At 40.9% G+C, this 1,113,683-nt stretch overlaps 11 protein-coding genes, 1 long non-coding RNA gene and 3 pseudogenes across 34 annotated transcripts; 11 read left to right on the top strand and 4 right to left on the bottom strand.

Moving 5' to 3' along the window:
• Window positions 1-39,320: 39,320 nt before the first annotated feature.
• Window positions 39,321-40,841, top strand: LOC123955752 (annotated as a pseudogene).
• A 4,968-nt stretch (window positions 40,842-45,809) lies between these two features.
• Window positions 45,810-53,838, top strand: IFIT2 (interferon induced protein with tetratricopeptide repeats 2). The gene is made up of 2 exons (XM_046027166.1): window positions 45,810-46,022; window positions 50,736-53,838. The coding sequence occupies exons 1-2, from the start codon at window positions 46,018-46,020 to the stop codon at window positions 52,138-52,140; spliced, it is 1,410 nt and encodes a 469-aa protein (XP_045883122.1). The 5' UTR covers window positions 45,810-46,017; the 3' UTR covers window positions 52,141-53,838.
• Window positions 53,839-67,519: 13,681 nt separating this feature from the next.
• On the top strand, window positions 67,520-79,698 carry IFIT3 (interferon induced protein with tetratricopeptide repeats 3). Its single transcript, XM_046027164.1, has 2 exons — window positions 67,520-67,587; window positions 77,803-79,698. Exons 1-2 carry the CDS (start codon window positions 67,559-67,561, stop codon window positions 79,244-79,246), a joined length of 1,473 nt encoding a protein of 490 aa, XP_045883120.1. The 5' UTR covers window positions 67,520-67,558; the 3' UTR covers window positions 79,247-79,698.
• LOC123955289 (interferon-induced protein with tetratricopeptide repeats 1B-like) lies at window positions 67,546-87,393 on the top strand. The gene is made up of 2 exons (XM_046027165.1): window positions 67,546-67,587; window positions 84,780-87,393. The coding sequence occupies exons 1-2, from the start codon at window positions 67,559-67,561 to the stop codon at window positions 86,197-86,199; spliced, it is 1,449 nt and encodes a 482-aa protein (XP_045883121.1). The 5' UTR covers window positions 67,546-67,558; the 3' UTR covers window positions 86,200-87,393.
• An 11,610-nt stretch (window positions 87,394-99,003) lies between these two features.
• On the top strand, window positions 99,004-113,231 carry LOC123955617 (interferon-induced protein with tetratricopeptide repeats 1-like). The gene is made up of 2 exons (XM_046027845.1): window positions 99,004-99,174; window positions 111,142-113,231. The coding sequence occupies exons 1-2, from the start codon at window positions 99,170-99,172 to the stop codon at window positions 112,583-112,585; spliced, it is 1,449 nt and encodes a 482-aa protein (XP_045883801.1). The 5' UTR covers window positions 99,004-99,169; the 3' UTR covers window positions 112,586-113,231.
• A 4,618-nt stretch (window positions 113,232-117,849) lies between these two features.
• On the top strand, window positions 117,850-133,902 carry LOC123955618 (interferon-induced protein with tetratricopeptide repeats 5-like). Its single transcript, XM_046027847.1, has 2 exons — window positions 117,850-118,398; window positions 130,575-133,902. Exons 1-2 carry the CDS (start codon window positions 118,394-118,396, stop codon window positions 132,013-132,015), a joined length of 1,446 nt encoding a protein of 481 aa, XP_045883803.1. The 5' UTR covers window positions 117,850-118,393; the 3' UTR covers window positions 132,016-133,902.
• A 5,394-nt stretch (window positions 133,903-139,296) lies between these two features.
• Window positions 139,297-162,882, bottom strand: ZNF248 (zinc finger protein 248). Of its 8 annotated transcripts, XM_046027208.1 has the most exons (7): window positions 162,781-162,882; window positions 161,978-162,049; window positions 161,160-161,261; window positions 161,018-161,059; window positions 151,527-151,653; window positions 151,119-151,214; window positions 139,297-146,375 (listed from the first exon to the last, which is right to left on the bottom strand). In XM_046027208.1, exons 4-7 carry the CDS (start codon window positions 161,030-161,032, stop codon window positions 144,862-144,864), a joined length of 1,752 nt encoding a protein of 583 aa, XP_045883164.1. In that variant the 5' UTR covers window positions 161,033-161,059; window positions 161,160-161,261; window positions 161,978-162,049; window positions 162,781-162,882; the 3' UTR covers window positions 139,297-144,861. The 8 variants fall into 8 exon arrangements, with proteins under 8 accessions (XP_045883164.1, XP_045883169.1, XP_045883165.1 ...); XM_046027213.1 differs by lacking the exon at window positions 151,527-151,653; XM_046027209.1 differs by lacking the exon at window positions 162,781-162,882 and having other exon boundaries at window positions 161,978-162,773.
• A 29,066-nt stretch (window positions 162,883-191,948) lies between these two features.
• LOC123955568 lies at window positions 191,949-194,404 on the top strand (annotated as a pseudogene).
• A 12,721-nt stretch (window positions 194,405-207,125) lies between these two features.
• Window positions 207,126-223,270, bottom strand: ZNF25 (zinc finger protein 25). Its single transcript, XM_046026721.1, has 6 exons — window positions 223,023-223,270; window positions 220,646-220,761; window positions 211,399-211,525; window positions 211,033-211,128; window positions 208,914-208,977; window positions 207,126-208,458 (listed from the first exon to the last, which is right to left on the bottom strand). Exons 2-6 carry the CDS (start codon window positions 220,658-220,660, stop codon window positions 207,408-207,410), a joined length of 1,353 nt encoding a protein of 450 aa, XP_045882677.1. The 5' UTR covers window positions 220,661-220,761; window positions 223,023-223,270; the 3' UTR covers window positions 207,126-207,407.
• On the top strand, window positions 213,747-219,314 carry LOC123955114. Its single transcript, XR_006821214.1, has 3 exons — window positions 213,747-214,590; window positions 217,097-217,212; window positions 218,429-219,314. It is a non-coding gene; the product is annotated as an uncharacterized LOC123955114 (long non-coding RNA).
• A 3,201-nt stretch (window positions 223,271-226,471) lies between the features above and the next one.
• LOC123955440 (zinc finger protein 260-like) lies at window positions 226,472-261,379 on the top strand. 4 transcript variants are annotated; one of them, XM_046027488.1, is made up of 7 exons: window positions 226,472-226,594; window positions 231,155-231,284; window positions 235,555-235,613; window positions 240,629-240,669; window positions 250,680-250,806; window positions 251,106-251,201; window positions 254,997-261,379. In XM_046027488.1, exons 5-7 carry the CDS (start codon window positions 250,773-250,775, stop codon window positions 257,228-257,230), a joined length of 2,364 nt encoding a protein of 787 aa, XP_045883444.1. In that variant the 5' UTR covers window positions 226,472-226,594; window positions 231,155-231,284; window positions 235,555-235,613; window positions 240,629-240,669; window positions 250,680-250,772; the 3' UTR covers window positions 257,231-261,379. The 4 variants fall into 4 exon arrangements, with proteins under 4 accessions (XP_045883444.1, XP_045883442.1, XP_045883445.1 ...); XM_046027486.1 differs by lacking the exon at window positions 240,629-240,669 and having other exon boundaries at window positions 254,997-261,378; XM_046027489.1 differs by lacking the exon at window positions 231,155-231,284 and having other exon boundaries at window positions 226,481-226,594.
• A 9,490-nt stretch (window positions 261,380-270,869) lies between these two features.
• Window positions 270,870-304,411, top strand: LOC123955282 (zinc finger protein 33B-like). Its single transcript, XM_046027145.1, is given in 6 exon segments — window positions 270,870-271,006; window positions 272,124-272,255; window positions 286,109-286,253; window positions 286,357-286,452; window positions 297,022-299,087; window positions 299,089-304,411. Coding segments are annotated over 5 exon segments (2,544 nt in total). The 5' UTR covers window positions 270,870-271,006; window positions 272,124-272,240; the 3' UTR covers window positions 299,311-304,411.
• LOC123955283 lies at window positions 277,285-277,989 on the bottom strand (annotated as a pseudogene).
• A 12,032-nt stretch (window positions 304,412-316,443) lies between the features above and the next one.
• On the top strand, window positions 316,444-350,657 carry LOC123955434 (zinc finger protein 37A-like). Of its 3 annotated transcripts, XM_046027476.1 has the most exons (6): window positions 316,514-316,721; window positions 317,993-318,071; window positions 318,689-318,746; window positions 326,167-326,293; window positions 326,559-326,654; window positions 345,109-350,657. In XM_046027476.1, the coding sequence occupies exons 2-6, from the start codon at window positions 318,037-318,039 to the stop codon at window positions 346,560-346,562; spliced, it is 1,770 nt and encodes a 589-aa protein (XP_045883432.1). In that variant the 5' UTR covers window positions 316,514-316,721; window positions 317,993-318,036; the 3' UTR covers window positions 346,563-350,657. The 3 variants fall into 3 exon arrangements, with proteins under 3 accessions (XP_045883434.1, XP_045883432.1, XP_045883433.1); XM_046027478.1 differs by lacking the exons at window positions 316,514-316,721; window positions 317,993-318,071 and adding an exon at window positions 316,444-316,507; XM_046027477.1 differs by lacking the exon at window positions 317,993-318,071.
• A 36,960-nt stretch (window positions 350,658-387,617) lies between these two features.
• CHRM3 (cholinergic receptor muscarinic 3) lies at window positions 387,618-898,642 on the bottom strand. 11 transcript variants are annotated; one of them, XR_006821235.1, is made up of 8 exons: window positions 898,521-898,642; window positions 753,275-753,387; window positions 713,516-713,608; window positions 673,399-673,461; window positions 627,527-627,629; window positions 512,499-512,615; window positions 391,089-395,244; window positions 387,618-388,426 (listed from the first exon to the last, which is right to left on the bottom strand). XR_006821235.1 is itself a non-coding variant. In XM_046027236.1 (6 exons), exons 5-6 carry the CDS (start codon window positions 512,567-512,569, stop codon window positions 393,453-393,455), a joined length of 1,863 nt encoding a protein of 620 aa, XP_045883192.1. In that variant the 5' UTR covers window positions 512,570-512,615; window positions 627,527-627,629; window positions 673,399-673,461; window positions 753,279-753,387; window positions 898,521-898,642; the 3' UTR covers window positions 387,618-393,452. The 11 variants fall into 11 exon arrangements, 1 of the variants encoding a protein (XP_045883192.1); XR_006821234.1 differs by having other exon boundaries at window positions 753,279-753,387; XR_006821236.1 differs by lacking the exon at window positions 713,516-713,608.
• Window positions 898,643-1,113,683: the final 215,041 nt, after the last annotated feature.

The following is a 1,113,683-nucleotide window of genomic DNA, read 5'->3' as shown; positions in this document are numbered from 1 at the left end:
CATAGGTTTAAAAAAAAAAAAATCCAGCAGTTTCGGGACACCTAAGTGGCTCAGTCAGTTGGGCATCTGCCTTCGGCTCAGGTCATGAGCCCAGGGTCCTGGGATCCAACCCCACATCAGGCTCCCAGCTTGGCTGGGAGTTGGCTTCTTCCTCTGTCCCTTCCCTCTGCTCAGGCATTCTCTTTCTCTCTTTCTCAAATGAATAAATAAAATCTTTTTTTAAAAAAATCTAGCAATTTCTCTGCATGAATTCAGATGGGAATTCATGAAGGCTAAGGCAATCGAGTTTGCAGGGCAGAGGAGTGAGGTGGAAAGAGATACAGAGAGAGAAAGAGCTCTCGGGGTCTGCAGAGGCTTCCCCTCAAGTCTGCCACTGAGAAGTAACTTGAGTTTGCATATGACGAAACTATACTAGACCAGGAGAAAAAACACCTGGAAGGAACAAATGGGAAAATCTCCCAAGTTTACACAGGACTGGCAGTAGTTCAGGTGGCATGGGCTAGAATGGAAAAACCTTGTTAGAGAAAAGGCACGAGGTAGAAGACTCACAAGGATATTATTGCCTTAGCATGAAGCAAAATCATCCCTAAGGAAGACTACTTCAAAGTAATCTTTGAAAATAAACCTCCAGTTGATTTTCACAAGACAATGCCTTGGGGAAAGAATCTTTTAACAGACGGAGCTGGGGCGATTGGCTGGCTATATGAAAAATGGTAAACTTCGACCTTATGCAAAAATTAACTCAAAATGGACCATAGATAGACATGCATCTGAAAGCTAAAACTATAGGACTTTCTTGGGAGTAGGGGGAGTGGAAATAAGAGAAAATACTGGATTTGCCAAAAGGATTTCTTAAATAGAACGTAAAAAGTGCAGCCCATGAAAGAAAAAACAATTAGCAAACTGGACTTCTTCAAAATAAAAAAAAAATTTTGTCCTTCAAAAAGCACTTTATAACCATACTGAGATTCCATTTCATATCCCCAAGGGTGATGGTAATAAAAAAGGCGGGTATTAGCACACATGGATGAGAATGTTGGGACATGAAGGGAACCCAGGGGCCAGGGGATGTGAGACGGTACAGCTGCTTTAGGTGACAGTCTGCGGTTCTTCAAAAGGTGAAACATACAGTTGCCATATGGCCCAGCACCTCTCCCCCAGTGTATACACCCGAGAGAAATGAAAATTCACGTTCACATGAAACAACTCGTACACAAATGTTCACAGGGTTATTATTCGTAAGACCTGAAAAGCAGAGACAGCTCGATGTGAGTTGACAAGTGAATAAATAAAATGTAGTATGTCTGTATCGTGAATGTTATTGCATAATTAAAGACAAATGAAGGACTGATGCGTGCTACAACATGAACAAGCCTTGAACACATGCTAAGTGATAAAAAGCCAGTCACAAAAAAATAAAGGGAAATACTTCCACGGACATGAAACGTCCAGAATATGCAAATCTATACAGACGGAAAGTAGATTAGTGGTTTCCTGTGAATGGGAGCGAGGTGGGGTTGGGACAATGTGAGTTGACCACTAAAGGTTGTGGGTTACTTTTTGCCCTGATGGAAGGATTACAAATTAATTGTGGTATACATTGCACAACTCTGTGGATAAAATGAAAGACATTTAATTGCACGCTGCAAATGAGTGAATTGTTTGGTATGTGAATTATATACCTCAATGGGCTGTTTGTTTAGACCTCATGAAAGCGCTAAGTATACACCTTACAATTTAATAACAAGACCGAAAACCCAGTCAAAAAAGGGCAAAAGGTAGTAGATGGCAAATGAAAATAAGTTCACTATCATTAGTCATTGGGGAAATGCTAACTAAACCCACAATGAGAAACCACTATTCTACCCACCAGTGGCTAAAATTAAAAAGTGTTGACGATGGTGAGAAGTAGTAAAATCTCTCGCGTTGCTGGTGGGAATGTAAAATGGTAGAACGACTTTAGAAAGCAGTTTGACACCTTCTTAGAAGGCTCTACACAGGTTTACCGTCTGACCCAGTATTGTACTCCTGAGTGCTTACCCAAGAGAAATGAAAAGTATTTGTACACAAGTGACCATAGCAGCTTATTTGTAATAAGAAGAAACTGGTATGGCACATATGTCCACCAATAGGTAAAAGGAGAAACAAATTTGTATCTCTATGGTGGAATATTACTCAGCAGAAAAAAAGAACTACTTTTGCACACAGCAACACATATGGTTCTTAAAATAACTATGTTGAGACAAGACAAAAACAGTATACACACTATATGATTTCCTTTGTAGAAAATTCTACAAAATGTAAATTAATCCACACTGACAAAAAGAATATTACTGTTTGCTTGGGAAGGGAATTGTTTTTGGAGAAGAGAGGAGGCTGGATTCCCAAGGGGGCATGAGCAAATTTTTGAGGGAGTGGATATCTTTATTTTGATTGTGGCAATGGTTTTACAGCTATAGACATATATCAAAACTCATCCAAATATACACTTAAATGTGTGAAGATGTTTATCAGTTATACCTCAATAAACTTCTTATTTATTTATTTAAGATTTCATTTACTTATGTGTCAGAGAGAGCAAACACAACCAGGGAGAGTGGCCGGCAGAGGGAGAGGGAGAAGCAGCCTCCCTGCTGAGCAGGGAGCCCCATTCAGGACTCGAAACCAAGGCCCTGGGATCATGACCTGACCTGAAGACAGACACTTAAATGACTGAGCCACCCGGCTTCCCTCTTGATAAATCCTTTGAAAGTGCTAATACCTGCCATTCACTGCCAAATCCTACCTAGTTTCCATACACCACCTTACTGAATCATGAACCACTCAGCAAGGTTATTTTTCCTCTCCTGCAGATGAGGATATAAAGGCAAAAGTCGTGAAAATAGCAATCAGACTCAAATAACCCAATACCAAAAGCCCAGTTGTTATTCACAATGTGACAGCTGTATTTCATTTCTCTCCTGGGCGCAAGGCACTCTCCTGGGAGTCTTGGATCTAGAAAAAATCAACATGGGCTGCTGCCCTCAAAGACTGTCAGGCAGGAGAAGGAATTGGGAACAGGAACCTTAAATCAGGAAGGCCCAGCTCTCCTGGCCTGTGGACAGGAGGCTCATTAGGTGTAGAAAAATAGAGGCTGCATCTTCAGCCATGAAAACAGAATGTTGTCTCGCCCTTTATGGCCAAGCAGAAGTTCCCCAAGAAAACTGGTTCTACACTTTTGGGTCTCCTGCAAGGAGGTCCTGTCCCATCTGGGGCTTAGGGCCTCAGCGTCTCTACGTATACTTCTGAGCTCAAGGTTCTAGAAATTCCGTCTCTATGTGCCGTAAATTCTACTGACCATCCTATCCCCCCAAAGGAGGCAATTTAAATGTGTCTTGTTTTGTTCTGTTTCCATGTGAAGCTCTGATAAAATGCTTATTGGCCTGAAGTTGATACTACCAGGTGAAATAGGTTTGGGGATGAGGGGAAGGAATTGTCTCAGAGGATCAATGGAGTTTGGAATCCAGGACACTTCCAGGCTTTGACCTGAGAAGGGGAGGAAGCGCTGCCTCTTCCTTTTCTAATTTGGGCTTTCCAGTTATTTCCATCACAGAAAGCAGATGGTGGCCTGCCCCAGAAGAACTTCTAGAGATCATTATATAAGGGCCCATTACTTTCCAGCACACAATTGCCTTTGACTCATTAACGACATGTATAGACTCCTACAAAAGACCAAGCCCTGGTTGGGGACACTGAAATGAATAAGTCAGAGGCTTCAGTGCCCTCCCACGTGACTGAGCAACCGGGCACAATGCCTAATCCAGAGGTCAGAGCCAAACGCCCGCAGGTATGTTTCGTCTGCCATCATAGCTGAGCCCTCAGAATGTTTTATTTGAATTAGTGGTTGCCAATTAAAAATCAAAGGAGCTCACCCACCTTCTCCTGCCTTCAGTGGAGAAGAAACTCGGCCAAATAAGCCTAAACAGGATCCATCCATGTGGACCAGAGCTGGCCTGAAGTCATCATTTGTTGTCTGGTTTCCAATTTTACAGCGTGTTAGGGTCAAGGGATGATGGCAAAACTTGCCCCTCCGAGGACTCCAACCAGACTCTGTTTCGGAGGAGGCCAAGATCTGGGAGGGAAACAGTTTAGCCCAGGATCTGTCTCCCTGTCAGCCCATCAGCCCTTCCCGTTGGAGACAGTCTTCAGGAGTTAGGGCACTATGCTGGTCTATGAGATGTCTTTGCCCATCCCATACCCTCTCCCCCCAACCTGCCAGCTTGGGGAGCATCTAGTCATCTTCTAAGATTTGGTTCAAGCAATACCTTCTCAATGAAACCTCCTTCTCCATTTCCCATGCCCCTCATCTCACCCCAGGTACACGGATTCCAAATAAGCTGGTCAACCACAAATTGTTAAAACACTGGTCGAAATCAATACTAGGGGGGACGCCTGGGTGGCTCTGTGGGTTAAAGCCTCTGCCATCGGCTCAGGTCATGACCCCAGGGTCATGATCGAGCCCCGCATCAGGCTCTCCGCTCAGCTAACAAACAAAAATCTACAATAGTCTCACTAAAAGGAAAACTTGGGTAACATTTACTGTATATCTCTATAGACTGATTTCCTGCATCCTTAATTATTTTTTCCATGATGAAATATTCAATGTGTAACATTTTATACCCTGATTTTTTTTTAGGACTGTTTTAAGTGTGTATGAGTGTGTGTGTATTTGTGTGTTAGTTCTGATTTATTGTGACTAATTAGGTCATCTGATTTTTTGGACATATATCTGAGATTTTAAAAGGATTTATTTCTGGGGCACCGGCGTGGCTCGGTTGGTGAAGCATCTGCCATGATCGAATCCTGCATTGGGCACCCCACTCCGCAGGGAGACTGCCTCTCCCCTTCCTTCTGCCTACTGTTCCCCCTGCTTATGCTCCCTCTCATTGTGTCAAATAAATAAATGAATTCTTTTTTTAAAAAAAGGATTTATTTCTTTAGTGTATTATCTGAAAGTAAACTTAGTGAACATACAAGTTTACCATATAGCCTCTGGCCGGAGTCACACAGCCCTTAGTAACTGTGAAAGAAACCCGTAAAATTGCGTCAGGAAATAACAAAGTTGCTTCCCGAAAAGTCTGTGGGATGCTCTTTGGCCTCAGGGGAACATAATGTGCAGTGTTTGCAAGAAAATGATAATAAAGAACTGATAGACAAAAATTCAATGTCTCCATACCAGAGACGGGTATTTGGTGAAAAAGGAAGGCAAGGCAGCGCGGACACCTGCTCCAGTGTGGACAAGCCTTGAAAACACGCGCGGTGGAAGGAGCCATAGAATAATCGTACACGTCGTCCAATTCCATCTGTAGAAAGAGAAAGTAGGTTCACAGCCAGCTGGCACCAAGGCAAGAGGGGAAATGGGCAGTGAGTGCTAATGGGTACAGGGAGTCTTTGGGGGATGATGAAAATGCTCTGGAACTCAACAAATCAGATCATGAGCTTGTTGAACCCCAACCCATTTAGTGACTATATCAAAACCACCTACCCTTTAACAGGGCAAATTTTAGGTATGCGAGTTGCATCCCAATAAGGCTGTTAAGAAAGGTGTGTGAGTCAAAGCAAGCTGGTGTGGAAACAATGTGAGCTGCTGGGCGCCTGGGTGACACAATCGCTTGAGCCTCTGACTCTTGATGTTGGATCGGATCGTGATCTCAGGGTCGTGGGATCGAGCCCCGCATCGGTCTCCCCGCTGAATGGGGAGTCTGCTGCAGATTCTCTCTCTTTCTCTCTCCCTCTGCCCCTCGCCCCACTCTCTCTTTCTCTCTCTCTCTCCTGAGATAAATAAATAGCTAAAAAACAAAAACAAAACAAAACAAAAACCTTGAGCTACGACGCATGTCAGGGTTTAGTCTGGCAATTAGCACTTTTATGAGTCTGGGTAATCTAAAGCTTGAGGCTTCTGTTTCCATTTCCCACTCCTTTTTATTGGTTCAGCTGCCTGCAGGTCTCCCCCTCCCCCTGCCCTTATCCCCCGAGAAGAGGACAATAGAGTGGAGCTCTAAAGGAAATGGGGGAATAGCCATGTAGATCTTGGGGGCAGGGTGGGGGCAGCCCAGGTGGAGACCCAGCAGGAGCGGAGAGGCCTGCCTGCCCCTGGCATGTGCCTCCGAGGGGGCTGATGCGGTGCAGGAGGAGGGTGAGGACACAGGGCCATCGTGCGTGGCCTCGTGAACCCTTGTGAGGACTTAGACTTCTACTGACTTGCAAATGTTTTCATCATTTTATTCAAATATTGGTTATTATTGAGGAGCTGGTGGTCATTCTATTACACACTTACAGAGTAGCTTAAAGCAATGAAATTGTGCTTATGTCTTTGACCCATTTATCTAAGGGGGCTTCTATACCCCCTCACATTATAATCCACAAATTTCTCTTGGAACTCTACAATATATTATCACTTGAAAGTGATTCGTGGTTAAAACACACACACACACACACACACACACACACACACACACATACCTCAGAGGAGATATTAGAGAAAGAATGAGCATTATACATTTAGCCTGTCCCATTCATTTCAATACAGAGAAGGCATCTTCTAGAGAACGGAAGGAAGGACTAGGCCAAATCCTAGGGACCTTCAGGAGGCAAGTGAAAGGGGCAGACTGGGACCAGGAAAGCCCACCGTGGGCCAGAGGCCACCCGTGCTGGGTTCTCCCACAGGATCCTTGTTACACGGCAAACCCTTGGAGCATGGAAGGCAGTACCAGTTCTAGGTTCCAGCCAGTTCTAGACTCCAGGGCCAATCTCACAACTACACAACAAGACTGGTCTTTGCAAATCTTGCAGAATTTACGTACAGATTTCGGAGAGCACAGATCGACAGGTGGTCGGGAAGCAGCTCTAGCTACACCTAGCAGACGCAACAGTAGCTTTAAAAGGAGTCCTGTGCCTTTCTATTTGCTGGCTTCCTCCTTATTTGTGTAGGCAATGTTCTAGAATTTCTCCTTAACCCTCCACCCATTCCCTCAACCCATCCCCTTCCTGTGAGAGTCAGAGCTGAACACTTTCAGAAAGTCAGAGCCCTCCAGTCTTGTCGGCTTCTGTGAGAGCAGGGAGAAAGGAGGCTCTCCAATACAAGAGCAAAGATCAGTTGGTGTGGCAGGAGAACCTGGGGCTGAGTTCAAGTTCAGCCACACTGCAGTGCGGAGGAGAAAAGGTCTACACTCTTCCTGCCTTTCAACCTTCTCCAATCTGTTCTTATTCTTCCTTGTTCAAACCTGTGTATTGATGGTTGATGTTTGACGGGCTGAGCTCGTTAGGGCACATGGAGGAAGAATATTACCATTTTATTACTGTACTATTACTTGGAGCTGTCTTTGAAATCACCTCCCTGTCCCTCAAAAGTCCCTTGGGCTGATGATCTCTGCCATGACCAGTCCATTTCCAACCTCAGTTTCCCCCTCCTTCACCTCAGACCTTGAGATGGAGCTCAGCCTCAGGAAGGGGGTGTGCTCTGTTCTTTCCCTCTCCCTGGCTTTTCCCATCACCTACCTTCAATGCCTGCTGTTGGCTTCTCCAAGCTAGAATCAAATGAGATAGTGGAAAAGGGAGATTTTTTTTTTCATGCAACTGGGCTAAGGACTTGTAAGCCCTCGGTACCTTCTGTGGGCAGGAATGCAGTTGTTAGCTCTCATTAGCACACACCATTGGACTGAGCTTTCCAAAACAAAAATCTAGGCACCCCACCATGCAGGCAGTGAGGCATTAATTAAATGGGACTGGGTCTCTCAGGGGCACCTGGGTGGCTCAGTCAGTTGAGCATCTGACTCTTGATTTCCGCCCAGGTCATGATCTCAGGGTCGTGGCACTGAGCCCCGTGTCTGGCTCCTGGCTAGGCATGGAGCCTGCTTAGTAGTCTCTCTCTCCCTCTCCCTCTGCCCCCATCTCCACCACTCTTGCGCTCCCATTCTCTCTCTCTCACTTTTTTTTTTAAAAAAGGCAGGGGTGACTGGATCTCTGGTGACCCATTCCTCAGTGGCCTCAGTCCAGGTCTGGACTCTGTTCCCAAGCTGTTCTCCTGGTCCCTTCATTCTGTTTTCAGCTTTTCTTGCAGTGTCTCTCCTGGTCTCTGTCTCTCCAGAGCCTAAGGTCCCCATCTGGTGCCACGAGGGGAGGAGGGTGGTGGAAATTTCACCATGTTTTGTCCTGAGTCCCAGCTTTCCCAAGCATACCTTGATTTTTTCGTATCTCCTATGCTGGCTTTATCAGCCTATCCCAGCCTTGTGTTTTCTTCCGAGCAGTGTTCACCTCAGTGGCAATGGTGTGCAGCGGGGATCCTTTTAAACTGATCAACACACAGGTTGTCAGAGTTGGGGCAATTTCTGCTGCACTCCACAGTGGGCGCGGAGGATGTCCGTGCGCCCGGCGAGGCCCTCTCCACCTGGGAAGCCTCTGTCCCTTCCTGAAGGAGTGCACAGTCCCTGCTGAAGCGAGCTTGCTTTAGGGGGTCTGCTGGTATGCACAGAGGAACACCCAGGAATGGGACCTGGAATGGTAAGTGTGAGTGTGAGTGCCAGAATTTGGGCCCCCGTCTGTGTCCACACCCGCATGTGTGCGATGACTTTCCGGGGACCCCCAGCCCACCCTTGCAGGATGGAACCGTGCACTTTGCCCTCCCAGCCCTTCACGTTCTGCAATGGCCGTTTGCAGTTCGGCCACAGAGTCTGAGGTCGTATTACCCTCGGTGGGCAGCTGGAGAATGCAGTTTTCGTTGTACAGAATATCTGCGGGCGTTTGCGCGCCGCGTGCAGCCCCGCCAGACGCTGCTGCCGGGGCTCCCGAGCCCAGCGCGAGCCGGTGTCAGGGCTCTGGGGCTCGCGCCCAGCACAGCCGTTGAGGCTACTGAATTGTTTCCAAACGGCCACCAAGACAGCCAGTTACCATCTGGACTTCCATCAGAAACCGTGCGATGATTGCGGAAGGACCGGAACTTATTTTGGGTAACTACCTCGCGATCCATTTAAGATTTGGGAGGGGGTGAATTGTTTGGGTTTACTTTTTGTCAAAAAGCGAGACTAACTCTTCCCAGTCGTGAATCTGCTGCAGGTCTAGACTTCCAGGTGACAAGGTGAGGTGACTACCGAGCCCCCGAGGTCTCATGCTGCTGGAAGGTGGCGTAACTATGGAACCAGATGGACGGGTTTGAATTCTGATAATTTATTGCTTAATCTTAACCCTGACTTCTTCTTTTTAAAGAATTGCTCAATTGTGTCTATACAAAGGGCAGGTGGATGTGGGAGACACTGGCTTATTTTCAGCTTAATCAGACGGTTGCTGTCGCGGACATCTTTTTGTTTTTAGAGCAAATCAGCACGTTTTCTGGCACGTGTAGCCTGTCAGTGCCGTATTCTCTGTGTTAGTGACAACGGACGAAAGCCGTCTGCTTCCAGCGGGCAGGACCAGAAATCCCCTTCCCCTTCCCAAGCTCAGGGATCTGTAATTCTCCAGTCCTCTGTCACTACTGCTCCTGCAGAGAACGGGTCATCTCTCCGCTTGACAAGACAGCATGCTGGCCCAGCGGGACGGTGGCAGCACTAGGCCAATTTGGATGTGGCAGACGGGAGTTGCAACCAATCTGGATACCTGGCTAAGACCCGTGTGTATTGTGTACCCCTTGAAATGTCAGAGGTCTGCCACCTCAATGACATTTCTAGGAGTCCAGTGTCCAAGGCATGTGGACATGTGGTTTCCAATGCGAAGGACAAGCTATCGCACCTGTTCCCTCTGACCACTGAGAACAATGCACCGAGCCTAATGGATCTCCATGGACCCATGTGTGTGCTTGCTGCTTGGACCCATTCTCTGAATGACCCTAGAGGCGGCCAGTTTTGAGTGGGCCAGAACAAGAGAAGGATCTGGAACAGGTCTGGGCTGCAGACCAGCCTCTCTGCACTTGGGCCCTTTGACTCATCAGATTGGATGGTGTCCAAAGTGCCTGGGGCACATCACAGTCTTTCCTTTTCACCAGGAAGTTTTCCAGCTGCCCTGCCTTCCTGGAATCTCCCCCCAAAGTAAGGGGGGATGGTGGCCCACTCCCTTCCTCGAGCTCTAAGCCATCAGCCTCCCTCGGTCCTCACTGGAATTGCATTTGTTTATCTCACAGAGCCTTCTGCCCTCCCCACAAGGCAGGCGAAAGGACAGAGAAGGGCAGGCGGGGGCCAGCGCTCCAGGGAAACGCCCCGGACCTGGCTACAGTTTGGCCCAGGGGGGCAGTGTGGCCTGCACCTGGACGCAGCCTCTCCTCTTGCTTTCAGCAGTGGCGGTTTGGCAGACAGAGCTCTGAGGGCCAAGGAGATACGGGATCTGTGTTTGCATTGCCCCGGGGTTGGGAGACTGCCCTGGAGGGCAGCCCGGGTCCTGAGGTCGTCTCGCAGCTGTCTGCCTGGGTCACCAGCCTGTCTCCCACATCAGCATGCTGGGCCCCAGAGTGCCTGTGACCTTTGCCCTCTACCTAACGTGTCGTCAGTGTGTCTTGGCCGCGGGAAACTCTTTGTGTCACACTCAACGTGTGTTTCTCAAAGTGTTTTTACTCTTTCTTTGCTTTTTCAGGTTCACTGGAGTTTGTTTTTTTTTCTGGGAAACCTTGGACGAAGATTTCTTCCGTAGACTTGAACTTGAACTTCCTGAAGAAGCTCCCAGTAGTCCCCTGCCAGCAGTGGACCTTGCCGTGGAAAGAGGCAAGGGTCTCGCCTTAGGGCAAAAATCTCTGGGTCTAGCCCCTATCTGGGCTGCCAGGATTCCCTGTGGACGCCCGCTGGCCTCCAGCACCCCTGCTGACACTGCGTAGACAGGAGGCCACAGGGACACACTGGGGTCTTCCTGGGTGTTGGCTCCTCACAGATACCCTCCATGGGGTGCGGCCCAGAGGCACTGGGGTCTGTGGGGCAGGAGTGCTGGCAGACTGTGGCCAAAGCAGAAGCCATGGGGCCACGGACCAGGCGTGGTTAAGCTGTCTTTGCCGTTCTGCACGGAGGCCTGGCCAAGGCCGGCTCTCTCCCGTAGTGGGGAATTCCTGCTCTGATTTGAGCTGCTGGAGAGGTCCCAGTTGGCGGCAGGGGACAGGAGGTGGGGGTGGGGGTGGAGGTGTCTTCTTTCCCCGCAGGCAGCAGGCTGGGTAGGGCCTGGCAGCCTGCTTGTGGTGTCCCCTGAGACGCCTCCGGCTGTGTGGCTCCTCTGAGTATGTTCCTAGTGGCCGTCACCGTAAGGACAGGTCTGAGAGTGGCAGAGACCCTTGCTGTATTGGGGGAGGGGGGGTGAAGGCTCAGGCTTGAAGGTGGTGGGGTCACCCTCCAGCTCGGATCTCTGACAAGCCAGGAGCATATCTATGCAGTCATTGCCTCTTTGCGTTTCTGGCCTGTCAGGGAGTCTTGGGTCCCTCCTCCTGTGTGTAAGCCACGGGCACCCCGAAATTCAGTCTGCTGAGGGTCCTTGTAGTCAGCAACTCCACACAGAGCACTAGTTCCTCATGTTCGGGACCCACAAGAATCCGCAGAGCCCTCACAGTTTACCCCAGAGGTCCTGTCTTGCTGGGCTTGAGGATAAGGAATTTCTTAAGCAGATGTTCACACACCGCTGACCAGGAGGCAACGCGATGGCTTCTACTCAGTCCCCGCTCTCCGAGCTCCCCGAGCTTCCATCCTTCAGAAGGCGGGAATCCATCAGCCACCTGCAGGATGATGTCGAGACTCCGCATGCCCACCAGGTTGTACTTTTGACCATGGACGAGCTCTGGGGGCAGCAGGAGACGGACTGCCGCAGACGGTATGCGGCGTGTTGTAAAAGGTCACTTTGCCACTGAAGCCCCAGGATGGTGTCTTGATTCTCACGCCAACATCCAAGAGCGGGTTTTCTGCCTTTACGTCTCTATGGACAGTACCGCGCTGGCGACAGCTGGCATGACAGACACTACCTGATGGCATCAGCCTTTGGCCTCTTCTCTTCCCCGCCCGCAGCCACTAGGGAGCTCAAACACCTCCTTTCCACCAGCGCCCTTTTCAGCAAGACCGAGAATTTTCTCAGCCTCTGCCACTTCAAATATTTCACTCTGTTGTGTTGATCCATGCCTCCATGATTCCTCCAGAAGCTAGAGGTGTTGAGTCTCATCGGTGATCTTCATGGCTGACACCTTGCGGGTCAGGATGTGCTGGACCAACTTCACCATGGCCGAGCCACCCTTGCCCGTGGTCTTGAGGAGACCTTTGTGGATCTGAGTCTCTCCTCAGCAGAGACAGCCAGAGGCCCCACACCATGTTGAATATGCTGCTGTGCTTGGAGCTCAAGGTGTCCTGAGGTCAGCTTACATTTGGGAAAAGCTGGTGAGAAGTTTGGTCCCAATCCGTTCAAAGTTCACCTCATGAAATTTATGACAGAATCAAAACACAGTGCAGACAAGAATAAATACTAACAAACTAGAGAGACATGAATAAGAGGAAGGAAAAAAGAAAGAGAATTTTAGAATGAAAAAAAGAAAAAGGAAATTAATAACCAACAGACAAAAACCAGGGGGGAAACAGTTAATTTTGGCACAGTCCCTCAGGTCATTGAAAAGCCGCTTTCTGAGCTGTAAGGGTCAATGGCCTAGGGCCAGCCTGGAAATTTCTTTGGTTCTTGGAATTCCAGAACAATAGCTCAGTGTGAGATCCTAGGAAGAAAGGGATCTATCAAGGCTGAGGGATAATCCACAGTGATTTTCTGATCTTTTTTTTTTTTTTTTTGGTCTCAAAAATCCCTTAGTCTTTTACAAACATAAAGGACCCCAAAGAGCTTTTTGTTTATGTGGGTTATAGCAAATAATGTTTGCCTTATTAGAGGTTAAAACCTATAGGATGCTTCAGTGGCCTTTTCTAGTTTGAAAATCGGCCATAATTTTTGACTTTTGAAGAGTCAATGTCTACACTTAAAATTTCAACTTTTTCTTGAAAGAAGGATTGGTCTCAGAATGATGCCACAACTTATTTGGCTTGTGCGACTATGTGATATTATTCTGTTGCATAGCACACAATAAAGTATACTACTAATATCTATAAAGCTGATGGGAAGCTGGTTGTCCTATTTTCATTTCTTATAGTTTTGCCCGATTTCTTTGGGATAAAACACTCCCACCTCATAGCTCTCCACAAGCTCCTATTTCTGGAACATTCAGAGAACATTCATAGAGCTCCTTCCACATCCCATTCAAGCCTTGGCTAAAACACCACATTGTTAGGCCCTCCGTCTACCTATTGGATCTTGCAACATCCTTTGCATGTCTTATCTGACACTCCTATCCAAAACTTTGTATTACGGGAATTTTCAAATACACACAAAAGTAAAAGTAGAAAGGCCCTTCCACAGGAATTTTATCCAACATCAAAAATCAACACTTCAGCAATTTCTATAAGTATTTCAGTCTGCATCTTGAAGTAATTACCTTTTAGGAACAGAGACAACCATGCCATGATCGGCTGTAATACACAGTATCGTGGGCCCAGCACGCTTCTGCTGCGCTACTCTGCTAGATCTATCAAACGCCAGTCTGCACCCAAATTCCCCTGTTGTCTCAAAGATGTTACAGTCAACACGTGTGACTAAAAGTCCAAATAAGATACACACGTTGCTTTGTAACTTTTCCATAGTAATATTAGTATTCAAAACATTTTACATATTTGCTTAAGGTCTGTCTCTCCCATTAGCATATCAGCTTCATACAGAGATTTTGTTTTTTGTACCCTCAGCACCTAGAGTGGTTCCTCACATGCATTCAATAAATGTTTAGGGAAGAAAGGAAGAAAAGAAGGAAGGAGCAAGGGAAAAGCTTTCCCTTCCTTCTTTCCTTCCAAGACTTGTTAAAATTTAGTGAATTTTAATCAAAAATAATTTACATAAAATGTGGCTAATGCACTTGAATTACAAAACATATCTCCAGGATTAGACCCCATAAAAAGTCTCTAGTGATGGCTAAGTATTAACCAATTGTGAATGGTTACAACAGAATTCTATACATGGCAAATTTATGAATCAGTTAAGCACAAAACATGTTTACCAACAGATTTAAATATTCTTAGTTTCTTTGCAGTAGGAACTCAAAGACACAAACCTAGTTCCAGTAATCAATGTTTTAACATTTTATCTCATTTAGTTAAGACCTAGATGTCCATAATTTAATTCCATTTGTCATCCAACCAAACTTTAAAGTTTTAGGTTACCAAAGACTTTGAAAGCTACTTCAACAATTACCCACTAAAACTTTTTTCTTGGATTTCTAGCATAACCCTGGGGTCCCTCAGCCCTCCTTTCCCCCTTTGTTCTCTCTCATCCATCATCCAACTCAGATCTAGGAGTTGGGAGGTTTTTTGTATCTGGGAACATTTTAGCATCTTAAGCCGCTACTGACCTAAGAACGGCTCCCTTCCTGGGGAAGCGAGGAATCTTGGTGATCAGGAATCTCACCGGGTTGACTTTAATTGTGGGGGAATGTTCCAGCCTTTCAATCAAGGACTGCAGTTTCTCAGCTACCACGTGCCAGGCAGAGTGGGGGAAATCACAGGGCTCCAACACCCTGCCTCCACTGGTAGGAGCGTTTGCAGAGAGCGAGCATACACGGATATCCGAAAAGGAAGAGAAGGACAGTGTCACAGAATGGCTAAGAGCTTGTGCTCCCAAGTCAAAGGTAATGCGCAAGTTTCAGCTCTCCTAGAGGATATTGGTGAGGATTTCTTGGCTTCCTTAAGCCTCAATTTTCTCATCTATAAAATGGTGATACAACCATACTTGCCTTTGAGGCAGGGCCATCCCTGGGCTGCGTGGGCCCTAGGCAAACATTTGTGTGGGTCCCCTGTCCATACCAACAAACTGGGTCTTTGCGAACAAGTAGGCTGGGACCAGTCTGGCACCCCATTCCACACTGTCCCTCCACAGAAATGCTGCTCTGGATAGCCCTTTGAGAAGGGCTTGCTCACTAGGCCCCGCTTCTGGAACCCTGGGACAACCCCACAGATGCAAGTTACAGAGGTCCTTGCTCGGTGGACCCTACCCCTTGTGTAAAGGAACTGCCTGCGGACCAGTCCCACATGCTGGCAAGGGACCTAGAAAAGTGTGAGTAAGCTGCTTCAGAAAAGCCCGGGTTCCCTGAGATGGGGGGCAGGATGTGGGCCCTTCACCGGCCTGTACCTGCTCCTATCTGCTCCCGGTGCAGCTCGCACCCCCAGGATACCGCAGCCTCCCCCTCTCCTGTGCGCAGGGGCTGGCAAGAGGAGCTGAGTGGTCCCTTGCTGGCTTTTGAAGGAGGAGATCAGGTGACCTCTTCCTGGGCAATTTACTTTCTTTCCAGCTTTCCTGAGACATAATTGGCACAGAACATTGTGTAACTTTGGGTGCAGCCAGATGACTTGATACAGGTGCATATTTGGGAAACGGTTGCTACAATAAGTTTAATTAGCAGATCCTTCCCCTTCTGTAATCACCATTTTATTGTCGTTCTGGTGAGATCATTAAAACTCTACTCTCATAGTGACCTTCAGGGATACAACCCAGGATTAACTATAGTAATATGCCCTGGCGCTTATTTAATCCTACAACTCAACGTCTGTGCTCTTGGACCACATCTCCCCATTCCCCACACCCCTTAGCCCCCAGCTCTCTGGCTCTATGTTGGATGCTTATAGATTTCACATAAAAGAGACGTTGGACAGTATTTATCTTCCTCTGACTTCTTTCACTTAGCCCAAAGCCCTCAAAGTCAATCCATTTGTCAAGAGTCGCAGAATTTCCTTCTCCCTTGTGACTAAGGAACATCACTTTTGTTTATCCACTCATCCAGCAAGTGGAAACTTAGGTTTTTTCCGTGCCTTGGCTATCGTGAATAATGCTGCAATGAACATGGGGATGCGGGTACCTCTTTGAAACAATAGATTTATCTCCTTCAGATTTATACTCGGAAGTGGGACTGCTGGGTCACATTGTTACAGAAAATCCGAGGTGACCGGGGAAACCCAAACGGCACACGGAGAGATAGGAGAACACTGCTTTATTAACGCCGGTGGGCTCAGTGGGATCCTTCCCAAAGACTGAGCACTCCACAGGGTTAGGAGTGAGTTTTTATGGTTACAGGCAATGAGGGATGGTAGCGGGGTGTTTTCTCCGTCTCTCAAGGCCCAGGCACTTTCCTAGTCTCTCAAGGCCAAATGGCCCTTTCATGTGGCAGTATAATCTATGTCTCAGCAGAGTGCTAAATCACCTTGGGGGGCTGTTTCTTTTTTCTTATTCAGACAGGACCAGGCCTCTGGTCTTTTTCTTCAGTCTCAGCAGGAGCAATGACTTGTTATCTTATCTTAGTCAAAGGGGATGGCTATTGGTCCTTTCCTTGGCCTTAGCAGGAGCAAAGGGAAGCCTGGGATGGAAAGGGGCTGGAGCCGGGAGTCTCAATCCGCCTCATGTCCCCCCTCTTGATGATCGGCAGGGATACACTTGAGATCATCACTATCTAGATTTAAGGAACTGTATCCGCAGAGGATGAGGATACAGGCAGTCCTGTGTTGAGAGACAGTATTTCTAATGAAAGGGACGAGGCTGTTGAGAGAAGAAGCGAGGGTCACTAGGAAGAGTCAGGACAATAAAGGGCCTGCAAGGGGTAATAGCCAAGATGCCCATGATTGTGGGTTGAGACCCCAAGATGTGAGCTCTTCTTAACAGCGCTGGATGCGTTGCTGGAGCTCATGAACCTTGGAAGTGACGACCCCAGACCACAGCACTCTTCTTATAGGAAGAGATAGGTTCCCTCCCTTTCCAGCAGTGAGGAGATCTAGGGCTCTCAGATTCTGGAGGGCCATTGCTGCCAGACTGGAGTGTTGTGTCTGAAGGGATGTTCAGGAATCTGTGATACGTTGCATGTCATTGCTGAGTTCCTGTGAAAACTTGAAGTAAACATTAAGGGAAGTCCCAAAGCCCCATGCACCAGTAGCTATGCTGGCAAAGACTCCATCATCCATCAGTGGCCTTTAGTTTTTAAGACGCTCTGGACCTGTTGTGAAGTCATTACAGTCAGGGGCCATCGCATAACAAGCTTTGAGACTTCTTTTACCAGGAGTACAGTTGTATGCCTAGAAAGCCTTTTGTTTACAATTGTACCTCAATAGATGTGGCTTCTAGGAAAAATATAACTGAAAACTACCATTAAGCTCTTTGTTTGAGGTATTAGCGTTCTAATTACAAAGCATCACTGGCAAGTGGGAGAAAACTTATCTCAGGAGATAAGGCTATCCCAAGTGCATTACTCAACCGTTCATAAAGAAAGTGGGGTCATCTATTATCTCCACAAGTCCATAGTTAATCCTATGGAGTGGGGTATGCTTTTGGCTTTTAGGCAATTTCATTATCCCAGCCACACAGAATTGGTCAAGGTGATAGTTAAGTTATAGAATTGTTGGGGAATTAATCCCATTTTTAAATTGTTTAATCATGTGCCATGGGATCCTGTTATTTTTTTTAAGATTTTATTTATTTATTTGAGAGACAGAGATCACAAGTAGGCAGAGAAGCCCGCAGAGAGAGGGGGAAGCAGGTTTCCCGCTGAGCAGAGAGCCCGATGTGGGGCTCGATCCCAAGACCCTAAGATCACGACCTGAGCCAAAGGCAGAGGCTTTAACCCACTGAGCCACCCAGGCACCCCTGGGATCCTGTTATTATCCCACAGAATAAAAAGCAACAAAATTGTCTAAATGAGTTATTGTGTTACTTCTCTGAACTTTACCCCAAGTTGTCTAACTTAGGTCAACAACAAACATTTAAAGACAAATCTAGAGCCCACAAAGGTGTGTTATTAAAACATAATCCTTTTTTTTTTTTTTTTTCTAAAATAACCCTCACTTCCAGAGATAGCCAAATTAGGACTAATTTATTTGAAGAACAAGTCCAGTTTTAACAGATTTGGCCTAATTATTTACATACTCTCAGCAAGAACAGTGAGAAATCATATAGATCTTTTAGAATCTGCTTTGCTGGAACTTTTTATAAGGAATCTCTACATTGAACTTGTAATAGCCTCTCCAGGCCACATACTTGCCATCAGACATGCCTGCAATACCAGTCAATTTGGGCGAATTCCTCTTCCTAAGGTCCCCAAAGTATCCTGAAGTTCCTGCACCTGCCAGGAAGTGACATTCTTTACTCACCTGGTGAGGCTGCTGGGAACTTTATAAGCAAGGTATCACACCAACAGTTCCAGGGCTTTATGGCTCCAGGTTTCATAAAGTCAACCTTGTTCCTTTAAGCTGTCTGGTCATATCTGAGTCTTTTCAAATATGACATTCCAGTCAAAGCCTTGGTAAAATAACCAGTGTTTCCAATGGTGTCCTGTTACAAGGAGAAAAGATTCTTATTGAGCTTATGCAAATGACCAATTGCCATGGAAGAAAGAATACTTGCTGAGACCTTTTGAGTTTCAGAGGGTTCAGATAGAGAGAAAAGTTTAATGCCTAGATTTGTTTATAAATGAATATTTTTACATCTCTGTAAGTCACAGATAACTTAAGTAAAATTTTCCTTAGTGTGGAAGAGCAAACATTAGAGAACAAGCAATGTTTAAAATAAGAGACAATACTGCAATCTTTTAGTTCATTTAGTCCCATGTTACTAATTCTGGTTTAGTTTGAATGCAGCTTTTACTTAGTTTTGGAAATTCTTACCCATTTCAGTTTCAGGATTTTTAACATATCAAAGACCTGTACTTGTCCTGAAAGTCCTTTTTTTTTTTTTTTTTTGGTGCTGAAAGTCCTTTTATGAGTCTCCTTTAAGGCAAAACTCATTTTATAAGAGAATTAAAACAATTATAAATAACAAAAACTCAGAATGGATATGGTTAAAGAGCTGATGAGATGAGAGTTTATAATTTAACTGGCAAGAAAATCAGGTTACTTCTGTGACATATAACATTTCAATAATTAAATATCAAGTGATGACTCTATCAAAACATTAAAACTTTAGGAAATGTACAGAACCTCTAGAGTAGTTACAGCATTTACCCAAATGTAACCCAAGGTTTATCATTGGTTTAGCAGGACTTCCTGAGTAACTTAGCATACCAAGGAAAAGCCTTATGAGTCAAAGAGATCTCATTTACAATTTAAATCTTGTCGACAATTGCTAAAATCTTAGAAAGCTTTAAAGCACATACCTAAATATAATTAAGGATGTTAAACACCTGATAGAGGTGAAATGTGGAAGATGGTTTTTCTGGACAGGCAAAGAGGAAACAACTGTTTACATTTTCTTCTTAACAGCAGATCAAATAACCTAAGAAAACTTCGTCCTTTTAAACAGAGAGAAAAACCAGCTTTTCTATACCAGTGTCTCTCTCTCTCTCTCTCTCTCTTTTTTTCTTTTTTTCATTATAATCTCAGTCCATCCTGACCATACCTAAAATTCCATTCCAAAGATTTCTCTTTACAAACCTTTTATAACTTTCCTTTGCATTCAGGTTTTGCCCTAAGCTATTTCCTCCCAAACAACCATCTCCTTTAGGACAAAATTACCTTCTCTTACCTTCAACAAAATGTATTCCCATTCCTTATTTTTCTTACATCGCTCCTACTTTTTCACATACAGGGTTGTTTCCCTTACTTCCATCAGTCTTAGTTACAGTTAGTAGAATTTTGTACTCTTAGAAACCCTTCAGTCTCTAGTGATGGCTAAGTATTAACCAATTGTGAATGGTTACAACAGAATTCTATACATGGCAAATTTATGAATCAGTTAAGCACAAAACATGTTTACCAACAGATTTAATATTCTCAGGTTTTTTGCAGTAGGAAGTCAAAGGCACAAACCTAGTTCCAGTAATCAATGCTTTAGCATTTTATCCCATTTGGTTAAGACCTAGATGTCCATAATTTAATTCCATTTGTCATCCAAGCAAAACTTTAAAATTTCAGGTTACCAAAGACTTTGAAAGCTATTTCAACAATTACCCATTAAAACTTTAAGACAGACAATGAACCATCAGTTTTAGTCATCTCTTTGCTAACAGATGTTAACAAATAACACGAGCTTATTTGACCTTCAGTAAACTTTGAATGAAGTTTCACATTTACTATTGTTAATTTAAAGGCATGTTTATCTTTTTTTAAAGATTTTATTTATTTATTTGACAGAGATCACAAGTAAGCAGAGAGGCAGGCGGGGGTGGAGGGGGGGAGAAGCAGGCTCCCTGCTGAGCAGAGAGCCCGATGCGGGACTCGATCCCAGGATGCTGGGATCATGACCTGAGCTGAAGGCAGAGGCTTTAACCCACTGAGCCACCCAGGTTCCCCAGGCATGTTTATCTTAATTAAACCAACAAACTTAACTTAGTTCAAATACTGATTTACGTTCCACCTGGGCCCATTCCACTTCGAATGTTTACCTGAGACATGGGTGGGGAGATCTGGAGTGGGGTGTTAGGTCCTGGGGTGCTCTTCTTGCTCCCTGACAGTGAAGGAAGCCATGCTGTCTGAGGCACTGAGGATGCCAGTAGCACAGGCCGTACGTACCCAAGGTGGTGCAGAGACAGGGAAAGGGGGGATAGGTTGGTGGAAGAGACAAAGTGCTGCCAGAGGGCAGAGAAAGGGTTCCCAGTTTAGGAGATGATCAGCTCCAGAGGAGCAGATGTTAGGTTTTCTGCCAACAAAAGGGGGGGATAGACAATCCATATTAGGCCAGAGAAGTCAGGGAATTTCTCCGAAACAAAGGAGGGCTTTTTTTTGGCAGCTGCTTGGGAATAATCCTTAAAGTCCCCATCCTGAAGGACACCTGGGATCATGACCTAAGTCGAAGGCAGACACTTAACAACTGAGCAGCCCAGGCAACCCCTACTTTCTTAAAGATGAATATGAGAGCTCCTTTTATTTTTACATCGTTTATCTGGATCAAGCTTCCTATGGGCTGTCAGAGCTGCTAAATCAGGTATCTCTCCACACATGCCACTTACAAGGAGCAGGATCACTGTCTTCCTGCCGCTCAGCTTTAGGCCCTGGGTCTGAGTGATGAGGGAACAGAAGGCTGGTTGAGGACAAAGCAAAAGCTGACACCCAACACCCTTCTCCCACCCCCACTCCTGGGTGGGACATACGCGACATTCTTTAGGAATCTCCTAACTATCTTAATGTTAATACCTTGCTAGAGGAAAAACGACCTTGGCAATGGCAAGGCCTCTGGTATCCCCGTATCTTTGCAGGGCCTCTTTAGCATATGAAAGTTCTGTTGAAACCTCCCTTTTCCTTACTTCCCCCACCCCATGGTACATAACTTGCCACCCCCCACAACCCCTGGGCAGCAGCTCTTCCTGCCCACGGGTCCGGTTCCCGTACTTTAATAAACCACCATTTTGCGCAAAGATGTTTCAAGAATTCTTTCTTGGTCATCAGCTCCAGACCTCACCTCATCGAACCTCACCTTTATTCTAGAACTTCATCAAGAGGACTGTGGTCCCCACACTTTCTGATGGGTTTATCCTTGTCCAGATCTCATCCGTGTTGCTGCCCCTGATGCCTCTCCCCAGACCAGGGCCTCCCAAGCTCCCAAATCCACATGGCCCTACGGGCGGCACCTGTACACATCCCTGGTCCTCATCCTCCTATCCATCCCGGCCAGTGAATATGCCAGGTCAAACCGCACATTCACTCACGCATTCACACCAAAGTTACTAGAGTTCCTCCTCCCAGGAGACCCTGACCTGTGGAATTCCTTTTGGAAAATTCCTTCTGTTCTTATTAATGCAAATCTGTACCATGGGGAAATGGTTCTAGCTATTTCTAACTAGGAGTCAGTATATGGAAACTGATCTGGGTGTCCTGGGTCTTCCGTGACCACGCGATAAGCACGTCAGATGATGGGCAAATCTAAGATTCCTTCTGAAAGCCATCCAACATCAAAACTAGGCCATTCTAGCTTGCAGAGGGTCCTGAATTTTCCCTGGGGTCATGTGAACCCTGTGGTCACCGCTGAAGCCTTCTTCTACTTTTTTTTAAGTTATTTTAAAGCATGCAGTCTTAAGATAGTGAGTTTTCAGGGTTTCCCTCCCACCATAACTGATGCCGCAGACAAAGGGAGGGGGATCTTTCAGACGCTGTCCTGCTCGCGTCCCTCGTGGGAACTTAGGAGCATCTTAGCTAAGATCTGTCCATATAAGCCCCAGACCAGGCTACTCCGTGGAGTAGGTGACCGTTATGCCATATGACGCCCTGCAAGACTCAGGGTGCAGCCCACTCAGACCCCGTAGCCGAAGCGGTGGAGCCGTACAGACACATTCACACAGTCAGGCACTCTTCAGATTCAGACAGGTTGGACACCCCCCTCTGCGTATCCCTGGTTAATGGGAGGGATCAGTCTCCCCTTCCATTCTTAACAAATGGGTCTGGCTCAGACCGTGGCCCTGGGGCTTACCTGGTTCAACGGGTGGATCCAGTCAGTTGTCCCTGGTCTCCTATTGTCGGTTCGGCAGGGTGGAGGTGAGCAGCAGGTGTCCAGGAGGGAGCAGCCTTGGGTCCACTGAAATCAGCAGGGCGCACCTAAACCCTAGGGCAGGTGCTCCCTTTGCCCTCCGAGGCCTGTCTCCTGTCCCATACCGGTGGCACAATGGGCCAGCACAGTTGGGCTTCCCGGTCAGGCAACCAAATGTTGCGGAAAATCCGAGGTGACCAAGGAAACCCAAACGGCACACAGAGAGATGGGAGAACACAGCTTTATTAACACTAGCAGGCTCAGTGGGATCCTTCCCAAAGACTGAGCACCCGACAGGGTTAGGAGTGAGTTTTTATGGTTACAGGCAATGGGGGTAGTGGGGTGTTTTCTCGGTCTCTCAAGGCCAGGGCACTTTCCTAGTCTCTCAAGGCCAAATGGCCCTTTCATGTGGCAGTATAATCTATGTCTCAGCAGAGTGCTAAATCACCTTGGGGGGCTGTTTCTCTTTCTTTTCCTACTGAAACAGGACCAGGCCTCTGGTCTTTTCCTTCTGTCTCAGCAGGAGCAATGACTTGTTATCTTATCTTAGTCAAAGGGGATGGCTATTGGTCCTTTCCTTGGCCTTAGCAGGAGCAAAGGGAAACCTGGGATGGAAAGGGGCTGGAGCCGGGAGTCTCTATCTGCCTCAACATGGCAGTTCTTTTATTCATTCATTCATTCACTCATTCATTTTTGAGTAATCTCTACTGCCAACGTGGAGCTCGAACTCAGGACCCTGAGATCAAGAGTCACATGCTCTACTGACTGAGCCAGCCAGGTGCCCCAAGCAGTTCTCCGTAATGTTTTGAGGCACCCCCATACTATTTTCCATAATGGTTGTAGAGCTTATATTCTCACCAACAGCGCGCCAGCGTTCCCATTTTCCTCCACATCCCCACCATCATCTGTTCTCACTTTTCTACAATAGCAATTTTAGCAGGTGCAAGGTGACCTCTCGTTGTGGTTTTGATTCGCATTTCCCTGATGATGAGTGATGCTGAACACCTTTCCATGTCCTTGCTGACTGCCTGTACATCTTCTTTGGAAAAATGTCTATTCATGTCCCCTGCTCATTTTTTTTTTTTTTTAGCAGTTTAAAAAATTTTTTTGCTATGAAGTTGTATGAGTTCTTTATATATTTTGGATATACGGTTTGCAAATATTTTCACCCTTTCCATAGGCTGCCTCTTATTTTTCCCTTTGCCATACAGGAGTGTCTTAGTTTCACGTACTCCTACGTGCTGATTTTTGCTCTTTGCCTGTGCTTTGGATCTCAAACCCAAAAAGTCATTGCCAAAACCCACGTCAAGAGCTTTTTCTAGAAAGGCAATTTTAACAGACCCTGGAGGACTGGAGGGAGCCAACAGGATTCCCCACTAGGGGTCTTGCTAGGCTTAGTGACCAACTCTCAGAAGCCAGTCCTCGGTGATGGGTCTACCTGCATCCTCTCCAGAGGCCTTTCTACATCCTCTTCAGAAGTGAGTGCTTTGGGAAAACAAAAACAAAAACAAAACCCACCATTTTTCTTTTGTTTCTTATTTGAAAAAAAAAATATACTGAAAATTGAGAAAATACTGAAAGCCATAAATTAAAAAAACAAAAATACAAGCATTGCATATTATGTAAATAAACTTGTGCCCCTCCTTGGGTGGAGATTTTAGTGTTATAAGGAGGTAGAGACAACCAGGTCACTCCACCGTCCATCTGCGCAGGCGTGAGTCCAGGTTTAAGCTCACACCGGTTAGGGTGCCCTGGGTGACCGGAGCTCTTCCTCTGGGCAATTTTTACTGCTTGAGGGGTGGTTTCGGTATCATCTTGGGACGGACGTTATGGCCCTTAGCAAAGTGTCAACATCGTCGAGGCAGCTGAGTTCCTAGAGGAAGGTCGTTCTGTTTCAAGGACTTGTCAGTGGGCAGTAGGCATTAAGGAAGTTTGATTTTTTCCTTTTGCCTTTGCTTCATATGTATAAATAAATAAGTGATATTATATTATATATTACATCATGTATATACTTGCCTGGAAGTTAGTACCCTGGCTGGAATGGTAATAAGACCCAGAAACTTGATGCCCTCTCTTACTCCTGTCCTTACACAAAGTCATCTGTTGGGCACAGGACAGCCACCTAAGTCACCAGCACAGCTGCCAATCTTAAGACTCCTGTGTGAGCTTTCCTCCTCGTTGGTCTCATGTGAGCCCCTCCACATCTCTGGTCTAGGAGCTTCTGGCCAGGAGCCAGGAGACCTCGATTGGGAGCCAGCAGAAAACAGTACTGAGCTGGGGCTCCTGGGTGGCTCAGTGGGTTAAGCCTCTGCCTTCAGCTCAGGTCATGATCTCAGGGTCCTGGGATCGAGCCCCGTATCGGGCTCTCTGCTTGGCAGGGAGCCTGCTTCCTCCCCTCTCTGGCTGCTGCTCTGCCTACTTGTAATCTCTCTCTCTCTCTCTCTCTCTCTCTGTAAAAAAGAAAAAAAGAAAAAAAATTAAAAAAAAACAAACAGTACTGAGCTGACTCACCCAGTGAGTCAGAGTCCCCTTAGGGATGGCCTGTGTTTCCTTTGACAGCCTGGATCCTATTAGGAGGAGACCCCTAGGTCTGGTTCCTGGTTTAGAGCCCTGAAGGCCTGGACCTCAGGTACCTTTGTCTATTTGCCCTGTTTCCTGCAGAGGAGATCTAACTGATAGATTCTACTGAGGCCACACAGTGTTACAGGAGCTCAGTCCTTTCCTAAACTTTGTATTCTGAATTGTCTCCCGTGGATTAAAAGGCATTCCAAGGACACGTCCGCGCACTGAAAGAGAGAGAAAGTCCATGTGCACTTCTGACTTAGTGCAAAGAAACTAAGGTATTTTGGTCTGTGGGAAAACACACTTTGTGCTTTAGATGATTCATAAATTTGCAATCTAAAGAATTCCCATGTGACAACCCAGAATTGGTTACTACTTAGTTTTCACTGGAGACTAGGGTTTCTAAGAGCTAACATTCTGCTAAATGTACTTAAGACTGATGAGAATAAGGGAAGCAACTCTGGACTTGTACGACAGGTATAAGGAATGGGAATACATTTTTGTTGAAGGTAAAAGAAAGTCATTTTGTCCTAAATGAGACAGCCTGTCTGGAAAGTAATAGCTGGGGACAAAATCTGAATGCAAAAGAAAGTCGTAGAAGGTCTGAAGGGAAATCTTTGGGAAGGAATTTTATGTGTGGTCAGGATGGACTAAGGTTGAAATGAATGGACTTTTTTTTTTTTTAGACTTTATTTTTATTTATTTGAGAGAGAGAGAGAGAGCACAAGCAGTGGGGAGGAACAGGCAGAGGGAGAGAAGGAAGCAGACTCCCCACTGAGCAGAGAGCCCGATGCAGGACTCGATCCCAGGACCCTGAGATCATGATGTGAGCTGAAGGCAGATGCTTAACTCACTGAGGCACCCAGGTGCCCCGAAATGAATGGATTTTTAAAAGTACACTGGTATTCTCCTTTCTCTCTGTTAAAAAGACAAAATGCAACGAGAGGGTATTATGCTAAGCAAAATAAGTCAGTCAGAGGAGGACAAATATCCTATCGTGTGTTTCCCCAGGTGAACACAGGGGAAGGGAAGGAAAAATAAAATAAGATGAAAACAGAGATGGAGACAAACCATAAGAGACTGTTCACTCTAGGAAACAAACTGAGGGTTGCTGCAGGGGAGGTGGGTGGGGATGGCGTAACAGGGTGACGGGCGTTAAGGAGGGCATGTGATGGAATGAGCACTGGGTGTTGCATGCAAATGATGAATCACTAACTAATAATACACTATATGTTAATTAAACTGAATTTAAATTTAAAAAAAAAAAGAACCTCTAGCTGCAACGTGTAAAGTTTCTGTTACGATTTTCATTATCTCCAAGCATGTGTGGCACTGCCAGCTCAGGTCAGAATGTGACCTTGCCGTCCCAGATTATAACCGTGTAGAGAACGTTAATCTGTAAAGGGCAGTTTTTGAGAATGGAGATTCTGGATGGGGCTCAGACAAGGTAGGGTGTGAGGAGTGGGGCTCGTAGGGCACATCATTTAAGGAGACACTCACACGTGAGGTCATGCAAGTGCAGGGGCAGCGTGCAGAGATCAAGTGCCTCCTTAAATTTTATTCCATAGGTCCTCACTCACCTCCTCTCCCACTGTTCTGGTTCTGGAGCCAGACCAAAGGGCTGAAGCTAAGCTCTGGCTGCTAGCCTGCTTGGGAGTAAGAGGTTTTATGCAAAGTATTTAATCTCTTTTAGCCTGTTTCCTGATCTCTACAAAGGGGATAATCACAATATATATGATAAAGCTGTTTCAGAGAGAAAACACAATGGTATATGCAGAACAACTAAAATAACTCCTAGCCCATGGCTAAGGATCAATAAATGTTAGCTATCTTTGCTTTTATTTGTATTACATTCAAATATTAGAGGTATTTACACATGGTTGAAACTCCATAAATACTGACTGAGTTAATGAATGGAGAGAAATGGATGGATGGAGGGATGGATGGACAGATGGACAGAAAAAATATGTATTCCAAGCATAACAAAAGACATGGAGGACACTGGGAGATGGAGAGGAGAAGGAAGGTGAGGGAAATTGGAAGGGGAGGCGAACCATAAGAGACTATGGACTCTAAAAAACAACCTGAGGGTTTTGAAGGGGCGGGGGTGGGAGGTTGGGGGAACCAGGTGGTGGGTAATAGGGAGGGCACGTATTGCATGGAGCACTGGGTGTTGTGCAAAAACAATGAATACTGTTACGCTGATAAAATAATAAATAAATTTAAAATAAAATATATATATATGTATTCCAAGTTCAGTTTTCCTGAATTTCCCCTCAGCTTTTGAGAAAAGTACAGACCCAACAGAGAGAACAATTGTTGATCAATTACTGGTGATCATTTGTAAATGGCAGAAATCCTTTAGAATGCGCTCGGCTGACTGCGATCAGGTTTGGCGCTGGGACTGGGCTGGCAGCAGCGGTGCCGTCTTCATCCCCGTCAAGTTTGAACCTCCCCCTGGTGTATTCTACTCTACTGTCATTCTTGCACACATTAACAGTCACTTCCCACTCTCCTCATGGGAGCAGGGCTCCCCCTTGTGGTTTTGTTTTGTTTTGTTTTGTTTTGTTTTGTTTTGTTTTGTTTTGCTTTGTTTTTTTTTAAGAGTTCCAGTCTCCTCTGAATTACAAAGGTCACTCCAACACTCAGAGCGCTGCATCCATGTGGGGACAGGACATAGCACACTGACGGTTTGAGGATCTGTCATCCAATCCTGCCTCTTTCCTTCAGTTCCCCTCTCCTCGGTCAGAATAAGTCTTTGTGTGAATCTCCTGGTTCATGGCCAAGGGTCTCAGGGAGACCAGCAAGATGATGACAGTAGGACAAAGAGTGATTCTTTCCAAAGTAATCTACAGAGTTTCTTTCTCAGGCAGTATGACGAGGGTGGTTGTATTTTCTCACTTCCAACAATGTCCTATCCAGGCGGGAAGAGAAAGAAGAGGGACAAGACTCGTGCCCTCCTTATATAAAACTCCTGACAAGCAAGAGAGGCCACGCTGGGCTGACTCCAACACAAAAGTGCAAAACAAGAATAGCTGGAATTGATCACTGTGTCCAGGAGGTCTACAAACAATACTGAAGGGATCAATTTCTCTCTGCTCAGGTGTGTCAGGGAGATGTGGAGGGGGGCCTAGTGAATGGCCATGCAATAATAAAATGCAATTCCCATTTATCAGCGACTTACAATTTGCCAGGCACCATCCTTGGGGCTTTTTTGGGTTTATTTCATTTAATCCTTATACAAACGAATATGTTAAGAATCAGAGGAAAGAAAGGTTGAGTAACTTTCCCAAAGACACACAGCTAGAGTGTTGCCCTATTTAACTTCAGGGCTAGAGGACTAGACAAATGCATTATGTTAGTTTGGAATATTAGCTCCAAAAATAAAATTATAGACAGGCTCCAAATAAGCCTTCATGCTCTGAAAAAGTAAGAAATCTCACAAAATATAACTGAGTTGTGAAAAATATAAAGTCTTAAGATAGGTTTTAAAAAATACTAGAACCACATAGAATATATATTACTGTTACAGACACAAATTATATAGATGTAGATATGATATAATATGTGATAGAATATATCAATTTTACATACTATGTAGAAAATATATTATGATAATATAAATACTATATAATATATTGATATAGTTTTATTGTGTTATATTTATGTTATATTTAAATATTGTTATAATAGCAGTGATTTACACATATGTATTTATATTCTGTAATATAAAATATTAATTTTAAATTTCATATATAATATCATTTAAAAGAATATACAAATATGCCCTAAATAGAAGTATAATAAATAAAATATATTCTTAAAGAATATATAATGGAAACAGAATGGAAAAGATTTTTATTGACAATTGCTTTACTGCGGCTCATATGCAAGAGAGAACATGGCTTGTGTGAAGGATCAGCTGGTATGAAGATGATATGTCCCAGAAAAATAGCCGCCATTTTTGGCTGCATTACCAGAAGTAGAGCAGTTTAAAAAAAGGAGGGGAGATGAGAATTGTTCAAACCTCGCAGGTCATGAGAGTCTGTTTGGTGTGATGTGTTCATCTGAGACTCCAGATTTTAGGGATGAACAGAAACCTGGCTGTCCCACCTTCTCCCTTCTATGACATATCCCACCTTCCTCCCTTCTGCTTAGTTTGGTGAGAGTCTGCTCATTGGTGAATAGTCAAAAGAGACTATTCCATAGAAGAGGATGGATGTAGGGTAGGGGAGGCCCTAGGCAGCCATGAGGTTGGGGGACAATTCTGGAAAACATCTGGGGATTAACTTTCTCTCTGAGTGGCAGGTGGTGGAACCCAGGGAAAAATGACAGTGAAGGAGGCTCCCATCTTCAAGAAAATCTGCAGATTTTCAGATGCCATTTCCAGGTGGCAAAAACCAAGGTCCTGCCATGACCCTGGGTTGGAGACCAGAAATTCTAGCCAAACCACAAACAACGATAGAGGCGACCAACAGAGAAATCCCTCCATTTCCTGAGAAAGGTCTTGGAGTTGAATCTTAACCAATGATACCTTAAATTATTTTGGCCTTGAAACTTCCGAAGAAGCATGAAGAAAGAGTAGAAGGTCATTAAAAGAGGCCTTGATGCAAACTCCATACTTTCTAGTGCGGGCAAAGCTTGACACAGAACAGAAAATCTGGAAAAAGCTCTGAATTACTTATAAAAGGTTTATGAATTTTTACCAAAAACAGCCTACCTGATTTTCCAGACCTGAAACTACTCTAGGGAAAAAGCCAAACAAGTTCAAAATGCAGAAGTCTATGGGAATGAATTAACTGTACAGGCTCTAAGGTGTGCTATCAATTTTTTTTCAATAAGGTACTTTACTGTTATTTTTTTCCTTCCTTTTTTGTTGAGATATAATTGACAACTCTGTTTGAGGTATATAGCCCACTGACTTGACACTCCTACATATTGTGAAATCGTTATCACAACACTAACATTCATCACCTCACAAAAACTTTTGTTGCAAAAAAATTTTTTTCCTTGTGATGAGAACTTTTAGCACCTACTCTCTTGGCAACTTTCACGTGTACCACACTGCGTTGTCATCTGTGGTCATGTGGTATATTACATCCCCAGTACTCATTTATCTTATAACCGGAAGCTTGCATATATGACCACCCAACTCCCCAAGACTCCTGTCTCTCTGGCAACCACAAATTTGATCTCTTATTCTATGAGTTTGGGTTTTTTTAAAAATATTTCACATATAAGTGAGGTCATACAGTATGTGTCTTTCTCTTAGTTCACTTAGCATAATGGCGATGTTTCCGTTTTCATGACTGAATAATATTCCATTATACATACACCACATTTTTTTTCTTATTCATCCATCGATGGACACTTAGGTTACTTCCATGTCTTGGCTGTTGTAAGGCTCTTCAACATAGTGGCTTCCTTTCCTTCAGATATATACCAGGAAGTGGAATTGCCGGATCACGTGGTAGTTTCAATTTCTTAAGGAAACTCCATGTTGTTTTCGGTAGTGGTTCAAATTCTTTAAAGGCAGCTGCTGAGTCCAGTGAGAATATCTTCTGCCTACCGACATCTGGCTCATAGGTACGTGGAGACAGTGAAGTGTGGAGAAACAAGAGGCTACTTCCAGAGAGAATTAAGAAATGTGTGAACTCCTACAAGAAAACAGTTGATACATCTGCAACTCAGCAGCTTCCAGCCACAAGAAGTAAACTCTGAAGACAGGCCATGTCCTATGCACCAGGCCAGCCAGCTGCCCTGGGGCTCACTGAAGAGGATGGAGAAGACGGAAGAAGGCATCCCACGGAGAAAAGCGTGTTCTGATGGTAGCAACTTTCCCCTAAGCAAATCTAGAAATGGCAGGCAGTAAATATAAAACATTCCCCTGGATCTTTACTCATCCATGAGGCAGCATAATTGAGTAAATTATGGGGCCTTTCCTGAATACAGGGACTCAAAGAAGAGGAGTTTGGGGAGAAAGATAAATTCCATTTTAGACTTACTGAATTCACTTATGATAGGGGTTAGCAACTTTTTTCTGCAGAGGGCTAGATAGTAGATAATTCTAATTCTAGCCCTTGCGGGCCACAAATGGTCTCTGTCATGTTTTTCTCTGTGTGTGTATGTATGTGTGTGCTTACAACCCTAAAATTGTAAAAAAAAAAAAAAAATTTTTTTAAGCATTCTTAACTTGAGGAAAAACTTGCTTCAAAAATAAGCAGAGGAATGGATTTGGCTCACAGGCTGTAGTTTCCTAGCTCTTAACTCAGGATTACCCCAGATAAAGATGGCCAGTAACCTACTGAAAGAATTTCTCAAGTCTGAGCAAAAGATTCTCCGACAGACTGTCAGAGAGAGAGAGAGAGAGAGAGAGGGATGATAGGTGGGTAGATAAATAATCAGAGAGATAACGGACCTACCCAGGTGCCCCTAATTTTCAATTTTTTGAGGAAGCTTCGTACTGTTTTCCATAATGGCTGAACCAACTATGCTCCTGCCAGCAGTGTATAAATGAACCATGTAGTCGAGATCTTTAGATCAAAAACCATGTAGTTGAGATCTTTAGATCAATAGACTCCTTGCTCATAGGCCCCACAATTAAACAAGAGAGGTCCTTGAGTCAGAGTCTGGACTAGCCTCCCTGGGCATGACCCATAAGCAGGCTGAGTGTTCTCTTATTTATCTGCTAAATGGCCATCTCTCATGTGGGGGTCAAACGGAGTAAATCAGATGAGTCCTATAAAGTGCTGAGCAGAGCTTCGCCATCAGTATTAGTCAGTGGTCTGACCGTGGCCATGGCTTCCTGAAGACACACGGGTGCAGCGGTCACTGCGATTTCTAGTCCTCTGACTGCTACAGGTCGGGTCCTCCCTCCAGAAAATTTTCCTCCACCTTGAACATCCTCACATATGCTTTCTCCAAAACATTTTGTCCCAGTTGAGTTCCCAGTCGGAAAGATCAAAGCTCTCCTTGGTCACGTCTCCTTTTCCCCCAACAGGAAACCAGCATGGTTTCTGAAAGCCAGTTGCACTTGCCAGGATACATTTCACTCAGATGTGCAAGCACAGAGAGGTACCCCTCGTTAGCAACGCTGTGCTTCTCGTCCTCAGGAGTCGGCAGTCGGTACACTTGGCTGCCCCTTCCTTGCTCCAAAAGCCAGTACTTAAGGCGGGAGTTTTTAACGGAAAGGAATATGAGCTTTACTCTCTTCACTAGCCACCTGGGGAGAAGGCGGTAGGTGGACTCTTGTCCAAAGGCCAACTCCAAGGTTTCTGCCTGGCCCAGAGATTTTTAAAGGGGTTAGGGCAGTGAATTCATTAAGGAAGTGCTCTGGTCTGTAACAGCTACAGATGTTATCAGGGCGCTCAGAAGTCCTGCAAGAGATCTGGTTCCTTGGTGCCCAGCAGGTGGTGCAGGAGAGTTCAGTGAGGTGCAGAAAATACTCTGCTCCTTCTCTCAAGAACGCCTGATCTCTGGAAATGGCAAGAAAGGTTTAGTTAATCAATCACATGGGCTTAAAGACTACTAGGTGGGCCAGGGGCCCAAGGCAGCTTCCAGCTCAGGCAGATTTCGGAGCCGCAAATTAGCCCTTCCAGAACACTGCAGGACAGCTGGGCAGCCCAAAGCCTCCCACCATGAGGTAAAAGGTTTTATCTTGCATTGATCTCTTGAAATTGTGTCTAGTGTCTTTGAAAAATGTCAAGACAAATTTTTCTTAAGTGCTAGATTTCGGCACCGGCTTAAATATTTAATATACCTTACATCTAGATAATAATCATTGCAGGCATTTTAAATTTTGCAGCACTTTTCAGACACACACAGGCTGTCTCCCCAGTAGAAGCTTTTAAAAGAAATCCTAGCCAGGACGTGGCCAGAGGCTGGAGGAGGGAAGAAAAGGCACTGGAGGTATTGGGAGAATGGGGAGGGGCAAGTTTACTTCATTCCGTTGCAGGCAACTTTTCATCAGCTCAGGATGCCAACCGGGCAGAAATATTCTTACAAGCTTTTGTCTTTCTGTTTTCCATTTGAAAGGAAAAGTCAGGAGCTTGGGGTTATTTAATCAGAATTTTTAAGGGAAGCGTACTCTTTATAAGCTTAGCATTGGATGCCCTGACTAAAGGATGGGCTGGATTGAACTATTCTTTTCCAAAGAACTGCAGTCGGGCACTAAACCAGAATTCACATCCCTGAGGTTCCCCAGAGCCTCCAGAGAAATTGGGCTCCATCGGTCCTAGTACCCACACTTTCCTCTTGTTTTGTTTTTAATCTTCAGTGACCTTTAAAACACAAACAAACACCATCTAGGATCATGAAGAACTTTTTTCAAGATAAAGATACTATGAGCACGCTAAAGAGCTTTGGAAAAATCCCAGCTAGTCTAAGGGGGAAAATGCAGTCGTCTCTTACATAACGAACCGGAAATAAACTATTTCAACATTGGATATAATATATATATGTATATGTATACACATATATATGTGTATACATATACATACACACTTTAGTAAATAGATTTGGGGGGAAATCCTTTCAAAGTTGAAAGTATAGATTCCATATATAGATTCCATACAGTTTCATCTTATATTTTCACTTAACATCATATTGTGAGTGTCATCAGTAAAATTTTTCAATGATTTTCGAGAGCTTCAATAATGCTGCAAAATATGGATGTATCATGATTTCTTCCTTCCTTCTTTCCCTTTGTTCTTTCTTCCCTCTCTCCTTCCCCCCTTCAATTCCTCCCTCCTTCCCTCCTTCCTTCTGGATTCCTTACTTTATAATCGAATTTATGCATTCACAACACTTAAACAGTCAACATGATCTACAAGGTTGGCGAAACAGCAGCCATCACCCCCAACCATATTTCCCATTCCCCAGAGGCAACCAGTAATTCTTTCAGTGACTATTGTGCTATTTATAATCATATACTCAAATAATATGCTTGTATTGGAAGTTCTTAATTTTTAAATTTTAGCCATTCTCTGTTTTCCATCACAGTACCCCTTCCCCAATACACACACACACACACACACACTTACACACCTCCTCCCCTACATCCTCCCCTCCCAATATCACTTTGTGATTTTGGTTGGATCAATATTCAGAGTTTGGATTATTACAGTCCCATAAACCCTATTCACAGCTGAGCCTTGTCTTATTCTATCTACCATGAGCTTCCTTTTCCTGTATTTTGTTTCATTTTTTTCTGAAGCTAAAGGAAACAAACAAAAGTGGGGTTTTTTTGTTATTGTTGTTGTTGTTGTTTTTAAAGATTGTATTTATTCATTTAACAGACAGAGTTCACAAGTAGGCAGAGAGGCAGGCAGAGAGAGAGGAGGAAGCAGGCTCCCTGCTGAGCAGACAGCCCGATGTGGGGCTTGATCCCAGGACCCTGGGATCATGACCTGATCAAGGCAGAGACTTCAACCCACTGAGCCACCCAGGTGCCCCACAAAAGTGGTTTTGGTTTTTTTTGTTTCTTTTTCTTCTGTTTCTAAGCACTTATCACCATCTCGGCCCCAAGCTCTAGTCTAGTTGAACAAAGCTTCGTTCCATAGTTTCAAACCTGAGGCAGGTTGCCATTGTCCTATTTCGGTGATGATCACTCACAGGACCTTTGAGCTACTCCTGTCTACACTGGCTGCTCTCCAGGTTGGTGGGGGAAGTATGGAGTATTTCCTTCTCCCCTGCATCTTATGTAAGAGCCTCTCTTGCAGTTCATCCTGTTTCTTAAATCTCACTTCTTTATTTACTACCTGGGTTTGCTCTTAATTTTGAGGGGGCATCTCCTCTCAGCTTCCTGAGCAAGTGTCTGTAACATAAATTTTTTACTTAACTGTATGAAAGGGTCTTCACACTTTCCTTGCATTTTAAATGATTATGTGGTTATGTTAAGAATTCTTTAAATTTAAAATTCTCTTTCCACAGTTTTTGGAAGGCATTTCTCCATTGTCTTCTAGCTTTTCTCATCGTTGTTCAGTTGTTCAACAGCATTTGGATTCTTGTTGTGTTATATAAATCTTTTCCCCCTGGAACTATAGAGTTTTCTGTCAGTAGTGTTCTAAAAGCTTGCCATCACATACTTGGTAAGAGGCTTTTTTTGGTTGTTGTTGTTTTGGTTTTTTTTTTACTTAATAAAGTTTTATTCTGCAAAATGTACATTTGGTAGGACATGTTCAAGCATCTTCACCAGCACCTGGGACACCTCCACTCTCGGTGTTTCTGGTGTAAACGACTTGAGCTCTGACTTTGAGACCAGTTTAATCTCAGTCTTTGACCAAGGAGCTCCCGAAGGGCTGTCCTGTTGGAGGAATCCTGAGTCTCTGAGAGACAGCTACTGGGGGTCTAAGCTTATAATGAGAACTTCCGCACAGACTTGTCATATGTCATTTTGTCAAATGACACTGGGTTATTGAACTTGTTCCAAGCTTTGCCTTTGGACCACTTTTTTCTGGCCTCACCCCCAGATCTGTGCCCTGGATCTTTGTCTTTCTTGGCCAGCTTCCCAGCATCTTTCTTCTTCTCATCCTCGGGTGGCATCGCAAAGCTCGGGCAGCCACTGCTCCCCCTGCAGCCTCACTAAGATGTCTGACAAAAGGGGCTAAAGTTTCTTTTTACGACGCAGAAACTTACAGCCTTCCATTCAGGGGAAACTCGGCCGCATTCTTCTAGAATGTTCTTTCTTCCTTTCCCTTGTCCCCTCTAGAATTCATATCATTCAGATGTCGGTCCTGTCCTTTCAATCATAAGCTTTTGAGTTTTTCCATCTAATTTGTTTTAATTTCCAAGACTTCTTGCATGTTCTTTAAATGTCTGGGGGTTTTTCAAAGCATTTTCTTTTATCCCATGGATGCAGCGTCTTCTCCCGTATCTCAACTTATCAATGACCCTTTATTTGTTCTGTTCTTGTTTTAAGTCTTCTGCTCCCTTCGGGACACTTTTACCACATGCCTGTTTGGGCCACTGTCCTGCAGGTGCGAGGCTTTCCTAAAATACCTGGGGATCCCCTGACGCCCGTTCGTGACAGAGAGAGAAACCCTAAAGAGCCCGCCGGGAGCCTGGAGCTCCAGCGAGGGGCGTCCTTACATGGGGACCCCACCACGCCACGGGACGAGGAACTCCTGATGCCGGTGACCCGGACGCCCTCCCCTTCCTCCGTAACAGGCGACTCGTCCCTTACCTGGAAGAAGTAAGCCTGGCGGCGCCATTTTCACAACGAACTCGGGAAGATGTGGTCTCAACATGCCACACGCAAACTTTATTTAATTCTCTCGTTGGCGGTGCCTGTAACCGCGGTCCAGGACTGTCTGTGTCACCCTCTGTACCGGGCACACCTACAGCCTTCTGTGCACGGACGGAGCCAGAGTCTATAGGAACAGCTTCTTTTTTTTTTTTTCTTCTTTAAATTTTAAAGATTTTATTTATTTACTTGACAGACAGAGATCACAAGCAGGCAGAGAGGCAGGCAGAGAGAGGGGAAGCAGGCTCCCTGCTGAGCAGAGAGCCCGATGCGGGGCTCGATCCCAGGACCCTGAGATCAGGACCTGAGCCGAAGGCAGAGGCTTAACCCACTGAGCCACCCAGGCGCCCTGGGACAGCTTCTTCTTCTTAAGCTGACTTTCATCAGTCTTCCTGAGACAGAGCCGGGACTGGACTGGGGGTCCCCTCGATCCTGACTGGAACCCAGGGCTCCCTGATAGCTGAAACCGTGCCGCGGAGTCACACACCTTGCGGGACGCGGCGGCAGGCAGTTTACCAAACGGGCCTACACCACGAAGACTGGCGAAGTCAGAACCAAACCAGTCTGCTCTGGGGTGGACCCCAGCGCTGACCCTTTGACAAGCTGTGTCCCACGTTGTAACATAAAAATCACCCCCCACGGTGGAGATTTAACATGCTGAAGGGATCCACGAGGTAGGGTCTATCTACTGCGCCTGCGCACGCAACTTCCGGTCTCTCCTCCATTCCTACCCCTCAACTCCCCACCCCAGCCCCCAAGTCCTTAGCGGTCACTTCTTTCCTCAGTCTCTTTAAAATCTTTCCCTGGCGTTTGTTCCGGGAGCCAGCATGAAGGACCCTTTCCTTTGTGGTGTTCGCCTTGTGCTCGAGCATAAGCCCTCCAGTTAGGACTTGCCTGGAGCTTCCAGTTTGACTTCTGGTCGTTTTCTATTGCGCGAGAGCCCAGGGACCCCAGTTCTCTCTCTCTCTGTCTCTCTCTCCCACACACATATGCACACACACGCGCACACACACACTCACACACACTTCTGCAGCACCTCGGTGCTGCTAACTCCTGAGCCTTTGGGAATTCTGCATTATCAATGGGTTGCTGCTCGGGTGGGTGCCCCCTGCTGGCAGAGTTAGCTCTCCCATGTTCCCGCGTTTGGTAAAAGCAATCCCCACTCGCCTGGCTGTGCCAGGGTTTCCAAGATCCTGCTGTCCTTGTGTTCCCTTTCCTTCAGGGTTAGAAGCCTTCATAAACCACGTCATCTTAGTAGGATTTGAGGAGGGAGCTAAAACAGTCTCATGTGTTCCATGGGTAGTCTCATGATACCTTCAAATATGTTTTTCCACCATCACCTACGGTTTTAAGCAGTTGTAACTCATCCTGTGACGAACATCCGTCATTCACAGACTTGTGCGGAAGTCAGGGTGCAGCAGAGAAGCGGACAGCAGGAGATAGGCAGGAAGAGACATGATGTAAGGAATTGGCCTCGGTGATGATGAGGGCTGCCTTCACTGGCAGAATTTCTGCATCAGGAAACCTCAGCACTATCTTCGGAGCCTTTTGACTGGTTAAGCCAGCCCACCCAGGTTATGTAAAATCATCTTTCTTACTTAAAATTAAATGCTTGTGGACTTTATCATGTCTCCAAGATACCTTCACAGCAACATTTAGGTTCATGTTTGAGCAGATAACCATGCACGATAACCTAGCCAAGTGGACACATCCATAGGCCATAACCACCTCTGACTGAGTGTCTGGTTTTCTGTACATTCTTAACATTCAAATTTTTATGTCGAGAGCTCCTTGTATGTTTTGCCACAGTTCCCTGCAAATTCTAGGTCAAAATGTGTTCCAAACCCTCGTGTACAGGTAAAAGTGCCCAGCTGTAATTTTTTCCAAAATCTTTTTCTGTAACCGAAGTTTTAATGGCACTGAAATGCTATTGATTTAATTTGCATTTCTTTGATTAGTGACTTTTTTTTTTAATATGTGTGTTGGTGAATTTTGAACTACCTGCTCGTCTAAGTATCTTCTGAAATACAAATACTAAAAGAGCCTTTTAGGTGTTAAACAGGATACCTCTTGCCATGCTTATAATCTTTTAATTTCTGTTTTCTAGTTTGCCCATTGATTTTTGTGAATAGCATTTGCATGTGGACTCTTTGTGTCCTGTGTCTCTTATGCTCCACATGTCCCTTTGTCTCTGTACGGAACCAGACTACCGTCTTAGTGACCACTGAGCAAATCGAAAAGGTGGTGGACCGCAGCATCAGGGGGCACCCACCCAGGTAGAGGGTGGAGGGCATTTGAGCTGTTCTAGTTCGTGAATCTGCCCAAAGAGCCAGCTCAGCAAAGGAAGAGACGGTAACACAGATGGGGCGACACTTGTTGGCCCCACGTCAGAAGGGCCAAAAGCCTCTCCCGGCTCAACCTGAATAAATTAACACTCTGTGCACACTCCATCCCTGGGAAAGGACCCCCGAGGGATCGCTGTTCGCATCCAGCCCCAAATGATTCCCCTCTCATCTCTTGGTGTCTTAAGCCCAGCATTTCCTCTTAGTTTCCCTGAATATTGTGGTGGATCAGAAGCCCAGGCTCACACCCCGGTATCCATGCTCGAGAAAAGAACACAAGAAACCAACCTCACTAAATATTATTACTCACCTACCGCACCATTCTCCAACAATTTCTACAGAGAAATTTCCTTCCGTTGCAGCTGGAGCTCCAGAATGCCTGTGCCCATCCTTCTCTAAGACAGGTGGACTTGTGGTGTGCCTGGGTAATAAATTTCCTCCACTCCCCCTTTCTTTCTGGGCCATCCCATCATCTCCATCCCTTTGGGGGTCTATCACAAGATACCACAGACTGGGTAGCTTATAAACAAAAGAAAATCGTTTCTCACAATTCTGGATCAGAGTGACAGCATTGTTTGGGCCTTCTTCTCAGAAGTGGTCAAGTAGCCATGCCCTAAACCTGTTGCTTTGTCCATCGGCTCATTCACACCTCCAAATGTCTGCTCTTCTTCCCCAGTGAAATCACCAAACATTCCCTGGAGAATAGCTTACTACAACTGAAATGCCATTTTACCTGGAATTTATATGATGAAGAAAGCTCCTTAGATGACTTGGAGAACAGAGTGTGTGACCAGGTACAGTTTCTAAACAAAGAATTCAAAGCAATCATGTACAATCTGTTTTCCTATGTTAAACACCTCCGAGGCCAGAACAAGGCGGCTCTAGAATATTTACAGCAAGCAGAAGAGTTTATCCTGCACACACAGGCCCGCCAAGGCAAAATCCGACGTCTGGTCACCTGGGGAAACTATGCCTGGGTCTATTATCACATGGGCAGGCTTCCAGAAGCACAGGCTTACATTGACAAGGTAGGACATCTTTGCAAGAAGTTTGCGAGCTCCTACAGAATTGAATGTCTGGAGACTGACTGTGAAAAAGGATGGGCCCTTTTAAAATGGGGAGAAAAGTATTATGAACGGGCAAAGGTGTGTTTTGAGAAGGCTTTGCAGAAGAAACCCACCAATCCAGAATTCTCCCTGGGACTGGCCATCACACTCTACCATCTGGGTGACAAAGCACCAACTGAGAACACCGTTAGCCTTCTGGAGGCGGCCATCCAGCTGAATCCTGACAACCAGTATGTTCACATTCTCCTGGCTCTGACTCTCCAGAAGACCCAGAAACAAGCTGAAGGAGATAAGCTAGTCGAAGAGGCCTTGAAGAAAACGCCATGCCCCACGGACATACTCTGCAGTGCGGCCAAGTATTACTGAAATAAAGGTACTCTAGACACGGCTATCGAATTACTTAAAAAGGCTTTAGAATTGGTGACGAACAACGTCTTTCAACATCTACAGATCGGATGCTGCTACAGAGCCAAAATCAGGCAGATCCAGAGGCCACAGAGGTACACCACAGAGGAGAAGGAAGCAGAGCTGTGGGAGATGACGAGACACGCACTGGATCACTTTAAGAGAGTTGTCGAGTTGAATGTTAACCTTCCCCGTGCCTGCTCTGACCTTGCCTGCCTCTATGCCATCACTGGCCAGTATGATAAGGTGGAGTATTACTTCCAGAAAGAATTCAGTAAGGATCTGCCTCCCACGGAGAGACAAGTGCTCCACCTACGCTACAGAAACTTCCAGCAGTACCAGCGGCTGCAGGACGACACCACCATCCACCACTACCTGCAGGGCTTGAACATCAACGGGACAGTGACTGAGAAGGAAAAGCTGATTGTCAACCTAAGAAAAATTGCCCACAAACGACTCTCTAAAAACGCCTCCGATGCCATGGGTTGGCAACTCTCCAGATTCATTCGTGAGCTGAATAGAAAGGGGCACGCGTGGGACAGTGTGCCAGCAGAGGCCAGCGGAGTTGTCCCCCCTGCCCTGCAGGCTGAGAAGGGCAGTGAGGAAAAGACCGCGGAAGCAGGTGGGACCCACCACCCAGAGAAGTAGAAGGCCCTAAAGAGAGCCTGTAACCAGTCCCGGGGGCTTCAGATAGAGAAGAGCCAGAGCGAGAGCAAGAGAGAGGTGTAGGAGGCCTGGCGAGGTGGTTACGAAGGGGAGGGAAACAGGGACGCAGAGAGACTGAGAAGCTACAACTGGCAGGAGTTGGGCCAGATGGCTGGGCTTTTCATGTTGTTGTCTCTTTTTCCGGGTTCCCAAAATTCTCTCAGCCAGACCTGGAAATGCAGAATCACTTTTCCTCTGTCCTATAGCTATTTTGAGCAAAATCTCCTTTGAGGGCAAGGACTTGCTTTGGGGCTGTGGGACTCTGTACCACCCAGCTCCCGCCCCACACCTTGCCCTTGGCCCGAGACACAGTGGGTACTCAACCCTGCTGACGGGAACAAGGGAAGACAGCAGCACTGGGGCCTGGTCCTCCTTCCTTGCTCCTTATGCTCCCAAATGAATTCCATACAAACCAAAGATTTAAATGTTTCAGAAACAGAAATCACAAAATTTCTAGAGGAATTCTTGAGAGGATTTTTCAGATCACACAGTCTGGAAGCTGTAAGTATGAAACAATACACAAAAGGGCAAAAGTATTAAGAAATTCAACCACATTAAAACACGTTTCATAGAAGAGGGACTTCTGGAAAGTCAAAAGATCAATGACAGACTTAAAAATACTGTTTCAGTATGTTACCGGATAACGGATTAACTTCCTTAATGCTGAAACAGTTCCTCTGGACAAATGGGCAAAGGTCAGGAAATCAAAATGACTTAAAAAGGGGAAATGATTCTCAATGTCCCTCTTATTAAGAGAAAGCAAACCAACACTTAAGAGAGGTCATCTCAGGTCAACCAAAGAAACACCTTTGGAAAAAGGTACTAAGCAAGGATGTGGGTGAATAGGCTCCATCACACATCGCCATTAAGATTATAAATCCTGTAGATGGAGGGCATTTGTTGATGGCAGGTAAACATTCGTGAATCTTTGTCCCAGCAATTCCACTCATTAATCTATCCTGTATTTGCATATGCATGCACAGACATGTATAAAGATACTCATGAAGTTTTGCTTATAATAACAAAGGATGGACAACAACTCAAATGTCCATCACTAGGGGACTCATTAACTCAATTTTCATATTTCATGCTGAGAACAGCATGCAGCTAATGTAAAAAAATAAAAGGCTGTTCTAAATGTAAAAATATAGAACACTATCTGAGATATATTAAAAAATGTTTTTAAAGTGCAGAAGAGGGTATTACGACATGCTAACATTGTTCAAAGGAAGGAAGGAAGGGTAGGAGGAGGAAAAAAAGCCTATCATTATTTGCAGAATATTTGGGAAAGGACGTAGCTCCCCTAGGGTAGTCTCCAGAGAAGAAATGAGTTGTCTGGGAGTCTATATGGAAGGAAGACTTATATATTTCAACTGTATAGAATTTTTAATTTTGAATTTGATACCCAGAGCATATATCATACTGTCAAATAAAGTATGCAACAAAACAAATTCAAAACAAAAGATGGTGACGCAGGAGTGCCATGCCCACCCCACTGGTGTCCATTCTGCAACTGGTTCCTGCTGGGTCCAACCCACACTAATAAACATTTGAAGATCTCTGCACCTAATCAACAAGTCTCTAGATTCCAGGTCTTTCTTCATGCCTTCACCTTTACTCCCACTACTCACCCACTCACCCCACCCCTAACATATACAGTGTGACCTACTCTCTTCGCCAATCCATAATGGTGTCCACCGCAACTGATCCTTGAAAGTGTAACCATGTCCTAGACCTTTGCTCTGACCTCTCTCCTCCACCTGTCCCACCATCCGTGTTCAGGAATTTACTTTTTGTGCAACAAACTTCTCTTGAGCTCCCAAAGGCATCAAGGAATTTGATTAATGAGAATGCACCGAGACGAAGGGCACAACTCTTTAAGTTCATGCTCCAATATTGTGCTTCTGCCGACGGCACACACCCTGTAGTTGTCTCATTTCCCGATGAAGAGGGAAGAGCTTCATCACCCTGTGTGCTTCCAGGTTGCAGGGCTCCCCCTCTCTGTCATTAGATGGATGAAAGTTTAACCTTGCCCTCAGATCATAAACTCCAGAAAGTTCACGGTGACACTTCCCTGCCCTGACATTGAGGGGCGATCTTAGCTGGTATTTCTTGGCCTTGCATGTTATGGGGCTCCCTGCCTGTAGCCCTTTACCGAGTGCAAGAGGAGCCCCAATGAACGGGCGAAGTCTGGTCAGAAACTGAAGTAGCCATGGCTTTCTTCCAGAGAGCTGGCCGAATAGTCAGAGAGAGAGGTGGAAAAGCTCCTGTTGCTAAGTTCAAAGAGAACCAGAAGTCTGTACACGTGCAGAGAGGCACTTCCACACATTTCCTCTGCTGTCCCTGGTATCTTTATGTGGCCTTTTTCATCTCTCTTTTACTTACCAATGCTTCATCAACTTTTAAAACTCTTTATTCTCAGAATCAGACACTGACAAATATTTGAGGCATTCTTCGAAGGCATCATTTCATTGAACGAATGCTCTCCATCGAAGGGTATTATCAACAAAGGTTCTGTGTGAGCACAGGAGTCTCTGGGGCCCAGAAGGTGAACACAAACCACAGCCGGTGGCAGAGATGTGGGAATGCAAGAGTTAATGTCACAAAGAGCTTCCCAGGGGCTGAGGCCAGGGATATGGAGAATGATGGCAAGGTTCTCATCAGAGAGCAGAATCTTGGTCTCCCAAATGCCTATCCAGCAGAGGCTGGTCATTTCTACTGACTTGTGACCTTTAAACTTCCTCCATGTTTCCTTTCTTCAATTGGGATGTTTCCTTTGGTTCTCGTGCCGCATCCGGGCGTGTAGGAGTTATCTAATCTTATCTAGTCTTTTAGGTTTTTTTCTCACCAGACCACAGGAAGTCACACCCTGTCCATTGAGGGGAACCGGGGATCTCTGAGAGTTCCCTGAGCATCGCTGGGAAAGATGGTTGCCTGATTGTGGGCAGACTCTGTTGGGAAAGGCCTGAGTATGTTCTGTGTTTAGCAAGAAGGGCACATTGTGGATACTTAGGGTATGAAGAGTCCTCTAGCCGCTGTGAATAGCAGTGAACTAGCCACCAACCCTTCTAGGCAGACATTCTCTACAGAGACAGAGAACAAAAGAGAGGGCCATTTTCTCCCCGTAAATCTCAAGAAAAACCTATAGGGTTTTGTTTTATGGAATTAAAATTTTTACTTACAGTCAAAATAGTATGTGGTTTTCAGACTTTATAGCATGTATTAGGATTATGAGAAGTTTCCTAACACAGGGATTCCTTGGCCCCACTCCTAGAATTTCTGATGCATTTGATGGAGGATGGAGCCTGACAATTTGTGTTTGTGGCAGGTCCCCAGGTGGACCTGAAATTTCTTGGGGTTGATGGCAGCATGGGCCTAGTGCATTATACCACTTTGTAGTTGATGTAACCACTCAGTAGACACATACATAGTTGTAACAGCCTGAGTAATCAGAACACTCGCTGCGTCAGTTTCACTTTTCTCGTCATTGACATGTTACCGGAAGAGAGCTGGTTTTCCTTTCCAGTTTCTATTTTGCATCCCACTGCATCTTCTAACACTAACCACCTGTAGAGCAGCTGGGGCATTCCTCTCGTGAACGCAATCCACACAGGCACTGGCCATACGCATTTCTGAAGAGTACCACAGTCCCTCCAGGCATTTCAAAACACAGCTAGCACGTGCTTTCCCTGTGCTTCTCCCCACCTAGTACCTTTATAATGAGATTTAAACATTTCTATCCGGTTGTTTTCTTGAATGCAAATTGAAAACATACGACACCAAAAAAATCCCACCATGTTCCTAGTTTCCTTCTGCAGCATTTCCTGTACAACTAACATACATTTTTAAAAAGACTTTATTTATTTTTTTATTTGAGAGAGAGAGACAGCAAGCGAGCATGAGCAAGAGAAGAGATAGAGGGACAAGCAGATTCCCCCACTGAATGGGGAGCCCAATACAGGGCTCCATCCCAGGACCCTGCGGTCACGACCCAAGCTGAATGCAGATGCTTAACTGATTGAGCCACCTAGGCGCCCCTAACATCCATTTCTATAAATATATACTAGAACTTGTAACTCCTGAATGACACCCAAAAGTAAGCGTTTCCAATAGGGATAGGCTCGACTCTGTGTCCCAGTCAAAGGGTAGAGAACTGTGAAGAAGCATAGCTCCTCCTTCCACCCCGCCACTCGCAGACAAAAACAGACATCCAGAAGGCTCTCTCCAAGACTGAACTAACGTGCCTCAGCTGTACTCAGTGGTCCTGGAGAACAGGGGTCACTCGTGCTCTGTGTAATTTCCAGACACCAAAGATTCCTAGTGCTGTTACCTCTTTTCCTCTTGGGTCCACACACACTGTCATCCCTCTGCGATCAGGGGTATGAATAAGGAAAAAGCAAAGAAAGTACATTTCCTCCATCACAGCAAACCACCATGGTTGCAAATTGTGATGTGGGAGTGCGGAACAGCAGGGTGAGCCAAGGGACTTTAAATGTTATGGCGCTCGGGGAAGCCCAGAATGTGTACAGGTGTTGGGGGCTGTTTGGCTGGAGTGCCTTGGTGGCTCAGTTCGTCTTGGGTCATGGTCCCAGGGTCCGGGGATTGAGTCCCACATGAGGCTCCCAGCTCAGCGGGAAGCCCACTTCTCCCTCTCCCACTCCCCCTGCTTATGTTCCCTCTTTCTCTCTCACTGTCTCTCTCTCTCTCTCTCTCTGTCAAATAAATAAATAAAATCTTTAAAAAAAAAAAAAAGAGCATCCCTCATTGGGGTCTGCAGACCATGCTGGTGATAAGGGCAGGCAGAACGAGGATGGGTTAACATCGTGGTGAAGAGGCAGGGTACTTGGTGCTTGGTACCCGTATCCCTCTCCAAGCTGGGCTCCCTTCATGTCAGCTGATCTAGGCTGTCACTGTGGTCATAAAGAGGAAGTTCTGACTCACCACAGGGTGGGGGTTGAGGGTGCTACAGGCACGGCTCTTACTCAAGATTCATTTCTTCTTAGAGCCCTGCTGGTTGTACTTTCCAGTTTCAGTTTCTCTTTCCTAAAGCAAACTGCAGCACAACACAGCAAAGGAACCAAGAAATGCCCCCATATATAGGTCTCCCTAGCATCTCTGGGAGGCAGAGAAGGAAGATCTCTGAGGAGCCCAGCAGCCTGAGCTACAGCCTTCCAGAACCGCTGAGAAGTGCTCGGCAAACATGAGGTAAATATTCTCCTGCCCTGATCGTGTTGAAAATGTCCAATCCGTCTTGCTGTGGAGTGCAAATCCCACCCTGCCGTGCTCTGAAAACACAAGTTCCTGACTTGTTTTGCTTTAGTGTTTGTAGCCTTGCTGTGATTGCTCTGTAGGTCGTGGCTTTGTCTTCCCATTGCCGGCTTGTTGATTTCTGTGATGTTCTGCCCCACACTGTCCAGCTTCCTCAGGGCACCTCTCGTGTCCAGAGGAGGGAGGGAGGAAGAATGGCAGAGGGAGAGATGTTTAGCGGCAGGTGCTTCATTTAAAAATGGATCTGGGGCAGGGGGTGGCTCCTGTAGACTGTCCCTTTTGTTTCTTATTTGAAAGGATGAAGCAAGGGGCTTTTAATAAGAAAAACAGATAGGGTTAAAATGTACTCCAGGTAACAACCCCAGCTCATGCTAAGGTGGATTTTACTTTTAATATGTTCATTCATCTCATATTTGCATCAGGGCTGGTAAAATGTATCCCTTCTTTCAACAGAAATATATTTTACCCCAAAATGCTACTGATTGGCTAGAGTCCTCCTCTCTGAAGTATGAATTGGAGGTGGGGTGCTTGCAAACAACAGCCCCAAACTCTAAAATGGTCTTATACCCCAGAAACATAAGATTGCCCCGGGGGGAGGCTGGGTAGGAAGGGAGATTTCTGTTTTCTCCAGTGTGAGGGTGTGGCCAAGCTAGACGCCTCAGCCTCAGTCCTGGGAGCTCCAACAAGTGCGGACACCAGCCCCAGCTCTCATTCGCTAGAGGACACATTGCCCTCCTTCTATAAGCTTCCTGATGTCTCTTATTGAAGTGATATATTTTCTGCTACTCTCCATGTCTGCCTGATAAGAAAAAGTACTGATATATTTCCAGATGTCTATTTCTAGGGTGACTCAGAATATTTAGAAACCTTGCTCCTAACGCTTGGAACTTTAGCATGGTCGTCTCTTAGAATCTCTCCCTTAATAACACAGACCCACCCAACTCTTTTCTAATTTTCTTTGATCCCTTAGCTATGGGCACTGTCACCAGGCATTGGCCCTGTGCTCTAAGACAGTCATTCTCAAATCTGAGCATGCATAAGATCTACCTGGAGGGCTTGCTAAAGACAATACCCCTCCCCCATTTCAGATTCTGATTTGGTAATCCTTAACTGAGGTCCAAGGATGTGCATTTCTAACAGGCTCCTCAGTGATGCCAGTAATGCCCTAAGACACTGGCGACAGCATTAGCTCTGAGCCTGGGGAACAGTGTCACTGTGGCTTTTGTGCGGACAAGAAGCAGGGCAACACACTGCTGTGTGTAAACCGTTGGAACTTCTAAAGGCATCAGGAGCATAGGTCTCAGAAGTCTGAGTCCAGGGGCGCCTGGGTAGCTCAGTGGGTTAAAGCCTCTGCCTTCGGCTCAGGTCGTGATCTCGGGGTCCTGGGATCAAGCCCGCTTGGAGCTCTCTGCTCAGCAGGGAGCCTGCTTCCCTTCCTCTCTCTCTCTGCCTGCCTCTCTGCCTACTTGTGATCTCTGTCAAATGAATAAAATCTTTAAAAAAAAAAAAAAGAAGAAGAAGTCTGAGTCCAGGAAGCAAGTGTCTGGAACCAGCTTCTGAATTACTGGTAGAAATAAAAACCTATAATCACACAGTAAAATTGGATGCTTTCGAATTGCTGCTCAGAGGGATTCTACCTAAGTGTGTTTAGTAAATGCCTCTATCCTACAAATACACAACTGTCTATGTGCTTTATATGCTGGAGATAATTTCAACTGGATTCATTCTCTTCACTTCTTTTATAAAATGAGGATGTTGCAGGGAGCCTGGGCAGCTCAGTCAGTTAAGTGCCCAACTCTTAATTTTGGCTCAGGTCATGATCTCAGGGTTAGGAGATCGAGACCCATGTTGGGCTCCACACTCTACATGGAGTCTGCTTGAGATTCACTCTCTCCCTCACCCTCTACCCCTCCCCTCGCGTGCACACTCTCTCAAATAAATCAATAAATCTTTATAAAGCATTAAATGAGAAAGTTGCTAAAAAGCTTATTGCTAAGCTTATGCAACCTTACTAAGAAGGAAAATAGATCCATTTGGACACGAACTTTTCAAGGGGAAGCTGCTGTCATTACAATGCCAGATACCATGCCAGGCACTCTCCTAGGTGCATGCGCGTGCGCACACACACACACACACACACACACACACACACACACACAGCCACCACCCATCCCATCCCCCATATTGCATCAAGAGGCTCAGACAACCAGGCTCCTCACTGAGACCTCTCTGGGACTTTGAACAGACAGAGGGTCCTTCCCCCAGCAAAAACTTCTACTCATTTTCGTTCCTCTCTTCTGTTTATTCTACTTGGGGTTAAGTCTCCATCCAATTCAAGTAACAGAAATGAAACAGGAAATGATTTAAGGTTCCCGGAATGGCTCACGGGACCCACACATAGGACTAGAGCACCAGGCAGGCCAGAACAGGACAACAGAGAACGTTAGGGACCCAGACTCTGCGTCTGCTCCGTGTGCATATGGGTCACACTCTCTGCTGGCCACACTGCAGAGCACGGCCCCTGGGAGCCCTCCAGCACGCACGGTGCTCCTCCTAAGTCCAGACACCTGGCTCCCCACCTCCTTCCCCCGTACCCAGCTTCCACTTGAGTTTAGGTGCCCAGCTCTGATCTAATCATCAAATTGGTGGGGGGGGGGGGGGGATGTCCTAAAAAGTGAAAGCTAAGGGGCAGGAAGAAAGTGGGGGAATATAATCTTCCATTTGGACAAGCATATCAAACATGGTCTTTGCCACATTACATAACTTTCCACATATCTACTGCTTGTCTGTGTCAGAATCCATAATAGTTAGAATATCAGCTCCTGATAAAAGGGCTAATTAATATACACCATGAAAAAATGTTTTGAAGTGAGAAAAACAACACTTCAGGGACTCCAATATGTCCCTGCAGAGAAATCATTTGGGGCAGTTAATGATTTTTTAACCTTCTCATCTCTAAAGTTATTCAAAATAAGGTTTCTGTGTGGTGAGTTTTCCTTATTTGTTATTTGACTTGATTTCATTTTTAAGAACCAACATGGAAGGGAATGGGACATCTTCCCAGAAGAGTACCTTAAGAGAACTCTTCTTTTCTTTTCTTTTCTTATGGGAAAAGAAGCTAGCGTGAGCCTCCTCCTATAGCTTCAATTCCAACACCCCGCGTGAAAGCAAACCACAGGAGAGGAAAAATAAAATTTCAAAAGATAATTATAGCAACAAAATGCAGAAGTTTTAAAAGACCAGCACAATGGGACGCCTGGGTGGCTCAGTTGGTTAAGCGGCTGCCTTCCGCTCAGGTCATGATCTCAGCGTCCTGGGATCGAGTCCCACATCGGGCTCCAAGCTCAGCGGGGAGCCTGCTTCTCTCTCTGTCTCTGCCTGCCACTCTGTCTGCCTGTGCTCACTCTCTCTCTCTCTCTGACAAATAAATAAATAAAATCTTAAAAAAAAAAAAAATAGACCAGCACAATGAGAAATGTTAAGAACAGAAATTACCAGTCTAAGAAATAGTGGTGGGGTGGAGATGAGAAAAAAAAAAAAAAAGATTATATTTTATTCCAAAATAAAAGTTTAAAACATTGCTAACATATATGATGATGATAAACTTAAGCGGTAGAATAATACAAAAGCAGAGGATATAAGTAAGCATTTAGAATTGTTGAAATATGTTTTAAGTGATCAAAATGGAAAAGTTCAGATAAAAGGAGAACAGAATGCCAAATTAATAAAAAGACAAGACAAAACCAATTGGATTTAAAAAAAAAAGTTTGGATAACCACAGAAAGTCAGTTAAGGATATATGAAAAGCTCAAATAATAAGAAAAGAAATGTAAAGTAATAAGGACAAAAGGACAGATTAAGGAGAACTAAGAAACTGAAAATACAGGAGACAAATGTGGTTGAATTTCAGAGGGATAATGAGATTAAAATCAAGCTGGCAAGACAGGAACAGAATAGACAATTCTAAAGCTAAAATTTTCAAACCAGGAAAGCAAATGCTGGGTAAGATGAAGAACCGGAACATAAAGCAATCAAATAGGCTTTCTTCTTAAAAACTGTGTCAAGTCAGGGGCGCCTGGGTGGCTCAGTCGGTTCAGCGTCTGACTGTGGCTCAGGTCATGATCTCCAGGTCCTGGGGTGGAGCCCCAGCCCCAAAGTCCTTGGGCTCCACACTCAGCAGGAAGTCTGCTTCTCCCTCTCACTCCCTCTGCCCCTCCCCTGCCCATGCTGTCTCTGTGTCTCTTTCTCACAGAATCTTTAAAACAGAAAACCAAAGTGACACAAAGTCAATCCTTTGCTGAAATCTGTCCCCCCAGATGTGCTGCGCCTGCACAGGCCCTCACGGCAGAGAGCAGAGGGCCAGCCCGACCCTCACAAACCGCCCTTTTCGAGGAAACCTAGCCCCTGGGCCTCTGAATCCCACCCCAACCCTCTCTCTAATCCTTCTGCCCCCCACCATCACCTAACCCCTGCGTCCCTGTGCACTTAACGCAGATGCCAAAATATAGAAAGAAATGAAAAGAAAATACATATTCTGGTTGGGGTGAACACTGTCGAGGAGGAGAAGGAGTAGGAAGAGAATTGCACTTGCTCTGCTCCCCAGGAGAACCCATGCCCTGTCTGACAGCATCTTCCTGTTTTGCCCTCCAGCGAGAGCACCATGACCGCCCTGGAGAGCTGCCTACGGCAGCTGAAATGCCATTTCAACTGGAACTTGGTGGAGGGAGGACAGTCGCTGGACGAGTTCGAAGACGAGGTGTGTAACGCCACGGAGTTTCAGAACCACGAGTTCAGAGCCACAGTGTTCAACATCCAGGCCTACATCGAGCACCGCAGAGGCCGTGGCGAGGCGGCGCTGGAGTGCCTGCGGCGGGCGGAGGAGCTGATCCGGCGGGAGCACCCGGAGCAAGCGGACACCCGAAGTCTGGTCACCTGGGGCAACTTCGCCTGGGTCTCCTACCACCTGGGCAGACACGCAGACGCTCAGATGTATGTGGACAAGGTGCGACGAGTCTGCGCGGAGGCTCGCAGCCCCTACAGAATGGAGAGCCCCGAGCTGGACTTCGAGGAGGGGTGGGCCCGGCTACAGTGTGGAGGGAGGCACAACGAGAGGGCCAAGGTGTGCTTTAAGAAGGCTCTGGAAAAGGAGCCCAAGAACCCAGATTTTGCCTCGGGACTGGCCATCGCCAGCTACCGTCTGGACACATGGCCGCAGCCTCAGAATCCCGTGGACCCTCTGCGGCGGGCCATCCGGCTGAATCCTGACAACCAGTACGCGAAAGTCCTCTTGGCGCTGAAGCTTCAGAAGATGAAGGAGGAAGAGGAAGCAGACAGGCTCGTGGAGGAGGCGCTGAAGGGAGCCCCAGGGGCGACAGATGTGCTCTGCCAAGCAGCAAAGCTGTATCGGAGGAAAGGGGCCCTGGACCAAGCTGAAGAGCTGCTGAGAAAGGCGCTGGAAGGTTCTCCGGACAGCACCATCCTGCACTGGCGAATCGGCTGCCTCTACAGGACCAAAGTCCTTGAGATGCTCCAGGACCCAGGAAGGAATGAGATGAACGGCCAAAGGGCGAAGTTACAGGAAACCATAGAACAAGCTGTGTATCATTTAAAGAGAGTGGATGAGGCCAGTGCAGAGGTCCCCTGTGTCTGCTCCTACCTGGCCTGCCTCCACGCGCAGGCAGGTCAGTATGATACTGCAGAGCGTTACTTCCAGAAAGAATTCAGCAAAGAGCTTTCTCCAGCAGCCAGACAAGTGCTCCACCTGCGCTATGGCAACTTCCAGCTGTACCAGCTGAAGTGCGAAGACAAGGCCATCCACCATTTCATTCAGGGCGTGAAAATCAACCAGGAGTCAAAGGAGAAAGAAAAGATGAAAAATAAACTGCAGAAAATTGCCTGTACCAGGCTTTCTAAAAACGGAACCGATTCCGTGGCTTTGCACCTCTTGGCATTTCTTCAGGAGCTGAATGGAGACATGCGGCCAGCAGAGGAAAACTCCAAGAGATGTTTGGACTCTGGAAGCTTCCTCCATTCAGTATCTTTCACTGAGGAATAAGGAATCAATATATGGTGCTGGTGGGACGATGGAGGGGAGGGAGCAGAAACCCCTCCACCAAGTGGGTATTCACGATATGGGACAACTTTACGGCAGCATAGGCGTGGACCGAGCTGCTGGCCATGGGTCTGCACCGGGTTTGGGGAGGACACTTGCTGGGTATCACACATGAATTGCTCAGGGAGTTCTGGGACAGGGACTAGATGGGAGGGAGGAGGGGGGAGGGTCCCAGGGCTTGGTTAGGGGGCTACTTCTCAACTGACCTCTTGGGAGTAGTTTGCATTGTGATATTCCCTTAGTCGTCCTCCCTGTGGTGATGTCTTGGGTTTGTCTCTAGGTTTATATAAAGCAGCCAGACCCCTCACATCTGTAACAGTGTGGTCCGTTTTTGCAATGTTTTTCCACCCTTAGAATCATTTTAGATCTTATGCAGTTTGGCCCTGCAGAGACACTAATGTGTCCATTCAAAGGCCAGGGAACCAAAGCCTCCATAGGGCTGGGTATCTTCTCTCCCTCACTTCTGCTTCCTCCCCAGACAGTCCTCAAACTAGACTGTCTATACAACCTGAGTTCAATTGCCCCATTGACTGAGGTGGGAACATAGTTTGAAAACAAGAGAGCAGAGAACAGGTTGAATTTAGAAAGAACACAACCAAGACAATCAGTGGGGCCGGGCCATCGGGGTACAAGAGTTTCAGGAGGCACATGGGAAGATTTCACGTCCCTTCTGGCCTCCCCGGATTACAGCATGTCAAAAATAAAAAGAATAAATAAAAACTTTAAAACGTGTGAAAAAAAAATGTCATGCCAGTGGGGACAGGGATTAAGCAGACAAAAGAGAGAGAGAAGAATCCTGGTTTGTCCTTGTAGAATATAAATATATGGAGAAAAAAAATCTCATTTTCTTGGCTACTTTTAGGAAAATTTCCTTGTATGATGAAGATTTGCCTTGTTCAAAAAGGCTTGGACGAGCATGGTCCAGGGTAATAGAAAAACAGCAGAACAGAAGGCTCATTTGGACACCAAGGACCTAGCAAAAGGTCTTGTGAAATGACATCACTAACAGAGAGTATTTTCCCCAATTAGACTGTTGTAAATTAGGTGATATAAAACTTCTTTTCACCCTGAAAATCTTCAAGGAAACCACAAAACTCATGGTTTGCTTGGAGAGATTGGGGTTTTCTAGGTAAATACTGAATAGTCCATGACATCAGGATTAGTGCGAACCAAACCAGAGTCAGGTGACCCAGCATGAAACAAACCCTCAGTCATCCTCTGGGTTGCAAACTATTTGCCTGTTCAGATTAATTTAAAATTAAATAGTGGTTACCAGGAGCTGGGAGTTGGGGAAGTGGGAGAGATGTGGTTTAAAGGTACAAACTCACAACTAGTAGATAAGTCCTGGAGATCTAAGGTATAGTATCATGAATATAGACAACCATATTGTATTCCAGTCATCACACCTGCTGAGAGGCTAGATCTTGATTATTCACACCACAGGAAAGAAATGATAATTATATACATGAGAGAGGTGGTAACTATTGCTGCAGTAACTGTTGCTACAAGCATAATATATAAATGTATCAAATCAACATTAAATTTGCACAGTATTGTATGTGAAATGCATTTCAATAAATTTATGCATAGTGTGGATTCCTGGAAAAAGCCACAGATTTAATGAATAAATAACTTGGAGGTGATGGAACATAAAGGAGTGTTCTTGGTTTTGTTTTTGTTTTTGAAATTCTGCTGCACTGTGAGTCTTGGACCCAGCTACTAATTAATGAAACATTATACTGGTTGCAAACTGCCTCCATATAACCCAGACCGGTCTAGCATTATAACCACCGAATGGAACGGACTTTTTTTTCCCCCTAGGCCTTAGGAATCCAGGACTCTAGCTTACACCCTGACACCCAGCACCGTACACCCTCACGTGCACGAACCCCCGCCCCCACGCTGAGAGTGGGTGGGCTGCTTCTCTTCTCTCTGTTAGGCCTTGTTAACACCATGTGTTTCCATCTGCATCCTGACCTCCATTATGAGAATGAGGCAGTGTCGCCCATTCTGTTATCTGCCCAATTCTGGAGGCAATCCAAGGGCATGTTGGAGAGTTTTTTCCTATTAGTCAGAAAATAGAAAGAAACAAATAGCCCTGAAGTCTCTCTCACTTTCTGAGAGTTGTCTATGGACAATACGATTCACACCACCTGCAAAGGTAAACTCGTCCCATTGGACCGAATGGGACAAGCGTATGTCTTATGGAAAGATTTAGCTTCCTTATTCTGGGCTCTGGTGCCTGGGGAGGAAAACCAGGGGATTCTGAGTGGAAGGTAAGAGGGGCAGGTACGCTGACCTTGAGAGAGGACCACCTGGCCCCTGTAGAGAGCTGAGGAAGTCCGACAGCTGTACACAATCTTGCCCATGCAGCAAAACCCTTGCTAGAAGACGTTCCTGAAGGAAAAAGGTGGAAAGAATAGGGAGGAGACAGATGACATAGTACACTCAGTTTTAATTTGAGGACTTAAAGCCCACGAAAATGATTAGAAAACAATAAACAAAATTGTGTTTATAGCCCAAGTCTCCTGAAATCTTACTATCCAGGAACAATGAATAGATCCACGTTAACTGGGATGACCCGACATTCCTGGGCTCTTAGCCTCTTAGCCATTTCTCAGTGCATGACATTTGACTCTCCTCAGATATCCACCCAGGAAAAAACAAGCCCCTGGTAGGCGTGTCCCCGGTGTTGATGAACAAGTCGGTCAGAATGACCCGATCGCATCTGTTACGTGAAGCCTCGGCACCCATACGCACTAATGTCCTCCGCCCACAAAACTGCTTCAAAATGCCTCATCATTCTCTACGTCTGATTGCCACCTTGAGAGTCCTGATGCCCCGGCAAAGATGATCTCAAATACGTTAGTGCCCGTGAGAGAGTGAGGAGAATTTCTCACATCTGGCTGGGTGTCAAGTGGCACTGGGCCCTGGTTTGCCAGCCTCAGAGTCCTCTGTGAGACATTCCTCAGCACCTGCCTGTAGACCCTTTTACCACAGAGCTCAGAGACAGTCCCCAGGGGCAGCAGACCTCGAGTCATGGTCGCTGTTTATCTTTCTTCCTACTTCCTGTCAAGTGACTTTCACAATCTGTGCCCAGCATAACACTTACACAATCAACCTCGGAGGCCAACCTGGGCAATGTGGGTTCCACCCACAGACCACGTGTTCCTGGATCCCCCCCCCCACACACACACAACTTCCTCCACCATTTCCCCCATCACCTAGTTTTGGGAAGGGAGTCATGTGGTTTGACTAATAAGTAAGCTATTTTCCTGTGGTTTACGGTGCAACTGCTTCTTGCTGGAATCTGTACCTTCCTGGGAGGCTGCAAGAGGGAAACTAAAATCCTTCATGTAACACAGTTCAGCGACTCTGACAACAGTTCGGCAGCTTATTGCATGTTAAACGTGGTGCTACCATACAGCCCGGTGATTCCACTCCTAGGAATATACCCAAGAGAAAGGAAAACACGTTCCCATCAACTTGTACGTGAATGCTCAAGCAGCATTATTCCTAATAGCCAAAAAGCAAATTCATCGACTGATGAGTTGACCTATTAAGGAAGGGATAGTCCCCCAGTGGAATATTACTCAGCAGTACAAATAAGTATAGCACTTATTACATTTATTCCAAAGAAATGTGGCACTGATACGCGTTACAATATAGAAGAACCTCGAAAACATTATGCTGAATGAAAGAGCCAACCACAAAAGGTCTATGGATATGAAAAGCTCAGAGAAGGCAAATCTACAGAGAGAGACAGTAGACAGGTTGCCTGGGGCTGGCGTGAGTGGCAGGATCACAGGTGTCAAGAAAGGGTGTGGAATTGTGTTTTGGGAGTGATGGGAATCTTCTAAAACTTACTGTGCTAATGGTTGCTCTGTGAAACGCTGAAAGCTACTGAATTGGGCCCTTTAAGTGGGTGAACTGCACAGTATATAGATTATATTTCAATGGAACTATTAAAAAATCATAATAGCCAAAAAGCAGATTTGACTGATAAATGGACTCTTGTTCCAAATGAACATAAAGAAAGCCAGCTCTTCTGTTGCCTTCTATTTTTAACCTCTAGGTTTGTTTTCATTGTATCATAGCCTTCTTATTACTAGCATTTAAAATGCTGTTACGGGGGCGCCTGGGTGGTTCAGTGGGTTAAAGCCTCTGCCTTCGGCTCAGGTCATGATCTCGGGGTCCTGGGATCGAGCCCCACATCGGACTCTGCTCGGCAGGGAGCCTGCTTCCCCCTCTCTCTCTGCCTGCCTCTCTGCCTACTTGTGATCTCTCTGTCAAATAAATAAATAAATCTTAAAATGCTGTTACTGCCTATATATTCAAAAGATAGGTTGGAGAACTCCCGTACTCTATTGTCTGGGTATGAAAATCTAGTCCTATATCATTTTATCTCTAAACACTGGTACCAAACAACCATTCATGGGCAAGTTGGCTCCAAAGAAGAGTCCAAATGCAGAAGGAAGTTTGGCTTAGTGTAGAAATCTAAATCTACGTGCTTACAGGTTTAAGAGGACTGTGCATTTCTTAATTTGCAGAATGTTATTTGACCACCATATGCAACTGTTGCGAATACTGTATGGATTCATGAGGACTTCTTGAGCCAGGAATTAGAATAAGAAGAGAAGCCAGGAGAGAGGCAGCCAGTACTAATGTACTGGAAAATAACTCTTCATTTGGGCTAAGAGGAAAGCTTTAAGCAGATGGAAAAATTTGCCTTTTCTCTAAATCTAACCACTTCTGTTGCGCAGCTCCTCCCTGCACTCCAGACCCGGTGTGTGTCTCTCAAATCAGCACCCTCCCAACACAGAAACTTGCACAATACAACTTCTTTCCTCTCTGAGCGAAGAAGGTGAGACACAGAGATGCATTTCCCCTGGGCTGGATGTTGAGGTTGTACAAATCCTGCTCTGCCAGGATTAAGCACCAGATTCTGAGCAGCAGAGATGCCATGTCTGCTTTTAAAAAATTTACATTTTTTGTGGGTACTTATGAAGTGTGGGACCTTGTAAAGCATAAGGACAAAGTCAGGGGCCCCTCCTCCCTCAGTCTAAGGGTAGTATTGATATAGTACCCCAAGAATTTATACCATTTATAAATGTATGTCCCTTTATGACAACAGGATAACAAATTGTGAAGTAAGAGAACCAATCAGAATTGCAGACTTATCCAAGTTGCAGGTTTCTCTCACTAGATATCATCTCTGGACTCACAACACCTCATGATACTCCTGTTGTTGGGAAAATCATCCATCAGTTTTGTTTCCCAAGAGTGTCTGCTTTCTATAGTTTCAAGAATGGAGGGAGACTTTCTCCTATCTATCTACTTGACCATTCTTTCATCAAACCAACCATGAAAACTATACTCCCTAGGTTTTTTATGATTATATACATCATGGGTAGAAGTTTTATAAAAATTTTTTTAAAAAGCCTCTCAGGATAATATCACTCCTTCAGAGCCTGAAGCATAAACACATGAATTTCCGAGACAGCCATTAAACAATATTACATGGATTACTATTCCCATTTTACAGCTGGGAAAACTAAAGGATTGCCTTAGACCTCAAAAATCTAAACTGCACTCCAGGGCTTGGCGTTCCATATTTGGTGTGGGGCAAAGAAAGGAAACTCAGACTCAGTGATTTGACTCATGGATCATCCCACAAGTAGTAAACTGAACAGGCAGAATTAATCCAGGTCTCGCATTGCAAATTGTCTCCCACAAGAAAATTTATTGCAAGAGACTACTCTTTACCAAATATTTCTGGATAGTTTTTCATATCATGTGGTCCCAGAAACCCCTGTATCAGAATCTCCTGAAGACTCTATTAAAAAAATGCAGTTTCTAGGAGTTCTTGGGAGTCAGGCCCAAGATGCAAGAATGCAGGAAGACCCCGAACTCACTTTCCCCACCAGAATATACATTAAATTACACCTACTCATAGAACAAGTTCCCCTGAAGTACTGAGGGCTGACTGAAGAGCTACTGAGCAACCAAAGGCAGAGAGAATGACAAGAGAAGAGCAAGAGACATTGGAAGGAAAGAAACCCCTGACCCCAACCCCCATGCTGTCAGTGGCCGCGGGGAAAGAGGGACTGAGGGACAGAGAACACATCCCTCTGTCCCGGGGCACAGAAAAAGGCTGTGATTTAAAAGAGCAACTAACAAATGGAAGAGACAAGGCGAGACGACCCAGGAGCAGAGGAGCTGCGAGAACATTCTGTGGTAGAGGGACGACAGTCATACGGTTTACGGTTTATGCTCTCACTCCTTCTTAAGGCAGAGTCTGGACACCATCACAGGCAGGTCCAGCTGTCACAGGGAGTTCTTAACCTCAACAAGCCCAGGGTCCACAAGCCCACACCAGCTCTGGTCTCACTGAGACACAGAAAAAATGCCAGAGTTCATAAAAACCAAAGAACTGTGGGGTTGCTCTCTCCTCCTCCATCTTAAAAGCCCAGAGCGGAACAGGGTCTCAATGCTGTAAGTGGTAGGTCCAGTCTCCACAGAGAGCTTGTAACCTTACTAACCTCTGTGTTGCTGGGAGACAGAAAATAAGACATGGTGTATTTTTTCTTTTTTTGTTTTGTTTTGGTTTTAATTAAAATTTTTTTCTTAATTTGTATTTTATCTTACTTTTTCATTTTTAAAAAAATTTGTCTTGTCTTATTTTAATTTGTGTTATTTTTGGCTTGGTTTTGTTCTCATTTGTTGTGCTTTTTTTTTTTTCCTTTTCTGCTTTTTTCTTATTTCCATTCTTCTTTTCTTCTTCTATTCTTATTCTTGTCATTATCATTATCTTCTTCCTGTAGAAAACCACTACTTTTTTTCTTCCAAGATTTTATTTAAATTCAGTGTGAAATTCATTAACATACAGGGTAGTATTGGTTTCAGGAGTGGAATTTAGTGATTCATCACTTACATAACAACACCCAGTACTCATCCCAACACATGCTCTCCTTAATACCCATCACCCTTTTAGTGCACCCCCCCATCCTCCTCCCCTCTGGCAACCCTCAGTTTGTTCTCCATAGTTAAGAGTCTCTTGTGGTTTGCCTTTATCTCTGTTTTTATCTTGTTTTATTTTTATTTTTCTTCCCCTATGTTCATCTTAAATTCCACACATGAGTGAAATCATATCGTATTTGCCTTTCTCTGACTGACATTTCTAAAAAGCCACTGTTTAAGACAATGACTAGCATATACAGCCACAGCTCCAGCCAGCCAGCAAAAGCCACCAAGCACACAATCTACAAAGGGGACATTATTGACAAGACTACACCTTCAAGTTTAGGAGAAGTAGCCATTCCTCCTAATCCACAAACATACTCACAGAAGGTCAAGCAAAATGGGGAGACTGAGGAATATGATCCAAAAAAGAAAAAAGAACAAGAACAAGGAAAAAAAAACACCTCAGGATAAGAACTAGGTAAAACAGGGGTAAGGCAGAAACATGCTTGATAAAGAATTTTTTAAAAAGATTTTATTTATTTATTTGACAGACAGAGACCACAGGTAGGCAGAGAGGCAGCCAGAGAGAGAGGAAGGGAAGCAGGCTCCCTGCTAAGTAGAGAGCCCAATGCGGGGCTCGATCCCAGGACCCTGGGATCATGACCTGAGCCGAAGGCAGAGGCTTTAACCCACTGAGCCACCCAGGCACCCCGATAAAGAATTTCTTAAAAAAATTTTTAAGTAGCTATAACATGGAGCTTGAATTCATGACCCTGAAATTGAGTTCACATGCTCTACTGACTGAGCCACGTAGGTATCCCACCTGATAAAGAATTTAGAGTAATTATTGTGAAGATGCTCACTGGGTTGGAGAAAAGAATGGAAGAGCTCAGTGAGACCTTCAATAGGAAGATAGAAAATATTAAAAAGAACTAGTCAGAGCTGAAGAATACAAGAACTGAAATATAAAACATACCACAGAGAATCAGCCATAGATGGGAGTATGCAGGACAAGGTATCTGCCATCTAGAACACAGGGTAATGGAGAGCACATGGGCTGCATGGCAAAACAAAAAAATAATTTAAAAAAATGAGGATAAATGAAAACATCTCTCAGACAATATCAAGTAAACAAATATTCACAATACGGTGATCCCAGAAGAAATGAGAGAGGTGTGAAGACCTACCTGGAAGAAATAATAGCAGAAAACTTTCCTAACCTAGAGAAGGAAATAGCCAAGTCCAAGAAGCACAGAGATTTCCAAACAAGATGAACCCAAGAAGGTCCATAATACCTAAAATGTCAAAGATAAGAAGAGATTTTCTACAGGAAAAGAAGATAAGAAGAGAATCTTAAAAGCAGCTGGAGAGAAACAAAAAGTCATCTACAAGGGATAACCTATAAGGCGATCAGCTGATATTTCAGCAGCAGTTTTGCAGGCCAGAAGGGAGTGGCATGCTATCTTCAAAGTGCTGAAGGGAAACACCTACCACCAAGAATACTCTACCCGGCAAGGTTATCATTCATATTTGAAAGTGAGATAAAGACTTTCCCTGGACAAAAAGATAAAGGAGTTTATCAGCTGGAAACCAGCCTAACAGGAAATGTTAAAGAGACTTCTTTAAGTGGAAAGGAAATGACTGTGATTAGACATAAGAAAATTATGATTAAAAGATGTAAAATATGGGGCACCTGTGTGGCTCAGTGGGTTAAAGCCTCGTCTTCAGCTCGGGCCATGATCCCAGGGTCCTGGGATCAAGCCCCGCATCGGGCTCTCTGCACAGCGGGGAGCCTGCTTCCCCCCTCTCTCTCTCTCTCTCTGCCTGCCTCTCTGCCTACTTGTGATCTCTGTCAAATAAATAAATAAAATCTTTAAAAAAAAAAGATGTAAAATATGACAACGTATACATAAAATGTAGAAAAGGGAAGAAAAAGTGAGAATGAAAAAGAAAAAAGGGCTTTTTTCTATTTTTTTCCAGAATGTGTTTGAACTTAAATGACCATCAAATTAATATAGACAGCTATTTACTTAGGATGTTGTATATGAACTTTATTGTAGCCACAAACACAAAACTTATGATAGATACACAAACAAAAAAGAGAAAGACAGCCAAACATTGCACTATAGAAACCCATCATCCACAAAGAAAGAGCAAGAGAAGAAGGAACAAAGAAAATCTATAAAAATACCCAGAAGACAAATTTTAAAATGGCAATAAGTACAGACCTGTCAATAATTACTTAAATGTAAATGGCCTAGGGGAACCTGGCTGACTAAGTCAGTATAGAGGGTGACTCTTAACCTTAGGGTCATGAGGTTAAGCCCTATGTTAGGTGTAGAAACTACTTAAATATAAATGGCCTAAATGCTGTCAAAAGACCTAGGAGGGTAGAGTGGATAAGAAGATAAGACTCACCTATGTCACCTATAAGAGACTCACCTCAGACCTAAAAACACATACAGACTGAAAGGGAAGGGATGGAAAAACATTCACCATACAAATGGAAGAAGAGGAGGGGGGGGAAAGGCAAAGTAGCAATACTTACATCAGATAAAACAAACTTTAAAATAAAGACTGCAGGGGCGCCTGGGTGGCTCAGTGCGTTAAAGCCTCTGCCTTTGGCTCAGGTCATGATCCCAGGGTCCTGGGATCCAGCCCCACATCAGGATCTCTGCTCAGCAGGGAGCTTGCTTCCTCCTCTCTCTCTGCCTGCCTCTCTGCCTACTTGTGATCGCTATCTGTCAAATAAATAAATAAAATCTTTAAAAAAATAAAATAAAATAAAGACTGCAAAAACAAACAAAAAAAGACTCTAACATGAAAAAGGAGGGCATTACCTAATGATTAAAGGATCAATTCAACAAAAGGATATAATAATTGTAAATATCTACACACCCACTGGAGCACCTAAATACATAAAGTAAATATGAATGGACATAAAGAGAGAATTGATGGTGATACAATAATATCAGGGGACTTTAACACTCCACTCACATCAAAGGATAAATCGTCCAGACAGAAAATCAATAAGGAAACAATGTCTTTGAATGATGGACATATTATGTCACATGGACATAACAGGTATATACATACAGAATATTCCATCTGAAAATAAAACACACATTCTTTTCAAGTGTACATGGAACATTCTCCAGAATAAATCACATGTAAGGCATTAAACAAGTCTTGATCAATTTAAGAGGACTGAAATCATACCATACATCTTTTCCAAGCACAATGGTATGAGACTAGAAATCAGTCACAAGAAAAAAGCTGGTAAACCCACAAACACATGGAGATTAAACAATATGACACCAAACAGCAAATGAGTCAACAAAGAAATCAAAGAAGAAATAAAAGAAATACATGGAGACAAATGATAATGAAAACACAGTTGTCCAAAATGTTTGGGGGATAGTAAAAGCAGTTCTAAGAGGGAAGTATGTAAAGATACAGGCCTACCTCAAGAAACAAACAAACAAACAAAAAAACCTCAAATAAAGAATGTAACCTTACACCTAAAGGAACTAGAAAAATAAGAACAAAACCCAAAGTAAGTAGAAGAAAGGAAATAATAAAAATCAGAGCAGAAATAAACGACACAAAGACTGAAACGACCATAGAGAAAATCAATAAAATGAAGAGCTGGTTCTTCAAGAATACAAACAAAATTGACAAACCCTCAGCCAGATCTATCAAAAAAAGAGAAAGTACCCAAATAAATAAGAAAAAAAATGAGAGGGACATCATGACACACCACAGAAATACAAAGGATTATAAGAGAACACTGTGAAAAATTATATGCTAAAAACCTGGACAACCTGTTAGAAACGGATAAATTCCTAGAAACATACAATCTTCCAAAACTGAACCAAGAATAGAAAATCTAAACAGATCAATTATAAGTAACAAAATCGAATTGGTAATCAGAAAACTACCAAAAAGTAAAAGTCCAGGACAGGATGGATTCAGAGGGAAATTTACCAGATATTTTATGAAGAATTAATACTTACTCTCCTCAAACTATTCCCAAAAAACAGAAGAGGAAGTAACGCTTCCAAATATATTATATGAGGCCGTCATTATCCTGACACCAAAGCCAGAGAAAGACACCACAAAGAAAAAAAACTGTAGGCTAATATGCCTTATGAACATAGCAGCGAGAATCCTCAACAAAATATTAGCAAACTGCCTACAACAATACCTTTAAAAGATCACTCACCATGAGCCGGTGGCAGTTATTCCAGGGAGGCGGGGATGGCTCATACTCAGAAATCAATTAACACCACACACCATATCAGCAAAATGAAGAATAGAAATCATCTGACCATCTCAACAGATGCAGAAAAAGCATTTGCAAGATTCAGCATCCATTCATGATAAAAACTCTCAACAGAGTGGGTTTTGAATATACCTTAACATAGTAAAGGCCATATATGAAAAACCCATAGCTTGCTTACATCATACTTAATGGTAAAAAACTGAGAGCTTTCCCTCCAAGGTCAGGAACAAGACAAAGAAGTCTACTCTCACCTCTTTTACTTAACATAATACTGGAAGTCCTAGCCACAGCAATCAGACAAGTGAAAGAAATAAGAGGAATCCACGTTGTTAAGAAGAAGTTAAACTGTCACTATCTGCAGATGACACGATATGATACATAAAAAATTCTAAAGACTCTGCAGAAAAACTACTAGAAGATAATCAATAAATTCAGTAAAGTGGCAGGATATGAAATTAATACAGAAATGGATGGAGCTTCTACAACCAAACAACAAAGTAGCAGAAAGGGAAATTTAAAAGAAAAATCTAAAATTGCATCAAAAAAAAATACCTAGGAATAAACTTATCCAAAGATGTGAAAGACCCATACTCTGAAAACTGTAAAGCACTGATGAAAGAAATTGAAGATGACACCAACAAATGGAAAGACATTCCATGCTCCTGGATTGGAAGAATTAACATGGTTAAAATGTCCACATTACCCAAAGCAATCTACAAATTCGATGCAAGCCCTATCAAAATATCAACAGCATTTTTCTTTCTGTTTTTTTTAAATTTTATTTGTTGGGGTGCCTGGGTGACTCAGTGGGTTAAAGCCTCTGCCTTCTGCTCAGGTCATGATCTCAGGGTCCTGGGATGGAGCCCCACATTGGGCTCTCTTCTCAGCAGGGGGCCTGCTCCCTCCTCTCTCTCTGCCTGCCTCTCTGCCTACTTGTGATCCCTATCTGTCAAATAAATAAATAAAATCTTTTAAAAATATATTTTATTTATTTATTTGAGAGGGAAGGAGGGAGGGAGGGAGAGAGAACATGAGCAGGGGGAGGGGCAGAGGGAGAAACACACTCCTCACTATACAAGGAGCCTGACACTGGGCTCTATCCCAGGCCTCTGTGATGATGACCTGAGCCAAAGGCAGACATTTAACCAACTGAGCCACATAGGTGCACCTCCCCGCCAACAGCAGCTTTCACAAAACTAAAACAAATATTACTAAAATTTGTGTGGAACCACAAAAGACTCCAAAGACCCAAAACAATCCTGAGAAAGAACAAATTTGGAGGTACCACAATACCAGATTTCAAGATCTACTATAAATCTATAGTAATCCAAAGAGTGTGGTATTGTCACAAAAGCAGACACATAGACCAATGGAACAGAATAGAGACCTCAGAAATAAATCCACAATTATATGGTCAATTAATCCATAACAAAGGAGGCAAGAATATTATACAATGGGGAAAAGACAGTTTCTTCAACAAATGGTGCTGGGAAAACCGGACGGCTACTTACAAAAAAGTGAAGCTGGACCATCCACTATATATAAAAATGAACTGCAAATGGATTAAAGACCTAAATGTGAAACCTGAAACCATAAAAATCCTAGAAGAGAGCAAAGGCAGCAGTTTCTCTGACATCAGCCGCAGCAACATTTTCTTGATATGTCTCCTAATGCAAGGGAGACAAAAGCAAAAATAAACTCTTGGGACTACATCAAAATTAAGAGCTTTTACATAGCAAAGGAAATCATCAACAAAATAGAAAGATGACCTACTGAATGAGAGAAGACATTTGCAAATGCTATATCTAATAATGGGTTCATATCCAAAATGTATAAAGAACTTATACAACTCAATACCGAAACACCACACAATTCAATTAAAAAATGGGCAGAAGGGGCACCTGGGTGGCTCAGTGGGTTAAGCCTCTGCCTTCAGCTCGGGTCATGATCTCAGGGTCCTGGGATTGAGCCCCGCATCCGGCTTTCTGCTAGGTAGGGAGCCTGCCTCCCCCACTCTCTCTCTGCCTATCTCTCTGCCTACTTGTGATCTCTGTCTGTCAAATAAATAAATAAAATCTTTTTAAAAAAATGGGCAGAAGACCTGAATGGGCATTTTACCAAAGAAGACATACAGATGGCTAACAGATACATGAACAGATGCTCAACACTAGTCAGGGAAATGCAAATCAAAACCACAATGGGATATCACCTAATACCAGTTAGAATGGCTAAAATCAAAATGACAAGAAATAACAAGTGTTGGTAAGGATGTGGAAACAAAGGAACCCTTGTGCACCGCCCATGGGCATGTAAATTGGCCCAATCACTGTGGAAAACAGTATAGTGTTTCCTCAAAAAATTAAAAGTAAGATAGTATGTGATCTAATAATTCCACCACTGGATATTTACCCAAAGAAAATGAAAACACTCAGGGCTCCTGGGTGGCTCAGTGGGTTAAGCCTCTGCCTTCGGCTCAGGTCATGATCTCAGGGTCTTGGGATCGAGTCCCGCATCAGGCTCTCTGCGCAGCAGGGAGCCTGCTTCCTCCTCTCTCTCTCTGCCTGCCTCTCTGCCTAGTTGTGATCTCTGTCTGTCAAATAAATAAATAAAATCTTTTAAAAAAATGAAAACACTAAATCAAAAAGATAAATGCATCCCTGTTCACTGCAGCATTATTTACAATAGCCAAGATATGGAAGCAACCTGAGTGTCCATCATTAGATGAATGGATAAGGAAGATGTGTACACACGTACACACACAACACACACGCACGCATACACAGAGAAGAATATCACATAGCCACAAAAAAGGATGAGATCGTGCTACCCGAGACAATGTGGATGGACCTAGAAGGTATTATGTGAAGTGAAATCATCAGACTTAGACAAATACCATATGATTTCACTTATAAGTGGAAACTTAAAAAAAATGAACAAATGAGAAGTAGAATCAGGACTATAAACACAGAGGATGATTGTCAGAGAGGAAGGAGGTGGGAGGTTGGGCCAAACAGGTGATGGGGAGAGGGAGACACAGCCTCCAGGTACGGAATGCGTAAGTCACGTAATAAAAAGCAGAGCATAAGGAATACAGTGACGCAGTCATGCCAGTTAATGGGACACATGGCGGCCACACTTGTGAGCACAGCGGCATGTGTGCGTTGGTCAAATCAGAGTTGTACATCTGAAACTAATGAATATTTGGTGTCAACTACACTAAAAAAAAGTTTTGGGGGTCCCTGGGTGGCTCAGTTGGCTGAGTGGTCGACTCCTGACTTTGGCTCAGGTCATGATCTCGGGGTCATGAGATGGAGCCCCACGTGGGGCTCTGCACTGGGCGTGGAGCCTTCTTGGGATTCTCTCTCTCCCTCCCTCTCTGCCGCTCTCAGCCAGTGCTCAATCTCTCTCTCTAGGAAAAAAAAAAAAAAGTTTTTGATTTTTGAGAGAAATGTCAATTGAATATGTCATGTTTACTAAATGCCATGAAAGTAATACCTTGATTGGCATTTGATTCAATACTAGGGATTCAAGACTATAGATAGTCAAGGTTACACACAAACACCGTAACATTTATATTTTGTGTTTCCTCATTCTAGGTTTTTCACTAAATTTTTCTTTTCATTTTCAATAGAAAAATGAGTTATTTAAAAAACATTTTTCTTGTGTCTTGTACCTGTATGATTTTATTGTATTTAATGTTTTGTTTGTTTGTTTTCAAACAAGGTAAATAAAACAAAATGTTCACCTGCAAGAAAAAAGCCGTTTCCTGGGACTTGCCCTAGATTTACGCTCAGATTCCTGGGAGTGTTTCACATTCTCTCCAACTGTAAGTTTCAGAGTCATGTTTTGGAAACATGCTTTGACTGAATCAGTCCAGATCCACATTAAGTTTTCTTTTCCTCCTCTTGAACTCAGTCAGTTTCACTTTCCACTTCCCCTCCCTGTCACTGAGGTAATCAGTTGCTCAGAAGCTAGGAGAAAACATCAGCTGACATCCCGCCCCTACCACCCCTCACCACACCCACAGCCCTTATATAGCTCCCTCAGCATTGACTTCAGGCAGAAGCTAAAATTTTCAGAAGAACGAATCAGGTGGGAGCTCTGCTTTTCAGAATGGAAGAGGAGCAGGTTGCAGACAGGAGGTCAGTGACAGAACGCGTCAGCACCCTTGATCTCGCATCCAGCTTGTAAATGAAGCTTCTCGGTGCAGGCAGGGTCCTGTGTGGTCCGGCTGCTCACAGATGAAACATGCACTTTCTCTTTCTGTGTTTTTTTCTGGTGGACATACTCAGGCTCTCAGAACTTCTCGAAATGCTCCCCTAGCTAGCTGGGATCCCAGAGCAGCAGAAAGGTTTGGCAGGACTGTTAGACCCACTGGAGCACCGTTTGCAGAGTCAAAGTGCGATCTCCGGGGAATTACTCATTATGGGCTTTTGATGGTTGTTTTCTTTGAAAGGACTAAGAGGTTAAAACCTTCTTGCCCTTTAAAAGGAAGCATTTCTTTTTTTTTTTTAAGATTTTTATTTATTTATTTGACAGACAAAGATCACAAGTAGACAGAGAGGCAGGCAAAGAGAGAGAGAGAGAGGAAGCAGGCTCCCTGCTTGAGCAGAGAGCCTGATGCGGGGCTCCATCCCAGGACCCTGAGATCATGACCTGAGCTGAAGGCAGAGGCTTTAACCCACTGAGCCACCCAGGCGCCCCGGGAAGCATTTCTTTTTAGCAGATATTAGTATAGATGGAATTGGTAGTGCAAACTCAACTCCTTTTGTCCTGAAACGTGTGATCAGTCTAAGGCGGGAAGTTGAAGAAACAATGCTTACAGATAGGCATTTTTCCAGAAATCTTATATGAGAACAAAACAAGAAGCTTAGGGTTTGTTTTCATTTCTGTGGTGAGAGCTGGGGAGCAGCAAGCAATCTCCCTTCAAAATATAATGACCTAATCTCTTTTTTAATACTGATGTCATCCCTAGTGATGGAAAGCAGGTCAGTGGTTACCCGGGGTGGTGGAGGCCGGTGGCCCTGGTCAGGAGGGCACACTGGGGGATCTTTGGGGATGGAATCGAGTCTCTAAGGAGAAAGTGGTGGTGACTGCTTGGGTGTATACATTGGTCCAAATTCATCAAACTATACACTTCAAATTTTATTGTATGTAAAGTATAATCCAGCAAACTTTTTTTTTTTTTAATGCATGTAGACATGCTTAAATTCTGTCATCAGATAGAGCTGAGAGAAGAAGAAGCTGTTCTCATCAAAGACCCACGGGGAGGGAGGATCCCAGTGACCACTCAGGGAGTGAGGAAAGAAAGCACAACACCCCCCCGCCAAAGGCTCTGCACGCTGGTATTTGGGGATGCACCGTGTAAAGGAAAGTCACTGACAAGTTCCTTGGGTTATGCTTTTCTGACTGCCTCCATGAGTGGGGCTGATCAGAAAACATGACCCTGCCCAATGCCTTGTTAGCCAGTTTGCCCAAGAGGCTTTACAGAGGCCTGTGCTTGGGTGTGTCCGGAGCCCCTGACCTGGGGAAGTCTGGGGGGCCGGGGGCTCTGTGGACTCTGCTGGACTGATGCCCACATCAAGCTACCCTGTTCCCAGAGGCTGTATGGACAGGGCCGGTTGTGGCTGCTCCTCGCCAGCAGGGCTTAAAATTGCCAAAGAGGAGAAGCAGCAGGGAGGGAGAACCCCTAGTTTCTGGGGGCTGGCTGATGGGCGCCCTCCTCTGCCCCACGAAAAATTCACTTAGAACTAGGACACTCATATGCCGGCGATCATGGCGGTCAGCAGTCGGTAGCGCCTCTCTGTTAAGTCCTTTTCACGTTCATATCATGTTTCCAGTAGCCCAAGGAAGGAAGAACTGTGTTTTTTTTTTTTATTAGCCCCATTTTCGAGATGAGCAAAATGAGGCTCAGAGGGTGAATTACTTGCCCAAGAGAGTAGTGTCAGAGCTGGGTCATTAGTGCTGAGCGTCTTGAAATGTGTATAAAGGCCAGAAGGGTGGAATGTCTTCAGGCTATTAATTATGCTCCTGTTGGAGAGAAGGGGCAGGGACCAGAAGGACTCGGCTCTCAAAGTGCACACTGCGAGAATGAGGACGGCTGTCTCTGAGGGCAACTCGCACCTTAGAGCACATGGAGCCACACCTTAGGAGAAGGAAAGGTGGACCTCCCCAGGGCATGGTTTTCTATAATTTGGATGGAAGGAAAAAGGAAATTCATTCAGGGATAATTTGAATGTAAGGAAATGAGGCTTAGTGACATGATTTTAAGAAATATTCCAGAGCAGGTCAAAGAGAGAGCAGAAGTCTGGGTGTCTTGCGGTCGTTTTCCTCTGTTCTCGATTGCCTGACTCGTGGGTTGATACACTGTCTCTGACAAGTACATGGGAAACTGCTTTCCAAAATCCCTCCGGAGCAGTGCTCCTCAAAATGGGGTACAGGGAGGGGCTCCTGCAGGTACAGAATTTCCAGGAGGCTTGTACAGATGCAGATCCCTGAGCCCAAGCCCACCCCCAGATTGCAACAGGTGCTCTGGGGCTAGGGCTTGCTTCTATGATGCCCTTTTCCAACCCTCCAAACAGTTTGTGTGGAACCCTGCTCCCAGCAGAGGGTGACCTCAGCTCTGACACATTCAATTTCAGCTTCTCCTTGAAGGGGACCTCCACGATAGTGTGACAGCAGGCTCATTGTCCTTTCCCATTTGACAAAAGCACAGACCTCAAGGCTAGCTACCCCAGGGTGGGGGGGAGGGTGGGCAGGGGGAGGTATAGCCTCTTCAGCATTTGCTTCCGATCCACCATCCACGGGCAGAAAATTAAATCAGCCCAGACCCCAGCTTTTCAGAACTGAGAGAAATAGCCATCATGAGGTAAATCTGCCCAACTTTTCTGAGAGGAAGTTGAGAAATTTCTCACAAATCTTGTTCCTGCGAGCAGCTTCCTGCATGATGCCGATTCGGTGCTTGCTTATGGATTAAATTCACATTGATCCCATTCCGTCATAAATCTATCTTAACAGTTCGAGCATTCTTATGCCTGTGGCCGGTTCTGATTTAAAGACACGGAGGGAAGTGCTCCCAGGGGAGCTGGACCTGGCAGGTGGGAAGGGGCAGGAGTTGTTGCGAGAGCCCTGAGGGCGATCCTTCCGACAAAATCCTGTCAAAAGGGCTGGGGCCTCCCAGCATCGTTCCAGGAGGTCCTCGCCCCTGTTTCGTTTTTCTTGTGTGAAAAGACTGAGTCCGTGAGTTTTGTTGTGGCGGTTGTGGTTATTTCAAAAGTGTGCTTCCTTCTGTGCAAAGGTGCTCAGGGCCAAGTCAGCATGACACAGCTCCGGCTCATAACGAGGTTGCCTGTCCCTGGAAATCTACTGAGTAAATATGTTGAAGGGGAGGAAGAAATGCCGGCCCAAAATGGGCCCCTTTGGACTGGAGGTTACTTCGAGCCAAAGGCAATCGAGACCCAGCAGGCTCCAGAAAAACTCTGGCCTCTCCCTTAACCGCCTGACAGATAGGCGGGCCTGCCCCCCAAAGGAGCTGTGACCAGAGATAACTTTTTATCTGAAAGACTTGCCTGCACAGCAGGGCAAAGGCTGGTCACCAACCCTGTGTGCTTATCTTCCTGGGAATTCCTGCCCACTGGGATTCCTGGGAATCCCAGGCCCCCGTCCACTCCTCAGCTGAAGGCCTGCCTTTGGGTCTTACACTTTTATGGGGCTCCTGCACATATAAAATTGAATTTTTCCCCCCTGCTCATCTATCTTATGTCAGTTTAATTACTAGACTAGCCAAAGAGCCTAGAACAATAGGAAAACAGTTCTGAGTCTACCCGAGGCACCCTCTTCCTGACCTACCGTCATCCCCAGGCTTCCCCTGCGGACGAGGAGCAGGGAGAAAGTGCGCAGGATCTCCAACTGTAGCAGAAGGCGGGTATCCCAGCCGAGCGGAGGGCTCTGTCAGAATGCACACTAGCAGGCCCTGCATGCTGAAATCCAGACTGAGGAAATCAGAAACAAGGCCCGGAAAAAAAAAAAAAAGTATTTAAGGAGGACCACGGGATTTCATCTACACAAGAAATGCTCCTTGCACCATACGTATGTGCAAGTGCAAGACACCCAGAGTGGGTGGGGAGTGGGTGGCCCAGGAAGGACGTTGATACAAAGCATGGCTTGCCCACTGAAGGGGTATTTGAGGATAAGAATCTGGTGGTTGGAAATCTCTGCCAAAAAGGGAAATCTTCCTGGAGCCTCACTACTCCTGATCGCAGTGTGGTCTGAGTCCGACATCCCTGGAGGTTGTTAGAAAGGCAGCATCCCACCCCTGCCGAATTCAGATCTGCATTTGCACAAGGTCCTCGGGTGATTTGGCCCCTGTGCACATCAGAGGGGGAGCATAACGGTTCTGGAGAGTTCCTTGGCTCATGTTCTAAAGTGATGGGCTCCCCAAGTGGTGCCTGTTCTGACCACCTAATTGGGCATGAGGTCTGCCTCTCCCTGCCCGCGGTCATCAGGACCACAACCAGAGCATCCCAAGCGACAAGCTGCCTCAGAATTTCCCTGGAAATTCCTGCTCTGATCATTATGAGGCTCTTTCTGAACATTTCAAGGTTCTACTCTAGCGATGGCTTTGACCAGGCCTTGGAAAGAGAAGTGGCATCTACACTGGGGTCCGTGGGTCCCGCCAAAGACGGCCACCGTGCAGGAAGGTGGGGAAGAGAAGCAAGAAGGGGTGTCGGTGGGTTAAATCTGGGTATTTCCTAAGGACTAGTACTGCTGGTTTCACCTGCTTTCCTCCGCAAAACCTCACGGCTGCTGCTGGGGGCTGTGAGGAGTCTCTTCCTGGGCCACAGGGACAGCCCTCTCCCCACGGTTTCTAGTAGAGGGAGGGAGGGAGGGAGGAAGGGCATTCAACTCCCCTTGTTTCACCTGAACTTAGACATTCTCTTTATCAAGTTTCTTCAGCAGTCATCCTACCCAATTGCTTTGTTTCCCCCTTTAAATATCCGGATTTAATTATTGCACAGTAATTTCACAAATTGCACACATAAACATATAAGGAACATTTAGAGCAACTTTCAAAAACGCATATGAGCTAAATTGCTAAGTAAGGAAGGTTGACAAATGGGTATTGGTTTTTGGGTTTTTTTTTAAGATTTTATTTATTTATTTGCAGAGAGAGATCACAAGTAGGCAGAGAGGCAGGCAGGGAGAGAGGGGGAAGCAGGGTCCCTGCGGAGCAGAGAGCCGGATGCAGGGCTCGATCCCAGGACCCTGAGATCATGACCTGAGCCGAAAGCAGAGGCTTAACCCACTGAGTTACCCAGGCACACCTGCGTATTGGTTTTTAAAAAAGCAATTAAGTAGGGGCGCCTGGGGGCTCAGTCGATTGAGCATCTGACTCTTGGTTTTGGCTCAGGTCATGATCTCAGAGTCGTGGGATCGAGCCCTGCACTGGGCTCCGTGCTCAGTGGGAAGTCTGCTCGAGATTCTCTCTCTCCCTCCCCCTCTTCCTGTCCCCATACATGCTGTCTCTTCCTCTAAAATAAATAATTAAATCTAAAAAAAGAAAAAGATAAGATGCCTGATATGAATTCACTTAAGTTTTAAGATTTGCTTTGTGGTCTAACATATGATCTATCCTAGAGAATGTCCCATGTGCACTTCAGAGGACGGTGTATTTGGCAGCTATTGGCCAAAATGTTCTGTAAACATCTGAGTTCGTCTGATCTAAAGTGTTTAAGTCCGATGTCTCCTCCTTCATTTTCTTTCTGGATGATCTGCCCACTGTTGAAAAGGGGCACAGAAGTCCCTTCCTGCTGCCATATTGCTGTCTATCCCCTTCAGGCCTACCAGTATTTGCTTCACATAGTTCGGGGCTCGTGTGTTGAGTGCATAAACATTTATAAATATCCCATCCCGTTCTCGGATTGACTGCTTTGTCATTACATCATGACTTTCTTTCCCTCTTTGACTCGAAGTCTATTTAGTCTGGTACGAGTAGAGCCACGCCTGCTACCGTCGGCTTGCCTGGAGCACCTCTGCATCTGCCCACTTCCAGTCCACATGTGTCCTTGCGGCTGGAGGCAGCACGTGTTCTTTACATCCATTCAGCCCTTCCATGTCTTTCTATTGGAGAATTTAGTTCATTTATATGTGAAGCAATTTTGGACGGCTATAGACTTACTGTGGCCACTTTGTTCACGGTCTTCTGCCTGTTTTATAATCCCATTGCTCCCTTCTTAGTCCCTTGCTCTCTCCCTCTGTGATTTCATGCTTCTCTGTAGTGGTAATAGGCTTATATCCTTTTCTCTTTACCTTGTGGTGTATTTACTACAGGTTTTTTCTTTGATGTAACCATGAGGCTTAAATAAAACATCTTATATTTTTAACAGATTATTTTAAGGATGTAACTTAAGTTTGAAAGAATCCTTTCTACTCTGCCCTCCCCCCACATTTTATGTTTCCGATGTCACCATTTATATCTTTTTACCTTGTCTTTACATTAACAAATTATGGTCGTTATAGTTATTCTTAAAAACCTTTGTATTTTAATCATTATACTACATTTAGAAGCAATTTACCTACCAAGGCATTAGTGTTTTATGGCAGATCCCCTGGATGCCAGCTCTAAGTTTTATGTTTCTTCTTATCAAGATATCAGGACTCCCAGTCCCATATACTTTGCTCCAAATCTTACTTCAGGGGATATCAAGTATCAAATATCTAATCAAAATGGAAAGCTATGGAGGAAGGTTTATGAAAAACCAACAGACCTTAGTTCCAGTTTTCAATAGACCTTATAATTATGAAGCCACTTATGTAGTTGGCTATCTTCCTGAATAAACTGCTCCTTGTTACCATAAATGTCCTAGCATGACCAGCTCAAGTACTGTGAAGGAGTGGTATGATGGGATATCCCAACATGTTCCATCCTCGCAGTCCTCTGCTGGGGTCAGGAATGTAGAGTGAGCTTTTCTGCCTGTCCTACACTTCATGAGCTATTGACATCTCCCAGAGCTTATATATGACAGGGTTGGAATATATTTCATCTTGGAGAGAGAATCTTTATCAATAAGTGCTTTAAAATGTAGTCTGTTGGGGCGCCTGGGGGGCTCAGATGGTTAAGCATCTGCCTTCAGCTCAGGTCATGATATCAGGGTCCTGGGATCGAGTCCCACATTGGGCTCCTTGCTCAGTGGGGAGTCTGTTTCTCCCACTGCCTCTGCCACTCCCCCATTTGTGCTCACTCTATCTCTCTCTCTCAAATGAATAAATAAAATCTTTTTTAAAAATGTGGTCTGGTAAGATCTCTCTGGTTTACTAATATGTCAGCCTGCATCATCGCCACAGAGGGGAAAAGAAAAGAAAGAAAGAAAGAGTGTTAAACAACTAAAAAGTGGCTCCTGGTTTTGTTGCGGCAAAGACCTCCAAAGTCTCCTGCCCTTCTCTAGGCTCACTGAGAAGCTGGATGAACACTCTCTACCAATCTTTAGAAAGTTCATCCTATTATTTCCAGGCACCTATATCTATGGATACATTGTACTGATTTGAAATTGCTGCCTGCCTTCCTCTCTCTAAATGCCCTAACTGGGCGATCAGCACAGGTAACCAATGTCCACACACAGAAATACTTTTATCACTTTATCAATGCCTTGATTGTGTAACAGTTATAAATATATGTGTTCAGTGAGCATCTTTGTAACTTTCCCTTAATATTTATTTTCTAATAATTGCTACCCTGAGTTTTGATCTCTACTCCTTCATACAGGGCAGCTAGAATCACCAGATGAAGCCAAACTGGAACACCCTAGAATGGAGACAAAAGACGTTGGCATTGTGGGGCTCTAGCCAGGGACCCAAGGGATGGAAAAGACTGCCAAGAACAGAGGCCTACACCTGAAAGGCTATGTAGAGAGACAGCAGCCTCCCCCTTTTCCCTGGGCTTGGCTCGATTCCCTCGCCTCTGCGTCTCTCACTATAAAGCATTTTGGTTGCAACCACACCAGGTCAGCAATGGCTCAGCTAGGCCTTACTGGAGAGACAGAAACAGCTAGAACAGAGCTCTCACAGCCGTGCGTGTGGACTGGTGCTGGTCCACACAGGAAACTGCAAATCAAGTCAGTGGCTCCTCACTGAGTAATATTATTTTTTGACTAAAGGACTTCCCTTGATTCTGATTTTCTTTCTTCCTTCTTCAGTAATGATAAAAATGCTTCTTTTTTTCCTCTTTGTTTTAATACAGTATTGGTAAGCACAGGTGGTTTGTGTCTTTGGGGTTACCTTCCCCCCCCCCCCCCCCATGAGTTGGCAACTCTATTTGGCTCATAACTTTTTTCTGATACTGTGCTAGTCCGTGGAATCCGAGACTATGGACAATAACTGGGTTTCATGATTTCTGGAAGTTCTTTCCCAGCTCATGGAATCTACTGGTAGGCAAGAAGGAACACAAACTCAGTAAAACACCCACCTAAGCCCCAGGCAAATATCGACATGAGAACACACTTTGAGAACTCCGTAACTTACTGAACTGAATAAGGCAAATGATCTCCCTTGGTATCTTCCAAACAAACAGTTTTGTTTGTTTCTCAAAATACGTTGGTTCTATCTGGGGATCTGGCCTGTGTCAGGGACTATGTCTCAGTGAGACTGACACCGAGCCTCCGGGGATCTGTGTGTATGATGCGGGGAGAAAGTGGAGAAGCTGAAGGGAAAGATTGGGTCGCACAGCATGGTAGCAAACACCTCTGGGCTTTTGATTCTTTACATGGCTCCTTCTAACCAGTCTGGGAGCTCGTAGGCCAAAGAGGGCCAGGATATCTAACCTTGATTGTTCTTAGCATCCTTCAAAACTAAGCAAGTGATGCAAAGGCATCATGGGATGGCTGAATCAGCCTTGCCCAGAATGTGAGGACTCAGCCCGACTTCTGGCGGAGCAGGACGAAAGATCCCAGCTCCTGTCCTCCCATCCATGTCTGCCCACACATTGGAGGCACCTGCTCCGTGGATTCTTGCACAGACCACAGCTAGAGGAGATGAAGCCAGGAAGCAAGAGGGAGGGTACCTCCTCTTCTGTCTAGAAAAATGTAGGGTGTGGAATGCACAGCACTCTCCAGAGAAACAGAACTGGTAGAAGATACATATACGTACATAGAAGCTGCTGGGTGATGCCCAGGCCCCACCCACCAAGGCTGCGGACAGGTAGCAGGCATTTGCTAAAGGGAGTTGTTCCAGGTTCTTCCCTGTGTTTGCTGGCGAAGAAGTAGACAACTCTGAGCACCATAATAGAGGAAATTCAGTCAGCCCACTCCAGAGCTCAGGCTTCACTAAGGGCGTTTAGTTCAGGTTCTACTTGAAGGTTAAGACAGGATGGACTCTGGGGTGGAGAACTCTTGGCTGGCCTGCCATCAGCTCGGCCTTGCCCTGGAGCCATCAGCTTTGCTCAGATTGAAAGTAGGCAGGTACAAAGAGTGGACTCACAGCATTTGACCTCAACTGGTATTTCTGTGACCTTGTATATTTGTCAACAGCAAAACCAAACTGGACCCTCACAGCTTTATTCCCATTCTTGCAAGGGAGGAGACTTTATACAATTGGACATAGTTTTTGTTTCCCTTACTGAGAATTTTAACCCTCTTTCTTATGCATTCTACAATAACTTCTAAGCACACTTATTTTTACCTATTTTTTTTCCTACTCTCCAGTAAAATCAAGGTTAAAATAAAGATCCTCACCTACTGCTGCTTTAAAAAATATGTGTGTGTATAGTATATATACTTTGTATACTATATATAAACTGTATATATAGTATATAATATATATTATATATACACACACAAAAAATGAAAAAGAGACAGATTTATTATCAGAAATTGACTCACACGATATGGAAACTGAGCATAATAACCACGGTCCACGGGCCACAAGCTACAGACCCAGGAGAGAGCAGTAGTCAGAGTCCAAATGCCCGAGACCTGGAGGGATAATGCCAAAGGCTCCCGTCCGAGTCTGAATGCCTGAGAATCAGGAAGGCCGACGATATAAGCTCCAGTCCAAAGAGAGGAGAAGGCCAGTGTCCAGCTCACACAGACAGACAGAATTCACACTTCCTCTCCCTCTCGGTTCGACTGGGGCCCTCAGCAGACGCGGGAGGCCCGTCCACACCGGGGGAGGGCAGTCTGCTTTCCCTGCCCACCGAGTCAGCGGCTCATCTCTCCTGGGGACACCGTCACACACACCCCAGACCTAACGTTTAACGAGAGCTCGGGCACCTCACAGCCTGGCGAGCTGACACAACCTGTCACCGCGTCCCAGATGCAGTGCCTCGCAGGTGCGTGTCCCAGTGACCGTGTTTGTTTTCTTCACAGCGAGGTCAACAAGGATTCTCTGGAGGAAACCCTTGCACAGCTGAAATGCCATTTCACGTGGAACTTACCTAAGGAAGATGGTGTCTTAGGCGATCTAGAAGACAGAGTGTGTCACCAGATTGACTCGGTAAACACTGAGTGCAAAGCTACGATGTACAACTTCTCGGCCTACATAAAACACCTGCGTGGTCAGCACGAGGCGGCGCTGGAGTGCCTGCGGCGGGCGGAGGAGCTGATCCGGCGGGAGCACCCGGAGCAAGCGGACACCCGAAGTCTGGTCACCTGGGGCAACTTCGCCTGGGTCTCCTACCACCTGGGCAGACACGCAGACGCTCAGATGTATGTGGACAAGGTGCGACGAGTGTGCGAGAAGTTTTCAAACCCATATAGTGTGGAGTGTCCCGAGCTTGACTGTGAAGAAGGGTGGACATGGCTGAAGTGTGGAGCACAGCACAGTGAGAGGGCCAAGGTGTGTTTTGAGAAAGCTCTGGAGGAGAAGCCCAACAACCCGGAATTCTCTTCAGGGCTGGCCATCGCGACGTACTGTCTGGACAATAAACCACAGAAGCCGTGCTCTGTGGACGCTCTGAAGCAGGCCCTGGAGCTGAATCCCAACAATCAGTACATCAAGGTGCTCTTGGCTTTGAAGTTGCAGAAGATGAATGAAGAAGCTGACGGCGAGCGGTTGGTCCTGGAGGCCCTGGAGGACACGCCTTGCCAAGCAGATGTCCTTCGCAGTGCAGCCACGTTTTATCAAAGAAAAGGTGATCTAGACAAAGCTATCGAACTGTTTCTGAAGGCATCGAAATCCATTCCAAACGATGGTTACCTCTGTCACCAGATTGCGTGCTGCTATAGGGCAAAGGTCAAACAACTTCAGAATACAGGAGAATCCGAAGCTAGTAGGAATGGAGAGAAGATTGGAGAACTAAAGAAGTGTGCTATTGACTATGTGATTAAAGCTACTCAGAAGGGAGTAGATCCGCTGCACGCATATTCTGATGAGCTCCTGGAAACAGAAGACTACCATCAGCTAGCTTGCAGTAAGGAGCTCCCGGGCACCCGGAGGCAACAATCCCCCCAGCACTATCGCAGCTTTCAGGGGAGTCATGCGAAGTCTGAAGACACTGCTACCCAACGTGATTTTGAGGGTTTGCCCACAAGTGCAAAATCAACGGAGGAAGGAAAGACAAAATACCCACCACGGAACTTGGCTGGAAATCAGCCTCGGCAAAACACACCGAATTCTTGGTATCTCCAAGGATTAATCCACAAGCTGAATGGAGAGCTGCTGCAGGCAGCCGAATGTTACGAGAAGGGGCTGGGCTACCTCTTAAGGAGCAGCCCCACAGGCATAAGCAGCTTTTTCCTGCCGCTGGCTGAGCTTGAAGAAGGCAGTGAGGCCACGGGCACAACCCCACTCCCAGAGCTCCCGGAACCCTAAGCTGAAATGCAGCGGAGGGCCAGGAACACAGTCAGGGAACCCGGGATGCCCCGGGATTGCTTTAGGGTATATTTGTAGGGTTGCTTCCTCGTATCTGCCTCCCATTTCCATCTCAGCCACATACACTCCTCTAGCCTGTGGGCCTTACAGTGAAATCACCCATGGACACAGGGCTTCCGCCTTGCGTGGTGCTGACTGTTTCTCAGTTTGCGCTCTGTTCATCAGCTCTCCCCGCTCCGCCCTCCTCACCGAGGCTCACCGCTGGCTGCTGCCTGCCAGCGGCTCTCCCGGCCTCTGCCCCACTGCCATCTCGCCTTCTGGAGCCCCTGAAAGACCCCCTTTGGACTAACCCTAGAATATTCCTTGTCTTTCTCTTGGCTTCAGCCCTGTGTTTATATATATTCTCGATCGCAATACTCCAGTAAATATGTGTTCTTGATAGTGATGTTGTAATAAATTTTTTTAAAATTTCGACTCAGGATTGAAGTAAGTGTGTGGTTTGCGTGTGTGACTAAGGGTGATACTCCTTCCCCAAGCTTCTCTTCAGGACGGTATCTAGGGACAGTGGGTAAATGATACAGTCGTACCGTACTATTCTCACCATGCCCGGGGTAGCTCTGAGGAGGAGTTGGCCTGCCCTTGACCCTGTTCCAGGCCAGGTGCTGAGCCCAGGGCCCAGTCAGCAGCAGCTGCTACTGAACGGGGTGGTTCTTCACCCAGAAATACGAGGGCAGTGGCCTCCCTGACTGTGTGTAAGGGGCACTAGTACGAGGCTGGATGGGGACAAAGATCTTCACCCTCCTGAGTGAATGAAAATATTCAAATAGTCACCTCCCAGCTGGGGAAGCCCGTAGTGTCGTCCTCCATGCAGCAACCATCCGGCTCTTCTGACCGACTCCAAGGCCCGCATTTGTACCCTTTCCTAATGGTGTCATCCGATTACCTGTGTGCAGAGGAAGACTGTTGCCTATGCCAGTACCCAGACAAGACAGAGGGCCTGGCATGCCCATCTCCTTTGTGAGTGGAGGGTCAGAAATGTGACTCTTTCCTCATGCAGAAGGGGAATTCTGGGAAGGTGTTTCATAAGCTACATTGGCTATAAAAGCAGCAGACTGCAGCGAGGTGCCCCCCCAACCCTGAATTGTGTGCTGGTTGCCGCAAGGCTGGGGGTACAGCTGAGTGCCCAGCACTGAACTGTTGACTCCTGGCCAGCCTGGGCCTGGAGCAGCACTGTCTCTTGTGTCCAGTTCCAGAAGAGTGGCTGGGCCCAAATAAAGACTATTGCCATGGAAACCAACATGGAGAGCATGGGAGAGCATGGGTTAGGGGCAAGGTGGGGACTGGCTACCGCTACCGCAGGGGGGCAGTGTGGTGTGGAGCAGCCTGCCATATGCAAACACACATGCTCAAGGACCCAGATTTTAGATAGCGGTGGCCATCAGGGAGATTGGAGGTTTCCCCAGCAGGGGTACCACCCAGGCTGTCCTATGCTCCGAGTCCCATCCACCTTCTAGACAGTGTTGAGGCTCCGGAATTTCTATTGACTGGTCCTGACCTACCCAGGTAAGCTGTGATGTATTTTGCTGTTGGACAATTTTATTGAAAAGATGCTTCTCCATGTACCATCTACCGTTGTCTGAGGGAACACCCCCAGTCCACTCTTTCTGGTGTGTGAGCCTGACCTCGCACAACTCTGCCCCCGGAGACCCAGAGGGAGTAACATAAACTGTTGGTTTCCACTGACATCCTCTCTTCCTTACTACCTGGGGCCATACGCAACCTCACCCAGCTAGGAACCCGGTGGGGACTTTGAGCTCCGAGACCCATGCCATTTTGCCACCGAGGCTGTGGGGCAGGCTCAACTGGCGACCACACAGCATGTCCCAGCAGATTCCTGGGCTGTCTACAAAAGAGACAATTGGAGGAGCGCAGGGGCCAGGGCGGTGTCAGTCTCCCCAGGGGAAACCATGGGTCCTCCCCTCAAGTTACCAGCTCCAGGGAGGCAGAGACTCTAAGTCCTCTGCTCACAACTGTATGCCCGTCCCCAGCCCCATAGTGCCTAGAATGATTGACAAGACTCTCAAAAAATTTTGAAGAATATAGGAACACATTGTCTCCGCTGAGAACTTTGACACTGTCATTATCGCCAGCTCAGGGATCACATCTTCCACGACGACGACTTCCCTGAATCCTAGAGGAGGGTGCTGGGAAGAGAAAACAGTAAGTGTCCTAAGCTACAAAACAGTAACAATGAAACAAGAGCGGGTTGACATGCTGGCCTCTGAACTACTTTCCAGGATCTGTGCTCAGCCCGTTGCTAGCATCTAAAATCCGGTGTGGAAGGTAGGAGGCTCAGAAAGGTTGGCTAACTTGCCGGAGGGCGCACAGCTAGGGAGAGGTCTGACTGGCACTCGAGCCTGTAACTGTATGAAACCAAAGCACTCTGCTCCCGCGTATTTCTGTGCATTCTGAGATGCTATGCCCTAATTCTGCTGGCACAAGCCAAGAGGTTTCAGGCTCTGCTACAAGGGCAGCTCAGAGCCCTAATTTGTGGATTTCTACTAGACTCTTTGCCTGTCATTTTCTCTACTTAATCCAAACTCCCCGCCTCACATTGACTCCTGTGTGTGATTCCTGAGTGTTCTGGCTTTCCATCTTCCTCCTCCTTCTCACTGTGTTTTGCAATCTAGTCTTGGGTTTTTAAATTCATCCTGATCCGGCCAATTCACAGGACCCTGACAGTCGTAATGCTCCACAAGGTAACGCAGAGAAATTTAGAATTATGTCCGTGCCGGGTGGGAGCAGCCCCTCCGGAACCACCACCAGCTGACATGGGGAGCTCCATTTTGTCAAAGTCAGGCCGCCTGGATGCCAAAGATCTCTTCAGCTCTCAGGAAATACTAGCCTTGGCCTCTAGGATTTTCCTCTGTGGTTCATTTTTGGTTCATTCTCATAGGAAATTGGGAAAGGTGGAGACAGACTTACACTCAGCAATTCTTGGCCTGTCTTCCCTGTCCTTTGCTCCGTGGATGGAATTACCATTCCCTAATAGGCTGCTACATTGTGTTTTCCAATGAGAATACTAGGAAGTTGGCATCAGGAGTCCCCAAGACACACCTCTGGGCCTGGTGATTCACTAGAAGGACTCACAGGACTCAACATACAATCCTGCTCGTGCATTAGGCTTATTACAACAAAAGCAAACTCAGCACAGGGAAAGAGAGCATTGCGGTGAAGGCAAGAGAAACTCAGGCGCAAATTCCCCAGAGTTCTGTCCCAGTAGAATCCTACAGGATGTGCTTAATTCCTCCAGCATTGAATGTGACCACACCTCTGAAGCTAGTTGGAGCCTCAGTGCCCAAGGGTTTTACTGGGGACCCGTCACACGGGCACTCTCTGCTTATTAGCACCTGTCAAAATTCCAGTTCCCAGGTGGGAAGCAGGTGTCAGTGTTAACCACATTGTCTGCGTGAACATTTTGGGCATGGTAAGCCAAACTAACCAGTTAGGGGGTGGTGGGAATGTTCCAAAAATCCAAGCTGCCAGATGCCAGCCAAGGGCAAACTTCGCAGGCGGGCCTTTCTAAGGATGGTAGTCTCAGCCTGATGCGTCAGCAATTCCCTGCAGCCCCCGCCCTGGAGTCTGCCGCCAATGACTGCACACCTACCAGTACCACGGGTACCTACCCCTTCTTCCTTCCTTTTCCCAAACCGTGGTCTCACCATGTTCTGGTGAGTGAGGGTCCTTCAAGCATGGAGTGAGGGGACCCACGACCCCCCTCAGATTTGCCAATATGCTAAGAAGACTCACCTGCTCAGCACGGTGTCAGAATCGCCAGTAAGTTTTACGTCCGTGTAAGGAAGGAGAAGAAATCTTTTTCCCGTACACTCCTGGCCTGTCATCCTACCAATTAGGCTGACAAGAGAAAGACCGGCAAGAGAAAAACAGCTGTTTGTTAACTGGGACATCCACCCGTACACATGGGGGAGCTCAGGGATGCATCACTCAAAGGGTTGGCTGGAAGTGAGCTTATATAGTGCAGGCGAGCCAAAATCTTTCTCCTTCGAACCCACTTTCAGTGGCGGGGCCCATGAATCCAACTGATCAGAGCCAGGTGAACAAGAGAAAAAATAGTTTGAATTATATACGTCAATGGATTTTTCCTCTCTTTTCATTTTTTTTTTAAGGGTTTGTTTATTTGAGATAGAATTGAGTGCACAAGCCTGGCGTGGGGGGCAGAGGGACAAGCAGACTCCCCACTGAGCACGGAGCCGGACATGACACGGGGTCCTGAGATCATGACCTGAGCAAACTCAGATATCCCCCTCCACATAAAGCAATGTTTGGCTGAAAGCCACTCTTCCCTTTAAGTGAACGTCTGCTTCCACAGTGGGCCCTCTTGGCCCTGGTTCCCTTTCTTCTGCCCCTGGGTACTCCCACTCTCCATTTCCATGCTCCCATTTTGCTAAAAGAGTTTTACTGCTACTTCTATCATCAGAGCATACCTAGGGAGTGGACTGGGATTCTCTATATATGGGCAGTCTTGAGACGTGCTGAGTTTGGGAGGAATACATAGATCTAAACCATTTCCTGTGCTTATAAGATGTTAAGAGGGCCTACATTGTTCCAGGAACTAGGGACGGGCAGATGTGGTCTACCGCAAATTGCCCAAGTCCTTCCCTGGATGAGAGATAGAAAGATGTCTTAAATTCATCCAGAGAGAGATCTTATACGACGTTCCTTCTGAAGCATATACTTTTCCTAAAACAAAACAAAACAAAAACTTTATACTGGAATGCATAAAATAGACACATTTCCTGTTTGCTATTCTTTTTCTCGGTAATCCTTCTTGTCTTTATAACCTTCGACTTAAGAAATGTCAGGACACCCCTCTGTGTGCTGAAGCCACAATGTAGAAGTTCCCTGAAGAGAAAGAAGAGCGAGCCCCCACACCTGGGAGCCAGCCCCACACCATCAGCTAGGCCCTGGTGTTGCTGGACAGCGACCCAGAGCAAGAACCGGTGTCCTCCCACAGCACCTTCGCATGACATCAACACTAGACGGGGAACCCTGACACCAGGACAGATCACGACAACCAGGCCACTCCACAAACATGTCTGAACGCAGACAAAAATATGAAAGCCGTCCAGCAGCGTCCAAAAATGGCCCAACACAAGGGGACGCTGTCTCCACTTTTCTCCAGATGGCCTTAGGGATGTCTCGCAATGTTGAGAGGGGCAGAGGGACAGAAGGGTTTTGTAGTGTTGAGGGTGGGGCTAAAATGATGTTGACATTAGCAGAGTTAACCTCTTTCAAGTTGCTTCTAGAGAACACATACCCTACCTGTTGGCACCATGAAGGAATTAGTATTTCCTCAGGTTTTCATGTCAATGACCACAGAAGCCAGAGAGGCAACAGATATTGGGAAGGAAAGAACGGTGGGGGGTAGTATGTGACCAGTCAAAGTGATGGCTTCGTTTCCGTTAGACTGAGCGCTCCTGAAATTGCAAATAATTGTCGTCTATGTTTCCAGTGACAAATCCGAAGGGAATCTCCTTGAAGAGAGCCTGGTTCAGCTGAGATGTCACTTCACGTGGGAGTTGCTAGTGGAAGACACCGAGCTGCCCGATTTAGAAAACAGGATCTTGGATGAGATTGATTTCCTGGACACCAGATACAACGCGGGGATCCACAACCTGCAGGCCTACGTCAAACACCTCAAGGGCCAGAACCAGGAAGCCCTGCAGAGCCTGCGGGAAGCCGAAGCCTTGATCCAGCAGGAACAGGCCGCCCAGTCCGAGGCGAGAAGTCTGGTCACGTGGGGCAACTACGCCTGGCTGCATCACCGCATGCGCAGGCCGCAGGAAGCCCGGGCTTACCTGGACAAGGTGGAGGACGCCTGCAAGAAGCTCGGGGCTTCCTCCCGCTACAGCGTGCAGTGTCCCCAGATGGACTGCGAGGAGGGGTGGGCCTTGCTGAAATGCGGAGGAAAGAACTATGAACGGGCCAAGGCCTGCTTTGAGAAGGCTCTGGCAATGGACCCGGAAAACCCTGAATTCAGCACTGGGTATGCGATCTCCACCTACCGCCTGGACGGCTTCCACAAAGCAACACAGGTTAGCGAGGCGTTTTGTCTGCAGCCCCTGAGAGAGGCCATCAGACTAAACCCGGAAGATGCGTATGTTAAGGCTCTCCTTGCCCTGAAGCTCCAGGACGTAGGCCAAGAAGCTGAAGGAGAAAAGTACATCGAAGAAGCACTAGGCAACACGTCCTCGCAGACCTATGTCTTCCGGTACGCGGCCAAGTTTTACCGAAGGAAAGGCTATCTGGATAAAGCTCTTCGGCTCCTAAAAATGGCCCTGCGGGCCACCCCGTCCTCTGCCTTCCTGCATCACCAGGTAGGGCTTTGTTACAGAGCACAAATGATCGCAGTCAAGAGAGCTGCCAACTGGCAGCCCAGAGGACAGGACAGAGAAAATGTCCGCAGGTTGGTTCACTTGGCTATAGGTGAAATTCAAAAGGCTTTGGCGATAAAGCCCACATTTGACTTAGCTTACGTTGACCTGGCTGACCTGTACGCAGAAATAGGCCAATACGCAGAGGCGGAGGAGGCTTTTCAGAAAGTGCTGTGCAGGGAGAACACCTATGATCATGTACAGCAATTGATTCATTACCACTACGGCCATTTCCAAGAGCTTCACAAGAGATCTGAAGATAAAGCAATCACCCATTATTTAAAAGGTCTCAAAATCAAAACAACCTCCCACACCAACGAAAAGATTCTCACTGCCTTAGAGAAGCTGGCAAAGAGACGTGTTCATCAGGATGTCCATGTGGTGGAAAGTTTGAGCATCCTTGGATTCATCCACAAATTGAAAGGGGAAGTGAGCAAAGCCTTGCAGTTTTATGAGAGGGCTCTCAGACTGGCCGCCAACCTCAACACTGTGAGTTGAACTGGAGGTCGCCGTTACCTGTTTAATGTGTTCATAGCCAAAGAGAACAAACATTTTTGCTGATCGTCGCTTTCAGAAACTTGGAACATGCTGAAATACAGAACAGTTGATAGAACGCAGACTCAGCTGCCTGCTGACTCCCCTCTTTCTTCCCTCCCTGACCCCTCTCTCCCTTCTTTCCCCTTCTGTCCATTTGCCTTTGAAAGGAGCATCCGTTCTTCTGTAACACACCCCTGTACTCCATTGGCCAAGGCTGATGAATGCTGCTTGGGGCACCTATGACCTGCTAGACCAACAAGAGCCCTTTTCCTTCTGGCTTTGCATTTGGAATGAGCAGTTTCCATCCTCAATCTGCCAGGTCTCCTGCACAGAGGAGTCTTAAACAGGGAAGATTTCAGTCCCTCCTCGGCCTGCATACCAGTCCCACGCCAGTGTAGCTGCGTGGGCACTCCCATGTATCTGCAGGCACGCACGCACAGGACGCCCATGCATCCGTCCAAAGACCCTCCCGTGGCTTCGTTCACACACTCAAGGCGTGAATTCCTGGAGACTGTGATCCAGAACCAAGGGCAGAGGCTTCTCCTGTGCACATGCCTCACGCATCTCTCTCCAGAGACGCTGACTCCGGAGCTCACACAGGCACGCTCCTGCATATTTGTGCATGTATGCATTCTGTATCTGGAAGATATCCGACCATCCACTCAGAAGTTAAAAAGCATAGAAAACAGAAAACAAAAACAGAAAGGATTTCTTTTTCATCGTGGCCAGGAGCGCTGACCTACCAGATCTGAAGGCAAAGCGAAAGAGCAAAGATGAGAAAGAAAAGAGAAGGGACTGCAGGAGGTCACTGCCATGTTCCAGACCCAGGGCCCTTTTCCCAGGGCCCTCCTGCAGCCAAGACCCCCTGCCCAGGAAGCCAAGTCTCTAACCTCAGAAGAAACTCAAACCCTGTTGTATAAAGTTGTCCAGCCACCGGCAGTCACAGAGGATCTCTGTGCTCCAGACGCATGGCTGGACATGACCTCACATCTAAGAAAAACTAAAGTGTACTGCAGGAAAGACAAATAAGGGAAAAGCCTATTTCCGAGTCACCAGCTAAACGTGACAAATACATGAAAGTTTTAACTGCTGTGTGGGGCAGGATATAATCTCCCGTTTCTAACCAGAACATTCTCTCCCAAAACATTCAGTAAAATAAACCTGTTGATAAGTTAACAAAGTCTTTGAGTGCTTTTTATGGATGAGATTTTTTTAAAGGACATATATCCTATGTTTGGGTGGAAGTTGAAAAACACAGAAGCAACCTCTAGAGCAGTAGAAGGTCAGACGTGGGAGAAGCCTTGGGAATACAAACACTACCAAGAATCTTTTTAAAATATTCTGCAGGCCACGGAACTGTAAGGCTGGTTTTTCCCTGAGAACTGGAACTGACTGGTGTGGGAGGTGGTCACTTAGGGGACATCCACGGAACAGACAACATGTCATTATCACCCTTTTCAACTTTGTTGCTCTAAACAAAGAATGGGTTTATTATATTTAACCCGCCAAAAACTACTAGAGCAGAATTGCCTTCTTTTTCTTGTAAATAAGATAGGACTAAAGTCATCACAGTATGCACACTGACATGTTTTATCAGCCAATGGTACTGACTGCTTTCCCACACAACAAAAACGAAGATAAACTAATAGAGACCTGATGGGTGAAAATATATGAAATCGAGCAAATACAGTCAAATGTTACCAAAGAATCTAGGTGCTGAGTGTACTGGTGTTTGCTGTAAAGTTCTCTCAGCTTTTCTCTGTCTGCTGATGCTCAAAACAAAACCATTAGGATAGAAAGGTTTAAAAAGGCCCTATCTAAAAGGGACACCGAAATGAGGCAAGGGAACCGAAACATACACACAGGCTAAAGGATAAAAGTGCATGAAGAGGAAAGAGTGATTTGTTTGAAGCGTTGGGTGTTTCTCTTCCCACGCGTGGAACTTCGCATACACACACCACAAACCACACACAGGCGTCGGTACCCTGGGACAGACCCACACCCCTGGCTCTCAGCCCTCGGCCTTATGGCGCGAGACGGGAGAAGAGGATGGCCTCTCTCTCCTGCTCTCATTGAGGATCGAGGGGACCCGCAAGCAAACTCCACCACCCCTCTCCCCTCTCAACCAAAGAGAAGCCGCCTTGGTCCCCTGCATCATGCTAACCATGACGACAAGCACAGAAAGGAGAGGCCTGTCCCAACTATTACAGGGCAAGGGGTAAAGATAAAGAAGGGGTATGTTTGGATTAGGCCACGAGAGGAGGCAGATGAACCATCCAGAAGCATGTGCAGTTTTGGGGGGCAGTGGGGTGCACAGTAAGAGGGTCTCTGAGCTATGCTGTCCCTGGCTGACAGGAAGAGTGGGGAAGCAGCTGGGGTGCAGTTTGTCATGGATGCTGTCCCCCCCGTTTGGGCTTGAGGAAGCTGCCCACAGCCAGCTGGCTTGCCAGCTCCTTGCAGCTGCTCCCGTCCCGGGACCTCCACAGATAAACGCGACACTCTGGGCCATGGCATCGGCCACGTGAGACTCAAGCCAGCCCTGGAGCGTTCTGTGTACTTCCTGTGGCAGTCTGGCCAGTACCCGTGCCCACATGGGCTCATAGGCCTGGACAACCTTGCTCCAGTTCTTGGCATTACCTCTGGTGGCCTTGGTTTGCTCAAAAGTGTCCTACTCAGTGACGCCAGCTTCCCGCTCATGTAGCTTCTCCCCAGTGCAGGCGATTATGTCCCTTGGCAAGGGTGTGGGCCCCTTTCTGCCCTTTCTGCTCATCTGACTTCCCAGAGACAGGCCTTTCTTCCAAGCACCCCAGGACGGCCAGGGATGATCACCCAGGGAAGGCCCCGTTTGTCACTGGGCACCAGTTCTCCCAGCCACCGCAGTGCTGAGATCTTGCTTCTGCCAGGCCAAGTCCATGTTACGGTGGGGGACACACAAACTTCCTAGGTGTCTGCCCAGCTTGGCGGCTTTCAGCGTGGTGATGCGTATCCCCAGACTCTTCTTACAGTTCTCCCCACCACGAAGAACTTTCTGAGGGCACCAGAGCGCTGGAACCAACACACTAAAGGTCAGTATCCCATCCCCCCACCCCCAGTGAGTTTTCAGGATGTGGCAATTGGATGCTATTTTTAGAAGGATCTATCTTATGGACAAAAAGAAAAGCAAAAAAATAAAAAATCTTAAACTCTACTCAGCCGTGGTGTTGAAGGTTGTTTTGTTGATTTCCTTACTCTGAGGCTGTTGTAGTGCATTGTGGAATAGATCGTATGAACATCAGGATCACTTAGACATTCTGGATCAGGAGAAAAAATTCATAATTAGATTAAGTAAAAATCTTAAAAACTTGAATTTGTAAAATGAACTCATGACCTATTTTATCTTTAAAATATACACACAGTGTTGGGGGCACCTGGGTGGCTCAGTGGGTTAAGCCTCTGCCTTTGGTTCAGGTCATGATCTCAGGATCCTGGAATCGAGCCCCACATCAGGCTCTCTGCTCAGCAGGGAGCCTGCTTCCCCCTCTGTCTCTGCCTTCCTCTCTGCCTACTTGTGATCTCTCTCTGTGTCAAATAAATAAATAAAATCGTTAAAATACACACACACACACACACACACACACACACACACACATATACACACAGTGCCAATGTAACTTCCCTGGTTTTCACCCTGTACTATAGGCATTTGGAATTAGCCATTGTGGGGGGGGGGGGTGGGGGGAGTGGAGGAAAAGGCATAGAAGTCTCTTCCTACAACTTCCTGTAACAATTTCAAAATAAGCCTGAAATGTCGAAAAGGCAATGATAAAAATTCAGTTAGTACTTGAAAATGTTGGAATAGGCCAAACTGGGGGTCACGGTGGCCTGAGAGGACACGTGAAGAGCCGAAGATGTGAAATCCATCAAACCGTTCACAGCAACGTATTTCTGTGTCCTTGAGTTCTTCTCCACAGATGTGCTTGCAAGTATGTGGGAATAATCCCAAAAGCCAAGAACATGCTTTTCATGTAGTGGTCCAGACACTCAAAATTCCATTCTTCTTCCGTGCTGTCCTGTGGATCGGGAAGACTGTGGAGTTAATTGTCCACTGTGCAGGTGGGGAAATAAGGCACAGAGTAATGAAGACACTGAATCTGGGCCACACAGAACAGGAGGCAGGTCCGGGATGGAGTCCCAGGTCGCTCAGAGAATCTCAGCTATACAGTAGATTGCAGGGATCATCTAGGCCCTGCTTCCTGCCCAGATATACATCAAAATCATCCCCTGGATTTCTATTTAACACAGACACGGGGGTGGGGGCCCATTCCCAGACATGTACTCAACTGGCCTGGAACAGGGCCTAGTTAGCATTATTCCTCCCCCCGCCCAAAGATTTTTAAATTTATTTTTGCAAGAGTGAGCGAGAGAGAGAGAGCACAAGGAGGGGGAGGGGCAGAGGGAGAAAGAGTCTCCCCATTGATCAGAGAGCCCAAAGCAGGACTCGATCCTAGGACCCTGGGATCATGACCTGAGCTGAATACAGACACTTAACCCACTGAACCACCCAGGCACCCTAGTTAGCATTCTTTCTTTTTTTTTTTTTTTAAGATTTTATTTATTTATTGGACAGACAGAGATCACAAGTAGGCAGAGAGGCAGGCAGAGAGAGAGAGAAGGAGGAAGATCCCCACGGAGCAGAGAGCCTGACACAGGGCTCTATTCCAGGATAGATAGATAACGTGGGGTTATGACCTGAGCCGAAGGCAGAGGCTTTAACCCACTGAGCCACCCAGGCGCCACCTCCCCTGATTAGCATTCTTCCTAAAACTCCGTAGATGCTTCTAGTGTGCAGGGAGGGCTGAGATCCAATCATGTATTTCAAATCCCTGTTTACCAGCAGAGGAGCCTGAGGCTCATGGAGGTGAAGGGACTCATCCCAACTGGTCAGTCACTCAGGGAGCTGGTCCGAGACTCCTGGTAATGGACTCACCACCTAGTGATGAAATTTCATTTTCTTGAAAGTTTCGTTTTCTCCAGCTCTTGTTTTCTTTCTCAACTGTAAACACACACACACACACACACACACACACACACACACACACACTCAGGGGCGTGTATGCGTGTGTCCTTTGTTGGCTGTTTCCTCTCCGCTCTCTCTAATGTCACTCCTGGGCAAGAGTCTGAAAATCTGTTCGCTCTGATCCAAAGCCTCTTAGAACTGGGACCGCTGCCAAACTCACAATAATGACAAACATTCTGTGTGCTTCTCTGCATGCTATCCGGTGCATATGGAAAATTACAAACCCAGTTGCTTTTCTTTGCAAGAATTCCAAAGACACTTGTTTCCCAGAACAGGAGAGCTTTTCTAATTCATGTGTTTTGGCATTTGCTTATGGCCTGAGCTTTTGTCAGAACACATAGATAAACCCATCTCAGGTATTGAAAAGTATTGATTTGCGCAGAACTTTCTGGCTAGTTCAGGATGCCTCTGAGGAAGCTTCGATGGGCGGTGAGCTGGGCACTCTTACGTCAAATCACAACACTTTGATCTTAACTCCTGCCCAAGTGCTCAAGGATTAAAGGGCTTTCTTGACATTTGGCTCATTTCCTTCATTCCTGAACCCGGTGGCTTGTTTATTTCTGTCGGACTGAAACCAAAAGTAAGGACCAGAATCCTGACCATTCCAGTAAAAGTGGGGTTTTATATATTACAGTTGATTCCTTCTATAGTTAGGAGGCTAAGTGACAATGGGGCTGCCTCCTTTAATCCTTCCTTCCCTACGCAGCCATCTAGAATCCAGTCACCAGCCTCCATGACAGGCAGCAGTGAGCTGGAGCGCTCCTGTAGGGTGGGAGGCAGATCTGGCAGTCACTGAGTTTTCACACCACTCGGAACATCCCTCAATACAATGCCCAGTCCACAACCATTGGTAATCTGGTTTCATTCAACTCTGTACTCACATGGAGACCCCATAGATACTACACAGAGTCCCTATCCCTTGACTCTGAATGGTGAAGCTGTGGACGAAAGGCATCAGAACCTTCCATCTCTTACCTCAGTTCTCTATTCTATTATCTCAGCCACCTCCTGTTCTTCTCTCTCAATAAGCTGCTTCTGTTTTTATTATTTTCAGGCCACATGAAAAAACATGGCTGAAACTGCTACCCAAATGCCTATGTTATAGGTCCGACATTCCCAGATTTAGCTTTGCAGGGAAACAAGTCTAACTGTGTCCTCTTAACAAAAAAATTTCTTAAGGTTTTATTTATTTATGAGAGAGAGGGAGAGTGAATGAGCCTGAGTCAGGGGGAAGGGCAGAGGGATAAGCAAACTCCCAGCTAAGCAGGGAGCTTGATGCAGGGCTCAATCTGAGGACCCCAGGATCATGACCTGAGCCAAAAGCAAACGCTTAATAGACTGAGCCACCCAGGTGCCCTTCCTCTTAACAAATTCCAAGCTGATGGGAGAAGAGAGGTATTATCCATCCTAGGAAGGCTCATTTCTGGTATGGCATGGCCCGCAGAGGAGAAAAAGAGGTGTATGCAGGAGTTGTTGTCCTAAGGACAGTGGCCACATTTGAGCAACAGGGAGACTCAGGGAAGTGGATCTTGGGCTTTGTCCTTAGCCAGATGTATCAGCCGGTCAGCTGAGGAAAGATGTTCAGGAGGAAGACTTGGCCAATCATTTCCGGTCTCTGAGCTAACATCAGAATATTTTGGAAAGAAACAGCAAAAAAAGAATAAAATGCATGACACAAATAGTTTGAAGATGCTAAATAAGGCACAAATTAAGACTATGATTAACAGCACAAAAATTTGTAATCCTCAGTCCAATAGGAAGTCAGCTTAAAATAAATTAAAATCACACATTTTGATGTAAAATGTGGATGTCTCTTTAGGGATTTAACTCATCTGAGGAATTTAGGGGTTCTGCTTCTACCTGTGAAGAAGTGTTTATCCTCGTACAACATGAAGTGTTAGCAATGGCACAGACCTTTACCTGAGCTACAGACAAACAGTCCAATGTTATTCTATTATCAAGGATCACTTGGGCTAGGGAATCTAAAGATTTTTGCTGGGTCTTAATGATTCAGGCAGTGGAGTGAGCTCTTCTGTTAACAGCTCTTGTGATGTTTTTCATCAGAACTTCTAGATCAAGCCATGAACTTATGATTCTGAGGTATGGATTAAACTGATCCCCAGAATATCTGGAAGGAAGGTCAAAGCCTTGGCTATGACCACAGCTGTTGTCTTCAAATTCAAAAAAGTTCCTCATCAGGGTAACCATCTATTATTGATAGAGCCCGTTTCCTTCTTGAGTGAGATTCAGGATTAGTGGTTGTAGCCATTTCGAGAAAGTTAAAGAGGATGTTAAATGCCAAACACACACACACACACACACACACACACACACACAAAACAAACAAACAAACAATAAAAAAAAAAAAACAAGAAAAACACATGCCACCAAGGCCTTCTAATTATCAAGACATTCATAAACCCAAGACTGGCGATCATATCCACAAACAAAAATATACCCCTTGGGTGCATACATCAAACCAGTCTAGAGTCATTAACAGGCAATGAATGAAGGGAGCTGAGCTCAAACCAGGGGTCAGTTTGGGGGAGTGGCCCACAAGTTTCACTGGGCTGGCAAGCTTAGGGATGGGCAGCCATAGGAGGAAGGTTGGATATACGTAAAGATAGGGGAGGAAAAACTATAGGCATACAGATACCTTTAAGACTTAGTTACCACCAGTGATGAAGTCCTACTGAGTGTAAAACAGCAAAAATCATAAGAATTCCTATACAAAGAAACAATAGTCTAAAGATCTAAGTGAGATTAGGAACTTCCATTAAAGTGTGACTGTTATCAAAGAGTTATTGTACTGGTTTGGTCCTGACTCGGGAGAATATATTCAGATGTCATCTGGTTCTTTTTCTGTGATGTAGTCAGCTTGAGGTTTTCTTTTTTTCTTTTTTTTTAAATTTTGTTTATTTATTTGACAGACAGGGATCACAAGTAGGCAGAGAAGAAGGCAGAGAGAGAGAGGAGGAAGCAGGCTCCCTGCTGAGCAGAGAGCCGGATGCAGGCCTCCATCCCAGGACCCTGAGATCATGACCTAAGCCAAAGGCGGAGTCTCTAACCCACTGAGCCACCCAGGTGCCCTAGCTTGAGGTTTTCAATTGATTTGATCATCCAGTTGGATGTTGGAGCCTTTTTAGAATGAGAAACATGAATCCATGAGTCAGTGCCTTCTAATTTTGTGCCGCTGGATAAAGTCTTTGCGGAGATGTCTTCTCCAATAAACCACATCTCCAAATTGGAGGCTATGATGTTCAATGTCTTCATCTCCAGGGGGGAACAATGTGGAAAGGCTATTCTACCAAAGCAGGATTATCCTCTATGGCTTTGATTAAGCTTTTGTAAAATTGAAGCATTTCCCTTTTTATCAGCTGTGGATCAAAGGAAGCAAGACAAGCTACATTGAGTGTCCTGCTACAAGAACAGTCTCTTATTTAGCTGCTGTCAGAATGTTAGGAATTGGGGCACCTGGGTGGCTCAGTGGGTTAAAGCTTCTGCCTTCTGCTCAGGTCATGATCTCAGGGTCCTGGGATTGAGCCCTGCATCGGGCTCTCTGCTCAGCGGGGAGCCTGCTTCCCCACCCCCCCACCCCCCGTCTGCCTCTCTGCCTACTTGTGATCTCTGGCTGTCAAATAAATAAATAAAATCTTTTTTTTAAAAAAAATGTTAGGAATTTCATATAATTTTTTTTGGAACATCCCATTAACATACTCCATGCAAATATAACATAAAGAAGGCTTAGCATTGCTATTTTCTTTTTTCAAAGTGGGCTCCACGCATGGAGCCCAATGCAGGGCTTGAACTCCTGACCCTAAGATCAAGACCTGAGCTGAGATCAAGAATCAGATGCTTAACCGATGGAGCCACCCAGGTGCCAAGGAGTACTTTTTGACAATGCTTCCCATGTAATTTAACATATCAGATAAGACTAATTAATTTAATAGATCATTGTCATGCTCCAAGGACCCTCTTTGAAAAAATAATCCCAAGGGGAGCCTGGGTGGCTCAGTTGGCTAAGCTGCTACCTTTGGCAGCCGTCATGAACCCAGAGTCCTGGAATCGAGCCCTGCATTGGGCTCCCTGCTGAGCAGAGAGCCTGCTTCTCCCTCTCCCTCTGCCAGCTGTTCTGCCTACTTGTGCTCTCTCTCTGTCAAATAAATAAATAAAATCTTAAAAAAAAAAAAAAATCCCAGAGGCACCTGGGTGGCTCAGTGGGTTAAAGCCTCTGTCTTCAGCTCAGGTCATGATCCCAGGGTCCTGGGATTGAGGCCCTCATTGGGCTCTCTGCACAGCGGGAAGCCTGCTTCCTCCTCGCTCTCTCTCTGCCTGCTTTTATGCCTATTTGTGACCTGTCTGTCAAATAAATAAAATCTTTAAAAAAAAATCCCAAAGTCTCTTCCAGGTCAAAAAGACTTCATTTAGAATTTGATTTGGGGAGGTTTATAAAGAATATCAGAAGGTTTGGACACATGGCTAAATAGGATCACAGAAAATTATGAGACGATACTTATCAATTCAACCAAAGTGACAAAAGGATTTCATGGACAATCTTGAAGAAGAAGAAGGAGCAGGGGAGGAGGAGGGGGAGTGGGGAGAAGAAAAGGAGGAAGGAGAAGAAGGAGGAGGAGGAGGAGGAGGAGGAGGAGGAGAAAAAGAAGATTATATAGTTACAAAAGCCTTACCTCTTTTTGAGGAGAGAAGACTTAAATTTTTCTAAGTAATCAACGAGGTAATAAAGGTGAAACCTAGAATCATTGCTTCCCGGGCAGATTACATTAGGGATAAAGAAACCTTGCTTACAGTTTCTTACTAAGAACAGACCTACAGGGGTGCTTGGGTGGCTCAGTTGGTTAAGTGTCCAACTTTTTATTTCAGCTCAGGTCATGATCTCAGGGTCGTGAGATCAAGCCCCACACTGGTTGCTTGTGCTCAGCATGGAATCTACTAGAGTGTCTCCTTCTCCCTCTCGCCCTATCCCCACTCACATGTGTATGCATCCCCTCTCTCTCTCTCAAATAAAGTCTTTAAAAAAAAAAAAAAGAACAGACCTATAATCTAAGAAAATGTTGTTCTTGGTAGTTTTATTTTTACATATATTAATTAGAAATTTTAACTCTTAGAATTCTTATTTCCTAGTGAAAACTAAGAAAGCAACAATCCTGGCCTGGAAAATTTATAAACACATTTCATAACTTCTAGAAGTATAGTCCTCCTCATAGTAATTTTAATTATTTTGTCATAAAACCTATTTATTGGGGTGCCTGGGTGGCTCAGTGGATTAAAGCCTCTGCCTTCGGCTCAGGTCATGATCCCAGGGTCCTGGGATTGAGGCCCTCATTGGGCTCTCTGCTCAGTGGGGAGCCTGCTTCCTTCTCTCTCTCTCTGTCTGCTTCTCTGCCTACTTGTGATCTCTGTCTGTCAAATAAAAACAAAAAAAACCCTATTTATTAATAGACCTAAATATATATAAAGTCTACATATATATATACATACACACACAATCTCTCTATAAAAATTAAAAAACCAAAAGAAAATAAACTTACATAGAGACTATATATAGCAAAAATTAAAAAGCCAAAAGCAAATAAATTTATGCTCAATGTCTCAATGTATTATCCTATTAAGAAATGACTTAATGGGGACGCCTGGGTGGCTCAGTGGGTTAAGCGGCTGCCTTCGGCTCAGGTCATGATCCCAGCGTCCTGGGATCGAGTCCCACATCGGGCTCCGTGCTCGGCAGGGAGCCTGCTTCTCTCTGTCTCTGCCACTCTGTCTGCCTGTGCTCGCTCTTGCTCTCTCTCTCTGACAAATAAATAAATAAAAATCTTTAAAAAAAAAGAAAAAGAAATGACTTAATGGGCGCTCTGCTCAGCAGGGAACCTGCTCCTCCCCCCCCCACCTGCCTCTCTGCCTACTTGTGATCTCTGTCTGTCAAATAAATAAATAAAATCTTTTAAAAAAAATGAAATGACTTAAATATTTAATGATTACATCATCTAATTTAACTCAGCAAAACTCTAAGGTTTTAAGTTACCAAAAAAGACTTGGGGACAGTATTTCCAAAGACATTACTATTGTTGGGAGATTAATTTATAAATTTTATCTTATATCTATTTAATTCACGTGTTCTAAATAATTATATTTAGATGAGTCATGAACATTTCACAAGACATTAAACAGCTAGCTGTTATCTTTAACATATCTTTCTTGCTGACAAATTCTGTAACAGAGGTAATATGACCTTGGATGATTAGTAAACCCAGGTAAAAGAAGTTGTTTATCTGTATTACAACTAATGCTGGTAACTCTGAAAACAGGCCTCTTTTAATTAAATTCAGTTAGTTTTCATTCATTAAAGATTTACCGTAGGGGGACCTGGGTGGCTCAGTCATTTAAGTGTCTGACTTTGGCCTGGTTCCCTCATTTTGTGCTCTCTCTCTCTCAAATAAATAAAATCTTTAAAAAAAAAAAAAGATGAACCTTAGGGCACATGAACTTGAAAATTATTTGGATTAATTGCTATTATATTTTTGAGAGTTGTTACAAATACTAAGTCTATATAAGCACTTAATATTCTTTTTTTAAAGATTTTATTTTTATTTATTTGACAGATAGGGATCACAAGTAGGCAGAGAGGCAGGCAGGGAGTTGGTGGGGGAAGCAGGTTCCCCACTGAGCAGAGAACCCGATGCGGGGCTCGACCCCAGGACACTGAGATCACGACCTGAACCGAAGACAGAGGCTTAACCCACTGAGCCACCCAGGCGCCCCTTAATATTCTTTTTTTAAAAATATTTATTCATTTGTTTGTTTTAGAGAGAGAGAGAGAGAGCACGAGCAGGAGGGGCAGAGGAAGGAAAGAGAATCTCAAGCAGACTTGAGATTCGATGTGCAGGGAGCCTGACGTGGGGCTCAATCTCACCACTCTGAGATCACAACCTGAGCCCAAACCAAGAGCTGTACGTTTACCCAACTGCACCCCCAGGTGCCCTAGCATCTATTATTCTATAAGCCAATTAATCAGAGCCACAGGTGCCTAGAGAACTGGACAGAACTGGACAGGGCTCCTGCCAGCTCTGAGAGTCAGGTCTGAGAAAAAGAACACTTTAGACCACCAACCTGGAGAGCATTAAGGTCTAGTGTGTTCTGTTTGAAGTCTCAAGATGCTAGCACAGACATTCTCCCTCTTCCAATGAACAAGGAAGAGGTTAGACACAGGCCCCTACTGTCACCGACCATTCTCAGGAAGGGTATGCAAGACAAACGCAGAGTAGAATTAGTGAAACACAACCTCTTGGATAAGTGCAGCAAGTCTGGGTTGAGACACCAGTTTGGAGATATATATGCAGTATTTTATACTATGAAAGGGACACTTTCTTTCCAGAAGAGTCACCAGAGGCACAGATCTGGGGCGTGAGCTTGGCAAGTTTGCACAAGCCAATGTTCACGGCATCCCTGGCTCTGGGCTCCGTGGACTCTACACACCCGGCATCATCCCCCTGCCTACTCCACACAAGGCCATGTGGAGCCCGAAAGAGGAATTGGGGTTATCAGTGAAACTGTTTTCACCAGCCTCTTCTCAATCCAGTTTTTAAAACAGAACAAAGAAAGCAATCCTTGTTTCATTTTCCCCAAGCAGGAACTCTGCTAACTAGTTTCAGTTTCCACTTTCGGTTTTTATCTTGGTTTCCAGTTTAATTTGGTAACAACACGCCCACAGTTTACACCACTAACTGTTTATCTGATCGAACCCTGTGTTGGGACTGAGCTGGGACTGAGTGCAGAACATCCTCACGCCTCGCGGGAATCTCAGAGGAGCCCATCAGCTCAGCAGAACACTGCAGAACCGTCATCTGATTCATCGCAGCCATGAGGTAAGGATTTCTCTGCTTCCCCGCCTTTCAGTCTAAAGTTTTAAGAAAAATGTTAATCAAAACCATCTCAAGAGACTTCGTTTCAGTAATGTTAAGTTTCCTCAGTCTTCTATCTGAGCATCTGCTTGTGGACTGAGTGTTCGCTAATTCGGGCATTTTCCTCAAGCTTACCTCATAGTAAAGCCCAAAGAAGCAGAGGGATGCAGGAAGAGTTTCTTGGGAAGGGAGAAAATGACCCCCAATCTCTGAAATTCTTTTCCCTAAACTCAGTACTGTCTGACCTAGGGAAGGAAGGGACATTTGGTCTGGAAAGAGACAGTGCTTTCTGCTGGCTCTTCACTGTGGGGGAAGAGTGGGACCCACACAGCTCTATGAGCCACAGTCCTGGGTTCTCTCAGATTCTTGAGGAAAATGCTGTGGGCATGGGGTCGCAGAAGCTCACAGCCTAGAGAACAAGATCTTTCTCACTGTACTGCTGGGTTCCCACGGCAGGTCTTCTCAATCTGCCTGGATTTAGACGAACAGATGACCTCTCTCCTAGGGAAGCCAGTGCTACGCAGAGCCCTGATATCCTCCGGGCCACGGGGTTTGACCAGAGTTGTGTGCTTGGGAACATCCACATCTCCCTTAGCTAAAGGCCCTCATGTGGGAATTCTATGTTGTCCAAACTGAATCTTGATTTAAATCACCTTTAATATCAACAGACTAAAAATTTTAATTAATATCGACTTGCAAATTTCCTCTCGGTGCTCCAGTGGACAAAATTTGAAGTGATGGAAGTTCCACAAAGCCTATGATCAACCCTCCTCCCTGGTCCATAGACAGATGGAGGGGGTTATCACAGATAAAGGAAATAATAATAATAATGATAATGATAATATAGAAGTAGCTATCACTTCCTTAATGCTTATTAAGTACCAGCCTGGCTTCTAAAAGTATTATGCAAATTATTATATTTAATACTCAACAGACAGCCATGAGGCAGGTACTCAGATCATACTGATTTTGCAATAATGAATCTCAGACTTAGAAACATTAAGGATCACACAGATAACAAATGACAGAGCTGAGACATGAACCAGAGTTCCTATTCAGTGATACCTTATTTAACCTTTAAACCAATGTTTCTTTTTTTTTAGATTTGTTTATTTATTTTAGAGAGGTGGGGGAGGGGCAGAGGCAAAGAGAGAATCTCAAGCAGACTCCGTGCTGAGTGCAGAGTCCAGCGCGGGGCTCCATCCCAGGACCCTGAGATCATGACCTGAGCTGAAGATACAGATGCTTAACTAACTGAGCCATGCAGGCACCCCTAAACCAGTATTTTTTAAAGTGTACCAGTGGGGGGATTCATGAGATCACTTCTGACTGCATACTTATCAGTTTTTGTGTTTTAATGCTTTTGTGTTTATTTCAACCCATACTAGAGAAAGATATATATATATATATATCACTTGTAGGATTTCTCTTGGGTTAGTAGCATGATTTTTTTTATTGTGATAACATATATGTATGGTAAAATTAGCCACTGTCACTTATTTTCAAGTGTATGATTTTGTGGCATTTAGTACATTCACGACATTGTCCACCCATCACCAGTATCGCCTTCAAGAATATTTTCATGACTCTGAGGAGAAACCCCACACCCCTTAAGGAGTCACTTTCCACTCATCCTTCGCTCCAGGCTCTTGCAACCATTAATCTGCTTTCACTCTTTGGATTTGTCTACTGTGGATATTTCATATCAATGGACACATGCAAGAAGTGGCTTTCTGAGGCTGCCTTATTTCACTCAGCATAATGTCTTCAAGGTTCACCCATGTTGTAGCAGGTGTGAGAATGCCCTTTTCCATGTTCAGGCTGAACAATATTCCACTGTATATAGACTCCATTCATTCCTTGATGGCATTTAGGTTGCTCCTACCTTTTGACTGTTGTGAACAATGCTGCTATGAATATAAGCATGTAAATATCTGTTCAAGTCTCTGTTTTCACTTGTTTTGGGTATACCCCAAAGTGGCACTGCAGACTCATATGACAAATCTAATTTTTTGAAGAATCATCACCATTTTCCACAGCAACTGCCCCATTTTTTAAAAAGATTTTATTTATTTATTTGACAGAGACCGCAAGTAGGCAGAGAGGCAGGCAGAGAGAGAGAGAGGAGGAAGCAGGCTCCCTGCTGTGCAGAGAGCCCGATGCGGGGCTCGATCCCAAGACCCTGAGATCATGACCTGAGCTGAAACAACTGCCCCATTTTATATTCCCAGAAATAATGCATAACAGTTCGAATTTTTCCACAACCTCCTCAACACTCGTTTTCTTCTCTTTTGCTGAGTAGTCATCCTAATGGGTGTGAAGTGGTATCTCATTTTACTTTTCTTTTTTAAAGATTTTATTTATTTATTTGATGAATAGAGATCACAAGTAGGCAGAGAGGCAGAGAGAGAGGAAGAAGCAGGCTCCCCGCTGAGCAGAGAGCCCAATGCAGGACTCCATCCTAGGACTCTGATATCATGACCTGAGCCGAAGGCAGAGGCTTAACCCACTGAGCCACCCAGCCATCTCCTCATTTTACTTTTGATTTGCATTTCTTTCATGTGTTTAAGGCAACCTGTGTATCTTCTTTGGAGAAATGTTCAATCCTTTGCCCATTTTTTAGTCAGTTGTTGTTTTTTCTTTTTTTTTTTTTAAGATTTTATTTATTTATTTTACAGAGAGAGAGATCACAAGCAGGCAGAGAGGCAGGCAGAGAGAGAGGAGGAAGCAGGCTCCCCGCGGAGCAGAGAGCCCGATGTGGGGCTTGATCACAGGACCCTGAGATCATGACTTGAGCTGAAGGCAGCGGCTTAATCCACTGAGCCTCCCAGGTGCCCCAGTTGTTGTTTTTTCTTGTTAAAGATTTATTTATTTGGAAGAGAGAGAAAAAGCATGAGGAGGGGGAGGGGTAGAAGGAGAGGAAGAGAGAGAATCTGAATCAGACTCCCCAAAGAGCGGGGAGTCCAATGGGGGATTCAATCCAAGTACCCTGAGATCATGACCTGAGCCAAAATCAGGAGTCAGATGTTTAACCAACTAGGCAACTCAGGCACCCCTGTTGTTTGTTTGTTTTTTTGTTGTTAAGTTACAAGAGTTGTTTATGTAGTCTGGATATTAATCTCTTATCAGATATGTGATTTGCAAATAATCTCTCCCATTTTGGGGGTTGTCTTTTCATTCTGTCAGTAGTTCCCTTTGAGGTGCAAACATTTCTAATTTTGACAAAATCCAATTTATCTCTGTTTCCTTGTGTTGCCTCTGCTTTTGGTGTCCTAACCAAGACATCCAAATCCAACGTCATGAGGGGTTTTTTTCCTATTTTCTTCTAAGATTTTTGTAGTTTGGTCCATTTTGAACTCATTGTTTTGTTTTGTTTTAGTATGTAGTATATACTTCATTCTTTTGAATGTGGCTATCCAGCTTTCCTGGCACTATTTTTTGGGGGGGGTGTTTTTTTTTTTTTAAGATTTTATTTATTTGAGAGAGCAAACAAGCACAAGTCAGAGGAGGGGCAGAGGAAGGAGGGGAAGAAGCAGACTTCCTGCTGAGCAGGGAGCCGGATGGACCTAGGACCCTGAGATCATGACCTCAGCCGAAGGTAGATGCTTAACTGACTGACCTGCCCAGGTGCCCCCTGGCACCATTCGTTAAAACATCTTTCTCCATTAAATGGTCCTGGCACATGTATTAAAAACCATTTGGCCGTTGTTATGGAATGAATTGTGTCCCTCTGGTCATACGTTGAAGGGTGTTCGTCATATGGGCGACCGTCATATGGGTGGTCTAACGCCCACTTTAACTGTATTTAGAGATGGGGCCTGTGAGGAAGTACTAAGGGCTAACTGAGGTCATAATGGCCCACCCTTATGGAAGAAGAGGAAGTGCACTCACTGTCTCTCAATCCATGCACCACAGAGGAAAAGTCATGTGGACACCAGTTAAGAGCCCTTATCAGGAAACAAATCAGTATGTACCTTGATTGGGGCCTCCCAGCCTCCAGAACTGTGAGAAAATAAATATCTGTTGTTTAAGCCAGTCAGTCCGTGGTACTTCATTATGGTAGCCCTAGAAGACAAATGCAATCTTATACCCGAGTGTTTATTTCTGGGTTCTCTATCCTGTTCCACTGATCAATGTGTTGGTCTTTACACCCATACCCCCGTTTTGATTACTGCAGCTTTATTGTAAGTTTTGTATGAGACCTCCAACTTTGTTCTTTCTCCAGATCATTTTGGTTCTTTGTGATCCCTTGGGATTCCATCTGAATTTGCAGATGGATTTTTCTATTTCTGCAAAAAACAAAAACAAAAAACAACAACAAAAAAAAAACCAACACAAAACGCCATTAGGATTTTGACATGGATTGCACTGAGTCTGTGGATTGCTTTGGGTGGTATTGACATCTGAACAGTAGTAAAGCTTCCCAGCCATGGACACAGGATGCTTATTTTATTTGTGTCTTCCTAACCTTCCTTCAGCAGTGTTCTGTGGTTTCCAGTGTACGAGCCTTCCACATCCTTGGCTGACTTTATGCCTAAGTATTTAATTCTTTTCGATGCTGTTATAAAAAATTATTTTCTTCATTTGCTTCCTGGCTTGTTTATTGTTAATGCACAGAAACACAACTGATTTTTACATGTTGATCTTGTATGCTGAAATTCTGCTGAAATCATTTCTTAGTTCTAACAGGTTTTGTGTGACATCATTAGGACGTTCTATGTACAAAATCTTGTTATTTGTAAACAGAGATCATTTTACTTCTTCTTTTCCAATTTAGAATGCATTTTATTTCTTCTCTTGATTGACTACTCTGGCTAGGACTTCCAGAACTACGTTGAAGAGAAGTAGCAAAAGTGAGCACCCTTGCATTGTTCCTAATCTTAACAGAGAAGCTTCAGTCTCTCACCTAGCTATGGAATTTCCTTTTTTTTTACCCCTTAAGATTTTATTTATTTATTTGACAGAGAGAGATTACAAGTAGGCAGAGAGGCAGACAGAGAGAGAGGCGGAAGCAGGCTCCCTTCTAAGCAGAGAGCCTGATGCGGAGCTCGATCCCAGGACCCTGAGATCATGACCTGAGCTGAAGGCAGAGGCTTAATCCACTGAGCCACCCAGGCGCCCTGGATGTTGAGGAAGTTTCCTTCTATTCTAATTTGTTGAGTGTTTTTATCATCAAAGGGTGTTGTGATCCTGTCAAATGCTTTTTCTACATCAATTTAGATGATCATATGGATTTTTTTCGTTCTGTTAATGTGGCATATTAAAATGATTGATTTTCCTACACTGAATTATTCTTGAATTCCAGGAATAAATCCTACTTGGTCATGGTGTATAATCCTTTTCATATCCTGTTAAGTTCTGTATGCTAGTATTTTGTTGAGGGTTTGGCATTAATATTCATAATGAAAATTGGTCTGTAGTTTAGTTTTGTGTTTTTGTCTTATTTGACCTTGGTATCTCTGTCACATTGGCCTCATAGAATTTATGAATTTGGAAGTACAGTGTTTTTCCTCTTTCATTTTTTTGGAAGCGTTTTAGGAATTGGTGTTAGTCTTTTTTTATGAGTCTTCCAACTCCTAGTTAAATCTCGGACAAAGTCTTTCCCTGACAGGCCTCGTGAGAGATGGCTGCCTCCCTCACCCCAGACTTTGCACAGCCAGCAAAGTGCGGCCTCTGAAGGGAGCTGCAGTCCAAACGCAGGGCCTCTCTGGCTCATCATCTTTTCATGTGTTTGCAGTTCCTAAGCCAGGACCCCTCATTCCGTGGTCTCTTTCTCTGAGGCCTTGTGTGGAGGTGGTCCTCACATACCTCTGCTGAGACAACGTGACAGGAGGGTGGAGAGGGAAAGCTGGAAGACATGTCTCCCCACTCTGACTCAGTACCCAAAATATGAGATGATGATCTAGGTGACAATAGGTATGTGCCTCCATAAAACGTAAAAACTCTGCCAAAAAAGAAAAGTTCAGGACCAGATGGCTTCACTGGTGAATTCTACCACACTTTTTTCCCCCCAAAGATTTTATTTATTTATTTGACAGAGAGAGATCACAAGTAGGCAGAGGCAGGCAGAGAGAGAGGAGGAAGCAGGATCCCCACTGATCAGGAAGCCTGATGCAGGGCTCAATCCCAGGACCCTGGGATCATGACCTGAGCCAAAGGCAGAGTATTTAACCCACTGAGCCACCCAGGCGCCCCTCTACCACACTTTTGAAGTGTCAGGAGCAAGGTGGAGATACCAGATGTCAAGGGAGCTAACACGGATGGGCCCACGTTTTTACCAAGCAAAAGGTCACTGTTTCGAACTTGGACTTGTTGAGTGAGCGTCTTCTCAATTCTCTTTCCCTGATCCTGAAGGCTTGTTAGGCAAGGCTTGCCTGTGCGAGATGCTCTTAGCTGTCTTGTCCAAACACCGGCAGGATCAGTTCAGTATCCCGAGCCAGATCAATGCATCCCCACATCCCCCAATCCAACTCACCATTTGAAACCTTGGTTGGACTTCTCTATTCTGGAAGTCCGTGCGTGTCCTACAGAGAAAGAGGAAGAGGACTTGTCCTTCCCCTCACCTAACAAAAGAAATTGCCTTACCTACCAACCAGAGAACACAGGGAAAGAACTCATGAACTTGAAGATAGAATGATAGAAATTATCCAATCTCATACTAACTTTAAGTAGCTGTGCAAACACCCAAAGGATGAACCCAAAGAAATCCAGGACACAATGCAGTGAAATTTTTGAAAACTAAAGACAAAGTAGAGGACAGAAATGATGCCTTTGGGCATCATTTGGGGGGGGAACCCATAATTCTCATGCCGGCTAATTTCTCATTAGAAACCATGGAGTCTAGAAAAAAGAGGCAGGTGCAGAGATTACTTAAAAATAAAATCTTTAAAAACAAAAAACATTCTCAGATGAAGGAAAACTAAAAGATGTCACCAGAAGATTTACCCTAAAGGGATACATAAAGGCAATTCTTCTCCAATAAGCAAAAAAGAGGAAGTAAAAGGCATATAGCTCAGAAAGGAAAAATAAAACTGTCACTGTTTACAGATGCCATTATGGTCTACCTAGAAAATCCCATCTATAAAACAACTCCTAGAACTAATGAGTGAGCCCATCAGGGTAGCAGAATGTAAGACTGATGTAAAAAACCCAATTGTATTTAGGTATACCAGCAATGAACATGTGGAAATTGAAGTTAAAATAGAATAGAATTTTAGGTTGCTTCAAATAAATATTAAATTATAAATATAACATAAAATATATAGGATTTGAATGCCTAAAACTACACAATGCTTATGAAAGGAATCAAAGAAGGTCTAAATAAACAGAAATACAGCATGTTCATGGATTAGAAGACTCAACATACCAAAACTGTCAATTCTCCCTTAATTGATATAAAATTCCTATCAAAATTCCAGCAATGGGGTGCTTGGGTAGCTCAGTCGGTTAAGTGTCTGCCTTCAGCTCAGGTCATGATCCTGGGGTCCTGGGATCAAGCTGCAGTCAGGCTCCCTGCTCAGCGGGGAGTCTGCTTGTCCCTCTCCCTCTGCCCCTCCACCCCCGAAGATGTTCTGTTGCATACACACACGATCACTCTCTCTCTCCCCCAAATAAATAAGGCCTTTTAAAAAAGAAATATTAAAAAATCTCCAGCAAGATATTTTATAAATATAGACATTAATAATCTAAAATTTACATGGAAAGGCAAAGGAACTAGAATAATAGTTTTTAAGAAGAATAAAGTGAGAGGAATCACCCTACACAATTTTAAGACTACAGTAAGTGAAATTATATGGTATCGGTATAGAGATAAAAGCATAGCTCAGGGAAACAATAAGGAACTCAGAAATAATCCCACATAATTATTGCCAACTGACTTTTCACAAAGGTACAGAAGCAATTCAATGAAGAAAGAACAGTCTTTTCAACAAATTGTGATTGGAACAACAAGATACCCATAGGCAGAAAATGAGCCAGCAAATTAATCTTCATACATTATGCAAAAGTTAACTCCAAATGGATCATAGATACAATGTAAAAGTGAACCTATAAAATGTGTAGAAGAAATCACAGGCAGGGCGCCTGGGTGGCTCAGTCAGTTACATGTCTATCTTCGGCTCAGGTCATGATCTCAGGGTGTTGGGATGGAACCCCCTGTTGGGCTCCCTGCTCAGTGGGGAATCTGCTGCTCCCTCTGCCTCTGCCACTCCCCCAACTCATGCTTGCTCATTCTCTCTTGCTACCTCTGAAATAAATAAAAATATTTAAACTAAAAAATTAATAAATTAAAGGGACACCTAAGTGGCTCCATTGGTAAGCATCTGCCTTCAGCTCCGGTCATGCTCCCAGGGTCCTAGGATTCAGTTCCATATAGGGCTCCTTGCTCAGCTGGGAGTCTGCTTCTCCCTCTCCTCTGCCATTCCCCCTGCTTGTGCTCTCTCTCTCTCTCTCTCTCTGACGAATAAATAAATAATATATTTTTAGAATTAATTAATTAAAAGAAAAAGAATTCATAGGAGAGAATCTTCAGGACCCAGTGCTTGCTACAGAGTTCCTGGACATGATACCAAGAGCATGATCCATGAGAGACGAAAAAAAAAAATCAATAAACTATAGTTCATCAAAAGTAAAAACTTGGGCGCCCGGATGGCTCAGTCGATAAGTGTCTGTCCTCGGCTCAGGTCATGATCCTGGGGTCCGGGGATCTAGCCCTGCATTGGGCTCCCTGCTCAGTGGGAAGCCTGCTTCTCCCTCTCCCCCACTGCTTGTGTTCCCTGTCTCATTGTATCTCTGTCGAATAAATAAAATCTTAAGAAAAAAGTAAAGGCTTTTGCTCTTCAAAAGACCTTATTAAAGGATCAAAAGACAGGCTATACCCCGAAAGAAAATATTTGAAAACCACACACCTCACAAAGGACTCATATCTAGAATCTATTAAGAATTCTTGAAACTGGGGCGCCTGGGTGGCTCAGTGGGTTAAAGCCTCTGCCTTCGGCTCAGGTCATGATCTCAGGGTCCTGGGATCGAGCCCCGCATCGGGCTCTCTGCTCGGCAGGGAGCCTGCTTCCCCCTCTCTCTCTCTGCCTCTCTCTCTGCCTGCCTCTCTGCCTACTTGTAATTTCTGTCTTGAAGAAAAAAAAAAAAAGAATTCTTGAAACTGGACAATGAAAAAACAAACCATCCAAATAGAAAACAGGCAGAAGATATGAAGAGATACTTTGCCAAGGAGGATATGTAGGTGGTGAAGGAGCTCAGGAAAAGATTTTCAACAGCATTAGCCCTTAGGGAAGGGAAATTAACCCCACAATGAGATATCCTATTAAGAGAGCTAAGAAAAAAACATTTTTAAATGAAAATTCCAAATGCTGATAAGAATGCAGAGAATTGGATCCTTCATACATTCTAGTCAGAATGGAAAATGATAGGGTCACTGTAGGAAATAGTTGGGCAGTTACTTAAAAACATAAGCACACACTAACCATATAACCTATAGTTATAATATATATATATATTATATATATAATATATATAATATAGATATTATAGATATATATAGATATATTATATATTATATATATTATAATATATATAATATATAATAAGATATATATATTAGATATATCATTATATCTATATATATAGATATATATATAGATATATATAGATAGATATAGATATATAATATTATATATTATATATATCTATATATAATAATATATATATTTTATATATATTATATATAATATATATTATATATTATATATATTATATATAATAATAATTATATTATATTTTATATATATAATATAATATATATTAATATATTATATATGATATATATATTATATATAGTTATATATATAATAAATATATTATTATATATATAATTATATTATATATAATATATTATATCATATTATATATTATATTATTATATTATATAATAATATAATATATAATATAATATATTATATATATTATATATATTTATATATAATATATATTATATATTAATATATATTAATATATTATTATTATATATTAATTATTAATGTATATTATATATTATATAATATTTATATATAATGATATAATAATTATATAATATAATAATTATATATTAATTATTAATATATTAACATATTATTATTATATTATTATTAATATATAGATATATTATATATGATATATGATATAATATAATATATAATTATATAATATATTATTGTATTATATATTATATAATATATTATATTATATATTATATTATATTATATATAATATATATATTATATATATTGTATATAATATAATATAATATATAATATAATATATAATATATATATTATTTATTAATATATATTAATATATTATTATATATTAATTATTAATGTATATTGTATATTATATAATATTTATATATAATAATATAATAATTATATATTATATTATATATTATATATTATTAATATTATATATTAATTATTAATATATTGATATATTATTATATTATTATTAATATATATTAATATATTATATATGATATGATATATGATATAATATAATATATAATTATATAATATATTATTGTATTATATATTATATTATATATTATATATTATATATTATATTATATTATATATTATATATTATATATTATATTATATATAATATATATATTATATATAATATATAGTAATATATATATAATAAAAGATATATATAATATATCTATCTATATATAGATATATAGATCTATATATCTATCTATATATATATCTATATATATATCTATATATATCTATCTATAGATATATCGATCTATATATATAGATCGATATATCTATCGATATATATAGATCTATATATCTATAGATCGATATATCTATAGATAGATATATCGATCTATATATATCGATAGATATATAGATCTATATATCTATCTATATATAGATATATAATATATATAATATATAATATATATAGATATTATATATAATATATAATATATAGATATTATATATATAATATATAATATATAGATATATATAGATATATATATATAGATATAGTTATAGATAGAAGCCATTCCTAGGCATCTTTCCCATGGAAATGAAAATGAATGTTCACACAAAAGTCTGTGCACAGCTCTTCCTAGCACCTTGATCTGTAATAGGCCCCAAACCGAAAATTCTCGGAAACATCCTAGAATAGATGCATAGGTAAACCAACTGTGGCATGCCCATGCCGCAGGATATCATTCCCCAATAAAAAGGAATGAACCACATATAAACTGAACAATGGATGGATGCCAGGGCATTATGATGAGTGAAAAAAAAAAAAAAAGGCAATCTCAAAATGTCACCTACTGTATCATTCCATGATATGACATTCTTGAAGTGACCAAATCATAGAGAAGAAAACAAGTGACCAGAGGCTAGGGATGTTTGGTGAGAAGGGAGGGGAACAGGTGTGATTCTGATAGTATGAGCACGGCATTTGTGATGATAAAGTAGTTCTGCATCTCGACTGAGGTCGTGGTTTTACTCTCGCGGTGAAACGACGCAGAACTGACATATTGTCTCAGTGTCAGTCATCTTTGCTCTGGTACGATCATTCAGTGAGGTGCAATCTCCGGAAGAAACTGGGGGAAGGGCACGCCGGACCTCTGTACTCTCTTTGCAAATATTAGCCAATCTATAATTATTTCCAAGTAATAAGTGCAGAAAAAGACTTGGTTGAACAAATATCATCCCTTCTAGGTGGTCTTCGTTTGTTGCAAAATCTACAGACTAAAGTCGTGAAGTGAATAACAGATATTGGGAAGGAAAGAACGGTGGGGGGTAGTACGTGACCAGTCAAAGTGATGGCTTCGTTTCCGTGAGACTGAGCGCTCCTGAAATTGCAAATAATTGTCGTCTATGTTTCCAGTGACAAATCCGAAGGGAATCTCCTTGAAGAGAGCCTGGTTCAGCTGAGATGTCACTTCACGTGGGAGTTGCTAGTGGAAGACACCGAGCTGCCCGATTTAGAAAACAGGATCTTGGATGAGATTGATTTCCTGGACACCAGATACAACGCGGGGATCCACAACCTGCTGGCCTACGTCAAACACCTCAAGGGCCAGAACCAGGAAGCCCTGCAGAGCCTGCGGGAAGCCGAAGCCTTGATCCAGCAGGAACAGGCCGCCCAGTCCGAGGCGAGAAGTCTGGTCACGTGGGGCAACTACGCCTGGCTGCATCACCGCATGCGCAGGCCGCAGGAAGCCCGGGCTTACCTGGACAAGGTGGAGGACGCCTGCAAGAAGCTCGGGGCTTCCTCCCGCTACAGCGTGCAGTGTCCCCAGATGGACTGCGAGGAGGGGTGGGCCTTGCTGAAATGCGGAGGAAAGAACTATGAACGGGCCAAGGCCTGCTTTGAGAAGGCTCTGGCAATGGACCCGGAAAACCCTGAATTCAGCACTGGGTATGCGATCTCCACCTACCGCCTGGACGGCTTCCACAAAGCAACACAGGTTAGCGAGGCGTTTTGTCTGCAGCCCCTGAGAGAGGCCATCAGACTAAACCCGGAAGATGCGTATGTTAAGGCTCTCCTTGCCCTGAAGCTCCAGGACGTAGGCCAAGAAGCTGAAGGAGAAAAGTACATCGAAGAAGCACTAGGCAACACGTCCTCGCAGACCTACGTCTTCCGGTACGCGGCCAAGTTTTACCGAAGGAAAGGCTATCTGGATAAAGCTCTTCGGCTCCTAAAAATGGCCCTGCGGGCCACCCCGTCCTCTGCCTTCCTGAATCACCAGGTAGGGCTTTGCTACAGAGCACAAATGATAGCAATCAAGAGAGCTGCCAACTGGCAGCCCAGGGGACAGGACAGAGAAAATGTTGACAGAATGGTAAGATTAGCCATATCTCATTTTCAGTTTGCTCTGGAACAAAAGCCCACGTTTGAAATTGCTTACATACACCTGGCGGGCATGTACATAGAAGTCGGCGACTATGGGAGAGCGGAAGACATGTACCAAAAAGTGCTCTGCTTGAAATCACTCGAAGAAGAAAAACTGCAAGAGATCCATTTCCACTATGGTCAGTTTCAGGAATTTCAAAAGAAATGTGAGATCAGTGCAATTATCCATTATCTGAAAGCAGTAAAAATAGAGAAGGCATCACTGTTAAGGGATAAAAGTATCAATTCTTTGGAGAAATTGGCTTTAAGGAAACTTCGTAGAAATGCATCAGATGTAGAAAGCTTGAGCATTCTCGGGTTCATCTATAAAGTCAAAGGAGAGATAAATAAGGCCCTGGAGTACTATGAGCGGGCCCTGCGGCTGGCTGCTGACTTTGGGAACTCTGAGACAGGATCCCTAGCCGAGGAAATGTGAACCTCGTTCACATTGTTTGACTTTTAGGTAACTCTAAACCTAAACTCTAAACTCTAGTCATTTTTTCTGCTTGCTACTTTCAGAAACATATTAAGTAATTAAGTAATCTGCTATAGTGATAGAAGTTTTTAACATTTATACTCAAACCTGATAAAATATTGTTTGTAGTCAGTAGTGAAGAGTGAAACAGATATACACACATTTCTGTATGTGAGAATGAAAGGAACCATTTCTCTGTGAATCTAGTAGAAAAGCAATTTTTTGAGTAGATTTGTAGCAAATAAAGCAGTGGATTTATGTAAAATAAAATGTTTCATTCATTTTTATCAACAAATCATTTTCAGTTAGATACTGAATATGGTGATGTGGGGGGGGGGATCTTTTTACTCTACCCATCTTAGGTTCACTGGCCAGGCCCCCACAGTGAGACTAGTAGGACAGATGAATAAGAGAAAAACAGATTTATCAACACATGCATCTCACATACACATGGGAGCGCCCAATAATGAGTAACTCAAAGGGTGGTTAGAACCTGGACTTCCGGGGCACCTGGGTGGCTTAATGGGTTCAGCCTCTGCCTTTGGCTCAGGTCATGATCTCAGGGTTCTAGGATCGAGCCCCGCATCGGGCTCTCTGCTCAGCAGGGAGCCTGCCCCCCTCCCCAGCCTCTCTGCCTACTCGTGACCTCTCTCTCTGTCAAATAAATAAATAAAATCTTAAAAAAAAACAAAAACCTGGATTCCAGAGCATTCTAACAAACGAACATTACATTTAGAGAAGGGATAAGAAGAAGGAAAAGAACCTTGAGTTTCTAGTGTGGCAAACTGTAGGAAGGTAAATATATGGGGGAAATTAATGGAAAATAAGAGCTAGTTAATAAGGTCTGTTGCGTAGATTTCTCCGGTAGTGACTCTGCGCTGATAAGGGCCTAGAGTTGTCTCAGGCAATCAACTTCTGTCTCCGGGTGGAGGGGTAGAGAGGGTAAGGGGACACCTTTACAAAGGTATGTACTACTTTTAGGCCGATAGGGAATTGCAGAAAGTTTTCCTTACATCTGCTTCTTCTCAGTTGCCTTCAGTTGAAAATAATCCACATGCCAAGTGCCTCGGTGGCTTAGTCCCTTATGCATTTGCCTTTGGCTCAGGTCATAGTCTCAGGGTCCTGGGATTGGACCCACATCAGGCTCCCTGCTCAGCGGGGAGCCTGCTTCTCGCTCTGCCTCTGCCTCTCCTCCTGCTCATGTGTGTGCCCATTCCCTCTCTCTCTCAAATAAATTAATAAAATCTTTAAAAAGAGAAACAATAATCCATATGCCGATGGGGCCTATTTTAGGATGGCATATGCTGCTGTCCTTCAGTGAAGAAAGCAGACATTTTCCCAAACCTCCTAAAGTTCACAATCTAGACAGAGAAACAGTAAAACAAGTGCACAGTCAAGGTCAATTTTCTCCATGAGGTTAATTTACTGCCAAATTGTTCCAAGCAGCTTCTCTTGTTCTATGCTTTTTGAAGCACTATTTATTCAGTCATTTTCTGGTCTTGATCAAGAAATAGGAAAAGGATACTAAATGATTTGAGAGACCATCAGTACAATCACCTTTGAGTACGACATTTAATGAAAGGGGTTGCACACCGAGCAGTAATTTTAAGAAGAAAAAAATAAGGAAACGACGTGATTTTTTTCATTTCTGTATTTATTTTGGGGGGAGGATATATTAATTTCCTACTGTGGCTATAACAAGTAAATAAAACTTGGTGGCTTAAAATCACAGAAACGTATTATCTTACAGTCCTGGAGGTCAAAAATCTGAAATGGGTTTCGTTGGACTGAAATCAAAGTGTTGGCACGGCCATGCTGCCTCCTGAGGTTCTCGGGTACAAGCCCTCTTGTACCTTTTCCAACTATGAGAGGCTGCCTACATTTCTTGCTGGGGACCCTGATCCACAAGAATACAAGTCCTCAAGGAATTCACAAACAGACTGCACAGGTCTTTGGATTTCTACCAGAATTCTATAGGAACTGAAAGGACAGAATTTTTATCATTGAAGGGCAGGCATCAGAGTTACAGAGGTGCAATCTTACCCACTTACAAACCAGAGATTTAGAAGAGCAAAAAAATGGCATCTTATAGTGCTTATATGTTTGGGGTAGGAGGCCAGGTGGTGCTAAAAATGAGTTTGACCACTGCCAACTCTCCCAGACTGAGAAATACTCAGTGTGAAGAACTGTTGGATAATTGGCTGTTTCTCGACTAGGCAACCCGTCCCAGGTATTGCTATCCATTGTTTGCTGCCCGAAAACAGAGCTCATTCATGCAAAGTAAGTGTTTGGATTTTGTGATGTGTTTATGTGAAGTGTGTTTGACGGTCTACAGAGACCACAGATATTAGAGTGTCTTATAACCGAATACCATCTCTCTATCCCCTCCCTCCTTACTCTGGAGGAGGTCTCTGCACCCTCAGGGCTCTGTAGCTCTAACACGTGGAATAGCCTTGATGTTTGCGGAGAAAAACAACAAGCAGCAAATCCAGAAAAACAGATGCTTTTTGGTATTGAAAACGCTATGCCAAAATTACACACGACCATCTCCAGGCATTACCAAGAAGTCTCTTCAAATTGACAGCTGACTTCTGGGAGCTGGCTACTCCCATGGAAATGACTGGCAGACCCTTAGCTGGTGTGCTCATTTAGAGTTTCCAAAATTTCTCCAAGTGCCTAGGGAATATCTCTCACGTCCCCTAAATCCCACCAAGCCACAGCTCCTGCCATTCACTACTGCGAAGGTGCCCCAGGCCAGATCTTTGCTACTGCTGTCTACACACCACGGCAAGCTTCAGTTCCTTGGGGACCCTCCCTGGCCACTGATGTCTCCATTCTCCTGACTCTGCTTGTGTGGGAACTGCATTGGGAAATGGGGATCCCCACCCCGTAGCCTGCCCCAGCTTGAATGTCCCACCCTTAGTCTGCATCCACAGCTCTGTGGCTTGTCCCCAGCCATACCCAGTGTGCTAACAGCCACCTCCACTCCGGAGTCCCACGTGGAAGGGAACAGGCCTTCTCTGACATTCCCTTGATGTCCACCCTTTCACCCAGGCCTCCTCTTGAACTCCAGGGCCATCCCCAATGGCTCTTCATCCGCGGTGAGCTCTTCCGCTCCTACCTGAAATCCAGCTCACTCTCTCTCAGGCTATGTTGCGAATGAATGACTTCAAATGAAGTCAAACAAACATATGCCGGTATTATTTATGGGACTGATTCTCAAGGAGGGAGGTGTGAGGGGAGAAGAGAAAGTTGCCTTGGGGGGCGGGGGCGTTGCTTTTGGCAACTTACGATTTTGACTGTTGCGAAGGCAGGGTGCTGCTAGCATCTAGTGGGCACGTGGAAGGATGCTGCTTCCGTAGCTCACGATGCTGGCCAGCTTCCCACAACACAGAATTACCCTGCCCAAATGGCAGTAGCTCCAACGTTGAGAAGCCCTCTCCACCTATTTCTTAGAAGTTATTACTTAAGTTTGGTTTCCCACGGAGATTTTAGATCAACTGCCATGCTTCACTTTCTATTTCCCTTTGTCACTAGCTGTCGTGTTTTACATGTTGATCAGAATAAATTCAAAAGACAGGGCACTACTGATTTTCCCAAGAACACACCCAATCCAATAGTCTGTGAAAAGATATCTATATTCAAATTCCATCTAGTAATTTTGATATGTTCAACACGCATGCAACAGCCAGGCATGTTTCTTCTATATCCTGAAAAATGCACCTTCCTTTGAAATTTTTACAGATGGCTTTTGTGTTTCTGAATTTGAATTCCTAAACAATATAAGTAGAAAAGCAGGATTTTTTTTTCTGTTCGTGTTTACCTCTGATTACTTAGTTGCTATCCATCTAAACCGTAATAAGCAAAGACAATCTCTTGGCCCAGATACGGTTAAAAGAAAAGAAGGGAAAGAAGTAGGAATGAGCCAGAAAACAATCAAAGCACTGAAAATTTTTCAAGCACAGGAGTGCTATTAAATTTTTCTACATCCTTGGTAAACAGGAAACTGTGGGTTTATTTTTCACCCACAACAAGCTGTTCAGTACCTTTTCTAAAATGTGGCTTCCTGGGTCTGGGTGGCTCAGTTGGTTAAGCATCTGCTCAAGTCATGATCCCAGGACCTGGGATCCTGAGATAGAGCCCCATGTCAGGCTGTCTGTTCAGTGTGCAGTCTTCTTCCTGCTCCTGCTCTCTCTTTCTCACTCACTATCTCTCAAATAAATAAATAAAATCTTTACAAAAATTAATTAAAGAAATAAGTAAAACATGGCTTCCTGCTTCAGTGAAACAGGCCCATGCCAGTACCTCTCTGACCTCATTTCTTGTGACTTTTCCCCTGCTCTTGCCACTCCAATCACACCATCCATGGATGGCAAGTATGCTCCCACCTCCCAGGGTTTGAACTTTCTTCCCTGCCCTACCAACCACAGTGCTTTGAACTTTCCCTGCCTGAACTTCCTTCTCTGGCCCCATAACCACAGTGCTCACTCCTGCACCTGCTTCAGCTCTTTACTCAAACGTCACTCAGTGAAACCTCTCCTCCCCCACATATTTACACCGGAAATACCCTGCACTGTAACCCGCTCCATAGTACCGTCTGACACACGCTGCTCTTTTGTGCACTATCTACTCCCTCCAGAAACTAACTCCATGAAGGTAGGTCCCTTGTCTGTTTTCTTTGCTTTATTGACCTTGTCTGGCACAATGTCTGGCTCTTAGAAGTTCAATATAATTTGTTGAATCAATAAACAAATGATTGAAGTCAAAAGGGGCACTTTCTGCTTAGATTCCCAATACCACCCCTATCTTTATTAGAAGTCTACTAAGCAAGCACAGTTTACAAGGGCACAGAAGACAAGCACTGTCACAACTCTGGATAGGGGTGTGGAAATCTCTTGGCAAAGCCATTCGGCAACAGCTATCAAATTTTTTAGATATATATTCATTTTGACTCCAAAGTTTCTCTAACTTTACCCAACGGGAATAATGGCACAGGTGCTCAGCTGCGCACCTGTATTGTCTATTGAGTCAAGACAGGAAGCAGGGACGCCTCTCCCCTTAGGATGCAGAGACACAGAGCATCACGGCCACCCTTACAACAAAAATAACAGGAAACAATCTCCTGTTGTGTGCTTTTTAAAGATTTTATTGATTTGAGAGCGCGCCCGCGCGGAGCGAGGGGGAGGGGCAGAGGGAAAAAACAGACTCCACGCTGAGCAGGGTGCCCAGGGTGGGGCTCCATTCAAGAAGCCTGAGCCAAAGGCAGACGCTCCACCGACTGAGCCACCCAGGCGCCCCTCTCCTGTCATTTTATTAAAAAAAAAAAAAAAAATGTTACAGGAGTGGCACGCAGACTCGGCGAGGCAAGTGAGACCCCAGACCAAGGTCCGGAGGCCCCGCCGCAATTCCCAACACCGAACCACCCCCAGCTCCGCAAACCTCTTCCCCAGGATCTTGCAGAAGCTTGTTTCCTGGATCTGGCCTCCGCCTAACCCAGGAGCAGGGTGACTCCGCAGTTTCGTTTTCCCGCTCGCTCGGGCGCGGCTTTTATAAAGGCCCAGGCGGGGGATACAGACCTCCCGCTACAGACACCGGCGGAAGCGCACTCCCGGCCCCGCCCGCCGCGCCCCACAGCCCTTCGGGGGGGGCCCCCCACCCGCGCCCACGCACGCGCCCCACTAGTACCCGCCTCGCTCAGCAGCCCGGGCTCCCCGTCCTGAGCAGAAAGCCCTAGCGGACGGCCGCCTCCCAGGACAGCGCGCCACCACCATGAGGTGAGGATTTTCTCCGCTTCTGCTCCCAAACTCCGCATAGGCTTCGGATTCCATGGCCCGCGCTGCGCGGTGGCCCTTCCAGGGGCTGAGCCCTGGGCGCCCCGCAGGAGGCGTCGAATTGGGGCGCCCCCGCGAGCCCGGGCTCCGCCTACACTAGCCTCGCCTCTCCCTCCCGGGACTGTCGCTGCGGTCCTGTCACCTGGATGTGCTGCTACTGCCTGTTGCCTTTCTGACTTCGGGGTCTCAGCTCGTCCCCTGCTGGGAGCTACAGATTCTTGCTGACCCGCCTGATCCGCGATTTTGTCTCCTTTACGAGCTTAGAGTGTAGGGCTGCTTTTCTCACCAGGCTTGCTAGCGCCCTTCCCCGCGCCTGATGAGTGAACAGTACGCGTTAAAGAGTTGAGAGATTAGAGGCTAAATTCTTGTTCCAAGTCCTAACTCTGAACACTTACTGGTTGAATAACCCAAAGCAGCATTTCTTAAACTCTGTGAGTCCCTTTCTTACCCGTAAAAACGAATGGCATCCAGATCTTAGGGCTGTGGAGTTAATCGACAGCTTAGCACGTTAATATTTGCAAATGTTGATTACTATCATGTGAAGTAAAAAATGAAATTAATAAGTGCCCCACCTCTAACATCTGTAGGGAGGGAGGGAGGTTTCAGGAAGGTGCCTGAAGGAAGGAGGAGGACAAAGGGGTGCACTGTATGTGTATGCAGGGTGGCCTGGAAGCCAGGGGACCCCACTGTGGACTGTCCCCCAAGAACAATGAATGACTGCACCTTCCTGGTCAAAAATCAAAATTGCCTAAAGATGAATGTTGCCTCTTTCAGACACAAGAGCCTCTCTGTGCCAGCTTCCCAGAGACAAACTTTAAAAATTAAGTGGACAGTTTAAAAGTAAAGCTTATCATGGCATCCAGTTGTGCACAAATTCCAGAGTCCAGGCAAAGCACTTCAGTGGTCAACTAAATGTCCCTTTGAGATCTCACACCCACATTCATATTCCCTGGGACAGCCCTCCTCTACCCCCTTGGGCTGGGCTGGGGTAGACCTTCAGAACAGAAACAGAGGGTCACCCTACTGTGTGGATGGGCAGGGGGCTGGGCAGGCTGTTAAGGGGTTGTCTTGCCATGATTCTGGTGCGCTTGCACCAGAGAAAGAAACCACTAACCACCAAGGGACAATCATACCAGATTTCCCAGTCAGGACCATAGAAGACAGTCCAAAACCTATTTTCAGAATCCAAACATAGGGCCAGATAGAGAGCATGCCAAAGATATAAAGCCAAGTGGGAAAGGGAAGACTGAAGTGGGGAAAAATTTGGAGCCATCAGCAGGAAGGGAAGAACTAGCAGGAATTCCTCATCTTGGATCCAGGTGCTTTTTATGCTAAGCCTAATCTCAGGGCTAGACATGCCAGAAGCTGCCAGTATATATCCACATTTTCATTCATTCAACAAATATTTATTTACTGAGCTTCCATTATCTGCCTAGAATAGTAGATGCTGTGGACACAGAGGTAAAAAAAATAAATAAATAAAATGCCAGTAAGGTCTCCATGCTCATGGGGCTTATATTTAAATGGGAGAAATAAACAAGGTAAGTGAGTAAATAATCAACATAGTTCAGAAAGTGGTAAGGGCTACAAGGAAAATAAAACAGTGTAATGGGCTAAGAGAGTGGCCTAGAATGGAGCAGGCCATTTTAGATAGTTCTGCCCCAGCAGCCTCTTGGGTGGGGTGTGTTTGAGCTGAGTTACAGGAAAGAGCTAGTCAAAATGCAAAAATTTAGAAGCAGAGCATCCCAAGTAGAGTAAAAACAACAGGTATAAAAGTCCTTAAACTTGATGTGTTTTAGAGAGGAAGAAAAGTCAGTATATCTCAAATACCATGAATGAGGAGAGTAGGGGGAAAAAGGTTTGATGAGTAGGAAAGGCCGGGTCCTTTAGGGACTTGCGGGACATGGCAAGGGCTGGACTAGTATCTAAGGGTGTTGGGTAGCCATTGAGAGATTGTAAGCAGGAGACTGACATGGTCTGGCTTATAGTTTCAAAAGTTTACTAGGAGTATATGGGGAATTAAAACAGGAAGCAGGGAGACCAGATTTTTGCCCCAGCCCCAAGGAAAGGTGATTGTGGTTCAGACTAGAAAAACAGCAGTGGAAATGCAGAAAAGTGGACGGATTTGAGATATGGTAGAATTAACAACACTTTGTACTAGATTGGATGAGGGGTTAAGACGAGAGGAGTGGAGGGATCAAAGATGACTCCTAGGCTATTTGCCAAACAAGATGGGGAAGACAGGAGGAAGAGAATCAAGGAGTCCAGGTGTCTGTACTGGATATGTTTATTTCAGATACCGACTGAACTTCTAATTGAAGATGTGAACTAAAAAATTCCTGGAGTCTGGAATTCAGGGGAGAGATAAGTTGAGGAAGTATGTTGGAAGGTCATCAGGGTATATGAGGAAGTCTCTATTGGACTGTAGGAGTAAAGTATTTTAATTCATTTCTTTTAATGATAATTATATCTTTGATAATTAAGATCATTGCCCTTCCTTCAGATCACTTTTTAATAAAGATTTTACTTATTTGACCGAGAGTACAGCAGGGGAGTGGCAGGCAGAGGGAGAGGGAAAAGCAGGCTTCCCCCTGAGTAGGGAGCCCAATGAGGGGTTCAATCCCAGGACCCTGGGACCATGACTTGAGCCTAAAACAGACGCTTAACAGACTGAGCCACCCAGGCGCCCCTAGATCACTTTTAATATATATTTACCTAGCTCTTTAATTGTTTGAGAGAGCCCTAATCATGCTTAGAGAAATAAACACCTCTGCCACTTCTTATCTGAAGCACTCCGTACAGCAAGTCGTGGTGAGAAGCGGCTCCATCTCAAACAAGCACAACAATGTAGAATGTTGGGACTTTGCACTGAGGGCTCATATTTGAAACCATTACTTTCTTAACCTGGACCTTTAAGTACCTGGCTTGTCCTTCCCCCCTGGGCAGCCACACAGGAACTGCAACACCAGAAACAGAATTCTCATCCTTAAGAGAACCCTAGGGATGCTGGATCTCTCTCCAGAGTTCCAGAATGGAGACAGTCCCAGAAAGGCATAGAACCTGGCTTATCCCTCCCCCCTGGGCAGCCACACAGACCTCTTAGCTGTTCTTTCAGCTGCTCTAAAATCCCTTCCCATTGTCTTTTTAGGTCCTCCCCAGGCAAAATGAATTTTCAATACGTTACATATATCCCATATTTTAAAGTAAACTACTCAAAAACCAACTTCCAATATTTATGTTAAAGAGGGAGTATAACATTATGGTTGGAAGGCATTAGCTTAAAAAAAAAAAAGGAAAGAAAGAAAGACATTAGCTTTAAACACCAAGTCGGGCAGAACGAGGTTTGAATCTGTCCTCGGCCACTTTATAGCTGATAAACTCGGACGTGTAATTTAAACTCTGTCCCCCAGTCCTCATCCATACAACTGTGAAAATAATGAAATGGTATAAAAATTAAATGTCATTTGGAAGTACTTGGCACACTGCCTGGCATGCATTTTTTTTTTTTTTTCTGGCATGCATTTAAACTAGCAATGAAAGGCAGCATCTGGTTTTATTGGGGTTTCTTTTGTTTTGTTTTTTGAGTCCTCATCTGCTTGATTTTGGATAGAATATTATAAATGGTGTAGCATTTACATTATTGAGCCGACTCTGCAGTGAGCCCAGGTCATATGTACTAAGTTGTTTTTTTAAAAATCTAATCTCGATTTGCCATTTAATTTAGCTCTTCACCTTGAATAAAATAGCAAACAATTTTAAGTTAAAGGAGAGCTCTAACCTGTCGTGCTGGAGACCTTTTATTCTATGAAGCTGGACAGGCCCAGTGTCTCCACTGTCCTGTTTAATACAGGAGCCACGAGTCATATGTGGTTGTTTAAATTAATTAAAAGTAGATAAAATTTAAAATTCAGTTCCTCAGCTGAACCCAAATTTTTAGCTATCAGTGGTCACTTGTGGCTAGTATCCTTCATATTGGACAGCACAGATAACATTTCCATCATGGCAGGAAGTTTCTGTTGGCAAGTCTGGCCTAGAACCTGCAGTCACTAAAAGGTTGCACTTGTAGATAAGTGCATATGTATGTACACATGGAGAATGAAAATTATAACTTGACATTCATAATTTACAAATTAACTTAAATGTGTACTAAAATTAATACTGTCATTAAGGTTGAAATTTCGTTTTTATAAAAGTTGGAAGGCAATTCGTGGAGTAGTAGATTAGATTATAAGTGTGAAATGGTTTTATTTGTCCAGTTACTACTACTAGTTGTGTCACTAATCCAGTTCTCTAACTCTTGTCACTTTTGGCTATTAAGACAGCCTTTTCCCTGTTCCTAAAGACTCAGTCCCAACCAGTTTAAAACCTCAATCTCACATGTGATTCAAAGCACTCTTCTCCTTCCCAGCTCCCAGCAAAGATTGATATGAGTGCTTATGCAGGACAGGAAAATGAGATACACTAGATTTTAGGACGACTGGCAAGGTGGGGGTACAGCATTAGCTAGAGAGGTCGGGGTGCTCCTCTTTGAAGACTGATATTTGAGCCAAGACCAGAATTATGAGAGTAAGTAATCCCTAGAATTCTCATAGGAAGGATTCAAAGAGTAAGGGTGTGAAAAGCAGGTGCAAATGCCCTGAGGGAGATAGATTTGGCAGAGGAAATAAACTTTTTTTAAAAGGCCAGTATGACTGGAGCACAATGAATGAGAGCAGACTGTACAAAATGAGGCTAGAGAAATAGACATGGACCAGATGGTGGAGGGCATGGCAACCATGGTTCAGAGTTTGAGGCTGGAGTTAAAAGATTTGAATATTTTATATATAATGTATAGCTTCACTTCTGCTTCATGTTCCACCTTCCTTGCTGTTATCCTCACCACTCTCCCATAGACATCATTCTTTCCTTTGATACCGGATCATTCCCACTGGCATATCATTAAGTCATTAAAAATGTCATGATTAAAACTTTTTTTGACAGTTCCCCCAGCCTCCTTCCAGATGGAGCTCTGTCCATTCCCTTAATAGCAAAATTCCTTGAAATACTCCTACACTGTTGATGGGAATGTAAGCTGGTGCAGCCACACTGGAAAACAGCATGGAGGTTCATCAAAAAGTTGAAAACAGAGCTACAATCCAGCAGTCGTATTACTGGGTATTTACCCCAAAAATACAAATGTAGTGATCCAAAGGGGCACATGCACCTTAATGTTTATAGCAGCAATGTCTGCAATAGCCAAACTATGGAAAGAACCTAGATGCCCATCAACAGATGAATGGATAAATAAATAATATAAATAATAAATAAAATAAATAACACACACACAATGTAATACTATGCAGCCATCAAAAGAAAGGAAATCTTGCCATTTGCAATGACGTGGATGGAACTAGAGGGTATTATGCTGAGCAAAATAAGTCAATCAGAGAAAGACAGTTATCATATGATCTCCCTGATATGAGGAATTTGAGAGGCAGGGTGGGAGTTTGGGGGGTAGGGAAGGAAAAAAATGAAACAAGATAGGGTCGGGAGGGAGAGAAACCATAAGAGACTCTTAATCTCACAAAACAAACTGCGGGTTGCTAGGGAGAGGGAGGGTGGAGAGGGTGGTTGCGTTATGGACATTGAGGAGGGTATGTGCTATGGTGAGTGCTGTGAATTGTGTAAGTCTGATGATTCACTGACCTATACCCCTGGGGCAAATAACACATTATATGTTAATAAAAATAATAATAATAAATTGCAAAAAAAAATTCTTTGAAAAGAGTGGCCTGTATTTCCCCATATCCACTTTTTCACCTACCATTGTCCCTCCAACCAGAATGTTTTCATCCCTACCTTTCTAGTAAAACTCTCATCAAGGTCCCCCACAGCTTTGCTACAGCACAAGCGGCGATCTCTTCTCTGTCCTCAATCACTCAACCTCTTAGAGTCCATTGTACATATTGATATCCATCTGTCCTTCCTGAAATAAATATTTCTTCCTTAGGCTTTCATGACATCATGGATTTTTTTTCTTCTTCTTCTTTTTTAATCTACTTCACCCAGGCCCCCAACCACCTCCCCTCTGGTAACCACCAGTTTGTTCTCTGTATTTAAGAGTCTGGGACTATTGTCTTTTTTTCTCTGTTCATTTGTTTTGTTTTTTGAATTCCACCTATGAGTGAAATCATATGGTATTTGTCTTTCTCAAACTTATTTTACTAGCGTTATAGTCTCTAGCTCCATCCATGTTGGTGCAAATGGCAAGACTGCATTCTTTTTTATGGCTGAGTAATACTCCATTGTGTATCTTGACATCTTCTTGATCCATTCATCTATCGATGCATTCCTGGGCTGCTTCCATAATTTGACTATTGTAAATGATGCTGTGATAAACATAGGGGTGCGTATATCCCTTTAAATTAGTGTTCTGGGGCACCTGGGTGGCTTAGACAAGCATCTGCCTTTGGCTCAGGTCATGATCCCAGGGTCCTGGGATCAAGCCCCATATCGGGCTCTCTGCTCAGCAGGGATCCTGCTCTCCTCCCTCTGCCTACCACTCCCCTTGCTTGTGCTCTCTGTCAAATAAATAAATAAAATCTTTAAAAATAAGTAAGTAAGTAAGTGTTCTTATATTTTCTGGGTAAATACCCTGTAGTGGATCATATGTTAATTCTATTTTAAATTTTGTCAGGAAACTCTGCTGTTCTCATTTCCCTGATTAGTGTTATTTTCCTGTGTCTCCTGATCAACTGTATGCCCTCTTTGGAAAAATGTCTTTTTTAGGTGTTCTGCCCATTTTTATTCAGATTATTTGGGGTTTTTTGGTATTGAGTTCTATAAGTTCTTTATATATTTTGGATCTTAACCCCTTATCAGATATATCATTTGCAAATATCTGTTCCCATTCAGTAGACTGCGTTGTCATTTTGTTGATGGTTTCCTTTGCCTGGGCAAAATTTTTTACTTTGGTGTTGTCCCAGTAGCTTAATTTTGCTTTTGTTTTCCTTGTCTGAAAGGACATGTCTAGAAAAATGTTTCTATGGCTGATGAAAATAAGCAAATATAGAAAATATAGGCAGTAATTTCTATATTTTATTCTAGGAGTGTCATGATTTCAGGTCTTACATTTAGGTTTTTAATCTATTTTGAGTTTATTTTTTATTTTTTTTAAAGATTTTATTTATTTTTATTTTATTATATTTATTTATTTATTCATTTTGATACTGGATCATTCCCACTGGCATATAATTAAGTCATTAAAAATTTCATGATTAGGGGCACCTAAATGGCTCAGTGGGTTAAATCCTCAGCCTTCGGCTCGGTTCATGATCCCAGAGTCCTGCATCAGGCTCTTTGCTCAGCGGGGAGCCTGCTTCCCCCACCCCCTGCGTGTCTGCCTACTTGTGATCTCTAGCTGTCAAATAAATAAATAAAAATCTTTAAAAAAAAATTTCATGATTAAAACTTTTTAATTTTTATTTATTTAATTTTATGTATTTATTTATATTATTATTTTATATTTTTTAAATTTATTTTTATTTATTTCTTTAGAGAGAGAGATAGAGAGCTCAAGTGTGTGAGAGAGGAGAGGTGCAGAGGGAGAGAGACAGACTCTCCAGCAGACTCCCTGCTGGGCGCAGAGCCCGACATGGGGCTGGATCCCACGACCCTGAGATCATGACCTGAGCCAAAACCAAGAGTCAGTCATTCAACCGACTGAGCCACCCAGGCACCGCTATTTTGAGTTTTTGTATATAGTATGAGAAAGTGACCCGGTTTCATTCTTTTCCAAGTAGCTGTCCAGCTTCCCCAGCACCATTTGTTGAAGAGACTGCCTTTCTCCATTTGTATATTCTTGCCTCTTTCATTGAAGATTAACTGACCACGTAAGCGTGGGTTTATTTCTGAGCTCTCTATCCTGCTCCACTGATCTCTGGGTCTGTTTTGTGCCAGTGCCAGACTGTTTTATGACCACGGCTTTGTAGTAAACCTTGAGATCTGGTTTTGTGGATAGCCAAGGTTATTACTTTGGCTACTCAGGGTCTTTGTTGGTTCCGTACAAATTTTATTATTATTTGTTCTAGTTCTGTGAGAACTGTTGGTATTTGGGTAGCGAATGAATTAAATCTGAAGATTGCTTTGGGAAGCATGGACATTTTAACAATATTGGCTTTTCTCATGATACCAGTGCTTTCCAGCTCCCACACTCATTGCTCCTGCTTGGCCTCCTTTCCTGCTCCTACTCTACTTGACCTGGAGTGTAGTACAGTTTCGTTTTGACCTTCTTCTCTGCACCTCGGTGCTCACTCCCTGGGTAATTTCATTCTAGAACTCACGGTTTTAAGGTTGATGTGCACGCCGGCGACTCCCCATTTTATATCCCTAGTTCTAACTCCTCTCTCTTCATCCCCATTATTTTCTTCATTAATATCCAAGTTCATACATGACCTTTTCCCTTCGAGGTCTAACTGGCATGTCAGAATTAACATTTCCGAATAGTCCTCTCGAGTTACCCACTTAGTTTCTAAAGTCAAAGTGTTAAGAGTTACCCTGGATTCCCTCTTCTCCTTCTGTTCTACCCTACCACCCAACCCGTCAGAAAGACCTGTCAGCTCTGACTCACACACAACCACCCAGACCTCACTAACCCTTCACTGCAGCCCCAGCACTGGCTGGCTTGCTTTCCCCTCGGATCCCCCTCAAAAGCTGCTTTCATGCTTTTCAGGGAGATTGCTCTGGCCATGCTATTTAAATTTTAATGACCTATCTGATCCCCTGCCACCCTCCATTTCTCCTTTCCTGCTTTATTTTTATCCCTTATTACTTCTTACCCATCTCACATACTCTATATTTTCAATTATTTGGCGGTCTTCTTATGGCACACCCTCCCCACTCCCGACCCCTCATTAGAATGTAAGATATATGAAGTCAGGCCTTTTCCCCCTTTTTTTTCTGTTCTGTTCACCGCTGTATCCCAACACTTAGAATAGTGCCCCAATGGGGCGGCTGAGTGGCTCAGTGGGTTAAGCCTCTGCCTTCGACTCAGGTCATGATTTCAGGGTCCTGGGATCGAGCCCTATGTCAGGCTCTCTGCTCAGCGGAGAGCTGGCTTCCCCCTCTCTCTACCTGCTGCTCTGCCTATTTGTGATCTCTGTCTGTCAAATAAATAAATAAAATCTTAAAAAAAAAAAAAAAAAAAAAAGAACAGTGCCCTGAATAAATGCTCTGGATACGTGTTTGTTGAATCCACACTTCTCTGTCAGATTCCCAACTTCCTTTCTTGAGCTCCCCCTATCGTCCATTCTCTACAGAGCAACCAGAGGGATTCTTTTTTAAGACTGTATCAAACATTCTCATTTCCCTAGTGGTTTCCCATTATAGTGAGAGTAAAACTAATTCCGCTTATCATGGACTGCAAGCCCCGCACCTCTGTCCCCGCTGCCACCGTGCCTCATCTTCCACTCTTCCCCTTCACTGTGCATGCCATGCACTTGCCTTCCTCCGGTCCCCTGAACACGCGGCAGCTGTTCCCACCTCAGGGCCCCTGCACCCACTGGTCCCTCAGCCAAAACCAGGGTTTCTCAACCTCAGTATGACTGGCATTTGGGGCTTGATAACTCGTGGCAGTTGGGGCCTCCCTGTGTATGAATAAATTATTTAGTAGCATCCCTGGCCTTGACCCAGTGGGTGTCAGGAACGTTCCTGCAGTGTGATGACCACAGTTGTCTCCAGACGTCAGCAGATGTCTCCAAGCAGGCCAAAGCACCCTGGCTGAGAAGCAGTGGCTTAGACCATCCTGCCCTCAGATTTTAGGACTGCCTCTGTTCCGCTGTTGAGATCTAACTCTTTCAATTGCCCCTTTCTACATGGGCTGTTCCTTCATAATCTTAACTCTAGTACCTCCCCCGCCCCACCACCAGGTTATACCATTACTCTGATTTTTTTTTCTTTTTAACACTCCTCACTATCTGGAATTACACTGCCCATTTGTTTCCATATTTCTTTTCTTTCAATTCCTTTTGTCCCCTCCTCTCCCAGAATGAAATTACCATCAAGAAAGGGCATTTTTCGAACTTACTTGCTCACTACTTTATCCACTTCAATTAGAATAGTGCCTGGCATGGATGACATGACATGGCCAATAAATGTTTTGATGGAAATAGCACTACAGTTCCCATAAGCATTCACACAAATACGTGTCGGGTGGGGGTCCTGTGTGCAGTGGAAAGGGAAACATGCATGCACATTCTCACACACAGTGTATCCTGTTCATCATATAAGCAGGGCACTTCTCTGTTTGAAAGAGCCCTAAGGAATTTTTTTTCTGTATATTTCTTAATTGTGGCCAGTGGAAGATTCAGAAAGTCTTTCCTGACTGCCTTGCCACCACCATCAACAAAACAAATAAGTAAAATGAGGAGTATTAATCCTAACTTTGTCCATTGCAGATAATAGACACCTAATTCAAACTAGCTTAAACAAAGAAAGAGAGAGTTATTTCTTCAGGTGAAGAGAAGTTCAGGAGTAGACAGGGTGAACCAGGCAAGGCTGCTAAGTCACTATCTTGGGCACCCTGACCTTCCGCCTGTCGAAGCTCCATTTTCTGCTCTGTCAGATTCCTTCTCAGGCAGGCTGTCCTCAAGTTTGGAAAGATGCCCACCAGCAAATCCAAACTGATATTCTACCAGTTTAAAATTTTTAGAAGGAAGAGACATAGTTCTGGCAAAGTCCCATTTCAGCAAAATGATATTTTAATGGAACTATCTCTGAGTAAATCACTGGGACCAGGGAATGGCAGGAATCTTGTATATTCCCAGACTGGAGTGAATGGTGGACGGCCCATCTCAAATCATATGCACCCAGAGTAGAGAGAGAGGATGTTCCAGAAACAAAATCCAAGAGAAGGGATCCTCACCAAACCAAAGCCATTGATGTCCACAGCACTGGACTGTGTAGACTTTCTGGGTCACTCCCATGGACCTTGGCTGGAATGCTGAGTTGTCAGTGACTATGTATGTATAAGCTCCGTACAAGCAGGGCTTTGTCTCATCAGGGTTCCATCCCCAGGGTTATCTAGAAGATCTTGCACATAGAAGGCCATCTGTAATAAATAAATATTTCCTTTCCCTTCCTTCCCCCTTCATCTTCCTAGCTTCAGAGATCCTGTGTCCAGTGGGCTCTGCAGAAATTATACTGGGTCTCGCACAAAGGGAGCTCGGAAAATATATGTGAAGTGAATATTAAGGGCACTGATAAGTTTGTAAGAGGTCTTAGCCTTTACTCCTGACCACAACCCCAGAGGACAGAAGGACACGGCACTTATACCAAAGCCTACTGACCTGGCATGCCTGGGAGGCTCAGATGGCTAAGAATCTGCCTTTGACATCGGTCATCATCTCAGGTTCCTGGGATCATCCACCCCTGGCTCAGCGGGGAGGCTGCTTCTCCCTCTCCCTCTGGCCCTGCTTGAACTATCTCTCTCTCAAATGAATAAATAAAATCTTTAAAAAAAATACCCTACTGAGCTTATTACTCAGCCTTTTCCTTATCTTCTTTGAAATCTGTTACTCTCCTTTTTATCTACCTCCAACTTCTGCTTTCCCCATCTTTTGGTAGACCTGTTCCTATTTCTGTGCCTTTTCTCTCTGTGGGGTTTCCTTCCTCCCTCAGCAAAAATGATATATTGGTACAGCTTCCTTATCTCCGTCAGTGTGTGCTTTTTCTTATTTCTCACTGTTCTTCTTTCTCTTCCTCTTCATAATACAGAAATGGAACTTTTATGTTTGTTATTGACTTTTATGTTTGTTTATAGATCTATGATTCTTAATTTTCAAGGCTAGTAAACCAAACACTTAAATTTCTCTCCGTAAAAATAGGAGGTATTTGGCAGTTAGTGACTGCCAAAAGGAAACTGATACCCTGCCATCTTTCCGGAACTGGTTTTGCAATAAATAATGAGAATTTAATGAAATACTTCTAGGATATAGGTGTAGACAGAGGAAAATAATATAAAGTTATAGGGGTGGTAAATTCCAATTGAAAATCAGTTTGGTTGCTGAGCAGGGAACAATTGTTTAAGGTTTAAAAATGGACTTATTTCTTCAAAACTTTAAAAAGGATTTTATCTTTGACAGTGAAATTCCTAAGGACCCCTTGAAGGCCATTCTGTTGGACTTGGAATGTCACTTTACATGGAATTTACTTAAGGAAGACATTCTGTTTGATGTGGAAGATACAATTGAGCAGCAGCTTGAATTTGTCACCACAGAATCCAGACTTACTCTTTATAACCTACTGGCCTACGTGAAACACCTAAAAGGCCAAAATGAAGATGCCCTAGAATGCTTGGAACAAGCAGAAGACATAATGCAGCGAGAGCACTCGGACAAAGAAGAAGTGCGACGTCTGGTCACTTGGGGAAACTATGCCTGGGTGTATTATCACATGGATCAGCTTAAGGAAGCTCAGAAGCATTTAGACAAGATAGGGACAGTCTGTAGGAAACTGTCCAGTCCTTCTGACTACAAGTTGGAAATGCCTGAGATTGACTGTGAGAAAGGGTGGGCACTCTTGAAATTTGGAGGAAAGTATTACCACAGGGCAAAAGCGGCTTTTGAGAAGGCTCTGGAAGCAGAACCTGACAATCCAGAATTTAACATCGGCTATGCCATCACAGTGTACCGGCTGGACGATACTGACCGACATGGGTGTATAAAGAGCTTCTCTCTGGGCCCACTGAGGAAGGCTGTCACCCTGAATCCAGGCAATGCCTACATTAAGGTTTTACTGGCATTGAAGCTTCAAGACATACAAGCAGAAGATGAAGGGGAAAAGTATATTGAAGAAATTCTGGACCAGATATCTTCCCAACCTCATGTCCTTCGTTACACAGCCAAATTCTACAGGAGAAAAAACTCCTGGGACAAAGCTCTTGAAGTTTTGAAAAAGGCCTTAAAGGTGACACCAATGTCTTCGTTCTTGCATCACCAGATGGGACTTTGCTATAGGGCACAAATGACTGAAATCAAGAAGGCTACAGACAACAGACCTACAGGGGAGGATAAGCGGAGAATGGACAGGCTTCTTACCACGGCTATATCTCATTTTGAAGTAGCTGTGCAACGAGACTCCAAGTTCCCATTTGTCTACACGGACCTGGCCAGCATGTATGTGGAGGCAGGCCAGTGTAGCAAAGCTGAAGAGGTATTCCAGAAAGCCCTTCATCTGGAGAACATAACCGATGATCACAAACATCAGATCCACTACTATTACGGCCGCTTTCAGGAATTTCACGGTAAATCAGAAAGTACTGCCATGTGCCATTATTTAGAGGCCTTAAAGATCAGCGACCAGTCATCCCTCCGTCCCAAACTGATAAGTGTTCTCAAGAAACTGGCTGTAAAGAGACTTGGTCGTGATGCATCAGATGTGCAGAGTTTATGTGCCCTGGGGTTTGTTTACAAGCTGGAGGGAGCCCGGAGGCAAGCTGTTGAGTACTATGAGCGGGCCCTGAGGCTAGATCCAGAAAATGCAGAGTCCCTTGCCGCTCTCTGTGAGCTTCGACTTTCTATTTAAATACATGCTCTAGGAAATTGCTTTTAAGCTTTTCTTCTCATTTGGGGCTCATATATCTAACATAACATTTTTATTGTTAATTATGGAGGCAATTTTTGTTGAATGTTTACTGTAAACCAGGCATCATCCTAAATGGGATGAACCTTTGGATTATTTTTTTTTAATTAAAATGATGTAATCCATTTGGAAACAAAAATATTCCAGATGTTGTGTCTTTCAAAAATGGTATGGCCATTAGGACTATATCCCCTTTATCTCTGCTACTTATAGTAATTTTCTGATTAGGGGCACATGGGTGGTTCAGTCAATTAAGTGTTTGACTCTTGATTTCAGCTCAGGTCATGATCTCAGGGTCACAGGACTGAGTCCATGTCTGGCTCTGAGTTCAGCTCGGCGGGAGTCTGCTTATCCCTCTCCTTGCCCTTCTGCCCACCCCCCCCCCATAAATAAATAAAATCCTTAAATAATAATAATTTTCTGATTAAATTTTGTCAAATTTCTCATATTGCTCACTTATGCAGTGAGCAAAATTCTGCATAAGCCTTTGACACCTAGGTCAAGAACCCACTTTCAGGAATGCAAAATTGTATTAGTTAAGCTCTTAACTATGCAGCTTGCAAAAGATGGATTCTATGGGTTCTGATTATGATGAGGATATTTAACCATTAGCCTGATAGTCACTTAAAGATTCCCTTTCATTGAAAGAAAAAGTTCATAACAGTAAAAAGTCTGCCATCTATGATGACTTCAATAAAAGGAGAAAAAAACTAAAACAGGGAGAAAAGGATTTCCTTAAATATAGGACTTTAGAGACCCATGAGAAATCAGAGATATTATCCCCCCAAAATGTTCATTTCATAACTAGAAACAGTTTTGAAAAAAAAAATGGACAATGGAAAATCATTAGTCTCAAGATTTTCTGGTCTTTTAACTAGAAGAATAAACCTAATCTAATGGAATTCACTTTATTCCAACTAAAATTGCAGAATTTTTAGGTTAAAATTAAGACAGAAAGCAGATTGAGAAATTGCGAAAAATGATTTTTAAAAATGGGTAAAGTAGATGTCCCCATTCTACATCCATAGATTACCAAGATTTCAGTGATTTGGTTTTGGGTCTGGGCTGGGTGGTTCTCATACCCCTAATTTCTGGCCTTTGGTTAACTCCTATAGTATCCCAAACTTACTTCTGTGTAGTTTTTTCTTTTGCCTGAAGGTTTCAGATGAACAAGTTTTCCTGTAGATTTTCCAGGAAGAGTTAAGCCCTGCTTTTGGTTTGAATATCCACCTTGAAGGGGCTACTGCTTAAGAGCGCTTATGCCTGGGGGGCTTTTTAGATTGAGATCCTACTGAAAGTGGCTTCTCTGCTGTTGTTTCTTTGATCATCATCTACAATTACATTTACCACCACAGTATTAGTGGAAAAGTGTGCCATGTGACTTGATTCTCCACACTGCCACTGCCTTGATGCTATTATGCATGTATATTTTTTACTTGTTACTATTTTTTGTTTTTAAATTTCTATGGTTGTATTACAAAAGTGATGAATTCTCATTGTAAAATTTTAAACAAACAGAAGCATATGGATTTAAAAATAAGAGCACTTCTCCTCACCCTAACCCAATTCCACACCCCCATGGCAACCTGTTAACAGTTTAATAGGAATCCTTCCAGGTATGTTTTCTATGTGTATTCAAACATACATCCATACTGCAATGTATTTCATGAATTAAATTTTTTTAATGTTTGATTTACTTAAGTCTCTGCTGTTTTGGTTTATTTTACTAATTTTATTTGTTCATTCAAGAGGGAAGAACAGGAAAGGCAATGGTCTTTACTCAAGTATTTTCAGAATTCAGGACTGAAGTCCTAACCTGTCGGAAGAAGCATCTGTAGGGCACCTGGGGGGGCTCAGTGGGTTAAAGCCTCTGCCTTCGGCTCAGATCATGATCACAGGATCCTGGGATTGAGCCCTGCATTGCGCTCTCTGCTCAGCAAGGAGCCTGCTTCCTCCTCTCTCTCTGCCTGCCTCTCTGCCTGATTGTAATCTCTGTCAGTCAAATAAATAAATAAAATCTTTAAAAAAAAAAAAAAGCAGCATCTGTCACATTTTGCAGCACATATTTTATTTTGCAGCAAGTCATTTTCCCCCATTGGGAATAACATAATTAAGGTTATGTTCCCAAGTAGGGACTCTACACACAATAAAATGCAATTATGATATCAAAACAATAATATAGTTATAAGCCTCTATATTTTTTAAGATATTATTTATTTGTCACAGAGAGAGAGAGAGAGGGAGGGAGGGCACAAGCAGGGGAAGCTTCAAGCAGAGGAAGAAGAAGGCTCCCCACTGAGAAAGGAGCCTGATGTGGGACTCAATTCCAAGACCCCAGGATCATGACCTGAGGCAAAGGCAGATGCTGAATGGACTGAGCCATCCAGGCATCCAAGCCTCTGTATTTAAATATTAGACTTTATAGTCTATTAAACAACTTTAAAATTCACTAGATATTAAAACACTGAAGAACTGCCTCACACGATATGGAAGCTGAGCATCATAACCACGGTCCACGGGCCACAAGCTACAGACCAGGAGAGAGCAGTAGCGTGATTCCAGTCAGAGTCCCGAGACCTGGAGGGATAATGCCAGAGGCTCCGATCCGAGTCTGAACGCCTGAGAATCAGGAAGGCCGACGATATAAGCTCCAGTCCAAAGAGAGGAGAAGGCCAGTGTCCAGCTCACACAGACAGACAGAATTCACACTTCCTCTCCCTCTCGGTTCGACTGGGGCCCTCAGCAGACGCGGGAGGCCCGTCCACACCGGGGGAGGGCAGTCTGCTTTCCCTGCCCACCGAGTCAGCGGCTCATCTCTCCTGGGGACACCGTCACACACACCCCAGACCTAACGTTTAACGAGAGCTCGGGCACCTCACAGCCTGGCGAGCTGACACAACCTGTCACCGCGTCCCAGATGCAGTGCCTCGCAGGTGCGTGTCCCAGTGACCGTGTTTGTTTTCTTCACAGCGAGGTCAACAAGGATTCTCTGGAGGAAACCCTTGCACAGCTGAAATGCCATTTCACGTGGAACTTACCTAAGGAAGATGGTGTCTTAGGCGATCTAGAAGACAGAGTGTGTCACCAGATTGACTCGGTAAACACTGAGTGCAAAGCTACGATGTACAACTTCTCGGCCTACGTAAAACACCTGCGTGGTCAGCACGAGGCGGCGCTGGAGTGCCTGCGGCGGGCGGAGGAGCTGATCCGGCGGGAGCACCCGGAGCAAGCGGACACCCGAAGTCTGGTCACCTGGGGCAACTTCGCCTGGGTCTCCTACCACCTGGGCAGACACGCAGACGCTCAGATGTATGTGGACAAGGTGCGACGAGTCTGTGAGACATTTCGACATCACCACAGTACTGAGCGCCCACTGGTTTCTTCGGTGACCAGAGCTGCCTGGGGCCTCTGCAGGGCGGGTCCCTGGGAACTACGGTCAGAACCAGGCTGTGCTGACACGGGTAGCTCCTGCTCGTCCTTGTTCCTAGCCATCCGTACGTGCTTTAGCTTTGCCAGTGTCTGGGTGGAGCAAAACCGAAGGAGGGCCTTTGCCTGGGGCTCAGAAAGCTGGGTGCTCACCTGGCTCCTCCTTTCCCAGAGAGAACCGTTTCTGGCTGGGAGTTCCCCATCGGCACTGAGCAGCGCCAGCCAGGGCAGGTGGGATCGGGGGCAAAATGAAGTTGTCCTCCTCTTTTTGAAAAGTTATTCTCGGGTTTTTGTTTTGTTTTATTTTTTTTTTCCCCACTGTTGCTGAATTTTGGTAAGTGGCCACCTGAGCTTTGCTGGAGCTATTTTTATTCATGAATAAAGTGTGTAACTGTGGATCTCACCTGGGGTAGGTGGGCTCCCCTACTCCCCTACTCCCATCACTCTCCAACAGAGTTTTGTGTTTCGTTTTCAAGTAAGTCCTGATCAACTGCAAAACTGTCTGATTCACATCTGTTGATTGATAAATGAACTTATGTATTTTATTTTTAAATCTTACAACAACCCCATAAAGTAGTTACTGCTGTCATTCACTTTTTAGTGAGGGAGCAACCGAGGATTTCGGTGGTTAAGTCACCTGTGTAGACCCACAAATGTGCTGAGTGGTAGAGTCTGGACATGTATGCAGACCAGACTGACCGAAGTCCACGCTCCTTGACGGTGTCTCACCATCAAGACCCCGCAGCCCCAGCTCCTATCGGACAGCCTTTAACAGCTCTCCTCAGTCACAGTCACAGGCCTCACTCCCTGGCAGATGCAGCTGAAGAAGAGACCTTCTGGGATGGAGGCAATGCATTTTACTGCATATGGGGAGCTCTCCTCAAAGAAAGTGACAGAGGCAATCACAGCTCATCTCCTGTTGAGTGCCAGTCCTCATCTTCTCCTGTGCACCCTTCCCTCCACCTTGAAACAGCAGACGCATGGCACAGCCTATCCTCAAAGGCCTTTCTCTGAGGGTAAGTCCTGGGCAGGCTCAAAACTACACATACTCATATGCCCAACTGAGAAGCATTTGGAGATTGTGAACATGGCCCACTGCAATCCAATTACAACTCTTTTTCTTTCTGACTACCAAATTCCATAGAACCCACAAGAACACAAACTTTCTTTCTAGTTCTCTGTCCAGAACCAGGTGTCCAAAGGATAAAGGCCAGAGCCTCCCAGCTCAGGAGGCTGGAGACAACATGGAACTGCACATATACAGAGCAAAGAGCTGTGCCTTACCTTCCGAGTGTCCTCAGAGGTCCCATTCTTTGCAGTTCTAGATTCAGTGCCCATTAGCCTCAATGGCCCATCCTTCTGAGCCGCCCAAAACAATCTCTTCTCCCTGGAGGTGTTGTTTTTATAATCCCTAAGGACAAGGTTTAAAAGTGTGCTTTAATCATAGCCTGTGTCTGTACTGACATAAAACTACCACAAACAAATGTATATCACAGATACATCATTTATGAACATAGGTAAAACATTTAAGAAAAGCTGAAAACAGAGGCCAACAATTAAAAAATGTCATATCCATGATCATCAAGATTTCTCTTGGGCTGCAAAATACATTTGCTTGGGAAAACTATATAAACATTAAAAATGGAAAAACTCTAAAAATATAATCCAAAAGAAGACCCCCCCCCCTCCTCTTGGAGTTAACTTTAAGTGCAAATTCTGTCATTTTTATAAAGAGCATGATGCTTTGTGACTATCTCTTTATTGAATAGTACATAATGAAAATCTTTATTGGTAAATATATTTTAACAATCTAAAATTCCTCCCATATGTTCATGATGATAAGATAGTCCAGAGGTTTACGTGTTCAGAGAAAAAAAACCTAGACATAAACAAGAAATGTGAAGTCTGTATGAAGGAAACTTTTGAACTTCAGTGAATAATAATTTAAAAGCTTCAAGTTATAAAGAAGAACAAATAATTTTCCTAAATAAAAAGATGAAATACATTATGACACAATATTCCAAACAAAATCTCCACAAACTTTTGTTTTCACATTTTTTTGTTCTGTTGCTAGAAAAAAAATGTAAATTTTATGTAGAATAGTAAGAGGCAAACATTTTGTGAAAAGGCAGACTGAAGCTGAACGAAAGTGTCTTTAATAGCTATAGTAATCCAAATATTTTAGTTCTGAGTTGTGAAAAAGAAAACATGTAAAGTCCTAATATCATGTAAGAATTTAGTATATGATAATGGTACAGTCTGCAAAAGGTAGAAAGAAATGGGCCTCCGAGGGTAACTGATGGTGTGTCTAGACTGTTAGTAACAGTAGATATTTACTCCCTATACTGCAATGAATACATACCTGTGTGTAAGTATTCCTAACTTACAATATAAAATTTAAACTACCAAAGTTCAAAAATCACGAGTTTCAAAATTTTAACGTTGAGATGGCAGGACACCAACACTAGACAAAGCTTATTTAAAAGTCTGAATTTATGAAATCTTGACTTCAAAAAGAACCCTTCCATAGACAAATTTAGGGTGCTTCAAAATAATGAGAAAGGGAATCATATTAATGTGGAATAATGTGTTATAAAGTAAAATATATATATATGTTTAGTTCTCATTGTTGCTATAAACAGAGAAACTATATAGATTCTTATTACCGAGAGCACATAAATCAAGAAAATATTGTGATATTTCTATGCTCAATATTATAAAATGAGCACCTCAATTAAAACGAGGCCGAGGAATCAAAGGCACTGCGGGTCCTCCTACCACTGCATACACCAGAGCTCTGACAGCTGCAGCCAGCCTTTCCGGAAGTGGTGGGGGCACGGGCACAGCAAAGGGCCAAGTCATTCTTCCTCTCTTGCTCCCTCTGCTGGGCCTGCCCATGTTGCTAAGAGATCTGGATGAGGCCTTTGTGCTCTGCTCTGAGAGCAGAGGAACAGAGGAACCCTGTGCCCTGGTGTCCAAAAGCCCAAGACAATCTGCAGCTTATCTTTTTACAAACCCAGCCTGATGTTAAACAATCAAACTAGACACTTAAAAAGTCAATAAGTTATAAATAAAAATAAAATGAAACTGAGGACAGGAGCTAACACTAAGCAAAAAACTGAAGATGAGCAGTCAACAGTGTAGAACTGCTCAACGTCTCTAGAAAATCAATTCAAGGACCATTAGATAAGGTTGGAAAAGCCTGTAAAAGAATAGGACTCATGGAAATGTGTTTGGAAAACTCACATTTCCAAACTTTGGATGAATCTGAAATTCACATAGCCTTTCTGGAGTCAATTTCATCAGAACCGAAAGTGAACTTACTTTTTAATCCAGAAATTACAGTTTTAGAAAGAAATCCAAAGAAAAAAACTTGGAGGAGTGCATAAAGGTATATGCCCAAAGGCATTCCTCCACAATGTTAATTTATAATAATAAAAATATTGGAAGCCACCTGAGTATCAATAGGTTATAGATAAAATGGTATTGATCCATAAGAGAGAATCCTAGGTAGTCATTAAAAATGAGCACATAAGGGCAGAACAAAGACAAAATGTTAATCACATATTGTGAAGCGAAAAGTGGGAGTTTACAGTATATAGTTATCCTAATACTCTGGGCACGGTTGTGTATTTCCAAAAAGAACACGGAAACAGAAGAAGCCATACCAAATGCCAGAGACAAAACTATAACCCACATATGGAGAACAATAGGGAGCAGTATTATTATTTCATTAATTTTCCCATAGAAGTAAAATTGAAAAACACAATTCAGAGAAATAAGGCTATGATTCCTGTGTAATATTAAAGTCATTTTATTTATATTTTCTAAGCATTATTATTTTCTCATCCTTACCTACCAAATTAACAGCATGCTGTTTCATAGGTAAAAGTTTTTCACAGCCTTCTATAGTATCTACACCTCTAAAGTTACTAAGGTTCAGGTGTGTGTTTTTCATCATAACCACTAACATTAGCAGTTTAAAAACTTTTGGATACATTTTATAGGAATTTTTCAATGTTTCAAACTATAGTAATGTAGAATATCTACACAAATCATAAATCATCTGGAAAGAGAAAACTCCAAAAAGCATAAACAATAATAGTTGTTCATCCAAAGGCTATTAAAAATTACATCGTTTATTTCTCTTCAGTAGCAATTACAAACACAGCTTGCAAAGCACTGGGCACAATGGCTTTAAAGTTGTCTAATTCCAGGCAACAACATATTATTTGGAAATGGCATGGATACTTTTGATTGTAATATAGAATTTTAATATTCTGATAGTATTACTGATTTGCTTAAGTCAAATGCCCTTAAGCGTCTGGTCTATTATAACTTCTCTGTAGGTAAACAAATATGGATTAAAATGCATGGGAAAAGACCTAGGATACATGCTAAACTAAAAACCAACAGTTATTTTAGAAGAGGCAACTGAGAGACGGGACGGAAGACGATTCCTCTGTTACATTCCGAAGAATATTTATGCGCCCTTCTCCCAACCTGCGCAGCTGGTATGGACCAAAAGCACGGGAGCACCCAGTCCTAGAAGGCTAAGGAAGTCCCACTAGCTCCTGGACACTAGTCACAGTTGCCATGCTTCTCCAAGTTCCTTTTCTAATTTAAAGAATGTGGCTGGACACCCCACAGCGCAGGACATGCTTTTACTAGGGCCCGGAGTTCAAGTAGTTCTAAACTCCCCTGCTGTCCTCTCAGGATGTGAATGAACTTCTTTGGCGGGGGCGGGGAGGAGGATGGTGGTGGTTAGACAAGAATTTTTGGTCTGTGTGTCACAGCAAGTAAGCTGAAACGAAGGCCTGCTCTTTCAGATGGGGATAACTATTCCCACTTTGTATATAAGGAAACAGAACCAGGGAGGATCAACCATCCCAAACTATGGACTCCAGATACGGTGGAGCAAGCAAGATAGCAAGCATCACTTTTCCAACTCGCTAAGTATCTGACAGGACCTTGCTCTTGAAAAGTGATGTTTAAGAGCAGATATCAGTTCCTCATTGTCTGAAAGAGAAGCCTGGGGATGTGCAGAGTCTGAAAGGAGGGGCAGGTGGGAAAGAGGAAGGAGATGGAGATTACGTAGTGTCCCGTCGCTCAGTGGCCCATGAAGGTTCCGTGGAAATAACAGGAATCAGAACAGGCTAAGCCATCCACAGAAACACGGAGGTCGAAGGGGTAGGGCAAGGTCAGCTACAACTGCAGTTCCCTACTGGGGGCAACAAGTAGGTTGGTTGAGGGCGTCTAGGATACCCAGGGGTTGAACCCTTCCAGAGGCTACAGCTCTACCTTTCCTTGCCAAGTACAGGCGGATGTGAAGTGACAGGGCACACCAGGCAAGGGGAGACACGTTCCACATAAAAATGGGCCCAATTCCCAAAGCTAGGTTCAAGGGGGTTACCAGGAAACACTATCTAGGCACTGGGAACGTATATCACTTAGTCATTTCAGAAAGCCATACCTATGACCCAGCCATTCCTTTTCTGATTTTGCACTTTGAGCACTGGTTTTTAAGTTCTGGGAGATGACCCATTCATGGGCTGTGAAATCAGTTTAGTAAATGGGAACAAGCATTTCTTGTAACAGAATGTGGTACAATACAAAATAAAACATCAAAGTATTTTACAGGTTATTACGGTGTTGTTTCAGGAAACAAAATCATAGGTACGTAAAACTGTTGGTTATGCATGTACATGTATTACACACACGCGCGCACGCACGCGTGTGCATGCCCACTCTCCAGATAACCAAATGGTTCACTCCCTCCACCGTAGCCTTCCCAGTAAGGTCGTTCCATCTCCATGCTATGTAGAAGCAAACTGCTGACAACTTTTCCTATTTTCGTTTTACTTTACAGCACTTATCCCTATCATCTTCTCCCTTGCAGACATATTTTCTTGATAGGACTTCTCACAGCAATAAGGACACAAACTATCTGGTCATGGTGACTTGTAAAAAAAATTCTAGGGTAAGTTCTCAATTGCCTATTTTGTAACAAATGGCCATTCCTGGATCAATACAAATGAGGGTCCAGGAAGAGATGGTATCATCTGGGATAAAATGTCAACTCTTGTCTTCACAAGGATGGTCTATATCTTACCGGAAGAATGCAGAAAAGTTGCCTCGAGCGGATGAAAAGCTACAGCCACTACACATAATATTTAAGTACATGCTAAAAATGCCCTATCGGATGGACAAGGAAAAGGGTAAATTAATCAAACGATGCAGGGACTACTGGCTATTTATTTGGAAGAATACAGAGCTGCTTATCTCACAACACGTGTAACAGGAAACACCACAGAGGGATATATATGAATAATGTCATTTAACATAATGTCTGTTTCACGCATGTTAACAAAGACATACCTGGCACAGTGCTCAGTTCCAAAAGGAATTTACTTACGACGACACAAAAGCACAATGAAGTAGAAATACTTAACTTTCAACTAGTAGAATGTTTATTTCTAATACTGGGACTTTACATAGGAATTTACAAAAATTTAAAAAAAAAACAACAGTGCTGCTTATTATCCACTGGCTCCACATAGACCTCCTCTCCACCTTCTCTGTGCCTACCTGGGCTAACCTGCAAATTGCATCTGGTTGCGTTCTCCAAAGGGAGGCACCAGCAATTCGGTGCCACGATTCTTTTTTTTTTTTTTAAGATTTATTTATTTATTTGACAGACAGAGATCACGAGTAGGCAGAGGCAGGCGGGGGGGGGGGGGAAGCAGGCTCCCCGCTGAGCAGAGCACCCTATGTGGGGCTCGATCCCAGGACCCTGGGATCATGACCCGAGCCAAAGGCAGAGGCTTTAACCCACTGAGCCACCCAGGTGCCCCACGTGCCACGATTCTTGTAGGGACAGTATCTTCCAGGAGGTGGTCTCTCCTCCATGAGAGCAGCTCTTATTGGGCTCTGGTGACACTAGTTTCCATCCATCTTTGCCCCTTTATGACCTAGAATGCTCACAGTTTCTGGGTGATGCTAGTCTCTAGGTGCTTCAGTATCCCTTGTTTCTGGCCCACACCACTGTAATACATCTACCATCACAATCCTCTTGGTTGGGGTAGAATTCGGTTTTTCATTAGAAGCGGGGCTGATACAAATAGCTATTCTTGTATTAACTTGTCAAAAGAAATCATTCTTCCCCGAAATCACTATATGGAACATGAACATTTAGAAAGAAGTACTTGTCTGTACCAGCTGGAATGCCTTCAGCTGAAATAATAGACAGCCCTAAGGATAAATAAAGCAATCATTATTACCACAGTAATAGAAAGTCCTAGCCGAGAACAGGTCCAGATGGAGTTGTGCAGCTCAACGACGGGAGTCTCCTCTGAGTCAGGCTTTTCCCATTTTGTCTGCTGGTATCTTCAGGATATTGCCCTTCAGGGCCACAAGCTATAATTTGGTATGATATGCAAACATGAAAAAGTCGGCATAAGAGAGACAATCTCTCCTTTTGTCATCTCATGTCACAATAGTTTATCACTGAGATCTCTCCCAGAAGTACCGCAGAATATTTTCCAAACATCTCAACAAAATCATTAGAACAGCATCTCTATGATTAACTCAGATAAATCTGGATTTACTCCTAAATCATATGGGGGAAGAATGGAAAGAGAAACAAAAGAGAGCCCAGCAAATAAGCAGCAGGGTGATGGGTGGGCAGTGTCTCTTGGAACTGCTGATCAGTGTGTTCCAGGGAGATGTGGGAAAACAGTAGGACAAAGGAGGCAGGGACAGTGCATGACACCCTAGTATTTTAAATACAAATACATAGTTCCTGGGTCACATACAACAGATCATGCCTAAATAGATACAATAATGAAATACCAAGAGTAGGAAAGTGGCATTCCAGTACATACCACTACTTTTTATTTGTGGAGTGCAGTGAGTGTTCCTGTTCATAAATGATGTTAACCTTTGCAAAATTCATGTAAATCCCACTGTTACTAACAGTACTTACAACATCATAGACTGACCCAGAGGCAACTGAAAAACCTTTGGCTTCTTTGGGAAGTAGTAGTAGATCAGTTAACAATGGCCATACTAATTCTTATTTGTCGGCAACGTCAGACGGAAGGTTGGTGATGTTGTCGTAAAATAACATATACTGGCCAAACTATAAAGAGACTCAGGTAGTATTTACAATTAAGACTGATGCAGAGGTAGTTTAAAAACCTCACAAAAACAAATTTGGGGTTCTTTACTGAAGAGGCAGTTCACTAATAATGGCCATAGCCATTTATTTATGTCAGGATATGGGAGAGGGGCGTACGTAGCCTGTACTTCAAATTGTTCAGATGTGTTTTCATATATACACAGTGGTGTGCTGGTTAAGTATTTGACAACAGGTTCTCTGAGAAAATAAGAACCCCGGTTTGTACAGTTTGCCAATTTCCAGGGTGTAAATACTCCCACTACAGCAAGCTACCCACAGGACAACACTGAGTGCAGAGGTGGGAAGAGATGTGCAGTAGCACATTAGATGGTATTTTTACCATATGACTCAGTAATAAAAGTGACCTAAAGAACAAAGAACAAATTGTTATAAAATAATTAGGAATTGATGAGTGCTGAGAATTTATTACCTTTGTTTTTAATATAATTTAATTTTTAAATAATGACAAAGTACTGGCTCACAAAATTCCTGAAAATTTAACCATTGGCAGTTGCAAGCCAGTGTGAGCTTACTCTTAACACACCACTACATATGTGTGAGTATGTGTGTATAAATATATTTACATATACATATATATATATACATATATAATTATGGCAATCTATAAAGACACTGGTGGTATTTAGTGTGGAAGATACTAATATAGACCATAATAGTTCTTTAATTAAAAGACATTTTCTCTTCATAAGTATGTTGGACTCTAATATGCAAATCAAGCATACATCTAATTTCTGCTATATTACTATACCCACATCAGGCCTGCAAACATCAGGGACTCTTCATAATTGTTTAATGTTGTGATTCAACTTTTTTTAAACTTCCGGTTCCACTTGAATATGGGTATGAATGAATACCATCCACTATATTTACAATAAAATTTGGTATCACATCTGGAATATGACACAACATAAATTCTAGACAAAGAGTTCTACCACATTCCTTAAGTGAAGAAATTTCCCCTCAATATAAATTTTCTGATGAAAAGTTTGTTTTTCTTTAGAGCTTTCACATATTTGAAATATCAGTATGGTTTTATGCTAGTATTAATTATTTGAAGTAGGGTAAGACATTGCTTTCTAGTAATGTGAGGCATTCTTTGGGCTTCGTCTCATTTTTTTTAAATGGTGTAATAACTTGAAAGAGCAGGTGAAGGCTTCTGGACATCAGGATGCTGAAAGAGCTTTCACCCTTGTGTGAATTCTCTGATGTTTTGTGAGTACTGACCTCTGACTGAAGGTTTTCCCACATCCATCACACTCATAGGGCTTCTCCCCTGTGTGAGTTCTCTGATGTTTAGTGAGAGCTGATTTTTCACAGAAGGTTTTCCCACACTCGTTACATTTATAGGGTTTCTCCCCTGTGTGAGTTCTTTGATGTACAATGAGGTTTGACTTCACACAGAAGGACTTCCCACATTCACTACACATGAAGGGTTTCTCTCCTGTGTGTGTTCTCTGATGGACAGTTAGGGCTGACCTGTGGCAGAAGGATTTCCCACATGTATTACATTCATATGGTTTCTCCCCTGTGTGTGTTCTCTGATGTTCTGTGAGGTTTGACTTCACACAGAACGTTTTTCCACATTGCTTACATTCATACGGTTTTTCTCCTGTATGTGTTCGCTGATGGTTGGTAAGGTGTGGTTTCTGACAAAAGGATTTCCCACACTCGGTACATTCATAGGGCTTCTCTCCTGTGTGTGTTCTTTGATGTTGAGTGAGGTTTGACTTCTCCCAGAATGTCTTCCCACATTCACCACATTCAAAGGTTTTTTCTCCTGAATGACCTCTTCGAAGTTGGGTGATATGTGACTTCTTGTTGAAGTTATTTCCATTTTCATTGTGCTCATAAGGTTTTTTGCCCATGTGTACTATCTGATGTTTAAAGAGGGTTGACTTTTCCCAGGTTTTAGGACCTACTTTATATTCATGAGGAATCTTTCTTGCATAGGCTCCTTGATGGATAATGAAAGTTGAGTTATCACAGAAGGTTTGCCCATATTCACTGTATTCATAAGGAGTCTGTCCTGTAAGAGTTCTCTGATGTCCCAGTCTTAAATCTGTATAGAAGGACTTCCCACAAATATTGCATTCATATGGCTCCATCTCCAAATGAGTTCTCTGAGATAAACTGAGCTCTAAACTGTGGATGAAGGTTCTTCCACATGCATTATATTTACAGAGTGTCTCTCCTATCTGTATTTTCTTGTTTGTGAAAAAGGCCGCTCCCTCAGGGAAGGCTTGTCCATTTTCATTATACTCAGAAGGCTGGTCAAAAATTGGCTGGCTGAGATTGTGGCTATGATTGAGCACATTCCTTTTATGATTATATCCCTTATGATTATATCTATAAGATTTCCCTCCAGGAGGAGTTTTCTCATGCTTAATATCAAGGAGCAATTTCTCATATACATTAAACTCATCAGGCTTCTTTCCAGAATGGTTCTTTCTACTAATAATTAAGCCTGAAATATTTTTCAAACTCATTTCACATGAGTCACATATCTTATATGGAAAATTTCTTGAAGGAACAGAATCTGTACCCAGATTGAAAGCTTTTCTTACTCTATCGTAACTATCTATATTTAATGTTTTGTTGGTGGTGAAATCCAGCTGCCAAAAATGTTCATCTTCATTGTCCTGGCTGCTCTCTATCAGGTCATCAACTTTCCAGTCTTCTAGAAATGAGAAAAATAACCACATCTTATTAATCGTAGTACACTTCTAATGAGACTGAACTCCCACAAACACCCTTTCATATAGTCGATTCCTTTGTTTTAAGCTCAGTTTCCTGGTGTGAACTAAATCCAAGCATACGTTTCTTTATCCTGCTGGTCTCAGTGGAAAGTAAATACAAGCTGCTGTGGAAACAGGGACTGGAAACTGGCAAGGGAACTTAACATTTTAAATATAAAACCTTCAAAACTGGACAGAAAAGGGTGAAAATTCAAAGCACAGTTGCTGGAAGTGGCTGGTTCAGGGAAACTCAGAGAATGGGTGAGCCAGACAGAGACATTGAACACTGAATAAAGTGATGGTAAAGACTAGTGGGATGGCCTTCAGAAGATGAACTATGTTTGGTGGAGAGAGAACAGTTCCATCCTAATCCCCTCATGTACAGATTCCTGGGGTAGGATTCCTGCTGGAGCACATGCTTCTTCTCTGAGCACCAACACCAAACTTCCTTGGGTTCAACCAAGAAGTCCTATAGCCCAGCATCTAGTTTTTCTTTTAACTTATTTTATAAGAAATAATTATTTTTTTAAAAAGCAGGCTGGAGAAAGTGAAATAAAATCGAGACATAGTAAGCAAGGATTGGGTATTTTCTGAGAGGTGTACTCTTAGGAAGCAGGAAACTCACAGAGTTGGAGAGTTCAACAATAAAAATACACTATACCAATAAAAAATACACTACAAATAGACTGTTTGAGAAACAAAGTAGAGGAAGAATTTAGAGACAGCTCATGGCTCCCATCCTTATCCTCTCACATCCTGACTACTGTGGTAGATTCTCACTAATATGCATGTTGCCAGTCCTGTCTTTCCCTTCATTTGATATATCAGCTTTAACATAATTTTCTCACAGCACCTACTTCCTCATTTTTTAAGGAACACTGCCTTACCCCAGACTCTCATTCTCTATCTAGCTGTGATTCACAACAGCACAAATATCCAAAAGGAAATACAAAAATAGATGTGGGGCAGGCTATCTCTGCCAAAGGACCGAGTTCACTTTGTTTTCTCACAGCTGCTTATGAATCTGTCCTCACCATCAAGTCATACGTTGATTCACTTCAATCTGCTGGCTTGCTTACCCCAGAACCATTTCATGTCTCAGACAATGTTGATCTTTAAGGCTGCTTTTATACCCAAGTTTATCTTTTACACCAAGGTTTTCTGTTTTTCTATCTAGCCTCATCTGTATCTTTTACCTACTTGTGAAACCTGTAAGGATCATATTTCTCTATGATTCTAACACCTTTGGTAAACTTTATCATAAAAATTCTTGTCTGTGTTGCCACACAATGCAATAATGTTAATCATTTGTGAAAAAACTTCTATGGCAGTCCGGAGCCCACTGCTCCAAGGGCCAGACAGTAATAATTATTACTCCCCCCAAAACAAATCAAAACAAAACAAACTTTCCACCAACTGGATTCACAGCAGGTGAATCCTACAGCTGGGCCACTCCCTGAGAAACAATTCAAGTTGCACTCCAGCCCTTGCTCTTTCTGGAACCTGGACATCTTTCAGGAAATGCTGCTTTCTTTGACTGACAACAAACCACAAAAATAATAATAAAAGAATGAATGCCAACAAACACTGCAACATCCCTCCCACTTTCAGCCTTCACTATCTTTAAAAGAACTTTACTGCCTGTAAAATTCACCATAATGTAAGACTAAGTTCCTTGCTCAATGCTCTACCCTTTGTCAAGACCACAGTCTAGCTCTTGGCAGGTGTTACCAAAATCCTGCTTCCTCTGACCTCACCAAAGAGACACAACATGAATGATTCATAAACGCAATGTGCATATGAATTATTTCCAACCTGTATGTGATGAGTGGTAATATACAAGGACAAAATGGGAATGCGTATTTTGGAAAAGTACTTCAGAATGCTTTATGAATGGATGAGAAAGAATGATCTCTTCCAAACTTAGCTGCACAATTCATCAAAAAAGTAATTAGTAAATTATCAGAACTGGGAAAAGAAAGGGCCTTCTCTGTGGGAAAATAAAATCTCATTAAAGAAAGAAACCCTAAGCAAGAGCAATATGATTAGTTCTCAGTTTTGAGGATGTAGCCACTAGTGGTTTAGGGTCACAGAATATGGGTTATTTAAGTTACAGGGGGAAAAAAGTGAGCTCTAACTCAAAATAGGTGAAATAAGCCATTACTATGTACAATGCAATGTTTAAACACTTTACACATACAATATTAAGTATCTGAAAAGCAAAGTAAACATGAATGAAAGTTGCAGTAGAAGAGAAAGTATTTATATGTGAAATTTAAGATCTAAGACAGTATGGGGTTTAGTGTAAATTCTAGAGAGCAGCTAGAAAGAGACAGGTAGAATAGGAGGACCACATTTTAACAGTTAATGAAAGGAGACTTTAATTTTAATTTCATTTCTTAATAAGTAGCAACTTTGCCAGGCTAGTGAAAGATAAAGCAGATGCTTCAGGTAAGAAAATAAAAATCATTTAGGGATTAGATCCAGCCAGGAATGAGAGAACACACAGTTCTCGGTGTGTGAGATCGGTGAAAAAATGAGAAAACAAAGAGATGCGGAAGCTGGTTTTGAAAGGCAAACCACCCCAGGAGTATGAGGACACTAGTAATAGGGGATAACGGGTTTAATGCGCTGACCCCAGAGCTGCCATTTAAGGTAGTAATAGGACACTAGCGTGTTCCTTATTGGATTCCTGGGAAACCAGGCTCTCAGGTTTTCACCTGGCTCAGAGGGTTCCTCCTTAAGCTCCTCTCCTGATGAGATTTCATGGATTTTCACACCCTGCAGAAGTGGAATTGTTCTAGGACCACTGCTCTCAGGTGCAAAACCACTCTCTAGAAAAGGAGCCTGCAAACTATAACTATTGAGCAAGGGTCCTTAATCTAGGAATGTTTTTTACATTTTTAGAGGGAAATGAAAGAAGAGGCAGTAGGGAGGAGTGAGGAGGAAGAAGGAAAAGGAGAACCAGGAAGAGGGGGTGGGAGGAGCAGCAACAGCAGCAGCCAGGCAGGCCACATGTGACTCACCAAACCCTAAACATGTCCTATTGTCTTTACATAAAAAGCCCACCAACCTCTGATCTAGAAGCTCTCACCCAGCCTCAGGCCTTTACCACCAACCACCGCTGACGCCTCTCACAGGGCTCTTCCTGCTCTGGCCTCGCCACATGCACCACACTCGCACAGAACCAACATCTTATTCAACACACAGACTGGGTTCTAGCAGTTCTCTCCCAGCGTCTTGTGTCCAAGTTTGGGTATGTCTTAACTCCCCTATAATTAATTTCCTCCCAATAAATGGCACCCTGATTTATCCAATTGCTTGAGACAAATCAGTTGATTCACGCTGGACTCCTGTCTCTCTTCCACACTATCAATCCAACAGCAAATCTTATTGGCTTCATCCTCAAGATATATGTACAAACCTTCCACTCCTCAGCACTTCCAACATCACCTAAGTCATTATCCTCTCTCCTCTGGCATATGTAATAGTCTCAGTGGTATTCCTTCCTCACTTGTGCCTAAGCACCACCTAACCACCAGACTGTATTTACTGCATAAACTGTTAAGTCAGATCTGATGATTTAATCTAACTTACATTTACTCAAAAAAAAAAAAATTAAAAGTCTTTCTCATATCACTCAAAATAAAATTACCATGGGGCGCCTGGGTGGCTCAGTGGGTTAAGCCTCTGCCTTCAGCTCAGGTCATGATCTCAGGGTCATGGGATCGAGCCCCACATCAGGCTCTCTGCTCAGCAGGGAGCCTGCTTCTCCCTCTCTCTCTACCTCTCTGCCTACTTGTGGTCTCTGTCTGTCCAATAAATAAATAAAATCTTTAAAAAAAAAAAACTACCATGGTCCATGCTACTTCTTATTGACATCACCTCCTAACACTCTCCCTAACACATACTCACCTCCAGCCACAATGCCCCCTTGTTATTCTTCAAACATTCTAAGAACACAGCTGAGAAGTTTGGCACCTTCCTGGAACAGCTCCCAGCACTCTAATAGGGTCTCACCCCTCCTGTGGACCTCATGAAACAGGTTTTCTCTGAATTCCTTACCCATTAGTACATGCCGCCATTCTCCACCCCCTCTCCACTGCTTTAACTCTCTCCATGGTTTTACCACCACAAATACTGTCTGAACACATTCACATACATACACTTCACACACACAAACATGTTTCTTGTCCCTTACTATAATACATACTCCATGATAAAAGGGATGTTAATCTTTTAATTACCTAAAAACACAACTGGATCCTAGTGAGTGCCCAACACGTATTTGTTAAATGAATAGTATCTCAAGTACAGCATGAAAACATAGCCAGTAACAAAAGGTGTCCAAAGAGAATAGAGGGAAAGTTAACAATTTTCAAAGATAAACTAACCAAGAAAAATTACCTAAGATGCAGCCAACTGAGTTTGCATTACAGGTATTAGTAAATCACTCTAAAATATGAAAGAACAAAGGAAAGCATTTATGAGGGAAAGTGACATGTGGAGGAATGTGATTAAGGTAATGGAGGGATGTGGGCCATCTGTCCTTTGTCACCTTTTTTAAAGGTCTAAAATTTAAAAAAGAAATTTCTGAAGAATACTGTAAAAGTGATAAACCCTAAACCAATAGCCCAAGATCTCATTCCCTGGTCTTCCATCTGCCTGTGAACTCACTAACTCACCTTGGTGGCAGTGGCTTGGGAATCCTGCCTCTAATATCCAGGGCTCTTCTCCTTGCTCTATCTTGAAGACCACTTCTGGCTTAGTAATGCAATATCCTGTGGAGAAAAAATAATACAAGATGGTAGCTGAATAGCCTGGCTTCAGGGACTCTGAAAAAATGATGGGGAAGAAAGGTACAGCCTCAGGAGCTGCCCAAGCGAGATACACAAATGAAGCAAGCCCTGAGGAGGTTACGAACACAGCATTCTTTACGGAGGCCAGAGAGACTGGTCATCTCAGGGTCCTGAATCTCAAGTGTCAATCAAAATTCCACAGGCAGTTCATATGTTTCAACAACCAGAAATGCATGCTACTGGTAGTCACAAGGAAAAAAAAAAGTCTTACCAAAGGAAAAAAAAAAATCTTACCAACTGAGACAAAATGGCTGTAATTTTCTAGAATCACATCTCTGTATAGTATCTTCTGAGCAGGATCCAGGAGATACCACTCTTCCTGAGTGAAGTCCACACATACATCTTTGAATGACACTTGTTCCTGTAATAGTATATTCCTTTTCTATATGAAGCCATCAGAACTATATGACATGGATGAAATTGAAAAGAGCTATTCTCTTTAAAGTTTGCTAAAAATTGACACATAGGATGCCTTCTTTTGTGCTATTTACTATGTAGGATAAAAGAAGTACCTCATACAAACTGAGTTGCTACTAAAGTCCTAGAACTGTTCCCCCTGCTGCAAATACTACTGATGAAAACACACACTGTTCCTGTTCTCAAAGTGCTTATTATCATTAACATTTATTAAATTATACACTGCAGGAGCTAGTAGTATTCACACAGGAGACTGGGAACAAAAGCAGACCAAGAAAAAGTTAGATCTTTAATATTATCATTTATATGATAGAAAAAAATAGACAATAAAACAGACAAAGCAGACCAAAAGGGGACCCAGATACTGGAAATAATAAACAAGAACTTCAAAATGGATTATGATTAGTATATTCAATAAAACAGAGGAAAATATGAACAAAATAAATGGGAGAAGTTCAATGGATGTATGGTATATGTACTGGGCAGAAAAGAATTACTACAGCAGGCCTGAGACTGCTATCCTTTCAAAGGTCTGTTGCTATGAGGGTGTCCCTTGGCTGGCATCTGGGAACTTAAATTCCCCAATAAGAATGATTCACTGTGCCAACTATTTATGTAAGCAATATGGGTTATGCTGCACACATGCATTCCTTCTACGTCCAGAAGTTTCTGTTTCAAGCAGAGAGTACCAATGTGATCATCTCCTAGCAAAAACTCTGAGCATTGAGTGTCTAGTGAGTTTCGCTGGTAGACAATTCACATTTGTTGTCAGTCTCATCACTAGATTTGGAAGAAGACTCTTAGGTTTGCTCCTGGCTTCCTCTCAACTATGCTCCATGTGCCTTTTCCCCTTGTTGATTCTGCTTTTTTCCTTTTACTTTAATAAGTCATAGCCATAAGTAGAACCACCTGCTGAGTCACCCTAATAAGTCACTGAGCCTGGGGATGGTCTTGGGGACCTCTGATAAATGTGTATATAGACACATACACATACATGGAAGTACATAGATAAAATGGGGATTCTAGAGCTGAGAAATACAACACTGAAATTAAGAACTCATTAAGTCGGGGGGCGCCTGGGTGGCTCAGTGGGTTAAAGCCTCTGCCTTCAGCTCAGGTTGTGATCCCAGGGTACTGGGATTAAGCCCCGCATTGGACTCTCTGCTCAGTGGGGAGCCTGTCCCCCTCTCTCTCTGCCTGCCTCTCTGCCTACTTGTGATCTCGGTCTGTCAAATAAATAAATAAAATCTTTTAAAAAAAATCACTAAGTGGGGATGCTTGGGTGGCTCAGTCGTTAAGAGTCTGCCTTCAGCTTAGGTCATGATCCCAGGGTCCTAGGATGGGGTGCCACATGGGGCTCCCTGTCAGTGGGAAGTCTGCTTCTCCCTCTCCCTCTGCTTGCTGCTCTACCTACCTGTACATTCTCTCTGTCAAATAAATAAATTAAAAAAAAAAAAAGAACTTATTAAATGGGTTCAAAATCCTATTTGAGGAAACATATAAATCTAACAAAAGTATCAAAATATGTATGCATCTAACTAAAGAGTACCAAAATACATACCCCCAAACCAACAGAACTGGAAGGAGAAATACACAAATTTATAATCATAGTTGGGAGACTTCAACACCCCTCTGTCAATACTGAGAGATGAAGGAGGCAGAAAATCAGTAAGTATACAGATGTCCTGAAGCACACTATCCATCAACATGATCTAACTGACAGAGAATACTCCATCCAAAGCAATAAAACACACATTTTATCATTCTATTCTAGCTCAGATGTAACATTCACCATGATAAACCATAGTCTTGGCCACAAAACACACCTTAATACATTTAAAACAACACCTATCATACAAAATACGTTCTCTGAATACAATGGAATTAAATAGAAATCAATAAACAAGAGATAGTTGGAAAATCCCTTGAACACTTGAAAATTAAGCAACACACTTATAAGTAACCTGTAGTTCAAATAGGTCTCAAAAGAAATTTTTAAATACTGTACATGAAATAAAAATAAAAATACGACTTAGCAAAATTTGTGGGATGAATTGAAAGCAGTACATAAAGGGAAATCTATAACAAGTGTATATATAATAGAAAAGAAAACTTTAAATCAGTAACCTATTCCATCTTAGTACCCTACAGAAGAAAAGCAAATTAAGCCAAAAGCAAGCAAATATAAAGGAAACACTAGAATAAATCAATGAAATTGAAAACATGGGGGGAAAAAAAAAACAATGAAACCAACAGCTGCTTCTTTGAAAAGGTCAATAAATTAATAAACTTCCATAAAACCTAACCAAGAAAAAAGAGAAAAGAAACAAATTTTGAATCTCAGAAATGATAGGCCAATGACACTGATCCTAAGGATATTAATAATAAAAGAACAAACAATTCTATTCCTGAAAAATTAACTTAGACGAAATGGACAAATTCCTCAAAAGACACAGCTAATAATTCATACAAGGAGAAATAGATAACCTGAACAGATCTATATCTGTTAAAAAAAAAAACAAAAACTGATTACTAGGGCGCCTGGGTGGCTCAGTGGGTTAAGCCGCTGCCTTCAGCTCAGGTCATGATCTCAGGGTCCTGGGATCGAGTCCCGCATTGGGCTCTCTGCTCAGCAGGGAGCCTGCTTCCCTCTCTCTCTCTCTGCCTGCCTCTCTGCCTACTTGTGATCTCTCTCTCTCTCTCTCTCTCTCGCTGTCAAATAAATAAATAAAATCTTAAAAAAAAAAAAGACATTTAAAAAAAAAAAAAACTGATTACTAATCAAATCACCCCCAAAATAGAAAATACCAAGCTCAAACGGTGTCACTAGTGAATTCTACTAAACATTTAAGGAAAAAAATACCAATTCTCTACAATCTCCTCCAGTAAATAACACTTCCAAACTTGTATTATAAGGCCAACATTATTACCCTGATAACAAAACTAGATAAAGACATGAGAAACTAAAGACCAATATATCTATTAGCATAGACATAAAAATCCTCAAGTATTGGCAAATCAAATCTGACAACATATAAAATGAATTATAAACAATAACCAAGTAGAATTTACTTCAGGAATGGAAGGCTGGGTCAATGTTTAAAAAAAAAAAAAAAAAAAGAATCAATCAATACAATCCAGCACAGCAATTAGCCAAAGAAGAAAAATTACATGATCAAATCAACTGATAAAGAAAAAGCATTTGACAAAATCTACTAGCCATTCATGATAAAAGTTCTCAGCAAACTAGAAATAGGGGGAACTTTCTCAGCTTGATAAAGACCATCTACAAAAAACTTACAGCTAACATCATATTTAATGTTAAGACACTGGACACCTTTCCCCTAAGGGCAGGAGTAGGGCAAGGATTTCTTATCTCATTACTCCTATTCAACTCTGTATGAGATGTCCTAGCTTGTGCAGTATGACCAAAACCAAACCAAACTAAACCAACCCCAAACCAGAAATAAAACATAAGTGACTGGCTTTTTATCCTGTTTCGCTGGTCTCTGTGTCTACTTTTGTGCCAGTACCATACTGTTTTGACTACTATAGCTTTGTAGTATATCTGGAAATCTGGGATTGTGATCAATTTGTGAAACAAATCCAGCTTTATTTTTCTTTCCTAAGATTGCTCTAGCTATTCAAAATAGAACAGAACAAAGAGACCAGAAACAAACCCACAATTTGGTCAGCTAATCTTCAACAAAGGAAGCAAGAATATCCAACGGGAAAAAGACAGTCTCTTCAACAAATGGCCTCTGGAAAACTGGACAGCTACATGCAAAAGAATGAAACTGGACCACCTTCTTATACCACAGGCAAAAAATAAAAACTCAAAATGGATTAAAGACCTAAATCTGAGAACTGAAACCATAAAAATCCTAGAAAAGAACACAGGTAGTAACTACCTTTACATCAGCCATAGCAACTTCTTTCTAGATATGTCTCCAAAGACAAGGGAAACAAAAACAAAATCAAACTATTGGGACTAAACCAAAACAAGAAGCTTCCTTCTACATAACAAAGGTAACCATCAAAAAACAAAAAGACAACCTACTAATGGGAGAAGATATTTGCAAATGATATATAAGTTAAGGATTTGATATCCAAAATATAAAACTTGGGCGCCTGGGTGGCTCAGTCGGTTGGGCGACTGCCTTCGGCTCAGGTCATGATCCCGGAGTCCTGGGATCAAGTCCTGCATCGGGCTCCCGACTCCGCGGGGAGTCTGCTTCTCCCTCTCACCTTCTCCTGGCTCATGCTCTCTCTCGCTGTCTCTCTCTCAAATAAATAAATAAAATCTTAGGGGCGCCTGGGTGGCTCAGTGGGTTAAAGCCTCTGCCTTCGGCTCAGGTCATGATCTCAGGGTCCTGGGATCGAGCCCCACATGGGGCTCTCTGCTCTGCAGGGAGCCTGCTTCCTCCTCTCTCTCTGCCTGCCTCTCTGCCTGCTTGGGATTTCTCTGTCAAATAAATAAATAAAATCTTAAAAAAAAAATGGAGAGATAGTTCGTATTCATCAGTAGGAAGATTCAATATGGCTAAGACATCAATTCTTTCCAACTTAATCTATGAATTCAATGAAATCCAAATAACCCCCACCCCCAGTTATTTTGTAGATATTGACAAGAAGTTTCTGAAGTTTACGTAAAAAGGCAAAAGATCTAGAACAGCCAACACACTGGACACCTGGGTGGCTCAGGTGGTTGAGCATTTGCCTTCAGCTCAGATCATGATCCCAGAGTCTGGGATGAAGTCCTGCATCAGGCTCCTTGCTCAGTGGGGAGTCTGCTTCTCGCTCTGCCCTCTCTGCCTGCCACGTCTCCTGCTTGTGCTCTCTCTCTGACAAATAAGTAAATAAAATCTTTTTTAAAAGTTAAAGAAAATAGAATAGCCAACACAATGTGGAAGAAAAATGAGAATTCACATTGCCTGGTCTTGAGACTTACTCTACAGCTACTAGTAACCAAGACAGTGTGTTAGTGCTGAAAGAGACACACAGATCAAGAGAACAGATTAGAAGGACCAGGAATAGATCTACCAAAATAAAGTCAAATATTTTTTGACAAAGGCACAAAGGGAATAAAAGGAGAAAAGATAGTCTTTCAACAAATGGTGATCGAACAACTGGACACTCGTGCAAAAGAAATGAAACTAGACACAGACCTTACACAAGTGTTAACTAAAAATGAATCAGAGATCTAAATGTAAAAATGCAAGAATAAAGAATACAGGAGAAAAATCTCTATGACCCTGGATCTGGTGATGAGTTTTTAGATCAACAGAAAAAGCATATTCCATAGGGAAAAACATGGGTTGGATATTAGTAAAAATAAAGTCTTCTGCTCTGTGAAAGACATTTTTAAGAAAATGAAAGGATAAGACACAGACAGGGAGAAAATATTTGAATACATATATCTAATAAAGGCTTTGTGTCATAAAAACACAAAAGAGCTCTTAAAGCTTCAATAATAAGAAAACAAATGACCCAAGTGAAAAACATGCAAAAGATCTGAATGAACATTTCACCAAAGATATAAAGATAGCAAATAAATACATGAACAGATAGATGCTCAACATCACCTCAGTGGGAATATGCAGACAACATGACACAGTTATTGGAATGGTGACATCCAAAATAATGATAATACCAATTTCAGGTCCAGAATCAGAACAACAAGATTCTGATTAATAGTTGGTAGGAACACAAACTGATACAGCACCTTTGTAAAAATAGTTTGGCAATTTCTTGCGAAGCTAAACATACATATGTACATACATAACCGACCCAGCAATTTCACACCCTGTTTTGAAAACTTATGTTTTAAAACCTACACGTGAATACTTCTAGCACCTTAATTCAAATGGTCCCAAACTGGGAGAATCACGTATCCATGGGTTAACAACTCTGAAATCATGTATGTGTATTCTGGAATTGAACTTTCAAATAAATGAAATTCAGATGTTAGCTGGATTCTCATTGTTAGCGCAGATTATAGAAAAGCAAGGAGAGAAGGTTAGAATGTTCCATCTGGTAATGATTACAACAGGAGACAACAGTGTGAATACTTAGCTTAATATAGATACAGATGGTTACATACTAAAATATTTATAGACACATATATATACATGAGTGACTATACACATATTTCCTTGTTCAGTTAGCTGAGAGGGTCTTTGAGCAATGACTTAACAGTCACAACAGACACACCTAGTCCCCCAATCTTGGTTTCTCATACTATGTTCCAATGAAAAGAACCAGAACCACTTAGGGGAAAAATGGCTAATTCTAGAGCAGGAAAGACATAAGATGAACCTGGAAAATCTACCACCACAGAGTAAGGAAGAAGTATTCAAACAATAACAGGGTATGTCAAAAGACACAGGAACCAACAGAACGTGATTTTTAAAAAATTTATTTACTTATTTTTGAGAGAGTAGGAGAGGGAGAGCAAGCATAAGCAGCAGGGAGGAGCACAGGGAGAGAGAGCGAATTTCAAGCAGGCCCCACACTCAGCAAAGAGCCCAACGTGGGGCTGGATCTCAGGACCCTGAGATCATGACCTGAGCCGAAATCAAGAGTCGGACACTCAACAAACTCAGCCAACCTGGAACAATTTGAGCAACAAAAGGAACAAGGTATCACTGTACTATAACCAAAATATAAAATAACTAGCCATGAATTCATGCTTATATAAATAAATAAATGGATTAGTAAATAGGAGAGAACAGAAAAATCTCCTATGCAGAATTCCTGATAATTTATGTACATAATTATGTAGATACTCCAAAAGGAAGCAGGTATAGTGTAAGTGGTATAGTGTAATTGCCCACTTCCTTCCAAGGAGTATAGTATGAAGACAGAGAAAACAAAGTAATAAGTCATGTCCAGAGCACTTACCCTTGATATGATAAGACCAAATGACATTTTATCTCTGTGGTCTTCCTCCAAGAAACCCATAACCTCAGTCTAATCATGAAAAAGCGGACAATTCCCAATTGAGGGACATTCTACAAACACCTAACTGTACTCCTCAAAACTGTCAAGGTTATCAAAAACAAGGGAAGTCTGAGAAATTGTCACAGCCAAGGGGAGCCTGAAGAAACGTGGTATTCTGAAACAAAATACCTGCATGGGGGAGAAAACATCAAGGTCAACTATGAAAAGACAAATCACATCCCATAAAATAATAGTTTGCAACCCCTAAAATGGACAAGCACTAGTATCCCTAATATATAAAGAGCTAGACACTGAAAAAGAAGAAGGAAAAAAAAAGCCACAAACCTAAGAGCAAAATGGGCAAAAGATATGAACAGAGGGTTCACAGAAACCTAAATACATCTTTCAGATAAATGAAAAAATACCTAACCTCACTCATAGTTAAGAAAATTGCAGATATAAACTTCATAAAATACCATGTTTATCTACCTACTGCCAAAATTCCAGAAGTTGAACCACATGTTCTATGGGAGAAGCTGTGGACAAACAAGCACTCACGTGGTGTCGATGGGAGTATACAAAATGATACCATAATCCCGAATGATTGAGTTATCAATTATATTCACCCTTTGACCTGGCAGCGCACTTGTAGGAATTTATCGGATAGAAAAAAACCTATATGTACAAGGTCATTCATTAGAACATGGTTTGTAACAGCAAAAGGTTTGAAATGGTTTGTAACTAATAATAACCAGTTAACTATGGAACGTCCATGCTTGAATTACTACACAGTTATAACAAAGAAAGCAACACCCATGTTCTGTTTGGAGAAAGATGTCTGGGATGGGCTTTTAAAAAGTGACAAAAAAGCAAAGAAAGAACAGAAGATCATGTATAGACTCGTTACTCAAAGTGTGGTTCCCTGGGCAAAAGAGTCAGCTTCCCCGGGAGCTTTTTAGAAATGCAAAACCCAGGGCCCCCACCAGATCCATTAAATCAACATCTGCATTTTAATAGGATGCTAGTGATGTACTGCTGCATCTAAGTTCAGAATGCCCTAAAGATGATGGATTCCCTTTTCTAAATAAAAGTAGGGGGCATACCAGAATATCTTTTAACAGGAAAAAGCACCACTGGTAGGACAAACAAGACAGACAATTATCTACGGCAGGATGACCATAACTCCAGTTTGTCTGGGACTGTCCCAGTATAGCCAGTTGTCCCATCATAACTTTATAGAACCTCTTTCATTCTCAGTGGAAGTGTCTCAGTTGAGAGGAAAAATGTCACCCTTCCTAGAGGGAACATCACTTAACCTTTTAACCATGTTATTACTAATTCAAAAGTATTTTATTAGAGAGAGAGAAAGAGAAGACCAGTCAAGAAAAAACACAGACTGAAAAAAGCAGTGAGCCAAGGATGGTTGAGCAATAAACCCAAGGAGAGTTGACGTCTGGGGCAAAAGGGAAAGACAACTTTGTGAGGAACTGTAAGGGGATGTATCAGAGTTAAGAAAGGAGAGCTAGCAGGGAGGTGTCAGAGACAACAGAGACGGAGGATTATGCTGCACGATGGTCAAGCAAGACAAAGTCAAAAACTGGATTTGACTACAATTTGGTAGCCTTTTCCAGAACTGATTCAGGTGAGTGGTGGTGGGCAAAGAAACAAGAATGCATTCATGAAGTTGAAATGTGAATGAGAAATGCAGAAACCAAAGCCAGAACAGTCGGCTACTCAAGCTAGAGATATGAACAAGCTGACACAAACACTTAGGGAGAGTTATCTGGAGGACCGTGGTCCCTCCATTCCACCAGATCTTCAAAGTCATATTCCTGGATCAAGCAGGACCATGAGAGAGCTGTCTACTCAAACCTCATTGTTCAGTCCCCTGAAAAACATCCATACACCTCTAGCATGATGCTGTGTCTATCAGAAATGATTATAGGCAATTTCAGTGTTGTAATTAGAAAAATCAGAGTAAGTTGTACAACTTGCACAACTCTGTAAAATTAGGAGTCCTGCATCTCATTCTACCAACTGTTCTTTGAATTTGCTTGATATACTTCCCTTCAAGTAATTCTTGCCTATTTCTATTTTTTCATTTTTTTAAAGATTTAATTTATTTATTTGACAGAGAGAGATCACAAGTAGGCAGAGAGAGGCAGGCAGAGAGAGAGAGAGGAGGAAGCAGCTCCCTGCTGAGCAGAGAGCCCAATGCGGGGCTTGATCCCAGGACCCTGGGATCATGACCTGAGCTGAAGATAGAGGCTTTAACCCACTGAGCCACCCAGGCTCCCCTCTATTTTTTCGTTTTAAAAATATGAATCCTTTCAAATTTTAAAACAAAGTGGAAATAAAAAGCTCACCTGGGATCTGTTCATTTTCTGCTCTTAGTGAAGGAGGGAGAGCTGAGGAAGAAGGAAGGAAGAAGAAAGTTAGAAGAGACTTGGCCTGCTTTGCAGTTCCTGGATTTACCTGCCTACACAGCTCCACATACAAGATACTTACGTGTCCATGTGTGGCTCCGATATATGTTGAGCTTAGACATGATACTTTTCACTGAGTGAATGTAAACATTTGTTTCTTATTGATTTATTACCAATTTAGGTTCTGTGACACAGAAAAATTAAAAACATGAGAAGATGAGTTTAACATTTAACAGTAACCTAAAGGAGGAAACACTATGGATTTTTCAGAACTGATGTGGGAAAAATTAAAAATTAAAAATCTCAAGCCACATTGTTTATCTGTTTTCCTGTTAACACTATTAATCCCCTGAGATCAGAAAATCCAAGAAACCTCTGGAAAAAAGAGATGGGGGTGTTTAAGGCAAGATTAAAAAAAAATAAATGTTTAATGTTTGTTTCTTACAACTTTCAAAAGGTCTTTTAAGAAGAAACTATCTTTGACTTCATTAACAGTGATAAAATGAACCATGGCCTGGGAATTTGCAGACCTGACTTTTAACCATGGTTCTGCCACTAACAAACTGCATGATCTTGGTCGGTCACCTTCTCAGACTCAAAATCTTTTTTTTTTTCATTTTTCAAATAAGGTCAAAACAGATAACTTCTTGCCTGCACTACCATCCTGTACGTCTATAAGGCCAGGAGAGCAGGAACCTCAGCATCTTTCTAGATGCCATCAACAATGGCAAATGGGGAATGGAAAATGAGGGGAGTAGGGATGTTCAGGAGGGGTGATGACAGAATTCCCTTCGCTATGGCTGGTGAGCCTTTCATTCCCGACCAGGCCCTCACAAACTCTCCAAAGAGGTGACATTTCCTGTGTAGCCTGCGTGCCCACCCCTCTCAGCTCCAGCTCACCTCGCTCTTCTTAAATTTGTCCCAGACCTTCCACCGTCACACAGCCTTCGATGGCTTCAGGATACTGTCATGCTTATACATAACAAATAACAAATGAATACATAATAAGTAATAACTGGGGACCTGGGGAATATTAGAGCCAGGAAAGGGCCTTGGTGGCTAGCTAGTCCAGCCTCTTCCCTCTTCCATTGCACAAATGCGTTAACTGAGCAATGCAGGCCCTAGAGAATTGCCAAAGCTCCAGCCGCACGTTATTACATACACAATAAATACAATAGCAGTTAACAAAATGTGAGTGCTCAGAATAATCACGTCGACTATCCAGCCAGAACAACTCATTCACATCAGACACCCGGCCGGGTACTCCTACAACCGCGCCCCTCCTAGGAAGCCCGGCGCACTTAAGACGCACACATACACGTCACAACGCCAAGCGCGCGCGCACGTCGCGCACGCGCACTCACGCCTACCCGCAGCCCCACCCCCTCCCCGTGGGCTCGGCGCACACGTCACGCATGCGCACTCCCCACCCGCGGCCGCAAGACGGCGCAGCCAGCTTATCGCTGCAGCTGGACACCTGCGGGCCTTGCGAACCCGAGAGCCCACGTTCCCACTCAGGACCCTGGTCTCTCAGGCAGAGACGCCCCCGCTCGCCGTCTCTTCAACTCTGCAGGCGGCGCAGACGCCTGGGGTCCCTCCGGTGCCCGCGGGGCTCCGACCCACAACCGGGCATCCCTGCCCCCGCCGGGCCCCCAGGCCGCGCAGGGCCCCCTCGGCCCTCGCCCCCATCCCCCGGGGCTCACCCGCAGCTCCCTCGCCGCGTGGACCCGGAAGCCAGGGAAGGTTTCCCACGAGGGGCTGGAGGCCGGGGAAGGACGAGCCGGGAGGAGAAGGCGGGGATGCACATGCGCAGAGGGAGGGAGCGGCGCGGCGTGGCGGTGGCGAGGAGCTGGAACTCCGCTCCTGGCAGCTTATGCTGGGAAAGAGCCTCTACCCTTAGGAGGGATGTCTCACCCCTGAGTCTTAAAAAGTAAGCTAGTCGTACCGAGCTAGCAGGGGTTTAGTGAAGATTAGAGGTGTTTAGGATGTATATCTGGCACATAAATTATTCAGTACCTCTCTCAAGATTCCCTTCCCCGGTGTACACCCTGCACATTTCTTGAGAAACCAGCTGGAGAGTTTCTGCCGACTTGGCTGAGTTGAGAGATTACTGAGATACTCACTCCTACTGCCTGGAGCCAGGCTTTTGTCCTTGTCCTTCAACCTATGCATCAAATTTTAGACGCAAGCCGAGAGAAGGAAAGCTGTGTTTGGATTTCATCTGTGTATCTGCTATCTATCTGGGACCAGCATGGTTATTCTCGAATGAGAAAAGCAACAAGCTAGCAATTCGGTATTAATACTAAAAACCGTTCATGTGTAAAAAACTGTTCGTATACCAAACTTGAAAGCACGCTCTCATCTGCAACCTCCCATATACACTCCACACAACTTTCCCCAATGTTAACATTTCACAGAGCCATGGTACCTTTATCAAAACCGAGAAAGCAATTCGGGTGCAATTGTATTAACGAAATTACAGAGTTTATTCAGACTCCGTCAATTTTTCCACGAATGCCCTTTTACTGATCCAGGATTCTGTCCAGATACCACAATACATTTAATTATCATGTCTGTTCCAACCTGTAAGTTTTTTGGTCTTTCCTTGTCTTTCATGGCATCCACATGACTGAATAATAGTGGTCAGGTATTGTGAAGAGTGCCTCTGAATTTACGTTTGTCTAATGATTTCTCCTTATTGGACTGAGATATATATTTTTAGGAAGAATACCTTGGAAGGATGTGCCCTACTTATGTATCAGGTGACACGTGATAGCAACATGATTTGTCATACTAATCTTTAGTACTTGGTTAAGGTGGTATCAGCGGGTTTCTGCACTATATATTTAGGATTTTTCCATATGCAGTCTACACTTAAGAGTGGATTGACTAAGTCCAGTGCACACCCAGGGACAGAGGAAATTTGCTCCATTTCGAATTTATGGTCATATTTTAAAACCACCAGGTGTGTTAGAAAATTTGAGGAGAAACTCTCTGAGGCTACCCAAGTATCCTGTTTATATTTAGAGTTTTGGCCACTAATTTTTGCTTTCATTGTTGGGTCTTGCCTGCAACCACTTTTACTGTGGTGTTTTGTGTTTTTTTTTTAAAGATTTTATTTGTTTATTTGACAGATAGAGATCACAAGTAGGCAGAGAGGCAGGCAGAGAGAGACAGAGAAGCAGGAAGCAGGCTCCTGGCTGAGCAGAGAGCCAGATGCAGGACTCGATTCCAGGACCCCGGGATTATGACCTGAGCCGAAGGCAGAGGCTTTAACCCACTGAGCCACCCAGGCGCCCTACTGTGGTGTTCTAAAAGGAGATTTTTGTTTTATTTATATGTTTATTGGGATTCTTCTGTAAAGGGAAGATTTTCATTTTCCTCATTTATTTATTCCATCATTTATTTATGTCAGTACGGGCTCATGGATAATCTAATTCATTCTCCAGGGTTGTTACTCAACCCTGCCTTTTCCACCCAACCCTTTGATCTGTTTTATGTTTTACAATTTTACCCTTTTCAGAATGTCAACTGCATTATATAATATGTATCTCCTGAGTTTGGCTTTTTTTACTTAGAAAAATTCATTTAAGACTCATTTGTGTTTAAAAAAAAAAAGACTCATTCATGTTGTTGGTCCTTTTCTCAAATCAGCTCCTTTCTCTCCACTCTTTTCATTTCATCCATGATATTATTATGTTGCTCAAATTGTCCCAGCTTGGGCATTGAGAGCTATCAAAGGTTAGCTTTTAGGTCCTTTTAACAAATCCTTATCATAGTTTCTAAAGGACTTCCTTACTTTTGACACACAAGGTGCTCCAGGCTCCTTGTATTTTCTGTGTCCAAGCCCTGGAATCAGACATTTTTCCAAGGAGCCCTACTTCCTTTTATTGGAGAAACCAAGATCTGAGCTCTAGGTGTGCTGATTGGTACTGGGTGAAACTTTCTAGATGTTGTCTGCCTACATATCTAAGAAATAGTTGTATGTATACCAATCCATGCTAGTCATCTGCCTCACAGTATCCATATTTCTATATTGATCTGTATACATCTGTATACAGATGTGTTACATGCACATGACTACCTATTTGAAAATTAATGGGCTAATATTGATATCTTTTAGTCTAACTCAGGATTCATTCTAGCCTTCCCACCCACCCCTTGCTTATTTTTAACTTCATCCATACACTGAGATATCTGGTTACCATTATTGACAACATATGTATTCTTTTTGACCTTGTGTACATGTAAAGTAGTTTCAGAATTGCTAACCCCTGTGAGAATTTACCAGCCGGAGTGTTTATGTACAGTTCTTTTTGTTTTCAGTCTTAATGTATCCAGTCAAAATGTAGTTTTACGGAATCATTTAGGTCAGCTCCTTTCCCCCCATTTTTAAAATTCAGGTTACATGATACATTTGTAAAACAGAGTCACTTGTCACAGTCTGCTTTATATCTGTACACTATTTGATTTTTTTCTTTATTTAAATTGAGTTACATTCTGTCTTGGTGCTGTACAGCTCTGAGTTTCCAGGAATGCATCACCCTGTACCATGCACAACAATCCTATTATTATAAAAATTCCCCTTGGGTGACGTGTTCTTACTCAACCCCTTCTTCCTCCCTTAACCGCATCCACTGATTTGTTCTCTCTCCTATAATTTAACCTTTTCAAAAATGTCAAAATAGATTGATACAAAATGCGGTTTTTAGGTTTGGCTTCTTTCACTTAAGCAAAAGTCACTTAAGATTTTTCCAATGGTAGGGGCGCCTGGGTGGCTCAGTGGGTTAAAGCCTCTGCCTTTGGCTCAGGTCATGATCCCAGGGTCCTGGGATCAAGCCCCACGTCGGGCTTTCTGCTCCGTGGGGAACCTGCTTCCTCCCCTCTCTCTCTGCCTGCCTCTCTGCCTACTTGTGATCTCTGTCTGTCAAATAAATAAATGAAATCTTTAAAAATAAATAAATAAAAATTAAAAAATAAAAGATTTTTCCTATGGTAGTGTGAGGCATTAATTTATTCCTTTTTTAAAATTAATGAATAGTATTCCACTTATAGATGTCCCACATTTTATTCACCTATTGAAGGATATTTGAGTTTTTACATGTTACGGTGATTATTAATAGATACTATAAACATTTGTGTTGGGCGCCTGGATTATCAGTCAGTTAAGTGTTTACCTTCAGCTCAGGTCCTGATGCCAGGGTCCTGGGATCGAGTCCCACATGGAGCCTGCTCCTCCCTCTACCTTTGCCTCTCCCCTGTTTGCGCTCACTCATTCACTCTCTCAAATAAGTAAATCTTTAAAAAGAGAAAAAAACAAACATTTGTGTTAAGGCTTTTGTGTTGACTTAGTTTTCAATTTACTTAGGTAAATACACAGGAGTAGGATCACTAGGTTGTGTGGTAAGTACATGTTTAAATTTATAAGAAATTATAAAACTGTTTTCCAAAATGTTTGTATTATTTTGCATTCATACCAGTAATGAATAAGAGATGTTTATTTTTTAAAGATTTTATTTATTTATTTGAGAGAGCGTGCACATGAGCCTGAATAGTGGGGAGGCAGAGGGAGAAGCAGACTCCCTGCTAACCAGGGAGCCTGACATGGGGTTCAAGCCCAGGACTCTGAGATCCCTACCTGAGCCAAAGGCAGGTGTTTGACCAATTGAGCCACCCAGGTGTCCCCATGAATGAGTTCTTGTTTCTCAAATCCACAGTGGTATTTTGTATTTCTAGCATTTGTTTGTCTTTCTATTCTACTAGGGGTGTAAAGGCCTTATGGGCAGTTTAAATTGCATTTCCTTATGAACTAATGTTGTACATATTTTTCGTATGCTTATGTGCTAGCCATGAATCTTCAGTAACATGTCACATCTTTTGTCTTTTTTAAAGTTGGATTGTTTATTTTATTTCTATTTCTAAGAACTCTTTGTATATTCTGATACAAATGCTTTGTCAGAAATGTGATTGGCACATATATACATTTTTTTTTTTTTACCAGTGTATGGATTGCCTTTTCAGTTTAACAGTATCTTACACAGAGCAAGAGGTTTTGATTTTCATAAAGTTCAGTTTATCGGTTTTTCCTTTTATGGACTGCGATTTGGTACAAAACTTAAAAATACTCTTCGCCTAACCCAAGATCACAGAAATTTTCTCCTATCCATTCATTTTGAAGTTTTAGAATTTTAAGTTTACTGAAGTCTAAAATCCGCTTTAATTTTTGCAGATGTAATGTATAGGTTGGTGTTCTCTTTTATTTGTTTTCATTTTTTGCATTTGAATGTTTAACTGTTCCAGCACCAATTGTTGAAAAGACTTTCCCTTCTCCCTAACTTGGCGTTGTACCTGTGTCAACAACCAAGTGGCCGTATTTGTGTGCCTTTATTTTTGTTTCTCCTGTTCCCTTCCACTGTTCTCTGTGTCCATCCTTTCACCAATACCACACTGTCCTTAATGTTACTGGTTAGATGAAGTCTTGAAATTGGATAGTGTGAGACCATCAACGTTATCTTCAAAATTGTTTTCACTGTTCTAGATTTTTTACATTTTAATGTTAATTTTATAATAAGCTTGTCATATCTATACATAGGTGTGCTGGAATTACACTGAGTCTACAGATTATACTGGGAGGGATTAACACATAATATTGAGTGTTAGAAGCCAGGAACATGTGTATCTCTTTCCATTTATTTGGATCTTCCTTTATTTCTTTCATCAGTGCTTATAGATTTCAGCATACGGACCCTATACATATTTATTAAGTTTTACATCAGTATTTTGGTTTGGGCACTTTTAAAAATTACAGAGGGGGCACCTGTGTGCCTCAGTCAGTTAAGTGTCAGACTCTTAGTTTCAGCTCAGATCATGATCTCAGGGTCATGAAATCAAGCTCCATGTCAGGCTTGGCACTCAACGTGGAGCCTGCTTAAGTTTCTCTCTGCCTCTGTTCCTCCTCCTGCTCACCTGCAAGAAAGAAAAGAAAGAGAAAATATCTTTTAAAAAATGTATTTGGCCACTGTTTAGGTGATGTGTTCTATCAATATCAGGTTTATTTGGATAGTAGTGTTGTTTATGTTTAAATCCTGATTTTCTTTCCACTAGAAAAATTATTTCTCCTTACCTTAGTCTGGATTTATTTTTATTTGCTATTTGAAGGTCCTAGTTGCTTACCTTCTTCACTGCTGGAATACTATTATTTTACCTTTTGTTTACTTTGAACTGTATTATTTTTATTTTATTGCTAGCCTTTCCTAGTATCTAATTCGTTTAGGTTTCTAGTATGTAAGCGACCCTTTCTACTTAGATCTGTAAGGCACGTTGATTTACATTTTTTTTTATATTTTATTTTATTTGACAGAGAGAAATCACAACTAGGCACGGAAGCAGGCAGAGAGAGAGGAGGAAGCAGGCTCCCTGCGGAGCAGAGAGCCGGATGTGGGGCTCCATCCCAGGACCCTGGGATCATGACCTGAGCCGAAGGCAGAGGCTTTAACCCGCTGAGCCACCCAGGCGCCCCGATTTACATTTTTGCCTCCTTTGGTCGCTTGGCGTTCAGAAAGCAAAGTGGTTGTGAGACTATTTCTTTGTGGTACTGAGAAAAATCGGTGCTGCATACAGAAGCAACAACCCCGGGGCGCCTGGGTGGCTCAGTGGGTTAAAGCCTCTGCCTTTGGCTCAGGTCATGATCCCAGGGTCCTGGAATCGAGCCCCACATCGGGCTCTCTTCTCCGCGGGGAGTCTGCTTCCTCCTCTCTCTCTGCCTGCCTCTCTGCCTAGTTGTGATTTCTCTCTGTCAAATAAATAAAAATATTTAAAAAAAAAAAAAAAGAAGCAACAACCCCCATGCTACTGTCTCTGAATTGCTGAAGAGAGAACGTTTCTGAAATTCTCCCGGGCGAGCAGGCTTATGGGAACTGAAGTCCGGAAGTTTGTGACCCCGCCGCATGCGGTTATGGGAGCTAATAGCCTGCGGCTTCTTCTGCGCATGCGCAATACCTCGCAGGTGCTTTCAAATGTTCCGGCCTTCTGTGGCAGACGATCCGGAACCTCCAGGCTTCTGGCGGTCTGCATGCCGTTCTCGGAGCTCGTGCAGCCGGAGCGGGAGGGTGTGCGAGGCCAGAAGGATGGGGAGATCCGAGAGGGTCCCTGCGTGGCGCCAAGACGCGGTTGTGGGCGACGGTGCCCGGCTATAGGGAAGAGGCCCGCGGACCCCGGCGGGACCCTCGGCTGTTCTGGAGAGATTCGGTACGAGGAGGCCTCGATCGGGTGGAGGGATCACAAGACGGGAGACTCTTTACTAGCGGGAAGGTCGGCTTGGAAGGCAGGGAGGCGGGGATTCGGTAACCCCGGGAAGATGCAGACTCCGCGTGGATCTGCCGGCGTGGTTTGTGCGGCAGCGGGGGGCGTGGAGTGGGGTGAGGCGGGGGGGGGGGGGGGCGTGACCGTTGCGCATGCGCGGTGGGTGCGCTCGGTCGTAGAGCGGCCGGAATTGAGCAGATGCTTTCGTTCGTGCGGGGCTGAACTATGAAAGTATCATCTGCGAACGGTAAACCTGTGTGAGACTTCACGGCTGTGAAACTGAGGATATTAATAACACCTGTCTCGTGGGGTTGTTCAGAGGATTAAATAACAGCTCAGTGCCTAGCAGTAAATATTAGCTGCTGCTGTTAATAGAATTATTCTTAGCACTTGTTGCATTATGCTTTCAACTTCTCACTTAGGTCGGTATAGCTCTCTCTGCCATAACAAATTATAAAACCGAGGGGGAGAGGAATGTTATATACCCTATGTCACAACACTAGCAGATAAACTAGAAGGCATGTTATTTTATTTTTTAAAGATTTTATTTGAGAGAGGGGGAGCAAGGGAGCATGATCGGGGCGAGGGACGGAGGAAGGAGAATCAGACTCCCTGCTGAGCAGCCCCCCCCCCCCCAACCGGAGGACTCGATCCCAGGTCCCCAAGATCATGATCTGAGCTGAAGGCAGTTCTTAACTGACTGAGCCAGCCAGGTGCCCCACTAGAAGACATTTTTTAAAAAATTTATTCATTCATTCAAGATTTTATTTGATAGAGTGATACAGCTAGAGAGCTCAAGTGAAGGGACTAGCAGAAGGAGGAGGCGGCTCTGCACCCAGTGGGGAGCCTGATGCAGGGGCTGGATTCCAGGCCCCTGTGATTATGACTGGAGCAGAACGCAGATGCTTAACCATCTGAGCCACCCAGCCACCCAAGAAGACTATTTTAGGTGTTTCTCCAAATGTCATGGTCTTTGCAGCTTCCCTCTTGGTTATAAAAGCCAGCATGGCATCCTGCAGAGCACTTAGCAGAAATAGGCGTGTGAAGAAACGATCTGAACGATTGAATCTTAACCATGTAATAGCTATGTGTATGGGATTTCTAGATGTCTTCAAAGCCTCTGATAGAGACGGTATAATTGTATCCAAGTTAGGTTTGTAACAGTTCTCAGCAGTCTTGATTTGAGTTTATGGAAGGTCTGGAATAACAAATACATTGGAACTGTGGGCCTGGGTGACAATTCCAGCTAAAATGAATTTGCCCCTCAGGTGCCTTTCTCATATACGTTAGAAAAGCACATCTTGTGAAGTAAGAAGGAGGAGTCTCTAAATATATATTAGTTGGAGAGAACCCTCCAACTATTCGAGGCTTTTTCTTTGTTCTTTCTTTCTTTCTTTTTTTTTTTTTTTAAGTAGGCTCAGTGCAGGGCTAAACTCATGACCCTGAGATCAAGACCTGAGCTGAGATTGAGTCGTTCACTTAACTGACCAAACCACCCAGGCCCCTGTTGAGTGAGTTTTGAGCAGAGTGTAGTTCCCAGAGAAGAGCAGATCCTAGGTTTTCACGTGTTCAGAACAAGTGGGATTTGAGAATATTGCCACATTCAGAAGCTCCCAGGCTGCCTAATGGAGAGAAGCCTGGACCAGGGCAGCTGGGCTGGAAGGAGTGAAGGATGGTTAGGTGACTTGGGAAATAGAACTGCACTGGAGGCATTCCAGGGATTTGTGGGAAAGGGCCTTTAAACTAGATGTGAGTCAGGTTTGTCTCACCAATCCCAGTTCAACCCCTGCTCTTTGTTTATTGCTCCCTCTTCCCAGATTCTGAGCTCTGCTCATACGACGAGTCTGGCATTTAAAGATGTGCTGTTGAGTTCTTTACAAGACAGCAGTACAAGGTGAGTTATTTATTTTTCTTCTTGAAAGTTGAGAAGAAATTGGTGCTGAGAATGTAAGTGAATTTCCCTGTCTTTGTGTTGGGGCAGAACCCAGAGGAAACGTTGAGTTTCCCTACCCCAGTCCTGTGCTGACCACATCACCACTGGTTTAAAAAAAAAAAAAAAAAGATAGCTATTTGAGAAACTGCCTATGCTTTAGAAAAACAAAAAGGTACACTCACTTGAAAGTGCCTCTATCCTTTTTTCTTAGCTTTGGTTGCCTTCTCTAACTTGAGTAAATAAGGAAATATATATGTAGCAGCCTTTGTTGTACAACCTTTGCTGGGGGTTTAGTGTTCCTTCATTTAGCGTATTATAATTTGCTTAACCAATGTTTCTCATTTTTTAAATTTCCTTGAAACAGAACCAAAGGGTACAGACATTGTTTAAAAATGTCCTAGACAGTAGTTCCATTCACCCAGTGAAAAATTGCACACCCAGGCTCTGCATGGCCAAATCACAGTCATACGTAGTCGTGTGGGTGGTTTATCATATGTCCTTTCCTGCCCCTTCTGCGAGGTGAAAAGGATATTCTCCCACAGAAGGGCATTCACCCAGGTAATGTTTGCAGCTTTTTTTAAGAAGGCAAGTCCAGGAACTGCAAGGCAGTCCATACCTCTAATAACTTTATTCCTCTTTCTCTATCCCAACTCTGCCTTCAGAGATTTCTACATTTTTCCATGGGAGACCAGCCAAATATGAAGAAGTCCTGTGTGAGTTATTGAAGTCGTTTTCTGCTTTGTTTTATAAAGGAACTTATGAAGATAATGACTCATGTTTAAAATAGAAAAGTAGAAATAGATAAAATGAACCTGAGGGAAACAGCCTGACACAGTGGTTCTCAGACTTCAGTGTGCATCAGATCAAAACTGGGAAGTGTTTTAAACCATAAAATGGGGCCTGAGAATTTTCGTTTTGAACAAGGTTGCAGATGATGTTGAGGTCTGTAGACCAGTAGCATTGGATCAGCAGATCAATAGGGCAAAGTTGGTGTACACACACACACACACACACACACACACCCACCCCACACACACATCATATAAAGTTAGATGGTTATCAAACTTGCAAATGTTTCAGACTTTTAGCCATGACTCCCTCCACACCCCTGAAAAAAAAAAACAAAACACATGCATAGAGCATCCCTATTAATTTTGGAGCCTAAAGACTTTCCGGCATCAAGAGCTGAATAAAAAAACTTCTGTTTCTGTTTATATAAATGATGAACAGCCTTCTTGTGGCAAACCGCAAACTAAATGCCTATAATTATTCTTCAGTGGAAGCAAAAGACAGATTACCAAGCAGAACCCAGTTAATGAGGTTTTTTAGGAGAATGTATTACTAAAGCCCATGTAGAGAGCTTTCCAATGGTCTTGGTTTGTTTTTGTTTTCCCTTTATAAAACCTCGAACTTTTATAGAATAAATTGACTGCATGTCCTTAAAATAACTCCAAAATTCCCCGACCCTGGTAACCACTAACCTACTTTCTGTCAGTATGGTCTTGGCTCTTCTGGATCTTTTGTATGAGTATAATCATACAAAATGTGTATTTTGTGTGTGTCTTCCTTCACCTAGTGTAATGTTTTTAAACTTCATCGTATTGGAGCAAGTTACAGACTTCATTGTTTTTCTTTTCTGGCTTTATTAAGGTATATTTGACAAAACTATAAGATATGTAGTGAACATTGTGATGATTTTGATATTCATATACATTGTGAGAGGATTCCTCCCATATAATCTAATACATCCTTCACCTCACATATTTCTTTCTTTCTTTGTTTTTGTTATTTTTGGTGAGAGTATTTAAGCTCTGCAGTCAACAGATTTTAATTGTGATATCAGCTGTAGTCACCATGTTATACATGAGATCCTCAGACCTTCATTTTATAGCTAATTGTACCTTTTTACCAAGACTTCATTCCTTTTTATCACTGAAGAATATTCCACTGTGTAGATGGACCCGAGTTCTGTTGATCCACTTACTGGTTAACGGATGTCTGGCTTGTTTCTGCTTTACCACTGTTGTGAATAGTGCTGCTCTGAACATTCATGTGCAAGTTTTGGTTGAATACCTGTCTTTGGCTCTTCTGGCTATTTACTGAGAAGTGAAAATGCTGGTTCATGCATTAATTGTAGTTTTTTTTTTTTTTTTTTTTTTAAGATTTTATTTACTTGACAGAGATCACAAGTAGGCAAAGAGGCAGAGAGAGGGAAAGGGAGAAGCAGGCTCCCCACCGAGCAGAGAGCCCAATGCGGGGCTCGATCTCAGGACCCTGAGACCATGACCTGAGCCGAAGGCAGAGGCCCAACCCACTGAGCCACCCAGGTGCCCCCATTAATTGTAGTTTTAAATTACTGCAGAACAGCCTGTTTTTCGCAATGCATGCACAATTTTATATTTCCACCAGCAATACATGAGAGTTCGTTTCCCCTCATTATTGACAGCGCTTGTTGTCTTATTATAGTCATCGTAGTGGGTATGAAGTAGCATCTCATTGTGGTTTTGATTTGCTTTTCCCTAATGTCTAATGAGTACCTTTTCATGTGCTTGTTGGATATTTGCCTATCTGCTTCCCAGACATGTCCATTCAAATCCTTGACATGTTTTTGAATTGGATTTATTGAAGAGTATTTTGGGTAATAGATTTTTATCACATATATGATTTTCAAATATTTCTTCCTATTCTGTGAGTTGTCTCTTCATTCTCTTGAAAGTATATCCTTTGATTCACAAAAGGTTTTAATTTGGTAAAGTCTTGTTTATCTCTTTTCCTTTGTTGTGTTTGCCTTTAATGTCATATCTAAGAATCTGTTGTCATTCTAAGATCATGAAGATTCACTCCTGTATTTTTCCTCAGAGTGTTATTGTTTCTAGCTCTCACATTTAGGTCTTTGATCTATTTTGAGTTAATTTTTGTAAATGATATGAGGAAGGGGTCCATTTTCATTCATTTGCATGTGGAAATTCAGTTCCCATACCATTTGTTGAAGAGACTCTTTTTCTCTCATTGAATGATCTTGGCACCCCTGTTGAGCGTCAGTTGACCATAGGTGTATGGGTTTGTTTCTGGACTCCCGCTTCTGTTCATTTGCTCTGTGTGGACATTACCATGCTGGTTCCTTGTGTTTGATACTGTAGCTTTATAGCAAGTTTGAAGTCAGGAATGTGAGTTCTCTGTTTGTTCTACTAAACAAATTCTTCTTGACAAACTTGTCAGGATTGCTTTGGCTGGTTTTGTTTTTGTTTTTGTTTTTGTTTAAGATTTATTTATTTAGGGGCGCCTGGGTGGCTCAGTGGTTTAAAGCCTCTCTGCCTTCGGCTTAGGTCATGATCCCAGAGTCCTGGGATCAAGATCAAGCACTGCATCGGGCTTTCTGCTCAGCAGGAAGCCTGCTCCCTCCTCTCTCTCTCTGCCTGCCTCTCTGCCTACTTGGGACCTGTCTGTCAAATAAATAAATCTTTAAAAAAAAAAAAGATTTATTTATTTATTTGAGAGAGAGCGAGAGCGAGCACACACAAGCCCACAAGGGAGGGGCAGGGAAAAGAAGAATCTCAAGCAGATTTCTTGCTGAGCCCGACATGGGGCTCGATCTCAACGAACCCGAAATCGTGACTTGAGCTGAAATCGAGTGCTGGATGCTTAAACAGCTGAGCCACGCAGGTGGCCCTGTGTTTAGAATTTAATATTGTGTTTAAGATCTATCCAAATTGGTTACTTCATTCCTTTTAATATTCTGTTATGACAGCATACATTTTAGTTGTCCGTTTCTTATGTCATTTCTGTTTATCATTATTATGAATAATTGTGCAGTGACCATCTTTTACATTTTCTCTCCCTGTATAAGAGCAAGCATTTCAAGTATTCTGTAGTGTACATGCATGATTAATATTGTTGGGTCAGAGAGACTAAGCATTTCCAGTGTCACTTTATGCTGCCAAATTGGTCTAAGTGATCATACAACTCACACCGAGTGTTAGATGACAGGACAGCTTTCTTTGTCTCCTGTTGACAGTTGATACCGTGATTTCAAAATTATGGCCAGTCTGATGAATGATGAAAACCTCACTGTTTTGATTTGTATTTCTCTGATTTTGGATAGGATTGGGCCTTTCACTTTTCTTCTGTGAAATGTTGATTTATATGTTTTGTATATTTTTACATATTTTTCCGTTAATTTTGTTCTGTATTTCTTACTGATTTATAAATATCCTTTATGAGTGTTGTATAGTAATCTTTGTTCTATTCATTATAAATATGTTCTCCAGAGTTTGTCTTATTTTTTCGCTTTGTGGTATCATTGGCAATATGAAAGTTTTACATTTTGATGTGGTCAGATTTGTGAATTTTTTTTCCACGGTTTTGTTTTGGTTTTGTGTGTGTGTGTGTTTTGGTGGTTTTTTTGTTTTGTTTTGTTTGTTTTAGTTCTTTTATCCTTCAGTATATTCCCATTGTGACACATAGTCACTTTCCTGTGTCTTAAACTTAGCAGGTATTTCCTCCCTGAGTTACACCATCAAATTGAGACACAATTCGATTGATTTCTTTCATTTGCTCTTTGTTTTTAGGGTTTTGTTTTCATTTTGATTATTTTTTTTATATAAGTATTTAAAATATTTAAATTTTTCTAAAGATGGACTGTGAATATAAATTTAGCAAAGCATATTCCGAGATCAGTCTGGCTTCTCTCTCTGTCTCCTATCCTACTCCTTCCCTTACCCAATGTGGGTAGCCATTTTTTTAAGTTTTTATTTTTTATTTTATTTATTTTTTTAAAGATTTTTATTTATTTATTTGACAGATAGAGATCACAAGTAGGCAGAGAGGCAGACGGGGTGGGGGGGATGCAGGCCCCTTGTTGAGCAGAGCCCGATGTGGGGCTCGATCCCAGGACCCCGAGATCATGACCCAAGCTGAAGGCAGAGGCTCAACCCACTGAGCAACCCAGGCGCCCCTAAGTTTTTATATTAATTCTAGTGAAATCAACATACAATTTCATATTAATTTTAGATGTGCAATATAGTAATTTTCATTTTGTTATTTTTAATATAAGAAGGCCAATATGTAGATCTTTGTGTGTCATGTTGTACTTGATTTTTTCACTTAAACTTTGTGGTTTTTTGTTTTTTTTTTAAAGAGTCTGTTTATTTGACAGACAGTGAGAGAGGGAACACAAGCAGGGGGAGTGGGAGAGGGAGAAGCAGGTTTCCTGCAGAGTGGGGAGCCTGATGCCGGGTTCCATCCCAGGACCACGACCCAAGCTGAAGGCAGACACTTAATGACTGAGCCACCTAGGCGCCCAGTTCTTTTTTTTTGTTGTTTTTTGGAGTTTTTTGGGGTTTTTTTTGCTGTTGTTGTTTTTTAAGATTTTATTTATTCATTTGAGACAGAGAATACAGAGAGAGAGCCTGAGCAGTGGGGGAGGCAGAGGGAGAGGGAGAAGCAGGTGAGTCAGGAGCCAGATACTGACTCTGGCTGGATCCCAGGACCTGAAGGCAAACACTTAACCATTTGAGCCACTGAGGCGCCCCTAATTTAAACTTTGTTTTGTCACTTAATAATGTATTATGGAGTCCACTCTGTAGTGCCACATAGAGGTATCTCTCAGTTCCTTTTCCAGTTCCTTAGCACTTCATGGTGTGAGTATACTATAATACATTCAGCCAGTTCCTTAGTAATCAATATTTGGGTTTTTTTAGTCTTGCAAATATAAATAGTATATAACCTCTTCTTTCTTTGATCAGTGTGCCCTTGTGGTTGGTCCCCAGAAGTGGGATTTCTGGGTTAAATGGTAAATTCATGTATTATTTAGCTAACTATTGCCATATTTCACTTAATGGTGGTTTATCTTTTTGTATTTTGAACAGGATATGGATGCTTTTATGCATATAACAAATTAAGTATGTGTGATTATTCTTTTGGATTTCTGCCAGTCCAATAGGAGTGAAATAGTTCAGTATACTTTTTATTTATATTTTTCTTTTTAAAGGGTAGGCTTGATCTTCTAAGTTTAGTACCATTTGCATTTCTCTTCCTGAGAGTTTTCTCTTCACAGTTCTTGCCCATATTTAGAGGGTTATTGGTTTTTTCCTTTTTAGAAATTCTTTATATGAGGACCCTAACCCTTTCTTTGTCATGTAAGTTGCAGATACTTAATTCTAGGTTGTCATTTTTCTTTTGATTTTCGTTTTTCTTTAATTTTGTAGAGGACTTGGTTGGTTGGTTGTTTATAATTTTATGTGGTCAGGTCTGTCAGTATTTTATTTTATTGCATCTGGATTTTTAAAAGTCTGATGCTCTAGTGACTGAACTGTATGAGCTCTGCATCTGAATTTTTAGTCATAGTTAGGAAAGTTTTATTCTTTCTTAAGTTATGGGGGAACTCACCCATGTTTTCTTCTAGTCCTTACATAGCTCTTACTTTTTATTATTATTATTATTATTTTTTTAGATTTAAGCTTGACCAGTCCATTTGCAGTTGTCCTGATGTATAGACGAGAATGAGTTAGGAGTAGGTTAACTAGGTTTCTTAGGCATTAATGCTGCAATCAAGGTGTTGCTTGGGACTCCTTATCTAAGGCTTGGTTGAGTTCCCATTTGTACATATGTGGCAGAATTTATTTCTGCACAGCCATAGGATTCACAGTAGCTTGCTTCTTCTTTGAGGTCAGAAGAAGAGTCTCTGATATTTTACGTTCTTTAAAAGACTCACATGAGGGACGCCTGGGTGGCTCAGTTGGTTAAGTGTCTGCCTTCGGCTCAGGTTATAATCCCGGGGTCCTGGGATCAAGTCCCACGTTGGGCTCCTTGCACGGCAGGGAGCCTGCTTCTCCCTCTGCCCCTCACCCTGTTCATGTGCTCATGCTCTCTCTCTCTCTCTTGCTCTCGCTCTCTCTCTCAAATAAATAAAACATTAAAGATAAATAAAAGACTCACATGATTAGGTCAGGCCACCCAAGTAAATCTTCCTTTTAGACCAAAGTCAACTGATTAAAGGATCTTATTTATACTTGCAAAATCTGTTTTGCCGTAGAATGTGTCACAGTCACAGGGACTTAAGTCTCTTCCATTTAAGAGGAGTTTATGTCACATTGTTGGATCCATTGGAGGTCATCTTAGATTCTGCCTACTATAATTAGTGTGAGTTTATCCGTCCCGTTTTCCAAGGTAGCTTTGGTTATTCTTGGCCATTCAAGTTTCTATGTAAGTTTGAGAGTAAACTTACCAATTTCCACAAAAATATCTGCTAAGATTTTAATTCTGATTGTCTTGAGTTTATAGGCCAATTTGTGGAGAAATGAGAGATTTTTGTAATACTGAATTGTCCAAGCCATGAATATAGTGTATTCCTTCATTTATTTAGGTATTCTTTGTTTTTTTTTTTTCTCAATAATACCTTATACATTTTTGGAAAATAGTCTTGTTTTTCCTATTAACCAATTTTTAGTGTATGACATGAACATTGATTAGCTGTTTGTTTTGATAACCTGGGAATGATATGTCTCTGTTTCTTCTTGCTATATTTTCCACAGTGGTCATTTCATAAATGGGTGGTATAAAACCTATGAACTGTATAAGACAGTCATTTCAGTTATGGGAAGAAAATACTTGGGTATCTCCGTAGATTTATTGTAATCCATAAAAAGAAGAGTGAAGAAATCTAGTATACAGTGAAATAGATATACACACTAATGTACTGTAATTATGTAATGTGATAAATACAGCTACATAGGCTTATATACCGTAATGATTGCCAATCAGAGTTACACAATGTTAAATGCCAAATATATTCATTTGAAAAAAATAAAAGTGACTTAGGAAAAATAAGTCACTTTTATTTTTTTCAAATGAATATATTTGGCATTTAACATTGCCAAATATGCCTCACTCAAGTTTTAGGTGCTAAAACACATGATCAAACTGAATTTGTTCCTGACCTCATGGAGCTTACATTCTGATAGGGAAAGAAAAGAAACACACATACACATACTATATACATAATATGTCATAATACACATAATATGTACACACATACACATACTATATACATAATATGTCAATAAAATAGCAAGGAAGTTATAGATAGAAATAATGAAATGTAATACTTGAGAAAGGAAGACATTCAGGAAGGCATTTTGATGATCTCAACTTGAATGAAATGATTATAAAATGCACAGGTTTACATGGGAATAAGCATTTGGCTGTATGAGCAGAGGTAATATAGGAAAGACCCCAGGTTGGAGATACTTAACTTGGAAATTATCAACTTATGGTAGTATTTAAAGTTTTTAAATTTAGTATTTGAAGCTAAGGGATCAGGTAACCACCTCTCCTTAGAAGTAAGAATGAACAAATTTGAGAGGTCTGAAAGCTGTCCCCTGGGACACTAACGTTTAGAAGTCATGAAAATGAGAGGACTCAGCAAAGAAGAGAGAAGGAACAGTCTGGAGATAAGGTGGAAACAGAGAATATGGTGTCCTGTAGCTGAGTTAAGACGGGTTTCAAAGACAAAATGAACTTTTTGTAGAAGAATGTATAAAGTCAGCATTTTCTGCCTCTGTCTGCAAATCATCCAGAAGCTCTAAGGGAAGTAAGCAAGACAAGCTTCATTATATGACACTAGTGGATATCTGAAATCCCAAATCAGTACAAGTGTGCCTGCAGCAGAGCTGATGATGGGATCAAGGAACGTGTGTATGTTAGCAGGTGGGTAGAAAACAAAAGCATTTCTGATGCGCACAGGGTCTGGCAGTGCGCTTTTCATGAACAGAGCACATCCACACCTAAAACTTCCATGAACAACAGTGCCATGAACTAGATAGCTGAACTCCCTCGGAGACAGTTTCGTTCTGCAAAGCAGACGTACTGAAGTGTAGAAGCACAAACTGCACCTTTCAGTAGCCCTCTGTTTCCGTGATGGTGCAAGAGAGACTATACATGAGGCAAAACCACCTCATAGACACTAAATGTACAGAAATAATCTTATATGCCATCTTAGTGGGTACTCCTATGACACCGAATTTGAAGCAAAAACTTATTTGACAACAGTTGGTCAGGATGTGCAGACCTTCTACAAAAGTGAGGGAAGCATGGGGGAGGGTAAGGCTGGTTAGGAAGAGGAGAAGGCTCACGGGGGTGCTTACCTCCTTAACTGTAGCTCTGTAATTAGCACATCTGATTGCTCAGACTAGCGGGATATGTTCCGAGTCTCAGTGTGAACCACTGTGTGCCAGAGCAGCTGGTCAGAAAGGTGGAAGGGAAAAGGATATTATCTTTTGTCTTGTTCCTCTCTCTCAGATGAAACTGTTCTGTAGAGTTTTAACTACCTTTCTTCCCTGGATTGCATCAGACAGTTGGTCTAGGCAGTTGCTGGGGACGTCGGAGCCTCCATGGGCCCAGTTCAGCCTCTTGGGCTTGTGGTTTCCGTGAAGTGAGAGCAGCTCTCGGTTTTCCTCAGTTTGGAACTGCAGCAAAGCCAGTCCCTGTGAGCTGACTTTGTGATGACCCAGAGAGCAAGCCGTTGTGGAGGCTACTCCGACGAGGAAGGCAGGCACATCCTGGTTGATCTGTAAACTGAGACCAGTACATGTGCAGAATGCTTGTTCATAATGAATTACCCCGCTAGCCTAAGGGATGACTCTGTTCCGTCTCCCAAGTAAACCTTTTGCAGTGTGCTGTTCCTTGAAAAGCTCACATCCTTTGAGCCCAAGTAATGGAAAAGGAGCCAGCACAAAATGCATGCAAAACGATTATAATAAAAAAGGGGTGAAAAGTAGCAGGAAGAAAGCTAGTTGGTGATAGAATTGTCATCTGATCAAAGTAGTCATAAAGTAGGTAAATTATGTGACCAAACATTAAATCACGAGTTTCCAAAAGGTGAAATAATTGAATTATCTCTGTGATACAAGTATTTAAGAAAGATATTAATAAGGGAATAGCAAACATATGGTGGGGTGTCAAACTGAGAAAAGAGAACAGAAAATAAAATCACCATAAAGAAAGCAAACTGGAAAAATCCCAAGGATGAATACATACTGTCAAAAATCTGTTCAGGGCCGCCTGGTGGCTCAGTCATTAAGCGTCTACCTTGGGCTAAGTTCATGATACCAAAGTCCTGGGATCAAGCCCCACTTTGGGCTCCCTGCTTGGCGGGAGGCCTGCTTCTCCCTCTCCCCCTCCCCCTGCTTGTGTTCCCTCTCTCGCTATCTCTCTCTCTATCAAATGAATAAATAAAATCTTTTTAAAAAATCTGTTCAGAAAGAAAGGATAGATGTAAGCAAGAAGAAAACGAAATAAATTTTGAAGATTACATTAAAAGAGAGTTCACATACGTACCATACATAGAATTCATTCCCCAAAATGGAAAGGAAAAGAACAAATATATAAAATATTTCAAGAATAATTTTAGTGGGGGAAGAGATTTGTGATTGAATCTACGTAAAAGAGCCAGTCCTTGTGGACATTAGGATATATTCTGATAAAGGCACTAGCAATTACTTTGACAACCAGCCAATATAAGAGAAAGTCCAACTAGCCTCAGACTTTTCCATAGTAAAATCTGTAGCTCAGAGTCAGCAGAGCAATTTCTACAAAATCCTCAAGGTGTCACATTGAGAATATTATGCCCAGTTAAGAAGATACTTTTCAACAAAGACAGCAAGTCTTTTCTGAATAGACAAGAACTCTAGGATCTTTGTTCCTAGAAGCCTCTGTTAGAGAATGAGTATCAGGTAACCAGGGAGTGACATAAAAAAGCATGGTAAAAAGGCTGGTAGTAGACTCTGAATTTAACCGAAGAACTAATTTTATTTTGTTTTTTAGGTTTTTTTAAAAAGTCTTATCTGTTTAAGAAAGAGTGAACATAGTAGGGGGAGAGAGAGAGAAACAAGCAGATTCTGTATTGATCGTGGAGCCAAGGAGGGACTCTGCCCCCACCCCTGAGATCATAACCAGAGCTGAATCCTAGAGTCAGTCAGCTGACTGTGCCACCCTGGCACCCCCAAAGAACTAACATTAAAGCAAATGTGGGAGCTAGGTGACAGAAGAGATTGTACGAGTTGCAAATCTAGGCAACACAGAAAGGGTATGTATCTATATAGATAAGAGGAAGCTAAAAACAAACAGAGGAAAGAAGGTATACAAATACAGTGACTTCTTTTATAACGTGTGATATGTGTATTCCTAAAAAAGAATCACTGCTCGGTATAAAATAGTGTACTGAAAATCACAGAACTAACAGGAAAATGGGGTTGGAGATAAAATTCTTTTTTTTTTTAAACTTTTTTTTTTTTTTAAAGATTTTATTTATTTATTTGACAGAGAGAGAGATCACAAGTAGGCAGAGAGGCAGGCAGAGAGAGAGGAGGAAGCAGTCTCCCTGCAGAGCAGAGAGCCCGATGCGGGGCTCGATCCCAGGATCCTGAGATCATGACCTGCGCCGAAGGCAGCGGCTTAATCCACTGAGCCACCCAGGCGTCCCTGGAGATAAAATTCTTAAGAGCTTTGTCAGTGATACAATGAGAGGCAGTGTTGAACTCTGTAGATATAATTTTGTGTTTATTTCTCCGTTTAGTTCTATTGGTTTTTGCTTTTTCAATTTAAAGAATTATTAAGTGTATAAATATTAGGATCTTTATGTCCTCTTGAGCACTTGACCCCTTTATGATGATGTCTCTATTTCTGGTGGAACTTTTGTGTTCTGAAGCCTACTTTAAAATTACTGCTGCTAGCCCGCAAATCCTAGCTAAGCCACTTACTGACTTAGACAAGTCACTTAATCTCTATGAGCCTCTGTTTCCTCATTGTAAATTTGCTTAATAAGACCTTTGTCACAATATTTGTGAGCAACAGATGAGGCAAGATACACACAGGACCTTGCTAAAATAGGCATTCGGGAAGTTTAAACTTTTAACCAGCATTTTACTAATGTCCTTCTAAAAGCTCAGGATATACATCAATGAATAAGAAAGTCAAGGACTCTCCTTTTGTGGAGCTTGATTCAGGAGGGAGGTATAGAGATAAGGACCACAGAGGAAGAAAGGATGCAAATAAATGAATCCTATAATCTCAGGTCATGCTAAATGCTGTGAAGGGTTTTTAAGACAAGATGAGATGATAGTGATAGAGGGTATTGGGGATAAGTAGACTCTTTAAGCCAAGTGGCCAGGGGTAGTCTCTTCAAGATTGTATCTGGAAAGGACCTATCTTGACAGCCAAGTTCTCTGAGAGGAGCATTGCTGAGACAGGCAGGAACACCCTGGGCAGGAGTACCCTTGACTCATTCAGTCAATAGCAAGATAGTGTGTTTCTAGCATGACAAGTACAGTGAGCAATGGCATGAAATAAAGTTAGAGACATCAACATAAACTTGATCTTGAAGTTCTAGGCCATGCTGCCAAATTTGAATGTCATTAAAAAAAATCGGGGTTCATTGCAGTTTTTAATAGTGAGAGAGACTATTATATAGCAAAAAAAAAAAAAATAGTTTTTTTGCCCTTTGCCCGTGGTTCCTGGCACATAGCTCCTAAAACCCTTGGAATCTCTGGCATAAAAAGAGTGTCTTTTGTATACTGAAGTAACCAGTGGCTGGGGCCACTAGATCACTTCAGTTGGGGGGGGGCGGTGGCCATCACCAGTGGCCAGTGACTTAATCACTCAAGCCTAGGTAATGAAACCTCTCTAAGAGCCTCTAAACAACAGAGTTCAGGAAGCTTCGAGTGGTATGCCCCAGCGAGGGCGTGCAAGTTCCACATACCACACATATCCCCAACCCTTGCCTATATATCTCTTCTCTTTGGCTGCTCCAGAATTGAATCGTTTATAATAAATTGGTAATATGGGGGGCACCTGGGTGGCTCAGTCATTAAGCGTCTGCCTTTGGCCCAGGTCATGGTCCCAGGGTCCTGGGATCGAGCTCTGCATCGGGCTCCCTGCTGAAAGGGAAGCCTGCTTCTCTCTCTCCCAATCCCCCTGCTTGCTTCCCTCTCTCAGTGTGTCTCTCTCTCAGATAAATAAATAAAATCTTTAGAAATAAAATAGAATAAATTAGCAATATATAAGTAAATAGTTTTTTAGGGTTTTTTGAGCTGTTCTAGTGAATTACCAGTCTGAGGAGAGATGGCTAGTCATGGGAACCCACGGTTTATAGTCAGAAGTCCTGGAGGCAAAAAAAGAAAAAAACATAAATAGTCCCTTCAGCTTTCTTGTAATGTCTATGTGGTGTATCTTTTTCTTTTTACTTTTAACCTATTTATATTTAGAGTGGGTTTCCTATAGATAATATATGGTTGGGTCTTTTTTTTTTTTTAAGATTTTATTTATTTCTTTGACAGAGATCACAAGTAGGCAGAAAGGCAGGCAGAGAGAGAGAGTGGAGATCCTGTTGCAGGGCTCGATCCCAGGATCCTGGGATCATGACCTGAGCCTAAGGCAGAGGCTTTAACCCACTGAGCCATCCAGGCGCCCCATGGTTGGGTCTTTTTTAACTAATGTGAAAATCTCTCATTTTTTAATGGGAATATTTAAACGACTTAAGTGGATGCCCTGTGGAATATGATACCTTCAATTTGTCATAGTCTGATTTCAAATGATGTCATACTATTTTATATGAGGCTTGCTGTGTTATTATAATATGCTTCTGTTCCTTGCTCCCTTTCTGTGTGATACTTTACTTCAAACCCCACAAGGCAGCAGCTCTTTTCTGCCTACAGGTCTTCATTATGCAAGATGTTTTCTGTCGGTACGGAAATCTGGATCGACACTTTTCTGTCCATACTTGATTCACTTCACTGCCTTCTAGGTTGCATACTCCCTTCTCTGATTTTTAAATCTCTGTTTTTCTGTATTTAATATTTTCTCTTGTTGCCGTCAAGATTTTCTTTTCTTCTTTGGTTTTCAGCTGTTCAACACTGTTGTTTCCAGATTTACCTTTGATTTGTTTTTTTTGGGGGGGGGGTTTCCTGGTTATTTTTCTTGTTGTATCCTCGGTTTCCTAAATATGTGGTTTGATGTGTTTCATTCTTAATTTTTTCCTGGGACTCCAGTTCCTTATGTGTGGCTGTATTTGATACTGTTCCCTAGTTCTTGGGTCTGTCATGTCAGAATTTCTTCAGTGTCTGTGCTCCGTTTTCAGCTTTTGGCTGCCAATTCAAGCCTGTGTCACAGAGGTTTTTTTTTTTTTTTAATTTTTTATTTATTTTTAATTTATTTTTAATTTTTTTTATAAACATAAAATGTATTTTTATCCCCAGGGGTGAAGGTCTGTGAATCACCAGGTTTACACACTTCACAGCACTCACCATAGCACATACCCTCCCCAATGTCCATAACCCCACTACCCCTTTCCCAATGCCCCCCCCCCCAGCAACCCTCAGTTTGTTTTGTGAGATTAAGAGTCACTTATGGTTTGTCTCCCTCCCAATCCCATCTTGTTTTATTTATTCTTCTCCTACCCCCCTAACCCCCCATGTTGCATCTCTACTTCCTCATATCAGGGAGATCATATGCTAGTTGTCTTTCTCCAATTGACTTATTTCACTAAGCATGATACCCTCTAGTTCCATCCACGTCGTCGCAAATGGCAAGATTTCATTTCTTTTGATAGCTGCATAGTATTCCATTGTGTTTATATACCACCTCTTCTTTATCCACTCATCTGTTGATGGACATCTAGGTTCTTTCCATAGTTTGGCTATTGTAGACATTGCTGCTATAAACATTCGGGTGCACGTGCCCCTTCAGATCACTACGTTTGTGTCTTTAGGGTAAATACCCAGTAATGCAATTGCTGGGTCATAGGGTAGTTCTATTTTCAACATTTTGAGGAACCTCCATGCTGTTTTCCAGAGTGGTTGCACCAGCTTGCATTCCCAACAACAGTGTAGGAGGGTTCCCCTTTCTCTGTATCCTTGCCAGCATCTGTCATTTCCTGACTTGTTAATTTTAGCCATTCTGACTGGTGTGAGGTGATATTGCGGTTTTGATTTGTATTTCCCTGATGCCGAGTGATGTGGAGGACTTTTTCATGTGTCTGTTGGCCATCTGGATGTCTTCTTTGCAGAAATGTCTGTTCATGTCTTCTGTCCATTTCATGATTGGATTATTTGTTCTTTGGCTGTTGAGTTTGCTAAGTTCCTTATAGACTTTGGACACTAGCCCTTTATCTGATATGTGGTTTGCAAATATCTTCTCCCATTCTGTCAGTTGTCTTTTGGTTTTGTTAACTATTTCCTTTGCTGTGCAAAAGCTTTTTTTTTTTTTTTTTAAAGATTTTATTTATTTATTTGACAGACAGAGAGATCACAAGTAGGCAGAGAGGCAGGCAGAGAGAGAGGAGGAAGCAGGCTCCCTGCAGAGCAGAGAGCCCGATGCGGGACTCGATCCCAGAACCCTGAGATCATGACCTGAGCCAAAGGCAGCGGCTTAATCCACTGAGCCACCCAGGCGCCCCACTGTGCAAAAGCTTTTGATTTTGATGAAATCCCAATAGTTCATTTTTGCCCTTGCTTCCCTTGCCTTTGGCGATGTTCCTAGGAAGATGTTGCTGTGGCTGAGGTCGAAGAGGGTTGCTGCCTGTATTCTCCTCAAGGATTTTGATGCATTCCTTTCTCACATTGAGGTCCTTCATCCGTTTTGAGTCTGTTTTCATGTGTGGTGTAAGGAAGTGGTCCAATTTCATTTTTCTGCATATGGCTGTCCAATTTTCCCAGCACCATTTATTGAAGAGGTTGTCTTTTTTTCCATTGGACATTCTTTCCTGCTTTGTCGAAGATTAGTTGACCGTAGAGTTGAGGGTCTATTTCTGGGCTCTCTATTCTGTTCCATTGATCTATGTGTCTGTTTTTGTGCCAGTACCCTGCTGTCTTGATGATGACAGCTTTGTAATAGAGCTTGAAGTCCGGAATTGTGATGCCGCCCACTTTAGCTTTCTTTTTCAATATTCCTTTGACAATTCGAGGTCTTTTCTGGTTCCATATAAATTTTAGGATTATTTGTTCCATTTCTTTGAAAAAAATGGATGGTATTTTGATAGGGATTTCATTAAATGTGTAGATTGCTTTAGGTAGCATAGACATTTTCACAATATTTATTCTTCCAATCCAGGAGCATGGAACATTTTTCCATTTCTTTGTGTCTTCCTCAGTTTCTTTCATGAGTACTTTATAGTTTTCTGCATATAGATTCTTAGCGTCTTTGGTTAGATTTATTCCTAGGTATCTTATAGTTTTGGGTACAATTGTAAATGGGATTGACTCCTTAATTTCTCTTTTTTCTGTCTTGTTGTTGGTGTAGAGTAATGCAGCTGATTTCTGTGCATTGATTTTATATCCTGAGGGTTTATTTCTTTACTCCTGTTTTTCTTCCAGCAGTCAACTGAGCTCATGCTGCTTCAATGAGAAATAAAGTCAGCTACCAGTTAACAGTGATAGATAAAGATTTTATTTAGTAACTGTTGGAATAGGAGGTGAGAAGTTTCAGTAAAACTGAGTTCAACTCCACGTACTGCTAAGACAGCTAGGGACTTACAGCCAAGAGGCAGAGTGGGGGGAATCACTGGATAGATTACTAAGAGAAACACCAACGGTAGGGGGATTCTTGCTGAATGCAGATCAGGCATTAATCCATCAGGGACAGGGTATAAGGAACTTGATCAGATATCAAGGGGGAGGGGATTTTCACTGGACTGACTTAAAAGGATTCTTGCTAAAACTGAGCTCAGCCCCGATAGATCTGTAAGACCTAGTCAAGGCCTACTTGAGAATAGGGCTCAGAGGACACTAACCAAGGTTTGTTTAGTCAACAGGAGAGTTCCTCTCAGAGTGTATCATTAAACTTGCATTGGTAATGAAATAAATTATAGAAGCTGTACCTTTAATTGTGTAATTTCATTGTAAAATTCTAATGGACATACTACAGGAAAAGAAAATGAAACCCAAAAGATGCTTGAGAGGAGTGGTAAGTGATAAAACATGACAAAACACAGAGGTGAATCTGAACAATAGGTGTGTAAAGTAATTAAGATACTAACTTGTAGGGCTAAAAAAACATACACAAAGCAATCACTGCATATAAATGAGATGAGAGGTGATCAAATTGAGTTTGATGCTGCTGTTCTTCAGAAAGGGAGATCTAAGATATTGAATTATTCTAGATTTTAAGTTAAATATTCATGGTATGATCTGATGGATAGCCCCTTAAAGCTGAGAAATGGGTGTGTATAACTTATAAAATTGTAAGGAAGAAAAAATGGAAAAGATAAGAAATTTGTTCAAAAAGAAGGAAGAAAAGTACAATAGAATTGGTAGTAAAATTGTGACAAATATAAAGTACCAATTAAAATGTGAGAGACGACTTGATATATTTCAGGAATCTCCATAAATAGAAACAGACTACGTTTACCTGTTAAAGTACAAATTGTCAGATTGGATCTTTGAAATAAAATAATAAGTTCCTATAGCTAAGATAATAGGTTTTCATTTATTGTGCTAACTACATATTTATATTTTTAGCATCTTTTGCCTACTTGACATTCAGTGTTATACCTGTCTATATACAGAAGATACAGGATATCCTGATCCCTTCAGCGTGGGAAGAAGTAATATCACAGTCAGCATTTACAAATCATAAATTTTCCCCACTTCATTTGTTACCTCCCGTGAATCTTCTCTTGTAACTGAGTCTTTGTGTCATTTTATTTTTCTGTCTTCCTTTCTTACGAATGTTAGATCACTATTGTTATATTTTTGTAAACTTCAAAAAAATTCTTTTTATATTCTCAGTTTGCGCCGATACCACCCAGAACACTTGGGTATACTGTTTTACTCTTTGTTCTGATTTCTAAATGCAATTAGACTTTGCCCACTGAAGCATTTAATTTATCATGTTAATATCTTGAGTTGTGTTTTGCCCAATACGTAATATAGCAAATTTATGTTTTTCTCACTTAATGACCTTTAATCTTTTTTACCCTTCGGAAAAAAAGATTTTATTTATTTAGAGCGAGCACACATGAGGGGGGGGGAGGGGCAACAGAAGAGGGAAAGAAAGTATCACAAGCAGACTGTTCTGAGGGGCGCCTGAGTGACTCAGTCACTGGGCGTCTGCCTTCAGCTCAGGTCATGATCCCAGTGACCTGGGATTGAGCCCTGAGTTGGGCTCCCTGCTCATCTTCCTCTCCCTCTTCCCCTGCTTGTGTCTCCCCCCCCACCCCCCGTCAAATAAATACAGAAAATCTTTAAAAAACAAAACAAAAACAAATAAAAAAAAAATCTTAAAAAAAAACAAAACAAAACTCTGTGCTGAGCGTGGAGCCCTACACAGGGCTCAATCTCACAACCCTGAGATCACAATCTGAGCTGAAATCCAGGAGTCAGACACGTAACCACCCGAGCCACCCAGGTGCCCCAGTCACCCTTAAATATGGCTACGTTTCCTCTGTGTGGCACAGAACTGGTGCTAAGCTCCCATTTAATCCTTCTTTTTAGGATTACCCACAGATACACTTTCCTGCCATGTAAGTCTACATTTCATTCCTAACATACTTGGGGATTCTTGTGAATTAATACATGAAAAGTACATGGAACAGTGCTTGGTTACTTTTCCTTTTGTTAATATCATTATCATTGGTTTTAAGCATATTTTAAAATTTAAGCTTAGCTTTCCACAGCTTTTAAATAAATGTTCCTTCCTTCCTTTGATTTACATTATCTACTGTAGAATCTGATTCCTGGTAGTGTATGGATATTGAATGAAGAAGCTATTTGGATTATAATTTCTTCAAAGAGAGCATATTTTATTTTGTTATATAACGTATAGTGGCTATTGGATCATTATTTAATTCATTATGCCTCTTGATGAGCGAGAGAGCCTTTATATTCAGAAAATACTACAGGGAATTAATTTCTAAATGGACATGTTGGGTTATAAACCTGTAGGTTCTTGTTCAAAATTATAGATTTGTAGAAAACCTGAACTTTATTTTGAAAAAGCACACCACTTGTTAAGGACCATTACTTTCATAATCACTCAGGTGTATTCAGAGGAAATCAGATAAAAGTATTTGCCACACCATAGGTTGTAGTTGGAAAAAGAAAAAAGATTACTGAAATTACTGAAATTTTGGCAGTTAACAGGGTGTTTATGTTTCAGCGGAGTATTAGCCAACATTCTGATAGAATGAGATGTATAGAATGTGATTAATTTTTAAAATTTAAGTATAAGTAGGACTTGAAATGGTGGAGATGTTTGTGAAGACTTATTATGAGACAGTGTCATTTTCCTAAAGAATGAAGTTCTGAGCAAGTCCAAAATGGGAATGTAACGTAAGCCCGCTGAGTTGAAAAGTCTTGGTTGAACTTGAATGATTTTTGACAAATTAATAGTCTGGCATTTCTACAAAGAAGACATTTATTATGGACCAGTGAAGTATGTATGTAGTTGAGGACAAGATCCCCTTCCACCCAAGCATTATAACTGCAATATGTTTCCTTTAATGGTGCTTGAAGACAATGGGCTTTGAAGAGGTTTTTAAACAGGGTCATCATTGTTACATTGTATATACTGAGCAAGAAGGTAATTTGAAGTATAGCTGAGAATTCTTAGGGTGAATAAATATATCATTGAGTGTTTGGGGTCAGGTCGTCCATGGTTATAAATACACATAAAACCAAGAAATGTAGAAATCTGGGTGTAAAAGAAAAATTCTTACTAATAATATGTCAGAGCAAGTTTACAGTGGGGAGAAATTAGCATTTGGTGGTAGGATATCTGACCAAATAAGCTTGAATATACCACAACTAAAAACAACGGGAGGATTTGATTGTCTTTCAGTCTTCTTCCTCATCTTTTTAATTTTACTTTTCCTGGTAGACATTTGTATTTTTTATAAGTAACAGGAATAGAAGGAAAATTAGAAACTACATTACAGCACTCTCTTCATAGGCACAAAGAAATCACTGCTTCCAGAAATTTAACTTGGTTTTAACAGTATACTAAATTAATGTATATATAACAAAACAGAAGTAGTTTTAAAGGGGGGAGAATGAAACTGGAAACATGTAAAGTTTAGGGAGAATTTAGCTGCACTAATGTAAGTATGAAAGGAAAATTATGTAAAGTCTCATCCTTCTAAACAATATCGAATCGTTCCTCTATTTCTTTAGGGCACTCTTATCTACTAAGATTCATGGCCTTTCTAGTTCTCTGCATTTCCCCTTCCTAGATGAGCCATTTTTTTTTTCAAAGTCTTTTCTTCACCATGCTTTATATTTATTTCTAATGTATATGTTAAGTCTTGAAGTATGTATTTGTAAATTGCCAAATGTAGATGTGTGTGTTCTAAGTTTTTAATCCCCCTTTTCCACCCTTTCAGGTTTTTCTAATCCAAACGGATGGGGCAGTATGACTGTTTCGATCACTCTTATTTCACCAAACTAAGTCAGTGATGTAGAAGGGCATTTGTTTTAAGTGTAATTTCATCATAATTAAGATACGATTCATGGCTTATGGTTTGTTTGTCTTTCTCATCTTTAGAAGTCTGCAAAGTTGATAGCCAAGCAGAAGAGACTCAAGAAACCCAGGACAGATGTTTCTGGCAAGCTCCATTTATCAACAACAAAACACTGTGCACAGAGGTAATGTATTAGGAAGCATTTTTAATTTCAGCACAGACACAGTTCCTTCCATAAAAATACCGTGTAGGTGTGACTCATGTGGTATGAATTTGAAATGTATTTCAGAATTAATTATTAGTAAGAAAAACTATTTAAGTAAGAAGGCTGTTGGCCTCAATACATACGGGAAATTGTTCCTTCATATTAACCATGAACAAACTCAAATGGGAAAGAAACCTTGTGAATTCATTCAAAATGGAAAATACCTCAGTCATAATGAAGATTTCATCCCGTATCAGAGAACTAAAGATACAGAGCAATCCTTTATTCAAAGCAATAAGGAATACGAGGAACGTGGGAAAGCTTTCCATGAGACGGCAGTTGTCATCCCATATAACCAAGCTCACATAGGACAGAGTCCTTGTGAACTTAATGAATCTGATAAAACATTCTGTAGTAATTCAACCCTCACGGTAAGATGGCACAAAGAACAGAAAATATGAGTTTCAAGAATATGCTAAAACTTTTGAGAAGTCATCTCTCTTGGAACACAGAGTTCATTTAGAGGTGAAAGGTTATGAGTATATTGAAAGAGTGGATAATTTCAATGGGAGCTCAGACTTTCTTGGCACAGGAGAGAGAATATTTGAATGTAACAACTTGGGAGAACCTTTCTGGAAGAAGTCAGTTCTTAATGTAACTCAGAGAACACACATAGGAGACAAAGTCTATGAATATAATGAATGTGGAAAAACATTCTGCAAAAAAGTCAAAACTCAACCAAACATCAGAAAATACATACAAGAGAGAAACCCTATGAATGTAAGGAATGTGGGAAATGCTTCTCTCGCAAATCTCTCCTCACTTTACGTCAGCGAGTTCACACAGGAGAGAAACTTTATGAATGTAAGGAGTGTGGGAAATGCCTCTCTAGAAGTTCACACCTCATAATTCATCAGAGAACTCACACAGGAGAGAAACCCTATGAATGTAAGGAATGTAGAAAAAGCTTCTACCATAAGTCATATCTCACAGTACACCAGAGAATTCACACAGGGGAGAAGCCCTAGGAATGTAGTCAATGTGGAAAAACCTTCATAAGTAACTCAATCCTCACAATACATCAGAAAACACAGACAGGCGAGAAACCCTATGAGTGTAATCAGTGTGGGAAATTCTTCTCTAGAAACTCCTACCTTAGAGTACATCTGAGAACTCACACAGGGGAGAAGCCCTATGAATGTGAGATATGCGGGAAAGCTTTTTGTCACAAGTCAGATGTCACTAAACATGAGAAAACTCATGTAGGGGGAAAGCCTTATGGATGTAATCAGTGCGGGAAAACCTTTAGTCGCAACTCTGGTCTAAAAGTACATAAGAGAACTCACACGAAGGAGAAGCCGTATGACTGTAGTGAGTGTGGGAAATCATTCTCTGAGAAATCAGTCCTCAGTACATCAGGATACACACAGGGGAAAAACCTTGTAAGTGTAATGAATGTGGAAAAACCTTCTACAACAAATCAGACCTCACTAAACACGACAGAACTCACACAGGTGAGAAACCTATGAATGTAAAGAATGTGGGAAATTCTTCTCTAGGAATTCATACCTGACAGTACACCAGAGAACTCACACAGGAGAGAAACCCTATGTGTGTAAAAAATGTGGGAAGACCTTTTGCCATAAGTCAGACTTTACAATACATAAACACACAGAGGGGAGAAATCATACCACTGTACTCAGTGTGGGGAAACCTCCACTTGCAGCTCAGTCCTCAGATCACATCAGAGAACTCACACAGGTGAGAAGCCCTATGGATGTAATCAGTGTGGGAAGTCATTTTCTGAGAAATCAGTTCTCACGGTACATCAGAGAATACACACAGGGGAGAAACTTTATAAGTGTAATGAATGTGGGAAGTCCTTCTATCATAAGTCAGATCTCACTAAGCATCAGAGAACACATACAGGAGAGAAACCCTATGAATGTAATCATTGTGAGAAAACCTTCAGCTGCAACTCAGGCCTCAAAGTACATCAGAGAAGACACATAAGAAAGAAACCCTATGAATGTATTGAGAGTGAGAAAACCTCCAAGAAATCAGTTATCACAGTACATCCAAGGTTACACGCAGGGGAAGAAAATTTATAAATACAGCAGTGAGAGAAATCTTTCTCTTGTGATTCATACCTCAAAATACCACAGAAAATTCACAAAGGACATGACCCCTATGGATGTAAAGAATGGCAAATTTTTACCCTAAGTCATCTTCCAAAGTAAACAAGAGAATACTCGTAGTGGAAAATACTCTGAATTTGTTGAATGTTTGAAAACCTGTTGAAATAAGACAACTAAAAGTGACTGTAGAAGAAACCCTATTAATGCATGTAGGAAATATGGGGAATTATTTTATTATGAAGTAGAACTTATTAAATAAGGAACTTACATAGGAGATAATCCTGTCAATCAAACAGATGTGTGAAAATATTCTTCCAGAATTTGGCCTTAAATAACAATCATACCACACTTGGGAAAAAAGTGTCAACATCTTGTATATTTTTGTATAAATATCATGTCCAGGATATTGACATTGATAAAATTTTGGGGCCTTAGCAAGATTTCTCCAGTTTTTCTTCTTTTCATTTGTTTGCATACATTTAGTACAGTACTTTGTCACTTGTATAGGTTTTGTGTATCTGCGCGTATAGTCAAAATACTCTCTAGTTCCATTATCATAAGGACCTCTAGTGCTGCCCTTTTATAACCACAGCCTCTTCACTCCTGTGTGCTCTGCCACTGTCAGTTCAAGTGTTACACAGATGTGTATGTATGTCACTTTGGGATTAGTTTCTTTCCCTCGACATAACACCTTGACTATTCATCTAAATTATTGTATCAATGGTTCATTCCTTTTAGCTGCCAAGTAGTGTTCCATTTTATTTATTTATTTATTTATTACAGTTTCTTAAATAATTTATTGATAGATCTGGGGTTTTGCAGTTTTTGGCTATTACAAATAAGTTGCTATGACTGCACTGTTTTGTCTTCCCAATAATAAATATAAATTCCTTCCCTAAAATAAATATAAATAATAATATAAATCATCTAGTTTCTCTGCATCTTCACCATCATTTGTGTTAGGACTATTTTTTGTTTTAACAGTTCTGGTAGGGGTGGCTTAGCTGGTTGAGGGTCTGTCTTCGGCTCAGGTCATGATCCTGGGGTCTTGGGATTGGGCCCCTGCATCGGGCTCCTTGCTCAGTGGGGAGCCTGCTTCTCCCTCTCCCTTTCTACCTGCTTCTTCTGTGCGTGCACATTCTCATTCTTGCTCTCTCTCCCTGTCTGTGTCAAATAAATAAAATCTTTTAAAAAACTCTGATAAGTATGTAGTGATAGCTTGTTGTCATTTTATCCTTTTTTTTTTTTTTAAGATTTTATTTGTCAGAGGGCACAGTAGGGGGAGTGGCAGGCTCCCTGCTGAACAGGGAGCCCAAGGCAGGATTCCATCCCAGGACCCTGGGATCATGACCTGAGCGGAAGGCAGATGCTTAACCCACCGAGCCACCCAGGTGTCCTGCTTGCATTCCCTAATGGTGTTTCACATGTTTTCGTTTGTTTATTTGCTGTCTTGTGTTGCTCTTTGTTGAAATACTTCTTCTTGACTTTTGCCCATTTTCTAACTGGGTTGTGGTTTTGCTGATGAGTTTTGAGGTCCTTTGTACATTGTGGATTATAGTTCTTTGTCGGATACACGCATACCTCAGAGATATTGCAGGTTCAGTTCCAGATCATGACAGTAAAGCAAATGTCACAGTTAAGCGAGTCAAATGCATTTTTTGTTTCCCAGTATTTATCAAAGTTACGTTTGTATCGTACTATAGTCTATTAAAGTGCTCAGTAGCATTATATCTAAAGAAAAAAATAGTACACACCTTGATTTTAAAATATTTCATTCCCAAAATATGCTACTCATTGTCCTTGAGCTCTCAGGGAATCATATTCTTTTTGCTGGTTGTGAATCATATTCTTTTTGCTCAGTGTTGTTGGCTGCGGACTGGTCGGGGTGGTGATTGCTGAAGGCTGGGTGGCCGTGGCCGTCTCTTACGGCAGCAAGGCACATTTTGCTGCATCAGTCGATGCTTCCTTTCACGAACAGTTTTTCTGCAGCGTGTGGTGCTGTTTGATAGCATTTTACCCACAGAACTTCTCTCAAAATTGGAGTCTGTCCTTTCAAACTCACTGCTGCTTACTCAGCCACATTCTCTGATAGTCTAGGTCTGTTCTTGACATTTTAGCCATCTCCACAGCATCTTCAGAAGTAGATTCCGTTTCATCCATAAGAAGCAACTTCTCATCTGTTCAGGTTTTATCATGAGATTATAGCAGCTCAGTCATATCCTTAGGCTCCACTTCGAATTCTGGTTCTTGTGCTGTTCCCACTACAGCTGCAGTTACTCCCTTCCCTGCAGTCTTGAACCCCTCAGAGTCCTCCCTGAGGCTTGGAATCAGTTTCTTCCAAACCCCTGTTAATGTGGATATTTTGACCTTTTCCCAGGAACCACATGGGAATCTGGAGTAGGGAATCCTTTTCAGAAGGCTTTCAATTACTTTGCCCAGGTCTGTCAGGGAAATCACTTATGGCAGTTATAGCCTTTTAAAATGTATTTCTTTTTTTTCTTTTTTGAGAGACAGGTAGGGCAAGCAGGGGAAGGCACAGCGGGAGGGGGAGAAAGCTCCATTCCCAGCTCAGAGCTCACGTGGAGCTTGATCTCATGACCTGAGTCAGAATCAAGAATTGGATGCTTAACGGACTGAGCCACCCAGACACCCCCAAAATGTATTTCTTAAATAGTAAGACTTGAAAATCAACATTATTCCTTGATCCTTGGGCTGCAGAATGGATGTTGTGTTAGCAGACATGAAAACAAGATTAATCTCATTGTCCATTTTCATCAGAGCTCTTGGGTGACTGGATGTACTCCTGGTGAATGAGCAGGAATCTTTTTATCTGGTTGATAAATGTCAGTAATTGACTTAAAATATTCAGTATAATGTGATGTAAACAGATGTGCCGTTATGCAGACTTCATTGTCCCATTGATAGGATACAGGCAGAGTAGATTGAGCATACTTATTAAGGACCCCAAGATTTTTGGAATGATAGATGAACATTGGTTTCAATTTAAAGTCATCAGCTGCATTAGCCCCAGCTGAGAGTCAGCCTGTCTTTAAAAGCTTTGAAGCCAGGCATTGACTTCTCTCCAGCCATGAAAGTCCTAGATGGCATCACCTTCTAGTAGAAGGCTGCTTTGTCTACTTGAAAATCTGTTGGTCGGTATAGCGCCTTCCTGAATGATCTCAGCTCCATCTCCTGGAGAGTTTGCTGCCGCTTCTCCATCAGCACCTGCTGCCTCACCTGGCACTTTGATATTACGGAGATGCCTCCTTTTCTTAAGTGTCATGAACCAACCTCTCTAAGGTTCTAACTTTTCTTTTGCAGCTCACTGACCTTTCTCAACCTTCACAGAATTGAAGAGAGGTAGGACCTTGCTCTGGAGTAGTCTTTGGCTTAAGGGAATGTGGCTGGTTTGATCTATCCAGACCGACACAGACTTTCTCTGGATCAGCAATAGGGCTGTTTTGCTTTCTTAACATCTGCATGTCCACTGAAGTAGTACTTCTAATTTTCTTCCAGAACTTCTCTTTTGCATTCATAACTTGGTTGAGTGTCAGAGGAGGCCTAACTTTTGGCCTGTTTTGGCCTCTGATGTGCCCTTTTCACTCAGCTGAATCATTTCTAGCTTTTGATTTAATTTAAGAGACATGTTGACTTTTTGTTTAACACCTGGAGGACATTGTAGGGTATAAACTGGCCTAATTCCAACATTGTTGTGTCTCAAGGAATGGAGAGGCTCTTGGAGAGAGAGAAGAGAGAGATGGAATGGCTGTTCGGTGGAACAGTCATCGCACACATTTATGATTAAGGTGATCGTCTTGGTTGGGCACAGTTCTGGTACCCCCAAATAATTAAAATGCTAACATCAGAGATGACTGATTACATTGCCATATCAAAAATAACAACAGTGAAAAAGCTTAAAGTGTTGTGAGACTTTACAAAAGGTGGCAGAGACACAAAGTGAACAGATGCTTTGGGAAAAATGGCGCCAGCAGAGTTTCTGGACCCAGGATGACCGCAAAACTTGAATTTGTAATGAATGCAGTATCTGTGAAGTACAGTAAAACAAAGCACAGTAAAAGTATGCCTGCATTTGAAAATCTTTCAAATCTGGCAGAAAACATAAATACACAGATTGAAGAAGAAAAGTAGACCACCAGAGGATAAATTAATACAAGTCCATGCAGAGACACATTTTAACCAGCCTAAAAACTAATAACAGAAAAAAACCTTGAAAGAAGTTCAAGAAACACTGTATTAACTTTTAGGGAGCACCAATACAAATGGCAAGAGATTTATTTCTCACCTGAAACCTTGGAGGCCAGAAGTATATGGCATAAAATTGTCTAAACCATTAAATAATTGTTTACTGTGAATCTGTATTAAAAATAGCTTTTAGAAATAAAAGTAAAATATTTTCTCAGATAAAGGAAAACAGTTTGTTGCATGGTGACCTACCTTCGAACAGTGACTAAAGGAGGTGTTTTTCAAGAAAATGACAACAGAAGGAGTCTTGGAAATTCAGAAAAGAAAGAAGGAAATGGGTAAAAATAAGTAAGTATAAAACTATTTTCATAAGCTTCTTAAATTATTTCATATTGGAAGCAAAAATATAATACCACCTGACATGGTGCTCAGTATATATAGAGAGAAAATTCCAAAGACAATTATATTCTGAAATAGGATCTGTAAAGATCATGCGCAGTAATTTTCCATATTTCATTGAGTGATAAAACATCACTACTAGTGGACTGTGAGCAAACAGTAAGAAAAATGGTACCCCTGCCCCCCAAAATACACTGAATGTTAATTTTGCCCCGGTCATCCCTGAGCAGGATCTGTTCTGACTCGTGTCCTTTAGCGTCATTTAGAGTCCACAGTCGCATTAGCCACTGTCCTCTCCAGTGGCACTTTATTAACTCTCCCTCCTTAACTGTCCAACTCTGTCCCTCCCCTCTCTGTTTCTTGAGGTGACCTCCAAAATAAACTATCTGTGCCTAATTCCGTGTCTGTTTCTGCTTTGGTGCAAACCCAGTGTAGTCCTGGTGGTGCCCGAAGTGGTCCCTTAAGTGAGAACTTGACTTGGAATCTAAAACTCGATCGCTTAGTAGTCACATTTCGCTGAAGGGCACCTTGCTGATAGTATGAGGCTAGCCCTCATCATCCTGCATGGAGGAGAGTGAGGACGGGTAGATTTGTCCTGTGTAGTTGTGGTGGCACATGGAACAGGATGGGGCAATGATAAGTTTATGAGTGGTGGAGTTACTGACTTTCTGTCTTAGAGGCCTCGAAGATACAGGTTCAAGTTAGCTGTCAACTCGGCACACGGTGAAGGATAGTAGACCTCCATAAAAGCATTCAGAAGACTCTTCTGTCGTGAGAAGTGAGGTTGTGTCCTGTTAAGTCCTGCCCGAGGTTTAACTTCAGCATAGCAGGAGACTGCAACGGGGCAGGCGTTACAGACTTCTTGTATGAAATTCAGGCATCTAAAGAACGAGCAGAAAATTGGGATCTTGAATGGGGAAATTTGCAGCTCTTCACCCAAGACTCTTGAGCCCAGAGGTTCTGTTTAACTCTTCAGGCTGCCAGAAGCAGCCGTTTCTGTTTAATGGAGAGCGTACCCTGCCACTTGCTGGAGACCGTGCAGATGCCTACAATGAGGCTAGTGCCTTTCAAGACCATACTTGGCCTTCTTGAAAACTACCATCCCTCTCCTCATTTCCTTCCTTAATATTTAATGTAGCTATTGACGGATTTAGTTCTATACTTCCGTTATTTATGTTTGGTCCCTCTTTTTCTGTTCTCTGATTTCTTGCCCTTTTTCTGTTGAATTTGAATATTTTTAGAATCCCACTTTAATTGCTCTGTTGGCATTTTAGCAATATCTCTTTGCCTTATATGTGTTGCTGTTGCTAGAGCAACTACCTCAGTATCCATCTTCTAGTTGGAGTTAACCAGGTACCATTTCACATAAAATGTCAAAAACCTTATAGCCGTAAAAGTCCCATTTCCCTCCTGCCTGGCATTGTTCCTTTTGTTACAGTTGTTACATGGGCATTATAAATGCAGATGAGGTCGTTTTTGGTTTTCAGTTGTTGTGGACTAAATGTTTGTATCCCGCCAGAATTCATTTGTTGAAATCCACCCTCCCAATAGGATGGTAGTAGGAGTTGGGGCCCTTGGGAATGAATTAGTATTAGATGTGTTCATGGGGTGGGGCCCCCAACTTGCTCTACTTTTGATGGTCAGTGTTGCCACTTGCCTTCTGTGGTGTCAGAATTCCGTCATCTTTGGCCTTTGAGCAGTTCATAGCAGCATCTCCTACCATTAGCCTTGGCCTACAGAGGACAGTCACCATTAAGCTCGTTTGTTGTACCTGTGCTCCCCTAACTGGTATGTTCCCTCCCACTTTAGTGGCCTCTGGGCCCTACAGAGTTGGCGTGGTCACTTTTGAGAGGACCAGCCCTGTGACCCAGCAATCCCATTCCTCTTTGTTAACTCTTGGAGCTTTGGTTTTAAAATTGTAGGATGACATCTGTTAATAGGCTGCTCTTTCAGTGGATTTGTTCATATGTTCATATGCAAGCTAAAATAGAAATAAAATAGTGCATTATAAATAGTGAGGGTTCTTTTCAGAAATTTGTTTAGGATATACTTCAATTGTATTTGTATATACTACCAGTATTTTTTGTCTTTCTGCCTTTAATGCTTTTACTCTAGGTAGTGACATTGCTCATCTGATTATATCCTCAGTGTTTTCTCATGTATAATGTCCTTTGAGGACTTCCTTGACAACCAGCCCTCCCATCAGTTCTCTAGCTTTCTTTCTTAGGTTTTTATCTTAGAACTTAACCACAGTTTGCCATAACAAGTATCTTACTTCGTATTGCCATAACAAGCATCTTACTACCTACCCTGCCTTCCCCAGCTAGAAGTAAACCTCTGTGAACATATGGAGTTTTCTTTTGTTCACTGCTATAAACCCCATGCCAGGAATAGTACCTGGTACATAATAAGTGTTTAAATGTTGTTGAAGGTATGACCACATTTAAGTTCTTGTTGCACCTGGAGAATACTGCATTGCTTAAAGAGAACTGAAGTTTAAAAAAAAAAAAAAGAAAGAAAAAAAACTTACTTAGAGAGACTTACTTAGAGTAAGTTTCTTAGAGAAACTTTGTAACCTTTTATTTATTAACAGGGGGGTAGGTATTATTCTTTTATTATTCTCCCTTCTTTTCTGTTTTATAAAGTATTTTATTTTTAAAATGACCAGGCTTCCAGTACCTTGACAAGGTTATCTGTAGCACAAAACCTTGCACCTCTCCTGGCCCTAGCGCTTCTCTGGGAATCGGACTGGTGACACCGAGGGCACATGTCATGGAGGTGTCCAGAAATGGCAGTTCTTTAGTTTTATGGTGTAAACATTTTGCTCTTAGAAGACGCAGGGGGATGGCCTGAGATGCTAGAATCACCCACCACCTCTGCTCTCAGTCTCTTCAGGGGAAGATTTTGGTCAATCTTAAAGCTCCCTTAAGGGGGATTCTGGGATGAAATAGATTGGCAGGCACCATGTGGAAAGTTGAGGCCAGTCTTGTCACACACATGTGAAATCGGATGGTCACAGTCTTGCAAGGACTCCCCCCAGGGTGTGACAGGAGTTGGAGGGGAAAGACAATTTCAAGCCAAGGGAATGATGAGATAGTGTGATATGTTGCTCATGGTGTTGGAGCCTCTGAATGGATATCTATCATTAGGGAGTCCATATTCCATCAAAACGCTAATTAGGAGATATTCTTTACACAAATTTACTCATACAGTATAGCTGTGCTAAAATACAGGATTCATTTATGAGGATAAATGGGAAATCATAGATACAATGAGAACAGTGAATCTTAACTATTCTGTTTTTGTAGGTAAACTTAGTATTTTGGCAGCTAACAGAAATCAGTCTGGGAAGTCTACCTTTAAGTAGCCTACCCAGGACATCCAAGAATATATTAATTTTTATGGATTCTCTGAAAAAAAAGTGAGAGTTAAACTGTTAAGTATTACTCACAGACTGTCTCTGTATAATGTCAGTGTTCTTCTCTTAGCAGCTCCACATTAGTTAGATCTGTATTATTTTCCTCATTAGAATTTCTCAGTTTCCCTCATTTGGTCAAAACGTTTTTGACCATTGAAGCCTTTAGTCTCTTCAGTGCAGAATCACCATTTATTGTTGGCTGACCTTACCAGTGGTATGGCAACAGTTAAGCATCTGGGGATCAGACATATAGAAAGAGTCCTTCTGTGCAGTAGTCAGCATAAGTGCTATTTCTTGGTATTACTCCAATGAATGGATATATTTTAGCCTATAGGGCCCTTTACGACTTAAGCTGTTTTGTCCATAGGTAGAAGTAAATAGATCAAATATTCTGGTAATTTTTATCTGTGGTTTTATTCTTGTAGCATTTATTATTAAGCGTATAAATACAGGAGATGATCTTTTTCAATATGGTTTTAAGACTGACATTGACTGGTATCTCTTTTAACATACATAATCTCGTTATAGAACATGTGGAGGGATTTCTGGTGACTTCACTTTTGGAAATGCAGTTCTTACCTTTCAGGCATACACTTTACATGACATTAGATATTTGATCATCTCAATTTACGAAGGGAAAATTCAAGGTGTTCCCCAGGTCATTTAGTAACAATTTCATGAGAGTTTATAAGGATTTTAGAAGTATAGATCACATTATCATTACCTTGAGGAATAGTCTCTTACCTGAAAGCATCATGTATTGTCATGTTTGTTCTGTATCTTATGTTGGGCAACTTTAAAAAGCTTGCTGGTCTCTGCCTACTTGTGATCTCTCTCTCTGTCAAATAAATAAATAAAATCTTTAAAAAAAAAAAAAAAAAAGCTTGCTGGATGGGAAGAGTCTGCCTTTCTTAGAGATGGCCAAGGGTTGGTCCAGGAGTACATCTTTCAAATGCAAACCAACTAGTCCCAGCCCCAACCTCCTGCTCTGAACTCTCTCAGGGCAGCCCAGTACTCGCTCTGACCTGTATCAACCAGAAAACCCAAAATACCCCTTTGGCCTAGAGCTATAATGCTCCATGAGGGAGGGTCCCAAGCCATGTCTGAACTTCAGAGATAAAGCAGGATCTGGTCACCTGTTGAATCTCTTAAGTAGAATCCTTACTGTAAAAAACTATCTGGACAATTTCCCCATCATTGGAGTTTAGTCTTTTTAATTTCCAGCATACAGCTGTAGTTGAGCTGGGATTGCTTCTCTGTCATGGGGGTAGATTGTTGTATGTGGCAAATCCTTTTTAGACATCAGATTAAACAGTGGTCATTGTAGTGTTACTAATGTGGCAAAACTTCTCAGGGCTTCATGTGCTGCATAACTTTTTGAGATAGAAGAGATTAATCAGTGTCTACAACAAGCTTGATTTATGGCTCACTTTCTGTTTCAGCTATCTGTTAATTGTGTAACAAAAACACCCAAAACTTCCTGGCTTAAAATGATTATTTCTTGTAGGCAGAGTGAATGGTTTCTCTGCTTCCCCTGGCATTAGCTGAAGTCTTGTTTGGCCTGCTAAATTCAGCCAGTGATGAGCTAGTGCAGGTCTAAGGAAACTTTGCTCACATGTCTGGAATTATATGGGGCTTTCTCCTCATGGACTGAGTTTCCTCCCAGCTTTGTAATTTCAGACTAGTTGAACTTACTGCGTGATTAGCGTCAAGAAGGAAAGTGGAAACTGCCACACTTCCTAAAGGGTTGGTTTGGGACTTCTGCCATATTCTACTGAGTCAAAGCAAGTCACGAGACCAGGGAAGATTGACGAGGATGAGGGAAAAAAAAAATTTTTAGAATGAAATATGATATTGTCTGATATTGTCTTTCTTTGGCCACCATACTAACCAAAGATGGGCTATACTTATAAATCAGTACAGGAACGTAAGAAGTGATAGAAGACTTGGGAGATAGATTCAGCGATTGGTGGGCTTTCAAAAACAGGAATGTTGAAGGACTGACTGGCTGGCTTTCAGTTGTAAAAGTTTGGTCACTGGAGTGAGGTTGTAGCTGACTTTCTGACTTTACAGAACATAGTCATAGTGAATGCTATTGCTGATTGCCCTTCAGAAATGTGGAGCTTTTGGTTTGGCTGGCTCTTGTAAGTATGTGTGCTGATGAAAAACCCATCAGTTGATCTGATGATCAGTTGTCTCTGATTCATTAACTCTTCTTTTTTTTTTTGATTCATTAACTCTTGTGGTTAACTAATTCATGGATTAAAACTGTGGCCAAGAGACAGGCAGTCTCCCTCCACCCTTCTAGACTTTGAAGGCCAGGAATATTTTATTCTCATCAGAGTATCTTTAAAGTCTTTTCATTAGTACAGACTTTATCCTTTTTTAAAAATTATTTTTATTAACATAATGTATTATTTATCCCAGGGGTACAGGTCAGTACAGACTTTATTCTTAATGACAGGTTTGACAGAGTTATTGGATTTTCCTCAAAAAGCAGTAATTCTTTAATTAACATATAATGTATTATTTGTTTCAGGGCAAAAAGCAATACTTCTTAATTTTTGATTGAGAAGCCAGGGGAAATTAGGAAACATATTTGCTTTCACAGCAGGTTGAAATAAAGAACTTCTCCAAAGGCATAGCTGTAATCAAGATGGCATGCTTATGTCAGTATTGGGTAGAGTATTGGTAACAATATTTATTATATTTGAGTATTCAGAAGTTACATAGACAACAAAGCAATTACTGAGTATCACAAATAGGTGTTCATTAGTGGTAAACAGCAGACAAATCAAGCCATGTTTATGAAGTTGAGCTTCAAGACAGTCCTCATTTGGAAGGGGCAGAAAGGTGGCAGGATTCAGATCGGAGTGGCATTTAACAATCATGAAGTTAGGCAATAAAATAATTCTACTAGTACTCTAGTAATACTAGTAATGTAGATTACTAGTAATGGAGCTGGTGGAGTTGGGTATTGTAAGATTTTTGTTACAAGATTATGCTAGTTAAGTATGACAAAGATGGTCATGGGATAGTGAGAAAATTATAAAATGATATAGGGAACACTGGCCATTGACTTGGAAGAAAATAAGGGAATATTTTTTAAGTAAGGACCAATTAACAATTTGATCTAATTTAAACAATGTTTATTTTATACATGTACTGCTATATTCCATCAGAAAATGTTTTGATTTTATAACAGTTCAACAAATAAAACACACTTATTTGAAAAAATTCAAATGCTTAGGCGTTTAACATATAAATACAACGTACAAAATAAATACACTGCACAAAACCACCCATCCACAAATTGCTGTATGCATCATTTCTGAAACATAACATATAGAAAAGTACATCATATACATTGATTGTGGTGTTTTCAGCTCTAAGTAACAGAAAAACTTAATTTTGTAAAGTGCCAGATAGTAGCTGTAGTAGCTGTGTAGGCTCTGTGAGCCATATGGTCTCTGTCAGAACTACTCAACTCTTCTCTTGTAGTGCTGAAGGCAGCCTCAGGCAAAAGAGACAAATGATATTTATTAGTGTTCTGATAGTGTTCTAAACTTTATTTATGGACACTGAAATTTGAATATAATTTTCACATGTCACAAAATATTCTTTATTTTTTTCCACCCACTTAGAAATGCAAAACCATTCTTGGCTTGTAGGCTACAGAAACAGGCTTTGGGTCACATCTGAGTATGTGAATCACTTGTGGGAAAATGCACAACCAAGCCAAACCAAGGCACTACAGCAGTAAAGTGAGTGGTGAATGCTGGTAGCAAACTTTTTTTTTCTCCAGCATAATTGAAGAAATACAAATTATAATGATAATAGTACCTAACATATGCTTTTCTTGTGTCTCAGACACTATTCTAAGTGCTCTAAAAATATTAACTCATTTATACCTCAAAGCAATCCTATCATTATCACTTCCCTTTTATAGAAAAGGAAACAGGCACAGAGAGGTTAAGTGGCATGCCCCATGCTGGAATTTGAGCTGTGGCCGTAGGAGTCCAGAGTCCCCACTCTGAACCACTACAATGTTGCTTCTACTGAAGAAAAAGGCAGTGAAGAACATTCTTAAAACATACAAAATTCTAATGCAGATAGCTCTGCACCCCGCTAAAATACCAACAGTAAGATAGATACTACTTCTTTACATAGCACTAATTGTTTTCAGCTGTTTTTAAAAATAATTTGTCTTTTCTTATGAATAAATGTGTCCCTAATGTAAAATTCACTGACCTTTCTTAAGAATTGGTTCAGTAACGTCTATATTCATTCAAAAATACAAAGAAATAGGAGAAAAAGAAGCATTACAGTTTTAAAAGAATATTACATTTAAAATACAGCAGGAGTCACTGTCCAGGATAATGTGAAGTATGTTCACATTCGTGAAACCTACTGAACCAAAGCTACATATTTCCTTATGTACAAATACGGATGGATCCACGTGCACATAAACATCCACAGCCTGTCTTGCAGCGCGCTGACTCACATTAGTTCTACGTACTAAAGGATTCTTCACGTGTGCAAGGATGTCACCTGGTTTTTTTCAATGTGTTTGTGCTTTTTAAAAAGCTTCAAATATCTAGACATTGGTAGATTTCTTTAAAAAAAAAAAACAAAACCCAAAAAATAAAGAAAACCCCTCAGAATCTGATTGCTGCAACATGACTTCTGGCGTACCTGTTAACCCCACTCAGTACAGATTCTCCTGGAATTTTTGTCAAGAAACTTACACATATTTGGAGTGCTTGCAAAGTTCTAGCCTGGCATCGTGGATCTGCAGTTCACGGAAGCAGCACTTCTCGATACAGGCTTCTGTGTGTGCTGCGCTCTATGCAGTTAGACCTCTGAGTGCTCCAAGTGCACCTGGTGTCAGAGGTTTCTGAATGCTCAGGAAAGGGACTGATAGGAGCTTCTCAGGTGAGCTTTGGCTATCTACTGATGGCTGCTCTGTCAGAAAATTTCCTGATATTCATTTGTTTTTATAGGATTTCTCTCATGTGATTTCTGTGTTGTGCAATCTAGTATGACTTCTAAAAGAATGGTCTCCCTCATATTTTACAATTTGTCGGTTGTCTGGTACTTAGTTAAGTCTGACATGTGGTCAAAATCTCTCCCTTACAGATTTAAAGAATTTCTCTGTATTTTGTTTTCTGTCAAGAAAGACTGTAACCGAAATTTTCTTAGATGATATTCCTAAGTTTTTTGTATTGTGTGAATTATCTATTCTAAAGGATGAATTCCAAAAGAAGTTCCCAATTCATAGTATTTTTCAGCTTTTTCCCTCTGTGTGTGTCTTCTGATGTGCGGTAAGTTTTGATTTCTGAATAAAAGTTTTCCTGCACTCCTGACACTCATAGGGTTTCTCTCCTGTGTGTTTTCTCTCATGTATGATAAAATGTGACTTCTGAGAGAAGGATTTCCCACATTCCTTACATTCATAGGGTTTCTCTCCTGTGTGCGTCCTTTGATGTAATCTGAGGACTGAATTCACGGAGAAAGATTTACCACATTCATGACATTCGTAGGGTTTCTCCCCTGTGTGTTTTCTCTGATGTTTAGTGAGGTCTGATTTATAGTAAAAGTTTTTTCCACATTTATTACATTCAAAGGGTTTCTCCCCTGTGTGAGTTCGCTGATGTACTGTGAGGGCTGACTTCTGGTAGAAGCATTTTCCACATTCCTTACATCCATAGGGTTTCTCTCCTGTGTGAGTTCTCTGATGAGTTTTGAGGTGTGAATTTCTAGAAAAGAATTTCCCACATTCCTTACATTTGTAAGGTTTCTCCCCTGTATGTGTTCTCTGATGTACTGTGAGGTGTGATTTCTGGGAAAAGAACTTCCTACATTCCTTACATTCATACGGTTTCTCCCCTGTGTGTGTTTTCTGATGTACCATGAGGTATGCCTTAACATAAAAGAACTTCCCACATTCATTACACTCAAAGGGTTTCTCTCCTGTGTGTGTTTTCTGATGTTCTACAAGGTGTGGCTTCTGGTAGAAGGATTTCTCACACTGATTACATTCGTAGGGTTTCTCCCCTGCATGAGTCCTCAAATGTCTACTAAGAGATGACAGGTGATAGAAAGTTTTTTTGCACTCTTTACATTCATAGGTTTTCTCTCTGGTGGGAGTTTTCTGTTGTACTGTGCGGTCTCCGTTTCTAGAGCCAGATTCCCCGCATTCCCTGGGTTTGTCCTTTGAATGAATATGCTGATGTATTACGAGGATAGACTTCTGGCAGAAGGACTTTCCACATTCATTGCATTTATGGATTTTCTCTCTGGCTTGAGTTTGCTGGTGTTTTGTGAGTTCTCCATTCCTGGAGAGAAATTTCCAAATTCAGTAATGTCTAAGGCACACTCGCTGAGAACCATTTCTAGAGATTTTTCCTGTCTACAGATACAGAATCTATAGAGTAGATTCACAGTTTCTCCACTATGAATGTTCTCTGACACCACTGTGGTTTACCATTTGGTAGAAGGAACCTTCCCTTGCATTGTATGCACAGAGTCTCTCAAATGCCTGAGATCTATCTACAATGCCTCCCTTACTGTGTACCTCAGAAGAATTAAAAGGCAACTTCAAAGTTTGAATCTCTTGGTCCTAAATAAGATCTCCATTATGGAAGAGAACTTTCCCATTTGGATTACATGCTTCGGAATGCACTCCAGTGTTAGTTTTCTCACATTTAATATGAACTAGTGTTGTCCCACTTCCAGTACTCCCATTCTTATTACAAGGCTTCTAATTTTAAAATCGAAATCTTGGACTTGCCTTGAATTTTCAGCTCGGCTTTCCTGGCATTTCGCTTCTCTGTCATGAATTTTCCAGAGATCTTCTATAAAGAAATCCAAAATTTAATATTATATAAATCTCAGTGTTATTATTATGGTTGTAGAGTTAATTCCTAGGCTTCAGGCCAATCTCCCCAAATAAGGGAACTCTCAAATGCAAATTTCATCTAACCCACTGGTTTAGAAAAAAAACATAAACATTAAAAAGATGGTACCAGACTCAGGAAGAAACGTAGTTATAAACCTAAGTACTTCTAGCACTTTACAAAAAATATGTCCTTAAAAATTGGGGAGGAAAAAGTTAAGGGGGGATGGGGAGAATAGGGAGCAGAGAAGAAAAGATATTCAGAGTGCTGCTGAAGAAGACTTTGGAACTCAGAATGCTTTAAGCCCCTGACAAACAGAGTAAGTCGGGTGAAAAGAAAAATTAGAAGACGGCTGTGTTTACTGGAAATATCAGAGGAAAGATGAAACTGGATGAAAAGCTAACAGGTCTTTGTCAGCTCAAAATTAATTTGCTGTGTTATTTTAGCAGACTGTAAACTTCTGCTTGCTTTCCTCTGTACCCGCACGCAACAATCTATATGCCAACGCTAACGTGATTTTCTGGGCACGCCAGTTTCCCGTGTGTGGAGGAACAGTTTCACACTTTGAGCTCTCACTCTCCATCTAGCAGTCTTAATTTTCACGGGGACAGAAGACCTAAGAACACATATATCCAAAAGGAAAGATGATTAAAAAGAGGAGAATGTAAGCCATCATAAAATACGATGCACTCCCATTTGCAGCAGCAACGATTTTCAAGCCTGATCACCAAATACTGCATCTCCAGAGTAGTGTTAGTCACTATGTTAGCCACTATGTTAGCTATGTGTTAGCCACTATGAATGTAAAGAGTGTAAAAAAACTTAAATGCTTGACAGAAAGTGAAAGATTATGAGCAGAGGCTTGGGGTTGGAATTTCGTAGCATTTGTGTGGAAGACAGAAGATGCTACTTGATGAGGACCTGGACAAGGCTAACTAGGACACTCAGGAAACAAGATCCTGTGTGTCTTTGGTCTTAGGAAAGGGGGAACCCTTGCAGGAGTTCCTGAGAAGGGCACAGAGAAGACAGTGCCTGCCTCTTACTAAAATTCACATTCAGTCTTTCAACAGATACCTAGTGAACAACTACTAGATACGAGACATTGTCCTGGTCCCAGCAACACATAAGTACACAAGTCAGGAGTATAAGAAAAGCATTTACAGAAGCAGAGTGAGATCATCTTAGTCTTTTGGCTTGTTTTTAGCTTTTTAAATCTTCGTGTTACAATACTCCCAAGTAAGGTGTGGTAGATTTTAGAAGGGATAATAATTAATACTTTGTGTGAAAGACAAACCACATGTAAAAGGAGGCATCAGCTCTGAAATAATGTAGTTGATGAAAGGCATAAAGGTTTATAATCTGGTATTTCAGAGTTTAAAGAGAGAAACGGAAGTTAATAAAACCGGTGTTGAAAATAACTGAGGCATCTCATTGTTAGTAAAGGGAGGGAATGACATTTGGAGAAAAATTTATCATCAGATTTGAGATCACAGTGTTCTAGAATTCTAGTAACTGGGAATTCTAGAAGAAAGATAAAAATCTAAGACAGGGTTAGGCCGCGATTAGATTTTGTATATAGGAAAGAGAAGTCTATTTTTAAAAGTCTGGCAAAGGAGGAATTGATGTGGAAAAATGAAAACTGGAGGTGTGATTTAATGGTGCTTGCATATGCAGATCCAAGAATCCTTGGCTTTTTCCAAAGTATAGGGCATTTTATTTTTTTTTTCCCAAAGATTTTATTTATTTATTTGACAGACAGAGATCACAAGTAGGCAGAGAGGCAGGCAGAGAGGGAGAGAGGAGGAAGCAGGCTCGCCTCTGAGCAGAGAGCCCGATGCGGGGCTCAGTCCCAGGACCCTGGGATCATGACCTGAGCTGAAGGCAGATGTTTTAACCCACTTAGCCACCCAGGCACCCCAGTATAGGGCATTTTAAAAGATGCCTAAAAATATTTCAGAATGCAAAAGGCACCAACCACCTCACTAGCAACAGGCGCCACAGGTCCTCACTCACCCGGGTAATTCCGATGTGGAAATTCCACTTCCAATATCCACGGTTCTTTTCCTTGTTTCAGCTTGAAGACTGCATTCGACTTATTCACACGGTAACCTATTAATGGAAAAGTATGTAATATAGATTACTTGGAATTTAGGGATTCTGAAGGATGAGGAAATGCAGCTTTAGCAGAACAATGAAGGTCCCACTTAGGCTTGGCAGATGTAGATTATTTCAATGGGAGGGTGGGGACACATATTTTTCCTGGTACCCAAAATGGTTTGTCAGCTTTGACCCCTGAAACAAAGCTAATACTATGCAGTCCAGCACCTGGGAAAGGAAATGCAAACTACTGGTAGTTACATATGTGGAAGTGTATCTCACCCACTGAGACTAGGAGACCATAGTTCTCTTGCATCACTTCTCTGTATAGGGTCCTCTGAGCATCATTCATTAACTGCCACTCTTCCCGGCTGAATTCCACAGTAACATCCTTGAAAGTGACTGGTCCCTGTAGCAACATATTTCAGTTCAAACTGAAGTTATCAGAGTAGAGCACCACAAAAAGACACTGTAAAGTAGCTGTTAACCTGCCAGCCACATAGTGTACTCTAGAAAGTTAAGATACTTTGCTACTCTGTACATAGGTGAAGTGTTCAATATGTATTTACTGAGATACCACCCATGCCCGGAACTCTGCTGGAGATACAGGGATGAATTGAAAGCAACTATGCCTGTTATCAAGGAGCTTACACTGTGACAAGGAGGCAAAGACGTATACTTGAATGTAATATGCATAACAGGTGTTCTCACAGAAACCTATACCAGATATGATGGTCACAAATGGGGATAGATATTTGCATTATATATTATCAAATCAGATTTTACTAGGTAGTCAAGCTAACAAACTTTGGGAATAAAAAAAACAGTTGGCAAAGGCCTTGATGTATGAAAAATGGCAAGTTTAGAAAAGTTACAAATAACACAGCATGATTTGAGAATAGGAGAGATTACTTAGAAGGTGATACAGTCCAGTCAGGTGACAGAACATGGAATAATTCTGAGTGTGTCTCTGGGCCATTAAAATATATTTTGTATACCCACTTAATGGGTGTCTGCTTATAAACAAATTTATAATAGTCTTTATTAAAAATTGACAAGTTGTTTTTCTATTTATAAGAAACAAAAATATGAATAGATGTTCTACTGTTTCACACCATTTTTTTAAAGTTTTTTTTTTTTAATTTTATTTATTTATTTGACAGACAGAGATCACAGGTAGGCAGAGAGGTAACCAGAGAGAGGAAGGCAAGCAGGCTCCCTGCTGAGCAGAGAGCCCGATGCGGGGATCGATCCCAGGACCCTGAGATCATGACCTGAGCCGAAGGCAGAGGCTTTAACCCACTGAGCCACCCAGGCGCCCCTTCACACCATTTTTATACTTTGTGGGGTGTCCTACCACATCTTAGGGATGGTCACCCACTCAACAGGGAGTTAGGGAGATAACAGGGAGCCAGTGAAGAGACAGATGTGAAGTGCTAGAGTTCCAGGGGGTAGCCTGGTAGTTGAGAAGAAAACACTTAAGTGGAAGAGCCAAAGACCACACCAGAAATACGGAGTGTTAGAAAATTAGAGGCATATGTGAACGGAATGATAAACATTTAAAATAGCCGCAATGGGGGGGGGGAAGAAACATACCTTCATTTGAAATGAATAATCATTGAGAGAAGGGAAGGATAACTCCCACAGTATCTACAGAGTTTGATAATAGCTAGAATCATAAGGCTAATTATTTTCATTCTCCCATTTTTATTGGTAGGACTGTTTAAGGCTATGAAATTTCCTCCAATCATTGCTTTGCTTATATTCCACAGAACCTGACATGTGAAAACGTGAAGAACTTCTCTGCTGAATATAAGTTCTTGCTTCTTGTTTTATATATATGTTGGCAATAAGAATTATGTCAATTTTATTTTCTTTCCTGGGCAAGTGATGTAGACTTTTTTCCCTTGTGATCTAGAGGACTTTTTCTCTACTTTTAAGTAAGTCTAGTAGTTTTAGTAGACTCTCTCTTGGGGTTTACTACCCTGGGCCAGTTCTCTCTGGCACACAGAGCCTTTTCAATAATGTAATTGTTTCTTTTTTTTAATGGAAAGTTTCCTTGGATTAAATATTAGCTCTCTTCCAGTATTTAAGTTTTGTTATTCAGGGATTCTACTTTATTTCCTGTTACTCTCTCTTCCTCTTTCTGGTTGATTCTTACCAGCACTCCCACCCCCTCCCCCTCTCCATGGTCTCTTCCATTTCCTCTGCCACATGCCAGTTACTGGACTTTGGATTTCTCTTCTCCTGAGGTACACTGTCATTTAATCTTCTAACCTGACAGGATTTTCTATCCTACTATTTTTTTCCCAAGTTAATTTACTTATATTTCACATCTACTTATTTTTCAGTTTCTTAGTCTTTAATCTCTGGGTTTTAAAGTTATTTCCTATCTGAAACTCCTTAATATTGGAAAGGTATACTCTTCTGTACTGTGCGTTTGTTTGGGAAGGAATACTGACGTCAGTGGACAAAGTGTTTCACACTTTCTACTTTTTTCTTTATTTTTTTTAAAGATTTTATTTATTTATTTGACAAAGATCACAAGCAGGCAGAGAGAGAGGAGGAAGCAGGCTCCCTGCTGAGCAGAGAACCCAATGCAGGGCTCAATCCCAGGACCCTGAATCATGACCTGAGCTGAAGGCTCAGGCTTAACCCACTGAGCCACCCAGGTGCCCCTACTTTTTTCTTTTAGTATTGTCTGCATGTTGAGTAACATTTTTTATTCATGATCAAATGAAGATAAAACCTCATTTTATGGTGGGAAGGGATGGAAGTGTTAACCCTGGTCCTTAGTTCAAAGACCTCTCTCTGTTGCCAGAGTATATTCACATTCTTGAAGGAAATCTTTAGAATCTGAGATAATGTACTCTTTTCTTTAGGACACCTGGTTTCAGCTGCATGTTTTCTGATTTGCCTTCACTTCCAAGCACACGAGGGATTCTACTTTTCCTCTGTATTGCTGACTTCTTGAAGCTGCCATCTGTTCCTGCACACAGTCTTTTAAGTCCCTTCCTTTTTTACTCCCAGTGCCAGTCCTTGGATTCCGGTCTCAGACCTCTCCTGCATCTCCCCAGTCAGGGTGAGCGCCACTGCCTGTGGCTGTGCCCACTTGACCACTTATCTTATGTTGCTCTACAACTGTGACCTCGCCATTTTTCCTCTTCCATCAGTGCCGTTCTGACTTCCTGCTCTGGGGTGAGCTCCAAGCTGTTTTTGTTCATGACAGTGATCTCCCAACTTGTACAGAAACAGAAGTTTCCTCTCTCCTAGCTAATACAGCAGAGATGGGTTATGGCCTGCTGGAACATTTATACTTTGCCAACTAACATCATTCTGTGGCAACTAGGAAATCCATAAAAGAAAACTGGAAAACAAAAGAATCCGTTTGGCAGACAGAGTTGAATTTTGTTCACACTGTGAAGTGACTGAGGAACACAGAGCTGGAATTGTCCCATTTGGGCAGATATAAATGTAAGTAAATTTCAATAAATAATATTGTCATACATTTAAAAAACGGAGTTCCAGAAGAGTCAGAAAAGAAATCTGAAAGCAACAACATTCAAGATAATGGTAGCAGAAACTAGGACAAGACTGAAGCTGGCAGAACTCTAAATAAATGGGCAGGTCAGGAGGAGAGTGCTTAGGAAGCCAAAGAAAGAGACTCACAACTAATGGGCAGTTCTAGTTCAAAACTGAAATGTAAAAGTCCAAGGTAGAGAAACTTGGTAAGTGCACGCCAAAAGAAGATATATGGGTAGGATATAAGCACATTAAAACATTTTCAATATATTAGTTATTAGGATAAATGCAAATTAAAACCATAATGAGATACCACTACACACCTATCAGCATGATTTGAAAAAAAAACTACTGACAATACCAAATGCTGACAAGAATGCGAAACAGGTAGAACTCTGTACATGGTGGTAGGAACACAAAGTCATACAGCTACTCTGGTAAACGGTTTGGCAGTTTCTTATAAAGTTAATCACAATACTGGATATGAGCCAGGCAAGCACATTCCTAGGTATTTACCCCCAAGATAAATGAAAATCTGTGAACACACAGAAATCTAAATGCAGTTGTTTGTAACAGCTCCTTTTATAATTGCCACAAAGCAGAAAACCCAATAATTTTCAGCTGGTGAATGAGTTAATAAACTGGATACATACGTACAGCTCAGTACTATTCAGTAATAAAAAAGAATGAACTGTGCATACAATCAGTATGATTAAATCTCAAATGTATTATGCTAAATGAAAATTGGTAGTCTCAGAAAACTACATACTATTTGATTTCATTTATATGATATTCAGAAAAAGGCAAAATTCTAGGGATAAAGAATAAATTGGTGATTGCCAGGAATTAGTGGTGGAGGGAACCAAAATAATTTTGAGGCAGTGAACCTGTTCTGTATCTTCACTGTGGTGATGACTGTATGCCTTTATGCATGTGTCAAAACTCACTGAACTGGGAGCAGCTGGGTGGCTCAGTGGGTTAAGCCTCTGCCTTCAGCTCGGGTCATGATCTCAGAGTCCTGGGATTGAGCCCCACGTCCGGCTTGCTGCTCAGCAGGGAGCCTGCTTCCCCCTCTTTCTCTGCCTGCCTTTCTGCCTAGTTGTGATCTCTGTCAAATAAAAATTTTTTTTAATCTTAAAAAAAAAAAAAAAACTCACTGAACTGTATACCCAAAAAGAGAGAATTTTGCTGTAAGTTAAAGAGTCAAGAATAAATAAGCTAAAGAATAAAGAAGATAAAAGACAGTATAAAACAAAAATGACTTCACACCCATTAGGATGACTACTTTCAGCATAGCAATAACAACATAAAAACCTAGGAAAACACCAAGTACTGGCAAGGATATAGAGAAATTGGAACCCTTGTGCATTGCTGATGAGAATGTAAAATGGTACAACTCCTACAGAGAAATATAGTACATTGGTTCCTCAGAAAGTTAAAGAATTACCGTATGATTCAGCAATTTCACTCCTATATATCCAAAACACTCAAAGCAAGGACTCAGACGGGAATTTGTACGCCAGTGTTCATAGCAGCATTATTCACAGTAGGTACGAGGTGCAAAAAAGCCAAGTGTCCATCAACAGATGACTGCATAAAGGAGAGGTTAGGAAGATGATGGAGCAGGAAGACCCTCAGCTCGCAACTGCCCTTGGATACAACTAGATAACACCTCAGCGTAAGTAACCCAAGAAAACAACCCCAAGACTGGCCAAATTCCACAACTAAAAGTAGAAAAGAGGCTGCATCGAAGGAGGGAAGTGTGAATATTAAGTTAACTGGGTGCAAAAGGAAACATGGACCTCATTAAAAAGTATAGAATCCTGATTTTTTTTTTTTTGTTTTCTTTTAAGGACTTTATTTATTTATTTGAAAGACAGAAATTACAAGTAGGCGGAGAGGCAGGCAGAGAGAGAGAGGAGGAAGCAGGCTCCCTGCTGAGCAGAGAGCCCGATGCGGGGCTTGATCCCAGGACCCTGGGATCATGACCTGAGCCAAAGGCAGAGGCTTTAACCCACTGAGCCACCCAGGTGCCCCTAGAATCCTGATTTTTAATAAAACATGTCAAATAGCAGGGGAAAAAAGGAATGCACAAATAAAATACGGTATATAGAAACAATGGAATATCATTTAGCTATTAATGGGAAGGAAATCCAGTCACATGCTACACTGATGAACCTTAAGGACATTATACTGAGTGAAATATGCCAATTAAAAGCAGCAAATACTGTGTGATTCTTATATGAGGGACCTAGAATAGTCAGGTTTATAGACAGAAAGTAGATTGGTGGTACCCAAGGGAAGGCAGAATAGGGAGTTATTGGAGAGCCTGCTTCTCCCGCTCCCTCTGCCTGCTGCTCTGCCAACGTATGCTCTCTCTCTCTCTGTCTCTCTGTCACATAAATAAATAAATAAATAAATAAATAAATAAATAAATGAATTGTTTGTTTTTTTAAAGGAATTTTAGTTGTGCAAGATGAAAAAAGTTCTGGAGATGGATGGTCATGATGATGGTACCATGATGTGAATGTACTTAAATGCCACTGAACGATACAGTTAAAAATGGTTAAAATGGTAAGTTTGGAAAAAAAAAATTTTTTATGTATATTTTGCCATAATTATAAAATAAATAAGAATAAAAACCAAACCCCAGAAAATACACTAAGAATGGCTGTGGGAAAGCATCAGATATTACCATCACACCAAAACTGGAGGGACCAAAATCCTAGGAAAAAAGAAATTGATTGGGATGAGTCCCATACCTTGAATTTGAATTTTGGGGGCATTTTCAAATTTCATAGGCTTAGCAGAAAGTCTTAGAGCTAGCATCTTGACCATAAGGATAAAAAGCTAGTTCTGAATAGAATGTAGAGAGACAAAAGAGAAGTGGATCTCACCCTAACAATAATAACAAGCCCCTAACCTAGTTTTCCAAAACCTGTCAGAGAACTGAGAATCCAATGATGAACAAAGGAAAAAATTCACAACAGATGAACACTGCAGAAGAGAAAACCACAATGACTTTCTCTTTTAGGGACAAGTAGGGGAGAGAGGGAATCAGCCCAGCTCAACAAAAAAAAAAAAAAAAAATTTTTAAAGACTTTATTTATTTGACAGAGATCACATAGGCAGAGAGGGAGGGTAAGTAGGCTCCCCGCTGAGCAGAGAGCCTGATGCGGGGCTTGATCTTAGGACCCTGAGATCAGGACCCCAGCTCAACGAAATTTTAATGTTTGCTTATGGATTTCTGTAATGTATTAGAATCCCTAAGAACTCCAGTCACAGAACCAGTGAACACCAATATGCCCTGTGGAGTTTTCACATTCAAAAGGCCACTAAATAGAAGCCTAGTATCTACAGGACTTTTTTTTACTTCCCATCAAATGTCTCAAAGTGATCATTTTATTATAAGTTGGGGAAGCAGTTTCTGGAACCAGATAGAAAGCTTCATAACCAATATGAATGGTCTGAAATACAAAGAGCCACTAGTTTTCTCCATAAGCCTCTACTGAGTACATGGCAACAACCCTCCACAGGCTGGCAGCAGAGCTCCAGGGTGGGGTGTCTCCCAAAGGAAGTATGATAAATCTCATTAGGATAAAGAAAAATCCACATATATACACAGCAGAGTTAAAGGTATCTTAAAAGTAGCTAGCCCAGAATGCAAATTTACTTTAGAGGTCTGATTTTCAGTAATATCAGTAGAAGACAGTGAATGGTTTTCAATGTTTTAAAATATAAGACTTGTCAACCAAGAGTTCTCTACACAGTGAAAAAGTTTTTATTTCAGATAAACCAAACTCAGAATTTTCCACCAGCAGACCTGCATTAAAACAAGCAAGTGAAAATAAAAATAACATAAAGGATGTTTTCAAACAGAAGAAATGTATGGCAATACAACCTGAAAGATACAAGAAGAGATTTTAAAAAAATCATCTCATTTGGCCAAAATGGCAACAAGCAAACAAAAAATTACAGTATCTGCATAAAATAAACCTTTCCAAGAGTCAGTAGTGAGACTACACTCAAAATTACTTCAGAAAACAAAAAGGCTGACCTGTCATTTGTGCTGTCCAAACTGACCAGTCAGAGATTTACAGAGCATAACATGGGGGAAACGTTGTGGAACCCCTGAATGAATTTTGGATATGGAGAATGTTGTGTAAAAGATGTACAAGACTAAACCAGAACTGTTGAACAGACTGGTTTATTTTAAGCTTCTTCTTCCATTATTTCTCCCTCTTTCCAGAGCCTCTTTCTCCCCATCATCAGGCCCAAAGACTAGGATTTTTAGTTAACATAATTACTACCATAAACCACTTCAAAAGTTGGGCTGTAAGAATTACGTAGACTGACTATGTTAAGTGCTTATCAAAGGACTGGAAAATTAATTGGCAAATACAGTTTTTTTTTTAAAACATTAAATGATAAAAGCAAAGAAATGGTTACCACAGAAGTCAGGCTTCATGTTTCTCTGGGTAATAAATGGTGAGATGAGAAGGAGGGGCACACAGGGGCTTCAAAGATAGTAGTAATTTTCATTTCTTAAGCCAGATAAGGGATATACCTGTGTTTCATTGGTATTCCCTAAATTTTACATATACATTATGTACATTCCTTTGATTGCCTAAGTATGATTTTTAAATAAACTGAAATTCAGCGTTTTCTTCAGCCTACAAGGCCCTACATATTCCAGCCCTTTCTACCTCTTTGATTTTCCCTTTTAGCTCAATCTCCCTTAGGTCCTACACTCTGTAGCTTCAATATTTTGAACCATTTCTGGAACATGCCTTAGGGTGTTTGTATTTGCTGTTCTTCCTATCTAGAATGCTTTTCCCCCCAGAGTTCTGCTTGGTTCAGTTTCTCTTTTAACCAGGACTTTCTTCAGATACTACCTTTTAGAGTGGCATTCCCTAGCCAACTTGTTTTTTCCTCACTTCTCTATGTCATGCTGTCCTAAACTGCCTCTGAGCATATACTCAAGGGGCACCTGGGTGGCTCAGTCGGTTAAGCGTCTGTCTTCAGCTCAAGCCATTATCCTCAGGGTCCTAGGATCAAGCCCCACATGGGCCTCCATACTCAGCGAAGAGCTGGCTTCTCCTTCTGCCACTCCCCCTGCTTGTGCACACATGCTCACTCATTCTCAAATAATTTTTAAGAAAATATTACTCAAAATGCAGACACATACAAAAAATATATCACATTTGTTAGTATCCTTACCATTTCTCCTCAGAAAAGTCTTTAAGTATTAGAGGGTGTCAGCTTCACAGTGGAGGATACAAGTTTTCCAAAATTCTTTTTCACTTGAAAGCTCAGCTTTTTAGCATTGGCAAGATATACTGAGAGTTATTTCCCTTAAAATGACAGGCTCAGTTTTGCCATTTTTGAGAAAAGGTTTGGTAAACACCCATCCAAATAACCAGTTTGTCTGCCAGTTGCTCTTTCCAGTAAAAGTAGTATTCCATGAAAAAGGTGACTAGGTGAGCTCACCAATCAATCACACAAGTGCTTTTCCTCTGAACAACCATCATTCCTCAGTATGTAGCAAAGGTACTGTATGTTAACTTCCCATTTTGTCAGAATGAATATTAAAAAGATGTGTATTCAAGGATCAAGATTTAATAAAAATCAATTTCTACTGTTTCACCAAAGATATACCCTTAAGTAAAGGTGGCAGTTTTTTATTGTAAGTACACTGCAGAGAAATACCGTCATTGGTATCATTGTCTTGATTCATGCCAAACAGGCAGCAACCTGGTCTCCACTCTCTCGCACCGTCAGTGTGCAAGGCAGTTTGCATCCTAGTATTATGTTCTGACCTCACAGGCCTCTTGTAAAGGCCCAGGAGTCTGCAGACTACACTTTGGAACTGCTGTGCTATTCAAACAGCATTTTCCCTTAACATGATTTTTAAGTATTTCCATTTTTCGAGTTTAAAGTTTGGACTTTTATAAAACTCACTGAAAATACACAAACACACACACAAAGGGCTAAAGAAATGACTCACCTGATAGTTGTTCATTTTCTGCTTCTCTTGGGAAAGGACAGAAACTATGAAGCCAGAACACAGAAAGTTGGAAGACAGGAGTCTTAAAAGACCTTATCGTGCAGCTCAGGAATCACCTGTGACAAATTTCCATACAATTTAGTAAAACAAACTCCTGGGAAAATAGCCTTTTGAGCCATGAAGAGAAATAGAAGGACTGTGGTAAAGGAGTACCCACCTGTTCATTGGTGACTCTGATACAATCATGAACCTGGGAAAATTTCTGAGTGAATCTGAGTATTTCTTTCCTACTGACTGTTTTGAAAATTATGTACCCATTTACTAGATGGACCAAAATGTCCATTACTAAAAACACAAAAGAACTGAAAACTTAAACATCCAAAAAACAGCAGGTTAGGCAATGTGTATAATAAAGATCAATGTGTATAATAAAGGTGTATAATATATATCCAAAGTATGGACCCTGATGCTGGCATTACAAATAATGTTGAAAATACAATATTACAATAATTATTACAAATAATGTTGAAAAGATATACTGATATGGGGGCACCTGGGTGGCTCAGTGGGTTAAAGCCTCTGCCTTCGGCTCAGGTCATGATCCCAGGGTGCTGGGATCGAGCCCCGCATCGGGCTCTCTGCTCAGCAGGGAGCCTGCTTCCCTTCCTCTCTCTCTGGCTGCCTCTCTGCCTACCTGCGATCTGTCAATAAAATAAATAAATAAAATCTTTAAAAAATAATAATAATATAAACTCTACAAAGTTAGAAAGTCTTCAAAGCCCTCAAAAATTAACATGTTCTCCTTAAACTGCAGTTTCTCCAAAATCAGTTCTCCATGAAACTTGTTTTGACTTAAACATGGTATACTGGACGACCTGGAGACTTTTATTCTCTGCTATTAACACACTTAGTGACTTTGTTTCAATGCTATTATTTAAGAGGAGGAATTAGATAATTTTGAACCACCTTTCCTGTACCATTTTTATTCTGTACGTCTTCACTCAATGCTACAAATCCAGACAATACCCTGGAATTCACTGTCCCCTCCAACCTGGTGTGGGCCTTAGGGTAAAAGTTAATTAAGGCCTTGTAGAATTTTGACATGGTCATCTGCTGATCGTCCGACAGCCACGCAAATCTAAACCTTAAAATAACAATGTGACACCATAAATCCCGGGACACTTTATGTAGGTAACTAGATGCCATAATGCTGGGACAGGAGAAACCTCTTCAGGCTGGCATGATGCTTACAAAACGCCCTAAGTCCAGATAAACTGGAAACCCCGAAAAGAGGCATTTTATCACTTTAACACGGAGCCCGGAAGAAATTCCAGTTTCTGTCTTTTAACAAAGTCTGTCCCATTTTCCCCTCTCTAGAAACCAGCTTCTTGCTTGGAGAGGATTCCCAGTTCTCCAATAAAACTTAAAATTCAGGGCTCATCTTATGGTTTCAGTTTACATATTAACAGCCCTCTGAGAATAGAAACAGGTTGGAGAATGCAAGAGGGGCCTTAATTAACCTTTTGACACAAGTTCTGAGGAAGCCTCAAGAGTATTTTGCAAATAGAACTCTACGCGGCCGGGTTAGGTCTACCACACTCCGCAGTTTTGCTCACGGACAATTACTGTACTAAATACAACCGAAGACTGGATTTTACCTTGGGAAGCAGCATGAACCAGAGTAAAACAATGAGAATTTACCCACCCTCCTCTGTTAGTGCTGAGTATACCAATTTCTCTCTCAACCTTTAGTAGTCGTATTTATTAGAATGGAGCTGATTAATACCGATTCAAAGGATGGTTATGATGATGATGATCAAATGAGCCAATAATGAAAAGAACAGCATACCTTGTAATCATAAATGCAGCTCACCTTTATTGAGTCCTTATACTTTATATAGACAGCCCTATTTAACACAGCAAACAGCCCCAGTGGTTACTGGAATTATTTTACAGATGAGTGTCCCGGTCGTAACCGAGGTTATCCTGCTCGCTTAGTGGGGGGGGCCGGACGCGCGCAGGTCCCCCCGGGCTTGACAGCGCTGCGGCGCCAGCAGCCACGCCGGCGCGGACGTGGCGGGCCCAAGGTCCACGTCACAAAAGCCATCCCCCCGCGTCCTTCCCCGCTCCTCCCGCGCCCCGGGCCAACTCGGGCCGCCCGGCTCCGCAGGTCGTGAGCCAAGAAGGTGGACAGGGGGTAGTCCCCCGCAAAGCCCCTTGCCCGACCCCCCTCCCCAGTCCTTCTCGGGGGCCAGTCGGGCGCTCAGAAGGGGGCGGCAGCGGCTTTCAGGTTCTCCGATTCGGCGCAGCCGCGGAAACCCCGCTTTCCCCTGCCCCCCACCCCTGCCTCGCACCCGCAGAGAGGCCTCCGACACACCTGCAGGGGCTCGGCCACCGCTCCCGGCCAGCGCAGGTTCCAGGCCCCGCCCTTGTCACACCGCGGAGACCTGGAGGATCCAGAGTCCTCTCCCGCCCTGAGGCGTGAAACGAGATGGCGACTATCAAAAGAAGGTGGAATAGCGCTTGCGCAGAAGGCCCCCACGCCTCACTCTGGAACTACGCTTCCCAGGAGCCTCCGCAGCATCTCCATTTTGGACGACGTATGATATTTGGGCTTTTCCAGCCGCCAGAGTAGTTCTGGGATTTTCTGGCTTCCCCTGTGATTACTCACAGTGATCGCTACTTTGACCTGGCAACCCGCAATCTGGGGGCTTGAAAACAAAACTACCACTAGATAAAGAAAGTACTTGTAAGTGAGTACAATAGTACATTCAAAGAATAGTATCCTGTAACATCTGAATTAAAACTTTCAGAATTATGCAAATGATACATGAAACTTGTAATAAAGAGAAAATACGTGTAGGCTAAAGCAGAAGACTAGTGCCGTAATACTACTCCCCAAAAGAAAAAAAAAAGAGTTTAATGTGAGTGCTGTCAGATTTTTACTCATTTTATGCTAATGGTATAAAATATGTGTATATATGTATATATATATATATATGTGTATATATATATGTATATATATGTATATATATATATGTGTGTATATATATGTATATATATGTGTATATATATATAGTGAACTCCGTTCACTAGGGAATATATACTGAATATGTAGTGATTTCCTGGTCAGTAACGTCATGACATCTTTCCTGTGCCAACAACAGAAATGAGTTTCCATTCAAAGTAATGACAAAAAACTTTTGGGAGTAAGATTAATTTTAAAACAAAATCCATTATATATATATATTATATATATATAATATATATATAATATATATATATTTGAGTATGGGTATATCGTGTATACACACATAGGTAGCTGGCATTCAGAGGTGCAGGAACACCTGGCTGTGGGAGTGCCAAACAGAGCAAGTCCGCCACTCACCCCTGACAAAATCCGAAGGCATAGTGAGGCACCATGGTGAAACAGGAAAGGAATTTATTTCAGTGACGCTAACACAAGGAAGACAGTGAACCAAGCATCTCAAAGACTGACTCCAAAGCTCTGAAAAATATTTCCAAGTTTATATATAAAGTGTTTATATATCGTTTATATATTTATAGTTATATTTTTATAGTTTATATATTTATATATAGTTTATATATATTTATATATAGTTTATATATAAAGTTTATATAAAGATATATAGGGGCCCCTGGGTGGCTCAGTGGGTTGGGCCTCTGCTTTCGGCTCAGGTCATGATCTCAGGGTCCTGGGATCAAGCCCCGCATCTGGCTCTCTGCTTGGTGGGGAGTCTTCTTCCCCCTCTCTCTCTGTCTGCCTCTCTGCCTACTTGTGATCTCTCTCTGTTAAATAAATAAATAAAATCTTTAAAAAAAAGATATATATATAAAGTTTATATATATATAAGGTTTATATAAAGTTATATATATAGTTTATATATATGGTTTATATAGGAAAAATGTGGGGCAAAAGACAATGGGTACTATAAGTGGGCAGTGAAAGTCCAATGGATCATTGTCTGGAGTCAAACATGGGTGGGGTCCTGAGGACCCCCAGTAGTCCTTATTCTTTAAAGGGGTAGTGTCTGTTAGGGGTGGGATTTCTTTGCTCTCTTGGTCTTCCACCTGAGCCAAGAGACAAGCTGGAAAGAAGAAACCAACCAGAAAGTTTGAGGTCAAAATGGAGGCAGCTGAAGTCCTCTTTCATACACACATACCTTTTTTCTGGATGGGTGGTGTTGGAGAAATAATTAAAAATAAAGGGTCATCTCAGAATTCTGCCCAAAGAAATGATTTCAGATTTTGGCTTGGGGAACCATAGATGCAGTTGCTATTTACTGCTGAAGAATAATTCACACATAGATATACAAGTATTTTCACACAGTATCATTTTTATCCACTGTTGTTTGTTTAGTACTTGCCTTATTCTCAAGACAAATCTGTGTTGGTTATTCCCACAGTTGATGGACACACACACACAGAAATAACTTCTTTCATAAAAATGCATACAGAGACTTACTGACACAATAAATACATTTATGTACCCTAACTGGAAATAATGTCAATTTGAGCGCTTATCTTGTGACAGACACTGTCATTTCTCCATGAAGACATACATTTTATAGATAGCGCTGCTTTGCTACTGACAAATTTTTTAATTCAATATATTTTTAATATCCCTTGTATAATTTAATCTATTTCTATCATATTTAGAGGCTGCTGCTTGTTATTGTACTTTGTGGATGAGCATATTTTACCCATAAATTCTTGAATATTTGTATTGACTCAACTAAAACTATGAAGAGCATTATTTATATAAATCTTTGAATTACAGTAGCCTATAACCCAATAAGTGGAATTACTTGAGTGAAGTACTTACTTAAAATCTTTTAAGTATGCATATATTTTCTGGCTTAGTTAAAAAAAAATCATTGCTTCCTTAATTTTGAAAAATTCCTTTTCTTCAATTTCGAGACAAACTCTGCTTGGTAGAGATGTTACTTTCTTATTGTATTACTGGATTCCATTTTGTTAACATTTTAATTAAATTCCCTATTCACAAGAACTGATAACTGACAAATATCTTCCTTTTTATTAGTTTCATGTCTAAAAGATACACCCAGTTCTTTTTGCTTTTTTAAAAGATTTTATTTATTTATTTTACAGAGAGAGAGAGAGAGATCACAACTAGGCAGAGAGAGGGGGAAGCAGGCTCCCTGCTGAGCATAGAGCCCCATGCGGGGCTAGATCCCAGAACCCTGAGATGATGGCCTGAGCTTAAGGCGGAGGCTAAACCCACTGAGCCACCCAGGCGTCCCAACTTCTTCCTTCTTTTGTTGAAGTTTCTACTTTCAATCTTATAATAATAATGAAAAATGAGCACCCATGTACCATTTGCTGTATTTGACAATTTCATATTTTGCCATATTTATCTTGTTTGCGAAAACATTTTAAAATAAATATTTCACTCAATACTTCAGTATGTGTCTCCAAAACTAAGTACATTATTTAATAGCGCATCTATAATCAAACTCCCGTAATGTCCACAAAAGTCTTTCAAAGAGTTTGGGAGTTTGGGGGGCGGGGGGCTCGTTGTTTTTTCGTTTGTTTTTACCAAACCAGGATTCACTAAAGGACCACAAATTACATTAGTAGTTCTTATAAGTAGGGCCTAACCTCCGGGAGTGGAGTAGGGCGCGACCCTGAAAACGCCAGAACGACAGACCTTCCACAGCAAGACAGGTTTATTTACACATTTATTTAAAAAAGGAGACGCGAAGGATTATGGTAGACGTAGTCTTGAGATTGTTTGCTTACCCAGCAGAACTTGCGCCCTGGCTACGGACAGTGCTGCGCAAGCGCAGCTTCGCCATCTTCCTGGTCCCCCTCCTGCGCCAACAGGTTTAGTGAAGCCCGAAATCCCGTTACCAGATTTCCCAGTAACGCTCAAGGTCCTGGTTGCCCACCTTCCTACGAGCAGAGGTTAGAGCGTTGGCCGGGTGGGAAACGGCGGTGGCCCTCGGTGGGGAGGAGGCGCGGGACCCCGCAGCGGGGCCCCTACGCGGGCGGGGGCTTTTGGGTGCGGACCAGCGGTTTGAGTTAGTGGGTCCTCAGCTGTGAGCGAGTGGTCCTGTTCCTACCCCGGGACGGGGCGCGTGCGCGTGCGCATGCGTGAGGGTGCGCTCTGGCTGCGTCGGGTGTCCGGTGACTTAGAGACCGGCTAGGCTTTCAGCACCGTTGCAAGTGGCCTGGACCTGGTCTCCTTTGACTTTGGCGTCAGTGGCTCTAGTTTCTGGGGTAGTAAGTTTCGAGAGATGCAGATTTGGGGTGCTGGGTGAGGGCTCCAATATGAATTTGTCCTCTACTCTTTTTTTAAAAAAGACTTTATTAGAGCCGGAGCCGGGGAAAGGGGCGGCGGGAGAAGCGCACTCCCCGCAGAGTGGGGAGCCTGACCAGGGACTGGATTCTAGGACTCTGACATCATGACCTGAGCTGAAGTCAGACGCTTAACCAACTGAGCCACCCAAGCGCCCCTATCCTCTAATCCTACATCCTGATTTCCAAGGAAACAATGGGCCCCTGTCGGGTTAAGGAACTGCAACTCCAGAAACAGAATTCTCATCCTGAAGAGAACCCTAGAGACGCTGGATCTCTCTCCAGAGTTCCAGAATGGAGACAGTCCTACAAAGGGATAGAACCTAGAACTGCAGGGCATAGCATGGCAGTTCTTTATTTTCCTGTTGAGGTGTCGCTGTAACTGAACTAACCTGAGTTAGCTACTTGGCGAGTCACAGGTAGAAACTATGCAGTTGTTATGCAAAGGAAAGTTTGCAGCAAATAAGGAGATCATGAGGAATAACTTACAAAACCTTAACTCTCTGAGGTGGTGAATGGGTTCCTTTTATTTAGAGAGGGAATGAGGTTCCTTTTATTTAGGGAATGAATATTTAGGGAATGAATATTTAGAAAGGGGATCCTTGTCATTGTATGTAGAGCAGACATAAAGTTGTTTCTTAAGGAAACATGTCAGTACATAAATAAATTAGATTCTATGTTATGTTAGTGGTGCACGTGCTCTTTGAGCAGAGATTTTAGTATTGTGATGAGGTAAAAGTGGTGGTCATTCTAGAGGTCACTCCATGGTCCTACCTGCACAGGTGAGCGTCAGGGGTTAAGCTCAGACTGGTCTGGATGAGCTAGACCAGGTCCTGGCAGTCGCTGTTGCTTGAGGGGTGATTTCAGTTTCCATTTGCCTGAGTTGAGAGAAGCTAGAAAGAAGAAGTTAAGAAACAATGTGGGGCAGAGGTCATTGAGTACAAGCAGGTGGGCAGTAAAAGTCAGGTCTTGGGGTCTAGCAGTAAGAAGTCCATCCTCTGGTTTTATTCTGCTGCTCATTCTTCAAGGGCACAGGGCAAAGGTCCATCTTCTATAGTTGCTTCCTGCTGGGCATGGGAATGGTCATTGAGATTGTTAGCAGAGCAGAATTTTCCCTCGGGTTTTGATGTGTCTGTGGGTCACCAGGTTTAACCCTTTAACTCTAAGCTGCTCCTATCTTTGTGTTACTACCAGCTGTAATTCTTGGCCCCCAGGCATTCCTATAGAATTTTATCAGTCAGGGGGCGCCTGGGTGGCTCAGTGGTTTAAAGCCTCTGCCTTCAGCTCAGGTCATGATCCCGGGGTCCTGGGATTGAGACCCACATCAGGCTCTCTGCTTAGCAGGGAGCCTGCTTCCTCCTCTCTCTCTCTGCCTGCCTCTCTGCCTACTTGTGATCTCTGTCTGTCAAGTAAATTAAAAAAAAATTTATCAGTCAGTTAATGATGCAAAGTCTAAATGGCAGTCTGGGAGCAGTAGGATTATTAGTGGCCTCAGGAAAGGGAGAAACCATGGAGTATTGGGTAACACTGTTTTAATAGCCTGCAGACCTCATCAGGAGAATTTTCCTTTTTGGTTGAAAGTATGTAGCCAGGCTGTCTGCTTGAAGATTTTTTAAATATCTATTTCCACTTCACTTGAAGTATTAATCCAGGTACAAAATGAGCTCCTCTTCCTTCTACCAATAAGTAGTGTAGGGCTAATCATCGTCTAGTGCTATGTTGGCTAAAGAGTTTAGGGACATTACTAAGTTTTCGAGGGCATGTCCTGTATTTTTAGCTAAGGTTTCTTCTTTTTTTTTTTAATTAATTTATTTTTTTCAGCGTAACAGTATTCATTGTTTTTGCACAACACCCAGTGCTCCATGCAATACGTGCCCTCCCTATTACCCACCACCTGGTTCCCCCAACCTCCCACCCCCGCTCCTTCAAAACCCTCAGGTTGTTTTTCAGAGTCCATAGTCTCTTATGGTTCGCTTCCCCTTCCAATTTTTTTTTTTTTATAAACATATAATGTATTTTTATCCCCAGGGGTACAGGTCTGTGAATCGCCAGGTTTACACACTTCACAGCACTCACGATAGCACATACCCTCCCCAATGTCCATGACCCCCTCCCCTTCTCTTAACCCCACCTCCCCCCTTAGCTAAGGTTTCTGTGACATCAGTTAATTTCCTTGCAGTGACTTTATAACCTATAGAACTTCCCCAAGAGACATCTACTCCCAACAGCCAATCCAACACCAGCCGGAATTAATTCTGAGTCTCTTTTTATCCAACGGGAAGACTGAGTATGGGGTTTTGGTGGCGCTAGCCCTGTATTACCATTTTTCTCTTGAGGGAGACTTCACTGTCCTCTTGAAATAATAAACCCAGGGGCACATGGGTGGCTCAGTCACTTAAGAGGTGGGCTTTTGATTGCCGCTCAGGTCATGATCTTAGGGTTGTGGGAGCGAGCCTTCTGTCAGGCTCATGCTTATCGAGAGTCTGCTTGAGATTTTCTCCCTTTCCCTCTGTCCCTCCTCCTCTTCACTTGTGCCTTCTCTTTCCCTCTAAAATTAAGTAGATAAAATCTTGGAAAAAAAATAATAAACCCCAAGTACTGTACTGTTTGCTTAGAAATTAGGCCGTTTCCTTGAGACTTTATATATCCTGTCTGCCAGGAAATTTAACATGGATATAGTATTTTGGTCAGAAACCTCATGGGTGGGAGTAGCTATCAAAATACCATCTACATACCATAATACAGTGCTATTTTTCTAAACTTAATTCTCTTAAATCTCATCCCAGAATTTCCCCAAAGATGATAGGGGAAGTTTTTGAAACTCTGAGGTAAAACTCCAGCAGTACTGTTGTGTTTGGTGGGAGAGAGGATCTTCCAACTCAAGCAGATAGTACTTGGAATTCAGGATCTAGTGGGATGCAGAAAAAGGTATTCTTTTGCTCTTACACAATGTAATATTTACTATTACTTGCTAAGTTGGTCAGTAGAGTAAAGGGATTGGGTATTACAGATTGTATGTTTCAAGCAGCTTCATTAATAGCTCTGAGGCCTTGAACAAATCTGTACTCCTCACTTCCCAGCTTTCTAATAGGTAAAATTGGGGTGTTACATGAGGATCTACATGACCTAATCAACCCCCATTTTAAGAGCCTGTTAATTACTGGGTGGATCCTTTGTATAGCATCTGGGGCTAGCAATCTGTTTCAATTTCACTTTTACAAATGTGTTGTTAATGGCATGCCCCCCACCTGCCCTCATACCCAGACTTTTGGGTTGACTTGCCTTATGATATTTTGGGGGGAATTTTCTCTTTTAAATACTAGGATATGTTGTGATAATGACATGAATTCAGTTCCTTGGTACCTAGGAACTTGAATTTCTAATTTGTCCTATTCCGAACCTAGGTGGCCCCCAATTTGTCTAAAATATCTCATCCTAAAAGAATATGAGACATTCTGGCACATATCAGAAAGAGTGTTTTAAGAGTTTTGATCCTATTTCACAAGTCAAAGGATCCAGAAACTTTCTGTGTCTCCTTTTCCTGAGATTCCTTTCATATTACAATTTTTTTTAAAGTTCTTTTTTAAAGATTTTATTTATTTATTTGACAGACAGAGATCACAAGTAGGCAGAGAGGCAGGCAGAGAGAGAGGAGTAAGCAGGCTCCCCGCTGAGCAGAGAGCCCAATGTGGGGCTCGATCCCAGGACCCTGGGATCATGACCTGAGCCGAAGGCAGAGGCTTTAACCCACTGAGCCACCCAGGCGCCCCTCATATTACAATTTTTGTTAGAAAGGCTACCCTTCTGGGTGTTGAGTGCAGAGAAAGTAACTCCAGTATCAAGTAAAAACTCAAACTACTTCCCTCCCACTGCCCAGGTTACTCAGGGCTTCTTGTGGGAGATGAGAATCTAATGGTCCAAGACCAGTTGGGGAGCCTTGTGGCCCTATCATATCTCATCTTCAGTGAGGGACAGCCAAAATAATTGCGCTTTGCCCTTCTTTCTGTTCCGGGAGTGGTTTGGGCAGTCCTGTTTCCAGTACTCTTCCTGGTTACAATGTGCCCATTGATTGGACCCCAGCTTTGTTGGTGGTCTCTTGGTCGTCTCTTGGTCCCATGAAGGGGGCTTGGGGCACTCACTCATGAGTATCATCTTTTCCTCTCCCAGGTACTTCGTGTAGGCTGGAGAGCTCCCACCGAAAGAACAACTTGTCTTCTCATCTTCTGGTCTTCTTTTATATCCTCCATCACATCCAGTTATGGAACACCTTGAAAGATAGTTCTGGAAGCTGAGCAGGGTTAGTATCTGCACTTATGCCAATTTTGGAGTTTCCTTTGGCTGTCGGGAACAGTTTGAGATATGAAATAGGTTGTTAAGGGCCATTCAACTACCCTGAACCTCAGGGTCCCAGTTTGTATTTCGTCTTAGGCAATTTTGTAGCCTTTCCAAAAAGGCCGATGGATCCCATAATTTGGACCAGGAGATCTACTTACCTCCTTCATACCTTTTAAAAGAAGCCCTCAATAATGGCCAAAGTGTTCTCTCTCATTGTGGGAGTTGGGATCCCCCTCAGGGTCAGTTTTTAGCATTGCCTCCTCATTTGGTCTCTGAGAACTTGATCCTGGCTGAATTTTTTTTATTAGCTTCCTGTCTGGCCTCTACTAACACAGTAAACTTTTCTTCTGCTATTAAGAGAGTGGTGAGCAAAGCTTGCATATCTTTCCAGATGGGTTGTGGGTAGAAAAGATATCCTCTGTTAAATGTATAAATCAATCAGGTCAGCCCATAATAACCCTTTAGTGTGTGCCTTACAGTTATACAGGTCTGAGGTAAAAAATGGGACATGCACATTAACGAGACACCCATCTCCATCAGGTACCCATCTCAATGGCAATATTCCCATCCCTGGCTTAAAATAGGTCCATAATCTGGTAGTGCTATCTGACAAGGGAGGATAAAAGGATGCTGGAGACATGGAGGAAGGCTTTGGGAGTGTTTGCAAAGGATTAGAGCCTGGTGCTCATGAAGCTGGGATAGCTGAGGCCCAAGTAGCAGAGAAATAAGGCGGAGGCTTATTACAATTTAACGGTTTGGAGGAGGAGTTGGAGATGGGGACAAAGATTACCCGACCCACCAGAGTACAGGGCGCATTTTTAGGGTTTTCAGTTCTACCTTCATTTCACAAATCTTAAACTTCCTTTGCAACCCTTCGTTTTGATATAATGCCATAAAGCACTGACCGTATGACCCATTTTTCTTTCCTTTTTTTTTTTTTTTTTTACAAAATAAGCTCAACTGTAGTGTCATAGTAAAATTTAAAGTCCCATTTTCTGGCCACTTCTCTTCATCCTCTAGAGTCTATTATTGTGGCCAGGTTATGTTAAAGAGGAAAGTCATCTGTTCTGGGATTAAAGGAAGGTAGTCAAATACTTTCCATTTCTGGAGGCTACAGCCCAACAGAGGCTTTCCTTCAGGGTGGAATTGTCCCTCCCATAATCTGGAATTCCTTCTTAGGGTCTCCTCTCTCCCTCTCTCAAGGTAACTTTCAGTGTTATTGGTGACACAGGTGCCATACAGCCTTACCCACAATACGTATGAGACTCGTTTGACTTAAATCCAAGCCCACAAGGAGAGTGGGTTAATGCTAAGGTAATCCAAGTGGGTCTGGGTAGTTGTGCCTTGAGGAGCAGTGGCCTGATGCATAGGCTGCCTCTTTGAGCCCCTCAACGTCCACCTAGTCCTGAAGGATTTACTTGGGGAATGGCTCAGGGAGAATCTGGTTTAGATTCAGTAACTCAAGGCACACCTGTCTTTTTAAGAGGAAAAACAAACCAGGAACAGTGTCAGATGTCCCCAACCAATGTTAACAGGTCAAACAGATAAGATGAAGGTATCCTTCACCCTTGCTCATTCTAAACTAGTCTCGTTTGGGCCACTTCCCATCTGCCAGGCCAAAGCATTCAGCCTCTGAATGGCCAGCTTGTGTTATCCTTTGCCACCGGGGATGTCTGGACTCGACTATAAAGAGCGTTTAATCCCCTGCAGTGTTGATCGGAGAGGCCGTGTTCTTCACTGACTGTCGACCTGCCAGGCTTTGTGAGACAACTCAAAGAAAATACTCTTAGAGTAGTGCCATAGGATTGGCACCATTTAGTTCTGTGGAGAGATTCTCAGCTAGAGGCTTGGATTGGCCACAGTCTCTTTAAGGGAGCCGCAACACCAGTTCAGCAGCACAAGCCCCAAGAAAGGAGAGCCCCCCCTCCAAGGATTCCATCCCCCAGTCCTGGCTAATTGAATGGGTTAGCCCAGAAGGACTGCTGGTTCTCACTGCTCTGTCCTTTGAAAACCAGGTAACCAGAGGGCAGAACTTCAGAGGGAGAACAGTCCCATCTGGGTTGCCAAATTTGTGAGCAAATTGCTCCTTGGTGTGTCCTAGAACTACATCAGGTGGGGTTGTTGCACAAAGTAAAATTTATTTGAAGCAAGTAAGGAGGTTGTGGGTAACTTCCAAAGCCCTGACTCTCCAATCAGGGGTGGATGGTTCTTTTGTTTAGGGTTAGGATGAATATTTACGTAGGGAAACCTTGTCATTGTATGTAGAGGTGAGCATAAGGTCAAGCTTATGTCTTAAGGAAACATGCTTATACATACAGTGTATATTAATAAGTGAGACTGGTGTTCCTTTTTGGTCAGAGATTTCAGTATTACAATGAGGTAGAGGTGGCTCCATGGTGCATCTGCACAGGTGAGAGTAGGAGGTTAAGCTCCAGCTGGTCTGGGTGGTCTGGGCTGGGTGGGGGTTTCATCAGGGCAGTGGCCTGAAGGGTGGTTTCAGTTTCAATTTGTGTTAAGAGATAAGCCAGAAAGAAAAGCTAAAGGACAAATGTGACAGAGGTAGGTACAAGTAGGTGGGCTGTGAAGGTCAGGTTTTGGGATCTAGTTGGAGACACCTAACTGCCATGTTTAACCCTTTATATTTAATGTTATTACTGACTTGGTTATATTTATGCCCACCATTTTGCTAGACTTCCCTTGTGTATTTCATGTCTTTTTCTTTTGTTTGTCACTTTACTGCCGCCTTTTGTATTAAGTGGATATTCTTTACATTTTCCTTTGATGAATTTAAGTAAATTGTTTTAGAACAGTTTCTAGATTTATAGGCTTAAGATCAGTATAATGCAGAGATTCTGTTAGAGGCAATTAGCCGGGTTCTAACAGGAGGCCAGGAGGCCATCCACAAAGAAGTCACAGGCAGCTGTGGGGAAAGTCGGGGACCTGAGCTGGCATCACTCCAAAACAAAGCTACAAGAAAGCTGGATTCAATCAAGATAGATCCGTGAAGGCGGGTGCCATGACCGGAGAGACTCCTGACCAAATAAGAAGGGGGAAAAAACCTTGCTTCTAAGAAATCCCCACCCCACATAATGAATATTCTACTCCCTAGTTAACAACTGTCATAAAAGAGAAACCCAGTCTCCCAACACCCACACTTCTTGAGCACGCTCGCTCTCTCTTGTTCTCAAATCTTGAGAGAGTCATTTCACTTTAAAATAATAAACTTCCCCACTCTGTTGTGTCTGGCCTTGAGTTCTTCTCGTGGCTGAGATCAGGAACCTTTGAGGACATCTTTGGGATGGGCGTGGTTGAAGTCCCCTAGCCCAGGGTCTTCTCTAACCCTAACCCTAACCAGTTCACCCAATGACGACTCTGTAGACGCTACATTAATTTCCTCTATTTTTAACATTTAAAATTAGTATGGTATGTTTGTCCCAATTAATGAACCACTATAGTGCATATGTTTTCATATTTCCTCAGTTTCTCTGTAATGTTCTTTTTTCTGTTCTGGGTTCCTTTCTAGGATACTGCATTACATTTAGTAGCTGTTTGCTTAAGCTCCTCATGGCTGTGATCATACTCAAAACTCATGACTTCCTAAGTAATTTCCTTCTTTTCACTGGATTCTGTGTTCTTGAGACTATTTATCTCTCAGTATGGTAAAAATCCTAAAAATGGTATGCTGTTCCACACTTCTTCCTGGCTGTGCTTGGTGACATTATGTTGGTAGTCTGGAATTGGTCATGGCAGGAGTATTTGTGCATCTGAATTGGCAACTAAAAGTTGAGGGTTTTGTGGGTTTTTTTTTTTTTTTAAGATTTTATTTATTTATTTGACACAGAGAGATCACAAGTAGGCAGAGAGGCAGGCAGAGAGAGAGAGGAGGAAGCAGGCTGTCGGCAGAGCAGAGAGCCCGACGTGGGGCTTGATCCCAGAACCCTGGGATCATGACCTGAGCCGAAGGCAGAGGCTTTAACCCACTGAGCCACCCAGGCGCCCCGTGGGGTTTTTTTTTTGGGGGGGGGCTTTTTATTTTGTTTTGGGGGTTTTTTTTGGTTTGTTTTTTTGTGTTTTTTTTGAGAGGCTGCTCATAAATATTTGAGTCAATTGGTATTACCTCTGTGTGGCCATTCCCTCTCTTTTTACCTGCTGGTATGAAGAGTATCTGTAGGAAAGGGGCTGGAGGGGAGGCAGGATCATTTATGACTCATCTCTGTTCTGTTATTTCTCAGTTGTATCTTCACATGTCTTCATGCTTCTTTGAGAAAAGCAGAAAATGAACAAACCCCAGGTGAGTCGTTTTTTGTTTTTTACTTCCTACTTTGTTACATTAGCTCTTATGAATAAGATATAACCTTTAAAATGTAAATGTAGAAATAGATAAATGTCAACTTTGGGAGAAATACAGAGTAGCAGGTTAGTAGCGGGGCTAAGGGGCTGTTGTGGTGATGACCTTCAAGTACTTAATGTTGAAATTGTCAGTGCTGAGCTATACATTTGTCTCTGATAGCAATAGCAAACATTATTATAAGAAGTGCAATGAAAGTGAGAATAACCCATAATGATTTTTTTAATTAATTAATTTATTTATTTGATAGAGATCACAAGTAGGCAGAGAGGCAGGCAGAGAGAGGAAGGGAAGCAGGCTCCCTGCTGAGCAGAGAGCCTGATGCAAGGCTTGATCCCAGGACCCTGGGATCATGACCTGAGCAGAAGGCAGAGGCCTTAACCCACTGAGCCACCCAGGCGCCCCTGATTTTTTTTTTTTTTAAGATTTCATTTATTTATTTAACAGAGAGAGAGATAGAGAGGGAACACAAGCAGGGGAGCGGGAGAGGGAGAAGCAGGCTTCCCGCTGAGTAGGGAGCCCAACATGGGACCCAATCCCAGCACCCTGGGATCATGACCTGAGCTGAAGGCAGACGCTTGACAACTGAGCCTCCCAGGCACCCCAAACGATAATGATTCTTAATGAGACAGAAAGATTTTCCTGAAATTGTGGGGTGGCATGTTTTACAGATGTCACTTAGGTTTTGTTCAAGGATGGTGTTGTTTAGGACTTCTTTATTCTTTCCAGTAATCTTCTTCTGTTGATTACTGAGAGAAATATTGAAGTGTCCAACTGTATTAATTTTTTTAAAAGATTTTATTTATTTATTTGACAGACAGAGATCACAGGTAGGCAAAGTGGGGGCGGGGGGGAGCAGTCTCCCTGCTAAGTAGAGAACCTGATGCTGGGCTTGATCCTAGGACCCTGGGATCATTACCTGAGCTGAAGGCAGAGGCTTAACCCACTGAGTCACCCAGGTGTCCCATTCAACTGTATTAATTTTTGTCTGTTTTTCCTTTCAGTCCTATCAGTTTTTACCTCTTATATTTTGAAGTTGCTTTGTTAGGTACATGTACATTTAATTTTATCTTGGAAAATAGACCATTTGTCATTAATATAATGTGAATGTGCCTATTTATCTTCGATAGTATCTCTTAATATATAGTCTGTTCTGTCTGATACTAATGCAGCTACTCCAGCTTCTTTGGATTATTTATGTAATATTTCTTTATTCTTTTTCTTTTAACTTACATATTTTTATAATTAAAGTGAGTTTCTTGTAGGCAGTATATAATTGGTCCTGTTTTTTAACCCCATCTGATGATCTGTCTAGTTTGATTGGAATACTCTATTTAAAAATTGGTTATTGATATGGTAGAGTAAAATCTTCCATTTTGCTAGCTATTTTTCTATTCTATTCTTTCTTTTTTCTTTAAATTTGTTTTCTGTTATTCCGTTTTATCATTGCTATCGTCTTATTTTATTTGAAGATTTTATTTATTTGACAGAGAGAGTGCACGCACACAGGCATGGGGAGCAGCAGGCAGAGGGAGAAGCAAGTTCCCCGATGAGCAGAGAGCCCGATGTGGGGCTTGATCCCAGGACTCTGGGATCATGACCTAAACCTGAGCTGAAGGCAGACGCTTAACCACCTGAGTCACCTAGGCATTCCTTGACTTATTATTTATACCCTCCTTTTTTACTTTTAAAATAGTTAGCAAAAGACTTATAATAGCCATTTTTAATTAATCAGAGCCTCCCTTCAAATATTATACCACATGATGTTATAGTATAACAACCTTATAGCAGTATATTCCCAGTTCTTCTTTCCTGTCCTTTGTGTTCTTGCACCATACATTTTACGTTAACATGTGCTATATACAGATAATACAGTACTACTATTTATGATTTAGACAGTTATCTTTTAGAATAAGGATTGGCAACCTGAAGCCCATGGGTGAAATTCAGCTCCCTATCTGCTTTTACAAATTGAGTTTCCTGGGAACACAGCCTCATGCTTTCTTCTGTGTATTGTCTGGGGCTACCTTCACAATACAGTTTTTACTATCTAGTTCATTACAGAAAAAAATTTCTAACCTTTGCTTTAGAACACTTAAAAATTGGGATGGGAGGAATTAACTTAAATTTTCCTTTTTTATTCTGTTTCTATTACTCTTCATTTTTATGTGTAGATTCAAGTTTCATTGGCACCATATTCCTTTAATATCTCTTGCAGAGTAGTTCTGCTGATAAAGAATTGCTTAAATTTTTGTTTTTCTGGGAAGGCATTATTTCTTTTTTTTTTTTAAGATTTTATTTATGTATATGACAGAGAGTGAGAGTACAAGCAAGGGGAAGGCCAGAGGTAGAGGGAAAAGCAGGCTCTCTGTCATATACAGAGCCATATACAGAGCAGGGAGCCAGGCATGGAGCTTGATCCCAGGACCCCAAGATCATGACCTGAGCCGAAAGCAGATGCTTAACTGACTGAGCCACCAAGGCGCCCCTGTTTCTTCATTTTTGAAGATGTTTTCAATAAATAATTCTTGGTTGAAGTTATTTTGTGTGGGGGGTGTTTGCTTTTGTTTTGTAGTTTTGAAATATTTTTAACTTTTAATAAAGTATTGTTGACAAATTAGTTTTAGATGTAAAACAGAGTGACCTATTATATAACATGAAATGCTCATCACTGTAAATAAATTACAGTATTTTTGAGTATATTTCTTGGGCTGTACATTTCATTCTCATGACTTATCTATGTTACAGTTGGGAAGTTTGTACTTCTTAATCTGCTTCATTAATCTCTCCCACTTCCCCTCCCCTGTACTCTTCGCAACCACCAGTTAGTTCTGTGTTTATGGGTCTGTTTCTCTCTTTCATTGTTATGAGTCTGTTTCTGTTTTGCTGCTGTTTTCTCATTTGTTTTATTTTTCAGATTCTAAATTATATTTCATTTACATTTAGTTTCTCTCTTGTTGTTTTTCTCTCTTGTTATGAGTCTGTTTCTCTTTTGCTGTTGTTTGCTCATTTGTTTTATTTTTCAGATTCTAAATGTAAGTGAAATATAAATGAAATTATATGAATTTGTTTTTGTCTGATTTCACTTAACATAATACCCTCTAGGTTCATCCATGTCACAAATGGCAAGCTCCAGTTCTTTTTCATGGCTGAATAATATTCCATTCAGCCTTGTCCATTTTTATCCATTAATCTCTATCTTTATCCATTAATCTATCAGTAGACACTATTGCTGCTCCTATATCTGGGCTATTGTAAATAAATACAGGGATGCATATATCTTTGAATTAGTATTTTTGTTTTCTTTGTATGAAAACCCAATAGTGGAATTACTGGGTCATATTAAATATTAATTTAATATAATATATTAATGTTATATTAATATATTACTTTGGTGGGGAGCCTTCATACTGTTTATCGTGGTGGGAGCAACACCTACTTTCCCACCATTCTGCCCACTTTTTAATTGGGTTATTTGGGTTTTTTTTGTTGTTTTTTTTAATGCTTGTGTGAATGCTTTATATATTTTGGATATTAACTCCTTCTCAGACATGTCATTGCAGATATTTTCTCCCATTCATTAGATTTCCTTTTCATCTTGTTGATGGTTTCATTCATTGTGCGGAAGCTTTTCAGTTTGATATATTCCTGTTTATTTTTGCCTTTGTTTCCCTTGTACGAAGAGACTGATTCAGAAAAGTATTACAGAGGTTGGTATCCAAGAGATTACTACCTATATTTTCTTTTCAGAGTTTTATGGTTTCAAATTTTACATTTAGGTCTTAAATCTATTTTGAGATTATTTTTGTAGTGTAAGAAAGTGGCCCAATTTCATGCTTATGCATGTAGCTCTCCAGTTTTCCCAGCACCATTTATTGAAGAGAGTGTCTTTTTTCTCCATTATATATTCTTGCCTCCATTGTCATTGATTAATTGTTTTTCTCTCTCTCTCTCTTTATGTGTGTATGTATTTTTTTTCTGGACTCACAGTTCTGTTCCATTGACCTATGTATGTATTTCTGCAACAGTATCATACTGTTTTCATTATTGTAACTTTGTAGTATTTATGGAAATTTAGGATTGTGATACCTCAAGCTTTGTTGTTCTTTCACAGTATTGCTTTGGCTATTTGAGGTCTTTTATGGTTCCATACAAATTTTAGGATGTTTTTGTTCCAGTTCTGTGAAAAACACTCTTGGTATTTTGATAGGGATTGCAGATCTGTAGACTTCAATCTATAGATTGCTTTGTGTAATATGGACATTTTAATTTTAACAATATTGCTTCTTCCAGTCTATGAGGATAGTATATCTTTCAATTTATTTGTGTTGCCTTCAGTTTCTTTCATTAATACCTTAAATTTTTAGAATACTAGTCTTTTACATTTTAAGTTAAATTTATTTCTAGGTATTTTATTCTCTGATATAGTTGTAAACAGTATTTTAAAAATGTCTTTTTCTGCTCTTTTTTATTAGGGTATAGAAACAGAACAGATTTCTGTATCGATTTTGTATCCTACAACTTTACGGAATTCATTTATTAGGCCTAATATTTTTTTGGTGGAGTCTTTAGGTTTTTCTATATATAGTATGATGTCATTTGAAATACAGTTTTACTTGGACATTATCAACTCAGATGTCTTTTATTTCTTTTTCTTCTCTGATTGCCATGGCTAAGGATGCCAGTATTATGTTGAATAAAAGTGGTTAAGAGTGGATATCCTTGTATGTTCCTGATCTTGGGGAACAGGTTTCAGCTTTTTACCATTGAATATGACATTGATAGATTTGTGTATATTGAACCATCCTTCCATTACTGGAATAAATCCCACTTGATCCTGGTGAATTTTTTTTTTTTTTTATGTATGTATGTATGTTGGATTTGGTTGGCTAATATTTTGTTGAGGATTTTTGCATCTGTCTTCCTGAGGGATATTGATATATAATTTTCTTTTGTAGTGACTTTCGATTTCCTGTGAGAGTAATGCTGGCTTCATAGAGTAAGTTAAGAAGCATTCCTTCCTCTTCTGTGTTCTGAAATAATTTAAAAATGATAGGTATTAACTCTTTAAATCCTTGGTAGAAGTCACCTGCAAAGCCATCTGGTCCTAGACATTTTTTGTTGGGAGTTTTCTTATTACCAGTTCAATTTTATTTCTAGTAATTGTGTTTTTTTTCCCCCAGATTTTTCTATTTCTTCGTGATTCAGTCTCAGAAGAGACTATGTTCTAGGAATTTATCCATTTTTTTCTAGTTTGCCAATGTAATTTTTTTTTTTTAAAGATTTTATTTATTTATTGGACAGAGAGAGAGATCACAAGTAGGCAGAGAGGCAGGCAGAGAGAGAGGAGGAAGCAGGCTCCCGGCGGAGCAGAGAGCCCGATGCGGGGCTCGATCCCAGGACCCTGAGATCATGACCTGAGCCGAAGGCAGCGGCTTAATCCACTGAGCCACCCAGGCGCCCCTGTAATTTTTTTTATCGTAATCTCTTTAACAGTCCTTTGTACTTCCATGGTGTCAATTTTAACTAATTCTCTCTCATTTCTGATTTTATATGTTTGTGTCCTCTCACTTTTTTTCTTGATTAATCTGGCTAAAGTTTTATCAATTTTGTTTATCTTCTTGGAAGGCCAGCTCTAGCCTCATTGATCTTTTCTTTGTTCTTTCTTTTGTCATCTCTCTTTCATTTCTTTCTGATCTTTATTTCCTTCTCTCTCTCTCTCTTTTTTTTCTTTTTAGAGAAAAGAAGGGGGAGGAAGATGCAGAGGGACAGAGAGAGAGAGCATCTGAAGTAGACTTCTTGCTGAATGCAGAGCCCAACACAGGGCTCACTACCTGAGCTTCAGTCAAGACTCAGATGCTTAACTGACTGAACCATGCAGGCACCCCTATTATTTATTTCTTTGTGCTAACTTCGGGTTTTGGTTTTTGTTTTTCTAGTTCCTTTTGGTGTAAGGTTAGATCATGTATTTGAGTTATTTCTTGTTTTTGATGTAGGTCTTGAGCTCTGTAAATTTCCTTTAATACTGCTTTTATTCCGTCTCTAAGACTGTTGTGTTTTCATTTTCTTTTCACTTCTCTCCAGATATTTCTTGATTTTCTCTTTGATTTCTTCATTGACCCATTCATTTTCCCTTTTTTTTTTAAATAAACATACAATGTATTTTTATCCCCAGGGGTACAGGTCTGTGAATCACCAGGTTTACACACTTCACAACACTCACGATAGCACATACCCTCCCCAATGTCCATAACCCCCTCCCAACCCCACCTCCCCCCAGCAACCCCCAGTTTGTTTTGTGAGATTAAGAGTCATTTATGGTTTGTCTTGACCCATTCATTTTTAAGTAACATGTTATTTAGGTTTAGATTTAGATTTCTACATATTTGTATTTCTTCTAGTTTTTTTCTTGTAATCGATTTCTAGTTTTGTCCCATTGTGGTTGTTTTTCATCTCTTACTGTGTTCCCATTTCTAGATTTCCATTTGGTTCTCTCTGCTGAAATTATCCATTTGATTTTGCATGTCTTATACCTTTTGAGTTTTAACATACATTAGAGTCTTTAACATAAAGTTATAATTACTTAAAATCCTGTTGGATAGTTTCAACATCTATGTAATATCTATTTCTGATGGTTACTTTGTATCTTTGTAGTATTTTATTAGTTTCTTTCCTTTTCATATGTTTTGTAATTTTTTTTTCTTTTTATTTATTTTTTCAGTGTAACAGTATTCATTCTTTTTGCACAACACCCAGTGCTCCATGCAAAACGTGCCCTCCCCATTACCCACCACCTGTTCCCCCAACCTCCCACCCCTGACCCTTCAAAACCCTCAGGTTGTTTTTCAGAGTACATAGTCTCTTATGGTTCGCCTCCCCTCCCCAATGTCCATAGCCCGCTCCCCCTCTCCCAATCCCACCTCCCCCCAGCAACCCCCAGTTTGTTTTGTGAGATTAAGAGTCATTTATGGTTTGTCTCCCTCCCAATCCCATCTTGTTTCATTTACTCTTCTCCTATCCCCCTACCCCCCCCATGTTGCTTCTCCGTGTCCTCATATCAGGGAGATCATATGATAGTTGTCTTTCTCCGATTGACTTATTTCACTAAGCATGATACGCTCTAGTTCCATCCACGTCGTCGCAAATGGCATGATTTCATTTCTTTTGATGGCTGCATAGTATTCCATTGTGTATATATACCACATCTTCTTTATCCATTCATCTGTTGATGGACATCTAGGTTCTTTCCATAGTCTGGCTATTGTAGACATTGCTGCTATAAACATTCGGGTACACGTGCCCCTTTGGATCACTATGTTTGTATCTTTAGGGTAAATACCCAGTAGTGCAATTGCTGGGTCATAGGGTAGTTCTATTTTCAACATTTTGAGGAACCTCCATGCTGTTTTCCAGAGTGGTTGCACCAGCTTGCATTCCCACCAACAGTGGAGGAGGGTTCCCCTTTCTCCACATCCTCGCCAGCATCTATCATTTCCTGACTTGTTAATTTTAGCCATTCTGACTGGTGTGAGGTGATATCTCATTGTGGTTTTGATTTGTATTTCCCTGATGCCGAGTGACGTGGAGCACTTTTTCATGTGTCTGTTGGCCATCTGGATGTCTTCTTTGCAGAAATGTCTGTTCATGTCCTCTGCCCATTTCTTGATTGGATTGTTTGTTCTTTGGGTGTTGAGTTTGCTAAGTTCCTTATAGATTTTGGATACTAGCCCTTTATCTGATATGTCGTTTGCAAATATCTTCTCCCATTCTGTCAGTTGTCTTTTGGTTTTGTTAACTGTTTCCTTTGCTGTGCAAAAGCTTTTGATCTTGATGAAATCCCAATAGTTCATTTTTGCCCTTGCTTCCCTTGCCTTTGCCGTTGTTCCTAGGAAGATGTTGCTACGGCTGAGGTCGAAGAGGTTGCTGCCTGCATTCTCCTCAAGGATTTTGATGGATTCCTTTCTCACATTGAGGTCCTTCATCCATTTGGAGTCTATTTTCATGTGTGGTGTAAGGAAGTGGTCCAATTTCATTTTTCTGCATGTGGCTGTCCAATTTTCCCAGCACCATTTATTGAAGAGGCTGTCTTTTTTCCATTGGACATTCTTTCCTGCTTTGTCAAAGATTAGTTGACCATAGAGTTGAGGGTCGATTTCTGGGCTCTCTATTCTGTTCCACTGATCTGTGTGTCTGTTTTTGTGCCAGTACCATGCTGTCTTGATGATGACAGCTTTGTAATAGAGCTTGAAGTCCGGAATTGTGATGCCACCAACTTTGGCTTTGTTCTTCAATATTCCTTTGGCTATTCGAGGTCTTTTCTGGTTCCATATAAATTTTAGGATTATTTGTTCCATTTCTTTGAAAAAAATGGATGGTATTTTGATAGGGAGTTCATTAAATGTGTAGATTGCTTTAGGTAGCATAGACATTTTCACAATATTTATTCTTCCAATCCAGGAGCATGGAACATTTTTCCATTTTTTTGTGTCTTCCTCAATTTCTTTCATGAGTACTTTATAATTTTCTGTGTATAGATTCTTAGTCTCTTTGGTTAGGTTTATTCCTAGGTATCTTATAGTTTTGGGTACAATTGTAAATGGGATTGACTCCTTAATTTCTCTTTCTTCAGTCTTGTTGTTGGTGTACAGAAATGCAACTGATTTCTGTGCATTGATTTTATATCCTGACACTTTACTGAATTCCTGTACAAGTTCTAGCAGTTTTGGAGTGGAGTCTTTTGGGTTTTCCACATATAGTATCATATCATCTGCGAAGAGTGATAGTTTGACTTCTTCTTTACCAATTTGGATGCCTTTAATTTCTTTTTGTTGTCTGATTGCTGAGGCTAGGACTTCTAGTACTATGTTGAATAGCAGTGGTGATAATGGACATCCTTGCCGTGTTCCTGACCTTAACGGAAAAGCTTTCAGTTCTTCTCCATTGAGAATGATATTTGCGGTGGGTTTTTCATAGATGGCTTTGATAATATTGAGGTATGTGCCCTCTATCCCCACACTTTGAAGAGTTTTGATCAGGAAGGGATGCTGTACTTTGTCAAATGCTTTTTCAGCATCTATTGAGAGTATCATATGGTTCTTGTTCTTTCTTTTATTAATGTGTTCTATCACATTGATTGATTTGCGGATGTTGAACCAACCCTGCAGCCCTGGAATAAATCCCACTTGACCGTGGTGAATAATCCTTTTAATGTACTGTTGAATCCTGTGGCTAGTATTTTGGCGAGAATTTTTGCATCTGTGTTCATCAAGGATATTGGTCTGTAGTTCTCTTTTTTGGTGGGATCCTTGTCTGGTTTTGGGATCAAGGTGATGCTGGCCTCATAAAATGAGTTTGGAAGTTTTCCTTCCGTTTCTATTTTTTGGAACAGTTTCAAGAGAATAGGAATGAGTTCTTCTTTAAATGTTTGGTAGAATTCCCCTGGGAAGCCGTCTGGCCCTGGGCTTTTGTTTGTTTGGAGATTTTTGATGACTGTTTCAATCTCCTTACTGGTTATGGGCCTGTTCAGGTTTTCTATTTCTTCCTGGTTCAGTTGTGGTAGTTTATATGTCTCTAGGAATGCATCCATTTCTTCCAGATTGTCCAATTTGTTGGCGTAGAGTTGCTCATAGTATGTTCTTATAATTGTCTGTATTTCTTTGGTGTTAGTTGTGATCTCTCCTCTTTCATTCATGATTTTATTTATTTGGGTCCTTTCTCTTTTCTTTTTGATGAGTCTGGCCAGGGGTTTATCAATCTTATTGATTCTTTCAAAGAACCAGCTCCTAGTTTCATTGATTTTTTCTATTGTTTTTTTGGTTTCTATTTCATTGATTTCTGCTCTGATCTTTATGATTTCTCTTCTCCTGCTGGGTTTAGGGTTTCTTTCTTGTTCTTTCTCCAGCTCCTTTACGTGTAGGGTTAGGTTGTGTACTTGAGACCTTTCTTGTTTCTTGAGAAAGGCTTGTACTGCTATATATTTTCCTCTCAGGACTGCCTTTGCTATGTCCCACAGATTTTGAACTGTTGTGTTTTCATTATCATTTGTTTCCATGAATTTTTTCAATTCTTCTTTAATTTCCTGGTTAACCCATTCATTCTTTAGAAGGATGCTGTTTAGTCTCCATGTATTTGGGTTCTTTCCAGCTTTCCTCTTGTGATTGAGTTCTAGCTTCAGAGCATTGTGGTCTGAAAATATGCAGGGAATAATCCTAATCTTTTGATACCGGTTGAGACCTGATTTGTGACCCAGGATGTGATCTATTCTGGAGAAGGTTCCATGTGCACTAGAGAAGAATGTGTATTCTGTTGCTTTGGGATGAAATGTTCTGAATATATCTGTGATGTCCATCTGGTCCAGTGTGTCATTTAAGGCCTTTATTTCCTTGTTGATCTTTTGCTTGGATGATCTGTCCATTTCAGTGAGGGGAGTGTTCAAGTCCCCTACTATTATTGTATTATTATTGATGTGTTTCTTTGATTTTGTTATTAATTGGTTGATATAGTTGGCTGCTCCCACGTTAGGGGCATAGATATTTAAAATTGTTAGATCTTCTTGTTGGACAGACCCTTTGAGTAGGATATAGTGTCCTTCCTCATCTCTTATTCTAGTCTTTGGCTTAAAATCTAATTGATCTGATATAAGGATTGCCACCCCAGCTTTCTTCTGATGCCCATTAGCATGGTAAATTGTTTTCCACCCCCTCACTTTAAATCTGGAGGTGTCTTCGCATCTAAAATGAGTTTCTTGTAGGCAACATACTGATGGGTTTTGTTTTTTTATCCATTCTGATACCCTGTGTCTTTTGATTGGGGCATTTAGCCCATTAACATTCAGGGTAACTATTGAGAGATATGAATTTAGTGCCATTATTAGCCTGTAAGGTGACTGTTACTGTATATTGTCTCTGTACCTTTCTGATCTACTACTTTTAGGCTCTCTCTTTGCTTAGAGGACCCCTTTCAATATTTCCTGTAGAGCTGGTTTGGTGTTTGCAAATTCTTTCAGTTTTTGTTTGTCCTGGAAGCTTTTGATCTCTCCTTCTATTTTCAATGATAGCCTAGCTGGATAGAGTATTCTTGGCTGCATGTTTTTCTCGTTGAGTGCTCTGAATATATCATGCCAGCTCTTTCTGGCCTGCCAGGTCTCTGTGGATAAGTCTGCCGCCAATCTAATATTTTTACCATTGTATGTTACAGACTTCTTTTCTCGGGCTGCTTTCAGGATTTTCTCTTTGTCACTAAGACTTGTAAATTTTACTATTAGGTGATGGGGTGTGGACCTATTCTTGTTGACTTTGAGGGGGGTTCTCTGCATCTCCTGGATTTTGATGCTTGTTCCCTTTGCCATATTAGGCAAATTCTCTCCAATGATTCTCTCCAATAGACCTTCTGCTCCCCTCTCTGTTTCTTCTTCTTCTGGAATCCCAATTATTCTAATGTTGTTTCGTCTTATGGTGTCACTTATCTCTCGAATTCTTCCCTCATGGTCCAGTAGCTGTTTGTCCCTCTTTTGCTCGGCTTCCTTATTCTCTGTCATTTGGTCTTCTATATCACTAATTCTTTCTTCTGCCTCATTTATCCTAGCCGTGAGAGCCTCCATTTTTGATTGCACCTCATTAATAGCTTTTTTGATTTCAACTTGGTTAGATTTTAGTTCTTTAATTTCTCCAGAAAGGGCTTTAATATCTCCAGAGAGAGTTTCTCTAATATCTTCCATGCCTTTTTCGAGCCCGGCTAGAATGTTCAGAATCGTCATTCTGAACTCTTGATCTGACATATTACCCATGTCTGTGTTGATTAGGTCCCTAGCCTTCGGTACTGTCTCTTGTTCTTTCGTTTGTGGTGATTTTTTCCGCCTTGTCATTTTGTCCAGATAAGAGAATATGAAGGAGCAAATAAACTACTAAAAGGGTGGCAAAGACCCCGGAAAAATGCGCTGTAACCAAATCAGAAGAGACCCCAAATTGTGGGGGGGAGAAAGGGGATAAAAACAGCTTCTGAAAAAAAAAGAAAAAAAAAAGAAAGAAAAAAATTTAAAAAATAAAACAAATAAAAATATAAAAAAGATAGAAAAAATATATATATTTAGATGAACTAGTCAAAAAATGTTAAAAAAGAAAAGGGTAAAAGTTTAAAAAAAATTTAGCAGAAGAAAAAAGAAAAAAGAAAAAAAATTGAAAAAAGAAAAAAAAATTGAAGTAGCCGCAAGACTAAAGAATCATGGGGAGAAAGCCATGAGTTCCGTGCTTTGCTTTCTCCTCCTCTGGAATTGCTCTGCTGTCTTAGGAATTGAATCTGCTTTCTCCTTGATAGATGAACTTCGTCCTGGCTGGATATTTTGTTGATCTTCTGGGGGAGGGGCCTGTTGTAGTGACTCTCAAGTGTCTTTGCCCGAGGCGGGATTGCATCGCCCTTACCGGCGGCCGGACTAAGTAATCGGCTCGGGTTCGCTTTTGGGAGCTTCTGTTCCCTGAACGCTTTCCGTAGAGTTCCGGAGGACGGGAATGAAAATGGCGGCCTCCCAGTCTCCAGCCCGGAGGAGCCGAGAGCCTGGGGCCCCACTCCTCAGTGCGCCCCCAGAGGACAGCACCCAATCTCTCCCGTATCCCCAGCCTCTAGCCGCGCTCCGAGCTCACCCACCCCTCGACCAGTTCAAGGTAACCCCAAGCTGAGAGTTTAGTCCTCGGCTCTGTCTCTCCAGCCGGCTTCTCCGTTCTAATACCTGCGAGCTCTCCGACACTCCGACACCCCCGATCCTTCTGTGACCCTGCGGGGCCTGGGGCCACGCTGGCCCCGCGTGGGCTTCACCCCGGTTTAGCCCCTGGAGCAATGTCCCTCAGTGGAACAGACTTTTAAAAGTCCTGATTTTGTGCTCCGTTCCTCCGCCGCTTGCCGGGAGTCGGCCCCTCCTCCCGCGGTCTATCTTCCCGTCGTTTTAGATTCACTTCTCCGCCAGTCCTACCTTTCAGAAAGTGGTTGATTTTCTGTTTCTAGAGTTGCTGTTCTTCTTCTCTTCGCTCTCCCGTTGGATTTGTAGGTGTTTGCAATGTTTAGATAAGCTATCGAGCTGATCTCCTGCTACCTGATGTAGTCTCAGGCTGCTACTTCTCCGCCATCTTGACTCCTCCCTGTTTTGTAATTTTTTGTTGAAGTGTATATGTCTTGGGTCAGACGCTAAACTGGGATAACTAGATTTTATTGCTAGAAATGGCAATTCCTTGTGAGGCCTTTAGTCCACGGGTTCGAGTTTAACTAGTTAGGAGTTGGGCAGGATGAGAATTAATTTTCTGTTACTACTCTCAGGGCAGAATGGGCTTTGACTTTCTATAGAGTTACCTTGTGTTTTGGGATACAGGTTCATTTACTCGAGCTCTGTCTGTTCATTTGAGTTTTAAGGGTTCTCCTTACTGTGTTATCTCAGAGAGGGTCTCTTTACATGCTTTTATTTATCTCTTGTCTTTCTGTCAGCAGTATTCTATTGGTACTTTTGTTATTCCAAGTTTGTTAGCTTGGTGGTGAGAAGTTATGGGCAGAATATGTTCTCTTACTCCAATATGGCCTCAGTGTTAAGTTGGCCCTGTGTCCTTGGGTCATGGAGATGTGGCCTTCTTGATTCTCTTGGCCCCTACCACCCATCCAGCTGTAGTTGTCGACTCAGTGCGTAACCCTGCTCTTCCCCAGGAATAGAGTAAGTGCCCAGTGGGGTTCACAGAGAAAAAGCCTGTAAATGGGTAACTGGGTAGCATGGTCAGTTGAGCATGCTACTCTTGGTTTTGGCTCAGCTCTTAGTCTCAGGGTCATGACATTGGGCCCTGTAGGGAGCTCTGCTCAGTGTAGAATGTGCTTGAGACTCATTCTCCCCCTTCTCCTCCTCTCCTCTCTAAAATAAATCAGTAAACCTTAAAAAAAAAAAAAAAAAAAGGAAAGAAAGAAAGAAAAGAAAAGAAATGCTTGTAAAAAGGTGCAAGTCTCCTCCATGTCTGTGGTCCAAAGGGGTTTCTCATTGTTGTGTCAGCTAACACTCTGTTTTCATTAATTAACATCCCCATACTCTGGTTGAGTTCTTACCTGTAGTCTAACTCAGGTACGCAAAAATACACATTTTCTCTCTTCCTGTGGGTATTGTGTCTTCCTAGACTTGGGGCACTTGGGTACTTTGTAATCATTCCTCCCCTGTAAGGGAAAAAAATTGTGAATTTGAAATTAGTCTGACTCATTTTCATTGTAGGAGAAAGAGTGATTTTCTTCTTTGCTTTATGCATCCTGGAGCAGAAGCAAAGTCAACCCACGTGTTTTTAATGCCTTCAGTTTATGTTGTGTTGCCTCATAGTCATAAAGAACATTTATCCATCACGTTTCAGGGTCTATAGCTTTAACTCTTTAAGCACAAGTTGTGATACAAAATAGTTACTTTTTTTTCTTTTCTGACTGTAATGTACATTTTACATTTTCTTTCCTTTGCTTTTTTTTTTTTTATAAAAGATTTTATTTATTTATTTGACGGAGATCACAGGTACGCAGAGAGGCGGGCAGAGAGAGAGGAGGAAGCAGTCTCCCTGCTGAGCAGAGAATCCGATGTGGGGCTCGATCCCAGGACCCTGAGATCATGACCTGAGCTGAAGGCAGAGGCTTTAACCCACTGAGCCACCCAGGCGCCCCTCCTTTGCTTTTTTATGTATGCTAATATGTTCTAGTAATACCTTATTTTTAGTTTTGGAGTGTGTTGTGTTTGTGTAGTATTTAACTTTCTAGAGACTAAGAACAGTGTTTTATTCTTGTTAATATTCACATTCCAAGGCATAGAGAGCATTTATAAATTAAAATAAGCATAATTTTTACTTTGCTTTTCTTTTTTACTTCTACAAAACCTAATACAAGGTAATGTATGCAATAAACATATTGTAACATCAGTTCTCAACAGTGAACCTGGGAAGAATTTGTTTCCGTATTTCTTTCCTGTGCCACCCCAATTCTGATGACTTCAGACTGAACAGAAATGTGCTCTTCCAGGGGTCACTGTCATTCGGAGATGTGACTGTGGACTTCTCCCAGGAGGAGTGGCAGCACCTGGACCCTGCTCAGAGGACCCTGTACAGGGATGTGATGCTGGAGAACTACCACAACTTTGTCTCAGTGGGTAAGCAGTTTTCATGTCAAATTTTGTATAACATGCACTTCATTTCTTAGATACCAAAATGTTTGCTCTTTTATAGTTTATGTGGTTGAGACTTTGGCTTCAGGATCTGTGGTTATGAATCTCTTTTGAGCACAAGGAAGAATTTTTGTATGCTCACATCCCATAAATGTTTAAATAAGCCTCATCAAGTTGCAGCTCCAAAAAGTCTGTCTTCTCTCTTCTTTAGAATTGCTATTAAAAAAAAAAAAAAAAATTGCTATAGCCCACGTCCAAATTCTGTGTCATTTTTCCTTTTACAGGTTATCCCATTAAAAAGCCAGCGGTGATCTTCAAGTTGGAAGAAGGAAAGGAGCCATGGATATTAGAGGAAGAATTTCTGTACCAGAACTACCCAGGTGAGTTAGTGAGTACCAGAAAGGTTAGTGAGGAAGCGAGGGGAAATTATAATCTAGGAGGTCAATTTAGGAGTTAGACATTTTTTTAAATGTTTTCTAAGAATCTCTTCCTGGTGGCACCTACTTTAGAAGTAGAGAAATGTAAAATATGTATTATATATGATATACATGCATATATATATATGCGCTAAAATTGGAAGAGAAAAGGGTAATGCTACTGAGGAATGTAAGCTGGTTTTCTGATTACTCAAAACTAGGGATATCATTTATGCAGATAAGCAAGTAATACTGGCTTTGTTGTGTTTAATAAAGCACAAGGGTAAAACTAAGAAAAGTAAGAAAATCTACTAAAATTTGGTTCTTGAGGAGAAGGGAGGAAACACTGTTTTCAGTGTTACATGTTGTATTGTAGTACTTGATACTATTTTTTAAAATTACCTATAAATTAATAGGATTATAAATTCATATTTACCAGATTAATGTAACAAAATTACAGCCTTAATTTTACAGTTGTACTTCTGTTGGTACCTTAAGAAAATGGGGAAAAGACCTATTTTAGTGCTTAAAAAACATTTGCAAACAAGTGGAAGTATATGATGCTAAAAGGAAACCCTCAGTAAATCCTAGGAAGTGGGAAATAAAACATTCCCTAGTTATAGTCTGATAAAACTAGAGGTTGGTTAAAAAAAAAAAAAAATTAAACATACATGACAAACTTGTTCTTTTATTTTTTTTATTTTTGAGTATTTTTTTCTTTGTAAATTTCTGATAGTTTTCATGTTCTTGCTTTATGTCAATATCAGTAAGAACTATATTCCCTCATACTTTTATTTTGTCCCATTCCTAATTGTAGTTGGTGAGAGTTCTTTTGTTGTTTATAGTGGTGTTTTTGTGCTTTTCTTTGCCTAGAACATCTATTTTTTTCAGTAGCGTGACAAAATAAATCTGTGCTCCTCCTGTTTATTTCATGAAATTTAAATTAATGTACCTCTTATTGACGACTGTATTCCGACCTTATTTGGCTGCTCCAGTTTTATTTTTAGGTTGCTTATACTCATGCTAAACATTTGATCCACTCGCATTAAATGTCACTTAGGCATTCTTTGTGCTTTCCCATATCACACCTTTCTTCGTTGTGTTTTCCTTGACTAGATACTAAATGCATTAATAAATAAAAATTACTCAGAACATTGTTTAATATATAAGTAAAACTCCATTTTTACTGTTACTATATTGAATGTCGTTATAGTAAAAGTTAAGTGTACCTGCTTCCAAGAAGGAAGAGACTTTGAATGTTTGAGCCAGTGTAATGTCTTCTTTCTCTCAGTGCTCAGCATGTAGTGAGTCTTTCAGAAGAAACAAAAGTAAATGATCTGATAATACCTTTTTTCTTTTTTTTTTTTTTTTTTTGATTTTATTTATTTATTTGACAGAGAGATCACAAGTAGGCAGAGAGGCAGGCAGAGAGAGAGGAGGAAGCAGGCTCCCTGCGGAGCAGAGAGCCTGATGCGGGGCTCGATCCCAGGACCCTGGGATCATGACCTGAGCCGAAGGCAGCGGCTTAATCCACTGAGCCACCCAGGCGCCCCTGATAATACCTTTTTTCACACCTGGGGTATGATCTAACAAAGAGAACGGCAATCGTGTTATTCTTTCTTACTTTGGTATATAATCTGAAATACACATTTGAAAAACATGATCAAGGAAAGGAAAAATTTCATATTCTGAAAACATTGTGAAGGATCTCTGATTACTTACATGAACCTGTAGTTCCTGATTCATCAGGTATAAAATGGCATAGTGTCTAAAGATTTGTGTTTGAAAAATCTTTCCAGGTAATGCTGATACACATAGCTGGTTGAAGTCTATTGATTTGATTTCAGATTACTCAGATTTTTAAAAAAATCAGACTTAACAACACCTGTTATAACCAGTGATTATAAATTAGGGTCTGCAGACCTACTGCATGTTTTTATAAATAAAATGGTTTTGCAACACAACCATACTCCTTCGTTTACATATGGGCTTTCACCAAATTCATGCTCTAATAGCAGAGTTTGATATTGTGATAGACAGGTATGGCCTGCAAGACCTAGAAGGTGTACTGTTTTGCCTTTTAAGGAAAAGTTTGCCATCCTTTGGACTGAAGAATGAGAATAAAATTGCATGAAACACTTTAAATTCAGCATTTAATTAAGAAAAAATTGTCATTCTCTCAACTCTAAGAAGCCATAGATTGTAACTAGATCACTATGTGATGAACTACTAAGTAAAAAATACCTTGCTCATTATAGTGTGACCTGCTGAGCACAGATCTGTGATCAATTATAAGAGGCATTTTAGAAAGTTAAATATGTGCATATTATATTGGATGATTTTAGATTTTAGAATGTTAAATATGTGTATATTCAAGAAATACAGTATATTACAAAGCAGTGCTATTTATGATTGTGTTAAAAAGAGCTCATCTACTTTGGAACTACTTTTAGATTTAGAACAAATACAAGTTTGAAAGTTTTAAAAGTATGAAGATTTGAAAAGGCATTCTTGAAGGGTTGGAATAATGGTGTTATTATGTCGTTTTCCTGGATAGTATAGTAGATAGCCTATACCCTAGCCGTGGCTCTGAGTGAGAGAACACACTTTTATTTTATAAAAAATAAAAATAAAATAATAACAAAAATAAAAACTTTGACTTTATAGTCAAGAATGAGTAATTTAATAAGACAAAGAACTGACTAAGCTGGCAGAGAGGATGTTGATTGAGGAGCTGTAGGATGGCAGCTTGAAGATCTGATGTGGATTTAGTTGGTGTAAATTTTGTTTGCTAGAATGATGACTTGTAACAGTCGTCATGTGGTACTTGGGTCAGGCCAGTGGTTTTTTAGATTGGGATAGAATTTGTTGCAGTGGGTAGCAAATGCGGACAATATTTTTTAAATGGTAAATCAATATAAATGTTACTCATTTCCTGAGATTTGTTTGGAAACATATGATCCTTAAGTTTTGATAATAAATAGAAACCAGAAATGTACAAATGTGAGATGTGAAAGATAAAGGAAAAATAAGTGAACATAGGTTCACCTGTTGAGTGGCTACAGTAGAGCAATATGAGCGTATCAAAGCCAAAATAGGGAGATACATTGAATCTATGTTGGCACAAGATTACTTATTTTGTCATTATTTTGTATTTCATTTGGGGACATTGGCATTCCTGTTGGGAGGGGAATTTGAGTACAGTCTGATGACTCCTTGAACATAAGGCCTTTGGTGCTTTCAGAAATTTATCTTGCTATTGTGTGGGAGGAAATTTAACTGGAAGCATGAGAACTTGTTTGGATATTACTAAAACAACACAGGTTGGAGCGTATTAGACCTACTCTGTCTCCTTAATGTCATATTTTTCTCCATGAATGTCTTTGCCTACTCATTTTTCTTGTTATTCCAATTTTCATTAGCTCAGTTGGACCCATCTTATTTCCTGTGATTTTTCTCCTACCTGGATCTGTCACTCCTGTAGAATCTTCCATCCTCTCTTCACTGCTTCTTGAATTTAAATCTACATTTTTGTCCATTTTGAATGTCTTACTTATAAAGTGCTGAATAATTATATGTCTGCATGTTAATAGCTTTTCTTCTTTTTCCCACAAGTTTTCTCAAAGTGGGGAAAGAGGCACTTTGATCCTGAGACACTACTGAAACCAAACTTAAATATATAAAAGCACATTTGTATGTTAATCCAGTTCCATTAGAACTGTAAAATTCTTACGGTTTGTTCAATATTTTCATTTCTAGAGGACAGCAGAGCTTATTACGTAGCAGAGAGAATCCAGAAAAACCAAGACAAATACTTGCCACAAGTTTTATTCAACAACAAAAAAGTGACCTCAGAGAAAGTTTATGCTTTAAGGAAATCATCTAATAAAAATACAGATTTTATTCCTTCAAGAAAAATACCCTGTAAACATGACTTACATGGAATGAATTTGAAAAATATTTTAGTATCAATTGGTAGTAATAGATATTCTTCAAGGAAAAAGCTTCACATGTTAAATGTATATGAGCAGTTACTTGATATTAAGCAGGAAAAACCTCATACTCAAGAGAGTTCTCATGAAAATAATCAATATGAGAAAGCCCTTGGTCATAAGAATGGTATTATTCAGCATGTAAATACTCAATCTTCAGAGAAGACTTTAAAATATGATGGTGGAAAATCCTTAAGAAAGAAGACCACAATAATTCCACACAGGCAAATTAACACAGGAGAGAAACTCTGTGAATATAATGGACATGGAGAAACCTGTGAGAAGTCATCTTTCTTGAAATGTCATGGGGTTTCCTTTGAAATGAAACAATGCAAAGGCAATCAAATTGAAAATAATTTCAGCAGGATGTCACATTTTACTCAAGTTCAGAATAGAAAGAGATGTGAGGGTCTATTCAAATGTAGTGAATGTGGGAAAACATTCAACTACAAGTCAAACCTCACAGTGCATCAGAAAACACACATGGGAGAGAAACCCCATGAATTTAATTCATGTGGGAAAACGAGTCATAAGTCACCCCTCACAGACCATCAGTTAGCACATATAGGGGAGAAACTTTATAAATGTAGTGAATGTGGGAAGTCCTTTTGCAAGAAGTCATCTCTCACTCGACATGAGGAAACATACACAGGGAGGAAACCCCATGAATGCAATGATTGTGGAGAAACTTTCTGCAAGAAGTCAGCCTTCATTCAACATCATAGAACTCATACAGGAGAGAAGCACTTCCAACGTACTGAATGCAGTAAGACCTTCCATCGCCAGTCAGACATTAAGGTACATCAGAGAATTCACAAAGGAGAGAAACGCTTCCAATGTAATGAATGTGGCAAGAGTTTCCATTGGCAGTCAGACATTAAGCTACATCAGAGAATTCACACAGGAGAGAAACCCTTTCAATGTAGCAAATGTGGTAAAACTTTCTATCGGCAGGCAGATGTTAATGCACATCAGAGAATTCACACAGGAGAGAAACGCTTTCAGTGTAATGAATGTGGTAAGACTTTTTATTGGCAGTCAGACGTTCATGCACATCAAAGAACTCACACAGGAGAAAAACCCTTTCGGTGTAATGAATGTGGTAAATCTTTCCATCGGCAGTCGGATGTTAACGTTCATCAGAGAACTCACACAGGAGAGAAACGCTTTCAATGTAAGGAATGTGGTAAAACTTTCTATCGTCAGTCAGACGTTAATGCACATCAGAGGATTCACACGGGACAGAAACCCTTTCAGTGTAATGAATGTGGTAAAACTTTCTATCGTCAGTCAGACGTTAATGTGCATCAGAGAACTCACACAGGAGAGAAACGCTTTCGATGTAATGAATGTGGTAAAACTTTCTATCGGCAGTCAGAAGTTAATGTTCATCAGAGAACTCACACAGGAGAGAAGCCCTTTCAATGTAATGAGTGTGGTAAAACTTTTTATCGGCAGTCAGATGTTAACGCACATCAGAGAATTCACACGGGAGAGAAACCTTACAAATGTAATGAATGTGGGAAATCCTTTTATGAGAAATCATCCCTCACTCGACATGAGAGAACTCACACAGGGGAAAAGCCCTATGAATGTAATGAATGTAGGAGAACCTTCTGCCAGAAGTCAGCCCTCACTCAACATCAGAGAACTCACACAGGAGATAGGCCCTTTCGATGTAATGTATGTGGTAAAACTTACCGTCATCTGTCAGCCATTAATGTACATCAGAGAACTCACACAGGAGAGAAGCCCTTTCAGTGTCATGAATGTGAGAAATCTTTTCTTACAAAGTCGACTCTTACTAATCATCAGAGAACTCACACAGGAGAAAAACCCTTTGAATGTAATGAGTGTGGGAAGAGTTTTCGTCACAAATCTACCCTCACTACCCATCTGAGAATTCACTCAGGAGAGAAACCTTATAAATGCTGTGAATGTGGAAAAACTTTCGGCCGGAAATCAGCCCTTACTAATCATCAAGGAATTCACCTAGGGTAGAAACTCTGTAGCAGAAACTTGCTGGGTTTTTCCTCGTACCCATTTTTCTTTGTGGTTACCTACTAGTCAAGATTTTCTGGCTTTCCATTCACATGAGGCCATATGGCCTCTGGCATAAATTCCAAACCTGTAAAGGACCTTGTTTGAAATTTTTCCTACTTCCATTTTTCTTTCTGTATCCAAGGATATGGGATCATCCTCAGGGTACTTGGGAGCTAGTCATTAGAGATTATAGATTCACAGGTTTGAAGAAACCAGGGTCCTAGGCAGAGTTGTGCCTTCTCTAACATCCCTTGTAAGTCTTGTCATGAACCAGAAATAAATTTCAGATTTGTTCAGACATTACACGTTTAGGGCTTTTTGTTGTCATAGTATATCCTAGCCATCCCTTAGTTCATATACTTTGTGAATCCAATGAAGGCATGAGAAACACTGTATGTCAGAGAATTCATTAGGGGGGAAATTGCTCTCAGTATTCTGCATCTTAATAGACTTTGATGAACAAGTCAAGCATTTTGTAAATCAGAAATTTACAGATTGAGACACCCTAAAATGAAATGAATGTAGGAGAATTTTCACAATCTGCTGCTGATTGGCCATCATATAATTGAGAACAGAAGCTAATAACTTGAAAAACACTTCAAAATTTATTTATCAGAGAATGCATAACAAAGGAAAATTGTCGGTTTAGGAAGTGAGGAAAACATCCTTGTCTAGAAATAATCTTATTCTAGAAGCAATGTTTTGGATGCAATACTAAATAATCTTACTAACAATCTACCATGGGATATTTATTTGACCACAATGGTCAACATGTGGCTTTGAGACGGCACAAGTGAGTTGAGATATCAAAGTAACAGCACTAAGTGTGTATGTGAATAAAATAGCAGCACTTTGTAAACATCAGCACCAAGTGTATATATGAGTAAAGTAATAGCACTAAGTATATATGTGAATAATATATGTAAACAAAGTAACAGCACTAAGTGTCTGTGTGAATAAAGTAATAGCACTGTGTGTTTAGGTGAATAATAAGCCTCTGAGCTTAATCAGGCTTAAACATATGAGTGTGCCCTTTACGGCTACATTCTGTATGCTTGATTTTTGTTTTAGGTTCCATAATAGTTATAGTAGGAACAACGCACTCTTACCTAAATAATTTTTGTGACATAGACTATGTTTTCTGACACCAACTTGTATTGTCCCATCACATACTTATACCACAATATGTATTTTTTAAAGAAACGTTGAATGCGGGAAAGACTACCTGTCATGTATGTTTTCTGCTTTCTGGTGGCACATGTAAATCAGTACAGACATTGTTAACAAACCGTTCTTTTAGTAAATAACCCAAATAATGACTGATAAAATCAAGATTTACTTGATGTATACAGTGATTCAGTACACATTTAAAATACACACCTGAATCAATTTTCAACATTGGTCTTGAACGTTAGGTACTTACTATACTGTACAGATTGAAAGCCCTGCCCACTGAAGAAATTTTCCCCACTTTATATTTGTGTTACGTCCAAAGAATACTTATATAAGTTTTAAGGGTGGAGTTCAAATTTTATGTGAGCAAAGAACTATCTGCATTTGTATTTAGTGTAGTAGAATGCCACAGATTTCCTCCTACAGTTATACTTGGTCTTTTCAGACAAGCTGTTCTGTGTGTCACTTACTATTTGAGTGACCTATGTAGTGATTTAATCTCTGCCTCAATTTCCTCATCTGCAAAACGGAGCTAATATTATCTACCTCACAGATACTGAACGGTTAGGGTCAGAGTTTTCTGTTATTAGAGCTAAAGGCATTTATGTTTAGAACTTGAACATTAGAAATAAAATAGTCTGTCATCCTGCAGTATGAAATGTGTTTCTGCTTCTTGAGTTGGTACGAGAAGATTCTTATTAAAACCTTCTGTTTTGTCAGGTTTGTCCTTAAAACATACGAAACAAACAAGTTTAAAGTAAATGGAATAATCTACTGATCTCTTTCTCTTGTCAGTTAAATATGATGTAAACTAAAAACCCCAACTTGTTTTTTTCCAAATGAATAACCAGTTGATCTTTCACCTTCTGATTCATTCACCCCTGTTTCACCGATTTGAAACCACATTTTTATTGTATACAGATTTATCCTTTGGTGTGGCTGTTAAATTTCTAGGCCCTATATTCCTGTCCCCATTATTCTACCGGTGGTACACAATGTGGATGGGCCAACCATAGGACACCACTCTACTACCCCACACTGATGATTGCACTGTTCTACACTCTCTGCTTTTTGCCGCTGTGTATAAACTCACTGTGAATTTGAGTGCTTTTAGTAACATTTCGTCATGTCACGCTTTGTGCCTTATCCTGAGCACTATTCCTTTATTAAAACCAGCAAAATGGTTTTGGGTTACGTCCATGTTTATATATGTAGCTCTGGCTATTTTTTAGCATCTTATATTACGTTCTATTAAAATAACTTAATTCTGTTGAAAGGCCTCTTGTTTCTAATTTTTCATGATTATGAAAAAATACTATTTTGGACATTGAGTATCTCATACAGAGTAGAGCTGAATCCTCAACCCTCAGTGAGAAAAAGGTTTTAGTGACTGTAAATACAAACATTTGTTGATTCAATCAGTATTTATTTGTCACTTACTAAGTAGAGGGCATTGTATAGCAGTGAATAAAACAAAAGTTCTCCTCTCCTGAGATTCAGTTCCAGTGAGACATATCAGGGTTGTCAGAAGACAGAAACCATAGTAGTGATTTGAACAAAAACAATATGATGTAGAGCATTGTTAACTTGATATACAGTTGTTAACTAGGGATCTGAAAGGGTAAAAAGGGAACACTTAGTATCATGAAGATGGCAGGAATCTGAAAGGGAAGAATAAAAGTCAAGTGTATCACTAAAGTAGCAACTGCAGGCAGCAGCTACCAGCTCTAGACTTGTCAAATGGAGGGAAAGGGGAGGATTCCTCAGAGCTGAAGAGCAGGCCTATGAAAGGAGCCTGTTCCACTGGTGTGGGTGTCTGAGCCCAGAGCAGGGGCCTCACGGGGTTAGGGCCCATGCTGGCTGAGGAGAGAGTGCTGGCTGCCTGGCACTGGTTTCTCTGATGGGGCATGATGACGCCAGTATGTACGTGGTACCAAAACCACAAACTGAATTTAGCTGCTGCTCTCAGAAGACCCTGTGCCTGACTGGCATGACACAGTATTGCTAAGGTGCTGACAGCTCAGGATGCTGATGGGAAACCCACAAGAAACAAAGGGGAAGAAGCATGTCCCTTTGCCCTCCTCCATCCATGCAGTCCTCAAGCGAATACTGTTGGCCAGCATGACTGCCGGTAAAGCCCAAGTGAGGTTACAGTAGAAAAAGGCGGCGGGCCCAACCTAGTCAAGCGATTGAAGTTAACATGAATAATATTGAGGTTTGGTGTGACTCAGAATTGAATTTGCGTGCCATTTAATAGGAGACAATGAGAATACAGCCAAAAGTGTCTAACCTGAGTCTAAGCAGGAGGGACCATCAAACAAACTCACAGTGAGGTGCACTCTTTAAAGTAAATGGCTTGTAATCTCCAAACATGTCAAGTTCATGCAAGTCAAGAAAACTGAGAAAGTGTTCCAGGTTGAAGACTGAAGAGAGATGAAACCACATGTGATCCTGGATTAAATCATTCGGCTGTAAAGGAAATGATTCGGAGAATGGGTGAAAAGTTAATGGGGTCCGAGGATTAGGTGGTAGGTGGTAGTGTTAGTTTCCTGATTTTGATGTTTGAAATGTGGTTATATATGCTTGTTACTAAAGTATTTGGAGCATGTCGACAACGTGCCCTCAGTAATTTAGAGAATAAAAGGTTATTTGCACTATTGTTGCAAACTTTTCCTAAGTTTAAGATTATTTTCAAAGAATAATATAGTTTGTGCTTGATAGATAATTCACCTAATCTTTCTTTCTTTAACTTCATTAATAATGTTAAGCTATAAATTAAAATTGGTTAATTTTAGGCTTGGTTAAAAATTAAACTGGTTCTAAGAATCTTCTCTAGAGGAAGCTCACGTATCCCGAGCAGAAGAGCCTGGACTCTGAGCTGATTACTGTGTATTTAGAATTCATATCTCTTCCATGTGTTATTCCTCACACATGGGTCTTTGGGTCACTTTTTTAAAAAAGTAAAGGAGGGGCACCTGGGTGGCTCAGTGGGTTAAAGCCTCTACCTTCGGCTTGGGTCATGATCCCAGGGTCCTGGGATCAAGCCCTGCATTGGGTTCTCTGCCTGCTTCCTCCTCTCTCTCTGCCTGCTTCCTCCTCTCTCTCTGCCTGCTTCTCTGCCTACTTGTGATCTCTGTCAAATAAATAAATAAAATCTTTAAAAAAAAAAAAAGTAAACAAAATGGGAGGGCGTTGGAGCTGTGACCAGTACCCATGTTTACTCCTGAGTTGGTGGTCTCTGGGCTCAGACATACTATTCCTGGGCTAGCACCAGCCATTGTATTGGGAGGAAGAGGCATTGTGAATGTCCTGTGTGGATGTGGGGAATGGCTGGGTTATCTGAGGTAACTGTCCCTCTCTGGGCCCTCTGTATAGTGACTAAACGTATGTTACTGAACACTTACTACATGTCAGGTCTTGAGCTAGAAATAGTCAAATTTAACTCATACTGAGCCAATGAATGAATGGTTGTAGTAATGACGAAGAGAATGTGAATCAGGGAGGAGAAACAACACTGTCAGCAGCCTGTGGAATGTAGGAGCTAAGGGTGGGAACCTCCTAGAATCCTTAAAGTGACCAAAAACTCTAGACCCATGTTGTATAATTGTACGTCTTAGTTCATTCAGGCTGCTATGACGAAGCCCGTAGAGTAGGTAGTTTATAGCAACAGATACTTATTTTTCCCACTTCTGGATGCTGGGAAGTCTAAGATCATGGCACTGGCAGAAATTGTGTCTGCTGAGGGCCTACTTCCTGGTTCATAGAAGTCCCTTTTGTCCCTGTGTCCTCACAAGGCAGACATGGTAAGAGAGCTCTCGGGTTTTTTTCTTTTCTTAAGATTTTATTTATTTGCCTGCGATCACAAGTAGGCAGAGAGGCAGGCAGAGAGAGAAGAGGAAGCAGGCTCCCCGCTGAGCAGAGAGCCCAATGTGGGGCTCAATCCCAGGACCCTGGGATCATGACCTGAGCAGAGGATTTAACCCACTGAGCTACCCAGGTACCCCCTGGGGTTTCTTTTTTTTTTTTTTTTAATATTTTATTTATTTGACAGAGAGAAATCACAACTAGGCAGAAAGGCAGGCAGAGAGAGAGGAGGAAGCAGGCTCCCCATGGAGCAGAGAGCCCAATGTGGGGCTCGATCCCAGGAGCCTGGGATCATGACCTGAGCTGAAGGCAGAGGCTTTAACCCACTGAGCCACCCAGGCGCCCCCCCCGGGGTTTCTTATGTGAGGGCACTAATCCCATTCGTTGAGGGTTCTACTGTCATGACCTAATCATCCCTCAAAGGCCCGACCTCCAAATATCAATACATTGGAATTAGTTTTGCCATATGATTTGTTTTGGAGGGAACAGCTGATATGGGACATAAACATTCAATCTATAATGTTATTTCTTCATTTTTATTATTTCTATTTTACAGATAATACTGGAATAGGTTCTTTCTTAAAATTACATCTATTCCTTTCTTTTCCCTTCCCTTCCCAGCACAGGGACAGCAGTCCCATTGGAGGTCAGTGAGGTCAAGACCTTCTCTCTTGAAAGGTCCACACAGAGGAGCAGAGTAATACAACTGTTCCTATCACAGATACATGGGACACTGGGAGTTGGTGGTTAAGGAGATTACAGATAGAGGAAATTGCTGGCATGGTTGGAAATGGATCACATTGAGGGGAAGATGAATGTATTGACAATAGGAGCCAAGTTTCTTCTCGGTGAAAGTATTTATAAATATAGAAAGGCAGAAGACTGAACAGAACTCCAAGGTGTTGAATCAGAATTGGAGGTATTGGTGGGAACTGATCATTTTTTAAATATACATGCACTGATAGACATAGATAAACTTATGGGGGTGTGTGTACATACGTGTGTAGACACATTCACATGTATATGCAGGTGTACATTGTGTGTGTGTGTGTGTGTGTGTGTGTGTGTGTGTGTGTGTGTGTGTGAATGTCGTCCTTACACAGATTTCCTAGCTCTTTATGCTGAGATTGCTTAGGAGCAACTCCATCCCAGTAGCAATGAGGCCTGGCTTCTAGAGTTTGGTTTCTGGATACTATTTTCCACTTGAAGGAAGCAGAACCCCTCCAGGCCTGGACTTGGGAAAGCAGATGAGCCTAAAACACCTTCCTGTGAGAGAAGGCAAGGAATGGCTCAAGGAATAATGGGGAGCATAGCAAAAGTGCATAAAAGCCATCTTGAAGATGCTTCTATTGGCCAAATATGGAACAACTTGATCATAAAAATGAATAGTAACTTTGGAATATAACCTGCATTATAAAATGGAAAGCCATGAAATCCATATTGATACAGAAATAAGTAGGGAGAAGGGAAATCTCTTCCTTACTAGTAAATGTATGAGAAATAATGGAAATGGAAAACCAGTATTTGGTAACCATCATAGTGATTGATTCAGGTGAGATTATTAATAGATACTTAGATTGGTGAGTGGATGAGGAATGGATTATTGGCATAATCTCAGAATATATATCTCCACAATTACCAACTTGAAAGGGCTTACTGGTGCTATAATGGCAGGGAATCCTGGCAGACACCAAAATGACAAGATGATCCATGCTAATGACACCATGGTCATCAGCACTGTGTGGCCCCTGACATGGTACTGACTGATCCGTCTTTTCTGTGGTGACTATCAAGAAAGCATGACCTAAGTCTGATAATGAAGAAACAACAGGACAGATCCAGACTGCTGGGATCCAGGACTATAAAGAAAAGGCTTTGTTGAGACAGTTGCTGAGATTGGAATGGGGTTTGTGGATTTGACAATGGTGTTCTGTCAAGGTTGATTTTCTGACTTGCTTACTTGGTTGGTGGTTCTGTAAGAAAGTGTCTTTGTTTTAGGAGCATGCCTCGTGGAGCCCTTAGGAAATGTGGTGTATAACGTTTGCAGCTCTACCTAATATACTCAGGACGAGAATAATGCTGATAGGATAGTTGATCAGACAGCTATGAAACAAATGCAGGGAAATGTTAACAGTTGGGGAATGTAGGAATGGGGGATATGGGAATTTTTTGCACTGTTCTTGCAACTTTCCTAAAGTTTGAAATTATTTCAAAATAAACCATTAATCAGTTTCTCTGGACCCCCACTTATACATCGGTAGTCTTCTTTGCCGTAACCATTGCTTTTAGTTCAGTGTATAACCATTAACATCTTCCTTTCCTGTATATTTAAAACCCACATATATGTACGTAAAAAGAATATATAATAAGAATACCATGTCTGAGATTACTTTTGGTATGCAAATTTTAAATAATATCGTAGCAACATTCATGAAGTCTGGTATTTATTATTATGAATGTTGAAATAATAGAATTGCTGAATTATTATTAATTAATTGTTAATAATAATTATTATAAAATGTTAAAACTAACTTCCCAAATGAAACTGTGCCTCTGGTTGCCATGTGGCAATGATATTTTAACTAGTAAGCCTAAATATATTTTATAATTGTTGGTATCCTGTGAGTGAGCCCTACTCTTACATAAGTGCTCAGGAGGTTTTATGGGTGATTTAATGATTTCGGCTTCTTTTAAATTACAAATACAAAATATTTCTTAAAAATCTTTAAAAGTCATCTAAATGAAGGAAATAAGAAAGCCATCATAAGGCAAACCACACATCAATGATTACTGCAGACAGATGCTCATATTGAGATATTAGTCAATTTTACAGTGGGAAACATAGTAACTTTACAGCAGAGGACCCTGGCAGACATAACTATAACAGAGTGGTTAACATGTCTTGTCATATGACATGGCAACATGATGAACTCCCTGATAGGATGCTCTGACAAGCACACATCTCAAGTGGTATACTTGTCCCACACATACATCATCCCAATCACGAAAAAACATCAGGCAAACATAATGGGGGACATTCTACAAAATACCCAGTAACTATTCATCAGAGTGTCAAGGTTGTGAAAGACCAGGAGGATTGAGGAGCTGTCCCTTCAGTCAAGTGACATATCCCACACAGACTGCTGGTGTCCCGTCCTGCAGCTCCAGCTGGTCCTCCCTTCTGAGCCTAGGATCATAGTCTTTGATGGCTTCTGAGAATGGCGACATCCTGCAGGTTTTGCCCACTTCTTGGGAGATAAATAACAAATTCTGATCACATAAATGCAAGGTGAGCTCTTTTGGGGGGTTCTATCTCTGTGATTTAGCTCGAGAGAGAGAGCTCAGGTAAGAGAGTTTTATCTTCCAGGTTGGATTCCTGTTCATTGTGCTGGAACCTGAGTCTGTAGGAAAAATTCATTTGGCATGGAAATTTTATCCAGGGTGCCTTCAAGCTCCACTCATGTTGTTGCAAGTGGACAAGATTTCCTTCTTTCTCATGCTGAGTAATACTCCATGATATGTGTGTGTGTGTGTTTATACACATAGATACACCACACCTGCTTTATCCATTCATCTGTTGATGGACACTTAGGTTGTTTCCATATCTTGGGTATTGTGAATAATAATGCAATAAACACAGGAGTGCATATACCTCTTCAGTGTCCTGTTTTCATTTTCTTTGGGCATATATCCACTAGTGGAATTACTGGATCGTATGAGAATTGTATTTCTAATTTTATGAAGACCCTCCACACTGTTATCTATAGTCAGTGTAATGATATACATTCCTACCACCAGTGTGCAAGAGTTCCCTTCTCTCCACATCCTTGCCAGCACATGGTATTTCTTGTGTTTTTGATAATAGCCATCCTAACAGGTATGAGGTGATTCCTCATTGTGGATTTGATTTGCATATCACTGATGACGAGTGATGCTGAACGTCATTTCATATACTTGGCCATGGTAGATACCTACTTTGGAAAAATGCTTATTCTTCTGCCCATTTTTTAAAAGATTTTATTTATTTGACAGAGAGAGATCACAAGTAGAGCAGCAGTCAGAGAGAGAGGGGAAAGCAGGCTCCCTGCTAATCAGAGAGCCCAATGCTGGGCTCGATCCTAGGACCCTGAACTCATGACCTGAGCCGAAGGCAGCAGCTTTAATCCACTGAGCCACCCAGGTGCCCCTCCACTTTTGTTTTAAGTAATCTTTATGCCCAGTGCAGGGCTCGAACTTGATGACTGGTATCAAGAGTTGCCTGCTCTACTGACCAAGCCAGCCAAGCACCCCTCTCTACTACGTTTTTTTTTTAATGTGATCTTGTCTTAAATATTCTTAAATAAACCAAATTCTTAATTTCAAGGTAGTTTGTAATCAAATCCCTCTGTGAGTTAGTATACCTCTGATTACCAGTTTCTTTTTGTTGAGTGCCGTAGCATCTCAGCGTTCCACTATATGGTCTTAATTTATTTTACTTATACAAACCAAAAGGACATTTTGTTTCTAGAATTTGATTTTATAAATTAAATTTTACAGAATCCTCTTAGATATAGCTATGGCCTCTTGGCACTAAACCTAGAATTCTCTACTGTGCATTGGGATATTGGTGCTTGGACTGTGTAAACCACATTTCACACCTACCCCTGCTGCCTGTTAGGCTTTTCCCTAGGAGATCCTACAGGAAGTTTGGAGGACAGGGTTACTGGAGGACCATCTTCCTTCTTCCTGTCTGCAGAATGCTTCCTTAACAGCACTCCAGCAGTGGCTCTTCACCTTGGTCACTCGTGGTACACTACACCTTCTTTTATTGTTAAAAATTGAGACATAATTCACAAATCTTTAAATTCGCTCCCTTAAGAGCAGAAAATTCAGTGGTTTCAAGTATATTCACAAAGTTGTGCAACCAACACTAGGATCTAATCCCAGCATGTTCTCTCTCCAGTTGCTTTTAGCTCTCTCACATGTAGCCATATTGATCCCTCTCTGACACGCAGCACCAGCTGAGCGGGACACCCCTCAGAGGCATTACCCCCCACCCCATACCCTTCTTTTTTTTAAATTTTTTAAAAAAGATTTTAATTATTTTTTTTGAAAGACTGAGATCACAAGTAGGCAGAGAGGCAGGCAGAGAGAGGAGGAAGCAGGCTCCCCGCCGAGCAGAGAGCCCGATGCGGGGCTCGATCCCACGACCCTGAGATCATGACCTGAGCAGAGGCTTTAACCCACTGAGCCACTCAGGCACGTCTCCCCCCTCCCCATACCCATACCCTTCTGACAGGCCTGCAGGAACTGGACGGCACCCCTCTGAAGGTCTGAATTCCAGTTCTGCTGGGTTCTTCTCTCCCTGTGTATGATAACATGCCCTAGGCACCTCCCCTGCTTCCGGTGTGGAATCCTCTCTTGAGGGCTAAGTTTGGATTCTTCAACTTCTTCCATCATGTTACTCTGGGGTGGTAGCTGCTGTCTGCAATTATCCCTGTTACCTGGTGGTCACTTTTGCCTTTAAAATACCTGCTTTAGGGGGCGCCTGGGTGGCTCAGTGGGTTAAGGCCTCTGCCTTCGGCTCAGGTCATGGTCCCGGGGTCCTGGGATCCGGCGCTCTGTTCGGGTGGGGATCCTGCTTCCCCCCCTCTCTCTGCCTACCTCTCTGCCTACGTGATCTCTGTCAAATAAATAAAATCTTTAAAAAAAAAATTACCTCGGGGCACCTGGGTGGCTCAGTGGGTTGAGGCCTCTGCCTTCGGCTCAGGTCATGATCCCAGGGTCCTGGGATCGAGCCCCACATTGGGCTCTCTGCTCAGCGGGGAGCCTGCTTCCTCCTCTCTCTCTGCCTGCCTCTCTGCCTACTTGTGATCTCTGTCAAATAGATAAATAAATATCTTTAAAAAAAAATACCTCTCGTCATATTTGGTTTCTAGTCGCATCTGGACTCTGATGGATGTAAACATTCTTGTATGTACATCAGTGGAAATTAATTTCATTATTATAAAGTCATGTGTAGTTGTGGAAATGGAATTGCCAGATTAAAATTCCTTCAGAGGGGCGCCTGGGTGGCTCAGTGGGTTAAAGCCTCTGCCTTCAGCTCGGGTTGTGACCTCAGGGTCCTGGGATCGAGCTGGGCATCGGGCTCTCTGCTCAGCGGGGAGCCTGCTTCCTCCTCTCTCTCTGCCTGCCTCTCTGCCTACTTGTGGTCTCTGTTTGTAAAATCAATCAATCAATCCATCCATCCATCAATCTTTAAAATTCCTTCAGAATTTGACAAAAATGAGCCTCCAGCGAGTTTACATGAATTAAACCCTCAATAAAAGTGAGTAGGAATAAGTATTTTCTCAAGCACACACCCTAACTCTATATTACTCTTTTTTAGAAATATGAGTCTTATACTTCAAAATGGTATTTTACTTATTCATAATTTCCCCAAATTGGAAGTTAAGGTCGCTTGGCTGGGGAAGAAATAAGTGAAGTGTGGTGAATTCATACCATGCAGTAGGACCTGGGAAATAAAAGCCGAAAGTGTTTTGGTACATTAAACAACATTGATGAATCTTAAATGTATTGTACTAAGTAAAAGATAACATTCATAAGATTACACACAGTAAGATTCTATGTATGTGACTTTCCAGAAAAGGCATACTGTAGGCATGAAGAAGAGATAGTAGCTGCCAAAGGAGAAGAGTGGTGAGGTTTGATTTCAAAAGGGTAGCATGAAGGAATTTTGGGGGCTCTAATCAAACAGTTCTGTATTTTTTTTTTTTTTTTAAGATTTTATTTATTTATTTGACAGAGAGAGATCACAAGTAGATAGAGAGGCATACAGAGAGAGAGAGAGGGAAGCAGGCTCCCTGCTGAGCAGAGAGCGCGATGTGGGACTCGATCCCAGGACCCCGAGATCATGACCTGAGCCAAAGGCAGCGGCTTAACCCACTGAGCCACCCAGGCGTCCCCAAACAGTTCTGTATTTTGACTGTGGTGGTCATTACACAGACCTATGCATTTGTCAAAATTCATAAAACTACAGGGTGAATTTTTGTGTACAGAAATTTTAAAAAATTAAATCTCAATGATATCTTACATGTTTTTATTTAAGCATTTGCCTTGTTTCCATTCTGATAATGGACTTTTATATACATTTGTCATTCATTTTCACTTTATATATTGTCATTCATTATATTAGTGCTTAGTTCTGTACCCCATTTTAAAATTTTCTTTCTGTTGATTTAAAGATCTCTCTTTAAATTAATGTATCTTTTCTTTCAAATAGTAAAAATATAATTTCCTGGTTTATTTGTTTTAGCTTTTAAAAAAATAGAGCTGAGTTGATATTTTTCTAATGTATCAGATACTAAATTTATGGTTTCTATTTTTGGTGTCACAAGGTGTCACCTCTATTTTTATTAACTTGGTGTTTTATTTTAAATCTTGAATCCATGTGAATTGTACCATGTGTGATCTATGTACATAAATTTACTCCAAATTGTTAGGAAGGGATTGCTGTTTGGAATATTCCAGTTTCCTCAGTACTTTGAAATGCTACATTTATTATACTACATTCAAACATACACCTAATCATGGCTTTGTTTCCATGAAGTAGATGGCAAACTATCTTTAGTCGAGTAAAATTATGCATATTGATACTTATTAGGAATTCTTCTTTTTGAAATGTTTTGTTACTTTAGATTTTTACTTATTCCAGATGAAGTTGAGAATGCTTTTGTTAAGTACACTTGAGGTACACAAAAATCAAAGAGAAAAAGATGTATATAAAAGTTTATGAGATTCAAAAAAAAAGTTTATGAGATTCATAGTGAAATGTTTTCAAAGAATATTGATTCTCTGAAAGGGTAGATCTTCATTTATTCAATAATCTTAATGTCGCAGAGGAAAGAATATGTTTATGTAAATGAATATATATATTTTTGGACTGTTTTATGATTTATCTACAATTTTCGTTTCTTGCTTTCATGATTTTTGATGAACTAGCTTTCTTGACCCCGCCCTCGCCCCCTGGCTTTTCATTTTCTGAGAGAATCGCTGATAGTGTCAGATACAACTTTTTTTAGCATTCTTTTATTTACTTTTTTTTTTTTTTTTAGATTTTATTTAATTATTTGACAGAGATCACAAGTAGTCAGAGAGGCAGGCAGAGAGAGAGGGAGAAGCAGGCTCCCTGCCAAGCGGAGAGCTCGATGCCGGGCTCGATCTCAGGACCCTGAGACTATGACCTGAGCCGAGGCTGAGGCTTTAACCCACTGAACCACCCAGTGGCTCACGCGCCCATAAGCATTCTTTTCTTGTATTGGTTGAACCTACTTCCTAGTATTTGAAAAAGTGAACGTTACATGCAGTTTCCCTTTCCCTGTCAGCTCTAAATTGCACACTTGCACAGAGAACTCAGCTGTAATCCGTAAGCTGTGGGGAGCTATCTCAAGCGCCCCAAACTTTCTCGTGCTCGATGCAAGACTGCTCGCTGAGCCAATCTCGCACCGCGGGTAGCAGGGAAAGGTGGTTCTAACTGGTCGCACAGATTGCCCGGACTGCCAGGTTCTGCGCATGCTTGGCTCCGCCCTCTGCCTCTCTGCACTTCCTTCCACCGCTCCCTCCCCCACTTCTATTCAGGTCTCGCGTGGGAGGCGATTTCCGCGCCGCTGAGTGTCCGCGCTTTTCTGGGGCCAGTCCCTCCCAACGAGGAAGCGACAGGTGAGCCCGGGACAGCTGGACAAAGGCCGAGGTGTGGCGCCGCGCTGCCCGGGGATCGCGGGTCGGGCGTAGGGGGTCGGTGCCCAGTAGTGTGGAGGAAATCCGCGGGCCCGCCCACGGCAGGATGGGGACGTCTGCATCAAAACTAGGGGTCCGAGACCCCACGTGATCGGCCCCTGCGCGGAGCGTGCGGGGCTGTCCGCGGGGCCCCGTTCCGGAGGCCGCAGGAGGAAGACGTGTGCGCATGCACGGTGGATGTGCGGAACCCGTGGGTAGGGGACGACGCTGCGGGTTGGACGTCTACGCGTGCGCGGTGGGTCTTACGGGCGGTGGTCAGGGAAGCGGGGCGTGCCCGCCCGGGCTGTGCGGTTACCGTCGGTTCTCGGGGAGACCCGTACCCTGGCTCTCCTTTTATTCTTACTGGAGGCTGAGCTGCCCACTAGCCGTGCCCATCACTGCATCCCGATGTGCGCTGTTAATCAGTCCTGAGTTGCCCTGGCATTCACGAAGGGTCTTCAAGAATTCTCTGCTTTTGTCTTATTTAATGGCAAAAGAAAAAACAACAACAAAAAAAAACCCTCTTGAAGGTTAGAGACTTTTTCAGTATCACCCTGTTAGTGGCGAAGACAAAGTGTCTCCTGACTCATGAGAGAGAACTGTCTGCTTTTACACGCAACGAAAAGCAAATTACATTAAAAAGATCCTTTTGAAAAATGGCAACAAGCATACAGAAATTGAAACCTAGACCTTTCCTTAAAGCACTGATTTTTATAGCTTTCTGCGGAATCACTAACCAAGGGTTTAGTAACTGTAGGGAAATTGATAAACAGTTTAGTCCGGAATATTTTTTGAACAGTTTTGGTGAAGAGTTAATGTTATTTCACTGGGTGTGTTGTTTGGTCTAAACTAGTTTATTTAAAAATTTGTGTGTGTGTGAGCATCAGGGGAGGTTTAAACTGTTAAATCCTCAGGGAGCAAATATTTATATTTACCCAGTGAAAAACGTTATGCCCAGGAGCTACTACATGATAATATAAGAGTCATGTTACATAGGGGGAGTTTCAGCATCTGAAGGTCGGAGGTACTGACATTCTTCCTGTCTATTGGATGTGTGTAGTTTTTTAGGGCAGGAGGATTCTGGAGCTGCTAGGCACGCCAGATCTTCCATGGCCCCTCCCCTCTTGTAACCCAGCACATCTTCAGAGTTGTCTGCATTTATCCAAGACAGCAGAAAATGAACAAATCTCAGGTAAGTTATTTGTTCATTCCCCACTTTTTTTTTTTTTTTACAGTGTACTTTGTGTGATTTGTAGGAGTCCACATGTTAAGATGGGGAAAATTAGTAATTGATAAAAGTCTAACTTTACAGAAAATATAAAGTAACAGATCAGGAGCAAGGCCAGGTTGGCTTATAGATATATACTGATCATTATATACCTTAGAGTTTCTAAGCTGATCCACAAATATGTCTCTGCTGTTTCTGATAACCATGGAAAAAGGAAGACACTGTATTTTGAATACAGACAGACCTTTTTTTCTTAAACACAAACACTTCTTGAAAGGTCTAATGGTCTTAACATAGGGACACATAGTGGATAACCTTCCAGTGAGAGCCCTGAAAGGAGTGCCTAAAGCTATTCCTTACTGAGAGTAATAGGATCCAAGAGATAGTTAAAGTAGTGAATTTTATAATTGTCTTATTTGGTCCTGCTATAAAAGCTGGTATGTTCAGAGGAATGAATGGCCTGCATGCCTGTTTCAAAAACTCTCCGTGAGGACTTTAGCCAGCTTGTGTATTTAAGTTGCACAGTCAATGGTTCAGAGATAAATTCTGTGGTAAGTGTGTCTGAGCTTCCTAGTCAAATTCTTCCCATTGAATTCTGTCCTGGTCTTTCCCCTCTGCTATAGGGATCTATCCAGGTAAAGGTGGCCAAGATTTAATTGTAATTGCTTTCCTTGGAGAACTGCTGCATTACTCTACTGCAACTCCTGGGGCAAGTCGTCTTTGTCCACTTCTGGTATCAGTCTTCTGATGGCTCTTTCGTGGAGTCTTCCTCATTGAGCCCTATGGTTTAGATCCAATTTTCCATCCTTTGTCTACTAGCTTTATCATCATATCAATACACACACGTTGAAAAGATAGGTAGGGAGTTGAATAGTACTGTTCATTGTTTTGAATACTTCTAGAAATGTATAAATTATCTTCATGTATAGGCAATGGATATTTTCCCCCTCAATTGACCAGTAATTTGAGATCTATTCATACGTAGTTTATCCCTTTTAATGCTCTACTTTTCACACTGTATGGGTACACTATATTCTAAATACTGTATTTTATGGATAGGCACTTAGGTAATTTCCACTTTTCATTAATATAAATGCTGCTGTGAATATCCTTGTTCTCTCTGCATAGATGCAAGTGTATCTCTGCATAGATGCAAGTGTATCTCCAGACTCTGGAGCAGTGCTTCTCAAAGTTAGGTTCCTGGGCCAGAAATGGCAGTATCACCTTGAAAGTCATCAGAAATGCAGATTTTTATGTATGCTGCCAGACCTTCTGGAAGAAAAATTTGGGGGGCGAGGCCCAGCAATCCATATTTTTAACAAGGTGTGCATATGATACTGATACACATCAAGTTTAAGAACTACTGCTCTATAGTCCAATGATTAGTATTTTTGAGTTACAGGATATAAGCATTTCTAATTTTTCTAGGTAAACTTATTCATTAGAAGACTACTTTTCCTCTCTCCTCTCCAGATATAAAAAGTATTTTTATACTAAGGGGTGAAAAACTTTAATTTCCATTTTTCTGGTTGTTGAGTTTTTTTGACTTTCATAAATCTGGCTTTTTAAGTTCTTTCAGACTATTGAGTTTTATAAGAATTCTTATGTATTTTAGATGGTAATCTTTTTTTTTTTTTTTAAGATTTTTAAAATTTATTTGACAGAGATCACAAGTAGGCAGAGAGGCAGGCAGGCAGAGAGGGGAAAGCATGCTCCCTGCAGAGCAGAGAGCCGGATTCAGGGCTCCATCCCAGGACCCTGGGATCATGACCTGAGCCGAAGTCAGAGGCTTTAACCCACTGAGCCACCCAGGCGCCCCTACGTGGTAATCTTTCATGATAATTTTTACCAGTTTTCTTCTCTCCATATGCTTTGTCTTTTAATATAATAGTATTATTTCTGGAAATTTTACATTGTGATACACCCCTTTTTGCCTCTTGTATTTTTTATTCTTGTTTTCCTGACCCGAGGGGCCTGATGACATTTTTCTGTATTCTGTCTTTTTTCTAATAAGACTTTTCTTTAATATTTAGTACCTTAATCTAGAATTTTTTTTAGTATAATGTGATGAGGGGATCTGATTTTATATTTGAGCATCTCTAAAAAATAAGCAGAACAATGAAAGGACTAACACAATGCATGTGAGTGGGAATGCCTGCCGTGTTTCTTCTCCATTATGCATGTTGCTGACTTTGGACTGGGGGTGGTTTATCATGTTCACAAAGTAGCCTGGGAGTCTTATTTTATTGAAAATTAGAATAATTTTTCCAAATGCTTTCTTAACATTTTATGGGAATGATGATATAATTTTTCTTTTTAGATCCATGATATTTCCATATTTCTTAAAAACTAATCTTTATTTTTTAAAAGAAGCCCTACTTGGTCAAAGAGTGCTACTCTTTTGCTGATCACTGTAATTCTGTTTGTCAGTATTTTTTCCCATAAACTTGTCTACAGTATTCTTAATCATTTAAAAAACATTTAATTTGATTTCACTCATATGTGTAATTTAAGAAACAAAAGAGATGAATATATGGGAGGGGGAAAAAGGAGAGGGAAATAAGCCATAAGAGACTCCTAAGGACAGGACAAACAGGGTTGATGGAGGGAGGTGGTAGGGATAGACTATATGGGTGATGGTATTAAAGAAGGCACTTGTGATGAGCACTGGGTGTAGTATGCAAGTGATGAATCACTGAATTCTGCTCCTGAAACCAGTATTGCACTGTATGTTAACTAACTAGAATTTAAATAAAAATTTGGAAAAAATACTTAATTTGTTCCTTATTATTCCTAATGTCTTTTCTGATTTTTTTGGACTAATATTTATCACAGATAGTATTTTATTCTTCAGGGAGCCAGCTTTTGGTTTTACTGATTTTCACTGTTTTTTTCCCTTTAAAAAAAAAAAAAAAAAAAAGATTTGGAACGCCTGGGTGGCTCAGTGGGTTAAAGCCTCTGCCTCCTGCTCAGGTCATGATCTCAGGGTCCTTGGATCAAGCCCCACATCGGGCTCTCTGCTCAGCAGGGAGCCTGCTTCCTCCTCTTTCTCTCTCTGCCTGCCTCTCTGCCTGCTTGTGATCTCTCTCTGTCAAATAAATAAATAAAATCTTTTTAAAAAATAAAATAAATAAGTAAATCTTAAAACAAAACACAAAAAACTCTTCGGATTTAACTTGGTTTTACCAATATCCTAAGGAGTCTTAAGTAAACAGTATTTTAAGTAGGAAACCACAAATTTTTAAATAGTTTGGTATACTATTTCTTTGCTTATAAACATATATCAACTGGTTTCTTTTATAGGAAACCTGATGAGTTTATCACATCAAGCATTACATAATCTAGAACAAGAGCTAATTACCTTCTGACTAAAGTACTCTATGTAACAATTGCAAATATCAAAGGTATTTACTGGCTAATATTGCTACAAAATTTGAAACAAAATATGTTTACTGGATTGTTTTTCAGATTGTAGCTGCTCCTTAAGGATTTCCTGTAAATAAAAGCTCCTAAGCAATTCATGTAGGGCTTAGTTTAGATCAGTAGTTTTTTTCTGGTTATCATCACCCCCCACGCCCCACCCTCCTGCAGTTGCCCCATATTATTAAAAACACTAAGTGCCTGGGATATATGCGTCAGAAAGACAGTGATTGAGTAATTTCAAATAACGTGGAGTTCTTCGTGTAAAAAAGACTTTTTAAAAAATTTTTAATTTTTTTATTAACATATAATGTATTATTAGCCCCAGGGGTACAGGTCTGTGAATCGCCAGGTTTATACACTTCGCAGCACTCACCATAGCACATACCGTCCCCAATGTCCGTAACCCAAACACCCTCTCCCTACCCTCCCCAACCCTCAGTTTGTTTTGTGAGATTAAGAGTCTCTTACGGTTTGTCTCCCTCCCGATCGCATAAAAAAGATGTTTTGTGGTCACAATTACTTCAAAAAGTAATTCTATCCAATTAACCTGGCATGTCATGCTTTAGCAATTAGAGAACCATGGTTTTGACACCTGGCAGTTTATAAGTTAGTCAGATATGAAATGCTAAACGATGTGAACAGCTCTTCTCTCTTTGGAGTGCTGCAAAATTCCAGGTTGACTTTATTTTTCAGGTGACATCTTAAGCCCACTTTATAGCATACTAAGTCATAAAGGACAAATCCAAGGAAGGTAATACCTTTCCTAAGTTACAAAACTGTAGCAAATTAATACAGTACTCTTTAATACAATAAAATCCTTTGGTGTTACTGTTGTTGGAGTTATGTATTACTTTAGTAATAATTTTCACCCCCAAAATGTCATTTAAGTACCAAACAAAACACTGTGGTTTTTAATGGTGGTTTATAACAGAACAAGTTATTTTGTACAAATCAATATCTTTTAAAACTGTAAAATTTTTCTTTTTTTTAAGATTTTACTTAGAGAGTGCAAACGAGTGTTCACACAAGCAGGGGGAAGAGGCAAAGGCAGAGGGAGAAGCAGACTCCCTGCTCAGTGGGGAACCTGATGTGGGGCTTGAACCAAGGACCCTGAGATCATGACCTGAGCTAAAGTCTGATGCCTAACCAACTGAGCCACCCAGGTGCCCCTATAATTTCTCTCTCTTTTTTAAAGCATTCCCTAATGCAAGCTCTTTAGGTTTACTGTAGCAAGATAATTATATGTATTTAAGTGGCTCAGCTTTGTTCTGGGGTTAGTCCAAAGCCGGGAAGAGTACTAGTGCATGAAAAGCTTTACAGTTCTGCATTAAAGGAGATGTAATATGCCAATATGATTTTCCAGGTACTTTTCAGAAATTGCTAAATTTTCACATAAATATTAGAATCCTCAGGTATTAGATGGGCATTTCAGATAATACTGCTTTCGGATGATCCCTTTTATTTAGAAATCTGCCACCTCTTTGTTTTGATCAAAAGTCATACAGCTTTTCTTCAGCTTATTAAAAAAAATCCTACCTAAAATATATTTTTGATTTTTAAATAACAAGTATATTGCCAGCTTGCAGAGATGTGGGAAGTGGGTGTATCGTATAACAGCTTTCATCCTCATTTCTCTTACAAACCCTTCCACTGCCTTTGGTGTCTTCATGCTCCCTCTTGCTGAAGCTGCCAAGTCTCAATCTCAGCATTGAATTGATGTATTACCCATTCCATTGTTTCTTGGCCTTTATTGGCATTTGAAGGTACCATGCTTGCCGTCAGACCTTCAAGATAACTGCTAAGACTGACTCCTTCCACAGTGATCACAGCTTCTTGAGTCAAAATGGTTTTTTCTGGGTCCTGAGGATGTGGTTTGTGTATAAATTGCAGAAACCGTATTTGTAAGTGAAATATTAGTGGATTTAAGTTCCGTCATTTGCTCTGCAGGATCAAGTACAGAGTGTTCTTGCACAAATGTTTTAGTTCTTGCTGTGATATGAGATTTCACAATGGAAGGCAGCACTCTGTGCTGAGAAGTCTTTGGCTGTACAACTTTCCCGAGTATCTATGTGTCTGTCCAGTACATCACCTCCAACCACACTTGGGTCCATGGGGTTTGGGTCTTTCTGCATTGCAGCTGTAATAGTTTCCAATGGGCGGTCAAAGACCTGGTCTAAAGTCCAGATCTTCATGGTGCCGGCCACTTGCACAATGTCCCTGGTGTTCACTTTTATTCTTTCTTTTAAAGATTTATTTTATTTATCTGAGAGACAGAACATGAGTGAGCGGATGGAAGGAGGGAGAGAACTGCAAGCAGACCAACTGAGCACAGAGCCCAACATGGACCTGATCCCACAACCCTGGGATCATGACCTTAGCCTAAACCAGGAGTTGGACGCCTAACCAGCTGTGCCACCCAGGCGCCCCTTATTTCTCATTTCTTACCACATCAAGGATGTCCCCTTCTGTTCCTTCTTATCTAAAGTTTTTCTTGTTTTCATGAGTGCCTATTAAATTTTATTAAATGGTTTTGAACATCTATTGAAATCATCATATGATTTATCTCCTCTATTTTCTTAGTTGGTAAATTATATTAATTTTTAAATGTAAAACAAACTAGATATTCTTGAAAGAAACTGAGCTGGGCCATGGTATTCTTTCTATATATTCCTGGCTTTAGTTTGGTAATACATTGTTTGGGATTTTTATATTTGTGTCCCTCATGAGAAAGAAAGACCAGTAAGTGTTTTGGGAGGGGAGAGGGGGGAAGATATGTTCTTGTTAGGATTTAGTATTTAATATCAGGAATATGTTGAATTTATAACATGAATTCTGAGTATTTCCTCTTGCTTTCTCTACAATATGTTTTATTTTGTTGCTACTTCTTAGGTTTTTCATTCATATGTGAGGCCATCTGTGCCTGGAGTTGCCTTCATGGGAATATTTCTTTCTTCCTGTCTCTCTTTTGTTAAGGAAGCTCTGTTCCCCAACTTGGGGCTTGAACTCATAACCTTGAGATTGAGAGTCACGTGTTCCATCAACTGAGCCAGCCAGGCACCCTAATGGGAAGATTTTAACATTTTAGTTGCAATTTCCTTAATAGACATCTGACATTAGATTTTCCTTTCTTTTCTTTCCTTTTCTTTCTGTCTGTCAGTCTTTCTTTCTTTCTGCCTGTCTTTTGTAGGCTCCATGTCTGCAGTGGAGCCCAGCGCAGGGCTCGAACTCATGACCCTGAGATTGAGACTTGAGCCAGGATCAAGAGTCGGACCCTCAGGGCACTTGGGTGGCTCAGTGGTTAAGCCTCTGCCTTTGGCTCAGGTCATGATCCCAGGGTCCTAGGATCGAGCCCCACATCTGGCTCTCTGCTCAGCAGGGAGTCTGCTCCCCACCCCGCCCCCACCGCCCCCACGGCCTCTGCCTGCCTCTCTGCCTACTTGTGATCTCTGTCGATCAAATAAATAAATAAAATCTTAAAAAAAAAAAGTCGGACACTCAACCAATTGAGCTACCCAGGTGCCCCTAGAATTTCTTTTTTAAAAAGTAAATTTTGAGGGGCGCCTGGGTGGCTCAGTGGTTTAAGCCGCTGCCTTCGGCTCAGGTCATGATCTCAGGGTCCTGGGATCGAGCCCCACATTGGGCTCTCTGCTTGGCAGGGAGCCTGCTTCCCTCTCACTCTCTCTGCCTGCCTCTCTGCCTACTTGTGATCTTTCTCTGTCAAATAAATAAAATCTTTAAAAAAATAAAAAATAAAAAGTAAATTTTGATAGTTTCTTTCTTTGAAAGTGAACTTTTCCCCCAAATTTTCAAATTTATTGGCCCATAATTTCTTCACTATATTTTCATAGACCATAGGAACTGTATAGAGATGTTGTTTTCATGCCAGAAATTAACGAGTGAGCCTTTCTTCTTTATAACTTGATCAGTTTTGGCAAAGAATTATCAAGGTACAGACTTGGTCTGTCTTTCTACCGTATGTAGATTTTTTTAATTTGTTAATATCTGATCTGTAACGTCTTGCTGTAACTTCCTCTTTTACTTTGAAAAAGGTAGAGACTTAACTGATTTTTTAACTTTTCTTATATATACTATTAAGGATTTATTTTTTTCTAAGCATAACTTCTTAGATGTGTGTCACAGGTTTTGGTATATCGTATTTTGATAATTCACTTAAAAATATTCTGTAATCTAGGGGTACATGAGTGTTTCGGTAGGTTCAGTGTCCAACTCTTGGTCTTGGCTCAGTTCATGGATTGCTCTGCATGTAGGGCCCCACGCTCAGTGGGGAGTCTACTTGAGATTCTCCCTCTGCCCCTCCCTACCCACTTGCACGTGAGGGTGTTCTCTCTCTCAAATAATAAATAAATAAAAATCTCTGATCTCTACTTAGAAATATATTTCTTAAGTAAATATAACAAGATATGTATCTTAATCTCTAAACATTGTGAAATTTTCTAGTTAATCTTTTTCTTACTGGTATGTTAAACACTGCAAAAAGAATGTTCTCTATATGATATCAAATCTTCGAAGCTGTGGAAATCTGCTTTGTGTAATTTGGAATTGTGTCTGGTACACAATTTAAGTACAGAAGGTATGTGTGAATCTGAAAAGTGTGTTTGTGTGTGTGTGTGTAAATATATTTTGCAGTTTGGGACTGCATTTTCTCTGGAGGTAATTACCATTTCCTTTCTTTCTGGCTGCTTTTAAGGTTTGTCATTTGTATTCAGTCTTTCTCATAGTTCTTATTTCTCTTTTTGAAACTCTCAATCTGTCCATCTTTTTCCCTTCATCATTTTTTAAAAATTATAGTTGACACACAGTGTTACATTAGTTTCAGGCATATACTATGGCGATTCAACAAGTCTTTTTCTTTATTATTTTAACCATAGTCGTTAAATCTGTCAGATAATTCCAATATCTGGAGCTCCCTGTGTCCTAAGCTTAAATTTTTAGAAGAAATTTATTAGGGACGCCTGGGTGGCTCAGTGGGTTAAAGCCTCTGCCTTCAGCTCAGGTCATGATCCCAGCTGGGCTCCTGGGATCAAGCCCCACATCTGGCTCTCTGCTTGGCAGGGAGCCTGCTTTCTCCTCTCTCTCTACCTGCCTCTCTGCCTATTCTGTGACATCTGTCTGTCAAATAAATAAAATCTTTAAAAAAAAAAATACTAGACCATTCATTTGGCAAATATTTTTTGAAAACCTTTAGTGGATTGTTTTAAGTATTTAACAAAATAACCTGCTTTTCTGAACCTGTTTGGAACCTGAAGTGTTCTGGATGGACATGCTGAATTGCTTTTTTTTTTTCCTGAATTACTCTTAATAGACTGTTATGAATTGAGTTTGCAAGTGTTTTATTTAGAATATATGTATCAAAATTAAATAGAAACTGTTTTTGAACAATTTTTTTTAAAGATTTTATTTATTTATTTGACAGACAGAGGTCACAAGTAGGCAGAGAGGGAGGCAGAGAGAGAGGAAGGGAAGCAGGCTCCCCGCTGAGCAGAAAGCCCGATGTGGGGCTCGATCCCAGGGCTCGATCCCAGGACTCTGGGATCATGACTGGAGCCGAAGGCAGAGGCTTTAACCCACTGAGCCACCCAGGCGCCCCTGAACAATATTTTGTTACTAAATTTATAACGGTTCACAGATATTTTTTATGGTATGGAGTGTTTAAATTACATGGGTTGTTGGAGGGTGCCTGGGTGGCTCCGTTAGTTAGCATCTGCCTTTGGCTCAGTTCTTGATCTCAGGGTCCGGGGACCAAGCCCTTCATTGGGCTCACTGCCCAACAGGGAGTGTGCTTCTCCCTTTGCCCCTTCCCCTGCCTGTGTGTGCTCTCTCTCTCAGATAAATAAATCTTTTAATATAAATAAATAAATAACATGGGTTGTCACTTAATGTTGGCTAGATTTTTAATCCTGAAAATATCTGAAATTGTTTTTTCCATGGTAGATCTTCAAGGCCTTCAATTGATTTTTAAATATTTTAAAATCCTATTTCTGTTTATTGGGCTATACACTGATTTTCTACCTTTTTCTAAATCTATTTTGGTAGTCCTTAATGCTTCGACCCAAAGCATCAGTTTCTTTTGGGATATCATACAGTATTTTCTTTAGGAAAACAAAATATATTTTATGGAGATTTGAGTGTATCTCCTATATTTTCATAGATACATGACTGTGTCTTAAAGTGTCCTCATATTTATAGTTGTATTTTCTTTTCTTTCTTTTTTCTTTTAATTTATTGATTTCACAGAGAGAGAGAGCACAAGCAGGGAGAGCAGCAGAGGGAGAGGGAGAAGCAAGTTCCGCTATTAGCAGGGAGCCCAATGTGGGGCTCGATCCTAGGACCCTGGGATTATGTCCTGAGCTGACGCTTAACCAACTGAGCCACCCAGGCACCCCTATAGTTGTATTTTCTTTAAGTGATTGACTTTTCCGATATTTGGTGCCAAAAAAGAGAAATGATTTCTTTCTTGAAGAATCATCTTTGCTCATTTCATTCTTTTAGCCCTCAATGTTACCTTATCTGCTGTGAATTAAGTTAAACCACTTTAATTTTGCTTATGTATTTTTTAAAGAATTTTTTGTTCATCTGAGAGAGAAAGAGGAGCAGGAAAGGGGCAAAGGGAAAGGAAGAAGCAGACCCCACCAAGCAGGGAACCCGACATGGGGCTGGATCCCAGGACCCTGAGATCATGACCTGAGCCCAAGGCAGATGCTTAAGTGATTGAGCCACCCAGGTGCCCCTATTTTGCATATATACTTTTTGCAGTGTATTTGATATTTGCCCACTGTTTTGTTTTCAAATATTCTTGATGTTGCAAATAACCGGTTTTGTTTTCAAATCACTTATGTCACCCATTGGTAAGAAATTTAGCACATTCATATGCCATCTTATACTTTAGGTTTGTTTTTTGTTTTATGATCTTGTTTACTGAATATCCTAGTATAACATCATTAATATTTTGTGTGTTCTACTTTGTTACAATTTTTGTCGTACACTCAGTTTCTTGTTGTACTGCTGGTCAAATTTACTTTCTTTTTTTCCTAATTTGGTAAATTGTTGCTTTCTAGTTTTGATTATGAAGACAGTACTGTTATAATAGTCTGTATTTCTCTGTTAACATATCTTCGTTGAGTAATGTTTTATCATCAGGATCTTTCATTGTTAATTTCTTCCCTTTCATCCAAACTAGAAAAGAATGTCAGAATGATACTACATTTCCACATCACTTCCAAATTAGTGCCTTGGTTTTGCTGTTGTATTTCAGAATCTTTTGTTTTAGTCTGTTAGTTTTATGAATAGTATATCATCAATATTATGCCAGGAACTTAGTGTGTATTATAAGTTCCAAAAAGTATTTTTTTGTCAGTTAATTAAGATAAGCTGTATATAACAAGTGTCAAGCTTGATGAATTTTTACGTGTGTGTGTATGTGTGCACACGCACGCACACACACCCCCGTGTAATTACCACCTAGTATCCCAGAAGTTTCTCTAGTACTTGATGTTCATTTTACTTCGACATCTGTTACCATTGATTAGTTTTGCTTCCACTCAGTATCGTATGTGTGAGATTCATCCATTTTACTGAGTGTATCAGTTTTTCTTTTATCTTTGTTACGTATGCCACTATATAACCATACTGCAGCTTTATTTCTCCATTCTGTTGATGGGCTCTTTTGGACTGTTTCCAGGTTTTGAGTAATAAACAAAACTGCTGTGAACATTTCCTATGGACCCTTTGGTTGACAAAACACATGTTCCTATTGGATATATAACTAGGGGAGGAATTAATACATATAGCTTTAAATAGAAATTCCCTAATATTTTCCCAAGGTGTATGTACTTGCTTATCCTCCCACTGGCAAGGTATGAATGTTCCAGTTTCATATTTTTGCCAGTATCTCTATTTGGTATTTTCTGAGTTTTTCATTTCATACATCCCAGTGTGTGTGTCAGTTGTGGTTATCATGTGAGAGTTAGGTTCCGGGTAGTTGGTAGATACTAGATAGGGGCATGAAGGAGCTTCTCAGTTTCAGTAATGTTTTATTTCTTGATCTAAATGCTGGTTTTATGCATGTGTTCACTGTGTGAAACTACACGGAGCCATTTGTACTCCAAGGTTCACGTTTGTGTTGTTTCTATATATATTCATACTTCAACAAATTTACAAAAATCACAGAGTTGACAATGACAAATTGTTTATCTAAAGAAGTCTCAAAGATATCATTAAGCTAAAACCAGGAGTCAGAATACTTTTTTCATATACGGAGGTCAGAATTCTTCAGCATGTTTCCTTCCCTTTTTTTTTTTTTAATAAGAGAGAAAGAGAGTGTGCACACATGTAAGCATGTGCATGATTAGGGGAGGGGCAGAGGGAAAGTGAGAAAGAGAATCTCTAGTGGACTCCCCACTCAGCGTGGAGCCTGATGCAGGGCTTGATCTCACGACCCTGAGATCATGACATGAGCCAAAATCAGGAGTCAGATGCTTAACAGACCCAGCCACCCAGGCGCCCCTAAATCGAACACTTTGTATATTTCACCATTAAGTGTAATATTTGCTGTAGGTATATATGAAAGTCCATTATCACACTAGGGAAATTTCTTTTTAGTTTGCCAAGAGTTTTTTTTTTTTTTAATCATGGTTTTGTGTATATACTCAGATGATCTTATTATCATCTCTTAGTTTTTAAAACTATTCATTCTTACTTGAATTTCCACCTTCAGGAAATTCCTTCATGGCCTGTTCTTTCTCTGTTTTCCAGTTAAAAAGTGATTTTTGCTCACCTTGCATTCTTGATTATTTTCTTACTTCTTTTTTTTTTTTTTTTTATTTTATTTATTTGACAGAGAGAAATCACAACTAGGCAGAGAGGCAGGCAGAGAGAGAGGAGGAAGCAGGCTCCCCGCGGAGCAGAGAGCCCGATGTGGGGCTCGATCCCAGGACCCTGAGATCATGATCTGAGCCGAAGGCAGAGGCTTTAACCCACTGAGCCACCCAGGCGCCCCATTTTCTTACTTCTTTATTCTCTTACTTCTCTGAGAGCTTTCTGATTCATTGTTGGTGATGTCAAACGCTACCAAATTATTAATGTTTGTCAAATCTTTATTTTTATTCTAGACCTACTGTATTATGTTTCACATTTAAGATATATCCTGTTAAAATACAGTGTCCAGTTTATTTTTTCCTTGCTTATTTGGTGATACTTGCGTTTATGCAGCTATTTTTGCATATACTCTGAGGAAACTTCTTTCTGCCGATGATTGGCGGCCATGTTCTATCACTCTGTCTGCTTATCAATTCCCTATTTGTTTCACAGCTTTTGTGATAGTAGTTTATCTAAGTAGTGGTTTTTGTCCTTTAGCTTTCCCTTTACATTTTTGGGAGAATTGGTCTATAAAGAGAAACCTAGTCACATAATTTTTATATACACTCAGATCTCTTCTCTGCCTCCCCTTTCTTTGAAACAGTGAGTCGTAAAGTAGAGGCATGCACTCCAGATGACATCCCAAACAATCCAGTTGGTATCTTCTCTGTGTTCTACAGGTATTTCAAGTGTAACAGTTCCAAAATCTTCCCTTCTCATTTTCTACACGTGCTAATTATGGGCTCTAAATTGAAGACTTCGAACCTAGAATGTGTATTGCAGTGAAATAAAATATTAAGCTATCTTTTTACTTTTTAAAGTTGAGGAAAAATAAAGCTTGTCACAAAATATATTGATAGTTTATTTCTATAATTCGTAAATACAAACTTCTGTAGTACTTAGAAATACTCTCTAAGGTTGGTGGTGATCATGTGTTTTGGAGACTTGGTCTGAAATTACTCTCTAATCCATTCCATGGCTTTCTTTCTTCATGGCCCTTTCTGTCCTCACAGCACCAGCTGTTTCTCAACATTTCCTGTGCTGTTTGCTCTCTGCTCATTTCCCAAATGTGCTAGAGGAGCCCTCCCTTCACATGTCGCATGGAGTTGTTTTCGTGAACAGCACAGCATTACTGTTTGTCCCATAGCTGTTCTTCAGTGAAGCTCAAAATAGAACTAATTTTCTTCCTCATTTCTTTCAGTCTGTCTGCTGTGTACTCTCACCTTAGCAATCATAACATACTACCGCATGTTTTCTTACCATATTATTGCTACTTGAATCCAAGAACAATTTTAATAATCTTAGCATTTCTAAGAACTGGAATTGTTCCAGATACAGTTTGCGACTTGGTCATTTTTTACATGAATAGTACCTTAAGGCAATGGCATAGTATTTCCGTTATGGTTTCTCATCTTCCCTCAAAGTATAAAGTCAGATGTTTTGCAAACTATTTTGGTAATCCTGGTAAGGATTGGTTCCCATATTGCTTTTTCCATGTTACCCAATTCTGAACATTTCAGATTGAACAGAAATTCCAGGGATCAGTATCATTTAAGGATGTGACTGTGGGCTTCACCCAGGAAGAGTGGCAGTACCTGGATTCAGCTCAGAGGTCCCTGTATAGAGATGTGATGCTGGAGAACTACAGTAACCTTGTCTCACTGGGTAAGGTCTGGTTTTTGTAATTCTAAATAGCATGTTCTCATTCATGCTGGACCGCAGGATCCAGGCCTTCTGGTCTGAATCCTCAACTGTTTTGCTTTGTCAGGGTATTGTGTTACCAAACCAGAAGTGATCTTCAGGCTAGAGCAAGGAGAAGAGCCATGGATACTGGAGGAAGAATTCCCAAGCCAGAGCTTCCCAGGTGAGTTAATGGACACTGCACAGATGAACATCAAGGCATTTAGTATTTTCCCATGATTAATCCAGAGGTTGACAACTTTGAGGTATTTTTTCAAGAATATCTCTTTAGAAGTCTTGATCCTGGGAACTGACTGGGAATACTGGTTTTTGAACCAAATCTCCAGAAACTGCTCTTATTTTTGATTCACTTTTTGAATATTTACCATTCTTACATCTATCAGAAGACCAGTCTTTGCCTACCTTATTTTTACTGTTGTTTTTTTCATTCCTTTGTTTCTCAAAGCAGTTTGAGTTGCCTGCCTTACCGTCATCAGGCATTCTTTCATATGCTCATTTTTTGACTCAGATAATTTTTGAGTAGTTGCTATTATTTACATGTCAATGGGCTTATACAAATAGCAGTAACAGTCAACAAATACATGAAAAGATGGTCAGCATTACTAAATGTCAGGGAAATGCAAATCAGAACCACACATCACACCATTTAGAATGGCTAGTACCAAGAAGAGAAGAGATAACAAGTTCTGGGAAGAATGCGGAGAAATAGGAATGCTTGTGCACTGTTGACTGTGATGTAAATTGGTTCAACTACAATAGAAAACAGTATAGAGATTCCTCAGAAAGTAAAATATAGAAGTATCCTGTATGATCCAGTAGTTGCACTTGAGAAGGCACCCAGAGGAAATGAAAACAGGCTGTCAAAGAGAGAATGTGCACGCTGGTGTTTATCACAGTATGATTCACAATAGCCAGATACGGAAATGACCTTAGGTTCCTGTCAGTGGATGAATAGCTAAATAAAATAGGTATGTGTGAGTAATAAACACTATTTAGCCATGAGAAAGGACATTCTGCCACTTCCAAAACGGGTGAACCTTGAGTGATTTTATGTCAAGTGAGATAAGTCTGACAGAGAAAGGCAAGTATTGCATGTTGTCACTTGTATCTGGAATCTAGAAAAGCCGAATTTGTTATAAACATGAGTAATGTGGTGGTTACCCGGAGGAGAGGGGTTGCGAGAAAGAAGAGATGTTGTTTAAGTGTATAAAAGTGTAATGAGTAGTAAATAAGCCCTAGAGGGGTGCCTGGGTGGCTCAGTCATTAAGCATCTGCTTTCGGCTGGGGTCATGATCCCAGGGTCCTGGGATCGAGCCCCACAGCGGGCTCTTTGCTCAGTGGGAAGCCTGCTTCTCCCTCTTCTACTTCCCCTGCTTGTGTTCCCTTTATTGCTGTGTCTCTGTCAAATGAATGAATACCATCTTTTAAAAAAAAAGAAATAAATAAGCCCTAGAGATGCTATATATCATATAATGGATATAGACAATATTTTGTTACAATAATCAAACTTACTGAGACACTAGAACTTAATTATTCTAATTACTAATAAGAAGTGGTAATTATGTAACATAACAGGTGTAATTGTTGGTACAGTGGCAATTACACAGCATAAAAATGTATCAAATTAACAGATTGTACACTGTAAATTTGTGCAGTTATATTTCAAATATAAATTTAAAAGGTGGCACTAAAATCAGATACTTTTGTGTATTAAAGCCCTGTAGCGGTAAAAATTACCCTAGAATTAGAGCAAAGTTAAGTCGACTGTGCTACTCTAAGAAGAGTCATAGGGAAAACCTTAAGGAGCTCGCCATCAAAGCAGAATTTTAGGGGCGCCTGGTGGCTCAGTGGGTTAAGCCTCTGCCTTCAGCTCGGGTCATGATCTCAGGGTCCTGGGATTGAGTCCTGCATCGGGCTCTCTGTTCAGCAGGGAGCCTGCTTCCCTCTCTCTCTCTGCCTACTTGTGATCTCTCTCTCTGTCAAATAAATAAATAAAATCTTTTTTAAAAAAAAACAGAATTTGAATGAGATGATTGTGTGAGCTGTGAGGATCCTGCCTCTTCACAGCAGGGGTAATAGCAGCTACTAAGCCAATGAGGAGGAATGTGGTGTTTCTTGGGAAACAAGCAAAAATAGTCACCATGGCCAAGGGGAATGTTTGATGGGAAATGGTGCAGGAAATGATGTCAGGCAGCTGTGGTCCAAAAGATGATTATCCTAAGTCTCACTGGAGTTTTTAATTTTATTCTTACTAGTGTACTTTGGTAAACAAACAATGTCTGATTTATGTTTATAAGATCTTTCTCACCTCTGTAGAGAAAGCATTGGAAAGAACATAAGCACTTAAGAGAGTTCACTAGAGGACCTTTTTAGTTTTCCTGAAGGGTGATTGTGGTCATTTAGTCAAAATTGGAGAGGAGTGGAGGTAATGAGAAGAGGCTGTATTTTCTCTGTATTTGGAATAACTGAAAAACTAACATTTGTATTGGGGCACCTGGGTGGCTCAGTTGGTTAAGTGTCTGCCTTTGGCTCAAGTCATGATCCTAGGGTCCAAGGATCAAGCCTTGCTTTGGGCTCCCTGTTAAGTGGGGAGTCTGCTTCTTACCCTTCTTCTCCCTCTGCCCCTCTCCCCCTGCTTATGTTCTGTCTCTGTCTCAAATAGATAAATAAATCTTTAAAAATAAAAAAAAAAAGAACTAAAAAGGAAAGAGATGATGGCACTTGAAGTATTTAAAGGAATAATGATAAAAACCTTCCAAATTTGGCAAAAAAGATATCCATACCAATGGCATTTCATGATTAAATTTCTGAAACCAAAAGAGAAAAAATTTTGAAAGAGAGAAACAACTCATTTCCTTTGGAAATGATAGTGAATTTGTCATCTGAAACCATGGAGGCTAGAAGACAATAATACATTTTTTTCCAAGTACTGAAAGAAAAGAACTTTCAAGCAAAATAAAACTGCAGCTTGTGAAAATACATTCATGAAAAAAGGATAACTGAAGGTATCCTACAAAGGAAAAAAAAGAGAAAATGTTGTTAGCAAACTTATCTTTTAAAAATGGCTAGAGGAGGGGCGCCTGGGTGGCTCAGTGGGTTAAAGCCTCTGCCTTCAGCTCAGGTCATGATCCCAGGGTCCTGGGATTGAGCCCCACATCGGGCTCTCTGCTCCACGGGAAGCCTGCTTTCTCCTCTTTCTCTGCCTGCTTGTGATCTCTCTCTGTCAAATAAATAAATAAAATCTTTAAAAAAAATGGCTAGAGGAAGTTCTTTAAATAGAAAGGAAATAACACAAGAAAACTTGGAACTTCAAAAAAGAAAGAACATTGGAAGTGGCAAAAAATAAGGGTAAATATAATGGAGTTTTCTTCTAAGGAGTTTCTGAAATAATATTTGATTGTTGAAGCAAAATTTAGAATATCATGATTTGATGCTCTCCGTGTGGAGGATATGATATATTTACAAGATAGAATACAAGAACTTAATTGGAATTAAAGTGTTACATTTCCTTGAAGTGGTAAAATGTTGATCCAGGAAGACTGTAATAAATTTTATTACATTTTTTTTTTTTTTAATTGACAGAGAGAAATCACAACTAGGCAGAGAGGCAGGCAGAGAGAGAGGAGGAAGCAGGCTCCCTGTGGAGCAGAGAGCCCGATGTGGGGCTCGATCCCAGGACCCTGGGATCATGACCTGAGCCGAAGGCAGAGGCTTTAACCCACTGAGCCACCCAGGTGCCCCCTTTATTACATTTTTATTACAAATTTTATATGTACATTTTACCTAGAAATGGACTTGGAATACCTAGAACAACCACTGAAAAAACTATACAAGGTGGTAAACTTAGAAATACTGTAAGTAAATGAAGACGGAATCTTTAAAAAGATGTTCAAGTAACCAGTAAGGAAATAAATGAGGAACTGATGAATGAGAAACTGAGAAAACAATAGAAAATAAAACAGCAGACTTAAACCTTGATATAGCAATGTCTACCATAGTGTAAATGATCTAAACACACCAATTCAGGGCACTTGAGTGGCTCAGTTGGTTAAGCGACTGCCTTTGGCTCAGGTCGTGATCCCGGAGTACTGAGATGGAGTCCCACATCGGGTCCTGGCTCCATGGGGAGTCTGCTTCTCCCTCTGACCTTCTCCTCTCTCATGCTCTCTCTCACTGTCTCTCTCTCAAATAAATAAAATATTTTAAAAAAAATTAAGAAACACCAATTCTGGTATAGACTGGCAGACTCGATAAAACAAAAAACAAAAGGCAGAAATATGTTATCTACAAAGAAACTCACTTCAAATACAACATAGTGAGGTTGATGGGGAATAGAAAAAGATACACTGGGGTACCTGGGTGGCTCAGTCATTAGGCATCTGCCTTCAGCTCAGGTCATAATCCCAGGATCCTGGGATCCAGGCCTGCATCAGGCTCCCTGCTTGGTGAGAAGCCTGCTTCTCCCTCTCTCACTCCCCCTGCTTGTGTTCTCTCTCTCTGTGTCTCTCTCAAATTAATAAATAAAATCTTTTAAAAATATGAGAAAGAAAAAGATACACTATGCAAACAATGAAAACAAAAACAAGGCTGATTCCATTAATATCAGATAAAGTAGTCTTGAGAGCAAAGGAAATTATTGGAGAAAAAGCACTATTCCAACGAAAAAGACTGATCCAAAATGTGACCCCACCAAACAAGAGAAAGAACCTCATAGTACACAAATCAAAACTGGTTGAACTAAAAGGAGAAATAAACAAATTTTCAATTATATCTGGGGAATTCAGCTCCTTACTCTCAGCAATTGGTAGAACTTTCAGACAGCAGATATAAATTATATATTTATAATATATAATAATGTAATATATATTATATATAAATTGTAAATTAATGGCAGATAAAGAAGAGCCATCAACCAATGGGATTGAATGAGCATTTGTAGATAGTACCTAAAAGCAGCAGGATATGCATTCTTCAGTGCCTGTGGAGAATTCAGTAAGATACAACATATCCTAGGCCATAAACAAACCTTAGTAAATTTAACAGAACCAAAATTGTGCTATGTTCTCTTAGCACAAGGAAATCAAACTTCGAATCAGCAATAGAAAGGCAGTAGAGGGCACCTGGGTGGCTCAGTGGGTTAAACCCTCTGCCTTCGGCTCGGGTCATGATCCCAGGGTCCTGGGATCCAGGCCCCTGTCAGGGTCTCTGCTCAGCAGGGAGCCTGCTTCCCTTCCTTTCTCTCTCTGCCTACTTGTGATCTCTGTCAAATAAATAATATCTCTTAAAAAGCAATAGAAAAATACCTAAACACTTCAGAATTAAACAAGACACATGTAAGTAAAGCATGAATGAAAGACAGCCCAGAGGAAAATTTAAAAATACAGAAATGTCAGGTATCAGTCTCACTGGAATTCCCTTGATGTGATGAGTTGTATTTCTCTTGATACTTAAGTTTTCTTTTTGTCTTTCTTTTTTAATATTTTTACTGTGATGCATCTTGGCATGGATCTCTGTTTATCTCACATGGAGTTTATCTTGAATTTGCATATTATTTTTCTCTTAAGTTTGCAGGATTTCGCCATCGTTTTGTCGAATGATTTTTCTCCTCTTACTCTTCCTTCTCTTATTTTGATACTCCCATTATGAATATGTTGGTGCAGATAGCACTGTCTTTCATTTGTTTGAGGCTTTCTTCAGTTTTATTCATTCTTCTTTTGTGTAAATGATACCTATTGACTTATTTTCAGGTTTACTAATTTGTCTTCTATAAGCTTCAGTCAAGCCTGTTAGAGCCTGTCTAATGAATTTACAGTGCAGGTATTTACAGTGCAAGTTGAGAATTTGTTTCATTCTTTTCAGTTTGTTGATATTCTCTATGTGATGAGGGTGCCATCATTACCTTCCTTTACTTCCTTGAACATGGCTGCCTTTTGGACGTCTTTGTAAAAGCTGCTTTGAGAAGTGCTAAGTCCGATATCTGGACTCTATCAAGGGCAGTTGATTGCCTGCTCTTTCCCCCATATATGTAGAATTTTCCTGTTTGTCTCGTGAATCACAAGATAAATCTTTTTTTTTTTTTTGGCAAAAGGATATTTTAGATATTTTGTACCTAGTCTGATAACGATTCCTTCTTTCTCTGAAAGGGCTTGTTGTTATTTTTGCTTGCTTATTTATTTGTTTAGTGACTGGATTAGATTACTTGACTGAGGTCCTTTCCTCCCACAGTGTACATCTCTGATGACTCTTGTCAGAGGGCTCTGCCTTGGGCATGCCCAGTGTTACTAGGATGACGGTCATGTTACAGGGGGTGCTCTTTGAGTGTCTCTGTGATGATTAATTCTGTGTGTCATCCTCAGTGGCCTAAGCGATGCCCAGGTAGCTGGTAAAACATTATTTCTGGGTGTGTCTTAGGGGGTGTTTCTGGAAGCATTTGACTCAGTAGACTGAGTAAAGAGATCCACCTTCACTAGTACAGTTAGGTAGCATTTAATTCTTTGAGGTCCTGAATGGAACGAAAGGCAAAGAAGGGCAAATTCTCTTTCTCTTCTTGTACCAGGATGTCCATGACAAAATCAGTGGTCCTGGTTCTCGACCTTTGGGCTCTGGGACTTACACCACTGGCCCTCTATTTTTCAGGGCTTTAATTTTTACTGGAAGGTAAACTGTCGCCTCCCCTAGTTCTCCGGCTTTTTTTTTTTTTTTAAAGATTTTATTTATTTATTTGACAGAGAGAGATCACAAGTAGATAGAGAAGCAGGCAGAGAGAGAGAGAGAGAGGGAAGCAGGCTCCCTGCTGAGCAGAGAGCCCAATGCGGGACTCGATCCTGGGACCCCGAGATCATGACCTGAGCCAAAGGCAGTGGCTTAACCCACTGAGCCACCCAGGCGCCCCGTTCTCCGGCTTTTTGACTCAGACCGAATTATACCAGTGGCTTTCCTGGTTCTTCAGCTTTCAGACAGTAGACTGGGGGACTTGTTGGCTTCCATGAATACATAAGTCAATTCCTTTGATAAACCTCTTCGTCTCCACCCCCCAACACATACACGCACACACACATGCATGTGTGTGTATATATATATATATATAAAATTGCTGGCTCATTTCTCTGAGAACCCTGATTGACACAATCTCTTTCACTGACTTTTTGTTAACTTCTCTGCCTCTATTGGTGTCACAGCCTGCTTTTAGCCTCTACTAATCATTGGCTCACTGGTCGGTTGTTTCCAACATTGTCCTGGGTCATGTGTCGGTCTATGAATTGGTCCAATTTTGAGCCCTTTCAGGGAGTAGTCTTTGAGATCCGTCTTCAGTATTGCCCTTCATGGGGCGCCTGGGGGGCTGCCTTTGGCTCGGTTCATGATCCTGGGTTCCTGGGATCAAGCCCCGCATCGGGCTTCCCTGCTCGGCAGGAAACCTGCGTTGCCCTCTCCCACTCCCCCTGCTTCTGTTCCCTCTCTCACTGTGTCTCTCTCTGTCAAATAAATAAAATCTTAAAAAAAATTGCCCTTTATGCCACTATTTTTGAAATCATCTCCTAGAATACATAATTTTGAGAAAATTATTTCCATAGAAACTGTTCATCTATTATAAGTGTATTTGTATGAATGTTTCTGGTAGATAGGAATGAATATATGGTATGGGTTGCCTCTCCTTAATTGTCTCTTTCCTGTGTTCCTTCTGGTATAATTTTAGATGGTTTGTGATTTACCTTGTTACTCTAATGCAGGTACCAGCCTCTTCTCTTCTTTGTTGCTTAAACTGAAATTTCCATTGTTTTGAGGTGCATTTTCATGAGAAGACCTTCATAGATCTCTGTTCTGCCTGTGTCTCTGAGTAAAGTACTACACTGTAGCTCTGGGGCTAGGAGCCAGAACAGTGTCCGCTGTTCCCAAAGTGACGCTGTGGGTTACGGTTAATAGATGTGTGTATTTCTGTCTGAGTGTTTCTTAAAACTTGATGTAAGCATAAGACACATGACATTCTGATATAAGAAGTTTAAAACGGTAATGAAAAACTAAAAGAAATTTTCTGTATGTGAATAGATGTATGTCCTTGATTCCTGGAAGGGCCAGCATCACAAAGATGTATTCCTCCCTAAATTCTCATGCAGATTCAGTCAGTTCTAATTAGAATTCCTGTGAGGTTTGATAGTGTAGTTGTTTCTGTTTTCAATAAGTCAGGTAACCCCTTTAATACTTAGAACCCACAAAATGATTGAGATATAGGAGCCTGTGGCAATTAAGCATAAAGGATGACTTACCTCTGTGGGAACTCGAACTTTGGTTAGATCTACCACTGCAAATCACTGGCAAAAGATAGTTTTCTAAGTTGTACTTAATTCATGTAACATGTTACATTTGTCTTTACTGTCTCTCCGTTGGAAGGTAAACCTGGGAAAGCAGAGATTTTTGCCTGTTTTCTTCACTATTGTATTCCCATTTAAAAGGCAGAGATTTCCCAGTGGGATAAATAAAAAGGGTCAGATTCAATCATGTGTCACTTATTAAGAGAAACATGTTAGATTCAAAGATTCAAATAGGTTGAACATAAAAAGGATGGGAAAAGACACACAGTGGTAAAATTATTCTAAATGCTATAGTCCTGTGTCAGTATTAGATGAAATAGATTTTAAAGTCAAGAATATTGCCAGAGAAAAAGGTTTTTTTTATATTGATAGAGATAAATTTTTCATGAAAACTTAATAATCCTATCTATACTTTTATGCTGCAGATAAGTTTTTCAAAGTGTTAGAAAGGAAAACCTGATGGAACTTGAATGAGAAAAAGATGCACAGTTACAGTCTGTTTCAGCATCCTTCTCCTGATAAATAAAAGAACACTGAGTAACCAAATTGACTTAATTGACATTTATAAAATATCCCACATCACAAATAAACTAGTAGAATACACATTCTTTTCAGGAACACATGAACATAAACCAAGGTAGACCGCATTCTAAGACCTAAACAAATCTCAATTTAAAAGGAGTCAAGTCATATAAAATATTGTTTCTTACCAGAGTAGAGTTAAATCTAGCCAAATTAAAAATCAGTAACAGAAAGAGCTGTAAGATTCCTAAATAGTTAGAAACTTAATGGCACACTTTTACATAACTTGATGGTTCAGAGAAGAGTTTGAAGGGTAAATTTAGAAACTATTTTGAGCTGGATGTTCATGAAAACAATTTGTGGGAAATCAACATATAGGAAATTTTTATATTGGAAATGAAGTATGTGTATAATATTTCATTGATTTCATTATTTTCCATATGATCTTTATTCCTTACTTCTCTTACTGCTTTTGGGTTTATTCCTTACTTCTCTTACTGCTTTTGGGTTTAATTTTCTCTTTTCTAGGGTTTATCCTCTATAGAGACTATAATCCTACATATATGCATATAATTTTATTTTAAAATTTTTATTTATCTTGCAGACTACCTTCTTTAGCTGGGGCCTTCTTTGTGATCCATTTCTTCTTTCTTTAGTTTTATTGTCATTTTTTCTCCTCTGTCATCATGCCTTTTTCAGTGCTATTTATTAAAATTCCAGTGAAGTCTCGTTTCTCTTTGGGCTCTCTGTCAGTCTGCCTGGACTACTACAACAAAACACCACAGACTGGGTGACTTAAATAACAGAAATTTGTTTTCTCACACTTCTGGAGTCTGTAAAAGCCAAGGTGAAGGTGCCAGCAGGGTTGGTTTCTGGTGAGCCCCATCTCTTCAGCTTGCAGACAGTACCTTCTTGCTGTAGTCTCACATCGCTTTTTTTCTGTGCACATGGTGGGAACAAGGAAGTTGGTGTCTCTTCTGTTTCCAATAAGGATGCCATTCCTATTAGATTAGCCCTACACCCTGATGACCTAATTCAACCTTAATTGCCTCCTTAAAGGCACTGTCTCCAGATACAGTCACATTGGGAATTAGGGCTGCGGCATATGAATTTGGGAGAGGGACAATTCAGTTCATATCTGGCTCCTTGTAATTTAAGGCTATTCTAAGGTCACATTGCCCTTTTTACAATATTATTCCTCACCTAGATCACTAAGCATTGTGTCCTTAGTTCCCATATACTCTTGGAGTTCCCAGTGGTCTGAATTGTCTTGTATCAGAACTGAGAGGTCATCTCAGTATTGCCCCACTCATAGTGGGACTTCCCCTTTCTGGGAATGAGCCTATTTACATTTAATCATCTCTGAGTTCCCTGTCTCTTCTTTATGTGTGGTTGCTACAGTATGTAGCTGACTCTTTCAATGGATGTGGGCTCATTATCAGTTTCTTCTGTATTTAAATGTTTCTTTCCTTAGTGGTGATTTGAATTTAGTAGTACTTTGTATCTCCTAGTTATGCTAAAGTCGTGGGTTGTTGTAGGTAATTTTATTTGCTCTCCTTATATTGATCCATACATTTTTTTAGAGGGGAGATGGACACATTCAGATTTTAACAGGTGCTGTTATTTTTTAGACATCGGAAAGCAGATGCACATGTTGTAATAGCCAGTTTCTGCTCCCTTTTTGCACTGTGCCAGGCTTTTGTTTCTTGTTTTCATTTCTGTTTTTTCATATCAAACTCAAGAATAGACAAAAAATATGTGCTTAAAATTATTTTCTTCTCTGGAGGCTAAACAAGAAATCCAAATCAGCTATAACTGATTTGTTATAGGGCATTTGTATATATATTGCATTCCATAAAAAATTGTTAATATTTCTATGTAAGGTTAATTTTTCTTATTTTTAGAAATCTGCAAAACTGATCACAAGAAAGAAAGAAGCCACAAAAACCAGCCTAAACATGTGTGGGAAGTTGCATTCATCAATAATAAAGCACTAACTAAAGAACAAGGTAATGTAGTAGAAAAACCACTTAACTTGGACATAAAGTCTTTTCCTTCCAGAAGCACCCTCTGTCAGTGGGACTCATGTGGAGTGAATTTCAGCTATATTTCAGAATTGTTTATCGACAAAAACTATTTAGGAAAAAAGACTGATGAATTTAATGCCTGTGGAAAACTGCTACTCAGTATTAAACATGAGAAAACTCATACTAGAGAGAAAAGTGAATTTTTTAAAAATGGGAAAACGTTGAGTCATGATGAGGACCCTATTCATCCTGAGAAGATTCAAACATTAGAGCAAAATTTTGATTATAACATTTGTCAAGAAACCTTCCTTGAAAAGGCAATATTTAGTACATACAAGAGAGAGATTGCAGAAGGGAATGACTGTGAATGTAATGAATATGGGAGAACCTTCTTTGATAACTCCTTCTTATTCCATCGGATAAATTCCTCAGAGGAAAATCACTGTGGATTTAGTGGTTGTGGAAAATCCTTATGTGTAAAGTCTACCCTTTTGAAACATCATGGCGCACATATGAAACACTATGAATGTAATCAAAGTGGGAATAATTTCAGGAGGAATTTATGCCTTTCACAACTTCAGAAAACTCATAAAGGAGAAAAACACTTTGAATGTAATGAATGTGGGAAAGCTTTTTGGGAGAAATCCCACCTCACTCGACATCAGAGGATACACACAGGAGAGAAACGCTTTCAGTGTAATGAATGTGGAAAAACTTTTTGGGAGAAGTCAAACCTCACTAAACATCAGAGGTCACACACAGGAGAGAAACCCTATGTGTGCAGCGAATGTGGGAAAGCCTTCAGCCATAAGTCAGCCCTCACGTTACACCAGAGAACACATACAGGTGAGAAACCCTATCAGTGTAATGCATGTGGGAAAACTTTTTATCAGAAGTCAGACCTCACTAAACACCAGAGAACACACACAGGGCTGAAACCCTATGAATGCTATGAATGCGGGAAATCCTTCTGTATGAATTCACACCTTACAGTGCATCAGAGAACTCATACAGGTGAAAAACCCTTTGAATGTCCTGACTGTGGGAAATCTTTCTGTCAGAAGTCACATCTTACACAACATCAGAGAACTCACATAGGGGATAAACCCTACGAGTGTAATGCATGTGGGAAAACATTCTACCACAAGTCAGTTCTCACCCGGCATCAGATAATTCATACAGGGTTGAAACCTTATGAATGTTTTGAATGTGGGAAAACCTTCTGCTTGAAGTCCGACCTCACAGTACATCAAAGAACTCACACAGGAGAGAAGCCTTTTGCATGTCCTGAATGTGGGAAATTCTTCAGCCATAAGTCTACCCTCTCTCAACATTATAGGACACATACAGGGGAGAAACCCTTTGAATGTCACGAATGTGGGAAAATCTTCTATAATAAATCATACCTAACTAAACATAATAGAACACACACAGGGGAGAAACCCTATGAATGTAACGAATGTGGGAAAACCTTCTGTCAGAAGTCTCAGCTCACGCAGCACCAGAGAATTCACATAGGTGAGAAACCTTATGAGTGTAATGAATGTGGAAAGGCTTTCTGTCATAAGTCCGCCTTAATTGTCCACCAGAGAACTCATACAGAAGAAAAGCCCTATAAATGTAATGAATGTGGGAAATCTTTCTGTGTGAAGTCAGGACTTATTTTACATCACAGAAAACACACAGGGGAGAAACCCTATGAATGTAATGAATGTGGGAAATCCTTCAGTCACAAATCATCCCTCACAGTACATCACAGGGCTCACACAGGAGAGAAATCTTGTCAGTGTAATGAATGTGGGAAAATTTTTTACCGCAAGTCTGATCTTGCTAAACATCAGAGATCACACACAGGGGAGAAGCCCTATGAATGTAACACATGTGGAAAAACCTTCTCTCAGAAGTCAAACCTCATTGTACATCAGAGAACACATGCAGGAGAAAAATCTTACAATTGAAGTGGATGTTAGGAGTGTCGAGCTGCACTTCAGCAGCCATTACACAAGAATTCACACTGGCAGACGCTCTGTTGACATCCTGTGGATATTCGGGAACCTTCTTCCACACAAACTGGCCTTATTTTACTCCAAAGTAGACTGCGACAAATGCAGGACAGTCTTGTTAAGTAACATTCCATTGAATGTCACCAAGCAAATACTGGTATAAAACGTTACAGATTTTTTTATTTTGTAAAAGTGTCTTTGTTTGCTTTTTTAGCAAAAATACAAACTAGGTTATGTCAGAATTTATATTAAAGAGAAACCTTTCAATTTGAGGTATATAGCTTGAAGATTATTTTTAGAAGTAATACAACATTAGAAGTTGAGTTTTGATGCCATATTTATCTTTGGGAAACATAAGAAATTGTAATTTATAGATGTATATTGTGTCATGTAAAGCTTTAAATTAAACAAAACAAAAAAAAGTAAAATGAAAAAATGGACTTACAAGAAGTTGCAGTCGTACATAGAATTCTCACGTGCCCTCCAGCAAGCTTCCTCTGTTGCTGTCTCCCACAACCACAGTATAGTGTCAAGCACAGGGAGTTGATGATACCACAGTACTACGTCACATACAGTCCTTATTCCCACTTCAGTTTTTACATGCAGTTTGTATGTGTAGTTCTGTGAAATTTTATCACTTAATAGTTCGAGTAACCATCAACACAGCTTACAAAATCGAAAAGGAATCTGGAGTTTCTGTTGCATTAGGATTACAAGGGATTCACGATTTCATCATGAGAAGTTCCCTCGTGTTAATCGTACTGCAGCCCTCATTCTGGCAATCATGTGAATATGAAGCTTTTTTTTTTTTAAAGATTTTATTTATTTATTTGACAGATAACAAGTAGATAGAGAGGCAGGCAGAGAGAGAGAGAGAGGGAAGCAGGCTCCCTGCTGAGCAGAGAGCCAGACGCGGGACTCGATCCCAGGACCCCAAGATCATGACCCAAGCCGAAGGCAGCGGCCCAACCCACTGAGCCACCCAGGCGCCCGAATATGAAGCTTTTTAAAGGCAGAAATAAACTGAGTAATTAGGGCCACAGCCTTAAATCCGTATGTGAAGTGTCCCTCAAGTGTGCAGGATTTGCGTATCCACATCCAGTACCTTATATAAACTATATGTGCTTCATATGCATCATGCAACTTAATCTAGTTGTGAACGCAGAACAGACACTCCTAATTTGCCAGTTGTTACCATATCAGGCACATCGCCCATGTGTGTAAGGGCTGAGCAGTTTGTAAAAGGAGGCCCACAGAGCTCATTTGTAACCATTTAGAATGTATGAATCAAAATAGCAAAGTGGCAAATAGAATGTATTCAGTGCAGAGGGATATGTGGTCCCTAGTCTCATTTTCCCCATTCACCCATGGTTCATATCAAACCAGGACGTGCCTTGAGTGTACATATGTGAGTCTTCTAGTCATCAGCCCAAATTTTATATAAACCATCTGCAAGTAACTGCCGTCTAAGGCAGAGGCCAGTGTAGCCACAGACAGATCTGAGCCCTTGGAGATTTTTGGCTCTGTGAGAAGGTGGGTTGAGACTGGAGTGGGTGGGGCTGGAGTGGGGCATTTATTGACTGACAGGGTACAAAAGTGGTATAATAAATTACACCATCAGTCAGATTACACAAACCAGCTTACAGAAATGAATAATCTTAACTTGCACAGAGTTTAAGCTTACATCTTAGGAAACTATGAAAAGGAGCTGATTAAATCCAGCATAAATGAAACAAAAGAAATAATACTTAGAGCAGAAATCAGTAAAACCAAAAGTTAGTTATTTGAAAAGGTCAATGAAACTGATAAACAGTCTTTGCTAAATTAACTAAGAAAAAGAGAAGATACAAGGTGCTGACAAGAGAATGAGGGAAAGCTATAACAACTGATTCCATGGACATTAAAAGGGTAATAATACTACAGACTGCTCTCTGTCCACAAATTTCACAACCTAGATGAAATGAACCAGTTCCTTGAAAGACACAATCTGCCAAAACTCATAGATCTAACTAGGCATATAGCTGTTAAAAAAATTGAGCTAATACTTAATCTTCCAAATCAGAGTGTGTCAGGCCCAAATGTGTTCATTTGTGAATTCTACCAAACACGTCAGGAAGAAGTGATACCATTTCTCTACAATCTCTTCCAAAAAGTAAGCAGAAGAACCACTTCTTAACTCATTCTGTGAGGCCAGCATTGCTGTAGTAGCAAAACCAGGCAGACATTACAAGAAAAGGAAACTGCAGACAGAACTCTGTCTTGGATGGAACATAGATGCAGAAATCCTCAAAGTCATTAACAAATTGAATTCAACAGTATATATTTTCACACCATGACCAAGTGGGGTGTATCCCAGGTATGCAGTCCTGATTCAACATTTGATAATCAGTTCATGTAACCCATCACATCAACAGGCAAAAGAAGAAATTACTATATGATCATACCAATAGGTGCAGAAAAGCATTTCACAAAATCTTAACCCACATTCACAGTAAGAAATCTCAGCATACTAGGAATACAGGGAATTTCTTTAACTCGGTAGAACACATCTACAACAGCCCTATAGCTAACATCGTACTTAATGGTGAGAATAGATGCTTTCCCAGTAAGATAAGGAGGAAGGGGGCCCCTTTGACCACTCTTTTTCAGCCTCCTTCTGGAAATCTTTGCTAACACAGTATGACAAAGAAAATAAACTTGGATTTGGAAGGAAGAGATAATAAAACTGGCTATATTCACACATGACATGATTCTGTAGGTGGAAAATTCCAAGGAGTCAACAATAGAATACCTTGACACTGGTAAGCAGTTATAACAAGGTTACAAGGTACAGTGACTGAGTGAGTGAGTGGTAAAAAGAAATGAGCTCTTAGGATAGAAGAAATGGAGGAACCTTACTTACATGTTGCTAAATGAAAAAAGCCAATCTGAAAAGGCTTTACGCTTTGGTTTCCATCTGTAGTGCATTCTGATAACAGCAGAAGTATATGGAGACAGTAAAAAGATTGCCAGGAGTTCGGGGCAAGGCAGGGAAGGTTGAATAGGTGGATTGTAGAGGATTTTTAAGTCAATGAAACAATTCTGTAGGATATTATAATAGTAGATACATGTCATTTATTTGTCAATGCCCATAAAGTGTAAAACACAAAGGGTAAACCCTGAGGTAAACTGTGGACTTTAGTTAGTAATTAATGTATCAATATTGGCTCATCAGTTGTAACAAATGTACCACACTAATGCAAAGTACGTAAGCGGACTGTAGCAGTGGGTAGAAGTGAAGGGGGTGTATAGGAACCCTGTACTTTCTTCTCAATTTTCTTGTAACTCTAAAACTACTCTAAAAAATAAAGTGTATTAAACAACCCTGCCTGCATATAGCAGTGTAGATGAATCTGTGAAGCTGCTTCCTTCTATACTTAAAAATTAAGAACTCACATTATTCAGTACCAGTTTTTCCATGGTGGGAGCAGGAATGCATTCTCAGCAATCGTATATTGACAGCCACTAAACCTATTTTCAGTTATAGCTTTTCTGCTGTTGAAAGCCTTATTATCTGTTTTGGAAGTATCGTAAACTTCTTACCTCTCTTCATAACATCTTGTTTCTATATTACGGTTTTTGTTTGTCATACGTTTGTGCACTGAAAATATAATCAACATTAATGAACATTTGAGATGTTTTTATAGTCTTTGGAATATTCTAAATTATAGTAACTGTGGCCTGAAATTAAGGCCTAGTATAATGGACTCTTTTACATCTGAAACCAAGACGGAATCCCACCACCAACTGAGTGAATAGGAGGCAGTTAATACACTTATCATAATGAACAGGATGGTCCATCCAGGACTAAGGTCACCATCTAAGATGTAGTTCATCTAGTTATCATTAAATAATTGTTCTTGACTGACTAACTGGTTCTGTGATATGACAAAGGCCCCTTGGGACAGAGCTGCCAGTTGCTGCCAGGCCTGCCTTTTGACCTGCACTGTACTGTCACCTTTTTGGGGTGTCACTGTGTCAAACCACCCTAAAAAGCTCTTATCCCTAAGAGAGAATTGTTAATTGGCCATACCCCAGGTGACTTCCCTTTGGGTTCAGTGTGGCTGTGAAGCTCCTTCCTGTAAAGGCAGTGACAACACTGTTCCCTAACTGCATTTGCACCCCACATACCAGAGATCTGGCTAGAACTCTCTGGTTACTGCATAGAGTCTTGTGACCATCCCTGACTGCTCAGGGTACCCATGCATAGCATGGTTTGTTACTCTCTACCTCTGGGATGGGCATCCAGCTGTCCTTTGTGAACTTTTGGAAAGGTAAGACAACCAGCTCCAGGAAGATAAGCATGGCATTCCAGTTGATTAGGTAATGAGCTGTTGGTTAGTTAAGGGCAGGAGCCTTCCCTCTTTCCTCTGCTACTCCTTCCCTTGCTGCCATTGTGCACACATCTGATGCCCGATAGTGTTGAGGTGCATATTTATGGTATCCTGTGGCTCAGATGGTGATAAGAAAAGAGATCCCTTCCAAATCACCAGAGAAAGTAGCTCAAATGCTCTTCTGATGCAAAACCTTTAGCCAGTGAACCTGAGGTCCGCTCAACACCGCTGTTTTATCAGTACTCCAAGGGTCTAACCTTGGAATTATGGAGCTTAATGGCTTTGACCCGGGCTATAGACAAATGACCTTACTGTTTGTGAACCCTGACCCCTGGGAGATTGACTGGCATTCCCTGGAGGAAGCGACAACTGCCAGAGAGGCCGACTGCTGGACTCTGGTACTTTCCTTTTTGACCACCCACATCCATGCTACAGGTGACGAAAACAGAAACCTGCAACTTTACATGACTAGAAATCCAAAATATTCTGAGGGAATTTGTACAGAGAGAAAGGAGAGAGAGAAGATGATGGGCATGGTAGAAAAAAAGAGACAACCATACAGAAGATGGTAAGTCAACCACCGAGAAATGGGCCAAGCACACTCCTGCTGCTCCAGTCTTCTCCCTGTGCCTGTGTTGGAAAGGAATTCTCATCCTTTTGTTTAGAGGGGAAAACACCCACTCTGCCGCTGCCAAGGGGATTATTCGAATGCGACTTAAGCCCAGGATCTTTAATCTGTAAGAAGCAACTATTACATGGAGTAGGCCCATGGCCTTGAAGATCCTGACTGGAGGCTCTCTGGGGAAGGAAATGTGTAAATGTGATCAGAGTAAAGAAAAATACCCTGAGGTCTATCTAGTGACAACAAAAAGGAAAGACGCAGCAAGAAGGAATGAGGGGGCGCCTGGTGGCTCAGTGGGTTAAAGCCTCTGCCTTCGGCTCAGGTCATGATCCCAGGGTCCTGGGATGGAGCCCCACGTCAGGCTCTATGCTCAGCAGGGGGCCTGCTCCCCGCCCCCCAGCGCTTCTGCCTGCTTCTCTGCCTACTTGTGATCTCTGTGTATCAAATAAATAAATCTTAAAAAAAAAAAAAGAATGAGGAAGGGGGAGGGACTTGGATACAGGAAGAGGAGACCACAAAATTATGGAAATGAAGATCCACAGATTGACGCATTGGGGGAACATACTTAAATAATTTATACAACAAAGACAAAAGGGCATTGATTGGCTTTTGTACCTCTACTATTTAGTTTCTGAATTGAAATTGGCAAATTTCCATGGCCTTAAAACAGGGCTCAAATTACGACTATATCTGGGCATTCCACTCAAGTTAATCATGTTACTCCTTAAAATCTTGGAGGAGTTACTGAATATAAAATAGAAGTTCCATAGACTAAATATTGGTGTTTCCTTAAAATTCACTTGTTGAAATCTAAACCCCAGTGTGATGGTATTTGGATAAAGTTTAGTTAGGAGGATGGAGCCCTCATGAATGGGAGTAGTGCCCTAATAAGACTCCAGAGAACTCCCTCGGCTTTTTGCCTGCGTTGAGGACAGTAGCCGTCCGTGAACCAGGAAGCAGGCCCTCACCAGACCCTGATACTGCAGGGCGCCTTGATCTTGGACTTGCCAGCCTGCGAAACTGTGAGAAATAAATATCTGTTGTTTATAAGCCACTTGGTCTCTGATGTCTTGTTTTAACAACCTGAGCAATCTGAGACATTCAGGATAAATAGGTTCGTTTTACCTTAACCAAGGTAAACCAACAGAACTGTAGCCAAAGTTCTCCATGGTATAGCACCCTTTGACTTAAAGCACCATCCCACAGTAGGTTCTGATCCAGTGAATATAAACTTTGGCACTTAAACAATCAGTTGACAAAATGGGACCCCTCATGTACCGTACACCTTAGTTGAAACCATTGTAAAGTCCTGGTTAGAGAAGAAGTGATTATCACTACTGCTTCTCCATTTAATAGTCCAGTATAGTCTCTTCTTAAACCTGGAAATGCTGATGGCACTTCACAGTGGATTACCATAACCTCAGTGCTATGGCCCATCTGTTCAGGACCCAACACCACTTTACTGAAATTACTCCTTCTATCCCAATAGCCACCACTACAGATTTTGTTCTCACAGATTTGGTTACTATGTTCTGTTCAGTGCTCTCTTCAACGGCTGAGGCTGTTTTGTTTGCCTTCATCTCCAAAGGGGCACAATGCACCTTTCCAGCCTACCAGTGGGATAGCTTGGCACCTCTGCCTCTGCCCATAGTCTTTGCAGGCAGTATCTTAATTGCATCCACATTTCTTCAGGAGCACAGGTATGACATTATACTGATGACATCCTCTTCTGAGGCGCTATTGGCGACATACACATACAAAAGAATCACAAAAGTGGGTAATTCATTCCTCCATACATATTGCAAAGATCTGGCTCAGTATTGGTAAACCAAGGGCTGCTCCATCCCTGGCACTGTCAAGAAATAGCTATTGATGATTCTTTCTGTTGTGTGTTTTTAGCACACAGAATGTTAATGCAAATACATCTTTTAGTCCTTTTTGGGTTCTGCAAGGAACATGTCCCCCACTTACAAAGTTCACTTAATTTACTAATGCTGTTACTTTCAAATTGACTCAATTTGTGTAGGGCCTTCTCCAAAAGTAGATTCTAGAATCAATCCAGATTGAAATGGACAGGCACTCCTGTCAGTGCCCTTCCTTCCCTCTGGAGACCGCAGCAATCGCCTCTCATGCCTCCTGGAGTTTGTAGACCATCCATTATGTCCATAAGTTGCCCGTGGGCTTCTGGGGGTGAGAAACTACCTTCTTCAGCCCTGCAGTATACACTATCGGAGCATCAGTTGTTGGTCATATACTGGGGGCTCGGTACATAGAGCCTGAGCTTTTTCTTTCTCAGTCAGCTGGTCGTAAACTTCTCATGAGACTATAGCTGTGAAGTGAAGACAGTAAGAGGGTAGAATATAGGAGTTAGTAGAGGTCATGGGCATACTTGAGTTTTCAGAGCCTGCTGGAGACTAATCTTATATATGCTGTTTCATTAAATGATGGAGGGCTGCTTGAGTACTCAGTTGCATGGCTTGGTGGATCATACAACACCTGGTTCTCTTTTTTTTAATTATTTATTTATTTGACAGAGAGAGAGAGATCACAAGCAGGCAGGAAGGAAGGCAGAGAGAGAGGAGGAAGCAGGCTCCCTGCTGAGCAGAGAGCCTGATGCGAGGCTCGATCCCAGGACCCTGAGATCATGACCTGAGCTGAAGGCAGAGGCTTTAACCCACTGAGCCACGCAGGCGCCCCAGAACATAGTTCTTTTTTTTTTTTTTTAAGATTTTATTTATTTGACAGAGATCACAAGTAGGCAGAGAGGCAGGCAGAGAGAGGAGGAAGGCTGTCCGCAGAGCAGAGAGCCCTATGCGGGGCTCGATCCCAGGACCCTGAGATTATGACCTGAGCCGATGGCAGAGGCTTTAACCCACTGAGCCACCCAGGCACCCCCAGAACATAGTTCTTGATGGGCAGTTCAGGATACATGGTAACTTGGTAGCCTGGGGTTAAGTGTTCAGTCTTAACACTATGGCCCGTCAGGCATGCAAAAAGCTGTTTCTCTAAAGGAAAATAGTTGTTTACAGTGGATGCATGGCTTTGCTTAAAGAATCCTAAGGGTATGTGCTGTGATTCACATATAGCTGCCTGCCAAAAACTCTAAGCAGGACCCTCTACTACCAATACTTCAAGCAACATTAGATCTGCTGGTTAATAAAGCCCAAATGGCACAGCAGTGTGCTTGGCATCTCGGATCTGTTGCAGAACAGTCTCCTGTTATGGACCCTACTCAGAATTGGTAGCTTCTCTGTTCACTTAGTAAATGGCTTGGAGTAGCAGGCCCAAATGTAGTGTATACTGTCTTCAAAATCCAAGGTGGCCCGATAATGGTTGTACCTCTTTCCTATTGGTAGAAGGAGCAACTCATTCTTTACCTTAGAAGGAATATCTTGGCATGCCCTACAACACTGGACCCTTAGAAATTTTACCATGGTGGCACTGCCCTGCTTTTTTGTGGGATTAGATCCCACCCTGAAGCAGACAAGTGTCTTACTAATGTGTCTTGAGTATTTGCTACTTCCCTAGCACAGTAGGTTCAACCAGCATTATATCATCAGTATAATGAATCAGCAAGACATGGGGTGGAAGATAAAGACAATCCAGCTGTCTGTAGACTGGACTGTGATATTGGGCTGAAGAGTTGATAAGCCCTTGAGGTAGAACAGTGAAGGTGTATTGCTGGCCTTGCCAGCAGAAAGCAGTTTATGATGGTATTTACTAATAACTATAGAGGGGGAATAAAGCATTTGCTGCTAAATAGCTTTACACCGGGTGACAAGGGAGGTGTTGATTTGTTGTTTTATCTTGTCTCCATAGTTTTTCCTTTTCTGTAAACTGTTCTGTTTCCTACTGTAACTTTTTACAGAGGTATTATTTAGCATGTGAAATGTCTTGTTTATTTTCTTTATATTCCTTCACTAGAATGTAAATGCCATCAAAACTGGGAGTTTTCGCTATTTTAGTTAGTTCTATAAATACGGTGCCTAGGTTACGGCACATTGTAACTATTCAATGGATAAACGTTAAACGAATGTGTTTACACTGGATCATGAATTAATGTGTATTTCTTACTATAAATTGAGGTTAAAATATTTGCAAACTTTAACAGGTTTTTACAAAGCTAAACATAGTCTGGTGTAATGCAAGCACTGCACTCCGAGGTAATTACTCGGCTTATTTGAAAACTTAACATTTACACAAAAGCCTGCATATGAATACTTATACCAACTTTATTCATAATGTCCCAAATTGGAAGCAACCAAGATACCCTTCAGTAGATGAGAGGATAAACAAACTGGCATATCCATACGATGAAATACTATTCAGTGATTTAAAAAATGGTGTGTTAACCCACTAACGTCATGGAGCAATTTTAAATGCATATTAAGGAAGCCAGTCTGAAAGAGCTACTTGATGTATGATTGATTTTTATTTTTATTTTTTTAAAAGATATATTTATTTATTTGACAGAGAGATCACAGGCAGAGAGGCAGGCAGAGAGAGAGAGGGAGAAGCAGGCTCCCTACAGAGCAGAGGGCCCAATGTGGGGCTCGATCCCAGCACCCTGAGACCATGATCTGAGTCAAAGGCAGAGGCTTAACCCACCGAGGCATTTTTATATGACATTGGAAGAACCAGATTTATAGAAACTAACATTTAGAAGGCTTCAAGGGGAGGTTGAGAGGGCTGAACAGATGATTCACAGGAAATTTTTTCAGTGGTGAAGCTATTCTGTAGGATACCATTATGGCGGATGCATGACTTTACACATTTGTTCAGACCTGTAGGACTTTACAGTATAAATAAGGAAACCTAATTTAAGCAGATTTTAAAAGCCATTGAGGGGTTCCAAGGATACCAGGAAGGATTGTAAACTATCTATGGAACATCCTCACTGAAGGAGGTGGAGGGTGACATGTGCTGACTTAAGTAACTATGGAAATGCGTGAAGACTCTAAGCCTCAAGACAAAGAACTGCACATAAGCATTCTACCCTAGTTGATAACGTTGTTTTCCATGGGGTACAGGTTAACAATTCTGGTACTGCTATACATTTACACTGGGATGGAACAATTAAGTAAATGTGTAGCAGATGGGAAGAGCCGGGTTTATCACTGTTGAATTGGGATGTTACAGATGGGCAAGAAAAGGATGCTAGAGTGATCCATGTGGTAGTGGGTGAGAGTTGGAAAAATCAATGTGAACTCATTTAACTGAATATAGATACATATGCTTGCATATATAGTTTATTATGTTTGTATACACATACTAGTGTACACAAAATATATCTTCTTCGGGCCATCTGTACCCCAATGTTTATTGCAGCAATGGCCACGGTCGCCAAACTGTGGAAAGAACCAAGATGCCCTTCAACGGATGAATGGATAAGGAAGATGTGGTCCATATACACAATGGAGTATTATGCCTCCATCAGAAAGGATGAATACCCAACTTTTGTAGCAACATGGACGGGACTGGAAGAGATTATGCTGAGTGAAATAAGTCAAGCAGAGAGAGTCAAGTATCATATGATCTCACGTATTTGTGGAGCATAACAAAGAACATGGAGGACATGGGGAGATGGAGAGGAGAGGGAGTTGAGGGAAACTGGAAGGGGAGATGAACCATGAGAGACTATGGACTCTGAAAAACAACCAGAGGGTTTTGAAGGGGCGGGGGGGTGGGAGGTTGAGGAACAAGGTGGTGGGTAATAGGGAGGGCACGTACTGCATGGAGCACTGGGTGTGATGCTAAAACAATGAACACTGTTATGCTGTAAATATTCATTACTGAGAACTTTGTTTTGGATTGCTCAGTGCTAACATATACAAATTCATTTGATATTAATATATCGATCATGTATCCTACAAACTTACTGTGATCATTTATTCTGATGTTTTTGTCAGGTTCCTAAGAATTTTCTAAATAATAAGATCACATCATCTGCAGACAGAGATAGTTTTACCACTTTATTTCCACCGTGGATCACTTTTATTCTATTTTATTGCCTAACTGCCCTGTCTAGGCCCTTCAGTACAATATTAACCAGAAGAGGTAAGAGTGGTATAAGGACAAATAAAAATTAAAAAGACGAGGTTTAATATTCCTCTAAAAATCAAGAGACATCTCTCTTTGTATTTTCTTATGTAAACTTGTAAATCCTTTTTCTGCCCCTTTGAGAATGAGCATAAATCTTCTTAAATTCCTCTTGGCAGTTTTACAACCTAATATGTCTTTCTCAAGGACCTCAGAACCATCTCTTTGAACGTCTAAGATCACGGTCCGATAGTGTGCAGTCTCCGCTGAGGGCTCTCTTCTTGGCTTGCAGACAGCTGCTATCTTGCTGTGTCCTGTCTGGCTCTCTTGGGTGTTGGCACCTGGAGAAAAAGAGAAAAAGCTCACTCACTCTGGGCTCTCTTCTTATAAGGTCACTAATCTTACTGGCTCAGGACCCCACCTTATGACCTCATTTAACTTTACTTCTTTCTTCAAATACAGCCACACAATGAGTTAGGTCCTCAGTATACACATTTCATGGGACACAAATATTCAGGCCATAATAGCCCTCATGCTTACTATCCAATGTTGTTAAAATTACTGATTCTGTCCAATCAGCAGCTAGTAAGTAGTTGGCTCTTGTAGACTTGGCTAGCATGTCCTATTCAGTGCTTATTTTATTAGCCTTTCAGTTGCAGTTTACCTTCAGTTCCCAAGGGACACAACATACCTTTTCCAGACCACTCACAGCAGACTTCAGTGGTTCTGCCATTCTGCTCAGTCTTGGCAGACAAATCATTAACTGCATCACTCTTTGTCCAGGTGGCTGGCATTGCAGCACAGGTATGACGTGTCATTGGTGACAGCCTCCTACGAGGAGATTCTTTTGACACACTCATTGAAGACATAGAAATCCAGTATCTTCTAGTCTGTTGGGAGTTCTAGTGATAACGTAATCTTCATCTATAAATTTTGCTTACTGTCACTGCTGTTGCTTCTTACAAATTAACTCACTTCAAGCGGGGCTCTCTCCAGCCAAAAACCTCTAAGATCTGTCCATATTAAAATCAACAGGCACTGTTGTGAGTGCTTAGAAACTCCTTCACTAAAGAGACTTTGACAGCCTCATGTCATGCCTCTTAGAGTCTCTGGACCACATATCATGGCCATAAGTTGCCCAAGAGCTTCTGATAGAAGTGACTGAACCTTTTAGCTTCATGCTGTATGTCATTAGAACAACAAATTACTGGCTACATCCTGGGGTATCTCAGAGATAAAGGCTCTCACAGACCCTAAGCTTATGGCCCTCCACACGCAGATGCCCAGCACCTCACAAACTTCACTAGTTACCAATGCCTCTTTAATACAGGATGGAGACAAACCTGGGATCTCTGGCCTAATCCACCTACAGTGGTCGGTGGTGTAGTGGTGGGCCCCTGTCCCCAGTCCATTGCCAAATGCCACGGTGCAAGAGGAGGCCACCTCTCCTCAAGACCCCCGAACTGCCTGGAGAGTCCCTTGGGATTAGCCAAATGAACAACAATAGGAGTTTATTGGTACTACCATTCATCATAAAGATGATATAACTTGGTGGGATGTTGCTGTTTTCATCCATAACTTGGGAGGTCTTTGATTAAAGGATGAGACCCAAACAAAAGTCAACAAAATTGGCCAAACTTCAGGTAGTCATTGTAGCACTGGACACTTCTGCCAAAAATCAGTCCCATCTCCACATTTATTGTGAACTACAGAGACATTGCTTAAGAACTGACCCCTTCAAAGAACTCTGGGAATCTCTTGCTCACGGATGCTCAAAATGTAATATAAATTTAAACATATAAATAAAAATCCTACATCTCAGGGTGTCTGCATGGTGCAGTCTTAAACACCTGACCTTTGGTTTGGACTCATGTCTTGATCTCAGGGTCATAAGATCAAGACCCACATTGGGCTCCTTGCTCAGCATCGTGTCTGCTTAAGACTCTTTCCCTCTCCTTTTGCCCCCCCCCAAATAAATAAATAAATTTTAAAAAGAATCATATGTCTCTATATATACTAACACTATGATACAAGGATTTGCCAGGACATTCCTCTTTCCCTTCAAAGTACAAGACATTACTAGTAGTATCCAAAGCACATATTTTATCCTTCAAAATACACAATTCTGGGAGAGACATAATTGTCTTCTCAAACAATTCCTCTTCAAGTTCTGGTCCAGCAAGTGGACCCCTAAATGGACTTCTAACAAGCTCCTTAAGGAGCAATTGGCATGGAAAACTAGTGGGGTATATAATTGAAGGCAAGCCTGAGGCAATGGTGTTGTGAGTTGGAGTTGGCTGAAATTGAATATATCAGCAAAGTAAGCATGTAAGGTGGGGTACAGGCAATTGGAGACCAAATGACAAGTCTGGCAATTTCTGATTCCCACTGTGTGGGTAGCCTTCATGGGTAAATCAGTTTAACCAGAACCCTTCATCGTCCATAGCTGATCACTCTGGATATCTGATCGGTTTTTCATCCTCCAGGTGATGTTTGATCATCTTGGCCTGTCTTTAACAAGATTCTTGTAGGTTTATTTAGCCTAAGTCCTCCTTAACCCTGATGTTTCCTCTTAGTAATTTTCCATCCACTGACCCCAACCCTGCTCTTTTGAGTATAAATTCCTACTGCCCATGCTGCAATTAGAATTTAACCTGGTTGTGTATTGAGATTTCTTTTTCCCTACTGCAACAGCCCTGAATAAAATATGTTTGCTTATTTGTTTGTTTTTGGCTTCACTGTCCAGCTCTGTTTCTTACTTGACAAAACAATCATTTGGCCATATTTCCATGAGTAAGTGCTGTTCTGTTCTAGATAATCCCACTTCTGATGTCAATTGATTTGGAGATCCCAAGACCATCCTTGGGTTCAGTGATTCGCTAGGAAGTTTTATAGGACTCAGCATATAGTCATACTCATAACTAAAATTTTTCCAGCAAAATTAGCAAGGGGGAATGGCTCATGGCCAATGTCCAGAGGAAACTGGACATAAGCTTCCAAAGGTTCTCTTCCACTGAAGTCACATAGGATGTGCTTAAATAACTCCAGCAATGAACTATGATAGCACATGTGGAATGTTGTCTACCATGTACGGTCATTAGAATCTCTGTGCTCACAGTTTTTATGGGGGCTGGTTATGTATTTCCCTCTGCCTGACACATACTAAAATTTCAAATTTTCAGAAGGAAAGTAGGTGTTCACCATAAACCATATTGTTTGTACAAAGAAATTTAGGTGCACGGTAAGCCACTCTTTTTTTTTTTTTTAAAAGATTTTATTTGTTTATTTGGCAAGGTAGAGAGAGGGAGAGCACAAGGAGGGACAGCAGCAGGCAGAGGGAGATGGAGCAGCAGGCAGAGGGAGATGGAGAAGCAGGCCCCCCACTGATCAGGGATCCTGATGTGGGACTCGATCCCAGGACCCCGAGATCATGACCTGAGCCGAAGGCAGTCACCTAACCAATTGCACCACCCAGGCGCCCACATGTAAGCCACTTTTATCAGGTAGACTTGTAGGAACACTTGAGAAGTCCAAGTTCCCAAGTCTTTTCAAAACCCAAGTTCCCAGGTACTAGCCATGGGCAAACCTTATAAGCAGGCCTTCTAAGGACAGCTGTCTCCATCCACTTAAATGATAATATGACTTCAATACATTTTTAGTTTGCAAGTTTGCAATGCTTTCAATGATTCAGCCTGTTCGTGGTTAGTTATGAGTTCTGACGTAATGCAGTTATGAGATTATTGTTTCAATTTTTGCAGTACTCGGTATTATCTGTTTTTATCTGCATATATTTGAATCCTCAAATGCCAAAGTGCAAGTGTAAATCATGCGATGGATTTTCTAAAAGGTGGACATAGATTAAGCAAGGAAAAATTTCCTTTGAAGGTTTCTGTCCAGGATGCAAAGATAGCAGTCAGGTATAAACCAGCATATACTAATAGTTTAACATAAGAGTTCTATTATTTCCTCAACTAGTACTATAGAAAGTGACAAAATAAGTTTACTATTACGAGGAATTCAGACTGAGATACAGTAATTTCAGCAGAAGTTGTAAGCACCCTGTCTGCTGTACATCATCAAGTCTCTCAGCTCAAGCAGACTGAACGTACTGCCGACAGAGGTGTTTTCTGATTCTGAAGTTGCAATCAGAATTTCAGGTGCCGGGATGAAATCAACAACAAAAATAATAGCTCCACTTATGATTACAGAGATTATCAAGGATCACATGGTGCCACCTTTTTACAGCATAGCCATGGATTCAAGTAATTACAATGCAGAAAATAAATATTTTCCCTTTGCTTCTGTGCTGCTTTTGGTGGAGCTATACTAATACCTATATATACCTATACTAATACAGATTTTGGTGGTAGTTTGCTTAAAGGTGCAGACATGTTTATTCCAAGTTGAAACAAAGCACAAATGATTCTTTGGAAGATATTGGCTGTTGGCTGTCATATGTCTCTGTGCATGATACCTGCTGTTCAAATAGCTTTTGATATTCTCTCTATACACGTTGAAGTAATTGAATTTATGCTGTGTTTGAGTTGAGTGACTAAGGGATTTATGTGATTTTTGTTGGCATTCAGTATTCTTCACTTCTCTTGCACGCAGGAACCCATTGGTTCTCTTTAACAAACACAGTTGAGAGAGTTCTGTTTATTTAAAGCACTGAAATCATATTTCAATTCTCAATAAAACGTCCCAAAATTCTTGTTGACTATTTTTTCTTCTTGTTTTTTTTAAATAATCCATTGAGTGAAGCTAATTTGGTTATCTCTTGTTTATAGTTTTCAGTATCTTCTTAGCAACAGGATTATGGAAACGAAAAGAAAAGCAAAAAGTATTATTAAATATTCCAGTGTTCAGTGGAACCTGAAAGCATCAAAGGAAGAATTGATGAAATCTTCGTGTCAAGCTTGTTCTTAAAAAGAACAGCATTGCTAAAAAAACCAACCAACCAACCAACCAAAAACAACAACAACAACAACAAAAAATCCATTGCTTATAAATAGGAAAATAAATTGACTTGTGGATAATCATCATTGTACTTGCCATGACTATCTTTTTTTTTTAAGATTTTATTTATTTATTTGACAGACAGAAATTACAAGTAGGCAGAGAGGCAGGCAGAGAGAGAGAGGAGGAAGCAGGCTCCCTGCTGAGCAGAGACCCCGATGCGGGGCTCGATGCGGGGCTCGATGCGGGGCTCGATCCCAGGACCCTGGGATCATGACCTGAGCTGAAGGCAGAGGCTTTAACCCACTGAGCCACCCAGGCGCTCCGCCATGACTATTTTTTGAAATGAGCTTCATCTCTTGAAGAATTTGATTTTTTTTTTTTTTTTACATAAATGTTACTAAGTGCTTTTCCAGCATGGGAACAAGTGAATTATCATGTGCAGTTTTAAAGAAGAAGGGAAAAACTGGCAAAGATAAAAAAAAGTTCTTTGTCAGTGGACAACATTTTTAAAAGTCATTAATCAAGAGAGCCAATGTAATTTTGAAGAATGGGAAAGGCAAATTATGCCATGAAAGACGGTATTATGTATTTCTGCAACCCGACTTTGAAGAGCAATTCCCAGTGTTAACTTCAGGCCACACATAATGCTAAATCGGGTGTGTTTTCTCATCAGTGAATGTCCAGAAGGACAAAACGAAACGCGAGAGACATGGCTACTGTTTAAGATACGTTACAACGTAAACGGAACACAGACTGTCTCTGGAAGAAATTCTGCAAGTGCATTTTGCAAAACAAGGAACTGCTAGAAGAGCCCATCTATCAGGGAAATACAATTAATGAAATAGGTATGAACTTAGATACTTAAATAATTTCGGGTACGAATAAAACTAGGGGCGCCTAGGCGGCTCAGTGGGTTGAAGCCTCTGCCTTCCGCGGGAGTCATGGTCCTAAGGTCATGGGATCGAGCCCCGCATCAGGTTCTCTGCTCAGCAGGGAGCGTGCTTCCCCTCCTCTCTCTGTGCCTGGCTCTCTGTCTACTTGTGAGCTGTCAAATAAATAAAATCTTAAAAAAAATAAAAATAAAACTGTGTTACCAGTGTGTCCCCTGCTTATACCTTTTTGCTAAATCAAGCAGTTCCACCCAACGTCCCCCAAGTCTGCAGGCCGTATTCCAGCGAGGCGGCGCAAGTATTTGGGAAACTCGGTGTGCGCCCTGTGGCTGGACGCGGGAGTCGCTCCTGGCCTTCTGCGCATGTGCGCTGCGCCCCTCCCGTCTAGTTCGCGTCGGCGGCCGCGGCCTCGCGAGAAGACCGTCCCGGCTGCTTCCGCGGCTGAGAGCGCGGCCGCAGTTGGGGAGTGCGCGGCCGGTGAGCCCCGGGGGCTTGGGCGTGGGTGACCATTTAAAGGGAGGCCCCCGCGGGAGGGGCGAGTGACGGAGGAAGAGGCTGTGGTGCCTGAGCTCGGGGCGAGTCCTGCTCCGTCTTCATGCATCGAAGGCGAACCAGCACGACCTAGCAGCGCTTGTTACCGAGCGAAGCTTGGTGTTTTTATCTCCGACGTGAGGGCTCGGCTGAGGCCTCGGTAAGACCGGCGGAAACCGGCTTCAGGGCGCTCGTGGCCCGGCGCTTCTCTTTTGGGGGGAACGTTGTTCTCCACTCACGGTTCCTCTTCGTCTTCCCAGCCACCTGTGGTCAGTGTAGGGTCCCCATGGCAACCGCGTGCGGGGCCCGAGAGGTGATTAATTTTTTTTTTAAATTTTTTTTTTTTTTTTTTTTTTTAGATTTTATTTACTTATTTGACAGACAGAGATCACAAGTAGGAAGAGAAGCAGGCAGAGAGAGAGAGGAGGAAGCAGGCTCCCTGTGAGCAGAGAGCCTGATGCGGGGCTCGACCCCAGGACCCTGGGATCTTGACCTGAGCCGAAGGCAGAGGCTTAACCCACTGAGCCACCCAGGCGCCCCCCGAGAGGTGATTAGAGCGAGCCCCAGGTGGCGTAGAAGCAGGTGGAGATGCCCTGCCCCGTCCTCTGCCCCGCATCAAACCTGGGCGTGAGGCAGACCCAACAGCAAACAGCTGCAGGAGCCCTGACCTTGTTTCTGGAGAACCTGTGAGCCTGGCACCTGAGTGGAGGCATCCAGGCCTCGCTCACCCGCTGCACCCTTCCCTGTGCCCTCAGTAGCAGCGCTTGGCGTTTACGGAAGGTCCAGCTTGTGATTGAGGGTGACGGGAAGGTCCAAGAGCTTTAGATTTTGGATGGGGATTCCAGCTGGCTATTCCCGGTTTTCCTGGAACAAGGCAGCTCTTGTGAGGGAGGAAGAAGAGTCCCAGGAGCAGGGACCCCACCTAAGACGCCAGTCAGTTGGCCCCAGACCTCAGTAGAGATCCAGAGTGAAGGGGAAGGGGCAAAGACTTGCTCAGTCAGAAGCAGTTTGGGTCCTCCTGCCAGAACCACGTTCATAGCCAGATTCTGGCAAACTGGGTGATGGTGGACGTATTTGGCCAGCTTTCAGGAGGGATGTCAGCTGTGGCTGGGAGAGGAGGGTAGGGTAACAGGAACAGAAGGTACTGCTTGTTGGAGAGCTGTGGGGCATCATGTGGAAGGAAGGGCTTAGCAGTCACAGAGAAGCAAACTGCTGCCTCCATCCCTTCATCTTTTCCTCCACTCCCAGATTCTCAGCGGCTGGCTCACTACAGCACAGCCAGCCCCATCCCTCTGTCCTGATCTGATAGAATCCGAGATGGAACTGCAGGAAAGGTCTTTAAGGCTTCCCTGTTTGTGCTCTGCTTAAAGATGGGGCTGGGATAGGGTGGGAAGGAAATGGGTCTTCTTTCACTTACCTGCTGCTACTCAGGCATTTTGTTGTGGGAGAAACAAGAGCAGACATTGAATCTCTTGATGGCCCAGGCAACTGTTTTCTGCTTTGACAACAGATAAGTCAGAACCAGTTTGTTGTTTTTAATCAAAAGATATGTTTGAGAACCTGAAACTGAGTTAAAGCAAACTTTTTTTCCCCCTTTGGAAAAAGACCAGCCCTTAAAACCCCATCCCTTTTTTCAGAAACTAGTAGGATTCTCTGGTTTATAATGAACATTATAACTTGAAATATTTTCGTTCAGCATCAGTTTTAATGAAAGCATTACGTTCCATTCCTTGGCTTTTTCTAATTTGTTTATTTAGTGTATTGTGTTGTTTACATTTTTCTGTTTTAGAGCACACATTGTTAGTAAATCGGAGAAAACAAAATTTTTTAAAAGATTTTATTTTGAAGTAATTTCTACACCCAACATGGGGCTCTAACCTACAACCCCAAGATCAAGAGTTGTTTGCCTCACCAGTTGAGCCAGCCAGATAACCTGAAAACAGATGTTTTTACATTTAAAAACTAGTGTGTCCAAGCACTATGGAATTGTGCATGGGCTGTTCCCTCCCTTCCTGTCCTCCTTTCTGCCCTTTCTCAAGGCATCTCCGCTTCAAGGGTGTTTTGCCAGCAGCTGTGTGGAGTTTTTCAGGCTGACGGCATCTCTCATGTTGGTTCTTTCCTTCTCAGCTGTACCCTCATGGTTATCCACACTCTTCAGGGCCAGCAGAAGATGATCACATCCCAGGTGAGCTGTTGATTTGTTCACAGTTTTGCCTATCAGTGATTATTATATGTGAGGTTTATAAAATGTCTGTACCTTCATGTGAAATAGTAGAAATGAAATAGTAGAAATCAGGGAAAATGCAGGGCACAAGTCAACAGATCACAGTACATGGGCCAAATACAGCCTGCTGCTTCTTTTTCTATGGCCCACAAACTATGAACTTGTAGGTGGTTGAGAAACAAATCAAGAGTAGTAGTTTGTGATGGGAAATTGTATGAAATTCAGATTTCAGGGTCTGTATAAAGTTTTATTGGGACCCAGCCATGCTCATTCATTTGTGGCTGTGGCTGGTTTCATATTACAGGGGTAGAGCTGAGTGGTTGTGACAGAGACCGTGTGGCTTGGCAAGCCTGAAATATTTATTACGTGGCCATTTGCCAGAACTGTTTGCAGTTTGCTGACCTCTACTACAGTAGGGCAAAGAGGCCTTGTAGATAAATGATCACATCTTGTGATCTTACTGAGTTTTGAAACCAGAACACAAGAAAGTTTTTTGATAAACTTCATTTGGTGGCATTATGTACCTTCCAGTGACAGTCCTGCAACGATAAAAAGAAGTGGTGGGCATAGAGTAATTCTTGTCCAGTTCAGAGGAAAAGTTGAATTGCACGTGAATTGTGCCAGCATTAGGGCTCATGGCTGTCAAAGAAGGAGCAAGTTTGGGCAGACCACAGTGATCCAGGGTAATCAGAGGATGAGATAGGCTTTGTGACAGTCCTGGGGATTGGGCAGTATCTAAATTTTTGCAGTCTGTTGAGTGACTCTACTCTTTCAATTGTGGTAAAATACATGACACAAAATTCACACTTGAACCTTTTTAAATTGTAGAACTCAGTTGCACTTAACACACTCACAGTGTTGTGCAACCGTAACCACCCTCTCCTTCCAGAAGAGTTTCATCACACCAAAAGGAAACCTTATACCTTTAATGAGCAGTGCCATAATTAATGAACAAATTACTCCCCAGTCTCCCCATCCTCTAGCAACCACTAATCTGCTTTCTGTTTATGGATTTGTCTATTCTGGATATCCCATATAAATGGAATCATACAATATGAAATCTGTAATGTGTGGCTTCTCTCACTTACTTAATGTTTTGATACCCATCCATGCCGTAGCATGTACCACTACTTTTTTTAAATGGCTGAATGATCCTCCACTGATGTATAGTCCACCTTTTGCGTAGCCATCAGTTGGTGGGCATTTGGAGTGATTCCATGTTTGGATATTGAGAACAGTGCTGCTGTGAACATTCATGTACAAGTTTTTGTTTGAAGACCTATTTCACTTCTTTTCTGGAAGTAAAATTGATGGGTCATTCTGCATTTATTGTGAAACCACCAAAATCTTCTACAGCAAGGTCCCTTGCAAGTCCATATGAATTTTAGGTTAACCTTTGTATTCTGCAAAGAAAAGGCTATTGAGATTTTAGTAAGGATTGCATTGAATCTGTGCATCACTTTGGGGAATATTAACATCTTAACAATAGTAGGTTTTACAGTCCGCGAACGTGAGGTGTTTTTCCATTTACTTAGGTCTTCTTCAGTTTCTTTCAGCAGTGTTTTGTAGGTTTTCAGTGTGCAAAGCTTACACATCCTTGCTTAAATTTATTCTTAAGTATTCTTTTAGATGCTATTATAAATGAACCGTTTTCCTAATTCAACTCTAATTTCTCTTTCAACTTAGTTGAAAGCAAGTAAGTGAAAACTGCTTGATTTGAAAAGGAGATGTTATCCATTCTCGCGCACCATCCATTCCTTCCTTTAATGTCTTGGGGTTTTTGGGTCATGGGGGTTTTGTGCCTTAGTAAGATTTTCCATAATCTTCGTGAACATAATTTTTTGGTAAGGAATATGTAACTAGACATTTTTGGCCTAATACGAAATGCTATGTCCTTTATATTGAGAATTTAATCTGTTCTCATTTTGTTGTGGTTACTGATACATGGTTTTAGCTCCTTCGTCTTTCATTGTAATTTAATTCTCCACACTTTGTTCTTATGTCTTTAAAAAAGTTTTCTGAGGTGAAATTCATGTACAAAAGTAACTGTTTTAAAGTGATCAAATCAATTCAGTGGCACTTAGTACATTCAGAGTGTTATGCAACCACTACCTTAATTGAGTTTCAAAATATTCCCATCATTCTAAATAAAGCCCGTTACTCGTTAAGGAGTTTCTTCCCATTCTCTTATTCATCCAATTCCTTGGCTGCGAGCTGTTTGTGTTCTGTTCCTATGGACTGATCTATTCTGAGTATTTCCTACAAGTGGAGTCATTCAGTATATGGGAATTTTGTGTCTAGCTTCCTTCACTTAGCATGTTGTCAAGGTTCATCCATGTTGTAGTACTTATCAGTACATTTTCACTTTTCTTATTTGTTGTGGTAAAATACAAATAACATAAAATTTGCTATCTTAAGCATTTTTAAGTGTACACTTCAGGGGTGTTAAATATATTCACATCCTTGTGCTTCTGTCTTTCAAGTTGTAAAACTGAAATTCTGTACCTATTAAACAGTAACTCCCCCCTGGGAACTCCTATGTAATTCTGTACTACCCTGTACAACTCCTCTGTAATTCTGACTACCCTGAGTACCTCATATAAGTGGAATCCTGTAGTGTTTGTCCTTGTGTGACTGCCTTATTTCACTTAGCATGAATCTTGAAGATTCATCCATGTTGTAGCATACTGCAGACTTTTTTCCATTTTTAAGGCTGAGTGATATCCCATTGTATGTATATATACATTTTGCTTATCCATTCATCTGTCCATGGACACTTGAGTTGTTCCATGTTTTAGCTATTATGAATAACAGTGCTGCTGTGGAAATGAGTGTACAGACATCTTTTTGAGACCTTCTTTTGGATTTGTTCTTTTTCAAGATTGTTGTGGATATTCAGGTTTCTTTAGATTCTGTATGAATTTTAGTATGCAATTTCTTTTAAGATTTTATTTATTTATTTGACAGATCACAAGTAGGCAGAGAGGCAGGCAGAGAGAGAAAGTGGGAAGCAGGCTTCCCACCGAGCAGAGAGCCTGATGCAGGGCTTGATCCCAGGAACCTCGGATCATGACCTGAGCCGAAGGCAGAGGCTTTAACCCACTGAGCCACCCAGGTGCCCTAGGATGAATATTTTTCATTTCTGCAAAAAATATTATTGGAATTTTGCTAGAGATTTCATTGAATCTGTTGATTGCCTTGGGTTATATTGACATTTTAACAATAAGTTTACTAATCCATGCACATGGGATGTGTTTCCATTGATTTATGTCGTCTTTTATGTCTTTCAGCACTGTTTTATAGTTTTCATTGTGCAAATCTTTTACATCTTCGATTACATTAATTCCTAAAATGCCTTTTGATGCTTTTATAAATGGATTTGCTTTTGTAATTTCCTTTTCAGATTATTCATTGTTCCTGTATAGAAATGCAACTGTTTTTGTATGTTGACATATCTTGCTACTTTGTTGAATTCATTTAGTTGATCTAACGGCTTTTCTTGTTGAGTCTTCAGATTTTTCTACATATAAGATTATATCATTTGCACAGATCATTTTACTTTTTCCTTTTCAATTTGAATACTTCATTTCTTTTTCTTGTGTAATGCTGTGACTAGAACTTCCAATACTATGCTGAATCGAAGTGGTGAAAGTAGGCCGCCTTGCCTTGCTCCTGATCTTAGAAGAATAGCTTTCAGCCTTTCACCATTGAGTATAATTTTTCCTGTATTTTTTGCATACATGGCTTTTATTATGTGGGGTTAGTTTTCTGCTATTCCTATTTTATTGAGTGTTGTTATCATGAAAGATTATTCAATTTTGTCAGATGCTTTTTCTGTATCAATTGAGATGGTCATGTGGTTTTTTCCTTCATTGTTTGATGTGGTGTATTGTACTGATTGATTTTGGTATGTTGAACCATCCTTGGATTCCAAGAATAGATCTACTTGGTCATGGCATATAATCCATTTTATTTTGTTTTATTTTATTTTTTAATTGAAGTGTAATTTATAGTTTAAGTTGTGCAACATACTGACTCAACAATTCTATACATTAGTCAGTGCTTACCACAATAAGTGTAGTCACCAACTGTTTCTATACATGATTACAATATTATTGACTTTATTTACTGCTCTAAACTTTTCATCTCCATAATTTATGTATTTTATAACTCTCCTTATATCTATTTTATATCTTTTGTGAATTTGTAACTCTTAATCCTTTTTCTCAGCAGTCTCCCACCCACCTCCCCTCTGGCACCACTATTTGTTCTCCATATTTATGGATCTGTATTTTGTTTACTGGTTCATTTGTTTTGTTTTTCAGATTCCACATGTTAATGAAATCATATGGTATTTGTCTTTTTCTGTCTGATTTATTTCACTTAGCATAATACCTTTTAGGTCCTCCTATCTTGTCACAGATGACAAGATCTCATTCTTTCTTAAGGCTGAGTAATATTCTATTGTGTCTCTATACCATATCTTCTTTATTCATTCATCTATCAGTGGACACTTGGTTGCTTCCGTATCTTGGCTATTATAAATAAAGCTGCAGTAAACATACATATGCTGCATATATCTTTTCAAATTAGTTTTGTTTTTTCTTTTGAATAAATATCCAAAGAAAGTAGGATTATTGGATCATATGATATTTCTGGTTTTTAATATTTTGAGGAAACTCCATACTGTTTTCCACATTGGCTGCACCAGTTGCATTCCCCCCCAAAATACACAGGCATCTCATTTTCTCCACATCCTCACCAACACTTGTTATTTCTTTTTGATAGTAAGCACTCTTACTGTTGTGAGGTGGTTTCGATTTACATTTCCTTGATGATAAGTGATGTTGAGCATCTTCTCATGTGTCTATTGGCACATACTTTCTTCCATTCACTGGGTAAATTTTTTGTTTCATCGATGGGTTCATTTGTGCAAAATCTTTTCATTTTTATAGTTGCAGTTGTTTATTTTTGCTTTGTTTCCCTTGCCTTAGGAGACATACCTAGAAAATCTTTCTATGGCCAATGTCAAAGAAATTACTTGCTATGTTTTCTAATAGGAGTTTTGTAACCTTTAATCCCTTTTGAGTGTATTTTTGTGTATGGTGTGAGAAGGTGGCCCAGTTTCGTTATTTTGTACGTAGCTGTTCAGATTTCCCAGCACCAGTTGTTAAAGAGATCGTCTTTTTCTCAGTCTTTATTCTTGCTTCCTTTGTCGTAGATTAATTGAGCATACAGGTATGGGTTTATTTCTGGGGTCTCTGTTCTGTTGCATTGATCTGTGTGTCTTGTTCTGTGCCAGTACCATATATTTTGATTACTATAGCTTTGTAGTATATTATAATCCTTCTGTTTGATAATATTTTGTTGAGGATTTTTTACATCAGTGTTCCTAACGGATATTGGTCAGTAGTTTTCTCTTTAAAATAATTTATTTAAACAACAAAAAAGAATTCACTCATTTCGCCCACTCTACCCCCCACCTCTGGCAACTACCAGTTCGTTTTCTGTATGAGAGTAGTTTCTTTAAGATTCCACATGTCAGAGAGATCACATGGTATTTGTCTTTTTCTCTTTCTGACTTATTTCACTTAGCATAATGCCACAAAGTCCACCCATGTTGCTATAAATGGCAAGTTTTCACTCTTTTTTATGGTTGAATAATATACCATCATATAGATATACCACAGTTTCTTTATGCATTCATCTATCAATGGACAGTTAGGTTGTTTCCCTATCTTAGATATTTTAAATAATGCTGCAGTAAACATGGGGATGTATATAACCTTTTGAGTTAATGTTTTTATTTTCTTTGGATAAATACCCAGAAGTGGAATTGTTGGATGATATGATCTAGTTTTAGTTTTTGGAAGAGCCTTCATACCATTTTCTATAGCACCAAATTACATTTCCACCAACAGCGCATAAGGGTTCCCTTTTTTTTTTTTTTAACATCCTCACCAGCGCCTGTTGTTATTTCTTGTGTTTTTGATAGCCATTCTAACAAGTGTAAGGTAATATCACTTTGGTCTTGACTTGCATCTCCCTAATAATTAATGATGTTGAGCATCTTTTAAATAAACCTGTTAGTCATATATATGTCTTCTTTGAATTAAGACTATTCAGATCTTCTGCCCGATTTTTCATCAGATTTTTTTTAATTTTAAAAAATGAGTTGATGAGTTCTTTATATATTTTGAATATCAGTCCCTTATTAGATACAGTACTTGGAAATATTTTCTCCTATTCAGTAAGTTGCCTTTCCATTTTGTTGATGATTTTTCTTTGGTGTATAAAAATTTTTAGTTATGATGTAGTCCCATTTATTTATTCTTTCTTTTGTTGCTTTTGCTTTTGGTGTCAAATCTAAAATCATTGCCTAGACCTGTGTCAAGGAGCTTACCACCTGTGTTTTTTCTAGAGTTTTATGGTTCCATATTTTCCTATTTCTTTGTATGCCTTGTGATTTTTTTGATTGAACACTGGGCATTTGACTCTAATAATGCGGTAACTCTGGAAATCAGATTCTTCCCATTCTGCAATGTTTGCCATATTTTCTTACTGATTTTGTTTATTTTCATTTATCTTTTGATTGTTGTAGGCTGTCTCTGTGCCAAGGATCAGCCTGATGTATAAACTTAATGTCTTCTTAGTGTGTTCTGAGCCTGTCCTTGGGTATGCACCCTCACTTTCTGATTCTCCTAGTATATGCAGTTATTTTTTAATGTCTTGGTCTTCAGTGTCTCGTTCCTAAAGGGGGAAAGGCAAAGAATGAAGGAGGAGAAAATGAAAAAGGGAAAACACAAACTGAAGGGGACTTGCAGCAGCTGGGGAAATGCACTAACCATGGCCATGTGCTCTGCACCCATGTGATCAGAGAGGCATTGGTCCTCAGAGCACGGGAACTTGCACAGAACCCTTTTATGAATCGTGTCTTTGTTGCACGTGTTTATGGTGTGGATTCTTTAAGTCCTATGGTAGCTATGTTTTTGTATGTTTCCTTATGAGAATAACTTCTTCAAGACCAGGAAGAGTAATTTATTAAACTTGGAATTCTCAGAGACTAGGGTAGTTACAGGTACATGTGGGCACTCAGATTTTTTGTATTAAATAACAAAATAATTCACCAGTGGTATTTCTATTATAATCTTTTTTTTTTTTTTTTTTTAACTCACAAAGTATAACACAAAAGAAGCTATATAATAGAGGTCCTTAGTAACATTTTCTGGCCAGTTTCAACAGTAAAAAATGGTAAGAATTGGTCTTTGCAGTCAAATGCTCTACCACTGAGCTATACCCCCAAGAATTGGTCTTTGAACTTCTTTTTTTCATATCACTTGATTTTGACCACTTCAGACTGAGCAGAAATGTGCTTTTCCAGGGATCATTGTCATTCAGGGATGTGACTGTGGGCTTCACTCAGGAGGAGTGGCAGCACCTGGACCCTGCTCAGAGGACCCTGTACAGGGATGTGATGCTGGAGAACTATAGCCACCTTGTCTCAGTGGGTAGGTAGTGTTTGTTTCTCACGTAGACCCCCGTATGTGTGTCTTTTTTATTTACAGAAACTTGCAGAGTTTTTGGAATATAATATTTAGTTTTGAAATTTGGAGGTCAAGGTTGACCTTTTGATTATCCAAAGGGATTTTCTTTTCCCTCATAACAGGGATTAATTTTTTTAAATTGTATAGTCTTTGAGTTATAATGTCCTCCACCTTCAGAGGCCCTGAAACTCATCCAGTTTGTCCCAAATCAGACACTTCTTATTCACAGGGTATTCCATTCCTAAACCAGAAGTGATCCTCAAGTTGGAGCAAGGAGAGGAGCCATGGATATTAGAGGAAGAGTTCCTGAGCCAGAACGACCCGGGTGAGTGAGTACATATGAGCCAGATGGAGTTTAGGAGGAAATTAGATCACAAAGCCTTAGTTCAGAGCTTTAAGGCCATTGAAATGGTCTTTCAGAATCACTTTTTAGAGGCTCTGGACCTTTGAAAGTAGCATGTTGACATGACTCAAATATTCAGTGTCACTCAATCATCCAGTATCTCCCAGTGTCACTTTTATACACAATGTTATCTTTGTTTTCCTCCTTAGAAATAAATTATATAGAGCTAAATACACAGATCTTAAGTATACACATGTACTATATATATATGTGTATATACAATATATGTATACACAGTGTGTGTGTGTGTGTATATAGTATCTGCCTGCTTTGATTCAGTATTATGTCTATGAGAAATATTCACATTGTCTTTATGATTGGTTTTTTGCTTTATATTGCTGTGTAGCATTCCACTGTGGCTATCAGAGAGTTTATGTCTTTATTATGTTATTGAAACATTTAGGATACATATTTGAAACATATTTGTTTTGAAACATACTTGTGTTGAGTTGGAGGTTTTTGAAAAACATTTATAAAAATTATTATGTGTGTCCTTCTGAGGAGGACGTAAACTCTTCTGTTAGATGTGTGACCAGAAATGGACTTGCTGGGTAGAGTGATCACATACTTAGCTTTACAACACTTTTTAGTTTAAATAATTTTCCGAAGAGGTTGTACTAAATTGTATTGTCACTAGCAATGTATGAGAGCTTTAATTGCCATTATTGTTGTGAGCACTTGGTATTGTCAGGCTAATTTAGCCATTTTAGTCATTTTGTTGTGTTACCTCATTAGGCTTTAATTCCCATTTCTCTGATGACTGATGTTGAGCATCTTTTCATATGTTTGTTGGCTATTTGGGTCTTCTTTAGCAAAGTTAACCGTTCAGGTCTTTTGCCTATATTTTATCGGACCATTAGTCTTTTTCTGTTGAATTATAGAAGTTTTAAAATAGATTCCAAATATGAATCTTTGGCAAATGTATGTATTGACAGGACCTTTTCTCAATTATATAAGCCTTGTCTTACCATTTTCTTGATGACTTCTGATGACAGTTAAAAAGACTGTCCTTTCTCCTGCTGAATCATGGTTTTATCTTTGTCATTTATCAGGTGAACATATATTTGTGGTTTTGTTTCTGGGCTTTCTGTTTTGTTCCATTGGCTGTCTTTTTTTTTTTTTTTTTTTTAAATTATTTATTTGAGAGAGAGACAGAGTGAGAGAGCATGAGAGGGGAGGTCAGAGGGAGAAGCAGACTCCCCATGGAGCTGGGAGCCTGATGTGGGACTAGATCCAGGAGTCTGGGATCATGACCTGAGCTGAAGGCAGTTGCTTAACCAATGGAGCCACCGAGGTGCCCTTATTGGCTGTCTTTTTTTTTTTTTTTTTTTTTAAAGATTTTATTTATTTATTTGACAGCAAAGATCACAAGTAGGCAGAGAGGCAGGCAGAGAGAGAGGAGGAAGCAGGCTGTCCGCAGAGCAGAGAGCCCGATGCGGGGCTCGATCCCAGAACCCTGGGATCATGACCTGAGCCGAAGGCAGAGGCTTTAACCCACTGAGCCACCCAGGCGCCCCCCTTATTGGCTGTCTTATAAAGGTTCCATTTATCCATATCCTTGACAATACCATTATCTTTTATCTTTATAATTTAATTATAACTCATGACATCTGGCAGTGTTAGCCTTGTAGCTTTGCCGTTTTCTTCAAGGTTGCTTGGCTATAGCATGAATACAGAATGTTGCCAAGAATATCCTTAATCCACAAAATATATTAAAATAATTTCTATGTTTCCAGATATTATGGACAGTGCTATGGTACTATGAACTTTTACATTTTCATATAAATTTTGGAATCAGCTTGTCAGTTTCCACAAATACACCCACCCACCCATACCCCTATACCTCCTTTTTTAGGACTTTTATTGGGGTTACATTGATCATTTTGGAGAGAATTGGCATCTAATTCTAGTGTATAGAAAAATTGTTGGTATTCACACACTGGCTTTGTATCCTGCAATCGTGCTAAGTTTACTTATTCTGATAGTTATTTTATAGTTTTTTAAAAATTTTTAGATCAATAATTGTGTTGTCTATGCATAAAGACAAGTTTATTTCTCCTTCCTAATTTTGTACTGGCTAAGAATGCCAATAGCATGTTGTTTAGAAGTGGTGAAGGTGAACATCTTTGCCTTGTTTTTGACTTCAGGAAGAAACTGTTGAGTATTTTAGAATTAATCTTGATTTTAACTGAAGGATTTCTAAAAATGTGCCTTATCATTTTGAGGAAGTTCTCTTCTATTCCTAGTTTGCTAAGAGGGTTTTGTTTTTATTTTATTTATTTATTTAATTTTATTTTATTTAAAATTTTTTTTATTTATTTTTAATTTTTTTTATAAACATATAATATATTTTTATCCCCAGGGGTGCAGGTCTGTGAATCACCAGGTTTACACACTTCACATCACTCACCATAGCACATAACCTCCCCAATGTCGATAACCCCACTCCCCCTCTTCCAATGCCCCCCCAGCAACCCTCAGTTTGTTTTGTGAGATTAAGAGTCACTTATGGTTTGTCTCCCTCCCAATCCCATCTTGTTTCATTTATTCTTCTCCTACCCCCCTAACCCCCCATGTTGCATCTCCACTTCCTCATATCAGGGAGATCATATGCTAGTTGTCTTTCTCCGATTGACTTATTTCAGTAAGCATGATACCCACTAGTTCCATCCACGTCGTCGCAAATGGCAAGATTTCATTTCTTTGGATGGCTGCATAGTATTCCATTGTGTATATATACCACATCTTCTTTATCCATTCATCTGTTGATGGACATCTAGGTTCTTTCCATAGTTTGGCTATTGTAGACATTGCTGCTATAAACATTCGGGTGCACGTGCCCCTTCGGATCACTACGTTTGTATCTTTAGGGTAAATACCCAGTAGTGCAATTGCTGGGTCATAGGGTAGTTCTATTTTCAACATTTTGAGGAACCTCCATGCTGTTTTCCAGAGTGGTTGCACCAGCTTGCATTCCCACCAAAAGTGTAGGAGGGTTCCCCTTTCTCTGCGTCTGTCATTTCCTGACTTGTTAATTTTATCCATTCTGACTAGTGTGAGGTGATATCTCATTGTGGTTTTGATTTGTATTTCCCTGATGCCGAGTGATGTGGAGCACTTTTTCATGTGTCTGTTGGCCATCTGGATGTCTTCTTTGCAGAAATGTCTGTTCATGTATTCTGTCCATTTCATGATTGGATTATTTGTTCTTTGGCTGTTGAGTTTGCTAAGTTCCTTATAGACTTTGGACACTAGCCCTTTATCTGAAATGTCGTTTGCAAATATCTTCTCCCATTCTGTCAGTTGTCTTTTGGTTTTGTTAACTATTTCCTTTGCTGTGCAAAAGCTTTTGATTTTGATGAAATCCCAATAGTTCATTTTTGCCCTTGCTTCCCTTGCCTTTGGCGATGTTCCTAGGAAGACGTGGCTGTGGCTGAGGTCGAAGAGCTTGCTGCCTGCGTTCTCCTCAAGGGTTTTGATGGATTTCTTTCTCACATTGAGGTCCTTCACCCATTTTGAGTCTATTTTCATGTGTGGTGTAATGAAATGGTCCAATTTCATTTTTCTGCATGTGGCCGTCCAATTTCCTCAGCACCATTTATTGAAGAGGCTGTCTTTTTTCCATTGGACATTCTTTCCTGCTTTGTTGAAGATTAGTTGACCATAGAGTTGAGGGTCTATTTCTGGGCTCTCTATTCTGTCCAATGGATCTATGTGTCTGTTTTTGTGCCAGTACCATGCTGTCTTGATGATGACAGCTTTGTAATAGAGCTTGAAGTCCGGAATTGTGATGCCACCCACTTTGGCTTTCTTTTTCAATATTCCTTTGGCTATTCGAGGTCTTTTCTGGTTCCATATAAATTTTAGGATTATTTGTTCCATTTCTTTGAAAAAAATGGATGGTATTTTGATAGGGATTGCATTAAATGTGTAGATTGCTCTAGGTAGCATAGACATTTTCACAATATTTATTCTTCCAATCCAGGAGCATGGGACATTTTTCCATTTCTTTGTGTCTTCCTCAATTTCTTTCATGAGTACTTTATAGTTTTCTGCATATAGATTCTTAGCCTCTTTGGTTAGGTTTATTCCTAGGTATCTTATAGTTTTGGGTGCAGTTGTAAATGGGATTGACTCCTTCATTTCTCTTTTTTCTGTCTTGTTGTTGTAGAGAAATGCAACTGATTTCTGTGCATTCATTTTATCCTGATACTTTACTGAATTCCTGTATCAGTTCTAGCAGTTTTGGAGTGGAGCCTTTTGGGTTTTCCACATATAGTATCATATCATCTGCAAAAAGTGATAGTTTGACTTCTTCTTTGCCGATTTGGATGCCTTTAATTTCCTTTTGTGGTCTGATTGCTGAGGCTAGGACTTTTAGTACTGTGTTGAATAGCAGTGTTGATAATGGACATTCCTGCCGTGTTCCTGACCTTAGCGGAAAAGCTTTCAGTTTTTCTCCATTGAGAATAATATTTGCAGTGGCTTTTTCATAGATGGCTTTGATAATATTGAGGTATGTGCCCTCTATCCCTACACTTTGAAGAGTTTTGATCAGGAAGGGATGCTGTACTTTGTCAAATGCTTTTTCAGCATCTGTTGAGAGTATCATATGGCTCTTGTTCTTTCTTCTATTAATGTGTTGTATCACACTGATTGATTTGCGGATGTTGAACCAACCTTGCAGCCCTGGAATAAATCCCATTTGGTGGTGGTGAATAATCCTTTTAATGTACTGTTGGATCCTATGGCTAGTATTTTGGTGAGAATTTTCGCATCTGTGTTCATCAAGGATATTGGTCTGTATTTCTCTTTTTTGATGGAATTCTTGTCTGGTTTTGGGATCAAGGTGATGCTGACCTCATAAAATGAGTTTGGAAGTTTTCCTTCCTTTTCTATTTTTTGGAACAGTTTCAGGAGAATAGGAATTAATTCTTCTTTAAATGTTTGGTAGAATTCCCCTGGGAAGCCATCTGGCCCTGGGCTTTTGTTTGTTTGGAGATTTTTTGATGCCTGTTTCAATCTCCTTACTGGTTATGGGCCTGTTCAGGTTTTCTATTTCTTCCTGGTTCAGTTGTGGTAGTTTATATGTCTCTAGGAATGCATCCATTTCTTCCAGATTGTCCAATTTGTTGGCGTAGAGTTGCTCATAGTATGTTCTTATAATTGTCTGTATTTCTTTGGTGTTAGTTGTGATCTCTCCTCTTTCATTCATGATTTTATTTATTTGGGTCCTTTCTCTTTTCTTTTTGATAAGTCTGGCCAGGGGTTTATCAATCTTATTGATTCTTTCAAAGAACCAGCTCCTAGTTTCGTTGATTTGTTCTGTTGTTTTTTTGGTTTCTATTTCATTGATTTCTGCTCTGATCTTTATGATTTCTCTTCTCCTGCTGGGTTTAGGGTTTCTTTCTTGTTCTTTCTCCAGCTCCTTTAGGTGTAAGGTTAGGTTGTGTATTTGAGACCTTTCTTGTTTCTTGGGAAAGGCTTGTACCGCTATATATTTTCCTCTCAGGACAACTTTTGCTGTGTCTCACAGATTTTGAACCGTTGTGTTTTCATTATCATTTGTTTCCATGAATTTTTTCAATTCTTCTTTAATTTCCTGGTTGACCCATTCATTCTTTAGAAGGATGCTGTTTAGTCTCCATGTATTTGGGTTCTTTCCAAATTTCCTCTTGTGATTGAATTCTAGCTTCAGAGCATTGTGGTCTGAAAATATGCAGGGAATGATCCTAGTCTTTTGATACCGGTTGAGACCTGATTTAGGACCCAAGATGTGATCTATTCTGGAGATTGTTCCATGTGCAGTAGAGAAGAATGTGTATTCTGATGCTTTGGGATGAAATGTTCTGAATACATCTGTGATGTCCATCTGGTCCAGTGTGTCATTTAAGGCCTTTATTTCCTTGTTGATCTTTTGCTTGGATGATCTGTCCATTTCAGTGAGGGGAATGTTAAAGTCCCCTCTTTATTGATGTGATTTCGTTATTAATTGGTTTATATAGTTGGCTGCTCCCACGTTAGGGGCATAGATATTTAAAATTGTTAGATCTTGTTGGACAGACCCTTTGAGTATGATATAGTGTCTTTCCTCATTTCTTATTGTAGTCTTTGGCTTAAAATCTAATTTGTCTGATATAAGGATTGCCACCCCAGCTTTCTTCTGATGCCCATTAGCATGGTAAACTGTTTTCCACCCCCTCACTTTAAATCTGGAGGTGTCTTCGCGTCTAAAATGAGTTTCTTGTTGGCAACATATTGATGGGTTTTGTTTTTTTATCCATTCTGATACCCTGTGTCTTTTGATTGGGGCATTTAGCCCATATACGTTCAGGGTAACTATTGAGAGATACGAATTTAGTGCCATTGTACATTGTATTGCCTGTGAGGTGACTGTTACTGTATATTGTCTCTGTTCCTTTCTGATCTACTACTTTTAGGCTCTCTCTTTGCTTAGAGGACCCCTTTTAATATTTCCTGTAGAGCTGGTTTGGTGTTTGCAAATTCTTTCAGTTTTTGTTTGTCCTGGAAGCTTTTTTTTAATCTCTCCTTCTATTTTCAGTGATAGCCTAGCTGGATATAGTATTCTCGGCTGCATGTTTTTCTCATTTAGTGCTCTGAATATATCATGCCAGCTCTTTCTGGCCTGCCAGGTCTCTGTGGATAAGTCTGCTGCCAATCTAATATTTTTACCATTGTATGTTACAGACTTCTTTTCCCGGGCTGCTTTCAGGATTTTCTCTTTGTCACTAAGACTTGTAAATTTTACTATTAGGTGACGGGGTGTGGACCTATTCTTGTTGATTTTGAGGGGGGGGTTCTCTGCACTTCGTGGATTTTGATGCTTGTTCCCTTTGCCATATTAGGGAAATTCCAATAATTCTCTCCAATATACCTTCTGCTCCCTTCTCTCTTTCTTCTTCTTCTGGAATCCCAATTATTCTAATGTTGTTTCGTCTTATGGTGTCGCTTATCTCTCGAATTCTCCCCTCGTGCTCCAGTAGCTGTTTGTCCCTCTTTTGCTTGGCTTCTTTATTCTCTGTCATTTGGTCTTCTATATCACTAATTCTTTCTTCTGCCTCATTTATCCTAGCAGTGAGAGCCTCCATTTTTGATTGCACCTCATTAATAGCTTTTTTGATTTCCACTTGGTTAGATTTTAGTTCTTTATTTCTCCAGAAAGGGCTTTTATATCTCCAGAGAGGGTTTCTCATATCTTCCATGCCTTTTTCGAGCTTGGCTAGAACCTTCAGAATCGTCATTCTGAACTCTAGATCTGACATATTACCAATGTCTGTATTGATTATGTTCCTAGCCTTCGGTACTGCCTCTTGTTCTTTTTTTTGTGGTGAATTTTTCAGCCTTGTCATTTTGTCCAGATAAGAGTATATGAAGGAGCAAGTAAAATACTAAAAAGGTGGCAAAGACCCCAGAAAAATACGCTTTAATCAAATCAGAAGAGACCCCAAATCGTGGGGGGAGGAGAAAGGGGATCAAAAAGGTTGAGGAAAAGAACGAAAAAATTAAAAAAAGAAAACAAATAAAGAAAAAATATAAAACAGAAAGAAAGAAATATATATATTAGATAAACTAGTTAAAAAACATTAAGAAAGAAAAGGTAAAAGTTAAAAAAAATTTAGCAGAAGAAGAAAAAAAATGAAAAAAAAATTAAATTAACCGCAAGACTAAAGAATCATGGGGAGAAAGCCATGAGTTCTGTCCTTTGCTTTCTCCTCCTCTGGAATTTTGCTGCTGTCCTTGGTATTGAACCTGCTCTCCTTGGTAGGTGAACTTGTTCCTGGCTGGATTTCTTGTTGATTTTCTGGGGGAGCGGCCTGTGGTAGTGACTGTCAAGTGTCTTTGCCAGAGGCGGAATTGCACCGCCTTTACCAAGGACCGGGCTAAGTAATCTGCTCGGGTTCGCTTTTGGGAGCTTCTGTTCCCTGAATGCTTTCTGTAGAGTTCTGGAGGACGGGAATGAAAATGGCAACCTCCCAGTCTCTGGCCCGGAGGAGCCGAGAGCCTGGGGCCCCACTCCTCAGTGCGCCCCCAGAGAACAGCGCCCAATCACTCCCGTATCCCCAGCCTCCAGCTGCGCTCTGAGCTCACCCAGCCTGCGACTGGTTCAAGGTAACCCCGAGCTGAGAGCTCACTCCTCGGCTCTGTCTCTGTAGCCAGCTTCCCCGTTCTAATACCTGCGAGCTCTGCAACACTCCGACACCCCCGATCCTTCTGTGACCCTGCGGGACCTGGGGCCATGCTGACCCCATGTGGGCTTCACCCCGGTTTAGCCTTTGGAGCAATGTCCCTCAGTGGAACAGACTTTTAAAAGTCCTGATTTTGTGCTCCGTTGCTCCGCCACTTGTGGGGAGCCGGCCCCTGCCCCTGCAGTGTATCTTCCCGTCGTTTTGGATTCACTTATCCACCAGTCCTACCTTTCAGAAAGTGGTTGATTTTCTCTTTCTAAAATTGCTGTTCTTCTTCTCTTTGATCTCCTGTTGGATTTGTAGGTGTTTGCAATGTTTAGAAAAGGTATCTAGCTTATCTCCTGCTACCTGATGTAGTCTCAGCCTGCTACTTCTCCGCTGTCTTGACTCCTCATCCCTATTTATTTATTTTAAAGATTTTATGTATTTATTTGACAGATGGAGATTAGAAGTAGGCAGAGAGGCAGGCAGAGAGAGAGGGGTGAAGCAGACTCTGTGCTGAGCAGAGAGCCCGATGTGGGGCTCGATCCCAGGACCCTGAGATCATGACCTGAGCCGAAGGCAGAGGCTTAACCCACTGAGCCACCTGGGCGCCCTGGATTTTTGTTTTTAAAGATTTATTTATTCTAGAGAGAGAGAGCGAGAGCGCGAGCACCTGCATGGTGGGGAAAGGGAGTGAGAGTGTCTTAAGCAGACTCCGCGCTGAGCAGGGAGCCCAACACGGAGCTGGATCTCACAACCCTGAGATCACAACCTGAGCCAACACCAAGTCCGATGTTTAAGTGACTGCGACTGTGCCACTGAAGTACTCCCCCTTACTGGTTTTTTTTTGAATCATGAATGAGTATTTTGTCAAAAGTTTTCTCTGCATATATTGAGATGATCATGATTTTTCATATTTATTCTGTTAATATGGTGAGTAATCTTGATTAATTTTCCAGCGTTAAGCCAACCTGATATGTCTGGAATACATTCTCCGTCATAATGTATTTTGCTCTCATAATCTCTGAATTTGGCTTTTTACTAGTTTATGTAGGATTTTTCTGTATGTGTCTGCTCATGAGACCTATTATCCTGTAATTAACCTTTGTTGTAATGTTTTCAGATTTGGGATTGAAGACTGTTCTACTTTTGGGGGCACCTGGTTGGCTCAGTCGTTAAGTGTCTGCCTTCAGCTCAGGTCATGATCCCAGGGTCCTGGGATCGAGCCCCACATGGGGCTCCCTGCTCAGCGGGAAGCCTGCTTTTTCCTCTCCCACCACCTCTGCTTGTGTTCCCTCTCTCACTGTGTCTCTCTCTGTCAAATAAATAAATAAATAGAATCTTAAAAAAGAAAGGTTGTACTACCTCCATAAGATGAGTTGAGCAGCATTTCAGACTTTTCTTTTTTTTTTTTTTTTTTTTTTTTTTTTTTTTTTTTAAAGATTTTATTCATTTATTTGACAGAGAGAGAGATCACAAGTAGGCAGAGAGGCAGGCAGAGAGAGAGGAGGAAGCAGGCTCCCTGCGGAGCAGAGAGCCCAACGCGGGGCTCGATCCCAGGACCCTGAGATCATGACCCGAGCTGAAGGCAGCGGCTTAATCCACTGAGCCACCCAGGCGCCCCCATTTCAGACTTTTCTATTCCGTGGATGATGATATGTGAGATTATGTTATTCTTTAATGTTTCGAAGATTTCACCTGTGAAGTTTCTGGGGTCTGAGGTTATCTTTTGGTGGATATTTTAAATTTCAGACTGTTAAATTTTTAGTATTTATCTTTGTTAATTTTACCATAAGTACAACACATGAGATTTCTGGAAGAGAACAGATGAATTAGTATTTACTTAAAACTAAGTAACAACTTTGTGGTTCCAGTGTACCTCAGTTCCTTACTCTTGGAGCAATGAGACAGAAATCAGGTGCTCTACACATATATACAAAGTTGGTGTTTTGGGTGAAAAATACTGATAAAACAAATCTGGGTGTTTCTATAGAAGAGAGAGTTAGTTGTCCCCCTACCATCTTAAAAGGAGGGAGGAAAACCTTTGCTCCCTTGGAAAGGATCCTGAGTTCACACTTTACCCTTTGGACTATGAGTAAATTTCTTCAGAGGAGAGAGAAGACCAGTGTCTCCAACCTTATGCCCAGGATGTCACCAGGGCTCCTGGTTCTGGTACCCTCACTGAAATGTGAGTCTCTCTGGAGTTTGTCCCTATCTAATTAGTCATAAATTACTTTCCAAGTCTCATTCTTTTACCTTAAGCTCCAAGTTTTATTTAAACTTGCTTAAAAAGTCCTAACTGTGCAGAAACATAAAACTTATTTTCCCTACAGCCCCACACAACCACTCATTTTATTTCCGATTTCTGGCCAGTTTTTCTGTGTACATGCCACTCCTCAGTCATTTTGGTTTAGTCTTTAACCACCAAGATGTGTCTTAGAAAGCTAGATGCTCTTCAGGTATTTCTGTTAGCCTTTTTACCTGGCCCAGGGCGCCAAACCAGGGCCAGCAGTTTGTCTTAGCATTTTGCCCAGACTTTGCCTTGGCTTACAAGGAAGAAGTCTGTGGCACATTCTGTTACCCATACAGCTCTGGCCAGCCAGTTGAAGCTGACTTGAATGTCTTCCAGGCTGAGGCAGGGTCATGAAGCATTTCAGCTCAAGACAGGAACAGATTCTGTACCAATTTCTAATAACCGTAGTATAGGTCAACCTGCTCCCAGAGGGCATGTCCGAGGTCTGTTGCAGTACTGGGTATTTCCTCAAATACTTGAAAGCTTCTGATAATCACCCCTGGTTGCAGATCACACTTAGATTGCAAATTAGTGCCTGATTTTCACACATGCACACACAAAAGCACAATCACAGAGGATACACCTGGAAAGAAAGATCTTTCAGTTGTTAGGAGTACTCCCCACCCTGCCCCAAACCCGGCTCCTAGCATGACTGCTCACCATATGGTGAGCTTTAGAATCCCCACCCCAGCCAGTCCAAATCTTTGATTTTGTCGTCTCTTCAGAGGAACTGCTTTAAGTCAGTCAGTTCCAAACAGTCCCACTTGTCCATGATCCATTCCCGCTGCCCCAGTTCTCTGTGGTGTGCATGACGCCTCGAGGTGTTCCGCAGGGAAAAGGTAGAGACTGTTATCTTCTGTTTTTTGATCAGAGCATCAAGCATGCATGAGAGAAGCAGCTGCCAGTTTGAATGCCTGGGATCCACTGCAGTTTGTAGCTGGGTGAAGCAGTATGGATGGCAGTTAGGGAGAGCAGCAGAGGCATTTCTCCTCTGGGAGAGCTCCAAGGATAGGTTGGAAGGACAAAGATGAACAACGACTCTGTCCCCATGTTGTTATAAAGGTTCACTTCCCCCAGGTGTCAGAGTTTTTGCTTTACTTCCATTGTTAAAAATCTGTGTATCTTTTTTTCTTTTTAAGATTTTATTTATTTGAGGGGCGCCTGGGTGGCTCAGTGGGTTAAAGCCTCTGCCTTCAGCTCAGGTCATGATCCCAGGGTCCCGGGATCAAGCCCCACATCGAGCTCACTGCTCAGCAGGAAGCCTGCTTCCCTCTCTCTCTCTGCCTGCCTCTCTTCCTACTTGTGGTCTCTGTATGTCAAATAAATAAATAAAATCTTAAAAAAAAAAAAAGGTTTTATTTATTTGATAGAGAGACAGCCGGAGAGGGAACACAAGCAGGGTGAGTCGGAGAGGGGGAAGCAGGCTTCCTGCCGAGCAGGGAACCTGACCTGAGCCGAAGGCAGACGCTTAACAACTGAGCCACCCAGGTGCCCCAAAATCTGTGTATCTTATCGGTAACTGTAACTTCATGTTTTTCCAGTCATCTCTATCTCAACCAGAACTTTCATCTCGAGGGTCTGAGTGCAAGGGAGACCAAAGCCCTTTAAAAGAAAAACATTTTTACACAGTTTAAACAGAATTAATTCTAATCCTTGAAACTTTTTTGGCCATCCTCTTGGCCTGGAGTTGCTGACAGGAGAAAGAGATATGTCATGTCCGGGGGAGTGTTCGGGTGAGATCTTGAATTTTCAGAATTTTCAAAATAAACATATACTACCACCACTCCCACACATGCATCCTCCTTTTCCTAATCATACCCAGTGAATAGACTTGAGACCATCCCTTTTTGAGGATAGCTGCATTTAATAGTCTGCTTTGCTGAGGTGTGAGTGCCAGGAAGGAAGTGGCACAAATAGACTCATTCTTGCTCATTCTTGGAAAGTCGACAGTGGTGAGATATCTCTAGAGGAAGTTAAAATTGAGGTTTGATTCACTGCCCCACCACCTTGTACCTTCCACAGGAATCCTGAGGTCAGAATACAGTCTGCTTCCGTGGTCTGGGTTGTGCGCAGGTCCTTGCATCAGAGCTAGCCCTCCCCATGGTAATGACCTGGATGGTTCGGCCAGGATCCATGGTGTTTCCATAGCTCACAGCACCACAGGACTGGCTTCCAACATCATCATAGTCACAGCATTCTGCCACTGAACAAGTTGACCTCATCTGCTTGGCAGAGCTGAAGGTTACAGCAGAGCAGGCAGCTAGGAAAAACCTCTGTGACTCCAGGCTTTGGAGAGCTACCAGCAAAGCCTTTCTTGCAGGGTTTCATTGTAAGAAGTCTTTTTCACCTTGCCCGTGGTAGATTCCAAATTGATCCACCCAAAAAATGGGTTCGGCAGGCTAGGGACCCATCATCAGTCTCCAGTGGATTAAGCATCAGATTTTTTTTTTTTTTTTTTTTTTTTTTTGACAGAGATCACAAGTAGGCGGAGAGGCAGGCAGAGAGAGACGAGGAAGCAGGCTCCCTTGTGAGCAGAGAGCCCGATGCGGAGCTCAATCCCAGGACCCTGAGACCATGACCCAAGCTGAAGGCAGAGGCTTTAACCCACTGAGCCACCCAGGCGCCCCTGAGCATCAGATTTTAACAAGAGCTCATTAGCAAGCTCAAAATGACTTTTCCAAAAGACAGCTTCCAAAGTCTCTTTTTGGACACTGCCTCCCTAGTCATGTTCTCTCCTTTGCACACTCCCTCTCTTAGGCAAAATCTCAGTCATGGAGGCTTGCTCCACCTTCAGTATTGTAAGTTTCTGGACAGAGACACTAAATCCTCACCCATAGGGGCGCCTGGGTGGCTCAGGTCATGATCTCAGGGTCCTGGGATCAAGCCCTGTGTCTGGCTCCCTGCTCAGCGGGGATCCTGCTTCTCCCTCTTCCTCTGCCACCCCCCCCCCCCGCTTGTGCGTGTGTGCTCTCTCTCTCAAACAAATAAAATCTTAAAAAAAAATTCCTCACCTTCTTTCCTCGATGGGGATCATTGTCTTTAGGACTTACGCCATATTCTCTTCTACCACGTATTTGGGTGTAGTAGCCACAAAACAATACAACGCTGTTTTAAAAAATTCCTTTTTTTTTTTTTTTCTCTTAGTGCATATTTTGTAGCAACTCCTAACAGCTAATTTAGCATTGGCAGGTTCACAGTCACAGCTGTGTGGACCCTGGCTGGGGCAGAGCTGAGGCTGCAGGCCTGCCGTGGGCATTTCTTTTAGGTTGCCCCCACCTTCAGAATTTCTTTTGTGACCCGTAGGCTGTTGAGAAGTGAGTTGCTTCTAAAATCATTTTTTCTAGTTATCCTTCAGTTCTTGAGTTCTAACTAAATACAGAGAATTTCAGTTTCTTGAAATAATTTCAGTTGCTTGAAATTTGTCAATACTGTCCGTTTTCATAAATGTTCTGTGCACACTTGAGAAGAAGGTATAGTCTGTAATTGTTTTGTATAATGTTCTGTACTGGTATTTTTTCAGGTCTTCTGTATTCTGATTGTCTTTTGTCTGCTGTCCTATCAGATACTAAGAAAGGTGTTTTAAAATCTCCAACTGTGATATTTCTTGAGGCTGTATTAATTCGGCAGATGGAAATTTAGGGTTGTTACATCTTGTTGTTTTTGGTTTTTTTTTTTAATATCCCGTTTTTTAATGGACTCTTCAATCATTATGCAGTGCCTGTCTCCATATATGCAGTAATGCTTTTGCCTTTAAGACTGATTTTGGTATTAGCGTTGTTACAGCAGCATTCTTTAGAGTTTTCATGGTATGTTCTTTTGTATTCTTTACTGTCAGCCTTACCGTGCTCTTATATTTAAAGTGTGCTGTTATATTTAAAGTGTATCTTTTATAAACTGAAAGCAGTAGTTGTTTACTAAATCTAGTCTGACATTTAAAGTTTATTATTTAGGGGCGCCTGGGTGGCTCAGTAGGTTAAAGCCTCTGCCTTCAGCTCAGGTCATGATCCCAGGGTCCTGGGATTGAGCCCTGCATTGGGCTCTCTGCTCAGCAGGGAGCCTGCTTCCTCCTCTGTCTCTCTGCCTGCCTCTCTGCCTACTTGTGATCTCTGTCTGTCAAATAAATAAATAAAATCTTTAAAGAAAAATAAAGTTTCTTATTTAGATTAGTTAGTCCATTTATGTTTACTGGTATAATTGGACTTAAGCCTGCAGTCTTGCTATTTCTTTTCTTTATCTACCATGTCTTCTTTCTTCTTTTATTCATTTCACAACTCCTTTTGAATTTTTTAAAAAAATCACACTCTTTTGCCTATGTTAGTTTTTAGTTATATATTCTTTCAGAAAATTTTTAGTCTTTCAGAGGTTAAACTATGTGTAACAGTATGTAAGTGTGGACACCAGCAGTGTGAAGATGTTCAAAGTCATGGGAGCTATACGAGATCTTCTTGCTTGTGAGTATAAATAAAGGAGAGACATGGTTTTATGGCTGAATCCTGGGGCCCCACAAGGTTTAGGGGTTTAGAAATGATGAAGATGAGGGGGACTGAGTGGTGAGGACAGTCGGAGGAATCTGTGAGGATGGACTAAAGTTGAGAGAATCTGATATTCTGGAGGCCAAGAAAAGAATGTATTTCAAGGAGAAGTAAATGGACCTCAGGTGTGAAGATGGAAACATAAAGTTGGCATTTTAACCTTGACTTCTTAGGAAAGGAATACAAGAACAACTAACAGATGCAAATCAAACCCCACTTTTGAAAGAAGGAGAAGAAAGTTAAATGACACAACAAGGGGAGGGGTTGCCAATAGCAGTGAAATACCAGCTGGAGGTGTGTGCCGAGCTGCAGATTTCAGAGCTGCTACTTCCGAAGGTGGAACCTCACATTGTCAAACCTGATCTCTTAGAACAGCAGGAAGGACTTGCATGGTGGTGGTGGATCTCTGTACTGGCTTGCTTCCTGAGGAGCAGAGGGATGGGGTAGAAGGAGGACTCGCAGGCACAGGCTGTGTTGGAAATCTGCAGTCAGTCCATCTATGAAGTAGTAGAAAATGAAAAACACTTTATACTTGAAAAAACTAAAAAGACTTCTCTCAGCTGAAGAATAGTAAAGATTGAGGATAGGATGCAGTGCCCTTGTTAAATATTCTTGCCAATTTGGAATACGGTTCTCTGTTCACCCCGTGGGAAAGCCTGGATCAGGAAAACTCACCTCCTTTAGTGCTCAGGAATTAAAATAATAATAATAATAACAACAACAGCCGTCACAAGATATATTTGAAGTTATTACAGGAAACAGGAGAAGACAGGATAAGCAAGTGGTAATTCACCTGAAAAATGTTGTCATGTAATGCCTAAATATTGTCACTAGTTTTTACTATAAATTAACAATGAAATAATGGCTTTGGGTGTGCAAGAGCATAAAATAGGCAAATAAGACATTCTTAAAGAGATAAGACATTCTAAAAGAGATAAGACTGCAAGAAGTTGTATTATGAGCCATGTTATAATCACAGGAAATGACTGGAAAAAAAAGAATAAAATCACTGCAGTAATCAAAACACAATTTGAAAAAAACAGGTAGAAAAGATAATGTTGAAAGTACAGTAGGAAATATGGAGGTTATAAACGAGAAACTGAAACAACAAAGGGTATGGAAACAGTGCATGACAGCAAGTAATGACTTCTTGTTTTCATTACGTATGTTTTATAATTTTTATCCCAAATTTCCTTTACCAAGACAAGCTCATTGAATACTTTAGCTCACTTCTCCTTCGATGTCTGTCCATCAGGAAGTTAATTCCTGGTCATATAGTTAGGTACTAGTATTTTACGAGACTTCTCTAACCCCCAGGATTTTGCTCTTTCAAAGAGACAGATCTTGGTTTCACTCTTTAATAATCCAGAATAACACATTATTAACGATTTTGCTTGACCATGCAGCCACATAGAGCCAGATTTTCATAATAATTCAGAAGGTCATCACCACAAACTCTTTGTAAACATACATGCCAGTTCGTCAAGCATTAGACTCTGAGTTGTGAGGTATACATTGACATAGAGACTGAAAAATCATGTCTTGTTATCATTCTTGTTTCATCTTCCTCATACACAGCAAGTGTTAGGAGGAACAGGACACTTTTGATGGGGTTTATATAGAATTCTTAATAACATTTAAATATTTATTTTCATAAAACTAACATTAATATGAATATTAAATTTATACATGCTTTTAAAAAATCTTTCATTAGCATTTTACCATATTTCCTGGTTTTTACAGAAATATATTTTTTTAAAGTACAGACATTAAACCACTAAATCTTTCAGTATGATGTCATTGCAAATGGCAAGCTTTCATTTTTATGGCTGAGTAATATTGCATTGTGTATGTATGTATACACCACATCTTTATCCATTTGTCAGTTGATGGACACTTGGGCTGCCATCATAATTTGACTATTGTAAATAGTGCTGTTATAAACATAAGAGTACATGCATCTCTTGAACTAGTGTGCTTGTATTCATAGGGTAAATACTCAGTGGTGCAGTTGTTGGGTCATAGGGTAGTTCTGTTTTTAACTTTTTGAGGACCCTCCATATTGTTTTCCACAGTGGCTACACTAGTTCGCATTCTCACCAGTAGTACATGAGGGTTCCTTTTTCTCCACATCCTTGCAACACGTGTTGTTTCCTGTGTTTTTTATACTAGCCAGTCAGACTGTTGTGAGGTGATCTCTCATTGTGGTTTTGATTTGCAGTTCCCTGATGATGAGTGATGAGTATCTTTTCATGTGTCTGTTGACCATTTATGTGTTTTCTTTGGAGAAATGTGTGTCCATGTTATAGGTTGGTCTTTCTTTCTTTCTTTTTTGGCAAAAGAAGCTGAAAGTGTTGGGTGGATTTGGAAAACAACTTTTTAAAAACATTATTGGACTGTAAGCTCTAACAGAATGAAACAACTTGAGTATAAGATTATAAGATTATGGATGAGAATGAAAAAATTATGGGACAAACAGCTGGGCTTATAAGAATAAAAGACATTCATTCTAGATTTGTAAATTGATGGCTTGGTTCTAATCTGAATACAGGTTGTTTGCTTCAGTGTGATACCTTTAAAAAAATATTGTTAGTTCTTAGGTTATTGGACTCAGTAGTATTAGTATTGACATTTGATAGAATTGTATGATACATCATTACAAATATAGTATTATAGGTGACAGAGAAGTAAAGACAGGTATACATAACCAAAAAATATTAATGTACAGGTAAATGAAAGTTTTAGGATCAAGTTTAGAATTGTAGGCTTTCTTATCTATAAGCATATTTATGTAAATTATATATAAAATATTTATATAAAATATTTATATAAAAGCATAACATGTATGTGTGTATGTATATACATACATACACATGCAGGATTGAAGGCTAATGTTAAATCAGATGAGATTTGGTTGTGGGAAAGCCAGAAGACACTGGAAGGGGGTCTGATGGTCAGAAGTCCACTCTTGAACAACTCTGATGGAATAAAGGGAAAAATACCATAATCAAAGGAGCTGTAAATCTGATCCTATGGCAAGGATGGCTTGACCACTCATTGTTTTTGCTGTATTGTTGTGTGTTTTTATTCCTAGTGCATCAGAGCTAGAAACAGAATTAAAGATATTAGAGATTGGGTTATAGTACTGTTCCCTTTTGAATTAGAGTTCTTAGAAGTTTGATTTGTTGCTAGTGTGCAGAATAGAAAAGAGAGATGAGATGGGAAGTGTGTATACTGTTGTCATAATCAAGACATGAGGCAATAATGAACTAAGCTTGTCTACTCCCCAGAACCTAACTAATTCTGTTTCTCCTACATATCCTTGTCAACTAATCTTCCTTGTCACTCTATTTATATTTCAGAATTAATTAATAACAGTAGAAACTATTCAAGAAAGAAGTTCAGTGGGTTTAACAAAGGTATAAATTGGCTCCATAATGATAAGTATGAAAGAATTCATTCTGAAGAGATACCTTATGAATATAATAAAAATGGGAATGGCCTCTACCTTAATGAAGACTTTGTTCACCATCAGAAAATTCAAATTTTGGAGCAGCCTTTTGAATATAGTGAATGTAGGAAAGCTTTCCATGAGAATGCACTCTTTGTTGTACATAAGAAAGCTTACACAGGAAAGAATACTTGTGAGTACACTGAATATGGGAAGATCTTCGGTGATATGTCATCTCTCATTGCTCATCAGAGAACACATCCAAGAGAGAATCACTGTGAATTCAATGAATGCAGAGAAGATTTCTTTGAGGAATCCATTCTCTATGACCATCAGAGTGTTCAGCCTTTCAGCCAGAAGTCAAACCTGATTCCAATTCAGAGAACCCACTCAATTGACAATATACTTGAATATAATGAATGTGGAACGTTTTTCAGTGAAAAGTTAGTTTTTGGTGTACAGCAGAGAACAGACACAGGAGGAAAACCTTATGAATGTCATGAATGTGGAAAAACCTTCAACCAGAAGTCAGCCCACACAAGACATCAGAGAACACACACAGGGGAAAAATCTTGTGAATGTCCTGAATGTGGGAAAATTTTCTACAAGAATTCAGACCTTATTAAACACCAGAGAATTCACACAGGGGAGAAACCTTTTGAATGTCAGGAATGTGGGAAATCCTTCAGTGAAAAGTCTACTCTTACTCAACATCGGAGAACACACACAGGGGAGAAACCATATGAATGTCGTGAATGTGGGAAAGCCTTCTCATTTAAGTCCGTCCTTACTGTACACCAAAAAACACACACAGGGGAGAAGCCCTATGAGTGTTATGAATGTAGGAAGGCCTTTCTCAGAAAATCAGACCTCATTAAACATCAAAGAACTCACACAGGGGAAAAACCTTACGAATGTAATGAATGTGGAAAATCCTTCTCTGAGAAGTCAACTCTTACCAAGCATCTGAGAACTCACACAGGTGAGAAACCCTATGAATGTATTGAATGTGGAAAATTTTTTTGCTACTACTCGGGTTTCACAGAACATCAGAGAAGACACACAGGGGAGAAACCTTTTGGGTGTACTGAATGTGGGAAAAATTTCCGTCAGAAGTCAGCCCTTATTGTTCATCAGAGGACTCACATAAGACAGAAACCTTATGAATGTAATGAATGTGGAAAATCATTCTGTGTAAAGTCAAAACTCATTGCACATCATCGAACACACACGGGGGAAAAACCCTATCAATGTAATGTTTGTAGAAAATCATTTTATGTGAAGTCTAAACTTACTGTACATCAACGAACACATTTGGGGAGAAACTCTATAAATGTAATAAATGAGGGAAGTCACTCTGGGTGAAGTTAAGAGTTTATAGAAAAAGAACACAAGGGGAGAAAAATCCATTGATAAAATCATTTTTGAGAACATCTTTGGTCTAAAGTCAGTTCTCACAATATAGCAGAGAACTTACAGAGGGGAGAGAATGAATGATATGAGGCTATAGAATATAGAAAACTTTTGTGTTGGAATTTGAACTGTACAGTATATGAGAAGACTCAGTGGAGGAGACCTATTGGTGAATGAATATAGGGAACCTTTTGCCCAAAGCCACACCTCACTAAACATCAAAGAAAGCACGTAAGTTAGAAACCTCTATCAGCATTCATAAGGTAGAGAAGATTTTACTCCACAGGCTTTAGAAAATGCACAAATTGTAGGACACTATAGGGAGGCATTTTCTATGAGGTGATATTTTATTAGACTTGTGTGACATTCTTGATGTAGCATCTGCTGGATGTTGGAAGTTACTAGAGAAAACATATTAACCATGTGGAAGCTTTAAGTTAAAATCTACGCTTATCCATCAGATTTTGAATTGAAGGGTTTCTAGCAATTTAGGAAATACAGAGAACATTTTCATTTAGAAATAGCATTTTATTTTTGTTAAGATACACTTTGGCCCATTGCCAGGTCTGTTCCCCTGTTTAAGGTATTAGATGTGACACTGGGTGTGGTGCATACACAATGAATTCTGGTACACTGAAATTAAAAAAAAAAACAAACAAAAGGTATTAGATGTGAAAACACACCACACTGGGACCAGCAGTTGTAAGCACATCAGAGGTTTACTGCTCAGTCATATGCAAGATGAGAGGAGATTTTTAGCAAGAGGATTCATCAAAAGGACTTTCTGATGTCCAGGTAAAAGAGAGAGAGCTTCTGGATCTCATGACACATGTAAGAGGAGCTTGCTAGCAGGATGTTTTAGTAATTCTGGGGCAGACTGATTTTGAGTGGCTCATTCTGGAAGAGTGAATCAAAGGGGAAAGGTGAGTTGCTATGCAGGCAGCTTAGTGACTGTAGAAGTGCGTGTGGCACATAGGTGTTTTCTGCCCTGGCAGGTGTCATCCTGTTGTGAGTGACTTACGGTACGCAACTGTATTTCTTCCTGTACTTAACACCTTTCATATGTGATGTATCGATTTCAACAGAGCGAAACACTTATATATGAAAGTACATTCTTAAATATAGAGCTTTAAAAAAGCACAAGTAGATAATACTCAGGGGTAGGTTATAGGAGCTTGTAGCAGATCAGTGTACTAACTGAGAACAACTAGAAAAACTTCACAAAAAGCATCTATTTGAATGCAGCCTATTGCTGCAGAAGCAAAGAGGACTAGCAGTAAAATTCAGGAGAGGAGTGAATCAGAGAGTACATGGGCAAAATGCAGCTGTTTCACCTGGGAGCACTTGCCAGGTCTGGCCACACGGAGGAACCTGAGTACTGAGCGTGGCTCAGGTGAAGGCTGAAACACTGTAGGAGGACAAAGACCAGAAGCCAACGGTACTTTTGGCAGTCAAGGCTGGAGTGAAAAATTCTTAAACATTAGAGATCAGACACATAACCGGTTTTCCAAGAAATTTTTAGAAGACTGACTCAGCACAGGGCAGGAGACTGAAAAGTGAAGCTGAAAGTAGATTTTTTTTTTTCAGTACTGAGAAAATATGATTAGAATTTGGGAATTGCCTGTAGGATGGGCCCTTACTGAGAATAGCATGCGATCAGTAAAAGCAAGTTTATACCAAAGGTAGATTGTACCTTATTGCAACTGCAAATGATACCTGTATTAAAAAAAAAAAAAGAACAAAAGCAAAACCTGCCCCAAAAGAAAAACTGTTAGAACAGATGGCCTTGCTGCAGTTATTCCAAATATTTAAGAAGGAGAGAATACCAAGCTTTTATGAACTTTTCCAGAGAAAGGAAGATGGAACTTTACTAATTCATTTTGAGAGCTGAGTACAACCTTGATACCAAAATCTGTAATAGACCTTTCAGGAAAGTAAAGTTACCAGTATTTTATGAATTAAACGCATAATCCTAAATTTAAAAAAAAATCCAGTCATATCCATGGACCAAGTAATGTTTATTAGAGGAGTCAAGGATTTAATATTTAAAATGAAATCAGTTTGGCCAGTTCTTCCTCTCACATTCTCTTTTCTCCCTTGTGATTTCTATATTTCTTTGCTGCCTTCCCTTCCTAGAATGGAAGTCAGAACAGGCCTGCTGTGGGGAATGAGAAAGGTATTGTGGTGAGGTACCCACTTGCATCAGAGCATAGAGGGCCGCTGGAAAAGATGATCAGCATGGCTGAAATATTTAACATTGAGCAAATAAGAAAATGTGTTGAGGATGATGGGAAACAGATTGGAGAAGGCTTTCATAAAAATGGAGAAGGGGAAAGTTAGAAAACACCAGAGTGTTGGATTGGAATGTAACTCATAGAATTGTGTATGTGTGTGTGTTTTATGGCTCTGTCTGCTGAGAGGGCCTGCACACTGTGACACCCCAGAAGCAGCACACGAAGTGCCAGGTTACTCACTTCTAAATGCTGTCCTCCACCCAAAAAGGAACCAAGTCTCTGGAGTGATGACTGATTCAAGGTCAGAGATAGGAAGAAATAGATGAACTTGAATCATCTTAGCTACCAGACAGAAAATGTTCGAAGAATCTTGGAGACAAAAGAACCATCTTGGACAGATTCCACTGGCCAAATTTGAGACAGTTGGAACATCAAAATAACGATAGAATCAGAACACAAGAGACTTAATAAAATGGGAATTCATTAATTTATAGTGATGTAAATAAATGAGTAAATTCATGGATGAGAAGGGAAAACTTTTCTTTACATAAGAATGCCAGTTAATAGAAGGAGAATAATGGAAGTAGGAAAATACCATTCGGCAGCCATCAACGTGGTGGTTGATTTAGGAGGTAGTTGCCAACATAGGATAGGGTTTGTGGGTAGAGGTTTGAGAAAGAATAGGGTATTGGCATAATGTTCAAGTATCTCCCCACAAAATACTAATCAGCTGCAAAGGTGAATGTGGTGATTTTATGATTAAACCCGGCAGATACCAACATGATTGGGTGATCAAAGTTCACCTTCCCAGTGGAGTAGGACAGGTCAACATGATGTGTTCCCTCATGGGATGCGCTGAGAAGAGCCTGCATCATCTGTGTGCTGTTTTTGCCAAGAAAGTGTGACCTGTGTTTGTTCAGGAGGAGATATCAGGTGAACCCATTTGAAAGGTTATTTTACTGAATGCAAAGCCTATAGTCTTTCGAAATGTGAGTGGCATGAAAACCGCTCCAGATGGAGAAGACTGATCTATTTATTTATTTTAGAGAAAGTGAGTGAGCAGGTAAATAGGGGGAGGGGCAGACTTCCTGCTGAGCGGAGAGCCCCATGTGGAGTTTGATTTCAGGACGCTGAGATCATGACCTGAGCCAAAACCAAGAGTTAGACTCTGAACCGGCAGAGCCATGCGGGCACTCCAAGACTGAAGGTATTTTAAAATAACAAAAAGGAAGAATAGATATTGTTAGAACAGTTGGCAAAATTCAGTGTATGGCTTGAATGGTGGTGTTTATCAGTGTTTATCTCCTGCCTTGGACGATTGTTGGGTGGTTCTGTAGGTTATTGTTGTGGAAGCTACACACTGGATTGGGTAGTGGTAATGGAGCCTTGTGTCTGCAGTTTATTTTCAGATGCTCTAGAGAAAGACTAATTCGTGTGTGTGAGTGCAGGCTTGTAAGGGACAGAGGGAGGAGGTGCAGTGCAGTTAGGGGAATCTGAGTGAAGGTGACATGAGAGTTTTTTTGGTGTTGTGCTTGTGAGTTTTCTAAGTGTGAAACTATTTCAGAATAAATATATAAAAGTTTAAGTTACATCAGTAGAAAAAGTAAGTGAAGTCACTTATTTCAACAGATGCAGAAAATGTATTTGATAAAACTTTACACCCATTTGTGGCTAAAAACAAAACTAGGAATGGAAGGAAAGCTCATCAAAAACAAGGAAACCGGGGTGCCTGGGTGGCTCAGGTGGTCAGGTCATGATCCCCAGGTCCTGGGATCGAGCCCCATATCTGGCTCCCAGCTCAGCGGGGAGTCTGTTTTTCCCTCTGCCTCCCCCTCTTCCCTCTTGTGTACTCCCTGTCCCTCTCCCTTCAAATGAATAAATAAAATCTTCAAAACAAAACAAGGAAACCGATACACAGCAAACATCATACTAAGAAGGTAAATATTAATCAGACAAGAATGCTTGTTACCACTTCTGTTTAACATAGGACTGAATTCTCTAGCTCATCAGTAAAACAAAAAGGAAAAAGAAATTCAAGGAATAAAACTGGGAAACTTGAAGCATAACTCAGTGGTAAGTGGTATCATTGCATAGAAATGTGCAAAAAAATCTGTGGAGATGTTATCAGAAATGAATCAGCAAACTCACTGTAGAAAAATTGTTTCTATATATAAACTACAAATAGAAAATAAATTGATATCAGGAGAGTTGTATGCACCCAGGATAGGGGAGCATAGACCAGATTTATCTGCCTGCCTAAAAATACAGGGAAAAGGGAAACAGATAAAATCTAGGAAATAATTGTTTTCATGTTGGTAGACATGAGGCAGTAAAGGGGCAGTGATCCCTGCCAGGGATGGGTTCGCTGCATTGTGGTGATGCTTATATGGGTGTATTTATGAAATTAAATCAAGATGTAAACTTTAACTACTGTTACATTGCTGTTAGGTTTACAGTAGTCCTAAAACAGTAAATTCTAGAAATCCAAAAACTGCATCACCGAATTAAGGGATGTTTAAGACCAAAATAAATGGAAGGATATATATTCACTGTGTTGATGAATTTGAGTGCAACCCTAATCACCATCTAGCAGCTAATTAGAAATTAGCAAACCTGAATTTAAAATGTATATGCAGACACACTGACTAACCATAGCTAAGACAACCTGAAAATAGAAAAATAAATCTACAGGACTTAGATTGCTGGATATCAAGACTGTAGTACAGGCACAAGCATAAACTGTGTCCAGAAACAAGCCCCAATATATTGGTATATGGCAAAGGTGACTCTGTAATATTGTGGTAAAAAGATAATATTTTTGATAAATGCTGCTGGGTTAATTGGCTCTCTGTATGTGTAAGAAAAGCATTTTGACTGTAGCCACCCACCCTACACAGAAACTCGTTTTGTATGGATTGTACATCTAAGTGAAAGGTAATACGGTAACACTTTTAGAAGAAACATAGGTAAGCATCATGACTTTGGCTTAGACACCTTAAACAAGAAACGAAAACCATAGATAACTTCAACTACATTAGAATTAAGAACTGCTGTTTGTTCAAAAACAAAACTCAAAAGAATCAGAGGAGTTAAAAGCCAGCCACAGACTGGGAGAAGATAATCGCAATGCATATCTTAAACCAAGGACTCTAATACAGAATATAGAAAGAACTCCAACAAATCAACAAGAAAAAGAAAAGTAGCAGATTGAACATAATTTGCAGAGTGTATTTAAATGACCAGTAAATGTGGAAAATCACCCAGTTTCAGTAGTCATCAAGGAAAAGCAAAATTAACAAAAATGTAAGACCACTGCATATGAGAATGACTGCATTGATGAAACACAACTGATGATTGAAGATCTGAAGCAACTGGTACTAATACAAGTTAGTGTGGTGGGAATGCAGGTTGTACATTCTCGAAAATGGGCTCTTTCTACTAAAGCTGAACATACATGTAAATTTTGCCTGCATGATTATACTCTTAGGCATATATTGAACAGAAATACGTTTCCTGAAAGAACAGTCATGGTGGTAGTATTCTCAATAGCCCAGAAGAGGTAGAAACAGCACGAACGGCCACCAACGCTAAAATGCACGCATAAATTGTGCTCTTCATTCAGTGCCATATTCTATAGCAGTAGGAACGAATGACCCACAATTACATGGCCAGAGTAAGTGCTGTGTTTTTTTCCTTCAAAAAGCAGGCAGATGTAATACGTGATGTTAGAGGTTGGGACAGTGGTTGCCTGGATGGTGGCAGGTTGCAGAGATTGACTTCAGGGGGCTCCTCTGGTGCTAATAGTGTTCTTTTTATCTCAATATTGATTGTCGGTGTATTTAATTTACAAAATTCATTGTGAATTTTTATTTATAAATATTCATGTTTGAGTATAAATGTTCCTTAATAAAAGCAGGAAGTCTGACATTGTTCCCTGTCTGTTTAGAGTCCTTCAGCAGCTTCCCTTCTCACTTAAAAACACAGCACAAGATGAATAATGAGAACAGCAGCAGTGAGCATGTGTGTGAAAAACCCTGTGTAATAAGTGCTTATATATGTGAATTTACTATGTAAAATATTTTGTTCCTTTCACTATGTGACAAATAACAGTGGTGTTCCTTATTAAAAGCTAACCAATTTACGTTACTCAATATATATGTTAAGTGAAATAACATTCCCCAATTTTACTGTATCTCTTACGTGTTCTCTCACTCTCTCCTGGCATATAAAAGTGGATATGGCCAGTGTTTTACATTAATTCTTCAATAAAGAATTCAAACATTGTGTTTTTGAAGTTTTCACCTGTCTCGGGGTCCACCAGTAGGTTAATGAAAATACTAATTACACAGGATAAGCAACATTGGGGTGCCTGGGCGGCTCAGTCGGTTGGACAGCTGGCTCTTGGTTTTGGCTCAGGTTGTGATCTCGGGCCTGGGCTTGAGTCAGGCTCTGTGCTCAGCTGGAAGTCTGTTTATGGATTCTCTCTCTCCCTTTGCCCCTCCCCTTGCACATGCACATTCTCTCTCACTCTCTAAAATAAATCTTTTTAAAAAATAAGCAATATCAAGTTAATTAGTGAAAGCAGATGTGAAGAGTATTACTTGAGTTCAACACACTATTGCTTTCCATTATATGAGAAAATATCCAGCCGAAATGTTCAGTGAGAAATCTACTTAGGTATGAGTTGCATACCCCAGTATAACAGGAACCATCTACATTTGTATTATGATGTTGTATATACATATTTTGTCTTACTCATTTCTCCCCCAGTATGGGAGAGGCTGTAGAATTAGAGACCAGATTGCCTGGGTTCTTATGATGTTGTCTGACTCTCTCGCTAAATAGATTTGAGACCAATTACTGTCTGTACTCAGACTCTCATCTGTAAAATGAGGACATTAATAGTAGCTAGCTCATAGGGGCAATTTAATATGAGCTGTACATGCGTTAAGTGTTATTTCTTAAATTAACTTTCAAGAACTGATAGATTCCTATAGACTCTTTATACCCAGAACTCATTTTTCCCTTGATGGCAGAGCCTTAACTTGTTTTTCACTTTGGAAGGTTCAGAGGTAAAGGTTGATTGGAGTATGCCAGTCACTAAAGACACTCCTCAGAGATTTGTTTGGGATTGGCACGTGTTCTAGTTCTCACCAGAGTTGTCTGCAGAAGTGTTCTGGAAACTTCTGGAGAAGGTTTCTTTCTTGCCCAGCTGAAATGTTTTATGCCTGGCCTTGACACTTAGTTCTGTCTTGCGCCCCTCAGAGGACGACAGTGGACTGAGGACGGTATGCTGAGAGCGAAGGGCTCATGAGAGTGATTGAGCTGTCTGTTCTAACTTTTCTGCAGAGAGAATAGCTGGAGGTTGTACTCAGTGGCAGGCAGAGCAGTGGGCTACCTGCCCAGGCAAGGGCTGCAGAATGGGCCATCAGGCTGGCCAAACTCTTGTTTGGAAAGAGTCCTTCAGCAGCTTCCCTTCTCACTTAAACCTCACCCTGGTCAGGCCCAACTATGCTCCTGGTTCCCTGGCCAGATGGCACCAGCGTCCTCACTCTGCAAATGTGGAGTGCTGTGGGCTATGCTTTCCACTCAAGGCAGCTTCCCAGGTGCTCAGGTCAGGCTTTTTCATCAGGTTGGGCATCTTCATTCAGGAGTGGGTGGGGCGATATATTAGCCTCTCTGACTGGGTGAAGGGGGACCAGCTCCAAGCCCTGCAAGACTCTGTGCGTGTGGTCCTTAGGCTTATTCTGTGGCGGTGCAAAATTCCCCAACAACGCAAGTTTAAAAGTTAAAGTAACAACTTAAAAATAACCATGAATTTCCTTTATTGGGTATATACCATATTAAAATATCTAAATTGTAAGTAGCATCAATACTAAGAATGTGTCAGGAAAAGTAAAAGTGTAGAGCTTAGGAATGCTATTTAAGTTGTTATCAGTTTAAAATACACTTTTATAATTTTAAGACACTCATTTCATGGTAACCACAAGGGAAAAACCTATAGCATTTAAACAAAAGAATATGATGAAGTCAAAGCATACTGACCAAAGACATCAAAACAAATGGATAAGCAAGAACAGTGGATCTACAGAAGATTCAGAAAATGATGAACAAAATGACTTTTAAGTCCCTACCTATCAATACTGCTCTAATGTAAAGATGGCTTCCTCAAAGACCTAGAAGGATTGAATGGATAAAACAATAAAATCCTACAATATGCTGCCTGCAAGAGACTCTAGCATTAAGACACAGACTGAGGGCAATGGGATGAAAAAAATATTCATGCAAATGGTAACCAAAAATAGCAGAGGTAACTACTTACATGAGACAAAATTGACTTTAAAAATAGTAAAAAAAAGAAAAGTTCGTTATATAATGGTAAAAGCATCAACCCTTAAAAAAATAAAATATTTGTTTATATTTATGCACCCAACATTAAAGCAACTAAATATATAAAGTAAAACTAACCATTAAAAGGAAAAATAAACAGCAATACACTAATATTAAGGGACTTAAATACCCCTCTCTCAAAAAGGATAGATCATCCAGAGAGAGAATCAACCAGGAAATAGCAGGTTTGAATATCACTGTAGACCAAATGGCCCTAATGGACATATATACAGAGCATTCTGTCCAGCAACAGCAGAATATACATTCTTCTCAAGCTCACGTGGAACCCTTTCTAGGTGTAGACTCTATGTTAGTCCACAAAACAAGTCTTAGCAAATTCAAGAAGATTGAAATCTTTTCTGATCACAATGGTATGAATTTAAAAAAATGACAGGAAGATAATTGGAATACATGGAAATTAAACCATACTCCCTTAAAAACCAGTGTATGAAAGAATAAATTAAATGGGTAAAATAGTATCTTGAGACAAATGAAAATGGAAAACACAACATACGAAAACATATTGGAATGTAGCAATAGCTAACCTTCTCAAGATATTCCAAAACACAGAAGTGGAAGGAATGCTTCCTAATTCATTCTATGAGGTCAGCATTACCCTGATACCAAAGCCAAAAAGAGGCACTACAACAAAAGAAAACCATAGATCAATATTTCTGGTAAATATAGATGCAAAAATTCTCAATAAAATGCCAACAAACTGAATTTAACGGCACATTGAAAGGATCTTTTACCATGTTCAAGTGGAATTTATCCCCGGGATTCATGGATGATTTAGCATATGCAAATCAAAAAAGGTGGTACAACACATTAAAAGAACAAAAGAAATCATACGATCATCTCATAGATGCAGAAAGAGCATTTGACAAAATTTAACATCTTTTGTTGACAAAAACTCAAATTAGTTATAGAAGGAACACATCTCAACATAGCAAAAGCTGTATATGACAAACCCACAGCTAATGTCATACTCAATGGTGAAAGTCTGAAAGCTTTCCTTCTAAGATCAGAAAGAAGACAGGGGTGTCCCCTGTCACCACTCCGATCCAGCATAATACTGGAAGAATACTTAGGTAAGAAAAAGAAATAAAAGGTGTTAGAATAGGGTTGGAAGAACTAAAACTCTCTATATTTGCAGATGGCATGATTTTATATAGAGAACATCCTATAGGCTCCACCAAAATATTGTTAGAGCTAAGCAATGATTTCAGGAAAGTTGCAGGATACAAAATCAGCAGCATTTCTATACGCTAAAAACAAATTTTCAAAAAATAAAACTGCTATACACAGTATCATGAAAAATAGTAAAATACCTAGGAATAAATTTAACCAAGGAGATGAGAGGTCTTTTTACTGATAACTATAAGACATTGATGAAAGAAATTGAAGAAAACATGAGTGGAAAGGCATTCCATATCATTGATACAAGAATTAATATTTTTGAAATCTCCATATTAACCAAAGCCATCTTTAGATTCAGTGCAATTCCTATCAAGATTCCAAGGGAAGTTTTTACAGAAGTAGAAAAAAAATTATCCAAAAATTTTATATGGAACAACTAAAGGCCCAGGGTAACAAAGGCAATCCTGTGGGAAGTTCACACTTCCTGATTTCAAGCTATCTTAGAAAACTAAGGTGACCAAAACAGTATGGTCCTGGCATAAAACAGACATATAGACTGATAGAAATAAATTGAGAGCCCAGAAATAAACCCATGCCTATACGGTCAACTAATATTTGACAAGGGAACCAAGAATACTAAATAAATAGTGCTGGAAAAATTAGACATTCACATGTAAAAGAATGAAACAAACCCTATATTACACTGCTCAGAAAAAAAATGAATTCAAAATGGATAAAAGACTGAAATGGAAGACAAGAAACCATAGAATTCCTAGAAGAAAACATAGATAAAAATTTCTTTAACATGGGTCTTGGTGATGATTGTTTTTCATAAAACAACCTAAAGCACAAGCAACAAAAAATAAACAAGTGGAACTGTCTTGAACTGAAAAGCTCTGCATAGCAAAAGAAATGATCAACAAAATGAAAAGACAGTCCATGGTATGGGAAAAAATATTTGTAAACCATGTATCTGATGAAGGGTTAATATTGGAAAGATATAAAGAACTCATGCAACTCAACAACAACAAAAAAATTTAAAAATGGGCAAAGAATCCAAACAAACATTTTCCCAAAGAAAATATTCATATGGCGAACTGGTACATAAAAAGGGGGGCTTAATATCACCAATCACTAGAGAAATGCAGATGGAAACCACAACGAGATATCTTTTGTTTGTTAGAATGATTAGAAGAGAAAAAGAATGAAAAAGAAGAGAAAAATGCTAGCCAGGTTGTGGGGAAAAGGGAAACTTTGCATTGCTGGAGGGACTGTAACTTGGTGCAGCCATTGTGGAAAACAGGAAGAATGTTCCACAAAGATTAAAGTGCAACTGCCATATAAGCAGGTGTTCCACTTCTGGGAACACATGTGAAGGAAACAAAATGTCAATGAGAGTTCTGCACCCCCAAGTCAGGTGGAGCATTATCTACACTACTTAGGCATGGAAACAACCCAAGTGTTTATCGACAGATGAATGGGAAGAGAAGGTGTGGTATACACAAAACACACACAGTATAATATTCAGCCATAAAAAGAAGGAAACCCTGCCATTTGAGACAACTTCGATAGACTTTGAGGGCCGTATGCTAAGTGAAGTGAGTCAGAGAAAGACAAACACTGCATGATCTCACTTATATGTGGAATCTAAAAACCAAGCAAACAAGCAAAAAAAAAAACATACAGAAAAAGAATTCAGATTTGTGTTTACCTGGGGGGGTGGGTGGGAAATGTGAGAATTGGATGAAGGTGATAAAAAAAGTATAAACTGTAAGTCATGAAGTAGTACTGCGTATGTGAAGTCCAGTCCAATGACTAGAATTAGCTTTACTGTGTGGTATATGTTAGGGTCTGTGATCAAAGGAACGAGACCGACACAAAGCGAAAGTCAAGCAGAGCTTTATTTCGCGCCAAGCATCGAAAATCAAACCAACCAGTCGGGGCCGTCTCTTACAAAGAGGCAACGACGACCAGGACACCAACCCCGATTACTTCCCTTACCCGACGACTCCCGCTACCCCACGACTCCCGCTACCCGACAACTCCCGATACCCGACGACGGCACTCCTGGTGGCACCGCTCCCTGATGAGGCCACTTCCAGATGATGGCGAGGCTGCTTCCCGATGATGACACTCCGGCAGCGTTGCTCCCTGGCGAGGCCGCTGCCTGGCGACGCTCATGACGCTTGGGCAGCGCTGCTCCCCAGCGAGGCCACTCCTGATGACAAGGTTGCACCGCCGGCTCCTGAGAGTCTGCTCCCGGAGGCGGCACTGCTCTGGGCGGCGAGACCGCTGGCAGTGGTGCTGCTGCTGCTGGTGCGGCTCAAGGGCAAGGCTGATGAGGCTGCTCCCAATGGCTCCCCTACCCTTTACTCTGACTCCTCCTGCTATGTCCCCCTGCAGCCTCACAGACCAGCTTTTATAGAGGTGGTTGAGCCCGGCCCACACACAGGTGGCCAATGGGATTGCAATACACAGAGAAAACTGCACAGTCATGCTAGGTCTGCCACACACAGAAAAAAACCTGCTAGGTAACACAGAGGTGGCCAATTGGATTTCAATTTACCCTAGAAGATATATGTGCTCCCCACTGATTGGATGTCTTCACCTGGCCTGACCAGCCCTTGTATCTAGGCTTTGCAAGTAAGTTCCTCTGGGAGGGGTGGGGTCAATCTAAGTTCACTACATAAACCCAAAATGACTCCCTCTGGCCAACCAGGCCCTTACAGTATATATGAAAATAGCGAAGAGAGTAGCTCCTAAGAGTTCTCATCACAAGGAACATTTTTTTCTTTTGTATGTGTATGAGAGGATGGATGTTAAGTTACTGTGATAGTCATTTCATTATATATATCACATATATATATATATATATATATATATAAAATATGTGTCAGGTTATGCTTACATGAACTTACACTGTGTATCAATTATATCTCAATAAAATTGGGGCAAAAACACTGGAATAAAGGTGTTTATAAAAGTTCTATATTCTACCCCAGAAGAGTGTCATTTAATGGAAAGAATGTGATAGACATTCTGTAATGCATTTAGAGACAGGCCTAAAACTATGTAATTATGATGGTTTTCTGAGGGCATATGTAACCTACCCTGACAAGATTATTACTTACAGACATAGAGATGGTAGCTGTGTCTATGACCCATTAAGAGAATATTTAAAAAGTCATAGAGGTGGTTATAGTGCTAGGTGTAGGTTACTTTAAGAATGTTGTTTCAAGGAAGGGATGTAATAAGCTTTCAGAATGCATTTAGAGAAGTGTTTGAAACGCATGTAATAAAAATGGTTATAAGAGTAATGGGACTTTGAGTACGATGTTGTATTAGGAAACTGGTATTTTAGCCATTCTGTCAATTACCTAGAGAAGTGTTTGGACACGTATTGAAGATCATTGCTGGAGTGATACGTGAATCCATTGTTGGGAGGACTTTTCAGTGTGTGGATTTCAGTGTGTGGATATTCTGTCTGTCCTGTAAGGCGTTTTGAACAGAGTTTAAAACCACATGTAGAAAGAGTGGCTCTAAGAGTTATTTCAGGGAGTGGGTGTGTTATTGTTATCTTTTTTGTATTGAATGGAGAGAAGTGTTTGAAATAATATGTAATAGGGTGCCTGGATGGCTTAGTCATTGAGCGTCTGCCATCGGCTCGGGTCATGATCCCAGGGTCCTGGGATCAAGCCCCACCTGGGGCTCCCTGCTCAGTGGGGAGCTTCTCCCTCTCCAGTTCCCCTGTGCTTGTGTTCTGTTTCTTGCTATTGCTCTCTGTCATAAAGAAATTTTTTAAAAAACTTTAAAATTGTATGTAATAAGAGTGCTTGTAGCATAGGCCCGGACAGTTGGGTTTTCTCTATTTGTGATGCAGGCGCCTGCATCGAATGCTGGGGGTCCAATTCAAAGAGGCATCCATTCCGAGATGGTGCTCTCAAGTCATCCCATTGGTAGCCCCAGGACTAGTTAAGGACTGGCCTGCATCCTGCCTCTGGGCCTCCTGTGCTTTTCTCAGTTGGTTTGGTAACTGACCATGTGGGCCACTCATTTTTTTCTCTTCCCATGCTTTAGATTTCCACTGTTATGTTTAGAATTTACCATAAAAAGTGAACCCACAAAACCCTAGGCGCCCGTCCTGAACTCCAATAAGAGCAGAACTCTAGCCCCTCTTCCCCCACCTGCAACCTTGAAAGGTGGCCATTTCTTTATCTTATTGTAAAAATGTTTATTCAGGTTATTTTTCAATTTTCACTTGTTTTTTTTTTTTGCTCTTCTGTTGTTTTACATATTTTAAATTTTACTTATTTACATATGTATTTTACATATGTGTGCATATTACATATATTTACATATTTAAAATATTAATCCCTTTCTTATCAGATATGTTGTTTGCAAATAATTTCTCCAGTTCTGTAGGTTTCATTTCCATTTTGTTGACCATTTCTTTCACTGTGCAGAAGCTTTTTAGTTTGTTGTAGTCCTACTTGTTTATTTTTCATTTTGTTGCTTGTGATACAGGTTTCATATAAAAGGTGTCATTTCTAAGACCCATGGCAAAAAGCTTTTCCCCTATGTTTTCTTCTCAGAGTTTTATGGTTTCAGGCTTACATTTAAGTCTAATCTATTTTGAGTTAGTTTTTCGAGTGATTTATGGTGGAGAGCTGGTTTCATCCTTTTGCATGTGATGATCTAGTTATCTCAGCACCACTAAATGCAGAGACTGTCTTTTCTCCATTGAGTGTTCTTGGCTCCCTTGTCAAATGTTAGTTGACTGTATGTATGAGGTTTATTTCTGGGTTCTCTTGTTCCACTGGTCTCTATGTGTCTGTTTTTTGGCCAGTTCTGCAGTGCTGTGATTGTTATAGCTGTGTAATATAACTTGAAATCAGGAAGTGTAATGCTTCCACCTTTGGTCTTCTTGGGATTGCCAGGTACCTAATACTTTCTTAAGATCTTATATATGTAATACTCTATTTTATGCTGGTAACAATTAAGACAAGGCAATTTAGCTTTGATAGCATTCCTAAACTTTCCACTTTTACTTCCCACCCTCCTCACATTTTAGGTTATTGATGTTAAAATGTATGTTTTTATATTACACATCCAATAGCAAATTATTACAGTTATGTTGATCATATTTTCAAAAATTTAAAAGTAGACTTATAAGTGAATTATGTCCCATTGCAATATTGAGGAATATGATTTCTATTTATGTACTCTCAACAGGGAATTTTACACATATATCCATACTTTTTATGATGTTTATTTGCATCCTTTTATTCCCACTTAAAGAATGCCTTTCATCGTTTCTTGTGGGGCAGCTGTGATGACAATGAGCTCCCTCAGTTTCTGTTGTTTGGGAACGTCTTTATTTTTCCTTGGTCTTGCCTTTCTGTAGGCCTCAGTTTCTCAACTATCCAATGAGGCATTAGATTCAGAAGCTGTGTAAGTGTGAACTCAGCAGGGCAGTGGCCTTAGCTCCCTCTGCCCAGATGCTGTGTGGACAGGGTTGTTAAATGCTAGTCCAGGCTGCCAAGTGCCCCCCTCCCCCAAGTTCTGCTGACACAGCCTTTTCCAGAGTCCCCCGAGAAAGCACGAGTGCAGCGGGGGCCCCACTTGGAGGGCACAGCTGGGTTCACACGGGGCTCCACCTTCTTACTGGGGTTCTGGGCAAGTCACTGAACTTTTGGGCCTTCCCCTTCTCTCCATAGTGGCTCCCTGTGATCCTCACGTCCCAGTGGACACATCCCTGTGCAGTTCCCTTCTGCGGATGTGGCCTGGGCCTCGAGACCTCCCACACACTGTCACTTCCAAGCGTTGGAAATGACTTTGAGTTAAGTTTCGCTCGCTCTTTCTCCTGTTGTCTCCCCTTTTCCCTCTTTCTCTCTCGTCTCACAACCCTCATTCTGAGGCAGAAGCAGACATTTTTGGGGCTGTGCTAGGAGAGGTTCACAGAGTCCACTACGGAGAAGGCCCTTGGTCCACCCCGAGTCCTGCGGGCACCCGCGAGTGCACGGGCTGCCGGCCTGCCCACGGGGCCTCAGGTGAGAGCCGGGCGCCAGCCTCTGGGCATCTGGGAGACCAGCCTTAGTCCTGACCCAGAGAAGCTGCGAACGAGACCGTCCTTTGTTGCCAGCGCCTGGACTGGGGCTTTTCCACAGGGAACTTAGGTCATGGACGCCAGGCCCCAGCCCCGCCCCGCCGCCCCCCCTCGCCCCTCTTCTCCCCGTGCTGGTCCCGCTGCTGGTGCGGTTGTCGCGGCCGCTCTGGCCGCACTCACTTCTGCCCGAGTGTCTGCGCGGAGCAGCCTCCCCCCGCGCGCCGTCCTCAGGCTTGTGCGGAGCGGCTTCCCCTGGGCCTTCGCGGTCACAGCCTGGACGTCACCTCACGGCGGCCGGTTCAGACCCCCGCACCTCTGGCGCCAGTCCTCCCTCCCAGCGTCCTGCTATACGGCTTTGGCTTTTTTCTTCCACGTCTATTTGATTTTGCGGTGAAATCCATCTTTCGCCAAGAATGTGCGCTCGCAGGGGCAGGGCGGCGGCCGTCCTTCTCAGCGTTCCCGTCAGGGCTCAGTTTGCTGCGGAAACGAACGAACGAGAGGACCCGGGAGCCCGCAGCCCCGCTCAGATCCGCTCGGACCGTGCGTCTGGGTGCCCGTAACCGAAGGTGCCTGTGGGGCTGGGGCTAGAGAACGGCCGGAACGACCGCCCGGTGAGGCTGCGCTGGCTCCGTTACCCGCGGAGTAGGGGTGCGGTGGTGGGGGGGGGGGGGGTCGGTGATGCGGGGACGGTGGACACCGCCTGCCCTCTGGTGGCCAACGCTGGCATTGCCGCCGCACGCGGGAACACCAGAGACCACTACACAACTGCTGGGGGTGCTCGAGGCCGAGCATTTCCGAGGGCAAAAAGGAAAAGGGAAGGATTAAGGGGTGCATGGACGTGTGAGCCTCCCCAAGGTCACCCCGAGTCCTTTCGCTCACATCAGATTGGCCCGGACTTCACGTGGTCAGTCAGCTGCGAAACGTGAGGGACTAGAGCCTTTCGCTCGGCGAATGGTTACCCTGAAGGAAGCCGAATCTCTGAGGTTCGGGAAAGAAGAACGGACGCCACGTGCGCGGGGCCAGGGCTCTTTCCCTGCGCCGAACCCCAGGAAGGAGGGGGCGCAGCGGAGCTCTTTCCAGATGCGCGGGGCGCCCGGACCACATTCCACCGCAGCCTCGCGTCCCTTGGTTTCATTTGTTTCCACAGAGAGAAGTCTTGGTTTCAACCAGGATGTGTGAGTAGGAGCCCCGCTTTCACCCGGTCGGGGCAAGGATGGGAGCACGAGCAGGACCCCCAGGGGTACGTGGGATGGCTGATTCCCAAGGTGTGCCTCGAATCGGAATTGATGGGCCGCCGACCAGGAGCAGATCCAGACGCCGCGGGGGCCCCGTGAGAGGTGGCGGTGGGCTGCCTCGGCCCCGCACGTCACGGCCTGCGGGGAGAGGTGCCCCCACTTCTGGCCCCAGATCCCTTACCTCGCTCTGCGGGTGCCTTCTTCTGTAATCTTATGCCAGTAAATTTTGAAATTTAAACAAAACGGACAAGTTCCTTAGAGGGTAGAAAAAAATCTGACTTTTTTTCTTGGCTTAGTGAATTTTTCATGCTCAAAGACATGTTTGCAAAATGGCAGTCTCCTCCCCCTTTCCCGGCTCAGCAAGACGAAGGGACTGCATTTTCACAACGCCAGCGCTCAGCTCTCCAGCGCCGCTGACACGGTGTCGGCCCTCCGAGGGCCCCGCGGCCGCCCTCACGCCGGCCCGTCTTCCCGCAGAGCGGACGCTGCCGCTTCCCGTGTTGACTCCAGTGACGCCGCTTGGCGAGGAGCTGCCGCGTGTGCACTCCCGTTGCCTCCGAGAGAGACGCCGCTCCCTGCCGAGAAGCGTTGACCTGCCTCTTCACAGGGGCCCTGGCTGTGGCCAGATGGCTGAGGCCGAGCCTAAGCAGTATGACGGGAGCGGAGCGTGTCGCACCTGGGCCGCGACTCCAACGTGCAGCTCTGCCCACACGGCCCTCTTCTGCTGGGTTATTCTGGCCAACTCGAAGTCCCTGTCTCTGCACGGCATTGAGGAGGAAAATTGCCCGTCAGAGGGAGATTCCTGTTGCATGAACGAGCATCACGTTTCCATTATGTCAGGCCACTGAGCTGTGCGGGCGGTGGGTTTTAGCATCCAGCACTGACGTGAGCACTATGGATGTGAGGGTAGACGCCATACAGGATTACTCATGTCAGATCACATCTAAAAATGATTTTGCTAGATGGATCTCTCTCTCTCTCTCTTTTTTTTAAGATTTTATTTATTTATTTGACAGAGATCACAAGTAGGCAGAGAAGCAGGCAGAGAGAGAGGAGGAAGCAGGCTCCCCACTGAGCAGAGAGCGCAATGCGGGGCTCAACCCCAGGACCCCGAGATCATAACCTGAGCCGAAGGCCGAGGCTTTAACCCACTGAGCCACCCTGGCACCCCTGGATGGATCGTTTTAAAAACATTTTACTTATTTAGAGAGCGAGCACATGCCTGAGTATGGGGAGGGGCAGAGGGAGAGAGAATCTCAAGCAGACTGCCCTGAGCGTGAAACCCGCAGCAGGGCTTGATCTCACCACCCTGAGATCATGACCTGAGCCCAGATCAGGAGTCATACACTTAACTGACTGAGCCACCCAGGTGCCCCTAGATAAATCTTCTTAACTAGATGTGGCTAAGACCACCAGCTTCTCCCACTCTTCACTGCTCTCTTCTTCGACAGTAATGAAATGCCTAACTTTAGCTAGATGCCTGGTGGCTAAGAATAAAGATGAAATGACATTTTCCAGTCCCTTGTGTGTCATAAGTGTGACCATGTGACTAAATCTGGCCAAATGGCTAATTCTAGTTAATAAGATGTAACCAGCAGCATCATGGAGCTGGCAGAATCCTTCCTTAAAAGAGAGACACTTGATGCAGTGTAACCTTTTCTTCTTGATTCTTTTTTCCATTCTGCTCTCTGGAATGCAGATATGATGGCTGGAGCCCTGCCTGCAATCCTGAGTAATGAGGATGAGTACATGAAGGATGATAGAGTGTGGGGTAGAAGGGGCCTGGCTACGAGGATCTCATGGATTACCTACATTCAGACTTACATATAAGAGAAAAAAATTTATTTTTGTATATATCACTTATTTTGGGATCTCTATTATATGTAGCAGATGGAAACAGTGACAGAGCAGCTGTCACTCTCAGCTGGGGGGACAGTGTCAGGGCAGGAAGGTAGCCCTTTGATAGTCATGCGAGCTTCAAAAAATTCAAGTGGGTATGAGGCAGCTTTGGTATCATGCATAGCTGTCTTCAAAGCTGAATTAAGGGTAGATGGAGCACCATTTTATTAACAGTTTGTTCAAAGTCTGCCTTTCTTTTGGGGTGTTGGTCTGCTCCGCTGGGTTATGCCAGTTTCCCTTCAATTATCCATGACTTCGGTTAATGATGTCCGGCAGTCCTGGGCGTGGGGCCTCACCTCTGGCTGCATGCAGAGTCCCTGGGTGTGTGTATGTGCACATCACGATAGAGGTCCGAAGTGAGCCCCACACATGCCTGTAGAGCAGCCTCAAGGTGGGTCTGATGCTTGAGTGCTTTGGGGAGTTCTTGTGGCATTTGGAGTTAGCTAACACTTCTGAGAAGGCAAAGGGATGTGAGCAGCTACTTTAAATTTGGCCAAAGTCTAGATAAGACACTGGTGATCTGAATCATGGAATCCTGTAATAATAAAGACTTTCTAAAGAACTGGGAGGTGGGTAGCTAAAAATTACAGCGAAATATCCCTCTTCTGCTTATTTTAGTTCCCTTTTTTCTTGGATTTAACTATAACTTATTGAAACTCACAAGAGGAAAGGCTGTTGTTCTCATAGATGACTCTATTAGGCTTTTGGAGGGAGAAGGAAAGGGGAGAAAAAGGGATGAAAATTAATATTTAATTGGTATCGACCTCTGTGATAGGTGGTTTAAAAGTCACTTATTTGGGTGTCTGGATGGCTCAGTTGGTTGGGTGACTGCCTTCAGCCCAGGTCGTGATACTAGAGCCCTTGGATCTAGTTCCACATCAGGCTCCCAGCTCCATGGGGAGTCTGCTTCTCCCTCTGACCTCCCCTCTCATGCTCTCTCACTCTGTCTCTCTCTTAAATAAATAAAAGAAAATTCACTTATTTATTACAAAACAGTGATTACCCTTTCAATTTTAGGTAAAAGGTGACAAAATTAGAATAGTTAAAAATGTAACTCTGGAAGACCTAGAAAACAAAAATAGTTTTAAAAAGTTAAAAAAAAAAAGTTTTAAATAGAACCGGGTTGGAGGAGCACGTTCCTCGATCCCATAACTACTGGAAACACATGGTAATTGTGACGGTGTGGTGTTGCTGCCTGAAGAACAGACACGGAGACCAAAGGGACAGAACAGAGCCCAGAAGTAGATCCATATATATACACCGAGTGTTTCATAACATGACCACACAGGCAGTTCAGTGGTGGGAGGAGGGGTTATGGTTCATGTACTTCTCTGATTTTTCCTGCATACCATGATGTTTTTAAAGGTTTTTTTTCAATTTTATTGCATTTATCAGTAGTTTCTTCCTTTTACTATGGAGTAGTATTCTATTGTATAACAATACTCCTTTTATATACTCAACATTCTCTTCTTGATGGATATTTGAGTTGTTTCCAGTTTGGAGCTATTATGAGTAAAATAGGAACTTTGTGGCAGGCGTCTGTTTTGGGGCATGTATTTTATTTATCTTGGTAAATACTAAGGTCATTATTGTTGGATTATAGAACAGGTACACACGTCCTTTATAAGAAACCACCGTGGTGACTATACCATCCTGCACTCCCACAAGCCGGGTGGGAATGTTCCGATGTTTCACATCCTCTCTGACATTCGGTGTCTTTAGTCTTTTTAAGTTTTAGCCCTTTAGAGTGTTGTGTGTTGGGCCTTCTTTACTGTGGTTTTTCCCTAATAACTAGTCATGCTGACACAGTGTCCCTATGTATTAACCATTTGCATATTTTCCTTTGTGAAGCTTTGTTCAAATATCAGGTTGTTTTCTTTACTATTGAAGTATAGGCATATATAAAAATGTATATATATATATAATATAAATATATCATATATAAATAATGTATACTTATACAATTTATAAATAATAAATTATATGTATGTGTGTATGTATATATATGTATATATATAAAAGCTATCTATCTTTTGGATTCAAGGCTTTTGATAGGCAAGGCCTTAAATAGAAAAAAAAGGCTTTCTCATATACAGGTCTATTAGATTTTTGGAGAGGGGTGAAGATATTCTCTGAATTTTCTTTCTAAAACTTTATAATTTTAGATTATATAATTGGTTCTATTGTCCATATAAAATTAATTTTGGGGTCATGGTAAGTGGTAGGGGGATTCTTTATTTTTTCCCCATACAAATGGTAAAACTAAATTCTGAAAGTTTTTACAGTCTTTGTAACCACTGCCCAAATGAAGATACAGAACATTTCTCTCACTCTAGAAATTACATATATATGTATATGTGTATGTGTATATTTATTTATATCTATATTTACCTTTATATTTGGTTTGACTGCTATAAAATACCATAGACTGGGTGCTTTACAAACCAGACATTTAATTTCTCACAGTTCTGAAGGCTGAGGAGTCCAAGGTCAAGGAACTGGAATATTTGGTGTGTGGTGACAGCAGCTTTCTCATGCACAGGTGGCTGTTGTCACTGGGTACTCAGCTCACGTTAGTGAGAGGAAGCAAGCTCTCTGTGACTCATTCTTGAGGGTGGAGAGCTTTGACATCATCTAACCCTGATTACCTCCCAACCCCTCCGCCCCCCAATCCATCACACTGGGTTTCAACATAGAGATTTTGAGAGGACACAAACATTCATTGTATAACATAGATAGATGACAGATACATAGACAGAGGGATGGCTAGAGACATAGATGGATCTCAACCTAGACAGCTAGATAGACCCATGCATCTGTCTCTCTCTGCATGTAACAGGAAATGTGGGCAGTGGTTGGGCAAGTCTGAAATGCAGAGGGCTCCCTGTCAGGAGGGGCAGCCTGGCCTCCCCACCAGGAGGTGATGCTCCAGGCCACATGTGGGATTGCTTCTTCCCCAGGAAACCCTCAGTTCTATTTAAGGTCTACCCAGATCATGGAGGATCTACTCATTTCCTAAAAGTCAGCTGACTGTGGATGCTAGTCACTTTACAGCAGCGCTTAGTCTAGTGTTTGGTAGACGAGGACGATAGCCTAGTTAAGTTGATGTATAACACCAGCCATTAACACCCTTGACCCTTCGGCACTTTCTGGTGGGATCTGCCTGTTTTTGGACTTCAGATAAACGGAATCATGGAATGTACTGTCTTTTGTGCCTGTTTGTCCTGGAATGTGCGATTACTTTGGCAAAGTGCAAACTACTGCAGAGAAAGATTTTCACTGAGGTAATGTGACTTGAAATCCTCAAATTTTGACCAATATGCTTGTTAGGAAAAAGAGAATGGAGTGCAATAAAGAGGAATTGTGTCACTTTGTAAACTGTAGAATCACAGGTAAGGAGCACATGGAATCATTTGATTAAAATGTGTAGCCCAAATTACCTAAATTATGTTGGCTTATATTTTGCATTCGTTGCATAACTTCTATGCACATGGGTCACATTATAACCTATAATAATCTTATGCAGTCTTTAAAAAATAACATTTCTAGTTCTGTTATAGTCTACACTAGGCAGAAAAGTCAAACACCAGCCTGTGCAGTTCAAAGTCAGACCCGTGCTGCCAGTCCTGAAGGTCAGGATCTGTGCAGGAAAACCAAACCATAATCTGAACAGGGAAACCTTAATATGATCAATTATTAACTGGTAAGGTGTGTAACTACTATGTAATAAGGATAACAGTAACTCTGAAGATAACAGGAATTGAAGCTAGGGCACAGACTCCACCAGTTAGATCTGAATTTTAATCCAGAAGTAAGGTACTTAAGGACCGAAGCTCTGTATTTTGATGTGGAAAGTGGGTGCCCAAGTTTCCCGCTTCTGGAGTATCCAGGCTGGAAGGCGGGAGTAGCGGCCGAAGGAAAGTCTGGAGGTTTGGCGCCACCTTGTGGCTCTGAGGGAAAGGTCAGGAGAACCGCTCAAATGCTGGACAGGACCTTTGTGGAGCTGCTTTCCCCATGTGTCCTCGTCTGTACCTCTCCACCCTTTGGACCCCTGTTCTTGTTCCAGCACTGCCTCGATCTCCATTTTGACCCCTGCCAATGCCACCTTTTTGGTGTGCTACCCCTTTTAAAAAAGAGTCACTTTTTACTAGTTTTTCAAAGTACCAACTTTTGTTGGTTTTCCCTAGTGCACGCTTGTCTTCTATTAATTTCTGCTCTTACATTTATAATTCAATTGCTTCCACCTTCTCTTGTTGAATTTGCTATTCTTTCTCTGGCTTCTTGCTTAGTTAACTAAGCATCTGAAGCTATGGTTTTCCCTCTAAGCAGCATCCACAAGTGTTAGCATATCGTATTTTTATTACCATCCGGTCCAAGACATTTTATACACTTTACAGCGACATCTTCTCTGGTGGATGGGTCGCGTGGAGGCATGTCGCTTCATTTCTCAGCAGCAGGGGTTTTCTAGGGCTCTTTCTGGTGTTGATTTCCAGTGTAATTCCCCTGTTTTTCAGAGCACATGCTCAGTGTAGCTCCAGTCCTCCGCAATTTGTTGGGACTTGATCTGCTGTTCGGCATGCGGCCTGTTTTGGTGAAATTTCCATTCTTGGTGGAAATGGGTGTTTGTCCTGCCACTGGTTGGTGTGGTGTTTCCCACCGTTCTTGCCCTGCTGTCCTGCCCTGCGGTGCGCCTGCTTATTCCAGCGGTGTGTGAAATCCCCACCTAGGTTTCTGGATGTGTGTTTCTTCCTTTATCTTTTTTTTTTTTTTTTTTTTAAATCATTTGACAGAGGGACACAGCAAGAGAGGGAACACAAGCAGGGGGAGTGGGAGAGGGAGAATCAGGCTTCCGGCTGAGCAGAGAGCCCTATGCAGAGCTCGATCCCAGGACCCTGGGATCTCGACCTGAGCGGAAGGCAGACGCCTAACTACTGAGCCACCCAGGCGCCCCTCTTTCTTCCTTTATGGTGAAGCTAGATTATTACATGCAGACACATTTAGAATGTTTATATTGGCCTGATGAACTGGTCTAATTATGAAATGCTCATCTTTGTCTCTGGTAGTAATTCCTCACCCGAAGCCTGCCTTGTGTTATAGTAATAGAGCAACATTCCGCACCCCCACCCCCACCCCCCACCCCCCACACACCGTGTTGTTTGCAGGGCCGTTATTATTCTGTCCTTTTCTAGGTAGTCTATGTGTGCTACGTGTCAGCAGCATAGACTTGAGTCTGTTTTTTTCTTTCTGGTAATATTTTTGCTTAATTTCCTTTTGATTAGGCCACTTACTTTAACGTTGGTATAGTTGGATTTATGTTCACCATTTTGCTACTTTATTTCCATATTCTGGTTTTTGGTCCATGATTTCTCCTTCCTAGCTCTCTTTTAAAAATTTTTTAATAAACATATAATGTATTTTTATCCCCAGGGGTACAGGTCTGTGAATCGCCAGGTTTACACACTTCACAGCACTCACCATAGCACATACCCTCCCCAATGTCCATAACCCAACCGCCCTCTCACGACCCCCCCCCCACCTTCAGTTTGTTTAATAACATTAAGAGTCTCATGGTTTGTCTCCCTCTCGATCCCATCTTGTTTCATTTTTTCTTTTCCTACCCCTCAAACCCCCGACGTTACATTTCCACTTCCTAAATCAGGGAGATCATATGATAGTTGTCTTTCTCCGATTGACTTATTTCTCCTAGCTCTCTTTTGAATTATTTCAATTAATCACTTTTCTCCTCTGTTAGCTTTTTAATGATATCTATGTCATATCTCCCTATTAATAATTTTAATTAGTATTATTTTTTGGTGGCTACCTATTTTTTTCCTTTTTTAAAATAATTTCACTTTCTACAAGATTTTAGTTAGGTATTTATATATCTATTTCTGTATATGTATATGTAGATATACATACTTTAATTCAGTCTGTAGTTACTCTAGAGAGTCCACATGTACCTGGATTGCCTGGCTTGTATTATTTTTACTACGTGTAAACAATAAAACATTTGAAGACTCTTTACATTCATTTATCATCCTCTGCCCTTGTTAGTATTGCTGTGCTATGTTTTACTTCTAGGTGTTACATATTATTATGATTGTTACTTTTTAAAGTCAATGGTAAACATTTTCTTCTTTTACGTATACATATATGTTTGCTCCTCTTCATATATATGTATTTTACACACACACACACACACACACACGCACACACACTCACTCTTAGCTCCTGCTTATTCCTGATTCAAGTAGAAAATGTTTTCTCCAGCTGGAAGAATTCCCTTTAGTATTTCTTGTGGTGCAACTCTTGTGATGAATTCTTTAGGTTTTGTGGGACATAGTTTTCCATGGACTGCTCTTTCAGAAACCTTGCCTTTAAACACCAAATGTGGGTAAAGGTGGACATTGTAGGCAAGCAAGGAAAATAGTGTATAAATGTTTTAAATTAGGTGGGACTTTGATTCTTAGACCACACTCTTATGGGCAACAAATCTTTTTCTTTAATCAGATGTCACTGCTTATCTTAATGATTTCTGAATTAATAGTTCTGTGGAAGGTCTTATACATTTCACCCGATACAAATATTGACTTATTTTGCTGCCCTTGTTAATTGATCTTAACATAAGAGTGCATGGCTTATGGTGAATACCCAATAAATATTTGCTAGATAGATGAACTTGGAAAGAGGTTTTTATTTTTTAATCAATTAATTAATTTTTTAAAAATTGTGTAATGTTAGTCACCATACAGTACATCATTACTTTTTTTTTTTTTTTACGTTATTTATTTGACACACAGAGAGAGAGATCACAAGTAGGCAGAGAGGCAGGCAGAGAGAGGAGGGAAGCAGGCTCCCCGCTGAGCAGAGAGCCCGATGTGGGGCTCGATCCCAGGACCCTGAGATCATGAGCTGAGCGGAAGGCAGAGGCTTAACCCACTGAGCCACCCAGGCGCCCCACATCATTACTTTTTGATGGAGTGTTCCATGATTCATTGTTTATGCACCACACCCAGTACTCCATGCAGTCCGTGCCCTCCTTAATACCCATCACCAGGCTCACCCACCCTTGCACCCCTCTCTCCTCTGAAACTCTCCATTTGTTTCCCAGAGTCCATAGTCTCTCATGCTTTGTCTCCCCCTTTGATTTCTCCCCCTTCATTTTTCCCTTCCTTCTCCTAATGTCCTCCATGCTATTCCTTATGTTCCACGAGTAAGTGAAACCATATGATAATTGACTTTCTCTGCTTGACGCATTTACCATTCATTTCATAATCTCCTCCAGTCCCATTCATGTTGATGCAAAAGTTGGGTATTCATCCTTTCTGATGACTAATATTCCATTGTGTATATGGACCACATCTTCTTTATCCATTCATCCGTTGAAGGGCATTTTAGCTCCTTCCACAGTTTGGCTATTGTGGCCATTGCTGCTATGAACACTGGGGTGTATATGGCCCTTCTGTTCACTACATCTATATCTTTGGGCTAAATACCCAGTAGTGCAATTGCTGGGTCACAGGGCAGCTCTATTTTTAATTTTTTGAGGAACCTCTGCACTGTTTTCCAGAGTGACTGCACCAACTTGCATTCCCACCAACCGTGTGAGAGGGTTCCCCTTTCTCCACAACTTCTTCCCATCAGGGAAATTCAAATCAAAACCCCGCTGAGATGGATCTTACACCAGTTAGAATGGCAAGAATCGACAAGGCAAGAAAAGAGGTTTTTAAGGATAAAAATCATTACAATGCAGACCCAAAGATAAATAGAAGCACACTCCACCACTTGTCAGCTTCTCAGACTCTATTCTGATCAGGAAGCATGCCTAATAAACATCAGTTACATAAGCCAACCGTTGAGCGACAGTGAAGCATATGGCATTTAACAACAGATTTTCTGGTTACAACTCAGAGATATTTGAGGAAAAACTTCAAACGTGCAGAACTTTTTCTGTTTCATGACAAAAGTCACACTCTTTCTTTGGAATTTGATGCAGCACTGTATTAATATTACAGAATTAGAAACATTATAAATCACAAACTGACTGCCATCCAGATGGAAATGACTGTGTTTATAGGAAATGGTTGTATAACATCATTAATTGAAAGTTAGGTGGAACAGGGGCGCCTGGGGGGCTCAGTGGGTTAAGCCTCTGCCTTCAGCTCAGGTCATGATCTCAGGGTCCTGGGATTAAGCCCCGCATCAGGCTCTCTGCTCAGTGGGGAGCCTGTTTCCCCCCATCTCTCTCTGCCTGCCTCTCTGCCTACTTGTGATCTCTGTCTTTCGAATAAATAAATAAAATCTTTTTTTTTTTTAAAGAAAGCTAGGTGGAACAAATTTTATATGTAGGAAATTGGTAATTATCAAAGATACCCTTCATTTGCACCTGAATTATATTAAAAAGCAAATGAGTCATATTGAGATATGTCTCCTTTCATGAATGTGGGTAAATTCTCAAAATTCAACTCCCATCTGATTTGCCTTATTTATGGGCAACACAAACATGGGACTTGTTAGTGTGGAGACACATGAAACACAAAGACTCACCTACTGATGAAACCACATCACACTTTATTAACTTCAAATAGCCTTTCTTCTGTTAAGATAGTTTGATTTTCTATTTGGTGCAAAAGTAGGCAAGGAGTCAGGTTTTTTCCCCTTCTGGAAACATCAGCATAAATTAAAGTTTAAAAATCACTACCTCTCCAACACACATTGTTTCCTGTCTTGTTGATTTTGGCCATTCTAACTGGTGTAAGGTGGTATCTCAACGTGATTTTGATTTGAATCTCCCTGATGGCTAATGATGATGAACATTTTCTCATGTATCTGTTACCATTTGTATGTCTTCTTTGGAGAAGTGTCTGTTCATGTCTTCTGCCCATTTTTTGACTGGATTATTTGTTGTTTCAGTGTTGAGTTTGAGAAATTCTTTATAGATCGTGGTTATCAGCCCTTTGTCTGTACTGTCATTTGCAAATATCTTCTCCCAGTCCGTGGGTTGCCCCTTTGTTTTGTTGATTGTTTCCTTTGTTGTGCAGAAGCTTTTGATCTTGATGAAGTCCCAATAGTTCATTTTCACTTTTGTTTTCCTTGCTTTTGGAGACATGTCTTGAAAGAAATTGCTGTGACCGATTTTGAAGAGGTTACTGGCTATGTTCTCCTTTAGGATTTTGATGGATTCCTGTCTCACATTGAGGTCTTTCATCCATTTTGAGTTTATCTTTGTGTGTGGTGTAAGAGAATGGTGAAGTTTCATACTTCTACACATAGCTGTCCAATTTCCCCAGCACCATTTATTGAAGAGACTCTCTTTTTTCCACTGGATATTTTTTCCTGATTTGTCGAAGATTAATTCAGGGTCTTTTCTGGTTCTATACAAATTTTAGGATTGTTTGTTCCAGCTATTTGAAAAAATGCCATTGGTGTTTTGATTGGGATGATGTTGAAAGTATAGATTGCTCTGGGCAGCATAGACATTTAAGTGAAATAAGTCAAACAGATAAAGACAATTATCATATGGTTTCACTTATTTGTGGAACATAAGGAATAGCATGGTGGACATTAGGAAAAGGAAGGAAAAAATGAAGGGGGGGATCAGAGGAGGAGATGAATTATGAGAGACTGTGGACTCCGGGAAACAAACTGAGGGTTTAAGAGGGGAGAGGATGGGGGGACAGGTGAACCTGGTGAAGGGTATTAAGGAGGGCAAAGATCACATGGAGCACCAGGTGTTACACGCAAACAATGAATCACGGAACACTACATCAAAAACTGATGAAGTACTCTTTGGTGACTAACATAACATAATAAAAAAAATCACTATCTCTTGTTTTAGGAAATTATTGTCTGTCAACTCTAGTGACAAAATGACACAAAGTGGAAAATTCTGTATTTCACTGAATCTAAGTAACCAATTGTGTACACATTTTAAAAAAAAATTTAAAAAAAATTTTCCGTGTAGGGAATAGTTTTATTTTTTGTTTGTTTGTTTTTTTTTCAATTTTTTAATTTAAATTCTAGTTAGTTAACATGCAGTGAAAAATTGGTTTCAGGAGTAGAATTCGGTGATTCATCACTCGCATACTACACCCGCTGCTCATCATGCGTGCCCTTCTTAATGGCCATCCCCCATCTAGCCTACCCCCCCATCCTTCCATCAACCCTCAGTTTGTTCTCCATCCTTAAGAGTCGAGATTTGTTTCCCTCTCTTTCTACCCTCCCATTTCTTCATCTGTTTTGTTTCTTAAATTCCATGTATGAGTAAAATCGTATGTGAGTACATTGTTTTATATACCAGAAAGTTTCCTTCATTTTACTGTTAACCAGTGCTTTCTTTTTTTAAAGGAAACTTTTTATTTTAGAACAGTTTGAGGTTTACAGAACCCTGAGCTTTTTTATCATTAATATTGTCATTGTACATTTAGTGAAAGAGCTCTTGCAGACTTTAGGTATGGATTTAAGGCATGTATCCTTCTCATGCATCTGTAAAGAAAGGACTGTAAGCAAAATGATTTCATGCATTCCCAAAGCTTCTTGATATTCAGTGTTCCCCTTTCTGAGTCGAAGTCCCCGATGTCCACTTTTTCTTTCCTTACACTGTTGGCTCTCCAGAACCTTGGTGATGCCACAACTTCTGAGAGCATGCCCCCATCTGATTGCTCGGATTTTCTTCCTGCTTTGTGTTCCTTCTGCAAGTTTCACTCATGGTCCCTTCTCTGTCAGGTATCAGAATGCTTTTAGTTGACCAGAACAGGGACTCCCTTCCTTCATGGTCCTTCCATGGTTTTTTTTGATTCGGGTGACAGGTCATGGTCGTTGTCCAGACAGGTACCAAGTCTTAACCACCAAAGTCACATGTTTAAAGGCAGGCGTAAACATGTCACAGTCCCAGCTGGACCACTGTGTTTTTATGATGCAGTCAACTTCAGATGCGTGTGAAACCAGGAAAGGTGTGTGAGTCATAGGACACGTGCAATACATTAATTCTTTTCTCATCTCCGGGAGCCCTCCCCTTACCCCATACCCCAACTAGGCTGGGCCATATAACAAACAATGCAACGTATCTGTAACTGTATCATGCCTGTTTTCATGTCAGAGAGAGAAGTGGTTTAAATTAAAGTTTTGCCTACATTTTTAAATCATAGACTTGTCCTACACTAAAGAAAAAATACATTGTTCCAAACTTTATGTTTTATCATTTTTCTTGTTTGATATGCATTGTTGGCTCAAAGCCAGCACTCTGGGCCACCGGGGCCTACGAGACAAGTGCCTGGGGCCTTGAAAGATAAACAAGTCATGGGGGCTTGAGGATGTGGGGGCAGCCAGCTGGGGAAGCCTGGTGTTAGCTGTCGTGTGGGGCCAGGAACCAATAACAGGGACTATTCACGCACATGTAAAGGGTCAGGGGTCCAGGGAGAAGATGGCCCACTCAGAACCAGAGGCTGGACAAAGACACCAGGCAACAGTCATGGGACATACTGGGGACTCGCTGGCAGCTGTGAAGTCCAAAGTCTGCGGGAGCCTGGGCTCCTAGAAATCATCCTGGGGCACAATCAGCTTTCGTTCCTTGACTCAGCCACACCCACACCTCGTGTCCCTGTGCCCTGAGTCTTCGTGCTCATCGGATTTCATCCGTAGGCCCTGCCACCAATCTCAGAAGTGGACTATCCTGGTTAGGAATCTGACCCGAAGGGCACTGCAGGGGAAAAGTAGAGGAAGTGAGATGAGTGATGACAAAATGGGCTTAGGGAATGTGGAAGGACCCACGCAGGGTCTGTGGCACCCTCGTGGAAAGGGAGCTAAGAAGCCTTTAGAATCGGACAGACCAATATTTGAATTCTAGCTCAGCCAGTCATCAGTGCGTGATCTCGGGCACATGACTTCCCTGAGACTCGGTTTCCTTTTGTGGACTAAGTGTCTCCTAGGAGCAGAGGCAGAATGAATAGGAAGCAGATATGTTAGCGCCTTGCTGGTCGCAGACACCCAACACATGGCGGCCACCCCGTGTCATGAATTCAAGCGTTATCTATGGAGTTTTGAGAAGTCCTGTATGAAAAACGGGCACTTAGTGGTAAAAACAAACTCATAAGGATTTGGGAAGCTCATCATGGCCTTTCCGAGTGCACTGGCTCTCTCCAGACCTAATGTACTTTCAGCGAGCAGGAGAATTTACATACATTTCATGTTACATATCACCACGGAGCAGCCGTAGGAACTAGAACTTGTAATCCTTTCTCTGCACACAATGGCATTGAGAGAGATATTTCTGTACCATTTTTTAACACACTGGGAGGATCCCACCCTCTCCTCAGTTCCTCTTTCACACCCAGATGATGGCGTGCCTTGAGTTCCAGTTTTTAGAAATCCGTGTGGTAGGCTTTCCTTCTGAAGTACGAACGTCTGTCCTTCCTGGGGAGGGTGGAAGGGTGCCCACCACAGAGCCACTTCCATGAGACCGAAGAACAGCCCCCAAAGATGTCCGTGTCCTCATTCCTGCAACCTGGGAATATTTTACTTTACATGGCAGAAGGGATTTTAAAGATGTGATTCAGTTAAGGATCTTAAGATGGGGAGATTAATGGGGATTATCTGGGTGGCCCAGTTTAATCCTAAGAGTCCTTATCAGTGAAAGAGGAAGGCAGAGACTCAGAGAAACAGATGTAGGAGTGGAAACAGAGGTGATGAGATTGTTGGCTTTGGAGGGGGAAGATGCCAGCAGCGGGGAAGGCGGGCAGCATCTAGGGCTGGAGGAGGGCAAAGCCGTGGATTCTCCCTCCGCCCCTCTGGAAGTCAACACGTTGACTTTAATCCAAGGAGGTTCATTTTGGTCTCTGACCTACAGGGCCGTAAGAATAAATTTGTGTTGTCAGAAGTCACTACATTTGTGGAAACTTGAGACAACAGAAATAGTGACTAAGGCGCCACTCACATCTTGTTGTGAAGTGATTGAAGTAGCTGTTTCTTCTCAGTCAGTACATACTTGCAACAAGGAGGAACCGGGGAGAGGGAACCCCAAGGAACCCCCCCAAAAAGACAATGAAAAGATGTGTGAATATGAGTTTATGTATTTTGCATTCCTTTTCCCTTGTCTGGAAATGACCACACAGAAACACCAGAAGCCAAACTGAAGAAACCCACAACAAGCCTGAAAACAGGCAAACAAAACCCAAAGACTCCTTTCACATGTAAGGCTGCTGCTGCCTGCACCGAGCCGGTGGGCTGCGTTCACGTGCACACACGTCCCTTCTCAATCCACGACACCTTCCAGGTGTCCAAAGCATTAGCTTTCCCTTGGATGGCAAAGTACATTTACGTAACCGGACTTCACTTCGTCAGAAAGAAGAGAGAAACAGCTCGTTCCCATGTATTCTCTGTAGTACAAAGGATTTGGGGAAGGGCGAGTCAGTGCCCACGAAATCTAAGAAAAAGCCTCAGCCAGGGTGGGGAGTGTGGGACACCTCACATGATCAACCGGGGAGATTTAATTGGGATGTGTTTCTGGGTTCTGCTGCTGGAGGTCTGGGGGCTCTCGGTGGAAGAGACAGAGTTTGTTTTTTTTCCTTGTTTTATTGTTTGAGTAATAACTTACAAGCATAAGAAGAAAATGTGGGACATGAAGGGTGTTATAGAGATCACTGTCGGTTTTGATGCTGAACCAGTTTCAAGCTAGAATAACTAAGGCAGGAGAAAGATACAAGCATTTGGTGGCTTACTGAATAGTTTGAAGTTTGAAGGATGAAAGGAAAAAGACAATAGTATCAAAATTGAAGAATTCAAATATATACATGTGCGTACATTCATTATATAAAATATTTATATTAATGTCATACAAATATATTCTTATTTTAAAATATATGTACTTATATACACATATATACATAAATCTGTATCTTTCTATATGTGAAAAATCATTTATATGTAAGTATACTATATGAACATTTTATGTAGTTCGGGAGAAATTTTCGAAATATGAGTACACTTCAGTGTAAAATCAGGAAAGAAACGTAAAACAGTATACTAAAGACTGGAAAATGTATCTAGACCATGGGAAGATTCACATCACCATCCAGATATGTGATATTAAGTATTTCCTAAGCTTTTATTCCAATGAGCTCTTGGTTATTTCTAGAGCCTTAGAAGCAAGGACAAAAATAGCAGAAATCACAACAACAAAACAAAGGTAAGGAGCAAAAGAATAAAGATATCCCACAAGAAAGTGAAAAAAAAAATAGCAGAAATCATAGCATGTCCTGCACAGAAAGGCCTCAACTTGGGAGCATGGAGGAGTGTTCATTTCACTGGTTAGCACGAAGGCTGGAGATCTATTAGATTTCTGCTTGAGGAATTATTGATTATACATTAGATAAGAAACCACATATACTGAAAGAATAATTCAAATCAATTGAAATGTGAAAGTAGGAAGACAGGCTGTTAGATTTTAGTCTATTAATTCACCTAACAAATACATTGTAAGTGCCTGTCAAGCATCAAAATGCTTTTCTAGGCTCTGTGTGCACATGGAGTGGAGGGAGGACAGGAAAAATAAAAACCCAGTTTCCGTGGAGCTTACATTCCAGTGAGGGGAGATTGGCAATAAATGCATTTAAGGATGTGTAAAGTAGGGGCACCTGGGTGGCTCAGTCGGTTGAGCATCTGACTCTTGGTTTCAGCTCAGGTCATGATCTCAGGGTTGTGGGATCGAGCCCTGCCTCTGGCTCCCCGCTGAGAGGGGAGTCTGCTAGAGATTCTTTCTCTTGCTCTGTTCCTCCCCACCTTTCCCCTCCAAATACATAGATAAACCTTTTTTTTTTTTTAAGATTTTATTTATTTATTTGACAGAGCACACGTAGGCAGAGAGGCAGGCAGAGCGAGAGGGGGAAGCAGGCTCCCCGCTGAGCAGAGAGCCCGATGCGGGGCTCGATCCCAGGACCCTGAGATCATGACCTGAGCTGAAGGCAGAGGCTTAACTCACTGAGCCACCCAGGTGCCCCCATAGATAAATCTTTAAAAAATGTGTAATGTAATACGTGGTGCGAAGAAGCATAAAGTGGGGTAAGTTGGTTGAGCATGGGGAGGGGAGGTGCTGTTTTGGAGAGGCGGTGTAGGGACGCTGCTCCGAGTAGGTTACAGAAGAGCAGGGTCCTTGCTTTTCCATGAAGCAGCCCCCACCCCCGGTAGCTGGGAGAGGCGTGATCTGGGTGGAGATGGCAGTAAGCTAAAGGCATGTGGCTGAGGCGAGCTTCGCTTGAACCTCAGGAAACTCCTCTAGGCTCTCTCTCCTGTTGGTGGTCCCTAGAGAATTCTGGGCAACTCAGTCCCCAGCTTCAACTGCCACCCAAAACAGATCATCTTAAAGCCAGTTTGCCCTTCCTCCTGTTGCTCCACACAGGCACTCTGGACTCGAGAACATTCCCACCATGCTAGTCCTTAAAGCCCCCGCTGCAAAATACGAAGACAGGACATGTAGAACCAGCCCCTGGAGTATGGCTTCGACTGTGGACAGAAGCATCCTGGATGGCGAGAATCCCAGAGACCTTCCCTTTATTCTGAGCAGCCTGGACCCGCCTCCTGTCCCACCGTGTAACACTGACAGTGTAAGGAATGCAGTGGGAAAGCTCTGCGCTTCCCGGAGACGCACGCCAGCACTCTGCCAGCCGTGCGAACCTGAAGGCGTGGGGCTGTGGGCCCCTGGGCCAGGAGGGAATACTCTTCTGGGGGCCTGTCCTCTCCGCACTGACCGCTGCTCTGCAACGCGGCAAGAGACCTTTATCAGACTGGAGACTTGCAGCTGAGCTGGAAAGCAGCCAGAGTTTTGAGCCAGAAACGAACATGCAAACTACAACAATGGTAGCTCCAAGCCGGAGATGACAATCCTAGATACAGATGGCAGGGAAATGGGGCTCCCATGGGCCCCCGCGAAGGCTCAGCGGTGACGCGGGCTGAGGACCCTGGCTCTGCTAAAGGCAGGAGCGGTGAACAATGGCCTCGCGGAAACTTCCGAGCAAGAGGCGTGGTGGCCCAGAGGCAGATGTCCGTGGGCAGGAGCCCAGGGGAGGTTTTAGACATTCCCAGAACATTTTCTCTTTCTCTCTCTGTGACTTTGGAAAGCGATGGCTTTGAAGACGTCTTTTTCTCCTGGTAAAGCCATGGACTTCAGAAGTTCAGATTTTCGACTCCTTGTCACTTTGCCTCGGCTTTTGCCTTGCTGGGGGGACTGACAGAAACCTCTAGGTTCAGGCGCAGGATTTGGCCTGGAGGGGTGGGGAGTGCGGTGGTGGTGACAGAGAAGCAAGGGACTGAACGAAGCTAAGGACAGAGCAGCCTTTAGCCTCGCAGGAGCGTAGCCTTCCAGTGTGTGAGGTCCCTGTCTCTAAAGTGTCACCGACCCCAGGCACAGCGCCAGTGGTTCCTGACCCGTGTGTCTCGGCGTTGGCGGACACACACCTCCTTCCGGCCTCCCTTCTCCGCGGGCTCCTACTTTTTGGCTCTCTTCTGCTTGTGGATGGTGCCTGAGACAGATCCGGGCCCTGCAACTTGGGCGGCTCGCCGGAGTCAGGGACGTGAGCTGAGGTCGTACACGCTGACCGGGTGGGCCTTGTCTTTGGTTGGGGCTTTTCTGTGGATGGTGAGGTTGGACCCGCCTCTTGCTGAGCATGAGGGCTGCATGGGGGTGTCCGCTGGGCCCCCGGGAAAGGCAGAGCTGGGATTTGCTGGGATCACTCGCTCCTTCCACCTCAGTGGTGCCCTTGACCGTGAGTCATGAGGGATGGCCCAGACTGTCAGCTAGGTTTCAAGTGGAGAGTCGGTGGTGTGGGAGAAAAGAGAGTTTTCTTCGTATATTCAGGGATACGCCATATGGATGAGGGGGCTTCTTATTCTGTCTTCTGTCGCACTGCTTCCCCCTCATTTACATAAAAAATGTAAAAGCCATTTGCCTCTTGCATATTTTTGTCTGTAAATCATTTCAATATAAGTTCAAAGGATGTAATTCCTGCATATGCCATATGATCTCTGTTCATTAAATATATATATATTTTTAAATCTTTTTATTTTATTTTATTTATTTGACAGAGAGAAATCACAACTAGGCAGAGAGGCAGGCAGAGAGAGAGGAGGAAGCAGGTTCCCCGCGGAGCAGAGAGCCCGATGTGGGGCTCGATCCCAGGACCCTGGGATCATGACCTGAGCCGAAGGCAGAGGCTTTAACCCACTGAGCCACCCAGGCGCCCCCATTAAATATATTTTTAATCAGAACTCTGGGGACGCCTGGGTGGCTCAGTCCATTGAGCAGCTGACTCCTGATTTCGGCTCAGGTCATGATTTCAGCGTCGTGAGATCGAGCCCTGCCTCGGGCTCCCTGCTCAGCGGGAAGTCTGCTTGAGATTCTCTCTCTCCCTCTCCCCCTCTCCCTGCTTACACACAGTCACTCTTTCTCTTGCTCAATAAATATTTAAAAACCCCAACTTTGTAATGTAGATTTTTTCATTCACCTTATGGAAAATGTATACATCGTAATCTAATTGGCAAAGGCAGCCTTCATTGCTAATCAACCAGATTCATTTCCTTTGTTAGAAAAAACCCAATTTTCCAATTTAATTTCCAATTTCCAAGTGTGGTCATACTTGATCTTCTGACAACTACCTCACCTTTGAGTTCGATTCATGAATAGATGGATGGATGGATGGACAGACGGACGGACAGACGGATGTGTGGTTGGGTAGGTGGAAGCATGGAGCTTTAGCATAAGTTTGTTCTCTGGATAAAATAAGACACTGCTCTCTTCGATATTCCTTGGAGGCTCTATTTGTGTTTCTGCCACAGGACATTCTCTGAGACCTGTGTGTTTTCACACTGTCCTTTCGTTTGTTGTCCAGATTATTCGTGCACACGAGTGAGATTCAGGCTGGGTGAGAAGCGTGTCAGGTGAAGTAGGAGGGAGGCAGGTGTGAAAGAGAAAGTGATCTTTAGGCACCTCAGCTTCGAGGAGCACCTGTGACAGTTGAGGACCTGGCAAGTGACTTCCTTAAACTGACCACGTTCTAATCCTCTAGTATTCTAGTACTCTAATATCCTAGTATAATACTACTCTCTAGTATGTAGTATAATAGTATTCTAGTACTCTCTGGAAAGTCCTTGTGTGTCCACACTGATATCCGTGTATGCCCGGCTGGAGACCAGTGCCCTAGAGGGGAAGGCTACAGCCAGTGGATAAAGTGTAGCAAAACAATTAAAACTCTCCAAATACAAAGTGGTCTGCTTGGCTTAATGAGTTTCTTGTCATTAGAATTATTATTGGCACAGAATCTGGGGGTCAGCCGTCAAAGATGTGATAGAAGGAGGGACCCTTGCATTGAATATAAATTTGACTGCAGAAAATTTAAAGGGTTTTTTCCTAACTAAAGGATTCATGATATTTCATCCAGGAGTGCTCAAACTTTGTGCCTTAAGATCCTAATCTTAGGGGCGCCTGGGTGGCTCAGTGGTTAAGGCCTCTGCCTTCAGCTCAGGTCATGATCCCAGGGTCCTGGGATCGAGCCCCACATCGGGCTCTCTGCTCAGCAGGGAGTCTGCTTCCTCCTCTCTCTCTGCCTGCCTCTCTGCCTGCTTGTGATCTCTGTCTGTCAAATAAATAAAAATCTTTAAAAAAAAAAAAGATCCTAATCTTACTTTGGAATCCTGAAAGAAAACAGAGGAACTCATGATCTCTTGATAAACCGTGACTATTTATTTTTATTTTATTTATCTCTATATCTGTTTTTACACATTGGTTCTTTCTTCTAAGTCAAATCCATTTCTGTTTGCCTGCGCTGAGCTAACACAATGAGCTACCACTTACTTGATAGTACTCAATCATTTCTGTGACTTCAGAGGCGGGAAGGCTTAAGTCGAATTAGAAAGCAAACATGAAGTTTATATGTTTGGTGTCAACAAGGAGACACTTAACTTCTGGGTAAAGGGGCGCATAAGGCATGAGGAAGGGACCTGGGGTTTGGCGGGTGGGGACAGCAGAGCGGTGAGAAGGGTTGGCGTATTAACCGAGGCTTCCACCTTGGTAAGGAGAGCTCAGGTGTGTAGGATTTGTTTTGGATACAACCACAAAGGGAAGGCAGTTTTGGTAGGTAGCTAGATGGATCTTCCAGAAGTCTCAAGTGAGTCCGATCTTGAAGCTGGTGGGTGTGGGGAGTGGTAGGGGAGGGGGACAGATGTGGGAGAGGGGCCCTCCCACAGCTGGTCATCGCCCCATACCCCCCTACCACGGCTGATCACCGCCCCATCCGTGCTCCCCTACTGCTGTGACCAGCTAGGGCTGTGTCCCCATGCCCATGACCGGGTGGGGCTGACCTTCTACAAGGCTGCTGGAAAAGTACTGAATTTCTGGCTCAGTGGCAAAGGACCGGCCGTTTTCTATCATTCGGAAGTTGATTTCCCAGGAGGCCCTTCTCCGGGATGCCACAGCTAAAGGCACTCCGTGCCGGCGATGGGTAGTGTTGGTTCTCCTTAGTGATCCCTGCTAGTTACGACCTTCCTCTCGATTTCGCAGGAGCCTCCATGGACCCTTTTCGTTTCAAGCTAACCTGCATAGCATGACAGCGCCGCCCACCACTTCTAAATATAGCTGTCCCTGCTGGCGGAACGCTGACGTGGCCAGGTTCCCACAGGCTCTTTGTGTTTCAGAAGCCAGGGTTCGGGGGGCTGTGTCACTTAGAGGTCTGTTTGTCTGTGTGCCAACAATTTACTGAACTAGACTATTACTAAAATTTCATTGGCCTTACCAAACTAAATGTCAAAGAATCATTCCTATGGCGAGTGTATGAATATACCGTCACCGCTGCTTTCTGTCTCTTTTCCTAGCTTGTGAGCGGCTGTCCACAGCAGAAGGACACATTCCACATTTGTCATCTTTATGAATTAATTACTCGGGGAGAATGCTTTGACTCAAAAAGAAAAAAAAAAGGTAAGTTAGTTAAGAGAGGGGGAAGTCTGTCTTAGCCACGAGAAAAATACTGCCTGGGATTAGGTCAAATCCATCCCCAGCCCACCTTGTTACTGCAAATAGTTTCCTCCAAATCCAGTAAGGAGAATCATTTAAAAATAAAAAATCCCTATATTTTTAATGGAAAAGAACAATCAGTAAGATGAATTAAAGGCTAACTGTGATAGGTACGTCATTTACAAACAAGATATTATAAGAGATACATCCTAGTAAATCCAGAGCATTAATACTTTTTTTTTTTTGAAGATTTTCTTTATTTATTTGACAGGCAGAGATCACAAGTAGACAGAGAGGCAATCAGAGAGAGAGAGAGGGCCACTAATACTGACTTTTTTTTTTTTTTTAAGATTTTATCCATTATTTGGCAGAGAGAGAGATCACAAGTAGGCAGAGAGAGGGGAAGGGAAGCAGGCTCCCTGCTGAGCAGAGAGCCCGATGTGGGGCTCGATCCCAGGGTGCTGAGAGTGGGTAGTCCTGTTTAATCACAAGTAATAGCTACTTGACCCAGTGCCTTTAAACTAAAACGTTGGATTAGTTTGGTGAATACCCGGGACGGGCCAGCTACCTCTGATCAGCCGCGTTTGGGAGGAGTGTTTGGGAGGAGTGTGATGATACCGCCGGACCTCGGGGAAACCAGGGATAGATGGCACCTTTCTCTTGTCTCTCTAATCCGATTCATCTCCCTGTTTTCTCCACATCAGTTTCCGATGCGTTCCTATGACGCAGATGATGTAAAACATGGCTGCTGGCTCGGGTTTCCCAGTCCGGGCTGTGTGAGAGGAGACTGGCCCCAGAGCCTCTATCCCCCAAGTTAAAAATTCTATGGGAAATTTTTCGTCAGTCCAACTAGGTACCAACGCTTGGATTCACTGACTGAGGTCAAGACAGCAGAGTTGTGTTTTACCGAATTGCTTCGCCTGTAACCATTCAGATTAAGAAATAGCAAGTCCTCCCAAAAGCCACTTATCATTTCCCTCCAAAGTCCCTCTCAGTTAAAAATCAACTTGTGCCTTGTGGGTCTTTCCAGCTTTAACATGTTCTTATGCCTCATTAATTTTTCCATACTCTCAGCCATTCGTTTTTTTCCCCTGTAGTTACAGTTACATCTACCAAATTGATGCAGCGAGTTAGGGAAGACTTTGGTACAACAGAAAACTTTTCTTCCTCAATCTCAGTATTAATTTCACATAGAACTGCCTGTTATCGTAGGGTGTAAGAGAAGCAGTTTGCTTGGATCTCCTTGGGAATCATCATCAAATGGTATGTCAGATCAGACAGGGGTTGTCCTAGGGTCCAGAGAACATGTGCCCAAATTGTAAACCCAAAATGAGGATTTAATTAATGACAAAGGAGAAAGAGAGATTCAGAAGACATATTCTTGCTTTTATTTGCAAGGTGAAAGTCAGGAAATTTCTGCACTGAAGAGGCAGTGTTTGGTTTCTATGGCTGTGCCTAACAGCCATAAATTAACCAAGCAAGACATTAAAAAAAAAATCATGTCTCTTGCTAAGAGTGACTTCAGTTTGTATCTACACTTGTAATAATTTTAAAGGCAATGTGATGAAATACAATGCTTGCATTTTTGGTAGGAAAACATTTCTGATGGGTCTAAGGAAATAGACAAACAACTCTAAAATAAAGGAGAACAGAAGATAAGCATTTCTTCTGAAAGGAGGAAAATAAAACTCCTTGTTAATGCATTTATCTAGAGAGAAGTAGGTTTCATCACCTATACTCTTGGAATAAGGACTGTGTGTGTAGATGTATTTTATGCATGCTTAATATACATCCCTAAACACGTCATAGTGATTGTTTTGGGAATGACAGCAGCAGTTTTGGTGGCTGAAGAAAATTCTAGAAAATAAAAAAAGAAAGAGTAGTCAGTGCAAATACTGGCCTCTTCCAGATCGAGCCCTTCTGTGCGTTCTCCCTTTCACACAATAAACAGCTGTTGCCAAGTAGATCACAAAGCAAGCAAACCACATTCTTTGTTTATTAATAGTTTTATTTCCTTATTTCACTGTTAAACTCAGGGGATAATATCACCACAAAGTTGCAGGCATCATTTTATAGTACAGACAATGGATGTATTTTCAGGAGAAAGAATGAGCGTGGCATGGGGTGGGGGAGGGGCACCTGAAATGCCTCCCGAGGAAGGGGAGGCCACCAGGTCATAAAAACGGGTAAACTTCAGTGCCTTTGGTCAAGATGTGGACACTATTTTAGATGCAACTATGATACATGCCTTTTGCTTACAAAGCAAATATAGAGCCGTCATCTCTTCGGATAGTGGTTTCTCACTACAGCCTCATGAACGGGAAGGGTGTGATCACCAGACGCATCACAGGTGCTGCCCCCAAGGCTTCCCGCCCCCAGAAGTCAGTGTGCTCACGCCCCAACTTGGGAGGCCCGTTTTCATTTATCCCTCAGACCTGCACCAACTTCGTTCCCGTGTGTTTAAAAAAGGAAAAAAAGAAAAGAGGTGTCACTCGCAATGTTGCCTTCCATGGCTCCAGGCACGAGCCCCAAGGAAGTTTCTGTGGAGGGTGGTAGGTGGGAAGCTGAAGAGCCCGGGGACTGGACGAGGAAGGGATTAAAACCGGACTTTTGTGTCGGCGCAGAAGAGCACGGACTGGCCCCAGCAACCCGCGCCGAGCAGAACCGCACGCACACCAGGTTTGGCGCCGACGGCAGGTCTTCACGTGCACGAGTGGAAAACGTGTCTTCCCGGCCTCTGCCGGCCCTCGCAGCACGTCCACGCGGACGACCAGGAAGGACCACAGACGTTCACCGGTCTGGTGAAAAGTTCCCGAGTTCTAGGGATAAAAGAGAGAGTTGTTTTTTTCCCCCCTTTCTGTATTCTTCATTACATCAACGACTCCAAGTCTGTTTACAATATTTCTCCTTGTTGCTCAGGAACATTCCATGAGCTAAGAATCGTCACATTTTTCCTTTAAGTGACTTTCCCAGCTTGGTGACCCCTGACTACCGCAGCAGCGGGGGGCCGGGCCGCACACAGTTCTGATAAGTACTCGTTCTCTGGTGTGTAAGGGGTTTACATTAGACAGTCAACAACATTCACTGAGTGTCCACTCCCTGACGGACCTCGTGCCAGCCACGGGGAGGCAGACAGAGGCGTGAGACCTGCTTTGTATTGTCAAGGAACTCACAGAACTGAGGATAAAAATAGTTTGGGGCTTGATGTGCAAATTGCAGAATTGTTAAGAAGTATTTTGGACTCTGAGAAGGAACGATAAGAGACTTTTATATTCTAGAGATAATTTTTTTTTTTTAAGGTTAAGATAGAGTTACGGAGTTGGAATTGGGTAGGGACAGTGTTATTAGTACCTCTCTGTCACGGAGCCTACGGCTTTCTTTTCCATTTGCCTTTCACAAGGCTGTCTCATGCAACTCAGAGTGGGGGTGACCCCAGGCCAGGCCAGAGCCGGAGGGTTCTGCTATGACCAGCACAGGCCTATGTTCTTCTGAAACACTGGCTCTCACCAAGCATCTGGGGTCCGCGTCTACACATCCGAGTGCCCTGTCCACCCGTGTGTACGTGAGGCTGTGAATGGAGCTGTGTCCACTCAGGACGGCAGGAACACCTGCCCATGTCGGAGCCACCCAGGAGAGCACTTGGCAGGTGCAAACTTCATGGGGTAGAGTCGCTTTATTAACTCTTTTTTTTGGGGGGGGGGTCCCTCAGCAGCCTCCTTCCTCACTAAAGCCGGAAAAAGAAGATGGAAATACCTGGTTCTGAAGAGGTCTGGGTTACTGTCCCCAGAGCCAGCCTCTGGGTGTGGAGCAGTAATCTTGGTGGAGGCTGAGCATATACCAAATAGTTGTGAGAGCACAGGGAGAGAGAGCCCACGGCTTGTACCCACAGAGGGAAACCGAGAAATCATCCTCAGACCTTAAGTGCGGGCCAGATGGCTCCAGCTGAGCTGGGCTCTGTGCACACTGCGGTGGAGGGAACGTGTTCTTTTAGAGGAGGCGGCTTGAGGAAAGGGTTCGTGTCTGGGTGCCGTGCTCTGCGGTTTCGGTCCCTTTGGGAGAGCTATGAGGGCAGCACCGAGAGCACCCGCTCCCCAGTGGCTCTGTCTGCAAGGCTGTCAGGCCTCAGGCGGGTCCCGGGCTGCACGGGCATTGCGAGCAGTCCATCCCCGGGCTCACCAACAAGCCGTGGGTCCCCCAGACAATCGGTCTTGAACCATAAGGCAGTAAGTCTGCTGGGTCAGTGATGTGTTCACCTATTCGTCAGACACACCATTACGCCTGCCCCCGGCCTCGGCGTTGATCTGTCCGCTGTCAGAGGGCAAGTTTAGATGCCTTTGTGTTGTTGATTAGCACGGGCATCTGGAGACAACCCAGGGAGTATAAGCGACGTGCAGGGGTGCACAGAGGACACCTAAGTCCCTCGTGACCTTTAGTGCTTCTTTGTGCAACTTTTGTTTGTCCTCTGAAGCAGCTAGTGATGGACCGTCCGATGTCTCGGTATTATGTCCCCCTCTGGGAGTCAAGGATGGGACACCAGAGCAACCCCTAGTTCTATATGGTATCAGCCTCCTCCACCAGCCTGAGCCCTGGTACCCCACTTCCCTCATGAGGCCGCCCTCTCCAGCCGACTCCTCCCTCCCGCTCCTCCAGGGTGATGCCCGGGGGCTCTCATCCCTTTCCAGAGCCGCAAACTTGCCTGTCTTCTATAAGGGCGGTGGACAGAGCAAGCGGAGATGCAGAACTATTGTACGTGAAAGGGTAAACAGAAATGGGTGTATTTTGAATCAAGGCTGGATTTAAGGCAAGGATGATTCAGGATAGTAGGGAAACCAGCAGAGAGACCACAGGTAGGGGATGGGCCAAGAGAACAGAGCCACGGGAAATAGGGGACTAGACAGGTTACTTCTCTTCCCTTTCTGGTAAGGCCTGGAGAAGAGAAGATGGGAGGATGGATGTGTGTGTGTGTGTGTGTGTGTGTGCGCGCGCGCACGTGTGTGTGTGTGGGGTGTGTTTTTCATGTGCGGCTTATTTTAGCCTTATTTTGCTTTTTCCATTAAAGTGAATTATCACGAAAGCTCTGCAGACCTCATCCATGTGGAATAACGTAGGTTGATGATGAAGATATTTTGATCTTATGTAAATGCCTATTACCTCTTCTCATGAGAAGCCCTTTGGGAAAGACACGTGTAGCTCTGTCCAGTTATAAACACTCCTACCTCTTTGATCACTCATATCCAAAGTCCCCCATATTCAAAAGGAGTCTTGTTTTTCTTGTTTTCCTTCTCAGAAAACTTCCTAAGAGTTGGCCATACCTTTCTACAAACACAGGAAGTACTTAGCATGCAAAAACAGCTTTTATCCATAAGAGATTTTAAAATGGGAGAGCAAGAGGCTTGGAGTAGTTTCTTTTCTGCCATCATCAGCATTAAGGAAAGGACAGGGGTCAGGAGAGGATCAGGTTCAAGCCAAGCTGCTACTGACCTTCATGGTTGTGCCAAAGCTCGGGGTTTGTCCATTTCTCAAACGTAATGCTCTCTAATTTTGTTGGAAATACAGGAAACAGCCCTTTGGGAGGAAGGCAGGACAGGAGTTTCAAAAAGAAGGGGAATCACGGACGTCCAGGGACACTGGGATCAGCATTCATATGTTTATTAGTGTCAGGCCAACCAGAGTAGGAAAATAGAGATGCTGTTGCTCACCAGACGTTTCACAAGTGGATCACAGAACATTCCGTAGTTTGCTCTATGTATTAGAAAATAGTCTCTGGTTTTTCTTGTTCTTTGGTTGAATGTGGGCCCAAAAATATATATATTCTTTCAATTACGCTGATCTGGTTTATTATTATTATTTTTTTTTACCCTTGTCATGTAATTTCAAACACCAAGGTGGAGGGTTGCTTCGTTCACTTCCCATCGGGTTCAACGAAAGAGTGGTTTTTCCACATTTCCGTCAAAGTCACAGTTGACTTTTTATTCCCCAGGAGCTAGGGACTTGTCGCTGCCAGCAGGATGGCCGTCTTCTCCTCAGCCTCGTGAAAAGCTCGACGGACCGCACTGATTGCTCGGGGGGACCTGAAAGAATCACTTTCGAGGGACACCACGGCTGAAGACCGAAGGGTAATATTTATCAACACTAAATAGACACTTGGTGAAGTATGCATAAATATTTCTTCATATAAACAGAACAGGACATTAAATAGTTCAGAAACACAGACACCACTGAGCCATACCCACTGTTGTCACCTGTAAACGCCAGCTCACAGTGAACACAGAAGCAGCTTCTACCCCGGCCCGGGGTCCACGACCCGAGGCCCTGTACACAGGTGAGAGTTCTTCTCGACCCCCCCACCCCGCCCCCTCCCCTCCCGCTCCCCACACTGCCCCGGTGAAAGGAAAAGAAGGAACCCCAACAACTACAACAGTGACAAAAATGACAAGCCACGGTGGCACCCCCCACCCCCCACTACAACATTGAGCTTTTGGATCAATTCAAAGGAGAGACAGAATCATTTGTTTCAAAACGTTAAGGAAATCAACTTGAAGAAATACTTTTCAAAGTGTTAATACTTTCTTCGGAGGACATGAGAGTTCCCGAACCCCACCGTGACTGGGTGAGGGTCGCGCAAGGAACCCTGGAGAGCGCTGGCCACAGCTAGGTAACGCAGGGGGATGCCCTTTTGCATCTAGAAGGGGCCAGGTAGCAGGACCTCCAACATCACGTTCTCCCCCCCTCCTCCTCAGGGTGTCACCGGGGCGCTTTGCCATAGATATTGCTGCGTGTGACATTCAAGCGCGACACTATGAGTTTCAAGCAGCTGAGATAGCAGAAATTTTGTTGGGCAACATTCAGATTTGGATGATTAGATTCAACCCCGTGGACGTGGTTCGTGGTTGGGGCTCGCTCAGAGGGGCTCCTGTTTGCTGGAGCTCTGTCGAGATCAGCAAAGCACCCGGCTTACACGGCTTACACTCAGAGTCTGGCTGTGCGCTGCTGCATTCCCCGGGATGGTTTGTGTGGAAAAAAGAAAAAAAAAAAGCCCTGGTTTCCAAAACATTACACTGGGTTTATTTCACTTTTATGTTGTGGTAGGATCCTAGAGAACTTCAGTTATCAAAGTACTGAAAGCATATACTGCAAGAATAATTTGCCAGCTCAGTGATTCCCAGTATATTATATACACTGTGTGTGTGTGCAGAAGTCTCTCTCTCTCTCTCACACACACACATATATATATACTTGTATATTTTTATTGGTACGAAACTGGAAATGCACGAAACAGTACTTTGCAAGAATCAAGTCCACAAATAGAGTTGAACAACACACGAAAGAAGACGGGGAAGCTGTACTGGGACAAGAAGTTTCAGCTTTGCAACGTATGAAATAATTTCTAAACCACCGATTCACTAGCCTGACCTGTTCCCTGTGGGACCTGGATCGCCCCGTGTGGGCTCCTCAGAAGGAACGTGGCCGCGGGCTCAGCTAGTGACGGTCAGCTAAGATTCCCGCGCTAATGGGGATTCAGAGAACCCAGCAGACCGATTTGGGTGTGGAATTGCTATGAAACATTTTTTCCCCCCTCTTTGAGGGAAAAAAAAGTCTATTTCAGAATAAATTTCTTTATATTTAGGTTTTTTTTTTTTTTTTTTTGCTGAATGGTGTCTGACTTTCTATATTAAAATGGGTTTATTCACGGGGTCAGTAAACAGGCAGCTTCCTTCATATCTGGGTGATAAAAAGACAAACCCCTTTTGATCACCCCGGCAATCACCCCACCGCCAGCCGGCGCCCCCCGGAGGTCTGCGGGTGGATGCGTGCGCGTGGCCGCCGCGCTGGGCCGAGCCCCCCCTACAAGGCCTGCTCGGGCACGCGCTTGTGGAAGATGACGGACTGTCTCTGCTGGTACTGCTGCTTCCGCCGCCGCCGCCGGTCGCACTGGCAGAGCAGCAGCATCTTGAAAGTGGTTCGGAATGTTTTGTTACACAGCGCATAGCACACGGGGTTCACGGTGCTGTTGATGTAGCACAGCCAGTAGCCCAGATTCCAATAGGTTTTGGGTATGCAGCTGTCACAAAAGGTGTTCACCAGAACCATGATGTTGTACGGGGTCCAGGTGATGATGAAGGCCAGCAAGATGGCACTGAGCGTCTGCGCCGCCTTCTTCTCCTTGATGAGCGACATCCGCTTCCGCTTGGTGATCTGGCTTCGGGTCTTCAGGGCAAACCTCTTGGCCAGAGTGGCCTCCTTGAAGGACAGAGGTAGAGTGGCCGTGGTCTTGCCCACCGAGGAGTTGGCCTCCGACGCCTTGGCTGTATCCACGGCGGATTCTAGCTGGATGGGGAGCTTGGAGAAGCTTTTCTGGAAGCCGGCACCATCGTCCATGCTCTTCTGGGCCTGCAGCTTGCCGGCCTTCCTCTGCAGGTCGGCGGCCCCCAGCTCCTCTTCGGGCACCTGCAGGTTGTCCGAGGAGGGCAGCTTGGTGGAGTTGAGGATGGTGCTGTGTCCGGGCAGCTTGAGCACGATGGAGTAGATGGCGCGGGTCTCGGAGCCGATGTCCTCCTCGTCAGAAGAGGCCGAGTTCTCCAGGGAGGCGGCTGCGTCGTTGTTATTCCAGCTGTCGCTGCTGCTGTGGTCGGGGTCCATCTGCTCGGCGCTGGGCTTCCAGCTCTTGGTGGCGAACCAGAAGTGGCAGCCGCCATACTTCCTCCGGGACGAGCGTTTCAGGCTCTGCTGCTGCAGCTCATAGCTGCTGCAGCTCCGAGAGCTGCCCGTGGGGTGGACAAAGTTCTCGGCCTCTGCGTCTGTCCCCGAGGCCTGCAGCCCAGCGAGCTCTTTGGTACGTTTCTCGGTCTCCTTATAGATCCTCCAGTATAAAATAGTCATGATGGTGACGGGCATGTAGAAGGCAGCGATGGCCGTCCCGAACGTGATGGTGGGCTCGCTGAGGAACTGGATGAAACACTCGCCGGGCGGCACCGTCCTCTTCCCGACAAAGTACTGCCAGAACAGGATGGCCGGGGCCCAGAGGACGAAGGAGATGACCCACGCCAGGCCGATCATCACGCCAGCTCGTTTTGTCGTTCGTTTGGCTCGGTACGTGAGCGGCCGCGTGATGGAGAAGTACCTGTCAAAGCTAATGACCAGGAGGTTCATGACCGAGGCATTGCTGGCCACATAGTCAATGGAGAGCCAGAGGTCACAGGCCAAGTTTCCTAAAGCCCACCGATTCATGATGATGTAGGTGGTAAACAGGTTCATGGAAATAACCCCAATAATCAGATCGGCACAGGCCAAACTTAAGAGGAAGTAGTTATTGACCGTCTTCAGCTGCTTGTTGACCTTGAAGGCCACGATCACCAGGATGTTGCCGATGATGGTCACCAAGGCCAGGACGCCCGTTAAGAAGGCGATGAAGACCACCTGCCAGATGGTGTGGCCTCCCAGCGGGTCACTGGTGGTGTCATTGGCAGAGGAGAAATTCCCGGCTTCCCGAGAGACGTTGTAGCTGCCAAGGTGAGTGGCCGTGCCTGGGGGCAGCCCAGCATCTGAGGGGCTATGCACCCAGGGCGAGCTGATGTTTGGAAACAAAGGCGAGGTTGTACTGTTAGTGTGCCCGCTCATTGTGATTCTCGGACATAGTCTGGGGAGAGAAGAGAGAAGAGGCGCCATTAGGAGAACGTCTGCCTTCTTTGGACTGGTTCTTTGCACCGCACAAACCATGGGAGACCTCTTACAAGAGGCTTACTCTCAGGCCAGAAACATCCAGCTCTTTCTCTTACTTTAAAGGTGAGGGGCCTGGAGCTGGGGGAGACCGATCTGAGCACAGTTAGCAGGTGACACGCACCTGCTTCGGCCTTGTTCTTTCCATCCACACTCCCCCTGTTTCTAAGCTATACCACCTACGTTTCCACGGCCTGCGCTCCCCCAACAAAATCTTCCTTCTCGTATTTTAAAGGGGGGGGTGAGATGTGGCTGTGCTGCTTATGTGATACACTGGTCTTATTCACCTGCATTTAATCCAGCCGGGCCCGGGTCTCTCCCAGGCTGGCGGCGTACGCAGTGTTAGGGAGTCGGCAAGCGTTTAAGCCTCCCCGGGCAGGAGCAGCCGCATCCCGGAGCAAGGGAGGAAACGGATGTGAATCGCTACACACGGTGTCACCTCAAGACGTGGCTAGAGAAGCAGCGTGTCAGTTCTGTGCAATGGCTGATAACCGTAAACGAGGCAGCTGTCACACGCTTGATAATATGCAGGAGATTTGCCAGAATAGTCTGCACTGACCAAACCAAGTTTTGGATATTTCCAGTATTTGAACAGTTTCCCTTTGACGACGAGGAAGTGTTTTAGCACCTACGCGCACACGTTTGTGTACAAAGGCTTGCAGAACTGCAGCCTGTTCTCTCAAACGCTTGTTAACCAAAATACATAAATGAGATGCTCCGGTGAGGACATCACCAGGAAGACCCCCGGGCTGTCTCGGAAAGCTCTTGGGAGGGACCCACCTCCTCCCCTTGGATTGCTCACATCAGCAGCCACGGTGCACTTGACCCAAAATCATTCCTCAACAAGTGTCCTGTGAATCCAGCATCGATAATCCTAGCACAATACTCTTGGGGGCACTTGTGTTGTGTTTAGGCTCTTGATCTAAACACGGTTCAACTATAAACTGTCACATACGAACAGGGACACATATCCCCTGGCAAGAGCCCCACATCAAGTCTCTCCACAGAGAGCCGTCAGATTCACACGCCGCCTTCTGGAGTGGCCTCAGCGTGTGGCAGGAGGGCTTTGCAGTCCTAAAGACGTCGGTTGAAATCTCAGGTCAGCCACTTCCTGGGGGTGACTTACCTGTTTTGGTGAACCACGTGCCTCATAGACAAATAAGAATGAAACATTCTGCTTAGTGGAATAAACTGTTGAGAACTTTAACCTAGAATTCTATGGTAAGTGGTCAAAGAGACTTTGTCACTGAAAGGTTTTAATGTATGTCCAGGACTTAGTGCGGAGCCTGACACAGAGCTATGTGCGGCAGAAGCGTCGGGTCTATTGGTATTTTACTCTTCTTCCTCTTGAACAATGAACTCACTTTGCTCTGGCTTTCAGGATGCCCAGAGCCCAACACAGTGCAATAATAAATGATCCAAAGAGAATACAGATCGGACCCTTCCTACGTGACCGATGTGCAAATCACCGTATGCTTTATCCCACCGAATCCTTGAGTTAATCACATTTGTGAGAAATGGAGGCACAGAGTTAAGTGATGTGTCCAGAGATCAAGCCGATGCATGAGGGAGGAGGGGGCAGAGATTCTCACCCAGACCTACTCTGCGTTGCACTGTGATGTTTCTCTAACTCTCCACCGGTCTACCCAGATGCCACACTAGCCTGTCCCAACTGGCTAAAATGTGTTATCCACCTCCTTCAAGTAGAATTAATGTGCATTTAAAAATTAGATGAGATGCCATTTGTCACCTAAAAGATGAGCAAAATATAAATGATTGGAGGCAGGCAGCATGGATAACAGTGTGAAGGACAGAATCTTGTAGTCGTGGCTACGGTGTAAATTGGTCGACAATGTGGCAGGTGATTTAGCAGCATCTGTCAGAATAATGCACAAATTCCCAGATCGCAGGAGCTGATGCGTGCATGTGTGTATGTATGTATTGTGGGTGTGTGTATACCTACACATAAAACACCTAAGTGGTTGGGCATACACAATACACACATATAATTTTATATACATTTACACACATATATGTACACTTATATATATTTACTTCAGCACTATTTGAAAATAGCAAAAAAAATTGTCTAAATATTCTAACATATTGTTCTGTTACAGAAAAGAACACCTGTATAATCCAGAGAAGAAATTTCCCACAAGGTGCAAATTTCCAATTATGGGTGACGGATGGGGTTTTCTTCCTTACTGCTTTTCACTCCTGAGGGTTTTGTTGGGGCAGTCAACCCACCCTTATCTTTAGCTCACTCCCACCGAGGACTGTCCATATTTGGGAAATGCTACATGCTGTTGGGGTACCGGATTGCATGGAAGGTTTCTTCCCAGATGCAAACGCAGGATATCTATCTGCTCTCTGCACCTGCTTCCCAGGTTCCCACAGTTACTACAGGGTGTCTGCCCGTCTTCCCCGTCACACCTGTAGCCACATGGATAGAGGAGAACAGACCCGTCTGAAATCAGACACCTCAGCTCGAAGTCCTGTCCTTGAATTTAACAGCCACTTCCTCCTGGGGAGGTGAGGAGTCCTCCCCAACATGTGCCCACGAGTATTACTTTCTCCTTCCTATGATCACCCTTGGTCCTGCATTTCTCTCTGATCTGCCCCATAGCCCTGCTGATCTTCTACACACCTTCTGGACAGCTTTCTCTCCCCAATGTCTTCCACTCCAAGCTCCAAAGCTTCCTGGACATAGTGGCTAGGTTTCTTGTCCATTCTTGGTTTGGACTGCAACCCATACTACATTCCTCCCTCCTGCTCCCCGCTCCCCACTCCGGCCCCTAGGGTGTGCTCTGAATCTCACATGACCTCCCACAGTGTGTTTTAAAATTCTTTTTAAAAATTTTTAAAATTTTTTAAAAAAAGATTTTATTTATTTGGCAGAGAGAGAGAGAGAGATCATAAGTACACAGAGAGACAGGCAGAGAGAGGGGGGGAAACAGGCTCCCAGCCAAGCAGAGAGCCCAATGTGGGCCTTGATCCCAGGACCCTGAGATCATGACGTGAGCCAAAGGCAGAGGCTTAACCCACTGAGCCACCCAGGCGCCCTAAAATTCTTAAAACACCTCCTAAGTCTCTGCCATCCTGTCCCGTGATGTGATCATGTTCTGGTGACTAACTTTCACAGCTCCTCCCTTGCCGATTTTCTTATAAATAACTGTAGGGGCGCCTAGGTGGCTCAGTGGGTTAAAGCCTCTGCTTTTCGCTCAGGTCATGATCCCAGGGTCCTGGGATCGAGCCCTGCATCAGGCTCTCTGCTTGGCAGGGAGCCTGCTTCCTCCTCTCTCTCTCTCTGCCTGCCTCTCTCCCTGCTTGTGATCTCTATCTGTCAAATAAATAAATAAAATCTTAAAAATAAATAAATAAATAAATAAATAAATAAATAACTGCAATGGCGAGTAATCCCAGTGCTTTACGTTTGTGTTGATGATAACATCTCTCTCCTCTCCTCTTTGTTTCTTCTTGTCAATGTCAGACAGTGGGTGTGTGCTCTTTGTCTTTCCTTCAGCCATCCTTTTGGAAATGCCAGTCCTCCACAGTATGTATTTCTGGAAGGGCATCCAGCACACGGCCCCTGACTCCTTTGCCTCAGCAGTGGGCCTGAAGAACATGCCAGCAGGGGCAGTAAGTTAAGGAGGGGAGCTGATACGGATTCAGAAAGAGAGAGGGGAACTCTCTGCTCTTTGGGATTTTAGGTGCTGGTGACCCACTTACGTGCTCGTGGAAAACCTGAGAAGCAAGCAAACGGGGAGGAGAGAGATGGCAGGCAACGTGGAGCGTGGAGACAGCATGACCGTGGTCCTCTCAAAAAACCTGACCTAGCAACTCCTGAAATCAAGCCCTCCCCCTTGACCTTGCAGGTTTTGGGAGCCAACCATTGCCTCTGTTGCCTCCGCTGCTGAGCTAGGTTACTGCCATCTGCCGCCCAAACGGTCCCAACTAACATAACCACCACCCTCGACGTCACTGCCTCTCACAGAACCACTAGTAGCTTTAGGTCCTTCGCACCGGTGCCACTGAATTCGCCAAGTCGGGACGGGACTGTCCCCTCCACGGACTTACCCCGTCGATGAGATACGGCATCCGAATAGTTTTTAAAAAGTACCAGGTATTTTAGGCAATGTCAAATTGCTCCCTGCAAATTACACACAAAATGTCAAATCACATTATGTATGTAAGAATTCAAGAGCCAAATAATTTGCTCAGCTGACCAATGTCAGTGGAGATTGTAAGGAGGGATTTTAGAAACATGCCTTAGAGCAATTCTTTTCTTTTGGTGATTTTCATCCTGTGATTCTGTAGAACACCACAAATTATACAATATTCCATCCCAATTATCCCCTGTGAGAACACAGAATATAAAAGAAACCAGGATTGAGTCCTACCCATGGGTGGGACCAGCTCTCTGTATTGGGTTCATTAGATACCCGCTCCGGGGCTCCTGGAACCTAGCGGCTTCTTGGCTAATCACTAGAAACTCTGTGAATCACAAACTGTTAGACAGGTGATCTTTGACCTAAATTCTTTGCCATGTCTACCGGTGGCCATTGTTCTCTTTATAATTCGACACCAATTCAATATCGAATACCCCTTACAGTTTCAGATAGGTGCTTTTTCTTATTTTAAAAATACTCTCGTCTCTGTCCATCATACCACGGATATAAACTGTGAAATGAGCAGGAATTTTCCTGTTGCAAAAGGACCCTTTAAAGAGAGTAACCTGTCATCCCCCCATATGGTATAACATCCAAAGGACAGTAATTAATACGTTAATAGTGATCGTACATTCACTCCAGATAACTATAATTGTCTCCTGATACCTTCATATGCGTGAAAGCAAAAAGGAGGATGAGAATCTGGTAGTGTCATAGAACGTGTCATTGAAGAAAAGAAAGCCTTCTGAATAGGAAGTGGAAATTATGGGCAAAAGCACATTATTAAACCCTGTTATGACTTACAGCTACGAGGGGAGAAATGTCTAGGAGATCACGGGCACTCCTCTGATGCTATAATACAACAAGACGCATGGACATCACTTCTATTAATAAATATGAGGCTATGGGTGCCCGGGTGGCTCAGTCATTAGGCGCCTGCCTTTGGCTTAGGTCATGGTCTCAGGGTCCTGGGATGGAGTCCCGCATCAGGCTCTCTGCTCAGCGGGGAGTCTGCCTCTCCCTCTCTCACTCGTCCTGCTTGTGTTCCCTCTCCCGCTGTCTCTCTGTCAAATAATAAAATCTTTAAAAAAATATGAGGCTGATATTTTCATTAATAACTTTTTATTGGAAAGCAGTGAAAGGTAGTTAAGAACCATGGTCTCAGAGCCTGTTTGTTTTGGGTCTGAGTTTGGGGTTGGCTGAGAAGGAGGGCGAATTTGGCCAAAGGCCTAACTTCTCCGAGCCCACACTTCTTACTCTGCAAAGATGGATTACCTATGTGGAACCACAAAGGACCCCGAGGAACCAAAAACATCTTGAGAAAGAAGAACAAAGCTAGAGAAAACACAATCCCTGATTTAAGGTTTTTTTTTTTTTTTAAAGATTTTATTTATTTGACAGAGATCACAAGTAGGCAGAGAGTCAGGCAGAGAGAGAGAGAGGAGGAAGCAGGCTCCCTGCTGAGCAGAGAGCCCGATGCGGGACTCGATCCCAGGACCCTGAGATCACGACCTGAGCCGAAGGCAGAGGCTTTAACCCACTGAGCCACCCAGGCGCCCCACAATCCCTGATTTTAAAAAAAGATCACAAAGCCATGGTAATTAAGAGTATGAAACCAGCCTAAACACAGATACACAGACCCGTGTAACCAGAAAGAGTGCTCACAAACGTCCGTGTACATACGGTCAACTGATCTTTGCCAGGCGAAGCCAAGAACACAACAAGGAAAGGACAGCCTCTTCCACAAAAGACCCCGGGAAGACCGGACAGCCGCCGGCGAAGGAACGAAACTGGACCCCAGTCTTCTACCGTACACAAAAGTCAACACAAAACCAACACAAATGGACACAAGACTTGCACATAAGACCTGCGACTCTAAAGCTCCCCTGAGAAAACACGGAGGACGAGCTTCGTGACACTGTCCTTGGCAATGCTTCCACAAGAACTGAAATGAGCATCTTTGAGTGCTCTCAGCCCTCCCCTGTCCATTGTAGCGCTCTCGACGGTAGCCGAGACAGAAGCAAGCCTGACATGTACGGACGGACGAACGGTGAAGGAAATGCAGTGCGTGCACACGCGGACCACTTCTCAGCCTTCAAAAAGAAAATGCGACAATACGGGGAACCTGAGGACGCGGCGCTTCGTGAGATAAGCCAGTCCCAGAAAGGCAAATACTGCATGAGTCACCTATCTGGGGCGTCGGAAACAGCAGGACGCAGAGAAGTGGAGAGTGGATGGGCGGTAGCCGGGTGTGGGGGCAGCGAGGGACAGGAAACCCCATACTCAGGGGACACACATGATGCAAGGTGAGTCCGGGCTGCACATGCCTGCGCTGTCTGCAGCTAACAGACTGCAGTGTGTGGTTGAATTCTTTTCAGGAGGTAGGTCTCATGTTAGGAGCTCTTATCGCAAGAAAAACAAACAGGACCCCGGGAAGGCCACCACCCGCTCTCTGTGGGTTATGGAGAGGGCAAGAAATGTGTGGGGAGCTAATTCTTGGAAGTCTTCCCTGACCGGCTGCCTGCCTTCCACCAACGCCAACCTCTCAGGTCCTCAGCGTGGGGTTGTAACTGCAGGAACTCAGGGAGACCGTGCTCAAAGTTTGCTTTTTATTGTATTTATTTGAAAAGGAGAGACAGAGACAGAGGGAGCAGAGGACAAGCAGATGCCCCACTGAGCAGGAAGCCGGGCGTGGGGCTCGATCCCATGACCCTGAGATCATGACATGAGCCGAAACCAAGAGTTGGATGCTCAACTGACTGAGCCACCCAGGCCCCCATCAAATTGGCTTTTTAAAGTTGCCTTGAAACACTCTGGTAGAGACAGAGCTTAAAACACTAGAGTCTTTAAACATCAAGGAACGGTGTACTGGCCGAATCATTAGGCCAGTACAACAGGTGGCTCCTCACCCCGTTAAGGAAAGTGCACCGCTACAACTGCTACAACCGCTACAACTGCTACAACCGCTACAACTGCTACAACCGCTACAACTGCTACAACCGCTACAACTGCTACAACCGCTACAACTGCTGTGAAAAGGTGATTGAGCTGTCAATGCCATGGAGAAGTCTGTGCACCACGAGCCAGCAGTTTGATTTCTAGGTGTCTGACCTCTAGAAAATCTTGCATATAGTCATATACGAGGGGGGGTTACGTAGGATGTTCGCTGAGGCATGTGTTGTCATGACAAAAATCAGGCAAAGAACATCAGTTTGACAGTGGCTAAAAAAAATCTGGTAATAAAGGGAAATACAGCAGAAAAAAGTTAATTTACCGATCAATCATCTATGTATCTCTCAATCATCTATTGACTTAAACATAAGCCAGTATGTTTCTAATGAAGCTATAATTTCCAGAAGAAAACACGGGATAAGCTTCATGACTCTGGTCTTGGCAATGCTTTCATGGCTGGATACATACATATACAGTTACAGATGTTCACATAAATAGGAAAGTTTCAAAAGCTCTAAGAATATGTTGTTGAATAAGAAGAGACAAGTTGTGGGGTGATGCATAAACATGATATGATCTAGGTAGCAACAAAACACATACAAAAATAGAGTGTATCTTATATAGATATTTGTATGCTTAAAAGTCTCATAAAAAGACAAGGATGCCAGTCACACGTTGGCAGTGACGTCTTAGACGGGGAAGACGACAAGGGTCAGGATGACGGACAAAGAGGGCTTCAGCTTGACCTGTAATGTCCCTGAGGAGAAAACTGCACGTTTCCAAAGCCAGAGGGAGGCAGGGAAGTGAGCTGAGGGGAAGATCCTGGAATCTTGCCCTCCGCCCTGAGCCTGGTTCTCCAGGAGGACAGGCGATGGTAGATAGTAGACGGATGTTGTAAACCGCTAAGTGTGTGCTGATTCCTGGTGCGGGATGGGGCCTGAAAATGCAAGTTTAACTTGTTATATAAAAGTAAAATTCCTGGGGGGCGCCTAGGTGGCTCAGTGGGTTAAAAGCCTCTGCCTTCAGCTCAGGTCATGATCTCAGGGTCCTGGGATTGAGCCCCGCATCAGGCTCTCTGCTCAGCAAGGAGCCTGCTTCCTCCTCTCTCTCTCTCTGCCTGCTTGTGATCTCTGTCTGTCAAAGAAATAAAATCTTTAAAAATAAATAAATAAAATAAAATTCCTGGGACACCTGGGTGGCTCAGTTGGCTGAGCACCCGACTCTTGATTTTGGCTCAGGTCATGATTTCAGGGTCCTGGGACCGAGCCCCGCATCCAGCTCCGTGCCGGGCACAGAGCCTGCTTGAGATTCTCTCCTCCTCTCCCTCTGCCCCACCCCTTGGAATTTCTCTCTCTCAAAAAAAATATAATAAAGAAAAATTAAAAATAAAATTCCTTACTCCCCTATCAGTGTATTAATGGACTGAAAAGATGATATACACTTTATGAGTAAATGATTCATGCCCTGTCTGACACAGTAAATCCTAGTCTTTCTGTCAGTCTTGGACCTTCTCTCCCCACCACTGTAGGGAACTTTCTTCCCTTCGTTCTTCAGAGGGGACCTTCTCAATGGCCGTGCCTCTGCACAGCACTCATCTTCTATCCCCAGCCCAGTGGGTACATTTCTGGTGTCCCTGTTCTCTTCACAGTGAGGCTGGGTCTAGTCAGGGGGTGTCCGAATATGGCCAGGGAACACCAGCCCCTCCCCCTCCTCCCAATTTTCACTCAGGTCCCAGTACCTGAGACATTTTCCATAACCTTCTCCCTGCCTCTGTGCCAGATTCCTCCTCTTCTTCTTTTTTCTTTTTTTAAAGATTTTATTTATTTATTTGACAGACAGAGATCACAAGTACGCAAAGAGGCAGGCAGAATGAGAGGGGGAAGCAGGCTCCTATTGAGCAGAGAGCCTGATGTGGGGCTCGATCCTAGGACCCTGGGATCATGTCCTGAGCCAAAGGCAGAGGCTTTAACCCACAGAGCCACCCAGGTGCCCCTCAGATTCCTCTTCTTAAAAACATCTTTGTGCCTTGGAGGCCCAGCAGTGGACGTCTGGCTGGTATGACATCCGAGGAAAGTGATCACAATGTCAAGAAAAGCCTTCCATAAAGATACCTAAAAATACTTACTGGAAGTGAAGGTCACCTAATGTCTTTCCTCACATGCATCTGCCATTTTGTAAACAGCATGTGATTTCCGAAGAACCGGGGGTCCTGGGTGAGATCCAAATGAAATGATCACTGTGGGCTTTCTGTTTACAGTGCTGTCCCTGAGAGGAGGTAAGGATTTCCAGGCACCATCCTCTTCCTTGTCCTGACCCAACAACCTCCCCGCCGTAGAGCTTGTCCGTTTCTAATCAAGGGACTTCATAATCTTTGCTCACTGGATTGACTCACACTGGTGAGGAGACCCAAAGGAAGCCGTGCTTTTCAACTCAACACGATCCTGCCAGTGGGTGTCGACTTGAACGCCTTCATTCCTGGATTCTGGGAGGGAGGCCCTTGCCTTCCGTGTGGATTACTCACATCTGTGTATCTATAGCTCGGCTCTTGAGTTCATCTCTGAGTGTATATTTTTCCAGACCGTTTTCACTACGTTCTCTTTACAAGCATGTACAGAACCGACTCACTGAGTTCTTCAGAAGTGAAGTCAGACCCCCAATCAGTGGGCCAACAGGAGAGTAAAGACGTGTTCATATATGCGGTCATGACGTAAGATGGGATCTGAACTGTGGGCGGTAGTCAGCAGCGTCTGAAAGCCACTGCCATGGGCAGCTTGGCATCTTTTATTAATATTTAAAATGGGAAAGAGAACCAAAATGTGGCTAAGTATTTAAGGATACAAAGTTTAGGGGGAAGTGAAGGATGGCTCTGAGAAACCTACTCCCCATTAGTTGTAGAAAACGTTTTCTGGGATTATAAGTCCGTAAAACAGCTGGATAGCGTTTTAAAATTTAAAACGTGTAAATATCCAGGGTGAAAACCCATGTGCCAGTTCTTAGAGAAACCTGAGAGGCCAGTGTAAGTGTGAGGCATGTTTCTAGTGATGGATTCTTAGAGACAAAAGTCCTCTTACTTTCTATATGCCGTCCTGGTGTTACCTGTTCTGAAAAAAAAAAAAAAAGGACTAGGAGCTGTCAACGTTTATACCTCCTGGAATGATGAAAAATGAGCAAATTAACGTCTTTCAGAGGTCTAAATTAATTCCACCTCTATTATTCTTATCACTATTACTGTAATTGTGAAAAACGGTGAAAAACCGTGCAAAACCCCAAAAATACCTCTGCGGTTCACAACCACGCCCTTTCCCTAATATCAGTTATTTGGTGCTGTCTCCGTATTCCAAACCCAGACGTAACAGTCACCATTCACCACCGTCTGCCGCAGCTAAAGGGACTTTCTGCAAAGCCATGTTGGCCAGGGTGACGCAATACCAGAGCCAGCCACTAGGTGGCAAAGTCGACTCGAAGAACAAGCTCTGTGGGCAGGTGCGGAGAGGCAGCGCGTTTCCCCAGGCTGGTGACGGGGAACCTCCACTTAGCTCAGTCACGCAGTCCATGGAGGATATCAAAGAGGGTCAGCAAACCCCCTGCAATCAAACGTGTCTTTAAAGGGAATCCAACCTTTGCGGACTCGCACAGTCAGAACCAAACTCTGTGAACTGAGCTCTTGTTATTCATTCGAGCTGCCAGGAAGAAAGATGTGCCCTAATATGGAGCATTTGCTCATGTCGCGAACAGAACATTCCGGAATGCCAAAATGGGAATCAAATTCCACTTAAAAAAAAAAAAAAGACAAAGCTTGTTTTTAAAGAGTCGATGTATCATGCTGCCTCCTTTGGTTGCTGCCTTTCAGAGGTTTTTATGCAATTTGACCACAGAAATGAAGGACGCTTGGCACAGTGTTTGCATCTCTGCTGTTTATGCACAACAGTGGCTGTTGAAATCACAGGGTTTTACCTCAAAAACAAAAGTCTACATTGGACCCACGCTCTGCATCAGCACTCTCAAACCCCAAACTTTTTGTTAATAGAATTTCCAGCAAAACAGCAAGAAATAGAAATCAAATGAGAAGTAGTTCTAATTGAAACACACATCAAGCCCCTTTACCCTGAGGGGCCAACTCCTTACCCCCCTACTGTCCTCACTCTTCTCAGGGAGAATGAGGGAAGGAGTGTGGCCAGATCCTGCCCACAGCAGACCTTCAGGATCCAAGATTCACTTAGGATTTCTACGAACAATGGGTAAGGAACAGTACTTGAGAACTGAGATCAAAGCTAATATAATTGCAGAAATAACGCTGATGAAAAAAATCTAGTGAAAGCGGTCATTTGGACTATGTATTTCTAACATGTACACTGCAAGGACAGATGGCAAAGGACATTCTTTCAGCTTCATATTTATGTTTTAGGATTGCTTGAAGGTAAGCTAGTTTTGATTTCTTTTCAAGATCCGTATTTATCAGAGTATTTTTATATCTGGACATATTTCCTATATTTGATCTGCTTTTAACCTTCAGCCTATTTGCATGCCCCCTCTGTCCCCCAGTTCCCGCACGTAATGAACGCTGTTTGCAAAGGGAGCAGCAGTCACTAGGAAGGCATGCAGACAAGGGTGCCCTGAGTCTTTCACATCAGAGTCAGGAGACATGCCCCTTCTGCCCTGTGAGCAGCTGCCTGAGCACTGTGATCCTGCTTCCTCGTCTATAAAATGAGGATTATCCTAGTTGAGGATTAGACAGAATGTGTAGAAAACACTCAGCCTAGCCTGACTGGCCTGTAGTAGTTCCTCAACACCGGTAGGAACGTTAAGTTTCTGTGGTTGTTCGTTTGATTTTATAGAACGGCTTTTTCAAGGCTAAACAAGAGCCAAGCTTTGTTGAGTTCTAAGCCCAGGGCGACTTTGCCCCCACGGGACACTCGGCAGTGTCTGGAGACATTTTTCTTGTCCCCAGTTGGCGACAACGTGCTCCCAGTGCCTAGGGGGTGGGAGAGAGGTCAGGGATGCTGATACACCCAGAAGGCACCAGATTTTCCCTCCACCCCGGGGAGAATTACCTGGCCCAAGAGGCCAGTAGGGATAACAGAGATCCAGAAAACTGGAGCATCCCATTTTCCAGGAAAATCTGGACCCTGTCCTGGCCCTTATCAACCCAGAAAACTCTCTGGCAAAGTCTCTTCAAGCATCAGTTGCCGTTTAATTCCTCTGGAAATCACACTGTCCAACCTCCCCTCCCCCACCCCCCACCCCAGCTGGAATCTACCTTGTCCTACTTTGTTCAGCTGTGATCTGAGACAGCCCATGCGTTTGAGTGCTTACTGCACGCGTCGGGCTGGGGACACGGTTCCTGCTCCCCGGAAACCATTGGTTGGACACACCATCAACTACGATGTCGTTGAGACAGAAGGACTACCGTCCATAATCATCTTTGCTTGAGGCAGCGAGGAGGTGGTCAAGCAGAGAGTATCTGACAAATCTCAAAAAGGAAAACGCCAGGCTGCCAAGCAGGAGAGAAAGAGCATGGCATTCCAAGTGGCGGGAACAGCCTATGCGAAGTGTTGCAGGCATACACCACCCCCCTCCACAATGCTCCCATCAGAGCGCACCGTGTTTCAATTTTTCTCTCTCGATACACCTCCTTGGGGGAAGGTTCCATCTTCTCCCACTCGAGGTTTTACTCAGATCTGCCACCATTTCTTTCCCCCAGCATTCCCAGAAGCGTTGCCTCCATCCCCGCATAACTGGGATGAACACAGTCACACTTAGGAGAGGAGAGCTGGTGACGGGAGGGCTCGAGGAGGGGATCAGGTGCAGGGCAGGCAGGAAGGCAGAAACCGAGGCTGCATTGTGAGCAGCCGCTGGAAGGGAAGGCGAGCAGCGGGCTCGGAGGCGGCGGCGGGGAAGGCTGAGATACACCCGGCACTCTCACGACCACCTCGACCACCTTAGGTCTGTGCCACTCGGCTGGGGTGACCCAACAAGATACACAATCTGTGCAATCCGGTTTTTGGGGACAGGAAGGAGGTGTGGCTGGGAAAGAGGAATCCCCATCATCAAGGGGCTGAGCCTGTTCCGCTGCGAAGAAAGAGGAGTCCTCAGCAACCCCGTCCCTTCAACTGTCCCTCTGTCATGGGCACAAGGCAAATCCAATCTCCTGGGAAAGCAAGCACCACAGATCATTTTGTGACCGTCCTTTGCTGTCCCTGACCATACTCTGGACCTCACACAGGTGACATTCCTCACATCCCCTGAAGGCGCTGGGAGGGAGGTGATTGGGTGTGGGTCCTGCCTTGTCATTTCTGAGTGTGGGACCTCCGAAACCCTCAGGATCCACATCAGGAAAGTAGGAATGATAACACTGCATGGTCGTTAAGCACATTCGAGGGGATAATAAAGCAAGGGACACAACTGCCATCACCCAGCAGGTGTGTAAGGGGGCCTCTCTCTCCGGCTACCTGGTCACACCCAGACCTGAAGTCCCTGGCACGCACCAGTCACTGGTGGCCACTCAAACATCTGACGCATTGTTTCTTGTATCTATGCATCTTCATTTTACTATTAGGTTGTAAATTGTAAATTCTTGGGGGCAATGTGGAAAAACATATTTAATTCTTTTTTTTTTTTGGAGTTTCCAAGTCTTAGAATTCATAACCATGATAGAATTATAAAACAGGGGGCACCTGGGTGGCTCAGTGGGTTAAAGCCTCTGCCTTCGGCTCAGGTCAGGATCTCAGGGTCCTGGGATCGAGCCCCGCATCGGGCTCTCTGCTCAGCAGGGAGCCTGCTTCCTCCTCTCTCTCTGCCTGCCTCTCTGCCTACTTGTGACCTCTGTCAAATAAATAAATACATAAATAAAAAAAATCTTAAAAAAATTATAAAACGGATCCTCTGTAGTTAACACATTCAGTGGGTCAATATTTGATGCATATGGTTGCGTTAATAATATTCACTTTTTCTTTTATCATTTTTTAAAAGGCTTGATTTTATTTTATTAGAGGAAGAGAGAGTGAGCAGGGGGAAGGGCAAAGGGAGAGGGAGAGAAAGACAGACAGAGAAGCGGGCTTCCCACTGAGCACGAGTCCAATGCGGGGCTCGATCTCAGGAACCTGGGATCGTGACCTGAGCTGGAGGCAGACACTTAACCAACTGAGCCACCCAGGTGCCCCTCACCTTTTCTTACAAAAGCAGATGAGGCAAGAAAAAGACATGGCAAAATTGTGATTCCTCTCAGTAACTTGAAAGCAAAAAACCCTTAAGATCAAATGAATTCTACAAAGCAGAGCAAGAAATGAAGAATGGGGAGAGTTAATTTCCAGTTACAGGAAAACAGCGAACATGCTGGCAAGACGGCTCTGGGATGCTCGGTGAAGAGTGCACGCATGGCTGAGACGTTCACAGGCATTGCGGGAGGGAGGGAAACAACGGAAAGGAACATAAGACACCGCAATTTTCACTTAATTTCTATTGTCTCTTCAGGACATGCCTTCTAAATTCTTCTCTCCAGGCTTTAAAGACAAACATCCTAATGATCCAGGGGCTGTGGGTTTCGATCCCCATTTCCCTCCCGCTACTGCCATGGGGAATGTCTGTCTAGGGAGCCAGGCGCTCTGGCAGGTGCGGGTGTACGACCTCGTGTATCCCTCAGAGTCATCCCGTGGGGACAGCGGGCCTTTCACCTGAAGCTCGAGGAAGCACGTGCACTTGCTGGTGCGAAGACTTGCCGGGTCCCCCAGCAAGATGCAGATGTGGCCGCACCCACCTCTTTTCCTAGCCTCAACCCTCCTAGTGGGTCTGTTACGAACAGGCGATTTCCGAACAACACCTAAGTGTATAAAGCATAAATCTGGTCCTCTTGCCCTGTCTCTCTCACTCCCAGTCCCTAGAGGTAACCACTTAGGTCACGGTTTATTTAGTAAATTAGATGGATGGATATGTCCTTCCAAAATGTGTTCTCTTGCGAAACTATAAATATATGTTTTTAAGCATTCACTGTGTGTGAGGTTCTGCTCTCTATGTTTATACATATATGAAGCCATTTAATCCTCATGACAATCCTGTGAGTTAAGAGTCTAATATTCAGGGGTGCCTGGGTGGCTGAGTCGGTTTGGTGGCTGCCTTCAGCTTGGGTCACGATCCCAGGGTCCTGGGATCAAGCCCCGCATTGGGCTCCTTGCTCTGGGGGAGCCTGCTTCTCTCTCTGCCTTTGCCTGCCTGCCTGCCTCTCCCCCTGCTTGTGCTCGCTCTCTCTTACTATCTCTCTCTGTGTCAAATAAATAAATAAAATCTTTAAAAAAAAGACTCTTTTATTTAAAGGCCAGCTGAGAAAATGAGTGGCACAGAGAGGTTAAGTGAGTAGGACAGGGTCGCACAGCCTCTAGGTGACAGAGTTAAGATTTGAACCAAGGCAGTCGAACCTGAGATAATGCTCCCAGCTCCCCAGTGTGTATTATATTGTCTGTCTTGCTATTTTTTCATTTAACAATATATCATGGATAACTTTCTTGTTCAGTGCAAACGTGTCTATGTCACCAGGCTTAAAAGGAGCCCAAGAACATAAAGAGGGACCATCTGGGATTCACTCACACCTATGACCTTGACTCGAATAGAGTTTTCAAAGCAGGAAAGTGCATGAGACACAGTGTCTGCTGAAGATTCTAACTCCTTTTAAGTGAAATGTTGCAGAAAGCAGTGGGAGTGTGGCCAGTGCAAAGCTCTAAGATCCCCTGGGAAAGAACATGGCTGGTTTCCAGACTCATTTTCCCCAGTTGCTCCTTTGGAATCCTAGTAAGAAGGCAAAAGGCCTGTGTCCACGCTCACGGCCGCTGGCCACTGACTGTCCGGCCCACGTCATAAGGCCGTGCAGAGAATCACAAAGATGAACAGACACGGGAGGACCCTGATGAAGTAGATGTAGGGGGCCTTGGAAACACCGACCCCCAAGAGCAGTGGCAGATAATTCTGATGAAAGAAAATGGAAATGAGATTCTTCAAGTATGATAAAGCACAGAAAATGGACTGCTGTGTTGAAAGTACTACATATCTGTTAAAATGAAACAATGGGAACAGAAACTGTGAGAATTAAATAAAATAGCAAAATGTATATTTTGGCAAAGCCCAGACAATTAAATATTAGAAAACAATGATCTCTTGTTTTGGATTTCCTGAAACCAAGTGGAAAGTAGAGCTCATATCACTATTAATTCTGGCTCCATGGGATTAAAAACAAAGGGGCAAAGGAGTAAGGTTGAACCAGTTCAACAAAACAGGGCGAATCCTTATTCTAAAACTTGAGAGGGATACGGTTGGAAAAAATGAAATACCAGAAGTTTGAAGTCGATAACATGAAAAGATGTATTTAGGCAGAAAAGAAGAAATTATCCTAAGAATTCGGAATAAACACAGAACAAAATAAAACTTTGGGGTGAGTGTTGAGGTTTGATGCCCAGAATTATTCTTAGAAATCCCCATCAAACTGCACTTCCTCTGAGCCATCCCACCGCGTGCTGTCGGGGCCTCGCTCAGGGGTCTAGCTGTGGAGGGTCCCCACCCCGATGAGTTCAGGAGCTTCGGGTCTCCTACCGCCCCTGAGCTCCAGGAGTGGGGGGACAAGGAATGGCACCCAAATGCACGTGTAACCCAGCAGGGCGCAATTCAGGCCAGACACACTTGATTGCACAGTGCACAGCCCAGGGGACCTGGGCAGGTGACCTCCCTCTGAGGCTTGTGTTTCTCTTTTCTCAGGTAATACCCGTAAAGCGTACGCTTCCATGCCCACGGTGTGAGGTCTCCATCCGTGGTCCTGGTTAACCACATCTTCCTGTTGATCTACAAAGCGTTGAATGCTTTATAGAATTAATAGACCACTGTGGAGTGGCCATGCTTCTCTGAAGGACGAGATCAAGGTCATAAGGTAGGAATGAATCCTGGGTGGTCCCTCCTTCTGTTCTTGGGCTCCTTTTAAGCCTGGGTGACACAGATATATTTGCACTGAACGGGAAAGAGGTCCATGATATCTTATTAAATGAAAAAGTATCTTGCCAATTCCTGCACCCAAATTTTTTAAAATCTTTACGATATCAATGGGGGGGGGGGGCGCTGGGTGGCTCAGTTGGTTAAGTGACTGCCTTCAGCTCAGGTCATGCTCCTGGAGCCCCAGGATCGAGTCCTGCATCAGGCTCCCCGTTCTTCAGGGGTCCTGCTTCTCCCTCTGAACCTCCCTCACCTCATGCTCTCTCTCATTCTCTTTCTCTCAAATCAAATCTTAAAAAAAAGGTACCGAAATTGGTGACTTCACATGTCCCATCACGTTACTATTGGAGGCTGAATGGCCGTGTCGCTCAGAGCTGTGTGTAGGGCTGAGCTGTTCCATTTTGGCGCGTACAGCGGGACCCGTGACGTAACCACTTCTACAGTAATGCGTCATACCATCACCTGCTGAGGGCCTACTCCCTCTGCGGCACATTTATTATATATATATTCTAAATATACATTTATTCGTTAGGGCAAGTCCTTGTAATGACTCTATAAGGTGGATATTCTTCATATTTTATGTTGGAGAAAACAGGCTCAGAGGTTAAGACGTTGGCCGAGGGCCGGCGGACTAGTTAAGTGCTGGGATTACAGACTGCGTGTCTGATGCCGAAACACAGCCTTCGCGCTTTGTTTAACCTGCACCACCAATGGGGTCTTCCTGCAACTGGCATTAACCTCATGCTTACCCCTGTGTTCACACATGGCTAGCCTGAGAGTCAACATGCTTGATTCCTCCTTCTCTGCAAACGATGAAGCAGGTCATGGTTCACAGGAGAATTACAGAATTCTAGGTTAGGCCCTCCCTGAATTAAAATTTGTATTCTTGGATACAAATCTGTCTTATTCATTCTGACCTCCCTCATCATGCGTGGTGTCCTCTGGCAGGACCGTCACTTAGAATTGGTTAAATCTCTGACATGGGCTCAGCACCTCCCAGTTTGGGACTGAAGGCCAAAATGCCATCTCCATGGGCCACAGAGACAGTGAGCGGACTGGTTCAGAGTGAGCTCCCGCCACGGACACGGCAGATTGCTTCGTCGATCTCCATCGCTGCCGTGGCCTGGGGGGACCAGTGCGCTCCAGCCTTTGGCAGAGCTGTACGAGGAGGTGAGGCGAGTTCTCAGGGCAGGTGTGACATGAGAGAGGAGGTCACACTAAGATCCCTTCCCTGATGCTGGAAAATTGGGAAACCTGACTGTGGAAACTTCTGGTGAAAGCTGATTGTTCAGGGAAGCTGGGGAACACGCTGGGCTTCTCCGTGAAGGCACAGACCAGAGAGCTCCACCCAGGCTATTCTCGTTGCCATTCCTACCGACACATGGGCATTGGTGGCAGGAGGCATCTATCTCCAGAGAACACCACAGTGACCATGAGCACCACTGCCGCAATAGGAAGAAACTTTTTGACTATAAAACCAGGCAATGAAACAAAAGGATTTTTTAACAAAAGACCTTATTTATTTATTTGACGGAGAGAGATCAGAAGTAGGCAGAGAGGAGGCAGAGAGAGAGAGAGAGAGGGAAGCAAGCTCCCCGCTGAGCAGAGAGCCCGATGCGGGGCTCGATCCCAGGACCCTGAGATCATGACCCGAGCCGAAGGCAGTGGCTTAACCCACTGAGCCACCCAGGCGCCCCAACAAAAGGCTTTCTATAAAAGTTAATATTTCAATATATTCCTGTCAGGGGCAGACACAGACTCTGCGGAGACCAGAGCTTCTATAACTTTATGGTCTCCCTTTAACAAAATAAATACAGGGCATCTGGGGGGGCTGGGTCGGTTAAGCGACTGGCTCCTGATTTCTGCTCAGGTCCTGATCTCAGTGTGGGGTCTGCTTGAGATTCTCTCTCCCCGTCTCCTTCTGCCCCTCCCCCTGCTCTCTCTCTCTCTCTCTCAAATAAATAAATAAAACCTTAAAAGAATGAATACAAAATTATGAGTATAAATTGCCATCATTCCGATCTCTCCCTGGGGCTTTGTAAAGGGACAGAACTTGAAGTTCTAGCTTTATTAGCCTCACAGTAAATTTTCTCCTAATTCCAATACAAATTGAGATGATCTGGTTATGATTGAGGAACTGAAAGTTTTTAAAACTCTGCATCTAACCAGCTGAATACATGTATCTGTATATCGAGAGGTGGTGAAATTCTCTTCTCTTGTTGAATAGCTCAAAAAGCAAACATGCCGATACAATGGCTGGAAAGTCTGATGCTGTGAGGAAGGAAATTTAAGTTGCCCAGGTAGGATGTATTCCCACGAATTAGGTTTCTGAAAGTTTAATAGCTTCCAGAATGAAGAACCCATGAGACTCCACTGCATGCCACCAAATGATCAGGTTCAAAAAAGGGAGGGGGATGGATTTCAAAAAAAAAAAAGTAGAAGAAGGAAGAGTGAGCTCCCTCTGCTGGCTATCTGGTATCAGTGCAGAGCCAGAAGTAAAGGGATCCATCTGTCCACACCAGGAATGCGAGCGAATCGTGAGTCACATACGTGGTCCTTCAGTGATGACAAGAGGGTACATCAGGACATGCAAACCTCACATTTGATTTAGTTTTCCTATAATTTTTTTTAAAAAAGATTTTCTTTCTTTATTTAACAGAGAGAGAGATCACAAGTAGGCAGAGAGGCAGGCGGGGGGCAGGCGGGGAGAAGCAGGCTCCCTGCTGAGCAGAGAGCCCAATGTGGGAGCCCAATGTGGGGCTCTATCCCAGGACCCTGAGACCATGACCTGAGCCAAAGGCAGAGGCTTTAACCCGCCCAGCCACCCAGGCGATTTAGTTTTTCTGAGAATGGTAAAGACTTTCATATGCTCATATGTCAGGGAAACATTTAGGGGAAAATGTCCTCTACATATTGGGTACAACGTGGCTCACACCAGGAGACCCAGCAATGCTTATTGGAACCAGGCTGGAATACGATTAGCAAATGCGTGACAAGCGGTACCCTCTCCAGCTGTAAGCAGGTGTCTGCTGTGGTTCCTGAAGGAATGTTAGGCTCAGCCAACTTAACATCCTTAATGAGAGATCCAGAAACGAATGCTAATGACATCTTCCCATGATATGAAACTTGCAACTATTGAAAGAACAAGCAGACATATGGAAAACCATGGAACTGCCTACAATTTTGCAGTTTATTTAAAGAAAACCTCTGACCAGATGTTATGCTATCCATGGCCACTGAAGATAGAAGACCTCCAGAAGGATTAAGTTGAAACTGATTCCAGGAAATATTTAAATAAGATATGATAATGAGACAGAAGAGCTGGCCCTGAGAAAATGTTTCCATGGGAACGTCTATTTTTTTCCTCCCTGGGATATTTTAAATTAGAATACATATCCATCAGGGTTGGAAACCCTCAGGCTCATACCCCAAGTCACTGGTCTGTGGTACATCTCACGTCCCATTCTACCGGGTGTCCATTACTCAGGGGCTGCTGGGTGCTGCCTTCGGTTCCAACCCAAGACTCTACCTTCACCAAGGTTTGGGGACCAGAGAAGATGAAGTCAAGGCTTAGTTTCTGCCTCAACAAACATCAGGAGCCAAACCTGTCTTCCTTGCTTCCTCAGAAATGTTAATGTCACATGACTGGTGTGGAGTAACAAAGCACACCCAATGAGAAATTAGGGGAGCAGCTTATGCGCTACTCAGTATCTTAACAGAATTTTGTTGATCAATGAGAAATAACCACGAGACCACTGAGAAATCGCTGTGAAAGCCTTTTTGATTCGCATTCCCCTCAACTCTCTAGGGAGGCATCCGAGAGAGGTTAGCTTCCATGGGACAGATTAGGGGACAGGGTTGGAGGAACGATTTTAATCCAGGGCACTCGGACTGGTCAGCTGCTGAGCTGAATGGCCTTGCACTTCGTTGAAACAGGCCGAGGACGAGCTCAAGACGTCCTTGGGGGCCTGTGAGGGAAAAGCCCCTGCAAGTGTTGTGGCTTCGTCGCCGGATGTATGTGGGAAGCAGGGAGCAGCTGTGCCCTCTCCTTGATGTGGCTGCTGGAGTCTGCATCACACAGTCATTGTTTGGTACCAGAGTTGTCACCAAATAAACACATCTTCTGCGGAAAGGAGACAGAGCGCTGGAGCACGAACCAGGTAGGGCTGTTTCTCTCGGGATATAACGAGGGATCCCAAGTACGTGCAATAAGCCAGCCAGTTTAATCGGACGAGTGTATACTTCCCCACATGTGTCTCCTAGACCGCTGTCCTCCAAGTGTGGTCCCGGGACCAGCAGCATCGGCATCAACTTGTTAGACGTGTAAATGTTTGGCCCCCACTGCAGACCTCCTATATCAGAAATTCTGGAGCAATCCGTGTTTTAACAAGTCTTCCGGGTATTTCTAAAGCGTGTGAACGTTCGAGAACCATTGTCCTGGATGACTGGCATGTGTCTTCTACCTCATCCGTTAGCAGAATCAAGACACCCACCGGGGAGCGTGGCGGTGTTTCAAGGACAGCCGTTGTGTCCCATTTCTTGGAAGACATCTGCCTGTTACAATTCCTGCAGTGATCGCGAAACATCCTCTTCAGGCATTCATCTTGCTCACCTCCCCAACCCCAATTCCTGCCCGTCAGATTCTACACAGACAGCTGACGGTAAGTTCTCTGGCAGTGGCAGCGAGAAGGAATCAAGACCGGCAGCATGACTCACGTCTCTTATCTGGGAAGACATGTGTTGCTGGTGGCTAAGCATGGTACCCTTGTTTTCTACGAGCCACTCAGCAAGAATTCACTCTGCACCTACGAATATAGCCTCCCAAGGCTCTGAGGGATATTTAACAAACTTCGTGGCATGTTTTTAAACTCAAGGAATTACAGTCCAGCTGAACAGAAGGAAACAATTAAAAGCATTAAAGTTACAGACAGGCTCCCACTTGACTTTCCCTCTGCAACGCCCAGTACAGTGAGGGGCCAGGGCAGACCTTCTGTACAGACCTGCTCCAAGCCAACCCAGGAAGAGAAATATTTAAAACTTAGTAGCGGGGCACCTGGGTGGCTCAGTCGTCAAGCGCCTGCCTTCGGCTCAGGTCATGATCTCAGGGTTCTGGGATCGAGCCCTGTGTCCGGCTCCCTGCTCAGTGGGGAGTCTGCTTCTCCCTGTGCCTCACCCTCTCCCCTGCTTGTGTTCCCTCTCTTGTGGTCTCTCTCTGTCAAATAAATAGTCTTTTAAAAAAATAAAACTTAGTAGCAAGTGCCACACACGGGCTGGATTGACACTACATCCGTCCCTAGGCACATCCAGTAAAGCCAGAGTAAGAGGAAGAAAAGGGGCATGTCAAGATGTGCGAGATAAGCCCACCTCTGCCTGCCTGTGTGCTCTCTCTCTCTCTCCTTCTCTCTGACAAATAAATAAAAAAAAAAAAATTTAAAAAAAAAAAAAAAAAAAGATGTGCGAGATAAGCATTTTTCTTAACTCGCTGTCAGCCGCTTACACGGGAGAGATGAACCAAACTGCTTCATCATGAAACTAAGAAGCGCTTCGTCTTCACCCGGCCGTGCATTAGTTTCCTGTGCCTGCCTTAACTGGTCACAGCTAGGGTGGCTTAAAACAGCAAAAATGTATTTTCTCACCATCCCAGTGGTTCCACGTTTTAAAATCCAGGTGTTTGAGGGCTGCACTCTCTCCAGAGGCTCTAGGAGAGGATCCCTTCCATGCTTTCTCCCATTTTTAGTCGTTCCACGCACTCCTTGGCTCATGGCCGCACCGGTCCCTTTACCCCGACGGTCATGCTGCCTTCTCTCACCTTCTTCCATGTCTTATGAAGGACACTTGTCACTGGACCCACATAGAGCATCCAGGGTGATCTCAGCTCAAGCCCTGAACTGAATGACACCGGCAAAGACCCTTTTTCCAGCTAAGGTAACATTTCACAGAGTCAGGCAGATGAGGATGCGGACCTGTCTTGTGAGGGCTGTCGTCCGCAAACATAAAACAGGCAAGGGTAGCCCTCCCGAGAACAGAACTGTGATCAAGTGCAGAGCTGATGTCTGTGAGGGTTTGTCAATGGGTTTCACTTTTCCTATGATACATATATTTCCTTTGTAACTCTAGCTTGGCCAGTGCGGTTTTTCATTTGTATTAGAAAGATTTTACAAGGAAAGGAGCACTTTCGATAATGCTTCAAGAAAAGAAGAGGAAGAGGTTAGAGGTAGGTAAATATAAAGGTGTTAAGAAGTAAAGCAGCAGGAGAGCAGATACAGTTAAGTAGGAGATATTTCATTCTCTGCAATTTCTCTGCATTTCTTTATAAATTATTTGTATGCCTTACAAGTAAGAATCAAGTGTGTATGTATTTGTTAAAAGGAATGGTTAGACACAAACCCAGAGCTAGACCCTGTTGGGTTCAAACCCACGTACCCGTTTTGTGACTTTTAGGAAAGTTACTTGATCTCTCTGTGCCTTAGTGTCTTCATCTGAAAATCACCCACTACTGAGTCCCTAAATGTGGGATTGTAAAGAGGATTAAATTAATAAAGCACTCAGAATGCTGGGTACCTAGGGAAAAGGTACTGTTTGCTAAATAAAGAAAATAAACGTGCCAGGTTCTGAGCTGACTTTTGGGATGAACAAGACAGACAAACAAAAGGTTACATCCCAGGAGAAAAGAGAATCCTTCCAAAAATAAACTGAACACAACTGAGGTCCTGCAAAGGAAATAAACAGGCTCTGTAGTGGGTTAAACGATACACAGGATGGGGGCCCTATTTTAGAAAACGTGGGGCGGGCACTGCTCTCTGCCGAGGTTGACAATCAAGCTGAGCCACACAGAAAGTGGGGGGAAGCAGCATGACGGGCTGAGATGTTGCTTCTTGATAAGACTAATTGTTTTGTACTTTACAATGATGGGTCCCAAAGGTGGGGCACTCATTCTCCTGAGTAACTGATCATTGTTATAATTTGTATGTTTCAACAGTAGCTTTACAGAGGGTAGAAACAGACAGGAAATTCTCCTGAGCCACCAGGAAAATATCCCATGGGAGGGAAACACTGGGATACCTCTTTCCTCAATTGCTATGGCAGGACGATCCTCCAGTAATCTTGAAGAGGAGAATCCTTTCTATGCACAAAGTAGCCTCAGAGCTGTGGGGTCTCCATGAACAGAAATCACACCCTTGAGTAAATGTCACCTCATTACAGGTTTCTTGGATTCTTGCTAGTGGGTGTAGCCAACATGCCCCACACCAGGGGTGCAAGGACCTGTTTCCTAGCAGCTCACAGCCTAGGACAAAGCACTAGGCTACATGACCTGGTAGTCACAGACACATTTATTATAAAGATGTATTTCAGGTTATAATTCAGCATGGATGAGGCTTTCCTTCAAATTTGCCTTCTTACGGCTCCCACACCAGTTAGCAATTGAGCCACTCTCCATTTCTCCTACATATGGATGTGTAAGACTAAGTGACCAGATCTCTCTGTGCCTCAGTTTCCCAGGCAGCAAAGAGGAGATGACAGATAATAGTACCCATTTCATAGGATTGTGTTGGGATCGAATGAATTAATACAGGTATTCTGAACAGTGTCTAGTTTGTAGCAAAAGCCAGGTAAGTGTTAAATATTATAGTTATTACTAATATCACCAGGAAAACTTAATTTGCAACAAAGTAGAAGCAAAGAAAACCACTAAGGGTCACCCACACAGTGGAGCCGCTCTGCACTAATTAGCATACGATTTGGGCAAGTAGTTTCCCCCCTTGGGCTTTAGTTTCTCCTGGGTAAAATGAGGACAATGGAGGTAATGAGTTGTTCTCTAGCTGTAACTTTGTAGAACTGCTTCTAAATTCCTCACTGCGGTTGCTCCTGGGCTCAGCTAATGGTCCAGCTCTTCTGCCTTGCAGGGGAAGAACCATAAAAAGGTTTTCTTCCATTGGTGCAACTGAAGCTCAAACAACTTACTTTAAATAGTTATTCAAAGGGCATAGGAAGCAGATGGTTGAGTGTGAGTTCCAAGTCAGTGGCTTGGGAAAGAACCTTGGGAATATTAAGGTAAAATCTGGAGATGTGGATTCTTCTGTTTGACTTAGGACGTCGGAAGCTTTGTGGACAATGCCATCGAGGGCAGGGTGAGGGTACTGATGATCGCCGCAGTGATAAGATGGTGTAAAGAGGGATGGAGCCGGAAATAGAGATGCGTCTTTTTATTTCCCCCATTTTTTTTCATCCTCTCCCCCCCTTCCCCCTCTCCTACTTTCCTTGTTAGGCCCGTTGGCAGCGGCTTTAGCAACCGGCACCAGCTCCCTTCTTGTTCCCACTCCTTTCTCTGGTGCTTGCTTGCTGCCATTATTCCTAAGTGTCTTACCCTCTGCTGCCTCCGCTGAAAACTAGGATTGCTGGTTTCCTCCAGTGAATGCTCAGGCATATACAAATTAGGAGCAACAAGCAGATGTTTGAAATTACCCGTTTTGTTTTCATGGCCCCCAGACACAGACTGGGAGGGGAGATCTTTCTAGAAGCAGACAGCAGACAAGAAGCTGTGTGTGAGCCAGGCAGAATGTGCGGCTGACCAGCTCTGTTCGGGACCGGCCAGCAGATCTTGGGGTGGGTGGGTAGGGGGCTGGACAGGCATCTGCACGCTGGCCACCCCAGCCAGTGGCACTGTGCCTGGACCGGCTGGTTCGTCCATGAACCTGATTTTCAATTCCATGACTCATTACTTCCTCGCCAGGGGAATTTTCAGACCAAAAAAACCACAAAAAACAAAAAACAAAACAAAACAAAAAAAAAGGAAACCTGACAGATTTATGGATGTCTTAGTAAACATAAGCAATGCAAAGATGGTTTCTGAGGTCGCACACGGATGGGAACACTGAACTGATAAAACCTGGAAAGCACAGCCCAGTCTGAATGAGCGATGGAGGCTACTGAGCTGTGATCTCAGAGCTCTGCTTCCCAAGGGTGGTCTGGCGGCACCAGCGTTGCCTGAGGACTTGCTAGAAGTGCAGGTCCCTGGGCCCCAACTCCTGAACCAGAAAGTCCGGGGGTGAAACCCACGGGAGATCCTAATGTACACTCGGGACTGAGGCCTTTCAGTTTAAAAGAGTCTGCAATCGGGGAACCTGCATGGCTCAGTCAGTAAAGAGACTGCCTCTGGCTCCGATCATGATCCCAGGGTCCTGGGATCAAGTCCCATGCTCAGCGGGGAGCCGCCTTCTCCCTCTCCCTCTGCCCCTCTCCCCTGTTGCGCTCACTCACTCTTTCTCAAATAAATAAAATCTTTAAAAAAAATTAAATGGGTCTGGAATCACTGTCTCGGCTGTATCCCTGCACTTGGCACTCTCTCAACCTGGAAAGTCTGGCCACACCTTCCCGGGTCACCTGATCAAGCCCAGGAGGATGCTGCTGGAGACTCTCCTCCTCAGGCTGGGACCCGTGTCCCTGTCACACCATCGCACAGCACCCAGGTGTGGGGGAGAAAGGAGACAGATTTTATTTTTAACATCTAGCGACTTAAAAAGTATGGAGAAGATAGTCATCACATACAATTTTCTATTAAAAAAATTCTGCATTTTCCTCTAATACGAAGAAGCATCAGGCCATAAAATGGACACCCAGGGTTTGAATCTTCTCAAAAACGATACAGCTTTAAGGTCAATTTTCATCTTGAGGCCTCAGTGTCTTAATCTCTAAAATGGAAGAGAATGCCTGTCTGCAGTAGTTTGGAAAGCTAAAAATCATATGTAGCACTATCTAGCATATAATACCCACTAAATAAACGGCAACTGGTGTTATTTTTCACAGTGAGACTTTATACACTGCGCAGTGAAAGCAATAGATTTGGTCCTTTTTAAATAATAGGACTGTAGTTCCCCTAATGTCTCCGGCTTCCTAGAGGACTTTGAAGGAAAGAATGCTTTTATGTTTCCAAATAGAAATCCTCCAACTGAATTTTGAAGGAACGATTACAGTAGAATCTGGATCTGAAATCAAAATGACTTGAGTGACTCTGAGAGATCAAAACAGCAAACAAGATGACTAGGTGTGGATGTGAGTGTGTCCCTCTGAGAGAGAGACAGGGAGGGAGGGGGCCAACTTTAACAAACGTGCCCCTTCTGATGGAGCACTTCCCCCTACACAGTGCCCGTGCCCGAGCTCCCTCTGCGACAGGACAAAGGTAAGGGGAGAACAAAGCGACAGTTTTGATTCTTCCCAGGGCTGTTCATAAGCAAGTGACTTCCTGCCAACAGGCCTGGTCCGTGAAACCCCTCAGTGACCTCGAAAGCTAAGCTAAGAAAAGTAAGGGTCACAGAGTCACTGCCAAATAAACACAATGGGAAGCTGATGGTTGGCATAACCGAAATTAAAAAAAGATTCTAGGGGCTCCCCAAATGTAGAGGTACCTCCACAAAAATCCCTCTGGCTTCCTAGTTTCTGCTGTTCAACCTCGCACACATGACCGGCCAGGATGACCCTCCAGAGGTCACATCGTGGCATTCTGTGTATTTGGGACTGAGCGGCAGGCGGCCGTCCGTGGGGCCCAGTGTCATGAAGAGTGGGGTGTGCATCCTGGCTACGGGCATGTCGTCGTCTGCTCACCATTAGTGCCCAGGGAGATGGAGAGAGAGCTCATCTGCAGAGGAGACTCGGCTCAGAAGACACTGTCCTGCTTGGGGTCCTAGAGGCTCTCCAGGTCCCCGTCAGCCCTTTCCCGGGTCTGGACCCCCTGTGACCTCACTGTCACTTCTCCAGCTCCCTTCTGCAGCCATAAGTAGTGTTGTATCAACAGTAAATGCAAATGATTTTAACCTTCAGAAATCAGACCAAAGTTAAGGGTGGGGCTCAGTATCGCTGTATATGACCGATGCTTAAGTTATAGAAGAAAACCCCTTACAAGAAAGTGGTTATTCAATGGCTTCCTACGGAATGGGCTGACACCACGAACACGTATGGGACAGCTGACGCCGTACCAGTGACGTTTTTGCCTCTCCGGTTTGGATCATAAACAAAAGTGGAGTTATTCAACATATTACCCATGGGAAGGATGCCGGTCAGTTTTTTGAAGCTCTCTATTGCCACAATTTAAGGATTAAGACACATGTCCCCTGCCAACACCTGCATAAACATCGTATGAAACCACCTCCCAGCGGGAGTTTGGAGAGAAGGCAGGGTGGCAGGAAGTGCTCTGATTCGGGGATGTAAGTTTCTTTCCTTTAATTCATTTGCTATTGTCTTGGAAGAAACAATAGGAGAAATCATAAGAAGCATCAAATAGAAAGATACTGACTTACAGTTAATTTTGACGAATTGCTAGTCATTTCCCCCAACATGCTAACTCCAACACCAAGACCGATGACGTGTGGCAGAACCAATGGCTACCCAACACCATCCTAAGACACAGCCTCTTACACCATTATTGTCAACAAAAAAACCACAATGCAGTCAGGTTCCCAACTGTCATACTGTCCCACAGACCTGGGGTTGACTGTGGGTCAAGTCGGTCAAGTCACCTGATTTTGTCAAACTGCTGAGCGAAGACTGGTTTTCCCTTTTTTTTTTTTGTTTTTAAAGAAGCTCAGACTAATATCAAACGAGGAACTTTTTGTGATGCAAGGAAAGGATATGGAATTCCATCCTCGGTGTCTATAAATAGAGTTTACTGGAGCACAGCAAGGCCCGTTTGTTGATGTCTCGTCTGTGGTTGCCTTCACGCTACAACAGAGTTGAATAGTGTAATCAAGAGTGTGTGACGGCAAAACCCACACTCTGTGCTCTCCGGCCCCGTGCAGAGAGAGCGTGTGCATGCCGGCCCTAGGGACACGCTGAGCCTGCTCTGCAGCCCGCGTCCATCTCCAGTGTTACGACGGGTCCCCAGGGGCGGAAATCGTGTCTGTTTCCTGACTGCTGTTTACCCAGATTGTGACCCACGCTTTGTGCATAGTTGGCATTCAGATGTATTTGTCTCATGACTGGACTAGAAACATTTTCCCCGGCAGACACGTACAAAGATATATAATATACTGACCCTGCCTTTAGATCTAACGAGGGACACTGAACAGACACGTCATAAGTGTTTGCCTTCGGCTCAGGTCATGATCTCAGGGTCCTGGGATCGAGTCCTGCATCGGGCTCTCTGCTTCTCCCTCTGCCCTTCATCCCACTCTCATGCTCTCTCCCTCTCAAATAAATAAGTAAAAATCTTTATTAAAAAATAAAAAGAATGGACTTCTGCTAAAGGTGATTCTACAGGGAGAGGTAGGCTCAAGGGGGTGTTTGGAAAATTTCCCTTCCATTATCATGTCACCAGGAAGGTCTTCCCACTTCGTACTGTTCGGGCCTGGAAGACCCTGGATGTGTTCACAGGCGTCCATCCCGATGTACTTTGCTGACCCGCCCGTGACTTTAAAACTACCTGTGGACCTCACGACGGGCTGTGCTTCCCTAGCAAGTCCTGTCCTGGCGTCATTTCAAAGGTATGTTCCGGAAACAACAATCTTCTGGCTCTAGACTCTACATGTAGTTTTGGAAGAAAAATATGGACAAACTTTCGAGCCGAACAAGAGGAATTCTGCCTGAAACACAGTTTTGTGCAGGTGGCTGCAGGCTCCAAGGGATTCAGAGCCTGCTGAGTTTTGAGGTCTGCTCCTGACATCTATCACAGCATGTATAGGACTTGCAAAAAACATACCCACGATGCTAAAAATACTCCACAGTCCACCCCGACGGCAGACTGTCAGTATGTTATATTCTGATTTTTATACTTCCTGCTGATATTTGGACATTTTCACAAGTATGGTGTTTACCATGTTTTATGGTATATGTGTGTGTATGTGTTTTTTTTCCTGTATAAAAGGGTGGCTGTGGACTCAGGCTTAGGGAGAGCAGCCTTGGGAAAGGACGCGTGTCATGGGCTGTCATTCCCAGCTGGGCATGTACCCCAGAAGCTCGTCCGTGGAGCTGATCTTGGGTTTGGGCCCCTCTCATATGTAGGGGTGCGTCTGGAGGCTCATAACACCGACACCCCTCCCTGGCCTAGCCGGGTCCCCATGTCTGTTGGCTCTTGTTGGTGGTGCGATGTGTCGTGGGCTGTGAGCTGGAGAGTGGTCACCAGCTGGACAACCTCGACCAACATGCCAACCGTCACCTCATCCTACAGACAGGAAAACCGAGATCTTCCCGCTCCCATCTGTAACTGGAAGGTGGCCACGCGGCCAGGGCTCAGATCTTCGGACTCCCAGAGTCTGTATTCTGACCACACTTGCTGCCACGTTTGTAAACACCCGAGACTCCCGCTGACCTGGTGTTCCGACCTGTAGCTCCAGGTTACACAGGTCCTGGGACACAGGCTTCCCCAGGATTGAACACCAGCGGTTCCAAAGCTACCGGGGGCTGTGGGAGGGGGAGCTGTGCTGGCTACCTTCCCAAGTTTATTGGGACAACCATGGTCTAATTGATTTTTGTTTCTGTTTTCAGAATCCAAGCTGCACGACTGTTCAGATTAATCAACAAGAAGTGGAGAGGCTGCACACAAACACAGGTATATTTACGGCCCGACGACTTTTTTCGTTCTTGGATGAGGCTAAAATTCTCAGTGCTGCCCTCATAGTTGGCAATATCTGGGAACGCTGCTGTTTACTGATGAGAAAAGGAGAAACTAGGGGAAGGCGCTCCATATAAACTCTCACGTAGTGAGCATAAGAGCTCCAGAATCCCTTTCAGGCCTGGGAGCTCACAGACTACAAGTCTCCGCACGAAATGTGACAACAGGGACTTACTCCTGATGAGCAAACTGAAACAAAGCAGGAGGGGAGGCAGAACAAACTGTAACCACGCACACTCTGGTTCGGTTTACCGCGGTACTTGCTTCCATCCACGCTGTGACTAAAACACGGAGAAGAGTGTCACAAGCCATGAACTCCTCTCAGCTCCATCCCAGCCGGCCTTTCCTCTTTCAAACAGAGATGCCCTCTTTGTTTGTAATATTATGTGTGCCCGTCCATGCTATTAGAGTACAAACGTTCTACTTTCTTTTGAAAAGCTTTTATTTATTTATTTATTTATTTGGGAGTGAGAGCGAACAGAAGCAGAAGAGCAGCAGAGGGCGAGGGAGAGGCAGGCTCGCTGCTGAGCAGGGAGCCCGATGCGGGACTTGATCCCAGGACTCTGGAATCATAACCTGAGCCGAAGGCAGACTTAACCTACTGAACCACCCAAGGGCCCCATCCACTTCTCTTGATTGTCTTCTCTCACTAGTACGTGTGTGGACTGATTCCACAAACCTAAATTTGCAAAACCCACTGGGAGCACATCTTGAAGAGGGGGGACCCTGCAGGGACGGTCGGAAAGCGCACTTTAGATCAGAACCGGAGCACGCGACCGGGGGTCTGGATAATGCAGGGAGAAGGGAGACACAAAATCACCTCTGTGGCTGGCTGTTATGTTTCTGCCTTGCACTCTCCAAGTGAAGCTAACATTCAGGAATGCCTCAGGCGAAAACTAATGATCGTCATTTGAGTCAATGAGAGGATAAGCACGCCCAGCACCCACGATCAGGCACGCACTTAACGCACCAGTGAGAATGCATGGAAAGCAGGATCTCCTCAGAGCAGTTCTGCTTTGACCAGATTTCCGTATGAAGGAAAGCGGCTAACGAGGTCCACAGCTATTCTAGAAGGGTCACCATGGAGTGAACACAGAGCGCAGAATACACAGGAGGGACAGTGCTCCTTCCCAGAGCAGCAGGTGGAATTTTGGGGAAAAATCACCGAAGAACAAACAAACAGCGAACCAGCCCATATACCCTGAAAGTGCTCACCTCCCAGCCTCGGCCAGCCCGTCAGCGGGTCCATTTTATGTTTGAATTGCTCGTCTGTCTAGCGCTGCTGGAACGGATGGTGTCGTATGTCTGGTTCATTGCTGACACTCAACAAACAATATTAATCCTTATCATATGACTTAATTGAAGGCCTGCACAGGAAGCTAAAAGACAAGGTTTCATCTGTCCTGCCTGCCCGGAAGGGACAATTCTGCTTATTTGGACAACTGTGCGAACCTGGGAGATGGATGGCCACTCAGCGTTTTGCCCCCGGCCTCTCTGTGTCCGGAGTATAAACACGTGACTCCACAGAGATGTGACTTCTGGCCCTATTTCCTTCTTCAGCACTGCATACAAACACCTGTTCTGTCCCTCTTCAGATAATAAACTCCTTGTGTGCAAAGACTGTACCATTTACACATTTAGAATCTTCCCAGAGCAACTCAAGGGAGGGCCTCGGTCCTATCCAGCTTCTAGTACCAAGGAACAACTCAAGAACAAGAACACCGGCACGGCCCCCTCAACTTAAAATTCACATGGGGTGCCTGTCTAGCTCAGTGGGTAGAGCATGCAACTCTTGAACTCAGGGTGAGTTCAAGCCCCACCTTGGGTGTAAAGATTACTGAAAAAGAAATCTTAAAAAAAAAAAAAAGCAATAATGGCAAAATGACCTGTTCTAAACAGAAGAGATTGTTCTCAAAACCAGAAATCAGTGAGTTGCAAGTGCCCCCCAAGTGTTCCTTCCCTCCATGGACTGTCCCTTCGCACTTGTCTGGAGCCTCTGGCCCCTGACGAGACAAACAGTGACCAACCCATTGATGAGTATTTGCCAAACACTCTTGAAGAATGAGGCACAGAGACATTTCGACATAGTCCCTGCTTACAAGAATTCACAATCTGGGCACACGAAGAGACCATACCTAATAAGAAGCAATAAAACCTGTACCGGGCACGCACCCAGCTCCTGGGGCGAGGCCAGCCTGGGAAGTGCTTGTTCCAGACAGCAGGGACCGGGGCTCTGGGGCGAGGCCACACAGAGGCTCACCTCCATGAAGGAAGGAAGGGAAGGCCTGGAGGTCAAGTGGATCCAGTACCCCACCTAACTGCCTGATTCCCCCGCCCCGGCTTATGAGGCTCTTTCCAGACAGAGAGGTCAGAGCTGGAAGTGGGAGAGAGTGGTTCGGTACTTCCCGGCTGGCCTCTGGTCATTGGTGTTGGACAGACTCACCGCCATCTCCCTCCGAGTCTAAGCCCTGTTTGTATCATCACACCTGGCTGACAGTCTGTAGGTGTGACGTTTTGTGGCTGCTTTTAGTACCTGCTTCTGGGGTCTCGGGTAGATTCCACTTGTACATGGCCCCCACTGACCAGCAGCTGACACTAGCGGGGCTCCCTTCCACCTGGCTGTGCTGGGGCCTGGCCCCACGGTGGGGACAACTCTGCAGACAGGTGGATTCCAGAGCCATCCAGGGATCAGGCTGAAGCAGGCTCCAGCCCAGACCCATCCTTGCTCAGCTCCTGAGGGCATGCTGCCCCATCCCCAGCCCCTGCGGACACATGAACCCTTGCCTCAGGCTCTGCTTCTCAGGAACTGGACCTAAGGCTTAAAACACAATTTTGCAGGTATACTTCAAGTGAGGCAGGCTGTTTATCTACATTCGCTCAGCTGAAGCTGAGGCTTCCACTCACAAAGTCACAGTGACAACAGCGGTCCTCTATGGAGCCAGGCTCACTCGCTCTCAGCATCGAACATCACGAATTCCTCCTCTCTTTCTGCGGGGCTGAAAGCGGACCCCAGGCTCCGGGGCCCCTACCTGATTCCTGGATGAGTCTGTGCGGAAAAGAAATGCTGGTTCTTCTCTCATTCAGCTGGGCAAGGAGGTGGGAGGTAGAGGAGAATGCAGAGTGCCAGCATGGCTTGCGAAGGACAGGAGAACTTTCTAGAGCAGGGGTCATGGATTGAGGGTTTGAAGCCATGAGTGAGGATATAAACAGCTCTTGGACATTCATAGTCAAGTGGGCTTTACTGGAGGTGTTCCTTTTGAGATATCTACTTCATCTGCCACTTAATCTCAGGAGAAGTGACCAACGGACAGAGAGAAAATGTAGGGTGAACAGCGCCTCTAGTGGCCCCTGCCTGGCAGTGCAGCTGCTCCGCTAGAGGCTGCACCCGCAGCATTTATGTAGTCGCACACCCACTGGAAATTTGTCCCCTGAAGCAGCAGAATCCTTTCCGGTCCTGGGATGCGGCTTGTAGGAACTTGCACCAGGAGGTCCCCACGGTGGGGTCCTACCTCCCAGTAAACCCCACCGGAGGTCTGGCTTGCGGGCTCTCTTTACAGTGCGTGGAAGGAGGGAGAGGCTTAGGAGGGCAGCATTTGGAGAAGAGCTGCGGTGGGCATGCAGCTGGTGGGCCTCTGCCCCGCCTCATTTTCCTCCTGGGCTCACACGGATCCCGCTAAATGCAAGACGCGAGGCTGCAGGCCCCTCTGGATGCTCACAACCAGGAGAAGTGTGACCCCGCCCCTCCCCCCGGCACGGGGCTTCACCCCTTCTATGCACAGTCAAAGCTCCTATAGAGGGGGGCCGTGTGGTCTCCGGGCCCATGGGCAGGGCTAGGGACAGGGCTACAAGAGCTCACCGTACCTCTCTGGTGGGCTCTTAGGGATCCTGCCACGGAAGTCACAGGTGGCACGTGACTGTCAGTGTGTCTTGGAAAGTACCCTCTTCCAAGGGGGCATATTTCTGTTCCCTACCATCTGATACCGTTTTCAAAAATGCAGAACACAGTCGGAGACTCACTGGTTCTCAGCACAGTCTGCATTTAAAAACCATCCTCTCCCGGGCTGGTGTCCCGGAAACGGCATTGTATTTATTCATCTTAGAACTCTCTTTGGACTGGAATAGAGCAATGTCCCTCCACACTGGGGGTGCCTGATGGAGGCTTTGGGCTAGAAAAGCTCTCTGTGCAGACACTGCTGCTCGGAGGTTGGCAGGGAGGGGGAGCCCGGGGAGGCAGCCCAGGGCTCCAGAGTCCAAGGATGCAAGCCTGAAGGTCTACCACACACTAGCTGTGTGGCCTGTGGCAAAGCAGTTTCCTACGTATCCATTCTTCCTAGATAAAATGGGAATAGTGATATCTATTTTATTGCATGATTGCTGAGTTCCAGGAGCAGGTCTATACAAAATCCCAAGTCAAGGTTTATTAATCCCAAGTGATTAATAATAAAGGATATTTACTTTTTTTTTTTTTTTTTTTTTTTTTTTGTAGCATCCATGCACAACATGGAGCCCAACACGGAGCTTGAACTCACGACCCTGAGATCAAGACCTGAGCTGAGATCAGGAGTCAGACGCTTAACGGACAGAGCTACCCAGGCACCCCTGGTATTTACAGTTTTTAATATATGTTTTCAAATAGGGCTTGTGTTTACTATTAATCCTGTATCCAGTCCGGTGAATTTCTTTGCACGTAGTAATTAGTAGTGTTTGTTGAATGGATGAAGACATATACTGCATTATGTCTTCTTTGTCCTTAAACTTCTTTCTCATTCATTATCCTATTCAATGGCAACTGTGAAGGTATCAGCCTAACATTTCCCGGCTAAGTGTGCTATTGGATTTCTTCTGAATTTTTGCCTTCCCGTTTACGTCCGCCACCACAATCCTAGTTTACAGAGGCATTTAAACAGAGTTTAGTATTCTTTAAAATCGAAGACTACACAGCCACAGTGCTTGGTGAATCCAGCTCCACCCTGCCTGGCCTAGACTCTGGGGAAGGTTTCAATGAACCCTAGCCTCAATTTTTCCCATCTGCAAAATGGGAACAATAGTAGAACACCCTTGTAAGGCTGTGACCAGGATTAAATGAAGCCCTTCATGGAACACGCTAGAATAGTGTCTGGCACGTGGTTCCTTTAAAGTCATTCTCCCAGCTGGCATCAGGTGAAGCCTTTAATAGCACAGCTTGGATCACGTCTCTCCTCTAATGAAAAGCCTCTGATGGTTCTCCATTGTCTGCCAAATAAAAGGCACCCCGTCAAGCCTGGAGCCCAGTGCTCTGTGCAATGCTGTCCCCAGGCTTTCTGCCTTTGATTCTTGCTCTGCTCATCCCGGTGAAACCTGAATTCCCGTGACCCTCTGAACACCCTCCTCTCCTGCACTTTCCAGCCCAGTCCCTGCTCCAGCAGTCCCAGCAGAAGCCACGTCCACACTGCTCCTCTCTCCCTTCACCCCTCCTCCACAGGGTGCATCCTTCTAGCTGCTGGGACGCCATCAGTCTATGAGGGCAATTCCCGCCCTACCCCCCTGCTCTTCCCCTGCTTTCTCCTTTCTTCCTTCATGTGCGTTTTTTGTTCACTGATTTTTTTGAGAAGGTAATATATTCAGATGGTTCAAAATCCAAAACCTCCATATGAAAATGTTTCTCTGACATTCTCATCCCTCAGACACTGAGTGTTTTGCCCCACACTTGCAATGCCTTCTGTGTCCCATGATTCCTTTTAGAGGATGTTTTATGCATAAATAAGTGTATATATTATTTTCTTTTCATAGAAATGGGAGCATGCTGTACACAGACAGGAGTTTACTAGAGATATTGTTCTCTGTCTTGCTCTTTCTCACTTGCTATACCACCGAGGAGAACGTGTCCACGTCCCTTCCCACGGGAGTCCTCCTTCCTGTATGGCTGCGTTAGACTTTGTGGATGGATCACAGTGGATGGATGGATGGATGCATGATAGCTTAGTCCACTGGCGGCCAGTTTGGCTCTTTCTGTGTTTTTACTCTTAGACACAACGTTGCTGTCTATGTCCTTCCCTTATGTAACATGTGTAACTGGTGTGGGTAAGTATTCCCGGCAGTGCACTTGACCGTGGAGAGATACGTGCACTTGTGATTGTGGCTGAGGCTGCCACAGCCACCGTCGGAGAAGACGTGACATCTCACACTCCCATCAGCAACGTGTGAGGGGGCCAGAGTCGGCTCACTCTTGCTAGTCTTCTCCAATCTGAGAGGTTGACAGAGGAGATCTTGAGGAGTTTAATCTGCATGTGAGTGTTCTTTGAGAACTGCTCAGTTGGGAACCAGTTAATAAAATATCCCTATTTCTAGTTTATTGTTCGATGGCAGCAATTTCAGGACAATTTTAGTGATTGTGGGGGCAGACCATCCTTGTCTTACTCCTGATCGAACTGAAATGTGTCTGGTCTTTTCCCTTTAGGCTCGGTGCTCGTTTGGGACTCAAGATGTAGCATCTATGCAGCAGATCTTATCATTTTTCTCCTTAGTGCGTTGAATTGTATCAATCGTTTTCATTGCGGCAAACCATCCTTCCATTCCTGGAATAAGCAAGGCTTGGTCGTGGCATTTCATCCTAAGCTGAACGGCTCTGTGTCTTGGCTGCTACTGTCCTATTAAGGGTTGGTCCATCCCTTTTCAAACAGAACATTATTGGTGGTTTTTGTCCCTTGGTGAGTTTTATATCATCATGTGCTTTTTTTGTTAGGTTTCTCCGCCCTCCCTGCCAACTCCACACTGTGTCCTGAACAAGTTGAAGAGCACTGGGTCATCCGTTCCTGAAAAGTCTGATACAGTGCCCCTTGGACACTGCCTACATCCAGCGCTCTTCTTGGTCTCTCTCTCTCTTTTAAAGATTTTATTTACTTATCAGAGTAAGATTTTTATTTACTTATCAGATTCCTTCATGGTCCCATTTTAAGGCACTAGCCCCTAGTGGTTCCATCTGCCGCCCCGGCTGTTAGGCTCCCGCGGGGTGACACCCAGCAGCTGGAGTCAGGTGCTCTGGAGCAAGCTTCTGGCCGGTGAGGTCACCCCGATGCACAGTGACTTAGAAACTGATGCATTCCGCTCGTGGGGTTCTGCACCTGGGCTGCCTGCACAGAAGGAAGAAAAAGCAGCCTGGGCAGCTCAGGGCCTTGGAAAATGATGACCGTGTCACTGCAGGCACGGCACCACAGCCCGAATAAAGCCAGTAGGTACCCCCATGCTCTCAGAGGCTGGCCCTGAGAACAACCCGGGCTGAGCTTGTGTGCCAAGTGTCTCTTCCTTGTAATAATATTAAGAACCCAAGCAACAAGAGAAGCCTTTATGGCTTAGCCATAAAGGGTACAGGGTTCGGAGTGGAGCAGGCCTGGGTGTGAGCTCTGGCCCCACCTCCCTCAGCCTCCCACCACTTGCGCCAAGACTCCTAACCGGCCTGGAAGGTTCCTCAAGGCAAAAACGCCTCCTGATATCCCAAGGCTCAAAGATATTTATGAAAACAAATGGATTCTGTCACCTCGTATCCACTTTAATGATCCAAGGGTTAGAGGCATTTTCCTGTCAATCTTGCCTTCGCATGCTTTTCATTTAGAATTATAAAGTTGAAACTAAATTGGAAAACTGCTGTGATTGTCTCTTTAAAGTGCCCCTGAAGTTCAGGGGCACAGGTGCTTTGACCCGTACAGGCACGTGGAAGGAGGGCTCGTGAACGTGAACCACGCTTGGGTGACTCAGCCTCCGAGCTCAGTCTTTTGCTTCCTGCGCCGGGAAGCGGCGTGACAGTCTTAGTCATGTTTACTTTCACAGCCTGTTACTAAGTAATAGGCCACTTACAGAAAGCAAGTTAATAACTCCCAAAACATGAAATTTAATGATTTGCCTACATGTTTCAACATATCCCACCTGAAGATCTCTAAGTGCTATTTTTAAAATGTCAGTCTCATTTTTTTTCACGTTCTACCATCCTCTTGGGACTCAATGAAGACAACAAAGTAAAAATAATAATGTTGTTGGCATTGGCATTCCACGACTTCCCGGGTCTAGTCACCACAGCACGAACGCACCTGTCCTCGCGAGTGTTTCTCTTCGATGTAATCCGTAAATGAAGTCAAAGGGACGAGCCATGATGCTGCAGAGACATTTCAATTTTTCGACACGACTTCTTTTTTAATACCTGGATTGCTCACGGTAGAGGGAAATCCACTAATCTAAAACTTGTGTTTTCTCGAAGTCTGAATAATTATGGAGAAACGTAGCAAACTTCCTCTTGTGTTTACATCGGATTGTAATAGGCACAAAATTGTGAGAGAATTCCATGGATTCTAGAGGGCTCCGCGGTCTCTGACTTTGCGGGCTTCCTGTAGACAAGCCATCTTGCGTGAACGGAGAGGCTGGGTCTGGAGAGAAGCGCGCCGTCCCCTCCCGGAAACCAGGGACGAGGCTCATGGACTGCGAGCTATTCTGGATCTTTCCAAGACCTCTAGCATGGGCCCACAGACAGTCTCAAAGAGAGGCTTGTTTTAGAGAATTTTGTTTCCCCTTGGCAAAATTGCTCCTGTCTCCAAAAGCCATTCTTGTCTTTCTATTAAAACATTTTTTTCTTCTGATTTGATCAGTTCATCAATTACTAAATCACTCAAACTAAGAAGCCCTGGAACAAGAAAACACAGTGAGATACAGGGTTCAGTGGCCTAGCCCTGAGTTTCCCAGGGACTTTTCCAAAGTCATCAGAGATGTGCTTTCGCGGAGAAGGCGGCCTCTGAGAAGGGGATGAGGAGTCCGTGGGATTGTGAACAAGTGATTCAGCATCTGCTGCCCCACCTTGTGCTCCTTGGTCATGGGGACGGTTGTGAGGCCCTGCGTGGCCCCGTCTGCATCCCTAGCCTCGTCTCAGGCCCTTCTCTGCAGTCTCTGTGGCCGTGGCAGCCACAGTTAGCTCTGGCTCTTTCTTCTGTCTGGGTCCATCTTGCTGGGCCATCCACAGCCATCACTCAGACGTCAACTCTACCGTCACTTCCCCGGGAAGTCCTTCCCGATCGGCCTCAGCTTCCCCAGCAGACGCTATGATTCCCAAGTGCAAGGACGTTTCTCCAGTTGTGACTTTGTGTGGTTCCCGGACCACACACTCCTTTCCCTTTTAGAAGCTCTGCGGCCTCATTCCTGCATGGTGCGTCCCCAGGGCTCGGCCCAGTGCCCAACTGAGGGAACACACTCGGTACAGTATACACCTAATACTATTAATAACAGACATTAGTGACAAGAAGAAAAACAACCTCCTAAATCATAGCCAATTTTCTCCCATTACATGCCTTTTGGGACCCTGGGGACTGCATTGCTTCAGTCCTCCATTTTCTCAGCCCGTGGGCAGGGACAATAATCACAGCGTTCAAAGGACATTATAAAAACAAAACCGTAGATATGACTGTAACTGCTTGGGATTAATTTAAAGGGTATTTGAAATGCTTCAGATTTCTTGGATAAACTGTATGACTGGAGTGTTTGATGCCACAAGTTTGAGCTGCCTGGACTAATTTCTCAATTCCTATCACTTGCTATCTACGTATTTAGAAAGAATTAATGGACAAACATATTTGTAATAACTTATAGTTTAAAAGGCTTGGATACTTTTGACTCTGTGCTTGCTGTTAAATGCAGAAACGGAGGTGTTCACACATGTTAATTATAATGTTTCTCTATAGTGCTTTGTCCTTTATAGACATTAGAAGGGTCCCGTTTCACAGCTGAGATAATAACAGGCTCTCTTGATGCGAGGTGACTGGTGAGTTGCTCGGGTTCATGGGTCTAGGACACAGCTGATACTTGAGTGGAGATCTTGTGCCCGAGTGTCAAGCTCAGATCTGACTCCCTGAGAACTCCCGCCACCTACCAGGTCCCTAGGCAGCTTTCTTCTCCTTGTGGCTGCAAACGGTATACAAGGTGGACTTCCCTTCCAGCTGCTGAGTGTCCGATTCTTTGGTCGGCATATTTTAGCCTTAGTAGAGTTTGAGGTTGGGTGTTAGTGTCCCTGAAACTCTTTCTTTTCTTCTCCTTCTTTTCATTCTTCTTCCCTTTCTTCTTCTCCTTCTTTTTAAAGTAGGCTTCATGCCCAGCATGGAGCCCAGCATGGAGCCTGAATTCAGAATCCTGGGATGAAGACCTGAGCTGAGATCAAGAGTCAGTGCTTAAGCAGCTGAGCCACCCAGGTGCTCCCTGAAGCTTCTTTTGTTTTTATTTATTTATTTACGATTTTATTTACTTATTTGACAGAGAGAGAGAGAGAGAGAGAGCGCGCGCACACAAGCAGGGAGAGGGAGGAGGGAGAAAGCAGGGTCCCTGCTGGGCAGGGAGCCTCATGCAGGACTCGATCCCAGGACCTGGGGATCACGACCTGAGCCAAAGGCAGTTGCCTAACCAACTGAGCCACCCAGGCACCTCCTGAAGCTTCTTCTCATGCTCAGGGGTCAGGGTGATTTTGGCCAGGTGCCACCACCAACAGTAACCGTAAACACTGCAGTTCCTACCGTTGCATTGTAGGAGTGCCTAATCTGTTTCAGATGTTGTCCTGGGCCTTTTTTTTTTTTAACCTTTACATGTCATTTTAACAATAATCCTGCAAAACAGTTGTTACTGTAGCCATTTTATAGTAAAGCAATGGACTTGCCCAAGGTCAGATTGCTTGATGCTAACAATAAGAATCAAAATCAAGTCTGTCTGGGTCTAATTTCTTCCTACTCTCCCCCTGCCTCTTTAATTCTTACAAAAGGATCCAAGTACAGAAGAGAAAGAGTGGCTTTAGACTGGTGTGAGTCTAATACACACCATCATGGGCAGACCACTGTTCAAGGCCAGAATCTTTCCTGAGCTTTAGGAACCCAGCCCTGTCTGTTGGTAAAGACCTTCATGTTAACCTCTGATGGTACGTACATCCTTGGCTCCTTCCTGGTTGCCCAGAACTTCACTGGATGTTTCCAAACAATTAGGCTGTGTTTGTTGCAATGGCCCTGCCAAAGGCAAACCTCCTATTTCCAGCTTTTCCACATGGGCCATAATAGATGAAAGAAGTAAATCTCCAAGTCATACGCAAATACTACGGAAAGAGTAAGATAGGTGTGTTTTTGCTCTTTGTCGGGATTATGGGTATGAGAATTAGAGGCTGATTTTTTCCCCACAGTGGATTAAAAGGGTGGCTGCATTTCAGTAGTGACTGCTCTTTTCATCCTGACCCTACCCTTCCTCCCACTTCCAGACAGGCACTCAAAGGGGCGGCGAGGGACAGGAGGGGAATCCGTCTGGAGGAGTGGAGGGACGGGACTTCATCTCACTTCTTCAGCTGACCCTGCGTTGTGCATCCCTAGGTCACATCTCTTCTGCCCCTTTTTTCTTAGATTAACATATAATGTATTATTTGCCCCAGGGGCACAGGTCTTGATTCATCAGTCGTACCCAGTACGCAGCGCTCACCACAACACACACCCTCCCCAATACCCATCACCCGGCCGCTCCGTCCCTCCCACCCTCCTCCAGTTTCTTTCCCTCCACAGTGCTCACTGCCACGTGATGTGGCATAATTATTATTTATTTGTCACTCTTGGTTTTCTGCCTTGAGATGGTAATCTCCAAAAGGAAGATCCTTCCCCGCTCTCCATTTTTTTTCCTTTTTTGTAAATTGCTATTACAAAGCTCCTAGAACAGCATCCGGCATGTGACAAGCACGATGCATATCTGTTGCAAGAATGAAGGAACACATGAACGCACGAATGGAAGAGGGCTCCTTTCGGGTCTATGTGCGAACAAAACCCTAAAAGCACTTCTGGTCTACCTCAAGAACAAAATCCTTGCTGTTGATGAACTACAAGCAATGAAGTGATTGTCCCACCTCTGGCCTGTTCTGGAATGACAGAGAGGGCAGGAGAAACAACTCTGATATCTTTTGGGGGTTCAGTGAAAATGTTAACTAATGATGTAGTAAGAAAAGGGAAGACACTGTATTTTTTTCTATGCTCGCTCTCTCTGGTTTTCCATCCTAACTCCCGTTTATCCTTTGTGAAGTACACTTTTAAATACTTCACATATAATAATAGTTCACCTATTTTGAGATTAAATGATGATATATGTACACGTGTGTATATATGTTAAGTACTTAATACAATGCCTGACATCTGGCACGTACTGTACACATATTATCTACTACTCAATCTCTGTTAAAAAACGATATGAGGCCAACAAGAACATGAAAAGATACTCGACCTCATTTATTATTAGGGCAGTGAAATCAAAACCACGAAGAGATGCCACTTCATGGCCACTGGGCGAAGCATAATAAAAAATAAAAAGGAAAATAAGTATCGACAGGGATATAACAGGGAAATTAGAACCTTCATACCCTTGGTGGGGACTTGGAGTGGTGCAGCCACTTTGGAAACAGTGTGGCACTTCTTCAAATGGTTGAGCACAGACTTCCCATGTGACCCAGGAATTCCACACGCAGGTACACACCCAAGAGAAATGAAAACGTGTGTGCACACCAAAACCTATGCTCAAATGCGCTCAGCAATATGACTTACGACAGTCAAAAGGCGGAAACAACCTAAATACCCATCCGCTGATGTATGGGTCACACAATGGGCTATTTCCATGTAATGGATTAGTATTCAGCCATCAAAAGTGATGACATACACTTGATACAATGTGGATAAACCCCAAAATCATTACGCTCAGTGAGAGAAACAAGAAACAAAAGGTCACAAATCATATAATTCCATTTATATGACATGTCTAGAATAAATAAGTCCATGGAGATGGAGAGCAGAGAGGCTGTGGCTGGGGGCTGGAGGTCGGGGGCGATGGGGGGTGACTGCTTAATGTGAATGGAACTGGCTTCAGGGGTGAAAGCAAGATCTTGCATCTAGACAGAGGGAAGTTACCAATGCTGTGAATATACGAAAATGTCACTGAATTAAAATGGTTAGTGGTTAATATGTCATGTAAATTTTACGTCCATAAAAAGACCGGATAAAGTGACTACGATTACTATCTCTGTTTTTACAAATGAAACTTCCCAGACATAGGCAAGTTAAGTGACTCCCTGTGGGTTTCCTTTCTTTTCTTTCTTTCTTAAAGATTTATTCATTTACTTATTTGAGAGAGAGAGGGACAGGCAGCAGAATGAGAGAGGACACGAGCCGGGTTGGAGGGCAGAGGGAGAAGACTCCCCGCTGAGCAGGGATCCCATGCGATGCGGGCTCCATCCCAGGACCCGGGGATCATGACCCGAGCTGAAGGCAGGTGCTTCGCTGACTGAGCCCGCCGGGCACTGCTCACTGCGGGTTTCAGAGGCAGTTGATGGAGAAACTAAAGTAGAATTTTCGGCAGTCTGATTTCAGAACACACACTAGAGCAACGACACACTAACGCTCCTCTTGTTATTCCTTTCTGCTACTCTTTGATTTGACAAGTGACAATAAAAGCTCAGAGCCAGCTCTAGAGGGGGAAGTATGGCGAAGTAAAAGGATGATCCAATATACACGAAGAGGGAACGCATTCATGTGTGTGATTAAAGAACAACACCACCTGCTTGTGCAATATTGTGAAAGCACAATGCCAGTCTGTGAGAGCTCTTGAAAACCGGTCAAGGATTTTTAACTGTTGGGGCTTCCCGTCTATCTAATAAAATGGCCAGTGCGCCATTCGGTGAATTAAATTGAAGTCATCTTGCTCTTTGGCAACCAAGAAGAGTTATGACGGACGCAGTGTGAACCGCATAATGTCTACCTTTTATTTATAGCCTTATATCCAGAAGATGAGCAATTTTAATTAACATCTGTATCACATAACTGCCTATTTTCCCGAGGGACCACACTGATAATATCCCAAGTTCAGATCATGTTCTACCATATAAGACTTCAGAGAGACCGCAGCGGTGGCGAGGCATGATTAAAGACCATGCGGCACTGAACAAGCCCTTTGTCAGCTGATACATTATTTTACCTTTCATACCCGACAGTGTTTTCTCATCCCTAGGCTTACCCGGCTGCCTTCCAGGTCTGGCCATGGTCAGAGACAGAGTAAATAGAAGCACTTCAAGTGACAGTCCGGATTACTTAAAGCGAGCCTCTGGTAGTGCTAAATAATTAGAATAATTCAAAAGTGATTTAAATAAATAAGATAATGACACATCCTAGTTCAGCTTCCTCACACCCAGGCTGTCACTTTAGAATCTTTTGGAATTATAAGATAAATTTTGGAAAGATGTTCTATTTCTATCTTGATTTTTATTATGTATGCACACACAGTTTTCTTGATTATTAAATATTTTCGACCGTTGGAAGCAATAAACCTCACCTCCTAATTTCTGGGGAAAACACCAATATTATGCCTATGTGTTGGGCTATCATCATGAATCAACTGGGAAAGGCGCTTTGTGTTCATGTACTAAATAGGAAGGATTCTGGTTCCAAATGGAAATGTCAAAAACATTATTTTGGCTCTTTCTGTAGAAGATGTGTGTTGAGACATGATCATCTTCCTTATAAATACTGGGATCACTGACTTAACGTTATGCATCCGTTTTTGGTTTTAGCAACTTCCTGTGTGTCCCACACTTGCCACTCACTCTTCTCTACCCCTGCAGCTTCTATCTGAATCTGAAGTCCTTGAAACAGCCGCCTACGAAATCATCTGTTTTAAAAACACTCTTGAATGCTACTTTGTCTTCTGGAAGCTTTCCCCAGTCAAGTTCCCACCACCAAGAATACAAGTCCTCATTGGCCATCTCCACTTTTAATCAATGTGTTAAGAAGATTATGCATAGCTGAGGGCTTGCTTAAAATTTCCTACTGAGATGAGTCTATTCTCTTCACGAAATCTCATTCAAGTACGTGTCAACCCTTCCAAGGAGCCTTCGTTTAGCATCCCAGCTAATGGCGTCCCTTCCTCCCTTTCCCTCTCTCTCCCTCCCTCTCTTCTTCTCTCCTTCCATTCTTCCATCCATAAATGTTTATCGAGTACCGTCTATGTGTCAGACACTGTGTGAGGCACTCTATCAACTACCCCTGGCTTTCAGGATTCATAATATTCTGTGGCTGCCATCTGTCTTTTCTGGTAGGGACTTCATACCACCTGCACAGCTCTAAGCACCTTGGTTCAAGGTCTCAAACTGATTCATGGCTGCATACACAAGTCCGTGTGCTGTAGGACGATTAGCCTCAAGCTCACGGGAGCAGTGGATAAAGCCAAAAAAGAGAAGGGAGAATATTGGGTCTTTGCAGAAGGCAGACTAACTAGACGAAAATTATGAATAGCTTATGATACTTAAGATACATGAAATGATGCCTTATTGGAAATGGTTATATAAGAATGAGTTACATTGGGGCACCTGGGTGGCTCAGTGGGTTAAAGCTTCTGCCTTCGGTTCAGGTCATGATCCCAGGGTCCTGGGATCGAGCCCGCATCGGGTTCTCTGCTCAACGGGGAGCCAGCTTCCCCCTCTCTCTGCCTGCCTCTCTGCCTACTTGCGATCTCTGTCAAATAAATAAATAAAATCTTAAAAAAAAAAGAATTAGTTACATTGATGGGTCTGCTGAAATATTTAGGGGATCATGTTTGAATAAATATGATGGCTTGTTGGGTGGACAGACGCAGATATGTACTACAGCAAGTAGGGTGGCCGCACTGCTTACTGACTGTAGGAGGTGGGTTTAGAGATGCTCACTGTAAAACTCTTTGTTTTTTAGTATTGAAAAATTTTTCTATTCATTGTTGGAGAAAAGCTAGTTACAATGTAAAAGGTGCTGATCTCTTATTTCACCCACTGGTCAAACCACCCAGATGGTTTATCTGTCAATAAAGCCGACGCGCGCATGCGTGCCTGTTGGATATGTGTTGTGAATCTGTGAAACGGTCCATCTGGTAGTAAACCTATTAATCTTGACTAGGTTCACAGGACGTATTGGTATATTCAGTTAATGTGCATTCATCTCATTCACAGTCTGCCTTGTCTACGTACAGTGAAGGAAATTCTTGCTTAATGGAGGCAGTGTTTTGGAAATAGTAATTCTTCTGAAGCTTACATAAAGATGTTTGATGGAGAATGAGTTATGTGGTTTCTGAATGGATTTCACAATGAAGCAGCCCATCAAAACAGGTCAACTTCAAGCCTAAAAACCCCTCTGTAATTTTTTATTCAAGTGCTAAGAAATGTCTTGGGAATGTATGAGGACTCAGGAGCATTTTGGCCATTTCGGAGCCATTACTGAAAGGCAAGGATTAATCCCAGGGACACTCATTGTTTATGTTGAAGCAGGTGTTATTAAAGGGCTGGTGAGGTAGAATATGCTGGAAAGTGCCTGAAAACTTAATGCATCTGATCAATAAAATATATTTTCAATTTGCAAAGTCAAGAATGAAGGGCATTTCCAGAAAGAACTGCATAATAAGGCTGTTCCATCTTTGTAGACTTTATGAATGAAGTGACATCCGAAACACAGGGGAAGAGGTACCTGACAAAAACCAGGAAATGGCTTTTACTCTTGAATTCGAGCAATGCAATTTATAAAATGGAGCAATTAACTTTAAAATGCCTTCCACTTATCTGGATTCTTTTGAGTCGTGCAGCATTACGCTTTAAAAGAGTGAAGGAAACGTGCTAGAGCTTAAAGTAAATTTTCCACATAAAAATATTTCTGAAGTCTCTAACAGCCTTAGTGATTTAGAAGAACAGACTGGTAAGACCTTTGGAATTATATTTCTTCCTTGGGAGTAATAACGGCAGAGGGCCCACAATTCACGCTGGATAGGGTTCCTCAGGCATGAACGACGAGGTGACAAACAGGTGGCTTGGAGAGTATTTAGTCTTTTTCATTACGAACCCAGGTGGCATATGAGTCATGTTTTCTGTAAATCGCCTCCAGGCTAGATAGAGTCCATAAAAGTTGAGCGTTTTGGCATTTGTCTTTTTGTTTTGTTTTGTTTTTTAACATGCCCAGTAGAAGCTTTCACCCTCGGGCAAAGAAAAAATGTAAGCTTAAATGCCTATGAACTCAACAGATCTTGATAAATTCCCTCATTACAGGGACTCGGCCACTATGGCAGATGGGGTTGTTTAATGCTTTCAAACCATAGAGATGGTTTAATAAGAAACCAGAGGACTTTAACAGACAAGAGTCTTCATAGAAAAGGACGATTTCTTTAGCTTCTTTACATTTGGACTGCTGGGTTCTAACCAAGAATTTTCCAGGTGCTCTCAACAAAGAGATTCAGACATAGAAAAAAATGTGCTCTCCAGGATAGCCAGGAAACGATCTACTTCAGCTTTCCTAAACCACTGACTGTTCCGCTCACACACTGCCTGCATTTCAAATGATCAATCAAGTGATATTAGGGGCCTGTTGTGCGCTCAGTGCTATGGTGAAGCATAAGAGAAGTCAAAAGCACACCGCATGGCCTTTCAAGGGCTTGTACTCTGGCTGGAAACAATTAGCGAGTGAAAAAAGATCCAATATAAAGGCATACTAATGACGGCAGCATAGACTATAGAAATTAATTAGTGGTGAGACACCGAAAGTACACAGAATTGACACAGCATTGGCTTTAAACTCTTCTAACAGTTATCAATGTACTGCTAAACTCTGTCGAGTTAGATCTCTACAGCACTGGGAGGGTCGGAAGCTCATGGAAGAAAGAGATTCAGCTGGCTCAATTAAATTCAATATACTGATTAAATAACTTACGTAGGAAATGTCATAGTTGCCCTTGTCATGCTTGTCTCTTGAGGAGTATCACTAGTTTTACATAAAGGAAGGAAAAAGCAGAAATCATCTTTGCAGGTCTGTCATTGTTTTGGTTCCGTCTTTGATCTCAATTGGAAAGGAACAGCATGGGGATGATTTTAGATTTGCTAATTTACTCTTATGTAACTACGTTTCAAAATATGCACAACACACAGCTGGCTTTCCATGCATTTCTGTCCTACACTCCTCCTAATAATTATTTGCAAATATGATAACCTTGTAGAATAACTTCTCAAGTTGCATAGGATGACCCAAAGTAACTTCCATTATAAAAACTCTTTGAACTATATTTCACAATAGAGTTCACTTTTTTACTGCTCCTTATTTAAAAATGAAATAGAAAAAAACCCACAGAATCCAATGGCAAAATGGCCCGAGGACCTGAATAAGCATTTTCCCAAAGACATACAGATACAGCTCAACGTCACTCATCATCGGGGAAATGGAAATCAAGACCACAATAAAATGTCACCTCACACCTGTTAGAAACTGACAAGAGGTCACAAGGGCTGGTGAGGATGTGGAACAAAGGAATGCTTGTGCACTGTTGGTGGGAATTTAAATTGGTGCAGCCACTATGGAAAATTCTACAGCCTTAACAAAATCAAAAGTAGAAATACCGTATGATCCAGTAATTCTACTCCTGGGTATTTATTTGAAGGGAAGAAAAGCATGAGGTATATACATCCAACATTATGTTCACAGCATTACTTACAAGAGCCAAGACATGGGAGCCACCTAAGTGTCCACTGACCGACGAATGGATAAAGAAAGTGCAGTGTATGATTTCACTTACATGTGGAATCTTAAAAAAAAAAAAAAAGCAACAACAAAGAAGACAAGCTCATAGATACAGAGAACAGACTGGTGATTGCCAGAGGTGGGGGGTGGGAGATAAGCAAAATGGGGGAAGGGAGTCAAAAGGTACAAACGTCCACTTACAAAATGATTAAGTCACGGGGATGTAACAGACAGCATGGTGACTATTGTCGATGACACTGTATTGACATTTGAAAGCTCCTAAGAGCATAGATCTTGAAAGTTTTTGTCGTAAGGGGGTGCCTGTCTGGCTCAGGCAGAGGGGTATGTGACTCTTGATCTCAGGTGGTGAGTTAGAACCCCACGTAGGGTGTAAAGATTACTTAGATAATAAAAAAAACTTAAAGAAAAGTTCTCGTCATAAGAAAGAAATCTGTAACCACATGTGGTGATGGATGTTAACTAGACTTATGTGACAACCATTCTGTGATATATACAGATATTAAATCATTATGTTGTACACCTGAAACTATATACTGTTATATTTCAGTTATACCTCAATTTAAATAAGTAGTAAAAAAACAAAAATGAAAACAAAAACCCCAGTTTAAAAAAAAAATAATTCCACTCCTTTCCCACATTCTTTCCTCATTCCTTCTGTATGTATATTGGTTCATAGAACACAGTGTGAATGGTATAAAACACCTAAAAGCACAAAGCCTAAAAACACATTATAAATGAACTGTAGTTATTTGTGTCTCGACCCAATATTTATTCGTTACAAAAATCACGTTGAAAGTATTCTACTTCAATAAACTATTTGTAACTCAAATATTTTAAATTGCTCTCTATCATAGATGGCATTGATATTTTAAAGATTTTATTTACTTATTTGAGAGAGAGAGAGAGAGAGAGAGAGAGAGAAACAGATTGCCCATTGCCAGGCTTGATCCCAAGACCCTGGGATAATGACCTGAGCTGAAGGGGGACACTTGACCGACGGAGCCACCCAGACACCCTGCATTGATATTTTAAATGACTCTCTCTCTCTCTGGATATGTCTATATATATCTTTAGCTATACGTATATACTAGTCCTTTTATTTTAAACACTTCTCCTGAAACCTCCATTCTCTTCAAAAGTATATGAATAAACATTCTTAGCCTGTCTTCTACACCATATTTTAATAACTCACATTGTATTCTCCAGCATTCCATTAAATGTTTTCTACTTTATGCAATTTAGTGTTTAGAGAACAAGAATAATTCAGATTGGGCTTAAGAACTGATGAAACCTATACTGTGGATGAAAGCCTATGAAAAGAAATAGTTTTCTGCTTCTTCCTATTTCCAACTCTTTGCTTCTCTGCAGTCCTTGCCTCCTACTGATACTCCCTTGTCAGAACTCGGTATTCTGGGTAACATTTATTACTAGTTTACTGTAACTTTGTTAACGATTAGTATTCCTTCTTCCTCTTACCTCTTCTTTTCTCACTTGTACTTTCATTGGTATGAAAGCATGATGCTTTCCTGTCCTTGTCACTTTTTCTGCTCACAAGTTCCCTGGACATTCCATGTGGTTCAGGACGGCATCCCCAGGGCTAAGACCCACAGTTTACAGTTTAAAACACCTGATAAGTAATGGAGCCACCTAGTGCAGTATCATTCCATCCTTACCATGAGCCGTGGAACTCATCCTTGTCCCCGGGAAAAATACTAGCACTGAGTTATTTTTCCTAATCATTTTAAAAAGGATGAATTTTTTAATTATTTGTAACATGCATGGAGCAAAGTGAAAAAGCATGTATTTTGTTCAGTGTAAAGTATATTTTGGGAAATACCATTTACATAACCTTTGGTGGGAATGATGACCATGAAGTTGAGTGGTTCAGCTATTCCCCTTAGTAGTGCTACCGAGTATAATTTTTTTAAATTTCCATTTAATTTCTTGAAAGTATGATTTATTTATTTGTAAGAGAGAGTGAGCACGCAGGACTGGTGGGAAGGGGGGAGGAGCAGAGGGAGAGGGATAAGCTGACTCCATCTCCGTGGTAAGCATGGAGCCCAACATGGGGCTCGATCTAACGACCCTGAGATCATGATCTGAGCTGAAATGGAGAGTTGGATGCTCAACTGACTGAGGCACCCAGCCCCACTTGAAAGTCCTTTTTGACATGTTAAGTTTTTTTTACTCATTTATTCCTTCGCTGTTCATTTATTTTTACATTGTCACTGAAACATAATTACCACATGACACTGTGAAAGTTTAAGCTGTATGGCATAATGATCTGACTTACATAAACTGTGAAAAAAATAATGATCATTGCTATAAATTTAATTAATATCCATCATCTCCTGTAAATACAAAAAAAAAAAAAAACCCGAAGAAGAAAAAATTTCTCTTCTGCCTGATAAGAAGTCAGGATCTATTTTCTTAATGACTTCCAAATATACCACACAGCCCCATTAGGGATTTCTCGAAAATATTTTATGTCATGATTGCAAATATTTATTCAATAATTCTGGAGTATAAGAAGAATTAATAAAAATATGGGTAGCTGGAACATTTGAGATTGGCTGTTCATAATCCAAGATTCTATGAGCCCCTTTTCATTTACACATTTCTGGAGAATTTACTGGCACCGCGGGCCTGAATGCTTAGACCTGGATTCACATCTTGGCCGCTAACTATGACTTTATGGTCTTTGTTTCAAATGAAAAACTGCTTCTTTGGAGGATATGACATTGCTTGTATCTGAAACTCTGCTCCAAAGAACGTAACTGAAGACCTGAGAAACATGCCTGTTGCTACACGTGCACAAGTGCATAGTTATTACACCCTGGAAGGGACTTGAGGACTGTTTCAGGCGGCAGAAACCGGCAGAGCTGTAATGACTAGGCCAAGTTCCCATTACAGGGAAGGGCAATGTCAAATTCATTGCCTTTTCAAATTTGTCGAAGTCCCCCTTTCCTCCACCTCTCTTCTACAAAACAAGCATAGGTGTAAAAGAATAAGCGTTTTCCAAAGTACCGGAGCATGGTTCCTTGAATTGGTGAGGAAAAAAAAACCCTTATAAACCCTCAACAAATTCAGTGTTAATAAGAACAGGGCGAGGTAGCTGGGATTGAACTAGAGCTACGACCTGATGCGTGATAGTAAAGGTCGGAATCGGCACTGGTCAAACCTCAGCGTGCCTGACCAGTCAGCCGGGAACCTGGTTCACTAACAGACTCCGCTCCGGGGGGGCTTGGGTTGGGACTTGAAATCCCTCAGCTCTGACGACGCGCTCCCAAGAGATGCTGATATTGCCGGTCACTTTGAGAAGTGGGCGTCTACCAGATGGCAAGAGAGCCATTTGGGAGAAAGGCTTTCATTTAGTAACTGATTTTATGTAGACTCCTCTCTGGAGCGAAGAAAGCGACACCTTTCCCATGCTAGCTTTACGGGATAGAGCAAAGAGTCAGCAGCAAGCAGATGGCAGCCAGGCTTCCTTTACACCGAGCTCCAGGCGACCGCTGAGAGCAGCACATGCTTCCTCCGTGTCCCCATTACCATGGTCCCGGTTCCTGAGAAGGTGTCAGATTTTGCTATTTATTTCCTATTTGGAAAGGGCCGTGGATGTTTAATACGTTTCAGAAAGGGTTTTTCATCGAACATGGTTAAAATTAAATTTGGATTCCTATGGACGTAAATGTCATTTGTTGGACAATTGCATTATCTGGAAAAGCTTTTTCTCAAAGCCTGCAGTCTACAGTGCTGCTTGCTCCAGCCACACCATATAGGAAAATAAGACCTCGCTTATATTTGCAGTAATTTAGTAAAGAGATGGTTCTTCTTGAATAAAAAGGATGGAAATTATTGTTTTTCTTAAAATTTCCATATTTCAGTGATGTGAATCCTCCCTAAAACAGCTAGTTGTTTTTTAGTGAAGGATTTAAAAGCACTTGATTGTTTCCTTGAATTTTTTAATTTTTCATTTCTGAGATTAATGATCAGATTTGTTAGATAACCATTTCTTTTGAAAATGAAGCGCAATTTTTTATTCATTCAGTTCATTTTACATATTTCACTGGAAAGTATTAACAGTGAGTTTACCTTATCAATATGATTTTTCCTAAGCCAGCCTTGATTTTACTCACTTTTTTCCCAGAACATCACTGTCCTTTGGGATATAGCCTCTGATTCTCAAGGTTCATAACAGATACAAGAACATCACTTGTGGGGGCCCCTGGGTGGCTCAGTCGGTTAAGCATCTGCCTTCGGCTTAGGTCAGGGCCTCAGGGTCCTGTGATTGAGCCCCACGTCAGGCTCTCTGCTCAGCAGGGAGTCTGTTTTTCCCTCTGTGACCTCTCTGGCTCTCACTCTCTCAAGTAAGTAAAAATAAAAATCTTAAAAAAAAAATGGAGCACGTGTCATGGATAACCATAGTCCGGAAAACACAGGTGTGATTTTTTCCGCTTGATAAAAATATGTAGAATGTTAGAGTCACTTCATTTTTCTATCTTGGGTCCTTCCATTTTATCTCTTACTGGTGGGAACATACAGCAAACAATATTGTGAGAGGCTGGCATATCCCATAATTGGAAACCTACACTCCATCGACGGCTGGTTACAACAGATTTCCCACCAATCGATGGGAAAGTTTTGAAAAGATCATACATTCCTTAAGTACTTTTCCAGTAATTCAGCAACTTTATATTAAAAATGTATGGTAAGTACAAAAAAGGGATCAAATACATTTCAGTAGGAAAATTAGGGCTAATGAGCTGTAGAGAACAAGTACATCTATTACTAATATTAACAAGAACTGACACTCATTGGGGATGCACTAGCAGCTTTCCCTATATTCTCTTCTACTTTTTTTTAAGATTTTATTTATTTATTTGACAGACAGAGATCACAAGTAGGCAGAGAGGCAGACAGAGAGAGAGAGAGAGGGAAGCAGGCTCCCGGCTGAGCAGAGAGCCCGATGCGGCGCTTGATCCCAGGACCCTGGGATCATGACCTGAGCCAAAGACAGAGGCTTAATCCACTGAGCCACCCAGGCACCCCTATTCTCTTATTTCTTGGAAAAACTCTGTGAGACAAGTACTACTGTACTATCTTCATTTTATAGATGGGGAATTTGAGAAAACACCAGATGACTCAAGGAAGTCACACAGCTAGCAAAACAACGAGCTTTATCGATCAAGTCAGAATCCACCTACTTCAAACACCTGTGCTTCACTACTTCAGAATAAGGGGGAAATGGCAACGTATTTTCACAGGACCTCTTTGCATTTTATTGCACAATAAATATCGGTATTTTATTTCTTGTAACTTTTATCGTTTCATGTGGCAATTTTTCTAGTATTCAAAGAGATGAAGTCAACAACTCCGTTATGCAGTTGGGATTTTAGCTCTGTTTTAAGACTCCACCCCCAGGCGTTCAATGCACCTATAATAGGAACTGTCTGTAGATGGAAGAGTGTAGCTGTTGGTTTTATCTTCATGCTACAATGATACTTGAATCATCACCAGTAATAAAGACTCCGAGGACAGTGAAGTAAATATGCAAAATCAGAATGGTATTCAGCGTTTTCCTCCATTGATGTGTTGGCTTTGCTAAAAACAGCCCAGATTTTGCCTGAATTGTAAACTAAGCAAATATGACTAGAGGATACACAGGGAACAGATGTTGATTTTTAAAAGACCACTTATCCATCATCACTTTTTTATATAATCAGCTGAAACCAGCATTCAATCCCTTTTCTTAAAATTGTTGAAAGTTTATCTATGAAACTAAGCCTCAAAGATTGTATGGGGAAAATGGAATAATTTCTTTTGAAAACTCTATACTGTAATGATGATTTGGTGAAGTTATTTATAGAGGATCAAATTATTTTCAAATCTTATTGGACCAAGCGTGTTCAGAATTGTATTCTTGGACGTGCTGTGTAAACACATGACACACAAGCACCATGATTAGATTAACGAGTCAAGGGGGCATTCTACCTATTCTTGTAATAAACAAGACGTGTGGGCAACTGGGTGGCTCAGCGGGTTAAGCCTCTGCCTTTGGCTCAGGTCATGATCTCAGGGTCCTGGGATCAAGCCCCGCATCGGGCTCTCTGCTCAGCGGGGAGTCTGCTTCTCCGTCTCTCTCTGCCTGCCTCTCTGCCTACTTGTGATCTCTCTTTCTCTCTCTCGTCAAATAAGTAAAAAAAAATCTTTAAAAAAAAAAGAAGTGTGCATTGTTCTGTTACATGCAAACATGGAATACTGAGATTCCCTTGCAGAAATAATGTCAAATATGTACAAATACTTCCGAACAGATGAATCGTCTCTTCCCAAGTTGGGAGACATACAGCATAGAGATTCAGAAACTAAGATCAAACCCAGCATCTGCTGCTTCCTAGATATGAATGTCAGGTTACTTAACTTCTCCATGTCTTAGTTTCCATTTGAAAAATAGCAATAAAATCTGATGAAGATAAAGGGACAGTGTTATAACAGACCACTTAACACAGTACCTAGAAGTCAGGAATTGTACTGGTTTTCTATAATTTTTGTGGAGGATTATTAACATCATATACAGTTGACCCTTGAACAACATGGATTTGAACTTCATGAGTCCACTTACTCATGGGTTTATTTTTTTCAATAAATAGACATACAGTGCTGTAACTGTATTTTCTCTTTCTTATGATTTTTCTTCATAACATTTTCTTTTCTCTAACTTACTTTTTTGTATGAATATAGTGTATAATATATACAACTTTAAAATATCTGTTAATTGACTGTGTTTCTGGTCAAGAGTAGGGTATTAGGACTTAGGTTTATGGAGAGTCAGAAGTTACATGGAAGTTTTTAACAGTGAAAGGGTCAGTGGCCCTAACCTCCATGTTTTCAAGGATCAACCATAGAATCATCCTCAGCAGCAGGGAAGTATGGATAAGTAAATTATACTGTAATTTGCTATGGGTCAGAACCCAGCAGCAATAGTGACTGAGCAAACCAAGATAATTTTGAGGGCAACCTATTTCCAGACTAATTCTGAACAGCAGAAAAGATTGATCACAAATCTCCCTCCTTTTAAAAGCATTAATGTAGTGATTTATTTCTTAGTTGGGTTAGAACTAATATTTTCTGTATTTGGACATTGTCTCCCCAACCATGGATAGATGGAGATATCTATTATAATTAGGCAAATGTTTGCATACATGTCTTAACAAAAAGGTATTTTTAATATGAGGGTGAAGACAATTTAAAGGGTGTTAAAGATTGGTTTCAAAGAAGGAGATCAGTTTCCTACCATTCATGTAGTTATTTTTCCTTTGCTTATTTTCCCCACGTAGTTCAATCCTACATCTGTTTTTGTTGTTGTTGTTATTGGTTCAAGAAAGTCATACTACTAAAAAAAAAAAAAAGAAAAAGAAAATCAAAGGCATTCTAAGTAATACTTAGATGTATCTAAATCAAACATAAATATTTATGTTATATATTATTTCACTCATCTATTATTTGATTTCCGAGGCTGAGCATAGGTCTGCAAATACTCATTCTCTCTCTCTTTCTCTTTTTTAAAATGATTTTATTTATTGGGGTGCCTGGGTGGCTCAGTGGGTTAAAGCCTCTGCCTTCGGCTCAGAGCCCCACATCAGGCTCTCTGCTCCGCAGGGAGCCTGCTTCCTCCTCTCTCTCTGCCTGCTTCTCTGCCTACTTGTGATCTCTGTCTGTCAAATAAATAAATAAAATCTTAAAAAAAAAGATTTTATTTATTTATTTGACAAAAAGAGACACACAGAGAGAGGAAACATAAGCGGGGGGAATGGGAGAGGGGGAAGCAGGCTCCCCGCTGAGCAGGCAGCCCAAGGCTGAGCTTGATCCCAGGACTCGCGATCAGGAGCCAAAAGGCAGATTCCCAACGACTGAGCCACCCAGGCGCCCCACTCATTCTCTCTTTTTCTCTGAAATAAACAGATACTCTACTTTTAGCCATACACACGACTACCTCACTAAAAGACAACATTTCTTATCCTGGTGTGAGGACTAAATTTCAACTAAGTAAAAGGAAGTGTTGATGGTACAGAAGTCTGTTTAAAGACAAGTGGCATGCCACACCCACTTTCGTCTTATTCTTGAAATAAGATGTGATGGGCGGAGCTACAGCAGCAGTCTTGGATTATAACACTGTGGATCAAATTCTGTGGTGAAGGGGCGCCTGGGTGGCGCAGTCAGTTAAGCGCCTGCCTTTGGCTGAGGTCATAATCCCAGAGTCCTGGAATCGAGCCCCACATTGGGTTCCCTGCTCAGTGGGGAGCATGCATCTCCCTCTCGTTCTGCTCCTCCCAACCGCACGTGCTCACTGTCTACCTCAAATAAATAAATAAAATATTTTAAAAAAATTCTATGGTGAACAGAGCAGAACACTGGAAGGAGTTTGAGTACCCTACAAAAACAGAGCCATGTCAGTTCTGGCCTGCTTCTAAACTTCTTTTTCACTTGTGAGAGAAGTAAGTCACTATTACTGAAGCTTAGGATTCTGTCTCCTGCAGCTGAACTTGACCTTAGTCAATACTCAAGGTATTTTATGTAGAGTCCTCATCCAAAGAGATATTCTATCCAAACTGGATTTCTTTTAGGAAAATCACTGTATGCCGTATATCTTGAATTCATATGAATAAAAACTCAGAGAACCCTATAATAAAAATGTCTGACTTCATTTATACATTTATCTCCAAATTTATCTAATCAGAGATTTTTAAATTTTTGGAATAACACTTACTAATATCTAGGGTTATCAGTATTCCTTCCTCACAGTGCACTCTGGGAAATGCTGATCTATTTCTGTGGCTGTTCCTCTGAATTAGCATATGTCATGGATTGTCCATATTGCTCTGTCTTTGGCTCACTTGCTGTGTGGGGAGACCTGTCCCTCAGTTTTTTCTCAGATCTTGGCAAGCTGGCAGTTTTGGAATATTTTTCATCATTTTGTCCATCGATGCATTAGGCTGAGAGTCCTTTCTTTCTGTGATATGGAGGTGATGAGTTTGACCGAATTTAGATAAAGTCTGTTGGATTTTTCTTGAGTTTTTAACAACCGATTAGTAGATACCTACTAGGAGTAATAATTTTCCTTTATGTCTAGATAAATGCTCAGACCAAAAACTATAGTAGTCCCAAGAATATAATTTTTGTTATAGGCCTTTCAAGAGAAAGCATTTTCTGGAACTTACTTGAAGAATGACATTGCCATTGCCATCTATGTCAGAAAATTTACAAGGAAACAAAGTGCAGATTTATTGTAGCAGCAGGAGCCCTGGCCTAGAAATGTCTATTAAATCATATCTTTTATTTTATTTTTTTTTAAAGTAGGCTCCATGCCCAGCATGGAACCCAACGTGGGACTTGAACGCATGACCCTGAGATCAAGACCTGAGCTGAGATCAAGAGTCAGACTTAACCAACTGAGCCACCTAGGCACCTCAATCATAGCTTAAAACAAAACAAAACAAAAGACTGAACCTGAGATAAGTGTATCATACACATTTTCTTCTTCAACAGTTAAAATTTCATTAGTATGTATTTTAAAAATGTGCACACCTGTCTCTCTATTGATACATTACTTTCTACCAAACCTATATTCTGTAAAAACCAATATAAATTTAAGATCTATTTCTGTAAATGCAATGCTTAAGAGTGATTTTATTTTAGAAAAGCACAAATAAAGTAAGATTAAAAAATAAGCATGAAGGGGCACCTGGATGACTCAGTGGGTTAAAGCCTCTGCCTTCAGTTCAGGTTATGACCCCAGGGTCCTGGGATCGGGCCCTGCATTGGGCTCTCTGCTCAGTGGGGAGCCTGCATCCCCCTGTCTCTGTCTTTGCCTGTCTCTCTGCCTACTTGTGATCTCTCTCTCTGTCAAATAAATAAATACAACCTTTAAAAAAATGTTAAAAAAAAAAAAAAAAGCATGGACCCCGCTGGAAGTATATGGTTACAGTGATATACAATGTCCATACTTGAAGTATGTTTTAGTGTTTATCTGTAAAACAGGCCAGAAGTCAGAATTTGGTATGCAAGACCTAAGCTTTCAACTGTTCTCTGGATGTTCTTTAGATATACTGCAAGTTTGTTTTCTTTAATGCTCCTTTATGCAAAATTTCTTCAGAAATAAAATTATGCCTTGTTCCATGTAGTGAACTCCAGTGACTTAAAAAATACTCTTTGAGCTGGTGTAAAGGGCAGGGGCTATGCCCACATGACTACAAGAACTGGGTAGATGACATACTGAGTGAAGCAGGCAAGCTGTAAGAAGACAGGGCACGGTAAGAACCTTCTAGAAACACTGGATTGACCTGTGCATTCAGATCCAACGGTGCCAGATTTGTCTCTCCAAGAAAAACATGGGAAATATCCTTACTTTAAGATACTGGTAACTAATTATTTTAAAAGCAAAAACAAAAAAACTACACAAAAATGAGCAGGGTAAAAATCAACCAAAAACTAATGAACAACAGCATATCGGTGGGTCTAATTTGGCTCAGGGGCCGCTAGTTTGCTACATTTTATTTGCAGTCAAATGCTCTACCACTGAGCTATACCCCCTCTACATTTTATTTGTACCATCCTATTCCCTCACTCAACACCTCATTGAGGAAGAATTTCCTACAGTTTTCTAGTATCTCTTTCTTAATCGGCTCTTGCACAGGCATTATATAACTTCTTCCTACTGTGACTAAGTGGGGTATAAGGGAAAATTCACTGAACAGACTACAACCTCTCCTCGGCAGGTATCATGCCACTCAGCCCATCTGTGACCTCTGTTCTCTTTAAAGTAAACATATCTTTTAGAGATAGACTAAGTCTCCCCTGAATCTGGGGGTTGGAGAAAATTTTCCAGAATCATCTATAAGTCCCTTCCCTTTGTCAGCATTGCATTCCATCTACAACGCTCTCAGACCAAGTTCTCTGCACCCCTGCACACTTGATTACCAAGATGGGTGTCAGTGTCTTGGTTAAGAGCCTGACCTTTAAACTCAGACGCTTGGGGGTGACTTCCTCTTTTGCCCCTTACTCACGAAGTAACTCAGAACAAATTGTTCAGTCTCTTTCCATCTCAATGTCCTTACTGGTAAAATCGGCTTGATAATAATGTAATCTACTGAGAGGAAGGATTGAGCAGAGTAACAAATCACAGTTTGCTCTATCCTTAATAGTAAATATTAGGGAATTCTCCCTTCATCAAGTTAAAATGGCACACATTAGCCTATTTTGTGTGTGTGTGTGTGTTTGTGTGTGTGTGTGTATACTATTACTCAGCCATAAAAAAAGAATGAAATCTTGGCATTTACAACAATGTGGATGGAACTAAGGTGTATTATGCTAAACAAAATAAGTCAGTCAGAGAAAGACAAGTACCATAGGCTTTTACTCATATGTGGAACTTAAGAAACAAAACAAATGAACAAAGAAAAAAGAGACAAACAAAAAAACAGACTTTTAACTAGAGGACAAACTGATGGTCACCAGAGGGGAGGATGGGGGGGGTGAAATAGGTGAAAGGATTAAGGGTACACTTATCATGATGAGCACTGAGTAAAGTATGGAAATTGAATCACCATATTGCACACCTGAAACTAATATAATGCTGTACATTGATATACTGGAATTAAAAAAAATTAAAAACGTTTTAATCTGTTTCTTCCTTTTGCTGGAAGAAGAATAGAGGCTCAGTACTTCTATATGGACAAGTTACGTTTTCATGCTGGTAACATGTGGACATACTAAATGTACAGGGTTAATCTATATTTTAGGGTGCGATACACTTTCTTTTACTGATAGCTAAATCTTGTGCTGGATTTCTTCCTCTGCCTGCATAAGACCATTGCTGAGTCATTCATGCCTCCAGCTGACCTGCTACATCAAAAAAACTAAGGCCTCAAAGGAATGCTAAGAAACGTGAGTCCAACAGAGTTTATGATCTAATGGAATAGGTAAGAGATGTCTATAAGTAACTATGACATAAGTCATCATGGGTCCCTGGGGCTACGGAAGCACTAAATAACACATTCTACATGTGTGCTCAAGTTCTGAAGGATGGGCGGGATTTGGTAAGTGGGGAAAAGGAGTATAGTAATGAGTGTATGGGGAGAAGGATTAATATGAGCAAAGCCACAAAGTCACCAAAGCATGGTCCTTGTTTTGGGACAGGACACTTATATCACCTGAAAGTAAGGAGTAATAAGCTCAAAAAGCAACAAAAGTAACTCGGGACGAGAAACCCACCTAAGAGGTTTTGTCCTTACTCAGTGAGTGGTGGGATCAGATACACTGAGGTTTATGGAAGACAAGAATGATGTGGCCACAAAATTGTATGCTCTGGTCTAAAGGATGGTCAAAACAATGGAGGTCTACGGGTAGGAAGACCATTTAGGACTCTAGTGATATTGTCTAGGGGAGGGGTGATGAGGGTCTTAGTCCTGGGTGGTGGCCACCACAATGGAAACCCAAGAGTCTGAGAAATGCAGACATCATTTTAACACTTTCCCCCCCAAATCTGCTGCTATCCCTTATTGTGTGTGTGTGTGACCTAGATTATCCATCCAACTGGCATTTTTGAAAACACTTGGATTCCTGATATGTCAAAGTGATCAAAATCTGGGACAAAAAAGTAATGCTCTGTTCTTGTAATGTGTTGATCAATCCTTTCCCTTTCTCTTTGTTTCTCCTTCAGCTCTCCCCACCCATCTTCAATAAAGAAGGAGGTGGAGGGAGAGGAGGGGGAGGAGGAGGAGGAGGAGGGAGGAGGAGGAGGAGGAGGAAAAGAAGAAGGAGATGGAGGAGGAGGAGGAGGAGGAGGAGGAAAAGAAGAAGGAGATGGAGGAGGAGGAGGAGGAAGAGAAGGAGGTGGAGGAGGAGGAGGAGGAAACGGGATTTCAAGATGAAATATTATAATTGCATGATAGGCAACAGCCATAGGACTTAGACCCAAATTCTAGCTTTTTTATCAATTATATAACCTTAAATAAATGTTCCATTGTTTCTGAACCTCATTAGTAAAATGAGGGGTAGCCCATTTCACCATTACCTAGACAAGATTTTTCAAACTACAGAGCCCCAAGATTTTGATATAGTTTTCTCCCCCACCTCTACCAGCTGAGAATCCCTACAGTAAGGGAACTCCATGCTTCCTTGCAGATCTAAATCTTATCATTCTAGAATTCTGTTTTGCACGACTTCTCTTCAGGCCATTTCCTCATTCAACACTGTTTATTTCTAGTTATCAGCACCTAGAGATGGAGACCACTTTCTGGGGCTTCTGAAGTCATCCATCTACCCACTGAGATGAAAATAAGCCAGTTATGCTGATGCCTTAACCCGTGATATTTAAAAGCCACACACTACTCTTGACTCAAAGTGGAAAACAAGACGAGTCTAGTCAGCTCCCGTGGCTTTGGCCACTCCCTCTCTCTTGGAGTTCAGTTTCTACCTTAATTGCCAATGAATTTAGGATTTATGAGATCAAGTCCCATAGCCTTTTGGATTTCTAACCACATGGAATTCCTCTTCATTGTGGAAAAAACTGGGGCCTTACAGGTCTAATAAAAAATAGCAAGGCTACAAATAATGGCATTTTGCTCTTTCCTTTCATTCTTTGAAGATGGCTGGCTGTTTGTGATTCTGCACACAATAAAATTCTACTGTGACTCCATAATAGTCACTGAAAACGAACATAATTCTGCCTTATCAGCATGCAACATCAGATTTGGACATGTACCACCAAAACCCCACATTTCTTCTAAAATTCATCTCCAGAGCATGTTAGCTCAAGGCTCATACAGAAAGTTCTAGCAAATTGTCCCCCAAGTGCCAATATCTAACATGTACTCCATGGGTATTATTCAAGGAGAGGCTGATTCTGTGAGAAAGTTCAGTTAAGTGTACAGAGCTTTATCATAGCTACAGTCATTTCTCAGCCTTCCAGGATCAGTGAAAGGCAACACTCATGTTCTCAATCCTTGCTCATTACTGAAGAAGACACCTCAGGTCAGTTTTGTAGCAGACAGAGAGGTAGGGTGCCTTGAAGTAAGTACAACGTAGGTGGACAGCCTCTGATCCATCTGTTCTGAGAGCTGGGCCTTTGTAAATGGCCTAAAATTGTGTTTCCTCAGTGTCTGCTACTGCCCACACGTGCACCAGGAACAAAGGACAATCACTTCATATGCCAGGGCGACAGCAATGAATATTAATCACAAGGGAATGGAACAAACAGTGACTGTGCTCCGTCTCTGATTAGCATACTACACATTGACATCATTCCGGAAGTTCCAGAGAGGAAACACCGCCATGACTTTCTCTTCTTCGAGCGGATGCTCTTGGAGTTACTGGAGGAACCCACAGATGCAACGGATGACGTTTCTGTTGTTCTGAAGATTTTATTGGGTTTGGCTTTTAAAATCAGGTCATTAAAACCGTTTTCTTTTTATCCCAGAATGACAGTCCGCACCTTGGGCAGGAACAAGCCTAACACGCTTCTATATGCGTCGGTGGTGTCCACTTGTGCTGCCCGAGCCTTTCCTCCAGGCCAGGAGACCCTATTTTGACATTCACTGTAACTTATTTGTTTGCAGAATGGTTTTGTAGATTACTGTCACCTTCTCCCAAATACCGGTTTATTAGGAGTTTTTTGCTGAACTAGACTGTGCTTCTTTGAGCATGACTGAGCATAGGAGACTGATGCCCTGTGAAGGGTCTGAGTGCTGAGACCTGTGATGGGTTCTTAAATGCATTATGGGGCATGGAGATCATGTTAATGGGGCAAATTCTAGAACTTACAAAGTGTCTTCAGGTAACTGACTTCTTAGTATCTTTAATGGACTGTCACTATAATGGGTGGCATTATAATGGGAGGCCTCCTTTAATAGGAGGCCACTATCAAAATAGACCTATATGATTCCAAATGCATGTTGAGCATAAAGGTAAATTACAGACAATTGTCTGGAGGGATATGCCCAAAATCGAGGGAGGAGAAAATTCTTTGGGGAGGGGAGAGCGAAACTGAGTGCTGGTCAAGGAGATGGTAGTTCCACCTCCCCTGTTAGAAGATTTTAGAGCGAGAATGTATTATTCATGCATTACTGTCCAAGTTAAAAACAAACAGAATTTGTAACAATTGCATGAATGGATTTAAAAACCAAGGTGTGAGCTGAATTGCCCTCCACACCAGGGAATGACATTCTTCTTCGTGTGCTGGGAGAAGAGCCCGAGTGTCCCTCTCTCCTTCCCTTTCTCTTTGCTTCTGCTCCAGCCCTGAGAGAACTATGGGAAAGCCCGGCTCACACCCCCCACCAAATTCATTATCAAGCTTCTCAAATTGTTTATGGCCCTAGCTACTCCCCTGTACGCTGGCTCACACTTGCCCCTCTGTTCAAAGAATAAATACAAATAAATGGAACCTTAGGAGGTTCTTATCATCAACTCTGGATATTTTAAAGCATTTAAACACTTAGGGACATAAATGGTAATATTCCTAAGCATCTTATTCTGACTTGGAGAGTGCTTCCCGAAGCCTAAACAAAAACCTATCCCAATAAGACCTAAAAGATGTGGTTGACCGGTGCAGAACCACTAAATTGTGCATCCCGAATCAAATACACAGTCTATAACACCTTATTATTAATTCATCTCAAACGGCCTGTGTACATCTAAAGGCAGTGAAAGCTGAATTAAGAGCTATAAAAATCACCTGAGTTTCAGCCCCAGTATCTACTTGTGCGACCCAGGGCAAGTTAATGAGCCTCAATATTCTCATTTACCAAGGAAGGCATAATAATACTTACCATGCCTATGCTAAGGGGTTATTTGGAGGATCAGCTGTTCTGAGATTGCCCTGAAGGACAAATCAAACGGGAGGGGTATTTATTGTGCATTTTACATTTTCAAAGATGAATGTAAGGCACCCTTCTTTGAACTTGCTCTCTTAGAAAATCTGTCCCCATCCAAGCTTGATTTTTTTTTTTTTAGATGACCTGATGCTTTGTTTGACATCCTCCTTAATCTAATTTGAATTTTCTTGGTCCTGTCCTGAATACATAAAGGAATATCCAGCTGCATTTTCCAGAAGTATCAGTTTCCAGAAAATAATTTCATATTTCTGCAATTGAGAGCTCTCTTCTTTCTCTAGGATAATATTTTCCACATATGAGGACCCATAGTTTACAGGCTGGTGGTGAGCAGTACAATGAGAACTATACACTGGGGACCCTGTCCCATAATAGGGAATTCTCTGGATCTGCATGCGAAAGATTCCAGTGTCTACTTTGTCACTAACCAGCTATGTGACCAGACGACAAATCACCCAACACTCTTTGAGGGTTGTTTTCTACACCTAAAGTGGGAAAAAACTTCATAGCCTTGTGGCAAGGGATAAATGAGATCAGATGCATACCGAACGGACTTGGTGATTTTAAAGAGTTTACAAATGTGAGCAGGAGCCACGAAAGAAGGAATGTGCTCCGTGTGTGTTCTGCTTGGCTCGTTACAGCCAACATGATACCTATCTACTGTAGTGTTATCCCAAACTGCCTGAAAACAGATGGTGTTTGTGGTGTAGCTTGGAATCTTTGCCCACACACATCTGTCTCCGATCAAACACCTTCTATGGGTCCCCACCATCTAGACTCAAGCCGAAGTTCTATTGCCTACGGCTGTCTGACTCCATTCTCCCCTTCTGCCCGGTGTCCCGTAGCTCCATTTATCAACCCCATCCTTCAAAGTAAACTGCTCCCCACCCACCAGAAACTCCCTGAAATTTCCAACCTCACTGTTTATCAGTGAGGCTCTCTCCTGTTTTCATATGTCCTGCCTGGTCTTCAGGACTCAGGCCAAATGTTACTGTCTTCATGATCCTTCTGAATCATGCCTACTGAGGGACACTGTCTCTTCTTTAAAACTCTGTTGAGCTTTGCCATGTTACCATTCCTACCTTTTAGTGGTGTCACTTACGCACACAACGTCACCCTCCCAGTTACACTGCAGACTCTCCGGGCATGAGCCACCCTGTTTTAGCCTCCGCGTACCTGTACAGCCTGGCCCAGTGCATCACACTTAATAGCAACTCGGCAAATGACGAATGGATGGATGAAGGAAGGGGTGAGCAAGAGGGATGGCGTTCAGTTGACACAGGTCACAGAATATCCAAAGGACACCCCTGCTATAACTCTCTCTGGGAGACTGGCGATGGATTCCAGAGCAACATATGAAGTCAGCAATCTATAAAATTCTGAAGGAGAGATGTCTAGCCGTCATTATGTAATTGGGTATTAGGGGCTTAAGGGCAAAGATATTTTGCAGGAGCTAAAATTCACTATGATTGGACAGCTCTCACCGCCGGGCTCCGCCTTAAGTTCTGGGGTGTCTAACCGGAAGCTTACATAACGTGACATAGCCCTTAAGTCCCTGGAATTAATTGGTTGCAAATGTCTGTCAGAGTTTGCAGTTTTTTGAGGAGGATAGGACAAACAGTGGGAGGCAGTGAGGACCGGTACCTGACCCCCTCAGCAGGGTCCCTCCCCTGTCAAAACTAATTGGCAATGTCAGGTTCAGGAAGATCTGGAGACAAGAGGACACCCTCTATGGATTCATTCTAATTTTGCAATTCCAGCCCCCTGGATATTTCCCTGGCTCTCTCGAGCTATCATTAAGGATGTGTCAAATGTGTCGTTTTATTGGCTCTAAACAGACACTTCAAAGGGCAAGCATGGAAATGAAAGAAAAGTAAGATGTGTTCTCTCTGCTCGTACACCGTGAGGCATGACAGATTCTCAGTTCACGGTTTAGCTAGCATTTCAGTGGGTGATGCCTGAAGCACGAGGCAAAAGGACTCAATTTCTTCTCTTTACAGCCCTATTTATTATGCATTTCTGACAGCGGGGAATGATGCTGACTACATGCGCCCAAGATTCCTTGCCCAGTTCTAACCATCTTATACTTTAAGAACTTTCCCTCTTGTTACGGCTTCCTGCTTCGTCGATGGTGGCCCAGCAATCCTAGGAGCGTCTGGTCTCAGGTGAAAAGGAGCTGTGAGGTTTGTGTTCGGGAATGGTGGGAATGAACTTGGATCCCACACTTCTAGCAGAGCAGGATGTTAAGGACAGAATCCTTACTGTGGCTTCGCAGCCAAGAAATATACTGGGATAGGAATCACATAATCACAGGGTTTCTTATATTTTTATCAATTGAAATATATTTATATTCTACTCTCTAAAAAAGAGACGGAATTGATATGGCTTCATTCAGCAAGCGCTGTGCCAGGCTCAGATGCTCGGCTGGGGACAGAAGAGAAAAGCACACTTCCTCCAAAGCCACACCCTTTCTTGGTCTGAGGATAAGACTTTGTTTTTTGAGATAGATTTGAGAGACGGGACCAGAGCAGCTTGCATTTCCTGATGTTGTGTTAAGTGTTCCCATTTCTCACTTATGAATTTGCTAGATGGGGAGCTGGTCACGCGAGCTTCGTAGATTTGAAGCCAATATACTCCTCAGTTGAAACAAGAGGTCACACCAGGTGACTGGCTGGGAGCTCCTTTCTTGGATGAATGTGTGCCTGTGCATGGATGGCAGCGGCCACCTTCTTCTCCACGAATGCCTCTCCATCAGCCCAGAGGAAGCCCTCCTCTAAATTACCCTGCTTAATTGTATTCTTTCTGCACTGAATATGTTAGTGAGTGCACATGCGCCTAGTCGCACCTGTCCTTTTGCGTTGACTTTGCTGGCGGTACCTGGTATTATTTACTGGGCATTTGCACATATGTTTCACAGGGAAAATGAATTGGTTTCCTGAGAAACCCACGTTTCCCGAGATGCAAGTGAGGTTATGAAAATCCGAATGTTGAGCAAAAGAGTCTGATTTATTCCCTCCTTCTACTTTGCTCTTCTTACCTAGTGTCAAACTTCGTTGCCAGCATTGGATATTATTCTTGGACTGGCTTTCCATTAGGTAGATTCTCTACTGCCTGGCAACTCCAGTAGCCCTTCTCTACCCAGGGAGCTTCTGGAACGCTTCCTTTGATAACCCCCAGATAAGCCGGATCATTTTCTCCTCTGCACCTGCTACTTGCTTTTCTTTATTGTGCTTAATGCATTGTTTTGATAGCGATTTAATGCTTTCTTTCTCCTTACTAGATTATAAACCCTTTAAGGGCAAGGACCATGTTTTATACCTCTGTGTTCATGCTGATTAGCACATAGATGGTTAATCCCTATTTCTTACACTTAATTTGAAAATAAAACTCTAAAGATTAATAGCTTCAAAATATTTAAGGTTTTCCTTCAGCTGCTGCAAAAGATATGTCACGGATATGGTTGGTTCCTTTTTTTTAGAAGATCTTATTTATTTATTTGATAGAAGAGCAAGCTAGAGAGAGAGCATGAGAGCACGAATGGGGGTTAAGCGGCAGAGGGAGAAGAAGTAGACCTCCCCACAAGCAGGGTGCCCCTTGCGGGGCTTAGTGGGGGGGGGGGCTCGATCCCAGGACCCTGGGATTACAACTTGAGCTGAAGGCAGACTTTTTTTTTTTTAATTTATTTGACAGACAGAGATCACAAGTAGGCAGGGAGGCAGGCAGAGAGAGAGAGAGAGAGAGAGAGAAGGAAGCAGGCTCCCTGCTGAGCAGAGAGCCCGATGCGGGGCTCGATCCCAGGACCCTGAGATCACGACCTGAGCCGAAGGCAGAGGCTTTAACCCACTGAGCCACCCAGGCGCCCCTGAAGGCAGACTTTTAACCCACTGAGACCCCTAGGTGCCTCGCGGTTGGTTCTTCCTTGAACAAGACTGAATACCTAAGCTTTACTCATACACACTTAGATATCCGAAAAAGCGATGTGTATATAAATGCAGAGTATACAGTATGTACAGAATGTGGCCTCAAAGAAAATACCAAAAGTGGTTATCTCTGGGGAATGAAGTTACAGGCCATTTTTCTACGTCTTGCACTATAATATGGTGAATATGTCTTATTGTTATAATAAAGATAGTAAATATTAATATATGGCAGAAGATATATGTGAGATCTTTTCATTTGTCTCCTCCTACAGGTTATGAATGCTAACAACTAAAACACAGCAGCCAGACTCAGGTCATCTGAGTTCACTACTGTATGAAGGGATGCTTAGGGTACCACTTCCATATAGAGCTCAGTGGTCCCGGGAAGGGAGAGAGGCAAAGTGGGCCGAATGTGATGCAGCTAGGGCAGTCTGGATCCTCTGACATCGGACGCTTGTTCGCTGGACCCTGGATTCTCTCACACTTCTTTTTTCAACTCTAATTTCTCACAACCCGAATCACAATGACTCATGTACATTTTTATTGGTTCCTCTGAACCAGGGGCCTTCTGACTTTTTCGACTGTGTCTTACAGAAGGAAGACATTGTTTACTGTGTTCTGGTGTGCACACCTAGTCACTCTACTGGGACGGCACCTCATGGGATAGTATTTTCACTTCATGAGAGGTGCTTGGATGCTCTCTATTCTGTACTACTCTAAATAAAAATGCACTTCTCTATCTCCTACATTGATTTCCTGTCTTGAAACTTGAAAACCATTTTTTAAGAGGTTTTGTTTATTTATTTGACACAGAGAGAGAGATAGCAGGAGGGGGAACACAAGCACGGAGTGGGAGAGGGAGAAGGAAGCTTCCCATTGAGCAGGGAGCCTGATGCGGGGTTCAATCCCAGAACCCTGGGTTCAGGAACTGAGCCTGAGGCAGATAGTTAGCGACTGAGCCACCCAGGTGCCCCGAAAACCATTGTTTGAAAGTCTAAAGACTCTGAGGTCGACAACCATGCTTTATTCATCTGTCTCTTATAATGGCTTCACACATAGAAGAAAGTCAAATATTGTTACCTATTTTTTTCCAAGTAAAAAGAATAATCTCTCAAAAAGCACTGCCCAAATGATGTTTTGATCCCCTGCCCCGCGTTTCCTATGGTGCCGAGAACAGAGCGGGCACTGGTTCACTCAAAGACCACAGAAATCTATAAAAGATTCGCATGTTTATGTCTTCGTTGAAGGAAGGAATAAAGAAAGGAGAAAAGAGAAAGAAAGGCAGAATCAGCTCTGTTTGTCCTCAAACAAAAGGTACAAGAATGAGCTGGCACGGAGACTCCCAAATGACTGAAGATTTGCTGAGTCTCATGTTGGCCAGCAAGAGCTCCGTGTGCTTCATATTTTATCATGACCAGACGAAACACTGCTAACGGGGAAACACGCTTTAATCAAAATGGCAGTTTAAGGTAAACAAGCCCTTCTCCCTTGATCCCCAACCCCATCACCTAAATCCATAGCAGACTTATCCTCTGACATCTCCAGGTATTGAAAATGAACTAAATAGCCAGGAACCAAAGCTTGCCCATATCTTTATTTGCTTTTCCTCTAGCATTGACCTTAAGCATACAGCCTTGTGTATATATTAAACTTTATCCTAAACAGATTTATTTTAAGAACCCTTCCCTGATGGAACTTATTCAAGCTGTACTCAACAGGTATCATTGAGAACTTGCTCTATCTATATCAGGCATGATGCTAGATCATGGGGGGCAGAAAGTTAAGTGATAGCTGAGCAGTTCTCGGTCTAGTTGACAGAGGGAGCCAAATCCATAGTAGGTTTTGCTACCGTATTTCAAGTGTAACACCATAAGTCTGAGCAAAGAACCATGGATACCCAGAAATGGAGCTCACCCTTCTGCTGAGTGTGAGGGGTAGAGTGGGGGGGGTGGGGAGGGCTCACAGAGGAGGAGACATTTGAAGACTGGGTAGGAGTCGTCAAAAGTAGAAGTTACAGGTAAGGGGCATTCAGGTGAGCGGGGACTATAAGAACTTGACAGCCAGCAGCAGGTTAAGTGCAGGATACTCCGGGGATCCCTGAGTGGCTGGGTGTTTTCGCTGCCTAAATGTTTATGGTGTATGTGGGGCAGGAATGAGTTGACATCAAGCTGAGAAGAAACTGGAGTACCATTGTAGGGAGTTGGGTATTCATTGCGCATTTAAACACGTTCCACTTTGTCTACTCTCTAATTGTCGAGTATGTGCAAAACTGGTCCTCTCCAGTGTTTGTGATGTGGAGATACAGCTGGAAGGGAGCTCAGGTTATTTTATACAAACCACTAATTTTATACATGAAGAAACAGAAGTATAAGTCATTTGGTTAAAAGGGTCTTTTCCCAGGGTTTGGAGAGAATTCAGCTTATTTGCATATAGATAGAAAGCAATCTTCCTGCTGCTGTTGTATAGACTGGCTCTTAGTCAAAAAGAAAAACAACTCACTGTTTATTTAAATTAAGCAGGAAGGAAGTGTGGGAGCAGGCGGGTGTACCGATAATCTCAGTATTCAGGGCACAAAGCAATTTGGTGTAAAGGTAGCTTGGGTTTGGACAACGTCCAAGGGAACAGAGCTACAGAGGGACCGGAAGGACTTGATAATGAGGCAGTTTTTTGTTGAAAGTAATCATAAGCGAGATCCTCTCCTGGATTCCACTAGGACATCTTTTGCCTTCAGTCATGAACAACACTCACAGGACATCTTGGGGGTTTGAAATGAAATTCCCCTTAGTTAGTGTACAAGAATTCCTCTGCTGGTAAAAATGAGTTTCGGGGTGGAGGTGGAATCCCATGTATACACCGGGTCTGAGAGTATCAGCCTCCTCCAACAGGTCCTGTTTCGACCTCCCCTGGGATGTAGTGTGAAGATCGTAGGACAATGTGACCCAGGAAGAGGCTCTGAAAAACCTGGTGGAAATTGAGAAATCCCTCCTCTCATCTGGCTCTTTCCTTCAGGGGCGCTACCTTCTGATTTCCATGGACGTCAAGCTCCGAGTTGTAGGGTGCCATCTTTTTTTTTTTTTTTTTTTTAAAGATTTATTTATTTATTTATTTGAGAGAGAGAAAGAGAGAGAGCAAGCAGAGGGAAAGGGAGACAAGCAGACTCCCCGCTAAGTGGTGAGCCCAGTGAGGGTCTCGATCCCAGGACCCTGAGATCATGACCCAAGCCAAAATCAAGAGTTGGATGCTTAACCAAATGAGCCACCTAGTCGCCTCTCTAGGGTTCCATCTTGAGGCTACACCATACTTATTTCAGTGACGGGACAAGGCTGGTGTTTTTGCATGAGCGATCAAGAAGTCTGTGGAGAAAGATCTCATCCTGAGGGAAGATAGAGTCTAGGTAATAAGTTAGGTCCAAGGAAAAAGCCTTGTTTCCACCAGGAGACACCAAGTCATTAACCCTGATTCAGGAAAGATGAACCCAAAATCAAGTCAATACAAAAGCAGAATGTTACTAACTCTCTGCTTGGGTGGAGCTATGAACCTTTGGGCCCAGCCGCCATGTCCTCATTGTTAAGGAAGGCTGGGGTGCCTTCTTAGCATGTTCAAGTTAGGAATGGATGCAGTGAAAGTACCTATATTTCTAAGAATGAATACAAATGCCATGGATTCTGCAAAGACAAAAAGTGATTCAAAGTTGAACAAGTAGCCACAGACATCTAGATGTCCTCATGGGCAGCACGGATCCCAACAATCACTTTTAGTCTCAGTTTGACAAAATTATAAACGGAGAGCAAGAATAGGACGAAAGATCATCAGCAGGCAACTAACCTGGGGAGAGGCACTGCTTCCTCCAGAAGCCAGGAGGTTGGCTTTGCAATGGAGGGACCATGAAGGTTCACACAAGCCAGTTTCCTCTCAAGTGATTTTACCGTAAAGCTTTAAGTGCCGGGTTCTATCTTAGACTGCAAGTGGGGAGGTCTAATTCTTTTCCTCATGTCCATAAAGGTCATGAGCAAAAACTGCACATGACAGCTGAGGCTTTCCGGAAATATATCAAGTATATATCTTTCCGGAAATAAATCAAGTATAAGCATTAAAGAACACGGGTGCTTCTCAATGGAAAAGAAAAAAAATATTTCTACCTGCTTTCACGGTCTTACTGTTTCATTCCTGATAAGATATAAAAATATTGCCTCCAACCTACAGAACCCCTGATCTCGTCCTGTGGCACTTGGTAACTTCTGTCCCCACGATGTGCTGGTGAAGAGGACTTGCCCATCACCTGTCGGCACTCTGGGTCAGGCCCCTCCAGACCTCAGGTTTGCTGCTGGAATTTGGACTGCGCTTGCAGAGAATGGATATTTGCCAAGCCGACTTTGCAATGATAAACTGTCACCTTCCCTGAGCACTCTCAACAGCTCCGTCCGTGTCTGTAGTCCTTCTATAGCTGGAGAGGACGTTGTGGATAAAGAGTTCCCATTTTTCTGCCCATGTCTGTTGAAAGTGCCAGAACACTTTACCATCATTTGGCCAGGAGTATAAATATATATTTTAAAGTAATATACGAAGAAATATAGTTCTTTCCACTATTCTAATAGTGTATTCGTTCTCTCAAGTCGGTGGAGAGGTACTTGTAAAACTCTTGGTGCCACAGGCTCTGTTGGAAGAGTTGGCCTCTGACACCACCATCGTGCTGTCCCCTTCCTGGTCTCTCTGCCCAGGTGTGGCCACTTCTGAATTTCACTTCTCAGTCTGATCACAGGGGATCAAGGATTGCAGATGAAGGGAAGACCTTAGGTCACACCTCACTGGAGATTTTCCACTTAGAGAGGAGAGACTGGAGAGATGGAGTGGCTCCTTTCAGAGCCTCATCTGTCCCTGCTCCTGGCCATATCCCCCCCTTTGGCAATGCTGCCTTTACCCCTCTGGGGGGACTTGTGGTAGAAAAGCAAAGAATGCAGCATGATCCAGCAAAACCATTTCCTACACATGCCCTTAAAATACAAAGTCCACATTAAAAAGAAAAATGCTAAGCACAAAGACAATTTTGAAATTCTCCTTGTGAAATGAATAAGGGGATTTGCCGTCTTCTCAGCCAACTGGTACTGAATGTTCGGAAACTGGGACAGAGGAAACATAAAACAAACATGCAGCAGTTTCAGGCATGAGAGCTGTGGAGATGACATGTGGGCAGGGTCCCGTGTGGGGCATCGTGTGTCCCCCGCATCCACACCCACAGTGATGCCACCTGTGGCCCCATTCTCTGGTAAGTGACTCTCATCCAAGAGAGATGCGTCCCACCGAGACATTTCATCTCTGAATCTTGGGGTATCTTGTGCAGTTCCACAGATGCTGCCTCAGGTTACACACACACTGCGACCGAGCAGGGAGCCGTAAAGAATGATCAAGATATTTTCTAGCACTTTGCCTCCCTTCTCTCTTTTAATCCTTACAACAACCTTGAGAAGTATGTATTTTAATCTCTAGTTGGCAGATGTAGGAATAGAAACTCAGGATCTCCCCAGATATACAGAGTCAATAAATGAGTGGCATGTTAATGGAGTTTTTTCTGAGTTGAAAATTTAAGGTGTTTCAAAGAGCAGGTTTCACAGACGGTCAGTGTTAAATCCCAGTTTCAGGGCATGGGTATCATTTCACCATGAAAGAGAATTCCTTGGAAGAGACACAGAGATTTTAAATAGTAAGCATTTCCTAAATTCTTCAAAAGTAGAGGTGGGCACAGTATTTGAGAAGGTAGAATGACTAATAATTATAAGAAACTCCTATATAGTTCATCTGTGTATTAGGCAAGGCTCTAACTGCTTATCAGGTATTAATTAGTCCTGTGAGGGAATACTGCTGTTATCTCCATTTCTGCGATGAGCAAACTGAGCACAGAGAGGTCAAATAATTTGCCCGAGATCACACAGCTAGTAAGAGGCAGAGCTGGGTTTGAAATCCCAGGGGTCAGGCTACAGAGACCCTGGTTTAGCCACTCCATGGTGTGGTTCTCCCTACCCTCTTCAACCTGCCAACAGACCATGCAGGTCAAAGGGTGTCTGGTAAAACTGATACGAGAAGGGACACCAAAGACTGATATACTAAAAGTTACCGGAAAAGAAATGCTTTTTAAATACAGAAGGTAAGATTTGGTAATGGATCACAGGTGTTTGAGAACCCCAATACTGGAATAATTCTAGACCTCCATGGAACCAGGCTAATAAACTTTAAAAATTCTAAAAAGAAGAAGAGGAAGAGGAAGAAGAAGGAGAAGGGGAAGAAGAAGGAGGAGGAGGAGGAGGTGGAGGAGAGGTAAGTGGGAAGAGAAGAAAGGAAAGAAAAAAAACATCAGAGTCCCTGTATTCAGTTAAATGAAGGCTTTGCAGTTGGTAGAGCCAACTATAGCCACACCACTGGGAAGCTCTGGTAGAGGAAAGAAGTTTATAGCTTACATACAGCTCCCAGCTGGGGGAAATGAGGTTCAGAGAGGCCAAGATTCCCACTGCTCGAATCAGCCTTGGAACTGTTAGCTCTACACGTATCCACAGTTAAACCGTCCTACTCCCCACACGGATTCATTTATTTCACAAAGAGATAGAGTAAATTAAAGCCAAGCCAAACCAAACCAAACCACAACAACCAAAGCAAGCTGACATAAAGGACATTTCAAGAAGGCTAGTCCCACAGAATGGGCACCGGCATCTACTACCCTTAGCACGTCAAACCCATTAGCAGACCCCTTCAGCTCGACTTAAAATATACCCAGAGTCCTAGTTCCATGCCATAACCATCACACGCAGAGGTCTCTTAAGTGGTCTCCTTCCATGCTGGACCTTGTACAGTTCCCTACACACACAGCAGCCAGAGGGACACTTGTAAAGTAAAAGTCATATCACTCGAGGCATACAGTCTCTCCAGTCTCTTTCCGTTCACTTACAACAAAATACAAATCCACGCTCTAGCCTCCAGTTCCCTTCTCGAAGTTCTCCCATACCATTCTTCCCCTTACCCACTGCTCTCTGGCCATACATGCTTTCTCTATGCTGCTCCTGGAACACTCCAAACATGCTTCTATCCCAGGGCCTTTGCACACAGAGCCTGTCCTCTTTCCTTGAACTGGTCCCTTCCAGAGAGCACCGTCATGTCAATCGGTTCTTTGCTTAAGTGTCAGGTATCAGTGTCTCTCCCTGACTATGTTAGATACCATCCTGTTCATGCAATGTTCTCCCTAGTCATTTTCCTTCATGGCTGTTGTTGCTCCATAATGGGGTGGGTGGGTGGGTGTGTGTGTGTGTATTTCCACATAGGAATATAAGCTCCATCAGAAAAGGGCCTTGTTCAATTCACTACCGCATCCCTGTGTCTAAACAAGGTCTGGAACATAACGGCTGCTTCGTAACATTGTATCTAGCGAGGACCAAATACCTCATAACCACAATAGTGAACCTGAGAGACAAAGGGCAAATTAAATTTTCTCCCACATATTCTGAAAAAAAAAATTATATCGTGTACTTTATAAAGATTTTTTAACTTCAAGCACATTAAAATTATCCTAGCATTTGATGCTTAGGTGCCAAAAAAAACCCTCTGTAGTTCAAATGGGTACATGGCCTAAAATTTACGAATAGTTGAGGTTCACTGTTAGGTGGAAACAATGTTGAGCTTTTTTTCTTTTTTAAGTGGGATAAATTTGTGCTTTTAAAAATTATTGGACTCTTGGTTTTGGCTCAGGTCATGATCTCAGGGTCATGAGACTGAGCTCCATGTTGGGCTCCACACTCAGCAGGAAGTCTGTTTGAAGACTGTCTCCCTCTGCCCTCTCCCCACCCCTGCTAGTGTGTGATGCTCTCTCAATAAATAAATACATCTTTAAAAAGATTTCATATTCTCTATGCATAGTGAAATTTATGATGGTCACCAAATGTATCTTAGCAAAAGTAGTAACAAAAATAATGTGACAAATAGTTAATGCTTCTTGAGATATGCTCTTTCCAGGCACTGGTCTAAACCTTTTATCAGTTCTCTTTCATTTCACCCTTTAAAAACCTCTGCAGCAGTAACGATTATTACTTCTGATTTACCTGTGAGGAAACGGAGATATAGAGTTTAAAGCATCTAATATTCCCACTTCTCCTTATTCATCCATTTTTTTTTTAAAGATTTATTTATTTGACAGATAGAGATCACAAGTAGGCAGAGAGAGAGAGAGAGAGGAGGAAGCAGGCTCCCAGCCGAGCAGAGAGCCCGATACGGGGCTCGATCCCAGGACCCCGGGATCATGACCCAAGCCGAAGGCAGAGGCTCCAACCCGCTGAGCCACCCAGGCGCCCCTATTCATCCATTTTTAATCTAAAAAACACCTTTTAAGAAAGGGGAACCCCCCTATGCTGTTGGTGGGAATGCAAGCTGGTGCAGCCACTCTGGAAAACAGCATGGAGGTTCCTCAGAAAGTTAAAGATAGAGCTACCCTATGACCCAGCAATCGCACTACTGGGTATTTACCACAAAGATACAAATGTAGTGATCCGAAGGGGCACGTGCACCCCAATGTCTATAGCAGCAATGTCCACAACAGCCAAACTATGGAAAGAGCCTACATGTGCATCAACAGACGAATGGATAAAGATGTGGTGTAGATATACAATGGAATACTCTGCAGCCATCAAATAAATGAAATCTTGCCATTTATAATGACATGGATGGAACTAGAGGGCATTATACTAAGCAAAATAAGTCAATCAGAGAAAGATAATTATCATATCATCTCCCTGATATGAGGAATTTGAGAAAGAAGACAGAGGATTATAGGGGAAGGGAAGGAAAAATGAAACAAGACAAAACTAGAGAGGGAGACAAACCATAAGAGACTCTTAATCTCAGGAAACAAACTGAGGGTTGCTGGAGGGAGGGGGGTGGGGTTGGATGGGGTGGGTGGCTGGTTGGTGGACGCTGGGGAGGGTATGTGGGATGGTGAGTGCTGTGAAATGTCTAAGACTGATAATTCACAGACCTGTACCCCTGGGGCAAATAACACATTATATATGTTAATTGAAAACCACCTTTTAGGGATGCCTGAGTGGCTCAGTCGGTTAAGCCGCTGCCTTCGGCTCAGGTCGTGATCGCAAAGTTCTGGGAGCAAGTCCCACATCAGGGTCCTTGCTCAGCGGGGAGCCTGCCTCTCTCTCTGCTTCTGCCTGCCACTCTGCCTGCTTGTGCTCTCTCTCTCTGATGAATAAATAAATAAAATCTTAAAAAAAAACCCCACCTTTACGTAGCTACAATGTGGTGGGCACTGAGTTGAGTGACAAGGATGCAACATTGTCATCATGATGAGAGTCCTCCTCTCCCCTGGAACAGAGGCATGGACAAGATGCCAGCCTGCCCAAGAGGCCAACATGGGAAGAGGTACAGCAGGACTGGCTCACGGGGCAAGGACTCACACCCTTCCCCATCTGTATTCCCATTTTAATGGTGGTGTCATTAAAGCACCACAGTGGGATCCAGGGTCTCCCTCATTCTTCCCTAGAATCTTCTCCTGAACCCGCAAGAGAAAGGGACTATTTCAGCAGTAAGTTGCCTAAGGCTTAATGTTCGTTTCTGTGGGTGGCCTTGACTTTGTGACTCTGCAGCCTGCCACTCTTGTTGCACAATTCCATCCAGGTTTTCTCTGACATCTGAAGAGGGAGTGTCTCCAGAGAGTATATTTTTGTATTTCTCCATATGCTGCTTTTTGTCTCCTCACATGCACTGCCAATAAAACTTGTGAGTTCCACCGCAGGCCAGCTCTGCAACTTGCATTTACTTTGGCCTGGAAAGAGATATATTATTGCTGTTTCCACAGATTTATGTCTTTCCCTCTATTATAGAAGGGGTATTTCTTGCATTTTCCCTCAGTATCCTGCTGCATTTTCTCTCATTTTATCTGCATTTCTTTATATGACTTATAAGTTGCTTTTGTTCATGCTGGCACTTGTTTCCACCTAAAATCTAGTTAATAAAGGCCCTACTTCTAGGTTTATCTCAAAGCTTTTCTTTGATGACTTTATCTGATTCTTTTCTTTTTTCCAACCCCATGGATTAAGGAGATTTTTTTGCTTATTTGGTTCTTTGCCACAGTCTTCTCAAAATATCAGTGACATTGACCTTGGTTTGATCAGACAACACTGCCACATGACACTGAGACCAGAAAGAGGTCAGATAGGCTTTGATGTTGGAGAAATTTCTCTCTCTCCTTCCCTGCCCTTCTCCCTCCCTCCCTCTCCTTCTTTCTCCCTCCGTCCCTCTCCCTCTCTCCCTCCCACAGAGTGTCATTTTGCAGTCATTCAAGTATGGCTCTTGAGCATCTTTATCTTATGTTTTCAGCGTCTACAGAATAAAACATATAATGCCAGCATCGTAAAATACCAAAAGGCTGGGACCCTCAAGCTCTTCACTACCAAACGGGGAGGGGATAATGAGCATAAGTACCTCTTACAAACATATATTTAAATTGTGGTAAAATACATAGAAAATATACCACCTCAGCCATTTTTAGGTGCACAGTTCAGTGGCATTAAGTACATTCACATTGTTTTACTACAACCATCACGAGAATGTTTCCATCTTGCAAAACTAAACTCTATATACCCATTCGACACCAACTCTCCACTCCCACCCCTCACCTTCCCCAGTACCTGACAACCACCATTCTGCCTTCTGTCTCTATGGATATGACTCCTCCAGCTACCTTGCAGAAGTGGAATCCTACAGTGTTTGCCCTGCTGCACCTTGCTCACTGCACTCAGCACAATGTCCTCAAGGCTCCTGCACGTCGCAGCTGATGTCAAAATGCTCTTCCTCCTGAAGGCTGCATAATAACCCCCTGCATATATCCACCACACTCTCTTTATTCACCTCTATGCCCACAGACTCTATCTATGGCTATTGCCAGTAACACTCTGTGAACTCTGTGAACCTGCATGTGCAATGAGGTCTTTGGAGCACATGTGATTTTAGAGGCTTAAAGTCACAGAATAGTGCAGACACATGGTAAGCACTTACGGCTAGCTGCACGTGGTGCTGAGGGTGTCACGGGAAGGACTGAAGCCAGATGGGTGCTGGGCAGAAGAGGGAACTGCTGAGTGGTGCTTTCAATGTGGCAAGAGATAAGATTTGAGAGTGAGGAGGCAGGGGGACACTTGGCGTACTAGAATTATACACGGAATAACCACACAGAAGTTGAGAAAGGAGTGATGGGGTGGAATGGGTTTGGGGCAATCCTTAGACTGGAAGTACGGTGCTGGCTGGAATGAATGAGGAGGAAACTGACATAAACCATTAAAGACTGTGACTGTAATGTATGTCTAAAGAAGTCCAGACAGAGAAGAAACTGAGTTTCTCAGAACTGCAGAGGCATCTACCAGATGGTGTGTGCAGTGAGGGCAGACCCAGCGCCCAGCACAGAACCTGCAACAGGACAGGGGCAGCCAGCCCCTGTCAAATCTGAGAATGATTAGCCAGTGAACAGCAGGGGATGACTGTCAGGCAGGATATAGGTGAAGAGAAAAAGCTGGAGTAGCACGTTTCAGGATTCTCTTGCAGGAATTAGGGCTGATGCACCGCTGTGGGAAATAACAAACGTTCTGCACTGGAAGGTCCAGAATCTACGGGACAAGATCCTGGAACTCTTTGGTTAGGATTTTAGTTCTATTTGTTCTCAATAGCAAAATGGGTTGGTTTGTCCTAAGAAAACTGATTTATAACTGATGGGTATTTTTAACAGGTGTTAATTTCCTTCCTTCTGCCCTAGGTTCTGTGTGCTCCTCATCATTCTTTTCTGTTCACAAGGCTCACTTGTAGTCAGTATTTTCACGCGAAGATACAATCCTAGGGGATGTAAACGCAACCACGACCCTCATTAATGGATATGCTAATTTTGTTTTCTCAGCTTGTCTACCTTTCCCTCTTCCAGGGAAAAAGAAACAATACGTTCATTAATTATCTGCTGTTTATTCACAAACTGCAGAGGTGTTTATTTTTTTCACCGAGCGTTGTGATCACACGCCAGCAATAAACGGAACGCTACTGGCATTGGGCAGGCACTGGAGGCTGGCATCCGATAGTTTTATGTGTCAAGTCTGGAAAGGAAGTCTCATTCACTATGCCACGTTGGAACTGCTTCAGCTGAAGGCCTGGAGTCCACCTTGTGTATTCGTGGACTCTAAATGGAAGATGATACATGTATTTGCTGACTTGGGGGGAGCCTGGGTGGCCCTATCGGGTAAGCATCCAACTTTGGTTCAGGTCATGATCCCAGATCAGACTCCATGCTCAGGAGGAAGTCTGCTTCTCTGAACTCTCCCTCTGCCCCCGCCTTCTGTGCTATCTTTAGAATTGATAAATAAAATCTTAAAAAATATATTCACCGACTGTGATGTCTGACACACATGGCTTGAGAGGCTGGAGTGCAGTGAGGCACTGCTGTGGCCCATGCCCCCCTGCAGGTGTGGACACCAGGGCACAGCTCCCAGGGAATCAGCCACCACCAGGCAGGTGGCCCTCGGCTACTCTTGGCAGTTTTCAGTCTTATCGGTTGGGGTGGCTGCGAGATTTAGGTATTTGCACGGGGTCAGCATTAACACCCTCATGGTCTCCTTCATTTCATTTGCGCTTGACCTTCTACCTGCTTGGTCATTTCTCTTCAGTTCTTTCTAGAAAAATTTTCTTACCCTAGTTTGCTTTTCTACTTAAAAAAAAAAAAATCATGAGAGGGTTTTCTGTATTCTTGATGGGTCTGCTTTTTTTTGCCTTTCCTCTTTGGAACATTTCACACAAACCTCTTATTTATGAGAGAAATAATTTTATCAGCGTGATAAATTTATCACTATTTTCTGCGTTGTTTCTTAAAGATGACCTGACTCATTAGCAGGTTATTTAATGGGGAATATTTTGAACAATCAACCATAATATATTCTTTCGGTGAAACTAACTTGAGGCTGAGAGAGGAGGGAGCTGAACTTGGGCATGTGGGCTGACATGCTGGGAAACGGGACGCACAGCAGGTGGGCAGAACCCCTGCTCTGCCTCGGGCATCACATAGGTGGCCTTCCTGGAGCAAGGCTGGGGGCTTTGTCATCAGTGGTTTTTCCCTTTCCTGGGAGCTTCAGATTCCATCCTGCTTAAAGGCACGAAGCATGACCATATGGTGCCTGGAGGCCTTTTCTAGCTCTCCTATTCCATAAGGCTGTTGGATTTTACATCCCTGGCTGACTGTGATCATGTTCCTGACTCTAAGCCTCATTTTTCCAGAGGGATGTCACCTTATCTGCCTCCCTCCTCGAACTGTCTAGACAATCAGATAAGATGATGTAGGGCATAGTGCTTTGGACTTTATAAACTGCTCAACAACTGTTAGAGATTATGAATAGAAATTAGGTGATATATAACGACAGTGATCACTCTTTGACATAAATCTATGATAAACTTTCTGCCATTGGTTTATAATAGTTCAGCCTCAAGCTCCTGAGCACCCTGATGGATCAGTCCTTTATGGTATTAATTAAATAATAAATCGGGGGGGAGAAGTCACAGTTCTAACCTATTCCTTTGCCACTTGAACTGTGGGGAAATGACAACTCCTGGGTCTGGGTCTATGTGCATGTCCTTTACCTCTTTCTCTTTCACTCCATTTTCTGGGTCATTGCCTCTCTGAGTACTTGTTACGTGGGTCATGATGACAACATTGCAATTTCCTATGTTCCTCAAAGGGATCACTTAATGCAAAACCCCGTTGCACATTTCATTTACGAACAATGGTGTTAGTGTCCATACCCCAAGTTTACCTCCTACTGATCAATCATATTCTCTTGCCTTGCACGTTAGGGTAAAGGTATAGATAAGAAGAACCTCTGTGCTTACCAGGGTGATGATAATTTATTGAAATACAACCAGAAAATTACCTCCCCAGACTGATTGAAAAGGAGGATCTGGGTCTCAGTCTAAACCTTTTCATCAGTGTCAGGAATTTTTCAAGTTGTGTAAGTTATTGGAAGAAGTGCTGACTGGGTTTCTGGAGAATGATGATTCTTTGACGTGCCTACGTTTCTCACTGGATAAATCCCTACCGATCACGGCATGCCCACCTTGGATGTGCCGAAGAGGATTCTGATTAGGCAAATGCACCATGTCTAGAGAGTAGCAAAGCTTCTCTCCTGCAACTCCAACTCAGTTATCTCTGTGTCAGTCTATCCTGGCTTTAGAAACACAGGTACAAGTTACAAGACCCTCTTCAGGAGCGCCAACGTCACGACTAAATTATATGTATCATTTGTTGGTTATAAAAAAGTAATCATTATTTAATTGTTTTGGTTGTGGTACCATAATTTTTGAAGAATGTTATAATTTAATGGGTTAGATTTCCATCTAGAAATACTCAACATGAATGCTTGCTTCCCTTTTCTCTCATCGGCTCTGAATGCTCAAAGTGCAGTTTAGAAAACTGTACTCTGATTCTGGAATTTAAAAATTCTGTTCCAGCTGAATTTAACCCTCAACAAAGTAATCCCAAATTTGACTTTTGTTTTTAATTCCATAAGGAACTAAGCACCGGTGGGGAGGTCAAGGGGTTAGTTTCTCACTTCGGTGTCTGGGAGGCTGGCACAGACAAGGCTGTGTCCTCACCCCTGACTCCCTGTCCCCCCATCACTGTCACTCCCATGGCATGTGTCACAAGGTTCCTATTTCCTGCCCAGCATGCTAGTGCCTGCCCTCTGCTGAGACTGGAAAGCAGGTAGAATCAAAACACGCACCAGAGGATTTCTGGGAATCTCCTGATGACCAATGGGCCTGGAATGTCATTGAAAGACCAATGATGACATCAAAGCAAGGGCGGCAGAGAGGCCCCCTTGCCCTGTTTTCCAGGAGACACCTCAGATCTGCAACAGGCTACAGTAGGTTAAGTGGAGCAGAGGATCCCGAGAGCCACTGTTCTTTTAGATCCGACAGAGACCCATGTTTCTGTGGCTGATCAGAGACCCTGAGCACAGCATCATTGCAAGAGGTGGCCTACATTTGATTGAAAGGTGGAAACCAAGGCACCGCCAGGGGGTTGGGAAGGACGAGCAACAGTCACTCACTTGCACCTGTGCTGTGTACTAGAGGCTGAAATGCCCCTTCACAATTCCTGTGTTGCAATCTTACCCCCGATGTGACCCTTTTTGGAGACAGGGCTTTTAAAAAGGTAATTAGGTGTAAATGAGGTCTTGGGGGTGGGGGCCTGATCTGCAGGATTGGTGTCCCTATAAGAAGAACGAGGGACACCGGAGATCTCTGCCCGGGCGTGCGCAGAGGAGAGGCCATCTGAGGACACGGCGAGAAGACTGCCATCTGTGAGCCAGGAAGACAGGTCTCACCAGGAACCAGCTCTGCTGGCACCTTGATCTTGAACTTCTGTCCTCCAGACCTGTGAGAAAGTAAACGTCTGCTGTCTCAGCCACCCGGCCCATGGTACGTGATGGCCACTGGGGCAGACTGAGATGGTGCACAACTCACCGGGCCAGCTGTTAGCTCCCTGAATTCTCAGAACCTCTGTGTGAGGCAAGCTGAGCGTCTCCATTTTATACACGGAGAAGCAGCCTCAGAGAAACAGTCATTTCTCTCAAGCTGCATGGTTGTTAAGAGGCTGTGGACATCTGAACAGGGGAGGAGGTGCAGGAATACTGGGGCTCATTCACTGAATCACAGCTCCCTGAGTCTGGAGAGGGGGATCTCCTCAAGAGTTAAAGAGCTGTGGGGCGCCTGGGTGGCTCAGTGGGTTAAATCCTCTGCCTTCTGCTCAGGTCATGATCCCAGGGTCCTGTGAACAAGCTCCGCATCGGGCTCTCTGCTCAGCGGGGAGTCTGCTTCCTCCTCTCTCTGCCTGCCTCTCTGCCTACTTGAGATCTCTGTCAAATAAATAAATAAAATCTTAAAAAAAAAAAAGGGTTAAAGAACTGTGCACGTGTGTGGGTTTCCTGGGGACACGATGGGGGGTTTTGCATGCATGCACTGGGGGAGGCAACTGCTGGGAGAGCTGGCGGAAGGTCAAGGCAGGGGAAGCCAAATGCCGTGCCCCCAGCAGCCCGTGGGGGCGTCCGCATGCCTTAGAGCTCTCAGAGGCCCTAGAGACCCATGTAAGTTCTGGGCCATGGTCATCTCAGAGGGGCTGTGTCCTGTCTTGAAGATGTGGGTGGCTCTGGGGGTAGGACAGTTAGGGAATGTGACCTCACATCAAACTGACCCGGAAGCCCCAGTTAGGCAGTGAGCAGTGAGCAGAAATGACTCCAGGAAGGAGACCATGAGGGAGGGCTGTCCGGGATGTGAGTGGGGCTGTGGGGTCAGTCAGGGTGATTCGTAACTTCTCAGTGGGTGTCCCTGGCAGTTGGACAGCCTCAGGCCCCTCAGAGCCCCTCAGAGTCTCATCTCACCACCCCACTGCCTCTCTGCGGAGGGTGACAGGCAGAGGTCCAAGTACTGGGCAAGGGTTTTGGCCTTCATCAGCTCGTTTCTCCTCACCTGCGTTCTATGAGGCAGGTGCAAACAGCCCTAGTTTGGAACTAAAGAGAGGCTCAGAGAGGTTGGATGGTTTATCAGGTCCCTCGACCAGCAAAGAGAACAGGTGCGGAGCCCCAGGCGGCCTCACTCCCCACTCTTGACCACTAGGTGGCAGCCCCGATGACGCCCTGGAGAAACCCACCTTGCCCCGCACTTTCTCCACCAGGAGAAGGGCCAATAGGCCGGGCTGGCAAAGGTCTGAGCCTGGTCTTAGAGGGGCTGACGCTGAATCCTTTTTTAACCCACCTGTGTCTCCGTTTGCCTTGCTTTAAGCAGTGCCATTCCATATAGATTTTACTGACACTCTCTGCAGGGATTAGGGAGGGAATGCTTAGACGTTATTAATAAAGCTCCTGAGGAAAACAGGATTATGGGGATAAAAAAATGTAAGAACACAGCAGCACAGCTGGAATCTAAGGCAAGACTGTATTAGGAAAGACGATCTCTTTGAAGCAAGACAAACACATTCCCTCAGCCTGAATCAGCCTCACGAGAGTGGGCAGCGGTAGTCTCAATCATTCTGAGACACTGCCCTCCCCTGCATTCCTCTGCATTCTAGATGATTCTCCACAGCCCTGCAGCTCAGCCGGCTACAATAGCATTGGAATGGTAGCGACCAGTGGGTGACTCCTCCCAAGAGAGGACAGCAGGGAGAGAATATGAGAGGAGAAAACTGACATGGAATTCTGGCTGTGTTTTTTTTTTTTTTTGTTTTGTTTTGTTTTGTTTTCCTGAATGAGAGTCATAGCCAAAAACAAAACTCAAAACCAAACCGGAGGGAGATACACTGCTCTCTGGCAAATGACAGGGACCCAGCATCCAAGTTGTCATTGAGGTCAACGTGCTGCATTGGTTTTGCTGAACTGCTGTCACTACATGTCATTCAACTGCAGAAGAGTCCATTAAAAGTGCTATTTAAAGATACATAGAACTCAATTGAAGAGGTAGCCTCAGACCCCAGGCAACACATACCCAACCACTAAGTCAGGTTCCCAGATGAAAACATCTGTCCCATCCCAGAGTCAATTTACCTCTGTCCAATGTTAAATAACATCGTCTTGTTTTACATTTGGTTTGACAGCCTGCAGGCTGAGCTGTCTGTATGTACTATGCAGTACTATACTATATAGTAGCCTGTAGTAAATATTCTAGCTTTTTCTTTATATTTGGGTGTGTGAGAGCTCACCTTCTTCTGTTTTTCAAGTTATTTTTTGGCAAGAGGGAAGTTTTCAGAAGGACTGTCCTTCTGTACTTTGGTTTTAATTACTATAACTTCTAAAATGAGTACTAATTAGGTAAAGCTATGGGTTTATGCATAGTTTACAGAATTAGAGGAAAAAAGCAGAAGAGTTCTGAGAATGTTTTAGACAAATCTCTTCATTTTGCAAATACAGAAATGTGATTAAAACCAGAAGAGAAAAAATTCCACAGAACAAAGTGCAGACAGTCTAAATGCCTAGGGCAAAGTCATGCATTGCCTTTACTGAGAGAGTCATGAGAATGGGTACACATGGAATGGCCATGACCATACAGTGGAGAAGTTTTTTATTTTATTCATGAATCCCTTTCGACTCTTTGACTTGCAAAATTTACTTTATCCCTACCTTCTGATAACATGATAAAGAGATAAAATGCATACAAGGGGAGGAAAAAGGAGGAAAAGGAAATGGCCAGTAATGTGAGGAATCAGAAGGGGCTGAAGTCCTGCCCCCATCTCTGAGGCAGGCTGTGAGTCACCCTCAGAAACCACTTGCTGGGGCTGAAGCACAATGCCAGCATTACAAGGTTTTGTGGGTTGCCTTCTGTGGACCACCTCTCCAGTGTGCCTCATGCCTAGGATGACTGAGTCAGCACTGAAGCCAATTTCGTTGGCTTCCATAATGCTGAAGATGCCAGCAGGTACACGTGGCAGTTCCCACGGATGAGAGAAGAACAGGTGCGCTCCCTCCAAGGGAGGTGGAGGGAGGGAAAGGAAGCTTTGGGTACCTCTAAAAAGCACCATATTCATACATTCATCTCCAAGCAGCTTTGATGTGACTCAGGACAATTTCTCCTGTAGGTGACTAAGGAAAAGCAGAGAAGCCTGTGTTTGCTGAGAAATACATCTAATAACCCCTAGTGTGACCTTCTTAAAAATCGAACTTTGTCTCCCATGAGTGAGACCTAGATAACACAAATGAATTTTATGATATTGAGCGAAGGCAGGAGAGAGAGAAGCCACACACTAATCTTCATTTTTACTTTGAAATTAACCATTTGACTTCTAGTCCAAGGATACCAAAAATGCTTTCAATTCACTTAAATTTGGATTTAAGTAGCCCCAAAAAACCAAAAAAACAAAAACAAAAAACAATAAAAAACCCCAAAACAAACAAACCCATAAAACCCAATTGGCCTTTTAAGATGGATTCTTTAGTTTTGTTCGTTTGTTTTATCATGCTAATAACATTCATACGATTGTTGGAGACTTGGGAGTGACGAAAAAGAAAGGCCATCTATACCTCTCAGAGTGACAGCTGCTGGTACTTCCTAATGTCTTTCCCTCCACGTTGAACAAGACTGTGGAGTAGAAGATGAGAAATTTGCTGAAGTAGCCGAGGAAGAAAAATATTAGCCAAATTTAGTTCTTGGGAAAAAGTTGTCTCGTTTGGTTTGTTTGAGCAAACAAGTGTCTGAAACGTTAGGTAGTCCAAATCAGGTCCTTTGCCTCCTTTTTTTAACTGTGGATTTTACGACTTAGAATCATTAATACACTGACAGGTACTGTGACTTTCTAAATAGGAGAATGTAGAGGGCATCCTTTACTAAACTGGTTCTTCTATTTGTTGATTTTTATTTATTTTTAAAGGATTTATTTATTTTAGAGAAAGAGTGAGAGAGAGAGAGAGAGAGAGAGCACACATGGGAGCGGTGGGGAGGGGCAGGGGGAGAGGGAGACAATCTCAAGCAGATTCCATTGCGAGCAGAGCCTGGCACAGGGCTGGATCCCATGAACCTGAGATCATGACCTGAGCTGAAACTGAGAGTCAGGTGCTTAATGGATGGAGCCACCCAAACAACCCACAAAATTGTTTTTAGTTTTGTTTTTGTTTTTTGAAGGAAATTTCACATGGCCAGCTTTCTCAGAAGCCTCTTTAGGAAGTGGGGCAGTAATGGAAAGGAAGCAGGGTTTGGAAGGAGATACACTGCAGGGAAGACCTGGCTTTGCCCTTTCTCATGCATGTGACCTTGGGCACGTAAGTCCTATGAGCATTGTGTCTCCTCTGCAAAATAAAATACCTGTATTTCCAGGTTGCTGGGTTAGAAATTGTGTAATGTGCTTGGCAAAGGGCCAGCAAAGGCAGAGACCCATGATTTTCATTTCCATGACAGACTTAAGTTTGCTCATTATGCTCATCTTGGTTGAAAATAGATGTTTCTTGCAATTGTAGAAAAATGTGATTTGTTGCCAACAAAGTCAGGCTTTTATAAATTTGTACAAATGTGTACAAATCCATGTTAGGTGGAATCTTTGAAATTAAGTCACTTCTACTTTGTACTTAATTATGCAGAAACACTGGACTCCTCCTGCATTTATTTCTCATTTAAAATAGCCTTTTGAGGGGCACCTGGGTGACTCAGTCATTGAGCCTCTGCCTTTGGCTCAGGTCATGATCCCAGGGTCCTGGGATCGAACCCCGCATCAGGCTGCCTCCTTAGCGGGAAGCCTGCTTCTCTATCTCCCACTATCCAGTTTGTATTCCGTCACTCACAGTCGCTCTGTCAAATAAATAAAATTTTTAAAAAATAGCTTTTTGAGTTATCCTATGCAGTAGGTAGGGGCGTCTTTCTTACTACCTAATATTGACATCGCTCAAGTAGTCTTGGGTACACCAGTCAGCACATGCTGAATCCTATATAAATACGATCAAATTAATCTTTTTTTCCTGTGTGAAATGTCTCACAATATACTCTACGGTTTTTGGGAAGCCCTACCACGCACAGTTTATAAGTAAACGTGTACATGCTTGCAGGAATATTCTCCATTGAATAGGGAAGATTCCGGCAATAAACTCGCTAAGGGAATTAATTCCCTCATGTTTCATCCCAGTTCTGGGAGCTCCTCAAGGAGACTCAGGCCTTCGTTGCTCAACAAATACGAATAACTTTGGGCTGCCCATCCCAGTATGTCACAATAACAGGACCGGATCATCTTTCCTCTACGAGAAGGGATGGTTTCCACTAGCTCCTAGATTCTAGCAAGAGACTCCAGGAGACAGAAATCCTTCTCTGGGATGGAGGTGATCAACCAGTTCATGCATGACTGACATGAAATCAAGCTTTGCTCGTGGTGTCGAGCTTGGGATCTGTGCTGCTGGCTTGGCAGCCACGGTTCCAAGTTCGAACGGACAGCCCAGGTGTTCTCTATATAGAGTAGATACGGATATTCTCTCTATATAGTAGATATATATAGTAGATAAGGTCTAAGACATGGACTGAAAACTGCAAAGAGATTAGTATTATTATAAAACTTGCCCAAGTCTTCTCGGTAGAAACCATGAACCTTAAATACTATTTAAAGGTAGTGGGGGCGCCTGAGTGGTTGTGAAGGTTAAGCGTCCAACTCTTGATCTCAGCTCAAGGTCGTGAGATCCAGGCCCCATATTGGGCTCCACGCTGGGCATGGAGCCTACTTAAAAAAGATAAAACAAAAAAAAAGAAAGTAGACATCCTTATGAAAAAAGACTTAAAAGGAGACCCTACTACAGTTTCTGTCCCCCCGTCATACATTCTCTATGCCTTTTGTTCCTGGAACCAGTGACTTGTTTTGTTAGTTTTAGAAGGTAGAGAGCACGTCTTTTTATTTTCTGAATTCCATCTGACACGTATCAGGCTTCTGATAGGTTCTGTCAAATGGATGAATGAATGCATAAGTGGGTCTAATTACAAAATGATCTGGGTTTCGTACATCATCCCATGTTGTTCAGTTGCAAAATCTACTCAGGGGTCACTGGATAGCTTTTCCTTCTATTCATTCTGGTCACCTCCTTATTTGTGACATTTCTTGCACCTACAAATTTTTTTTTTCCCCTCTTGTCTTTAAATGGCTTTAAAACATCCTGAAACTGTTTAAAATAAGACGGAAAGCTGCCTTCTGCCCCCAGAACCTTCCCCTGGAGGGGCTCTGACATTAGGTGGTCCAGCAGCCATCTAAAGCACAGGAAGCACGAATCAACATTCGGGTCTCAATCCCGGGCATCCCTTCCTAACTCCCAGAGGTTAGGGGACCGGTGGAAATAGCACACGTGACACACAAACTTTGGTTTCTCTGTGCTCCTTCTGTTTTGGTAAACTGTCCTAGGTATTGAGAATGGCAGACTGCGGGGTGCCTCAGCGGGTGAAGTGTCTGCCTTCAGTTTAGGTCATGATCTTGGGGTCCTGGGATCAAGTCTCATATCAGGGTCCTTGCTCAGCAGGGAGCCTGCTTCTCCCTCTGCCTCCTGCTCCCCCTGCTCATGCTCTCTGTCTCTCACAAAGAAATAAAAATCTTAAAAGAAAACAACAAAAGCAACATCAGACCGTGTTCAAGATATCTGAGGATAGCCGTGTTTGGCTGAAGTAGAGGAGATGGCGGGAGGTCAGGGGAAGGCAGGTGACGATGTACGGTTAGGTGAGCGCCTGCGCGGGGTGGGGGGCTGCCACAGCCAGAGGGAGGAGGGGCTTTAGGAAACAGCCAGAAGCTTTCAGGGAGGGAGTGACAGGATCAAAGTGGCTGCCAAGGAGGATAATTTTCACAGCGGTCTTAGATGGCCTGAATGGGAGACAATAGGTCTTGTGGTCAGCATGCTGTCTAGTGCCAACTGAGTGGCCACATCGTAAGTGCTAAAATAAACCCCATCACAGACTACCTGCAAACAAAGGCAGAGTCTCCCTGTAGTGCCAATCTGCTCACGGTTTGCAGAGAGCATTCTCAGTGATCCCCTGAAATGCCACCCAGGCTTTGAAGCAGGATGGCTTTTACCGACAAAGTCAAATCATGGCCAAGTGCAAGTCCACACACTGTGTCTTGCTCTAAAAGGAAAGAGCTTTTGATTCCCATGTATGCACTGAGTATGCTTATCTCCTGAATATGCAGAGGACCAGGATTCCTCTATGCCCTTAAAAGTAAAACATGGGGATCCTAGGGTTTCTTTGGAAACCGTGCCTCAGCTGGAATCACATGCAGGCACAGGTGCTCGGCAGTGAACTTGACTCTTACAGATGGGCATTTTCAGAAATGCCAGCAATGCATATGACAAGGTGTGAATGGTCAGAGGAGGACAGTCCTTTCCTTTAGCCTGGGAGCGCCGATAAGCAGGTGGCAGTGTTGAATCACAACTCGGAGCCCACCCCGTTTGTTAGCTCTCAGTAATATGATCAAAGTGCCTTTGGCCTTGGCCAGGGATCTGTGAATGATCACTGCGATTGTGCTAAAACTGAACATTTGTCACTCGGCCCTCAACGATGGCTACTGGGAAATGAAATTTCCAGTAAATTCCAGAGAGATAACATTTAGAATAACTGGCCTGGCTTTAAATTCTGGGAACCTAAGCACCTGATTGGGAAGCCCGCCCCTTTCCCAGTCCTCCAGGCCCATTCCCCTGGAAGATCTTGGAAAGCGTACCTCCTGGCACAGCCTTTTCAAAAAAATTTCACTGCAGGAAGTCAACATCCCCCTGGCTGGCCTTGCATCCCTCCGAAACAGAGTGCCATCCCCCAGAGCCACCGGGAGGCTACGGCTCTGCCTTGGGCCCCACGTGCCCGTGGGTGTTTCAACTGAGCTTCAGTATGAGTTCAAGTTCTCCCTCAATGCTCTACTAGCTTGGGAGTCCAGAACAGCACAGATCCCTCTATGCTGAGGATCACCTCCCAGCTGGCATCTCATCCCAGCTGCCAGGGCTGCAAGAGGATATCTGGAAGCATAGCCACGACACTGTGGAAACTGCAGTGTGCAAATCGCCTTGGGACCCCCAGCGTGGGGCTCGGCCTGGGCCCATAAACACAACGACAATATGGCCATGTTCTGCACGTGGGATCCCTGTGAGAGAACAGTCTCAAGACAAAGGAGGAAGCTTTGCAGGTCTCAGGACCAAACCCCGCAGTGGCCACACACTGGCTCCTCCTAAGCTGAGCGGATGGACCCTCCCTTTTCCTGGGCCTCCCGACCACTTGGAGCACAAAGGTGCGGCTTCCCCATCTATATTCTCATGTAGCCAGGCAACTCCGCTCAAAGTGCACAAGGAGCCTTTGGGGAAGCGAACAGGAAACAGCAGTAAGTCAGTAGGAAATTTCCTCCTGGGAAGGGAAAGGGTTAGGGGGGACAGGAGTGGAGAAGGGGACAACCTCGGAGCTATTGGGGTTTGGTTCCTGACCACGGCAACAAAGCTAATTATCACAACAAAGTGAGTCAAATGAATTTTTTTTTTTTTTTTTTTGCTTCCCAGTACCTATAAAACTTACATTTACACTGTAGTCTGTGCAGTGTACAACTGCATCATGTCTAAAAAAAAAAAAAGTACACACCTGAATTAAGAAATCCTTTATCAGGGTGTCTGGGGGACTCAGTGGGTTAAAGCCTCTGCCTTCAGCTCAGGTCACGATCCCAGAGTCCTGGGATCGAGCCCTGCATCGGGCTCTCTGCTCCGTGGGGAGCCTGCTTCCCTTCTCTCTCTCTGACTGCCTCTCTGCCTACTTGTGATCTTGTCTATCAAAAAAAAAAAAAAAAAAAAAAAAAGGGAATCTTTTATTGCTGAAAAATGCAACCAGCTGAGCTTTGGGTGAGTCAGAATCACTGATCACAGATCAGCATAACAAAGAGAGTAGCAATGAGTAACATTGATCTGAAAAATCGTGAGATTACCTCAGCATGACACAGAGACACAAAGTTGCAAAAACTGTTGGAAAAACATGCAAAAGACTGCTGGGATGCAGGCTGGCCACAGACCTTCACGGGGTTAAACAAAAACAAAACCACCCAAAAAACCAAAAAAACCAGTATCTGCCAAGCCCAAGAAAGCGAAGCACAATAAAATGAGGTGTGCCTGTGCAGATCCTGGTGGGGTGAGGAAAACATCAAATCGCAAACTCCCTTAATTTCCTTTTTGTACCTGGGAACTTGCTAAGATACGAGTAACAGGAAAGGCAATATTACAGACAAGACTTTCAATGGCTGCTCCTGCCCTGTATCAAGGAGTCATTTTTGATGGTTTTCTAGAAGAGGGCTGATGAATTCTCTTTAGAATCAGTGTATTTCTAGGAAGTGAAACTACTTTGGGCAACTGTCTGGAAGGCTTTTACAGAGTCTGTGGAAAGTCTAAGGTTATGAATAAAATCAGTGGTTCACCCTGATTTTTCCCTCCTGATCCATTTCAAGTTGTTGGAAGTGGGAATCATGGTAGGCTTGTCCCATTTGAGTCATCAGCTCTGTAGACATGGCAAGGAAGATCGCCGGGCATTTTTGAGGTGATAAATAAGGGCTATCTGCTTCATTCCTTTAGACTTGATGTCTCACTACACCTAGAAAAGATCACCTGTGTTAAGACTGAAAATGGTTCACACGGCATGTAATTAAGGCAGCGTGAGGTAGTCTCCTCAACCACAGCGGGATTTCATAGGCGAATTCCCTTTGTCTCCCTTTGTTCAAGCACCCTACACAAATCCCCACCTTCTCTGGTGCAGATGAATCCTGCCCAAAGAAGAGCCTGGCACTTGACTGAGTGAGATCAGGCTGTGCAAATGTCCCATGGCCGAAGGGCACATGGTGTGGGGAAAAAAGGAGAGGATCACACATCCTTTCTGCAACTCTAACATCAGCTCGGCATTGTCGTGGGTAGATGCATGCGTGAGTGCTTTCTGTAAGGCTGTCTTTGTGGAGCTCCCAGAAAGATGCTTACGTCAGAGTGGACTGAAACTGGACCCTGACTCTTCCGATCTGGGTCAAAGAAACCAGGGTCCAAATGACAAACGGAGGGTGATGACTGACTGACAAAGAATTTAAATGATTTTGGAATAGGTTTCTTTAAATTTCTTCTGCTTTTTAATAAATATAATGCATAGACATTGTAGAACAGCTTGGAAACAGAGGAAAAAAGCAATCTGTGAGCTAGATCATCGTAGTCACCTACTACTTCTATATTTTAGTATATGTGCTGCCAAAGCGAGCACAGTAGTCCCCTACTACTTCTAACATTCTGGTGTATCTCAGCATTTGGGGGTATGTGCGTGTGCAACACAAAACAAAAACTCGATGGTGTGTTTCCAATACATTATAGCAAACCTGCCTCTCTTACATGTATTAAAACGCATAAATTAGATCTTTTATTTGGTGAGGCTGATGAGTTAAAATACAACAGAGCATGTAAAGATCAAAGACAAAGTGAGGAAAGCCAGACAACATTTCACTTAAATATTTGAATGCAACACATGATTACTAAGCCAAAGAGAAACTATTTATCTGGCCTGAACAATGTTATTTAAATCCCAGGCTCATTCATGCTAAACAGAGGCAACATTTTCCATTCACTTCTCCAAGGCTCCTCTTCTGGAAGTGACCCCCTCCTTCCCCCTCAAGCATTCCTATTTATGGGCCTAATGCCCACAATTGAGAAGGGTACGTTTAGAAGGTGTTCACTGCCAAAATGATGATATTTAAATGGTAGGTCAATTTTAAACAAGGTGATTTTTTTTTAGATTGTGCCAACCTATAAACATTATTCTTGACATAAACCTATAAACTAACACCCACTAATAAAAAGGCCAGAAGAATAATTATTTACAATGATGTATTAACAAGTCTGAGCTACTTTTCCTTTTCTAAAGAAGTAAAAAAGAACTGAATTTCTAAAGATTAAAAAGTCACATGATCTTCTACCTAAAAAAAGCTTTTGTTTCTTCTCTTATATTTTCACTGCTTTCGTGATTAAAACATGCGGAAGAATGTATTTGTCAAATTGGTCTATATTGCAGGACACAACCCAAAGCTAATGTCAAGCAAAAAAGTTTTATCAATAAGAATTTTCATCATCATCACCATCAAAACCCACATGTAGCCACAACCCTTTGGAACATTCCCTGACCAGAGAGTAGCCCCGGGAATGATGGTGGATGCTATTCTCAAAAGAAAACGTAACTTCCTTTTGGTTCTTCTGTGAACTCTGTTATCTTTATGTCTTGAAAGATAATGGAAGTATACCTAATATTGCCAGATTTCTTGTATTTCCAGCTCTTCTTTCCATGTTTCTCTTTCCTTGCCAATACTGCCTATTCTGAATGATGAAAAAAAAGCTAAAATGTATCTGTATTTTAGAAAGGGAAATAGTGTGTAGGTATGTATTTGTTTTCAACAACAATGTGTTTCTTCTAGAAGTGAACACAGTAATGGCCCACCTCTCAGAGGAAGGAAGCCTGCCTGTCTGGCTTGTCCATGCTCCAGGTCATGTGACCTGCAATAGTCACATGACCCACAACACATCATGGGACTCGCAATGTGTCATGTGACCTGCAACACTGTCCGCCATTACTCTGCAGGGCTGATACATCTGGCCTACTAATTCCCTTACTGCTCCAGGGGTAATTCTCGCAGTCAATCCTATTCTTTTGCTAAGCATGTCCATCTGCTCACGATGGACTCAGCAATTATAATCTCTGCCTGTGCACAGATGTGTGTGTGGTGTGTAATTCCATTCAATATTGCCGGCCCCGCTTAACAACTGAGCACAGGTGGGTTTTTTAAGTGAGGGAGGCCAAAGTGATTTGAGACAAGCAGGATACTGGAAGAGCAGAAAACTGACATTTTCAGTTTCCTTCTTCATGAGACGGTTACTGGAAGTCAGGCAGAAGCTGCTGTTGAATCAGAGGCCGGCAGCCGGGAGCTCATGACAGATCTCAGAACCTCTCTTAGGGATCTGCAGACAAGAGCAGGGTGGGGGTTTACAGGGGGCTGTGTTGAAAGTGTCTGAGCAGGCTGGGTTTCCTGATGGCCCTGGGAATCAAAAGCTTTCAAAAAGCAGAATCAAGCTCTAGAAGAGATCTCTCTCTCTCTTTTCCCCCTTAAAATGTGGCACTGAAATACCAATTATTAAGACTCTGGAAAGAAACAGCATGGAAGCAAACCTCTTTGGAATTAACCAATAAGGGAAATCAAGTGCTTTGAAGTCAGTACAGTTAATAATAATAAAAAATGATTAAACTAATTACAGTCTTCCTCAGAGTGTGTTTTATACTTCACGAAGCATTTTAAAGTACTCTAGTTCATTTAGTCCTTACAATAACATGGTAGGATATACGGCACCAGTGTTTTCATTATTCAAAAAATGTAAACCAAGAGATGTACCCCGTGTACGAAGTGACAGAAGGGACGGAGCTGGGACTCAGGCCGAGACGTGTGTTCCACTGATGCTAACCCTTGCTGGTTAACCTCTCCTCCCACCCACTTTTTTTTTTTTCCTTTTTAATGGTTTCATGATGGATTTGGCATTTCTCAGGGTAATATTACAGCCGAGGGAAACGAAGGAAGGTACCCACTTCACACTGTGTGGGTCAGGGCAGGGTGATTTGGAATGACATAAGCGTGTCATACATTTCGATGGAAAAACAACCTTGGGGATTTGTGTACTTTATTAAAACAACTTTGCAGTTTAAAAATATATTTATAGTAGGGGCGCCTGGGTGGCTCAGTGGGTAAGCCTCTGCCTTCAGCTCAGGTCATGATCTCAGGGTCCTGGGATTGAGTCCCACATTGGGCTGCTTGCTCAGTGGGGAGCCTGCTTCTCCCTCTGCCTGCTGCTCCCCCTGCTTGTGCTCTCTGTCTCTCTGACAAATAAATAAATAAAATCTTAAAAAAATAAAAACATATTGCTTTCTTTGCTACCGGCACAAATCTTCTCCAGCTTCATGGGAAGGGGTGAAGAGGACAGGTATGACTTGGACTGTTCCTGGCCCACCCACCTTAAGGCTGTGACTCCTCACCTCACCCCCCGTCAGGACCCAGATTCCTGGGAGCTCAGCCGCAGCAAAGTCCTTCTCCTTTGTTTGCTATCCCAGCTGCTGTTCGCGTCCCCCATTCTTCTCTTCCTCATCCCAGTTCGTCACTATGCCTACCTCTAGGACGTGTATTTATGAGCTGCTTCAGATATCCAATATGTAATTATTGGAAGGTGTGCAGTAAAAGAAACTTATCTGCATCAATGGATATGGGTCAATGAATGGCCCTGAGTGAAGGAGCTGGTGTAAATATTTATCAAGCTTCACTCGAGGCCTGTGAGTTATAGCTCATAATGAAGTGAGCCATGCCCTTTCTCGCACACCAGGAGTCAGAGAAAATGCACCAGACCAACAGCTCTGCCAGCGATTCCTTGTATGAACCTCGTCGAAGCTCATCAATTAATGGGGCATGCTGCCATCTTCTCCTTCCAGGGACTAAATGAGATGCCAAATGTGAAGCGTGTAGCCCAGTGTGTCCTGAAACATAACAGCTTCAATATACAACCACCACTACTCTCATCATTGTGACTTATTTTCAGTCTAGAAGGGGAATAACGTTAACAGTTAAGGCAATGAGCTGAGGATGATCTCAGAATAGTGAAGGAACAGGAGGTGGAAATGAATTAATGATTTTGGGGATGAATGAGAAGAGCTTAAAGGGTAGATACATTAATGCAAGTACATGATAGGGGTGCCTGGGGGGCTCAGTTGTTTAAGCGTCTGCCTTCGACTCAGGTCACAATCTCAGGGTCCTGGGACTGAGTCCGGCATCAGGCTCCCTGCTCAATGGAGAGTCCGCTTCTCCTTCTCTCTCTCTGCCACTCCCCCTGCTTGTGCACTCTCTCTTTGTCAAATACATTAAACAAAACTTTTAAAAAAATACAAGGACATGATAAAAGGGAACATGTTCAAGAGAAGAAAAGAGCTTGCATGAGTCACAGACAAGCAGAGAGAAATGAAGGGGAAAATTTACACAGTGCAAATGACAGAGAGAAAAGGACTGAAGTGAGAGAAGCAGGAAGAAGATTCAGAAGAATGATAATTCTATCGTTTGCTGCCTCCTTAGCCTCAATTAAGAGGAAGGGGCTATATTTATCTCAAGCCAAGTCCTAGGATTTGGGGGGGAACTTGCACACGGTCCTCTCTGGACCATCTGGCTCTTCAGGAAAGATGCCGTGGAGTTCAGGTTCACCATCAACTTGGCTTCCTCAGAAACCCGACTATCAAACAAACTCCCTAAAAAACACAAGGCAGTTTTGATCTAAATGAAGACAGGACTTGCAACAGTTCTAAGTGGGAGGTGGGCTCTCGACCTATGCAAAGTGGGGACAAGGCAGCTCAAATGCTGCCAACTTTGAGGAATTCCCAGGAGACAATGTCACACAGCAGATGCACAGGTCTTTACCACAGGAAGAAAGTTTTCCACAGCGTGGTCCTTTATGAATAAAGAAAAACAGTGGGTGACATGTGAGGCAGCAATGAGATAAATCAAGAGGAAAAAAAAGTCAATTTCCCTTCATGGTAATGACAAGTCGTTTTTCACTCCTGAGTTTTATTCAGCTTTTACTTCATAATGTGGTTCCTCTTTCCTATGCCACTGTCCTTGGAAATATGTCAAAAGACAGTTGATTTTGTGAAAGCACCTTCTGTAGATTTTCTCAGTAAAATCATAAAGCTGTCATCACTGAGGACAGATAAATGTTCCTGGAGAGGGGGAATACTGTCTCATTCCCATTACCAAAATGCCTGTTGCTTCAGAAGACTATAAATCCTCTGATCACCAGAGTTTAAAGGAAATTCGGTTTGGTTGACCAAGTCTGGCAGATCTCAGAGTGGCAAGATACCAGTCTGTCTCCTGTGGGACCCAGGTCTACCTTTGAAAGTTCAATTCAGACAAATGTGAATGTGACATAAAGTAATTACTGGGATCTCCAAAAGGCCATCCTGAAAGGGAAGGGGGGGGGTGCCCTGCTTCTCCTCTTCAATCTATGAGACTCCTGCTCTGCCTAGCAACATGGGGCAGACTCGTAGCCTTCGTCATTCAACTTGTTAGCCATGATCACCTACCTCATCTCTTTCGGGTTGGATTTTGGTGGCGAAGACTATAATATTCACATCAGAAGGGAGCTGATCTTCAAAAACTTATGATTAAATCTGACACTGAAATGATCATAATTTTGACGATTAGTGAAGATGGGTAGAGAGACCAGGTACCTCTTGAAATTCAAAGCTCTTTGTGTCAGCTGCAGCTGATGAAAAGGGAAAACATTTCCCAGGATTCTTGCCTCACATAAACACCCTCTCCAGGAAACATAGGTCTTTTCAAAAGAAGTTGGTAAACAGATTCATGGTTTTGGAGGAAATGTGATGATGGATTTTGTTGCCTTGTGTCTTCAGTACTTCTCCCTTCCGTTCTCCTCACCATAGCCAATGGCGTTAAGTGGCAAACTAACATCTACTTCCATTCGCCTGCAGGAGGGGCTCTAAGGAAAGCGTTCTCTGAATTTGCTGCCACGCGTTAGGCTTTGTGTTGCAATAAGGAACTACCAAGAAGGACCAGCCCCACAGAGACTTGCTCTCACCAAAACGAGCAGGAAGGGACAGGTAGATGTCTCTGGACCTCTTTGTTCATCGGGAAAATGCAGCTTTCCACTCAGTTACCCTAGGAAAGGGGTATCTACGAGTGTCTTCACTCCGCAATGTCAAGAACTCAATGTGTCACTTGTCTCAGGGACATTTGTGTTTTAAAACAATGCGAAGAAGATAGCAGGATTCAGCATGAATTCTGGATTGCATATGGTAGATTGTAGGCTCCACGAGAGGAAATACTTAGCTTTCCTGTGACTATCAATCGAATCTCAAAGTAAGATTGAGAGATGATTCCACACGCTGTCCGTCTGTGTATGTGGAGTCCAAGCCCCTCAGCCTCCTTTCCTCACAAAGGCTCTATGCTGCTTCACTACTACTGCTGGACAACAGAGGGCGCTGCGAAGCCATTAGATGGACCTTTAGCAACTAACTCAACAGAAGTAGTGAGGCTTTGAGCTGCCTTACCGCTTGGAATTCTCTTGTATTTCTTGCTTGATAAACTGTGTTGAATTTGTACATATTCCCAGCTACTGCTATGAAGTAATTTGAAAAATGATGGTACTGTATGGAGCAGAATAATATTTTCTTTAGCATACACATCAGGGTTCTTAGCTTAAGGAGAGACACACAAAACTTCAGGGTTCCGGCTGATCCTGGGATCTACCAATGGTCTCAGCAACATCAGATTGTACCATTTCAAAGCTGTTTGACTTTTTCCAAACCTAAACCTCTACAGAATCTTCCTTAATAGAAATGATCCAGAGTTTCTCGCTTTTGGAAGAGCCAGGGATTTATTATAGGGGGAAAGAGAAAATTAAGTCTATTTTTATAGACTGGAGAGCCATCATGCATGAAAGCAACTGGCCCACCCTGGGGGGACAGCTCCTGCTGCACTTGCTCTTGGCCCCCAGGTCAATCTGCGGGCAGAAGGCATGTTCATCCACATTCCAAAAGGCACGTGGTGAATACTGGGTAGCATGCAAAACTACTACGAAAGATTGACTTGGGTAGCTTCTAGAATGCTGTGTTGAAATGCACAGAAGAGAACTTATTCTTTATAACACTCCAGGTGCTACCCTTGTAAATTCCATTTGTGGAAGGAATGAAACCCATGAACCATGAGTTTATAAAAACTCATTACAGACACTCTTTTCCTTTAACTATGATGGCCGCTCAGCATAAGTGCCCATGAGTGAGAACGTACTGATTGTCTCTGAGCCTATGGATCAGATACCTGAACAGAAAACCCGGTTAATCTGCTGGTTGTTATCATGAAAGAAACAAGGGAGGAGTAACTATCCAGGTTCATATAAGGCACATTTCTATAATTTTCAAAGGCACTTTGCCAAAGGCACTGACCTGCTTTATCTCAGCTTCTCCATGGAGTGATGGATGGAAGGGAGATGCTCTGGTTCCAGCCCTGGCTCTCCCTTCCTTGGGAGGCACTGAAACCCTGTGGTTGACAGCACGGATTTTTGACGAAAGTTAGATGTGTGTTTTGGGGCAAACTGCCCAGCTTCTCTAAAGGATCAGTTTCCTCAGATCCAGATGGAAATGACGATCATACATACTCCTGAAAACTGCCGTGAATATCGTGATAATACACGTATTGTGCGCCATGCCTGGCTCATACATAGTTAAGAACACAATAAGTGTTAGCTGTTGTCCTGAACGTTGTTATAAGGCTAACTAGCTATCCAATCCCCCTGGTCCCCATTTCCTCTTTGGGATTACATTAGTGCTTCTGAACCTTGTCCTCTAAAGCACTCAAGAAGCTTCTGATCCGAATGCATCTTTCAGAGGCCAACTGGCAGTGTTACCTGCAGGGGGTGATCTCAACTACAAAAACAGCCTTTATATTTTCTTGTTGCTCTTGTTGTTTTACAGTTTACATTTTTTTAATAGATTTTATTTATTTATTTGACAGAGATCACAAGTATGCAGAGAGGCAGGCAGAGAGAAGGGGGAAGCAGACTCCCCGCTGAGCAGAGAGCCCGATGCGGGACTCGATCCCAGGACCCTGAGATCATGACCTGAGCCGAAGGCAGCAGCTTAACCCACTGAGCCACCCAGGTGCCCCACAATTTTAAAATCACAGTTGCAATTTTTTATAGTAAAATTTTGCATTTACCTTCATAATAACTTTGTCTAAATACTTTAAAAGATATCGGAGTTCAAGGTCTGTCAGGCACATCTGATACCGCAGGAAGAGAACTTGGATCATCCCGTGGGTCTACCTCGGGGTTAGAGAAGTGCTTTCCTGCTGCGCGAGGTGTGGGACTTGCGTGGTCTGCAAACCAGCACTGGAGGCGCCCCTGGGAGCTTGTGAGAAACACAGAACCAGGTGTCGCCTCAGACCCACAGGGTCAGGGCTGCATTTTATCGGGATCCCTGCATATTAGTATGCGAGTTAGTGCTGAGAAGCATTGCACTTGATTCCCAAGGGGCCACCAGCACTAACCTACTCTGATTAAGTCAGAGGAGGCGGAAATCAGCACACAGTTATTGAACCTGGGAGCCTGACATTGTGCTAATTAATGTGAGGAACACAGAGATGACAATGCTTTGTTCCTTCTTTTAAGGGTTCTCTAGCTGGGAACAAGGGGACAGCAAAGACCTGGCCCCATAGGAACCTGCCACCAGCCCCATTAGAAATCTGCTTAGCTATTCGTTAGAGATTTTCTACCTTTAAAGAGCGGTGATCATAAAGGAGTTTGGTGATCTGAACCTGGAGTTCTTAGAAAAATGACCATAATCTCTCTCCGTCTATTCCCTTCCCCAGCTCCAATCCATCTCCAGCCCTATTAAAATATCCTTCAGTGTTTTAATATATTATTCTTTCATTCCTACACATATCATTGGAGTTGAAAAAATTTAACTACCTGGTGTGAAAAAGAAATAAAAATCCATTCTGACAAGACTGGCAGTAAGCAGTTTTCTGAAGGCAACTCTGGGGATGCATACTGAATTGTCTGTGTGTCGCAGACACCTGTTTACCGTCTAAGCCTCCGACATGCTCTCATTTGACTCTGTCGCTAATAATTCCTGGGTTCACTGAGAGCTGTGAGGGAATGAATACTTTTCTGTATTTTATAGAGCCCTTATGCTCTCCCTGAGACAGGGCTGTGTTGAGCAGTTAAAATTTGATATTGTGCAGAGTGACATTTTCGCCTGAAAACCACAGGATCTGCACTGTTACGAAAGATTCAAGGCAGAAAAAGCAAAAAGTCAATGGGAGCCCAATCTGATGGTTTCTCTTGAAGCTGACACATGGGATGGTGTCACTAAATCTAATAAGTTGCGGCCAAGAGTCTTCTGTGAGCTGGGCACTTTGGAGAAGAGGAAGGTAAAAACAGAGCTGGTGAGCTATGTGAGGGACTGTGTGAGGGGCATCCTGGTTCCTGTGAGCCTAGGCGCAGGGACGGACAGGAGGGTCTCTACAGGGCCCATCAGAAGTGCAGATTCTGGGGCGCCTGGGTGGCTCAGTGGGTTAATGCCTCTGCCTTCAGCTCAGGTCATGATCCCAGGGTTCTGAGATCCAGCCCCACATCGGGCTCTCTGCTCCACGAGGAACTTGCCTACCCCCCACCTGTCTCTCTGCCTACTTGTGATCTCTGTCAAATAAATAATAAAAATCTTTTAAAAAGATGTGCAGATCCCACAAATGTGGCCTCACTCCTTGATGGCCTTCACGAGGTCTTAGTCCTTTCCCGTCTAACTTCATGATGGTATTCTCAGCACCAGCACCCCTCCTCGCACATGCGCATTTAAGTCCATGTCACCAGCTCCCCTCCTCCCCTCCAGTCACACCAAGTCAGCCCGTGACCTCCTAGGTTTCAAGTCCAGTGGCTTTCCAGAAGATCTCCTACTGGATTTTACTCCAATATTTGAAACAGCCTATCTTTTACCCTCCTCTCTTCCTGTGGTATCTCATTAGTCTGCTTCTTCTCAACTCCTCTGGTCTTCTCTTCTGTGTTCCCTTTAATGGCCTGACCCCTCACCCTGTCTGTTAAACAGTCACTTCCTGAGGCCCAGCCCCCATCTTTGTCTAGTAATATTCTTATTTTTTAGATATGTATCCACTCTAACAGCTTCGAACGATGCTTGACTGGAAATACTACCAGAATACACAGATCAGCATCTGAGGTTCTTATCCCCCTCAGGGTTGGAATAATAATTCTCCCACTGTCTCCTGCACATGTGCAAATGATTGACAATCTCTCCATCCATCAGCGTCAACTCTAAACACTACCACTGCCCAGGCTGAGCCGTGGTCTTGTTAGCACCATGAATCCGTCAATGACTTATAAGCCTCGAACAACCTCTCTCTTCCTACTGAATGGTGCCCATTGAGATCTGCACAGTAATTCTTACTCTTTGGTATTTCACCGAGCTCCTTCGCTCCCCAGGACAGTGCAGGATGGAGTGGTCTGATGTTGTGCAGAGTAACATTTCTGCCTTGCATCACTCACTTACTTAACAAATATTTATGGAGTATCTACCGTGTGCCAGGCAGTGTTCACACAGCAAGGAGTAGAGAGGTTAACAAAAAGTAGTTTGCCATCAAGAAGCTTATATTCCAGAATGGGAAGGGGGTCTAGCCAATCATCTACCCACCTACCTACCTATCTCAGGTGGTAATAACCATCATGAAGAAAAATGAATATAAGTAAGAGGGAAGGAAATGATGTGTTTATAGAGGAGGGCTATTTATTTAGGGTTGTAAGAGGGGACTTCCTGATGGACTGATATTGAGCAGAGATCTAAAGAGAGAGAGCAAATCACGCCTGAGACATCTGCAGGAAGGGCATTTGGGGCAGGGCCCAGAGCATGTTTGCTGTGTAGGGGACACAGTGAGGAAAACAGTGTGGGAGGGCAGGCAGTGAGGGAAGGGGATATTGGGGCAGAGGACACTGGAGAAGCAGCAGAGAATGGATTACTGAGGGCCTCAGTTCCCAGCGAAGTTCCCAGAGAAGCCTCCAGATTTTCCTCCGGAGGACAGGAGAAGCCACTATAGAATTTTAAGTAAGAGTGAGTATGACAGGCTGGCTTACATTTTTAAGAACTGGTCTGAATCCCATGCTGAGACAAGCTGGAGCGACTGAGGTATTCAAAGACAGAAGCATGCGATATAGCGAGGAGAATAAAATGCATTAAAAGAGTTCAGATGGGAGCTGATGGTGAGTTGGGCTGGGAGGTAGGTGAGGGGCTGTAGAACTGCCCAGAATACTGGATACAGATTTATTTTTCAGGACAGAGCCAACAGCAGGAGACAGAGAAAGAAACACGAATGACCTCAACTCGTTAGATCTGAGGACCTGGAAAGAAGGTGCTGTCAAAAACCGAGGAGTGGGTTTGGGGCCATGGGAATGTGGGATCTGGTTTTGGGTTTTTTGAGTTGGTGGCATGAGCTGGGTGTAGAGGTAAAGAATCAAAGAGGTCATGTGTTATATATGCCCTAGATGCCTCACTCTGAGAAGACTACTGCGCACTGAAAATACAGCTTCTCAAATGCTGGGTGGCAAAAGGACATCGACCACACAGGGGAAGGCATGAGGCACATCGCACAGCCAGCTATAACCTTTCTGCACGTTACTCGCTGAACACACAGCCATCTACCGCCTGAAGCTGTTCCCATTACATAATTGGGTGATTCCCTCAAATCGCCATTTTCATTTTTAAACCATTATTTTGGAACAATTCATGCCTTTTGTCTTACCCTTATTGCCAAAACTGTCAGTGTAGTGGAAGGTGTAATAGTCATATGGCTGATGAACTCAGCAGTTTACAAACACCACAGGATCAAATCTACTCTAGGATGCCTAGGTGAACGCCGAGAAGGGATAGCGGAAAGACGCCTGTTAACAGCTGCGACAGAGCCTTGAAAGGCGGGTCAGCCGGGTGCCCCAACCACAGATCTTTGCTAGGACAAGCACAAGTCTAGAGCGTGGAGCGAATTGTACCAACACGTGCATGGAGGCCAAACCATTGATTTTTAGTTCCTACTAGCTGTTTATGAGATACTTGAAAAACGACATGAAACGCTGCTATCTGAAAGACCCCCTCACAATGCTCATTTTAAGACCCCCATCCCTTAAAAACAGTGATTTTTCTCTCCCTGGGGACTTTACGCATAAACTCACTGTTCTCCATTTCCCTGTTTCCTGTGACCCTTTCCTTCTCACTTCATCTCACTACAGTTTTTTTTTTCTTCAACTCAGAAGGGAAAGACAGAGTACAGAGGAAGAAGGAAAACATCGAAACTCCAGACTTCTTTACACGTGCAAGCTTGGAGGCTCTGGAGAGATGAGGTCCGATCCCGGTGAGAATTCAACGTATATTTGTTCAAAGCAGTAATATTAACAAAAGTCTTAAAACAAACTATAATAGCAACAAGAATTTCAACATGTTGCATTTCTTTCACCAACTTAAAAATACGCTTAGCTAGAAGACACTTAGAAATGTCTGGTTTGTGTTTCCCATGCCAGCATGTAAATGTCACTGAGCACCGTCAGTGGGAAAATATCAGCATAAAGTCCCCTTACACCTTATCCTGTGGAGACCATAGTTTATTTATACTCAGCTCAGACGAAGATGAATTGGTCAGATCTAATATGCTGCCAACGAAGCAAATAACAATTTCGGTTATTTAAAAATGTGGTTCTTCTAAATCTGAAAAAAACAAACAAACAAACAAAAAAAACCCTTTTCATAAAAATGCAAGGATGAGTAAAAGTTATATGCAACTGATAAATTATCGAACACTATACCTAAAACTAGTGAGGTATGATATGTTGGCTAATCGAATTTAAATAGAAAAATAAATTACAAGATTAAAAATTGTGAAGCTTTTCAACATCTTTCCAGTTTCTGAAGCTGTAGTGAATCCACTCAAGAAGTAATCTATTACAGATTTAAAAAAGCATTTTATAGCATGGAGGAAACAAATGAAAAAATTGAGACGGCCTTCAGCTTTATTCTCCTGCTTGAGTCCAATCAGTTTGAGAACTGTATTTGGACAACTAACAGGACTGAAAGACAGCCACTGGAACAGCGTGGAGGAGACCCGCTTCACACGAGATTAATCAGAAAACATTCCCTGAGACACCGATGTGCTAACTCACAGTGTGACGGGTCAAAATGACCAGCAGTAATACAAGTCATTCACAGTGCAATTATAACTCATTGGTGAACAAAATTTAAAGTCATTTCACTCAAAGGCATAGAGTCTCTTGAAGGATCTTGAGAAAAATTAAAGAATCACCAATAAAAATATCCACCTGCTTTAATAAAAAAAAAATATATTTTTGAGAGTGAGAGAGAGAGAACATTCATGAGCGAGGGTGAGAAAGAGGGAGAAAAAGAGAATTCGCAGGATGCTCCACTCCCAGCACGGAGCCGATGTGGGGCTCGACCTCATGACCCGGAGACCATGACCCAAGTGGAAATCAAGAGTCAGATGCTTCATCAACGGAGCACTCAGGTGACCCCAGTAAAATTACTCTTAAAAACCATCAGAAAAGGGGCGCCTGGGTGGTTCAGTGGGTTAAAGCCTCTGCCTTCGGATCAGGTCATGATCCCAGGGTCCTGCACTGGGCTCTCTTTTCAGCAGGGACCCTGCTTCCTCCTCTCTCTCTCTCTGCCTGCCTCTCTGCCTACTTGTGATCTCTGTCTGTCAAATAAATAAATAAAATCTTAAAAAAAATACCATCAGAAAATATCCATTACCTCCTACCTACTTTTTATACCCTCTCATTTTCAAAATACAGTGTGACAAATCAAAGGATTTTATATAAGTTAATACCAGAGAAGCTAATATTTTCTTAACTCTTGGTTAAAAGAAATGTGGTTGTTGCAGCAAAGATAATCATTTGTTTTTCACACAGAAAGGGCAAAATAATTATTAAAGACAATTCTACCCTCTTCAGAATAACCAATACCACTGCTGGACATAAAAGAATCAAACAGGACCACTTTCTCACACCGCACACAAAAATAAACTAAAAATAGATTGAAGACCTAAATGCAAGACCTGAAACTATACAAATCCTAGAAGAGAGCACAGGTAATAATTTCTCTGATGTTGGTTGTAGCAACATTTTCCCAGCTATGTCTCCTGAGGCAAGGGAAATAAAAGCAAAAATAAACTATTAGTACTACATCCAAATAAAAAGCTCCTGCACAGCGATGGAAACCACCAACAAAATAAAAAGGCAACCTACAGAGTGGGAGAAGATATTTGTAAATGTTATATCTGATAAGGGATTAATATCAAAAATATGTAAAGAACTTATACAACTTGATACCCCAACCACAAATAATCCAATGAAAATGGGCAGAGGATCTGAACAGACATTTCTCCAAAGAAAGACAGAGACACAAGAAAAGATGCTCAACATCACTGATCATCAGGGCAATGCAAATCAAAGCTACAATGAGATATCACCTCACACCTGTCAGAATGGCTAAAATCAAAAACACAAAATAGGACAAGTGAGGATGTGGAGAAAGAGGAACCCTCATGCATTGTTGGTGGGAATGCAAACTGGAGCAACCACCATGGGAAACAGGATGGAGATTCCTCCAAAAATTAAAAATGGAAATACCATATGATCCAGTAATTCCACTGTTCAGTATTTACTCAAAGAAAACAAAAACACTAATTTGAAAAGACATATGCACCTGTATGTTTACTGCAACATTATTTACAATAGCCAAGATACGGAAGCAGCCCAAGTATCCATCAGCAGATGAATGGATAAGAATGATGTGTGTGTTAGCCATAAAAAAGGAAGAGATTGTGTCATTTTCAACAACATGGATGGACCTAAAGGGTATTCTAAGTAAAATAAATCAGAATGAGAGACACAGATACCATATGATTTCACTCATATGGAAAATCTAAACACAAAACAAAACAAAAACCTAAATGAATAAACAGAAAGCAGAATAAAACAAGTAGCAATGAAGAACAAACTGATGGTGGCCAGAGGGAAGGGGGTAGTGGTATCAACAAAATGGGGGAAGGGGAGTGGGAGGTACAGCCTTCCAGTTATGGAATGAATGAGTCATAGGCTAAAAGGCACAGTGTAAAGAACGTAGTCAAAGCTATTGTAGTCGTGCTGTATGGTGACAGATGGTAGCTACACTTGTGATGAGTGCAGCATAATGTAAAAACTTGTGAATCATTATGTCCTACACCTGAAACTAATGTAACATTGTGTGGCAACTATACTCCTATGAAAAAAAATATATACAATGTCAGCAAAAAAGGATCAGTACTATATTGCAAAGATTTTGAATATCAACAGTTTGTTTGCAAATGTGAGTTATCTAATGGACTGATAATCTGTCCTTGGGTATGGATAATATAAGCTACTTGGGAAATTATCCAAAATTGGATATTTACAGAAATGTACAGCATTTTAATACCGTTATCTGGCCAACATAATGGCTATTCTGCTGTTTAAAAGACTTGTTAAATTTATTGATGCAACCCATCCTGGAAATATAAAACTCAACGAAGAAATGATGGAGTGGAGATAGAGCGATGTAATATCAATTACTCGCGTAATATTAGAAGTGGTTTGGAGTGCCTGGGTGGCTCAGTGGGTTAAAGCCGCTGCCTTTGGCTCAGGTCATGACGCCAGGGTCCTGGGATTGAGACCCGCATCGGGCTCTCTGCTCAGCAGGGAGCCTGCTTCCCTTTCTCTCTCTCTCTGCCGGCCTCTCTGCCTGCTTGTGATCTCCGTCTGTCAAATAAATAAATAAAATCTTAAAAAAAGAAGAAGCGGCTTAATCACTCATAAAACTTGCAAATTAATAAACAGAAACACTATTGCTTGTTCAGAGAATGGTAACTAAAAACAAAGAGTTAGAGCTGAAACCTTTGCATCCATACAGACCAACTCCCACATTTTCCTGGTAGGAGAATAAAAACACAGAGAGATGATATATCAACTAGCCCCTGGGTGCTAATTGAAACAAAGCCTGGAATGTATACAGCAGGTCCTTGGCTACCACTCTCTCATTGCTCTACTGTCTGAAATCTTGGCATGCTACTGAAAACACCCATTTGAGTTCTAGAATGGTCACACAATTAATCCAATACAAATTACAGGTCAGCCCAAGGGAAAAAGACCAAAAAGGAATGAGCTTTTAAGTGGGCGAGACAAAACTCAAGTTAATTCTGAGGTGTGTGCTAGGCTTGTGAGACTTTCCCCGACCCACACACCTGCCATCATTACAACAAATTGTATGCCTTTTATTTTACTGCGTATTCTGTATTTTCCTCAGTTGGGTGTCAAGGCTAATAGCAGGTACACAATTTGTTTCACTGTGATCTCTGTATTTTCCATTCATAGATACTTGCTGTACAGAAAATACAAATTTTCTGACCTAAACAATTGGGGGGAAGGGGGAGCCCGGGAAGAAGTACGTGTTGTTATTTCCTGAAAGTCACATATCTGCTCGCTGCCAACACAGAAGGGTGTGATAAAGTGGGAATTCCCCAAAAGTCCTCAGAAAGCTGAGGTGGTATGCCAGATTCTCCCCATTAGAGAGTTCTGCCTAATCCTAAAATGAAATGTTTTTGCACTTAGAAGCTCAAAAGATAAGGCCATCTACAGCAGCATTCACTCTAAGACTGCTAATCTGATATGTCTAATTCTTTTGCCTAAGCAGTTAAGTAACATTCTAGATGTTTCTAGGAATCATTTTGCTTTGTATTTATGGTCTCACTGCTTACCGTCAGTTTTTCTTTTTTCTTTCTTTTTTTCTAATTTAAATTCAGTTTTTAGAAAGTCTCTAATGTGGGCCTGCTCCCTCTCCTTGTTTTCCGGAATTACAATAACTTGGTAGATTACCTGAGAGGTAATTCTCCTCTGGGGGAAGGTCACTGATCTTGCTAGCACCCTCCTGGGAGCTCCATCCCAATGAAAAACGACGGGCCATTGTAATTTTACTTTGCACTCTTTCAGGGACAGACAAAATCCTAATCTCTTGAAACAAAAGATAAAACTGTACTAAAATAAATAATCCTGAATTATCCCTAGAGAACTGAAACACCGATGCCCCAGTATCATTCAGAATGGTTACTGATTTTAAAGAAAGCTCCATAATTCATTCATATTCTAATGTTGGGAAAATATCTAAGTGTGTGACTAATATTGAGAAAGGACTAAAGCACATTTGTAGTGTTTTTTAGAAAAAATAAATGAGAGGCCAGTCAAACTCTCTCTAGCCAGAAAGAGCAGCCAGCAAGCTCAGGGTTTGCCTTCCTATTGATACTTGCATTATGGGAGATCGTTATTTGCTCTCTAATGGCCTCTGCAGCTAGACCATTCACAAATACAGGCTAGGTCTTGCAGTAAAGTTCTAAATCACAGCTCTGTCACTTAAACAGGTCATAATTTACCAAAGACACTAGCAACACTGTAACTTGGTGGGCCAACCTCAAGCCCGAGGTCCAAGGATTAAACTTGTTCTGTGGTTCACCATCAGAATGCTCACAGAAAGAGCCAGTTCCTGTATCTGAGCCTTGAAGTTCACCAGCTCTAAAATCCATTCAACTCCTAACATCTTGTAGTTTTATACAGACCCATTTTGGTCTTAACAGATAGCTATAAACAACAGGGAAACAATGAATTTGAAAGTCATCTCATTTATAGTTTGTTGAAAGGAGGAAAATGTTATAAAACGATCTCATCCAGTTGTGAACATTAAAATGCATGTTGAAACTGAAAGTTTATTAGGATCTGAGTCAGACTTACAGGGGAAAAGGAAGTGACCTCTTGTCTGTCTGTCCCAAGGCTTTGCCCAGAGCCTGGCAGATGGGCTTTCTTAGCTGATGTATGGACATTAATTCTGCATCTCAGCAGCTTTCTGATGAACAGACTGAAAGCACCCAGTGGGCAGAGACTTCTATATTATTCATCATCACTTCCCAGTGTCTGGTACAATCCCTGGCACATAGCAGATACTCAATAATACACAAATAAATAACGAGCAGAGCCTTTTCTCCTCTATGATCCTGGCAGTAAAAATCAGAGAGAGAAAAAAAGGGGGGGGACACAGGAAAAAACTATAATTATTTTTGTCCTATTAGCCTTGCTCCCCAGTGGCCAAGCAGCTTAGGGAGGCAGAGGCTGAAGTACACCCTCCCCGTGGACAGTGACCACGGCCACACTCGCCATAGGGCAGTGAGTTGTCCAAGGGCTTGCTCTGTTCACTGGACTCTTCAACTTCTTCTCTTTTAAAAATCAGTCTTCTGAGTACCATTTACAAGACCAAATACAGATTTTTATAGACACGCATGCTCACTATTATAGGCCTCCTTGCTTCTGTCCACCTACCCTGGATGGTTCTGTGGTTCTGGAATCCCTATGCCCCATCTCTTTCTCACCCCAACAGCTGCATCGGTAAGCTTCTCTCCTGTCTCTTTGACCCTCTTCCCTGAGCCCATGAGAACCTGTTTCCCTCCTCCCGCACCACCTTTGCGAATAATGAAACACAGTGTCTGCACCTAATGAAACACGGTGGGTTTTTTTCTCCTCAAGTTCTCAGAGCTGGCAGAGAAGACCCTGAGCCTTCTGTTTGGTTTGTGATCTCCCAGAGTGAAGCGACCCTTTGGACGGCCAGAGAAGTGTATCATTATCTCAGACAACAAAAAATAAAGTTGATTAGGGGCGCCTGGCTGGCTTACTTGGTTAAGCAACTGCCTTTGGCTCAGGTCATGATCCTGGAGTCCTGAGATCGAGTCCCATGTCAGGCTCCCTGCTCAGTGGGGAGTCTGCTTCTCCCACTGACCTCTCTCCTCTCATGCTCTCTCTCTCCCCCCCATTCTCTCTCTCTCTCAAATAAATAGATAAAATCTTTAAAAAATAGAAGTGATTAGAAATGCTGAGACACCAACCACAGCGTGTCTGTGGAGGCTGAAGAGGCACAGACACCCAGACGTAATCGCTGCTCACAATCCATTTGCTTCAGCATAGCTTCAGTGATGTTCCTGATGCTTTTCTGCCTGCCTGCCCCTTTCCAGAAAATCTGCCCGTCCTGACAAACTGTGGGGCAGGCCATTTTTTTCTCTTTTGAAAATTTTAAAAATTTATTTATTTGAAAGAGAGAGAGAGAGAGCATAGAGGGAGAGGGAGAGGGAAAAGTAGGCTGCCTGCTGAGCAGACCCGATGCGGGACTCGATCCCAGGACCTTGAGATCATGACCTGAGGTGAACGCGAGGCTTAACCCACTGAGCAACCCAGCCGCCCAGGCCATTTTTTTTTCTTCAGGGGAGACTCCCTGTGGATCTCTTCCTGTATTGTGTGTGTGTGTGTGTGTGTGTATGTGTGTGTGTGTGTGTGTGTGTGTGTGTATGAGATTTTACTAGTTAAAAACAATAGCCTGTGGGGGCGCCTGGGTGGCTCAGTGGATTAAGCCGCTGCCTTCGGCTCAGGTCATGATCTCAGGGTCCTGGGATCGAGCCCCGCATCGGGCTCTCTGCTCTGCAGAGAGCCTGCTTCCTCCTCTCTCTCTGCCTTCCTCTCTGCCTCCCTCTCTGCCTACTTGTGATCTCTCTCTCTCTGTCAAATAAATAAATAAAATCTTTAAAACAAAAAAAACAACAAAAAAAAAAACAATAACCTGTGAATCATTTCATTGTACATTTTTAAGAATTCTTCTCATGAAGTCACACCTTTTCTATAACTGCAGAGTAGAAGGGGATCCAAGTGTGACTTTCATGTCAGTAAAGCTGTGTTTGGAGGCACAAGCCCAGTTTTGGCTCTCCTGTGTCTGTGCTGGGCAGATAATGTCAGTAAAGCTGTGTTTGGAGGCACAAGCCCAGTTTTGGCTCTCCTGTGTCTGTGCTGGGCAGATAATGTGATTTAGGAACCGATAGTCTGCAAGAGGGCAGGGAACTCGTCTTCCATTTTTAGTTCTGCTACTAACAGCCTTGTGTTCGCCTCTGTTTAGGTTTACACAATTGCCAGGCTAAAGAAAGGGTATTTATCATAAGTAATCCTCAGAAGACTAAGGAGGAATTCTCTTAGGTAATCCTCAAAAGATTAAAATGGAACGAACTGCATATTTACTCCAGGTAGCTGGGAAGGTGCTTATTCTGGTTAATAACAGTAAAAATATGTGCACTAGGGGCGCCTGGGTGGCTCAGTTGTTTAAGCATCTGCCTTCGGCTTAGATCATGATCCTGGGGTTTTGGGATTGAGCCTCATGTCAGGCTCCTGCTCAGTGGGGAGCCTGCTTCTCCCTCTCCCTCTGCTGCTCCCCCTGCTTGTGTTCTCTCACTCTAACAAATAAATAAATAAAATCTTGAAAAAAAAATATATGCCCTATTTCCTATTGCTTACATACTGTGCCTTGACTGGCTAATCTTCAGAAGAACTTTCTCCTTCTCCTGAGCATACAGATGACATTCTCTAGCCTCCTTCCTGATGTGGTAGGGTCTGGGTGCTACCAGCAGACATGGGCAGAAGTAATGTGTACCACTGCAAGCCTTGCACACGGCGTGCTCCTATGACCAGTTGCCTGTGTTCCCTCTCTCTTCCAAATGGCTGCAGAGGAGGCACTCTATCTGAACACAGTGGAGCCAGAGGAGGGAATGAGCACCAAACTACTGCTCAAAGAAGAGACACTTGGCCAAGCAAACCCAAAGTAGACTCTTGCATAAACCAAATATAAACTAGTACCGGTTCGTTCGTTCATTCGTCCTTCCTTCCTTCCTTCCTTCTTTAGTTTGTTAAAAGGTAATTTTCATTTCCTTGATGGACATGAATTGCATCTTAATTTTCAGGTCTTTAAATTTTTATTTGTTTTTTAATATTTTAATTCCAGTGCAATTAAGATGTAGTGTTATACTAGCTTCAGGTGAACAATAGAGTGACTCAACAATCCCATGTATTACTCAGTGTTCATCACTACAAGTACGCTCTGCCATCCCCTCACCTATTTCACACATGCCCCCACCTAGAATCAGATTGGGGTTTGCCTCTCTCTCTCTCTTTTTTCCCCTTCATTCATTTGTTTTGTTTCTTAAATTCCACAGATGAGTAAAATCATATGGCATTTGTCTTTCTCTGGCTTATTTCGGTTAGCATTATGCACTCTATGGCAAAATTTCATTCTTTTGGGGCTGAATAATATTCCATGCATCCCACATCTTCTTTATCCATTCATCTATTGACGGACACTTGGGGCTGTTTCCACAGTTTGGCTATTATAAATAATGCTGTAATAAACGTGGGGTGAATATCCCTTGAAACTAGTGTTTTTGTATTCTTTGCGTAAATACCCAGGTGTGTGATTCCTGGAGTGTAGGGTAGTTTTGTTTTTAATCTTTTTAGGAATCTCCATACTGTCTGTCCCCGTGGCTGTACCAGTTTGCGTTCCCACCAACAGTGCATGAGTTTCCCCTTTCTCTACATCCTCGCCAGCAGTTTTTGATTCTAACCTTTCTAACAAGTGTGATGTGATATCTCATTGTGGTTTTGATTTGCATTTCCCTGACGATGAATAATGTTGAGCATCCTTTCTTGACTTCAAGTTATATTACAATGCTTTAGTAATCAAAACAATATGATAATTGGCACAAAAATAGACACAAAGATCAGTGGGGCAGAGTAGAAAGACCAGAAAGAAACCCAGTTATATGATCAATTAATCTTTGACAAGGAGGAAGAATATACAATGGGAACAAAATAGTCTCTTTAGCAAATGGTGTTGGGAAAACTGGACAGCTTTCTTTCTTTCTTATACCATAAATTTACGTGGTAAATTTTTTCTTAAAAAAATAAATTCAGGGTGCCTGGGTGGCTCAATGGGTTAAAGCCTCTGCCTTCGGCTCAGGTCATGATCCCAGGGTCCTGGGATCGAGCCCCACATAGGGCTCTCTGTTCAGCAGGGAGCCTGCTTCCCCCTCTCTCTCTGCCTGCCTCTCTGCCTACTTGGATCTCTCTGTCAAATAAATAAATAAAATCTTAAAAAAAATAAATTCAAAATGTATTAGTTCCTAAATATGAGACCAGAAACCATAAAAATCACAGAAAAGAGCACAGGCAATAATTTCTCTGACATCGACCACAACATCTTTCTAGATATGTACCCTGAGGCTAAGGAAAAGAAAGAAAGCAAAAATAAACTTTTGGGACTACATCAAAACAAAAAGCTTCTGCATAGTGTAGGGAACAAACAGCAAAACTAAAAGGCAGCCTACAGAATGGGAGAAGATATTTGCAAATGACATGTCCAATAAACGGTTAGTATCCAAATTATATAAAGAGCTTAGATAACTCAACACCAAAAACCATATCATCCAATTAAAAAAATGGGCAGGAGACATGAATGACATTTCTTCAAAGAAAATGTATAGATGGTCAACAAGCTAATATTGTTTTACTCTACTGAGGTTTTGGAGTTTATCAATTATATTAGCTAGAACTGCCATAATTAATACATATTCAATATCCTTTCAAAGAATTAAAATAGCATAAAATATACTCTAAAATTGAATGAAATTTCATCCTTCTTTGGTGTTTTAACATACTCTGCATAGTCTTTCATTCAGGATCATCCAAATAAAAAACATTAAAAAAGTGTAGTTTCTACAGCTCAGTGGTTGTCTGATTTCCCAATATTAAAATATTGGCCCTACTTGGGATTCAGAGGAAGAAAAATATTTAATTATTCAATCTAAGAATTACAATAAAAATGGCAACTATTCTCATTTACAATGTAGTTTATATATCTAAATATATTTATATGTAAATATATATGTTCTATATTTGTAGCATATAAATACAGAACATATTTTATATGTAAAATATTTTTACACATATTGGCACATTTAATCCCCCAAATATTCTTTGAGACACCCAGTATTAACTTTACACATTAGAAGCCACAGTTGTAAGGTGTCTTGTCACTTACCTAAGGTCGCACAGGCTTGTCAGTGACAGAGCTGGAATTTGAACTCACTTGTGCTGATGCTCATGTTCAGGCTCATGAAAAGATGAGTCAGAGAGAGTTGTTCCCACATCCTCTTGCATGGGCCAGAATGATCACAGAGTCTGGGCTGTGTTTCACTCCACTGACCTATCTCAAGATCACAAAGACCTCTGAGTTGCCCAATCTGATGACCCTCTCTGGATCACTCCTGCCACCAGAAGCTCTGGTCTTGGCTTCTAAGACTTGATTCTCTCCGGGTGAGTTCCACTCCTAACAAGCTTCTCTCAAGCTTCTCCACAGCGTCTGCTATACCTGTCCTGTGAAGTTCTCACTCCACTTGTGGGTGGAATTTCCTCCACTGCTTGCACCCTCCTTGCTGGTACCAGCCGCCCTGAGGCAGAACCTCTTGTCTCTTCACAGCCCTTCAGCTGCCTGGTGACTACACCACAACATGATGACTCTGGCATTTCAGACTCTAGAGATCCAACATCTAAACTCACGGTCTTTCCTTTTCCACTGGTCTTGGTGCGTTCCCTATCTGAATTGGTATCATTGACCTATTTGAAACAGCCAATAGCCTACATGTGAACCTTCTCCTGGCCTTCTCCCAGGGTAATAGCCGTCGCCCACTAATGAGTCCTCCTGCCTCTGTCTGGGTCTTCTGCTCACCACCTCCACAGTCAAGCCAGAGTGCTCTTTCTCAAAGACACACCTTGTCACTGAGTTTGCTTCCATTTTGTCCTTTAATAGCTCTCTAGGACATCAGACTCCCTGGTTTAGCTACGAGATTTTCCACAACCTGGCATCCTGCTCACCAAACTCCTACACTCTGCTCACTCGGTTCTTGCCCAGCCTTCCAAGGCAGCGCTGTGTGGACTCCTCCGGCTGGTGGACACCACAGCGCTGTGTGTTTTGCCTCATCACAGTATCTACCCACAGGAATGTTGTGGGGATTAAATGAGGTAACATACGTCAAGTGTTTAGAACGGTACTTGACACATGGTACTCAAAAGTGTTGGTGAGAGTTATGATTTGCTTTTGCCTCACTAGCCTCAGCCAGTGGACAGAAAATGTGAATTTACTGAGCTACATACAACTGGGGGAGGAAGTGTTCTTACTGTGCATTTAAGAAATACAACTAAACCAGACTGCATCTTGATTAAAGCGACAACCAGTCTTCCAGAAATGAAATTGACATTGGCAGAATTACAGGCTGATGCGATTGCAGGGGAAACAGAAGAGGGGTTCAAAGTGCAGCTGATGAATCCCTTCATGATTACTGTGGTAGACTCTCGAACAACACGGGTTTGAACCACATGGCCCACTTATATAATGAATTTTTTTTCAGTAAATATGGGACAGTACTGTGAATATATTTTCTCTTCCTTATAATTATGACTTATTAATGAATATTAATTAACAACACGTTCTTTTTCTCTAGCTTACAATATTGGAAGAATACAGTATAAAATACACATAACATATGGGTGCCTGGGTGGCTCAGTTGGTTAAACATCTACCTTTGGTTCAGGGTTGGGGGATCGAGCCCTGTGCCCGACTCCCTGCTCAGCCGGGAGTCTGCCTCTCCCTCTGCCCCTCTCTCCTGCTTGTCCTTTCTCTCTCTCTCTCTCTCTCTCAAATAAATAAATAAAATCTTAAAAAAGTACACATAACATACAAAATATGTATTAATTGACTGTCCTTGTTATTAGCAAGGATTACAGCCAATAGTAGGCTATCAGTTGTTAAGTTTTGGGGGAGTCCAAAGTCGTACTGTGCAGAATGTCAACTGTTCTTGGGTTGGTGCCCCAACCCCTGTGACGTTCAAGGGTTGCCTGTGTACTCAAACAAGTCACCTGAGATAATGTATTTAAAATATCAGATTTGTTGATACCGTGAAAGCCCGTGGACCCGCAAGTGCACACACAAGCACACTTGACAGGATTTCTTAAAACATAATTGTACCGAAAGAGACTATTTCCCTGCCTTGCAGAGGAAAGGCTCGCAAGTGCCCAAATAGGAAGGATCTGCAAAGTAAATCTCTCCATGAAGATGAAAATAAAAACCATAACCCACTGGCGATGGTGGCTTCCGTAGTCGAGTCCCCATTTTTTGGTGAAGGAGCTGACCCTTGTCAGTCTCTGGTGATACATGTGGGATCAGGAGAAATCAACATCCAAGGCAGAAACCAGCTGAGAAGAACATGGAATATCAAGATCATAAGAAGTTAGATCGTAAAAGAAAGAGGAAGGAACAAGGGAAGGAAGGAAGAAAGGGCGAGAAAGAAGTATCACACCAAAAGAAGAGAAAAGAAAAAAGGCAAACAAGGACCAGGAGACTCAGGGACACAGAGAAGTCACTAAGGCTGGAAGAGAAGAGAACCAGCCATCTATGTGGTCTCCAGGAAGGTAGGCAGAAAGCCAGGGGCTTAAGTGCTTTATTTTTCTATGTTCATGCCCTCGAATGCTCATCTCAACTAAATTCTAAAATCCTTTTAAAATAATACAGCCTTCATAGCTCAGATTTTAACGTCAAGAAGCCAAATAGCCAGGTTTTATAAGGTTTCCCCATCCCACTAATGTCGCCCGAACTATACTAAGGAGATACCCCTACATGAAGTCACGGGGGGGTTCATCTATAGTAGTGGGTCACTGGGATGACGGCCTCGAGTTGTGTGGCTTTATAAGGGAAATGACTGTGCTGCAGAGACTGAAAGGCTTTCCTCTGCCTCCCTGGGTTCTGTTTATTCTGAGACCCTCAAATCGTGCGGCAGGAGCCATAGCCTTGCCGAGAGGTTGCAAAGCTGGCACGCGGGTGGTGGAGATATCGCCAAGTCAGCAAACTGCCAGATGGCAAATTGGAAGGCAAGCAAGGGAACGGAGGACACAATGGGGATGCTGGACAACTCTAGGACACGACGTCGTTTGGTTTTAATTAACAATTTGGTATGCAAATCTAGTAAGCAACAGAAGGAGAAAAAGACTGAACCCAAATCACTGAAAACCGGAGCTGGGAGAGACATTAAAAATAACGTAGTTCCCCCCCACCCAAATATTTATCAAGGGAGGAGACACATGTCACATGACTTGTGTAAGGCCTTGCTGCTGACAAGTTAATTCGGTCCCTAAACATATAAGCAAATCAAAACAAACAAGCCCATACGTAGAGATTGCTTAGGATTAGTAGGTGATCACGCTGAACATAAAGACAGGAAAAACAGTCCCCTTGACCTTCTGACAAATGACGAGAAGAAAATATTCACCCTCCCTCCTGGAAGGAATAAGAGTGGGAATGGACCCACAGTCAGAGACCTCACCTTTCTGACACTATAAGTGACTCTCCTTTAAGGATAGGGCTTTTTATGGGCATGGCAAGTGTTTATAATCAGGGAAGGAAAAGTTGGACAAAAAAGGCCAAAATGAATAGGATCTGGCATCCCCCATAATTGTGGCTCTAAGGAGAGGAATGACAGGCTCGTGCGTGGGTCATGTCCAAGTCATTTCTGAATCAAATCCAAATCCTGTAGCTGCTATCAGGAAAACACTGTGTGCGAACCGAGCGGCCCACAATCGTCACCTTGCAACAAGGGACGCACGGGCCCATGGCGATCCTTCCAGAATCCTCCTTGTTGGTAAAAGGCCAGATAGAGGCGGTGGAGATTGGGAAGGGCAGGGGGGCCTGAGAAGCTTGTCTAAATTCTCGTCTGCCAAGACGAGTGTGTAAGAGGAGCTGATGCAAGTCTGTAGATCAGAAAGGCGTGGGCAGGCGAGACATGGGACTTCAGAGCCAGATGCTGTTAAAACCTGCCATTGTGGAGAGGCTGTGGAGGTGATGCCTGGGAGACGTCAGAGGTAAACTGAGGATAAATAAACGTACCACTTAACTGTCTATAGTAAACTTCTATCACTCATGACTTCAACAACCAGTAAAAGCTGAAAATACAGAGAATTCCACAGGGTGGTTTACGTCATAGCAGGTCTCATAGATCCGTTTTATGTTTTGAGACTAGATCCCGAACATGCTGGGAAGTAGACTATTCTGAGAGGATAACCCTATACTTTTGAGTTTAAGGATATGGTCTTGCTGAATGTGCCCTAGTGAAGCAGAATACTGGGGTGGGTGGTCAAGGGTCACACCCAGCTCCGTGCTTCTTAGGTTCCCCTGAAGGAAAGAAGTTGGCATATCCTATGGGTGTCCAGAAAGGCAACCTCTCGGTGATCTGAAGGATTCAAGTTCATTGCTACTGTCTTTCCTAAATCCCAGAATACAGCCAGCTCTCTACCACAAGTGGTTTCCTTGGTTTCTTGGGTGCTGAATTGATGTCTGAAGGGCAGAGATCACTGCCAGCCTCCAGCACGTATGCTCAAGGAACAGAAGCCTGTGTATTTTCCACCTTCGTGCACCACCCCTCTCCCCAGTCCTTTACACCAAACTTGTATGCCTTTTCCAAATTTGGAGCTTACTGTTTACCAACTTAACGGTGCTATATTTAATGTTTCACCTGCCTGAAGTCTTCCCTGCAATTCAGTTGATTCCAACTATCCCACTGCAAACAGAACAATCCGGGAACAGAGTTTTACGGAATGATGTTCGCTTCCTTGTTACTTGTAATGTTAATGACTGATATAATTAAACATCTGTCTCATTGCATTATTAAAGCAATCCATATATATTTTTTCCAATCATCGTGCCTTGAAACATTTTGTCAGACGTCGTTCTGAAATCAAGACGCTCTCATTCGAAATCAAGATGGACAAGGTTTCAAGGTTTTCCTTTACCCGTCTCTTCTATTACGTAGATGCTGGTGTTGCTGGGGCTTGACTTTCTTTTGGTGGGCTCTTGTTTATCCCTCTTCTGTTTATCCGTTATTCACAACCATCTGTTTAATAACCTTTTCTAGAATACAAATAGTACAGTGCATAATAGAGACAGCTGAAAAGCTCTGATTGAGATAGAGAATGAGCTCTCCGGCTCCTGGGTGAAGGCTGTAGTATTTCGCATGGCACTGTATGGGCAGTCCCCTGGCAGGGACTCTGTTAGTAGATCCTTTTCTGGGGCAGAGTCCTTCTTTCCAGGCCTTCCCTTTGTTCTTTTTCCTCCCTTGCTTTCTTGAAATTGTGTGAAAGGCTTATTATCTGCCCCGGGGCTGGGAGGAAGGGAGATATACAGCGTGACACCTAGTTCTGAGTAACAATGTTCAGAGAGATAAGAGTATATTGAGCAATCCTTTATATTATTACCTCCTTAATAACGGGCAATAATTTTACTTAAGACACTTTTTTTTTTTTTTTTAAAGAGACAGAGCGCGAGTGAACGGCGGTGGGGGAGAGGTGGGAGGGGCAGAGGGAGAGAGAGGATCTTTTTTTTTTTTTTTTAAGATTTTATTTATTTACCTGACAGGGAAAGAGATCACAAGTAGGCAGAGAAGCTGAGCGGAGAGCCCAATGTGGGGCTTGATCCCAGGACCCTGAGATCATGACCTGAGCTGAAGGCAGAGGCTTAATGCACTGAGCCACCCAGGCACCCCAAGAGAGGGAGAATCTTAAGCAGGCTCCATGCTCAGCGATGACACAGGGCTTGATTTCATGACCCTGAGATCAAGACCTGCGCTGAGATCAAAAGTTGGATACTTAACTGACTGAGCCATCCAGAAAGCCCCAAGAGATTTTTGTTTTAGATACTGTTTGAAGGACTTTAAAATCACTAACTCATGTACTCTTTTGTAACAACTTTATAAGGTAGAAATTATTGTTATCCCCATTTTACAGATGAGAATACTGAGGCATAAACACAGGTTGTCTGGCTCCATGGTCTCTGCTTTCAGCCACTCTACTATGCTGCTATAGAGGGAAGAGGAGAAATATCCAGAGGCCAATCATCACCTGATGCCTTTTACAATAGAGACAATGCAAACAAAATGAATGGGGAAACAAACAAGCACACAAAGTAAACAAGCACACAAGCAAATAAACAAGCACACACAGTTTTGTGCAAAACTGATCAGACTTCTGGAACTATAACATGCATACAACATGTATGCTAGGACATGAAGTCTACAAATACCTCTGCAAGTTAAAAAGCCTCTTAGGGCTGAGAAGCTACAACAGGGGGGGCGCCTGGGTGGCTCAGTGGGTTAAAGCCTCTGCCTTCGGCTCAGGTCATGATCCCAGGATCTTGGGATCGAACCCCGCATGCATCGGGCCTTCTGCTCCATGGGGAGCCTGCTTCCTCCTCTCTCTCTGCCTAGTTGTGATTTCTCTCTGTCAAATAAATAAAATATTAAAAAAAAAAAAGAAGCTACAACAGGGCACCCTCGCTAGGTCAATATTTCCTACAGATTTTCCTTCTTATACACTCACCTGTATTTCATGAGCCCCCCTCCCCCGCCCCCTTTCTGCGCTCACTAACAGCAGCAGCATTAAACCTCAGGCTGCTTCTCAAATTCTGCTCTGGGATAATCTAGTTCTCCTCTCCATTTTTCACGGATAATACTATGAGTGTTGCAATATGCCGCACGTTTATTCGTCCCACAACATGATCTAGTCCACGATTAGTTGTTTACAACAGCTCATTACAACACCCCATGCTTTCTTCCACCTGAAACCAGAAAACAGAAATCTTGAGCAAAGTGCTTCAGGTATTGCCATGGTTACACAGCTGGCGGAGGGTGGGGCGGGGGGGGGGCGTAGGGAGGGTGGTAAGGGGAACGACTGCAATGGGGACTTTGTGCAGACATCTGCGAAGTTCTAGGTACAAGCCAAAATCGAATTGAATTTTCTGTTTAAGGAGATTTGGGACACTTCTTCATTCATACTATGAAAGATAATATGTGTTTTTAAGCCTTTTTGTCGTAGCAGAATTCTTTTGGGTAAGGTTTGAAAGTTGCAAAAATCCCTCCCATCTGGGTAGAAATCTTAAATGTTTTCATAGATAGACCTTCATCTTCTAGAAAGCTGACTGTCTTACACAGAAAAAGAGTACCTGGAGTTTCCCAAATAAGTACTTTTCAGAGACTGATATTTAATTGTGCAAGGCTGAGGTTCAAATATGCTTGGAGAAGTACATAGGAAAAATTTCAAGCTTCAAACTCCTTCTTGAATAATAAATATAAAAGTGTTACTGGATTATTAATGTGGATGTCAAAGATAAAGTTATTGTTTGATATTTTAGCAATTTGCAAAACTGATCTAAATTCTTTTTTTAACTCACCTAGAGAAGTCAAATAAACTTTCAGGCCATGATCCCAAATTGGAACAGACAAAGGAGGCTGTCAGATAAGGAAGAAATATCAAATAGTAGTTACTGCCAAGTTTCAATTCAGTAGAGCTCCAAAAGGACAGAATTCATATGAAGAATACATGTGAGGTTTTTGGCTTTTACTTTCAGATCGCTTTTACTTTCAGATCCCCCCCCTCTTTTTTTTTTTTTTGTGCCATGAAGCTTGATTCTCTCTCCAATGACAGGAAGGATTCCAGAACTATTGCACACTCAGATTTAAGGAATCCATTTCCCTTTCCCCAAATCCCTCCCTCTCTGCACCCCAGAGCAGCTATCAGGAAATGCCTGAGTGGTACACGGCGTCCTTTTTTTCTGTGAAGGGAAAGCCTTCCTGATCCTTTTTATCAGTAGGAATGTCTGATCAGGCAGGGATCAGATAATTCCCATTTCTAAATTGGGGGACTTCACCCACATCCTTCTAGGAGCCAATGCAACCCCAGATTTTGGAGAAAGCTGCTGGCTGGAAAGTATGGGTGGAGATCCGCGGAAGGTCAGCACTATTCTGAAACAGGATGCAATCCTCAGCCTCCTATTTTATGTAATTTATGTCTGTCATTGTTGGTGAACAAAACACTCGATTTTAAACCAAGTATGTCATCCAAGAACTTCAGATTCAAAAGAAATTTTATTTTGTATGGGTCCCTAAATTAAATGTTCTTTTTCTATGTCTTGATTGTACAAATCTTTCTTTTCTCCACATTGAAACAATATTCGGCTTTCATGATTAAACAACACAGGAACTTCTATGTGTTGTAAACACCTCACTCCTCTCTTTAAACAAGACTGTTGCCTGGGAATCCCTACTTTGACTGAACACTTTAAAAAAGCACCTAATTTATATCCAACCAGACACAGCCATGGCCATACAAAGAACAATGACACCAGTGGGCTCAAATGGAGACTGAAAGTCAAAGGCACGGAAGAATCTATGAAGATCCTTCCCTGAACCCAGAGCAACAGCGAAACACCCTGGTATTGTTGGCATGCCAACCATGGTGCTCACAATGCTGGGCTTGAGGACAGCCATCTTGATTCTGTCCTCACAATAATCCCATGAGATATATGGTGTTTTTCTCCTATTTTGTAGCTAGGACAAAAAGTACAGAGAAGTTAAGTAATTATCTCAGGTTCCCATAGCTGTAAATAGTGGAACTAGAACTCTGTCTAACCTTGAATTTCATGATTTTTTTCCCCTCGTATATTGAGGTCCAGTCACCTGCTAGCTGGGTAACAGTAATTGACACTGGCACAGACAATCATCCTTCCTCCTCCTTCCATCCTAAAAAAGTCCTTATGTCTCGAGGTAACAAGTAGAGAATTCTTTTAAAAAAGGGAGGCCATGCTCATTCTCCCAAGTCTAGGGGTTGAATCGTGATTGGTCTAAACTAGTCATCATCATTTCATTTCCCTTGACTAATGACTGATAGCTGAGTGGCCATGGGTAAGGGGCCAATGAAATGTAAGGGAAAGAGTGCTAGTTAAGACTTCTCTTTCAGAATTTGAAGACCAAGAACAGAGTACTTTTGCTCCTATTCTTTAATTTCTGCCTCAAATATGGACATGATTCTCGGTGGTGCCGAGCCAGCCCACAACGATGAAGCAACAAGAATGGGATGGAAGCCAATGTGCTAAGAAATAGTAAATGTAAAGATGAGGGGTGCCTGGGTGGCTCAGTCATTAAGTGTCTGCCTTTGGCTCAGGTCATTATCCCAGCGCCCTGGGAACGAGCCCTCCATCGGGCTCTCTGGTCAGCGGGAAGCCTGCTTCTCCTTCTCCTACTCCCCCTGCTTGTGTTCCCTCTCTTGCTGTGTCTCTGTCAAATAAATAAAATCTTTAAAAAAAAGTTTAAAGATGAAAAAGGGCATTTGCCCCTGATGCCAGCATTGAGGTCATTAAAAATCCACACCTGCCTTCCTATAGACTTCATATTTGAGACAAGTAAGCACTCATTATCTAGTCCATTAATAGGGTATTCTATTACTACAGCTGAATTCATTCACTGTGAATATAGCTATAAATCAACATCTCAGACTGGGCTATTCGACTTACAATGTTTGTGCTGGCTACTTAGATAATGCTGAAAACACCTGAGTCCACAAACAAGAAGGCAGAACCACACGTGCACCCTCCTCCTACAGATCATTAATGAATAAGCCTTTTCTATATGGGGATATTTAAAATATTTTTCCATATGAGTCTCTGTTGTAGACTTCACCGAACATTTTTAAATTTCAGTGTAAAAATCTCCCCATCGTAACCTTAAGATTCTTAAAATATTTCCTTAAATAGAAGTCTCCATGGGCGTAGGTTTAATGAGTCTTTACTTTGTGCTTAGCTCTGTGCTGAGTATGGAAAATCAGAAATGACAAGACAGTAGGCCGCCTGAAGAAACCCAGTCTATCGGGACATGAAAATGGAAACAGTTACAAATTAAAATGTTGGGGGCAACTTTTGCCCCTTTTTTTTCCCGTATTTTTCCCTTTGTTGGGAAAGATACGAGAGAGGAAAAAGAAAGGGACATCTAGCTAGGGCGGTGACGGATAGGAATTAGAGCACTCACCTGTCTTGCACTATAAAACTGCCCTCCCCCGCCCCCCTGAGCAGGAAGGTGGAGCAGGAGAAGCCAATTAGGAGCCGACTAGAGAGAAAGGAAAGCATCATGTGTGCAGAGAGGTAGTCACAAAAAACGGCCCAGTGTGCTGTGGGGAGGAAGGGGGCTTGCAGAGCAGGCAGAGTGATTCGAGATGAGACCAGAGCAGGTGCCGGGGCAGATCATGATAAACTGCTTACAGTTTATCCTATAGACAATGCAAAACAACATAAGGTCTTTTACTGATGGAGAGATAGGCTCAGATTTCAGATGATTCATTATTTCAGTATTTTTCTGTAAGGTAAATATAAATACATAGCCAGGTGGAAGTTTAAACAATACAGAAGTATACAAAAATGGAGGATTTCCTTGCCTTCCTACCTATCCTCTCTCAGAAGAGCTCCTAGTAATATTTGGTGTGTATTCTTCTGGATTTTTCTTTTTTGTGCATACTGTACCATCTATTTTATCTATTTATTCCTTTGCTTGCATCTGTCTCTGTCTCCCTGTATCCGTCTCTATATGTGTATATCTCTCTCTATATATAGATAGATATAGATAGATATGGATATAGGTATATAGGTATATATACACAAAGATAAATATAGACATTTATCTTTCTAACAAAGATAGAAACACAAAGAAAGATAAAATGAAAAATATAGGATATATTAGTAGCATACAATTTTGCCCAAGAGTATATTGTTGATATCCTTCCCTGCCAGCACATGCAGATTTATCTCATTAATTTTTTTTAAAGATTTTATTTATTTATTTGAGAGAGAGAGAGAGAAAGTGTGAGAGAGAGCATGAGAGGGGAGAAGGTCAGAGGGAGAAGCAGACTCCCCGTGGATCTGTGAGCCTGATGTAGGACTCGATCCCGGGACTCCAGGATCATGACATGAGCTGAAGGCAGTTGCTTAACCAACTGGGCCACCCAGGCACCCTTATCTTATTATTCTTTTTTTTTTTTTTTAAAGATTTTATTTATTTATTTGACAGACAGAGATCACAAGTAGACAGAGAGGCAGGCAGAGAGAGAGGAAGGGAAGCAGGCTCCCTGTTGAGCAGAGAGCCCGATGTGGGGCTCGATCCCAGGACCCTGAGATCATGACCTGAGCCGAAGGCAGAGGCTTTAACCCACTGAGCCACCCAGGCGCCCCTCTTATTATTCTTAATATACATCTGTAATCTACACCAGGGGTTGGCAACCTTCAGGCCTAGGGGCCAAATCAGCATGTCTCTGTTTTTGCAAATAAAGTTTTATTGGAACACAGCCATGCTCATTTTTTTATGTATCATCTTTGGCCACTTCTTTTTGTTTTTTCATTAAGATTTTATTATTTATTTGCTTTAGAGAAAGAGAGAGAGCGAGCATGCGTGAGTCCACACAAGGGAGGGGCAGAGTGAGAGAGAAAATCCTAAGCAGATTCCATGCCAATCACAGACCCCGACATGGGGCTAGATCCCACCATCCCAAGATCATGACCTGAGCTGAAACCAATAGTCAGAGGCTTAACCAACTGAGCAACCCAAAGGTGCCCATCATTGTGGTTGCTTTCTTGATGTAAGGGCAGAGTTGAGTAATCATGGCAGAGATCATATAGCATGAAACCCCTAAAATATGACTATTTAGCTCTTTACAGAAAAAGTTTGCTGACTTCTGGTATAGTAGGTAGGCATTAGAAAAAATGTCATTTTTTCCATATTGACAGACACTTAAGTCACTCAATTGTTTTGTCACAAATAAAATGGTAACAAATGTTTTGATACATACATCCATATCCTTGTAAGTGAGAGGAATCTTCTAGAAGTGGATTTGCTATATGAACAGATTATCTTTAAGTTTTTTTTGTTTTGTTTTCTTTTTTGGGAAAAAAAATCCTGGCAACAGTGTGGAGGAGAGTCTGAGTAAGGAATCTTAGGGCAAATGGATCAGTTAGGAGGCTGTTCTTATCATCTAGGCCAGAGATGAGGAAGACCCGAAGTTGAGAATGGGCAGAAGTTTTAGCCATTATCATTTGTTTCCATGAATTTTTTCAATTCTTCTTTAATTTCCTGGTTGACCCATTCATTCTTTAGAAGGATGCTGTTTAGTCTCCATGTATTTGGGTTCTTTCCAGCTTTCCTCTTGTGATTGAGTTCTAGCTTCAGAGCATTGTGGCTAAAATTAACAAGTCAGGAAATGACAGATGCTGGCGAGGATGTGGAGAAAGGGGAACCCTCCTCCACTGTTGGTGGGAATGCAAGCTGGTGCAACCACTCTGGAAAACAGCATGGAGGTTCCTCAAAATGTTGAAAATAGAACTACCCTATGACCCAGCAATTGCACTACTGGGTATTTACCCTAAAGATACAAACATAGTGATCCGAAGGGGCACGTGTACCCAAATGTTTATAGCAGCAATGTCTACAATAGCCAAACTATGGAAAGAACCTAGATGTCCATCAACAGATGAATGGATAAAGAAGATGTGGTATATATACACAATGGAATACTATGCAGCCATCAAAAGAAATGAAATCTTGCCATTTGCGACGACGTGGATGGAACTAGAGCGTATCATGCTTAGTGAAATAAGTCAATCAGAGAAAGACAACTATCATATGATCTCCCTGATATGAGGACATGGAGAAGCAACATGGGGGGTTAGGGGGATAGGAGAAGAATAAATGAAACAAGATGGGATTGGGAGGGAGACAAACCATAAATGACTCTTAATCTCACAAAACAAACTGGGGTTTGCTGGGGGGAGGTGGGACTGGGAGACGGGGAGGGGGCTATGGACATTGGGGAGGGGAGGCGAGCCATAAGAGACTATGGACTCTGAAAAACAACCTGAGGGTTTTGAAGGGTCAGGGGTGGGAGGTTGGGGGAACAGGTGGTGGGTAATAGGGACGGCACGTTTTGCATGGAGCACTGGGTGTTGTGCAAAAACAATGAATACTGTTACGCTGAAAAAAATAAATAAAATGGAATTTAGAGAATGGGCAGAAGTGTTAGAACTGAAGGAAGAAATACCAAGAAAGCCACACTGGATAAAGTCAAGATTGAAGGGGTGTTGTAAGTGCTTCTGGGTTTAAAATGCTCCTGAAATCACAAGGTGGGTAACTCCCCCCTTGAGAAGAAGAATAAACACCAACAGAAATGTAAAGTTAAGGTAATATATTTTCCTGAACACCACTTTCATGACACAGCCATGTGAAACTCACACAGGCACTTTCATTTTGTGATAAGCAAGACTGTGAATTAAGATTTGTGATGCTTTGTTTTACCAAAGTCAGCTATTTAAACCCAACAGTTCCCTGTGTGGCCATCAAAATCCTGTGTCTTTCCACCGGTCCCCTAGGCAGCCATCTTCATTATGATGCTTTCCCTCATCCACGGAAAGGTGGGTAACACACACCTGAGGCTAACATCCCTGAATCCCTCAAATTGAGATTACTGAGATGTTTATTCGCCCTTTTCTGCATCACATTTTCATAGGAAATCACGTATTTCCTGTGTATATCCTCACACAAATGAAACATACTTTCGTATTTTGTTAAAATTATTTCTTTCACTTCATGACCATTTTTCACAAAGAAATTTTCCATGTCACAGGCATTACTGATTACGCTCAGATCACTAGTGGGCTACGAAGTCATATGGATACAGACAGACACTGGTAATGTGTAGGTTCACCCACAGCCTTTGGAACCATTCGGATCTAGGCAGCCACGAACTTTCATTGAATTTGGGAGCAACCACACATGACCAAAATAGAAATTACTAAATCTGAAAATGCCATGGGGGTCAGTTGTACCTTCCAAGCATGTTCAACATGTTTTAATACAGAGCTTTTGTGACTATTAAACTAGAATGCTCTAAAATCTAAAAAGCACTTAAAAAAAATTTTTTTTTTTTAAATCAAAAAGCACTTTAAAAAATGAGTTCATACTGGGGTGCCTGGGTGGCTCAGTCTTTTAGCATCTGCCTTGGGCTCAGGTCATGATCCCAGGATCCTGGGATTGAGTCCCGCATTGGGCCCCCTGCTTGGAGGGAAACCTGCTTCTCCCTCTCCCACTCCCCCTGCTTGTGTTCCTTCTTTCACTGTGTCTCTCTCTCTGTCAAATAAATGAATAAAATCTTTAAAAAAAATGAGGTGATACCACATTTGAGGTTTGTTTGCTGTTTATCATTGCTATTTTTAAGAGAAAAGGAGTTGCCGTAACAGACAGAATCTGACCAAAAGAAAGCTAAATGTCCAAAAGAATAGATAAACCGAAAAAGAATGATTCTAAATCCTGAGGAGAAAAAGTAATGGAATGATGGAGTGATCTAGAAAGAGAAGAGCTACAGCATCAAAGCTGACAGCAAAATGTTATGATTCCTCTTGGAACATGGGGTTTATACAACTGTTCTACATACTGAGTAGGTCAGCAATCATATGACCAGACTTTACATTTGAAAGCAAAGATCCTGTGGCTGTCTCCGTCTGTGAGAACCAGAGTTCTTAGCTCTGGCTGACAAAACAGCAACATAGATGCATTTGCTTGAGACTTCTGAGATCAGATCTGGGCAACTAGGGGCTGGGCTGAACGAAGCCCTTTTTCATGGCCACCCAAGGGTGCTACATGCAGGTGGTTAACGCAGAGTGCCCTTTGCTACTGACTGCCCCAGATCTCCCCACTCTGGAATGATCCCAGTCCTCACCACTTCCCCCCCCGCCCCCCATAAAACAGCTGAATTGAAGAAGAAATTCAGAACACTGATGTGTAAAATCATGCAGGACACACTCTGGGAAAAAAAAATAATTGATGTTCTGGCCTGGCTCCCATGGAGATGTCGGGAAATGCCAGAGTTCTAATGCAGGAAAATGTTCTCTCTGGAAAATGTTCTGACCCTAAACAAGCAATTTCCACAGGGTCTAGGGATTTCAATAATGGAAGCATCAGTTACAGGAAAAAAATGAGAATTCAGAACTACTAACAAAAGCTTAGAACAGTTACCCCCTCTATTTCTTGCTGCATGCTTTTTAATTTTTATTTATTCTTTTTTAAAGATTTTATTTATTTATTTGGCAGACAGAGATCACAAGCAGGCAGAGAGGCAGGCAGAGAGAGAGGGGGAAGCAGACTCTCCACTGAGCAGAGAGCCCGATGCGGGGCTTGATCCCAGGACCCTGAGATCATGACCTGAGCCGAAGGCAGAGGCTTAACCCACTGAGCCACCCAGGCACACCTGTTTTTTCATTTTTAAACCTACATTTAGAATTCATTTCATCCTGCCCTGCAGTGGATTTTTTACATGTATTTTCACCAGGTTGAGCTCTCCTTGAAGGCACAAGTCCAGCCTTATTCATCCTTGTCTCCCTCTCATGCCCCTCCATCCTTTCCCAACTCGAGTAACTACAAGGCATTATAACTTTACCCCTTTATATATATATATATATATATATTTATTTATATATATATATTAAATATATATATATTTATTAGATATATTTATATATAATATATATATTATATATATAAAATATATAATAAATATATATTTATATATATATATTAAATATATATATATTTATATATTATATATATATATATATTATATATTATAATTTTACCCCTTTCTAACTGCTGCCAAGTCTCTGTTTTAGTATTTTCCAGAAAAGGCATTCCCTTGAAACAGCCTGATGGAAAGCAATACTTCGGAAGTGAACGCTAATCCTGAGGTAGGCTTTATAAGAAAAAAGTTTCTGCAGCCAAATAGATTTGAAAGATGGGACATATACTATTCTCCTCTCAGTTCTCAATGTACATGAGCAAGTTAAAGGCTCTGAGAAGACCTGTAAGGAGGTCAGTTCAGTCCTGCTTAGCCCCGTCTTCCCTCTTTTGCTAAGAGTATATTTTTGTTTTAATCAATTCTATAGAAATACTCTGGAAATATTGTTACTTGTGGTAAGTGTGCTAAGTGTGGTCCCAATGGTCACCAGCACTGACATCACCACGGGGCCTGTCAGAAACACCCCCAGTGATTCACACACATTAGTGTTTGTAAACACTACAGAACACGCCTGAGGAAGCTCTGGTGTCCTGGAAAGGGCGTTAGCTTGGGAACCAGGTAGATCAATCTGGTTCCATCAATTACAAATCATATGATCTCCTGCAAAAAAATACACACATCTTGTGTGGTCATGGCAAACATAATACATAAATCACCTAGCACATGATAATCAATAAATAATAGGAATTAATAGTTTTCCTGCTCTATATACACTTCACCCATATGTTACATAATATATAATTATAGTCCTTCATTTCTAATGATCACCAGAGTTAATCTGTTAATAGTTTTGATTTTAGAAGAGTAGTTTAACTAATGTTTACTATAATGAATGGGGACTTTCATCACCCTGCAAAATCCCCTTTTCCTTCTCCTCCAAAGGAATTTTATTTATTTTTAAAAATGTATTTAAATTTAGAAATTTTATTTTATTTTTTAAAAGATTTTTATTTATTTGATACACAGAGAGAGAAATCACAAGTAGGCAGAGAGGCAGGCAGAGATAGAGGAGGAAGCGGGCTCCCTGATGATCAGAGAGCCCAATGCAGGGCTCGATCCTAGTACCCTGGGATCATGACCTGAGCTGAAGGCAGAGGCTTAACCCACTGAGCCACCCAGGTGCCCAAATTTAGAAATTTTAATTCCAGTTAGTTCACATATGGTGTTAGGTTAGTTTCAGGTACACAATATAGTGATTCAACACTTCCATACATAACCCCTGCTCCTCGTCATTAAGTGCCCTCCTTAATCCCCATCACCATTTCCACCCATCCTCCCACCCGCCCCTCTAGTAACCATCGGTTTGTTCTCTGTAGTTAGGCATCTGTTCCTCAGTTTGCTTCTCTCTCTTTTTTCCCTTTGCTTCTTTGTTTCTTAAATTCTACATAAGTGAGATCATATGGTATTTGTCTTTCTCTGACGGATTTATTTAGCTTAGCATTACTCTCGCTAGCTCCATCCATGTTGTTGGAAATGGCAAGACTGCATTCTTTTTATGGCTGAATAGTATTCTTTATCCATTCATCTAGTCAGGGACCCTTGGGCTGCTGGAGTGTTTTATTATAGGGACCTACACTTTTGGAGGAATAGGACATTGTTTTATAGAAGTTCCAGATGGTTCTCTGTGATTGCTTTCCTTTTCCTGTAGAAGAAATGTAGGACACAGAATTGGAGCTTAAGTCTTGAATCTGAAAGGTTTCAGTTCCTATGGGTCACATTTTATGCCATTAAACTAACAATCATATTTATATATATATATAATAAATATATATAAACTTAAAGATTTTATTTATTAACTGAAAGAGAGAGAATGAGTAGGGGGGGGAGGAGAGGGAGAAAGAGAAGCAGACTCCCCACCGAGGAGAGAGCCAGATGCAGAGCCTGATCCCAGGACCCTGAAATCATACCCTGAGCCGAAGGCAGACACTTAACTGACTGAGCCACCCAGGCATCCCTAATCTAATATTTAATTAGCATTTCAACTTCAGTTTATCTTAGGCACGTATAAACAATATGCATTTGAAAAAAATCACACCAGCCTGATTTTCATGTTACATGTAGCAGACATTTACTGAACTATCATTAGAAAAGAAATGTGCAAGTCCCTTGGGAAAGAAGTGCAATTAAATGAAAAAAAAAAAAAAAAGATTTGATTAGCAAGCAAAAATACTTTTTGTGCACATTTCTATGTTTACTACATTATTTAATATAGCTCCTGTGACCTTGGTTTGTATTTTGTACCCACACATCCTTTAAATGGCCAAAATTTTAATTTCTCCTGAGGATTACAATTTCATAGAAATTATGTGCTTCAGTGTCTCTCTCTGCTGTTCTCTCTCTATGCTATATTTTATGTATTATATATCACCTATTTCACACACACAATCCATATATACTTTAAAGACTTATTTATTTAACTGAGAGAGCGAGTGTGAGTGCGTGAGTGGAGGAAGAGGGAGAAGCAGAGGGAGAAGGAGAGAGAGAGAGAGAGAATCTCAAGCAGGCTCCATTCTGAGTGTGGAGCCAGACTCGGGGCTCAGTCTCATGACCCTGAGATCATGACCTGAGCCAAAATCAGGAGTCAGGTGCTTAAACAACAGAGTCACCAAGGGGTCCTGCATAATATATATTTTTAAATGCTTGAAAGGTCCTTTCCCAATTACCTCTCTTTAAATCTTGCAATATTTCCTTAGAGGTAGAAGAGACACACGACATTTTTTTTTCAAGGAACACTTCAGAGGCTTCCAGGGGCTTAAAGGGCTTGCAAAGGAATACACAGGCAAAGCCAGGGTAAGAACTCAGGTTTTCTGTATGGTTTTGTTGTTGCATAGGTTTTCCATTCTTCTATTAAAGCTACTATTGCATCAACCTAAGTCTTCTGGGATATGATATACATTGAAATATCACTCAGCCATTAAAAAGAGAATAAGACCTTGCCCTTTGTGACAAAATGTATGGACCTGGAGGGTATTATGCTTAGAAAAACAAGTCAGAAAGAGATGAATACCATATGATCTCACTCACATGTGGAATCTAAAAAAACCAAAACAGATGAACAAATATACAAGCCAAAGACAGAAACATACCCACAAATACAGAAAACAAACTGTCTGTTGCCAGACAGGAAGGAGGTAACAGGGAGTGGGAGGTACAGGCTTCTGGTAATGGAATGAATCAGTGAATGGGGATGAAAGGCACAGCATGGGGAACAGAGTCAATGCCACTGTAGTAGTGTTGTATGGTGACAGATGGGAACTACACCTATAAGCACAACATACCACACAGAGATGTCAAATCACTATGTTGTATACCTGAAACTAATGTAACTTTGTGTATTTAGTGGGGAGGGGAGAGCAACAAGTCTTTCGGAATTTTGATTCTCCAGTGTCGGGGGTATGTTCTTAGCTGGTGAAAGCTAGACTGTCTTCTTTACGTAGAACTTACGTCCCCATATGCCTGGCAAGAGGATGAGTGGGATCCACGACTGTGAGACCATGGATCTTCTTCCACTTGGAGTCTCTCTATCGGATATCACAAAGGCTCTGGGAGACAGAGGGCAGGGTATTTTATGAACTCTTTGGACTTCCCCATCTATGCTCAACAAATGTCAAGCAAAACCACAAATAACATTAAGAGTTTACTGTAGCCTAAAGTTGAAGAGGGTAATATTTGAAACTCCTCTATTTGCAGTATTGGTAGTCTACATTGACTTATGATGCTTAAAGGACCTTGGTTATTCATCGTGGGTTTCAGTAACCCTTGGTGAGACCATGTGCTGTGACACATGTACTTTTTTCCCTCTTGTTTTCTCTGCATTTTATCTTCTCTGTAGGACAACACAACTATTTGTTGATTAGCTCTCAGAATTCCAGTCATTTACACAAGCCTTTTCTTCTTACTCTCTCTCATTTCTGGCATCGATTTTTGTTAAGAAAATACTCATTTTATTCAGTTTATTGCATCACTAGTTTGATCCCCACCCCTTACAAGTTTGACCATATAAATGCATACTGAATATACTCACTGCTTGAGGGTCATTCTACCACGTTTCATATGGCCTTATACCAAATAAAGTGGGTGAAAGTCAGAAGCTGGGCTCTTCCCCACAAAGCCACTTTTGGTAAGAAACCTTCAATTTTTATGACCACCCTGACACCAGTAACACCAAGAAATTAAACTGCTGGTCATTTATCCTCAAAATGTGTCTTCTGCTTATTTCTGTCAAATGCCACAGACTGTCAAAATAAAGTCTGCATAGGTTTCTACTGTCTGTTGCTATAAACAGTTAGCATCACAAACATCATAACTACAAAATAATAAAGCATTAACCGCACCTGACCCTGAACAGGACCTATTGCCATAGGGATGTGGACTTAAAAACAGCCAGCAAGGCCCAGGGGCCAATGGCAAAGGGACCTTTGTGTTTCCTGGGAGGCGATGGAGAGCAATGGGGAGGACAGAGATGGATTCCCAGGCTTCGTGAATAGAGATCTGTAAAGAGGTTTGCTGGCTTCCACTGTGAAAGACCAACATCTCTCCAGAGAAGCCTGGACAGAACAACAGCGACACCACTAGTACCTTCCAGAACATTCCAAGTGAGGCATCCTGTGAGTGATACAGTTCCCTCACCTCTAAAATGAGGGAATAAAATGATCTCCAGGTCTCTTTCATTTCCAGACTGTTATAAGTTTATGTTTACAGACAGACCTAGGAATTTTCTCTGTCTCCCTCCACAACCCCGGAATTTTCCAAGCTACAGAGCATGGTAAAATGACAGAAAAGTCTTTCTAGAGTAATATAATTTTGCATCAGTGGTGGTCAGTCAACTGAATGACCAAATTCCTTCACATGATTGCACTTGTTATCCAACAAAAGGCAATTTTAGGCTCACGGGACAAGACTCTTTTGAATAGTAACTATGTGGAGTATGTTTTTACCTGTTCGGGATTTGTCAAGCCAGGAGATAAATATGAGGAGAAGTAGCTACAGAATAGCCTCTCTTTGCCAAAAATATTCTATTGAGTTAATGAAGCCTAATTTATCAACCTATTATGCTGTCGTCAGACATTCCCAAGCCAGCAAAATTCTTTTCGGGGAAGAAAAACTGCATGTACACACAGAAAGGACATGAAGGGATTCTGAGAAGTGGAGTTCCCACAGCAGCTGCATAAAACCCTCAGATCCATAATGTATTCCACTCCCCGATCTGTCCCAAACCCCAAGCCTCATGTACAATCCACACATCGGAGCAGCTGATCTGCTCCAGGGACTCCCGGAGAAAACATCCACCTTGGATGGACGCTCACTCACAGTCCATCTACCAAACAGTCTCTGTGCTAATTCTCTCCTCTTTCCCTTCTGTTCTCATGGGACAGTCTTCTGCACACAAAGGATAATTCTTCCAAGTCCGCATCAATTTCATCATCCTTTTTTGGGTCCAAATCTTCAACATGCAATTCAAGGGACCCTGTCATTAACTTAACATTCTTTTTGTTTGTTTTGTTTTATTTTTAGTTTTTAAAGATTTATTGATTTATTACTTGAGAGAGAGAGCATGAGCACATGTGGTGTGGGGAGGAGCAAAGGGCGAGGGAGAGGGAGAGAGTCCAAGCAGACTCTGTGCTGAGTGTGGAGCCGACTGTGGGACATGATCTCATGACCTGAGATCATGACCTGAGCTGAAATCAAGAGTCAGATGCCTTACTGACTGAGCCACCTGCATACTCCAACTTATCGTTTTTAAAGAGGAATATAAAACAACCTGAAAGTAAATAAATGATTGGAGGTGGCACAGTAACTTAAATCACTGACTCATGCACAATGGGGAAGGACTTGGAAGCACTGTAAGCTTATAATATTAATGGTCAACTTACCCCCAAGAAGGAAGCTCATGGAAGACAAACGTTTCAGGTTTCTTAGTACCACAATCTGGAAAATAACTAATACATTTTCTTTTCCCCTGAATACTGAAGGAATTCATGGGAATTCCTAAGAGTACTTTTTCAGGAGGGTCCAATCTCCAGAGCACAGAAAATAATATTTACCATCTTCCATTTCATAGCACATTGGTGCTTTCAAAATATTACACCATATTTATTTGGGATTACTATTCATTTGACACAGTATTGTACAGATTACTATTTCTGTCTAGACTATGCTGCTAATTAGCCACCCGACTTAAAATAGGGTTCATTTCTTCGAAATCACTCAATTTTAGGGGGGCCTGGGTGGCTCAGTCAGTTGAGCATCTGACTCGTGATTTCAGCTCAGGTCATGATCTCTGGTTTGTGAGATCAAGCCCCGCATTGGGCTCCACACTCAGTAAGGAGTCTGTTTGAGATTCTTTCCCTCTGCCCTACCCTCCCAACACTCTCTCTCTCAGATAACTAAATAAATCCTTATGAAAAGTTAAAAAAAAAACTACTCAATTTTGTCATCTGTACAATGGAAATAATATTTCACAAATTCACTATGAGGTTTAGATATTATATTTATGATACACTGAAAAGTTAAAAAAGCTATTTGAATGCTAGACACTCTTTAGCATGCCTGAAAGAGGTTAGTACAACACCCACTTAAATGCTAGTCAGTGTTCATAATAGTGTGTCATGTTTCTCACTTACTGTCTCCCAATGCTAAGGCTAGTGCTTTGGTTTCGGTTAAAGGCAGTGGTTGTTCTTTTTTGTTTGCATGTTTTCTTTGTTATAGGAAGCTAATTTTCTGTACATGCACCTCGTTCTTGCAGAAAAATAAAAGAGCAAAAGGGAAAAAGGGAATAAGTTTTCTTCATGGGTTCCATTTGCAACAATTTAATAGCTTTCATCTTAAAACCCTGTATTTGCTAATGCTCTTAAAAATAGACCTCAAAAAATGCCACAGGATTTTATAAGGGTTGTATAATTATGACTGTAAAAGGATAATTATCTTTGCCACTTTCACAGAGCATCTTATAACAACAGGAAATTTCATTTTTGACACATTTTCAGCTTGTGATTCACTACAGCTTCTACAATCTTATGTGGTTCCAACCATCTCTATCATGGCAAGTGGCTTCATTTCTTTCTAAAATTTAATACCTTGTAGTTTCATTTAATTTTACTTACTTTGTGATTGCTCATCCTACTTGCCAAGGATATAATTAACCCTAATCTTATATTTTGAGATTATGATTCCCTTTGGATTTGGTATCCTCTACAAATTTAATGTATGCGCTTATTATTCCCTCCTTCCTGTCACTGGTGAAATTATGCAGAAAGACTGAGGGGGAGAAAGCTGAGCAAAGGCAGCTATTAGAAAATGTATTTCATTTTTCTGCAATGTGAGACAGAGGCCCAAATTCTCTCATATTAATGAATGAGGACATATTACAAATGACTTTATTCATTCATTCCATTGACCTTTATGATGCACCGTGTGCGCACTACACGTTTTGTGATATGTAGTGGGGACTTTGAAAAGGGTGTGTCATGGATTCTGCTCTCAAGGAGCTTATAGTTTATTGAGAGGTAACTTGTAAGCCTCAAGGAATAATACAAAATAAAACAGAGACACGCCATAATGCTAGATAAAGTGAAAAGCTGAAAAACTGAAGATGAAGTCATAATCACTTCTCATGGGGAGAAAAGAAATTCACACTCTCATTTGGGATGTGATAGCTGAACTAGGATTTAAGGAGCTGCAAAGAGAGGGAGAGTTCTGGAGTTCTGTTGGGTTGACTGCCCACTGTGTGTGTAGAAGGAAACTACCCGAGGTTGGGGGATGTACCCCAAGAAAGGAGTAGCAAAGCAATCTTCAGAATACACAGGCTGGGGAGAATTCGTATTTCACCCATCCAGAGTGGAAAGGTCTCCTGACACGTGGGACATCTGGCAAAGCACTCCGAAGGCACCACCACAGGAGTAAGGCCACAGTAACCTTAGACCAGAGACTTTCTGGGAGTCTCCTAAAAACTTTAAATGTAAGTCTCAAAGAGCTTGAAGTGTTTCCAACTTAAATGCATCCCAGAACAAAGATAAAACACTTTAGAGGGATACAAGTAACAGTACCCCATAGAGTAAAATTCACAATGTCTGGCATCAAATCTAAAAGTTCTGAGACATGCAAACAAACAGAAATGTATGATCTCTAATGAAGAGAGAATCAATAGAAATGAGTCTGGGTGTGTAATTGATGGCATCATTAGTAGATAAGGACATTGAAGGAGCTTACACACACACACACACACACACACACACAGTATTAAGAAAGTAAAGTAGGAGGATGGTAACAGGATCATACAAGACATAAGAAGAACCAAATCAGAGATGTCTGGGTGGTTCATCGACTTGGATCATGATTCCAAAGTCTTGGGATCGAATCCTGCATCAGTCTCCTTGGACAGCAGGTGGCCTGCTTCTCCCTCTGTCTGCTGCTCCCCCTGCTTGTGCACTTTCTCTCTCTCAAATGGATAAATAAAATCTTTAAAAAAAAGAATCAAGGGGGGCCTGGGTGGCTCAGTGGGTTAAGCCTCTACCTTCAGCTCAGGTCATGATTTCGGGGTCCTGGGATCGAGCCCCACATCAGGCTTTCTGCTCAGCAGGGAGCCTGCTTCCTCCTCTCTCTCTGCCTGCCTCTCTGCCTGCTTGTGATCTCTCTTTCTCTCTAATAAAACTAAAGTAAAAAAAAAAAAAAGAATAAAATCAAACTTCTGTAGACAAAATACACAGTGTCTGATATTAAGAAAAAGAAAAAAGAATGGGGCATCAGTGAGGAGTGGGACAGCATCAGATGACCAAGTGAATGGGTAATAAGATTTCCCTAAAAGGGGACAGAATGGGGAGGAAGGGGGTAGACAAAATGTTTGAAGAAATACTGACAGAAAAATTTCCAAATCTGATGAATACTATATACCCACAGATTCAAGAACCTCCAAAAATGCCCAAGAGAAGAAATAGGAAAAAAAATACACCAGAGGACATCATAATCAAATTGCTTCAAACCAGGGATAAAGAGAAAATCCTAAAAGCACCGGAGAAAAACACCAATAATGTGGAGCAGCAAAGGTTTATATATATATATATATATGTATATATATACATACACACACACACATATACACACATACACACACACACGACTGCAGACGCTGGTCAGGGCCAATGCAACCATAAGCAAAAAGAGCAGCCCCTTCTGACTAAGAGAAAAACCAGCCATCCACCTGGAACTCAGAGGAACGCTCAAATACAAGGTTGACAGAAGGAGAAGAGACGGAGTTCACTAATGTAAAAAGGTATGCAGGCGAGAAGAGGGGCTGTGAAATCAGGGAGCACAGCAGAAAGGGGGCATGCAGGGCAGTTCACGGAAGGTCAGGGTGGCGAAGAGGGTGGAAAGACAGGTGACAACAGACTGAAGGGCCCCCTGACTTTCACACCAAAATAAACTATTTTTTTCAAGCCCAGTCAGCACATCTGTGTAAATTTTATATTTTTATTTCTTTCTTTTAAAATATTTTATTTATTTATTTGATAGATCACAAGTAGGCAGAGAGAGAGGAAAGCAGGCTCCCTGCTGAGCAGAGAGCCTGACGTGGGGCTCGATCGCATGACCCTGAGATCATGACCTGAGCCGAAGGCAGAGGCTTAACCCACTGAGCCACCCAGGCGCCCCATGTAAATTTTAAAATGGGATGATAAGCTGCTGCCTTGTATTTTAGAAACCCTGTCCTGATTAAAGACTGGAGAACAATTGGTGTGCCAAATTTTGGTGTGCGTGCGTGCGTGCATGTATGTGCGTGTGTGTAAATACATAAAATTATATATTATATCACAATATATTACAGAAAATGATAATTATTGATAATATGACTATTAAATATAAGTAGATCATGGACAATAAAAGGCACATCTTAGGAGCTGGTTACAAATTATTCCATGAGGACTTTGTAAAAAAAAATGACATCCTTACTCCTTCCTCAACTAAGTACTCAAAATTGGGTTGTAAGGAAAGAGCACGAGGCCGGCACTCATTTCCCCTGTGACTTCCTGCCTGTGCAAAACACAACACATGGCACAGCCACACCCATGTTCCCATTTCAAAATCTCCTAATTTTATAGTTTCTTTCAAAACAGACTGAGAGTAACAATATGATTACTGTTGCTATTTTTATGCACAAACTGCCAACCGAATTTAGGGATCTGAAAAGACATGGTCAGTGTTGTTCCATCTTGGATGATAAAAAGGTTGGAAAATGGGGTAGTTTCTGTAATCTCTCATTTTGTGGTTACATGGCCTTTTTTTATTCAGCATACCGAAGGCCCCTTATTTTATTTAATTATTATTATTTTTTTGCTTATACTTCCTTTCTTTTTTTTTTTTTAAAGATGTTTTTAATTTATTTGACAGACAAAGATCACAGGTAGGCAGAGAGGCAGCCAGAGAGAAAGGAAGGGAAGCAGGGTCCCTGCTGAGCAGAGAGCCCAATGCGGGCCTCGATCCCAGGACCCTGGGATCATGACCTGAGCCGAAGGCAGAGGCTTTAACCCACTGAGCCAGCCAGGCGCCCCTTATACTTCCTTTCTTAAAGTATGGCTGGTACCCATCCACAGCCTTGCTTCCTCTTTGATAAACTGATACAAAACAAAAGTCCAGGTAATATCGAAGAGATGATAAATTAAAAAGCTTGTTACTGAGTTAACATCCAGCCCAAACTCTGTTTGCATGCATTTTGAAGTATGAGTTTCCTTTCTGCTGACGTCCACAAGCCTTCTGGATCCTCTTAAGTGAAACATGGAATTAGGAGGAAAATGTCCACCCCTGTTTTTATGATTTGGGTATGGAGCCATTTATAAATCTGAATGCTCAACCACATACACGGAGGGGAACCTACAAGTTCAAGCACCAAGGACCTGATTAGAAGACAGTTTGTACAGCTCATTCCCCCATCTCTTCAAAAAGATGACTCAAGCTTTGAGTTTCCTGAGAGGAGGCCTTCTACAGACAGCTGTGTGAGAACTGGGGATCACATTCATCAAGTCCAACTTCTACTATGTGAATATTTACATATCTACTATGTGAAATAAAACAAAGTTGTCTGCTTCTGAGATTCACCTGTAATGGCAATAATTTACCAAAACCACAATAGGTTCTATAATATAAGAATTTTCCTGGGCACCTGGGTGACTCAGTCGTTAGGCGGCTGCCTTTGGCTCCAGTCATGATCTCAGGGTCCTGGGATGGAGGCTCACATTGGGCTCCCTGCTTGGCGGGAAGCCTGCTTCTCCCCCTCCCACTCTCCCTGCTTGTGTTCCCTCTATCTCTGTGTCTTTCTGTTAAGTAAATAAATAAAATCTTAAAAAAAAAAAAAAAGAGTTTTCCTAATGGGAGAAGAAAAAACCAATAGTATTATAGAATACAATCTTCCCTTTGAACCAGTTATCTTCCAAATGGCTTTTGATAGACAAGCCAAGTAAAAAAAAATTCAAGCATTTAACAATTTCAGTTATTTGAACCTTGTGAGGCATGAAGATAACTCTTAAAATGTCGGGTAAATATGGAATCATTTACATGTATGTTTTTATGTGTTCATGTTCCAGTAAGCCATTGCCAACCATTTTCCACCTTGGTTGCTGGGGTCAGAAGGTACCCTCCACTGACTTGGCATTCATTCACCAAGAGCTACTATGTGGGGCCGAGAGCTCGATTCTGCAAGGGGAGACAGAGGGGAACAAAATATATGTCCTGTCTACCACTTAAGACACAATGGTTAAAAATGCCAGATACAGAAGGTTCTTTCCTAATGACAATTTTGAGACATTTATTTAAAGTTCCAAAAGCTATAGTCCTTGGAAAGAATCTTCTAAGGTCAAGGCAAGCTTTTCCTTATCCCCAATCTACCCTCAACTGGGGTCTTCAATTTGGATATTTGATTCTCTTTCTGAAAAAAAATCTAGATAGTTATCTAAATTTTTATATTCCTGTTTGGATTTGAGGGGGCGGGTGTCAGAGGCTGAGGTTACATTGGTGACAGGCAAGAGAGAGTATTCCTCTGCAACGTGTTAGCCTTGACTATAATAATGGTCAGTGAGACTGGGCTGTGCCAGGCCTTTGTGCCAAGTTCAGAAGAGTTGTGTAAGATACTCAATGTTACCAACCACTACCAATAATTGCAATTTATGCAACAAACTGCTAAGATCTATTACTGTTTTGTTGGGCAGTGCTGGGAATTATTTAATTCTACAAATTAACTTGGATTTCTTAACCGCACATAAGATGTTTGCAGTTGACTGACTGCTTCTGACCTAAGAGTCACTCAGGAAGAGTGAGTGGCACTTAAACATCTTCATTTCACCAGGATTAAGTGCTTAAGTCCTGCTGCCTTTATTAAGATACCTGCCTCCCTTTGTCTCTTTCATGAGATGGGCAAACAGAATGCATTAGCATTCAACATTCATTGACCAAATGTTTACTGAGCTTTAAGGTAAGAAAAGCGAAGGATTAAAATGGATTGCTTACATTGAACTCCTATTTTAGATAGCCCCTGGCAAGTATATAAAAAATAACTTTCACATATACCATCCAGAAATTCCTTTTTTTTTTTTTTTAAAGATTTTATTTGTTTTAGAGAGAGAGGGCAAGAAAGCATGAGTGAGCAGGGGGAGGCGCAGAGGGGGAGGCGCAGAGAATAAGAAACAGACTCCCTATAAGCGCAGAGCCCATGCAGGGCTCAACCCCATAATGGAGAGATCAAAACCCGAGCCGAAACCAAGCGTCAGATGCTTAACCAATGGAGCCACCCAGGTGCCCTGCAATCCAAACATTTTAATCAGGATGTCTTCCCTATGGTTATTTTAAAATAGAGTGTCAATATTGAATGCTGACATATAGACTCATTCATTAGTAAAGAGAAGTTAGGATGCGTGAACAGCTGATTTTCAGTGCCTCACTCCTTGAGTGAACAATCAAAGAAAGTCTGGGATTGGGGCGCCTGGGTGGCTCAGTGGATTAAGCCGCTGCCTTCGGCCTTGGGCTCAGGTCATGATCTCAGGGTCCTGGGATCAAGCCCCGCATCGGGCTCTCTGCTCCGCAGGGAGCCTGCTTCCTCCTCTTTCTCTGCCTGCCTCTCTGCCGACTTGTGATCTCTCTCTCTGTCAAATGAATAAATAAAATCTTAAAAAAAAAAAAAAAGTCTGGGATAAATATGAATTTGAAACTATTTCATGGATAAGGGAGATCAATTAAAAATTGCAACAATATTCATTTTTGTTCTCAAAAGTCTTCAGCACCTTTGTCTTGAAACTCTCAAAATCCTTCACAAGTAATATTCACAACATTGTCATGTGAAAGAAAATGGTATTTTATTTTCAAGAGAGAAACAGGAAGGTATAGTAAGGCATGTGGTCTATTTGAATAGCCGATTTATATTGACAATACTCTCCAACGATTACAAGTCACTTGTCCAGTGCTTAAAAATGCAGATAAGGGGTGCCTGGGTGGCTCAGTGGGTTAAAGCCTCTGCATTTGGCTCAGGTCACGGTCCCAGGGTCCTGGGATCGAGCCCCACATCTGGCTCTCTGCTCAGCAGGGAGTCTGCTTCATCCTCTCTCTCTGCCTGCCTCTCTGCCTACTTGTGATGTCTGTCAAATAAATACATAAAATCTAAGAAAAAAAATGCAGAAAACCTACACCTCGGTATTTCCTCCTCAGCAAGTGGTAATAGTTTAAAACATTTACCTTGGTGCAGTAAGAGGGCAGAAATATGTAAAAAAAACTTAAGCAAGAATAAGATGAGAAGGGAGTAAGGACAAGAGTTTACTTATGTTGCATACTGTGGGTACCACAATTTAACTGCAGCTGGATGGTTTGAGACCTCAAAACTTCAGGCAGAAAACAGGGCAGCTCGTCCCATCTTTGCTACACTCAGCATCCAGTTCATTCTTTCAGAGCCCACCGCCACCCACAGTTGATCATTATTTCAATAATAGTCTATTTTTCTTCCTTATTAGATATGGGGTACTAGAACAATAGTGATCCAATGTAACAAACATTTTAGGGCTATGCATTTTACTCTGTCAGTACTGATTAGCCCTTCTCTGAAATAAATTGATAGGCAGAACGTACTCCGTAAATGCAATTATACTAATCTAAGAGTTACTAATAAAGAGATAAAAATAATCCAATATGTAAGCTTTAATTATTACATAACTGGTATTTTCCACTTGGGTGGCATTTGATTTCAACCCAATTCCTCAATTCTCTTTACCAAGGCTGGTGCACAATGAATAAAAGACGTTTTCTCCCTCAGTTCTAAGGGGTGTTGGAAACTGTGGGTTCACGTATGAACCAGCCCGATGATTCAGGTTAGCCCGAGATTGCGTCATGATGCAGTCAAATGTGCTCATGAGGAAATCAAGTGAACTACACATGGTATCAAGAAATCTATAGGTCAGAAAGACACATATCTTGTGAGGAGGATGTAAGAAAATACAGAATTTGCTGTGTTTCATTTTGAATCATTCCCACATCCAAAGGTGGTTTTCCAAACTAAATCTCACATATAACTGCCCCATCAATCTGGTTTTATTAGGGAGTAAGCTAGTCTAAATCAGCATTTCTTCTCCCCTGCCAGACAACTGTGGCTTAGTCTTATACCAGCACAATTTTTAGAAATTACAAAGTTGTTTAAAAAAATACACATTGGGTAGTTCTATTTTCAACATTTTGAGGAACCTCCATGCTGTTTTCCAGAGTGGTTGCACCAGCTTGCATTCCCACCAACAGTGGAGGAGGGTTCCCCTTTCTCCACATCCTCTCCAGCATCTGTCATTTCCTGACTTGTTAATTTTAGCCATTCTGACTGGTGTGAGGTGATATCTCATTGTGGTTTTGATTTGTATTTCCCTGATGCCGAGTGACGTGGAGCACTTTTTCATGTGTCTGTTGGCCATCTGGATGTCTTCTTTGCAGAAATGTCTGTTCATGTCCTCTGCCCATTTCTTGATTGGATTGTTTGTTCTTTGGGTGTTGAGTTTGCTAAGTTCCTTATAGATTTTGGATACTAGCCCTTTATCTGATATGTCGTTTGCAAATATCTTCTCCCATTCTGTCAGTTGTCTTTTGGTTTTGTTAACTGTTTCCTTTGCTGTGCAAAAGCTTTTGATCTTGATGAAATCCCAATAGTTCATTTTTGCCCTTGCTTCCCTTGCCTTTGCCGTTGTTCCTAGGAAGATGTTCCTACGGCTGAGGTCGAAGAGGTTGCTGCCTGCATTCTCCTCAAGGATTTTGATGGATTCCTTTCTCACATTGAGGTCCTTCATCCATTTGGAGTCTATTTTCGTGTGTGGTGTAAGGAAGTGGTCCAATTTCATTTTTCTGCATGTGGCTGTCCAATTTTCCCAGCACCATTTATTGAAGAGGCTGTCTTTTTTCCATTGGACATCCTTTCCTGCTTTGTCGAAGATGAGTTGACCATAGAGTTGAGGGTCGATTTCTGGGCTCTCTATTCTGTTCCACTGATCTATGTGTCTGTTTTTGTGCCAGTACCATGCTGTCTTGATGATGACAGCTTTGTAATAGAGCTTGAAGTCCGGAATTGTGATGCCACCAACTTTGGCTTTCTTTTTCAATATTCCTTTGGCTATTCGAAGTCTTTTCTGGTTCCATATAAATTTTAGGATTATTTGTTCCATTTCTTTAAAAAAAATGGATGGTATTTTGATAGGGATTGCATTAAATGTGTAGATTGCTTTAGCTACCCTATGACCCAGCAATTGCACTACTGGGTATTTACCCTAAAGATACAAACATAGTGATCCGAAGGGGCACGTGTACCCGAATGTTTATAGCAGCAATGTCTACAATAGCCAAACTATGGAAAGAACCTAGATGTCCATCAACAGATGAATGGATAAAGAAGAGGTGGTATATATACACAATGGAATACTATGCAGCCATCAAAAGAAATGAAATCATGCCATTTGCGACGACATGGATGGAACTAGAGCGTATCATGCTTAGTGAAATAAGTCAATCGGAAAAAGACAACTATCATATGATCTCCCTGATATGAGGACATGGAGAAGCAACATGGGGGGGTAGGGGGATAGGAGAAGAATAAATGAAACAAGATGGGATTGGGAGGGAGACAAACCATAAATGACTCTTAATCTCACAAAACAAACTGGGGGTTGCTGGGGGGAGGTGGGATTGGGAGAGGGGGAGGGGGCTATGGACATTGGGGAGGGTAAGTGCTATGGTGAGTGCTGTGAAGTGTGTAAACCTGGCGATTCACAGACCTGTACCCCTGGGGATAAAAATACATTATATGTTTATTAAAAAAAAAAATTTGGAAGCGGAGGCGAACCATAAGAGACTATGGACTCTGAAAAACAACCTGAGGGTTTTGAAGGGTCAGGGGTGGGAGGTTGGGGGAACAGGTGGTGGGTAATGGGGAGTGCACGTTTTGCATGGAGCACTGGGTGTTGTGCAAAAAGAATGAATACTGTTACGCTGAAAAAATAAATAAAATGGAAAAAAAAATGTAAAAAAAAAAAGTTAAAAAAAAATACACATTGGAGGGGAACCTCATAAAAGTTGCTACAAACTTCTCTTGCTTCTTTTCATGCGGTTACTGTGATCACGAAGGACCATACCTAGGGAACATGTAGTGTTTCACAGACTGTGTAGCTGGATGGCTCCTCTGGACAAAAAAAAAAAAAAAAAAAAAAAAAAAAAAAAACCCAGTTCCAAACTCCCAAACTCCCATGGTTTTTTAGTTTCTTTACTGTTTTCAAATAAACGTGCAGTACCTTCTTCCTATACGTCTTCCTTGCTAGGCTGTAGGCAGGCAGTCCTGCTTCGGTCTGCAGCCTGAACTCTACAGGTCTCCGTCCCGGCATTGTGAGCCAAGCAAACAGACCACCAAGCTTCTTAGAAACTGTATGTAAACTGAGAATCCACTGACTCCCAGGAGAGCCTGGAAGTTTTTCATTTTTGGCATAAAAATCAGGCACTTTGTTGCTTGGGTCTACTATATCTTAGATATTTGAGGTTCACAGATATGGGACTTCCTGATAAGTGAGGTTTATTGTGTTACTGAAATAAAACACAATGGTTTACAAAATTCAGCCTCGGTGCTTGACATACCCAAGGTAAAGGAAACTTTTCAGAGTGTTGGTTACAACATCCCCCGTGGTTCTGAAAAGATTTCCTTCAAAAAAGAGAGTCCTCCAGAATATTTAACCTGGTTATAGCAGCATTGATAAGGACATGCTTAGGATTCGGTTTTAAGAGAACAAAGAAAAGATAAATCACATTAAAATTAAAGAGAATTCTACCTCAATAAAGTAGGAAAGTTCTTGTAAGCTTTGCTGGAACAGAAAAGTCCCTTAATCCAATCCATAATCCTTTTAAGACTAGGTAGGACAGCCTTGGGTCTGTACATTTTAAATTCATTAATGGTCTTAACCTGAGAATAAGACCAGGCCTTTTTTTCCATCATCAGACAAATTATGAAAGAAAACCTTCCTCCCTTCTTCTGTCTCTTTCAGCCTCTGAAGGACTAGCCCATAACTCAAAGATTTTAAGTTTTTCTTCCTCAGTGTCCTAAGATCGGATTGACCCCAAGATCACTGTTCCCTTCATGAACATAGCACTAATTCTTACTGATTCTTGTGTGATTCTTTTTGCCCTATGTTCCAGGGTTTGAATGGACTGTCCATGCTTAGCCCAAGACAAATATTTAAAGCAGAATCTTTAGAACACAGTAATGGGAAAAAAAAAAAAAGAAAAAAAAAAAAAGGACTTGATCTGTCGTAGTGCTTCTTAGCTTCTCAATGGGAAGCCAGTGACATTTGGGACCGAACGACTCTCCGGGGTACTGAGCTGTCCTCATACCCCAGGGCATCCAAGGAGCGTGTAGTCATTGTGGGAAATGAAAATGCACTTGCGTATTTGCGAATGCCTCTTGGAGGGGTCATACCAGCCCCAAGTGAGGGCCACTTCAGACACTGTGCTGTGCTGAAATGTCTCCAGGACCATTCCTGCCACCATCATCTCAACAACAACCATACGGGTGACAATTAGCACCTGGGAGGACCATAAAATAGTTGCTGAGCCAATAGGTGAAGGTGTTTATGTTCCAAATTATTTGTCCACCTGGTACTCAAATATTTAGTTTCTAATCATGGCTATCAGACACATTTCCTTGGTTCCAGCCACTGCAATTGAAAGACATTTGTTCGGAGGATCTCCTAATTAAAAAATCCTACATATCCTAGATTAACCCTGTATATAAACACATACACAAGTCTGCATATACTAGTAAGCATATTACTGTATATGATTATGTATATAGGTATTATGTATTATTGCATTACTACTGTATACTAATAAGTATATTATCTGCTCATCGAATACCGTCTCGCCCCAGTGTTTGTCAGTATAATCACAGTGCTAATAAACACAGTGTCTGGCATAAATACATACTGAAAAGAAAACAAATAAATGAGTAAGTGAATGGACACAGCAAAGCCTCTAACAACCATCCAAGACGCCTAGAATCAAAAGGGCTCCGTCACACATGACTTAGGATACTCAAAATGTCAACAGATGAAACAGTTTACTTTTACTGTGTTACTTTTCTTACTCTGTCTTTAAAAAAAATCCCTTGGGAAATATCTAATGTTGTCTTTGTAGCAACTACGTTCATTTGCCAAATGACATCTCCACCCACATGTTTCTTATATAACCCAGGAGTAAACGGAGGCTTCCCGGATGCTCCAGCTTCTATAATCAACCATGCATTCGACAAAATATGAGAATTTACCATCTCTGTCTGTAGCTATTAATATTGATATTTATATCTATAGTGTCTCAGACATCCCTCTAAATCCTGGGGTTGTGTCCTGGTGAACAAGACAGAGACAACTCCTGCTCCAGGAAACTATAATGAAATTTCCATATCCTCAGTGCCAAATTCCTTGGAAGAGATTCCTACGCTCACTCTAGATTTCAGAAGGAACAGAAATCGTTCTAATCTAACGCGGAGTAGTTTACGCTTCTGCGGTCTTGCCCTCTACCTTTGGCAGTTTATCAAAGTCCTTCCTCCTGACAAACACTGTGCTGCCCAAAAGAAGAATTTTAAAAAACATCACCTAGCTCCTTATATGTAAATATTAATAAAAAAATAGTGTCTATCTTGAAGTTTCTCATTCTCTTAACCAAGATCTGAAAAATCTAACACTAACCCTGACCTTAATCCCTTTTCTCTTTGATTTCTGATGTGAATCCCACAACAGCTGAAGCCTGGTGAAAAAATATTTAAAAAATACAATGATCCCATCTAACAGACAATCATAGGAATTTCAGGATTTTCCAATTTAGAAAAACAGCTTAGGAAAACTGGCATGTGTTAACCTTTTCTATTTTGTTTTTAAGAATGTTTGGATGGATAAATTTGGCAGTTGTTTGTCCTAACTTCACTTAATGTTATTTCATATTTGAAAATGGAAAACAAAATAAATCCTTACAGCACTTACCCTATATTTTTGTTGGCAATTGTTCAATTAGGAAAATATTTAACCAAAGTGGTATTTTGCTAAAAGTCAGTATTCTCTAATTCTATGGTACCAAGAACTAGAAGTGATTGTGTAAATGGTTTATTCCCACTTCTCATTTAATAAAAAGAAAACCACAAGACTCTATGCTGCAGACAGCCTTGACTCACAAACTTCCCAAGTAGGCAGCTTCCTTGGACCTTTGTGTGTTCTGCCAATCTTCCCACAGAAGACTAACAGCTCAAGGAAAATTCACTCTCCTCGTCTTCCAAAGAAGCAGAAGCGTGGTCACCCAGCCACATTCCTTGCCGTGGTACATAGCTTTGTGACTGCTCTTCCCCAGTGGGGTCTGCTTGGACAGATGCCACTTCCATGCCTGACCCCAAATTTCCTAACTTTGTGCCTCCACATTCTTTGTCCTTTCCACATGCTGGAATGATACTAACTAGGGAGACCTGGAAAATGACCTCACGAAGTAGAACTCACTGACTTGGAACACCCCTCGAAGACCTTTATGCAAACAATACATAAACTGCTTCCTTGAGCTCCTGCACTACAACAGATCTTTTGCTAGAGTGGCACAGCATTCCCTATCTAACACATAGTCCTGATGGACTCTTCCAGCAAATTAATTCTCTCTTGTGTTTTGTCACATTACTTTAAAGTAACAATGGGTTGTTATTATAGCTCCTAGTTTTAAATGCTTAGTCTGTGCTCCACTGAATGTTAAACACTTTCCCTGGGTTATATTATTCAGTCATACAAACTGTCTCAGGTAGACAACATTGTTGACCCCTTTTGTAAATGAGAATGTGGAGGGTCCTTGAATAACTTGGTGAAGTTGAGATGAGATTCCGTGTCTGTCTGAGCCCTTCCTTATGTTCTTTCTTCTGACCTTATCATTGTTTGTTTCTGTGGAGTTACACTAGCTGGTTATATAAATGGGCAGTGGCCCACAATTCCAGCATCTAAAAGAGATGATGTTAGGAGTAAAACATTTTGATAAAAATCTAAGAATCCCAGAAATATGAACTTTATCAAGAGGACTGATATACACTAGTTCTAAGCTCATCAGCACAAGTCTGTTTAAGATGACTGATGTAGGGGTGCCTGGGTGGCTCAGAGGGTTAAGCTTCTGCCTTCAGCTCAGGTCATGGTCTTGGGGTCCTGGGATCGAGCCCCGCATTGGGCTCTCTGCTCATCGGAGAGCCTGCATCCCCCCGCCCCTCTGCCTGCCTCTTTGCCTGCTTGTTATCTCTCTCTGTCAAATAAATAAATAAGATCTTAAAAAAAAAAAAGACGACAGATATAAATTGCAGATTTAGACTGCAGAAATTGAATGGCAGACATGGATAGGTGGGCGGCGCCCTGCTTCCCTTACAGCAACACAGAAGACGCAAACAAGAGGTGGCCATGACTCTTCAATGCATGTCCTCTCAAGGGGTCATTACTGTATACATCTTGATCTGGCTTCCTTTCCTTTGTTAAGGGTAAGATGAAAGAATCCATTGAGAGACATTTGGTGTGAAGAACATGTTCAGGGAGGGCAATGTGGAATCCTTGAAGGGGAAGTCCTCACATAAAAATGGAATTTGGAGAGCTGACCAAATAAATAATGGCAGCAACATAAGTTGTTAAAGGAACTTCTAAATAAATTGCAAAAATGCATTTGACAATAAATACACATCACTGGAGTCTTCCTAGAGAATTCTTTCACTGTGGGTCCTGCCTGTGATTTTTTTTTTTCAATTTTATTTTTATAGCCATTCATGTACTTCCTTCCAGTGTACATGAAGTACTCTTCTAAGCACATTTATATCTACTTGTCTAGTGTTTATCATTTTTCCATTTGCATCTTGTTTATACTGTATCTTGTTACATGTTATATGTTACATGTTATACACACATTGTATATATACATATCACACACACACACACACACACACACACACACACACGTTACATGTTATAATGTATCTTGTTACATTTACTAAATCCTGTTCCAGTCAGTCCATCAACTAGGTTGCAAACTCTGATGCTGAATTACAGGTAGAAAGATGGAGGTACACACCGATCAGAGCAGTTAGGAAAGGCTGTGCTCCGGAAGAGAGTGGGAAGAAGAAGTGTCACAGAATGGGTGACATTTAAGATAAAGCTTGAAGGAACTGCACAAGTATTATCCCCATTAATAAAAATTCCACCTACAAATAATCATTTCTTCAACAGCCATCATGGACTATCCTAACCACTAACTGAGATGCAAAGCCACTGTGGTCTCGGCTTCCTTTGTATCATTCACAAAGGGCCTTATTACTCAAATATCTTCTACCCATTTGGGCAAGTAAAGTTCTTCGATACCTTAAATGGTCATTTTATAATCTGAGGTCAAGGTGTCCTACCTAAGTAAGTTCCTTAATACCTTAAATGGGCATTTTGTAATGTGAGGTCAAGACGTCCTACCTAAGTTTTATTTTTTTTACAATAGAAACTCTTAAATAACAAATACAGTTGTTCTGGCTCATGATTAAACTGCCCTTGTTAGAAGGGTTTCCAGCGCTCCGAAGATCAGATGCTCCCACCCAATGCAAAGCTACCCCTGAAACTTTGTGCCAAGCGCTTCACTGTTCGGAGTGATAATGAGAACACTTCTGCTTTCCTACTTTAGGATTTGTGGGGCATAATTCAGCATGCACAGCAGTCTGATCAAAACCAGTCTCCCAAGAGGAAAAAAAACAAAAACAAAAAGGGAGATTCCATTGAAGCTCACTACTGCAAAGTTGTCAAGGGTCAAAAGGTAAAGTTTCACGACTGGTAATGATTCCTCTTTCTTTGCCAAGCACTGCCGAACCCAAACCCACATTTTATTAAAATATAAAACAAATCTTGGGGGAAAAATCTTGCCTGAGTTCTTGGCAGCCACACTGCTCGTTGCGTGGGCTTTCCTCACCTGGACCAACAAGGAGTCATCTTTCCTATGCATTTCAGTATATGCTGCTCATTTCTTTCTTTCTTTCCTCTTTTTAAAAAAGATTTTATTTATTTATTTGAGAGACAGAGAGAGTGTGTGTGTGTGCGAGCACCTGCTTACCACACCAGGGCAAACATATGAATGGGGGGAGAAGGGAGAGGGAGAGGGAGGGAGGGGTACAGAAAGAGAGGGAGAAGCGAACTCTCCACTGAGCAGGGAACCTGACTTAGGACTCGATCCCAGAACCTTGGGATCATGACCTGAGCCAAAAGCAGATGTTTAACCAACTGAGCCACCCAGGCGCTCCTACTGATGCTCATTTCAACGCCTGTTTTCACAGAGTTGAACCTTTCACAGAGCCACAAGTACAGCCTTGGTATTGCACAGAAATGTCCCCCTCAGAAAAGCCATCCACTCGACACGAAGGTCAAGTATTTCAGCCCTGCATAAATCTAGACAAGGCTAACTCATAAAATAGAAGGCACACCAGGATTTGTATAAACCTCCTCTGGCTTCTCCTAATTGTTTCTTCTTTAATGATGTTGGTGTTTAAAGGCTAATTATATTTGTCAGATGAATTCTATCCATCCATTTTGGACTAATCATATATTTCCTCGCTGTTCCTTCTTTCCTTCCTAACACTGAAGTGACAATGAAATAAGTTATATGCTAATTGATTCCAGTTAATAACTTCATAGTTGGAATTTTTCTGACCTAGAAATTGACTGTTGCACAGAATTTACTACTTAACTGTCCTGACATTTCATTAACTGAAAAACATTGTATATTTAAAAATTCTATGGAATTAAAAAGAGCCAAGGACAGATGGGTATTATGATTTATCCCCTTACTAGAACAAGAGCTGAACAAAAGCCCACCATATGATGGTAGGTTGATCAGGCTGAGAATGAGGAAAAAGTGCCCATAAAAAACTGCCTTCACAAAAAGAGAGAATGGATGTTGGGAAAGACAAAATAAAACAAAAATGAGGAATGTGACTCTCAACGTGAGGATTCATGATAAGTAGTTAACACCCAACACGTTTCAAAGTAGTGCAGATAATGGGGGAGTGTGTGCACACTTTCTTCCTGAGTGGTGGTTTAAGATACCCCAAGAGCAGGGGTGCCTGGGTGGCTCAGTGTGTTAAGCCTCTGCCTTCGGCTCAGGTCATGGTCTCAGGGTCTGAGATCTGGCCCTGCATTGGGCTCTCTGCTCAGCGGGGAGCCCGCTTCCCTCTCTCTCTCTGCCTGCTTCTCTGCCTACTTGTGATCTCTGTCTGTCAAATAAATAAATAAAATCTTTTTTAAAAAGACATAAAATGAGACTGAAACTATAAAATTCTTACAAGAAAGCATGGAAGAAAATTGTGACATGGGTCTCGCTAATGATTACTTGGAAATGACACCAAGCACAGAGGCAACAAAAGCAAAACTAGAGAAGATACTAAACAAATCTAGACAAGATACCCCAATAGCTGATAATCTAGTACAATTTTACAAAACAGTGAAATCTACAGGTGTCTATTCAAGTTAAAATAACATTACTTCCTTTTTCCTATTCTGACAGTTGTCTTTTGCACATCACTATTCCTACGGAATTAAAAACATTATTCTGCTTATGAAATTGATTAGAAACATTTTATCAATACATTTAAAATACTGAGCACATTACACATTGTCAAAGCAAAACCTTTGTGCTCTGTGTTTTCTCAAGTTGCTCTCCATTTTTGATCAGAAAGTGAACATTTGATAAGAAAAGAGGAGCAAGAATGGTTTGGGATGGAGGGATAATATATCATCATTTCCTGCTACAAAAGCTCCCCAGTCCCAGGTCCCGAATCAGAACCCTGCAAAACTTTTAAAACAGGCAAACTTTTCAGGATTCTGATGGGATACTGTGCATCTTCAAAGTGCCACAGGTAATTCCAATGCATGTCTTCAACTGAATGCACTGCAAAATTAAATGCTCCCACAAGGCAGGAATTTTTATATACGTTGTTCGCTGTTCTCTATTTAGCTTCCAGAAAAATGCCTAGCAGATAGTAGGTGCTTAATAAATATTTGTGCCATGAATGACATGAATTCCTTGGAAAGGAAACAACTATAGAAATCAGTCCATTTAAATATATGGAAAGTCAAATAATTGATATTTTTTACATCAAACAAGAATAAATTTCAGTTTTTCCTTTTATTTCATTCATTATCCAAAGTTAATGAGCCAAGTTTCTTGTTAATGGATTGAAGTGTCTGGAGTAATAAACATTAATCTTTAGTAAGGCTTTTTAAAAAAGATTTCATTTATTTATTTGACAGAGAGATCACAAGTAGGCAGAGAGGCAGGCGGGGGGAGGGGGGAAGCAGAGTTCCTGCTGAACAGAGAGCCTGATGTGGGGTTCCATCCCAGGACCCTGAGTTCATCACCCGAGTCAAAGGCAGCGGCTTAATCCACGGAGCCATCCAGGCACCCCAAATCTTTAGTAAGGCTTTTAAGCCTCAGAGAGCAAACAGGCAAAATCTCTTTATTTAATATTTTTGGGGACCTTTCATACTTATAACCATATCCTGATGAGGGAGAGAATGAACTACTTAGAAAGAGAACTGATGTTTATTGATGAGACGAATCACTTCTCATTAACAGTATTCCGAAGCTTCTATGAGAAACAGTATTGGAAGGACCCTTCTACCCATCTCTGGGTATTTTGCTTTACGCATCAAATATGCTTTCTCATGGCAAGCTAAGCAGAGGTCAAAGGGAGTAACTATTACTTTGGGTAAGAGCTGTTTGTCCTTAGCCAAGTTATTTAAATCTCTGAGCCTCAATTTTGTCACTTGTAAAATTACACATGTAATACAGTGTTTTAAAAATTAAATAAAAATTCATGTGACAGTGCCCGGCACAGCAAAGACATGCAAGAAATGTGGCTTTGTACTCTGACTCTATCAACACAGAGATAAGCTCCTCTTTGATCGTGGGGAGCTCCCTTCAACATGCTCTAAGTTATGCGTATTCCTGGCTCCTATAGCTTCTGCTCTGGTAAGACGCCCCGTTTTTCCAAAAAGAAATACTGCAATTTGGTCAGTATGATATGAGTAATGGTACTTAGGGATCGAAAATATGGGGGTATTTCTGGATTGCCACAATTTCCCCATATATTAAATCAAAATGGGTTGGAGGTGCCTGGGTGAATTGATCGGTTAAATGTCTGCCTTCAGCTCAGGTATTGATCTCGGGGTTCTGGGATCGAGCCCCATGTTGGGCTCCCAGCTCACTGGGGGGAGCCTGCTTCTCTCTCTCCTCCCCTCCTCATGATCTCTCTCTCTGCCTGTCAAATAAACGAGTATAATTTTTAACAAAATAAATCAAAATGGGATTTAGTCCCAAGTAAGTTGGATCCGTTTCTTTAGGAATCAAGTAAAATGAGTAGTTAACTGTGACACTTGAGGGTCTCACTCTGTGCAGAGAAATGTATTTACAAGGTACTCACATTTCAAAATAGATCATCAGCTTATCTATTTATTTTTTTTAAAGATTTTTTTTTTTTAAGATTTTATTTGACAGAGAGACAGCGAGAGAGAGAGAACACAAGCAGGAGTAGTGGGACAGGGAGAAGCAGGCTTCCCCACCAAGCAGGGAGTCCGATGTGGGGCTTGATCCCAGAACTCTGGGATCATGACCTGAGTCGAAGGCAGATGCTTAACGACTGAGCCACCCAGGCTCCCCAGATCATCAGCTTAAGAGGAAAATTATTTAAGGCCTTCAAGAAAAAGAAGTCAGACCCATCATATTATGCTCTCCCAAAAATGGTAACAATAAGTAACATTAAACACAGACCATTATTTTTACTTCAGGAATATTTTTTTCAACAGGAAGAGGTACCTGTAATCTTTCCTTAGTGCGTAACCTGATGTCCTGTGACCATCACTTTCAAGCTCGTTGATAGTTACTATGTACATGAGTTAAGCCTCCTCTTCTTCAATTTAACCTTCTCTGTACTGCCAGTTACTTTTCTAAACAATGTATCCAATCATGTGACATTCCTGTTTAAAAGACTTCGATGGCTCCCATCTGGTTGCATAACAAATACTGAATTCCTCCGCATGTCGGCTAAAGATGTTAGCAATCTGGCTCCCCAGTCTGTCTCTCTAACCTCACCAGCGGCCCCTTCCCACCCCATCCACACCATGCCGTCCTACAATCTGACACTGCTTCCAGCACTCTGAACCTTCCCTCGCCCTGTGTCCTTGTGCAAAGTCCGCCCTTTGCCTGCTGTGTCCTCGCCCCCAATTTCTGCTCCTTGATCTGATGCAAGTTCTTCAGGATCTGGCCCAGATACCATCTCCTCCAGGGCAACTCATCGTATTCTCTTCCCTCTCTGGGTTGCCACAGACTTAAATGGTTTATGAACTGAGGGCTTCCGCATGGATGTGCCAATCCAGATGTCCTCAGCCTGGCATTCTGGATTCTGGCATCTAGCTAGGTGCCTCCTCCACCTTTGCCTATGGATGTTCAATAAGCATCTCAAAATGAAAACTGCTAAAACAAATCCTCCCCTCCCGCCTGTCCTTCTCAGTAAACCTCCCCTTGCTGGCTACCTTCCAGCCACATGGGCCTCTTTGATCTTTCTTGAACTAGCCATTCACATTCCTGCCTCAGGACATTTGCGCTTTTCCCTCTGCTGGGAACAACCTTCCTCTCTAGCCACTGGCCCCTCCCCTAACTCCCGCAGGCCTCTGCTAAGCTGCTGTCTTCTGAGTGATGCTTTCCTTGACCTCCCTACCTAAAAACTGCAATTCGGTGACTCCCCATCACTATCCCCACCCTGTGCACCTTCCCTTTTTTCTAGTTTTTCTATTTTTCCTTATGGTATTTATTACCTACTAAATGCTATATACTTTATTCCCATTTTTTTGTTGCTGTTGTTGTGCCCCTGGTCAGAATGTGGGCTTAACTGCAAGAACTAGGCTAGTTTTGTTCACTGCTGAAGCTCTAGGGCCTGGAGGCTTATGATAGTGCCTAGGGCACACAGTGGCTCGGTGAACACACGCTGAGTGAAATAGATGTTAATTATACCATTAAAATGGAGGGCATTATGTCAAGATTTAAATAAATGAAAATAATATGACTAAAAAAAAAATAAAGGCACTGAGGAAAGGAGAAATGGAGTGATCATTTCTGAGTAGCCTGGAAACAGAATAAAACTTGGTGGTTAAGAAGGTAGGTTTGGATCCAGGCTCTGATACTGACTCTGCCACATACTAGACCAGTGGCTCCGAACATATGACCAAGCCTGTCTGTCTCAACTTGCTTCCATGTGACATGGGAGGAATCAGGGACTTCATCTGAAGGCTGCTCAAGGTCCAGCTGCTCCTAACTGCTCAGTCAAGGTCAGCTGCTACCATGCTCAGATCCAGCTCCCAGGACTCTTATTTTCAGGCCATCCCCACTAAGATCACACCCCTATTTCCATAGTTCAGTTATTAAGGAACATACATCGGGTGCTCTGGTAGGTTATAGGAATTAAGCTTCAAATGAGAAATGGTCCCTTGCCCTCAGAGAGTGGACACTTAACCACAGAGGACACCAACAAACAGAGCATGATGGGCTAGAATTCTGTTCAGGGAGCAGGACAAAAGAAGTGTGTTGGAAGGCATGATGGCTGCTCTGACTTCTAACAGGTGAGCAGAGGTTAGACATACCAGCTTCTGATCTATGCTCTGGATAACCCCGCACAGATTTTACGATCTTTACGGTCCTCCAGGTGCACCTGGGGAACTGACCCAAAGTGCAGTCCATTCTCAATAAACATTAGTGCAATGAAAGCTGTTGCTGTTGATTTCATCATTAGCTAACTTTGAAGTAGCACATGGCCAGATAATCACTCCTAGAATGAATCAAACCTACAATCCTCTAAGAAAGAACCATGGAGAGCTTATGAGAGAAATCACTGTAGCCCAGATCACGGTTAAAAGCAAAGACACCTTCTCCCTCCCTCCCCAGCCCCCAACCCCCAGAAAAGGAAAGAAGAGAAAAATTGGGGGACAGAGAGTCAAGATCCCTGGTTGAGCTGTCCCCATCCTTTGTTTTTTCTTAAGGGTCCTTCATTTCTGGATGCTAGAAGCCCTTTTGTAAGTGGTATTAATGAAAAATGCGTTTTCCTTCCAAAATACTCAAGGAATAAAGACCTTGGTTGGAAGGATGCCCAAACTGTTATTACGCCATCTGCAAATAAAAGCAAGTGCATTGAAAGAAGAGAGGGAACATGTGCAGAAAGCCTTGAAGGCTAAAAGGTTAAAACTGTAAATTACACTACAGCACAGAGATTTGGTTGGAAAAAAGGATAGGTTTGTGTTAAAATCCTAGCTGAGCATTTGCTAGGGCTAGACCTGCAGCGAGTTGTTGACGGCACCTAGTTCTCTCGTCTGAACCAGGATAGCAACACTTTTTGGGCTGATGACATAGGCTGAATTAAACAGTAAGACAGAAGGGAAATCTGGTCCTCAGTGCCCCAGCCATGTACTCTCCAAAGATGTGGGTGAATGAGTCAATGACCGCTTGACAGAGCTCCCTGGACTGTACTTGTGTATTGTGTGAATATAAGCCAATGCCCATCTCTAACACTATTCCTTTGGAATTAGTCAGATTTGAGACAAAATATTCAGATTTTTTACAGATTCAAACTGACTTGTGAGCTTACAAGGTCAGAAGTAGTGAATTTGTAACTGATTCTTTAATTTGGTGGTGGGAATAGGGAAAATGTTTCTCAGCAAATAAATGTATGCTGTGGGTTTTTTTTTTTTTTTTCTTTATGAGGGAAACTATAAAATCTTACTATAAATCTCCTCTACACGTGGAGGTCATGAGGAAGAATATCGTCTTTTGGAGACATGTCCCTTTTCCCCAAGTAGATTTCCACCCCTGCTTCTCGGAAGTGTAACTGACAAATGGACGCTTTGGTTCTCTTGGTTGTGGCTGGGATCAGAAATGATGGGGCCCACTCAATGGGTCTCTCACACAGTAATCTTGTCGCCATGTTTCATGGAAGTGTGTTGACAGGTTTGCGTGACTTTTACTAGGAATTGATTTTCCCCAAGCAAGAAAACAATGATCAATGCTAAAATGATTAAAGGATAATTATATTTAACTGGAGTTTACTGAAAAGAATATACTGAGAAAAGCACCCAGAATACAATAAAAAGTGATGAGGAATGGTATTCAATGGTCACCTGCCGCTAATATAAAAAAATTCTGTTTTTTTTGAAAACTGGTTTCAACTTTGAGTGCAAACTGTAAATAAAATGAGAAGTAAAATGGAGGCATCTTCATTACATAAGCAAATGCTACAGTTTCCATTTAAATGGAATATTTTTTTTTTAAGATTTTATTTATTTATTTGACAGATAGAGATCACAAGTAGGCAGAGAAGCAGGCAGAGAAGGAGGAGGAAGCAGGCTCCCCGCTGAGTAGAGAACCCCATGTGGGGCTTGATCCCAGGACCCTGGGATCATGACCAGAGCCAAAGGCAGAGGCTTTAACCCACTGAGCCACCCCGGCGCCCCTGGAAGTTATTTTTATTATTATTATTTTTTTTTTTAAGATTTTTTTTTTTTTTTTTAATTTGACAGACAGAGATCACAAGTAGGCAGAGAGGCAGGCAGAGAGAGAGGAAGAGAAGCAGGCTTCCCGCTGAGTGGAGAGCCCAATGCAGGGCTCGATCCCAGGACCCTGGGATCATGACCTGAGCTGAAGGCAGAGGCTTTAACCCACTGAGCCACCCAAGTGCCCCGGAAGTTATTTATTTTTTTTTAATTTTTTTTTTAAGATTTTATTTATTTATTTGATAGACAGAGATCACAAGTAGGCAGAGAGGCAGGCAGAGAGAGGAGGAAGCAGGCTCCCCGCTAAGCAGAGAGCCCAATGCAGGGCTTGATCCCAGAACGCTGGGATCATGACCTGAGCTGAAGGCAGAGGCTTTAACCCACTGAGCCACCCAGGCGCCCCGGAAGTTATTTTTTTAAATTGGTTTTTCTTTGGACTCCAAGTCATGGCTTTGATTAAATATTAGTAGGCATTGAACATATCCCCAAACTCTTTCCCCTTTTAATAAATTATAGAAACTAGTAGCATTCTAAAAAGATCTATACTCAGTAGGCAAGGTTTACATAGAACCAAATAATGGTATGAATAAGTAACATGGGCAACAGCAATTGAGATTTTTAGTTTTCTTTCAATTATCACGGGACCTGATTTTTAAATGAATCTTGTTAGAAGTTTAAAAATGACACCAGACTCTTGTTTCCTTAATGTTCAGACTTGCAACATGTTATTTCTTTTATTTGCATATTTACTACTCATTAAATGAATGCGACACATTACAATGGTGGTAGATTAAACATGGTCCCAGGTGATTTTTTTTTTAATTGGTTTGCTGTGTACGTTATTTCTCATTCTTCTCACACAGCAGTGCAAGCTGCATTGTGACCCAGTGACGAGGAGGTCTCTTTGTGGGTAAATACACTGAGGTTAAAAAGTTTGAGGGTTGGCAAAATTCTTGACTGCTCAGGTGTCTGATAGATGGGGCATTTGAACATGTAGAGCTCGGAATCTGTCTCCCCAGAAGCATTTGCTCTTTCAGTAGAAATCTTTGTTGGCAAGAAGTAGATTTCAGGAAAACTGCAGCACAACTCACAAGGTGGCAAGTCTTCTAGAAATTTCTGTTCATGATTCCACCTTCCCTGCTCAATGAATAAACCAAAAATGTGCACTCTAACGTGTGTGCTGTCTGTGCCCTTAAAGGTCTCCTGACGATGTTGAGTTTCTTTTGGATGATTATGGAGACCTCCTCGTCTTTGATGTCAGTGGCGTCTGAGGTCACGTGGGGGTAAAGGTGAGGATGTCTAGGGAGTCCTTGGGACCGTCCGCCGTCTTGAAGCACAGCAGTTAGAAAGACTTGTGGAAAGAAAGCTGGGAGCCAGTATCTTGCAAGAAATCCTTCAGAGAAATCACTGTGCTCATCGTCAGGATACCTGGGGATTTAAGCAGGTGATGGTGTGGAATGCTGCCAGGTTATGACGAATCTCATATCCCGATGATGTATTGCGGTATAAGCCATTTTAGCCCAAGTACTGAAGAAATTCACTTGCTGGATGAGATCATTAACCCAGGAACTCAGGGGCTCACAGGACTTGTAGGCATGTTTCTGCCACAACGTAGGTACTCGTGTACTAAGGAAAAAGCTGTACATTTCCTCCAGTTCTCGGGTGAGGATGATCTCCCCTTTGAAGGCAAGTTGAAGGTCTTTCAAAGATTTATGCACTTTCCCACCATGGGAAAGTTTATTCCTACAGCTCTAGAATCCAGGCTGGACTTGTGACTTGCCTTGACCAAGAGCATGTGATGGTCCTGACGTATGGGACTTCCAAGTCTGGCCGTGATGAGGCCTGTTTCTGTTCCCCCCTCTCTCAGAATGGCAAGACTGTCATCGAAAGCCTGGCTCTCCGGCTGGATCAGCCCTGCAGAGGGGAACTGAGAAGCCTTCAGTCAGCCCCCCTAGCAGCCATACAGGTGAGTGAGACAATCTTGCCCCAGCTGGACCCCAGATGCCCACAGCTGCATGAGTGACCCCAGGTGGGACAAAAACCTGCTCAGCTGCAAACAGCCCAAATTGCCACCAAGTGAGCAACAGATGGTTATTACCTACAGTCCCTAAATTTTGGGGGTGGCTCTGCAGCAACAGGTAAGTGTGACAGCAATTCCTAAAATAATTGAAATGACACAGAGATTTTCTAAAAGACATCATTTTAACATAAAGTTTCTCTAGCATTAAGTTCAGCAGAGGAACAGATGAGGGAAAATGTATGCACCCTGAGTTGTAACATTTGCTCAGGGTGGATAGCTATGGCGATTGTTTTGGCTTATCTCTTTTATCCCCCCCCCCCCCCAGGGGAAAAGAAAATCATGTATTCATTATATCACTGAAGAAATTGAAAAGTTTGGAGGACTTTCTCCAAAGGCGTATTATAAAACCACCACTTATATTAGGTCTCGACTGATTGAAACTATGATGTTTCTTTTTGGTGCCTCAAGGGGTCCTTGGGTCTGTGACCCATAAGGCACAGAGTTCACACATACTTTTACACAGACATGATAAGAAAGCAGAAATATCACATAACTGAAGGAAAAAACCATGCAAACTGCTGGGACCTACAGCTGAGAATCCAAGTGCAACAGACAGAAGACCAAAGAGGCCTGGGGTTGGGGGCAGTATGAGGAAGTATGGGCACGGTCACTGTGCTGGAGGGTAGGGTGGTGACGGGATGAGGGGACCAAGGATTGCCACGAAATGTGGGGCTGACTTTACCTCATGGGGACCCAGTTGTTGTGGCTGATGGACAAGATGGAATAAGATTTACATTTTAGAAAGAAGTTTTTTTAAACCTACCACAACGCCGCCTTCTTTTTGAAGCTAAATGTAGCTTTTGACTATGTTTCCCTATAAATATAAGGTGTGTGTGTGTGTATGTGTGTGGTGTGACTATACGTATATATGAACGGGGTGTGGGGGCTTCACTGTAAATAAATAAAAAGGCTTTAACTGACTGAATTCAGCCAATATTCAATTGGCTTCAAGGACGGAATTCCTTTCATTTACTTGTTCAAACCCAGATGTCCTACGAAAAGGATATGAGATCGCTTAGAGAACACATACAAAGAGCTGAGAAGAAAACATATGAATACATCAAGAAAAAAGAAAAACAAGGAATCATAATAAGATTAAGCTCAGGGAAACATTTTTAAAAACAACAATGATTTATTTTCCTAAACCTGACCTTCCCCGTCACCTCAGTACTGTTTGTGGAAACACCCTCCATTTCCTTGGTAGCCCATGGTACCTCAGGGCACGCGGTGCTCATGTTTCCTGCCTCAGCAGCTCAGACTAAGCCTAGAACATCTTGTCAAAATTCCAGACTTCCAGCTTTGAAAATGGGGAAACAATGGTAAAACAACAACAACAACAACAACAAAAAAAAACGACGCAATTTTTCCTCACACCCTGGGCAAAGCACTTCACAATATTATTTTGAGGAGATTTCCAGGTGTTGTGTTAACAGACAATAGTTTTCTTAACTTCAGTTTTAGCCTCTAACATTCCTGAACTTGAGAACATCCTATTCCCTGACAGGAAGAAGGTTGTATGACAGAAAGTGACCTTGCAGGAGCCACCCGGATGCCTCAGAGCGGACGAACTCTTCTCCAGGACAACCGTGTCACGGTGCTCCACCCTTTTTGGAATAGGTCCCTTCCTTATTGCCCTTCTGACTTGGAAACTCGCACGCTTAACTCCATTAACACCCACAGAGAAGTGAGGTCCCACACAGGCATGCATCTCACTGGCAAGTTCTTCTGTGTAAAGCAGCTCACATCCTTACATCACGCACCAGGGCAAAGAGCAAAGTCAGGGGCACTCCGGATGCTAAGCATCCCCCAGCTAACAGGGTATGAGAGAAATCACTCTCTTTGTAAAACATCAGTCTGCTAAAGAACATAGCCACTAAGGTTTTTGACATTGTTGTTGCTGTTTTCCCCAAGATGATCGGGACAGGCCCCAATTTTCTAAGTATAGTATTTATTTTGTTTTTATTTTTTTCAGTAGGAGCCCAATGCAGCCCTTGAGTTCACGACACGGAAATCAAGACCTGAACTGAGCTCAAGAGTCAGACACTTAGCCCACTGAGCCAATGATGTGCCCCGTTCTGTATAGTATTTAAAACAATATTCCCTTCTCACCAGTGCCAAATATAAATATATAAAACCCCCAGGTGTTGACTAAGGCTGTCTGGGTGTGTAATCGGATGCTAAGCTCTTCAGAATAGTTCAATGTCCTGACATTATAGCTGAGCTGGGTGTTTCCCAAACTAAGTAAGGGGACCTCTGCATTCATCATCCTCATTCACTCTGAATTCTATAATATCTTGGGCACAAAGGAGGTATCGTGTCTGAGAGTGAAGGTGATTTAGTTCTCCTGTCTAAAGTGTTCACAGCTATGTGAGGGTATGGTGGGAGATGGCTTCAGCTGGCTTGATTGGTAATGTTTTGGAAGAGAAAAGTTTTCGGATTCGTTTCTCCCCCACCTACCACCATATACAGGGCAATACAAGTTTTGAACTCCTATTAATAGTCCCCGCGAGAGATGTAGCAAAGCCCAGTGCACACTCGTTTTCAAGTGCTTCTGAAATGACAGGGAGCTTTCAAACAGAACCAGGCAATGCATTTTTCCAATGCTTATCCCTGCTGGTGCTGGTGTGCCTTGTCAAATACATAATATTGAAACGCCCAACTGGACACCTATTTGCTACAATGTTCTTGGCTATTCTCCACCCCATCATGTCTCAAGATAGAATCTGCACAGAGCAGCAAGTCTATTCTTAGGTGCTTCCTGTAGAGAACATTAACAAAACGATTGGAATCTATGGAGGCAGGTAGGGGTGGGGAGGAGGGCCCGGAGGAGAGTGAAAACTCCCCGGGAGCGAGCCCAGAAAAGACAGGATGTGTAAGAGGCTTCAGAGTGTTGATGGAGACTTTTACATCAAAAACACATCTTAGATGAGACCTATCTTTTCCAGGCCACGAGTGGATTTTTCAGTCCTTTTTAAAGAGATACACAACTCCTTGTTTACACAGTGCTCTGCCAAGTGCACGGAGTAAGCTTTACATATCTTAAGAGAGAGCAGTAAGAGTGCCAATGGGATTGGGAGGGAGACAAACCATAAATGACTCTTAATCTCACAAAACAAACTGGGGGTTGCTGGGGGGAGGTGGGATTGGGAGAGGGGGAGCGGGCTATGGACATTGGGGAGGGGAGGCGAACCATAAGAGACTATGTACTCTGAAAAACAACCTGAGGGTTTTGAGGGTCAGGGGTGGGAGGTTGGGGGAACAGGTGGTGGGTAATGGGGAGGGCACGTTTTGCATGGAGCACTGGGTGTTGTGCAAAAAGAATGAATACTGTTACACTGAAAAAATAAATAAAATGAAAAAAAAAAAAAAAAAGAGTGCCAATGTGGTCAGTTTTCAGTTTCTGTTCCCGGGGCACAAGAACCAGCAAAAGAAAGTCAGTTATAGATCTGCCTTAACTGGGTTTTCTCTTTCTCTTTCTCTCCCTCTCTCTTCATTTCATTCCTTGCATCTAAACATCTAACTCACAGATTTCTAACACCAAACTGATGCCATTTATCCTCCAAAGATCAGAGTCACACTTGCCCAGGGGAGAAACAGGTTTTTGGCCATCTTGGGATTCGTGTATCCTAATGTCCCACTTACACACAATCCCTGGCTCCCAAAATCTCTCTGAGCTTGACCCTGGGATGGGTAATCCCCATCTGGCTGGCTGGGATCCCCACCACTAAGCCCCAGTGCTGACCACAAGCCAGGGCTCTCCATATGGGGGTGGTGGATGCTTGCATGCCGGGATCCAAACAGAGGTGGATCCTACAACTACAGATGGCATCAGAGTGAGAAAATGAAGGACACCGGGTTACCAGGGATGAAGATGGGGCTGAAAGAAGGGACTAAAGCTGTTTTCCAAAATGCAGATTCGATAAAGAGAAGTTGGGTTACATCAATGCGTCAATGCAAAACACTCATGGAAATGAAACCCATGAACCTCAATCCCTATTAGGTATTCAGGTTTCTCTTCATTCTTGCTGGCCATTAAAAAAAACAGACCAACTAAAGAAGTTCTATCCAAGAGTAATTATTTTTTTCTTGAACTGACCATGAGAAATGAACAAACGAAAAAAATTCTTGAGATGAACCCCAAACATTAACTATTTAAAAATACTTCTGCAGGGGCGCCTGGGTGGTTCAGTGGGTTAAGCCTCTGCCTTCAGCTTAGGTCATGGTCTCGGGGTCCTGGGATCGAGCCCCGAATCAGGCTCTCTGCTCAGCGGGGAGCCTGCTTCCCCCTCTCTCTGCCTGCCTCTCTGCCTACTTGTGATTTCTCTGTCAAATAAAAAAAAAACCACAAAAAAAACCCCACTTCTGCAGTAGCAGTAATTCTATGCAAATACAAATGTGTTATGTAAATGTATCCATACATTTTTGAGTAAGACTGTACTTTCACACAAAACTAAACTAAGAGCAGAGGATTGATTTCTGTGATGACTGAATGGATTCTTCTAAGTAGATTCCAAGTTGGAGCCATTTTGATAGGCAATCTCTTTACAAGTTACTTTATTATACCTTATTATGTTTAAGGAAATAAAACATTAAAAATGGAATGCTGCCAATTTCATGCTGGAAATGTGAATTTTATTGGCATCATCTGTTAGGGAAAGAAAATGAGCAAGATCAGCGATTAAGCTTGGAAAATTTTCAAGAACAACAAAAAAAAGGAGATAGAGTTTCAAATCCTTGACATAAAGCAAAATCAGTAGCCTTCTGTATTAATCTGTCATTCAGTAGGTTTAACATCTGATGATACATCCTAAAATAAATCCCACCAGTGTCCTCACGTATAATGCAGTTGAGGCTGGTGTCATTTGTGAAGGGCAGTTTTAAAGTCAAGATGGACTTCAATGATAATACAACAGCACGTTTTAAATTCTTCTTCTCCTGCGTCTTCTGTGTTATTTGATGATTGCTTGTGTTTTCAACTATACCTTATCTTTTAGCTGATAGTAAGAAGCTATTCATCCTTAAGGAGGCCATGCTAAGTAGAGATGAAAAGTACAGGGTTTAGCTCAGACTGCAGAGGTCAAATCCTGGTTCTGTCACAGTCTAGTTCGCTGGCCTTGGGGCAGCTCATTTCCTCTGCCACAGTTCCTCACACAACATATATGCCTACAATCGTAAGTCACCCCCTTCTCAAGGAACTCCTGTGAAGAGGGCACAGGAAGGGTTCAGGTTCTATAAGCTATTACCATAAAGTCAAGAATACCACAGTAGAGTGTAGGTTTAGTCCAGGCTCCAGTCTCACAAGGGGAGTAGTGAAGACGGGGACTAGTATGCCATCAGTTTATTGGTCCAGACTGGTTACAGAACGAGTCCTTTTTGCTGAAAGTGGCAAGAAATGCACGGTATGGCATTCCCATGCATCTCCAAGGAAACCCTCCTTTGTGGGCTCAGCTGCTAAATTATTTCAGTCTAACTACTTTTCGGATGTATTTTATTTGTGTAAATTATACAATAATGTTAATTTGTCAGCAGTCATCTTAAGGGAGGCAGTTTTCTCTGGCTGGCGAATTTCAAGGACAAAAGAAAAGAAGTAACTGAACTGCACTCAGTCCTCACAAAGGGGGTCAGAAAAAGAAATGCGACAGCAATTTACACCTCCAGCCAAATTACGGCTCCATGTATTATCTGTTGTTTCTATTCACTGCTTTTATTTTATTCAAAAGTAATGAATCTATGTCTGGGAAAAGAAAGGTTGACAGTGACTTGCTTTGACAAAACCATTCAGAACGACTTCATGATTTTTAAACCTGGAGTTATCATTTTTAAAAGAATAATAAAAGCAGGGAAGAAATGGTCTCTCATTCGAAGCTTGTCAGTTACACAGGACCTGTGTAGCTTCAGTGGATAGACAGCGTGAACAGGATTATTTAGCATTACGGGAAACAGACACAGACAGTGTGCTCTGAATACCCAGTATATGGATGAAGCAAATTAGTGTTGTCTATAATACAAGGGTAGAAACGACTTGACTTTTGCTTTGAAAGAAGACCTATGCGAGGCCGTTTGAGTTTGAGATCAGTTACATGATCTTAGCCAGGGTGACTTTAGAGATGATACCCTCACATTACACTGATTTTGTAACAAAGTTTTATGTTTCTGTGTCTGAGCACATATATTCAGTTTGCTTTCTTGACTACAAAAATGGGTAAATTAAAGGTATGAAAATTCTTTCCCAGGGCAGATACCTTTTTGGAGCAGATGTAAATGCCCTGTATTTCAAATGAATATAGCCTATGGAACAAAAAATATACATTTTTTTTAAAAGATTTTATTTATTTGGCAGAGAGAAAGAGAGAGATCACAAGTAGGCAGAGAGGCAGGCAGAGAGAGGGGGAAGTGGGTTCCCTGAGGAGCAGAGAGCCTGATGCGGGGCTTGATCCCAGGACCCCGAGATCATGACCTGAGCCGAAGGCAGACACTTAACTGACTGAGCACCCAGGCGTCCTTTAAATTGGATTTAATGAAATAAAGTTTGCAAAAGGCCCTAGAAATGTCTGATACACTAGAAATCCTTGATGAGGGTTTACTCCTTTCCACATTTCCCTACATGAGGAAAATGTAGCAAAGCCATACTGAAACGAATATTTGAGTTTACTTCTTGACTCAACCCAATTTCCTATTTAGTCCTCACCCTTTAATTTTACTTCAATTTTTTCCCCTCTAAAATGAGAATAATTGTGCTTTGTGATAAAACTACAGTACCTTTATCTGCATTGACAAAGGTGAGAGCAGAACAGGAGTTTATTGCTAGTCTGTAACTTACGACTCTCTACCTTGAACAATACTAAATAATAATAACAAATATTTCTTGGATGTATATTGTGTACCAAGTATATACGTGCAAATAGCCAAGTGCCTACTGTTAATAAAACTTTCTGCCTCCATTCCTTCCTTTTGCTCATAAACCTTTGAGACAGCTGGAGAAACCTTTGTGGGGAGGGTCTTCATTTCCATTCTACTCTGTATCCCTCTTGCCCTTGGGGCCTCCTTCCTACTTTGCACACTCAGGGAGCTGTCCAGATGCTGGAGCTGGACCTGGTCTCCGCTTCGGCTCCAGTCTGATGGAGATAGTTGGTGGTATGATTTGGGTTTACAGTCACAGAGAGTTAGCTCAAATAGGTAGAGAGCTAGAGGGAATGGAAAGAATTTGGTCCACTTGATTAAATGACCAGGAAAATAGATGATGAAAGGATAAGAAGACATATTTTTTTTGGTAATAAAATGGCATTGAGACAATGGAGACTTCTGGAGGGAAAATGTTGCTTCTATGAATGGAAGGCCAAAATGACATTTGTTCCTCTGTCGGGATAAAGTTAGTCCAATTAATCAAATGAAATGAAATATTAATATGATTATCTAAATGGGCTATGTTTTAAACAACTTCATGTGAACCACTGAATTTCATCTGTATGTGGGTAGAGGGCTAACCAAGTGCAGATCTATGGAAGAAAGCCCTCTGCTCAAGGAGCTGGCTCCCATGGTTATGCCACTGAGCATTTTCTATATTCAGAGATTTTTCTTTGTTAGAACTCAAATTTGAGGGTTGCTAAATAATTGTGTTGGAACCTGTTTATATTTACTTTTTATATTCTAAAACCATAATCCTCAGAAGGCGGTTGAATATATGTTTTAAAATGTAAAACTCAAGCACATATAGCTAATTACCAGTTCATTTTTCAGTTTGGGACTAACATTTCTGCCAAACCATTGAGGATAGCAGTAAAGATTTTTAAATGTTTTTGAGGGAACAATCTTAATGGCTATTTATGGATCATAAATGGTTGGCAAAAGATACATTTGAATCTAAACCAAATTAAAATGTTTTAAATCATCCAAATGCCGCCAGATATTTAAAGAGAGCAGATTTGTACGAGAAAATGTTCATGGTTCCATATACAATCACTACACCTCATACTCCCCCCCTCTCTTCCCCCCCTTTCATTCTTACTCAGATGCATGAAAGCATACAGATATCAACACATGGTCATAGCCTATGAAAACCAGCTGCTACAGAGGATCAACCACTGAATTCTTCAGTTGTGAGCAGATCACCAGCTGGGATCCTCCTTAATCTCAGCCTTAGGGAAACCAAAGGTTGAAACAAAACTCTTCTAAATAAGACAACAGTTACTATAATAGCCAACATCACCTGCAATATAATTCCTTTTGCCCCATTTAGCTCTTTGACACTGGTATCCTCAGCCGTCTTCCATGGTCAACCCATGCCCAATGTCTGGGTGATCTCAATTGGAATCGGGGGACCCATGCCTCCATCCTGAAGGCATCCCCATCTGTATTTGCAGCCTCTGTGTTTCTCCTAAAGAGGTGTACATTCAAGTGAACACTGGTTCTTTCCACTGAATAATCCAGTCATAGGGGTGCCTGGGTGGCTCAGTGGGTTAAAGCCTCTGCCTTCAGCTCAGGTCATGATCCCAGGGTCCTGGGATCAAGCCCTGCATCGGGCTCTCTGCTCAGTAGGGAGCCTGCTCCCCCCCGTCCCCGTCTCTCTACCTGCCTCTCTGCCTACTTGTGACCTCTGTCAAATAAATAAATAAATAAATAAATAAATAAATAAATAAAATCTTACCAAAAAAATCCAGTCATAGACAGCTCAGAATGTTCAAATATACTAACCAACACCATCCTTCCCTATTTTTTTCCCTTTTTTTTCATGCAAAGAGCAGCACCGTTGTCATCCAACCACCTAAGCCAAAAACGTAAAGCTCTATTATCTCACATTCTTCATCATCCTCTGCATTCAGTCGGCAACCAAATCCTATAAATTTCACCTAACATTGCTCAAATCCACTCTTCATTCTCCCTACTCCTACTTGCTGCTGCCGGTCTTTCTCAATGCCCACATGAGTCTCTAGGGAACTGCTGGAGTGGGCTTTCTACAATAGGAATCTTTTAGTTGTTTCCTCCACAGTCAGAACCAAGCTCAAGTTTGACTGCTCCAACTTTAGCACCATGGCTCACTCATGCGACCTACGTTTGTAGTCTCCAGAACACAGTATGTGCTCTTGTAACCCGTTTCTTTGAACAATGTGTTCTCTCTCCAAGAATTCCCACACTCTCCTTATGGCTTAATATGCACTCAAATATCAAGATTCAGATGAACATCAAGATTCAGATACACTTAAAGACAGATACAGTGTTCCTTCCTTTGAGAAGCCTTCCCTGTTCCACTTCTGGGAGTTATAGGTCCTGCACCTGCTCCTATGGTCTTCCTACAGAACTTCTATGTACGAGTCATGGGAAATGGAGCAGCTGTACCACCTGTTCTACTTCCACGATGCTGTGATGGTGAAGAAACGGCTTTGAGTCCACGGTCCCCATATCTAAAACTCTGCATCTCAAAATTCAGGGTCTTGCATCCTCTCTACACTATTAAGATGATTGACTACGCCAAACCTTTTGCTTATGGGGTAAAGATACCAATATTTACCATATTATAAGTTAAAACTGAGAATTTAAGGGATAATCTAAAAGCAAGCCAATTACGTGTCAACATAAATCATGTCTTTTTGTGGACAAGTGGTTGTATTTTCCAAAGCAAAAAATGTATGGTTGAGAGTATTCTTCTTCTCCATTTTTTTCAAATTGCATTAATGTCTGGCTTTATAGGAGAGAGCTAGATTCTTCTTTCTGCTCCTAAATTCAATATATTATGAGATACGTTGCTCTGGTTGGTATACATAAAGAAATTCCAACTTCACAAAAATATATAGTTAGAAGGAGCATATTTTAATAGTTTCTTCAGATGCTTGTGGCTATTTTACTTTGAAAATACATCCAGGGTGCCTCGGTGGCCCAGCTGTTTAAGAAGGTCTCACTTGGTTTCGGCTCAGGTCATGATCTCCCAGTTCGGCAATCCACTCCTCTATCTGTCTCCCTGCTCAGTGGGGAAGTCTGCTTCCCCTCTCCTTCTGCCCCTCCTGCTTATAATCTCTCTCTCTCTCTAATAAATACATCTTAAAAAAAGAAGAAAATACACCCAAAGTCAAGAGTAGTAGTTTCTAAGATATGAGATGCAATATGAAATCAAAACCATATCTATAAGGTTTAAACACTGAGTTATATATTAGAATCCCTTGTATTTTGTATGAATCTTTGCCCATGATTTCTGCATTAAAAAAAAAAAAACAGCCCTGGAATAAATCCCACTTGATCGTGGTGAATAATCCTTTTAATGTACTGTTGAATCCTATTGGCTAGTATTTTGGCGAGACAGAATAGAGAGCCCAGAAATCGACCCTCAACTCTATGGTCAACTAATCTTCGACAAAGCAGGAAAGAATGTCCAATGGAAAAAAGACAGCCTCTTCAATAAATGGTGCTGGGAAAATTGGACAGCCACATGCAGAAAAATGAAATTGGACTACTTCCTTACACCACACACGAAAATAGACTCCAAATGGATGAAGGACCTCAATGTGAGAAAGGAATCCATCAAAATCCTTGAGGAGAACGCAGGCAGCAACCTCTTCGACCTCAGCCGCAGCAACATCTTCCTAGGAACAACGGCAAAGGCAAGGGAAGCAAGGGCGAAAATGAACTATTGGGATTTCATCAAGATCAAAAGCTTTTGCACAGCAAAGGAAACAGTTAACAAAACCAAAAGACAGCTGACAGAATGGGAGAAGATATTTGCAAACGACATATCAGATAAAGGGCTAGTATCCAAAATCTATAAGGAACTTAGCAAACTCAACACCCAAAGAACAAACAATCCAATGAAGAAATGGGCAGAGGACATGAACAGACATTTCTGCAAAGAAGACATCCAGATGGCCAACAGACACATGAAAAAGTGCTCCACGTCACTCGGCATCAGGGAAATACAAATCAAAACCACAATGAGATATCACCTCACACCAGTCAGAATGGCTAAAATTAACAAGTCAGGAAATGACAGATGCTGGCGAGGATGCGGAGAAAGGGGAACCCTCCTCCACTGTTGGTGGGAATGCAAGCTGGTGCAACCACTCTGGAAAACAGCATGGAGGTTCCTCAAAATGTTGAAAATAGAACTACCCTATGACCCAGCAATTGCACTACTGGGTATTTACCCTAAAGATACAAACATAGTGATCCGAAGGGGCACGTGTACCCGAATGTTTATAGCAGCAATGTCTACAATAGCCAGACTATGGAAAGAACCTAGATGTCCATCAACAGATGAATGGATCAAGAAGATGTGGTATATATACACAATGGAATACTATGCAGCCATCAAAAGAAATGAAATCTTGCCATTTGCGACGACGTGGATGGAACTAGAGCGTATCATGCTTAGTGAAATAAGTCAATCGGAGAAAGACAACTATCATATGATCTCCCTGATATGAGGACATGGAGAAGCAACATGGGGGGGTAGGGGGATAGGAGAAGAATAAATGAAACAAGATGGGATTGGGAGGGAGACAAACCATAAATGACTCTTAATCTCACAAAACAAACTGGGGGTTGCTGGGGGGAGGTGGGATTGGGAGAGGGGGTGCGGGCTATGGACATTGGGGAGGGGAGGCGAACCATAAGAGACTATGGACTCTGAAAAACAACCTGAGGGTTTTGAAGGGTCAGGGGTGGGAGGTTGGGGGAACAGGTGGTGGGTGATGGGGAGGGCACGTTTTGCATGGAGCACTGGGTGTTGTGCAAAAAGAATGAATACTGTTACGCTGAAAAAAAAATAAATAAATAAAAAGGGAAAAAAAAAAATAATAAAAAAAAAAAACAAAAAAACAAAAAAACAAACTGGGGCGCCTGGATGGCTCAGTGGGTTAAGCCTCTGCCTTTGGCTTAGGTCATGATCTTGGGGTCCTGGGATCGAGCCCCACAACGGGCTCTCTGCTCAGCAGGGAACCCGTTTGCATCTCTCTCTGCCTATTTGTGATCTCTCTCCCTCTGTCAAATAAATAAATTAAATCTTAAAAAAAAAAAAACCTGGCTCCCTGAATTATGCAGATCTCCTAAATTTCAACACTTTTCATGATATAATACAAAAAGTCACATTAATATCGTAGCATCTCATGAGAAAACTCCAAAATATTATGAATCTGTCAAAATCACAGTGGTGGACTTAATTTTTTCACAATTTTAACTTTTACTTGAAAGTTTAAATTTTATCATTGGCAACAAATACTGTCAACCCTTTTCCTTGAAGTAACAGCTCATTTCATTCATTATTGAGAAAATATCTGTAAAACACCCGTCTGAACAACCCAAGTTTATCTGTTAGTCTTTAAGTACAAATGGTGTCCCATGAAAAAAGTGATTAGTTCAGCTTGCATCTCAAGCAAGGACACGTGTGCCTCCTTCAAGGCAAACATCATGCTTCAGCATGAAACAGAAATTCATGCATACTTCACACGTATTAAAAATACTAAATATTTACAAATTTCTTTGTACTCAAGGATGGAGAATTAACAAAATTAGTTGATTTAAGAAAGCGAAAAAAACCCAGCTTCATCACAAATGTGGGCAAGGGGCAGTGAGAACTGGCAGCGAATAGTATAAATCTGTGTCCCTGCCTGGATTCCTGCTAAGGAAACAGCAGTTTTACTTACTACTGATTTACCACCATCAATGCAAATGGAAACAGAGTGAACATTCTCTTAGTATTATAACCTAACGATTTCTGACCTGGCGTACTCCACTGAAAGGTCTTGAAGACACACACAGCTCAACAGACCACACTTGGAGAACTGCTGGTCTAGGCAACACTTAAAACACAATGAGCACTCAGAATATTCTGAAGGAATGAATCCATGTTGGTTTTATCTATAACCATAGTCCTTCTGATGGCTTCAAGGATATATGTGAGTGTGCATTCACCTGGGTTGTGTGTGTGTGTGTGTGTGTTTGTGTGCATGTGTGTATATGTGTGTGTACAGTAGAGACCTGGTCTGTTTGATACATGGTTTAGTAGACCCTTGAGTCAAAATTTGAATGAAAAACAGAGGTTTGGCACCTGGGTGGCTCAGTCGGTTGAACGTCTGCTTTTGGCTTGGGTCATGATCCCAGGGATCGAGTCTCACGTTGGGCTCCTTGCTCAGCAGGAAGGGCTCCTTGCTCAGCATGAAGCCTGCTTCTCCCTCTGTCTCTGCCTGCCACTTCCCTTGCTTGTTCTCTCTCTCTTGCTATCTCTCTCTTTGTGTCAAATAAATTTTAAAAGAAAAAGGAAAAAAGAAAAACAGAGGCTGTGTGCCAAAAGTGTCCATTCTGATTTGGGAATATACTAATTGGAAAGGTCTTAGTTATTCCATTAAGTTCATCACCTTCAGCTACAAGGGAATAGAGCACTGTTGTTTCATTTTATACACACTTGTCAGTTAGTGCTATCCTAAGTATTTTGAAAAGGAATTTATCTACATACTCCATACTCCTTAACTGAAATACTCTTATGAACTTGTGAAATATGGGACAAAGATGAAAAGACTTGAAAGACTCACGCAACCAAACTGAGTCAGGACAATTGACAGATGAACATGATATGTTCGAGATCTAGCTTCCCCCCTTCCACCATCATATCTGCATTATTTTCTTTCCTAGCGATCTGGCCATGAAATAGGTCTACCTCAAATTCAACACATAAAATACAGATAAACCTGTCAAAAAATGGGCAGAAGACATGAACAGACACTTCTCCAAAGAAGACATACAAATGGCTAACAGACACATGAAAAAAGGTTCATCATCATTAGCCATCAGGGAGATTCAAATCAAAACCACATTGAGAGACCACCTTACACCAGTTAGAATGGCCAAAATCAACAAGACAGTAAACAAAACGTGTTGGAGAGGATGTGGAGAAAGGGGAACTCTCTTACACTGTTGGCGAGAATGCAAGTTGGTGCAGCCACTTTGAAAAAAAGTGTGGAGATTCCTTAAGAAATAAAAAATAGAGCTACCCCATGACCCGGCAATTGCACTACTGGGTATTTACCCCGAAGATACAGATGTAGTGAAAAGAAGGGCCATCTGTACCCCAATGTTCATAGCAGCAATGGCCACAGTCGCCAAACTGTGGAAGGAACCAAGGTGCCCTTCAACGGACAAATGGATAAAGAAGATATGGTCCTTATATACAATGGGATATTACGCCTCCATAAGAAAGGATGAATACCCAAATTTGTATCAACATGGACGGGACTGGAGGAGATTATACTGAGTGAAATAAGTCAAGCAGAGAGAGTCAAGTATCATATGGTTTCACTTACTTGTGGAGCATAAGGAATAACACAGAGGACACTGTGTTGGAGTTGGAGTTGAAGGGAGTTGGAGAGGAAAAGTGAGTTGGGGGAAACTGGAGGGGGAGACAAACCATGAGAGACTGTGGACTCTGAGAAACAAACTGAGGGTTTGGAGGGGGGTGGGGTGGGGGGATGGAGCCTGGTGGTGGGTATTAAGGAGGGCACGTATTACATGGAGCACTGGGTGTGGTGCATAAACAATGAATCTTGGAACACTGAAAAAAAATTACCAACCCCCCCCAACCCAGAAAACAAAAAACAACAAACATAACCAAAAAAAACAAAAAACAAAAAACAAAAGAAATAGGTCTATTGTAATGTTACATGTATCAAAAACTCGGGATTTTTGCCAGAACCCCTAAGATCTCATTCTGTTAGATCCTCATCTCATTCAAATGGTGTATGACCCTCACCACTAATGTTAAATGTAACTTCTGTCAGTGGGGGTGACATGAAGTGTGTCCGTTCTGAGAGAAACACAGCATGTACTCCACTTATGGGAAACCCTTATCAGTAAGAGGCAGAAGTAGTTACCTTTATAACCCTGCTGACACTGTGTGAAAAGGAAGTAGGTTATGTAAATTAACCAGGCTGGGATATCCCCTCTTTAAGAAAGGTATTTTTTTTTTCTTGTACCCTTAAAGAGTGACAAGGGCAATCCTGGAAAAGTTCAACAAGGAATTTTGAGAGGCAGTGAGAATTTCTGATAAAATAGTTAAGTGTATCTGATGGAGTGTGTTTAGAGGTCCTTGTCTAGTACCGTCAACTTGGACAGCACAGACTTAACCAATGTGCAGTGATTCGCTGTCCACTTCAGAACGCACGTGGGGAACTTGTCTGTCAGTGGAACAGGTTTGCAAATATCCAACGCAGGAGACTTGCCACTGGCTTTAATGAAGCAGGACTCAGTGCTGAAAGCAAACGGCAAGGTTGTTTTTTTCCCCCTTCCCCTTCAGTATTACTTCTCTTTAAAAAAGCCATTTTGACCCTTGCTGATCTGTGGAGGCAGAGTGCCCAATTAAATTACTTTCATTATAAAAGCACATATAGCCAAATACTTTTTATAGCACACGATTCCTAACCTATAATAAGCATCAAGGAAAAGTAGCACAAAAGCTTTTTAAAATTAAATGGAGACTTTTAAACAATTGGTGATACCAAAAAAGGTCAGTGAGAGGGCCTCACTCTCAAGGGATCCATTGGCAAAGAAATTGTGAAACTGACATTTTGAAATGAGAGAACATTTTAATACTTATTTTCGGGGGCTCCGGGGCAGGCTACTCAGAATAACAATTATATCCAAACTAAAGATGAAGACCTTTCAGGAAGAATTATCTTCAAAATAGGCTATCTTTCTTGCACTTCAGATTTATATTAACACAGGATAATAACTTGCATTTACGGAGAGCTGCCTATGGGCCAAGTGTGTTGTGAAAGCTGTATTTACATTTTGCCATTGGATCCTGACAACAGTCCTATGAAGTGGGCACTGTTACTATCCTTCGCACACAGATGACGGTGGCTGTGGGTTTAACTGTAGTTAAACTCAGTGAAACTGTGGCAGAGAGTTTAATGTGTGAGAAGTGACAGACGCGTACTGAGTGGCGAAGCGAGTATCCAAACCCGGGGCTGCTAACTCGAGAGGCAACACTTCCAACTATGGTTCTGGAAGGCTACTTCTTGCATCGTCACTGATTAAGACAATTTAATTTAGACAATAAATATCTGATAAGCACGGCTATCCATCAGACCTGGTGATAATAAATAAGAAATGGATATTACTTCTCCACAAACCTATAGTTTCATCAGCACATCATTTCTTGGCGTTGGCATGGTAAGAGGTTTATTGTCAAGTCTGTTTTCACAGAAGGGATACCAAAACAGAGACTGTCCACTCAACTGAAAACAGAATTACTGCCCACTGATTTCACCCAAGTGCTCTAGCCACGAAACAACACTCATGTATCTGGTAGGGAGTCAGGAAAATAATTTCTGAGGCCATGAAGATGAGTCCTGGACTCCCATATGTAGTACAATCGCTTGGGAAGAACTCTCTAGCTCAAGAAGCTACTTTAATATTTTAAATGATATGGCATTCATATTTTTAAAAGTAAATCAGAATGAACCAAAATATAAGAAAATAGAAAGGAACTAAATGGCCAATAAATGAAGTCTAATTTAGCAATATGGCACATTGATTCCATGGGTATTATGAGTTGACATTATTTGTAATATATAGACAAAACATATATCTGCTTGCAATGCACCCAATTGCATATTAATATAACCATATCTAGAAAGAAGAATTTAAAACAGCGAATACGCTAAATCAGGGGTTAGCAAACTTTTCATTAAAGGGCCTGAGAGCTTCTAGTTTGCAGCTTCTGTTGCAATTACTCAATTCTGCACTTTTAGTGCAAAAGCAGTCATGAGCAATGTGCATATGAATGAGCGTGGCTGCATTCCAATAAAACTTTATTTACAAAACAGGCAGTAGGTGAATTTTAGCTGAGGGCTGTAGTTTGCTGACTTCTGTGCTAGACCATGGGAATATGAAAGAGTTTAAAGACGTTTACACTAGTGTTTTTAATAATATTTTCTGATACTGTTTAATACCTTTTAAAGGGGGGATTTTAAACATTTCAATAATTGAGCTACACATTTATTCATTTGAATTCGAACTAGCAGCATTAAAAAAAAAAATCCAATCCCCTTTTACCCCCTTGAAATAGTTTGCAAATTCTAAGCTAGATTTTAGGGAAAGGAGTCTTTTAAAAATATTTAGCTAGGCAACAGAACTCTCATTACTTTTGGTCAAATAATTCAAAATTAATTATCTGAGTCTTGATCAGTCAGGCCACAAGCATTTACAGATTGGTTATGAAGTGTTTTGTCAAAGCACAGGGGGAATACACAATTACAAGAGTTCCCTTGTCAAGAAGCTTAAAATAGTTGGGGGCAACTGTATTATCTTTATGTATGCAGTGAGATACCTGACTTAAAAAGTATGAACATCTAGTGGTATATATATACAATAGAATACTATGCAGCTATTAAAAGAAATGAAATCTTGCCATTTGAGACAACATGGATGGAACTAGAGGGTATCATGCTTAGCGAAATAAGTCAATCGGAGAAAAAACAACTATCATATGATCTCCCTGATATGAGGACGTGGAGATGCAACGTGGGGGGTAGGAAAAGAATAAATGAAACAAGATGGGGTTGGGAGGGAGACAAAACCATAAGAGACTCTTAATCTCACAAAACAAACTGAGGGTTGCCAGGGGGAGGCGGGTAGGGAGAGGGTGGTGGGGTTATAGACATCGGGGAGGGTATGAGGCTATGGTGAGTGCCATGAAATGTGTAAACCTGGTGATTCACAGATCTGTACCCCAGGGGCTAAAAATACATTATATGCTTATTAAAAAATAAAAAAATTATTTAAAAAAGTATGAACATCTATAGAAAAAACGTGTATGTCTAATAACAAGAAACAATTAATTACATCAGGCTGCATGGGATGAAATTACTCCCGTATACAAAAATATATACTCTAGTATAGTTTAAAAATGATTTTAGTATATCCGCATCCATCTTAGTTAGAAGTGTATTCAATTTTAATTGATGTGTGAATATTTCTACTTAACATGTTTATTCAAACTTAAAATATTTTGAAAACAAATGGCCAGTAATTTACTGATTTTACGTTCTTAATATTCATTTCCTAAGCTTCAATTTCACTGCAAAGGTATTAGAAAAATGGCATAATTGTTTGGTAAAGTATCCTATATTATATAGACCACAGAAGCAAAGAAAATATAGCATCCTTATTCCCCAGCCAATGATAAAGCTAGATTTTTTTTTCTAATGCAAAATAATGGTAAAAACTCATTTCCTAAGGAATTTCCAAAGTGCAAAGCATGTTGTGGAAGGAAATTACATTAAAGAGCCAGACAGCTGCTAGATCAAAGAGACCTCCATTTCCAGGACAGGACACGGGGATCACTGTGTTGGTGGAGGACATGCTGCAGAGGGGATGACAGGGGAATGTTAGGCAAGACAGCACACGAGAGGGTGCCTGGGTGGCTCACTTGGTTAAGCATCTGCCTTTGGTTCAGGTCATGATCCCAGAGTCCTGGGATCAAGTTCTGCTTAGGGCTCCCTGCTAAATGGGAAGTCTGCTTCTCTCCCTTCACCCCTCCCCCTGCTCGTGTGCACACACTCACTCTGTCAAATAAATAAAATCTTTAATAAAGAAAAAGTAAAGGGGGGAACCTGGGTGGCTCAGCGGGTTAAGGTCATGATCTCAGGGTCATGGGATTGAACCCCACGTTGGGCTCTCTGCTCAGTGGGGAGCCTGCTTCTCCCTCTCTCTCTGCCTGCCTCTCTGCCTACTTGTGCTACTTGTGATCTCTGTCAAATAAATTAATAAAATATTTAAAAAAAAAAGACAAAAAAAGACAGCATACGAGAATAAGTGGTTGGCTACTTTATCAAAAGGTCTAGAGATGAAATCGCCTGAAATATGGCACTGGTACAGGAATGGGGGAAAGAGGGCATCATGAAGACTACTTAGGTGGTAAAATCACCAGGCTTCGGTAACTCGGTTATATGTGGGGGGCAGGGAAGGAAGGGTAAGCAACAGGAATCCTAGCTCAGAGGATTTGGGGAGAAGGTGAAATGTGACATACAGAAACACAAGCAGATCAGGGGAGGAAGATGAAGGAGCTCTACTGGAGATCTGAGTGGAGAAAATGCTAGGTCAGCAACTCATTATTATAAACTGTTCGAAATTAAACATTTGTTGAATGTGTTCCTTGTACTGGGAACCGTGCTATTCACTTCACATGCGTAACCTCTGTGAATCCCCAGAAAAGCTCTACTGGGGTACACGTTGTACCAGCAAAGGAATGAATGTCTACGAGGATAAGTGAACTCTTAACCACTACCTCACTGCGATCATAAAAAATAAAAAAACCTGAAGAATACTGCCAAAAAGATGGCTTTTGCTAAGGTCAGCCCCACAGGGATGCTGCCTGGGTTTTGCCACGTGTTTTATCTCTGAAAGAGAATCACGCTTCCTACACTCCACTGGGAGCTCTGGACAGCCTTTCATAAATAGGGGAGGTTTATATGGGCCAGAATGCATTCATGTCCTCCTAAGTCAACGTTCTTGCCAAACTGACACTGATCCAGCGTCCCAGCATCTACAACACAGCCAACCAAGGCAAGACTTCTCACTTGGGCTAATGTACAGAGAGACAAAAAGCCAGCTTTGTGCGTTTTCAACCACATTTGAAAGTAACGGAAATTACATAGCTTGGCTTCAGTGAATATCAACTAAGCGCCAAAATATACCCATTCATAAAATGGAGTTTGCTTCCCTACTTATTGCAGTGAAAGCCTCTGGATTTTTGGCGACCTCCACAATCTGGGCACTCAACTGAATTGGTTTTTTAAGGAAGCAAAATGCTACAGGTCTGTATCCTGGGACCTCCTGTTTAAGTTCCAGAATCAGTAGAAGCGAAGTGGTGTATAAGCCTGGGCCAGTCACATTGGCCACAGCGATTCCCAATCTTGGTCTAGAAACATCCCATTCAATTTGCCCCAAAGGACAGGGATCATATTTAATCAGCTTTGATCTTATAGGATTGGTATAGTGAGAAACAGTGTATGGAACCCCAAACAGGGTCTACCACACCCAAACTGTTCTACACATGTTCGCTCTTATTACCACAACTTGTGGAAGGATAGTTTCCTAACAGTGGTAGGGGAGCTCAATAACCATTTGCCTAATTGTTGAATTTGCCAGTGCCCATGACCCACTATATATTTCAGAGATAAAGTTGGAAAATAATATGCCAAAGTAAGTAAAAACAAGACAAAATAAACATCTCTATTAAAGATAATCTAAACTATTCACCTTTCAAAAAAGTACCGATGACATTTTGAGGAACCTCCATGCTGTTTTCCAGAGTGGTTGCACCAGCTTGCATTCCCACCAACAGTGGAGGAGGGTTCCCCTTTCTCCACATCCTCTCCAGCATCTGTCATTTCCTGACTTGTTCATTTTAGCCATTCTGACTGGTGTGAGGTGATATCTCATTGTGGTTTTGATTTGTATTTCCCTGATGGCGAGTGACGTGGAGCACTTTTTCATGTGTCTGTTGGCTATCTGGATGTCTTCTTTGCAGAAATGTCTGTTCATGTCCTCTGCCCATTTCTTGATTGGATTGTTTGTTCTTTGGGTGTTGAGTTTGCTAAGTTCCTTATAGATTTTGGATACTAGCCCTTTATCTGATAACTACCCTATGACCCAGCAATTGCACTACTGGGTATTTACCCTAAAGATACAAACATAGTGATCCGAAGGGGCACGTGTACCCGAATGTTTATAGCAGCAATGTCTACAATAGCCAGACTATGGAAAGAACCTAGATGTCCATCAACAGATGAATGGATAAAGAAGATGTGGTATATATACACAATGGAATACTATGCAGCCATCAAAAGAAATGAAATCTTGCCATTTGCGACGACGTGGATGGAACTAGAGCGTATCATGCTTAGTGAAATAAGTCAATCGGAGAAAGACAACTATCATATGATCTCCCTGATATGAGGACATGGAGAAGCAACATGGGGGGGTAGGAGATAGGAGAAGAATAAATGAAACAAGATGGGATTGGGAGGGAGACAAACCATAAATGACTCTTAATCTCACAAAACAAACTGGGGGTTGCTGCGGGGAGGTGGGATTGGGGGAGGGGGAGCGGGCTATGGACATTGGGGAGGGGAAGCGAACCATAAGAGACTATGGACTCTGAAAAACAACCTGAGGGTTTTGAAGGGTCAGGGGTGGGAGGTTGGGGCAACCTGAGGGTTTTGAAGGGTCAGGGGTGGGAGGTTGGGGGAACAGGTGGTGGGTAATGGAGAAGGCACGTTTTGCATGGAGCACTGGGTGTTGTGCAAAAAGAATGAATACTGTTACGCTGAAAAAATAAATAAAATGAGAAAAAAAAAAAAAAAAAAAAAAAGTACCGATGATACATTAAAATTTATAAAAAATAAAAGCTGTGGGGGGCACCTGGGCAGCTCAGCCGGTTAGGTGCCGGGCTCTTGATTTTCGCTTGGGTCCTGGTCTTCAGGGTCATAGGATCGAGCCCTGTGTCACGTTCTGTGCTCAGGGGGAAGTCTTCGTGGGAGTCTCTCTTTTCCTCTCCCTCTCTGCCACTCCCACCCTCTCTCTCTAAAATAAATCTTTGAAAAATAAATATGAAAAGTGTGATTTGATAATACTGCAGAAACAATTTTATCCTCAGAATAAAATATCTATAGCAATCACTTGGGCACTGTCTTACGCTTACTGAAGGGAAACGCTTCATCTATTTGGTATTTTTGGAAATTAGCTGAGTAATGATGACTTGCAGATAGCTAAATAAACTGAAGTAAGGACCTCTACCCCAATGTAAGCAGATTTAGATGCTACTGACATGGCAACTCAGCAATATTTCTCACGGTACACAGAGGAAGGAAGAGATAGAAAGCAGAGGATGTTGATTAAATTCTTGTCGCCTCAACTCCAAGGGCTAATCTGGGGACAACATATACATTAATAAGCAACTGTCCATCTTTAATCAAAACAAATTATATAGTGTCAACAGAGTCATCCAGATTTAGTTTAGCTTTTATTCCCCTCTTAATTTTTTATAATCTCTTAAGTGATGCCTGTCCTCTAATTACTCTGGGATGTACTCACATTTAAGGAGCCAAGGTAAAAGAAATATGAGAGTCAGTAAAGCACAATCATGTTTATGAACTAGTTTTTCCAGGCAAGAAAGAATTCATCTGAATGATCATCAAAATGCCATTCTTGCATGGTTAGCTCTAAATTAAGTGTTTATCTGTACAAACGTTCATTTACTACTTTAAATAATGAAGATCATTAACTCTAATATACTTGCATAGCAGACAATGCATTTGGGTTGCTCAGTGCTTAATGAGTAAGAAGTCGATGAAGAAACACTAAAATGAAGGTTGGTTAAATGACTCGACCAGAGTCACAAGTCCATTAGGCAAAGACAAGAAGATTAGAATCTCAATCTTCAGATTTTACTGCTTCCTTTTTACTATTAAACTGCAAGAGGAAAGATTGGGTAAGTCGGTAAAAATAATACTTAAACCGGGGTGGGAGGGCAGGGAGATATAAAATCTGTTCATGCAACTAATTGGGTATAAGTGAGTGGTTCGGCATGCATGGCCAACAGGCACCAAGAAGCATGGCCACCGGGTTCTTTATGTTTTGTTAGCTGTCCAGCCAGCCCGACTGAAGCAAAGGAGCACTTCATAAGATTGGAAGAAAATTCCTTTCCGTCGATCCTTTTAGCATCTTCCAGGAGAGTGCATCTTTATAACTTTCCTGGCAAAGAGGAAGTGCTTACATGGCTTCACAGGATTTGGCTGGAGCATGAAAGAAATGGAACGATTTATGGAGGAGAAGATCAAATAAGTTGAATCGTATCTAAACACGTGTCCCTTGAACCACAAGCTGAATGTGAACTGAGAAAGTAATTATTTTTCACTTTTTTCTAGGATTTCATGGTCTGGATTATCTTTCCTAACCCTTTGCTGAGGGGACCCATTTTTCCCCCCATTTTCAATGTCTGTCATAAAAATCATTGTCCTGAAAATTCTCAATATCAACTCTGGTTCCCTCCCTCATCTTCACAATATTTATTTTTTCATGCTATGCTGTTACATATTTCTTTTTGGTCTTGTTTGCATTTTTCTCCAATTGTTTCATGAGTACTTATAACACCAGAGTGCATACAATTCTCACCCAGATGATACACTCAACCCTTCTGTTTTCTATTTCCCCTACTATAGAGAGATAATCCATACTGATGATCCCATGCTGAGTTTTCAAGGTAGGAACCATTTCAGTGAAATGTTCTTCATTTGGGCTGACAGTAGGTAAGAGATTTTTTTCATTCTTTGGAATCTACTGGCAGTGGGCGGTGGGGGGAGTGAGGGGGTAGGGGTAGGGGGTGGGACGGGTTCTATACTTGATTAAATATAAACTCTTATCTTGACTTTCAGTTTGAAACTTTGTCCTGCTTGTTAATGAAATGCATTTATATCATCCATGGGTTACGCTTTCTAATGTTTCAGAAGCCCTGGAAGCAGTAATAGTTATTCAATAAAAATGCCATTCTTAAGGTTTAATGCCATGCTTGTCATTTAAACGAGCTTCTTCTCTCTAGAGCCTGCAATATTGGGGATTCTGATCTAAGGAGAACCCTCTGAGCTGGTGGGAAAGGTGACTCTAGCCGGGAACTAGAGAAGACTTTTCTTTTCCATCTATCACTCATCTCGTCTTCTGTATTCAGCATTCCCTCTAAAGAGAATTTCACTCACAGAATTAGACAGGAACTCCTTTTTTTCTGCGAACCAGGCATCATGTCACCACACAGAGTTTGGGCTTTTGACACATTTTTCATCCTGCAACTGAGTACTTTTTTAATTGGATAAAATTATGATTATTTTAAATTTTGCAATAATTTCCATATCATAATGATTTATGAAGACCCTTGCTTAAATAAACAAATGTTCTTCTCAAGTCCATTTCAGTCAAATGTAAATAAAACAAAAATAAAATTTAAAAATGCGTACTGCCTCTCAACAAAATCACTCTCTGGCTGAGATGCTTAAAGAAGGATATTTTATTCACAGAGAAAAAACTGCATTCAAATAAACCTAAGGGGTATCGCTTGTCTTTATTTTCATTATATCCAAGGAGGTGACCTCTTTGGTCATATGTGAGGAGACCTAACAATAGTCATGATTTCCGACATGAATTACATTGGACTCTGACTTCTCTTTAAATCATGCCGGTTCTGTGCATTTTATAGTCAAAACTCTGGGGAATAGCATAATAGAAACAAAAATGATAGAAAAAAAACCCACTCAAATTTCTCATACCTCTACCGACAAAGCCCATTAAGGTTTGGGATTAGGCATTTAGAAACATCAGGAGCATTTAAAATGTGCTCGCGCTTAGCTCTTTGTTTCCTTTGTAGCTATCTGTAACATGGATAGGTCTTGATTTACACCTTAAGAAAGATGGAGGCAAATGGGATTACTATTTCATTTTGATAATTCATGCTGAATTTTTAATACAACTTTTAATTCTATTTTAAACTTTATTTTTTAATTGGGTGCTACTTTGTCTCCGAATATATAACAAAATCATTAAGTTGCCAGTAGCTTTATGAACACAATACGAAAAATACAAGCCAAGAAAATAAATAGAGTAATGGTTTTGGTTTTCGCCAAACATACACTCATTCTCTATATTCCGGACATCCTCACTGAAACAACAAACAGTAACACAAAATATTGTTACCACACAGCTCCTTAGTCTGCAGGTTAGATATGTGACATGTCAAATCTCTTCCTCTGAACCATCACAATCAGAGTAATGACACAGCTATCACGAAGTTTGCAAGTCCTCTCCCTGCTCTTCAAAACCTAATGCCATCATAGGTCTCCTGTGTATGTATTTTTAGTGCCCAGTTCCTAGTTCAGTGTTTAAAAATCCTGCTGATCCTGGAGTTGGAACAAAGCTTTCGGAAGCAATCAACGGCTCTTGCCATCACAGGTGCCAAATACACACACAATGTCCTTTTATTTATGGAAACACACACAGATCTATTCTGCATGTGCACTGAGCACAACACAAATACCACCCCTTTCCCACAGGCGGCAGGAAGGATGTGGTTTAAAGGACACGGTTGCTTCATCTGAATGTTCAGCTCTTCAAAGACCTCTTGTTTCTACACTGAATCGCGGCACTTCTATTTAAATTTAAGAAGAGACAACTAGCCCACGCCTGAAATCCCACTTTTACTTAGGTACTGGCGTTAAAGTAGATGGTGCGATTCTCTTTCCCGCTTACCTTCAGTGCACACGTGCTGAAAGTGCGTTCAAAATCAGAAGGCATTTCCTTGAGCTGGTGACCCAGTAATTCCCTATGCACACAGGTCAGCTGCAACAACAGTACTAAAATCTCCAGATGAAATGGTCAGAATTGCCCAGTGGTTTGGGAAAATCAGCTTACTTTGAGCCTAATCCAGGGATAAATATACAGAACCTCCAAGCAGTGGAAACTGTAAACATTCTAGAATTGCCCCTGTGACTGTAACCCACGCAGGTCCGTCCCTGCCAGGAAAACAAATATTTGCGGAATTCGAGGGCATTATCTTGGTTTTTTACCTGAATGCAAATGAGGGCCACATAATCACAAGCTCCTGTTCAACGTGGAAAAGTGTAACATGCAGTATGAGGGACGAATTCCATCCCTCCAACAACTGTAAACTCAGAACATGCAGTCCACTAGACCTGACTGTTAATTCAACATATCCTGCGTTCCTGGAGATCACTCACTTCATCATTGCCCTTGCAAAGTGCCCGAGCTCTAAGCATGAACATTTAGTTCACAGCCCTGCACCCTTTCTTTTCTCCATTACTCTTGGCATTCTCCCTTTCCTCTGCGTTCAATAGATGGCTTCTTTTTTAAAGTCTCGCACCTTGCACCTGCCTGCTGTCCCAACTAACCCAGTATTTCTGAGCTCCTAAGAAATATGGAAGTTTTTCGACTCTGCAGACTCAGTCTTTCTGCGGACTTGAACTTACCTTGGAAAAGATGTATTGTTAGTTACGAACTGCATCTTCAGCTTTGCTCACACAGTCTATTCTCCCTTTATGATTCCCCTGCAAAGTTACTAGCTCAAGAGGATCTATAATTTCAGAAAATAGCTTTGGCAAGAAGGTAGGAAAGTTGCTACTAGTGGTTAGTTACGAATTACTGGAAGTTGACTCTTGTGTCTTCTCTAACCACTTCTCCTTTTGTTCTAATCAGGTTTACTATGTGTGATCCATGACATTACTTAGAACTATTGAAGTGGACGCCAGGAGAAAGCAAAATGAAAATAGGATGAAAATATTTTATTGGTAACACCAAACTAAAAATACCACCTTCTGAGAAAGTGTACACAACTCCATCTATCAGGTGCAATATTACTCCTGCCCCAGGGTATTAAATAAGCACCTATGTTTCCTTTCCCAAGTAGAAACAAAGAACTCTTGACCAGATGTCTGCGCCCTGCTCTTTCAGAAATCCGTATCTGGCTCTCAGATGCCAGGAAAATTTTACCTAGTGTCATGCTTCATGCTGAGAGTTTTGTATAGCTCTTGTGTAAACCTTGGGGTTCTGAGACACATTCCAAGCTGAATTTATTTCGAATTCCAAACTGGGTTTATTCCATTCTAGTCACTTAAAATTCTTATTGTGATTGGAAAATATACACTCTAATTTACCTTCTGTGCAGCGTTCAATGAACCACTGGTCGTGTTTCACCCTTGAAAGCTGCATTTCAATACTGAGTGGGTTCTTATGTCAGTCGATTAAAGCTTTGCTATTAATCGAGAGGAACGTTGTAACCTCCGCTGTTCTCTTTCTCAGCATTCTTTGATACAGTAACGGGAGTTCTGGCAAAATAATAGGATGGTTGCTACTCTTTCTGTGACACCTATACCATTTGCTTCTCCGTACACAAAATCATGTTTCAAATGAAGTAGAAATACATGTACAAAAATCAACCTACCAAAAAAAAAAAAAAACCCCAAAAACAAAAACAAAACAAAACAAAACAAAAATCACCTCCCTATCCTGTTAAATCCATATCACCATATACTCTGACATGACAGAAAATGAGATTGCCTGATCAACTGAGTTAAACACAGTTTACTACCATTTGGCTAGAAGAAGGCAAGTCATTTCAGGACATGTCCTCAAGGAAGGTCAATTTTAGAGGAGGAAGGATCAAACTCAAGCAAGGGAGCTGGCTCTTTGCTCAGTGGAGGTGGATTTCCTGGACCATGTTTAAGCCAGAAATGACAGGTAGCATAAAAGAGTCAACCCACCTAAAGAAAGAAAATGCTATACGCACCTTGACCCCCAGTTGTGGCCACACAAGGACCGTACTACATGGGTCTTTTTACAGATCTGAAGAAATAGAATTCCAATCCCTAATCAGTTGATTATAAACATCAACCACATTTATTATTTTTTAAAGATTTTATTTATTTATTTGGGAGAGAGAGATTAAAAATGAGCCATGGGAAAAGGCAGGAGGCAGAGGGAGAAGTAGCCTCTGACCGAGCCCAACACAAGGCTCTATCCCAGAACCATGGGACTGTGACCCGAGTCAAAGACAGCTGCTTAACTGTCTGAGCCACCCAGGAGCCCCTCGATCAACCACATTCAGTTACTGTTTACTCACAAAGAGAAACATGTCTATATATGTCTCTTAAGTGTTGTATTAGGACTTTTCAGCGGTGATGGAATTGTCAGTTAAGAAAAATATTTCAATATTTGCCAAAGAAATGGTTCCAGCTTCCCTCTGTGACACCGAAGTGTCCAGCGACACTCTAGGTTCTCAAAAATAATCTGTTCAATGCTTCCCCGGTGCCGGCATGACAAAGTCAACATCACGAGTTGCTTCCGAACTCAGTGGCGACTTCCTCAACAAGCATACGGGCCCAGCACGTGTATCAACTTTATTCAGGGTCCCAGCATTTGCCGCTGAGAAATGAATCCAAAAGCCCTTTCTGAGAACTTCATGATTCATCTCAGATCTTACCCTTGAACTTTCTCTTTTCATGTCCTCATGGCAACTTTTTAACCCAAGACAAATGAACGTTATTAAGAACACTGATGTCTTTCTGGAACTGAAGACAATTCAATATTGTTCCCTAAAGTGTCACTCCCCAACTGTATTCTGGACAAGCATTCTTCAAATATGCTTGTGTGGATGGTTGAAATCAATACAAATTGACAAACCTGAACCAAGTCCAAAACACACACACACACATGAACCAACCAAAACCCTTCCTTGCATTCTCATATCCAGAGAGATCTGCCTTCCCCTGCGTTTCCTCAAAGCCACACATGAGCTCTACTCTGTGTGTGTGTGTGTGTGTGTGTGTGTGTGTGTGTGTGTGTGTATTTTAAAGATTTTATTTATTTATTTGAGAGAGAGAGAGAAAGGATGAGCAGTGGAGAGAGGCAGGACGCAGAGGGAGAAGCAGCCTCTCTGCTGAGCAGGGAGCCTGACATTGGGCTCGACCCCAGGATCATGACCTGAGCAGAAGACAGAGGCTTAACCGACTGACCCACCCAGGTGCCCCAACACACACACACACACACACACACACACACACACACACACACACACAGTCCTATTATCTGAGGGTCCATTGGCCAGCTTTCTTCATTACCACCTTAACAAATGTTACTTCTTCTCCTATAAAACACACTCCCATGTAAGGAGCATACCGTTCAGCTGTACCCCATTTCTCTCTGCAAATGCCTGCAGCCTCAGCGAGCTTCCCCTACCTCTCACAGAGACTTTAACACATGGTTTAAAGTCTTAGTAACCAGTACAAGATCTGGGGTGACGTCCATGTCCTTTTGAATGACCTACCTAACACCCTAGCTGACTCGTCATGATCCCCACCCCGCCATCCTGCTTCAGCCAGTTCCATGAACAGCCACACACAGATCGGTTACATCTCCACTTGCTGACTCCGGGATATTCTCCAATGGGCACCCTCTCCACATTTCATCTCTCAACTTGGTATTTCTACTACATCTGTTCTCCAACCTCACTAAGACTTTGAATCTTCCTAGAAGCAGCATCTTCTTTCAGTCTAAAAACTCCCTTTGGCTCTAATTTTTGTTCTCACTCTTCACCCTGATATCATAGCCCATCGCTTCAAACGTTGTCTTGCCAGTACCCACTGCTTCCCTGAATTCTTGCCTTCCCTCCACATCCTCCTGAAAAATTTTAACCCAAGAACTGGGTTCTTATATTTTTTGCAATTGTTTTATTTCTATATTCCTATACTTGTGCTTGTAAGTTTTGGGAAAATCCGCTTGGCTCCAAACAATGGTCCTGGTACAGAGCCTTGGTCCTCCGTACCTGTGGAACCCCAGCACTGCCCAACTATCGGACCACATCCATCTTTCCTTCCACATTTGTTCCTTCTGATCCAGTATTGTATACCAACCACAACTTCCTCACTATCAGCAAAGCCTTCATTTCCTGATTTTATTTTACAGATAAAGCAGCCCAATGAAATTAGAACTTTTTAAACTCCCTCCTCTGCTCTCTCTAAATTTACTCTATCCCGGTTCTTTGCCTCTCAACTCAGGAGAAGACATATCTTTTCTCTTCTCCAACACTGATCTTTCGACCTTTATTCTCGACTCTACCCTCTTCCTCTTTACCTGCTCTATGAGGTACTGTATTCTGCAAACAAACTTTAGCCACTTTCTTCGTGCTGGCTCCTACGAGGTGGTGTACTGGAGCTGGTGGCCGATTCTGTGTCTCTTCTCAGTGTGGTAATATCACACTGACAACTTCATGTCAGCCATGGTCAGAGTACTGACCCCATAGTAATGGGCCAAAGCTACAGATCAGGGGTTTGGTCATCGACCCCACACCGGGAAGCTGCTTTATCAAGACACCACCATGCATAAGCCCTGCTCCAAAAAAACCCAAAAAACAAGAAAATTCTTACATCTAGTCTCTGTCCCCTTTTAGTTACGTTACCCTCTCTCCTTTCCTTTTATGTCCTACTTAAAAATGTAGTGTGTACTCAGTCAATCGTTCCCTCCTAAATAAACATGCATCCCTCTAAATATGCCTTTAATTCTCACCAGTTCTTCATTGAAGCTGGTATTTCCGAGGTAATCAGTAACCTCCTGGTTGATAAATCTAATGGCTGCTTTGCAGTTATTACCAACTTAATCCGATCCTATTGGCAGTTCCCTCCTTATATTTCTCTTGCTTTGCCTTCCAGAATATCACCGTGTGTTGAATTTCTCCTTTACCTCTCTTGTCATTTCTTCTTAGGGTCTTTTTCAGGGACCATTCATTTGCTTCTTTCCTAGCCCGATGCCAACACATTTATTCAATACAGTAGTTAGTATCTGTTTCTCTCTTCAGACAGTGACCTCTCTGGAGGCCAAGACTATCCCTTCTTGCTCACAGGTGCACACCCGGGGGGGCACCTGGGTGGCTCAGTTAGTTAAGCATCTGACTCTTGGATTCCGCTCTTGTCAGGATCTCAGGGTTGTGAGATCGAGCCTGGCATTGGCCTCCAAGCTCAGTACAGAAGCAAGCCCCTTCCCTTGTTCTCTATCTTTCTCTGAATAAGTAAATAAAATCCATAAAAAACCCAGCAAAACCTTAAAAAACAAGTGTGCAGCCAGCAGTTTATGTCTTGCTAGCAGCGCTCCTCCTGTGAATATTTACAGAATGCATGAATGTAGATCCTGAGAACCTCCAGGATTTCTGCAGCGGAGACACTGGCAGAACACTAGATTTCCTGCAGACAAGCAGAAAGCAGTTCTAAGCCAGCAAATGAAGGCTCTGACAGAGACATGACCTGATTACTAGTAAACATCGTGGGGAAGACACAGCCAGATGAGTTACTCAAACGACAGAAGAGGGATCTGTTGTCTTCACAGTATGTCTTGCCTAAAGATCAAGGTTTACAATCATAAAGACCTATATACATTTTCCTAGTGTATGCTCAGTCTCTACATCTGCTCAAACAGGGTAACAATATAATTCATTATGCAAGCTGGGGCATATCTGTCGGTGAAAGGCAGTGATATCAATAATTATGCCAAGAAAACACAGGTAAGTGGTGCAGATCTCCAGATATCTGGGCCCAATGGCCACCTTAGTTTTAGTTGACAAAATAAGTAAGTGCAAAATTCTCTGTCTGGGGGAAATATGATTAGAGCCAAAGAATGACCAAATTCATTACAGAAGAAAGCTCCTTATAATGTGGTGTTTGTATCTGTGCAAATTGTGGAATGAGTAATGCATTGCAATAATGATCATGGGTATTACAATTGCATTAAACATCCTGCCTTTTATCCAGAGCTTATGTTGTATATCATGTTATTTGATCCCCACCATCAACCGAAATTCCTCAAAAAGCCCCGGACCCGGCAGAAGGCAGACAAACCAGAACAAGAAGAAGACAAAGAACAACAACATCAAGACTGTCCCTAGAGACTCGATTGTGTAAGTAGAAAGCCAAGTATCTATCATCTGTATCGACAGATGAGGAAACTGGCCCCCAGAACTCAGAAATGCAGATAATAAATTGCATTGCTGGAACGATGAGTCACATCTCTGGCTTCTAGGTCAGGGAGCCATTCATGTTGCTAAGTTGCCTCTGAAAACAGCGATGGCACACCGAAAAGTATTTTATGTCCTTGTCTGCTACCACACAGAAATGCCCATAAAGAACATTTACACGATCTTTGCAGAGGCAGACTGTGTCAGGCTCAGTTTGTGTTGTCTGCAAAGGCTTCCTTTTTAGGCAATGAGAATTGGCCCTGTGACAAGGATTTAAAGGACCTTTAAAACGCCAAACACACAAACTTTGATTGGTTTGTCATTCTATCATAGCTCTGCTTCAATCCTGGTAAATTAAAAGAGGCAAAACTATGTCTTTACTGTGTGGTCAGATTTCACATAGGGGAGCAAAGAACTAGTCCAGCTATGGCCACTCCAGTCTCGGGGATCGGAGACCATCTCTACCACACAAAATGTGGATATTTCTCCATGATTTGCCCATGAAGCATTTCACCTTAGAGTTAGCAGATGAATTCTAATTTTTTGGTGCTTTGGGGGGGGGGGGGTCCTCGTCAGCCTTTACAAAATAGATCTTTCGCTGTTCTCAGGTTCTTAAAGGAAATTGTTTTTTTGAAATTGAAATTAGGGTGTGAAAGGCAATGTGCCATCATACTTATTCTCCTAAAGGTTGGCAAGAGGAACTCGTTACAATGTTGAGACTTTTCGGGAGTCAAACTCCGCCCTGTCCCCTGTTACAAAGACCTCTGGGTTTTCATTCCTTCCAATGACAGAGTTCCATTAGTTTAAGATCTTAATAATAAACTTGAAGGTGAATTTTGGTATTTTCAATTTTTCAAAATAATATATTGCATTTATTTTACAGAAATATTTCCTAGGTAGGAGATGATTTTCACACCATCTTTTTTTCTCTTCTGATCTGAGAAGAATTCGGTAAAGGACAAAGGGAAAACTAAAATAGCTCACCAAAGTTGGTGCAGCCACTTTGGAGAACAGTGTGGAGATTCCTCAAGAAATTAAAAATAGAGCTTCCCTATGACCCTGCAATTGCACTGCTGGGTATTTACCCCAAAGATACAGATGTAGTGAAAAGAAGAGCCATCTGTACCCCAATGTTTATAGCAGCAATGGCCACGGTCGCCAAACTGTGGAAAGAACCAAGATGCTCTTCAACGAACGAATGGATAAGGAAGATGTGGTCCATATACACTATGGAGTATTATACCTCCATCAGAAAGGATGAATACCCAACTTTTGTAGCAACATGGACGGGACTGGAAGAGATTATGCTGAGCAAAATAAGTCAAGCAGAGAGAGTCAAGTATCATACGGTTTCACTTATTTGTGGAGAATAACAAAGAACATGGAGGACATGGGGAGATGGAGAGGAGAAGGGAGTTGAGGGAAACTGGAAGGGGAGATGAACCATGAGAGACTATGGACTCTGAAAAACAACCTGAGGGTTTTGAAGGGGCGGGGGGTAGGAAGTTGGGGAAGCAGGTGGTGGGTAATAGAAAGGGCACGTATTGCATGGAGCACTGGATGTGGCGCAAAAACAATGAACACTGTTATGCTGAAAATAAACAAATAAAAAAAATAAAAAATAAAAATAAAATAAAACAAAATAGCTCACCAATCAATGAAGTCATTTAAATCACAAGCAAGGAAAACTAAAATAGAAGACTTTTGAAATTACCTGAACTTGATCAGGGATGGAGTTAATGGAAACAGTTACAATCAATGAAAGTTTTTTTTTTTTAACATCTATAAAAATCTTGACCCTATGCTCATGACAAAGATAAATAACAAGTGTAATTGAGACAAAAGGAATTATTCCTTTTCTGGATTGTCTGAGAGGTTCTCTTACAGGAGGAAATTTTTTTGTTGGGAGCATTTCTGAACAAGCTTGCTGGGGATTAAAGCGGGAATGATGAGGAGCCTCTTCGGGAGAGGCTGCCCTGCATCAGCTCTGGGGAGGGATCGGGTTGTATCCTGAAGAGAGAAAGGAAGACAGAGAGAGGCAGAGGGAGGGAGACCGGCAGGGAAATCAGGATTGGGTGGAAGGACGTTTGTTGTGTTTGGTTCGAGGATCTTCTCTTAGAAACCCCTCAAATCTTTGTTAATTCATTCATCAAATTCCAGAGAAAGTCAAAAGACTTTCCAGAGAAAGTCAAAATTGCAAGAGGACTGAGTGGTGGTTCTGGGCTCTAGATCATTACTGGGCACATGGAGTTAGGAATGAAGACACCAGTGATTATAAGGAAATGAACACTTGAGTAAATTCCAGGACCTGTAGGGAGAACTCTGGGCTCTAAGATGCAGTGAATCCTGTTTACTGAATCTCAGAGGTCCAAGTAAATTCCATCTTGCCATCAGGGTATCAGGTACGGTCCTTACATGACCCCAAAGCCTCATGGTGCAGAGGGAAAGACAGATGGGCAAGCAATGAACAAAACCTTGAGAAGCTCACCAGTACTACAGGGGCTGTGTCTGCACAACATTGTGGGGCTCTGAAGAAGGGCTCCTTTATCCTACCTTGGGACTCAGGGAGGGAATTTTTATAGTAGGTACTGGAGAATGAGTATGAGTGGCCACAAACTTTTGAGAACTTAGGACCATAACCCTTCAATTCCCTCAAAAGAAGCCACACAAAACTGGAAAAGAAGAAGAGCTTTCCAAGTAAAGGATATGCAGGAATGAAGTTGGCCAGCGACACACACAGGAATTTGGTGGTGGTGGGGGTGGTGGGCAGTGAAAGGATCTGGACACATGGTTGAGGAGTGCTCAGAGACAGCCCCTAAAGACTCTATTTATTGTCCTTATGCTTAGGAAGAAGCGATTTCTCCAGAATGAGACGTAAGAAAATTTTGTTAAGTTATTTAATCCAGACTTGGTATTCAATTAGTCATCAAATTGTCTGTACTATACCTGGTTAAATAATACTCAGTAATGCATTGAAATTTGCATGCTTAATTGAAGCTTGTATCTGAAGCAAACCTCAGCCCCTGCTTCACGTCTCCCTCCCCTTGTGTCACACACACAGACACAGCCCATATCCAGCTCCACAGTGCTCTGTCATTACTGAGGTTGTCCTGATGCATTTTCTTGCATTATCTGCCTTACCCATGGATACGAAATTCCTATGATTTCATGGGATATTTTTAGACCAGGAAATTTTGCCATGATTGATCTTGATACAAATATAGTTATATAGTTGACATACAGATATTGATAGGTGGAAAGGCTATTTATCTTTTAGTCATTAGTTGAGCTATTAAATCGTCTAATTCATAATGATTTATTCCTGGGGGTCCATGACAAGCTCAACAACATTAACCAGCCTTCAAGGTCAATGTTGGCAAAAAGAAATTGACATTGCAAGCACTGTGATCAGTACCTTTCTTATCTGACCAGGGTATAGGGCTGCAGTTTCTTTTAGTAGTATCCCATGATACAATGACATTTCATGCCAAAGACCAATTAATATCATTTTGAACTTACCACAATGTGGATATTGTTTTGATTTATTATAGTGATGTTAAAAAAAAAACATTAGGCTTTAAAGATAAAGTAAGACAAGGATGCTTTGCTATTGAGCAATATTTGTTAGCAGTGAAGAAATTAGGTATACCAATGGTTATCTCTTTAAGCTTATCTGGAATTTAGCTACTTCATAAAACCTCACAATTGCAGAAATTGCATCAAAGAGAACTCTTAAAAACCTGTCTCTGAGGGGCGCCTGGGTGGCTCAGTGGGTTAAAGCCTCTGCCTTCGGCTCCGGTCATGATCCCAGGGTCCTGGGATCGAGCCCCGCATCAGGCTCTCTGCTCAGCAGGGAGCCTGCTTCCTTCTCTCTCTCTGCCTAGTTGTGATTTCTCTCTGTCAAATAAATAAAATATAAAACAAAACAAAACAAAAAAACTGTCTCTGACAACAGGATTTCCAAAAGCAGCCACGGAACAGGATTAAGGGACCTGCAAACCCCTTTCAGCAGCTCCATGTCTACAACAAAGATTTCATTCATTCATTCATAATTATTTCAACAAATACACAATTCCTGCAACACAGCAAGGGCTGCTTTAACTTGGGGCACAGAGATGAAATAGACAAAGTTAGTAATTAAAAGCAATTTTATTTCAGGAGGAGACACAAAACTGCAACCGAATTTGTGTGAGAACACTAGCTGCTTTACCGAAAAAAATAAAGCAGGGTATGTGGGTCAAAGGAGACACTGGAGAAGAGGAGGATGGGATGTGAGGGGTATGACCACTTGAGATCCGGGGGTCAGTGAGAGCTGCCTGAGGTGGAGACAGCTCAGAGGGCAGTCTGCGAAAGCATTCCAGACAGGCAACAGGGAGAACAAAGGCCCAGGGTGGGAACAAGCTTCACATATTCAAGAAGTAGCAAGAAGGTCAACATGAGTGCGTTTGAGGGCTAAAACCTTTGAAAAATATTGAGTGGAGTTGCAGAAAATACAAAGCAAAAGAAAACATTATATATTTTCAGGATACGTAAATAACTAAGCAGGACTAGACAGAAACAGTACGTTTTGGATAAGCGCCTTTATGTTTAATGACAATGTCTTTTTGCCAATGCAGACCGTGAAGGCTAGTTAATGCTGAACTTGTCATGGAACCAGAAGAGCAAACCACCGCAGATGAAACAGCTTAACAGCCCAATGAAAGACACAGACAAAGAACTTCAACTCTACCCACCCTCAGGCTCAGAAACCACTTCTACATCCAAGTGGAGGACAAGCTGGACATTCCTAAAAGTTCCGTCATTAATTAACCATTCTAGCCTCTGAGAAGCAGCTGTCTTCAGCTACCTTGCGTATTTCACAAAAGAAATGAAAATGGGCATCTTACTCATGAACTCCATTTCCAGGATGGAAGAAAAGCTTTCTCTGCCTCTTTTGGCTTCAGCTCACTAAGTCATATCCATTTGGATTCCCTAATTTCTCAGAAAATTAACTTTCCATTCCTTCATGGAATATTTAATGCTTACATCGTAAGGGTGTCTGTTCTTCAAACACTTCACACCCTCATAGTAACTCTGCCAAGACATTTATTTATTTATTTTAAAGATTTATTTATTTATTTGACAGAGAGATCACAAGTAGGCAGAGGCAGGCAGAGAGAGAGGGGGAAGCAGGCTCCCCGCCAAGCAGAAAGCCCGATGCGGGGCTTGATCCCAGGACCCTGGGATCACGACCTGAGCCGAAGGCAGAGGCTTAACCCACTGAGCCACCCAGGTGCCCATCTGCCAAGACATTTATATAATTTGAAGTGTATTTTCTTTCTTGGTTCTGAGGAGCGAAAACCTGAATCGTCCAGCCTCAGGAACTACATTCTGAGGTAACACAGATACCATGAATCCTTAGTTATTTCAGAGGAAGCTCATTGTGTGATCATTTATCATGTTGAAAATATTGAAACACTGAGATTGTTATAAATGTCCAACCATAGAAACATACTCAACTAGATGAAAGACTATTTTTGAAATATTATATACCAGACAAAACAAGAATTATCTATCCAATGAAGCCATGTAAAAGTCTATACTATAATGGGAAATTTAATTAAGGTTTATAAAATGCATGTAAACTTCTACGCACACACTCTGATCATAAATAGAAAAAAGGATAGGGGCACCTCGGTGGCTCAGTGGGTTAAAGCCTCTGCCTTCGGCTCAGGTCATGATCCCAGGGTCCTGGGATCGAGCCCCACATCAGGCTCTCTGCTCTGCAGGGAGCCTGCTTCCTCCTCTCTCTCTGCCTGTCTCTCTACTTAGTTGTGATTTCTCTCTGTCAAATAAATAAAATATTAAAAAAAAGAAAAAAGGATAAAAATGTTAATAGCTGAGTGAAAATTATGAGTATTTTTTCTATTTTCTGAAACATGACATAGTGTTATATTGCTAGCATTGGATTTTGTTTTGTTTCATCTTCTAGGTCATGATTTTTTATTTAAATTCCAGTTAGTGTACAGCACAGTATTAATTTCAGGTGTACCATATGGTGACTCGACACCTGCATACGTCACCCAGGGCTCACCATGACAGGTGCCCTCCTTCATCCCCATCATCGCTTTCACCCATCCCCAAGCTACTTCCCGACTCAAACATCCTGCTGCCATATCTTCTCTCGTGTTCCAGAAATACTACATTCAGATACTGACACAGTCCGTTTTAAGGAGATGAGTACGAATTTTGCTTAATGAAATATCCCATAGTATTTATTTACCAAGTTAGAGACAGATCGAAGGAAATAGCTAAAATAGTATACATAAAGGCATTTAATGCCTACAGCTGTATAAAAAATTACTCCACGGCCAAAGATAGCCAGTTCTTTTATATATTGAGTTATCCCAAGGTATGTTTATTTTCAATCTATGCTTAAGTTTAGCTACAGAGTCAGGAATAAAGTAGGATAAGTGAAGGTATTTAATTACTGTTTTCTGTTCTACATTCTCAACAGAATAATTGCTGACAAACTCTGTTGCCCAGAAAATGTCTATTGGAATTATTGAGCACAAGAAATACAAAAGCAATGAAAAAAAAGGGAGGATGTTTTATTTACATCCTTTTTCAAAACCAATGCCTCTGTGTTATTAATAATGTCTTTGTGAGACCAGGATCACACATCTGCGTAAAAAGTTTAAAATCGTTTGCAAATATCTTCTCCCATTCTGTCAGTTGTCTTTTGGTTTTGTTAACTGTTTCCTTTGCTGTGCAAAAGCTTTTGATCTTGATGAAATCCCAATAGTTCATTTTTGCCCTTGCTTCCCTTGCCTTTGCCGTTGTTCCTAGGAAGATGTTGCTACGGCTGAGGTCGAAGAGGTTGCTGCCTGCATTCTCCTCAAGGATTTTGATGGATTCCTTTCTCACATCGAGGTCCTTCATCCATTTGGAGTCTATTTTCGTGTGTGGTGTAAGGAAGTGGTCCAATTTCATTTTTCTGCATGTGGCTGTCCAATTTTCCCAGCACCATTTATTGAAGAGGCTGTCTTTTTTCCATTGGACATTCTTTCCTGCTTTGTCGAAGATTAGTTGACCATAGAAAGGGGGAGGGGGCTATGGACATTGGGGAGGGTAAGTGCTATCGTGAGTGCTGTGAAGTGTGTAAACCTGGCGATTCACAGACCTGTACCCCTGGGGATAAAAATACATTATATGTTTATTAAAAAAAAAAAAATTGGAAGGGGAGGCGAACCATAAGAGACTATGGACTCTGAAAAACAACCTGAGGGTTTTGAAGGGTCAGGGGTGGGAGGTTGGGGGAACAGGTGGTGGGTAATGGGGAGGGCATGTTTTGCATGGAGCACTGGGTGTTGTGCAAAAAGAATGAATACTGTTACGCTGAAAAAATAAATAAAATGGAAAAAAAAAAGTTTAAAATCATTCCCGAAGTTTTCTTCCAACAGACATCAGTATATTCATTTGAAAATGTGGATGTTATTTACTTCTAAAACAAGTATCTCATTATTCAGAACCTCCAGGTTTTCAGGGCCAACTGGGTGGCTCAGTCAGTTAAGCATTAGAGACTCAAGATCTCAGCTCAGGTCTTGATCTCAGGGTTGTGAGTTCAAGCCCCATGTTGGGCTCCATGCTGGGTTTGCAAAACTAAACAAACTGAAGGAAAATTTACACAAATAGTTACCAGGTTTGCTGAGACTCATCACATAGTCCTGTAACAACTATGAGTTTTTCCATCCAGAGATTCAGATTTTTTATTGTCCAGCTACTTTATTATTTTTTTAAAAGAGTTTACTTATTTGATAGAGATTGCAAGTAGGCAGAGAGGCTGAGCTGAGAGCTCGATGTGGGGCTCGATCCCAGGACTCTGGGATCATGACCTGAGCGAAAAGCAGATGCTTAACCCACAGAGCCACCCAGGCACTTCTGGCTAATTTATTTTCAACGTATGAGCAGGACTGATAATCAGCGTGTGCATCTATAAGGAGAAATGTCTGGAATCCTTTTGGTTATGATAATTAGAATTCATAATAATGAAAGAAATATACAACACTTTTTGTATTCTTCACATAGCTTATTTCATCTAATTGTCCAAACGAGTCTAGGACACATTTATCCCCCTCTTCTGTGGTACATTAACGAAGGTTGGTAAGATTAGTTCATATGTCCACAGCCACCCAGAAAGGGTTGATGCAAACGTATGTGCAAGGCTGCCCACCAGACCCCAAGTCTCTGTTCCTTCTCCTACCATATACTGCCTTCACTTTTCTCACACAAGTTGAAAAATCTCAGTGTTTTTACATTTCCCTGGAAATTACTATGATAATAAGTCTAGTTTTTATAGTATCTCCTTCGTGCTTCCCAACATCACGCATATACATATGTGTATGTTTGCACATGCCCCTGGGTGCTGCACGCACGTGTGTGGAGAGGGGTCTGTGAAGTAAAAAGGGAGTAAAAAAATTTTTCTAGATGCTGAGTTTCAGGAAGTAGTGAAATCCTCATGGTTAAGAAATTTTACCACTTTGGGGCACCTGGGTGGCTCAGTGGGTTAAAGCCTCGGCTCAGGTCATGATCCCAGGGTCCTGGGATCGAGCCCTACATTGGGCTCTCTGCTCAGTGGGGAGCCTGCTTCCCCCTCTTTCTGTCTACCTCTCTGCCTACTTGTAATCTCTGTCAAATAAATAAATAAAATCTTCAACAAAAAAAAAGAAAAGAAAGGAAAAGAAATTCTACCCCTTCAAACCCACAAGGAGACAGATGATCTAACCCAGGAGAGGGTGCTTAACAACAGCGTTTCTGGAGGGAGGAGATGGTCTGCACATTGGGTCATGGGATGTCCTTGCGGCATTTAGCATTTTACCATCTCCTGGAAGTTGAATGAAGGTATTCTTTCCCTCAGTTCATATTCCCTCCATCTCAATAAATTAACCATCCTCCTTGACATTCAAACTCCTCCTCTCAGATTTAAAGTATTTAATTATAATTTCTCTTTTATCTTCAGTATCATCTACCTCTATCATTCATTTCACAACTTTATATCCTAATTGTGTATGAAAGCTCATGTAGCATCCCAAGGTAATTTGCATACCTTCCATCTATTGGCCACAGAGCTCCAAGGCTTAGAATAATATCTACATCTCTTATTTTGAATAACAATTCCACTAGATATATATAGTGAAACTCTCTCCCAGCCTGTCATTTTTTTCTCCTTTACATACTCTTGTGAGTTGATCTGTTTCCTTCCCAGAAGATGTGTTGGAAGCCTAACCCCAGGACCTCAGCATGTGATCTGACTTGGAGGAAAATCTTAACAGAGGTAATTGAGTAAAAATAGGGTTGTTAATATGGGTCCTAATCCAATGTGACTGGTGTCCCTGTAAAAGGTGGAAATTTGGACACAAACATATGGGAGAAGGCCATGTGGAGATGAAGGCAAAGATGGACAGGGGTGATGCATCGATAAGCCGAGGAACACCGAAGGTTGTAGGCAGCCTCCTGAAGGAAGGAGACAGGCATGGAACAGATTCTCCCTTCCAGCCCTCAGAAGCAGCCAACCCTACAGGCACTGTGATTTCAGACTTCAGCCTCCAGAACTCCGAGACAACGCATTTCTCCTGGGTCAGCCCCTCAGTCAGTGATACTGTGCTGCAGCAGTCCCAGTGAAGTCGTAACTTGTACTGCACTCAAGAAGGGTGATTTGCTTTTCCCCAGCCATGAGCCATACTTTCACTTCTCAAAAATTATTTATTTCATACATGCCTAGAGAATTCCTCGTGATCATTTACGATTAGCCCGAAGATGATTTCCACTATAAACTGTGCAAAATGGTTAGCCGGAATAAATTTATTTCTTTTTGAGGTCCCTGTAGCACTTTATTTGTATCTTTACTATAAATATTAATAAATTCTACCTTGCCTTGTTGTTACTTGTATACATATCTTTCTCTAATAAATAAACCAAGTCCTTGGGGGCGAGAACTACCCTTTCTCCTTCTGGTACTGCTCATGATGCCGGTCCCAGGGCTCTGCACAGAGAAGGTACTTCATGTTTATTTTGTTACCTGGGTTGCATAAGAGAAGTCTCGCTCCGTGGGAAAAGCTTGTGGTGAACTGTGTTTCTGCTTCCCTGGTAAGAAGCTAACATGAACTTCTGAAGGTTTATTCTCTTCTCCACGTGCTTTCAAGTTGTATCTTCTCCCAGTATCTGGTGTACCACATTTCCCTTTTGTAATCAATACAAAAATCCAAGTCGAGTTGGGCCAAAAGGTCTTTTCATCAACCAGCTCATCAGTCCAGTGGGAGAAAGAACTGTCCACTCATTCCTAATTCCCACAGCCGGCACTTCATTACCTGTTTCATCCCACACCTGCCGGCTGGTACTTGCTGCAGACCGGCTTTGACACGGTGCATGATGTCGGTCTGCAGGTGTGTCTACTCATCTTTTTGAGTAATCTACCTTCAAAGTTATTTACGTAGAAATTGTTGTTGATACAGAATATTTTCAAAATGTTGTGGGGGGGGCATTTCCAAAAATTCTCACATCAGCCTTCTTTGAAATGAACAAAGCTGGGGGCATCGGGGTGGCTCAGTCAGTTAAGCATTTGCCTTCAGGTCTTGGGGTCCTGGGATCGAGCCCCGCATTGGGCTCCCTGCTCAGTGGAGTGTGCTTCTCCCACTGCCTCTGCCCCCCAATTTGTGTTATTTCTCTCTCTCTCAAATAAATAAATAAAATCTTAAAAAAATAAAATAAACAAATCTGGATAAAGCCTCTGTGAACTTCATGAAAAGCCTAGAGGCTAAATGCTTATTACCACCCGCAGAATTATTCCCCCAAACTTTTCCCCCTTCTTTCCAGTGGAAACGGCAAACTTGATGCAAAAATGAGTTGCTCCTGCAGTGATTAATAAACAAATACTCTGAATAGGAGTGAATCAAATACAAATTTTAAGTGGATTCACCAACTAAAGTTTACAAGATGACATTAGCACTTACTCAAGTGATATCTCTATCGATTTGTACTTAACTTGATTAAACCATTCCAGCCTAAAGTTTTGAGGATAGGTATATCAAACTTGGGGGATCATTTCAATGTAATGCTTATTACGTTATCATCTCATAAAAGCAGTAAGACTTTGCTTGCTTTGACTTGAATAAGAGGACATGTATTTGGCAGTCAAAAGAAACTGAAGGATCTCCAGATTAATGGTCATTGATTGGGAACCTTTATGAATTCCTTGATTTGTACTGTATTAATAAGGATTCATCATCTTGTTGTTCTTATCATGACACCTCTCAAATGTGGCCAGGACCAGGAGTTGACTCCCTTATTTGGCTTTTAGTCTACAGGCACAGAAGCAGTGAAAGCTAACTCTTCTACCTAAAAGGATTTCTGTATATGGGGATATGCAATCTCCAGACGATTTGGAAACTTCCTCTGTCACTCTAGGAACCAGAAAGGGATGTAAACTCATAAGAGAACCAAGCAAAATAGAGTTTCCCAGGAGAGGAAAAAATATGGCTTATTCATGCTGCTCCCTTTACTATAAGATTGAGCCCAGTGCCATGTCTAACGAGAAGCTTAATCAGTATTATTTCTGTGGTGGGGATACAACTTTGAATTGATGCTACAGGAGGACGGGATAACAGTCTGTGAAATTCTGGAAGCAGTTTGAAATGTTATCAGTCCACACATGATATCTGTTGAAGACTAGATATGAGGCTGACGTAAGAACACTGAAAATCACAACAAAGTAAGTTACTTGTGGTATGCCACTTTTTTGGAATAGAGATTCAGGTCTCCATAGAAACTCAGTGGACTGGATTCATGTTTTGTTTTTATGGAGCAAATGAGGTGAATTTTATTTTTGTAAATATAAGACTGATTGAGTATATAAGACAAGAAGTTTCTACAACCTTTATAATACTAAAGTTTTATTTTGCATGCCTTTTATGAAATTAAAGTGAAGGAAAAAACCAGAGAGACAGACAATGCTTACTTTTCTAGACATACAGTGAACACGCATGCAATATTGTGAAAGTCAGCTCAAGTAACACCCAGGGTTCGGCAAAGGGAAAAATCCCTGTACAAAGTTTTCAAAACAAGATTGACCTATAGTGTTCTACTTTCACAGGAAAGCCAAGATTGAACCTGAAAAAGAGCCATGGTCATGGGACAAGTAGAAGGCTCTTCAGAACTCTTGTTAGAAGGGTTGGATGTAAATTTCCCCCAAATGCTGTCCTCGATTTGAAATTCCGTAATCAGTCAAATTAAATGAGCGATCGATCAGTGATTATTTTAAGCACCACATGCCTTTAAGGGTAACTATATCAACCTAAAACCAACATTCACCAAGCATCCACTGTATGTTTTTTATGCTCTTTCAGGAAAGGTGTTTAGACAAAACATTAAGTGACACGGCCCCTTCTCAAGGCACTGACCCTCCAGCCCAGAACGAGGAACACAACACAATGGGAACTATTAAGGAAGTGAAAATAGATACTTTGGGAGTTAACTTAAGGCTGATTAGTGTGGACCAGAGCAAAAAGATTACAGGGGAAGGGGACTATATCTGGTTTTTAAAGAACAGGTAGGATTTGGATAGTTCATAAGGAGCCTGAAAATATTCCAAGTGAAAGAAATAGTAGGAGCAAGGAGTGGAGCAAGAAGGAACAAACATATTTAAGGCTGTAAGAGTCCAGGCTACCCAGAACAGTGGGTGGGTCAGAAAGGAACAGAGTCACTGAGCCCATGCCCCCCACAGGGAAGAACGTGCATTAAAATCTTAAGATCAGAACGGACATGATGAGTGAGATATTTTAGGAAAAACGGCAGGGTAATGTCATGCAGCCTGGACCGAAATTCAGAGTAAGAGCCAGCTAGCCAAATGAGGAGGTAACTGCTGGCAAAACTTGAGGCCTAATGGGATGAGGTACAGCTCTCAACCGTGAGAATGAAGAGGAGAACTTGATGGCCCCCCCCTTTTTTAAAAAAATATTTTATTTTTTTATTTGACAGACAGAGACCACAAGTAGGCAGAGAGGCCAGCAGAGAGAGAGAGAGGGAAGCAGGCTCCCACTGAGCAGAGAGCCCGATGCAGACTCGATCCCAGGACCAATCATGACATGATCATGATCATGACCTGAGCCGAAGGCAGAGGCTTTAACCCACTGAGCCACACAGGCTCCCCTTGATGGCCCTTTTAAAGTCGGACCACGCACTGGTGCCAAGGCCTAGGGAAGAAGGACAGACTCGAAGAAGAGCAAGAAGCCTGTGGAATCCAGGGGAAGAGGAGGGTCTGTAGCACAATCCTGCGAAGGACGGACAGAACCAGGACACCCAAATTTTGCCTTGTTGGACTGACTTTAGGAGGAGATGCTCAGTAGTCTGAAGTATAGAGAGTCCTATGCTTTGGTCCAGAAAACTAACAGCACAAAATAAAGTCAGAGAAACGACTCAAAAGGACATCCAAACAGTGGGGAAAAGTCTTAGGAACTTTAGGTGTTATTAAGAAGATAAATGAAAAGTAAACAAAAGCCAAGTGTACAAATGGCTGATACATGCATGAAACAGATTTCAACCCATTTGTGGAATGTCAGTAAAATGAGGGACAGGACAGCTCTCTTTTCCTCCAAGCGGTTCAAATCGGACCTACGGTTTTGTGTTCTGTGGGGGCATCTGCCCTTCCAAAGAGAGATCACAAACAGAAATGCATCTAAAAGTCGGCAGGTAACTTAGATGAGTAATAACTTCTAGGGGCAAGATCACTGGGAGGAACAAGCCAAACCAAAGAAATAAAGCCCCTCAGATCTTTCTATTTTTTTTTTTCCCCTCCCAAATACTCAAGGATCAAAAGCCAGGCTGGAGGCTATGGGTTTATGACATCTGCTTTAATAGGAACATGCCCACAGAGGAGACCATTCTGGGGGGGGACAGGATGCTAATGGGAACTCGAAGCCATACCACCCAAGGGACAGGGGACGGACTGATAAGATTTATCCAGGACAAGGCTTATTTGACAGCTCTTTTCAAATTTCTGAAGGTTTTCAACTCAGAGCAGAATTAGATTTGTTTGTGATCCCTCCAGAGGATGGATATCAGCAAATGTAACTGACCAGTGAGATGGTGGGTTTCCGGGCACTGGAGATGCTCACACCGAGATTAAACCAACACTCGGTGAGGATGTTATAGAGGGAATAACTCAACGCTGGATGGATGTTGGGATGACAGCCTCCAAGAGCCTTCACAAATCTAAAATTCTAACACTGGAGGACACTGACATCTCAAATGGGAGAGGATGGGAGAAAACACTGGTATCCTGACAGAACTGTACAAGGAATGGTGAGGGAAGAGCCCAGAGTGTTTGTCTGGCATTTCTTTCACGAACCTCTAATGACCAGACACCATCTTCGTATATGAAAGAATGAATTAAAGATCTAAAAGCACAGGAATCTAGGATTCTTTTTCTTTCATGTGAAGGAAAATACAATCCGGCTGAATGTGAGGGAAACTAAGCACAGGAAAAAGGAAACACGAAAGAAAATAAACCTAACTTTCTTCCCTATTTTCTTAAGGCTGGTTCCAAATTCAGTTCTGTTATTCTAATATTTTGAGGGTTTTTGTCATATATTTCCGTTCAGTGCTGCTAGGCAGAAGACATGCTTTTTCTATATTCCTTTTGGCTGTGTGATTTGGTACAAGCAATTTACAAATACTTAGCAAGTATTCTTATCTTTGATCAGATAATTCCACTTCTGAGAATTTGCACAAAGGAAGCAATGTGAACTTGAGAAAAATACTTTACACACAGAGATGTATCCACAACTATCGAGAGTTCACCTATGAATAATTAGAAATAATCAAACAGTATAGGACATAGTCACTTGTTTTAGTCAGCTCAGACTCCTATAACAAAATACCACAGGCTGGGAGGCTTAGAGAGCAGAAATTTCTCTCTCAAGGTTCTGGAGGCTGGGAAGACCAAGGTCAAGGTGCCCACCAAGTCAGCTTGGTGAAGGTTCTCTTCTCCTGACCTGTAGATGGCCATCTCGCTGTCTTCACATGATTTCTTACTTGGTTTGAATGGAGACAGGATGAGCTCTCTGGTGTCTCTTCTCCTAAGAGCACAAAACCCCACTCTTGAGACCCCCTTCCCTTTAATCCTAATGCTTCCCAGAGACCCCACAGCCAAATACCATCACACTGGGTGTTTGAGCTTCAACATATATGCAGTTGGGGTGGGGGTAGGGACACAAACATTCAGTTCATAAGACCACTCAACAATGAGCTTTCCAAAACTATGTAATAAATCAGAACATACTTTTGATAGATTAAAGAAAAAAGAGGATTCAGAAATTACACATATAATGTTAATAAAATCATGGCAAGAAAAACTCAGACGTAGAGAAAAGAGTCTTCAAAGAAAAATATCAATATGCTAGCTGTGCTTGTGTTAGTGTGGTCAGGCTATGAGCGGTTTTTATTTTATTTCTAAAAATTTTACAGTATTTTTAGAAATATTTTATTAGTGGGAGGTGCAGACAGAGAGGGAGAAAGAGAATCTCAAGCAGACTCCATGCTGATCGTGGAGCCCGATGTGGGACTCAGTCTCACAACCCTGAGACCATGACCTGAGCCAAAAACAAGAGTTGGATGTTTAATTGACTGCGCCATCCAGGCACCCCTTTTTTCTTTTTTTTTTAAACCTGTTTATTTTACAGGCTTTAAAAGATACATACATACAACTTTAAAATTTTGGTGAATTAAATTTTTGGCACCATGACTGTTAATCAGCTTATCAGGAATTGAGAGTCTACTACCTTCCTTAGGCAAATGGTCCTGAGGGACAATGGAGACCACAACCAGGACCCTCGCTACCCACATACCATAGACAGAGCCCATAGACGCAGTCGACCCTCACTAACTCTTTATTGAACTCATTGCTTCCGCAGGAAGGTAGCAGCTGATCCTTATAGGGTCAAAGGGAAAATCAGTGTGGTTCCTCCTAAGTAAGGGAATGTATTCTAGTTAATTAGCTTTTCTATTTGGAAGAATTAAGTTCTGCCAGTTAAGTGTATACTTCACTGGAAGTACGTCAATGTTTATTGTGTTTTAAATCCTATGTACTGTTGAACAGTTTAGTGGCCTCATGGCAAGACATATTTTATTTCCAAAACAAAAAGAGGAAAGAAAGAAATGCACTTGGTTCTCTTCGCTCATTGTTGATGAAATACTGAGCAGCACTCCAGAGTCTCAGGCATAGCAGGCGGGCAGGATTCTGAGCTTGGAGGGGTCCACAATCGTAAATTAAATTACTGGAGGTGTAAAGAATGAATCTGCTTTAAACTTTTAAGCTATTTTCCTATATGCTACCTTAAATTTGCTTTTAGATTAATGGCTTAGAAATAAATGACCTTTGAGAAGGAAATAGAAGAGTGATTTCTAGAGATCTGAAATAATCTCTTCTTAATTATGTAGTAATGTCAAGTGTAGACATCGTGGCATTTATAATACTGTCACGGTGCATGGTTCTACAAAATAATAATTACCTCTTAATGCCTGTTTTTAGAAAACGAATTTGACAAACTTGGTTTGTCACTCCTTTCTCAGAATTTTTTTTTCTTAATTGCCCTGGTGTATGAATAATCTCCCAGTTCTGTCTGCAGAAAGCCAGGGATGTCAAATTTACTCCAAGTTCTCTGCCCACTTTTTTATGCTGCCAGTTCTTCCCTCCCCAGCCACCAATGACAGTAGTTTCTGACGTCACAAGTACGAAGGGAATGAGTCAGAGAATTAGTTTTCTTTTCTTTTCCTAGTTTATTTTTCTGGGGGAAAACACTGTACCTCTTGACCCCTCTCCACAGGGCTATCTGTATAAACCAGCTTTGGTGACATCCCTGTGGGTAGAGTGGCCAAATTCTATGGAGGATGGTGAAATCGGGGTGACTCTGCCCAAAGCAAGGACATGTGTTTTAGTCTTTGGAATATTAAAATGGGTCTCAGTCCTTGTTAAAACTACCATAGTTTTGAAAGTCTGTTGCTTCTTTCTCTATTAAACTTCCCAAATTCCTTCCCCTCCACTGGTTTCCATGCTTAGCCTGGTTTCTTTGCAACCCAAGCCCATTCCCTGTCCATCCCCGGTTTTCCCTGAAATTATTTTGGTTCAAGTACTTTTCCTTTCTAAAACATGATTCACAGTGGTTTTATTTGGGTAGCTGGGCTGATGGTCATTTTGTTTACTTCTGGATGCTTTTCTGTATATTCTGAGCTCTTACAGCAAAGATGTATTACTCAGTTGATGGGGAAAATAAATATTACAAAATTACAGTATTACAAAACTAAAATTAAAAAATCACGTTTTCTTCTTAATAGACTCGTTGCCCTCTGAGCAGGTCCTACAAGTGCCAGTATGATGCTGAACACGCATGTTTTAAAAGAAGACAATATGGATTATTATTTATTTTATGCTCACTACCTGCCAGACTCTTCTGTAAATACTTTACATGCATTTCTTGTTTAAATTTCACTTTGCCCTCGGAGGGGAATGTTTTCCTAATCCCTCATTTAAAGATGAAGAAGTTGAAATTCACAGAGGTTCAGATCTTAACCTAAGTCACAGGGTTGTCAAAAATGACAGGTGAGAGATGAACCACACAGGAGAACACCAGTGTTTATGCTTCGATCAAGATACCTACACTACTGCACACTGAGAACTTGGATTTAAAAAAAAATTTAACCAAGCCTTTGATGTAACCTTAAATATCCAAAATACTATAATTTCAAAAATTAAATAAAATGTACTAAAGAGGTATTTTACATTTTTTCCCATAGTAAGTTCTCATAACATGGTCTATTTCACACTTGTAGAATGTTTCAAGTGCTGAATCGTCACATGTGGCTGGGATGGTGGCTACATATTGGATACTAGTTCTAGCCACAGATTTATATTGTTTTTGTAATAACCTGTTTTTGTTACTTTTTTTTTTTTTAATTTCCAGCCTTATTGAGATATTAGTGATTTACAACGTCAGCTTAAGGTGTACAACATGATTATTCGATACATGTATATACTATAAAATATGACCGTACTAAGGTTAATGACACTTCTGTCCCCATACATAATTACCTACTGTTTTGACAGAGAGAACATATATGATCTATTTTCTTAATAACTTTCAACTTCCAAGATAAGTGACAACATATAAAAGCTTACGGTTTTAAAAATTCCGGCATAATTAACACATAGGGTTATATTAGTCTCAGGTGTACAATATACAGATTCAACAGTTTTATACATTACTCAGTGCACATCATGAAAAGTGTGATCTTAATCCCCTTCCCTTATTTCACCCATCCCCCCACTCAGCTCCCCTCTGGTGACCATCAGTTTGTTCTTGACAGTAAGAGTCTGCTTTTTTGGTTTGTCTTTTTTTCATTGTTCCTTTGTTTCTTAAATTTGACCTATGAATGAAATCATATGGTATTTGTCTTTCTCTGATAGACTTATTTCACTTAGCATTATGCTCTTTAGATCCATCCATGTTATTCCTAAAGGCAAGATTTCATTCTTTTTTATGGCTGAGTAATATTCCATTTTATGTGTACGTGTGTGTGTGTGTGTGTGTGTGTGTGTGTGTGTAGACACACACACTTCTTTATCGCCTCTGCTTTATTGATTCATTCCTTTGGTATGAAGAAGTCTTTCATTTTGAGGTAGTCCCAACAATTAATATTTGCTTTTGTTTCCCTTGCCTCAAGAGATACAGCTAGAAAAAAGTTGTTAGGGCCCACATTGGAGAAATTAATGCCTGTGCTCTCTTCTAGGATTTTAATGGTTTTAGGTTTCACATTTAGGCCCTTAATCAATCAATTTTGAGTTTATTTTTGTGTATGGTGTAATAAAGTGGTCCAGTTTCATTCTTTTGGAAGTAGCTTATCCCAACATCATTTGTTGACAAGACTATTTTTTTCCATTTGTTTATTTTTGCCTCCTTTACTGAAGATTAACTGACCATATAATCACGGGTTTATTTCTGAGCTCGCTAATCTGTTCCACCGATTTATGTGTCTAGTTTTGTGCCAGTACCATACTGTTTTGATGACTACAGCTTTGTAGTATGTCTCAAAATCTGGGATTATGATACCTCCAGTTTTATCCTTTTCCAAGATTGCTTTGGCTATTTGGGGTCTTTTGTGGTTCCATACACATTTTAGTATTATTTGTTCCAGTTCTGTGAGAAATGCTACTGGTATCTTTTTTTTTTTTTTTAAAGATTTTATTTATTTATTTGACAGAGAGAGAGGTCACAAGTAGGCAGAGAGGCAGGCAGAGAGAGAGGAGGAAGCAGGCTCCCCGCGGAGCAGAGAGCCTGATGCGGGGCTCGATCCCAGGACCCTGAGATCATGACCTGAGCCGAAGGCAGCGGCTCAATCCACTGAGCCACCCAGGCGCCCCTGCTACTGGTATCTTGATAGAGATTGCAATGAATCTGCAGATTGCTTTGGGTGGTATGGACGTTTTGACAATACTGCTTCTCTCAATTCATGAGCATGGAATGTCTTCCTGTTTGTGGCGTCCTCAGTTTCTGTCATCCGTGTTTGTTCTCAAAGTACAGGTTTTTCACTTCCTTGATTAAGTTTATTCCTAGGTATTTTATTATTTTTGGTGCAATTTTAAATGGAATTGTTTTCTTAATTTCTCTGCTCGCTATTTCATTATTATTGTATAGAAATGCAATGGATTTCTGTACATTGATTTTATGTCTTGCAACCTTACTGAATTTATCAGTTCTAGTAATTTTTTGATGGAGTTTTTTTGGATTTTCTATATATAGTATCATGACATCCGCAAATTGGGAATGTTTTACTTATTCCGTACCAATCTGGATGCCCTTTAAATCTCTTTGTTGTCTGACTATTGTGGCTAAGACTTCCAGTAGTAGGTTGAATAAAAGCGGTGAGAGTAGACATCTTGTCTTGATTTCAGGGGAAAAGCTTTTGGTTTTTCGCCATTGAGTACGATGTTAGATGTGGGTTTTTCATACATGACCTTTATTACATTGAGGCATGTTCCCTCTAAACCTCTTTTGTTGGCAGTTGTTTTTTTTTCCCAACATGAATGGATGTTGTACTTTGTCAAATGCTTTTCTTGCATCTATTGAGATGATCACATGGTTTTTATTCTTTCTCTTGTTGATGTGACAAATCATGTTGATTGATTTGAGAATACTGACCCAGCCTTGTATCCCAGGAATAAATTCCACTTGATGGTGTGAATGACTTTTTAAATGTACTGTTGGATTTGGTTTGCTAATACTTTGTTGAAGACTTTTCCATCTAGGTTCATCAGAGATATTGGCCTATAGTTCTCTCTTTTTTAGTGTCTTCAGTTTTAGTACCATGGTAAGGCTGGCCTCACAGAATGAATTTAGAAGTTTTCCTCCCTTTTCTATTTTTTAGAATAGTTTGAACTTCTATTAACTTTTTTAAATATTTTAGAATTAACCTGTGAAGCCGTCTGTTCCTGAACTTTTGTTTGTTGGGAGTTTGTTTGTTTGTTTTTTGTTTTTTTTTTTTTTTACCACCATCTTTTTAAAATTTATTTATTTTTTCAGCGTAACAGTATTCATTGTTTGCACAACACCCAGTGCTCCATGCAAAACGTGCCCTCCCTATTACCCACGACCTGTTCCCCCAACCTTCCACCCCTGACCCTTCAAAACCCTCAGGTTGTTTCTCAGAGTCCATATTCTCTTATGGTTCACCTCCCCTTGCAATTTTTTTTTTTAATAAACATATAATGTATTTTTATCCCCAGGGGTACAGGTCTGTGAATCGCCAGGTTTACACACTCCACAGCACTCACCATAGCACATACCCTCCCCAATGTCCATAACCCTGTTGGGAGTTTTTTTGATGACTGATTTGACTTCATTGCTGGTACTCTGTTCAAATTTTCTATTTCTTTCTGATTTGGATTCCTGGTTTTGGGAGGTTATACATTTTATATCTTATAATCCTTTCTATTTCTGTGGGTTTCATTTTGGATTTTGTTTATTTAAGCTCTCTCCCTATCCCCCACCTTTTTTTGATGAGTCTAGCTAAAGGTTTATCAATTTTATTGATCTTTTCAAAGAACGAGTTGCTGGTTTCATTGATCTGTTCTATTTTTTTAGTTTCTATTCTGTTTATTTCTGCTCTAATCTTTATTATTTCCTTCCTTCTACTGCTTTTGGGTTTTATTTGTTCTTCTTTTTCTAAGAGCTTGCATTTTTATTGTACTTTACAGTTTACAAGATAATAGCACTTATATTTTGACATAGGATTTTCATTCAAGCCATAGGGGAGGTCTCGTTATCTCTATTTTAATAAAGCAGAACCTTTATTTTAATAAGACAGAACCTTAGGGAGGTTAATTGTCTTACTCAAGACCAGACATTTTAGCAAATAGCAAAGTCAAACCCAGAAATCATGTCTTTTGGCTTCAAATCCAGATATGTATTTTCTAGTACTTTACTTGATAACGACAGTCTACTTACTCACTATATTGTAAATAAGTCTTAAGAAAGAATGTCAACGCATAAATGGAAAGGATGGAGAAGATGTTGAGTTTAGAGGTAATAGGTACATATATATCACGATAACTACAGATGTCATCCTTTCATTAGAAAAGAAAACAGAAATCAAGATAAATTCTTTTGGGGTAATTAGGTTATTTGAATTGTGCACACTCTCTAGCATGTTACCGAAACAACTGAAGTTAAATAACTGTGTAAGTGTAGTTTAAGATCTAATAATAGAATAGCAAACCCAAAATAATTCAAGGGCAATAAAAATTTTTTCTCTGGTTCTTAAAAATAATTTTCTAAGTGAATTTTCTTTCCTTTTCATTTCCTCTAAATATTACTACTCAGAGAAAAAATAATTTCATATAACTATCATAATAGTTTAAAAATTATTATGGGCCAAGTTTGAATTTCTATTACTCAAGTTTATAACATGCATGAAAGCCATTATTATTTTACATGTAATTTTGCATGTAATGACTATAGCTGATCACAGAAGGGGTGATGGATTTAGTTACTGGTCCCTCAAGATCTTCCAGATTTCTGATGAAATTAAGATAAAATAAATACGTGAGTAATACCAATGTATGAACATATCAAAGCAGTATACTAAATTTTCCTAATTAACAACAATCAAAAAATAATAATTCATTTTGTTAGTGTTGTATATGGTAAAATATACAAAATATGAATATTTTCCCCAAGTAAAGTAGAAATATACTTTATTAATCAATACCGATTTTACCCATGTTGTAATTTCTACGGTATTTTTTTTGTTATTTTAAGTGAGTGAATTTTTTTTTTTGCTCTGCAACATAGATGTCAAAGAAAAATAAATATAAAACTCTAAAAAGTAAAAAAAAATGAAAGTGAAAGCAGTTTTTATTAAAATTAGCTGTACATATTGTAAATAAAATTACCTTTTCTCATAGACTGGTGATACAGATCAAAATTAGTATGATAATTTTTAGGATGTTAAGCTTGTATTAAAATACAAATGATGACTCAGTTTTTTCAATATCATTTTTATATGTTCATTAATGTGCAAGAGAATGGAATACTTTAATTCTTTTGATTTTTAAGCCCAGAGTCTCAAGGTAAAAATGAAATAAAATAAAATGTTTTTCAACAGAGAGAGGTTAGTCTCTACTACTCTAATACCAACCAGAAAAAAAAATTATATAGCAAGATCAAATTTACATTATATAAGCACTTTACCTAATAAAGCCAAAGACCTTTTCTTGTTTCTTTTTTTTAAAGATTTTATTTATTTATTTGAATGAGAGATAGAGAGATCAAGAGTACAAGCAGGGGAGAGGCAGAGGTAGAGGGTGGAGTAGACTCCCCGCTGAGCAGGGAGCCTGATGCGGGGCTGGATCCCAGGACCCCCAGATCATGAACTGAGACACTTAATAGACTGAGCCACATAAGCACCCTTCTCTTATTTCTTGAAACATCTAACCTCCTTTTAAAGATTCAGAACTTTGATGGCTCATTTACATAAGGCATGTGCATACAGACATAGGGTTATGTGCCCGATTTGGCTGAGCTCCCTTCCTATAACCTGTGACAAAGGATTTGCGCCTCATTTCCTGACTTGGAGTGCTCCCACATGCCTGTCCTCGTGGAAAATGAAGCAGACCTTGCATGCATGATGTGACCTCACATCTTAAGATAATGCGATCTTCACTGCAACTGTTAGGTTTTTTTTCCATATTGATCAAATTCTTTATGATTAAAAGAAATCTGAGGGACACCTGGGTGGCTTAGTCAGTTAAGCGTCTGCCATTGGCTTAGGTCATGATCCCAGAAATCGAGTCCTGCATTGGGCTCCTTGTTCAGCGGAGAATCTGTTTCTCCCTCTGCATGCTACTCCCCTTGCTTGGGCTCTCTCATTCTCTCTCTCTCCCTCTAAAAAAAGAAAAAAGAAAAAAGAAATAAAAAACAAATCTGAGAGGTAGAGAAGCTCATTAGTTAGGTAGTAGGAGTGCAGGCAGACCAGAACTGCTAAGAGGCTGTCGAGACTAGAAGTACTATGGACCCGGACCGCTGAGGTTCAGCTCCTACCCTGAGACTCATGCGAACAACAATATTTTTAGCCTTAACTACCCCATCTGCAAAATAGGAATGATGATCATAATATCCACCCCACAGAAGAGCACTATGACGAAACGAGAAATTAATAATTGCAAAACCTAGATGTCCATCAACAGATGAATGGATAAAGAAAATGTGGTATATATACACAATGGAATACTATGCAGCCATCAAAAGAAATGAAATCTTGCCATTTGCGACGACGTGGATGGAACTAGAGCGTATCATGCTTAGTGAAATAAGTCAATCGGAGAAAGACAACTATCATATGATCTCCCTGATATGAGGACATGGAGAAACAACATGGGGGGTTAGGGGGATAGGAGAAGAATAAATGAAACAAGATGGGATTGGGAGGGAGACAAACCATAAATGACTCTTAATCTCACAAAACAGACTGGGGGTTGCTGGGGGGAGATGGGATTGGGAGAGGGGGAGGGGGCTATGGACATTGGGGAGGGTATGTGCTATCGTGAGTGCTGTGAAGTGTGTAAACCTGGCGATTTACAGACCTGTACCCCTGGAGATAAAAATACATTATATGTTTATTAAAAAAAAAAATTGGAAGGGGAGGCGAACCATAAGAGACTATGGACTCTGAAAAACAACCTGAGGGTTTTGAAGGGTCAGGGGTGGAAGGTTGGGGGAACAGGTGGTGGGTAATAGGGAGGGCACGTTTTGCATGGAGCACTGGGTGTTGTGCAAAAACAATGAATACTGTTATGCTGAAAAAATAAATAAAATGGAAAAAAAAATAATTGCAAAACCCTTAGGAATTCCTCTGGCTCAGTATATTCTAGGCCTGGTGATTTTCTAAAATTGCCAGATCATACTGAATCCAGTGAGGATCATTAAGACATTTAATTCCAAGCGTCTATAGCAAATCTGTGAGTCAGTTCTTAGATTTATATCTATCCTTCACAGCGATCTTTTATTCTGAACATTCACTCCTTCATGCAAGATACTTCCTGAGCAACTGTTGTCATCTGCATGGATAAACAAATGTAGGAACAAAACATTTTCAACTGGGGTGATGGCTAAGAAAATATGCCAAACTTCCATATCTTCAAGTTATCTTCTTTGAGTAATTCGTAACGGTACCTTTCTTGGCTGAGTTCCTATTGTACTGGGAGTAGGCTTCAGATCAAAGTCTTAAACTGACAAACTCAGTCGTAATTGCTTTTTTTTTTTTAAGATTTTTTATTTATTTATTTATCTGACAGACAGAGATCACAAGTAGGCAGAGAGGCAGGCAGAGAGAGAGAGGAGGAAGCAGGCTCCCACTGAGAAGAGAGCCCAATGTGGGGCTCGATCCCAGGACCCTGGGATCATGACCTGAGCTGAAGGCAGAGGCTTTAACCCACTGAGCCACCCAGGTTCCCCAGTCGTAATTGCTTTTGATAGGTAATTCCTGTTCATTATATTTTGACTTTTGTTCTTAACTCCCTTAAACTTCACAGATACCTAAAGACCTAAAACTTGTTTACCATACAAATAGCGTAAAACTCACTGCATCCTAATAGGCAGTATCTAATTATATAAATTACCACTGTGTGAAAAGGAACTGAAAATCATCTTTCTGTAATGTGGCTTCCTGTCATTTATGGGTTGGCCAGAGGCTAGCCCATCTTTTATTAATACTGGAAAAATAATCCCCACTATGTATGAAATCAAAGGAAACCCTGTAGGTTTACCTCCTGATCTGTTTACTAAAGCATTAAACAGGTCTGCTTTAGAGAATGTTCTGATGCCTCCCACGTAGGGCATAACCCAAGTCTGTTTTCACTCTAATGAGAAAGGGTCCAAGGTGGGCGCGCGCGCCTCGAGCCTTTCTTATCCTACCATCCTGCTCTTGTCCCCACTACCACAACTCCCCCAGCCCTTCACCTCTACTTCACCTCTACAAAACTTATGAGGAAAGTCTTCTCTAATTTTCTAAGGTTTCTGCTAATTAAAGCCAGCTTGAGACAAATGAGATTATGAGAGTCAAGCAGCAAACGGTCCTCTTATTAGTCTATTCACGTTATCATAACCAAATGCTACCGACTGGGTGGCTCAGAAATACAGACAGCTCACAGTCCTGGAGCTTAGGGAAGTCCAAGATGAAAGTTCTAAAGGATTTGATTCTTGGTCGGGGGATCAGGAGGGTAGAGCTATGTTGTATGATTTTTTTTTTTTTTTACAAGGCCACTAACCCTATAGGATTAGGACCCATCCTTATGAACTCATGTGACCTTCATTACCTCCTAAAAGCCCTATCTCCAAATAAAATTGCACTGGAGGTTAAGGCTTCCACATATAAATTTGGGAGCATGCAATTCAATCCACGGTGCTCTCAAACATTGTTGTAACCTTGTGAACAAAAAAGGAAGAGGCCTCTGTTTTGAACTATCGGACCATGATTTGAACTACCGGACCACTATTGTGGCTGAAGGTATCAGTCACAATAGTTTTCTTTTTAAGATTTTTTATTTATTTGACAAAAAGTGAGAGTGAAAGAGAGAGAGAGAGAGAGTACGTACAAGCAGGGGGGAGCAGCAGAGGCAGAGGGAGAAGCAGGCTCCCCACCTAGCAAGGCTGTATCCCAGGATCCTAGGGTTATAACCTGAGCCTAAGGCAGATGCTTAACAACGAAGCCATCCAGGCGCCTCCCACAATACCTTTTTTAGAAACCTGCGTGAAGAAAGCATGGGGCAAACAGAAGTGTGCATGAACGCACAGCAGCAATACAAATGCTGCATGCCCTCTGGTGATCGGATTTCTACTCCTAAATGCACTGAGATGTGTTTCTCCAGAGCAAGGAAGAAATGCACAGAAATGGTTAGAAAAGACTAAGGAGACCATCTGAGGACAGGACTTATGGAAACCCAAACAAATACAGGAAAACACATCTTCTCTATACCCCAGTTCTTTGAACAATTAGACTTTACAATCTCTTAGCTTCCACGCCTGCTATTTCCCAGTTTCACGGTCAAGCAACAATTTTTCGTCCTGCAGCATCAAATCCTTCATGCCTAGTTGCTGTCTGCTTAGTCTTGCAGAAAGAACGCAGACAGGACCACCGTCTCCTCCTACGGAGCTGTTGTTGAGTTAAAAACACAATCAAAGTTCTTCTTGAGAAGCGCTTTGGTTTTCTTAACTGTTCCTGCTTTTTGTTCCGTTACTCACCTTTGTGATTACCCTCTAAATCCTTTTCAAATTCTCCATGCTCCTCCTGAGTAATGGAACCAATGTACTCATTAGGGTCTCATCAGTATTGAGCATAACAGCGGGATTAGCTTGCTATTTTTGAAAAGAGCCGGCAACACTGCCAAACAGGGAGGCATGAGAGTTCTTAGCTCACCTAAACTGCTAGTTCTTATTCTGTCTCTTTTTGTCTTATTTTGTCTTTCAAAATTATAACCAACTGCAGGCCTTTAATTGTTTGGAATTATTATTTACTTTGAGGTATTTTGACGATCACCTCTAACTAGAGTTTAAATTCCAGAGTGTTGATTCTGCAACCTTAATTCTCTTAAACTCCATACTGCCCCCTATTGAGTCACTTGGCCTGAGCATATGCAGAATGTTCTAGACGACAAACGGTACCATGAACAAAAGCAGGTTTCTTCAAAAGACAGATGCCTCATTGTTTTTTTCCTTGCCTGACTGATTCCAGCCTCTGAACACTTATCTCAAAGATGTATTTGTTTCGCTCAAGATGCCTAAGAGAGAGACCATCTTTCAGACTCAAGAGGAAGAACCTGGAACAGATTCCAGGAAACAAGCCTAGGGGAAATGGACATAAGATACTGATGACATCTGAATTTGCTAATTCACTTTGAGATACTTTCATCCCCTAAGGTCTCTTGCTTCAGGATCCCTGTCAAAACATTGAAATAAGTATGCTTTGATTTTATTATTTCACAACTGATCTTTCTAGACACTTGGTCTTGGGGGAAAATCCTCAGATGATGTGCCTTAGGGAGCTGTAAGCCCTGAGTCTAAAAGTGGACATTCTATTTCACAACAAAATATGGAGAGAACCATGCAATCTGCTAGTCCTAGGCACACCCAAATTAGGAGATGTCAGCATGACTGAACAGAAAAGGCAAATACAGCATAAAACATTTAGGGATCATTTAGAATTATGATTGACTATTTTCTCCCTAGGAACAATATATAAAGCTTAAAATGGATGAATTACTATATGATGAGATCCCCAGGTGGACATGAGGGACACAGCGTAATGTCACTCTAATCTATCTTCAGATAATTGCTTAGTAGTTATTCCCTCCAGCTGACATTTTATTTAAATTAAACCTAATACATGGACTATATTTAAATTAAACCTAATACATGGACTATATTATCTATGTCTCTTGGCTAAAGGATGAAAAGCTTGTAGCCTCTGACCTTTAAAATATTTTCTTTTTCTTCCTTTTTTTTGGTAGGAGTCAGGAAACTTTTCTAAAAACATGTTGAGGAAGGTAAAAGTCTTTGAGCAAACGCAAGACATATCCACCACATTTAAGAAATATTACTCTTTGAGAGTTTTTAATCACATTTGCCAATGTGTCTCTTTACAAGCCTGATGAGCTCTTCCTACAGGTTTCAAATGAAATCCAACTGCTTCCAGGAAGATCTTGAGTCAGCATCTCAAGACCCTCCTTGCCCAGCTCCCGATCTGCCACCCTGAATGACTCCTTACTGGATCAGGACTATCTCATGGCTTCTCTGACCCCTGAGTGGCTTCCTCTAGCCGAGCAGCAAGGCCTCAGTCCTTAACAACTCCCACCCTAGCCTGGCAAATTTTCCCGAGTGATGCTGGTTCTTGAGCTCCTTTGGTCTCATGTAGAGACTATTCTCTAAGCAAAGGTTTCTGCTTTCTGCTAGTCTTAGCTAGTGTCCAAACAATGTAATTAATTCAACATTGGATACTTTATAGCTTCTCATCAACTCTTCCGATTCCTTTCTCTTGGCTTCTCTTGTTACAAGCAGATGAATTAGCGATAATTCATGGATTACATATATAATACGTGTGTGTGTGTGTGTGTGTGTGTGTGTGTGTTTAGGTATTTTGTTACAAGCAGATGAATTAGAGATAAATATGTATTTAAAAATTGCCAGTCATTACATGTCACACAAACATTATGAATATTTAAGAATACTAACACAACCAACCATATGCAACTTTTTTAAATGGTGATCTTTCCCAAAGCAGAGAGAAAATAATTTACTGTGAATTTCCATATAAGGGGTAATTTTTTGACAAAAACAGTCCTATTTTTAAGTAACCTTTTTTTCTTAAGATGAGAAAGTACTTTTGCATGAAATACGCTCAATTTATGTTAATACAGCCCCTTCTTTTGGTGATTATTTTGCCTCGCTGGGATCAACTTAGGAATTTCAAGTATTATATGTCCAAAAACTGGCGCTCACGTTAAGTTGGAGAGACCAGTTGGAATGCGAATCCATGGCATTCTGGATGTTAGGGCTAAAAGGAAAAGAGAACCAAAAAAAAAAAAAAAAAGAGAGAACTCCACCCACCACCACCTTTTCTCCCTCCAAGGGTGAGCTAACCCCTTGAGTATGTTCCACAACCATGCTTAGAAACATCAACATCCCTAGGGTTCTTGTCTCCTTCACGTTACATACTTTTGTTTCCAGGCTTTGAATTGACACATAACAATAGAAAAGAACCTCAAATCTTCTCCAACCAGACAACTCCCTGATGCCCCTCCCAAATATTCCACTAGGAGTTCATCTAAGTACCTCATATTTTTCACATTCAAATCCCAACTCAAGAACCCCCCCCTCCACAAACTTGGCCCTCTGACCCCATATCCTACTCTATGAATGATGCTGAAACAGATCCTTCTGTACTTATAACCATTCTCCCTGCTCTTGTAATAATAAGCCCCCCAGACTCTTAGCTGGTCTCACAGAGACCTTCCCTAAGAAAGAGGCATATTGTGGTCGACACCTCACATCCCCGTAAATTATTGCTGGATGTCACCCCTTCACCCATCTATTCTTCACAGAAAAGTCGGAATGATCCTTCTATAAAATCCTTAGATTATGTCCTCCAAAGGTTTCCCAGGTCATTTCGTCTAGAATTCAAGGTCCTACAGTAGTCTACTTGGCCTTGCATGATCTGCTCCTTGTCCACCAATTTCTGATTTGATTCCATTTTCTCATGGTTTTCCTACTCTCTAGCTCAGGCTCCTGACTCCGCCCTGCCGCTCTTCAACACTTCCAGCACGCTCCTACCTCAGGGCCTTTGCTGATGCTGGTCCCTTGCCCTTCTTCTCGTCTCTCTTCCAATGTGACATTACTAAAAAGGACTTTTTGAACAATCTCTTTAAAAGAATGCTGCCCCACACCCCTTTCCCACCAAGATCCTCTGTTGCTCTAATACCCTTACTAAGACTGATCTCCCTGATCCTCAACAATTGATGTGTATCTCTGTACTTTCTCTCTCCTACTGTGACATGACATCCAAAAAGGAACAGCTTTTTGTTTTATTCTCAATCACAGCCTCAGTGCCTATGGATGTCTGACACAAAGTATGTAGCCAGTAAATGTCCCAGTTTTAAGATCCCTCCAAAAGAGGAAACATACGTTCTAGGAAGACATAGTGCAACTTACAGGGCATTCCAAATACAAAATAATTTTACATTTGGGGACCGATTTTATGCTTTGTAACCCGTAGCATTATCAAATATCTAATTTATAAGCCCTGCTATTTTACAATTCTTTTCACTCCAATTAAAAAAAAAGATTCTAATCAGAGAAATTTACATTTTTATTCATGTTCTTCTCACCTTTTTATGCAAATGTTTATTTAGCCCATGCCTGGTTGTAAATTCTTCTCCACACAGAGGAAATGCTGGAAGCTAAGGCAACAATTGGTCCTATTAGTATTTTATTACTCATCATTCCTCCTGCATGTTAAATGTGTGACGCTTCAACTAGAACCCTCCCCCGAAAAAAAATTAACTGAGAAAAATCTCATTCTGTGTTTCAAGAAAACAAATTAGTAACATTCAAGCAGAGTGCATTTTTACGTAATTGTTATTAAAAACTCCTGTGGAGAGAATTAAAGATATTTACGCTACTTTAAAACAAACCAGGACTAATACCTATCTATATCTGTTTGTCTTTTCTCTTTATAATGCAAATATATCTTCCAGAATATCTTTTAATTATTATTATCTTCAACCTTTGGTTTTTGAGTTAATCCCCCCCTTTTTAAAAAATTTTATTTTATTTTAAGATTTTATTCATTTATTTGTCAGAGAGAGAGAGAGAGAGTGAGCGCATGTGCAAGCGCACAAGCAGGTAGAGTGGCAGGCAGAGGCAGAGAGAGAAGCAGGCTCCCTGCCCAGCAAGGAGCCCGATGCGGGACTCGATCCCAGGACCCTGGAATCATGACCTGAGCCGAAGGCACCAGCTCAACCGACGGAGCCACCCAGGTGTCCCTTAAAAATTTTATTTTTTAAGTAATCTTTATACCCAACCTGGGGCTGGAACTCACAACCAAGATCAAGATTTGCAGGGCTGGGGCACCTGGGTGGCTCAGTGGGTTAAAGCCTCTGCCTTCAGCTCAGGTCATGATCCCAGGGTTCTGGGATCGAGCCCCGCACTGGGCTCTCTGCTTAGCAGGGAGCTTGCTTCCTCCTCTCTCTCTGCCTGCCTCTCTGCCTAGTTGTGATTTCTCTCTGTCAAAGAAATAAAAAATATTAAAAAAAAAAAAAAAAAAAAGATTTGCAGTGCCCTCCAAATGAGTCAAATAGGAGTTCCCAATATATAAAACATTGTGTGTTGTTACATGACAAACGCAATCTAGTTTCAAAGTGAAGTTTCAGAACTAGTGAGAAAAATAACTTCATGAATCAAGGGCTTCTAGAATTGTGCAGACATCATATCCATTTGTATCATCTACTTGGATACATCAGAAGCTCTTCAGCTGTTCACTAGTACAACTCTTGCTTTACCAGACTAGTATTTATAGTCACTGTAGTGTTTTACCTTTCCAGGTTTATCCACATGACTCTAGCAAAGTTTCAAAAGATAAGGCACTTCCGATAGGAGTTTTTAGAGTAGAACATCTCAACATGGCAGAGAAAAAATTAAAGACGAAAATATTGGCGAAGAAGAAGGAAGTAACCAGCCATGGCTTTAATAATGTCAGGATGAGCTGCTAACAAAATACGAGCTTTCCTGGCCCTTTGACTTTGTTCAAATCCTTTAAAACTGATGCCCGTCTCTCTGCTTCGGCAGAGCACATCAGATACCGTCTCTGATCTGATGAATTACCATTTTCATTGCTCATTATTTCATTTGTGTAGTTCACTGGCCAAGTCACTTCCTAGCTTGTGTCTAAAAGTAAAATGCATTGGAATTATTCATTCCAAAAATTCCACAAATATTTACTAACATCTAATGTGGAGTCCAAACATGGAGGGTACTGGAAGACTGTATGATTTGTTCTAAAATATTCACTCTCAAGAGTCAGCATGGAGTGTTAGGGGAATGAGATGAATGAGCAAAAGTCAGATGTACTAGTAAATATCTGTGACAAAAGTGTATTTTTAGAACCACTTGATAGATTAAAACAAAATAAGACAAATATTGATAATGAACTTGGTATTATCAAGCACCATAGTGTTTCTGACTTATAACAAACACAGGATATATTTATCTTTTACATTCAATTTTTAAAGTTAATCTGGACTAACTGTAGGTCACTTTTAGGGAAACTCTGATTGAAGAGACATCAAGGCAAATGAAAAAAAGTCATAGAAAATACAAAGTGAAGTACGATTAACCCAAGGTTCATTTCAGGTACTATTAATTTCTCTCTCAATAGCTGTTTCATGTGGTGGCAATATGGTAGATTTTATAGAGATTTTAATCTTCCTCTGTCCAGAACCCAGAGACTGGGGGATATAAGGAATTTGAAGAAAATGGCTTTATGTTATTTGAAAAGCTTTGCCTGCACCAATGTAAAACTCTAAAACATAAGAGGCATCGCTGCCTGAATCCTTTCAAATAAATTCCTAAAACAGCATGAAAAGAATCTGTGGCCTTATTAAAGCTCTATTCACCAGAGAGAATTCTACACAAGACCAATCCACCTTGAGGACAAAAGGAAATGCAGGGGCATCTCCTAAGCACTGTCCTGTCCTGTGTCTCTAAGGACACTCAGTGTCTGTGCGTTTGTCCTCTCTGTGTATTTTGTCCTCCTTCTCCCCCCGCCACCAAACAGACCTTTAGGAGAAAGATAGTACTGCGTAGGCATACTATTTGGTTAAATTAGTTCCCCAAATGTACTTTAGCTTCATGGATAAAAATAATTTAGGGTAAAGAGGTAGCTACATTGATAACCTCCCCACTGGTCTCCATTACCTGAATGTCAAGTGCACATTTTTATTATGTTCTTAACACACGCAGCTTCTTGAGCTTTTTAATAATGTAAATGGTGAAATGCCCAAGGTTCTATGTGGAAGACAAAAGCATGAAATAAAAGTTGATTACGCCGTGTACAAGGGGCGCTGACACGGATCCAAGTTTCCACTCTGCAGCAAAGCACCTTCCATTTATCGATTTCTTTTAAAATTCTGATTAAAATAGCATCGCTATCCTTCAAAGGGTGTCCTTTTTGAAGAAAGCATTTTGATGACACCTTATCTCTGTCCCTTCTAATGGGAAGGGCAACATCTACAGGGATGGGTGTTTAGAATCTAAAGGAAAGATTTCAGTGGCTGAAACAGTGGTTTATAAAGTCACTGGACAGTCACCATGAGGAAAAATGATCTCCAGTGCAGCTCAGATAAATACTGGATTTATCTTATTTATCAGTGAAAACTAAGGCCTGTATATCTGAGCCACAGATGAAATGATCCCAGCTATAAACATCACCTCCCCACCTAACAAACACATGCCCCAAATCCCGTTATTCTGCCTCAAATTTACCACGATGGAGGGACATTTAATAAACTATGGTGACTGTGCCATAAAATTAATCTTATAATAGTGTCACTGACAAATTACAAAATCTCTTTGCTCCTGATGGTAACAAGAGACCAGGAATGCATTAAGTGGCAATTGGTGGGAGATGTCAATAACATTTTTAGCCTCCGAGCCACTGCCTGGAGGGGAAAGCAAGCAGAAGATTAGGCCAAGGACTGATGCACGGGTGGAGGAAAATTGCCTCGGTATCTTCAGCTACACCTTCTAGGCACTTTGTTTCATTTGCTCCTAAAATTCACTGCCTCAGTGCCTCAGTCTTTCAACAAAGTCTGAACTTGGTCTTCATCCCACCAAAGCATAAATGATCATTAGCAGTTTCCTTCATTTCCATTATTACTGAAGAGGTGTAAGCAGAACTGACCAGACACTTTCCTATTTATAAACAATCACGCTGGCTGTTGGGTGGAGAACGGATCGAATGGGGACCAGAACAGAGCGAGAAGGTGATTTGGGGACCATTGCTGCACACCGATGAGACAAGGAAGTGATGGATGCCACGTGTACCTGGGGGGAGTGGGTATGTGAGAAAAGTAACACAGAGATGAATGGAGATTTTGGAGCAGTGGTTTGAAACCCCAGTTGCACCTGGGGTTTTAAAAAGCTCTTCATTTGAAGAGCTTTTTAAAAATGTGAAGCTCCAGCTCCACTCTTGAGATTTGGACTTAATTTTCTGGGTACAACCTGGGCGCCTGCGTCTTCTTACCCTGAGGGCTGAGAACCACCGAGTCTGGGCTAAACTTGAACAACTTGATGGGGTAGATGTGGAGAGGTTAAGTAGAGGGAATATTCTCTTCTATGGCAACTAGATTTCTTAAATGAGTAAGTGGTTTAATGGCAGGGCTAGTGACAGAGAAAGAGGAGACTGGGGACCCAGAATTTTATGTGAACTTTCCTGGTTTTTTGACTTGGTAATTTTGAAAAACATATACATGTCCATTTTGTGTAGGTCACAAAACCCAGTAAAAAGAAACAAACTGAGAAGGATCTGACATGTAGGTCACCAGTTGCAAATTCTGTTTAAATCAGGGAGTTAAACTCTAATTATGGATTTCAGACGTTCACAGAGTAATAGGAGTGAAATCCTTTGGAGACTCTTGGAAGCACAATAATTAATTACCTGATCCTTCATTATGAATAAAGGTGACCTGGTGTACTTGATACACTGTAATTCTCCCTCCCTCCCTTCCAAGTGGAGTTATAACACTCTTCTTAAAGCAACATAAAAAAATTTTTGCAAGGTAGTGGGTTAAGTAGTAAAGCTAGGTCCTCATATCTGATCAACTCTCAAGTCTGTGCTGCTTCCCAAATGTGGTTTCCAGCAGTATATTTTTTGGAAGGGGGGGCAGGGGAGTTGTTATAGAGTTTTAATTTTGAAGATATAATTTATATAGATAGGATTTTTAAAAAATTTATGTCAGTATCTCAACAAAGCCTACCATATTCCTAATAATATTTTAAAAGTTGAATACCAGAACGCAATGAATCTTGTAATCAAGGATCCTTTAGTGGTAACACCACACACACACACGTGCACACACACACACTCACACGCAATAGTTATCCAAGTAGTCTGAATCAGATCACATCAAGAGTTACAGGGCTCATATCTTATAAAGTTCGAATTTTAGAACATTTCCTTCAGGAGAATTCATTGTATAATGAAATTGTCAAATACTCTATACTTTGTTTCTTAAATCATATTTAAAATATCATGATACACCAAGGGAGTAATTGTCACAAACCTCAGAGATGAAGGGATCACTTATTAATTCACACATGTAGTTATTTAGTTCATAATTTAGCATTCAGTTTTGTCTAAGCCTGGACTAATTTTTAGGAAAAAAAAAGAAAAGAAAAGATGTTTATACCTTTCTGTTGGACTCTTGAACTATAGATATTATAATCATAAACGTACCAGAGGATCTGTCATATCTCAAATACTTGATTTCCATGAAATTATAGATAAATCTTATTATTTTCAGAATCCTATGAGCATAGAATTTCCCCTCTTTCCTGGAATGAGAGTATGCTTACTGTGTATCACATAAGAAAGAAAATAAAGGGGTCTTTAGGAGGATGGATAGTCATGCTATAAACATATACTTCTAAGCGGAAAAGACAAAGGTTATCTCCGACACAAAAATTTTACTCCTCGGGACACACTGCAATCTCAGTGAAGAACCAGAATGACAGGAACGGTTCCTGTTGCATCATAAATAGGATTCAAAATGACGGGAAAGCATATGTGGAAAGTTTACATACCTATTCCAGGTAGGATCCTCAAAGCAATCCAATTGATTAAGGACTCTGCTGTGCACTGAATTTCTCTTGTAGGAAGAAAACAGGGGCCATGTCCCCACGAAAGCTGAAGATCAAACAAATAAAGAAGGGGAAAATTAATCTAAATCAAAACAAAACATGAAGGAGGTTACCTGGATCACTGAACTGTGAGAAAGCATTTTATTTATTTTTTCCCCGTTTTATCAAGATACGACACAACGTACATCACAACATATGTTGTGAAATGATTACTGCTCTGAGTTTAGTTAGCAACCACCATCTCCTACAGATACCAAAAAAAAAAAAAAAAAAAAGCAAAAATGAAAAGAAAAATAATTTCTTTCTCCTGGTGATGAGAACTCTCAGGAAGTTTGTACCTTTGATCACCCTTCTTCTATTCCTCCAGAGATGGCATTTTAATTAAACGATAAATTCTATAAATAGAGATGTATGCCAGCATTTTCCAGATATTCATCAAGAAACCCTTTTCTTCTATAATACCTGTTGGCACCCTGCTGAATGAGTGAGTCACATCAGCTATTGGGGGAATGATGAATTTGTGGAACCTACGTGTCCACACAAATATCACACCTGGTGGTCTCTGTCCTAGGGTCTCATGCCCTCAGTCTGATACTTCCAATAATTGGGAGTACCTTATTTGCCTTCCCCCTTAATATGTATACATAATGCATATATATATTTGTATTAAAAAGCTAAGTGTTGAAATTGCTTCCTAAGTTTTATAGCAAATGAGCAAAGAATCACTCACCTAATTAATACAATTTATTTCATGGCAACAAGTACGTGACATTCACGCATCATTTTGATCAGCCTTTACCGAGTGAATAAGATGAACCAGGTATTGGGTTGGAAACTGAGTAAGACTTGGTACTGCCTTCAAAAAGCCTGAGTCCAGTCAAATGGAAGAGGCCACATTAGATGGAGATCTTCTGATTACTTGCCCGACCATGGTACAGAGAGGGTACAGAGGAGAGGGTCTTTAAGCTGAGTCTTGAAAGCTGAGTGGCAAAGTGGCAGACGGACAAAGGGACTTGGGGGCGGAAGGGAGGAGAAGGATATTCAAGCAGCATGTTCAAATGCAGGAAGCTGTGAGGGAGAATGGCATGTTCCGAAAGGCGCCTTAATGGGCGTACAATAGTGAGGAAAATAGAACATACACAAACAAATGGCAGAACATCTTTTTACAGATTTCAATTACTATAAATCAGCCTGACAGGACTAACAAAGACACCTACCCCAGTAAGCGTAGAGAATGTGACCCTTGTTCCAAAATCCTGTCTCGTTCTGGCTTCACAACCACTCTGCAAGGCAGGACAGTGGGACCCATGGTTGAGGGGAGACCGTGGTTGAGGGGTTTGCCCAAAGGACAAAGTCAGTCACGTAGACTGAGGCTGAAAGTGTGGGCCAGTCCTCCGCTGGCTGCAAGGAGAGGCTCCCCAGGCCAGGATTCGTCAGCAAGTGCGTGTGGTACGATGAACATCACATGGTCATTCCAGTCACCATCCTGTTTCCATGTCAGGAGCTTTCTCGCTGCGTGTGGCACAGGGGGCTCTGGGCACAAGGACACAGTCTCTAGTATCACCCTTTGTTTCCAGCCTCACGAGGGCAAGTGTGGGTAGAAACACTAGATTGTGCTTCTAAGTGCACGTTTCTTCTCCTGTGAGTTGGGATGTGTTCGAGGCTACGTGTCTCTGTACGGCCCATTGCAGGCAATGGTGGCTTTGTGGGCTGCCCAGCCACAGCAGAAACACTGGTCATTCTGCCTAAACCCTGCTGGGATCCCTGAATTCCCTCTGTGGACTTAATTGTTATAGGAGCCTCTCTCAGGCTTGGTGGGATTTTGCAGTGGAAATCGTCAAGACTCAGTAACTTTGCTGCTGCCCTGTGAGGATGAAGGGCTTTGACGTCAGTAAGAAGTTGGAATTGTTGCATCCACTCAGATGGGAAAAGAGACCAGCGCTCACTTGTGACAAAAACAGGGCGAGGGGGCACGGAGATGGGGGGAAAGCGGGTTTAGCAATGGCAAAGTGAAGACACCTTGTGTGTGACACACAAAGTAAAGGCTTATGTAAGAAATAAAAAATCAAAAGGAGCCTGTAGCATTTTCCAGAGGATGAGAAAGAAGTACGGCTACCGAGGCTGGAAGAGACTGCAGATGACTGTTTCTCCCTCCTCCTGGCTTTTCTCTTTAATAAAATTCCAAAGTGAAACTGCTTAAAATATGACTGACTCAGTTCGACTTCTCATCAGGAAGATGAGAGACTGGAACATTTTCTGGTAGCCCCCCCAAACTGCCTCGCCCTCATGGAAGAGGATAGCAACTTATATTTTCAATGCTTTTCCAATTGAGAAATTATATGCTTGTTAACGGGCTTTCTCATACCTGATAATGTATTAGGAATTATTTTTGCTTTCAAGAAGAATATCTGCTTAGAAAGACAGCTCCTGCTACAAAGACCCTCAAGGTGGATACCAATTCCAGGCCACCATTGAGCAGTAATGCCTGGAAAATGGACAATGGAGGTGTGTCAGACAATATCCAAATGATGGTATCGTCCAGAATGCAGCTTCTAGCAATTGTCTTGCCTTTCGACTGCTTGACCTACTGTGCTTTTTACCACAGAAGGAAGCTTATTCTTGGGTAGGTAACGGATAAAGGATTATGATAAAGTGTTTCCCAAAACCAAAAGAAAGTGGCATAAAGTCAAAGTATCTGAGAAACCTAATGGAGGAAATCTGGAGAGAAGATATTAAATAGAGAAACTGGACTATCCACAGAATCCTAGAATGAGTAATCTATGGGAAGACATCTGTGTCAAGTGTATTCCCCATTTGTTGGTGTGAATACTTAGTTAACTCATGGGGTCCAACAGATCTGAGCTCAACGCTTTGCAAGAGAACTCGGCACTTCCTGGCAAGACAGAGATCAGTTCCCCAGAAAACGCTAACAATGAGCCCGCATGGATGTAGACTCTGGAATGACAAAGCAGCTTCTATGAAAGTCTGTACCAAGAGAATTTGAAAGGACAATCCGCACAAGAAGAAGTCAGGCGCAGGAGAGTTGGTAGAGGAGATGAGGGAGGCAGAGAGCAAGGGAAGAAGAAGTAATCATTCCCTGTGTGCTGCTAACACATGAGACATCTATTAATTCATCAAATCATTTCAATAACTTTATGAAGTGGGTCTCATTGTCATTAGTTCTTCATATATGAAGAAACTGGTTTTTTTTGAGAGGCTGATTGACAACAAGAAGGGGCCTACGTTGGAATCTGAACCTGTGTTTTTCTGATATTTAAGTGATTTCCTTGATTAAGCCTCACTAATAGTAAGGCTTATGTAAAGCCATACATAAACTTTAAAAATCTAAATAGCAATGAAAGAAATACAAATAAATAAAAAAGTGACACAGAATATGTTAACTAAAGTTATAAATCATAAAATATTAATGTAGATGAGATGGGAAAACAAATGATAAACTCATATATTTCTGGTGGTACTATAGACGTGTACAGCCAATTGAACCCCCAATCTCACCTATAGCTATATTGAGTCCCTAAATATATTTATATCCTTGGATTTAGTAATCTTACAAATTATCCAAGGTAACAATTCAAAATTAGAAAATGGCATATTTAGGAAAATGTTCACTGCAGCCTTATTCATTATAGTGAATAATGGAAACAATTTGTATATCCAATAGGGGAGAATCTAAAAAAATGTTGCTATGTTAACTCCACAGTACATTAAGTAACGATTAAAGTAACAAGTAAGTGGCAATATGGAGAATGATAAAGACCACTGTATATAAAATTGTATGTTCTGATTATAAGTAGGAACAAAATATATATGTGAGTAAATACTAGCTAGTGACCACAAAGAAGATAATAGTCATGTTAGGCTAGAGTAGCTATGAACACATTTAAGAAATCTTAATCCCCTTCTCACCATATAATTTAAAATTGTACTCATTTAAAGAATCCATTGAATTAAAAATACAGACCCACAAACACAATATCGTCAGAGTATGTGTTCATGTGGTTAAATGGTTTCCAGCATCTACAATATTATTTTGTTACATCATTAACCATCTGATAGTGGAGGAAGAGGGAAAGAGATACACTTTGTATGATGCCAGGATAAAATACACCTATTTTAACATAATGATGAAAATCAATTTTTTTATATTACCGCAGTCCTTGGAAAATTAGATAAGATTACAATGTGAAGATCTGTTGACATAATTGTCAGTGTATATGATTTTAAATGGCTCTATGACCAACAGTCTTTTCCACTATTATAGCTTTCAGCTTCTCACATACCCTCCATCCCACTTTCTTTTTATTTTTAAAAGATTTATTTATTGTGTGTGTGTGTGAGAGAGAGAGAGTGCAAACAGGAGAATTGGCAGGCAGAGGGAGAAGCAGGCTCCCTGCTGGGCAGGAAACTCGATGCAGGGTTCGATCCCAGGACCCTGGTATCATGATGTGAGCCGAAGGCAAATACTTAACCAACTGAGCCACCCAGGAACCCCCCCCATCCCATTTTCTAGGAAAAAAATCTCAAGAAAGTAGCTCAGCTATGGAATTCTTCCACTCCTTCATTTTCTGCTCTATGATGTCACCCATGTCCCCAGCAAGGTCTCCTCCATCTCTGGGAAGTCATTTTGTCTTTGTCCAGGCAAGAAGCAGCATTTGAAGAAAAAAAACCAAGTCCTTGGCACTTGCTTCAGCTTCACATAAGACTAAAGGTGAGCAAGCAAGCGTGCATCATCTGTCTCATATGGTATCACGTTCATCTCTGTCCACTCTTGGTCTCATTCTTGGTTTTAGGCAGTAAACCTTAGATCTGCTGCTCCCTTGTCTTCTAGAAGTGAGATGAACATAGAGAAGTTTCTTGGAAAGCAAAGGTGCTTCCTAGTTTATAAATGTTACAAATCATTAGAAACTCACAAACCGTGTCCCTGCCCTTCCTACCACATTATACTTACACATTTGTGCATAAAAAGAAACACAAATTAAGTGGAATTCAGCACTGTTCTGTTTCTTTTGGACAAGTTAGCATCTCTGCTTACCTTCTCTTTCATTCTAAAAGGTGTGTGTGTATGTGTGTGTGTGTGTGTGTGTGAGAGAGAGAGAGAGAGAGAGAGAGGGAGAGGGAGAGAGAGATGCATAGTGGAATGAGGTGTGCCTTCAATAAATTTAGGAACAGAAAAAAAGGTCTTCGTCTCCAGACATGACTTTTTCTATCTGCTCTGACTACGGGGCAGGTTTCCTTATTGATCTACATGCTCTTGGCTTTGCTGATGTCATGGTTAAATTCACCACTGGTAGGTAAGCCATCTGCCTCTTCTTGATCTGCTCTGGTTGGGTAGACATCTCTGTTTAACTCATCCGGCCTCCTGCTGACAATGAAGCCTTTTCTGGAGGTGTGGTTATGATGCCCCTTCAGCCTAGGGCTGCGGCGCTCGGGTCAGAAGTGCCCTTGGCTACGGGATGACACCCCAGTCCCATGGACAATTTGTCGGGCTATCTCAGGATCCTATCTCTGCCACATAAGAACCCAAGTTTCCAGGTGTCCCTTTGACCTAGCGGGCTGAGCAACTGGGCTCACTGGGATGCTGTAGGAGGCTGCCCAGGACACAGCTTCCTGTCCCGGTGCGCACCTCATTTTCACCAACACACCTCTCATTCTCTGGGCTAAAATGCCAAGAGACAAAGTTGGCAGGCACACACTCTGCAGCTTCATTTCCTCCCCTCCACTGTCATTCCTGTTTGGCAGAATTCCTCAGGCTCAGCAAAGAGTATGCTTTCCCTTCTCTTTCTTGGCATCATATTCTCTTACTATCAGAGAGTGAGCCTAACGGTATTAAGTTGTTGTCGTCGTTGTTGTTTTCCATATGATATGACATGAGTTTTCTGGGCTTGGCTCTTGATAAACTTAAAAAAAAAATCTAGAAAATTAAAAAAAACAAAGAACAACAACAACAACAAAATGCCCTTTATAGCCATGGCAGAGTCACAAGAATGGAGTGTAACCCACATTGATCAGCTGTAACCCACAGCCCCCACGAAAATCACCTTAGAAGACGTACAAAATAAACAACTGTTTTCAGGAACCGGACAACAGACAGTGCAGGACTGTGATGACTGAGAGACAGGAAACCAGTAAGTGAAGAGAAGCCAACACCTGGGCTCTTTGTGTGGAAGAGATTTCTGGAAAGTGGGCAGAGGAACTGGGCAGAGGGTGGCTGCCTCCCTGAGTTGAGAAAGCGAAGATCGGAGTTTGAAGACTCCAGGAAGCCTACAAATAAGATGCTCAACAAGGTGAAGTTATCAGGAAATGCAAGATAAAATCTCAATTAGAAGTCATCCCACACCTGTAAGAATGGCTGACATTAAAATGAATGACCGTACTCATGTTGGTAAAGGCTCTAACTCCCATATGTGGCTGAGGGGAATGTGAAATGGTACAACCACTTTAGAAAACAGTCTGCACTTTACTATGTAGTTAAATATATACTGAGTACATAGCTGAGCCATTATACTCCTAGTTCCTTTCCCAAGAGAGATAAAAACATATATCTGTACAGAGAGAGTTTTTTAGGACAGAAGGAGATTGACACATGAGCAGAGTTGCAGGGAGTGGGGACAGAGGAAGAGGGAGAGAGAGAATCCCAAGCAGACTCACGCTTCACATGGGGGTGGATCCCACGACCCTGAGATCATGACCTGAGCCAAAATCAAGAGTCAGATGCTTAACTGAACCACCCAAGAGCAACTATACAGACACTTTTTTTTTTTCAGACACTTTTACATAAATGGTCATGGTAACTTCATTCACAATTACACCACACTGGAAAAGCAGATGTCCATCAGCTGGAATAAAGAAGCAAATCTAGATAATATCAGACAATGGGATAGAAAATGCAACAAAATGGGATGAACTGCTAATATTCACGATACCATGTAGAAGCCTTAAAAACACTGAGCAAGAGAAGCCAGGCATAAAAATGTCTATCAGAGGGTTCCATTCTTATAAAACTCTAGAAAAATGAAATCTAATCTATGGGTAAGAAAGCTTAACAGTGATGGCCTGAGGTGACAGAAAAAGAAGGTCAGTGAGGGAACTTGATGCTGTGATAGAAATGTATTATATGACTTGACTTAGTGATAACAACATGGTAGATAAATGTGGGGTATTTACTTTTTTTATTTTTATTTTTTTAAAGATTTTATCCATTTATCTGACACACAGAGAGAGATCACAAGTAGGCAGAGCATCAGGCAGAGAGAAAGGGGGAAGAAGGCTCCCCACCAAGCAGAGAGCCTGATGTGGGGCTAGATCCCAGGACCCCGAGATCACGACCCAGGCTGAAAGCAGAGTCTTATTAACCCACTGAGCCACCCTGGCGCTCCTGGGGTATTTTAAAAAGATTTTATTTATTTTAGAGCTAGACGTGGGGGGGGGGGGGATGGAGAGAGGGGGAGGGGCAGAAGGAGAGGGAGAGAGAGAAAATCAGACTGAGCGCTAAGCACAGAGCCCAACACGGGGTTCGATCCCAGGACCCTGAGATCATGACCTGAGCTGAAATCGAGAGTCAGACACTTAACTGACTGAGCGCCCCAGGTGCCCCAGGTGAATCTGTTTAACCTCATCCAAATATACACTTAACATGGTGCTTGTTATCATATATACATTATACCTCAATATCATTGCTTAAAATAAAACAACTGGCTTCTTAATTCTTTTATAATACCAGAGATGATCTCTTAAAGATTAAATATTTTATTTTTAAAAATAATTTTCAATATTAAGATATTAATCTAGGGGCATTGGGGAATATGCACATCTTTTTTTTTTTAAGATTTTATTTATTTATTCGACAGAGAGAGATCACAAGTAGGCAGAGAAGCAGGCAGAGAGCGGAGGAAGCAGGTTCCCAGCTGAGCAGAGAGCCCGACGCGGGGCTCGATCCCAGGACCCTGGGATCATGACCTGAACCGAAGGCAGAGGCTTTAACCCACTGAGCCACCCAGGTGCCCCAAATATGCACATCTTGCATCTGTTTTATTTGTTTTAAAATAATCCAGTGTCCATGGATGAAGAGGGCCATGTAGAAGACACAGGTGTCTATATGCTGCTACTTACTGAAGCTACAGGTGAGTACGCTCATCTGTCGACTTTTGAATGAATCTGCAGTTTTTTATCTGAAACGTTTTTCAAACCTAGCAGATTGCATTTCTTTAACTAAGATATTATCTTTAATATATCAGTTATTATAGTTAGTTATGTATGTTTTAACCTGCTCCTGTCCCTATGCTCATCCCCAGATAGTGTGGTGAAGTCTTTCCGGGTCATTCTTATATTTTCTTGACTGTCCTTCACTTTTTTCTTTTTATTTTTTAGTCAATGGCAGCTCTCAGATGCAAAACAACGTGTGTCACACACGTAAGTTAAGACCTGAATAACCTGAGGGGAAATGGGTTAAATCTGAGTCTGGTTCATTCTATTAAATAAACGATAATGAATTTCAGTAAACCTGGCCTGCAGAAGAGAGGCTCTTTTAGGAATAAACAAAGTGTCGAGAAACACCCGCTTGGTTTCATGAAGCTGAATGTCAAGTCTGCTTTAACAGGCTGATAGAAACAGACAGAACCAAGAAGCCAGTTCAACACAGTGAACACTAAGAGACAGTCATGAAAATTTTTCAAAGGGAAAGGAAATGGGATTTCATTATTTTCATCCTAGTTCTCCCTTTTAAGGCATCAGAATTCTTGCTAACTTCAGGGAAAGCGAGTTGCAGGCTCGAAATCATATGAGTGGGGTTTGGGTCCCCAAGTGCTGAGCCCCGTCCTGATGAACACAAGACTCTAGCAGGCTCCACGCTGACGAAGCCTCCTAGCCTTTCCAGTGAGATTGAAGCTCAAGACGCAGTCCGTCAGCATAGAAATTGATGAACAATGCAGAAGGCAGTGTTCAACTATGTAGGCAGGGATGCCCTTTAGAGAAATTAATGTCCCTTTCAGTTTCTTGCTGTTGTACAAAATGGAATATGGCATTTCCTTCTTGATCCTATTATCTCTAGAACCACCCGTTCTTTCTGTGAATAAGACCCCAAACTGTTTTTCTAATGAGCAAGAATGGACCAAAAAAAATTAAAAAAACCAAACCCAAAACCATGTACTAATTACCAACAAAGAACATACACTTTTGCAATCACACTCTGATGTGATAAATTAGAATTCTGTTTTCCAAAACCAACACATTATGGAGGAACTGGGAACTGTTCTTCATGTTGAACTAGAACAACACAACACCAGGATGTTTAACAGTGCAAGCTGTATAGAAACAACACTTAATCCCATTATCATGGAACTCTAATTTTCCTGTGGACACTGTTTTAAAAAAAATTTTAACTTAAACTCCTTGTAAAACATTTCACCATAGTAATAGGAGCTTAAAGAATTCCAAAGGCAAGAGTATGACTATACAGAACAAGGGTCAGCAAAACATTTTAGGGGCACCTGAGTGGCTCAGTGCGTTTAGCCTCTGCCTTCGGCTCAGGTTATGATCTCAGGATCCTGGGATCAAGCCCCACATCGGGCTCTCTGCTCAGCAGGGAGCCTGCTTCCCCCTCACTCTCTCTACCTGTCTCTCTGCCTACTTGTGTTCTCTCTCTGTCAAATAAATAAATAAAATCTTTAAAAAAATAACATTTTACTTTTTAAAAGATTTTATTTATTTGACAGAGAAGTAGAGAGAGAACACAAGTAGGCAGATGGGCAGAGGGAGAAGGAGAAGCAGGCTCCCTGCCGAGCAGAGAGCCCAACAGGGAGCTCGATCCTAGGATCTTGGGATCATGACCCGAGCTGAAGGTAGCCACTTAACTGACTGAACCACCCAGCCGCCTCCAGAAAAAAATTTAGAATAGAGATGTCTTATATCTCTTTATTTTCCAAGATATTCTGTATTTAATTATTCCGAAGGACCTCAGGTAGAGAGTATGATATGCTAGGGATCTAACATTTCTGTGGATGTAAAGAAGTAAATCATTATCCTTGCTTTTGGGAAGTTTACATGATCTTTTGAGCAAAAAAATAATCATGTCACCACAAAAATGAGAGAAAGTTACATATGCACACATATAACACATGTATGGTGTGGGTCCGTCCATCCATCCATCCATCCATCCTTCTCCAACGTGGTGCTCAATGTTATTGGGAGTGAGTCCTATAGCACTGTGGGAAAGCCGTAGATCCATAAAAGATAAACTGAAAAAGAAGGAAATGCTTTCTAGGAGATAAGCTAGATCTTAAATTCTGGGTATAATTCATAAAATAACAGAGGAGGGAAGTGCCTCAAGGATAAGGGGGGGACAACAAAAACAAAGGCAAAGAATCAAGAATCAAGATGATATACTGTGGGACCAAGGGCAGAATAACACTGAGCTGAGTTAAAGGAAATCAGGCTGGAGCCAGACTGGGAAAAGCCTTGAACACTGGTCATTGGGAATTTGTGGTTTATCCTGAGAGCAAAGCAGAGTCACTCACTGAATATGCTGAGTAGAAGGCTGATGGGATAGAGATCGTTATATGAAAGAGACCTATAACCAATGCTGATTACGAACCAGGAGCCAGGGACCAAAGAAGTGGAGGCCAAATGAAGACACGGCTGCTCGTAAAACCACCAGCGAAGGAACCAGGCCTCTCCCACACACGAAGTTCCCCTTCTAGAAAGCTCTGGGTAACTGAGGTAACCGACCACCTCAGTGATCCCATGCTTTCCTACCTAAGCCCTACTTCCCACTTTCATGTTTTAAATGTGTCCCTCGTGAACCCATTAACCCATGGACACCCCATCCCTGGACCCCAAAAAAGGGGGAGCTCTAGGTCATGCTCCCTCTTCCTACCCATGACTTCACTGTGGGCCCATGGGTGTCCCTTCCACCTTTCAGAATCTGTGAAGAATAAATCTTCTTCCTCAAAGTTCCCCAATGACTGTTGCTGAGATGTGTTTTTGAAACTATAAGAACCACAAGGACTGGTTGAGTCCCAACACTGGCTCCAACTGGGGAAAAGTCAGTGGGGGACCTCAGTGTAGGTCCTACAGGCCCAGGTGACTCCCTCAGGCAGAGACCAACACAAGAACTTCTCGACTGAACAGATAGAAAAGCGAAAGGAGATTATTCACCTATTTTGAAGGCCCAGTTACCAGAAGAACAGTAATTCCTTTGAGATTAAAAAGGAGAAGGAAATGCACACACGTCTGCGTGTGTGTGCGTGTAAATTTCAAGAGCAATGTAAATAGTTCCGTGTTTCAGAGCCGTTAATTTGATGGGAGGGTGACTCATTTGTCCATTTAAACAATTAACAACACAAGAAAGTAAGCCTTGGAGAGATAGTTTAAAGATTAAAATATACAGGAGACCTACCTGCCCGACAACTATGAGAGTTACGTGAGCAGAAACATGCAGAATCGGAAGAAAAGAGTGTAAGACAGGAGAGGCAGACTCAGTCTTAGGGAATAACTATTTTAGGAGGCAGGAGGTGGAAAAGACGACTCCAGCCAAAACCCCAGAACCAACTAGAGAAAGTGGAAAAACACAAAGATTTTCAGATACTACTGATGGCAATGTTTAAAAAAAAAAAAATGGTAACAATTGCCTCAAATTCTAAAAAGCTTCCAGGTAGAAAAGCTGGAAAAACTGGTTAGGTTAGAGAAGAGAAGTGTTTACTGAAAACCATTATTTTGAGAAAATGAAGAAGGAGAAGACAAATGACAGTGAATTAAAGGGCAGAGGACACAGCTGAGTCTTACAGTGACGGGAACACAGGAAAATGCATGCTCGCTGGAGACAGCACCAGACAAGCAGTGGGGCACTGAAGGTTTTTATTTAATTTATTCTTTTCAAAGATTTTATTTATTTATTTGAGAGAGAGAGCACAAGCAGGGGGAACTGCAGGCAGAGGGAGAAGCAGACTCCCCGCTGAGCAGGGAGCCCTACGCCGGACTTGACTCCATGACCTGAGCGGAGGGCAGACGCTCAACCAACTGAGCCACGCAGCACCCCTTTTACTCTTTTTTAAGATTTTATTTATTTGAGAGAGGGAGAAAACACTAGTGGGGTGGAGGGGCAGAAGGAAAGGGAGAAGCAGACCCCCTGCTGAACAGAAAGCCTGATGTGGGTCTTAATCCCTGGACCCTGTGATCATGACCTGAGCTGAAGGCAGTCGCTTCACCAAATGAGCTAACCAGGTGCCCTGGGCACTCAAACATTTTTTAGAATGAGTGAAAGAAGACAGGGAGGTGAGGTCATCAAACATTTAAAAGATTTTAAGACAAAATTTTAATTTTTAAAGTTGAAAATACCAGGGTAAGAAATCAGTAGTAAGCTAAAAGGGCAGATGTCAAAGGCCAGAGAAATAGTATGAAGAGTCCGGGTTGAAAAGGGGATGGATGTCTTTGAAGAGACACTTCTCCAGAGACGGATGGAGGGATAAGAGAGCCGCAGAGAAGGTATGGACATGCTGAAGATGCCTTCAGGGCACGTGTGTGAGCTCTGGGTTGCTCAGAAAAGCAGGTGACCGGGTATCCTAAGAGTAGTTTGGTTAGAGGGACAACATGGAGGATTAGGGCTGAAGAGTGAAGGAGAACTGGCAAAGCCACTGTGATGAGGAGACTCGGACATTCTGGAAGGCAGACAGGAGGCCCACTGAGAAGCCAGGAAGACCCACATTCACCATGGGCCTTTCTACAAGGTTTGTGGGAGCTTCCTATAGTGGACTGAGACAATGATATGGGAGGAAAGCTTCAGGGAGAGTGACAGCGGAGGCCCGAAGAGGGAAAGAGGCTGCGGTATGAGAGGAAAAGGCAGGGTGGGGTTGGACGAGGTCCGTGTTATCTGAAAGGGACTCACAGAGCTGCCTTCCCAGGAGACTCTGAGGAAGAAAAGGCCCCACAATTCACGAGGAGAGATTCTGAAGATAAGGGGTGTGAGAGAACAACATAAACATTGAAAGGGGTCCTTCTGCCAAAGGGGCGAAGGCAATTGTTTTCTCCCTCTCACAGAATAAAAAATGAACATGTTTGGAAAGTATCTGGATACACACAGAAGACCTGATTTGTTCGAAGGAAGCAAGAACCAGTGTGCTTGGGACTTTCATTCTAGAGTACAAAGAACAGGGCCACACACAAGCTAGAATGTAAAAAATGCTTTTGATACTGTTCAATTAGGGATAAATCAAACATGGAGTAAAGCTACTTCCCTTCCCAAACTACACACATGAGCTAACAGCACTGGGTTGAGTCGGACGACTTACTTGAAGATAGTGCTTTATGGTCAGAAAGAAGGAACTCTGTAAATATTTACAGACAAAGAGGGTTCTTGGACAAGTGAATAGTCATCTATTGCTTTCTGATGTCATCAAAATATTTCTTGAATGAAGACTTCCTTTGAATTTTGGTAGCTTTCTTCTCCTGGGTGCCAGAAGGGACACCCTAAAGATAAACCTGACTGTCATGTAAACTTGGTGTCATGACTAAGAGAAAAAAGAGAGCGAATTTTCAAAACTCTTATATATATTTTAGAAGTTTTTTTGATATTTAAGAGGTTTTCACTTACCACCCAAGACAGCATGCCACTGGTTCCTAGCCTGGTGAAATCAATAAAATTCTCTTAAAGAAGAGATTTCTTTAAAAGGAAAAATTTCAGGGTGCCTGGGTGGCTCAGTCATTGAGTGTCTGTCTACCTTTAGCTCAGGTCGTGATCCCGGGATCCTGGGATCAAGCCCCGTGTGGGGATCCCTGCTCAGCGGGAAGCCTGCTTCTCTTCTCCCTCTCCCACTCCCCCTGCTCATGTTCCCTCTTTTGCTGTCTCTCTCTGCCAAATAAATAAATAAAATCTTAAAAAATAAATAAATAAAGGGAAAAATTTCTAAGTACTAAGTTCAGAGACTGTGATTCAAGAGGCCTGGGGCAGACCCCAGGAATCTGTATTTTTATAAAAAGTCTCTAAAGAAATACTGAAAGAGCCTTCTATTGGTAAACTGTAATTAACAAACCACAAAATAAATGTATTTCCTTTGGTGCTGTACAAAATTTAAGAGTAAATTGGCATTGCGCAACTCCCATGCCGGATAGAAGACTCGCTCTTTGTTTCATCTGGAAATCCCATATGCAGGGTTTTCATTTTATTTATTGCTCCTTAAAAACATAAATGAGTTTAAGGATAATTAGGCAACAACCAAGAAATGAATTAACTATATATTCTTCCTTTCTCTATGGTTCCACTCCCCTGACTCTGATATGGGATGAGATCACCGTCTGCATATCTGCCGCAGGGAAGCATTGTGTCTCCCTCTCCTGGGGAGGTACAGCAGGAAAAAGAAACCTGTGCCGAAGTGAGTTACATGGGATCCAGGAGTTTAGCACACTGTTGACAAAATTCCATACGTTCATTCTTTTGGTATCCTTCTGAGTAGGCTAATACAAAAGTCAAAGTCCTCATGGCGATCTGTACGGAAACAGGGGTGAAGACAAAGGAAGAGCAAAAGGGGGGAGATTGAACGTCCTGATGAGGCAACAAGGAGAGAAACTCTTCTTCGTCTCCAACTTGACAGATGCCCCAGCACCAGATGGCCTTGAATTTTCAGGTAAGACTTTCCACTTCCCAGACACATGAATCCAGGAGAGATATTTTACAAAGAAGTAAAAAGAGAGGAATAAGAAGAAAGAGGAGGAGGAGGGAAGTGGGAGGAGGAGGAGGAGGAAAGGGGGAAGGTTAGGAAGAGGGAGGGGGAAATAAAAACCAACCAAACAATAACAGAAACAAAATCACCCCATAAACACACTCCTGTTCTGTATTGACACCAACTGCAGAAAACCACCAACTTGAGTCCGTCTAAAATTGGACTTGATTTTCCTGGGCACCTCTCCTGAGCCAGGTGGGAGGGTGATAGCAGGAGCCACATAAACACAGTCTTTATGTTCATAGGTTCCTTCAAATATTTGGTAAAAACTGGGCTGATATTCATCAGAAAGTGTGAATACCCACCATTAGCATGGACGTGGATGGAAGTGGAGGGGATTATGCTAAGGTCAAGCAGAAAAAGACAGCTGTCATATGGTTTCATTCTTATATGGAACATAAGGAATAGCACAGAGGACCACAGGGGAAGGGAGGGACATCTGAAGGGGGAGAAATCAGAGAGGGAGACGAACCGTGAAAGATCCTGGACCCCGGGAAACAAACGGGGTTTCAGAGGGGAGGGTGGGGAGGATGTGACACGGTGATGGGGACTGAGGAGAGCATGTTTTGTGACAAGCACTAGGTGTTAAACACAACTGATGAATCACTGAACACTACACCCAAAACTAATCATGTACTATATGCTGGCTAACTGAAAATAAAAAACAAACAAACAAACAACCTGGGCTGATATTGTTTAGAGGGTATCATTCCGTTCTGCTGCACCTAAAACAAAAATCAAGACACTCCAAATAGGTTACACAAACTCGAAAAGGTCTACTACATCCAATCAGGAAGGCTGAAAAATATCCTGACAGAAATCATTTTGTCATCTACAACTTTTGGGTTAATTCCATCATACCCCAAGGTTAAACACTTTCATAAAGGATCCTGTAATTATCATGTACAACTGTTTTAGAAAGTAGACCTATTACATCAGACACATTTCATACTAATTGAAGGCTGTGGATAAAGGACCGTTTCCTCTTATGTGAGCTCGGCTCACCATCATTCCCAGAATTCTAAGTTGGTTTTTCAGTCAGCTGGCAAATAGGTATTGATTTTGCAGTGATCTCTAAAACAGTGGCTTTCAAATTATTTTGACTTCTTATCCACAGTATGATATACATATTGTTTTTACCCAACCTAGTGCACCCATTTGCATGCATGCAAATCTAAAAACAGCAAAAAATATTTCTTGAAACAATATTTATTTCACAAAGAGTGGTATGCTCTGATGATTTTCTGTTCAATTTTTTAAATCAACAGAACTTACTCTCTTTAGGGTAGTTTTAGGTTTGCAGAAAAACTGAATAGAAAAATCACTCCTCCCCCAGAATCCCAGGCAACCACTGATCATTTTGCTGTGTCCAGAGTTTTACTGTTTCTAGAATGTCATATAGTTGGAATCCCACAGCATGCAACACTTCAGACTGGCTTCCTTCACATAGCACTCTACATTTATGTTTCCTCAGTACTTTTTAGAGCTATTTTCTCATTGCTGGATAATATTACATTGTATGGACATGCTACATTTGCATATTATTGCTTTCAACTTCATTAAAGTAACTGGGTTGTAAATTAGGTAAATGATAAACTGATTTCGGAACCTCAGAAAGGATCATATCTGTATCTGTAGTTTTAAAACTAGAGCCTAAAATACGACATTGGGTTTTTGCTGGACACAAAGGGTGAAACAGTTTGGTCCCTATGTTGGGAGCTTAGATGTTCATGGGAAAGAAAAGTCTACCTATGTGAGATGTTTAGTTACAAAAAGGTAAGAACAAAACGAAGGGCAACAATAAAACAAAGCAAAGGTAAAAGAGCTATAAGAAACTAGGAATTCCTGGGGCCCCTGGGTGGCTCAGTTGGTTGAGCGCTTGCCTTCAGCTCAGGTCAGGATCTCAGGGTCCTGGGATCGAGCCCCACATCGGGCTCTCTGCTCAGCGGGGAGCCTGCTTTTCCCGCTCCTCCTCCCCCCTGCTCTTGCTTGCTCTTTCTCTCTCTCTCTCCTGCTCTCAAATAAATAAATAAATCTTTAAAAAAAGAAAGAAAGAAAGAAACTAGGAATTCCCTAATACTGTTGAAGAATATGAAGAACGGGCAGGTGCTGCAATATAAACTGTGTAGAAGCAGATGATTTCTGTCAGTCATGGATCATGAGACCTGGTATGTTATTACAGATTCCTCATCAGTAAAATTTATATAATAATAATATCTATCACATTGGGTACCTATGAGAAGTAAATGAAATCATGTACCCACAGAGCTAAGAAGAGGACTGGCATATAATAACAAATATTTTATTAAAATATTTTATTACTATTATTGTTACTATTATTATTAACAACCACTTTATCTTTGGTGCTTGCCTGAACTATAATAGAACTTCAATAGATACTGTTAAAAAAGATTTATTTATTTATTTGGGTGGAGGGGCAGAGGGAGAGAGAGAGAACTTTTTTTTTTTTAAGATTTTATTTATTTATTTGACAGAGAGAGAAATCACAAGTAGGCAGAGAGGCAGGCAGAGAGAGAGGAGTAAGCAGGCTCCCTGCAGGGCAGAGAGCCCGATGCGGGGCTCGATCCCAGGACCCTGAGATCATGACCTGAGCCAAAGGCAGTGGCTTAATCCACAGAGCCACCCAGGCGCCCGAGAGAGAGAACTTTTAAGCAGACTCCCCGCTGAGCACAGAGCACAACATGGGGTTTGTTTGATCCTGACCTGAACCAAAATGAAGCGCTGGCCGCTTTACTGACTAAGCCAAACTCCTCTTCAATAGATATTTTTTAAAACACTGAAGGATTCCAGTTTTCATAACCTTAATTTTTAGAAAAGTCAGGATGGGAGGCTCAAAGAATCTCTGTAGTTTGGTGAGTGCAGAGAGGAGACTGAGGCTGACAAGCAGACAAGTAAAGTTAGCATTCAGATGATAGGGTTGAATTAATTACATTAAAGCAGTTAGGAGACAGGATTGAGAAACCAGCACTGGACTGCCTTTTAGAGTTGCTAATGACCTTTGCAAATGACATATATTAGAACTTCCTCTTTCCAAGGGCTGGAAAGGAAGGCTTCAGTTACCTAAGCAGAGGGAACAAAGTCCTGATGCAGGTGTGGATTTCACTTCTCCCCAAATCGGGACAGTACTAGCTGAGGACTGTCCTTGGGGGAATGGAGAAGATGCAGTCACATGACGTTCTGTGTTCTGTGGCTCAAGTGAAGGACCATGGCTTCGAAAGTCTCTGTACTGTCCGATATTGCAGCTGTTGCCCTATGTGACAGCTCCAAATTTAAATGAAATGCCAAGAATTGACAATTCATTTCTCCAAGTTATACTTCTCCCATTTCAAGTGTTCGAGAACCACCAGTGCTGAGTGGCTCAACACAAGTCTAGGACATTTCCGTCACTGTTGAAAGCATCTTGGGAGGAAGAGGGGCACGAGGCTAGAGAGGCACCTGTGAGAGACAAGAAATGAGATGGGAGCTGGAAGGGAGCAATAGAGAGCAAAGTGAAATTTACTCTGAAACAGGGAGACTAGTAGATCTTCAAGGAGAAGGACAAAGCTCCAGACAAGACAAAGACAAAGCAGTTACTACCAGTCGTGGGAACAATGGAGGTACAAGATCCCAGGAGATACAGGTGAAGGTAACGGCAGAGCGGGGTTTACCTAAGGTGAAGGAGAAAAGCCCCTCTCCCTGGAGACATAAGGAGTGGATAGGGAGGACGCAAACAGAATCTGAAATAGAAGATACGGAACTCATACCTATTAACTTTTGAGTAATAGCAAAACTGCCGTGGACAAGGATGGAATGAGATTATGCTAGTGTTTGCCCAAAGTGAATATAGAATAAATGTCCTTATAGAAAATCCAAATCATAAAATTATTTTGAAGAAGGTACAAGGATGCACAGACACATTGTACAAGATGGCAACCTTCAGGTGCCAAATATTTGCTCATTTGTATATCCGTTAGCCAAATGATCAATTACCATTTTTGATTGGGTCCTAACATACTAGGGATTCTGAGCAAAGTTACAATGAAATTGGAAAGTCTGGACTTCAAGAAAAGCTTAGAGAACAGTCTAAACAGATACTAAATTATAGAGGACAACTTAAAAATATTATCTCAGGGGTGCTGGAGAGGATGTGGAGAAAGGGGAACCCTCCTCCACTGTTGGTGGGAATGCAAGCTGGTCCAACCACTCTGGAAAACAGCATGGAGGTTCCTCAAAATGTTGAAAATAGAACTACCCTATGACCCAGCAATTGCACTACTGGGTATTTACCCTAAAGATACAAACATAGTGATCCGAAGGGGCACGTGTACCCGAATGTTTATAGCAGCAATGTCTACAATAGCCAGACTATGGAAAGAACCTAGATGTCCATCAACAGATGAATGGATAAAGAAGATGTGGTATATATACACAATGGAATACTATGCAGCCATCAAAAGAAATGAAATCTTGCCATTTGCGACGACGTGGATGGAACTAGAGCGTATCATGCTTAGTGAAATAAGTCAATCGGAGAAAGACAACTATCATATGATCTCCCTGATATGAGGACATGGAGAAGCAACATGGGGGGGTAGGGGGATAGGAGAAGAATAAATGAAACAAGATGGGATTGGGAGGGAGACAAACCATAAATGACTCTTAATCTCACAAAACAAACTGGGGGTTGCTGGGGGGAGGTGGGATTGGGAGAGGGGGAGCGGGCTATGGACATTGGGGAGGGGAGGCGAACCATAAGAGACTATGGACTCTGAAAAACAACCTGAGGGTTTTGAAGGGTCAGGGGTGGGAGGTTGGGGGAACAGGTGGTGGGTAATGGGGAGGGCACGTTTTGCATGGAGCACTGGGTGTTGTGCAAAAAGAATGAATACTGTTACGCTGAAAAAATAAATAAAATGGAAAAAAAAATATTATCTCAGGGGTACCTTGGTGGCTCAGTTGGTTAAGCGTCTGCCTTTGGCTTGGGTCATGATCCAGGGGCCTAGGATCGAGACCCATGTTGGGTTCCCCACTCACAGGGGAGTATGCTTCTCCCTCTGCCTCCCTCTCTGCTTGTGCTTTCATTTTCTCTCTCAAATAAATGAAATCTTAAAAAAAAAAAAGAAGTTATCTTAAACTGGGCTGGCAATGCCCAGGCACTCATGTGTACCTCTTGGCTCCTATCCCTTTGTGGACATTATGAATCTGTCTTAATATTCCTTCTGGTTGGGTCCAAAGAAGCCTCAGGTGCCTTTCAACACAATACTCATTATTCAATCTACCACTTAGTATGAGGACTAAAAATCATTGGTAAACTTCACACAAATAATGTTAGAATTGTGTGGTGAGCCACACACAGGAAGTCTATGGTGAAGCTATAACCTCTTCTTTTACAATAAACTCATCTCGATACTTGAAATCCAAAAGAGTTAATCACTCACTTGGAATTAAAAACAAAGTAGATCTCAACAGTTGGTCTCAACTCTATTAGACATTCAACCCCTAATCTAGGGACTTTTCCTTATTTGAGAGAACCATAAATAGAGCATATTAAGAATTGCAAATTAATATTAACAAAGGGGCACATACTAGACCACTTAAAAATAACCCCACTAAAGTATATTGCATTGTTCTGTTTTTCAGTACTTATGTAATAACACAGCTGTCAGAGTAAAAAGATAAATCTTGTAATTTCTCTCTGAGGAATGTAGAAGGAAGAATATAGATGTATTAGTTATATAAAGGACAAAGTCACCAAGGGCAGTGGAGACAGATGTTATTTTTAATGGGATTTTGCTTTATTTTAAGAGGCAGCCTACCAAAGTGAACTTTTTCTGAGGGCCAATGACTAACCTGTCCATGCTTCAAATCACAGAATCAAACTAGAGTTAAAATGGCTTTATCATGAGATTTAGTACCTAAAGTATATTTCTAAGGGGGTGGGGGGGATTGTCAGAGTAGAAAAAGGCAATTAAGGAAGAAAAAGTCTTCTCCAGGGCTTCTTCTGGTACGAATCTTGGTGAACTTTTCATAGAAGCTGCTGCCTTTTCCGTGAATCATCAGGGTCCAGAATTGCTGAGGCCACCTTGGTAGCTAACCCCTGACTCCTTAAATTCCAGGCTCTTCAAAGTAAAAATTAGGCAGGATGGTTAATTGTACCTTGGTTTCTCTCAATTTACCTAGAATGTTCCAAACTGAGTGCAATAAATATTAAGGAGTATTGTTCCATTTTCTTCAATAGTCTTGTCTAAAACTGGATAATTTTATAATGACAAGGACACAAAGAGAAACTGAGACACTGGAGATGTTCCATCTCTTCCTCATGTTTCACTATCTCCAAAATCATTTTACTTGATAATAATGTCATTAAATAGAATGTTAAGGGATTTGAAATTGTAATACCTGTATTAATATAGCACTCATAAAAGTTTGCAAAAATATACCTATTGGACTTTCTTCTGAAGGGTCCTCTTTTGTTCTTAGACCAAGTTCTTTATAGTTGTATAGTATTAGAATATCCTTTCCATTTTCAGACAGAGCAGAAGGAGGGGCAAAGTGAGAGAAAGGGAGAGAGATCATTTTAAGCAGCCTCCACGCTTAGCAGGGAGCTTGATGTGGGGCTTAATCTCATAGCCCTGAGATCATGACCTGAACGGAAATCAAGAGTCGGATGCTTAATTGACTGAGCCACCCAGGTGCCCCATCCTTTCCTTTTCTTAAAAATTGAAAGCAAAGGTTAGCAGCTTTTAAAAATTATTCCATTTTCAAAACCAAAATTCATTATTCCCTATTAACCTCTTAATCTATTTTAAAATCCTAAAATTTAAGAACCATTACTATAGAAGAAAATAACTCTGATGTGCACAATCATCAAAACATTTCAATGCCATGAGAGACTATGGACTCTGAAAAACAACCTGAGGGTTTTGAAGGGGTGGGGGGTGGGAGGTTGGGGGAGCCAGGTGGTGGGTATTAAGGAGGGCACATATTGCATGGAGCACTGGGTGTGGTGCAAAAAACAATGAATACTGTCATGCTGCAAAGAAATTAAAAAAAAAAACATTTCAATGCCTATGTCTTTTAGAAATAAAAATCTAAATTATAAAAATGAAGTATGATGACTATGCTTAGAAAAAAAGTTTTGTAAATAATAGATCCTTTTCCAATATCAGATGAATGATAAAGAAAATGTGGTAAATATATATGTTGTGTGTGTGTATATATATTTATATAAATAGATATATGTTTATATATCTATTTATATTTTTATTTATATTATTTTATTTCTATTATATACAAATTAATAATATATAAATAAATATAAATATCTAAATATATATAATATATAAATAAATATATAAAATATAAATATATATATCTTTATATATTTCATTCTTTTTTATGGCTGAATAATATTTCATCATATATATACACACACACATATGATGAAATATTATTCAGCCCTAAAAAATAATGAAATCTTGCCATTTGTGACAATATGGATGAACCTTGAGGGTAATGTGCTAAGTGAAATAAGACAGGGAAAGACAAATACCACATGGTCTCTTTATATGTGAAATTAAAAAAATAAATCTTATATTAAAATAAAACAACAATCCCAAACCAAGCTCATAGACACAGAACCAAACTGGTGATTGCCAGAGGTGGGGGTACAGGGTGGGTGAACCAGGTGAGGAGGACGCGTCAAAGGTACAATCTTCCAGTTACAAAATAAGTCAGTCCTGGGATGTAAGGTAACACCATGGTGTCTGTGCTTAATAATACTATAGTGTATATATGCATGCTGCTCAGAGAGTAAATCTTAAAAGTTCTCATCACAAGAAAATAAAAATTCCTTAACTATGTGTGGTGAGGGATATTAACTAGACTTAGTGCTCACCATTTCACAATGTTCACAATACCGAATCATTATGTTGCACACCTGAAACTAATATAACTTCAACACCAAATATTATGTTGTACACCTACAAGTAATATAACTCCAATACTGAATCATTATGTTCCACACCTGAAACTAACATAACTTGCATGTCCATTATATCTTAGTTTAAAAAAACAAGTTTTTCTAACTCATGTCAGCAATATTTGTTTATTACAAAGACTTTGAAAAGAAAAAACAAAATCATTTAAAAATCACTTATAATGCCAGTGTCAGTATCAAATCTCATTTGTGGGGGGAGGAGCAAGGTGACAGAGGAGTAGGAGACCTAAATATCATGGGGTTCAGGGGTTCAGCTAGTTATCAAACCATCCTGAACACCTACAAACTCAACAGGAGATCGAAGAGAAGAAGGGCAGCAATTCCAGGAGCAGAAAAATGACCACTTTCCGGAAGGTGAGACGTGCGGAGAAGTGAATTCAAGCGGATATACGGGGAGAGAGACCACAGCGGGAGGGGCCGGCTCCCGGCAAGTGATAGAGCCCTGAAGCATAGAATAGGAACCTTTAGAAGTCTGCTCCGTGGGGGGGACATGACACCAGAGGCTAAGCAGGGAGTGTGGCCCCCTCCAGGACAGTGTGGTCTCAGGACCCGAAGAGTCCCATAAAGACCTGGGGCGCCGGAGTGTGGCAGAGCTCCCAGGCATGGGGGAAGGGAAGCCAGCTACGGAGACAGAGCCGAGGAACGAGGTGTCAGCTCCGGGTTACCTTAAGCCATGATCTGAGGCACAGGCGGGCTGCTGCTCTTTGAGCTGGGACTGCACAAGCAGCAGGTCAGAGAGACTCACCTTCATCCCCCAGGGAGAGTGGCACTGGAGCGTGTGGCAGGAATCTGCTGGGTTTGGAGACTCCAAACGGGGCGTGCCCCGCAGACATAAACACTGGGTCACAGGCCGGGTAAGCACGGAGTATGGCCGGTAGACCAAGGAGAACGGAGAGATGGACTGCTTTTCTCCGAGGGCGCACTGAAGAGCAGCGGCCCAGCTCTGAGCTCTCAGCTCCACCAGGCGGAGATTGGGAGGCCGCCATTTTCATTCCCGGCATCCTCCAAAGAACTACGGAAAGTGTTCAGGGAACAAAAACTCCCAAACTCAAACCCGAGCAGATTACATAGTCTGGATCCTGGCAAGGGCGGTGCGATTACGCCTGAGGCAAAGACATTTGAGAATCACGGCAACAGGCCCCTCCCCTAAAAGATCAGCAAGAACATCCAACCAAGACCAAGTTTACTGACCAATGAGCACTGCGGAACTCCAGAGGTAAGGGAAACCAACACACAGAATTGATGGCTTTCCCCCCATGATTCTTTAGTCTTCCAAAGTTAAAATTTTTTAAATTTTATTTTATTCTTATTCTACTTTTTTCCTATTTTAACCTTTTTAAAAAATATTTTATCTTATCAATACCTTAAAAAAATCTTTTAAAATTTTCATTGTCATATTCTATCCTTCATTGTATTTAACTTTATTTTTTGTATACATATAACTTTTCCCTTCTTTAAAATTTTGGGATACAGTTTCTTCTAACAGATCAAAATTTTCCTGAACAGAACAAAATACACCCTAACCTAGCGTGTGTGGCATTGTTGTAGTCTCCAGCCTGATCACATTCTTTCCTCTTTTTTTTTCTTTCTTCAACCAGTTTCTCATAGTATCAATTCCTTTTTTAGAATCTTTTTAAATTTTCATCTTTATAGCCATATTCCATCCCTTCATCGTGTTTAACCTTATATTTATATATATATATAAGTTTTTCTTTCATTCATATTTTTGGATGCAGTCTCCTCTAAAAGACCAAAATACAACCGGAATCAGGTATGTGGCTCTGTTCGATTCACCAGGCTAATGTATGTGTATGTGTGTGTGTGTGCGTGTGTGTGTGTGTGTGTGTATACACACACACACACACATATATAATTTTGTATAATTTATAAAATTAATTTATATATAAAATATAATTTTTTTTTCTTTTTCTCCTTTCTTCTCCCCCCAGTTTTGGGTTACTACCAATTTGGTTGATCGTTGCTACCCTGTTAGTATTTTGTTCTCTTATTCTTATCTTTATCTGGATAAAATGACAAGGCAGAAAAAATCACCCCAAGAAAAAGAACAAGAGGCAGTATCGATGGCAGGGACCTAATCAATACAGACATTGGTAATATGTCAGATCTTGAGTTCAGAATGATGATTATTAAGGTGTGAGCTATGCTTGAGAAAAGCATGGAAGATAACAGAGAATCTCTTTCTGGAGAAATAAAAGAACTAAAATCTAACCAAGTGGAAATCAAAAAGGCTATTAATGAGGTGCAATAAAAAATGGAGGCTCTTACTGCTAGGATAAATGGGCAGAAGAAAGAATTAGTGATATAGAAGACCAAATGATGGGGAATAAAGAAACTTAGAAAAATAAAGATAAACAACTACTGGACCACAAGGGGAGAATTCAAGAGGTAAGTGATACCATAAAATGAAACAATATTAGAATAATTGGGGTCCCAGAAGAAGAAGCGGGGGGGCAGAAGGTATATTGGAGCCAATTATAGCAGAGAATTTCCCTAATTTGGGGAAGGAAACAAGCATCAAAATCCAGGAGGCACAGAAAAGAGTCCCCCTCAAAATAGTAAAAGGTCAACACCCCATCATCTAATAGTAAAACTTACAAGTCTCAGAGACAAAGAGAAAATCCCGAAAGCAGCTCAGGGAAAAGAGGCCTGTAACACACAATGGTAGAAACATTACATTAGATTGGCAGCAGACCTATCCACAGAGAGCTGGCAGGCCAGAAAGGACTGGCATGATCTATTCACACCACTAAACGAGAAAAATATGCAGCCAAGAATACTGAATCCAGCCAGGGTGTCATTGAAAATAGAAGGAGAGATAAAAGTCTTCCAGGACAAACAAAAACTAAAAGATTTTGCAAACACCAAACCAGCCTTACAGGAAATATTGAAGGGGGTCCTCTAAGCAAAGAGAGAGCCTAAAAGTAACAGACTAGAAAGGAACAGAGACAGTATACAGTAAAAGTCACCTTAAAGGCAATACAGTGGCACTAAATTCTTATCTTTCAAAAGTTACCTTGAATGTAAATGGGCTAAGTACCCCAATCAAAAGACACAGATTATCAGAATGGATAAAAATATAAGATCCATCAATACGCTGTTTGCAAGAAACTCATTTTAGACCAAAAGACACCTCCAGATTTAATGTGAGGGGGTGGAAAAAAATATACCATGCAAATGGACATCAAAAAAAGTGGGGGTGGCAATCCTTGTATCACATAAATTGGCTTTTAAGCCAAAAACTATGAAAAGAGATGAAGAAGGACACTACATCATACTTAAAGGGTCTGTCCAACACAAAGATCTAACAATTTTAAATATCTATGCCCCTAACACGGGAGCAGCCAACTATATAAACACAATTAAACACATCGACAATAATGCAATAATAGTAGGGGACTTTAACACCCCCCTCACTGAAATGGACGGATCATCTAAGCAAAAGATCAACAAGGAAATAAAGGCTTTAAATGACACACTGGACCAGATGGACATCACAGATATATTCAGAACATTCCATCCCAAAGCAACAGAATACACATTCTTCCTTAATGCTCATGGAACATTCTCCAGAATAGATTACATCTGGGGTCACAAATCAGGTCTCAACGGGTAACAAAAGATTGGTATCATTCCCTGCATATTTTCAGAACACAATGCTTTGAAAGTAGAACTCAACCTCAAGAGGAAAGTTGGAAAGAACTCAAATACATGAAGGCTAAAGAGCATCCTACTAAAAAATGAATGGGTCAACCAGGAAATTAAAGAAGAATTTTAAAAATTCATAGAAACAAATGAAAATGAAAGCACAACTGTTCAATATCTGTGGGATACAGCAAAGGCAGTCCAGAGAGGAAAGTATATAGCAATACAAGCCTTTCTCAAGAAACAAGAAAGATTTCAAGCACACAAACCAATCCTACACAAAGGGGAGCTGGAGAAAGAACAGCAAATAAAGCCTAAACCCAGCAGGAAAAGAAAAATAATAAAGATCAGAGCAGAAATCAATGAAACAGAAACCAGAAGAACAGTAGAACAGATCAATGAAACTAGGGGCTGGTTCTTTGAAAGAATTAATAATATTGATAAACCCCTGGCCAGACTTATCAAAAAGAAAAGAGAAAGACTCAAATTAATAAAGTCATGAATGAAAGAGGAGCAATCACAACCAATACCAAGGAAATACAAACAATTATAAGAACGTATTATGAACAACTATATGCCAGCAAATTTGACAATCTGGAAGAAATGGATGCATTCCTAGAGACATATAAACTACCAAAACTGAACCAGAAAGAAATAGAAAACCTGAACATACCCATAAGCAGTAAGGAGGTTGAAGAAGTAATCAAAAATCTCCCAACAAACAAGAGTCCAGGGCCAGATGGTTTCCCGGGGGAATTCTACCAAATATTTAAAGAAGAATTAATACCTATTCTCCTGAAACTGTTTCAAGAAAATAGAAATGGAAGGATAACTTCCAAACTCATTTAATGAGGCCAGCATTTCCTCAAAACCAGATAAAGACCCCATCAAAAAAGGAGAATTACAGACAAATATCCTTGATGAACAAGGATGCAAAAATTCTCACCAAAATACTAGCCAATAGGATCCAACAGTACATTGAAAGGATTATTCACCACGACCAAATGGGATTTATTCCTGGGATGCAAGGTTGGTTCAACATCTGCAAATCAATCAATGTGATACAATACATTAATAAAGAAAAAACAAGAACCATATGATATTCTCAATAGATGCTGAAAAAGCATTTGACAAAGTACAACATCCTTCTTGAGAAAAACTCTTCATAGTGTGGGGATAGAGGAGATATACCTCAATATCATAAAAGTCATCTATGAAAAACCCACATCATTCTCAATGGGGGAAAACAGAGCTTTTCTCCTAAGGTCAGGAACACAACAGTTCTTTCCACTATCACCACTGCTATTCAACATAGTACTAGAAGTCCTAGCCTCAGCAATCAGACAACAAAAAGGAACAAAAGGCATCCGAATTTGTAAAGAAGTCAAACTCTGCCTCTTTGCAAATGATATGATATTTTATATGGAAAACCCAAAGGACTCCACTGGAAAACTGCTAGAACTCATATAGGAATTCAGCAGGGTCAGGATATAAAATCAATGCCAGAAATCATTTGCATTTCTACACACCAACAGCAAGACAGAAGAAAGGGAAATTAAGGAGTCGATCCCATTTACAGTTGCACCCAAAACCGTAAGATACCTAGGAATAAACCTAACCAAAGAGGCAAAGAATCTGTACTCACACAACTATAAAGTACTCACAAAAGAAATGGAGGAAGACACAAAGAAATGGAAAAATGTTCAATGCTTATGGATTAGAAGAACAAATATTGTGAAAATGTCTATGCTTCCCAGAGCAATCTATATATTTAATGCAATCCCTATCAAAATACTATCAACGTTTTTCAAAGAAATGGAACAAATAATCCTAAAATTTATATGGAACCAGAAAAGACCTCGAATAGCCAGAGGAATGTTGAAAAGGAAAGTCAAAATTGGTGGCATCACAATTCCAGATTTCAAGCTCTATTACAAAGCTGTCATCATCATGAAAGTATGGTACTGGCACAAAAACAGACACATAGATAAATGGACCAGAATAGAGGGCCCAGAAATGGACCCTCAACTCCATAGTCAAATAATCTTCAACAAAGCAGGAAAGAATGTTCAATGGAAAAAAGATAGTCTCTTTAACAAATAGTATTGGGAAAATTGGACAGCCACATACAGAAGAATGAAAGTGGACCATTTCCTTATAACACACACAAAAATAGGCTCAACATGGATGAAAGACCTCAATGTGAGACAGGAATCCATCAAAATCCTTGAGGAGAACACAGGCAGCAACCTCTTTGACCTCAGCCACAGCAACTTCTTCCCAGAAACACAACCAAAGACAAGGGAAGCAAAGGCAAAAATGAACCACTGGGACTTCATCAAGATCAAAACTTCTGCACAGCAAAGGAAATAGTCAACAAAACCAAAAGACAACTGACAAAATGGGAGAAGATATTTACAAATGACATATCAGATAAAGGGCTAGTATCCAAAATATATAAAGAACTTATCAAACTCAACACCCAAAGAACAAATAATCCATCAAGAAATGACCGATATACACGAAGCAACATTTCTGCAAAGAATGGGCATCCAAATGACCACAGACACATGAAAACATCACTCAGCATCAGGGAAATACAAATCAAAACCACAATGAAATATCACCTCACAGCAGTCGGAATGGCTCAAGTTAACCAGTCAGGAAATGACAGGTGTTGGAGAGGATGCAGAGAAAGGGGAACCCTCCTACACTGTTGGTGTAGCCACTCTGGAAAACAGTATGGAGTTTCCTCAAAAAGTTGCAAATAGAGATACCCTACAACCCAGCAATTGCACTACTGGGTATTTACCCTAAAGATACAAATGTAGGGATCCAAAGGGGCATGCACACCTGACTGGAAAAACCCAGATGTCCATCCGCAGATGAATGAATAAAGAAGATGTGGTGTATATATACAATGGAATACTATACAGCCATCAAAGAGACCCAAATCTTGCCATTTGCAACAACATGGATGGAACTAGAGGGCATTTATGCTAAATGAAGTAAGTCAATCAGAGAAAGACAATTATCATATGATCTCTCTGATATGAGGAATTTGAGATGCACGGTGGGGGGCCATGTCGGGAAGGGAAGGGAAAATGAAACAAGGTGGGATCAGGAGGGAGACAAACCATAAGAGACTCTTAATCTCACGAAAAAAACTGAAGGTTGCTGGGAGGGTGGGGGGGGGGTGGCGAGGAGAGGGTGGCTGGGTGATGGACATTGGGAGGGTATGTGCTATGGTGAATGCTGTGATTTGTGTAAGACTGATGATTCACAGACCTGTATCACTGAAGCAAATAATACATTATATGTTAATAAAATAAAATTTTTTAAAAAGATCTCTTTATTTACATTTTCTAATTATTTACTTTTACTAAAGAAAGGGTGGGGGGGAATGGCATTAGGTAAATTGTTTGAATTCATATTATTTGGGAAGCCTTTAGAAAGACTGCTTAACTCAGTTGGTTAAGCAACTGCCTTCAGTCCAGGTCATGATCCTGGAGTCCCAGGATTGAGTCCCACATTGGGCTCCCTGCTCTGCAGGGAGTCTTCTTCTCTCACTGACCTCTCCCCTTTCATGGTCTCTCTCTCTCTCTCTCTCTCTCTCTCTTTCATTCTCTCAAATAAATAAAATCTTAAAAAAAAAAATAGAAAGAAAGACTGTTCCTGAAGAGAAGAGATTGAAGATGACACTAAGATCATGCCTGATCGTGCAGATTAATGAACTAATGTTGTAAATGAGAAGTCAGGTGGGCACCCAGCTCTGAGAGTAAGAGGGATGAAGGTGGCTATCCCTCAGTTTCAAGAGTTTACACCAAGAGAGAAAGCTGGCTTGGGGCCATGTGGATGAGGACATCCGAAATATGTTTAATTTTGGACTCTACGAAAATATCCTGAAACCAAGGCGCTCAAACAGCCTTTGTTAGAAAGACAGGAATAGATGGAAGTATGATTATCTCCCATTCAACAGATGGGAAAAACCAGGCTCAGCCAACAGTCCAGGAGTCAAAGAAGGGATGAAACGTTTTCAATGAGGTCTTGGGCTCTATTGTTAGATCTTGCAAGTTTTGGTAAGAAACAAGAAACAGTTTAACTTTAGTTTGCTTGGCCTTTTGGCCTGCTAAAATACTAAGGCGGTCTGACATTTTGGCTACAGATTTTGCAGCTGTGTCATCACTGGGGTCTGGGAGACCTTACTATACTTGGTTCAGCTCTTGAATGCCTTTTGAGACTGAGACAATAGAACTTATAATTAGCAAACTACCATAAGTCTCAGAGTATGACACATCAAAAGAATTCTTCCTTTTTTTCCCTACACAAGGACATAAAAATAGAACAAGTAACTAGTATATTTGCTCTGCTACTCACACTACCTTAAAAAAATATATCGAAACCTGGAGCTTGGCAACAGCAACTGTAAGGTGAGTGAATTATATTTTCCTCTAATATCGAGGCTTCTTGCTGACAGGGAGGAGTCCTGTTCCAAAGGCCACTGTTCCAAACTGTCCTTTCCTTTCATTCCCACTGTTACAAATCCAGGGCCTGATTACTTTTTCTGGGCCACTCAAATATGGATTTGGTCTCCTTAACGTCTTCCTGGTTTGAGTCAAATCACACAGAGATGCCAGATAAATATTCTGAAAAACGTCCTGGAACACGTCAGTCCCCCAATCCCAAAGAGTGCATGACTAGCCATCACAGAGAAATTAGGAACTGAGCCATTGAGGTCCTTCAAAATCGCATGCCCGCCTACCTTCACAACAGACTCTCCATCTCCAGCCCTGTGCAATCTGGAGCTTTCTTCATTGTTCTTTCAGGCACCTCAACATTTTCTGACTCTTTTTTCCTAGGCTATTTCCTCCACGAAGACAACAACTCCCTCTCAAGAGTCTATCCATCCCTCAAAGCCAACCATAAAAATCTTCTCTCTCAGAAGCTCTGCTGACACCCAACCAGAGGCCATCATTCCCTCCTGTGATCCTCTTTAGAAACTGTCCTCTAGGTCCAATTACTTAATTTTTTGTTACTCTTCCAGTGAATGTGTCTCTCTTTCTGCTGTGACATAAGGTAAAGAGCAAAACGTTTAGGTACCCCTTGAAAATCTAGGTCATATTTTTCAGGAACAATCTTTCTGGGATGTTTCTACAGAGGCCTCTGTCTTGGAAGAGGGAACGAGCTTCCTGTCCTCCCTACTGGCTTCTAGAACCCACCTTGTCTCTTCCTATCAAAAGGAAATGCCTTCTCAGTCACTCCACCACACATTACTAGCAAATGATATAATTGAGCACCTCAGGTTGGTTGTTCCGCCTCTTATCTGAGGATGGTTCTTCCCAGTTGGACTCTGTTATGCTCTATCCTCCAGATGAGCTCTTTGAACAAGGAACAATATACTGTCTTATGGATCACTCCCCTTGGTTCTCACAACTTGAAGGCAGGCTAATGTGGCCATCCCATGCCTCTGGGGAGGACAAGGAGGCTCAAAGAGGATAACTGACTTGTTCATAGGAAAGTACAAGAAAAAAACATTTCGTGGCCAAAGGAGACTCAGAGAAACCATCAGATCTACTCACGAGTTCCTGCTGAGTCTAGGACTGGGAAAGGAGAGACAAAGATCACGGGGAGAACTCTTCTTCCCTTTCCTCTGGCTCAGCAGAAGGGAAATAATAAAAGTAGCTCAGGTTTATAGAGTGTTTACGAAAGGGTGGGCACTACACATTTTACACGTAGTGATCTCATTTGCATGAGATGATGATATTTATGAGATCGCTCTAACTGCAGGGGGCAGACGATGAAACAGTGTCAAAAAATCAGCTTGACCCCGGGTGGAAATGAGATTTGAGTCCAAGTCCCTTTGCCTTAAAGCCCATGTTTCTAAATGCCAGACCAGTACCTCTCAAATTTTATTCAAGAGTGAATGCCACGTGCCTAGAGAACTTGTTAATGGCAGATTCTGATTCAGTAGGGCTGCTGTGGGATCTAAGATTCTGCATTTACAGTAAGTTCCCAGGTGATGCTGAGGCTTGTGGTCTGTGGATGGCACTTGAAGTACTGGTTTCTTTATACTCCATTCAGAAAGTGCTAGAGTTATTCAGTCAGGTCACAGACATTCCCATTCTGGGGACAAGCCTGGAGCAGGGGAAGAAGGAAGCTCGAAGGATCCTCGATTCTGTTTCAGCCAAACCTACTCCTCAAGCTTCTCTGAACCCCCCTTCACTGTCGCTGTGCTATGCTGTATCACATCCAGCTTTAAATCCCGCCTTCCTTGTGCTTTCGTAGGAATGTTTCCCCTTTGCAGCACATATAGCATTATTTTAGGTAGTTCTTAAGGATATCATTTGGAACCCTAATCTTTCTCCAACTGTCTGGAACACAATCCCATCTACACTTACATTATAATGCATTTCAGAACGCCTTGCCTTGTTCTTTGATATATCAACTCATAAATTTCAGGAGCGCCTGGGCTCACAGTGCGTTGAGCGTGACTCTTGGTTTCGGCTCTAGTCATGATCTTGGGACTGTGGGATCCAGCCCTCATCGGGCTCTGCGCTCAGAGCAGAGGCTGCTTGAGATTCTCTCTCCCACTCCCTCTGTCCCTCCCAATTTTGCTCTTTCTCTAAAATAAATAAATAAATCTTTAAAAAAATTCCCAAATTATGGGGCTTTCTAACAAGATTTTATTTATTTATTTGGCAGACAGAGATCCCAAGTAGGCAGAGAGGGAAGTGGTGGTGGGGGGATGCAGGCTCCCCATTGAGCAGAGAGCCTGGTACGGGGCTCCATCCCAGGACCCTGAGATCATGACCTGAGCCGAAGGCAGAGACTTTAACCCACTGAGCCATCCAGGTGCCCCTCGATAAGCATAATTTTGTATTACATTTGTTTACAAGAAACTAATAGAATGTACTGGATGTTTTTTGTTTGTTTGTTTGTGTTTTTGTTTTCCGAGGTGGAGAACTGGAGTATAAGCCACACAAGTTGCCAACATGGGCTTTATTGGCTCATTTTATTTGTTCTCCATTCTCCAGTAGCTACCATGTCCCAGGCACTGTGCTAGGTTTGCCCTTGGATCCTGTGGTTCCATGTAAAAATCAAGACATATAATATAAACATTTTTAACATACTATTTTTATATTACATTCATGATACTATGAAATGCAGTATTTTAATTAAGTAGTTCAGTTTACTTAGATTCAACCATTCTGCATTCTTTTTCAGATGCTCTGATATAATGTGGTAATTAATGTCACTTCTCAATATAAAATCTCATTTCACTAAGATAGCCTCTGCAAATACGTGTTCTGAAATGTGCCTGTCCACATGCGAAATCTCCCCTCGCCTTTATTGAAGTGGAAAGGAATGCATTTTTATAAGTTTATCAGCTTCTAAAGAAAGGCTGGGCCTTGGCTGCATTCCTGGGCTTCCATAGGCTTCCATTCTGTTAAAAATTAAATTTTAAAAACTTTGCCTTCAAACCACAAGTCCCTTTCTATCTCCCCATCTTCGTTGGAATGTCACCAGTGTCTGGATGCCGAGGAAAGATGTCTCTGACACTCACTCAGTTTTCCTTTTCTCTTTAAGCTCCCTTGTTATGTGCTGGGAACTTTATGTGCAATTTCTTTTTTATTTTCACAACATTTGTGTGTGCCCAGGGTCCCGGCACAGGAGCCCAGCCTGAGTCCATTCCAGCCCCTACCACCACCACCAGTGGTGACAAGGGCCCCACAGGTGAAGGCAGGTGGCAGAGTCAGGACACAGAGGACTGTCTGAAAACACCCCGGAGGTCAGTCGTTGGGCACATGGCTTGCTTTCTTCTGAGCCGTTCTTCTAAATCCAGACCATTTAAACTCAAGGGAACACGGAGCCCTGCTGAGTCTCTCAGGGTTGGGGAAAAGAGAAAAGTGATAATGCTTCGGAACTGCTTCCTTTTCTGAGCACCACTCTCTATCCGTTCTCTGGCAGCCATGAAGTCGGGCTTCTTGCCCTGCACCTGCCACAGACATCCCAATCATGGTTCCCTTCCTCCACTTCTCACAGGGCTTTACTTCTGAAGCAAGCTCTCTCTCATCCATTGTGGGTTTGTCCTCCCTTCCTTCCTCCATCACATCCACCATTTCACAAACAGGCTATACCATCCTCGCCGGGTCCCCTGTGCCGCCCTTTTATCTGGACCACCACCACGTTTCTGCTCCCATGTGAGATCAAGGTTGCCTATGACACTGTCTATACAGCCTACCCCTGCTTCCTCACCTCCATCTCCGTTTTTAACCCTATGTTATCAGCCTTTGATTTCTCTGATGGCCGATATTTCTATAATAAACACTGTACTGTTATAATCAAAATACAGTTGACCCTTGACCAACGCGGGTTTGAACTGCACAGTTTTGCTGACATGCAGATTCTCTTACAGTCCTATAAGTGTATCTTCTCTTTCCTTATGATTTCTTTTTTTTTTAATTTTTTTTTCTTTTTTACAGAGAGAGAGAGAGAGAGAGAGAGAGATTACAAGTAGGCAGAGCAGCAGCCAGAGAGGGGAGGAAGCAGGCTCCCTGCCAAGCAAAGAGCCCAATATGGGGCTCGATCCCAGGACCCTGAGATCATGACCCGAGCTGAAGGCAGAGGCTTAACCCACTGAGCCACCCAGGAGCCCCATCTTTCCTTATGATTTCTTAATAACATTTTCTTTTCCCTAGCTCACTTTATCATATGAACACAGTATAGAATACCGAACATACGAAATGCATTTTAATCGACTGTTATGTTACTGAGAAGGTTTCAGTAACGTAGTTAGCAGGTTATTAGTTGCTAAGTTCTTGGAGAGTCAGAAGTTATCCATGCAGGGGGTCAGCACACTTAAAGCCCTGTGTTGTTTGAGAGCCAACTGTATATAAAAGTATATTTATAATATGTTATTATATATGGCACTACATACATATTGTAACAAAATACTGTGACTCATTGAAACTGTGTCTATGTTAGCGTTCTCTCTCAGCTTCCTAAATATCAAATTCATATATTTATCAATATGAAATTTCTAATATTTATGTATGTCTTGTCCCTTCCTCATTCTTGATACTGAAAGCCTCTCTTCTTCAGGATCTTTTTCTGGAAGATTTTATGCAGATACAAATTTATCACCAGGTGAGCATGAGCCCTCCTCTCTTGCCAGCCACCCCTGTGGTAGTCTCTTGCACAGAGACCCATGGAGCTCTAATCCTTGGTGAACATTTTGGCTTCTGTTTTTTCCCCTCACATCTCTGGTTAACTTTCCCTCAATATCACCGTATTCCCTTCTGCCTTCTCCTCTTCAAACTTGCCCCTTTTCAGCTCTCTTAGACTCAACTGAAGAGGAAAAGGAGTTGACTCCCCTCTATCTAGGGCCATTTCTACGTGTATCATTGGTGTGTCCTACACTTATTCTCTTTTGTCCACACCCTGTGGTTATACTTCTTCTCATAACCACTCCCACCTCAAGATAAATAGTGTGGCCTCTACCACCAAGGAGTTGATGGTACAGAGATGCAGATAAAGTTGCATAATCAATGGCAATGGAGAAGGAACCATCTCTAAGGTAGTGCATTTCCAGAAGAACATGTGGGACAGCTGGTTGAGAACTGGGGAGACAAAACAAGAAGAGCTACTCCAGGGGCACCTGGGTGGCTCAGTGGGTTAAAGCCTCTGCCTTCGGCTCAGGTCATGATCTCAGGGTCCTGGGATCGAGTCCCGCATCGGGCTCTCTGCTCAGCAGGGAGCCTGCTTCCCCTCCTCTCTCTCTGCCTGCCTCTCTGCCTACTTGTGATCTGTCTCTGTCAAATAAATAAATAAAATCTTAAAAAAAGAAGAAGAAGAAGAAGAAGAGCTATTCCAGGTACACTTTGAGGATGAGGATCGGTGGAAATGATCATGGTTAAGTCATGATCTTATACCAGGAAGAGGCACCAATGTGCTAGGGGGAGGGGAGCAGAGCACAGACCTAAGAGCATCTTTTTTTAAGGGCAGAGAGCAGGGTGGAAGTTGAGAAATGGGAGAAGTGACGTTTGAGAATTAAGCAAAAGTTAAAAGACATGATAAGAAGACTAGTTTTGTTTTTTCTCTTTAAGTCGATAGGGAGTCTATTTCAAACAATGCAACAGTTAATACTTATTGATGGCTTGCAATATGCCATTTATTATCTTCACAACACCTCTGTGAGGAAGGTGGTAACTATTTTTTCCATTTTATAAATAAGGAAATTGAGAGCCATAGAAGCTAAGGAATATTGAAGGTCACACAGCTAGGAAGTGGCTCAGTTAGAATTCCAATTAGATTTTCACTTGAGAAAGATAAAGGGATGTTTCTGGGTTGCACCTGTATAATGCACATAACTGTAGGACAGAGACGTGGAGACCCAGGGAGCGCAAGAGGGCAGGGATGTTCGGTTCTGCTGTTCTGGTTGTGGAGTTCGGTGGCAAAAACCTGTAGAGAGAGTTGTCTGGTTCAACATATAGAGGTGAACTTGGCAAAGACGGCTAAGCTAGAGGCACAGATCTGAGGCAGTAGGCTAAAGGTCATAGTCTAAGCCGGGACTTTAAGTGACATGAGAAGCATTCTGAACAGAGCTTTGTGGGGGTAGGGAAGAGGATTTGCACTTAGGCAGGTGACAGAAGAAAAGAGAGAGAGAGAGAAGAAAGGAAAGAAGGAAGGAGAGAGAGAGAACAAACTGACAAGGGGGAAAGAGGCACAATGAGATTCAAGGAGAGGGTGGTTCCTGGCAACCGAGGAAAGCGAGATCTTCCAAAAGGCCAATGGCAACAACACTTGCAGAGACATCAGGAAAGTTAGGGATCAACACTTGTTGGGGTTCATCAACGTCGAGGAGATTGGTCATTTCTGCAGCAGCATGCCCAGTGAACCGGGGCACCCAGGGGCCAGGCTGCAGTGAGTTCAGGAAAACAGGGAGGAGGAGGAAACCTGAAGAAAGAATTAAGGTCAGGGAGGGTTAGAAGAAGAGAAGGACTGGACTGTGAGACAGAAATCAAAAGAGAACCTAGCTGGGTGTTGTCTACTTCTTCTTTATGACGAGAATCCATTTTAAATTTACGTATGAAAGGGGCATCATCAAAAGAATTGGAAAGTGTAGAGAAGCAGGAGAGAGCAAACAGCATGGGGAGGCAGGAAAGAATGAGACCGAGACTTCTTAGCACTGTTTTATGAATCTACATTCCCTTCACTCCAGGGGGCGGCTTCCTCTTCAGTCTCTATAGTCCTCGTTCCTGAGGAAAGTGACCGACCTCTTTTCCCACCTTTCGCATAGCTCCACACAGTGTAGCCCAGTTAATTTTCCTCCCGTTATTCCCCAGCTGGTACTCCTCCAGCGGGATTGATCTTTCAGATAAAATCCAAGCTCCTTTAGAATTACAAAGTCCTGGGGCGCCTGGGTAGCTCAGTGGGTTAAAGCCTCCGCCTTCGGCTCAGGTCATGATCTCAGGGTCCTGGGATCGAGTCCCGCATCGGGCTCTCTGCTCAGCAGGGCGCCTGCTTCCTCCTCTCTCTCTCTCTGCTTGCCTCTCTGACTGCTTGTAATTTCTGTCTTTCAAATAAATAAATAAAATCTTTAAAAAAAAAAAAGAATTACAAAGTCCTTCTCCGTCTGCTCGCCCCCGTCTCTCCCCCTCCTTGGAGCCCACCCTCTCCCACACCCACACCAGGTATCTGAAGCTGCCTCTGAATTCTGTCCCGTGGTTCCCCCGAAATGCCCACGGGCTTCTTTCTGCCCATGTTAAGTCCTGCCCTCTCTCAAGTCTCTATGTATGTCACCCCTTTGACGCCCATGAAACCAAACAGAAATGTTACCTCTTGTTCTGCCCTGGTATGTCATTAACACATCCTTTTCATGAAGGTGATCTCAAAGCTCACGTAGGTCCATCACTGTGAAAAGCATCAGGGATGTAAACCCACTAAATCTACAGCCACGACAAGCACTGGGTCAGGATGTCTCTGCTACTTGAACTACTTAGTGACATTCCTTCTATCTGGTCTTATATTTAACACTGACATCATTACAAAAATGTGTCTAGCTTTCTCATCCAAACTGGACAGCATGTTCTTTGAGGAAAGAAGCTGTGTATTAAAGCATGGGTACAGATCATCTAAGATTTCTATCTTAGGAACATACAGCAGGAACTGAACAACGATTTTGCTGTAAAGAAAACCGGACAGAATTTGCAGTCGCAGAATAAGAAGAAGCTGTGTGAATGGATTTTTTTTTTTTTCCTCCCTGGGATATGCTACAGTGTAAATACAGCACGTCCAAAGCTTTGGCCTTTTATCACATTATGAGATCTTCATTTTTTCCAAGTCATTCTTATATGTGCTTTGAATTGATTTTTTCTTTTATTTTTTAAGATTTTAATTATTTATTTGAGAGATAAAGAGAATGAGAGAGAGTGGGCATGAGAGGGCAGAGCTCAGAGGGAGAAGCAGACCCTCTGCTGAGCAGGGAGCCCCAATGTGGGGCTCGATCCCGTGACTCCAGGATCATTACCTGAGCTGAAGGCAGTTGCTCAACCAAATGAGCCACCCAGGTGCCCTGAACTGATTTCTTCTTATACTTGTACACACGCTGCAAACTGGTAGATTACGCCTCTGGTTTTCATATGCTTTTCTATAATGTTTTTATTGTAATGAGCTCTTTCATTTCTCTTGGAATGTGACTGAACTTCTGTATGTTATGGAACTATGTCTAAAACCCCTTTTAACTTAAAAAGTATCACCCACCTAGTTAAAAAGTGTCACCTTCAGACTCAGATTTTTATGAAATGAATCACCTTTATGACTTTACTGGATAACTCTAGTTTCCGAGAGCTGCTCTTTTGTTACGAGTTTTTATAGTCATCCCATAAGATTTATTTTTGATTCCCATCTCCAGCTACCGTTTGTGTGTTTGTTTCAAAATAGGATTCTGTGATATATTTTGATGGTTTAATTAACTTTGGGCGGCCTTTTATTTCTTTTGCATATAGCCTAACACGGATATTTGTTTCCCAAAGGTTCATTTTTAAAATTTTTTTTTCCCGATTTGGGTGTTCTTTTTCCCTTTTATTCAACTGTTCTCTGAGAATGTAGCCATTTTTTTTTTAAATGCACAGCTTTTATTTGGGTCATTTCTGAATACTTTTTCATCTAGTCCCACATAATGTATTGCAGTCTTGTGAGAGAACTAGTGGATTAATTACTTCCCCCTGACGTGCCTTTTTGAGCCCGATTATAGGGCTTCCCACTCACGGGGTTCCAGCATCTGGGTGGGGTAGGGTACCCCCCAGATGCCCTCAGAGCTTCCATGTGGCTGGGAGGGCCTGGGCAGAGGCACCAATCCCCCAGAGGACAGGTGTGGCGGAATGCAGGCTAGTGCTGAGCTCTCACAGGCTGTAAGCTTGATGGGGACACCTGGCCTCTGCGGCCACTCTGGGATGCTCTGAGCAAGTCAAGGTGGGCCCTTCCCCCTGGACATCCAACTTAGTGCCCAGCCACAGAGTGAGCTGCTGCTCTCACGCACAAGGGGCTGCAAGCCCTTGGAGGTACACCTGGTAGGACAGATGGCCAAGGGGCATGATGCAGAACTGGGAGGAGTAAGCGCTGCACAGGGTCCAGGCTGGGGATCTTGGCGGACGAGGACAGCTCTCTGTGGCAGGCCCTGGTCTCCGTCTTCACCTAAAGCAGATACTTCTGTCCAGCACTGCCCTGCAACCAGGCAGCAGGACCCACTACCATGTCCCTGTGGTCCCATCGCTTCACTGCCTCCTCAGAGCGCAGTCGGCGTCGGCAACCACCTCATCGGGGAGCTCGTCTGAAACGCCAAAGCTCGGGCCCGCCTCAGCCCTTCTCGATCAGAATCTGTATTTTAACAGGTGTTTATGCATTCGTGTTTGGGAAGTGCTGCGTCCAAGGGTTCACTCTGGATCTCCTGTGGCCATGAAATGTCTTCTGCAAGGGACATGCCCACAAGGAGTCCGGGTTCTTCCAGATCAGCTTCGTATTTGCAGGTCCCCAGAATACCTTCCAAAGGCTCAGGTCTACTTACTGCTTCGGGCATAAGCAATCACCAGACACATCCTTACGTGCTCCTGGGGCCCAATGGCTGGCCAGGGCACAGCTGTGACCCAGTGGGGAAAGGGTCATGGTAGACTTTCAGGCTAGGGGTCCACTCAAATGGTCCCAGAGCGAGGCCCCTGGAGGAGCAGGGAAGAGCAGGTGTGGGGAGGGGATGGGCCCAGGGCCTTGAGCTGTACTTTTACTCCTGGTTCCACACATAGGCTCAAGCCCACTTTTGCCTTTTTAGAGGGGCCTGAGCTATGTGCACGGTGATGGCTAGCAAAAAAATCTATGCTTTCCATGCAGTTTTAAAATACTTGATACTAGAGGTGCCTGGGTGGCTCAGTCGATTACGCATCTGCATTCGGGTCAGGTCATGATCCCAGGGTCCTGGGATGGAGCCCCATGTCAAGCTTCCTGCTCAGTGGGGAGCCTGCTTCTCCCTCTCCCTCTGCCCCCCCACAGCTTGTGCGCACTCTCTCTGTCAAATAAATAAATAAAATCTTAAAAAATATATAAAAAGATACCTCATACTCAAAAAGGTAGATTGAATTCCAAAATCATTTGCCTTAAGAAATTTCAACATAGCGTTTGTCAGTGAAAGAAAGTAATCGCTGTTAGATTCTTTAAACAGAAATTTCAATTGCAGGAAAGTCTTGAATGGCTATAAACCAGGTTTTAAATTTTCTCTCATCTACTTGTTCCTACGAAGCATAACACAGATAATGACTGTCAAAGCTCTAGCAAGATCACCGACCAAGAAATATAGGTCACTCTTTCTAACCTAATAACTGATAAGAAGTGAATCATAAACTGACACTTCTCATGAAAACACTTGAAAGTATTTTATTGGAAAATTCTATATAAATTTAATACTTAGTATTGTTCCCAACACTTATTTTCTCTTCTTTGAATAGTAACAATACGCTTTTTTTCCCTGCAAAATTCTGTATGGATGCTCTCAAATCCAGTCTAATTTACCTACCCACGTACCACACAAACGTTACAGGTGCATAAAAAAGTGGAAAAAGGTGAGAAGCATGTATCTAGCTAGACAGGGCTGATTAAGAAAAGCTAAGGTGCCCAGAACGGGCAGGGTGGAGAAGAATATTCCTTCCTATGATATGCAGTATCTCTCTGGATCACAAAAACCTACGAATTCTTTATTAGAAATATATTCTTTAATAAAGTACATTTCCTTCCTTTGCACAATTTGAAAAAAAACAGATTTTTTCCCCCTCAACAGATCAGCTTCAAAAATTTTTTTAACATTTTCCTAACATGTAATTATCATCTTCCAAAGACCCAAAAGTGCTGTCAATGTGACTGAAATCAGAATGTAAATATTTTATAAACAGCTGTCAAATCTCAATTGGCAGAAAACAAAAAGGCCCGGAGTTGCTGTAATCCAACCACGAGGCTACATCATTTAATTGACAGATAAGACGTTTTTCTCGTTTCCATCTTCCCATCAGCATTTTAATACATTAGCATGGTGTGCCACTCCGGATAGTCACTGTGACAATTTACTTGAAGACGGAATGAATTCTGAAATGCTCTGGGGGAGATGCCGAGCACAGTAACTGAATTCTGTTTCGCGGAACGTTTTTCACACTCAGTGTATTTGGAACGCCTGTTACCAACATGGACTGAATATTGGCATCCGGGGAATATTATCATGTCCATTAAAAAAAAAAAAAGGCAAAAGGCTCTTCGCAGTTCAATAATTTATTATTTCATTCTTTGGGGCCTTCACGCAACAAACATGTCTGATTACATATGTGCCAGGCTTAGCTGATAAATCTACGTAAGATCTAGAAGGTTGACATCTGCCACTCCTCATCATAGATCAAAAACGCGGCTAGGAAGAATACCCAAAGCCGTCCTTCCCAGGTTAACTGCTGCCTCTGTGTGCACTGCTGTCCATCCCTCCTCCCAGAAGGGTTTCTTTCTTTCTTTCCCATGCCCCGCCCCCGTTCTTTACCTTTTCTTTTCCTTCCTTCCTAAGCAATAGACTCATGGGAGACATCTATAAGCACAACATAACTTCTTTTGGGACAACTGACTTATAGCATTTTCTGCCTCTACATTCATTCATTCAGCAAATATTTATAAAGCTTCCTGGAGGCAACAGGCATCCCTATCGGCACTGTGGTTTCAGCAACCCAGACACACACAACGCCCTGCTCTCAGGGAGCTTGGATCATTCTAGGGCATGAGATCAAGAGCAAACCTTAAACAAATACTCATGACTGCATTCTTCAGTCTTGCCGAAATCCCTTAAGTTGTAGGGGTAGGTATTTTTACCATAGCGGGGTATTTTACAACAGAAAATGTCTAGTTTTTAGAAGGACTTAAATTTGCATGCCTGGGCTAGTACTCATTTCCAGAGAGTGATTAGGGAAGGCTGCAGCCGCTGAAATGTGAATGGCAGGGCCCCAGGAAGGGGGCAAGAACACAAAGAAACATTCACAGAATGGTAAGAAGGACAGAGGACAGAGTTGGGGAACAAGGAGAAAAGTATGGGATGCGTAAGTCATGGCTGTGCATTGGAGTGTGGCCCTTGATGTAGGGGAGTGGAAGGGTCTTGAGCAGGTCTCAAGCAGGACAGAGATGTGATGTGGCTTCCCCAGGCAGGGACCGTGGCACGTGGAAGGATTTTGGCAAGGCAAAAACGGGAGTCAGGAAGCCAGGAGGAAGCTCATGCAGTTGTCCAGGCAAGACAGAATGACTTGGGGTAGGGTCGTAACAGAAGACATGGAAGGAAATGAGGAGATTCAGGATCTATTTGAAAGAAAGGAAAGAGACAGGAAAATCACTGAGAATGCCGAGATTCAAAGGCCAAAAGGAGAGCTTGGCTTTAGCAGACACAGCATGTCCCTGTATTTACAAAGGAGATCTGACAGGGTATGCTATTATTTTACACTAAGAGAGTATCAGAATATCTGACACCCTCAATTTACAAATAAAGAACAAAGGTCCGGAGAGGTGAGATGGCATTTTTAAGGACAGCAGAGCTGGCTGTCCCCTGCACTGCCCCCCTCGTATTTTCCAGCCCAGAGACTTTTCCATTACCCAAGCACCTCCTTCCCCGTCCTTCCCCGACTCAGCTCAGTACCTTATTCAATATTGTGCATGATTTCTTTGGAAAGGAGTTTCTTTACATAATTTATCTTTTACCTGCATTTCCCCCCCCAAACCCAGTAAGTATGAGTAAAGTAACAGACTGTGAGAAGGAGAATATTTAATATCAGGACTGTAGGTTAAAAGCTGAATTTTGGTGGCCATATTGAGATCATTAGTTCTATACGTTTTTCAAAAAAGAATTAAAGAAAGCAAAAACAACCCACCTTGGAATTCATAGTTCCTTTACCGGCTTTCATAGGCAATTCTAATTCCTCTTGATTCCCCCTCCAACCAGGCTTTCCCTCTCCTTCCATTTTTCTTTTTTAGAAAGAGTATCAGTTCACTTAGTTTTATAAATGGATAATCCAGTGGGAATTCTGTGTTACCAAAGAGCAAACATTCAAAGGGTTGGAGCCGGCAATGCCACAGACCAGCCAGCAGATGTGATCAGCAACAGCACGGGGTCCTGCCACATACTGTCAGGATAAGCATCAAGGCAGCGGAGCACTGGGAAGGGCCCCTGACAGGTCCAGTGTAAACCTCACCAAGGACACCTATGATCACAGGACACGGTTCTCAACATCTCAGTTTCCTCATCTGTAGATGGGGATACCAACCCCCGGACAGCACTCCTGTGACATTCAAGAGGCACGGCTAGTACAGCGCCTGGATCTGAATGACCGTGAATCAGCTCTGTCTGCATTTGGCTCTGAGGCTCAGGGGACCTAACCGATCTAGGTCACACCACGAGAGAGCTGATGGTAGGTTCACGAGAACTCAAGAACCTCATCAAGGAGTCAAGCTCCTTTACATTTCTGCGCCAACATCTCTGGCTGGGGCTTCTGTCCTTGGGACTATGAGATGGGGCTGTGCTGGGTACTAATCATGGTTTTTACTTCCTGTATTTTATGATGTTTTGAGATCTTAAAACCTTGCTGTCTAGGGAAAGACTGCCTTCCCCAGGGCTAGCCAGTTCTTAGAGATAGCAAAGGGCAGGGACCGGAGTCCACCTTGCAGAGGGAAACCAAGCAATCCTAGCTGTATACTCCCAGTTCTCCTCTAACTCTTACAGCCCAAGCCAGTATTTCCCTAGCACCTGGGACCCGGAGGCCAGAGACAACCTCTACAACCCAGTGCCTACCTACACTCTTCCAAATGGCCAGTTCTCAGCTGTTTGTCCCATTCTGCACAGCTATACCTGCAGACACTCCCAGTAAAGACTCTGACTCAGACTTCTCCTCTTCTGTCTAACCTGGTGCTTCCTCAGATGGCCCTGGTGGCAGGCAGTGGCCCTTGTCTCAGGATATGTAAGTAATAAGTTCTCCTTTCAATGGTGTTGACTGTGTCATGACTCAGCAGCTCCAAATTTTAGAACAGCTTTCCAGGTAGGTATATGGAGTCCTAATAAGGAAAATAATCCAAAGAGAGTCTGCTCTTGAAGCCCTGCTCCACTATGTCAGGAAGGGAATAAATTCAAGAATGCAGGCCCTACCTGGAGCTCAGCATCTAGAGTTCGTTAGCCAGAGCTGGGTGATGCAGCCTCAATAAAGGAGTCAGGGAAGGCAAAGATTTCTAAACTTGGCATTTCACTGTTCTTAAAAATATCAGAATAATAATAGTAATAATGGTATTATTATTATTTTTATTATTTGGAAAGGAGAAAGGATATTAGTTAGGCTAGTCGCACTGTCTGCTGAATGGAGAAAGTATTAGCAATGTTTAAGGGAGATTAACCTTTTTTTACAATATCACTCTTTATATTCCCTATCAGATGTTGTTCAGCATTTTGGATAAGATGATATAAATCCAGGGATAACATTTAAGCTGCTATGAGTTAGATGACCTATAAGATTCTATATACGCTAAAAATGCAAACATTCTGCATTGATTTCCAATAACCCCATATTGTAAGATGCAAAGGAATATTTGAAATAAAACAACTTATTTCATATTTTAACAAACATGCTTTCATTGTAATTTTGAATCTGATCAGCAAATAAGCAAAAACAATATCTTTATTAAGACTCAAAAATCAAGCACTATTGTATAGCTATATTAAGATGCACAGAGAGCAATTAGAAATCATATTGAGAATTCAGAAATTCATCAATTCTTTTTCTGTCAACTTAGAAATCCTATTCCTCATTAATCTATTTCACTGATCAATCCATAAATCCTTTAATTAAGGCAAAAAACTCAACCCTTCCCCCCAAAGATCTTACCTTATAGTACCTTAGTGGAAGTTCCGAAAGTCATTTATTTGGCCTCTGATCAGAACACAGTTGCTAGAAGAGAATTAAGAAAATGGGGTTAACATATAGCCCTAGGCGGGGAAAAGTCAGTAGGTTACACAAAAGGATTTGAGGGAATGTCAGAAGATTACAGAATTTTCTAGTGAAAGTGAGCTCATAGATCATGGTGCCTAACCATCTCATGTAACAGATGAGGACACACATGGTCGGAGACTGAAGGTTCCTGTCATTGGCAGAAGAAACACATCTATTGACCTTCTACAAAATGCTCTTCCTATATGTATGTCTATCTATCTATCTATCTATCTATCTATCTATCTATCTATCTATCTATAGTTCCACTCCTCACACCCACCAAAGCTCTGGTCACAGTGAAGGGATCTAAAGCTAGAAGAGAGGAAACAATAGAAGTTGCACATTCCTTCTTCCATGTTAATGATGGTATCCTCCTTTTTTCAGCTGGTGGGTTAGTACTATCTACCACCCTTAGAAGCTCCTATAGGCTACCCTCCCCAGCTGCTATGGAGAGACACACACAGACACATGCACTCACACACAGGGTTAGAGTCAAATCTTAAAGAAATTCCTCAACCCCATTTTGGACACTGGCATTCACATTTTTAAAGTGTACAGAGTCTGACATTTAGGACAGAACCTTAGGAAAGCTTTTAGAAGGTCAACTAGAGAATGAAAAAGAGGCATCAATTTTCATGAGCAGAGAACGAAGGAAGTGTGGCCTTGGCAAGGATGTCACTGGGGACAGAGGGTCAGGAAGGAAGAGTAAGGGCTATGGGAGAACTTGGGGATGGAGACTGAGATGTTGAGACGTTGGTGGATTTTTAAAAGGAGGACCCTGTAGTTTCCTGGGGGGTGAAGGTGAGGTCAGACGACAGCACAGGGAGAGTCTGTGAGTGAAGAGTTGAGGGTTCCCGGGACGTGTATGACTAGAGGAGCTCAGGGCAGCCTCTGAGAGTAGGGTCTACAAGTTAAGCCTAAAGGTGGAAAGAAATGTTTCAATCATAGTAAAAAACAGATTTTTGTTTTGCATGTCTCTCTTTTTTAAAGTATCTGTCTACAAAGGATCGGGAAAAAGGAAAAGAAAGAAAAATCACTCATACTACATCAATTTGAGAAGCATTGTCCTAGAGGACATCCTTTTCTAGACACCAACATCTCCTCAGGAAATAACCTATGAGCAGCTGGAATGTCAAGAGAATATGCACCAATATCGACATTCCCATTCTAGCCAGAGGAAGTGGTGGGAAAGTCACCAAATAACGCTTCGGTGGGAGGATGCAGGCATTTTGGTCTCTGGTCTCTAAGACACAGATGTTTTGGGCCATGTGGGGCATGCCAGTGAGCCTAGACTTCATCTTTGACCGTTGATTCCTTCTAGAATCTAACGAGCCCAAGGGCGAGTGAATCCCACAGAGATGCATGTCAGTCCAGTCACTGTCACCTACTGCACATACTAGTTGCTCAGTAAGTATTTGTTACATGGATAATGTGGATATATATGGATAACAGTTATCCACAACACATTTGCCTAATTTATAAGGATAAGCTCCCAACATGCCTACATCTTGGGATTCAGATCATTTTAATAAGTAAATACATACCTCTCAATAAAATAAAATTAAGTCACATAAGTAAGGATAAACACTATTCAGTCATTAAAGTGTCTGTTAATAAAAATACCTCGTTCCTTCAATGAACTGGGGAACAACAACTGAGATTGAATACCTTGAAGTATTTCTGAGTTTCTCTAGTGTTAGACTCGGCAAAGCATTTATTTTGAAAAACCAATGAGAGATCTGGCTTTCATTCTAACTTCAAATTACTTCTATTGCAAATTAATTACACATGACATTCATTTAGGGGTGAGCTTCAAATCTCTGAGTGTAGATGACAGGCTCTACCGAAACCCAGCAAACATGGTTCAAAGGGTTATATAGTGAAAATATGATTGGTGATTCCAGAGACTGTTGTCATAATCATGCAGTTAGCCAAATAAAGAGGAACAAAAAGCCTGAGACAGAATAATAATTAGGGAAGAGTAGATGAGACATCTCTTTCAATAGGCCAGCACCATATTACTTTCAGGATGTATATAGAGAAAGGTAGGTGTTTTTGTTATTGTCCTTAAATGGCTGGGATTTACAGACATCATGAAGTAGCAATGAGCTGACAGGTCTGGACTTTTAGTAGAACCATCTAGATGGTTGCATTTCCTTCAGTCTTTTCCAAAACATCATTATTTGTCTGCTTTCTAATTATTGTTTGTTTGTTTTTTTTAAGATTTTATTTATTCATTTGAGAGAGAGCATGAGAGAATGAGAGCTGGGAAGGTCAGAGGGAGAAGCGGACTTCCCATGGAGTTGGGAGCCCGATGCGGAACTCAATCCTGGGACTCCGAGATCATGACCTGAGCCGAAGGCAGTCGCCCAACCAACTGAGCCACCCAGGCGCCCGCCTGCTTTCTAATTATTGTGAACATGTGTATTGCTCTTATATCCTGGAAGACACAGATCACTTATGCAGATGTTTTTGCAATCTAAGTGAATGATAACTCAATCCACAACCGTCTGATTTACACAGCATCATACCTGCTCACGGCTCTGAAATAAATAAGCTTAATTAACTAATTTAACTTCTTGTGTTCAGCTGAAATCAGATCCCAGCCTCTTAAGATATAGAATATTCCTTTTTAATTTCACAATATAGCTTTAGTTTTTAACTTGTCTTTTCTGAAGACCAAAATAACAAGTGTTTTGACAAAGTTGTGCCTGACAGCTTGTTTTATGGGAATAGGATAAATACGGTTCTAAAAATGTATATATTATGCTAACTCTAGTTTGCATTAAGTTCTTATTTAAAAACAGGATTTACTAAGTATCTGTGCTCACTCAGATGTCGCGTTATATGTTAACTAGTTCCCTTCAAAGTCCATCTTCTCATTTTTTAAGCCATCCCATTCAGACAAGGAAAGACAGAGGTCATTTTTTTTTTTTAACATTTTTAGAAAAGATTTATCTACCAGAGAGAGACAGCGAGGAAGCACGTGAGTGGGGGCAGTGGAGGCAGAGGGAGACAAACTTCAAGTCAACTCCCGGCTGAGTGTGGAGCCCACGCAAAACTCGACCCCACAACCCACAAGATCATGACCTGAGCTAAACCCAAGAGGCAGACGTTTAACTGGCTGAGCCACCCAGGCCCCCCAAAAGACAGAGATAATTAACACATGAAATTGTTCTTAGGAATGAAATTGTGCATTCCTCTGCTATAATCCCCAGTTTGCAAATGAGGCTCAGGAATCAAGTAACTGTCTCAGAGTTGTCCGTCCGGTGACTGATGGGTAAAACTGTTGTCCGAGCTTGGACCTTTTCCATTTCCAATCGCCCATAATGGTAGCAAGAACAACAGCAGTGATGAGTATTTACTGAATATTTGCTACTGCAAGCCCTTTGTGTACACCCAATCGTGGCCTCATCACAGCTCTATCTGTTGTTGCCTACATTGCATAGATAAAGAAATAGCTCCCCGTTCGCTCTTTCTAGGGGAACCACAGCTCTAGAGGGATCATTGAGACAAAATTTGGTGCTGCTCCATCTTTTCCCATTCACCCTTCCCCTTCTCTGTCCATTCCTTTTCATTTTACTTCATCCAAGACACAAAATTAACACATCTCCTGGTTTGAGTGGGCGGAAGTACAACAGGCCCGGCAATTCCTACGTTTTTGAGAGGTTGCTTTGGCTGTTTTGTTAGGCAACAGACTTTGGTCAGGGCAGCACCATGAGAGATTTTAGGGGATGCTGAGGGCTCTTTGTTAGACAGGCTCTACTGGGTATTCCTGAAAACTTAACACTCTGGAAGGGAAGCGACAGTAAGTGGGAATGACATTCTTCGGGGTTTGCTATCTAGGAATGCTACCACTCGATAGCGTCTCACTAAGACCCACCCTACACCTCTCAGAGGTCACAAGATTCCCAGAAGCCATCACATAGAGGGGATGAATGTACTTATTCATTGCACAGCAGTGAAGTCTGACTGGGTGGCAGTTTTCAATTCTCACAGCTCCCAGAGCTGGAGTCCTCAAGAGTGGCTACTGAGATTCGTATGAAGTCTCATTACGCCAAGGGTTCTGGAAATTCAAAGCCATACCAATAGACAATTAAATGAGGAGAAAAGTACTGCTCTCCGTTTCAATTTTGGAGAAAACAGGAATGGAAGAAGAAAATTTGACCCTCTCTGTGGAAAAGGACCGCTTCTCTGTCCAAGTTCCACAGATTTAATCTCATACTGTGGAGATAAAAGTTGGAGGCTAGATTCAACAAGATGTAGAAAACTGTGTGAAAAGATTATCCAAAGTTTGTAATTTCACATTATCTCTGTACATAAAAAAGTAACAAAAAAGAGCTTCTCTAATAATATTAACACTGTTGGCTGAGTCTTTCTGTAGTTAGGTGTGATTCTTGTGTGCTTTAATTTTTCTTATACATTAGAATAAAAAAGTCTTTACTGTCAACTAACTAGCATTTCTACAGGGCCAGTTAAATAACAAGAAACTGACGTTTTACTAGAATTTACCACATTTAACCAGTTATTTCCGCATTAGCTATTTTAAAAAGCCAAAGAAAAACTTCTAAAAAGGCGTAGTTTAAAATGTCACTTTCGAGAAGGATATATGTACATATCTCACATATTATGTTAAATATAAAGACATTTCAACAATTTAATGAAATAATTCATGACCTTCTAAAAATCAGACTCTATAGATTATGCCTGCTGGTGGGAGTAGGCAGTTAAATGTCATTTCAACGTTTCTTTTACTAAAAGACACAAGGAAAACTTAGAAGGGAGAAATTTAGCATAGCATAAAATATACACAAAGTTATTATCCCATAGTATCCTGTTTGTTTTTCTCCCTGTCACAGACTGAATTTTGTCCCCCTCAATTTCATATGTTGAAAGCCCTAAGCCTCCACCCCCATGTGGCTATATTTGGGGATGGAGCCTTCAAAGAGAGGACAAGGGTTAAATAAGATCATAAGCATGGAGCCCTGTTCCCATAGGACTGGTGTCCCGGTAAAAGGAGGAAGAGGAGCACCTGGGTGGCTCAGCAGGTTAAGTGTCTGACTTTTGATTTTGGCTCAGGTCATGATCTCAGGGTCGTGAGATTGAGCTCAATGTGGAGTTTGCTTGGGATTTTTTCTGTCCCTCTCCCTCTGCCTGTCCTGTCCCTGCTCTTCGTCTCTTTTTGCATGGGCAGCTCTCTCAATCTCGCCCTTTTTCAGACAATAGATCATGTGAGGACACAACGAGAAGGCACTGTCTACAAGGCAAGGAGGGGACCTCTACCAGAAACCAACATTGTCCAGGGACCCGAGCCTCTAGAACAGTGAGAGAAGAGTTTCTGCTTCAGCCACCCTGCCGGGGACACTTTGTTACAGCAGCATGAATACACCGATACACTCTCAATTTGATAGTCAACTCTCCAGTGGATAAAAACAAGAACCTGCTGGAGATTATTTTGAACCTCACCTATAGTTTTGGTGTTTATTTTTCTTAAATTCTAGAACACTGAAAGTAAATAAGCAGAATTAAAGGACAATTGAGGGGCACCTGGGTTGCTCAGGAGGTTAAGCCTCTGCCTTCCGCTCAGGTCATGATCTCAGGGTCCTGGGATCGAGCCCTGCATTGGGTTCTCTGCTCAGCAGGGAGCCTGCTTACCCCCTTTCTCTGCCTGCCTCTCTGACTACGTGTGATCTCTCTGTCTGTCAAATAAATAAATAAAATCTTAAAAAAAAGAAAAAAAAGAACAATTGAGTCCAAATCTTACCAATTCTGAATTTTGTCCTTCAGTCAGAAGTGGTGGATTTAAAATGAAATTTGAACTTTAAGTAGAGTATGTATGATGATAAGACAGAAATATCTTCCTTTGCTGGCAATTTGAAGAATACAGATAAAAAAGAATCCTTGAAACCTCGGCTCCTTTCATTACATAATTAATTTGAAGGCAATGCATAGCAAGGAATATGATGTGGGGCCTGTATCTGAATTAAAGAGGGAAAGAGTCATTTATCTCACGTGATTTATCATGATATTTCTAAAACTGATGAGGTAGGTTGGTCAAAAAGTAGTTAATCTGTATTACTGGTAGGAATGATGTGGGAAGGAAAAGTAGCCATGGGTTTATACATTTTCACTTTTCCTTTTATACAGAAAAACTATTATCTTCCACCTTTTAATCCACATTGGATATAGAGGTATTCACGAGTTGATATATGCATTTATGGGTGAGCCTATGAGACTAACTTATCTATAATTCTAAGGAGTCTATGGAAACAGAGTGGAATGAATAAGGTAGTGGCAGGAGGTGGTTTTGTTTACCCAGGTTCCACCATTAATTTTTTGGTTCTGGAGCCTAAATTCCTAGCAACCTAATGATTTAGAAATGGAATTAAATGATTATTCATGCATAATAACACATAATAAAATATTTTCTATTTTTTTAGCTATAAAGTAATAAAGCTCACTTAAACCAAATCATACCTAGTTATAGAAGGAGAAAAAAAAAATCAATGATTTATGTTTTTCCCGCATTATCATTCAACCACCATGAATTTAATAGTTTGGTGTTTATTGTTCCCTATATTTTGTCTTATCACTCAGTATACCTATTTCCTTGACTGTCACCCTACCTTTCATGTTATTATGCACATGCTCTTCTCAGGAAACAGTACAACACATATTCCTCATCAGTCCATATGGGTCGGACTCATGCTTTGTAAGAGCAGATGGAACCCACCTCAGCGTGAAGTGACGAAATTTATGTAATCCTTTTACTGTGCATGAGATGAGGATTGCTTCCTTTTATTTTTTCTATTAAAAACAATTTAGCAATAACTATCCTTGTGTATATGTATGTTCACTTTGTAGTTACATATTCCGGAAGCTATAATTTATGGCTTAAAGGGTCTTCATACTTTATAGTTAAATGGATCATGCCCGTTACTGATCAAAAATGTTGTAGCAATTTTGGTTCCCATGTTCCATAATTGTGTATTATCTCTATCATTCTATCTATTAATCAATCAATCTTATTTTTTGGCAAGAAAATCAGTGTTCCCTGCATTATCTCTTTATTATCTGTTGGGTCTCAGAGAGGGTTTTGTACTAAGGGCACACTGTAAAGAATCTTTGGCCAATGTTCCAATGTCATGGCAGAAGAGGGAAATAATCCTTAGAAAAGATATCTTAGGAAAAACAACAGTAACTACTATTCAGAGAAAGAAAGTGTGAAAGTGTTGTACTGAGTGAAAACAAGGAAATGCTCCGTTCAGGAAGTTGCTCTACGTGGGAAAATACATTCTGACTTAAAAGTCTATTATTTTCGGGCGCCTGGGTGCTCAGTGGTTTAAGCCGCTGCCTTCGGCTCAGGTCATGATCTCAGGGTCCTGGGATCGAGTCCCACATCGGGCTCTCTGCTTGGCAGGGAGCCTGCTTCCCTCTCACTCTCTCTGCCTGCCTCTCTGCCTACTTGTGATCTATCTCTGTCAAATAAATAAATAAAATCTTTAAAAAAAAAGATTTTAAAAAAGTCTATTATTTTCTCCATAAGACTATGATTTTTAGAATGTCTAACCTACCAAATGGTTTCCTGTATTCTTTAAAAGATCAAAAAAAAAAAAAATCTATAACAAAGGAAAAGGTCCAGTCTTGAAGTTCCTTAATTTTATAAACAATATTATATCTTTAAAATGCTACCCTTCAGCCAGAAATGACTCAGTTCACATGCTTGGAAATGTTAATCACCCTTTTCTTCAGGTAACCTTTCCATAGTCCCTACTCAGGTGGCTTGTAATTATAGTCCTTTAAATCTCAGTCTTTCTTCCTCTCCCTGAAGTTAAGTCACAATACGACTGTGAAAGCGAGAAAGGAATATTTCTTATTTTTGGTCAAAACAGTGTTCCAAAGCCTGATCAAAGAGCAATGTTTCCAGGAATGAATTTCAAGATGGAAAAAGGTGCCTGGAGTTTAGATTCTTATATAGAATATTCTTTGGGGGGCTTCCATTAGACATCTGAAAAACACATTACAGGACCAGTAATGAATGTGGAGCCCAAGATCTTTTGGTAGCGGGACAGCCAAGTTCATCCACTACATTATGGAACTGATTTGGTGATGAAGAATTATTAGTAATGATGCTAGTTTCATTTAAAACACTTAGGCAGGGGTGCCTGGGTGGCTCAGTGGTTTAAGCCTCTGCCTTCAGCTCAGGTCATGATCTCAGGATCCTGGGATTGAGTCCCGCATCGGGCTCTGTGCTCAACAGGGAGCCTCCTTCCTCCTCTCTCTCTCTCTCTGCCTGCCTCTCTGCCTACTTGTGATCTCTCTCACTGTCAAATAAATAAATAAAATCTTTAAAAAAAAACAAAAAAAAAACCCCACCTTAGGCAGATATACTTTTAAAAAATAATAATGAAAGTAGATTTTTCTCTATGGCTAGGTTTTGCTTGTTTGGAGAAAAATGTTTTTCTCCACTTCCCCCCCCCCCCCCCCGCCTTTATTCTTCCTTTCAGTACTCAGGAAATTTCCATGTTCTTTTCTTTTTCTTTTGTAGATTTTATTTATTTGACAGAACGTAGGAGAGTACAGCAGGGGGAGTGGCAGAAGGAGAAGCAGGCTCCCAGATGAGCAGAGAGCCTGATGTTGGGCTTGATCCCAGGACCCTTGGGATCATGACCGAACCAAAGCCAGACAACCAACTGAGCTACCCAGGTACCCCAAATTTCCATGTTCTTGAGCCATAGCTGAATCTGGACTTCAGGCAGTCGCTTGATTCAGTGTCTTGATTTTCTCATCCACAGCTTGAAGCTAAAACCATGAATTCGGCTCGGAGGAATGATAAAATAACTTGTACAAAAGAGACAGGAAATTCTACATCTAAAGGATAACATGGCTGTGTTCGGAATGATGGGAATTTGTGTGATTTTTTTTCCCCTAACATTCTTGTTTTCAACCTTTTTAATATAAGCAGATATTCTGATATCAAAGTCATCTGAAACAAATCTCCCACAATATGAAGGCTGAGCTCTTCTCCAAGTCAGACAGGATCCCCCAAGCCTGACACCCTCTCTGTGCTTCCTTTCTCCCCATACTCCCTCTCTGGGATGCTAGCTTCATCGGCAGCTACGTGTTCCCTGTAATTAAAAGTTAGCCTTGCACGTATTGCATGGAACACTGGGTGTTGTGCAAAAACAATGAATACTGTTACGCTGAAAAAATACATAAATTAATTTAAAAAAAAGTTAGCCTTACTTTCTATTCATGTGTCTAGCTCTTTTACTGGATTGTAGGTAAGGACTCTGTGCTCCAAATGTTCCCTTAAGTCCACTGCTTTCGAGGTGGACACACAGCTAAGACCAGAGGAAGTAATGAAGTCATGCCTGGCAAATTCTCAATGGCAGGCACGTATCAGAGTATAATACAGCTAAGCCATATTCCTTAGGAACATAATTAACCAAACAAACAAACATGAGCAAAGAAGCTTAAGAACTGCCGGCAGAATCTGAGATTTATAAATGCTTCTCTAAGATACAAGATAAGCAGAATACTTAGAGACAATACAATTACAGTGTGGGGACATAAAAGAGACTGCCACACACTGTTCAAAGCCAGACACAAAAGGAATCTCTAGTGGACCACTACAGCGGTCATTTGAGCTATAGATTGTTATCCATTGTGTGTGTGTACGTGCGTGTGTGTGGCAAGCAAAGAAAATTAGTATTAGAACTCTGTATCATTTCTATTGTACTCTATATAATATGCATATACAAATACAGACATTTTAACACCATACTGGAGATTCAAAATTTTTGGCACAAAACTATCACTTATATAAAAATTAATTCTTGCTGGCATTGTTGTAATGAGCTACCTTAACTGTTTGGATGCTGTTAGGTGACCAAGAAGATAGTGTTTACAGTAGGCAAAACCAAGCAATCAGAAGACTTTTTACAGGTGCTCACAACATTTTCTATACTGCACCCGATGTCCTAGGAGATCCACAGTGTTCAAAAAAGAGATTTGGTGCTCAAATAAATTGGGAATTTATGGGTTAAATACTATGCTACTATTATCTTTGTAATGGGATCATACAGAAATTAAAACAGAGATAAACATTTTGAATTTCATAAAGCCAGATGCATTGTGATGTTTGCTTTTCCAATTTTGTTTAGCCGTGTTGAGTTTCTCCCTCTTCTTTCTTTTTGTAGAGATTATATTTATTTATTGACAGAGAGGGAGACTGCGAGAGAAGGAACACAAGCCGGGGAGTGGGAGAGGGAGAATCAGGCTTCCCGCCAAGCAGGGAGCCTGATGTGGGGCTTGATCCCAGGACGCTGAGATCACGACTCGACCTGAGCCAAAGGCAGAAGTTTAAGGACTGAGCAAACCAGGTGCTCCTACGTTGAGTTTCTCTTAAGAGAACTAGGGTAAATGCTGCATTATACAGCTCACGGTTCTTTTCTACTTCAGTACAGAAAAAAGGTCTATTTCTTTCCTATCCTAGCTGGAAAATGTATTTGATCTTGAATCAGGATTAGTAATTTCCCCAAATTCATAGAGTCTATAACATCATGAAAAACAAATTTGTCTTTCCGGAAAGAGAATAAGGCATGCTGTGTTGTGCAACAAAATCTCATTGATTTGGGGTTAAAAAAAAAGGGCAATAACAATATTCAAAATTCTTATACTTTCAAATACCACATTTTGAAATGTAATTGTGATATTCTAGGGATACACTCTTGAAAATCTAATGAGCTCCTGAAACTGTATTTAGCTAAAATTTCAACCTCTTAAATATTTGGAAAGGTCAATTTTGATGTGATGAATTACAATTTTGCAATTCCTATTGTACAGCTGTTCTTGGGAAATATAATGTTGTTGGTAGTGGAAAACAAATATTTAATCTGTTCCCCTGGAGTTTTCTTATTAAATATCTTTCAGAAAATGCTCAAATGTTCTGAGTATAGCTTATTTCTGCTGGATTAAACAGTATCTTCAGCAGGTAAACACATACTGCCTTCTCATAACCAAGTCTATACCTAAGTCAGAAATCTGATGGGACCAGGGCGGGAGACAAACCATAAGAGACTCTTAATCTCAGGAAACAAACTGAGGCTTGTTGGAAGGGAGAGGGGTGGAAGGGATGGGGTGGCTGGGTTATGGACACTGGGGAGGGTACGTGCTATGGTGAGTGCTGTGAATTGTGTAAGACTGATGATTCACAGACCTGTACCCCTGAAGCAAAAAATACATTATATATTAATTAAAAAAAAAAAAAAGTCTGGAGGATCCCTAGAGCCCTGATACTATAGGACTCAGGAAATTCTTTCATGACAAAGGAGTGTCATCTCTCTCATTTTGCTGGAGCCCCAGGGCGGGGCCGTGGGAGGAGCATTCTCCTGATTGATAGCTCGTTTCATGAAGGCATTTGTATCTTCCCTTAGAGAAGTCAGTCCGGATATAAGTCCGACTGGATGTCTGGATTTCGTAGAAATGGTTTCATTCTAGTAGCACCCATTTTACTGAGATCACCTCCCCCATCCAAAATGTTGGCAAGATGGGGGAAGAAGAAAACTACTGGACTCCAATAAAATTACTTGTCATTAAAAAAAACCAATGAGAATTATTAATGAAGAGTCAGCCAACACTGTTTGTTAACTATACGGGAATTAAAATAATTTAAAAAATAAAACAATAAAAGAAATAGCCAACCAAATTATTAATACCTCTTGAAAAAATTTATAAACTTTTCCCCCATATTATGGAGACTAGATAGAAGTGAATACTTTTCAAGCTGAATGAAGGATATTTTTATATGAATCTAATACCTTTCGTATCCCATTTTGCTTTTTAAAATTCTGTTAACCCTACTGTATGAGGTGTTCATCACTTTGAAAAAGATCTGAATTTTTGCCAGTTAAATACTCAATTAGAGATTCAAAAAGATTCTAAATAAAATATTTCTATAGTCCATGAAATTATTTCCACCTTTCCATAAATTAAAGCACAATTTTCTTTATACCACATAGGGTATCAGCTATACTGGGAAAATACAAGTTTTGTTGGGTGAGGTCAAAGCTGGACATTTTGACCACCCAGAAGTTAAAAGGAATCACGGGGAACCTGAATTATAGCAAAGGAAAAGACATTTGAACTTAGGTTCAGGATTTATTTTTCCCAAGCCTGGTTTGAGCCTATTCTGAGTATAAGCATTAAAATCATAACAATGATTTCCATGGCTCCCTAGTGTGACTTGACATCCACTCTCCCACATCCATAAAGTGATGAATCCTTAAACTCAAGATTTTAATTTGGAATTTAACATTATAGGTAACATAGTTCTCTTGTATCTTTTGGTTGCTCATCCTGGTAATACTATCCACTTGATGTCTTGATTGGTTCAGATGGAAGGGATCAGTAAAGACTGCAAACATTTTTTTTTTTAAAGATTTTATTTATTTATTTGACAGACAGGGATCACAAGTAGGCAGAGAGGCAGGCAGAGAGAGAGGAGGAAGCAGGCTCCCCGCAGAGCAGAGAGCCCGATGCGGAGCTCGATCCCAGGACCCTGAGATCATGACCTGAGCCAAAGGCAGCGGCTTAATCCACTGAGCCACCCAGGCGCCCCAAGACTGCAAACATTTTTCAAGTAAGTAGAAACCTGGTCTTTAAGAAAGCACAAGCGAGATCCAGAGCTACCTCACCTACCTCAGTCTTCTTATTCTCTTATGAGATACCGCACCCACCTGGTAATTGCTGCCATGACTTCGCATTTCTGATTAATGGTTAGAATTATGAATGTGGGGAGAGGGGGTCTGTATGCCCGTGTGCACGCGTGTGTCATGGAGAGAGAGCAACAGAGAGTGAGAAACACACACAAGCGGAAAGACTGACGGAGGGAGACAGATACACAGACAGATGTAGATATACACAAAGACAACCATGTGCTTTTCTTCACGTATGGCCCCTCTATTTTCATTTCTCTTTACCCGCAGATCCTTCATCAAGGAACATTACTCATTTGGAGGCCTGCAACTCCCCAGACTTCCACTTATGGTGTGCGGGCCTCAGGCTGACTGTGAGTAGCGCTATAGTATGTAGTATTTGAGACTGGGAGAATTTTAGACTATATAATCTGTGTGATCTTCATTTCTCTATATACAAACCCTACATTTAAATATGCATAACCATATATGTTGTCTTCATTCTATTTAAAAAAAAAATCAAAGCTTTGTTGGGCTTGCTCTGCTCCAAATCAGTGGCGGTTCCTTAGAGACCCTCTGTACCATGACCGTAAGAAGGATGGTGCCTTCAGTCTTTGCTTGTTGCACATGGTAAGTGCAATTCACTTGGCAAAAGCCTGTGCCTGATGAGCTATCACATCAGCTTTCACTGCCTGTGTAGGTCCTCCCCGGAGCACTGGGAGAACCATGTGGAAGATGAGTGAGGACACCGTAAATCCCCTCTGCCTATTTTGTGCTGGGGGCATTCTCCTAATCTTGAGTTCATGATCAGAAAAGAAAGAGAGCATACACACAAGCTTCTGACATATTCCTGACGGTCTTCAGGAACGACCTCTGATTCTCACGAAAACTCTATGGCAAAGGAGCTCTTGCTATCCTCCACGTGGCAGAGAAGGGAAAGGCAAGGTCTGGATGGGTGGCTTCCTCAAGATGACACAGGTAGTAGGCAGCAGTGCGGCTCCATAAAGGGGGTTCTTAACCACCATGTGACTCCACAACACTGCTTGGGGAGTGAATCCCATCCCACATCACAGGGAAACGTTCAGTGGGGACGAAGTCCCATGGTGGATCTACATGGTTTAATGTGAGACAATGGGCAGCGTTTCTTCAGGTGTATCTGCAGGGAATGAGGGAAAAGATGGAGAAGGGAAAAAGCCAACTAGAAATGAGACTGCTTTTGAATGATACCCTGTCTAGACAGACATTTCTCAGTGTGTGATGGAGAGTAGGGTTGGCAGGCAGTGAGGAATAGGCCGGCTTCTGTTTATCTGTGGGTGTGATTGCTTTTTTCTTATCTGTCTGAGGAAGAGGGCATGCAATTTATAGAAGAGGGAAAAAATATTTCCTGATTTAAGGAAGAGTTTTAAATGCAAAACTCAGAAAATGTTCATATTCTTGACTTATCGGAAGTGGTGATTTAATACACAAAAATGCACCCTACTGCTCTGTGTCAATTAATAAAATCACCTCAAAAATTTAAGCAAAAACTGCTAAGTGCTATGTGATATTATGTCTCGTGACATACTAATTAAAAAAAATTAAAAATCTGTTACATGTCTTCTAAGAGTCTCCCTTCTAAGAAGGTCAGAGCAGTAGGAATTGCAACTGTCCCATTAATATAACAAAATACTCACATTTATGAAGAAAAAAAAAGACTTGATGTTTCCATCTCTGAATATCTTTAAGCAGAGAGTTTATTGCTAGATTCGAGAGGACATGGTAAAGGAAAAGAACCAATTTGAAGACCCAGGAGAGCAATCCTAGTTCTACCATCCAGTGAGTAAATTATTTTATGAATAGTCTATGTGTATAAACGGAAATCTATAAATTAGAATTTTATAAATTGTACTTAGAATTCTTAAAATCTGTGAGAATTTTCTTTTTCATTTTTCATAAACATCATATCACATACTTCTTAATTGTAAACCACTGACAATAAAATTTAGGTAGACTTGCCTGAATTTGTGGTGTTATGAAAACTTGTCTACAGAAAGAAATGTTCTCTTAGATGCAAAAAAGTCACTTAAAAAGTATGGATTTTGGGGGAGCACCTGGGTGGCTCAGTCGGTTAAGTCTCTGCTCAGGTCATGATCTCAGGGTCCTGGGATCGAGCCCCGCATGGGGCTCTCTGCTCATCAGGGAGCCTGCTTCCTCCCCCACCCCGTCCCCGCCTGCCTCTCTACCTACTTGTGATCTTTCTCTCTGTCAAGTAAAAAAACAAATCCTTAAAAAAAGAAAAGTTAAAATGGTAAATTAAATAAAAAAAGTATGGATTTCAGGATGCCTGGCTGGCTCAGTAGTTGGAGCACACAACTCTTGATCTCAGGATTGTGAGTTCAAGTCCCATGTTAGGTGTAGAGATTACTTAAAAAAAAATTTGGATTTACCCAATGCTTAATAAATTATCTACTTATATGATATTATGCGATTTAAATTGTCTATTTATACTGTTTACATGTTGTAAAAATTAGCATATGAGTGCATCTTTCTCAACGTGTTTAACGGAGTAGAGCTTAGTTGAGAATTTATAGACTTTTCCAGTAAGCTTCACTTTGTTTGCTTTTCTCCTATACATTTTGACATTTTCATTACTTAGAAAGGGAAAAAAGTTAGCACTCAAAGTTGTTTATTTTATTTATACAAAGGTTAATTGGCTAACAGAAAAATCATTAATGTCCATAGCTTTTGTTAAAAGAAAATTCCCAGACCAGAACCGGGCAGCCTGGATGTGAATCCTAATTCTGCTGCCGAGTCATTCGTGATGTTGGGCAAATGTCTTTCCTTTCTGTGACTTGGTTTTCTTGTTTCTAAATGGGATCACAGTAGTACCCTCATGCCATTGCAAGGATCAAATTATTTAATGTATGTAAAGACCTTAGAATGGCTTAGCATAATGCCTGGCAAGGAAAAGAGCTATTCAATTTTAGCTATTAGATTATCTGTATGAAGTTATAAGGTGTTATAAATCTATTATAGATCAGAAACAGCATTAGAGAGAACTTGATAACTATGACATAAGAAATGGGACAATGGTATATCATTTAATAAGACATTATAATCTAATATATACAAGACATAGGCATTAAAAATAAGAGGCATAAATAATGATAGCACAGTTCCTTTTTTTAAAAAAAACATTTGCTTATTTTATTTGAGAGAGCGTGAGCGTGTGTGTGAGAGTGGGGGGAGGGGCAGAGGGCGACAGTCCTCAAGCAGGCTCCCCACTTAGCATGGAGCACCACACGGGGAGAGATCTCATGACCCATGAGATCACCAACTGAGCCAAAACCAAGGGTTGGATGCTTACCCGGCTGAGCCACCCAGGCACCCCAATGATAGCACAGTTCTTTTTTTTTTTTTTAAGATTTTATTTATTTATTTGAGATGGAGCAAGAGCAAGCCAGTGAGAGAGCAAGAGCAAGAGAGCACAAGCAGGGGGAGTGGCAGAGGAAAAGGGAGAAGCAGCCTCCCCATTGAGCAGGGAGACCAAGGAAGGGCTCGATCCCAGGACCATGGGATCATGATCTGAGCCAAAAAGGCAGATGCTTAACCAACTGAGCCACGCAGGTGCCCTGACAGCCCAGTTCTTGAAACATGAATAGTAACATTAGAGATGATTCACACTTTGGATCATTCTTTTAACATCAATTTTAAAAGTTATAGGAATTTAGTTTGATGAATTTATGGATAAAAGTTTATTTTAACAGCATCAAATTAGCTGTGTTAGTTTAGAGAACTATACCTGAAATATATGAAGAACTGTGAACACCCAATAAGAGACTGCACAGCCCCCAAGAGGAAATATGAACAAAAGATTTTAACAGACACTTCGCCCAAGGATATATACAAATGCTAATTAAGCAACATGAAAAGATGCCCAGGATAAGTAGCCATTAGGGAAATGCAATTAAAAACAAGTACCATCACACATCTGCTAGGACGACTAAAATGAAAAATATTGACCATCGTAAGCATTAGTAAAAACGTAGAGCAAGTGAAACTCTCATCTGCTGCTGGGAATGCCAAGTCCATAACCACCTTGAAAACCCGTCTGACAGTCTCCTGAAAAGTTCACATACACCTACCATAGGACACACACATTTTGCCTTTGGGTATTTACCTAAGAGAAATGAAAACATTTCCACGCAGAGCTATGTACACAAATGTTCACAGCAGAATTTTCTTAACAGCTCCACACCGCAAACATGCCGAAGGTCTATTAAGAGGTGAATGGATAAACAAATAGAATATCGACATCACGGAATACTCGTAAGTGACAAAAAGGAAGAAACTACTGATGTACAGAAAAGTATGGCGAAATCTCAAAATAAATGTGCTGAGTGAAAGAAGCTAGATCAAAACAGAGTACCTATTAGAGTACGATCCCATTTATATGAAATTCTAGAAAATGCAAAGTAATTTCTATCACCTGAAAGCACATCAGTGGTTGCCTGGGGACGGGGAATGGGAAGCAGGGACAGCAAAGGGGGAGACTGCAAAGAATTCCAACATTACAAAACCTTACAAACTGACAAACACCCTCGTTGTCTTGTTTTTGTTGATGGTTTCACAGATGTACACGTTACGTCAAAACTTCACACTAGATGCTTTAAGTGTGTGCAATTTGTAGAAATCAATTTTACCTTAATAAAGCTGGAAAAATAATAAATCGACTGTATCTTTCCATTTATTTTATTTGTCAATGCCCTGCAATTTATGCAAATGGACAATGCAGCAACAGTGTTGGGTCTGCAAGAAAAATGATTTTGCATTGCATTGCTATATATGAGTATGTCAAGTCTGTTTGTGAAGTTAAAAATCTTCTTTAAGCAAACATTATGCCCTAGAGTTTTATATTCAAAACCTTTGTCCTGGTGAAGATCGTTCCATTTTCCCCACAGCTGAGTAACAGAACTGGTAAACTGTGACTTTCAGTACTGTTTCTGCATGTGTGGCCTTGGTCAGTGGTGCCACGGTCACTAGGTGCACCTGCAAGGTGGTGTTCAGAAGGACCAAATGCACTGGTCCATATTCTAAACCTCAGAATTATCAAAGTGTATTGTTTTACGGGTTGGCAAGAGAGCTCTGGCACTTTCTTGCCTGTGGAAGTATCTATGTTGGTTATTTTAGAGCGTATAGAACAATTAAAACAGATGGAAGTATTTAGGAGGAAATATCCCTGCCAACAAGAATTTTGTCAGAGCTGCTCTTTTTCAGAAACTCTAAATTATTAGAACCCACGAAAGTTTATTTAAACAATAAGTATGTGGGGAACATTTTCAAAAGCAACTTTTGAACAAAGGAGGCCTGTGTGATAAGCACATAAAGATTCAGATGGCAGACTTGGGTTATAGCCTGCATTTACCGTGGTGTTTGTCAAGAAAGCTCAACCAATGATGAATGAGTTTGACTCATTTGTAACTAAATGATTTCAAAATATAATTATACATAAACATCAAAGCTTTGCTGCAACAGAAATTATATTTAACTTAGGGTACAATTTATTCTACTCATTATGATACAGAGTGGAGCCGATAAAATAAAGGGATTCTTTGGACCTCAGAAATTATGAAAACTACTTTGCTTATTAATACATACCTGGTCATTTCTTCCAGGGAAAAAAATAAATCAAATAAATATTTCTTAAAATAAATAATATTTAATATTTATTATTATATATAATATATAATTATATTACATAATTATATTATATATATATAAATAAACTTCTAAGAGGCCATGGGAGGTTGACTAATGAAAGCTTTCCCTAATTCTAAAGGCAAACAAAAGAGTGCATAATTATGCTATAATCTTAAAATAGAATACAGGGTATAATGTGAAGCATATTTTCATTATCAAATTAATAAAATAAGAGAGTTTTCTTTGCTGTGCAGAAGCTCTATAGTTTGAAGAAGTCCCAGTTTATTTTTCCTTTCGTCGCTTTGCTTATGGTGTCAGATCCAAAAACTCTTTGCCAAGACCAATGTCAAGGAGCTTCGTTTTTTTCTAGGAGTCTTATGGTTTCAGGTCTCACATGCAAGTCTTTCATCCATTTCGAATTGATTTTTGCGTATGGCATAAGATAGGGGACCAGTTTCAATCTTTTGTGTGCAGCCGACCCATTTGCCGATGTCATTTAATGAAGAGACGGTCCTTTCTCCTGTGCAAATTCTCGGCTCCTTTGTTGCAAATTAATTGACCACATATGCCTGGGTTTATTTCTGGGTTATGCCGCTGTTCCAGGCTTGTGTTTTATGCTTACACTACAGCTTTGTAATATAGTTTGAAATCAGGAAGTGGGATCCCTCTGGCTTTGTTCTCTGCCTCCAGACTTCTTTAGCTATTCAAGGTCTTTCGTGATTCTACACAATTTTTAGGATGATTTGTTCTATTTTTTGTGAAAAATGCCACTGGAATCTTTCTACTGATTTCACTGAAGCTGTAAATTGCTTTGGGTAGTAAGAACGTTTTTAACAATATTAATTGTTCTGATCCATGAGCACAGAATATCTTTATTTGTGTCTTCTGTGATTTCTCTCATCAATGTCTTATCGTTGACTGTGTACAGATCTTTCACCTCCTTGGCTAAATCTTTTCCTAGATATTTTATTCTTTTTAATGCATTATTTTCTTAATTTCCCTTTGTGCTAGTTTGTTGTTAGTATATAGAACAGTAACTGGCTTTTGTACATTGATTTTGTATCCTGTAGCTTTACTGAATTAGTTGATTACTTCTAACTTTTTTTGGTGGAATCTTGAGGGTTTTCTATCATATCACGTCACCTGCAAATAGAGGCAATCTTTCATCTACCTTTCTGATTTGGATACCTAATTGCTCTGGTTAGGACTTCCAGTATTATGTTGAACAGAAGTGGAGAGGGTGGGCATCCTTGTGTAGTTTCTGATCTTAGAGGAAAATCAGTTTTCACCATTGAGAATGATGCTAACTGTGGGCCTATCACATATGGGCTTTACCGTGTCAAGATATATTCCCTCTATAATAAGTTTGTGGAGAGTTTTTTATCAGGACGGGTGTTGAGTTTTGCCAAAGCATTTATTAATATGACCGTATGATCACTATATTTCAATTTCTTACTGTGGTATACCACACTGAGGTTAGACAAGGTTGAACCACCCTTGTATGCCTGGAATAAATCCCACTTGATCTTATACTTTTAGATTTTACAACCATGACTTGAATTGCAAAAATATTTCAAATAAATCTAAAGAATGCATGTGAGCTTCTGGGTATTTTTCAGGTCAAATAATAAATTCCAAAATTAATATATGATACATGTACACATATAGTGGAATTGTGGATTTAAACGGAGTCTTCTTCATTTTAGTTTTTCATACTGGTGGCACTCCAGTGAGAGAAATTATTTAAATGGAAAACTGCAATCAATTTCTTATAACAAAAATAAGCTGAGTCAGAATTTTGTTTTTATTTGCCAGCACTCTAAATTATTGAAGAAAGAGGACCCCAGCAATAATATCAGTCCTATATGTACTTCTGTTTTCCCCTAGGGACACCGAAGCAAGGGATACAAGCAGCCTCCACATCAAGAAACAGTTGTTGTCCCAGCAAGGTACCTATGTATTTGCTAAAGGAAACTTGATAACTCTTTTTCAAAACACAAAAAAGATCTAGCACTTTTCATACAGTGATTATGCACCAGGCATCATTAACCAAGCACCTTAAATGTACTGATTCATACCTCACAACCACCCTATCCAGGATTCTTGCATTCCTGTTCCTGCAGAGGTGAGGACTGGAGCCAGAGTGATAACTGGCTCCCAGAGCAGAATAAGGTCCGCCTGCTGGGCTTGCCCATAACACACGAACTTTTATCTTTCCTCTCCTTATGTGACAACAGTTTTTTGCTTTTTCAGTTTAGAAAAGAATATATTTCCACCTAAATGAAACGTGAGTGGCAGAGGGAAGAGAGGCCAAGTGAACGAGAGTGAGAAGCCACTATCCCTATACAGAGGGCTGCAGTCAGGAGGCTCCTATCTTGGGTGCCTCCTGGTTCATATAGTGATATGTGGTTTGATGGTCTCAAGGGCATCAGAAGGTCTCAGAAGAGACTACTTGGAGGCTGACGCTGGATATAAAATTTAATTTTCAATTCATTAAAGTTACAAATCAAATCATGGCTTCCTTAGGCATTTCACTTAGCTGCCTACCTCCTGCCCCCCCTCCTGCCCCCATGAATCTGGTAATTTAAGCAATCAAGTAGAATAGTGCTCTCTCAAAGTTTCAGGTTTCACACCCTTAAAATAGTTGAGGACCCCAATGAGCTGTTCTTTTTTTAAAAAATATTTTTTTAATTTATTTGACAGACAGAGATCATAAGTAGGCGAGAGAGAGAAAGGGAAGCAGGCTTCCTGCTGAGCAGAGAGCCGGATGTGGGGCTCGATCCCAGGACCCTGGGATGATGACCTGAGCCGAAGGTAGAGGCTTAACCCACTGAGCCATCTAGGCGCCCCCCCCCAATGAGCTGTTCTTTAAGTAAATTATACCTATCAATATTTACTGTATTAGAAATGAAAACTAGAAATTTAGAGAAAAATTAATTCACTTGAAAATAATAAAGCCCTAAAAAAATTAACACGAATAATTTATCTTTTGGTGAAAAATAACTATGCTTTCCAAAACAAAAAAAAATGTGGTTAAAACTGGCACTGTTTTATATTTGTGCAAATCTCTTTAGTGACTGGCTTAACGGAAGACCGCTGGATTCTCCTATCTGCTTCAGCATTCTGTCTGTTGTAATATCACATTTGGGGAAACCTGTGGGCCAGTCCACTGGACAATGCTGAGGCAGCAAGAGAGGAAAAGCAAATAGTCTGAAATCTTAACATTGTTATGAAAATAGTTTTGACCATGCGAGATCCCTCACGGACCTGGGGACCCCACAGAATCCCAAGGCACGCTTTGGAAGCTCATCGCAGCAGTGACCTTGAATACTGTTTGTTACCAACTGACAGGTCTAATCCTTTTTAAGTGTCACAAACACCCATATGAAAAACCTTCCTAAGCACGTAAGTAGTTCTCATGCATTTAATACATCAACCTTATAAATGCCAGAAACTTTATCTTAAATATCTTAATGAAAAAAGTAAACTTCGTGAGATTTCTTCCCCAAATCCCAAGTTTAAATGATGATAATTCTACATTGGAATGATCAGACTGTAACTCTGTTAGGGTGATCTTAAAATTACATATCTATAAACTACCAGTTATGCACACATTCTCCTTAAAAATATTAATATTATGGTCTTGATTCTCTTAAATATTTATATTTTAATTCTGTATTTTCTCAGAGGTGAAAGATACTTGCTTTCTAGGGAAGACAATTATCTTCCCAGTCTAACTGGGATTCCTATTGACCTGTTCCTTTGACCAGTATTTTCATGGGATTTTATTAGCTGATCTCATGAGAGGCACTAGACTCCACATGGTCATTATATCAATGGCTCTGTACCTGCAAGAGAGGAAAAAGCATGTAGCCTATAATCCTAAATTCAGTTATGGGCATGACCTTTTTTTCCCCTTCTACTAAAAAAGTCTAAAACTCTCACACAGGCTGGTGGCTTGATAGGATTTTGAATACGCCTGGATCTTAAGCTATATAAATGTCTTCTCGCCTAAGGACCTTTGAACTTAAGAATAATTCTTCATTCATTCATATTATATGGACTATACAGCCATACAGATATTTAAACTCTCACCTGATTAAATTTTGGGTAGGTCACGTGGCTCCTCCTGGCGTAAAAACCAGTGTAATTCAACCGAAAAATGATCTCATGAAATATATAATTCATCCTAACTTCTAAAAAAATAGTATTATATCAAATTTTCCTATTAAAAAATCTGTCATTAAATGGAGCATTTTGTTTCAAAATAAAGAGACCCTAATGGAATTTACCCATGTAATCATAGATTCAGAAAGTAAAATGGAAGGAACTTACTCTGCAATTAAATAGTCTAACAATCTTTGAAAGACAGAGAAATTTTAAAATACCAGTTGACATTCCACTTTCCCCAACTCTACCACTTCAGAGGAAACAGAGCTGCAAATCCCTGGATTAAAGGAACAACAAAAGTATCTAAAAGTTCTCAGGACAAACTCTATGTCGGGACCCATTTCTCTTGGATTGTCTGTAAGCCACAGAAACTGATCCTGTCTCTGGAGACCCAGAGTCTGGCACTTCATGAGCGGGCAGTAGTGGCTTGACATGCAGAAAGCCAGCTGGGACTCACGTGGCTCTAGACATTAAGTCTCAGAGAAGGAAGCATAATGTTAGCCACATTGTCAGAGACTGGAGACGATCTTTCCATTTCTCAATCATTTCAGCCTTATCTGAAGAGAGGTGGAAATTTGTTCGAGAATTCATCGAGTCTAGAAATTACAGGAATGAGCTACATGAAATGAAGGAATGGATAAATACCATGACATTATTTTAAACTCATATTTGGAAAACTTGATTTTTTTTTTTTTCAGGTTGCTTTTCTTGATTAAAAAAAAAAATCTGAAAAAAAAAAATTCTGGGCGACTGGATGGCTCAGTGGGTTAAGCCTCTGCCTTCAGCTCAGGGAATGATCTCAGGGTCCTGGGATCAAGGTCCACGTCAGGCTCTTTGCTCGGCAGGGAGCCTGCTTCCTCCATCCCCCTTCTGCCTGCCTCTCCCTACCTACTTGTGATCTCTGTCTGTCCAAAAAAAAAAAACCAAAAACTTTAAAAAAAAGTTAAAAAAAAAACTCCAGCCTTAGTTTTTACAGATGGGCTAAGAGTTTTCTATTTCATTTAAAATTGTATTGTTTCCAGTTTAATAAATGTTACTTTTTAAAGTGCAATAATCACCATATTTCTGTGTAGAACACAAAAGCAAAGCCATGTAATGTTTAATCCAACATCTAAATCTCAGACTTGAGCACAAAGAAGATGTTTAATTCAAAGGAACAGGATTAAGCTGAGGAGAGAAAATTTTTTAAAATATATTTCAATTTTAAAATTTACATATTGTGGATCCTCTCCATTTTTACCAACCTAAGTAGTCTGTTCTTTTCAAAGTTCTTATCAAAGTTCATCTTTTACTGCATTGCTGAAGCTTCATAATACCACCAAGGAAAATCAAATAGGATTTGGGGCATAAACTGCCATCTCCTAACAAATGACTAAGCTATAAAAAATTAGTCATAGTTATAACTCACACTCCAAACAGAAATTCATGTAAAGCTACTCATTTTTATTATGAAATTTACCCTTACCTATAAACTCTCCATATTGTCTGTGTGTGTATGTGTATATGTATATGTGTGCATGCATGTGTGTGTGTGTGTGTGTGTGTGTGTGTGTGTGTGTACGCACATATAAAGGTAAAGGAAACACCTATACACCCATAGCTCGGTTTACCTTTGAGGTTCACTATGAACCCATCATACGTTAATTGTATAAGGCCATTTTTCATGGGACATTAATATATTTTCTCTGGTAAAGCAGAAGGTCAGTTTCTAGAAGAGCTTCATAAAGACCAAAAGAGAAAGCTGTGGTTTCTAAAAATGTCAACCCCAGAGCTCATTGGCTTGGACTATACATGCTTACTTTAGAGCCAACTTCCTTCCCAAAGCTAAGAAAGTCTGATTGACCCCAGGTAGAACGTGGCAAGAGCATAGGCCTACTTTGTCCTAGGTGACAGAATGCCTGCCAGGATACAGCATACACAGACCTACCACTGAATGCTAGAAGCACCCACATCTGTTTAGAAAACTCATATCTTCCAAAAATATTGCTTTGTTATTTACTCTTGCTTTACCTATCTATTCCAAAAAGTTAACCTAAGTTTTTGCCTTCAATAGTAGGAATTCCTTACCAAAAAATTGAGATGAAAAATAGGGAGCATTATGTTCTTAAAAAAATTTTCCTATTATGATAAGGGGTTATTAAATATTCTTACATTTTAAACAACAAACAATAGTGTACTAAGGACAAAACTTCATATTCCTTCAATATAAATGAAAACAAAAGTTGAAGAAATAATTATAAAGATAGATAAATTGGACTATACTAAAATTCAAAACTTCTATGCATCAAAGAGCATAATCAACCGAGTAAAAAGACAACCCACAGAATGGGAGAAAATATTTGTAAGTTGTACACATAATAGGGGATTAATATCCAGAAGATATAAAGAACTACTACAACTCAACAATGACAACAAAACCAATTTAAAAATGGGCAAAGGACATGAATACATCATTCTCCAAAAAGGATACAGAAATGGCCAAGCATAGGAGAAGATACTCAGTATTACTAATCATTAAGTAAATGCAAATCAAAACCACAAGGTCTCTTGACACCCAGTAAGATGATGACGATCAAAAAACAATGGCAAGTATTGTTGAGGATGTGGAGAACATAAAATGGTGCAGCCACTGGAGAACAGTATGAAGTCTCCTCAGAAGAGGTGAAAACTAGATTGGCCATATGATCCTGCAATTCCATTCCTGGGTATATATATGAAGAAGAATGGAAAGCAGGATCTCAAGATATTTGTACCCCATGTGCTCAGCAGCACTATGCACAATAGCCACAAATTCTAGAAGGACACAAGTGACCACACAACAGATGAGCAGGTAAGTGGATGTGGTGTATACACACAATGGAGTCTTCTTCAGCCTCCTGACATCTGCTAGGACGCAGATGAACTTTGAAGGCGTTATGCTGAGTGAAATACACCAGTCACAAGAAGACCAATACCGTGTGATCCCACTGACATGGGTAAGGTATCTGCACTAGTCAACCTCACAGAAAGAGAAAGTAGAGTGGTGGTGGCCAGGGGCCCAGGGTGATGGGGAGTTGTTGTTGAATGGGTAGAGTTGTCAATTTTGTACTATGGGAAAGTTCTGCACATTGGTTGCACAACTCGAATGTACTTAACACAATCGAATGGTACACTTAGAAATGAAGCAAGTTCCTTTCACTGTCACTGCACATAGCTCTAAAGAACGAATTGTTCTACGGATGTTTCGGAAAGTGCTTCTAGTTCATACGGACACACTCCCAGCAATGCACACTCAGCATTAACTGAGAAAAATATGTATCAAACACCTATTTGCCTGTTGTTAAAAATGATACTTTTTATTGCATAAACATCAAATGGAATCAAACGGATACTTTAACTGATTTAATTGAGGTCAGGATAGGCAGAGAGTCTATTTTCTCTCATCTGAACTCATCATAATGGAAATCCCTCATTAGTTCAGCATTTCATACTCCCAGTTTCTTTCTTTTCACACCAAAATTCATGATCTCAAATGGATACTCCACCTCTAACAATATTTCAAACTGTCCACACTGGCTACTAGAATGATTTTCTTTATTATCAAACCATAATCTTAAAGTCCAAAGTACATCTTCCCACTCAAAACACTTCGGAGGAAAAAAAAAAGGACCAACTCATTAGCACTGTGGGCATTTATATACTAAAATTTTCGTGAGAAGAAAGAAGGAAGGACATCACCAGGGGAGGCATAACCTGCTGACTGATGTGGTGGAAAACAGCTATTGCAAAATGAAGAACAAAAACAGAGTGAGTGAAAAAAAAAAAAAAAACAACAGAGTGAGTGAATGTATATAAAAAAGCATGACAACAGGCTACATTAAAAAGCATAAAAATGTCTAAACACCAGCTTTGAGAGCAGCCACAGAAAGAGAGCAGGAACCACCAGTTCTCCACTGTGCGAGCACTCAGCTTTGCACTGTATTCAATGCTTTAGAGGTAATGCATTTATTTAATCATCGCAATAAATACACGGGGTGGACTCTCTCCCCCCTCATTTTAGAAGGAAACCTGATGTTCCACGAATTTAAGTAATTTGCCCTGCATCTCATAGTCGATATCCCTGGGCCCACCACCTTTTCTCTAATTGGTCCTGGGATCTATCGAACTAGGAGAGGTCCAGATGTTCCTTGCAAATGCATACCCTTATCTGGCTCTAACCCCACTCCCATTCCTTCCCACTTTAGGACTCAATAAGCCCCTCCAGATTTTCACGCCTATTGACGTTTACTTTACGAAAACACAGTTTAAAAACCACTTCCATCACAGAGGATCAATCCGGTCCCAGAGATTATTTGCTCGTTTTATGGATCAGGAAGCAACCCCACACTGCCATCGGTCATGTCACCACGACTCACATTCTGGGCCTCTTGGAGGCCTCCCATCAATCAACAAGCAGCACAGACCTCAGCAAATTAACCGAGGAAAACATAAGATTTGCGAGCGGAGGATGAGGGAAAGCTGTTCCAGCATGGGACTCACTCCCTTGGGGTAATTAATAGTTAGTCTTCCTGAAATACGAAGATCCACTTAAGGAATGACATAATCCTCTCCATTGGGTTCTTAAAGGTAATATTTCAGATGAGAAAGAGGAGTCTAGCCTCTGATCACTGGGCTTTGAAATTGTTCTCCGCCCCCCCTTCCCCAGCCCACATCCTTTAAATCAATGGGTTTAAAACTCTCAAATATACTTCGTATACAATGTGAGAAAATGCCCTTTCAGTATGCTCGGGGGTCGATGTCTATATGGGAAAGTGCCTCTGTCTTGAGTTTCCATGAGTTACAGTAACCCACCATTTCATCCTTCATGTTTCCGTGAAAAATAAAATGTGCCTTATTTCCAGCTTCACATGTTGTGAGGAAAAAAGCCATCCAATCAGAAGAACAGTTATCTTTCTTGTTTCCATTTGTTTTTCGGGATATTAACCCAAGTGACACAATCTGAAAAATTACCTATCATTCACATGGTGGCAACACCCCCGGGAGAGGGGTGCGTGCAGGTCAGAATGAGCAAGGCCAGAGTCCAGAGTCCTCAGAGCTCACATGCAGGCTGTCCCTACTGATCCAGGCTGATAAGCACTTAGACCTTGTCAGCTGGGCCCTGCAAAGTCGGACGCCAAGAAGGGTAGAAGACCAGAGAGGCAGCCAGTCATGGAGGACACTGCCACAGAAGCTGTCATCTTCATTCTTGGAGTGAAGGAAGACATCGCAGGATTTTAAGTACATGGATGACAGATTTACATTTAAAAGTTCATTCTCGGGGCACCTGGGTGGCTCGGTCAGTTAAGCATCTGACTCTTGGTTTCAGCTCGGGTTATGTTCTCAGGGTGGTGGGATTGAGCCCTGCTTGGTGCTCAGTGGGAAGTCTGCTGGGAACTCTCTCCCCCTCTCCTCTTTTTCTCTCTCCCTCAAATAAATAAATCTCTAAAAAAATATAATAAAAGTTCATTCTGCATAAGGACATGGAGGAGGGATTGGGGAAGACCAGAGTTGAAGACAGAGACTAGCTAAAATGTACATCAACCGGAGCCCCAGCAGGAAAGCCACTGGCACACTCAAGGTACCACTGAACATACTTTAAGGAAGGGGCTGTTTGCAGAGGTGTGAGCAGAGGTAAGGAACCTCAAAGTAAGGGTGAGGCACCCAGGGGCCAGCAACAATGAAAACTTGTTACCAACCTGAAGAAGAATGACAAGTGGAACAGTGTTACGGAGGCTGGAGAGAAACGGAGTTGGAAGTAGGCCTCCCCAGAGGAGCATGTGTCCCCAGAGGAAGGCAACCAAAGCCAGAACCATGGGAACCAACCTCTCTCCTCATACCCTCTGCCTTCTTCCTGGGCTTCCCATTGATTTAGCTCAAGCAGAGGAGCCCACACGAAGGTGGCCAATGGGGACCAACCCTCAAAACATAGTGGATAGTGTCACAGTACAGTTGCCATGGGCCCGACCCTGGGGAGGAGTGACAGTGCCAAGAGAGATGAAGGGGAAGACAGCAGAGAATATTTGAGAGTCAAACTCGAGTGACTTGGTTTTGAATTGGATGTGAGTGGGGGAAAGGGAACATTCACACATGGCTTTGAGGTTTCTAGATTTGATGGTGGTGGGGGCACTACTTTTAACCAAAAGAAGACACATACATTAAAACATAGGTCTAGAGGAAAAACCAGTTCTTTTGTGTGCATGTTATGTCTGAGGAGTGGCCTAGGAGGCATAAACCATGCATTGTTAGGTTTTACACTACCTTGGTGGGAAGCAGGGGTAGGAAGTAAGCTTTGGACGTCGTCCTCAAATGGGTAGATGTTAAAACCAAGAGGAAGGATGCAAAATGCTTGGAGAGGACGTCAGAAAAGCAAGGCAGGGGATCAGGGAGTAACCCTGTGTAACATTATTCATGTTTCAGAGTCCAAGGAAGGAAAGAAGAGCCACCAGGAGCCTGCACAGAGCCTGAGGAAGGATGGGAAATAGTGGAAGCTGCTGGGGGAGGAGAGGCATGTGCAGGGCATCACTACGGACGACGACTGAGAGGAGCCCGTGGAGAGCATCCAGGGGATTTGGGGATGGGATGCATGGTCTTGCTGCCTCTATGGGCTGGCCTTGGTAGGGCTGAGCATGAAAGGAAAACGCTCTCACCTCTGACGAAGTTGTCTGGTGACTGGCAGGTACATGGTGCAGCAGTGCCTGAATGGAAGGCAGGACTGGGGCAGGGGGTGCGGACCTCTTTTCAAGGTAAAAATTGAGTAGAGTCTGTGGAAGGAGGCTGCAAGAGAGGGGCTGAAAACACAGAGAAGAAAACAGGTCCCCAAAGAGATGTCACAAGAAGAGCCAAGAGTAACATGAGATGGGGTAAGTAAAATGTCAGGTGGCCTCCTGGCGGCCTCTGTGCCGACCTAGACGGTGGCATGGAGCTGGGTCTGGGGCAGGAGCACCACTGACCCACGATCATAGCCCACACTCTCAGTTTTGGAAAAAGAGAGAGAGGAGGGGGGAAAGGCAAGAAGCACTGTGGTGTGTAAAGGAGAAATATTAGTTCAGAGCAGTTTGTATACATTCCAAGTTAGGGAACCAAATGAGAGTTTAAAAAACTGAAACGTTTGTTGCTGCTTCCCCCAGACAAGTCAGGAGGTACCAACTTTGCTCTGATTCATCTGCAGCTCTGCTCTTGAACCACTGTTCTGCCTTATCCTTGATTAGGAACCTTTAATCAAGCAACACCACCTTTAAATCTGGGGGGCATGGATGAAGCAACATTGTTTAATGCCAATTCAACCAAAAGAGAGTTATGTCTTGGATTATAATGAGACAAAGGTGCGATCCAAAGACAGACCCAAGACAAAGGCGGAGAATCACTCCTGAGTGCTGGGTCAGCAGCCTTTTCATGATACCAGTTGCAGGAGAACATAAAGATACCGGATACAGACATATCTCAGGGCACATTCGAGATGCAAAAAGCCAAGAAATACATGCTTCATATTTTCTAGAATTAACAAAGATACAGCTTGAAGCTTCTGTTCAGCGGGGCTGGCAGGGAAATCTGAGCAGTAACAATGATACACCACAACAATTTCAACAATGACCACAGCCTTTGCAATGTCCTGGCGTCTTCCACAGAACCAAAGCGCAGGCGCCCACCCTAGCCACCATGTCAGTGGTCCACACTGGCTCTTGCCTTCAGAACCCTTAGCTCTGCACCATGATGAGGAATTGATTTTACAATTAAGAACTGGATGTCTACGCCCAGCCTGTTGTTGGAACATCCTCTGAAGTCTTGCCGTGTCCGAAGGCATTGCCGCTAAATTACACAAGGGACCCCCATGCTCAGAGATCCCACCTGTCAGAATTGTATTTTCGGGGAAGGGAAGGCTCTGACAAATCATTTTTGCTCTCTTCCCTTTGTCTTCCTCCACCCCCAGACTCACAATAGCAAAAAAAAACCCATCAACAAGGTTAGGCTTTTATAGAAGACAGGACATGCCACTGATTTGGGAAAAAAAAATACAGTGGCACCTGGGTGGCTCAGTTGATTAGGTATCTGACTCTTGATTTCAGCTCAGGTCATGATCTCAGGGTCGTGAGATCGAGCCTCACGTCAGGCTCCCCACTCAGCCCAGAGTCTGCTTGAGATTCATTCACTCCCCCTCCTTCTCCCTCTGCCCCTCCCCATACTCACACTCTAAATCAACAAATGGGTAAATAGATAAGTTCCTTAAAAGAAAAAATACAAAAATCAAATGAGAAGTGGGAAAATATAAAAGCATAGCTCTCTGCTTTAAGTGAGGTAAAGGGAAAGTTGGAAGAATGAACACCAGTCAGCATTGCATCATTTGCCCTGATTTGCATTGGCTATGAAAGGAAACGAATCAAAAAGTAGCACCTAGAAACAACCTATGATGAGAAAGTGAACCTCAGTCATTTCATTAAAAAATGACAAAACTCCTCACTAGACTGGTAATTTTAGAGATCACTGCTTTTACACTGCTTACACTTTCTACCCTGGACGAGACCTCTCAGCCTCCCCTACAGGTCAGCTACGGACAATAGTTTTACTGTATGACATTTTACCTTTCACAGATAAATTGCCCTCTTGAAAAAGCCAGTGAAACAAGAATAATTGTTCAATTATTTTTCTGTAACACAAAAAATCAAAACAGCGGAGGGTAGAGAACACAGACCCTAAAACTCCTTGTGCCTCCCGTGCTCTGCTCATCAGAAATGTCCCAAAATGCATTTTGATGATGGAAAATGAGGAATAATCCCAAAAAACATAAACTGAAGCAAATCATAATTGAATTTTCATCCATCAAGACTTTGGGCTTAATTTGATTTATGCAGTTGTGTTTATTTTATTTCATATTTTTTGACTCCTCTGTTTAAACTGGGAGCTATCTGGGAAAAAAAGTTGCTCATTTCTTTGTGCAAAGTGTCTTGTTCTTGGATTATTCCTCATTCCCTCCTAGAGATGCACAGAGAAAAATGAAGCTTCTTTGGCTTTCTCTGTCCTGAATCTTGTGGAAAAAAAAAAAACAAATTCTTGTCACTTGTGTAGCACTTATGCTAATACAAAGCATTTGTATCTACGTGCAGACAGTCAAAGAAAAAGCCATTCTGGGGCCCTTTAGCCATGAAATTTTTATCTTTTTAAAAATCATCAACAGAGATTACATCTGTTTCCTCGGAAAGGGTTTCACGTTCTGAAACAGTGCAGCATGCCCGGCTGCAACATGGGGTTCCTCTCAAGATGTGATGATTACAGCCAGCCTCTGATTTACAGTTAATCAATTTACTACTCAAAATTAAAAGTGATCAGGTGAGGGGTTCCCAGGGGGCTCAGCCATTAAGCGTCTGCCTTCAGCTCAGGTCCTGGGATCGAGACCCGCATCCAGCGCCCTGCTTACTGGGAAGTCGGCTTCTTCCTCTCCCTCTATCCCGACCCTTGCTTTGTGCTCTCAAATAAATAAATAAATAAATTTAAAAATATAAAAACTTAAAAATTATCAGATGATACACCTACCTACTTTTGATAATATAATTTCTGCCCATCAAGAAGAAAAGGTATAGTTATACAGCTCTTTTTGATGGTGTCTTAGTCTACAAGTAGTAAAATGATGGTTTGTGATTTTTGCCAGGACTTTTTTAAACAATAGATGTTCCACTTTGGCTCTCTTAGCGACTTGCCTTACGTACGAGCTGCTGACTGTCTCTCATACTGGCAGCAATTCTTTCACTCAAAAAAATAAAATAAAACTTTTAGGGACATATGGCTTTTCTTCCACCTCCAGGTTTCAAATTTACTTCAAAACACCTACACAGAGTTGGAAGTTCCTAAAGTGTCAACAGCTGAAATGTCCCAGGAGCTGCAAATGCTTTTCATGTAAAGAGTCAGAGATGGAAAATTACTGGATTTAAAGAAAGAAGAAAAAAATGGAGAAGAAGGCAGTCTTAGAGGAGGTACTGCAACATTGATTTATTTCTATGCAACTTCAAATGGTCTAATGAAACAGGAGAGGTGGAAGAAACAATCGATATAAAATGTTTCAAACATTGAATGTTGTAAATCCAGCCAAGTGAAATATACTTTAAAATGGATCTTTTCTTCTCTGATTAAAACTAAGAAGCATGAACTAACACTAACACTTCTGAGTATAAAAACACCAATGCTGGGCACCTGGGAGGCTCAGCTGGTTAAGCGACTGCCTTTGGCTCACGTCATGATCCCGGAGTCCCAGGTTCGACTCCCACTCCAGAATCCCTGCTCCCTGGAGAGTCTGCTTCTCCCTTTGACTCTAACCCTTCTTGTGCTCTCTCTCTCTCAATCTCTCTCTCAAATAATAAATAAATAAAATCTTTGTTAAAAGAAAAAAAGACACTGACTGCTTTAGGCCAGGTTTTGTCTCCTAAATATAACATACTTCACATATAGTGAGAAAGACTGGTCTAACTTAGTATTCGAAATCAGGGTAAAGTGTAGTATTGTACTTGTAAAGTGTAGTAGTCGAAAAAAATATTCTAAAATTAAGGAAATATCAAAGAGAAAAACGGGACTAAACTTTGGTATCAGTGTTGATAGCAGAACGTATTTCCCTGGTACACAATCCAGTTTTCAACAACACTGGTGCTAATGTGGCCATCTTACGCTGAAATGGTTAAAGCAGATTTAGATTTGTTTATCTAAAGAAAATTCTAATCTCTGCCATCCATATGAATAAATATTAAACATTGTTTCAAAAGCTTACAATACTCACAGCCTTGGAGAACTGGACAACTGAAAGAGAAGTCTAGAAAATCCTCTGATAGAAGAAATACCTTGGAAATACATGGTTTTTGAAGACATAAATAAATCCAATGATTTTATGCTTTATAAAAATATAAGTAAATGACTAAGATAGGAAAGGTCCAGTTACATATGTCAATCCCTTAAATTACGGGAAATACTTCTGAAGACATGTTCTTGTCTCAGTGACCAAAGTAATTTCCTTTCTTCAAAGACTTGCATTGAAACGTGTATTCCAGCAGTTTCCTGCATGGCCCTGGAATTCTCGCTATCAGAAATCAAAGAGGGAGGCTTCGATCAAACTGAGAAATGGCCATAAATGCATCTGAAGTTGTACACTCTGAAAACACCTTAAACATCTGAAACACTGAAGACAATCTTGAGCTGATGTTGAACTTAAGTGAACCTTGACACCAATGACAAGCTGACTCGGCAACAATAAATTCACAGGTACAACAGAACCACGGCTATATTCACAATAGAGATGTGTCTGTGTAGATACAAACACGGCTCCTTACAAACACAAACAGCTTGCAAAATGTGTTCTTTGCCAATGTATCTCACGATACACACCAAATATAGAAAATCCAACCACTTGGGGAAAAGCTTTGTTGTTACCACTTTTAGTCTCCTTAAACAAAAGTCAACAAACTCCCAAGTAGTACAACTGTGCTTATCAAGTTTGTCTGGTTTTAGAAATGTACTTTCATTCCCTTGCTTGTAAATCCAATGAGTCATTTGAAAAGTACTTCACTTCTGATTTCCACATGTTAAAACCAATAACATCGTTGTATTATAACACAGAAAACAGAAATAATTTGTGCCTTGCAAAATACTTAGACATTAAAAAGGAGACAAAGCTTATCTATTTCCATGTTTTAGAATACTTTCTCCTACCTCCCATGCCTGAATCATCACTAACAGCTTAAAGGGGGAAACACATTAGTATTATGGAAAATACCTAAGAACACCATTTAAGTGGCAATATACAGCAGTAAATAATGAACCTGTTTAAGAGCGGATTGGAACATCAGGGTTTAATTACAATTCTGCAGATTTATTTACACCTTAATGGCAAGTGCTGTTAAGTAAGGGTTATAGGTGCTAAGGATTGCTTTTGAATAAGATTATAATCAACCGTGGTAATATGTCAGATGCATTAATGAGGGGGTATAGCTCAGTGGTAGAGCATTTGACTGCAGATGCATTAATGACTTCTGCTTTCCTTGGGCCTGAATGAAGGTCTATCAGTGATGTTCCCTGAAAGACTGACACTCTATGTTACCTTACTGGAATCTTCATAGTGTTATTCATCTTTTATCTTGAATCACCCCGGGGTTGTGAACTTTCAGAAGTGGTGAAATTCTGAGCCTGATAAAGAAATGTGTATATTCTCTTTAATGAGGTTACAAAGAGGCAAAGAGTTTGAAATTGCTATCTTTTGTATATCAGTTGTTCCATAAGTGCACACTTTTAGAGGAATTAGCAGAAGTAAGAGAAAAGGTAAGAACCTGGATGTTTGTCTTTGAAAATGGGAGCAGGGAAAGGTTTAGGGAAGCTACTGAAATTAATATAGTTATTACATTTTTAACATAAGTTAATACTGTTTTCCTAGATAGTATGGACTCAATATTGAATTATAATAGCCTACTAAACAGATCACAGAATTGATCTCAGGCAAATGAAATAAAATATTTGAGCTTTATCATTTTTTTAAAGAATGGTCTAAAGTAAGAAATAGGGCACCTGGGTGGCTCAGTGGGTTAAGCCGCTGCCTTCGGCTCAGGTCATGATCTCAGGGTCCTGGGATCGAGTCCCGCATCGGGCTCTCTGCTCAGCGGGGAGCCTGCTTCCCTTTCTCTCTCTCTCTGCCTGCCTGTCTACTTGTGCTCTCTCTCTCTCTCTGTCAAATAAATAAATAAATAAAAATCTTTAAAGTAAGAAATAAATATCAGGCAAATCCAATTATTACTTTGGCTGACACTGAAACAGATTTTAGAAACTAAAGGAGAAATCAAGGCCTTCAGGCATGAGAAGGAAGATCAAAACAAAAACAAAAAACAAAAAATCTGACAATCTCTGATGAGGAAAAGAAGCGGCAGGTATATTACGGATGAAGAATAAAATGTTAGTTTTCAGGTCACTTACTTCATACTCAAATAATTGTAAATGGTACATCTTTCTAGACTCGCTATATTTTTGAGAGTAAAAGGCCAAAATTTCTTCAGTGTAATGAAGCTTTCTGAGAGTAAATTTCACTTTTCAATACAGCCATGTCACTAGAATGTCCAGGACACTATCAGGGATTGTCACATATCAGGGACTCCATATATTTTTAATGAAGACATGGTGTGAACCCTTAATTCACATCAATGAGCCCCATGTTTTCCAACTGGATGTTAGGGCAGTGGTGTAAAAAATGGATGTAGGCTTGTCACAGGGAAGGAAGAGTGGCTCAGTTTCAGCGAATTGATTGAGACTTTTTGGAAGTGAGGAACCGATGAACAGTTAAGAGTTGTTATAAACGAGACCGTGTATCACTGTGTGTTACGTGGTGCTCGGCCGTTGGTTGAAACCCACGTTCAAGACAGAGGCCGGGGCTAGTCTAGAGATACGTGTGGGGATGGATGTCTTCCTCACACAGAGCTTTCGAGTATTCCGTTATTTTAAATGTGACACACAGAACCAAACCGATTATTTTACTGTTGTTCTCTGACAGGTGCCTGGGATAATGAGCTTAATACTTCCTGTGACGTGGAGACGGTTTCCATCAATGGTAGCTTGATGTTGGGATTTTTAGCTGCTACAACCCTACAATGGGATTCTACGGAAGGTTGTGGCCAACTGAATTCTTTAGACCTTTTCATTTTTCATGTTAAGTCAGTGCTTCTCTTGTCTTTTATCTGTAAGATAACATTTTTAACTTAAATATAGGATTTTATGTTTATTCCTGTTATATTTAATCTTTTTGGTTTTGATCCAGCAATTCAAATTCAGCCTGCCAAAAATTCAGATTACTAAATAAGGGATACCAATCAGCAGTTTTCTATCTTCCCTGGAGAAACCAAGGAACTTCAAGTTAAAAATGCATTCTGAAGAATCTGGGTAAGATATAAAGAATTTATTTTTTTTAAATTTATTTATTTTTTTCAGCATAACAGTGTTCATTGTTTTGGCATCACACCCAGTGCTCCATGCAATACGTGCCCTCCCTATTACCCACCACCTGGCTTCTCAACCTCCCACCCCCGCCCCTTCAAAACCCACAGGTTGTTTTTCAGAGTCCATAGTCTCTTATGGTTCGCCTCCCCTTCCAATTTCCCTCAACTTCCTTCTCCTCTCCATCTCCCAATGTCCTCCATGTCATTTGTTATGCTCCACAAATAAGTGAGACCATATGACACTTGACTCTCTCTGCTTGACTTATTTCGCTCAGCATAATCATTTCCAGTCCCGTCCATGTTGCTACAAAAGTTGGGTATTCATCCTTTCTTTTCTTTCTTTCTTTCTTTTTTTTTTTTTTTAATAAACATATAATGTATTTTTATCCCCAGGGGTACAGGTCTGTGAATAACCAGGTTTACACACACAGAAAAGCTAGAATAGATACAGGGAAAATTTTTGGCCTCTACTTTGTAAAAACTTAACAATGCCCTTTTTTTAACTATCAAGTTTTATCTTATTAAAAATGGTTAAACCATAATGCCTTAAGTCAGTTTTTATCCCTGTCTCCAAGAGTATTGGTTACCCTCTCTTTGTTTCCCAAATGTAGCTCATGTTATATGTAGATCATAGTACTGTTAAAAAGCACTGGCCTTCTTTGCCCTCTGGTCTCCTTTTTATGCTCAACTCTGAAGTTCTTGGGGCTAAGAATCATATCTTATTGGTCCTGATATCCCCAGATACATAATGGTCATTGTTAATGGTTTTTAACGATTTTTAATAATTTTTAATGATTTTAAAGATTTTTAACGGTTGACTTAATAAATCACCAGATGAACTGAAGGCAAAGTTCCCTCAAGTAGGGAACACTCAGCATCTACTGTATTTCTTGTTGAGCTAGAGATCCTCATGGACAAGTCACTGCTTGGCTTCCTGAGGAGATGAATGGAGGAAGGGAGTCAGACAGACTAGATGATCTATGAAGGTGACCTTGAGTCTCATGGATCCATCACATCCACAATTTTAGGTCTAAAGCCCTTTACATACAAACATTATAATACGCGTCAGAAAGAAATCTAAAATAATAGAGGATTTTTAAAAAAATGAACAATGCTTAAAATGTGGGTTTTCACATAAAAATCAAAGATCCTATTATTTTGTATTTATAACTAAGGCATTCTATGACATTCGTAAATAAATGTTCTTACGTCTAAAGTCATGCATTTAATGGGGACTTCTATAGTCCTTCAGATGCAAAGTCAGAAATACAGTTTTATGTAATTTTCATGTACTAATATATGATTTTTTTTTTCATGAAGAGTGCTTGCATTTGGTACCTTGAATCATCTTTGGCAGAGAGATGTCTCCAAACGTAGGAGGCTGTTTTACTCAGTAGATGATTTAGTAGATATTCAATTTGGTTCCTCATTGACATCAGTAGATTACCTATTCATAAGTTAATACATTGTTTGGTTCTCTTACAATGCTGCTTCAGTAACTCATTAAGGAAACACTTTTGCTTTTTCCTAACACCTAAAGGTCTAAGATGTGTTTACAAACCCACTTCTTTTTCTACAAAATTGTCTGAGCATTTATGAACTATCATATACATGTGCATGTATGAATTCCACTTCTTTACACAGCTAAAGCCTGTTTTTTTTTTTTTTATTATAAAATGCGTATAGGCAGCATTTCTCCCAGCTTGTGCATCCAGAACTGCTCATCTTCTAGTTCCTCTGTCACAGAGCAGGACACTAGGGCACACGACAGCTGGAGATATACATATACATATATATGCATACGTGTATATGTATATATATTATATATATAAACTTTTCTCAAAGTTGGCTCAGTGTCCTTCCTTTTATTTTTCAAAATCATCTTTTGTCCACAAAAGAAAGATGACTGTCTGTTGAAACATTCCAGTACGACATCTGACAACGGAAAATGAAAAGAACAGGTGAACATTCCTAGTGGGGGCTTGATTACAGTCACACAATAATAGATGGCCATTGACTCAGACAACAACTGCTTGTGGAGCTTCTCTCATTTGCCATACACTAGGCTACCTCTTGGAGGTCTGTGAATTAGACCGACAAATACTTGGTTAACAATAACACAAATGCCTCCAAATGACAGAGAGACACTCCCAGACATGGGACTTTGTCTCCAAAGACCAGTGCCAACTGGACAGTGGGAAGGTTGATGGATATTCCAGATTAGTTTCATAAATATTGTCTCCAAGCTCATCTACTCCCTGGGAGCTGCAGGAAGGGTACTCTAACTAGCAAAAGAACCAATCTGCATACATGCTTAAATCAAGTTTGTTTAAAATTAGAAAATGGCATAATGTATTCAAAAGTTTTTATGCAGTATTCACATAGAATTAAAAATATGCTACATGGCTTGCATTAAGAGAGCAGAGATGTGTAGCTCATCTATGGGTCTAATAGAATGCTCAAAAACCAAACTTCAAGAAACCTTTGTGCGTGTATAAAAATAGGAGAATAAAAAAGTAGGAAAATAGAATGCACAAGCTTATTTACTGGTCTAATAAAAATATACTGAGCAAGAGAAAGCTACATTGGCTAATCAGATATGTACAATTTAAGTCAATATAAAGCTTCTTTTGTTGCTTAGCACAAGAGAAAGTTTCTTTGTAAATGAATCTGAGAAAATGTTTCTCTTTGCCAAAACACGCTTTTGTAACTGTGGCTGTAATTCCTGAAATAAGCCCTGGAAAAATGACTTGGTTGCTGTTTAAGGGTTAGAGAAATGGAGAAAGGAAGGCAGTGTAAGACAGAGAGACAGGCCGATAAACAGAAAAATAAAATAAAGACTAGTGTCTGTAGGTAATTTAAACAGTTTTGCCAACCTCACTATTTTAATTGCATAGTTGGCTTAAAATTCCCCAGGGCACTGACTGCGTGGGCCACCCTCTGCTTCCCTATGTCCTAACTTGGCCTATAAATGATGGAATTTCTTGATGAGGAGAAAAATCCTTTCTGGTTTGTGTGTTGGGGGGTGGCATGAAGTAGAAGGAGGAGATCCTCATCTATCTCCCTTCCCACCGTATTTTCCATCAAAAGGAAAGGAGCTGTAGTCTACTAACTGGTAAGAAACTGGCCTCTCTGGGGCGTGTTATTTACAAGATGGAGGGCCGAGCTCTGCTCGAGTGGGAACTGGAAGCATGGCACGTCTGTCTGTGGCGAGTGTCACAGCTTTGTAAGAAGCAACCAGGACCTAATGGTTGCTCCATTCAACACATGTGGGCAAGGCTGAGGGCCCGCCTGCCAGAGGGAGGCCGGGAGGGTCATCCCAAGCTGACTCTTATCTGCCTGTGACAGAATGTGGGAGATACAGCTGAGGTCACTCCTCTACTAGTTGAGACAAGAGGACATGCCCCCAGCTTTCTCTACAAGCCTGGAAAGGTACAGCCCTGAGAAGTCAGTAGGAGCCCCATAATTGCCCACTGGTCATATTTTCAAATCCAACTTTACCAAAAAGTTCTGTGTTGGGAGATGCCGCTATCCATCCTAAATGAAAGTGAAACATCGTCCCTGCTTTTCCTCCTCATCTCTCCCAGAGGGAACCTAGAAGGAACAAGAGACAATAAACCAGCACCCCAAACTTCCAGCACCACCCCTAGAACTTGCTGGAGCTCATTATGGGTCTCAGAAAGTGCAAGGAAATAATTTTAACTTTCTCCAAAAATTTAAGAAACCTCCTAGCACATTTTTTTTCTTGAGTGCCAAAGTTATAATCTGCACATTGAAATAAAAAGGAAGCGAGCAGCATATCTGCTTTATAACATCCCAAAATATATAATGAAAAGAACTGAAGTGTTTCTCAAAGAACACCTGAATAATTTATAAATAAATTAATGGTGAATTTAAGAATAAGCTCCCCGAGACATTGAAGAATGGGAAGGGGATTATTTTTTAGCCTTTAGTTTTGGGTTTAGGAGGTATCTAAAATTTTATTTCTGTCCGTGTTTTGATTCATGAGTATCCAAAGCCCTGACATTTGCTTTGAGAAACTTCCAGGCTGCAAAAAATAGACTGTAGTCCAAGTTCACCTCTGCAGTTTTCACAAAAAGACCTTTATGGCTGCATGGGCCACAGTTATATATTAATAGGCTTTGGTGGAATTCCAGGGCTAAAATCCACCAAGAGACAGCAACAAAAAACCTATATAACTTTCCATCAGTTCTGACTCGCCTTGGCCTCAGATACTGTCTTATGAAGAATCTAAACATCTTTATCACATCAGTTCACAGAGATCAGCCGTCTCTGGGGCTGTCTGCTTCCTGAGGCAGAGCAGGATAGATGGAAATGTTTCCATCAGCGAGAGCATGGCGGGCAGACGGAACGCCAACCCATCAGATCAGGATTTGCATCACGATTGATTAGCGGAGTTTCCCTAGAAAGACTACATTCCTGGGCCCAAGTATTCTTATCTCTAAAATGGGAATGACAAATAAAATCAACATCATAGAGGAAGATCTTTTTTTTTTTTTTTTTTTTTTTTTTTTTAGAGTGGAAGCAGAGAGCTGGGGCAGGAAAAGTGCCCCAGGAACATCGAGTTCTTTGGCAAGCAAAAGTTGGATGTAAGATGGTGACCGCAGTTTATAGACCACGTTAATCTTGCTATGGACGTTTAGAATTCCCATTCTGTCTCTTCAAGTACAAGGACTTATTGAACTACAACCCTCCAGTGGCTTTCATAACATTCGGCCTGAGAAAGAAAGTAGGGATCTGCCTCCCAAGTATTTACAGTCCCACCAAACTGCCATCATCCAACACAGGCGACATGGGACCCATTCAGCTCAGTGTTTACCCTTGAACACTTCTGTTTTGGGAAAGGCTGATTTGGGGGCTTTTGATGACAAAATGATCAAGCAAGGTGTTTGTCCTCCACAACTTTGAACTACAAAAGTTTACCAGGGTCCCCTTCCATGAACGTATCACATCGTATCTTGCTGTAATCATCCCAAACCTTCTTCTAATGTTAGATACACTGCTCAAAATCATTGCCCAGCTTCAAATATCTCTCTATTATCATCAAATGAAATAACCTTCTCTCCTGACCAGCTTATTGACTCTCATGAAGGTTCCGAACATTTTTTTTTTTCTCCCAGATAACACATTTGGATAATTGAAAGAGAGGAAGGACAACACTTCTTACTCAAATGAAATATCTAGAGTTTTTAGACATCTGCTTATACATATATGTCTGAAAGTTTGCAAAGATTTGTATATGTTCACCATATCTCCAATCATTCATGTCATTTTTCAAGTTTTATTTTGTTGTTTCCTGAAGAACTATCACCACTTACCACTGCAAGTCATGGACCTATTTCAATTATTCCAACCAGAACTGAGTGAATATGTTGACAAAATAATTTGACCTTCGAGGTATAATGCTGATATCTCAATCACGAATTCCAGGTCTTACTGAGCTTCTAGAGTATCAGGGAAGACAATTTAGATATTATTGGTCAACACAATGTCCACACAACCAACAGATGCTTTTCCAACTGGCATTTTGAAGGAATTGTGAGGAATGCATCCTGAGCTGAGGAGAGGAGAGGTCATCATACCTGGCGCTTCGTGGAGACTAGATCTGAACAGTAACGAGAATCTTCTAAACCCAAACCTTCTTGACTCTCTTCTCAACACAAGGTTTTAGCCATTCTCAACAGCTCTCAAAGATTTAGTTTATATCATAGCATTTCTTTTTTAAAAAATATTTTATTTATTTGATAGAGAGAAATCACAACTAGGCAGAGAGGCAGGCGGAGAGAGAGGAGGAAGCAGGCTCCCCACGGAGCAGAGAGCCCGATGCGGGGCTCGATCCCAGGACTCTGGGATCATGACCTGAGCCAAAGGCTGAGGCTTTAACCCACTGAGCCACCCAGGCGCCCCTACATCATAGCATTTCTTAAGACTATTTCGTGTTTACTCTTATCCTCGTTTTTCTCTTCTTATATATGCTCTTAAACAACTACAAAAATATTTCAATTCAGCTTTAAAAAACTACAAAATAATGGTTATTTAAAAAATACCTTAAGAACTCAAGAATTTGAAATAGACACTAATCACCCGTGTTTTTGTGTCCTGCATCTTGGCCATCCAGAGGGTTAGTCCAATCAAACCTGAGAAAAACACAACATGACTGTGACGTTCTGGGGCTGAGCCTGGTCTGGGAGGAGGTGAGGGGGCTTGGTGGCCAGGAGGTCATTGGCAAGGGGAGAAGAAGATCTTGTCTCTTAGTGAAGGCTTCTTTATCTAATGGAGTCATAAGGTTTGAGTCTATGGTGTGTTCACTGGGAAGCAGGCTAGGAGAGAACCCATAATTTAAAACATTTTTTTTCTAAATAGTCACAAGATTTTTACAAAACTTCCCCAGCTAGAGTAAATAAAAATGAATGATTAGCAACCATTCTGACAATAAAAATGTGCTGGGTGATAAAAATTAAAACAAAGTCCTCTTATGGTGATTACACTGATGACTTTGTACTGTCGTGATGCCAAATGAAGGGAACTGAATAAATCTTACATTTCTGCTCAGAAAAGTGGGTGTAGGGGAGGAGAAAAGGGAGAGAAAAGCAAGTCAAAATTAGTGAAATTACTTTCAAAGTAATTCTTAGCTAAGCAATTAACCAGTAAAAATAGATTCTGGAGACCTAGTATCCCTATACTAAATTGACCTACATTACCATAGTTCTTTGTGTCTGTGTCCTATCTTCTCAACTAAATTGTCTTAAACTTTGAAGACACACAGTGTGCCTTATACTTTCTATATTTAGTACAGTTCCAGACATAGCAGAAGCATTTGCTAAGTATTTTTTGAAATGCATTCCTTCTTGTGCCTATCATTTAGTAAGCACTTAGTAAATACAAGTATTTTTTGAGACTCAAGATGTATTTGACTATTTCCATATTTTATAAACTCAATGAATCATTTACAGTTAAGCTATAAACAAATACATATGCACATTTAATACAAAATACTACAAACAGTGTTAACATACTTGCTTCCCATATGGTTCATTCATACATGAGACCTGCCCTCCTAAAATTTCACTCTCTGAAAGAAAACAGATACTAAACTGCGAACTGAAGTGTGGTGAGAAGAGGTATGGGATAGTCACATGGTCCAGGGTGAGACTCACTGAATGGCGGACAGGGGGATGTCAGCGAGCCTAGTAAGTCAGCTTGAGTGAGGACAAGGGTATGAGTGAACTCTCATCATCAGAGGAGGCCAGAGGCACACAGCCTGGTGGGAGGCAGCAAGGAAAGAGAGAGTGGCTTATGGTGACTCTGGAGAGCTCACCGGGGACCATTATCTGAAGAAGTCTTGCAAATCACATAAAAGCCATTGTACTTGATCCCCATGGAAGACACTCAAGGGTTCTGAGTGAACACACTACTTGATTCCATCAGAAGGGCCCATGTGAACTTGGAAAGCTGCCATCAGTCACTGTGCAGAGAACAGATTCTAGAGGGCAGAACTTCGTTAAGGGGCTTAGTGATGGCTACGGTGCTACTTTGGTAACTCCGATGACAGAGAATGGCACCACGGACTAGGACGGCATTGGAGAGATGACTTTGAGAGGACGGGAGGAAAAGCGTATTTAGTTTGAGGGAGGGTGTGTTTGAGACGCCTGAGCACACAAGAGGGGATGGACAATAAAATAAAATGTCAGATGTGCTGTTCTGGAGCCCGGGACACTTCTGCTTTCCAGGGAAATGGGGAGCCACGAGCACACGGCTGGTGATGAAAGCCACAAAGCATGTGGACTCTTGGGTGGGAGATTTTAGCACTCGATGGAACAATGTTGCCGCAGGTAGAAAACTGAATTTGTGGTAAAATAACTCAAATGCTCAAAAGGTACATATCTCAGACTTATTTTACACAACGATGGTTTGTCTTCTTAATAAGGCAATAATATAGATGAAAAGTAAGTATTTTTAGCGAAGTCAGTCTGCTAATTCTCTAAGCTGACGGTGCAGCCTAAATCCTCTTCAGTTTGACATTTTCAGGGTTGCGAGAGCACAGAGGAAAATGTCACAAAGGTTAGCAGACTGGTATAATTTGTATCGCCCAATAGTATCCCACGCTTGTAGCACGTAAACGGTCTCACTCAGCACACAATTTAGCTTCGCTGTGCTCTCTTGTGAGAAATTCAAAGGTTTAATTCTTTAAATGGCACCTGTTTGCAAAGCACTTGGGCAAAAAAGTCCTACAAATATCGGACAGTGGTATGTTTTCATTGATATGCATTTTCCTATAGTATTGTCACGACATTACGGCACAGATGAAGAAGGACAAAAAGAAAGAAGATACCACGAATCATTCCTGGAACTTGTTTTCCTCTGCTCTGTCTCCAGCTGAACGTATGAAACTATTTCTACTAATTTCTTTTCAGAAGAGCGAAGCGAACAGACACAGAATCCATGTGAAGGTTCTGGAGTCAAGGTAACCTAGGTTCGTGCCGTGGCTTTTCCACTCACTTGCTAAATGACACCCTCACTCGCCCTTCTAAACTTCAGTTCCATCATCTGTAATATGGAACATCATCTACCTTTTAGGATTACCTGTGAGCACGAAATGAGTTAACGTAACTAAGGCGTTAGAGCAGAGCAGTACTGGTCACCCATAAATTGCTCAACACGTGGTTAAGCACGCTGAATTGTGTTCCGTTAATGACTGGGCCTAATCATGGCAGCACCCACAAGACGACCAGTACAGGGAGTCTGGCTTTGCAGGTCCTCAGTAAATATTTGCCCAGTGGAAACTCTGGGAGCATTTGATCCACGGACATATTCATAGACAGACAACTCTCAGTAGTAACCTCCCTAGGAAGAGAGAGTGTTGGTATCAGACAGTCCTGGGTTCACATTCTGGCTTTGCCACTTACTGTGTGAGGTTCAACAACTTCTAACACTCCACAAGATTTGATTTCTCTGTCTGAAGCAGAAGGATAACAATATCCGTCTCCTAACAATGTTCGGGAATTTAAATAACTTTTTTCTTGTAAGTCCTTAACATATTCCTCCTCTCCCTTCTCATTACTAATACTCTCAGTGGAGACAAAACTACCCATGGACGGGTACACACTTTGTCAAGTTATGACATGGCTCATACAGTAACTTCCTACCAAAAAATCCTTAGTTAAAATGAACATCAAGAGTTGTATTGAGGGATGCCTGGGTGGCTCAGTGGGTTAAGCCGCTGCCTTCAGCTCGGGTCATGATCCCAGGGTCCTGGGATCGAGTCCCGCATGGTCTCCTTGCTCAGCAGGGAGCCTGCTTCTCTCTCCACCTCTGCCTGCCTGTGTGCTCTCTCTCTCTCCTTCTCTCTGATAAATAAAATAAAATATTTAAAAAAAAAAAGAGCTGTATTGATAGGGGTGTCTGGGTGGCTCAGTGGGTTAGGCCTCTGCCCTCGGCTCGGGTCACGATCTCAGGGTCCTGGGGTTGAACCCCACATCGGGCTCTCTGCTCAGCAGGAAGCCTGCTTCCCCCTCTCTTTGCCTGCGTCTCTGCCTACTTATGATCTCTGTCTGTCAAATAAATAAATAAAATCTTAAAAAAAAAAGATTTGCATTGATAGGGTTAAAAAAAAAAGGTGATAAAACACAGCCTCTGGATTACCTGAAGGTCTATGTAACGGGCCATGTCCTTGGGTCACTGCCAAGTACTCAAGAATATGACCTAAAGAGCCTATGTTTGGTAGTCAGACGCCCTAGAGGCAAGCGGTCTTGTATTCCAGCAGTGGAGAGGTGTGCTCAAGAAGCAATTTCACTGAAAACTTCTGCATCTTAATATCGCATAAAATTTCTTAACTTGTATATAATGAATATGAGTATATATACATATATAAATTTGGCAAAGTGATGTAGCTGAAATCACATACCAGTAACAAGTGGAGGGAGCCCTGGTGGATATTCTGACATTGGGTCTGAAAATCAGAGCGGAAAAAGTTAACTGTATTGTCAGTTTTGATAAATTCTCGATGACCACAAATCAATCACTTAACAGTTTTTTCTTTTGTTGAGGGAGAGTAAGAGTGAGTTTCCAGCAAGGCATAAAGAGTTGCTAAACTTTCTGCCAAAATAAAAGATTATATAAATAAATAGTCAAAAACTGTGAACAGCATGGGGGAATTTTAGTTTCCTTCCTTGTTAGATAATAACACCTTAACAATTCGATTAGAAAAGAAAATATAGAAACTGATCATATTACTTAAACAATATTTAGTCCATTTCTTTTCAACTAATGACGTCTGTGTGTGTGTTTTCTGAATACCAGGTTCTGTTTCCAGGAGACTGGGAAAATATGGGGGGAAGTAATGTCATCTATGTATTCATAAATCCTCTTGGTGACAGAGGAGGGAGTAGATAACTACAGGGACCATGTGGATGCATGTAGTACTCTTGACTGAATTACTATTGTACCAAACTATGGACAAAAGATGTGGACAATGGCACGTAACTGAAGACAGCTAAGTAAAGAGGCAGTCTGCCATCGTGGTTAAGGATATTAGAGTCAGGCTGCTTGAGTTCAAATCTCAATTCAAATACCTTGAGCTGTAGGACGCTGAACAAATTACTTAACTTTTCTGTGCCTTGGTTTCCCCCTCTGTAAAATGGTGATAACACTGCCAAGTGTTTCTGTGAAGATTAATAAATGCATCTATACATAGAAATACTTACAGCAATGCCTGCCATGCTGTGAGGACAAAACATTAACTATTAGGAAGGACTGACAAAAAAACATTGTAAAAGATCTAACATTCAAATAAAGTGAGAGGGCACAGCACTGATCAAAGGCAAGAAGGATTATTTCAGGAGTAAAGAAAGCTCACATTGACTGCTTTTGGGCAATTAAGTTTATGTTCCTGGATGAAAAAGGAAAGTGAAAGAGTCAGAAAAACCTCCACGTTTTAACATATTTTTTGTCTTCTCTGTCAAGAAAAATGAGCTCCTGAGTGCATGAGAAAGTTGTTAACATGAAATCCAAATCTCAGTTACATGAAAGCAGGAATTACACAGGGGCTTCTGGAAGGGAATTCCACTAGCCTTGCCTCCAAGGAAATAGCTTTATAAGGTACTGAAAGAATCCACAAGCAAGACGATTTAGCTCTGACTGGCGACTTTCAAAACCATATACAGATTATGAAGAGTTCCTGTGACTCTGGAAAATGTACCTGCTGTCCCAATCTCCTCAAAGCGATGTCATTTCTAGATATCAAGACCAATGTGTTTGATATTCCTGAAATGACTCTATAATGGATTAGCATAGTAAAGGACATCAAGAAAAGAAAATGGGGAATCCCTAAGGATCACTACGAGTTTAATAAAACCGGTCTATGTCAAACTAACTTCAACATTTCCTTTGTTAGAGTTGGCAGCTTGGTAATTTAGGGAAATGTGAGATATAATAAAATCTGGGGTCAGAAAGACATCGAAGAAGATCTGTCATGATACCTTCATTCATTCACTTTATCACTCATTCAACAGATATTTCATAAATGCTTAAAATATGCTAGAATAGAATTCGACTCCCTTATTTGAGAGAAGCGGGGAGACATTCATGCTCATAAATATACTAATGGGACAATGAGAGAATTTAAAATGTAAAGTCAGGGTGTCTGGATAGCTCAGTCCCTTAAGTGGCGACTCCTGATTTCAGCCCAGGTCATGATCTTGGGGTCCTGGGATGGAGCCCCGCCATGGACTCTCTGCTCAGCAGGGAGTCTGCTTGAGGATTCTCTCTCCCTCTCTCTCTGCCTATCCCCCAGTTCCTCTCCCCTCCCAATAAGTAAGTTTAAAATGTAAAGTCATTAGGATCTTGTTACTTAATAAAATGGGGATGAAGAACTTTAGAATCACTCCAAGTTTTCTGAACAGGGTAACTGTACATTAATGGTTCTCAATGGTCCCCAATAAGGGTTCACCCAGTTGCACAGAAACCACTTAGGGAGCCAATTATGACTACGCATCTTGCGGGGGAGACCAGGAAATTCTGGATGAGGTCTCTGGCCAGAGTCCTGGTGATCTCTTAGTGTAAAACGCTTTTGGGGTGGTTTTGATATTCATCTGGGCTTTGGGACTACTGAAAACAAAAGGTAATTAATAAAGGGGTTAACCAAGGATAATGAGATTCATTTTATAAAAACCCAACACACTCCTCTCTGCCCATTCTGGTAAGTCAGTTCATTTCAGAAGAGTCACAGAAGAGGTTATATACTAATTAAAAAAACAGTATCAGTTGATTAAAACATGATAGAGTGCCTCTTCTAATGTCCTTAAAATTCTGTAGCATAATCTTCTGAATGTTGACGATGGTGGTAAATTTTGACCTTTATTGATAGATTCGATTTTTGGAAAAAGTCCAGTTATCCAGAACTAAATAATATCAGTAAGATGCATAATTAACTTAACTAATTTTCCCGGAAAAAGTGGTATCACTGAAAGTTATGTAATATATATCTTAGTAAGACTCGGGAAATATTTGTGGTAAACATAAAAATATGAAATATCACATATAAAATACAAAAATGTACACACATTTCTTGTGCCAGAAACTGCAAGGCCACAAGACACAGATTCAGAAATGCACTCACTATAATTGCACACGTAAATGGGGCTAGAAATGACTGTAACCTGCAAAAGGTCTAGCTGGCCTTCCGTAAAGACAATCATCTATGTGATCTGACTTCAGGGGAGTCAAACACAAAAGTCAAAACACAGCCTCCAACACACAAAAGGATGTCTCATTTCTTTGGTTCTCTGTAAATATTCAGAATCTACCCGCAAGTGTGCTATTCCTCAGGCTTCAAGCATGGACCATTATAAAAATGTACATGCCCTTGGGAAGAATGACATAATAGGCCCTCTCAGATATTAATGTCTTCACATTAATAAGTCTGTCATTTCCTTCATGAGCAGGGGTTTGCTAGAACTGTAATGGTTCTCAGGAGGGATCAGAACGCCCATGATGGGCACTTCAGGGAAATGTCATTGACAGGGGAAGTGAGGATGCTGTAAACAGGACGGGCCGCCTTCAGGATAATGCACGACTTGGGCACATTTGAAATGGCAACCAATACATAAATCTGACAGGAAGCAAGATTTGGGGAAAAAAATTTAGAATGTTGCATTCAAACATAGTGCATTTTATGCAGGATTTTTACAATGGAATAGGTAGCAATGAAAGATTATTAAACAGTTTGTACTCAGAGCAATCATTATTACAAAACCCTACAGCAAGTGCATGCTACTAACAGTTTCAAGAATTTATATAACCCATCGTTTTGCAACTGTAAGGCAGGGGAGGGGACAACGCATGTACTGGTAACGACACCCACCGTGTGCCCCACAACTTACAGGAGAAGATCGCACGTCAGTCCCAAGTGGGCTGAACTACAGGTTGGCCCATCCTACCCTCCGATGTGAGCTGCTCTATCATGAATTTTCTCTGAACAGCTTGTTTTCCACTATTGTTTTCAAAATGCATATGAACAAAGGATTTCTCATTTTGAAATGAAATTAAAAAGAGGTAGTGTGTGGTGACTAACATAATAAAAATTATAAAAAATAAATAAAGTTAAACTGAAAGGTCAAACCTAACCTTATCATTGGACAAATACAGAATGAAAGAAAAAAGAAAGGGGGGGGGGGAGTGAAGGTGGGAGGAAGGGAGGAAGGAAGGAGAAAGAAAAGGCTACATAAGACAAGACCAGAATAACATCTAATTGGAGATTTATTAGAAGCCTCTGGATTGGAGTCCTTTACAAATTTAGAGGAAGAATCACAAACAGATGACATTTCTAATATTTCAGTTTCAATTTAAAGATGTCAAATGATCTTGAAAATTCTGGACTCTGATCACTTTTCTCTGGAAATGTTTTTATATGGAGAGTAAGTAACTCAGCTTTAAAGCTAAAATCTCTCTGTGTTTAATCTTTACCCAGAAAGATGTTGCTCCTGTGTGTTTGTGAGCACAGTGGGTGTTTTTCAGAGGGTCGCGATGAGGAGCTGTTGGTTTCTTTGCCGCGAGGAAGCTCTTGAGATTGGCAGGAACTATGCAGAAGAGGTGAACTTCCATTACTTCCTCATCACGGACCAAACTGCTCGCCAGTTACTTCTCTCAACCTTGTTTTAAAATAAGAGTCATTCTAAAATTCTGTCTGCTGACACTTTCTGAGTAATCTCAAGTACCTCTTCTAACCGTGATTATTTCACTTAAAATTGCCATTAGCTGTAATTCCTGGGAGAGGAGCATAGGATGAGGGGAGAGGTCTAGCCTCATGGGATGAATGGATAAACAAAATGTGCTGTATCCATACAATGGAATATTATCTGAGTCTAGAAAAGGAAGAAAATTCTGACATGGGCTACCCATGGATGAACCTCAAGCTACGTAAAACAAGCCCATCACAAAAAAGACAAAAAACACATGTTTCCCTGTATACAAGATTCTTAAAGGAGTCCGACTCAGCAACACAGAAAATGGAGTGGTGTTGCCGGGGCTGGAAGAAGGGGGGATGGGGAGTTACTGTTCCATGGGGTAGAGCTTCATTCTTGCAGGATGTAACATTCTGGAGGGGTGCAGAATAACACTGTGAGGGTATATAATAACACTCCACTGTACACGTTGAATGGTTAGGATGGTAACTTTAATGCCATGTGGGTTGTTTGTTGCAACAAAAATAATTAGAATATGAGTGTGTGTGTTCAAAAACTGTAAAAGGTACACAGCCTGTGGGACTACGCACACACTCCAGGGCCAGGATGTCATCAACCAGCCATCTGGCTCCAGCCCTGACAAGTGGCTGCCTGTGGGTGCTGTCACTGAGGTCGCTGAGCATTGCCACCTGTGCTGGACTGGCCACCTTCCTGGCTCTGACAGTTTCTAGTTCTTCCAACCTCTAGAAAGCAATCTCAGTTTAGTGTAGAACCCCAAAGACGGGCTCACCTGAGGAGAAAACATGAATCCTTTGACAAGACACCACAAACCATCCAGGACTTTGAACCCACACTGATGTCTGCCAGTGACTTAAATCAGGAGGCAGAATGAACTCTGTGTCCTGGGCGTGATGCAAAGCTAGCATTACTCTCAAAGGTATTCTACTTTCTCTAGAAAGTGAGAGGTGGGGAGATCCAACAAATTCAGAAACACAGTAAGTCAAAAAAGACTCTGGAACACTAAAAAGAAATAAAATAAAATAAAATAAGACGGAAAAAAACCTCTAAAACATATAACAATTAAAAAAAAGACTCTAGACCCTCCTTGGAGATTCTTAGAAGGTATTAGGATTAAAATAGTATGAATTACTTTAGTTGTCCCTGGGCTTTATTAGGATTTGCAGTTTGTCTCTCTTTGTTCACAGCAGACTGATGATGACTTCAGTTAAGGTGTAAGAAACTTCCCTCCTTTCTGTTCTTTACTCAAAGAGTTCCGCCTTTTAAAAAGATTAAATGTTAATACACAGAGGGAATCTTTGTTTTGAATCTATTTTCATAAAAGGAGAAAATTGACCACAAAAATAATATCCCAGTTGGAAAAACAAAAACAAAAACTTGGGTCTCCTTAATTTAAATCCCTTAATCCTTACCTTTGGACATATGAGGTTTAAAGAGTTGCACTATACTGACATTTATTTTACATCAGAATCAAGGCATGGCTCTCTCCTTCCTTCTTTCCTCCTTTCTTTCTTCCTTCCTTCCTTCATTTCTCTTATTCATTCATTCATTCATTTTGGTTTCAGAGGTAGGGGTCTGTAATTCATCAGTCTCATATAACACCCAGTGCTCAGTATATCCCGTGCCCTCCTTAATGCCCATCACTCAGTTACCCCATCCAACCACCCTTCTCTGAGCTGCCAAGAACCCTCAGTTTGTTTCCTATGATTAAGACTCTTATGGTTTCTCTCCCTCTTTGATTTCATCTTGTTTTATTTTTCTCTTCCTCCCCTTAGGATCTTCTGTTTTGTTTCTTAAGTTCCACATATGAGTGAGATCATATCATAATTGTCTTTCTCTGACTGACTTATTTTGCTTAGAATAATACCCTCTAGTTTCATCCACGTCACTGCAAACACAAGGCGTAGTTTCTGACACTCTAAGATCAGCATTGGAAATTCGGAAATGGTGTCCTCTGTTCTAAGGATAACATGAGGGCCAAACTGCCAATTGGGTAAGGCTGTTACTTCTATTCAACAAATATTTTTGAAGACCCCTATGTGGCAGGTATTGTTCTGGGTGACGATGATGACAAGCACCATGATCATAACAACAGGATGAAAATCATTGCAATTACTGAATGTAAATTACGACAGAAGGAATAAGACAATAAGTAATAAATCCAGTAAAAAAGTAAATTCCAGAGGATGCCAAAAAATGACTTTGAGTGTGGCAAAAAAAAAAAAAAGAGGAGGCATAAATAAAGTGAGCTGAGAGTGGCAGGAAGTGTCTCAGTGGTGTGGGCAGGAGGGACAGCTTGCTCAGTTGTGCAGGACAGTCCAGGTGGGCCTGGTAAAGGAAGTGAGATTTCGTCAAAGACCTGACGGAAGTGAAGGGGTTGTCCCAGCACGCATCTGGAGAAGAGTGCTCCCAGCACAAAGTCAGAGCGCGGGCCTCATGGAGGAAGCATGTCACCGGTGAGGACCAGCAGGGACAGTGAGATGGAGAGAGGTGAGAGGCAGAAGAGGAGGCCAGGTGGGAAACGGGCATCCAACCATGCAGTGTCTTTCAGACTCTGTAAAGACTGTGGTTTTGACTCAGGGAAGGGAGGAGCCACGGACAGAGATGAGGAGAGAAATAGTATGCTCTGGCTTATGTTTTACAAAGATCACTCTGGCCGCTCCGCTGAGCACCAGCTAACACGGGCAAGGAATGGGAAGACCGAATATCTCTTCCCCCACCGAAAGCTCGCTGTGTGTGAATAAAGGACTAACTCCTGATGGACTGTTGCGTGGGTTGGCGCAGATTGCTCTCAGAGGTGATGACAGCAGGGTCATCCCAGCATTCTTCAAAGACCACTCGACCAGGAGACAAGAGACTAGACCCAGCCTCCAGCAGGAAGTGAACAACTGGAATCTTTCTCAAGGGCGGTGGGGACCTGGTGTGGAAGACGAGGTCCAGAATGTTAAAGCTCTGGAAGTTACAGGAAGACTGGGGGTCTAGAAACGAGAAAGTTAATGGAGAAGGAGATTAATATATCTCCAAAATGGGAATTTCAGCTCAGAGATATGCTCTGAGCAAGATTTAGAAGAAAGCAGGACAACTGCAGAGGGAGGAGATTTAATGGGGAACCGGAGGGCCAGTGAAAGGATATTCTTGACCAGAAAAGCTGCTGCCCACAGGAGAATTAAAGCTGATAAAAAGCATGGCTTACGGGACCACTACTGCTTCAGTCTGAGATTACGGGCATTCATAATGGGCTGTATTTAATATAGGATATGCACATTTAATATAGTTTTGTTCTCATCCAATAACTCTTCCCCATGTACTTAAATCATTAAAAGACTTTGGCAATCACCTGGGGAAGTTTATGGCTTAAAGAAGAGAATTTCTGGGACACGCCAGAGAGCCACGGCCAAGTTTTGGCCCTGGGATGGATCAGTGTTAAATTAATCAAGGTAATTTTCTTTCTTTCTTTCTTTTTTTTTAAGATTTATTTATTTATTTGACAAACAGAGATCACAAGCAGGCAGAGAGGCAGGCAGAGAGACAGGAGGAAGCAGGCTCCCTGCTGAGCAGAGAGCCTGATGTGGGGCTCGAGCCCATGACCCTGGGATTGTGATCCGAACCGAAGGCAGAGGCTTTAACTCACTGAGCCACCGAGGTGCCCCAACAAGGTAATTTTCTACACAGAATCTTCTTTTCATGATATTTCAATATATTATTACTCAGCAGCCTCAACTTCGTGAGATTAACCTCACAGAAGGGACTCACCAAAACTGCCCGGTGAGGCAATCGGCACAGCAGAAGGCTGAAGGAAGAATTAGAAGGGAAAAGGTAAGTGAAGTTCAAAGTTGGGAGCAACTGGCATTGAACAGCAGTAGGAGAAGGGATGATGCTGGATTATAAGTGTTGTAAAGGAAAGGGATATGGAAAGAAGAAAAGATATGGGGATCTCCGTGCTCTATATGCCTACAGGAGACAAGGATCAAACCCCTTGGAATGTCAGAGAACCCCTGGAAGCCTGGCCTGAATGGGAGAGCAGGCGCCACCTGCTAAGCAAAGAAAAAGGTAAGAATGCTCTGGAGAAGGAGGAGTATTGGAAGTGAAAGTTAAATTCCAAGAAGGATATAAAGAATCACGGACAAGGGAGGGTTAGGTTTCTGAAGTATACAATCTCATTTTCCTCTCTGTGTACTTTGGAAATGTTTTGTGTCACCCTTAATAACATGATTTTATTCCTCTTAAATAAAAATAGTTACTTTAAAGGAAATTTGAGACAGTGGATATGTGTAAATAACAAACATCCCAGATCACACCCATGAGGAAGTGGGATTCCTTGTCACTGTTTACTTAACTATTTGGCCAGGGACACATTACATCAAAATGATGCATAAAAATCCAATAATCCTTGAGATCTAAGATATGATGTATTAAGTACTTCATGGAAATAGAAGGCTTCATTTAAATAAACTGGTTTAAAAGAGAAGTGGAGACAAATAAAAATGTATGAATTTGGTCATTGCTGATGGTTATTAATTATGACGCACACTGGCAGAAACCATGCACATTATCCTGATACAAGTTTACACTGAATTAGGAAATCCCATTCAATATGACCTTCATCAGTATCACATTTCTAACAATAATTTACCGATACATAATCTAGAAAAGATAAGCTTCTCCATTTCAGACAGAAAATTAACAGTATCTCTGATCCACCTAAGTGCCTGGAAAAGAGGACTGAATTTGTGAAAATTTATGCATTGGCATCTTTTTTTCATTTCATCAAGGTGGTCCAGGGTCTTCAGCATTCACTGCGGGACTCCCCCAGTCCTCAAAATCATTCCGGATAAAGGAATATTCCCCCCAGCACCCGCACTGGTGCTCCTATGCACATGTGAAGTCCTGGGGGGCAACTTACCGGAGCTTTTGGAGGCAAAATGGCTAAAAATAGACTTAGGTCAAATCCAAGTTAAAATGCAAAATGTTGTAACTTCCCTATAGGATGCTTGTAAGAGTAATTTGACATTATATGCAAATCACTCAGCATGGTGGCTGGCACATGGTACTTTTTAAAAATTAAATGGTAACTGACAGGACAAAGTGGCTGAGGCAGAGTTTGGAAGAAGAAGTCAAAGAAGTCAGCTCTCCTTCAACACACTGACCAGTATCTAGAGATCGAATTCCAGTAGGAAGAAAGGTGCTAATACTCAATGTCCGTGTATCTATTTGCATTTATAAAACAGTACCATGACTACTTGTAAGAGAAACAGAACTGGAGCTTTAGCCACTTCCATTTGGAACTGGGCATTTCCGAGATTTCTGACGTCCTGGGACGGCCCTGGTGGAGCAGGGGAGAGTAATAAGATGTGGTAGATAGAACTCACTAAGAATAAAAGAAGTCTGAAGCCGCAGAGCCTGCATGGAATGTTACTGTGGGAAGGGACAGCTGGGTGACCGTCTTCACCCAGCCATCTGCAAACAGGCATGTGTCCATGGTGGTTCCTTGGGATGTCAGGGAGGACCTGTCTTGGAGATTATTCTACAGAGAAGAGCAGGGCTCCAGGATGTTTGAAATTTTGTGGTCATGTGCCCCAGGGTCAATCTTAATTCATTCAAGTGCAGGCCAATCACAGGCCTCTTCAAGCTGGAGATGTGTGTCCTTCAGTTTTGAGAAATGTTTTTGTACTGTTTGCTTGTTAAAATGTTTCCCTGTGATTTTCTCAGCACTGTGCTTCTGGAACATTACTGTTAGAGGCTTTCCTCAAATAGCTTGTGCTCCTTCGTTGTCTGTTCTTATTAACATGAGAAGCCCTACGAGCTCATGGGAAGGTCTGGTCCATTGGAGAGGCTTGTCCACTTCATGGCAGGGAGACTGCAGGCCTGGTCAGTGATCGTCCCTTAATTGTTACGATCTTTAGGTTATTTCTCCGGGTAGACTCAGTATAGTGAGAGAGAGCTGTCCAACCTCCCTATTCAACAGCAGCTGTCATCTAGAACTTGGCATCATGGTCTCCAATTCCCTGTAAACTTTCACATAAATCCCTGAATTTCATCTGGCACCTGCCCCTCTTCCCGTTTTCCCAGAATTATTCCTACTATCAGAGAAAATCAGAGACAAATTACTTTTGTTTGCAAGTGGTTAGATGAAAAGGAATGGGAACATCTTTACTCCAAGCTAGGGGTTCGGATCATCTGAATCTGCCCCATGTGCTAAGGGGACCTCTAGCCAAGTCACTTAGTTCTCTCCAGAGTGTATTTCCAACTCCACGTTTCTGAGCAAGATACATGATTTAAAGGAATATCTTTTATCCAGTTCACCGTTTTTATTTGCAAAGCACCCTCAACGATCAATTATTTGAAACAATGGACAGATGAAGCAAATACAACTGACCTGCAAGTGTTTAGAGATTTGAGTGTGTGACAATCTGGCCATTCGCAAGTCACCAAGCCGTTTGATGCTGGTAAAATCTCAAAGTAAAGGGAAGAGATTCCCTACCTCTGGGCTGGCTCTTCTCCCCTCTCCCAGGGAGAGCAGGAGCTTTTCTGACCTGTCTACGTGAGAATCACCACCCTGACCTCTCTTTGTTCTGTGGTTGTGTTTTTTAAAGGTAAAATGTGTCCTTTCTGATTTCCTAGGAAGGGAGTAGCTAGACAATTTTAGATATCTTCAGAAATCAGTTTAACTGCTAAAATAACACATGGTTGGGGAAATCATAAACCTACAGAAGTATCTTAAAATACAAATATCTCAGGGCTAAAGTGAGCCGCCTCTGTGTCCCTCCACTCGTGATGTTCCTATGAACGGATTCCAGCCCTGTGGGGGACACTGGACTCGATCCAGCTCTGCCGTCCATGTCTGTCTCATGTTCAGTATTGGGAAACCAGCTTCAACACCCCATAAACCAATGTTCTCCTGCCTTGACTTTATTAACAATAAAGGTGATGTGTTTTTCTGCCCCCTCTCAATTATTCTTTATTTCTCATTAGAATCAGGACTCATGGTATGAAGGGTAGTGGATTTCTTCAACCCGAATGGATATAATCACCTTCCAAAGGCGTAGGTTTGACAAACTGATTAAAACTACTAACCTACTACCAATACATAAATGTATTTCCTGACAATTTACCTTGCTGTTGTATTTACATTTTTCTTAGTTTAAAATAATTTCAAAGGCTCCTTTGGGAGACTTCCAAAGAAGCCACCTGTGTTATTACACAACGAGTTAACTGTGCCTGTTTGTGAAATGACTCTGAGTGCACAATCAAGATCATGAAGACTTCTGTATTGAAGGTTCTTGAAGCCTGTACCAATCATTTCAGTTGCTAAACCCTGTTGGCCATTTTTAAAAAACCACCCTACAAGTGATGTGCTTTTACAGCCTCATCTTAGACAGTTGCAAACCAAGGCTTACAGAACGAAGCTAATGTCTTATTGGCATATAACTGGCAGGTGACAAGATTGCTATATTTACCTATGTATGTATACACACATCACATCCATAAGTATTAGAGATAATGTGATTGTAAATATTAAACCACTATCTTCTATGTTTTCACCTTTAATGATATTCCAATGTAGCCTTTCTCTTTTGTCAAGGGTACTAAGATGGAAAGAACCTGGTTCTATCTAGCAGGGGACAATGAGAGCCAGGCATGATACGTAGAGAACAGTCTTGCTGAATTCCTGTTGCTCTCATTTAGTTTGCCAAGAGCTAAGCAGAGGAGTACTCAGAGCCCAGATATCCTGGCGAGTAGAGATCATGCCCCTATTCTTCCTTAGGGATTAATGGTTAGGCTTTTATCCAGAAGTATATGATCCAGGAAAAGCTGCCTTTTATGGGTTCTGGAGAAGAATGGACTAAGAGGGGAGGCCCAGGAAAAAGGAGAGAAGGGAGAAGGCTAAAGGGTATGCAGGTGCTCCTATTTTGTTCTTTCCATGTTGTCCATGGGATGGGTGGGGGACAGGTTATAGAAGAGAACCCAAAGCAAAACAAAGCAGGGCTTCTGTCTCACTTCCCTATCTTGGACTCTGGAAAGAGGCTGCCCATAGCAGAGCATGAACAGGAACTCAGCTGCCCAGCATGACTGGTTAGGGGAGACATGCAAATTCCATTTCCTAGCCTGGCTGCATTCCCAGAGATGGAGACAGGCTCAGAAGTGGCTGAGGGGTGGTCGGCAGACTGGCCAGAGCAGGCCATCACAGCAGGGGGAAGGAATGAAGAGTGTTAGCCCCTGCTGGAGCAGAATGAGATACAGTGCAGACCCCATGGGGCTTAGAGAGAACCCACCAGCAGGTGTCAAAGAGATGGGGAGTCAGTCAGGGAAAACCCACAGACTCTGTGCCCAAACAGACCTGCCTTGAGGTTACTAATCATGCAGATTTCATCATTAAATGTCAGTGGAGAAGAAGGACAGAGGAGATGGGGGCAGCATCCTGGAGCCCTGAGCAGACAGCCTTGTGCCCAGCGATATGGATCACATGCTCTGTGATATAATGGAAGTCACACATTCACCTCCACATATACAAGTCATTGTCACCAGTAGGAGTGGTGGGTGACTTGAAGCAGATCATGTCCCTAGACAATGAACAGTATCTAAGCCACTGTTTAAATTATTGCTTAAAAATAAATTCTGGGGGGTGGGGGCGCCTGGGTGGCTCATTGGGTTAAAGCCTCTGCCTTCAGCTCAGGTCATGATCCCAGAGTCCTGGGATCGAGTCCCCACTGGGCTCTCTGCTCAGCAGGGAGCCTGCTTACCCCTCTCTCTGCCTGCCTCTCTGCCTGCTTGTGATCTCTCTCTGTCAAATAAATAAAATAAAATTTAAAAAATAAATAAATAAATTCTGGGCGTGCCTGGGTGGCTCACTGGGTTAAAGCCTCTGCCTTCGGCTGGGGTCCTGATCTCAGGGTCCTGGGATCGAGCCCCACGCCAGGCTCTCTTCTTGACAGGGAGCCTGCTTCCCCCTCTCTCTCTGCCTGCCTCTCTGCCTACTTGTGATCTCTGTCTGTCAAATGAATAAAATCTTTAAAAATAAATAAATAAATTCTGAAAGTGTTTTAGGGTTAGAATAAAGGAAATGTATTTTTTCTGCATATGTGTGTTGCACTGAGAGTGAAAATTTTAACGATAGTACCAAGAGGATGTCAAGTTCTTTTTTTTAATTAGAGAGAAAGTACCTCGAGAGAGCTTACTGGTTTTAATAAGGTCAGAGGTAGGTTGAAAGCCCCTAGCAATAATTCTAAAATATTTTTTGATAGGATACTATTACATTGTTTACAATTAAGAAAGGGCAATCATGAAATTGTGGCAAAGAATTAATTTTAAGTTCCTGAGATCCCTAGGAATTATAGGTTACTACATTCAATCCTTCCAGTTCAATGTGTTTCTTAGAAAGTTCTTCTAGCCATCACCAAAGAAAGACCTTGTTCTGGTTGATTTCACTCTACATAAATTTGGTACATTTCTGCAAAGACTTTTTAATATATCATTGTGAATGAGCACCTGACACATTATATGTTTGGGTTCAGTGAAAGCAATCGTATTTGTTACCAAGTAAGAACTGCACTGGATGGGCACCCTTTCTTCTCACTGCCTCTCTGCCACCAGACCTACTGTTCCAAAAGGGAAGAGCCTGGCGGTGCTGAAGAACCCGCAACTCGGTAGCTGACCTGCCAGTATTTCTCCATGAATGTGGAGTCAAGGGAGAACAAGCAAGTTTCTTCAAAGTTCCCTTCAAATCCGCATTCCTAGGAGAAATTTTCATGCCCCATTAGGAATTCAAGTTCCACTGTATTTGACAGCAATTGAGAACAAAAAGCAAATAATTAACCTGGCCCTGAAGAGTCCCTCAAGGTAGTAAACATACACAGAAGAACCTGAATTAAAAGGAACTGAAATCAGGCATCTAAGTCAAGATGAACAACTCTGATACAAAAGATATAGTGTGTTTTAATAACCACAGCTTCTCTTTCCATTAGCAGGTATAATTGCTGCCACTTAGGGAACTAATATGTCTCTCCTGCCTCTTATTACTATGATAAATTGCTAGTGAAATGCATTCCAAAGTGAGTAATGTCTTGCTGGGCATTGGTAATTCACTTAAACTAATTAACATAATAAAAGACACAATGACATAATCTCCGGATTCATATTATTGTCTATAGCTTGGTCTGCTGTTGCAGACCTGCGGCTAAATCAAAATTCAGATGCTTGGGATGAAAACAGTGTTTTGTTAACATGGTGTTTTAACACGTATCATCTTCCCAGTTGAACATGCTAGAAAACAAGACCAGATCAGAGCCGTTTCTTTCATCTTAATTCCTTTACCATGAGAACAAATTGCCTGAATGTGAGGAAACAATCACTCGAAAACAGAAGAGAGAGTTCACTTAACCACTATGTTTAAAAATGTCTAATACCAAGTATTCTAACGTACTTTCAATATACACCAACGAGGAACATTTAGGCAAAATGTGGCAAGAAACTTTGGAAAATAAATAAATGGTACTGAAACATTTAAAACTTGATTTCTGTAATATTTAATTAACACAGAATCATAGAGCTTCGTAGTATGAGCTCAGTAATTGAGAACAGATGAAGTATTTGGGGTAAAAAGTAATTTAGGTACAAAGCTAATTTTTTCCGACCCAAATCTCTGCTATCCTGCACTAATACAGCTATGATAGTTTTGATTAGTTTCATTTAACAAAAAGCTGTAGTTGACACCTATATTTTAAAGATTTTTTTTTTTTTTTTTTGACAGACAAGAGATCACAAGAAGGCAGAGAGGCAGGCAGAGAGAGAGAGAGAGGAGGAAGAAGCAGGCTTCCTGCTGAGCAGAGAGCCCGATGTGGGGCTTGATCCCAGGACCCTGGGATCATGATCTGAGCCAAAGGCAGAGGTGTTAACCCACTGAGCCACCCAGGCGCCCCAACACCTATATTTTAATATGTTCCACAACAACATTAGACTTAATAGAGTAGATAAATAATGCCCCTCCAGGAGATGTCAGCCTTAATCCCCGGAACCTACACGTGTGATCCTATTTGGAAAGAGTCTCTGCAGATGTGATTATGTTAAGAATCTTGAGATGGGGAGATTATCTTGGATTATGTAGGTGCCCCTTAACTGTGTTACTGTGTAAGAGGAAGGCCATGGAGATCTGACCCATATGGCAGAGGAGCTGATGTGAAGATCCAGACAGAGACAAGAGCGATGAAGCCACAAGTCAAGGAATGCCACCAGCTGCCAGAAGCCGAAAGAGCAAGAAGTCTCCCTAGAGCCTCCATGGAGGGGAGCAGCACAGCTCTCTCACCATCTTGATTTTGGACTGATGTCCTCCAGAACTGTGAGAGATTAAACAGTTTGTCATGATTTTTTTTATTTTAAAGATTTTATTTATTTATTTAAGAGAGAGAGAGAGAGAACACGAGCAGGGGGAGTGGGAAAGGGAGAAGCAGGCTTCCCGCTGGAAACCTGATGCAGGGCTCAAACCCAGGACCCTGGGATCATGACCTGAGCTGAAGGCAGCCCTTTAACTGAATTAGCCACCCAGGTGCCCCTGTGCTGATTTTTTTCTGATGTTGGGAAACTCATACACAGCACTTGCCTTTTGTTCCCCTAAACCCAAATACAACCTAGAGTCAAGGAGACAAAAATTCCAATGAAAAATGCATTTTGTTACTTAAAAATGCAGTTAGTTGTGGTGGCTAACCACTGCAGTGAAATCATATATACTAAGATATATATCTCATATATTCACCTTATAACTGAAAGTATATATCCTTTAACCAGTATCTCCCCATCTCCCCCATCCCCAGCCCCTAGTAAGGGAACTTTTTAAATTCTTTTTGTGTGTGATTTATATAAAGAGATTCCACTCAAATCTCTTGGAATGAATTTTTTAAAAAGATAATCCTTAGGTTGTTAGTTGCATTAAAATGTTTTTCCAAATACCTGTTTCCTTCATCTACTTTAGCTCTTGTATTCTTTGGGATTCCAAGTACTATTTATACCAGACCTACTATCTCCTTATTTGGATTAAGAGCAGTTTAATAAAATGTTACAAATATCCTACTTTACAGGGGATCTCTGGATCATTTTCTCAATGGTTAGCTAAAATCTTCATTATTCTATGAAACTGATTCTAAGTGTTGAGTTCAATCTAGTACACATTTTATGAATGACATAAGCAGAAATTTGTTTCCTTTTATCCTTACTCTATTTGAAATATCTCCATTCTAGGATAATTTCTGAGTAACTAAAGTTAGAAATATATTCATTGTCTCATTAAAGAATCCCCAAAATGGCTAAGAATTGAGCTTCTAAAACTCATTTTTTGCTATTAAAGTTTTACAGAAATCTGTTAGAGGAAAGTCAGCATGCTTTTTGAGCCATTTCCTGTCCTTGTTCCAGTACTCATGAAAAAGAGGAACGTTTTAGATAAACCAGCTGCTGGATTGCCTAGAATAGTAAATTACTCTAACACTCCTATTTGATGTGATCCTGTCACACTTTTTTTTTTCCAGCAGGATTTCCTCATTTTTCACAACTATTTGTTTCCACTCGAAATTAGCTTCCTACAAATAGCCTCTTGTCAAACGTGTACTGAGCTAAGTGCACAGAGTTACCATAAATAAAAAGAACTCTAGTTCATTATGCCTACCTCCCTTTAATTAAAAAAAATACACAAAACATAACTTTTTCATTAAAATATTGCCTCTTTGCCCCCAAATAGATCACTGCTATATAATAAAAACTTAGAATTCTGTGAACCCATTTGGAATTTTTCACAATTATTGAATTATATTGCTAAATGTTTGGGATGAAAAATGAAACTATAAAAAAAAGGTCATTCATACATCTGAAGAACTAAAATAAAAGTGATTCAAACCTCTTACTTATTTATTTTTTGGGGGCATAAGCCGTTCTTAAATCTTCTACTTTTTACAAACCCAAACATTGGTTATTTTGTGACATTCTGAGCTCTCCTTCTGAAGTTAGCTCTCTGGGGAACTTAACGATTTCATGCACGCTCTAAACTGACCTCATCTTCCTGATTGAAGCCATTTCTCTGATGATCTACTTATTCTTGGAAACAAATAAATATTCATAATTTTGATTATATAATCTAAAGAAAGGGTTTGCACCTGGATGGATCCCTTCACGGTTTCTTGCTTTTTTGCTCCACATCAACCTTGGAATAAAGGACACACTATCCTTTATGAGAAGGGAAGCAAGTGTCTGCACCTGTAAGCATGGCTAGAATATGACACAAATTCCATCTGCACCAATTCTGATGATATGATTTTATTAATGCATACATAAAAGGTTTGCTGAAATGTGCAACAGCAGTTTATCCTTTCTTTGCCTGTATAAATGATGGATTCCAGTATCTTCCATTTCCCTACCTGCAAAACTTCCCTTTATATAGTAAAACAGATACATTGGAGTCTGTGGAAATGTTCTAAAGGAATGACACTCGTTTCTTTTAAAAATGCTCTGAACAGAACACGAGTATCCAGAATCCACACTAAAACTTAATGATTAAGGCTCAAAAAGTTTGGAGGATAGACACAAACCATTTATTTTTATGATGTTGCATTAATGGTTCGGGCTTTGGCACCGGCCAGACTTGGGCACACATTTAAGTCCTACAACCTGCCAGGTCCATGAACCATAATCTTTCAGATAACATCTCTTCATATGGAAAAAAGGGATATTTATCTATTTTTAGGGTTGTCATGAGGACCAAATGACTTATATGTAAATACTTAAATGAAAACAAGTATGGTGCCTAACAGAATCTCATTAAATGTGTCCATTTAAGTTAGGAAGTTAGGGAAGTAGAGTATCCTTTACTTCCAGACGTCACCAAATATTGTGGTCTGCATGTACTGGGTCAGAAGTGAGGAGGTGCCTGGGTGGCTCAGTTTGTTAAGCGAGTCCCTTGGGCTCAGGTCATGATCCCAGGGTCTTGGGATCCAGCCTCGCATTGGGCTCTCTGCTCAGTGGGGAGTCTGCTTCTCGCCCTGCCCCTACCCTCTCCCCACCAGCTTGTGCTCTCTCTCTAACATAAATAAAATCTAAAAAAAGGAAAAAAAAAAAAAGAAGTGTGTGGACTTCTAATGAGAAGGACTTTCAAATTTCAAACTGTTTGGGCCCCATCGGTAGAAACTGGTATGAAAATTTTAAAGATAGGTTAAAATACCGTACACTGGCAAAGCAAAATTATGTGTACACCATTGGATTTGGGGACAGTGCAGTAAATTAAACCCTGCCATATAATGGGTAATGGGAAAGAAAACTGGTATTTTGGAGGTATGGGGACTAAAGATTGAGAAAAAAAAAAGTTAAAAACAAAGTTAAAAAAATTTTTTTACTAAGAAATTCTATTTAATACAAATTACAGTAATACATCTCTATGGATTTATTTGTTCTTTTAGTAAATATTTAGTCTCCACCACACAGTAAGCACTCTTCTTGGTTCTAGGGATAGAGCTATGGGTGAAGAAGACAATCTTTTCTCGGCTTCCACGGAGCTTACATTCTGATGAGTAGATGTATAATAAACAAACACATGAGTATTTAAGAAATAATACACACAGGCAGGAAACAAAATGTGGAGGTCTGTTTGAAAGCGGCTGGGGCTCCTTTCCTACGCACTGGGCAGGAAGCCACTGAGGGCAATGGCACGTCCGCTGAATCTTGAGCGAACAGGAAGAGGCAGCTTGAGTGTGACAGGAGGGGATTTTCTACGAGGCAGAAAGAAGCCAGCTTGGCAAGACAAAGAGCCAAAGAGGAAGAGGGTGGTGGAAGATGGTGGGGAGCACGGGCGGGCGACTGTCATAGGAGCTCTGGCTGCTACAGGATTAAGAGTCAGGACTGTGAGCAGAAGAGAGGTGTGACAGGTGTCAAGAGAGGTCCCAGGGAGGGCCGCTGGGAAGTGGCAGGCGATATGGGCCCAGGCATGCCCAGACAGGCTGGGCAGTTCTCCTGGAGTGGGAGGATGTGTAACGAAGCCTGACTTAATAAGATGTACTGGTGAATTACATGTGGGAAATGAGGAAAGAAGAAAACAACACCTAAACTTTGCCTGGTTCTCCTGGGAAAGGAGTAGAATTTGGAAAAGGGAAACAAGACAGATGGGGGAGAAGCACATTTGGGGTGGAATGGGGGAAATCCACAGTCCAATTCCACACATGTTAATTTAGAACTATCTGTTAGGCACTCACGTGATGACAGCATCTTTGTTACATGGAGCCTGATCTTCAGAGATGGGCTTAGGACTGTCATAGGACCCAGACGTAATCAGAGATTTTTATCAAAGGATGTTTAAATTTTTTTTTTTTCAAAAAAGTTGTCACATAGAACGAATAAAAACAAATGAAATGATCACTAATACGGAATAAACACATTATGGTACACCCAAAGACACGATGTTATGCATCCTTAAAATTATCTTTAAGAATCATATTTAGAGGAAGAAAAATGGGAAAATGGGAATGCATTATTATATTATAAAGAGGAAAGAGGTATGAGTTTTATAATCTCACATTTGTGTAAAAGTAGGTAAATTTTAAAAGTCTAGAATATAGGGACGCCTGGCTGGCTCGTCAGTGGACTGAGCGACTCTTGATCTCAGGATTGTAAATTCAAGCCCCATGTTGGGTGAAAGATTACTTAAAAATACAATTTTTAAAAGTCTAGAAGATAAAAATATTTTAAGTTACTTCAGAGGTTTTCGGTAATAAGATTAGAGGTGTTCTGTATTACTTTTTGTATCTTTTTTTGTATTTTCAAGTGTATAAAAATATGGAAAAATTAATGACCATAAGAACATCAGTTAGCCTCTGAATTACAATAAAACAGCAGACATATTAAGGAAAGATTCAGAAAAAGCAGTTTAACAGTATTTTCTTTCCTAGCATTACTATAGATTTATTAACAGAAGTAGAGGTATTGATATATTTTCTAATTAATGTGCTTGTATAAAGGTATTCTTTAATTTTTTTACAACACAGAACATTTCTCAATATTTTTTTCCTGTTCTTTGCATACATAAATTTTTGTCCCAGAGAATTTTTGCATACAAGTCACTATACTTTACTATTTCTACCTTTCCTTATGAATAAATGGTATAGAGTTAGTCTATGCATCACTGTTAAATTTACTTGGAAAAATGCAGTGTGACATCCACTGCTGTTTATTCCAAAACAAAAGGGCCATGAAATGGTTTGTTTCTTCTTAATGGTCAATTTGGATGACACACTGGAAATGATGGATTGTTTAAGAACTGAGCTTTGCAATGACAAGAGAAAGAAAAATGTGAGTAAGGCACATCACAGTCACTGGAACAGTACACACACACACACAATTATAAAATCAATGCAATATTTTCCCTTATTAAACTAACGCTATCATGGCCATCCAGTGAAATGTATCAATGTCATCAACTCAGGCACAAGAAGTGCTGATTAGCTTCCTGCAACAGGAATGTCTTCTTTACCAAATTAAATCAGGCACTACTCTTGAAATTCTTCCGATCTTTCCCTGAATCTTAAGGAGAAAATCTTATATTTAAAAAACTCAGCCCCTCAGAATTTGAGGTTAAAATTTGATGCTGTGATCAAACTGTCAGTTGTTGGCATTCAACGAAAAACTTTTCCTTATCATAAAGCAATCGGGGAAAATGTGTTGTATAACAGTGTTCTAGGTTAAGGTTAGGGTCAAGGTTAAGCTGAACCCCGAGATCTGATTTTATTTATTTAAAAAAATTTTTTTTAAGTTTTTATTTATTTATTCGTGAGAGAGATCATCTGCAAGAGAGGGACACAAGCAGGGGGAGTGGGGAGGGGCAGAGGGAGAGGGAGGAAGCAGGCTCCCTGCTGAGGAGGGAGCTAGATGTGGGGCTTGATCTCAGGACCCTGAGATCATGACCTGAGCTGAAGGCAGACACTTAACCTACTGAGCCACCCAAGGCACCCTCCTACCAAGATCTGATTTTAAATGCAGGTATTTAAATAAATGTTTGTGCCTATATTGGAACATATCTTTAGGGAATACACTATAGGAACATAAACTGTGAATTCATGTAAAATGATCTCAACCCAGGTCCAGAATATCAAGGTGTTTCCACAGACTGTGAACAATGGAGACATACCTCTTTCCTTATACAACCTTTTCACAGATTATAAAACTCACAGACTTAGGGAAAGTGATGGAGAATGGTTATTGTGAATATCATTTGGTGTCATACTTATGAGTCTAGCAAGAACGATCCCCGTGGTACAGTGGGGACAAGAGGATAAGGAAGACCATATCAGCGGAAGAGTTCTGGCGATGTTCTGGCACAAAAATTCACTCAGTCTATATGGACTGAGCATCCCCTCAGTGCCCAGCACTGTGACAGGTTCTGTCTTGGATTACAAAGGGGAATTGGCAATACAGATGTAAGAGGAGCTCAGAGCCCAGTGAGGGACAGGAAGATGAATATAGAGGTAATGAAGGATTTTGGTTCCATAAATACTTAATAAGTGATGGCAGAGGGCACCTGGGTGGCTCAGTGGGTTAAAGCCTCTGCCTTCAGCTCAGGTCACGGTCCCAGGGTCCTGGGATCGAGTCCCATGTCGGGCTGTCTGCTCAGCAGGGAGCCTGTTTCCTCCTCTCTCTCTCTGCCTGCCTCTCTGCCTACTTGTGATCTCTGTCTGTCAAATAAATAAATAAAATCTTTAAAAAAAAAATAAGTGATGTCAGAGAAGCTGACTCAGGGGACTCAGAATTTTTTTAAAATATTTTATTTATTTAATTGGCAGAGAGGGAGAGATCACAAGTAGGCAGAGCAGCAGGCAGAGAGAGAAGGGAAGCAGGTTCCCCGCCGAGCAGAGAGCCCGATGTGGGGCTCCATTGCAGGGTACTGAGGTCATGACCTGGGCCGAAGGCAGAGGTTTAACCGCTGAGCCACCCAAGCACCCGGGACTCAGAATTCATACATGAGGCCAAAAACTCGGACCAATATGTTAATGGATGTGTAGGAATTTTCCAAACATAACAGTGGGTGACGACATTCTAGGCAAAGAGGAGAACACAGGTTAGTTTAATGGCCCAGTAAAAACACGGTATCATATGATCTCCCTGATATGAGGACATGGAGAAGCAACATGGGGGGGTAGGGGGATAGGAGAAGAGTAAATGAAACAAGATGGGATTGGGAGGGAGACAAACCATAAATGACTCTTAATCTCACAAAACAAACTGGGGGTTGCTGGGGGGAGGTGGGATTGGGAGAGGGGGAGGGGGTTATGGACATTGGGGAGGGTATGTGCTATGGTGAGTGCTGTGAAGTGTGTAAACCTGGCGATTCACAGACCTGTACCCCTGGGGATAAAAATACATTATATGTTTATAAAAAAAAAAAAATTTGGAAGGGGAGGCGAACCATAAGAGACTATGGACTCTGAAAAACAACCTGAGGGTTTTGAAGGGTCAGGGGTGGGAGGTTGGGGGAACAGGTGGTGGGTAATGGGGAGGGCGCGTTTTGCATGGAGCACTGGGTGTTGTGCAAAAAGAATGAATACTGTTACACTGAAAAAATAAATAAAATGAAAAAAAAAAAACATGGTAACATGGGCAGTAGCTCAGAATACGGACTCACGTTCAAATGGGAGCTGTATGAGTGGGTAGGGCTGGACATTTTTGGAGAATTTCCTGAAGTCAGAGATACTGGAGGGCCTCTTCTTCTCACTGAAATGTGTCTGGATTTTAATCTCAAGACAAACGGAGTGCGGCCATGGGAAATGTTTATACAGAGAGTAAAATACTCATACTTGTGTGTTAGAAAGGATTCCAACAGCAAGAGAAATGACCCACCAGAAGGCAGTAATGCTGGAGAGAAGAGTTTATTACAATGTTAATTATAACAGTTTGGGTATAAAATCACACGGCCAAATAGTTGTCATGGCAAGGTGAAGAACAGGATTGGTTGTGTTTGGTTCTAAAAGAAAGAGAGAGGGAGGGTGCATGTGCACAGGGGGTTGGGGGACACAGGAAGAGGGAGAGAGAGACTCCTAAGCAGGCTCCCCTCGCAACGTGGAGACTGACACCAGGCTCCATCTCAGGAACCTGGGATCGTGACCTCAGCCGAACGCTCGCTTGACTGAGCTATCCAGGTGCCCCAAGAACAGGATTGTTTTAAAGGACATTAGGTGATAGAATTGTCTGGACTGATCAGTCACTTTGGTTAAAGAGGCAAGGGAACTAGGAAAACGACTCAGAAATCCCACTGGGCAACAGCGCAGTGGTGATGACCGGGAGTCATAACAGGGGTTAAGGGAAGAGAAGGAGTGGGAACAAAAACGAAGTTCAAATTCAGACGTACAAAACTGTAACTGCTGTTAGAATGCCATTAAGTCACTACTTCAGACGACATTTAGAGAGCAGTCCGGGGGATCTCCATACGATGGGTCTGCTGTCACGAGCGAGGTACTGGGGAACCAAGGAGCCGTCTACAGGGACATAAAGGAGGTACTGAAATGAAGATTTTGAAAATGGATGAACTATAAGGGACAAATTAAGAAGACAGAATTTAGAAGAATGAGAGGGGATTAGATAAGTTAACAGTGGTTTTCTTTTTTTGACGGAGGCGCCTAATCATAAACACATTTTAGCTTTGACCTGACACATCTACATACATATACGCATGAAACAAAGGCTTTATAAAAAGTGAGGATGGGAGATACTCTGACTTTTTTCTTTTTTATTTTCTCGTGTTTCATTTAAAAATGCTGTTGGCACTCTACTAAGCTGATTTTATGATTGATTCAGAGGTCACCCTTGAAGTTTGAACAGCGCTGACAGGGAAGCCAGATGGAAAGACTGGCTTTGTTCAGTGTCCTGCAGAACGCAGAAGTCTGAGAGTCAGGAGCGATGTGATTGAGTTGCCCTTCTCATTAGCAGGCTAAAGAGTATCTGAACAAAGCGGGAGGCTCTCTACTAAGTGACTTTTCCTTCTCTACGCAGCCCGCAGCCCCCGAGGCTCTCCAAGCCCATAGCATCAAGGAAAGAATGAGATTAAAGTCCATGATCCAGTTACTTTTCAAAGTTGAAAAAAAAAAAATAAATAAACACCTTTGGTAATACAGTCTAAGCATATAGTTGATCTCTCAAAGAAACTGGTAAGCAGGGGGATCATTCAACTCAACTAACATTTATTTGTTTTCTCCTCTGTGCCCTCCTTTGTGTTAATTTCCCACTGAGAGTTCTAACAAAACTGAAACAAACAACCTGGAACTTCTATACAATGAGTTCTTTCTTGCCTGAGACTTACTGTCTTACAGACTAATCTTAGGTGCTTTTTCCTTGAGGAAGCTGGATCTCCAGCTTAATTTAAAAAGGCTCTAACATATCTTTTTTTTTTTTTAAGATTTTATTTCTTTGAGAGAGAGAGAGACAGAGAGACAGAGCACACACATGAGCAGCGGGAGGGGCAGAGGGAGAGGTAGAGAGAATTAAGCAGACTCTGGTCTGAACGCAGACTGAATCAGGGCTCCATCTCAGGACCCCCAAATCATGACCTGAGCTGAAACCAAGAGTGGGACGCTTAACCGACTGAGCCACCCAGAAGCCCCAAGACTCTGATATTTCTACAACCTGTTTAGTGCATTTTAGTAGACAAACACTAGGAGTATTAGATACATTAATGCAGCTGTAATTTCTCTACTGGTAGCGGGCTATACCTGGAAGGTTGTTAGTACACAGGATGGGGACTTAATAATAAGTACTTTGTCAACAATTTTTACTTTGGCAGAAATCCTTTGCTGTTGCGCTCTGTATGGAGTAGTGGAAAAAAGCAAAACTAGCCCCGATGAACTATTCCTGTTCCTCCACCTCAGCCCTGTTTTACCCCATTGTCAAAAAAGTCATTAGATATTATCTTTTGTTTACATTATTTTTGAACCTAGGTTATGTTAAAAAGCTACATTTAAAAATCCACTATCAAGAAAGGCTGCAAAATCTTTTCTGCCCATTTTGTATCAAGCATGGACTTTTACATCAATGGCAGGAAAGTTAAATGATCTTGGTTTGGGAACACCACCAAAATCACGTAGTCAGAGAACCTAGAGTGTAGCTAAGTTTTCAAATATGAAGCTGTGCTTCAAGAAAAGAAAAGAAATATATTTTTAAAGGAATACCAAGCTAGGACGTTTCTCATCTCCCCCCATGAGGAATGGGTGGGTGCCTTTCAGCAATCACCGCAATTTAAGTAATCGGAATTTAATATCCATTTATTTCCTTGGCTTAAAAGGTCATGATATGGCATCCAAAAATCACTAAAAATGATCGACTCACTTTCCACTTGCAAAACTGACTCAACACAGTGTATGGGTGACTTTTTTTTTTTTTTTTTAAGATTTTATTTATTTGACAGAGAGACAGCCAGAGGGTGAAAACAAGCAGGGAGAGTAGAGAGGGCGAAGCAGGCTTCCTGCTGAGCAGGGAGCCTGATCTGGGGCTAGATCCCAGGATCCTGGGATCATGACCTGAGCTGAAGGCAGAGGCTTAACGACTGAGCCACCCAGGCGCCCAGATGACACTTAATCTAATGTTTCACTTGTTCCTTTCCTCACAAGCTCTAAGTACACAGTCAATGCTACACTCCAATTAAGTAATGTATATGGATCAATGACTCTGGTTCTACAACCAATGTTCACATGATTACATAATACAAGCTTAACCTATCCATGTTACTCCATGCTTCAGCAGAGAGAGAGAGAACTTCAACTTCAATTGAAGAACAAAAAAATGGAATTCCTTCTCTCTTCTCTGTTATTTTTTCCCCCTTGGGTCTCAAGGTGTGTGAGTTTTCTATCCCCATTAGCCCCTATAATTCCCCTTGGTACTATCTGATGTTGCACAAAATAGCCTTGAGGACTTCTCCTTTAGATTCTGGAGCACCTACAAATCATCTTACAATGAATAAAGAAAACAAGAGTGGAAACACATGAATGATGTTCAAACAAAGACTGTGATTGTTTATCAAAAATTTCATTTCTGGAAATGATCAAAGTAGGGAGTTTGGATGAGTAAGAATTTCCAACTTTATAATTTAAAACTACGCTTTCTAGAAAGTTCAAAGAAAGTTTTTTTTTTTTTTTCCTGCTATAAAAAGCACCTGCTTGGGGTGCCTGGGTGGCTCAGTCATTAAGAGGCTGCCTTTGGTTCAGGTCATGATTCCAGGGTCCTGGGGTCGAGCCCGGCATCGGGCTCCCTGCTTGGCCGGAAGCCTGCTTCTCCCCCTCCCACTCCCTCTGCTTGTGTTCCCTCTCTCGCTGTGTCTTTCTCTGTCAAATCAATAAATAAAACCTTTAAAAAAAAAAAAGCACCTGCTTTTATGTAAAGTTAAATGTATTACTATTTGTATAACATGGGGGGGTAGGGGGATAGGAGAAGAATAAATGAAACAAGATGGGATTGGGAGGGAGACAAACCATAAATGACTCTTAATCTCACAAAACAAACTGGGGGTTGCTGGGGGGAGGTGGGATTGGGAGAGGGGGAGCGGGCTATGGACATTGGGGAGGGGAGGCGAACCATAAGAGACTATGGACTCTGAAAAACAACCTGAGGGTTTTGAAGGGTCAGGGGTGGGAGGTTGGGGGAACAGGTGGTGGGTGATGGGGAGGGCACGTTTTGCATGGAGCACTGGGTGTTGTGCAAAAAGAATGAATACTGTTACGCTGAAAAAATTAATAAAAGGGGGAAAAAAAAAAAAGAAAGTTTTAAAAAGAGAACTCTAATAAAGATTAAAGAAACGTGAAAAAAAAAAAAGTTATCTATAAATAAGTTATGCACACACGAGCACACACACACACACACACATTCAACTCCCTCCTCCATACCTCCTGCTCCGCACTCCCCACGGGCTAACCTAGAAAACTCAATGAGGACAAGAATTTGTTTCTTTTCAGGGCCTGCTGCATAGAGGTAGGTCCGGAAATATTTGTTGAATGCATAAAGAGAATACTTGAGTTCTTCAGCCTCAAATATTTAACTAATGCAATTTAAATCATGATTTGTTCTTTCAGATTATTTAGCCCCCTCAGGTTTTAAATGACTTCAACATATTATAAATATCTTCTTTATTTAAAAGCAAGTGTTAAAACCACTGCTTCTTCAAAACTATCTCTGCTTCCCAGGCTTATTTTTTTTTTTTTACATTTATGTATTCCTTGTTGGGGGAAATAGCTCCATTGAGTGCACATCTAAGAGAGAGTAAAACAGTGTTAATATCTGTCCATTGGAGCGAGTCAAAATAGGAGACAAATCAACAAAATTCCTTTCAACTGATTGAGCTGAAAAGAGAGAATTAATGTGAGAGCCTTTCGTGAGGTGTACAGAAGACATTTGTTGAGACCAAGAATTTTAGGCTCAATTTTGTGGAAGCAATCCGTTTCTCTATGAAACACATGCTGATTTCATGGCATTTACACTGACCATTCTTATGAAAAAAAAAAAAAAAAAAAAAAAAAAAAAAAAAAGGACCTAAGAAAATAGGTCAAGTAAGATTTATTTCATTTTAAGGATAAACTGTCCAGTCGTAAAAATGCATTTTTCACGCATTTTCTGAAAGACACCTGCTTGTATCTGTCACTGAGAACACATCTCAAATAAGTGCAGATTCTCATTTTTATTCATATTTTTTTTTGCAGAAGAATAAAAGGGGAAACCTTTAATTATAATTTTATAACCTATTTATTCTCTAGAATATGAAATAAACATGGCCAAAAACCCGAAGTGCATTCTACTTTCAAAATTAATTTTATTTCAAAAATTAAATTAGTTTTCTATATTCATAAAATATGACATGCTTCCATATGTATGTGGCCATCCTGTATCGAAGAGGCTGTTAACAAAATTTAGATTATGTAAATAATCTAAATTTGAATCAGTATGTGAATCAGTAATGTACAATGCATATTATACATTTCCTTTTTTTTTTTAAAGATTTTATTTATTTATTTGACAGAGAGAAATCACAAGAGAGGCAGGCAGAGAGAGAGGAAGGGAAGCAGGCTCTCCGCTGAGCAGAGAGCCCGATGTGGGACTCGATCACAGGACCCCGAGATCATGATCTGAGCGGAAGGCAGCGGCTTAACCCACTGAGCCACCCAGGCGCCCTATACATTTCCTTTGTAAAAACAAGGCGATAAGGCTGTCCCTCTAACAGCTGTTGTAAAGATGGCCTGATGACGTGGCACAATTTGGGATGAAACCCAACTGTGTAGTCACTAGCTCAATAGATGGTCATCACCATTAGGATTACTCTATTTCAATATACAACTGCAAGTTCTTTAGCTAAAAAGAATGTCAGAAAATAGTCACTGAGATATTCTAATCCTCAAATACATAAAATAAAGACTTAAAAAGTCATCCGGAAACAATCTGGAAATCTTCCAAGTGTTACCTTTGGGAATAAAAAACCCCCACTTCTTTCAATAACGTATTATTCTTGCTGTATTGTGCTCTGCTTACTGGAGCCTATCAAAACTTTAAAACTGTGATTACATTAGTCCTATATCTCTACATTAGTCCTATGTTTCTGCTTACACAACTAGATAAATATTCATCAGTCCTACATGAGTCCTATACTTCTGCTTACACAACCGGATGAGTCTTCTTGATACATGATTCATTCAAACATTATCCCTTTTTGCTGGGAGCATGTCAATCTAAAATAAAATAGCTCATGCATTGAAAACTGTCAGCCTATTTTCCTCTCTTAAATACATCTTGACTGGCTTAATGTTTTCCACTTGCCTACCTATAGTCATCTGTGAATGTTGAATGGCTTGAGATACCCTGTGCTACTGGGATCAAGTTTGCCATAGTTAACCTGCACTGACTCCTCTTTATATAACTGATGGACATTAGGGAACAAAGATGAATGTTGAGTGTTAAAATACTGGTTTAGAGGACCCAACGGTCTTTCTTGTAAAATGGTACTATTCAAGAATCAACATTAAACTAAATGAGTTGAAGTCTGCTTCTGAGTTATATACAGCCACTAAAATAAGTTTTCAGATAAAATTTCTTATGGATACATCATGAGGGTTTTGTTTACTGACTTAGAGATTTTTTTTTTTTTTTTTTTTTTTGGTTTGGTTGTTTTTCCCTGTATTTCTTTTTCTATTTTTTTTTTTTAAAGATTTATTTATTTATTTTAGAAAGATAGAGAGAGCATGCATGTGCACAGGGAGGAGCAGAGGGAGGGAGAGAAAATCTTCAGGAGACTCCGAGCTGAATGCAGAGCCTGATGCAGGACTTGATCTCAAGACCCAAGATCATGACCTGGGCTTAAACCAAGGGTTAGATGTTTAACCAACTGAGCCATCCAGGCACTCCCATCTCTGTATTTCTAAAAAAAAAAAAAAAAAGTTGAAACCTCCAGGAATATTGAATTACTCAATATACACATTCCACCTTCCCTGTTCTGATTAATAGTACTTATCTTCCATGGATATGAATAAAACCTGACTCCTAAAGTCACCAATAATTTTTGAGATAGACATCACAAATATATTATGGCTGGGGAAATAAGCAGTACAGCATGAGAATCCGTTTGTTTAGATGAGCACCTTGCTCTGCTTTTTCTTTTTATTACACCCTAAATCCTCATACAAGACTTCAAGATGTGAATGTTGACCATGATGAAGGATTGAAAGTATGGAGCGATGCAGAGCCCTGTGGAAAGAGGTCAGAAGAAGCACCAAGGTCATCTCTCACCCAGGTCCCCAAGCACAAATACATGGAACGCGGGCTGTTAGCTAGGAATTCCCCTCCAAAACTTTACACTCAAAAGCCTCCTTCACAACCAAGACTGTCCTCATCCTGGGAAAACTCTTAAAAGCTAACTCTACTGCAAAAACAAATAGGAAGGATAACAGAAGGGTACAAAGGAACTACTGAGAATATTACGATCTGAATTACAAACAAGTCAGGTGAAATTTATGTATGAAAGACTCTCTGGGTGCTGATATGGATGGACACAGAGCTGGACTGACCAAGCACCATCACTGCTCAGATGGTTTATAATTAACACGTGAGGCAAGGGGACTTGGCTTTCCGTTCTGAGTGCTACATGGCAGTCAGGCAATTAGCTCTTGGCTCAGATCACTGTCTCAAATTATCAGTATTTCCCACCTTGCAGAAAAAATGATGATTTTTTTGAAATATGTCACCCAGTACAACCACTGAATTTTGTCCAATATGAGCCCGAAGTATGATACCTTAAGTTTATTCACAACAAGAATAAGCATAAAATATGGATTAGACACCATGATTGTGGAACTGAGAAAGCCAGACCTTCCTCCTCATCGTTTTGTGACATATGTTCTGCATTTCCACCTCTTTTCTATTTTTTTTCCTATTTTTCTAGAAAAGAAGATCATTTTAAATGCAGTAACAGCCCAATCTTTGTAACAAATTGAACATTGAGCTGATATGCCTGATAGGCCTAAAAAGGCTAATGAGTTGTTTTTTTTTTTTTAAATCAGGATGCCATATATAAGTTCTGTTTGCATTGTATGATTTGATTTAAATTATTCGGTTGTCTTTTTTGAAATTCTGGATTTAACAAAGTAAGTCTTATAATTGGGCATATTTCTAAAAGTCCCCTAAATATAACATATGGCAAGAAGGACATTTTCAGAATCAGATAATCTCTGATTTAAATTACTTCAAAACTGCATTACATAATAATTTGCGATTCTATCTTCATAGGTATTGGCTACCATTCTTTGCCAGATGCCCTGGTAAACTACCCTAAGCAGTATGAAGTATATTTTAACTATTTCCTTTTTTCCCCCCAAAAAACTGAGACTTCAAAGTGTTCAGTGATTAGGTTCCACCATAAATTAATAAATAGTTTTGGACCTATGGCTTTCTGATTCCAAAATCTGTGGTGGTCACCATAATCTCACACTTGTCCAGTGAATAATAACCATTAATACTGATTAGTTACTAAGCATCACACAGCACTCCTAAGCACCTGACTCTACTAAATCATGTAATCCACACAACAACCCTATGAGATACACGTTCTTATTATTAGAACCATTTTACAGATGAGCAAACAAAGGCAGATAGAGGTTAAGTGACTTGTCCAATACTGCAAAGCTGGAAAAATTAAAGAACTGAGCTGCAACCCTAGTCTGACTCTAGACAGCCGCCACCGCCCCCCCCCCCCCCCCGTACTTAAGGACTATTCTACAATATTACCAAGCAAATATATGCTACCTGTTATTTAAGATTTTGTTTCACCTAAATGCAAACACTTTATTCATGTAATAAACCATTGCCCTTTCAGTAATAATCATCTCCAATTTCTGGAGAATAATTTGGAAACCAGTCTCATTGCACTGGCCTGGTTATATAACAACTCGTTTAATTTTAGTGAAAAAGTCTTTCTCAATCTTACTAAATATATTTGTTGAGATTCTTATTTTCAATCTTTTACTTTAAACTGAGTAGCTGTATTCTGTTAGCAAAAGAGAACAGACAGCTGAGGTATTGAAGAAATCACAGTGAAAAGGAATTAAATGTAGTAAACCAAATGAACAATACCTGATAGAACTTCTATATCGTTTCCTTAGTATCCTGAAATGAAACTATACCTAAAAAGGATCTAATGTATCTTTTCTCCTCAAAGTGTAAATACCACAAATTAAGTCTAATAAGAAAGTATCCTGGAGATCAAGAGCAGAAACCAGTTCTTACAGCTGGTGGGGACTGGCGTTTGCAGTGTGCCCGAGAAACATGTTTCTCAAAATTTAAACACCATTTTCTCAAATACGAGAAATTCATTTTAGGGATGAATTAAAATTAAGTATGATCTTATCATTTATGTTTTAGGGGAATAACACACAAAATATCAAACTGTATTAACCAACTTAAAAGCAGAGTACATGGGGATTAAGGAGTGCACTTTTTTTTTTAAAAGGTCTTGTCTGTTTATCTGACAGAGGGAGACCCAGCGAGAGAGGGAACAGAAGTAGGGGGAATGAGAGAGGGAGAAGCAGGCTTCCCACAGGAAGCTTGATGTGGGGCTCAAACCCAGGACCCTGAGATCATGACCTGAGCCAAAGGCAGATGTTTAACTGACTGAGCCACCTAGGAGCCCCAAGGAGTGCACTTATGACGAGCAGAAGGTGATGTATGGAAGTGCCGAATCACTACATTTTACACCTGAAACTAATGTTACAATGTATGTTAACATGAATGGAATTTAAATTAAAAAAACTTAAAAAAACAAAAAACAAAAACAGTACGATCACAACTTTTATCCAGTTCCCTAGTTGAAATATGAGTCAACCACAACCACACCATTTTTATGGGGTTTGCAGTTAACTAATAATTTCACAGTATTTGCTCACTGGACCTATAATCTTATGAATTAGGTAAAGCAGAAATTCTTCCTCTCATTTTGCAGATGGAGGAAACTGACACCTGGACTATATACATGGATATAGTATATCTTCATGTTATATGGAACTGGTCAAATGAGAAGATCAAGGTTTTCTAACATAGTATAATTCCATTTCCATGGCACCATAAACATCACGTGTCAATTACCATATGGCAGTTGGGTAAGCGAAAGCATTATCAGATGCACTGTTGGTTAAAACTACAATAAAATCGAACCATTTCAAAACATTCTATTAGGTGAAATTTTTATACTGCCAGATTACATGATATTAAAGAAACAAAAGACATTGTAATTTTCCAGTGACATTTTTCACTCAGTTACAGGAGAGCTAAAGTTCTGTTCTCCTAAACTCTGCTGGGAGATGTATACGTACTGTCTTACTAATAGACATACACACACGTAACAGATACATTTTAACGGGTTCTTTCATTTTGCAATAGGTTGGCACAAACCAGAATAAATCTAGCCATATTCACAACATCAACATGAACATATGTGTCTTACACATTTTTCATTGTAAGTGTATACTCTGTTGATCTCAATGTAACCACATAAATGATGCTGAATAGAAAATACCTACTAGTGAAGGGTCTTCCAGGAGTACATCACGACAGGGACCCTCATAGCTCCGTCAATCCACAGCTCACTGTGCGACTCGTAACTGAAATGTGTGCCATCACCGTTCCGATCTAAAAAGAAACACAAAAGAGATAGCAAAGTTAATAAATGTTTTTCTACATCATTCATAGAAGGGTAGCTTTCCAACCTACAGTATTAAAAAAAAATGTTTGACAATCCAGCAGAGGGGCCTTGATTCACATGTCTCTGCTTTCCCCACGTTGCACAGTATAGCTGTGGAAAGACACTAGGCAGTCAATGAGTAAGTCTGATTAGGAAGTAGTAAATTTAGTAGTAAATTGGTTTAACATTACTGGAAGTTATACATTTATCAATAAAGAACAAAACAGGGGTGCCTGGGTGGCTCAGTCAGTTAAGCATCTGACTCTTGATTTTGGCTCAGGTCATGATCTCCGGGTTGTGAGATCGAGCCCTGCATAGGGCTCTTTGCTAAACGTGGAGCCTGCTTAAGATTCTCTATCTTATCTCAGCTCCCCACCCCCCACTTTCCCTCTTGAAAAAAAAAAAAAAAGAACAAGGGGTGCCTGGGTGGCTCAGTGGGTTAAGCCTCTGCCTTCGGCTCAGGTCATGATCTCAGGGTCCTGGGATTGAGCCCCACACTGAGTTCTCTGCTCAGCGGAGAGCCTGCCTCTCTCTCAGCCTGTCTCTGCCTACTTGTGATCTCTGTCAAATAAATAAATAAAATCTTGAAAAAAAAAAAAAAAAAGAACCAACCAAACAAAAGGTATATTTGACATCCTTCGATGTAGAATTTTTTTAGGGTTTACATGCTGAACATTCTATCAGGCCTGTGTGTGGCTTTTTTTTCAGTCTTCACAACAAAGCTGCAACACAGTCTTTTCATTTACAACATTTAAGATCAGAAAGTAGAGCCACTGGCCGCAGACTCTGACCTCCAGAGCCAGGCTCTTTCACCACAGCATGGGGAGTGTACAGGCACAGGCATGGTCCCATGCTTACTTGGACCCTTGGATCCCATCTGTCCTCCAATATGAGTAACAGATACAAAGAGGACCAAAGGAAGATGAATCTCCTTGACCTCTGCACCCTTCATTCCCACGGTCCCTGACGACAAGCATAGTACTCTGCTCATCACTGTGGGGAGAGCTATAAAGTGAGCTTTCATTTTGGGATGCAGGGTTGGCCACATGTAAATATTTGCTGAGTAAGTGAATGAATAAATGGCAATAAACAGGAACTGGCATATCTTTTTTGTCTAAATTCATACTCTTGTTTGATCCATGCTTTCCTTTACTTGCCAACGTTATCTTCCTATTTGCAACACAAACTCAAGAGAAGAAAGGTCAGGATCAATGATCTGAAAAATCATGGGAATTAAGGTCAAATACATATACTCAAAGAATTACAAAGTGATCAGTAATCAGTTTAATTTACTTCATTGCAGAGGTTCCTGAAAACAGCAAAAGGTTAAAAAACGAAGAAATTTTCCAGAGAAAAAGAATTCGTCTTCTACTCCCAAATCAGATATCAGCTAGTGAACAGAACCTCACCACCTTCCCCTATGACCAGATCCTTTCGTGGGTCCTCCCCTCACACAAAGACAGGAGCAAACAAAAATGACTAAAGGCTCCAGGAAGGAACTGGCAAAGCAGCTCTGGATTGGAGACTCTGTCGCAAGACAGCTACATCAGACACCCCAATGGTCAGACCCCAGCTGACCCCACGGAAGAGGCAGGGAGCGCTGCTGGCGCACTGTCTGTCTGGAGCAGAGACTGATGGACTGCAGCCTGCCGCATGTTTATGAGCTAAGAATGGGTCCTACATTTTTAAATCGTTGAAAGGAATCAAAAGAAGCCTGCAAATTATTTGAAATTCAAATTTCAGAGTCTATAAATAAAGTTTTATTGGAACACAGCCACAGGCATTCATTTCCATCTTGTCTCTGGCTGCTTTCATGCTACAATGGCAGAGTTGAGGGGTGGTGACAAGTAGCACGACTCGCAAAGTCTAAAAGATGGACTATCTGACCTTTTATTGAAATGGTTGCTGGAGGGATCATCCCCTTTTTGGAGGGGATGCTCTTAGGGATACAGGGTGCTTTCGGGCAGACTGGAAGCAGGGGGTGGGAATCTGATCCTCCCAGAAGATGAGGAGTTCCAGGGGCAATGCAACAGCTGCAGGGAGTATGGCCAGGCTTGTTGGGGGACAGTAGGGCTTTTCCCTGGAGGAGGCGTCACACTCAGTGTGGCACACAGGCTGGGCAATTGAGGACAGATGGAATGTCATCTTCCAACAGGCCGAGATGTTCTCACGGGCCATATCTACAGATGGATAAAGGGGTGATGAAGGTAAGCAAAATAGAGCATAACACCTATAAAAAAGAATCTGTTGTGATGGGCACTGGGTAGTGTATGTAAGTGTTGAATTACTAGACTCTACACCAGAAACCGATATTACGCTGTATTGTTAACTAGCTGGCATTTAGATAAAAACAAAAAATAATAAATAATTTAAGGATCCTATTTAAAAAAAATCTGCTATGCAGCACAAGGAAAACCATACTGTCTTTATGAAGAGGAAACATTTACGTTTGAAAGACACCAAAGAAAGTGAAAATAAGTTTTGTAGAACATCTATTCTGTGTTCTCAATGAACTCTGAGACAACACAAAACACAATCCCAAAGATTTCTCTTCACAGAAGGTCATTAAACCCAAGTAAATGCAAAGCCATTTAAGTGGTTTCCCATTTAACTATTAACTGCATCTTTGTTAAGAGAAGAGGGGTTCTGCTCTCAAAGTCTTGGCCCTGAACACCAAATCGACCATGCACTTGCTGTACAACCTTGAACAACTTCGTATTCAAAGTCTCATTTGCATCACCTCTAAGACAGGGTCATTCTAAAGCTTAAGAAAAATACACACAAAATGTCCATACTGCCTGTCACATGGGAAGTATGTGATATTTTCACCAGCTTCCTATCTTCTTTCAGGGCTCGCCCTGTTTACCTTCCCACTCTCCTGTACTAATACTCAGCCTATAACTGCCAATTACAGTTATAGGAAAATGGCTGTTGCATAGGTAGGTCTCTCCTGACTTTTCATTTTCTGCTTTCTTTGAGTAGATTGCAATTTTTAAACACCGAGCCCTTTTCTAATCACCCTCATAAATTGGTATTCACTCGGAAAAATATTTAATTCAGTAGTGTAGCCCTCCTTAATCACCTGGGCAGAATTATACAGGCGCAACCTTTTGTGCATAAATCTATCATTATAAGTCATGGTGTCTTCTCTGTTAACATGTGTCTTTCCCAGGAGGCTGTATCTGGAGCATCTTCATTGATATGGTATGCTGTAACATCAAAAGGATATCATGGAGAAGACAAACAACACACATTCAGATGACTATGTGTGCACATGCGAACACACATGTACACACACACACACACCCCCACCACACACACTTCGCCTATTACTGGCCTGGCAGTGTACACCACACCCGAGTCTTTTGACTCTTGCTGAACAGACAACATCTCCTTCATGCCAGTTGCAACCTGAGTGTAACAGTGACTTCAGAAATGGTTGGTGCACAGGACATCTGTTATTTGTTGGAAGAATAAATGAAGAATGGACACAAGAAGAATGCAAAAGCAAACACAGTAAGGATCTGGTGTATAAGAAATGAACACTTAGCCCATTCTCGAGGACACTGACTATTTAATTGGAAATCCATCTGGAAATATGCACAAATTGTATACATCTCTTCAGCTTATCAAGTTGGGCAAATCAACTTCAGGAGTACTTCTCAATGATGATCTTCCCCACTTTGTGAACATCTACTATGTGCCCAACTCTAGTGGGTACATCCTCAAGGTCAGCTATTTCCAGGCATTTTGTTTGTTTGTTTGTTGGGTTTTTTTTTTTTTCTGAAGAGGAGGAACTTAAAGGTGAGCAGAGTAGGAAGTTTTCTTGATTGATGTCACACAGAGAGTAGAAACTTAAGTATATCAAATTCTAGGCATTTCCATATAACAAACTAAGCATACCGTCTATTTTGTTGAAAGAGGCTCTTAACGGAATACTTGCTGTATAAATAATCAATAAATGGTGGTGATTGTTACTACTGTTATTATAACCCAACAAAAGGGAAACAGTTTATCACTATGGAATGGTATATTGTGAAACTTATATTGTGCTTTGTTTGCTATAAGAAGTATGGAAGTTATGCTAACATAAGGATATGTGTCTATAAATGCAAAATATAAGAAGCTATGATAGGCTCATTAAAATCACAGGCAATTTCACGTAAAGGAAATAATAAATACTGGAAGACACTATGGCAAAAATAAGACGGGGTTGTAGCTAACTTATTTGAAGTTCATCAATTTATTTGAGAAAAGTGCGAACTTGCTTGAGTTCAAATTTATGTTTTAAAAAAAGAGGACATGGGGTGCCTGGGTGGCTCAGTGGGTTAAAACCTCTGCCTTCAGCTCAGGTCATGGTCCCAGGATCCTGGGATCGAGCCCCGCATCGGCCTCTCTGCTCTGCAGGGAGCCTGTTTCCTCCTCTCTCTCTGCCTGCCTCTCTGCCTGTTTGTGATCACTGTCTGTCAAATAAATAAATAAATAAATAAATAAATAAATAAATCTTAAAAAAAAAAAAAAAGCAGACACAACTACATTTTTATGAGTGGTGGTAACATCTCAGACTTCTCCACATTTGAAATCTCACTTTTCCTGTCAGCAAAAGAAATGCTTACTGTAGTTTTACAAAGAGCTATTTGTTTGTCTATTTATTTTGCTATTGGAGATGGAATCACTTAGAAGAAGATTTAAAACACACACACACACACACACACACACACACATTACTGAAGCTAAGTTCTCTCTGGAATGGATTCATTTAATCCACCTACTCTACTTAAAATAGACAAGTTTACCTTAATATTTGCCAATCAGCATAAGCAATCAACACACTGATGCTGACTCCTGCCCTTGGAGGATGGATGGATGGATGGATACACACACACACACACACACACACACACACACACACACACACACATATCACATAGAGAGCATGCTGTTTTAGTAGAACCACATCAAACATAATGACAAAAGTCATTGCCCTCAAAGGGAGACAATATTTGACAAGAGCAACAGCTGAGACTCAAAACATGTTGATTTGTGCTCAGACAGCACGGGGAAGCTAACTGCCGCAGGACACCCAGCTCACAGCTCATCTTCGTCTCAGACTTTGATCTGCAGGCAGTTCTCACCTGTGCCCCTCACTCATGAGGCCACTGATATTATCTTATTCTTATTGCATTGTAACAGAACAAAACCAAAAAAATGTAAAGAAAATGTGTTTGACCAAAAGCATCTTCTATGAAAGAAAGTACCAAAAAGTGACCTTGATTGTATAACAATGAAACTGTATAACAATGAAATCTGATCATCTGAGAATCAGAAGCAGGTCCTTCTGCGTGAGTGGGTGGTTTTTCTCCCATACAATGATTAGCACCAGACAGCCAAAGCTGATATATACATGGTTTGAGCACAGTAATGGTTATGCCCAGGGCACACAGTGATCTTGTGCATAAAAATACACATTCTAGCTAGGTTTCCCACTATCTAAAGGATAACCTGATGGTTATTTCTCTTTCTCTGTTAAGACTCTAAAGTTAATTTTTGTAAGAATTACCTATTTTAGCAACTGCATTAGATAACTACAGTGTGAAGGTAGGAAATAATAAGTCAAAAAGAATGACAGCCTTTGTGGAAAAGGCTCAGGCATAAGCGAAGGAGGAGGTGTATTTCTAAGTTTATTTTAAACTGCTAATGGGTAGGTTGATACGTGTTTACATCTGTAATGTGGCAATTGCCAATCCATCTTTACATCTATTGGCTATTAAACTTTAAAGACAAGTGGTACTGAAAATTAGTTTCTATGTTTACGCTACATTTGCTTTCCTGATGTTCCAAAGTCTTCTGTATTAATTTTAAGTAAGGACCGTTAAATTGACTAGACAAAAGTCAGGAGAATTTTTTTCATATGTAATTTACAAAGCAGAGACAGCAGCTTTTAACTCTTCAATTATAAATCTAACTCCAATATTATCTGATTGGGCTGAGATATCCATTTGGCAGGCTGTGGAGAAAGAGTTCCCTTATGAATCAAGAATGTCATGATGGTAGACAAGTGGCCTAGCCTTTTGATGGAGGGGTACTGCGGAGGTTAGCTAATGCAGAGAGGCGGTTGAAAGTCAGGGCAAAGGGCCAACAGAGAGAAGGTGAGAAGCACTATCTAGTGGCATCTTCCTGAAAAGAGAGAGAAGGAGGGAAAAATAAAAGGCTTTTAGAGACTCACATCACCCTATGTGATCACACTGAAGATGAGAGCTATTACATTAAATGAAGAGATACTTGGAACCCCCCCCCCCCAAACTATGGTACATTCTAGAATCTCATTACTCTAACCATTCCATGGCTCTCCTCTTCTCTTTCTTCTTTTCCTCTTATGCTTCTCCTCCTCCTCCTCTTCTCTCTCCCTGTCCTTTTTAGCAGAAGCATTATAACAGTTAGCATTACTCATGCGCCTACTTTGTGCCAGGCTCTTTGATGGGTACTTTACATGTGGATTTGTTTTCTTTCCACAATCTTCTCAAACTGTTGCTACTGGTATTTCAAAGAAGCTGAGGTTCTCACAGACTGAATTTCACAGCCAAAGAGCCATGAGTAGGCAGAGGCAGAAACCAAGCCCAATCTAACTGATTCTTTTATGAAGAAAAGTTAAGGTTTCTGGGAGGAGAGCTCTGCATCAAGCAGGACTCACTGCAACATCACAGACCCTACGCATACAAGGAATTATGATGTGGTTTGGGGTGGGGAAGGACAGTGGGAGTTCAATTAAGTTATCCTTCAGAACCCAACTCCGTATCAGAGAGCTTCTTGATTAAACATTCTTAAATCACAGCCATAGAGTAAGTCCTTAAGGAACAAATGGGATTAATGTCTGAATCTTTATATTAAAAGGGACCATGATCCGTGCTAATGTACCAAGGAATTTATGGATGATAAAAGGGAAGAAAAATAATTGTTATTAGACCAAGAGATGTTTAGACTGGACGAGTGGCTAAAGGGTTATTCCTTTACTGAACTGCAACAAAATTAACAATCTATGAAATCAGTCATTTGATTGATATCTGCTAGGGATTACAAAGATGAAGCCCAAGGAAAGGGGGGGGGGGAAGCTCACTTATGATCTTAAAACCTAATGGAACCCACTACTTGAATGTGGAAGATTTGTACCGAAATAGATCCACAGAGGCAAAATACGCATTTATCTCTAAATGGGAACAGCTTCCTTACAAATTCTTACATCGCTAGAGTTCAGGTTCACTTTCCAGTACCAAGAAGCCAGTGCCCCAGCGATTCTCACACCTGGAAAGGCCTTGGTTTCCTGGAAGCACAGTAAGAAGGAAGGCAGCCAAGAGAACACAGAAATTAATGTTGGGGTTTTCTCTTTTCATCTTACCAGCCTGGATATTTAGATGGTTATCATCGCAAATGCCTTTGGACACTTTCCTAGTTTTGTCTTGAAAGGAAGTGATTTATGACTCAGAAATCGCACAGCTACCTCCCATGAATATTACAGTTTTCAAAAAAAGATGATGGTTTACTAGTATTTTGGGTAAAGAGATGTGTCAGGTATACTCTGGAGACAGAATATTTACAAACCTAACAAATGCTCCTTAGTCTTTGGAAGTGATAACGCTTCTTAATGTCAGGGCCCAGGGAAAGACAAACGGGGAAGCATTCCTTAGTGCTGATACTCTGCATTCTCTTGACTAAGTAAGGAAGACTAGAACAAACATTTAGGGCAATAGGATACTGTGCTCTTGGGGCAGAAGGAGGATGTACTTATGGCTTAAAGCAGCAGCAAGGTTTGCTTATGGCAAAATGCATTCAGGATCTCAGTGCACGGTTTCACCCAGCTGTCTCTTGGCGCAAGGCAGCTCTCCATCCAACACATTTAAGCAAGGAAAGTAGCACTCTAAATGTGGATGAGAGGAAGGAGTTCCACTATATTGGATAAAGTAGGTTTCCAGGCCACGTACAAAGTGAGATCGAGGACAGGATTAAGATACAAAGGACAGGCAGCTGTCTTAAGATATACAGGTATATGGCTCACATGATTAAGCTGCTCTCGGGGTGTGCATTTTATACGAAGAACACACTCATTCAGATTATTAACCTCCGGACAGGGGTCTCCTGGATTCCATAAGCATACAGCTTCCTGCTGGACACTGGAATGCAGTGGCGGGCAGCCTCTCCACTAACCACCAGGGCCAGTCGGCGGGATGCACCCTCTTCCCTCAGTCCTAGCTCCTGAGTATTAATCCTGAAACTGTGCTCTCCATCTCAGTAGAGATTGTTTGCTGTAGGAGGAAGGTGGCTTTAGCCAAAAGAAAACTCGTAGCCATGTCCTCCAGCTGGAAAATCAAAATAAACGGTTGAGATTGAATGGAGAGCACTCGAGCCTCATGCTCCTCAAACACCCTGCACTGTGGACACTGGAAAACCAAAGCCAAAGTGAGAATTTCGGTACTTAAACTCGAAACCATGAGGATAAGCCATTAAGTCCAGTGTTAGTCCCTCTGCCTGGACTCTGAGGGTAGAGTGGAATGGGGAGGAACAGACATAATATGGCCACGCCGAGCCTCGGACCTGCAGAGTAATGATGGAGTCTCAGCAGTCCTTCATGGGTGCAGCAGGCCTGCAGCTTGAACACCACGCACACTGTCCATTCAGCATGCTCTAATAGTCAGTCTGCTGAATCAGCAATTCCGGGCTAGGTGGCACCTCTCTGGGTCAGGGTCAAGCTGCAGCAGTCTGTACCCAAAAGCCCAGGTGAAAGCCAGCTTTACAGTCCTCATCTCATAGGAGACTGAGGAACTGCCTGACGAGAATGTGAAAGTGTTTTCACAAGGCAGATCCCACACTCGGTGTGGCTCTGGGGTGCTAGAAACACAGGGCCCAAAGAGGGAAGGAGAGATGTAAAGGACTTAAAATATATACTAGATGGAAAATAAAGGTCTCTTAAGTAAGACCTAGTGATGGTCTGCACTCAGAGTTCTCAGCATGGAAACATGGAAACAATAGGATGAATTCTCACTTTTGGAGAGAAGAGACAAGATGCATTAAGCGCTTTTTGCCCCAGATATGCTGAAGGCATAATGCCAGTATTAACCACGAGAAGACTGCTCCCAATTGAGTTTAAGTTCACAGCATGCAGACTCTAGGTCACTGGCATTGACGAATGGGCATCCTGGGCAATGCCAAGTTGAACTCTGTCCATCCTCCTCGCCTCAAAAATTCCTCGGTGCTAAATGAATTCCATCACTGAGGTTCTGATAAAGGAACAATCATTTGGTGGAAGAAAGTTGCAGAAGCAGTCCAGGCTGCACATGCTAAGGGAAACATGTAGAAGTGAGCTGGATGAGAGCAGAGGCTCTTTCTCACCTCTGCATCTCCAGCGCCTAGCACAGTGCCTGATGCATACTGAAATAGTTTCCAATGGATGCACATCCCTATGGAAAGATAGGATCTTCCAAATAAGCCATTCCTGAAGCTCAGCAGCCACCAGCATACAAGACCCTTTGATTAATGAGGGCCTTATTACAACTACGGATTATTATTTTTATTATACGTGGCTATTTATTGGACTAGGGCAAATGCTAATTGTTCCCAATATGGACTATGTCACGTAATCCTTCTTACTACCTTGGAAAGGTATATTAGCCCTATTTTACAGATGAGGAAACTGGTGATTCATACTTATGTTGGATTATGCCAAATTTCATTTACCTTCCACCATACGATAACTTAAACTTTTGTTTACTTTCTGTTTCAGGGACTGTCCCTGAAACTGGAAATGATAGGTAGACGTCTACAAGTGAAAAGTGGTGCTAATTCTGGCATCGGCATGTAGTTAGGTGACAGTGAGCTAGTCTGGGATTCATTTCCCAATCTATTACATGGGATAAAATAGAGTAAACATACACGTGAAAATTCTTTGAAAGTTAAAGACCTATCTTTGCAAATCAGTGTATGTGTGTGTATGTGTATGTGTATGTGTGTGTGTGTGTGTTTGCCTAAAATGACCACCACCATTCTGACACACATATAATGGTGAGGAAAGGAAGCAGGGACCTCTGACTACCTAGTGGGGACAGTTGAGTGAACTCACACTCAGTGGAGCAGCAGAGGAGGAGACCAGATTAACCTTATCATGGATGTGCCCATTTCCCATCATGGAAAGTTTGGCTTAGTTATGGGAGCCTCAGTATGTTTTATTACCATGTTCACACAAAAATGGAGGGAAAAAAAGGAATACAATGCTTTTCTTCTCTAAAAACGTGGAAAAATTTGACCTTTTGTTTCCTCCCCTAACGAAGAATGAGAATAAGAATAGTTCAAAATATGTTATTTCTTTCAGAGTGCTCAGAATAGTTCAAGGATGCTCCAGAATTATTTAAAGGTCTTAATTAGGGGCACTTTGCAAAAATAAAAAAAAAATTCAGGAAACTAATGAGTTAGAGTGAAAATCGACTTAAAAACATAAATAAAATTGTGGGGCACCTGGGCGTCTCAGTAAGTTAAGTGTCTTCCTTGGGCTCTGGCCATGATCCTGGGGGTCCTGAGATTGAACCACATAACTGCTTATTCTTCTCTCTCTCCCTCTCTTCCCCCTTTTGTGCTCTTACTTTCTCTCTTCCTCTAAATAAATAAATAAAATCTTAAAAAACAAAAAACAAAAAAAGTAACATTTTAACAGAATCTGCTTTAGTCAGTTTTGTTCTCATTTTCTTAAGAGGTGATTACACCTAAATTTGGAGCAAGGATTATATTAAACTTTACCAGACACTCTTCTCTCTTAATTATCTTCTTTTTGCACATTCTTTTTTCTAAGTTTTTATTTTAACTCCAATTAGTTAACATAACAGTGTTATATTACTTGCACGTACACGTTATTGTGATTCAACAATTTCCTACCTCATTTGGTGCTCATCACCTATTTCCAACACCTAACCCCAGCCCTCCAGCCAACCCCACTTCAATAACCATCAGTTTGTTGGCTACAATAAAGAGTCTATTTCTTAATTCGTCTCTCACTCCTTCTCCCTCTTTTCCTTTTGCTTGTTTGATTGGCTTCTTAAATTCCACCTATGAGTGAGATCATATGGTATTTGTCTCTCTCTGACTGGTTTATTTCACTTAGCACAATACACTCTAGCTCCATTTATGTCATTGCAAATGGCAAGATTACATTCTTTTTTCATGGCTGAGTAATATTTCACTGTATACATATGCCCCATTTTCTTTATTGATCCATTACTTGATAAACACTTGGGTTGCTTTCATATCTTGGCTACTGTAAATAATGCTGCTATAAACATAGGGGTGAATGTATCCCTTTGAATTAGTGTTTTTGTATTCTTTGGGTAAATAGTAATACAACTGCTAGATTGTAAGGTAGATTTATTTTTAACTTCTTGAGGATCCTCCACACAGCCTTCCATAGCAGCGGCACAAGTTTGCATTGCCACAAACAACGCATGAGGGTACATTTTTCTCCACATCCTCACCAATATTTGTTATTTCTTATCTTTTTTATTTTAGCTATTCTGACAGGTGTAGGTGATAACTTGTTGTGGTTTTAATTCGCAATTCTCTGATGATGAGTGATGCTGAGCATTTTTCATGTGTCTGTTGGCCATCTGTATGTCTTCTTTGGAGAAATGTCTATTCACATCTTCTGCCCATATTTTAATTGGACAATTTTTTGGGTATTGAGTTTTATAAGTTCTTTATACATGTTGGAAATTAACCCTTCATTGGATATGTCATTTGAAAATATCTTCTTTCATTCCATGGGTTGACTTTTGGTTTTGTTGATTGTTTCCTTTGCTGTAGAAAACCCTTTTATGGGCGCCTGGGAGGCTCAGTGGGTTAAAGCCTCTGCCTTCGGCTCAGGTCATGATCCCAGGGTCCTGGGATCAAGCCCCACATCGGGCTCTCTGATCAGCAGGGAGCCTGCTTCCCCCTCTCTCTGTCTCTGCCTGCCTCTCTGCCTACTTGTGATCTCTGTCTGTCAAATAAATAAATAAAATCTTTAAAAAAAAAAGCCTTCCTTAAAAAAAAAAAAGAAAACCCTTTTATTTTGATGTAGTTTATTTTTGCTTTTGTTTCCCTTGCCTCAGGAGGCATATCTAGAAAGAAGTTGCTATGATTAATGTCAAAGAGGTTACTGCCAGTGTCATAGGATTTTTATGGTTTTAGGTCTCACATTTAGCTCTTTAAACATTTTGAATTTATTTTTGTGTATGGTGTAAGAAAGTGGTCCAGTTTATCTCTTTTGCAATGTTGCTGTCCAGTTTTACCAACACCATTTGTTGATGAGACTGTCCTTTTCCCATTGGATATTTTTTTCTTGCTCTATTAAAGACTGACCATACAGTTGTAGGGTTTATTTCTGGGTTTTATATTCCGTTCTATCGATTTATATGTCTATTTTTGTGCCTTATGATATTGTTTTGATTACTACAGCTTTATAACATAACTTGACGTCTGGAATTATAAAGCCTCCAGTTTTGCTTTTCTTTTTCAAAACTGTTTCGGCTCTTTAGGGTCCTTTGTGGTTCCAATTTTAGTGTTGTTTGATCTACTTCTGTGACAAATGGTGTTGGCATTTGATAAGGATTGCATTAAATAGACTGCGTTGGGTAGTATAGACATTTAAACAATATTTGTCCTTTCAATCCATGAGCATGGACTGTTTTCCATTTCTTTGTGTTGTGTTACATTTCTTCCAACAGCATTACATAGTTTTTAGAGTTCAGGTCTTTCATCTCTTTAGTTATGTGTATTCCTAGGTATCCTATTGTTTTTGGTGCAACTGTAATTAGGACTTATTCCTTAATTTTTCTTTCTGCTGTTTCATTATTGGTGTATAGAAATGTAACAGATTTCTGTACATTGATTTTGTATCCTGCAAGTTTACTGAATTCATGTTTCAGTTCTAGTATTTTGGGGGGAGCATCTATCAGGTTTTCTATACAGAGTATCCTGTCAACTGCAAAAGTGAAAATTTCACTCATTTCTTTACCAATCTAGATTGTCTTTTATTTCTTTTCTTTGTCTGATTGCTGTGGCTAGGACTTCCAGGACTATATTGAATAGAAGTGGCGAGAATGGACATCCCTCTCTTGTTCCTGAACTTAGTGGAAAAGCCCTCAGTTTTTCCCCACTGTAGATGATGTTAGCTGTGGTTTTTCCTTATTTGGTCTTTATTATGTTGAGGTATGTTCCCTCTATACCTACTTTGTTGAGGGTTTTTATCATGAATTGATGTTGTACTTTGTCAAATGCTTTGTCTGCATCTATTGAAATGAGCATATGGTTCTTTTCATATCATAATATCAAATAGAGATATGGTATATCATGTTGATTGATTTGTGAACACTGAAGCGCCCTTGTAGCCCAGGGAAAAGTACCACTTGATCATGACGATGATATTTTTTTAATGATTGTCGAATTTGGTTTGCTAGTATTTTGTTGAGGATTTTTGCATTCATGTTCATTAGGAGTATTGGCCTGTAATTCTCTTTCTTAGTGGTGTCTTAATATCAGGGTAATGCTGGCCTCATAGAATACATTTGCAACTTTTCCTTCCTTTTCTATTTTTTGGAATATTAAAAAAAAAACAAAACAGACATTAACTCTTTCTTAAAAGTTGGTAGAATTCACATGTGAAGCCATCTGGTCCTGGACTTTTGTTGTGAGTTTTTGATTACTGATTGAATTTCTCTGTTGATTGGTCTGTTCAAGTGTTCTATTTCTTCCTGATTTAGTTTTGGTAGGTTATATATTTCTAGGAATTTATCCATTTTTTCTAGGTTGTCAATTTGTTGGCATAGAGTTTTCATTAATACTCTCTTATAGTTGTTTATATTTGTTATATTGGTTGTTAATCCTCCTTTCTCATTTGTGATTTTATTGAGTCCTTTCTCATTTTTTCATGATAAGTCTGGCTAGAGTTTTATCAATTCTATTGATTGTTTTCTAAGAACCAGCTGTTTTCATTGATCTGCTCTATTGGTTTTTTAGTTTCTATATCATTTATTTCTGCTCTAATCATCATTATTTCCATTCTTCTGTTGGTTTTAGGGTTTGTTTGCTGTTCTTTTTCTAGCTCCTTTAGGTGCAAGGTTTGGTTTTTTTTGTTTGTTTTTTGTTTTTCTAAGATTTTATTTATTTATTTGACAGAGAGAGATCACAAGTAGACAGAGAGGCAGGCAGAGAGAGAGAGAGAGGGAAGCAGGCTCGCCGCTGAGCAGAGAGCCCAATGCGGGACTCGATCCCAGGACCCTGGGATCACGACCTGAGTTGAAGGCAGAGGCTTAACCCACTGAGCCACCCAGGTGCCCCGAAGGTTTGGTTTTATATTTGAGATTTTTCTTTCTTCTTGAGGTAGGCCTGTATAGGTATATACTTTCCTCTTATGACTGCTTTTGCTGCATCCCAGAGGTTTTAGACCATTGTGTTTTCATTTTCATTTCCATGTAGTTTTTTATTTCTTCTTTGATTTCCTGGTTGACCCATTTATTGCTAAGTAGCATATTATTTAACTTCCATGTACTTGTTATCTTTCCAGATTTTTTCTTGTAGTTTATTTCTAGTGTCACACCACTGCAGTCAGAAAAGATGCATGATATGACTTCTGTCTTCTTGACTTTGCAGAGGCTTGTCTTATGGGCTAATGTGTGATCTATTCTGGAGAATGCTACATGTGCACTTGAAAAGAATGTCTATTCTGCTGTTTAGGATGGAAGGTTTTAAATGTATCTCTTAAATCTATCTGTGACATTGTGTCAATCAAAGCCATTGCTTTCTCATTGATTTCCTGTTTTGATGGCTTCCATTGATGTAAGTAGGGTGTTGAAGTCCCCTACTGTTATTGTATTATTATCAAAAGGTTCCTTTATGATTGTTATTGTTTTTTATATTTGGGTGTTCCTATGTTGGGTGCATAAATATTTACCTTTATTATATCTTCTTATTGGATTGTCCCTTTTGTGATTACGTAGTGTTCTTTGTCTCTTGTTACACTCCTTGTCTTAAAGTCTGTTTCGTCTGATATAAGTATTGCTATTCTGGCTTTCTATTGACAGCCATTTGCATGACAGATTTTTTTCCACCCCCTCACTTTCAATCTGCAGGTGTCTTTAGGTCTGAATGAGTCTCTTATAGGTAGCATATAGAGAGGTCTTTTTCTTTTTTTTTTTTAATATATTCTGTCATCCTATATCTTTTGATTGGAGCATTTAGTCCATTTGCATTTAAAATAATTATTAAAGTTTATCCTGTTGACTAATTTGTGAATACTGAAACACCCTTGTAACCCAGGAATAAATCCCTGAGTGGCTCAGTCGGTTGAGTGTGAGACTCTTAATTTCAGTTTGAGTCATGATCTCAGGGCTGTGGGATCAAGCCCCCAGTCAGGGTCTGTATTCAGCAGGGAGTTTGCTTCTCTCCCTCTCCCCTGGCTTTCTTTCTCTCTCTCTGTCAAATAAATACATCTTTAAAAAAATAAAATAACTATTGATAGATACATATTTATTGTCATTTTATTACTTGTTTTATGATTGTTTCTGAAGATTTTCTTTCATCCTTTCTTGTCATTCTCTTTCATGGTTTGCTGAGTTTTGTTAGTGATATGTTTCCTATTTCTTTCTCTTTAGTCTTTGCATATTTATTAGTGATTTTTGATATATGGTTACCATAGGTTTGTACATAACTTCTTCCGCAAATAGTGGTCTGGTTGTTTAAATTTGAACCCATGCTTTACTCCTCTCTTTCCCATATTTTAAGTATATGTTGTTACATTTTGTATCTTTCTATTTTGTCAGTTCCTTGATGGATTTTTACAGAAATCTTCTTATTGCCTTTGTGTTTCCTACCTCTATACCGTCACTTTGGGTCTCTCCTTTCAACTCAAAGTGTCCTCTTTAATATCTCTTGCAGAGCTGGTTTAGTAGGCATAAACTCCTTTAGTTTTTGTTTGTCTGGGAAGCTCTTTATCTCTCCCTCTATCCCAAATGACAGCATTTTTGGATAGAGTATTCTTAGCTTCAAATCTTTCTCATTCAGCACTTTGAATATACCATGCCACTCCCTTCTGGTTTAGCATATTCTTTATTATTTTCATACTTAACCACTCAGTTTTCATTAAATTGCTTTTCTTTCAGAAACTACCTTATCAAATGGAATGGAACTCCTACATACCTTGTAAAAAAATTCTTAATCTTAGAAACCAATTGTGCAGACATTCTTTTCTACAAGACAAAATGAATAATAGACATAGTTTTCCTTAGAATTAACCAACTTCATGATACCTTAAAATACTTAATTCAGAATAGTTCCATTTTAAGTAGAATTACAGAGTGCTACTCTCTAACATTTTAGGAGTACTGACATGATCTAATTATATGATTTATACTTAATCCCTTGGTACAGTTATTGGCTGCCATTGATCTATTTTTAAAAATTTCTGATCAGATGTTCTCATGATCCTCTAACATTTTTAAATGTAATTTTCCTCATCTAAATTCATCATCTCTATCACATATGTAGGTTTTTCTTTGTTTTTGTCCTCAAAACTTTAAGAGTGGTCAACTGAAATAACACGAAACAAATTCTGAAATGAGACCTATTCTTTTGTTATCACTATCAAACCATTAACATTGTGAGCTTAGTACAAAACATAATTTTAGGCGCCATCAAGCTCATATGCTTTGGTTGCAGAAAATCTCACTTCTTCAAGAGTATATTTAGCAACGCAATGAGATAAATCTTGATTTAACCTTATGACATGAATAAGAAGAATAATTCATTATATAAAAGAAATCACATGTACATAAATTTTTGTACATTTTAACAGGAAGTGTTATTGAAGATAATGATGTGATGTGGATGCCAAACTGGTTTGATTGAGAAAAGCTTCCCATAAAACATCTATCTGAGCTTGGACTGGACAATGCAGAAACAAGAAGTTATGGCCTATTATATGCATGGGCGATAGCTCCTGGTTAGTGACAACAAGTCAACTGGTCTAGTGTGGAACTAAATTTCATCCATTAGAGAATAAAGCCTATTTAACAGAATTGGCAGAGGGAAAAGTAATGCACTTTATTTGAATTTTCCATTTTGAAATGGCAAAAACAGAAAAGACAAAAACAAAGAGGAATCCACAACTTTCAGTTGATATTTTCAATATTTTAAGATAAATAATGAAGAAAATTAACACAAAATTATGTGGCAGTCATATAACTGTTCTAAAGACATCATTTCCAATAATTGAAAACCATATAATACTTATCACATGGTAGCTATTGCCACTGCATTTAAAAAAATATTTTATTTATTTATTTGTCAGAGAGAGAAAGTGAGCACAAGCAGGGAGAGCAGAAGGCAGAGGGAGATGCAGGCTCCCTGGTGAGCAAGGAGCTCAATGCGGGACTCGATCCCAAGATCCTGGGATCATGATGCAAGTTGAAGGCAGACACCCAAATGACTAAGCCACCCAGGGGTCCCACCATGGCATTTTAATGAAGAGAAAATGAGTTTTTCAGCTAGTAAGTGGTGGTAACTAAGTTCCCAAGCATCATTGTCCTTTAATTCAAAGGTTTATGCTCTTTTAACTAAACTGGCAGTATTTACTAACATACTGTTATAAATAAGTTCAGTGTGTTCTTTCTTTAATTTTAAAGTTGAATTTGTTTAGAAATGATTTTCATATAGTAGGATTAACCCCCATTTTAGTGTATGGCTTGTTGAGTTTTTATAAATGTTTATAATACAGTAACCATGCCAAGCATCACTCCCATCACCCTAACAAGTACCTGTGCCCCTTTGTAGTTAGTGTCCTACTACCCCAGCCCTGGCAACTTCTGCTCTGATATCTATTCTTGAAGTTATTTCAGCCTGCCATACAAATGAAGTCCTACAAATAGCCCTTTCTTTTAGATATCTTTTAGATATGCTATGTAAAATCCATAATCTATGTATCTGTCTTTATGCTATCACACTGTTTTGATTAATGTAGTTTTATATTAAGGTTGAAAGTCAGGAAGTATTAAGTTTTCCAACTTTGATCTTCTGTTTCAAAATCATTTCCTTATTTGGGATGCTGGGAATTCCCACATGAATTTTTGGATGAGTTTAGCACTTCCTGCAAAGATTCTAGAGAGATATTGATAGGATTTTTTTGAATCTATTGATGAAGCTGGCAAGAACTGCCATATTAACAATACTGAGTCTTTCCATCCATGACCATGAAATGTCTCCCTACTTAATTAAATATTCATTAATTTCTCTCAGCTAACATGTTCTTTCTATCAGCAGTGCTTTAAATTTTTGATGTGTAACTATTGTACTTCTTCTGCTAAATGTATTCCTACATACTTAATTTCTTTGTGAATGAAGTTATTTTAATTTTATTTTCAGAAAATTCATTGATAGTATGTAGACATGCAATTGACTATCCTTATTGATATTACATACTCTGGTATTGCTTAAAACTTTTATTAGTTGTAACAGTATTTTTGTGGATTGCTTAGGATTTCTACATACAGGATCACAACATCTGTCAATAAAAACAATCTACTTTTCTTCTAATCCAGTTGCCTTTGTTTAATTAATTAATCAATCAATTTTTTTAAAAGATTTTATTTCCTTATTTGACAGACAGAGATCACAAGTAGGCAGAGAGGCAAGCAGAAAGAGAGAGAGAGAGGAGGAAGCGGGATCCCTGCTGAGCAGAGAGCCTGATGTGGGGCTCGATCCCAGGACCCTGGGATCATGACCCAAGCCAAAGGCAGAGGCTTTAACCCACTGAGCCACCCAGGCACCCCAATTAATTAATTTATTTAAAAGATTTTATTTATTTGCTGAGAGAGAGAGAGAGCGAGCACACTTATGGGGGGGCTGGGGCAGAGGAGACAGAGAGAATCTCAAGCGGGCTCCATGCTGAGCACGGAGCCTGACACAGGGCCCAATCTCAGGACCCTGATCAAGAACCGAGCTGAAATCAAGAGGTGGACACCCAACCAACTGAGCCACCCAGGCACCCCTTTATTTACTTTATTTAAATTTAATTCGGATCTTATTACAAGCGGTCAGAATGTCCTATACAATGGTGAGAAGAATAATGAGACTGGATATCCTGACTTGTTCTCTATGATAGGGATAAACTATCACTCTCATTCTTTAGTAATGTTGGTTGTACATGTTTTTCTAAATGCATTTTAACAGACTGAGAAAGTTCTGTTTTATCTGTAGTTTGTTGAAAGTTTTTTGTTTTTGTTTTTGCTTTTAAATCAGGAGTGGATATTGGATTTTGCATCTTTTGGGTTTTTTTTTTTGTATCTTTTAAGATGATCCTATATTTTCCCTTTTATTTTATTAATTTGGTACATTACATTAATTGATTTTTAATATTAAACTAATTTTGTTATTAAACAAAAATCATTTAATTCACACATGTTGGTCAATTTACAACACTGACCTGGTTTGCTATTTTGTTGATGTTTTCTGCATTTATATTTATGAGGGATATTGGTTTAGTTTTCTTGTGATGTCTTGTCTGGCTTTGGCATGACAATGAAATTGGACTGAAGGAAATAGAAAATGTTCTCTCCTCCTCTTAATTTTGAAGAGTTTGTAAAAGAATAGTATTTCTTCTTTAAGTATCTGACAATTCATCAAAGAAGCCATGTGGGGCAGGGCTTTCCTTTATCTGGAAATTTTAAATTGCTAATTCTATTTTTTTACTTATTGGCCATTCAGATTTTCTTTTCTTTCTTTCTTTTTTTTTTTTGAGTCAGTTCTGGATTTGTATCTTTCTAGGTATTTGTCTATTTCATCAAAATTGTCAATTCTGGCAAAAACAGTTCAAAGTATTTAGGATTGGTGGTGATGTTCTCTCTTGTTCCTGATTTTGACAATTTGTAACTTATCTTTTTTTTTTTTTTTTGTCAATCTATCTAAAGGTTTGTCCATTGTGCTGATCTTTTCAAAGAACAAACCTTTGGTTTTATGTATTTTCTCTATTGTTTTTATTGGGTTTCTCTTCTGTTTTCCATTTCATTGATTTCCACTGCAATCTTTATTATTTTCTTCCATATTTTCATTTTTGGTTGTTCCTTTTTTCCAGTATTTTATAATGAAGCTTAGATTATTAATTTGCAATTTCCTTTTATTATACTGTGGGAACTTGAAGCTACAAATTTCCTGTAGCATTGTGTTAGCTGTATCTCACAAATTTAGGTATGTTGTATTTTCTTTTTCATTTCAAAATATTTAGAAATTTCCCATGTAATTTCTTCTGTGACACATGGGTTGTTTTAGAAGTATTCTGTTCAATGCTTAATACTTAGGTATTTCCTCAAATTTTTTTTCTTATTGACTTCTAATTTAATTTTGTCATGGTGAAAGAACATGATTTATGTGACTTGAACATTTCTAAGTTTATTGAATCTTGTTGTATGGGCCTAGCATTTGACATATGCTGAAAATGCTCCATCTGCGTTTGAAAATAATATATATTTTAGTGTTTTTGGATGGAGTGTTCCACAGATTTCTTTTATTTCAAGTTAGTTGATAGTGTTGTTCAAGTCTTTATATCCTTGCTGGTTCTGTCACATTATTCTATCAATTGTTAAGGGTAGAAGTCTCAAACTATTCTTGTTGAATTGTTTCTGTTCAGTTTCAATTTTGCCAGGTTTTGCTTTCAATATTTTGGAATTCTGTTGTTAGGTGTCTATATGTTTTTAAATTCTTTATCTTCCTGATTGATAGATACTTTTAGCATTATAAACATCTTTGTCTCTATTAAATGTCTTTGTCTTTCTGTTAGTCTGTTTTAAAAATTTTATCTTTGTTTTGTCTTTCAAAAGTTTGAATATGATGTGTCCAGGCATGGATCTCTTTGCATTTATTTGGCTTGAAGTTTTGTTTTTTTTTTTAAGATTTTATTTATTTATTTGACAGACAGAGATCACAAGTAGGCAGAGAGGCAGGCAGAGAGGGAGGAAGGGAAGCAGGCTCCCCGCTGAGCAGAGAGCCCCACGCGGGGCTTGATTCCAGGACCCTGGGATCATGACCTGAGCCGAAGGCAGAGGCTTTAATCCACTGAGCCACTCAGGCGCCCCTGAAGTTTGTTGTGATTCCTAGATATGTAGATTGATATTTTTCATAAAATTTGGGAAGTTTGGCCATTAGTTTTGCAAATAGTTTTTGGTGTTTTCTGCCTTCTTCTGGAACTCCTCTATGTTGGTACACTTGATGCTCTACCACAGGCCCAGATGCTCTGTTCATTGCCCTTCATTCTTCCTGTTTTTCATGAATTATTCTCATTCATGAATCTTCAAGTTCATTGCTTACTTTCAAGTCTACTTTTGAGTCCCCTCTAAGCAAACGTTCTATATATATAATTTTTTTTCTTCTTCTTTGTTGATATTCTCTATCTGGTGATATGTCATTCACATACTTTCTTTCAATTCTTTAAAGCATAGAATCCTTTAGTTCTTTGAACATATTTATCATAGCTCCACTGAAGTCTCTGTATGTTAAATTTCACACCTGGACCCTCAATTGATACTTTCTATCAAATGCTACTTCTTTTTTATTTTTCTTGAGTATGGGTCACACTCTGAAATTCCTCTTTTCTTAAAATTGTTAATTATTAATTTTTATAGGCACACTGTTTAGAGCTGTTCACTGTTTTAATGTCAACATAAATTTTACTGGATCGATCAATATAGAAAAAAATAATAGTTTTAGCTCATTTGTTGGGATAGAAATTTGAATTTGAGAAATTGGGAAATTAGTAGCTAATTCAATTGTGCAATTTAATTTAATCTATTTTTGGAGAAGTTTATTATCAAAAGTAATGAGAGACATGAGAACTTGCTAGGGTTGGAAAGAAGGTTCAAGAAAAGAATTTGTTCATCAATTAAAAGTGTTTTTATTAGAAAAACAGGGGTGAGACCAGCACCTGAAGTTACCACTGAACCTGTTAAAAGGTAGTCCCTGAAGACAAATGACGGTTGGGTTGATGTAAAGATGAATGATAAAGGGACAGAAATGGGAGAATGCATAATTAATCAAGTAAAGCAACAGGTAATTAACAAGACATCTCATAATGTATTAGCTATTTAAATTTAAAAATGAAAGACATCTGAAATTAGCAATTCATATATTCACTTCTCCGACTACCACATCAAAGCAGCTGATAATCACTAAACTGAAGCTATGCTGTATTCTATGACATGGAATATTCTCTGCAAACAAAGCAAGACTTGCAAGTACTTCTTCAGTAGCAATTTTTTAATCATGTTTTCTTTCTTTAAAGGCAACCATTGCCAAAACAATTGTTCAAAAAGACATCATTGTGTTCAGAAGTAAATGGAAGGCTGGAAAGGGGATCCATTAAGTAAAGATTGCTCTTTTAAGACTGAATAAGAAGGGGCCCCTGGGTGGCTCGGACGGTAAGCATCTGCCTTCGGCTCAGATCATGATCCCAGGGTCCTGGGATCGAGCCCCGCATCAAGCCCCACAGGGAACCCTGCATATGACTCCCAGCTCAGCAGGAAGCCTGTTTCTCCTTCTCTCACTCCCCCTGCCTATTTTCCCTCTCTCTCTCTGTCAAATAAATAAATACAATCTTTAAAAGAAAAAATAACTGAATAAGAAAAGAAATATCCATACTATTTTGGGAAGGTATTCCAGAAAAAAAGATTTTGATATGGTTTTCTCCATCCCAAACTAAATTAATGTCCTTTTATTTCCCTCTCCAACCTCTGCTGGCCCAGGATCTTTAGGTTCTACTTGTAACAAAAATTGCCAGGTACCTATTCAAGTCATATTTTGGCATTTACTGTAGATGGATTACTACAATTTACAGAAGGGTACTTTATTTCCTCTGTCACCATTTTACCCTACACCTTCAAACAGATGAAGTCCCATGCAGAATAGAAAGGATCCATGAAAAGTGCTTATCTTATGTCAGAAGAGACATTCATGAAGCAAGACTTGCCAGGTCTCTCATTGATCAATAAAGTACTCCCTGGATGACAGCATGAATAAGTCCTGTGCATATTAATAAGACAAAGTCTCAAGACTCCTCATATCCCATCACACAGTGAGGTCTATCTAGGAGACAGCTGACATGGACAGCTGTGATTTGCCATCATCTCAGCAACATGAAAGAGTTTTACTCCCTCCTGAATTCATCCATCTACTTATTCAGACTTAGTACATACTGATAGTTGCTGACATTTATTAAGGGATTTCCATGCTAATCAGTTTAACATTCTCTCTTAATCCCTATATAACCCTACGGGGTCTTCATTATTGAGAGATGGAGGAGTTAGGTAACTTGCAAGAGCTCCCAAGTTTCTACTGCGTGTTGAGCACTTCGTATAGTGTGGAAATACAAGATATACATCACTGTTCCCATCCTTATAGAAAGTAACTATATAGAATGAGAAAACAGATTTTTAAGAAACTGTGTTATGATGAGATAATAAAAATAGTTAATATTTTTAAAAATGCTTATGATACAACATGCTGTTAAGTATCCTAAATTGATTATGTCCTATCATCCTCACAAGACTCTGACGTCGGAACTCCGATTAACTTTATTTTTGTAGATGAGGAAACTGAGTCTTACAGACGTTAATTAAATCATCAAAAATTATTAGCTACTCTGTGATGAATGTTATGATTGAGGTATTTACCCTATGCTGTAAGAACACGGAGAAAAAGAGCAAACGAACAACTTGGGAGCTCAGTTAAAGTTTCACATGAAATCATCTGATACTTGAATCGAGGCTTGAAAATTGTAAGTGAGCATTCACCTTGAAGGAGGGAACAAAAATGTCTGCGCTAAGGAACAACACGGAAAGACATACCATGGTCACAGTTAGGGCACAACCAGTAGGTCAGAAGGCTTGAGGAAAGGGTAAGTAAAGACAACAGTGAGAAACTCAAAGGATATAAACAGAGCTGGATAAGAGATGTTTTGAAGGTCTTGCGTATTTTTTAAGAAGTCCAGTTTTTACTAGATCATGGGGAATAGCTCAGGCTCTGGGAACCCATCACTCCTAGCTTGGATTCTCTTAGTTCTGTCATTTGTCAGATACGGCGTCTTGCCCAAGAAACTTAATCTCACCCATGGTTTCTTCATCTGAAAATCTGAGTAAGTATAGTAACTATTTTCTAGGTTGTTACAGCAGCAAATGAGATCTAAAACTTGTAAAAGACTTTTCAGGATGTGGAGATGTAAAAAGAAACCGATGAACGTTAGTTATTTTCATCATTGTGGTTATTATCAGTATGGATGAGACAGACTTGGTTTGCAGCTGGTAGAAAATAAGAATTTTAAAAAAAAGGAAAAGCCTAATAAATGAAAATGGGCTCTTTTTCCCTGCTCTAGGACTTGGTCTTATTAAATACAGCAAAAACTGCTGTATTTCACTTGCACTTACTTGTGGCAAAGGAATCAGAGTAGGAGTGTGTTTGCTGAGACCAGAAAATGTCTTTCTCATTAAAGCTATGGGAAGGCCAACCCAGCTGGGGCCTCTAGCAAGACCTGGTGCCCAGGCCAGCAGCATTCATATTCACCACAGAGGTCAATCCAGTAAGTGAGGTATGCCCTAAAATTACTGGGCTGAAATAGGGTTATTGTGACCCTTCGTTAATATAAAAATGTCATAAAAGTATCAGGTATCCTCTGAGAGAACGATTTCAGCTGGGGTTTGGAGGTTCAGGAAGCATGACTTAGCTCTGCAGGGAAAAGCATAAGAAAAAGGCATGCAAGTAGTCAGATGTGGTACCAGTCACACAGAGTGAGGTGGGACTAATATACGGGACTAATTCGGAAGACCCGTCTCATGGGCCATTACAATACAGAGAGACTAGGCAAGAAAGGATGCAGGCATTAAGAAGAGATTCAGGGTCAGGTAGGGTTTGCTTCAGCAGACTAGATCCGAGCAGGGCAAGAAACACTACCTAATTCTGATTGCCCGAGCTAAGGCTGATGCTTCTCTCTTCCCAGTCCCCCATCATCCCCAGATGCAACTTGACTAGCAGATTAACCCAGGGCTTCCCAATTGTGGCTCCCCAATGGAATCACTTAAGAAGCTTTAAAATGTACAGAAGCCTGAGTTTCTTTCTTGAGGACTCTGATTTAAGACGAAATGGGGTATCCTGGGCATCAGGGTTTCTAAAAGGCCCCCAAGTTGATTGTACTATGCAGCCAAGGCGGAGAACCACAGTCTGCAATATGCTATGAACCACATCTCATTCCCCTTTATTCCCCATCATGATAAAAGAGAGAATCGTCCTGTGGAAAAAATGCAACACCCTGAGGAAGGTTAAAAAGCCACAAATTAAATCGACTTTTAGGAATTACAACAAAAAAATTTAAGCTGTCATAAGATAGCGGATGGGAGAAGGTGAAGTGGTATATACACACACGTTGCCAATTAATTTGTTCCTTTTCTCAAAAAAAAAAAGAAAGAATCTGGAAATATGTTATAATTTGTATTATTCAACTTCAGTTGAACTGTTTGGTGAACCCCAAATAAACAGCCTAATCTGTATATAAGTATTTATACTAAATGTGATTTAAAGGTTTTATAAAAGAAGGAGTAGAGGAAACCAAACTTCTTAACAGTCCAATAGCTGATAATCGAGTTAAGATACAGCAACGTGGGGGGCACCTGGGTGGCTCAGTGGGTTAAAGCCTCTGCCTTCGGCTCAGGTCATGATCCCAGGGTCCTGGGATCAAGGCCTGCATCAGGCTCTCTGTTTGGCGGGAAGCCTGCTTCCTCCTCTCTCTGCCTGCCTCTCTGCCTGCTTGTGGTCTCTGTCTGTCAAATAAATAAATAAAATCTTAAAAAAAAAAAAAGATACAGCAACATGGGATCATGTGGCTAGGAAAGTAAAAATTAGGTGGAGTATCATAAAACACAAAAACTTGTACAAGAAAAATAAAGCAAAATGCACAAGAGTATATTCTGGATAGTATTATGTAACAGATGTGCTTGTGAACAGACTGGAATGCTTGAATTCCAAATATATATTTATATACACTATATAAATATAATTACAATAATATAACATAATATTATATATTATATAATCCTATAATAAGTATAATATAAAATATACATTTATTTAACATTTATATATAATTTATATTATATTCCATATATATTTTTATATATGAATTATATAAATATAAAATATTTTTTTTTAAATCTTAGTTTATCCAAATATTGAAAAAGGGGATAATTAGTTTTTTTTTCTGGAAAATGATGGATCTAAGAAAAATCAAAGAGTAGTATCTGGAAGCAGACTTTGTTGATCAGGCCTTCTGACCTGAGCCAGGCTTAACTCAGAAGGGTGAAGAAACTGCAACTCAAGAAACCACTTCGATGTTACCGTTGCCTCCTTTCAAGTTTTTTGTTTAATCACTTAATTTTCTTTATTTTTATTCCTTAGGTAAGACATGGTTCACCCAGATTAGAATTCACAAATGGACGGGAGGGGCACCTGGGTGGCTCAATGGGTGGAGCACGCAACTCTTGATCTCGGGGTAGTGAGTTTGAGCCCCACATTGAGTGTAGAAATTACTTAAAAATAAAATCTTAGTGAAACCAGAGAGGGAGACAAACCATAAGAGACTCTTAATCTCACAAAACAAACTGAGGGTTGCAGGGGGAGGGGGGTGGAGGGTGGGTGGGGGGATGGGAGGGTACCTGGGGGGATGGACATTGGGGAGGGCATGTGCTATGGTGAGTGCTGTGAAGTGTGTAAGCCTGATGATTCACAGACCTGTACCCCTGGGCAAATAATACATGATATGTTAATAAAAAATAAAATAAAATAAAGTCTTAAAAATTTAAATAAAAATGGAAAGGAAACCTGATTTTCATGCTAAGGGTATGAATTCAGTCTGTGGCATTCATTGATTATATTTAACTGAAAATCCCTTATGGTAACACTTTTCTTAATTACGTTTATCACATTTTAGCCAGGTATGCCATGCGCCAAAGCTGCAGACGGACTTGGCAAAAAATAACTGAATGTTCTGTGCATGTTTTCAAGAAAACACCACGCGACAGAGATACAGAACAATTTCCCTGGGTTGTTACGTCAAGTACTACAAACTGGAGAATAAGTCAAATGCCAGATTGCTGGACAGAACAATGACAAGGAACTATCTTCGTGAAGAGATAAAAATATAGGCTGTCAGTAAAATTTGCAGAAGGCCTGTTTTGGGGGGTAAAAAAGCAAACAATATTATGAGAAACTGGTACATACATATTCTTTAAGTCAGTAGGAATCTAGAATTATAAATTGGGTGGGGGTCTTGGGTTTTCAAAACTGTTAGAAAGGTTTTGAGTGGGCTCAGTACTTAAAAGCTGAGAAATGTGACTTTAAATTTTATCGGACCTCCAGAACTCACACACTTGGTTCTCAGTTCTCAGTTCCACCCTATAGATCTTACTTTCTAACAGACTTCATTGATTTGACAGAAAAGTTGTGACACAAAGTCACGAAAAATCCAAACAAAAATGTTCGAGTTGACACCACCACACTGCTTCTTCGCATTATTCTTCATCTTACCTTCTGTCCTCCAAGCTATACTTTACGTCCCTCTGAACACACTGTTCTACCAAAACACACAATAGTTTCTTGCTAATTGTCACTGGAGGACTCGATGGCACATTTATGTTCCTGGCTCTAATCTGATCAAGAAAATAAAGTGAAATCAGGATTTCCAAATTACAATATGATAATAACAGAGAGACATCAGATGGGAATTAAAAAAACATTTTCGCATATGGGGGACAAAGGATTCAGATGCTATTTTTGTCTTAAACCACATCTGTCACTCCGGCTATCTACATTCATCAGCTTATCTGTAATTTTTAAAGTATATTTTCATTTGCAAAACATCACTGCTGAGAAATTAATTTCCTGTTGCAGCACTAGCATCTAGAGTAGTGGCGTATGAGCGGGACGCCTAGTTTGGACATATGTCACCAATGGTATGCTAACCTGGGCATTATCCCTAACCTCTAAGATCTGTACCCTCAACTATTAAATGACAGAGCAGAACTCGCAAGGTGATAAAGGCTACTTCGGTCTTTAAGATTCTATGATTCAAGAATTCTCACTATGCTCTACCTTCCCTTAGTGAGAAGGAACAGGATAAACCAAAAGAAGTGCTTGACTTATTAGAGAGTATTGTAAGATGACCAGTTGATGAAACAACAGACTCAGATAAAAGCCAATCATTCATTAATTCACTAAATATTTAATGAGTACCTACCGTGTGCCAGGAGCTATGGAGAGATCAGTAAATAAAATGCACTGAGAATGAACTACTAGTGGAGAAGATAGACAATACCCAAGTAAACAAATACATCAACAGGGACTCACACTGTGACAATGTCTAAGAAGGAAATAAATGGGAAGGAGGCAATTAAGCAATGAGGGATGGATGGGATGGCTTCTGGTGGATAGTTAGGACAGGACTTGAGGGGTTGGGGCATGACATCTGGGCAGGATCCCGAGGATGACAGGGAAATGCAGAGGTGGAGGAAAAGCTTTCCAGAAAGGGCAACTTGGACAAGTACACAGGCTCATTTGTCTGTGTCTCTGACCGTACATTCCCACCACTGCCATTGAACTATCCGATCTCATGGAAGGTCCCAGATTTATAGTTTCATAAATGTTGGCAAACATAACTGGAAAAAGAAAAAATAACTGGGTGAGAAGAACTACACATAATTTCTTAGTAGAATGTACTGATCCCACTTGATTTGCTCAATGTAGAAAGAGAGTGAGATTCTCCAAACGATACATGTAATGTACAACTCTTAACTTTTCTAAAAGTTATCTTTTAGAACACCTGTGAAGGCCAATTATGAGACTACAAAAAGCAGTGCTGAAACTGCCGGAAAGCAGCCACCACGGTCTTCACATCAAACAGCAAGACACGTCGCTCAACAGTGTCCCAGTTCTTCAACCACAGAATACATGTGAGAGTGCTGTGACAAATTGCTGGGCTGTGTTCACCTGCACTGTGTAGCTATTATCCCTGTTTTTTGCTATTAGCATTTTTTGACAATATTGACTCGTATTTGGAATCACTGCAGAATGAAAGGTTTTTGATCAAATAATCCACTAACAGCAAGTGGACATATATAAGAAAGATACCCTATTCTCCAAGAACTTGTAAACAGTAAAACTAAATGGCATAAACCCTTTTTGATAATTCTGCGTGAACTTCAGGTCACCATTAAGAATGTGTCATTACCGGGACATCTGGGTGGTTCAGTGGGTTAAAGTCTCTGCCTTCAGCTCAGGTCATGATCCCAGGATCCCGGGATAGAGCCCTGCATCAGGCTCTCTGCTTGGCCGGGGGCCTGCTTCCCCTCTCTCTCTGCCTGCCTCTCTGCCTACTTGTGATCTCTGTCTGTCAAATAAATAAATAAACAAATCTTTAAAAAAAAAATTAAAACTTATAAGAATGTGTCATTACCAAAACAAACAAACAAACAAAAACACAACAACAACAAAAAACCCACCCAGAATATATCATTATCAATCTCTGCTCAGATAACAGTCAATAAGTGAAATAAGTCAAACAGTGAAATAAGATGTTGTCTATAATTTACCCTCTAAAAGTTAAGCCTAAGTTTGGGACTGATTTTGCTACAAAACTTTTCATTACTTATGTTTTGCAATGTAGTCAACCCTTCCACTGTTATGTTTTGGATGCCTGTTAAGAACTAGGCACATTTATATTATGGAGTTTTTAGTTATTAAAAGAAACTAATGAACACCATTACTTCCTGATGCTATGTGCTACACATTTCTAAGGCAGAGCCTCCCTGGACCCAGACACCTGCAGGGGGAGTAACACTTTCTACTCAAGCAAGGATTCTGCCAGGTCTGAGGAGCTCCATTTTTTGGCTAGACCACCATTTTTTCTTCCTCCGCAGGCTTCCATCACCTTTCCAGAGGACTTAAATTGATAATGTATGAACTTTTTGTAGGGGAATGTGTAGAAACATTGAATTTCTTTTTCTTAAATCAAGCTCAGCATCTGCAAGGCCACATATTTCTTAGAAGTGTGTTCAAAGTCGAAAGGCCTCTGTCCAGAATGTCTCTCCCTCCTGATTTTCAGCAGCCAGAAAGCTCATTTCCCCAAATTCACAAAAGAACATATAATGAACATGTATGCCCAACCAAAATTCATGCCTTCTATCTGTCACTGTAAAGTCACCTGAAAACATGGTGGCTCCGAACAATAAGAATGGTTAGTATTCCTCATGTCACTTCTGTTGGACGGGAACTCGGGAAGGTATGACTGGGTAAGTCTACTTTAGGGTCTTTCGTGCAGTTCTAGTCATGGGTTGGCTAAATCTGGAGGCTCCATTAAGAGTTTGAGTTGGGGGGGCGCCTGGGTGGCTCAGTGGGTTAAGCTGCTGCCTTCGGCTCAGGTCATGATCTCAGGGTCCTGGGATCGAGTCCCACATCCGGCTCTCTGCTCAGCAGGGAGCCTGCTTCCCTCTCTCTCTCTCTCTCTCTCTTTCTGCCTGCCTCTCTGTCTACTTGTGATCTCTCTGTCAAATAAATAAATAAAATCTTTAAAAAAAATAAAAAAAAAAGAGTTTGAGTTGGGGGACACCTGAGTGGCTCAGTCAGTTAAGTGTCTGCCTTTGGCCCCCATCATGATTCCAGGGTCCTGAGACTGAGTCCCACATAGGGCTCCTTGCTCGGTGTGGAACCTGCTTCTCCCTCTGCTGCCACTCCCCCTGATTGTGTTTTCTCTCTCTCTGAGTGTGTCTCTGACAAATAAATAAACAAAATCTTAAAGAAAAAAAACGAGTTTGAGTGGGGATGAGGCATTAGCTTCCCAGGAGGCTTATTCAAAAGTTTAGCAGATTGGTACAGGCTGGGGGTTGAGGGCATCAGCCCCTGTCCACATGGCTGGCTCCCTCCACAGGGTGGCTTCAAACTCTTCATGACAGGGCACCTGCTTCCCTAACTAACAATTCAAGGCAGCAAGATGGATGCTGTGAAGTCTTTCATGACATGGCATGGAAGTCAAACATCTTATTCCAAGAGTTGACGCAGCAACAACACTTCTGCCCATGTTAAGGAATGAGAGCACATTCCCATTTTTGACCAAAAACCTTCAGTGACACATTGTAATACCAGTACTATGAGCAAAACAATATATCTCTTCCACGTATAAAACATATAGTAAACCGGTATGTCCAGGTGTGCAGTGAAATTTCACTTTCTATAAAATTAATGCAATGAAGATATCCTCTGAAAACTCAGCCTAATTCATGTGGTATATTATTTCAATATCAGAAATTGCTTCATTTAGTGAAGAACCACAAAATGCAGAGTGCATATACATTCTACTTATGGGGAGCCATCATTCCTATGTCAACACTTGAGAATTTCAGGGAATTACGTGGAGCACAGATTTTCAGTGCATAATTCTGAAGATGCCTTCCAGGAGATGACAAAGATCCATTGTCTTGTATCACTCAGAGTCAGTGTCTTCACAAAGACACCCATGGCTTCCTTGGAGCCTTAAATCTAAAGGCTTAATGGCCAGAAAAATTGTTTGTGTGTCCCAAGGGAAGCAGATATTGGGCAAAACTTATTTCAGCAGTGATCATCTGTTGATCATTGGTGAGCTTCAAAATGCTATGGAATGACTACAAAGGAGGATCTTTAGTCTTTGATAGATGAAGTCTATGTTTGCTGCTGGGATTGGTAGTGAAGATAACAGACTTCTCTGGATGGTACTACAGCAAGGTGGGAGGAACACCGAATCCAATTACTTTTAATACAAATCTGAATAATAAAATACATTCTAAAGGATTTCCTGCATGTCTATTTTTGCACTCTTACTGCCAACCTTGATTCCTTCAAGTTCTTCTCGGGTCAAATCTCTGTCTTTTCTGTGCTCTATAATTACGTAACTAGAAAGAGACAGGAGTTTTATTAGGATGCATTTAAAAGCCTTCATAAGATTGCACTAACAGTATGCCATGTATGTACAAATGCTTTGGGTTGAAGTTGCCTTTTGAATGCCTCTGCAAATACATGAAAGCGTTCCTAAAAGAGGGTCAATATTAGGTCTGCTCAAAGGAGCTGACTGCTGTTAAAGCCCTGAAGAACCAGAAGAACCTCATTGGGATGTTGTTTTAGTTATTGATTTGACTGGAGTTATGCCCTTGCCTTGCTGTTATGAACAAGAGTACTTGAAGACCATAAAACAGTCCCATTCCCCGAATATTCCTGATTTCAACTTATAATACTTGTATGCATTTCTTGGATGCCAGAATATTAATACACTGTGGGAATTTAAAAAAATAGTTTATTTTACCAGCAATAATTGGACACATTTAGAGTTAAAACATTTGGTATTTGGGGACACCTGGGTGGCTCAGTGGGTTAAAGCCTCTGCCTTTGGCTCAGGTCATGATCCCAGGGTCCTGGTATCGAGCCCCGCATCAGGCTCTCTGCTCGGCGGGCAGCCTGCTTCCTCCTCTCTCTGCCTGCCTCTCTGCCTACTTGTGGTTTCTGTCTGTCAAATAAATAAATAAAATCTTAAATCAAACCACTTGAATGTGAAACAATACATTTTGAACTTTAGGAGATAGGGAAAGCAAAAGAATAAGAACCAACGAGCTAGTTTTTAACCCTATGAAAATGGCAAGTGAGTTCAAATGGCAAGGAGAATGAGAGAATAATTCTCTTATGGAGAAATATTCAAGGAGCCAAAATAAAGTAGATGAACACTGAATATTCTCTCTGTTAAAATTCTCTGCTAACAATTGTTTAGACTTATTTCAAAGTAGGTCTTCTTTTGATGATAAAAAGAACATTAACCCAATTGATGAACTGCTTAATTTATGAATCACTAAGAACTCACATGGAAAACACAGAAAACTGATATTTCTAATATCAATGAAAAAATTATAAAAAAATTTTGCAAGTTAATTTGGGTACATCTTAAAACATGTAGAAGATGCTATATTTCTTAATACTGCTTCACCATGGATGGTTTTATTTGAACTATAACAGACAATGTTAAAATCTGAGTTTAAGTTACTACAAAGGAGAATCTGTATCAATTTTTATTTATCTAGATACATGTGTGCCACATGCTAAATTTTTCTATTCTTTACATTGAAGAATTACGTTCAAAGTCTCCCTAAAATATACTCAAAGAAAAATGTAAGTTGATGACCTTTCAAAGTCAAATTGTTAGGATACAAAGACCAGTCGTCCATTATTCTGTGGTCACAGAAGCATTTGTAGCAAAAATGCACTGCGCTAAAACGAGAAGGAGAAGGAATGAATAGGACAGGTCATCCTAGACAGGAAGGCTGTGTCTTAGCAGCTCAATCATTACCTCTCCATCTTTCAGACAAGAAAATTCATATAGAATAGCTGCACATAAACTGTCTCCTCATAAGTACCAGTGTACAGATTTTCCCACCATGACCCTAAATCATGCTATTGTCCTCACCGTATTTACAGGTTAATTTCTAACGCCAGTTAGCTTCCTGGAAATAGCTTCAGCTTTCTGCGTTCTGCCCTGCTCCATCTAAATTCCTGATTTTGAAAAATGTCAAACCTATAGCAAATTGAAAGGGCCTTCACCCAGGTCGACAATTTACATTTGGCCCTATCTGCTTTCTCCAACACCCATCAAGGGAACACCTCGTGGGAAGTCTTTTTGGTAGATTTCAGTGTGGAAGACTATATAGCATAATGTCACTGAAATCATATTATGCATCCAGTCCAGTTGTAAAGTTGAGAATGACTTGGGGTAACAGAAGGGGGGGAGTGGATTAACTGATGCTTGAACTGAGAAAGGGTTAAATCTACATTCACCTGATTCTCTTTTATAATGGGACAAAGTCTTCCTTTGTACTTACTATTCGCCTGCATATATTTAATGACCTGATTGATTATTCTGGTTATTACACATAGCCTGGAACATTTATTTGACTATTTAGTCTTCCCTTGTGCTCCTTAATTTTTTATTATTTCTTTTAAATATTGTATTTATTTATTTGACAGAGAGAGAGAGCACAAGCAGGGGTGGGGGGGCAGGCAGAAGAAAAGGGAGAAGCAGGCTCCCTGCAGAGCAGGGGGACCCTATGTGGGTCTCATTCCCCAGACCCTGGAATCATGACCTGAGCCAAAGGCAGTTGCTTACATTCGCAAATCAATCAGTGTGATAGAACACATCAATAAGAGAAAAGAACCACATGGTCCTCTCAATTGATGCAGAAAAAGCATTTGACAAAATCCAGCATCCGTTCCTGATGAAAACGCTTCAAAGTATAGGGATAGAGGGAACATTCCTGAACTTCATAAAATCTATCTATGAAAGACCCACAGCAAATATCATCCTCAATGGGAAAAAGCTTGCAGCCTTCCCGTTGAGATCAGGAACACGACAAGGATGCCCACTCTCCCCACTCTTGTTCAACATAGTATTAGAAGTTCTAGCAACGGCAATCAGACAACAAAGAGAAATAAAAGGTATCCAAATTGGCAAGGAAGAAGTCAAACTCTCTCTCTTCGCAGATGACATGATTCTTTATATGGAAAACCCCAAAGACTCCACCCCCAAACTACTAGAACTCATACAGCAATTCAGTAACGTGGCAGGATACAAAGTCAATGTACAGAAATCAGTGGCTTTCTTATACACCAACAATGAAAATACAGAAAGGGAAATTAGAGAATCGATTCCATTCACTATAGCACCAAGAACCATAAGATACCTGGGCATAAACCTAACCAAAGAAGTAAAGGACCTATACTCGAAGAACTACAGAACACTCATGAAAGAAATTGAAGAAGACCCAAAAAGATGGAAGACTGTTCCATGCTCTTGGATTGGAAGAATAAACATTGTTAAAATGTCTATACTGCCTAGAGCAATCTATACTTTTAATGCCATTCTGATCAAAATTCCACCGATATTTTTCAAAGAGCTGGAACAAATAATCCTAAAATTTGTATGGAGCCAGAAGAGACCCCGAATTGCTAAGGAAATGTTGAAAAACAAAAACAAAACTGGCGGCATCACGTTACCCGATTTCAAGCTTTACTACAAAGCTGTGATCACCAAGACAGCGTGGTACTGGCATAAAAACAGACACATAGACCAGTGGAACAGAATGGAGAGCCCAGATATGGACCCTCAACTCTATGGTCAAATAATCTTCGACAAAACAGGAAAAAATATTCAATGGAAAAAAGACAGTCTCTTCAATAAATGGTGCTGGGAAAACTGGACAGCGATATGTAGAAGAATGAAACTCGACCATTCTCTTACACCGTACACAAAGATAAACTCGAAATAGATAAAAGACCTCAACGTGAGACAGGAATCTATCAGAATCCTAGAGGAGAACATAGGCAGTAACCTCTTCGATATCAGCCACAGCAACTTCTTTCAAGATATGTCTCCAAAGGCCAAGGAAACAAAAGCAAAAATGAACTTTTGGGACTTCATCAAGATCAAAAGCTTCTGCACAGCAAAGGAAACAGTCAACAAAACAAAGAGGCAACCCACGGAATGGGAGAAGATATTTGCAAATGACAATACAGACAAAAGGTTGATATCCAGGATCTATAAAGAACTTCTCAAACTCAACACACACAAAACAGATAATCATATCAAAAAATGGGCAGAAGATATGAACAGACACTTCTCCAATGAAGACATACAAATGGCTCTCAGACACATGAAAAAATGTTCATCATCACTAGCCATCAGGGAGATTCAAATTAAAACAACATTGAGATACCACCTAACACCAGTTAGAATGGCCAAAATTAGCAAGACAGGAAACAACGTGTGTTGGAGAGGATGTGGAGAAAGGGGAACCCTCTTACACTGTTGGTGGGAATGCAAGTTAGTGCAGCCACTTTGGAGAACAGTGTGGAGATTCCTGAAGAAATTAAGAATAGAGCTTCCCTATGACCCTGCAATTGCACTGCTGGGTATTTACCCCAAAGATACAGATGTAGTGAAAAGAAGGGCCATTTGTACCCCAATGTTTATTGCAGCAATGGCTACAGTCGCCAAACTGTGGAAAGAACCAAGATGCCCTTCAACGGATGAATGGATAAGGAAGATGTGGTCCATATACACAATGGAGTATTATGCCTCCATCAGAAAGGACGAATACCCAACTTTTGTAGCAACATGGACGGGACTGGAAGAAATTATGCTGAGCGAAATAAGTCAAGCAGAGAGAGTCAAGTATCATATGGTCTCACTTATTTGTGGAGCATAACAAATAACATGGAGGACATGGGGAGATGGAGAGGAGAGGGAGTTGAGGGAAACTGGAAGGGGAGATGAACCATGAGAGACTATGGACTCTGAAAAACAACCAGAGGGTTATGAAGGGGCGGCGGGGGGGTGGGGGGGGGTGGGAGGTTGAGGAACCAGGTGGCGGGTAATAGGGAGGGCACGTACTTCATGGAGCACTGGGTGTGATGCCAAAACAATGAACACTGTTATGTTGTAAATAAACAAATAAAAATAAATAAATGTAAAAAAAAAAAAAAAGGCAGTTGCTTAACCAACTGAGTCACCCAGGTGTCCCACTTGTGCTCTTTAAAAAGCAATTAAATTAAGGGCTCCTGGATGACTCAGTTGTGGAACATAAGACTCTTGATCTCAGGGTTGTGAGTTCAAGTCCCACACTGGGTATAGAGATTTCATGAAGGTTCTTTAAAAATGCAATTAAAGGGGCGCCTGGGTGGCTCAGTGGATTAAGCCGCTGCCTTCGGCTCGGGTCATGATCTCAGGGTCCTGGGATCGAGCCCCACATCGGGCTCTCTGCTCCGCGCGGAGCCTGCTTCCTCCTCTCTCTCTGCCTGCCTCTCTGCCTACTTGTGATCTCTCTCTTTGTCAAATAAATAAATAAAATCTTTAAAAAAAATGCAATTAAATTAAAACATGTGGAAATTGTCTTTACTGTTTATTCCCAGTTTGACGGAGTTAGTTTTAAAGTAGAATATACAAAACGAAGACAATCAAAATAATGCTTCCTAAAACGTGTCCATTGAAAATGCTCATCCCTAAAGATACAAGTAGTCTCCAGAGAAAAATAAAAAATAATTCAGATGTTCCATTTTCTTAAATACATGATTCTGCTGGAAGGTCTGAAAGACATTTTGTGTAGTGGTCATTGATGTTGCTGCTAACTGGCCACCTCATGTATTACACTAAATTCTGGAGCAACTTTATAAGGTATATTATCAATGATAAAATCATGTTGTTCGTTTATGGTCTAAATGCAAAACACAGCAAAGGCAACAGATGTCAAAGCAATGGGAAGTAGGGAGACCCACATTGCTCATCCACTGAGTGAACTTGGGCAAGTTATTTGCCTCTTTTTACCTTGCTCTCACAACCAAGAAATGGAAAGAAACAATGAATGCTAACCCAAATGCCAAGTTCTGAGCTTTCAAGTGATATATTGTCAAGGCTGTAGACACTACTTGCAAATAGCATAATTCTTTCAGCTGTTTTCCTTTATTTAATATGTTTGCATAACTACATACAATGCATCCTCTGCTAGGAAGTCCCCTCTTTCATGGGGTAAATTCCCTCAAAAAAGGAGGTGGAAATATTACACTCAAAAGACTAGACTACAAATGGTTGTTGCAAATAAACAAGAAATGAGCTCTCCATTTTCTGGCAATGCAGGCAGAAGAAAGGGGAAAGCAATGAGTTATCCACCTCTTCATGGCTATTAAAGGGAAGATTACGAGGGGTAAGATTCCCATGGTTGTATTCAACAACCAAAACAAAAGGCAGCACTCTTAATTTCATAGTTCATGTTCTTAAAATTTCCCCAAAGTTTTTAATGAGGTTTTTAAAAAATAAACAGAAAACCCATAAGAATATAAAAATATAGTGTTATTTTGGGTATCCAGTTATTAATGGAATTATACTTTTACCTACTGTGAAGTACGTAAGTCACATCTTGTAATACCTTGACAAAATGATGACAGTTCTGCATATTTCATCACATTTTACTCATTCCAGATGCAGATTTCTGCCTGCCTAAAAATATGATGCAAGGGGTTAAATACATCGTCACTTTTCATCTCTCAAGATAGTCGTTTGCCTGCCATGTTTTTGAAGTCATGCAGCATACTTCTAGTTACAGTCCAGAGAAATAATTCTCTCTTTGTTTATGGCAGAAAAAACAGGTTTGCAACAGACATTGCTCTTCTTCAAGTATAAATATTGTGAAATTTTTACCTACCCCATCCTTATCCCAGAATTTTAAAAGGACAAATGAATAATTCTAAATTATTCTAGATGTCCCATTAAAAGTTTCAATTATATGATGTATTTTCTGCCTTTCATTCATGTATCTATTTTTAACTTACCCAGTGCTTATTGGTAACATCAACAGAAGATTTAAAAGCCCGAGGGAGTCTTTCTGGATTTTTAGAAAAAAAAATTGTACATATTATTTTACTAAGCATTTTTTTTTCAAGATTTTCTTTACTTATTTGACAGACAGAGATCACAAGTAGGCAGAGAGGCCAGCAGAGACAGGGGTAGGCAGGCTCCCTGCTGAGCACAGAGTCAGATGCTGGGCTGGATCCCAGGACTCTGGGATCACGACCTGAGCCGAAGGCAGAGGCTTTAACCTACTGAGCCATCCAGGCGCCCCTTTACTAAGCATTTTAAAAAGAGTCTGAATTTAAAGTTCTAGTTTATTTATAGGGAAATATATACAGTTATCAAGCACTGGCAACATTTTAGGCATTAAAAATATGACCAGTAAATACAACTATTGATAAAGAAAATCAGTACATTTCTCTTATACAGTTCAGCATTACATTTAACAACATTTGTCTTATTTCTAGAAATGTAGAGGATATTAGCAAATGAAAATATTTTTAAGTTCTTAAATATTCAATATTAAATATTTTTAAGTTCTTAAATATTCAATGAAGTAATTTTAATTTTCATTTCTGTAGTGATGTTTGGATTTAGAGAGGATTTTATGATGAACTGAGTCCTGAAATTTTTAAAAATTTATTTCTGCTGTTGTCCAACACTTAGTAATGAAATACTTTCACTTGCAAATTTTCTTGTTAATCAAGTTCAGTAGACAGTAATCAGGATGGAGCACTGAAATAAGTGATGCATGTAAAACACTTAAATTCTGCACAAAGAAAATATTGAAAACAGTAAGCTTAAAAAAGGCAACCTTAGAAGAAACTAGAAGCTTCCCCAATAAGACAAAGAACAAGGCAAAGATGTCCCCTCCAATCATGCCTTTCAACATTCCACTGGAAGTCTAAGCTAATACAGTAAGTAAAGAAAAGGAAATTAAAAAGTATACAGATTGGAAAGGAAGAAATAAAATTGTTTTTGTTTGCAGATGACATGACTGTCTATATAAAAAAATCTAAATTAATAATTTAACTCCTGAACTAATAACTGACCATAATAGGACTGTAGGATTCAGGGTTAATACAAAAAAGTCAGTTGCTTTCCAGTTTGCCAGCAATGAACAAGTGGAATTTGGAAGTAAAAAACACAATATCATTTATAATAACACCTCAAAATGAAAGTTAGGTATAAATGTACCAGAAAAGTGCAAGATATACACAAGAAAATTTTTAAAAGTCTATGGGTGAATAAAATGAAGAACTAAGAGAGAGTTATTGCATGTTCAAGGCTAGGAAGAACCAATGCTGTTAATATGTCAGTTCTTCCAACTTGATCCATAGAGTTGAAGCAATTCTGATCAAAATCTAGGTGAGCTATTTTGTAGATACTGAAAAGCGGATTCTAAAGTTCACACATGGAGAAACAAAAGACCTAGAATACCAACTGACTATTGAGGGAGAAGAACAAAGTTGGATGACTGACATTACTGGACCTCAAGATGTATTGTAAAGCCAAAGCAACAAAGGCAGTGTGGTTCTGGGGGAAGAAAGGACAGAAAGAGCAAAGGGGTAGAATAAAGAGTCAATAGACCAATATAAAGTAAATTGACCTTTGACAAAGGAACAAAGGTAATATAATGGAGCAAAGATGGTCTTTTCAAGAAACAGTGCTGGAACAACTGGATATCTACCTGCAAAAAAAAAAAAAAAAATCTACACACATTCCTTACACCCTTCATGAACTCAAAATGGATCATAGACCTAAATGGAAAATGCAAAACTATAAAACTCTGGAAAGTTAACACAGGAGAAAACCTAGATGACCTTGGGTATGGTGATAATTTTTAGATAAAACATCAAAAATTTTTAGATAAAAACCACTTTTTAGATTAAAAAATAACACTTTTAGGCATGAAAGAAATAACAGATATGCAAGATAGTTCATTAAAATTAAAGACTTCTGGTGCTCGCTTCGGCAGCACATATAAAATTAAAGACTTCTGCTCTGTGAAAGACTGGAAAAGTATAAAAAGACAAGCTACAGACTGGAGAAGATAATTGTAAAAGACTCGTCTGATAACGGATTGATATCTGAAATATATAAAGAACACTTAAGACTCAACAATAAGAAAATGGTCAATGAAATTTAAAAATGGGCAAAAGACTTTACCAGACACCTCATCAAAGGCGATATACAGATGGCAAATAAGCATTTGAAAAGACACTCAAGAGGCACCTGGGTGGCTCAGTGGGTTGAGACCTCTGCTTTCAGCTCAGGTCATGATCCCAGGGTTCTGGGATCAAGTCCCACATCGGGCTCTCTGCTCAGCAGGGAGTCTGCTTCCTCCTCTCTCTCTGCCTGCCTCTCTGCCTAATTGTGATCTCTGTCTGTCAAGTAAATAAATAAAATCTTAAAAAAAAAAAGAAAAGACACTCAACATTCTAGTGATTAGGAAATTGCAAATCAGAAAAACTAGAATAGTCAAAATCCAAAAACACTGACAACACAAACTGACGATAAGGATGTGGAGCAACAGGAACTCTCATTCATTACTGGTGAGAATGTAAAACGCTACAGCCTCTTTGGAAGACAGTTAAGTAGTTTCTCATGAAACAACATACTCATACCATAGAATACCACACAGATGTTTATAGAGGTTTTATCCATAATTACTAAAATTTGGAAGCAACCAAGATGTCTTTCACTAGGTAAATGGATGAATTGGCGGTGGTCCCTCCTGCCGATGGAATTCAATGCTAAAATTCAGTGCTAAAAAGACAAGAGCTATTAAGCTATGACAATACATGGAAGAACCTAAACTGTACAGTACTGAGTGCAGGAAGCCATCTGAAAAAGTTATATGCTATATGGTTCCAACTATATGACATGCTTGAAACAGTAAAACTAAGGGGAGAATGAAAAGATGATTGGTTATCAGTGGTTAGTAGAGGGGAATGAAGGATGAACAGGCAGAGCCCAGATTCCCAGGTCAGTAAAATTACTCTCTGTGATACTATAATGATGGATAAATTATATGTCTGTCAAAACCCACAGAATGTATAACCCTAGGAGTAAACCCTACTATAAACTAAAGACTTCGGAAGACAATGAAGTGTCAATGTAGATTCATTGATTATAACAGATACATTGCTCTAGTAGGGGACGTGAAAGGGGTAGTGCATATAAGGAGGCCGTATTTTCATTCATTTTTGCTGTAAACTTAAAACTTCTCTAAAAAATAATGTCCAACTAAAAACAGGCACATTGTACATAAGCTATAGTTTAAGGCAGTTTCCAACAGGATCATTATTTTCATTCACAAAACAGAATCTCCTTGAAACAAGTAAATGATGTGTTTGCTCCAGAAGAAAGGAAGTGCTGTGATATTGGGAAGTTTCCTAATAACTGACTTTCCAATGCCTCAGGCAGCATCTGCCCACTACCATGAATTGGTCATTTGTCAAATAACTAATTATCTGACTGGATTAGTTAATTAATATTTCAAATATTTGTAGCATGGCTTATAAAAAGATAATTCAAAATTTTAGAATTTTGTATATCTCATTTCTACTTCCAATGGTTAGAACATTTATAAAGTTTGTAGAAAACAAGAAAATAATCCAATCAATGTATATATAAATAAATCAAAATGTTATTTTGAAAAAAAGGAAAAAATTAAAATCAACAGGTTTAAATTAACTGAAACAAAATAAAAAACGGGGAGGGACCAAGTTAAGATGCCAAAAGAATATTACCCTTTTGTTATCTTCTATTTTGTTTTTACAATACTCATAAAAACATTTAAAAAATATTAGATACCCAGTTGACATGGACTAACTTCCTAAATCTGGATTTCTGATACCAGAAATATGACCTAAAATGAAAAAACCCTTTTTTCTTTTTTTTTTTTTTAAGATTTTATTTATTTATTTGAGAGAGAGAAAGCATGAGCAGGGGTGGAGGGCCAGAGGGAGAAGGAGAAGCTGGCTCTCTGCTCTTGGAGTCCAATGCGGGGATAGCTACTTTGGGCCATTTGCCTTTCTGCTCAACCAATGGTCCTGAGTCTTAGAATTTTTCTTAGGGGAAGAGGTTAAGACTGGGACCCACACAAAGTACAGAATTGAAACCTTCACCTACAGCTAGGTACTTGAGAGGGTTAAAAAGAAGGAAGAAAGGGAGGAAGGGAAAGTAGAAGAGAAGGAGGGAAGGAATTACAAGCTTCCAGATGAATAAACTGGCCAAGTTCTCCTAAAAAACAGTACTCCAAAGTTGCTGTCAAACTATGGTGAAATCAACAAGGGAGACAGGACAGAGATTCAGAAATACAGTGTGGTGATGCTTGAGTCACTGCTGCTTCACATGCCTTCACTTTTAGCCACGCGAGATCTCCTATACAAGTAAGTAAAATTCTTACTTCATTCAAGTAAAATTCTTCGAAAGGACTTGAAATCCTGTGGCTATCACCAGAGCCCAGATGGCTCCCCCATCTCCCTGAGCACCCACCTGACTGAAGCCCTGAGTTCTACGCGCAGCCTGAACACTCAGACCTGACGATCCCACTTTTCCACCAATGACTGTCTAAGAGTGAATTGGGCGTCTCCACCAAAACCACACCCGCTCTGGACTGCCCTTTTCCTGGATTTGTAGTTCTCTGTTGACTCATTCTTCTGCAAAGTCAATCCTTCATCTCTCCCATGGTTCCTTCATCCAGTTGCCATGCCAACGTCCTACCCCAAACCCTCAACTAGAATAAGTAACTCCTTCCAGCTTTCTTCTTTCAGTCTTAACCTCCAATCCATGTACATATCATATCATATCATATCATATCAATTGCTATTCCAATAATATCCTTCTCTTTGCACAAATGAATTTAAAATGTACTTGCAATAAAAATATAAAGTGCTCATTCATTACAATTTCAATTACCTTACAAAAAGTGTATTTTGTTTCCTTAATCTACTGATTTGGCAATGGTAGGATTTTCACTTTTGTTCTCTTCCTCTTAATTTCCCATGAAACATGCTTCATTCCAATCAAGAAGTGAATGTGAAAGTAAGTATCAGTCTGTACTTCACGGAATTAAACTTAATCAAAAATAAAGTTTTAATTTGCTACATGTCAAGCAAAAATTCTCCAAACTCTTCTCCTAATATAATCTGGGGCAACTCCCAAACTAATTGCACCTGATTTGTTTTTTAAATCCCATAGAGTTGAAATCATTTAGCAAAATAATGACAAAAATGGAATAGACATATCTAACCTCTTTGGAAATTTAGTTTCAAGGAGAAAAATAGCCAGAGAAATCAAACTTGACACTGCCATTTTTAAAATCTTTTTAAACACTTAATTCTACCAGAAGAAAGTGAACATCTACTTTCAGTTACAGAGTAACAAAATTACAACAAATAATAAATCTCACCTTTATCACACTTTGATCTTAAATACATCTACAAGGTAACAACTATGAGAAAACTGGAAATAATAACCAATAACCACACAACTACAGATAATTTATTTACTCTGTTTAATTAATTTTTTAAAGATACCATTAGTACTGGAAAGTAACACCCATGGTTCTAGATAGTTTTCATAGCTGTTAATAAAATAAAACTGTGTGCAATCAATTTGGTTAATATCTCTCTCTGATTCTTTCATTCATTAGAGTATATAACCTATAACCACGTACATGTAATTGACGAACCCTATTCAGTTCTTCACATTTCGTTATAGCCCTTGGGCAACCGCATTCTCTTCTCATATAGAGTTGTTTCTGTCTTTCTTTAATATTTTATTTCTCTTTATTGCTATAGTTGCGTTTTCTTTATTCTGGACAATTCTATTTCACTCCTAGGGTGTATTGATTCTGTATCTGTTAAGAGGTAGGTAGGAAAAAACCTCAAACTAGCTAAAACTTATTATCTCATGATACAAAAGTCTAGAGGGTTAGCATGGACTTCAGGCACATTCTAAAACCAAAGATGCTACTAAAGACAGTTCTCTTGTCTCGGTGGTACCATTAGCTTTCCAGTGATGGTCACAGTATGGCGGCTGCATTTTCCTGCCTCAATACCCAGAGGAAGAAGACAGAACAATTTGTTCTCATTTCTCTTCTAATGAACAAGAAAACTCTGCAGAAGTCCCAAGCTGACTCTGCTCATGTCTCATAGACCTGGATTTCTGCACACGCTCTTTTCTAAATCAGTATTTGGTAGGAAAAATAGAATTACTACATCTACAAAAAAGAAATACGATGACTTTGTTTGGCTTAGACTAACAATCTGGGAGTAAGATATATTTTGAGGGGGGAAAACCTCATTAAGAAATATGGCTTCTTTTATGGTATCTCAGAATTCTTATGCAGGGTAAATAGTTTTTACTTCTTAAAACTTTTCAGTTGTTGACTAAGAAAAAAAAAACACCTCATCAACACAAACAATTCCAAAGTCAAATTTAAAATTCATGTTCAAAGGCACACATAAATATCTTTACACACTGAATTTAGTCTAAGACATGTAAAAATACATAATGTTATTCTTATAGACACTACAATAGCAGAAATATAGAAAGCTTAGGACAGCAGTCACTCTTAAAAAAGCATTTCTCTCTGCTACCTACAGAATCAGCATTTCTACGTAAACAGGCATGGATGGCTTCACATGATCCCAGAAGCTTGTGATTTGCTGGCTGGAAACGAACCAACCAGATCACATGGAAACCAACTCTGTCTGCACCTTGGGGAAAAAACTCAGATAGTGTTTTATACTCAGATTTTACCAGAGTCAAAAGCATAAATGCTGTTGGATGGGAATTCAGGGTTAATTTCCTCTTTGTATAAAGGGAAAAAGCATATAACTGGGTATTGCCATTGATGGAATTTATTTTAAACATTGTCAAGACCACAATAGCACATGCAATTACTTGATAGAAAAAACCAAAAAGTTCTTGTTAGAACATATCCAGAGAGAGTGGATAAGAAGAAAGAATATTTCTCAAGAAAAAAATATCAATCAAATATATTTACCAACACCCTGAACATTTTCATTAGATGGATTATTTAAATCAAGAAGGTAAAATATAGGAGTGCCTGGGTGGCTCAGTCAGTTAAGCACCTGACTCTTGATTTTCGTTCAGGTCTTGATCTTAGGGTCATGAGATTAAGCCCTGTGTCAGGCTCTGTGCGGGGCACTAGCTTAGGATTCTCTCTCTCCCCCTCTCCTCCACTTCTCTCTCTTGAAAGAAAGAAAAAGAGAGAGAGAGAGAGAAATACAGACCATACCACCCTGAATGTGCCCCATATCATCTAATTTCAAGTAAAGTACTTGGATGGAAAAAGTAAAATACCATCTAGATTCTGAAGAACTTCTATTAGGACTAAAGTAAAAAACTCTCTATCTTTATAATACCTGGTTTAGATAATGTAGTAAGTGTTTGCTGGGCTAGAGACACTTGACGCAGTGTAACGTGGATACCGAGTCCTTCATCTTTTATCCAGTATATTTATTTGAAATCATTTCTGTTTGAAATAAAGTCCTGCTTCCTAGTCTTCTCTGTTGCTTACAATTCATGCAAAGCTGATTTTTTCCCCACATTTTCCAAAACATCACTTCACAATATATGGCTAAAAGGGCCTTCAAGAGCACCTAGTTCAAAAGATTAAAAAAGCCTAATTTGAAGGAGGCTGAATGAGTTGTCCCATGTCACAACTTTAGTATCACAGACAGAGCTGAAACTGAACGGTGCTTGCTTGAGACTTGATTCACGGTTCAATGAATCAAAATTATGCGTTGAACACCCACTATGTCAAAAGCATTTTGTTAAGACTTAGGGATGATTCTAAAACCATCATTCAGGGGCTCCTGGGTGGCTCAGTCCATTAAGTGTCCAACTCTTGGTTCCAGCTCAGCGCTCAATCTCATGACCATGAGATCTCATGACTGAGCCTGTGCTGGGCTCTGCGCTCAGTGAGGAGTCACTTCAGAGTCTTTTATCTTTCTCCCTCTGCCCCCCACCCTTGTGCATGCTCTCTCTCTCTCTCTCTCTTTCTAAAAATAAGTCTTTTTAAAAAAGAAAGTGGTTGACATAATTCTTATTGTCTTTGTTCATAAGAGGATCGTCTAGCAAGCTCTAGAAATAAGTATCAATATGGGAAGCATTCTAGACTTCTCTGTAAGCATCTAGTCCTTTCCATAATAAGGTGCCCATTATGGAAAATAAATAGGAGGTTACTGGTGATTACACTTAAAGCAGAATCCTCAGGGCAGAAGCAAGACTGCAGTGAGTTGAGAAAGAGAACAGAGAACAAAGATGTAGAGTCATTTTTATCCTAAACCTTAGAAGAGGGAAAGAATATCACAAATACTAAGTTGCAAACAACAAAAAGAAAGATAATTAAAGCATGGACAAAGTGTAGAGTTGGTGCTGTAGTTTTTAAAAATGCAAAAACTCGGGGTGCCTGGGTGGCTCAGTGGGTTAAGCCACTGCCTTCGGCTCAGGTCATGATCTCAGGGTCCTGGGATCGAGTCCCGCACCGGGCTCTCTGCTCAGCAGGGAGCCTGCTTCCCTCTCTCTCTGCCTGCCTCTCTATCTACTTGTGATCTCTCTCTCTGTCAAATAAATAAATAAAATATTAAAAAAAAACACGTTTAAAATGCAAAAACTCCACTTACATCCCTATGTGATGCTTAAACATTCATATTTTCATAAGAACTTCTTTTTTTTTAAGATTTTATTTATGTATTTGACAGACAGAGATCACAAGTAGGCAGAGAGAGAGGAGGTAGCAGGGTCCCCGCTGAGCAGAGAGCCCCATGTGGGGCTCGATCCCAGGACCCTGGGATCATGACTAAGCCAAAGGCAGAGGCTTAACCCACTGAGCCACCCAGGTACCCCCATGAGAACTTCTGATATTCATGGTAACCGAACCAAATTCCAGAAAATACTGAGGTAAATAGTTTGAGGTCTCATTTCAGTGTACAGAACTGCTCTTAAACCAAAAATGCATAGTTTCACCTCTCATTTTTCTCTGAATACTAACTTGGACAGAGTCAATCTAATCTTTTTCTTTGGAAAATAGATCTGCACATGATTAATAGTCATTTCCAATGACCTCAAGATTTACAGGAGAGGCTTCTCCGGCGCCATCTTCTCTGCAAACTAACCCCTGTCTTCCCCGTCGGAAGAAGCATTTCCAGCCTCAGGCTCTGTAGCATTGTGCCGGAAATGATTACTGCCTTCTTGCCTTGGATTCTTATCAGCCATACACCATGGAGATTCTCTCCAATTGTGTCTTGAATTATCACCCAAATCTCTGCTTTTCTTATAAGCACAAAGCTCCTATTTTCAGGGACTTCTATATAAATTTTAGGGATATCCCCCTCACATCTTAAACCCCAGAAGTTCCAAAATAGAATTTATCTTTTTCATTCGAATGTCTGTTCTTCAGCAGTCCAACAAGCACAGCTGTGCTTGACATACAAAAATAAATGAGACCAATTCCCTGAATTCAGTGAGTTTTCGTTTTCTGTTCACATAAACAGGCCCATAAATACATCACTGAAAATATAATACAGTAAGCACTAGCCCACAGAAAGGTGATCTCTTGATGTTTTTGTCCAGCTCATCAGTGTTATCAAGAACTGCCATCATCTGGGTGCCTGTGTGGCTCAGTAGGTTAAGCCTCTGCCTTTGGCTGAGGTCATGATCCCAGAGTCCTGGGATCGAGTCCTGCATTGGGCTCTCTGCTCAGCAGGGAGCCTGCTTCTTCCTTTCTCTCTCTGCCTGCCTCTCTGCCTACTTGTGACCTCTCTCTCTCTGTCAAATAAATAAATAAATAAATTCTTAAAAACAAAAAAAGAACTGCCATCATCAGCATCATCATTATCACCACAAGAAATAACTACTGTGTCCCAATATGTCTCAGGTTCTTTTCTATGTTAATTCCACTTATTTCTCACAACCCTAAGAGATAAGTACTTGTAGGATCCTCAGTCTTTAAAGGCTAAAGAAACCAAGGCCAAGGGAGGTCAAGAATTTTTCCAAAATAGTGAATAGTGAGTAGTGAAGTCTTTAGTTATGATTAAGTTATAATTTATTAATATTATCAATTATACTACAGTGTAAGCATTAACTATTTATTAATGTTATATAAGAAATGATTACATAATATAAATTATATATAAAATAAGTGCAGGATATAGACTTAGTGATTATATGGATAATATAATAGTTAAAAATAGCTATTAAACTCCATTTTAATATGCAGTTATCAATACCCACAATCTGTATTTTGTTCACAGGTCTGCAGTTTGGACAGGGCTCAGTGGGGCTGGCTCATCCCTGAGGGGGACATCAGATGGAGAAGCTCCACCGTAAGCTGAGAGATCCATGTTCAAAATGCCCATTCACAGGGCTGGCAAGGGGGCTGCTGGCTGCCAGCTGTGAGCGTGGCAGGGGGTGTGGGTTCCTGTCCACATGGGCTCCTCTTTAGGCTGCTTTGAGGATTCTTCACAAGATGGTGGCTGAGTCGCTATCATGTCAAGAGAACCAGGGGGGCAGGGCATGCCATTTTCAGGCATGAAATGCCTCAGAAGGTACTTCAACTTTATCCAATGATCAAAGCAGTGATAAAGGTCTCCCTAAGTTTGGTGGCAGGGGACACAACTCTACTTCTTGATGGTGATGGTGGTGGTCCAGTTCAAGGAGGGCACATAGGATGGGAGGCACTGTTATTTCTCTCTTTTTAAAGGTAATAAAGATAATCCTCTTCTGAGAAGTTATAAACTTAAAGGCTCCTGAATGCAAGGATCCTCACATTTACTAGGGAAGGAGGATCTACATAGGAGAGAGCATGATAAATAAGATGAAATTTGTATAACATTTCGGGGAGGAGGCATAGATCAAAGTATGTCAAAGGTGTAATTGTATAGCAGCTTGTAAACGCCTAGAAGCGGGAACTGATCTATTAAAATTTTATTAGCTATCTAGCAAGACAAGTATTTTACATGCAACTCTTCGAAATTGGTTTACACACAAAAATAGATCAGGTTTTGCCAGACACCTACATTTCAGCTTGTTAAGGTGATGTCCATTACAGTGTTGATGAATAATTCACTTATTAAAGAGAGACAGCTTTCTTATAAACTCTGAGAAAGTCTACACTTATGGTTTATTTCCCTTGTTTTATTTATTAGGAAAGCAAAGTCTTTGTCTTCTGTAGGTCCACCTGCCTCTTAAATAAACTTAGGTTACACACAGGAAAAGATGTAGTATTTGCCACGTAGAAACTTAATTTTATTTATATCAAATTCATTTTTCATTGAACAGTCTATTTCTTGCCATCCACTTTTGTAATTACCAAGTTATCTTTGATAACAAATACAGTGACAACAAAAACCAAGAAAGCATGTGACAATAATCACATTTAATATGCTAGGTATTTCAAAAATCTCTAAATCACTTGCATCTTTATAAACTGAATTCTTGGGGCGCCTGGGTGGCTCAGTGGGTTAAATCCTCTGCCTTTGGCTCAGGTCATGATCCCAGGGTCCTGGGATCGAGCACCGCCTCGGGCTCTCTGCTTAGTGGGGAGCCTGCTTCCCTATCTCTCTCTGTCTGTCTCTCTGCCTACTTGTGATCTCTCTCTCTCTCTCTCTGTTATATAAATAAATAAAGTCTTAAAAAAAATAAAAATCAATTGAATTCTTATGGGTTATAGTAAAAACTCAATCCTTGCAAGATTTTTAGTTCTACAAGGCAAGTGTCTTGATATGTTCTTATGTATGACTAATGAAAGGTTGAATGAAGCTGACAGAGAATTCCCCCATATCAACGATGCTCAGTGTCCACATTTGACTAGCAGTTTCCACCCCCGAGACCTCAGGCTTGTTCCACCAGCAGCCATATGACAGATAACTCAGAGCAGTTCATAAATTATTAAGACATGTTTGTGTTAGTTGGTGAATAGTTGCAGATGGACTCAAACATCCCAGTTGTCCCCTGGCTGCCCAGAGAGGCCTGGCTCATATCCTAGACACCTTGCACTTTTCCACTGGAGAGCTAGTGGATGGCATGGTAGGCTCCCGGCTCCAGCAACATGGCCACATCCAGTCTGGTTGGCTGCTGCCACCATTCCAGTTGCTTTAAAGTGTTCACAGCTCCCTCAGACCTAGTTTCTCCTCCTGGTCTTCTCAAGCATTGGCCACAGCCTCATGCCCTGTTGGGTCCAACAACCATGACTCTGCCCTAGCCCCATACTGCTATTGAACCTCTCTTCTGGCATCTCAAGAAGAAGAAAGAAAGCACGAAATGTGAGTATCTCTAGCCTTTCGACCTTCTATGATTCTTTAGAGATAGTGACTTCCAGAGAAGCAGAAAAAGACCTCAGGACAACACTATGACTTGCTTCTACTTCATCCAAGTGAAGGGCTACAGAAATAGTTCATAAGCAGGCAAAGGAGTAAGACCACAGAAGAAGCAGAAATAGACATAAGGACAATGTCCTCAGTATGCTGTGGGGCTTAGTGACACTCAGTCTCTGGTTCCTCTGCCTTTCTTACTACTCCAAGGGAAATTATTTACTGATCTGTTTGTTCATTTATTTTCTCCAAAGTCAGTTGAACTTAAATGTACATTAATCAGTCATTTTATTGTCCTGGGAGAGCACTGAATAAAATGAAACGTAACTGCAAAATTGAGGCATTGAACTCCTATCCCAACGCATAGAAAGAATGACCATGTGGATCCCCATCATCTTTGCCAACAATCTTCCATAAGTGTGACTCCCACTTCACATTCCCTGGAATAACATTTCTCTCTAAAGTTACTCTCCAAAGCCATGACTCTGGTTAATATCTTCAACAGCCCAGATTTGGGAATTTAAATGCAATGGCCCTTTCTGGGTCTGTCTAGTTATGGTAGCACACATCCAACCCCAAATACCCCTCACTAGAAACGTAAGAGTCTAGCTCAGTGTCTGTGTTTACACACACACCGATAAGAAGACTGGTGGGGGAAACGGGTATTTTCTGAAAGCAAGGGTGAGGCAGAGAGAATGGGTTTAGCAGCAGCTTCTCTTCAGCCTGAAACATCAGGGATTCATTAAGACAGGGCCCAGACTGCCCTGTTTATAGATTAAAAACAAACAAAATAAAATTTTTAAAAACTTTCAGACTGTAGAGGTGCCTGGGTGGCTCAGTCAGTTGAGTGTCTGACTCTTGGTTTCAGCTTGCATCCCAGGATGCCCAATGCATCTGAGCCCGCATGGAGCCTGCTTGGGACTCTCTCTCTCTGCCTTTCCCTCTGCTCCTTCCTGCACTCCTGCTCTCCCCTCTGCCCAGATAAATAAATAAATAAATAAATAAATTATTTTTTTAGAAAGACCAAAACTTCAGGCTGTAGAATTATAATATACATGTAAAAGTTGTGTGAAATCACATTCAAAACTCGTCACCCAAATTGGAGAATTCTAAATATTGACACAAGGAGCTACTTTCAAAGTTCATTTGGGGTGCGATCTGGAGAGATAAGAAACAACAGCTGTCAGTGCAGAAAAAGTTCACGGTACCTGTATTTGTTGAGGCTTAGAAAGTTCAACTCATGAAACTAGCATAGGTAGGACTGGAATTTGAATGTAGGTACTTGGTTCAGTGTCTCTCTCCAAGCCTGGAACCCTCACATATCAGGGGGAGGTAGTATAGTGGTCCTGCGGAGGGCAGCTCCTGCTGGCTTGCTCTCTGCTGACACCAACACGCATGCGGTTTTCATCTAGTTTGTCCCTTTGATGATTTCTGTACTATATACCCAAGAAAGAGAGATACAGAGAGGCATCTGAAAATAAAGAGTGGTCAAAGTATTATCGGTACAGAATCCCTCTTCCATACGCTACACCCCATTACCCTCTTACTCCTGGTGTTTTCATAGGTTGCCAAAAGAGGGAAGAAAAGGATAAGAAATTAAAAGAAAGTCTGTTTGCTTTTGAGTTGAAGGGAACTCTGAGATGGGGTATGCAAGTATGAGCAGTGAGAACAGCAGCAGTGAAAATTAGTATAAAAGCTAATATCTATAGAGAGGTTACTTTGTGCTGAAAACTTGATAGATAGGTTCATTTGCTCATCAGTATTATAATAGCCATTATAATTATTACTTCCATTTTATACATGGTGGTCCTAAGCAGAGTGTACTAGTGTGAGGGCTCACGGATGGTGGAGGGTAGAACTCTGTTCAGAGGGAGGTAGACTGATCTCAAGTGGGACCCGCCTGTCGCTCATGCAGCACCCTATCCCCCATTCCACTGTGAGCACAGAGCATGACTCAGACCTCAGAACAGGGATGGAGAGGCACACAGAGGTGTTTCACGGATGGACTGAGAGAGTGGGTTCAGAGAAAAGACAGTCAAATTTGCATGGGGTCTGGGCTGAGGGGGTATAGTGGTGGGAGGGCAGGAGGCTAAAAGGAAGGTTAATTAGAGAGGAGAGAGAAAGGGCTACAGGTCCACTGCCTGCCTGTTTCTTGGGCTGCTTTCTTGCTCTTCCCTTTTGCCTGACAGTTGATGATTTAATGTGGAGAAAACCCAAACATCTATATGAATTCCAATGAGTTTAATTCTAAAGACACTGATGTAACCTCGTTCTTCTATGACTAACCAGTAACTAAGTATGTAATGAGTCAGGGTCCTCATATCTGAATTTCCAAAAATTATAAGCAGATGCACTAAGAATTGTCTGCATTAGAATGAGAAGTGGCCATATAAGGAAGTGAGTGTCCCAATCCAGACAGGCATGAAAAATTAAATGCTGAAAAATGCTAAATGCTTTAATACAAAGATGATTACAAAAGAAGACCCAGAAGAACCCAGACAAACGTATCACTTTACCTATGTGGGGGAAAAAAAGTTTTCCCTAGCGAGAAGGAAATGGAGTAAAAATACAAACTATACAAATACTTTTGGCAACTTGTTTAGCTGTCATATATGTAAACATCCACACATATATTCAATATCAAGTTAACCGTCCATTGAAGTGAACATTAGTATACAGTTTGTATTTTAGAATGCTTTTGGAGGGGAAGGGGTAGGGAGAGGGTGGTGGGGTTATGGACATTGGGGAAGGTCTGTGCTATGTTGATTGCTGTGAAGTGTGTAAACCTGGCGATTCACAGACCTGTACCCCTGAGGCTAATAATAAATTATATGTTAATAAAAAATTATAGACACAAAAAAATAACAACAACAAAAACCTAGCTATTACTATCTTTGTTATGTATGTATTTATATGTATATCAGCTGAAATCTGATACACATATAAATACATACATGAACCATTAAAAAAAATGCTTTTGGGGGCACCTGGGTGGCACAGTCAGTTAAGCGCCTGCCTCTTGGTTTCAGCTCAGGTGATGATCTCGGGGTCGTGAGATCGAGCCCACGCTGAGCTTGGAGCTCAGCTTGGAGTCTGCTTAAGACTATCCCTCTCGTCACTCGGCATCAGGGAAATACAAATCAAAACCACAATGAGATATCACCTCACACCAGTCAGAATGGCTAAAATTAACAAGTCAGGAAATGACAGATGCTGGAGAGGATGCAGAGAAAGGGGAACCCTCCTCCACTGTTGGTGGGAATGCAAGCTGGTGCAAACACTCTGGAAAACAGCATGGAGGTTCCTCAAAATGTTGAAAATAGAACCACCCTATGACCCAGCAATTGCACTACTGAGTATTTACCCTAAAGATACAAACATAGTGATCCGAAGGGGCACGTGTACCCGAATGTTTATAGCAGCAATGTCTACAATAGCCAAACTATGGAAAGAACCTAGATGTCCATCAACAGATGAATGGATAAAGAAGATGTGGTATATATACACAATGGAATACTATGCAGCCATCAAAAGAAATGAAATCATGCCATTTGCGACGACGTGGATGGAACTAGAGCGTATCATGCTTAGTGAAATAAGTCAATCGGAGAAAGACAACTATCATATGATCTCCCTGATATGAGGACATGGAGAAGCAACATGGGGGGGCAGGGGGATAGGAGAAGAATAAATGAAACAAGATGGGATTGGGAGGGAGACAAACCATAAATGACTCTTAATCTCACAAAACAAACTGGGGGTTGCTGGGGGGAGGTGGGATTGGGAGAGGGGGAGGGGGCTATGGACACTGGGGAGGGGAGGCGAACCATAAGAGACTATGGACTCTGAAAAACAACCTGAGGGTTTTGAAGGGTCAGGGGTGGGAGGTTGGGGGAACAGGTGGTGGGTAATAGGGAGGGCACGTATTGCATGGAGCACTGGGTGTTGTGCAAAAACAATGAATACTGTTAACGCTGAAAAAAATAAATAAAATGGAAAAAAAAAAAAGACTATCCCTCTCCTGCCCCTCCCCTCCACCTTTTCTCTCTCTCTCTGTAGAATAAATAAATAAATCTTTTAAAAAATGCTCCTAGACATTATTAAACAGCAGTACCCGGACTAGTGGACTTTAACTGAGCATAAATAACACCCAGGGTGTGAATTCCTGTTCCTCCTTATACACCGTTAGAGAGTTAAACCACATTGCAAGTTGGAAATTTTAATTTTCTCCTCAGTGGGAACCTATTAAGTAAGTACAAAGCTCTTACATTTATTATTAGCCTACTGCTTTTGAAATCCCTACTGTGTGTTTGGCATGGTATCCAAATAATTTTTGAAAGCTATTTTTGAGCAAAGTTTTCAAGAAATTTTAGCCATAAATAAACTTCCATCTTACAAATATGTGATAAGAGCAACTTCCCACAGAGATTAATTTAGCTGAGATATTTTCAGGACAGGAGGGATAGAATTTTTTTTTAAAAACTCATCTGATAGGGCTGCATAACTAAAGGGACAACTGGGCAAGCCCAGTGGTGAAACGGAGTTCTTCAGCCGATAACTGGGGTCTCCCAGGTGCACGCTATAGATCTCACTGAGAAACCACGCTGGTCAACTTGCATGAATCGACACGAAAGTACTAAGACATCTGCAATATATAACTTCATCAGTTGAGTATCGCTAAGATTTAATTTCATTAAAATAAACATAATTCCTAAAGTCTTTGGTTTTTCATATGAGCTTTTCTTTCCTTGCAGAATCTTTTGATCACAGGACAAATCTGCATCCCAGCTTCAGTTCGGCTATTGTCTCAAACTGTGCGAGGTCACTTCTTTGAACCCCGGTTTCTTTACCTATAAACTGTTGATGCTTGCACTGGTGAGTTCTCAAGGCGAATGCAGTTCCTAAACAGTGTGATACGGAGTTCTGAGCAGACTCCTACACACCAGCTCTCATCTCAGATGGGTTTTGGACAAAGGAGCTGTAAGACCAAAGAGTCAGCAAATCCCCTTGAGTCTGATGACAGTTGGTTTGGAGAAGGGGCAGACTGAGGTCAACTTCACTCACCTCCCTGGGGGTAGCCCTGGACAGGCAGGCCCCGTCTGCTAGGGCAGGGGCTGCACCCCCATCTTCCCAGCCTGGCCCACGGCAGCAAAGGCCCTGCTCTTTGCAGACGGGCAGAGAAAAGACAGCGCTGCTGATCAGAGCATGCCGGGTTATTCTGTCACCATTTCTGCTACAACACTTTTCCACGCGGAGGAGGGAAGACTGAGGGATTACACCGACACCACCTGTGTTTGGGCAAAAATACCTTCCAGGAAATCAGGAATAGAAAAGAAACATTTCACTTAAAAAAACGAAACCATGATTCCTGACACTTCCAGCTCTGAGGCAGGAGGTCCTGAAAATATATAAAGGTTTAGATTACATTCATAACCGGGAGATGAATTTGATACCCAGTAATGAGAAGCTGGGTTGTTACAAACCTACTCAAGCATTTTCTTGCTCAAAAAAGAGTCGTTGGAAATTGCTTCCTGCCTTTCTCTACCTGCAAAGTATCAGGCAAAACCTGATAATCTTTATTTCCAACCAGACATTTATTACAAAAGCAAAACACGAATAAATGGAAAACAGACAGGTACAAATTTAGATGTATTTAATATTCATTCCCATATGATCTCCTAACCTAATATCTAGAAGAAACTACAGACACTAATTTCTTATCAATTCTTTGAAAATCTCTGTGTGCTTTAGGTGCAAAACAATTCATGGAGGAGAAATGGTAACAGAAACAGCCTACAGTTTGCTTTGTTCCCGCCTGTGTTTTGAAGATTGTCCTACAACGGCACCTACAAAACTACGTAACTCATTTTAACAGCTACTCAAGGAGTCCAAAATAGGGATTTACCATAATGTGACTGGTATCCTATCAACGAGCATTTAGGAATGACTGCTGGGATTTCGATAATACTTTTCCTATCTTTACAAGTACCTACGTAGAAAATCTTCCTGCAAGGGGAATTTGGCTCCTAAGAGTAGTCAAAGAGTATGTGCAGTTCACATTTTGAAAGGTAACCAAATTGCACAGAGACAGTTCTAGACCAGTTACCACTCCCACCAAGAGGACAGGAAGAGTACCCACTTACCAACTTTACTTCACTGAGATTATCTTTTTCATCTTCTATCCTTCTAAGCTAAAAAGTACCTCATTTTAATGTGCATTTCTCTACTTAGCAATGAGGTGAGCTTCTTTTTTCCCATATGATTACTGTCTATTCATTTATATGTCTTTAACAATGACGTACTCTTTGCATAATTTTCTACTGTATGGTTTCTATTCATCTCTTTGTATTTTAAGGATATTTCTCCTTTGTCTATCTTTCTGCATTGTGGGTTTTTTATTTTTTGTGGGTTTTTTGGGCAAATCTTTAAGCATGTTTCGGTCATTTGATTTTGTGTATTTAGTAGTACAGATTTTTTTAAAGGAATATTTTTCCTTTCTAGATGAAGACTTATAAATTTGAAAGTATTGATGAATGTGCTATCATCTTAGATCTATTTTTCTCATATCCTTGTAAGCACGCCCAAGATAGTCTTTTGTTATTTTGACTGGGAACACAATGTCGTTATAGACTAATTTATGGAGAATTGACATTTTCACAATACCACAACTTCCTAGCTAAAAACACGCCATGTGTTTCCATGAATTCAGTCATTCTTTTATGCCAAAAGTGGAGAGGTTTGAAGTTTTTCATGTTGGTCTGACACATTTCTGACTGAATTTCTTCCTAGAGAGGTTATTCTTTTTGTTGATATTGTACATGAAGGTTCTTTGTCCAAAATTTAAGTGTTTGTTGTGTGTATGGAAACTTACCTAGACCAAGTTATAATACAAATTTTTTTAAAGTAGAGCCTTTACTAAATTCTCTTCATTTTTTATTTGTTTTTCCCGAGATCTTTAGGATTATAAGATAATGTTATCTGAAAATAATGACGATATTATACTTCATTTGAAAGGCTAACAAGATCATGATTGGGATTTTGAATGTCCTTCACCCTAATAGTTAAAGAAAATAGTTCTTTCTTTCATACTTCCATGTCTTAAACGAGACCCTTTTTCTTATATTTACTTTGAGTTTATTGACTTTATCAAGTTCGATATATGGATGGTTTCAATTTACCTTATTGGGTTTCATATTTGAATGGAAGATTAGCACAAACATGACAAGAATTTGGTCTTCCCTGAATTGGTGTTTATTGCTCTTCTCAGTAAGTTCTATCTACAAGTTGGTATTTGTAGTATATAACAAAAGTTTGAAATTTCAGTGACATAGAGCAAATGGTTCTTCAGATTTTCATTTAACCAACATTTGGTACAGAAGATATAAAGAAGAATGACATCTGGTCCTCTCCCCAGGGCTCTGCTATCTTGTTAAGGAGGTAACCAATTTATTACAGCATAGTAGTAGAGGTGAATGCCACAGATCAGAAACCAGAATTCTTTTCTAGTAGTAATGATGAGAAACCATCAGAGCAGAAAGTTGAGGAACACAGAGGTAGGGGAGGAGATTCCAAGTCAGGAGTCAGTAGACTACAGCCTGTCACTCACCTGTTTGTAAATAAAGTTTTACTGCAACATGCTCTCTCTTTTACATATTATCTAGCTGGTTTTATACTACAACTGTGGAGGCAAGTATTTCCAACAGAGATCCTATATAGCCTGCAAAGCCTAAAATATTTACGTTGTGGTCCTTTACAAATAAAGTTTGCTGACCCCTATCCTAAACCATGTCATGACTAAGTTCCCACAGACAGAATGGAACTACATAGTTTCCACGGTTTGTGTACGTGGGTAGAAGTAAATGGGATTGAGAGCAGTCTGGGTTTATAGAGAAGCAAGTTGGGAGCTAAAGCCCATGGCTGCCGTGTCTGTAGCAAGCACTGTGATAAATGGAGCCTAAAGTACAGGACAGACCACAACTAGACTGAAGAAAGCCTTGAGTGTTGGGCTAAGCACGTCAGAACGCATTTGGTAGCAGGAGGGATTTATAGATGCTAGAAGGTGGGGCATGATCAGTATAGATACAGAGAAAGATAAACCTGGTCTCTCGGCCAGAGTATTTGCAAAAAGAGACAGCTGAACAAGAACCATTTCACACGGTGTCCAGGACACCGAGAGGAAACTAAATTTCTCTCCTTGAATGAATAAAAATAGAAAATTTATTGAAATAATTGGAAGAATGGCCCACACTGTGCCCTGTGTGTGCATGCTAGTGACAAGCTGGAGATTACAGGAGGTGTCCCCGACTCCCCAGGTATAAGTATGGCTCCCTAGTATGCCCCAGCCCCACCACTCCCCCTTGCACCTCAACACTGAGGCCAGATGTCATCTGCAAGCAATCAGTGAGCTAGACATACATTTTGCTCTTCCCACATCAGAAGAAAGAAGGATTAAGACAGGCCAAGATTGTTACACCTTTCAAGCAAAGAAATGGGAGGGAGGGAGCGTGTTATCTGAGACTGAAAAGACTAGTCTTGCTAATTTAACAGCAGACCCCTGGCCCACTATATGACTCCTGTGTGACAGTTGAGCTTTCGTGCACTTGTCCTCTTCATGCAAGACACAACAAAGAAATGGCCAAGAGCTGGGTTCTCAGGCATTCTAAGACAGCTAAATTAATCTATGAAGTTTTCATAGCTTGATAATCCAGATAAATGTAATACCTAAATATTAATAATGATCTACACTTCAGAATATTAAGAAAATACTACAGCCACAGATGAACCTGAATATGATCATGAATGGGGAACTATTTTGTAAAAATCAGCTTAATTTCAAGATTGTTATAATGAAGGTATGCACTACTTTCCCCTGTCCAGCAAAACTGGATAGGTGAACACAGAGGTTTCTAGAAATGGGTAAGTTAGAGGTTATATGTTATAGAAGGCTTTGTCATAAGATTCCCTCTAGTTTTTACCTTTGCTTTCTCAGAACACGGCCACCTGAGAATCCATCTATCAGCTTCACACTGTGACCTTCACACAATACCCTTGCCTCCATCAATGCAGAATGCCCAGCTCTACACAGTGTCCACACCTGTCCCCTGTTCCCATGTCTGGCTTTCTTCCATTCTCATCACCGTGTTCTGCATGGTAGAATTATATCCTAGAAATGACTTACAATGAAGATCTTTTGGAGATCTTGAAGGGCTGTTTCAGAGGGAAAACGCCTACACATGTATTTCGTTAATGACATTCTGTTATTCAACAAAGTCCACTGCAGTGAAATTGTTTCCCTTCTTGCACAAAATGAGCATCCGAAGAAAGATAGTTAACTGATAGCTGTATTTGAAGTAGAGCATACCCTGGTTGTAGAAAACCTATGTTTGCTGTGATGCCAAACCGCCTTTCTAGACAATTGAAGGGTGCGCAAAAAGGACAACGGCTTCCCCACAGCCTACCTGAACAGCGAAAAAAGGGGCATAAGTTGCCTCTACTTTATTCAGTCTAATACCACCTTCTGTTGATGTAGACTCTGCTCTGAGGTGCTCACATAATTTTTCAGACAGTATCCAATTAATCTCTTGCTACGTAGGTGGCAGCATTTCAGATTAAATTATCTTCCAGTCACTCCCTCATTAAAAAAAGAAAAAAGATGTCAAGCATGTGACAAAGCGTCTTGTCAGAAACAATTTCACAGTTAAAGAAGCTTTGCAAAAAGGGGCCAACCACTCCCCTTTGCTCCTGCAAAGCCAAGTTTGTGCCACAGCCCCATCCACTCTTTTGAGAGGTTGATGGTCTTGGATTACTTGGACTCCGTCTTACTAGGAAGTCCATTGGGGAACAGCCTCTTTCAGGGTGGCATGTAGGAAATGGAGAACCAACACTGGGAACCCCAGCAGCATATGGTTAGTTAATTTTACAAAAGCCTTGGAAGAAACCCTTTGAACTACAATGGGAGCCTAGCTTCTCAACAGCTTCTGGGGAAATGCATTTTTCTACCGGGGCAACATTCCTGAGCCTCCTCTCCATCACTAAAGCTTGATTACCTTCCTGTATAATGAAGATTAGAATAATGAGAATTTAGAAAATGTAGACCAGACAAGTAATAGTTGTAGGTTTTTCAAACACGTTGACAAAGCTCTTAATTATTGCTGTGTCAACACTAGCATCTTCAAAACACTCCCTTTACCTCTTTCAAATTTACTTAGGGCCATACACCCAAAGAGTGACGCTGAAAGATCCATTTGATTCAAACAGTGCCTTCTACCTTGAAATTAGTGCAGATATTATAGATTATCTTTCAAGGTGGAGAGGGGAAGCAATGCTTTAGAATCACATGAATACCAAAAATATTGTGGATAGGAAAGGAGTTCTGAAGGAATTCAGTGTCATGAAAACAATAATGAAATACCTCCCTATATTTTCTATCATGCGATTCATTCATTCACTGGACAAATATTTACTGAGAGTCTACTAAATTCCAGCTACTAAGCTAGGTATTGGCCATAAAAGATGAATATGACAAATATGATACAAAGCAGAACGAACTTTGTGGCTCAGTGGATAATATAAACAGGCAACTGCACCTCACGGTAATAACAACGTTGCCAAGCTCAGGGTTACATGGGAGCAGCCCCGTGTGGGATGCCGGGGGAAGGCTTCCTGCAGAGAGGGCTATCTAATCTGATACAGGAAGGATGACCAGGGGTTAGCCAGGTGAACTGTGGGTGAGGGGCAGAAAGGGGGCCACCCTTTCTAGGCAAAAAAGTTACCTTGTTTTACAGAGAAGAGAACCTGTTGTTCAGGTAGGGTATGTGCCTTTCCAAGCTCAGACCAGTTATTTTGTGGAACAGAAACACACAAATGGTCCTTTTTGTCTTCAGCCCTATGGTTGTTTTTCTCCCTGAAAGGGCCAGTGTTTCCCATCACAGTTGCATGTCCATGTGGACAGAGGTTAAGAAAAAACAGATATGCAAAAAAAGAGAAAGGCTATAACCAACGGGAATGTGAGAGAATGCTTGCTCTATGAGTCATCAGAGCAGCTCCAAAAAGCATGAGGGTGTCACCAGGCTGTTACTGCCAAGCCCAGGCTGGCACAGAAGGACCAGAGAGAGAGAGGAAAGAAAGGGGACGTGTAGCAGAGACACAGAAAGAGGGGGCTGAAACAGAAAGTACATGAGAAGGTGAAAAAAGAGAGTCCTTATAATGGCAAAGAGGAGTGCCTTCACAATTTGCTTGAAAGAAAGACCTCCTCACCAGTTTAACCTTCCTAAAGAACTATTGTGTCTGAGGTCCAGAACCCACTGATGATTCCACCCTTTGCCCCATAGTACGGCACCAACCTATCTCCCCCTCCTCATTATTTCCCAAAAAACACTGCACTTCACCAAAATATATCTATCTGCACTTTTGGCCTTCCTCACCTACAAGTCTATCATTCTTGCCTAAGGTGATATATGTCATTGATCTCATTCCTCAAATCCCAAAATAATGCCCATCCAATATCTGTTCAAATAGTACCTCCTAAAGTATGTGTTATTCCAAGCATCCAGGCGCCCCAACTGGCTTGCCTTTCAGTATGTCTTTTTTGTTTTTAAGACTTTATTTATTTATTTGACAGAGAGAGATCACAAGTAAGCAGAGAGGCAGGCAGAGAGAAAGGAGAAATCAGGCCCCCCACTGAGCAGAGAACCCGATGTGGGGTTTGATCCCAGGACCCTGAGATCATGACCCAAGCCGAAGACAGAGGCTTTAACCCACTGAGCCATCCAGGCACCCCTAAGCAGTCCTATTTTTTTGTGTTTGTCTCATACCAGTATTTCAAAGAATATTACTCCAGTATTACCAACATCCTTCTAATTGAAATTTCAACAAATATTGATGCCTATATGCCATGGCATTATACTGGGTAAAAAGGAAAACTGTCGATTAAAAAAATGGCCTCTGTCCCTAATAAGCTCATGTTGTGAGTCTTGCACCTTTAGTGCAGTGAAATGAGCAAAACTCTGATTTATTTAAAACCTAGGCTCTGCAAAATTGAAAAAAAATCCAAGTATGTAGTTAAAAAATATTGTTAAAGATTTTTGTATTCTAGAGAGAGAGAAAGAAGGCAGGAGGAGGGGCAGAGGGAGAGAGAGGGAAAATCCTGAAGCAGACTCCCTGCTGAGCAGGAAGCCCAGCGTGGGGCTCAATCCCAGGACGCTGAGATGACCTGAGTCAAAATTCAGAGTCAGCTGCTTAAATGACTGAGCCATCAAGGGGCCCTGAAGTATGTACTAAAAATTTTAACAACACCAAAAATGAGTACTAAAGAGGTATCTCTTTTGATCCTAACCCTCACATTCTAAAGTCTTTCTTTTTGTTTTTAAGATTTTATTTATATTTGACAGAGAGAGAGTGCATGTGTGTGTGTGTGTGTGTGTGTGTGTGTGTGTGTTTACAGAGAGGCAGGCAGAGAGAGAGGAAGAAGCAGGCTCCATGCTGAGCAGAGAGCCCATTGCGGGGCTCGATCCCAGAACCCTGAAACCATGACCTAAGCCAAAGGCAGATGCTTAACCCAGTGAGCCACCCAGATGCCCCTCTAAAGTCTAAGATTCAAAAACTCTTAGCAGTTCTTATGTATCATTAAAAGCTAGTCTTTCTCTCTGTATGTATGTACAGATGTGTTTGTGCATAAAGGCATAAAAGTATGCACACCTATTCATACATATGAAAAAACACTATTCTTGTGATAGTCAGTATGACTTTTCCCACTTTGAATTATGTCATGGATACTGTCCCAGGTCAGCACATTTAGATCTACTAACCATTTTAACAGCGATATAATATTCCATTAAATGGAAACACTGTCATTTTGTATCAGTTTCCTTTTAGTAGAATTATTTTCTATGTTCTATTCATACAACATGTGTTAAAACTTGTTCACGCATTTTGGAATGTATGAGATCTGTTCTCACCTGGCAACGCAGTGGCTGGAAGGGTTAGGCAAGTTACTTCAGTCATCTGAGTCTGCATTTCCTAGTCTATAAAAGAAGGGCTCTAAACCTGAGTTTAAATGTATGAAGTATGGTACCTGGCACACAGGATGTATTCAATAAATTATAGCTTTTTATAAGATTGTATTATTATGAGATTTTCTCACATGTTAAACCTCACGGTGTATTCCTATGCATAAACTCTGAATAGGTAATAAGTTTTAAAGATAAATACATATACGTACGTGTATGTAAACAAAGACAGTCCTTTGTTTTATCTACAAAGTTATTCTTTTTGTTGTTCTTCGTTCTTTTGTATAAATCTGAACTTTCATCTGGTATCATAATTGAAATGTAAACCTTTTAGCTTAAGTCATTCCCTTTAGCATTCCATTTAGTGAAAGTTGCCTGTCATCAAATTATCTTAACATTTGCCCACCTGAAATTTTTTATTTAGTCCTTACGTTGGAAAGATATTTTTTCCTTGATGTAGAATCATAGGTTGACAGATGCTTTTTCCAGGGCTTTGAAAATGTTCTATTGTCCCCCCAGCCTCCATTGTATCTTACAAGATGTTAGCTGTTGTTCTTACCTGTGTTGTCCTGTAAGTTTTCTATTCTAGCAGCTTTTAAGGTTTCTTTCATATCTTTGGTTACAGCAGTTTGAATGCAGCACATATAGGTATGGTTTTCCTTATATCCACCCCATTTAGGTTTACTCAGTTTATTGGATTTGTAGATGACAGTCTTTAATTTTGGGGGGAGAAAAGGCCATTATTTAGTCAAATATTTCTTCTGCCACAATGAGTTTCTCCTCTCCTAGAGGGATTCCAGCTACTATTGTCCCATAGTTCTCAGGTATTTTTTTTATATATTTATTCACTTTTATTTTCTTTTTATGTTTTAATTTACATAATTTCTATTTATCTTTCTTAAAATTCACTGATTCCTTCTTTTGCTTATTAAAGAGTTTTAAAAAAACTCTATTGTTAAAATCCATGGAATTATGCCTTCAAATCTTATATTTTGCAAGTTAAGTATTTCCATTGGTGTGTCTTTTTTTTTTAATATGTCTCTATTTGCTCTGCTAAAATTCCACATATTAATTCACATTGTCTACCTTTTTTATTATATCTTTTGGAATATCCTTTACAGGCATTCTAAATTCTTTATCTACTAATGCTAGTATCTGCAGCATTTCTTGGTCTATATCTATTGACTGTTCTACTTTTGACTGTTAGTGACCTTTTCTTGCTTCTTCAACATTTTGCCATTGTTCCTTCTATGCTGAATATTACATGCAAAGAACAATCAGGACTGCAGGTAGTAACATCTTCTTCCAGAAGGTAGTAACATATTCTTCTACTGTCAGGCTGCTAGTGTGGGGATGAGTCAGTCTTATCTGAATTTGACCTTTGTTTGGGCTTTTTATATCTTCATTCAGTTAACCACTGAGTGAAGAAACAGCACTTCCCTTTCAACAGGACTTGAGAACTTAACACCAGAAATAGGCTAGATGTTCAGTTTTGCTTACACACCAGCCACCTGGTTTCCACACTGTGCAAGCTCTTTCTCTGCCTTAATAACCTCCCTGCCAGCTCTTAGTTTCACTGGGGACTTCACCTTCTCTCCTATTCCTGGTGTGCTGTGCTCTGGGAGCTCTCTTTCTGTCCTCCCCCAGCTTCACACAGCATCTGCAATGCATATAAAAGGCCCAGAGAGCCTCAAGGGAATGTCCTACTCATTCCAAAGTCTTGAATGGTCACTACTTGCACATGGTAAAGTCTGGAGTGCTTCCAAAAGGATTCTCTCAGCTTTCCTGCTCTTCCACTGCTTACACTCAACAAAAGACCTCAGTTTTACAAGACCAGTGCTCTAACCCCTGAGCTATAGGGCCAGGACCTCAGTTTTATAGAGGTTCCCCCCTCCCCACTTCAGATTTCCCAAGCTTTGCAGCCATGCCCTAAGCTTTGTACTTGCAAAGTCTACCATGTAATCAGTGAAGGCCCACAGGAAAGAGTTGAGGTGTGGTAGATACAGACTTGTTCTATAGCTGGAGTTCCTCAGGATTCTCAACTACCACATGAGCTCTCATGCAGATGTTAAAAGTTTATTAAAATTGAGCTGGTTTCTTCTCACCCCCACAATGGCAGACTCTCCTTTCTCTTGCTGCTTCTGTAAGATTGAGAGCAGCTGGAGGCGGGTTGGGGGGGCTGTCTCTCTTTATCACTTTTTGGATTTTCAGTTCATTTAAGTTTCTTTGCTTCCTCAGCGTCTTGGGTGGATTTAAAAACCATGATTTTATAGCATATCTAGATTGTTCTCATTGTTAGGATGATAACAGCAGTCTCTTATGATTTTCTAAATCTTTACTTTATGTGGCAATTCCCCAAGCACACATCTAAGTGCTATTACTCCAATGCCCATGACTTTATGACCCTCAATTTTAGAGTTGGAAACTGAGTCACAGAAAGATTAACTTGCTCAATTTACACAGCCAGTTGGTGGTTGAGTCAAGATGTTAAGTGAGAGACACTAACGTAATCTCTTATTCTCCTTGTTTTAACCAGACCTTAAGTTATACAGGATTGGGTGGGGGTGGGGGGTTCTGTGCATTTGCCATGGTACTTTACCCCAGCACCTGTGCACATCTGTTCAAAGCCTACATTGCCCTCCACTGGAGAGTCTGCAGGTCTAACTCCTACTCATCTTTTGTTCTTCTCCAATATCTAAATTCCTCATCTAGTCTTCTGAGTAGTCCTTTATAACCTCCACTCCTTTGAAAACTGTCCTATTTTTCCCTGTGTTTCCAGACTTTTTGATTGGTTGGTTCCATGCATATTTTCTCAGCATAACCATGGGACAAATTGCTTTAAGTTTAGAGGTACTTCTCCTGAAAAGAGACCTGGAAGTTGAAAAACCCATATTGTGCATATTATTTGAAAATGTAATCAATATACTTTTAAAAAGTGACTTGATTCTACATAATGCTAGATCTGTATCCCTTGACCAATATCTCCCATTTCTTCCTCCCCCAAGCCTCAGGAATTTAACCACTACTCTCCATGTCTGTGGGTTCGACTACGTTAGAGGCCACATACACACTTCAAGTTTGCTAAGAGAGTTCAGTGCTCTCACAACCACCACCACCACAACAACAAGGGAGAAAGAAAGGAAGGACAGAAATGGTAGCAAGTGAGGTGATGAAAATGCTCATTAGCTTGTTTGTGGTAATCATTTTGCAATGTATACATGTCTTATCACTGTTGATATTAATATAACTAGCAACGTTTAAAATTCCTTTTGTACTGACATAGCTCTTATTTCTTACTTGTGTATATCCTTCACAGATACAGCATGGATGGGTTTGTCTCGCTTAATTACTTCTTAACCACTCTGTATACAATTTTGTCAACTTAGCAGTTAAATCATCCCATTTTCCTAATTGTTTTGTTGTTTTTCACATAACTTCCACTTAACAGCGTCTATCCGTCTGGTACTTTGGTACTCCAAAATAAATACGTAAGTAAAAATCATGATTCTATTGAAGCCCTTCCTGATACCATTTTTTCTCTGTTATTTTCTTCAGAGTAACCACTACACTGAATTTGGTATTACCACAAACCATGTATACATAAATAATACATATGTCTTAACAATACAGAAATGGTATAATACTATATGTACACTGCTGAAAATTCCTCTTTATTTGACTTGCTTTCACTTAATGTATTTAGGAAATATGTTTATCCATGTTGATTTCAGAGCAAGAGTGCATTCATTTATGTTATTTATGTTATTCCACTGTATTGGAATACCACAGTTTATCTGTTTTGTTATTGAGTTTCATTTAGACTATTTGCATTGTCTCATTATTATAAACAATGTTGTCATTAAAATATGAACATCTGCAAATAAAACTGCTTTATTATGTGTTGTCAAATTATAGTCTAAATTAATTATACATATTCTTCACCCATCAACCCTTCTTCCTTCCTTCCTTCCTGAAGAGAGAGGGTTAGAACAGAGGGAAAAGGAGAGAGAGAATCTTAAGCAGGCTCCATGCTGAGCATGGATAGGGTTTGATCTCATGACACAGAAATTACGACCTGAGCTGAAATCAAGAGTCAGAAGTTCAACCAACTAACTCACCTGGGGGCTCCTCCCTCGCCAACACTTACAGAGGCTCTGTTTGCTTCACATTGTTGCAACCATTTGGACCATGTCTTATGTGAACTGCCTATTCTTATCTCCATTTTTTTTTATTGAGTTAACTTTTTCTTGCTGTATATAAGAATTTTCTGTATATCATAGTTGGAATAACCATCAGTGGGTAACAATATGTGTTGCAGATGAATTTCCTGAATCTGTGACTTGTTTTTCACTCTTTTGTGTATCTTTTTAAAAATTTTGCTCATGCTTCAATTAGTTTAATGTTTCACCCTTTTTGCTTATATGTTTTTTGCATTTAAGAACTTACGCATTTTCCTTCATTCACAAAAAGATTCTTCTATATTATTTTCACATTTTAAAATTAGTGTTTAATGGGCCTGGGATTTACTTTTAAGCTGGTATATCTGTCCTTACATATTCCCATTGATTCCAGCACCAATTTTTGAAAAATTTCCTGTTGTTTTTAATGCCAATTTATCGTACATCAAGATTTCTTTCATATGTGAGGCTTTTTTTTTTTTTTAAGAATTATTTATTTATTTATTTATTTGGCAGAGAAATCACAAGTAGGCAGAGAGGCAGGCAGAGAGAAAGAGGGAAGTAGGCTCCCTGATGAGCAGAGAGCCCGATGCGGGGCTCGATCCCAGGACCCTGAGATCATGACCTAAGCCAAAGGCAGAGGTTTAACGCAGTAAGCCACCCAGGTGCCCTGTGAGGCTATTTCTGATCTTTGTTATATTTCCTTGATTTATTGTTTATAACTTCACTGATACCATAATATTTTAATTAGTATGGGTTCCTAATTTGATATCTGTAAAAGCAAACTGTTACCTGCTCTTATTTTTAAAATAAATCTGTCTCATCTTGACACTTGTGTCTCCCACATTTAAAGAGAATTGACCTATTTTGATACTGCATTTTGCCTGCTATCAATGAATATGGCCTATCAGTCTGTTCATTCTTTTCAGGAGTTTCTCGCAATGAGAGTTTCCTATACAGGTAGGCTACAAGAAGCAGGAAGAAAAATCACAGAATTTATAAGATTAGGTTACCACAAGCATCAAATCCGTAAGAAAAATAAAATCGTTATAGAACCAAAATAAGATGAATGACAAGAAAAGTTCTCAGTACCCACACCTGACGATAAGAAAAGGACATCTGGGGTTGTCTACAAGAAGATGGGCCACAAATGGAGTCATTAGAACAGGAGAGGGACGCCTGGGTGGTTCAGTCAGTGGGATGTCTGCCTTCTGCTCAGGTCATGATCTTGGGGTCTTGGGATCAAGCTCAAGGAGTCTGCTTCTCCCTCGCTCTCTGACCCGCATTCCTGTTTGTGTGCTCTCTCGCTCTCCCAAATAAATAAAATCTTTAAAATAAAAAAAAAAGGAGAACAGTAGAGATACATAATAAGCTATCTTTGCACATGGGGCTCATAAGCTTATAATCACTTGTGTTCCTTCTGTCTAGGAAGTGATGTTGGACATAGCATAATAAATGCATAGAATTCCAAGAAGCTATTTGAGGAATATTTAGTTATCCTCTTTGCCTTACTGGGATGCCCCTCCTAATTGACATAACAAAACAAAACCACTTGAGGAACTTGGCTTTTGGCTAAAACCTGTGTGTGATTTCTTCAAAACGGACCACAGGCAATTATAAAGGCTTTTCCTGGCAGGTGTCATGGGGAGAAGCTGCCCTCTCCACACCAGACCTGTGCACAGAGAGTGTGCACAGAAAGAGGGGAGTTGCAGTCAAAACTCAGGACCCTCTCCCTCCACCGTCCCACCCCCTGCCTCTTGCCTGTCATGCTCTTACATATTTGCATAACTAGCTCTGGTGCCTTCGTTCTTAGGTCTCTTTATCTCGGGTCCTGGGCCGAGTTTTTCTTCAGGGGCCTCTGCACAAGACCTCCTTAAGGGAAGGCGAGGGGAAACACATGAAGACACCTTTCCCCACCCTGACTCAGTACCTCGTACTTTTCCACTAGGAGCTGTTACCTCCCTTCCTCCCCCACCCCCGTCCTGCCAAGGTTGATAAATCTGTGGCAGTCTTTTTGATCAGGGCTGTCTCTACAGTGAGGCTTCTGGGCTGACCCACCTGATCACCAACCCGGGCACTATTTCATGGGGGCAAATGGAGTGGGGGAGCTGGGCACTTCCTCCAATTTTAGACTGCTGTCTATTACCATCTCAGTAAGTGATTAAAGTTTTAACTCTTTCGTTCTTGGCTTGCTGCTTTAATTATTCCACCTCCTCCAACACTTGGCAGCCTGGCTTTCTCTCTCTCTCAGCTGAGCTCCTGACATCACTCTTTGATAGAAAAAGGAAGTCTAGCAACAAAGAAATACTAACAAAAATTTAGTGTTGTAAACATGTAAGTTGTTCTGAAATTCTTTAAAGTACAATCAATGACTCATTGACTGATATAATCAATGTAGTGAATTTATATCCATTTCCTAAGACTATGGACTAAAGAATTAAAAAACATATAGACTTTATATCTAATTATAGGGAATCTTACTGTTTATATAAATGATATAGTTGCCTCCAGGCCAGGAATTTGACCCCTTCAAGACTGTTTCTCTTAAAGACTATTTCTATTTCACCAAGAATTTTTCAGGAAGTGAATTCAGTAAACAATAAGCCTTCTTGTAATTCTTCAACTTAATACACCCAATCTCTTAGCTAAATCTTCTACAAAGCAGAGCCTGAGGCAAGTATTAAAATACTGACACTTTGTGAGGTGCAATTCCACAGTGGTGATGATGAAGAAAAGAAGGAAGGGAGGAAGGAAGTGTTCCTATAAGAACAGTTGTCATGAATATAGGGAGATGATCTCATCTCAAGATCCATAACTAAATTACACCCACAAAGATGTTATTTCCAGATAAGGTCACAACCACAGGTACCAGCGGTTAGAATCTGGACAACACTATTCCATCCCCTCCAGGCTGAGTGGTGCAGGTAAAGCTCTGTGGTTGTGCAGGAGAGGCTACACAGCCCCCAGGCTATGAGCTCAGATTCCAGCCTCCTAAGGGAGCTTGACAAAGGCGGGGTGGGCACAGTCCCAGGAACAGGTGGTACTTTTGGAAAGAAGGAGGGCACTGAAGGAATCCAAGAGAGCGCTCAAAGTTTGTGTCCAGGAAATGCACTACATTTACTTAACACCCAGGCTGAAGATTTTCACGTCATGGTAATGATTATGCAAATAGTGCTCATTCCTTCAATCATGCATTTACTAAGAATGTTCAGTGTGTCAGCAACTAGAGACACCAAGATGATTCACAAAGAGACCTTAAAGAGCTTACAGTCTAACAGGAAGAGAGACATGTAAAATAAATGGGCAGAATAAACTGCATGTCCCAGCCAGGGAAGGAAGAGGGGCAGAGTCATAGGTAGAAATGGTCAGGAAGGTGCAAAGCACTTTAACATACACTGTACCCTCCAACACTCCACAGAAATCCTGCAAAACAGGCTTTTTGAAGGGAGGAAACCCTGAGACCCACGCTGAATAAATTACCCAGATTTCCTTGTAAAATAGGTGAGAAGTACCGACTAACACTCAGGTCTTTTGACTTGGAGTCTAATTTATATTTTTCATTACGCTTGCCTTTCATAGAAATTAACAACTTCTGGTCTTCCCTTACTAATCTGGGCTTTTAGAACCCCACAACAATTTTTCCTTCTGTAGGATTATGTTAGTAAGGTGATATCATTTACTAATTATGCTCTGTTAGTGAATTTACTGGCCCTATCTTTCCTAATCTTAACACAATAGATGTTTAAGTTTCACTGTCTGCAATCTGTGTCTGAAGACCTGTTTCAATGTATTTTGTACGTAAGAATATACAGTCATTACACATTGATCATTTAAAGTGTATTATGGCACTAAATTCTAAGATAAATACATAGGAATGAGGTCCAGTTCCCCTATTTTCAATTTCGTTATGTCAAAGATTAAACAGCACCGTGACATTGTTTCAAATACCTGAGTGTGACACCTAAAGCAAAGAATTTAAAAATTCTGACATAAAGATCTTAGTGCTCTTTGTGGGAGCTAACAAAAATCACTCCTAAAACAGCAAATTTCAGTCATATGGAATTGGCACCTATCACTCTCATTTTGCCGGAAATATCATGCCAGACATTAACTTCAATGAGTGTACTTTTCAAAAGAAGAAAAACTATACTGTAAAATTAGTACATACTGACTACTGATAGAAAAAATATATATTTAACATGGACATAATGGTAGAAATAGACTGCAGGACCAAAAGCAGCTGAAGACTTCTCTTTGTCACCAAAAGTCAGAAGAAAACTTAGTAAGAATCTTATAACTTGATATACTTCATTTCCCTTATCAAGAGAGTTACTCTTATCATGGTCACCTTTTCTAGAAGCCTATTAAATCAGCATTTCTCAGTGACTGATCTGAAATGGACATTTTGCACTCTGGCGAAGAGCAGTGAGTCAGAACAGGGAGAAGCAAAGATATCTTTATGTGTTACTCAAGAATAGCAAAGTCTATTCCATTACTAAGCCTAAGTTTTGGAGCTTTTTAAAGAAGAAATTATAAGGGGCCATGTGCTTTTCAGCATAATTCCATCTGTTTTACCACTGAGAACTCTCTAACACCCTCAGACTCTGGGGAGACAAATGATCACATTTTGTCATCTTTTCTTCTTGGAATAAAGTCGGGAGGGGGTAGGAAACATTGGTGGAGAAAACGATGAGTTCTATTTTAAGGATGGCACTCTGGGACATACAGAAAATAAAAGTGATCCAACCCCCTCCGCAAAAGAAGAGAATGATGTTCATCACAATTCCCTTTCACCCAAGCAAGAAACTGTCTCAGCGAGTGTCCCGGGCTAGTCAATGCTAGCACTAGAGCTGTGTACTTTGAAATGAAGCCAAACAGGTGAAGCTTATAATAGATCCAGTGCCCCAGCAATCATCTAGCCCAGATTCTTTTTTTTTTTTTAAGAAACACAGGGAGAGAGGGAACACAAGCAGGTGGAGTGGGAGAGAGAAGCAGGTTCCCTGCCTACCAGGGAGCCCGATGCGGGGCTTGATCCCAGGACCCTGGGATTGTGACCTGAGCTGAAGGCAGATGCCTAACCACCTGAGCCACCCAGGCGCCTCACCCAGATACTTTTTTCTTAAGGTCTATGTCTGCTCGCTCTGGTTCTAAAGGCATTTAAACTCATTCACCCATCACTGGAATGTGTCCATCACTGAGAATTTTTTTTTAAAAACAAACATTCTTCTCAAGGCATGCAGTGTGTGTTCGAGGTCCTGAGGGATGTAGTGTTTCATGTGACAGGGTCACTTTCTTAATTGCTAAGTGTGCCACACATACCTTTTAGAGGGATGAGAAGAGACAGACACAGAAAAAGACCCAACCATCAGAACACGCACCTCCGTCCTGCACCCGCTGAGATAAAGGACCACGAGAAGCTGAAAGAAACTGTTCACATCCAGTTTCTTCACGTGTCTAGTACAGATTGTATCATCCTCCTGCCCATATAAGGAGATTTATAGGAACCCAAATAATTGGCATCGAGTTGTAATTTATAATTTCAAATAATAAATGTTACATAATATGAAGCCAAAACTGGAAGCCAAGACTCCTTGTTCTCAGAAACATATCAGCAGCCAGATTGGAAGGTCTGGGAATTACACAACACAGCTAAGCATTACCTGAATTTAAGTTCCGGGCTCATCCCTGAGGCAGTGGGGGACGCAGAAGAATCGAAAGTGATCCTTAACCTTACACGTGTCCTAGCTTGGCCACGGGCGAGAAGACAAGGACGCTGCTGCATACCGACGGCAGGCACAGGCAAGAATCCCCAGAAGGAAACTGGGAGCAAAGCACCATCGACAGCCCATCCGTCTCCTGTTCAAACACCCTCTTTGCTGTGTCAGAAACTACTTTGTCTGTGCTCCTTTCCAGATGTTTGCTTTTCTTTATGCCAGCCCAGAAGCCTGGGAGGCTCTCCGTTACCTCGCCTGGCTCCAGACTAGTCCAGAAACATAGATTTCACTAACGGACTGTGAACTGAGAGACGGGGCCGCTCCGTCCCCGCTTCTGTGACAGCGGCACAGAGACGCACCTGCTTCTCATGTGTGATCAGTACTGAATGGTCGCTGGGGGAAGAAAGGAAACTCTGATAACACCAAGTCTCCACTTACACCCTTTGATAGTCCTACGAAACTTTTATGGAGAAAAATGTGTAGGCATCTAAAGAAACGGAATTTGATGGGGGGGGGGGAATAAATCGAATTAGAGGTGTAGCTCTAGAATTCTGCAAGGGGAGAGGCTTTGGCTCACACTCCTTTATTTGTGCATTCTTCACTCCAGGGACTTGCAATACCGCCTGGAAGTAAAGGACTGCTCTTCTTTTAGGGGACATATGTATGCACGTACAGACACAGGATGACTTATTTTTATAGACTCCTGGACGTTGAACTTTGTAACAGCGCAATTTTTTCATTAAAATATTTATGCATATGCCTCAAATAGGTGTGTATTTAGACATAAATCACAGCCACATATGACACATTATATATTGCTAAAATAGAAATGATGCACCACATGGAAATCTTAAAATATGCAGCAAAATGTAAACGATATTTACTTCCTACACCCAATAAATTGTCTTTTACACTGTTTCCAGTGGGAATGTCTCCAATAAAAATATAAGTTAGAGTCAGGAACCCATTGCAGTCACCTCTTTAGGACCATCTCAGGGTCGTCAGACTTTTTAATAGGGAGGCTTGCGGAGTGGAGAGTGAGCGCTCCAGGAGAAAAGAAGGAGAAGCTGCCCATCTCTCAAGGCTCTGGACTGGAAGCCAGCAGAGAATCCCTTCTGACAGACTGTGTTGGTCAGAACATTACAGAACCAGCCCATGTTCAAGGGCAGGGGACACAGACATCACATCTCAGTGGGAAGAACGTGAAATCATTTGCAGTCATGTTTAATCCATGGCAGCCAGAAACAAACCCAAAGGGCAAGTATGCTTACAGTACGGCAGGATAAAGTATCACACAGCTTTGGGGATGAAAAAAGAGCACATTCCAAAGGGAGGAAGGCTCCTGCAGCAAGTGACCCGGGAGTGAGTTCACAGGGATGGGAAGTCAAGTCTAGCACAGGAGGAAGAGAAGCCAGACGGAAGCAGAGAAGGCATGCCAGCGAGGAGAGGGGAAGCCAGACACACGGGTCTTGAGACTGTCACTGTAAGAGCAGATAGGTAACAGCTAAACTTAAACTTGCTGAGAAACAGCGTGGTGGGAGTAACAGTTAAGACGGAGGAATGTGGCAGGGACAGACTCGGAAAGCTCAGCTCTGGAGCGAATATGGAATCGCAGAGAGGGAAGCAGAGCGCCAGGAAGAGAGCAAAGGAACAGGCAAGGAGGAGTCAGGAGGACGTTGTCACGAACGCCTTTCGGGGCACGCCCTTTCAGAACTCACCAGAAGGGATGAAAATCAGACCATATGTGGGAACAAGTTTGACTTTGGCTTGAAAATAGTGTCTCACAAAATTGCGACTCAGCTAAAATCGGCTGTGGCTCATCTCTCCGTGTCTTCGCTTCCTGATGACTTCCTGTCCTCTCTACATACCAGACTCTGTGCCCCGGCTGACATGATGTCATCACATCACTAAGCCCTAGATATGCTCCACGTCGTAATCTATGTTGCTCAAAGCTAATGAAGGCAACGCACATAGTGCGGAATAACAAAAAACGTAGTTATGTATTTTAGCTGCAGAAAAGTGAACTCCTTTTTCTAGGAATCATGACTCACACCTTATTCTCTATTCCTCTCATCATATATTTGCTGACTGGTGATCAGAAAATTAATTTTGTCAACCTGATGGAGAAGAAACATAACACTGACTGTCTAAAGCTGATTCCATCAAATGTCTGAAAAGAAGTTTTTTCACAGTGTGGAATTTTAAAATCCGACGTTAATGAAATACAACTATCAAGGAATGGCTGTCAACTAAACTTGAGATACAAATTCTGAAGCTCCCAAGATCGTTTTTATTTTTTTATTTTTTAAAAATTTTATTTATTTATTTGACAGACAGAGATCCCAAGTAGGCAGAAAGGCAGGCAGAGAGAGAGGAAGGGAAGCAGGCTCCCTGCTGAGCAGTGAGCCCAGTGTGTGGTCCATCCCGAACCCCTGGGATCCCTGAGCCGAAGGCAGAGGCTTTAACTGTTTTATTGTTTTAAACCACTTTAACCCAGGCGCCCCCCCAAGATCATTTTTAGTGTCAAACCACTATATGTACATAAAGTTAATTTAAAACTAATTTACATATTTTAAAATTATCTCTATTAGAGTATTTGTGAGTAGTTTAACATCAATTATCTATTTTGCTCTCTTAATCTGCCAGAAAAGTGAACTTGTAGTCAAGTTATTTTTACATATACCCTGCAAACAGCTGTAAAAGTGTGAATGTACAAAATGAAATGATGGCTGCTTTTTTTATATCCCTGGGATGCATTATATTATAAAAACAAAACCAAAGAAAAGCCTTTATGATCTGGCACAAGAATGTAAGTGGAGAAAAGTTCTTTTTTCTTTTGACCACTGTGGACTTTCAGAATCACAACTTTTGAAACAGATCAACTTTGGGTCACAAAAACAGCTTTCTGTTAATAGGACTAGTCCGATTTTACCCAAGGTACAGTATTTATATACCCAGTGATATAACAAATGGTAAACACTTCTGCTCCCATAAACCCACTTGAAGGAAATACAATGAATGCCCCCCTTCATTCTCAAATTAAGTAAATATCCCTAAATCCCACATTTTCCACTTTAAGCAAATTAAGCATTCATGCATTTTTATGTTTCAGGAAAAAAAAATCACAATTATTACTTGTTTAAATTCATGCAGAAAACTAGGGGCACCTGGGTGGCTCAGTGGGTTAAAGCCTCTGCTTTCAGCTCAGGTCATGATCCCAGGGTCCTGGGATCAAGCCCCACATCGGGCTCTCTGCTCAGCAGGGAGCCTGCTTCCTCCCCTCTCTCTGTCTGCCTCTCTGCCTACTTGTGATCTCTGTTTGTCAAATAAATTAAAAAAAAATCTTTAAAAGCAAAATAAATTCATGCAGAAAACTGAAATTCAACTCAAAACTAAATCAAGCATAATTTAAAAAAATTAAAATTTCTACTCATCTGTGAAGCAAAGTGATTATTCCTTAAGGATAGAGAAGCCAAAGGGCAGGCTCAACAGAAGGTTGTTTTCCTGTGACTTGACTTTATTTACTTTTGAAAATGGGAGATTATTGAGAATGTGAAGGAGAGCGAGCTTGTAGGAAGCAACATGGTGAAGAAAACGGAGTCACGGTGTAGCCCACTATGTACCCAGGGGAGACAGGAGGAGACGGGATATGTGGGGTCTCAACAGCAATAGCGAGTGAACTGGGAAGTGGGGGGTAAGTGGAGGGGTAGAGGAGTGGAGGGAGGTTGGCAAAAATGGTATTAGTTACCTTTCAGGGAAAAGAGCGTATGTTTGCTTGTGTTGGGAGGAACCACACTGCAAATCAACCAGAAATACCACCCAAAGAGTTCATTCTGTTCAGGGAATTATATTAATTTTTGTGTGTCTACAAGAGACAAGCACATTGTCTAAAGTTTGCTTATATAGAATCTGCATTAGACATACACAGAACAAAAGGAACGTAAATGCAAGGGAATTGTGACAGGAGATAGGAAGCCAATCCTCCTACAGTATAATTTGCTTAAAAAATCCAATCAAATAAACAAATAATATCAGCTGTTGCAAATTCTGTCACCTTTGAATTCTTTCTCCCTGAGATGACACAGGATTCAAACACCATATCTTCTGTGTATATTTTACAAAGAATGCATCAGTTTATACCTCCTCTCAGAAGTTATACACAACTCCTAAATTTTAATGCTTTCATTCTATAGTAAAGGGAAAACGACCATTTAAGAAGTAAACCGATCAGAACCTATAACCCATCAAGTCACTCCTTGGTTCGAACAGCATATCTATACTTAAAGCATTTGTCAAAGAGTACAATCTTGAACTTTCTTCTCTATGAATATATTAAATTTGGGGGTGCCGAGGTGGCTCAGTCGGCTAAGTGTATGACTCTTGATCTCAGCTCAGGTCTCGATCTCACAGTTTTGAGTTCAAGCCCTGCACTGGGTTCTGTGCTGAGTGTGGAGCCTATTTAAAAAATAAAAAAAAATTGCATATTAAATGTTATCTTTGAATCAAGCCAAAATAATAAAGGACTACACACAACGACCACATCACATTTGATCCTTAGCAGAACTGCATTGGCTGGAGTTTTCTTTGATATTATGCCACAGACCTCAGTGAAGGCCGTGTTCACAAACGGCCCGACGACTTCATTTTTGGATTTACTCTCTTGGTATCCCAGAGGCTACTCATCACGTCACATGATGTCTCTGCATCAGGAACCATGAATGTCTTCCCTGAAGCACAAGGATCACTACGCTTTTCCTACGAGTTTTTTTTTAACCTAAAGAACACTGCATTTTACTTTTTCTTTTCCTTTTTGTGTTAACTTCCCCCAAACAAAGTACACCTTGTTTCCCAAACAGAGTACCCCTGAATTGATGTTAACTTACTGCCAGTTCACTGTCTGGACTTTTTTCTGTCACTACTTCCCTTACTGATCTCATTAAATTTTACTGTGCTGTAACCCGAGTATTTTTTTAATAATTTTTAAAATTTTTAATAAACATATAATATATTATTAGCCCCAGGGGTACAGGTCTGTGAATCGCCAGGTTTACACACTTCACAGCACTCACCATAGCACATACCCTCCTCAAGGTCCATAACCCGACCACCCTCTCCCTCCCCCCTCCCCCTGGCAACCCTCAGTTTCTTTTGTGAGATTAAGAGTCTTTTATGGTAACCCGAGTATTTTTGAAAATCACCTTAAATCTTTTGCAGGTAGTTGTATAGAATTTTTTTCTTGATGTAAAGAAATATAGAATAAGAAAGGATGTTTTCCTTAAATGGAAGGATAAATAATTTATAAAAACAGAGAACTGCCCAAAGCAATAATGAAGAAGAGAAAAGACCATCAAGATACAACACTGAGGTGAATGAACCACTGAGTTTTATTGGTGACAAATCACTTTTAATGGAGTTTGGTATAATATGAATATGAAGAGGTTTTGCTGGCTTTGACTGAGGGTGGCAAGTTCAGGCTGATAAAAGGTAGAGAGAGCTCTCCTTAATACTCTGGAGTTTCAACACTTCAGTTGAAAGTTTTGTAACCATTCTGCATCTTAATTTCTCCATTTGTACAATGGAGATATTAGTATCTTCCTCATGGGGTTGTCTGGAGAATTAATTTAATTAATAGTGCCTGACATAAGTATGTGTTAATTATTCATTAAATGAAAATGATCACTCTGAACACTGACATCTTTCAGGTGACAGCTAACTAATTTCAAAATTCTACGTTAATGCATTCACATTACTTCTTTAGGATATTTGGAAGTTACTTACCACTATGGAGAAAGTCAAAAGACTCGCTTATCACCATGATTTGCTTCACGTAATTGGCAGACAAAGCTATCAACTGTGTTAAAATAATACTGAGTTAGAGAGGAAGAACCTCAGAACACTCCTTTCAAAAAACGTTCTATAAAAAATTGAAATAGAATGTATTTATTAAAATATATTTTTTCATTTTAGGTATAATTCTTAATTAAAAATGTATAGCATGGGGCACTTGGGTGGCTCAGTGGGTTAAGCCACTGCCTTCGGCTCAGGTCATGATCTCAGGGTCCGGGGATCGAGCTCCACATCGGGCTCTCTGCTCAGCGGGGAGCCTGCTTCCCTTCCTCTCACTCTGCCTGCCTCTCTGCCTACTTGTGATCTCTCACTCTGTTAAATAAATAAATAAAATCTTCAAAAAAAATGTATAGCATTCAAAGAAATTCATTCACTATGATCCCGATAATATCCTTCTAAAAATCTAGTCCTTAAGACAAAATAAAGATCATAAGGACATGAAGAATCTGGAAAATAAATGAAATATTAAAAAAAAGAAACATGTTCTGGGGAAAGATTCCTATACACAGAGTGTAGGAAAAAATTAAGAGGATTAAATAAATTCTTATAAACACTTTCAAAACAATATATTTTCATCCATATTGTATTGTCATCTGAATAAATAGAAAAATGCAGTGAAACTAATGTAATTATTTTTTCTTGGTAAGATTTATTTCTTTCTTGGTTTTAATTATGACTATCCTATGGAATTACTAGGAGGTAGAAAAGATTCAACTCACGCAATAAAAAAAAAAATTCAGGTACTTGAGGAAACAAGGAGAAGAAAATTAATACTCCCTATTCTCTGAGCCCCATTATAATCTCTTTTAATAAGCTTCAGTCCATTCAAAAGACTCTTAGTCCTTTTTAAGGCTCTACCCACTTCCAAGAAACTCTTCTTCTGCACCTGACTTGCTGACTAGGTTATAGACCATCCATTTGGCTAAGTAGAATCCGATAATAGACACAAGCCTTTCCTTCTACTAGAAAGCTGCCCACCCCTGGCAAGCCCATATGGTGGGGAAGGGGGAATCCCAGTCCCTGGGACCTCAACCATATGGTCAACAAGGCTCCCGTTGTGTAGTCTAAATAACCAGAGGTTGAACAGTTATTTCTTTTAAAAGTATCAGATTAGAATAGAGGTTCCTCAAAAAGTTAAAAATAGACTTACCCTAGGACCCAGCAATTGTACCACTCGATATTTACCCAAAGAAACAATGTCCACAATAGACAAAATATGCAGAGAGCCCAGACACCCATCGACAGATGAGTGGATAAAAAAAGATGTGGTGTACACACACACACACACACACACACACACACACACACACACACACAGACGAATATTATGCAGCCATCAAAAATGAAATCTTACATTTGCAATAATATGGATGGAACTGGAGGGTATTATGCTAAATGAAATAAGTCACTCAGAGAAAGACAATTATCATATGATCTCACTCATGTGTGGACCTTAAGAAACCAAACAGAGGATCATAGGAAAAGGTAGGGAAAAATAAAACAAGAGGAAATCAGAGAGGGAGAAAACAGTAAGAGACTCTTAATCATAGGAAACAACTGAGGGTTGCTGGGGGAGATGAGGGAAGGAATGTGAAACTGAGTGATGGGCATTAAGGAGGGCATGAGATGTAATGAGCCCTGTGTGTTCTATGCAACTCATGAATCACTGAAGTTTACCTCTGAAATTGATACTACACTACATGTCAGTTAATTGAATTTAAATAAATTTTTTAAAAATAATAAAGTTAAACTTAAACTAAAAAAAAAAAAAAACTTGATTCGGGGGTGCCTGACTGGCTCAGTCAGTTGAGCATCTATCCGACTCTTGGTTTCGACCCAGGTCATGATCTCGGGGTCCTGGGATAGAGGTCCACGTGGTGCTCTCCACTCAGTGGGGAGTCTGCTTGAGGACTCACTCTGCCTCTCTTCCCTGTCTCAAAAAGAAGTGAATAGACCTTATTTAAAAAAAATTAAAATAGAAAAATAGAAAGTACCTGATTTCTCCTTTACATTTGTGGTGGGGGAAAGACCCCAGACTCCAGATGATAAATTGTCATCCTGCTTCATCAGAAATACCTTCACCTCACCTCCAGCTGCTAGCCAACATTGCAAAATCCTGGCTAAATCATCTTGGTGTTACAGGAAAGCCTGAAACCCTGATACCTAGCTGGGGAGGACCAGCTAATTGCAGGGAGGGGGGAAGACACCTAAATGCAGTGAAAACAATTCTTTTAAAGGATCTCCTGGCAGCTCTATTCAGCCTAATACACCATTTCTGCACGAAGGATGTAAAGCAGGCCGCATATCCAAAGTACCAAGTAGCCAGAAGAACTGTCCGCTGATGGTACGTCTCCTGACTCTTCCCTCTGCCTGCAGATTATCCACACGGTCTTGTTTTATTGATTAATTTATTTTATTGACGTTCAGTTGACACACAATATTATATTAACTTTTTAAAAAGATTTTATTTACTTATTTGACAGACAGAGATCACAAGTAGACAGAGAGGCAGGTGGAGAGAGGAAGAAGCAGGTTCCCTGCTGAGCAGAGAGCCCAATGTGGGGCTCGATCCCAGGACCCTGGGATCATGACCTGAGCCAAAGGCAGAGGTTTTAACCCACTGAGCCACCCAGGCGCCCAATATTGTATTAATTTCAGGTTGTACAATTAAAAATTTTCGAGCCTCTGGTCTGTATTTCCAGAACAGTACCAAGTAATTCCTTACTCTGTGTGATGAGGACCTTGCAAAAAAATAAAATAGTATACAATATCAATGCAAGCTAAAAACAGTCACTGTCTAAATCAAGGGTTTGCAAAATTTGCGAATTCCTTCCAAATACATTCAAGAATGAAAACCCTTTGCATTTTAAGGCTTGTACATTTATGATATCTTATGAGATTTAGGCATAGTATGTATGCCTTATTATTTTAATTATCCTGCTTCAGCTTATCTATTTTTGTTCCTGTATTAATTTTAAATACTATGTATTTAAATTTATTGTTTTAGTACCAGGACAGTAGGGACTTCTGTTTGGGAAGAAGTTAATATATTTCTTTTCATCTGCCAGCTTGTTGTGTTAATTAGAACCACACCAAAAAAGCCTGGATCATGCATTTAGCTTTGCTTCGCAGCCCCATACCACATCCCTGTCCTCAGCCAGGCATTTAAAAAATACAGGTCTCGGGACCAATGGCTTGAGCATGCCTGGAAAAACAGTCACAGTTGATGGTAAATCTTGTCATCTTAAACCCAAGACCTTCTTCTCAGCTTTATTTTTTCCATAGGTTTATCACCACCCAACATAATCTACAGTCTCCTCTTTCCTTCTACAGTTTCTTATTTTATATATATATATTTTTTCATCTCCCAACTATAACGCAAGCTTCCTGAGAACAGGTTTCTTTTTGAGGTCCTAATACTCGATTGCCACTGTGGTATGTAATTTCCCGGACAAAACGCAAGGGCAGCATAACTGAAATTTAACTGACACCCACAAATTTATACTTTCAAATGAGAAGCAATTTCTGTCCCTGGCAGGGGCAAGTGATAAAACAGTTTCACAAGTCACTTGGTCTGGGTCCACACGAGAAGCTGCTGTATTCTATCCCACTCTTTCTACTCTCTTTCTCAAGATATTTTACTTTTCTTGGATCAATCAAGGGCACTCTCAAGCAGTTAATTTTGTGCTAAGCATTTCTCACAAAGCAACAAAAGTAAGGGAAGAGCTGTGTCATTTCTTTTTAAAGATTTTATTTATTCATTTGTCAGAGAGAAGGAGAGAGCACACACAGGGGGAGCGGCAGGCAGAGGGAGAAGCAGACTCTCCACTGAGCAAAGAGGGGACTTGGGACTTGATCCCAGGACCCTGGGATCATGACCTGAGCTGAATGAAGGGAGACACTTAACCGACTGAGCCACCCAGGCCCCCCTCCTTCCTTGATAAGTAAACTTAGCACTCGGAGCTGCAGGTATGTTCATCTCTGTCCAGACAAGGAGCGTGCTTCCTTTTATCCAGAAGCCTCCCAGCCGTCGACATTTATTTTTGTTCCTCAGAAATATGAAATTATAGTACTCATCACGGGCCTCTGATTTTGCTTGCCAATAGGCAAAACATCACATTTAAAATCCACCGCACTAGACAAGGCCCCGATTTGGTATTTTATAGATCTCTGACATCATTTCTTCTATATTTTACATTACACTGAAGGACACAATTGGAGATTTCAAAACAAAGCTGGTCCGCTCAAGTGGAAGTCATATATATAGCAACTCAGATATTTCTGGGTAAGACTATGAAACGTATAGATAACAGAAGGATACTCAAAAATTGCAGTCACAATAAAAATCGCTAATGTTTTTGAGCACTTACCATAAGCCAAGCATCGTATTAAGTGGTTCATGTGTGTTCTGTCATTAAATTCTTACTTTCAATACTCCATATTCTTCTACCCAGTTTATAGGGGAGAAAAGTGTGGCTTAACAAATGCAGTAACCTGCCTTGATCATACAAAGAAAGCCAGGTGGACAGCTGAATCTAGACCCCAAAGACCCCATGGTTTGAACTGAGGAAGCACGACACGGACACCAAAGAAGCAACAAGGTGACCTTTCTGAGGGGTAACAGGAGCAAGCTGGTTAACCTACGGCCAAGTCTTCAGAATCGGGAGGCTGGAGCTAAGAAAGCAAACCCCAACGTGAAGAGGCACATCTATAAACAGATAAAAAGCCAGTTCGAGGTAGGTAAACTTCCAAGGGCTGCTTGTGTGTAAAGGTGAATTGAAACTTTTTCCGCGGTGGTCAAGGTGGCCCCAGCACTCAACTCTGAGCTCCCTTCAAAGGAACAAGCTTTGGGGAGGGAGGCTGCCTGGCAGCTTCTAGTCGCTGTACCTTCTGATCTGCTGTGGTGTTTCCAGCGGGCCACGTGCCTTTCTGCCAGGCCCGGCCCCTACCACCCCACTCCCGCAGCTCCAAGCCAGGAGTCAAGCCAGAGTCAGCTGTCCTGGCCCAACACTTAGGTTCGGAGACTTTCGCTGAGCCACTGCCGTCTGAGGCTCCTGCATCATTCCCTGATCCTATTAGAGATGCCAGACCCATACTGTGGTTTGGACACTCTACCCACCTAGTCGGCACTTCCTGCCCCTTCACCTTCACAGGCGTCTCCCCCCAGTGAATCTCTTGTGCACCTAAATCCAGCTTCTGAACTGACACAGATTTGCTCACGAGAGTAATAATACTTGAGCTGCGTCAGAATCTTTGCAGTTATCTCAGATTACCTAACAGAACGCACAATGAGGGTCTTGTCTAATGCAAGGCATAACTTATACCTACGGGCACCCTTCTGTTTTTAATGACGAAACTTGTTGATTTCTTTTGGAATATATCTTTGTTTATTGTGTGGAAATACACGTGAGCAACATCTTGTTTATAACACAACATGTCTGCCCAAAAACTTTGTGCAAAATTTTACGACGTACCATTAACGTGTAACATGGATGTTATTATAGACATTGGCACACATTTTGATTAAACAACATTAAGTAATCAATTTCCCAAAGTAGGCATTTTAACTTAGCTTTGGCTGCAGCATGTGGGATAGCAACAAACCCATCTCCATTTATTATTCTGCACTTGATCTTAGCCAAAAGGCCGAGAAGCGATCCATTTATTATTCTGAATTAGCTACAGTTACATATTGATAAAAATTGTAAGGTAGGAATAAGAGATTAGTAGTTAAAATTAGATTTTCTTTTTCTCGTTTCTCAGAAGCAATGCTGAAATAAAATGGAGAAGTTAAATTATCTTCATGACAGCATACTGAGCTTGAAGTTTTCAGGCTTTTGGGCTGATTCTCCTCCTCCTGGTCTCTTTTATCAACACTACCCCGCATCATTTAATTAGAAGCAAGCCTAAATTCAGAAAGAATCTGTTTCATCTTTTTAACTTTCCCTGCTTTCTGGAATAGGAATGGCTTTCTTTTTAAAGTAACTGTCAGATATTAATCTGGAGTTTTGCTACAATTTACACTTCCTTTGGGTAATCTGATACATCCATTAATTCTTTGTTTGCTGACATCAGGAACTGGACTCTGACTGATCCTATTTTATTATGGTGAACTTAACCTCCGTGAAATATCTTGGCTACAGTAGAAATTAGTATTAGAAATACTGGAACATATTTAGTAGCTCAGTGGTTCTTCTGGCAGAGACTCTTAAAATAGTACACCACCTTTAAAATCTGGGCTTAATGAAGCAATTAATTTCTAGAATTCCTGAGGTCTTTTTCTGACTTTAGGATCGACCCCCTGGAAATACCATCAGTCACTTATTGCTATAGCTATTCATGGATGGGTAATGAGAGTACTGTCGTCTAATAGTAAGCTATATAAACTTTTTAAAGAAACAGATTATAATTAGCTTCTATAAATGGCCAGTGACTTCCGCTACATTTATGAAATCCAAACCTAGGTTAAAAATAACTCAAACACATGTATTCACAATTATTTTAACATGCGAATTTTCTTTCCTTCATGTGGCCTAAATCAGGGTAGAATGTAAGGTATTTGAATTATAACATGTGGGCAACGGTTTGTGTTACACAGAGATGGGAAATGGATAAACACCATTTTTTAAAGGATGGACATAATATTTTATGGAAACTATATTTAAGCCAGAATGTTGTGTAACAACAAAAATGTACAGGTAGAGTGTATTTAGATATCACATACCCTTTTATTTCAAAATATACTTCATGTTACTCAATTAATGATTTTATTTCTAAAATCTAATAGAATAAGTATTTTAAAATATAATATTCAACTTGAAAAGGCAATAGCATTTAGGACAACAAGATCAAATATTTTATGCATTATGTTCATTCTGAATACCTTTCCTCATACATTTTGCATTGTGAAATGTATTTTATTTTTCCCATCTCTTTGCTGGATGTTTTCTTGCTGACTACCAAGTTAGGCTTATTAAAAATATCTTCCTGGGTGGTTCAGTCGGTGAGTATCTAACTCTGGATTTCAGCTCAGGTCATGATCTCAGGGTCCTGGAATGGAGCCCTGTGTCTGGCTCAGCTCTTAATGTGGAGTCTGCTTGAGATTACCTCTCTCCCTCTGCCCCTGCCCTCTCTCTCGTAAATACATACATAATCATAAAAAAACAAAAAATCTTCCTGCGGTGCCTGACTAGCTCAGCCAGTAGAGCATGCAACTCTTGATCTCAGGGTCATGAGTTTGAGCCCCACGCTGGGTATAGAGATTACTTAAAAATAAATTTAAAAAAAATATATACATGTATGTATATATCTTCCTGAAGTTCACAATCCTGCTTCAGTAGAAAATCTGATTTAAAAAAAGATGTTCCAGGCACTGTTAAAAGTGCCCCCCTACATGTGTGAATCCGTTTAATCTGTATGAGATCTGTGAAGTGGTACTATACTTATCCCCAAATGTCAGGGAGGAAACAGAGGCACAGGCTCTGGAGTAAGCTGCCTGTGGCCCCACACGGTGAGATCTCAGTCTGGACGGTCCGCTCCTGAGCCTGTGCTCTCTGAACCCTGAGGGCCAGCCCTCCACATTCTTGACTTAATATGTCTTTTCTTGCCTAAATACTCATTCTTGGCCACAATCTTGGTCTTTTCCAATATAACTTACAAATCCGATTCTGCAGAATTTTATAAAAGATAGGCTGCTTTATTTTCATTCAAATTTAGACTATTGTGGTGGGTTTCTTTGACTCAACAAGCACTTCCTGGACCTATACTTAAAATGCCCAAATTTGAAACTGATATTGCTACCCGAATTTTTCATCTATCAATTCACACTAGAATGAGATTTTTAGGATCAGATCCACAAATGTTCTAATTTTATAAGTAATACTCTGGTACAGCCTTGAGGAGAATCCTTAAAAGGATTAAGTAACCAAAGATAAATTTTTACATCTTCTAATTCCACAGGATACAAACCAAATACAGAACCAATGTGGACATGTGTAAGTCTGAGTTACCTGGGACAATCACACCAGAGCATGAAACTCCCATGCCTTGCCAAGAAAGTCTATACTTTTCTCTCCAAAGATGTTTTTATATCTAGCTTCTTAAGACTTTTCTGCTAAATACTCCTAATCGAAAGTGGCCTAGCTACAAACTCACTTTTCATGACCATATTTATTCTCCACACAATGAAAGCTGTGTAGGAGAGGAAATCTCCTGTTGCAGGATATAACAAAGCCAGCCCTAAATTCAACATCCTGAAATCACAGCGTTGCTCAAGGAAGTGGCAGAAATGGCAGCATTTCCTATTTTTTAATATCACAAACGATTAGAATCAATGTATAGAAAAAACATGACAGAGCAGACACAAAAACTGGAGAAGCATCATTCATTCTACAAATTAAAAAAAATTTTTTTAAAGATTTTATTTATTTATTTGACACAGAGAGAGAGATCATAAGTAGGCAGGGGGGGGGGGGAAGCAAGCTCCCCACTGAGCAGAGAGCCCACGGCTCGATCCCAGGACCCTGAGTTCATGACCCGAGGCAAAGGCAGAGGCTTAACTCACTGAGCCACCCAGGCGCTCCTCATTCTACAAATTTTAATGCTGCACTTCTTTTTCTGTGGCAGGCACGAGGCCGTAGGACTCATAATGAGTAAGATACAGCTCCCGTCACCTAGAAGTTTGTAGTCCGGGGAGTGAGCGACAGAAGTAAATAAATCATTACCATACAGCAGGATGAGCGCTGCCCTTCCAGGAAGAGCACTGTGAAAATCGGCACCACGGCTCAGAGCTTGCTGGCAGAAGTGCCAAATGATGCAATCTCCCAAGGGGCCCATTTGGCAGCACATTTCAAAAGTATGAAAAATGTACATACCCAGGAATTCTTTTTCTAGGAATTTGTCCTACAGAAATAATATTAGATGTGCACAGAATGCTTTGCTTTTAAAGCAAAATATTCTAAACAGGCTCGAAGGACAACAGGAGAGGAACTATTACATTAATTATACTCTCCCTGTATGATAGCCGATTATAAAGATATTAAAATCATGTTTTCTAAGAATATTTAGAGACACGATTGAATATTAAGTGGAAAGGAGAATATAAATTATGTGCACATCAGTTCCCAAGCAGGTTTTGTTGCTATTGTGATTGTGTTTTGGAGGGGTCAGAGTTAAATACGAGGTAAATATGCTAAAATAATACAACAATATTTGGGGGACTTGACAAGATAAACTAAATTGTTTTGTCACAAGCCCTCCTAACCAACTCATTTATTTAAATGGATTTGCATAAAGTTAAATTGACAAAAAAATATGAAAATGCTAGTGGTATTTATCCCTTCATGGGGTTATGGTTCATATTTATTTTCACCTTTTTATTTCTGTATTTTTATGCATTGTGTTTATATTAACTAGAAGCTATAAAAGTTTTTAAAGCAAAATAAGAGATAAGTAAAAGTACCCCAGAGACAAGCTTTAGAATGGAGGGGGCATTTGAGATGGGCACAGAAGGATGACAAGCTCTCCGCTGGAGGGGAGCAGGAAAGCATTCTTGACAAAGGAAAGGGGTTGTGCAAATGCAGAGACAAGGGGGATCTACCTGACTGGAGGGAAATGTAAAGAACAGTGGCTTGAAAAGGCACAAAAGGTATAATTCGCAAAGGTTCCCATATTACTAATATGCCCAGAGCACTCCTATTTACCATGTAACTCTGAATTAACAGATTGGAGTCTTAACCAAGGCCCCAATAATTTACTTGGCTTAAAGGGTCACCTACAGAAGATGTGGTATGTATACACCATGGGATATCGCTCGGCCATGAAAAAGAATGCAATCTTGCCGTTTTCAACGACATGGATGGAGCTAGAGAGTATGATGCTGAGAGGAATACGTCAGTCTGAGAAAGGCAAATACCATAGGATCTCACTCATATGTGGAATGTAAGAAACAAATGAGTAAGGGAAAAAAAGAGAGAGAGAGGAGAGAGAAAGCATGAGAAGGAGACAAAGGGAGAAACAGACTCATAACTACAGAGAACACACAGGTGGTCACCCGACGGAGGGGGGTGGGGGATGGGGCAAACAGGGGCTGGGGATTAAGGAGTGCGCTTGTGATGATGAGCCCTGGGTAAAGTATGGAAGTGTTGAACCACTATATTGTACACCTGAAACTAATATAACACTGTATGTTAACTATACCGGAATTAGAATAAAGATAATTTTAAAAAAGTGGCCACCAACCTAACACATGGTTGAGTTACAGACCTGAACTTAGGTCTTCCCACTCCAAATCCATGCCTCTTCCCATTCCATGCTGATGTTCTGCCTCTTTAGGCAACAATTTTACACATACACACGCGCGTGCACACACACACACACACACACACACACACACACCAGAAAATGACAGTTCATCCTAAAAAATAGAGAACTGAGAAAATTAAGTCTGGTTAAGTAAATACTATAATTAACTGAATTCCTTGTCTTGGTGGCATCTATTCCACTTTCTGTAAAAGAGCACTTGGAGCCATCTGCATGTTCCACACCACACCCCCTCCAACTCCCTCACTTTGACCTTGGGTCCACACCCAAACAGAGTCCTAGATCCACTTGTAGGAAAGGGCATGAAAAACTATTTTAATAAGTTACCCATTTTTCCATTTTTAAAGTCTCCTTCAAGCTCATACAATGACCTTTATATTCACCTCTTTCGCACATTATATGTATGTTGAATTGTATTGTTCAGGTTTTCGTGCAGTGATTTTTTTTTTTTGCTCTTTTTTCCCTAAATAATCAGCTAAAACATCCTTTCCTTTACAAAAGAAAATGGTTGAGATTGCATTATTAAATGTGCTAAAATTATACTAATAATGTGTTTGGGGTTTGACCAGATAAACTAAATTGAGCTGTCATAAGCCCTCTTAATTTATTTGCTCAGCAGAATTGTAAATGCAGCAGAAAACAGCTTACTGTAATGTAAACAGAGCTTTCCATGTACTGCGCACAGGACAAGTTTATTTAATGTAATATATTACACTCACCCATCATTGCTACCTTTCAGTTTATACTTTTATGGTAACAAACGGTTATAATAAACAGAGCCGTTGTGTTAAAAATCAAATAGAAGGCTCAGGGCTCGTCCTGTAGTTGAAAAGCATTGGATATTCCTCAAGTTTCTCCTTTGTGATACCAAAGACTCATGGACTAGCGTATTTTGAAACTAGAAAGACCCTCAATTCCTAATATTGATCCATGGGGAATTTTGGTCTGGTTTTTTTAGAACTGTGTAATCTTCAGTATCTTTTTTTATGGTTTAGCTGATCTTTAAGCAGATTGGGAAAAAAAGACTATTTGCCTAAAATAACATTATTTGGTTATTTAATTGTATCAATTGTACCAATACTTGTGTCTTCCTTTAAAATTATCTTGTTACAACAGTGATATTTTAATCACAACAAAGAAATCTGTTAGTGTATCATTTTTACCCTCTATAAAGGAACACTTACTTCCTTTTTAGACAACTTGAGTAACCTTTTCTTGTCTGAGGTAAAATTGGTCTCCCTATTTGCTACAAACTTGATAAAGTGTTCATGTTCTAAAAATCCATTAACTTTGATTCACTAATTTTGAGATATCCTTTAATGAAATATATGATAGGCTCCAACCTAACGTATTAATAATTTACCAATATGTTATTCTATATATAATACTTTTAAATTAAATCTAATGATTTGGCTAAAAAGCCTAAGACTCTGATCTAATAAGTAAATTACATAGGAACATTATATCCACTTTCAGAACCCAGAGACAGTAACCCACACTTTGACAGTGGCTGCTTTAGGAAAGATACATTTCACGAACTTTTCTTAAGTGGCAGATGCTTTCTAGATCTTTCCCCAAGTTCTTTCATTTAATCCCCCCAAATCACTTTCTAAGGTGGCAGTCTTCAGTTTCAAAACAGGGCTCAGAGAATTTGACTGATACACCCAGGACCTGGTAACGCTGAAATGTAAGAATCCAGATTGGAATCTGGATCTGTCTGATCTGAACGGCCACTTTTTTCAAGGACAAAGTGGTGAGCTGTGTTTACAACCAATGGTGTGGCTGGGATGGATCTACCATTGAATAATGACACACCAAGTCCTGTCAAAAAATAAGAAGATACTAAAAGGCACATAGATGCCAAGAAAAACTCTCTAAATTATGCTGTCGACTCCAACAATGCCTTCTCAATAAACTGATTCCAGTTTTAAGGCTCTTCGACCTGGACCCAAAGCTCTTGCTATATTAAGCAAGATTTGTAAATTTTTTGTTTGTTTTTTCCTCGCACTCAGTTGCTTTTGAAGAAAAAAAAATGCATGCAATTTTTTCCCCTCCAGAACTTTCTCTACTCTTCCTTCTATCTTACCCCCAATTCTTAGAATATTCTAAGAAAATATATAGATAAACTAACTTAGGATTTTACGTTCACTTAAATCTTTTCCTTCTACATTTTTTTGGTATAAAGAGTCTTAAGACTTTCCCCAAAATGTTTTTAATATTGGGCAGTCATGAAATCCTCCTTCTTAATCTCTAAATAGAAAAATATATTACCAGCCCTACCTAACAAGTTATTCTGAAAAATCAAAGTGAAATCATTCAGTGAATATTTTGAAATGCTAATTAATTTTAAGTTGGTGATGGAATTGATGGCATACATACATATCCACGAACTAGATTCTAATTAAAAATAATTTGTAAAATGTGAAAAATACGAAAAAAGTTACTTATAGACCTGTATCCCAAGACCTAATATGACCACAAAAATATATCCTCTCTCTCTTTTTTAATGTCTGTATTTTTAATTACATTAATTTTTAATCTGCTTTATTTATTTATTATTGTTATATGGACAATTTCCATGGTGTTAAATTACATTACTAAATATCATTCTAAAAGCTCCCTTAGAACCCCTGTTACCTAATCACTCCCCATGTCTAGATGAACATTTGGATTTCTCCAATTCTGTCATACTGTATTTTTTTAAATTATTTATTTGAAAGAAAGAGAACAAGCAGGGGAAAAGGCAGAGGGAGAGGGAGAAGCAGATTCCCACTGAGCAAGGAGCCCAATGTGGGATTCGATTCCAGGACCCTGAGATCATGCCCTGAGCCGAAGGCAGATGTTTAACCCACTGGGTTAAACCTACTGGGTTTAGGATAGCACCCCTATCCTACTTTTTTTTTTTCCCATTTTTAACTTTATTTTTTTTAATTTCTTATTTTTTTTTATAAACATATAATGTATTTTTATCCCCAGGGGTACAGGTCTGTGAATCACCAGGTTTACACACTTCACAGCACTCACCATAGCACATACCCTCCCCAATGTCCATAACCCCACCCCCCTCTCCCAACCCCACCTCCCCCCAGCAACCCCCAGTTTGTTTTGTGAGATTAAGAGTCATTTATGGTTTGTCTCCCTCCCAATCCCATCTTGTTTCATTTATTCTTCTCCTATCCCCCAAACCCCCATGTTGCATCTCCACGTCCTCATATCAGGGAGATCATATGATAGTTGTCTTTCTCTGATTGACTTATTTCACTAAGCATGATACGCTCTAGTTCCATCCACATCGTCGCAAATGGCAAGATTTCATTTCTTTTGATGGCTGCATAGTATTCCATTGTGTATATATACCACATCTTTTTTATCCTACTTTAAATAGTAATGACTTGCTGGGATGAGTGCTGGTTGTTGTACATAAGTGATAAATCACTAAATTCTACACTTGAAAGTAACATTAGACTGTATGTCAACTAAAAAGTAAAAACAACAAAAAATAAAAGCAACATATTTCATCAAGAAAAAAATTTAAAAAATAAACAGTGCTGAAACAAAGATGCACATTGCTCTGCTCTCACCATACTTAAACATATTTCACTAAAACAGCCCATTCAGGCTCATGCATTGCTAAATTATTTGTTCAAGGGATTATACCATTTGTACTGTTGTTGGTAATGCATGAGTTAGCTCATTTTACTGCACATTGACAATTACTGAAATATCTTAAAATTTGGGTCTGACAAAGGAAAAGTTAGGTCATAAGTTGGTTTTGTTCTTGTTTAGACATGTTGATTACTCTTTAGTAAATGGCTGGTTACTTACATTGATCACTAATCTATGAGGCGTTTCCTAATTTCTTAACAGTTTAATTGCTATTATATACCAAAGACAGTTTCTCTTTATTTTGCTACAAGTCACATTCACAGCTTAGTCAGCTCTGAATGTAATTTCTCATTTTGCATAAAGATTATAAACACTAATGTGTTCAATTCTATTTGCCTTTGTCATTGCTTCTGTCTTCAAGGGTTAGTAAGTGTTTACCACTTAAGATGTTTGGTAATTAACTCCACTTTTTTTTTTTTTTTTTTTAATGGATCAGTACCCTCTGTAGTTGGCTGCTTTGCATTCTTCCCCCCACTGGACTGCTTCTTAATGGCAGGTTCCTTCTTTCATCCCTGAGTTCTCTGGTGCCTAGTAAATAACACTCCATATTTACTGGTTTTATACATGGATGCGTGGGTGGATGGAAGAGGACAGTAATAACAGTGACTAATGTTATTTGACTTCTTTAGCAGTGTTCCAATCACTTTACATATATTAACTCCTTGATGCAGTAAAGTTTCTATTCTTAACCACATTTATATAACAATCTTAGAAAGAGACACAACTCCACCTTCAATAACCTGCTTTTCTCATGAAGGTGCATTAGAGGATTCTCCTCTAATCAGACTTCTCCTCGCATCCAGCCTCTTACACGACGGCTCCACTGTCCACCAGCAGTAAAATAAAGATGACTGCAAAGTGCTACGGAACACTGATGACGTCTCCCATCCCTTCCAGCTCCTGTGGTGAATGCATTCTCTCCCTGCTAAGCTCAGATGCCTTGGTCTTTGGAACAAGTCTGTCATATGGATGATCACTCTCCATTGACTTCCCTATGTCTTTTCTCCTTCATTGGGAGAAAGAAAATCAAAATACAATCTCCTTCTGCTATGAGGAGGAAATGGGGAAATACTTAAGGCAGTGCCTGGCACCCGAAGGAGCTCAATAACATTTAGCCATTATCAGCAACATCATGACTGTCAGAGCAACCAACATCTCTCAGATTTTCATTCCTTCTCCTCTGCCAAGCTAGTCAAATGTTTGAAAAAGAACTATTTCATACCTTTATAGTTCAACTTCCTCAACTTTCATATATTCTCCAGCATTACAATTGGATTTCCATTCATGAAGAGACTTTCTCTAGCGTCCATCATCGCCTTATTGCTAAGTCTGCTGGTCTACTGCACAAAACGAAATCGTCTATTGCCCTAAACCTTCGAAACCTTCTATCCTCCCTATGATGAATGCCAGAGACCTCAGTACCATTCTCCCCTGCCTCCGCCCCTACAGGTATATAATCATCCACAAATATCCATCAAATCTGATCCCTCCACCGTGGCGAGCCTCCCTTCCTTTCCACTCTCTCTCTCTCTGAGCTCACATCACTCCTGGAAGTGACTGAGAAATGGGTAATATTTTCTGCTCCCTTTAATTTGTATTTTTCTACCCTTAGGACACTCTACATTTTTTATCAGCGTTATCATTCTAGTTCTATCATCCAGTTCATTTTCCCCCTCAAATTCTCTAAAGTCAACCAGGCTGACACACCATTCCAGGTCACATGATTTATTTCCAACCTCCCTTTCCCGTCTTCCATCTTTCCTTTCTAGTCTCTTCTTCCTATGAGAAATCTCTCCTTGAAAAAGTTCTTTTTCTACCCACCTTTCAAATCCCTGCTCATCCAGCAGAGGTCTGTCTTTCTTATTAATTCTAGCACAAATGAAGTGTTTCATCTTTTATAAATTCTTAGAAATTTTTATATTCCTCAGTGGATCTAAAACATTCTTTTTATTTCAGTTATGTATGAAATGTCTGTCTCTCCTATCATACTGTAAAATTCCTTATTTATCTTTGCAGGACACGTTGTACCCATTAGAGAGAGAGAGAGAGATGGGTGTTATTATTTAACTCTTCTGGATCCTATTTTCTTTTTTTAAAAGGGAAAATAATTTGAAAGACAGAGAGAGAAACTAAGTGGAATAAAATATAATGGGCTTTCGTATTTTCACTGGGACATAAATATTATGTGGCTCTTGAGGGAAGACCCATAACCAGCCTAAGGGTTTTTTTTTTTTTTTTCTCATCAGCAAAGCAAGAATACTGATAATTAGCTGAAGGGTTCTCGTAAGAACCAGAGAAAACATATGACATGTTTGGAGTGGTGCTTGGCTCTTAGTAATCAAGGTCATGATAGCAATTATTAAAAGCAAATGCCTCATAAGTTATTTTTTGGTAGGCATTACATAATAATAAATGGAGAAGGATTTTGAAAACTATAAAATACGGAGTACACAGTTTACACAAGGAAGCTCACATAATATAATTAGGAGAAGAGGAAGGTCTCAACAAATGCTTAATTGAATCTTTGTTTTTACTCTCTCTCAAATTCTCTGTGATGACTGAAGCTTCTTTCACTCAACCAGTTCTGGTTGTATCTAACCTCCAATGACTCAAAATATTACAATGACTAATGCGCAAGCAAAGAAAATTATTTTTCTTCACATTTTCACTTCCTAAGCATTTCTTCAGATTCTTCATCAAAGTAAGTACTTTCCAACAAAATACTCTGGATTTATTATACACAGCTTCTAACGTGACAGTCACCTTAAACAGCCGGAAAAATCTTATCCTACCCGTGGTTTTTCTTCACAGACACAGATACAATCTTTGCAATTCCAACTTCATTCGTGCTTACATAAGTGTAGTTTATTGGCAACTTTTTCCAGACTCGAGGTTCTCGTAATTATTTCTTTTGAAAAACTGATATCAATTTCGTATTAGTCACACTGCAAAAAGCAGCTTTCTTTAGTAAACTGCAGAAGCCTTCACCAAGAGATATTCACTTTAATACCGTATTAGGATACATGACTCATGACAAATTATACAATCATCAATTTATTCCTCAAATACAGGACTATTCCATAAATGACTTTCATCCTCTATGAACACCAAAAACTGCAAGTCATGTATGGGGGGAGAAGGATTCTGTAAATTCACTTCAAATATTTTTATAAGTGAGAACAGTTACCTCAGACTTCTGTAATTCACTATTAAATGGAATAAAATAAGCTTTGTTATCTCACAATAAATTAAACACATAAAACCATCAAGTAGTCATACTTTGTGCCATCAAATGAAAATGTTAAAGATAGGCGGGCCTATTAAAATTGATATTCTTATCCTTATTTGTAGATACATTTTTGAACACCTCAGACTTGATTACAAGGATCTGTGTACCCGAACTGCACAGGTACCCACCTCCAGGGAAAGAAAGGCAACCAGCACAGAGAATTCACCAGAAAAGAAACTAAGCAGGTTCTAACTATGAAATGAGTATTTTGATTTTCTCTTCCTACGTCTGTTGGCCGTGGGAGAAAGTTTAAGTCTCTGCCACATCTGGTCCCTTTCTAAATGAAAAAATAAAACCCGTCACAGGTTTAATCAACTTTAAACATCTCCCTGCTTGTAATTTTCTTTTTCTACTTCTCTAAGCAGAGCAAAATCAAACCGCACAAGTCTGCTCTCAGGGCCACCTCAAAGGGTCCAATCCACAGACGGTCCCTTCTTCTGCTCAAGTTTCCCCTGACAGGTAAAGAAATACAACCGGTCCCTGCCCCAGACACATTTGTGTCCAGAGATAGTGCATAATCTCTCAGCCTGAAAAATTCATTACTTAAAGAACACACACACACACACAAGTTGTCTCTGTCTATGTATCTGTCAAGAAGGAGCTTGTACTTTAATGCTAAATGACCAAAAACGTGAGACAACCTGATATTCAACCCTGCTATTTGAAGGGAAGCACTTGAGAAAACACACAATGATATGCCCTTTGAAGATTAACATATGGGCTGTCTCTTTTTAGGTATACAATGATATACAATTTGCACCATATGCTAAAAAATGATGTATCTGTAATTTTATCTTAATTTCTGTTAAACATCTCTTTGTTATCAAGGATTTTAAGATTCTTCATCTGTGCATGGCAATAGGAGGCCGTAGTTCAACCAGTGAGAAGTGCATACATTCTTAACCACGCAAACACCTTTAGAAACAAATGGGTCAGGCAAGATCTGAAGAAGAGTTTTGTTTTACTTAAAATTCTTAGTTGTAACCGTGAAAAATAAGCAAAAGCTTTAATCACTTGGGAAAGTGTTTCCCAGTCTCTCCTAAGGACTTATATGAAAGGATCTTCACAGCTTTCCTTTATGCCAGGTCACAAACAACTTCCCATTGCATTGTCTGTGGACCTTCTCAAAAATTGCTGGCCATTGGTTTGAACCGTCCACTTCGTGTCCATCCTTCTCCCTGACTGAACAAGGCCAGGTTTGCCGAAATGGTGGCCCAACTATAAATCTGCTAATTCCCATACCCTCCCTTTGTAGATTCAATTCTGTTCACGTGCAGGGAAATACTAGGTCTAAATGAAAAATGAAGCAATGAAAATGTCAACTCACCCCCTTTAACTTTTTAAAGGGACAAGAAATGTTTGAATGTCTTTGTGGATATTGAAGGAAGACGCAATTGTCTAAGGCCTTACTTGGAATAGCACAGAAAATCACTGGAACTAACTCCAATTTAGGTAGTGGTTGTGTTTTGTTTGCTTTTTCGTTTTGTCTTACTTTTGCTTAACTTGGCCAAGAACCAACAGCTCTAATAACTTTTCCAATTATAAATGTTCTTTCACATTTTTGTTCCCATTTTGGATCCATGCACCAGCACGTGCCTACAATAATAATCAATAATTTTGGAAAACTTTGTAAAGCCCTCCACTAGTTAATAACCATTATCAGGAGAATTTATTTGCTTATTTTTCCATTTCTGTCCTCAATCTGCCAGCTTATGAATTTAGCTGTCAAAGCTAAGAGTACTAAACAGTCAAAAGACTATCAAAGAAAAACACCACCCAGAGTAATGTCTGCCTTACAAAGGAACAGTAAATGCAAATTCAATCACCCAGGAGAGACTGAGCTGTTTATGGAGTTGAACCATAAAGATCTGAGCTAGTATCACAAGTTTCTGGGCAAGGATTAAGAGATTATTTAATCTCTTTAAGTACAATTCTGGGGCCATCCTTAGTGCACCATATTAGCATTATTGTAAAGGATACGCCTGTTAATTCACTGAAGAACAAGAGAGCATTGAGACCTGTTCTCTGACAGAAAATAATACACGTCAAATATTGCTGTTGATAAGGACATAGGGATATTCTGAGTGACGGAGCTGAACACCACTTTGATGATAAATGTGTTCTCCATCCTCCAAACTGGAAGAGCTTCACCCCAGCACACAGAGTTAGCCATGACCTTAATACTAGTATTTCTCATAAATGGGATATAGATACTGCACAAGACCACCAGGTCAGCTTTCTGGTTGAATTTTCTGATCTGACTTTTTTCTCTCGTTTTTTCGCCACTCACTTTCAAGAACTACCTTCTACACTTTTCAGTCATGTCTAGACCCGCCAGCCTCCTGACCCTGCAGTGAGGTCTTTTAAACTTCCTGATATCACCTTCTTGCACATTATTTCCCAAAAGCTAATAGGCTGATGCCATCACCAAACAAAAGTTAAAATGACTGCCTTCTGCTTCTTCCTGACCATGCTCTGTACCGACAGTCCCACTCTATGTCCTAGACACATTTAGTCTACAGCATTCAGGTACAGAGACCCGGCTGGGTACAATGACATTGAAATGACCACGTAGATCTTAATAAACCAATAAAATCTAAATTGGAAGAGTTCTAACAACTTGTATGTTTATCAAGATCAACTTTTTGTAGTATGTTGAATGCCTTCTCCATTCTAAGAAAAACTAACAAGGAGTTAGAATTTGTCCAGCAAGCCCTCTCTGATCCTGCTTTGTGACCTATTTCAATTTCTTTGCTTTATGCCCCTTACACACCTCTAGGTGTCCAGTGTCCTGGTGCTGTTCCTGGTGCAGGGTTCAAAAGTGACCTTAGTCTCCCATCAGCTATAGTTCTCAAAAGTACTTCAAATGCCAATATTAGTTCTCTTTCCCTAACATTCTTTACATTTTCCCAGGAGTGACTAAATGTATAAGCTATGGACTATTATTACTATTATTATTATTTTTTTCATTATTAGTCACATCAGCAGGAGGCCATTCAGATTTAGGTCTCAGAAGAGAGCCTGACTTGACCTCGCCATTTAGGTTAACCCAGGACTTTCAGTGTAACCCGATCCCAAGGAGCATGTTTCAGAATTGTACATTTACTAACTAGTGTCCTTCTGTGGAATTGCTGGTTTACCCAAGGAAATGTGCCTTATGAGTAACTGCCATTAACCTATGTGAGCCTGTCCATTTTCACACTAAGTATGCCAAGAGAAGATACTGCTGTGACCATTTAAGAAACTGAATATTAAGTTGGGCTTGACTTACACAACTATATATGAAGAATGTCACTATGTTCATGACAGTGTCGTGAGATAACGTGGGACTCGGAATGTTTCCAGGGTCCCTAGGTTATCTCAGTTTGGTTTTCTATGCTTTAACAATTGGGGCACATTTGCACAGCCTTCTCTTAAGTCACGCCAGAGTTCTGGAATAGGTGTCAGAAGCTGATCACTACTGAAAAATCCTATACGATAACTATGTTTTTCATAGATTGCACACCGAATCTGGAAGCCTCAATGTTCTTTAGAAGATACTTATAACCGAAGAAAGTCAACATCATCTCTCCTAACACACACGTCGCTTAAAGCTTTTGCAACTCAGGAAAGCTTCTCAAATCTCAAATATTGAGTCATTGTTGTGACTGACACAATAGTTCTATCAAGTTTATAGTAACTACGGCTTTACTGGGAGTCCGTGTCATATAGGCAATTAGGAGGAGAAGATTATATAAGAGGCTTTGGTGTATAAAAGTAAAACACAGAAACAGACTCCTCCAGGGTCAAGATGCCAAGATAAAACAATAGAATGCCATGTCTAAAGCTTGGCCAAATCAAAGCAGAATCTTGTCCTTTATTAGTTTATAGAGTAAAAGTCCATTTTCAGATGGATATGGGTTTGAAAATAAACTCAGAATTAGCTTTACTTGAATATGTATCCCTGTGCTTATGTATGTGTCAAAAATGAGCACTATTTATAGATAACTTATGTAAGTTTTACATCTCAAGACTTTAGCTATAGTTGCCGAGAGCAAATCTTTCGTGACTATTAAGAAAACACCCTGGGGTAGAAATGAGTGTCAATGTACTTATAGTATCATGAAAGAGGATTTAGGTGAGAACTCTAGCATGTTTTGCCACACTTTAAAATGTGATGTGCTTATGGCCAAGAACAAGAAGTCATTAATGGACTTTAAGATCTCTCTGAGTTATGCCTGCCACTTCTCTTCCACGTGACCTAGGCCACGTGATTCCTCCATTCCCTCCTTCAGTTACCCCGGTGAAGATCACAGCTCCGCATGAGGCAAAGCATTAGGGACATAAGAAGACATTAAAAACTTGCAGATAGGGACGCCTGGGTGGCTCAGTGGGTTAAGCCGCTGCCTTCAGCTCGGGTCATGATCCCAGGGTCCTGGGATCGAGTCCCACATGACCTCCTTGCTCGGCAGGGAGCCTGCTTCTCTCTCTGCCTCTCTGCCTGCCTGTGTGCTCTCTCTCTCTCCTTCTCTCTGACAAATAAATAAAATAAAAAATATTAAAAAAAAAAACAAAAACAAACAAAAAAAAACTTGCAGATATTATTCAAAAATGCCTCTAAGTTTTCATTTAAGCAGATAAAATCTTTGTTCTTCTAGGAGAGCTAACAAACCCTGTCAGTGGTCTCTGGTTTCAGATTTCAGTCCTAGATTCCCTGAGTTGTTTTGGGGAATCTTTAGGACTCTGTGTTTTGTCAATTTTCTTTTTCTTTCTTTTTAAGATTTTATTTATTTGACAGAGAGAGTATGTGTGAGCACAAGCAGGGGCAGTCGCAGGCAGAGAGAGAGGGAGAAGCAGTCTCCCCACTGAGCAGGGCTCCACTGTGGGGCTCAATCCTGACCTGAGCTGAAGGCAGACACTTAACTGACTGACCCACCCAGACACCCGTATTTTGTCACTTTTCCTCTTCTGCTATTTCTATGGTGTCTGTAAGTCCAATAAGAAAGTCCTCTCGGGGTGCCTGCGTGGTTCAGTGGGTTGAGCCTCTGCCTTTGGCTCAGGTCATGATCCCAGGGTCCTGGGATCGAGCCCCACACTGGATCCCTGCTCTATAGGGAGCCTGCTTCCCCCTCTCTCTCTGCCTGCCTCTCTGCCTACTTGTGATCTCTGTCTGTCAAATAAATAAATAAAATCTTTAAAAAAAAAAAAGAAAGAAAGAAAGTACTCTCCATGCCACCACACTCCTGGGGTTCGGGGTTCCCCCAGGTCACAAAGGGGGAGTACACAGAGCAGAATCCCAAAGCAGAGACGCTGATGTTATTTCAAAGTTCTGAAAGAGGCAAGACCAAGCATCAGGAATCACTTAACTGGAAGAGAAATAAACATTTTCCTTACCCACTAGACTGTAAACTAGGTGAGGCCACTTATGTTAAAAACAAAAGAGTTCATGTGTGAGATATGTTGTGGATAGTGAGCCATTCGCGTGCGGTTCTGGAATCGGAAATCCAGTGAGAGGTCACTTCCTTGGGGCATCCTTAATGAGAAGATCAAACAAAAAATGGGGAGGCCAAGGCATAACTCCCAATAAAGATGGAAAAATAGCTCAACTCCAGTCAGAGTTTTATCTAGGGGAGCTGGGAGGAAACAAAACAAAACAAAACAAAAAAAACACATGAAAGCATAGAGATAAAACCCTACAACACTACTAAAATTAATGTTTGCCCTAGAAAAAATAACTGTGTATTATTCCGAGGTTTCTCACTGTAAAGTCTCTCAAAGCAGAAGGTGACAAAGAAACACCCCACAGAAAATGTATCTGAGCAGAATTAATGAATGTGAGAGACATTCATACAGCTCTCCCACTTTGGATCAATTATAAGGGCAGGTCCCTCTCCCCTGCCGGGTTCTGACAGGTTGGTGAGTTAGCTGAACCAGTACAGCAGCAGATACAAAGGAACAAATAAAGCTGTGTTATCTCCGGATGGCACACACCACTGGGCTGCCCACAGTAAAACGCTAAGGGGCAGGGGCAACCTGCCCGTTGATTTCGTAATGGGTCTGGTGAGAGCAGCAGCGCCGGACACAGAGATCTGTTGACTGTCAGGAAAGAGACTCACATCCTGAGGTTCCTGCCCCAGAACGCTCAGGGCCAATTGTACACAGCCACCTCCAACTTCTGTGTGGCTTGTGTCCCTCACACTCGCAAGCTTAGAAATGCCTTGACTGGCCCAAACAGGGATCTTTGAAATTAATGTTTCCAATCTGCTGGGAGACATCAGAAAAAACTCTCCCTAACCACCCCACTGCCACTTAGAATACTAAGCTAAAATAGCCAAGGCTTCTCTCCCTTTCTTTCTTCTGTGCCCAGGATCTCTCTCTCTCTCTCTCACACACACATTCATTTTTCTAAAAATTTGTCTCCCCTTATTATTTAGTTTCTTTCAAAATTATTTTTTAAAATACCATATACCTTGGAGTGCCTGACTGACTTGATCTCAGGGCTGTGAGTTCAAGCCCCATGCTGGGTGGAGAGATTACTTAAAAATAAAATACTAAAAAATACTACATATCTTTATTTTGCCCCCCACCACAGCACATACCCCCCCCCCAATACTATGTATCTTTAATTTTCAAAAGAGAAGTGTGATCCTCTAAACAATGCCTTATGGCTGCTAGCCCTGCAGTGCAAAATATCACACTATAGAATGTTGAAAACAATGGCATAAAATGCTTTCCAAGAAAATCAAAGGTCCTTCTGAATCCAAAGTTAAATCTAGACACTGTACAGACATGGTGGAGTTCATTACCTCTAGACATTATCTAGAAAACACAGAAAACATGGGGCATATTTTTTTTTAAAGATTTTATTTATTTATTTGACAGAGAGAGATCACAAGTAGGCAGGGAGGCAGGCAGAGAGAGAGAGAGGGAAGCAGGCTCCCTGCCGAGCAGAGAGCCTGATGCGGGACTCGATCTCAGGACCCCGAGATCATGACCTGAGCCGAAGGCAGTGGCTTAACCCACTGAGCCACCCAGGCGCCCCGGGGCATATTTTTAAAAGTATGGACTCTTAAAAAAAAAAGTATGGACTCTTATCAAAAATAAGAAACTTGTGGGGTGCTAGGTGGCTCATTCGGTTAGATGCCTGCCTTCAGCACAGGTCATGATCCCAGGGTCCTGGGATCAAGTCCCCCATCGAGCTCCCTGCTCACCGGGAAGTCTGCTTCTCCTTCTGCCAACTCTGCCTGCCGCTTTGCCTATTTGTGCTCTCTCTGTCAAATAAAAAAATAAAATCTTTAAAAAAAATAAGAAAATTCCAAATACTTAGCCTACCTTAGAACTGATTGGTAGGAAAGCTGCTGATATAAACATTCATTCACTTACTCACGATTTCTTTGGGATAATACCAAGTGGCAATCCCACTGGTAATCGGAAAACCTTTTGTTGAACCCTGAAAAGCACTGAGCATTATTCACTCGTGTTTTTATTTCTAAAAAAATAATCATATAACTGTTCATATAATTTTTTTCTATCCCCAAGTTTTATGATACATTTAACATTAATTAATAGGAAAGAAATGGGAACAATACTGCCATCCACAGGCAGCAGAGTCCCATAATGAAGTCCTAAAGCAACAGACAGCATGAGGGGGAACAAAACAAAACAAACAGAAACTCCTGAAGAGAGCTTAAGAAGTCTGCTTCCCTTTCCCACATTGATATTTGGAGATCTCAAACTCCCAACCAAAATACCCATTATTATTATTTCCTCTCAAAGCAATTATAATCCCATAATCTATGTATCCTTCTTTTCTACCTTCCTTCCTTCTTTCTCTGTTCTTTCTCCTTATCTCTCCCTACCAAGCAAATATTATATGTTAGAATATGAACTCATACGTACGGGTATTTCTTTCTGTTCACTGTCTTATAAGCACTAAGTGCCTAGCACAATGTAGGTGCACCACAAGTAATTGTTGAATTGAACTGAATATGCCCATTACTGGGAAAAGAGCAAAAAGTAAGACGTAGTTTCGGCTCTCAGGGCAGTGACTATATATCTGAGGAAACAGACAAGATTATCCTATAAACCATGTGTCACGTGGTAATGATAGCAGACATGCACAAAATGCTCCTGGAATGCAGAAGGGCAGCATAGTAATTCTACTTCCATAGAGATGGAGTCCTCTTGGGAAAGAGCCAAGTGAAGACCACGTTTATCTTAAGTTAGGAAAGAGGAGCAAGGCTTAGCTAGATATAGAAGGCAAGAAAGGGCCTTCCAGGTAGAAGAAATAGGGCACGTAAAGGCATGAAGCATAATATCACAAGGCACTGCCTGCCCAGCTAAGGAGAAGCGTGGTTAGAGGCTTCAAGTTTCAAGTGTAACAGATGGGAAACCACTGAAGAATTTCAAACAAGAAAAGTAGTCGGGGGCGCCTGGGTGGCTCAGTGGGTTAAAGCCTCTGCCTTTGGCTCAGGTCATGATCCCAGGGTCCTGGGATCAAGCCCCACATCTGGCTCTCTGCTCAGCGGGGAGCCTGCTTCCTCCTCCCTCTCTCTCTGCCTGCCTCTCTGCCTACTTGTGATCTCTGTCTGTCAAATAAATAAATAAAATATTAAAAAAAAAAAAGAAGAAGAGAAAAGAAAAGTAATCGGATCAGACTGTTATCTTCAGAAGCCAGTGCTGAGGGTCAGGGAGGAGGAAACACAAAGAGATGGGAGGACTAAAGCCTAATTAAGGACGAATTACTTTCGTTTAGGCCAGAGTGTGGTGAGGAGGGTGAAGAAGCAGACAGAACTCAAGAAATAATTGCTGAATTAATAAAAGGACCAGAAATAATACCTTAAGAAGCCCCAGTATTTGGAAATAAAAGAGCCTATAAACTCAGCTGAGAAAGACACCATTATCTGTTAATAGCCATATTATCTTCAGGTAGAAAATGCATTTGACCAAATTTGACAATTTCTCTTTAATTCTGAAGGACCAGAGAAAACAGAAACGTCTCTCTAGATTATTAAATGGTACCATATTTGGTTTTCATACATTTTATTTTCAAACATGCTTATCACATCACACTTTCCGATGATGAACATCAAAATCAACTTTTCAGGGTAAACAAAGCGGACATCCCAGCACAGCACTTTCAAATGACATATCGTGGCGTCAGTGCAAGCCCAAATCAGTCCACTTTTGCAAAAACACAATCTACCTATAGAACATCTTCCCTCCTCACTCTTCATATACCAAATTACAGCAGTAACAGTGACAGCTAATTAAGTAAGATTAAACATAAATGAAATCCAGATGACTGAGGAGGAAGATTAATATATCTGGATGTAAATACAGAACTTGAATGTCGTGTCGAATTTATGCGCACAGACCAGCTCATTTTATACCCCTGAGAAGTTATCAACCAATAACAAAATGTCCCCAAGATTTTCTCAGGAGATAACAAAACTGTTTATGAAATGACTGAGTACATCATCAGACATTTCCAGATGGGGTGCTGCATTGGAACCTCTCGCTTATCTTTCTCCTCTCCCCCCCCACCCCAGACTCACTTTGACAGTCAACATCTAACAATCATCCTAGAGGGACATATTCTTCGTGCACCACTGCCGTGATATCCACATTCTTCAAGGATGAGGGAGGGAGATGGTTACAGAGAAAGGGTGTCAGGGTGTGATGAGCAGCAAGGTGAGCCCTGTTCCCCACTCTCCCCCACAGCAGGGGCGTGCTGAGTTTTTATATCTGGTCACAGTACAGTGTTTAGCACTCTAGCAGACTGCCCTTAAGCAGGCAACTTCCTGCAGGGTGGGGGGTGTGGTAGGGGAGGCAAAGTCTCTAGACCCAGTAAAATGGGAATGAGAGCTGTTTAGGATTAGAGTCCAGAAGTTTAGTTAGTTAATTATCATTTCAAAACCACAGGGGAGAAAGGAACTCTAGTTAGCATAATTTCTTCAAAGGGTGTGATACATTTTTCTCCAACTCTCTGGATCTCTCACAGTACTTAATATGCTCATAGTACAATGAATGAAATGAATCACTGTACACTCAAGTGGTAACCAACATTATCCTTGACTGAAAGTTACAGAGCATGGGAAAGAAAATGAGGGATCTTCAGAGAATTTAGGCTAACAGTCACTCCTCTCTTCAAAAAGCAGTGCCTGACCTTGAACTCTGTCTGAGTTTATTTTGCTGTGACCTAGGTCCGTACATAGTAACTTTCAGGGATAATATTTATTTCCTTGTTGGTAAAGAGACTATTGTGTCATGTAGAGCCACTGAACCTTGTTAATTTCATTATTTGGCAGGCCTAGTTCTATCCCCAGGCATTTTAATTGTTCTTTTATAGCCCTTAAAAACCCTTTTCCTGATCATGAAAATCAGTGAAGCAGATTTGATAATCTGTGGAGGGTTGATAGAACAAAAAATTGTTGTGTGATCCTTATGTTCCTTATAAATTTGTTTCAGGGAGAAAATAAACTGGGTTGCATGGATTTATTATGTAAATTGATTTTACTCCTTCTGTAGTCCACAGCATTTTATAGGCATAGTAGGTGCCTATAAAAATTTCATGAACAAATGAATAAATGTGTTAATTTCATTAGATTTTTCAGTATGTAAGGCTTATGAAGATCACATTCTACCATTCACAGGAAAAAGTTTGGCACAATGCTGTAATATATGGATCAGAGGCAGGGACTGGTATTAAAGAAAATCTAGGAGGTGGCTGGCTGGCTCAGTCAAAAAAGAATGTGACTCTTGATCTCAGATACATGAGTACAAGCCCCACACTGGGTGTAGAGGTTACTTAAAAAAAAATAAATAAATAGAACTTAAAAAGAAACTCCAATATCAACTAGAAGTAACAGATGTTATTATTTTTAATATGTTGAAAATATCTTTCAATTTTTTACTTAATATTAGAAGTAACTAAGATATCCTTAGGCATTATTCCCCCTCTCATGCTCTGAAAACTCCTATCTTACAAAAAAATCTACTTATTATGGAAAAATCAATATACCAGGGAACACGTCAATGCAAAAAAAAAATGTTTACAAGAAAACAGCAAAGAATTAAACTCCTATCAGCCATTTGATATATGTGTTTAGGGATGTGTGTGTATATGTGTTTTATCCCATATATCTATGGGATAAAAAACTAGTATGATTTTAGGTATGAAAATACCTTTTTTAAATTGAATCTACCCTCTACATCATGTCATCAGGGAGATACAAATTAAAACAACAATGAGATATCTATATCCACACACTGATTAGAATGGCCAAAACCAGGTACAGGGACACCACCAAATGTTGATAAGGATAGAGAGCAACACGAACTCTCATTCTCTGCTGGTGGGAATACAAAATGGTACAACAATTTTGAAAGACAGTTGGGTAGTTTCTTACAAAAGAGGATACTCTTAGTCTATGATCCAGCTCCTTGGAATTGACCCAAAACGGCTGAAAATGTATGTCTACACAAATGGATGTTTGTAGCAGCTTTTGTCACAATTGCCAAAACTTAGAAGCAACCACGTTGTCCTTCAGTTGGTGAATGAATCAGTGAGTGATGGTACATCCAGTCATGGAATTATTCAACAGTAAAAAGAAATGAGCTATTAAGCCATGAAAAGATATGGAAGAAACTCAAATGCATATTATTAAATGAAAGAAGACAATCTGAAGTGGTTATTTATTGTATGATTTCACCTATATGACCTTCTGTAAAAGGCAACACAGTGGACACAGTAAAATCATCAGTGGCTTCCAGGAATTAGGAGCATGGCAAGGTGTGAGTGGGCAGAGCATAGAGGGTGTGATACTATAATGACGGATACACATAATCATGAATTTGTCTGAATACACAGAATGTACAATAAATACCAAGAGTGAATCATAATGTGAACTATGGACTTTGCATGATTAACAATGTGTCAGTGTAGGTTCACCAATTGTTAACAAATGTACCACTCTGGTGGGGGATGTTGATAGTGAAGTAGGTTATGCATTTTGGGTGGCAAGGGAGTATTTGGAAAATCTCTGTACCTTTCTCCTCAATTTTGCTGTTAACCTAAAACTGCTCTAAAACACAAAGTCTCAATTTTTAAAAACTGAGTCTACCATGTTTAATGCTTAGCTAGTTATCTATAGCAATGTTTCCCTAAAATTCAGCTGAACATGGTTTTCTTTTTATTATTCTGGCCAATGAGTGAAAAAGTATCCAGCAGTCACATGAAAATTATACCTATTGTTTTATAAATGTTGAACCTATCTTAAGCAGATACATAGTGGTAGTTTGTGAGGGTTTGTGAAATGATATGTATTTTTGACATTTACTTGCTTAATTTAGAATCCAAAGTGAAAATTTAAAAGATGTTAAATTATGAACTTCACCTATTTTCATATGGTGCAAGAAATATTTAAAGAAATGTCTGGGTGCTTATTTACTTAAATGGTTTTTTATCCTCTGAGCATATATTTTATTTAATTGTTATTAAATGTTTAATAAAATAAGAGGTAGTAAGATGGCAAAACCCATGTGCAGGCAGTTTGGGAAAACATAAAAGAATTACCATTGAGATGTTAGAGGAGAAAAACAATGATAACAAAGATGAACAGAAAACTGTGACAGAAGGGAAAAAATAATTAAATGCAAAGAGAAGAAAAATGCAATCAGACACACCAGATAAAAACACCAGATACAAAAAAATCAACACATTGTCAGAAGTGTAAAAGAGCAAAGCACAGAAAATATGTGCCATACACTTGTGTTCTGCAGTGTGAAATGATAGGGCAAGAGTTAAACATATTAAGAAAGTATTGGTATGTAACAATCACATCCTGGTTTTACGGCATATGTTATATTTGGTATGAGTACTAAGTCACAGCTAGCTTTTTTGATCTAGTTAATCTTAATTGGATTGAAATAAATCGCCCATAATGACTTAAGAATCATGTAATAAAATCTTTCTCACCAGATTCAAGTCAGTTTAATAAGTATCTGTCATCTTACACATTGTATTCAGGGATGATGGGTTTGAAGTCACTTTGTTAATTTCCTTCTTACACAGAGCTACCACCATGAGCATTCTGCAGGCCTACAGATACAAACCACTAGGTTTACTTAGTTGAGAGCGCTGTTAGAGACACAAAATGCTGGAGACACTGAATGCGTATTCATTCAAAGGCAAACTTAAGAAAGAGTAGTATCAATGTGCCTTAAATTGCATCAGAATCCATGACAATGTTTTCACTCTTGGATCTAGTCATTAGATTTCAAGAAATTAAAAAAAAGATTCCCTAAGAAAACAACCCAAAATTTGGGGTACAAAATCCTTATTATAATATATATATATATATATAAATATATATATATATATATATATAAGAGTGAAACACATGAAAAAGCATCAACACCTAGTAACAGGAACAACAACTAAGAAGACCATCTTGCATCTTTCAAATAGGCTATTATTCAGCCACTAAAAATGCTGAATGTTAGTAACATGGCGAATCCCCATCACATAAAGCTAACTGGGAAACGTTATATGTAATATATGTAAATACACATGTAATATGCAGGAAAAAAGGCATAACACAACAATCTTGAAGGAAATTTTTGAAAAAGATTTTATTTTTTTGTTTGACAGAGAGAGACACAGCGAGAGAGGGAACACAAGCAGGGAAAGTGGGAGAGGGAGAAAGAAGTAGGCTTCCCGTTGAGCAGGCAGCCCAATGCAGAGCTCGATCCCATGACCCCAGGGTCATGACCCAAGCCAAAGGCAGATGCTTAATGACCGAGCCACCCAGGTGCTCTTCTACCAAGTATTCTTATGACTAAATTTGTAAGCATCTCTCCAAGTTTTCCTTTGTTTTATTCAACATATATTTATGGAATGTTTGCTATGTACCGTGCCCTTCTCCATATGCATTTCACTTATACGTCCAAAGTGCCAGTCTCCTGACATTTCCCACTGAACACAAGGACTTCATCTTTTTTCTTTAAAGTACTCTCTGTAATGATTTCTGACACCTTGTCAAATCAAGACCAGGTCATATGTTGCGTTCTGAAATATCACTTCATACTGTGCCAAAGATTGGAACTATTAATCACTTACGTAAAATAATCTACTACCATTTCTGAAATGGAAAACACTGAACTCCTGCTCCTATGTCTGCCACTCTAAGAGAAGTGTCAGACTCCAGGGGGTTCAGAAAGCAGGAGGCTCCTCCTTTCTTGTTGCTGGCAGTCGCCACTGCCCTCCTTTCTTGGACAGCGGCATTGTGGTGCATCGAAGTTAATAATTACCCGCCTTCCCTCACTGCACCTTTCAGAGCCGGTGCTTGGAGAGTCAGAGGCACAGATGGTACAAGGGGTACAGGGAGGGAGGAGGAGGCCACTATTGAGGGTGGTGAACTCTCCTTCTTCGCATGTTTGATGCAAGAACAATGGCACTCAATTTTACAAATCTGTTCCTGTGGCCACCACCAATTTCATAAGCTTATTTGGACACGTTACGCTGTGAAACAAACCCAGTCATCAAGGGCCCTCAAGGACTAATTTGCTGGGCATGGTGTAGCCTTTTGTTCTTAGATTTTTCTCCTGTATATGACAGCATGGATTGTTTCCTCTTTCTTATGATATTCTCCTTCCTTTGAGCAAAACCATTCTCTCCTGGTTTTCATCTAGTCCTTTCTGGATGCAGTTTCTCAGGCTCCTTCTACCTGCCCCTTCAGTGTTGGTGTTTCTCAAGCTTCTGTCCCGTCTCAGCCTCTTCAGAGGTTTTCTGCTTGCCAGTGCAAGTCCACAGTCCCACTATTCACTTTTCCCTACCCTGCTCTGTGCCCAAGGAAGACGACCTCTATGGAGTCTCCAGGCATTTCCCTGGCCTTTGGTTTCACTGTGGATTTGGCCAATGGGAAGCCAATGTTCAGATGGTGGGAATGGAGGGAGGTTATAGTGTGTATCTCCCCAGCCTCTTTTGCTGCCTGGCCACTTGTAGCAGTGGCCAAGTTTCTCTACTGAAGGCTGCAAGTACTATTAGGCAACTCTCTCCTATAGCCACATCTACAGATTTCACTTCTGCTTGTCCACATTCTGTGCTCCTTCCTTTGCCTCTCCACACCTAAGAGTGATAATGGCTCTCTGCTGTTGCTAGTCACAGCATGTATTATCAACCCAGTTGGTTTCCTTAATCCTGCCCATATATGAACCATCTTATCATCAAATGCTCCTTGATTACTCCATTTGAGTATGACATCTGTTTCCTGCTGGGATCTTGACTAATACTCCATCTTGTTCTCACTCAGCTTTGACGACCACCACAGGGGGTAGTGACTGTAAATCACCATCGCCCAATCTCTTTCCAATTTCCAAGTGCATATTTCAGAGCCCCTTCTAGGTATTCTAAAATAACATCAGATTAACAGAGCCTAAATTAAACCCAACCCCTTCACTGACATCGGCCTGCCCCACCATCTCCCTACCCATTTCTCAGTCCATAATTCTCATGTTGTAGACAGACGATTGTCCACCCACCTGCATAATCTAGAAAACTGGAAATTATCTTCCAGTCCCCGCTCTCTCTGGCCTGTTATCAAATACTTTCAGTTTTCTCTCCTACATAGGTCTTTTTTTTTTTTAAGATTTTATTTTATTTATTTGACAGAGAGATCACCAGTAGGCAGAGAGGCCAGCAGAGAGAGAGAGAAGAAGCAGGCTCCCTGCCGAGCAGAGAGCCTGATGCGGGGCTCGATCCCAGGACCCTGAGATCATGACCTGAGCTGAAGGCAGCGGCTTAATCCACTGAGCCTCCCAGGCGCCCCTTTCCTACATAGGTCTTAAGCCCCCTTCCCTTCTATCTGCATGGCTTCTACTTCAGTCCAGAGTCCATCTTCATTACGCTGTACAGGCATCCCTGTTATCTCCCACCAACAGGCTGTGATCAGTTTGAGGAAAAAGATAATTGCTTGCTATTGTCACCAGCGAGAGCATTGCTTGAATGAGTGAATGAGATGCAAAGTGAAGATATGAATAACAGAATTTTCACTTTTTCCCATGGGTCTTACAAAGAGCTCCAAACTACCTCAACCTCTGTGTATGTGTGTGTGTGTGCGCGCACACACACGCACACACACACAGAGGAACTAATGTAAGCCACTAATCTTAATTTTTTTGTTTGTTTTTGGATTCAAAGCAGTGGTGTGCTAGAAAGTAACTAACCGCCAGCTTTCTGAGGGAGAGGCCGAAGCTCTGATTTGTAGCACTTGGCAGTTTCCGTGGTGGAAGTACTGTCATCATTGCCAATTTAAAGCTACCAAAGCAACATCACTGGATAGGAGGGGGTGCATCGGGCTCTCCTGAGCTAGAAAGCTGGAACACGCTGGTCCGGCATAACACTGAAAGCCACGTTTGTCAGAGGGTAGGTCAGATTACCCAACTCAGCAGGGATTTCTGAAAGAACACAATTACAAAGAATGGAGTGTTTTAAGACTCAACATGAAAAAAACAATACAAATTAATAGTCATTTGCCAGGAAAATAATAAAAATAACAAATAAAAGTAGGGACATCAACGGAATCTGATCGTCATTTGGAGACCATTTAATTTTGTTCTATGGAAAGTTTTCCTTTGTTTTCTTCAATTTATTTGAACTTAATCCAATAAGCATTTACCATGTGCCTATAGTCTGTGGGTCTCTGCTCCAGTGGGAACAGTGGGAGGAACCAAAAAAGAAGGTCTTTGTCCCTACTAATGATCAAGCAGAATGCCTTGCTGCTTAAGAGTTGTGACATTTCTACCTGGTGGTAGAGTGAAGGCTGCTATTTCCAACTGGGAAGACCCACAAAGTACTCTTGGAAAAATAGGTTGGAGCTGTACTTTGGTAAGAAAAATCACAGCACATTGAGAGACAGAGGAAGGGGAGACTGAGGTTAGCAAGGATACTAGGTTTTGTGTTGGACACATGGTAGGTGCACTCTAAGTACTGAGTGAATGAATAAGCCAATGACTTGCTAAAGAAAAGATTGAGGGAATGAAGTAAAGATAAAGGCAGAGATGTGAAAGGTCATCTAATTTGGGTTTGACCCCTTAAGGTTGCATCTTTCAGCTGCTGTCCCGTAGAAACAATTCAACCTTAGTTCTTGTTACTCCTAAATCACTTGTAGTGAGGTTACCAATCCTCCTTCATCCCATCATCCAACTACTCTGTCTCCATCATTAGCACTCCTGTCCAAGCCTCCAAGGGACTGCAGACAGCCTCCAGACCCTCACCCGGAATCCACTCTGGCCGTGTTCCCCTGCATCACCCACGCTGCAGCCAGAATCAGCTCTTCTTTTCACTCAGCCAGAGGGAAAGTCTGATGATCTCTGCCACCCCTTCACTGCTCATGTAGGACTTAAGACTTCTCAATGCTTTGGGCTGTTCTTTTTTTTTTTTTTTTAAGATTTTATTTATTTATTTGACAGAGATCACAAGTAGGCAGAGAGGCAGGCAGAGAGAGGAAGGGAAGCAGGCTCCCCGCTGAGTAAAGAGCCCGATGCGGGGCTCGATCCCAGGACACCAGGATCATGATCTGAGCTGAAGGAAGAGGCTTTAACCCACTGAGCCTCCCAAGCACCCAGGTTTGGGCTGTTCTTACAAGAAAGTCATACCTCCATAAAGTGTCCTCTAGAACACTATATAGCCTGGCCTCCACTGCCTTCTGCAGGCTAACAGCCACCACCCTCCACCTCATTCTCTTGGACCGGCCCCACAGCCTTCTTTCAAAACATCACATTGTGTCCGCAACACCGTTCTTTGTGGTAAGAATCCTCCCCCCTCCTCTTGTCACCACATTGCACATAACACTCTGTCCTCTGCGACTAGGTCAGACGCTGTCTTAGAGCTCCATGTACCTCTCCTTTGTGGAATTTATCACAGCTACAAATGTGTACTTACTGTCATGACTGTTTGATTAATGCCAATCTCTCCCACTAGCCTGTACGTTCCAGAGGGAGAGGCTATCTCTGTTTCTACTCAAGTACTTGGCACCAAATAGCTGTTTAATAGGTGTTCGTTGAATGAATGAATGAAATGACATGCTCATTTCAATCTCCACATCTTTAAAGATTGTTCCCATTCCTGAAGAAACTTCACCCGTGCCCCATCCCACATCCCGCCATGAACACAGATCTAAATTTTCATCCATGCCCACCTCAAAAACCATTATTTAAGTCAACAAACAGTCATTAACGAATTCTTATGTTCCAGGTCCTGTGTTATAAGGACATGGACTACACGGTTACATAAGATCCTCTCAACTCCCCTAGGAACACCTGGTCTACCCAGAAGGATATGCCAGCAACTGCCATATTACACGGAAGGAACACCAATATAGATAGGGCTGAAATCTATGGACGCCTCGTAGAGAAACAGGTTAACAGAGTCTGGATATTCAATGCAGCTCCACAAAGGAAGAGGCATTTGGCCTGAAGTCTTAAAGCTTTCTTCTTGAATGTTTTTCCACTTCTTAGGGGAGGAAAAAAAATCACAATAATATATGTAATTTTTAAACCCACTCTTCATTGGGCTTCTACACAGTACCAATCACTCTGATTGAACCTTTTTATAAATTCATCAATTTAATCCTACTTCATAATCTTTTCTGACTCTACACTTTTGTAACACAGTTTTACGATAACATTTCACTCAAGTATATACTGAATAATTGTTAAATAATTTCACTGAGGGTCTTGGATTCCCAAATACTGCTCCAAAGCTATGATCCGAGATTGTCTTTTGTCTTCATTCCCGCTCTCTATCCTCCTCCATGGTGCTGCCCCACACACAGGCTAAGTGGCTAATGCATACCTTTGGAGAAATGGTATGAAAAAAGACCAGGTGGTCTTTGAGCATATGTGGTAAAGAGCTTCTATTCCAGTCAAAATGTTCCATAAACAAGTTCTCATCACCACGAGAGTTTTAACTTCTTGATTGCATAAGGTTTTCTTTTAAATGCAGAAATATGAGGATCAACATCTCACACCTGCTGTACATGTTTGGTTTTTTTTTTTTTTTTTTTTTTTTTTTGACACATGTCCTAAAAAGATGAAGCAACACTGAGGAAGAAACAAGGTGGAATTTCAATTAATTTCCCAAGATTTCTGCAGGTACAGGTGTCCTGCAGCTGAGTCTAACACACTTTGGCTCCTTTCACTCTGGCTCCAGCCCTTTGAGATGGACAGTATTATCTCTGTTTCACAGCTAAGAAGACCAAGGACCAAACAAATCTTAGGCGACTGTGTGGAAACCAAACTGGAGGGGCACACACACCTTCTGACCTTGAGAGCCATTCTCTTGGTTGCAAAACAGTCCCATAATGCCTTATTTTATGGGATCACTGCCTTCATGGGTTACATGGTCTTTATTCTTGCCAAAGGATTTCATCAACAACTTGTCATACAAAACCTTTGCCTTCTCAATGCTGAGACTGTCTTCTGTTTTTTATTTATTTATTTATTTATTTATTGAGATTGTCCTTTAAAAATAAATATATGAAGCTTGGCATAACACAATTGTAATCCACACTCTTCCAATGATTGTTCTGAAGAAGCAAAGGAACACATCAAACAGCAACAATGATGAAATAAAGCAAAAGATGATTTACTGACTTCACACGGTGCGAAGTCACTTTCTCAGGGTTTGGAGGGACTAGAACATGAAGTTACTGAACACAGTAAAACTCTCAAACTTCAGTGGAAGTCCGCGATAGGAAAAATGCAGTCTCTGCCCAAATCCTGAAATCTCAAAGCTTCCTTATGGTAGTATCCTCAAGATGGCCACTAATTTTTGCATCAAAGAAAAACATTTTGTCAAATATAAAAGAAAGGTAAACTCCCTCCTTTTGACCATGATAGGTAAGCAGCTTCTGGCCTTATTTATGCCGTCTTTGGCTAAGGTGTCACTGTACCTTTATCTCCATGAGTGTTCTCTGGGTTATAATTTAACAATGGAGACAAGTTAGCTACAGAGGATAATTACATCTATGTGCCTTACAATTATTGTATTATGCGCGTTCCACAGTGGAATATAAATTATAACGTTCATTCTTCACGAGATAAAAAAAAATTTTAAGCACATTCGTTAGTCCAATAAAAAATTTGGCGTCAGTATGGTGTGGTTTGGGGCAACGAAAACCAGAGACTGAAAAACTAGCCTAATATAGAGAAATGGACAGATGAAGAGCACATTAGAGGTGACGCATTCCACAGGATAAATTTCACATGGATGATTGGAATTTCTCAATAAAAGGGTAAGAGAACTTCATATTTCCTGAACTACGTTTTGGAGGTCAAATCAAGAATGACCAGTTTATATATTTGGAGAGCAAAGAAATTCTCTTTATAAAGAGAAGTCGTACATACATGAATACATGTGAAAACAATACAAAAATGTGATTTTTTTAAATTAACATTTTTTGCTGAGCATCTTAAAGGGGAGTTTTGGATTTAACATATACTTAAATAATAGATATTTATGAGCAAAGCACTAAGCTTATATAATCAAATGCAGGTTGATAACACCCCCTGAGTCACTTTAATAAAAGTTCAGTACCCCCCAAATAAAAGGCTAAAATTTTATACCAAGGCATTTTATACAAAGAAATCAGAAAATAAAATGAGCATAGGAGAATACTAATTGTCACTAATGGCACAATGTTTCCAAGAATTCTTTTTTTTTCTTTTATTTTTTTAAATTAAGTAGGCTCCAGACCCAACATGGGGCTCGAACTCATGACCCAGACATCAAAAGGCACATGCCCTGCCAGCCAGGCACCCAGGAGGAATTCTTCTTAACAAGCATTCTAAACATACAGCACAGTTTTGCTATTTTATGATAACGAAACATACAGGATGTCTTATAGATACATAATAAACATTTTCTGAATTATTATAGAAAGCTGGTGCATCTTAAAAAATCAATGAATTGGAATGCATTCTTATTAACTTCCTTGGAAAAGATCCAACTCTACCTAGCATATTTTACAGAGGTTTTATGCACTCTTTATTGACTGTTTTGCCATTTTTCCCCATTAAAAACGTGAATTCTAAAAAAAAAAAAAAGTGAATTCTTTTTAAAAAGTAGAAGAGCTTGTCATAAATTAAAGTTATTAAATAGCCACCAGACCTATAGGTCAACTAGGAGAAGAGAAAACAATCTGCACGACAGAGCTCTGGTGTTTCAATGTTTTAACATCACAGGAGGCTTATAAAACTTCCATTTTCTTTCTTAAAAAATAATTTTCTTACATAAACTTTGACCATTTGCACGAAACCTACTAACTAAATAAAATAACTGGGAAAGCTAGCAGAGTCGTCCCAGGAGATTTATACTAAAATCAATACCTATTTACCAGCCTCAAAAGATAGTGTTTTTAATAATTCTACTCAGAGCGAGGAAAAAACCTCATTAAGATTTCTTATTATGAAACTCATTTTTAGACTAAAATTTAAATGTTCCTTAATTAAAGTGTGTCAACACTATTAAATTTACAAAAACTTAATAAATATCCAGCTCCATTGGTTTTCAACTCCACTATAAATCAGAATCCCCTGTGAAACTTTAAATAAAATCTCCCAGGTAGATTCAGAACATCCCCACTTTAAAGCTTCACAAGACTTTTAGGAACCCCAGTTAGGAATCTGATCCTATCCTTTGGCATGTGTCTCCTGATACCCAGGTGTATTCCTGATGGTGTCTACTCTACAAGGTGTAGGGAAAGCAAGGATGTTGGAAATATTATATCCCCATTAAGGAGGGGAAGCACTTAGTTACAATAAAGTGAGGTAAGTGTTAGACAGAGGTAAACACACAGAGTGCTCTGGAGCAATGATGAAGAACCCCTGAACCAAGAGGCTATGTGAGAGCTCATACGTCTCCAAAAATGAGAAGCCTTCATACTCTCTTCATACTCTCTTCTCCAGCCTTGCTCCTCAAGAAGCCTGAGCCAGCAAAGGAATGATCCACTCTTACCACATGTTAGAACGTTGACCATTGGGTGGAGTATACAGTCTAATGACTAAATTGAGTCTGGGGTATGACAGGAGGACCAGAAAGTCACTCGGCTGTTAATTTCCATACAGGGGCAGGGGAATGCTCAGCCCTACTGAGATGACAGGAAGAGGCAGTGGGAGAAAGACAAAAATTCAGCTACTTTACACTCATCCCATAGGAGCTGAACTTGTTCAAGGTCCCCTCGATCAAGTGCTGTAAAGCAATACCATGATGAATGACGTAATCTAGAGTGAAAGGCTGAAGTTATCTTATTTCTGATCTTTTAATACAATAAATTGCTCCCCATTTGCATTCTGATGGTAATATGTGAACATGGTTAACATTTCATTTTATTAAATTCTGGAATATATGAACAATATAGACTATAGACTCCTCACGTCCCAATGCTTTCATCATATACGATCTGGTCCTTTTAACTATCCTCCTTCAAACATCCTTCAAACAGAGAGATAAAACTTAACAGTCTTATAAAATTTTTCCCTTGTGATTTCCTAACATTAAATCCTAAATCCAATTGCACATGTTGTTATAACTTAAAGAACAATCCAAATGCCAAATCACGTTATATCTCCACATGGTCAAAGATACAAAAAGCATAAGACTCCCATCCTAACTCTTGGAAAAAAAGTTAATCCATATGGAAAGGTTGTGTGGGAGCAATTTGTTTGACTCTAGTAAGTACTTACAAGAACCCTCTTGAGAGCTGGATATCTAAAGTCTGATCAAGTCAAATCCACAAATTCATTGAGGCAACACCATGGATTAAAGAAAGAAAGAACAGATGTCTCTGCCTTCAAAACCATGACAAGTCAGAGAGATGTATACCATATAGACATCAGCAGTAATAATGACCCTTAGACTAGAACATGGCTGTGTCTTGTCTTTCCCTTCCTTCCTTCCTGCTTTTATCCTAAGCTTCAGACAAAATGGGCCATGCAACCAACCTCCGCCCTAAATATGGCTACCACACATCCCAGCATACACTCTATAGACATCATTTCTGCTTCAGAAATCCTATAGATTCTTCAAGGTCTATTTCAAAGACATATTCATGCTGAGCCCGCACTGGATGTGCTCTTTCCCTCCAATGAGCTCCCATCTCATTAAAGAACAAAGTCACCAACCACGTCCCATGAAACAGCAGTGAGGAAACCAACCATCAGATGACTGATTATCACGGATGCTACCTTCCCTCTCAAGCACTATACTTTGTCCTACTTCAGTGGAAATATCAGCAGGATTTCTCCCTAAGAAACATCCAGAGGAGGAAAAATCCATAGAAACTTCAGCTCCTTCATCTAAAGCAAATGGATTTTTGAAAAATGCTATTTTTAGTAATTAAAATCTTTCAAGGTTTTCAATAAACAAAAAACATAACCATTTAAAAAAACCCCACATACACAAACGTCGGGGCACCTGGGTGACTCAATTAAGTGTCTGCCTTCAGCTCAGGTCGCCATCCCAGGGTCCTGGGATCCAGCCTGGTTTCAGCAGGGAGTCCGCTTCTCCCTCCCACTCTGTTCCTTCCCACCCTCACCTCCCCCACCAGCGCTTGGTGCGCTCTCTCTCTCTCATGCTCTCTCTTTCTCAAATAAATAAAATCCTAAAAAACCCACAAATGTCTCCTCAGTGCACCAATTAATGGACTCAAAATCACAAATGCTTCTAAGACGCAGGTTAAAATTTAAGTAAGAGAACACTAGGCATGCAACAGTATGGCCCACACACAAATACTTGATATAAACATCACAAGACGTCTACCCACTAGCTAGAACTGATCCACAAACATCTTTGATTGGCTCATGAAAAATTTTTAATTAAAAAAAATAGATAAAGCCACATCTAAACATCAGTAAAAGTTATGTTAAAAAACTTTAAGCATCATGTAACATGTAACATGTAACAGATCTGACAATAGAAGGTAAACTTTGTCTTGTTGCAAAGACAGGTTCAGGGCCAGCAGTGTGTGGTCTGCGGAAGGGAGCGTGACATCTATTTGTCCTAAGTATACTCCCTCCTGGGGGTATGTTTGCAAATGCACTTGACCCACTACCTCCCTGACGACGTAAGCAATCGGAGTTTAGCACCGCTGGTTCAATGCCTAAATGTCCATATGCTTCAGGAAACATTTATGAAAACATTTTGTTAAAAGAGCAGGCGTTATAGTCTAAAAAATCTGCTACTTAGTCTGCTTTATTTATTAAGATGTACTAGCATCCTATCTTATATAAATTTTTAACTCAGAAGCAAATGTTTGACGATGGTAATTAAAAAAATGTTGAAAAGGAAAAACAAATCTGTTACAACTGGCTATCTGCTCTCAAATAGTTACAACAAAATTCATGACCCAATTGCTTATTTTCTTCATTGCATTCATTTGTCTAGGGTTGAAAACTTGTGCTATTTCTTCAGATTGTCTTTAGTCAAAAGGGACATCTATAGAACAAAAATTAGTATGTCCTGCCGATGTCAAAATATTGGGAATATCTAAAATAGCTGCCTTTAAGTTTAAAGAACTATGCATATATATGTGTAAAATTATGAAAAAGCAAAAATAATTAAAACTTAATTTTGTATTTCATATATTAGTTTAAAACATAATTTATGAGTATCAAGGATAATAGCCATAACACCATGAGCTTTTAATTTATTGTTCATTAAAAAGTTAATCTTTTTATCAGCTTCTATGGCAACATTTTTAAAAACTGAGTTTAGAACAGTCTTCTTTTTCTTTTCTTCAAAGAATCAAATGGAACAAGCTTAAAGTTTACCCAGAAGCGCAGACCACTCGTTCTAAAATATACTAGACTAAATTCTTTATTCTATCGTGAAGTCTATGAATTTCACATCTTAAAATTTTCTCCATTCACACATTTTTTCTTTTGAAAACAGCATGTGTGAGCAACACATATTCACTGCTGAAATTGTTTTCTTTGCATCTTAGAAAGATGATGAAAAGTTCACATGCATCTTCTTTCCCCAAATTCAGAAACAGAGGGTAGGGTGATTGCAAAATCACCCAGTCAGTCTGTTATTAGGCAGCCTCTGATACCGTAGGATTCTGTTCTCACAGATCTTTTTCTCACCCTACAAATGAACCCTCGAATTCCCATAATGTTAGAAACTTCTCTCCTTGTGCCATACGCTTGCTCCATGAATTGCAAAAGCAATTTCAGCAACCACTTTCCTTCCTAATGGTTTCTCCCTCCTCCTTCTACATCAACAGTGGTGTGACCCAGCCCCTCCTGTTCCCCAACTACACATCCTCATACCTGATGAGGGAGTTAAAACAGCTTATTAAATAGCAGTAAGCTGGGCTGCCAAACCATATCCCTGGGAGAGGATGAAGAGTACATATAAACCCTTCCAGGAAGTCTCCTCACCTACCAACCCTGCAATGAGTCTGAAAGGTAAGGGCATAGTCCTTGTTAAATCTTACACTTCTTTATTTCAAACTCCCCCCCCCCACACACACACTTTTCTTGACTTACAAACTAGAAATCCCTGAAATCATCTTCTGAAAAGAAGGAAAATATTAATTGGCAGCAAAAAGAACACATAGTTCACAACTGCTTCTGATGCCTCATAGTCATTAGTACAGATGGATGTATTTTCATTAGAAAGAAGAAAGAAGATACAAACACATTTCATTCTAGTTCCCATTCCTGACCATTTATCCTTCAAAACAGTAAGATTCAAAGAAAGTGAATGAAATGCCCATCAGAGGTTCTACTCCCCACACCAGGCAACAACAATATTCTTCTCCAGAGAACATCTCTATTTTGTGGAAGGGGAAATTCCTCTCCTTTCCTAAACATGTCAATGGTTAATTCCTGCCCTGACAGCATATCGTCACTTGTTTGAATTTAAATTTCAGGGGAAAATGAGTAATAGGAACAGATAAATCTTAGTCTATAAAACTAAACTATCATGTAACAAAAACCAACCTATGATCGGTGAAAACATATAATCATATGAAGGATAATTTTATTTCCTTAAGGTAGGTAATCAGAGAGGATGCCTGTTTTGTAGTATGGTTTTAAGGATAAATGAGGTATTACAAAAGAAATACTTAAAACTGTTCTAACACAGAACAAGCACATGCATTTTTTGGTAAACATTAATATAAATATATTACTGCCAGTGAGTCATTCTGTATGGAAGCGTCAAACTGGTTTCCTATACCTACTGGCATTTACACATTTGTTCCTTTGTTCCACAAGGGCAGAAGCTCCCAAGAAACTGATTATAAAATAAAATTTTTTATTCAATGCTACCCTATATTCATTCAATTTCTACTCTATATATTGAAATAAGCCTCCTTGTTCTCAGCTAAACTGAATTTAGAAAAATACATGAAATTAGGCCTATTTATGCTTGCCCATTCTTCTAAAAAATATGCTATCTGATGTAAATGAATTTGTCCTGTTCCAGATTTTTTTTCCTACCTGCTTCGGAGCAAACTATAAGGTTGAGGCTGAGGTTTGTTGAATGTCACACAGCAGGGGCAACTTGGAAAGTGTATCCAAATAACATCAAACTGTTGTCAACAGTTGCTGTTGGTAGATGCAACCCACGCGAATATGAAAAATTGCTTAGGTTTGTAACAATCTAAGTGAGGAAAGAGGTGAACACCTTTTCAAAAAAGGTAAGCCACTTGTGTGACTTATGGTGGAATTCTTCTTTCGATGTATGTCAAAGATAAGGACTCAGCTGTCACCACAGCAAGTGTGTTTGATACAGAATTAGTTGTGAGTCGCAAAGAAGCCGAGGATTAGATGGAACAAAGAGCAGAGCAGGGGTGAGGTGGGCCGGGCCCCACTCACTCAGACACATTTGGCTTGTCAGCTGCAGACACACACCTGTTTGCAGACGACTCACCCAACGACCCCGGGAAGTTTCACAAAGGACGAGGTCTTAGGCAAGTCTGAAACTCAAATTCCTTTTGTCAAGAACCCTCATTTCTTTTCAACAAACACTTCCCCACCTTGGGTTTATCGTTAATGTGATTTAAAACCACCAAAGCAAACGTCTGCAATGGAAATCATCACGACAGAAAACAAGCTGGTGTTTACTTTTTTAAAGAAGCGTGTGTGCATCTGGGTGTGTGTATGTGTGTGTGTGTGTACCCTCCACACCCCAAAACCACGCTACCTGCAAAGTAACTTCTAAACCCACTTGATTTTGAGTCTCTCCATTGAACAAATTAACTAAACAGCCCGTACGAGTGAGTTCTCTATTTGACACGGCCATTTATGCTTTTAAGTTGTACTGTTACGTTCATACCAATGTTAAAGCACGTGGACTGAAGTTCACAAAAATGTAGGAAACTATAAGTAGACAACACCATTTGATTTAAATTCAGATTATCGTTCAGTTCCAACCTTTACAGAAAATGGGCCTTTCTTAGGAAAGCCAGAGAACAGGGAGGTAGGACGAGAAGTGGCCGACCAGCAACCCTCAGCCAGACTGAAAAGAAGCATCTCTCTCTCCTCCAGATAGAATCTGGTCTGATTTACCCTTGGAAGATGTCTACAGGATGGCAGACCCTTAATAACTGTAATAATTATGATTATACAAGCACTCCAAAAGGCTCTTAACTTATTCCCCTGTTATCTCCTACTCTAATCATATCATCTCATAGAAACTAGGCAATGATACAGGTAAGATAATAATAGATAAATAACAATAAAACAGTATATATAACAACAAAAATAGCAGTTATTGTCCTTTGGGGGAGGTATAGGACGTGCAAGGTTCACTAAGTGCTTACACATAGAGTCATTCAATCTTCCTGATAACCAGAAGAAACGAGTACAGTAATTACCCTTGTCATGCTACAGATGATAAAATTGTGGATTTTGAGGGAAAGGGACAGTGCAGGGAGGAGGATAGTGAGGGAATCCCAAAGAGTGCAGATAAATGGTAGGTCTAGAGAGCAACTGGTTCTGGAAGACTCCTGAGAAGATGGAAGAGGACGGGAAGGAAGGAAGAAAGGAAGGAAGAAAGGGGAGGGGAGATGAAGGGGAAGGGGAGGGAAAGGGAGGAAGGAAGGAAGGAAGGAAAGGAAAGGGAGGAAGGAAGAGCATGAGAAAAGTATTAATTCTGAGAAAACAACAAAAAAAATACAAAAAGTGAAAATATTGTCATTCACTAAATGATTCAGCCGTGAGTAAAATTTACAGTCAAAACATGTTAATATCAAGTACTCATACGACCAAAATTTTAATGTGATTATCTTGGGATTATAAGGAAGGAGATTTTCTATAGTAGGAAGTAAATTCTAAAAGCCAAAAAGCAAGACACGGCAGTGTAAGCATGGTGTTTAGAGCTAAATTGGAAGTAAATAACAGGGAAAAAAAACTGGCGTGTAGAGTGGAAAATGCTTGCCTCTCAAGAGCGGGAAGCTGGGAGGCACAGGGCGCTGACGACTGCTCGCTTTAATCACAGTCTTGGGAGCCATGTGATTTTCTAAAGGACTGAGCTATTACAAAAACTTCAAAACTCTTTGATGACACAGGAATGCAATAACTGTGTAAATCGTATAAAAAACAAAACAAAACAGCGTCTCTATCTAGGCTGTCCTTTATCTCTACTGTACTTTGGTGTTGAAAACAGGCAGATTTGTCAGTCAGAACAAAGCCAGTTGAAGTACACCCACAGCCACGGGGCTGACAAAAAAGACAGTAAAGAAGCTGGAAGATAAATGAAATCGTGCTTGGATTTTCTTATTTTGCCTCAGAAAAACATATTGAACTTCTTGACTGCTTAGAAACCCAGTATTAAGGGGCAAGAGTGTGGGAGACGTTTTATTGGAAATCCTTCTTGACAGAGAGCAGACGAGTCTAGTCTAGAGGACAATCAGTCCTGGAGAATCAGAAGATTCCAACAAGGAGAAGGTGGAGGAGGGATGCTGACTGCTTACACGAAGGAATCCCATCAATGGTACAGAACTTTTGGGCAACGACAAAGGGGACTTAAAGGCAGAGTGAAGTGTGAGGGGACACAGAATAACTTCCACCTTCTAGAGACTGTCCTGGTAAATGATGAAGGTACGCACTCTGTGTGGGTGAGATTACTCCCTAGGGGGTAAAAATGGGTTCTTACAGGGCAAATAAGAGTCGTGGAGATTGCATTGACTTCCAACTCGCCAAATGGCCACATTTTAAAAACAGATTAACAGCAAGTATATGCTATTAAATTTTCATGGATTAGATAAGATATTAGGACCAAAATAAACAAAGAAACAAAAACCAAAAAACAAACAAACACTGAAAAATCTCCTTGGGGGGGCAATAATGAGGAAAATCTAGATGAGAAACACTGAATTCAAAGAAAATTAACAGAAAAAGAATGGCTGGAGAACTTTGGAATGGAAATTGGTGAAAATTGAGAAGGACCTTATAATTCTGGGAGCACAAGAGGATTTTGTGGTTAAAAAACATAGGCAAGGTTAATACCAGCCACCTAATAACACACACCAAAACATTCTGTAAAGTATTAGAGCGGGATGCCTGGGTGGCTCAGATGGTTAAGCGGCTGCCTTCAGCTTAGGTCATGATCCCAGGGTCCTAGGATCGGGTCCCATATCAGGCTCTCTGATCAGTGGGGAGCCGGCTTCTCCCTCTGCTTCTCTCTCTCTCTCATGAATAAATAAAATCTCCAAAAATACATAAATAAATGAATAAACAAATAAATTAATTAAATAAATAAAACGTTAGAGCCGTAAATACCCTCAAATCAGAACTGCTCTAGTACCTAGACCAATGAGCCTGTTTTAACAAAAGATATTTTCTCCTCCATGAACTTCTTAATACCAATCCCACGAATCTCACTGCCTTTTAGAGATCAGTAAGTCAAGCTCATGACAACTCAAAAATCTACCAGACAATGACTTCTTTTTTTTTTTTTTACTTTTTTTTTTTATTTGTTTATTTACAGCATAACAGTGTTCATTGTTTTGGCATCACACCCAGTGCTCCATGCAGTACGTGCCCTCCCTATTACCCACCACCTGGTTCCTCAACCTCCCACCGCGCCCCCCCCCCCCCGCCCCTTCAAAACCCTCTGGTTGTTTTTCAGAGTCCATAGTCTCTCATGGTTCATCTCCCCTTCCAGTTTCCCTCAACTCCCTTCTCCTCTCCATCTCCCCATGTCCTCCATGTTATTTGTTATGCTCCACAAATAAGTGAGACCATATGATACTTGACTCTCTCTGCTTGACTTATTTCACTCAGCATAATTTCTTCCAGTCCCGTCCATGTTGCTACAAAAGTTGGGTATTCATCCTTTTTGATGGAGGCATAATACTCCATTGTGTATATGGACCACATCTTCCTTATCCATTCATCCGTTGAAGGGCATCTTGGTTCTTTCCACAGTTTGGCGACCGTAGCCATTGCTGCAATAAACATTGGGGTACAGATGGCCCTTCTTTTCACTACATCTGTATCTTTGGGGTAAATACCCAGCAGTGCAATTGCAGGGTCATAGGGAAGCTCTATTCTTAATTTTTTCAGGAATCTCCACACTGTTCTCCAAAGTGGCTGCACTAACTGGCATTCCCACCAACAGTGGAAGAGGGTTCCCCTTTCTCCACATCCTCTCCAACACACGTTGTTTCCTGTCTTGCTAATTTTGGCCATTCTAACTGGTGTCAGGTGGTATCTCAATGTGGTTTTAATTTGAATCTCCCTGATGGCTAGTGATGATGAGCATTTTTTCATGTGTCTGATAGCCATCAGACAATGACTTCTATGTGATCCCAGTAGAGTATCTTCCTAACTTTCCAAATACCTGCTTCGAAGCCACACTTTTACAAACATTGCTTCCCACTTGGATCCAGAAGCTAGACAAAGTCTTTCTTCTACATGCCTGGTTTCAAGACCCGAGAAATGGGAAAAATTCAGGCCCCACCGAGTTCTTGGCGCCACTGAGACATTCATACACTTGAATGTGTGTGTGCGTGTGGATCTGCAGTTTCCAGAGAAACAGCGCCTCTAGCAAATGCCTTCTCTCTAAACATCATCAGAGCAAAGTGTACAGTATGAGGAACGTTGGTCTTCTCCTGACTATGCCCGGGATCAGCACCCTTCAAACCAGATTACTAACTATAATATTTGTTAAAGCTACTTCTCAATAGAAGAAAAATTAGCTGATCCACTTAAGCCTCAAACTTCACGAGGGCGAGACCCTGTCTTCTTTCTCTGACACTCCTTCCCCAGCCTGGATCAACACCCTGGCATGAGCGACTGCTGAAAACTAACTGAGGAATGAAAAAAATAGAATACATTCTCTTCAAGTATATTTAGCAATATTTGGAGACCTAGATTTTGTTGTGAGAAACCTAATAAAGTATAATACTTAATATATTTTCAAGAGCCTCCAAATAACCAAACCATTGGAAATCATATTAGCCAAGTAATGTAGAAAATTAGGGATCTTTGACATTTCAAGAGCATCCCAAGCCAACATACGCTTGATCACCTGTCACATTTTGTATCGTGTACACATAATAGGTACTCACTCTTGATTCTCAGTGTAATGTACAAATTCAGAAAACTCCAATTTGGTCTTCCCCTTCCATTTCATAACCTAAGAAACTTCCCGACTTCCTTTTAAATGCATATGCTCATTTATAATTAAGTAAAGGAGCATTTATGAAAATAGAATTTTTGAAAATTAGAAGGCAGCAAGTTACTTCTCTCACGGAGTTGTAATAGGAAACTAGAAAAAAATAGCATTACTGGAAAAGAGGCTAGGCAGACTCAAAGTGAATGTGAGTGAATGTGCTAGTTTGTGTCATTGTTTTTTCCAGTCTGGAATCCTGTAGCTCACTGTAAGTGCTGCTACCAGTGATGAATTTAACATAAGTGTACAAAAGGGAAGGTCATGGTCCAAAGAACAACATGCGGTGGGTTTGTCGGGTTTTGCTTCTGTAACAAGAAACACAAAAGCGGCACTGAATTCATTTATTCAGTTAGTGTTTGTTGTGAGCCTACTGTGGGCCAGGCAGTGTTCTAGGAATCAGAGATTTAAAGATTAAAAAAAAAAAAAAAAAGATCTGGGCCACCTGGGTGCCTCAGTCAGTTAAGCATCTGCCTTCAGCCCAGGTCATGAACCTGGAATCCTGGGATCAAACCCCACATCGAGCACCCCGCTCAGCGGGGAGTCTGCGTTTCCCTCTCCCTCTGTCCCTTCCCCCACTCATGCTCTCTTTCTCACTCACTCTGTCTCCCAAATAAATAAATAAAATCTTTTAAAAAAGGACCAACTTCTTGGTTTCAGAGAGCTCATACTGTAGTGATTATAAGCAGACAATAAGTGAAAAGGTGTCAGGTGGTGATAAATGCTATGAAGAGGAAGATGGCAGATTGAGAGGGTGAATAATGGAAGAGAGAGCATGCCATTTCAGATGAGGGCGTCACGGCGTGCTTGGTCCAGAGACACGGGAGGAAGACCTAAAGTAAATGAAGAAGCAAGCTGTACCGATTTCTAGGGAGTGTTCCAGACAGAAGAGTACATGCAAAGACTCTGAGGTAGGATGTTCCTGGTACAGACAAAAAACAGCAGAGTCTCCCCCCATGTCAGGTAAGTTTTGCCTGCCCAGCTTACTTTCCATCTCCATCTCTTTAAATCTTACTGGTCCTTTAAAGTATCTCTCCAGTGAAATGCCTGCAACTAAGAAGTTTCTGGAATCCCTCCAAAAAGATCTGGCTTCTCTACCCTCTGAATCCCAAGAACATCTTGGCTCCAATAACTCTATTTTACGAATTAACATTTTTGTACATTTTAAACACATATCTGGGGGGCAAGACTTGCAACAATTTATATAGACCCTTCTGAACCTAGCTGCCCTAAAACAAACATGTCGAAGCTGCTTAGAAAGTCAAAGACAGCATCTACAGTTGGTGTGAGATTTCTAAATTTTGAAGAGTCGGGGAGACTCGTTCTTTATGGGCTGGTCTGGTTTGAACTTGGAAAACATACAAGACGCCACCCTCCGTCTCCTAAAAGACAAGCCGAATCTCAGGCTCTGCCTGGTTACTTCTGTGCTGAAAAGAGGATAGATCGGTGGGATCTTCGTTAGCAGGATCTGAGCCAGCTTTCCACTCTGTAATGGTAATGTTAATCTTGGTTTACACATAAGAGTTGCCCAATATAACTTCCGTTCATGTTTCATTTTCTTTGGATTCCTGCAACCAATAGTAGATCAAACGAAGTACTCAGGCTGGGTTTCTAGCATCTTTGTTTCTTCTGTCACCACAAAAGCAAAAACAAAACAAAAAACTTTGTTTCTCACACATCTGGAATAGTAGCACGTTCCCTAGATCCACCACATGTGTTCATCTAGATCTCAACTTGCAAAGTCTATTTTAACTTCTTTTAAAAAAATTATATAAAGAGAACACTGGTCCAAGTACGGCAGAGAATTCTATTCTAGCTCTTATCATATCTCATATCTTATAATGTAGATATTATAAGGTACTATAAATAAAAGATACTGTAAGGCAATATCTTACATCATAATGTCAGCAATATATGTGACTTTCATAAAGGGTTCCCAAAACAGGTTGTCCTGTGTTTAAAAGGGAACAGAGCAGGGAGTCACATTAAAAACTAAATGCCAGGGCACCTGGGTGGCTCAGTAGGTTAATGCCTCTGCCTTCAGCTCAGGTCATGATCTGAAATGACATAAACAGTCTCCCCCCCCCCCCACTAATTCTGTATTACACTTTGATAACATGTAAAATAGTAATGATTCCAAATTTGATATATTTTATGTGACTTCTTGGTCTGTGGATAAATAGTAAAATTTATGGCCAGCAATATCTGTTTTTAGATTTTACTTTTTGGGTGCCTGGGTGGCTCAGTGGGTTGAGCCTCTGCCTTCGGTTCAGGTCATGTTCCCAGGGTCCTGGGATTGAGCCCCGCATCAGGCTTTCTCTGCTCAGCAGGGAGCCTGCTTCCCTCCCCCCCTCTGCCTGCCTCTCTGCCTACTTGTGATCTCTCTCTGTCAAATAAATAAATAAAATCTTAAAACAAAAACAACAACAAAAAAAGCTAAATGCCAAAACAAAAAACAAAAGACAAACTAAATGCCCAGGGAGAAAAGAATGGTCATATTTAAAGCATGAAATCTATGGAATATAACAGCAATCCCTACCTCTCACTCATGTAGAACTAACAACCTTTTCTCATGGCAAGTGGCTCATTTTGAACCTTATTTTAATTTTTCAAGGTTTGACCCATTCAGTGGACACACAAATGCAGATGTCTGCCATCTAGTGGCCATAATCAGTATCAGCAGACTAATTTTTCTAGAAAACAATATTTTTTTGAGAACAATTCAATCTTAGCCCTAAGTTTAAAAGGTAGGGGAAAAGCAAAGCATAGGAAGATCACACATCTAACTGGACATGCTGTTCTAATACCCTTATTTCCCTGATCTTGGCACTAATTTAAGCCAAGCCTCATTAGAACCCCTTGGGACGGGGCGCCTGGGTGGCTCAGTGGGTTAAGCCTCTGCCTTCGGCTCAGGTCATGATCTAGGGGTTCTGGGATGGAGCCCTGCATTGGGCTCTCTGCTCAGTGGGGAGCCCGCTTCCCCCTCTCTTTCTCTCTGCCTACTTGCGATCTCTGTCAAATAAATAAAATCTTAAAAAAAAAAAAAAAAAAAGAACCCCTTGGGACTAGAGATCCTATGGATTTTCACAAAGATAGAAGTTCCATGAAGGCAGCATCTTGCCCTGTTTATTCATCCCTTTATCTCTAGCACCTAGAACAGTGCCTGAAACAATTAAGGCACTTAATAAATTTAATGAATTAGTGAATGACCAGCGGAGTAACTGGAGACAGACCAGACCGTGGGCTCCTACCACAAAAATTTCTACAATTCTAAATAAGAGCATGGTTGATAATTTTATTTAATTCTCTTAAAAATTAATATAATACTTTGAATTTGTGAAATGCTAGCAATTGTATTATACATGTTTTTTAAAACTTACTTATTTCTAGATCTATATAGAATGCCTTCTAATCAATGAACAAAATGATTCTATGCCTATTTTTATGAATATCCATAACTAAATTATTATGCACACATGCAGCAGTTCTAGACTATTTTGTCTCACTTTCTTGACATTGTGTTCTTCATATCAATAATATATGTGATAGGGACACCTGGGTGACTCAGTGGGTTAAAGCCTCTGCCTTCGGCTCAGGTCATGATCCCAGGGTCCTGGGATCGAGCCCCGCATCGGGCTCTCTGCTCAGCATGGAGCCTGCTTCCCCCTCTCTCTCTGCTTGCCTCTCTGTCTACTTGTGATCTCGGTCTGTCAGATAAATAAATAAAATCTTTAAAAAAAATAATATATGTGATATACTCGCTCAGAAGGGTAATCCTTAAACATAGCAATAAAAACATGCACAAAATATGGTCTGCTTATCATAGCTCCATAATACAATATAATCAATAAACAAAGAAAAAAATTGTTGAGGACTGCCTATATTTGAGATAAGAACTTCTATTTTTTTTTCTTAAAGATTTTATTTATTTATTTTTTTAATTTTATTTATTTATTTAACAGAGAGAGAGATCACAAGTAGGCAGAGAGGCAGGCAGAGAGAGAGGAAGGAAGCAGGCTTCCTGCTGAGCAGAGAGCCCGATGTGGGGCTCGATCCCAGGACCCTGAGACCATGACCTGAGCGAAAGGCAGAGGCTTAACCCACTGAGCCACCCAGACGCCCCGAAGGTTTTATTTATTTATTTGACAGATAGAGATCACAAGTAGACAGAGAGGCAGGCAGAGAGAGAGGATGAAGCAGGCTCCCTGCTGAGCAGAGACCCTGATGTGGGGCTGGATCCCAGGATCCTGGGATCATGACCTGAGCCGAAGGTAGAGGCTTAACCCACTAAGTCACCCAGTCGCCCCAAGAACTTCTATTTTAATACCGCCTGTGAACACATATCCATATTTTTTAAAAAACACAACATATATTTAGATACAATGGAATATATTTGATGAAAAGAGTTTCATCTTATTTCTACACCTGAGATCTCAGTCCTTGCTCAATTGTGTTTAAATTCCAGTGGAAAAGTGCACTCCACCCTTCCTCAAAGCCTGAGAAACACACTAAATTGAATATGACTCATCTTACCAGAGTGAACAGCCTAAGATAATGTACCCTTTGCCAACCCAGCAACTCAGAATCAACTCAGGAAAAAAAAATAAACAAACAACAACAGTAAATGTACCCCTCTCTCTCTCTCTCTCTCTCTCTCTGTTAATCTTCAACTAGTGGATCTTAAAATTTAGCAAGCAGAAATAGCATTCGAGGTATTTATTTAAAATGCAGACTGACAGAACCTGACCCTATTCTGATTCAACTGGTCTGGTTTTAATCCCCAAGGCTGCATTTTTAACAACCACCCCAAATGATTCTGGTGCACTCGATCTTGGGCTTTACATGACTTTAGACACATCACTAAAATTTTTTTTCTCTACCATTCATCTTTTATTGGGTATTAATCCCCCCTTTTTTTTAAAGATCCTATTTATTTATTTGAGGGAAGGGGGGAGCACTGAGCTGTGTGACTGGGGGGGGGGGGTGCTGAGGGACAAGCAGGCAGGAGCTGGATTCCAGAACCCTGAGATTATGACCTGAATTGAAGGCAGACGCTTAACCAACTGAGTCACCCAGGTGTCCTGAAACATCACCATTTCTAAACCTTTCTGGCAGTTACAAGAATCCCTCAGGATGATCAACCAGGAATGACTGCTTCAAAAGTGTAATTAGTTGGTGAGAGGAGCCGTATGTGGAGGTTGTTACCTGACAGGACCATGCCTCTTAAAATGTTAGGGTGACCAGTGTAACTGTTATATCTACGCAGACAACCCTCCAGGCAAGTGAAACTCTGATCCTGACCTGGGATAATTACGTTCCGTAGGACACTCAACACGAACTGCTTACTGTTTGTTAATATAGAAAGCACTTTGTCATTTATCAAGATACACTGAAACCTGCCACACCTCATATTTAATTTTCCTCTCCAAAAGGAGTAGTAAGAGAGAATTCACTCAACAACAAATACATAATGAAAGTCCATTATGTGCCAAGTACTATTTTTGGCCCATGGGATCTATCAGTGAAAAAAAACAGAACATCAAACTCTCTGCCCATACAGGGGCAGATTTCATGAGCTTCTCATTCAGATTTTACACCATGATGTCCTATAGGTCTAGAAAAATAAGTAATGGTGGCTCCTGATGAGACACTGAAAATCTAAAGGAAAAACCTGCTATTTGCATAATTTGGTTCCAGTGCAAACAAGTCCAGCAAAATGTTAGAGCAGACACGGGAACAATACAGTCGAGAGGCGTGAGGATTGAAAAGGTGACTTTTCTCTGGGAAGGTGGGCCTGCAGCACCTGTGGACCCGCTCACAGTCAGAGCACGGCTGGCCGGGCGGACCCCTGCAGGCAGCCAGAGCGAGGCCCACGCAAGGACCCTCCCACGCAAGGACCCTCCCACGCAAGGGCCCTCCGGATGGCTGAAGGCCCACAGTGCCACAGCAGAGGGAGGCAAGCAAGACGGAACTGACATTTGGGTCGAGTGAAACTGGAAATGACTGTGACCTCCTTACAGAACAGGGAAAGGGAAAAGCAGACAATGCAGGAAGACATGTTCAAGGCCACGGGGGACTGTGTGAGGGGGAGGTGGGAAACGCCTGCCTCAAGGAAGAGGCCGTGGCAAGAGGGGGGACGGAATGGATGGGACAGCTCAGGAAAATCCATCAGGATGAAGAGACTGGGCGAGAACTGTGAGGGCATGGAGGAAACACAAATTCAGAAGGTTCGAGCCTGAGATCCCAGGGTGATTGTGATGCAATCAATGAACACAGGAAAACAGGAGGCATGGCATATTTTGAGGACAGGTGAAGGGTTTCAATGTCCAAACGGAACATTAGAGGGGCCCAGGTGATATTCTCAGTGGAAATGTCCAACAGAGTGCCAGAGACAATGTCCCACACTCAAGGGAGGAGAATTGGGTTTGCCGTCACCAAAGCCCCAAGTAGGTTGAGATCTCCAGTGGGAGAAGGCAGACAGAGAGCAAGCAAGATGACTCCTGGGGAGAGGCTCAGCATGGGTGAACACAGAAACCCAGACGGGGTGTCCAAAGACCCAGGCTAACTAAGTTTGGGTGAATCACTTAATGTCTTGGGACCTCGGTTTCCTCAAATACAAGACATAAAATGTAGAAATGAGCTTCATACAATTTCACTAACTCAGACCACAGCAGTCTCATTCATCTCCAAGAGTTGGCCACTTCTTGCCTGCCATGGGTCCTTCCAGGTTTTTTCTTCACAAGACATAACCAGCTTCACGGACAACTGGAAGCACCCCCAACAGACTCCACCACTAAATGAGCTTCCAGAATTCTACCATAAAACTGATTTTTCAAAAATTGAGAAATATGGTAGCAGCTGCAGACACTCATCTTTATTAAGAGTTGTCTCTCCAGGGGCACCTGGGTGGCTCAGTAGGTTAAGCCTCTGCCTTTGGCTCAGGTCATGATCTCAGGGTCCTGGGATCAAGCCCCCCATCAGGCTCTCTGCTCAGCAGGGAGCCTGCTTCTACCTCTCTAGCTGCCTGCCTCTCTGCCTACTTGTGATCTCTGTCTGTCAAATAAATGAATAACATCTTAAAAAAAAAAGAGTTGTCTCTCCAAAATTCTCAGACAAATTTTGATTTTGACTTCTATAGAATTTTCTTCTGAACAAATGCCTTTTAGTGTGCATTCACTTATTGACATTCTAAGACATAGTACATACGACCTTTAGTTTTTCCTTGGCACTTCTCCCTAAGTTGCACTTTTGTTAAATATACAAAATGATTTTGTTAGATCTTTGTTAAAGATTTTCTGGTTCTTTTCCCTCTAAGCTTAGATTCACTCATGAAACAAAAACTAATATGTGTGTATACACATGTTTGTTAGATAAATAAATATTGTCCACATTCAGAATTCAAAGTGAATCATCCGCTCTTTACAGATCTAAATTATGTGAAAGTTTAAATTTCAATATAAAATTCAGCTCTCTGAAAGTACATGTCATCAAACATGATGACGGTAATCTAGCATCAAATACGAGTGACCATTATATTTCCACCAGTCCACCAGCCAACATTAGCCTGAAGGTATGAGAGTAGCTTGTGCCTACTGGGGAGTATTATGCCTTACTCTTACAAATCCAAAGTGTCTAATTCTGGGCGCAGAGAAAGTGCTGAATAAAAACATGCTGATCAGAATTTCAAAGCAAATGTATTTCTATCCGGCTGGGCCATCAGAAGTGGATTGATTTTTATGCAATGAAATCAGTAGACTTCATGGACTTTGCTGCGGATTTTAAAAAATATAATAAAGAGGTAGATTTACAGTTAAAGTTAGGTCACAAAACAATTATTATCTCAGTTTTGTATAAAGTAGATGTGAGGATGTATATAGAAAAATATGAGAGGGCTGGCGTGCCTGGCTGGCTCAGTCAGGCGAGCTTGTGACTCTTGATCTCGGGGTCATGAATGCAAGCCCCACATTGGTTATACAGCTTACTTTAAAAGAGTATCAGAGAATCATGCATCAAATTGTTAACTGTAGTTTTCTTATGGGGGCACTTTCGACATCATATATATTGTTGAAATGTTTGATTTTTAGTATAATCTCTATTACCTTCATAATGAGAAAACAGCCAATATACTGTATTTACATATTTTATATGTTGTTGAGTATGCTGAGCATTTACAGGAAGACTCCATATAGGGTCCTTTAGGGCAAACAAGGACAAATGAGACATGGCATTTTGAAGGACTTTGCACTCCAGTGTTTGAAATAATGTACACACACAAATGAGTAAATGTGGCCAGTGATGAAACTGAAAATCCCATAAAGTACTAAAAGATGAATTCATAGTAAGAAATGTCAGTTCAAGCATTCCTTGACAAATTGCTAAAATCTGGGCCCATGAGGATGTGGAAGAAAGGGCATTCTATGCGGCATAAGAACACATGAAAGTCATGAAAATGGCAGAGCGTATGCAGAACAGCAAGTGCTAAGGGTAAAGTGAAAGGCGACCTTGAGACTTGGAATTGAATTTAAAATGTAAATCCAAGCTACAGAACAAGTCAAATGCCAGCTGAATGCGGATGTAATAGATTTAATTGTCATTCAGTAATAATAGAAGGGGATGTCAAAGAAGTTTTTTGAGGATAGGAGGGAAAAAATGATCAGATTCTGTCTTCAATAGAAGTGATCTGTATGAAATCGATTAGTAGAAGAGGGCACAGTCAGTGAAATCATCTGGAAAGCTCAGAGACCATGCAAGAAAGGTGTACAGAAGGCAGGACTCACGTCAACTTCTCCATCACCTGGGCTTGTTAGAAATGTAGATTCTCAGGCACCAGTCCAGACCTCCTGATTCAAGATCTCTATGCGATCTGAGTGCACACTAAAGCTGGAAAAGCAATAAATCAAGGTGCTGGAAATAGGAAAAGAAAAGAAGCCAAGAGGTTTGAGCTATTACTTGGTTGACTTATTACAATTTGGCATCTGCCTAAATGTGGGAGGCAATGGAAGAGAATAAATCAAGATTACTCAGAAATGTTGAGCTGTAGGATGGTCGGTCATGCTATTCATAGAAATAGGAAACCCCAGGAGAGCAGGATGAGGAGGAAACAGATGAAGGCTCTGTGGTCCAGCCAGCTCATGGAAATGCTCCTTCCAGGAGCCAAGCCAGGCCTGGGGATCATGAAATGGGTGTGATCCACAGGGAGGACCCTTGGAAGCCATAAAAATAAACACAGTTACAAAAGGAGGAGGGGGTGAGAAAGGCGTGGGGGTCAACCGAGGAGAAACTCTGAGCCTTGAGCCGCTCAAGAGATGTGTTGGGGGGAAGCTGGGAGGAGGCAGAGGAGCCACGGGGAAGAGAGCTGGGAAGCACGATGCTTTGAAAATAAAGGGAGGGGTAAGGTTAGAGACTAAAGGGACCCCTGAGGAAGGACCACTCGTTTTGTGACTAAGAGGTCACAGGTGACTTAGCAGAATGGTTTTTGTGAACCTGGTGAGGATGAAAGCCAGAGAACCAATGGTTAGCATCTGAGGGTAGCGATACTGGGTGTGTGTGTGCGAGCAGACATACGGAGGTGGTCGGGGAGGTGGCGGTGGGGGCAGGGAGGGAGTGGGAGGGGTGGGTTGGATCTTAGGCACTGCGTGCAAATGAACAGATTAAGAACAGAGGTGAAAATTTCAAAGGGGCGTAAAAGTCCAGGTTTCATTATCCTTAAGCTGTTGAACTGTAAGGATTTTCTTCTGGAAGAAAGATCAGAAGTATTTTCTTCATAATTCTCAGAATGATTAGGAGGGCAAACAAGCACAGTAGGAATTAGATTTTTGGCTCAAAATAAAGAGGATCTGCTTCTCACCGCTCTCTGAAAAGGGAATAGGCTGCCTTGTGAAGGTTCATTTCTCAAAGCCTCCAGACCACACAGCGCTATAGGGGATCACAAAGTAGAATGTTGTTCATCAATGACATGGGCAGCTGGCTAACTGATGGCTTCTCAAACTACATGTCCATATCCTAATTCCCCAAACCTGTAAATATTACCTTATATGGTAAAAGATGTGATAGTTAAGGCTTTTGGAAGGAGGAGCTTATCATGGATTTTCTGGGTGGGTCCTCAAGACAACCACGTGTATCCTTATAAGATGGGCACGCAGAGAAAGAGACGCACGGACAGAAAAAGAGGAGGCAACGTGACCACAGCGGCAGAGACTAGAGGCAGGCACAAGTGAAGGAATGTAGACAGCCATGGGCAGCTACAGGTGACGAGGAAGGATTTTCCCCAACAGTCTTTGGAGGAATTGCGCACCTGCCCCCACCTTGATTTCAGACTTCTGATCCCCAGAATTATGAGAGAATATATTTCTTCTGTGTTAGGCCATGGGAAATCAAAACGGCTCTTGACATCACCTTCCAAGTCTTAGATTTCTGGAGTTGTTCTCAACTCATGCAGATCATAAGCTCCTGGAAGGCACAGTCCTGGTTCACTCTCTTGTGAATCCAAAAAAGGATGTCCGTGGTGCCTGACACATTAGGAAACAGTGAACAATGTCGGAGAGAGTTGTCACAGAAATGTGCACTCACATGTGTAAGTGAAAAGGAGAGATGGAAACACACAGAGAGACAATAGATAAATAACTGTTAGGTAGACAGGCCAGCACATGGCCAGACAGACTTATTCTACTTAGGTAAGTAAATTAAAATTTACTTATACTCTCATGAAGTTAACTTCATAAATACTACCTGGGTTATCTTTTACTGTTACATTTACTCTTAAAGATAGTACAACCAGAATTCGGAGGAAGGACATGTGGCTTGTAGTTGCTTAAATTTTCAGTTTCTCACAATTAAACAAATTAAAGGTCTTAAAATAATTTGTCACAAGAAAAGCGAAAGGATTGTTGTACTCAAGGGAAGTTGGAAAAGGTTGGCTGGGGATTTGGGGGTAAGGAAGGAAGAAAGGAGGACTCCCTAGGAAGGACTATCATGGCAATTCTAGTTTTCCTACACGTCTCCCTTCCCACAGGGTGATGTACTTGGCATGTGTTATTACCACATGAGGACTCACAGGCAAACAAGGCAGGAGAATCTCTTTATCATTCTATAGATGAGAACTTCTTTTCAATGCACACAATTTGAGGGGTCTCCACATGAGAGAAATTGTGCTTTCAGACTATTCTGAAGTAAAAAATGAAAATCACCAAAAAACCGCTGTGTTCATTAACACCTCTCAGTAAATACACATAGATACAGATAGATAGCTATTTAGACACACAGAACCCAATAATATTCAAAATTTGTGTGGGTTCTTGGAATCTGTCAAATACAACTGGCTAGTTGAAACTCCAAATGGTTGTGGGTAAGAAGTTGTTCTTAGCTAAGTAGTAACTGGGTTTCTCCAGGCTGTGTCCCATGGGCAATTCCAGTGAGAAACCTGCTCTAAAGTGATAAGTTTAAAAAAAAAAAAATGGACGAAGGCTGTCAATGGATCCCTTCTCCTAAAGCTCACTGGCAGGATATTCTGGAAATCTAATTCTGGGGCCATAGCTACATATCATAAATTAGAAGCCTTTAGCAGAAGAACACCTCACAACCATAAATGCATGGTCCTCTGCAGTAGACATCAGGTAGCCCCATCCTCTCTGAAACAGGCTGGTAATATTTTACTTTGGCTTAATCTTACCTGAATTTTATCTGAACAGCAGTCGTTGGAGGATATCCTGCCTGACCCAGGATGTCTATACTAGCACTATTTCCTGCAGTAGAGGTGACTGAAGGTAGAATATGTCATGGCTCAGCTGGTGTGCCAGATTTCAAGGGAACACTGGGGACAGGAAGTAAGCTAGGGCTAGGCTAGAACAAATGACCTAATGAAGAATTAATTCTGTACTGGATAGTCAGCAACTCAAATTACAGTGGCCAGGAGGAGTGTGGAGAACTGAGATTTGATCCTGCCAACAATGACACACACAAGGAGATTTTATTTGTCAAGTGGAACTTGGCAGCACAGGTCCCCAGGCAGAAATTATACACTGTCAGGAGGGTGGCTATACCTTGGGCCCAGGGGGTTTGTCCATGTTGGGGTTGCATCAGAGACTGAGAAGAGAAAGAATGCAGTCATGCTCCTGGAGAGAAGTTCTTGGTGAGGGTGAGGCTCACAGGCAAGGTCATTGCTAAAGTCCTTCCAGGCAAAACTTTAGTACTAAAAATGCAAACATAAAAGAAGCCTAGCCTAGGAGATGGCAAATATGACAAGAGTTAGGAGAAACTGAGGCCAACTGGGCATGGCAAACACTAGAGCTCACCAAGGTTAGGGCAGGCGCACCGACCTCACACTCCCTTCCATGGAGTTCACTGGTGGAAGACTCTAGAAGCCTCGCTTCCCGGTCTCTCACAGCACAGGGCTGGGGTAGGCCAGAGCGCAAAGCCCCCGTGCATCTGCCCGCTACTGCTTGTCAAATTTTATTTACCCACTTTTCCCCGCCATTGTTTTCCCTCAAAGTGTTCATAGTCTAGCTGGCTTCAGGACGAGCTGGTGCAGTCGGTGAGAAGAAGATGGCCGGAGCTCAAATATTCCTTCTGTCGGCTTGTCGTCACCACCAGTGGATCCCGCGTGTGTGTCCATGTGGGGAGCTGCAGCCTCGGCAGAGAAAAGTCTAAGAAGGTGCATGCCAGCCAGAGTACTTGGCCGTCAGGAATGGATGAGAAGGAAGTTTCAACAGGTGGGACAGCAGACCTGCCAGCCTGCAGGGGAGAGCCTGCCAGAGGCTGGGGAGTCTACCAGCTGCCAAAATGTGTGTACAAAAAGGAACACAAGGCAGCCAACTACCGAGCCAGAGGGACACCTCCACTCTGGTTCTCCGTGTTCCACGTCAAATCATATTAAGGGTCTAAATCGTGCACCACATTTAATAGTGCTTTTGAGATTGTTCAAAAGTCACGTTCACATGCATCATGGCTTTGGACCCTCAAAAGCACTCTGCAGTGTGCACAGGGAAGAAATGCTGGGGGAGGAAACACCACTTTGTTATAAGGCCCATTGTGAGTCAATATCTTCAAAAGTTTCATGGCAACAAAACTGTCTTTATTTCCTTGTTTGAAGGCAATGCTAACGCAGATTTAGGCTGCCCAGGATATGCACTTTTTAGGGACTGGAGAAGTCTAAGGGAGCCCTCCAGATGCAAATGCGGGGTTACAATTGAATGGGGGTGCCTCAGGCTCCTGTACAGACTTTCTGTGGAGCGCTGGTGGAGGGAAAGGGCCAAGAGCACTGATTTAGGATTCAGAGAGACCACTTGTGATCAATCTGAACAAGGACCACTTCCTTAATGGAAAAGATAGAGTCCATGAGACAGGAGAAATTAACTTCCAACCTGACAGGCTTTGTCTCTTGTCAAATTCATTAGATGACCTCTTCAGCTTTCTCCCCTAAAATCAAAACTTACCACTGAGGCTGCAATTCTATCCCAAAGTTCTATTAAGGCTGATAACCAGGATAGGGATTCCACTGCACTAAAGGAGGTCGATAGGTAAAAAGTCCTATGGCATATTTCATGGCCATCCCACACATCACATTCCAGGATTAAGCATAAGGCACAATTTATTAGCTGGTTAACTTTTTAAAATAACCATGGTAGAGGCATTTGACTGATTTTTTTTTTTATTGGAGTCATGTATGTCTTTTTAAGATTCTCCTGCAAGAAAACCGTATTTTAAATTCACAAATGTATTGTATAAAATAAAACATTTCTGGTTACTCACTGAATACTTCAGAACCACAAGGGTCACAATATATTATGACATAAAATTAGGTTCCACAAGTGAAGGACAGGTGCGACTTTCTGCATGCCCATCAGAGGCTCCATGTTCATACGACTCACAATCCATTTGTCTCATATCTGAAGTCGCACATCACAGCTGTTCTCAACATAAACTTCCCTGCATTGCAAAGAAGACCCAGTTTCTTAATAGTTGCACTGACAATACCCAGGCCATGTAGGAGTAGGCAAGTAATTCTTCCAATGTTAACAACTTTGTTAGGCAAGAACAGTATGTTGGCTCGGGAAGTAATGGAGGAAATTTTAGGTAAAAATATGAACAAAATTATTACTTCATAATTTGCAAATACACAAGGGAACTTTGCTTTTAATGACTTCATTTAATTTTCTTTCTATTAAATTTACTGGTGTGGATTCGAGAAATGCTACTTTTGTGAATTTTATGGGTTTTTTTTTTCCAGGCTCATTTTCAACAGGTTGCCTGTAATTAAAAGCTAAAATCCCGCCAAAAGAAAGTTCACACTTGTACACACCATAGCTTAAACGACACATTTTCTTTCTGTGAGAACGTAAACCATTTGTCTTTATAAGGAAAAGAAAATGGGTGCATCCTCAAGAACGCCAGTATACCTAAGTCATCTTCAGAAATAACTAGTACTTTTGAAGTGATATTTTCCCCAAAAAGAAAAATAAAATAACGTGCATTCTCATAATTCTCTAAAGTTTCCTTAAAAAAAAGTTTAAATGCAGGTTTAATGCAGAACTCCTCTTACAACACTCTTTCGCTATATGTTGACCAATTTCACACACATTTCCCCTTTTCCCAAATTAAACTTTTGTCTTACAATAATTTTCCATGCAAAAGATATCCATTGTCAAAGACTTTTTCAAAACCTTTTAATCTCTTTTTCTTTTTAAAATACATCTATTTGAATAAATATTTGCTGTGATTTAAATAAATGGCATTTCATTATAACTAGTTCCATATTAAACTCAATCTTCCCCAGTTTATAGCAACAGTCTATATCAGACCTGCAACGTAATTAATTTTAAGTTAGTCATTTAAGATAAAGTTATATTTCCATATGGAAACCCATTTAAAAATAACATGCTTTCTAACTCAACAATAGCTAATTATCCATTAAGCTAATTAAGACAAACCATGTAAACAAAATCTCAAGATAGGCTATTCAGTGATCGGAGTGTGTGATTTAAACCACAATTCTGTGTCATGTTGAATGGACACTGGAGAGGCAGGCATGTTCGATGTGTTCTTCGCAATACCAGCTTCCATAACAAGAGGGTGCAACCAACGCCATATCTATCCCCCCACATGTGGAACAGAAAGACCTCAATTTTTTTAAATTAATACACGACTACCACAGTCTTGTCTACATGCACGTATTTGTTCTAGGTTCAGCTCTCCCCTTTCTTAGGTATATATTCTTAGGCAGGGTCTCTTTCAAATAAATACAGGAGCACTGTTTTAAACACAGGAAATAGTGATGAATGTTTCATGCCATTTAATGACCTCACAATATGAAATTACTTGGGACTACATCATCAACAAATACACTTTTTAAAAAAAAGATTATTTTTCACGTAGTAACCCGGAAAGACCTAAAATGGGGGATTAAGCTGTTCTGTTGTAACTCAGAGGCCAAGAGAGAAATGAGAGGTCTGTGCGAGGCGCACAGCGACATAACCAGAGTCCTTAACAACATCAACGCTCGGATAAAATACATTTACCTCCTAAGAAGAGCCATCCTTTTTACATCGCAACACAGCCCGAAGAAAGCATATCCTTACAGCCATCACGCAGGTTCAAACAACACTTGCAGACCAACGAATGTTTGCATTCTTGTAATCTGTCCATACGGATGCAATTCCCAAACCCCTGCTTCCCCTACCACTTCCAACCTGCGTGCGAGGAGAGTTGCACACACGCACACCCAACAGGATCACAATTCCAACACGCACAGCGCGAAGACGACAAGTGAATTTTGCTACTCAACGGCCCCCGCCCCTCACATCATTTAAAAACGCGCAGAAATCAACCCAGCTGTCAGGAGGCTGTTCTGGAGGAGGGATCCAGAGAGGAGATCCGGTGCGGTCCAACGATCCCCGCTCCGCGAGTGTAGACTCTCCGGATAAGGGAAGATGCGCACCCAGGCTATCCACCTTGGCCCAGGTGTTACACTACGTGTCAAATTTGCCTCTTCGCCCCCTGAAACGCAATGCGAACAAGCCACCCCATTTCGAGGTTGGCGGGTGCCTGCCTTAGCCTTCTTAAAAGCGGTAGGAAATCGTACGGGGGAAGCCACACACGCACATCGCACACGCGCGCATACAAGCACACACCAAGCCGAGTAGTTCCTCTAGTCCGGACACTCCGTGCCTCAGATCCGGCATTCCGGAGACAGAGAATCCAAGCTGAGGAGCGCCGGGTGGGGCGTCCCCCGCGCTCTCTCGGCCGCCGCTCCTGTTACTGCCGTCCTTTTCCCGACCCTTGCCGTGACCCCGCATTCCCCACCCTCAGTCCCAGGCTCCAAGCCTGCACACGATCGCGCTCTGCGTTCAAGTTCCCACCACCACCCCCCAAAATCGACAGACCAGCTCTCTCGACCCTCTCCAGTACCCTCTTTGCATTCCCCGAAGCAAAGACATTTCCTACCCGGGCCGAAAACTTTTTCCTCCCTTCGCAGCGCGATGAGGCAAGAAACCAGGTCAGCCGCCGCCACCACCCGCTTTGCCCAGCGCCGGGGTGGCAAGCACCGTCTTTACCTGGCCGCTGCGCTCCAGGTGACTGTCCCACGGCGGTCGCCCGCGCCTCCCCGACACGCGGGAGGCGCCTGGTCTGCCGTCCTTTAGTCGCCTGCCGCTCTGCGCTCACGGAGAGAGTGTCCTAGGACCACACGCCCATGCCCGGAGCCGCCCTTTGGTTCATCGCGCGTCTTTGCAGAAGCGAGGCTGCCGCCGGCGAACTCACAAGGAGCGTGGGGATCCGGATGGCACCGACTTGCCCCGCGGTGTGCGCTCCCGGGTTCGAGAGCGCTCCGCCCGCGGGCAGCTGCGGCCGCGTCACATGCCGCCTCCAGGCAGCGGCCCGGCACCTGCCCAAGCGGCAGCGCTCTTGGCTCGGCACGGCCGCCCCCGCGCCTCAGGCTCCCTGCACTCACCGGCCCTCACTGTTCTCGTCTTTTTCCGCTCCTCCCCCCCCTTTTCACTTTCTTCCCCCTTCTTCTTTCCTTTTCCTCCTTTATCCTGTATTCTCTTTTTCCAAAAGCAGACACCAGGCGCTCCAAGTGGGAGGAGGTCTTTGCCTCCTCACGAACTCTTCCTCTGCCTGGTGGTGGCGATCGTGGCTACTGCTCGCCGCTCCTCCTCTTCTTCCTCCCGCGCTCCTCCTCCTCCTCCTCCCAGGACTGCGAGCACGGGTGTAATGCACAAGCTGCCTGCTGGAGACCCAAACCTGCCCGGCTTCTGAGCATGCCCAGTTGCCTTGCTGGCGCCCTGCTCGGCTCCCGCGTGCGGGCTCGGCCGGCATTCTGCGCCGGGGGTGGAGGTGGGGGGTGTCGAAGGAACCGGGCTGCGGGAGAGCCCCCAGGCCTCCTGGCTGCCTCGCTGAGGCCCCACGTGCCCCCAGCTTGCGTGGCCCCGGTACTTCAAGGACAGATTTCTGTTGGTCAGTTAGTTTTGCTGTGTTCTCTTCCAAACTGCTTTGCTTGGACTCCTTAGAAGGACTGAAAGAAAGTGGATTCTTGGACACAACTTATGGCTGCAAAAACCCCGACTCAGTTACAATAAATGACACTGTTGAGAACCTTTCCTTAGTGAGCAGCCTGATGCCTTTTTTCTTCTTTTCTTTCTTCTTCTTCTTCTTCTTCTTCTTCTTCTTCTTTTTTTTCTTGAGAGTCTCTTCATGCAGAACAATGTTAATAGAGAGAAGACGACCTGGCTTTTCCTCTTCCAGAAGTTGACACCTTAGGAGTGAAAGAGAAACATGCATTTAAAAAGACGCACTCGTGTGCGCGCACGCGCGCACACACACACACATACACGCTTTTTTTTTTTTTTTTAATCATAAGATAAAAGATATGATCTTCCCAGTCGGGCTTTTAAATTTTATATTTAACTCAAGAGGAATGAGAAGCTGCAAAGAGAAAGAGGGAAAGAAAAACGGAGACAAAAGAGGTAGGCAGGGGAAAGTAATGTCTTACTATACTCTTTAAGCAAACTAAATAAGGAAAAAGTGGAAAGATGCCAGAGTTGCAGAGACACCAACAAGGCTGCTGCACAGCACTCTGATGGTTTTTTAAAGATCATGTAAGGAACATTTACAGGAGAACCCCATAAAGAAAGACAGACAATAATGGTAACTCTTGTGGCGGTGGGGGAGAAAAGAAAAAAAAGGAGTAAGAGCATAGTATGAAATGAAACTTTTAATAAAAAGGAAAGGCAAAATGATTTCATTAATCTATTTGGAGCAAGAAAATAAACAGGAAAAGAGCTCTTCTTTGAGAAAATAAGTCATGTTAAGAGAGAAATAGAAGTATACAAATTCCATTCTGAGTCTACATATTCTCTTCTAGGTAGAACAATCTTTAGAAGACACTAGACATTGCTTAGAGAAAATAAAGGTCATGATAGGAAAAATCTGGTGAGAAACCACGTGGCTACTTAAATCCAAATATCCAAGCTCAGGTGAATTACATGCAGAATACGGGAATGATAATAACTATTAATATAGTAGCCATTTGCTTGGATATCTCTCAGATGGAAATATAATAGTTGCCTTTATATATTTCCCTAATCTTCAAAGCAAACATTCAAAAAAGTATTTTACCCTCATTTAATAAAGGAGGACAGAAATTTAAAGGACTAGGTTGCATAGCTAGTAAGATAAATTCAAATTTCAAATATCTTTTGCATCACATAGAATTGCTATTTGCCAGTGGGAATGGGAGAACCTTTGATAATATTTGGTAAATCTATAAGCAACATACAGGGGGCATGAAGAATGGGCATATAGAAATACTCCAGTTTTTAAGGTAGATTCTCTTATCTATATAGTGATTAAGTGTCATATGGATTACTGGCAATATTCTAGAGAAGATCATGAAATGAATCATTTGCTAGTAGTCTGAAAACAAAACAACTGTAATTTAATGAAAATATTTTACCAGACTTGCTTCATTTTACTTTCTTCATTAAACTCATACATGTGGCATTTCCCAATTCCATCTAACTTTCCCATTATCTTTATGGACAAGGTAAATGTAAATTGTATATCAGCATTGAACAAACTGAAACTAACAGTTTGGACAGAGCTTCCCCAAGTGTCTTGGTAAGTATGTTCATTCTAGATCAGAATAGTGTTTAATTTTGAGCTTGGTACCCTATTGTTCAGATATATATATATAAAATATAAAAGGGATTCTTATTAGATCTGAGAATGAATCAAATCAGGGGCAGTGATAATTTATGATGCTAAGAGTCAAACCCAAAGAGTTCTTTATTTTATTTTATTTTATTTTAAAGATTTAATTTATTTATTTGACAGACAGGGATCACAAGTAGACAGAGAGGCACGCAGAGAGAGGAAGGGAAGCAGACCCGGGATCGTGACCTGAGCCAAAGGCAGAGGCTTTAAACCACTGAGCCCCCCAGGTGCCCCAAGAGTTCTTTATTTTAGATGCTGATCCTAAAAACAGAAGATAAACTAGAGATAAAAACATTTTGAAATCTTACATTTTAGGTTTAATGAAAAGAAAAAAAAAAAAAGCAACATGGTCTGGGGCTCCTGGCTGGCTCAGTAGGTAGTAGATGAGACTCTTGATCTCAGGGTTGTGATTGCGAGCCCCACTTGGGTCTGGAGCCTACTTAAAAATAAACAAACACACACAGAGGATAAGCATAAGATTTATTCATGTATTCAATTATAAAGTAAGACTGGGGTGGGGAGGCTGGGTGGCTCAGTTGATTAAGGGTGTGCCATGGGCTCAGGTCATGATCTAGCCCCATGTCTGGCTCCCTGCTCAGCTTGGGGCCAGCTTCTCCCTCTCCCCACTCATTTTCTCTCTTCCAAATAAATAGTCTTAAAAAAAAAATCAATAAAACTTTGGTTATGGACAAGATAGCACACTTACCTTTCTACCATAAAGTAACTACAAAATGTGGACAGAATATATAAAACGACATGTTCAGCTACTAACAGCAACCAACACAGGGCTGCAAAGTCTAAGAGGAGGCCCTGGAGGAGTCATTCCCACAGATTATTTCCTCTGGGCCTTCTCCCCCCGCCCCCACCCCCTACAATAAGCGCCAGGTTGTCCGGTTCAAGATGGCGATGTACGGAGAGCCTAAGCTTGTGACCTCCTGCAGAACCACCGAATTCAGTTATGTACGCAACCACTGCCTCCCAGAAAAACCTTAAAACTGGCGGAGCTGCCTCTTCGCGTCAGCAAACCGGAGAGAAACCGCGTGGTCGCAGGTAGGAAAAGCCGAGACGCAGTCTCACCCTAAGGGCCAGCCCTTGCACAGACCCACAAAGGGAGGTCATTCAAAACTTGAAGCTTCTCCCTCAGGAACCACGGGTTCCTGTTTCTCTTGGACTACCCCAAGTTTAAGACCAGCACCTGAAGGACGAGGCCCCAAAACACGTGGCTTTGCAGACCAATGGGGCCCCCAGGCAGGGGCCGCAGGGCGCTGTTGCAGACTGAGAACCTGCTCCGAAAGCCTCCGCATGCAGGAGCGCCCAGCCAGGGCCCAGCGCAGAAGCTGCCCTTTTTCAAAGCGCCCAGACTTCTTGAGAAAGGGGCTCATTTGGTAATTTTGAGGCGAGCATTGTTCTGAGGGGCAGCCGGTGCTGGGAGACTCACCAAGACCGAGCTAGAGGGAGACACCTTCCCTGCTCACATCTTCCCTGCTTCCCTAAAGCCTCGTGCTTTTTTGGCTTGCCTTTTTTTTTTTTTTTCTTTTTTCTTTCCTTTTTTCATTTTACTTCTTTTATTATTTTTTTTTCCTTTTTCTTCTTCTTCTTTTTTTTTTTTTTTTAAGGGGGCACCATCTTTGGACTCCCTTTCCAGCTGGTTCTGGTCAGTGGGCAGCTCGTGGGGCTCTTGCTTTCGCGCCCTCCAGAGCGCCAGCCTCATTTGCAAGAAAGTGTTTCCACCTGTCCCATACCCCAGTTTTTCTGTCTGGTGCCCCGGGGTTTTTTGCCCATTTCTGCGAGCAATATGACGACAGTGCACAGTGATGATTTCTGCCTACAAATAATAGTATTCTGGTGATGGGATAGTTGTACTTAAGTAAACCAACAGGAAACAAATTTATGCTCCCATAGCTGGAGCCAATTTAAGGATGTAGTTTTAAGCGAATCAAGTATGGTTGGATCATGAGGACACTATATTTGTGACAGAAGTCTGTGAAGGCCTCTATATAAACTTCTAAGGTTCTGGAAGGTGGGTGCAGAGATCTCCTGGCTTGTGGCCAGCCAAGACGAGCCTCATAGGTAATTCCCCTTGCTCATTAAACCCGCCACCTACCAATCTGGAGTCCTCTGTCTCTCTTCGGACTCTCCTTGTCCTCTGTGTATTGAGGCCAGTTCAGAATTTCACCTGGGGAACTCCCAAGTTTGTCCAACAACATCAGCCCCTTGGCTCAGGGGAAGGAATGTCTCGAAAAGAAATGAATTCTGTCCGGCCCACCCAAGTGTGCCTTTTTCTTCTGGAGATCTTTGTCCCTGAATCTAGATTGCATCGAGAGCTGTTTAACGTCTTTTATTATTATTATTTTTTAATCTATAATTTTTAGTTGCTCTCTGTGGAAGAGTTGTCTTGATTGCTGTGAATGTCAAGAATGGAGAGTTGCATTTGAAGGCTATGTGTTAAGTCTAAGGACATTTTAAATGAGTTATAATTGCAAAGGGGAGGCTGGAAATGGAGTCGTGTCAGTACTCGTCAGGGACAGTAGTGTCTGACTCGCTAGTGGTCAGGTCAATTTCTTGACTCTTACCTGGACTTGCTATCCTCTTTCTATATGGCTGCTTTTAGGATTAAATGTGATATATATGGAATAAAACCTCAAATTAACCTTAACATTAGACAAGATGGAGGCTTTTTTACCTCAACCTAAAAATAATCCGTAAGTATGGTAACATCGCAGCCCCCAGGGGAGGCATGTTCCTTCTAGCTTTTTGCTCCACCAGAAATTTGTAGAGATTTTCAAGCTCTCTTCATGGTCTATGATAGCTCCTGGGGTTCCTATAATAATGTCTGTGCTGAAAGCAAGAGTAAGGAGGGCATGGTCACAAGGGAGGATGAAAGGGATCATCTCTAGCCTGGGAGAGCCCACTCTGTGGTCAAAAGGATCCATCTACCCCGTTATATCTTGGCAACTCCATTTGCAAAAGAGGCTATGAAATGTGGTTCTTGGTCAGTATATAATTGTGGAGATTTGTAAATAAGACAGGGAAAGTGGATATCAGAAAAAAATGCTAACTATCTCTACTACATTTTCCCTTTGCTCATAAGATTAATGTATAACATATTTTGAAGCCTTACCTCTTTCTAGCTGTGACAGAGTCTCCAACTCAGATAATTTTATACACCCTTTTATAATTCTACTGTAATCTACGTCACTGCCTATATCACTGTCTTCATAAAATATATTAATCTTATAGCTGATTACATTGTTATTTATACCTATCTATACTATCCTAAACAAACCTGATCTAAGACTGAATTCAATTTAGCTGAGAACATATGGAAATAGCAGGTATTAAACGCATTTACCTCTTCTAAACTGTAGGTTCCTTATGAGTAGAAAGTAAGTTTTATTATTTTACATACTCTCAAAATTTTGTCAAAATTTAACAATAAAATAGGAAAACAGTGGAAGTAGTCAAAATGAATAAATGAGAACACAAGTTACTTGATAAAGGACTGCCAGAAGCTATAGAGCTATCCCTGATACTGGCAACCTGCCTTATTTTATTTTTATTTATTTTTAAATTTTTTAAGTTTTTATTTTAATTCCAGTTTGTTAACATACAGTGTTACATAAGTTTCAGGTGTATTAGCAAGCTGACTTAAAACCTAATTAGTTCATTGTTTTTTAGCTTCATCTTTGTACCTTCTGCAAAAGACTGGGTGTGCTTTTTAGCAAGTGTATCTTTTAGTAAGTTCATATGGCTCCTTATAGTTGTTTTGCTTTTTATGAGTGCCAGAATTAAACTTCCTTCAAACCAAAGATAACGCAAAGTACACAGACCCATGAAGTCAATTCCTTATCTCTGGACTCTCAGAGCTCAGGGAGGGCATTCGGCTTCAGGATTCACAAGTACTATTGGCATTAGAACTCACCCCACATCATTCCTTCACCTTGACTCAAGTTCTTTAACTTCTTTTAAGTTTGGTTGTATCTTTATTACTAAGTCCATTTAGATATTAAGTCTTCACCAACATTTCAACTACATGACAATTTTCATTTGTCAGTCTTTTTTTCCTTCCCTCTACCAACTCCAAAATTCTATAGCCGGCATAGTCTTCTGATAGTCAGCAAGTAAGTAAATAAGTTAATAAATAACAATTTCAGTAATTTAGAATGATCTGTTCTAAATCTTAGCAGACAAGCGGCAGTTATCCAGAAAAATAGATTAAGAAAGAGTATTTGAGGCAGGAAGGATAATGGTAATAATAACATGGTAGCAATATGTCGCATGATGTGTGTACAGAACTAAAAGCTGTTTGAGATTAGCATAGAAGAGTGTTTGTGGTAGAAGTCAGTGTAGATGCTTGGTAACAAGATAGATACACCCAGATCTTTGAAGATTTTGTCTTGATTACCAGGATAAGGTGTTTGCATTTCCTATTGTGGTTAAAAAGGCACCCCAGAAGGGTTTTCACCTCAAGAACAAAAATGGCAGCCATTGTGTCAAGCATGGGCTCAATGGGGAACTGGCTAGAGGCAGGGGTTAACATAAGCAAGAAATGATGAGGAAGTGACTTCAAGGATAACTCAAGGCTGATTCCTGGGGGAGAGGTGGGCAATGACATTTTTAAAAAACTGTTGGTTCCGGAGAATGGCTTTAAGAGTAAAGATGATTTCAATGTTTCCTTTGTTGTGTTCACTTTCTTTTGGGAAATGAAAGTGGAGATGTCCATCAAGCATTTGGAAATAACACTTTGAAGATTAGTGTGTGTCTCATCCTAGGGATGTAAATGTGGGTCACCGATGTCTTTGAGAGAGTTGGGTTGATGAGAATCCAGGAGAATATTCAGGAATAGTGTTAAGATTGAGGTGAGGTGTCAATGAAATCCTGGGAAACAGTTACATTGAGAAATTGGAAGAGAAAGGGGGATTACATACAGAAGACAGAGCAGAAACTCTCAGAGACTTGTCAGCAGAGTTAAAGGAATTCAGGAAGTCAGTTATCATAATCAAAGGCACTGGAGAGTTCTGGTAAAATAAAGATTTAAAATATGTAGATATAGCTAGATAATAATTCAAATATTAACAAAGATCTTCTTGAAACTTTCTCAAAGTTATAAGGATAGAAATAAAATTTTAATGGGTTAGGAAGTAAATGGGAAAGCATGTGTATGAAAATTTTACTGAAGTATAACTGATATTAACTTATGTACATATTAAAGTACAGTTTTGATAAGTTTTGACGTGTGTGTGTGTGTGTTTAATCAGATAATAGAAAAACATGTATATAGTGGTCTCTGCCCCTGGTTCCTGGTACAGAGCCCCTAAACCTTGCAGTTTCCTAAGTAATAAAAGCAGTAGGAGCATCTTTGTTCTTATATTTGGTCTTTGACGGGTTCACGACACAGAGCTCCTAGATCCCTTGAAATGTCCTGAGTAATAGGAGTGTCTTTGGTTCTAATGAGGCAACTCTTAGAGACTCCCAGATGGGGGCTTATCACTGGAAAGACCAAGTCATGATTAGAAGCTTAGAACTTTCAGTATTAGTCCACCCACATTCTCTAGAGAGGAGAAAAGGGGAGAAGAGGAAGTTAATAGTCAGTCATACCTACATGATGAAGCCTCCTTTAAAACCCCTATAGTAAGGGGTTTGGAGAGCTTCTAGGATTGGTGAACACATGGAGGTATTGGGAGAGTGGCCTAGAGAGAGAGAGAGTGGAAGCTCCATGTCCCTTTTCATATACCTTACTCTATGCATTTCTTTATCTGGCTATATCCTATCTGTATCTTTTATTATATCCTTTATAATAAACCAGTAAGTGTAACTTAGCATTTCCTTGACTTCTCTGGGCCATTCTAGAAAATTACTGAATCCAAAGAGAGGGCCATAAGGACCCTCACTTATAGCTCACTGGTCAGAATTACAGGTGACATCCTGGGACTCGATATTGGCATCCCAAGTGGGAACAGTCTTGTGGAATTGAATCCTTAACCTGTGAGACCTGAAGGTAACTCCACATAGATAGCACCAGGACTGCATTGAAATATAAGGCACCCAGCTAGGGTTGCAGAATTGCCGGATGTGTGCAAAACCCACATAGCTGGTGTCAAAGCTCTTGTGAGTGAGGTAGCAGTGTGAGTGTAAAGGAGAAACACAGGAGTCACACACACACGGACACACTACTGTCCTTGTTCCTCACCCCTGTAACCCCCAAACAACTGCTGATTCGCTTTTTGTCGCTGTAGTTTTCATTTTCTAGAATTGTGTATGAATGGACTCATACATGACATACTCTCCTTTTGGTCTGGCTTCCTTCAGTGTAGTATTGTGGGACTCAGTCATGCTGTAGTTATTATAAGTCTTTAATTTCTTTTCGTGCAGTGCTGAGTATCACAGTTTGTTTATCCGCTTACTTGTTAAAGGACATTTGGGTTTGGATTATTATATGCATAGAGTCTATGAACATTTCTGCACAAAACTTCTTTGGATATATACTTTCATTTCTCTAGGATAAATATCCAGGTGTTGAATGATTTGGTCATGCAGAAAGTACATGTTTGTTTTAAAAACTACCAAACTGTACCATTTTATGTTACTCTACTTGCAGCATGTGAGAGTTCCAGTTCCTCCCTATCCTCACCAACACTTCATATGGTCAGTCTTTTTATTTTTAGCCAAATAGGTGCATGGTGATATTTTATAGCAGTTTAAATTTGCATTTCCATGATGACTGTTAATGTTGAGCATCTTTTTATGGGCTTATTGGTCACTGGTATATGTTTTGTGAAGTATCAGTTCAGTTCTTTTGCCCATTCTAAAACTTCTTTTTTTTCTCATTACTGAACTTAGAGAGTTTAAAAATTATATTGTTTACAAAGGTAGAAGACCAAAGTCCTGATGGATAATGTCTTGGAGACAGAAAGACATGTGGTCAAAGGAATAAATAGCAGAGTTAGTTGAAAGGAGCTGGCATAATTGTCTTCTACAACTGGAGGAGAAAAGACAAAGACAAGCATGGATATAGAAGCACAAATACTCAAAGCATCTCATGATTTTCATTCCATTCTGAGAAGGAGTATTTGCTTACTCTGTGACTTGCCACAGAGAACTTTGTTGGGACAATTTGCAAGAGATGTCTACAAGTAAACTTGAAATCCATAAGGAAAGACATGGTACTCCTCTTGGAGAGAAAATCATTTGGGTTAGGATGGCACAGGCAATTTTGTTTTGTTTTTGTTTTCCAAGAACCACACATAAGAGATGTTTGTGCAGTAGCTATAATGATTAGTAGAAGTTTGGGAAAGTCTTAGGACATCTTCCTATTTGTATAGCCCTGCTAGGCCTTCCTCTCGGGAATTCAATACAGACTTCTATTACTCTTCAATGGTTTTGAAATAAAAAACTGTGTTTCCTTTGGGTACAAAACTCCTCTGCAGCTGAGTTGAGGCCAAGATTTATACACACACACACACACACACACACACACACACACACAGCTTGTAATTGGTGGGGACGAATATGGTAAGAGCTCTTGCATAATGGGTAAGCCATGTAGAACTCATGAATTAGGGTATAAATTGTCCCTGGTAGTGTGGAGGATGGAGTTTTAACAGAGACCAGTAAAGAACAGAGATCTTTGGAAAAGTCACTGAGGCAGCTGGGAGAAGAAGCTGAAAAAATTAAGCAAAAATTCTGCAAGTTCTTCTGAGGTCTCAGCTAACTTTTAATGCCACAAGATTTTTATGGTTAGGCAGCTATTTGTAGGAACCCTCAGCTTCCAGGGTGTAGGAGCTAAGAAGTTAGATCATCATAACAAATGCACTGAGCCCGGATGGTAGAAGCATCAGACGGCATCAGGGTGGCAGATAGGAGGGGAGACTAGATGTCTCAGAAAGAGGCTGCGTAGGAAAAAGGAGAAAAGCAAAGAAGTACATGATACTGACATCAGGATGAGTAAATCTTCCACTGATCTCTATTCTTCAACTTAGCTTTGTCAAGAAACTGCCCAGTAAGTCCAATCATTCTATCACCTTTACTACCATTGTCACCAAGTATGGGCATGCTAATATGGGCATATTACCCGTCACTGAGCAAAGACTACATGACACAAATGTGCACCATCCTAGGGATGCAAAGATGACTAGTACTCGGCCCTGCATTGATGGTGTTCTCGGCACTTGCCCTCTGTTTCACAAACTCTCACATCATCTCACATCATCAGAACAGTCCTCCTATATCTACAGCTGGCGATCAGATAACTGCTAATATTCCTTAAAATGCTTTTTGACCGCTGTTCCTCCATATGACTTGATCCTGTACTATGGTCTACTTCTTTTGTTGGCCTATTTCTCCACTTTATATTTCTTTTTCTTCAGTAAAACAAGATACCTCTTTTGACAAGAAAAGATATAAAGATATCAATTTTGGTGCCCTGTAAATTGCCAACTGTTTGAAATTCTGTCATATATTTCTTTATCACTTTTACGGAAGTTCAGCCTCTAGTTCTTGCTCTGTATTTACAGTTGTCTTTCCTTTTTAGTAGTTCGCTTACTTTTCTCTAATATTATTACAGCCCTGGGATATAAAAGTATGTTTAATTGCTCCATTAACCCACATCTTTTGTGCTTGCAAAAAAAAGAGGGCTTCTAGCCAGATATCTTTACCACTCCAGTCATTTATTAATGGGCCAATAAAACATACCTTAAAGTGTCTTCATCTAATAGAAATCATAACAGACATTTATATGGAGGTTTCCATTCTGTGAGATCCAAAGTGCTTGGCAGATTGTTGCCATCAAACTCACTGAATTTATGTGTAGCAGAGTAATAATTGATTAGGCAAAGAAATGTAATGATTTTATTAATACAAAATTCAAAAAGAGTAACTAACGGGTAACTTACTTAAGTAAGAGCAACTTACTTCAGTGCACCCAAACAGTGATATTTACCATACAGGAAAATATGGGATGGAAACGAAGTTACAAAAATGTGCTCCTGGGGCACCTGGCTGGCTCACTCCGTAGAGCACATGACTCTTGATCTCAGGGTTGTGAGTTCAAGCCCCATGTTCGGTGTAGAGATTACTTAAAAAATTAAAATCTTTTTAAAAATGCACTCTAAAGCAGACAGTAATGAGTTTGTAAAATAAAAGGAAGGAAAAGAGAGTAAAAGGATGAGTTTGTGAGGTTCAAGGGAGTAAAAGGAATATGGGGAGAGAAATGAATGTTTCTGTTGCACATTATGTGCTCACTTTGAACCTGCCCCTATCTATTATGGTAGGTCAGATGCCAGCAGCAAAAAGGAATTCCGGGGCTTGTTCACCTGGCGCAAAGCTATCATGCTTAACATAGGAGTTCTGAAGGGTGAAGACACAAAGACCGTAATATTCCACACACACACACATACCCCTTTTCTTAGTTTTACTCTTTGGCAGTGAATTTTGATCCTTGTGTTTCTCTTACAAGGATAATGGAGTTGACATTTGAATTCATGTTTATACATGGTATAGGATTTCAGATGCCCAAATATAGCCTTCATAATGAATGGGAAAGTCTTTCTCCTAGGTTGAATATATGGTACAGGAACAGTGTAAAGACGTCATTGGAAAAAAGAGGAACATTTCTATTTTATCCTTGTAAAAAGATGAGGAGAGCAAGAACAAAACATAATATCCAAATTACATTATTCTTCCATAGACATTTTGATGGGGTAGTGGAACTGGTAAATAATTCCATACATTATGTTGAAATTAATATAAGTTGAGGTTTACTACTGAATGGTAGATGAATTCAGATGAACTAAAAGAAGGCTTTGGAGAAATTCCATGCTTGTGGTTAAACACTTTGAACTACACCGTCATCCCCTTCCAAGACATAAATCCATTCTCCTCTGTCTTCGGGGGAATTTACCTGATAATTTTATACAACTGCTTTAAAAGAACAGGTTGTAAAATTGTTCTTGTAAGATCTGGCAGCCAGTTTGGTGTTACCAAATTGTTGATAAATCTAATTAATACCATTTGAAAGTTAAAGAATGAGAAAATGGGAAAATGAACCATTTTATTGCAACAAAGCAGTGCCAGTGACTTCATGTAATGGCCTCTAATAAAGCTTGTTTAATCACCTGCTGTGAGCAGGAATTTCCTTTCAGCATTTGTAGGCTCAGAACAAAGGAACTATTTTACTTTCTCCTTTTAATGCCTTCTGTCAGAGCCAGCATTCAGTGTAGCTGAATTGGCAACCAGGTCCATGGGATGGTTTGCAGAATGCAGTGAAACCTTTCCTGCCTCTCAGCTCCACCCCACCACTGGGTGTCCCTGTCCCTTTTGTCTTGAAACTTCACCTTTGGAGTCACTGTTGAGTAAGTGACACTTATATTCATGTGTTTACCCAAGAGGGTTGTATAAGAGGGTTAGCTCTTACTACACAAATCAAATATTATATATATTTAAAGCTGCAGGCTATAGAGGCATTAGGGACTATTCAAGAAAGGGACAGATTTGGATTGGATGTGGGGGAGAAGTTGCTGCAGGCATGGCCACAGGTGCAGGTGACCATGACCAAACCATGACCAACTGACCACCTGGCAATATGACTGATTGACAGCTTCAACCAAAGCAGGCCTGCCTCTATAATTTCATGGACTCATAAAATCAGTGCCTAGGAATAACATTCTACATAATTTCCTGCATTTTAATAAATTGGGAAATTAGGGTTTTAGAGAGATACGATTGCTTTCATATAGTCTTGTAGTACCACTAGGTACTACAAAATCTAGACTAAAATATGGGTTCTCTGGTTCTTAGTTCAGTGTTTTTTTGTCTGTCACTGGCAAATCTTCTAAATATAAGTAATCAGTGCCAAGAAATTAGAAAACACATATTCTTAAATTATTCTTCAGTTTTTAAGATAAAGATATAGAAAAGGCTGGATGTTGCTAATTATATGGAGTTAATAAAAATAAATAAAGAGGGGCACCTGGGTGGCTCTGTCGGTGGAGCAGGTCTGACTCTTGATTTCGGCTCAGGTCTTGATCCCCCGGTCATCAGTTCAAGCTCCACATTGGCCTCCACAATGGGCATGGAGCCTACTTAAAAAAAAAAAAAAGTAATTAGTAGAGGCACACAATTAGTTAAATATATGTTTTATTTGAATTTTTGCAAAAGCACAACGTGAGAGAAGAAAATGGGTGTAGGTAAATTATTCAAGGGGAAATTTCAAGGAGCAGAACTAAAAGATTGGGTAAAAATGGGGGGAAAAGAGGGTAAAGTAGCCAACTGTGAGTTTTGATGAGCCAGTCACCACTGTGAGCAAATGAAGCTCAGTCCCACCATGGACCTGCTTTACATCGTCTCCATACAAAATAGGTAGGTTGGGGCATTTATCAAGACTTCTATCTTCCAGTTGTAGAAGTTTGTGCCCAAGGGATTAATTCCCCTACCTTTGTAGGTTGGATCAGCTTGCAGGTGGTGGCCTCCTGTGGCTTAGGAGAAGGCCTAGAAGCAGCAAAGCAGAGGGGCACTCAAGATTTGGGGCACTGGCAGTGTATTTGGAACTGTCCACCACTGGTGGGCTGAAATCAGGTGTGTTCAGGGGAGTCTGCACAATGCATCAGAACCATCAACTATAACCTAAATCTTAACTGTGAAAGAAGAAACAAAAGATGTTTTATGAGTTCTCTATTAAGTAATAATTCTTGTGAAAATGGAATTGAATCTTCTGGGGCTCTCTTGAAGTGGCTTTGTGGGTTCTTATAAACTAGACCATTAGGAATGCCTGTTATTCATGGAGAAGATCCAAAACTCCAGGCAGAAGGTAAAATCAGTACCAGTAAAAATAATGCTTCTTTGAATTTATGTAAACTTTAAACTTCTCCCCAAATTTCATACATTGTCTCATGTTTGTCCTCCAAAGGATCTCATTTTTCTTTGAATACATTGGTCTCCTTCTTGCTTCCACTCTCTTGTGATATGTAATCCCCTTTTTAAATGCCTTCGAAAAAGATAGGCAGATCTTTCAATATAAAGGTGAAAATATCAGTTCCTTTATTAAGTCCTCCCTATTTCACCAGGAAAGCAGAATTCGTTGCTTTCCTCTTTGGTTCTGAAGATTTCGTTCTTCCTTTCTTTCTATTTTTCCTTCCTTCTTCCTCTCCTCCTCTCTTTCTTCTTCTTCTTTTTTCAGGCAACAATGACATTTCTGGATTTTAAGTACACAGATTCAAGAAGGATGCTATTTTTTCCATACTACTCTGATTAATATTTAGAACAAAAACTAGTGCACAACATGGGTATGGGGGTATATTGCTACTAATTGAGATCTCCAGAAAGACAGTATTTTTAAGAATCTTGACTATTAAAAAGAACTTTATTGTTAGTGTTGAATTTAAATAGTTTCTGTTTTCTGGTATCAGATGGAAACTTAGCAATATTGCTCCCTCTGCTCATAAGCAGAAACACTGACTTCATCTCTTATTAAATTAGGAGCGATCTATAATTCTGAATTACAATGTGTGAAGATGGAAAGAAAAGATAGGAATTTACTTATTTATCAAAATAGAGATGAGGGGCGCCTGGCACACTCTGTTAATGAAGCATGCAACTCTTCTTCTTGGGGTTGTAAGTTTGAGCCCTATGCTGGGTGTAGAGATTGCTCAAAAATAAAATATTTTTTTAAAAAGTAGAGGTGAGTCATGTATAAGTCACAAGTGGTTTAACAGTGAGAAGGAAGCTGGTTTGTTCTTTGAATACTGGAAAGAGGAAGCTGTGGCACCATGACTATAAAAGGGCTTGCTGGAGATGGGCTGTTAAGCCTGGGGCAGTTTGGAAGTTTACAAAAAAATGCAGCTAGACTCCCACTTCTCACCTCCACCTGGAGGCAACTACAGCTTCTGGCTTCCTAGGAATAGGAAGCATGCTCTCTGGAGAAACTGAATGAGAGAGGCTTAGATTAAGAAAGCCAGGTACAGAAAAATGTAGAGTGAGGTGCATGATTAAAAGAGGGCTGTTCGATAGAGGTCCACATACCCACTACATGAGGAACTGCCACCCTCCTCCCAGCCTCTTCCTTCTCCCTGGCTAGAGAACACCAGCCATCAGGTGTTTGCCCAAGACCAAGAATATGGAGGTTCCTTCTCTAGATAAACCGAACCATTCCAGAAAGAAAACCTAGATCTTGCCATGTACTGTTCTCCCAAAACTACCTGATTTTACAGTGAGTCTTGCTGGTCATTCTGCTATTTATACAGAGCTTAAAAGCATTTTTTTTTTTTGCATTTTTAAAAAAATTATGAACAAATAGCTAAGCATCTCAAAACTTTTGAGAGAAATCTCTAACATGAAAAGGAGAAACCAACAAAAAAATCATGCCTAAGGAGCCCAGAAGAAACAGGAACAATGTTGAAAGCAAAGAAAACGTCAAAGAAATAGTAATTAATATACTCAGAGACATAAGATAAGATTGAGGAAGAGTCAAAGGCTGTGAAGAAGGAATGGAGATCAAAATAAGAGCTCTAGGAAATTTAAAACACCATACAAACTTTGTTTTTTTAAAAGCAAAAAATTTTCGGGGTTAAAGTCAAGGAAAACTACTAGAAAACAGAATACACAGGCAACCAGAGGGATAATAAGAAATGAAGTTATGATCATTTTAGGAACAATCCATGAAATATCCAACTATAAAGATTCCAGAATGAGAGAAAATAAACATTGGAGAGGAGGAAATAATGAAAGAAATGGTACAGAAAATTCCCTCAAGTGAAGGATATCAATCTTCAGATTGCAGGGAATCATTGAGGCTTCAGAATAATGAATTAAACAAAAGTCTTAACCAAGTTGCACTTTTAAATACCATATCATAAAACCTTCCAGAATAAAATGACTGGTGCTATACGAAGGATCACAGCTAAAAGGGACATATGTATATGCTTCATATAATGACAGTTTTCTGTATTGGCATTTGAAACTAGAACACATGGATCTGTGTAGACACAATTCAAAATTGTATCTACAAATGTCTAAAGTGTTACAAATTGATAAGTTTGATACGATACAAGGTTTGTAAACACACACACACACAACACACACATGAAGAGAGAAGAGAGAGAGAGAGACCCACCTTTACCTCTACTCATCTGCACTGTCTTTTCTTCAGATACAATGGAAGGAGCTTCCTCGTCCTATCAAAAGCCAATCCTGCCTTTGAGATCTGGATCCTATTCTGACTAGTTAGTTTACTCAAGAACTATAATCATCCCCTCTCTCTACCGCATCATTTTCTCTTACTTTATTGAATAAGTCCCTTTAGCACATAGGTAAGCCCTTATAGGTCAAAACTTTAGAAAGAAAGACGATATCATGTCTTTCTCCAGCCACTATTTCCTTTTGTCTGGTTATCTTCACAGCACATTTTTTTAAAATTTTATTTTCTTATTTTTCTTCTTATTTTTCTAATTTTATCACCTCCCATTTACTGTTCTGTCCACTTCAATTGGACCTTCATAGTCACCACCTTAAGAAACTTTCTCATCGAGGTTCCTTGCGTTGTCAGATTCAATGTCTAACTTTCTGTTCACATCTTACTTGGCCTACTGAACAGAACATGACATAGTGAAGCACTATTTGCTGTTTGAACCAAGTTATTTACTTAACTTCTGGGACATTACCACATACAGTTTTCTGGCAACTTACTGGCTTATCTTCCTTGGTCTACTCCTCCTCTACTTGATTTCTCTTGTGAATTTTACTTGGATGTCTAATAGGCATCTTAAAATGTTTCCATTTTTAAGAAAATGTTTCCAAATACTTCTCATTGTTTTTAAAAAGCTGCAACTCTTGGGGGTGCCTGGATGGCTCCGCTGGTTAAACATCAGACTCTTGATTTCAGCTCAGGTCACGATCTCAGGGTGGTGGGATGGAGCCCCGTGTCAGGCTCCATGCTCAGTGTGGAGTCTGCTTAAGATCACTCTCTCTCCCTCTGTACCCCTCCTTCTGCTCACATGCTTTCTCTTTCTAAAAAAATAAAATTAAAAAACTAAAAAGACTGTAACTCCTGATTATGACATGCAAGTCTTGTTTTAATAGTGTACGTACAATTATTCATTACTCATTTTCTTTTTTTTACTTTTTTTTAAGATTTCATTTATTTATTTGGCAGACAGAGATCACAAATAGGCAGAGAGGCAGGCAGAGAGAGAGAAGGGGAAGCAGGCTCCCCGCTGAGCAGAGAGCCCGATGCAGGGCTCGATCCCAGGACCCTGGGATCCTGACCTGAGCCGAAGGCAGAGACATTAACCCACTGAGCCACCCAGGAGGCCACTCATTTTCCTTTTTTAAAGATTTTAATTATTTATCAGAGAGAGTGCATAACCCAGGGGATGGTCACAAGGGCAAGCAGAATCCCCACTGAAGGGGATGCCCAACGCAAGGTCTGAATCCCTGATGAGATTATGACCTGAGGGGAAATCAGATGCCAAACTGATTGAGCCATTTAGGTGCCACTCTTTTTTTTTTTTTTTTAAATTTTAATTTCTATATAGTTGATACACAGTGTTACATTAGTTTCAGGTATACAACATAGTGATTCAGCATCTCAAAAATTACATTATCTACGTTCGCTATGAGTGTACCTACCAACTGTCACCATACAACAGTATTAAAATACCATCAGCTATCTTCCCTATGCTGTGCTTTTTATTCCAGTGACTTATTCACTCCCTAACTGAAAGACTGTATCGCTCACTCCCCTTCACCCATTTTGCCCATCCGAGCAACTGCCTTCCCTCTGGCAACCATCAGTTTTTCTCTGTATTTATAGGTCTGATTCTGCTGTTTGTTTGTTTATTCATTTCTTTAGTTTTTTTAGTTTCTACATATAAATAAAGTAAAAAGCTTTTTCACATTGAAGGTAACCATCAACAGAACAAAAAGACAACTACTGAATGGGAGAAGATATTTACAAATGATAATATTCAATAAGGGGTTAATACCCAAATTATATAAAGAACATTTACAGTTCAACACCAGAAATACCACAATTCAATTAAAAAATGGACAGAAGAGCTGAATAGACATTTTTCTAAAGAAGACATACAGATGGCCAACAGACACATGAAAAGATGCTCAACATCACTAATCAGCCGGAAAATGCAAATCAAAATCACAACCTGTCAGAATGGCTAAAATAAAAAAGACAAGAAATAGCAAGCATTGGCAAGAACGTGGGAAAAAAAGTAACCCTTGTGCACTCCTTGATGGGAATGCAAACTGGTACAACAACTGGAAAATAGTGAGACATTCCTCAAAAAGTTAAAAATAGAAGTACCATATGATCCAATAATTCCACTGTTGGGTACTTACCCAAAGAAAATGAAAACACTAATTCAAAAAGATATATGCAGGGGCACCTGGGTGGCTCAGTGGGTTAAGCCTCTGCCTTCGGCTCAGGTCATGATCCCAGTGTCCTGGGATCGAGCCCTGCATCGGGCTCTCTGCTCTGCAGGGAACCTGCTTCCCCTCTCTCTCTGCCTGCTTCTCTGCCTACCTGTGATCTCTGTCAAATAAATAAATAAAATCTTTAAAAATAAAATTAAAAAAAAATATATGCAGGGGTGCCTGGCTGGCTCAGTCATAGGGCCATGCAACTCTTGATTTGGGGATTGTGAGTTTGAGCCCCCTGTTGAATGCAGAGATTACTATAAAAATTAATAAAGTTAAAAAAAGATATATGCACCCCTATGTATTTCAGAGTTATTTACAGTAGTGAAGATGTGGAAGCAACCCAAATATACAATATATAATACAGAATGGATAAAGAAGATATGATAACTGTATATCTATAACATATATAGAGAGTATTTTATTTACATATTATATAATGTATAAATGAATAACTTATATAATTATATATAAACATAAACAAAATATAAATTTATATGAGTAAATATAAACGTATTATATATAAAACATATTATATATAATTGAATATTACACAGCCATAAAAAAGGATGAGATCTTGCATTTGGTGACCTAGAGGGTATTATGTTAAGTGGAATAAGTGAGACTGAGAAGGAAAAATACCATATAATTTCACTTAGAAAAAGTAATTTAATAGTAAAAGCTAACAAGTCATTTAATGGTAAAAATACATTTCATTTAATCCGACATGTCCAAAATTGTCATTTCAACACATTATCAATATAAAGATTATCAACAATGTGTATTCTTTTTCTACACTAGATCCTCACCTTCAGTGCGTATTTCAGTTCAGGTCATCTTGATTCAGCGTGGCTTGATTGCAAGTGTTCCGTGGATGCGTCTGGCTTGTAGCTCCCATGCTGGGCAGGGCAGGTGTATATGGCTTAGCCCTAATTACTTCTGCTACCTCTGTTATCATCAGTCTCCACATCTTCAGACTCATCCAGCTGATCTCCTTTCATTCTTCAAATATGCCAAGTTTATTCCCATCTTTGGCTTTTTGCTTTGCCAGCCCCCCGTCTGGATTTTGATTCCCCAGAGTGCCTTAATTTGAACTCCCTCTCATTTAGATATCAGCCTATACACTACGTCTTTGGTAAGGTCTTCCCTTACCATCAGCTGTAAAGTAGCGCTCCCTCTCCAGACCCTCTTAGTCCCATTAATCAAGTTTGTCTTTTTCATAAAACTTACTTGTTTCATTATTGTCTGCTCTCTTGCACCACTCGATTGCTGTCTAGACCATATGAGCTTTACATAGCTTGTCTACAGATGTATTCCTAGGGCTCAGAGTAGCTCGGGGAATACAGAAAAGATGGGTGAATGTATAAACGAAAGAATAAAGGGATCATTAAAGTGTTAACAGTAGTAATCACGCACTATTGTTTATTCCATTATTTTTTCTAAATTTGCTCTAACAAACACATGTTATTTTTGAAATAAAAAATAACAATAAAAGCCTTTGTAATAAACTATCAAAAAATGTTATGAAGCCACTGGGTGCTTAGACTAGATGGGCAATCAGAGGTATCAAAAAATGTGTCACCTTCCTGGTGAAGTGAATATGATATCCTCTAAATGAGAGATTTAGCTGCTTTGCAATGTACATTCGATGAATGTTCTGACATGTAATCCTGAGCTGACCAAAAGCATACTTTACCTCGATGTTGTAATGGATGGACAATGCTCGTTATCTGAGTCCATTGTTCTTGACATGTGGCATCAGGCCAGATGATAGCACTCATGGGCTGCACACAAGGTCACTCTAGGGAGCATGGTGGGAAATATTGGAGAAGTACTAAAACCCTTTGCTTTAATTCTCACTATGCAGTTCTGTGTGATGATGTCACACATGTTTGCTGCGGGTAAATGGTTCTCATTTCCCAGTCCCCCTCTCAGGATTCGCTACAGCAAGCATGAGTGATCTTGTGCCCTGCGAACCTGCATTCCTCAACATTCATTTCAAGAGCTCTGTTGACCGTAGTTGTGAAACACAGCCTGAAGTCAAGGATCTATTCCCTTTCAAAATGCAAGTTCTTCTTTAGATTTTATTTATTTATTTGACAGAGAGAGAGAGAGAGACAGCGAGAGAGGGAACACAAGCAGGGGGAATGGGAGAGGGAGAAGCAGGTTTCCTGCCAAGCAGGGAGCCCGATGCAGGGCTCTATCCCAGGACCCTGGGATCATGACCTGAGCAGACACTTAACAGACTGAGCCACCCAGGTACCCCCTACAATGCAAGTTCTTCAGAGCTATTAGCAAGTTCTACAATGAGCTAGTAGCAATTTAGAGGATGAGATTTTCAGGTCTTCTTCCATTGGCAACTTCCTGGAAGCAGAGTTTAAGGAGAAAGGGGTAAAAATTTCTGTAAAAGGTGAGGGCTGCCTAGGGAGAGAGTCTATTACAATAGAATTTTCTAATCTGCCAGAGCTCAGATAGCATATGAAGGCTGCACATGGCTGGCCTATAAGAAGATGGAAAAACACCAAAAAAAATCTGTGGTCACCATACATTTTTTCCAGAATGTGCAATCATATTGGTGGAAAATCCTCTAGACACAAAAAGACACACAATTATAAAGAAGAATGAAGAAACATGTTGAAACATAGGGTTACAAGCAGCACATTCCCTAGACCCCTGTTAGAGACTTATTTTAGAGATTTACCTAACTGAGGTATAGAAGGATAAATTGTTTGGCATGACACGTCTGCATCGTATCAGTGATGAGAAATGAAGACTGAATCAGGGCTCTTAAGGACTCTGCATCACCTGGCTGTTAGCCTAAAGTGGAATAAAGAAACCATTCTATCTCTGCTTTCCCTTTAAGCTTTAGGTTTAGTGAACAGTTTACACCTACTGCCGATGAATCATCTTTCTAAATGACCCTGCTAAATCATATGCAGTTAATTATAAAGATTTTAGTGCTATGTTTTGTGTGTGGGTTGTAGATTACCACTGCCTGACCACATCCTCAGTAAAACTTTAAACTGTCATCAGACTACAAATAAAAGAGTGAATTCTTCATTTCCTATAGCTGCAGAGGAAGAAAAAAAATGTGGAATAAACTCTCACAGCAAAATAAGACTTGACTCCTGCTCTTTGTTTCTGAGTGTCCTCGCGGCACACAGCTGACCCAGACTATATCCGGGAGTCTTTGGTACTGTTGCTTTAATTATCTTCTTCGTGAAGGAGAGTGCCAGTAGAAATAGAACAAACATCTTATTAAAAAAGTAAATAAGTTTTACACCAGGAAAAGAGAATTACACAGAGCCAAAGACAGGTTTGTGGGGCCAGATGACGTGAAGGGCAGGTTTTTCTTTTAAGTGATAACTTCATTGGTAAAGACAGATTCATCTCTGAATAAAATTATTTTTCCATATCAGAGGGAATAAAAGTTATTGGAGTGTGGGATGTTCAATATTGGGTACCTGAAATGTCTGATTAGCTTGAAGAAAAAAATAATATCTGTGTTTATAATTGCATTCCTTGGTATTTACCCTAAGGAGTTCAAAACAAATGTCCGCACAAAATCCACACACAAATGTATGTGGCAGCTTTACTCCTACTTGTCAAAGCTTGGAAGCAACCGAGATGTCCTCTAGTAGGGAGTAGATAAATAAACTGTCTGGATGGACAATAAAATAGTGGTTAGCACTAAAAAGAGATGAGCTATCAAGCCATGAATGACAGGGAGGAATGTTACCAAGTGAAAGAAGTCAGTGTGGAAAGGTTTCACATTGTGCGATTCCAGCTGTAGGACATTCTGTGAAAGACAAAATTATGGAGACAGTGAAAAGATCGGTGGGTGGGGAGGGCTGAGCCGGTGAAGCACAAAGGATCTTCAGGGCAGTCAGAACGCTCTCATGAGTACCGCAGTGATGGATACATGTCCTTATACATTGTTCCAAGAGTACCGCAGTGATGGATACATGTCCTTATACATTGTTCCAAGAGTACCGCAGTGATGGATACATGTCCTTATACATTGTTCCAACCCACAGAGCATGCAACACCAGAGTGAACCATGACATGCACTGTGGACTTTGGGTAGTGCTGGTGTGTCAGTGCGGCTTCATCCATGGTAACAAATGGACCAGGCTGGTGGAGAATGTTGATAACTGGTGGGGGGGAAGGGAGCAATCCATGTGTAGGGCCAGGGGGTAATGGGAAATCTGTGTAGCTTCTGCTCGGTTTTGGAGTGAACTTAAAATTGCTCTAAAAAAAGTAAAGTCTTTTTTTTTTAAATTAAAGATTTATTTATTTATTTTAGAGAGAGAGAGAGAGTGAGGGGGCAGAAGGAGAGGGAGACTTTCAAGCAGATTCACTAATGAGCGTGGAGCTGCCTGTGGGGCTCCATCTCATGATCCTGAGATCATGACCTGAGCCGAAACGAACAGTCGAAGCTCAACTGACTGCACGGCCCAGGCACCTCAAAAAGTAAAATCTTTTTTTTTTTTTAAAGATTTTATTTATTATTTGACAGAGAGAGAGATCACAAGTAGGCAGAGAGAGAGAGAGGGAAGCAGGCTCCCTGCTGAGCAGAGAGCCTGATGTGGGGCTCGATCCCAGGACCCTGAGATCATGACCTGAGCCGAAGGCAGAGGCTCAACCCACTGAGCCACCCAGGCACCCAAACAGTAAAATCTTAATACAGATATTGCTGGCAATAGAGTTTACTATTTACCCACAGACCAAGAAGTCACATAAAATATATCAAATTTGTAATGATTACTATTTTACATGTTATCAAAGTGTAATACAGAATTAGTGGGAAAAAAACTTTTTATTCCATTTCCTGTTAAAGAGACTTTAAACCTAGCTAAGCACATATTTTCTTTTTATTGCAGAAAATCCCAAGTTATCTACCCCCACCCCACACTTATCTGCAGTATAATGTAGTATAGTCCATGCAGAGTTTTAGTAGCAAGAACTGATAAGGGAAAAACTGTACTCCATGATGGCCATCCAAACCAGCAAGGGAATTCCAGTCCCTGTCTCAAAGCCCTTCTGGGTTCTTCTTTCCTATCCTGTTTCCTCCACATCCACCAAAAGTGCCAAGTATGCGGAAGTAGAAGGGTATAAATTACCCTCCCTGCTTGTGCTCGGGGCTCAGACGTTTGGAGAACAGTCTCCTGTGAACCCACCGGTGTTAAAGAAACCTCCAGTCCTCCAAAGTCTCTGAGCGCCGCTTGGTTCTTCCACCAGGATCCAGTCCAGGCTCCATAACAATAAACATTTCTTAATGGTGGGAAGAGAATGTTTGAACCCTGAACTCAGTAAAACCCACGTCAGTGTTCTATGTGAGAAGAAGCAAAATAAAATACATTAGAAGTCTCATTTTATTTGTCATAGAACAGATCAGATTACAAACAGTAGAGCTTTTCTTCTGGAGGAATTAATTTTTGAAGCTCTCCTCAATTAATTTTATCCTAATTTTTTATTATTTACTTGTGTTTCATGGAATTTAATATATGCTAATTGTGGAAAGATTTTAAGAGTGCAGTGACAAAGAGAAAAATTCCTGTACTTCATCAGCTCAAGTGGCTATATGATATGCTCTATTTTTGATGTAACATTTCTGTGATTAAACCCATAAGGGTTCATTATTTCTCCCCAGCTGTTAGCTTCTGTAATGAATGTTACAATAAACAGTTTTGTTCAAGTATTACTTGGCAGTTGTCTAGTGGTCCAAAATTGTTCTCCCACTGTCTATTGCCATTACTAAAAAGACTATGAATGGTACTTTCTCTTCAAGATCATGTTTCTCAATGGACTAGTCAATAAACTCAAATCATGTCTGTATTAATCTGTAATTATTTAGTTGGTAGCAAAACTGGAGTTCTTTTTAATATTCTTACTACCTATATGTGTCCCTTTGCTATTAATTTACCAGCTCCTGTCTTCGCCTATTTTCAAAAACTGGTGATTTTTTTTTATTTCAGGGGCATTGAGTTGTACTCATCAATAGTCTGGCATGATATTGTCCTTGTTCCCTGCATAGTTCAATCCTGTTTTCTTCCCTTTTTTTTTTTTTTTTACTTATTTACATATTCCACATTTCTTTTGTTTTATTTCTAATCCCCTCCCACACAGATATTCATTCTAAAATACGTAATGTACATTTTTTTGTTTGTGTGTGTTTTTGTATGTATGTTCTTTATGCACATAGGAAATTAGTTAACATAAATTTGATGTTAGATGTCTCGTATTTTATAACTTTCTCATTCTTCACTCCATTTTTAAGAAAATTAATCCAGATTGTTGCGTGTATATCTAGTTTATTACTTCTGACTTCTACAAAATAATTCTGTAATCATTAATCACATTATGTGAGTCTTGTCTCCCAGGAAAGGGCACACAAATTGCCCCTAATGCCCCAGCCGTGAAATAAAATACTTTAAAAAATAATTTTTTGCTTAATTTTACCTAGGAATGCAATCACTATGCATTTTTGACTGAGCACTGTTCCATGTGTCACAAATATTTCCCCCACTTTGTAATTGATTGATTGATTGATTGGTTTGGTGATTGATTATGTTTATCAAATCTGTCAACTTATTCATAACTCTTTCTGGCCTTGGCATCACATTTAGAAGGTGATCCTAATCCACTAGACATATACAATTTGTCTGTGTGATTTATTTTATTACAGTCTTAACTGTAATGAATCTGGAATTAATTTTGTTAAAAAGAAAAGGTATAAATTTCCCTTAATATTTTTCAAATATTTAACCAATATATCAATCTAATTCATTGAATAGATATTTCTGCACAAACTTGAAATGATAAACTCATCTTTACTCACTTGTATTTTAATCTGTTTCTGGACTTGCTGTACACGTTCACGGATTTTTTTATACTCATGCAGATGTAATATTTTTCAATAAATACAGAATTATACTATGTTTTGTTTACCTAGTTGATTAGAATAACTTTTTCTTTATTATTTTCAAATTTAGGAATAACTGCGTGTTTTTAAAAATAAAATTACAGGGATACCTGGGTGGCTCACTCGGTTAAGCAACTGCCTTTGGCTCAGGTCATGATCCCAGAGTCTCAGAATCAAGACCCACAACATGTTCCTGCTCAGTGGGGAGTCTGCTTCTCCCTCTGACTCTCCCCCTTCTCATGCTCTCTCTCTCTCAAATAAATGAAAAAAATCTTAACAAAAAAGAGTACCAACATTTTAAAAAGTAGTAATAATAAAATAATATGTATAGGAAAAATTAATACTCATAATTTCTTAATTGCTAGAAGTCATCAGTTGTTGACATTTATAAGTCTATCTTGTGATAGTTTCCCTTCTCTCTTGTAACATGTATGTGTTTTTCCAAGTTTTTTAAAAAGTGGGATTTTAGTATACATATTTTCTACAACCTGCTTTCCTCACTGTTCACTATATCATGGACATATTTTAAGTACAAAAATACTTTTTAGGGGCACCTGGGTGGCTCTGTCGGTTAAAGCCTCTGCTTTCGGCTCAGGTCATGATCTCAGGGTGCTGGGATCGAGTCCCGCATAGGGCTCTCTGCTCAATAGGAAGCCTGCTTCCTCCTCTCTCTCTCTGCCTGCCTCTCTACCTACTTGTAATCTCTGTCTGTCAAATAAATAAAAATAAAATCTTTAAAAAAATACTTTTTATCAGTTAAGGTAGGCTGGGTTATGTTTCAATAATTATAAATATAATAATAATAATAATAATAATAAACCATTCCTAAATTACAGTATTTTAAAATCACAAATATCGTTTTTTGTTTGACTACATACTTACTGAAGTTGCTGGGATCCCTACTCTGTAATGTTCTTATTTAATGTATTGCAGCAAGTTATATCTATGCTAGAGGGAAAGAAAACACGAATTATAAATAAGCTTTAGCCTAACACAGCAATGTTATTTCATTGGCCAATCCAAGACACATGACCATGCCTAATGTTAAGAGGATCAGAAATCACAAAGTATATTACATGCCCAGAAGGGGAGATATGACATATTTTTGGGCCATTCTAACAACTACCACAAAACATAGTTGAATTCATATATAAATATAATGTCATTTTTTCAGATATTCTTGATTGATAAACATTCAAAATATTTCCATTTTCCCTTTGATATACAATACTGTGAGAAATATAATTTACTCTAAGTGTTGAGAACATGTTTGTGGATTAAATATTTTTATGAATGCATGATGAATTTTTAAAAGTGATGTTGCTGGATCAAATAATTATGGTCAAATTACTTTTCAGAAACTTTAAAGCAATTTGCCACTCAATGTCCCATAAACAAACTCAGTGTCCTGTAAGCAAACTCATTTCCCTATATCCATGCCAACATTAGATAATATCAATTTTTTTGCTATTTTTATTTTGTATTTTTAATTATCACTTTTTTTAGTCCTAGTAAGGTAGAAGATTCATTCCTGGGTTTATTAAATGTTTATATTTACTACTTTGTGAATCACCTAGTAATATTCTTTGCCTAATTTTAAATATGATTTAAACATAAGTTTATACTAAAGCCAAAAACTTGCATACCTCAATATACATCATATTTCTCAAGAACCCTTGTATACTCCTGAAGTCTTAGCAATAAGATGACTTTCTTTATTCTTACCTACTCCTATTTCAAAACAAAATAAGTGATTATATTATTTAATGGTTTTTAAAAATTCTTTGGCTAGGAGTTTGATTTTCTTTCTTTTTCTTAAAGCTATTCCTAGCCCCAGCTGCAAGGGAAATGTGGGGAGTAGTTTATGTAAATCCTATGTCAGAAGGGTGCTCAACTGCCTGTTTTTAACATTCTAAATTATCAAAAGATAAGAACTAGATTGCATTTGTCTTTTTCTTTGCCACCTGCACAGTGATTCCCATGTAGTTTATTAGCAGTACTGTCCATAGCGTTTGATGAGATGCATGGATGTGTTACTGGGAAAGTCCAGGCATTTATTTATATTGTGGTACTTGCCTTTTTAGATCATTCAACTACAACTCCCTAAATACAACTCCCTAAATACATACATGCTGAGGCGGGGTGGGGGGTGGGTTGTTTTGTTTTGTTTAAGACAGAGAAATGTTTGCTTAAGTTCCCAAGAATTAAACTCTGGGGTTATGGAACATGTTTGTTCTCTTTCCTCTCCATCAGGGCGACAGTAAATCGAAAACCATTTAGGGAACTGCTCTGAGGGCCAGGGGCCCTATAGCGTCATTGGTCTTGATAATCCAATTATGGCAGGTGGCGAGTCAGGCAAATCTCCCAGAGCTTCTGAGGGCTCCACAGCTACAAAGAGATGTCAGGCAGGAGGGATTTACAAGGAAGTTTATTTGAGTGCCAGTGATATTGCTGTGCAAATAAACACCTTCCTACATTATTACCATGTCTAATCATTAACAGGTAGGTATAAACTTTCCAGTTGTTCACACCTCGTTCAGTTCACAGATCAAGGGGACTGGGATTCACCTTCCCTTTTTTATTTACCAGTCTTTGCCCCAGGAATTAAGTTGTGCCTCTGTCTCTCAAAACTTTTCTATTTTCCTTTCTACTGACCCTCAGACAACAAAACCGATGAAGTCACTCCTGCCTAAAGTAAACAATAAGAAACAAACCAGCTGACAAGTCTTCTCTAAAGTTGCTGCCTCTTCCCACATGGCCCGTTTCTTCTCTTTCTTTTCCCAATCCACGACTTCAAGGGGAGAACATGCTCCCGGGCCCGCATTGGCTCCCCTTTTAATTTTAATTTTTTTTTAAATGTTTTACTTGTTCAATCTAGGTTTGTCCCTCGCTTATTCCTAATTTTTAAAAAATTTTTGTACTTTTTCTTTTTTTTTTATATTTTATTTATTTGACAGAAATCACAACTAGGCAGAGAGGCAGGCAGAGAGAGAGGAGGAAGCAGGCTCCCCGCGGAGCAGAGAGCCTGATGTGGGGCTCGATCCCAGGACCCTGGGATCATGACCTGAGCCCAAGGCAGAGGCTTTAACCTACTGAGCCACCCAGGTGCCCCCATTTTTGTACTTTTTCAATTCTCGCTTATTCCTAAAACTTGTATCTAAGTACCAAATCCAATGACCTTCTTCTCAGTCTTCATCCTTTTTAAACTTCCTCCCTCACCCCCCCCCCCCCCCCCCCCCCCCAGCCAGTGACAACAAGGCGGCCTTCCTCTGGGCTCCATTGTTGTACTCATTGAGCCGGATGACTCATGCCTGCCTGGAGTCTCATTCCTGTGTGATCCTTTCCCACGTTCCTTCAGTGCTTGACCAATAGAGCCAATGGACTCTTGCAAAGGCAGTTTCTTCCCAGACTAGAGAATATCCTTCTTCCTGAAACATCATTTCTTTAGCTTGATTTCATGTTCTCCTACGCTCCTGGTTTTTTATATCACTCCTTCAGTGGACCTCTCTCCCTCACTTCCCCAGCCCCTCCTTTTTAAAAAAATTCCTTTCCAAATGTAATAAGAAATGGGGTGTCCTAACTTTAGGGAGACTAGGTCACAAAGTAGAAATAAAAAGATCATCAGTTTCCCGGCAGTTCACATCTATACCCGCTATCCCTGTGAAGAAATGTCAGCGACCGGTAGCTTTTGGGTAGTAAGAAAACCACTCTTTGCGTCCAAATCTTGTAATCAGAATGGTGATTATCTGGTTATCATTACCTGTATGCTGTTCATGGACGTTAGACCCTCCTAATATTATTTTCAATGAACTCACAAAGGCTTTAATGTGTCACTGGTGTGAATTATTGGCACTCTATGCTGTATCAAGAAAAAGTGAATCATTTGGTTTTTGATTTCCCACATGTATTTTTCATCATTTGCTGTTATTAAAGTGGCAAATGTACCTATATTCTGTGCATAATCAAAGGTTATTTATATACCCACAGTGAGTCACTATATAGCATATTTAATTACTTGTGCAATCTTCTTTATGGTTATTTATGTGCAATAGTAAAAGCCAGAGCTTTGTATATTAAATAATGGTTTAGTGTGGACATATACTTGATGAACAGGATATTTAATTAAGCAGGAAAAATGTTTCATTCCACTTTGAGTGCTGGGTCGTATTTCCGACTTTAGTCAAATCAGGTGACAAAACTAAATAATATGTTTGTAGGTAGACCTGCCTATAGATTTTTTCAGATACGAAGTGAAGCTGCACTCCTTTGTAAGCATAAGGTCTCCCTGTTAGTTATTCCGGCTGGCATTTCCTTCTTTCTTTCTTTCTTTCTTTTTCTTTCTTTTCTTTTTCTTTTTTTCTTTTTTCAAAGATTTTGTTTATTTATTTGACAAAGAGACAGAGAGGGAACACAAGCAGGGTGAGTGGGGGAGGGAGAAGCAGACCCCTCCCACCGAGCAGGGAGCTCCGAAGTGGGGCTTGATCCCAGGACTCTGGGATCATGACCCAAGCCAAAGGCAGATGCTTAACGACTGAGCCACCCAGGCGTCCCTCCAGTTAGCATTTCCTCCTGACATTATCTTATGCTGAACTGAAGATATGGAGGACTAATTTTTGGCTGGCCCACCTGAAAATATTTTGTGATCACTATAAAAATGTCCAAATCTTTAGTATTTCCCTTATTTTATTAGGTTCTGCCCAGGCTTTTCAGTTATTCTTCCAATAAACAAAATACAGTAAATATTTATTAAATTACAGAATAAGAACATGGTTATGTTAAAAAAAAGTCATCATTCATTTAGCTTTTTTCTAATATATGCCTGCTTGCAGACAACGGAACATGTTCTAGCTTGTATTACATAAGGAATAATAAATCCAATTAAAAATACTATTGAATGGGAAATGTGTTTAATTTCCTATGAGTTATTGTGGGACATTTGGTAAAAGGTATTTAGGAGAATTTACATTTATGTCCTGAACCTTTAAAGCTCTGCATATCAAGTCATCCAAGGAGAACTAGCCTGATGGTATTCATCATAAGCCAAGAATAACACAAATGCTGTTTAGCATGAAGTATATTTTATTTCACCAAATCAAAAATACATTCATGAGACTGAGTTTTTTCTTTGTCCTCTGGACTTAAACCTTTGGATGTTTTGCATCCCCGCCCCCTGCCCTTTTTTCTCAGTTAAAGCAAAAAACAAAACAAAACAAAAAGTTAAACAATACAGACCCAAGGGCTTAGACTAGTCTCTACATGGGTCTTCCCTGTCATCTCTGACTGTCCTGCATACAGGATTGCTATGTTCATTGCATTTCTTACTTGTTATGGATGTCTTTTCTTCACTTTAGGCCTGGCCTGAATAATTTCATTTCTTCAGAATAATTTTTGACAGCTATTTTTACTTTATTGACTTGTTTTCTTTGTCCAATTTCAGTAGAAGTTGTTGGAAATGATACTAGCAAAGAAGCTTACATCAGTCAATTGGATAATTTTTTTCCCTCTTTAGATTTGAAATAGTTTAGTCTAAGAATTCAAAAGAGAAAAGACAGGGACACCTAAGTAGAATTCTGACTTGATTCCCTGGATTAGTGATGACCTATATGGATTCTTGAATTGAAAGCATAATGTCAAGTATTCTACTAAAAATGCGAACAGATTTGAGCCAATTTGAATTGTACTCTGTTTCAGATTTATAAAGGAACTATTCTATTGATTGTATTAGGAAGTACAAAGAAACAAAGCCTGAATAATTATGTGTTTATGACAGTTCTTATAACTGTACTTTTGGAATTATTTTAAAATTGATTTTCTAGTTGTGAGATATTTATAAAAAGTCAAACTTATTTTATGGTTTGTTTTTTAAATTTTTTCTTCCAGATACAGTAAAAGCATTTTTTAAAAAAATTTTATTTATTTATTTGACAGACAGAAATCACGAGTAGGCAGAGAGAGAGAGAGAGAGGAAGCAGGCTTCCTGCTGAGCAGAGAGCCCAATGCAGGACTCGATCCCAGGATCCTGGGAGCATGACCTGAGCCGAAGGCAGAGGCTTAAGCCACAGAGCCACCTAGACGCCCCTCAAACTGTATTTTAAAAGTCATAATGTTACAAAACACTTCTGAACATTTTTAAAAGATTTCTATTATAAGATTTTATTTATTTATGTGACAGACAGAGAGAGAGAGAGAGAGGGAGGGAAAACAAGCACAGGGAATAGGAGAGGGAGAAGCAGGCTTTCCGCTGAGTGAGGAGCCTGATGCGGGGCTCGATCCCAGGACCCCTGAATCATGAACTGAGCTGAAGGCAGACGCTTAATGTCTGAGCCCCCCAGGTGCCTCACTTCTTTACCATCAAAAATAAGTAAAAGTCAACAAACTCATTTTTTTTTAAATGTTTATTTTATTTTTAACTTAGAATGCCGGTTTGGAGCCATCCTGCTGAGAAGGTGAAAAGTAGTATTCAGGCTTTGAAAGGCTGAGTTTGCAGAAGCTCCCCCTTGCAATCTCATCAGTGGTCATTCTAGAATTTGAGCCTGAGTGCCTGGGTTTACATCCTAACTTCCCCATGTAGTTGCGTGACATTTGGTGTTCCTTATCCCTCTGTTTCTTGACTATTACCGGAGCCCTTAGTACCAAACCTGTCAGTATTGCCGCATATAGACCAGTACCCTGAATATAGTATGGACTAGAGAGTTCATGACATTGCTCTTATTTCTCTTTTTCTAATGATTTAAGATTAACTCTTGTAAATAGTAAACTAGAAAAAAGCATATCAACAACTTTGAGTTAATATGATTGTTTCTAGATTTAGAAATGAAAGACTGGGTCACTAATACAAACTGTGTAGGTTTCCACTGTATCTAATCAGGAAGGTCCAAAATAGAGTTACATCTTTATTAAATTGAAAAAAAGTGTTATTTCCTCATATGATCACAAATGGTTGAAAGCTTTAGTAACAGTAATACAAAGTACAGAAGAGAAGTCAACATCTATAAACTAAACTATTCACTACTAAGAATGTATTGCTTGTTTTTTTCTTGCTGTTTTAGATAGGAAAGCAGTGTGGTTTCATTTATATATTATTTGCACTCTGTAACAAAGACCAATTATTTAATCAGCAGATAAAGTAATAAAGGAAGGAAAGCTTTAGATGAATTACAGGGAAGACAAACTTCTCTTTTAATTCAATTCTCATGTAATTAAAGAGATATTATGAAAGTTTACAAAATAGAAAAAATCACATTAGGGTTCTCACTAAAATCCATATCATTAAAACCATCAAGAATTATATGAAAATCTAATCACCGTTTCCCTAACTCCTAGGATTTTCACTAATACCTACAGTTATATATTTGGTTTAATACATGAAGTAAATCCTGTTAGTCTGCTAGCTTTCAAGAATTTAGCTTATTGTCATCAGTGAATATCATAGAAACATGACAGCCTTCATATCTGAGGATGGTCTGAATCATTTTAGTAAGAAATAGCCTCTGAGTTGATATTCTAGCAGTGGAAATAAATCTGATTTTTTCTGTTGTCCAGTATTACCCTTAATCAATGGTAGAAGTGTCAAAGTTATTCTGAGCTGAGATCATGATTGCAAAACATGCTCACAAAGGCTATAGAGTCAACATAATGTATTCAACAGTATCAAAAAGATAATACTAATTGAATCTAAAATACTAGATAGTAATACTTTTTCTGATACTAATATATTTTTTTAAAGATTTTATTTATTTATTTGACAGAAGAGATCACAGGTAGGCAGAGAGGCAGACAGAGAGGAAGGGGGAAGCAGGCCCCCTGCTGAGCAGAGAGCCCTATGAGGGACTCAACCCCAGGACCCTGAGATCATGACCTGAGCTGAAGGCAGAGGCCCAACCCACTGAGCCACCCAGGCACCCCTCTGATACTAATATTTAAAGATAATATTCATTGATAATAATCATTCTTTTCTCTAATTCAGTTGCTACCTTTGATTACTAAATTTTGCTATGGTTGTTATACAACCAAAATTTTATTTTTCTCCTCGTTAATTATTTTCCCTATTAATTTTCCTTAAAAATCCCTTTAAGCCATGCTCAAAGAACACTGACATCGCTCCTTGAGGCAATTTTAGAAATATCTGCAGCATTTTCTTAAGAGAAAATTATCCCTAAGTCCTCAAGATGTCAGTTCTGTTCTCAGAGGGTAAAATTCATGGAATTATTGGATTTTCCCCCCCACATTTTATTTCAGCTTTTCTTTGAATTTTAATTAGCTGCAAAAATGGGTTTGTACTTTGGGAAGAAGTCTGACTCTTATAATTTTTTTATTTATAAATCTTTTTACTAGAGACTGTGAATTTCAGTGCTCTTGTGACTAATTCATCAGATTTTTCCCTGTGCTGTCAGCCATACGATGTCTCTTTCTGAGTGGCACTCAGCACTGATAGGAGCAGATTTGCCCAGAAAAATCACTGAATGTATAAAAAAAGAAAAATACTTATCCTGAAATAAGTGCTATTTTGGTTGTTCATTTGCCCTAATCAAATATGAAATTTAACATGTCTTATAATTTACTTTTCTCATCTTCCAATTTATTTTCCTCATTGGAAGGGGAACAGTGCTCTCAAAAACACTCATTAGTTGACATCTCTCTACTTGCTTCAGTGTTCTACATTTATTAGGTTATAATGAATCCCTATGTGGCAGGCAGGGACCCAATTACTCAAGAAGTATTTATTAAACATCTAACCCAAACATCATTGAAATGCAGGTCTAGAAAGATCTTTAGGATTCTTAGAGATCTTTTAGCCCTCTAAATGACTTCAGAGGGATATTGTAACTTTTTAGAGATTTTTTTTTTAAGATTTATTTATTTATTTATTTATTTGGCAGACAGCAGAGATCACAAGTAGGCAGAGAGGCAGGTGGTGGAGGGGGGAGGGGGGAGCAGGCTCCTTGCTCAGCAGGGAGCCTGATGTGGGACTCAATCCCAGGACCCTGAGATCATGACCCAAGGGGAAGGCATCGGCCCAACCCACTGAGCCACCCAGGTACCCCACTTCTTAGAGATCTTTTAATCCAAGTTTTGTTTAGGTGAATGTTCTTAAGGCCAGTACTGGGAAGTGACCTTTCCAGAGCCATACAAATACCCTCCAGTTAGGACAAAAACAGAACAATACTTGCAGGAAGGGATGGAGAGCTGAAGTATTCGACACATTTTTCTTTCTAATCTTTTTGTTGACTCAACCACCAAGACTTGTGAAGTATTTCCTTCATTCTGCTCCCCTCCAGGTCAGCCTGTCCTTTATCTCATTACGACCATCAAACATACCCTTATGTTTAAACTCGAGTTCAGTTTACTCCAGTTCTTACTACCAGGGCTTGATCTCTGGTACTAATTCTAAGGCTTCTCTACCATGTGAAAAGGAACTTCAGTCAACTCTGAGAACCGAGTGGGGGCTCCGTATGTTTGCTCCTGCCAAGCCCTGGCTAGAATGCTGCCTCAAGCTATTTTCTATCTATTTGTAAGGGCTCAGTTTAGGTCTAGGGAACCAACTCATCTCTCTCATTCTTTTCATGTCTGGTAGCATTTACTGTAAATAAAGCTCATGGTTTACCGAGAAAAAAAAGCAGGACTGCCTCCAACAGACCTGGTCTTGAATTTTGGCTCTATTATGTGTAACTATTTAGCCTTAGGCAAACTATGTTACCTTTTGAGCTTATTTCTTCATCTGGATTATTGGAATATAAAGGCTTATTTTTAAAGGTAGAGGCGAGGATTGAGCAATATAATATTTTAAAAATATCTAGGATCACTTATCACATAGAAGACACACTAAAAATTAATTTTGTCTTTCATATTAATACCTTCTTGTATCATTTTTTTAAAATATGAGTTCATTATCTCCAAAAAGCTTCAAATTCCTAGGGTTTATATAAATTTTTGTGTTTTCATTATTTAAAGCTGGGGGATTGGGTAAAAAGACCATTAATATTTGGGATGGGACTAAAATACTAAATTTCTAATTTTAGTAGCTTTGATTTAAATTTTCAGCTTTGTGGGGCGCCTCGGTGGCTCAGTGGGTTAAAGCCTCTGCTTTCGGCTCAGGTCATGATCCCAGGGTCCTGGGATCGAGCCCCGCATCAGGCTCTCTGCTCCTCAGGGAGCCTGCTTCCCCCTCTCTCTCTGCCTGCCTCTCTGCCTAGTTGTGATTTCTCTCTGTCAAATAAATAAAATATTAAAAAAATAAATAAATAAATTAATTTTCAGCTTTACTATCACTTTTGTCAGGACCTGCTTTACCTCAAGTATAACTTGGTTGCCCAGCTGAGAAAATTATTTTATGGACATACTTATTCAGGAAAAATTTTAATTACATCATTTTTATTTTAAGATGATTACAGTTACAAAGAATTCTTAGAGCCATAATGACTACATTTTAACTACAGTTCTGATATCAACTATAGTCTTGGCAACAGTCTCTATGGCTTTGGATAACATTACATCAGTATGTTGCCAACCTTGTAAGATGTACGTAAGCACTGTTGTGCCTCCTGCCCCCTCACAAGAGAATGTGAGAATTATTAATTCTATGCAAAAGTGTTTGAGTCTTGAATGCAAACAGTTCTGAGCCAATATTGAAAGCATGTGGGTTTCAGATTGTCAAATGCCAAGAATGTGCATCATGTTCTATTCCTAAATTTCAGAGTAGAATTGAGTAGGTGTTTTTTTTTTCCCCCCTCTTCTTTTTTTTTTGAACTTCTTAGTTTAGGAATTGGTAAATATTGGGACCTGTATTATTGTAATGTCTTAAAGCCAGTCTTCATAATAAAGCTCAGTTCCCAGGGCACTTTGATCTTTGTCATTTCTCTCTCCCCACATTTTGCATAAGCTTTGTAGGTGAGAAAAATGGCCCAAGTTCTCTTTTCAACTTGAATCCTGAAAGTACTAATGTTTATAAAGTACAGCAGAAAGGATTCAAGAGTGTTTTACTTGCTTCCTCTTTTATTTAGAATCAGACAGTCTACTCAACTAGAGGCTAATCTTACGTTTTCAGGTTTAAACAAGTTTTGTTTCAAATATTTAGCAAAAACACTTACCTAGAGTGTGATACTCTACTAAATGAAAAAGAAAAAAAACCACTTGTGATCTTTATATATTGCAAAATAATGAATCTGCTTTAAAAAATAATATCAGGCTTTAAAAAATAATATCAGGTTAAAAAAAATAAAATACAAGAGTATTTTTTAACTTTGCCAAGATATGCAGAAAGAGATACATGTAGGATTTCTCTCTGGTCTCTCTTTTCTCTTCGTCTCAATTCTTATGATAATCTTGCTGTGTAGATATAATATCATTTCAAAGATGAGACTATCAAATCTCATAAATGTGGAAGATATGCTCAGGGTCTTGGAGCTTATTCCTGACAAACTTCATATTTCAATTCAATCCTCTAACAAGAGATTCAATTCCTCTCCTGCATCGTAATTAGTAAGTGTTTTGAAACTGTTTTACCATCCTCTTGCTAATTACTCATGCACCATATTTTGGTAAAAATGACGTCAAACTATATCGAAAGCCGTACATGCTCTACAAAATAATATTAACGAACACGTTTCCTCTTCCTATCCCTATACTACACATACAATGTAAGCCTGGGAGGTTAAGGCATTTTTTTTTTTTTTTAACCTCCCTAGATCTCCAAAAGAAAGAGAATGACTTCAATAGAAAACCTATTTTAATCATCTTTTGGACAAGGAACTATTGAACTTGGTACAGGGGTAATGGAAACTGTATCATGAACTTCTCCGCAGTGTATGCAGTTGACTCCAAACAAAGCTAGGAAGTTCTGTTCAGCAACTTTATTTGTGAATCAGTGCTTGGTCAAATCCTGACTGTATTTAGAAGTAAGCATCTTGTGTTTAGTTTTCTCAGCTCCTTTTGCAAGTCTCTCTTCAATTTTTTTTTCCTGTGGTATATGTCATATTATAATTTATGGTTTAATTTCTCATTGAGACTGGAAATTCTTGGGGGCAAGGTCCAGTTTTGATAACTTTCCCCATCAACAGCACTTATTATCACATGATAGCATAGAATAGGTGTTCAGTGAATGTTTATTGAAATGAATAAACAGACTTTTATATTATAAATTGTTTCTCAGGAAAGTTAGATTTCTAAGATCATTGATCTAAAATTCGCTTAAGTGCTGTTTGCTCTGAGAAGGTCCCATTAGGTTATCTAAATTGTTCTCCATGACTTAACAAGAATGATGTGATTGTTTCAAGGAAGCAAATGGGCATAGTTGGCTAGGTCCCGGTGTTGTGTGGTCCACTGTGTGAACCTCCTATCAGTGCTCTCCCAGGGGTCTGGATGTACCAGCCAATCCTATGCCCCCTTTGAATTTTCATATTTACCTCACTCTCACTACTGGTAAATACAAAGGAAAACTCTATTTTCATTGTCACAACTAATTTTTTTCAAAATCAAATATATTCCATGGGTGATGTATCTGAAATGCAAGTTTACGGATCCTAATATGAAAATAGGTCTGTGCTAGTTTTATGCCACGTTCAGGATGAAAAAGAATGGAATGTAGAGAGAAGATAAAAAAGAGTCAACAACAAAAAAATCCCAAATTCTTTATTTACATGTACGGTTATATGCACATGTGTATAAACACGGGTGCACACACACTCACATTTTTAATCACATAATTGTACTTAATTCCAAACGTTTTTAACTCAGATTTTATCAGGTGGATGATCATTTTTCCCAGTTAAAGCATAGCATATTTGTGCACTTATGAATTCTAAGGCCACAGTTTTTATTTTTTCCTACTCCTTTTTTCACAGTATAGAACAATGATTCACTGTAAATGGATGAATTAATCCAATGTGTGTGACAAGACTGAAGTACTACTACATTTTCTGATAAATCGCAAGCTGACACAGACTTCACTTGTGAAATTTTAGAAATGGTGAATCATCTCAGATGTGGGAACTTCCTACTACTGATTGCACTGGGCCACTATGTTTAAGTGTGGTCTCTAAAAAAAATAAAAAATAAAAAATAAAGTTTCCTGGGTGGCTCAGTGGGATAAAGGTCTGCCTTCAGGTCATGGCATGATCCCAGGGTCCTGGGATCCTGTCCAGCATCGGGCTCCCTGCTCAGTGGGGATGGGGAGTCTGTCTCTTCTTCTTCCTCTGCCTCTCCCCCCTGCTTGTGCTCTCCCTCTCTCAAATAAATAAAATCTTTAAAAAAATTTTTTTAAAAAAGGTTTCAAATACTTGAATTGCATTATAGATCTCCCCTGCTCCCTGCAAAGTCACAGAGCTAGTGACACTAGCTAATGGGCGACTACTTTCTGAGGCTTTTAAAGCTTGGGCTTTAGAGTAGGGCTGATTTGGAGCTAAGTCTTGGCTCCCACTCTTAATCACTCTGTAAATTTGGGTTAATGACTGAATTCCTCAGAACCTCATTGTTTTCAACTCTGAATTTTGAATAATGACAGTTTACCTAGTTTGGGGGAGGATTTTGCTAATATATGGGATCCACTCCACAGATAAATGACAAAATGATAGACACAAGAGGCATGACCTGTCTCCCAGGATGTCTGTAGGAAACTGGGAAATGTTCAGTCACCCACATGGAGCAGGTAGCAAACCATGCAGGGTAATACATACATAAATGAAACCTAAGCTGCCAAGTCTAAGCTCTTAACAATAAATAATCATCTGTGATATGCTGCTCATTAGTTGGGTAAGATTTCACAAGAGTGATATGATTGATAACAAGGACCATTCCTAGAAGACTATGGAGAAGGAGGGTTTAAATAGGCATGTAGATGTTTACAGGAAATTGGAGAAAAATTTCTAAGAGAACTGCATAAATAAAGCTACAAGCAAAAGGGACAAACATGAGATTCCACCCCCACCCCCCCCCACCCCCGCCCCCAGGACATTTAGGGAAGTTGGTTTTAGAAGTGCAGAGAGTAAAAGGGAGTGGTAGAGAATGTTCTTGACAGGTATATTAAGCTGAGATTATAAAGGTGAATGTGAGAAAACAGAAGTAATTTCAATGTTAAATAAACAAAGTTAATCAACTTTTTAGAAGAGCAAAGGATACTGTGATGAAAATAAGACTGGTGGGAGAGAGTATAGCCATGGAGGAGACACAGGAGTGAAAGAAGGAATGATGACACCAAGTGAAGAGAAAAATGTTAAGAAAGAGGAAGGGCTTGGTTTTTAATCATAATTGGCAAAAAAAAAAAAAAAGAAAAGAAAAGAAAGAAAAAGAAAAAGGAAAAAAAAGTCAGTGGAACATTGGGTGAAAATGGCCAGTCAGAAGGATATGAGATGCAGATTTCAGGAGCTACTGAATGCTTTAGGGCTAACAGTCCCCTCAAATTATATTCATTGGCAAATGAAAAAGTAGGATCTGGAGAAATTAGCCTGTGAATAGGGCTCAGGGATCTGTCCCAGCTCAGGTCTATCACCATTTCCATCAAAATGACATTTTAGCTGTGAGAATGAATGCAGGCCCCAAAGGGCAGATAGGTTGTCTGGAGAAGAACTCAAGAGGCTTAAATATGGGCGCCTGGATGGCTCAGTTGGTTGAGCAACCGCCTTTGGCTCAGGTCCTGATCTTGGGGTCCCGGGTTGAGTCCCACATAGGGCTCCCAGCTCACAAGGAGTCTGCTTCTCCCTCTGACCTTCTCCCCTCTCATGCTCACTCACTGTCTCTCTCAAATAAATAAATAAAATCTTAAAAAAAAAAAGAGGCTTAAATATGTAGAATGCAAATATTTAGAGGAAAATAAGTCGCTGAGGGATATTACAGGGGTGGTCAGAGAGGTTGGGGCAGGATCAGTGTATCTTAGCTCCTGGGAAGGAAGGGAAGGGAGGAAAACTTTCTGTGGGGAAGATGAGGTTCACCTGATTTTGTGCTTCAGAAGGATAAGTAGAAAATAGGATAGACAACTGTGAAGGCAGAGAAAAAGGATCTAAATTAGTGAGAGAATTCACAGGAGCAGGATGTGAGAGCTGTGGAAATGGATGCCCTCCAGGATGGGAATAAATGATGGTAACACAGATTAGCTTTAGCCAAGTAAAGGGGGGAGGGATTTATTTCAAAACTCATGGGAGGGGTAAAAGAATACGTACAATACAAAACAACTGTTAAACTAGAAATAAAGATAAAAGTGAACACATATCAAATTTATTTATTGTTTTGTTTGGAGTAGAGTCAAACTCTCAAGTACTAAGAAGGCCAGGAAGAGTGGTGAATTGTTTTTTCAGAAAGAGTAGAGTTCAGGGGTGCCTGGCTAGCTCAGTCAGTAGAGTTTGCGACTCTTGATCTCTGGGTCATGAGTTCAAGCCCCATGTTGGTTGTAGAGATTACTTAAAAATAAAATCCTTAAAAAAGCAAGCAAGCAAGAATGGAATTCTTGCAGAAGTTGGTGTATGGAGAGTAGAATTAAAAAGATTAATAAAGATGTTGTATTGGAAGTGATTTGGGATGAAAATAATAAAATAGCTGAGTCACTGTGGCTTTAGAGCATTCGAGAACTCCCATTATAAAAAGTGTAGAGAGAGGTAGTTCCTGAATTGGTTCAGCAATTCAATAATATCTGGGTATTGTGTCAGCTTCTGTAGATTTTTCTTGGCTTCTCTCCCGTTCCAGTGGACGTCTATTCATAGGACAAAAAAGTTGGAAAGAAGAGTGTGAAAACAGAAAATCTTCCCATGCACCTTTTTCCTCTTTTATTAGAAACAAAATTTCAACCTTGCTCAAATGAAATGCGTTTTTATCTGCATCTTGTGAAAGAACCCAGGTGAAGGAATGAGTTAACAAAGATGGGTGGTTGCCAGGTGCAGGGGTGGGGGGAGCTGAGGGAATTGAATGAAAGTGGCCTGAATGTACAAACTTCCCATTGTAGGAGAATTTCTGGGGATGGGAGGTACAGCCGAGGGACTATAGTTAACAACTCTATTGTCTATTTGAAAGTTGCTAGGAGAGTAGATCTTAATCTCATCACAAAGAAAAAAAAATAACTTTGGGAGGTGATGGAGGGTAACCAAGCTTATTTGGCGAGCGTTTCACAATACCCACATATATCGAATCATTATTTATACGCCTCAGACTGATACAGTGTTCTATGTCAGTTGCTGCATCTCCATAAAGCCAGAAAAAAAAGGTAATTCCAATGACGTGAAAATGTTAAGGTTCAGAGAGAACGGTTGAGAAAGAATTCTTGAGGTGTCTTTGGTGCAAAAAGGTAGTTTTATTAAAGCATGGGGACAGGCCCGATGAGCAGAAAGAGCTGCACTGAGGTCATGAGGAGTGGCCCATTATATACTTTGAAGTTGGGAGGGGTGTTAGGGAGAGAGTACTCTCTAAGGAATTTTGGAAGCAAAGTTTTCAGGACCTTGAGGGCATAGCCATTGTTAGGAAAAGGTCATTTATTACCTTCTAGTAAAACTTTAGTAATGAGACCCTTCAGATGCATATCAGGGGGCCATATATTTGGAGGAGGATGATTGTCAACCTATATCTTGGTAGGGTGGGTGGGGAATAGAGATACAGGAATTTTCCATAGTAATTTTTATATGTTAATAGAGACTTACAGGATCCTGGAGGTTGGACTAATGTTGAGCTCAGATTGCCTTTTGCCCTTAGCAAAGTATTAACTTCAAGGCAGTAGAGTTGCTAGAGGAAAGTCACTGGGTGTGTCTCAAGGACTTGTCAATAGGCTGTAAGTTGTAAGGATATTTAACTTTTTTCTTTTGTCTTTGTTTCCACAATACCAGGAGGTATTCTGCATCTGATATGTATCTATCTATATAGATATCTATATATATAGATAATAGATATATCTCAGTGAACTTGTGCCAGTCACTCAGCCTCTCAAAAAATATATATATATATATTACATTTTTATACAGTATTCAAATAGTATGACAAGCACTGCAAATCAGCCACACTGCTCCTAATATTTAAAATGAGGAAACATTTGCAACTGAAATTCTGTCTGCAGAAGGATAGTCAGGCTTTAAACAGTAGGTATGTTGCATTGATTTAAGTGTTTTTACTTGATCAATATCTTTCCAGTTTTCTTAATTATTATTACTTAGGTCCTCTAGCAGAAAGAAAAAAAAAATGCCCTGGCATTGGTTTTGGTGGTACTGGTTGGTATTATTGGTGAATGTTGTCAGAGATTATAAAACCACAAAGGAGCCTCAACATAATGCATACTTTATTTGAACTCCTAATGGAATAAGTCCGTAAATAAACAGACATAAATATATTTGATCAACATGCCATTACATCAGTTTGAAATGATACATGGCAAAACCCAATATGTTATCCTATCTCTGTAATCCACGTGAGACATCTAGTGTTATTAACTTTCTACAAAGATAAGAATTAGGTATGTGGTTCTTGCTTATGCAGACAATGTCACAGGAAAAGGAAGTACTAATTGATACCACACACTGAATAATGGATATACTGAATATATGCTGAATAGGGACAGCTGGGTTAACGCATATCTGGGTTCCAGACCTGCCTTTACCTCTGTGTAATCTTGTGGTTGCTTAAACTTTGTAACCCTTTTTTTTTTTTTAATTTGTAAAATGGGAATAATCACAGTAATTGAGTGACATGATACATACAAAATAGTTTGCACTGGGCTTGGCATATTCTAAGTAGTCAGTAATTGTGAACTATTAATAATATTAATTTATATTAGTTTCTACACATAGTAAATCATGTATTTCTTTTTTTTTTAATTAACATATAATGTATTATTTGCTTCAGGGGTACAGGTCTCTGAATCCTGTCTTACACAATTCACAGCACTCACCATTGCACATACTCTCCCCAATGTCCATCCCCCAGCCACCCCATCCCTCCCACCTCCCTCCCCTCCAGCAACCCTCGGTTTGTTTCCTGAGATTAAGATTAAAAGTCTCTTAAGGTTTGTTTCCCTCCCTGGTTTCGTCTTGTTTCATTTTTTCCCTCCCTGCCCCCTATGACACCCCACTCTGCCTCTCAAATTCCTCATATTAGAGAGATCATATGATAGTTGTCTTTCTCTGATTGACTTATTTCACTTAGCATAATACCCTCTAGTTCCCTCCGCATTGTTGCAAATGGCAAGATTTCATTTCTTTTGATGGCTGCATAGTATTCCATTGTATATATATACCACATCTTCTTTATCCATTCATCTGTTGATGGACATCTAGGTTCTTTTCATAGTTTGGGTATTGTGGACATTGTAAAGCAAGTATTTCTTTAAAAAAAAAACTGCTTAGTGGAATCAGAAACAGTTTCTCTAAAGAGTCCAACTTTCATCTGTATAGAAATTAATGCAAGAAGTCAGTAAGAAAAGAAATAATATAAAAATGCTTCCACCATGCCATTTACCTGATAGGATGCTTCTGGAAGAGAAATGTTCTACCTAATCAATGATTACAAAACAATTGATCTGGGGCGCCTGGGTGGCTCAGTGGATTAAGCCGCTGCCTTCGGCTCAGGTCATGATCTCAGGGTCCTGGGATCGAGCCCCGCATCGGGCTCTCTGCTCCGCAGGGAGCCTGCTTCCTCCTCTCTCTCTGCCTGCCTCTCTGCCTACTTGTGATCTCTCTCTGTCAAATAAATAAATAAAAAAAAAAACACACACACACACAAAAAAAAACAATTGATCTATTAAGCTAGGGCCAGAAAGGAGCTTGCTTCAGTACCTCCTGCTTCATTGCAAAATATAATCTGAAGTGTCCTTATTTCATGTTTTTTGTTTTCTTCTTAGTTTTCCTGGGCGCCTCTCCAGTCAATCCCTACTCCCCATAGAAAAAAAAAATGTTAGGAGGTTTATCACCATACATTGATTTTGTATGTACACTTTCATGTCTAGCTTCTTTCACTCAACATAATAATTATGAATTTCATCAATGTTGTGTATACCAGCAGGGTTTTTTTTCGAAAACTTTTTTTCAAACATACATAAATGTCGTAAGATGAGTGTTCAACAGATTTCTGTATGCAGCTTATCCAAGGTGCTGACTGCTGATATTTTACCACATTTGCTTTCTCTTTCCCTTTCTGAGCCATTTGAGGTAAGTTGAAGACTTTATGCCCCATTAACCCTAAATATTTCCACGCATAGTTTCTCAAAACAGCATTCTCCTGCAGAAAGAACATCAGTGCAATTATCAAAGTCAGAATATCACACTGATAATAATACGAACATCTAATTGAGGTGCCTTATTAAAATTCCACTAAATGTCCCAATATTTTCCTTTGGGGTGGTTTTATTTTGCTTTTGTTTTTGTTTGGTTTGGTTCAGGATCCAATATTACAGGATCAAGTATTACATTTACTTTTGAGGTCTCTTTGGGATCATTTAATTAGGAACAGTTCCTCAGTCTGACATTTTCTTTCATAACCTTGACATTTTTGAAGAAGGCATTGTATAATGTCCTTGAATTTGGGTTCATCTGATATTCCTCATTATTAGATTCAGGCTATGCATTTTTTGGCAGGAATACCATAGGAGTGATGATGTATCTTTCTCAATAAATCATATCAGGAGGCTCATAATATCCATTTGCCCCATTAGTTGTAATGTTTACGTTGGTTACCTGGTGAAGTCAGTATTTACCAGGTTTTTTTCTTCTGCAAAGTTACTGTTTTTACCTTTGTTATTAAGAAACACTTTGAAGGGGCGCCTGGCTGGCTCGATCCTTGAGCATCTACCTTGGGCTCAGGTCGTGATCTCAGGATCCTGGGATGGAGCCCTACCTTGGGGCACCGTGCTCAGCGGGGAGTCTGTTCCTCCCTCTCCCTCTGCCCACTGCTCGCTCCCTCCCCCCCACCTTCTGTCAAATAAATAAATAAAAATCTTTAAAAAAGCACTTTTTAAAAAAAGATTTTATTTATTTATTTGACAGAGAGAGAGATCACAAGTAGGCAGAGAGGCAGGCGGAGAGAGAGGAGGAAGCAGGCTCCCTGCGGAGCAGAGAGCCCCATGCAGGACTCGATCCCAGGACCCTGAGATCATGACCTGAGCTGAAGGCAGAGGCTTAACCCACTGAGCCACCCAGGCGCCCCCCAAAAGAAACACTTTGAAGATAGTTAATTCATTTATTTTTAAAACATTTTTAAAGTAAACTCTATGCCCAGTGTGGGGCTGGAGTCGCATCCTCTTAGCCAGCCAGGCACCCTAGTTTATTTCTAAAAAACAAGTATTCTCACCCCACAAAGAGTCAATTTGTTAATCCATATATCTGTTCATGAGAACTGAGTTTCTTTCAGATTTGTGTTATTATGAATAAATCTGCTATGAACATTCTTGTGCATTTGTTTCTATGGACATGTTTTCATTTCTCTGTGTGGATACTGGGAACTACATTGCTGGGTCATGCGGTGGATGTGTATCTCTTTCTCTCTTCCTCCCTCCCTGACTCTCTCCCTCCCTGCCCCTTTCTTTCTTTCTTGGTGGTAGATGTATCCTTCCTTCTTTCTTTTCTTCCTATCTCTCTCTTTTCTTCCTTTCTTTATTTCCTTCCTTCCTTTATCTCTCTCTTCTATTCTTTTGTTTTCCTTTATTCTCTTTTGTTTTCATTCTTTCCTTTCCCTTTTCCCTTTCTCTTCTCTTTTCCCCTCCCTTCCCCTCCCTTCTCTCCTTTCTCTCTCTCTCTCTCTCTTTTTTTTTTTCCTGGTTCTACACCTAACTTGGGGGCTTGAACTCAAACTCCTGGAATTGAGAATTGCATGTTTTACTGACAGAGCCATCCTGGCACCCCTGGTAGTTGCATATTTCACACACACACACACACACACACACACACACACACACACACACACCAGAAAAATTTCAGGAGTGGTTGTACTGTTTACATTCCCCTCAGCAATGTAAATGTGCTCCTGTGGCTTCAAATCTTGGCAGTAGTGGGCATTGGCCTCTTGTTAAATTTTAGCCACTTGAGTGGTTGACAAATGGTATCTCATTTTGATTTTAAATTTCTTTCATGACTAATAATATTGGGCATACTTAAATATCCTTATTGACTATTTATTTATTTACATTTATTTATTTAAATGGTTTATTTAGTTATTTGTCAGAGAGAGAGAAAGCAAGTGAGCCCAGGTAGAGGGAGGGGCAAGCAGAGGGAGAGGCAGGCTCTCTGCTAAGCAGGGAGCCCCAGGCTGGGTTCCATCCCAGGACCCTAGGATCATGACCTGAGCTCAAGGCAGACACTTAACTGACTGAGCCAATTGCTTATTGGCCATTTATGTATCTTCTTTTGTGAAGTATCTTTTGAAATATTTTTTCCACTTATATAGGGTTATTTTTCTGTTGATTATTGTTCTGTAGAAACTCTTTATATACTCTGGATACAAGTTTTTCTTTTATTATTTTTTATTGGGTCTTTATGTATTCTGGATAACAGTCTTTTGTTATACATATTAATTGTATATATTTTCTTCCATCCTGTTACTTGCCATTTAATTTTTTAAATGGTATCTTTTCATTAGCAGTAGTTTTGATTTTAATAAAATCAAATTGTCATGAAAAACATTATAGCTAATAGTTTTCTTATACTAAGAATTTTTTTTATCTGACTCAAATTCATAAAGATATTCTTGCATATCTTCTAAAAGTTTTATAGTTTTAGCACCTATTCTCATGGTTGTGTTCCATGATGGAGTAATTTTTGCACATGGTATAATGCAGAGTTCAATTTAAATTTTTCCTGTATATTAATTCAATTGTTTTTGCCCAATTTTTGCAAGACTTTCTTTTTCATTTAATTATCTCAGGTGTTAAAAGTTTATCAATTACATATGTACTAAGTCCGTTTTGTTAATACATTTGTTTATTTTTGTACAGTATCAGTTGCTGTGATTAGTGTAGATAAATGAAAGAATTTGAAATTAGGTTATGTAAAAACCTCTGAATTTTTTAAGAAATTATTTTGGCTACATTTGAGTATTTTAAATCATAGTTGACTGTTTAATGATATTTGGCTATTTTCATTTTTATATAAGTTTTACAATCAAATTTTTAATTTCTATTAAATAAAACACCTTTTGGGATTTTGAATCATTTATACTAAGTTTATACATCAGTTTGAAGGGAATCCCATGTTAGTAATCTTGAGTCTTTCAAACAATAGGCGTAATATATCTATTAATTTATTTAGGTCTTAACAAATTTTTTTTTTTGTACCATTTGGTAGTTTTCAGTATACTGTTCTTGAACATCTTGTTAAATTGAATCCTAATGCTCTATATATTTTATGTTATTCTAAGTGGAATTGTTTTAAAATCTATTTTTCAATTTGTATCCCTTCTTTATTGACATACAATTGTAAATTAACATTGCAGCTTGTAGCAGTTTTCCACTGAGTGTGGATTTAGCAATATGTTTTTCCTAGATGTCCTTTACTATGCTGATTAAGTAGCTTACAATTTTTAGTTTGCTCTGGAGTTCACCTTTTTTTTTTTTTAATCTTTAGTGAATATCAAATACAGTCACCTGCTTTATCTGATAATCAGGGTTTTTTTGATAATCAGTTTTTAATCCTTAATTCAATCCTGATAGTGAATTAGATGATTGATTTTTTCCTAATGCTAAACTAAATTACAAAGCTGAAATAAACCTCTCTTGGTCATGATGTGCTTCCTTTTTATATATTGCTTGTTTTGGCTAATAGTTTTAAGGAGTTTTGCATGTATGGTTCTGAGAGATACTTGCCTACAGTTTTTATTTTTTTTTAAAGGCTTTATTTATTTATGTGACGCAGAGAGAGAGAGAGATCACAAGGAGGCAGAGAGGCAGGCAGAGAGAGAGAGGGAAGCAGGTTCCCCGCTGAGTAGAGAGCCCTATGTGGGACTTGATCCCAGAACGCTAAGATCATGACCTGAGCTGAAGGCAGAGGCTTAACTCACTGAGCCACCCAGGCACCCTGGCTACAATTTTTATATGCTATCAAATATTTGTCTTACCTTTGTATCAGGGTAATTCCACCATTATAAAATGACTCAGGAGATATACTCTCTTCCTTTATTTCCTGAAAGAGTTTGTGTAATACTGACACTAATTCTTCATTATGTTTGACAGAACCACTAGTAAAACTACTTGTGCCTAAACTTTTTTTTTTTTTTTACTTAATACAAGGCTGTTTAAATTTCTTAATTCTTTTCTAGTTTTGTACTTTATGTTTTTCAAAGAGTGTGTCCATTAAGGTTTGAAATTTATTGACATAAAATTGTTTTTGTGTTGACTTTATCTTTTTAATGCTTATACAGTTGAGTCTTAAACAATATAAGTAGGTTCATTATTTATGAATTTTTTTCTCTTTTTATTTTTTTTCTCTTCTAATTTGCATATGTGGATTTTTTTTTTCAGTACAGTACTATAAATGTGCTTTCTTTTCCTTGTGATTGTCTTAACATTTTCCCAGTATTTTAATGTATTGTAAAAATACAATATATAACACATATAACATACAAAGTATGTGTTGTTTATGTTTTCTGTAAGTCTTCTGGTCAACAGTAGACTACTCATAGTTAAATTTAGGGAGTCAAAGGTTATATGCAGATTTTGTACTTGTGGGGAGTCAGTACCCCAAACCATGTATTATTCAAGGATCAACTGTGGTGTGTTATGAGCCAGATTGTGTCCACACAAAAGATATGTTGAGGCCCTGTGAATGTGAACTTATTTTAGAAGTGAAGTCATTGCAAATATAATTAGTTAGGTTCAGGTGAGTTCATTCTGGGGCTAAGGTGGCCCTTAATCCAATATGACTTTGTAAGAAGAAAAGAGAGACACAGAGAGATATATAGACTCTCTGGGAAAAGATGGCCATGTGTAGCTGGAGGCAGGATTGGAATCATGTTACCATAAATCAGGGAACGCCTGGGGGTCATCAGAAACTAGAGAGATGCAAAGAAGAAGCCTCCCTAGAGAGTTCCATTTTTGGAATTCTATACTCCGGAGAATAAATTTGTTATTTTAAGCCACGAAGTGTGTGGTCCTTTTTTATGGAAGTCTAGAAAACTCATATGAAGTCATATCTTCCAACTCAAATACTGGTAATTTCTGTCTTGCTTTCTTTGGGGAAGTAGGAATGACTCTTGTGAAAAGCTAGTTAATTTTATTAGTTTTTTCAAGGAAACAAATTTTGCTACTGTTTTTCCGGTTTTATTTATCTGATAATAGTGGCACATTAGTTTTCTTGTGCATACTATTTGCATGTAAAATCTTTTCCAATTCTTTTATATTTTATGTATCTTTTATCTATTTAAAGTAATTTTCTCTCTTTTTTTAAGAATTTATTTATTTGACAGAGAGAGATCAAAAGTAGGCAGAAAGGCAGACAGAGAGAGAGAGGAGGAAGCAGGGAGCAGAGAGCCCGATGCGGGACTCGATTCCAGGACCCTGAGATCGTGACCTGAGCTGAAGGCTGAGGCTTAACCCACTGAGCCACCCAGGTGCCCTTAAAGTAATTCTCTTATCATAGAGTTGATTCTTCCCTTCTTAATCAGTTTGACAGTTTCTGTTTTTAGTTTGAATGTAAATTTTATTATAGTTGATGTAGTTATTCATATGTTTGAGTTTAAATCAACCCTTGCTATGTGTGTTCTAGTCGATCCATTGAATTTTTGTTCCTCTGATTTTCTATTCCCACTTTACTTTGTATTAAATAAATAATTTTAAGCACAATATTTTAATATCTCTTTTGGCTTTCAACTGTTTTTGCTTCTTTGTATGATTTTCTAGTGTGGTGAATATGGAGTTGCAATATGCATTATTAATCTACGGAAGTTAATAGTCATGCATAATACAAGAATATGAAAGCAACAGAATTTGGGGCATGGGTGGCTCAGTTGGTTAGGCATCTGCCTTCAGCTCAGGTCATGAACTCAGGGTCCTGGGATTGAGTCCCGCGTCAGGCTCCCTGCTCAGCAGGGCATCTCCTTCTCCTTCTCCCTTTGTCTAAGCTCATACTCTCTATTTCCCAAGTAAGTAAATAAAGTCTTTAAAAAAATAAATAAAAGCAACAGAAGTCTATTTAACTACCATTCATCCTTTGTGTGATTGTTGTCATATATTTTATATCTACAGATGTAATAAGCCCTAACATTCAAAGTTAATATTTTTGTCTAAATGATCAGTTATTTTTTGAAGAAAATAAAAGGAGCTAAAATATAATCTATGAAGTTCACCCCATACCTATCATTTCAAGTAATCTTTATTTTGCCCTGTAAATTTGAGTTTTCATGTGGAATCATTTCTCTTTAGAATGAAGAACTTCTTTTAGTATTTAATTTAATGACTGTCCATTGGTAATAAATACTCTCAGATTTTCTTAACTGAAAATATTACTTTTTGTCATGTTTTCCCTCTCTTTAGAATTCAGGATTTAAAAAAATTTTTTTATTTAAATTTTAGTTAGTTAATGTACAGTGCAATATTGGTTTCAGGATAAAATTCAGTGATTCATTACTTAGATGCATTACCCAGTGCTCATTACATGTGTCCTCTTTAATATCCATCACCCATCTAGCCCGTCTCCCACACACCTCCGTAGAATTCTGGATATTTCTCCAAATTTCTATAAGTACTTTGAGTACATTATTTCATTGCCACTTTGTTCCCATTATTCCTAATTAGAAACCAGTCATTACTCATAGTTTTGCTATGATGTGCTTTCTCCCCCACTTCCAGATTTCTCAAAGATTTTCTCTTCATCTCCAGTTTTAAGCATTTTAACTATGATGTACCTAAATACTTTTTTTTTTTTTAAATAGTGCTTGGTGATTCCTGAACTTTTTGGGTATCAAAATAGATTTTTTTAATGTCATATTTGCAAATTTAAGTAATTATTTTTTTCAAAAGTTTTTATTCTGTTATCTTTTCCCCTCTTTCCAATGGGACCCAATTTCATATGTATTAAGCTATTTGACATCTTCTTTCTGCTGAAGCTCTGGTTGGTTGTTTTTAACTACTCTGTGATTCACATTGTATATATTCTCTTGACCTGTTTTCAAGTTCACTGACCGTTTCTTCTGCCAGCTGTCACCTACAGACCTCCATTCAATTAATTTCTGATTTCAAACAATGAATTCCCTTTTTTCATCTATAATTTGCCTCTGTACATTGTGATTCTTTGTTTCTGTATCTTCACTGTGGCTTTCTTTTTTCTTTTTAAGTTCTTCAATATATTTAGTAAAGCGACAAAACTCTTACAAGCTAATTCAAATATCTGGGTTGTATCAAGGTCAGTGTATATTGGAGAGATTTTTGTCCTCCTAGATTGGGATATATTTTCTACTTGGTTGTTTTATTTCCTAGTAGTTTTGACTATTTGGTATGTATTGTGTGTAACATGTTGTAGGGAGTTTGAATTAGGTCATCTTCCCTTAAAAGTTGTTGAATTTTTATAAGTGAGGCAATTACATCTTTTTTATTCTGTCAAGATTGGTTTTACTTTTGGTTTGATGAAACTACTTCAGTTTTTATAAAACTTAGTCTTTAATTGTGACCCTTCTTATGAGATATTTCCCTTTGCCTAAGTCGTGACATTTATAAAATCTTACTTGAATGTCACAGGAACTCACTGAAGCTGTATTATTCTTGTTGGAGTAGAAACTCGGTGTGTCCCAGGACTTGTGTTTCCCTGCAGCCAAAGGTTATTGTCCTGTGCTGTGTGCGGCTTAGTTCCTGAAGCCGTTGAAACAGTCGTGTCATAAATTTAACCTGTTAGATAGCAGTTGCTGTCAAGGATGGAAATGGAGTTGTGTAATTTCTTTCTTTCTTTCTTTTTTTTTTTTTTTTTTTTAAAGGTGTGTTTATTCATTCCAGAGAGAGACAGAGAGCAAGAGAGAGGGAGCACACAAGCAGGCAGGAGTGGAGAGAGGGGCAGAGGGAAAGAGGATCTCAAGTAGATTTCCTGCGTAGCACAGAGCCTAAGGGAGGCTCTATCCCATGATCATAACCAGAGCTGAAACCAAGAGTAGGTCGCTCAACTGACAGAGCGACCCAGGTGCCCCTGTAAATTCTCTTTCAAACACTTTAGATTGAAGTTTTTGCTATCATATATAGCATAGCTTTGCTTTCTTTCAGCAAGATGCAGCAGTGTATTAATTTCCTATTTCTGCTCTAACAAATGACGAGAAACTTAGTAGTTTCACACAATACAAATTTATTATTTATATTTATTATAAATTATATAATTATGTATCATACATACTGTATTTATATAAATATATATTTATTATATGCTTATATATTATATACTTATATAAATATATTACATATTATATAATATAGTATATAATATACCATTATATTAATATATAATAGTATGTTCTATTTATATTTATTATATAGTTATATATTATTATTATTTATTACTTATTTGTTATATACTTATCTCACAGTTCTGGAAGCCAGAAGTCAGAAAGGAGTGTCAGCAGGGCTACATGCTTCTACTGGGTTCAGTGGAGAACCTGTGTTTGAGCCCTTACTGGTCTCTGGGGACCACGTGCACTCCTTGGCTCCAGGCTCTTCCTCTGACTTGTATGTACCTCCACATTCTGATTCCATATTCCTGTCTCCTTGTCTGACTCTGGCCCTCTCACGTCCATCTTATAAGGCTCCGTATGATTACTTAGGTCCATCTGACAATCCAGGATAATTTTCCCATCTCAAGCATCTTCCATCCTTAATTTAATCACATCAGCAAAGAGCCTGTTTTCACAGGCTCCAGAGATTACAACGTGGACATTTTGGGCAGACTGTTGTTCTGTTAATATATCACATATAAACATTATATTATGTTATACTATATTATGCTATATGATATGATATTATATTATTTACTTATGAAGCATGGTCAACTCTATAGCTTTCATGGCTTTGGGCAGAAGGCATGAAGAAGGATGACCTGGTCTGAAAAGAAAATATACAAGGAGAGTTATCTGGGCCAGTGTTCGGGGAGAGTGACCTTAAATTTGACCTTAAAGAGGGTAAGCATTGGTTCTAATTGCAAGTTCCAAGTTTTTTTTTTTTTTTTTTTTTAAAGATTTATGTATTTGACAGATAGGGATTACAAGTAGGCAGAGAGGCAGGCAGAGAGAGAGAGAGGAGGAAGCAGGCTCCCAGCCAAGCAGAGAGCCCGATGCGGGGCTCGATCCTAGGACCCTGGGATCATGACCTGAGCTGAAGGCAGAGGCTTTAACCCGCTGAGCCACCCAGGCGCCCCTGCAAGTTCCAAGTTTTAAGGGGATGATTTAGGTCCTAAGCTAAGCCATCTAGAGACATGATGAGGGGAAAGAGTTGAGGTACTTCGTTCTAATTCACCATCAGGTGAGAAAGGGAGCCCCAGAGTGAGAAATAGCCGTGTGTCATCTCACAGGACTTGCTCCGTCAGACATTTATTGTGCAGATCGGGAATCAGAACAGAAGTACCATTTGAAAGCTGAGCATGACATTGAATTCAGGCGGGAAGCATATGGATTCATATCCGTTTTGAGCAGGAGGACTCTAGGGATCATCTTTGAAGGTGAGACTTAGTATTAAACCAGTTCCCGGGATTGGCTCTTAACTCCTTGAGGCTTAGCATAGGCTGTATTTGCTGGCTTCAGGTTTTTAATAACCACCACTGAAGTCCTGGGCAGTCAACATTTAATAATCAATACATATAACCAGTATTAACTGACTTTTGTTTGTTGTATAATGGACAGTAATGGACAGTAAAGTGCAAAGCTATTTACACCACACACATGGTTCCTAACACCCAAGTTGGGAAGATCAGATGTAGACTCCATGCTCTGCCTATACTTTCTGCCTAATCCCTAAACATGGTAGGTGCTCATAAATGCATTCTCAATATTGTTCTTATTATGAGCTTTCTTCATCATGTGACAACCTCTTCCTGCCTTACCTCCTACTACAGTCAACATAAAACATGCTTCAGCCACACCAGCCCTGCAGGGAGCCTCAGACTGGGATTTTCAGCATCTTCTGCATTGGCACAGTCCATGACTTCCCTTGCCTTGCAAACTCTTCGTCTTCGAATCCACTCTGTGTGAGTGTTTCTTTCTGACTTTCCTAAGTAGGGTTTGCCTATGTCCCCATAGCACTCTATGTGTCTCAGAGAACCCTTCTCACATTGATTTTAATTGTCTGTGTCTTTCCCACTAGACAGAAAAGCTACTCTCACCAACCATCTTGGAGCTCCCAGGAGGGAGGATCTAATGTTGGGGCTTTGGCACCTTGTTGGTGACTTTTTCTTTTTTTATTATTTATTTACATTTTATTTGTTTTGTTTTTTGTGTAATCTCTATGCCTCACGGGGGGCTCAGACTCACAACCCCCAGACCAAGTGTTGCATGCTCCACCGACTGAGGCAGCCAGGCGCCCCTGTTGGTGACTTTTTCGATTTAAGTTTTCATGTACTATATGACAAATCTTTGATGCAGAATTTCACTATTTAGTATTAGTTGTAATTGCATTGGTTTTAATACAATTAATATATTGGTTAAATTAATTAAAAAAAAATTTAGGAGCCTCTACCAAGTTGCAGTCACAGGTGTCACTGATACAGAAACACTGGTGAAAGGCAAACTAAAACATACTGCTTCTATAGTCCAGGGATTTACAACTGAATGGATGACTGTGGCAAGCTATTACAACACAACTTGCTGGTGACAGTAACAGAGTGTGGACTCACAGAAGGTCCGCTGTTAACTGTTGTCTGGAAAACCTGTTCCTTGAGCTTCCATTTGATCCCACACCTCTTCCACATTCCCCATGTACACAGTGTCTGCGTCTTCCTGCTTCTCTGCCTTCGCTCCTGCCCGTCATCCTGGTCACCCTTCTCCCCATGCAGCTGTACTTTACCTCCTTGCACTGCACCGTACTCTCTCTCAGATACGTTCCCAGAGCTCTCAGTCAGGTCCTGGGGCCCCACGGTGAACTCCAGGATAATCCTGTCCAAATCTCTATTATTGGTATCAGCACATTGTGTTATACTTGTCTGCCCAAGTCATCCACTCAGTTACAAATGCCTTAAAGCATAACCAATATATTTAATTCCTTTTTTAAAAACCACTTGTTGCTATTGTGTTTAAGGAGTCAGCATGCTCCCTATCCCGTTTGGTAACCACACTAAACATGCCCAGTTCCCGGGAGAGAGTACACAATGAGGAATAAAAAAATTCCAAAGGGTTAAATTTAAGGAATATTCCACCCTGGTGTCAGAAGTCTGTGGGTTTTTTTGGTTTGTTTTTGTTTTCTTTCTTTCTTTCTTTTTTTCTTTTTGAAGGGAGGTTTTTTTTCCCCCCTTAGATTTTAATAATTTATTTGACAGAGAGAGAGATCACAAGTAGGCAGAGAGGCAGGCAGAGAGAGAGGGGGAAGCAGGCTCCCCTGAGCAGAGAGCCAAAAGTGGGGCTCGATTCCAGGACCCTGAGATCATGACCTGAGCTGAAGGCAGAGGCTTAACCCACTGAGCCACCCAGGTATCTCAGAAGTCTATGTTTCAAACCAAATGAGGCAAAATTAATTTACTACAACAAGACCTATAAAAAGACAGTTTAGCTAGGGGAAGAGAGAAGCCGTAGAAGAAAGTTGGAGACTGGAGTTCTCTTGGTCCCTGTGGTTGGAGGTGTGTGCTCAAACTGTCTCCCATTAGAAATGGGGGCCACTAGAGTCATTGCTGAACATTTGGGGGCTATTCTGGGTAGAGGGGACTAGAGTTTGGGGGTGTTTGCTCGACAGCAAAACCTGCCTAGAGTTAAGTACAGCAGTTTGGTAGTGTGGAGAGCAGAGTCTGGGGAGAGACAGAACTTGGTAGAAGAAGGCAGAGATAGTCCCCAGTTTCCCTCAGGGCTCAGTTTGATTCTAGATTTCCAATAGGCTTACAGTCACGTGTGAAAAGATCTGGATGGGCGAGCCGTTTTCCCAGCCACCCCATGGGGCCACCCATCACAGTGGAGCTCTGGCCCCAGAACACCTGGGTGGAGCCCCTCAGCAGTGGATTTCTTGGGGGGGGCAGCCATGCTTCCCTGCACCGTGGTCCAGCAGGGCCCACACACATGGACTGCTCCCTATGTGGGGCCGGCTTTGACTGGGACCCAGCCCATCGCAGGCATGGAATGAGGTTTGACAATAGCAGCAGAAGGCAAAGGACCACCCAGGCCACATATGCAGTGTCTGTCTTTGAGGGAGGACCGTCCCGTAAGCCCACTCGCCTTTTCCCACCTGCAGCTCTGGCAGCAAGGGCCACTGGCAGCCTGAGAAGGAAGTAAGAACAGGAGGTGAAGGCCTTAAGACAGGGGAAGTAAAGTGCTTGGCTAGTGATGGAAATAATAATACTCAAATCTGACTGAATATTTACCCAAAGGAAGGGAAGTTTTAAACTAAAAGAAAAGAGAATACCTGGAAATGTCAAAATTTTGTTAACCCTTGGCCACTGAGAAAGAATGAGTCCTTGAGAAAGGAAACCCGTTTTATATCAAAACAAAGAGAGGTCCCCCCCCCAAACATTAGATTTTACAGTCTAATTTGTACCTGTTAAGAATTGCAGTTATTATGTCAAATGAACCGAATCAATCGGAGAAAGACAATTACCATGTGACCTTACTGATATGAAGACTTTGAGAAACAAGACAGAGGATCCTAGGAGATGGAAGGGAAAAATGAAACAAGATGAAACCAGAAAGGGAGACAAACCTTAAGAGACTCTTAATCTCAGGAAACAAACCGAGGGTTGCTGGAGGGGAGGGGGTGGGAGGGATGGGGTAGCTGGGGGATGGACACTAGGGATGGTATGTGCTATGGTGAGTGCTGTGAATTGTGTAAGACTGATGACTCACAGACCTGTACCCCTGAAACAAATAATACCTTATATGTTAATAAAAAGAAAGAAAGAAAACATTAAAAAAAAAAAAAGAAAGAACTGCAGTTACATACTACTCTGATATGATATGGGCACTTTCCCATAGAATCAACATGCTTTTTCACTCCAGTGATTGGTAACATGAATAGCGATCAACAAATACTGTAATTATAGTTTATTATATTATTTTAACTTGACAATAACGGAAACAGGAAGGACAGAATCACTATTTCTTAGTTGGAATAATCAGCCTCAGAAAAGTTGTGACTTCTGACGTACAGACCAGTGATGATTCTGCTGCCCCAAGCTGCCTGGTAAAGATCAGTGATAAGCATTCTCCAGCCTTCCTTCCAGGACCCTCTGTGTCAGAATCAATGGGAATATTTGTTAAGAATGGAGATTCTTGGCCACACACTTGATCTGTGGAATCAAAATACATAGGGGTGAAGCCTAGGAAAACAGCATCTTAACTGTGCTGCCTAGATTATTTGATGCTTGCTGACATCTGACAGCTGCCGAAGACCACGTTGCTTCTCCAGCTGATGTATCCTCTTGAAACGGCCTTAGGGTTTGGTGGTGAATAGAGCTGAAAATACATCAAATTCCATTTTTTACTTTTGTAATTCAGGATGCGTGTAGAAGCCCTTTCCTCTTACCTCTAGAACATGCACATTAAAAAAGAAAAACAATTAAAGACCAAAACCTCAATTGTAAGAAATTGGGATCGATTCGTTCGGATTCTGCAGTGCCCTAGCTGACGGCTTTGATCTATGCGGTTAAAGTCGCTGTGAAGCAGTGTGCGCATGATTTCTCCTCTGATTGTTAGGCCATTAGTTTTCCTGTTGGTTATTCTCAGTTTTCTCTCTTTGCTTCGCACTTTTAAGCCATCCTGTATCTGGCAGGGAATACTTTTGTATCTTCTTCATGTCCTGTTTCTCGGAGCCACTGCTGATTACTCAGGTGTGTGAGTAAGTGATTCCCATGAGCCCTGTTTCATTTTTGATTTTATGACTGTTTCTTCATTTGCAAGTTAAAAAACTCTACAAGTATCTTGAGAAAATAAGAAGGGAGGATTATGATATGTGAGCCTGTGTGCATGTGAATTAAAACACACACACACACACACACACACACACACACACACACACACACAGAGGGATGTCCTAGACCTGTGCAGAGAAGGTCATGTGCGTGGGCATCAGAAGTTGAAAGTAGGATATGAACGCTACGGGGGATTGACTTTCTTAAGTTCTTTCTTTTTGGAGGATCATGGTCTCTATCTTTCCTTCTCCCTGAACATCAGCTTCATCCTTTCTGTTTTGTGGACGATGGATACTCGAGACTTACTACAAATGAATCTTGGCTCATCTTCAAGCCTTCTCTTACAACATTTTTTTCTATGGTTTCATCAAAACGGGTGGCTTCCTAGTAAGTTACCTCAGCCTGTGTTTTCTTTACTTTGGTCCCGCTGTTTGCCTTGGATTCCCAACTCTTAATCTCACACGCAGAACCCCTAAACATCCTCTCCCTTAAATGCCATATCCTCGGGGTGTCTTCTTCAGATCCTTTATCGAGAAGATATCTTTTCCTCCTCTCAGAGAGTACATTATGTTTCGGGTCAGAGGCAAAGAGTTTATATCCATAGTTTATTTTCCATGATGGATAACACGTTCATTGAAGTTACATACTTGTATGTTTCAGTGCCTCCTGTCTATACAGATACATAGTAAATACTTGAACCTGAGAAACAGGGAAAAAGACAGATGGTCAAGAACAACAACACAAACATACAGTCTGAGAAATTCAGTGCACTTTCAGGTTCCCTTTTGTGGGATTGTCACATGATACTTTCAGTGTGAAGTTTAGGAAAGGAAAGGGCCATTGTCAGACAGTTACAAGACTTCGTTAGGTTACCCATGCGCTCTTGAGACTACTTCTTATAAGGTAATGTGCAGCACTGGGATACCCTGTGGAGCAGAAAATTGCTGTGGGAGTTGTCGGGAAGGGTGTATAGCGGCTGTTTTTCAAAGTTAAATCGTCTGTTTTACAAAAGGAATTATTCAAATATAAGAAAAAGCTTTCGCTTGTGGAAATCAGTAACTAAAAAAAGATTATTCTCAAAAACATCCTTCCTTTTGCCGCTCTTAGGGGAAAAAAAAAGACAACTTAAAATAAATAAAATGTCATCCAACTTCCCCTCTAACATGCATAGCAGTTAAAAAAAAAAAAAGAAAGAAAGAAAGAAAGAAAAAACAAACGTGTACGGAGCCAGAGCCAAACTGAAGCAAATGCAAATGGGAGTGCTTTCCTAATAATACCCTTCCCGATGAACCCTTCCAAATGGCCTCCCAGTGAAATAGTTGACAAAACTCTAGGGCCAACTTGGGGCCAACTGTGACATGGGGCCAACTGTGGCTGTATCAGGAATGAGAGGATGAGAGAGGGAAAGAGGAAAAGAGAGAGAGAGAGAGAGAGGTGTGCGTGTGTGTGTGTGCACATGGGGGCAAACGGGCACACTTTACAAGAGACCCAGTAAAAACTGCCAGACGGGTGGCATCTAATTGAATGTAATTGCTCTTGTGGTATTGGTACCTGAGCCACAAAATAGGTCATGCAGCCCATTTGACTTCTTCCCTGGGATCAATCAGCCTGGAGATTTTGCATTCCTTGAGCAAAAAGGGAGGAAAATGATCAAGGCAGACATCTGAGCAAACACATGCTGGTCTGTAGCCCAGTGTGGCTTCCAGAGCGATCCCTCACCTGATTTGGCATATCAATTATTTGTACCTTCTGCCTCCTCTTACGTAAACTCAGAGCTGTGCCATGCCTTGCTGATCTACTCTGATAAGTTCACACTGCCTGCCTTCACAGCAGGTTGCGTGACCTTAGTAAATTTGTTCACCTAGTATCCGTGTCTGACCCAGTGTGCATTAGGAATGGTAAGTTACAAAATCGAATCTTCAAATATGGATATGTGTGTTCTAGAATAAAAGTGAAGGAACGTTGGTAATTTAGAGCAATCAAAGAGGAAAAATCGTCTATACTCTATGGAGACGTGAGTAACTTGGCATATCTCCATTATACTATCATTTACAGTGATCTAAAAATTAAAGTAGAAACGATGCTTACATATCAAAACAACAACAAAAAAAAAACTCAAGAAATTCTAAACCACTCCCTTAATTACATATTTCAGGTTGTCTTTCCCAAATCTTTCTTCCACGAGAGCAGATCTCTTGCAAATATGATCAGGGAGATCCATTTGACTCATGGAATGTAAGCAAAGAGACATAGGCAACATTATAAATAATGATCACCATCATTGGTAGCATACAGAGTATATCACTGATTTGGTAATAATAAAGAGAGTCAGAAATTTTAGCAGGAGGAAAACCTTGGTGTTCTTTATCAGCAGGCTCACTGTATAGAAAACATAGTTGTGGGCGCCTGGGTGGCTCAGTGGGTTGAAGCCTCTGCCTTCGGCTCAGGTCATGATCTCTGGTCCTAGGATTGAGCCCTGCATCGGGCTCTCTGCTCAGCAGGGAGTCCTCTCCCCTCTCTCTCTCTCTCTCTCTCTCTCTCTGCTTGCCTCTCTGCCTACTTGTGATCTCTGTCTGTCAAATAAATAAATAAAATCTTAGAAAAAAAAACACAGTTGCTTGGCAGAGGCTGTACTAACATCCAGGTACTAGCTATCACTGCCCTGTTTTTATTTCTATTTTGCTTTCATGTAAAAGCTAGAGCTTTAATAACAGAAAGTAAAATAGCTCAGGGTGAGATACCCTGAGGATATATAACTTGCTTTGTAGTGCAGATAAATTCATGTGATAACGTAAGCGAAAGCACACTGGTTCTCACACTATAGGTGTGTAGTAAAAGCTTTTTGAATGAATGTGATAATTCAGTATATCTTGAGATATAATTTGGTTCTTAACTTCACAACATAAATGTCTGATATCTGACAGGGCCGGCAGCCTTTCAGTAAAAAATTATTTTACTGGAGGATGGATTTCAAGCAATGTAGATATACAGTCAGTGTTTCATGAATGCCCTCCGTTCCAGAAATGTAGTCATTGTTGATTTAGTGCAGCACAGATTATTTATATTTAGAAGGTCACCTTTTTTTCCCCCCTCTGTAAGTAGTATTAGAGAGAGGTTAATTGAGGAAATCACACTTTAAGAAAAGGCTTATAAAAATCAATTATGAGTGGGGAGTATTTGTGCTTTTAGTTTGTTGAATGTAATTTTATTAATAGTTATTTAAAGGTAAAATATATAAAGAGATAAAAATAATAATAGAATTAAAATTATTCAATATATAATCCCAGGAGTGACATTATTTAGGTCTTAAAGTTCCTAAATTTTTAAAATTTTGTGACTTTATCAATAGCTAAGCCGAGTACATAGTGACTGGGATTTTGGAAGGCCATTTCATTCCCCAAGTATCTCACATGTATGAGAATTGCTCATCGTCAGAGAATGTTCTTCGCCACTGCCCTTCCCTTACCTGTCAAGTGGCATTGCAAGTAAGGTAAGTCTTCCCACAGGGAGCAGTCCCTGTTCCACACACTTTGTGTTCCCTAACAGAACCTTCTTGATTTTGTCCTGGGACCTTTCACCTTTGAAAAGTCTGATCTTAGCTATCAACTCATGTCATTTGTCCACTAACGTTCTTTACATTATAGCCAGAACTCATTGATAAGGTTGAGTAAAGTAAGCATGCAATTATTTGGGTAATTTAAGCTATGCTTTGTCTCTACTACCTGGACAATTGACTTGCTAGGAAGTGAAGAGATTATTAACTTGCAATTATTCAGGCAATTCAAGTCAAAGCAATGTTTTTGCTTGAATTATCCAGACAATTGCTTCAAATCTATATTTTGCTTTGCTAATTAAGAGCTAACCTTGGGAAGCATGGCTTAGGCAGCAAATAGCCTCTCAAATTCTAATTCAAACATTCATCCCTGGAATTTTTGTTGGTAGGTGGTTTCATTTTACTTTTATAAGGTTAATACAACATCTAACTTCATGGAAAAGGAGCAGGTAAGTAAAGTGCCTTGTGTGATTATAGATAGGCTTGAAGCTAGATGAGCTTCATAGACCATTAACAGAACTCTGCCACTTAACCTGTAATTGCCATTGGCTAAAAGCAAAAGAAGACTATGGATGATACTCCATTCTCTGTAGTTGTTAGTCTACAATTAGGCAGACTATGTTATGGCTCTCTTGGGTTCAAAGAAGAGCAGTCTACCTAAATGCCTAAAGAAAGCAGAATTAATTTTAAGATATACAAAGGCTGGCACTGAATTGGGAAGGTGTCCTCTTCCCTGTCTCCCTCTTAGGACTCCCCTGAAACCTCACTCAGGAATCTCGGCATCTCTTAGCACATTGGGTCATCATCCTACTTGTTGGATTTTGCTTGCGAAACACCTCGAATGACTACTCCTGCTTCCATTCTCTTCTGATCATCCAGCTCTGTTTATTTCAATCCCAAAGTTCCTTATTTCTGAATTCTCGAGATGAATATGATTGGTTTTGCTCAGTTTTTCAGGCAGGTGGTGTGTGGGGCTGACCATGAAGCTCTTGACCACAGCTAAGTCAATAAGTTGGGGCAGGCCATTAGCTTCAGTGAGGAACAGTCCCTTGCCCTGAAGACTCATGTGCAGGGGTGTAGACATAGATTCACTTGGAAGTATGCGCGGTGGGCCAGGTAATGACTCACTTCTGCAATGCTAAGTGTATGCCCTATGGGTATTGTTGAAAAATTGCAGGATTCAGTCTTTTTCTTCAAATGATGGTAATATATAAGAATCACAAATATTAAACACATACCGTCTTGATTAAAAAGTAGGGCTCTGGAGACTAAGTGTTATATGCAAACATCTATTGAGTGTCCATTATACTTCAAGTTAGTGCTTGGAACACAGTAGTAAGACAGATGGCATGTCCCCTGCTGCTTACTTTGTGACCGGGGCAGACATATTATAAGCAAATTTGCAATTTCTAAAAAATGCAGGTCTGCAGTGGTAATTGCAATGAAGAAAAAGAAAGCTTGGTAAGGGGACAGGGAATGCTTAAGGTTAATAATTAGATGAGATGTCAGAGAAGGCTTTTCTGAATGGGTGACATTTGAGCAGAAATGGGAAGGAAGCATGTGACTGTCTAGGGGAAGAGTGTGGCCAGATAGAAGGAAGAGCAAGTGCAAAAGTGCCCCCAGTGGGAATGTGTTGCTGGTGTCCTCCAGGGATATGAGGGAGGCCACTGTGGCTGGAGAGCAGGAAGCTAAGGGGCAAATAGAGAGGAAGTGATGTAGGGGCGGAAGGCAAGGGTGGTTGGTGTTCGTGTCATTCTTTAAGTCATGGGATGAAGTTTGGACTTTATTCTAAGTGAGACTGCAGGGCTTCCAGCAAGAGAGTAGCATTAGCTTGTTTATGTTTTAAGAGTAATTTGTGCTGCTGTCTGGACTGTAGACAGTGGAGGGTGAGAGAGAAAGCATGGTGCCCATTTAAGAAGCTGTTGAAATTTGTGGGTGTGACTCGCACTGTAGTATAGGAATGGTGAGAAATGCTACATTCACAGTTCTAGGATATATTCTGTTAGGAAAGTTGATAGCATTTCCTGATGGTTTCAATTTGAGTTATGAGTGAGATGAAGGAGTTAAAAATGATTCCAAGCCCATTAGCCTAATGAAGGGGTGAAACATAGTGCCATTTGCTGAGATGAAAAGGGACTCGGGGCACCAAGGTTTTGGGTGCAGGAAAGCAGTAATTCATTCTTGAATGTGTTAATTTTGACTCATGCAAGTGTGGATGTTAAATAATTAGTTGTCTAATTCTGGAGTTGAAAGGAAAGATTACACTGGAAAACAGATGAGAAGGGATCTTGAAAGTGAAGCAAAGATCACCTTTGAAAAGTTGTGTGGAAGAGAACTACCTCTTGTTCAATTCCTGGGTTGTCTTGCCTCATTTTCTTATATCTATACGCAGAGAAGTTTCCAACCTTATCATCGTCACTAATATTCACCTTAATTATGATACTTTAGTTACTGCCTGGTTCTTTGTACATTATTCTTACAGTTTCCTGCTCATAATTACTCCTGCCAGTTTTCGTTTTGCCAATGTTAGCGATTTTCCTTATGTTGTCTTCACCAAATTATGAAATTTTATCACTCACCTTTTAAAGAAATTACCTTAATGCTCATTTTCCACATTAATTTCATGAGGTTTGGACTCATCTTTTATTCTGTACCCACATTCCACTGTGTTCTGTTTGTGCTGTTTTGATTTTATATTTGATTCAAAAACCATTTTTGAAGAATTATTCTGTGCCAAGAATTGTGCTCTTATGCTTTATAAATGTTCCGATTCTTTTTCATTCCATTTCAGTGTTTCGTCATTGTCTTTTAATTTTTTAAATTAAGAAAAAATTTTTAAGAATTTTTTTTTTAAAGATTTTTGATTTATTTGGCAGAGACACAGCGAGAGAGGGAATATAAGCAGGGAGAGTGGGAGAGGGAGACGCAGGTTTCCCACTGAGCAGGGAGCCCCATGTGGGGCTCGATCCCAGGACCCTGGGATCATGACCTGAGCTGAAGGCGGATACTTAAAGGCTGAGCCACCCAGGTGCCCCTAAAAATTTTTTTTAAGTATTTCATTTTTTAGAGAGAGAGAGAGAGATGGTGGAAGGGCAAAAGGAGAGGGAGAGAGAATCTCAAGCAGGCTCCACACCCAGTGAGCCCAGAGTGGAGCCCTGCTAGGGGCTTGATCTCACGACACTGAGATCATGACCTGACCCCAAATCAAGAGGCAGACCCTTAACCAACTGAGCCATCCATGCACTCCTACAGCATTGTCTTTTAAACAATAATGTTAACATTTTAATCATAATAACAATCCCTTATGTGTAAGTAGGGCTTTACTTTTTATTTAGACTGGTCACATATAATATCTCACTTAAGCTTCTCAGTAAGACTGTGAGGGCATTATTACGGTTATTTCAATTTTTTCAGGTATTTATGTTGAATATCTATTATGGCACCTGCTCCAGGAAATAAAGAAGATGTAGAGAAGGACGGGAAAATGATACTTCGTTCCATTGGCTTATAATTTGAAATGATATTTACATTTAATTAGATAGAAAATGAAAACAGATCAAAGGTACAGTTGTGCAGCAATTAGAAGTGCCGTGGCCTTATCATGTGAGCAAACACCGTTGACTGTGAGGACAAGAAACTGGATTCCCAGAGCTCCAAAACTGTCGTTGTTTTAAGAGTGTGCTGAATAAGTAGCCAGTTGTTTCTTATGGTTGATTTTTTGAATCTAAAATCTAAAAATAGAGAGTGGGGGCATCTGGGTGGCTCAGTGGGTTAAGCCTCTGCCTTCAGCTCAGGTCATGATCTCAGGGTCCTGGCATCGAGCCCCACATCAGGCTCTCTGCTCAGCAGGGAGCCTGCTTCCCCCTCTGTCTCTGCCTACTTGTAATCTCTCTCTCTCTGTCAAATAAATAAAAATAAAATCTTTAAAAATAGAGAGTGAAATGCTGCTGGAAGTTGGATTATACCATTTTGAATTATTTTAAGGCGACCTACACAGAGTCCTTTGTTTAAAGAGAAAAAAAAAATCATTGTTGAGGAGTCAAGAGAAATGAAAATAAATTACTCTATTTTCTTCTGTATTCTTCATTCTCAAATGAAGCCACAAAAAGCTACATAAAACTACAAAATGTGGGGATTTTCTTTTTCTCTTCCTCTTTCTATCATTGTCACGACTACTATCATTGTGTGGTGGGCTCTAGCAAGGGTATCGCCTACTTGGTCAAGCTAAAACATTTCTCCCTCATTATGAGAAATTGCACGGAGTAAGGAATGCTCCAGTGGATTCCTTCATCTAATATACTAAGAAGTTATTTTAACATGCTTTAATGTCTCATGACCAGAAGTTGCTGCTTTTATTCATGGCGAGTTTCCTTAGGCTACTATGTTGATTTTGAGGAGGAACCAGGAACCTAGTTGTGAACCTTTCAATAAGCCAGCTAATTGCTCAGTCCCTAATTGCCCAGGCTATGGAGTAAGGAAGTTCAACTGTATAATCTCTGTTCTAATTTAGAAAGTCCGTGAGTCTATGACATGCATAATATACTCAATATAACACTCTACTTGTCCTGAAACAGGTGGTGGTCTTTTTTTTTTTTTCTCTCTTTTTAAAGATTTTATTTATTTGACAGAGAGAGGCAGCGAGAGAGGGAACACAAGCAGGGGGAGGGGGAGAGGGAGAAGCAGGCTTCCCGCAAGCAGGGAGCCTGATGCAGGGCTCTATTCCAGGACCCTGGGATCATGACCTGACCGGAAGGCAGATGCTTAACAACTGAGCCACCTGGGCGCCCCACCCCGGGTGTTTCTTTTGCAAAGTTCTTTTGCAAAGTGTTCTTTTGCAAAGTTCCTTCTAGTCTGTCTTTTGTCTGTGAACAATCCGATAGTCTCAAGGATTTAATACCACATAAATACTGGTTACTTCAAACACAGATCTACCGCCCAGCGTTCCCCAAACTGTGTTTGTGGGGCACTAGTGTTCCTCAAGATAGTAACAGTATTTCAGTCAAAAGCAGTTCCATTGGATGTAATTTTTAGGATTCTGCTTACTCTGTTCCCCACTTGGAGATAAACAAAGCACCCAAAGCAGATTAAATGCGTTGAAAAACCTTGCAATGTAGAAGGTTGCTTAAGACAATGTTTCAGGAACTGTTTGGGGCACCAGCAGATAGCTTTGTTTCCCTGTCTTCTCTTGAGCCCTGCAGATCCCCAATAAGCAGAAAATAGAGCTCCTGTACTTAAGTAAGTCATCTCAGGTTAGGATCCTCGCATGTTTGCTCATGTGAGTGATTGAAAGACTGAGATCTCATGTTTTTATTTCTCAAACTTCAAATACTTTTTTTTTTTTTTTTTGCATCCGTATTTTCTGCAGTGCAATATCACTATCATTCAGAATATCTAATTGGTCAAAATCTGGATGATTGCTCAAGTCAGGCCAATAAAAAAAAGGAAAGAAAACGGTGCATCAGATAGTGCATTTCCATTTGCTCATCGAACAAATGCTGCAGTATTTATGATTTTCCTCTTCTACTTCCACGGTAGAAAGAACAACATCTTTCTACCAATGCTTAAATGCTTAAATTAATACTTACAGTGGAATGTGAAAAACGATTGTTGGGATATAAAATATTTTGAAGTCTAAATATTTCAGATATGACATGAAATTTAAAAGATAGTGTTCCTGAAATCACAAAGACTTACTTTAGCTCACATAAGGAAGTAAGTTGCATATTATTTCATGAAACCCAGGTATGTATGTAAAATAAACTTCCTTGTGACTGATTCTGTCATTGAAAAATAAAATTTCTTGCAAATATTGGAATAAAGTTGGTGAACATTGTAATTATTCTGTGCAGACACATACATTAGGGCATATGTAGTCTTATTCTAAGGCTAGCGCTCCTTAAGAAAAAAAAAAAAGAAAAAAAAAAAAAAAAAAAAAAAAAAAGGCTAGCGCTCCTTAAGCCTCATGGCTCACCTGTGAACTGTATTATTAAACAAGGTCATTCTTATCACAGGTCACAGTTGCTGCTTACCTTAGTTAATTGTTAATAGCCCCTACCTGTGGCTTTCAGTAACCAAGTTATCAGGTCAGTGCCTTGTGGGACAGTTACCTGGAGTGAAACTAATTCCTCTCTATCTTTATTCTACACATTAGACAAATTATCTTTCATGAGATAACATTAAATGCATAAATTTAAGTGTCAAAGGATATCTTATTCCTTATGAAGGTAATCATGGTGGTCTTAGAAAATGGTTAAATCTTCAAACATGCTTGATACTGGATACTCTCCATTTGCATTTTATGACCAAAACTTTGACTTACCTCTAAGAGGAGAGATTGTTTTTCTATTAATTTCCTTTCCTTTTTTATTATTTTTTAAAATTTCCTTTCTTCTTTCACCTTTTCAAAGAATGAATTTTCTACAAGAAGAAAGATTTAGGAAAGTTAAGTAAGATGTCGATGCTTGTTAATAAGCAGAAATGAGATGTTTAAATAAGCTGAGCTTTGCCCGTCTTAACCCAACAAATCCCCCCAAACAAGTTTAGCATTAAAGATTAATTCGGCCAGAGGAAAGAATTAACAATAGGAAACCAAGTCAAATGAATTGTAGCTGTCCAGCAAAAGAAAAAAAAAGATGTTTTTAATATCATAATTTCTTTTACCCCTTCCAAATATATAATTGAATAGTGAATCTTATGTAGGAAACATGGTAGGTTCTTATGATTTTTAAAATTTTCAGAGAAAGATGGTTTATTTTTCTTCCTGGTATGAACTGTACAAAGCTAATATTTTACATATAAAACTGTGGTATTTTTGTAACTAAAAAAAGTAATTTTTATTAAATGGCCAAACATTTCTTTGGAGGTCAGAAAACAAAACTCAGTAAAGGAAGAATAGTAATACAGGAACACACAGTTTTTATGAGGCTCCTGGCACTTCTAAAGCATTCTTCTTAGACTCCCAGTATCTTTTCCTCCATTCATAGCTCATCAGGCATAATATTCGCTCAATTGATGTTCATTGATAGTTATTATCCATTGATAATTACTCCTGGGGTATGCTCTGTTCTCAGGGTAAGGGTGAGTGATCATTCCTGCTGAGGAAGCATCTTGGTCTCAGTCAGCCAGAGATGATCCAAGGTGGGTGTCCAAGGAGAGGTCTTTTCTAGGGTCAAAGTAAAGCAGACCTTCGGCTTTTCTGCTAGCATCTAAATTGTATGGATTTCATGGGTATAAGGAAAGGGTTTTGACATTTAGCTAATAGACCCCAAAATTTGGGTATGCACTTGCTCAGGCTGAAAAACAGCTGGACTTCTAAGTAAAACTAAGCCAGTCCTTGCAAGAATGGAAGATAAGGCAGCACAAGATGAATGTTTGAGTCTGTTCTCTTCATTTTATGAATGAAAAACCTGGGGCCCTGAAAGATCACGTGGCATGGTGGAGATCTCATGGATTGTACGTGTCAGCCAGGAGTTTAACTAGATTCAACTCCAGGCGCATTACTTGACATGCTTTCTCTTTTGAGATAGTCAGTCAATAAGCATTGATTGATTTTTTACGGTAAACAGAACACTGAACTCTGACTCTGGAAATATATCTAAGCAATTAAGCCCAGTTAAACCCAATGTAGGTATTTTTCCAAAAACTCAACAGGAAATACTATTTATCCAACAGGAAGTACAGTTGTGTGCTTATCCCATTATCACATTATCGGAAGTTAATCTATGCAATTCATGACCAGTTGACTCAAAGAGGCAGGGAGGGATGAAGGAAATGATAAATTATCTCAGCAATTATTTAAGTTCGTCCTGTACTTGCCTACCCTTTGGGCTATCTGTAAATAAGAATTTCTTAGAATGTATTTGTAAGCTAAGCCAAAAATAATCAGTGAAAGGTGTTACAAATCTCAACTCCACTCTTGGACACCATCACTGTAATGATTTTATGATTTTTTAAAAGATTTTATTTATTTATTTGAGAGAGAGAGAGAGAGAGAGAGAGAGAGTGTACATGCACAAGCAGGGAGAGGGAGAAGCAGGGAGCCTGACACGGGGGCTCGATCCCAGGACCCTGGGACCATGACCTGAGTTGAAGGCAGATGCTTAACCAACTGAGCCACACAGGTGCTCTCGTAATGATTTTATGGTTGTCTATCTTGATATTGAAGAACTATTCTAGCACAATATTCCTAACATTTATTCATTGTATTTAGACATAGGGCTAGATGGATGTGAATCACTTTAACGTTATTGGTATTGGTCTATAACGAATAAATATAAAAGAGACCAGCAAACAATTACCCAGAAACCCCTTCTGGACATTCTTTAAATTTGATGAGAAATTCTCTTGTAGCTGCCCTCACTTGGGTTCAGAGATATAGAGAGCACTTTCTTTTTTTCCTTTCCATCCAACGTGGCTTGCCTGAGAAGTTGTGAAAACTTCTCCCCTTCCCTAAATGTCTCAGTCTTGTTTGAACTTCTGGGTTGGGATAGGCCGAGTTTAATATGGCTCGTTCCTTCATTTCTAAGTAAGCTCTTAATATGTCAAATTCCAATTTGAGGAGATCTCTTTAGAATGCAGGAAGGCTTACCACTTCTTTAGACACCATTTTGGACCCATTAAGAATTGCTGAAAATCAGGAAAATGTTCATTTACTATCTTATCTTAGGCTGTTGATATCAATCCTGCTAACAGTGCTGACTGTGATTTCTAAAAAAGAAAGGCTTAACAATTACAAGTGGGAAACGTTTGGGGTTTGTCTTGAGGTTGCTCATAATCCTTTTTTTTTTTTTTAAAGATTTTATTTTTATTTATTTGACAGACAGAGATCACAAGTAGGCAGAGCAGCAGGCAGAGAGAGAGGAGGAACCAGGCTCCCCACTGAGCCGAGAGCCTGATGTGGGGCTCAATCCCAGGACGCTGGGATCATGACCTGAGCCGAAAGCAGAGGCTTTAACCCACTGAGCCACCCAGGCGCCCCAGGTTGCTCGTAATCCTTAACACTTTGGTCTATTGGTCTATTTTGGAAGCTGATGATGGTGGGAGTTGTCATAGAAATTAAGCAAATCATGAAAAGAGTCTTCCAGTTTCTTCAGTCCCTTGCTCTACACGCCTCCTTCCCCACCCAAGCTGTACTTCATCTCCTAGTACTGTGGTTGGCACCGATGAAGAAATGATTCTCTGGAATGACCACAAGGCTGTGGCTTCTTGCATGACAAGCGCAGCTCCATTTTGGAAGGGACACGAAGATACCACTGTGCTGACCCTTCAAGGGCCAAACAAGCGGCCAAACCCCAGAACGTGGACAGGGCTGCTCCCAATGTCTGCGGGAACATGGGTAATTTGTTGTTGTTTTGGGGGCTTTTGTCTTTATAAACAAAATTCACGGACCCATGTAAAGTATGGCGACTTATCGATTTAGATTTGGACTTAGAAGGATGGGTGGAGAAGAGGTGTCTATTTATTTGTTTATTGTTCAATCAGTGCATGAATATCATCTTCTGTTCAGATCTAGGAACTACCTATCTCCTCATGGACTTTATTATCAAATGCACCTTTCCTGGTTAATTTCTTATGTCCACCACAATAAAAAGGTAGCACTTCTGTTACTACTTGAAGTGCCACTGGTCCTTAGAATCTGTTTCTATTGAAATGATAAAGATATTCTTTCCTTTGCTATTGCCTTATAACCTTTACCTAATGCTGAATACTTTGATTCTCATGACTCCACATTATCCACTGAGCCTTACGTGAGTATTAGATTCTGTCGAATCACAGGTTGTTACTGTGTTTTGCTGAGAATGAGCTCAGATGCACATCTTATCCAGGATATTCAGAAAAATGTGAAAGATAATTCATTTTCTTGTCCTGTTAAATGTACTGTTGGGATTTTACAGTGTAAACATAGGACAACACATCTGCCAACCGTGTCTTCTCTTGAGCTCTTTACGCCACAATCCCCGTCTTCCTAGAATGTGTTCTCTTACAACGTTGTCCCTCCCTTCCACAAATCAACACAGGTGAGGAGGATAAGTTAAGTGGCAAAGCAAGAAGCATGGTCCCCTTTGCGCAAGGAATGCCAGTCCCTCCTCTGGTATGGCTTAATAATGTCCCAGAAGAACATGGCATTGCCGTATCTGTTGGATGCAAGAGAAGATATTGATTAGCATGGCCCATTTCTGTTGTGGAGCAGTAATTTCAGAATCGCTTGAAGGGAATAGGCACAGCCACCGCTGAGGACAACCTCATAGGTGCTGGGAAGTTGGTGGAGGAGGTCAGTTGATTATTTTGGCGGCTGGAGGTATGGGGAGCACAGGGTAAGGGAATTCTGCTCTTCCTCCACTACTCTCAAGTAGAGACCAGAGGCAGTGGTGTACGGGTGAGAGCAGATTAACTGCACTGTGTCAAGCAGGAAGGGGTAATGTACCAGACTAGATGCAAGGAAGGACCAGAAAAATCCCTAAAAATCCAGTCCAAAGGAGGAAACAAGAATTACAAAAGGGGTAGAGCTAAAAGAGATTGATCCCCAAAGTGGTGATGCCAAGAAGAAATCCCGAAAAAGAAAAATTAATGGGAGTAACTAGTTATAGAATCATTATCATACCCCTACCCACCCCAAAACCACATGCTCCAGCACCAGTGGTGTGTTTGGCATTGCTCCAAGCCAGCAGGCCCTGTCCTTCTAAGAGGGGTGAAGCTGTGAAGGAAGGAGGGGCATCTACACCATCCTCCGGGGCTGGGAGCATGTGACCTGCAGCCCTGCTGCCTTGCCAGCACCAGACACACTGACTCAAGAGCCTGAATTCCTAGGTTACAGTGAATATATGGAACTGATTCTCCATTTTATCTTCTCTCGAGAGGAAGTATTTTTTTTGTTGTTGTTTTGTTTTGTGTTGTGTTTTTGGTTACAAATCAAGAATAGGGAAGTAAAAAAAAAAAAAGAAAAGTTACAAGTCTCCCCTAAATTTTTCTCTCACAAGCACTTCAAGCCTGCTGTTGTTCTTGGAGAAAACAAAAATGTGAAAACAAATCCTGGAGAATTTTTTGGATAGATTAGTTTATAGGAAAAAACTTAGGGCACCTGAAATATCAGAGTAAAACTGTGACTCACAAACCAGAACTCTGATTAACGGCATATTATGTAATATGTTATTAAGACCTGGCAAATAACGGAGTCCAATATATGCAACAACATTTATGGGACTAAGTATAATCATCCAGTCCCTCTCTCTTAAAAATCTGTACCACTATTTTAATTTTTCAGACAAAATTTATTTTCACTTGGTTTTTTCTTGGTGCAAAAAATTATGAATTAAGGTATTGCTAAGGTATTTGAACTTTGTTATATTCGAGTGATATATATTTTTTCAATTCTCTGAATACTTAATAATTTGATGGAAAAAGATACTTCTAGATATCTATTGGAGGTGATAAGGGAAATTAGAGCTCTTCACATTTCTACAATATAAAAAATTAAACCAGTTGCTCAGGCATTTGGACAATAGCATTACTTTGTCTAAATAAAGCTCTGTTGCTTGAGACTAAATAATACGAGAGAAACATGTTTTTATGTATTTTCAGATTTGCTTTTCCCTAGCCATTTATATAATGAAAATATGCAGTTTCACAATAATTTAATTAAGCTATTTTAATTTCAAAAACATGCCTTTCAATTTTTAAATATAGAAATAGCTTATCTCAATGAGCATATATCCCTCTTTGGGAATTGACACAGATTTTTCAAGCAAATTTATGTCTCGAGGATACCATTAGTACTCTTTCTTTCAGAGTTTGTTGTAGAGTTCAGTTTTTCAAACCAAAAAGAGCATTTTTCTATTTCAGTGGTAATGAGTTCATTGCCCTGTGACAATGGTGTTATGCATTCTTTGAACAGTTATCTACTGAGCACCTTACCCAGGCATTGTGTACAACATGAAGTTTCCTGCCCAAAGAAACTTAGGGTCTTAGTTGCAAAGTACATCCTGACACGAATATCCATAGTGAAAACAAAGCATAAAGTCTAAGAGAGTCTGAAATGAAACTGCCGAATTACAAAGCAGTAGTAATAAAAACATTTTGTGTAAAATATCTCTCTTTTTTAGAGAAATTATAAAACATTTTAGCCAGAGAAAACAGAATGGACAAAAAAATTGAATGAATAAGCTGTGTTTTGGAAATGGCCAATAATTCATTTTGTCTGAAGTGTGGAATAAGATAGGGACCAAATGTAAGGAGTTTGCACCTGATGGTGAAGAAAACAGAATCTGAGCTGTGAATGAGACGTCTGGGAAGACCCTCAACTGCAGGCAGCTGAAATTGGACCTGGGGAATGGGGGGAAGAGCAGGCAGGGCTTTCAGATCCTGAAGTCATCTGCGTAGAGCTGAGAGATGGAGCTACCTGAAGGCATGACTTCAGAGAGCTGGAAACCAAGAAGATAAAAGGTGGCTAGAAAGAAGCCTGGACACCACACCTCAGGGGATGTTAGGAGAAACAACTGCCAGGACAGAAAAAGCAGTGGTATAGAGCTCCTGTGGGGGCATGTCAAACAGAGGTTAGGCAACAGGGTCAGGTGATGGGAAAAACTGACGAAGGTGTAGGCTGAAAATGGGGTTTGGAGATGAGGAAATTACTGGCACTATTTGAGCTAACAATGCAGTTGACAGTTCTGACAGAAACACTTAATATGTATCATTTAGAATGCAACAGTTCTTTCTGAAATGTTTCCTTTGTGTAATGAAAGAATTACTGCAATTTTTTAAAGGGCATAATTTGCTATTGTAGAATAACATGGACACTGAAAAATCCTCCTCTTCATGTCTGGAATTAACCAACACCACCCCCCCCAACCCCCCGCCAAATCTGCACAAGCAAAGTCAAGACAGTGAGACTGACAGTAAATTTAAACTTTCAAGTTTTATAAAGAAATCAAAATCTGGGTGCTTGGCTGGCACAGTTGGTTAGCCCTCTGACTCTTGATTTCAGCTCAATTCTTGATCTCAGGCTTGTGTGATCAAGCCCTCCGTTGGGCTCCAGACTCAGTATGAAGCCTGCCTGAGACTCTCTCTCTCCCTCTGTCCCTCCCCCTGTGCTCTCTCTCTCAAAGAAACAAATACATATTTTAAAAAAACCCAATATCTAAATTTGTAAGCTGAGATATGGATCACTATGCAGAGAGAGACATGCTCAGTAAAGCTCAGTAAAGTAAAGTAAAGTATCAGTAAAGCTACATGTTAAATAAACTTTATTTTATAAATAAAATAAATAGCTGAACTTTTAACTTCTTTCTTAAGTTTCATTTCAAAAATAAAAATATGTTCCTAAGATACAAATGCAATGTACTCAAGATGAAAAATAAAAACTTGACCAAGGGTAAAGCCAAAGATTTAAATATAAGGAAAGCAGGGGCGCCTGGGTGGCGCCTTTCACTCATTATGTTCACCATGTATTTTTATTAGAGAGCAGAAAACTGAACAATACATAATTGTATAAAGAGAAGTAAGATAAGGGCACCTGGATGGCTCAGTGGTTAAGCCTCTGCCTTTGGCTCAGGTCTTGATCCCAGGACCCTGGGATTGAGCCCCACATCAGGCTCTTTGCTCAGCAGGGAGCCTGCTTCTACCTCTCTCTCTGCCTGCCTCTCTGCCTACTTGTGATCTCTGTCTGTTAAATAAATAAATAGAATCTTAAAATAAATAAATAAATGTAAGGAAAGCAGTCATTTTCTTCTAAAAAGTTAAGAAATGTAATGCAAACAAAGGTGCATATTCTTGGAGATGAAGTCTTATCTGGGATAAGCATTCTTTAAAAGCCAAACGTACAAGTTAAAAGCAGCTGGCTTCTCCACTCCTTTTGATTCTTTGTTCCTTACTGTGAATATCCTGATTGTTCATCTGTTTAACTAAGGTCTGCCTATCTGAGAGCACATCAAAGGTATTTGCTGCTACTGATTTGTCATGAACTATATACAGATTTGTACACAAGTAAGAGGCTGTTTGGACTTGTATCAGAATGTATATATATATTATCTTTTTTCCTTTTGTGGTGGTTTTTCAAAATGATGTTTTATTTCTTTCTTTTTTTTAAAAATTTATTTGACAGAGAGAGAGAGATCATAAGTAGGCAGAGAGGTAGGCAGAGGGGGAGGGGGAAGCAGACTCCTTGCTGAGCAGAGAGCCCAATGTGGGGTTCCATCCTAGGACCCTGAGATCATGACCTGAGCCAAAGGCAGAGACTTAACCCACTGAGTCACCCAGGTGCCCCCAAAATGATGTTTTCTAAAATGAGGCATACCTTTGTGAGACTGATGATTTTCAAGGAAACAGTGTGAATATGCCTCCTTAAATAGGCACAGAATTCATTAGAGACTGCTTAACTAAAGAGACATTGTTCTGATCTTGGTGTTGGAATTTTTCTAAGTTTAAAAGAAGATTGAAAGGAATTTAATGGTCCAGATCTTTTCAACCTATTTTTATAAATAAAACAAAAATAAGCATGTAAGTCCAGCTTGAAGAAAGCCTTATTTTTTATCTAATGTAATAACAATTTCTTCTATATTTTGAGTGCTACAAACAAAATCATTTATACCACCAACAAGATGATTAAATGACTTCTTACCATTTGGTCTTAACATCTTTCTAGGGCTAATCTGTAATTTGTATGAGCTGCATACAGAGAATCATATTTCTCTTCTACCTTTTCTTACATGAGGATAAGACTAAGGTAAAGGAAATGCCATATTGTAAGAAGGCTAAAGGAAGGAAGACAATTTCATAATTAAAAAGTTAATGTTTCCAATCTTTGTGTAACTCAAGAATCAAGTAATGTGTACCCTATGGTACTGAACATTTTCTATTTAAAACTTGGTGGCATTTATCCATTTTTTAGAATCATGGAGGTGGGTTGCATTTAATCTGTTACTTAGCAACTCTATAACCTTAGTAAATGTCTTATCCTCCAAGACCCAAGTGAATGTATTCCAATTCAAAATCATTAAAAGTTTGTTGGTAACAAATATTAATCCAGTAACAAATGTTAATCCTAAAATGCTGGCGTTTCTTCCTGTGTGATTCATAGCAAATAAAAGCAAAAATCAATGTGGTTTGCTTGAGGGGTATGTATGTTTTCTACTTATGTATATGTGTTTCCAATTTAACCACTCTCAATGATATTAATATATCATATTTGTCCTCTGAGGAAGGAATTCAATAGTTGCTTACAGTAGTTTAAGATTCAAGCAGATTTTGTTCAAATCTGAACTCAGTATGTAATCTTGGCTAAGTTGCTTTCCTTTCTGAGTCACCCATCTTCTATAAGAGAAGTATCATATAACAGATTCGTAATTCAGGGGTGATAAAGTAATGGTCTGACCCAATAGCATAACATCTTTTTGTAACTTAAAACCTATCAGCACACCTTCATCACCCTTTCACCCCACGTTTTCATGTAGGAAAAAGCCTTTTGTTTGAATAAATGCCCTCTGATGGATATCTCTAAGACTTTCTTGAATAAACCATATTCATAATACTTCGACTAAAATTTCAGTTCTTAGTTTTTAATGCCAAGTGGTTGCTTAAGCAGAAACACTTATGAAGCACATGCAGGAAAGTCAATATTTTTAAATTTTAACTCATATTTTACAGTTATTTATCCCACACCTAATTCCACAGATAGTTTGGGGTTCAGGTCAAGGAACAACCACTTGTCTTTACTGAGTTTCCATCACAAGTAGGCAGAGAGAGAGGGGGAAACAGACTCCACACTGAGCAGAGAGCCCGATGCGGGGCTCCATCCCAGGACCCTGAGATCATGACCTGGGCCGAAGGCAGAGGCTTAACCCACTGAGCCACCCAGGCGTCCGTATCTTACTTCTCTTTATACAACTATGTATTGTTCGGTTTTCTGCTCTGTAATAAAAATACATGGTGAACATAAAGAATGAAAGGTGTAAACTGATGAGGTCAGAAGGTCCCCCTGATTCAGGTAACTAGGCCTGTTTTGGTATCTTTTACAGGAAGAGTGGACAATTCCTATTAATTCCAACTTAACACCAGATGAGTTAAAACTCTACTGTAGTATTAATGGTCTCACGCCCTCTTCAAACACGTGTTTATTAAAGCAAAGCCATCGCCTAATGTTTTACACAACCTAAATGATAAGTAAGGCCATTTAGATTATTTACACGTGCAAAAGCACTACATTTCCTGTGTTTTCTTTTCCCTCAGGTCATTTTGTTCTTAATACACTAAGTGGAGGGGCACCTGGGTGGCTCAGTGGATTAAGCCACTGCCTTCGGCTCAGGTCATGATCTCAAGGTCCTGGGATCAAGCCCCGCATCGGGCTCTCTGCTCTGAGGGGAGCCTGCTTCCTCCTCTCTCTCTGCCTGCCTCCCTGCCTACTTGTGATCTCTGTGAAATAAATAAATAAAATATTTTTTTAAAAAAATGCACTAAGTGGAAGCACAATGTGGCGAACCCTTCTGCTATGGACACTCTCCTTCTATCTGTGGCCTGTTTTTTTCTGCCTCTGTGTTGATCTGAGTATAGAGTTTGGGATGGCTAGGTAAAAATTTAGAGCTGGGGAAAGATGCTAGGGACTCTTCTCTGACAGTCATGAAGGCAACATAAGAAGTATGCATCACAGCACTGCCATATTGTTTTTTTTTTTTTTTTAAGATTTATTTATTTATTTGAGGGGGGAGGGGCAGTAGGAGAGAGAGAGAGAGAGAGAGAATCCCCAAGCAGACTCCACACTCATCATGGAGTGTGACACAGAACTCCATCTCACAACCCTGAGATCACAATCTGAGCCGAAAACAAGAATCTGCTGCTTAACCAACTGTAACCACCCAGGTGGCTGGATGAATGCCATGTTCTGTCTGTCCACCCATCCATATATCTATCCATCTGTGATCTATCAGAGTGGTCAAAGTTGCTAAGAGAGTTCAGAGTTTGGTCTTATGGATTCTACACAAGCACTTTGTTTTTTATAAAACCATACTGTTCTTCCACAGCATACTTGCTCATTTCCTTCTTAAATTTCACATTTGAGTAATGTCTATTCGATTATCGGCTTTCTAGTTTTAAAGTTACACTATTTTGAATTTGACAGTACTTTTAAAATTGAGATTGTGTTACTATTAATAGTTCAAATGTCACATATTTTGTTATTTTAGAGTTATCCATTTTAATTAATGCATGTGTACAATTTATTAACCACGAAATTTCAAGGTCTTAAACATCACCCAATACAAATACACTTTCAAATTTTTGTCTCTTTTCCTTTTAACGTTTAACAGCCATAGTCCTAATGATTGTTCTGCTGATAAGTTTATCCACAAAAACAGAGATTTAAAATGGGGGATAAAGTCTAGCATTTTATCCTATTAGAATTCAGAAAATTCTAATTTTGAATATTAGATATTTGAAGAAAGCCATTTTAACCTAATATAATAATTGATTAATACAATATATAATATAAGAACATCACACATTATATGTATAATTACTATAATAATTATAGTATTTGAGCCAGATAAGTATGAAAAACTCATATTTATCTGGCTCAAATACCATGGCCACATGCTGGTATTATAAAATTCACTAGGCTAGGCAGTGTTTACTGTAGTAGGATTGTGTTCAGCTACAAGTAATAGAAAACCGAAAGAAAATCTCTTTAAAAAGAGCAGGGTTTTGTTTGGTTGGTTTTTTCAACATATCAAGTAGTCCAGAGTAGGCTGCCTAGGACTGGTGTTGTGTCCCCGGGACTCTGGTTGGGATTTAGCTGTCATCTAGCCATCCTTTACCTGTTGTAATTGTCACCTCCCAATGGCCTCCAGGGTTGCACTGATTTCCAGGCAGGAAGAAGAAATAAAGAAGGCAAAGGACACATATCTACTGAATCTCTCCGATTTATTTATTTATTTTTAAAAGATTTTATTTATTTATTTCACATAGATCACAAGTAGGCAGAGAGGCAAGCAGAGAGAGAGAGAGAGAAGCAGCCTCCCTGCCAAGCAGAGAGCCCGATGTAGGACTCGATCCCAGGACCCCGAGATCATGACCTGAGCCGAAGGCAGTGGCTTAACCCGCTGAGCCACCCAGGCACCCTGAATTCCCCAATTTAAAAGAAATTTCCCTCGGGGCTCCTGGGTGACTCTGTTGGTTAAGCATCTGCCTTTAGCTCAGGTCATGATCCCAGGGTCCTGGGATGGAGCCCCACATTGGGCTCCCTGCTTGATGGGAAACCTGCTTCTCCCTCTCCATCTGCCTAGTCCTAGCTCCTCCTGCTTGTGCTCACTCCCTTTCTCTCTGTCTCACTTTCTGTCAAATAAATAAATAAAATCTTAAAACAAAACAAAACAAAACCAAAAAACCTCCCTGATGCCTCTCTCAGTGTCATTATGTACCTGTCATGAGCCATATTCAGTTACATTCTGACTGCAAAAAGAGCCTGTACTTCAAAACTTTGTATCTGAGCGTGTACTTTGTTTCTGAGGGTGTTGTAAGCCAGACCAAGGGGAAGCCTTTTGGGCAGGAGGAGAGGGAGAATAAACCTGCAGAGCTGACATCAGCGTCTCGCACAATGCCTGAAGACCCATGTGTGGCACAGCACAGAGTTCCCCCCAAAACTGTACTCTTTGAAGTTTGTATTTCTTCTCTGCCCGTGGGTATGTTGAGATGGAAAACGAGGATGGATTAGCAGGGAGGTGCTACAGTCTGACACATTCTCAAGTTTGAAGGGAAGCCTCGGAAATACCAGGATCTGTGCTTGTGAGCGAGAGTGGTTTGCTAAGAGGTGGAAAGTATGTTATCCTTTAACATATGCCGTGGCACTGAGCGGGAGGCTGGGAATAAGGGCAGATGCTGGGCAGATAGATATTCCCAGAGGGATCTAGGAGAAGTCAGCTGCAGTTTGGTAATAGTATTGACAGAATTTGAGAAAATAGCAAATCCTCTTTCATACAAAATTTTAAAAATTAAAATGCCTGTAATTTCATGCTTCATTCTTTGAGTCTTGCTGGCTAGGTGATATTGGCTCTTTAGATGTTATGATGTAATCCAGATTTTCAATGTGTGCACTTAAAATGTTGTAAAACTTTTATGTAGCCAAATGCATCATTCTTTAACCCAGGTAATCACCATTTAAAAAAATCATATGTGAGGGCACCTGGGTGGCTCAGTGGGTTAAGCCGCTGCCTTCGGCTCGGGTCATGATCTCAGGGTCCTGGGATCGAGTCCCGCATCGGGCTTTCTGCTCGGCAGCGAGCCTGCTTCCCTCTCTCTCTCTGCCTGCCTCTCTGTCTACTTGTGATCTCTCTCTGTCAAATAAATAAATAAAATCTTAAAAAAAAAAAAAATCATATGTGAAAGTCATAAGAAAGAAACACATTCACATAGTGCGATATTATCTTGAAATATTTGTGATATACTTTTTTAATGAGAAAACATGCATTATAAAATAGCATTTTCTATTTTTTTCATAACATTACTTGAAATGAGTAATTTCCTGTTTACAGATGTGTTCTAATTTGTGTTCATCTGGAGTGTAGAAGCTAAAGGACACTACTTAAAAGTGTAGAATTTTAATGTCAACATAAATGAAATTTGCTGAAAGTTTTTAAAAAGATTTTATTTATCTATTTATTAAGTGAGAAAGAGTGCATGAGCAGGGTAGGAGTGTGAGGAGGGTGGGGGGAGGGCAGGCAGAGAGAGAGAGAGAGAATCCCAAGCAGGTCGCACGCCCAGCGCAAGCCTGACACAGGTCTCGATCTCATGACCCTGAGATCATGATCTGAGCTGAAATCAAGAGTTAGGTGCTCAACCGACTGAGCACCCAGGCATCCCAAAAGATTTTATTTTTTATTTTTTAAAAAAGATTTTATTTATTTATTTGACAGAGAGAGATACACAGTAAGAGAGGGGGCATAAGGAGAGGCATTGGGAGAGGGAGAAGAAGGCTTCCCACTGAGCAAGGAGCCCAATGTGGGGCTCGATCCCAGGACCGTGGGATCATGACCTGAATCGAAGGCAGACACTTAAAGACTGAGCCACCCAGGCATCCCTAAAGATTTAATTTTTAAGTAATCTCTGCACTCAGTGTGGGGCTTGAACTCACAACCCTGACATCAAGAGTTTTGTGCCATACTAACAGCCAGACAGGTGCCCTGAAAGTTCTGATGACTGTTCCAGTTTTGAGAAGGGACAATTTAAAACCAAAAATTTCTTTAAAGTAACTGTTATGCCCACCATGGGGCTGGAACCCATAACCCTGAGATCAAGAGTCTCCACCAAGCAAGCCAGCCAGGCACCCCTAAAAACTGTGTTTTCTAAGAAATTGTACCTCTGCTTTGATTTTTGTCAGGATGCTGTAGACCCGGGTCTAAAACAACTTTCCATGACTTTAGGATGTATTCACTGCAGCTTGAAACTGAACATATACAAAATATTTATAACTAAACTTTTCATATGTGCCTTAGCTAAAATTCAATTTTATTTCCTCATTTTCCTATTTCTAATCATACCTACAAGAAAAACAAAGACTAGTTCTGTGCATATAATAGCACAAATTCAATTATCTTTTGAAACTAGGTTTCTCTCTTTGTAAATTGGATTAGTTATAACCTCATCATTTGTGAAAGGAAATAAAATTGTTTATAAGAAAAAGGAAAAGAGGGTTTTTTTGTTTCAAAGGTTTTCTCTTAGTGTTCTTTTATTTGTATGAAATTGTGTATATACTGAGTTTCTTTTATTAACCTACAAAACTTAAAAAAAAATTATGTTTAACTTTCTCTTCTTCCATCACTGTCCAGAACAATAGTCTTGCTCGAGTCTTTCATTCCTTTATTATGTCTCCAACCTCCCTGCAGACACCTGGAATTCTCAGGTTCCAAGAATGTCTAAATTAATCCATCACTGTGCTTTTTCATGGTATGACCTTGCCACGTGCCTCTCTCTTCCTTTTTACCAAAACTTGCTCTACTTACCTTCTAGTGTGACAAACATGGTATCATTTGTGCAACACTGCACAGTTTACTAGAGAGTTCTAGTAAATTAATGTCTTGGTGCAAAGTCCTACAAGGTCCTTTGGAGACATTGCTATATCCGATATTTTATGAGGTGGCTTCTGCGTATCAGTACTGCCAGAAGATGTTTGTACATGCCCTACTAAACTATGAAGCCATTTTAGAAATGATGCACTGCGGGTATGCTCTCTGTGTTTAATTTTCCCCAGTTAATTGTAATCTGATCTTCTCTGAATTGAGAAAACTTTCTTTTTTTTTTTTTAAGATTTTATTTATTTATTTGACAGAGAGACCACAAGTAGACAGAGCGGCAGGCAGAGAGAGAGAGAGAGAGAGAGGGAAGCAGGCTCCCTGCTGAGCAGAGAGCCCGATGCGGAACTCGATCCCAGGACCCTGAGATCATGACCTGAGCTGAGGGGAGCAGCTTAACCCACTGAGCCACCCAGGCACCCCGAGAAAACTTTCTTTTATAGCATTTCTATAACTATAGGTATTTGTTTATACCTACCTATAGTTTCCTTGTATTTCCCACTAGGAAAATGATGGTTTAACCTGATAGTGTAATTCTAAAAATGACAATTCCAAGTGGCACTATTTTCACCAGGAAAGTGGATAAATAGACCTTTGAGAATGACAGAGAGAGAACCAAAGGAAGATCTAATAAAATCAGTAAAAATTAAGAATGATCATTAAGGAAGAAGGGCTAAGACTAACCAGTGAAGTGTATAGACTTTGTTTTGCGTCCAGCTAAGTGTAGCTTCAAGTCAACATTCCCTGTTATCTCCTCTCCCAACCGACTGTCTATGGAATACCAAAGAAGATGCTGAAGAAGAAAAAAATGAGGGGAGGGGAGACAGAGCAATAGGAACCACAGATTTTACTGTATTTTTAAAAATGTACCAGGATTTGTTTTAATCAGGTATGGCAAGACACACACACAGAGAAATGACGGTCATGAAGAAAGACATTTTTTTTTTTTAGATTTTATTTATTTATTTATTTATTTATTTATTTGAGACACAGAGAGAGATCACAAGCTGGCAGAGAGGCAGGCAGAGAGAGAGAGGAGGAAGCAGGCTCCCCACTGAGCAGAGAGCCCGACGCGGGGCTCGATCCCAGGACCCTGGGATCCTGACCTGAGCCGAAGGCAGAGGCTTTAACCCACTGAGCCACCCAGGTGCTCCAAGAAAGATATTTTTATTCTCGTTGATCCCTTTCTAAAAACAAGAGTCATGACAGGCCATGCAGGGACACATGGGGAAGCACCACGGTCAGTCAGGAGGCAAGATGAGTAAGAGGAAAATATGGGCAAGAGACTTTACGTGATTTCTGTGAGAGGGAATGGGTGAGGCAGGGTAGACAGGCTTAGGACTGGCTAGTTGGCATAGTTTCAGTGGGTTCTGGAATGTAGGGACTGCCCAGCATTGTCTGGTACCTGGCCATGGATAATTAGGGCAGATGGATAGTAGCTAGAAGTGTGAGAGTTCTAGAAAGGCGGTGGTTGGCCTGTGAGCTTTGGATTGTTTGCGTAGGAAAGGCTTGCTCACAGAGGAATTGTTTGCTTTCTGTGAGAACTGGCTAGCCCTGGAAGGGGCAGTCTCTGTTCAGTCTCACCAGTCAGTGAGGCCTCAGATGCCAGAGCATCAGAACTTTGGGAGTGGGGGGAGGGAATTTATATACATGTGTATGTGTGTGTGTTTGTGTGTGTGTGTTTGTGTATACATACATACATATCTATGGGTGTGTATTTAATAATTAATATATTATGTGTAATATACAATGTATAGTTATATATATATATATATATATATATATATATATATATATATAGTTAATAGACCCATCAGGGCTGTATTTGCTGGACTGAACAAACGATTGTTGGTCTATTTTATATTATCCTCTTCTGTGCCTTAGCAACACCAGCCAAGATGGAGGTGGAAAGAGGTCAATTCGATTGATAACCTGTGAATCAGCGTTCACCAGCCAAACAGAAATGACATTAGCTCCTTCTGAATAAAATAATTTAATACAAGAAATTGGTTACACAGGTGAAGAGTAGCCTGCCAGGATAAAGAGAGACAGCAAGGCTTCCTCAGCTGAGCTACAGCGTGAAGCCACCGTCAGCCTAGGAGCGGAGGAACAAGAAGAAGTAGGGTAACAGAGCTCGGAAGCTGAAGGACACGGGCAGGAGCAGAAAACAGGCTGCCGGCTCCCTGCTCGGAATGGCGGCGTGAAGCAAGGTCCCATCCAGTGGGAGCTTAAGCTGCTGAGGGGATGCCAGGGGGTTGAGGGAGAGTGAAGCACAGTATGCGAGCTTCTCCCTTCCTTCAGCGCTGCTTCCCACGGACTCAAAATGCCCCAGACACCAGAGGCCAAGGGAGCATGGAAACTAGTTTCCTGAGATGCCGAGCAGGCGGGAGGCTGTCAGGAAATGATCGGTGAGCAAACAGGGCATATCCTGCAATTCAGAGATGCAGGCTCAGGACCAGAGAGACAGGAAGCCTCCGGGGTACTGGTGCCCGGTGCTTACTTCGGCAGCTACATCCAGGTCACCCAGCGGCTCTCCTCAAATCTGTTTTGAGAAAATGGAGCCAGAAGGAGAGGACAGGCAGAGTTCCGTGCCCTGTAGAATCCTCTGACTCTTGGGTCTTCCACACCACAAGGGTCCTGTCTGGGGGCTGTCAGGAGGCTGAATTCCTCAGCTTGATGCCTCAGGGGAAACCCTTCTTCACTCTCTGCAGCCTGGTTGTTTCTGCAAGACAGACTGTTCTCATTTTTGCTTTGTGAGAACTTAAATGCAGCCTCTTTGAAGCTTCTTTTGGCTCCGTTGTTTACAATTTGCATTTTAGGGACACCTAGGTGGCTCAGTCAGTTGAGCTTCTGCCTTCAGCTGAGGTCATGATCCCAGGGACTTGGGATAGGGTCACAGGACAGGCTCCCTGCTCAGCAGGGAGCTTGCTTCTCCCTCTGCCTGACACTCCCCCTTCTTGTGCTCTCTCTCTCTCTCTCTGAGAAAATAAATAAATAAAATCTTTAAAAAAATAGAAAAATAAAATTTGCCTTTTAGGCTGCATCGTCTGTGTAAGACTTTGAGCATGGGTGGGAGGAAGGGCTGGTTTACACACTGCCCTTTGGCTTTGCAGGAGCTTAAATTGTCTTCTGATCCCTGTGTTAGCAGAAAACACACCGAATTAGCTCTTTCCCTTCCTGTTCTTGCCTAACTTGTTTGGTTTCATCTAGGACTCCAGGCTCTGGGCAGAAAGAGACATGCTGTCTCAGTGGCAGTTGAAAGGCAGCCTGTCATGCCTACGTGTGTGTGGGTTTCAGTAGCCCGTCTGTGACTCTGAACACATGAGCTCACATGTGTACCCGAGAGTTCAGCTGGATCATTCCCTTCTTGCAGGCATGGCCCCTACTCAAGAAATAATTACTGATTGACTAGTGATTTTCCTTAGTGCTTTGATGGTGTCTTTAAAGTGTCACCAGGTGGGACACAGGTGATTACAGAAATTACAATGTCCACCTAGCTACAGAAAAAAGCAAGAGTTTTGCATACAATATGCCTCTTGAAATGGATTGGCCCTTGTACTGATAGTATGAGTGTGTACCAGCCATAGTGAATAGACACAGATGAAATTATCTTCAGTGTTTTATCTGTTAGAACCCTGATAACCTGAGTTTTGTGAGGGACGTCTGGGTGTCTCAGTCGGTTAAGCGTCTGATTTCGGCTCAGGTCATCATCTTAGGGTTCTGGGATTGAGCCCCAGATTGGGCTCCCTGCTCAGCGGGGAACCTGCTTCTCTCTCTGCCTGCCACTTTTGCTTGTGACCTCTCTCTCTCTTTCTCTGGCAAATAAATAAATAAAATATTTTAAAAATAATCAGTATGTGATTGTGGTATATTTAAAAAAAACCTGACTTTTGTGAAGTGAGGGAAAATATTTGGAAACGTTTCAGACATACCTTCGCTGACGTAGGATTATATATAAAAGTAAAGAGAAGAAATACATACATAGACAACAGTTAGGTTTCCACGAACATCTAAACAGTTTTTTTACTTTTATTCCCCAAGAACCAAAATACGGTCTCTTCTGAAAGGAACTGACATATCCTTTTTGACTTACTTAGCAGTTTTAAATCTAAATGTCTTCTCATCGTGGTAGGGCAGGTCAAACCGCAAAGTAAGATTGGAACAAAGGTCAGGACGGCTGACAGAAGCCAACTGAGAAGGCGGATCATCATTATTTACAAACATAAAGAAAGTAGGTGGTAGGAAACTTGAAAAGGAAAATTCAATGCCTGTGCTAAAATAAAGAGCAGCACAGGCTGTCCAAAATAATTCCCCTTTTACTAAATCAAATGTGACAACCAGAAAAGAAAATAATATTGTACAGTGCTCATGTCTTTCTCCATTTGTCTTCACTGTCCTTTTTCCCATTTTAACTTTGTCCTTTCTGCCCAAGCTCTCCCTTTACCTTCACGAAACGCTGGCTGTGTTGGTTATCTATTATAGAAATGAGGCTGGGTCATTGGAAGTGTCCATTCATTTGTTCTTTCATTCGCTTGTTCACTTATTTCATACTTGTGCAATTTTGCTCATACTTTTTTGAGTGTCTTCTGTGTATTGGGCACTAAGTGCTAGGCAAACAGGGGTGAGAAAAGCCAATGAAGTCCCTGCCTTCTGACTTTTATAGTCTAGTGAGGAGAGACAATCAATTAACTAAATAACTAAAGCATATAATAGACTACATGGACGGTAAGTTTTATGGAAAGAAATAAAGCAGGAAGGGAGATAGAGGTGGTTACAGAAACTTCACCTTCTTGAGAGGATTAAGGGGGTTGCTTTAGGGAAGCTAACATTTGAGTCAAAACCTGAGAGAAGTGAGAGAATGAGACATGCAGATATTTTGGGAGAAGAGTGTTTTAGGCAAAGGGAACAGCCAGTACAAATACAAAGGAGTTTGCCTGAGGTATTTGAACAACAAAGAAGAGGCCATTGGGGATCCAAGTGAGCAAGGGAGGGAGGTGTAGGCATAATGGGCTGAGGGTAGGATGACAACTCCTAAGAAACCCCAGAGCTCCTGGCAATAAGTTTGCCTTTTACTGTGAGTGAGATGGGAAGACATGGGTGGGTTTGGCTGTCATGTTGAGAATAGGTTGAAGAGAATGAGGGTGTCAGCTGGGAGACAGACTTGGAAGCTGCTAGAAGAAGCCAGGTAGGTGGTGATGGTGGTTTGGGCCAAGGTGGTAGCAGTAGAAGAGAGCACCGAATCCTAACCACTAGACCACCAGGGAGCGTCGGTAGCAGTAGAAGAGATGTGAAGTGTGTGGGTTCTGAACAGATACTGAACATAGAGGTAAGAGAATTGGTTAATGGACCATTGCTTGGATAGGAGACAAATGAGCAGTCAGAAATGTCTCTAAGAGTTTTACTTTATTTCATTCTTTTTTCAGTAGGTTCCATGCCCAGTATAGGGCTTGAACTCATAACCTTGAGATCAAGAGTTGCACATTCCACTAACTAAACCAGCCAGACTCCTCAATGCCAGGGGTTTTAGCCTGAGCAATAGGAGGAATGGAATTGTCCCCACTGAATGTGAAAGAGTGTGTTAAGAAAGGATTTGGGAGGAGGGAAATCTCAGGGGTCACTTTAGGACAGGCTGGGACTTGGATGTCTATTAGATATGCAAGTGGAAATGTCAAATAGGCAGATAGATATAAGAGGTCGGGGTTCATGGAGAAGTCTGTGGCTGGAGATACAAATGAAGGGGTTGTCAACATGCAGATAGTTTTTAAACCCACAGAACTGGAGAGGATAGTGAAAAGAATTAAAGCAAATAGAATATAAATGCTCAAAGGATTGGTCCTGGGAATCAGGCTCCCATAGGCAAGTGCTACACGCACAGCCAGGTGCGTGCACAGCCATGACTCCTTTGGGACAGAGAAGCAGGCGTGGTGTAGGTGCAGGGAAGCTAAGAGCGTGTGACCTGACAGCCTAATGAAGCAAGGGCTTCTAGGAAGGAGAATCAACTGTGCCAAGTGCTGCTAAGGGTTCTCATAAGCTGAGGACTGAGCAATCACCACTGGCTTTATCATACGGAAGAAATAGGACATGGCCATTTCCCTGGGAGTAATTCAGAGTCTAGCACACTTCAACAGGTCAGGTTTTATAACACAACTATAGGCAAAGTGCCAGAAAGTACAGAAGGGGTAGGTGGTAACAGCTCTTGACGGAGGGCGATGGGAAAGAGTACAGGGAAAATGTGCTATAACCACATAAGTGTTGATATGAAAAAGTGTTAAGAGCGAAGGCAAATATTTGAAGATATTAATGCAGTAAGTGACCAAGAATAAATTATTTCTGTTCAGTGGAGGAGCCTTATCTTAGTGAGACTTGGTCTGGAAGATGTTCCTTTCCTGTGATAGCTAGGGCTGACCTCCCACTCTTATTAATACTATTTTGGGTGCTCCTGAAGGGATTTCAGGTAAACAGAGACAAACATCATCTTGGAGACACCTGACAAGGAGCATATGGCAGAAGCAGCTTTGGAAAGATTGGCATTAGATAGACGCGTGCAATCAACTAGAGACAGGGATGTCTGAAACAGTATGAATGCGGTTGACGTAAGATTTGTTTGAGGATCTGGACTTTGAGCAGAAGCCTAAAACTGTGACATCAGTTTAGCAGTCCTTATACTGAAAAGAGTTCATTCTATCATATTTGTAAGAAAAGAGAAAAAAGCTTGGGACAATTAACTAAAATAACTTTTCTGCATTTAATGAAATAATATATCTGTAGTATCCAGGGTAAAATAATCACTGGATACAATATATCTATTAGTTGTAGTTTAGGTATGCGTGACGTAATTCTTTAGTAAGCTATGACTGTTCACTCCTAGTGTTTGATCAGTTATTCTCAACTATTATTTTTCTTGTCTTCATAAATTCCAGACTAAAGAATGTTTGAGGTTTGATTACTGATTGGTTGAACTTCCTCTGGTTTTTGACATTAAGATTTTGTCACTCACTCTAAGTAAACTGAATAAGACATACCCGACATACCCAACAAATACCGTTTCCTTGTTTTTGTGGTTTTGATTGCACTGAGGTGTCAAGGGCATTTGAATCACATTTTGAAGGATATTTAGGTATTTTTCAGTGAAGGGATAAAGTCTGTTCTAGAAAGAAGGCCTAGATATTAAGGTATGGTGTCATGAGAATGGCTCTTCGAGCACAGTAGGTAGCGTTGTAGTGTGACTTCAGGATAAGGTGCATGCATATGGGAGGTAGGAATTAAGGCTTTGCATATAAGAGCACTTTTTATAATATTCTGGAGAACTTGGACATTGAATTAAAGTTTTCTCACAGGGTTTACTTAGTGTACAATGAACTAGACATATTTAGAGTATACGGTCTGATATATGAGGACACATGAAGACACTGATGAGACCCTCATAGTAATAAAGATAATGAACATATCCATCACCACCAAACACTTCCTCATGGCCCTTTTGTAGTTCTTCCTTCCTGCAATGCCCACATCCCCACTGATTTGTTTCTCTCACTGTTGATTCACGTGCAATTTTAAGAATATAAAGAATATAAAGAGAGTCATAAAGTACGTTTGGATTTGGCTTCTTTCATTCAGCATAATCAGGTTGAGATTCATCCATGTATTTTAATAGTTCCATAATTCTTCCTTTTTATTACTGAGTAGTATTATAATGTGTACATATATCACAGTTTGTTTATGTAGTCAACTGTGGGTGGAAATATGGGTTGATTCCAGTTTTGAGATATGATAAAACCATTATAAACATGCATATACAGGGGACCCTGGTTGGCTCAGTCTGTAGAGCGTGCAACTCTTGATCTTGGAGTTGAAGGTTTGAGCCCCATGCTGGGTATAGAGATCACTAAAAAAAAAAAAAAAAAAAAAAATTTTCTTTTTTTTTTAAGATTTTATTTATTTATTTGACAGAGATCACAAGTAGACAGAGACGCAGGCGGAGACAGAGGAGGAAGCAGGCTCCCCACCACGCAGAAAGCCCAATGTGGGGTTTGACCCCAGAACCCTGGGATCATGACCTGAGCCGAAGGCAGAGGCCTTAACCCACTGAGCCACCCAGGCGCCCCTAAGAAAAAAAAAAAAAACTTAAAAAAAACCCCATTCTTGTACAAATGTATTATTATATGCTTTCATTTCTCTTGGGCATACCTAGGACAGGGAAGTTTGGGGCACATGGTGTCTATTTACAATATTAGGAAACTGCCAACCTGTTGCCCAAAGTGATTGTACCACTTCGCTTTTCCATCAGCAGCTCCATTTTGCTCTCATCCTTGTCAACCTTCAGTATAACCAGTCACTTCATGTAAGCCATTCACTTACTTATTTTGTGGTATCTCATTATGGATTTAAATTTGCATTTCCTTAATGACTAATTCTGTTGAATAGCTTTTCAGGTGCCTATTTGTCTTCCATACATCTCCATTGGTAAAGTCTTTTGCCAATTATTTTAATTGGGTTGTCTGTTTTATTATTGGTGGGTTTTGAGAGTCCATTATGCATTCTGGATATATTCCTTTATCAGATGTGATTTATTTTTAGTTCATTTCTATTGTGATCAGATAACACATTTTGAATGCCTTGAAATCCTTTAGATTTGTTAACATTTCTTTTTTTTTTTAAGATTTCATTTATTTATTTGACAGACAGAGATCACAAGTAGGCAGGCAGGGAGAGAGAGGGTGAAGCAGGCTCCCTGCTGAGCAGAGAGCCTGATGGGGGGCTCGATCCCAGGACCCTGGGACCATGACCTGAGCTGAAGGCAGAGGCTTTAACCCACTGAGCCACCCAGGCGCCCCTGTTAACATTTCTTTTATGGAACATTTTCTTAAAGGTTCCATGTGTTTCTGAAGAGATTTTGTATTCTCCATGGTTGTGTGGAACAGTCAAGCTAGTTGATGGAGTTGGTTAATGCTTCTGTATCCTTTTTGATTTACTCTCTATATGTCTTATTAGTTATCGAGAGAGGGTGATTGAGGTATCCAACTATAATTATGGATTTTTCTATTTCTCTCTTCAGAAATATCATGAGCTTTTGCTTTGTGAATTTTGAAGTTCTGTTATTAAGTAAACAAATATTTAGGCTTTTTATGTTCTCTTGATGCATTGACCTCTTTATCATTTAAAATGACCTTTTTATCTCTAGTAATAGTCTTTGCTCTGAAAGATATTTTGTCTGGCTATAGTAACTGTAGCTCACTTTGGATTAGTGTAGTATACTATCTATTTTTCCATCTTTTACTTTTAACTCTTTGTGTTTTTATATTTAAAGTTGGATAACTTGTTGGCAGCATAGGAGCTATTATTGGCAGAAAGTTGGGTCTGATTTTTGATCCAATCTAAAATCCTCTTTTTTAATTGCAATATGTAGACCCTTTACATTTCATGTGACTGTTGATAGCTATTTCATATTTTGTCCTATGTGTTCACTGTTCAGTATTTCATTTTTTTGATATCTTTTGAATTCACTGAATATTTTTTAATGGTTTTAGTTTATGCACTCTCTTGGCTTATAAACTATAATTCTTTGTTGTGTGAGACTAGTGGTTCCTTTAGGATTTTTATGACATTATGTCATCTGATATTTATGACATTAATGTATGACATTAGCTTGCAACAGTTTACTGATATTATGCCATCACTTTATAGTATGAGAAATACATATACATACACATACATCTATATAATAGGTACATATATATTAATATATATTATATATATAATCTTATATATAAAGTAATAAGAATATGTTACTGTTTATCTTATCTTGTCCTTGGCCTTTTTTTTTCCTTTGGTTCTATGTTTTACTTCTGACAAATGTTACAGTCTCATAGTACATTGTTATTTTTGCCTTAAATAATCAATTACCATTTAAAGAGATCTAATTAGTAAGATAAAAGTCTTTTGCATTTACCCCTGCAGTTATCATTGTCTGTGCTCTTTATTTCTTAGTTCAAATTGCTAGCTTCTCTCATTTTCCTTTCTCTTGAAGAAGTTTCTTCAATATATATTATGATGCAGGTCTGCAGACAGTCAATTCTTTTAGCTCCTTTTGGTCTAAAAAATGTCTTTATTTTGCCTTTGTTTTTGAATGTTAATTTTTATTGAATTTAGGATGCTGATTGGTGGATTTTTTTTTTCCGTGAAGATTTTGCTTCATTGTCTCTGGTTTGCCTTGTTTCCAATGAGAAATCTGCTATCATCATATCTTTGTTCCATTGTATGTAATTTGACTTTTTTTCCTGCTGATATTAAGATTTATTCTTCATCACTTCTTTGAAGTAATTTTTAATTTTTAAAATTTATTTTATTTTTAAAAAGATTTTATTTATTTATTTGACAGAGAGAGAGATCACAAATAGGCAGAGAGGCAGGCAGAGAAGGTGGGGGAAGCACGCTCCCTACTCAGCAGAGAGCCGATGCAGGGCTCCATCCCAGGACCCTGAGATCATGACCTGAGCCAAAGGCAGAGGCTTAATTCACTGAGCCACCCAGGTGCCCCTGAAGTAATTTTTTTAATGCAACTATAGTTTCCTTCATTTTTTTGAAGGACAGTTAGGAGGTTGTTGAGATTCTTAGAGGTGTTCCTATTTTCAGATTCTCATGAAAGAGCTATAGACTTCAACTTTTTCCTGCCCTCTCTTAACCTCTTGGGACTATAATTAAATATATTTAGGCCATTGAAGACCTTACAATTATTAGAATCAATAAAATATTTTTTTTGAATTTTCTTTTTTTTTTTAAATTTATTTTTATTTGTTTATTTACAACATAACAGTGTTCATTGTTTTGGCATCACACCCAGTGCTCCATGCAGTACGTGCCCTCCCTATTACCCACCACCTGGTTCCTCAACCTCCCACCCCACCCCCCCACCCCCGCCACCCCTTCATAACCCTCTGGTTGTTTTTCAGAGTCCATAGTCTCTCATGGTTCATCTCCCCTTCCAGTTTCCCTCAACTCCCTCTCCTCTCCATCTCCCCATGTCCTCCATGTTATTTGTTATGCTCCACAAATAAGTGAGACCATATGATACTTGACTCTCTCTGCTTGACTTATTTCACTCAGCATAATTTCTTCCAGTCCCGTCCATGTTGCTACAAAAGTTGGGTATTCGTCCTTTCTGATGGAGGCATAATACTCCATTGTGTATATGGACCACATCTTCCTTATCCATTCATCCGTTGAAGGGCATCTTGGTTCTTTCCACAGTTTGGCGACCGTAGCCATTGCTGCAATAAACATTGGGGTACAAATGGCCCTTCTTTTCACTACATCTGTATCTTTGGGGTAAATACCCAGCAGTGCAATTGCAGGGTCATAGGGAAGCTCTATTCTTAATTTCTTCAGGAATCTCCACACTGTTCTCCAAAGTGGCTGCACTAACTTGCATTCCCACCAACAGTGTAAGAGGGTTCCCCTTTCTCCACATCCTCTCCAACACACATTGTTTCCTGTCTTGCTAATTTTGGCCATTCTAACTGGTGTTAGGTGGTATCTCAATGTTGTTTTAATTTGAATCTCCCTGATGGCTAGTGATGATGAACATTTTTTCATGTGTCTGATAGCCATTTGTATGTCTTCGTTGGAGAAGTGTCTGTTCATATCTTCTGCCCATTTTTTGATATGATTATCTGTTTTGTGTGTGTTGAGTTTGAGAAGTTCTTTATAGATCCTGGATATCAACCAGTAGTAGATTTTAGCATGTTAACAATTTTGGTAACATTTTGGACCACGACTGATAAAAGGGAGAAATTAATGATTCAAGAGACCCTTTGGGAAATATCATAATAGCATTGGTGAAAAATCCTGAGGCCCTAAATTTAAGCAGTGGGGAAAAAAAGTAGAATCAATGGAGTTATAGGTACAGTGTAGAATTCACTGTTTGGATATTTGGACAGTGTTAAGGAGCACAGAAAAAAAATCTAGAAAATTTCACTTGCCTCTAGTTTGGACATTTGAAGGCTATTGATTCAAGTAAGTAACAAATAGAAAGCTATTAGCTATAGATTTGAGGGTGTGAGAGAGATGATGATTCTAGATGTTCATTCCAATGTCATGCAAGATATTTGAGTTGAAATGTATATTCACCAGTTGATATGCTTGGCAAAGTTTGATGGGGCAACAGCAGCAGAGAGGAAATTATTTCTTACATTGGAAACAAGGTAAAGCATTGTAGGTGGGAGATTATAATACTGCTCTGTTAAAATAGAGTCCATGGGGCAACTGGATGGCTCAGTGGGTTGGGCAGACAACATTTAATTTTGGCTCAGGTCATGATTTCAGGGTTGTAGGGCTCTGTGCTCAGTGCAGAGTCTGCTTGTCCCTCTCCCTCCCCCTCCTTGTGCACTCTCTCTCTCCCTTTCAAACAAATAAATAAAATCTTAAAAAAAAAAAAAAAGATGGGGCACGTGAGACAAAGAAGTGTGTTGCTGGAACATACTGGAATATGGGCAGGAGCTGAAAGTAGGGCAGCCAATGAAGGAGACTGAGACTCACCACCTTAAAAGGAGAAAATAGTCTGCTATCATCTCACGTCAACATAGCACGTTGGAGAAGTAGGATGGAGTCTACGGAAATGCTGAAATTGGCAACTGGTCACTGTTAATCTTGCAAGCAGAAGTTTTAGTAACACGATTGGAGTTCGAGTCACCTTATTGTAGCTAGAGGGATACGTGGAAAGCTAAGGAAATAAGGACGGGAGAAAATTTTTTATGGTTAGGAAAAGAAGAAGAAAGGTAGTAAGGAAAGAAAGTTTAAGTTTAGGATAGAGGAAGTTAAGTGTGTGATTTGGGTAAGGACAAGATAAAAATTAGGTAAATGTTAGAAATGAGAATGAAAGAAACTGTCCCTCATTGAGCAGCGACTAAAAGACAAAGACAATGGAGGTCTTGGAGGATTCTGAATTTAAGAGAGAAAAAGCAGAGGAAGAAAATAAAAATTTATTAGGGCCTGTACATTGCTAGTTGCTTGACACATGTTATGGGATTTATAATGTGTGTTACCACCACTCCATAAGGTAGTGTTTATTACCTCCGCTTTACAATTGAGAAAAAAAGAGACTCAGACAAATTTAATAACCCATTGTGTCATGGTTAATAAGTAATGGAACTGGGAATCATACTCAGGCATATCTAAAGCAGGTATATCTAATATTCTTTTTCCTCCACCAAGCCAAGTTGGAGAAGGCTTTGAGTTTGAAATGGGATAATTTCTTGATCTTCCACACAAGGAAAGGAAGTAAATATAAGCGAATACAGAGATCTTTGTGTCTGGAGGCAGAGGGAAATCAAAAAGTCATATCTGATGGTTCTGTTTTATCTGCAGATGAATATCCCTGCAGGGGTATACCTGGGGACTTGGGACGAGTGGTAAAGATTTAGATCCTTTGGGGCGCCGGGCTGGCTCAGTCAGTAGAACATGCAACTCTTGATCTCTGGGTTGTAAGTTCAAACCCTATGTTGGGTGTAGAGATAACTTAAAAATAAAATCTTAAAAAAAAAAAAGATTTAGATCATTTATTATGGGAAACAGAATAGATGACAGACAAGAAATAAATCAAGAAATTATGTTTGTTCAACTTCTAAATATATTTTAGAGAATTTCTTTGAAGTTTCATCTGTATTTCTATTATTAGAAAATGAAACATATGAAGTTCTTAGTAAGAAATTAACACTTCTATCATTGGAAAAGTAGATGTAAACCATAATTTGTTATAATTTTGGCTCAGTGCTTCATTTTGGGGTATGAACTATTTTAAATTTATTAGAACTATCCTGGAAGTCATTAATTCATTGTACTTTTAAAGTTACAGATCTTCTGAAAAAAAGAAAAAAAGAAACAGTGGATAACATACCTATTTGGGATTGGGTATACAGATATTTTCATCAAATTCAATAGCTTTTTCCCTCAAAATGTCTTTGGGATTATAAATAAATAACTAATGATACAATAAATATGAACCTTTTTAAAGTCACCTGAAATGAAACAATAATTGGCTTGGAAAGATAGATGTGATATTTCTCCTCTATTCAGGAGGGCCAATGCTCATGACAAAGAATATTGTTTAAATCAAATGGTTTAAGTAAATATTTTAAACAAATCGAGGCAGTGAGAATTAATTCCACTTATTTAGAGAAAATAAATCTATCCATAAAAGAAGTGGCTTCAAGAAGGTGTGAGAAAAATTCATGATTCTTTAGTGTGTGTTATAAAACCAAATAATAAGCAAACCAAGTGTTGAAGTGTTTATTAAGTGAGTAGAATGAAAGGAGTTACTAATGTTTTGTGAATTGTGTTGGGGGAAGAAAAGGGAAACGGGGATAGAAGGAAGGGCTTCGAGGAAGACCTAGCATTTGTGTGCTGCCTTAGAGCATGGTTGGGGTTAACCAGCTGTTAACAGGGAAAGAGGCTGATACAGAATGAAAAAGAAATAGTAGCAAACACCTACTGTGTAAGGGTTTGAATATGTCAGTTTCTTCCCAAAGACTCTAGATATACCTAAAATAGATACTGTTGTTATTGTTTTATATGAAGAAACTCAGGCATAGGGAAGTAAAGTAACATGCACAGGTTTTCCAGCTAATATGTGATGAAGCTGGGATTCAAACTGTAAACATAAAACGTGAGAGCATGAATTAACGCATTCTTCCAGAAACTTCTTGGAGAGAAAGTTTAAGATAAATAGACATTAAGTCTAAACATAAAGCAACAACCTGTGAGATAGGCTAGATATCATTCTCAGAATATATACTCTCATACCAGAAACAGAACTGAAAGAGGAATTCTAGCTTCCAGTTCAGTGTTCCTGCCTTTCATTTGAATGTTGACTGTGTGTCATTCAGCAATCATGTATTTGGCCAACAAATATTTATTTTCAATTTATTATGTTCCAGATATTCTCCTAGGACCTGGGGGTGAATCAAGCTTCTCTTTTATTAGGGACAATAAATAAATATATAACTAAATATAGGCTACATAAACAAAAATATATGATGGTGATACTTCTGGGAAGAAAATAAAACGAAGTAATACAGGGTGACTGGGACAAGTTTAGGATGGATGGCCAGAACAGGCTTCTCTGAGGATGTGATGTTTGCTTTGAAAGATGAATGAGAAGAAAAAGACAGATGAGCAGAGTGGTCCAGGTTGGGAGAGCACAAATGACGTACAGCTATGTGTGGTCAAGGAGCAGAGAGCAAGTCAGGGTTGGGAGAGGGGAAAGAAATGGGGGAGCAAAGTTTTTCTTTTATTCTTTTAGATTATGTATGGCATGGAAGCCACTGATAGGAGTTCAAGGTTTTTAGAATATTAGTAGGTACACTGGAAATTTACCATTTAATGGGCAGGCATAAGCTACCATTTCCAAAAGCATACATGCTGAGTTTCATGTAATCCACGCAGACTATTTTTTTTTTCATTGTGGCATTCTTTATAGACTTTTCTTCCCGTAAAAGTTAAAAAAAAATCCCAGAGTCATTCACATATCATTATATTCAGCATACGGAACAGAACTTAAGTAACCAAAATACAGCTAGGGGGATCTCTCAGGATTGGAAAAATTCTCCCAGAGAATCCAGCAGGAAAGCAAGATAGAGTGATACAGATGTGGATATTTCCGGAAACAGAGCAGGATTTTAGGTTCTAGTATAGTGTGTGGGTATAGATTCATAGAATCATAATGTTAGAGCTGGAATGGAGCTCAGTGATCATCTCATTTTATAAATGAAGAAATTGGAGCCCAGCCAAGTTATTCACTTGCTCAGGGTCATAAAACTCATTAAGCAGAGCCAGAATGAAATTATTCCTGTAAGTAAGATGCCGAAGAAGGGAAATAGAAAAATCTCTCCTTTATATTCATTGACTTTGCCAAAGCATTTCATTCTTGCTATGGTAATTCATTGAGGTTGAAGCCAGTATTTTGTGCCACTCAATGATTGCTCCATCTACAATGGTTTTCTGTCCTTCCTCTTGCCCTAGGGAGACTGCCCATCTCTTCATCTACTTACCCACTGAGAATCAGACATGCTGCTATTCTAACCTACTTGCAACATTTTTGTGTCCCACCTCACCTTCCCTCACCTACCTCTTCACTCCAGATTTGTGTGGCCCCTACGTGTAGCAACGACCTGAAATACTGTGCCTTAGCTTGGTCACATATTTCTTAATTTTTGCCCTGAGAATTCTCTGTGGTCTTTGCCCTTGCCCCCCAGGGGCACCTGAAGGGAACCACTTGCCGTTCTGAGTAAGATAAACAGGAAGACTGAGGAGACCCTCAACCAATGAGGAGGGAGGTCAATGGATAAGTACAGCCTGCCTCCAAGACTAAGGCAACCAGTCCTGAGGACCGAATTTTATGGCTCCTCTCAGACACCGCTGTGGAACTGGTCCCCCACTGTCCATGGTAGTAACCATGTAGCCTTGAATTTGTCTTCAAACTTTCCCTGTTTCATCCTCCACTAGGTCCTCCACTTTTGTGGAATAAATCCTTAGAATTACCTCCCAAAATAAGCTCCGTGGGTACCATCCTTGTTGGGGGAACTTACACTGTGATAGTACCCATTTGTTCTACATGGCAGTTAGATGAAAACTCAAGTGAGAGATGGGATTAAAGAATTTTAAGTGATTCTTATTATTTATAAAATTGTATTTTAATTTATCAACTAGTAAAACCACTCTGCAGAATATGTGATCAGTGGAGAGAAGAAAACAAATGACATATAAATCTCGGTATCCAAGCATAAATTTTTTAGAATATTAATATATTTCAATCAAACCTTCTATCTGAAGCCTATTTATTTTACATACATGTAATCATAGTTTGCTGATGTTTTTAGGTCTGTGTTTAAGCATTTACTGTATTAGTACATCATTTTATTAGAATAGCAATGATGATTATATAACCGATTGGCTTGTGATGGTCTCAATATCTGGGGTATGTGAACCTAAAATTTATTTTTGTTTCAATCATTGCTTTCAAATTACGATGTCAAATCTCTTTTCCTGGCTGCCTTTCAAGTACCTGATGACATCTAGATCCGACTGTAACACTTCTGTCGTTTTTTTTTTAATATTTTATTTATTTGACAGAGAAATCACAAGTAGGCAGAGAGGCAAGCAGAGAGAGAGGAGGAAGCAGGCTCCCTGCGGAGCAGAGAGCCCAATGCGGGGCTCGATCCCAGGACCCTGGGATCATGACCTGAGCCGAAGGCAGAGGCTTTAACCCACTGAGCCACCCAGGCGCCCCCACTTCTGTCATTTTTTATCATTGAAATCGTTCATGCATTTAAAATTCCGATTTCATATCCAATTCAAAGCCCTTCTCTTTCTCTTGTGAGGGCTAGCTAGGAGTGTGTGGAATGGTGTGAGGGCTTATCATCATCTTAACAAGTCCTTTTGTGTTTCAGGCTCAAGTCCTTCCAATCTTGGGGGGTCATGGAAGAAGGTTTTGAAAGAACAGGTGTCTCTATAGAATGAGTGAAGCCCAGCCCTCCGCTTGTTGGTTGTCTCTGCCCCTCCGGTTAATACTGACACATTCTGTGTAGCAGATGCCTGAACGACAGCTCTAATACGGGATTTGGCTCTGGCTTTCTGTTTCCACCTTATTTCATCTCCAATGCCTGAATTCTGTAGCTGGCTGGATCTCCTTGCCATTTAGGCAGCACTCTTAGTTGCATTATGAAAAAAATCAGCCGAATCTCTACTATATGCATGTCTTTCAATTCACTGAAAAAATCTAAAAGGCAAAAGTTCAAAATAAATGCTTCAGAATATATGGTGCTGACTCTGTGAACTCACATTTCGTTACACATTGACCTCTCTGGCTATATCAGCTTCAAGTCTTTGGCTGGACTAAAACAACAATATATTTTAGAGGAAAGTGGATTGCCTAGATTGCATGCATGCATGGACGATTTCATGATCTTGAAGTCCAAATCGAATGAGGTTCATGGGGAAGACATCAGTGATGGGTTTGCTCTGGTATTCTAGGGTCAAGACACACAAACAGGTAGCAGGGAACAAATCTGCCCTAATAGCAAAGGCAGCACCCTTCAGGGGCAGGGAAAGAATCTGACGTTGGCTAGAACGGAGGCTCCTCCGACCATCCTGAGACCCAGTCATAGATCACAGACAAGAGATAATCGAGGGTGATGGTGTCCTTTCGTCCCTGCTGGAGGGAAAGTTAATGATAGCAATAGCTACCGTTTATTGAATACCATGCACCAGGCACGTTATGCCCATGATCATTAAATTACTCTGCAAGATAGATATAATTTGCATTTCATTGATGATGCTCAGAGTTAAATAATTTGTCCAAGACCACAAAGCTAATAAGGGCCTTTAATGTTTCTTTCTCAGAAACTACATGATCTGGGGAAGAAAAAGCCTTATTTGTGTTATCGTTGTAATGATTGTCAAGTGTTAGCTTTCTCTTCGCCCAAATTTCAAGCCCTGTTTAAAGGAAGAGATGATAAACATGCGTATTCAAAAATAAATGTGCCTTCAGATTGTGGAATATTTAGGACGCACGCATTTGCGTCTCCGTCAAAGACAATGGAAGGTTCAAGGGGCAAAAGTAGAAAGAGGGGCCGTGGGGGGCCTCTGAGGAAAGCAGGCTGGACTCAGTGCCTTTTCACTTGAAAGGGTAAAGACAGAGCTTGTAGAGAGATGAAAGTGCTGAGGGAAGCAGGCGCCCTGTCCTCCAAGGCCAGGATCAAGGTGATGCAGCCAGCACTGGAGGCCCAGGCAATGGAGTCAGTCAGTGCTGAGAAGTCCAGCCCGGCGGCACCAGACAGGTGGGCGAAGCCACGGGCGGAGACGGGAAAACGCAGAAGAGAACCATGGAGGGACCCTCCATGAAAGGAGCACATTCAGGCTTGACATTATTCTAAGATCAATCATCTGCCTTTTTTTTTTTTTTTTAACAAGGTCAGCTGAGGCTTTTCTTTTTTTCTGACATCCTCCACTGTGGCTTGAATATTCAAACAGCAAAACTGACATTTCAAGAGAATAAACCATTGACTGGCTGCTTTAATCTCCCCCAGGGGCAGTAGAGAGGGGGTTGTTTTGTTGAGGTAGTTGGCTGAATGTTTTGAAGTGACAAAGAGAGACTAAGGTTTTGGCATATCTGAACGTGGGGCAGACCAAAACGAATCAGCTGTGTTGACTGAAAATCTACTAAATGCTTCATGTGAAAGTTAGCGGTTTGTAATTGAATAAATGTACTTGAGATGTTTTATTAATGACACGTTATTGTTCCCGCTTGACTTATCAATTATCTACCTAAAATTATCTTCTTGTCTGTACACTGGTGTCTATGAACATATGTACCCACAAACCCACGCTGATATGAATTGAGGGAATATTTGTAAAATGAGGTAAATCCCCTAATATAGACTCATACCTAAAACCACCTTTCTGCAGTAATGTCAGAAACTCAAAATAGGTGATTCATAAGAGAGTGAAACAGTCCAGAGAGGCTACTTGTTTTCCCAGGATTTGCCCTACTTTATTATTATTATTATTATTACTTTAAGTAGACTCCATGCCAATGTGGAGCTTGAGCTCATGACCCTGAGATCAAGGGTCACCTCTCCACCGACGGAGTCAGTGGCACATTTGTCCTACTTTAAAACACATTCACTACTGGTTTTAAAAGTACTGATTATTTTGTTCATAATTTTGAATTTTGTCTTTGACATTTCATTTGAAGGTTGTACCAGTTAAAGTCCCAACAGAGAAACAGAATTGCATACACACAGGTGCACAGATTTTTTTCGAGGAATTGGTGACTGTAATCGTGGGGTCTAGCTAGGTAGATCTGAGATCAAAAGGCAGAACAACAGGCTGGAAACTCTCCAGCTGGAGTGGAGGATGGAATTGAGAGGTGGGATTTCTTCCTTCTCACAGAAACTTCAGTTATGCTCTTGAGGCCTTTCAAATGATTGGATGAAGTCACCCATATTATTAAGGATAATCTCCTTTACCTAAAGTCAGCTGGTTGTAGGTGTTAATCACATTGACAAAATACCTTCACATCAGCATCGAGATTAGTGTTGGAATGACTGGGCATTAAGATGTAGCCAAACTGATACATGAAATTCACCATCACAGTGGTTGACTCAAATTCACATTTAGAATTTGGCTTCCAGTTTCCAGAACATAATGTAGAAACCGAACAAAGAGACATTTAAAGATACACTGTATCTTTTTCAAGACTTTTTTTTTTTAAGATTTTTTTTTTTATTTATTTGACAGAGAGAGGACAAGTAGACAAAGAGGCAGGCAGAGAGAGAGGGGGAAGCAGGCTCCGTGCTGAGCGAGAGCCTGATGCGGGGCTGGATCCCAGGATCCTGGGATCATGACCTGAGCCGAAGGCAGAGGCTTTAACTCACTGAGCCACCCAGGTGTCCCTACAATATATCTTTTAAAGATCTGTGGAAAGTCATCCTGTGTAGGAAGAGGAGAAGAAGTGCCTGGGTGGCTCAGCCAGCTTAAGCAGCTGTCTTCTGCTCAGGCCATGATCCCAAAGTCCTGGGATCAAACCCTGTGTTGGGCTCTCTGCTCAACACAGAGCTGCTTCTCCCTCTATTCTTGCTCATGCTCTTTCTCTTTCTCTCACGTTCTCTCTCAAATAAATAAATACAATCTTAAAAAAAAAAAAAAGGAAGAAGGGAAATAGAATACAGTTTGACATGACATGACATTCTTCCTATTTCACTTTCATTCCATTTTCACTAGGACCAACTTTCATCCTTCCTCTCATTATTCTTAACTTTCTACGTTATACTACTAAACTGTGCAGTGCTGTGTTGAGCTTTGTATTCAGTAGTATGCATATGATACATATTGTAACGTACTTAATATGCATATTGTGTCAGATATGCATGTATCCTTTAATAATGAAGTATGATTTTTCTCTTTATATTTTAACATATTTTGAATTATGCTATATATTTCATTTTGTTTTCTACTTTTATTACTCAATATCTGGAGTTCTTTCCATGATGCAATGCATTTATGAAGTTCAATCCTTCATTCTGCTGTATACTTTTTCCCTTGAATGTGTCCTCTGTATTTTATTTTTCATTTTTTCCATTTTTGGACACCTGTGTTGCTCCCAAATCATCACTATTCTACACACAAAAAACTAGAGTGATTAAATTCAAGTACATGTCTCCTTTTGGATCTTTGCAAACATTTCCTGGTAAATATACATCCTGGTAGTTATAGCAGTTTATAAATGTAATTTGCCACATGAACTGAGAAAAGAAAATACCATGTGTTTTGTTCAGTGCATATAAAATACAGATAAAATTCAATACATATTTTAGCTAAAAATTCTAGAATATGTTGGGCAACTATTTAAACATTTTAATTAAAAATTTTAAAATTATAATTCTAAGTGAAATAGACCTATAGTTTACATATTATGGTCTACTTATTGTGGTTTTGACATAGAGTTTGTACAAGCCATAGAAAATGGATTAAGCAGATTTGTCTTTCTCTATTCCTTGAAATTTTGGTGTAAGTCATCTGTGTCAAGGGTTTTCCAGGAGACGATGGAAGATATTGTCCATTACTCTTACTGTTCAACTTTTAAAGATATTTGTCCCTTCAAGGTTTCAGTTTCTTTTTGCACCAACTTTGGTGTTTTGTATATTTTTCAGAAACCCATCAGTTTGGTTTGGGCTATTGAGTATATGTATCTGGTCAGTATTGCTCCCTTGTTCCACTAAACTGAATCCAAAATTATCCTTTACTTACATGTATTTTGCTCATCTGAATTTTATTTTTTTCTTGTTCCATTTTGCTAGAGGTTTTGCCATCTTACTGATCTTTCCAATAAATCAGATGTTCAATATATTTTTAATATATCCACTTTTTGGTTCTCTGATTTTCATGTTTTCATCTTAGAGTTATTTTTCCTTTTATCTTATTACTAAAAGAGCTGCTACATTTCTTTTCTCTACGTTCTAGATTTGAGTGCTTAGTTCTCTATTTTCATTATTTCTTGTTTTCTGGTAAGAACATTTAGAGCCATATATCAAGGTATAAATATTACTTCAGAACTACCTTGCAAATATCAGTATATGGTGTTTTCATTGACATTACTCTTATGTATACTTTCCTTTATGCCACTCTCTTTAACAAATTAATTAGCAATATATTATGAAATCATAATGTGATTCCATTTTGAGGTATCCTCTGGTAATTGATTTCTGATTTTATTGTGTTGTAGTCAAGTGGAAAAAGTCCATATTATGTTGATTGTTTGCATTTTACTGAGACTTAAGACTGCTTTTTTGAGACTTGGTTCATAGTAAAATTTGGTAAGTGTTCCAGGTGTAGTAGAAAAACACACAATGACTGTAAAGTTCTCCTTGCCCATTTTGTCTGTTTATTAGTTTCTGAGAGTGTGTCTTTATAGTTTGTCAGTTGGTGCTATATTTACCTGAAGTTATGTATTTTATACACATGTGCTCAGATGCACATGTGTATAAAATATAGGTTTTATTATTATTTAGGTATGGAATGGCCAATAGATCTGGAGATGACCGCCATTGAAAGACTGTCTGTTACACATCAGATTGTCAAAGAAGGGGGAGTGCCATGGTGTGGGAGGGGGGAGCAGGCACGCAGGGAAGCATGCAGGAGGCATTCAGGAGGCAGAAAGAGGCAGACAAAAATGTGAGCATGAGTTAGGCTGGTGAAGTAGGTTAGGGTTGGTTAAACTGAGTATCTTCAGTAGGAGCCGGAAGGAGTATAGGCTTGTCAGGCAGATAAATCTCCTTTTATCTGAAATCCAGTAGTGATCACTTGTGGTATCTTGGGAAAGGCACTCCACTTCTCTAGCCTCAGTCTCCTCTACTGTAAAAAGGTAGTAATCATATTGTCCTTGTGGGGGGTGTTTAAGTGTGTGAAGTTCTCTTGGGTAAAGTTGCCTGCCTTGCAGTAGGTGCTCCTTAATGACTGTTCCATTATGTGTATCTATTGTTCACTGAGGCTTGCCTCTTCTTGCCTCGAGCTAATAAATCACCTTAGCTGCGAACTCTCAAAAGCCGTGGGACATTGTCTCAAGGATGAAATAATTTTCCCAGCACTGCATATTTGCCAGTATTAATAATACTCCCTCTTATCGGTGCTGAACTTCTGCCATTCTTGGAGTGTTTAATGAAGGGCAGTGTTTCTAGGAGAAAACTTCTCTTCTCTCTTCCTCTGGGTCTCTGTCTCTGTTTCTCTTTCTGTCTCTCTCTAGCTAAACCTGGCTGCTCCCATGAAGTCGTCCCCTTTAACTCTGACACATTTCTCAACACTTGCCTTCTTCAGATATGTTAAACTAGAACAGCTTATGCCCAGACTCTTCTGGCTTATTCCAGATCATTTTTTTTTTTAAATCCTAATAAAAGTGGGAAATACACAAATCGCTTTACCTTAGCAATAAATGGAATTTGAGTTAGTCTTAAATACAGCATTCAGTGATCATGGTTGAAATTTACAGAACAAAATGTCCACTGAGTTTTCTAATTTATTCTGACTCTGGGACAAATTTGTCTCATCCTTTGTTTTCACTCAACATCTCTGAGAACTTCTTCAAACCCCAACTTACCTGACAGAGGACCTTAGAACATACTGATTCTTGCTCACCCTTGTTCTCAAAGTTGGGGAGCTCTGAATCCCGTACAAACCTGAACAAAGTGCCTGGTGCTACTGTGAGGGATATCTGGGGATCCCAGCTTCATCAAATATACCCCTCAATCACCAGATTACCCCTTTCCCTCCCCATTACCGTTATACAAACTAATAATTCTTTTGCTTTATTACACATAATAATTATAGAATGAGGGGGAGTGCTTAGATTTAAATGTGTACTTTCCGGGGCACCTGGGTGGCTCAGTCGGTGAGTGTCTGCCTTGGGCTCAGGTCATGGGACCGAGTCCTGCACTGGGCTCCTGGCTCAGCAGGAAAAGTGCTTCTACCTCTCCCACTCCCTCTGCTTCTCTTCCCTCTCTCGTTGCATCTCTCTCTGTCAAATAAATAAAATCTTAAGAAAAATGTGTACTTTCCTCTTTGTCCAGATTCTGGTATATAGTATGTCTCAGTTGGGACCCAAGGATCAAAAATTGTAGTGAGCAGACTTACTGATTCTGACAGTTGCACTCTAAGGAATCATTTTGACAAGGTTTCATATATCCAGGCATGGATAACTGGTTTCCAAAAGCCAACTCCACAGTGATGGTTTATGTCTCATTTCTTGGTGACTTTCAGTGCCAAGAACATCACCTGTCAATCAACTTTTCAGTATTTGTTCAAAGACTGATCCTGTTGAGGTCAAATATGAGCAAGTCGTTGGGACACAGAGTCTTAATTTGGATTGTTGGTCATACCTGTTGAGGGCTAGCTCCCACATCAGATAGGTCCCACATTTCTACGGTCTCCCCCTTGCCTGTTGGTCTATTATACCTGAGAATACATCTCATAGGCCCCCAAATACAGGGAACATAATTTATTAAGGGTTTCAGATGCTGTAATTTGAAGTACTTTGCTCAAGTGCACCCCCAGCCCCCACTGACTGTCACAGTGTTTCCTTGGATAAAATCATTGCACGTTTCTTTATGACTTGGAGTCTATTTTCAGAGAACCCAAGTGGTACCAGAAAAGACCTGGGAAAATATACAGTAAGATGATGATGTGGGACTGATTTGCCCACCACCCAACAAGCAAAGAGGATGCCATCTTGGTTGGTAGATGGGGCACATATAGTCCCTGGTGCAAGGTAGCCTTCCGTCGCTAAAGATTTCACTGGTGGTAATCTGGCAGGATGTTCCCATGGAGGAGAATGCTGTAGCTGGTATACTCATGCAGACATTTCAAAAATACGTGGGGGAACATAGCCTACAGAAACAACATAGTGGCACTGATACTACCTTGTATTTGTTTTTTAAAGATTTGAGAGAGAGCAAGAGAGTGCAGGAGAGCATAAGCAGAGGGAGTGGCAGAGGGAGAGGGAGAAGCAGGCTGCCTGCTGAGCCGGGAGTTTGATGCAGGACTCAATCCCAAGACCCGGGCTTATGACCTGAGCTGAAGGCCGATGCTTAACCGACTGAGCCACCCAGATGCCCCAGTGCTAACTTGCACTGATGCTATTCAGAAGGGTGAAGAAGACTGAGGGATGGTCACAATTTGTGGCTGAGTGTGAGAGCCGAAGACCCTTGTGGTGGCTTACAAAGATCCCTTTATCTTGACTAGCAGGGACAGAAAGAGCTGTGCAACGAGCTGAAGACCGAACTGACGGACATGTAGAGCTCTGAGGACTTGTGGGCGTTCAGTCAAAGCAGGCAGGTCTATGATATGGAGATCAAAGCCCTGGTGGGAAAACCTGGCACTCTCAAACGTTGGACTGAGGCATTAAGTTGGATGCTCATTAGTATGTTGACTCTGTAGTGCACCCCTTCTCTCTCAGACTCTTTGGATTTGCAGAGATGGCCCACTCTTCCCTGCTGAGCTAGCACTTCTGCCGTGCTAGAACATGTAGCAGAAGCATCTTCCAGAACAGGCAAGTGGCAGCCCCTCAGATGTCCTTCTACCTTCTGTCCTCATTGCCAGGTTGATCATCCCAACATAACATAAATTGTAAAATAATGTGGCTAGGGATATGCTGGACTGGATACAAGAAGAAAGAGACAATAAAAAGAAGAAAAAAGATCTAAAAACTCCAAGATTTTTTTTTCTTTTAAAGAATCCAAGAATTAATATACCATTGTAATGTATGATGGAATGTATCATCGTAATCCAGAACAGCACTCTTGATTGGTTTGGACTGGGATGTGATGCTGGATAAGGAAAAAGTCATTGGCTTGGAGGCATTTTCTTGGGGAAGGGGCAGTCTCAGTGCCAGGGTGGTGTCAGAAGCCTGCATAAATTTATAGCTAACTCCCAATGAAGGAGAGTACCCGAGTTGTCCTGGCAAAGAGCTGAGGAGGAAGCCAAAAGGAGGAGGGCAGTGGGCATGCTGAAATGAATCTATAATTTTAGGACAGAAGACTCACCAGCGATTGTGTCCTATGAGAGGGCTCAGCAGCTCCATTGCTCACTGAGGCGGTCAGCCACACCCTTGTGATCTAGAGCCACGGACATCACTAAGTAGAGTTATGTGATGGCTCTCCTCTGTGGGCCAGGGCAGAGTGGAGGAGATCTAGGCTCATTGATGACCATGGAGATGACAGAGCTCCAGAGTAACAGAGGCCAGGGGAGGCATTTAAACAAATGGAAATTATGAGGCCTCAGTCACCATAACAATGTGCAAGGAATAGCCAAGGGGACTTGGCTATTGGGGAGTTGTGGGAAAGATTAATAATGCACCGTATCCATAGGGCAAAATAGGTTGGCAGCCAATACGGGTGCTGCTTCACATCCATAAGAAATAAAAGGAAGAGGGGTGCCTGGGTGGCTCAGACGGTTGAGTGAGTGTCTGACTTCCGCTCAGGTCATGATCTCAGGTCCTGGGATTTAGTCCTGCATTGGGCTCAGGGCTCAGTGGGAAGACTGCCTCTCCCTCTCTTTCTGCCCTTACCCCTCTCAAATAAATAAATAAATAAATAAATAAATAAAATTTTAGGGGGAAAAAAAAGAAATAAAAGGATGAGAATGGAGGAGCAGGAGGGTAATGGTGGTCACTCAAATTAAAAGTCACTAATGTTGACTGACTACCAAATGAGATAATCATTAAGGAAGGAAGGGAAAGGAAACTTAAGGAAACTTAAGGCAAGGCCCCTAATAGTATCCATTGGAATGGATACGTTTATCACAGTGATGTTTTCAGACTGGTGAGTAATTTGTGATTTATTTAGCCAGTCTGAAAAATTGTTTTAATTAGGATGACCAAGATGCTGTGGGAACTGTCTGTTAATTGGTTTCTGCTTATTATCTGATTTTTTTTCATATCTCATTATTTTCAGTGAACATGGATGAGGCAAAAAATCGTGAAAAATGTTGGTCACAGAGTATGGTTTCGAGATCTGTTTTACTCATGAGAAACTGTGGTTTGTCTCCTGTAACTTGCAGGCTCACACATTTCCATAGCCTTTGGAAACAGTATATCCTGCTACTGGACAGCAGTTCTGCTCTGTAGGTTGGACAGGAAAAGAAAGTAGGATCTTACTCTATTCTAAGAGAGCTGCTTGCTTTCTACCTGAGCGAATCCTTTTAGACCCAGTGGGCATGGTGACTGATTCTGAGCAGATGTGAGGGTGACTTAAATGAGTCAGGCTCGCAATGCCAGGGGACTTAAGACACAAAGTAGCTAAATTTTAATGAAGGAAGACATATGTGGGGAATTTGAAATCTGCAGCATTTTTCACTGTCTTGGTCAAATAGGTAATTGCTACTTTGTTCTCTTAGAACATTTGTTGTCATGTTGTGTGATATTAGTTTAAAGCCAGGAGATTTGGTTAGTATATTCCAAGTATTTTTCTTGTAAAACAGTTAAATCTAAAGTTTTCTTGTTCTTTCCAGTGATAGAGGAGATTTATACTGATTGTGAAAGAAGTTTTACTCTTAGCTATCTGGTTAGATGTGAAAAACATAAATGGAAAAATAAGGGGCACGTGGATGGCTCAGTCAGTTGAGCATCTGACTCTTGGTTTTAGCTCAGATCATGCTCTCAAATAGCTCTGTTAAATAACAACAGACAGCTGAGCAAGGACCTGACCTAGAATTTTAAAGATAGAAAGAAATACAGAATGTGATGAATACATTCATCTTTATTGAACCTTATAAAACTTATAAAACGTTAAATATTACCCTAAAATTTAAGAAACCCAAATTAGTTTAAGTGCTCTTTTTAAAAAGAAGGATGTTGGAGCCAGACTCTCAGACAACCCATATACAGGTCTCTACTCTAAAACCTGGCTGGTCATGTGACCTGAGACCAGTCACTCAACTGTTCTGTGTCTCAGTTTCCTCATCAGCAAAATGGGGTTAGTAGCAATTCCTAGTGTTGTTTTGGGGATAAAAACTAACCTTCATAAGCATTCACATGGGCTGTCTTCGAAAAATGAGCTCTCATGTGAGAGGAGGGGTCACAGGACTTAGGAACCAGAGGGTTGCTTCCAAGAGCAAAGGGTGACCCCAACCAGCAGTCAGCAAGAAAGTGGAAAACACTACCCTACAATCTCAAGGAACTGAATTCTGACAACAACCCAGGAGCCCCAGAGGAGAGCACAGCCCTCACTGACATGTTGATTTCAGCCTGGTGGGATCCTGAGCTGAGAAACCAGCCAACTGGCACCCACCCTCATGACCCACAAGAACTGTGAAATGATAAATTTCTGCTCTTTAAGCTACTAAATTTGTAGTAATTTATTATTCAACATCTTCTCATTCATTGAAGGTCTCAAGGGGTCTCAAGGGTAGAGTATACATAGGAGTTTGTGAATAAGTATCCAGTAAATAAATAAATAAGTGACCAACTCTGGCTTTTAACTGGCTTTTGAATATTTTATAATAAAATAGTCCTTTTAGCTATGTCCTTCCTGTGATTCATAAGCCAAAAAAATCCATTAAAATCAATACTTACATCCAAGATGGAAAAAAAAAATAAGGAATGAAAATAAAATACTGAGATTCATTCCATAAATCATCTGAGAATTTCTTTTCTCTCTCTCTCTTTCTCTCTCTCTTTTTGCTTCATTGTAATATAGTCATATCAAGTATTTTGGAAAGGAAATGGAGAAATGATTATGAAATGTTTCCTTGGTTGATGAAGTAGGAAAGAATATCAAAACTTAAATGACCCTTCATAGCACACTGAAGGTTACTTTGCTTGCGTCATATCTAGTGAAGGTAATAAAATGAAATAAAACTCCCTGTTTTCTTGATAACAACTCAAACCAAAGCATGAAAAATGTCCCTTTCTAGGGTCACACGTTGACCTATACGATTCTGAATAGCACCTCTATCGCACTCTAGCATTCGAATATATTTAACTTGTAATCATTTATTGAGAATCTCCATACAATGAAGTATGAACAAGAAAAAAGTTTAATTTGTTCTAATCACTTCTCTCCACCTGACCTGTAGTGAACACTTTTTTGTTGTTGTTGTTGAGTACTAGTTTTCTCAGTAACATGTTGGCCAAGTTTCAGAACTTTTCACTCATTTTAATACTTGGATATTTTCATTATGGTATTTTAAGTTCCTGTGTGTGTCCTCATATAGTGGAAGGGGGTAGGAAAGTTCTATGGGGCATCTTTTTTTATTTTTAAGATTTATTTATTTTAAGATTTCTATTTATTTGAGAGAAAAAGGGAGAGAGAGAGAGAGAGAGAGAATGGAGGGAGAAGCAGACTTACCAATGAGCAGGGAACCGGACATGGGATCCTGGGATCCTGACCTGAGCCAATGGCAGATACTTAACTGACTGAGCTACCAGGCACCTTAATTATTTATTTTAGAGAGAGAGAGAAAGAGAGAGAGAGAGCACGATAGGCCGGGGCAGAGGGAGAGAAAATACCAAGCAGGCTCCTTGCTGAGCATAGAACCCAAATAGGGGCTTCATCCCAGGACCGTGAGATCATGACCTGAACTGAAAACAAGAGTCAGACACTTTAACCGACTGTGCCAAGCAGGTGTCCCCTGGGGGGGCATCTTTTATAAGGGCACTAATACCAACCATGAGGGTTTCACATTCATGACTTCAACACTTCTCAAAGGCTCCACCTTGCGTTGGTGGTATAGTGGTGAACATAGCTGCCTTTCAAAGGCTCCACCTCCAAATACCATCACATTGGGAGTTAGGGTTTAACATATGAATTTTGAGAGGATTTAAACATTCAGACTGTAACAAGAATACTAGTGAAACCAATTTGAGTTTCAGCCAATGAGCTATTAATTAAGGAACAATTATTAATTAATTAATAACTAAGGAATGCTCTTTTTCTCTGTCTATACCTGGTATTACTGAGTCCATCAATTTGGGCAAGATATTGCCTGTAGGTACAGCATATTAATGTATTTTTACTACAACTGCTACTACACTGTTAAATATTATAGTTACAGGAGAACACTCTCACCTTCACTCCTCTTGGAGGAACTAATAATAATTCCTGGCTAATTAATGTATTTCCTGTATTTATGTATAAACCCAGCCCTCAGACCTAAGATAAGATAACAAAGGCTTGGTTTCAAATTTACCTGGTGAGTTTTGCTCTCTTTATCATGGGAGATACGATATTACATCTTTGTTATGCATGATTATTCTCAATCCTAAGCCATACTCACAAGGACTGATAGAAAATCATAGCTGTATCAAAAATCTCAATGGTATGTGTTTAGTTCCTTTACCAGATGTTTTTCATTAACCTGGGATTGCGAAGCTAAATGCCCATGCAACTTCACTATCACTTATTTGTAACTCTCTGCTCTGGATAACATAAGAAAGACTTGTCACGTGTGTGTATTTGAATTCATCTGAACTTTCCCTCTATGCTATGAAAATAAAAACATACATTTTGTGACTGTCACAAGTAGGTGGACTTCATATTATCTCTGAAGGGTATTCCCTGCTAGGAAAAGATAGTGCAACATGAGAATGAAGCACATAATTCTTTGAAATAGCAGACACGGAGAGAAGATAAAATGGCATTCAGAAATAATATGTTTGATGTCTACCAGCAGCCCAGAAACATGAGGACAACACTGTCTCTAACAAACCTATTAAATTGCTATTGGCCAAGGTAGCAATTTTTTATGAAGTGCCTCTTATATATATATATTTTTTAATTGGATACATGTCAACTTTAACAATTTTTATCCTCTCAGGAGTGTTTTAAGAGGTTGATTACTGAGGGAAGTTAATTTAGTAATGGATACACTGCTCTAATCAATCCAGTCATCTGTCATGTTGCCGGTGAAGCAGTGCCTTATTTCAAATCCAGGAAATAAAAAGAACAGGTAAAATATGATTAAATTGACTGTTATGAAATTTGGTTAAAACCTGGGAGCACACACCTTTGCTTTTTTTTATATATGTATAAAGCACCATAGGACTCAGAAAATAATAAGTTCATTGCCTTGAATGTAACATTGCATAAAAAGTTGTAACTGAGTAATGACTTAACCATTCATTCATATTGAAGGATAGTATTTCTAGAGATACAAATTTCACTTTTTCCTCGCTCTCATCCATTCCTCACGTAGCAGCAATAATTAAATTAAAAATTATGTTGAGAGAATGTATAGTGGATGCAAATTGGTAGACTCAGCTAAAACTCCTACTTTTAATACCTGGAAGCACTGGGTAAATTATAACCACAAAAAAAAGAAGGGTGGGAAGTTCCCAGGTGACATGGGTGGGGGACAGAGAACAAGAGCTAGAAAAATAATAGATGAGCTGGTGTGGTTATAAAGGCCTGAGGAAGAGGCAGAGGTAATCTGACCAGGAGGCAGGAAAAAAAGACAAAATCCTGTGTACTTGTAGGTTGGAATTTACCTGTGACCGTGTTTTAATGTGAGACACTCTGAGTGCTGTACTCTCAGTAGAACAAAACTATTAATTAGTCCAGGAAATGAGCAAGCTGCTTGAGTATTGCATGTGAGAAAAAAAATAAGAGGATCCTGTGAACAATAGAATCATGTGTTTTGTGTAGATTTAGAATAAATGTAGGTTAACCATGTGTCAGCATTCTCTAAAATCAAAAGTGAATGTAAATTGTTTAATATCTGTGGCCACTTTGATGCACCTGGTAGAAAGAAATGTGAAACTTGTCTGAGGACCTTTCAAAGATCAGGCTTGGGATATTCCCATAGAAAAAACGAGCCCTGCTGCAGATGAAATAATGTAATTTCAGAGAATTTAAGAAAAATAAAATGTATTACATGAATGCCAGTGAGTGAACCCAACACACAAGCAGTAAAAGACTTGGAAAAGTCACTAAACAAGCTAACAACAGCAACAAAAACAACAATAACGAGGTGTAGCAACAACAGTGGGAGGATGGGAAGAATCTGATTTCAAGAGTTGACACATTATATTATTTCAAAAATCCAGTTTCACACACACACACAAAATTATGTGAAATGCAAAGATAAAAAATAAGCTGTGGTTCTACACAGGCAAAAAAAACAAAAACAAAACAAAACAAAACAAAACAAAAACAAAACAAACAAACAACAACAACAACAACAAAAAACCCCAGCTAATAGAAACTATTCCTGAGGGGCACAGAGGTGGAATTTACTAAACAAAGACTTAAAGTAAGTTTTTAAAAATATGCAAGTGAGATCTCATTAAGTAGAAAATGTGCACAAAGAGAAAATAATTATATTTTTAAAAAAGAGAACCAGAGATAAATTTGTGGTTTTATTTATTTACTTTTTAAATTAAAAAAATGATTTCATTTTTAAGTAATCTCTACATCCAACATGGGGCTCAAACTCACAATGCTAAGATCAAGAGTTACATACTTTACTGATTGAGCCAACCAGGTACCCCTGGGTTTTTTAAAAGTCTAGTAACTGAAATGAAAAATTTACTAGAGGAGACAAAGAACATATTAGAGTTGAAGAAAAAAATCAAAAGAAAAAAACTGGTGAAAGTAAAGATAGAATCTTGAGATTATCCAGACGAAGGAGCAGAAAGAGAAAAGAATGAAGAAAAATTAATGGAACCTCAGAGACCTGTGGTCATCATCAAGCATGCCAACATATACATAATGTGAGTCCCAGAAGGAAAGGAGAGAGGGAAAGGGAAGGAAAAATATTTGAAGAAAGAATGACTCAAGACTTGCCATATTTAGGACAATCATGATGACAAATCCAAGGAATTCAGCCAGCTCCAAGTAGGATAAACTTAAAGAGGTCCACAGCTTGACACATCATAATAAAACTGTTGAAAAAGAAAAAAACAGAGAGCATCTTGACTGCCACAATGGAAAACAACTCATGTTATATGGTCCTTCATATGATTAATGGATGACTTATCATCAGAAACATGGAAGTCAGAAGGTAGTGAAATGAGATATTTAAAGTGCTCATTAAAAAAGACCCCCAAGGGCGCCTGGGTGGCTCAGTGGTTTAAGCCGCTGCCTTCGGCTCAGGTCATGATCTCAGGGTCCTGGGATCGAGTCCCGCATTGGGCTCTCTGCTCGGCAGGGAGCCTGCTTCCCTCTCACTCTCTCTGCCTGCCTCTCTGCCTACTTGTGATCTCTCTCTGTCAAATAAATAAATAAAATCTTAAAAAAAAAAAGACCCCCAAAATAAGGGAAAATTTCCCCCAAATGAGGGAAAATTAAGACATCCCAAGATAAACAAAAACTAAGAGAATCTGAACAGCTCAACAAACATTACTAAAGGGAAATTTTCAGTCTGAAACGAGAGAACACTCAATAGTAATTCAAATCTCCACAGAAAAATAAAGAACACAAGTAAAGATAACTACATGGATAAATATAAAATACAATACCAATGTATTTTTTATTGTAACATCTGTCTTCTTATGCCTGATTGAAGGATAATGGGCTTATAATGCATAAATAGGTAATGTATATGAAGATAATAGCTCCAGGGATGGGGAGGAAACAGATCTATTTTAGAGCAAATCTTTTTATGTTATTGAAATTAAGTTGGTGTTAAAATGAAGTGGATTTTGTCAAGGTTTTAATTATAATTCCCAAGTAAATCACTGAAAACATAATTCAGAAATAGCCAGTAAAAGAGACAATAGAGATTTACAATGGTACCCTAGATGGGTACCTGGCTAGCTCAGTCTGAAGAGTGTGTGACTGTTAATATTGGAGTTGTGAGTTTGAGCTCCACATTGGGTGTAGAGATTACTAAATAAATAAATAAACTTAAAAAAATAAAATGGTACACTAGAAAATATTTAGCTAACACAAAGTAAGTCAGTAATGAAAGAGAAAAATATGTAAGATACGTAGTAAGCAAATAGCAAGATGACAAAAATGCATCCTGCCTTATTAGTAATTACATTAAAAATGAATGGATCAAGCATTCCAATTAAAATGTAGAGATTGGAAGAATTGATAAAGATACATGATTCACCTATATGCTTTCTGTAAGAAACATACTTTAGACTCAAAGACACAAATAGATTAAAGTAAAATTATGAAATACACCATATAAAGAGTAATCAAAAGAGAATATTTACAATCATCTCATGAAAATAAACCTTAAAAGAAAAATTACTACTAGAGAAAAAGAAGGCTATTAAAAATAGCAATATAATAGGGAATATTGACAAAAACAAAAAGTTGGTTCTGAAAATTTAGCTAGGTTGTCCAAGAAAAGAGAAGACTCATTTGAGTAACATAAGTAATGAATGAGGGGACAGTTCTATCAACCTTACAGAAATAAAAAAGATTACAAGAGAATGCTATGATCAATAATATGTTAGCTAATTAGAAAACCTAGATCAAATGGACAAATTCCTAGTATGTAACAAATTACAGACTCTGAATGAAGAAGAAATAGAAGATCATGGTAGACCTGTAATAATAAAAGAAATTGAAATCGTCATTAAAAACTTCCCACACAGAAAAAACTAAGATCAAATGGCTTCTATGGTGATTTATCCCATATGTTTAAGAAAGAATTATTTTAGACCGTCACAACTATTTCCAAAGAATAAAAGAGGAAGGAACAATTTCCTATCATTCTATGAACCCAATATTACTTTGATATCAAGACTAGACAAAGATATATCAAGAAAAAAACCCAACAAACCAATATGTCTTATTAAAATACAGGCAAAAGTCCTCAACAAAATATTATCAAACCAAATCCAAGAATATGCAAAAAGGGTTATACACCCTCACCCGGTGGGATTTAATCCATAAATACAAGCCTGGTTTAAATATCTGAAAATCGATCAAGGTTATATACCATATTAACATAAAAAGAAAAAAAAAAGAATCTGTGATCATCTCAGTAGATGCAGAACAGGCATTTGACAAATTCAACAGCACTTTGTAATTAAGAAAAAAATTAACCTCAACAACTTTGAGTTAACTTCCTTAATCTGATAGGTAGTATCTACATAAAACCCAAAGATAACATTGAATTTATGGTAAGACGCTGAATGCTATTTCCTTAAGATAAGGAACAAGACAAGGATGTCTTCTCTTGCTACTTCTGTTTACCATTGTACTGAAAATTTTAGCAATGGTAGTTGGGCAAGAAAATGAAATAAATGACATTCAGATTGAAAAGGAAAAAAAGCACAGCTCTATTTGTGGATGCCATCATCTTACACAGAAAATCCTGAGGAGTGTGCACACGTGCGCATGTGCACACACACACACACACACACACACAATTAGAACTAATAAATGAGTTCCGCAAGTTTGCAGGATACATGAATAATACACTCCCAAAATCAATTGTGTTTCTACATATCAGCAAGTAATAGTCAGAAAATGAATTAGGGGTGCCTAGATGGCTCAGATGGTTAAGTGTCTGCCTTCAGCTCAGGTCATGTTCTCAGGATCTTGGGATGGAGCCCTGCATCAGGCTCCCAGCTCAGTGGGAAGTCTGCTTCTCCCTCTGCCTCTGTCTTTCCTGCTTGTGCTCTCTCTCTCAAATGGATAAATAAAATCTTAAGAAAAGAATAGAAAATGAAATTTAAAAAGGTCTCCTGGGGGACATCTGGATGGCTCAGTCAGTTAGGCATCTGCCTTTGGCTTAGGTCATGATCCTAGGGTCCTGGAATCGAGCCCTACAGGGGGCTCCCTGCTCGGTGGGGAGCCCGCTTATTCCTCTTCCCCCTGCTTGTGGTCCCTCTTCCCCTTTCTCTTGTTCTCTCTCTCTCAAGTAAATAAATAGAATCTTAAAAAAAAAAAAAAAAAAAAAAAGGCACCTGGCTGGCTCAGTTGGAAGAGTATGTGTCTCTTGATCTTGAAGTTGTGAGTTTAAGCTCCATATTTGAGTGTAGAGATTACTAAAAAAGAAAATGAAATCAACTTAAAAGAGAAAATCCATTAGTAATAGACTAAAATACTTAGAGATGAATTTAACAAAAGATGTGAAGGCTTACGTGTTGAAATGTACAAAAAACATTAAAATTTAAAGAAGGTCAAAATAAATGGGAAGACATTCCATATTCATGGATGGGGTGACTTAATAATATTATTATCATAATAGTAGTCTCCTAATTAGTCTATAGATGCAATACAACTCTTAAAAAATACAAAGAACTCAGAATAGCCATAGTAATCTGAAAAAAGAAGGAAATGTTGGAGGACTCAACCTTCTGATAGCAAACTTACCAAATGCTATGGTAATCAGTAATCAAGACAGTGAATTACTGAAATGATAAAACAAATGTAGATTAGTGAAATAACATTGAGATAAACACATATTTGAAGTCAATTAATCTTTTTTTATTTAAAAAAAATTTTTTTAAAGATTTTTTATTTATTTGACAGATAGAGAGCACAAGTAGGCAGAGAGGCAGGCAGAGAGAGGGAAGCAGACTCCCCGCTGAGCAGAGAGCCCGATGCGGGGCTCGACCCCAGGACCCTGAGATCATGACCTGAGCCAAAGGCAGAGGCTTAACCCACTGAGCCACCCAGGTGCCCCTGAAGTCAATTAATCTTTGATAAGTGTTCCAACTATCCAGTGTTGGAAAAGTGGTCTTTTCAAAAAATGATGCTGGTAAAACTAGATATCTATATGCAAATAATGAAGCTGAACCCCTTTCTCAGAACATACACAAAATTAAATTCAAATAGATTAAAAAAAACCCAACCTAAACGTGAGGGCTTAAACTATAAAAAGGCTTAGAGAAAATATAGGAGGGGCACCTGGATGGCTCAGTTGATAAAGCATCGCCCTTTGGCTCTGGTCATGATCCCAGATTCCTGGGACGGAGCCCTGTATCAGGTTCCTCACTGGGTGGGAAGCCTCCTTCTCCCTCTCCCTCTGCCTGATGCTCCCCCTGTTTGTGCTCTCTCCCTCTCTGTCAAATACATAAATAAAATCTTTAAAATAAAAAGAAAAGAAAGCATAGGGGAACATCATGTTGAACTCTTACGATATATCATCTCATCACATCAAAATCCAGTTAGAAATCCATAACAATAGCATATCTGGAGAATGTCAAATATTGGAAAATAAACAATAATCATCTTAGAAACCCATGAGACAAGAAAATTTCAGGTGATTATAATCAAAATGGTAATGAAAATAAAATACACCAGAATTTGTGGACTACAGCAAAATCAGTGCTTTTTGTATGTATTGTATTAATCATTGATCTGAATTTTCACTATTAGAAATTTGAAAAATAACAGTAAATTAAAGTAAGTAGACAGCAGAAAATAATAAAGAAGAAAACAATAAAATCAAGTACAAATATTAGACACAATTAACAGAAGCAAAAATTGATTTTTTGGGGAAATATTAATAAAGTTGCTAACCTATAGAGTGGGTGAACCAAAAAAGGCCAAAACACAAATTATTAATACTAATGTCTCTCAGCATGTATGGGCCACTGCTTCTCATGCTACCTTCTCTTCTGAGAGCTTGTCTGTCTTGTAATCCTCCCCTGTCTTCTGACATTTGTTGCACACAGCTAACTGAACAGCTCATGCTGTGGTGTAGGATAAGTTGTTAACAGGGACTTTGGAAATTTAAGCAAAGGAAGCTCAATGCCTTCATTGGCTGGAAATGATTATGGCTACTTTTTCTTGGTTACTATTTTGGCAGGGAAGCCTGTGAAGTTGTGAATGATTTGCTGAGTCATTGGCAGAGTGAGACAAGTGTAGGGAAGGGGACAACTCATTTGTTCCTTAATCACAGAATGAATGAGTTGAGAAATGAAGAGTGAATAGATGGGAAGGGATAGGCAGTGGATGTTCCACAGTTCGTAGAGATTTACTGTGTTATTTTGATTGTGTTTAGTGTTAACTGTGACGCTAATAATGTGAATGGGCACGATCAATAAATTCAGAACTGCTATGATATCTCTAGAATAAAAAGAAAGCAAAACATAAAACTTGTGACACTTTCTATACCCATCTAGTGTCTTCTCCCCTTTGAAAAAAATGTCCTTTAAAAATGACATGGCTATTAACAAAACTAGGAGTCGATTGTTTGAAAGATAAACAAAATTGATACCAAGATAAAGGAAACACCACCCCTATTACAGAATATATTGAAATAGAATTATTATGCTGTACACGTTAAACTTGTAGGGTGCTGTGTGTCACTTATATTGTAATAAAACTTGGAAAAAAGAAAAATTATGATTTGACTATGCTTATGTGCCCTCACCTCCCAATCTTTCTTAGATTACTCTAACAAGATTTTCATCCTTATAATTTTAAAGATCCCTATCACTTTTATCATAGTCACAGATATCTAAATATAATATGTAATTCTAAGTTGTCCTCTCACTTGGTGTCTCAGTGGCCTGCAAAAACTGTTACTGTTTTTCTTGAGACATTGTACTCCAGGACAACTGTTTCCTTGGTTTGTTTTCTTTTTTAAATGCATTGCTGTTCCTTTTCACCCTCCTTCATTTATTCTTTCTCATCCTGTTGACTATATTATAGTGCACTAGTGAACAGGCGTTAGACTTCTCATCTTATCTATACTGACCCTGTACTCTCATCAAATCCTATGATGTTACTTATAATCCATTTTCCAATATGACTAAATTTTGTATCTGTCTTAAGTCCAAATACATATATGCTGCTATAGACTGAGCCTCTCCGGTCAGACTTCAAATAGGCTTTTCATACTTAATTCATTTAATCTCTGCCTTTCTCCACATGTGCTTTCCATGAGATTTTTCTAGGAAATGGTACCTTAGTTCCTCCTTCACATGCAACGTCTAGTTTGCCAAAAACTTCTTGTCATTTCTATGAAAATAGATCCATAACATAATGCTTCTCTTTACCTTCTCTGCTACATCACAATCCCCAATGGCAATGCTGTTCTCCTTTCTCACTTGAACTACTGCAAAAGCCTCCTGATTGGTTTTCTGGTCTCCCCTTTTAGAGCACCAGAATTACTGTTCCACATGGCAGGCTGTGTGATTATTTGAAAATGTAAATCAGATTATGCCACTTTTTCCAAATCCCTTCATGGCTCCCCAGAACATTTAGAATAATATTTCAAGACTTTGCTATGGCCTACATAATCCTGATTACCTACTTCACTGATCTCATTTTGTTTCATTATTGCTTTGATAGAAATACTTGTCTTGATGTCTCACAAATAAATGTATCAAGCATAATTTTCATCAGAAACATTCTTCTTACTACTCCCTCTCCCTGAATGCTCTTCCTCCAGAGAGCACCAGGACTAACTAACTAACTTTAAGAGACTGTTATCCTTCCCCATTGCTATATGATTTGCAGGGCTTTCCTCAGGAAGGAGAACCCATTCCTCCCAGTGGCATCAATGATGCAGAATGAGATCAAGAGTGATAAATGCCACTTTTGTAGAATCACTGAGAGCTAACTTTTTTTTGTTCTTTTAATTTTTATTAAGGAACATGCATACCTATTATTGAATTTATTTTTGGTAAGTGTCTCTCACTTAAGTTCTCAGTGAAGCATCTATATATTTTCTGGAAGGAAATTAAGGAATTGGATTGGATTAATATCTATAGGACTTGCAGTAAGATATAGATGAAAAAGATGTTGACATTGAGTAAATTCAGCAGAGATGGAATCTTAAAATCAGAGGTATCCTTGAGAAGATAAAGGCTATCCTCCTTCAGCCCAGTTACTTCTCAGGAAATTGGGGGAAGGTATTCGATTTTTTCTCTGATCAATAAATGTGGATCTGAATCAATCTGGTGTAGATCTTGGAGAAAGGAGTGTACTTGTTTATATCTAAGGTGCAGTTAGACAAAACTTACAATATAACTCAATTCTATCAATAAACTGTAAATTATTCATTAAAAATAAATGTTTTTGGGGCGCCTGGGTGGCTCAGTGGATTAAGACACTGCCTTCGGCTCAGGTCATGATCCCAGGGTCCTGGGATTGAGCCCCGCATCGGGCTCTCTGCTCAGTGGGGAGCCTGCTTCCTCCTCTCTCTCTGCCTGCCTCTCTGCCTACTTGTGATCTCTCTCTCTGTCAAATAAATAAATAAAATCTTAAAAAAAAATAAATGTTTTTGGTTTTTCATTCTTAAAAAATTAAAGATATTTCCAAATTTATAAGTGCCTGTATGCAAACCTAGTTTATAAAGCAGAATCCAAACCATAAATGAAACCAATTAAAGATCATTTTAATCTCTCCATTCCCAGTCATATAAAATTATACATTAGTGATTTTGCTTTTATCACAGTTATTCTGAGGTCAGAGAACTAACAGAATTAAACTTATGCTGTGCTATATGTCACTCATAATAAATCTGGGAGAAAAGAAAAACTATGACTTGGCTATGCTTATGTGTCTAAATTCACTGGTTTCTGAGTTCATTGATTTGTGGTTACGTATTGATGTGCAATTAATGACCACCAGACTTACTGGCTTCAGTTATTACCCCTTCCAGTTTTGTGCACCATTGAACTCAGCTCTGTGGTTCTCACTTGTGGTCTTTCATGTGGTAGATGAAGTTACAGTCAGCTGAAGCCTTGACTGGTTTCATGTCTACAAACTCCTTCAGATGACTGACATTGGATGCTGGCTCTAGACTGAAAGCTCAGGTGTAGCTGTTCATTGGCATGTCTACACAAGGACTCACCTTGTGACGTGGGATTCTACAGCATGATAGGTGGATTTTCAGAAGAAGAGTTCCAAGAGCAGGCATTCCAGAAGAACCAAGCAGGAGATACTATGATTCATACGACCCAGCCTTAGAAATCATACAGTGTTATTTGGTTCTTCTGCTTTTTATCAATCAGGTACATCTTAGGGACAATCCAGATTCAAGGGAAAGGAAACTGGACTCCATGTCTTAATGGGGAGAATAACCAAAAATTTGCAGCCACGTGTAATCTACTATACGGTGTGAGCTTTCAGTTGCATCTGTGGCTAGGCAAGGGATACCAGTACCTATCAGTATTAACATTGAAGGTCAACAAACAGATCATAATTTGGCTTCTGTAGGATCCCTGAAGTGACTGAGCTATTGAGAAGATACACCCATGTATCTCACTGCTAATGGAATACCACTAAGGTTGAATGACGGCCAGTCTTGTGAAGTCAATTTTCTTTCCTTCTCCCTGAAGTCAGTGAGCACTTTAAGAAATGAGAAATACTTTCAAAAGCATTCCTATGACCTATTGCTCCATTAATTGAGTCTTTTAGATAACTTTATGAGATATGCTTACCCTAATATGTTTAAAGTTAATGGAATGATTGAATGAATGGGTTTGTAAGTTTAACCATCGTAATAATACCACCAGGAAAGGAGTCAGGGAAACATATTTTAAAAGTATGTTTACAACAGCAAATTATGATACTGAAAATCGAGGATCTTAAGGAGATGTTCACAAATCAACGGGTTTTATTATGAGACATTCAAGGAAGCCAATGATTAAAAATGTAAGATAGGCAGTTTATAGTTTTATTTCAAAATGCTCCTATCATCTGTACACTTTCTCAGCAGCTCACTCTACTGCTAATCCATTGTCATAGTCTCTACATTTTCCCAGTGAACTCCTTGAGGTTAAGGACCTCAAGTTCCCAGTGAACTCCTTGAGGTTAAGGACCTCAAGGTTAAGGACCTCAAGGAGTTGTCACGAAAATATTTCTAATCCTCAGAGTACCAAGTGTGGTGTTCTACAATTACAGACAACAAGAAATAAAGGGATTGTGTAAAAAAAGTAAGATTCAGACATCCTTGAAGAGGATCCACAAATTTTCCAAACAACTTTATTGCATCAAATAACTGTGATAAAAGACATCACACAGCTGGTCTTGTTTTTTTTTAAGCCAAAGCAACTCTAACCTGTTCATCAAACACTTAGTAATACTCACTATGGGTATAGTCTGGTGCTAGAGACTAAGGAGAGAGAGGTTAAAAAAAAAAAACCAGATATAATAAAATGAAGCCCTATTTTATGCACATGGGATTTTAAATTGATGTATCTGGTTCATTGTTAAGATGGTTTGAGGATATTTAAATTATTTTCACTTAGTAATAATACAAAGGAACTATTTAGAAAAAGCTACTTCTCTGCTTTTTATCAACGAAAAAAAAAAAAACCCCAAGATATTTTGTTATAAAAAGGGTTGGAAAATACATGTGTTGTAAAAGAAATATCTATTGTAGTCTTCACTAAAAGTAAATTTCTATTGAGTCAATTCTGACAGGCTTAGAAAAATCTTGTCTGAGAGGATATGTAGTAAGTCAATGCATATGGTTTAACAAACATGGTAACAAACAGTAGAGGAATTTTATGACCTTCATTATCTCTGGGGAACTCCTAGACCAAGAGACTGATAAGCTGGTCACCACACTCAGTTTTCTGCTTCTCTAGCTAGTATTCCATGTCTCAATTTATGACAGGCCATACAACTGATCTCCAGTCCATGGAATGTGGGCCAAAGTAATGTGTGCCATAAAGAACACACATGGACATGATGTAGGTTAATTTCCCCACTCTGCTCCATGAAACAAAATAACTTAGATTCCTCTGAGGCCCATCGTTCCACACATGGAACCAGTCGAGACTATTAAATGTGTGAGAATGAAGAGTGTTTATTTTGTTGACCCATTATATTTCTGGGTCCATTTGTTACCGGGCCTAACCTTCCCCATCTAACACATCATATGCTGCATACTAAAAGACATTTAGATTCCGTGTAAAAATAGTTTCTATAAAATCTTGAAAAGGTATCTATAACGATGATTTTAGACGTATGTCCAAACGAACACCTTTAATATGTAACTGGCTGTATGTTTTCTATACTTATAGTATAAACCTGGTCACTTTTGTACTGTAAAAGTTTAAACTCTAAATTACTGATAAAGTTAAGATCTTGTGAATGCCAATCTAACAATTATAGGTAAAAATCTCCCCTCCCTCCCTCCCTTCTTCCCTTCCTTCCTTCCTTCCTTCCTTCCTTCTTTCCCTCCTTCCTTCCTTTTTGTTCTATGTCTATTTAAATAAATGTTAATTTTGTGCAATTTTCTTTCCATTGGGAGGCACTGCATCTTTTTTTCATGTGCCTATGATGTATAATGAATTACTCAAATGGATAGCCCCTCACTTCATTCAAAGGCACAGTCCAGTTACCCAAAACGAGTAGAAAATACTGTACGGCATTTTTCTCTGCAATATATCCTGTGCTTATCATATAGTGTCTGGCACATGGCAAACTCAAAGTAAATGTGGAGAGAATTTCGTTATGAAGCTTGAGCCCCAGGTAGGGAAGATCTATGTAGTCACTTAGAAATCAGGTAAACTTTTAGATACCAAGGGTATGAGTTGGGGGATGGGGTCATATTAGTCATAAACAAATAGGCAGAATACAGACACCAACCAACCCAAATTGGGATCAGAGATTGAGTGGTACTGACACTAAGTTCTTAAAAAAATTTTTTTTCCCCACTACTTGGGAGCTACAGTGGATTTAGGATCCAGGATTTGTGTAATCACAAATGTGTAGTTTGTGTGAGTTTGCAGGAAGGCAAATGGAAGACTATTTATTTATTTCTACTTAAAAAAAAATTGCTTTCCCACAATTTGTCAATCTACTGTTTATCTTTTTCCAAATTAGCTTGAACAAGAAGACACCTAATAAAGAATACAATTTGGGACACTTTGGCTCAGTTGAGGATCCAACTCTTGGTTCCAGCTCAGGTCATGATCTCAGTGTTGTGGGATTGGGTCATGTATGGTGGGGAGTCTGCTTGAGATTCTCTCTCTCCCTCTCCCTTTTCGCTTCACCCCCTCCCCTCTCAAATAAGTAAGTAAATCTTAAAAAAAAAAAAAAAGAATACTATTTGATTAGTTCTGGACATTTTAATTTTTTAAATTTTTTAAAGGTCTAATTTATTTGGGAAAGAGAGTGAGCAAGTAAGAGAGAGAACATAAGCCAGGGCCTTCCGCAGAGGGGGAGGGAGAATGAGCAAGTAAGAGAGAGAACACAAGCCAGGGCCTTCCGCAGAGGGGGAGGGAGAAGGAGAAGCAGACTCCCCCCAGTCAGGAAGCCTGATGCGGGTGTCAATCCAGGACTCTGGGGTCATGACCTGAGTTGAAGGCAGACACTCAACCAAGTCACCCAGGTGCTCTTAGTTCTGGATGTTTTTAAAAGAGATACTCTTGTTCTTTGGGATTTGCATGTCTATCCTTTTGTCCTTCAAAACATGTCTGTCCTTTTGTCCTTGGAATTTTTAAATAAAGGTATAATTTAGTTACATTATAATGTATCGATTTGGGGCTCTATCTTGATGAATACTGAGAAATATATATGTCCCTATAACAAAAACCCTAATCAAAAAACCGTTTCTGTTACCCCAGAAATCACATTTTTGCCTTTACCCAATCAATGCTCAGGCCTCTCTTGGAGCGAACACTGCTTTGATTTTTATTATCATATTTAAATCTTGCTTCTTACAGAATTCTTTACAAACAAAATCATGCAGTATATATTTTTATTTCTGTATTATTTTATTCAACATAGCTTTTTAAAAGAATTTGCATATGTAGTTCTTTCGTAATTGCTGAGAAGAATATTCTTTTTGGTCGATCATCCATTTTTTTTTTAAAGATTTTATTTATTTATTTGACAGAGCGAGATCACAAATAGACAGAGAGGTAGGCAGAGAGAGAGAGAAGGAAGCAGGCTCCCGCTGAGCAAAGAGCCCGACGTGGGACTCGATCTCAGGACCCTGAGATCATGACCTGAGCCGAAGGCAGCGGTGTTCCCCGTTGTGGACATTTTTGTATGTGCCTTTTTTAATGATCACATGCTTTCATATCTCTTGTGCTTATACGTGGAAGAGGAGCTGCTAGGACATGATATATATTAAACTTGACAGGAAGTTGCCTATCAGTTTTACACTCCCTCCAGAAATACATGAGCGTTCCCCTTGCTTCATCTCCTTGATCATAGATGGTATTGTCTGGCATTTTATTGTTAGCAGCATGTCTTTGTGGATTGAATTTCAGTTTCCTTGATGCCTAGTGATATTGAGCACTTTCTCATGACTTACTGAGCATCTAGGTATCTTCTTTTGGAAAGTGTCTGTTCCCATCTCCTTCCAGTTTTCATTGGGATATTGGATCTATATTACTGGGATGGAGTTTTTTTTGTGTGTAATTTGGATCCAAGTCTTTCTTTATATATATATGGATTATGAATATTTTTTTCCCAGTCTGTGGCTTTTTCTTTTATTAACTGGTGTCTTTGGATGAGCAGTATTTCAATTTGTTGTTTCTTTCTATTGTCATTGGTACTTTTACGATGTGTCTAAGACATATTTGTGTACCCCACGTTGAGAAAATATTTCCCTGTGTAGGCTTTTAGCAGCTTTATAGTTTAATTTTGTTCAGGTCTATGATCTATTAGGAATTAATTTTTTTAAAAGATTTTACCTATATATTTATTTTAGAGAGAGAGAGAGAGAGTGCGCGTATGCTAACTGGGGGAGGAGAGGAAGGGAGAAAGAATCTCAAATTGACTCCATGCTGTGCTTGGAGACCATTCCAGGGCTCGATCTCAGAACCCCAAGATCATGACCTGAGCAAAAACCAGGAGTCGGATTACTGACTGTGCCACCCAGGCACCCCTGGAATTAATTTTTTGACTGTTATGAAGTAGAGCCTGAGCTCATTGTTCCACTTGTTCAACAACATTTATTGCAAAGAACTTTGTTACCCCCACTGAATTGCATCAGCTCCTAATGGCTCTCTTTTCTATTCCATTGATCTATTTGCCTCTTTCTGTCAATACCATGCTGTCAAAATTAATGTAGGTTTATTGTATGCTTTATAATTAGAAAGTAGTCTATCTAATGATGGAGTATGTTACTTTGGAACCAAGTAGTGAAAGCCCTCTAAAACTTTTTTTTTTTTCCTAGATTGTTTTGGCTGTGCCAGATCCCTTTCAATTTCATATAAATTTTAGAAGTACCTTATGTTTTTCTTTTTAAAAAAGCCAGGATTTTGATCTAGATAACATTGAATCACTAGTTTAATCTGAAAATTAATATCTTAATGATACTGGTTTCATTTTACGAGTAAGACGTATCTACTCATTTATGTAACTTGCCTTTAATATCTCTCAAATCATTTCTTATATTTTGTTGTAGAGTTCTTGCATATCTTTCATTAGATTTATTTCTAAGTGTTTTGTTTTTGATACTGTATTGTTCTTCTTAAAAATTTCATTTTCCAATTATTTGTTCCTGTTACATAAGAATGCAATTGAATTTTGTAAATTGGCCTTGTGTCTCCTGATCTTTACAGTATTTTTTCAGATATATTTCTGGATTTCTTTGTTGATCTGAAGAGCTTTCTCTAGTTTTTTTTTTTTTAATATTTTTATTTATTTATTTGACAGACAGAGATCACAAGTAGGCAGAGAGGCAGGCAGAGAGAAAGGAAGGGAAGCAGGCTCTCCGCTGAGCAGAGAGCCTGATGTGGGGCTCGATCCCAGGACCCTGGGATCATGACCTGAGCTGAAAGCAGAGGCTTTAACCCACTGAGCCACCCAGGTGCCCCTTTCTCTAGTATTTTTGTGGGTGGTTTTTGAGCCAGTGAATTCTCTCAGCTTTTGATTATCTATTCTTTTATTTTTCCTTTATTTGTAAAAGATTTTGTTAAATATTGAATGAGAGGTTGTCTTTTTCTCCTTTTTTGCACATTAAAAGTCTTATTTTGGTGTCTACTAGCTTTTATTGTATCTAATGGGAAGCCAGTTATTCTTACCATTATGTGAGGCCTGCTTAAAATAAAAATTAAAAGAAAAAAACAGAGAAAAAAAACTATTTTAGATTTTCAGTAGTTTGGCTTTGAAGTGCCTAGGAGTGGTTATTTTTGTTTATTTATTGAGCTTAGGTTTGCTGTTCTTCTTGGAAAGGTATATTGATGTTTTACAGTAATATTGGACCTTTTAGCTGTTATTTCACGAATTCTTTTTTATTGTATTTTTCTTCTCTTTTTCTGACTAATTACACATGGGTTAGAAATTTAATGTTTTCCTGCAGTCACTTTTTGTTCTTTCTTTTTTTTTTAAAGATATATTTCTTTTAGGGGCCCCTGCGTGGCTCAATCAGTTAAATGTCTGCCTTTGGCTCAGGTTATGATCCCAGGGTCCTGGGATCGAGCACCATATAGTGCTCCCTGTACAGCGGGAATTCTGCCTCTCCCTTTCCATCTGACTCTTTCCCAGCTCATGTTCTATCTCTCTCTCTCTCTCTCTCTCAAATGACTACATAAAATCTTTTAAAAATATTATTTATTTATTTTAGAGAGGGAGAGAGAGATTATAAGCGGGGGAGGGCAGAGGGAGAGAGGGAATCCCAAGCAGACTCTCCACTGAGTGTGCAGCCCAACGTGGGGCTGGATCCCATGACCCTGAGATCATGACCTGTGCTGAAATCAAGAGTCAGAGGCTTATCGAACTGAGCCACTCAGGCGCCCCTGTCTTTTTGTTTTTAAAATTTGTTTTTTGCCTTTAGTTCAATTTGGATAATTTCTATCAATCTGCGTAAGGTTCACTAACTCCTTCTGTTGTGTGTGTGAGCTATGTCCAAATTTATGTCCAAAATTATCACCTAGGTTAGGAGGAGGGAAATTGGTTTACTCTACTTTAAATTTCTTATCTGAAATAAAATGTACATTTAAGATATTATTTATTTAAGTTTTAGAGTTTTTGTTTCATTTATGTAGTTTCCTATTCTTAAATTCTTCATTTCATCTCCAAATCTATCCTAATTTGGTTATTTTATGTTTTTGTTTGCTTGCTTTTTGTAATTCGTTAACATTTCAATCATAGTCCTTTAAAACTTCTTCCTGCTGATCCCAATATCTGGGCCCCCAGTTGCTCTGCCTGTTTTGAGTACATTTTCTCATAATTATGGTGACATTCCCTATTCTCTGCATATCTTTAAAAAAGATTTCATGCTGGGCATTTACATTAAATAGAGTAGAGGTTAGAATTGTAATTTTTTTGTTGTTGTTTTGTATTATTATTATTATTTTTTCCCCTAGGATATTCAACTAGTATTTCTCTCTCAAGGGCAAGTAGTATAAAGGAATGATGTTTCAGATTTCATGAAGCGTTGAGTTGAGTGGATATAGTCTGTTACCATAAATTGGTTGTGTTCACCTGTGGTTTCACATTGGGTTAAGAGCCTCTTTCTGCTCTTCTGCTAAGCTCCGATCTTGTCTGGGGTTGGGCTGGACTGGATCAGAAGGTAATTTCAGGTAGCTTTGGTTCACTTTTGGATTCTACTCCAGCTGGTCCGTGGAATGTGAAGCATAATATAGCTATGCAAGGCGGCATGAAGACTCTGATTTTCTTTCTTACCCCATTGTCTGTACTTAGCAATATTCTGCAAAAGGAAGGGAGAGGATTGACGGGTTAAGGTATTTAATTTTTCCAGTACTGATTTTCTAAGTTCCATCTGTAATTGGCTGATTTTACAGTATCTCTGTGAGGCTGTCTTTGACAGGCCTGCTTTTTCCACTTACCTATTCCCACACTATGCCCTTGATCCCAGGTGTGGAAATAGTACTTTGATAACCTATGAAGGGCTCATCTCTGTCTGGAATTTAGTTCATTAAGACATCTTTGTGTTCAGTGCTCTTCAATAGCTTTATACAAATTATGCATGTTAGCATATCTATTTTCATCTTGCTGCTACCATGGGAGTGAAATTCTTTCATGTACTCCTACACCCTAATTGGAAATATAAATCCAATTAACCTTTTCCAAAAACATAAAACTCTAACTTTTATTAACACCTTCAGTGTGTAGTTTGTAATATCTTTGGCAATAGTCAGGTTCTGTTTACATAGATTTTGCCCCATTTATTTGCCTATCTTGAAAGTGTTCGTATTTGTTAATTGTATCATTAACCACAATACTGGTTGTAGGAATAGTGTGGGGTTTCTTCCGAGAGTATGGGCTTTGGTGTTGAGAGACTTGGCTTTGAATCCAACACTATCATATGTTAGTGATCTGAATTTGCCTCATTGGAAGAGTGTGATACCTAATAGCAGTTTCTTTAGTGGTTGCAAATGTTATTGCCTATGAAATGTACATGTCTAGTGCATAGTAAACACTTAATAATATGTTCTATTATTGTTCTATCTTATTGTAAATGTGTCTTATTTTCCTACATGTGTCACTCCATCACTGTCTTTTTTGTCACTCACAAATTACCTGATGAGAATTTAGACGTGTTCTGGTGGGTGGTCTGCTGTTCAAACAAGGAACTTTTTGCATATCAAAGTACAACAGACTCAGCTTTTCTGCCTCAATCTGACAGACATACAGATGAAAGACAACTGAGCAAATGGTTTCAATGTTTAAGAAATCTTTCATACATAGTTATTTTTTCTCTGTCAAAGCTTTGGTTTAATGCACCATACGATGACTTAATAAATGAATTAATCAACTCTCTGGAGATGTAATCAACAATTGGTAATTTCAGGTAATTATTTTGGAAAGAAATGCATTTAAATGTGTACATGTTGCCAAAGCAAATTCATTGAAATGATAATATAATTTATAAGTGGGAAGAACATACAATATGATGATAACTTTACATCTGTAACTGCCATAAGTATGTGAAACAATGTAATGAGGCTTAATGCTCATAACTGTTCTGACCTGCTAAATATGCTGCTGAAGGTACGTTATGAAATTTATTTTTGGTATTTGTTGAATATCTGCATTGTAACCTAAGTTAACTTAGACCTTCTAAGGAGCTAATATAAAAGAACAAGTATTCTAATTCTTCATTTTTTTAAAGTATTAATGAGATTCTTTGTCAATTATTTTATATTGCTGGGCAATTTAGAAAAAGCTCAGATGGCTCGTCTTTGCCTTCATCTCAAGGCCCAAATAAATGTTGGCCAGGGAAACTCCCTCCATGCCAGCTTCCTTGACAACCACAAAGGCTATAAACATCTTTTTCTTTAGACCAGGAGCAAAGCTTGCCTAAACTAATTTCCAGTACATTGGGCTTTTGTATTGTGACCATTGGTTTACCTTCCAAGTGTTAAGAACACCTGCTGGCAGAAGTAATCTGCAGGCCACCTTATCATAGCTAGAGCAGAAGAGGAAAGGAACAAAAAACACGAGGAAGCACTTTCAGACCTTCTTTGATATCACCGCTAAAACTCCACCCACTGGTGTACTGATTACAGGTCTTTGAGAGTTTCCACCTTTCCCCTGATCCATTTCTCCCTGAGGATGAAATGAAATGAGCTCCCCCAAGAGGTTAGAAGGTGACCTACAATACAACATCTTGTTTTTATTGAGATGAAAAAATTTTTTAAAAGATTTTATTTATTTATTTGAGAGAGAGAGCACAAGCAGAGGTGGGGAGCCCAGAGGGAGAGGGAGAATCAGATTTCCCTCTGAGCAGAGAGCCCTGGGGCTTGATTCCAGGACCCTCAGATCATGACCTGAGCCCAAGGCAGATGCTTAAAGGACTGAGCCACCCAGATGCCCAGGAGACGAATTTTTAAAAAAACATATTGTTAGCAATTGCTTTAGGTTTTTGTCTCCAGGATTGTTTAATCATTTACTGGCTCCAGATCTGCATTCCGATGCTCTAATTATTTAAACTTCTATTCTTAATTCCTCCAGTGACCTCTCCAAACTTATCAACGAACTTGATTGCCTTCTAGGGACAAATGATGGTTTCTAAAATTTAATTTCCAGCACACATGTGAAAATATTGTAGACTACCATCCCTCAGCAAACCATTTTGTTGTTAAAAAAAATCATACATTTACGTTTAAAATATTTAATTGATATTTGTAATATGTTAAAAATATATAAACCAACTTAGAATATATGAAATATGTATTCAAAAAGTATGATAGGCCAAATTCATGAATAAATAAGTAGCAGAGGGTAAAGACGTATATAAATGGACTTATACGTCATGAGAATTTCAGGGCTTATCTTCATGAAATTTTCTTTTTGCTCCATAGGGTTTTATTTTCGTTAACATTTCTGCTAACAGAAGAGTTGCTTGCATTGCTTACTTCAAAATGAAAATTGCACTTGCAAAAGACCAGCTTTGTTTGCTTCTTTTGTAGTTCTGGTGATGATTTAAAGAAGGCATACACTCAAACCTGTGTAAGGGCAGACTTTAGAAATAAACTGAGTGGACTAGAAGCTTAATTGTGGTGATCAGTGTAAAAATTGCAAAAACCATGCTTTCTTAACTGTTGTCTTTTTTTTTATGAGAGATCACAAGTAGGCAGAGAGGCAGGCAGAGAGAGAGGGGGAAGCAGGCTCCCTGCAGAGCAGAGAGGCCGATGGGGGGCTCGATCCCAGGACCCTGAGATCATGACCTGAGCCGAAGGCAGAGGATTAACCCACTGAGCCACCCAGGCGCCCCTTAACTGTTGTCTTGATATCATTATTTGGTAATACTACCCAATTCCATGCTCTCCAGTAGAACATTCCATATTTCCTGTATTACTAAGAATTTTACAGTTGGCTCTCATAGCTAATGAGAGATTATGGTGGTGTTTGATTCTGGGGCAATAATAGTATGAGTTAAAATTAATAATGCAAGCAGAGAAGTGGCTTTCCATTAAGTAAGGCTGAGAGAAACTGAAATTCAGATTTCTACATGCACGGAAGATAAAATTGAATGTCACTTTAAGGACAGAACCTCTGCTAATGTAGAACTTCTTCAGAAGAGGTTATAAATATTTCTTTTCACTACTCATGAGCCCAGGCACAAAATCTTTCTTATTCATATTCTCAAATAAGATTTATTTAATCTCTGCTACAGTGCTCATTATAGTTAGAAATTCTAGTACTTGAAAGCAAAAATAATAGTACAAAGTCTCCAAGTGTTATGTTGATTAAAAAAAAAAAAACACCAAAAACCTTTTTCCTCTTTTCCTCAAATTTGGCTCTACCACTTATTAGCTATGTGATCTTGGGCTTGGTTTTTATACTTGTTGAGGCTAAATTATATCATCAGTAAAACTGCTTAAAGGGCCCTTCTGTGAATAATTTAGAAAAAGCTTAATTGCCCAGCAAATAGTAAGTGCTATTGCTACTTATTATTGTTATTTGTTTGCTTGTATATTTGTTACCTAGCCAGTTCTGACCAAACAGGCAGAATAGTAATCATCTCATATAGTTCCCTGAACTATCCTGCCTCGGCCCCTGACTTGTATTTCATTATCTTTCAATGACAAGGTTCGTGGAATGAGCTGCAGACCTGTACTCCTCATACTTTAATGTGCACACAGGTCACATGATGTTTCTCTGTTTCTAGCAACTTCCAGGTGTTGTCGGTGCTGCTGATTCATGGACCACATTTTAAATAGCAAGACCCTGGCTTACCACTGCCCAGATGATGGGAATGTTCTGTATCTGCGCTGTCCCGTATGTCTGCCACTGGGTACATGTGGGGAGTGCTATTGAGGAACTCCATCTTTAAAATCTTTAAATTTACCTGTAGCTAGTGGCTATGATATCAGGCAGTGCAGTTGGAGATAATCTGGCTCATCCTGATAATATTTTTTCCAACTTTTTTTTTTGTATTGCCAGGCCCTGGGTAGGTTTTCTTCTGAAACAAATGATAACTTTTTCTCACAATCCTTTACTGTCCAGAGATCTCTGGGCCTTTGTTTCATCTAAGGATTAAGACCTCCTAGAATCTAACCAAGGCTGGTATTGGCCACTTAACTGGCTGCTAAGTCCAGAACTCATTTGAGTGTTCAGGATGACCCAACTGTCTATCTTTCTGACTTCCTGCTAAGAATTGCTTGAGGGTCACTATGTCTGGAGGCAGAGTTGATATGAGATTCAGCAGGAGGGAGTCTTTCTGCCTTTTTTTTTTTTTTTTTTTAAACGTGTGATTCATTGCTTTGCTCATTTTGCCTCCAGATTATACTTATGCTTCATCTACCTAATGATTCACACTTTTTACAGTGAGGTGCTTAATGTTGCTAATGGACAGATGTTTAAAGAGACAGAGGAGGAAGATGGAAATGATCTCACTGGCATTATACAGTCTGAAGGATCCTAATTATATTTTACACTCATATCCTCCCCTCAAGATCACCAAAGCAAAGGAATGTAAAAACAATGGATTTCTGCAACATTTTGTAGCTTTTGCTTATTTCTACTTATTTCGCTGAGGTTTAACCTCTATTCCAAGACCTCATTCATTCTCTCACAGAAAATGCCTTATTCGTTTACAGGCCCTCATTTCTTATTTGCTTCTTTGCTCTCAATTTCCAAAGTGTACAACACTGAAGATGTAAAAATACTGAGCTAAACTCTAAGAAAAGCTTGATATATATACCTATTAGTATTTAACACAGCTAAATCAATATGATATTAAGGGAGAACTACTGAAATTATACAGTTGGTTTGTAAATATTTAACTTAAAGCTGTTATTGAAATGAATCTTTGACCAGGGCAAATTCTGCCAAGATTTTCTGTCACATTACCCAAGTCAAATGGTCGGTTCTTGAGCAGTACTTAAGCTGAAAAAGATATTTCTTTTGCTCCTGTTGAAGTTATTTGGTGTTTTAATGATTTTATCTTTCTTTTGAATCAAATAAACTACCAGGGCACTTATGTTCCTGATTCTTATTTTGCCTTTGCAATGGGAAGTATCTGATACAAATATAAATGCATATGGATTATCTTTTGCATGTGGATTAGAAAATAGAAATCAACCTCAGCTGTGATTATTAGTTGTATCATATTTTGACTCCCTGTCTTACATTTGTTTCCAAGATACCCCCAGAAATTGTTCTCATTACTGAATAAAATGCACTGGAACAAACATTTAACAAAAAGGTAGGAAAAATGGATTTTGTTTAGTGTGGAAAAAACCCTAAGAATTAGAGGAAGTGTTTGAAAATGAGTGGAGACCAAGATCTTTTAAGAGAACCAGGCTGAGAGTGCTGATCTGGAGTCACAGGAAAGGGACAAATGCTCTAAGGGATTGGGTGGGGAGGAGATACTTTCTATTTTACTTTTAAGAATAACACATTGCCAATAGAAGCCAAGAGTAACCCTATGCCTTCCAAAGGTGCAAGCCAAAGATATCTTTGTGCAAATGTGACAGGACTAATATACCTAAGAGCTCCCCTAGTTTTTCACAGGTGAGGAAACCGTGAAGGGGTGGGGGAATGCTGACTTTGGTACCATATTCCCTACTGATGGGCAAACAGGGAAGAGCTCAGCCCCCAGGTTCTCCACTCACCACAGGCATTGCTGGGAGGAAACCAGGCTGCATTCTTAATAAGGCTCATTTCAGTCAGTTGGGACCTGGGAGCCATTTCCTGTGGGTTTTCACATTGTGCTCTTCCTGTTGGTCTGACTTGTCCATGGCGTCCTCACTGACCTGGGTGACGCTTCACCAGTTCATTCTCGTCTTTCAGCCTCTCCCCACTCTTTCTTCCCATCTCCACACTTTTCAGATTGGCTTCCCACAGTTATTAATTTCTTCTTCACTTACCTACTCCCCTATTTTTAAAATTAGAACATAATTCTAGCATACCTAAAAATATAGAGGAGAATATCATCAACAACCATGTAGCTACCCAATTAAAAAAAAAAACAAAACTATATGGCTGCTCATGCTTCCAAGCAATCATCCATTCAGTCAACCATACCCGTCCTTAGTACAATTTCATTCCCCCCCCTTCCCAAATAACCTGGATCCTGAATTTAGTGTTTGTTATGCCACATCTGTCTTTATACTTTGAAAAAAGATCTGTGTGTATCCAGATAAATGCATCATATTGTTAAGGCTGTAGTAAATATTTTGTTCATATGTAGATGTGTAACTTGTGAGTTTCTTTAGTATTTAAATCCTGAGTTAAAGACTGCACACCCTTGAAACTTTAATACATGTTGCCTAATTGCTCTTCAAAGTGGTTGGAAAATTTAGACTCATACAATCAACATGTACCTAGTCCCATTGATCAATATTCTTTATAACACTTGGTATTATCAGACTTTTACCTTTTACCTACATGATGGGTATGAAATGATGTCTTACTCTCGCTTTACTTCTAATTTCTCTAATTGCAATTTTTAAAAATTCCTATTGAGGCCTTTTATGTACATTAGCTATTTGCAAGTTGTAATTCTGCAAGTAATCTCTTCCTATCATTAATCTATTAAGTTACTTTGGGTTATTTGTTTTATTTACCTGCATGCTAATACTTTGTTATTATTATTATATATCCTTATTCTTCTACACTGCTCATTTTTTAAAAAATTTATTATTTATTTATTTTTTTTTACAAGTAGGTTCCATGCCCAACGTGGGGCTTGAATTCATGACCTTCAAATCGAGCTCTCTGCTCTGCCAACTGACCCAGCCAAGTGTGCCTACACTGCTCGTTTTTATATGTGCTAAATTTTCTATAAACTTGTCATGAATTCCCCAAAATTCTACTATGGAACTTTAATACACTTCTGATAAAATAATCTATTGATTTCATTTTAAAAAATTGGCTTACAGTCCCCTTCTGGGAGGGCTCTGTGCTCCTGTTCCTATCTGGACTGATTGTTTTCTAGTCTAAGGACACATCTGTTCCCAGACTCTGCCTGTCAGTCACAGCCCAGGAAGTCCCTTTGTGTGAATTCCGCATTGGATCCTCTCTTTCCTGGATTCTATGTGATCTTCTTGGTCCACTGTTCATTTTAGTGGAGTTAATTTTTTATTGCTGTCATGAGAATGAGTGTGGTGCCCATGAGGCTAATTTTTGAGAACCGTCATGTCTGAACATCTGTTTATTCTACCTCTCATTTGATCTTTTATTTCCCATCTTTTTTTTTGACGTATTTTTGGAAGATTTTCTCAATAATAGCTCCATATTCCTTACTGAATTTTAAAATTCTAATTATCATATTTTTAATTGAAGCATTTTTTTCTTGTTATCTATTGCTCTTTATTATTTTTCTTCTTCTGTAATGGAAAAATTATCTTCTCTCATTGCTATGAGGATATTAATTCTAACTTTTCAAACTTTTCTTCTTCCTGCACTGTCATTTTCTCTTCTGAAATCTTCTTCGATCTATTTGATTTGCTCTCACAGGTTTTCCTCAGATTGTTTTCTTGGCTTAAAGCAGTAATAGGATTGGAATTTTGTATATAAACATTTATATATAAAATTTCATATACGGGACTTGTCAGCTGATGGACGTCACTGTAAGAAATAGGATGGTGGTCTGGGCTTTTCTTTCTTTGCAGGCACATTAATCAGTGTACTGCAGAGAAATGGTTATGGCATGTTCCCTGCTCTACTTTTTTTTTTTTTTTTATGGATAAGTATATTAGCAAACAAATACATTTCTCAACATAGTGGCTGAGTCAAGCATCTTTCTATCTGGTTCAGATACAAAACCCCTGTCAGTGCCTAGGTTCTAATTCCCTACCGACTTTGAGGGAAGAAGGTTCCCCAGTAGGGTCCTGTGCATTCTTAGCTCTCACGTTCACATTCCAAATGTCATAATGCCTGAGGAGTTGACAGTGATCCAGCTGCTCTCTTTTCGAAGATTTTGAGAATGATTGTCATTGATTCTTCTTTAAACACTTGGTAGAATTCACCAGAGAATGTATTTGGTCTTGAGCTCTTCACTGTTGGAAATTTTTTGTTCTCTGACTCAATATTTTTACTTGTTATGATTATTTTTATTTCTTCTTGAATCATTTTTGGTAGTTCTGTCTTTATAGGAATTACCTATTACATCTAGCTTACCTAGTATTCCTATATAATCATTTTATTTTTTAAGGTCAGTAGTAACGTCCCTCTTTCATTTCTAGCTTTGGTAATCTGAATCTTCTTGCTTTTTATTTCTTGGTCAATCTAGCTCAAGTTTGTCTACTATTGATTCTTTCAAAGAATCAACTTTATATTTTAAAAATTTTCTCTACTTAAAAAATATTTCTATTTAATTGATTTCTCCTCTATTTTTAAAATTAGTCCTTTCTTCGGCATATTTTGAGTTTCATTTGCTTTTTTTGTTTGTTTGTTTGTTTGCTAAGGTAGAAATTTAGCTTATTCTTTTAGAACTTTCATCTTTTTATGGGTCACCTGACTGTTGATTTTGACTGAAGTCAGTGATCTAAGGGTTGTGAGATTGAGCAACCCTCTCCACCCCCCGCCCCCAAGAAATCAGGCTCTGTGCTGGGTGTGCATCCTGCTTAAGATTCTCTCCCTCCATCTCTTCCTCCTCTATAAAAAATAGCTGATTTAAGGTCTTTTTTTTTTTAATTAACGTATAGTGTTATTATTTGTTTCATGGGTACAGGTCTGTGATTCATCAGTCTTACATAATTCACAGCATTCACCATAGCACATACCCTCCCCAGTGTCTATCACCCAGCCACCCCATCCCTCCCACCCTCCTCCACTCCAGCAACCCTCAGTTTGTTTCCTAAGATTAAGAGTCTCTTATGGTTTATCTCCCTCTCTGGTTTCATCTTGTTTCATTTTTTTTCCTCTCTTCCCCTGTGATCCTCTGTTTTTTTTCTCAAATTCCTCATATCAGTGAGATCATGTGATAATCATCTTTCTCTGACTTATTTCACTTAGCATAATACCCTCTAGTTCCATCCACATCATTGAAAATGGTAAGATTTCATATATTTGGTGGCTGTATAATATTCCATTGTGTGTGTGTGTGTGTATAGATATATATATACCAGTCTTCTTTATCCATTCATCTGTTGATGGACATCTAGGATCTTTCCATAATTTGGCTATTGTGGACATTGCTGCTATAAACATTTGGGTGTAGGTGCCTCTTTGGATCACTACATTTGTATCTTTAGGATAAATACCCAGTAGTGTGTTTGGTGGGTCATAGGGTAGCTGTGTTTTTAACTTTTTGAGGGACCTCCATACTCTTTTCCAAAGTGGCTGCACCAGCTTGCATTCCCACCAATAACGTAGGAGGGTTCCACTTTCTCCGCCTCCTTGCCAACATCTGTCATTTCCTGACTTGTTAATTTCAGTCATTCTGCATGGTGTGAGGTGGTATCTCATGATTTAAGGTCTTTGTGCAGTAAGTCTAACACCTTGGCATCCTTAAGAACTATTTCTGTTTATTGATATTTGTTGTTCTTTGCTTGTGATATATTTTTGTTGTTGTTGATAACTGGAAATTTTAAATAATATAGTGTGGCAACTCTAGAAATCAGACTCTCTCCAACATTTCTTGTTACTGTTTGTTTAGTTATTTTATCATATAGTGACTTTTGAAGTAATTCTGTGAAGTCAATATTCTTTCTTGTATGTGATCACCGAAATCTCTACTCTCTTCCCTTAGTTTTCACTTAACTAATGATTGGACATATATTTGCTTAAATACCAGAAAGCAATAAATCTGTTTTTGCCAGGGTCCTTGTGTTTATGTCCAGGCATGTTTTTAGCACTCAGTGAAACAGTTAACAATTCTGTCTTACCCTTCACTTCATCCTTATGTAAGCTTCAAAGTCAGCTGGAAGTGAGAGCTTAGGGTTCTCGCAAGTCTGTTCTCTTCAAGGGTTCATGTGTATGACCTTCTAGATTCCTAGGATGTGTCATAACTTTTCAAAAAGCTTATGGCTATCTCATTTTTCTGCTTTCCCTTTTCATCTTTTTGGTTAGTCCTTTGTTTGCACTATCATCCTCCATTACATCAAACAATGGGAGGTTAAAACACTTGCCTTTAATTACTTTTGACAAATGTCTTCTAGGTGAAGAATTTTCACTCTGGGGGAGCTTCTAAGTAGGTCAAATACAGACAGCCTTGTAAGTTGGCTTTTCCAGAGAACTACCAGCAGATCAAATCATAACAGTTCTTTGGGAATAATGCTATGAAAATGATCCAGTCCTATTCTGCTACCTCAAATGGCTGTCAGTCTGCAACAAGATTGTGGGCTATTATTTTTCGAGACTGCCACAAAGCTGGAGAGCAGGGGATGGAACTAGGGCGAATCAAAATGCCACAAGAGTTGCTATTTTGACTGAGATTCAACTGCTTTTTTTGAATAAATGTCACCTGGGCCAGTACAAACATTTAGTTGATTTTCAGAGTCCTGAAAATTAAAATTCTGTCATTTAAAAAACTTTGTTATAGAGGAGCTCATTCTCAGGGGTCCTTACTTTGCCATTTTTGCTGATGTCATTGGTATGTTGGTGACAAAACTTGAGATATTTAGAGAAATATTTATGTTGAAGTGGTCTAGTCTATGAAGGGTATCCGTACATGGTAAGGCTGATGACTAGCCAGATTTGTCATTTGATGTCATCTGGTCTAATAGGGTGTATATTCCAGTCTGCAGTTTTTGTCATTGTATCTGCTCTAATCCACAGACGTAACTGTTTTTCCTCCCTTGACTGGGATAATGTGGAATAATCACTTTTATATCAGGATGTGATTAACATGTATCATACCACCTGGAGGCTTGAGAAATACAACCATTGTGCTCTCCAGTGCTAAGAAACTCAACTTCTTCCCCCTTTGGTCTAGGGTGCAGAGAAAAGGGAATGGAAAATGCTCCAACTTAAAAAGTCTATGGGGATCTTTAGAGTCAATTTTGTTAGAGGAAAGTAACCAGCTGTTACCTTCAGCTTTGATACAAAAAGTAAGCACATTTTTTCCTTTACGCATATTAACCTACTGAAGATTTCCAACAAGCTATGAGAGGAAAATGATTAATGTGTTACAGCCATGAGTACTTTGCTTTAAATGGAGCCATATATAATGGATTCTTCCAGGGCCAACTAACTGTGATAATAGCCTTAATTTTCACTATGTTCTAGATTCTCTGGCCTCTGGGCTGCTAACGGTACTTGTCCAGATTATGAGGCAGGGGTGATTACTTTGCAGTCAAAAGGTGAGGGCCATGGTGTTCTTTGAGGGGCCTGTGGGTGAAAAAAAGACAACTGTCTATATCATTCCCCCAAGTTTTCACAAGGGGGCGTGTCTTTGCTTTTGAGGCCACGCTTCTGGTATTACCTGCAGTCCTAATGAGCAGTAAGCACTTTCCTCAGCCATAGAACAGGCTTATATAAGGGTTTTCATGTGCTCAGGGTCTTCTTGAGCCGTAGTTCTCCCTGTCAGTGTTAAGAGTCCTATGACCAACTAGGCATAAATTTGCAGTTAAGGATCCTGGCTTGACTAGTAGCACTACAAGTGGTTTACGACTGACCAGTGCCCTGACATCCTCTCTGGTCTTTCTGTCTTCTTCATATGCTACTTGCTTAAGTTCTTGATCTCCTGGAAGCAAAGCAGGAAGCCTGTAGCACAGGAGAGGAGAAGATCCCTCAGTCTTGCTTTCTGAATTCCTGTCGCTTTCCTGAATCTTTCTTCCCTTGATAGAGATAGGGTCCATTCCTGGCTGGAATCTGCTTGACCTTGTTAGTTCCTCTGACACTGCTTGAGGCTGCCTAAGAAAGCCTCCCTTAGCCAGACCAGTGCTATTCCTTGCTACCTGCCCAGTTTTTCAGTGGATTAATTCTACGGTGGGTTGTCGTATATGCTCCTCCAACCCTCACAGTTAGAGGGAGTTTATGAACATATGTACTGTGCCAGATTTAACATCGCAGTCCTGATCAGAAGCACCTCGCTGGGGCTGGGACTTTGGTTTGAATCCATGGAGCAGATTTTCTAGCACGCTTTTTTCATCCTCTGCCACTATGGGGGTCACGCATATTCAAGTCCCATGAATCCTTTACTCGCGTGTGATGATACCCTCCTATTGTTTTCCTGCCTTCAGTAGTGAGGCAAAGGTAATGAACCTATTAATGAGGATGGAACCATAACCATGCAGCCCTCTAACAGGACACATCTGACTATAGGTAGAAAACTGGCTATAATCCCAGATTTCGGTGGCATGACTCCCCGACTCCAGCAGCCAACCTGCTCAAAGTCATTATGTAAAGGCCAGCTCCTTGGTTCTTGGCTGTAATGGTATGGATGATTCAGACACGAATTTAGCACCTCGGAGAGAACTGGCTTGACCCAAGAAAGCTTCTGCCTCATCTGCACAGAGGGCATCTGCGGCCTCCTACATGCCAGAAACGAGGGTGATGGTACCTGTATTCATCCAGTAGGGCTGCCATAGCAAAGCACCACAGACCGGGTGGCTTACACAACAGAAGTTTATATTCTCACAATTCTGGAGGCTCAAAGTCCCAAGGTCAAGGTGTTGGCAGGACTGGTTTCTTTGGAGGCTTCTTTCCTTGGCTTATAGATGGCTATCTTCACATCGTCTTCCTTCTGTATCTATGTCCAAATTTTCCTCTTCCTTTTTTTTTAAGATTTTATTTATTCATTTTATATATATATATATATATTTTATTTATTTGACAGAGAGAGATCACAAGTAGGCAGAGAGGCAGGCAGAGAGAGGAGAAGGAAGCAGGCTCCCCGCTAAGCAGAGAGCCCGATGCGGGGCTGGATCCCAGGACCCTGAGATCCTGACCTGAGCCAAAGGCAGCGGCTTAACCACTGAGCCACCCAGGTGCCCCTATTTATTCATTTTTAAGATTTTATTTATACATTTGACTGACAGAGATCATAAGTAGGCAGAGAGAGAGGAGGAGGAAGCAGGCTCCCTGCCAAGCAGATCCCAGGACCCTGGAATCATGGCCTGAGCCGAACGCGGAGGCTTTAACTCACTGAGCCACCCAGGGGCCCCCAAATTTTCCTCTTCTTTTAAGGATTGCCAGTCAGATTGGATGAGGGCATACTCAAATGACCTCTGTAGAGACCTTATCTCCAAATCAGTCATATTCTGACATGGGAGGATGAGGATGTCAAGTGTGAATTGTAGAGGGTTGTAATCCAGTTCATAATAATAGCGCTTCTGAAACATTTTGTTAACCCAGAACTGTTAAGTTCCCTAAGCAAATCCTTGCCAGATTATTATAAGGAAGTGTGAATATCCGTTCTTACTCTCAATGAGACTGCTTATAGCTGTCTTTGTGTGTACATTTGAAGCTCTGATTTTAACCTATTGTCTAAGTCAGGGTCACAGGCACATAAAAGGATGTTTGATATTCGCTTCTCCAAAACAATGTACCATACTTTACATAGACTAAGTTGCCTATCAGCTAAACTCACTGAAAACCTGTTGTGTGCATGTCTGCCAGAGAGAGAGCGAGAGAAAGAGAGAATGAGAATGAGCAGGGAGAGAGGCAGAGGGAGAGGGAGAAGCAGACTCCCTATGAAGCAGGGACCCTGACATGGGGCTGGATCCCAGGAACTGGGATCACGACCTGAGCCGAAGGCAGACACTTAACCGACTGAGCCACCCAGACACCCCTGGGAGTCTACTCCTAAGACCTCAGGTGATCTTATCTATATTAAAAGTTTTCTTTTAGAATGAGTATTTATTACTTGTGTAATAATACGAGTCATCCATTATCATTCTAATATCTGAGCAGTAGTTATTTATATGAGAATATCACAGGGATTTAAGAAGGACGAGTAAGGAAAAAAATTCACCATGTACCAAGGAAGACCTTGGTACTTGAAGCAGCTTGTGAATGGGGGTATGCTTTGTCAGGTTCTCTTCTGAATGAGAAGTAATATGTGTGGCTGGCCTGATCCTCACCTGTGGGAGAAGGTAACCGGGATCTGTCTCCTAGTGCAGTGAACATGCAGAGGTTATCAGTAAGCAACTTTTGTCTGAAAAGTCTTGACTAAGTGATAAAACTTTATGCATGCAGTGTATCAAAAGAGAGCTTTTTCCTTCTACTTCTCTTTTTCACAGCATTCCTTCTACACCTTCTTAGTGTTCTTTACTGGACGAAGAAAGACAAAGCAGTGGATGGTTTCTGTGATCTCTCCATTCCCTTCCCACCCCCAACGTAAGAGTTCCCTAGCCAGGACCTATATTGGTAAGACTGAGCTCTGTCTGGCTTTTTTCTTTAAAGTAGTAACTGTGCTAGGCTATAAGTGAAATTCTTTTCTTCGACATGGTTTTTTAACTATAGAAGAATGTTATCAACTAGTCTCGTGTTCCTTGTCCTGTCCCAGCTTCCCTCTAAATATGGGAAGTGGCCTGGGGTAGGTCCTTCCCTTGGATCATGACTCACAATCTGTTCAGTGATGTCCAGCCTTGTCTAGGTATAGACATAATCTAATTTTCTTATCTAACTGAGCCCAAGGGATGCCTGGGTGGCTCAATTGGTTAAGCGTCTGACTTGATTTTTGGCTTAGGTCATGATCTCACAGTTGTGAGATCGACCCCCACCACGGGCTCTGACCTCAGCAGGGAGTCTTCTTCTCTCCCTCTCTTCCTCCCTCTGTCCCTCCCGCTGCTTGCATGCTCTGTCTCCCCCTTTCTAAAGTAAATGAATAAATCTTAAATTATAAAACATTATTAAAAAATAAATCTTTAAACAAACCCTAAATTCTGACTACAGTATAATAATTTTGTTTTTATATACAATTTCAAGAAACCTAAAGATTTGATAGCTTGCTTTTCAGTATTTTGATAGAGGAGTGTGTGTATGTAATATATATATTACACACACACACACACACACACACAGACATATAGGTGTGTGTTAGGTCCCCCAGTAATGGGTCCGTGATTAAAGGAGCGAGACTGATATAAAGCGAAAGTCAAGCAAAGCTTTATTCCGTGCCAAGCATCAAGAATCAGACCGAACATTCGCAGAGGGGGCGACCTCTCTGTGCTTAGCTTCACAGACTAGCTTTTAAGGGCAAAGGCCTTGTGGTTGGGCCTGGCCACGCATAGGTGGCCAATGAAATCATAATGGTAACACACAGGAAAGCTGCACAGTCATGTTAGGTCACACATAAGTGACCAATTGAATTACAATTTACCCTAGTAGATATTTGAACCAGCCTATCTCCTTGGTCAGAATTGGCGCCCAAAAGGTGCCCAGAGGGCGGGGCCCATACTCCTTGGTAGCTAGGAGACAGGATGCATCCCCCCACTGATCTCCACCTGGCCTGACCCACCCTTGTATTTGGGCTTTGTTTCTGGGACTGGTTTCTGGGACTTGTTTTTCTGTCCTTTGGGGGAAGGGGGGCAGGGACAGTTTAAGTTTTAAACAACAAAATTATTGTTTAACCGGATGGAAGCACTCTGGCTAAACAGGTCCTTACAGTGTGTAACCACTTATTTTGAACTATTTACTCTTATTTTATTGGCTCATATGAATGAACAATAAATGGTAGAATTTTGCAATCTAGTTCACTCTGTGTGAATGTGTAACGATTATCATGATTTAGGATCATAATTAACGGCAGTGATATCTTGCAAGTGTCAGTAAAGTATTTCCATTTGGAGGAAAGAAGTAGAATGTACTAGGGACACAGAAGGAAAAGAACACATATTTAAGGGTCCCTGAAAGCAGACATTAACAGATCTAAGGATTCTCCAGTGTGCTGTTTGAATTTCAAGTCCTCAACGTTGGTGCTGAACATCTGGAGCATTTTCATAAAAGCTCAGGTTTTTTTCAGCTTTCTAACATCCTGAGAGTCATGTAAGTAACTAATAACTCCCACAGATCCAATGATCATGCATACGGTCGGACAAGACGGTTATACAAATAAACCTTGACATGAATGTGTCTGCCGTCAACTCCGTGGAAGTGAACGTCGGCTCGTCGTGTAGTATGTGAATAAAACTCATGTGGAATGACTGGCTCACTCAGAATACTGGCAAAAAAAAGTGATCAAGTCCTTACACCTCAGGCAACTGGTGCTCATTTGTCGAACCATGGAAATTAACCATGGTAGTATTTTCTACTTCCGTGCTTTTATTAACATCTGCTCAGGGCTTACCAAAAGCCTTCTCCTGAATGCTATGTAGGTCATTTCTGAGGGCATATATGAGCTGGAATACCTCTCTTCCAGAAATTTTATTATTGGGTTTAGACAATAAGTAGACATAAGAGTAAATAAATAAATAAATAATATTTTTAATAAATAAATAAATAAGGGATACTTATACCGGAAATATGGGCCAAAAATGCTTTTGTCTGGGGGGAAGCTCCACTTACCAGTGAGAAGTGACTATAAAATCTAAGGCTGGGTTGTGAGGAGTGGGAAAAAAAGATGGCACAAGATGGAAGGAAGCCTTTCTCCGCAAAGGTGGTGATGATTGTTGAGTGCAAGCTTGGTTACGTGGCAATTAGGAAAGAAATATGTTTGTATACGTAATGAGAGTCTGCAGAACAGGACAATCATGAGGCCAGATTTAGAAGACTTAATGTGTAGAGCACAGAGAAGCTAATGATGAATATTTAAATGATGTTTACCATATGGTGAGTTGTGGATCAAACACTTGCTTACCTCATCTGAATAGTCACCTCTAATATAAAGATCAGCGTGTTGGTGAATCTTTAGGATGTTTTGCAAAAGATGACTTCCTAGCAAGTGTTCATTCACTACCGACTACTTACCATGGATAAAATGTCATGCTCTGCACATGTGAAAAAGGCATAGATCTTGATAGGAACTTAAAATCTCCAAGAGTATCCAGATAAGCATGTGATACCTGTAATAATAAATAATAAAAGTGGACTGTGTTAAGGCTCATAAAAGTAATAAATGCTCTGGGAGTTCAAGTATGAAGACATTAATGCCAAAAGGGGGCAAGATGTCCCTCTATGTCACTAAGTCACGGAACAGCAGAAATTCTGCCATCGGTTTAATAAGTTACGCAAAGTAGAATGTAAAAGGACTTTAGAATCCTGGATCCAGCGTTCACTCATGTGACTTTAAGTTTTATGATTTAATCTCTTTAATGACTTGTATGTTATTTAATATCTTTAAGTGTCAGTGTCCCCGTCTGTAAAGTAAGAATATCAATACTAACTTTCTTCCTCTGAGCATGAACTGAAATCATTTATAAAAATCACACACTCGGGGAATGGCACTCGTGAGCACCCATTGCTGGTTGACTTTTCAGACACTTTCCCTTACCCGTTAACCACAGAAAAGAATAAGATTGCTTTTTCAGCTTTCTTCGAAATTATTTTCAGAGAAATTCTCATGGGTTTTGTTTATTTTAAGGGTTAGAGTAAAATTATTTTTACAGAGCTATTTGTGTCCTAAACCTAAATGATACTGAACATGAGTTCTTATATTGGTTGCATTAAGAATTTACAATATCATAGCCCTTTTGATATCCACCATACTTTAACAGTACCTCGGATAATTATTGCTGCAAGAGGGCAGTGAGTTGATATTTAATTTGCAGAAGTAAAATATAAGGTAGAGTTAAGGGGAATCCGCTTAAAATAGAGGACCAAGAACCAAATAGTCACGATTGTAGGTTTGTCAGCGCTCAAATTCTTTTCTTTCTTTTTTTTTTTTTAAAGATTTTATTTTATTTATTTGACAGAGAGAGAGATCACAAGTAGGCAGAGAGGCAGGCAGAGAGAGAGGAGGAAGCAGGCTCCCTGCGGAGCAGAGAGCCCGATGCGGGGCTCGATCCCAGGACCCTGAGATCATGACCTGAGCCGAAGGCAGCGGCTCAATCCACTGAGCCACCCAGGCGCCCCTCAAATTCTTTTCATTAGATAAGACAGTCAAACTCTTTGCATTCGTAGGTGTGTCAAATGGGGCTTGCTGATTAAAACTCATTGTTTTGGCATGTTTGGGGTTTACTTGGTAAAGGGAAGCAATGTAAAAGTTAAAAAAATTAAAATCTTTCGATATCATACTCATTTGGCCTTTCCTTAGGAGTTTACATATATCTACCTTTTGTAGACTATCATGCGAAATGCAGTTTTCAGGGTTCTCTTCAGAAAGTAAAACAAAATTTATAAATAGCTGTTGTAATAGGTCATACATGAGCTCCACAATCATGGACTATTAGGGCAAATGTGTAAGGAGAAATCACAATACAAGGACGTGATTCTTTTTTTTTTTTAATTAATTTATTTTTTCAGCGTAACAGTATTCATTGTTTTTGCACAACACCCAGTGCTCCATGCAAAACGTGCCCTCCCTATTACCCACCACCTGTTCCCCCAACCTCCCACCCCTGACCCTTACAAGGACGTGATTCTTAATCATTAATGTGGAGAGTTTAGGAAAAAATTAAAGTGTTGCTTTTTGCATTTTAATGCACAACTATTTTGAAGTAGGCCCCCCCCCCCCCGCAGGAGTTGTTGACTTTAAACATTCAGTTTTAATTTTTGAGAATGCCAATTTTGAATCATTGACAAGAAATGGAAAAGGTGAGCCTCAACTCTTGATCAACAGAGTGGGAGATTACCAATGACTGTTTTCCTCTTATTCTCCCCCCAAAGATTTGTCATTCTTTTTTCCAACTCCTCTCTTCTCCATTGTTGTATAAAATTCTACTTTCGGTGGCTGGGTGGCCTTTCCTGAACACCAAAAGAATATCTCTGGCAGGTGGCCAAGCTACCTTTTTCAAACTTAAGGCTAAGGTAAATGTTACCACCCTACCATCTTCTGCCAGATCTGGCTCTCTTGCCTCCTCGGTGGCCTCGATACCCAGTGACCGAAATCTTGCTATAGACAAATCCTGAGGGGAAAGGTAAATACCAACGAAATGACTCATGGGAAGACACAACAGATTCCGTTTCCCTGCAAGTCATCGGCTTAGAAAGGGGGATATTTTATGCTCTAGCAGCGTTTCATCGTCAATTGATGGAAAATGTTTTTCTCTAAGTCCTGGCAACAGTTTTCCCTTATCTAATCAGTGTTCACAGTAGCAGTTCCATAAAAAATGGAATTGGTTTTGGTGGCCACATTCAAGTATTTCTGCCAATTTTTCTTGCATTGCTGAAGCTTACAGTAGTCATGCATATATGTCTCTCACCATGAATGAGGCAGTCTTTGTTCCTTTGTAAGCTGTTTCACGCTGAAGCTATGCTATTGTGACCACAGTCACATGAATCGGTCTGAGCCTTTATCTTCAGAGACTTTGATAAAGTTAATCTCTTATACAAACTGGACATGAGCCAGTATTCATAAGTCTCTACAACAGAACAGCCTGTTATGACAAAGCACACAGCAATATTTTCAGCCAATTGATCACAAAGCATATGGATATTTTCCCCTTCTTGGGAAAATTCTATGAGGATGGCAGAGTGTTCATTTGGAACATGTTATGTTTGGACCAAAATACTCCTTTCAATACCTTAGAGGTTTAGTAGTGGCAATCGATATTATCCATATATTACAAAACTCAGTAGAATTGAGACAGCATTTTTAACCACTGTATTTCCAGTACTGGGTTAACTACTAGGGATGTAAAGAAGGTTAGGATGTAGGGCAAATGCATGATTCCAAGATTAAACAAATTTGGCAATCTTCTAAATCTAGAAATTTTAAGGAATTGTGTCTAATTTTTTAAAATTGCTTCTGTGCTTATCATGTGATCACATGATGTTCACTTTCTTATTATTCCCCAACAGGGTCTAATGCCAGTTTCTCTATATGAAAAGTATATTGTCTTTTTTTCCCCCTGTGTTTTCTGAGCACTATTATCTTTCATGCTAAGATATTCAAACTTGCAGACCTTAAATACCTCAAGCTTTACCAAATATAGAAACTTGCTTCTTGTTTTTAACTCGGTGGTTAATTCCACTTATTTCAATATACTTATAAATAGATAGAACTAGCAGGAGTCTATAACATGTAGATGCGTCTCGAGAAGCTGTATTTTCATTGATCACTATGGGGTAAAGTACTAATGATATGTGTCCTTATTATTTTTGTGTTATATTGTCAATGACAACAATAGAATGATGGAGTTAAAATGGTGAGCATTAATTAAATACAGTTTTAGGTCCTGTTAAAATGGAATGAACAGGATTATCAAGTTTTTTAAATTAACATATAATGTGTTATATAACATAAAACATGTAATGTATTATTTGCCCCAGGGGTACAGGTCTGTGAATCGTCAGGCTTACACAATTCTCTCTCAGCTCTCACCATAGCACATACCCTCCCCACTGTCCATAACCCCACCATCCTCTCCCTACCCCTCCCCCCCACCGTCAACCCGCAGTTTGTTTCCTGAGATTAAGAGTCTCTTATGGTTTTTCTCCCTCCTGATCCCATCTTGTTTTAAGTATTAAAATGTTGCTGCTGCATGTATTTTTACACAGTTTATAGTTTTTGCAAAATCCTTAGCTAAGAGCTAATCTTTAATATCTGAATGAATGCATGAAACATATCACTGTATAGTGAAAGAACTCTAGATTTGCAACTGTATATGGATCCTTTTTATCTTTAATTTCAATTTGACATACACATATGCTGGGCAGGAGCTTTCCTTATATTCAGGATTTCACACCTGGGGAAGGAATTTTAAAATATTAGCGGGATATTTCAAATATTCACAGACATTTTGTCTCAGTTGTGTGGATTTAGAGGCTTTCATTATCTATGTTTCAGGTTTAGGGCATCTGGGTGGCTGAGACTGTTAAGCACCTGAATCTTGATTTGGGTTAAGGTCATGATCTCGGTGTCCTGGGATTGAGGCCTGCATCAGGCTTCTTGCTCAGAGGGGAGTCTGCTTTGGAATTCTCTCTCACTCCCTCTGCCCTTCTTCTCACTCACTCTCTCTTTCTAAAATAATTAAATCTTAAAAAAAATAATATATGTTTCAGGTTTCATGAAAATCAGTTTTTTGATAAGATTTTATTTATTTACTTGAGAGAGAAAGAGAGAATGAGAGAGAGAGAGCATGAGAGGGGAGAAGGTCAGAGGGAGAAGCAGACTTCCTGGGGAGCCCAGAGCCCGACTTACCTCTATCTTTCAGTGATGGAAGCTTCCTAGTGGAGAACGAGCCATATCCCATGATCTGGATTGGAGATTATTTTTTTTGCCCTTTATAACTTGTCTGAATCTCATTAAATCTCATCTTTACAGGAAATAAAACTACATTTTTCTCAAAGGTGTATTGAAAGAAATTGATGGTCTGATATATTTGAAAACATTTTTTAAACGTTAGGAAATATTAACATATTTATATGTTTTAGGAGGCGAATATTTGATTCTGCTTTTGAGAATACTATTCATTATTCTGTATTCACCCAAGGAAAACTTGGATGAAAAAAGTACTGGGTGTGGTTTCTTGATTGTATGTCGCTTGTATTTTCATGATACGCAGTAATCTTTTGACTAGTAGAAAACAGTTCCTAAATTGTGATTGGAGGCACTGAAAGTACAAAGTCAAAGTCTAACAAGAGCACTATAGCTATCTGAGTAATTTTCCTATCTAAAAATATCATTTCTGATTTATGTGTGTTGACTTCAGTATTGTGTTTAATTTAGGAATTATGAAATTTGCCAAGAATAACTTGCGTAAGGCAGCTTGACCTGTGTGGCTGAGAGATTCCTGTCGCTACTTTGATACTGGTTACATAATACCTGTATGGGACTTGGATCTCATGCCTCAGAAAAATTGATCTCAGTTTCCTCTGTGGTCATGTCATTGGTCCTGGCTCCCTGTACTATTGTTAAAAATCAGGAAATTTTATTTTGTTTTATTTTACATTTTAATCAAGATGTAATTGACATACAACATTATATTAATTTCAGGTACAACATAATGATTTGATATTTGTATGTATTGAAAAATTATCACCATAATAATTCTAGCTACATCCATCATCGTACATAGTTCCAAAATTTTGTGTGTGCGTGTGTGTGTGTGTGTGTGTGATGAGGATTTTTTTTTTTAAGATTTTATTTATTTCTTTGACAGAGACAGATCAGAAGTAGGCAGAGAGAGGAGGAAGCAGGCTCCCCGCTGAGCAGAGAGCCTGACGCGGGGCTCGATCCCAGGACCCTGAGGTCATGACCTGAGCCGAAGGCAGAGGCTTTAACCCACTGAGCCATCCAGGCGCCCCTGTGATGAGGATTTTTAAGATGAATTCTCTTAACAACTTTGACCTATCCATCACAGTGTTATTAACTAGTGTCATCATGCTGTTTCTTACACCCCCATGGGTTATTTATTGTGTAATTGTAAGTTTGTAGCTTTTGACCCCTTTCACCAATTTCATCTACCCTTCCACCCTCCACCTTTGGCAACTATTAATCTCTGCTGTGTATCTTGTGAATTTTTTAAAAATTCTACATGTAAGTAAGATCCTATGGTATTTGTCTTTCTCTGACTTATTTCACATCATGTAATATCCTCCAAATCCATGCATATTGTCACAAATGGCAAGATCTCTTTATTTAAACATTTTAACTAATTGAGAAATTAATTAATTTGGAATTGTAATTCTAGTGTAGCTAACATACAGTGCCCCGTTACTTTCGGGTATATAGTATAATGATCTAACAGTTTGATGGTGCAGCCACTGTGGAAGACAGTATGGAGAGTCCTCAAAAAGTTAAAAATAGAACTACCATTGTGGTCCAGGCATTGCATTACTGGGTATTTACCCAAAGAATATGAAAACACCATTTGAGGGGATATATGCACCCCTATGTTTATTGTAGCATTTTGTTATAATAGCCAAACTGTAGAAGCAGCCCCAGTGTCCATTAATATTTTAATGGATAAAGAAGACGTGATACACACACACACACACACACACACACACACACACACACCTTCACAATGGAATATTATTCAGCTGTGAAAAGAATGAAGTCTTGTTACTTGCAACAACATGGATGGCTCTTTTCTTTCTTTTTTATGGCTGAACACTATTCCAATATATATATGTATGTGTATATAAACATGCATTCTCTTTATCCATTTATCCATCCATGGACATTTAGGTTGTTTCTATATCTTGCCTATTAGAAATAAGCTGAAGTGAGCATGGGGTTGCATTTATCTGAACTTACATTTTTATTATAACATTTTAATTATAAGTTTTTGTGGTCAAATTTAGGATTTAAAAGTGACTGAAATTTCAACATGCTTCAGTTTCATTGTAAGTGAAAATTTTGAGTGTTATGAAATAAGCTTGTAAAAGGGAGAGTGAAGTTGATTTGGGGAAATACTGATGACGTGTCTCGTTATGAAGATGCACAAGCAGATGACGGGTCTGGACGTGTAGGAAATCTAAGGTTTCCAGTACAAAATTTGACATAGCCAGGCTCGTGAGTTACTGGGTACGTCTTGTGGTAAGTAACGAAATTGAAGGTACAGTTCCAGCATGCTAGGCTGAGTCTGTAAGAGGGTCAGACTTCTAGTTCCTGTCAATTTCCCTTCCAACTCCCTGGCTGTTGCTAAATGATCAGAATGCTGGCAAATGATCAGAAATACAGGAAAGATCATACTGAATACCCAGAATGTGTAAAGCTATGACTCCAGGAGGTATATTCCAGCCTTTTTCATTATTGGCAAATTCACAACCAGATGCTTAGAGCAGATTGGCTTGTAAAGTTAATGACACTGAGCAGCTCCCCAGTGTCATCTGCATGGGTACCATGGAAAGGTACTCCCTTGGCCAGCTTGAGATGACATTGATTAGATTCAGCCTTCTTGCCCTATTTTTTTAAAGTTTGGCTGAAAAGAATAGAAAAACAGAAGATCTCCCTGAGGGATAAGGAAACGGCAATTCAAGCATTGTTATTACTGTTTTATTTTCTGTCTTTTTGCAAACAAGTCTGCATAGACCATTCTAGTCCCGCTGGGAGGGAGATGGTTTGGGGAGACAAACATCAAGAAATATTTAATATTGGAGTAGAATCACATCAATTTATTATTCAACAAAAACATTCAAAAAGTGCAAAGTGGAAATGAAACTCTGTATTGCTCCATTTGAATTAAACCACCTTGCATCCCTCAATATACTTGTGAGGCCTGGTCAGAATGAGATTTGAAACCGATCAGGTGGTTCTCACGCAAATCTCTTTTAGTTGTTGCCTTAGCCTGTTCAGGCTGCTGCATACAATACTACAGACCGAACGTCTTATAAACAATAGAAACTTATTTCTCACATTTCTGGAGGCTGGAATGTTTAAGATCTTGGCATAGGCAGATTCTGTGTCTGGTGAGGACTTCCTGGTTCATAGATGGCCATTTTCTTACCGTGTCTCACACAGAGAAAGGGGAAGGGATCTCTCTGTCAGATCTCTCTTCTATGGGCGCTAACCCCGGCCACGAGGGCTCTACACTCATGACCTAATCTCTTCTCAAAGGCCCCACTCGTAATACCATCACTTTGGAGGTTAGCATTTCAGCATAGAATTTTAGGGAGACACAAACATTTAGCCATAGCAGTTGTGTTAACATAAGTTTTTCTGGGAAGAAGTTTCACTGCTTTCCCCAAGTCAGGGGACCCGTGGATAAGTGGGTCATCACCTATTATAGTTGACATATATCATTTGTGTTGTTTATAGCATTAATAAGCTAAACTTCCAAAGTTTAAATCTTCAACCCTGACTTTGATCTGAATTTAACACACATTTGTGCAATTGCTTATATCACCTTTCACTTAATATTAATTTCGTATTTGTTATGTGCAAAAGCGAAAATGTCTTGCATCCCTTTCTTTTCTCATAGGAGTCATTCCTTATTCCTCTCTTCTCCTCAGTACTCACATCCAAATCCATTACCACGACCTAGGCTATACTTTTAAAATACATTCCCAGGCCAACTCCTTGACTCTGCTTGACATCCCAATCTTCTAACCCACTCTCATGTCTCACTTGGTTTATGGCAATTCCATGGGCCTAAGCAGCCCTTCAGCCTCCACTATGGATCTAACAGTGCATTCCTGACAGGACGGTGCATGCGATCATTTTATTTTATTTTTTAAATTTTAATTTCAATAGTTAACACACAGTGTTATATCCAAGTGATCATTTTAAGTGATAACTTCATTCAAGCCATTCCCAGGTTCGGAGCACTCCAATGGCTCCCCCTCACATATAAAATACAGCTGTCTCCCTCCAGGGACCTCCAAAGCCTAAACAACTACACACACAACTTCTAAGCACATTTCCCACTACGTCTCGTTTTGTAAATGTGCTCCGGCTCACTGGTTTCTTGCTCATCCTTGAGCAAGCCCGTGTGGTTCACTCCTCCTCAGTCGCTTGTCTGTTCAGATCCCATCTCCTTATGTAGGCTTCGCTGATTCGTTACCTATGTTAGGGCTTTGGTCGAGTGCTTTGAAGTTCTGCTATGATGTGTGAGGCCTGGACTCCCTATTTTTCCTTCTTTGGGTACGTTGTGCTTCCTGGATCTGTAAATCCGTTTCTGTCATGAAAGGGTTTATGTCCTGCATTAGATGTGAAAACCTTTAGGCATTGTCTTAGTCAGCGGGGGCTGCTATACCAAAATGCCTTCAACTGAGTCACTTAGACAGACATTTATTCTTCATTCTGGAGACGGTGAGGTCTGAAATCAGGGTACCAACATGGTCGGGTTTTTGGTGAGGACTCTCTCCCTGGCTTGCAGAAGGCTGCTTTTTTGTTGTGCCCTCACACAGCAGAAGGGGGGAGAGAGAGAGAGAGAGCGAGCACTCTGGTCTCTTCCTTTTCTTATAAGGACACTGATCTCATCATGGAGCCGTACCTCCATGACCTGATTTAACCCTAATTACCTCCCAAATTCTTTACCATCACAGTGGGGAATAAGACTTTAACATATAAATTTGGGATATGGGGGAGGTGAGGGGTGGAGGAAGATATTCAATCCATAACAGGCATTGTTTTTATAAATATTGTCTCTCCCACATTATTTTTATTCTCTTCTTCATGGATTATGATTAGTGGCCTCTTACTCTAGTTTTCAATCCAATTAATAATGAATAAGGACCCCGAATTCCAATACAGAACAATTAAGATGGCAATATACAACAATAAAAGAAGTTTTAATGAAACTTTACTCCCACACTTAACTAATAATGAAATGCTCATATTGGGTAATACAAAGATGAGTTCTTTGTAATAAACAACCAGATATTAAGTATGATAGAAACCTGTATATCAAGTTAAAAGTATAATTTTTTCAAGTCCAGTGAAATATAAAAAGAAATACCCAAAACATAACTGTAGATAGAATTCAATAAAGTATGAACTGTGTAAGCTCTCTCAGGTCAAGAAAAGGAGAAAATAATGAAATGATGCTGTTATAATGGTCTCGATAATGGGAAAGTTGGCCCTTAAGGGTAGCTGGAGGGTGATGAGTGCCCAGTTGAATTTAGGCACTATTGGTTTAAAATATAATCAGTTGATCTGGTTAAATATTTTCTCCCCCTGAGTTGTGGATCCGTGAAGGTAAAGTTACAGAGAAGGTGTGTGTGGGGAGGAACATTCACTCGGGTTTGGCCTTTTGACTTAAGTATAATGGACGAAAATAATGATAGTGAGCTTAAAGATTTTGCAAAGGACCATCAAAACATTATAAAGGCAACGTACTGAATGGGAGGTTTGTTAGTTTGATTTTTTATCTTTTCAACTATCTGGCAAACTCTCTATAGCCAGAGGTTGTATTGTAGACATCTTTTTAATACCTTATATATTGCTTAAAATTTAGTAGGCAATCTATTTTAAATCCATAAATGGATGAATTAATATGTGGGGCATATTGTGGAAGATATTGACTCTTAGGACACAGTGAATCAATTTCATCGTTTTTTCCTGCTCTGTTTTAGGTCACGGCATTTCCGGATTGCAAAATTCAGGGAAGTTATGAGAGAAGGAGTGATGTCTGAGTAGGGCTTTGCCAGGTAGACTTAGATGTCTGCCAAATAGAGGAGAAACAGAGAATGGCATTCCTGGCATAGGAAACAGCCCAGTCCAAGGTACAGAGTCAAGAAACAATACGGCGCATCAGGGAATTCTAAGTAGTTGGGGTGCTGGAACGTAACTGTGTGGTGGTGTATGGGAGAGGCGAGTCCAAGAGGTAGGTGGGAGCAGAAGAGAAGGAAGGCCATTTTAGGCAGAAAGCCTTGTAATGGGAAGCCGTAAAAGCCCGCCCCATCTCCACAGCCAGCTCAGCTCTGTAGAGGTTTCTACATGAATAGGCAATGACCTGCCAAGGCAAGCATGGAACCCAACCAGAGGGCAAAACAGATGAAAGTCAGCCAGGCCCCGGGCCAGTCTGGGGGCTGTCTTCTAGCTTGTCACAGGAGACTCTGTGATTCTCAGTTAGGAGAGCTGGGTGGGAAGCAAGAAAACAACTAGGTGGCATCTATCTGGTCTTCAGTTATACGTGTGTCTACCTAATGTCACAGTTCAGGAAGCAGACCTTTAACTCAAATCCAGATGCATTTAAGTTCCTCACAGCCTGTTGTTTGTTGTTGCCAAAAGTACACAATAACAGTGAAAGTTGTGAAATTATTTTTAAAAACCCCCACAAATCCAAAACTTGAAATAGGCTATATCTGAGCAGCTTTCCATCACAGTATCCATATGGATGAATGGACCAGCTATCAGGAAACTCCCTTGGACAAAGTGTTGGCTGCCCTGTTGTTTTAAGTTAGCTACTTCCAACACAGCCCTAAGGAGACACAGATCTTGACCTTGAAGGGTTTACTGAGCTTGCAGATGCTGACTAGTCCAAGTGCTTCCTGAATGGGGACTGTCTCTGATGCGGGTATCGCTGGGGAAGAGGAGGATGTAAAGTAGTTTAATCTGTGATAGAATTTAAAAACCAAGATATTTTAAAAAATGGAACCTGTTACGAGTCTTTAAATGATACAGATCTTTAAACTATACAGATGTATTACTAAGGGACACAAGCAAGCACACACACACACATATACACACACATAACAGAAAACCATTTATATCCAGTGCACCTCAGTTTACTGTTTTTGAAGGACTATTATATTACAGACAAAATTGAAGCCACCTGCCAAGTTCCATCCACTTTTATGCCCTTCTAGGTATATAATCAACAAATCAAATTTGTTGTTTATCCTTTTTTAAAAATCTTTCCTACATATATATGCTTCCATAACTAATTTTTTTTTAAAATTTTATTTATTTGTCAGAGAGAGAGAGAGAGAGAGAGTACACACAAGCAGGCAGAGAGGCAGGCAGAGAGAGAGGAGGAACCAGGCTCCCTGCCGAGCAAGGAGCCCGATTCGGGACCCGATCCCAGGACCCCAGGATCATGACCTGAGCCGAAGTCAGCGGCCCAACCAACTGAGCCACCCAGGCGTCCCTCCATAACTAATTTTATATAGTATTTTTATTGTTTTTAAAATTTACAAAGGCAAGCTATATATTTAATTTATTTTACACTGTTGTTTAGTTCTCTATAAATATATCACAATTTACTCAATCTCTGATTGATGGAATTTTAAGTCCTTGCTTCCCCAACTCCTTCCTTCCTTTTTTTTTTCCTTCCTTCCTTTTTCCTTCCTTCCTTCCTTATTTCCTTCCTCTTACCTTCCTTCCAAATAGCATTCTAACGGACATTCTTTTACCTAACCTTCTGTGTACATCTGTGAGGATTTCTATAGTGCGTGTACAGAAAAGTGGAACTTGTTGACCTAAGACGTTCACATCTTTATTAAATTGACCTGACATTGGTACATCGCTCTCCAAAGTCTCTGAACTATTGAATACCCCCACCAGAATTATCAGAGCATTCCTTTTTTCCATGGAAGCATCAACACTTGGTATTATAAGGCTTCCAACATTTATGTAGGAATTTGTTATGTGTGAAATTGCATCTCTGTTTTAATTTTGTCTAAAAACTGACAGCTAGTGACGTTGAACCTTTTTTCACGTTTATTAACCACTTGAATTTTCTCTTTTGAAAACTGTCAGCCAGGTGGGATTTTAGTTAGGAATCTCTGGGGAGAAAATTCATCTCTAAGCTAATTCTGGTTAGCAGAATTCAGTTCATTGTGTTGGTAGGACTGAGATTCCCATTTCATCTCGGTTGTCATTGAGGCACCATTCTCAGATTCAAGGGGATACATATGTATGTATCTTGCTACAGACTTGAAGCCAACAGTTGCATGCTTAATCCTTCTCATGCTTTGAATCTTTGAGTTTTCCTCTCCCATCTAGAAACAGATGTAAAGGTCTGGTGTGATTAGGTCAGTCTCACCTGAATAATCTACCTATTTTAAAGTAAACAGATTTGTGACTTTGATCTTGTCTGCAAAATCCCTTTTGTTATACCATGTAACATAACCACAGAAGTTACTTTTCACATACAGATTCTTCCCACATATATGGGGAGGAGATTACACAAGGGGGAAGGTCATTGACTATTGTCTACCACAGGCCTCCATGCGAACAACTAGAAAATATTACTTTGAGCAATGAAGAAGACGAAGAAAACCAAAAGAATAGGTTATACTCCTAAATAGGAAAAAAAATCTATATTACATATCTGTGTATTCTTTCAAACTGGTCTGTGGTTCAAACACAAAATCACATCAAAGAACAGAAAGTAAAAGATATACTAGAAAATTTATTTTAAGCATGAATACATAAGAATGGCTGAAAATTAACCTTAGAAAACAAAGTTGGAGAACTGAAACCAGCAAAAAACTTGACTTATTGCAACGCTATACTAACTAGTACAATGTGATAGGAAAACAAACCAATGAATATAGTAGGTGATTCAACAACAGTTCTACACATATGTTAGACACTTGACTTACAACAAAGATAAACTATAGGATGGGGAAAGGACAGCGCTTATAAGATGGTGCAGTATAAAATAGTATCTATATGAAAAAAAAACCCAACCCAACAACTATTTTTTTTTAAAGATTTTATTTATTTATTTGACAGAGATCACAAGTAGGCAGAGAAGCAGGCAGAGAGAGAGGAGGAAGCAGGCTCCCCGCTGAGCAGAGAGCCCAATGTGGGGCTCGATCCCAGGACCCTGGGATCATGACCTGAGCCGAAGGCAGAGGCTTTAACCCACTGAGCCACCCAGGTGCCCCCCACAACAACTATTTTTGACCCCTTCATGACACCATACGGAAGACTCTATTTCAGGCAGGTGGTAGTGTTATGAGGATATGGAATATGGAATATGGTGAGGATATGGAATAACTTCATTTGTGCGTTAAAAATTGTTAAATCGTTTTAGGAAATTGTTTGGCAGTATTTAGTAAAGCTGGACATAGGCCTCACCTCTGGTACAACAGTGCTGTAATTAGCCAACTGAGCCACCCAGGCACCCGCAAAACAAAACTTTTCGTCTTATTTTTAATCAGTTAAGACATGCCAGTATGGTGTGATGGTAAGTGTCCTAGGTCAGAAACCAAGACATTAAATTGCATATGGTTCTAAATAAGTCCTTTAATATCTGTGTTTTGGTTTCCTAATCTGTAATTAATGGAGACAGATTTGCATTTTTCTACTTCTTAATTACTGATACGGGCTAGCCAAAGACAGGTGACCTGTGGAAATTTGAGCATGCTTTGAAATCTTATGGGACATTTTTTAGTCTTACTGCAATTTGGTTTCCTTTCTTGTGAAATGAAGCAGTTGGAATAAATGATGCTTAAGATTTTGTCCATCTCGGGGCATCTGGGTGGCTCAGTCTTTAAACATTTGCCTTCAGCGCCAGTCATGATCCCAGGGTCCTGGAATCAAGCCTCGCATCAGGCTCCCTGCTCAGCGGGAAGCCTGCTTCTCCCTCTCCCACTCCCCTGCTTGTGTTCCCTCTCTTGCTGTGTCTCTCTCTCTCTCTGTCAAATAAATAAATAAATCTATATTAATTTAAAAAAAAAAGATTTTGTCTGTCTCTAGTGTGCCATGTCTCTATTTTGCTGCTTCTGACTGATAGGTGATTCATGATATAGTTGCTCAAGGAGTTCTGTGATATTCTGGGATCAAAATCTATGAAAGCATAACTAATATAACATCTTAAAACATGATCATTTCTTAATATCCTTCCCTCCCTTATCCTTCCCTCAAGTTTGTAGACAAAAGCATTTTCTTGCTTAGGTAATTTTTTGCCCTTTATGTCATACTGAACCAGAAAAGAAATAGCCCTTGCCAAAACACAAATACATTGAATAGATCTTCTTCTTGTTTTTCCTTTGTCAGGCTGTTTACAATGTATCTCATCTTAAAACACAGGCAGTAAGTTATTGATGCATGAAACTGTCCATAAGGCACAGAGAAATGCTAATTCTTATATACTTTGTAGGTTTCTGGTGGTTTTGCTCTTGTAAGTATACCCAGTTTCCATTGCTGTAAGGTAAGGTGTGGGGAAGGCTTGTGAAGGGGTCCTCAATAAGTCATTTTGGCATTAAAAATTATTTTGAGCTGAAGGTATTTGAGATCCTGAAATTCCTAGCTGCCTAGATGCAGAGCCTCCAGAAAGAACTCAGTTGTCCTAAATTCCTTCCCCAGAGCAACTCTAATTTTCTCTTCTCAGAAAGGAGCAGTCAGCACCGCACACAGACAGTGTCACAAAACTATTACATCTCCCTTCTACTCTCATTTTATTTCCAAAATTCATTTGTTTTCCCATTAGGACCCTGCTCCCTCCTGCAAATAAGTCATTGTTTCTCTTGGAAGTACCTCTTTGTTCCTCCTTATTCCCTATTGAGATGGTACATAAGTCCCAAATTCAGATCTCCTCTTTGAGTCCCATGTCTCTTGTTGATCTAACTTTTGTCAGTATAATTTGCAGGTTTCCAGAGAAGAAACTAACATAGTGGTGGGAAAATTTGTTCTCCCTAACACTTGCTACCCTGTGGCTCTCTTGCTTATTAGGCAATAAGTTGGCAGATCCGCAATCTCAGTACATGAAGGTCATTTCTTTGGGAACTTTCAGTGTCTTGAGAGAAAAGTCTTCAAATTTCGGGTCTTAAGTCATATCGTGGAGACCACGAAGTTGCAAAACTTCTCACCATTCAGAAGGGTATCTTTCACTTAATCCTCCTGTTTTTTTTGTTTTTGTTTTTTTTTTTCTGGGCTAACAACCCTCTTATATCAAGTGCTCTTGACATTACTGAGCCCAGAGCTTTTCTGGTTAAATTTCTATAAAAAATTAAAGGGCGAATGGATCTCCTGTGAGAAGCAAGAGCTAGCAGGCTTGTACACTGCTCTCTGCAAGACGCCTGTGGTCCAACATTTCTGCCCTGATTTCTCTTTGGTTTTGAAGGAGATTGCTTTTTCTTTTCCCCCTCTGTTTCTGCACTACAAATTAGTGAGATTTCAGAGGGAAAGGAGGTACATATTTGTGATGATTCCTCCAAGTTAACACTGTTGTCCTATTGGCTCTGGTGATCTCTGTCAAGTCAGTCAACCCCTCCTCCTTTTTCCTTTTTTTTTAAAAAAAATCAATGTTATGAATTAGGTAACACTGATTTTTTTTTTTTTGAAAAAAAAAGAAAAAAAGGAGGAGGGGTTAGAGAAATTAGGAGAGAAATATGAGACTTTGAAATGGATGAAAAGATTACTGGGTGTCTTTAAAATAAAACTAGGCATTGACTGTGCTCCTGGGTGGTTTAGTTGGTTAAGAGTCTGCCTTTGGTCAACCCACGGAATGGGAGAAGATATTTGCAAATGACAGTACAGACAAAAGGTTGATATCCAGGATCTATAAAGAACTTCTCAAACTCAACACACACAAAACAGATAATCATATCAAAAAATGGGCAGAAGATATGAACAGACACTTCTCCAACGAAGACATACAAATGGCTATCAGACACATGAAAAAATGTTCATCATCACTAGCCATCAGGGAGATTCAAATTAAAACAACATTGAGATACCACCTAACACCAGTTAGAATGGCCAAAATTAGCAAGACAGGAAACAATGTGTGTTGGAGAGGATGTGGAGAAAGGGGAACCCTCTTCCACTGTTGGTGGAAATGCAAGTTAGTGCAGCCACTTTGGAGAACAGTGTGGAGATTCCTGAAGAAATTAAGAATAGAGCTTCCCTATGACCCTGCAATTGCACTGCTGGGTATTTACCCCAAAGATACAGATGTAGTGAAAAGAAGGGCCATTTGTACCCCAATGTTTATTGCAGCAATGGCTACGGTCGCCAAACTGTGGAAAGAACCAAGATGCCCTTCAACGGATGAATGGATAAGGAAGATGTGGTCCATATACACAATGGAGTATTATGCCTCCATCAGAAAGGACGAATACCCAACTTTTGTAGCAACATGGACGGGACTGGAAGAAATTATGCTGAGCGAAATAAGTCAAGCAGAGAGAGTCAAGTATCATATGGTCTCACTTATTTGTGGAGCATAACAAATAACATGGAGGACATGGGGAGATGGAGAGGAGAGGGAGTTGAGGGAAACTGGAAGGGGAGATGAACCATGAGAGACTATGGACTCTGAAAAACAACCAGAGGGTTATGAAGGGGCGGCGGGGGGGTGGGGGGGGTGGGAGGTTGAGGAACCAGGTGGAGGGTAATAGGGAGGGCACGTACTGCATGGAGCACTGGGTGTGATGCCAAAACAATGAACACTGTTATGCTGTAAATAAACAAATAAAAATAAATAAATTAAAAAAAAAAAAAGAGTCTGCCTTTGGTGATGATCCCAGGGTCCTATGATCAAGCCCCAGTTGGGCTCTCTGCTCTGTGGGGTGCCTGCTTCTGCTTCTCCCTCTCCCTCAGCGGCTCCCCCTGTTTGTGAGCCCTCCCTCTCTTTCTGACAAATAAAGAAATAAAATCTTTAAAAAAAATTAAGACTAGGCATTGAGTTTATGATCCTGTTGAATCTCTGTGCCTTTCACTATCTTTGGGCTATTCTGTAAATTGTCAAATACTGATATTAATACAAATGATCTGCCCACGGGAATACATATTTCCTTGGAGATTGGGTTGGTTATTGCCTTGCCAGTATTGGGCAGTTTAGCATGATAGGGGAATTTAATTAATTAATTAATTTTGCATGATAGGGGAATTTATGTCAATAATTCTCTCTGTCTAAATACATGTGTACTCTTTAGATTCTCCTTTGAAATCCATGTAACATCTCACTGGTCCCCACATGAATGATTTACTATTTGACATGTGTGCATTTCAACTTTGTGTGAGCCATTATTTTACATTTTCAAAATTATTCTTTTAAATATGAAATTTATACATTGTTAAGTCCTAGAAAAGTAGTTTTTATTGTTATGGTTTCATAAGAATGAAATTATAGTTTTATATTTTAATTTGCAAAGAAGGAACATGATTTAAGAAATAGGGACTAGGGGGCACCTGAGTGGCTTAGGCGTTGGGCATCTGCCTTCGGCTTGGGTCATGATCCTGGGGTCCTGGGATCCAGCCCCGTGTGGGGCTCCCTACTGAACTGGAAGCCTGCTTTTCCCTCTCCTGCTCCCCTGCTTGTGTTTCTTCTCTCACTGTGTCTCTCTGTCAAATGAATAAAATTTAAAAAAAAAGAAAAAGAAAAAGAAATACAGACTAGAGGTGCCCCAGAGCTCATTCAGTTAAGTGTCTGACTCCTTATTTCAGTTCAGGTCATGATCTCAGAGTGGTGAGAACGAGTCCACATTGGGCTCCATGCTGGGTGTGGAGTCTGCCGAAGATTCTTTCTCTCCCTTTGTCTCCTTACCCCAAAGCTTGCCTGTGTGCTCTCTCTCTCTCAAAAAAAAAAAAAAAAAAAGTTGCTATGGAAGGGCTAACATAAATGAAGGTAAAGCAGGATTAAGAGAACAAATGGAAGCAGCTTTTCATAGAGACATTGTCAATGCCTTGAACTTGGTAGCCAGATAGGCATCGTTTTTTGGGGTTTTTTTTTCATGTTTTTTTTTTTTTTTAAGATTTTATTTATTTATCTGACAGACAGAGATCACAAGTAAGCAGAGAGGCAGGCAGAGAGACAGAGGGGGGAAGCAGGCTCCCTGCTGAACAGAGAGCCCAATGTGGGGCTCGATCCCAGGACCCTGGGATCATGACCTGAAACGAAAGGCAGAGGCTTTAACCCACTGAGCCACCCAGGCGTCCCTAGGCATCGTTTTAAAATGTAAACTTCACTAGTTACCGACAGAGTGATACTGGAGGGCCATTTCCTTTAGTGTCAGTTTTCACAAGTGCAAAATAGAGATGATAATAAAAATCACTTGAAACTGTTTTGAGAATTAAATAAAATAATCTCTGAAAATTACTTAGCAGAGAACCTATTATGTAGTAAGCATTCAGTAGCTATATTAGATACTAGATATCTGTGTTCAAGATATGAAAAATTGATAGAATTTTTATAAATAATCACAGTTTATTTTTTGTTTTATTTTATTTTATTGTTTTAAGTAGGCTCCACACCTAACATGGTTTTGAACTCACAACCCTGAGATCAAGAGTCCCATGCTCCACTGACTGAGCCAGCCAGGTGTTAAAGGTAAAAGGTCTGTGGTATCTGAAAACATCTTCTGTCAGGAAAATATAAAATATAAATATAAAATACACCCTTTTATATACTTCTACATTATCAATATAATATGAGTATTACATATCAATAGGAAATAAACCCATTACATTGAGTTATTTACCCCCTTAGAAAGTTAACCATCAGAATAATCATAATTAGTTTAAAAAGAAATTTTTATATTATACACTTATTTTAATATTTTTGATCATTTCTGTGAAAGATAATACAGATTCGCTGCTTTTGTGCAAGACTCTTCAACATTTTTTCTCTTCTCACAGGATCTCCTCACATTCTCTTCTATCAATTTCTGCTTTCTTTTCTCTACATTGACCTTGAACAATGATAGTAGCTCCTGCTTATGAGAGAAAAAATACCATCAGCCTTTCTTTTGACTGAAAAGGTTTTTGATGCTGCTGTGGGATATAATAGTTATAAAAGGTGTTTTGGCTAATGAAGCTTGGTCACAGACACACCACGAGATGGTCTTGTACTGATTCCTGAAAAACAGCTTGCTCTTCTGTATTAAAACTCATTTCCTGTTGTTGACAATTCAAACACCACCTTTTTCCCTTCTTTTGCTAAAAGTGTCTGATTGCTTTTATAAAAATTTACAGCTTTAACAGAGGGTCAGCAGGGAGCTGGGGAAAAGAGGAGAGGGATGGAAAGGAGAGACATTTGTTAAATTTTTCCTTGTTCCCTTCTCCATAAGTGGTCTGTGTTGGAAGGAGGTTGCAACAAGGAATGTGATGGGTTGCTACTTATGGTTTCAATTGTTTCTATGTCACTGGTTGTTCCCATTAGCATAAATAAGACAAAATGGGCCATTTTCCCTCTGTCCTGATGTTATGAATTCTCAAAAACAAAAACCAAAAAAAAAAAAAAGGTGAACGATAATACAAAGGGACCGTGAAAATGCTAGCATTATCTATAACAAAGGTTTTACTTAGGGTAGTGCTAAAATAATTTTTATCCTGAATGGATTTCATTGAAAGATTGAAGAAAAGCTAGGCTGGCTAGGGACATAAACAAAATATTAGGTTTGATATTTTTAAAAAAAAAGGAGACTAACTTTTTATCTTACTTTATTCTTTTTTAAATGACTGTAGTCAGATGCATACTGTCACCATGTTCACTGTACATGGCAGAAAGTATTCTCCACCCATGGCACCTAACACCGTTTTTCCTTTTCGACAAGTCCAGAGCACAGAATGGTTAAAAGAATTGCTTCATGTAGCCCAGCTAAGAAATGGTAGAGCTGGTATTTGAACACAGCTCTGTATGACTTCAAAGAAAATGTTCTTCCTAGAGCACCAAGTCAATTTAAGAAGGAAACAGAAATGTAGGCAAGCCTCGGGCTTGGCTTGACAAAGCAAGACTGAAAACACAAGAACAAGTGAGATGTATAATCTTTTGCTTTGTCTGAATTTTGAACAGGAGGCTTAAATAATATTTCTTCATGATAGTCTTCTCTGAGCCTGGTTAAAACAACTTTCATCAATGAAAACTGAAGTTATGTTATATCTGGTGCATGATCGGTCAGTTTTGGGCTCTGTCTGGCAGTGAGATCACTTTTTCTGGTAGCTCCTGAAAACGATGAGGCTCTTCCTTGTCTCTGACTAGAGCTGTTTCAACCATCAGAAATGACTAGATTTCCCCCCTTTATTTTCTTCTCACAATGTCATGATCTTTGCTTTTATGTATAAATCTATGATCCTTTATGAGCTAATTTTTAGGGATGTTGTTAGTTAGAGGTCAAGGTTAAATTAAATTTCTACTTGTTTTGGTCTTTGACAAATCTGACTTTTCAAAAGTCATCGTTCTCTTAAGTGGCAGAGCCAGCACTAACTACACGAAATCTGTCGTCTGTGCTCCAGGCCACTACAACCCACGTTTTCTCACTAGATTATTGATCGATGGTGAATGACTCATTTTCCCCACATTGTTGCAAATGTCACCCTATTCTACAGTTAACTCGTAAGTTTGACTGTTTTTAGAATTTCACTGACTTACCTCTAGCCAATGACTTAATACTAGCCACTGACTTATCTCTAACCAAAGCTAGACTGCTGATTCTTATAAGATGGTAGAAGAAATACTGAGTTTATTTTCAACAGCTTTTCTAAGGTATAATGGACACACAACAAGTTGAATCTTCTGTTCCCTCTCATCTGTGTCCTGTTCTGAGGCAACCATTGATCTTCTCTGTGTTATCATAAATTCGTTTCCATTTTCTAGACTGAAAATGGAGGGGCACCAGGATGGATCAGTCCATAGAGCATGCAGCTCTTGATCTCGGGGTTGTGAGTTCAAGCCCCACATTGGAGGTAGGGTTTACTTAATCACTCATTAGAATGAAAATGGAATGCTATATGAATGGAGTCATATCGTATGTACTGTATTTTTTGTGACTTAAGACTCAAAATAGTTATTTTGAAATTCATTAATAGCTTATTTTTTTCATTGCTGAATAATGATGTGAAATGTTGGGGTTCAGGAGCAAATGTTCAAGAAAGAATTCTTGAGATGTCTTTAGTGCAAAAAAAGGTGGTTTTATTAAAGTAGGGGACAGGACCCATGGGCAGACAGAGCTGCACTGGGATTGTGAAGGGTGATTGGTTATATACTTTAAAGTTATGAGGAGATTAGATATAGTGTAAGTCTTCAAGGAATTTGGAAGCAAGTTTTCCCGGATCTTGAGGGGGGCAGCTGTTGTTAGGAAAGGGTCACTTACTACTGTCTGGTGAAACCTTAGTCATGAGAACTTTCAGATATATATCAGTGGGCCATATGTATAAAGGATGATTGCTAATATATATCTTATGTGTGTGTGGTGGGGGGCGGTAGAGATAAAGGAAGTTTCTAAAGGAATTTTTTTAAAAAAGATTTTATTTATTTGAGAGAGAGGGAGAGCATGAGCATAGGAGAGAGGCAAAGAGAGAGGTGATAAGCAGATTCCCCTGGGAAGGGAGCCACTATGGGGCTCAATTCCAGGACCCCGAGATCATGACCTGAGCTGAAGGCAGAAGCTTAACCAACTGAGTCATGCAGGCGCCCTCCAAAAGACTTTATGTTAAGGAAGACGTACTGGATCCCGGAGGTCCATCTGATGTTAAGCTGAATATGCCTTCTGATTCTAGCAAAGTATTCACATTGAGGAAGTTAAGTTCCTGGAGGAAGGTCACCCTGCCTGTCTCAAGTACTTGCCCATGGGCTGCAAAGGAGATGTAATTTCCCCCCTACATTTCTTTTGTCTTTGTTCTCCAAATCAAATAATATCCGGTTGTATCAATGCACCACAACCTGTTTATCCATTCTTCTATTGATGGACATTTGTGTTATTTCTGGTTTTGTGCCATCACACATAAAGCTGCTATAGACATCATGTCCAAGTTTTTCTATAAATGTATTTTTTCTTCTAAATTTTCATTTTAGAAATTTCAGTTTTAGTTTTATCTTTATGTCTATGCTCCAATTTCTTCTAGATAAGTATGTAGGAGTGAGATGGCTAGTCCATCTATTAGGAATATATTTCACATTTTAACAAAAAAGCTCGAGAGTTTTCCAAAATGGTTGTGTCTTTTTTATATTCCCATCAACCATATATGAACATTCTAATTGCAACACAAAATTTGTCAACAATTAGTATGGCCTGATTTTATTTTCTTCTTCTATTCTTTTTTTTTTTTTTAAGCGTGTTTTATTCTACTAGGTGCATTTCGATCCTTCACTGTGATTTTTATTTTCACTCCCTTAATGACTAATGATATTGAGGACATTTTATTGTGCCAATTTACCATCGTTTTTGGTGAAATAGCTGTTTAAATCCTCCCTCCTTCCCACCAAACACAACTGTTTTTTATTGGTTTATTTTCTCATCATGGAATTTTGAATTTTTTTAAAAGATTTTATTTATTTATTTGACAGAGAGAGAGATCACAAGTAGGCAGAGAGGCAGGCAGAGAGAGAGGAGGAAGCAGGCTCCCTGCGGAGCAGAGAGCCCGATGTGGGGCTCGATCCCAGGACCCTGAGATCATGACCTGAGCCAAAGGCAGCGGCTTAATCCACTGAGCCACCCAGGCGCCCCTCATCATGGAATTTTGAAGGCTCTTTATAGGTACTGGGTTCAAGTCCTTTATCAAGTAAATTATGTTGCAAATATTTACTCCCAATCCATGGTTTGTTTTTTCCATGACCCTTGAAAGGGAAGAATTTCTTAATTTGGAAAAGTCCAATTTACCAAATTTTCCTTTTATGATTGTACTTTTGATGTTGATCTGAAAAGTCTTTGGCAAACCCAAAGTTATAAAGACTTTCTCCTAAATTTTCCTTTGGACGTTTCAGTTTTAGTTTTACATTTAGGTTTGTGATCCAATTTAAGTTAATTTTTATATACATTGTGACATTTGGATTGAAGTTACATTTTAGTGGATGTCTAACTGTTCCAGTATCTTTTGTTAAAAAGACTAGCCTTTTTCCATCGAATTGTATATGAACCTTTGTCAAAAATGAAGTGGCTGTATATATTCTGTTCTGTTTTTATACTCTTTCTCTAACCCATTGATATGTTTGCTTAGCTCAAGGTCTATCCCACACTGTCTTAGTGACAAAAATAATTTCTAAGTTGTTCTGACTTTTCTAGGTCTTTTTTATTTCCAAAAGAATTTTAGAGGGGCACCTGGTGGCTCAGTTGGTTAGGCATCCAACTCTTGGTTTTGGCTCAGGTCATGATCTCAAGGTTGTGAGATCGAGTCCCACCTTGAGCTCCATGCTCAGTGGGGACTCTGCTTGAGGTTCTCCCTCTGCCCCTCCCTCTGTTCTCTCCCTCTTTTTATCTCTCTTTAATATAAATAAATAAATAAATATTTTAAATAAAGAATTTTAGGAGCTCTTGGGTGGCTCAGTGAGTTAAGCCTCTGCCTTCAGCTCAGGTCGTGATCTCAGGGTCCTGGGATTGAGCCCCGCATCGGGCTCTCTGCTCAGCATGGAGCCTGCTTCCCTCTCTTTCTGCCTGCCTCTCTGCCTGCTTGTGATCTCTCATTCTCTCTGTCAAATAAATAAATTAAATTAAAAAAAAAGAATTTTAGAAACAACTTGTCAACTGCTTTAAAAATTTCTACTTTCATGACATGGTACTCTGTGTAGATACTCCACCAAAAAATTGCTAGAACTGATACAGGAATTCAGCAAAGTCTTAGGATATCAAATCAATGCACAGAAATCAGTTGCATTTCTATACATTAACAATGAATCAGCAGAAAGAGAAATTAAGGAATTGATCAAAAAGAATGAAATCTTGCAATGATGTGAATGAAATTAGAGGATATCATGCTAAGTGAAATAAGTCATTCAGAGAACGACAAATACCGTACTATTTCACTCATACTGGAAATTCAGAAACAAATCAGATGTACACAGGGGAATGGAAGGAAAAATAAAAGAAGATAAAAACAGAGTGGGAGGCAAACCATAAGAAACTCTTAAGTATAGGAAACAAACTGAGGGCTGCTGGAGGGGAGGGGGTTGGGGGATGCAGTAACTGGGTGATGGGCATTAAGAAGGGCACTTGAGGTAATAAGCACTGGCTGTTATATTCAACAGATGAATCACTAAATTCTACCTCTGAAACTAATAATACACTATATGTTAATTAAATAGAATTTAAATAAAAATTAAAAAAATAAAAACGTAAAAATGTCGACTTTCATTGTGCTTATGATTGCACCATTATCTGTAGATCAATTTGAGACTTGTTATTTTAACAATATTTAACAAAATATTTAACAATATTTTAACAGTAACAATATTGAAGAATATTGATTCTTCTGATTCATGAACAGAGTATATTTCTTCATTTATTTATGATTTCCTTTATTTCTTTCAGGAATGATTTATAGTTTTAAGCCAAGAGATCTTCCGTCAGATCTAAGTATATCATATATTTTGATGTCATTTTAAAAGTTACTACTCTTTAATTTCAATCTCTTATTGTGTATTGCTAGTATACAGAAATAAAATCCATTTTCATATTGACCTTTTATCCTGAGACCCTGTTGAACCACTATGTTTGTGTATATTGTTTTTTATCCCAGTCTGATCATCTCTCTATATATATTTCAATTTTATTTTGTTTCTCTGAATTTCATGTATGTTTTAAATTATATATATACATATATATATTTTTTGTTAAGATACATATATATGTACTTATTTATATATGTATGTGTATACTTAAATCTTTTTAATTTTCTTTTTTTTTTTTTTTTTACGATGTTGTACTGTGGGGTGCCTGGGTGGCTCAGTGGGTTGAGCCTCTGCCTCCGGCTCAGGTCATGATCTCAGGGTCCTGGGATCGAGCCCCCGCACTGGGCTCTCTGCTCGGCAGGGAGCCTGCTTCCCCTTCTCTCTCTGCCTGTTGCTCTGCCTACTTGTGATCTCTCTCTCTCTCTCTCTCTCCCCCCGTGTTAAATAAATAAATAAAATTAAATACATAAATTGTATATAATATGTACTGTATAATGCATCTACTCTATTTTAAGTTATTTCCTTATTTCTTGCCTTGGACTTCCCAGAATAGATCTGTCTTAATATTCCCGGCATGCTCAGTTATCAACTGAGAGCAAACCCTTGAGAAGGATTGCCTCTGTGCAAAGGCAGCAGTAGATTTTTGAGGACAGAGCTGGAGCCTTCACTACCCTTGCAGTCAGAGATTTGGGAGGTGCATTCATTTGTTCTACAGAGCCAACCTCACCCCCTATCACAGTCTAAGACATATCTATAGGAAGAAAGGGTTACAGACTGAACGGTTATGTTCCCTTCAAATTCACATATTGAGCCCACAACCCCGATATGACTGTATTTGTAAATAGGGCCCATTTGGAGATAATTAAGGTTAAACTAGGTCATAAGGGTAGACCTTTGACTCAATATGAGGTCTTATAAGAAGAGATACTAGAGATTTCTCTCTTTGTGATGTGTGAGGATACAGCGAGAACGCACCCATCTGTAACCCAGCAAGAGAGTCCTCATCAAGAACCACATCAGTGGGCACATTGATCTGGGATTTCTAGCCTCCAGAAGTGTGTGAGAGCAAACTCTTGGTGGCTAAATCACCCAGTCTTTGGTACTTTGCTATGGAAGCTTGAGTAGAACGAGACAGAGTGTTTACCTCATTGGTTTCTTTCCTCTTGGGGATCCTATCATTCCTGTCTTGGGTCTCTGCCTGGTAATGACGTAGTGTGTCTGGTTTTCTGGCTTCGTGTGTGTGTGTGTGTGTGTGTGTGTGTGTGTGTGTGTGGCAAAAGGGCATGCCCAATGCCAGTAATTTCACTGTAGCCGTGAGCGGAAGTCGTTGAGTGAAGCATCTGCTTCTGCGGTTGGGTTGGGCAATATCCGTAGCAGCAGGAGGACTTGGGCCACTAGTTCCCGTTTTAGAATTCATTACCTCTTCCTCAGGCCCACAGCAGTCACTTTCCTTAAAGATTGTCCACCTACAGGAAGCCCTAAGATAGTTCTTGGCACATCTCCTTCCTGTCCCTCTTCATACATCATCCCCACACTTCTGTTTATAGCTTCCATGGAATGCTTCCCATAGCACTTACTCTAACTCAATGTATCTGCAAGGAGTCATGAAAACAGGCTTAGGCTAAATATTTTGAGAAATCTATATTACAATTCCTTCTTGGTTGTTCAAAAGGCAAGTTAGCGTATCGACAGCTAGGAATACTCCGTTCCTTCGACTTACCATTTTCCTTTGTTATTGATGATGCATTTTATCAACTTTCTGTGGAATCTGTATTTTGCAGAGTAGTATTTTGTGGAAAAATATAGAGGAGACAGAGTTATTTTAATAAGTTTAGTGTCTTACATTCGGCTATATTGAGTGCATGTTAGCTCTTTCACTAATGTCATGGTGAACTTTAATAACTTGAATATTTCACCTAAATTATGAAAATATTATTGTGAGGATCGAGTGAAATGATGCATGCTGAAGTGCCTGACTCATCAGTAGACACTCAGCACATGCTAGCTCTCCATATTCCACCTTTATTTGTCAAATACAGAAATTAAAAAAAAAATCAAAGAATAGCACACATTCTCCAAATGTGATGTACTTTTTGTATGTGTCGTTTAGAAAAACCAGTGGCTCTATCCAGAGGGCCATTCTTTCTGTTGTTGTCGATGGTGTGTGTTCAGCATCTGGCAGCATGTGTCTGTCATGTAACAAATAAATGTCTTAATAAGTATTTGTCTTAAAATCAGGTAGCATAGTCCGTTGTCTTTGGTATTCCTGTATGGTACGTTTTGAAAGAAGGGTTATTATAGAAACAGAAGTATATTTCCCTTTTACAAAGAGAAATTTTAATTGATCTCTGTGGAATCTGAGCAAGTGTTGGAGCTAAATATTACCTAATAGTGGAAACTCATTAGAGGCATGGATTAAAGTTTACGGCCCCCAAACCCGTGCGACATGAATGTGCTTTAGCAGAACACGGAGGAGGAGGCTTGTGGTGCAGAGTGACGACAACATCACATTTCTGGGGCGAGGAATCAGTCCTGATCTTATGGAACCAAACAGACTCTCCCTGTGACAATATCAGACATAGTAAACATGTCATCTGCAAGCAGCATATCTGGAAATAGTAATTCCAGAAAAGACCTGAAATATTTTACTTTCTCCCCTTTCTGTTTTATTATTTACATATTTTCTTTTAAGATCTTATTTATTTATTTATTTAACAAAGAGAGAGAGAGAGATCACAAGTAGGTAGAGAGGCAGGCAGAGAGAGAAGGAGAAGCAGGCTCCCCACTGAGCAGAGATCTGAGCTGGATCCCAGGACCCTGGGTTCAGGACCTGAACTGAACGCAGAGGCTTAACCCACTGAGCCACCCAGGCGCCCCATCTACATATTTTCTTCAGCATTTTGTGAGACTCATGGGGCAGGAGTTATGCTTCCTAGGATATAACATAGTGTTTGACAAGAAAACAATGTTTAGGATATGGTGTTAATTTAAACATTTGTCCACGCCCTGTCACATTAAGACGAGTATGACTTGGCATTAAAACTTTGTCTCAGCTTTGCATTTGCTTTGTTCTAACTAGAAAACTGAATTCCAGATAATAATAAAAAAATAATTCTACTCTACAATATCCATTGCAATTTAATTGAGAACAGCAGCCATATTGATGTGTTTCCCCAGCAACCGAACAATGTATTTCATATAGTTGAAAGTAAGTCTTTATTGAATTGTGACATTAAAATTTTAGGGAAGCTTGTCCTCTATGTGAATATATTCATTCCAGTATTGGAAGATATTAAAGAACCAGTCATTTTAAATAAACTTTATAATTAAGGGATTGTTTTATACATGCAAAGTTTTATGTTTAAATTTTATTTTTTATTAACCATTCTTCTAATTTTAAGAGATAAATTACCTTTACTTATATTTAGAAACCTATATTGATTTTTTCATACCTTGGAAATTCATTTCTGCAAATTATTATTGAAAATTTCATAGCACTTTATTTCAAATAGGCTTTTGTTTTCCTTTTCACTCTCAGGGCCCACAGTAATCCTAAGCAAAAAATCAGTATCATCTCCAATATAAGGAGGTGAACAGCGGTGAAAATAATTTTTAAATGACTTGTATTTTTTTTCATAATGAATCGGATATACCTAAACCTAAGTCTTGATTTAAAGTTCCTCACTCCTGGAAATGAAGGCTCTAGCTCCTAGCCAAATGTTTTTAGATGAGCTTTTCAGATATGCAGGTTAATTTTTTTTTTTTCCCATTGCATGCGTCTTCTCTCTAAATACAACTTATTTTTGGTTAGAATTTTCATATGGATTTTAAGCTGACTGATTTGAGAATGATGTGTGTGCTTCGTGTTGCTGATGACTGTAGTAATAAAGGAGATTCTGTTCATAAAATAGTTAAGTCATGACACCGTCCTCATGGGAAAATATGCTACCTTGAAAGTCACTATCGCATACTCTGAGAGATGAGGCTTATTTGTCTATTTAAAATTTTCTAACAGCAAGTGGATTTGCATTTAGTGCTGTTTCATGGGTCTTACGAAATATGACACTTAAAATCTTCTGGCACTGGAAATATTTTTATTGAAGATTGTATTTATAGATTATACATTAATCCTGGCAGCAACATTTTTGTAGGTACAGTGGGAAGCTGTATAGATAATATACATGTATATAGAAATTCCTTGACTCTGTCACCTACCTTCACTTAGCCCACACGCTGCGTTGATACTCCCTCTTCTTTCAGTAAAATAAAATTATGACTGCTCATAGCACCTCATTAAAAAAAAAATGCTTTTGTTAAAAATCTCGTATCAGGGTGGGACACCTGAGTGGCTCATTCAGTTAAGCAGCCAACCCTTGATTTCAGCTCAGGTCATGATCTCAGGGTTGTCTACACCTGCATACATATACATATGTAAATAAATTTAGGATATAATAATACATGCATTTATAAATCCATTAATGGAACTGTCTCGTATATCAACAGATGTTCAACATAAGCGCAAGGTGATGAGTGTATGTGTTAACTCTAGGCTATCTCCAACAGCTATAATGTGATAAGATATATGTATTTTTTTTTTTTAAGATTTTATTTATTTGACACAGAGAGACACAGCAAGAGAGGGAACACAAGCAGGGGGAGTGGGAGAGGGGGAAACAGGCTTCTCGCCGAACAGGGAGCCCGATGTGGGGCTCGATCCCAAGACCTGGGATCACGACCTGAGCAGAAGGCAGACGCTTAACAACTGAGCCACCCAGGCACCCAAGAAGATAAATGTACTTCTATCTGGGACAAATTCACATTCACTGCTATTGCTATTGTGTTTTGTTGACTGATTTACTACTGACAGAAATGATAAATTTTGGTTAAAGTTCGGTGAGTATAACCCACCCATAATCCCAAACCTACTGACACCTAGGTCTTGGAACTTAGGTTAAGAATATTGTAGTAAATCAAATTGGGATGGGTGAGGAAGGAATGTGATAGGTTTAGCACCTAAACTGAACAACATAGCTGTTTCCATTATGAATGTTCAAGGTAGGCATTTGGGATTTTCAACGATTAGTAAATGTAACAACCACCCAAAAGATGTTAAGATCCCTCGCTTTCCTTGAAAAAAATTTGATCAATGATATAACACTTTTATCTGAATATAAGCATAAAAATTCATAAATAATCATAAGCAACCTATCGACAGGAAAATTCAATAATAGTTATTTGAGGCATTTTCTAGAAAACTTAGTAAAATGTATGATTCTCATAGATAGATTTGGCTTTGTTCTCACCTCTTATAAAACAAAGAATTGTGACCGCCAGTCAAATTTATTTTACAAATTTCCAGAGGATAAAATAGTATTGATTTCATTCTCAATTACAGCCCCAAATACAGGCTAATTCAGTTGTACTAAGAGTTTACTCCTTTAAATGTCTTGTGGGTGGCATGACTTCTCCTAAAATATATTCAAGGCATTGCCATATAAAGGAAGATTAAGATAAAACCTTTATTTTTTGTTGTTGTTGACTGTTAAAAATTATTTTGAGGGAAATCAGTGTAGTGAGAGTGGTCTTTTAATAATTCTAAATGCACAGGATAAAATGCTAACAGAAGGTAAAATTATATTTTATTTTTAATTTGAATTACATGCTTTCTAACAGAAAATAAACTATGCTATATTTAATGCTATAATTAGGAACCAAATTATTATCTTTTCTTAGTGATTTTGATGCAAGACTCCTTGCCACAAAAAGAAGAAAGTGCCTCAGTTAAAATCTGCTAAAAGATTCTTCCTTTAACACTGCTTTTGGGTACTTGTTTTGCAAATTATCACTATTTATGTACACAAAATAAGTGCTTTTCTTTATCCATGTAGAAACATAAGAAAAGTAGCCATTTGCTGTTAGAAGATACGATAGTGGTAGAACAATTAATTATTTCAATGTTCAGTGAGTTGAGTTCCACAATTTTCAAGTTTCTTACAGCAAATATTAGAGAGATAAGGTATTAATATTGAATATAAATAATAGAGTCTGTTAAAAATAATATTTATCTGCCTCTAGTCTGCGTATGCTTTCTTGAATTGTTGAGCAAAGGTCAAATACCTAATGGAGCTACCTTATAAATCAAACCAAATATTACCAGAAAAAGAGTAGAGAAATGCTAGGAAGAATACAAAAGCGTCTCTAACATTTCAGACATGAAGCCTTTAAAGAAAGACCTTGACTAAGGTCTCAGAACACTGCTGTTCTGAATACCACTGCTCCCCCACCACGAGTTAGAAAAGGACACTCTTTTTACCTTCAGGAAACATATAGCCCAGCTGAGGAAAGACAATGTCAACATGGCCACAGTTTCACTTCTGGGCAGTCCTTACTAAATGTAAGGCCAACACTGAAGAATGAGGACATGATATAAGGAATCAGAAAAATAACTGGTGTCGGAGAAAATATCAAGTAGTATGCATAGAACAAATGAAATAAGAAATCACCTATGACTCCAATTTCACGACCTACATTCTGGAACTGGTCCAATGCCCTATTTTCAGAGTTAACTGAGATCCCAGACTTGTCACGTTCATGCATTCATCCAATTGTTATTTTATTCAGGCCATCAAATATATGATGTATTTGTGTCAAGATAGAGGGGTGAAAAGAAAGAGTCTGTGTCCTGATCAAGAGGGCATGGAAAATATGACAAAATAAGTAATAGATAATATGTGATCTATAAAATGAGACAATTTGTATGCTAAGATTTATTTCTAAGGGGCAAGTTTCAATCTCATAGAGGGAAGGAAATATTAATTTAGTTTCCAGATTCTTAGGTATTAAGGCCATATGAAAAAGATTTTATGTAAGTGAATAGAGAGAAAGAAGTGTCCTATTCTTTGTATTCTGAATTATGAGTTTCTGAATAATAATGAGGTCTCACCATAATGTTGGTGAAAAGCCATACTACTAACTGTATAGCTGTTAAAAACAACAACAACAACAAAAACACCTTCCTTCATACTAAGAGGTCCTTTACAAGTATCATGGTGAAAACGAAAAAGGGAATGTGAAAAATATTTGGGAAATGAATTGATCTGGTAACCACAATGGTGTTACAACTGATGGTTTCCCTCATGGAGACGGATAAGCTACAATTTCAGTTGGCACTAACTTCCTCCAATAGCTCCTGGAGAGGGGCAGAAGAGCTTTCTTGATTAAAATATGTGAATCTTCCTATCACTCTCTGGGGAGTGAATTTGAGCAGAGTTCCTAACTTTGGGTCTTGAAAATAGAGAAACTTAAAGTCATGTAAATTAATTGCCTTGCTCCTACGTTGTCCATCCCAATTCTAGTAGACTTATTTATCTTGCAGAAATGGATGCTACAATATATATTTTCCTTGTCAATCTTTAAGCTCTTCCTTTTCCTCAACCAGCATTCTTGAAATATGGGCCTTATTAACTGAGGCCATTTCCAGATTCCAAAAAATTTAATAACAGTTCCATTCTTCAGTATTCCCAGAATAAAAACCAAGTTGCTCTTGTCACTCTAGTCACCATATTTAACATATTGCCTATTCATGCAGAGTTTTTACCTGCAATATTTATATAATTATACCTTTTTTTTTTTTACTGTTTATTACTTCTTATGACAATAATCTCTATATTAGTCCTTCCCATTTTATACGAGAACAAAAAAGTAGAGAAAAATACTCAAGAACATAAGCATTGGAGGAAAGATTTTTGGGTAAGAAACCCTGATGTCAACACTAGAACTTGTTGATTACGAGACGGGCATGCACATCAGAAGTCAAGTGACAGAACGAGGCTCAAATGTTGACTCTTCCATTGACTGGTTTTGTGAGTTTTAAAGATTCAACTTCTTTGATCCTTAATATTCTCATTGTTATGCTTAATGATGAAAATAATGCCTTGAATTCAGAGAGCTATGGAAAGGGTGAAAGAGAATGAACGTATGTTGATCGCTCAGCACTCTTCCTGACGTTTAGTAAGAACTTACAAATACTAGATGTTGTTACACATGAAAAGCAGTGTTGAGCTGAATCCTCCCCACCATTATTTCAGTGACCTCCTACTGGTAGCTCGAAATTGGAAGTGGTAAGGATATTTACATCTTAGACTGTTCCACAGTAGCCCGTGACACTGAGGATTCAAGATAAGGCAACCCTTAAGAAGTTAGTTATCATCAGAAAAATAATCAGGATGTAGCTCCTCCCAGAAAAGGGGATAGAAGAACCAGGCCAAATATCAGGGTTGGACATCAAAGTACAGCCCATATAATTTCTATGTTCGGGCGAGCGTGAGATCAGGGAAAGAGTACTGAGTAAGCTTTGACCAATATGAACATTCAAGGTGTACCAGCCTCCAATTCTTAGCAAGACTTTAGCATTGTTCCCTGAGCTCAAGGAAAGGAAGTGCCACAGAAATTGGCAAGCAATGTGAACAAATTTTGGGTTTGTTTTTGTTTTCCTAGAAAGCCTGCTGCTAAACATTTACTAGCAAACTAGTGGTGTTGGGTTTGCTGATGTTGGGCTTTTTTTTTTTTTTTTTTTTAATTTATTTGACAGAGAGAGACACAGTGAGAGAGGGAACACAAGCAGGGGAACAGCAGAGGGAGAGGGAGAAGCAGGCTTCCCGCCAACCAGGGAGCCCGATGTGGGGCTCGATCCCAGGACTCGGATCATGACCTGAGCTGAAGGCAGACACTTAACGACTGAGCCACCCAGGTGCCCCTGATGTTGTGCTTTGATACCATTGAAATAGATCAGAGATAAAACAATGGACAAGAGAGTGAACAGGATGAGTTCATACCTAGTGTAAGTTAACCAGGAAATGAAGTAGGTACCCAAGAAGTAAGCTAGACCTCCAAGATAATACTTACATAGCTACGTGGTTAGATCCTTGCTTTGACTTGGATTACATTCAGATGTGTCATTCTGGTGATGACCAGAAATCCAGGAAGCTTCAGTAGTCTGTGAGGTAGGTCTTCTGTGGATCACAAGCTGAAGATGATGTCATACTTTATATGCCACGTTATCCAGATTTTACACTCTGTCAACTTGCAGACTAGTCTTCAGTAAATTATTTCTTGATTGTTCCCGTTCTGTCTCTGTCATGCTGGAAGTCTGTTGAGAAGGAAACTCAGGTGTGTATGCCTGGGTCAGAGAACAGGACAGCAGTGATACTGATTGGCCATTGTAGTGACAGGAGGGGTAACCACAGAGTCCCCAAAGGGAAGGTGAACATTGGGGAGTGATTCTTCTGTCTCTTTAAACAAGAAGATTCTCTGTCAAATACCAAGTTCTGTTTTGTGCTTTATGTTTTACTAAATATTTTTTTTTGCTTATACTACCAACACTTTAATTCAGGCTGTTATTTAATACCTCATCTTGTTTGTGTTGTTATAATCTCACCCTAAATATATATATATATATATATATATACATATATAGATGATGGAATAGATGATGGATATATTAATATTCTTCTGTTCTAATTCTTCCTATACCAACTTCTAAAAGAGAGAAGGAAAGATAGAAAGAAACTTCCCATTAATTTGTATTGCTTAAAATACTTTGTACGCACTCATTGATCTGATATTCAGGACTTTTCCCTCTGTGGTTTTAACCTGCCTTTTCATATTTGTCTCCCATTAGTGCCTCCTATATACCGTGCAAAGGTGCCAAACCAATTTATTTAATTTCAGTATGTGATTTGGACTTGCTAAAAAAACAAAACAAAACAAAAACAAACTTCAACGGAGTAAAATGTAAAGATCTCATTGGTTTTATTCAACAATTTGTGAATCAGGCAGTATCCATTCTGGCAGACAAAAAGGAGCTTTGAGGAACTGTATAAAAGGAAAGACTTTCATGGGCAGAAGGGAGTGAGGAAGTTACAGGAAGGAAGTTAAGGAAGTTACAGGACACAAAAATTTGGATTGGTTATTGCAAGATTACTTTCCTTTAGGGAATGGCAGGGGTTTATCAGGAAGATTATCTAACTAGTGCCAGTGAAGTAGTTCCTGACTGATTGGTTTAAGATTCTATTTCTGTGAGAGCCAAAATTGCAATTAAGTTAAGTCTCAGTTTAGTGATATGGAACTTAGCATAAGCGACTCCATTTTGGCCCTGGGCTTTTGTTTGTTTGGAGATTTTTGATGACTGTTTCAATCTCCTTACTGGTTATAGGTCTGTTCAGGTTTTCTATTTATTTCTGGTTCAGTTGTGGTAGTTTATATGTCTCTAGGAATGCATCCATTTCTTCCAGATTGTCAAATTTGCTGGCGTAGAGTTGCTCATAGTACGTTCTTATAATTGTTTGTATTTCTTTGGTGTTGGTTGTGATCTTTCCTCTTTCATTCATGATTTTATTTATTTGGGTCCTTTCTCTTTTCTTTTTGATAAGTCTGGACAGGGGTTTATCAATCTTATTAATTCTTTCAAAGAACCAGCTCCTAGTTTCGTTGATTTGTTCTATTGTTTTTTGGTTTCTATTTCATTGATTTCTGCTCTGATCTTTATTATTTCTCTTCTCCTGCTGGGTTTAGGGTTTCTTTCTTGTTCTTTCTTCAGTTCCTTTAGGTGTAGTGTTAGGTTGTGTATTTGAGAACTTTCTTGTTTCTTGAGAAAGGCTTGTACCGCTATATATTTTCCTCTCAGGACTGCCTTTGTTGCGTCCCACAGATTTTGAACCGTTGTGTTTTCATTATCATTTGTTTCCATGAATTTTTTCAATTCTTCTTTAATTTTCTGGTTGACCCATTCATTCTTTAGAAGGATGCTGTTTAGTATCCATGTATTTGGGTTCTTTCCAGCTTTCCTCTTGTGATTGAGTTCTAGATTCAGAGCATTGTGGTCTGAAAATATGCAGGGAATGATCCTAATCTTTTGATACCAGTTGAGACCTGATTTGTGACCCAGGATGTGATCTATTCTGGGGAAGGTTCCATGTGCACTAGAGAAGAATGTGTATTCTGCTGCTTTGGAATGAAATGTTCTGAATTTCTGTGATGTCCATCTGGTCCAGTGTATCATTTAAGGCCTTTATTTCCTTGTTGATCTTTTGCTTGGATGATCTGTCCATTTCAGTGAGGGGAGCGTTAAAGTCCCCTACTATTATTGTATTATTGTTAATGTGTTTCTTTGATTTTGTTATTAATTGGTTTATATAGTTGGCTGCTCCCACCTTAGGGGCATAGATAATTAAAATTGTTAAATCTTCTTGTTGGACAGAACCTTGAGTATGATATAGTGTCCTTCCTCATCTCTTATTATAGTCTTTGGCTTAAAATCTAATTGATCTGATATAAGGATTGCCACCCCAGCTTCCTTCTGATGTCCATTAGCATGGTAAATTGTTTCCCCTCACTTTAAATCTGGAGGTGTCTGTGGGTCTAAAATGAATTTCTTGTAGGCAACATACTGATGGGTTTTGTTTTTTTATCCATTCTGATACCCTGTGTCTTTTGATTGGGGCATTTAGCCCATATACTTTCAGGGTAACTATTGAGAGATATGAATTTACTGCCATTGTATTGCCTGTAAGGTGACTGTTACTGTCAATTGTCTCTGTTCCTTTCTGATCTACTACTTTTAGGCTCTCTCTTTGCTTAGAGGACCCCTTTCAATATTTCCTGTAGAGCTGGTTTGGTGTTTGCAAATTCTTTCAGTTTTTGTTTGTCCTGGAAGCTTTTTATCTCTCCTTCTATTTTCAATGATAGCCTAGCTGGATAGAGTATTCTTGGCTGCATGTTTTTCTCATTTAGTGCTCTGAATATATCATGCTGGTTCTTTCTGGTCTGCCAGGTCTCTGTGGATAAGTCTGCTGCCAATCTAATATTTTTACCATTGTATGTTACAGACTTCTTTTCCTGGACTGCTTTCAGCATTTTCTCTTTGTTGCTGAGACTTGTAAATTTTACTACTAGGTGACGGGGTGTGGACCTATTCTTGTTGATTTTGAGGGGGGTTCTCTGCACCTCCTGGATTTTGGTGCTTGTTCCCTTTGCCATATTAGGGAAATTCTCTCCAATAGACCTTCTGCTCCCCTCTCTGTTTCTTCTTCTTCTGGAATCTCAATTATTCTAATGTTGTTTCATCTTATGGTGTCACATCTCTGGAATCCTCCCCTCATGATCCAGTAGCTGTTTGTCCCTCTTTTGCTCAGCTTCTTTATTCTCTGTCATTTGGTCTTCTATATCACTAATTCTTTCTTCTGCCTCATTTATCCTAGCAGTGAGATTCTCCATTTTTGATTGCACCTCATTAATAGCTTTTTTGATTTCAACTTGGTTAGATTTTAGTTCTTTAATTTCTCCAGAAAGGGCTTTTATATCTCCAGAGAGGGTTTCTCTAATATCTTCCATGCCTTTTTCGAGCCTGGCTTGAACCTTGAGAATTGTCATTCTGAACTCTAGATCTGACATATTACCCATGTCTGTGTTGATTAGGTCCCTAGCCTTCAGTACTGCCTCTTGTTCTTTTTTTTGTGGTGAGTTTTTCCACCTTGTCATTTTGTCCAGATAAGAGTATATGAAGGAGCAAATAAAATACTAAAAGGGTGGCAAAGACCCCAGGAAAATGTGCTTTAACCAAATCAAAAGAGACCCCAAATTGTGGGGGGGAGAAAGTGGATAAAAAGAAGTTTAGAAAAAAAGAATTAAAAAAAGAAAACAAATAAAGATAAAAATTAAAATAGAAAAAAAATATATATTCGACTGGTGACTAGAAAAGGTCACCTACTTAATTTATGGAATATTTTGGTCTCTTGGAAGAAATTACCTCCCAAAATTTTAAAGAATGAAAACTGTATATAAGGGTAAACATAATGAAGGAATGGAATATGCCTATAAAGATGAAAATTTTTTTTTAAATTTCCAAAAAAGCAGTTGATAAAGTAAGTTGGTTGGGAGAATAAAGGAAAAGAACATGGAGAGAATTTGCTGGGGCTGGAGACTAGAACAAGCCCAGAGCTAGATTTAGGATATATTTTGATCTATTAGAAAAAGTCATACCCCAAATTTTTTAGAAGAAAAAACCCTATGTGTATACAAAGAATAAAGTTAAATACAATGAAGGATAAAATATGACTATAATAGGGGCGCCTGGGTGGCTCAGTGGTTTAAGCCACTGCCTTCGGCTCAGGTCATGATCTCAGGGTCCTGGGATCGAGTCCCGCATCGGGCTCTCTGCTCAGCAGGGAACCTGCTTCCCTCTCACTCTCTCTGCCTGCCTCTCTGCCTATTGTGATCTCTCTCTGTCAAATAAATAAATAAAATCTTTAAAAAAAAATATGACTATAATAATGAAGGTTCAAAAACGATTATTATTATTATTTTTAATGAAAGGTATTGTTAAGATAGACTAGTTATAAAACATTAAAAAAGAAAAGGGTAAAAGTTATAACAAATTAGCAGAAGAAAAAATAATAAAATTAAAAAAAAATAAATTAACCGCAAGACTAAAGAATCATGGGGAGAAAGCCATGAGTTCTGTGCTTTGCTTTCTCCTCCTATGGAATTCTGCTGCTCTCCTTGGTAGGTGAACTTGGTCCTGGCTGGATTTCTTGTTGATCTTCTGGGGGAGGGGCCTATTGTAGTCATTCTCAAGTGTCTTTGTCCAAGGCGAAATTGCACCGCCCTTACCAGGGGCCGGGCTGTGTAATCCGCTCAGGTTCGCTTTCAGGAGCTTCTGTTCCCTGAACGCTTTCCGTAGAGTTCCGGAGGATGGGAATGAAAATGGCGGCCTCCCAGTCTCCGGCTCGGAGGAGCTGAGAGCTCGGCGCCCCACTCCTCTGTGCGCCCTCAGAGAAAAGTGCTCAATCACTCCGGTGTCCCTGGCCTCTGGCTGTGCTCCGAGCTCACCCAGCCTGTGCAACCGGTTCAAGGTAACCCCGAGCTGAGAGCTCACTCCTCGGCTCCGTCTCTGTAGCTGGCTTCCCTGCTCTAATACCTGTGAGCTCTGCGACACTCAGACACCCCTGATCCTTCTGTGACCCTGCGGGACCTGGGGCCATGCTGACCCCCATGTGTGCTTCACCCTGGTTTAGCCTCTGGAGCAATGTCCCTCAGTGGAGGAGACTTTTAAAAGTCCTGATTTTGTGCTCAGTTATTCCGCCGCTTGCCGGGAGCCGGCCCCTCCCCCCGCGGTCTATCTTCCTGTCGCTTTGGATTCACTTCTCCACCATCCTACCTTTCAGAAAGTGGTCAATTTTCTGTTTCTAGAATTGCTCTTCTTCTTCTCTTCTATCTCCCATTGGATTTGTAGGTGTTTGCAATGGTTTGATAAGCTATCGAGCTGATCTCCTGCTACCTGATGTCGTCTCAGCCTGCTTCTTCTCTGCCGTCTTGACTCCTCCCCCCGTATTAAAATTCTTGGGGGGAATGATTACATTTGGACAGAGGGACAGGAGACAAGATGGAGGAAATCAGCGCAATTCCCTTTAAGACAAGAGAGTCAAGGAAAGGAATATCATTGACTCCAGACCTTCTGGAAAGCTGGATGGCTGGACACAGAGCTCAGAGTATGTGGAATGCTCAGATGAGATTCAGACAGTGGTCAGTAACAGCATTTATCGATCTATCTATCTATTTTAGAGAGAGAGCAAACATGTGCTCGAGGGGTGGGGAGGGTAGGTGGGGAGAGAGGGGGTCGGGAGAGGCAAAGGGAGAGAGAGAGAATCTTTTTTTTTTTAAGATTTTATTTATTTATTTGACAGACAGATCACAAGTAGGCAGAGAGACAGGCAGAGAAATAGGGGGAAGCAGGCTCCCCGCTGAGCAGAGAACCTGATGTGGGGCTCCATCCCAGGACCCTGGAATCCTGACCTGAGCCGAAGGCAGAGGCTTTAACTCACTGAGCCACCCAGGTGCCCTAGAGAGAGAATCTTAAGCAGACTTGACACTCACCATGCAGCCCCCTGGAGGGCTTGATCTTACAACCCTGAGATCATGACATGGGCAGAAATCAAGACTTGAATGTTTAACTGACTGAACCACCCAGGCACCCTGGTACCAATATTTCTAAATGGGGGTGGAGTAGGGCAGTTAGCCTGCAATACTGAGGATTCAAGATAAGACAACCCTTAAGAAGTTAGTTATCATCAGAAAAATAATCAGGATGCAGCTCCTCCCAGAAAAGGGGATAGAAGAACCAGGCCAAATATAGGGGTTGGACATCAAAGTACAGCCCATATAATTTCTATGTTCGGGGCGAGCGTGAGATCAGGGAAAGAGTACTGGGTAAGCTTTGACCAATGTGAACATTCAAGGTGTACCAGCCTCCAATTCTTAGCAAGACCCTAGCATTGTTCCCTGAGCTCAGATTTGAGAGGTTGACTTAAGACACACAGAATAAAGGGAGAAACTGGAGCTTTAACATCCATACTGCCTCTGTCAAAATTAGTTCAAGAACAGGAGAAGCCTGAGCCAGCTGACGTAAATTTTGGAGCATCTAGGCAGTGGACCAGCAGGCTGCAAGACTTTCTGAGTGGAAGATTGTACAGGGGTGGGGCAGTGATGCCTCCTATTTATTTCACTGTGCTTTGAACCTACAGAGAGCAGTAACTTATCTTATTAATATGTCTGTTGCTTGGCATGTCTCAGACCTTGCATATAGAAGCTTCTCAAAAATATATGAATTAGTCAGGGGTGCCTGGGTAGCACTGTTGACTAAGTGTCCAGCTCTTAGTTTTGGCTCAGGTCATGATATCAGGATCATGAGATCAGCCCTGCATTGGGTTCTGTGTTCACAGCAGACTGTGCTTGACAGTCTCTCTCCCTCTGCCCCTCCTGCTTGTCCTTGCTCTCTCTCTCTTTCTTTCAAATAAATAAATCAATCTTAAAAAAAAAAAAAAGGATTAATCATCGGCTAGGGCATTCTGGCACCACATCTTTGAAGTGAAGTTCAAGACCTGAGTCTGGTGTCTCTATCATCTCATCTCTAAAATGTGGATAATAATTTTTATGTTGTAGGATTTTTTTGATGATTAAATGAGATAATGCTTATAGCAAAATAAAAACACCTATTAATATGGGGCACCTGGGTAGCTCAGTGAGTTGAGCCTCTGCCTTCCGCTTGGGTACTGGTCTCAGGGATCGAGCCTTGCATCGGGCTCTCTGCTCAGCAGGGAGCCTGCCTCTCTTTCTTTCTCTGCCTGTCTCTCTGCCTACTTATGATCTCTCTCAGTCTGTGTCAAATAAATAAATAAAATCTTTTAAAAAAAATTATCATTATGAACCTTTAAAAAAAAACTTATGCTTTTAAGTGTTAGTCCAGTAGAGATGAGATGTCCCTATTGTATTTTCTCTTCCATGGATTGAGGATAAGATTGCTATTCATTATTCATATCAAATCTACACTTCAATCAAAATTGTGGTTATTTCTTTGAGTTGCTTATAATACACAACCTACCTAGATTACAAAAGATTTCAACATTCATACTTGTCTTTAATAGATGCTCATATTTAGTGTTAAAACAGGACATATACATTGAGTGTGACATTTTTTTCAATTAAAGAAGAAAAAGTATAACATTTAAAGGTCATATTGTTTGTATCCTTAATAAATACAGTAAAATAAAATGCCAATCTGAATATTTCATTAAGTAGCTAAGTTTGCTAGGCTGTCATCCTCAGAATTTAATTTAGAAGAAAACATCCATATTTTTTCCTGGATGTTACCTCTTATAAAATTACAATTACTGTTAGTCAATTTAATACAGAAAACTAGTTAAAAAGCATGGCATTATCGTTCCTGAAGTCTGACAGTTCTGTGACAAGAGAATACATTGAAAAATAAATCTTTTTTGTGTGGACTAAAGTCAATGGCCATCAGAGTTTGGGGTTTATCCAAATCTCTTGGATGATTGTTCACTTGTAAGAGAATTGTTAAATTTTGAAATTTATAGCTGAAGAATATTCCTAGATGGCTGTAATTTATCCACATGCCATGAGTTGGACAAAACTACCAGCATATTGCCAAATGTGAATAAGCAGTTAAAGTATACTTAAATAAAAATACATTCTTATTAATAATATTTAGTGTTCAGAGTTCAACGAAGACTTCCAGACCAGTCTTTGCAGCCGCTCCCTGTATGGTTGCTACATTTGGGGTGATCCACTCATAATTTCCTCAGAGGTTTTGCCTCAGAAGCAAACATTTCTTCAGTCCACTGGAAATTATATGTTGCAAAGTCTTGTCAAACTCTGGGAGAGTAATTGTATCTCCCTGAATGTGATACTATTAATTAAATTACTGACTTACAACAATTATACTAGTAATAAAACATTGAGGTATATGATGATATGGTAACTATGGTTTTTGAATTTGAATGCTTATGTAGAACAAGCTTTGTGTTAAATGCTTTTCTCCTTTGTTTGAATTCTTACAGTGTTTCTTGGGGAGTGATATTACTATTAATTAATTAATTTTTTAAAAAGATTTTTTTATTTGACAGAGAGAGACACAGCAAGAGAGGGAACACAGGCAGGGGTAGTGGGAGAGAGAGAAGCCAGCTTCCCTCCAAGCAGGGAGCCCAATGCAGGGCTCGATCCCAGGACCTTGGGATCATGACCTCAGCCGAAGGCAGACACTTAAGGACTGAGCCACCCAGGTGCCCCTACTATTGCTTTATTGAACAAATATTAATTGCATGCCTAAATACCTCATTGGCTTTTGGAGGTGAAAAAATATGCAAATTCTCAATAATTCCATAACATCATGTAATATCTGGTCTATAATTTTTCATTATCTTAGGTATTTTCCCCTGCCCCTCAAATCAGGAGCAAATCAAGATTCTTGCGTTGTCTTTTTCACTTAAAAATCTGCTTTTTTTTTCTTTTTTCACATTAATATCCTATACTGAAGATAGTGGGAATTTGAAATTCTTATTCAATCATGATACCAACTCACACCCTAGGCCAGAGTCAACTTCCAATCTTTGATCATTAAGTAGAGTTGTTTTCTCTTCTCTTCTTTACAGACAATTCTGCTATCCTTGGCTCCATGATTTTATATAGGAAGTGAATTTCTACATTATTTTGATAATGGGTCTAACTCTGAACTCTCATCTCCTGTATTTGTGAGACCTTTCAAATTGCAGCACCAAACGCTTAAATCCAGTGCTGATAACCACATGAAATTTTTGGCTTGATCTGATCTCCAACATTTATTTGGGTGCCCCCTTCTTTGATGAAGCTGTTGTGATTTTCCATTTTTTTTTCTGGGATTCAAATCAATTTTAAAATTTTAGATATTTTATTCAATATTTCATGGTTCTTGTAGTGGGAAAAAATGCTTGATTCATCACCATAGTCTGCTATTTTTTGTGCAGAATTCTGTTTTCTGGGGGCGCCTGGGTGGCTCAGTGGGTTAAAGCCTCTGCCTTCGGCTCAGGTCGTGATCCCAGAGTCCTGGGATTGAGCCCAGCATCAGGCTCTCTGCTCGGCAGGGAGCCTGCTTCCTCCTCTCTCTCTGCCTCTCTGCCAACTTGTGATCTCTGTCTGTCAAATAAATAAATGAAATGTTTTTTTTTTTTAAGATTTTATTTATTCATTTGACAGACAGAGATCACAAGTAGGCAGAGAGGCAGGCAGAGAGAGTGAGAGGGAAGCAGGCTCCCTTCAGAGCAGAGAGCTGGCCGTGGGACTCGATCCCAGGACCCTGAGATCATGACCTGAGCCGAAGGCAGTGGCTTAAACCACTGAGCCACCCAGGCGCCCCAAATAAATGAAATGTTTAAAAAAATACTGTTTTCTGTTTTATTGAACATTAGATTTGTGAATAACAAGTAGATGCCCTTTGGTTAAACAATACTAAATGCAATGAGAACTTCATGGATTAAGATATGTGAAAAGAATGAAAAAAATAATAAGGGGACAAAAGCACCAAATAGATACTTAGATGCTTTTAGTCGACAACAATAGAAACTATGGAAATGATTTTATATTTAGGTTTTTGATGATTTGAGTCCTATTTTCATCATGAAATTTAACCTAGATTGGGATTTAATGTTTGAAGTTTCAGTATTTGTTTGTATACATATGTACATATGCATTTGCACATGCATTTTAAATTCTTTCCTTCCTAATTTTTGTGAATTCTAAATAATTTTTTTTACTTCATAGAGATTTCATCCAAAGTTTGGCATAATTCCACTTGATTAAGAAGTTGCTGTGAAGAGTTTATCCTGGACTCTGCATTTTTTATGCGAGCGTTCTGTAATTGCTACATGTAAATTATTTCTTTTAGAAGAAAGTAACAATCTTAACAAAGATTTACTGACAATAGAGACAACATTGCACGTCCTCTTAGCATTTCATTGGATCACTTTCTTACATGAATACAGATGAGGTCAGATGTGTCACATGGATTATTTTCATAATTTTTTATGTCTCCTAGCACAGTACATTCTGTTAAAAGAGGATTTAACAAATATTCTAAATTATTTTTCTTTAAATTCCCTACCTTCTACATAAATATGTACCAAGGATAGAAACAACATTCTAAGGTCAAGAAAATAGACAGTGTACTTTAAGGACATGTGAAGAATAGATCGTATTCCGATCATGAATCCATAAAAATATAATTTTATTGCGATAACCCCAAAGAGTAATTTTGGGAAAGAACACCACAAGGTGCTTATGAAAGATTATTTCCTCTCAGGGCTCAGACAAAGTAAAAATAAAATAAAAAGTGGCATAACTCAGGTAAACAGTACATAAACCTATCTATGAAAGCAAGAAATAACTTCAAGTTCAGGATACTTAATATGTCATAGGGAAAATAACACAAACAAAAAGAACAGGGATGATATGAGCAAAAGTTATCCAAGTGCTTTCACTAACTGAAATTGCTCTCCCTTGACTAGCTATCATTCTACTTCCCAAATCAAGTCCCCAATCTTTTCAGAGTGGACAGATATGGTCTACAGGGAATCATCATTATGATGTGTTTATTTAAGATCTGAATGTAAGAAAAAGGACATATGGCATCTCATCTCCTTCCATATCACTCAACTCTAAAATGTAATGCTAAAAAACAAAGCTGCTCAAACCAGCCATTACAATTCTATCTGCATTTTTGAAGAAACAGTTGGAAATTAGACCTTTCTGCTCTTTGAAGTTATTTTAAGGTAGAGAGTTCACTGCAGATTCAAAGAAACATATTTAAGTGTATAGGAAAAGATATGTATTTTTCACATATATCTCCAGAGAATTAAGATGTTATGGAATAATTCTAAGCTATTCAAAATTCTATTTTATTTAAAGAAGTAAACCGTAACGATTCAAATTAAATCTCTTCACTCAAAGCATGGCCTGATTCCCTTTCTAAACCATAGAGGAATGGGTGGATATGTACACATAAGGGTATTACTTCAATGGAGTCACTTTATGAATGATTTTTTTCAAGAAAATACTCAATAATTAATTAGATTACATAGTTAATTTAAATTTTGTACAGATTACTTTTTAGAAATTGTATAAGGTTATAAAATTTGTTTTATCACATGCAGTATTAAAAATTCTCCATTTCTTCCATGAGAATATTCTTTTAAAGATTTATTTATTTTAGAGAGAGAGAAAGAGTGAGAGAGAGAGAGATGGTATGAACAGGGAAAGGGGCAGAAGGAGAGAGAGAAGCATAGAAGCAGACTCCCCGATTAGCATGGAGCCGGGCTCGATCCCACAACCCTGAGATCATGACCCAAGCTGAAATCAAGAGTCAGATGCTCAACCGACTGAGCTACCCAGGTGCCTCGCTTCCATGAGAATATTTTAATCACCATACTGTGCTTACTTTTAAGTTCTCATGACCTCTCCTATTTTTTAGTTTAACTTCACCTCAGCTGTTAAAATAGTGAATTTTAAGTTTGGACCAGTTAAAAAAATTCAATTTATTAAAAAGCTAAGGCCAATATTAAAACGTTTCCTTCCTAACATATGTGCTAAAATGTCACTAAACTTTAGAGGTAAGAACTATGTAAATCTTATACCCTCGTGTTAATGAACAAATTAATCTTCTACTATGCTATAAGAACAATGAGCTTTCCTCTTTACAATTGCTAGCAGTAAATATTTACATGATCACAGCATGAATGCTTTAAATCCACACAGAAATTTATGGTCACATTCTGTACTATTTTTACCCATCCATAATGTATTCTATTCATTCACTAAAAAAATAATTTACTAAAGGTGCCTGGGGGGCTCAGTTTGTTAAGCCTCTGACTCTGGATTTCAGCTCAGGTCATGATCTTAGGGCTGTGAGACTGAGCCCTACCTTGGGCTCTGCGCTCAGCAGGGGTTCTGCTGGAGATTCTCTCCCTCTCCCTCTTCCTCTGCCCCTCCCCCTGCACTCTCTCTCTTTTTCCCTAAAATAATTTAAAAATCTTTGAAAAATAATAATTTGCTAATATCTGATGGGGTATATACTTTTCCAGGCAGGTATATACTTATTCCAGGTAGGTATAAAAGTGAGAAAATTCATGATCATAACTGGATTGACAGGCACCCGGGAAGTCAGTAGTCATCTGGATAGGTCATCTTGATAGATACGATGATCATATCAGGACCATGTTCAGTGGGAATACAGAGGAAGGTCTAACTTGGTCTTAAGGACTCAGCATAGGATCTACAAAGGATGTGCCCCCTTCACTGAGACCAAGATATCTTCTCCTACAACATTTGAGTGTGTGTGTGTGTGTGTATGTATTTTTTTTTAAAGATTTTATTTATTTATTTGACAGACAGAGATCACAAGTAGGCAGAGAAGCAGGCAGAGAGAGAGGAGGAGGCAGGCTCCCTGGTGAGCAGAGAGCCCGATGCAGGACTCCATCACAAGACCCTGAGATCATGACCTGAGCTGAAGGCAGAAGCTTAACCCACTGAGCCACCCAGGCGCCCCGTGTGTGTGTATTTTAATGTTCTCAATTATAACTTAAAATGATAAGTTACATGTAATTTCAGAAAAACAAAATGAAGCAACTGCCAATATTTAGGACGATTCCATAGGACTAAAAAGGACCCTTAGATGTTATTTAAATGGAGAACACTCAGATATTCTAAAGCCGCATAATTAAGAATTGATAATATGAAAACATTGATGGGAATTGAGTAGTACTGTGATTCCATTCTTTCCCATGATCACAACCACAAAGTTCAGTAAAATTCTACTTACTGATTTTTAAAATTTTTTTACCTATATAATTAATTTGAAGGTGAATTTGTTTGGAAACTTTTGATTATAAGCTTTTAGCCTGTCATATTGTACTGTGGAGAGAAGCTTAATGATTTTTACCTTGAGCTAGGACATTTCTGCGTACTGAAGCAATATGCTTAAGAACTACATAGGTAGATAATGGCCTGTGAAGAAAGAAATGTAAAGTAAATCTAATGATGCTTTTACTCTCAATGGTCTATAATCACTTCTTTATAATTTTGTTCATTCATTAAAATAAATTTCACTGGCTGCTACAGTCAACGTGTTATGCCAGGTAAATGGACAAATGGAAAAGGCCTCAATATTTATATCAGGATTCTCTAACTTGTACAAACTTCAGTTTGGATCTGGTGACGAATATAGTAAGCAACTTCATTTCATTGTACCTCTTCTTTCTGTTTGGGTTTTGAATGTGGCATGAAAACAAGTCTTGGAAGCAAAAATCTCATCAGTGTCTTTCCATGTGAACCGAGTGGAAGTATACCTACTCTGTGACGTGACACAGACGTTTGATACTGACATGACCCCAAAACAATTGCTCTCGAAAGGGTTTAATTTGATGGGGGATTTTTGGGGTCAGAAACCAGATTTTAAAAAGTTAACTCATATGGGGAATGTCAAATGTAGTCTTGAGAGGCATGTTTATTAAAATAAATGGCTGAAAAGTGTGTTAATTTGCAGTTCTTGTTTTGTTGACCAAGAAAGGTCATACATCTTCTTCACATGCTAATTAGTCTTGTCTTTCCCCCCCTCAGAAAGATTGTTCTGGGAACATATGACTGGTGAATTGAAGTGTTGTAAAACATACTAGGTGCATCCGTGTTCTGATACCACTACTTCTGTAGGAGCTCTGTGTTTTATAGAATATACATTTCTCTGAGCTTATAATGATTTTATAGTTTTTTTAGCTGGAAGAGAACTTATTATGTGTTTGCCTACTCCCCTAATTGCCATCTGAAGAAACAAGTATGGCGATGTGGCTTGGGCTGGGTTACAAAGCCAATGAATGGCGGATAGCAAGAGAGTTTCCCAGGACTCTTAACTCCTTATGAAGCATTCCTCTGAGGGCCAACCCGTATCAGAGAGTAGAGAGTTCATTCTTAAGAAATTCACTGTTAGCATCAAAAGGGAAATATAGTTGAAAAAGAGTTCCTTGTTTAAACAATGCATCACACTGCCCACAAGTATTTTAACTGGAAGCCTGTTCAGTGATTCTCCTGCCATATGATGCTGTCTTGATTTTTGCAAATTCAACTCAAGTCCTAAGTAGCTGTGTTACTCAGTCTGTAAAAGCAGCAGGCATGTCCCTATTTGGTAAGATCTAAAATATTTTATGAGTGAGCTGTATATAATTTATAAGTGCCAGTTGGCTCTCTTCATTCCTTGACATGCAACAGCACTTTCTGTATCAAGGGAGAGCAAGTATGGGGCTCTCGTTCCCCTCCTAACTTTGCATTCTGTACCTTCACCCTCAAAGCTATGGCAAACACCACTGATCAGCCTTGGTTCCCTGTTGGCCTTCGTCTGGACATACCCTGCTTCTTAGTCCTGCGGTGCTCTGGGAAATCCTGAGGAATGAAATCAAACTTGTTTACCATTCAGGCCTGAATCCTTTTTGCTCACACCCTGGCCCTTATCATTCCCCCCCCTTCTCTTCCCTATTTATCTTGAAAGACACTGAGGATTTAATAGCGTGGGCTTTCTTCGAATGTACACAAATTATTATTATTTTTGACATGACAGTATTACAGAGCCATCATGGTGCAGATTGGCAGTACAATGACACTTGGTTCCGTTTGCTCTATTCATTGTTACGTCTTCATTTCTATGAGTGATCTGGCAACAAATAATTTCCTCTTCCCTTGGCATCTGCCAGTCATTCTTCAGACTTCTGCTTCTAATCTCCCTTTTCAGATTTTGTAAGCTGAAAAGCAGCAAACAAAGCATGTTGTGTCTTTAATAAACTGGTGAAGGAAGTATCCACATGATTGTACATGGTCCGGTAGAAGGATGCATGGATTTGGGGGCTGCTGTTATAGAAGCTCAAAATTTCTTCTTTTAAGACCTGTGCATAAACTGGGTCATGGTGCAGAGCACAGAGGATTAGGCTCGATTAAATGGAACCACTCAGGTCTGTTTCCTGTGTGTGCCAATTTGTTAGAATTCAAACATGATGCTCCTGAGAGCAGAAGCCAGATGTCGGTCTTCCTCAGTGACAGCTGAACATAGCTCAGGTCAGAGTTGCAAGAGATAAGCAGGTTGACCTGGAAGTGTGTATGGTGATTATGGCCAAATCAAATCTCTAATCTATTTTCCAAAAGAGAAGCCCAACTTTGATTGAGCTACCCTCTGAAAGCAGGGTTGAGGAGCAGGCAGAATTGGGGGAGCAGCCTCAATCTTGAGCAGTAGTTCAGGTGTTGTAGAGAGGTCTCTCGGCCAGCAGAGGACTTCACATGGGGGTATGCCATGAAGCTGTTATCCCTGGATATAGGTACCTGTTACCTATCAGCAGAGTTAGTTTCCCAGTTAACTTGCGGTTCTGTTGTGATTTTCCAAGATTTGGAGCAGTAATCACAGAGTATTTGTCAGTACAAGTCTTCATTTGCATCCTGGCCAGCACCTGTTCAGGATTAAGGAATTGGTTTGGCCTGTGGCCCAGCATGGGTTGAACAGTTTTCATTTTAACGGCACAGTTGTCTGACATTTGGTGTTCCACCGGAAGTGAGTGAATTATTGGGGCTTGGCGTTCTCCCTTCAGAGTTGCATTTCTTGTTTGGAATTGTCTTTGATTTCAAATTCATTAATGAGCTCTATGATGTACTCACTCAGACTATCTCCCTGGAAAGCTGTCAGTGCTGACCATGAGTGATCAAAGGGTTGCATCTTGAAATTTCTTATCCAAGGTGAAGCTTAGAACCACTCCTCTCTGCTTGTTATGATGCTATCCGATATCTGCCACTTTTATTGAGGAAGTACTAGCATTCATTCAGATTTTACAACCCTCTCTTAAAAATAGTCATCATCTTAAGGATTATGTTCTCTTATAAAGGTTGTGAATATTAGTTGTATTTCCCTGAAAATACTTCCATTGCCCTTTAAGAGTGTGGATGGACATGTTCTGCTAAGTCACAGAAGAGGAAATGCAGTATCTTCTGGATGCTTCCAGATCCTTCTTGTTTCCTTTTGCAAGGTGTAACTGGAGATATCAACAAACAGTGGTGACTTTGGAATGATTCTTTGCAGAGAGGGCTAGCACTGAGTGCATGCTCGAGCATCTTGCTGGTGGGATGCATCTCTTCTATCAGGGTGTGGATCTGGTCACTGTCCGGTCAAGTGTCCTGTTTTTGTGGCCGCACTGGCATCTGGGACTGGATAGGACAGGTTTGGGAACATACTGCAATCATGGACCAATGAAAAAGTCACAAAGTGGTTCGTAGTGGAGTGGACAGCCATTTAGAGCTAGGAATGTGATGCATATTCTTAGGGTACGAGGCCCAGATTTTAATAATTTGGGGTAGTAAAGTCTTCCAAGATGATCCCCTGTCTGCACTTTAAGTCTCCACAATGGCACATGATGTCTCATCGTTTCTTGTACTGACCTTCTCAGCTGTGGCATTGGCCGCTCGTCCTGACCTTGAGCAGGTTCCCAAAGAGCACCCTCTTTGCTTTTCTTGGCCCACTTTTAGGCTCTGCCCTGGGTGTGCACTGATGCAGATTCTTTTTCATCATGGCTGCATGGCTGAGATCCCCGGAGCAGTGTGAACAGTGGACACTCAAATCAGTGTGACGAATTAATCACTGGTTTCTTTCCTAACATGAATCCCCCCTCCTTCCACCCAGAGATACCACCAGATTAATCAGGAGCTAAACCTTATCTGAGAAGAGATACTGTTTGCCAAACCAGGCAAACTGTTAATGTGTTAACATGCTGTCATTGATCTCAGATAAAATTTCTCCAGGAAAAGAGTAATCATAGCTTCTCCAATATTTTAATCCAAGACCTAATGCTTTCTCTCTGACAATTTTTCAGCTCATGGGAAATATATTTAGAATTTGGAAACAATTTTCATGAGAAAAGATGGACTGTGTTCTTATTACTTTCATTAAAAATAATTATGATTTTAGTTATGTATTGTAAGGACTCTAATTCAGGTTGTCATAAGCTGTTTAGTTGAGTTGCCTCTAAAAATACATATGGAATGTATTTGATGATGTTTATTTCATATTTCTGGTAATATTTTGTGACTGTCTGCCAGATTCATGCTATTACAAGCAGAAGTATTTTGTGTTTCACAAGACCAACTAAGTACCTTTGCTTCGGGGACAATCTAATCCTCCTTGAGAGAATTTGGCTATACAAATTCTCTTATTTTGGTGAAGTACCCTTTCTAAATTATTTTGTTTATTGCACTGTGCCAATTTCATGCAGCCTAAGTACCAATTACTTTTAGAGTGAGTTCCTTGCCTCTTAGTTATTTTGAAATATTAGAATAAAAATACTGGAAACTTTCACTGAATTGTACACTTCCAAAGAAGGTAAAATGTATTTCTGATTGTTATTTTACTTTCCTGCTAATGGATATTAACATCCGTTTTCTAACCTGTCTCTTGTATGGTTGATTAACAAAGAATACCAAATTGACTGAATTTGGAGTAACTGCCATCGACATAGTAATTTGTGAGATTTTTAAAAGGAACTTGTGATGCAAAGCTGAGAGGAATGTGTTGAGCCAGACAAGATTTGGTAATGTTTGTTAATGTTTGAGGGATATTTGACTACTGTGGGGATTTTTTTTCTTTTTCTTTTTCTTTTCTTTTCTTTTTTTCCTTGGAGGAGTGGACAGAGGGAGAGGGAAGAGAGAGAATCTCAAGCAGGCTCTGTGTCCAGTGCTGAGCTCAATATTGGGCTTGATCTCATGACCCTGGGAGTCATGACCTGAGCTGGAACCAAGAGTTGGATGCTTAACTGACCGAGCACCCCTACTATGGAGATTTAAATCAATGTGGCAGGAGATCAATATTTGCTTCAAGAAACTTCTCTATTTAAGTAGGGGAATCTACTTAAGCTTTCGAGGCAAAAATGTTTGTAAATTTATCTGAAATAAACAAAAGATCTTCATCTCATACTCTACAACCAAATACATTCCAGATCTTCTAAAAATTTGAAAGAGAAAAACTAAATAATTAAAGTACTGAAGAAAACACAAGTGAATGGTAATATGACCTCATGGTAACAAAGGAGTATCTAAGTATGACAACAAAAATTTAAATTGTAAGGGAAAGTGTTTATACATTTGACAGTGAAAAAATTAAATTTCCATTTGGTGAAATGGATAAAAAAATACCCTAAGAAAACTGTCCTTTGTGCTTCTTTCCTCTCCATGGAATGTTCTTCTGTCCTTCTTCGTCTGGCTCACTTTCATGTACTCTTCGATCTCAATTTAAGCCTTATTCGATCTCAGTTTAAGCCTTATGCCCACGGGTGGTCCTCCCTGGTGTTGGACTGACTCTCAGCTCTCTTGTCTTACTTTCTCTGCCGGGAATCATTTGCCAGCCACACCACAGGTGTCATTGTTAGTGGCCATCTTCTTTGCTAGACGTGGAGAAAAAGAGAGAAGAAGCCATGTTTTATATTCACAGAGCTCTCTGTCACTCCTGCCATATATTACTGAGTGTGTAGTAGTTCCTCCATAAATATTATTGGCCATTGAAATGAATGGGTGTTTTCAGAGCTCGTTATAAGCTAGTGGATGAAGGATAGGAATCTGCAGTTCAAACACACACACACACACACACACACACACACACACACACAAGTGCCCAAACATAAACACTTGTGACACTTCAATAACAAACAAATACAAGTTAAATTATATTCATGCATATCTCAGTTATCTATAATTGTGTAGGTGTGCATATACTTTGTCAGAATACCTAAGAAAATAAACAGTGTCATTAATTGCCTGCGAGGGTGTGATAAAACACGTCTCATAAACCACTTGTGGCAAGAATTTCAGTTGGTGCAAATTCTCTGTAAAACTGAATGTTGTTCACACAGAAGTTTATATTAAGAAAATAACTTGTTTCATTGAACAAGGATGAATATAAAAAGTTAAGCTGATAACAGTGCTTTGTAAGAGTAAGAAACTAAAATAAACTAATGTTTGTCGATAAGATACATGTATATGTATCTGTCTGTGTATGGATATTAAAATGATAGCAAAATACAACTTTTGTAAAAATATATTAAAGGTGCATAAATATTTAAATATCTGAAGGAAGGTTCTGTAAAGTGTGCCCAAGATATTAGAAGTGTTTATGTTTTGGTATTTATTAGCATATCATCCTGATTATCCATTGATCTATGCTTTCTCCTCAGTTCAATTATTTTGTTTTAAATTGTAAGTTCCTTTTTAAAAAAAAGATTTTATTTATTTATTTGACAGAGACGTAGCAAGAGAGTGAACACAAGCAGAGAGAGTGGGAAAGGGAGAAGCAGGCTTCCCGCTGAGCAGGGAGCCCGATGCGGGGCTCGATCCCAGGACACTGGGATCATGACCTGAGCCAAGGGCAAATGCTTAATGACTGAGCCACCCAGGGGCCCCAAATTATAAGGTCCTTAAGAAGGATGGGTAATGGATAGAAAGATAACCAGACAAATCAACAGATGTAATGAGACATGAAGCTACAGGCTTCTTTTTTAGGGTTCTCCCAAAGCTTTAGGGAAAAAAAAAAAGCTTTAGGGGAAAAAAAATATGTCCCCATGGTTGGTTCTGGAAGACCATCCTGGGAGAAAGCATTAGGGACAGGGGTAGGAAGCAGGGAAAGAGATAAAATCCATTAAGAACTACATTATCAATTTGCCACTTCGGTGACTAGTTGCTTGATTTCATGGACTTCGAAGGTAAGATTAATTTTATCTGTCTCCTGGCAGATGAAATGCCTGACTTGTTCCTGCTGTGCACACGTATCTCTGTGGGGGTCAGGAAATTAGGAATCAATCTCTGCCAGGTGGATGTGACTGAGCTACTTGGAAGGAAATCATGAGAAAAAATGCAAATAATTACTGTAATTGCTAATTTTGGAGGGAAAGTTATAATTAAAAAAATATATTAGCACTAAAATTGGGCTTGAAAGCATTCCTTTGGGAATATCAGTTATCCCCTGGGAGAGTTCCCTCAGCTGTCCAGAGCAGTTTTCACTGTTATTCTGTTTCTGAAGACAGAGAAAGCCCACACAAGCCAGCCTGCATTTGGTTATCCCTGAGTTTCTAGCACGGATTACTAAGAGTCCAGAAGAGATATCTGCCTGATTTCCCAAATAGAATCCAAGAACAGATACCTCGTTTTGGTTGCTGGAGAGAAGTATTATAAACCTCATAACACATCTTTACAATTAGGGATTCATTTGTATCCAGAAAATACTTTTAATTCCTGATACGGAATTGATAACTGAGATCAGCCATCCTGAGAGTGCTCTTTACTTAGGGATGCTTTAAGCTCTAAATACTTCTAGTTGGAAGGCTGAGGTGGTGAAAATAATTATGCTTTTCTGAACAGTACTTCATCAGCTCTCAATATTGTCCTTTGGATATAGAAGTAAATATAATACAAGAATTATCTTTAGGTATGAGTTCAAGGTATTGATATAAAAAGTAATTTAAATAATGTTTAATCAAGAATTTTTTTGAAGATAGCATTGGAATCAGATTTGTTCAGTGGTGGATAGCGGAGTGTTGCTTACATACGAATTAAATATACTCACACTGAAGAACAGATCTATTTGCACATAGAAAATGGGAATAGACGTGGATGGGAAATAGTGTTATAAATGAGTGACTCTCATTTATATATGTAGATGAATGAATCCGAGGCTTAAAAATAAATGAATCTTCCTAGGTCCATGCTCTTACTATTAAAAAGTTAATACCATTGAAATTCTGGTTAAATTAGAAATGTTCTAAAATGGGACTAAGTCCCATTTCCAAATGAAGACCAATGTGGAGGTGAGCACCTTTTATTTTTAATTAAGGTATAGTCATTCATTTAAACTATTTTATATTTCATTGGGCATAATTCAGTTAACAGGAACGTGATCCAGAGGTCGAGGAGAAAGGCTGGAATAATTTGCATAGAGCAGCTCAAACTCTATCAGGATTGAGCTTCAGAAGGTAGGGGACTCATGAGGCCCCCGTTCTCTCAAAGGAATGTGGAATGCTTAGAGACAGAAAGGACTCTATTAAGCAGCTCTGGTCTAGGGGACAGAATTTAAAATAAAAGGCATTTACTTCTGCCAGCTTGAATTTTTCTCATGTCCCCAACCCATTATATTTTTTAATTAGAGAAATTGATACCCATTTGTTCAACTAATTCTGTATACTCTTCAAAATACTTGTCTTTCTCTTTCTGAGGAACCAGAATCTCCATGGTAAGGGAAACATTTGTGGCCACCCAGCTTCCCTTTTAATTTCCTGCCCAACCTGTTATTTTTTTGGCCCTTTCAGCCCCTACTCATTCCCATACGTTCTTCTACCAGTTTTTTCAATGGTGTTTGCTGGAAATGTTACTGAAATACCAAGACGTTTCCTGGCATCCTTAACCTTGCCTTTAGACATCTGCTGTGGAAGATCAGATTGTTGGATCTATTACTCTGTGTTTGTAACTACATGTTACTCTATGTTTTTCGGTTAAGTGAAAGCACTGTCCCTCACCCATTGATCTTGCACTGGGCATCGCATTCACTTGGTCCAATAGAGTATGGGCAAAATCGTGGTTGGTTTGTTCCAAGCTGAAGCTTCAACATTCCACACTGTGTTCCTACCCAGACTCTTGCCCTCTGCCGTTCAGTGACAACTTGCCTCAAGAAGCCATGGTTTCCCTCAACCCCCTTCTCCTCTCCATCTCCCCATGTCCTCCATCATGTTACTTGTTATGCTCCACAAATAAGTGAGACCATATGATAATTGACTCTCTCTGCTTGACTTATTTCACTCAGCATAATCTCTTCCAGTCCCGTCCATGTTGCTACAAAAGTTGGGTATTCATCCTTTCTGATGGAGGCATAATACTCCATAGTGTATATAGACCACATCTTCCTTATCCATTCGTCCATTGAAGGACATCTTGACTCTTTCCACAGTTTGGCGACCGTGGCCATTGCTGCTATAAACATTGGGGTACAGATGGCCCTTCTTTTCACTACATCTGTATCTCTGGGAAGGAGAGGTGAACCATGAGAGATTATGGACTCTGAAAAACAACCTGAGTGTTTTGAAGGGGCAGGGGGTGGGAGGTTGGGGGAGCCAGGTGGTGGGTATTAAGGAGGGCACATATTGTGTGGAGCACTAGGTGTGGTGCAAAAACAATGAATACTGCTACGCTGAAAAGAAATAAAAAAAAAAGAAAGAAAGAAATCAGTTGGTAAATTTCCAAAAAAAAAAAAAAAAAAGAAGACGAAACCATGGTTTCTAGGAGGGGAAAGAGATAGCCAAGAACAGATTGAACCTAACTCAAAGTCTAAAAGCAAATCCAGGGGATCTGTAGGCTAAAGCAGAGCAGCCCCAGACAAACCCATGGGTAAGAAAAAGGAATGTCCATGCTTGTAAGCCACTAATTTTTAGGATGGCTTGTAATGCAGCATTGTTATGGTGAAGGATGACCACAACCTCCTCCTTTGACCCCCTCAGATGAACTGAAACCCATCAGCTTCTACTACTCTGTCTTCACTTAGTTAAAAATTACTACTTCACTTATGTCATTTTAAGGTTATCGAATCCATTTGGAGAAGTGTAACTGTTCTGGAGTGTAAGCCGATACCGTCTATTCAAATTAAAACTAAGACTCCCCTACAACATGCACTACTAGGTATATATCCAAAAGAAACCCTCAGCCAGGGAAATTAATGAACTTGTTCATATAAGCATGATTTGTGTTGCAGGGAGCTGGTTAAAATTGGAGTTCAGTCAGTATCAGGTGAAGGCTTTACTGAGTTCAAACAAATGAACAGGTAATCAAACCAATCAATAGCAAAACAGATTCTCTGTCATCTCTCATTCAAGAGATGAAGATTTCTATAAACCATTAATCCATTTACAGTGACATCAAATAATCAGACCACAAAGCCAAATCCTCAATTGCTGTCCCCAATGGGGAATAACGATTCTTCTCTAACAAACTGAAAGCGGAAGCATTCCATGCCCACCTGCCATGGAGAATCACCCAGCAATTTGAAGCAACTATTGTATTTGTACACATGGCAACATGTGGAATTTTAAAAACACAATACCCAGCCAAAGAAACAATGAAATAGAATGAGATACTAATGTAATGACATTTGCAAAAATTGGAAACATGCGTTGCAGCACACATGAGCACATACTAATAGAAAATATCAACATTTAAAAGCATCAAAATAATTCTCTAGGAGGGGAGCAGAAAGGGAGTAGAGCATGAGACATGGACATTATTAGCATGTTCGAAAACATGACAAGGGGAGAGCTCGGAGGTGATCCAAACAAGAGTGTGCCACAGACTGGAGTATGACAGAATCAAACCTGCCATCTGAGTTAAAAAAACAAAAACAAAACATGTTGGGGCACCTGGGTGGCTCAGTGGGTTAAGCATCTGCCTTTGGCTCAGGTCATGACCTCAGGCTCCTGGGAACAAGCCCCAGCCACACCCCCCACTCGGGTGGGAGTCTGCTTCTTCCACTGTCCCTCTCCCTGCCGAATCATGTTGTTTCTCTTGTTCTCTCTCAAATAAGTAAACAAAAATCTTTTTTTAAAAATGCACGTTACAAAGTCTTCACCCAAACAGTGTAAAAATAATCATCTTTTTTTTCCCTGACAGTTATTAAAATGATTGATTTTTCTCATTTTGTCATTTGACATATTTGAACTTGCTTATACTAGATAGTATCTAATTTTATTTTCTTTCCAAATAACTAAATCCCTCAGTCTTCTATTGAATAGTCCTTTTTCCCACTGATCTCTGATGCCTCTGCTAACACAAACTACTATATATAGTCCATGGACTTAAGGCTATTTCACCTTTTTATTGAATCATTTTCTTATTTTCTGTATTAGTATTCCAATACTTAAATATCATAACTTTATATAATTTTAGAGGTCTTCCCCCAAGACACTCCGTGGATTCACCTGATGGAACTGGATGAAATTCCTCACCAGGAAAGTGGGACACCTCATGCCCGTGGTAAGTCTCTATATAATGAATTCAGAGTAGAAGTAGAAAAATTAATTTTTCTTCTCCAATAATTTTGTGTTTTGCTGTGTTGTATTTTAGGTGTGATTAGGGCAGATAAATTATGATCCACTGGTGGCAGCGTGATTCGTAATTTGCTTTATGGGCTGATAACTTGCTGATTTCTATAAATGGATTAATGGTTAATTGAGATATTTTATCTCTTGACTGAGAGATGATGGAGAATCTTTTGTTATTCCAGTGTGTTTTATTGCCTATCTATTTGAGTTTGAATCAATTAAGAATTTTATGAGCACGGGGAAGGAGAAAAATTCTTTAATATCTAGGCTGTTTTTTTGTGTTTCCATATTTATTCTTGGCTTAAACTGTAGAATTTCAACTATAAGCCTCCTCTGTATTTATATGTCTATGTCTGTAATTTAGAATGGCCTTAACCTCTTATGATTGTGTGATGTTTTCTTATTTCTTGAGTGTACTAATGATTTAGATTAAAAAGACCCAGTTTGGAGAGGTATGGATGCAAGCAAAGGAGCTTTGCTTTCTATGAAACTGGGTATCTGACCCAAAGTGAGAGAGCATTAAGACCTTGTATAGTTTCTCCAGGCAGAAATTACTGGCCACGGTGAGGCTCACTACATCTTAAACCATTATTTTAGCAGGGTAGTGACTGCAGTTCTTTCTGCTATCTTGTAGCATCAATGGAACAAATTTAGATAGACATTTCTCAGTTGCATTTTACTTGCATACCGTATTCTAATACAAAGGTTGTATTTCTGAGAAGAGTGCACCCAGATGCTCTCATGTGGTATGGCTGAGAACAATAGTTAACAGTCACAGTTTACTAGGATTGTGATTTGCTGAAGAAGAAAAGGAGAAAGTCATGGGAAGTTTAGAAGGTGTTTGGATACTTCAGGATTTGACCAATGGTGACCTGAAACACGCAATTCAAACACATGTGCACAGCCAAACGCTTGGAGCCACACACACCCAGAAGCATATCTGTAAGGATGTATGTTCTGTTTTATTGAGAACATGGAGATGAGCAAGGACATTTACATAGCCCAAACCGAAACAACTTAAAATTTAATTCTAAACATCTCTCTTCTCCTTCCCTCATTTTTTAGGAGCCAGAAACAACTTCAAAACAAATTCCCCTAATTTTCTAACTCAGAAAATCTTGTTCTAGTTCAGACCTCCAAAGCCAGCTCGGAGGCTCCCTAGTTCTACTCTGGCAAAAGCCAGTTAAATTGCCCCACTGTATAGGGAGGCGTCCTTTGGAGGCCTTTCCTCCCCTCCTCTAATCGCAACAAGGTTTGAAAGCAGTGGAAAGATAGTAGACCTTTCCTCCCAAACATGTTTCCTTACTGAGGACAAAAGGGCACTATGGTTGATACAACAAGTCTCTTTTTTTTTTTTGGTCTGTATCAATGCAGTTTGATATTTTTATTTCCTTTTCTCTTTTCCCCCTTCTTTGCATGCTAATTGTTTTCTTTTCCCTTATTCATTTTAAACATTCTGTGTATTTCGGAAGTGTTTCATGTAACTGGTATATAGTTGGATTTAGCTATGTAACATAATTTACATTTACATTTCTTCTTTTCTTTTGTGTCTACCCAATTGCCCCCCCCTTTTTTTGCCTTTACATGTACATTTTGAAAGCATTTTGTATGATCAGCATTTAGTTGGATGTCATTATGTAACCTAATTTGAGGGCTATCCCAGTTTATTAGGATGTGATCATCTTGTACCCATTGTGCCTCATTCTTGGATTCTTAGATTCTGAGGATAGCATTTTTCTGAGTAATCTGACACTCTAAGCTTTCTCTTTGGTTGTAAGCAGAATTTAGGAAACACTTCAAATTCCCTGACTTCCGAAACTGCACTGACTTCAAATCCAGATGAAACAGACACCCAGTTCTATTTCTCATTTGTCTTATGAAGAGCAAGGAACCCAGTAGAGAGAAGGGAAAGCCTCCTGAAAGAGTGACTTCATCTTTCAGATTTTCATGTTTCCTCTAGTAGAAGATCGATATAACATTAGTGCTTGCCTCGGGATTTTTTGGTTAGGATTCGATTGTAAAAAACTCTGGCATAGTGCTTGCCACATAAGAAATAAGAAAAAACTATATATAATTACCCTTATTGTCAGTGAACATGAGGTTTGGCTGGTTTTAAGCATTTTCATTCCTGGGCTGAGACATATGGAGCTTCCTGAGTAGGTATTCAAGGTACTTGAGGTACGTGGGGGTAGCAAGTGCCAGCACCAGGGTGTAGGAGAGGTAAGGTGGAGTGTGAAGAGACCGTGGGAAGATACAAGCCAGGAGATTTTATCATAGTTTAGGCAAATCAAGATGACTGGCTCCTTGTCATTTGTGTCTTGGAAATTCCTTATGAAAGGAAGTATCGCATTGTTGGCAGGACAGAGAGTCCTGTTTGGGGAGTTTACAGTTTTGTCTCTTACCTTGTATAACTTTGGGGAAATAACTGAACTTCAGGCTGCCCAAGTGTCCTTTTCATTAAAGTGGGCAGCAGCAGTCTCTCTCTCCTCAGCTCCTTTGGAGTGCTCGAGCAATCGTACACATGAAGCGGTTTCATAACCAGAAAGCACTATTCAAATGTCAATTATTTAAGTAAAGACTTTTCAGAATGTCAGACTTAATGCTGCAAACAAAGGCTAAATCTAAGTTCTTGGAAAAGTCTGGTAACAGGGCAAGAAGTAATTTTCACATCTCTTCCCGCCCAATGCCATAGAATAACTTCCTGGATGTTTATTTTCCTTCTTAAATAGATACTTCCTTTCTATCTAATTTTGCAGCATTCTACAGCTTCATCAGCTATCAGCAAAATCAAGCTGTCCTCACTTGACTTGCAGTATCACAGAAATGATAAACTAAACAGCTTAGAATAGCACAAAACGGAGAGCAAATGCAAGCGTCTCAACTTCAGAGTCTTAACCGTTACATACAGACAGTACGTGTTCGCTTTCCAGAGCTGATTAAAACCACCCAAGTTTAATCGTGTCATTGTTTGCTTTGCACAGCATTTGCTAAGCCCTCATTAGCATGAGGTCTTCATATCAACTGTGTAAACTGTAAATTAAATGTAAAGTATGGCTTTAAAAATGCCTTCACTGCTGACGTAAAAAAAAGAAAATAAAAAAATCTGAAAAACAACCTGAGGGTTTTGAAGGGTCAGGGGTGGGAGGTTGGGGCAACCTGAGGGTTTTGAAGGGTCAGGGGTGGGAGGTTGGGGGAACAGGTGGTGGGTAATGGGGAGGGCACATTTTGCATGGAGCACTGGGTGTTGTGCAAAAAGAATGAATACTGTTATGCTGAAAAAATAAATAAAATGGAAAAAAAAAATCTGTCCATCTCCAAGCTTTGAACATAACTCGTACGATTTGGGAATAATTTATTCCTCAGTTATCTTAATAGTTACTCTTTAATAGCCATGTCTCCCTAAGCAAAAAGATGTTTTTATCGGGAATAACACTTAAAAAAATGTCAAAATGGTCCCTTTTGTGCTAATTTTTTTAATGTTCCTTAGAAAAAGCATCATGCACTCTCTCCGACAACTTCCAGGCTTCAATTAATGAACATTTTCTTCTTTAAGCCTTGAAGAATGAGATTTCTGATGACATAGTACAGACTTGCATCTAAATATTTGAAGACCTGAGATGCCCTAGCCTCTCCCCTGGGGCTTGGACCACTTTCCATGCATCGCAGTCTTCTTGGAAGGAAAGGTTGCTCAAGTTTTCTCTCAGATGTCTCACTGAGGCCCAAAGTGGTAGGTAGGAGTCATTCAGATTTAGAAAGCGAATTGAACTGTAATCCACCTACCTTCCAAGGGGCTAACTCTCAGATCTAGTTCTGTGTTCCTCTGTCCTTAGCCACAACCCACCCACTCCGGAGGCCTGCTGGCACAAGGGGCTGGAAAGGTCCATCTGTCCTGAAACGGATGCCTGTGGGCTGAAAGCGCCCTTCCGAGGACAGTGAGGGCGTTCTGTGTAGCTCCCCCATTTCCCGCGAGGCGCTCTCTCTACCGTCTTACCTTCGCTCCTAGCCCTTCATCAATGTGCCTCGCCAGCTGTTGGCATTTTCACAGAAACTTTGCACTTTCACAACAGACTTTCAGAGAGGGACGGGACTTGACACGTCAACAAAGGATCATTTTGCTAATCCCATATGCATGTGTGACTCACGACTCATCCTGAGGCACAGCCGCCTTTGTGAGAGCGACAGCTGCTTTCCTTTCAGCATCTTTATGAGGCAGTTTTTCTTTAGAGAAGATGTGTGGGGAATCGTTTCTTTGTCTTAAAACCTAGGTCGCTTGTTTAGGTTTAGAAGCCTCGACTGAACAAGGTCTCTATCTTTCAGCATCTGTTCATAAACCCGGACACTGGCTGCCTTCCCCCGCCCCCCCTCCCCCGGGAAGGCAGAGTGGAGCAGGGAGAACCTCAAAGTTAAGAGGCTCAGCCCCCTTTTTAGTGTGATTTGCTCCACAGTAGCTGGACGTGGTCAGAGCCTTTGCTTTAAGGGGGTACCCGGATGGTCTTCGGGGAAACTAACTGAGCATCTCAATTAAAATGTAAGCTTGTATTCCTCTCGATGCTGGGCACTTTATTTTCTGGGTTTCTCTCAGATGTCCAGGTGCTTTTGTCAGATTTTCAACAGAGTCCGTGATTCCCAGCAGATTAAGAGCTACAGTCACTACGTCGTGGTTCTAATTATGGCTTCATTTCATGGATCTTGCGTTGTCTCCCAATCTCATCTAAAGATGATTCGAATGACAGATCGTGACCGAAAGGAGTCTGCTTCGGTTTCACACACACACAAATGTGTACACCCAGACTTTATTGCTATAGATTATATTTTTTGATTACTCTCTGTCTTTTAAATAACTAAGTCTTTAAAAAATAATAAAACATAGGGAAACAATCAAAGGGAAGCTTAGTTATCTTATTTGTGGTAGTGGCAATAAACGTAGTCCTCCTTCTGGGTCTTTGAGTACATCACAGCTAACATGTGGCTGTCGGGAAATACAGGCTTTTTCTGCCTTTAAATCTGGAGAGTGGGTTACCCGGAGGAGTGGTCCATGTGCAGTCACTCCAGCAGCCAAGCCATGTCTCTGCCGGAGCTCTCATGGGAGAGCGTCTCTAGATTATGATGGCTAATGATCAAATGTCACCCACATCTCACTGAAGAATCGGGTGTTTTGCTGTTGTTGTTAACAGAGCAAATAATGTGTAGAATAGTCCTTGTAACTTTAACAAATTTACTTGCTTTCCCCACATTAGGATTAGGTTCCTTTTCCACATTTGGATTAAGATTCTTTTCTACCTGGATATTTAAATGCTCCTCATTCTTTTTCCAGAGGTGACTTGAAACCTTCCAACACCAAGTTCTCTCTGCTTCCACGGGCCATTTCCTCTTCCTTACAGAAGGAAGTTTCTCCCGTCAGCATGGCTCAGACCTCCCCAGATGCTGATACCAGCTCTCCTCCAGGGTCACTGCTCCCTGAACTCTCCCCTGAACTTAGCAGCACCCTCCTCATCACTCTCGCATGCCTTAGCATGTGGTCCTAAGATGCTCCAAACCGATTTCTCATCTTTATCCCCCAGCTGCTCTTCCTCTAGTCTTTCCCCACTGCCTCCTCCTCTCTTGCTTACCCAGTCTCTGCACCTGCCTCCTACTCCTCTCTTCTTGTGGCTCACTCCCTTGTGGCCACCCTGCTTCCTCGACGTCCCTCCAATACTGAGCACATGGTCAGAAACACTGGGGCATTTGCTGTTGCCTCTCCTGATGAGACCCCAAGAATTTCATGGTGTTTGCTCAACCTACACCCTTCAGGTCTTTGCCCAAATGTGTCTTCTAAGTTCACACTTCCCAGGACACACTGTTGAAAGTTACAACCCATCTGCCTGTGTACATAGACCCCTCTCTGCTTTATTCCTCTCTGTAGCATTTATCTCCATGAGTCATAATATCTATTTTACCTATATATTTGTTTCTGGACTGTGTCCCCCAAATCCAACTAAAATATAACCTCTCTAAGGCCAGGGATTTTTGTCTCTGATGATCGTTGCTGTACCCATTGACCCTGGAATCATGCTTGTCACAGTTTGTAGGCTCTCGATTGTTTCCCAAATGAAGTCATAAAAGAATAAAACTAGAATTAGATGTAGAATAGCCATTTACGTTGGAAGTTTGACTCTGTAATTTTAATGGGAAACTGGCCATTCATTGGTGGACTCCTTGGTATTTTAGTGAAGAAATTCAGACAGCTGTCTCAGCCCAGTTAAAGAAATATCCAAGCTTGGGACCATGCACAAAGATTTCTGCCTAGGTCTGGGGGTAGAAAGCATCCATCGATAAGATGGATTCATCAGCCAGACTACTGTGTTTAAGGCATGCAATTGAAAGTTGACATTATCAGCCGAGATTTGGAGAATCTCCAGACATTTACATTTTCAAGCAAAATTCTACAAATCAATTCCATGTTGAGCTTCACATTTTCTTTTTCTTAGCAAATGGTAATAAATGATCACAAAGAGAAAGTGAAGATGGCTGTTTATTAAATATCTCTTTTAAAATGCAGCCAAGAGCAACTAATGTAGCCTTGAATTTTTTAAGATAAAAAAATGCTGGTGATACCAAAAACAACCCAACGATGACTATTAATTGTGGATTTCTTTTTAATTTACAAAAGCATTGGCAACAGTAAATCGCTTTTCTCTCTTCCAACCTACACCGACCCGACTTCGAATTGACTGTGAAAATATAGGTGTATCACTTTGTAGATCAACAACTTCAGAATAATGATGGATGAATATATATGGTCATTCTGAATTTTCATGTCATGCACCACATAAAAATTGATGGTACCTCATCCTGTATTACTGTATGTCTAGCATTTGTTTTTATTTTGTTGGAGGCAGAATACCCATGGTTTGAAACATATTTGGGGGTTGAACAGATATCAGCTAATCTCTTTATCTTTTTACATAAAGGAAAATATGAAGGCACCCAGAGGGGTTCCTGGCATAAGAGAAGGCATGCTATGATCGCACCTGCCTCTGAGATTAGAAACGGGAGCAGTTGGTTGTGTTGGTTTTTATATTAAATTATAATTACTCTAAAGGTTGTATTCAGATATAAAAACAATTGGGAATAAGTTTTAGAGATAAGCCAAAGCCCAGTCCCATTCTTTCATGGTGACCTTATGCTGAATTTGTCAGTAAACCATTTTTACAGGAGTCCAGGGCTAAGATGACCCTAAAAAGTGGTGAAAATTCATAACCTGTATCAGGGAGGAAAAAAGAAATTAAAATCCAGTTTGTCTGTTTTTTAGTGATATTCAAAGGTCAGCACAATCCATCATTAACTTCTGTGACAAAATGGTATCTTATGACAGAAATTAAGGTAATAAAATGGGGGAAAAAAAAACCGAGCACCTGGTCCCTTGAGGTAATCGGCTGCTCATAACTGCAAACACAGAAGGGTTTGTAGGATATCTGTGGTGGTTTTATCTATTTCAGTAGAACCAGTCTGTAACACCAGGGAGATACTTCTGGAATAGAGGGAAAACTTTATTTCATGCACAGACCTATTTATTTAGTTTATATATCTTCTTTGCTCCAAATCCAGCCTCCTAAGGGCAACGGAGAATTAAATGTCCACGGGACACCTGAAGAAGATCCAGGCAC

This window comes from Meles meles, chromosome 13 (genome assembly GCF_922984935.1).
Source record: "Meles meles chromosome 13, mMelMel3.1 paternal haplotype, whole genome shotgun sequence".
Lineage (NCBI taxonomy): Eukaryota > Metazoa > Chordata > Mammalia > Carnivora > Mustelidae > Meles > Meles meles.
The sequence above is the reverse complement of the archived record's forward strand: the minus strand, read 5'-3'. Positions and strand labels throughout refer to the sequence as shown.

What these genes read in the sequence shown, in the direction of transcription:
- LOC123955434 (XM_046027476.1), top strand. Translation starts at nt 318,037, where the DNA reads ATGGCCCAGGCAACTGTTTTCTGCTTTGACAACAG. An exon ending in GTTTTCTGCTTTGACAACAG is followed by an intron (nt 318,072 to 318,688) that starts ATAAGTCAGAAC and finishes TTTCCTTCTCAG; the next exon opens with CTGTACCCTCATGGTTATCC. An exon ending in AGAAGATGATCACATCCCAG is followed by an intron (nt 318,747 to 326,166) that starts GTGAGCTGTTGA and finishes GTGCTTTTCCAG; the next exon opens with GGATCATTGTCATTCAGGGA.
- ZNF248 (XM_046027208.1), bottom strand. An exon ending in CAGCCATTTTGTCTCAGTTG is followed by an intron (nt 151,215 to 151,526) that starts GTAAGATTTTTT and finishes TTTTCTCCACAG; the next exon opens with GATATTGCATTACTAAGCCA. An exon ending in CCCAAGCCACTGCCACCAAG is followed by an intron (nt 146,376 to 151,118) that starts GTGAGTTAGTGA and finishes TCTCATTTCTAG; the next exon opens with AAGACTGGAAAGTTGATGAC.
- ZNF25 (XM_046026721.1), bottom strand. An exon ending in TGGTCTCCTAGTCTCAGTGG is followed by an intron (nt 211,129 to 211,398) that starts GTGAGATACACT and finishes TTCCATTAATAG; the next exon opens with GTTACCGTGTGAATAAGTCG. An exon ending in AGCCGAGCTGAAAATTCAAG is followed by an intron (nt 208,459 to 208,913) that starts GCAAGTCCAAGA and finishes ATTTCTCTCCAG; the next exon opens with GAATGGAGAACTCACAAAAC.
- LOC123955289 (XM_046027165.1), top strand. Translation starts at nt 67,559, where the DNA reads ATGGAAGAGGAGCAGGTTGCAGACAGGAG. An exon ending in GAGCAGGTTGCAGACAGGAG is followed by an intron (nt 67,588 to 84,779) that starts GTCAGTGACAGA and finishes CTATGTTTCCAG; the next exon opens with TGACAAATCCGAAGGGAATC.
- IFIT3 (XM_046027164.1), top strand. Translation starts at nt 67,559, where the DNA reads ATGGAAGAGGAGCAGGTTGCAGACAGGAG. An exon ending in GAGCAGGTTGCAGACAGGAG is followed by an intron (nt 67,588 to 77,802) that starts GTCAGTGACAGA and finishes TTTTCTTCACAG; the next exon opens with CGAGGTCAACAAGGATTCTC.
- LOC123955440 (XM_046027486.1), top strand. An exon ending in CCACAACTTTGTCTCAGTGG is followed by an intron (nt 250,807 to 251,105) that starts GTAAGCAGTTTT and finishes TTCCTTTTACAG; the next exon opens with GTTATCCCATTAAAAAGCCA. An exon ending in TCTGTACCAGAACTACCCAG is followed by an intron (nt 251,202 to 254,996) that starts GTGAGTTAGTGA and finishes TTTCATTTCTAG; the next exon opens with AGGACAGCAGAGCTTATTAC.
- CHRM3 (XM_046027236.1), bottom strand. Translation starts at nt 512,569, where the DNA reads ATGCAAGAGGATGTGGGAACAACTCTCTCTGACTCATCTTTTCATGAG. An exon ending in GAACATGAGCATCAGCACAA is followed by an intron (nt 395,245 to 512,498) that starts GTGAGTTCAAAT and finishes TTCTCTCCCCAG; the next exon opens with ACTATGTCCGAGAATCACAA.